General features: G+C 47.5%; 5 protein-coding genes and 1 non-coding gene across 13 annotated transcripts in view; 2 read left to right on the plus strand and 4 right to left on the minus strand.

Annotated features, from left to right (window-relative positions):
• ppm1e (protein phosphatase, Mg2+/Mn2+ dependent, 1E) overlaps positions 1–128,201 on the plus strand; it is a 178,939-nt gene extending 50,738 nt beyond the window's left edge. The window contains exons 2-7 of the mRNA XM_078225908.1: positions 104,193–104,314; positions 118,123–118,322; positions 119,774–119,962; positions 121,623–121,766; positions 124,108–124,201; positions 127,246–128,201. Coding sequence (XP_078082034.1) covers positions 104,193–104,314; positions 118,123–118,322; positions 119,774–119,962; positions 121,623–121,766; positions 124,108–124,201; positions 127,246–128,201 — 1,705 coding nt within the window. The remainder of the gene's footprint in view (positions 1–104,192; positions 104,315–118,122; positions 118,323–119,773; positions 119,963–121,622; positions 121,767–124,107; positions 124,202–127,245) is intronic.
• A 10,400-nt stretch (positions 128,202–138,601) lies between these two features.
• Positions 138,602–242,605, minus strand: trim37 (tripartite motif containing 37). Of its 7 annotated transcripts, none has more exons than XR_013499072.1 (26): positions 242,144–242,605; positions 227,401–227,498; positions 224,694–224,795; positions 223,225–223,265; positions 221,305–221,421; positions 220,380–220,467; positions 219,474–219,596; positions 217,346–217,469; positions 215,958–216,025; positions 215,247–215,371; positions 213,573–213,623; positions 207,328–207,409; positions 206,167–206,243; positions 202,622–202,801; positions 192,834–192,948; positions 187,526–187,741; positions 185,556–185,695; positions 183,489–183,568; positions 177,532–177,720; positions 175,256–175,546; positions 169,730–169,874; positions 168,953–169,139; positions 167,824–167,939; positions 164,281–164,430; positions 153,325–153,379; positions 138,602–141,486 (listed from the first exon to the last, which is right to left on the minus strand). XR_013499072.1 is itself a non-coding variant. In XM_078224663.1 (26 exons), coding segments are annotated over exons 2-26 (2,874 nt in total). In that variant the 5' UTR covers positions 227,422–227,498; positions 242,144–242,604; the 3' UTR covers positions 138,602–141,485. The 7 variants fall into 7 exon arrangements, 6 of the variants coding, with proteins under 6 accessions (XP_078080789.1, XP_078080788.1, XP_078080786.1 ...); XM_078224663.1 differs by having other exon boundaries at positions 169,740–169,874; positions 242,144–242,604; XM_078224662.1 differs by having other exon boundaries at positions 153,325–153,382; positions 169,740–169,874; positions 242,144–242,604.
• A 40,677-nt stretch (positions 242,606–283,282) lies between these two features.
• ovca2 (OVCA2 serine hydrolase domain containing) lies at positions 283,283–288,148 on the minus strand. Its single transcript, XM_078224665.1, has 2 exons — positions 287,906–288,148; positions 283,283–284,417 (listed from the first exon to the last, which is right to left on the minus strand). Exons 1-2 carry the CDS (start codon positions 288,087–288,089, stop codon positions 283,915–283,917), a joined length of 687 nt encoding a protein of 228 aa, XP_078080791.1. The 5' UTR covers positions 288,090–288,148; the 3' UTR covers positions 283,283–283,914.
• A 2,583-nt stretch (positions 288,149–290,731) lies between these two features.
• Positions 290,732–973,205, minus strand: dph1 (diphthamide biosynthesis 1). 2 transcript variants are annotated; one of them, XR_013499073.1, is made up of 14 exons: positions 973,013–973,183; positions 961,608–961,754; positions 945,511–945,574; positions 701,719–701,840; positions 627,005–627,159; positions 618,417–618,538; positions 523,633–523,701; positions 461,660–461,816; positions 421,653–421,753; positions 353,129–353,207; positions 347,300–347,434; positions 322,535–322,849; positions 312,738–313,006; positions 290,732–291,286 (listed from the first exon to the last, which is right to left on the minus strand). XR_013499073.1 is itself a non-coding variant. In XM_078224668.1 (12 exons), exons 1-12 carry the CDS (start codon positions 973,119–973,121, stop codon positions 322,730–322,732), a joined length of 1,380 nt encoding a protein of 459 aa, XP_078080794.1. In that variant the 5' UTR covers positions 973,122–973,205; the 3' UTR covers positions 322,398–322,729. The 2 variants fall into 2 exon arrangements, 1 of the variants encoding a protein (XP_078080794.1); XM_078224668.1 differs by lacking the exons at positions 290,732–291,286; positions 312,738–313,006 and having other exon boundaries at positions 322,398–322,849; positions 973,013–973,205.
• trnap-cgg (transfer RNA proline (anticodon CGG)) lies at positions 421,190–421,275 on the minus strand. The gene is given in 2 exon segments: positions 421,190–421,225; positions 421,240–421,275. It is a non-coding gene; the product is annotated as a tRNA-Pro (tRNA).
• Positions 973,206–1,092,977: 119,772 nt separating the features above from the next.
• Positions 1,092,978–1,101,507, plus strand: part of LOC144501218 (reticulon-4 receptor-like 1) — a 66,118-nt gene continuing 57,588 nt past the window's right edge. The window contains exon 1 of the mRNA XM_078224667.1: positions 1,092,978–1,093,117. Within this exon, the coding sequence (XP_078080793.1) occupies positions 1,093,105–1,093,117 (13 nt within the window). The 5' untranslated portion in view covers positions 1,092,978–1,093,104. The remainder of the gene's footprint in view (positions 1,093,118–1,101,507) is intronic.

The following is a 1,101,507-nucleotide window of genomic DNA, read 5'->3' on the forward strand; positions in this document are numbered from 1 at the left end:
GTGTGTGTGTCGGGGTGTGTGTTTGTGTGTGTGTCGGGGTGTGTTTGTGTGTGTGTGTGTCGGGGTGTGTGTGTGTGTGTGTCGGGGGTGTGTGTGTGTGTGTGTGTGTGTCGGGGGTGTGTGTGTGTGTGTGTGTCGGGGGTGTGTGTGTGTGTGTGTCGGGGATGTGTGTGTCGGGGGTGTGTGTGTGTGTGTGTCGGGGGTGCGTGTGTGTGTGTGTGTCGGGGGTGTGTGTGTCGGGGGTGTGTGTGTGTGTGTGTGTGTGTCGGGGATGTGTGTGTCGGGGGTGTGTGTGTGTGTGTGTCGGGGGTGTGTGTGTGTGTGTCTGGTGGGGTTGTGTGTGTGTGTGTCTGGGGGGGTTGTGTGTGTGTGTGTCTGGAGGGGTTGTGTGTGTGTGTGTCTGGGGGGGTTGTGTGTGTGTGTCTGGGGGGGTTGTGTGTGTCTGGGGGGGTTGTGTGTGTCTGGGGGGGTTGTGTGTGTCTGGGGGGGTTGTGTGTGTCTGGGGGGGTTGTGTGTGTGTGTGTGTGTCGGGGGGTTCTGTGTGTGTGTCTGGGGGGGTTGTGTGTGTGTGTGTCTGGGGGGGTTGTGTGTGTCTGGGGGGGTTGTGTGTGTCTGGGGGGGTTGTGTGTGTGTGTGTCTGGGTGGGTTTGTGTGTGTGTGTCTGGGTGGGTTGTGTGTGTGTGTGTGTCTGGGGGGGTTGTGTGTGTGTGTGTCTGGGTGGGTTGTGTGTGTGTGTGTGTCTGGGGGGGTTGTGTGTGTGTGTGTCTGGGGGAAGTTGTGTGTGTGTGTGTCTGGGGGAAGTTGTGTGTGTGTGTGTCTGGGGGAAGTTGTGTGTGTGTGTGTCTGGGGGGTAGTGTGTGTTGTGTGTCTGGGGGGATTGTGTGTGTGTGTCTGGGGGGGTTGCGTGTGTGTGTGTCTGTGTCTGGGGGGGTTGTGTGTGTGTGTGTCTGGGGGGAGTTGTGTGTGTGTCTAGTGGGGAGGTATGTGTGTCTCTGGGGGTGTGTGTGTCTCTGGGGGGGTTGTCTGGGGTGTGTGTGTGTCTCTCTGGGGGGTGGTGTGTGTGTCTCTCTGGGGGGGGTGTCTGTGGGGTGAGTGTGTGTCTCTGAGGGGGTGAGTGTGTGTCTCTGAGGGGGTGAGTGTGTGTCTCTGAGGGGGTGAGTGTGTGTCTCTGAGGGGGTGAGTGTGTGTCTCTGAGGGGGTGAGTGTGTGTCTCTGAGGGGGTGAGTGTGTGTCTCTGAGGGGGTGAGTGTGTGTCTCTGAGGGGGTGAGTGTGTGTCTCTGAGGGGGTGAGTGTGTGTCTCTGAGGGGGTGAGTGTGTGTCTCTGAGGGGGTGAGTGTGTGTCTCTGAGGGGGTGAGTGTGTGTCTCTGAGGGGGTGAGTGTGTGTCTCTCTGGGGGGGGGTGTGTCTGGGGGTGAGTGTGTCTCTCTGAGGGGGTGAGTGTGTGTCTCCATGGGGGTGTGTGTGTGTGTCTCTGAGGGGGTGAGTGTGTGTCTCTCTCTGTGTGCCTCTTTGTGTATATTAATATTCCTCATTGTGCTGTGTAAATGCCGCATTGGGGCCTGGCTGCACAGACCCACGGTTTGGGCTAATTTTATCTGGGTCTGAGTGCTGAGTGACGTCAGAGAGCCAGCTGCTTGTGGTCGATGTCAGGTCCTGGGGGGAGACCTAAATCGAGAAGCAGGCTGCCCACGTCCTGCAGAACACTGCTCTGCCCAAACTGGCACGCACAGTCCGAGTGAATTCTTCACTGCGTGAAACAGTGTTTCAAACATTGTGAAGCAAACAAAAGAGCGAGGTTATCGGTTTGTGTTTAAAGTGTTACTCAGCAACATTAGGGAGCCGCTGAGATGCAGTCACACTGAGACGTCTATTAACTGGAAAATTCAACCATCCCGAGAGCTACCTCACTCACAATCTCTTCCCGTAAAATTAACCCCTTCCGCTGCCGCCCACAGGGGATTTCCTGGACCAACCAGCAGTAAGGAAAGAAAGACTTATAGACTCATAGAATCATACAGTGCAGAAGAGGACTTTCGGCCCATCGAGTCTGCGCCGACTCATTAGAAACACCTGAACTCCCACCTTATCCCATCTACCAGCACTTGGCCCATAGCCCTGAATGTTATGATGTTCCAAGTGCCCATCCAGGTTTAAAGGATGTGGGGCAGCCCGCCTCCACCACCCTCCCAGGCAGCGCATTCCACACCCTCACCACCCTCTGGGTAACAAGGTTTTTCCTCACATCCTCCCTAAACCTCCCACCCCTCACCTTGAACCTATGTCCCCTCATGATTGACCCTTCAACACAGGGGAACAGCTGCTCCTTATCCACTCCCTCCATGTCCCTCATAATTTCTACACTTTGATCGGGTCACCCCTCAGTCTTCTCTGCTCCAGGGAAAACAACCCAAGCCTATCCAACCTCTCTTCATAACTTAAATGTTCCATCCCAGGCAGCATCCTGATGAATCTCCTCTGCACCCCCTCCAGTGCAACCACATCCTTTCTATAATGTGGCGATTTTGTGACTCGCATTTCGACAGCACTTTTCATGATGATTAAGCATCTTGAGAGTTTTACAGCCAGTTACGTGCTTTTTGAAGTGTAGTCACTGTTGTAATGAAGCTAATTTATGCACAGCAAGCTCCCACTCACAGCAATGTGAAAATGACCGAATAAATCTGTTTTTGTGATGTGGTTTGAGGGATAAATATTGGCTAATAGGCGCAGGGGTAATCCCCCTGCCCTGAAATAGCACCCATGGGACCTTTGACATTCACCCGAACAGGCAGACAGGAGCCTGCATTAACATCCCACCCGATGACCCCCTGCCTCAGTCAGCCCCTCACAGCCCTTACCCCGACTCATCGAGGGGAGGGGGGGGAGGCTGAAAAGCGTTCCCCCCCCTCCCACCCCTGGACTGGCATCTACTGTAAACCTTCATCTAGGGAGATCCGCGGAACCTTCCAGAGATGATGGCCAAAGGCTGACGTTACTATGGCAGGGAGGGAGGGGGGGGGCTTCCCATCCGCCAACTAAGCAAAAGCAAAATCCTACGGATGCTGGAATGTAGGCAGAAATTGCCGAAACGTTGTGTGATTTCAAGAAGGAATTAGATAGAGCTCTTGGGGCTAAAGGGATCAAAGGAATTGGAGGGAAGGAGGGGGGATCAGGATATTGAATTCACTGATCAGCCATGATCCAAATGAATGGTGGAGAGGCTGGAAGGGCCGAATGGCCTCCTCCTGCTTCTAGTTTCTATGTTTCTAAATACTCAGCGAGTCTGGCAGCATCTGCGGAGAGAGGAGCAAGTTTCAGGTCAATGATAGGTGGTCAGAACTGGAGGATGTCAGACAGAAAGAACCCCCCCCCCCCGACCCCCGCAATGACAGAAGATTTAATCTGAAATGATATATCCCATCTCCCTCTCGCTCTGTCTCCACAGCTGCAAGTTGCCAACTTGCGGGCGGCACAGTGCCACAGCGGTTAGCACCGCTGCCTCACAGCGCCAGGGTTCAATTCCAGCCTCGGGTCACTGTCTGTGCGGAGTCTGCACGTTCTCCCCGTGTCTGCGTGGGTTTCCTCCGGGTGCTCCGGTTTCCTCCCACAGTCCAAAGATGTGCGGGTTAGGTGGATTGGCCATGCTAAATTGCCCCTCAGTGTCAGTGGGACTAGCAGGGATAGGGCCTGGGTGGGATTGTGGTTGGTGCAGACTCGATGGGCCGAAGGGTCTCTTTCTGCACTGTCGGGATTCTATGTATAGTTCTGATTGGGTGTTTCCTTGGGAGATCTATCACATGTGCTCTGCCCTAACCATCCAGTGAAACCGCCTTTCTCGCACAGCCCACTCCCCTCCCAATCTCCAGTGGTTTTGTAACTAATTGCTTTTGCTACCAAATAAACCTGTTGGACTTTAACCTGGTGTTGTTAAACTTCTTACTTTGTAACTAATAGACGGAGCTATTTTTGGCGTGTTCCCCTGAGCTACGCCCGTGCGAAAGCTGAAATCATTGATTCCTGGAAAGACCTGGGCAGGTCCTGGAGGGTTGACAACCCTTTGCCTCTACTCTCCGTCCCTGTCCTCACTGAGTCATTCTAGCACGGGAGAGAGCACCTCGTCGCGGTCAGACAGTCCTTGGTGAAAGAACAAAGTCAAATCAAGGAAATGAGTCTTGTAGCCTGGAAAGTGTCACTTGGAGAGTAGTAATTGCCTGGTAGTCCCCTGTGAGAAAGCATCTTTAAGGGGATATTCTTGGAGATGCTTTTCATAGACAGATCAGCCACTTCCAGATGTGATAATATATGTATATCATATGCGCAAATAATCAAGTGGCTCATTAACATTCATACTTTATGCAAATGTGCAATATGCTGTTTTTGGCTGCTCTCTTTTCCCCCAGCTTGTTGTTAGCCAATCATCAGTCTTGATACTGCGCTGGAGGTCTCCAGGGTAACGCAGTCTATGAATAAAAATGTCCTTGGAGGATGGGGGGGAGGCGGGGGAACAAGAACTGCATTGGCAGCATCTTTGACAGCGAATAAATTAAACCAAAGCGGGCACCTTTGTTTCTGCGTTCGACGTTGGCCAAGAGCTAAGGGCGGCACAGTGGTTAGCGTTGCTGCCTCGCAGCGCTAGGGACCCGGGTTCGATTCCCGGCTTGGGTGACTGTCTGTGCGGAATCTGCACGTTCTCCCCGTGTCTGCCTGGGGTTTCCTCCGGGTGCTCCGGTTTCCTCCCACAGTCCAAGGATCTGTGGATTAGGTGGATTGGCCAGGCTAAATTGCCCCTTAGTGTCAGGGGGATTAGCTAGGATAAATATACGGGGTTATGGGGATAGGACCTGGGTGGGATTGTGGCCGGTGCAGACTCGATGGGCCGAGTGGCCTCCTTCTGCACTGTCGGGATTCTATGACTTGACACGTTAACTCTGTTCCTCTCGCTACAGATGCTGCAGGTCCTCATAGAATCCCTACAGTGCAGAAGAAGGCCATTCGGCCCATCAAGTCTGCACTGATTCTCCTTCAAAACATCTTACCCAGGCCCACCACCCCACCCTACCCCATATCCCCATGCATTTACCCCGCTAATCCCCCTAACTACATATCCTGGCACACTAAGGAGCAATTTAGCACGGTCAATCGACCCAACCTGCACATCTTTGGACTGTGGGAGGAAACCGGAGCACCCGGAGGAAACCCACGCAGACACGGGGAGAATGTGCAAACTCCACACAGACAGTGACCCGAGGCCGGAATTGAACCCGGGTCCCTGGCATTGTGAGGCAGCAGTGCTAACCACTGTGCCACCCATGACCTTCCAACTCAGATGTTACCCACTTAAAGACGTGTTATAGTCCGCCCTGGAGCTGGTTCCACCATTCCGTTAGACATTGCATGACACTGTGGTATGACGGTCCCGATTACCCACCCTCACTCTGCACCCCCTCATCCCCTCGCTCCCGCCGTTTCCAGTTTGGGGATTTCCGGTTGACTTTAAGCAGTTGACGGGGAGAGTCAGCCTTGTGGGGGAGGTGGGGACAGCAGCTGCTACTATAGCAGAGTGAATCAACGCGCTCGGGAAAGCAGAGCATGGGGGAGGGGCTGAGAAATAAATAGACAAAGAGAAACGAGAATAAAATTACAAACCGCTGCGTGAGGCTCGGGTGATGCACACTGCAGATTCTGTCAGGAACATAAAGGGTATTAATAAACAAAAGAGAAGCCGGCAGCCCACACCCCTCCAGAGCAGCCCACACCCCCCAGAGCAGCCCACCTGCTACCCCAGTCCCTACATGTCTCCCACATGCCCTCAGACTGTCTTCTGCCTGAGAGAGGACTCCACCCGCTGGGGTGATTACCCACTCTCGGTCCTAATTGGTCCCTCAGGCCAGGTGACCCTCTTCAGCTGTTTTGCCCTTAAAGGGACAGTCACCATGTTGGTGGAACATCTTTGGCAGCTCAGGAACAGTTGTATATCGCTCATAGAGTCATAGAGGTTTACAGCATGGAAACAGGCCCTTCGGTCCAACTTGTCCATGCTGCCCTTTTTTTAAAAAAACCCCTAAGCTAGTCCCAATTGCCCGCATTTGGCCCATATCCCTCTATACCCATCTTACCCATGTAACTGTCTAAACGCTTTTTAAAAGACAAAATTGTACCCGTCTCTACTACTACCTCCGGCAAAGACACTCACCACCCTCTGTGTGAAAAAATTGCCCCTCTGGACCCTTTTGTATCTCTCCCCTCTCATCTTAAACCCATGCCCTCTAGTTTTAGACTCCCCAACTTTGGGAAAAGATGTTGACTATCTAGCTTATCTGTGCCCCTCATTATTTTATAGACCTCTATAAGAGCACCCCTAAGCCTCCTACGCTCCAGAGAAAAAGTCCCAGTCTACCCAGCCTCACCTTATAACTCAATCCATCAAGTCCCGGAAGCATCCTAGTAAATCTTTTCTGCACTCTTTCTAGTTTAATAATATCCTTTCTATAATAGGGTGACCAGAATTGCACACAGTATTCCAAGTGTGGCCGTACCAATGTCTTATACAACTTCAACAAGACGTCCCAACTCCTGTATTCAATGTTCTGACCGATAAGCTCTGCTTATTGGGAGGTTGATTCCATTGAAACATATCAGATGCTGAGGGGCGGGGATGTCACAAAATAGACAAACAGAAAATGTTTCCCCTCATGAGGAGTGTAGAACTCGGGGGGACACTGAATAAGGGGTCTCAGTGATGATGCAACATTTCTTCTCTCGGAGCGTTGTTAGTGTTTGGAATTCTCCCCCCTGCTGTGAGCAGTGGGGGGCTGGGTCATTGAATATATTCAAAGGCAGAGTCTTGGTCAACGGAGAGTGAAGAGTTATGGGGGCAAACAGGGGAATGGAGTTAAGGGCACAGTCAGATCAGCCATGATTTTATTGACTGACAGAGCAGACTCGAGGGGCCGAATGGTCTACACCTGCTCTGATTTCTTATTTTTTTTATTCATTTGTGGGACATGGGCATCGCTGGCTGGCCAGCATTTATTGCCCATCCCTAGTTGCCCCTTGAGAAGGCGGTGGTGAGCTGCCTTCTTGAATCGCTGCAGTCCAAGTGCTGTGGGTTGGCCCACAATGCCGTTAGGGAGGGAATTCCAGGATTTTGACCCAGCGACTGCGAAGGAAGGGCGATATATTTCCAAGTCAGGCTGGTTAGGGGCTTGGAGGGGAACTTACTGGTAGTGGTGGTGTTCCCATGTATCTGCTGCCTCTGTCCTTCTAGATGGAAATAGTTGTGGGTTTGGAAGACGCTGTCTAAGGATCTTTGGTGAATTGTTGCATCTTGTAGATAGTACACACTGCTGCTACTGAGCGTCGGTGGTGGAGGGAGTGGATGTTTGTAGATGTGGAGCCAATCAAGCGGGGCTGCTTTGTTCTGGATGCTGTCAAGCTTCTTATGCTTGGACCCTATCTGGAATTAAGAATCTACTGATGACCATGAAACCATTGCCTATTATTGGAAAAACCCATCAGGTTCACTAATGTCCTTTAGTGAAGGAAATCTGCCATCCTTACCCGGTCTGGCCTACATGTGACTCCAGAACCACAGCTATGTGGTTGACCTCTGATATGGCCTAGCAAGACACTCAGTTCAAGGACAACAAGGATGGGTAATAAACATTGGCCAGCCAGGGACACCCAGGGAAAAAACAATGCATCTAATCCAGGCTGACATTCTCGGTGCCGTACTGAGGTTTCCTCTGGCTGTTCCAGTTTCCTCTCACAGTCCAAAGATGTACGGGTTAGGCACATTGGCCTTGCTATAGTGTCAGGGGGATGAGCTAGGGTAAATGCATGGGGTTATGGGGGTAGGGCCTTCATGGGATTGTGGTTGGTGCAGACTCAATGGGCCGAATGGCCTCCTTCTGCACTGTAAGATTCTACGATTCTGGAAATGCCTGGAATGAAGTGTTAATCCAAGCCCCTGTCTGCGCACTGTGGTAGATAATAACCATCCCACAGTATTATTTAAAAAGGAGCAGGGGGAGTCTGTAATAGAGGCTTACAGCCTGAAAACAGGCCCTGTGGACCAACTTGTCCATGCTGCCCAGTTTTTACCATTTCGCTAGTCCCAATTGCCCACGTTTAGCCCATATCCCTCTATACCCATCTTACCCATGTAACTGTCTAAATGCTTTTTAAAAGACAAAATTGTACCCGCCTCTACTACTACCTCTGGCAGCTTATTCCAGACACTCTGTGTGAAAAAATTGCCCCTCTGGACGGTTTTGTATCTCTCCCCTCTCACAAACCTATGCCCTCTAGTTTTAGACTCCCCTACCTTTGGGAAACGATGTTGACTATATACCGGATCTATGCCCCTTATCTGTTAATAGAATGTTAATTATATTGTTAAAGTTTATTCATTAGAGTCACAAGTCGGCTTACATTAACACTGCAATGAAGTTACTGTGAAAATCCCCGAGTCGCCACACTCCGGCGCCTGTTCGGGTACACTGAGGGATAATTTGGCACGGCCAATGCACCTAACCAGCACGTCTTTCGGACTGTGGGAGGAAACCAGAGCACCCAGAGGAAACCCACGCAGACACGGGGAGAACATGCAGACTCTGCACAGACAGTGACCCAAGCCAGGAATCGAACCCGGGTCTCTGGCACTGTGAGGCAGCAGTGCTAACCACTGTGCCACCGTGCCACCCTAAGATAGACAGGCGAAGGGCATAGAACCATAGAAAATTACAGCTCAGAAACAGCCCTTTTGGCCCCTCTTGTCTGTGCCGAACCATTTTTTGCCTAGTCCCACTGACCTGCACTTGGACCATATCCCTCCACACCCCTCTCATCCATGAACCCGTCCAAGTTTTCCTTAAATGTTAAAAGTGACCCCGCATTTACCACTTTATCCGGCAGCTCATTCCACACTCCCACCACTCTCTGCGTGAAGAAGCCCCCCCTAATATTCCCTTTAAACTTTGAATAGTTAAATACATTTGAGTGCATATCATTTGGGGACTGGTGGGACACTGGGTTTGTGACAAGCATGATCAGACTCAATACCATCACAGTTAAACTCTCTCAGTAGAGATAATCTCTGGTTTTGACTTCACCAACGGGGCTTGGATTCTAATGACTGAGTCCTGTCCCATTCTCTGCTGCGCCAAGGTCACCCAGCGTCACTGAAACACACCCGCTCTATTACCCGTCTGCTGTCTGTGGGAGCTTGCTGTGCGCAAACTGGCAGCCACATCTCTGGCATCACAGCTACGCTTCAGGAGATAACGGGGAAGTGCTTGGGGACGGAGGCTGTGAAAGGCGCTATATAATTGCAGATTCCGGCAATGTCTGCTCCCCCACAGCCTGAGCGTTGCAGATGGGAAAGTGGTAATGATCTATATTTACACATATTTTATTATATATAGTTAAAAAAAATGAAGAGAGAGGGCCTAACCACTGTGATTAAGTGCTGTAGACGTCACCTCTTAATGGATAGTTCGATGCACTGCAATTACCCTGCTGTTAAACGGCTGTTCCCTGGGTTTCCATGGTGGCATATGTTTTCTAATGAATTATTCAGCTCCTGACTGCTTGTCTCCATGTCAGGGGACAGTGAGTGGGGTGGTTTCAGAGCCTCCCGCACCCATCATCTCCAATCCTCGCCTCCGTACGTGACTGGGAGTTAGCCGGAAGCGATGGCATTCTCAGAACCTTCAGCTACTTTGGCGGAGGACTCGTATGGACTGTGCATTCTGACAGGAGGCCATTCAGCCCGTCGTGCCTATGCTGGCCCATTGATCCCACCTACCTCACTCCTCTCTGCCCTATCTCCATCATGGGGCGGCACGGTAGCACAGTGGTGAGCACTGCTGCCTCACAGCTCCAGGGGCCTGGGTTCGATTCCCGGCTCGGGTCACTGTCTGTGTGGAGTTTGCATGTTTTCCCCGTGTCTGCGTGGGTTTCCTCCGGGTGCTCCGGTTTCCTCCCACAGTCCAAAGATGTGCGGGTTAGGTGGATTGACCATGCTAAATTGCCCCTTAGTGTCCAGGGGGACGAGCTAAGGCAAATACATGGGGTTATGGGGATAGGGCTTGGGTGGGATTGTGGTTGGTGCAGACTCTATAGGCTGAATTGCCTCCTTCTGCACTGTAGGGATTCTATGATTCTGTAACCTCTAGTTCTGGACTCCCCCACCATCGGGAACATTCTTTCTGAACCTACCCTGTCTCACCTTGCTGGAATTTTATAAGTTTCTATGAGATCCTGTCTCACTCTTCTAAACTCCAGTGAATATAATCCTAACCGACTTAGTCTCGCCTTGTATGACAGAGCTGCCATCCCAGGAATCAGCCTTTCAGTCAGTGAATTCCAGATTGTTCATTTCTGCTTACCTTGTTTTCTGGTTAATGTGGACACATCTGCATCCTGAAGAAGCAGTTATTAAACACAGCAGATCTGTGAGGGAATGGTGAGCTACAGGAAGCAGAACTAATTCTGGAAACGTTAGTTTTGATGGCATTTTGACAATCTGTTTTATCCATTCATGAGATGAGTGTTGCTGGTAAGGTCAACATTTTTGCCCATCCTCAATTGTCCTTGAGAAGGTGGTGGTGAGCTGCCTTCTTGAATCACTGCAGCCCCTGTGTGTAGGTACACCCACAGTGCTGTTAGGGAGGGAGTTCCAGGAATTTGACCCAGCAACAGTGAAGGAACAGCCCATATATTTCTAAGTCAGTATGGTGAGCAGCTTGGAGGGGAACCTCCAAGTGGTGGTGTTCCCAGGTATCTATTACTCTTGTCCTTCTAGACGGTAGAGGTCATAGGTTTGGAAGGTGCTGTCTAAGGAACCTCGGTGAGTTCTTGCCGTGCATCTTGTAGATGGTACACACGGCTGCCACTATGTGTCATTGGTGGAGGGAGTGGATGTTTAAGATGTTGGTGAGTATTGGAGTTGCACTCATCCAGGCAAGTGGAAAGTATTCCATCACACTCCTGACTGGTGCCCCATAGATGATGGGCAGGCTTTGGGAGTCAGGAGGTGAGTTACTTGCTGTAGTTTTTGACTTGCTCCTGTAGCCACAGTATGTGTAAGACTGATCTGGTTCAGTTATTGGTCAATGGTATCCCCAATCCTTGGATATTGACAAGGGGGTTTTCAGTATCAGTAGATAGCAGTGGGGAAGCAATGGCCTAGTGATATTATCACTAGACTATTAATCCAGGAACTCATGTTCCGGGGACATGGGTTCGAATCCCGTCACAGCAGATGGTAGGATTTGAACTCAATAAAAAATATCTGGAATTAAAAATCTACTGATGACCATGAAACCATTGTCGGAAAAACCCATCTGGTTCACTAATGTCCTTCAGGGAAGGAAATCTGCCATCCTTACCTGGTCTGGCCTACATGTGACTCCAGACCCACAACAATGTGGTTGACTCTCAACTGTCCTCCAAGGGCAACTAGGGATGGGCAATAAATGCTGACCAGCCAGTGACGCCCATGTCCCACAAATGAATTTAAAAATGTGTTGTAACTGCCCTGGAACAGCCCAGCAGGGGGGTGGAGAGAGTCCTGCAGCACGTTGAATATACGTATGCCTCTATTGACACCCTTACATTTCACCCTATTGGTTTCAGATGAGATAAGAATGGAGTCAGCCTCAAGTGAGCAAGGACATAATATAACATAAGTAGGCCATTCAGCCCCTTGAACCTGCTCTCCCATTCAATAAGATGATGATGATGATGCCTAATCCCATCGTTGACCTCAACTCTGGTTTCCTGCCCCTTCCTCATATCCCTTAATTCCCTCAGGGTCCAAACATCTGTCTAGCACAACCGTGGATATACTCAGCAAGTGGAATCCTTAGCCCTCTGGGCTCAGAAATTCCAAAGTTTCCCAACCCTCTGATTGAAGAAATCTCTCCACATCTCAGTTCTAAATGACCACCCCCTTCTCCTCAGACCGTAACCTTTGGAAATAACTCCTCAGAGGCCAGCCTTCCTTCACCAGCTTCCCTTTACTTACAAATCTATCTCCACTCCTAAGAGTATAAGCTTCAGGTAGGAAGACAGAATCCGGACCTGACACTCCTCGATGTACATGTACACAGGTGAGACTCCCTGATTGGGCAGGCAATCATTACCTCAATCAGGGAGCTCATACTCAAAGAGGTTTTTCTCACGGTCCTTGGTGAGGTCATTACACTGCCAGTCTCCTGGCATCTGCCTTGTCAAACCCTCTGGGAAGACATTTCGGTGAGATCTCCCCTCATTCTTCTAAACTCCAGAGAAGATGGGCCCAATTTACTCAACCTTGCCTCAAGTGGTTAGCACTGCTGCCTCACAGCACCAAGGACTCGGGTTCGATTCCTTGCTTGGGTCACTGTCTATGCGGAGTTTGCACGTTCTCCCTGAGTCTGCGTGGGTTTCCTCCGGTTTCCTCCCACACTCCAAAGATGTGCGGGCTAGGTGGATTGGCCATGCTAAATTGCCCCTCAGTGTCAGGGGGACAACTAGTGTAAATACATGGGGTTATGGGGATAGGGTGGGATTGCTGTTGGCACTGGCTTGATGGGCTGAATGGCCTCCTTCTGCACTGTAGGGATTCTATGATTCCATGATTTAAAATCATGCCCTTTCCAAGACTGGGATATGAGAGAGAGGACCTATCAGGGGAAACATTGGCCATACCAAAGATGGCCCCATCCTGTGTTGAGTCATTCATATTGGACAAACCTTGAGGGTAGAATTTGAGGGTGGCGCCGTCTCTTAGCGCACGAAGCAACGTTGAAGTTTATAACGTCTCTTTCTTGTTAAACTCCCAAATTTCAATTTTGTGTCATTGAAAAACCAACTCGCAAGGGATCACAGAGTCATATGTTTCCTGTGACTAACAATCTATTTATTTAATGATAAGAATATATATTTTTAATTCCAAATGTCATTGGAGATGACTCAGAGAGGAATTAAAGAATCATGCACAATGGTAGAGGCAGTTTCTGGTCCAATCTGTGCATCTGTTTTGTAGAAAGCTTCTTTCACAAAATCTAACAAGCGTACATCGGGTGAAGTGATGTGTGCGACATTAGTACAACAAGAATGGAATAGGTTGAGGGCAAAGTGACTCACAGCAAAGATCTGGCAGTGAGGGTAAACTCGTCAGCTCCATAATGCAGTGAGGTGGTTTAAAAATAAAGATTATGAGAGATGGCACAGGCACAAGAGTTTGGAATATAATGTTAGGCCAAGCCTAATGTTAGGGCATCACAGTGTCTGGCACTGCTACCTCACAGCGCCAGGTACCTGGGTTTGATTCCCGGCTCGGGTCACTGTCTGTGTGGAGTCTGCACATTCTCCCCGTGTATGCGTGGGTTTCCTCCGGGTGCTCCGGTTTCCTCCCACAGTCTGAAAGACGTGCTGGTTAGGTGGCATTGGCTGTGCTAAATTCTCCCTCAGTGTACCCGAACAGGCGCCGGAGTGTGGCGACTAGGGGATTTTCACAGTAACTTCATTGCAGTGTTAATGTAAGCCAACCTGCGACACTATTAAATAAATATAAGCTCTCGCTTCTACTGCGCATTGTTCTGTCCCACAAGGGGCCGTGGAAGTGCTGGAGAAGGTCTCAGTGAGAACAATCCTGAGAGTGAAAGGGATGAGTTATGGAGGGGATTTTAATAAATTCCATCTCCACGCTGCAGTGAGGGGAGAACGGAGTTGAGGGTTTTGGTGGGAAGGTGAGGGAGGGGATGGTTGGTGCTCAGGTTTGCCAACCCTTCAGGAGTGGCCTGGAGTCACCAGGAATTGAAGATCGATCTCCAGGGCACGGCTCGGTGGCACGGTGGAGTAATGTCACCGGGACATTCACAGCAAGAAGTCTTATAATTTTCTCTGAACGTTTTTCTTTACCAGGTATAAAAATGTTAAAAATGGTGGGGGGGAAGAAATGGCTGTTTGGCTGAGTGTCAAGGATTATCCAATTGGATAATGAGTCTCTTTGCTTCCCATGGTGGCACAGTGGTTAGCACTGCTGCCTCACAGCGCCAGGGATCTGGGTTCGATTCCAGCCTCAGGTCACTGTCTATGTGGAGTTTGTACCTTCTCCCCGTGTCTGCGTGGGTTTCCTCCGGGTGCTCCGGTTTCCCTCCCACAGTCCAAAGATGTGCGGGTTAGGTGCATTGACCATGGTCAATTCTCCCTTAGTGTCAGGGGGGTTAGCAAGGGTAAATGCATGGGGTTACGGGAATAGGGCTGGGTGGGATTGTTGTCAGTGCAGGCTCGATGGGCCGAATGGCCTCCTTCTGCACGGTAGGGATTCTGTGACCAGTCAGATCCACAGGGATTATATCGAGCGCACGCTCTGGTTCCTCATCCACCTGTCGGCTCTGCCTCTACAGGTGGCTGGGGCGCAGTTGTAACCGTGACAGTTAGACAACTAATTTGTGCTACATTTCACACGCAAGATCTCCCAAAATGGACTAAATAATTAAATACACTGGGAAGAGGAGTCTGGCGGAGAGCATTATAATTATAATTACACACAAGCGCCAAGTGACACTCAATGTTTCAGGCACCTGACCCCAAAGAGCTAAGAATTGTTAAATGGTGTTTATTTTCTGAGCCCCCCCCCCTTGCCCCCCCCCCATGTGGCGTCCCCCTCACTCTGAAACGTGAGCTGGGTAAGGACCTCCGAGGAGGGGAATAATAAACCTGTTTGTCAAACGCTGCCTCGTCTGAAGCAACACCGGGGTAACAGCGGGTAGCTTTTGACACTAATGGCTAGATATCAGAGCTTTCTCCTTTACAACAGGAACTGGAGCTGTTTGCTCCATTAGAAGCCGATTTCTCCCAGCGCCGTCTCCCCTGCGAAGACTCCATGTTTTCCCAGCTCAGGCGCAGGCAATCGGGCCTCGCCGCTTTTATGGTTCATTTTCATCTTAAACTGTGTCGTTCCCCCACCTCTCCTGCTCCTTGCCATCCCGTCTTTCCGTTTGGCCCCCTGTTAATCATTGGAAATAGGAGCGGGCAAGTCCATTCAGCCCCTCAAACCTTTCCCACCATTCACTGAGAACGGGGAGGTGATTATTATCATGGGGAGTGGTATCATCATTGAATCCCTACATGCAGAAGGAGGCCATTCAGCCCATCGGGTCTGCACTGACTCTTCGACAGAGCGTCCCACCCAGGCCCTATCCCAGTAACCCCACGGATTTACCCCACTAATCCCCCTAACCCACACATCCTGGGACACTGAGGGAAAATTTATCATGGCCAATCCATCTAACATGCTTATCTTTGGACTGTGGGAGGAAACCAGAGCACCCGGAGGAAACCCACGCAGACACGGGGAGAATGCAAACTCTACACAGACAGTGACCCAAGGCCAGAATTGAACCCAGGTCCTTGGCGCTGTGAGGCAGCAGTGCTAACCACTGTGCCACCATGCCGCCCACTAGACTACAAATCCAGAAACTTGGCTAATGTTCTGGATCCGTGTTCAAATCCCACCATGGCAGAATTCAATTAAAAAAATCTGGAACTAAGAATCTACTGATGACCATGAAACCATTGTCGGTTGTCAGAAAAACCTGTCTGGTTCACTAATGTCCATTAAGGAAGGAAATGTGCCGTCCTTACCCGGTCTGGCCTACATGTGACTCCAGAGCCACAGTAATGTGGTTGACTCTCAACTCAACTAGGCATGGCAATAAATGCTAAATCAGTTAGCGTTGTATTCACTGGAGTTTAGAAGAGTGAGAGGGGATCTCACAGAAACTTATAATATTCTAACAGGATTAGACAGGGTAGATTCAGAAAGAATGTTCCCGATAGTGGGGAAGTCCAGAACTAGGGGGGTCATAGTTTGAGGATAAGGGGTAAACCTTTTAGAACTGAGGTGAGGAGAAATTTCTTCACCCAGAGGGTGGTGAATGTGTGGAATTCACTTCCACAGAAAGTAGTTGAGGCCAAAATGTTGTGTGATTTCAAGAAGGAATTAGATATAGCTCTTGGGGCTAAAGGGATCAAGGGATATGAGGGGGGGAGAAGGGGGGATCAGGATATTGAATTCGATGATCAGCCATGATCAGGATGAATGGCGGAGCAGGCTCGAAGGGCCGAATGGTCCACTCCTGCTTCTAGTTTCTATGGTTCTATGTTAACACTAGCCTTGGGATTTCTACTGGAGCAACATTGGCACTAAGCCACCATCTCCCCTCATTTCTCCTCATCTCAGTCCTGAATAGCTGAACCCACGTCCTGCCCCTTATTTCTGAAGTTCCCAGCCAGGGGAGACAGCCTCTCAGCATTTAAAACAAAAAACCCTCCTCAACTTGTGTTCTGGTAAGTTCGGAGAGATGTCAGGCGGGATTTTGCGACCTCGCTCGGGCGGGACCGGAAATTCCCTCCCAAGGTCAACGGAAATTTCCGTTGTCGGACCGTTGCCCCTGCCGATTCCGTGGCGGGCAAGGTGGTAGAGTTCCGGCCGAAGACATGGTGATTGGGTTTCAAAAAGCAGTAAATTGTAGAGGAGGTGGAGGGTGACAGAATCCCACAGTTTCCAAGTCCTTTGGAAAACTGAGAGAAGGAATGTGATGTGAGGATGTGATTGATCTCGACATACAGTGCACTCTTGGGGCTGCTGTAGCGTGGGTGTTGCACGGTGAAGAGTTTGCATTACTCCAACAGAGTGCCTCCATTTTATACCCAATGTCAGGACTGAGAATTCCTCGGGGTACAGAGTTAACCTCCCCCCAGTGCCGTCAAGCAAGGCTTCAACGTCAGAACAATAATGTACCTTTTCCCAACCCTGACCTCTCTCAGACTGAAATAGCTTCCTCCCCTGTGTCTCGCTACAGAGACTTGAGCACATAATCCATTGCCGCACTCTCTCTCTGTAACTCCTTGAGATTTCTCACACTTGACTTGGGCAAAGTAGCGAGAGAAAATTAATCAGATGCCAACCCTAACAGCTGTGTCTCAGTGGGTCGCACTCTCATCTCGAAGCCGGGAGGGTGAAGATTCACAACTTCACTCCTCCAAAGATTTCAGCAGTGAATCTATCCGGACGCTCCCGGTACTGAGGGAGCGCTGCACCCTGGGCAATGCCACCTGACATCCCAGCTGCTGCCTCAGGCAGGTGGAAAAGATCCCGCAGGGGGCAAATAAAAGCATCCAGATTCTAGAGCGAGACGTGAACCCTTAACCTTGACTGAGGCGAGAGAGAGAGAGAGAGAGTGCCATCAACTGAGCCTAGACTGCCACCTAACTGAGATAGTTTTCAACGTGAGGAGGGAAGAAAGGAGAGGAACGAACGAGGCTTATGGAGGACATTGTAGAGAATGGAGACAAGCTGGCTGAAGACTCTGCTACTGGGACAGGAGGCTGGAGCTGGAGGGTCTGATTGGGTGGGATGTGAGGCTGTGATAGATAGAGTGCCACACCCTCGGCCATGCTGCACCCACGACCGTGCCGCCGCGGCTGCGCCCCGCCCTCGACTGTACCCGCCACTGTGGGTCAGGATTGTTATCTTTGGCAGAATGTCTCTGTCTTCTAGGGAGTGTCTGCCACGAGGGTATTAAACACACGGTGACAGCGGCGATTGCGATGGGAGTGTGTGGCATCATTGTGAAACACAAAATTAACAATGGCTGCCCCAGCCAATCCCACCCCACACAAACGGAATTGTAACACCAGCCGCACCCCATTCTCCAGCCCTCACCCCATCTTCAAATCCGCACCCCAACCCTCAACCCATCTCCTAGCCTAAACCCCTTCACTCCCAACTCCTTCACTTCCAACTCCTTCACTCCCAACTCCTTCACTCCAAACCTTCACTCCCAACTCCTTCACTCCCAACTCCTTCACTCCCAACCCCTACACTCCCAACCCCTTCACTCCCAACCCCTTCACTCCCAACTCCTTCTCTCCCAACTCCTTACTCCCAAGCCCTTCACTCCCAATCCTTTAACTCCCAACTCCTTCACTCCCAACTCCTTCACTCCAAACCCCTTCACTCCCAACTCCTTCACTCCCAACCCCTTCACTCCTAATCTTTAACTCCTAACCCCTTTACTCTTAACCTCAACGTTAATCCCAAACCCACTTCTTAACTCTAAAATCAACTCAAAATCCATCCCCAGCTCAATCCCTTCATCCCAATTTAACCTCAAAGCCTAACCCCAGTCCAAACATTAACCCCAGTCCAAACATTAACCCCTAACCACCCTGAACCCCCCCGCCCCCCCCCCCCCCATAACCATGAACTCGAACCCACCAGTTGCCCACCTAGATTAAAACATTAACGATCTTGGGAAATGTGTATGTTTTTAAAATCTCGAGAAAACTGCTTCTTGAAATCTGTACTGGGATTTTTCTCTAAGGAACACGTTCCCGTTTCTGGATAATAACTTTGTGTATGATCTTTCTGGTGTTTGATATGAAGGTTTGGTGACTGTGTCTATCAGACAGGAGGGCTCACAGGTTTGTGTCTGGGAGTGGTGGGGGGGGTTTCTCTGACTCACTGGCTCGTGTAGCTGATTAGCATACATATTGCAAATGTTCCTGTGTGGGTGGAATATTCACTGATGAAGACTCTCCGTGACAAATGTGATGTGTCACACTCAGCGATGGCCTGTGTCAGCCTGGGCCTTTCACACTGAACTCTCTGACTAGTGAAAGTACCAGGCTGTAACTGAAATGCACAAGACCTTCCAAACAGAGTCATGATGTGGAGATGCCGGTGTTGGACTGGGGTGGGCACAGTAAGAAGTCTCTCAACGCCAGGTTAAAGTCCAACAGGTTTATTTGGAATAGCAGCGCTCCGAAAGCTCATGATTCCAAATAAAGCTTGGACTTTAACCTGGTATTGTGAGACTTCTTACTGTTCCAAAGAGAAAACTTTCCTCTCACCTGCCCAGAGTCCAAAACCCGGTCTTGGGTCGGAGTGCCTTTCCTGCAGGATGCTCCCTTGGTGCACTGCCAGGGTGGATCGGGAAGCCTGCTGGAGACTGCGTCCATTAACGGGATGCAGATGAAGGCCCAGCCAGAATCCACCCCCAACCCCGCTCCAGTCCTGATATTCTGCGATGCCAAAAGGAGGTCTAGAACACTCTGGAACAATGTGGCTCACCTGAAGAAGGTCCGAGGCTGCCTCTGGAGTTCAGGATGGCGTCTGACTATCCAGCCTGTAAACCTCTATCAGGTCGCCCTCGGCCTCCGTCGTTCCAGTGAGAACAAACTGAGTTTATCAACTTCTCCTCATAGCTCAAACCCTCAAGACCAGGCAACGTCCTGGTAAGCCTTCTTTGTACTCTCTCCAAAGCATCAACTTCCTTCTGGTAGTATGGTGACCAGAACTGGAGGGGAGGGTGGAGATTTTGGCTGGGCCTTCATCTGCATCCCATTAGGGTCGACTGCAAGAGGGCACAGGTTCAAGGCGAGAGGTGGTAAGTTTAGGGGAGACGTGCGGGGAAAGTTTTCACACAGAGAGTGGTGGGTGCCTGGAACGCGCTGCCAGTGGAGGTGGTAGAAGCAGGCACATTAGCAACATTCATGGTGTATCTTGATAGGCACATGAGCGGGAGGTGAACAGAAACCCTGTATGGGCAATGAGGAGTGGGTCTAAAGGATTAGGAATCAGCAGAGGCTGGGTGGGCAGAAGGGCCTGTTCCTGTGCTGTATTGTTTTGTGTTCCAATCGCTGACTCTTGCTTGTTAACCTCACCCAATCCCTGACTCCTAATGGCTTCTTGGAATCTACATAAGAAAATAAGAACTAGGAGCAGGAGTAGGCCATCTGGCCCCTCGAGCCTGCTCCACCATTCAATAAGATCATGGCTGATCCTTTCGTGGACTCAGCTCCACTTACCATAACCCTTAATTCCTTTACTGTTCAAAAATGTATTGCCTTAAAAACATTCAATGAGGAAGCCTCAACTGCTTCACTGGGCAGGGAATTCCACAGATTCACAACCCTTTGTGTGAAGAAGTTCCTCCTCCGATCTAAGCCCCGACAAATCCTGCTCCCTCAAACCTGAAGCTCAGGTGCTTACGACCTTCCCGAACCGAAGCTTAGATTCCTGATGTTCTACAACTCAAGGCAGTCCTTCCTGGTGGTCTCCATTCTCCAGTGAGATTCCTTACAGGAGGATATAGGCGATTACGTTGCTTATGTTATAATGAGTGGTGATGGATAATGGAAGGATGGATAAACAGGATGATTGTAAACATCTCAATCTCAGTAAAACCCGGGAAGTGAAGTTACCAACAGGTTAATGCAGCGTTTCACTAGGGTAGAGGCAGATCTCTTTGTTAATTACTCTGCTGAACTCTGGCGTGTTAGGAAATGAGTTTGCACCTCTCAATTCCCCAAGTGCTGAGTTCCTGATCGCAGTCAAATAATTACTGCATCAAAAAAGACTCATTTTGAATAAAGCTGGTTTGGGAATTCTCTGCAATCTATGCTGGAGTTGTTACTTTCCCTCCCAACTTGCTCCAGTGATTCGGCATGGACAGGAGCCTGAACCTCAGGAATGGGAGCCAGAATAGGCCGTTCGGCCCCTCGAGCCTATCCTCCATTCAATAAGAGAATTCCAAACACTAAGGACCCTCTGAGAGAAGGAATTCCTCCACACCGCCATTTTAAAGGGGAGACCCCTTATTTTGAATTGGTTCCCCCTGATTTTAGACTTCTCCACGAGGGGGAACATCTTTTCAGTATCCACCCTGTCACATCCACCCTGACACATCCACCCTGACACATCCACCCTGACACATCCACCCTGTCACATCCACCCTGTCACATCCACCCTGACACATCCACCCTGACACATCCACCCTGACACATCCACCCTGACACATCCACCCTGACACATCCACCCTGACACATCCACCCTGACACATCCACCCTGACACATCCACCCTGACACATCCACCCTGACACATCCACCCTGTCACATCCACACTGTCACATCCACCCTGACACATCCACCCTGACACATCCACCCTGACACATCCACCCTGACACATCCACCCTGTCACATCCACCCTGTCACATCCACCCTGACACATCCACCCTGACACATCCACCCTGTCACATCCACCCTGACACATCCACCCTGACACATCCACCCTGACACATCCACCCTGACACATCCACACTGTCACATCCCCTGGCCCCTCAGAATCTTATATCTTTTGATGTCTTATGAGGAGAGGTTGGGCAGTTTAGGCCGATACTCGCTGGAGTTTAGAAGATGGACAGGAGATCTTATTGAGGTGTGTAAGCTGCTAAAGGGGAGTGATGGGGTAGATACAGAGTGGATGTTTCCCCTTGTTGGACATTCTAGAATGAGAGGCCGTAGGGTCTGGGGGTGGCAGATTTAAAACAGAAATAAGGAGGAATTACTTCACTCAAAAGGTCGTGAATCTGTGGAATTCTCTACTCCAGAGTGCAGTGGACACTGGAACATTAGACACATTGAAGGAAGGGATAGAATCCTACTGTGCAGAAGGAGGCCATTCAGCCCATCGAGTCTGCACCGACCACAATCCCACCCAGGACCTATTCCCATAACCCCGTGCATTTACCCTACTAATCCCCCTGACACTAAGGGGCAATTTAGCATGGCCAATCAACCTAACCCGCACATCTTTGGACTGTGGGAGGAAACCGGAGCACCCGGAGGAAACCCACGCAGACACGGGGAGACTGTGCAAACTCCACACAGACAGTGACCCGAGCCGGGAATCGAACCCAGGTCCCTGGTGCTGTGAGGCAGCAGTGCTAACCACCGTGCCGCCCATAGATAGATAGGTTTTTAATTAGCAGCGGGATGAAGGGTTATGGGGAGCAGACAGGAAGGTGGAGATGAGATCAGCCATGATCATATTGAATGGTAGAGCAGGCTCCAGGGGCTGTATTGCCGGCTCCTGTTCCTCGTTCCTACGTTATCACCCTTCATTCTTCTAAACTCCAGTGAGCATAAGCCCACTCTGCTCAATCTTTCCTCAGAAGACAAACCCCTTCATCTCAGGAATCAGCTGAATTAAGGCTTACATTAACACTGCAATGAAGTTACTGTGAAAATCCCCTAGTTGCCACACTCCGGCGCCTGTTCGGGTACACTGAGGGAGAATTTAGCACGGTCAATGCACCCTAACCAGCACGTCTTTCAGACTGTGGGAGGAAACCGGAGCACCCGGAGGAAACCCACGCAGACACGGGAGAACGTGCAGACTCTGCACAAACAGTGACCCTAGTCGGGAATTGAACCCGGGTCCCCGGCGCTGTGAGGCAGCAGTGCTAACCACTGCGCCACCGTGCCGCCCCTGTGAACCTTCTCTGAACTGCTTCCAAGTATATCCCTCCTTAACGTGAGGAGACCAAAACTGTACACAGTATACTAGGTGCAGCCTCACCAGTGCCCAGTCTGGGTTCTACAGGAACCGGACTACGTTTCATTCATTCTCCAGCTATGGGTTTCAGAAGCAATGTTGGGATTTACTCACCATCACCAGTTACCCTCAAACCTGTGAAAGGTCCCGTTTGGAAGACAGTTACGAGCCAAGCGCAGGCTGACACAGAATCACGTGTCGCCCTTCTTGAGTAAGGAAGACAAGTTCTCCGTGTTAAGTCACTGGGACGGTTGTCAGTTTCAGTGGGGTCACTGCTGCTCCTGACTTTATTGTTTTATGTTTGGAAATGTTTAATACTGAATTCAGAGTGTCAGACTGCCATGGGAGGGACTTGAACTTCTATCCCAGGATTACTGTTAATTATCCACTGAAGTCTCACAGTATGCCACTGCTGTACAAAACCGCTCCCAAAGGTCACGACAGACGCACTTGAGCAATAAGTGGAGGCTTTACCACTGACGCCTACAATCTGAGAACGAATTAATAGAAGGCTTCACTGCCGGTGATTTAAACTTTCAAAATGTGGCCACTTGTTCTCATTGAATCCCTACAAAGAACAAAGAACAAAGAACAATACAGCACAGGAACAGGCCCTTCGGCCCTCCAAGCCCGCGCCGCTCCCCGTTCCAGGATTGAATCCTGAATCCAGGATCCCCGCCCAATTTTCCAGCCTATCTACATACCAATATCCTATCCACCGAGCTGTCCCTCACAGCTACGATGCTTTGTTCATTACAACCTATTAACTCACCCCCACCCCCCTATTCCAGACCATGTGATCCCCAGGGAGAGGCGAAAACCCAGAGTGAAAAACCCCAGGGCCAATATGGGGAAAAAAAAATCTGGGAAATTCCTCTCCGACCCCCTGAGGCGATCGAAACGAGTCCAGGAGATCACAATGGCCCTGATCGGAAAATGCTTCCCAACCCTAGTCATTTCCACTTCCATGAACACCATATGAATTCCCTGCCCCCGAGACAGGTTCCCAACTATCCGCAGTCTCGCTCTGTACTGGCACCAGCAAGATGATCATAGAATGAAGCCTTGAAACGAGAAACAAGGAACAATTAGCCCGCGCCGCTCCCTGGTCCAAACTAGACCACTCTTTTGTATCCCTCCATTCCCACTCCGGTCATATACAGTGCAGAAGGAGGTCATTCGGCCCATCGAGTCTGCACTGACTCTTTGACAGAGCATCCCATCCAGGCCCTCCTATCCCCGTAACCCCAGGTATTTACCCCGCTAATCTCCCTAACCTACGCAGCTTGGGATACTAATTTAGCATGGCCAATCCAACCTAACCCGCACATCTTTGGACTGTGGGAGGAAACCGGAGCACCCGGAGGAAACCCACGCAGACACGGGGGGAATGTGCAAACTCCACACAGACAGTGACCCGAGCCGGGAATCGAACCCGGGTCCCTGGCGCTGTGAGGCAGCAGTGCTAACCCACTGTGTCACCGAGCCACCCTATTGTGTGGGTAAACACAGCAGGAATACTGTGCACTGCTACATGCCATACCCGGCAGTGAGGTAAGTTAAGTGATTGGCAGGGTTGTTTCAGGACTGGAAAGTTGCCCTGGGCACCGGGAAGACTCACTACCCTGCAAAACATTGAGATGAGTTGAAGTTTTCTGCTGAGGGTATTTAGGGTTTCTGAACCAGGGCAGGGAGATGGAGTTGAGTTTAAAGTTTTTTAAAGTTTATTTACTGGTGTCACAAGTAGGCTTACATTCACACTGCAATGAAGTTACTGTGAAAATCCCCTAGTCGCCACACTCCCCTTTAAAATGGCGGTGTGGAGGAATTCCTTCTCTCAGAGGGTCCTTAGTGTTTGGAATTCTCTTATTGAATGGAGGATAGGCTCGAGGGGCCGAACAGGTGCCGGAGTGTGGCAACTAGGGGATTTTCACAGTAACTTCATTGCAGTGTTAATGTAAGCCTTAATTCAGGTACACTGAGGGAGAATTTAGCATGGCCAATGCACCTAACCAACACATCTTTTAGACTGTGGGGGGAAACCGGAGCACAGATCAGCTATGATCTCACTGAATGTGCCATTCAGCCCCTCAAACCTGTTCTGTCCTTCAATGAGATCACAGTTCCTGTTCCTGTGTCCCAGTATTTGAGGAAGGGCCGGGAAATTCTGGAGAGGTTTTGTGGCGTACTGGCGCTGCCTTCTCAGCCAGAGGTTCTGTCTTCAAATCCCGTTCTAGGCCGCAGAAGGTTAATTCAAAATGTGTCCAATAGGGTTGCTTGTCAGCCTGTGAATCCCTCCAGCGGCAGGCAGTGTGAGCGGTAGAGATTGGTGATCGGTGATATGATGGAAAAAGAGTCACAACTTCTACCATCCAGACTGCAACATGGATGTAACGGTGCATAGTCCTCCGCAACCTCCGCACTCCCTGCTGGGAGAGGCCCTTTGGCTGGAGGGCTGGTGTGTGGATTTGTGCCAACAGTGCCTCTTGGGGTGGGTTTGGTGCCCTCATCCTTGCCCTTACGCATGGTGATGAGACTCAAAGAAGGAGGGGACCTACAACCAGAAAAACCGGCCACATAACCTCACTGCTGTTTGTGGGATCTTAGAAACATAGAAACTAGAAGCAGGAGGAGGCCATTTGGCCCTTCAAACCTGCTCCACCATTCATTATGATCAAGGCTGACCATCGAATTCAATATCCTGATTCTCCCCTTCCTCACATATCCCTTGATCCCTTTAGCCCCAAGAGCTATATCTAATTTCTTCTTGAAATCACACAACATTTTGGCCTCAACTATTTTCTGTGTAGTGAATTCCACGCATTCACCACCCTCTGGGTGAAGAAATTTCTTCTCACCCTGTTAGAATTTTATTAGTTTCTATGAGATCCCCTCTCACTCTTGCTGTGGAACTCTTTGCCGCAGAAGGCTGTGGAGGCCAGGTCATTGAGTGTCTTTAAGACAGTGATAGATAGGTTCGTGATTAATAAGGGGATCAGGGGTTATGGGGAAAAGGCAGGAGAATGGGGATGAGAAAAATATCAGCCATGATTGAATGGCGGAGCAGACTTGATGGGCCGAGTGGCCTAATTCTGCTCCTATGTCTTATGGTCTTATGGTGTTGCGTTTCCAACATTGCTTCATCACTCTCTGACTGTGAAGAGTATTGGGCCGCCCTATACTTGAGAAAGGTGCTATACAAATGCACGCTCTCTCCCGCACGGTGCAAGGCAATGATTGGAGCGCAGTAACTCTCGGAATGGCACTGGAATGTACACGGGTTTAAACATCCTGCCCGCTGGATTGTTTAAGATCAGGATTGCTCCCGGACACCGAGCAGGAGATTGTTCCACGTCAGCGATGAACGCGGAGCATTGAGAACGGCGTGGGAGGGAGGGAGGGGAGGGAGAGAGCTGTCTTTACACATCTCCATTACCATGACAACAGCAACGCTGCTAAGATACAAGCCTTAGTTTCAAAACATCGTACACGTTTCCAGCATTCCTGCACAATTGCAGGAATGGAAATGCCTGGGACTGACTGGTTATCACCCCCCGCCCAGTGTTATCCGTCTGCTCATTATCGATCCGCGCCTTGCTGTATTGTCGATCTGTGTCTCGCTGTATTATCGATCTGCGACTCGCTGTATTATCGATCTGCCTCTCGCTGTATTATCGATCTGCGTCTCGCTGTATTATCAATCTGCGTCTCGCTGTATTATCGATCTCTGTCTTGCTGTATTATCGATCCGTGTATTATCGATCTGCGACTCACTGTATTGTCGATCTGCGCCTCGCTGCATTATCGATCTGTGTCTCGCTGTATTATCGATCTGCGTCTCGCTGTATTATCGATCTGTGACTCGCTGTATTATCGATCTGTGACTCGCTGTATTATCGATCTGCGACTCGCTGTATTATCGATCTGCGTCTCGCTGTATTATCGATCTGCGTCTCGCTGCATTATCGATCTGTGTCTCGCTGTATTATCGATCTGCGTCTCGCTGTATTATCGATCTGCGTCTCGCTATATTATCGATCTGCGTCTCGCTGTATTATCGATCTGCGTCTCGCTGTATTATCGATCTGCGTCTCGCTGTATTATCGATCCGCGTCTCGCTGTATTATCGATCTGTGACTCGCTGTATTATCGATCTGCGACTCGCTGTATTATCGATCTGCGTCTCGCTGTATTATCGATCTGCGTCTCGCTATATTATCGATCTGCGTCTCGCTGTATTATCGATCTGCGTCTCGCTGTATTATCGATCTGCGTCTCGCTGTATTATCAATCTGCGTCTCGCTGTATTATCAATCTCTGTCTTGCTGTATTATCGATCCGTGTATTATCGATCTGCGACTCACTGTATTGTCGATCTGCGCCTCGCTGCATTATCGATCTGTGTCTCGCTGTATTATCGATCTGCGTCTCGCTGTATTATCGATCTGCGTCTCGCTATATTATCGATCTGCGTCTCGCTGTATTATCGATCTGCGTCTCGCTGTATTATCGATCTGCGTCTCGCTGTATTATCGATCTGCATCTCGCAGTATTATCAATCTGCGTCTCGCTGTATTATCAATCTGCATCTCGCTGTATTATCGATCTGCGTCTCGCTGTATTTTCGATCTGCGCCTCGCTGTAGTCTCGATCTGCGGACTCGCTGTATTATCGATCCGTGTCTCGCTGTATTATCGATCTGTGTCTTGCTGTATTATCGATCTGTGTCTTGCTGTATTATCGATCACTGTCTTGTTGTATTATCGATCCGTGTCTCGCTGTATTATCGATCTGTGTCTTGCTGTATTATCGATCTGTATCTCGCTGTATTATCGATCCGTGACTCGCTGTATTATCGATCTGTGTCTTGCTGCATTATCGATCTGTGTCTCGCTGTATTATCGATCCGTGACTCGCTGTATTATCGATCTGTGTCTTGCTGCATTATCGATCTGTGACTCGCTGTATTATCGATCCGTGACTCGCTGTATTATCGATCTGTGTCTTGCTGCATTATCGATCTGTGTCTCGCTGTATTATCGATCCGTGACTCGCTGTATTATCGATCTGTGTCTTGCTGCATTATCGATCTGTGACTCGCTGTATTATCGATCTGCATCTCATTGTATTATCGATCTGCGACTCGCTGTATTATCGATCCGTGACTCGCTGTATTATCGATCTGCGTCTCGCTGTATTGTCGATCTGCGTCTCGCTGTATTATCAATCTGCGTTTCGCTGTATTATCGATCTGCGTCTCGCTGTATTCTCGATTTGCGTCTCGCTGTATTATCAATCTGCGTCTCGCTATATTATCGATCTGCGTCTCGCTGTATTATCGATCTGCGTGTCGCTGTATTATCGATCTGCGTGTCGCTGTATTATCGATCTGCGTCTCGCTGTATTATCAATCTGCGTTTCGCTGTATTATCGATCTGCGTCTCGCTGTATTCTCGATTTGCGTCTCGCTGTATTATCAAGCTGCGTCTCGCTATATTATCGATCTGCGTCTCGCTGTATTATCGATCTGCGTTTCGCTGTATTATCGATCTGCGTCTCGCTGTATTCTCGATTTGCGTCTCGCTGTATTATCAATCTGCGTCTCGCTATATTATCGATCTGCGTGTCGCTGTATTATCGATCTGCGTCTCGCTGTATTATCGATCTGCGTCTCGCTGTATTATCGATCTGCGTCTCGCTGTATTATCAATCTGCGTCTTGCTGTATTATCGATCTGCGTCTCGCTGTATTATCAATCTGCGTCTCGCTGTATTATCGATCTGCGTCTCGCTGTATTATCAATCTGCGTCTCGCTGTATTATCAATCTGCGTCTCGCTGTATTATCAATCTGCGTCTCGCTGTATTATCGATCTGCGTCTCGCTGTATTATCGATCTGCGTCTCGCTGTATTATCAATCTGCGTCTCGCTGTATTATCGATCTGCGTCTCGCTGTATTATCGATCTGCGTCTCGCTGTATTATCAATCTGCGTCTTGCTGTATTATCGATCTGCGTCTCGCTGTATTATCAATCTGCGTCTCGCTGTATTATCGATCCGCGTCTCGCTGTATTATCAATCTGCGTCTCGCTGTATTATCAATCTGCGTCTCGCTGTATTATCGATCTGCGTCTCGCTGTATTATCGATCTGCGTCTCGCTGTATTATCGATCTGCGTCTCGCTGTATTATCAATCTGCGTCTCGCTGTATTATCGATCTGCGTCTCGCTGTATTATCGATCTGCGGCTCGCTGTATTATCAATCTGCGACTCGCTGTCTTATCGATCTGCGTCTCGCTGTATTATCGATCTGCGTCTCGCTGTATTATCAATCTGCGACTCGCTGTCTTATCGATCTGCGTCTCGCTGTATTATCAATCTGCGTGTCGCTGTATTATCAATCTGTGTCTCGCTGTATTATCGATCTGCATCTCGCTGTATTATCGATCTGCGTCTCGCTGTATTATCGATCTGCGTCTCGCTGTATTATCAATCTGCGCCTCGCTGTATTATCGATCTGCGTCTCGCTGTATTATCAATCTGCGTCTCGCTGTATTATCAATCTGCGTCTCGCTGTATTATCAATCTGCGTGTCGCTGTCTTATCGATCTGCGTCTCGCTGTCTTATCAATCTGCGTCTCGCTGTCTTATCGATCTGCGTCTCGCTGTATTATCGATCTGCGACTCGCTGTATTATCAATCTGCGTCTCGCTGTCTTATTGATCTGCGTCTCGCTGTATTATCGATCTGCATCTCGCTGTATTATCGATCTGCGTCTCGCTGTATTATCAATCTGCGTCTCGCTGTCTTATCGATCTGCGTCTCGCTGTATTATCGATCTGCGTCTCGCTGTATTATCGATCTGCGTCTCGCTGTATTATCAATCTGCGTCTCGCTGTCTTATTGATCTGCGTCTCGCTGTATTATCGATCTGCATCTCGCTGTATTATCGATCTGCGTCTCGCTGTATTATCAATCTGCGTCTCGCTGTCTTATCGATCTGCGTCTCGCTGTATTATCGATCTGCGTCTCGCTGTATTATCGATCTGCGTCTCGCTGTATTATCAATCTGCGTCTCGCTGTCTTATTGATCTGCGTCTCGCTGTATTATCGATCTGCATCTCGCTGTATTATCGATCTGCGTCTCGCTGTATTATCAATCTGCGTCTCGCTGTCTTATTGATCTGCGTCTCGCTGTATTATCAATCTGCGTCTCGCTGTCTTATCGATCTGCGTCTCGCTGTATTATCGATCTGCGTGTCGCTGTATTATCGATCTGCGTCTCGCTGTATTATCAATCTGCGTCTCGCTGTATTATCGATCTGGGTCTTGCTGTTTATCGATCTGTGTCTCGCTGTATTATCGATCTGTGTCTCGCTGTATTATCGATCTGCGTCTCGCTGTATTATCGATCTGCGTCTCGCTGTATTATCGATCTGCGTCTCGCTGTATTATCGATCTGCGTCTCGCTGTATTGTTGATCCGCGTCTCGCTGTATTATCGATCTGCGACTCGCTGTATTATCGACCTATGAGTCGCTGTATTATCGATCCACGTCTCGCTGTATTATTGATCTGCGTTTCGCTGTATTATCGATCTGCGTCTCGCTGTATTATCAATCAGCGTCTCACTGTATTATCGATCTGCGTCTCGCTGTATTATCGATCTGCATCTCGCTGTATTATCGATCTGCGTCTCGCTGTATTATCAATCTGCATCTCGCTGTATTATCGATCTGCGTCTCGCTGTATTATCGATCTGCGTGTCGCTGTATTATCGATCTGCGTGTCGCTGTATTATCGATCTGTGTGTCGCTGTATTATCGATCTGTGTGTCGCTGTATTATCGATCTGTGTGTCGCTGTATTATCGATCTGTGTGTCGCTGTATTATCGATCTGTGTGTCGCTGTATTATCGATCTGTGTGTCGCTGTATTATCGATCTGCGTGTCGCTGTATTATCGATCTGCGTGTCGCTGTATTATCGATCTGCGTCTCGCTGTATTATCGATCTGCGTCTCGCTGTATTATCGATCTGCGTCTCGCTGTATTGTTGATCTATGGAGGATGAGGGGTGACCTAATAGAGGTGTATAAAATTAAGAAAGGCATAGATAAGGTAAACGGTGGGAAGCTTTTTCCCAGGTCGGTGGTGACGTTCACGAGGGGTCATAGGTTCAAGGTGAGGGGGGCGGGTAGGTTTAACACGGATATCAGAAGGACGTATTTTACACAGATTGTGGTGGGGGCCTGGAATGCGCTGCCGGGCAAGGAGGTGGAGGCGGACACACTGGGAACGTTTAAGACTTACCTAGATAGCCACATGAACGGAGTGGGAATGGAGGGATACAAAGAATGGTCTAGTTTGGACCAGGGAGCGGCGCGGGCTTGGAGGGCCAAAGGGCCTGTTCCTGTGCTGTATTGTTCTTTGTTCTGCGTCTCGCTGTATTATCGATCCGTGTCTCACTGTATTATCGATCCGTGTCTCGCTGTATTATCAATCCGTGTCTTGCTGTATTATCGAACTGTGTCTCGCTATATTATCGATCTGCGTCTCGCTGTATTATCGATCTGTGAGCCACTGTATTATCGATCTGTGTCTCGCTGTATTATCGATCTGCGACTCGCTGTATTATTGATCCGCGTCTCGCTGTATTATCGATCTGTGAGTCGCTGTATTATCAATCTGCGTCTCGCTGTATTATCGATCCGCGTCTCGCTGTATTATCGATCTGTGAGCCACTGTATTATCGATCTGTGTCTCGCTGTATTATCGATCTGCGACTCGCTGTATTATCGATCTGCGACTCGCTGTATTATCGATCTGCGACTCGCTGTATTATCGATCTGCGACTCGCTGTATTATCGATCCGCGTCTCACTGTATTATCGATCTGTGAGTCGCTGTATTATCGATCTGCGACTCGCTGTATTATCGATCTGCAACTCGCTGTATTATCGATCTGCGACTCGCTGTATTATCGATCTGCGACTCGCTGTATTATCGATCCGCGTCTCACTGTATTATCGATCTGTGAGTCGCTGTATTATCGATCTCCGTCTCACTGTATTATCGATCTGCGTCTCGCTGTATTGTCGATCTGTGACTAGCAGTATTATCGATCTGCGTCTCGCTGTATTGTCGATCTGTGAGTCGCTGTATTATCGATCTGCGTCTCGCTGTATTGTCGATCTGTGAGTCGCTGTATTATCGATCTGCGTCTCGCTGTATTGTCGATCTGTGAGTCGCTGTATTATCGATCCACGTCTTGCTGTATTATTGATCTGCGTCTTGCTGCACGGTAGCACGGTGGTTAGCACTGCTGCTTCACAGCTCCAGGGACCTTGGTTCAATTCCCGGCTTGGATCGCTGTCTGTGTGGAGTTTGCACATTCTCCTCGTGTCTGCGTGGGTTTCCTCCGGGCGCTCCAGTTTCCTCCCTCGGTCCAAAGATGTGCGGGTTAGGTTGATTGGCCATGCTAAAAAAAAAAAATGCCCTTTGTGTCCTGAGATGCGTAGGTGAGAGGGATTAGTGGGTAAATCTGTAGGGATATGGGGGTTGGGCCGGGGTGGGATTGTGGTCAGTGCAGACTCGATGGGCCAAATGGCCTCTTTCTGCACTGTAGGGTTTCTATGATTCATATGATTTCTATGATCTGTGTCTCACTGTATTATAGATCTGCGCCTCGCTGTATTATCGATCCACGTCTCGCTGTATTGTCGATCTGCGTCTCGCTGTATTATCAATCTGCGTCTCGCTGTATTATCGATCTGCGTCTCGCTGTATTATCGAACTGCGTCTCGCTGTATTCTCGATCTGCCTCTCGCTGTACAGACGATCTGCGTCTCACTGTATTATCGAACTGCGTCTCGCTGTATTATCGATCTGCGTCTCGCTGTATTGTCGATCTGTGTCTCGCTGTATTATCATTCCGCAACTCGCTATATTATCGATCTGCATCTCGCTGTACAGTCGAACTGCGTCTCGCTGTATTATTGATCTGCGTCTCGCTGTATTATCGATCTGCATCTCGCTGTATTATCGATCTGTGTCTCGCTGTATTATTGATCTGCGTCTCGCTGTATTATCGATCTGCGTGTCGCTGTATTATCGATCCGCGTCTCACTGTATTATCGATCTGCGTCTCGCTGTATTATCGATCTGCGTGTCGCTGTATTATCGATCCACGTCTCACTGTATTATCGATCTGCGTCTCACTGTATTATCGATCCGCGTCTCGCTGTATTATCGATCTGCGTCTCGCTGTATTATCGATCCACGTCTCGCTGTATTATCGATCTGCGTCTCGCTGTATTGTCGATCTGCGTGTCGCTGTATTATCGATCCGTGTCTCACTGTATTATCGATCTGCGTCTCGCTGTATTATCGATCCGCGTCTCGCTGTATTATCGATCCGCATCTCACTGTATTATCGATCTGCGTCTCGCTGTATTATCGATCCGTGGCTTGCGGTATTATCGAACTGTGTCTCGCTATATTATCAATCTGCGACTCGCTGTATTATCGATCTGCGTCTCGCTGTATTATCGATCTGCGTCTCGCTGTATTGTTGATCTAGGGAGGATGAGGGGTGACCTAATAGAGGTGTATAAAATTAAGAAAGGCATAGATAAGGTAAACGGTGGGAAGCTTTTTCCCAGGTCGGTGGTGACGTTCACGAGGGGTCATAGGTTCAAGGTGAGGGGGCGGGTAGGTTTAACACGGATATCAGAAGGACGTATTTTACACAGATTGTGGTGGGGGCCTGGAATGCGCTGCCGGGCAAGGAGGTGGAGGCGGACACACTGGGAACGTTTAAGACTTACCTAGATAGCCACATGAACGGAGTGGGAATGGAGGGATACAAAGAATGGTCTAGTTTGGACCAGGGAGCGGCGCGGGCTTGGAGGGCCAAAGGGCCTGTTCCTGTGCTGTATTGTTCTTTGTTCTTTGTTCTGCGTCTCGCTGTATTATCGATCCGCGTCTCGCTGTATTATCGATCCGTGTCTCGCTGTATTATCGATCCGTGTCTTGCTGTATTATCGAACTGTGTCTCGCTGTATTATCGATCTGTGTCTCGCTGTATTATCGATCTGTGAGCCACTGTATTATCGATCTGTGTCTCGCTGTATTATCGATCTGCGACTCGCTGTATTATTGATCCGCGTCTCGCTGTATTATCGATCTGTGAGTCGCTGTATTATCAATCTGCGTCTCGCTGTATTATCGATCCGCGTCTCGCTGTATTATCGATCTGTGAGCCACTGTATTATCGATCTGTGTCTCGCTGTATTATCGATCTGCGACTCGCTGTATTATCGATCTGCGACTCGCTGTATTATCGATCTGCGACTCGCTGTATTATCGATCTGCGACTCGCTGTATTATCGATCCGCGTCTCACTGTATTATCGATCTGCGACTCGCTGTATTATCGATCTGCGACTCGCTGTATTATCGATCTGCGACTCGCTGTATTATCGATCTGCGACTCGCTGTATTATCGATCTGCGACTCGCTGTATTATCGATCCGCGTCTCACTGTATTATCGATCTGTGAGTCGCTGTATTATCGATCTCCGTCTCACTGTATTATCGATCTGCGTCTCGCTGTATTGTCGATCTGTGACTAGCAGTATTATCGATCTGCGTCTCGCTGTATTGTCGATCTGTGAGTCGCTGTATTATCGATCTGCGTCTCGCTGTATTGTCGATCTGTGAGTCGCTGTATTATCGATCCACGTCTTGCTGTATTATTGATCTGCGTCTTGCTGCACGGTAGCACGGTGGTTAGCACTGCTGCTTCACAGCTCCAGGGACCTTGGTTCAATTCCCGGCTTGGATCGCTGTCTGTGTGGAGTTTGCACATTCTCCTCGTGTCTGCGTGGGTTTCCTCCGGGCGCTCCAGTTTCCTCCCTCGGTCCAAAGATGTGCGGGTTAGGTTGATTGGCCATGCTAAAAAAAAAAATTGCCCTTTGTGTCCTGAGATGCGTAGGTGAGAGGGATTAGTGGGTAAATCTGTAGGGATATGGGGGTTGGGCCGGGGTGGGATGGTGGTCAGTGCAGACTCGATGGGCCAAATGGCCTCTTTCTGCACTGTAGGGTTTCTATGATTCATATGATTTCTATGATCTGTGTCTCACTGTATTATAGATCTGCGCCTCGCTGTATTATCGACCAACGTCTCGCCGTATTATCGATCTGTGCCTCGCTGTATTATTGATCTGCGTCTCGCTGTATTATCGATCCGCGTCTCGCTTTATCATCGATCTGCGTCTCACTGTATTATCGATCTGTGCCTCGCTGTATTATCGACCTGTGTCTCGCTGTATTATCGATCTGTGCCTCGCTGTATTATCAATCTGCGTCTCGCTGCATTATCGATCCACGTCTCGCTGTATTATCGATCTGCGTCTCGCTGCATTATCGATCTGCGTCTCGCTGTATTATCGATCTGCGACTCGCTGTATTATCGATCTGCGTCTCGCTGTATTATCGATCCGCGTCTCGCTGTATTATTGATCTGCCCCTCGCTGTATCATCGATCCGCGTCTCACTGTATTATCGATCTGCGTCTCGCTGTATTGTCGATCTGTGACTAGCAGTATTATCGATCTGCGTCTCGCTGTATTGTCGATCTGTGAGTCGCTGTATTATCGATCTGCGTCTCGCTGTATTGTCGATCTGTGAGTCGCTGTATTATCGATCCACGTCTCGCTGTATTATTGATCTGCGTCTTGCTGCACGGTAGCACGGTGGTTAGCACTGCTGCTTCACAGCTCCAGGGACCTTGGTTCAATTCCCGGCTTGGATCGCTGTCTGTGTGGAGTTTGCACATTCTCCTCGTGTCTGCGTGGGTTTCCTCCGGGCGCTCCAGTTTCCTCCCTCGGTCCAAAGATGTGCGGGTTAGGTTGATTGGCCAAGCTAAAAACAAAAATTGCCCTTTGTGTCCTGAGATGCGTAGGTGAGAGGGATTAGTGGGTAAATCTGTAGGGATATGGGGTTGGGCCGGGGTGGTATTGTGGTCAGTGCAGACTCGATGGGCCAAATGGCCTCTTTCTGCACTGTAGGGTTTCTATGATTCATATGATTTCTATGATCTGTGTCTCACTGTATTATAGATCTGCGCCTCGCTGTATTATCGATCCACGTCTCGCTGTATTATCGATCTGTGCCTCGCTGTATTATTGATCTGCGTCTCGCTGTATTATCGATCCGCGTCTCGCTTTATCATCGATCTGCATCTCGCTGTATTATCGATCTGTGCCTCGCTGTATTATCGACCTGTGTCTCGCTGTATTATCGATCTGCGTCTCGCTGTATTATCGATCTGCGACTCGCTGTATTATCGATCCGCGTCTCGCTTTATCATCGATCCACGTCTCGCTGTATTATCGATCTGCGTCTCGCTGCATTATCGATCCACGTCTCGCTGTATTATCGATCTGCGTCTCGCTGTATTATCGATCTGCGACTCGCTGTATTATCGATCTGCGTCTCGCTGTATTATCGATCTGTGTCTCGCTGTTTTGTCGATCCACATCTCGCTGTATTATCAATCTGCGTCTCACTGTATTATCGATCTGTGTCTCGCTGTATTGTCGATCCACATCTCGCTGTATTATCAATCTGCGACTCGCTGTATTATCGATCTGTGTCTCGCTGTATTGTCGATCCACATCTCGCTGTATTATCAATCTGCGTCTCGCTGTATTATCGATCTGTGTCTCGCTGTTTTGTCGATCTGTGTCTCGCTGTATTATCGATCCATGTCTCATTGTATTATCGATCTGTGTCTCACTGTATTATCATTCTGCGTCTCGCTGTATTATCGATCTGCGCCTCGCTGTATTGTCGATCTGCAACTCGCTGTATGATCATTCTGCGTCTCACTGTATTATCATTCTGCGTCTCGCTGTATTATCGATCTGCGCCTCGCCATATCGTCGATCTGCGGCTCGCTGTATTGTCGATCTGCAACTCGCTGTATGATCATTCTGCGTCTCGCTGTATTATCGATCTGCGCCTCGCTGTTTGGTTCACCTGTGTCTCGCTGTATTATCGATCTGCGTCTCGCTGTATTATCGATCTGCGTCTCGCTGTATTATCGATCTGCGTCTCGCTGTATTATCGATCTGCGTCTCGCTGTACTATCGATCTGTGTCTCGCTGTATTATCGATCCGTGTCTCACTATTATCGATCTGCGTCTCGCTGTATTGTCGATCTATGTCTCACTGTATTATCGATCTGCGTCTCGCTGTGTTATCGATCCGCATCTCGCTGTATTATCGATCCGCGTCTCGCTGTTTTGTCGATCTGTGTCTCGCTGTATTGTCGTTCTGTGTTGCGCTGTATTGTCGATCTGCGCCTCGAGGTATTATCGATCTGCAACTCGCTGTATAGTCGATCTGCACCTCGCTGTATTATCGATCTGCGTCTCGCTGTATTGTCGCTCTGCGTCTCGCTGTATTGTCGATCTGCGTCTCGCTGTATTGTCAATCTGCGACTCGCTGTATTATCGATCTGCGTCTCGCTTTATTATCGATCTGCGTCTCGCTGTATTATCGATCTGGGTCTCGCTTTATTATTGATCTGCGTCTCGCTGTATTATTGATCTGCGTCTCGCTGTATTCTTGATCTGCGGCTCGCTGTATAGTCGATCTGCATCTCGCTGTATTGTCGATCTGCGTCTCGCTGTATTGTCGATCTGCGTCTCGCTGTATTGTCGATCTGCGTCTCACTGTATTATCGATCTGTGTCTCGCTGTATTATCATTCTGCGCCTCGCAGTATTATCGATCTGCGCCTCGCTGTATTATCGATCTGCAACTCGCTGTATGATCATTCTGCGTCTCGCTGTATTATCGATCTGCGCCTCGCCATATCGTCGATCTGCGCCTCGCTGTATTGTCGATCTGCAACTCGCTGTATGATCATTCTGCGTCTCGCTGTATTATCGATCTGCGCCTCGCTCTTTGGTTCATCTGTGTCTCACTGTATTATCGATCTGCGTCTCGCTGTATTATCGATCTGCGTCTCGCTGTATTATCATTCTGTGTCTCACAGTATTATCGAACTGTGTCTCGCTGTATTATCGATCTGTGTCTCGCTGTATTAGCGATCTGCGTCTCGCTGTATTATCGATCTGCGTCTCGCTGTATTATCATTCTGTGTCTCACAGTATTATCGAACTGCGTCTCGCTGTATTATCAATCTGCGCCTCGCTGGATTATCGATCTGTGCCTCGCTGTATTATCATTCTGTGTCTCACAGTATTATCGAACTGCGTCTCGCTGTATTATCGATCTGTGTCTCGCTGTATTATCATTCTGCGCCTCGCAGTATTATCGATCTGCGCCTCGCTGTATTATCGATCTGCAACTCGCTGTATGATCATTCTGCGTCTCGCTGTATTATCGATCTGCGCCTCGCCATATCGTCGATCTGCGCCTCGCTGTATTGTCGATCTGCAACTCGCTGTATGATCATTCTGCGTCTCGCTGTATTATCGATCTGCGCCTCGCTGTTTGGTTCATCTGTGTCTCGCTGTATTATCGATCTGCGTCTCGCTGTACTATCGATCTGTGTCTCGCTGTATTATCGATCCGTGTCTCGCTGTATTGTCGATCTACGTCTCACTGTATTATCGATCTGCGTCTCGCTGTATTCTCGATCTGCGTCTCACTGTACAGTCGATCTGCAACTCGCTGTATTATCAATCTGCATCTCGCTGTATTATCGATCTGCGTCTCGCTGTATTATTGAACTGCGTCTCGCTGTATTATCATTCTGCGTCTTGCTGTATTCTCGATCTGCGTCTCGCTGTACAGTCGATCTGCAACTCGCTGTATAATCAATCTGCGTCTCGCTGTATTATCGAACAGCGCCTCGCTGTATTATCATTCTGCGACTCGCTGTATTATTGATCTGCGTCTCGCTGTATTATCGATCCGCGTCTCGCTGTATTGTCGATCTGTATCTCGCTGTATTATCATTCCGCAACTCGCTGTATTATCGATCTGCATCTCGCTGTACAGTCGAACTGCGTCTCGCTGTATTATTGATCTGCGTCTCGCTGTATTATCGATCTGCGTCTCGCTGTATTATCGATCTGTGTCTCGCTGTATTGTCGATCCACATCCCGCTGTATTATCAATCTGCGCCTCGCTGGATTATCGATCTGCGCCTCGCTGTATTATCATTCTGTGTCTCGCAGTATTATCGAACTGCGTCTCGCTGTATTATCGATCTGTGTCTCGCTGTTTTGTCGATCTGTGTCTCGCTGTATTATCGATCCATGTCTCATTGTATTATCGATCTGTGTCTCGCTGTATTATCATTCTGCGTCTCGCTGTATTATCGATCTGCGCCTCGCTGTATTGTCGATCTGCAACTCGCTGTATGATCATTCTGCGTCTCACTGTATTATCATTCTGCGTCTCGCTGTATTATCGATCTGCGCCTCGCCATATCGTCGATCTGCGCCTCGCTGTATTGTCGATCTGCAACTCGCTGTATGATCATTCTGCGTCTCGCTGTATTATCGATCTGCGCCTCGCTGTTTGGTTCATCTGTGTCTCGCTGTATTATCGATCTGCGTCTCGCTGTATTATCGATCTGCGTCTCGCTGTATTATCGATCTGCGTCTCGCTGTATTATCGATCTGCGTCTCGCTGTACTATCGATCTGTGTCTCGCTGTATTATCGATCCGTGTCTCACTATTATCGATCTGCGTCTCGCTGTATTGTCGATCTACGTCTCACTGTATTATCGATCTGCGTCTCGCTGTGTTATCGATCCGCATCTCGCTGTATTATCGATCCGCGTCTCGCTGTTTTGTCGATCTGTGTCTCGCTGTATTGTCGTTCTGTGTTGCGCTGTATTGTCGATCTGCGCCTCGAGGTATTATCGATCTGCAACTCGCTGTATAGTCGATCTGCACCTCGCTGTATTATCGATCTGCGTCTCGCTGTATTGTCGCTCTGCGTCTCGCTGTATTGTCGATCTGCGTCTCGCTGTATTGTCAATCTGCAACTCGCTGTATTATCGATCTGCGTCTCGCTTTATTATCGATCTGCGTCTCGCTGTATTATCGATCTGGGTCTCGCTTTATTATTGATCTGCATCTCGCTGTATTATTGATCTGCGTCTCGCTGTATTCTTGATCTGCGGCTCGCTGTATAGTCGATCTGCATCTCGCTGTATTGTCGATCTGCGTCTCGCTGTATTGTCGATCTGCGTCTCGCTGTATTGTCGATCTGCGTCTCACTGTATTATCGATCTGCGTCTCTCTGTATTATCGATCTGGGTCTCGCTTTATTATCGATCTGCATCTCGCTGTATTATTGATCTGCGTCTCGCTGTATTCTTGATCTGCGGCTCGCTGTATAGTCGATCTGCATCTCGCTGTATTGTCGATCTGCGTCTCGCTGTATTGACGATCTGCGTCTCGCTGTATTGTCGATCTGCGTCTCACTGTATTCTTGATCTGCGTCTCGCTGTATTGTCGATCTGCATCTCGCTGTGTTGTCGATCTGCGTCTCGCTGTATTGTCGATCTGCGTCTCGCTGTATTGTCGATCTGTGTCTCGCTGTATTATCGATCTGCGTCTCTCTGTATTATCGATCTGCGTCTCGCTGTATTGTCGATCTGCGTCTCGCTGTATTGTCGATCTGTGTCTCGCTGTATTATCGATCCGCATCTCGCTGTATTATCATTCTGCGTCTTGCTGTATTCTCGATCTGCGTCTCGCTGTACAGTCGATCTGCAACTCGCTGTATTATCAATCTGCATCTCGCTGTATTATCGATCTGCGCCTCGCTGTATTATTGAACTGCGTCTCGCTGTATTACCATTCTGCGTCTCGCTGTATTCTCGATCTGCGTCTTGCTGTACAGTCGATCTGCAACTCGCTGTATAATAAATCTGCGACTCGCTGTATTATCGATCTGCGTCTCGCTGTATTATCGATCCGCGTCTCGCTGTATTGTCGATCTGTGTCTCGCTGTATTATCATTCCGCATCTCGCTGTATTATCGATCTGCATCTCGCTGTACAGTCGAACTGCGTCTCGCTGTATTATTGATCTGCGTCTCGCTGTATTATCAATCTGCGCCTCGCTGGAATATCGATCTGCGCCTCGCTGTATTATCATTCTGTGTCTCGCTGTTTTGTCGATCTGTGTCTCGCTGTATTATCGATCCACGTCTCATTGTATTATCGATCTGTGTCTCGCTGTATTATCATTCTGCGTCTCGCTGTATTATCGATCTGTGCCTCGCCATATCGTCGATCTGCGCCTCGCTGTATTGTCGATCTGCAACTCGCTGCATGATCATTCTGCGTCTCGCTGTATTATCGTTCTGCGCCTCGCTGTATTATCGATCTGCATCTCGCTGTTTGGTTCATCTGTGTCTCGCTGTATTATCGATCTGCGTCTCGCTGTATTATCGATCTGTGTCTCGCTGTATTATCGATCCGTGTCTCACTGTATTATCGATCTGCGTCTCGCTGTATAGTCGATCTGCACCTCGCTGTATTATCGATCTGCGTCATGCTGTATTGTCGCTCTGCGTCTCGCTATATTGTCAATCTGCGACTCGCTGTATTATCGATCTGCGTCTCGCTTTATTATCGATCTGCGTCTCACTGTATTGTCGATCTGCGTCTCGCTGTATTATCGATCTGGGTCTCGCTGTATTATCGATCTGGGTCTCGCTCTATTATCGATCTGCGTCTCGCTGTATTATCGATCTGGGTCTCGCTGTATTATCGATCTGGGTCTCGCTGTATTATCGATCTGCGTCTCGCTGCATTGTCGATCTGCATCTCGCTGTATTGTCGATCTGCATCTCGCTGTATTGTCGATCTGCGTCTCGCTGTATTGTCGATCTGGGTCTCGCTGTATTATCGATCTGGGTCTCGCTGTATTATCGATCTGGGTCTCGCTGTATTATCGATCTGGGTCTCGCTGTATTATCGATCTGCATCTCGCTTTATTATCAATCTGCGTCTCGCTGTATTATCGATCTGCATCTCGCTGTATTGTCGATCTGCAACTCGCTGTATTGTCGATCTGCATCTCGCTGTATTGTCGATCTGCGACTCGCTGTATTATCGATCTGCGTCTCGCTGTATTGTCGATCTGCGTCTCGCTGTATTGTCGATCTGCATCTCGCTGTATTGTCGATCTGCGTCTCGCTGTCTTATCGATCTGCGCCTCGCTGTATTATCGATCTGCGACTCGCTGTATTATCGATCTGCGTCTCGCTGTATTGTCGATCTGCGTCTCGCTGTATTGTCGATCTGCGTCTCGCTGTATTGTCGATCTGCATCTCGCTGTCTTATCGATCTGCGTCTCGCTGTATTGTCGATCTGCGTCTCGCTGTATTGTCGATCTGCATCTCGCTGTCTTATCGATCTGCGTCTCGCTGTATTGTCGATCTGCGTCTCGCTGTATTATCGATCTGCGCCTCGCTGTATTATCGATCTGCGACTCGCTGTATTATCGATCTGCGTCTCGCTGTATTGTCGATCTGCGTCTCGCTGTGTTGTCGATCTGCGTCTCGCTGTATTATCGATCTGCGTCTCGCTTTATTATCGATCTGCGTCTCGCTGTATTCTTGATCTGCGGCTCGCTGTACTATCGATCTGTGTCTCGCTGTATTATCAATCCGTGTCTCGCTGTATTGTCGATCTACGTCTCACTGTATTCTCGATCTGCGTCTCGCTGTACAGTCGATCTGCAACTCGCTGTATTATCGATCTGCGTCTCGCTGTATTATCAATCTGCGTCTTGCTGTATTATCGATCTGCGTCTCGCTGTATTATTGAACTGCGTCTCGCTGTATTATCATTCTGCGTCTCGCTGTATTCTCGATCTGCGTCTTGCTGTATTATCGATCTGCGTCTCGCTGTATTATTGAACTGCGTCTCGCTGTATTATCATTCTGCGTCTCGCTGTATTCTCGATCTGCGTCTTGCTGTATTATCGATCTGCGTCTCGCTGTATTATTGAACTGCGTCTCGCTGTATTATCGATCCGCGTCTCGCTGTATTGTCGATCTGTATCTCGCTGTATTATCATTCCGCAACTCGCTGTATTATCGATCTGCATCTCGCTGTACAGTCGAACTGCGTCTCGCTGTATTATTGATCTGCGTCTCGCTGTATTATCGATCTGCGTCTCGCTGTATTATCGATCTGTGTCTCGCTGTATTGTCGATCCACATCTCGCTGTATTATCAATCTGCGCCTCGCTGGATTATCGATCTGCGCCTCGCTGTATTATCATTCTGTGTCTCGCAGTATTATCGAACTGCGTCTCGCTGTATTATCGATCTGTGTCTCGCTGTTTTGTCGATCTGTGTCTCGCTGTATTATCGATCCATGTCTCATTGTATTATCGATCTGTGTCTCGCTGTATTATCATTCTGCGTCTCGCTGTATTATCGATCTGCGCCTCGCTGTATTGTCGATCTGCAACTCGCTGTATGATCATTCTGCGTCTCACTGTATTATCATTCTGCGTCTCGCTGTATTATCGATCTGCGCCTCGCCATATCGTCGATCTGCGCCTCGCTGTATTGTCGATCTGCAACTCGCTGTATGATCATTCTGCGTCTCGCTGTATTATCGATCTGCGCCTCGCTGTTTGGTTCATCTGTGTCTCGCTGTATTATCGATCTGCGTCTCGCTGTATTGTCGATCTACGTCTCACTGTATTATCGATCTGCGTCTCGCTGTGTCATCGATCCGCATCTCGCTGTATTATCGATCCGCGTCTCGCTGTTTTGTCGATCTGTGTCTCGCTGTATTGTCGTTCTGTGTTGCGCTGTATTGTCGATCTGCGCCTCGAGGTATTATCGATCTGCAACTCGCTGTATAGTCGATCTGCACCTCGCTGTATTATCGATCTGCGTCTCGCTGTATTGTCGCTCTGCGTCTCGCTGTATTGTCGATCTGCGTCTCGCTGTATTGTCAATCTGCGACTCGCTGTATTATCGATCTGCGTCTCGCTTTATTATCGATCTGCGTCTCGCTGTATTATCGATCTGGGTCTCGCTTTATTATTGATCTGCATCTCGCTGTATTATTGATCTGCGTCTCGCTGTATTCTTGATCTGCGGCTCGCTGTATAGTCGATCTGCATCTCGCTGTATTGTCGATCTGCGTCTCGCTGTATTGTCGATCTGCGTCTCGCTGTATTGTCGATCTGCGTCTCACTGTATTATCGATCTGCGTCTCTCTGTATTATCGATCTGGGTCTCGCTTTATTATCGATCTGCATCTCGCTGTATTATTGATCTGCGTCTCGCTGTATTCTTGATCTGCGGCTCGCTGTATAGTCGATCTGCATCTCGCTGTATTGTCGATCTGCGTCTCGCTGTATTGACGATCTGCGTCTCGCTGTATTGTCGATCTGCGTCTCACTGTATTCTTGATCTGCGTCTCGCTGTATTGTCGATCTGCATCTCGCTGTATTGTCGATCTGCGTCTCGCTGTATTGTCGATCTGCGTCTCGCTGTATTGTCGATCTGTGTCTCGCTGTATTATCGATCTGCGTCTCTCTGTATTATCGATCTGCGTCTCGCTGTATTGTCGATCTGCGTCTCGCTGTATTGTCGATCTGTGTCTCGCTGTATTATCGATCCGCATCTCGCTGTATTATCATTCTGCGTCTTGCTGTATTCTCGATCTGCGTCTCGCTGTACAGTCGATCTGCAACTCGCTGTATTATCAATCTGCATCTCGCTGTATTATCGATCTGCGCCTCGCTGTATTATTGAACTGCGTCTCGCTGTATTACCATTCTGCGTCTCGCTGTATTCTCGATCTGCGTCTTGCTGTACAGTCGATCTGCAACTCGCTGTATAATAAATCTGCGACTCGCTGTATTATCGATCTGCGTCTCGCTGTATTATCGATCCGCGTCTCGCTGTATTGTCGATCTGTGTCTCGCTGTATTATCATTCCGCATCTCGCTGTATTATCGATCTGCATCTCGCTGTACAGTCGAACTGCGTCTCGCTGTATTATTGATCTGCGTCTCGCTGTATTATCAATCTGCGCCTCGCTGGAATATCGATCTGCGCCTCGCTGTATTATCATTCTGTGTCTCGCTGTTTTGTCGATCTGTGTCTCGCTGTATTATCGATCCACGTCTCATTGTATTATCGATCTGTGTCTCGCTGTATTATCATTCTGCGTCTCGCTGTATTATCGATCTGTGCCTCGCCATATCGTCGATCTGCGCCTCGCTGTATTGTCGATCTGCAACTCGCTGCATGATCATTCTGCGTCTCGCTGTATTATCGTTCTGCGCCTCGCTGTATTATCGATCTGCATCTCGCTGTTTGGTTCATCTGTGTCTCGCTGTATTATCGATCTGCGTCTCGCTGTATTATCGATCTGTGTCTCGCTGTATTATCGATCCGTGTCTCACTGTATTATCGATCTGCGTCTCGCTGTATAGTCGATCTGCACCTCGCTGTATTATCGATCTGCGTCATGCTGTATTGTCGCTCTGCGTCTCGCTATACTGTCAATCTGCGACTCGCTGTATTATCGATCTGCGTCTCGCTTTATTATCGATCTGCGCCTCACTGTATTGTCGATCTGCGTCTCGCTGTATTATCGATCTGGGTCTCGCTGTATTATCGATCTGGGTCTCGCTCTATTATCGATCTGCGTCTCGCTGTATTATCGATCTGGGTCTCGCTGTATTATCGATCTGGGTCTCGCTGTATTATCGATCTGCGTCTCGCTGCATTGTCGATCTGCATCTCGCTGTATTGTCGATCTGCATCTCGCTGTATTGTCGATCTGCGTCTCGCTGTATTGTCGATCTGGGTCTCGCTGTATTATCGATCTGGGTCTCGCTGTATTATCGATCTGGGTCTCGCTGTATTATCGATCTGGGTCTCGCTGTATTATCGATCTGCATCTCGCTTTATTATCAATCTGCGTCTCGCTGTATTATCGATCTGCATCTCGCTGTATTGTCGATCTGCAACTCGCTGTATTGTCGATCTGCATCTCGCTGTATTGTCGATCTGCGACTCGCTGTATTATCGATCTGCGTCTCGCTGTATTGTCGATCTGCGTCTCGCTGTATTGTCGATCTGCATCTCGCTGTATTGTCGATCTGCGTCTCGCTGTCTTATCGATCTGCGCCTCGCTGTATTATCGATCTGCGACTCGCTGTATTATCGATCTGCGTCTCGCTGTATTGTCGATCTGCGTCTCGCTGTATTGTCGATCTGCGTCTCGCTGTATTGTCGATCTGCATCTCGCTGTCTTATCGATCTGCGTCTCGCTGTATTGTCGATCTGCGTCTCGCTGTATTGTCGATCTGCATCTCGCTGTCTTATCGATCTGCGTCTCGCTGTATTGTCGATCTGCGTCTCGCTGTATTATCGATCTGCGCCTCGCTGTATTATCGATCTGCGACTCGCTGTATTATCGATCTGCGTCTCGCTGTATTGTCGATCTGCGTCTCGCTGTGTTGTCGATCTGCGTCTCGCTGTATTATCGATCTGCGTCTCGCTTTATTATCGATCTGCGTCTCGCTGTATTCTTGATCTGCGGCTCGCTGTACTATCGATCTGTGTCTCGCTGTATTATCAATCCGTGTCTCGCTGTATTGTCGATCTACGTCTCACTGTATTCTCGATCTGCGTCTCGCTGTACAGTCGATCTGCAACTCGCTGTATTATCGATCTGCGTCTCGCTGTATTATCAATCTGCGTCTTGCTGTATTATCGATCTGCGTCTCGCTGTATTATTGAACTGCGTCTCGCTGTATTATCATTCTGCGTCTCGCTGTATTCTCGATCTGCGTCTTGCTGTATTATCGATCTGCGTCTCGCTGTATTATTGAACTGCGTCTCGCTGTATTATCATTCTGCGTCTCGCTGTATTATCGATCTGCGACTCGCTGTATTATCGATCTGCGTCTCGCTGTATTATCGATCCGCGTCTCGCTGTATTATCGATCCGCGTCTCGCTGTATTGTCGATCTGTATCTCGCTGTATTATCATTCTGCGACTCGCTGTATTATCGATCTGCGCCTCGCTGTATTATCGATCTGCATCTCGCTGTACAGTCGAACTGCGTCTCGCTGTATTATTGATCTGCGTCTCGCTGTATTATCGATCTGCGTCTCGCTGTATTATCGATCTGTGTCTCGCTGTATTGTCGATCCACATCTCGCTGTATTATCAATCTGCGCCTCGCCGAATTATCGATCTGCGCCTCGCTGTATTATCATTCTGTGTCTCGCAGTATTATCGAACTGCGTCTCGCTGTATTATCGATCTGTGTCTCGCTGTTTTGTCGATCTGTGTCTCGCTGTATTATCGATCCATGTCTCATTGTATTATCGATCTGTGTCTCGCTGTATTATCATTCTGCGTCTCGCTGTATTATCGATCTGCGCCTCGCTGTATTGTCGATCTGCAACTCGCTGTATGATCATTCTGCGTCTCACTGTATTATCATTCTGCGTCTCGCTGTATTATCGATCTGCGCCTCGCCATATCGTCGATCTGCGCCTCGCTGTATTGTCGATCTGCAACTCGCTGTATGATTATTCTGCGTCTCGCTGTATTATCGATCTGCGCCTCGCTGTTTGGTTCATCTGTGTCTCGCTGTATTATCGATCTGCGTCTCGCTGTATTATCGATCTGTGTCTCGCTGTATTATCGATCTGCGTCTCGCTGTATTATCGATCTGCGTCTCGCTGTACTATCGATCTGTGTCTCGCTGTATTATCGATCCGTGTCTCACTATTATCGATCTGCGTCTCGCTGTATTGTCGATCTACGTCTCACTGTATTATCGATCTGCGTCTCGCTGTGTTATCGATCCGCATCTCGCTGTATTATCGATCCGCGTCTCGCTGTTTTGTCGATCTGTGTCTCGCTGTATTGTCGTTCTGTGTTGCGCTGTATTGTCGATCTGCGCCTCGAGGTACTATCGATCTGCAACTCGCTGTATAGTCGATCTGCACCTTGCTGTATTATCGATCTGCGTCTCGCTGTATTGTCGCTCTGCGTCTCGCTGTATTGTCGATCTGCGTCTCGCTGTATTGTCAATCTGCGACTCGCTGTATTATCGATCTGCGTCTCGCTTTATTATCGATCTGCGTCTCGCTGTATTATCGATCTGGGTCTCGCTTTATTATCGATCTGCGTCTCGCTGTATTATTGATCTGCGTCTCGCTGTATTCGTGATCTGTGGCTCGCTGTATAGTCGATCTGCATCTCGCTGTATTGTCGATCTGCGTCTCGCTGTATTGTCGATCTGCGTCTCGCTGTATTGTCGATCTGCGTCTCACTGTATTATCGATCTGCGTCTCTCTGTATTATCGATCTGGGTCTCGCTTTATTATCGATCTGCGTCTCGCTGTATTATTGATCTGCGTCTCGCTGTATTCTTGATCTGCGGCTCGCTGTATAGTCGATCTGCATCTCGCTGTATTGTCGATCTGTGTCTCGCTGTATTATCGATCTGCGTCTCTCTGTATTATCGATCTACGTCTCGCTGTATTGTCGATCTGTGCCTCGCCATATCGTCGATCTGCGCCTCGCTGTATTGTCGATCTGCAACTCGCTGCATGATCATTCTGCGTCTCGCTGTATTATCGTTCTGCGCCTCGCTGTATTATCGATCTGCATCTCGCTGTTTGGTTCATCTGTGTCTCGCTGTATTATCGATCTGCGTCTCGCTGTATTATCGATCTGTGTCTCGCTGTATTATCGATCCGTGTCTCACTGTATTATCGATCTGCGTCTCGCTGTATAGTCGATCTGCACCTCGCTGTATTATCGATCTGCGTCATGCTGTATTGTCGCTCTGCGTCTCGCTATATTGTCAATCTGCGACTCGCTGTATTATCGATCTGCGTCTCGCTTTATTATCGATCTGCGTCTCACTGTATTGTCGATCTGCGTCTCGCTGTATTATCGATCTGGGTCTCGCTGTATTATCGATCTGGGTCTCGCTCTATTATCGATCTGCGTCTCGCTGTATTATCGATCTGGGTCTCGCTGTATTATCGATCTGGGTCTCGCTGTATTATCGATCTGCGTCTCGCTGCATTGTCGATCTGCATCTCGCTGTATTGTCGATCTGCATCTCGCTGTATTGTCGATCTGCGTCTCGCTGTATTGTCGATCTGGGTCTCGCTGTATTATCGATCTGGGTCTCGCTGTATTATCGATCTGGGTCTCGCTGTATTATCGATCTGCGTCTCGCTGCATTGTCGATCTGCATCTCGCTGTATTGTCGATCTGCATCTCGCTGTATTGTCGATCTGCGTCTCGCTGTATTGTCGATCTGGGTCTCGCTGTATTATCGATCTGGGTCTCGCTGTATTATCGATCTGGGTCTCGCTGTATTATCGATCTGGGTCTCGCTGTATTATCGATCTGCATCTCGCTTTATTATCAATCTGCGTCTCGCTGTATTATCGATCTGCATCTCGCTGTATTGTCGATCTGCAACTCGCTGTATTGTCGATCTGCATCTCGCTGTATTGTCGATCTGCGACTCGCTGTATTATCGATCTGCGTCTCGCTGTATTGTCGATCTGCGTCTCGCTGTATTGTCGATCTGCATCTCGCTGTATTGTCGATCTGCGTCTCGCTGTCTTATCGATCTGCGCCTCGCTGTATTATCGATCTGCGACTCGCTGTATTATCGATCTGCGTCTCGCTGTATTGTCGATCTGCGTCTCGCTGTATTGTCGATCTGCGTCTCGCTGTATTGTCGATCTGCGTCTCGCTGTATTGTCGATCTGCGTCTCGCTGTATTGTCGATCTGCATCTCGCTGTCTTATCGATCTGCGTCTCGCTGTATTGTCGATCTGCGTCTCGCTGTATTATCGATCTGCGCCTCGCTGTATTATCGATCTGCGACTCGCTGTATTATCGATCTGCGTCTCGCTGTATTGTCGATCTGCGTCTCGCTGTGTTGTCGATCTGCGTCTCGCTGTATTATCGATCTGCGTCTCGCTTTATTATCGATCTGCGTCTCGCTGTATTCTTGATCTGCGGCTCGCTGTACTATCGATCTGTGTCTCGCTGTATTATCAATCCGTGTCTCGCTGTACTGTCGATCTACGTCTCACTGTATTCTCGATCTGCGTCTCGCTGTACAGTCGATCTGCAACTCGCTGTATTATCGATCTGCGTCTCGCTGTATTATCAATCTGCGTCTTGCTGTATTATCGATCTGCGTCTCGCTGTATTATTGAACTGCGTCTCGCTGTATTATCATTCTGCGTCTCGCTGTATTCTCGATCTGCGTCTTGCTGTATTATCGATCTGCGTCTCGCTGTATTATTGAACTGCGTCTCGCTGTATTATCATTCTGCGTCTCGCTGTATTATCGATCTGCGACTCGCTGTATTATCGATCTGCGTCTCGCTGTATTATCGATCCGCGTCTCGCTGTATTATCGATCCGCGTCTCGCTGTATTGTCGATCTGTATCTCGCTGTATTATCATTCTGCGACTCGCTGTATTATCGATCTGCGCCTCGCTGTATTATCGATCTGCATCTCGCTGTACAGTCGAACTGCGTCTCGCTGTATTATTGATCTGCGTCTCGCTGTATTATCGATCTGCGTCTCGCTGTATTATCGATCTGTGTCTCGCTGTATTGTCGATCCACATCTCGCTGTATTATCAATCTGCGCCTCGCCGAATTATCGATCTGCGCCTCGCTGTATTATCATTCTGTGTCTCGCAGTATTATCGAACTGCGTCTCGCTGTATTATCGATCTGTGTCTCGCTGTTTTGTCGATCTGTGTCTCGCTGTATTATCGATCCATGTCTCATTGTATTATCGATCTGTGTCTCGCTGTATTATCATTCTGCGTCTCGCTGTATTATCGATCTGCGCCTCGCTGTATTGTCGATCTGCAACTCGCTGTATGATCATTCTGCGTCTCACTGTATTATCATTCTGCGTCTCGCTGTATTATCGATCTGCGCCTCGCCATATCGTCGATCTGCGCCTCGCTGTATTGTCGATCTGCAACTCGCTGTATGATTATTCTGCGTCTCGCTGTATTATCGATCTGCGCCTCGCTGTTTGGTTCATCTGTGTCTCGCTGTATTATCGATCTGCGTCTCGCTGTATTATCGATCTGTGTCTCGCTGTATTATCGATCTGCGTCTCGCTGTATTATCGATCTGCGTCTCGCTGTACTATCGATCTGTGTCTCGCTGTATTATCGATCCGTGTCTCACTATTATCGATCTGCGTCTCGCTGTATTGTCGATCTACGTCTCACTGTATTATCGATCTGCGTCTCGCTGTGTTATCGATCCGCATCTCGCTGTATTATCGATCCGCGTCTCGCTGTTTTGTCGATCTGTGTCTCGCTGTATTGTCGTTCTGTGTTGCGCTGTATTGTCGATCTGCGCCTCGAGGTATTATCGATCTGCAACTCGCTGTATAGTCGATCTGCACCTCGCTGTATTATCGATCTGCGTCTCGCTGTATTGTCGCTCTGCGTCTCGCTGTATTGTCGATCTGCGTCTCGCTGTATTGTCAATCTGCGACTCGCTGTATTATCGATCTGCGTCTCGCTTTATTATCGATCTGCGTCTCGCTGTATTATCGATCTGGGTCTCGCTTTATTATCGATCTGCGTCTCGCTGTATTATTGATCTGCGTCTCGCTGTATTCGTGATCTGTGGCTCGCTGTATAGTCGATCTGCATCTCGCTGTATTGTCGATCTGCGTCTCGCTGTATTGTCGATCTGCGTCTCGCTGTATTGTCGATCTGCGTCTCACTGTATTATCGATCTGCGTCTCTCTGTATTATCGATCTGGGTCTCGCTTTATTATCGATCTGCGTCTCGCTGTATTATTGATCTGCGTCTCGCTGTATTCTTGATCTGCGGCTCGCTGTATAGTCGATCTGCATCTCGCTGTATTGTCGATCTGCGTCTCGCTGTATTGACGATCTGCGTCTCGCTGTATTGTCGATCTGTGTCTCGCTGTATTATCGATCTGCGTCTCTCTGTATTATCGATCTACGTCTCGCTGTATTGTCGATCTGCGTCTCGCTGTATTGTCGATCTGTGTCTCGCTGTATTATCGATCTGCTTCTCGCTGTATTATCGATCCACGTCTCGCTGTATTATCATTCTGCGTCTTGCTGTATTATCGATCTACGTCTCGCTGTATTATTGAACTGCGTCTCGCTGTATTATCATTCTGCGTCTCGCTGTATTCTCGATCTGCGTCTTGCTGTACAGTCGATCTGCAACTTGCTGTATAATCAATCTGCGTCTCGCTGTATTATCGAACAGCGCCTCGCTGTATTATCATTCTGCGACTCGCTGTATTATCGATCTGCGTCTCGCTGTATTATCGATCCGCGTCTCGCTGTATTGTCGATCTGTGTCTCGCTGTATTATCATTCCGCATCTCGCTGTATTATCGATCTGCATCTCGCGGTACAGTCGAACTGCGTCTCGCTGTATTATTGATCTGCGTCTCGCTGTATTATCAATCTGCGCCTCGCTGGAATATCGATCAGCGCCTCGCTGTATTATCATTCTGTGTCTCGCTGTTTTGTCGATCTGTGTCTCGCTGTATTATCGATCCACGTCTCATTGTATTATCGATCTGTGTCTCGCTGTATTATCATTCTGCGTCTCGCTGTATTATCGATCTGCGCCTCGCCATATCGTCGATCTGCGCCTCGCTGTATTGTCGATCTGCAACTCGCTGTATGATCATTCTGCGTCTCGCTGTATTATCGTTCTGCGCCTCGCTGTATTATCGATCTGCATCTCGCTGTTTGGTTCATCTGTGTCTCGCTGTATTATCGATCTGCGTCTCGCTGTATTATCGATCTGTGTCTCGCTGTATTATCGATCCGTGTCTCACTGTATTATCGATCTGCGTCTCGCTGTATTATCGATCTGCGTCTCGCTGTGTTATCGATCCGCATCTCGCTGTATTATCGATCCGCGTCTCGCTGTTTTGTCGATCTGTGTCTCGCTGTATTGTCGTTATGTGTTGCGCTGTATTGTCGATCTGCGTCTCGAGGTATTATCGATCTGCAACTCGCTGTATAGTCGATCTGCACCTCGCTGTATTATCGATCTGCGTCATGCTGTATTGTCGCTCTGCGTCTCGCTGTATTGTCGATCTGCGTCTCGCTATATTGTCAATCTGCGACTCGCTGTATTATCGATCTGCGTCTCGCTTTATTCTCGATCTGCGTCTCACTGTATTGTCGATCTGCGTCTCGCTGCATTATCGATCTGGGTCTCGCTGTATTATCGATCTGGGTCTCGCTCTATTATCGATCTGCGTCTCGCGGTATTATCGATCTGCGTCTCGCTGCATTGTCGATCTGCATCTCGCTGTATTGTCGATCTGCATCTCGCTGTATTATCAATCTGCGTCTCACTGTATTATCGATCTGCATCTTGCTGTATTGTCGATCTGCAACTCGCTGTATTGTCGATCTGCATCTCGCTGTATTGTCGATCTGCGACTCGCTGTATTATCGATCTGCGTCTCGCTGTATTGTCGATCTGCGTCTCGCTGTATTGTCGATCTGCATCTCGCTGTATTGTCGATCTGCGTCTCGCTGTATTGTCGAACTGCATCTCGCTGTCTTATCGATCTGCGTCTCGCTGTATTGTCGATCTGCGTCTCGCTGTATTGTCGATCTGCGTCTCGCTGTATTGTCGATCTGCATCTCGCTGTCTTATCGATCTGCGTCTCGCTGTATTGTCGATCTGCGTCTCACTGTATTGTCGATCTACGTCTCGCTGTATTGTCGATCTGCGTCTCGCTGTATTGTCGATCTGTGTCTCGCTGTATTATCGATCTGCTTCTCGCTGTATTATCGATCCACGTCTCGCTGTATTATCATTCTGCGTCTTGCTGTATTCTCGATCTGCGTCTCACTGTATTGTCGACCTACGTCTCACTATTATCGATCTGCGTCTCGCTGTATTATCGATCCGCATCTCGCTGTATTATCATTCTGCGTCTTGCTGTATTCTCGATCTGCGTCTCGCTGTACAGTCGATCTGCAACTCGCTGTATTATCAATCTGCAACTCGCTGTATTATCAATCTGCAACTCGCTGTATTATTGAACTGCGTCTCGCTGTATTATCATTCTGCGTCTCGCTGTATTCTCGATCTGCGTCTTGCTGTACAGTCGATCTGCAACTCGCTGTATAATCAATCTGCGTCTCGCTGTATTATCGAACAGCGCCTCGCTGTATTATCATTCTGCGACTCGCTGTATTATCGATCTGCGTCTCGCTGTATTATCGATCCGCGTCTCGCTGTATTGTCGATCTGTGTCTCGCTGTATTATCATTCCGCATCTCGCTGTATTATCGATCTGCATCTCGCGGTACAGTCGAACTGCGTCTCGCTGTATTATTGATCTGCGTCTCGCTGTATTATCAATCTGCGCCTCGCTGGAATATCGATCAGCGCCTCGCTGTATTATCATTCTGTGTCTCGCTGTTTTGTCGATCTGTGTCTCGCTGTATTATCGATCCACGTCTCATTGTATTATCGATCTGTGTCTCGCTGTATTATCATTCTGCGTCTCGCTGTATTATCGATCTGCGCCTCGCCATATCGTCGATCTGCGCCTCGCTGTATTGTCGATCTGCAACTCGCTGTATGATCATTCTGCGTCTCGCTGTATTATCGTTCTGCGCCTCGCTGTATTATCGATCTGCATCTCGCTGTTTGGTTCATCTGTGTCTCGCTGTATTATCGATCTGCGTCTCGCTGTATTATCGATCTGTGTCTCGCTGTATTATCGATCCGTGTCTCACTGTATTATCGATCTGCGTCTCGCTGTATTATCGATCTGCGTCTCGCTGTGTTATCGATCCGCATCTCGCTGTATTATCGATCCGCGTCTCGCTGTTTTGTCGATCTGTGTCTCGCTGTATTGTCGTTATGTGTTGCGCTGTATTGTCGATCTGCGTCTCGAGGTATTATCGATCTGCAACTCGCTGTATAGTCGATCTGCACCTCGCTGTATTATCGATCTGCGTCATGCTGTATTGTCGCTCTGCGTCTCGCTGTATTGTCGATCTGCGTCTCGCTATATTGTCAATCTGCGACTCGCTGTATTATCGATCTGCGTCTCGCTTTATTATCGATCTGCGTCTCACTGTATTGTCGATCTGCGTCTCGCTGTATTATCGATCTGGGTCTCGCTGTATTATCGATCTGGGTCTCGCTCTATTATCGATCTGCGTCTCGCGGTATTATCGATCTGCGTCTCGCTGCATTGTCGATCTGCATCTCGCTGTATTGTCGATCTGCATCTCGCTGTATTATCGATCTGCATCTTGCTGTTTTGTTCATCTGTGTCTCGCTGTATTATCGATCTGCATCTCGCTGTATTATCCATCTGCGTCTCGCTGTATTATCGATCTGCGTCTCGCTGTATTATCGATCTGCATCTCGCTGTTTTGTTCATCTGTGTCTCGCTGTATTGTCGATCTGTGTCGCGCCGTATTGTCGATCTGCGTCTCGCCGTATTATCGATCTACGTCTCACTGTATTATTGTTCTGCTCCTCGCTGTATTATCGATCCACGTCTCACTGTATTATCGATCTGCGTCTCACTATTATCGATCTGCGTCTCGCTGTATTATCGATCCGCATCTCGCTGTATTATCATTCTGCGCCTCGCTGTATTCTCGATCTGCATCTCGCTGTACAGTCGATTTGTAACTCGCTGTATTATCGATCTGCGCCTCGCTGTATTATTGAACTGCGTCTCGCTGTATTATCATTCTGCGTCTCGCTGTATTCTCGATCTGCGTCTTGCTGTACAGTCGATCTGCAACTCGCTGTATAATCAATCTGCGTCTCGCTGTATTATCGAACAGCGCCTCGCTGTATTATCATTCTGCGACTCGCTGTATTATTGATCTGCGTCTCGCTGTATTATCGATCCGCGCCTCGCTGTATAATCGATCTGTGTCTCGCTGTATTATCAATCTGTGTCTCGCTGTATTGTCGATCTGCGTCTCGCTGTATTGTCGATCTGCGACTCACTGTATTGTCGATCTGCGTCTCACTGTATAGTCGATCTGCACCTCGCTGTATTATCGATCTGTGTCTTGCTGTATTATCGATCTGCGTCTTGCTGTTTTGTCGATCTGTGTCTCGCTGTATTGTCGATCTGCGACTCGCTGTATTATCGATCTGCGACTCGCTGTATTATCGATCTGTGTCTCACTGTATTATCGATCTGTGTCTCGCTGTATTATCGATCTGTGACTCACTGTATTATCGATCTGTGACTCACTGTATTATCGATCTGTGTCTCGCTGTATTGTCGATCTGCGACTCGCTGTATTATCGATCTGCGTCTCACTGTATAGTCGATCTGCGTCTCGCTGTATTATCGATCTGCGTCTCACTGTATAGTCGATCTGCGTCTCGCTGTATTGTCGATCTGCGTCTCGCCGTATTGTCGATCTGCGTCGCGCCGTATTGTCGATCTGCATCTCGCTGTATTATCGATCTGTGTCTCGCTGTATTATCGATCTGCATCTCACTGTATTATCGATCAGTGTCCTGCTGTATTATCGATCTGCGCCCTGCTGTATTATCCATCTGCGTCTCGCTGTATTATCGATCTGCGTCTCGCTGTATTATCGATCTGCAACTCGCTGTATTATCGATCTGCACCTCGCTGTTTTGTTCATCTGTGTCTCGCTGTATTGTTGATCTGTGTCGCGCCGTATTGTCGATCTGCGTCTCGCCGTATTATCGATCTACGTCTCACTGTATTATCGTTCTGCTCCTCGCTGTATTATCGATCCACGTCTCGCTGTATTATCGATCTGCGTCTCGCTGTATTATCCATCTGCGTCTCGCCGTATTATCGATCTACGTCTCACTGTATTATCGATCCGCGTCTCGCTGTATTGTCGACCTACGTCTCACTATTATCGATCTGCGCCTCGCTGTATTATCGATCCGCATCTCGCTGTATTATCATTCTGCGTCTTGCTGTATTCTCGATCTGCGTCTCGCTGTACAGTCGATCTGCAACTCGCTGTATTATCAATCTGCAACTCGCTGTATTATCAATCTGCATCTCGCTGTATTATCGATCTGCGCCTCGCTGTATTATTGAACTGCGTCTCGCTGTATTATCATTCTGCGTCTCGCTGTATTCTCGATCTGCGTCTTGCTGTACAGTCGATCTGCGTCTCGCTGTATTATCGAACAGCGCCTCGCTGTATTATCATTCTGCGACTCGCTGTATTATCGATCTGCGTCTCGCTGTATTATCATTCTGCGTCTCGCTGTATTATCGATCTGCGTCTCGCTGTATTATCGATCAGTGTCCTGCTGTATTATCGATCTGTGTCTCGCTGTATTATCCATCTGCGTCTCGCTGTATTATCGATCTGCGTCTCGCTGTATTATCGATCTGCATCTCACTGTATTATCGATCTGCATCTCGCTGTTTTGTTCATCTGTGTCTCGCTGTATTGTCGATCTGTGTCGCGCTGTATTGTCGATCTGCGTCTCGCCGTATTATCGATCTACGTCTCACTGTATTATCGATCTGTGTCTCGCTGTATTATCGATCTGCGTCTCACTGTATTGTCGACCTACGTCTCACTGTATTATCGATCTGCATCTCGCTGTATTATCGATCCGCATCACGCTGTATTGTCGATCTGCGTCTCGCTGTAATGTCGATCTGCGACTCGCTGTATTATCGATCTGTGTCTCGCTGTATTATCGATCTGCGCCTCGCTGTATTGTCGATCTGCGCCTCGCTGTATAATCGATCTGTGTCTCGCTGTATTATCAATCTGTGTCTCGCTGTATTGTCGATCTGCGTCTCGCTGTATTGTCGATCTGCGACTCACTGTATTGTCGATCTGCGTCTCACTGTATAGTCGATCTGCGTGTCGCTGTATTATCGATCTGCGTCTCACTGTATTATCGATCTGCGCCTCGCTGTATTGTCGATCTGCGCCTCGCTGTATAATCGATCTGTGTCTCGCTGTATTATCAATCTGTGTCTCGCTGTATTGTCGATCTGCGTCTCGCTGTATTGTCGATCTGCGACTCACTGTATTATCGATCTGCGTCTTGCTGTTTTGTCGATCGGCGTCTCGCTGTATTGTCGATCTGCGACTCGTTGTATTATCGATCTGCGTCTCACTGTATAGTCGATCTGCGACTCGCTGTATTATCGATCTGTGTCTCACTGTATTATCGATCTGTGTCTCGCTGTATTATCGATCTGTGTCTCACTGTATTATCGATCTGTGTCTCACTGTATTATCGATCTGTGTCTCGCTGTATTGTCGATCTGCGACTCGCTGTATTATCGATCTGCGTCTCACTGTATTATCGATCTGCGTCTCACTGTATAGTCGATCTGCGTCCCGCTGTATTATCGATCTGCATCTTGCTGTTTTGTCGATCGGTGTCTCGCTGATTGTCGACCTGCGACTCGCTGTATTATCGATCTGCGCCTCGCTGTATTATCGATCTGCGACTCGCTGTATTATCGATCTGCGACTCGCTGTATTATCGATCTGTGTCTCACTGTATTATCGATCTGTGTCTCGCTGTATTGTCGATCTGTGACTCACTGTATTATCGATCTGTGACTCACTGTATTATCGATCTGTGTCTCGCTGTATTGTCGATCTGCGACTCGCTGTATTATCGATCTGCGTCTCACTGTATAGTCGATCTGCGTCTCGCTGTATTATCGATCTGCGTCTCACTGTATAGTCGATCTGCGTCTCGCTGTATTGTCGATCTGCGTCTCGCCGTATTGTCGATCTGCGTCGCGCCGTATTGTCGATCTGCATCTCGCTGTATTATCGATCTGTGTCTCGCTGTATTATCGATCTGCATCTCACTGTATTATCGATCAGTGTCCTGCTGTATTATCGATCTGCGCCCTGCTGTATTATCCATCTGCGTCTCGCTGTATTATCGATCTGCGTCTCGCTGTATTATCGATCTGCATCTCGCTGTATTATCGATCTGCACCTCGCTGTTTTGTTCATCTGTGTCTCGCTGTATTGTTGATCTGTGTCGCGCCGTATTGTCGATCTGCGTCTCGCCGTATTATCGATCTACGTCTCACTGTATTATCGTTCTGCTCCTCGCTGTATTATCGATCCACGTCTCGCTGTATTATCGATCTGCGTCTCGCTGTATTATCCATCTGCGTCTCGCCGTATTATCGATCTACGTCTCACTGTATTATCGATCCGCGTCTCGCTGTATTGTCGACCTACGTCTCACTATTATCGATCTGCGCCTCGCTGTATTATCGATCTGCATCTCGCTGTATTATCATTCTGCGTCTTGCTGTATTCTCGATCTGCGTCTCGCTGTACAGTCGATCTGCAACTCGCTGTATTATCAATCTGCAACTCGCTGTATTATCAATCTGCATCTCGCTGTATTATCGATCTGCGCCTCGCTGTATTATTGAACTGCGTCTCGCTGTATTATCATTCTGCGTCTCGCTGTATTCTCGATCTACGTCTTGCTGTACAGTCGATCTGCGTCTCGCTGTATTATCGAACAGCGCCTCGCTGTATTATCATTCTGCGACTCGCTGTATTATCGATCTGCGTCTCGCTGTATTATCGATCAGTGTCCTGCTGTATTATCGATCTGTGTCTCGCTGTATTATCCATCTGCGTCTCGCTGTATTATCGATCTGCGTCTCGCTGTATTATCGATCTGCATCTCACTGTATTATCGATCTGCATCTCGCTGTTTTGTTCATCTGTGTCTCGCTGTATTGTCGATCTGTGTCGCGCTGTATTGTCGATCTGCGTCTCGCCGTATTATCGATCTACGTCTCACTGTATTATCGATCTGTGTCTCGCTGTATTATCGATCTGCGTCTCACTGTATTGTCGACCTACGTCTCACTGTATTATCGATCTGCATCTCGCTGTATTATCGATCCGCATCACGCTGTATTGTCGATCTGCGTCTCGCTGTAATGTCGATCTGCGACTCGCTGTATTATCGATCTGTGTCTCGCTGTATTATCGATCTGCGCCTCGCTGTATTGTCGATCTGCGCCTCGCTGTATAATCGATCTGTGTCTCGCTGTATTATCAATCTGTGTCTCGCTGTATTGTCGATCTGCGTCTCGCTGTATTGTCGATCTGCGACTCACTGTATTGTCGATCTGCGTCTCACTGTATAGTCGATCTGCGTGTCGCTGTATTATCGATCTGCGTCTCACTGTATTATCGATCTGCGCCTCGCTGTATTGTCGATCTGCGCCTCGCTGTATAATCGATCTGTGTCTCGCTGTATTATCAATCTGTGTCTCGCTGTATTGTCGATCTGCGTCTCGCTGTATTGTCGATCTGCGACTCACTGTATTATCGATCTGCGTCTTGCTGTTTTGTCGATCGGCGTCTCGCTGTATTGTCGATCTGCGACTCGCTGTATTATCGATCTGCGTCTCACTGTATAGTCGATCTGCGACTCGCTGTATTATCGATCTGTGTCTCACTGTATTATCGATCTGTGTCTCGCTGTATTATCGATCTGTGTCTCACTGTATTATCGATCTGTGTCTCACTGTATTATCGATCTGTGTCTCGCTGTATTGTCGATCTGCGACTCGCTGTATTATCGATCTGCGTCTCACTGTATTATCGATCTGCGTCTCACTGTATAGTCGATCTGCGTCCCGCTGTATTATCGATCTGCATCTTGCTGTTTTGTCGATCGGTGTCTCGCTGATTGTCGACCTGCGACTCGCTGTATTATCGATCTGCGCCTCGCTGTATTATCGATCTGCGACTCGCTGTATTATCGATCTGTGTCCCACTGCATTATCGATCTGCGTCTCACTGTATTGTCGATCTGCGACTCGCTGTATTATCGATCTGCGTCTCGCTGTATTATCGATATGTGTCTCGCGGTATTACCGATCTGCGCCTCGCTGTATTATCGATCTGCGCCTCGCTGTATTATCGATCTGCGCCTCGCTGTATTATTGATCTGTGTCTCACTGTATTATCGATCTGCGACTCGCTGTATTGTCGATCTGTGTCTCGCTGTCTTATCGATCTGTGTCTCGCTGTATTGTCGATCCACGTCTCGCTGTATTATCGATCTGCGTCTCGCTGTATTATCGATCTGCGCCTCGCTGTAATATCGATCTGTGTCTCGCTGTATTATCGATCTGCGCCTCGCTGTATTATCGATGTGTGTCACACTGTATTATCGATCTGCGCCTCGCTGTATTATCGATCCGTGTCTCGCTGTATTATCGATCTGTGTCTCGCTGTATTATTGATCTGCGCCTCGCTGTATTATCGATCTGCGCCTCGCTGTATTATCGATCTGTGTCACACTGTATTATTGATCTGCGCCTCGCTGTATTATCGATCCGTGTCTCGCTGTATTATCGATCTGCGCCTCGCTGTATTATCGATCTGCGTCTCACTGTATTATCGATCCGTGTCTCGTTGTATTGTCGATCTGCGACTCGCTGTATTATCGATCTGCGTGTCGCTGTATTGTCGATCTGCGACTCGCTGTATTGTCGATCTGCGTCTCGCTGTATTGTCGATCTGCATCTCGCTCTATTATAGATCCGTGTCTCGCTGTATTGTCGATCTGCATCTCGCTGTATTATCGATCCGTTTCTCGCTGTATTATCGTTCTGCGTCTCGCTGTATTGTCGATCTGCGTCTCGCTGTATTGTCGATCCACGTCTCGCTGTATTATCAATCTGCGCCTCGCTGTATTATCATTCTGCGTCTCGCTGCATTATCGATCTGCATCTCGCTGTATTCTCGATCTGCAACTCGCTGTATTATCATTCTGCGTCTCGCTGTATTATCGATCTGCGTCTCGCTGTATTATCATTCTGCGTCTCACTGTGTTATCGATCTGCGTCTCGCTGTATTATCGATCTGCGTCTCGCTGTATTATCATTCTGCGTCTCGCTGTATTATCGATCTGCGTCTCACTGTATTCTCATTCTGCGTCTCGCTGCATTATCGATCTGCGTCTCGCTGTATTATCATTCTGCGTCTCGCTGCATTATCGATCTGCATCTCGCGGTATTCTCGATCTGCATCTCGCTGTATTATCATTCTGCATCTCGCTGTATTTTCGATCTGCGTCTCGCTGTATTATCATTCTGCGTCTCGCTGTATTATCATTCTGCGTCTCGCTGCCTTATCGATCTGCATCTCGCTGTATTCTCGATCTGCATCTCGCTGTATTATCATTCTGCGTCTCGCTGTATTATCGATCTGCGCCTCGCTGTATTGTCGATCTGCGTCTCACTGTATTATCGATCTGCGTCTCACCGTATTATCGATCTGTGTCTCGCCGTATTATCGATCTACGTCTCACTGTATTATCGATCTGTGTCTCGCTGTATTATCGTTCTGCGCCTCGCTGTATTATCAATCCGCGTCTCGCTGTATTATCGATCTACGTCTCACTGTATTATCGATCTGTGTCTCGCTGTATTATCGTTCTGCGCCTCGCTGTATTATCAATCCGCGTCTCGCTGTATTGTCGATCTGCGTCTCGCTGTATTGTCGATCTGCGTCTCACTGTATTATCGATCTGCATCTCGCTGTATTATCGATCTGCATCTCGCTGTATTGTCGATCTGCGACTCGCTGTATTATCGATCTGTGTCTCGCTGTATTGTCGACCTACGTCTCACTGTATTATCGATCTGCATCTCGCTGTATTGTCGATCTGCGTCTCGCTGTAATGTCGATCTGCGACTCGCTGTATTATCGATCTGTGTCTCGCTGTATTATCGATCTGTGTCTCGCTGTATTATCGATCTGCGCCTCGTTGTATTGTCGATCGGCGTCTCGCTGTATTGTCGATCTGCGTCTCACTGTATTATCGATCTGCATCTCACTGTATTATCGATCCGTGTCTCGTTGTATTGTCGATCTGCGACTCGCTGTATTATCGATCTGCGTGTCGCTGTATTGTCGATCTGCGTCTCACTGTATTATCGATCTGCGTCTCACCGTATTATCGATCTGTGTCTCGCCGTATTATCGATCTACGTCTCACTGTATTATCGATCTGTGTCTCGCTGTATTATCATTCTGCATCTCGCTGTATTATCGATCTGCGCCTCGCTGTATTGTCGATCTGCGTCTCACTGTATTATCGATCTGCGTCTCACCGTATTATCGATCTGTGTCTCGCCGTATTATCGATCTACGTCTCACTGTATTATCGATCTGTGTCTCGCTGTATTATCGTTCTGCGCCTCGCTGTATTATCAATCCGCGTCTCGCTGTATTATCGATCTGCTTCTCGCTGTATTGTCGATCTGCGTCTCGCTGTATTTTCGACCTACGTCTCACTGTATTATCGATCTGCATCTCGCTGTATTATCGATCTGCATCTCGCTGTATTGTCGATCTGCGTCTCGCTGTATTGTCGACCTACGTCTCACTGTATTATCAATCCGCGTCTCGCTGTATTATCGATCTGCGTCTCGCTGTATTGTCGATCTGCGTCTCGCTGTATTATCGACCTACGTCTCACTGTATTATCGATCTGCATCTCGCTGTATTATCGATCTGCATCTCGCTGTATTATCGATCTGCATCTCACTGTATTGTCGATCTGTGACTCGCTGTATTATCGATCTGCATCTCGCTGTATTATCGATCTGCATCTCGCTGTATTGTCGATCTGCGACTCGCTGTATTATCGATCTGCATCTCGCTGTATTATCGATCTGCATCTCGCTGTATTGTCGATCTGCGTCTCGCTGTATTGTCGATCTGCGTCTCACTGTATTATCGATCTGCATCTCGCTGTATTATCGATCTGCATCTCGCTGTATTGTCGATCTGCGACTCGCTGTATTATCGATCTGTGTCTCGCTGTATTGTCGACCTACGTCTCACTGTATTATCGATCTGCATCTCGCTGTATTGTCGATCTGCGTCTCGCTGTAATGTTGATCTGCGACTCGCTGTATTATCGATCTGCGTCTCGCTTTATTATCGATCTGCGTCTCGCTGTACTGTCGATCTGCGACTCGCTGTATTATCGATCTGTGTCTCGCTGTATTATCGATCTGCGTCTTGCTTTATTATTGATCTGTGTCTCGCTGTATTATCAATCTGTGTCTCGCTGTATTATTGATCTGCGTCTCGCTGTATTATCGATCTGCGACTCGCTGTATTATCGATCTGCGACTCGCTGTATTGTCGATCTGCGTCTCGCTGTATTGTCGATCTGCATCTCGCTCTATTATCGATCCGTGTCTCGCTGTATTGTCGATCTGCATCTCGCTGTATTATCGATCCGTGTCTCGTTGTATTGTCGATCTGCGACTCGCTGTATTATCGATCTGCGTGTCGCTGTATTGTCGATCTGCGTCTCACTGTATTGTCGATCTGCGTCTCGCTGTATTATCGATCTGCGTCTCGCTTTATTATCAATCTGCGTCTCGCTGTATTGTCGATCTGCGACTCGCTGTATTATCGATCTGTGTCTCGCTGTATTATCGATCTGTGTCTCGCTGTATTATTGATCTGCGTCTCGCTGTATTATCGATCTGCGACTCGCTGTATTATCGATCTGCGACTCGCTGTATTGTCGATCTGTGTCTCGCTGTATTGTCGATCTGCGTCTCGCTGTATTATCGATCTGCGTCTCGCTTTATTATCGATCTGCGTCTCGCTGTACTGTCGATCTGCGACTCGCTGTATTATCGATCTGTGTCTCGCTGTATTATCGATCTGCGTCTTGCTTTATTATTGATCTGTGTCTCGCTGTATTATCAATCTGTGTCTCGCTGTATTATTGATCTGCGTCTCGCTGTATTATCGATCTGCGACTCGCTGTATTATCGATCTGCGACTCGCTGTATTGTCGATCTGCGTCTCGCTGTATTGTCGATCTGCATCTCGCTCTATTATCGATCCGTGTCTCGCTGTATTGTCGATCTGCATCTCGCTGTATTATCGATCCGTTTCTCGCTGTATTATCATTCTGCGTCTCGCTGTATTGTCGATCTGCGTCTCGCTGTATTATCGATCTGCGTCTCACTGTATTATCATTCTGCGTCTCGCTGCATTATCGATCTGCGTCTCGCTGCATTATCGATCTGCGTCTCGCTGTATTATCATTCTGCGTCTCGCTGCATTATCGATCTGCGCCTCGCTGTATTATCGATCTGCGTCTCGCTGTATTATCATTCTGCGTCTCGCTGTATTATCATTCTGTGTCTCGCTGCCTGATCGATCTGCATCTCGCTGTATTCTCGATCTGCATCTCGCTGTATTATCATTCTGCGTCTCGCTGTATTATCGATCTGCGCCTCGCTGTATTGTCGATCTGCGTCTCACTGTATTATCGATCTGCGTCTCACCGTATTATCGATCTGTGTCTCGCCGTATTATCGATCTGCGCCCCGCTGTATCATCGATCTGCGTCTCACTGTATTATCGATCTACGTCTCACTGTATTATCGATCTGTGTCTCGCTGTATTATCGTTCTGCGCCTCGCTGTATTATCGATCCGCGTCTCGCTGTATTATCGATCCGCGTCTCGCTGTATTGTCGGTCTGCGTCGCGCTGTATTGTCGATCTGCGTCTCGAGGTATTTTCAATCTGCAACTCGCTGTATAGTCAATTTGCACCTCGCTGTATTATCGATCACGCTGTATTGTCAATCTGCGTCTCGCTGTATTGTCGATCTGCGTCTCGCTGTATTGTCGATCTGCGTCTTGTTTTATTATCGATCTGCGTCATGCTGTATTGTCGATCTGCATCTCGCTGTATTGTCGATCTGCGACTCGCTGTATTATCGATCTGCGTCTCACTGTATAGTCGATCTGCGACTCGCTGTATTATCGATCTGTGTCTCACTGTTTTATCGATCTGTGTCTCGCTGTATTATCGATCTGTGTCTCACTGTATTATCGATCTGTGTCTCGCTGTATTATCGATCAGCATCTTGCTGTTTTGTCGATCGGCGTCTCGCTGTATTGTCGATCTGCGACTCGCTGTATTATCGATCTGCGTCTCACTGTATAGTCGATCTGCGACTCGCTGTATTATCGATCTGTGTCTCACTGTATTATCGATCTGCATCTTGCTGTTTTGTCGATCTGTGTCTCGCTGTATTGTCGATCTGCGACTCGCTGTATTATTGATCTGCGTCTCACTGTATAGTCGATCTGCGTCTCGTTGTATTATCGAACTGCATCTTGCTGTTTTGTCGATCGGCGTTTCGCTGTATTGTCGATCTGCGACTCGCTGTGTTATCGATCTGCGTCTCGCTGTATTATCGATCTGTGTCTCGCTGTATTATCGATCTGCGTCTTGCTGTATTATCAATCTGCGTCTCGCTGTATTGTCGATCTGCAACTCGCTGTATTATCGATCTGCAACTCGCTGTATTGTCGATCTGCGTCTCACTGTATAGCCAATCTGCGTCTCACTGTATAGCCAATCTGCAACTCGCTGTATTATCGATCTGCGTCTCGCTGTATTATCGATCTGCGTCTCACTCTATAGTCGATCTGCAACTCGCTGTATTATCGATCTGCGTCTCGCTGTATTGTCGATCTGCGTCTCGCTGTATTGTCGATCTGCGTCTCGCTGTATTGTCGATCTGCGTCTCGCTGTATTGTCGATCTGCGTCTCACTGTATTATCGATCTGCGTCTCGCTGTATTATCGATCTGCGTCTCACTGTATAGTCGATCTGCAACTCGCTGTATAATCGATCTGCGTCTCCCTGTATAGTCGATCTACAACACGCTGTATTGTCGATCTGCGTCACGCTGTATTGTCGATCTGCGTCTCGCTGTATTGTCGATCTGCAACTCACTGTATTATCGATCTGCGTCTCGCTGTATTGTCGATCTGCATCACGCTGTATTATCGATCTGCGACTCGCTGTATTGTCGATCTGCAACTCGCTGTATTATCGATCTGCGTCTCGCTGTATTATCGATCTGCGTCTCGCTGTATTATCGATCTGCATCTTGCTGTATTATCGATCTGCGTCCCGCTCTATTATCGATCTGCGTCTCGCTGTATTATCGATCTGCGTCTCGCTGTATTATCGATCTGTGTCTCGCTGTATTATTGATCTGCGTCTCGCTGTATTATCGATCTGCGTCTCGCTGTATTATCGATCTGCGTCTCGCTGTATTATCGATCTGCGTCTCACTGTATTATCGATCCGCGTCTCGTTGTATTGTCGATCTGCGACTCGCTGTATTATCGATCTGCGTGTCGCTGTATTGTCGATCTGCGACTCGCTGTATTGTCGATCTGCGTCTCGCTGTATTGTCGATCTGCATCTCGCTCTATTATAGATCCGTGTCTCGCTGTATTGTCGATCTGCATCTCGCTGTATTATCGATCCGTTTCTCGCTGTATTATCGTTCTGCGTCTCGCTGTATTGTCGATCTGCGTCTCGCTGTATTGTCGATCCACGTCTCGCTGTATTATCAATCTGCGCCTCGCTGTATTATCATTCTGCGTCTCGCTGCATTATCGATCTGCATCTCGCTGTATTCTCGATCTGCAACTCGCTGTATTATCATTCTGCGTCTCGCTGTATTGTCGATCTGCATCTCGCTGTATTGTCGATCTGCGTCTCACTGTATTGTCGATCTGCGTCTCGCTGTATTGTCGATCTGCGTCTCGCTGTATTATCATTCTGCGTCTCGCTGTATTCTCGATTTGCGTCTCGCTGTACAGTCGATCTGCAACTCGCTGTATTATCGATCTGCGTCTCGCTGTATTATCATTCTGCGTCTCGCTGTATTCTCGATCTGTGTCTCGCTGTACAGTCGATCTGCAACTCGCTGTATTATCAATCTGCGTCTCGCTGTATTATCGAACTGCGTCTCGCTGTATTATCATTCTGTGACTCGCTGTATTATCGATCTGCGTCTCGCTGTATTATCGATCAGCGTCTCGCTGTATTATCAATCTGCGTCTCGCTGTATTATCGATCTGCGCCTCGCTATATTATCGATCTGCGTCTCGCTGTATTATCATTCTGCGTCTCGCTGTATTCTCGATCTGCGTCTCACTGTATTCTCGATCTGCGCCTCGCTGTAATCTCGATCTGCGCCTCGCTGTATTATTGATCTGCGTCTCGCTGTATTATCGAACTGTGTCTCGCTGTACTATCATTCTGCGTCTCGCTGTATTCTCGATCTGCATCTCGCTGTACAGTCGATCTGCAACTCGCTGTATTATCATTCTGCGACTCGCTGTATTATCGATCTGCGTTTCGCTGTATTATCGATCCGCGTCTCGCTGTATTATCGATCTGCATCTCGCTCTATTATCGATCTGTGTCTCGCTGTATTGTCGATCCACGTCTCGCTGTATTATCAATCTGCGTCTCGCTGTATTATCGATCTGCGTCTCGCTGTATTATCGATCTGCGTCTCGCTGTATTATCATTTTGCATCTCGCTGTATTATCGATCTGCGTCTCGCTGTATTATCGATCTGTGTCTCGCTGTATTATCGATCTGCGTCTCGCTGTATTCTCGATCTGCGTCTCGCTGTATTATCATTCTGCGTCTCGCTGTATTGTCGATCTGCGACTCGCTGTATTGTCGATCTGCATCTTGCTGTATTATCGATCTGCGTCTCGCTGTATTGTCGATCTGCATCTCGCTGTATTGTCGATCCACGTTTCGCTGTATTATCGATTTGTGTCTCACTGTATTGTCGATCTGTGTCTCGCTGTACTCTCGATCTGCGTCTCGCTGTATTGTCGATCTGCAACTCGCTGTATTATCAAGATATAGATAGGCTGGCAAATTGGGCGGAGAGGTGGCAGATGGAGTTTAATCCGGATAAATGCGAAGTGATGCATTTTGGAAGAAATAATGTAGGGAGGAGTAATACAATAAATGGCAGAGTCATCAGGAGTATAGAAACACAGAGGGACCTAGGTGTGCAAGTCCACAAATCCTTGAAGGTGGCAAAGCAGGTGGAGAAGGTGGTGAAGAAGGCATATGGTATGCTTGCCTTTATAGGACGGGGTATAGAGTATAAAAGCTGGAGTCTGATGATGCAGCTGTATAGAACGCTGGTTAGGCCACATTTGGAGTACTGCGTCCAGTTCTGGTCGCCGCACTACCAGAAGGACGTGGAGGCGTTAGAGAGAGTGCAGAGAAGGTTTACCAGGATGTTGCCTGGTATGGAGGGTCTTAGCTATGAGGAGAGATTGGGTAGACTGGGGTTGTTCTCCTTGGAAAGACGGAGAATGAGGGGAGATCTAATAGAGGTGTACAAGATTAAGAAGGGTATAGATAGGGTGAACAGTGGGAAGCTTTTTCCCAGGTCGGAGGTGACGATCACGAGAGGTCACGGGCTCAAGGTGAGAGGGGCGAAGTATAACTCAGATATCAGAGGGACGTTTTTTCCACAGAGGGTGGTGGGGGCCTGGAATGCGCTGCCAAGTAGGGTGGTGGAGGCAGGCACGCTGACATCGTTTAAGACTTATCTGGATAGTCACATGAGCAGCCTGGGAATGGAGGGATACAAACGATTGGTCTAGTTGGACCAAGGAGCGGCACAGGCTTGGAGGGCCGAAGGGCCTGTTTCCTGTGCTGTACTGTTCTTTGTTCATTGTTCTTTGTTCTCGCTGGATTATCGATCTGCGTCTTGCTGTATTATCATTCTGCGTCTTGCTGTATTATCGATCTGCGTCTCGCTGTATTATCATTCTGCGTCTTGCTGTATTATCGATCTGCGTCTCGCTGTATGATCCATCTGCGTCTCGCTGTATTATCATTCTGCGTCTCGCTGTTTTGTCGATCTGTGTCTCGCTGTATTATCGATCTGCGTCTCGCTGTATTGTCGATCTGCATCTTGCTGTATTGTCGATCTGCATCTTGCTGTATTATCGATCTGCGTCTCGCTGTTTTGTCGATCTGTGTCTCGCTGTCTTGTCGATCTGTGTCTCGCTGTCTTGTCGATCTGCGGCGCGCCGTATTGTCGATCTGCATCTCGCTGTATTATCGATGTACGTCTCACTGTATTATCGATCTGTGTCTCGCTGTATTATCGATCTGCGCCCTGCTGTATTATCCATCTGCGTCTCGCTGTATTATCGATCTGCGTCTCGCTGTATTATCGATCCGCATCTCGCTGTATTATCATTCTGCGTCTTACTGTATTCTCGATCTGCGTCTCGCTGTACAGTCGATCTGCAACTCGCTGTATTATCAATCTGCATCTCGCTGTATTATCGATCTGCGCCTCGCTGTATTATTGAACTGCGTCTCGCTGTATTATCATTCTGCGTCTCGCTGTATTCTCGATCTGCGTCTTGTTGTACAGTCGATCTGCATCTCGCTGTATAATCAATCTGCGTCTCGCTGTATTATCGAACTGCGCCTCGCTGTATTATCATTCTGCGACTCGCTGTATTATCGATCTGCGTCTCGCTGTATTATCGATCTGCGTCTCGCTGTATTATCGATCCGCGTCTCGCTGTATTATCGATCTGCATCTCGCTGTATTATCAAGATATAGATAGGCTGGCAAATTGGGCGGAGAGGTGGCAGATGGAGTTTAATCCGGATAAATGCGAAGTGATGCATTTTGGAAGAAATAATGTAGGGAGGAGTAATACAATAAATGGCAGAGTCATCAGGAGTATAGAAACACAGAGGGACCTAGGTGTGCAAGTCCACAAATCCTTGAAGGTGGCAAAGCAGGTGGAGAAGGTGGTGAAGAAGGCATATGGTATGCTTGCCTTTATAGGACGGGGTATAGAGTATAAAAGCTGGAGTCTGATGATGCAGCTGTATAGAACGCTGGTTAGGCCACATTTGGAGTACTGCGTCCAGTTCTGGTCGCCGCACTACCAGAAGGACGTGGAGGCGTTAGAGAGAGTGCAGAGAAGGTTTACCAGGATGTTGCCTGGTATGGAGGGTCTTAGCTATGAGGAGAGATTGGGTAGACTGGGGATGTTCTCCTTGGAAAGACGGAGAATGAGGGGAGATCTAATAGAGGTGTACAAGATTAAGAAGGGTATAGATAGGGTGAACAGTGGGAAGCTTTTTCCCAGGTCGGAGGTGACGATCACGAGAGGTCACGGGCTCAAGGTGAGAGGGGCGAAGTATAACTCAGATATCAGAGGGACGTTTTTTCCACAGAGGGTGGTGGGGGCCTGGAATGCGCTGCCAAGTAGGGTGGTGGAGGCAGGCACGCTGACATCGTTTAAGACTTATCTGGATAGTCACATGAGCAGCCTGGGAATGGAGGGATACAAACGATTGGTCTAGTTGGACCAAGGAGCGGCACAGGCTTGGAGGGCCGAAGGGCCTGTTTCCTGTGCTGTACTGTTCTTTGTTCATTGTTCTTTGTTCTCGCTGGATTATCGATCTGCGTCTTGCTGTATTATCATTCTGCGTCTTGCTGTATTATCGATCTGCGTCTCGCTGTATTATCATTCTGCGTCTTGCTGTATTATCGATCTGCGTCTCGCTGTATGATCCATCTGCGTCTCGCTGTATTATCAGTCTGCGTCTCGCTGTATTGTCGATCTGCATCTTGCTGTATTGTCGATCTGCATCTTGCTGTATTATCGATCTGCGTCTCGCTGTTTTGTCGATCTGTGTCTCGCTGTCTTGTCGATCTGTGTCTCGCTGTCTTGTCGATCTGCGGCGCGCCGTATTGTCGATCTGCATCTCGCTGTATTATCGATGTACGTCTCACTGTATTATCGATCTGTGTCTCGCTGTATTATCGATCTGCGCCCTGCTGTATTATCCATCTGCGTCTCGCTGTATTATCGATCTGCGTCTCGCTGTATTATCGATCCGCATCTCGCTGTATTATCATTCTGCGTCTTACTGTATTCTCGATCTGCGTCTCGCTGTACAGTCGATCTGCAACTCGCTGTATTATCAATCTGCATCTCGCTGTATTATCGATCTGCGCCTCGCTGTATTATTGAACTGCGTCTCGCTGTATTATCATTCTGCGTCTCGCTGTATTCTCGATCTGCGTCTTGCTGTACAGTCGATCTGCAACTCGCTGTATAATCAATCTGCGTCTCGCTGTATTATCGAACTGCGCCTCGCTGTATTATCATTCTGCGACTCGCTGTATTATCGATCTGCGTCTCGCTGTATTATCGATCTGCGTCTCGCTGTATTATCGATCCGCGTCTCGCTGTATTATCGATCTGCATCTCGCTGTATTATCGATCTGCATCTCGCTGTTTTGTTCATCTGTGTCTCGCTGTATTGTCGATCTGTGTCGCGCCGTATTGTCGATCTGCGTCTCGCCGTACTATCGATCTACGTCTCACTGTATTATCGTTCTGCTCCTCGCTGTATTATCGATCCACGTCTCGCTGTATTGTCGATCTGCGTCTCGCCGTATTATCGATCTACGTCTCACTGTATTATCGTTCTGCTCCTCGCTGTATTATCGATCCACGTCTCGCTGTATTATCGATCCGCGTCTCGCTGTATTATCGATCCGCGTCTCGCTGTATTGTCGACCTACGTCTCACTATTATCGATCTGCGTCTCGCTGTATTATCGATCCGCATCTCGCTGTATTATCATTCTGCGTCTTGCTGTATTCTCGATCTGCGTCTCGCTGTACAGTCGATCTGCAACTCGCTGTATTATCAATCTGCATCTCGCTGTATTATCGATCTGCGCCTCGCTGTATTATTGAACTGCGTCTCGCTGTATTATCATTCTGTGTCTCGCTGTATTCTCGATCTGCGTCGTGCTGTACAGTCGATCTGCAACTCGCTGTATAATCAATCTGCGTCTCGCTGTATTATCGAACAGCGCCTCGCTGTATCATCATTCTGCGACTCGCTGTATTATCGATCTGCGTCTCGCTGTATTATCGATCCGCGTCTCGCTGTATTATCGAACTGCGTCTCGCTGTATTATTATTCTGCGACTCGCTGTATTATCGATCTGCGTCTCGCTGTATTATCGATCTGCATCTCGCTGTTTTGTTCATCTGTGTCTCGCTGTATTGTCGATCTGTGTCGCGCCGTATTGTCGATCTGCGTCTCGCCGTACTATCGATCTACGTCTCACTGTATTATCGTTCTGCTCCTCGCTGTATTATCGATCCACGTCTCGCTGTATTGTCGATCTGCGTCTCGCCGTATTATCGATCTACGTCTCACTGTATTATCGTTCTGCTCCTCGCTGTATTATCGATCCACGTCTCGCTGTATTATCGATCCGCGTCTCGCTGTATTATCGATCCGCGTCTCGCTGTATTGTCGACCTACGTCTCACTATTATCGATCTGCGTCTCGCTGTATTATCGATCCGCATCTCGCTGTATTATCATTCTGCGTCTTGCTGTATTCTCGATCTGCGTCTCGCTGTACAGTCGATCTGCAACTCGCTGTATTATCAATCTGCATCTCGCTGTATTATCGATCTGCGCCTCGCTGTATTATTGAACTGCGTCTCGCTGTATTATCATTCTGTGTCTCGCTGTATTCTCGATCTGCGTCGTGCTGTACAGTCGATCTGCAACTCGCTGTATAATCAATCTGCGTCTCGCTGTATTATCGAACAGCGCCTCGCTGTATCATCATTCTGCGACTCGCTGTATTATCGATCTGCGTCTCGCTGTATTATTATTCTGCGACTCGCTGTATTATCGATCTGCGTCTCGCTGTATTATCGATCTGCGTCTCGCTGTATTATCGATATGTGTCTCGCGGTATTATCGATCTGCGCCTCGCTGTATTATCGATCTGCGCCTCGCTGTATTATCGATCTGTGTCTCGCTGTATTATCGATCTGTGTCTCACTGTATTATCGATCTGCGTCTCGCTGTATTATCGATCTGCGCCTCGCTGTAATATCAATTTGTGTCTCGCTGTATTATCGATCTGCGCCTCGCTGTATTATCGATCTGTGTCACACTGTATTATTGATCTGCGTCTCGCTGTATTATCGATCCGTGTCTCCCTGTATTATCGATCTGCGCCTCGCAGTATTATCGATCTGCGCCTCGCTGTATTATCGATCTGTGTCACACTGTATTATCGATCTGCGCCTCGCTGTATTATCGATATGCGTCTCGCTGTATTATCGATCCGCGACTCGCTGTATTATCGATCTGTGTCTCGCTGAATTATCGATCTGCGTCTCGCTGTATTATCGATATGTGTCTCGCGGTATTATCGATCTGCGACTCGCTGTATTATCGATCTGCGTCTCGCTGTATTATCGATCTGTGTCTCGCTGAATTATCGATCTGCGTCTCGCTGTATTATCGATATGTGTCTCGCGGTATTATCGATCTGCGACTCGCTGTATTATCGATCTGCGTCTCGCTGTATTATCGATATGTGTCTCGCGGTATTATCGATCTGCGCCTCGCTGTATTATCGATCTGCGCCTCGCTGTATTATCGATCTGCGCCTCGCTGTATTATCGATATGCGTCTCGCTGTATTATCGATCCGCGACTCGCTGTATTATCAATCTACGTCTCGCTGTATTATTGATCTGCCCCTCGCTGTATCATCGATCCGCGTCTCACTGTATTATCGATCTGCGACTCGCTGTATTACCGATCCGTGTCTCGCTGTATTATCGATCTGCGTCTCGCTGTATTATCGATCTGCGCCTCGCTGTACTGTCGATCTGTGACTCGCTGTGTGATCGATCTGTGTCACACTGTATTATCGATCTGCTCTTGCTGTATTAGCGATCTGCGCCTCGCTGTATTATTGATCTGCCCCTCGCTGTATCATCGATCCATGTCTCGCTGTATTATCGATCTGAGACTCGCTGTATTACCGATCCGTGTCTCGCTGTATTATCGATCTGCGTCTCGCTGTATTATCGATCTGAGACTCGCTGTATTACCGATCCGTGTCTCGCTGTATTATCGATCTGTGTCTCGCTGTATTATCGATCTGAGACTCGCTGTATTACCGATCCGTGTCTCGCTGTATTATCGATCTGCGTCTCGCTGTATTGTCGATCCGCATCTCGTTGTATTATCGATCCGCGTCTCGCTGTTTTGTCGGTCTGTGTCGCGCTGTATTGTCGATCTGTATCTCGAGGTATTATCAACCTGCAACTCGCAGTATAGTCGATTTGCACCTCGCTGTATTATCGATCTGCGTCACGCTGTATTGTCGATCTGCGTCTCGCTGTATTATCGAACTGCGCCTCGCTGTATCATCATTCTGCGACTCCTGTATTATCGATCTGCGTCTCGCTGTATTATCGATCCGCGTCTCGCTGTATTATCGAACTGCGTCTCGCTGTATTATTATTCTGCGACTCGCTGTATTATCGATCTGCGTCTCGCTGTATTATCGATCCGCGTCTCGCTGTATTATCGATCCGCGTCTCGCTGTATCATCGATCTGCGTCTCGCCGTATTATTGATCTGCCACTCGCTGTATGATCGATCTGCCACTCGCTGTATTATCGATCTGCGTCTCGCTGTATTATTGATCTGCCACTCGCTGTATGATCGATCTGCGTCTCGCTGTATTATCCATCTGCGTCTCGCTGTATTATCGATCTGCGTCTCGCTGTATTATCGATCCGCATCTCGCTGTATTATCATTCTGCGTCTTACTGTATTCTCGATCTGCGTCTCGCTGTACAGTCGATCTGCAACTCGCTGTATTATCAATCTGCATCTCGCTGTATTATCGATCTGCGCCTCGCTGTATTATTGAACTGCGTCTCGCTGTATTATCATTCTGCGTCTCGCTGTATTCTCGATCTGCGTCTTGTTGTACAGTCGATCTGCATCTCGCTGTATAATCAATCTGCGTCTCGCTGTATTATCGAACTGCGCCTCGCTGTATTATCATTCTGCGACTCGCTGTATTATCGATCTGCGTCTCGCTGTATTATCGATCTGCGTCTCGCTGTATTATCGATCCGCGTCTCGCTGTATTATCGATCTGCATCTCGCTGTATTATCAAGATATAGATAGGCTGGCAAATTGGGCGGAGAGGTGGCAGATGGAGTTTAATCCGGATAAATGCGAAGTGATGCATTTTGGAAGAAATAATGTAGGGAGGAGTAATACAATAAATGGCAGAGTCATCAGGAGTATAGAAACACAGAGGGACCTAGGTGTGCAAGTCCACAAATCCTTGAAGGTGGCAAAGCAGGTGGAGAAGGTGGTGAAGAAGGCATATGGTATGCTTGCCTTTATAGGACGGGGTATAGAGTATAAAAGCTGGAGTCTGATGATGCAGCTGTATAGAACGCTGGTTAGGCCACATTTGGAGTACTGCGTCCAGTTCTGGTCGCCGCACTACCAGAAGGACGTGGAGGCGTTAGAGAGAGTGCAGAGAAGGTTTACCAGGATGTTGCCTGGTATGGAGGGTCTTAGCTATGAGGAGAGATTGGGTAGACTGGGGATGTTCTCCTTGGAAAGACGGAGAATGAGGGGAGATCTAATAGAGGTGTACAAGATTAAGAAGGGTATAGATAGGGTGAACAGTGGGAAGCTTTTTCCCAGGTCGGAGGTGACGATCACGAGAGGTCACGGGCTCAAGGTGAGAGGGGCGAAGTATAACTCAGATATCAGAGGGACGTTTTTTCCACAGAGGGTGGTGGGGGCCTGGAATGCGCTGCCAAGTAGGGTGGTGGAGGCAGGCACGCTGACATCGTTTAAGACTTATCTGGATAGTCACATGAGCAGCCTGGGAATGGAGGGATACAAACGATTGGTCTAGTTGGACCAAGGAGCGGCACAGGCTTGGAGGGCCGAAGGGCCTGTTTCCTGTGCTGTACTGTTCTTTGTTCATTGTTCTTTGTTCTCGCTGGATTATCGATCTGCGTCTTGCTGTATTATCATTCTGCGTCTTGCTGTATTATCGATCTGCGTCTCGCTGTATTATCATTCTGCGTCTTGCTGTATTATCGATCTGCGTCTCGCTGTATGATCCATCTGCGTCTCGCTGTATTATCATTCTGCGTCTCGCTGTTTTGTCGATCTGTGTCTCGCTGTATTATCGATCTGCGTCTCGCTGTATTGTCGATCTGCATCTTGCTGTATTGTCGATCTGCATCTTGCTGTATTATCGATCTGCGTCTCGCTGTTTTGTCGATCTGTGTCTCGCTGTCTTGTCGATCTGTGTCTCGCTGTCTTGTCGATCTGCGGCGCGCCGTATTGTCGATCTGCATCTCGCTGTATTATCGATGTACGTCTCACTGTATTATCGATCTGTGTCTCGCTGTATTATCGATCTGCGCCCTGCTGTATTATCCATCTGCGTCTCGCTGTATTATCGATCTGCGTCTCGCTGTATTATCGATCCGCATCTCGCTGTATTATCATTCTGCGTCTTACTGTATTCTCGATCTGCGTCTCGCTGTACAGTCGATCTGCAACTCGCTGTATTATCAATCTGCATCTCGCTGTATTATCGATCTGCGCCTCGCTGTATTATTGAACTGCGTCTCGCTGTATTATCATTCTGCGTCTCGCTGTATTCTCGATCTGCGTCTTGTTGTACAGTCGATCTGCATCTCGCTGTATAATCAATCTGCGTCTCGCTGTATTATCGAACAGTGCCTCGCTGTATTATCATTCTGCGACTCGCTGTATTATCGATCTGCGTCTCGCTGTATTATCGATCTGCGTCTCGCTGTATTATCGATCCGCGTCTCGCTGTATTATCGATCTGCATCTCGCTGTATTATCAAGATATAGATAGGCTGGCAAATTGGGCGGAGAGGTGGCAGATGGAGTTTAATCCGGATAAATGCGAAGTGATGCATTTTGGAAGAAATAATGTAGGGAGCAGTAATACAATAAATGGCAGAGTCATCAGGAGTATAGAAACACAGAGGGACCTAGGTGTGCAAGTCCACAAATCCTTGAAGGTGGCAAAGCAGGTGGAGAAGGTGGTGAAGAAGGCATATGGTATGCTTGCCTTTATAGGACGGGGTATAGAGTATAAAAGCTGGAGTCTGATGATGCAGCTGTATAGAACGCTGGTTAGGCCACATTTGGAGTACTGCGTCCAGTTCTGGTCGCCGCACTACCAGAAGGACGTGGAGGCGTTAGAGAGAGTGCAGAGAAGGTTTACCAGGATGTTGCCTGGTATGGAGGGTCTTAGCTATGAGGAGAGATTGGGTAGACTGGGGATGTTCTCCTTGGAAAGACGGAGAATGAGGGGAGATCTAATAGAGGTGTACAAGATTAAGAAGGGTATAGATAGGGTGAACAGTGGGAAGCTTTTTCCCAGGTCGGAGGTGACGATCACGAGAGGTCACGGGCTCAAGGTGAGAGGGGCGAAGTATAACTCAGATATCAGAGGGACGTTTTTTCCACAGAGGGTGGTGGGGGCCTGGAATGCGCTGCCAAGTAGGGTGGTGGAGGCAGGCACGCTGACATCGTTTAAGACTTATCTGGATAGTCACATGAGCAGCCTGGGAATGGAGGGATACAAACGATTGGTCTAGTTGGACCAAGGAGTGGCACAGGCTTGGAGGGCCGAAGGGCCTGTTTCCTGTGCTGTACTGTTCTTTGTTCATTGTTCTTTGTTCTCGCTGGATTATCGATCTGCGTCTTGCTGTATTATCATTCTGCGTCTTGCTGTATTATCGATCTGCGTCTCGCTGTATTATCATTCTGCGTCTTGCTGTATTATCGATCTGCGTCTCGCTGTATGATCCATCTGCGTCTCGCTGTATTATCAGTCTGCGTCTCGCTGTTTTGTCGATCTGTGTCTCGCTGTATTATCGATCTGCGTCTCGCTGTATTGTCGATCTGCATCTTGCTGTATTGTCGATCTGCATCTTGCTGTATTATCGATCTGCGTCTCGCTGTTTTGTCGATCTGTGTCTCGCTGTCTTGTCGATCTGTGTCTCGCTGTCTTGTCGATCTGCGGCGCGCCGTATTGTCGATCTGCATCTCGCTGTATTATCGATGTACGTCTCACTGTATTATCGATCTGTGTCTCGCTGTATTATCGATCTGCGCCCTGCTGTATTATCCATCTGCGTCTCGCTGTATTATCGATCTGCGTCTCGCTGTATTATCGATCCGCATCTCGCTGTATTATCATTCTGCGTCTTACTGTATTCTCGATCTGCGTCTCGCTGTACAGTCGATCTGCAACTCGCTGTATTATCAATCTGCATCTCGCTGTATTATCGATCTGCGCCTCGCTGTATTATTGAACTGCGTCTCGCTGTATTATCATTCTGCGTCTCGCTGTATTCTCGATCTGCGTCTTGCTGTACAGTCGATCTGCAACTCGCTGTATAATCAATCTGCGTCTCGCTGTATTATCGAACTGCGCCTCGCTGTATTATCATTCTGCGACTCGCTGTATTATCGATCTGCGTCTCGCTGTATTATCGATCTGCGTCTCGCTGTATTATCGATCCGCGTCTCGCTGTATTATCGATCTGCATCTCGCTGTATTATCGATCTGCATCTCGCTGTTTTGTTCATCTGTGTCTCGCTGTATTGTCGATCTGTGTCGCGCCGTATTGTCGATCTGCGTCTCGCCGTACTATCGATCTACGTCTCACTGTATTATCGTTCTGCTCCTCGCTGTATTATCGATCCACGTCTCGCTGTATTGTCGATCTGCGTCTCGCCGTATTATCGATCTACGTCTCACTGTATTATCGTTCTGCTCCTCGCTGTATTATCGATCCACGTCTCGCTGTATTATCGATCCGCGTCTCGCTGTATTATCGATCCGCGTCTCGCTGTATTGTCGACCTACGTCTCACTATTATCGATCTGCGTCTCGCTGTATTATCGATCCGCATCTCGCTGTATTATCATTCTGCGTCTTGCTGTATTCTCGATCTGCGTCTCGCTGTACAGTCGATCTGCAACTCGCTGTATTATCAATCTGCATCTCGCTGTATTATCGATCTGCGCCTCGCTGTATTATTGAACTGCGTCTCGCTGTATTATCATTCTGTGTCTCGCTGTATTCTCGATCTGCGTCGTGCTGTACAGTCGATCTGCAACTCGCTGTATAATCAATCTGCGTCTCGCTGTATTATCGAACAGCGCCTCGCTGTATCATCATTCTGCGACTCGCTGTATTATCGATCTGCGTCTCGCTGTATTATCGATCCGCGTCTCGCTGTATTATCGAACTGCGTCTCGCTGTATTATTATTCTGCGACTCGCTGTATTATCGATCTGCGTCTCGCTGTATTATCGATCTGCGTCTCGCTGTATTATCGATATGTGTCTCGCGGTATTATCGATCTGCGCCTCGCTGTATTATCGATCTGCGCCTCGCTGTATTATCGATCTGTGTCTCGCTGTATTATCGATCTGTGTCTCACTGTATTATCGATCTGCGTCTCGCTGTATTATCGATCTGCGCCTCGCTGTAATATCGATTTGTGTCTCGCTGTATTATCGATCTGCGCCTCGCTGTATTATCGATCTGTGTCACACTGTATTATTGATCTGCGTCTCGCTGTATTATCGATCCGTGTCTCCCTGTATTATCGATCTGCGCCTCGCAGTATTATCGATCTGCGCCTCGCTGTATTATCGATCTGTGTCACACTGTATTATCGATCTGCGCCTCGCTGTATTATCGATATGCGTCTCGCTGTATTATCGATCCGCGACTCGCTGTATTATCGATCTGTGTCTCGCTGAATTATCGATCTGCGTCTCGCTGTATTATCGATATGTGTCTCGCGGTATTATCGATCTGCGACTCGCTGTATTATCGATCTGCGTCTCGCTGTATTATCGATCTGTGTCTCGCTGAATTATCGATCTGCGTCTCGCTGTATTATCGATATGTGTCTCGCGGTATTATCGATCTGCGACTCGCTGTATTATCGATCTGCGTCTCGCTGTATTATCGATATGTGTCTCGCGGTATTATCGATCTGCGCCTCGCTGTATTATCGATCTGCGCCTCGCTGTATTATCGATCTGCGCCTCGCTGTATTATCGATATGCGTCTCGCTGTATTATCGATCCGCGACTCGCTGTATTATCAATCTACGTCTCGCTGTATTATTGATCTGCCCCTCGCTGTATCATCGATCCGCGTCTCACTGTATTATCGATCTGCGACTCGCTGTATTACCGATCCGTGTCTCGCTGTATTATCGATCTGCGTCTCGCTGTATTATCGATCTGCGCCTCGCTGTACTGTCGATCTGTGACTCGCTGTGTGATCGATCTGTGTCACACTGTATTATCGATCTGCTCTTGCTGTATTAGCGATCTGCGCCTCGCTGTATTATTGATCTGCCCCTCGCTGTATCATCGATCCATGTCTCGCTGTATTATCGATCTGAGACTCGCTGTATTACCGATCCGTGTCTCGCTGTATTATCGATCTGCGTCTCGCTGTATTATCGATCTGAGACTCGCTGTATTACCGATCCGTGTCTCGCTGTATTATCGATCTGTGTCTCGCTGTATTATCGATCTGAGACTCGCTGTATTACCGATCCGTGTCTCGCTGTATTATCGATCTGCATCTCGCTGTATTGTCGATCCGCATCTCGTTGTATTATCGATCCGCGTCTCGCTGTTTTGTCGGTCTGTGTCGCGCTGTATTGTCGATCTGCATCTCGAGGTATTATCAACCTGCAACTCGCAGTATAGTCGATTTGCACCTCGCTGTATTATCGATCTGCGTCACGCTGTATTGTCGATCTGCGTCTCGCTGTATTATCGAACTGCGCCTCGCTGTATCATCATTCTGCGACTCCTGTATTATCGATCTGCGTCTCGCTGTATTATCGATCCGCGTCTCGCTGTATTATCGAACTGCGTCTCGCTGTATTATTATTCTGCGACTCGCTGTATTATCGATCTGCGTCTCGCTGTATTATCGATCCGCGTCTCGCTGTATTATCGATCCGCGTCTCGCTGTATCATCGATCTGCGTCTCGCCGTATTATTGATCTGCCACTCGCTGTATGATCGATCTGCCACTCGCTGTATTATCGATCTGCGTCTCGCTGTATTATTGATCTGCCACTCGCTGTATGATCGATCTGCGTCTCGCTGTATTATCGATCAGTGTCCCGCTGTATTATCGATCTGCGTCCCGCTGTATTATCCATCTGCGTCTCGCTGTATTATCGATCTGCGTCTCGCTGTATTATCGATCTGCATCTCGCTGTATTATCGATCTGCATCTCGCTGTTTTGTTCATCTGTGTCTCGCCTTATTGTCGATCTGCGTCTCGCCGTATTATCAATCTACGTCTCACTGTATTATCGATCTGTGTCTCGCTGTATTATCGTTCTGCGCCTCGCTGTATTATCAATCCGCGTCTCGCTGTATTATCGATCTGCGTCTCACTGTATTGTCGACCTACGCCTCACTGTATTATCGATCTGCGTCTCGCTGTATTATCGATCCGCGTCTCGCTGTATTATCGATCCGCGTCTCGCTGTATCATCGATCTGCGTCTCGCCGTATTATTGATCTGCCACTCGCTGTATGATCGATCTGCCACTCGCTGTATTATCGATCTGCGTCTCGCTGTATTATTGATCTGCCACTCGCTGTATGATCGATCTGCGTCTCGCTGTATTATCGATCAGTGTCCCGCTGTATTATCCATCTGCGTCTCGCTGTATTATCGATCTGCGTCTCGCTGTATTATCGATCTGCATCTCGCTGTATTATCGATCTGCATCTCGCTGTTTTGTTCATCTGTGTCTTGCCTTATTGTCGATCTGCGTCTCGCCGTATTATCAATCTACGTCTCACTGTATTATCGATCTGTGTCTCGCTGTATTATCGTTCTGCGCCTCGCTGTATTATCAATCCGCGTCTCGCTGTATTATCGATCTGCGTCTCACTGTATTGTCGACCTACGCCTCACTGTATTATCGATCTGCGTCTCACTGTATTATCGATCTGTGTCTCGCTGTATTATCGTTCTGCGCCTCGCTGTATTATCAATCCGCGTCTCGCTGTATTATCGATCTGCGTCTCACTGTATTATCGATCTGCGACTCGCTGTATTATCGATCTGCGCCTCGCTGTATAATCGATCTGTGTCTCGCTGTATTATCAATCTGTGTCTCGCTGTATTGTCGATCTGCGTCTCGCTGTATTGTCGATCTGCGTCTCGCTGTATTGTTGATCTGCGACTCACTGTATTGTCGATCTGCGTCTCGCTGTATTGTCGATCTGCGTCTCGCTGTATTGTCGATCTGCGTCTCACTGTATAGTCGATCTGCGACTCGCTGTATTGTCGATCTGCGTCACGCTGTATTGTCGATCTGCGTCTCGCTGTATTGTCGATCTGCGTGTCGCTGTATTATCGATCTGTGTCTCACTGTATTATCGATCTGTGTCTCGCTGTATTATCGATCTGCGTCTCACTGTATTATCGATCTGTGTCTCGCTGAATTATCGATCTGCGTCTCGCTGTATTATCGATATGTGTCTCGCGGTATTATCGATCTGCGACTCGCTGTATTATCGATCTGCGTCTCGCTGTATTATCGATCTGTGTCTCGCTGAATTATCGATCTGCGTCTCGCTGTATTATCGATATGTGTCTCGCGGTATTATCGATCTGCGACTCGCTGTATTATCGATCTGCGCCTCGCTGTATTATCGATATGCGTCTCGCTGTATTATCGATCCGCGACTCGCTGTATTATCAATCTACGTCTCGCTGTATTATTGATCTGCCCCTCGCTGTATCATCGATCTGCGTCTCACTGTATTATCGATCTGCGACTCGCTGTATTACCGATCCGTGTCTCGCTGTATTATCGATCTACGTCTCGCTGTATTATCGATCTGCGCCTCGCTGTACTGTCGATCTGTGACTCGCTGTGTGATCGATCTGTGTCACACTGTATTATCGATCTGCTCTTGCTGTATTAGCGATCTGCGCCTCGCTGTATTATTGATCTGCCCCTCGCTGTATCATCGATCCATGTCTCGCTGTATTATCGATCTGAGACTCGCTGTATTACCGATCCGTGTCTCGCTGTATTATCGATCTGCGTCTCGCTGTATTATCGATCTGAGACTCGCTGTATTACCGATCCGTGTCTCGCTGTATTATCGATCTGCGTCTCGCTGTATTATCGATCTGAGACTCGCTGTATTACCGATCCGTGTCTCGCTGTATTATCGATCTGCGTCTCGCTGTATTGTCGATCCGCATCTCGTTGTATTATCGATCCGCGTCTCGCTGTTTTGTCGGTCTGTGTCGCGCTGTATTGTCGATCTGCATCTCGAGGTATTATCAACCTGCAACTCGCAGTATAGTCGATTTGCACCTCGCTGTATTATCGATCTGCGTCACGCTGTATTGTCGATCTGCGTCTCGCTGTATTATCGAACTGCGCCTCGCTGTATCATCATTCTGCGACTCCTGTATTATCGATCTGCGTCTCGCTGTATTATCGATCCGCGTCTCGCTGTATTATCGAACTGCGTCTCGCTGTATTATTATTCTGCGACTCGCTGTATTATCGATCTGCGTCTCGCTGTATTATCGATCCGCGTCTCGCTGTATTATCGATCCGCGTCTCGCTGTATCATCGATCTGCGTCTCGCCGTATTATTGATCTGCCACTCGCTGTATGATCGATCTGCCACTCGCTGTATTATCGATCTGCGTCTCGCTGTATTATTGATCTGCCACTTGCTGTATGATCGATCTGCGTCTCGCTGTATTATCGATCAGTGTCCCGCTGTATTATCGATCTGCGTCCCGCTGTATTATCCATCTGCGTCTCGCTGTATTATCGATCTGCGTCTCGCTGTATTATCGATCTGCATCTCGCTGTATTATCGATCTGCATCTCGCTGTTTTGTTCATCTGTGTCTCGCCTTATTGTCGATCTGCGTCTCGCCGTATTATCAATCTACGTCTCACTGTATTATCGATCTGTGTCTCGCTGTATTATCGTTCTGCGCCTCGCTGTATTATCAATCCGCGTCTCGCTGTATTATCGATCTGCGTCTCACTGTATTGTCGACCTACGCCTCACTGTATTATCGATCTGCGTCTCGCTGTATTATCGATCCGCGTCTCGCTGTATTATCGATCCGCGTCTCGCTGTATCATCGATCCGCGTCTCGCCGTATTATTGATCTGCCACTCGCTGTATGATCGATCTGCCACTCGCTGTATTATCGATCGGCGTCTCGCTGTATTATTGATCTGCCACTCGCTGTATGATCGATCTGCGTCTCGCTGTATTATCGATCAGTGTCCCGCTGTATTATCCATCTGCGTCTCGCTGTATTATCGATCTGCGTCTCGCTGTATTATCGATCTGCATCTCGCTGTATTATCGATCTGCATCTCGCTGTTTTGTTCATCTGTGTCTCGCCTTATTGTCGATCTGCGTCTCGCCGTATTATCAATCTACGTCTCACTGTATTATCGATCTGTGTCTCGCTGTATTATCGTTCTGCGCCTCGCTGTATTATCAATCCACGTCTCGCTGTATTATCGATCTGCGTCTCACTGTATTGTCGACCTACGCCTCACTGTATTATCGATCTGCGTCTCACTGTATTATCGATCTGTGTCTCGCTGTATTATCGTTCTGCGCCTCGCTGTATTATCAATCCGCGTCTCGCTGTATTATCGATCTGCGTCTCACTGTATTATCGATCTGCGACTCGCTGTATTATCGATCTGTGTCTCGCTGTATTGTCGATCTGCGACTCGCTGTATTGTCGATCTGCGCCTCGCTGTATAATCGATCTGTGTCTCGCTGTATTATCAATCTGTGTCTCGCTGTATTGTCGATCTGCGTCTCGCTGTATTGTCGATCTGCGTCTCGCTGTATTGTTGATCTGCGACTCACTGTATTGTCGATCTGCGTCTCGCTGTATTGTCGATCTGCGTCTCGCTGTATTATCGAACTGCGCCTCGCTGTATCATCATTCTGCGACTCCTGTATTATCGATCTGCGTCTCGCTGTATTATCGATCCGCGTCTCGCTGTATTATCGAACTGCGTCTCGCTGTATTATTATTCTGCGACTCGCTGTATTATCGATCTGCGTCTCACTGTATTATCGATCTGTGTCTCGCTGAATTATCGATCTGCGTCTCGCTGTATTATCGATATGTGTCTCGCGGTATTATCGATCTGCGACTCGCTGTATTATCGATCTGCGTCTCGCTGTATTATCGATCTGTGTCTCGCTGAATTATCGATCTGCGTCTCGCTGTATTATCGATATGTGTCTCGCGGTATTATCGATCTGCGACTCGCTGTATTATCGATCTGCGCCTCGCTGTATTATCGATATGCGTCTCGCTGTATTATCGATCCGCGACTCGCTGTATTATCAATCTACGTCTCGCTGTATTATTGATCTGCCCCTCGCTGTATCATCGATCTGCGTCTCACTGTATTATCGATCTGCGACTCGCTGTATTACCGATCCGTGTCTCGCTGTATTATCGATCTACGTCTCGCTGTATTATCGATCTGCGCCTCGCTGTACTGTCGATCTGTGACTCGCTGTGTGATCGATCTGTGTCACACTGTATTATCGATCTGCTCTTGCTGTATTAGCGATCTGCGCCTCGCTGTATTATTGATCTGCCCCTCGCTGTATCATCGATCCATGTCTCGCTGTATTATCGATCTGAGACTCGCTGTATTACCGATCCGTGTCTCGCTGTATTATCGATCTGCGTCTCGCTGTATTATCGATCTGAGACTCGCTGTATTACCGATCCGTGTCTCGCTGTATTATCGATCTGCGTCTCGCTGTATTATCGATCTGAGACTCGCTGTATTACCGATCCGTGTCTCGCTGTATTATCGATCTGCGTCTCGCTGTATTGTCGATCCGCATCTCGTTGTATTATCGATCCGCGTCTCGCTGTTTTGTCGGTCTGTGTCGCGCTGTATTGTCGATCTGCATCTCGAGGTATTATCAACCTGCAACTCGCAGTATAGTCGATTTGCACCTCGCTGTATTATCGATCTGCGTCACGCTGTATTGTCGATCTGCGTCTCGCTGTATTATCGAACTGCGCCTCGCTGTATCATCATTCTGCGACTCCTGTATTATCGATCTGCGTCTCGCTGTATTATCGATCCGCGTCTCGCTGTATTATCGAACTGCGTCTCGCTGTATTATTATTCTGCGACTCGCTGTATTATCGATCTGCGTCTCGCTGTATTATCGATCCGCGTCTCGCTGTATTATCGATCCGCGTCTCGCTGTATCATCGATCTGCGTCTCGCCGTATTATTGATCTGCCACTCGCTGTATGATCGATCTGCCACTCGCTGTATTATCGATCTGCGTCTCGCTGTATTATTGATCTGCCACTTGCTGTATGATCGATCTGCGTCTCGCTGTATTATCGATCAGTGTCCCGCTGTATTATCGATCTGCGTCCCGCTGTATTATCCATCTGCGTCTCGCTGTATTATCGATCTGCGTCTCGCTGTATTATCGATCTGCATCTCGCTGTATTATCGATCTGCATCTCGCTGTTTTGTTCATCTGTGTCTCGCCTTATTGTCGATCTGCGTCTCGCCGTATTATCAATCTACGTCTCACTGTATTATCGATCTGTGTCTCGCTGTATTATCGTTCTGCGCCTCGCTGTATTATCAATCCGCGTCTCGCTGTATTATCGATCTGCGTCTCACTGTATTGTCGACCTACGCCTCACTGTATTATCGATCTGCGTCTCGCTGTATTATCGATCCGCGTCTCGCTGTATTATCGATCCGCGTCTCGCTGTATCATCGATCCGCGTCTCGCCGTATTATTGATCTGCCACTCGCTGTATGATCGATCTGCCACTCGCTGTATTATCGATCTGCGTCTCGCTGTATTATTGATCTGCCACTCGCTGTATGATCGATCTGCGTCTCGCTGTATTATCGATCAGTGTCCCGCTGTATTATCCATCTGCGTCTCGCTGTATTATCGATCTGCGTCTCGCTGTATTATCGATCTGCATCTCGCTGTATTATCGATCTGCATCTCGCTGTTTTGTTCATCTGTGTCTCGCCTTATTGTCGATCTGCGTCTCGCCGTATTATCAATCTACGTCTCACTGTATTATCGATCTGTGTCTCGCTGTATTATCGTTCTGCGCCTCGCTGTATTATCAATCCACGTCTCGCTGTATTATCGATCTGCGTCTCACTGTATTGTCGACCTACGCCTCACTGTATTATCGATCTGCGTCTCACTGTATTATCGATCTGTGTCTCGCTGTATTATCGTTCTGCGCCTCGCTGTATTATCAATCCGCGTCTCGCTGTATTATCGATCTGCGTCTCACTGTATTATCGATCTGCGACTCGCTGTATTATCGATCTGTGTCTCGCTGTATTGTCGATCTGCGACTCGCTGTATTGTCGATCTGCGCCTCGCTGTATAATCGATCTGTGTCTCGCTGTATTATCAATCTGTGTCTCGCTGTATTGTCGATCTGCGTCTCGCTGTATTGTCGATCTGCGTCTCGCTGTATTGTTGATCTGCGACTCACTGTATTGTCGATCTGCGTCTCGCTGTATTGTCGATCTGCGTCTCGCTGTATTGTCGATCTGCGTCTCACTGTATAGTCGATCTGCGACTCGCTGTATTGTCGATCTGCGTCACGCTGTATTGTCGATCTGCGACTCGCTGTATTGTCGATCTGTGTGTCGCTGTATTATCGATCTGTGTCTCACTGTATTATCGATCTGTGTCTCGCTGTATTATCGATCTGCGTCTCACTGTATTATCGATCTGTGTCTCGCTGAATTATCGATCTGCGTCTCGCTGTATTATCGATATGTGTCTCGCGGTATTATCGATCTGCGACTCGCTGTATTATCGATCTGCGTCTCGCTGTATTATCGATATGTGTCTCGTGGTATTATCGATCTGCGACTCGCTGTATTATCGATCTGCGTCTCGCTGTATTATCGATATGTGTCTCGCGGTATTATCGATCTGCGCCTCGCTGTATTATCGATCTGCGCCTCGCTGTATTATCGATCTGCGCCTCGCTGTATTATCGATCTGTGTCTCACTGTATTATCGATCTGCGACTCGCTGTATTGTCGATGCACGTCTCGCTGTATTATCGATCTGCGACTCGCTGTATTGTCGATGCACGTCTCGCTGTCTTATCAATCTGTGTCTCGCTGTATTCATAGAATCATAGAAACCCTACAGTGCAGAAGGAGGCCATTCGGCCCATCGAGTCTGCACCGACCACAATCCCACCCAGGCCCTACCCCCACATATTTACCCGCTAATCCCTCTAACTACACATCTCAGGGACAATTTTTAACCTGGCCAATCAACCTAACCCGCACATCTTTGGACTGTGGGAGGAAACCGGAGCACCCGGAGGAAACCCACGCAGACACGAGGAGAATGTGCAAACTCCACACAGACAGTGACCCGAGCCGGGAATCGAACCCGGGACCCTGGAGCTGTGAAGCAGCAGTGATAACCACTGTGCTACCGTGCCGCCGTCTCACTGTATTATCGATCTGCGTCTCGCTGTATTATCGATCTGCGCCTCGCTGTAATATCGATTTGTGTCTCGCTGTATTATCGATCTGCACCTCGCTGTATTATCGATCTGTGTCACACTGTATTATCGATCTGCGCCTCGCTGTATTATCGATCCGTGTCTTGCTGTATTCTCGATCTGCGTCTCGCTGTATTATTGATCTTCGCCTCGCTGTATTATCGATCTGCGCCTCGCTATATTATCGATCTGTGTCACACTGTATTATTGATCTGCGCCTCGCTGTATTATCGATCCGTGTCTCGCTGTATTATCGATCTGCGCCTCGCTGTATTATCGATCTGCGCCTCGCTGTATTATCGATCTGTGTCACACTGTATTATCGATCTGTGCCTCGCTGTATTATCGATATGCGTCTCGCTGTATTATCAATCCGCGACTAGCTGTATTATCGATCCACGTCTCGCTGTATTATTGATCTGCCCCTCGCCGTATCATCGATCCGCGTCTCACTGTATTATCGATCTGCGACTCGCTGTATTACCGATCCGTGTCTCGCTGTATTATCGATCTGCGTCTCGCTGTATTATCGATCTGCGCCTCGCTGTAGTGTCGATCTGCGACTCGCTGTATTACCGATCCGTGTCACACTGTATTATTGATCTGCTCTTGCTGTATTAGCGATCTGCGCCTCGCTGTATTATTGATCTGCCCCTCGCTGTATCATCGATCCGTGTCTCGCTGTATTATCGATCTGCGACTCGCTGTATTACCGATCCGTGTCTCGCTGTATTATCGATCTGCGTCTCGCTGTATTGTTGACCTACGTCTCATTGTATTATCGATCTGCGTCTCGCTGTGTTATCGATCCACATCTCGTTGTATTATCGATCCGCGTCTCGCTGTTTTGTCGATCTGTGTCTCGCTGTATTGTCGATCTGCGTCTCGCTGTATTGTCGATCTGCGACTCGCTGTATTATCGATCTGTGTCTCGCTGTATTATCGATCTGCGCCTCGCTGTATTGTCGATCTGCACCTCGCTGTATTATCGATCTGCGTCTCGCTGTATTATCGATCTGCGTCTTGCTGTATTATCGATCTGCGCCTCGCTGTATTATCATTCCGCAACTCGCTGTATTATCGATCTGCGCCTCGCTGTATTGTCGATCTGCGACTCGCTGTATTATCGATCTGCGTCTCGCTGTATTGTCGATCTGCGACTCGCTGTATTATCGATCTGCGTCTCGCTGTATTGTCGATCTACGTCTCGCTGTATTGTCGATCTGCGACTCGCTGTATTATCGATCTGTGTCTCGCTGTATTATCGATCTGCGCCTCGCTGTATTGTCGATCTGCACCTCGCTGTATTATCGATCTGCGTCTCGCTGTATTATCGATCTGCGTCTTGCTGTATTATCGATCTGCGCCTCGCTGTATTATCATTCCGCAACTCGCTGTATTATCGATCTGCGCCTCGCTGTATTGTCGATCTGCGACTCGCTGTATTATCGATCTGCGTCTCGCTGTATTGTCGATCTGCGACTCGCTGTATTATCGATCTGCGTCTCGCTGTATTATCGATCTGCGTCTCGCTGTATTGTCGATCTGCGACTCGCTGTATTATCGATCTGCGTCTCGCTGTATTATCGATCTGTGTCTTGCTGTATTATCCATCTGCGTCTTGCTGTATTATCGATCTGCGCCTCGCTGTATTGTCGATCTGCGACTCGCTGTATTATCGATCTGCGCCTCGCTGTATTGTCGATCTGCGACTCGCTGTATTATCGATCTGCGTCTCGCTGTATTGTCGATCTGCGACTCGCTGTATTATCGATCTGCGTCTCGCTGTATTGTCGATCTGCGACTCGCTGTATTATCGATCTGCGTCTCGCTGTATTATCGATCTGTGTCTTGCTGTATTATCGATCTGCGTCTTGCTGTATTATCGATCTGCGACTCGCTGTATTATCGATCTGTGTCTCGCTGTATTATCGACCTGTGTCTTGCTGTATTATCGATCTGCGTCTTGCTGTATTATCGATCTGCGCCTCGCTGTATTGTCGATCTGCGACTCGCTGTATTATCGATCTGCGCCTCGCTGTATTGTCGATCTGCGACTCGCTGTATTATCGATCTGCGACTCGCTGTATTATCGATCTGTGTCTTGCTGTATTATCGATCTGCGTCTTGCTGTATTATCGATCTGCGTCTCGCTGTATTGTCGATCTGCGACTCGCTGTATTATCGATCTGCGCCTCGCTGTATTGTCGATCTGCGACTCGCTGTATTATCGATCTGCGTCTCGCTGTATTATCGATCTGCGTCTCGCTGTATTATCGATCTGCGTCTCGCTGTATTGTCGATCTGCGACTCGCTGTATTATCGATCTGCGTCTCGCTGTATTGTCGATCTGCGTCTCGCTGTATTATCGATCTGCGACTCGCTGTATTATCGATCTGCGCCTCGCTGTATTGTCGATCTGCGACTCGCTGTATTATCGATCTGCGTCTCGCTGTATTATCGATCTGCGTCTCGCTGTATTATCGATATGTGTCTCGCGGTATTATCGATCTGCGCCTCGCTGTATTATCGATCTGCGCCTCGCTGTATTATCGATCTGCGCCTCGCTGTATTATCGATCTGTGTCTCACTGTATTATCGATCTGCGACTCGCTGTATTGTCGATGCACGTCTCGCTGTATTATCGATCTGCGACTCGCTGTATTGTCGATGCACGTCTCGCTGTCTTATCAATCTGTGTCTCGCTGTATTCATAGAATCATAGAAACCCTACAGTGCAGAAGGAGGCCATTCGGCCCATCGAGTCTGCACCGACCACAATCCCACCCAGGCCCTACCCCCACATATTTACCCGCTAATCCCTCTAACTACACATCTCAGGGACAATTTTTAACCTGGCCAATCAACCTAACCCGCACATCTTTGGACTGTGGGAGGAAACCGGAGCACCCGGAGGAAACCCACGCAGACACGAGGAGAATGTGCAAACTCCACACAGACAGTGACCCGAGCCGGGAATCGAACCCGGGACCCTGGAGCTGTGAAGCAGCAGTGCTAACCACTGTGCTACCGTGCCGCCGTCTCACTGTATTATCGATCTGCGTCTCGCTGTATTATCGATCTGCGCCTCGCTGTAATATCGATTTGTGTCTCGCTGTATTATCGATCTGCACCTCGCTGTATTATCGATCTGTGTCACACTGTATTATCGATCTGCGCCTCGCTGTATTATCGATCCGTGTCTTGCTGTATTCTCGATCTGCGTCTCGCTGTATTATTGATCTTCGCCTCGCTGTATTATCGATCTGCGCCTCGCTATATTATCGATCTGTGTCACACTGTATTATTGATCTGCGCCTCGCTGTATTATCGATCCGTGTCTCGCTGTATTATCGATCTGCGCCTCGCTGTATTATCGATCTGCGCCTCGCTGTATTATCGATCTGTGTCACACTGTATTATCGATCTGCGCCTCGCTGTATTATCGATATGCGTCTCGCTGTATTATCAATCCGCGACTCGCTGTATTATCGATCCACGTCTCGCTGTATTATTGATCTGCCCCTCGCCGTATCATCGATCCGCGTCTCACTGTATTATCGATCTGCGACTCGCTGTATTACCGATCCGTGTCTCGCTGTATTATCGATCTGCGTCTCGCTGTATTATCGATCTGCGCCTCGCTGTAGTGTCGATCTGCGACTCGCTGTATTACCGATCCGTGTCACACTGTATTATTGATCTGCTCTTGCTGTATTAGCGATCTGCGCCTCGCTGCATTATTGATCTGCCCCTCGCTGTATCATCGATCCGTGTCTCGCTGTATTATCGATCTGCGACTCGCTGTATTACTGATCCGTGTCTCGCTGTATTATCGATCTGCGTCTCGCTGTATTGTTGACCTACGTCTCATTGTATTATCGATCTGCGTCTCGCTGTGTTATCGATCCACATCTCGTTGTATTATCGATCCGCGTCTCGCTGTATTGTCGATCTGTGTCTCGCTGTATTATCGATCTGCGCCTCGCTGTATTGTCGATCTGCACCTCGCTGTATTATCGATCTGCGTCTCGCTGTATTATCGATCTGCGTCTTGCTGTATTATCGATCTGCGCCTCGCTGTATTATCATTCCGCAACTCGCTGTATTATCGATCTGCGCCTCGCTGTATTGTCGATCTGCGACTCGCTGTATTATCGATCTGCGTCTCGCTGTATTGTCGATCTGCGACTCGCTGTATTATCGATCTGCGTCTCGCTGTATTATCGATCTGCGTCTCGCTGTATTGTCAATCTGCGTCTCGCTGTATTGTCGATCTGCGACTCGCTGTATTATCGATCTGCGTCTCGCTGTATTATCGATCTGCGACTCGCTGTATTATCGATCTGTGTCGCGCTGTATTATCGATCTGCGCCTCGCTGTATTGTCGATCTGCACCTCGCTGTATTATCGGTCTGCGTCTCGCTGTATTATCGATCTGCGTCTTGCTGTATTATCGATCTGCGCCTCGCTGTATTATCATTCCGCAACTCGCTGTATTATCGATCTGCGCCTCGCTGTATTGTCGATCTGCGACTCGCTGTATTATCGATCTGCGTCTCGCTGTATTGTCGATCTGCGACTCGCTGTATTATCGATCTGCGTCTCGCTGTATTATCGATCTGCGTCTCGCTGTATTGTCGATCTGCGTCTCGCTGTATTGTCGATCTGCGACTCGCTGTATTATCGATCTGTGTCTCGCTGTATTATCGATCTGCGCCTCGCTGTATTGTCGATCTGCACCTCGCTGTATTATCGATCTGCGTCTCGCTGTATTATCGATCTGCGTCTTGCTGTATTATCGATCTGCGCCTCGCTGTATTATCATTCCGCAACTCGCTGTATTATCGATCTGCGCCTCGCTGTATTGTCGATCTGCGACTCGCTGTATTATCGATCTGCGTCTCGCTGTATTGTCGATCTGCGACTCGCTGTATTATCGATCTGCGTCTCGCTGTATTATCGATCTGCGTCTCGCTGTATTGTCGATCTGCGACTCGCTGTATTATCGATCTGCGTCTCGCTGTATTATCGATCTGTGTCTTGCTGTATTATCCATCTGCGTCTTGCTGTATTATCGATCTGCGCCTCGCTGTATTGTCGATCTGCGACTCGCTGTATTATCGATCTGCGCCTCGCTGTATTGTCGATCTGCGACTCGCTGTATTATCGATCTGCGTCTCGCTGTATTGTCGATCTGCGACTCGCTGTATTATCGATCTGCGTCTCGCTGTATTATCGATCTGTGTCTTGCTGTATTATCGATCTGCGTCTTGCTGTATTATCGATCTGCGACTCGCTGTATTATCGATCTGTGTCTCGCTGTATTATCGACCTGTGTCTTGCTGTATTATCGATCTGCGTCTTGCTGTATTATCGATCTGCGCCTCGCTGTATTGTCGATCTGCGACTCGCTGTATTATCGATCTGCGCCTCGCTGTATTGTCGATCTGCGACTCGCTGTATTATCGATCTGCGACTCGCTGTATTATCGATCTGTGTCTTGCTGTATTATCGATCTGCGTCTTGCTGTATTATCGATCTGCGTCTCGCTGTATTGTCGATCTGCGACTCGCTGTATTATCGATCTGCGCCTCGCTGTATTGTCGATCTGCGACTCGCTGTATTATCGATCTGCGTCTCGCTGTATTATCGATCTGCGTCTCGCTGTATTATCGATCTGCGTCTCGCTGTATTGTCGATCTGCGACTCGCTGTATTATCGATCTGCGTCTCGCTGTATTGTCGATCTGCGTCTCGCTGTATTATCGATCTGCGACTCGCTGTATTATCGATCTGCGCCTCGCTGTATTGTCGATCTGCGACTCGCTGTATTATCGATCTGCGTCTCGCTGTATTATCGATCTGCGACTCGCTGTATTATCGATCTGCGTCTCGCTGTATTGTCGATCTGCGACTCGCTGTATTATCGATCTGCGTCTCGCTGTATTGTCGATCTGCGTCTCGCTGTATTATCGATCTGCGACTCGCTGTATTATCGATCTGCGCCTCGCTGTATTGTCGATCTGCGACTCGCTGTATTATCGATCTGCGACTCGCTGTATTATCGATCTGCGTCTCGCTGTATTATCGATCTGCGACTAGCTGTATTATCGATCTGTGTCTTGCTGTATTATCGATCTGCGTCTCGCTATATCATCGATCTGCGACTCGCAGTATTATCGATCTGCGTCTCGCTGTATTATCGATCTGCGCCTCGCTGTATCGTCGATCTGCGACTCGCAGTATTATCGATCTGCGTCTCGCTGTATTATCGATCTGCGTCTCGCTATATCATCGATCTGCGACTCGCAGTATTATCGATCTGCGTCTCGCTGTATTATCGATCTGCGTCTCACTGTATTATCGATCTGCGTCTCGCTGTATTATCGATCTGTGTCTCGCTGTATTATCGATCTGCGTCTCGCTGTATTATCGATCTGCGCCTCGCTGTATCGTCGATCTGCGACTCGCTGTATTATCGATCTGCGTCTTGCTGTATTATCGATCTGCGTCTTGCTGTATTATCGATCTGCGTCTCGCTATATCATCGATCTGCGACTCGCAGTATTATCGATCTGCGCCTCGCTGTATTATCGATCTGCGCCTCGCTGTATTATCGATCTGCGTCTCGCTATATCATCGATCTGCGACTCGCAGTATTATCGATCTGCGCCTCGCTGTATTATCGATCTGCGCCTCGCTGTATTATCGATCTGCGTCTCGCTATATCATCGCTCTGCGACTCGCAGTATTATCGATCTGCGCCTCGCTGTATTATCGATCTGCGCCTCGCTGTGTTATCGATCTGCGTCTCGCTATATCATCGATCTGCGACTCGCAGTATTATCGATCTGCGCCTCGCTGTATTATCGGTCTGCGTCTCGCTGTATTATCGATCTGTGCCTCGCTGTATTATCGATCTGCGTCTCGCTATATCATCGATCTGCGACTCGCAGTATTATCAATCTGCGTCTTGCTGTATTATCGATCTGCGTCTCGCTCTATTATCGATCTGCGTCTCGCTGTATTATCGATCTGCGTCTCGCTGTATTATCGATCTGCGCATCGCTGTATTATCGATCTGTGTCTCGCTGTATTATTGATCTGCGCATCGCTGTATTATCGATCTGTGTCTCGCTGTATTATCGATCTGCGTCTCGCTGTATCATCGATCTGCGTCTCGCTGTATTACCGATCTGCGCATCGCTGTATTATCGATCTGTGTCTCGCTGTATTATTGATCTGCGCATCGCTGTATTATCGATCTGTGTCTCGCTGTATTATCGATCTGCGTCTCGCTCTATTATCGATCTGCGTCTCGCTGTATTATCGATCTGCGTCTCGCTGTATTATCGATCTGCGCATCGCTGTATTATCGATCTGTGTCTCGCTGTATTATTGATCTGCGTCTCGCTGTATCATCGATCTGCGTCTCGCTGTATTATCGATCTGCGTCTCGCTGTATTTTCGATCCGTGTCTCGCTGTATTATCGATGTGCGCCTCGCTGTATTATCGATTTGTGTCTCGCTGTATTATCGATCCGCGCCTCACTGTATTATCGATCGGCGCCTCGCTGTATTATCGATCTGCGCCTCACTGTATCCTCCATCCGTGTCTCACTGTATTATCGATCTGCGTCTTGCTGTATTATCGATCTGCGTCTCGCTGTATTATTGATCTTCGCCTCGCTGTATTATCGATCTGTGTCTCGCTGTATTATCGATCTGCGCCTCGCTGTATTATCGATCTGCGTCTTGCTGTATTATCGATCTGCGTCTCGCTGTATTATCGATCTTCGCCTCGCTGTATTATCGATCTGTGTCTCGCTGTATTATCGATCTGCGCCTCGCTGTATTATCGATCTGCGTCTTGCTGTATTATCGATCTGCGTCTCGCTGTATTATCGATCTTCGCCTCGCTGTATTATCGATCTGTGTCTCGCTGTATTATCGATCTGCGCCTCGCTGTATTATCGATCTGCGTCTCGCTGTATTATCGATCTGCGTCTCGCTGTATTATCGATCTGCGTCTCGCTGTATTATCGATCTGCGCCTCGCTGTATTATCGATGTGCGCCTCGCTGTATTATCGATTTGTGTCTCGCTGTATTATCGATCCGCGCCTCGCTGTATTATCGATCGGCGCCTCGCTGTATTATCGATCTGCGCCTCGCTGTATCCTCGATCCGTGTCTCACTGTATTATCGATCTGCGTCTCGCTGTATTATCGATCTGCGTCTCACTGTATTATCGTTCTGCGCCTCGCTGTATTATCGATCTGCGTATCGCTGTATTATCGATCTGCGTCTCGCTGTATTATCGATCTGCGTCTCGCTGTATTATCGATCTGCGCCTCGCTGTATTATCGATGTGCGCCTCGCTGTATTATCGATTTGTGTCTCGCTGTATTATCGATCCGCGCCTCGCTGTATTATCGATCGGCGCCTCGCTGTATTATCGATCTGCGCCTCGCTGTATTATCGATCTGCGCCTCGCTGTATCCTCGATCCGTGTCTCACTGTATTATCGATCTGCGTCTCGCTGTATTATCGATCTGTGTCTCGCTGTATTATCGATCTGCGTCTCGCTGTATCATCGATCTGCGTCTCGCTGTATTATCGATCTGCGTCTCGCTGTATTATCGATCTGCGTCTCGCTGTATTATCGATCTGCGTCTCGCTGTATTGTCGATCTGCAACTCGCTGTATTGTCGATCTGCGTCTCACTGTATAGCCAATCTGCAACTCGCTGTATTATCGATCTGCATCTCGCTGTATTGTCGATCTGCGTCTCGCTGTATTATCGATCTGCGTCTCGCTGTATTGTCGATCCGCAAATCGCTGTATTGTCGATCTGCAACTCGCTGTATTATCGATCTGCGTCTCGCTGTATTGTCGATCTGCAACTCGCTGTATTATCGATCTGCGTCTCGCTGTATTATCGATCTGCGTCTCGCTGTATTATCGATCTGCGTCTCGCTGTATTGTCGATCTGCGTCTCGCTGTATTATCGATCTGCGTCTCGCTGTATTGTCGATCTGCAACTCGCTGTATTGTCGATCTGCAACTCGCTGTATTATCGATCTGCATCTCACTGTATAGCCAATCTGCAACTCGCTGTATTATCGATCTGCGTCTCGCTGTATTATCGATCTGCGTCTCGCGGTTTTATCGATCTGCGTCTCGCTGTATTATCGATCTGCGCCTCGCTGTATTATCGATCTGCGCCTCGCTTTATCATCGATCTGCGCCTCGCTGTATTATCGATCTGTGTCTCGCTGTATTATCGATCTGCGCCTCGCTTTATCATCGATCTGCGCCTCGCTGTATTATCGATCTGTGTCTTGCTGTATTATCGATCTACGACTCGCTTTATCATCGATCTGCGCCTCGCTGTATTATCGATCTGCGCCTCGCTTTATCATCGATCTGCGCCAAGCTGTATTATCGATCTGTGTCTCGCTGTATTATCGATCTGTGTCTCGCTGTATTATCGATCTGCGACTGGCTGTATTATTGATCTGTGTCTCGCTGTATTATCGATCTGCGACTCACTGTATTATCGATCAGTGAGTCGCTGTATTATCGGTCTGCGACTCGCTTTATCATCGATCTGCGTCTCGCTGTATTATCGATCTGCGTCTCGCTGTATTATCGATCTGTGTCTCGCTGTATTATCGATCTGTGTCTCGCTGTATTATCGATCTGCGACTCGCTGTATTATCGATCTGTGTCTCGCTGTATTATCGATCTGCGACTCACTGTATTATCGATCTGTGTTTCGCTGTATTATCGATCTGTGAGTCGCTGTATTATCGATCTGTGAGTCGCTGTATTCTCGATCTGCGTCGCGCTGTATTATTGATCTGTGCCTCGCTGTATTATCGATCACAAGGGAAGCAGCAATCTGATTGTGGAAAATGAGATCGCACTGCCCCAGAAACTCAACACAGCCCCAGAAACCCAACACAGCCCCAGAAACTCAACACAGCCCCAGGGACTCAACACAGTCCCAGAAACTCAACACAGGACAAGAAACTCAACACAGCCCCAGGAATTCAACACAGCCCCAGAAACCCAACACAGCCCCAGAAACTCAACACAGCCCCAGGGACTCAACACAGTCCCAGATACTCCACACAGTCCCAGAAACTCAACACAGCCCCAGAAACTCAACACAGCCCCAGGAACTCAACACAGCCCCAGGAACTCAACACAGCCCCAGAAACTCAACACAGTCCCAGGGACTCAACACAGTCCCAGATACTCCACACAGTCCCAGAAACTCAACACAGCCCCAGAAACTCAACACAGCCCCAGGAACTCAACACAGCCCCAGGAACTCAACACAGCCCCAGGAACTCAACACAGCCCCAGAAACTCAACACAGCCCCAGAAACTCAACACAGTCCCAGGGACTCAACACAGTCCCAGGAACTCAACACAGCCCCAGGAATTCAACACAGCCCCTGAAACCCAACACAGCCCCAGAAACTCAACACAGCCCCAGGGACTCAACACAGTCCCAGATATTCCACACAGTCCCAGGAACTCAACACAGTCCCAGGAACTCAACACAGTCCCAGTGACTCAACACAGTCCCAGGAACTCAACACAGTCCCAGGGACTCAACACAGTCCCAGGAACTCAACACAGTCCCAGTGACTCAACACAGTCCCAGGGACTCAACACAGTCCCAGGGACTCAACACAGTCCCAGGGACTCAACACAGTCCCAGATACTCCACACAGTCCCAGATACTCCACACAGTCCCAGGAACTCAACACAGTCCCAGGAACTCAACACAGTCCCAGGAACTCAACACAGTCCCAGGGACTCAACACAGTCCCAGGGACTCAACACAGCCCCAGGATCTCAATACAGCCCCAGGAACCCAACACAGTCCCAGAAACTCAACACAGTCCCAGGAACTCAACACAGTCCCAGATACTCAACACAGTCCCAGATATTCCACACAGTCCCAGGAATTCAACACAGTCCCAGGGACTCAACACAGTCCCAGGGATTCAACACAGTGCCAGATACTCCACACAGTCCCAGGAACTCAACACAGTCCCAGGGACTCAACACAGTCCCAGGAACTCAACACAGTCCCAGGAACTCAACACAGTCCCAGGGACTCAACACAGTCCCAGGGACTCAACACAGCCCCAGGATCTCAATACAGCCCCAGGAACCCAACACAGTCCCAGAAACTCAACACAGTCCCAGGAACTCAACACAGTCCCAGATACTCAACACAGTCCCAGATATTCCACACAGTCCCAGGAATTCAACACAGTCCCAGGGACTCAACACAGTCCCAGGGATTCAACACAGTGCCAGATACTCCACACAGTCCCAGGAACTCAACACAGTCCCAGGGACTCAACACAGTCCCAGGGACTCAACACAGTCCCAGATACTCCACACAGTCCCAGGAATTCAACACAGTCCCAGAAACTCAACACAGTCCCAGAAACTCAACACAGTCCCAGGAACTCAACACAGTCCCAGGAACTCAACACAGTTCCAGGAACTCAACACAGCCCCAGGATCTCAATACAGCCCCAGGAACCCAACACAGTCCCAGATACTCAACACAGTCCCAGATACTCAACACAGTCCCAGATACTCAACACAGTACCACGAGCTCAACACAGCCCCAGGAATTCAACACAGCCCCAGAAACTCAACACAGCCCCAGAAACATCAACAAAGCCCCAGGAACTCAACACAGCCCCAGAAACTCAACACAGCCCCAGAAACTCAACACAGCCCCAGAAACTCAACACAGCCCCAGAAACTCAACACAGCCCCAGAAACTCAACTCAGCCCCAGAAACGCAACACTGTCCCAGATACTCAACACAGTCCCAGGGACTCAACACAGTCCCAGATACTCCACACAGTCCCAGAAACTCAACACAGCCCCAGGGACTCAACACAGTCCCAGAAACCCAATACAATCCCAGATACTCTAACACTGCCCGAACCCTAAACCACGCAGACTGACACTGATCTCTGTGAGCCTCAGTATGAGGGTAGATCTCAGTCAAGGGGAGATACTGAGTAGAGGGAGAGAGAGAGAGTGTGTGAGAGAGAGAGGGAAAGAGGGAGGGAGAGGGAGAGAGAGCGAGGGAGAGGGATGGGCAAACATGGAGGGGTGTCCCGATGCCCATGGGGGCGGGGTGGAGGCAGGAAGTAGGGGTTCTCCGGCACTGTGAGATTGGGGCACCTTTCGAAACGTTGCCCAATCGCTTTGCAGCCAGGTTCACCCGCGTGTTTAGGCCCCACTCCTGCCAGAACCAGTGCATAGCTCACCACTCTCCCAAAATACCACTCGGTTTGGGACGATTGTGGTCCGGACTGTGCTGGACAGAATGGCACGGATCATTCCGGTATTCTCACCGTGACAGCACTTTGTCATTTTTTGGGAAAATCGTGGTCAATGGGCCACCCGTTTCAGACAGAGATGAGGGAAGAATATTCCTCTCACAGGGTTATGGGTCTTTGGAATTCTCTTCCTGTAAAGGCAGTGGAAGCGGAATCCCCAGATACCAGTGAGAGAGATACGTGATAAGCCAGGAGGTGAAAGGTTATCCGGAGTGGCTGGGAATGTGAAGTTCAGGTTAACGTTAGATCAGCTGGGATCTGATAGAATATTGCAACAGACCCAAGGGGCTGAGTGGCCTCAGCTCTTAATTCATATTGTTTTTTGGAGTTTAGGAGGAATCAGGTTAAATATAAAGGCATTTGCATTCACCCCCCTCTGTCTGAATAGGGGAGATGGGGGGGGGGGGTGAAGGGGGGAGTTGGGGGGTAAGGGAGGAGTTGGGGGTGAAGGGGAGTTGGGGAGTGAGGGATGAATTGGTGGGTGAGTTAGGGAGGGAGTTGGCGTGTGAAGGGGAGTTGGGGAGAGTTGGGGGGTTGAGGGGGAGTTGGGGGTGAGTTGGGGAATGTATTAAGGGGAGTTGGGGGGTGAGTTAGTGGGGAGTTGGTGGGTGAAGGGGAGTCGGGGGGGGTGAGGGGGAGTTTTGGGGATGTGGTGGAGAGTTGGGGGGTGAGTTAGGGGGGAGTTGGTGGGTGAGTTGGGGGTGAGGTTGGGGGGTGAATTAGGGGGGTGGGTTAGAGGGGAGTTGCAGCCAGAGGCTAGAACTTGCCCATTCTGGGAATAGCTGCTGGATCAGAATGAGCTGATCCGCAGTTTGTTGGAATGTTTGAAAGGCTGAGAGAAGTCGGATCAAATCCACAGGAAGGGAGAACGCGGAGAATTTAATTGCTGAACTCCTTGTCTTGGAGCCTGCTTGTTATTCCCATTCAGATCACTGAACCTCCCCCCTCCCCACCCCCCCTCCCCCATCCCTCGGGGTGTGTTGATGCCCCGATTTGTTCAGTCACTCACTGGTTTTGTTTGGTGTTCACTCAGGATCCAAACTCCCCAACATCCGTCTGTGCTGAGGACAGATTGAGATGAGGGTACACAGAGAGAGAGGCTCAGTTCTGATCCTCTCTGTCTCAGCTGTTACATTGGCCCAGTTATCACTCTGTATCAGATTGACGCTCGGGGCTGTTGTAGACTCAGTGATACGGGGAGACTGCGGTTAACCAGACTGAAAACCAAACGGGAAGAAAATAAACTGTTCGTTCACATAAATATCAAGCCAGACCAACTCTCGAAACATCTGCACAAAATCAACGCTGACACTCCAGTGCTGAGGGAGTGCAGCCCTGTTGGAGGTGCAGACATTAAACCGAGACCCCATTTGTCCTCTCAGATTAGATATGAAGGATTCTGGGCGGAATTTTACCGCCCGAGGTTCGTGCGATCCCACCCGAGACTAACGGAGAATGCCGTTCTCCGAATCCCGCTCGCCCCCTGGATTGGGGCAGGCTTGCCAGTAAAATTCATGTCTCTGTGTCACTATTTTGAGAAGTGTAGAGTTCTCCCTGTCATCCTGACCGATATTTAACCCTCCACCAAAGCAGATTATCTGATCATTATCGCTTTGATTCTTGTGGGGGCTTGCTGCGTGTAAACTGGTTGCCATGTTTCCTACACGAAAAAAAAAGTACTTCATACTTTGTGATTTTCTGAGTTTGCGATAGGCACTATATAAATGCAAGTCTAAAGGACCACCAGTGATCACAAATGAGAATTGTTCTTGGTTTTTACTGGGTTAAAGTAAAAAGTTTATTTATTAGTGTCACAAGTAAGGTTTACATTAACACTGCAATGAAGTTACTGCGAAAATCCCCGAGTCGCCACACTCCGGCGCCTGAACGGGTCGATGTACCTAATCAGGAGAGTGGGAGTAGTGAGAGACAGAGATTGAAAAACCCTCAAACTGATCCAACTGAGTGCGGTGAACTTGGAGATTATCTTAGTTTCTGAGGAAGTTACACTGTTATAAGACCATAAGATATAGGAGCAGAATTAGGCCACTCGGCCCATCGAGTCTGCTCCGCCATTCAATCATGGCTGATATTTTTCTCATCCCCATTCTCCTGCCTTTTCCCCATAACCCCTGATCCCCTCATTAATCAAGAACCTATCTATCTCTGTCTTAAAGACACTCAATGACCCGGCCTCCACAGCCTTCTGCGGCAAAGAGTTCCACAGATTCACCGCTCTCTGGCTGAAGAAATTCCTCCTCATCTCTATTTTAAAGGATCATCCCTTTAGCCTGAGGTTGTGCCCTCTGGTTCTAGTTTTTCCTATTAGTGGAAACATCCTCTTCACATCCACTCTATCCAGGCCTCGCAGTATCCTGTAAGTTATGGACTCAAACAATTGGCAGGAAAAGACTAGATGCCCAACATCTAATCTTGGCAGCACCGTGATGAGATGCCCCCCTCCTCCCACCCCGACCCCGCTCTCTCTGTGTAGTCTGGAGAAGGAAAAGCATCCCAGGACTGACAAAGGGAAAATGCATCTTGTTCAATTCTCTCTGACTTCCCTCAGATACATGAAATCAGCCTTGGGAGTTCACCCTGAATCTGCGTGTGTGAACTTCCAAATTAAACACATCCACTTGCCTTTCGTAGATTGCTTCTGTTAAGTTGTGTTTGTATTTTTACACCAGATAAATACACTCACCCTTTCCCTCGTGTTGACCTTCTCCAGATGCTGATTGGCTCCAGATGTTTTTTCTTGGCAGCAAGCTGGCGTTCGCTATGGTGACAGAAGTTGCCTATCACCATCATCATCTTTCTGTCTTTTCTCTTTCAGTAATGCCCCCTTCTCATTGGCTGCGGCATTGGCAAGGGCGACAACAAACGAAATCCTTCAGAGTGACCTCTCCGTTCTCCACTATGTGCCGAAGCTTCTGGATGGGACTGATGGGATCACCCGTAAGTTTTTTCTATTTGTTCCTGGGATGTGAGTGTCATTGGCCAGGCCAGCGTTTACTGCCCATTCCTAATTCCCTTGAGAAGGTGGTGGTGGGCCGCCTTCTTGAATCGCTGCAGTCCCTGAAGTGTAGGTACACCCACCATGCTGTTAGGGAGGGAGTTCCAGGATTTTGACCTGGGTGACAGTGAAGGAATGGCCGATATATTTCCAAGTCGGGATGGTGAGTGGCTTGGAGGGGAACTTGCAGGTGGTGGCGTTCCCAGGTATCTGCTGCCCTTGTGGTAGGCACGGTAGCACTGTGGTTAGCACTGCTGCTTCACAGCTCCAGGGTCCCGGGTTCGATTCCCGGCTCGGGTCACTGTCTGTGTGGAGTTTGCACATTCTCCTCGTGTCTGCGTGGGTTTCCTCCGGGTGCTCCGGTTTCCTCCCACAGTCCAAAGATGTGCGGGTTAGGTTGATTGGCCAGGTTAAAAATTGTCCCTGAGATGCGTAGTTAGAGGGATTAGCGGGTAAATATGTGGGGGTAGGGCCTGGGTGGGATTGTGGTCGGTGCAGACTCGATGGGCCGAATGGCCTCCTTCTGCACTGTAGGGTTTCTATGATTTCTTGTCCTTCTAGATGGTAGTGGTTACAGGTTTGGAAGGTGCTGCCTAAGGAGCCTTGGTGAGTTAATACAGTAAATCTTGTAGATGGTACACACTGTGCGTCAGTGGTGGAGGGGGTGAATGTTTGTGGATGGGGTGCCAATCAAACGGTTGCTGTATCCTGGATGGTGTCGAGCTTCCTGAGTGTTATTGGAGCTGCACCTGTCCAGGCAAGGAGAGAATATTCTGTTAGAGACGGTGAAAATGCAGCAGCTGTGGGGAGGAGATGTAAAGAATAGAATTGCATCACTAAACCTCTCCCCCTCCTCCTCTTTTAAGACACTGCCTGAAACTTAACTCTTTGGGCAGGTTTTCTGGTCCCTGACCTCATGTTTCTTTATGTAGCCCAGTGTTAAATTGTGCTGATGATGTTTCTTGGAAGACCCATGGGACATCACAATTCATTAAAGGTGCCATATAAATTCAAGTTGTTGTTGAAAGAGTGGAGCGGAAGAGAGGGGTCTCGAGGACAGCATCTATCTAGAGTGACTAGTTACCTGGAACAAGGCACAAAAGCAGGCCATTTGGCCCAAACCAGTCCATGCCGGTGCTTATGCTCCACTCGAACCCCTTCCCATCTTTCCTCATTGGAATTGCTACTTCCCTAATATCCCCTTAAACACTCTGACACCATTCACCTCAACCATGCCTAGTAGCCCAGAGTTCCACCTCCTCACCAACCTCTGGGTAAAGAACGTTTTCCTGAATGTCCGATTATCTTATACTGATGGCTCTTGCCTACACTTGGGAACATTTTCCGAAGATTAAGACTGGCTGCATTTTGCTATCGTGTCACTAAGGCTACTTTCCAGTTAACACCACCCTCTTCGAGAGGAACCAGCAACTCAGCAGCGCCATCAGTGGCCAGTGTTGGAGCTGCACCTGGAGGGCATATCGATGGCCATACACTCAGGTAAGCAGGGTCTGGGAGCATTTGTTGCCCATCCCTAAATGCCCTTGAACTGAGTGTCTCGCTTGGCCTTTTCAAAGGCTGTTAAGAGTCAGCCACATTGCTGTGGCTCTGGAGTCACATGTAGGCCAGACCGGGTAAGGACGGCAGATTTCATGTGACATCCAAAGATGTGCGGGTTAGGTTGATTGGCCAGGTTAAAAAAAAAATTGCCCCTTCGAGTCTGCACATTCTCCTCGTGTCTGCGTGGGTTTCCTCCGGGTGCTCCGGTTTCCTCCCACAGTCCAAAGATGTGCGGGTTAGGTTGATTGGCCAGGTTAAAAATTGTCCCTGAGATGCGTAGTTAGAGGGATTAGCGGGTAAATATGTGGGGGTAGGGCCTGGGTGGGATTGTGGTCGGTGCAGACTCGATGGGCCGAATGGCCTCCTTCTGCACTGTAGGGTTTCTATGATTTCCTTCCCTAAAGGCCATTAGTGAACCAGATGGGTTTTCACAACAATTGATGGTTTCACGGCCACTGTTACTGAGGCCAGTTTTCGCTTCCAGATTTCATTAATCGGCCTCCTGTCTCTGGTCTACTTTCTACTTTCTGGGAATTGACGGATACCTTTTGATTTGATTTATTATTGTCACATGTATTAGTATACAGTGAAAAGTATTGTTTTTTGCGCGCTATACAAAGCATACCATTCATAGAGAAGGAAACGAGAGAGTGCAGAATGTAGTGTTACAGTCATAGCTAGGGTGTAGCGAAAGATCAACTTAATGCGAGGGAGGTCCATTCAAAAGTCTGACAGCAGCAGGGAAGAAGCTGTTCTTGAGTCGGTCGGTACGTGACCTCAGACTTTTGTATCTTTTTCCTGACAGAAGAAGGTGGAAGAGAGAATGTCCGGGGTGTGTGGGGTCCTTAATTATGCTGGCTGCTTTGCCGAGGCAGCGGGAAGTGTAGACAGAGTCAATGGATGGGAGGCTGGTTTGCGTGGTGGATTGGGTAGTCCATTTGAGGCCAATTTGTGGGCACTCTTCATATATGGTCTTGGTTTCCCAAGGCTCCACCCATGTGGTCACAGCCCCTAATTTGATTGGTAATGCCTCCTCGTTGGAAGGGAGAGGGGTGGGGTGGTGGATGGGGGGCGGGGGGGTGGTGGTGTCAGAGAAACATCCGGCAAAACAAGCCAGTCTGGATCCAGTGGGATAAGGGTCATGGCTAGGGTTAGAAACATAGAAGATAGGAGCAGGAGAAGGCCATTCGGCCCTTCGAGACTGTTCTGCCATTCATCATGATCATGGCTGATCAAAGAACAAAGAAAATTACAGCACTGGAACAGGTCCTCCAGCCCTCCAAGCCTGCACCGACCATGCTGCCCGACTGAACTAAAACCCCCTACCCTTCCGGGGACCATATCCCTCTATTCCCATCCTATTCATGTACTTGTCAAGACGCCCCTTAAAAAGTCACTATCGTATCTGCTTCCACTACCTCCCCCGGCAGCGAGTTCCAGGCACCCACCACCCTCTGTGTAAAAAACTTGCCTCATACATCTTCTTTAAACCTCGCCCCTCGTAATTGAGTTTTCTAAACCCAATAGCCTAATCCTGCTCTCTTCCCATAACCTTTGATCCCATTCGCCCCAAGTGCTATATCCAGCCGCCTCTTGAATACATTCAATGTTTTGGCATCAACTACTTCCTGTGGTAATGAATTCCACAGACTCACCACTCTTTGGGTGAAGAAATGTCTCCTCACCTCCATCCTAAATGGTCTACCCCGAATCCTCAGACTGTGACCCCTGGTTCTGGACTCCCCCACCATCGGGAACATCCTCCCTGCATCTACCCTGTCTAATCCTGTCAGAATTTTATAAGTCTCGATGAGATCCCCCTCTTCATTCGTCTGAACTCCAGCGAAAACAATCCTAACCTCGTCAATCTCTCCTCAAACATGGGTCCCACCACTGACACTCTGCGTTCCCAGGCTGGAGGTCAGCCCGGCATTGGGATCGGGGAGCCTGGATCTAACCCTCAATCCATGCTGGTTATAAAGTCCAGTGCAGTGAGTGAGGCAGTGTGTGACAGTAACTCTCCTCAGTCTCTCCGAGTTTAAGTGAGCTATAATTTACTCTATGATTGGAGTTGAGTGAGTGCCAAGCACACAGCTGGGGTGGCTTTCAATTAATTCAGCCGCATTTTCTTTGAAGAGTTTATTAAGCTGTGTGTATGGATTTCCCCTCAGAACCTCTCAATCAATGTTTAAAAAAAGAATTTTATTGAGACGAGTGAGCCGCCCGGGTGGTTTAGTAAGTGAGAGGCTGATCACTGTCCACGCCGGTCCCATCGTACAGCCTTAGCCAGCATCCTGAGGCACTGAGGCCAATTTTGAAGTTTCCTCCCTCTCCACCCTCCTCCCCTCCTCCACTCACTCACTCCCTCCTCCCCTCCCCCTCACTCACACCCTCCCTCCCTCCTTTGCTCATTCACTCCCTCACTCACACCCTTCTCCCCTCCTCTCCCTCCCCCTCCTCTCCCACTCTGCCTCCCTCCCTCCCTCTGCCTCCCTCCCTCTCTCCCTCCCCTCCTCCCTCACTCCCTGCTCTCCCTCACTCCCCTCTCTCCCTCCCCCATCCCTTTCCCCCTCTCTCCCTCCCTCTCCCCCCTCCTGCCCTCTCCCCCTCCCTCCCCTCCCTCACTCTCCCCCCCCTCCCTCCCTCTCCCCCCTCACTCCCTCCCTCGGCCTTGCTGCACTCTGCCTGAGTTGCAGTAACCAGCTGAAGGGCGAGATCATTCCCCTGTCATCGATTCCTCATCAATCGGCCGCTTCCATTTATTCAGTGAAGCATTGATCAGTTCCGACAGCGACAGTAAATAGTTCACCGTGACCTGCACATTCTGAGTGACCCTTTCAACCAGCCCCAGAGACAGCGAATGTCCTCCTGTTCCCCTCCCCCCACCCCAACACTTGCAGATGGCATTGTGCGGGGGGGAAGGTTTGGTACAGGGGGTATAATCATCTCAATTAGATCACTCTTTTAACTCCTAAATTGTGCTCAAATACAAGCCCAGTCTGTACAGCCTCACCTCAAACTCTAACTCTGGGCCGGCACGGTAGCACAGTGGTTATCACTGCTGCCTCACAGTGCCAGGGACCTGGGTTCGATTCCCGGCTTGGGTCACTGTCTGTGCGGAGTCTGCACGTTCTCCCCGTGTCTGCGTGGGTTTCCTCCGGGTGCTCCGGTTTTCTCCCACAGTCCGAAAGACGTGCTGGTTAGGGTGCATTGGCCGTGCTAAATTCTCCCTCAGTGTACCCGAACAGGCGCCGGAGTGTGGCGACTAGGGGATTTTCACAGTAACTTCATTGCGGTGTTAATGTAAGCCTTACTTGTGACGCTAATAAAATAAATGAATAAACCCTGTCCAGCTCGGGTGGGTCTGCACTGCACTCCCATCAAGGCCAACGGAACTTTCCGGAAATGTCCAGAACTGTACGCGGCATTCTGAATGCGGAGTCTGACCAGTGTATAACTGTGTGCGCTCCTTCCCAAATGGAGCTCAGTGCCACACGAGGGGAAGCTCAGTAAATACACACAGGGAAAGGAATGGAAAGCGACACTGCCAGTCAGAGGAAGCAACATGGGAGGAGGCTTGTGTGGAGCATGGGCAGCACATGGATCGGAGGAGGAACGGGTGAGGACTCTGGGTCTGTACTCGTTGGAGTTTAGAAGGATGAGGGGGGATCTTATTGAAACTTACAGGATACTGCGAGGCCTGGATAGAGTGGACATTGAGAGGATGTTTCCACTAGTAGGAAAAACTAGAACCAGAGGGCACAACCTCAGGCTAAAGGGACAATCCTTTTAAACAGAGATGAGGAGGAATTTCTTCAGCCAGAGAGTGGTGAATCTATGGAACTCTTTGCCGCAGAAGGCTGTGGAGGCCAGGTCATTGAGTGTCTTTAAGACAGAGATAGATAGGTTCTTGATTAATAAGGGGATCAGGAGTTATGGGGAAAAGGCAGGAGAATGGGGATGAGAAAAATATCAGCCATGATTGAATGGCGGAGCAGACTCGACGGGCCGAGTGGCCTAATTCTGCTCCTGTGTCTTATGGTCTTATCAGATGGGCTGAATGGCCTGTGTCTGTGCTGTAAATTCAGCAACATTCTCTGCAGCAATAAACAAAATGCAATCAATATTTCATAAGAATAGAATGCTGACAGAGTGATTTTAAAATGGGGATTATCTGATTATATCCCCTTACATTTCCAAAAGCAGAGAATGATCTATTGGAAGCGTTTAAGACAATGAAAGGTCAGGCAGAGGTAAGCATTGCCTTTGAATCATAGAAACCCTACAGTGTAGAAAGAGGCCATTCGGCCCATCGAGTCTACACCGACCACAATCCCACCCAGGCCCTACCCCCATATCCCTACATATTTACCCGCTAATCCCTCTAACCTACGCATCTCAAGACACTAAGGGGCAATTTTAGCATAGCCAATCAACCTAACCCGCACATCTTTGGACTGTGGGAGGAAACCGGAGCACCCGGAGGAAACCCACGCAGACACGAGGAGAATGTGCAAACTCCACACAGACAGTGACCCAAGCCGGGAATCAAACCCAGGTCCCTGGAGCTGTGAAGCAGCAGTGCTAACCACTGTGCTACCGTGCCGCCCTATTGATTAGGGAAGCGCACAGGAGGGAGCCTTAAGACTCGAGCCCGGCCATTTCAGGGCAAGTCAGGAAGCTTCCAACAAAGACTGCTAGAAATCTGGAACTCTCTCCCCAGAAAAATGGCTGAGCACGGAAGTGAACGGAAAATTCCAAACTGAGCTTGATAGTTGTCAAGCAAGGGGGATTATGGGTTTACAGAACCAAAGAGGGTAGATAACGGTCTGATAGAGATCAGCGATGATCTAACTGAATGGCAGAATGGGCTCGAGGGGCCGAATGGCCTCTTCCTTTGTGCATGTGGATCCATCTAATCTCACATGTTGGGGAGGTTCAGGGATTCATCGTCTTAGTTTCCCCTGAACAAGACAAGGGGAGATTGGCTGAAGTGAGTGTTTGTGTGTGTCTGTGCGTAGTGTGTGGTGTGTGTGTGTGAGTGAGTGGGTGTGCGGTGAACGTGTGCATGCATGTGTGCGGTGTGTGAGTACATGTGTACATGGTGTGTATGTGCGTGTGCGGTGTGAATGTGTGCGTGTTTGCAGGCTTGTACACGTGTTGTTAGTCAGATGCCACATTCTCTGATAGATGCAGCGCCATTTCCCGTACTGACCAGTACATGGGTGGCACTTAATCCACCAACAGTGTCACTGTTCGGGTCTAATCAACACTTTGGCAGCTCAGGTAGGAAGGTGAGACTGACCCCGTGACTGAGGTCGGGGGAGGGGGGAGGTCACAGAGAACCGCGAACAGTCTCAAGGACAAATTCCCAGGTCAAACAGCCCGTGCCTTGTTGCCTGGTAACCGGTTGTCAGTTCACAATGCGGCTTGTGTGAGGTAAGATGAAAAACGCTCCTTGTAGCTCTGATGCCAATTGTATTTCCTTCTCAAGGGCAAAGCCGTGTTTCAGGAGCCGGGAATGACTCAGTGCTTGCAATAAATGTGGTTAAAATGGAAAGGCAGGTTTGAAAGGAGGCAAGATGACAACAAAACACTGCAGTCCAGATGATGTCCTTTATTACAGAGAGGATGAGTCTGGGGGCGACTGGGAAAGGAGACAGTGACAGATGATTGTATTCCTACTGAGGTCGGTCTGTGTGACTGCGAGTCTTCTGCAGACGGTGTCCTCATTTCAGCTACAGAAGCCCTTGAACTTCTTTTTGTGCAGTTCCATTTAAAGTTCGGAGTAGATATCCAGCATTAGCACATTCAACATGGGAGAAACCTGGGTGACTGGTCAGGAGGGAGGGTGGGGGTGATGAAGGAGCCCCACTTTAACCCCTGCTCAATGACAGCACCAGCACTGTAACGGGGAAAAGCATTGTCATAGAGTCATAGAGGTTTACAGCATGGAAACAAGCCCCTCGGCCCAACTTGTCCATGCCGTTTTTTAAAAAACCCCTAAGCTAGTCCCAATTGCGCACATTTAGCCCATATCCCTCTATAGCCATCTTACCCATGTAACTGTCTAAATGCTTTTTAAAAGACAAAATTGTACCCGCCTCTACTACTACCCCTGGCAGCTTGTTCCAGACACTCGCCACCCTCTGTGTGAAAAAATTGCCCCTCTGGACCCATTTGTATCTCTCCCTTCTCACCTTAAACCTATGCCCTCTAGTTTTAGACTCCCTTACCTTTGGAAAAAGATATTGACTATCTAGCTGATCTGTGCCCTCATTATTTTATAGACCTCTAGAAGATCACCCCTCAGCCTTCTATGCTCCAGAGAAAAAAAGCCCCAGTCTATCCAGTCTCTCCTTATAACTCAAACCATCAAGTCCTGGTAGCATCCTAGTAAATCTTTTCTGCACTCTTTCTAGTTTAATAGTATCCTTTCTATAATAGGGTGGCCAGAATTGCACACAGTATTCCAAGTGTGGCCTTACCAAAGTCTTCAACAAGACATCCCAACTCCTATATTCAATGTTCTAACCAATGAAAGCAAGCGTGCTGAATGCCTTCTTCGCCACTCTGTCCACCTGTGACTCCACTTTCAAAGAGCTATGAACATGTACCCCTAGATCTCTTTGCTCTGTAACTCTCCCCAATGCCCTACCATTAACTGAGTAAGTCCTGCCCTGGTTCAATCTACCAAAATGCTCAGAAAAATGTAAGAAATAGGAGCTGGAAAAGGCCATTTGGCCCCTCAAGCCTGTTCCAGCATTCAACAAGATCAAAGCTGATCTCCTAGCTCAACTCCTACACTATCCCCTATCACTCTGTCCCCACTGAGCACAAAATCCTGCCCAGCCCAGCCTTGCAGATACTGAACTGAGCGTCCACAGCTCGCTGGAGAATTCACAACACTTCTCATTCCTGTACTAAAAGGCCAGCCCATTATTATGAGATTACATTAACACTGCAATGAAGTCACTGTGAAAATCCCCTAGTCGCCACACTCCGGCGCCTGTTCGGGTACACTGAGGGAGAACTTATCATGGCCAATGCTCCTAACCAACGTCTTTCAGACTGTGGGAGGAAACCGGAGGAAACCCACACAGACCATGGGGAGAACGTGCAAACTTCGCACCAACAGTGACCCAAGCCGGGAATTGAATCCCTGGCGCTGTGAGGCAGCAGTGCCAACCACTGTGCCAAAGAGGCGACTTGATCATATCTTAACGATCCTGAGGTGTATTGACCAGGTGGATATGGAGAGGATGTTTTGTCTTGTAGAAGAATCTAGAACTGGGGGGGTCACTGTTTAAAAATAAGGGGTCACTCATTTAAGACAGAGATGAGGACAGTTTTGTTCTCAGAGGGTGGTGAGTCTCTGGAACTCTCTTCCCCGAAAGGAAGGGGATGCAGAGTCTTTGAATATTTTAAAGGCAGAGCGAGATAGATTCTCGATTAATGAGGGGGTGAAAGGTAATTGGGGGTCAGTGGGACTGTGGGGTTAAGGTTACAATCAGATCAGCTGTGATCTTATTGAATGGCAGAACAGGATTGAGGGGCCGAGTGGCCTCCTCCTGCTCCTAATCCGTATGTTGGTATGTAATCCATGGAATTTGCTTGCAGGGAATGAGAGCAGAGTTCAGAAGGAGCTTTCCATTCAGCACCACAGGCGCTGATCTGATGAGTGGGTAACAGCCAGCCTAACTCTCTACTTCAAATACCATTCAGCTTGTTCAGTTCAGTCAGCCTGGATGAGATTCGTTTACGGGATGTGGGCGTCACTGGCTAGGCCAGCATTTGTTGCCCATCCCTATTTGCTCTTGCCAAGATGGTGGTGAGCTGCCTACTTGAATCGTTGCAGTCCGTGTGGCGTGGGTACACACACAGTGCCGTTACAGTGACAGTGAAGGATTGCCATTATAGTTCCAAGTCAAGTCAGGATGGTGTGGGGCTTGCAGGTGGTGGCGTTCCTCATGTATCTGCTGCCCTTGTCTTTCTAGGTGGTGGAGGTTGTGGGTTTGGAAGGTGCTGTCAAAGGAGGCTTGGTGAGTTGCTGCAGTGCATCTTGTGGATGGCGCACACGGTTGGTGGGGGGAGGGAGTGAAAGTTTAAGGTGCTGGATGGAGCACCAACAAAGGCTGCTTTGTTGATCATCTTGGGCAGACAAGTGGCAAGTAAGATTCACGCCACACAAATGCCAGGCAATGACCAATAAAAGACAATCTAACCACCACCCCTTGACATTCAATGGTGTTACCATCACTGAATCCCCCACTGTCAACATCCTTGGGGTTACCATTGACCAGAAACTCAACTGGACTCACCACATAAACACAGTGGCTACAAGAGCAGGTCAGAGGCTGCTAAAGTGCAAAGGGACTTGGGAGTCCTAGTCCAGGATTCTCTAAAGGTAAACTTGCAGGTTGAGTCCGTAATTAAGAAAGCAAATGTAATGTTGTCATTTATCTCAAGAGGCTTGGAATACAAAAGCAGGGATGTACTTCTGAGGCTTTATAAAGCACTGGTTAGGCCCCATTTGGAGTACTGTGAGCAATTTTGGGCCCCACACCTCAGGAAGGACATACTGGCACTGGAGCGGGTCCAGCGGAGATTCACACGGATGATCCCAGGAATGGTAGGCCTGACATACGATGAACGTCTGAGGATCGTGGGATTATATTCATTGGAGTTTAGGAGGTTGAGGGGAGATCTAATAGAAACTTACAAGATAATGAACGGCTTAGATAGGATGGACGTAGGGAAGTTGTTTCCATTAGCAGGGGAGACTAGGACGCGGGGGCACAGCCTTAGAATAAAAGGGAGTCACTTTAGAACAGAGATGAGGAGAAATTTCTTCAGCCAGAGAGTGGTAGGTCTGTGGAATTCATTGCCACAGAGGGCTGTGGAGGCCGAGACGTTGAGCGTCTTCAAGACAGAAATTGATAAATTCTTGATTTCTCGAGGAATTAAGGGCTATGGGGAGAGAGCGGGTAAATGGAGTTGAAATCAACCATGATTGAATGGTGGAGTGGACTCGATGGGCCGAATGGCCTTACTTCCGCTCCTATGTCTTATGGTCTTATGGAATTCTGCGATGAGTAACTCACCTCCTGACTCCCCAAAGCCTGTCCACCATCTACAAGGCACAAGTCAGGAGTGTGATGGAATACTCCCCACTTGCCTGGATGGGTGCAGCTCCAACAATACTCAAGAAGCTCGACACCATCCAGGACAAAGCAGCCCCGCTTAATTGGCACCACATCTACAAACATCCACTCCCTCCACCACTGACGCTCAGTAGCAGCAGTCTGTTACAAGATGCACTGCAGCAATTCACCAAAGATCCTTAGACAGCACCTTCCAAACCCACAACCATCTAGAAGGACAAGGGCAGCAGATACATGGGAGCACCACCACCTGCAAGTTCCCCTCTAAGCTACTCACCATCCTGACTTGGAAATATATCGCCATTCCTTCACAATCGCTGGGTCAGAATCCTGGAATTCCCTCCCTAATGGCATTGTGGGTCAACCCACAGCACATGGACTGCAGTGTTTCAAGAAGGCAGCTCACCACCTTCTCAAGGGCAACTAGGGATGGGCAATAAATGCTGGCCAGCCAGCGACGCCCATGTCCCACAAATGAATAAATAAAAATTTTGAGTGTTGTTGGAGTTGTATTTATACAGGCAGATGGAGGCTTACCCTTCACACTGCTGACTTGTACCTTGTGTTCAACAGTCAAATTAATAAATTCCAGTTTAAATGTAATGCCAGACACATATTTTAACTTATTGTCATTTAACCAATATTTGAAAGGGGGAAAAGTCCTATAAACAGAGGTAGCTTGCTGATTTGGAGAGAGGTGAAGAGCTGGATGCTGTTATCCACTGAAGTGTTGAACTGGGATAAAGAGGCTCTGGAGTTGCTGTGATCGGAGAGAAACATGATGCCTCCCGTTCTCAGTGACTGATATGACACAGCTGCTGACGAGAGAGCAGGTTAGGTTTCTGCACGATCGCTCCACGCTGCTTACTGACTCAGCTGTGTGTGCTCAGGCCCCCCCCCCCCCCTCCTTCCCCGCTATGAATGATTGATGTATAATACAGCACTCTGCAGGCTGGGTGAGACTGAGGGATCTTTTCCACTTCACCCTTCAGTAATTATTTATCCTGTGTGGAAATTGTATTGAGCAGTGAGTGGGGGAGGAAGCACTCCAGTTCAAATGTCCATTAACCCTTCCTGCGCCCCTGAGGAAAGCTCAGATAACCTTACCTCATTGTCGTGTGATGATTAAGGGCCGGCATTTATATAAAACTTTTGATGACCTCAGGACATTCCAAAGCACAATGAAGTGTGCAGTTGTAATGCAGGAACAGCGGCAGTTAATTTGTGCACAGCAAGCTCCCACAACCAGCGATGTGCTAATGACCAGATAGTCCGCATTGTGTGTGTTGATTGAGGGATAGATATTGACCAGGGAGAACGTGCCTGTTGTCCTGCGCAACAGGGGCCATGGATTATTTTACACCCACATGCAGGGGCACAAAGGGCCTCAGTTTGATATCTCACCGCATCCCCAACAGTGTGGCACTCCCTCTGGGAACATCAGCCTGGCTTTTGTGCTCCGGTCTCTGGAGCGGGGTTTGAACCCACAACCCTCTGGGTCAGAGGCGAGAGTGCTGCCCACTGAGCCACAGCTGACTCCTGGATTGTGAGCTGCACGATTGACATCTCCAGGTTCCTTGCTCAGTTTCTTTCCACCCAAGCACAGGTCGAACCTTGCTCAGTTACCTCCTGCTTCTTGACTGATGTTAGAACAAAGAACAGTACGGCACAGGAACAGGCCCTTCGGCCCTCCAAGCCCATGCCAATCATGATGCCCTAACTAAACGGTTAGTGGGACGGCACAGTGGTTAGCTTCACAGCGCCAGGGACCCGGGTTCGATTCCCAGCTTGGGTCACTGTCTGTGTGGAGTTTGCACGTTCTCCCCGTGTCTGCGTGGGTTTCTTCCGGGAGTTCCGCTTTCCTCCCACAGTCTGAAAGACGTGCTGGTTAGGTGCATTGGAACTCTTTGCCGCAGAAGGCTGTGGAGGCCGGGTCATTGAGCGTCTTTAAGACAGAGATAGATAGGTTCTTGATTAATAAGGGGATCAGGGGCTATGGGGAAAAAGCAGGAGAATGGGGATGAGAAAAATATCAGCCATGATTGAATGGCGAAGCAGACTCGACGGGCCGAGTGGCCTAATTCTGCTCCTATGTCTTATGGTCTTATGTCTTATGCATTGGCCATACAAATTTCTCCCTCAGTGTACCTGAACAGGCGCCAGAGTGTGGCGACTAGGGGATTTTCACAGTAACTTCATTGCAGTGTTAATGTGAGCCTATTTGTGACTCTAATAAATAAAGTTTTAAAACTTTTTAACGAAAATCCGTATCTCCCGATTCATGGACCCATCCAGAAGCCTCTTCAATATAATTTTCTGTTCCCTGACCTTTTCTCTCAACATCTCAGCTCGTTCAGGTCAAAGTGACGGAGACCGTTGCCCAATGGGCCAGCATAGGCAGGATGGGGCTGAATGGCCTCCGGCTGTACTCTAGCAATCTAACATTCTATGATTAATAGCAGGGGATTGACTTTTGCAGAGAATGATCAGCATTTGGAATTGACTTTGAGAATGGGGGGGCATGGTGGCCCAGTGGTTAGCACTGCTGCCTCACAACACCAGGGACCCGGGTTCAATTCTGGGCTTGGGTCACTGTCTGTGTGGAGATTGCACGCTCTCCCCATGTCTGCATGGGTTTCCTCTGGATGCTCCAGTTTCCTTCCACAGGAAGACATGCTGGTTTGGTGGATTGACCATGGTAAATGTGTGGGGTTATGGGGATAGGACTGAATGGCCTCCTTCTGCACTGTGGGGATTCTATGAATAGTGGAATCTCACCATTTAAGCACCTCTGGATGAATGAGTTAAGATGGGCCGAATGGCCCTCCCATCAAAAGCGATCTTGTGATATCCTAAAGCAGGTAGCAACTCCCTCAACGTCTGTTATCAGGGAAAGCGCAGTTTGCTATTGAGCATCAGAGCACGTTCGTTTCCTCAGATGGAAGTCTGTTTTTGATTGTGATGCTACCTTTCTCCATGTTGAGTGTAGAAGAGATTTGAATGGATTGGCCTTTGTGTTCTTGCAGAGTTTGACTCGACAAGGTTGTCTCGAATGGTGTTCACCAAACTCCACGAGGTTTGCTGCAGCTGGGTGAAAGATCTGCCACTCACTCGAAGGACGCACCCCTATTTCGAAACGTCCATCCACGCCATCAAAAACATGCGCAGGAAGATGGAGGACAAACATGTTTGTCTGCCGGATTTCAACACCCTCTTCAATCTGGAGGTAAGTGACAGCTACAGGTCTCAATGTATGCTGTGGACCCCAAGCTGAGCATCCTGTAGGATCCCTACAGTGCAGAAGGAGACTGTTCGAGAGCATCCCACCCTATCCCTGTAACCCCACGTATTTACCCCACTAATGACGCCACAGTGGTTAGTTGGCACTGCTGTCTCACAGCGCCAGGGACCCGGGTTCAATTCCTGGCTTGGGTCACTGTGTGGAGTTTGCACACTCTTCCCATGTCTGCGTGGGTTTTCTCTGGGTGCTCCGGTTTCCTCCCACAGTCTGAAAGACGTGCTGGTTAGGGTGCATTGGCCGTGTTAAATTCTCCCTCAGTGTACCTGAACAGGCGCCGGAGTGAGGCGACTAGGGGATTTTAACAAGTTACTTCTTTGCAGTATTAATGTAAGCCTGCTTGTGACACCAATAAATAAACGTAATCCCCCTAAATTACACATCTTGGGAGACTGAGGGGCAATTTAGCAATTTAGGTTTCCTCCCACAGTTCAAAGATGTGCGGGTTAGGTGGATTGGCCGTGCAAAATTGCCCCTTAGTGTCAAGGGGACTAGCTAGGGTAAATACATGGGGTTATGGGGATAGGGTCTGGGTGGGATTGTGGTCGGTGCAGACTCGATGGGCCGAGTGGCCTCCTTCTGCACTGTAGGGATTCTATGATTTTACGGAACTCACAGCCAGAGAGCTAACACTGATCCACTGCTGCCCCTCTCAGTTACCCCTTTATTCAGACAGTAATTCAGAACAGAACGTGACCCAGATACGAGGCAGGGAACTCTGCTGACTCACACTTGGTGAAGATCTGACAGTAACAGCTGTCACCAGCAGAATGTCTCATTGCAAAAACCCCCTCCTTCATCAATCTCTCCGTCTAAACCAGGGCTATTGCCAACTGCCAGGCTGAGTGGGGCCATGGGGAGAAGAGGGGTCACTCATTAGCCAATTATTTTAATCGTATGATTTAATGTGATTTATTATTGTCACGTGTATTAGTATACAGTGAAAAGTATTGTTTCTTGCGCACTATACAGACAAAGCATACCGTTCATAGAGAAGGAAAGGAGAGAGTGCAGAATGTAGTGTTACAGTCATAGCTAGGGTGTAAGAAATTGCATTAAAGCATTGTTAGTGAGTTTAAAAGAGTTAGAATGAAGTTTTAGAAGCATAGAACAAGAGTAAAAGATAGAATTAGAAGGTATGCTGGGCACAGCTTGCAAGAAGTCGCCTCGCTCCGGTGCCATCTTGGGGCGAATGGTTTGCGCGATGGTCTGGGCTGACTGAATGTATTGCTGTTTGTGGGATCTTTCTCTGCACACCGAGACATTTCCTAAGGGGACCAGACTTGGGAAAAGATAAAGCACCTCATTGGCTGTTAGTTGTTTTGTGAAATACAAGAACCTTCTCTGCCTTTCCGGAACTTTCCTCTTTCTCTCGCCAGGATCAGGAGGAGCAGTCATTTTTCGCTGTGTTTGATGGGCACGGAGGGGTAGACGCCGCAATCTACGCCTCCATCCACCTCCACGTGAACCTGATGCGACAGGAAATCTTCCAACACGACCCGGCTGAGGCACTGTGCCGCGCTTTCCGCCTCACAGATGAACGATTTGTCCAGAAAGCCGCCAGAGAGGTTCGTCCCCGACTCCCGGCCAAGCGCCAACTTCCAAACCCCCCCCCACCGTCTCCCGGGAAAACCCCCCCACCGACTCCCAGGAAAACCCTCGGCCGACTCCCGGGAAATCCCCCGCCGAGCGCCGACTTCCAAAACCCCCCTTTCGAGCCCCGACTCCCAAGAAAGAACCTCCACCGACTCCCGGGTAAACCCTCGGCCGAATCCCGAAAACCGAGCGCCGACTCCTGGGAAAGCCCCACCGAACGGCAGGGGCTCAGCTCCGGGACTGAGGGGCCCCAGACATTCATTCCCAGACCCCCCACACCCCAATACAAAACCCCCCACATACCCTCTTTCCCACATGCAACCCCCCCCCCCCCCCCACACACCCCTCACATACTCCCCCCACACGCTCCCCCCACCTCCCACTCTTCCCGTTGCTCCAGTTGGGATCAGTAATGTGCACACTGCGAGGGAACTGGGTCTGGAATTGAGCTCTTATACCTGGGGCAATGAGTCGATGTGACGTTAGCTCAACCTGTCAACTGATGTAGCACCCAGGAAATTCTGGGTGCCGCAGACAGGGTGGCCATTCGTCCTGTCACGTCTGTTCTAGCTTTTTGAATGTGCAGCACCACCTAGTCCCAGAGCTCCAGCTTCTCCCCCGATTACCCTGCAAGCCACTCCTCTTTATCCTACATTGTCCAATCACGTTTCATGGTTCCACCATCCCTGTCAGAGATGCGTTCCTGATCTTAACTCTCTTCAGTGAAGAGCTTCTTCATTTCCTTCTTCTCCAATTCTTCTGCCAATTATTTGAAGTCTCTGGTTGGCGACCTGCAGTTGAAATAGTTTCTCCCTACTTTCTTGAGACCCCTGTTTCATTTTGAATCCCTGTTTGTCTTCCCCAGAACTGTCTCTGCTGTGAGGAGAGCAATGCTAGTTCCTCCAATCTCTGGACATAACCGAGGTCCCTCCAGTTTTCTCTGTCCATTCATTCCAGTGAAAACTATTGTTGCAATTAGAAACTTGAGGGTTCTTTCTATCATAGAATCCCTACAGTGCAGAAGGAGGCCATTCAGCCCATCGAGTCTGCACCGACCACAATCCCACCCAGGCCCTATCTCCGTAACCCCATGCATTTACCCTGCTAATTCCCCTGACACTAAGGGGCAATTTAGCATGGCTAATGCACCTAACCAGCACGCCTTTCGGACTGTAGGAGGAAACCGGAGCACCCGGCGGAAACCCACGCAGTCACGGGGAGAATGTGCAAACTCCACACAGACAGTGATCCAAGCTGGGAATCTGGGACTGTGAGGCTGCAGTGCTAACCACCATGCCGCCCTATCCACCAATGGTTTCCATTAGTAAAGGGGGAAATTTCTCCTCTCTCCCCATGCTCCAACCTGATAACCTGATTCCCCCCCCCCCCCCCCCCGGCCACCCCCCCCCCCCCCCCCCCCCACCAGTCTGTTTCATTCTGCTGGCCGCCCCTGAGCATTATCCCGTACAGAGCACCACGAGACAATGGGAAGGTTCAGAGATTTGGAGGGAGTGGAAGACAGTCTGAAATTACCGCTATCTGCTCATTTCTGTGGAGGTTAGGGAGAAATTTCTCCCCACGTGAGGTTTTAATAAAGCACAGACAGATATGTCTCCTTCTCATTGTTCTTAGAACCTGCGATGTGGAACAACAGGCGTTGTGACTTTCATGCGAGGGAACATGCTTCACGTGGCCTGGCTGGGCGACTCCCAGGTGATGTTGGTACGGAAAGGCCAGGCAGTGGAACTGATGAAACCTCACAAACCAGACAGAGAGGTGAGTGCTCAACAGTGTCACAGTGTCAGTCATTTCACTTCTGTACAGGGATGAATCCTAGAATCCCTACTGCACAGAAAGAGGCCATTCAGCCCATCGAGTCTGCACTGACAACAATTCCACCCAGGCCCTATCCCTGTAACCCTCCATACTTACCCTTATAATCCCTCTGACACTAAGGGCAATTTAGCACGGCCAATCAATCTAACCTACACATCTTTGGACTGTGGAAGGAATTCGGAGCACCCGGAGGAAACCCACACAGACACGGGGAGAACGTGCAAACTCCGGACAGACAGTGACCCAAGCCGGGAATTGAACCCGGGTCCCTGGCGCTGTGAGGCTAACCACTGTGCCATCGTTTTTGAGTTGAGAGGTGCTGGGTTTCCCACTCGCGGAGACTTGAGCCCACAATCCTTGCCATCACGTCAGTGCAGTACGCAGGTGGTGCCACATTGCTGGAGTAGCTGTCTTTCAGATGAGATGTTAAAGCGAGGCCCAGTCTGCTCTCCCAGGTGAATGGAACAGGCCCTGTGGTCATTGCTTTGAAGGAGAGCCGAGGTTTCATCCCCAGTGTCTTCACTAACAGAAACCACAAACCCTGTTACCCTGAACGGGGGCTGGACTCACATAGGATGGATGTTATTGCAGCTTACGGTCCTAGTGAGAGACCCAGACTCACACAGAAGAGGACAGCAGTGACAGGAATTCCTGCCACATAAGGTCATGGAGCAGGAGTAGGCCATTCAGCCCCTCGAGCTTCCTGCACTCCACCATTCAGTAAGATCTTGGCTGATCTGGCTGTGGCCTTAACAACACTTTCCTACCTGCCCTCATGGCCCTTGACTCATTTGTCAATCAAAAATCAAACTCAGTCCTGAATATATTCAGTGACCCAGCCCTCCACTGCTCTCTGAGGGAGAGAATTCCCTCTGAGAGAAGAAATTCCTCCTCATCTCTGTCTTAAATGAGAAACCCCTCATTTCAAAACTGCGCCCGGGTTCTGGAGTCCTCACAAGGGGGAAACATCCTCTCAGCATCCATCCTGTCAAGACCCCTTCAGAATCTTGTTTTAATAAGATCACCTCTTCTTCTTTAGGGGCGGCACGGTGACACAGTGGTTAGCACTGCTGCCTCACCGCGTTAGGGACCTGGGTTCAATTCCGGCCTCAGGTAAGTTTGCATGTTCTCCCCACGTCTGCATGGGTTTCCTCCGGGTGCTCTGGTTTCTTCCCAGACTCCAAAGATGTGCAGGTTAAGTTGGCTGGCAATGCTAAATTGCCCCTTAGTGTCAGGGGGATTAGCAGGATAAATATGTGGGAGTACGGGGGGGGGGGTGGGACTGTTGTCAGTGCTGGTTCGATGTACCGAATGATTTCCTTCTGCACTGTTGATTCTATGACTCTTCTAGACTCTAATGAGTAAAGGCCCAACCTGCTTCAGCTCTCCACATAAGACAACTCCTTCGTCCCAGGAATTAGTCTGCACCCTCTTTGAGTTGCTTCCAAAGGAAGAATATCCCTCCTGAAGTAAGGAGACCAAGACTGCAGTCTCACCAATATGTCCTGTACGTTTGCCTTGCTTGCCTCTCCCAACCATCTTCAAGCAGTTTAACATGTTTTTATTGAAGCTGGTTTATTCCAATTTGAGTTGCCAAGGTTTCAGATTACATGGTCCAGTTTTTGGCACTGGAAATTTCTAGAACATGGAGTGTCAAGAACAGGTGAAGTCTTGAGGGTTAACATGCAGGGAATTGGATCAGGACACTGAGATATAATTCGCTTCTTATCCAAAGTTATATTTCTTGTCTTTACTTTAAATCTGTTATAAATTCCTATTTGGTTATTTATAATGGTCATTCCCTATGTAAATGCGTCACACTGTAATGATACCCTCCTACCAGTGGTGGAGCTGCTGGTGGGAAAGTGTAACAACAGCTCATCATATTTACATGACAGTTCTCATTATAAATGAAGAGATAGGAGTTATGTCAGGAAGTGCGTGGTTCAATAAGATTTTTAAAAATACCTCACGAAGGTTAAAAACAGGACACAGAAAAATCTTTTTTTTAAAGTTGGCCTGTTTCCTCATATTTCTTGTTCTGGCATGCTGTAATTTTCCAACTCCCAGAAAGATACAATGGGGTGAATCCCTTAGCACATTCTCTAATTTTCACCCAGATGTTAACTCAGTGATGGAGCATCCAGACAGGAACAACTCCAGTTGAAAGGCAAATGCACATCAAAACTTCCCACCGTAACTGGATCAAAGAGCTTAACCAAATGTCTCAGCCCGGCTGCTCCATTTTTGCTGACTTGTTCTTCCCTTTTCTATCCCTCAGGATGAAAAGCAGCGGATTGAGGCACTTGGAGGTTGTGTGGTGTGGTTCGGGGCTTGGAGAGTCAATGGAAGCCTTTCTGTCTCCAGAGCCATCGGTGAGGTTTTTGCAGGAACCTGGCTCTCTGTCCACATGTCACAAGGACACAGCACCTGGACCCTCATTACATTCAATCCACAGCACAGAATGAGGCCATTCAGCCCATCTGGTCCATGTCAGTGTTTATACTCCACACATACCTTCTCTCACCCAACTTCATCTCCCCCCATCAACATTATCCTTCTGGTCCTTTCTCCCTCATGTGTTTCTCTGGCTTCCCCTTGAATGCATCTATATTACAGGTCTCAGCCACTCCCTGTGGGAGTGAGTTCCACTCTCTCCCCACTCTCTGGGTAAAGAGGTTTCTCCCGAATTCCCCATTGGATTTATTGGATCTTATATTGATGGCTCCTGATTCTGGTCTTGGCCACAAGTGGAAACATCCAGCATGGTCCACTCTGCCAAATTCCTTTATCATCTCAGAATCATAAAGATCTCTATCAGATCACTCTGCAGCTTTCCTGATCAGATCAACCGCTTAGAAATGATATCTGTGTAAATCTTTGCACCTGCTCCAACACCTCCATATCCTTTTTATCAATATGGAGATCAGAGCTCTTCACTGTGCTCTGTGCCACCCAGTGACACAGTGTGGACCATTCACTGGGTGCTTCCACCTGCCTCCACCCACTCATTTTCCAGGATTTTCCCAGTTGTGTGGTTTAGTTCAGTTGTCCTGTGAGGATTCCCAGACTTTGGCTTAAAGCAGGAAACCTGCTCGCGTCGGATTCCTGTATCTGATGAACACAAAATCTAGGAGCAGGAGTAGGCCGTCTGGCGCCTCGAGCCTGCTCCACCATTCAATAAGATTATGGCTGATCTTTTCGTGGACTTAGCTGCACTTACCCACCCAAATGAGGGTGACAAGGTGTGAACCCATGGACTGTAGCCTTTACCCTGATTGTGAAAGCTTCATATCCTGACCCTACAGAGCGGGACAGTGCGATTTATCAGCTGAATTGTAATTGAAACATAAAGTCTGTCTGGTTTTGAATAAGCTTGCGATCTGTGTGTCAGTCTCAGCCATGGAAGATTGTGGATTCCATCAGTCAGGAAGATTGTGGATTTAAGCCCTACTCCAAAAACTATGGCCTCATAATTCAGCCTGGCACACTCAGTGCATTACTGAGGGTGTCCACTGCTGTTGGAGGTGCCGTTCTTCAAATGAGACATTAAACCAAGATAAAATATCCCACTGCATTCATGGAGAGTGAGCAACAGAATTCTCCCAATCATCCTTTATCCCTGAGGGCACCACAGTGGTTAGCACGGCTGCCTCACAGCTCCAGGGACCCTGGTTCGATTCCCAGCTTGGGTCACTGTCTGTGCGGAGTCTGCACGTTCTCCCCGTGTCTGCGTGGGTTTCCTCCGGGTGCTCCGGTTTCCTCCCACAGCCCGATAGACATGCTGGTTAGGTGCACTGGCCATGCTAAATTCTCCCTCAGTGGAGGCGGGATGCTTTAAAAAGTACCTGGATGAGTACTTGGCACGCCATAACATTCAAGGCTATGGGCCAAGTGCTGGCAAATGGGATTAGGTGGGCAGCAAGAAGTTTAACAACACCAGGTTAAAGTCCAACAGGTTACCAAACAGTGTGGCCTTTGCTACCAAATAAACCTGTTGGACTTTAACCTGGTGTTGTTAAACTTCTTACTGTGTTTACCCCAGTCCAACGCCGGCATCTCCACATCATTAGGTGGGCAGGTCAGGGCATTCCATGCGTTGGTGCAGACTCGATGGGCCGAAGGGCCTCTTCTGCACTGTGGTATTCTGTGATTCTGTATCTGACCAGGCACTGGAGTGTGGCGACTGGGGGATTTTCACAGTAACTTCATTGCGGTGTGAATGTAAGCTTACCTGTGACACTAATAAATAAACTTTAAACTTGAGCTGCATTGTCACATTCCTGTTTGTGGGAACTTGCAATGCATAACTTGGCTGCTGCTTTTCCCCTTATTACGAGTTCAAAAAAAGTACACAATTGGCTGTAAAACACGTGCTGAGATTGTCAAAGGCATAGAAAGTGTAGAGAAGGCCCTTCAGCCCATCACATCTGTGCTGGTCCAAAACAACCTGTGTACAGTTCTGGTCACCCTATTATAGAAAGGATCTTATTAAACTAGAAAGGGTGCAGAAAAGATTTACTAGGATGCTACTGGGACTTGATGGTTTGAGTTATAAGGTGAGGCTCGATAGACTAGGACTTTTTTCCCCGAAGGCTTAGGGGTGATCTGATAGAGGTCTATAAAATAATGAGGGGCACAGATCAGCTCAGTAGTCAATATCTTTTCCCAAAGGGGCGGCACGGTAGCACAGTGGTTAGCACTGCTGCTTCACAGCTCCAGGGTCCCGGGTTCGATTCCCGGCTCGGGTCACTGTCTGTGTGGAGTTTGCACATTCTCCTCGTGTCTGCGTGGGTTTCCTCCGGGTGCTCCGGTTTCCTCCCACAGTCCAAAGATGTGCGGGTTAGGTTGATTGGCCAGGTTAAAAATTGCCCCTTAGAGTCCTGGGATGCGTAGGTTAGAGGGATTAGCGGGTAAATATGTGGGGTGGGATTGTGGTCGGTGCAGACTCGATGGGCCGAATGGCCTCCTTCTGCACTGTAGGGTTTCTATGATTTCTATGAAAGGAAGGGGAGTCTAAAACTAGAGGGCATAGGTTTCAGGTGAGAGGGGAAAGATACAAAAGGGTACAGAGGAGCAGTTTTTTCACACACAGAGGGTGGTGAGTGAATGGAACGAGCTGCCAGAGGCAGTATTAGAGGCGGGTACAATTTTGTCTTTTAAAAAGCATTTAGACAGTTACATGGGTAAGATGGGTATAGAGGGATATGGGCCAAACGCGGGCAATTGGGACTAGCTTAGTGGTTAAATAAAAAAGGGCGGCATGGACAAGTTGGGCCGAAGGGCCTGTTTCCTGCTGTAAATTTCTATGACTCTAATGACCCATTTCTCCTGTCACTGCAAGGGAAAGGGTCAGAAATGTAAGCTTTTTCTTCCTGGTTCCTGTATGTTTAACCGTGTTGTACTCTGATTATCCCAGGTGATGCCGAACACAAGCCGTATATCTGTGGCGAGGCCGACAGTGACTCCACGGTGCTGGATGGAACTGAGGACTACCTCATCCTGGCCTGCGATGGCTTCTATGACACCATGGAGCCTGAGGAGGCGGTCAAGGTGGTAGCTGATCATCTGAAGGAGAACAATGGTGACAGCAGCATGGTGGCCCACAAGCTGGTGGCCTCTGCCCGCGACGCCGGCTCCAGTGACAACATCACGGTAATCGTGGTCTTCTTGCGTGACCTCAGTGCTGCCGCGGAAGACGAGGAAGAGGCCAACGGCGACTCTAAATGGACGGGCAACTCGTTCGACGGTGCCCAGGGAGACGGCGGAGACGATAAGGAGAATCGAGGGGACTACCATGGCCCCCGATCGCTGCCCCAATATGGAACCGCCTCGGAGCTGGCTCAAGATACGCGAGAAGACTCGCTCACTGACAGAACTAGCCTCACTTTGGGCCCCCAAGCTGTTGTCCTCCCGCCGGTGGCCAGTGCCAAGGAATTACCTCTGACACAGTGCAGACCAAAGAGGCCTGAGGTGTCCCACGTGGGACCAGCACGTTCCACCCTGCGGGAACGCCGGGACTTTGCGCCAGACGAGGCCCGGCATCGGAAGCCTCCCCCTGTGGGTCGGATAAGAAAGCAGGGCCGAGCGGAGAGACCGACCCCCCGCTATTCCGGAAGCCAGCGAGACCCCTGGGGTGCCTCCTGCAAGGAGAGGCAGCAAGGACAGCGGTCAGCTGGGCAGCCAGAGCACCGCGCACTGCTCCTCACCCGAAGGGCTGGAGGCAAAACCACAAGGAATCACAAAGGGTCGACACACCAACCACTGTGGCAGAGAGAAGTTGGTGGTATATGCCGCTCAGGGGGCATGGCTCCCAACAGTTGGCATGGGAGAATGCCAATGAGTTTACATGGCTTCTGTCTACTTCAACAGTAACACTTTCACGTAGCGTTCCCCCCTGTTACTAGACCGGAGTTCTCAACACAAAGCTCCCTTCTTCCTAGACAATCCTCACCTCACTAGCTTACGAATAAATCAATTAAATAGTCTTCATGTCATCTTATATTCCGGCCTAGGCAAAGTAGCTGAAGCCTATAACAGTAAGCCATGCCGCCCAGGAAAGATGATATCTTAACTGGTTTCTGTAGACTGAGCTGTCTTCACTCTGACATTTGCCTCCAAGGATACCACTCAACTGTATTGAATCCCCAAAGCTCCCCGGTAGGGCTGACAGTGACTGGATAGCCAGGTTGGGAAGTGGGTGGAGGTTGAGGGGCACGGGGAAGGCAAGATTTGTGTAGTATCTTCATCTACCCGTCCAACCTAAACACATGTTGGAGTATCTGACTGGCCCTCATGACTAAGAGCTCCCTTTGACACCATCTCATTTTAAATCAAATTCACGTGCATCGCTGGCTGTGCTGGTCCCTCGTCACAACTCGTAGAAGGAGGTGAGACCTCTTCAACCGCTGGTAATGCCTTTGAGGCAACGGCCACTCATGAGCCATCCTCACTGGAATTGAACTGGAGCAACTTATAGGGCAAGGATGGCAGATTTGCATCCTCAACAGCCAGTTCAGCGGCTGCATGGGCAAGTTGGTTTCTTATTCCCTGAATTGAATTCATATTCCTGATGGCACAGTTTGAACTCACTCTCTCAATTCAGAGTCTATGACTCTGGGTTACTGGTCTGGTAACATAACCATTACACCAGCATACATTTGAGAGTGCACTCCCTTGGTCTGATATATCAACCTCACCCCCGGGCCTCCCAACCCTTGTCTACCCTCTCCACGGTTGGGTCTCCTATTCTGGGCTGTCCCCAGCAGGTCTGGTGGATGACTCTTACATCCTCCCCATCCCAGTCCCCGAACAATCGCCCTAATCTCCCCATCTCAGACCTGAGTTGTGGCCGTGGTGCGATGGCCGCAGGAGATTCACCCCCCCCCCCCCCCCCCCCCCATGGCGAGGTGCCTGACCTGCGCTCAGATTTACCCTCAGTCGAAGAGGGTGGGGGAAGGGTGCAGAGCTGGGCTCGACCAAGGGAAGTAAGTCCCCTGGGAGTGGGAAGAAACAGTGTGTGAAAGTGAATATCTCAGTTTACAGAACTCATTAAACTGCAGTAACTGTGATTTCACTGATAATAGGTTAAACGTATTTATGTGACTTTGGCTGTAGAATTTATTCAAAGCAAATCAAATCCGTGTGGCTAAGGCTCTCAACCTAATTATTCCTATACCTATAATAGGCTCTCCTTAAACTAAAAACACTTGTAATAGTTACATATTGAATGGTAGTCCTGGCATCATAAACACCGCATAAATTAGAACAGTCATCAGGACCCCCCCCCACTAAGTACTGACAGTAGCAACCCCTGGTAGCTAGTTACAATTTATAAAATATCTCCTTCTCAACAAACTAAAGGTAGTTCTGTAAGACATGTATGATGCATTAGTAGTTTTTTGGTCTGATTATATACCTGTACTGGTACCCATGCAAGTCTGATTATGAAGCTGGGCTGGTCCACTATACGGCTGGAACCTGTGCCACTGCTGATAGGAGTCTGACTGTATCAGCTCACCTGTACTGGTCACCTGTAGCAATCCAGCCATTCACCTGGGCTGACGCTGGTATGTTTGTACATCTATTTGGCGTTTCTGGTCTTACTGGAACCCAAGAGTGCTTCCAGCATCATGATGATATACCTGTACAGGTGCCTGTGATGGTATGACACTACCTGCCGGGATGTGTACCCTGTGCTGCTGCTTAGCAGTCTGATTGCATAAGTATCTGCACACATACCAACTGTACACCTTCAGCAGTTTGGCAATGCTGCTCCAATTGTGCACCTGTACTGCTGCCTGTAGTTGTATAGATACTGCCCACAACTGTAGCAGTTCGATTGTACACCTGTACTGGTGCCTGTAATTGTATGGATATTGAGTACAACTGCAGCAGTTTGACTGTACAACTGAACTGGTGCTTGTAGTTGTATAGATACTGACTACTGCTAGCAGTTCGACTGTACAGCTGAACAGTGCCTGTAGTTGTATAGATACTGACTATAACTGTGGCAGTTTGACTGTACACCTGAACTGGTGCCTGTAGTTGTATAGATGCTGGCTACTACTGTGGCAGTTTGACTGTACGCCCGAACTGGTGCCTGTAATTGTATAGATACTGACTATGACTGTAGCAGTTTGACTGTGCTGGTTTCACACTTTAGAACAATTCTTGCTTCGTGACACGCGGTGTTTAGCTGGTCGCAGCTGGTGGTAGCAAGTAGTCCTTAACTTGATTTGAATTCTGTGCCCTTATTTGCTTATTGCTCAAGTAATAATGAACTTTCCCCTCCCCCCAAACCAGTACTGGTATTTACATGTTCAGTATCTTGTAATTTTTAATCATGGTATTTCTGGTGATTATAATGTAAAAAAATTATATATATTATATATATAAAGGTCTTTAAAAAAAACTTGAACACAAAAAGGTGACTACACTATTGTAATTATGACTTGGTTCAATGCTGTTTAGTCTGTGTACATTTTATGTTCTATGTAATATCTGTTGTGTATTGGAAGTGGTGGAGCCCTTTGTATTATTACAAGCAAAAGTTGACAAGCCTTTAACTAATGATTAAAGGGACTGGACCAGTTTGATGGGCTCTTATTTACTCGTTGGGCTTTCCAGTTGTAGGGCAGGGGAGACTGATTTCTGGTGATGTGACAACACGCAGCGAGCACATCCGTCAGCCGTTCCTTCATCGCCGCTAGGTCCAAACCCTCCAACTCCTCGTCTAAAAACACCAGGAGAGCACCTTCACCATGCAGATGGCAGCGGTTCAAGATAGTGGCTCACCCACACTGTCCCAACAGACAATAAATACCAACCGTGGGAATCAACTTTAAGAATAACACCACTTTTTCCTCTTCAGAAAGTGGCATCTTCAGCACCTTCCGTGTACCCAGACCCCTCACTCATTCCTCGTAGGAGATTCTCATGAGACCAATCTGATACTGAAGCCATCACAGCCGGCTGGCTAGGTACCATTGTAAGGTTTACGTTGGGGGGGGGGGGGGGGGGTGAAATACACAAGATCACCTGTCACAAGGTTGGCAGCACTAGCAATGCTCTCTCAGCATATAAAATAACCATCACTGGAGCTGTATTAGACAAAACCAAACAGGTAGTGGCAGCTAAACCCTGCAGGACGTTGTAGAACCATTAGGATTGACTTGAAATATGTAATTATTTAAATAAGTGTATTTGTGACACGCTGCATAATCCAGTTCGTTAACATACAACGTTGGGTTGGTAAACTCGACGGAAAGACGCACAGATCCCAGGACTGGAGATAGAATCATAGAAGCCTGACAGTGCAGAAGGATCTCCATAACCCCATGCATTTAACCTAGTTAGTCCCCCTGACATGAAAGAGGTAATTTAGCACGGCCAATGCACCTAACCTGCAGATCTTTGGAGATGTTTCCTCTTTTGGGTGGAAACAAGGAATTACATCCACCAAAGTGCTGGAAATTGCGCTGATCGGATTAAATATTCACATTTCTGCTAAAAAATCATTTCCATAATCACAGATTATACAATTTGCCACAAAGCAGCACTATTTAAAAAAAACAATGTATTGGAGATCGAGAAACTGATGCAGTTTTATTAACAGCTGAGAAAAAGCATCAAGACATCCAGACTTGCACCTCTGGGTAATCCAAAAATCACTGAAAATGACCCAAAATGAAACTGTATTTAATAGCTTCATTACTGTACTGTAATCAGTTTCTTAGTAAATGTCATTTATTGAGGGAGGAAAGACTGTGGTAATGTCACTGGACGAGTAATTTAGAGGCTCAGGTTAATGCTCTGTGGACACGGGTTCAAATCCTGTGAATTTAAATTCAATTAGTTTTTTAAAAAAAATCTGGAATTGAAAGCTGGTCTGAGTAACGCAACTATGAAACTATCATTGCTTGTTGCAAAAATCCATCTGGTTCACTAATGTCCTTTAGGGAAGGAAATCTGCTGTCCTTGCCTGGTCTGGCCTACATAAAAGAATGACCAGGGTGAGGTTAGGGCTGGTCAAGGACAGTAGTGGGTGCATGGAGTCAGAAGAGATAGGAGAGGTGATGAATGAATACTTTTCTTCAGTGTTCACCAAGGAGAGGGACCAGAGGACTGGAGAGTGGCGCATGTTGTTCCTCTGTTCAAGAAAGGAAATAGGAATGACCCTGGTAATTATAGGCCCGTTAGTCTTACTTCGGTGGCCGGTAAGTTAATGGAAAAGGTCCTGAGGGATAGGATTTACAACCATTTAGAAAGATGCAGCTTAATCCGGGATAGTCAACACGGATTCATGAAGGGTAAGTCTTGCCTCGCAAATTTGATTGAATTTTTTGGAGGAGGTAACTAAGTGTGTCGATGAAGGTAGAGCAGTTGATGTCATATACATGGATTTTAGTAAGGCGTTTGATAAGGTCCTCCATGGTCGGCTCATGAAGAAAGTAAGGGAGGTGTGGGATAGAGGGAAATTTGGCCGATTGGAAAAGTAACTGGCTATCTCATAGAAGACAGTGGGTGGTGGTGGATGGAAAATTTTCAGACTGGAGACCAGTTACCAGCGGTGTACCACAAGGATCAGTGCTGGGTCCTCTGCTATTTGAGATTTTTATAAATGACTTGGAGGGGGGGGGGGGGGGGAGAGCTGAAGGGTGGATCAGTAAATTGGTGGAGTACTCAAGAGTAGTTGGGGTGTGGAATGGACTGCCTGCTGTGATAGTGGAGTCAGACACTTTAGGAACTTTCAAGCGGTTATTGGATAGGCACATGGAGCACACTAGAATGATAGGGAGTGGGATAGCTTGATCTTGGTTTCGGAAAAGGTTCCACACAACATCGTGGGCCGAAGGGCCTGTACTGTTCCATGTACATGCAATGCAGCAGACTCAACTGTCCTCTGAAAGGGCCAAGTTTCTGCAGTCAAGGAAAATTGGGGAAGGGCAACATCCATAGTATCCCTATAGTGCAGAAGGAGGCCCTTTGGCCCATCGAGTCTGCACCGACTCTCCAAAAGAACATCCGACCCAGGCCCTTCCCACCACCCTATCCCCGTACATTTATCATGGCTAATTCACCTATCTTCCACATCTTTGGACACTAAGGAGCAATTTCGCATGGTCAATTTACCTAACCTGCACATCCTTGGACTAAATGGAAACCCATTTATTTGGGAAAAAAACTTTCAAAAACATGCTGACTGCGGGGCTTTTGGGCTTAGAAAGTACAGCAATTTGAAGAGCCTTGTTGGCATTTAAATATAGCTGCCAGTACTCACTGTCCACCCTCTCTCACGAGAAAGCAAAGTCTGCTGGTGCCAGTGGAACTGTGCATGATTCATCCACCTCAATTAAAATAAAAATCATCAGGAAGATGAGAGACTGAATCAGCTGGCCATCTGTTCCTGATGCGAACGCACACGAACCCACACTAAAAATTTAAAACGGGAAGCGAACAAAAGGGAAAAAAAAAAGAATACAAGGTAATGATTAGGGAAACTTTCATTGGGTTTTAAATGGAACATATCTGTCCCGTACATGGTTACTTTCAATCTTAACTGTCAGGTAGGAGACCGACACTACATAATTTCACCCCATTAAATTATATATAATGACATTCAATAGCTCTTCTGCTTTGAATTCCTGTGAGTCATCATAGGAGGGTGACTCACACCAGGCTTTGGAAGCAGATTCCACACTGCAGCATTAGATTTTTTAGAAAAATATATATCTGGTATCAATTTCTTGGAAATAATTATTTGAGCAGTTTGATAGTGTCAGCAGTTGCTACTCTGCAGAGGATAGTTACCCTTCATGGGGATGGGCAGAACACAGGGAAAGCAAGCATCAAGGCACTGCCTGATTGAACTGCAATGGATTAACGTCTATTAGCATGCAAAATGCTTTCATCTGCTGGCTTATTGAAGGCAAAGGTTTTATTTATGGTAAAAGTCACAAAGGAATTTCATACAAATAGATTCACTATTCCGACCCCTCCCCGCCGTGCAAGCCCCATGTTTTAATGATCCATTCACAATGGGGTAGTGCCACTTTGTGAGTTAGAGGTATTTGAATCTCAATCAAAAAGTGTCATTCTTTATTATTTATTGAACAGGTTCGACAATTTGTGCTGTTGTGCACTGGAACTCAGTGAGGGCAATAGGAAAGATGCTGAGAGACACAAAACGAGCAGATAGGGAAAAAAGAGAGTATGGCCAGGTTGAAAGTGACGTCACAGGTGGATAGGGTCGTAAAGAGTGCCTTTGGTACATTGGCCTTTATAAATCGGAGTATCGAGTATAAAAGTTGGAGTGTTATGGTAAGGTTGTATAAGGCATTGGTGAGGCCGAATTTGGAGTATTGTGTACAGTTTTGGTCACCTAGTTACAGGGAGGATGTAAATAAGATTGAAAGAGTGCAGAGAAGGTTCACAAGGATGTTGCCGGGACTTGAGAAGCTGATTTACAGAGAGAGATCGAGTAGGTTGGGACTTTATTCCCTGGAGCGTAGAAGATTGAGGGGAGATTTGATAGAGGTGTATAAGATTTTGATGGGTATAGATAGAGTGAATGCGAGCAGGCTTTTTTCGCTGAGGCTAGGGGAGAAAAAAACCAGAGGGCATGGGTTAAGGGTGAAAGGAGAAAAGTTTAAAGGGAATATTAGGGGGGGCTTCTTCACGCAGAGAGTGGTGGGAGTGTGGAATGAGCTGCCGGATAAAGTGGTAAATGCGGGGTCACTTTTAACATTTAAGAAAAACTTGGACGGGTTCATGGATGAGAGGGGTGTGGAGGGATATGGTCCAAGTGCAGGTCAGTGGGACTAGGCATAAAATGGTTCGGCACAGACAAGGGGGGCCAAAAGGCCTGTTTCTGAGCTGTAATTTTCTATGGTTCTATGGTTAGGGAAACAGCTTGATAGGCCAGTAGAAAGACGGAGACAGAGAGGTAGACAGAGAGGTAGACAAAGAAACCAACAAGTTGGCAGCATGTTTTGTGGCACAGTGGTTGACACTGCTGCCTCACAGCGCCAGAGTCCCGGGTTCAATTCTAGCCTTGGGTGTGTGTGGAGTTTGCACGTTCTCTGTATCTGCGCGAGTTTCCTCCCGCAAAGATGTGCGGATTGTGTTGATTAGCCATTGTCAGGGGGAATTAGAGGGTAAATACGTGGGGTTACGAGGATAGGAACTGGGTGGGACTTTTGTCAGTGCACATTCGATGGGCTGAATGGCCTCCTTCTGCATTGTAGGGATTCTGATATAGGTACTTAATGTGGAAAGCGATTGAGACAAAAAAAGAGATGGAGATAGACGTACATATCAACAGATAGTAATATAGCCAGAGAAAGAGGTGGGTAGACAGAGAGAAAGCTAATAAACATAACTCACTAAAAGTTATACAGAAACATATTTCAACAAAGAACTATCCTCAGCAAACAGCCATGAATTGATACTTTAATACTGCCAGTATTAAAGCAACAGAACACCAGGGGTGATAAAAAAGTACAATTAATGCAAATTTTAACAGTAGTTGGTGCGATTCCCTCTTGAACTTCTTCCACTCCATACATCCCCATCAAAATCCTGCAAACAGGAGCAGCTGAACTTGCTTACTGGTGAAAGCGGAGCACAGATTCCACTGACCCAAGCTCATGATGGAGAACCAGTATTCCTAATTTTTGTGTCCTGTTGCCAAAAGGCTTATTCTTGGGATTAGAACAGACCTCCCTGCCAGCGGGGTTGCGCTGGCAGCTACAACCTGCAAGTAGCAGATTGGACAGTCGCAATAAATCAGTCTCCGACTTAGAAGTTTCTCCACATTATTAGATACGAATTCTTATTCGAACATAGCCAGCCGCTGTAATATTACAGAAACGGTCTTGCTAAAGTGTCACGGCCCAAGGCTGCAGTTAATATTAAAGAAAGAACTGGTCTTTCATCAAGTCAGGATACCTCCAAAGTGCTTTTGAATGAAGTGCTTTGAAGCATATTGCTGTAATGTAGGGAGTCCAGCAAGCAATCGGAGCACAGCAAGGCTGCACAAACAGCTATGAGATAATGACTAGATAGTGCTTTTTTAAAGTGAGGGATAACTTGTGGCTCAGGACAAAAGGGAGAATTACTCTGCTCATCTTCAAAAAAAAAGCACCTTTTCAATCCACTTGAGGGGGCAGAGTCTGTCCAACACTTCATTCAAAAGAAAGCACCACTGACAGTGCAGCTCTCCCTCAGTACTGACCTGGGAGTTTCAGAGCAGGATTTATACTCCTATCTTTGGAGGGGAACTTGAACCTCCTGGCTCCGCAAGCCATGCCTGGCACACTGGACTTCTGTCAGCGTGTCTGGGTGGCATAAACCAAATCAAACAAACCCAGGGACAAAGTAAAAGAGGCAGTCCCTTAGTGGGATACATACCAAGACAGAGAATATTGGCTCACTGCTTCAACTGTTAGCAAGCATCAGTTGAACTCTACCCTGTCCACAATTTCCAGGTTGCATTTCGATACAGATAGCTCCTTCTGCTCAGCCCAGAAGCACAGTTTGTGACCACCCCACTGCTGCCATGAGAGCAGCTGAACAGGTCCTAGATTTGAATGGCTTTGTTACACATTGGGCAGTGCGCTCCTTAGCGAGGAAGATAGGAAAACAGAAACAGGAGAGGCTATTGAGTGAAATCATGGCTGATCTGTGACCCAACTTCACTTACCTGACCTTGATAATTGGATTAACAAATCTATCAGAAAATTTCACCCATAACATTATACCCTTAAAGGAGGACCAAGTATCTGATCTTATTTGAAGTTGAGGTGAAAAGTAAACCGCTCAAAGTTCAACCAACTTTAAAAAATAAAATCCAGATGAGAATGCTCCATGGCACACCATTATAGAATTCCTACAATGCAAGAGAAGGCCATTCGGCCCTTCCAGTCTGCACCGACTCTGACAGAACATCTTATCCAGGCCCACCCTCCTGTCCTATTCCCGTAATTCCACATATTTATCCTGCTAATCCCCCTAACCTACACATCTTGGGACACTAAGCGTCAATTTAGCATGGCCAATCCACCTAACCCGCACATCTTTGGGCTGTGGGAGGAAACCCACGCAGACACGGAGAGAACGTGCAAACTCCACACAGACAGTCACCTGAGGCTGGAATCGAACCTGGGTCCCTGGCGCTGAGGGGCAGCAGTGCTATCCACTGTGCCCCCCATACTTTTCAATTCAATCTGCCAGGTACCGTGGTGGGATTTGAACCCCTGTCTTCAGAGCACTAGCCTGGGCTGCCAAGTTAATAGTCCAGTGACATTACCACCCCATCATCTCTGCAAGATGGTTAACGTGTAGCTGTATGCTGCAGCCTCCTTTTCATGCATCACCATTCTTAATAGACCACGGCCAAAAATCTTCCCTCAAATACTTTTATGTATCTAGTATTGTTTAGTGACACACAATTAGGAATAGCAAGCTATAAGAAATCATTCCAGTCTTGATAATTCTATCTTCCCCAGAATTTCAGACTGGTCCCTTCTCGAAGTACTCCACGTGGCACCATGCAGTGCTGCCATACAAGGTTAATGATAATAACCTAGAATTTGCCAGAAAAGGGGATCTCACCTTGTGCCAAAGTTGATGGATTGTTGTTTCTTTTAATTCCTTCACAGGATGTGGGTATCACCAGCTAGACCAACATTTATTACCTAGTCTCAATTGTCCTCAAGATGCCTCCCCCTCCACCCTAGGCTTGCCCCTTCCCCACTGTGCCCGCTACCAGATTTGCCCATGTCTTGCATCCTCAAACATAAAACAAAACCTCTTTGGGTCAGGTTTCTGTTCAGGAATGGTGTTTGTTTAACAGCTCAGATGAGATACTGCATTGTGAACAGAGCCACCTCAGCATTTCATTCAAGCCCCGTTTGTCTGCTTGCTCAGGTGGATGTTAAAAATTCTGTGGCAGTGTCTCAAAGCCCATAGCCTTGGCCAACATTCCTTCCATGAGCAATGCTGCTTGCTTACTTACTCCACTGCTGTTTGTGGGATCTCCCTGTGCAATATGGCAGCTTCATTTACAAATATACTCAAGATGTAGAATGCATTGTCAGACGGAGAAATTCTCAAGTCGCAAGACAGTAAATGCAATTTGTCCTTTGCCAAGAACATCTATCTATTTTTTGCAGATTGTAAAATAACTTTTTTGATGCTATCCCACACTAAAAACTCTATTGCACTAAAACCCTTATCCGTCCAGAGGAAGCAAATCCTGCACAAAAAAAGTTAACATCTTTCAGTTTTATTAACAAAAAAAGTGCAGAAATGTGATCATGTAAACAACAAGAGAGACAGTATTTAAAAAGCAAACACTGAATACACATTACAAATAAACCACAGCTTTCTAAACAGTACTTCACAGTACAAGGTACATCACATTCAGACAGAATGTCACCATGCATCGCAGAGACAAGAGTTCAGGACTGTACAGCTTCCTACTACATGGGTTAGACTGCCAGCAATGACTTACAAAAGGCGGTGTTGTTCAAACTGTACGTGCTGTCATTGGGAGAAGCTCCCCCAAAGCACAGCACTGTAGTTCTCAGAAACTACAATCTCAAAATGTGTTTTAAAAAAAAGCTGAACTTAAAAGATTAGACACAGTTAAAGCACAATATAGGATTTTTTTTGGGGGGGGGGGGAAAGAGGTGAGTGGCAGAATGACAGCAAGAGGCTGCATCCAGAGCAAATCATGTCAGTCAGCCACAGCGTATTAGTATTTCAATGAGAAAACTTGTGAACACAGGAAATATTTTTCTTAAAAAGTCAGCCAATACCCAAGCAGGTCAATGAAGAGAGACAAGTGGGATCAAGGATCCCCACACAGATCCAAGTCTTTTGTTCTCGCATGCTGCCTGACCCAGATAGAAAATGCTGGAAATACCTGCTTACTTCAGCAGCCGTTAGTTCATTCTTAGCGATATGGAATGCTTCACTTTGGTACAATTAAAAATGATGAGACACACTGGGAAAATAAAATCCTTTAGGTTCCAAGCTCTTCAAGAACAAATTGATAACGCAATTCATTCGTAAGTGCGGTTATTAAGAAAAGATTGGGGGTAGGGGAGACATCTAAAACATGCACAACATCTCAGTTAATGTAAAGATTTCTCCCAATAGAAAGGCGCCAGCTCTTTAACCAGCAGCTTTGAAAATTTAGCTACAAATCTCTGGAGAATTCCCAGAGGAAGACAGTGGTTTGCACTGCTGAGGTACATCTACATAACAAAAAGAAACACTACAAAATGATTACTGACGCAAGGAAAGCATTTGACAGGAAAGTGTACATTCGTGGGTCGTACAAAGTAGCTGTTCCAAAGCAGGAGACAAATAAATAAACATAGTATTTAGGTGGAAAATAAATTAATGTGAAGTAATTTTGTTGGAACCTTGGCCCCATCCTTAACCCATAAATCTATAAGTAAGCAAATGGGGGAGGGGATGCAACTGTAAGGCATTCTCAACTTTGATACAGTATACTCCATTTTAGCTTCGAAGACACCTGGAGTTATTGCTCCTATATTACTCCTAACCGCCTGGCCAGGAGGTGTTGGGCAATCTGACCCCGGATACAATGGTGCCAGATTGCAGGAGAATTGCTGCTCGGAAATATTTTACACACAGTATCACCATGCATCAGAGCCACAATTCAATGATCATAACCATGTCAATGACGAGGAGTAACTGCTGCTCACTAAAATCAGAGTTACAGCGTGACTTAGCAATGTAGGCAGTCAGTGGAAATGGCCTGTTCAAACACAGGCATCTAACAGTAATTAAGCACAATGGGACTACAGTGTTCAGGTAATTTTCCTCAAGTACATATTAGGTCAAAAGACAAAGTCGTAAGCCTGGTCATGCATAATTCAAATTTACTAGTTTGAGCAAAGTACTATTTGTTTAACCTATCATTCCATGTCCACTGCACAAGAAATAGGGAAATATAACCCTTCACTATGAATGTCCCTCATTAGGAATCTAATGTGGTCACAGCATGCATGAATTAGTCGTCTTCTATTAACCAGTAATACCCACCTATTGCTTTATTAGTTAGGTTTATTAGTCATTTAGTCCATTTGCACAGGATATTTTACAACACTAAACCAACAGCAGACAGACATATAGTGGTCGGAGGCCCACATAAAAGACATTCCCAAGAGGCACTGTTCAGTTAGGGCAATGCACCCCCACTTCTCACATGGCAACATCCCAATTTCAGCCGTTTGTTGAGGGTTGGCATTAGGCTGTCTGCTTGCTGCTCTGTCCAAATAATGGGAGTTAGAGGCAGAAAGGAATTGCTTTACAAAGAACACTCACCCACACACATCTACCTGCAAAAAACAACTTATCCTACCAAGAGTTGAACAAATAGACATTTTATGAAAGATATCAAGCAGATTGCTTGAGAAAGGTGTTGTGCCTTGCTCGAGATGGAATGGGCAGCGCTCCGATTAATCAGGTGAGAACCCATGGTAGTGAAAACACCAACAAGCCAATGTTCAGAATGTTAGTGCCACGACTCATCTGTTGGCTGCAGCAACACAAGTTTACAGTTTGTGGCATTTAACATATTACCGGCCAGCTGCTGGTGTCAAGTGTGTTTGGAAAGTGGCCTCAAGTAGATGACCTCACCCTCTCCCACTACGCTTTGGTGAACATACTCACGTGGATTGTTGCAATGCACACTCATCATCTATTGCTAAACCGTTTGAGTGAGCGGATTTGTTCAGATGATGCAGCTCAAATCCTGAAAACACATTCTGGAAGGACTGTTTTATGAAAGGTTTGTGGTCAGTTGTAGCCTCCGCCATCCTTGAAGGGAACATTCAGCCACGGGTGGATTTAGACTGTGCACCAGAATGGCTGAGACCAACTCTGATCATTGACGATGGGAGAAAATAAAAATCCATCAGTGCAAAAGTTTACTGGGATCTTGCTGCATCTACATACAGCCAGCGTAGCGCATGAGTAACAGACAAGTGTGAGTGTCACATGGGATGTTACAGGTTATTTCCTTTATCCTACTTATTAAAAGATGGACAAATTCCTTCAGCATTCTCTTTCATGCTTTCACTGAAATTTGGATAAAAAATATCTTCAAGTCCCACAGGATCTGTGGAGAAAAAAGAAAATCAATGGCAAATGATTAACTGTTCAAATTTCCTTCCAGTCTGTTGAAGTGGCGTCATTGCAGTCCTCCAACGAGACGCAACTGCAAACCCCCCCACCCCACCCAAAATTGAATGCTGTGCCAACAGCGGAGAGTCAACATCCAGCACAATGGACAACTCTTCCAGCAGACATCTTAGATCCCAGCATGCATTTTACTAAAATCAATATATTTTAGATAAATAGATATATTTATAAATTAGATAAATTTATAAATTAGATAGATATATTTTAGAAGGAAATACCATTTTGTCAGGTTTACACAGGTTTGTCCAAGTTTACACGCACAAAAAATACAGCAGTAGAGACAATGGAGAGAGTCAAAAACAAGGATGGAAAGAGAGGTGCTGTTAGAGCAGGAGACAATGCAGGTCAGCAAGCACACAGGCAATGGGTGGACAGAGCTTGGTGCGAGTTACAATACCTTGAATGAACTCAAATTTGTGGAGGGAGGCAGATAGGAGGCTCCAAGAGAGCAATGCCTATTGAGACTACAATAAAAAGCAGGAATGAGGATTTCAGCATTGGATGGAATGAGGCAGTGGAGGAGATGGGTGTTAATACAGAACAAGTCAAGGGTTGGTGATGGAGAGGATATTGGATTGGAAGCTCAGCACATGGTCAAAAAGGACAAAGATTGGAAACAGTCCAGTTCAGTGCCATCGGGGACTTGCGAATGGAGTTCATAACAAGGGCGGAAATTTTGGTTCATCTTGTACTGAGTGAAAGATAAGCCGGACAATGCATAGTGGCGGAGTTGATAGATGTGATGTGACTGGCTTGTGTGCAGCAGTGTGCGTTTTTGAATGGAGTCATCAAGGGGCAGCATGTAGATGAGAAATAGGCAGGGGCAAAGGATTGATCCTTAGGAGACTCCGGAGGTAACGGAGGTGAGAAGTCATTGTAGAACATTCACTGGCTGTGACTGACAAAGGGTGGAACTTGGCATGAATTAATTAAGATATTAGTAGCAGTATTTTGAATGTAAAAGATGGAGATCAGCAGGAGAGCAATGTCAAATCTGGAGGGAACAAAAGCATCGTGTGAGCAGTCCCACTGAGCTGAACATGGAGTGTGACTTGTGGAGGACAGTGTGATCCACTGTGTAAAATATTCCAGATAGAATGAGAATGAGGAGCTGGGATACTGCCATTTGGTAACTTTGATCACATACAAATTAGGAGCAGGGGGAGGCATTTCAACCCCTCAAGCCTACTCTATCATTCTAGTCTCTCCCACAACTGGAAACATCCTATCAGCATGCACCGTGTCAAGTCCCATCAGGATCTTGTACATTTCAATTAGATCACTTCTCACTCTTCTAAACTCCAATGCAGACAGGCCCAGCCTGTCCAACCCTTCCTCATAAGATAGCATCCCCATCCCATCAAGTAGGTGAATCTTCTCTGAGCGGCTTCTGATGCATTTATATCCTTTCTTAAATAAAGAGACTAAAACTGTACACAGTACTCCAGACGTGGACTCACCAACACCTTGTACAGCTGTAGCAAAACATCCCTATAGGCAGTCATCAACTTTACAACATTCAACGAATGGCACTTATGATGCTTTACAAGTTGACACCCGTTAAATTTATGATTTTACAACTCCACACCAGCCATCTTTCATGTTTTTATAAGAGACACAGTACATTTATACTCTTAAATGCAGCCTTGTCTGAAACAGAGTCACTCTTCACTCACCAAGCCTTAACTGTGGACCAGAAAGTTGAATCAATGTGCGGTTACTGGCTGGTTGCGGGGTTCAGTTCGCTACGAAGAATGGTTGCTGTGGCACCATGCTGTCTGGCTGAGCTCAAAGTGGAGAATGGTTTTTAGTGAATAATTTTGGTTGGCCATACCTTGGGGCTTCTCTGCACTGGAGGGTGCTAGCCAGGCTGGAGCCAAAACCAAGTAGGCTATAACTTGAGGGGGCTTCAGGCAGAGGTCTGAATGCATTGGGATAAATATCTAAAATCCTCAGGTAATCAGGTTGTAATTTTCCAATGAAAATGCTGCCTTGCCTAATTGACAGAACCAATTCCTCATTTTTAACATTGGTTTTACACGTATTTACCCTGCTAGCCCCTGACAAGGGGGCAATTTAGCATGGTCAATCTACCCAACCCGCACATCTTTGGACTGTGGGAGGAAACTGGAACACCCAGAGGAAACCCACACAGACACGGGGAGGACTTGCAAACTCCACAGTCACCCAGCTGGAATTGAAGCCAGGTCCCTGACGCTATCAATATCCTGACCATTGACCAGAAACTGAGCTGGACTAACCACATAATCACTGTGGTTACAAGAGCAGTTCAGAGGCTTGTAATCTTGTGGTGAATAACCTGCCCCATAATTTCCCAAAGCCTGTTCATCACCCGAAAGGCACAAGTCCCGCGTGTGATGGAATATTCTCCACTTGCTTGGATGGGTGCAGTTCCAACAATAAGTAGTTCAACACCACCCAGGACAAAGCAGCCTGCTTGAGGCAACCCCATCCACAAACATTCACTCCCTCCAACACCAACACACAGTGGCAGCAGTGTGTACCATCTACAAGATGTACTGCAGAAACTCAAGGCTCCTTAGACAGCACCTTCCAAACCCACCACTTCTACCATCTAGAAGGACAAGGACAGCAGATGCATGGGAACACTACCACCTGCAAGTTCCCCTCCAAGTCACCCACCATCCCGATAAAACAACATCAGTAAGGCAACGAGGAGAGCTCACCAATTAGCAAAGGCAGAGCTTCAAAAGAAAAAGAGAATTCAAGAATCTTGGTGGACCGAGAAAGCCAAGGAGCTGCAACTCCGACACCTGAAGCTTCTTCAATGCCACCTAGGCAACGCATGGACCCAACACCCTAGGTCTCAGAGTGCAGAGTAAGAACTGAACCCCTCTGGGAGGCAGAAAACATCAGCCTTTGATGGAGAGAACACTTCAAAAGAAATCCTAAAGTGTGATGCAATCCTAGACGAGGACATGTTTCAGGAAATCCCCCAACTCCCCATCAAGGATGATCTTGCACTCCCACCAAGCATGGATGAAGTTGAAACCAGCATTAAACACAAGAATGGAAAAGCTGCAGGAGTGATGGGATTCCAGCGGAGGAGATTTTCAAACTTGGAGGAGAAAAGATCACCGTCATCTCCATCAGCTGTTTCTGAAAATCTGGGACACAGAAAACATTTTTGGTAACCTCAGGGATGTCATCACCACCATCTTCAAGAAAGGAGACAAAACGGATGGTGGAATTACCAAGGAATCTCCCTACTCTCCATCACCGAGATGATCATCGCCCGAATTCTCACTGGCCGCCTTCTCCTAGTCTTTGAAGAAATCCTTCCGGAAAGGCAGTGTGGCTTCTGACCAAACCACGGAACAGCGAACACTTTTTTCACTGCTCACCAACTTCAAGAGAAATGCCAGGAGCAACATCAATCTATGTGGCCTCATCAACCTGATCAAGGCTTTTGTCTCAGTCAATTGGAAAGTGCTATGGAAGATAAAGGTCAGCTGTCCAGGGAAATTCATCAACATCCTCCGACTCCTCCGTGACAAGACGTCGGCCACAATCCTCACCGGCGGAAATAAGACAAGAGGCCTTCATGGTCAAGACTGGAGTCAAGCAGGGATGGGTCATCGCACCCCACCCTTTCCTCCATCGCCACCATCCTTCACCTTGTCAAGAACAAGCTTCCCAGTATAGTGGACATCATCTACAGGATGGACGGAAAACTTTTCAATTTTAACCTGTTAACACCAAAGAAGAAAATAACACTGACATCGCTCGTGGGGCTACAGTATGCACAGGACAATGCCATCTCCACTCGGAAAATCTCCAAACCACGTTTGACACCTTCACGAAAGAATTGGTCTCAGCCTCAACCCCTTTACCAACCCTCCCCAGGGCAAGATCCAGTCTCTGCCTCCATCAAGATAAAGAGAGAAACCCTCCCAAACGTGGAACATTTCCCCTATCTGGAGAGCCATCTCTCACCTTACACTGACAGTGATGCGGAGATCCAACAACACGTCCAATGTGAGAGTGCTGCCTTCAGATGTCTAAGGACAAGAGTCTTTGACGACCGTGACATTAGTGTTGACACCAAGATCCTTGTGTACAAGGCAGTCAACCTCGCAACTCTTCAAAACAGCTCAGAAACTGGACTACATACAGACACCATTTCTGGAGAGATACCATCAACGCTGTCAGAGATGGGTTCTCCACATCAGCTGGGAGGACAGGCATAGTAACATCAACGTTCTTGAAGGAGCCAAGAGTCAAGAAATGCAACACAGACTTCAATGCCTGGGAGACCCTTCCTCAGAAGAGACCTACATGATTGAAGGGACACAATTCTTCAAGGACACCCGATAGCAAGAGAAGGCCTGGAAAAGAAGTCCGAGAAAGGAATCTCGAGTCCAAGGACTGAATACACCTCCTGGAAACACCTGCCAAGTGTGCAATCAAAGATGTGGCTCTGACACCGGGCTCATCAGCCACGCAAGGACCCACAGAAGCCATGACCGGTGACAGAGTTTCTTAGGTGGACATTCATACTCTTCAGCGAGTGATCACTGAAAAAGAGGCCGATTATGAATTCTCCTGTTTCGGACTGTAAGAGACCTACATTTATCTGCACTAATCTTTTCCCTTTTATATACGTATAGAAGCTTTTACAGCTTGCTTTATTACTCGCACGTTTGCTCACATACTCACCTTTCCTCTCAATCAATCTTTGTCCTCCTTTGCAGAATTCTGAACTGAACCCAATCCTCAGGCTTGCTACTTTTTCGAGCAACTTTATACGACTCCCCTTTGCATCTAATACTATCCTTAATTTATTTTGTAAGCCATGGTTGGGCTGCTTTTCTTGTCATCTTTTCATGCCAGAAAGGGATGCAGAAGAATTAGAGGGGACGTGAGGAAAAACTGTTTTACACAGAGGATGATGGGTGTCTGGAATTCACTGCCCGAGTTGGTGGTGGAGACAGAGACCCTAAACCTGTTTAAAAAGTACCTGGATCTGCACCTTCAATGCTGCAAGTTGCAGGGCTATGGGCCATGTGCAGGAAGATGGTATTAGAAATGGCACCTGGGTGTCTTTGGGTCAGCATGGACAAGATGGGCCAAATAGCCCCCTCTATGCTGTATCATTTCTCCAGCATAAGTGCTGCAATGCATACATTCTTTTCTTAAATATTAGCAATTGCCTATCCACCATCCTGCCTTTTAATTAAGTTCCCCAATCTATCTTAGCAACTCATGCTTTTAGAACATAGAACAGTACAGCACAGAACAGGCCCTTCGGCCCACGATGTTGTGCTGAGCTTTATCTGAAACCAAGATCAAGCTATCCCACTCCCTATCATCCTGGTGTGCTCCATGTGCCTATCCAATAACCGCTTAAATGTTCCTAAAGTGTCTGACTCCACTATCAGGCAGTTCATTCCACACCCCAACCACTCTCTGTGTAAAGAACCTACCTCTGATATCCTTCCTGTATCTCCCACCACGAACCCTATAGTTATGCCCCCTTGTAATAGCTCCATCCACCCGAGGAAATAGTCTTTGAACGTTCACTCTATCTATTCCCTTCATCATTTTATAAACCTCTATTAAGTCTCCCCTCAGCCTCCTCCGCTCCAGAGAGAACAGCCCTAGCTCCCTCAACCTTTCCTCACAAGACCTACCCTCCAAACCAGGCAGCATCCTGGTAAATCTCCTCTGCACTCTTTCCAGTGCTTCCACATCCTTCTTATAGTGAGGTGACCAGAACTGCACACAATATTCCAAATGTGGTCTCACCAAGGTCCTGTACAGTTGCAGCATAACCCCACGGCTCTTAAACTCCAACCCCCTGTTAATAAAAGCTAACACACTATAGGCCTTCTTCACAGCTCTATCCACTTGAGTGGCAACCTTTAGAGATCTGTGGATATGGACCCCAAGATCTCTCTGTTCCTCCACAGTCTTCAGAACCCTACCTTTGACCCTGTAATCCACATTTAAATTAGTCCTACCAAAATGAATCACCTCACATTTATCAGGGTTAAACTCCATTTGCCATTTTTCAGCCCAGCTTTGCATCCTATGTCTCTTTGTAGCCTACAACAGCCCTCCACCTCATCCACTACTCCACCAATCTTGGTGTCATCAGCAAATTTACTGATCCACCCTTCAGCCCCCTCCTCTAAGTCATTAATAAAAATCACAAAGAGCAGAGGATCAAGCACTGATCCCTGTGGCACTCCGCTAGCAACCTGCCTCCAATCCGAAAATTTTCCATCCACCACCACCCTCTGTCTTCGATCAGACACAGTAAGAAGTTTAACAACACCAGGTTAAAGTCCAACAGGTATATTTGGTAGCAAAAGCCACACAAGCCTTCGGAGCTCCAAGCCCCTTCTTCAGGTGAGTGGGAATTCTGTTCACAAACAGAGCATATAAAGACACAGACTCAATTTACATGAATAATGGTTGGAATGCGAATACTTGCAGCTAATCCAGTCTTTAAGAAACAAAACGTGAGTGGACAGAGCATCAAGACAGGCTAAAAAGGTGTGTATCGTCTCCAGACAAGACAGCCAGTGAAACTCTGCAGGTCCAGGCAACTGTGGGGGTTACAAATAATGTGACATGAACCCAATATCCCGGTTGAGGCCGTCCTCGTGTGTGCGGAACTTGGCTATCAGTTTCTGCTCAGCGATTCTGCGCTGTCGTGTGTCGCGAAGGCCGCCTTGGAGAACGCTTACCCGAATATCAGAGGCCGAATGCCCGTGACCGCTGAAGTGCTCCCCAACAGGAAGAGAACAGTCTTGCCTGGTGATTGTCAAGCGGTGTTCATTCATCCGTTGTCGTAGCGTCTGCATAGTTTCCCCAATGTACCATGCCTCGGGACATCCTTTCTTGCAGTGTATCAGGTAGACAACGTTGGCCGAGTTGCAAGAGTATGTACCGTGTACCTGGTGGATGGTGTTCTCACGTGAGATGATGGCATCTGTGTCGATGATCCGGCACGTCTTGCAGAGGTTGCTGTGGCAGGGTTGTGTGGTGTCGTGGTCACTGTTCTCCTGGAGGCTGGGTAGTTTGCTGCGGACAATGGTCTGCTTGAGGTTGTGCGGTTGTTTGAAGGCAAGAAGTGGGGGTGTGGGGATGGCCTTGGCGAGATGTTCGTCTTCATCATTGACATGTTGAAGGCTCCGGAGGACATGCCGTAGCTTCTCCGCTCCGGGGAAGTACTGGACGACGAAGGGTACTCTGTCCACTGTGTCCCGTGTTTGTCTTCTGAGGAGGTCGGTGCGGTTTTTCGCTGTGGCGCGTTGGAACTGTTGATCAATGAGTCGAGCGCTATATCCTGTTCTTATGAGGGCATCTTTCAGCGTCTGGAGGTGTCTGTTGCGATCCTCCTCATCCGAGCAGATCCTGTGTATACGGAGGGCTTGTCCGTAGGGGATGGCTTCTTTAACATGTTTAGGGTGGAAGCTGGAGAAGTGGAGCATCGTGAGGTTATCCGTGGGCTTGCGGTACAGTGAGGTGCTGAAGTGACTGTCCTTAATGGAGATGCGTGTGTCCAAGAATGCAACCGATTCCGGAGAGTAGTCTATGGTGAGTCTGATGGTGGGATGGAACTTGTTGATGTCATCATAGAGTTGTTTCAGTGATTGTTCACCATGAGTCCAAAGGAAGAAAATGTCATCGATGTATCTAGTGTATAGCATCGGTTGAAGGTCCCGTGCGGTGAAGAAGTCTTGTTCGAACCTGTGCATGAAGATGTTGGCATATTGAGGTGTGAATTTGGTCCCCATGGCTGTTCCAATTCGATCAGACAGCCAGTTACCTATCCAATCGGCCAACTTTCCCTCTATCCCACACCTCCTTACTTTCATCATAAGCCGACCATCGGGGACCTTATCAAACGCCTTACTAAAATCCATGCATATGACATCAACTGCCCTATCTTCATCAACACACTTAGTTACCTCCTCAAAAAATTCAGTCAAATTTGTGAGGCACGACTTGCTCTTCACGAATCCGTGCTGACTATCCCGGATTAATCCGCATCTTTCTAAATGGTCGTAAATCCCATCCCCAAGGACCTTTTCCATCAATTTACCAACCACCGAAGAAAGACTAACCGGTCTATAATTACCAGGGTCATTTCTATTCCCTTTCTTAAACAGAGGAACAACATTCGCCACTCTCCAGTCCTCTGGCACCATCCCCGTGGACAGTGAGGACCCAAAGATCAAAGCCAAAGGCTCTGCAATCTCATCCCTTGCCTCCCAAAGAATCCTAGGATACATTTCATCAGGCCCAGGGGACTTATCCTTTTGTTTAGATTTAAGGCTCTGGTTTCAGATCGGACTCCTTCATTTTCCATCCTAATAAGAATTCTATCACGTTATGGTCACTGCTTCCTAAAGGACCCTGCACAATTATTAACCACTTCTCATTGGATAGCATGTTCCCTAGTTGGTCCTTTAACATACTGGTCTAAAAAACCATCTCGAACGCACTCTAGGAATGCATCTGCTAATTGTTGCTAAATTTGATTTGCCCAATCTATATGTAGATTAAAGGCACCCTTGTTACACACATTTCAAATTTCCTGTTTAATGCCATCCCCTACATTACCAGTACTGTTTGGAGGTCTACAGAATATTTTCCACCCCTTGCTGCTTCTTACCTCCACCCAGATGGACTCTACATCTAGAATTTGAGCCAATATTTTCTCAGTACTGCAGCGATTTCACCCTTAAACACGACCACCCCACCTAATTTCCCTTTTAGTCTGTCCTTTCTAAATATTGAATATACTTGGATATTGTGACGGTGCTGTGCCTTTAGAAATGTATTTTAACCATGTTTCTCTGCAGGATGTTTTAGCAGTCCTTGGGATTTTGTCGGCACCATGTTGTCTGCAGCCAGTGTCCTTTATTGTTACTAAAGCAGTATAATTGACATGGTTTTAATCTGAACTAATGCAGTGTTTTTTCAGTGTTCCCCTGGGATGGAGGAGTAGAGCTTGAATGCGGGTGATTGACAGGGTATGCCATATGACAGGGGACAGCTGTGCTTTATAGAGAAGCCCAGTTTTAGTTTTTTTTTCCAGAAGCTGCGAAAGATAGCAGTATTTTTTCCTTCTCTGGCGTTGGAGATTTTGTTGCCTTGGTGGTTGATTTTGGAAGCTGCCAGAGACTGGATTTATCTCGAGGTTTTGCTGTTTGGAGAATATATCCTTCTCTGAAAACTGCTGCTGGGTTCGCTGTCTAGAAGTGCTTTGTGAACATACTTGTTTTTGTGCTAACTAATGCTGAAGGAGGGTGGATGTCTGTGGGATGTTGCTTTAACTTGGAACAACAGATCGCTAACTGTTCAGAGTTATACTGTGTCATGTTTTAAGTCTTGTAATTGGTAAAAGTTATGCTAATTCTTTTTGTTATATGCTAACTGCTTTGTAGTGGGTCACTTGAATCATACATGGAGTGAAACATCTTATGCTCCCCAATGCCAAAATCAAAGGTAAAAGTTAGATTCTAGGCTAACTTCGCAAAATATCTGAGTGAAAATATTCAGTTCCCAGCCATTGGTTATCCTGCAATCATATCATTTCTGTGTATACCAATTTGCGCTTACCATTTTACACTTTTTCTGTACTATGGCCCTATTTGCTGCTAGCCTGTGTTTCCTCTGCCTTCTATTTTTGCTTTCTACTTTGTCTTTCATTTCTATCTTTGTTTTTTTCTTGTGTCTTCTTGCTCAGGTTCCCTCCCTAAGACTATTATCTTTGAGGGCCTGTTTTGTTAGTACCAATATGGATCACAGCCTCTGGCTGTTCACTCTTCTCTTTCAGAATGTCCTCCAGCCGCTTAGAGGCATCCTTGACCCTGGCACCAGGAAGACAACATACCATCCTGGTGTCTTGTCCCACAGTCAGAGAAACTTGCATCTGTTTCCCCCTTATGATAGAACCCCCCCCCCCCCCAAACACCACTCCCTGGTGCAGCTGGGCCACACGTGGTGCCATGGACCCTGGCTCTTGCTGCATTCCCCCAAGAAACCACCTCTCCCAGCAGTAATCCAAAATGGAAAACCTGTGAGAGAGGGAGATGGACTCTGGATTCCTGCACAACCTGTCTAGTGCTTTTGCTATCTGACAGTCATCCATTTCTTTTCTCCTGTGTGCTCTTTACCTACGGTGTGACCACATCGCTGCATGTGCTAACCACAAAAATCTCATCCTTGTAGACACTAAAGTTAAAGTCTATTAGTCATAAGTAAGGCTTACATTAACGCTGCAATGAAGTTACTGTGAAATTCCCCTAGTCGCCACACTCCGGCCCTGTTCGGGTCAACGCACGTAACGAGCACATCTTTCAGAATGTGGGAGGAAATCAGAGCACCCGGAGGAAAACCACGCAGACACAGGCTGCAAACTCCACAGTGACCCAAGCCAGGAATTGAACCTGGGTCCCTGGCGCTGTGAGGCAGCAGTGCTAACCACTGTGCCGCCGTGCTGCCCATGGTGCGACTCCAGTCGTAACTCTAGCTCTGAAACACGGATTTCAAATAGCCACAGCTGGAGAAACCTCCTGCACACGTGGTCACCTTAGATACTAAAGTGTCTTTGACTTCCCACATTGCACAGGAGAATTCCACGTGGCCCAGCTGCCCTGTCACGACTAGCCCTTAAATGATTCCCTTTACTTCCTCTAGTTTAGGGGATGTTATGGACAGCAAATCCTACTTACCAAGGCTGGTGCTGCTCGGAGGAAAAGTAGAAAAGGAAAGGATCACCTGGCTCCCTTCTCACCAAACTCCCTTGGTCATCAAACTGTCACACTCCAGTGCAGACCAAGCTGCACTTTAAAAATGTCTGCTTTTATACTCATCTAGCCTCTGGAAATCTGCTTAAGCCAGTTATCCGATCGACTAGTTGCAGCAGAGCCTGAATCAACCTCATTTTAAAGCTATAACTAACTCACCTTCGTCCAACCCAAAGAGCAACTTTTAGTGAATCGCTAAATTATAGAAGGACCAGACATTTGATAGAAATTAACCCTTAAATTACCTCATTCACCAAGCACTTGGTGCAGACAGACAATGGCATGGAGAATCAGAAAGGGACTTCAAACATCATCTCACATGGTGGGGCAGGATGAAAAATGGAGCAGTCACCATTTTAGCAGATAAGGGAAAGAATATCGCAGAACGGATGGTCTCAATCACAGTGACAAAGAAGCACTCCTGCTGCTGGAGATGAAAATGCAGGGGAGAGGGGTTAAGGCTATTGATAGTGGGGAAAAGAGAGTAATTTTTAGATTCCAGAAAGATCTTGGGAGTAGCGAGCAGTTAGCAGCTTTGGTATTTGAGAGTCGGATCCAACAGTGTTTGGAGGCCCAGTCCAAATCGGACTGAAAGTCAACTGTGCGTTAAATGTTCAATTTTGTGTACCTTAAACTTGAACAAAAATAGGATCTTACCAAGTGGAACAACCAGAGAGAGCTAGTAAGGATTTTACAGGAGACAAGGGCATCAAATAAGGTGTGGGTGCGACTGAGAAGTACTTTACATGGTGAACGGTGTTCAAAGACTTGGCAGTCATTGTAAAATGTGCCGGGGGGGAGGGGGTGCAGGGTAGTGGTGGCTTCACTTTGAAATCTTTAAAACATGACAATATCAGTGCAGGTTTTTTTCTTCAATATATTGGATTCTATTGGGTATGACATATGAAGGTCAAAATGAACCCAGAAGGTTTCTGTTCACTTACCATTCTTTTGTTTCTCCATTGATAAAATTGGTGCTTCCACAATTGCCCAAATCACCTGCTTAAAAATAAAACGTACACTGTATAGATTTTGATCTTCCTCCTTTGTAGACATCAAATTCATCATTTATGAGGCTGGCAATGAGGGAAATGGGTCATCAGCTCTCCTGTGGTTTGCACACGGCTGTTAAATTGACTGGTTGGAGGCACATCCCCTGGGCAGCGATCCAAGGTCACTACCAAAGACTCGAGTTACTCAACCAATAGCTGCAAAGATGTTAACCCTTACATTGCCACATTCACACAAAGTGCTGAAATCGCCAGGAATTAAATGTCCTTTGTCACTCAGTCCCAGGCCAGCCATACTCCCTCTCCCACTAGTACCCTATAGCTCTCAATGGCAGCTGCTCTCAACCATAGTGGGGCAAATCGACATGGATGTTCCCTCTTTTCATACTATCCTGCCTGATAAACAGCATTGTAGACAGTAGTCCAAGGGACTGTTGCAGACATTTAATATAATTCTCCTTTTGTTGCCTGATCTTCACAATTTTTATTTTCTCCCCTTTCAACCCATAAAGGTGTTAAGTGTTCTACAGGTATCAAGTGTCATTTTAACTTTGTCCAAGTGGCTGTTAATCATTTGTGAAACGTCATGGTGAATATCAGCGAGCTACTCGAGTGCTAGGGGTGGGATGAATACAAAATAAGCCCAATCCTGCCCTCGCCCAGCACTCATTCGTACTTCTCAACAGGGGCAACTGAATCAATATCCTGGAGCATGAATCATGGTCTGGAATATAAAGAGCAACTGGTAGAACCTCTATTAACAGCTCCTTCCCTCCCCAACCGAAATCATCTCGCACATCATGACCCAAGATCCAATGGTGGGCCTCCAGGACTCTGCAGTGTCACTGGATAAAGCAGCCAGGCAATTCTATTGAAGGTGGATTTACTGAGCAGTGAATGTCACTGGCACTTGGATATTGCAAAAGCAGCTGTGACGTCTGCGAACATGTCTAAATGTTTTCACAAATGGGGTTAAAGTTTTCAGGAAAGGTGGCTAGGAAAGACAGCTGGGGTAAAGAAAGACCAAAGGAAAATGTCCAAAACAATCCAGTGGATCATTATCACTACAAAGCGTGGAGTGTTAGTACAAGCGTGGAATGTTAATATGAGTGGTGAGAATTTGTGAAAGTCAATTCATTCGAGTCTAATGAAAGGATGTCCAAATATTTTAGGCTTTGCTGACTGCAAAGTCTGTCTGTAAACCTTTTTGTCATGGAGACTTGGGAGCCATATAAGAATTAAAATTAACGTTCCAATAATTTATTTACATCAGATCTGTATAGTAATTTAGGATTCATCTGATGAGGCAAACACCAGAAAGAAAATACTTTCCAAACCTCCAACACAAAAATTCAAACAGGACAAAGTAACGAGCAAGAAAGGTAGCCCAAATTGGACCACGCCATGGGGACATGGCAGCTGAGTGGCAAGGTCACTGAACTAACAAGGTCCAGGCTAGTGCTCTGGGGACATTGGCTCAAATCCCACCACAGCAGCTGGTGGGATTTAAATTCAATGAATAAAATCTGGAGTATAAAGCTGATGTTAGTAACAGTTACGGCATACTGATGTTGTGGGATGCAACAACAACATGGAGGTGCCACGTGAAGGTTGGAATAGAAACAGCAATCAGGTTTATTGTAGAGACATTCACTGTACAAGGTTAAAATCTAGACTATCCACAAACCTTCAGAAAGCCCAATGACGTCATGGAGTGACCACATGATTATTCTCTTAAAGGGCCCCTGCCACAACACACACCATCCCGAATATACAACACCCTCCCCGTTTATTTCAATGGCACAACGACAAATGATTACGGTGTTTATACATAGCTTCAAAAATATTCTATACATTAGGCTATGCAACATAAACAATAGAATCAATCAGAAAAGCAACCTGGAGGATGTTGATTCCTCGCTAGTTGTATATGTCATGCAGGTGGTGGAGACGTTGCTGGAATCAGAGGAGATGACTGAGCATTTGGAAAGACAAAGCTCAATCCACCATTGTCATCATGGTTTTATGAAGGGCAAGTATGCTTGACAAACTGGAGTTCTTTGAGGGCATAACAAGCAAGGTGGATAATGGAGAACCTGTGGATGTGGTACATCTAGACTTTCAGAGGCGTTTTACAAGGTGCCAATAAAAGACAGATCCAGAAGGTGAGATCACAGGGGATTGGGGGTAGCGTACTAGGTTGGATTGAGGATTGGCTGACTGACAGAAAGCAGGGGGTCGGGATAAATGGGTCCTTCTCTGGCTGGCGAAATGTAACTAGCGGGGTGCCACAGGGGTCAGTCCTCCAATCTCAACTGTTTACAATCCATATAAACGATCTGCAAGCAGGGAGAGAGTGTAACATAGCAAAATTTGCTGAAGGGTCAGTCACGAGGGGACATAGGTTCAAAGCGAGGGGCAAGAGGTTTGGGGGATGTGAGGAAAAACGTTTTTACTCAGAGGGTGGGGACGGTCTGGAATGCGCTGCCTGGGAGAGTGGTAGGGGCGATTTGCCTCTCATCCTTTAAAAAGTATCTGGAGGAACACTTGGCACATCATAACATTCAGGGCTATGGGCCAAGTGCTGGTAGATGGGAGTTCACGTGTTTTAATGTGTTGGTGCAGACTCGATGGGCCGAAGGGCATCTTCTGCGCTCTATGATTCAATGAACATTTGTGGATGATGCTAAAATAGGTGGGAAAGCAGGCTGTAAAGAGGATAAAGATTTTACAGACAGATATAGATAGGCTAGAAGAATGGGCCAAAATTTGGCAGAGAGTTTAATGTGGATAAGTGTGAGGTTATCCATTTTGGCAGAAAAAATAGAAGGCAAATTATTACCTAAACGGAAAGCAGATTCAAAATGTGTCCGGGCAGAGGGATCTGGGTGTCTTTGTTCATGAATCACAGGAAGTCGGTATGCAGGTGCAGCATGTAATAATAAGGCAAATCGGATGTTGGCATTATTGCAAAAGGACTGGAGTATAAAAGAGGAAGAGTGTTGTTGCAATTGTATAGGGTGTTGGTGAGACCACATCTGGAGTATTGTGTCCGGTTTTGGTCTCCATATTTGAGGAAGGATGTGATGACATTGGAGGCAGTTCAGAGGAGGTTCACCAGATTGATTCCAGGGATGAAAGGGTTGACGAATGAGGAGAGATTAAATAGTTTCGGTTTATACCCGGGAGTTTAGAAGGAGGAGAGGGGATCTGAATAGAGGTATAAAAATGTTTAAAAAAGGGATGGATAGAGAAATGTAGACCAAATGTTTTCTCTTATGGGGCAATCTCGAACAAGAGGTCACAGGTATAGGTTGAGAGGCGGTAGATTTAAAACTTAGAGGAGGAACTACTTCTCAGAGGATGGGGAATTTGTGGAACTCGCTGCCCCATTGCGCGGTAGAGTCTGAATTGTTGAATAATCTCCAAAAAAAAAGACAAGACATATTTCTTTTTAAAAGGGATACATGGATGTGGGAAACAGATGGGGAGGTGGATTTGAGACCAGGGAGAAATCAGCTGCGATTGGATTGAATGGCGGAGCAGGCTCGAAGGGCTGAATTTACCTACTTCTGTTCCTAATTCCTATGTTCCCGTGTCAGGAATTTGGCTGTGTCCCACCCTAGATGTGGTCAGGAGCTTCTGTAGATATCCCTCATCTTGGAGGGGTCTCAGTATCACTCAATGGGGGAACCAGCAACAGCACCAGTTATTTTGGGCTCATCTGAGGTAACAGGTTCAAATCAGGAGCTAGAGATGGAGGTTCATCTTAGAGGTGATTCTTTCAAACCACTATGTGAAGCTCGCAACTGATCAGCTTGGCACCTCCAAACCAGTTCATCTTTGGTTTGAACTGTTTGAGACGGGACCAGTTCTCGTCAAGACAATTACTGGTATCCACTTTTCACTCATTCTCCTTGGCGAAACATGCGTCGCTTAGCACCTACTTGTCTCCTGACAATTTGAGACTTGATTTTGCTCCACTATCGTCAATGTTTCTTGGGGTATTAAAAGACTAAAACACTGTTTTCAGCTTCCTTTTCTTGAGTAACAATGTGGGTGAGCTCGGTGTAGTCACACGGGGAGTATTTCTGTAGGATGCCAAAAGGCTATTAAGAATTTGGGTTAACAATCCTTGGTCTCGAGATGCTTTCATTGAGTGTTTCAGGGATTGTACGAATCTTTTAGCTAACCCATTAGTAGGTGGATGAGGGGGTGCTGATTTGATATGTTGAATACAACTCACTGAGGTAATCTTCAATTTCTTGTGAAGTAAACTGTGAATCATTGTCACTGACAATTTGTTCTGGCTCATCAAACCTTGAAGATCAGAGATTCTCGATGGTTTGCTTAGTGGTGGTGGATTTTATCATGACAACTTCTGGTCACTTAAGAACGCATGTTAATTATGACCAAGAACATGTAACCCTCAAATGGACCAGCGAATTCAATATGTAAGCTTTGCCATGGCACTTTAGACTATTCCCACTGTGACAACAGTGGTGAATTCCTCACACGAGCACATAACTGGCACTGTCCAGCCTTTTCCTCTATCTGGGGATCAAGTCCTGGCCAAAAGTGACTTTGAGCAAGTTCCTTCATGCAGACTATGCCAGGGTGCCCTTCATGCAGTTACTCCAACAATTTTTGTCGCAAGTCAGGAGGAACGATCACTGATTTTCCACAAGCATCCACCCTGGACTGTCAACTCAAGCTTCCCTGACATGCATGCTTTTAGATTAGGGATGCGTTCCAGTTATCCTCCCTTTCATATCCATCACCACCCCCATGATAGGATAATTCCTGGTATGCCTTTGGACTTGTGATGATGTCACAGGTACATTATCTATTTGGGAAAATGTTGGGAACACCGCTTAGTGGTACATAACCAGCAAGCAAAGGCAAACATGACAATGCATCTGTATTAGCGTAGCTCTCAGACTGTTGGTACTTTGTCATATGTGCTGACAAGATGAGACCATCATTGCAACCTATTCGCACTGAGTGAAGGCATACCTTTATATGGCCCAAAAATGGTTAATGGCCGATGGTCTGCCAATAAGGTGAAACGTGACCATACAGGTACTCTCCTGAAGATAAAATGTGAGAAACGACTGCCCCGAGGGTGAAGCGTCAGAAGTTGTAATGGCAATTTTGGATTAAAATGAACTTCTGCAAAGCGTCCTTAACTGCCTTGTATGCTTCCTCAAGTTCATGCGTCTAACGCCAAGACTGTTTACATAACATGAGAACTAGGAGTGGGCCATCTGGCCCCTCGAGCCTGCTCCACCATTCAATAAGATCATGACTGATCTTTTTGTGGACTCAGCTCCACTTACCCGCCCGCTCACCATAACCCTTAATTCCTTTACTGTTCAAAAATTTATCTACCCTTGCCTTAAAAACGTTTAACGAGGTAGCCTCAACTGCTTCACTGGGCAGGGAATTCCACAGATTCACAACCCTTTGTGTGAAGAAGTTTATTGCACAATAGATTAGTAGTGGCTTAAAGAGGTAGCTAAATTTGACAGACAAATTTACCATCGGAGTGGATTAGACCTAAAAATGAACTTAATTGCGTCACGTTTGTTGGAATGTGGAGCTTCTGTAATAGCCTTCATCTTCTTTGGTGCTTTATGTCATCCTTTGTTACCAATGTGACGCAAGTACTGTATTGATGTTTGAAAAAAGTCACATTTCTCTTTTCTTGACACAAAGACCATGTATTGCAGATGTTTTAGCATTGCTTCTAGATTCTTGCAATGTTCCTGTTCACTTGCACCGGTAATCAGAATATTGTTAAGCTAACATTGGAAACCACTAAGAATTTGGTCCATTGACGGTTGAAATAAAGCAGGTGCCAACGTTATTGCAAAAGGTAATCTTTTTGGTAGCTAAAAAGGCCTGGAAGGTTGCAATTCAACTGCAACCTTCATTTGTAAATAAGGCTGTGATAGGTCAACCTTAGAATCCCTACAGTGCAGAAAGAGGCCCTTCGGCCCATCAAGCCTGTACCAATCACAATCCCACCCAGGCCCTATCCCTACACATTTACCCGGCTGGTCCCACTGACACTCGGGGGCAATTTAGCATGGCCAATCAACGTAACCTGCACATCTTTGGAATCTTGCTGAACTTCTGCCCACCTGACAGCTCTGCAAACAAATCCTCAACCAGCGGATGTGACAACTGGTCTCCACATAACACCCAGATTGGTTATTTTAAGATCACCACAGATGCAAACTGTACCATGTTGTTTCATGACAGGTACTATGGGTGTGGCCCAGTCACTTGCAGTAAGAGGTTCTAACACAAGTGTTGACAAGTCACACCAACTCAGGTTCAATCTTTGGACGAATTGCATTCGGCACTGCTCTTGCCTTGAGATTGTTAGGTTGGCTATTTGGCTTGATGAATTTTACTTGAACTCCTTCCATTGAGCTATGCGTGACTTTGAATACACATCTGTCCAGGGTGTGCTGTAAGTCTGTCTTTGCATCAACCAATCTATTCGCAGCGCTCCAATCAAGCTTGATCTTCTCCAGCCAAGATTGACCAAAGAAAGCTGGGAAATTTCCTTGGGCCATATGGAGGGGCAACTCTGCCATTGGTCCATTCAACTCTACCTTAACGATGATGATGTAACCTTTCGATGGCACAACTTCTTCTGCATATGTCTTCAAAGTTACATTTGCTGGCTTTAAAAGGAAGATGCTTTAATTTCTGATGTGCTGTTTTAGGAATAAAGATAGGGCAGCACCTTCCATTTTGGCAGGTTGTCCACTCGGTGTAAGGGATTACCCAGATTCAGATTCACCTTGAATTGACAATACTTTCAACCGTAGCTCGTCATCAGACAGTTGGTCTGAGGAATTGGATGATCTCCTATGGGACTGCTTCGAGTCAGTGGACAGGTAAATATGTAAAAACTCTGCAACCAGCCAGAATGAGTATGCCACTACAGTAACCGACTTCATTAGGAAGTGTGTAGAAGACTGTGTGCCAAAGAAGCAAATCCATGTTTCCCCCAACCATGGATGAACAGGGATATCCACTGCTTGCTAAAGTCCAGCTCTGAGGCATTAAAGTCAGGTGACCCTGATCTATACAAGAAAGCCAGTTATGATCTATGGAGAGCCAAAGATGCCAAAAGACAGTACCAGACCAAGTTAGAGTCCCAGGTTAGCCACATGGACTCTCACTGACTATGGCAAAGTCTGCAAGGCTACAAGACGAAGGTATGTAGAATTGCCGGCACCAATGCATCCCTCCGAGGTTCGCCTACCACCGCAACAGGTCCACAGCAGACACCATTTTCCTGGCTCTACACTCAACCCTGGAACACCTAGATAACAGAGACACCTATGTCAGACTCCTGTTTATTAACTACCGCTCAGCCTTCAACACCATTATTCCTACTCACATGAAGGGGCAACGTTCTGAAACCTGGTATTATTCCTACAAAACTCATTTCCAAACTCCGTGGCCCAGGGCTCGGCTCCTTCTGCAACTGGATCCTAGACTCCTAACTCAGACCGCAATCAGTAAGGATAGGCAACAGCACCTCCTCCATGATCACCCTCAGCACCGGTGCCCCATAAGGCTGTGCCCTCAGCCCCTTACTGTACTCCTTATGCACCTATGACAATGTGGCCAAATTCCCCTCCAACTCTACTTTCAAGTTTGCCGATGACACCACTGTATGATGAGATGGAGTACAGGAAAGAGATAGAAAATCTGGTGAACTGGTGCAACAACAATCATCTCTCTCTCAATGGCAGCTAAGCCAAGGAGATAGTCATCGACTTCAGGAAGCGTAGCGGAGAACATGCTCCTGTCCACATCAACGGGGATGAACTGTAAGTGGTCAAGAGCTTCAAGTTTCTAGGTGTTCAACCTGCCCTGATCCCTCCATGCCGACATCATAGTTAAGAAAGCCCCACCAACACTTCTACTTTCTCAGAAGATTAAGGAAATTTGGCATGTCCTCTACAACTCTCACCAAGTTTTAACAGATGCACCACAGAAAGCATCCTTTCTGGTTGTATCACAGCTTGGTATGGCTGCTGCTCTCTCCAAAACCGCAAGAAACTACAAAGGGTCGTGAACTAAGCCCAATCCATCACGCAAACAAGCCTCCCATCCATCGACACTGTCTACACTTCCCGCTGCCTCGGAAAAGCAGCCAGCATAGCGAAGAACCCCACGCACCCCGGACACACTCTTTCACCACCTTCCATCGGGAAAAAATTCAAAAGTCTGAGGTCACACACCAACCGACTCAAGAACAGCTTCTTCCCTGCTGCTGTCAGACTTTTGAATGGACTTACTTCATATTAAGTTGATCTTTCTCTATACCCTAGCTATGACTGTAACACCACATTCTGCACTCTCTCCTTTCCTTCTCTATGAATGATATGCTTTGTCTGTACAGCGCGCAAAAAACAATACTTTTCACTGTAGACTAATACACGTGACAATAATAAATCAAATCAAAAAGAGACTCCTGGACTGTTGATAGTGGTTAATCTTGTCAGCCACGTTGTAAATTCTTTTCACTGAATGAGTCTTATTCTTTTTAAATGTGTCCACGTTCTTTTTCTGAACTTTTCAGGGAAACCTGGTTTTCTGCAACAAGCTCTTGCAATGTGGCCTCTCTTGTCACAATTCTTGCATTCATTCTTGCTCCAGCACTCAGCTGGTGAATGGCCCGTTCTTGCACATCAATGACATGCCTATTGCTAGACAGACTTCCTCTGAGACAGGCTTCCTCTGGGTGGCGCATACCGTAGGGAATTTTGTGCCTGTTCCCAACTCTGTGAAGCCTCTCTAGCTGCGAGTTCCATTGAGCTTGCAATCTTCTGAGCTGTTTTTAAGCTTAAAATGTGTTTAGTGAGCAAGGGTCACTGGATTGCCTCATTTCAAAACCCACAGACCAAACAATCTCGAAGAGTGTCATCCAATGATGCACCAAACTCTCAATATTCTGCAACCCTTTTAAAGGTTGCTACAAACTTAAATATTCTTGTCCTGGTTTCTTCACTGAAACCTGAACTATTCCGTGATGATCCGTGGCTTCTGTGAATGATGTTCACCAGGCATGAATGATTTTGGCACCAGGCTTCTCTAGTTGGACCAAACTATGGAGCAAGTTAAAGGCTTGACTTCCAATAGGACGGAGAGAAATTGGGTCCACGAGTTCCTCCGAAATTTAAATTGACTGTACACAATACTGGAACACCTCAGTATAGGATCTCCAACGTTCAATATCTTGGTCAAAAAAGCTTACGGCACCAAATTGATCCGCCATTTTTTTCCCCTCAGGCTTGGGGGACGATGTAGTACTCTTTTCAAGAGGCTTCCCTTTATTTAGTTAAATCAATGACTTGGAAAATTAACCCGATTACACACCAGACTAACTCCAGATTTAAATACAATGCAGAAATTACCGCGCAGACTTTTCCTTTTTTGGTGCATTGTGGCTTCCGTTTTACCCAATCACATGCGCAGACACTGCCAACTGGAGTCTATCAATTACGTCTCTGGTAAGAATTCTCAATGTTTTTTCTTGTACCCTACCAGCACTCACGATGTTGCAATGTTTCAACCTGCTGATCCTACTCGACCTCCGAATCAGAGCTCCAGCCCCAGTTGAAATTTTTCTTCTCTTTGGTGTTTTTCCAATTCGTTGCCAGTTTATTTGTTATGTCGCACTGATGCTGTGTGATAATTAACGGAGGTGCCAGGCGAGGTTTGGAACAGAAAACGGGTTTATTGTAGAGATGTTCACCGTACAGGGTTAGTATCTGGACTGTCCACATGCCTCCGGAAGGCTCAATGATGGAACAATTGTGATTGTTGTTTTAAAAAGGGACCATGCCACAACACTGTAACCACCTTAAACATATCACAGAAACGCTCATCGATTCTGAGGAGAACTAGGGATAGACAATAAATGCTGGTCTAACCAGTGACATCCACATTCTGTAAATAAATTTTAAAAAGCCCATCTGGTTCACCAGTGCCCTGGGCAGATCTACATGTGACTCTCGATCCACAGCAATGTGGTTGATTCTGAACAGCCCTCTGAAATGGCCCAGCAAGTCCCTCAGTTCAAGATCAGTTAGGGGTGGGCAACAATCTCTCTCTCTCTCTTTCTTCCTCCTCTCCCCGCCTGCCCCCCCCCCTTTCTCCTCCTCCCCCCCCCCCTCTCTTCCCCCCCCCCCCCCCCCCCAATCAAGAAAGCCAATTAATGGACTCCAATCAAAGTCCCCACATGAGGGACAAACCAGATCCAAGCTGACAAGACAAGAATATACATCCCATCTTGGGCTCGATCAAACAAGATCCAAGCTGTCAGGATGAGGCATTGCACCCCCTCCCGGGCTTGATCCGAGCTTCATCTTAGCCAAAGGCTGACATGGCTTTGAAAAATTGCATCAGGTAAAGCCTCGGTTTAACCTCATTGGCTACCCCGATTGCTTGCTCTACCCTAGCACAGGCAATCTATGATCGCAGGCATCAGCACACCCCAAGTGGGCAACAATTGATGGCCTCGCCAGCGACACCCATAACCCATGAACAAATGAAGAAGTTACCTGGTCTTTGCAGTTCATCAGGGCTGAAATTATTTGGGTTTGTATCCTACACCAGAAGCAGTTCCAATGAACGGCACACATCCATCGCCTGCCGTTGTTTCTTTTTACTAACTGATCTACTTTACACTTCCAACATTGTGTTTTCAGTTCAGTATTAATTCACCTTCCTTCTAAATTTGTATGCAAATCTTCTAATAATTCTTTCAATTACATCAATGTTTAAAAAACGTTTACCAATGATAGACAAAAATACTGACAGGACTTAGCCAGGTATGAAAATCTTGATTCGTACCTTCTCCGGGACTCTGAGTAGCAAAGTTGCGATTCACATGCTCTGTAGACACATTCCCTTCTTGTTCCTCAATCTCAGTTTCGCATTCGCTCTCACTGTCGCTACTCATACCGGGCAGCAAATGAAGGACCTTTTTCTGAAGTGATGCAACTGCGAAAAGAACCTCAGGTTAAGCTGCGAGTGTTGATAGACACTTTCCACCTGTACAAGAGCAAGCATTGTTTATACACAGGCATAAGGTAAAACTACGAGCAGTAGTAGTTTGTATGGCGACGAGTAGGAATTACAAGGTTACTTATTAAAGCTCTCCTAAATATTACCATTTTATATAATTGTTACACTGCAGCATACATATCACTTAGATTCTTTAACATTATATCATTACAGGGAGAAGGACTTGGAATTTGTTATCCAGTGGCTGTGCACTCTGTTAACTGTGCAGTCTGTCGTGGGAGACAGTGGGCTGTGCCCAGGGAGTATGTCACTTCTATTTTGAAAAAAGCACAGGCCAGGCTGGAACAAGAATGCTGAACTCAGATGCTCTACCAACTGGGCTATCTGGGTTAAGGACAATGAGGAATTAAAGGGGATTCATTGATGTAGTGGTATTGCTGCTAGACTAGTAATCCAGAGGCCCATGATGATGCTCTGGGATAAAAGCAAATGCTGGAATCAAACAAAAACAGAAAATGCTGGAAAATCTCAGCAGGTCTGATGACATCTTTGGAGCGAGAACAGAGTTGAGTCTTGGTGACCCTTCGTCAATGCTCTGGAGATGGGGGTTCAAATCCCACCACGGCAGATGATAAAATTTGAATTCAATAAAATTCTGAAATTAAAAGTCTAATGATAACCATGAAACCATTGTTGACTGCTGTAACAACTCATCTGGGTTCACTAATGTTCTTTAGGGAAGGAAACCTTCCATCCTCATCTGATCTGGACTACATGTGACTCCAGATCCATAGCAATGTGTTTGGCTCTTAAATGCCCTCTGATTGTCAATAAATGCTGGCCCAGCCAACCATGCTCACATCCCATGAACAAATCAAAAAAAAAATTAATTTTCTTTTTCATCCAAAGATCTCTGGGCAGAGAATTCTCAAGATTCACAGCCCTCAGAGTGATGAGATTTCTCCAAATCTCAGTCCTAAATGATTGATTTATCCTGAGACCGTGCCTGTGTATTCCAGATTCCCCAGCCAGTGGAAGCAATCTCCCAGTGTCTACCTTGCCAAGCCTTCAGAATCTTACAATTGAAGAATGGGAGAGAGATAGAAATGGATTGTTTCCATTGATCGAATGGTGATGTAATGACAGGATTAAATGTGACGGACTTAGAGAAACCTTTATTTACCAAGAGGATTGCTAAACTGTGGAATGAATGACTGCAGTTAGTGGTTCAAGCAGAGACAATGTCAAATATTTAAAAATAGGCGATTGAAGAAACAAGGATATGGAACAGGGACGACAAAATTAGGGCCACTGTTCACAAGGAGGATAAAAATGAGACATTTTCTGAGTGAGTCAAATAACAGCCATGTTGTAATGTCCTGGCCCAATTGCATTTTGGGTGTTTCTACACCACATGGACTGCACCACATCACCACCTTCTCAAGGGCAATTAAGTTTGGACAATAAGTTCATGCCTCAGGGATCAGTGCTGGGCCCACTGTTATTTGTCATTTATATTAATGATTTGGATGAGAATATAGGGGCATGGTTAGTAAGTTTGCAGATGACACCAAGATTGGTGGCATAGTGGACAGTGAAGAAAGTTATCTCCAATTGCAACAGGATCTTGATCAATTGGGCCAGTGGGCTGACGAATGGCAGATGGAGTTTAATTTAGATAAATGTGAGGTGATGCATTTTGGTAGATTGAACCAGGGCAGGACTTACTCAGTTAATGGTAGGATGTTGGGGAGAGTTACAGAACAAAGATCTAGGGATACAGGTTCATAGTTCCTTGAAAGTGGAGTCACAGGTGGACAGAGTGGTGAAGGCAGCATTCGGCATGCTTGGTTTCATTGGTCAGAACATTGAATACAGGAGTTGGGACGTCTTATTGAAGTTGTACAAGACATTGGTAAGGCCACACTTGGAATACTGTGTGCAGTTCTGGTCACCCTATTATAGAAAGGATATTATTAAACTAGAAAGAGTGCAGAAAAGATTTACTAGGATGCTACCGGGACTTGATGGTTTGAGTTATAAGGAGAGGCTGGATAGACTGGGACTTCTTTCTCTGGAGCGTAGAAGGCTTAGGGGTGATCTTCTAGAGGTCTATAAAGTAATGAGGGGCACAGATCAGCTAGATAGTCAATATCTTTTCCCAAAGGTAGGGGAGTCTAAAACGGCACGGTAGCACAGTGGTTAGCACTGCTGCTTCACAGCTCCAGGGACCTGGGTTCGATTCCCGGCTCGGGTCACTGTCTGTGCGGAGTTTGCACATTCTCCTCGTGTCTGCGTGGGTTTTCTCCGGGTGCTCCGGTTTCCTCCCACAGTCCAAAGATGTGCGGGTTAGGTTGATTGGCCATGCTAAAATTGCCCCTTAGTGTCCTGGGATGCGTAGGTTAGAGGGGTTAGCGGGTAAATATGTAGGGATATGGGAGTAGGGCCTGGGTGGGATTGTGGTCGGTGCAGACTCGATGGGCTAAATGGCCTCTTTCTGCGCTGTAGGGTTTCTATGATTTCTTTCTATGAAAACTAGAGGGCATAGGTTTAAAGGAGAGAGGGGAGAGATACAAAAAAAGTGTCCAGAGGAGCAATTTTTTCACAGAGGGTCGTGAGTGTCTGGAACAAGCTGCCAGAGGTAGTAGTAGAGGTGGGTACAATTTTGTCTTTTAAAAAGTATTTAGACAGTTACATGGGTAAGATGGGTATAGAGGGATATGGGCCAAATGCGGGCAATTGGGATTAGCTTAGGGGTTCAAAGAAAATAGGGCAGCATGGACAAGTTGGGCCAAAGGGCCTGTTTCCATGCTGTAAACCTCTATGACCAAGTGCTGGCCTAGTCAACAACACTCACACCTCTCAAATGGACACATTTTAAAAAACTGATGTAGTTCTAGGTATGATGCATCTACTATTCACCAACATGAAGGGTAGACTCATGTCACAGCATGGATGTAGGGCAACTTTCATGGGTGATGCCCTTCAGTGCTGGATATCCAACTTGGAGCTGGTCTTGATGGAATAGGCATTGCTTTGAGTTGGTGCCCCTACAAATAGAACTATGCCACTGCACTTAGAATACTGCAACAAAACAGGACCAAGTGTTTTTGAAATCAATTACCCTGGCACAGACATGCTTACAATCTAGTGTAAAAAGTAGGTTTGAGTTTATACAGTAGCTAGCAGTATCCCAGAGTGGAACGTGCACTAGAAGTGAAACTATCCTAGTACATGCTTCCTATTGGGTTGTGTAGTGAATGAAACAGCAAGTTATATTACACACTGGCTAGGCTGAACACCACTCACTTCCACAGCATTTAATATTAATAAGCTCACTGAGGCACAGTAATCAAGATGTAACTTTACCTTCTTCTGGCCTGCCCAATGTACCCTCAAGAGACAAAGCACACGGTCCTGCGGTGCCTGCATTCTCGGAGTCAGAATGCTGCTGGTTATCAATGAAACAGCATGGGGCCACTGACCTGGAGCAAGCACAGAGGTTAATAAAGATCCTCAAATTGAACACAAGCAATTTCACGCAAATGCTATTCTTGTTAACTCAATTTGTTTAAAACCATTATTTTACTGGGTTGGCAGTCAGATAAAGAGATACTTATTCAGCTTGATGGTGCGTATTTGGAATTGAGCAACATTAACTTGAGAAACAATCAGCCTTTAATCTTTATTTGACTTTTGAACATCAAACTATTTCACCAATACTCCCTTTTTATTGGATGGCAAAATGTCAGTGTCATGTTGCAGACCAAACACCTATCAATAGGTATATATCAATAGGGGCTGGAAATGGCAAGGAGCCAAAGAATTGTGGCATTAAATACAGAACACGGTGCTAGCTTGTTTCAGTTAGTAGCACTATTGCCTCTAGGTCAAAAGGTAGAGTTTAAATTCCAGTCTAGAACTTAAGTAATCTGGGCCAACAGTGTTGAAGAAGGTTTTTTAAATCATTCTTGGGATGTTGCTGTTACTGGCTAGGCCAGCATTTGTTGCCCAACCCCAATTGCCCCCGAGAAGGTGCTGCATCGTCAGAATGAAAGAAACAAAATGCAGTATTTTGCACGAATGTTGTGGGCAGCATTTCCCCCATTATTACAGTTAAAAGCAAATTATCCAGTCAATTGTCTCACTTGCTGCTTTTGGGATCTGTGTGTATATACTGGCTGCTGTGCGTCTGCGTTACAGCAGCAGCTACAGCTCAAAAATAATGGAGTTATAATGAATAATAATAAATTTAAATTGTGCTTTCACAAAGAACGACTCTTCTCCTGCTGGGTTATACGGGCAGAGTACGCCATACAGGAAAACTTTAGATTCGTGGGTATAGGTCAAAGCCAATTATTTCCTCTATTTTGGGTAGAATACTCAAACAAATAACTCAACAACAGCGTTGGGAAGGACACACACAAGATTGCTTGCAACTGTCGTGTGTCGTGAGACACGAGATAAAGATTTAAATACACACTTTATGCACACTCACCCTAAAGTGGCAACTTTCCGTGTAATTTCCAGTGACGCCAATCCATCCAGCGCAGAGTTACTGAATTGGTCAGACGCAATGACAGTAAAAGCTCGGTCCTCGGCCTTGCAGACTGACGGGGTCTCGGCATCATTCGGCTTGGTTACAGAATGTGGTGATCCTTGTCTATTGCTGGACTTTGATAATCCTACATTAAAAATTGTAATTGGCAATGTTTTATAAGAAAATCTGATTTTCGTGAGTAGATTTTGTCGACCATAGCCTATTAATTGCTTACTTGGGCTTTTTGACAAAAATAAGGTTCACTACATCAGATGTTGTGTACATATGTGCAGACTTACTTTGTCAGGCAGTAACAGAAGGATAACAGTGAGAGCCAGAAGTGGAATGCATCAGGGAATATGGAACATTAAGCTGGCTATCAGTATATACTGGTAGGCATCTGAACAAGCATGGGCACAAAGCCTAGTTCCAAGGTTAGGTGGAGGAAGCATGGAACACATTATGGGGAGAAGCAGCTATTTGTTGTTGCTAATCATTTTTACCTACATTTAAAGGATTTCTGATGCAAAACCTGCATTCTTCAAATCACAAATCATGCTTCATGCTACATTTAGCGAGTGGGGAAATTAATGGAGTGTCACGATGCTAAATCATCTGCTCTAATTATGGCAAGGTTAGGTTTCTGGATGTATTCAGCCTCCTTATGTGACTGCAAGCTGGATCATTATTTAATACTATATATGGTAAATAAACTAGAGGAATTAAACCAATTACCAGCAGTTACCTGCTGTGCTGGGTTGACAATTCTCTTGGTAGTGCAGATCCTTATCCCCACATTCCAGTGCTCTGCGGAGAGAGAAACTGGTCCCTGATGAACCTGAGCGACTGTGTTTTGGAGATCCACATTTCTTTGTGGATGCTGAAGGCAAAAATCAAAGAGGGAAATTTTACAAGTTAACAGCTTGTAACATTTTGTTGAACCTCTCAAACTCAATTGCTATTAACTGACAGCCTCCACATGCTTTAAAAAGATGCAAGAAATATTCTAGTGAAAAAGCAGGACTGTTACTTGACAGATGATCAATTTTTTTTTTTAAATGTAGATGCTGGAAATGTAGAGTTGAAATAAATCTTTAAGAATCTGAAGACAGTAAAAAGACAGGTTTACATCTCTTTTCTCTTCACAGAAGCTGTGGGGCCTAGAAATGGAGATCAATTTTGCTTCTTGTCTAAGCTTGATATGGATTCCCATAAACAACACAGCTCACTCAAATATTTTTGTTCCCCCCCTCCCCCAAATGTCCTCTCAGAAAGGCTTTCCTTATGCTCACCAAACCAAATTCATGCTCACAGGGCATTTACTGTTCTGACGTCAGAAAGAACAGACTAAGGGTGACCAGAATGTACACTCAGGCAGATCAGTCCTGTTTCCAAGGCAACTCCAACCTGATCGCTCAGCATTACATTCCAGCACTTTAGAACATTTCACTAAGTGTTTAGAGCTTTATTTTCATCGAGATTCTTTGACTGCCTGCAGCAAATCAAAGCCGATTTCTTTTCGGGGGGAGAAATCTCTTGTCAGGCACTCAGCGCAAAGAGCCTTACTACCTCATTGCTCTACAAACAGGTACATACAGACTGAATAGAATTCATTTTAACTTTTAAAAACAAGTGTGGTCAGTTCCTAATGGGCCAGGGGTTACACACAGGTTTGATTCCTGACCTGTGCCATTGGCTGAACTCCAGCATTCCTGGGTTAGGAAAGACTAGAAAGAGCAGCAAGCTAAAAATGCCACAGTTTTAGCTTTGGCTTATTATCCAGTGCCCTCTGCTGGAAATGTTCATGTGGCTGTTGTTTGAGAGTTGCACCAGACTTGACTGCGATGCCTCTACATGGCTCACACACATTTAGAAAAGTCATTTGGATTAAGTATTAGAGGAGTCCCGACACATGGGTGACAGTGTAATGCGCTTCCAGCCAGTTCCTCCAGAACAGGAAAAGGGAGAAAAATGAAAAAAAAGTGATCTCTACCTGATCTTCTGCTCTTGCTATCTGTGTAAGGTAATTGGAAATGAGGAATTTACAGCATCAAGCGCTAGGGATCATTGGCAGGTTTTAAATCAGTTTTGCAATGGATTAGGCAGTGAATGAGGCCATCCCGTGCCTAGTTGTTATATTTGGGTTGGGTTGCAGTGTAGATAGCGGCATGGTTGTCCTACATTCTGAGCACCGCACAGCAAATCCCTGCGAGCACTCATTTTCAGTCATGTCTTTTAAAGACCCTTTGAACGGAGTTACATTTTAGGAACAGGAACATCCGGTTAATGTCCACCACCAGCTGCTACAGATCGGGACCTGCCTACCAAATTTCATCGACACCTAATGATTCCAATAGTCACCATGAAGCTTGCTTAAGAGGAAGGGAGGGGAGAAAGAAAGGGAAGAATGTGACTATCACACTCGACGGTATTCAATGATCTCATCCAGTTGGGCAGCATGGTGGCACAGCGGTTAGCACTACTGACTCACAGCTCCAGAAACCAGAGTTTGATTCTGGCCTCTGGTGACTATTTGCACATTCTCCCCGTGTCTGCGTGGGTTTCCTCCCACAGTCCAATGATGTGCAGGTTAGGTGAATTGGCCATGTAAATGTTTGGGATTATGGGGATAGGAGACAGCCTGGGTAAGATACTCTGTCAGTCTATGCAGACTCGATGGGCACACTGGCCTCCTTCTGCACTGTAGGGACTTTAAGAAAGCTAGGACAGTCAATCCAACTAAAAGATAAGTAAAAACAAAAGTACTGGAAAAGCAAAGCATGCTTGTCAGCACCAACAAGAGAAGGGTTCTCATTTCAGGTGAAGACCTTTTGTCAGCATCTCGTACATAAAGCTGTCACCTGAACAGTTAACCTATCTTTTCTCTACACAAATACTACTGGATCTGTCAATTTTAGGCAGTTTCTCTTTTTAGATCAGATTTCTAGTGCCTTATGTTTACTTGTGTTTTAGTTAGCCCAGAATTGGATTCCATGAAACACAAGCAGCTGTCAACCATTTAACGGTCTGCACCCCAGAAGCCTGATTAAACTGAAAGAAATACGAAAGGTTAGAATGGAGAAACAAAATGTGCCTGTAACACACAGCAACTCAAACTGGAGTTTGCAAAGAAAATAGACAAACTGACACTTTGTCTTCTACCCAATTATTTGGAGTGGTCCAGTCAAGAGATCCAGCAAGGGTTTTGTGGCTGCATCATTATTCTCTTTTAAAATAAATATAAACTGCACATACTGAAGAAAACACAGTTCACCCTGACAAACTAGCACTTGTAGCAAAGCAAACCTGCAGGCTTGTTAGTGCATCATGAATATTTGGATGAAAATTATATTTAACAGACTTGCATTTTTAGCTGTTTTAACAGCATGCTTATATCTGTGTTATACCTGGTGATGGCTCCATGGAAATGATACTAAAACATGTTGAATGCCACTTGAACAGGAAATAGAGATCTTGCTGAACATGACAACTGATAACTTTATACATTTCTGATTAAAGCTTCAAATCCCAGCTGCATGGCATAATATCTCTCACATTCGTGTCAATAGTATCAACTTGACAAGGCAATCAAATTAACGCTTATACGCTAGGATCAGTTGTAGAATGGGCGGCGGCGGGCGCGAATCGGCCACACCGTGACTACAAACGAACTAAAGTTTCTTCTAATTTTGGCAGGACCTTGTCTAATTTACATTCTTGATTTTCTCTTGTTAAGTTTGGCCACCACAGAAATAGAGCACAGAACAGGCCCTTTGGCCCACGATGTTGTGCCGAGCTTTGTCTGAAACCCAGATCAATCTATTTCCTCCCTATCATCCCGAAGTACTCCATGTGCCTATCCAATAGCTTCTTAAATGTTCCTAAAGTTTCTGACTCCACTATCCCTGCAGGCAGTCCATTCCACACCCCAACCACTCTGAGTAAAAAACCTAGCTCGGACATCCTTCCTATATCTCCCACCATGAACCCTATAGTTATGCCCCCTAGTTACCGCTCCATTCACCCGAGGAAATAGTCTTTGAACGTTCACTCTATCTATCCCCCTCATCATCTTATAAACCTCTTTCAAGTCTCCTCTCAACCTCCTCCGCTCCAAAGAGAAAAGCCCAAGTTCCCTCAACCTTTCCTCATAAGACCTACCCTCCAAACCAGGCAGCATCCTGGTAAATCTCCTTTGCACTCTTTCCAGTGTCTCCACATCCTTCTTGTAGTGAGGTGACCAGAACTGCACACAATATTCCAAATGTGGTCTCACCAAGGTCCTGTACAGTTGCAGCATAACCCCACGGCTCTTAAACTCAAACCCCCTGTTAATGAACGCCAACACACTATAGGCCTTCTTCACGGCTCTATCCACTTGAGTGGCAACCTTCAGAGATCTCTGGATATGAACCCCAAGATCTCTCTGTTCCTCCACATTCTTCAGAACCCTACCTTTGACCCTGTAATCCACATTTAAATTTGTCCTACCAAAATGAATCACCTCGCATTTGTCAGGGTTAAACTCCAGAAATAAAGGGTTTTTCAAAAAAAAAGATTTCATTTTAACCCTCGGTTCTGAACCGTTTCCCATTTCAGAGTGATATTTTTCACCCTCCACTTGTTACCTCACAATACACAATTGCTGCATTGTGATTATACAACAGCTGCTTTGACACTGCCACCAAGCTTAGCCTTTACTTGGCGGCCAGTTAATGTTGGCTGGGACGGCTGTTGGTTAGGTCAGCTGGCCACACATTAGGAAAGTACACATTTTAAATAGTGACCGGGGCAGGATGTACTTAAGCTTTCTATACTCATACAGTGCAAAATAATATTAATGTACTAGCAAAAGTTTGTCAAATAAAAAGGGTTTAAAAATTGTTCAGACAGCACTGACTGGAGATTTCTATACTCAGCACAGGAATTAGGAGGCGTTGGCCATATATGGGGAGATGGTGGCATCGTGGTAACTTCACTCAATTAGTAACCCATAGGCCCAGATGAATTCTCTGGGGACATGGGTTCAATTTCACCAGGGCAGCTGGTGGAATTTGAATTCCATTAATAAATCTAGGATACAAAGTTAGTTAAAGATGGTGACCATGACAACCATCATTGATTGGTGAAACAGAGAGGTTTTTGCAACAATGTCCTTTAGGGAAGAAATCTGCCATCCTCACCTGGTCTGGCCTACCTGTGACTCCTATCTGCATCTATCCTGCCCAGCCCTGTAAGAACTGTACATCACAAAGGAGATCACCTCTCATTCTTCTGAACTCTAGAGAACACAGGCCCGGTCTCCTCAATCTCTCCTCATGAGACAACTCCACCATCCCAGGGATTAGTCTGGTGAACCTCTGCTGCACTCCCTCAGTGGCAAGTATATCCTTCTTTAGGTAAGTTGTCCAGATCCAGTCTAACCAAGGTTCTATACAATTGCAGCAAGACATCTTTAGCGCAAGAGGATTCGAGTCCAGATGTAAAGACAAAGATACTATTTGCCTTCCTAATTACTTGCTGCATCTGCACGTTAGCTTTCAGTGACACAAGGGCACCCAGATCCCTCTGGACATCAACACTTCCCAGTCTCTCACCATTTAGAAAAACTCTGATGGGAGGAATGGAGGTGCAAAGCTAACCTCACACTTACCTGCCTAATATTCCATCTGCCATGTTCTTGCTACTCACTAACCCTGTCCAAATCCCCTTGAAGTTTCTCTACATCCTCCTCAGGACTCATTCCCACCCAATTGTGTCACCCACAAACTTGGAAATATTACATTTGGTCCCCACCATCCAAATCATTATTACAGACTGCGAACAGCTGGGGTGCAAGTCCTGATCCTGGCAGTATCCCACTAACCACAGCCTGCCAACACGAGAACAATCTTTTCATTCTGTTCTGTCCATTAACCAATCCATGCCAGTACCCATCCAATCTATCCCACGTGCTCTTCATTCATTAACCTCCTGTGTGGCACTTTATCAAAAGCCTTCTGAAAATCTCAATACATCTCACCCACTGATGCTTCCTCACAAACAGTCAAAAAAACTCCAACGCAAATCCACTTTGACTCCGCCCAAATTATTTTCCTCATGCTCAGTTGAGATTTTAGTATTTTCGTTCCTGCCAAAGTCAGATTTTTTTTGAATTTAAGCATTTCCTCTCAATCAACCCAAAATCAATTTTAACATGTAATAACGGAGTTTATATTCTTCTATTAGTCACATGGCAGTGTTAATCCTTTGTCCACTCACCAAATGTTATATAATTGGAAAGGAGGTCCAGTCCAGATTCATTTCTCCGGAAGCTGTCAATTCCACTGGGCCCTGATGGTCCCTGTTCTCCAGCGTGAGTGATGCAATTTGCCCCCAAATCAGCACACAACACCGTGTTACTTCTCGCCTCAGACATCTGGCTTTTGACTTCAGACATTTTGCTCCTGACTTCTGCCATTTGGGCCTTCAACCTCTTCAGAACCCCAGAATTGGGAGGTGATCGCCGCACAGCTTGCTGCCTCCGCTGGTCACGATCTTTACGACATTGAGCTAATACGTCAAGAAGGAAAAATCTTAGAAACATTGGTCAAGTCCATTAACAGTGTTTCTTAAACTGAGATCCAGAGTGTTTCTAGGGAGTTCATGAAATAGTCAAGCTTTATGCGAATGGATGGTGGCTGAAGGTGGGCTTGGGGTGCAAGGTGGGAGCAGGGTGCAGCTGTCACGTATACAATGTAGAATAGCCTGGCCATCTTACCTTGGAGGGAATGCACGAAGGAACACAGAGCAACAGGGTGATGGCTAGGTAGATCCATAGTTAGTAAGGCTGGTGGTAATTGCTAGGTGAGTTCAGGCTAATTCAAAAGAGTTTTTTTTTTCAGACATTCACTCAAAAGCTTCCAGAATATAAATTCATTCAGCTTTTAGGAGCATTATAATGTAAATTTGGGCAGCGGGGAGGGGGGATGCTTATGATGACGAATCCATTTTAAACCGAGTCTGTCAGCCAAAAAAGTTTGTAAGTCACTGCATTAAAACACATTACCTTACTGAGGAACCTTTCAGATATGAGATGAAACTCAGCAGTTACCCATTTTCAAATCCTTGATCTAGGGCATTGATTTGACTCAGGAACTCACTCACTGGATAAACTCACTACCATAAACCCTCAGCTCATAGCCCCAGTGCTGATTCAGAGAAGGTCAGGAGATGAAAGGAGAATTTCCTGGAGTATACAATTTGCTTGTACATATATCAAGAAAATTTGAACAGGCAGTGCCGCTTTTCTCCAAGAGAAGGCTGAGGAATGATCTAATGAATGTAAATTATGAAAGGGTTTGATAGTAATAGACAGAGATGCTTTTGTCAATGAAAGGAGTCCAGAAGTAGGGGTCATTAACAGGATAGTCAATAACAAATCCGATAGGGATTTCAGGAGCTATTGAAATGTGGAGCTTGCTGCTACAATAATTGAAATGAACAACAAAGGCTTTTTAAGGAAAAAAAATGGGCAAGTACATGAGGAAGAAATGTTAAATGCTGTGGGGTCGAGATGAGTACCCGGTAAATTTTCTGAATAGAGTTCAGGATGGAAAATCTAAGCGTTTTCAGGAGCACCTGTAAAATGTTTCTTTACTGGCTCAGTACACACAGCTGTGTGCTGCCGAAAGGAAGGTACAGCCAATGTTCCCAGGCATGAAGGAACATTGTTCTATGGTGCAGTCTGCCACCCAATCTCCCCCGCACAAAATGAAGGCCATCGAAGAACAGCTAGAATTTTACTAATCAATGACAAATTTAAACTGCACCAATGATGCATTTCCTACATCACAACTGCATGACTACACTTCCAAATTACATAATTTGCAGTTAATTGCTTTGGGAGATTTGGCTTAATGTCAAATATTACAGCTTCTGTTAACAAATCCAGGTGTAGAAATTAAAGCAATCGTTTTTTTTTAAACCTTCCTAGGGGAGGAGGGAAAGTTCTCAATACAAACCGTAGGAAGCAAATTCGTCATCACCTAGGCTACCGGTGACACCAAGTTTTGGAATTATGTAGAATTACTCTAAATTTACAGCACAGATAGAAACAATACTTTTCATTGTATACCAATACATTTGACAATAATAAATCAAATCAGATACAGGCCACTCGGCCCAACAGGTTCCTGCTGGTGCATATGCTCCATACAAGCCCCCCTACCACCCACCTGCATCTAATCCTGTCAGCGTAACCTTCCATTCCTTTCTCCCTCATGTAGTTATCTAGCTTCCTCATTAGTGCACCTTTGCTAGGGGATTTTCAGTAACTTCATTGCATTGAGAATGTAAAACTACTTGTGACGAATAAATAAACTACTCTGCGTGGTTCCAATTTTAAACACCTTCTGGGTAAAGAAGTTCCTGCTGAATTTCCCAATTGGGTTGATTGCTGACCATCTTATATTAATATTTTGGAGTTTTAACCAGGAAGTACTTGAAAGAATTGCACACCAGTATTTACATTAGAAATTACAGATTGAGCAGGTTACCTGCAGAGTGCAGCAGAGAAGCTGGCGGTCGAGGCTGCAAGCCCCACAGGTTTTCCATGCTACTCCGGTCCTTCAGGTCCAATAACTGTATGAGAATGACTGGGTCGATGTCGAGCAGGCTGCTGCTGGCAGCGGCTGTCAGACTGCCCGTTCCCCGCCTCGAAGACCGACTGCGGTTGCTCAGCCCGCCTGTGGAAGATGGAACATAAATGTGACAAAAATACACAAGGGGCAAAAATAATAAACATCTACTGGGAAAAACAGAAATCTGATTTTCTGAAAAGTAACAAACATGACAATATTACTCGGTGCTTCGAACTGCCAACAAAGAGGACAAACTCAAGCTGTCAAAATTATTCCAAGCGACATGACAAGTTAACGACAACACCAAGAATTCCTGAAACATTCATAATGTTTCACTACCCAACAACTAATAACTACTTGTGTGGACAGACTGATGATGCAGCCCCCTCAACAGGAAAGGGAAGAGGAAAACCCGTTTTCCTCTTTGGGCATTCCACCAATTATTGCTTCCTCCCAGAGCCCAATTCTCTGAACGGACCTACACCCCAAAGTGGAGTGCACTTCTTCTGACTGTTCCAGAAGAAACACTTCTTGCATTTCCACCATGTGCAGGTCCTTCCTTTTTCTAAAAAATAATTTATGGGATGTGGGCCTCACCGGCAAGGCCAGCATTTATTGACCACTCTCAGTTGCCGTCATGATGGTGGTGAGCTGTCTTCCTGAACCGCTGCAATCCACATGTTAGAGGGGGAATTCTAAGATGTTGACCCAGTGACAATGAAGGTATGGAGATATATTTCCAAGTCAGGATGGTGAGTGACTTGAAGGGGAATTTCCAGTTGGTGGTGTTCCCAGGCATTTGCTGCCCTCGTCTTTCTAGATGGTCGTGGTCATGGGTTTGAAAGGTGCTGCTTAAGGCGTCTTGGTGAGTTCCTGCAGTGCATCTTGTAGATGGTGCATACTGCTGCAACTGTGCAGTGGTGGAGGGAGTGAATATTTGTGGAAGGGGTACCAATCAAATGGGCTGTGTCCTGGATGGTGTTGAGTTTCTCAATTGCTGTTGGAGCTGCACTCATCCAGGTAAGTGGAGAGTATTCCATCACGCTCCTGACTTGTGCCCTGTAGATGGTGAACAGAGGAGTCAGGTGAGTTAGTCAATGCAGGATTCCCAGCCTCTGACCTGCTCTTGGAGCCACAGTATTTATATTGATAGTCCAGTTCAGCTGAGTTTCTGGTCAATGGTATTTCCCCTGAAATGTTGATAGTGGGGGATTCAGTGTTGGTAATGAGACTGAATATTAAAGGGGCTATGGTTAGATTCTTTCCTGTTGAAGATAGTCATTGCCTGGCACGTATGGCATGAATGTAACTTGCCACTTGTTAACCCAAGCCTGGATATTATCTAGGTCTTGCTGCATTTTGATATGGACTGCTTCAGTATGAGGATTATGAATGGTGTTGGACATTGTATTATCATTAACAAATATCCCCACATGACCTTATTCCTCAGAGATGAAACAGCTGAAGATGGTTGAGCCAGAGTTAATGATGACTATGTAGTTACAACTTTGGTAGATTGACTAAACTCCACCAAAGCAAAGTGAACAGTATAACTCACAGTTTCTTTATCTGCCACTTTCCATTTTCTCTGGTGAGACACCCAAAGGCTAACCTGCACCTTCTATGCAGAGTGGCAATGAATTGTATAAATCTTTCACTTGACTATCACCAGAAACCATTTGGTGACACTCATGCCCCAGTTCAAAATCACTACGACAGGTCCCATTTACATGGCATGGGAAAGGTCAAAATGACATATGGAAATGAATGAAAAATAATTTAAGAGGATTTCCTCCCTTTTGGCTCACTCACCGTCACAATTGAATTGATGAAAGATGAGGATCAGACCATGTTGAGTGCTGAAGTGCACAAGTGAAATTGCTTGTCAAAGCTAATTTAAAAACAAATTGAAGGAAATGCCTGTCCTTTATTTGACCTCTAACCCAAACTGATTAGATTAGGAATCAGAGATCCAGAAGTGGGCTCTGATCCTTGTCAGCAAACAAAAGAAATGGCAGGCTTGTCAAATGAGTACCATGTCGTCACAATTGAGGAAGAGGATGAAATACCATGGGCACAAGGGAAACTGAAACTGGGTCAAGGTGAGGAAAGCATTGGATTTAAATCCATTGCATTGGAACTTTGACAAAAACAAATCCTCAGGATCTGAGGCTTCCACCCATGAGTTTTAAAATGAATAGGTGAGAAAATTGTAGATGATTTAGTCAATTTTCCAAGCTCTCAATTCTAGAGTTATGCCATTGTATTGAAAAATTGCAAATATCAGTATTATTGAAAAAGAGGGGGATAAACCAGGTAGCTACAGATTTGCCAGCTAACTGGAGACATCTATTGTGGTAAACTTACAGGAATCGGTCATCAGGGCCAGAGCGACTCAGCACTTGGACAAGTTGATCAGAGCCAGTAAGGCAATTTGTAAAGGTTAAGGCATGTCAACTTATACCAGTTGATTTGTTCTTTTTTTTTGAGGTCACTAAAATCGTGTATAATGGAGTATCCTATAGATAATCTTTTTGGACTTCCAGAGAGGATTTGTTGAGAGATTAGAAAAAATGAAAGTACATAGTTTGGAAAGGATATGGTGCAGTGATATTATCACTGTACTCCAGAGACACGGGGCCTTGCTCTGGGGACCCAGGTTCAAATCCCACTATGACAGATGGTCAAATTTGAACGCAAAAAGATCTGGAATTAAAAATCTAATGATCACAAAACCATTCTCAATGGCCATGAATGTCCTTCAGGGAAGGAAATCTGCCATCCTTATCTGTTCTGGCCTACATGTGACTCCAGATCGATCACAGCAGATACAAAAGTCTTAGGTCATGTACTAACTGACTCAAGAGCAGCTTCTTCCCTGCTGCCATCAGATTTTTAATTGGACCTACTTCATATTAAGTTGATCTTTCTCTACACCCTAGCTATGACTGTAACACTACATTCTGCACCCTCTTCTTTCCTTTCTATGAATGGTATGCTTGTCTTATAGCACGCAAGAAGCAATACTTTTCACTGTATATTAAATCAAAACAGCCATGTGGTTGACACTTAAATTTCCTCTGAAATGGCTGAAGATGCATGGGAACACTTCCACCTGCAAGTTCTCCTCCAAGCCACTCACCATCCTGATATGGAAATATATTGTCGTTCGTTCAGTCGCTGGGTCAAAATCCTGGAATTCCTTCCCTAACGGCATTGTGGATCAAGCCACAGCATGTGGACTGCAGCGCTTCAAGGCAGCAGCTCACCACCACCTTCGCAAGGGCAACTAGGGATGGGCAAATGCTGGTCAGCCAGAGAACGCCATGTCCCACAACTGAATAAAAAAGCCACTCAGTTCAAGGGCAATTAGGGATGTGCAATAAATGCTGGCCTTGCCAGTGACGTCCACATCCGATGAAATAAAGGAAAAAAAGAAACCGGAGTAAAAGTTGTGACATGCATTGGAAGGTGGAGATTCACAGTAGGGATAAAAATGATATACTGACAGGCAATATGTGACGAATGTCACTCCAAGGATTTCTTCTGGGGCCTCAGCATTTCACTAAACATATCAATGATGAAGGAACGCAGAGTGGTGCATCCAAGTTTGCAGAAGAGACAAGGTTAGCAGAGCCAAGTTGCTCAAGATGGGCAAGGAGTTAAAACGGGACACAGTCAGATTAACTAAATGGGTTAAGCCAGGGCTGCTAAAGCTCAATGTAATCAAGTTCGAGGTCTTCCAGTTTGGATCCATAACAGAATATTTTATTTGTGAAAGCCATGCAGGAGCAAAGATTGGATATACATCGAGTACTAGAAGCCAGCGCATAGGTAACAAAGGTGATCAAAAAAGGCAATGGAATAGTGGGCCTTTTAATTCAGGAGTACTGAAGGACAAGAGGGGAGATTCCACGGGGCCTTGGTCAGATTCTTTCTGGAGTACGGTGTTCAGTTCTAGGCAAAACACAACAGGAACAAAAGATCTGCCTGAGGTGGTGGCTACAGTGCAAGTTCACGGGCGGCACAGTCGTTAGCGCTGCTGCCTCTCAGCACCAATTCAGGCCTCGGGTCACTGTCTGTGTGGAGTTTGCATGTTCTCCGTGTCCACGTCGGTTTCCTCCAGGTGTTCCGGTTTCCTCCCACAGTCCAAAGATGTTCGAGTTAGGTTGATTGGCCATGCTAAATTAACCCTGGTTTTAAGGGATTAGCAGAGTGGGGTTATGGGAATAGGACCTGGGTGGGATTGAGGTCGGTGTAGACTCGATGGGCCGAATGGCCTCCCTCTACATTGTAGGGATTCTATGATTCACCAGTATGAAACAGATGCTTAAAGGGCTAAATTAGGGGGACAGATTGGATACACTTAAAAACTTATATTCCCTGGAGCCAGAAGGTTGAGGGTTGATCTAGAATCAGTTTGCTTAAAATGATTTTGTAGGGTAAAGGTGGAAAAGAATTCTTCCCTAGGTGGGGCAGTCTAGAATAAAGGGGCACAATCTTTGATTTAGTTTCAAAATGCTTGCCTCTAATTCTAAGCACATTTTTCATTAAGTAGTTTTAATATTTTACTCTAAAAAGATCAGCACTATAAAAGTTTTCTTCAATTTCAGGCCCTACCTCAGGTGATTAGAAGCTGCGGATATTAGTTTTATCCACTAATAACAAAGATGGAATCCCTACCTGATTTCTGGGAACCAGTCACACAGATAACTTTCAGCAGGAACCCAGAGTCTGATGAGGGGAAGTCACTTATGAAGCATTGTTATTGTTTTTTTATTCATTCGTGGGACTTGGGTGTCACTGGCTGGCCAGCATTTATCACCCATCCCTGGTTGCCCAAGGTCAGTTGAGAGTCAACCACTTTGCTGTGGCTCTGGAGTCACATGTAGGCCAGACCAGTAAGGACAGCAGATTTTCTTCCCTAAAGGACATTAGTGAACCAGATGGGTTTTTCGGACAATTGGCAATGGTTTCATAGTCATCAGTAGATTCTAAATTCCCAGATTTTTTTATTGAATTCAAATTCCACCATCTGCCGTGGCGGGATTCGAACCCAGGTCCCCAGAACATTAGCTGAGTTGCTGGATTAATAGTCTAGCAATAATACCACTAGGCCATCGCCTCTCCTATTGGTGAGAATAACTATTCACAGATGGATAGATATAAAGATCCATAATACAAATCTCTCTTCTCTCATTGCTCCTGCGTCTAGTTGCAGGTGTGTGAATAAATTAGAAATGCAGGAAATGATACCAGGACTAAAAGCACCAAACTAGGAGGCTTGCATTCCCTCGAGTTTAGATGATTAAAGGATGACCTAATTGAGGTGTTTAAAATGATTGGGGGTTAATATGGTTGCTAGAGAAATTATTTCCTCTGTTGGGGGAGTTCAGAACAAGGGGGAAAATAGCCTTAAAATTAGAGTTAGCCCATTCAAGGGTGATGTTCGGAAGCATTTTTCACTTGAGCGTTGTGGAAATCTGGAGCACTCTGCAAAAATGCAGTGGAGGTCAGGAGGGGGTCAACTGAGAATTCCAGTACTGAGATTGAAGGGCAATAAAGGTTACGGAACTTGATGAATAACGTCAGCCATGATCTAATTGAATGGCTGAACAGGCTTGAGGAGCTGAAAGGAAATAGAATAGACCAGTGCACTGTACATCTAATCTAGGACTTGGTGGTGACACTGAATGGAAAGGAAAAAAGCTGATCTTTCATTCCTGATAAATCCTTTCACCTTGAACAGAAGTTGAAATATCGAAGCTGGGAATGGTACGGAGTGAAGCATGCCACTCATCTGCAAAGCCAATTGCTCCCCACCCCTGGCCAAAAGACAATTTTATTTCCAATATACCCCAACTCAGGTTTACCAGAAGCTCCTGCTGAATCATCCAACTCGCCTTCCTCCAGATCCATGTTGTTGCTGTATTCAACATCATTCTCACCAGACCTGGAAAGGTAAAGCTTGAAAAGTTACTTCAAAATAACAAGGAAATCAAAACTCAAGCCAGTTATTAGTTGAGCTAATTCAATATATGGAAGTGGACCGAGACATATGTAGGTTCAATCTAATTCACAGAATCCCTACAGTGCAGAAAGAGGCCATTCGGCCCGTCAAGCCTGCACCGACAACAATCCCACCCAGGTCCCTAGCTCCTTGACCCCTCGTATTTACTCTCATCCCCCTAAATCACACATTTTGGGACTGTGGAAGAAAACCGGAGTACCCAGAGGAAACCCACGCAGACACGGGGAGAACATGCAATAGCCACACAAACAGTGACCCAAGCCAGGAATCGAACCCGGGTCCCTGGCGCTGTGACGCAGCAGTGCTAACCACTATCGCCTTAATATATGGAAGCAGACTATGACATATATGGGATCAATCCAAGTTCTTCAGAAGTAATCTTTGCACAATCTCAAGTTCATGTCATAAAGAAATGCCTAGGTAAGTAAGGACCAGGTGTTCCAATGCTAAAGAGGTGCTGTAGTTGACAGTAGTCATGAGCAAAACCCTCTTCCCCAATTCTTAAATAAAAAGCCTTTTTTTTATAACTTTGAGTAATTCCTATTCTTACCAAGAGGGAAGACTGCTGTCCGAACTCTTCTTGCTACTATAAAGTTAGTTTCTAGGGAAATTCTCTTATCATTTATTTTCCTTTGAAACATGCCTACTGCAAATTAGGAACTTGAAGAGTGGTGATTTACACAATTATGTTTGAGGAAAATTCTCTCCTCGCCCTCTCAAAGGGCTGCTTCAAGCTGGCTATGGATTTGGGAGCCCTGGCAGCCCTCAGGCACCTTAACCAAGTGGCAATTCTTCCCAAGAGCCAAGTTGGTGCATGCGCTGGTAGGGAATTCGTAAAGGGACAGACAAGAGTCCAAATGTCTCCAGTCGGGCTACTGGATATCAAATTAGGAGCAAGAAATCTGGCCAATATCGAGTTATGCTAAACTCAAAACACTAGTTCAACCTTGGAACATTTCTAAAGGTATCGCACTCTGGGACAGACATAAACAGTAGAGAATTATACAATCAAAATCCCTACAGTGCAGAAGGCAGCCATTTGGCCATCGAGTCTACACCGAACACAATCCCACCCAGGCCCTATTCCCATAACCCCTCATATACCCTGCTAATCCCCCTGACACTAGGGTTAATTTTAGCATGGCCAATCAATCTAACCCGAATTTGGACCTTAATTACTAGAATAGTTCCAGGTATAAAGGATCATCATAACTTAGAACTGAAGACACTGGGATCGTCTGCCTTGCTCTACAACGAGCAAAAAGGAGATCTGACAAAGTCTTGATGGGTTTAGATAGTAAATGAACAACTGTTTCCAACAGCTGAAGGACTGATGACCAGAACAAACATACTTAAAGCGATGGCCAAAAGAACCAGCGGCAACACGAGGAAAAGCCAATTCTCCCCGTCCCTCAACCACTTGGTGAGTGGTTAGGACTTGGATTGCATCAACAGCCTGGTGGAAATGAGTTCCATAGCAGGCTTCAAAAGGGAATTGGATAAATACTTGGGGAAAAAAATACACGGATATGGGGAAGAGTGGGAGAATGGAAACAATTTAATTGTTTTTCAAAACAGCCAGTGCAAATTTGATGAGTTAAATGATCTCTTTCAGTAGGGGTGGCATAGTGGTTAGCACTGCTGCCTCAGTGCCAGGGACTCTGGTTCGATTCCCGGCTTGGGTCACTGTCTGTGTGGAGTCTGCACCCTCTCCCTGTCTGCATGGGTTTCCTCCGGGTGCTCTGTTTCCTCCCACAGTCTGAAAGACGTGCTGGTTAGGTGCATTGGCTATGCTAAATTCTCCTTCAGGCGCCGGAGTGTGGCGACTAGGGGATTTTCATTGCAGTGTTAATATAAGCCTACATGTGACAGCAATAAATAAATGGATAAATTTCATGGCAATACTAACATGGTCTCCTCATCAATGTCATTTTCCTCAGTATTACTGGTTGCTGTGGAACTAGCGGAGGAGCTGCTGCCATCAAGTTGGATCAATTCATCGTCCACAGTGAGGCATTCTATGTCCAGGTCACCATCAGACAGATCATGCTAAACCAACAAGAGAAATTTTACATCAATTAAAAACATCTTGATTATTTTCTAACATTTCATCTACCTTAATGTTTAATTAACTGAAAGGAAACTTCTAATTGAAATGTGCACACTAAGAAAAGGGTATTAATAATCAGTTAGATAAAGAATTTCAGAACAAACATTACACAAGAGTGAATTCCATTCTCAGGTGGGCTGTGAAAGCAAGACATTTCCCCTGACAAAAGGACTCCTTTAGTAGCCATGAACAGAGCACAGCTTGTGATAACAGAACAATGAACTTTTGCAGTGATTCAGTTAATCACATGCAACATGTTGATATTCTTGTGGATATCTAATTCTTTTGATGCTTACTGCCCTGAATGCAAACCAACCAATGTGCTGTTGTAACCTTGATAACCATACATCTCAGCATATCCCAGAAGCATACAAGAAAATGGGCCTTTCACTAAACACCCGGAAAACTATGGCCCTCTTCCAACCTGCCCTTTTTCTGACACTAAGGGGCAATTTAGCATGGCCAATCCACCTAACCTGCACATCTTTAGATTGTAGGAGGAAACCAGAGCACCCGGAGGAAACCCAGACACGAGGAGAACGTGCAAACTCCACACAGTCACCCAAAACCTGAATCGAACCTGGGTCCCTGGAGCTGTGAGGCAGCAGTGCTAACCACTGTGCCACCATGACATCCCTAATCACCAAGATCATTGCTGAATCCTGGAAAAAGTGGACTATCTTCCATACCTTGGGAGCCTCTGCTGGAGCAAGGCAGACAGGTGACAAAATTCATCACTGCTTTCAGTGTGAAGTGTGTACCTGAGGACTAGGCTCTCAAACCCATGACCAAATGGTTTACCAGGCCGCAGTGATCCCCAAGCTCTTATATGGAGGTTTGGACAACTTACAGCAGGTATCTCAAAGCACCGAGGAAGTATCAGAAGTAGCCTTTGTAACGTCCTCCCAATGGGGTGGCAAGAAAGGCAGTCCAACAGCAGTGTCCTCTCCCAAGCCAACATGTCCAGTATGAAACAATAATCATGCAAAGCTAGCTCGGCTGGGTGGGACATGTTTGTGTAGCAGTTTTTAATTCTTTCATGGGATATGGACGTTGCCATCAAGGCCAGCATTTATTGCTCATTCAAACTAGCTGCTCTACTTAGAACTTGGTCATGGCAGGAGACTCCCATGAGGATTGTGGAAGCGCATTACGGATGCCCTTGAAGCATCCTGCTCACTCACAGGAGTTTGTCACGTAACTGACCAAAATGGAGAAGGTTCTTTTGGGAAGGTACAAAATCCATCGTTAAAACTTTATTGGGAGTATGCAGGAGTAAAGTCGAAACATCAGAGCAAACAAACCTCCAACCACCTGCTCACTTACCCTCCAGGTACCACCTGTCCTGAATGAGACAAAGTCTGAGGATGGCACATTGGACCCTCTACCATCTCAGAACCTATCGGACCGGAGGGGAAGTGAGTCAGTCTCGATCCAGCGGGACTGCTAATGAAAAAAGGAGATACCTCTTCTACATGCGTTTTGTCTTTTACAGATTGCATCCTCATTACAACGTAAAAGAGGATGCAGAGAAATTCATGGGCCATATGTCAAGGCCCTGAAATGTGGAATCATTTTTGCAGCACTGTTAACCAAGCCAGATCACACTGATTTTTCTGGAAACTAGGATTTTAAAGAGGTCACGGGTACATTTTCCTGAAATGCTGTTTGAAGTTTCACAAAAATTAGACTGGAAGGTCCTACACTAAAAGGGTTTTCAAAACAATTAGAAGCTAAAGCGAGTCTGTAGCTGTAACTAAGCCAATTACATTCGAGTCATCCTGCGCAATCTTGTCCTCTTCGTCCTCCTCTTTGACCAGGCTGATGGCCAATACTGAGCATGCTCCCTCTGCTGGCACATCTTCATTATGAATCAGCTTTTTCATCCTCATGTCTGAGCAATCGCTGTTATGTGGGCTCAAGTGTGTATCAGGTGGCGACAAGTTTTGAGATGCCCTGTTACGAGAAAGTTCAATGGCCAATCTCTGCAGAGTTTGGGACAGGGAGGAAGGTACAAATGGAAGAGATTTTTAAAAAGATATTTTACAAAGCACAGAATTAATTAACAAGTGCATTCCTTTAGCAATTAAATGCACAATTGTCATCTTGCTGCTTGTTTCTCCTCAAAATGTTGATAAGACTTATTTTACAGATAGCTGCACTATGTCTATAGAATACTGCGAGGAACATGTGGATTCATGGACTTGGTTAGAAAGTATGAATTCTGACCAAGCTAATGAGGCCATGCCATTTCTCATTGATATCCTAGGAGGAAATAAGTCAACTATATCGCCATAATAAAATAAAAGCCATTACTTTAATCTCTGATAAGCAAGAGGATTTGACATTCAAACACATCTGGATTCTATTAATTCAAGTGTTTTATTGATTTTAACAGATGAATAGGCTCTCCCTATTTCCAGATCTATAATCCCCAATCAAATAGGATTGTCTTGAAGGAAATCTCTGAGCTAAATGATATGAATTTGTATCGACAAGATTCCGTTCTCTACTGCAGAGAAAAGCACAAGTAGTTGTAATAATTCTTGCAGCACAGATTCTTGCAGGCTCCAGTAGCATTCAAAGCCAAAATTGTTAAGCTTTGGCATTTAAAAAAATTCTAAACATTCGTCCAACGTGCCATATTTTATAAAAGGGAATTTCTTTTTTTGTTTAAGAGGTTACTTGCAAAAGACGAAGTTCAAAGAAAACAGGAGAAAGCAGCACAATCTGGCTGAGTGTAGTGCAGTGACGATGGCCCCCTTCATCCAGGAACATGACTTAACCAGAAAGGGCTTCATGCAGAAAATGGCTGGAGTTTAATCATCATTTCAAGGCTACACGATAGATTAGACTCAACTACAATGAGCAACTATATTTGGATAAAGAGGCACAGACATCCTTTATGATCCACACTCCATATTTTAGGGCCAAGGAAATGATAAGCATCATCTTTTAGGTATTCTCAAACACCATTCAGGTTTGGAACCAAAAAAAAAGTACTTCCAAGTTAGATGGGTTACAATGCTGTACCACCAAGTCAAAAGTAGATTTGCAACAGCACTAATCTTGATGCATTTTTGATCTCAGGTTATTCAAACTAGGAGATGTTGATAGGAAGGGGGAAAAAAAATCAGTATAGTATGGACAAATCATCCCAGGTTACACTCATCTTTTATTGCAACCAGTTATAGACAATGAAAGCAAAAAAACTTAGCCATAGATCAGCTGTCTCAGATGGTGGACAAGGGGGCAGACAGTTGAGGGAGAGAGTGAACAATAATAGCAGCTTGTGAAGCATACCAGTGTGCATGTATATTCAGGACCATTTTTTCCTGTGCTTTTTTAAGTCACCTTCAGTATTACCATCTGACACAAGGACATTTTAGCTCAATTGCTATTAATTGCCTTATTTTTTTTTTAATGTAGCTTGCCACAGCCAGTTCCATAAAATAGTCTTGTGATTTAAAGTGACAGCATGTCAATTACTGGTAATGAACACAACAATGTGGCACCCGAGTCACAAGCATTCTCCAGTCTTGCCCCTGACAGGGCCAATTGCGAACGAGAACAGAAAATGTGGCCAAGCTGAAACTCCATTCACTCTCAGTGCACTGGAAATCCCAGCCGCGAATGAGGATGGCCCTTGTCTGTGTGTTATTGGTCTATGTTTAAAACTATGGCAATGTTTCATCATCTAAAATGACTCTCGAAGTCAAAGAAAACATCATTGTAGCTGAGTTATTCAAACGTGGGTGTGGATTTACATTTTGCACTGGATGAATTATCAGGGAGTAGAGATGAAGAGACATCATGAAAATGTTGGAAATCAGAAATATGAAACAGAAAATGCAGAGTGCTTGATTAATTGGTCAGGTGAATTCTAAGGATTCAAAGCATTCCTGCACCTTTCTTTTTCAGGGACCAGCTGATGTATTTCAACTTTAGTTTTATCTTCAGTTTTTAGAAGTACTCGGTTTAGAAAACAGAAAGTAAATTCTTTGGTCCAAATTTTCTTACGGAAGTTAGGGGAAGCTAAAGGTGCTTGCTGCTATTTATTTCCGAATGGCACTGCAACTTCAAGTGGGGGGGGCAGACATATGATTAAACTCAAGGATCCAAAGGTTTCTGCTGGAGTTAGCCTGCTCCACTTTTAATTTTTGCAAAAAACAGCATTTTGATGACTGTCTGACCACTGAAAAGTTAGGTCTTCTCCATTCCAGTCTAAGCACCTTATTAATGATGGGGGAAGTATTAATTACTTCCAAACTTCCTCCCTGGCGTGGCAAACAATTACAACCGTGAAGTCTCATTCCTTCATGGAGATGTTGAAATTTCTAAAAATTTTTTAAATTTAAGTTACATTTTCCAAATATAATATCCTCAAGTTTGCACTTCATGAAAGTCTAATTTTCCTGGTATAATATGAACATACACTTTTGCAATACAGGTGTACCTCAGACTTACGGCACAAATGGTTCCTGCAAACAGCGTTAAGCCGAAACGTTGCAAGTCGGAACCAATTTCCCCATAGGTACAATGTTAAAAACGAGTGAATGATTCATGGACATGGTAATGTCCAGTCCTTCAGGTTTGTGCATCTCTGGTTGCTGGTGGTAAGCTACTCATCTGAAGCCAACAGGTCACTGTAGGAGATTAAACCATACGGATACACGAGGAGATGATCCCAGTTCGGTGCTGGCAGATTTACTATGTTCTCATGCTCTGTGTAAGTGCCTGTCTAAACTAGGCGCATAAAGCCAAGACAGATAGCATTGCCTCTCCCACTCCACTGCTCCCTAGCCATCTATTATCCTGTCTCTGTCCCCATACCTCTGTACTGCAAGGCCACATTTTTACCAGAAAATCAGAGGGAGGTTTCTCCAGTTCCATGGATTCATTCGGAGTCATTGACCCAAAAATATGAAAGACGGGTGGTGCAGAATGTCATAACGTCAAAACTGGTGTTTGTAGAGCCAAAAGTGTGCGCAAATTTATGTAAAGTGCCGTTCATTGTAACTCGACCATCAAAGGGCTGCCTGTATGGTGGTCAAATTGATCATTTATTGACAAAAGTGCTGAGCAAACCTGACGAAGCTAAAGGGTCCATTCCCTAAAGCTGCCAAATTCGCGCAAAATGAGAGACATTCAGATGAAATGCAGCTTTTGACACAGATACATTTCTCAGGACAGCAATAAATCATCTGGCACGTCCCTCAGGGTTTGCTGATAGATAAATTATTTGCACAGGCTAAGTTAGGGTCGTGAGGTACATATGCAAGGCGATCGTAAGCCTCCCATTCATGTTGGCTTGAAATTGAAGTTGATTAGTTTCTTTCCAAGAGCAGACATGGTAACCTGCAAAGCGCGGTGTCTATCAAACCAATTGGCCTAGCTCAGTTGCTCCCTAATTGGTTACTTTCATCACCAGAGCAATTCCCTATAATAGGCCACCTTGTACAAGGCACGGTTTTTCATACTAACTTTGGGAGTTAAAAATTTTAACCATTAACATGGCAGAGGGAGAGCACCCCATGGCAGCCTTCAAAATGCAATGTGACAGAAGTTGCTGAAAACCATGGTAACAGAGCGAGGGAACGCTATGTCAGACTTGAGAAACTCAAGGACAAGCTACAGTCACAAGGCAAGCTAGCACAGGCTCCTGGACATGGAACAAATGCTCAGCACCCACCCATTTATAAAAAAACACTGATCAGTCACCAAAATAAATAAATACCCCAACTTTCAGATACACCGAGGGGCAAAATACATATTCTGAAAATTACAGTATTTCTCTTTGGCTCTTTTCTTCACTCTTAATTCAATTGGGCGGCACGGTGGCACAGTGGTGTTAGCACTGCTGCCTCACAGTGCCAGGGACCCGGGTTCAATTCCCGGCTCGGGTCACTGTCTGTGTGCAGTTGGCACATTCTCCCCGTGTCTGCGTGGGTTCCCTCCGGGTGCTCTGGTTCCCTCCCACAGTCCAAAGATGTGGGTTAGGTGGATTGGCCATGCTAAATTGCCCCTTCGTGTCAGGGGGCCTCGCTAGGGTAAATGCATGGGGTTATGGGATAGGGCCTGGTTGGGACTGTGGTCGGTGCAGACTCAATGGGCCGAATGGCCTCCTGCTGCACTGTAGGATACTATAATCTCTCTTTCTATACCTAATTTGACTTCACTTCCGTCCAGTGTAATTCAACAGCTTCTTCCCTGCTGCCAGACTTTTGAATGGACTTGCCTCTAACCTAATCTTTCTTTACATCCTAGTTATGACTGTAACACTACATTCTGCACTGCTTTCCTTCTCTATGTACGGTATGCCTTATCTGTATAGCACGCAAGAAACAATACTTTTCACAGTATATTAATACATGTGACAATAATAAATCAAGTCAAACATTTCCTTCCCATTGCTTTGACTGTTAATTTCATAATTTTTTTTAAAAATCAGATTGGTCAGGGAGATGCACAGTTTCTTGCCCTTGTTCATTCCAGTGCTGGGCTATTCTTAATTTGCACTGTGTGATCTGCCGTGCAAAATAATCTTAGAATCCAACTGACAGCAGATGCCATTAGATTCCTTCCTACAGTATAATATGGCCCATTCTTTTGTAAGAAAAATAATCGATCAACAGCACTTTTTTCCTCCAGGTTGGGAAAACACAGCTGGTGCTAAATGTCACAAGAAATTGAAATACAAGCAAAACACATTAGAAACAACAAAAGGGTCGTTTAACATCCTCAAAACCACATTTGAACTCATTTTTCTTCAAACAGGCTATTACATTAAACCTTTTGTAACACTTTTGCAAACAATTGCCACAATTTCAAAAGAAACAAAGTGAAGAAGAGGACACACTGATAGCAACACAAAGGCATTCTGCACTTGCAGCCAATGACTCAGGCAGTTGGCTATTATTTGAATTCTTCGGAGGGCTGTGAAAGCAACTAAATCAGGAAGACCAGAATATATTCAGAAAAAAAAATGAGTCAGAGGTTTGGTATTATCAAACTGTCAATCTGCGCTGTTTAAATTCCTATTTGACTGAAGTATGAAGACGGATTACTGGCACTGACCTCTTTGAGATTGTTAACTTGCTGAATGTAACCTGTCTGAGCCACCTCGAGTTGGCTGATGTACCAATTTTGGTCACGACACTTCTGGAAGAACGTAGGAGCACGTACCTGATACCTGTGGGCATTGAGATGGATAACAATGACGGGAGTCTAGCATTATTTTGAAAATAAAATATTGATCAATACAGTTTTAGACATCTAGAGAAATCTAAAAATAAAGACAATCCAAATGCTCAACATTAACATAATGCAAATTGACCATCAGTGCCGGCAAAACTAATGAAACTGAGGCACAATTATTCACGGTTAGCTCAAAAATGAGTGGTGAGGTAATAAGGCCAAACTAATGGGAACTTGATGGAAATTTTGAATCACTTCAAAGATTCAATTACACTTGCGGGCAATTTTACCAGAGTAAATGATCAAATAAAGTACATCTTACAATAATAAAAAGCATCCGAAAGAAAATAATTTTCAGTTATACGACACCACTTACATTGTGTTCCAGCACGATCCACACAGTCATCAGTGACTGTAATTTGTGGTATGGACAAATACAACAACCAATTTGCACAAAGTAAGATTCCACACAGATCAATTAGATTAACAACTGGTTAATCTGATTTTCTTAAATTCTTTCATGGGATGTGGGCATTTCTGGCTACGTCAGCATTTTTATTGGCCATCCCCAATTGCCCGAGTAGGTGGTGGTGAGCTGCCTTCATGAGCCACTGCAGTCCCTGTGGTGTAGGTACACTCAGTGCTGTTAGGGAGGAAGTTCCAGGAATTTGACCCAGCGACAGTTAAGGAACAGCACTAGCTAATTCTAGCTAAGGATGGTGTGGGGCTTGGGAGGGGAACTTGTAGCTGGGGTGTTCCCCATGTACCTGCTGCCCTTGTCCTTCCAGGTGGTAGAGGTCATGAGTTTGGAAGGTGCTGTCGAAGGAGCCTAGGTGAGTTTCTGCAATGCACCTTGTAGATGGTACACACTGCTGCCACTTCCTCGGAAAAGCAGCCAGCATAATCAAGGACTCCACGCACCCCAGACATTCTCTCTTCCACCTTCTTCCGTTGGGAAAAAGATACAAAAGTCTGAGATCATGTACCAGCCGACTCAAGAACAGCTTCTTCCCTGCTGCCACCAGTTTTCAATGAACCTACCCCATGTTAAATTCATCTTTCTCTACACTGTTACACTACATTCTGCAGCCTCTCTTTTCCTTCTCCCCTATGTACTCTACGAATGGTATGCTTTGTCTGCACAGCACGCTAGAAACAATATGACAATAAATCAAATCTGTGCATTGGTGGAGGGAGTGGATTTTGTGGGTGGTGCCAAATCAAAGAGGCTGCAATGTCCTGGACGGTGTCAAGCTCGAGTGTTGTTGGAGTTGCACTCATCAGGCAAGTGGAGAGTATGTGACCACATTCCTGATTTGTGCATTGTAGATGGTGGGCATGATCTGGGGAATCAGGAGGCGTGTTACTTGCCGCAGGATTCCCAGCCTCTGACCTGTTCTTGTAGCCACAGTATTTATATGGTTAGTCCAGTTCAGTTTCTGGTCAATGGTTAAGCTCCAGGATGCTGATCGTGGAGGTTTCAGTGATGGTAATGCCATTGAATGTCATGAGTTAGGTGGAATTCCTCTTGTTGGAGATGGTCATTACCCGCCACCCTGTGTGGCGCAAATGATACTTTAGCCTAAACCTGAATGCTGTCCAGGTCTTCCTGCATTCTGGTACTGACGGCTTCATTTATACATTGACTTCTTAATGGCTGCTATCAAAGAACAAAGAAAAGATAGCACAGGAACAGGCCCTTCAGCTCTCCAAGCCTGTGCCGATCATTATGCCCCAACCAAACTAAAAAAAAACACCTTTGGCCCTTACTCGGTCTGTATCCCTCTATTCCCTCCCTATTCACGTACCCATCCAGATGCCTCTTAAATGCTGCTAATGTGCCTGCTTCCACCACTTGCTGCGTGAATAACTTCCAACTGTACATCTCCCTTAAACTTTCCCCCTCTCATCTTGATCTTGTGCCCCTTGTAATTGACACTTCCACTCTTGGAAAAAGCCTCTGACTATCCACCCCGTCTATGCCTCAATTTTGTAGACCTCTATCAGGTCTCCCCTCAGCTTCCATCTTTCCAGTGAAAACAATCCTAGTTTATTCAACCTCTCCTCATAGTCAACACCGAGACCAGGCAACATCCTGATGAACCTTTGTGCTCTCTCCAAAGCTCCCATGTCCTTCTGGTAGTGTGGTGACCAGAACTGCATGCAATACTCCAAATGTGTCTAACCAAGGTTTTGTATAGCTGCAACTTGATTTGCCAACTCCTGTACTCAGTGCCCCGGCCGATGAAGGCAAGCATGCCATATGCTTTCTTTACCACCTTGGCCACCTGTGTTCTCAGCCATGGGTCACCATCATTTACATTTCCTGTGCCTTTTGGCTGTGACATCTTAGTAAATCTCTCCTCTACCCTCCACCCACCCCTCCCCTCAAGCTATAAATATCATCCTATTTACTATTGTCTTCACCTCTGATGACGTTTCATCCAGACTCAAAACATTGGCTCTATTCTCTCGTCACAGATGCTGTCAGACCTGCTGAGATTTTCCAGCATTTTCTGTTTGTTTCAGATTCCTGCCTCTACAGTAATTTATTTTATTAGATTTTTCTTCTTGTTGGCTCCCTTGCCACTTACCACAGGCTCCATCTAGCAGCTATGCCCTTTAGGACTCGGCTAGCTCGGTCAGTAACGATCCTACCAAGTTACTCTTGGTGATGGACATTGAGTCCCCCACCCAGAGTATATCCTGCAGCCTTAGTGCTTTTTTTATATGGTGTTCAACATGGAATAGTAGTGATTCATCAGTTGAGGGGGGCACAGTAGGTGGTAATTAGTTTTCTTGCCCATGTTTGATCTGATGTCATATGATTCATGGGGTCCAGGGTTGATATTGAAAACTTCTTTCCTGACTATGCCACTACCTCTGGCGAATCTGTCCCATCAGGGTGAGAGGACATACCCAGAGATATTGACGCTGGTATCTGGGACATTATCTGTAAGGTATGATTCTGAAAGTATGACCGTGTCCGGCGGTTACTTGACTAGTCTGTGGCACAGCTCTTCCAAATATGGCACAAGTCCCGAGATGTTGTTACAGAGCACTTTGCAGGCTCGACATGGCTGGGTTTGCCATCGTCATTTCCAGTGCCTAGGTCAATGCCAGGTATTCAGCCTAGTTTCATTCCTTTATGTAGGCCGTGTAGCTGTTTGATATGCAACCAAGTGGCTTGCTAGGCCATCTCAGAGGGCATAGAGAGCCAATCATATTGCTGTGGTCTGAATCACACGGCTATCAGACCAGGTAAGGACAGCAGATTTCCTTCCCTAAAGGAAGAACATGAGTGAACCAGATGGGTTTTTACAATAATTGACCATGGTTACTATTACCAAAACTAGCTTTTTCATTCCAGATTTATCAACGGAATTTAAATTCCACCAGCGGTTGTGGTGGGATTCCAATTTGGTGTCCTTGGGACATTAGCCAGAGCCTCTGGATTACTAATCTGGTGACATTCGCACTATGCCACTAAGATGATAAACGGAGGCCTGAAGACAAGAAAATGCTCTGTAGTCAAAAGAATTACAGGATATTTTAATGTCCATCTGAACAGGCAGATAAGGACACTGCTCAATGTTTCATTCAGCAATGCTGTACTCCCTTCTCAGGCTCTTTTCTCTCAATTCTTAAGTGGCCAAGCTTCCAGGGAAGACAAAGAAAACACTTCAAAGACAAGTACCCAACGCTCGCCTTGAAGTACGGCAGCTCTGACCTTAATTAATCGGAGGAGCTTGTTACCAAGGCAATAACTTGTCCATTAAGCTGCATCTTGCTTCTAGTTCCAATCCTTTAATGATGAGGCAGAGAGTGACAACAAAGGAAAAGAAAGAAAACCCAGCACTCCGGATCCCACTACCTCCTGGGATATCATGCTGCAGCTGCCCTAAGATATGCAGGTTGAAAAATTGGCTTGCTCAGTCTCATGAAGGCAGAAACTCTCAACTCAGAACAGACGTCATTCTTGAATCAAGGGCAGCCGATGACAAGTCCATCAGTACTGCACTGAGAGACTAGATTGTTCGCTCAAATCCAGGAATGGGGCACAATGGCTTGCTGACTCAGAAGCCACTGTGTTACCACCGAGTAAGATGGACAATAATTTACCAGGGCATGCAGGGAACACAGCTTCGCGGACCAACATCTTTTTACAAATTCATACCAGCACAGACTCCTGAAAGCAAGTCTCTCGTCCGATTGCACATCTTCACAGCAATTCCATGACATTGCAATGTTTCTGTTCAAAGATCAAATCTTACAAATGACTTGGAACATTTGAAGAGTAACCTTTCAAAATCTGCTGTGATTTCAAACTTGGAGGTGTGGCTAACAGGAAGGATGATTCCTTCCCCCCCCCCACCCAAAGGATCAGAACTATGCTGAGCATACTTAATGCAGTGATACAGCCATATAGCAGTCTTCTTGAAGGTCAACCCGCAGAAAGCGACTAGCCTGGATGGGGTACCCAGATGAGCACTCAGGTCCTGTGCGGATCAGCTGGCAAGGGTATTCGCAGACATCTTCAACCTCTCTTTACACCAATGAGGTCCCTATTTGCTTCGAGACGACGACCATAATCCCAGTACCAAAGAAAGGCCAAGCAGCGTGCCTTAATGACCATCATCTGATGGCTCTGACATCCATCATTATGAAGTGTTTAGATTAGTCATGGCATGAATCAATTCCAGCCTCCTAGATCCACTACAGTTCGCCTATCGCCACAACAGGTCCACAGCAGACGCCATCTCCCTGGCCCTGCACTCAACCCTGGAACACCTAGATAACAAGGACACCTATGTCAGACTCCTATTTATTGACGACAGCTCAGCCTTCAACACTATTATTCCCACGAAATTCATCTCCAAACTCTGAGGCCTGGACTTTGGCTTTTCTCTGAAAACAATGCTTTTCACTTCTCCTGGATCCTGAACGTCCTGAAACCACAATCAGTAAGGATAGGCAATACCACCTCCTCCACAATCATCCTCAACACAGGTGCCCCACAAGGCTGTGTTCTCAGCCCCCTACTATACTCCTTATACACCTATGACTGTGTTGCCAAACACCCCTCCAATTCAATTTTCAAGTTTGCTGACGACACCACTGTAGTGGGTCAGATCTCAAGCAATGACTAGACAGAGTACAGGAATGAGAGAGAATCTGGTGAACTGGTGCGGCAACAATAATCGCTCCCTCAACGTCAACAAAACGAAGGAAATTGTTATCGATTTCAGGAAGCGTAGTGGAGAACATGCCCCTTTCTACAACAACAGGGACGAAGTAGAAATGGTCGAGAGCTTCAAGTTTTTAGGTGTCCAGATCACCAACAACCTGTCCTGGTCCCCCTATGCCAACACTATAGTTAAGAAAGCCCATCAACACCTCTACTTTCTCAGAAGACCAAGGAAATTTGGCATGCCAACTACAACCCTCACCAACTTTTACAGATGCACCATAGAAAGCATTCTTTCTGGTTGTATCACAGCTTGGTATGGCTCCTGCTCTGCCCAAGACCCCAAGAAACTACATAAGGTCGTGAATGTAGCCCAATCCATCACGCAAACCAGCCTCCCATCCACTAACTACATTTCCCACTGCCTTGGCAAAGCAGCCAGCATAATTAAGGACTCCACGCACCCCGACATTCTTCCACCTTCTTCCGTCGGGAAAAAGATACAAAAGTCTAAGATCACGCTTCTTCCCTGCTGCCAGATTTTTGAATGGACCTACCTCGCATTAAGTTGATCTTTCTCTACATCCTAGCTATGACTGTAACACCACATTCTGCCCTCTCGTTTCCTTCTCTATGAACGGTATGTTTTGTTTGTTTAGCGCGCAAGAAACAATACTTTTCACTGTATGCTAATACATGTGACAAAGTAAATCAAATCACTGGGTGATCACAGTAGGAGGATGTTTTGTGAATTTAAGCAAGATGATTCCATTCTACTAGACATCTACCAGATGCCCATTTCCAGTTTAGTCATATAGAAACTGGCAAAAAAGTTTATCCAACTGAGCAGGGTAATCTGGAGGCTTCACCCTTGTTCCCAACGGTCTCAAAATTGAAGCCAGTTGGGGACCGGCCATTAATTAGCCACCAAGAGCCTAGATTGGGGCTGAGGCAAGTGCAAGTGGGCCTCTCTAGGTCATGCCTGCCACTTTGGCAGACCTGTAAAATTGCAGACTGGTTAAGAGTTGGAGGTGGGGAAGGCCACCCGGGTAATTTTATAGCAACTTCTGGTGGGGATCACTTCAATTTGGTCCATGTCTCCATTTGATACTTCCCCAATGGAGACATGATAGTTGGTTTGCAACCAGGGAAGGGAATAAAATAGCAGACACTTTGCCAGTGAATTTGAACAACAATTTCGAACTCCATCAGAATTCTCACGGCACGGCGGCACAGTAGTTCGCACTGCGGCCAACGCCAAGGACCTGGGTTCAATTCCAACCTTGGATCACTGTCAATGCACGTTCTCCGTGTCTCCGTGGGTTTCCTCCGGGTGCTCCGGTTTTCTCCCACAGTCCAAAGCTGTATGGGTTAGGTGGACTGGCCATGATAAATTGCCCCTTAGTGTCCCAAGATGAAAGGTTAGGGAAATTAGCAGGGTAATTATATGGGGTTACAGGGATAGGGCCTGGGTAAGATGATCTGTTGAAGAGTCATTGCAGATTCGACGGGCCAAATAGCTTCTATGATCTTACAAACACGCGTGCAGCAGTTTATAAGATTCTCCATAACCTTGTAAACCTGCATCGCCACAAGATGATTTACCATATTTATATCTTTGGGCAGAATTCAAGTGCCTTTTGCAAATACATGCTGAAATTTTTAGACAAAGTTGTTGCAATAAGCTTTACTAAGGAACCGTCGAGGCTGCACCTATTACCAGCATACAATCTGGATTTTTAATCTTCGTTCAACTTGTTATACAAGGAAATGGCAAAGTGAAGAGCTGCTTGACGTCCGTCTCAACGGCAGAAGACTTTGAAAATTTCACAAAGATATTTGAAAACGAAGAAGCGAAAGTGAAAGCAATCAGCATCACGAGGGAATAGGTACTGGGAAAACTATAATGACCAGTCCCCAGGACCTGATAACCTGCATCCTAAAGTCTTAAAAGTGGCTGCAGAGACAGTAGAGGCATTGGTTAAAATCTTCTAAATTCCCTAGAATCTCAGAAGATTCCAGCAGATTGGAAAATTTAAAATGTAATATCTTTATTCAAGAAAGATGGGAGATGGAAAACAGGAAACAATTCGCCAGTTAGCCGAATGTCTGTCGTTGGGAAAATGCTTGAATCCATTATTAAGGTGGTTACAGCAGGATACTTAGAACATAATGGGATCAGGTAGAACCAACGTGGTTTTCAGAAAAATAAGTGTTTAATTAATTAGATCTTCAAGGAAGTAACAAGCAAAATGGATGAAGGGGAAACCTGCAGATGTGATGTACTTGGATTTCCAAAAAGCATTTGATAAGGTCCCACAGCACATGGTGTGGGGGATAACATATTAGCATGGACAAAGGATTGGTTAGCTAACAAGAAGTAGAAAATCGGGATAAATGGGCCATTTTCAAGTTGACAAGCTAACTAGTGAAGTGCCACAGGGATCAGTGTTGGGATCACAACAGCTTTTATCAATGACTTGGGTCAGCATTCCCCAAACTGGGTTCTGCGGTAGGTCCGGCCATTTTCAAATTGAAAAATGCTGTCCTTCCAGCTTGTCCGATCGAAGGCTGGTTTCGCACTGTGTTGGTTATTGACAGGGGCAATAGTTGGCCCATCATCAGCCAATGCAGTGAGAAGCCAGCCTCTGAATGCGCTGTAAATAGCAGCAGCAAAGGTGTGGTGGTGGTGGCGGCGCCACGGAACAAGTGTACGAGAGAGGACGAGCAGACAGCAGAGAGAGGGGGGTAGGTGCAGTGAGTCAGTGCTTCTTTTGGGCTTGTGTGCATACGCACGTGTCCGTTATGAGAATCCAACTCTCCAGCAGCACTCCCAATACTAAACGAATGTGTGCAAAAGATCCAACATCACTCTCCCATTAAAATGATAAAGAAGTCTTAAGTATTTGTTGGAGATTTTTTTAAATTATAACAAATGCATACACAAACAGAAAATACTTCTATAAATTGTTGTATATTTGTACCTATTGTGCAAAAACAATAATTTTGTGGTTTTAACTTCAATGTAATAAAACTTTTTTTTTTAGGGGTTCAGTCAATGCTCTTGGAAGTCACAAGGGTTTTGTGGCTGGAAATATTTGGGAAACCCTGATTTAGATGAAGGGACAGAACATACGGCAGCTAAATTTGCCAATGACAAAGATAGGTAGGAAATTAAGCTGTCAAGAGGAAGTAAAGGCAGGTTAAGTCAGTGGACAAATGTTTGGCAAATGGAGTGCAATGTAGGAAATGCGAACTTGTCCATTTTGCCAGGAAGAATAGAAACAGTATACTATTTAAAAACGACTGCAGGCGGTACAGATGTTTCTGAATGCTCTGATAATGAATCTCAATAGTTAATATGCAGGTACAGCAATGATTAGGGCAAATGGAATTTTGGCATTCATTGCAATGGGAACACAATTTAAGAGTCAGGAAATTTTAATGCAGCTGTACTTGGCAGGACCACATTTGGAGCACGGTGCATAGTTTTGGTCTCTATTTGAAATAGTATACAATTGCTTTGTAAACAGTTCAGAGAAGGTTCACTATTCTGAAGAACGGTTGAACAGTTTGGGTTCATATCCATTGGAGTTTAGGAGATTGAGAGGTGACCTTATTAAACACAGAAGATCCTGAGGACTTCACAGGGTGGAGACTGGGCAGACAGGCAGACATTTCCTTTTGTGGGAGAGGAAAGATCAGGAAAAAAATTCTCCCGTGGCCATTGATCTGTAGAATTCTCTTCCATTGAGAGCAGTAGAGGCTGGGTCATTTCATTTATTCGAGGTTGAGTTAGATAGTTGTTTGATAGACATGGGCAGGCAGCAGACAGGACAGGGAGTTCAGACCACAATCAATCAATCAGCCACGATCTTAAAGCGAATGGTGGAGCAGGCACAATGGGTCGATGGGCTTTTACTCCTGTCCCAAGCCCCATGTTCCTTGCACAATTAGTTTCTGCATCAACATTGTGCTTGGACCTGGAATTCCAGTCAGTGTTCATGAAAAGCAAGATTTCCCCCTTGGCTCAAATCAGGCTATTACTGCAAAGAGAAACTATTTTTTTAAAAAATCAATTTTAAAGATAAAATAAAATTGAACTAGGTATATGCTGCCACCTTCAGCTGAAAATTGGCCACAGCAGAACAGGAAACAGCCAAAAAGACTAAAAAGAGAAATATTGCAGATCCGCATTTAGAAAGTGCTAGAAATCCTAGAAAAATGTTAACCAGTATTTTCTCTTCGATACTGCTGACAGATGTGTTGTGGTCGTGCTGACATTTTCTGTTTGTTTTGTTCCAGACAAAGGCTGGCTGAGAGCCTTTCCCTTGATCAGGGATGGCATGCAATCAAAAATGAATGCCCACACTGACAAAGATTGGATTTACTAGAGAATGCAATATTCCTCACCAGCTCAATTTGTAATAAGGTGGAATGTAGTAGCCGAGTGAAAAGAAGAAGAACACACATTGATTACCTGAGCACCAAGGTATCACTCTGCATATTCAGGTAACCCTCACTGGCAAGAAGATCCAATCGGAAGAAACGATTGTAACCCCAGCATTCACCAACCTCAAAATCAGAGGCAAATTCCCGGATAATGTTTTTAGTTGGGTCATTGGAGACTTGATGAACCATCTCCACGCGGTACTCGTACCTAGAAATATAGAGAACATGGAGCACTTAAACTCACATATAAAAACAAAGATTTTGCAGCCTGATGGGAAAATTCTGACAAGGTGGACGATTTCAACCCTACAATGTGGATGTGTTGTGGTCGTGCTGACATCGATTCTGCACCAACTCTCATCAGAGCATCTTACCCAGGCCCTCCCACCCCCCGCAAGCCTGCACATTTACCATGGCTAACCCCCTAACCTACACATTTTTGGACACTTGAGCAATTTGGCATGGCCAATCCACCAACCTGCACATCCCTGGCTAACTTTTAAAATTAAAATCTAGATAAAGATTCTCATCTCCAGAATTTTACAAGCATTTTCACAAACAGAAAACAAACGAACCTTTAATCATCTTGACTTTGAAATATATCACCATTCCTTCAGTGTCAGTGAGTCAAAACCCTGGAACTCACTCCCTAACTACTGCGGGTGTGTACCTACACCACGAGCTGCAGTGGTTTAAGGCAGGTTAAGGCAGCAGCTCACCACCACCTTCTCAAGGGCAATTAGGGACGGGCAATAAATGCTGGCCCAGCCAGTGACACCCACATCCCATGGAGATAAACAAAACTTATTTCCTGTGCTCACCCAGAGGGGCGAATGTGTGGAATTCACTACCACAGAAAGTAGCGAGGCCAAAATATTGTGAGATTACAAGAAATTAGATGTAGCTCTTGGGGCTAAAGGGATCAGGATATTGAATTTGATGATCAGCCACGATCATAATGAATGGTGGAGCAGGTTCAAAGGGCCGAATGGCCTATCCCTGCTTCTAATTTCTACGAAGCATAAGAAAAAACTAATGCAAGGATTTTAAGAAATCGTTTATATGGGGCTACATATGAGGACATGAAATCTTAGTCACTGGTGGTTATGGTAAACGATATTGGCTTCAAAAAGCTGATTTTAAGAGCAAACCAAGTACTTTGCATTCTCCTTTTTCCAAATATTTTACTCTCATGCTTTGAGTCCTCGCAATACAACAACTTGTATTTACATTGTACCTTTAATGTAATAGAGGCCTAAGGCACTCAGTGACATTATAAAGTAAAACATGCCATTGATCCACACGGATATATTCTGGCAGATGACCAAGAGTGTGGTCAAAGAGGTGGACTATAAGGAGTCTTAAAGGAGGAAAGCAATGTAGCAAGATGCAGGGAGCAGAGCTTAGGGCTCAGACATCCGAAGGCACAACTATCAACAGTGGAGCAATTAAAGCAGCATAGATATTTCAGATGGTTGAAGGGCTGGAGGAGATTACAAAGGTTAGGGAAGGGGCAAAGACATTGAAGAATGAGACAGAACGAAAATCAAGGGCAATGTCAACTGGGTTCCAGTGTAGGGCAACAGAGTGAAGAGTATTTGGTGCAAGGACATGGGCAAGAGTTTTAGATGACCTCAGGTTTACGGTGAGTAGAATGTGGGAGGCCAACCAGGATCGCAGCGGAATAGTCAAGTCTGGAGGTCACCAAGACACAAATGAGGATTTCACCAAAAAAAGGGAGGTGGGGCGAGACATTTGATGTGATGGAGGTAGAAATAGGCAGTCCTTCTGAATACCTATTGCCACTCATCTGTGCAGCAACTGTGCACAAAAGATGATAGTTCGGCTGGTGTTTTTCACTCTTTCCAGCAACATTAATTTTCCAATGGAAATGGTGAACCATCATGCCTCAGGCTCATCATCTTGAGTCACCAACATTAATACTTAAAATCAATACTGTGATTCATTTATGGTGTTGAGTACATTTACTGGACAGCTAAAGCAGAACGGAATCCAATCTAGGCTCATATTAGAATAAGGACTGGAAAAAAGTCCAGTTCATAGCCAACAGCATTGCAGACATTGTATTCAGTTTAGGTAGAGTTTTGCCTGCAGTCAGTTCACATATGGAGTTATAACTACTTGTATGCACATCAATGATTAAAACTACCCTGAAGTTGCTAATGCACTGCAGGAGAACCTCCAGGTCAGCAGTATACAAAGTCAAGTCTCCTTTAATATTTGATTCTTTGGAAGGGGGCTAGAAGAACTGCAAAATCTAAAGCTGTAATTATAACCTGCAAATGGATTGAAACAAGAGCTCTAAAAAAAATATCGAGACTCCTTCAACAAAACTGGTCACTCCTCGGAAAAATGATCAAATCACCTGAATAACTGATTGAGATTCTGAGGAGGAGTTCAGATGTTTTTATTTAATGGAATGGCTGATCGCAAACCTGTTGGGCCGCAATGGAAAGAATAACCCACACAAAACGCTGGAAAAACTTACAACCAGCTAGTCAGTGTCCAAGATCTGCTTTACTTTCAAGATTTTCAGCATTTGGTCTTTTCTATTTATCTTGGACAGCAGTTATGTCCTGACAGCACTTGGAGTTAGCAGAGGATAACATTCAATTTATAGCTAGCAGTATCTCACAAACATGCCCAGAGCATTCCATGCTTGATAACATGACCTTGCTCTCTCAGTTAGCAGAGCAAAGGAAAGTTCATTTCTGGCTCTTGTAATCTCTTTCCTTGCACCTTGCAGGAGACAAGTCAAGTTTCAAGTTCATCAAACCTGGGCAGAGACTTTAACCTTGCTGCAAGTTTGAGAATGAGAAAGGATTAGATCAGAAGACAATACTCTGAATCCTGCTTGCGATGGTAACTCCCCAGTGACTTGGTCAGCGTGATGTAATGCTCAAACGGAATATCCCACGTTTGATGAGCACCATGACTAATTTACAACACACGACGCCACCAAGTGGCACAATCGTGTTCATCAACTCGTTTCAGCAACAAAACAAACTCCACTTGGCATCTTCCTTCCCAACAAACATTACTCGTTTTAAATTTTGATCTCATCACTCATAAACAGATGTAACTGTCTCTCACTCAACCACTTGTTGTAAAATATTCCAAAAACCCTCTAGGAAATTTACATCAGCTGAGGTTTAACTACAAGAGGAGAAAGGAGAAAAACGGGCAGAACTGCAGCCCAATGCCCACCCCTCCCGGTGGAAAGTTCACTTGGGGGATATCACACATGGCAAGGCAAAAGTTGAACATTCAGCGAACACTCGCTGAGCAGGCCTGGCAGGTTATGGGGCCACTTTAAGATCAGAAGCTTCAAACACCTGTGGAACTAGACCACAGCAGGGAGCTCGAGAGCTTGAGGCACGAGAGCGCGCGAAAAGAACAAACTGGATAAAATATATATGGAAATCACAACGCGCTGCAAAATCCGAGAGTTGAAGATGCATTGGAAAGAAACAGACCAACTCACTAAAATCAGAAGGAAGTAATTGGACAGGGATTCGCTTATTACACAAAATAACTTTAAAGTCTGCGTACTTTGATGTTTCAGGGAGTCCTGCAGAGAGTTCCAGAAACACCGACAGGTAATTTCCTCGCACAACTCCATTCCCATCCTAGGATAGAACACACAACTTAATGTTTGCAGATTTTAATGCATAAACCGAGGTTTTTCACATCTCCCCAAAAATCAATTTAAGAAAAACACACCATGATTAAAATTAATCCATCCTGTATTAGGATGAGAAACCAATAGATGGAATTGTTTCAAATCTTCTTCCCTAGTTCCTTATTAATCTAGTCAAGTTTTAACAAATTTATTTTTGATAGAATTAGTTGCAAAAGCCATTTTTACTCTAGGGTCAGGTTAGAACAGTTTAGAAATGATTTATCAAGGCTCCTAACTTGTACATATTTTGGAAGCTAGTTTGCTAACGGACCAACTACTGGAACTATTATTTACTTTGGAGCTCAACTTTCAATTCAGTGGGAGACTCAGCCATGTGGCTCTCACACATGGTACAATCCCATAGCCAGGGGGAATTAGGGGATTCAGCCAAGGGGCCTCAAAAAGTTTCAGTGCCGGAGGGGATAATTGTAGGTGTTGCTAATACTGCTGGAAGAGTACTCGCTTTTGCATGCCTGCTGGGGAAGGGGAGCAGAATGAAAGTGCCTGCGAGAAAGAAATTTATTAACATCGCCAGGTACGTACATGAAGAATGGCACTCAGTTAGGCACTGGAGCGGACTCTGATACTCCATGATGCTGTACTGCTGCAAGGAGTCAAGTCTTCAGAATAGGAATGCAAACAATGTAACGGAAAGCATGCATAGTGTTTCCAGTATGTATTGGAGGTTCTTAGTACGTTGTATCATGGACCCAACTTTGGTTCAGCTCCCAAATTTGTCTGCAAGCATCACTTGAGCATCAACTTAAAAAGTTGCCAGCATCTGTGAGCTCTCCCTGTCCACAATTTTCAAATCATTGTGGGTTAAACACAAGTACCATTCTGCACTACTCATTCCCCTCCTTAACATTCATTTCAATGCATACATCTTGTGTAATACAAGATGATTCTGCACCATCACTGCTCTACATTGTGCTTAAAAATCATAAAACATGGCCTGAAATTCATACGAACAAAGGCTCCTCATCTTCCTGCCTTCTCTGATGACCACAAACTCAGGCTTTTGAACTCACCGGGTAAACTTTCAGTCTCCAGCAGAGTCCAGATACCTGCAGAGGGGGGCTGTACACAGGGTCAGCACGCTGACGCAAGGTGCTATTGAAAAAACAAACAAAAATAGGTGTTCATAATATAATCATTCCGAGACCAAGTTAAGTTGCCACAGACCCAGATGACCATAGGCTGCTCTTTCCTTTTGAGGGGGAGAACTGCCTGATGGCGATTTGGAACTATGGCAAGTTTACCTTTATTTAGTTACTAGCATGTAAAATGTTCAAGTTTCAGGAAACTTCAAAAAATACCTTGAAATAATGACCATCCTTAAATAGAAAATAAAGTTTTAACACTGATTCAGTTTTATCACTTATGCAGTACAGCTATCCCTCATTTAGCATTCCAAATGTTTTCCTAAAAACAGCAATAACTAAAACTGGTCACAAAAATCATTTTCCCATAAGAATCCATGTCAATAAATGGGTGGATTACTTTTCCAAGATACAATTTTTACATTACAACCTATTGACAACTTAACTGACCCACGAATCCTCTTTTGACTCCCTCGCTCTCCCCCTCAGCCCCCTCCCACTTGCCGCTCCTTGTCCTGGCCCATGTTGTGAGGGGGATATTGTGATTCTGCAATGGGATATAGATTGGGTGACTGGGTGAAAATCTGGCAGAATTTAATGTGGGGAGATGTGAGGTCATGCACTTTGGGAGGAGGAAACAAAAGGCAGATTATCTAAATGGAGAGACTGCAGGTGAGTGACGTACAGAGGGATCTGGGTGTTCTAGAGCAAAAACTAGTAAGCAGGAACAACAAGTAGCGATGAAGGCTAATAGCATTTTGGCCTTTATTGCAAAGGGGTTAAAGTTCAAAAATAGGTAAGGTTTTTGCAGCTGTACAGGTGTTGGTCAGACCTCACCTGGAAGTGGCCTCATTACCTAAAAAAGGACATAGTAACAGTAGAGGCAGTCCAAAGGAGATTCACCAGGCTAATTCTTGGGATGAGAAGGTCATCCCATCAAGAGACACTAAATATTCAGGATCTGTATTCGTTGGAGTTTAGCAGAGTGAGGGGTGACCTTATTCAAACATACAAGATCCTGAATAGATAGGGTAGATGGTGAAATGTTTTCACTCATAGGCAAGTCATCTCGAACAAGGTGGCATTTAAAACTGAGGTGCATAGAAATCTCTTCTTGCAGAGGCTGGTGAATCTCTGGACTTCTCTGCCCCAAAGGGTAGCGGAGGCTGGAACATTATAAGTATTCTAAGTGATGGTGGATAAATATTTGATAGATCGAGGACTAGAGGGCTATAGAGAAATGGCACAGAAGTGGAGGCCAGCAGAGATCAGCCATGATCGTATTGAGTGGTGGGGAAGGCTCAAAGGGTCTGGCGGCCGACTCCTGCTTCTGTTTCTTGTGTTCTTGACCCCACCTGCTCAGCATTTTCCTCTCACCGCTTCTATCTTCTGGACACAACTTTGCTTGTCGCGGTTCTGAGCGAATGAGATGGTAAGAGAGGCAGTGAGCAGGAAGCAGTGAGGATCAGGAGGAAGCAGCAGCAAGTGGGAGGGAGCGATGAAGTGTTTAATAGAACAGATTGGGCACGTGCAGTCACAATACGAGTGTGGCAGCAAGCGCGGTAATCGTGCTGAAATGAAAATGGTGGCAGCGCTATTTTTGGGCATGTTCCCTAATTTGTAAATCTTGCTAAAATGAAAATGGACTTTCAGAACAGATTTTAAGTGGCAAATATCTGTGTTCTCTACACAATACGGAATATAACAGCATCAGGGATCCGGGTTTGATTCCAGCCTTGGGTGACTGTCTGTGCACTTCTCCCTGCGTCCAAATGGGTTTCCTCCGGGTGCTCTGGTTTCTTCCCACAGTCCAAAGATGTGCAGGTTAGGTTTTTTCGATTTGTCACATTTATTAGTATACAATGAAAAGTAGAGTTTCTTGCGTGCTGTACAAAGCATACCATTCATAGAGAAGGAAATGAGAGAGTGCAGAATGTAGTGTTAGTCATAGCTAGGGTGTAGAGGAAGATCAACTTAATAAGAGGTAGGTCCATTCAAAGCTCTGACAGCAGCAGGGAAGCAGCTGTTCTTGAGTCGGTTGGTGCGTGTTCTCAGATTTTGTATCTTTTTCCCAACGGAAGAAGGTGGGAGAGAGAATGTCCGGGGTGCGTGAGATCCTTGATTATGCTGGCTGTTTTTCCGAGGCAGTAGAAATGTAGACAGTGTCAATGGATGGGAGGCTGATTTACATGATGGATTGGGCTTCATTCACAACCCTTTGTAGTTTGGGGTCTTGGGCAGAGCAGCAGCCATATCAGGCTGTGATACAACCAGAAATAATGCTTTCTATGGTGCATCTGTAAAGGTTGGAGAGAGTCGTGGTGGACATGCCAAATTTCCTCAGCCTCCTGAGGCATTGGTGGGCTTTCTTAACTATAGCGCTGGCGTGGAGGGACCAGGACAGGTTGTTGGTGATCTGGACACCTAGAAACCTGAAGCTCTCGACCATTTCCACTTTGTTCCTGCTGCTGTAGACAGGGGCTTGTCCTCCACTACGCTTCCTGAAGAAATAATTGTCGTCGCATCAGTTCACTATTTCTCTATCGCTTTTCTGTACTCTGCCTCAGCATAGTGGTGTCATCAGCAAACTTGAAAATAGAGTTGGAGGGGAATTTGGCCACACAGTCATCAGGGGCTGAGGACACAGCCTCGTGGGGCACCGGTGTTGAGGATGATTGTGGAGGTGGTGCTATTGGAGGAGGTGGATTGGCCGTAATCAGTGCGCAGGGTTATGGGGATGGGGCGAGAGATTTGGCCTGGGTAGAGTGCTCTTTCAGAGAGTCAGTGCAGACTTTATGGGCCGAATGGCCTCTTCTGCACTGTAGGGGATTCTATGAACCTTCACCTCAAAAGAATTCTGGTAACCACAATTCGTAAAATTTCCAATTCTAAACATTCAGGAATAGAGGCAATGAACTCAAGAACCAGAGAGAGAAAATAGGATAGTGATAACGCTCACTCCCAAACTATAATATGCCTCCTCGGTTGTGTTTTCTCTACCCTTTTTACCTCTATATTGCCTTCCTTTAAAGGTACATTCATAATGTGGCCAAACAGGTTGATCATCAGCCTGTAAATCCTTCCAATATGCCTATGGTAGGATGCAAGAGCAGGAGAGTTTCTTGGTCAGGCACCTGAAGACGGCAATGGCCAACCACTGCCAACATAACCATGGACCAGCACAGACATCCATGGTGTGCAGCAGCAGCAGAAGCCAATTCAATCAATGATCATGTGTCATGAGATGAGAGACAGGAAGTGGGCTGGAAGTGCCACAATTATAGGAAGGGTGAACAAATTAAATGATAGTCAGCAATTTGACATTTTTAAAAGGGAACCAAGATGGCAGCACACAAAGATGGAGGGGGAGAAATGCTCTGGGGACATGGGTTCAAATCCCACCATAGCTCACACCTGGAATCTCAGTAATGGTGACCATAAAACTACCGATTGTCATAAAAAGCCAATCTTAGAATCCCATCTAGTTCACTCATGCGCTCTGTACCCTGTCCAGCCTAATATTACCCCAGACCCCCAGCAATGTGGTTGACTCTTAACTGTCCTCTGAAATGGCCAAGTGAGACAAGCCGTGATTGCCAGTGACAAGCATTTCATGATATTTTTTAAAGAAAGGAGCTTAATATCATAATGGCCATCTTACAATAAAATACTTTTTCCTCAAATTTGCTGCTGGTTCTAATCCGAAGCAATGACATTGTAACGTGGTGTCAAGGTCTATAAAACAGCTCTCTCCATCACCCTGCGCCTCTTCTCAGAACTGCAAAATATCCACTTTGAAGTTTATTTTATAGATTAATAGGAAATCAATTAGTGCTAGGATCAAGACAGGAGGGGGACTGGAATTGCCAATTAAACGCATCAAAATATAATCCAACTACTGTCGGTTTTAAAAATCGTGGAAGCACAAATAAACAAGCACAATAATCGAGTTACATCAGATCAGAGGTGCAGGCAGTGACATCTCTCAGTACTCTGCGGTGGAATGGAAAACCATCTCGGGTTTATGTTTATATTCTCTCCTTACTCAGTGGTCGAGAATTAGTCAGCTTCTGCACAAACTCTTCAGACAAACTCCTGAAATATTAAGTTAAAATCTTTTGATGCTCAAAGTTCAGTTTATCACTTCCATTTCTGCTTTGTTGACAGAGCAGAGCTCAAGCGTGTACAGATAGAATTTCTTTTTTTTAAAATCAGTTTTAATCACTAAACCAAAGACTGATTTTTTAGCCATCATTCAAATGAGAGAGACTAGGCCTGCAGCAGTATTTTCATCATTACCTCTCAACCACTGCTCCATGACAGTGCTAAATACATCATAATAAATGGGACTGGAGGCAGTTCATACCCTTCTCTCCATCACAATCACCAAAAACAATTTCAATCAAGTCATTATTTTGACAAGTACAGTTAACAATAATGGCCCAGATTTTACACCAAGCCCATCAGTACCGCTAAATCAGACAGCAACTTCCGCCAATCACATGCTTAGCTCAATGCCAAAATCAGAAGATGCTGTCCAAATTCCCCTACTCCTCAAACTTTGCTATAACAGCATTTCTCCAAAAATCTCAGCATTAGAACACGCGAAAGGGCTCAAGTTGCAATACAAGTAACAGAAACTCAAAAAAAAGTGTCCAGGCTTGTCCATTCCAGTAAAGTTAATGTTTTAAACAGCGTGATGCATCTTAATTAATGCCACACCTCTTCAGCACTGAAGCTTTCACAAAATGTGGAGATGGTTAAGAATCTCACTCGATTCCTGAGCAGAGGCCAGGAACTACAAGTGCCCGGCATGCGCTGCGAGTTTCCGCACTGACATGGATCAAAGAGTGGATGGTGCATGGGAAATCCAGGGACAAGTGCCTAAGGCGTCTGTGTGGGAAGGGAAGTGCAAAAAAAAGCAGTCAGGGGACCCAGAAGTGGGGCAGCATAACAGAGCAGTCACAGGACAGGGGGCAGAGGGAGGTCCCCAAAAGGGAATCCAGGAGAAAGGAGCAACCAGGTGATGACTAACAGCAAGAGCAGCAAAACAAAAAGAGGCTCCAAGCAGTGGAAGCATGAACAACCTAGCGAGGGTTTGGTAGAAGACCTGGAGAGCTGAGAAGGCAGTGAAAAGTTGGTGGGCTGTTGGGCAAAAGTGGGCTGTTGGGAACAACGGTGCCCGGCTCAGAATGGCTGAAGAGCTGAAGTTGTGCCTGCAAATTAGTGCTGGAATACACAGATTTGGGAATCCAGGAGTCGTCGTCTCAGGACAAGATTAAAACCCTAGAAAGGGTGGGCAGTGACTGAGGCAGTCCAAGTCACAGTGACTTTGAGGGAATTCAGAGGTCACAGCCTTGAAAGGGAAGTGTGAAGACTTGCAATCTCTCATGAGGGAAGCGAGAGTTTCAAATGAGATTGGTTGACTCTCAATATCTACTGATATCTGGGAAGGTCACAGAAATCATGGGACCTGTCTTGGTCACATCAGCCCAATTGTGCACGTTGGGGTGTTCAACCACAGTTTGCCTGTTAATTTAAACTTACCGCACACCAATCTTGGAAGTTACGAGTAAAGGACAGATATTGTAAATTGTTTTATCTTTGACTTTGTAAAGTGAAGTTTGTTTAAAACATGGGAATCTTGTGACGTCTTTCTCTTAGCAATACCTTGGGTCTCAAATGTCTGCTTTAAACAAAAAGTTACGATTCCCAACTCGATCAGACCAAAAATCTGGGATAACAAGCTTCATTCCTTCAGATTTTAATATTGAACATTTAAAACGTACGTTTTTAGCTTCGCTTTGTCTCTTTACTCTTAATTAATCTTTCTTTCACACTTTGTTTTTTTTGCACGATTTCATATTAAATATTCTAATTTACCCATCCTGCTACAGACTGTGCGCCTCAGGAAGTATTCTTCAGTCTGATGATTGGTTGAGACATGCATTTGCATTCCCTGTTCACAGTGGTCCCTGATCCCCTGCAGAAGATGCTCTGTTTGCCAAATGGCTTCTAACTATGGCAGGTTCCAACGCAAACGTCCGTAGGGAGTCTCTGAGCAGGAATAAGCGTGTTCACTGGTCGCTGTCTGCAAAATCCTGCTCACTTGAAAAATAAGCTAGTGGTGTCAAGCTGTTGCAAGCTATTCTTAAAAGGAAATAAATCATTACCTGAAATTTGACAGGACAAAGGTACTGAAATCATAAGCAGGAACCAGCTCACTAGAAAGAAAGGAAAAATGAAATTTAAAAATAGCATTAGTGTTATCCAGTTTGCTGACTTGACAGCAAGTGTACACATTTCTCCTGCACTTAGTTTGTATAGAGGCAGAACCCAAAAATAGTGATCCCACATATTCCAACAGGCATTGATATATACTTCAAATAATAATTACTTTACTTGACCCTCAGATATTCTGGATTATTAAACAAAACTTTTGTGCCTCAGATCCTGACAAGAGTGTTGGTATTGCATGCCGAGAGAAATTCTTGAGCTCTTGGGACTACCAAGAGGAGATGAAAACCAATACTGAAGGATAATACTTGAGACAATTTACATTTTAAATTAGGCTTAATATACCAAGAGTACAATTCTTTTTAAAATCATTTACTCAGTAGCATTGCATTTGCACTTGTTTGAAACATCTGCTGTCAAACAAAAAGCCGGGGAAACAATAACCCATCTTTCCATGGTTTAGTCCCAAATGGTTGGAAGCTGTTGTACGCAATCTCAAATTAAAAATGTGCTGTCCGCAGGCAGAATTGCCCCCTGCACCCCCAGGCCGCCCACCGAGATTAGTCTGCACCCTGAGTCCGCCCACCAAGATTAGTTCATGAGCATAGCTCCAAGTGCAGATTTGGATTTAGGCTGAAGTGAATCATGGGGCAAAAGCCCTTCCAAGGCCGAAGGAGGCATGCAGAGCATCACAGACCTCAACTAAAGTTTCTAATAAATTATTTAATATTTAAATGCCGCTCCTGTCTGTTTCAGTTAGATGTTTCATTCATTCATCAGCTGCAGGAAGTTGCAGCACGATGCAAAGGGAATACAGATCTCTCTGCCTGTTTTTCCAAATAGGATCTCATCTGCACTTGTAAATCAACAATCCTGATTGTAGCTGTGTTCTTGTGCTTGTACCACTTGAAGTAGTCACTAGATGGGGCACTTGACCATCCCAGATTCGTATAGTCATGAAAGAATAGCAACCACCCTCCACTTTGTATTTGACAGCAGAGATCAAAGAGCTCTCACACGGTGCATCACCCTGGTAAGCTGTGTATTGCATCTCCAACAGAATCCCACAATTAGCACAGCAGAAAGCGTAGTACAGGCCAGAACAAATAGCTATTTCTCAAAGTTATAGAACAACTTTATTAACAGTCCTATACTCCCAGCCATAAATGAGGAAAAGATCTGACGCAAAATGTTAATAGCGTTTCAGCAACGGCATTTTCTTTCTCCTCACAACTCCTCCATAACAGCCTCAAATACCAAACCCAACCATGCTGCAGACCAAAATTATGAAACCTTGTGAATTAAAAACACAAAAAACTGCTGAAAATACACGCTAGGATCCATGTTCCCAGTGTTAGAACTGAAGACGGACAGGAATTTGAGTAAGATCGAGGGGGAGAATCAAATTATAAACCAATCGTGTTGAGGGAGCAGATTAAGTTGCCTGCAAACTGCGTAATAGAAAAAATACACCTGCTGTGTATTGTCAGCATTTCTGTTCACACCCAAAATGTCATCTGTCTTTTCTTGCTCTAGATGTCTATTGACCAGTTATGTATTGTCAGCATTTTCTGTTTGTTGTCAGCTTTCCTGTTTTTGTTTAATAATACCTGGTGAAGTCTGGCGGGACAGGTGTTGTGACAAATGAAGCCATGGGTTTACGATGTACTTGTTGGAACATTAGCAGGATTTCTTGACTTTTCAGAATTAACTCACTTTTACTACACGATCGCAGCTGCAGGGAAACAAAAACATCTGCCAGACTTCATTTCAAAAATAGATTTACAAATATCAATTTAAACTAAAAAAAAAGGAATGTACTGTTTGGAATCTGTATTGCTCAGTGACCTCTGCTCTCTCTAAGGTGTGGGAAATCATACCCATTTGGTACTAACTGTTCCTTTGACACCTCACTCAGGTGCCCATTTATTTTTTTTTAAGGTGAGAATCAGCAATCGAAGCTATCAGCGGCAACTGCAGCTGAACACAATGCTGTCTTTAACCAATGTATTCTCCATTAAACTTGATAGCAATTTGGAGGGAGGGGGAAACTGGCTGATTTTTCATCTCCGTTGCCAAAGCCAACTGTGGCATCACTAATACTACCCGAGATAACGTGAGGCGGACCAAGATCAGGGTCTCAGACATTAATAATCTGCACGGTTCAGTACCAGGTTTCTCAATGCCTAGCCATCGCGGAAGTTATAATTTCATTAGACCTTACTGAGGGGGCTCAATCTAGCACAGGTTATTGAGGAAATAAAGCTGGCAACTTCACTAATTGTGAATCCAAGCAGCTCTTGTTTTTTCATTTTGGTTACCTGATGTTCAACTTCCTGTAACAGTGACTCGAGCAGTTCTGTTTCTTGAGTCAGTGATGTCTTCTGACCTAGAGAGACAAAATATTTTGAAGCACTATTATTGAATGCAATGTTATATAAAGCACCAAATTATCAGGAAATGTACACTCTCTCCCAGGGTAGTATAGTTTTCAGTGTGCTCATACTGCAATTCATGTGCTTATTCGCACGGTAGCACAGTGGTTAGCACTGCTGCTTCACAGCTCCAGGGTCCCGGGTTCGATTCCTGGCTTGGGTCACTGTCTGTGTGGAGTTTGCACATTCTCCTCGTGTTTGCGTGGGTTTCCTCCGGGTGCTCCGGTTTCCTCCCACGGTCCAAAAATGTGCGGGTTAGGTTGATTGGCCAGGTTAAAAAAAAAATTGCCCCTTAGAGTCCTGGGATGCGTAGGTTAGAGGGATTAGCGGGTAAATATGTGGGGGTAGGGCCTGGGTGGGATTGTGGTCGGTGCAGACTCGATGGGCCGAATGGCCTCCTTCTGCACTGTAGGGTTTCTATGATTTCTATGATTCTTTTATCGAACTTGGGTGTCACTGGCTAGCCAGTATTTTAATGGCTCATCCTCCATTGCGTGAGAGCTACCTTCTTGAAACGCTGCAGTCCACGTGGCGTGGGGATACCCACAGCGCTGTTAGGAAGGTAGTGTCATGGTTTTTAACCCAGAAATAGTGAAGAAATGGTAATATTGCTCCAAGTTAGGCTGGTGTGGGGTTCGGAGGGAATTTGCATCAGTGGTGGAGGGAGTGGATGTTGAAGTTAGTAAATTGGGTGCCAATCAAGTGGGCTGCTTTGTCCTGGGTGGTGTTGAGCTTCTTGAGTGTTGGAGCTGCACCCATCCAGGCAAGTGGGGATTATTCCGGCTCACATCAGACTTGTGCCTTGAAAATAGTGAACAGGTTTTGGGGTACCACGAGGTGAGTTACTTGCCACAGAATTCCTAGTCTCTGACTTGCTCTTGTAACCACAGTATTTGTGGTTGGTCCAGTTCAGTTTCTGGTCAACTGTAACCTCCATGACAATACCATTGTTCAGGGGAGTTCAGTGACAGGGCATGGATTATCTCTATCCAATCAGTGGATACTATCAAGAAATCTCAGTTGTCTCAGGCAGTAGCACGCCCCTGCAGCTAATGTTCAGAGAGCCAGGGGCTGCCTCCTGTGGTGCAATAGGTGGGTCTGAAGTTGACCCATTGGAAGGTATTGCATACCTTATGGTGTTCTGTCTGCTTCACGTAGACCTTTTATTTGTTCCTCAAACTGAGAGTTGAAGTGGGTTGCACCATATCAAGGGAATGTACTTTAAAAATATTAAATCTCAAATTCCTGGTATATCGCAAAGATATATACTGTACCCATTAAAGTTATAAGCTTGTTTTTCAGATGGGTGTCTAGTCTTGCGATCATCATTTCCACAGCATTCCTAATCTCTCTGACACGCTCGTCCTTTGCACTACGAACTGCTTCCACGTTTCTTTCCTGGATACAAAAAAAACCATTTATGTACAGTCATAAGCTAAATTTTTTTTAAAACTTTGGAAAAACTGCGATAATTATCACTTCCAATGCAGAAGATATCTGCAAAACTCCTGACCTCTCATTTTTAAAAATGAGCTTGATTAATTATATTCTTCTCACTATACAATAGCGAAGTAGAAAAGCTAGCAATTAATTATGTGCTTAAATCAAATTTAAGTGAAAGCTAAATTCTACAAAGAATTTATGATCCTAGCTCCTGTACCAAATGTGTCTCTAGCTATGCATAGTATCTAGATATTTTGCTTGGTCTACAAGCTCTAGCCAAGACAGAATCCTTAATGAAAAATGCCAGAATATCAACACTATCCTTAGATTTTTTCTTTAAAATCATTATCAGTCCTTTCAGACCATCAAGGGTCAAAAGATCTGAATATAGCCGGCACTGACAGCACAAGTTATCTGCAAAAAGCCTTGAATGAAATAAATTTGGCCATTCTCAGCCATTCTCTCAGTAGCAACACTCCTACGAAGCTTGTCGGTTCAATTTCCACTTGAGACTTGAGCACAAGTTGTCCAGGATCTGAGGTTAAATTGGGGCTGCCTGCACGATTCCAAAACTCTATTCAAATGTAGCAGAGATTTTTCGGGTGCCATGGTCAACATTTCTCCCTCAACTGAAAACCAAATACAGCTTAACTGGTCATTTATTGGAATGTGGTTTTGGAACCTTGTCTACAAATGTAGACAAGACTGCATTTGTCTACAATACAGTGACCACTTCAAAAAGTATTTATTTGGTCGTGAAGTCCAAGGACATGAAAGACGCTGTGTAAATAAGTTGTTTTGGTTTCCTTTCTTAGCCTTTTGGAGCTATTGTGAGATTATATACAATCATTCAAACTATATCCAAGTTTCACTGATAGACACATGTTGAACCGTTTCGTCCTGCACTCATCAGAATATTCGCAAGAATATCAAATGTAAAGGACACAACTAAAATATACTTAATAAGAGTACTGATTGATTGGTAAATGGACTCTGATTAATGGAAGTGTTGCCATGGGGAATGAACCAGTTAACATGGCTGACAGTTAAGTGCTAAGCAAAGTTTTGTCCTACCAAACAACTATTTGTACATCCTAGCACGTTGTACACAAAAGGTCGGCGGACTCCAAATCACAAAAAGAATGCCTGTCCCCTCGTACACAAAGTGAGAACCTGCTATGTTGTGTGGAAGCTTTACTCTCAACTATTGAAACCTCACCAGCCTGGAGAACTATCAAATGCTGATTCCGTATGTTAAATAAATCTATAGCAGCCAGTTATGGATTTCATTATAGCCCGTAACAAGCCGATTTCATAGAAATCCAAAGAGCACAATTTGATTTGTCACATGTATTAGTATACAGTGAAAAGTATTGTTTCTTAATAATGAAAATTAACTTGCGTTTATATAGCTTCTACAAGTCCCAAGGTACTTCAGAGGCAAGAAAGGAAAACAGGCGCTAAGCCAAAAACAAGAAAAGTGTGATTAGAAGGGACAAGCAAAACCACTTCAAAAGAGAGTCATAAAAGGAAAAAAAAACCAAAAGATACAAGGGGTTTAAGAGAGGGAATTTCAGTCTGTGGAACTTTGCAATTGTTGGACAAAAGGATTCATGAGAGGCTGGGGGATTTGCTGTGTGGTGGGAAGGATGAGGTGGAGAGGAAAGAGAGCTACACAGGTTACAAAGATAGGGAGGGACTGAAGGCAAGGATCGCAAGTTACGTTGCATCTCAGATTAGAGAGAAAGGCTAATAAAATAAATTTTAATCCAATGATGTAACTTTTAGAAATACATGCTCCTGAACGGTTCCAATAGATTGCATCTTGCAATTTTAAAAGGGTGAAATTACTCATCTAAAAATCAATTGGATAGAAATCTAGAAAGGGGCCAAAAAGACCACTGTTGGTTATATGGTCAATCCCAGCGGGTGTCAATGTTTACACCTCTATCACCTTACCACTTCCTGCACCAAGCTGATCAGTTCCATCAGTCGGCGACGCAGCTTTGCCACCTCATCATTCACTTTGGTAACGTGTTGTTCATAAATCTCAGCTAATGGTTTGAACGTGTGGCCCCCATGCTGCAACGTAAACACAATATCTCAGTGTAAAATCCTCAGATCCTACACTCCAGTGAATTAATGACTTCAGTTACGCAATGGCTGAAGCGACAACAAACAAAAAGGTGGAGGATAAAGTAAAGAGTCTCAATGGCACCAGTCTTGCATGCTGAGTAAAAATAAATTGAATGGTTAAATTGTTAGTTGTTGCCTTGCCATTGAGAGCACAAAAAAAAGAGAAATTTGGGCACCTGCCCTCAAAAAGATACAATACATAAAAAGTTAAAGTTTATTTATTAGTCACAAGTAAGGCTTACATTAACACTGCAAAGAAGTTACTGTGAAACTCCCCTAGAATTTCATACATTTAAGCATGTGGCGAATACAACCAAAATGCAGAATCATTTTACAAAAACAACATCCTGCCATTCAAGGTTGATGGTCCAATAGACATGCCATTGTGTCTTCCCACACCAAAAACCGTTCTACTCGAAGAAATTGGTATGTATAATGTACAATTCACTGCCAGTTTTTAAAATCAGATTTTTACAAATGGCAATTTAATGCTGCACACTAATAAAAACAACAATCCTACTTTCCCGTGGTAGTCGACACAATCCATTGGAATTTAGGAAGAGGATTCCAAGGAATTATTTGCAGCACATTCCCACATATATTTTTTTAAAAATAGATTTGGACAGCTCATGGCTCTTTATAATTTCATGCCAGGTTGCAGATGCATTGCTTGTCCTTTAAAGACTTCCAGATCAAACAGATTTATCAATGAGGAGTCTTGGTCCTTACCATTCCCCCCCAAAGTGCACATTGGTGGCAGATGCATTTTTTGCAGGTCCAACAGAATACACTCAGTTTCTCATGGTGACTGTCACACCTGAAATAAAACGTTAAATTATTGAAAACACTTTTAAACCTCTAGAATTAAATTTCAAAGTAATCTTCTTGCTCTAATACCATGACTTGCAAACTGAATCACATTTTTTCTTTAATTTGCTTCTACATTAACAAGAGAGCCTAGGGATGAATGAAATGATGGAATTGAAAGTTCTCTCTATAGCTACAATGCTACAGTTGCTCATTAGCACAAATTGGCAACTTCAGACTTCCCATCATTCGGCATAATTGCTAACTCTCTTTCCGAGATGCTGCAAGAATGACTGTTGTGGGAAACTTGGAAAATAACTCAATAGCATGGAATTCACATTATCAAACACAAAGAGCTTAAGAATGGATTCACAGTCTAATTATAGCTCTGCACAGACACTACAGATGTAATGCTGCAGATCTGAAGTCAGGACCTGGTTGGCTCCACATTTCAAAGTGGTTTAGCATTCTAGTTAGTCTGTGTTTGCTGCTCATTTGGGGTGAAGTCCCTCTCGGTAATCTTCAGCAGCATCAATAGGTCTTACTTTAGAGGCTGTTCAGCTGTCAGAAGCCGAGTACGAGAACCTTTAGGTTCATAAAAACAACAAACAAGCATGTTTGCTATCAGTGGATTTCCTGCCCATATCACCTTCTAATCGATCAGTCACAAGAATTAAGTTGGTGGAAATAAGGTAACTTGTGTTTCTGAGTAATCCTAACTGGCTGCATAGACACTGAATCATGAACTAGATTGAAACTGCAGCAAATGCATTTCTGCTTAGTTCAAGAGCACAAGTTAGTTTAGTACTTTAACAAGACACAGACCATGATACAGTGACACACTTACTTGTCTTTGTCATTCTCCTCATGCTTACTGAGATTACACAGCTGAAGTGTATCCAGTTGTTGTGTGACTTCCTCTGCCCAGCGACAGTTCACAAGCTCTCGCAGTTGAAGAGGTGCCCTACAACAAGTCAGTTGTTGGTGTCACCATTGTGCGCATCAAACAAACAGTCTTAGATTCATCCAGACAATTAAGATAGATTACGATACAAACATTGTTTGAATGAAAATGTAACAGGGGACAGACTGTTTCAAGTCATGTCAGCACTAAGTACTCCCAGGGCAGATACCAAATAACCAGACAGAGCCCTCATCTACTCAGATTCAAAAGATCCGGAATCATTTAATGCATTACCTCAAAAGCTAAGAGTTGCCCAAACTATATTCAAAGATCAGATTAGAGCAACCAGTTAATTAAACCTTTTTTTCCCAAATCGACGAGAGATAGATGCTCGGGTGCCAATTGCGAGGACTCTGCCAATTGTGGAGAATCGCCTGCTGATTACCTTTCCTCCCAACAGTGAAATCCCTCTGCTGCATATTTACCCTGAAAACCAAATTGAGACACTCAAGAGCAGCAATTCACAGCACAAATCACCTTGTACCCTTGTAGAACAAGGCATCAATGCCTCACATGCTGCATTAGTACACTATAGGTACCACTTATGTGCATTGAATAACATAGAACAGGATGAAAGAGAAGCAGACAACAGGATAAAAATGTCATGATTTTTGCTTCACCTCGAGCTCTTTCCCTGTTCTGTATCTGAATTCTTATTACATCAGATGTTTTCAGCTCCTGTGCTTAGCTATCTCGTAGGTGAGCCTGAAAAAGATCTCTCTCAATACCTCTGAGAATGTTTTCATATGCCCATACAAATCTAGGTAGAATCTGTAGCATGCCTGGGGTAATGAACAAAGATGACATTTTTTATATAGATTCCTTCAGCTGCTGCTTATATCCTGTACCCACACAGGATCCTCTGTCTGCCTATGAAGGCTAGATCTTGTTACAGACTATAATTGCCACGAGTTTCAAACATTGAAAGAACAAGTGAATAATAACAAATAGAATATTTCCAGTGATTGTTACATCACCTTGAACTGTAGAAGATAAAATGACTCACTCTAGTAACAAATTAAAAAATTCCTTTCCTCATTAATTAAAGATGCTGTCCTGAGGTTTCTGCTAAACAATGTCTCTTTTTAAGGTTGCAGATCAAGTTCATTCACTTCAAAAATGCAACCCAATAAAAATTGCCTCAAGATTATAATGAAGTCTTGAAGTTACTTAAATAATTTCTAAATTTAAAAATGTCCAGGACACTTCACTGACCAAATGAGACAGCACATGTACTCAATGACTTGATTCTGCTCTGGAGCAAACTCCCAGGCGATCAAACAGTAACTCTTAATATTGTGTCAAATTAATTTAGGACATAGAAAAATTAGCTTTGCTCTCCCACTGAGTGTCACAACAGAAAAAAGGTTAAGGAATAAAAATGCACTGTTTTTGGCGTATATCAACTAAAACTTCCACATCTTAATACTGTTCAAAATAGCTTATTTCAGCTCTAGATAAACAGTGTAATTTAAGAGGTAGAATTTTGCTTTTTATACTTCATATTTTTAAATAAGTAGAATTTGGAAATTAGGAGTATTACTATTACAATGCTTTGTGGTGAAAGCAAAAGCATTTGTAATTCAAAGCTACACAGATAACTTTTAACATTGAGATTACTCGAGCATTGCTACTTATGTCCACAATTTTACTTTCCACATTAGTCAAACTCAATAGATTCTTGATTGGTGCCAGACAGTTTCACATCATCAGGCAACTTTCATAAAAATTGCAAATTAGGTGAAAAGTCAAAATAATTTCCAGCTTTGTGTAAAGCCTGGCTCTAACTAGGTGTACCCTTACCTGCAATGTGGGCACTGGGCTCTCTGCTCTGTTAACCAGCGCTGTGGAGACAAGAAGCATTTTTTTTTTAAAAAAAGGCTATGCTAATAGTTCTTGGGTTCTGACCCTTCCTTTGTTAATGAAAACTCAGCAAAATTCTGACTATTTCCAGGTCTCCACTTTACATTAAGAAATTTCCCAATAATGCAAAACCCAACAAGTGGCAACCCAATTACGCAGGAACTCAATGCCTTGACAGGTGAAACTCCAAACATTGAGTAGGTTGGCGAGTTTAAAAAAGGGAGGGGACAGGAGAAAAGATGACAAACAAGTGAACCTCCTAGTAACTGGTGAACCCTGAGAAGAGATTACACATCCTCAGAGTTGGCAATGACCTATTTGCTGACCTGGACAATGACAGCATTAAGTGTGAAAAAAAGCAATGGGGCCCACACTTGCCAAATCAAACAAGCTGAAGCAATTAAAACATTAAAGTTTTTTAAAGTTGCACAGCTACATATGAAATGTCCAAAATGTTCATGTGAAGAGCAAGCAGACACGTCTTAACAACAAGGCAGTGCTTGTGTGACAGTACAGTTAGACTGATCATTGATGGGTTTGCTGAATCTGGATTACAGCGCCACAGCTCAGCACAAACAGGATATTATTTAAAAAAATAAAAATCAGCCAAAGCATTCACATCAGACAGTCCTCTTGAATATAATCATGTCAGACAGATTAGATCTTTCCGGCACATTCCCATACTCTTGGAATTAGAACAATTGTTCTAAAAACAGCACTGCTTTCATGGTATTGTAACACTGAGCTACAGAAAATGCACATAGAATACCAACAACCCTGTGACATTGGAAGATTTCCAGCACCATTCAGGACAGCAGCTGCCTTTCACTCAATAACTTTTATTCTAATCCTTCTTTTCCCAATAACAGTTCTCTAATCTTTCACTGCATAGGTCAAGACTTGAGAGAACGCCACTGCATGATAAAGCGGGTCATATGTCTGGCTGCACGTAGCATAGAAATGAAAGTGACTGTTTGGATTAAAGGCTGCAATGTAGCAAGCTCCAATTTGCACACAGCCACTGGGGCAAGGTAAAGTCGCTTCACCTTATCTTCCTCTTTCACAATTCATGTTCTCTCCTTGACTATTAGGGCTTTTGCCTTATTTGCAACTGAAAAGGTAGAGCAGGTAGGAGGTTTTCCCTAGTCTTTGCCAAAAACATGCAAGCTGGTCACTCAGGACTGAAAAACCATTTCAGTTGCTTGCTCAATTCAGGACTAGAGTTTTCCCTAGAAACGTGTATAACCTGAGGCTGGTTGGGAGAGGTGGGAGGGGAAACAGGCATGGTGAATGGTTGTATTTACAGATTGAGGCAGTGTGTCTGGATGGGCCACTGTCATTCACTTCCTTTTCTGCATGTACATAAAAGTTGACAGCAACTCCCAACTCAGAATACAACAGGTACTTACCCTTATGCAACTGAAGCAACAAAGCTTTGAGCAGTGTGGACAGAGCCGGGCATCACGCAACTTCTCCATACAAATGAAACATCTGAACACCTCTGCAATGCTCTGGTGAAAAAAAAAGTAATAGGAAAAGGGTTATTTAATTGGTTACTCTGTGGCTTGCAGTAATTGCATCAGCTACTGCACAAATCAAAATTCTTTGCCTGCGGTAATTATTTCTAAACTTCCACGTCATGTGCATCAAAGCAGCATTTTGGAGGGATGTCCTCAGCAACTGTACAATATGCTGGCAGCAATAAAAGGAGCTGGGCAAGGGAAAATAATGACTGTTAGCATGGAATTAAACAGGTTTGTAAGCTGAAAATTTCCACTGGACAAACCAAACACCAAAACTTGCAGAATTATTACAATGATGCATTGATGTTTTAGTCTCCAAGGTGATGAATGAATCCGTCTTTTACTTTTTAAAAAGTGTCCCATTATTGAAACACTCAAAATGCCTGCCATTTTAGCCTGGAAAGGGACCAACACTAGGTCATTCTTTTAAATGACCAACAATGAATTTCTGCCAACACAGCAGAATTATTTAAATGCCCGAATGATGAGTAACTACTGCTTACCATGTCTAAACTGCTAGGCTCAGCAGCATCGTCTACGTTACACTATACTCTAAGTTGCATGTCTAATTCAGGCCTTTTAATGTCACTGCTCTTTCCGACACAGGACATTTCCCAGGATAAAGCTCCAATGTAATCTGATGCACATTATCTTCGCTACTTATTGACAGCATGAAGGTTTATGAAAAATTTGAAGGTTAAAAAACACACAATATTTGCGGTTTCTTCAAACTGCTTGAAATATCAATCCACGGCACTCTGATGGGCAGACGGGTGCTGTGAGACACAAGAAAACCATGTTTGCGTTGTCTGTTTCCCAGTATAGTTTTGTTAACAACCACTCAGTTTAGATGCAGCAGAAATTGGGTGTTTCAGTGCCACTTTTCATTTCCCCACAAACATCTTTTAGTAAGTTTTCACAGTCACCTGGCAATATAAATTTCTCTTCAGCAGAATCCAGAAATGCAAGGAAAAATACATCTCAATAGGGCTTGGCAATTCTATCAATGTTTTGTCAGTTTGAGATCAAAGCCCAGCATAGGTAGGCTGGTGCACCTGATGGTATGGCAATCTAATGATGTGCATTGTTATTCATTTGTTAGTATTCCAGATTTTACGGAAGCATATTACTGCTCATGGATATACAGATCTCTCTCTCTCCGGCCAAATACAAAGGGCATCACGGCCAAGCTTAAACCTGTCCACACTTCTTATATAGAAACATAGAAACCCTACAGTACAGAAAGAGGCCATTCGGCCCATCGAGTCTGCACCGACCACAATCCCACCCAGGCCCTACCCCCATATCCCTACATATTTTACCCGCTAATCCCTCGAATCTACGCATCCCAGGACACTGAGGGGCAATTTTTTAGCATGGCCAATCAACCTAACCCGCACATCTTTGGATTGTGGGAGGAAACCGGAGCACCCGGAGGAAACCCACGCAGACACGAGGAGAATGTGCAAACTCCACACAGACAGTGATCCAAGCCAGGAATCGAACCCAGGTCCCTGGAGCTGTGAAGCAGCAGTGCTAACCACTGTGCTACCGTGCCGCCCCTTCATTCGGATGTATGCGACGTCCCACAAGCGCAAGGAATATTGATTAAACGCAGAAACCATGGCAGACCTTTTGTAAATTGACACACTTAGGACCAATTGCAGCATCTCAACAGCTGCCCTTGTTGAGCCTGGCTAACTTAGCATTGACCAGGATTTGAATGGGAGATATTCTGACCTGTATAACTTAAGATCACACTACGAGCTATGAAAAATGTTATCAATGAGTTTCCATCAATTAATATAGCATTACACTGTGTGAGGTACCACAGTTTGCACAGGCAACTGATATCTGACAGTTGCTAGGTCAGCTTTCCTCAGAACAAGTGCAGGCAGCTAATCACACAGCAATGGAAATGTTCCACAGTGCAAAAACCAGTTGGAGATGAACAGTAACAAAGTTGCTAAAGAAACAGGAACCATTTACAACTACAGGTATATAAATAGCACCTTTAATGCAATAGAATGTCCCAGCTGCTATGGGACCATTATAAAGTAGAATTATACACTGAAGGAGGAGAGAGAGGCAGTCACGCAGAAGTTGATATCGAAGAGCTTAGGACCTTGACAGCCAAAGGTGGAGCAATTAAAATCAGGATGCTCAAGAGGCCAGAATTAGAAGGACACAATTATCTAGGAGGGCTGTGGGGCTGGATTATACCAAGACAAGGAGGGATCTGAAAACAAAGGCTGAGAATTTTAAAACTTGAGTTTGTTGCTTAATTGGGAGCCAGTGTAGCTTAGTGCGCACAAGGTTGAAGGGTGAAGAGAACTCGGTGGGAACAAGGCAGCTGAGTTTTGGATGTCCTCCAGTTTACACAAGGTAGATTAGGAGATGCTGCTCAGGAGGTCATCAGAATAGTAAAGCATGGATGGAGGGTTTCTGCAGCAATTGAGTGGAGGCTGGGGTCAAGTGGAGCCGTGTCTCCGGAGGTGGAAAAAGGCTGCGTGCTTTTAGGTAAAGACAGCAGCTTTAATGTCACAGTACCCAACGATTTCAAATCACCAATAATTACAAATAGTTTGCTTACTTCGACACTTTGCTCATCCATTTTTGCTGTGTGCGGTAGGCTGCAGGCCTTACAGGAATGTCCTGGGACCGAAGGAGGAATCCGTTATCCCTGCACAACTGAAAAAATGACAATGTCAGTTCTCCAGAGAGATTTTACAAGACAAACATCATTCTAAGACTATAACAGTATGATTCCACTGCCTATTAGTCAAAAGTTTCTATTTTAATATATACTTTATGAGATCAGTATTGGAGCTGCACAGTTGCTATGTGGTTAGAAAGGCTGTTTTACATGCTAGGTTCAAGCTCCGTTCTTCCCCACCTGCAGGTTGAACCCATTTTTCCAGACAGCATGGAAAGGAACAAGGTTAAATAAATGAGGAAACAGATAATCTAATACTTCAAACTTGAGAATTTTTTTTTTTTTTCCAAAAAAGGCTTTCAGTTATGCAGTAGCACCTTCTGCACTTTTAACTGAAGTTTGAATTTTAGATTTCCAGCACTCGGAACAGTCAAAATAGCCAGGATGCTCTTTACAGTATCGTGCCACGGATAGCTCGAGAAATGCATTCCCTTGCAATTTTGTAACAAACCCCCTCACAGCCGTTGCAAATGTCCAGTATTGTGAAGTCCTGCATTTTAAGTAACTACATACAATACTCTCTTTGATCACGCTACAGCTACTATTGGCCATTTATTAAATACTGTACAGTGTGAACTTATAACCTTCAGATATGCTAATGTGCTGCACTGTCGATACAGAAAATCGTTGTTTCACACAACAGTCCAAAATACTAAAGATTTTAGAAAGGAACAGCAATTGGCACAGAGAATAGAAAGATGCATCATGAATTTCAATGAAAGCTGCTTAGTTAAATGCAAATGCTTACAATGGGATTATCCATGAATCTTTTGTAGAGTGGATGGGTAGGCATCTGAGTCAAGTGGTACTGCATAGTTAGCAAGATACAAGCTGAGAGAAAAAGTTTTTTTTATATAAAGTGGCTTTTCCCAAAGAAATAATGTAAGGGTTCACCATTTATAAATCAGAGGCCATCACAGCAATACTTCAAAGGTTAGAATGCAAGTGACAAAAGCAGAGTTTTGTCCTGAGGCATGCACATGTTGGATTCCACTGCCTGACTGTAAAAACCTGAGGCAGCTCAAAAGGTGCTGTGTCTGTTAAGAGCAGTAAGAAGTCTCACAACACCAGGTTAAAGTTCAACAGGTCAATTTGGCAGCACTAGCTTTCGGAGTCTCAAGCTCCTTCATCAGGTGTTAAGAGCACACAGAGAGCTTTATTTGAGCAAAGAAATTGTAAGTTAATTCAAACAGTTTGATTGTTGTGACTCAGTAAAAATGCTGCTTGTAACTGATTTGTCAAATCAGACCAATGGGTTGGGTACGATAAAGTCAGAATTAACTGCCGGATGAAGATAACGTTTCTTAAAATTCATTCCTCGGATGTGGACATAACCTGTCATTTATTGCCCAACCCTAATTGCCCTTGAGAAGCCTGCCTTCTGGAACTGCTGCAGTTCACATGATGTAGGTACATACAATGCTGTTAGGCTGGGAGTTCCAGGATTTTGACCCAGCGATAGTAAGGACTGACAATATAGTTCCAAGTCAGGCTGATGTGTGGCTTAGAGGGGAACTCCCAGGTGGTGGTGTTCCTGTGCGTCTGCTGCCCCTGCCCTTTTAGATGGTAGTGGGTTTGGAAGGTGCTGTCTAAGAAACCTTGACAACTTCCTCCAGTGCATCTTGCAGATGGTACATTCTGATGCCAGTGTGTTGATGCAGGGAGTGAATGAGCTGCCAAGTGAATGAGCTGGGTTGCTGTGTTCTGGATGGTGTTGAGTTTTGAGTGTTGTTGGAGCTGCACTCATCCACACAAGAGGAGAGTATTCCATTGCACGCACTCCTGACTTGTGTCTAGTAGATGGTTGCTAAGCAAATAGAGATCCAGTTTAATTGTTGGCATCATTAGAGTAGGAGAGCATTGTTGCTTTGATGCCTATGAAATCCAAACTAAAGGGCGAAATGAACTTTGAGAAATAAGGTAAAAAAAATATTAGCCAGGTAATTTCTCCAATTCCTGTTGACACTAAATGGGAAAAGCTTGGTATTGCTTCTGTAGTAACTCGGCCACAAAAAAAAAGTCAAATGCATTGTGATACTCGCTCTACTTAAAGATATCAAAATACAGTACAGCATGGACTCAGAACTGGAGGCAGTTAGTTATACAGGTCCCTCGTGGCAAGACTAAACCCGCTAAGGCCCACGCTACCAATGATACCACATGCACATACCCGCTAAAGACACCATATGCAATCAAATAGGAATAAGTTTACAATAACACTCCTCAGCCCTCAAGGACAGAAACCTAAATGAAACTTATGTTTCAACTATACTAAAAAAGGGTCACGAAAAAGCATTGGCCAGCAGGATTAAGGAAAATCCCAAGGCTTTTTATAGGGTAAACACAGTAACAGTTTTAACACCAGGTTAAAGTCCAACAGGTTTATTTGGTAGCAAATACCATTAGCTTTCGGAGCGCTGCTCCTTCGTCAAATGGAGTGGAAATCTGCTCTTTTTATAGGGTAGCCAGGGAGAAGGTTGGCCCACTCAAGGACAAGGGAGGGAGTCTATGTGTGGAGCCAGAGGAAATGGGCGAGGTATTAAATGAGTACTTTGCGTCAGTATTCACCAAAGAGAAGGACTTGGTGGATGATGCATCTGAGAAAGGATGTACAGTTTGAGTCATGTTGAGATCAAAAAAGGTGGTGGTATTGGGGTTCTTGAGAAATATTAAGGTAGACAAGTCCCCTGGACTTGATGGGATATACCCCAAATACTGAGAGGGCAAGGTTTAAAGGAGATGTACATGGCAGATTTTTTTTTTAAAGAAGGTGGTGGGTGCCTGGAACTCGTTGCGGGGGGAGGTAGTGGAAGCGGATACGATAGTGACTTTTAAGGGGCATCTTGACAAATACATTAACAGGATGGGAATAGAGGGATATGGTCCCCGGAAGGGTAGGGGGTTTTAGTTAAGTCGGGCAGCATGGTTGGTGCAGGTTTGGAGGGCCGAAGAGCCTGTTCCTGTGCTGTAATTTTCTTTGTTCTTTTACATCAGTCTTTCAGGAGCTTTGCATTACCATTGACCAGAAACTCAACTGGACTCACCACATAAAAGATGTGCGGTTAGGTTGATTGGCCATGCTAAAAATTGCCCTTAGTGTCCTGAGATGCATAGGTTAGAGGAATTAGTGGGTAAATATGTAGGGATATGGGGGTAGGACCTGGGTGGGATTGTGGTCGGTGCAGACTCGATGGGCCGAATGGCCTCTTTCTGTACTGTAGGGTTTCTATGATTTCTATGACGATAAACACAGTGGCTACAAGAGCGGGTCAGAGGCTAGGAATACTGTGACGAGTAACTCACCTCCTGACTCCTCAGAACCTACCCACCATCTACAAGGCACAAGTCAGGAGTGTGATGGAATACTCTCTCCTTGCTGGATGGGTGCAGCTCCAACAACACTCAAGAAGCTCAACACCATCCAGGACAAAGCAACCCGCTTGATTGGCACCACATCTACAAACATTCAATCCCTCCACCACCAACGCTCAGTAGCAGCAGTGTGTACTATCTACAAGATGCACTGCAGCAATTCACCAAAGATCCTTAGACAGCACCTTCCAAACCCATGACCACTTCCATCTAGAAGGACAAGGGCAGCAGATAATTGGGAACACCATCACCTGCAAGTTCCCCTCCAAGCCAATCTCCATCCCGACTTGGAAATATATCGCCATTCCTCAGCAGTCGCTGGGTCAAAATCCTGGAATTCCCTCCCGAACAGCAATGTGGGTCAACCCACAGCACGTGGACTGCAGCGATTCAAGGCAGCAGCTCACCACCACCTTCGAGGGCAACTAGGGATGGGCAATAAATGCTGGCCAGCCAGCGATGCCCATGTCCCTCAAATGAATTTTAAAAAACAAGCGTGACGTGCAGTAGCACAGATGACTCTATAGACACTGGTGAGGCTCGTCACAGTTAAGCTGGACTAGTGGGCCTCTCCTGGAGCAGAGTGCACTGGAATTCCTTGTACAACAGGAACCACTTCCTGTGGAATGTCCAAAGCAACATTTCCTTCTGCCGTGTTATCTAGAACTTTTGCTGTCTGAGTCATGGCACAGACAAAAGTGATCCCGGTGTCTGCAAATAACTCTTCCATTGGTCAGTTTCACTACCAAAGATTTTGGACCACTTTGGTTGAGAATAACTCCAGGCAGCCAATGTTGGTTATTTCCAGAATTCTTTACATAAACACAACCATTTGATTTCAAATGTCTCTCCTTGGCATGGTCCTGTCTCCTTCCCACTCTTGCTTTGACAGTTGGATGCAGCAGATCCAGGTGAGACTTGGGCTCGCAACCCATCAGTAATTCAACTGGTGAGAGTTCTGCTGTTATTTGCGGTGTGATATTGTACCAGAACAAGAATGATGAGAACTTGGTTCCCAAAATATCACCTGCCATTCTCCTCAATTCTTCCTTCAGTGCTCAAGTCCAGGCAACCCAGGCCACTTCATAGTTGCATTGCAAGAAACATTTTGGCCCTGATGCAAGAAACAAGGCAACTACTACCGGAAAATATCAAAGTTATAGAGTCACAGAGGTTTACAGCATGGAAACAGGCCCTTTGGCCCAACTTGCTCATGCCGCCCTGTTTTTAACCACTAAGCTAGTCCCAATTGCCCACATTTGGCCCATATCCCTCTATACCAATCTTACCCATGTAACTGTCTCAATGTTAAGTTACTGAAATAAAAAATAAAACTTTGTGCAGGGTAAGGCACAGAAGTGTTATATTACAATAAGAGATTCTGGCTGCCATGTATAAAATGTATTTGAATCGTGCTGTAAGAGATTGAAAAGCAGAAATTGAACAAGTTATAACACATTCAGCACCTTCAGTTGAAACCAGTGAAGCTACATTTTCATGGTTATTTCTAGCTTTGTGCGCAATTTTTTTATATAAACGCTGTAGTATGCTGCGAATCTCAATTTTAATTGAGTTTTGGCCAATAATTGTTCATGACAGATAGACAGCCTCTAAAGTTTGATACCAAATCCTTGGAAGGAGATTTAATATAATGGCACAAAGAAAGTGGAATTTTCTCTTATGGAAAGAGACTAAAGAGGTTGGGTAAAGAGTGCTCAAATAGAAGGGTTATTATAGATAAAAATCAGAGGACACAGATTTAAGATCATTGGCAAAAGAGCCAGGAGGAATTTCTTTAAAATACAGCAAGTTTCATTTTATCCACTAATGGCTTCTGGATGTTGCTCATTCCTATCTATCCTTGAAAAGGTGGTGAGACATCTTTTTGAACCACTGCAGTCACTGCGGTGTAGGTACAGCCACAGTAATTAGACATACCTGAGCCTATGGGTGTGGTAAACCACTGTTAAGCTTATTGCCTGTGTGTGTGACATGCCTGGGCATGCCCCTGCCGGCCCTGCCCGAGCCTCCTCCCCCCCCACCCCGGTCCAGGCATAAAAGGTGACTGCTCCCAACCCCCCTGCCTCAGTCGCCGGACCAGTTCATCAGCATGGGTGTGCTCCAAGCCTTTTGCGAAAAGCCCATTTGTTCTTGCATACAAACTAGTCTTTGCTTGATTGATAGTGCATCAATTTTATTCGCAAAAAGTTTTGGGATGGAGCAGATACTAAAACCGGATAGATTAGAATTGAATCCTCAAGCCATAGGAGCCTCTAACAGCTTCGATCTCTGGCTGCGATGTTTCGAAACTTTCCTCACCGCCTCCGTCATCCGGACCGAAACCGACAAGCTACACGTGCTCCACGCCCGGGTAAGCAATCAAGTATTCTCGATGATTAGAGACGCTGAAACTTACGAGGATGCAATCGAACTTTTAAAAGGCCAGTACAAGAAACAGACTAATGTAATCTACGCCAGAAGGCCAGACATCTTCTGGCTACTGGCAGACAACAGCCAGGAGAGTCGGGCGACCAATTCCTGCATGTGTTGCGAGCACTTGGCAGGGCCTGCAACTGCAAGGGCGTAACAGCCGCCCAAAACACTGAGGACTTGATCAGAGATGCATATGTCACGGGTATCAGGTCAAACTATATCCGACAACGACTGCTGGAACAGGGTGGGCTGGATCTACAAAAGACTGTAGCGATTGCCGACTCGTTAGAGGTGGCCTTCCGTAATCTCGAGGCCTACACCCCCGACCACGGGGGGGCATCATGGACGCCGCAGTCGCCGCCACCTCTGTACTCAGGAGGGCCGCAGGCCTACGCCACGTCCCACCAATGACCCGACTGCTGCAGCAGTCTCTGGAGGCTCGAAGTGCTACTTCTGCGGCCTGGGGAAGCACCCCCGACAATGCTGCCCGGCGAAGGATGCGATCTGCTCCGGGTGTGGAAAGAAGGGCCATTACGCGAAGGTATGCAGGGTGAAGTCGACCTCCAAGCCCAGTAGTGCCACATGCGACCCGCGGGAGCCGCCATCTTGGGCACCGGTAGCCGCGTGAGCCGTGCGGGACGCCATCAGCCGCGTGAGAGCCGTGCGGGCCGCCATCTTGGAGGCCGTCAGCCGCGTCGCAAAATCCAACGGTGGCTTCAGTTACGCTGGACCAATCCAGGCCTCACCAACTCACCAGGTCCATGATGGACATAGAGGTAAACGGTTGCACTACAAACTGTTTATTTGACTGTGGGAGTATGAAGAGCTTTATTCACCCTAACACTGAGTCGCTACGCCCTTTCAGTACTGCCAGTGAAGCAAACGATCTCCATGGCTTCAAAGTCCCACACGGTGGATGTCCTCGGGTACTGCGTGGCGATCCTGACTGTACGGGGCACAGTGTACAAAAACTTCAGGCTCCTCGTGCTGCCACAACTCTGCGCTGCTGTACTCCTGGGGCTAGATTTCCTGTGTCACCTTAAGAGCGTCACCATGGAGTATAATGGGCCTTTTCCCCCGCTCTCTGTTTGCAATCACCAGTTCTTAGATCGCCCACCGCGCAGCACCTGCAGCCTCTCGACCCTTAAAGTCTCCCCTCCCTCACGGTTTGAAAATCTCACCCCCGACTGCAAGCCCATCGCCACCAAGAGCAGACGGTACAGTGCTGGAGACAGGGCTTTTATCAGGTAACGGCTCCTAGGGGAGGGGATCATCGAGGCCAGTACCAGCCCCTGGAGAGCCCAAGTAGTAGTTGTTAAGACTGGGGAGAAACATCGCATGGTCATTTGACTACAGTCAGATCATTAACCGCTACACGCAGCTGGACGCGTACCCCCTCCCCCGCATTTCTGACATGGTGAATCAGATTGCGCAATATCGGGTGTTCTCCACCATCGACTTAAAATCTGCATACCACCAGCTCCCTATCCGCCCAGAAGACCGCCAATATACTGCCTTCGAGGCAGATGGCTGCCTCTATCACTTCCTTCGGCATCACCAACGGGGCCTCGGTTTTCCAGCGCGAGATGGACCGAATGGTAGACCAGAACGGACTGCGGCCCACCTTCCCATACCTGGATAACGTCAACATCTGCGGCCATGATCAGCAGGACCACGACGTCAACCTCCACACTCCTAAATCTGACCTATAATGAGAAGTGCATATTCCGCCTTGCCATCCTTGGCAGTATTGTGGAAAACGGGGTCATCGGTCCCGATCCCGACCGCATGCGTCCCCTCCTGGAACTTCCCCTCCCCACCAGCCTCAAAGCACTGAGGAGATGCCTGGACTTCTTCTCGTATTACACCCAGTGGGTCCCCAATTATGCGGATAAAACCTGTCCGCTCATCAAATCCACCTCTTTTCCCCTGACGGCAGAAGCCTGCCTGGCCTTCGACCGCATCAAAGCGGACATCGCGAAGGCCACGATGCACGCTGTAGACGAATCCATTCCGTCCCAGGTGGAGAGCGATGCGTCTGACTTCACCCTAGCCGCCACCCTTAACCAGGCAGGCAGACCCGTAGCCTTCTTCTCACGAACACTCCAAGGCCCTGAAATTCGACACTCCTCTGTCAAGAAGGAGGCCCAAGCCATAGTGGAAGCTGTACGGCACTGGCGCCACTACTTAGCTGGTAAACAATTCACCCTACTCACGGACCAACGGTCAGTTGCATTCATGTTTAATAACACGCAGCGGGGCAAGATCAAAAATGATAAAATATTGGACGTGGAGAATCAAGCTTTCCACCTACAATTACAACATCTTATACCGGCCTGGGAAGCTCAATGAGCCCCCAGATGCCCTGTCCCGGGGAATATGTGCCAGCGCACAAATAGACCAATTGCAGACTCTCCACAACGACCTCTGCCACCCGGGGGTCACCAGGTTTTTTCACTTCATTAAAGCCCGTAACCTGCCCTGCACCATTGAGGAAGTCAGGTCTATAATCAGACACTGCCAGGTCTGCACAGAGTGCAAGCCGCACTTCTATCGGCCAGACAGAGCACACCTCAAAGGCCACCCGCCCTTTCGAACGCCTAAGCGTCGACTTCAAAGACCCCCTCTCCTCTTCTGACCGCAACATATACTTCCTCAACGTCATTGACGAATATTCACGTTTCCCCTTCGCTGTTCCCTGCCCGGATATGACCTCGGCCACGGTCATCATGGCCCTGCACAGCCTCTTCACCCTGTTCGGTTTCCCTAGCTATGTCCATAGTGACCGGGGATCCTCCTTTATGAGTGATGAGGTGCGACAGTACCTGCTCTCCAAAGGCATAGCCTCGAGTAGGACCACCAGCTACAACCCCAGGGGCAACGGACAGGTAGAGCGGGAGAACGCGACAGTCTAGAAGGCTGTTTTACTAGCTCTGAGGTCTAAAGGTCTTCCAGTCACCCGCTGGCAAGAGGTCCTCCCTGATGCACTACGCTCAATTAGATCACTCCTTTGCACAGCTACCAATGCTACCTCTCATGAAAGGATGTTTGTTTTCCCCAGGAAGTCCTCCTCGGGGACCTCACTACCGTTGTGGCTGATGTCCCCAGGCCCTGTCCTGCTCTGGAAGCACGTGAGGACCCATAGGTCAGACCCCCTGGTCGAAAGGGTCCAGCTCCTTCACGCCAATCCCCAATACGCCTATGTGGCATACCCCGACGGGCGGGAGGACACGGTCTCCATTTGAGACCTGGCACCCGCAGGTGCCCCAGGGACCACGACGACCCACAACCCCAACCCCCGTATGCAGCACGCCCGAGCCCCAGGAGCCGCCACCACGCACCCGACAATTGGAAGGGACTACAGACGACTCGAGCGACTATGGCCTGGCGCCTGAACCAACACCGCGGCCACCGGAACCGACACCACAACCGGCACTATGGCGGTCGCAGCGGCAGATCAAGCCCCCAGAGAGACTGAATTTGTAATTCTGTAAATATCGTTCACCCACCTCACCCCCACCGGACTCTTTTTTAAAAGCAGGGGGTGAATGTGGTAAACCACTGTTAAGCTTATTGTGTGTGTGTGTGTGTGACATGCCTGGGCATGCCCCTGCCGGCCCTGCCTGAGACTCCTATCCCCGGTCCAGGTATAAAGGTGACTGCACCCAACCCCCTGCCTCAGTCGCCGGACCAGTTCATCAGCATGAGTGTGCTCCAAGTCTTTTGCGAATAAAAGCCTATTTGTTCTTGCATACAAACTAGCCTTTGCTTGATTGATAGTGCATCAGTGGGCCATTAAGTCAACCACATTGCTGTGGGCCTGGAGTCACATGCAGAAGCATGGAAAGATCTACAAAAGGAGGCTATTAAGCCCATTGCGTCTGTGATGTGCCAAGCCAGGTAACACAGTAAGAAGTTTAACAACACCAGGTTAAAGTCCAACAGGTTTATTTGGTAGCAAAAGCCACACAAGCTTTTGTGGCTTTTGCTACCAAACAAATCTTTTGGACTTTAACCTGGTGTTGTTAAACTTCTTACTGTGTTTACCCCAGTCCAACACCGGCATCTCCACACCAAGCCAGGTAACAACAGCAGATTTCCTTTAAAAAAAGGACAAGATAATCTGATCATTATTCTAGGTTGATTTAATTAACAATTAAATTCCCTGGCTGCCATGGTGGAATTTGAACTTGTATCTCTGGATGATTAGTCCTGGCCTCGGCATTATTACTCCAGTAACATAACTACAGGCTGCTATAACATCTCAAAGACTGGTGGAAAGAGATACAAAAGCAACCTCAAATGAAATTGGCTATATACTTGAAAAGGAAAGGGTTAGAGTTAGAGCATGGACATGCAAATACAGAGTATCTTCATCTGAAATCCTTGGAGCCAATTGCATTTCATATTTCAGACAATTTTGGTTTTTGTAAACCAAATATCGGTCTACTTGCATTACAATGACTGAAGCCTAGGCTACCTATTGTTTAAAGTGAAGTAAATGGCTAGAAAAGGAAGATGTACCATTAAGTAATAAATGATGTGGTCAGTGAGGTGCATATTAGCTCAGGTCACAGGCACTCTACACTAAAGTTGATGAGATTTTTGTTTAAAAATGCTGTTTTGGGAAGTGCAGTTTTTGGATTTAGAATACTCAACCTGTAATAAGATCTCCCTCAAATAAAGCTAACATGGGCATGATGGGCTGAATGGCCTCCTGTGTGGGGGTAATTCTATGGTCACAATCTTCATTTCCATGCTGATGCATGATGACACCCATATTGAAAGTTGCATTCAACCAACTACAATTCTGAGTAATAATCATCAGTAAACGATATATTCATTTGGATTTTACAATTAACTACACGGAGGGTAGTGGATTCTTGGAAAATATGACAAAGTAGATATCTTGAGGTGTTTAATAAGTTGCAAATCCAAGACAAAGTTTAGCAAAATATTAGCCATCTGCAGTATAAACAGAAGATGCTGGAAACACTCAGTAAGTCAGGCAACATCTATGAGTAACGAAGAGTGAATGTTTCAGGGCGATGACCTTTCCTGTCACCATCTGAACCCTGCAACTGGATTATAGCCTTCTTGAGTCCACCAACTGCTCAAGAGACCAATGAATTTCCTGGTGTGGTAGAAGATAGTCTTTCGATTCCTGAATCATATCAAGTTAGCCAATCTTCATTGACATGGAAGGGTTGACTTCAGCATCACTTGGCTAAGAAGTGAGAAGTTCCTACTGACTATCTAGTAACCACTGCAAGAGTGTGGCCATCGAACAAGGATAAGATCAGGTTCAGCTCTGAAGCCTCAAGCCCTTGCCCACAGGCTGGCTGTGATGCTCCTTAGAGTGAAATGGTTTGTAACAATAATCTGAACTCACATTGAGAATGACCACCTAACCTGCCAGCATCCATTAAATTGTCTGCCATGATTTGCAGGTTTCAGGACAGGAAGAGAACAGTCTCATTCACTCAAAGGTGCTGCTGATTTTCAGAAAGCATGCAGCATAATTGGACAATGCAGTGATTTAACTAACGTACAATGCTAAAGGCTGGGACAGGCAGATTTTTGGTCTGAGAATTATGGAATATGGGGAGCAAGCCGATCTTACCGAGTGGTGGAGAAGTTCAATGGTCTACTCCTATTTCTACTTCGTGTGTTTTACAAAATGGTGAAATATTACCCTACTCCCACTCTGCTGAATTCCGATCTCAGCTGAATCTTTCAATGGGTGGCTGAAGAGAAATCCTAACCGCAGAGGCAGAACATTGACAAGAAAAGCCCGGAAATGATTGAAATAAGTCAGTCTGCAGCAATGTGAAAATCTGGTACGGTACCTAGTTAAAGGAAACTACACTGCATGTGTCGAGATTGCTTGCACCTTATCCAAGGTTGACAGCCAGTGTAATCCAAGTTGTTGATATGCAGAACATTCATAGCGATGGACTAAAATGTAGAAAAATAGCTTCATTAATCCAAAAATCAGTAAGACCAGTACGAATGGTGCAGCTGAGCGAAACTCACTCAGCAGAGCCTGGGGATTGAACATGCAACATTCCTGGGTTGTTTGGCTCAACGTCTTCACTAACTAAGCTATCTAGTATCATTGTGAAACACTTACGGTCACACTCAAACCCTGGTAGTGTTTGCCATACTGCAAAATTGTAGGCAGGCCACTGATTAGCAAAATAGAAGCCGAAGGAATCAAAGGAGCGCAGCAGCAATAACACAAAGTTGATTAAAAGATACAGTAATGGCAAACAGTTGTTTTTCAGGTTGAACACAGCAAGAAATCTCACAACACCAGGTGAAAGTCAAGCAGGTTTATTTGGAATCACGAGCTTTCGGAGCACTGCTTCTTCATCAGACTCACCTGATGAAGGAACAGCGTTCCGAAAGCTCGTGATTCCAATTAAACCTGGTGTTGAGACTTCTTACTGTGCCCATCCTAGTCCAACGCCAGCATCTCCACACCATTAATCCCATAGTTCTTTTTGATAAATATAAATGGCATGGACTTGAGTTTTGGGGGCAAAACTTTGAAGTTTATAGATGACAAAAACTTGGAAATGCAGTAAATAATGAAGGAAATACAGACTTCAGGAAGATGCAGACTCACTGGCGAAATGGGCAGATGAAATTTAATGCAGGGTAGTGTGAAGTGATGTATTTTGAAAGGATGAATGAGGTGGTGCAATATAAACAAAATTATACAATTTTATAAAGGGGTTCAAGAACAGAGAAAATCGTGGGTTCACACAGTAGCGCAGTGGTTAGCACTGCTGCTTCATAGCTCCAGGGTCCCGCGTTCGATTCCCGGCTTGGGTCACTGTCTGTGTGGAGTTTGCACATTCTCCTCGTATCTGCGTGGGTTTCCTCCGGGTGCTCCGGTTTCCTCCCAATCCAAAGATGTGCGGGTTAGGTTGATTGGCCAGGTTAAAAATTGCCCCTTAGAATCCTGAGATGCGTAAGTTAGAGGGCTTAGCAGGTAAATATGTGAGGGTAGGGCCTGGGTGGGATTGTGGTCGGTGCAGACTCGATGGGCCGAATGGCCTCCTTCTGCACTGTAGGGTTTCTATGATTCTGTAGAGATGCAGGACAAGTGGCTAACGCTGTTAAGTTCATACAGGGTTCTTGGCTTTACAAAAAGAGGCACAGTATATAAAAATAAAGAAGGTTATGCTAGCGTTTTATAAAATCGCCAGTTAGGCCTCAGCTGAAGTATATTGCATCACCGCAGGAGGTAGGATGTCAAGTACTTGGGAGGATACAGGGAAGATTAGAATAGACCCAGCAATAATAGACTTCAATTATGCAGAGACACCAGAAAAGCTGGGTTGCTCTCATTAGAGCAGAGGGGTTGAGAGATTTGATGGAAATTTTCAAAATTGAGAACTTTTAACAATTTCATTTCATTTACTCATCCAGCAAATTGGTTACTGAGGAGAGGACACATGGTTAAGATAATTGGCAAAAGAACCAAAGGAGAGGAAATAAACATTTACTCAGCAGGTTATATAGATCTGGAATGTAATGCTGGGGGGTGTGGGCAGATTCAGCAACAGCTTTCAAAAATAAATGGTTTATATACTTTAAAAAATGAGAAAATTGCAGAGCTCCAAGGGGTGGATGAGACTGGGAACAACTGCAGCTCCTTCAGAGTGGCACATTTTGACAATTCCATGCTTACCCATGTACCTACAGACTAATCCATATCATAGAACTCCTACAGTGCAGAAGGAGGCCATTTGGCCCATTGAGTCTGTACTGACCTCAATCCTACCCAGGCCCTATTCCCCTTACTCCACATATTTACCCTGCTAATCCCCCTGACACTAGGGTCAATTTAGCATGGTCAATTAACCTAACGCACACTTTGGATATCCTTGGCACATCACACCATACTGGCTCCACCAGTGTGATTATTGATCCCTGAATTAACGTGAAACCCTGACGCAGACAGTCTGGATTGACTGGGTGGGCAAAGCACAAAGTTTATTCCTATGTGTGACAAGTAGGCTCAAATTAACAGAGCAATGTAGTTACTGTGAAAATCCCCTAGTTGCCACACTCTAGCACCTGTTCGGGTACACCAAGGGAGAATTTAGCACGGCCAATCCACCTAACCTACACATCTTTGGACTATGGGAGGAAACCGGTGCATCCAGAGGAAACCCACACAGACACGGGGAGAATGTGCAAACTCCACACAGCGACCCAAGCTGGGAAAGGGTCCCTGGCACTGAGAGGCAGCAGTGCTAACCATTGTGCCACGTTGAATGCACCTAACCAGCACATTGGGAGGAAACCCATGCAGACACTGGGAGAACATGCAGTGATCCAAACTGGAATCAAACCCAGGTCCCTGGCACTGAGAGGCAACAGTGCTAACCACTGTACCACCACTCATTTATTAATTTCACAAGTTGGCTTACACTAACACTGCAATGAAGTTACAGTGAAAATCCCTGAGGATTTGGATGGACCAACTGGGCAAAGCACAGCTTGAAAAATATGTGGGCCCACCAGTGGGATTATTGATCCCTGAATTAAATGCAAACCCTGATGCAGAACTGGATGGGCAAAGCACGATACACAACTTAATAGAAGATTTATTGTTTTTTTGGCAGCACACAACCCTTCCTGAACATGAATGCGTTCAAAACTAAATGCAATGACCTTACATTAAAATCCAAAGCTTTAAGACAGGGAAGTTCTCATATCTCAGCCAATTTATAAAAAAAAAACACGCGTATATAAAATAAATTGCAGAAAGCAATGAGATAAAACATCCTGAACTCACAAGCTTGTCGCCCAGACCAGGGTAAAGCCCAGTAATGATGCTGCTGCAGCACCATGAGCAGAGTCACTGCGGCTTATTGTTGTCCGTGGCCTCCTCAGCAGCAGCTCCCACCCCGGGGTCAGCTGTAAATGGAGGAAAGCCTGCGGCCTACAGCGGCTGCGGAGTGAAGTCCCCCTCCCCTCCCCCCCCCCGGCCGGCGGCGGTGCCTCTAGGGGCCGATCCGGCCGAACCCCCCTTCACACCGGTAAGCCGTTTATTTTCCCTCTCCCCTCACATTATTCTCCGGGTCCAGGTCACTCACCGAGCTGCTCTGAGGGAGGGGGGGGGGAATGGGGCTCACTCACCGAGCCGCTGTGACGTAGGGGGGGGATGGGGCTCACTCACCCAGCGGAGCCGAGCCGCTCTGAGCGGGTTTCTCGCTTCGCGGTGGGAGACGGCGGAGAAACTCCCCGGGCTTCAAATCAGCAGCGACCGTTTGTTACCCGGGGAGACAGCCAATCAGAGAGCCCCACCCCTCGCGCGCGACGTGGCCCCGCCCCTTCCACCGACACCCACGTGGGGGAGGAGAGAGCCAAGACCAATCAGGTACAGGCTGCGCTCTTCCGATTGATCAATAGCGATGAGGGTGCGCGCGCAGTTTATTGCATTTCCCTTCCCTCCCGCCCCGACGCAGGCGCTCTGGCAGAGGGGTTATCGCGATAACTGGCCGGCTAGCCCCCGCCCCTGGCAACCGTCTCCAGGTGGAGAGGTACCAGCCAGCCTTGGACAACCCAGCCATGGACAACCCAGCCACCCACCCATGGACAACCCAACCAGCCTTGGACAACCTACCCAGCCTTGGAAACCCACCTATGGACAACCCACCCACCCATGGACAACCCAACCAGCCTTGGACAACCACCCATGGACAACCCAGCCAACTTTGGACACCCCAGCCAGGATGGCATAACATACCAATTAGCATGGCGAAGAGCCAAACCGACTGGAAACATTGATTGATTTGATTGATTATTATTGTCACATGTATTAGAGTCATAGAGATATACAGCATGGAAACAGGCCCTTCGGCCCAACTCATCCATGCCGGACAGGTTTCCTAAATTGAGTTAGTCCCGTTTGGCCCACATCCCTCTAAATCTTTCCCATTCATGTACCTGTTTAAATGTCTTTTAAATGTTGTAACTGAACCTGCCTCTACCACCCCCTGTGGCAGTTTATTCCATATATACACCACCCTCTGTGTGGAAAAGCTGCCCCTCAGGTCCCTTTTGAATCTTTCCCTTCTCACTGTATTGGGATACAGTGAAAAGTATTGTTTCATGGGCTATACAGACAAAACATACCTTTCGTAGAGTACATAGGGGAGAAGGAAAGGATAGGATGCAGAATGTAGTATTACAGTCATAGCTAGGGTGTACAGAAAGGTCAACTTATAAGGTAGGTCCATTCAAAAGTCTGATGGCAGCAGGGAAGAAGCTGTTCTTGAATCGGTTGGTACGTGTTTTCAGACTTTTGTATCTTTTTCCCGATGGAAGAAGGTGGAATAGAGAATGTCCGGGGTGCTTGGGGTCCTTGATTATGCAGGCAGCTCTTCCGAGGTGGGGGAAATGTAGATGGGAGTCACTGGATGGGAGGCTGGTATACATGATGGACTGGGCTATGTTCAAAACGTTTTGTAGTTTCTTGCGGTCTGGGACAGAGCAGGAGCCATACCGAGCTGTGATACATCCAGAAAGGATACTTTCTATGGTGCATCTGTAAAAGTTGATGAGAGTTGTCGTGCACGTGCCGAATTTCCTTCACCTCGTGAGAAAGTAGAAGCATTGGTGGGCTTTCTTAACTATAGCGTCCGCATGGAGGGACCAGGAGAGGTTGTTGGTAATCTGAACACCTAGAAACTTGAAGCTCTCGACCATCTCCACTTTATCACCTTTGATGTAGACAAGGGCATGTCCTCCACTACGCTTCCTGAAGTCAATGACTCTGTTTCATTCCCGTTGCAGATACTGTCTGACCTGCTGAGCTTTTCCAGCATTCTCTTCTTGAAAAGAATTATCAGTAGGCCACTCAGCCCCTCGAGCCTGCTCCACCATTCAATAAGATCAGAGTCATAGAGGCAAAGAGTTTAACAGCACATAAAGAGCCCCTTCAGTCCATCGTGTCTGTGCCAGCCATCAAACACCTATCTAATCCCATTTTCCAGTGCTTGGTCCGTAGCCTTGTATGCTATGGTGTTTCAAGTGCTCATCTAAATACATCCAAGTGCTCATCTAAATACTACTCAACTCTCCACTCACCTGATGAAGGAGCAGCGTTCAGAAAGCTCGTGATACCAAATAAACCTATTGGACTTTAACCTGGTGTTCTGAGACTTCTTATTGTGCCCACCCCAGTCCAACGCCGACATCTCCACGTCATTCTTAAATGTGAAGGTTCCCACCTCTACCACCCCTTCAGGCATTGAGTTCCAGATTCTCACTGCCCTCTGGGTGAAAAAGTTGTTTCTCAAAGCTCTAAATCGCCTGCTCCTTACCTTAAATCTATGCCCCTTTTTTATTGAGCCTTCTACTAAGGGGAAAAGTTTCTTCCTATTTACCCTATGCTCCTCATAATTTTGTACAACTCAATGAAGACTTTTGTACTCTAAAGAAAACAATCCCAGCCTATCCAGCCTCTCTTCATAACTGAAACACACCAGCCCAGGCAACATCCTGATGAATCTCCTCTGCACCCTTTCTTATGTAATCTCATATTTCCTATAGTGTGGCGACCAGAACTGTACATGGTACTCTAGCTGTGACGTTACCTACCTGTCCTGCTGCCTTCAGAGATCTTTGGACATGCACCCCAAGGTCCCCCTGGTCCTCTGTACTTCCTAGCATCATTGTGTATTCCCTTGCCTTGTTAGTCTTCCCAAAATGCATCACCTTGCACACTTCAGGATTAAATTCTATTTGCCACTGTTCTATTTGCCACTGCCTGTCTTTATCATCCTGTAATCTTTCCTCCTCACTATTTACCACACCACCAATTTTTTTTTGTGACCTGATTGTAACCTTAACAACACATTCCTGTTTACCAATGATAACTCTTCACCCCCTTGTTAATCAAGAATCTATCTAGCTCTGCATTAAGAATATTCAAAGACTTTGCTTCCACTGCCTTTTGGGTTTCTAAGACTCACAACCTCCGAGAGAAAAAAATTCTCTTCATCTCCGTCTTAAATGGGTGACTCCTTGTTTTTAAACAGGGACCCCTAGCTCTAGATTCTCCCACAAGTTGAAACATCCTCTCCACATCCACCCTATGAAGACCCCTCAGGATCTTATAGGTGTCAATCAAGTTGCTTCTTACTCTTATAAACTGCAGTGGATTCAAGCCTAGCCTGTCCAACCTTAACTCAGGAGACAATCCTCTATCTCCTGAACTGCTTCAACACATTTACATCTTTCCTTAAAAAAGAAGACCAATACTGTACATAATATGCTAGATGTGGTCTCACCAGTGCCCTGTTCGGCTGAAGTTTAATCTCCCTACTTTTGTAATCAATTCCTCTCACAATAAACAATAACATTCTATCAACTTTCCTAATTACTTGCTGCATCTGCATGCGAGCCCTCTGTGATTCATGCAATAGGACACACAGTTCCCTCAATCTCAGAGCTCTGCCGTCTCTCACTGTTTAGATAATGGGCGCAATTGCACCACGTCGCTGCACTCGGCAATCAGTGTGGCAAGCTGTGAAGATGGCATGTGATTTGCACCCAGCGTGAAACGGTTTGTTATCTTCCTGGCCCCCTTTTTAATGGCACAAAATGCTTTGTGCCCAGAAAGGGTGCGAAGCTTATTAGCATGAGATGGACTGGATTTCAGTATCATTAGGGAGTTTGGCGCGCAGGCTTCCCCCCTCCCCTCCTGGATGCTCCCACGTCTCCAGCGAGACATCACGCTAGCGTGAGTCACTACTGGTCTGCACTGGCACAGGCATGGCGAGCTGGTTACGTCAGGGGACTCAAAGGCCATTGAAGTCCCTGGGTGGTCAGGGGCATGGCCGGGCAGTGCTCACCTGCCAATGCCCACCGGACACCCAGCAGCGGACATCAGGCGCCAAAGTGTGTGTCAATTTTTCTGCCATTTCTTTGCTCCCCATTATAATTTCCCTGGTTTCTGACTAAGGGACCTACATTTGTCTTTATTAATAGAACAAAGAACAATACAGCACAGGAACAGGCCCTTCGGCCCTCCAAGCCTGCGCCACTCATGTGCCCACTAGACCATTCTTTTGTATCCCTCTATTCCCAGTCTGTTCATGTGGCTAGATAAGTCTTGAACGATCTCAGCGTGTCCGCTTCAATCACCTTGCTTGGCAGTGCATTCCAGGCCCCCACCACCCTCTGTGTAAAATACGTCCCCTTGACATCTGTGTTGAACCTTGCCCCCCTCACCTTGAACCTGTGACCCCTTGTGTTCATCACCTCCGACCTGGGAAAAAGCTTCCCACTGTTCACCCTATCTATGCCCTTCATAATTTTATACACCTCTATTAGGTCGCCCTTCATCCTTCGTCGTTCCAGGGAGAACAACCCCAGTTTACCCAATCTCTCCTCATAGCTAAGACCCTCCATACCAGGCAACATCCTGATAAACCTTCTTTGTACTCTCTCCAAAGCCTCCACGTCCTTCTGGTAGTGTGGCGACCAGAACTGGACGCAGTTCTGTTAATGTTTTTCTCTTCACATATTTATAGAATCGTTTCTGGTCAGTCTCTATGTTCCGTGCAATTTTACTCCCATTCTATTTTCCCCCTTTTGTTCAAATTTTTTGTCCTCTTTTGCTGAGTTCTAAAATGCTCTCAATTCTCGGGCTTGCTGCTTTTTCTGGCAATTTTATATATTTCCTCTTTGGATTTAATAATATCCTTAATTTCTTTTGTAAGCCTTGGTTAAGCCAACTTTCCTCTTTTATTTTTGTGCCAGACAGGAATGAAAAATTGTTGTAATTCATGCATGCGTTCTTTAAAAATGAACCATTTCCTATCCACTGTCAACCCCTTTAGTAAGCTTCCCCAATCTATCCTTGCCAATTCACACCTCATTCCCTCATAGTTCCCTTTATTTAGATTCAAGACCCTTGTTTCGGATTTGACTACTTCACTCTCCATCTTAATGAAGAATTCTACCATATTATGGTCACTCCTCTCCAAGGGACCCCACTCAATAAGTTTGTTAATTAATCCTTTTTCTTAGCACAGCACCCAGTCTAGAATAGCTTGTTCTCTGGTTAGTTCCTCAAAGTATTGGGTCTATAAAACCATCACGTACACATTCCAGGAACTCCTTCTCCACTATAGTGGTTAGCACTGTTGCCTCACAGCGCCAGGGGCCCGGGTTCAATTCCGGCCTTGGGTGACTGTGTGGAGTTTGCACATTCTCCCCGTTTCTGCGTGGGTTTCCTCCGGGTGCTCTGGTTTCCTCCCACAGTCCAAAGGTGTGCAGGTTAGATGGATTTTCCATGCTAAATTGTTCCTTAGTGTTTCAGGATGTGTAGGTCAGGGGGGTTAGCGGGGTAAATTGTGCGGTTATGGGGATAGGGTCAGAGGTGTGGGGGCAAGACGCTCTGTCAGAGAATCTGCACTGTAGGGATTCTATAATACCATTGCTGATTTGGTTTGTCCAATCCATGTGTAAATTAAAGTCATCCATGATCACAGTTGCACCTCAGCAAGCATCTCTGATTTCTTGTTTAATACCTTATATCTCCACTACTGTTTGGGGGCCTATATACAACACTCAACAACGTTTCCTGCCCCTTAGTGTTTCTTATCTCCACATTCCACATTATGATTTTCTGAGTCAATATCCTTTCTCATTATAGCATTGATTTATTCATTTACTAAGAATGCTACCCTGCCTCCTTTCCGTTTGTGCCCGTCCTTCTTAAATAATAAATACCCTTCGATGTTCCATTCCCATCTTTGGAAACCCTGTCGTTGTATCTCTATAATTACAACTATATCATAACTGTTTGCATCTATTTATGCTGGTAATTCATCTACTTTATTATGGTTCCTACCTGCTTCAAGTAAAATTTATTTATTAGTGTCACAAGTAGGCTTACATTCACACTGCAATGAAGTTACTGTGAAAATCCCCTAGTCGCCGCACTCCGGCGCCTGTTCGGGTACACTGAGGGAAAATTTAGCACGGCCAATGCATCTAACCAGCACGTCTTTGGACTGTGGGAGGGAACCAGAGCACCCGGAGGAAACCCACGCGGACACGGGAAGAATGTGCAAACTCCACACAGACAGTGACCCAAGCCGGGAATTGAACCCGGGTCCCTGGTGCTGTGAGGCAGCAATGCTAACCACTGTACCACCGTGCCACCCACAAAGAAGATGACCATCATCCCTGTACCAAAGGAAAGCCAGGCAGCGTACCTTAATGACTATCGTCTGGTGGCTCCTACATCCATCATTATGAAGTGTTTAGAAAGTCATGGCACAAATCAATTCCAGCCTCCCAGAATGGCTGGATCCGCTATAGTTCACCTTTTGCCGCAACAGGTCCACAGCAGATGCCATCTCTCTGGCCCTACACTCAGTCTTGGAACACCTGGATGACAAGGACACTTATGTCAGACTCCTATTTATTGACTACAGCTCAGTCTTCAACACCATTATTTCCACCAATTCATCTCCAAACTCCGTGGCCTACGGCTCAGCTCCTCCCTCTGCGACTGAATCCTAGACTTCCTATCCCACAGACCGCAATCAGTAAGGATAGGTAATGAAACCTCCTCCATGATTATCTTCAATACTGGTGCCCCACAAGGCTGTGTCCTCAGTCCCTTACTATATACTCATTACTGTGTGGCCAAATTTCACTCCAACTCGATTTTCAAGTTTGCTGATGATACCACCATAGTGGGTTGGATCTCAAACAATGACGAGACAGAGTACAGAAAAGAGTGAGAGAATCTGGTGAACTGGTGCAACGACAATAGTCTCTCCCTCAATGTCAGCAAAACAAAGGAGATAGTCATCGACTTCAGGAAGCGTAATGGAGGACAGACCCCTGTCTACATCAATGGTGATGAAGTGGAAATGATCAAGAGCTTCAGGTTTCTAGGTGTTTAGATCACCAATAACCTGTCCTGGTCCCTCTATGCTGATGCTATAGTTAAGAAAGCCCACCAATGGCACTACTTTCTCAGGAGATTAAGGAAATTCAGTATGTCTGCTACGACTCTCACCAATTTTTACAGATGTATCATAGGAAGCTTGGAATGGCTCCTACTCTGACCAAGACTGCAAGAAACTACAAATGGTTGTGAATGTAGCCCAGTCCATCATGCAAATCAGCCTCTCATCCACTGACTCGGTCTACACCTCCCGCCACCTCAGAAAAGCAGCCAGCATAATCAAGGACCCCACACACCCTGGTCATACTCTCCTCCACCTTCTTCCATCAGGAAAAAGATATAAAAGTCTGAGGTCACATACCAACCGAGTCAAGAACTTCTTCCCTGCTGTCATCAGACTTTTGAATGGACCTACTATACCTTAAGCTGATTTTTTCCTACACCCTAGCTATGACTGTAACACTATATTCTGCATCCTCTCCTTCCCTTCTCCCTTATGTACTCTATGAATGGTATGCTTTGTCTGTATAGCGTGCAAGAAACAATACTTTTCACTGTAAACTGATACATAGAACCATAGAAACCCTACAGTGCAGAAAGAGGCCATTAGGCCCATCGAGTCTGCACTGACCACAATCCCACCCAGGCCCTACCCCCATATCCCTACATATTTACCCGCTAATTCCTCTAATCTATGCATCTCAGGACACTAAGGAGCAATTTTAGCATGGCCAATCAACCTAACCCACACATCTACATGTGACAATAAATCAAATCAAAAATGCTCCACACAATTAGCCTTGTCTTTTTAACCTTGTTAAAAAGGAATAGAATATAAAGGTAAGGAAGTATTGTTGCAACTATACAAGGCATTGGTGAGGCCGCACCTGGAGTATTGTGCACAATTTGGTCCCCTTGAGGAAAAATGTAGTGGCATTGGAGGCGGTTCACTCGATTGATCCCAGAGATGAGGGGTTTGTCGTACGAAGAGGGATTGAACAGTTTAGGCCTATGCACTCTGGAATTTAGAAGAATGAGGGAAGATCAAATTGAGGTATTCAAAATAATAAAAGGTATGGATAGACATGGAACGGATGCTTCCGCTGGTAGGGCATTCTAGGACGAGAGGTCATAGTCTTAGGATAAGGGGTCGCAAACTTAAAATAGAGTTGAGGAGGATGCACAAAGATTCACAAAGGGTTGTGAATCTGTGGAATTTGCTACCCCAAAGTGCGGTGGATATTGGGACAGTGAGCAAATTTAAGGAGGAGTTAGACAGATTTTTAATTAGGAATGGGTTGAAGGGTTATGGGGAGAAGGCAGGAAAATGGGGATGAGGAGCATATCAGCCATGATCGAATGGCGGAGTGGACTTGATGGGCCGAACGGCCTAATTCTGCTCCGATATCTTATGAACTTATGTTACTCATCTTAGTTATATTTTGTGTTCTCGCCCAATTGTTTTTTGCCCTTGTTTCTTCTGTCTTTTGTTTCTATCCTTGTTATCCTTCTCCTGTCTATTTAGGACTGAGATGAGGAGGAATTTCTTGAGAGGAGGATGAATCTTTAGAATGTTTGACTTCAATGGGCTGTGGAGGCTCAGTCATTGAATATATTTAAGACAGAGATCGATAGATTTCTAGGTATTAAAGATATCAAGAGAGAGTGCAGATAAATGGTGTTGAGGTAGAAGATTAGCCATGATCTACTTGAATGGTGGAATAGTCTCGGGGGCTGAATGGCCTCCTCTTGCTCCTACTTCCTATGATCTATGTTCCCTATTATGGAACCATACCATGCAAAACAGGAAGGTCACAGGTTCTACAGAGCTAAGTAATCTCGGCCGCAGCAGAAATGTCCTTTATATGGAGGCATGTGGTGTCAGGGGGAATTAACATCAATGTTCCCCAGCGCTTACTTTAACTAAAGTAAAAGCACAAATGCTGCAACCTTTCCCAGTTCTGACAAAAGGTCACAGCCCTGAAACGTTAGCTTTGTTTCTCTCTCCACAGATGCTGCTTAGTATTTCCGGGATTTTATTATAATTATTTCAGATTTAATGCTGTAAATTTTTTCACAGCAACTTTGAATTACAGCTGCTTGTAATGTTGGCAAATCACTGTGCTTCTGCCTCATAGAAAGTCCAAAATGTGTTGATGAATCCGGGCGATTTTAGAGGAAAGCTCCCGAGCAGGATTGATGCAGTGTATTTCTGAATCACAGAGACTAGGTCGGTCGATTCAAGGTCTGTGCAGCGTTAGCTGTTCTCTGCTATGGAAACAGGCTTTACAGTTGTCCTTGACGATTATTACACACAAAGGATGGCCTCTCGGGTGAGCTACCAGAGATCCGCAGGTGCCTGTGTTTCTCAGCACGAGTCAGCACCTTCAGAAGAAAACTGCAAATGAGAGAAAATATGTTAAAAACTAAAAAAAGGCTTGCTTGGCTCAACCAACTGTTTCTTAAAATATTCACAACCTTTTATGGAGGGCAAGATATTTGTAATAACACCTTTTGCTCTACGATCCAGTTAATAACATGGAGATAATGGGGATAAATAACTGACATAATTTGTTCACGTTAACCTTTGACCTATAGCGCAGCCTCAGCTTAGTGTTACTTGTAATTGAGAGAGGCGTTTGCGAGTTCAAAGCCCCACTGCAGGACATTGAGTGCATAACCTAGGCTGATACTCCGGTGCAGGACTGAGGGAGTGCTGCACTGTCAGAGATGCGTTCTGTCGCCCAAGTTGTTAAACCAAGGCTCCATCTGCTCTGTCAGACTTAAAATGAGCAACTGAGTTCTCTGGCCAACATTTACCCTTCAACCAACATCGCTAAAATCGGTTTATCTGGTCATTTGATCTCATTGCTGTTTGTGGGATCTTGCTGTGCACGAATTAACTGCAGCAATTTCATAGATTGTAACAGTGACCATATTTCCTGAATTATGTCCTTGGCTGTGAAATGCAGTGGAATGTCCTGAATTCATGGACATTCTCTAGAGCGTTCACACACCTATCCCTGACCCCAACATCCGTCATGTCCTTCTCCTTGGTGAATACTGATACAAAGTACTCATTAAGGATCTCACCCACCTCCTGTGGCTCCATGCATAATTTCCCTCCATTCTCCTTACGTGGGCCTACTCTTTCTCTTGCTACCTTCTTGCTCCTAATATATGCATAGAAAGCTTTGGGATTCTCCTTGACCCTATTTGCTAAAGATATTTCATGCCCCCTTTTAGCCCTCCTAATTCCACGTTTAGGCTCCTTCCTACTTTCACTATACTCCTCAAGGGCTTTGTCAGTTTTTAGATGTGCAAGCCTATCGTTTCCTTCCTTTTTCCTTACAATTTCCCTTCAAATCCATGGTTCATGAATCCTGCCATTTCTATCCTTCATTTTTGCAGGGACATGCCTGTCCTGCACTTCAATCAACTGGCCTTTAAAAGCCGTCCACATTCCAGACCTGGATTTGCCCTCAAATAGCCACTCTCGATCCACATTCCACATTCGCCAGTCCCTGTCTGTCCCGGCCTCTGGTCACTATCTGTGAGGAGTCTGCACATTCTCCCCGTGTCTGCGTGGGTTTCCTCCGGGTGCTCCGGTTTCCTCCCATAGTCCAAAGATGTGCAGGTTAGGTACACTGACCATGCTAAATTGACCCTAGTGTCAGGGGATTAGCAAGGGTAAATAGGTGGGATTGCGGGAATGGTACCTGGGTGAGATTGTGGTCGGTGTGGACTTGATGGGCCGAATGGCCTCCTTCTGCATTGTGGGGGATTCTATGATTCTCCTGTAGCCATGTCTCCATAATTGCAATAACATCATAATTCCATGCAGTAATCCAGGCTCTCAACTCATCTGTTTTACCTGTTATACTTATTGCATTGAAGCAAACACACTCCAGACCTCCAGTCCCACCGAGGCCCATGGCTTCTCTCTGCCTGCTCTTACTCTGCGCTATGTTTATCTCAGTCTCACTTTTCTCCCCAGTCCCTACACTTACTGGCCTGCTGTTCTGGTTCCCACCCCCTGCCACAACATTGTGATCTTGTCTCGAGGTGAACAAACATGGAACCGGCTGATGAGCAACAAGATGGAAAAATCAGTCCAAGACATCACAGCAGCACAGGCCAGCAGGACAGAATGAGCCAGTCCAGTGCAGGAGCAAATACTCCAATCAACAAGATACATAGAGTCATAGAATCCTAGTGCAGATGGAGGCCATTCAGCCCATCTAGTCTGCACTGACCACAATCCCACCCCATCCCCACAACCCCATGCATTTATCCTCGCTAGTCCTCCTGACACTAAAGGGCAATTTAGCATGGCCAATTCACCTAACCCGCACATCTTTAGACTGTGGGAGGAAACCGGAGCATCCGGAGGAAACCCACGCAGACACAGGGAGAACGTGCAAACTCCACACAGACAGTGACCCAAGCCGAGAATCGAACCCAGGCACTGTGAGGCAGCAGTGCTAACCACCGTGCCGTCCATACCTATGCTGCCATTCTATATATTTCAGTGTCTCATTCAGTTTCAAAATTTAACTTCCTTACTTCCTCACACAAAATCAAAGACTCATAAGAACTAGGAGCAGGAGTAGGCAATTTAGTCCTTGAGGCTGCTCTGCCATTTGATATGATCATGGCTGATCTCAGCCGAAGAAGTTATTGGCGTATATTCATGTGAATGGAATGTCCAGTGCGTCCAAATCCAATATCAGTGGTTCTGTCTGTAGGACTTTGTTCTGAACAGGCTTTCCAATGGCCAATCTTGAGAGTGATGGTGGTTAGAAGTATCAGCGTGCGACCTACTGCTGCTATTATATCAGACCAACAATGGTCCATTTTGAAAAACAGAATTTAAACAAGACAATATGAAAGGGGGACATATTTTTAAGATGTTCTTGCTCCATCCTTTGTTGGCATGGCAATTTCAATAGCTTTTTGTCTACCCTTTTTCTCTACAAAATCATCAATTACATCATTGTGGGTAAAATCTTGTGAATATGCACTTACATTCGTCAATATTGCTGAACTTGTCAAATGTTCCTGCTCATTGTACTTTGCAAATAACTTTTCATTCTTTTCGATATAAAGAAAGAACATTCACTGGAAGCATTTGTTAAAAATATTTTCAGAATGGTTTCCACATTTGGAAAGGTTGCCTACAAACCATCACGTATACATCTGTACAAATCAGTTTGTGATCTCGAAGCACAGAGCTCACTCTTAACGATGAAGTGGATGAATTGTTTCACTTCATCTTCGAGAGGATTTGTATCTATGTTCTCCCAGTAGAATTAGCTTAATTACTTACTGCAGCGGCTTTTAGCACCCTCATCCAAACCTCTGTCGAAAAGCACATAAAATAAATCAATAGTTTTCTTCAGGGATTCACTTCTACTCTGCAATTGAACCATTGTTGCATCTCAAATAACAGTGACAGTCTCAATGATTATCTTCTCTTTTCCTTTCAAAGTGATTTCATTGTCTCTAGTTTCATCAAAAGATAACATCCTGCATCTTGTATGCTTCTCACCATGAGAGGGACCTGTATTTTTTGCTAATGTCAGTGCCTCTGCTTCCACCGAGCTAAAGTCATTTCAAACTTCCGTGGCAAAAAAAACTTTCAACTGAGACTAACAATTGTGCAGCATTCAATAAAGTTGTATCATCATGATGCAGCAATTTATTGACAGCATTACTTTTTTGAAGTAAATGGTTCCACAAAACAGTAAAAACAGCAATTTCATACTTCTCTACGAAATATTTTGCTTCGGCCATCAGACTTGGTTTATCTGAATTTGATGCAGCCATGTCTGATAAGGTTTCCTTGATATCAGCAAAGTTCATTCTCAAAGCCAAAACAGCATCTGCATAAGTGGACCACCTGGTGTCACAAATTCCTTTGACCGTCAAATGTTTTCCATTTGCCTGCTCCAAGCATAACTGCAGAATATTCCACTGATGCGTGGAAACAAAAAAAGAGTATACACATTTTGAACAAAGTTTAAAAAATGTACAGCCCTCTCACAGGATTCAGCTGCAGCATCGCAGATTAAACTCAAGGAGTGACTGGAACATGGGATGAATAATGCACAGGGGCTTGCATTGTCTTGCCTTACTTGTAGATCTGAATATTTTCCTGCCATATTTGCAGCATTATCTAAGATCGTCCATGACAATTTTTGATGTCCAAACCTAAATTTGCATTGACTTCCAAAACAGGTGTCTCCAGACACTCAGAAGTGTGAGGTTGTAGGTGGACACAACAAATAAATCACTCCACAACTTATGTAAGGTAATGCATTTTGGTAGATTGAACCAGGGCAGGACTTACTCAGTTAATGGTAAGGCATGGGGAGAGTTACAGAACAAAGAGATCGAGGGGTACAGGTTCATAGCTCCTTGAAAGTGGAGTCACAGGTGGACAGAGTGGTGAAGAAGGCATTCAGCATGCTTGGTGTCATTGGTCAGAACGTTGAATACAGGAGTTGGCACGTCTTGTTGAAGTTGTACAAAACATTGGTAAGGCCACACTTGGAATGCTGTGTGCAATTCTGGTCACCCTATTATAGAAATGATATTATTAATCTAGAAAGAGTGCAGAAAAGATTTACTAGGATGCTACCAGGACTTGATGGATTGAGTTATAAGGAGAGGCTGGATAGACTGGGACTTTTTTCTCTGGAGAGTAGAAGGCTGAGGGGTGATCTTATAGAGGTCTATAAAATAATGAGGGGCATAGATCAGCTAGATAATCAATATCTTTTCCCAAAGGTAGGGGAGTCTAAAACTAGAGGGCATACGTTTAAGGTGAGAGGGGAGAGATACAAAAGAGTCCAGAGGGGCAACTTTTTCACACAGAGGGTCAGAGGTAGTAGTAGAGGCGGGTTCAATTTAGTCCTTTAAGAAGCATTTAGACAGTTACATGGATAAGATGGGTATAGAGGGATATGGGCCAAATGCGGGCAATTGGGATTAGCTTAGGTGTTTTTAAAAAAAGAGTGGCATGGGGCATGGACAAGTTGGGCCGAAGGGCCTGTTTCCATGCTGTAAACCTCTATGACTCTATAACTTCACCTTTGCTGGTTATATATCTTAAAATGAATGTTAATTGGCCCACATGACTCACATCTGGCATTGAATCAACTATTATTGAATAGTATTTGGCATCTTTTACTTCATTAGTGAATTGGTTTCTGAGCCGCTCTGCCATTACAGTGATGAAGTCATCGTAGGTTCTGTGCATTAAAAAGTTGGTCTTCCCTGAGCCACAATATTGATAACTTTTCAAATACTCTTTGAGAAGCCTGTCAAAGTCACTGAGATTTCAAGACAGGCTAAAAAATTACCTTTTTGAGTTGACAATGATGATTTATCATGTCCTCTTAGAGGTAGTCCCAAGGAAGACAGCATTTTGACTGTTGCAACAACACATCTAACTAACCACTTTCCTTCAATATGAACACTCCTTTTCAAACTGAGCCGATAATGCGGAATCAATTCTTCCAGATAATTTACACCTTTGAACAAACACACACATAGCTTTAGTGTGGAGGGCCGAAGGGCCTGTTTCCTGTGCTGTAATGCGAGCTTTGGAAGTTGTATGATCAGCAAGATCTCTTCCAACATTTCTTCAGTTAGAGTGCCCGTCATTGAATGCTTGTAACATTTCTTCAGTCAGAGTGCCCGTCATTGAATGTTTGTTTCCTTTTACTAGCGTCAGGGAATAGTTTGCAAATGTAACAGTAGATTGCCTTAGAGGTTTCTGAAAAAAAAATCAACCAATTTCTCATTTCCGTTATCCCATTTCTCTTCACCGACAGAAAATGGGATTTCTGAAGACTGCTTTCGGTCTCCAACCTCAAACTCCTTTCTTAAATTTTCCATATTATCTGTGTTTTCTGGTTTATTTAGTATGAAATATTCTATCATACACAGTGGAACAGATTTTGGCCATAGGGCAATGTCTTCAGGTTAAGCTTCTTCAACAGAACAAGTATCTTGTACTTCTACTGCCATTTCAGGTACAACTTCTTGTTCAACCTTTTTAGACGATGTGGTTTCTCTGGAAATCAGCAAATCTATGTCATTAGATGATAGGAGAGGTGATGGCCTGATGGTATTATCGCTATCTCATGGCAGATGGTGGAGTTTGAATACAATAACAAAATCTGGAATTAAGAATCTACTGATGACCATGAAACCATTGTCGCTTGTCGGAAAAACCCATCTGGTTCACTAATGTCATTTAGGGAAGGAAACTGCTGTCTTTACCTGGTCTGGCCTACATGTGATTCCAGAGCCACAGCAATGTGGCTGACTCTCAACTGCCCTTGGGCAACTAGGGATGGGCAATAATGCTGGCCCAGCCAGTGACACCCATGTCCCACGAATGAATAAAAAAAACTCACCTGCATGTTTGGTGGAAGGGGATGAATGTGTAGTTGGTGCACTGGTCAATACTTCAAACTTTTCAAATAAAATGACAAACTGTCTTTTTGCCTAGCTTCCTCCTCTCGCTTCACCTTCAGTTTTCTGCGTTTTTGACTGCCAGATTCACTGTCACTTCATATTAACTGATCTTTCTTGATTTTAATGATGATGAATTTTCTGAAACAGCATGCTTTTTTTGCCTTTCTCAGCCCCGTGGGTCCAGTCATCCCTGCTTCCTTTGCTGCTCGATGATGGCTACCCGGAGTCCTGGCTGGCTGGCTGGCTGGCTCACTCACTACTTCCTTCCCCTGTGGCTTTTTCAACAATTTGCCCAGCCCATGTTGCACCTCGCACCTCGCCTTAACAATCATGCCTCACCTCACTGCTGGCTGCCTGGTTACGGCCTGCTCAACCCTCCTCAGTGCTGGCCAGAGGGGGGGGATCGAGTCATCTCTGCTCCCCATGATGACAGCTTGCCTCCGAGTCTCGACTGGCTGGCTGGTTCACTCACCAACTCCCTCCCTCGTGGCTTTTTTCACCAATTCACAAAAACAGTGAAGTGAACACAGGAGATCGTCACCGTGACTGCTGTCTCCCTCCCTCCTCATCACCTGAATGTTCACCAGTGTTTTCCCACTCTAGGGAAACTTGACCAACCATTTTTCTGATGCTGCTCTGCATTGCCTGCTGATAGGCTCGTTGATATTTGTTGAGCTTATCAGCAGGCAATGAAGGAGCTATCAGACTCTGATTGGTCGCCACAGACACCGGCCGGCAGGGAGTCCCTCCCATTGCTTTCTCCCCTGTGCCTCGGCACAGTGTGTTTCATTGTAAGTCCGCCTCTGTTCAGGTTGATGACTTTACATCAGAATTTTTGGTCAGGACTTTATGACCCTCCCACACTCACCCGCCCACCCCCCCCCCCCCCCCCCCCCCCACCCTCCCAAGGTAATGCAAGGTAAGTCCATTCAAAAGTCTGACAGCAGCAGGGAAGAAGCTGTTCTTGAGTCGGTTGGTACGTGACCTCAGACTTTTGTATTTTTTTTCCCGACGGAAGAAGGTGGAAGAGAGAATGTCCGGGGTGTGTGAGGTCCTTAATTATGCTGGCTGCTTTTCCGAGGCAGCGGGAAGTGTAGACAGAGTCAATGGATGGGAGGCTGGTTTGCGTGATGAATTGGGCTACATTCATGACCTTTTATAGTTCCTTGCGGTCTTGGGCAGAGCAGGAGCCATGCCAAGCTGTGATACAACCAGAAAGAATGCTTTCTACGGTGCATCAGTAAAAGTTGGTGAGAGTCGTAGCCGACATGCCAAATTTCCTCAGTCTCCCTTAGTTGCCCTTTCCTTCAGTGGGACTGTAATATCCCACTGGGCAGGAGGGGCTGTAAAGTTCTGGCCCGTTTCTCTCTCTGCGGATGCTGCCAGACCTGCCGAGTATTTCCAACATTTTCTGTCTTTATTTCAGATTTGCAGCATCCACAGCTATTGTTTCAGAGTCTTGACAATGTGGCATCTGCTACATTTCTCAAATGAATGGGGACATGCACTACACCAGCACATAAACTCTGATACATCATCTTTTGGTTAAAGGGTAATTGTAGGTTCTTCAGCAAGACAGTCAATCACACCACACATTTCAACTTGCAGAAGATCAAATCTGTCTCCAGAAACGGCCTCTCTGCTGTCTGGGAGAAACGTGTGACTGTTTATGTTCCAATAAAACAACTGAAAGATAAAAAGAGTGAACCTCAGTTCAAAAAAAGCACTGAGATTTCATTCCAAATAACTCAAATGAGGACCCAGTTTTTTTCTTTAAATCCTTAAGTTCTTCCGAGTCTCAGCGTGGCCCAGTCAGTAGGATTCCTACCCCAGAATGTGAAGTCGATTCATCCAGGACAGAAACATGTAACAGAGCCTGAGACTCCAGTCCAGGATGAAATAAAAATATATATCGCCTTTCACAACCTCAAAGCGCTTTTTGAAGTGCAGTCACTGTTGTAATGTAGAGAATGTGAAGCAAACAGCAATGTGTTAGTAACCAGAGAACCTGTTTTACGGATGTTGTTGAGAGATACACACTGGCTCAGCACCAACGGATACCTTCCCTGCTCTTTTTTAAGAACAAAGAACAATACAGCATAGGAACAGGCCCTTCGGCCCTCCAAGCCCGTGCCGCTCCCTGGTCCAAACTTGACCATTCTTTCGTATCCCTCCATTCCCACTCCGTTCATATGGCTATCTAGATAAGTCTTAAACGTTCCCAGTGTGTCCGCCTCCACCACCTTGCCTGGCAGCGCATTCCAGGCCCCCACCACCCTCTGTAAAATATGTCCTTCTGATATCTGTGTTAAACCTCCCCTCCTTCACCTTGAACCTATGACCCCTCGTGAACGTCACCACTGACCTGGGGAAAAGCTTCCCACCGTTCACCCTGTCTATGCCTTTCATAATTTTATACACCTCTATTAAGTCTCCCCTCATCCTCCGTCTTTCCAGGGAGAACAACCCCAGTTTACCCAATCTCTCCTCATAACCAAGCCCCTCCATACCAGGCAACATCCTGGTAAACCTCCTCTGTACTCTCTCCAAAGCCTCCACGTCCTTCTGGTAGTGTGGCGACCAGAACTGGACGCAGTATTCCAAATGCGGCCGAACCAACGTTCTATACATCTGCAACATCAGACCCCAACTTTTATACTCTATGCCCCGTCCTATAAAGGCAAGCATGCCATATGCCTTCTTCACCACCTTCTCCACCTGTGACGTCACCTTCAAGGATCTGTGGACTTGCACACCCAGGTCCCTCTGCGTATCTACACCCTTTATGGTTCTGCCATTTATCGTATAGCTCCTCCCTTCATTATTTCTACCAAAATGCATCACTTCGTATTTATCAGGATTGAACTCCATCTGCCATTTCTTTGCCCAAATTTCCAGCCTATCTATATCCTTCTGTAGCTTCTGACAATGATCCTCACTATCTGCAAGTCCTGCCAATTTTGTGTCGTCCGCAAACTTACTGATCACCCCAGTTACACCTTCTTCCAGATCGTTTATATAAATCACAAACACCAGAGGTCCCAATACAGAGCCCTGCGGAACACCACTAGTCACAGGCCTCCAGCCGGAAAAAGACCCTTCCACTACCACCCTCTGTCTTCTGTGACCAAGATGTGGAGATGCCGGTGTTGGACTGGGGTAAACACAGTAAGAAGTTTAACAACACCAGGTTAAAGTCCAACAGGTTTATTTGGTAGCAAAAGCCACACAAAAGCTTGTGTGGCTTTTGCTACCAAATAAACCTGTTGGACTTTAACCTGGTGTTGTTAAACTTCTTATTCTGTGACCAAGCCAGTTCTCCACCCATCTAGCCACCTCCCCCTTTATCCCATGAGATCCAACCTTTTTCACCAGCCTACCATGAGGGACTTTGTCAAACGCTTTACTAAACTCCATATAGATGACATCCACGGCCCTTCCCTCGTCAACCATTCTGGTCACTTCTTCAAAAAACTCCACCAGGTTAATGAGGCATGACCTCCCTCTCACAAAACCATGCTGACTATCGTTAATGAGTTTATTCCTTTCTAAATGCGCATACATCCTATCTCTAAGAATCTTCTCCAACAACTTCCCCACCACGGACATCAAGCTCACCGGCCTATAATTACCCGGGTTATCCTTCCTACCCTTCTTAAATAACGGGACCACATTAGCTATCCTCCAATCCTCTGGGACCTCACCTGAGTCCAGTGACGAGACAAAGATTTGCGTCAGAGGCCCAGCGATTTCATCTCTCGTCTCCCTGAGCAGCCTTGGATAGATTCCATCAGGCCCTGGGGATTTGTCAGTCTTTATATTCTCTAACAAACCTAACACTTCCTCCCTTGTAATGGAGATTTTCTCCAACGGTTCAACACTCCCCTCCGAGACACTCCCAGTCAACACATCCCTCTCTGTGAATACTGACGCAAAGTATTCATTTAGGATCTCCCCTACTTCTTTGGGCTCCAAGCATAATTCCCCAGTTTTGTCCCTGAGAGGTCCGATTTTTTCCCTGACAACCCTTTTGTTCCTAACGTATGAATAAAATGCCTTGGGATTCTCCTTAATCCTGTCTGCCAAGGACATTTTGTGACCCCTTTTTGCCCTTCTAATTCCCCATTTGAGTTCTTTCCTACTTTCTTTGTACTCCTCCAGAGCTCCCTCCGTTTTTAGCTGCCTGGACCTAACATATGCCTCTCTTTTCTTTTTGACCAGTCCCTCAATTTCCCTGGTTATCCACGGTTCTCAAATCCTACCCTTCCTATCCTTTTTTTACAGGCACATGCCTGTCCTGTAGCCCTAACAACTGTTCCTTAAAAGACTCCCACATGCCAGATGTGGATTTACCCTCAAACAGCCTCTCCCATCAAGAGCTGCCAATTTCTGCCTAATCCCACTAAAGTTAACCTTCCCCCAATCCAACACCTTACCCTTGGGACACCACTCATCCTTTTCCATCACTATCCTAAAGCTAACAGAATTGTGGTCACTATTTGCCACATGTTCCCCTACCGAAACTTTGAAGACCTGACCGGGCTCATTCCCCAGTACTAGGTCCAGTATAGCCCCCTCTCTAGTCGGGCTATCTACATATCGTTCCAAAGAACCCTCCTGTACGCATTTTACAAATTCCTCCCCATTCAGAGTCCCAGCTCTCAGCGATTTCCAGTCTATACCAGGGAAATTGAAGTCTCCCACTACAACAACCCTATTTTTCCTGCACCTATCCAGTATCTCCTGACATATCCATTCTTCCACTTCCCTGGGATATTTTACATCCAGGTGATGGCCTTGTGGTATTATCGCTAGACTATTAATCCAGAAGCTAAAATGTACTGGGGACCCGGGTTCGAATCCCACCTCGGCAGATGGTGGAATTTGAATTCAAAATCTGGAATTAATCTACTGATGACCACGAAATCATTGTCGATTGTCGGAAAAACCCATCTCGTTCACTAATATCCTTCAGGGAAGGAAATCTGCCGTCTTTACCCAGTCTGGCCTACATGTGACTCTAGAGCCACAGCAATGTGGTTGTCTCTCAACTGCCCTCTGAAATGGCCGAGCAAGCCACTCAGTTGTATCAGTGTTTTAACAAGCAGCTCACCACCACCTTCTAAAGGGCAAGTAGAGATGGGCAATAAATGCTGGCCAGCCAGCGACGCCAATGCCTACGAATGAATTTAAAAAAACAGAGGGACGGACAGGACCTGGGGTTAACATCTCATCTGAAAGGCAGCACCCTTGACAGTGCAGCATTCCCTCAGGACTGGAGTGTCAGCCTTGTGATCAGCTCTCTGGATTGGAAAATTTACCCGGAACTTTCCGACTTGGAGATGACAGCGGTACCGACAGAGCCACTGTTGAAGCAGTGGGCAATCAGGATCCTGTGGCACTAATTAAAGGATTGTTTTCTGGCAAACTTTCCCCTCTAAACTTTCCTCAGTAAATAGAACCAGAAACCATTTAGCCAATCATTCGTCTCACAGCTGTTTACATCAATCAAGCTGTACAACAATGGCCTGCTACATTTGCTTACATCAGCACTTGCTGACAAATGTGATTAAGCATTCTAAAAAATTACTTCTTTCCTGATTCGAGAATCGGTGCAGGTGCTGTTTTAATTCAAATTATCTTCGTTGCTCATGTTATCCAGGATGGATAGATAGAAGCCCCATTTCCAACTTTGCACAGAACTTGGGTTTTTACACTGCTACATTGAGTATAAAAGGTAGGAAAGTGTTGCAGTTACACTGCAGACATCTCTCTTTATGACTCAAAAAAAATCCCCAACAACCTATATCTATGTAGCGCCTTTAAAATAGCAAATAGCAGCAAAGCATTTAACAGGGGTGCTATCAAACACACAATTTGACGCAACCACTGAAGGAGGTATGAGGGCAGATGGGCAAAAGCTTGCCCTGAAGTAGGTTTTATGGAGCATTTTAAAGGAAGAAAGATACATAGAGAAGCGAAAAGGTTTAGGGAGGATATTCCACAACATAAAGCCCAGGCAACGAAAGGCACAACAGTCAATGATGGAGCAATTGGATGAACAGAATTGGAAGGACGCAGACATCCGTGAAAGTTGCGGGGTTGTGAGAGATAGAGTTAGGAAGGGGTGGGGCCATGGGAGGATTTGGAAACAGATATGATCATGTTAAAATTAAGGTGTTACTTAACTGGGAACCAATACAATAGTGACCACAGGGATGAGGGGTGAATGGGACTTGATGTGATAAGGGCAGTGGATTTTTGGATGACCTTAAGTTTATTGATGGTGGGAGATGGGAGGCCAGCCAGGATTGTGTTGGAAGAGTCAAGTCTGGAAGTAAAGGCATGGATGAAGATTTCAGCAGCTGAGTAGCTGAGGCAGGGTGGAAACGGGTGATGTGGAATTCATTGCCACAGAGGGCTGTGGAGGCCGAGACGTTAAGCGTCTTCAAGACAGAAATTGATAAATTCTTGATTTCTCGAGGAATTAAGGGCTATGGGGAGAGAGCGAGTAAATGGAGTTGAAATCAACCATGATTGAATGGTGGAGTGGACTCGATGGGCCGAATGGCCTTACTTCCGCTCCTATGTCTTATGGTCTTATGTTATAGGAGTATAAACGGGCAGTCTTAGTGATCATGATGTGGAGATGCCGGCGTTGGACTGGGGTAAACACAGTAAGAAGTTTAACAACACCAGGTTAAAGTCCAACAGGTTTATTTGGTAGCAAAAGCCACACAAGCTTTCGAGGCTCTGAGCCCCTTCTTCAGGTGAGTGGGAATTCTGTTCACAAACAGAACTTATAAGACACAGACTCAATTTACATGAATAATGGTTGGAATGCGAATACTTACAACTAATCCAGTCTTTAAGAAACAAAACAATGGGAGTGGAGAGAGCATCAAGACAGGCTAAAAAGATGTGTATTGTATGCAGACTATGCAGACGCTGCGACAACGGATGAATGAACACCGCTCGACAATCACCAGGCAAGACTGTTCTCTTCCTGTTGGGGAGCACTTCAGCGGTCACGGGCATTCGGCCTCTGATATTCGGGTAAGCGTTCTCCAAGGCGGCCTTCGCGACACACGACAGCGCAGAGTCGCGGAGCAGAAACTGATAGCCAGGTTCCGCACACACAAGGACGGCCTCAACCGGGATATTGGGTTTATGTCACACTATTTCACATAAATATTTCTGCTTTTTTCCTCCTGAGTCTTTATCATGCGATCCTAGAATCAGAATTTATGTCACACTATTTGTAACTCCCACAGTTGCGTGGACCTGCAGAGTTTCACTGGCTGTCTTGTCTGGAGACAATACACATCTTTTTAGCCTGTCTTGATGCTCTCTCCACTCCCATTGTTTTGTTTCTTAAAGACTGGATTAGTTGTAAGTATTCGCATTCCAACCATTATTCATGTAAATTGAGTCTGTGTCTTATAAGTTCTGTTTGTGAACAGAATTCCCACTCACCTGAAGAAGGGGCTCAGAGCCTCGAAAGCTTGTGTGGCTTTTGCTACCAAATAAACCTGTTGGACTTTAACCTGGTGTTGTTAAACTTCTTACAGTCTTAGTGATGGCATGGATAGCAGTCGCAAGATCATCTCAAATTTGACAGCAAGTTTGCGAACAGTCTAGTTCAGTATCAGGCAGTTGCCAGGGAGAGGGATGGGTTTGGTGGCAAGGAAACGGATTTTGCTGCAGACACAGAAGAGAATGGCTTTGATCTTTCCAACTTTTAAAACCTGTCCATGAGATGTGGGTATCGCTGGCTGGACTGGCATTTATTGCCCATCCCAAGCTTCAACTGAGTGGCTTGCTAGGCCTTTTCAGGGGGCAGTTAAGAGTCAACCACATTGCTGTAGCTCTGGAGTCACATGTAGGCCAGACTGAGTAAAGACAGCAGATTTCCTTCCCTAAATGACATTAATGAAGCAGATGGGATTTTATGACATGGTGACACAGTGGTTAGGATTGCTGCCTCACAGCGCCAGGGATCAGGGTTCAATTCCAACCTTGGGTGACTGACTGTGTGGAGTTTGCACGTTCTCTCCGTGGATTTCCTCTGGATGCTGCAGTTTCTTCCCACATTCCAAAGATGTGCAGGTTAGGTGGATTGGCCATGTTAAGTTGCCCCTTAGTGTCAGGGGGATTAGCAGGGTAAATACATGAGGAAATGGCCTGGGTGGGATTGTTGTCAGTGCAAGTTCAATGGGCCGAATGGCCTCCTTCTGCACTATAGGGATTCTATGACAATTATTTCATAGTCATCAGTAGACTTTTAATTTTGCTGATGGGACTTTTAAGTCCCATTCACCCGTCACCCCTGTGGTCACTATTGTATAAGGTTCCCAGTTAAGTAACATCCTGATTTTAACATTATCATCAGTAGACTAATAACTTCTTGAATTTGAATTTCACCACCTGCCATGATGGGATTCGAACCCAGGTCCCCAGAGTGTTACGTTGGGTCTCTGGTTTACTAGTCCAGTGGCAATACCACTGCGCTACTGCCTCCCCAAGGAAGAAATAGGAAGACATTCTGCTCATCCAGTATTGGATGTTGGACAAGCTGTCAGACAATTTAGAAATGTGAATATGGAAGGCAATTTCCATATTCAGGCTAATTAGCTTAATTTATTTCATATCATCTTTATTCGTATATATTACCATTTGTGTATTGAAACAGATTATTTGAATTATAGTTTTAGAGAAAGTCTATTTTTTAATTAACTTAACTGCAATGTTGAGGTTAATTAGTATAATATATTGCACATTACCACAGTGTAGTAGGGCCTATGGAATTATTAATGAAATGTAATAAAGTTATGATATAACTGCACATCTAAGACATCAATTCCATTTCTCTCCCTGCTCCCCAGCTGCTTGTTCAGACTGAATACAAAGGTTTACAACTATTACAAACTCCTTGACTGGCTTCAGACCTCAAATTAAAAAAAGACAGACTTATATTCATATAGTGCCTTTTACAGGCTCATGACCATTCCAAAGCCCCTTTCAGCCAAGTAAATACTTTTAAAGTGTCCCCGCTCTTGTAACATAGGGAGCCACAAAAGAAAGAAACTATAAAGGGTCATGAACGAAGCCCAGTCTAGTTGTCAAACCAGCCTCCCATCCATTGACTCTGTCTACACTTCCCACTGCCTCGGAAAAGCAGCCAGCATAATTAAGGACATTCTCTCTTCCACCTTCTCCTATCAGGAATAATAGAAACCCCACAGTACAGAAAGAAGCCATTCGGCCCATCAAGTCTGCACTGACCACAATCCCACCTAGGCCCTACCCCCATATCCCTACATATTTTACCCACTAATCCCTCTAACCTACGCATCTCAGGACACTAAGGGGCAATTTTAGCATGGCCAATCAACCTAACCCACACATCTTTGGACTGTGGGAGGAAACCGGAGCACCCGGAGGAAACCCACACAGACACGAGGAGAATGTGCAAACTCCACACAGACAGTGACCCAAGCCGGGAATCGGTACCCAAGTCCCTGGAGCTGTGAAGCAGCAGTGCTAACCACTGTGCTACAGTGCCGCCGGGAAAAAGATACAAAAGTCTGAGGTCACGTACCAACCGACTCAAGAACAGCTTCTTCCCTGCTGCTGTCAGACTTTTGAATGGACCTACCTTGCACTAGGTTGATCTTTCTCTACATTCTAACTATAACTGTAACACTACATTCTGCACTCTCTTCTTTTCTTCTCTATGAATGGTATGCTTTGTCTGTATAGTGCATAAGAAACAATACTTTTCACTATATACTAATACATGTGAGAATAATAAATCAAATCTAATCTAATCAAATCAGATTAAAAGATCCCACAAACAGCAATGAAATAAATGACCAAATAACCTAATTGAGTGAAACTGGTTGAGAGATAAATATTGATGTGGAGATGCCAGCGTTGGACTGGGGTAAGTGGCCAGGATTCCAGGATAACTCCCCTGCTGTTCTCCAAATCTCATTCTTACAGGGGTCAACAGGGCAGATGCAGAAAGGGATTTCCCCAGTTGACTGGTGTCGTTTTGAACAAGGGGACACAGTCTCAGAATAAGGGGTGGGCCATTTTGGACTGAGTTAAGGAGCAATTTTTTCACTCAGAGGGTGGTGAAGTCTTGGAATTCTCTACCTCAGAGGCACAGTCATTGAATAAGTTCAAGATGAAGGTCAACAGATTTATCGGCATTTAAGATATCAAGGGATATGAGGATAGTGGTGTTGAGGTAAATCAGCCATGATCTCGTTGAATGATAGAATAGGCCTGAGGGGCCAAACGGCATACTCCAGCTCCCATGTTCCTATGGAATGAATAACACTCACCTACGAAGGCAGATGGGGTCTCGGTTTGATGTTTTATTTTAAAGCCAGCACCTTTGATAATGTAACTCTCTCTCAGTATTAAACTGACACGAGCCCAGATTATCTGTTCAAGTGTCTGAAGTTGGACTTGAGTCCGCAACCTTCTGACTCCGGGGTGAGTGTGTTACCACTGACCCGGCATCACCATCTATCACTTATTCGGTTGCTAACCTCACCCCCTCTACCACTGAATAGTATATCGATGTCTTCATCACACTTCACACATGCGTGGCACAGTGGTTAGCACTACTGCCTCACCGTGCTAGGGACCCGGGTTCGATTCCCAGCTTGGACCACTGTGTGTGCAGAATCTGCACGTTTTCCCCTTTTCTGTATGGGTTTCCTCCGGTGCGCTGGTTTCCTGCCACAGTCCCAAAATCGTGCTGGTTAGGGTGCATCGGACATGCTGAATTCTCCCTCAGTTTACCTGAACAGGTGCTGGAGTGTGGCGACTTGAGGACTTTCACAGTAACTTCATTGTAGTGTTAATGTAAGCCTACTTGTGACACTTTGCTCTTCAGCTTTGAAATCCTGATCTTCAAATTCTTCCATGATATGTTCCATCCTTTCCCTGCAATGTTCTTCAGCCCTGCAGCCCAGTATCTATTCCCTGAGCTGTTGTACTCTCAATGAGTAATGGCAGACTTGATGGTTTGAATTATAAGGAGAGGCTGGATAGACTGGGACTTTTTTCCCTGGAAGGTAGGAGGCTTAGGAGTGATCTTATAGAGGGCAATAAAATAATGAGGGGCATAGATCAGCTAGATAGTCAACATCTTTTCCCAAAGGTAGGGGGGTCTAAACTAGAGGGTGTAGGTTTAAGGTGAGAGGGGAGAGATACAGAGGGGCAATTTTTTCACACAGAGGGTAGCGAGTTTCTGGAATGAGCTGCCAGAGGTAGTAGTAGAGGCGGGTACAATTTTGTCTTTTAAAAAGCATTTAGACAGTTACATGGCTAAGGTGGGTATAGAAGGATATGGGTCAAATGTAGGCAATTGGGACTGGCTTACTGGTAGTAAAAAGGCCTGCATGGACAAGTTAGGCCAAAGGGCCTGTTTCCATGCCGTAAACCTCTATGATTCTATGTCTCTATGACAGATCACTCAGCCATCCTGCTTCCCACCTCTCTTCCCACCTTCAAATATCTCCTCAAACTCCTTTTTTCAAAGTAACTGGATGGTACTTTTGGAAACCAACCTTCCTCCTGTGACCAGGGTTCAAATACGCCATCATCTCCCCTTGCAGAATCACTCAGACAGACTGAGGGTGGTTGATATCAGAAATGGAAATAATTGCTGCATTGGTGCAGCAATGCGTACCCTCAGAGTTTGGACCCAGTGTGCACAGTCATGGCAGAGTGGCAGCACCTATATCTGGAAAGGATGTCCTGGAGCATGGTACATTGGGGAAACCATGCAGACGCAACGACAACGGATGAATGAACATCACTCGACAATCACCAGGCAAGACTGTTTTCTTCCCGTTGGGGAGCACTTCAGCGGTCACGGGCATTCAGCCTCTGATCTTCGGGTAAGCGTTCTCCAAGGCAGCCTTCACAACACACGACACCGCAGGGTCGCTGAGCAGAAACTGATAGCCAAGTTCCGCACACATGAGGACGGCCTCAACTGGGATCTTGGGTTCATGTCACACTATCTGTAACCCCTACAACTTGCCCAGACTTGCAAAATCTCACTAACTGTCCTGTCTGGAGACAATACACATCTCTTTAACCTGTGCTTAATGCTCTCTCCACTCACATTGTCTGTACCTTTAAGACTTGATCAGCTGTATTAGCATTGATTAGAATCATAGAATCATAGAAACCCTACAGTGCAGAAGGAGGCCATTTGGCCCATCAAGTCTGCACCGACCACAATCCCACCCAGGCCCTACCCCCACATATTTACCCGCTAATCCCTCTAACTACGCATCTCAGGGACAATTTTTTTTTAACCTGGCCAATCAACCTAACCCGCACATCTTTGGACTGTGGGAGGAAACCGGAGCACCCGGAGGAAACCCACGCAGACACGAGGAGAATGTGCAAACTCCACACAGACAGTGACCCGAGCCGAGAATCGAACCCGGGACCCTGGAGCTGTGAAGCAGCAGTGCTAACCACTGTGCTACCGTGCCGCCCTTGATTAGCTTGAAGCATAGAATCATAGAATCCCTACAGTGCAGAAGGAGGCCATTCGGCCCATCGAGTCTGCACCGACCACAATCCCACCCAGGCCCTACCCCCACATATTTTACCCGCTAATCCCTCTAACCTACGCATCTCAGGAGTCTAAGGGGCAATTTTTAACCTGGCCAATCAACCTAACCCGCACATCTTTGGACTGTGGGAGGAAACCGGAGCACCCGGAGGAAACCCATGCAGACACGAGGAGAATGTGCAAACTCCACACAGACAGTGACCCGAGCCGGGAATCGAACCCAGGACCCTGGAGCTGTGAAGCAGCAGTGCTAACCACTGTGCTACCGTGCCGCCCCAATTATTATGATTAGCATTCCAATCATTATTCTGTAAATTGAGTTTGTGTCTCTGTATGCCCTGTTTGTGAGCACATCTCCCACTCCACCTGACGAAGGAGCAGCGCTCCGAAAGCTAGTGGTGTTTGCTACCAAATAAACCCATTGGACTTTAACCTGGTGTTGTGAGACTTCTTACAATAAATGCTGGCCAGCCAGTGATGCCCATGTCCCACAAGTGAATAAATTCACATGGGATACACAGTAATTTGATAAGGTGGATTCAAAATTGGCTCAGTTGTAGGAGAAAGAGGGTGATGACAGAAGTCTGCTTTAGTGACTGGAAGCCAGTGTCCAGGGCTATGGGCCAAATGCTGGCAGATGGAATTAGGTTGGAGTTCAGGTGTTTCTAATAAATCAATGCAGACTCGATCGGCCGAAGGGCCTCTTCTGCGCTGTATGATTCTATGAAATAAAGCTGGCATTCATATAGCACCTTTGACATAGTAAATTGTCTCAAGGCACTTTACACAAGTATCAGACAAGATTTAACGCAGAGCCACATAAGGAGATACAATTACAAAAATGGTAGGAGATTATAGGAGGGGTACAGAGATTTAGATTGTATTTCTAGAGTCAGCTGAAGGCACGAGTGTCTGCATGGGAGTGATGAAAGTCAGCGATGCACAAGAGGTGAGAGTTGGATGTGCTCAGAGATCTCTGGAGGCTGATCTCTGGAGTATGGAGGGGATTACCAAGATAAGGAGGGGATAAGGCCATGGAGGGATTCGATCGCGAGCATGGGGAGAATTTTGAAATTGCTGGAACAGGAGCCAGTGCAGGTTAGTGAACACAGCAGCTGATAGGTGAACCGGACTAGGTGTGAGTTAGGATATGGGCAACAGAACTTGTGGGTGAGTTGGAAAGATCATAGAATTCTGCAAGTACTTTTTTTATTCATTTGTTGGACATGGGCATCGCTGGCTGGTCAGCATTTATTGCCCATCCCTAGTTGCCCGAGGGCAGCTGAGAGTCAACCACATTGCTGTGGCTCTGGAGTCACATGTAGGCCAGACCGGGTAAGGACGGCAGATTTCCTTCCCTAAAGGACATTCGTGAACCCGATGAGTTTTTCCAACAACTGACAATGATTTCATGGTCATCAGTAGATTCTTAATTCCAGATATTTTTTATTGAATTTAAATCCTACGGCCTGCCAGGGCGGGATTCGAACCCGGGTCCCCAGAACATTAGCTGAGTTTCTGGATTAATAGTCTCGCGATAATACCACTAAGCCATCGCCTTCCAAGACCAATTTATTCCTTTTGAAAGAGTGGAAACACATGAGGGCAAACCTCACCATCCCCATCTCTCTCCCCCCTTTCTCCCCCTCCCCCCTCACCGCCCCTTTCCCCGAGCAGACGGCAAGTAAATTACTCAGGCTTTGCTTTTATGACAGAAGTTCATTCAGCTGAACGGCTTTGAAGAGGTTGCCTGGCAACAGACAATGTGTGTTGAGCGGAACAGGATGAAGTCCTGCTCCAGTAGCACCAATGATAAGACGCAGGCTGCACGCTGTCCTAATGTCATCCCTGAATGACACAATATCCCAGCTCTTGATCACGGGAGAGAACAGGCCACACAGAACATCTGTTACCTGGTCAGTAGGTGACTAATGAATGAAGTGTGAAACAGAGGACAAGAGAAACACCAGCCAGTGTACACATATCTCCTTTTATGCCCAAATAACTTGCCAGTACCCAAGCTCTTTTGTTGTGTTAAGAAGTGATTACATTTGCAAGTGTCATTAGTTACCAATACAATGCACAGCACCAAAACGCTAGTTGGAGATTTTGGCAAAGTCAATATTTATTTATTTTTAGCAACAGATAGCAACAAGAGCAGCCTCATTGTGATGAGATCTCTCAGATAATCAGTCACTCCACAGGACTTTCAGGTCATTTGCCAGCTTTCTCATCCTATTCCAGGTTAGTTTGGCTCGACAGCAGCTCACGGGGATACAGAGCAAGAGGGGAGAACAGTAAACCCTGAGATGCTGCAGCAACGAATCACTTTTAGTATGGAATAAGAGTTAATCTGATAGCTCTGTGCAAGAAAGAAAAGCTTGCATTCAGATTAGATTGTGTTTTTCACAGCCTCGCAATGGTCAACTGAAATGTAATCATTGTTGTAAAGGCAGCAGGCAACTGTCGCACAGCAAGCTCCCATAAACAGAAATGTGCTATCGACCAGACAATCTGTTTTCCATGACACAGGCGGCACGGTGGCACAGTGGTTAGCACTGCTGCCTCACAGCGCCAGAGACCCGGGTTCAATTCCGGCCTTGGGTCACTGTATGTGCGGAGTCTGCACATTCTTCCCATGTCTGGGTGAGTTTCCTCCGGGTGCTCCGGTTTCCTCCCACACTCCAAAGATGTGTGGGTTAGGTTGATTGGCCATGTTAAATTGCCCCTTAGTGTAAGGGGGACAAACAGGGTAAATACGTGGGGTTAAAGGAATACAGCCTGGGTGGGATTGTCGTTGGTGCAGGCTCTATGGGCCGAATGGCCTCCTTCTGTACTGGAGGGATTCTATGACATTGAGCGAGGCAGAAATATTGGTCAGAATTTTCCTCCTCTTCCTGTTTTTCATTGTGACACCGAGACTTTTATACCCAGTCGAGAGAGAGCAGACAAGACCTTTTTTTAACATCTCATCTGGAAGATGACACCTCCTTCAGTAGCGGAGAGTCTGCCGAGGTTTCCTCCAGAGTGAGACTCAAACCTACGACCTCCTGACTCAGCTGGCTGAACAACATGACTCAGGCACTGTGTGACCAGAAGGAAAATCGCAGGGAAAACACGGAGTCCGGGAAAAGTAAGGAATGCTGGAGTTTCAGGGAGGAAGGGTAAACAATTTAAAAACACCAACAGAGTGGGTTCAAACCCTGTTTCGGTTGAGGTTGGTCTTGGGGCCTGTCTCCTTGCCCTAATGCAATCAGCATGATTAGCATTCCTTTGACAGCAAGGAGGAAGGGAAGAAGAGTCAGGGTTTTAGAATAGGTGGCACAGTGGTTAGCACTGCTGCCTCACAGCGCCAGGAACCCGGGTTCGATTCCCGGCTTGGGTCACTGTCTGTGTGGAGTTTGCACGTTCTCCCCGTGTCTGCGTGGGTTTCCCCCGGGTGCTCCAGTTTTCTCCCACAGTCCAAAGATGTGCGGGTTAGATGGATTGGCCATGCCTAATTGTCAGGGGGATTAGCAGGGTAAATACATGGGGTTACAGGAATAGGGCCTGGGTGGGATTGTTGCCAGTGCAGGCTTGATGGGCTGAATGGCCTCCTTCTGCACTGTAGCGATTATATGATTCTAATATTTGCTCATTTTGAAATAATTTAAAACTTGCTCAGCAACACATCTACCATTAATTCTTATTGCTTAATTAAAATGATCTGATAAAAGTTTTCAAGCTGGGATGCCTCAGGTCAGCGCAGAAATGAACAATTGGGGTAATTCATTTCGATGTTCTGTGAGCAACGTGAATCATCAGGAGTGGGGTAAGCGCGGAGCCTGCATCAGTGCACCCAATTCTGCCATCCAAGCTCCAGCCGAGTGATACTCGCAAAATCTATCACAATTCCATCTGAGCAAAATATCCCCCAAACAGGCGAGACACGCTCATTCTGTGACAGGATTTAATTTAGAATGAATTACATCTCAAACCCAGCCAAAGTTAACAGCTCAGGTTCTGCATCAATTTACTTTACATCCGGATTCACAGGATGATTATTTTAACATTCAGCGACGAATGTTCAGCTGTTGATCTCACACGAAAAGCAACTGCTTGATAGCAATAAGCAGCAGATGACAGGTGCCAGTGGCGGATGAAGATGACTAACAGTAGGGGTAATTTTTTTTATAGAAGTTGCCTTTTGCCTACAACTCCTGAGGATTTACCATGCTTTTCACAGCACAGCATTGTTAGGAACATAGGAATTTTCAAGTTTGCTGATGACACCACCGTAGTGGGTCGGATCTCAAACAATACTGAGAGAGAGTACAGGAATGAGATCGAGAATCTGGGGAACTGGTGCGGTGACAATAATCTCTCCCTCAATGTCAGTAAAACGAAGGAGATAGTCATCGACTTCAGAAAGCGTAGTGGAGGACACGCCCCTGTCTACATTAACGGGGATGAAGTGGAAATGGTCGAGGGCTTCAGGTTTCTAGATGTCCAGATCACCAACAACCTGTCCTGGTCAAGAAAAAGATACAAAAGTCTGAAGTCACATACCAAACGACTCAAGAACAGCTTCTTCCCTGCTGCCATCAGACTTTTGAATGGACCTACCTCACATTAAGTTGATCTTTCTCGACTCCCTAGCTTTGACTGCAACACTACATTCTGCACCCTGTCCTTTCCTTCTCTATGAACTCATCCAAAAACTGAATCTCTGACTGTGCAGTTAGTATGGCATTGGAACTGGATGGTTCAAAACCCTGGGGTTCTGACTCAGAAGAGAGTGACACTTGAGATAAGAGGATTGTACTGCACCAGGGTATGGGGCTGCCTTTGGTCTTGTGGCTCAGTGGGCAGCGTACCTGCCTCTGAGCCAGAAGCTCCAGGTACAAGTGCCCCTCCCAAGACTTGATGGCCAAGGAGTTCATAATGTGGCCAAACTGGTTGAATGCCAACTTGTAAAATCCTTCCAAACATGCCAATGCTTGATGTGCAGTGGCACCCTTCAAGCTATAAGCCTCTGGCGACAGACTAGCGACCTGTTCCAGGAATAACTAACTATGGAAACAGATGAAAGTCTGCCTTAGTGCACCACTAGGTGTGGGAAGAGAATTGGAATGAGGCTACAGTGCAGAAAGAGATGGGCACTCCACCAACAACCAGTCAAAAAACATCTGGAGTGTCCAACCTTGGCCAAGGTATCAGAGGCAGAGGCTGTGGGGTAGCTTGTCCATTTATAGTCTTGTATTATATACGGTTTTGACAGGAGGATGGAGAGGGATGCTGAACATTTCCACAGAGAATACGTTACTACAGTCAAGCAGCAATGTAGCCACAAAGGAGCATGAGTAGGCTATTCAGCCCATCGAGCCTGCTTCACCATTCAATACGATCATGGCTACTCATCCAATTCAATAGCTTTTTTTCCCACACTATTCCCATATTCCTTAACATCTTTGGTATTTAGATATCTGTCAATCTCTGCTTTAAACATTCTCAATAACTGAGCTTCCACAGCGCTCTGGGGTAGAGAATTCCAAAGATTCACAGCAAAGAAATTTCTCCTCATCTCAGCCCTAAGTGGCTTCCCCCTTATTGTGAAATTGTCTCACCTGGTTCCTGACTCCCCAACCAGGGGAAATTTCTTACCTGCATCAATCCTGTCTATCGCTTAAAGTATTTTAAATTCTTTTAATTCTTCAAAACGCCAGCAAATAAAGACCCAATTTCCCCAATCTTTCTTGATAGGACAGTCCCACCATCCCAGCAACAAGGCTGGTGAACCTTTGTTGCACTCCCTCTACGGCACTAATATCCTTCCTAAGAAAAGGGAACCAAAATTGCACACAGCACTCCAGGTGCAGTCTAACCAAGCTTCATACATATTGAAGCAAGGCATTGCTACTTCTGTACTCAAATCCTCTTGTGATAAAGGCTGACATGACATTAGCTTTCCTAATTGCCTGTTGCACCTGCATGTTAGCGTTCAGTGACTTAATGACAAGGACACCCTGGTCCTTTTATAAGACCATAAGACATAGGAGCAGAATTAGGCCACTCAGCCCATCGAGTCTGCTCCGCCATTCAATCATGGCTGATCTATACATCTACATTTATACATCTACACTTTATAATTTCTCACCATTTAAGAACTACTCTGCACATCCATTCCTCCTATCAATGTGGATAGCCTCACATTCCTCTTACCAAAGTGGATAACCTCACATTTTTCCACATTATATTCCATCTGCCATGTTTTTGCCCACTTGCTAAGTCTGTCCAAATCCTTTTGAAGCTACTTTGCATCCTCCTCACAACACACATTCCCACCTAGCTTTGTGTCATCCGCAATCTTGGAAATATTAGTGATCCCCCACATCCACATCATTGATATGTTTTGTGAGCAGCTGAGGCCCTCCCGGGTACTGATCCTTGTGGTACTCCACTAACCGGGGCCTGTCAATGTGAGAATGACCTGTTTATTCCCACTCGCTGTTTTCTGCTTGTGAGCCACACCTTAATCCATGCCAGCATATTGCCTCCAATCCCATGTGCATTAAGTTTGCTAACCAACCTCCTGTGGTCTCATGGTGCTTTGCTTGTGCAACAGGTATCGAGAGAATGAGAGGAAACAATGAATTAAGATTTATTCTCCCTTTTAGTAAATACTTCCCAAATCCCATTGCAGGACTTACCACTGTCAAGAATTGTTGGCCAAACAGAAGCATTTTGGCCCAGTGAAGGTTCACCCTGTCTGTTTTTAAATGATGTGAGAAAAGTCACCAGCCCTGGTCACAGTTTCCCTCCCCCATTCCCTTATTTGAGTGCGGCTGAGTATAGGGATCTCCCAAAGCTGCAGAAACATAAAGCAGACAGACAACTCTTCAAGCAGATCAGAAGCGTCAAAAGTTCAAGTCACTGCCATTTATTTATTCCCTTGACTCCCCTCTTAGCTTTGCCTCTCTGTAACCTTGCAGCCACCCATTCGGTTCCCTTTAGAAGCCTACTTCCTGAAAGAAGCTTTTGGTTAAATACCTCCTCCTTTCATATGATGCCTATTGTTGTCTGATGATGCCACTGTGAAGCATCCCAGGACGTTTTATTACATTTAAAGGTGCTTTATCAATGAAAGACCTGCATTTATATCGCCTCTTTCACAACTTCACAGCCAATCAAGTGATGGGCGTCCAAAATCAGAGAGGGAAAAGAACAAACAAATACCAAAACCTTCTCCCTCCAACCCCCTACCCAAAATGGGACTCTTCCCAGGAAAAGAGGATATTAACGGATGGACCGATAGAGGGCTTTAAACTGGTGAATGGGTCTGAAGGGATAGATGTCGAGAAGATGGCTGGGATTTTACGACTTCGCTCGGGTGAGGCTCATAAAATCCCGCCCAAGGCCAAGGGAGAATTCCGTTCTGCAAGGCGGGTGAGGCAGCAAAATTCCAGCCGATGTTTCCAATTGTGACTGAGACCAGAACTAGGGACCATAAATATAAGATAGTCACAAAGAGAGAATTCAGAAGAAATGTCTTTAGACAGAGAGTGGTTCGAATGCTGCCGCATGTTTGATTGAGGCGAGTATCACAGATGCAGTTATGGGGAAATTGGGAAAGCAGATGCAGCACGGTGGTACAGTGGTTAGCACTGCTGCCTCACAGCGCCAGGACCTGGGTTCAATTCCCGGTTTGGGTCACTGTCTGTGTGAAGTTTGCATGTTCTCCTCGTGTCTGCATGGATTTCCCCCGGGTGCTCTGGTTTCCTCCCACAGTCCAAAGATGTGCAGGTTAGGTGGATTGGCCATGCTAAATTGTCCCTTAGTGTCAGGGGGACTGGCAAGGTAGGTATATGAGGTTACAGGGATGGGTGGGATTGTTGTCGATGCAGTCTTGATGGGCCAAATGGCCTCCTTCTGCACTGTAGGGATTCTGTGGTTTCTATTCTATGAGAGAAGGAAATAGAAGATGTTGATGTACACTCAATGAAACAGGGTGGAGGGGGCTTGTTTGAAGCACTAATTTAGGATGGACCTGTTGGATTGACTGCTCTGTCGCTGTGAATATCTCTGAACCAGAGGTTTGCCCTCAGCCCGGAAATAAGATCGCAGTCACCGATTTGTTCCTGTTCTTTGCTCAATTGGAACTCGAGCAAAAGCAAAGAAAACAAAAAACCCGAAACCTCAAATGACCAGAAAAGTTTGTGTTTTACAAGCAGAGTTTTTGCTTCTGCTGTGATTGATCATTTGACCTCGTTGAGTGGCTGCCATTCTAATAGGAATCATTGAATTTTATATCAAATTATTGTTCAATACATCAAGCCATCTGCTGTGAGGCTGCTAGCAGGCTGCTCTCTGGGGGTCCCTGTTTATTTCCTGTCATCTTCCATTGCCAAATAAATCCATCACATTGGAGCCAAAGACGATCAAGATGATTTATAAGCTTGGAAAGTAGAGTCTATGCCTGCTATTGGGCTGCAGCGCAAGGGGCTGCCTGGGTTATACATCCTGGCGTCCATTGTGAGGACTGCTTGCGTGAGTGCTGTTAATGGGGAAGGGTGCCCACATGAGCGAGACGGCTGCTGCAACCTGCCACCCCTGGTGAGATAATCCCATCGACCAACAGTTCATAAAAATAACATAGCTAACAGGAGTAGGTTCCCCCAGCCTATCCCACCATTCAGTCAGGCAATTTTAACTTATTTGCTCATGGGGCTTGGGCGTCATTGGCCAGGCCAGCATTGATTTCCCAGCCCTAATTGGGCTTGAGAAAGTGGTGGTGAGCTGCCTTCTTGAAACGCTGCAGTCTGTGTGATGTAAGTGCACCCACAGTTCTGGCAGGGAGTTCCAAGATTTCGATCCAGCAACAGTGTAGAGCTGGTGGTATATTTCCAAGTCAGGATGGTGTGTGGATTGGAGGGGAACTTGCAGGTGGTGGTGTTTCCGGGTTTCTGTTACCCTTATCCTTCTAGATGGTAGAGGCTGCAAGTTTGGAAGGTGTTGGCTTGTTGATATCTGCACTGCATCTTGTAGATGGTACGCACTGCTGCCATTGTGTGTGGGTGATGGAGGGAATGAATGTTTAAGGTGGTGGATGGGATGCCAATCAAGCGGGGCTGCTTTGTCCTGGACGGTGTCGAGCTTCTTGAGTGTTGTTGGAGCTGCACCCATCCAGGCAAGGGGAGAGTATTCCATCACACCCCTGACTTGTGCCTCATAGATGGTAGACAGGCTTTGAGGAATTAGATGAATTATTCACTGCAGAATTGCCAGCCTCTGACCTACTCTTGTAGTCACAGTATTTAGGTGGTTGGGCCAGTTCAGTTTCTGGTCAATGGTAACCCTCCAGGACATTGACAGTGGGGATTCAGCAATGATAATTCCATTGAATGTCAAGGGGAGATGGCTAGATTCTCTTTTGTTGGAGAGGGTCATTGCCTGGCACTTGTATACTACAAACATTACTTGCCACTTGTCAGCCCAAACCTGGAATGTTGTCCAGGTCTTGCTGCATTTGAACATGGACTACTTCAGCATCTGACAAGTCACGAATGCTGAACATTCGAACATCCCCACTTCTGACCTTATGATGGAGGGAAGGTCATTGGTGAAGCAGCTGAAGATGATTGGGCCCAGGACACTACCTGAGGGACTCCTGCAGTGATGTCCTGGAGCTGAGATGATTGACCCCCAATCACCACAATCCTCTTCCATTGTGCCAGATATGACTCCAAACAACGGAGAGTTTTGCCTCTCTTTCCCCATTGATTCCAGTTTTGCCAAGGTGACTTGATGCCACAATCAGTCCAATGCTGCCTTAATGTCAAGGACTGTCCCTCTCTCCTCACCTCTGGAGTTCAACAGTTTCGTCCATGTTTGGACCAAGGCTGTAATGAGGTCAGGAGCTGAATGGCCCTGACGGAACGGTAGTGTCCTAGGCCCAATCATCTTCAGCTGCTTCACCAATGACCTTCCCTCCATCATAAGGTCAGAAGTGGGGATGTTCGAATGTTCAGCATCAGAGAGCAGCCTTATCTTTTGTACTGATGTACTGGGCTTCTCCAACATTGAGGATGGGGATATTTGTGGAGCTTTCTCCTCCAGTGGGTTGTTTAATTGTCCACCACCATTCACGGCTGGATGTGGCAGGACTGCAGAGCTTTGATCTGATCCGTTGGTTGTGGGGTCGCTTAGCTCTGTCTGTCATTTGCTGCTTCTGCTGTTTGGCAATGCAGGTGGTCCTGTTTGGTAGCTTCACCAGGTTGACACTTTAGAAATGTACTGTGCTGCTCCTACACTTTTCACTGAAACAGGGTTAATCCTCAGCCTGGTGGAAATAGAAAGGGATGGATGTGCTGGGCCATGAGGTGACAGATTGTGCTGGAGTACAATTCTGCTGCGGGTTGATGGCCCACAGCACCTCATGGATGCCTAGTCTCAAGCTGCTAGATCTGTTTGAAGTCTGTCCCATTTAGCACGGTGATAGTGCCACACAACACGATGGAGGGTGTCCTCAATGTGAAGATGGAACTTTGTCTCCACAGGTAGTCACTCCTACCGATAGATTCTGCCATGGACAGATGCATCTGCAGCAGGCAGGTTGGTGAGGATGAGGTCAAGTATGTTTTCCCTCTTGTTGGTTTCCTCATCACATGCCGCAGACCCAGTCTAGCAGCTATGTCCTTTAGGACTCAACCAGCTTGGTCTGTAGTGGTGCTACTGAGCCACTCTTAGTGATGGACACTGAACTCTCCCAACCAGAGTACATTCCACATTCTTGCCACCCTCAGTGCTTCCTCCAAGTGGTGTTCAACATGGAGTACGGATTCTGCAGCTGAGGGTGGATGGGATGTGATAATCAGCAGTCTTCCTTGCCCATGTTTGACCTGGTGCCGAGACTTCTTGGGGTCCAGAGTCTATTTTGAGGACTCCCAAGGCAGTTCCCTCCCGACTGTCTATCACTGTATCGCCACTTCTGCTGGGTCTGTCCTGCCGATGGGACTGGACATACCCAGGGATGGTGATGATGGTGTCTGAGACATTATCAGTAAGGTATGAATCCATGAGAATGAATACATCAGGCTGTTGCTTGACTTGTCCCTGGGACACCTCTCCCAATTTTGGCACCAGCCCCCAGATGTTAGTAAGGAGGACTTTGCAGGGTTGAGAGGGCTGGGCTTGCCATTGTCGTTTCCAGCAGCTAGGGAAATGCTGGGTGGTCTGTCCAAACAGGTTTGATCCTTTTTATAGACTTTGTAATGTTTTGATAGGAATGAGTGGCTTGTTCACTTGAGAGGGTGATAAAGAGTCAGTTACATTGTTGTGGGTCTAGAATCACAGCCTGGGCAAATGGTCAATCTTTCTCAATGCCTTTCCTCATCACATGCCGCAGACCCAGTCTAGCAGCTACGTCCTTTAGGACTCAACCAGCTTGGTCTGTAGTGGTGCTACTGAGCCACTCTTAGTGATGGACACTGAACTCTCCCAACCAGAGTACATTCCACATCCTTGCCACCCTCAGTGCTTCCTCCAAGTGGTGTTCAACATGGAGTACGGATTCTGCAGCTGAGGGTGGATGGGATGTGGTAATCAGCAGTAATCAGGGTCCAATCAGAATTTCACTGACTGGTTTATCAATCCTCTGCACTCTCAGGACAGAGGGTAAGAGGAGATTTGTTAGAGGTGTTTAAAATCATGAGGGGTTTTGATAGAGTAAATAAGGAGTTGTTGTTTCCAGTTGGTTAAGTGGTAACCAGAGAACACTGACATAAACTGATTGGTAAAGGGGCTACAGGCGACATTGTGCCACTACTGTGCCTTTAAGGAATGTATTTTAAGCATGTTCTCTGCAGTTATAAGTTAGATCATATAATAGGCTTTTTGTTTACTTTTAATCTGGGCCTAATGCAATGTCCTGGAGTTTTGGACCCTTTTGAATTGTTGGGGATAAGGATGATTGACAGGTCAGGTGGGACAGTTTTTTTTCTTACTTTCAGTTTTGGCTGTTAGCTGGTTAGGTGTTGGACTCTAGACCAAAAAGTAGTATTTGTGTGGCTCTCCCCGGTATTAGAAGTTCTGCTGGCTAGTTGGAAGCAATCTTTCTTGCCTTCCTGGAGTGAATGTTTTGCTGTTGGTGGTTTGCCAGCTAGAGGCCAGCAGTGGCTCTATCTCTACCTCAGAGGGATGCTGGGAGCTACAGGACAGAGAAGTCAGAGTTTCAATTCTCTATCCAAAGGACTAATTCACAGCAGGTGTTGCAGAGGAGGTGGTTCAGCTGCAGCTTCAGCAGAAGAACGGCTTTCCAACCTCCACACTCAGCTCTTCCTGCTGCCAACATTCTCCTGCTGAATGGGTGAATGGGGAGGGGGCCCGGCTGCTTGATGGCCAAGGGTGCCAGCCTCAGGGTTGCATTCAGCACCTCTGTCCCTCTTTCTGGGTGCACGGTCCTGCCAGACAACTGGGGGGCAGGTCGATGACATTGGACATCAAAATGGAGGGAGACCTCGGTGAACACCGAGCACCTTGGAAACTCGGTTGGGGGGGGATGATTTTAACTTTTGGCAGTGGTGGAAATGAATCAACCATCAACTTTAATGGAAATGAAACGGAGTCAGGGTGTGAGACAGCAGCTGATTCACACGATTCTGCTTTCCACTACCACCAGTGGTTAAAATCAGCCCCGTTACACATGTCTGGGCGTGTGGAGCACCAGGGGAATCTGCCCTCTTATTATACAGTACAACTGAGGCTACACTTCAAAACTACTTCATTGGCTGGAAAGCAGCTTGGGACGTCCGTCCAGTGGTGAATGTCGGGATCGACAGTGAAATGCTGGGCGTGCCAGAAACAAACACATCCCAGATAACCAAATAAGTGCAAGGCAGTTGTTTTTTTTTTGTAAAGATGCCATGGTTTATTTATACACGTGACACAAGTATCGTGTTCTCTCAGTGCGATCTGTGCCCACAGCAAAGGGGACAGTGGAGTCACTCACAGTTTGCCCTGGACTAGGGAAAGGGAGATTCAGCCAGTGCTTCCAGATCCGTGTCCAGTGACTCTTTGGGAAAGCCTATAAGTGTTGGGCAGGGACAGGATTAACCAATGATGAGTGGATGAGAGAGGGGGGATTTGGTCTGGTATACAAGGCATCTCCTGGCGATCCCAACAGGCAGTACTAAGTTGGATATGCTTCCCTGCCCACCACTTCCATCCCCAATGGAACAATTCTGGATTGTTTCTTTAATGTTAACACAAATCCATTCTATCCGGTCCAGATCTGGAATACACTGTCAGAGAGTGTGGTGGAGGTAGATTCATTCATGGCTTTCAAAACAGTATTGGATAATAATCTGGAGAGAAAACATTTACAGGGTCTACAAGGAAAGTGTGGGGGGAGTCGGACAAGCTGAGTTGATCTTGCAGAGAGCAAGCATGGTCATAATGGGCCAAATGGCCTCCTTTGCGTTATAACCATTCTCTCTCCAAGGAGTTCTAACAGAAACATTTTAATGGTACAACTTATTTGTGGCTCGAGTTATTTCTTCTGAAACCTTTCCAGGAACTCCAGGTAAACCGGCTTCTGAGGTGCAGAGACAGGAATAAAATGTCCTCCCGGGTGAGTGAGAATCACAGGGTCCACAAAGGACGCGGACAGCTCCTGGCTCATTTCTCCGGGAATGACCTGGTCAGTGTCACCAAATACATGCAGCGATGGAACAGCGATGGGCTCCTGATAGAAACGCTCGTGCAGCTTGCACTTGCTTTGAAAGCCCGCAACAAGGATAGCAAAATCGAACTGGAACCTGGGATCTCCCTGCTGCTTGAGAGCACAGATCATAGACACGAAAGCTGCTCCCTGGCTGAAGCCCAAGATACCATCGAACGGGCCCAATTCAACCATGGCTTTGGAGATGGTCTCCAACGATTCTTCCAATCCTTTGGAAGTCTCCACGTGGTCCAGGGCATTGAAACTGTTCTCATCTGGGTTCGAGAACCACCAGCCTCGGGCATCTTCCTCACTTCCTCCTGCCGGAGTCCCTGGATCAATGAAACATACCGGAATTATCTCATTCTCAGTGAGAATTGTTGGGCCAGAATTACAAAACCTGTGTGTTCTTGGGATGTGGGTGGGTGCTGCTGGAAAGGAAATTTGTACTGCCTAAAATTTTTTTTAAAATTTGTTTATGGGATGTGGGCGGCGCTGGCTGGGCCAGCATTTATTGCTCTTCCCTGAGGGTATTTAAGAGTCAATCACATTGCTGTGGCTCTGGAGTCACATGTAGGCCAGACCAGGTAAGGACGGCAGATTTCCTTCCCTAAAGGACATTAGTGAACCAGATGGGTTTTTCCGACAATCGACAATGGTCATCGGTAGATTCTTAATTCCAGATATTTTTTTATTGAATTCAAATTTCACCATCTGCCGTGGCGGGATTCAAACCCGGGTCCCCAGAATATTACCCTGGTTCTCTGGATTACTTGTCCAGTGACAATACCACTACGCCACTGTCTGCCCACTATTGTCAGGAAAAATATACTGACCCGAGGGGGTTGGGTGGGGGAGCATCCAAACTCTGCCCGTGTCTTAACTTGTACTAAATCCCACTCCCCTATCACTCCTGCGCTCAGTGACCTACATAGGCTGCTGGTTATACAACAACTTGATTTTAAAATTCTCATCGTCTCGCCCCTCCCAATCTCTGTAATCCCCTCCAACCCCACAATCCTCTGAGATATCTGCTCTTCTCTAATTCTGGCTTCGAGAACCCCATTGTTTGATCGCTCCACCAATGGTGCCTCAGCTGCCTTGGTTCCCTCGTTATACCTCTCTGCCTCGCTTTCCTCCTTGTAGGAGGAATCAAAAGGCAGAGTATTATCTAAATGGAGAGACTGCAGGTGAGTGAAGTGCAGAGGGATCTCGGTGTTCTAGTGCATGAATTACAAAAAGCTAGCAAGCAGGTCCAACAAGTGGCTAAGAAAGCAAATGGCACTTTGGCCTTTATTGCAAAAAAGGCTGGAGTTTAAAACTAGGGAGGTTTTGTTGCAATTGTACAGGGTGTTTGAGGCCTCACATAGAACAGTACAGCACAGAACAGGCCCTTCGGCCCACGATGTTGTGCCGAGCTTTATCTGAAACCAAGATCAAGCTATCCCACTCCCTATCATCCTGGTGTGCTCCGTGTGCCTATCCAATAACCGCTTAAATGTTCCTAAAGTGTCTGACTCCACTATCACTGCAGGCAGTCCATTCCACACCCCAACCATTCTCTGCGTAAAGAACCTACCTCTGATATCCTTCCTGTATCTCCCACCACGAACCCTATAGTTATGCCCCCTTGTAATAGCTCCATCCACCCGAGGAAATAGTCTTTGAACGTTCACTCTATCTATCCCCTTCAACATTTTATAAACCTCTATTAAGTCTCCCCTCAGCCTCCTCCGCTCCAGAGAGAACAGCCCTAGCTCCCTCAACCTTTCCTCATTAGACCTACCCTCCAAACCAGGCAGCATCCTGGTAAATCTCCTCTGCACTCTTTCCAGCGCTTCCACATCCTTCTTATAGTGAGGTGACCAGAACTGCACACAATATTCCAAATGTGGTCTCACCAAGGTCCTGTACAGTTGCAGCATAACCCCACGGCTCTTAAACTCCAACCCCCTGTTAATAAAAGCTAACACACTATAGGCCTTCTTCACAGCTCTATCCACTTGAGTGGCAACCTTTAGAGATCTGTGGATATGAACCCCAAGATCTCTCTGTTCCTCCACAGTCTTCAGAACCCTACCTTTGACCCTGTAATCCACATTTAAATTAGTCCTACCAAAATGAATCACCTCACATTTATCAGGGTTAAACTCCATTTGCCATTTTTCAGCCCAGCTTTGCATCCTATCTATGTCTCTTTGCAGCCTACAACAGCCCTCCACCTCATCCACTACTCCACCAATCTTGGTGTCATCAGCAAATTTACTGATCCACCCTTCAGCCCCCTCCTCTAAGTCATTAATAAAAATCACAAAGAGCAGAGGACCAAGCACTGATCCCTGTGGCACTCCGCTAGCAACCTGCCTCCAATCTGAAAATTTTCCAACGACCACCACCCTCTGTCTTCGATCAGACAGCCAGTTACCTATCCAATCGGCCAAATTTCCCTCTATCCCACACCTCCTCACTTTCATCATAAGCCGACCATGGGGGACCTTATCAAACGCCTTACTAAAATCCATGTATATGACATCAACTGCCCTACCTTCATCAACACACTTCGTTACCTCCTCAAAAAATTCTATCAAATTTGTGAGGCACGACTTGCCTTTCACGAATCCGTGCTGACTATCCCGGATTAATCCGCATCTTTCTAAATGGTCGTAAATCCCATCTCTAAGGACCTTTTCCATCAATTTACCAACCACCGAAGTAAGACTAACCGGTCTATAATTACCAGGGTCATTTCTATTCGCTTTCTTAAACAGAGGAACAACATTCGCCATTCTCCAGTCCTCTGGCACCATCCCCGTGGACAGCGAGGACCCAAAGATCAAAGCCACCTGGAATACTGCGTACAGCTTTGGTCCCCTTACCTAAAAAAGGATATAATAACATTGGAGGCAGTCCAAAGGAGATTCACCAGGCGAATTCCTGGAATGAGAGGGTTGTTCTATCAAGAGAGACTAAATAGTCTGGGTCTGTATTCCTTGGGGTTTAGAAGAGTGAGGAGTGACCTTACTCAAACATATAAGATCCTGAGGGGGCTTGACAGGATAAAGGTGAGATGTTTGCACTAGTGGGAGACTCTCGAACAAGGGGACACAACTACAAGATAAAGGTCCAGTCATTTAAAACTGATGTGTGTAGAAATTTCTTCTTGCAGAGGGTGGTGAATCTCTGGACTTTGTCCCAAAGGGTGATGGAAGCTGGATCATTAGAAGTATTCAAAGTGGAGATGGATAAATACTTGACAGATCAACGAATAGAGGGTTACGGGGAAATGGCACAGAAAAGGAGTTGAAGCCTGCATAGATCAGCCATGATCTTATTGAATGGCGGGGCAGGATTGAAGGACCTGGTGGCCGATTCCTACTTCTAATTCTTGCTTGAAGATGCTCTTTAAAACCCTCCTCTTTGACCAAACCTTTATTCCTCTGTCTGAATTACAGAATCCCTGCAGTGCAGAAAGAGGCCATTTGGCCCATTGAGTCTGCACCGACCACAATCCCACCCAGGCCCTATCCCCGTAACCCCATGTATTTACCCTGCTAACCCCCCCCCCCCCCCCAACCTCACTAAGGGGCAATTCAGCACGGCCAATCCCACCTCTCCTCCTGTGACTCAGTTTCAGACTGGGTTTGGTTGCACTCCTGTGGTAAAGGCGCTATACAAATGCAGGTGGTTGTTGAGCTCCCTCTCCAGCTGCCCCTGAGGATAACCAGAGTGAACCACTGGCCCTGTGAGGCCCCGGAGGGTTGCGGGCCTCTCCGGGCGGGGCGGGGCTGGGCCTTCCCCCCACCCCGGGCTGCAGACTCACCGGCCCCGGCGGGAGGCTGAGGCGGGGCCCCCGGGGGAGGGGGCACCCTGAGCGGCGACGACACGAACCGCAGCTCGGCGTGTTTCCGCAGCGCTTTCCGCAGGGCGCCGCTCCGCTCCCGGAAAATCCTCTCGTTCTGCCGGTAACCGTGAACGCAGAGAAGCCTCAGCGCCGGCGGAGCCATTACACCGACGGCAACTCTCACCGGCGCTGTGCCGCCCGCCAAAGCGGTCCGGCTGGACAACCAGGAACCCGGTGCAGAGTTCCGCGGGGGAATGTGTCCCCCTGACACGAACACTCCCCCTCCCAGAGAACTGACAGTGTTGACACACTGATCCCAGCATCAGTCTGTGTTTCAGCTCCCTGCTGAACTAGGGCTGAAAGAGAAAACATTTCTATGGCATAACGAGAAATATGAAAACATCTGAATGTATTATACAATAAAACAGCAAGATCTTCAGTGGGTCAGTGTAATGGAATTCCTAAAGGAGGCCATTCAGCCCATTGAGCCTGCACCAACTCTCTTTAAACTTAAAGTTTAAAGCTTATTTATTAATGTCACAAGTAGGCTTGCAATGAAGTTACTGTGAAAATCCTTTGGTCATCACACTCCGGCGCCTGTTCCGGTACTCTGAAGGAGAATTTAGCATGGTCAATGCTCTCTCACAGTAAAGTATATTTTTTAGTCACAAGTAACACTGCAATAAAGTTACTGTGCAAATCCCCGAGTCGCCACACTCCAGCGCCTGTTTGGGTACACTGACAGAGAATTTAGCATAGCCAATGCACCTAACCAGCACGTCTTTGGACTGTGGGAGGAAACCGGAGCACCCGGAGGAAACCCACGCAGACATGGGGAGACTGTGCAGAGTCCACACAGGCAGTTGACCCAAGGTGGGAATCGAACCCAGGTCCCTGGCACTGTGAGGCAGCAGTGCTGCCTCTGTGCCACCCTGGGTATCTTATCCAGGCCCTTCCCCCCCCATCCTATCCCTGTAACCCCACACATTTACCATGGCTAATCCATGTAATCCTTGTAACCCTTGTATCCATGTAACCTTTGGACACATCCTGACACCTGTCTCTCAGCAATCGGTGCCTCACATTGCGGTGGGACTTTTGCTGACTTTCCCAAAGCCTCACCTGCACCTGTTGCATTGTGCCACTCATCCCATCCCACCCCCTCCCCCCCCCAACACTTTGTGCTCACAGTTATCAACCGATTTGCCAGAAGATTGCCAAGGGTGAACGGAATTTGCAGAATCTCTCTCAGGCCCTCAGCCTCTTATTCCGAGCAAACTATTTCCGAATTGTTGACAAGTCTTGATTTTTCCACCGAGTTCGGTCATCAGAAAAATCAATCATTCTTCTCATGAGCCACATAATGAAAGGCAGAGGTCCAAGGATTGATCCCTGTGGGACTCCATTAATCACAGCTCCCCACTCAAGTAATTCCCATTAATGGATACCTTCTGCTTCTTGTCGTCAGGCCAATTTTCAATTCAATTAGCAATTATACTCTTGATTCCGTAAGGGCTGCGTTTATTTTTCTCCCTGCTTCAGGTTTTGCGAGAGATTTAAGTGAGATACTTCCTGAAGGTCACGGCTAATCTTCCTCATTCACCCAAATGGTTACACCATCAGAAAATTGAAATTGTTCTGTGACGGAGGCTGAGTGGCACTTATTGTCTTCTCGGCTGCTTTGTTGCTTCAATTGTGAAGTTACTTTAAAATGAAATTGAGTCCTGGAGGCTCTCCCTCTCGCAGGTCATTTGAGGATGTTCTGGCTAACTCGAGCACCACTTACATTGGCCAAGTACGACACAGCTCATGTACCCACTGAACCCGCAGGGAAGTGGGAAGGTTGTTGCACAATACAGTAACATGATGATATACCTACGTAATAATATATAAATATAATGTTTATATTGCAAAATTATTTGTAATAATATAAAAATGGCCACTGGGCTTATCTTGATTGGTTGGTCTAACTTCACTGGAAGGTTGGTGGCAATCTCATTCCGCGGGTTTATCCAGGGGTTTCGCTGACTTCCATCAATGTTATAATGGCCAATCAGGAGAAATATTGAGGGAATTCCCGACAGGAATGCCCAGTGGGATTTCCTCTCTGTCGCACTCAACCTCCAGCGACAGCCTCTGCCTCCTTCCTCGCCCTCCGTCTCGCCCTCCATCTCTCGCCTCGGCCTCTGACTCCCCCCCCCTCACCCTCCACCTCCCGCCTCACTCTCCACCACTCGCCTCACCCTCTGACCCCCCCCTCACCCTCCACCTCCCGCCTCACTCTCCACCACTCGCCTCACCTTCCGTCTCCATCCTTGCCCTCCGCCTCCCTCCTCGCCCTCCACCTCCTGGGGACGGGGCCTAAACACGCCAACAAAGCCTGGCTGCACTGGGATCAGGGTGCCATGTTTAAAGGGTGCCCCGATCAGACCAAAAAGTAACCCCGCGCCCCCATACCACCACAGAGGTCTCAGAGGCCCCTGACACGGAGGCATTTTAGCATGGCCAATCAATCTAACCCGCACATCTTTGGACTGTGGGAGGAAACCGGAGCACCCGGAGGAAACCCACGCAGACACGGGGAGAATGTGCAAACTCCACACAGACAGTAACCTAAGGCTGGAATTGAACCCAGCAGTGCTAACCACTGTGCCACCGTGTAGCTCGGAACCAAGTTAGTTCCCGTGATGTACAGAGTTCCTGTCCAGGAACCAAAACTAGCCGAGTCAGTGTAGTGACAGTTTGTCCATCCTGTTCTCATCTCTGATACTTCAAGGACAGTAAGAAGTTTAACAACACCAGGTTAAAGTCCAACAGGTTTATTTGGTAGCACAAGCCACAAGTTTTCGGAGCGCTGCCCCTTCATCAGGTGAGTGGGAATTCAGTTCACAAACAGGGCATATAAAGACACAAACTCAATTTACAAAATAATGGTTGGAATGCGAGTCTTTACAGATAATCAAGTCTTAAAGGTACAGACAATGTGAGTGGAGAGAGGATTAAGCACAGGTTAAAGAGATGTGCACTGTCTCCAGCCAAGACAGTTAGTGAGATTTTGCAAGCCCAGGCAAGTCGTGGGGGTTACAGATAGTGTGACATGAACCCAAGACCCCGGTTGAAGCCGTCCTCATGTGTGCGGAACTTGGCTATCAGTTTCTGCTCAGCGACTCTGCGTTGTCGTGTGTCGTGAAGGCCGCCTTGGAGAACGCTTACCCGAAGATCAGAGGCTGAATGCCCGTGACTGCTGAAGTGTTCCCCAACTGGAAGAGAACACTCCTGCCTGGTGATTGTCGAGCGGTGTTCATTCATTGTAGCGTCTGCATGGTCTCCCCAATGTACCATGCCTCGGGACATCCTTTCCTGCAGCAAGGACAGACAGAGCTGCGTTTCGAACCCAAACGGAAATCAATCGCTGAATAAATTGACACGGTGCTTACATAAAACTGCAACTCAACTTTGTAGCCTTAAAGGGACACAACACCTGAGCAGTAACGCTAACTGTGTGTTAATGCAGCATAACACCAGTGTCCTCACTAAACAACACATCCTCTAACTTACACTTAGCCACACGATGGGACTTCAGTGAGTGTGTTGCTGTGGTGATATCTATATCACACACAGCTCAGGTTACATCCTGCCTTCTATCAGGCTCTTCCAGATCTCATTCTGATTTGTCAAAACCACACACTGGATTTTCTTGATTAGGCCCTGGATTCTTTCCCGCACTATTTCCATCCTAACCACTAACTAACAGTAAGTGTGAGGAGCCTGTGGCCTTTATCAAAATGCACATTTCCCATTCACTCACTCTTGATGCTTCTGCCTTTGTCACTCATCCACTAGGCCTGACGTCCTCCCCCTTCCCTGGTCCTGAACCCCTCCTCTCTCTAGTTTCTCTCCTCAGACCCTCTTTGAGGTCAACACATCCCTAAGTCACACCCCCTGCACTGTCAACCTCGTTCCCACCCAGCTTCCCCCTCTGCTAGCGCACCACGTTAACCGGTCACCTCTCCCCAGGTGCTGCCCCACTCGCTTTCGAAACAAATTCACTCATGTCCTTTAGGGAAGGAAATCTGCCGCCCTTACCCGGTCTGGCCTACGTGTGACTCCAGAGCCACAGCAATGTGGCTGACTCTCAACAACCCTCTGGAATGGCCGAGCGAGACACTCAGTTTAAGGGCAACTAGGGATGGGCAACAAATGCTGACCCGCCAGTGATGCCCATATCCCATGAATGAATAAAAAACATACTGTCATCCTTCTCTTCAAGGAACCCACCCCTAATCCCTCTGATCTGTTCCACCTCCAGCCTTCTCTCCCTCTCCACATTGCCTCAATGTTTCGCATGTATCTCTCCCGCAAATCTGTTTGATTCTCTCAGATTTCTGCCTCAGTGTCAACAAGATGCTCACCAACATTCAGCGTGACTTTAACCCAATGCTCTATCCCTCCTCATCTTCTGGACTCCTTTAACATGGCCGCCCACACCAGCCTCTCCCCCTCTGACCTCCAGCTCACCGTGATTATGGGGAAAGGGTGGCATGGTGGTAATGTCACTGGACTAGTAATCCAAAGGCCCAGGCTACAGCTTTGGGAGCCACAGGTTCAAATCCCACCGTGGCAGCTGGTGGAATTTAAATTCAATTGATGAAATGAACTGAAAGCCGGTCTCAGTAATGATGGTCACTGCTTGTCGGAAAAATCCATCTGGTTCACTCATGCCCTTTAGGGAAGGAAATCTGCTGTTCTTACCTGGTCTGGCCTACATGTGACTCCAGAGCCACAGCAACATGGCTGACTCTTAACCGCCCTCTGAAATGGCCGAGCGCGACACTCAGTTCAAGGGTAATTGATGGGCGATAAATGCTGGTCCAGCCAGCGACGCCCACATCCCCCCAAAGAATTAAAAAACCTGCCATCCTCTGTGAACCATCCAAAACGATACTGCTGTCCATTTGCTGTCTCAATCAGCCTCACTCTTATCCACAAAGTCCCCACCTCCCCCCACCTCAAAACCCAAGGTGACAATTGAAAAAGCTTCACGACCTCACCCCTCATTAATTCTGAAACAGTCCACAACACTTCCCCACCCCCACCACCTCCACTACCCACCCCCCCACTCACAGCACCCCCCCAACCTCCCCCCAACCAGTCCTCCACCATGCCAAAAACTCTGCTTCTGCTGTTCATCCTCTCTTTGTCCCACCATCGGTGACCATTCTTCCAGCTGTCTAGGCTCCACGCTCTGGAATCAGCCCCCCTAAATCCCTCTCCCCCTCCCCACCCCCACCTCCACCTTCCTCTCCATCTCCTATACAGTAGCGCAGTGGTTAGCACTGCTGGCTCACGGCGCCAGGGACCCGGGTCCAATTCTGGCCTTGAGTCACTGTCTGTGTGGAGTTTGCACATTCTCCCCGTGTCTGCGTGGGTTTCCTCTGAGTGCTGCAATTTCCTCCCACAGTCCAAAGATATGCAGGTTAGGTGGATTGGCCATGATAAATTGCCCCTTAGTGTCAGGGGGATTAGTGGGGTAAATACGTGGGGTCACGGGGATAGGGCCTGGGTGGGATTGTTGTCAGTGCAGGCTCGATGGGCTGAATGGCCTCCTTCTGCACTGTAGGGATTCTGTGAGGATTCCATTCCCTTTGACCATCCGATCATTCCTCCTCATTGCTTTCTTTGTCCGGGGGTCCTTCTTTCATCGTCACACCGCGGAAACAGTGTTTTACATGGGAACGGACGCTACAGAAATGTAGACTGTTACTCCTGATAAAATACTTGCAGATTTAACAGATTCTTTGGGAAGTCTGTGTGAACCTGGCTTGTTGTGACTGTTTGTTGGAATGTGTGAATGGCTGATGAGGATCCTTTAATTATCCTGTGGTGATAGCTTCACTTACAGAATTAGGCTGAGTGTTGGTGCTTAGCACCAGAAAAATATTGCTTTCATAGTTTAAAAATAAAAATGATGTAACTTCCAGCACCCCCGGGCCAAGTGTTGGTGACTATGGAGCTGATTTTAACTATCTTCATATCCCTCCTTAATCACATTCTCAATGCATTTATCTCCTTCAATATTGACTTGTCTCTGTAATGAATATTCTCTGGTTGCACCCCCTTCCCGAACTATCAGAGCTCCCAATTCAATATCCTCATTCCCTTCGCTAATTGATTTATTGATGATAAAGGTGTTTTTTTATATACTATTATATACACTATTAAATATATATATACTATATAAATGGAGAGAGATTGCAGAGCTCTGAGGTACAGAGGGATCTGGGTGTCCTGGTACATGAGTCACAAAGAGTTAATGTGCAAGTAACAGCAAGTGATCAGGAAGGTACATGAATTATTGGCTTTTGTCACAAGATGGATGGAGTGTAGGATCTTACAGTGCAGAAGAGGTCATTTGGCCCATCGAGTCTGCACTGACTCTTTGATACAGCATCTGACCCAAGCCCTATCCCTGTAACTCCATGTATTTACCCGGCTAAACTACAGAAAAATATTGCTTTCATAGTTTAAAAATAAAAATGATGTAACTTCCAGCACCCCCGGGCCAAGTGTTGGTGACTATGGAGCTGATTTTAACTATCTTCATATCCCTCCTTAATCACATTCTCAATGCATTTATCTCCTTCAATATTGACCTGTCTCTTGGACACCATGGGGCAATTTTAATGTGGCCAATCCACATAACCTACACATTTTTGGACTGTGGGAGGAAACTGGAGCACCCAGGGGAACCCACACAGACACAGACAGTCACCCAAGGCCGGAATTGAACCTGGGTCCCTGGCACTGTGAGGCAGCGGTGCTAACCATTGTGCCGCCAGGCCGCCCCACATGTGGTGGTATGTACAGGCCCTTGGTGAGACCACATCTGGAATACCGTGTACAGTTTTGGTGGCCTTATTCGAAGAAAGGTATAATTGTGTTGGAAGCAGCTCAGAGAAGGTTCACTCGATTCAATCCTGGGATGAGGAAAGGTGGAAGAGGTTGGGCCTGTACCCATTGGAGTTTAGAAGAATAAGGGGCGGCACGGTGGCACAGTGGTTAGCCCTGCTGCCTCACAGCGCCAGGGACCCAGGTTCGATTCCGGCCTCGAGTAACTGTCTGTGTGGAGTCTGCACATTCTCCCCGTGTCTGCGTGGGTTTCCTCCGGGTGCTCCCGTTTCCTCCCACAGTCCAAAGATAGAACCATAGAACCCCTACAGTGCAGAAAGAGGCCATTCGGCCCATCGAGTCTGCACCGACAACAATCCCACCCAGGCCCTATCCCCATATACTTACCTGCTAATCCCTCTCACCCTCATATTTACCCGCTTATCCCTCTAACCTATGCATCCCGGGACACTAAGGGGCAATTTAGCTTGGCCAATCAACCTAACCTGCACATCTTTGGACTGTGGGAAGAAACCGGAGCACCCGGAGGAAACCCACGCAGACACAGGGAGAATGTGCAAACTCCGCACAGACAGTGACCCGAGCCGGGAATCAAACCCAGGTCCCTGGAGCTGTGAAGCAGCAGTGCTAACACTGTGCTACTGTGCCGCCCACTGTGTGGGTTAGGTTGATTGGCCATGCTAAATTGACCGTAGTGTCAGGGGGATTGGCGAGGTAAATGTGTGGGGTTACGGGAATAGGGCCTGGATGGAATTATGGTCGGTGCAGATTTGATGGGCTGAATGGCCTCCTTCTGCACTATCGGGATTCTATGACCTTATTCAAACATATTAGATACTGAATGTGTTAGGAAGATACCGTGAAGATGTTTCCTCTTTTGGGAGAGACTAGAACCTTGGAACACAGTTTAAAAATAAAAGATCGACCTATTATGACTCCTTTTCCTCAGGGAGCAGTGAAGGCTGGGTCATTGAATTTATTTCAGGCAGAGTTTGGATAGACAAGAGGGCCAAGGGTTTTGGGGGGGGTGCAGGGAGTGAAATGGAGTAGGGTTCACACTCAGATTAGCCATGATTTTATTGAATGATGTAGCAGGCTTGGTGGGCTGAATGGCCTCCTGAATTCTATGTTCCTAAATAAAACCTGTCCTTGTTTTAACCTAACAGACCTCCCGTGGCCATGCTTATGGTACATTGTAGGTCACGACCTCTGTTCAATATACATTATAGATAGAAGCAGTAAGAGATGGGAGCGAGCCGCTGTGCCTATGAGAGATGCGCTCACACACACAGTGAGGTAAGTGTTAAAAGTGTTTTATTTAACCACTCAATGTGAAGCCAGATAGATTTTTTTTTTGTACAATGGACACATTTGAAATGTAACATGCTTTCAAGCAAGATTGTTTAATATTTAATAAGATAATAGATCATGAATTTCATCCACGCTCCCAGTACTCAGCCTTCCCCCCCACATTGAAAGCATTCGCTCAGGCTGGAGTGTGTTCCTATCATTGCTGCAGCAGGGAGAGGTTGGAATCTGTCAGCACCACAGCCCAGATAGAATCCCGACAGTGCGGAAGGAGGCCATTCAGCCCATCCAGCCCGCACCGACAACTATCCCACCCAGGCCCTATCCCCGTAACCCCATGTATCCACCCTGCTGGAAAATTGGGCGGAGAGGTGGCAGATGGAGTTTAATCCGGATAAATGCGAAGTGATGCATTTTGGAAGAAATAATGTAGGGAGGAGTTATACAATAAATGGCAGAGTCATCAGGAGTATAGAAACACAGAGGGACCTCGGTGTGCAAGTCCACAAATCCTTGAAGGTGGCAACACAGGTGGAGAAGGTAGTGAAGAAGGCATATGGTATGCTTGCCTTTATAGGACGGGGTATAGAGTATAAAAGCTGGAGTCTGATGATGCAGCTGTATAGAACGCTGGTTAGGCCACATTTGGAGTACTGCGTCCAGTTCTGGTCGCCGCACTACCAGAAGGACGTAGAGGCGTTAGAGAGAGTGCAGAGAAGGTTTACCAGGATGTTGCCTGGTATGGAGGGTCTTAGCTATGAGGAGAGATTGGGTAAACTGGGGTTGTTCTCCCTGGAAAGACGGAGAATGAGGGGAGATCTAATAGAGGTGTACAAGATTATGAAGGGGATAGATAGGGTGAACAGTGGGAAGCTTTTTCCCAGGTCGGAGGTGACGATCACGAGGGGTCACGGGCTCAAGGTGAGAGGGGCGAAGTATAACTCAGATATCAGAGGGACGTTTTTTACACAGAGGGTGGTGGGGGCCTGGAATGCGCTGCCAAGTAGGGTGGTGGAGGCAGGCACGCTGACATCGTTTAAGACTTACCTGGATAGTCAAATGAGCAGCCTGGGAATGGAGGGATACAAATGATTGGTCTAGTTGGACCAAGGAGCGGCACAGGCTTGGAGGGCCGAAGGGCCTGTTTCCTGTGCTTTACTGTTCTTTGTTCTTTGCTAAACCCCCTGACATAAGAACATAAGAACATAAGAAATAGGAGCAGGAGTAGGCCATCTAGCCCCTCGAGCCTGCCCTGCCATTCAATAAGATCATGGCTGATCTGATAGTGGTTTAGTTCCACTTACCCGCCCGCTCCCCATAACCCTTAATTCCCTTATTGATCAGAAATCTATCTACCTGTGACTTAAACATATTTAACGAGGTAGCCTCCACTGCTTCAATGGGCAGAGAATTCCAGAGATTCACTACCCTCTGAGAGAAGAAGTTCCCCCTCAACTCTGTCCTAAACTGACTCCCCCTTATTTTGAGGCTGTGTCCTCTAGTTCTTGTCTCCCTGACACTCAGGGAGAATTTAGCATGGCCCAATCAACCTAACCCGCACTTCTTTGGACTGTGGGAGGAAACCGGAGCACCCGGAGGAAACCCACGCAGACACAGGGAGCACGTGCAGACTCCGCACAGTCACCCGAGGCTGGAATTGAACCTGGGTCCCTGGCGCTGTGAGGCAGCAGCGCTAACCACTGTGCCACTGCCCCTTCTGATCACAGGGCAAAATATTTCCAATTCCAGTAGTGCTCCTCCTCCCCTTGATTGTCTTTGCCTTCTTATTGGGACAGCAGTTCCGCAATTGCCTCCTCCATCGCTGACCTCACCCCTGTTTCCCTGTGGACAATGGGCAGGATTCTCAGTTCTTGTCCAGCTGGGCCCAGGATCGAATTGCCAACTGCGGCGAAAGTTGTGGGTACAAATCCTGAGACTTGAATAGCAAATCCAGGGTGACACTCCGGTGCGGTATTGAGGGAATGCTGCATTGCCAGAGGTGCCAGGCTTCTGGATGAGATGTTGAATTGATGTCAAATGTCTGTCCACTCAAGTGGACGTAAAGATACCCTGATATTTTTTCAAGCAAGAGTCGTGTGGTCATCCCCAATGTCCTGGCCAACATTCATCCTTCACTAACATCATGACTCATCTGAATTTTGGGAGCTTGCTGTGCACATTGGAGCATTTGGAGTATTGTGAGCAGTTTTGGGCCCCATATCTAAGGAAGGAAGTGCTGGCCTTGGAAAGGGTCCAGAGGAGGTTCACAAGAATGATCCCTGGAATGAAGAGCTTGTCGTATGAGGAACGGTTGAGGACTCTGGGTCTGTACTTGTTAGAGTTTAGAAGGATGAGGGGGGATCTGATTGAAACTTACAGGATACTGCGAGGCCTGGATAGAGTGGACGTGGAGAGGATGTTTCCACCAATAGGAAGAACTAGAACCAGAGGGCACAACCTCAGGCTAAAGGGACGATCCTTTAAAACAGATTTGAGGAGGAATTTCTTCAGATTCAGTGGTGAATCTGTGGGACTCTTTGCCGCAGAAGGCTGTGGAAGCCAGGTCATTGAGTGTCTTTAAGACAGAGATAGATAGGTTCTTGATTAATAAGGGGATCAGGGGTTATGGGGAAAAGGCAGGAGAATGGGGATGAGAAAAAAATCAGCCATGATTGAATGGCGGAGCAGACTCGATGGGCTGAGTGGCCTAATTCTGCTACTATGTCTTATGGTCTTATGGTCTTACAGCTGCCAGGTTTCCTTCATTACAACGGGGACCATATGAGGGGTCTGCACAGAGTACAGAGGGAGAAACGGTGCCCATTGGCGGGAGGGTCAGGCACCAGAGGGCACAGGTTGAAGGCAAAAGGACCCAAAGTGACTTGAGAAAAAAACATTTTCACATTAACGAGGGGATAGGACCTAGAATGGACTGCCTGAGAGTGCAGTGGAGAAATATTCGACAGTGGCTCTCAAAAGGGAATTGAATAATTACCTGAAGAGTAAAAATAATTGCAGGGTAACGGAGGAAGGGGTGAGGCAGTGGGACTAGCTGAGTTGATCGCAGAGAGCTAGCATGAACACAATGGGCCCAATGGCCTCCTTCTCTGCTGTAACTATTCAATGATTGTTTTGTTCTTTTAATGAATCGGGAGAATGTTAAATAAGAGGCAGACTGGAATTATAATCTCTCCACTACTGTAAGAGTTTATTGAAAAGAGTAAATAATATGAAAGAAAAACAAGATAAATAAAAACAAGCAAATATTTCATTGGCTTTAATCTTGATCTACAAGTTCTAGGAGCAGAAGTAGGCCATTCGGCCCACTGAGTCTACTCCGTCATTCAATGGGATAATCCTCAACTCCACTTTCCCCGTAACTCCTTGATTCCCTTACTGATTAAAAATCTATTCCAGCTTTGAGACATTCCGAGTTTGTCAAAGTTGCCATAGAAACCCAGGCTCTTTCTTTTGTTTCTTCTTGGTGAATATTTATTGGGGGAGGGGAGGGGTATCTCCACCAAGGTGGCACAGTGGTTAGCCCCTGCCTCACAGCTCCAGGGACCCGGGTTCAATCCCGGCTTGGGTCACTGTCTGTGTGGAGTCTGCACGTTCTCCCCGTGTCTGCGTGGATTTCCTCCGGGTGCTCCGGTTTCTTCCCACACTCCAAAGATGTGCGGGTTAGGTGGATTGGCCATAATCCAAGGAAAACCACGCAGACACGGGGAGAACATGCAGACTTTGCACAGACAGTCACCCAAAGCCGGAATCGAACCCAGGTCCCTGGCGCTGTGAGGCAGCAGTGCCACCATGCCACCCATCCTCCACAGGGAGGATGGCTCATATTTCTTGGCTGGCAGGGGTAGGGTGGGCTGAATGGCCTCCTTCTGCACCCTAAGTGTGGGATTTTCCGGCCGTGCTCACCCCAAAACTGGAAAATCGTGCCCGAGGTCAGCGGACCTTCGCATGGTCCGCCCCCTTCCCGCTACGATTCCCGTGGCGAGTGGGATGGAAAAGTTCCCTGCTAAATCTTTCTAAATTTCTATCAATCCACCATCGAGCTTATTGAGATCCATTGCTGTCACACAGGCTGGGGAGTGGGCCCAAGGCTCTTCCTGACCCGGACTGGCTCACAGAGATGCTGGGAGCTACCCTTACTCACTGAGTTATAAAGGGAATTTGATCTCATTACTCCCGCGAACTCCATTTTAATCTGTGCAATCACGCCTGTGGAAGTCTCTCTATTAATTAGTGCCTATTTCCAGTGACTTGACTTTTAGGCACTTGCAAATTTAACCAGGTGAGGAATGCATTTTATCGCGGCTGGCATGGGGCCCTACTGGTAACCATGGGCAACAGGGGCACTACTTACCTCAATTCCTTCCCGAATTGTCTCATTTAAAATACATTTATAGTTACGATGCCAATGAGTCACAGGGAGAGAGATACTTATTCAAACACAGTGAGAGGAACTATTCCTGGGACAGCCTGGGGCCGTAAGAACATCAGAAAATTAATCAAAGTCCACATACCTGAATAAATTATGCAAATAAAAATTCAACTTGTCTTTTTACCCCCTACAGGCATAAATACAGGACACCATATGGGCCCTGGTGCGTACAATATTTATATGCATGTTCCTGACCATATAACAGATGTGTTAACAGCTGTTCGGGTCTGTGGTTGCATGGATTCCTTGTCGCTGTGGTGCTTCTCATGTGACATTTTACTTTTCACTAGGTGTAGATATCAGAGGGTCAGCTATCCCCGCCTGGGGACACTTGGATTTCAGAAAGCCTTGCATTTATGTAGAACCTTTCCCAGCCGGAGTGTGGTGACTTCTTGCAAGTTGTGCCCAGCACACCCTCGAATTCTATCTCTTACTCTTGGTCTATGCTTTTAAAACTCTAACTCTTTAAACTCTCTAACAATGCTCCACTTCAACCTCTACACCCTAGCTATGACTGTAACACTACATTCTGCACCCTCTCCTTTCCTTCTCTATGAACGGTATGCTTTGTATAGCGTGCAAGAAACAATACTTTTCACTGTATATTAATACATGTGACAATAATAACTCAAATCAAATCAAACCTCAGACCTCCCCAGAGCTCTCGATACTCAGGTTAGGGGAGACAGTGGTTGAAATAACTCCCACAAAGCTGGTGTCCCTTCACCAAATACAGATTCATTTACAATAGTTAGTGACACTCAGACAGGTACTTCCCAGTACAGAGTATACACCCTGAGTTCCAGCGACCCAGACACTCCACATTATGTACCTCTGCAGGGGTCCCGGACTGGACAGCATTAACTGCCTCAATCAAGGAGCTCATACTCTAACAGGTCAACCTTGTGGACCTTGTTAGAGTCATTACAGTGGTAACACCACACCACCAGAAGGATGTGGAAGCTTTGGAGAGAGTGCAAAGAAAGTTCACCAGGATGTTGCCTGGTCTCAAGGGTGTTGGCTATGAGGAGAGGTTGAATAAACTAGGATTGTTTTCACATGGAGGCGAAGGAGGAGACCTGATAGTGGTCTACAAAATTATGAGAGGCACAGACAGGGTGGATAGTCAGAGGCTTTCTCCCAGGATGGAAGTGTCAATTACAAGGGGGTACAGGTTCAAGGTGAGAGGGAAAGTTTAAGGGAGATGTGCGGGGGAAGTTTTTCACGCAGAGAGTGGTGGGTGCCTGGAACGCGCTGCCAGAGGAGGTGGTGGAAGCAGGCACATTAGCAACAATTAAGAGGCATCTGGACGGGTACATGAATAGGGAGGGAATAGAGGGATACGGACCGAGTAAGGGCAGAAGGTTCTTTTGAGTTTAGTTAGGGCATCATGATCGGCACGAGCTTGGAGGGCCGAAGGGTCTGTTCCTGTGCTGTACTTTTCTTTGTTCTTTTCTTTATCACTGGATTAGTAATCCTGAGACCCAGGCTAATACTCTGGGAACACAGGTTCAAACCCCACCACGACACCTGGTGCAATTTAAATTCGATTCTTTAAACAAAATTCAATGCTGGCAATGAAACTTATGATCGATTTTTGTTCATCAGGTTCACTAATGTCGTTTAAGGAAGGAAATCTGCTGTCCTTACCCGGTCTGGCCTACATGTGACTCCAGATCCCACAAAGAAGGTGGTTAACTCTCAGTTGCCCTCTGAAATGCATTTTGGTAGATCGAACCAGGGCAGGACAGTTAATGGTAGGGCGTTGGGGAGATCCAGGAGTGCAGGTTCATAGCTCCTTGAAAGTCGAGTCATAGGTGGACAGAGTGGCGAAGAAGGCTTTCGGCATGCTTGGTTTCATTGGTTAGAACATTGAATATAGGAGTTGGGACATTTTGTTGAAGTTGAACAAGACATTGGTAAGGCCATACTTGGAATACCGTGTACAGTTCTGGTCACCCTATTATAGAAAGGATATTATTAAACTAGAAAGAGTGCAGAAAAGATTTACTCGGATGCAACCGGGACTTGATAGTTTGAGTTATAAGGAAAGGCTGCCTAGACTGGGACTTTTTTCCCTGGTTTGTAGGAGACTTAGGGGTGATCTTATAGAGGTCTATAAAATAATGAGGGGCATAGATCAGCTAGATAGTCAACATCTTTTCCCAAAGGTAGGGGAGTCTAAAACTAGAGGGCATAGGTTTAAGGTGAGAGGGGAGAGATACAAAAGGTTCCAGGGGGCTATTTTTTCACACAAAGGGTGGTGAGTGTCTGGAACAAGCTGCCAGAGGCAGTAGTGGAGAACATGCCCCTGTCTACATCAATGAGGATGAAGTAGAAAGGGTCGAGAGCTTCAGGTTTTTAGGTGTCCAGATCACCAACAACGTGTCCTGGTTCTTCTCATGCTGACACCATAGTTAAGAAAGCCCACCAATGCCTCTACTTTCTCAGAAGACTAAGGAAATTTGGCATGTCAGCTATGATTCTCACCAACTTTTATAGATGCACCACAGAAAGCATTCTTTCTGGTTGTATCACAGCTTGGTATAGCTCCTGCTCTGCCCAAGACCGCAAGAAACTAGATAGGGTCGTGATGAAGCCCAATCTATCACGCAAACCAGCCTCCCATCCATTGACTCTGTCTACACTTCCCGCTGCCTCGGCAAAGCAGCCAGCATAATTAAGGACCCCACGCACCCCGGACATTCTCTCTTCCACCTTCTTCTGTCAGGAAAAAGATACAAAAGTCTGAGGTCATGTACCAACTGACTCAAGAACAGCTTCTTCCCTGCTGCCATCACTTTTGAATGGACCTACCTTGCATTAAGTTGATCTTTCTCTACACCCTAGCTATGACTGTAACACTACATTCTGCACTCTCACCTTTCCTTCTCTATGAACGGTATGTTTTGTCTGTATAGCGCACAAGAAACAATACTTTTCACTGTATGCTAATATATGTGACAATAATAAATCAAATCAAATCAAAGCAATATCTGGGATCTGTGAATAGTTAAAGACTGAAGACACTCCATCAAACAAAAAACAAGTCACAAAGGAAGCTTAAAACATTGAAACAAATTGTGATTAAGGGTTGATAAGGCAGCCTAGCCCCTGTGGTACCCACCAGACATGGAAAGCCTCGATTGGTGACGGTGGATTCCACTTGCTCCTTCTCTAGGGACAACTGACCGTGAATGTAGGCATGATAGAGGGGCAAACAGTTGGGTCGGACAACCCTCTTGGTCAGGGGGGCATTCTCCCTGGTGTCCCGGCTATTATCTCTTATCCAACATCACTGGAACCAATTTATCTGTCATGACCTCGTTGCTGTTTGTGGGATCTTGCTGTGTGCAAACTGGCAGCTCCGTCCTCCTGCATTCCAACAGTGGCAAGACTTCAAGGATGCACTTCGGGACCTTGTGAAAGGTGCTATGTAAATGCAAGTTAAGGTGGCAGGGTGGCACAGTTGTGAGCACTGCTGCCTCACAGCGCCAGGGACTCGGGTTCAATTCCCGGCTTGGGTCACTGTCTGTGCGGAGTCTGCACATTCTCCCCGTGTCTGCGTGGGTTTCTTCCGGGTGCTCCGGTTTCCTCCCACAGTCTGGAAGACGTGCTGGTTAGGGTGCATTGGCCGTGCTAAATTCTCCCTCAGTGTTACCCGAACAGGCACCGGAGTGTGGCGACTAGGGGCTTTTCACAGCAACTTTATTGCAGTGTTAATATAAGCCTACTTGCGACAATAATAAATAAACTTTAAAAAACTTTAAACTTTAACTTTAAAGTTCTTTCCTCTGTTTGCAATTGGTAAATCTCAGACTCAAATAATCTGACCGGGGAAATTGGACAGCAGGCCGCCCAGTCCAGAACAACAAACTCTAAGTTCCTAAGCTGTCAACATATTCCCAGGTTAAGTGGGAAAAAGGGTGTTTCCGAAGGCAGGTACTGTAATGATTGAGCCAGGTCTGAGCAGGGTCAGGGACCCCGAGTGTAATTAAAGCGCTTAGCTCTCAGTCCTGTGGTCCAATTAACCACGGGTCTACATTGCAGAGCAGAATCTTCATCACATCTTCAGCGATTACCGAATGTAAAAGCCACACTGCGGCACGGCTGCTTCAGCCAGTAAATTGGCAGTATTTTTAAACCTGGTTAATAATGGGTGCGATTTGTCAGTGCTTCTGTTAGCGTCGCACTGAAATGCCGGCAGCTGCTGTGGCTGGTGTTCAACAGTTGCAATGTCAGTCGCAGTGGGCTGGTCTTGTGAATCTTCGCCGGGCCTCTGGGATTACTCTGCCTGTACAGTCTGTTAATTGCTTTATTCTTGCTGTAGTGCTTCAGATAACGGCACACGCAACCACCACAAAGAGCCTAATAGAGTTCTCACCTTCTGTCCAATTTACAAGTGGCAGCACTTGCCAATACTCGCGGTTACAAGCAGTGATTTATTTTCCTCTTCACTTTTCTCCAATCTTCCTGGAACATTTGAAATGGACTTCCAGTACCCCTGGCCCAGTGGATTGTCCTCTGGCCTCTGACACAGAAAGCTGTGGCTTCATTACATAGAATCCCTGCAGTATAGAAGGAGGCCATTTGGCCCATCGAGTCTGCACCAACTCTTGCCCAGGCCCTATCCCTGTAACCCCACGTATTTTACCCCACTAATTCCCCCTAACCTATATATATCTTGGGACACTAAGAGGCAATCCACCTAACCTGCACATATTTGGAGTGTGGGAGGAAACCGGAGCACCCGGAGGAAACCCACACAGACACGTGGAGAATATGCAAACTCCACACAGGCAGTGACCCAAGTCGGAATTGAACCCGGGTCCCTGGCGCTGTGAGGCAGCAATGCTAATCACTGTGCCACCCCATGCTTCATGTTAAGCCTCTCAGTTGCAGTTCAGTAATAAAGATGACGAAAGTCCAGCTTCTTCACAAACTCACTTTATTCTCTTTTACAACTCCACATACACACCCCCCGACACCCAGTGCCACCTGTAAAACCCTTTATATATCCCGGTGAGTACTCTTAAACAATTAACATACAAATTTGGTCTAAAGTGGAAGGTTGCGGTTAACCCATTGCTAACATTTCAAACCTCAATCCAGGAACCTGAGTGTGAAATCTGGCCTGGCACTCCAGTACGCTACTGAGGGGATTCAGAGACTGGGATATGATGTTAAACTGAGACTCTGGGCGGGATTCTCCGGCCGTTCATGCCAGCGGGATTCTCCCCTCCCACTGCAGTGAACGGAGATTTGGCTGAGCGCCAAATTCCCCATTCTCGCTGGCAGCGGGGCGAGAACAGCCGGAGAATTCCGGCTTCGGTCTGCCTGCTCCAGTGGACGTGAAAATTCCCATGGCCAGGATATCCCCGTTGTCTCGGCCAATATTTATCCCTCAACCAACATCACTGAAACGGATCTTACATAAATGGCTGCCAACGGGATCTTCCTGAACGCATGGTTAGCTGCTGCGTTTCCTAAATTACAATGATTAGACTTCAAAAATAGCATTTCACCGGCAGAAGGGCTGTTTGGACTCCTTGAGGTCATGAAAGGTGCTATATAAATGCAGATTGTTCCCTTAAGGAAGATGAGACTCGGTAAAAGGGAAGAACGTGGTTTGAAGTGAAGAAAGGAACACAAAAGTATCTACAGAAAGTTCTGGAAAAGCTCAGCAGATCTGGAAACAACTGAGAGAAAAAAAACAGAGTTAGCATTCTGGGTCCCGGATGACGGTTCTTTCAGGAGGAAGTTAATTCTGTTTCTATTTTTTTATTCATTTGTGGGACATGGGTGTCACTGGCTGGCCAGCATTTATTGCCCATCCCTAGTTGCCTGAGGGCAGTTGAGAGTCAACCACATTGCTGTGGCTCTGGAGTCACATGTAGGCCAGACCAGGTAAGGACGGCAGATTTCCTTCCCTAAAGGACATTAGTGAACCAGATGGGTTTTTCCGACAATCGACAATGGTTTCATGGTCATCAGTAGATTCTTCATTCCAGATTTTTTTCATTGACTTCAAATTCCACCATCTGCCGTGGCGGGATTCGAACCCGGGTCCCCAGAACATTCGCTGAATTTCTGGATTAATAATCTAGCGATAATACCACTAGGCCATCGCCTCCCCATAAAACGATCCACAGACACAGCCAGACCCACTGAGATTTTCCAGCACTTTCCATTTTTGTTTCAGATCTCCAGTGTGTGCAGTATTTTGCTTTGATTATAACAATATCTGTTTGGGAAAACTCAGAAAGCAAAATGGATTGCATCTTTCTGGGCAAGTTGTCCATCTTGTCCTGTTGGAACCTGAGGACTGATGAGCAGAGACTAAGGAAGAGCTGCTGCTTTGTTGAAGAGTGAGACAATCCTGGGAACAGACTGTTCGACATCCTTCCCAATATGGTCAACAAGCAGCAAATGGGTACCATGACGGCACAGTGGTTAGCACTGCGGCATATGTGGAGTTTGCATGTTCTCCCCGTATCTGCGTGGGTTTCCTCCGGGTGCTCCGGTTTCCTCCCACAGTCCAAAACGCATGTTAGTTAGGTGAATTGGCCATGCTGAATTCTCCCTCAGTGTACCCGAACGAACGCCAGAGTGGCAACAAGGGGATTTTAGTATGTTGGCATTCATTGCGAGAGATTTTGAGTACAGGAGTAGGGAGGTGTTGTTGCAATTATACAGGGCTTTGGTGAGGCCACACCGAGAATATTGTGTGCAGTTTTGGTCTCCTTTTTGAGGAAGGATGTTCTTGCTCTCGAGGGAGTGCAGCGAAGGTTTACCAGGCTGATTCCAGGGATGGTGGGACTGATATATGAGGAGAGATTGACTAGATTAGGATTGTTTTCGCTGGAGTTCAGACGAATGATGGGGGAACTCATAGAGACTTCTAAAATTCTAACAGGACTAGACAGGGTAGATGCAGGGAGGATATTCCCGATGGTGGGGGAGTCCAGATCCAGGGGTCACAGTCTGAGGATTCAGGGTAGACCATTTAGGACGGAGATGAGGAGACATTTCTTCACCCAAAGAGTGGTGAGCCTGTGGAATTCATTACCACAGGAAGTAGTTGATGCCAAAACATTGAATGTATTCAAGAGGCGGCTGGATACAGCACTTGGGATGAATGGGATCAAAGGTTATGGGGAGAAAGCAGGATTAGGCTATTGAGTTGGATGATCAACCATGATCGTGATGAATGGCGGAGCAAGCTCTGAGGGCCAAATGGCCTCCTCCTGCTCCTATCTTCTATGTTTCTATGTAAAATGTATGAACAAGGCGGGCCTCATAAAACACTTTGGAGTTTCTGACCTGAACAATAACAATCTTTCACGTTTAAGTATTTCAATTGGTAAATGTTACGCTAACTCATTTGTTATAGTTAAACTGTATTGTTAAATAAAGTTTATTTTGTCAAAAGCTTCCTGATGTGTTAATAGAATCACACCTGGAGTAAAACACTTTCTTCACACTAATGCCAAAATCTAAAAATAGTTAGACTGAACCCAGCACAATCAAGAGGCCTTCGCACCGTGGACATTCTCTCTTCCACCTTCTCCCATCGGGAAAAAGATACAAAAGTCTGAGGTCACGTACCAACCAACTCAAGAAAAAGCTTCTTCCCTGCTGCCATCAGACTTTTGAATGTCCCTACCCTATATTAAGTTGATCTTTCTCTACATCCTAGCTGTGACTGTAACACTACATTCTGCACCCTCTGCTTTCCTTCTCCCCCTATGTATTCTATGAACGGTACATTTTGTCCGTACAGCGCGCAAGAAACAATACTTTTCACTGTATCCCAATACATGTGACAATAATAAATCAATTGGAGATAAGAAAATCGGTTGGAAAATCTGCTAGATTGACAAACTTGTCTAAATCTGGCATTCAGGAGCCTGGAGAATGTTAACGCACTCAATGTACTCTGACATTGTTTTGGAGAATTTGAGGAGTGCATTGTGGGAAATGAACCTGATATAGGAGCGGAAGTTTCTGATCAGCCCAGCCCACGATCAACCCTCTGATTGGGAGCGGCACTCAATGGAAAGGCTGTTTGAGAGCAGCATTGTGCTCATTCAGCCACTGGAGGCTGCTCTGCCAGTCAGTCAGCCCAGGGTTGTCCTCTACCTTGGCTACACCTCCCTGCACTCTCCCCACGGACCTCAGCATCCAACATCCCTCCATCTCTCGCTTCAACATCAGCAACGACTGAGCCTCCCCAGCTGGCTGGGCTGGAGAAATCTAAAGATTCACAACTCTGCGAGTGAAGAGATTTCTCCTCATCTCAAGGCCTAACTATCCAGGCCCTTATCCTGAGACTGTGCCCCCTCGGCCTGAATTTCCTGTCCGTCGGGTGCGTGCACACAGCTGCAATTGGCCCCAGAATGCCATTTCACACTGGCTGCCCAATTAGCCTGGGCGGCACGGTAGCACAGTGGTTAGCACAGCTGCCTCACAGCGCCAGGGCCCCGGGTTCGATTCACGGCTTGGGTCACTGTCTGTGTGAAGTCTGCACGCTCTCCCCGAGTCTGTGTGGGTTTCCTCCGGGTGCTCCGGTTTCCTCCCACACTCCAAAGATGTGCGGGTTAGGGGGAATGGCCATGCTAAATTGACCCTTAGTGTCCAAAGATGTGTAGGTTAGATGGATTAGACATGGTAAATGTGTGGGGGTTACAGGGATAGGGTGGAGGAGAGGGCCTGGGTAATATACTCTGTCAGAGAGTTGGTGCAGCCTCGATGGGCTGAATGGCCTCTTCTGCATTGTAGAGATTCAGTGACCGCGATCTTACCTGCTGTTCACGCCACACAACCAGCCAAATCCCCGTTCACTGTGGCGGGCTGCGAAAATCCTGCCGGCGTGAACGGTGGTAAGATTCCAGCCTATGATTCTAAGTTTCAAGTTTATTTATCAGTGTGACAAGTAGGTTTACATTAACACTGCAATGAAATTACTGTGAAAATCCCCTAGTCGTCACACTCCAGGTACACTGAGGGAGAATTTAACATGGCCAATGCACCCTAACCAGCACGGCTTTCGAACTGTGGGAGGAAACCGGAAGAAACCCACGCAGATATGGGGAGAATGTGCAGACTCCGCACAGACAGTGACCAAGCCGGGAATTGAACCCGGGTCCCTGGCGCTGTGAGGCAGCAGTGCTAACCACTGTGCCACCCTCTGTGCCAGCCCATTGTTAGGCTAGCCTAGAGTTTCCCCTTTTCTCTCTTCCTCATTTCTTGAATTGTGGGCTTTCGTTTGCTGCCTCCCAATCCATGGAGACTGTACCAGCGCCTGGGAGACGCACTATCTCTGTATCTACCCCGATCAAAATCTAGCTGCGCAGTCCTCGAAGAGCTACCAAGCTCTGGTCAGTCAGTCTTTTTCTGACGTCTGACTGCTGTAGTAACTTAGTGTCCACACACTTTCTGACTCCCGTGTCAATCTGGTAGTTTCTTTAACTGCAGTAGGTCGGACATACACGATTAATTTTCTTCCCCGTTTTAAATCTTTTCCTTAAACACGTGCCAAATCTGCATGGTGGTGCAACACTGAGGCGCGGCAGACATAACAGCCTGAGATACCGCGGAGCTTTCATATGGGCAGAAAAACAAGCACATTTCACACTTGTCTCCTCTCTACATTGTGTAGATATGAGAAGCAGCAGCGTCTCTTATTCCCATATGATGCAGACAAGTACAAAAGGTCTAGTTAAGTGTGCTGTATGAATGATGTAACGTCAAGATGCACGGGTACAAAGTACCCCTGGAGATGAGTATTATTGCCTTGAAAGAAACAGGTTTAAAGTCTCCGGGATGCTTAAGTTCATAAAATGAAAGCATTGTTATAAATCAAACGTGAGTTTCTTTTTCTCAAATCCTGTGACAGCCTCACTAAAGCGTGACAGTAATGTCCCCACATATTCAACAGAAATAAAATGTCACAGCAGTTCACGTTTTTCAGTTGCCGCTGTCTGTTTACGATGTTCAGTCCAGCTTCTTAATTAAGTTAGTGTGGCCACAGAAGCGTGACAGACAATTCCCCACACACCCACTTTCACAGGAATAAAGACTCCGCTTAGCAGAAATTGCTGATTATGTCTCGGTATCGAGGTGGAAGTTTAATTTGCTTCTCTTTGCTCCAGTTTTCTTGGCCCAGGTGTGGAAGCTCCTTCCTCTCTATGTGACACCCCCTCCCCACCAAAACCTGGCACCCGTTCTGTGCGTAATCGGAAAATGCATCATTCGGCTATTCCCCCATGAGGGGAACCATCAAGCAGTCCAGGCCAAAACATTGAATGTTTTCAACAAGGGGTTGGATATAGCTCTTGGGGCAAATCAAAAGGTATGGATCATAGAATCATACAGCGCAGAAGAGGCCTTTCGGCCCATCGAGTCCACACCGACACATTAGAAACACCTGAACTCCCACCTTATCCCATCTGCCAGCACTTGGCCCATAGCCCTGAATGTTATGGTGTGCCAAGTGCTCATCCAGATATTTTTTAAAGGATGTGAGGCAACCCGCCTCTACCACCCTCCCAGGCAGCGCATTCCAGACCCTCACCATCCTCTGGGTAAAAAAGCTTTTTCAATCCACTTTATCAAATTACCCTGTGCCCCATGTGAATTTACCTCCTTTACAAGTCTCCCATGTGGGACTTTGTCAAAGGCTTTGCTGAAATCCATATAAACTACATCGACTGCACTACCCTCATCTACACACCTGGTCACCCCCTCAAAAAATTCATTCAAATTTGTTAGGCATGACCTCCCTCTGACGAAGCTATGCTGACTGTCCCTGATCAAGCTTTGCCTCTCCAAGTGGAGATAGATGCTCTCCTTGAGAAGTTTCTCCAACAGTTTCCCGACCACTGGTGTGATACTCACTGGTCTGTAGTTCCCTGGTTTATCTCTACAGCCCTTCTTCAATAGTGGAACTACATTAGCTGTTCTCCAGTCATCTGGCAGCTCCCCTGTGACCAGAGAGAAATTGAAAATCTGGATCGGAGCCCCTGCAATTTCCTCCCTCGCCTCCCACAGCAGCCTAGGGCACAATTCACCTGGACCTGGAGATTTATCCACTTTTAAGGCTGCCAACACCTCCAATACCTTGTCCTTCCCGATGTCAATTTGCTCAAGAGCCTCGCAGTCTCTCTCCCTGAATTCCATGCCATCGTTCTCATTCTCTTGGTGGTGGGGATGGGTGGGGGTTTGGCGGGGCGGGGGGGGGGGGGGAAACGACATGGGGGAGTGGAGAAGACGGGAACAGGTTACTGAGTTGGATGATCAGCCATGATCGTAATGAATGGCGGAGCAGGCTCGAAGGGCCGAATGGCCTCCTCCTGCTCCTATCTTCGATGTTTCAGAGCTGTCCCTAACCACCTGATACCAAAGAGCCATATATTTTCCAAGAAGGGTCAATGGATCAGATGAAGAGCTTTTAACTGTTCATCTCCAGAACCATTCAGGCCTTTATGATGTTAAACTTCTGATCGTATGCTGTGAAGGAGATTAGATCAACCTTTATTCAGTTTTGATGTATTCAGACAGTGGAGAAATTGGTTTAGAAGAATGAGAGGTGATCTTATTGAAATGTATAAGGTCTGAGGGGTCTTGACAGGGTAGATACAGAGAGGATGTTTGCACTCATGGGGGACACTCGAACCAGGGAACACAGTTTAAGAATAAAAGGTCTAACTTGGAGATGAGGAGAAATCTTTTCCCTCAGAGGGTCAGTAATCATTTAAATAGATGGGTTTGTGGGGATAGGGCCTGGGTGGGATTGTGGTTGGCGCAGACTCGATGGGCCGAATGGCCTCTTTCTGCACTGTAGGGATTCTATGATTATTCGGTGGAATTCTCTGCCCCAGAAAGCAGTGGAGGCTGGTTCATTGAATTTATTTAAGCTAGAGTTAGAGGGGGGGGGTCAAGCATTGGGCGGGGGCAGGGTGAGGGGGGGGGCAGATGGCAAAGTGAAGTTGAGACCCCAATCTGAGCAGTCAGAAATGAATCTTATTGAATGGCGGAGTGGGTATGAGGGGCCGAATGGCCTACTCCCAAATTCTATATTGTTACTCGCGTAGCTCCTAACTCTACAACCCACCAGTAGTGTCAATACTTGTGTCTTTATACCTCTTTCTGGCAAGTGTCTCCTTCCATTCCATCAGTGCTCTGCCCAGAGGCAGTTCCCGCACTCACTGCTTCATCCTGGGATGATGTTCTTGGCAGGTTTTTGTCAGCGGTGGTTTACTATTGCCTTCCAGGCTCACCGTGGCAAGGCAAGAAGACAGGTCCGAAGTCTGCCGCAGCCCGAACGGCAATCAAACCCGCGCTGTTGGCATCATTCTGAACCACACCTTGGCCATCTAGCCAACCGGCCCCTGAAGTGTCTCTTTATACTCCTGTCAATAAAGGAAAAACAAATGAACAAATTAACAGCCCTCAAAGGGGAAATGCCTCTTTGTATTCTTTTCAGCAAACAAACAATTAAATTATCAAACTGACAGGCAAATTAAGGGAACAACTCCTTAAAGGGACACTGTGACAAACAAAATCAAACCACAAAGGAAACTTAAAACATGAAATCAAAATGTGACAAAAGGGATTAATAAAACTGCCTATTCCCCTGTGGTGCCCATTGGGCATGGAAATGTCTCTTCAGAGGTGCACATCATAGGCAGCACGGTGGCACAGTGGTTGGCACTGCTGCCTCACAGTGCCAGGGACCTGGGTTTGATTCCCGGCTTGGGGCACTGTCTGTGTGGAGTTTGCACCTTCTCCCCGTGTCTGCGTGGGTTTCCTCCAGGTGCTCCAGTTTCCTACCACAGTCCGAAAGACGTGCTGGTTAGGGTGCATTGACCCGAACAGGCACCGGAGTGTGGCGACGAGATGATTTTCAGAGTAACTTCACTACAGTGTTAATGTAAGCTTACTTGTGCATTAATAAATAAACTTTAAACGTCATTACTCCGATGAGTGCCCCCCACACGTACACACTTAACCTTAAATCTGTACAGTTAACATCCTAGAGAAGCGCCAATCTTGGTGGTCCTGATTTAGACTTGTCAGTGTTCCAGGAACGTCCTGGATCTCCAAGAATTAAAGATTAATTTCAAAAACAAACGCAGAAAATGCTGGAAAATCTCAGCAGGTCTGACAGCATCTGTGGGGAGAGAATAGAGCCAACGTTTCGAGTCGGGATGACCCTTCGTCAGAGCTGAGAGCAAAGAGAATCAGAAAAGATTTATACTGAGAAGGTGGGGGACTGCAATTAGACAAAGGGAATGTAAATGAGGATGATAAAGGCTGAGAAAGGTGCTAATAGTGTCCATTCAGTGATCAGAACGTGTGAATGGCAGAACAGAGGTACAGATGGTTAAGGGGCTGCCTGGGGAAAGTTGCCCTGAAGGGAGGGGGGTGGGGGGAGAGGGGTGGGGGCAAGAAGGAGAATGAGAATAGAGAAGTGGAAAAATGGAAGTAAGAATGAAAAGTGATAAAAAAGGTAAAAGATTAATTTCTTGGCTATGGCAGTGAGCAACGCAGAAGAAAAACCATAGAAGAATATAGACATAAATAAAGACATGAGTAGAAGAGTTGTGCATTGTTTCATTATCTTTGGACACTTCCGTTTACGTTTCCTTATTAATTCACAGGATGTGGATATTGCTGGCAAGGCAAGCTTTTATGGGTGATGGTGAGCTGCCTTCTTGAGCCGCTGCAGTCCATGTGGGGTAGGTACACCCACAGTGCTGTTAGGGAGGGAGTTCCAGGATTTTGACCCAGCGACAGTGAAGGAACGGAGATGTATTTCCAAGTCAGAATGGTGAGTGACTTGGAGGGCAACCTCCAGGTGATGGTGTCCCCATATCATCCAATTAAGGTTTGGAAGATGCTTGAAGAAGTCTTGGTGAGTTGCTGCAGTGCTTCTTGTAGATGGTACACACGGCTGCCACTGTACGATGGTGATGGAAGTAGAGTTTAAGGTGGTGGAATGGGTGCCAGTTGGGGGGGTTGCTTTGTCTTAGATGGTGTTGGACCTCTTGAGTGGTGTTGGAGCTGCCGCCAATTTGACCAAGTTTAAGAGGTACCATGGACATTATTATCGATGAAGACCTAACCACTGTGCACTGAGGATAAGGTGATGTGGAGATGCTGGTGTCGGACTGGGGTGGACACAGTAAGAAGTCTCACAACACCAGGTTAAAGTCCAACAGGTTTGTTTGGAATCATGAGCTTTCGGAGTGCTGCTCCTTCATCAGATCCACTCACCTGATGAAGGAGCAGCACTCTGAAAGCTCGTGATTCCAAATAAACCTGTTGGACTTTAACCTGATGTTGTGAGACTTCTTACCGAGGATAAGGTGACAGATAAATGAATCATAGCAAAGTTGCGACAGAATGCCAGCAGCAAAGAAATATGTAAAACCAAACATTTTATAGTGAATTGAAGGAGACAGAATTAGAAGCAGTTCACAGGAGACACCAACAAAGACATAAGTGAGTTGTACTACTGGAGATAGTTATAAGCCACCCATGTCTATAAACTGTGTTGTCTTAATAAAGGAAGAACGTTTATTTATATGGCAACTTTCACGACCATAGGATGTTCTGAAGTACTTTACAGCCAATGAAGCACTTTACAAAGTGTAGTCATTACTGCAAAGGAGAAAATGCAGCAGGCAATATGCACACAGCAAGATCCCACAGATAACAGTGTGATCATTATTTTTGGTGATGATGGTCGAGGTCTGACTTTTGGCCAGGACATAAGAACTAGGAGCAGGAGTGGGCCATCTGGCTGCTCGAGCCTGCTCCGCCATTCAATAAGATCATGGCTGATCTTTTTGTGGACTCAGCTCCACTTACCCGCCCGCTCACCATAACCCTTAATTCCTTCACTGTTTAAAAATGTATCTATCCTTGCCTTAAAAACATTCAATGAGGTAGCCTCAACTGCTTCACTGGGCAGGGAATTCCACAGATTCACAACCCTTTGGGCAAAGAAGTTCCTCCTCAACTCTGTCCTAAATCTGTTTCCCCTTATTTTGAGGCCATGCCCCCTAGTTCTGGTTTCAACTGCAACTCCCTGCTTCCATCTTATCGATTCCTGTGCTGTAATTTTCTTTGTTCTTTTCCCTGGAAGGGTAGAGGGTTTTAGTTCAGACGGGCAGCATGGTCGGTGCAGGGTTGCAGGGCCGAAGGGCCTGTTCCTGTGCTGTAATTTTCTTTGTTCTTTCGTTGTTCTTTTCCCCTTCATAATGTTTGTATAAGATCTCCCCTCATTCTTCTGAATTCCAATGAGTATACACCCAGTCTACTCAATCTCTTCTCATAAGCCAACCCTCTCAACTCCAGAATCAACTTAGTGAATCGCCTCTGCATCCCCTCCAGTGCTAATATATCCTTTCTCAAGTAAGGAGACCAAAACTGTACACAGTACTCCAGGTGTGGCCTCACCAGCACCTTATACAGCTGAAACATAACCTCGCTGTTTTTAAACTCCATCCCTTTAGCAATGAAGGACAAAATTCTATTTGCCTTCTTAATTAACTGCTGCACCTGCAAACCAACTTTTAATGATTCTTCTCTTCTAATGATCCCCACTCTTTGCTTTCTGTTCGTTAACCAATCCTCTATCCATGCTAATACATTACCCATAACACTGTGCACCTTTATCTTATGTAGCAGTCTTTGGTGTGGCACCTTGTCAAATACCTTCTGGAAATCCAGATAAACCACATCCACAGGTTCCCCATTGTCCCCCATGCTCATAATGTCCTCAAATTATTCCAGTAAATTAGTTAAACATGACCTGCCTTTCATGAACCCATGCTGTGTCTTCCCAATGGGATAATTTCTATCCAGATGTCTCGCTATTTCTTCCTTGATGATAGATTCAAGCATTTTCCCTACTACAGAAGTTAAACTAACCGGCCTATAGTTACCCACCTTTTGTCTATCTCCTTTTTTAAACAGTGTCATCACATTTGCTGTGTTCCAATCTGCGGGAACCACCCCAATTTGCCAGGACCCTGGGGACAACTCCCCTGCTCTGCTTTGAAATGGTGCCCTGGTAGCTTTTAAAGTAAAGTTTATTTATTAGTCACAAGTAAGGCTTACATTAACACTGCAATGAAGTTACTGTGAAATTCCCCATGAACATAGAATATAGAACATAACAGCGCAGTACAGGCCCTTCGGCCCTCGATGTTGCGCCGACCAGTGAAACCAATCTAAAGCCCATCTAACCTACACTATTCCAATATCATCCATATGTTTATCCAATAACCATTTGAATGCTCTTAATGTTGACGAGTCCGCTACTGCTGCAGGCAGGGCATTCCACGCCCTTACTACTCTCTGAGTAAAGAACCTACCTCTAACATCTGTCCTATATCTATCACACCTCAATTTAAAGCTATGTCCCCTCGTGTTAGCCATCACCATCCGAGGAAAAAGGCTCTCACTATCCACCCTATCTAATCCTCTGATCATCTTGTATGCCTCTATTAAGTCACCTCTTAACCTTCTTCTCTCTAACAAAAACAACCTCAAGCCCCTCAGCCTTTCCTCATACGATTTTCCTACCATACCAGGCAACATCCTGGTAAATCTCCTCTGCACCCTTTCCAACACTTCTACATCCTTCCTATAATGCGGCGACCAGAACTGTACGCAATACTCCAAGTGCGGCCGCACCAGAGTTTTGTACAGTTGCAACATGACCTCCTGGCTCCGAAACTCAATCCCTCTACCAATAAAAGCTAACACACCGTACGCCTTCTTAACAACCCTATCAACCTGGGTGCCAACTTTCAGGGATCTATACACCACCTAGTCGCCACAGACTGGCACCTGTTCGGGTCAATACACCTAACCTGCACGTCTTTCAGAATGTGGGAGGAAACCGGAACACCCGGAGGAAACCCACACAGACACAGGGAGAACGTGCAGACTCCTACAGTGACCCAAGCCGGGAATTGATCCCGGGACCCTGGTGCTGTGAAGAAGCAGTGCTAAGCACTGTGCTACTGTGGCGCCGTGATTTTACAGACAGGGCCTCAATTTAAAATCGGTTCTGAGAGACAGCACCTCCGACAATGTAGCCTGTGATGATGCTGTGCTGTTTTTCTATATTTTATGTTTAAGGTGGGGCTGCTTTAAGAGGCAGTATTTTGTTACAAGAGTCGGTTTGTCTGGGAAACCATGCAGCTCAAATGCTGAGAGCAGGATAATAACTGGTTTTAGCTCAGAATACATTATTTTTTTAGAATTAATGGACCATTTGTTTAGTTATGTTCTCCTGGGATTTTAGACTGTGTATGCAGTCATGTGGTTAATGGGAAGGGGAGCTATGCTTGCAGGAAAGAACAGTTTCATTTTCATTTTAAATTGAAGAGCAGTTGCTGCCTGGAGCTGGTAGAAGAAAGAAGTGTCTCTCTTTCCTCAGAGGCTTTCTGAAAGCTCCAAGACTGTTAATCTAAGTCAAAGCAAGTCTGCCTGTGTTTTGCTAACTAATTTTAAAGAGGGGTTGAAGTCTATAAGAGGAATATTGCTTGATTGGAACCCCTAGTGATAGGTTAGCTGTTAAGAATTGTATCTTGTCGTGTTAAAGTATTGCTCAATTGTTAAAGATTAAGCTAATTAATGTGTTTTAATTAAATTGTGTTGTTAAATAAAATTTGATTCAATAAGAACTTCCCAAAATCGGGCCTGGAGTGAAACGCCTTATTCTCACACTAATGCCAGAATAGAAAATTGTTGGTGTCTGGTCCAGCTTCGTAATATACCTTGGGGTTTCTGCTCTGGAACCCTGACAGGCACTCCCTCAGTATTGTGCTGGGAGTGTCAGCCTGAATAATGTGCTCAAGCCTCTGGAGTGGGATTTGAACCCATGACTCAGAGACAAGGCTGAGTTCCAGCTGACACAGGCAATGATTTAAATATTTACAAATGTCTTTTTTAGCCCCGTGATTCTCACTCTGGAACCATAAAGAGTTTAAAGGCCTGACCCTGCAAATGGAGGGTCCTCAGCACAACCCCCAGCAGAAACGACAGGTCGTCAGTCTGGGAGGACTTCAGAATCTTTGTGATGTTCGCGGCCAGAAAAGCTTCAGCAACTCTGGAATGTAGCAGCTGTAAAATGCAGCAGATTCACAAAGACAGGAGCTGGAGATGGAAAGCAATTGTTATTGGCTTCCTGCTGATGTGTTGACAGAAGCAGTCAGTGTCACTGTCAAACTGCTTGATGTTAAGTGGCAACTCATCTGAATAATTTTCACAGTCAGAACATGCAAAGGGAGGCTGATAAGGCAACACTGGTCATCTGTACACTCACTGACCAGCTGCAGTTTCTCAAACTCCACGCTTGAGGTAATAAGTTAATTCATTTATTATTACTTGTTGGCATGAAGGGATTTTACAGAGATCTTCTTCTATACAGGTGTGATTCCTGCCTCTGTACAGATCCACTGCACTTCTTAAGGTGTGCTCTTCCTCTCGATATCCATGTTCAACTCTAACCCCCTCTCCATACAGGACACACCTCTGTGTACATCATTATATGTTCATAAGATATAGGAGCAGAATTAGGCCATTCGGTCCATCAAGTCCGCTCCGCCATTTGACCAATACTGATATGCTCCTCATCCCCATTTTCCTGCCTTCTCCCCATAACCCTTCAACCCATTACCGATTAAAAATCTGTCTAACTCCTCCTTAAATTTACTCACTGTCCTAGCATCCACTGTACTTTGGGGTAGTGAATTCCTTAACCCCCTCCCTCTCCATACATCCATGTGTACATCCTTAAACCCCTCTCCATATACCTTTGCGTACATCCTTAACCCCCCCCTCTGCATAAAGACTCTTGTGTACAACTCTATGTGGGGGGCGTGATTGAAAAATTGGCAGATGACACAAAGATTGGCCGAATAGTGGATGATGTAGAGAGGATAGCGATAATCTACAAAACGATATTGATGGGTTGGTGGAGCGTGCGGTAAAGTGTCAGATAGAAAGAATCATAGAATCATAGAAACCCTACAGTGCAGAAGGAGGCCATTCGGCCCATCGAGTCATAGATTTTAACATAGAGAAGTGTGAGGTAATGCATTTAGGGAGGTCAAACAGTTATAAGGAACACACAATAAATTGGAATATACTAAGACGGGTAATAGATTTATTATTGCCACATGTATTGGGATACAGTGAAAAGTATTGTTTCTTGCACGTTATACAGACAAAGCATACCGTTCATAGAAAAGGAAAGAAAAGGGTATTACAGTAATACCACATTCAGGTGGTATTACCAGAATGTGGTATTACAGTCATAGCTAGGGTATAGAGAAAGATCAACTTAATGCAAGGTAGGTCCATTCAAAAGTCTAATGGCAGCAGGGAAGAAGCTGTTCTTGAGTCGGTTGGTACGTGACCTCAGACTTTTGTACCTTTTTATCCATCTTGGCGTACAAGTACACCGGTCCCTGAAGGCAGCAGTTCAAGTACACAAGGTCACAAAGAAGGCATAAGGAATGCTCTTCTTCACTGGCAGAGGTATAGAGTATAAAAGTAAGGATATAATGTTTGAATTGAATATAACACTGGTGAGGCCACAACTGGAATATTGTGTGCAGTTCTGATCACCACATAGGGATGTTTTACTGCAATTGTATAGGGTGTTGGTGAGGCCTCACCTGGATTATTGTGTGCAGGTTTGGTGTCCTTATCTGAGGAAGGATGTTCTTGCTATAGAGGGAGTACAGCAAAGGTTTACCAGGCTGATTCCTGGGATGGCAGGTCTATCATATGAGGAGAGACTAAGTCGGTTAGGATTGTATTCACTGGAGTTTCGAAGAGTGAGAGGGGATCTCATAGAAACTTATAAAATTCTAACAGGATTAGACAGGGTAGATTCAGAAAGAATGTTCCCAATGGTGGGGGAGTCCAGAACTATGGTCATAGTTTGGGGATAAGGGGTGAACCTTTTAGAACTGAGGTGAGGAGAAATTTCTTCACCCAGAGGGTGGTAAATGTGTGGAATTCAGTACCACAGAAAGTAGTCAAAGGCAAAACATTGTGTGATTTCAAGAAGAAATTAGATATAGCTCTTGGGGCTAAAGGGATCAGGGATATGGGAGGAAGGGGGGGGGGATCAGGATATTGAATTTGATGATTAGCCATGATCAAAATGAATGGTGGAGCAGGCTCGAAGGGCCGAATGGCCTCCTCCTGCTTCTAGTTTCTATGTTACAGGAAGGATATAATTGCTCTGGAGAGAATGCAGAGGAGGTTTACAAGAATGTTGCCAGGGCTGGAAAAGTGTAGCTCCGAGGAGAGTGGGGATAGGTTGGGGTTATTTTCCTTCGAACAAAGAAGGCTGAGGGGTGACTTGATTGAGGTGTTCAAAATTCTGAGGTGAAGAGATAGGGTGGGCAGGATAAAATTGTTTCACTTGGTGGAGAATTCTAGAACCAGGGGACATAGATTCAAGATAAGTGGCAGTAGGTGTAGAAGGGACATGAGGAAGAACTTTTTAATGCGGAGGGTGGTGGGTGTCTGGAATTCACTGCTTGAGTTGGTGGTGGAGGCAGGGACCCTAAACTCTTCTAAAAAGTACCTGAATCTGCATCTTAAGTGCTGTAAACTATAGGGCTATGGGCTGGGTGTAGGAAGGTGGGATTAGAAGGGGCACCTCGAGTTGGCATGGACAAGGTGGGCTGAATGGCCTCCTTCTGTGCTGTAACTTTTCTATGGTTCTAGTGCAGACTCCGATGTACATTTTTAACCCCCTCTTCATTCAATAGAAACCCCTGTAGGTTTCCCTTATATATAAGTTCTATCCTGCAACAGGCAACTAAGACTCATTCAGTGTTAAATGCAAGATAAATGTTCCAGCATGCTTCATAGAGGAATAGAGCGTGTCCGAAAGCCACTGGGTGAGTGTGAAAAGGGTTTTAGCAGAGGGATTGAAGTAGGGGAAGGGAGTTGGTGAAATATTTCCAAATAGTAGGATCACGAGAGCTGACCAGAAGCTATAAATATCGACAGTCCCCAATAAACCCAATGGGGAATTTGGGAGAAACCTCTTTACCCTGAGATTGGTAAGAATGTGGAACTCGCTAGCACAGGGAATGGTTAAAGCCAATAACATAGACCCGTCTAAGGGATAAGTGAGATAAAGAGATGAGGGAGAAAGTTATAGCAGGAAATGCTGATAGGGTTAGAGGGAGTAGGCTCGGATTAAGCATAAACACTAGCAGCGAGCAGCTGGGCCGAATGGCCTGTTTCTGTGCTGTACATGCTATGTATGATCAACAGGTTTTTTTCATTCATTTGTGGGACATGGGTGTCACTGGCTGTCCAGCATTTATTGCCCATCCCTAGTTGCCCTTGGAGGACAGTTGAGAGTCAACCACATTGCTGTGGCTCTGGAGTCACATGTAGGCCAGACCGGGTAAGGACGACAGATTTCCTCCCCTAAAGGACATTAGTGAACCAGCTGGGTTTTTCCGACAATCGATAATGGTTTCATGGTCATCAGTAGATTCTTAATTCCAGATATTTTTGATTGAATTCAAATTCCACCATCTGCCGTGGCGGGATTCGAACCCGGATCCCCAGAACATTAGCTGAGATTAATAGTCTAGTGATAATACCACGAAGCCATTGCCTCCCCATGCCAGAGTTTGAAGGTTGGATATGTATTTGAACTGACAAAGTGGTTGATCGAGCGATGGCTACAGAACAATCTTGAGGCTCTGAACTAAACGGTAATAAATGTCTAGACGTGTCTGATTTATTTCCATTTTATTGCAATTTACAGTGAGCCCCCCCCAAACTCCTCAAAAAATACAGCTTTGGTTATATTCAGCTGTCACCTGACAGTGGGAATGTGGAGAATCCTCAAATAGCGAGACAGGTTCTCTCACCCTGTGAGCTGTGCACCCATCGTTAAGCTGGGCTGAACGACACATCCAGTCAAACCGAACAGTCCCAGGGCAGGGCCTCTGGGCGACACAGGATGGATGCCTGGGTTTATCTCAACTCCATCCCTCCTGTTGCATTCGCCTCCCTCGCTCTCTGGAACTCCCTCCGTTCTGAGCCACATACCCTCCCTGCCGGCCTCACTGCTTCGGGGAGGGAAGCTGTTCCTTGGGTGGATTCCTGTCCTCTTTCTCTTGCTGACAGCCACAATCTGTGCACGTTTCGCTTGCGGCTGACGGCCGTGTCTCTGCCGGCTTGCTCTGTGTGTAAAAACAAACAAATCATATTTTGATTTTATTTTATTTATTGTCACATGTATTAACATACAGTGAAAAGTATTATTTCTTGCGCGCTATACAAAGCATACCGTTCATAGAGAAGGAAATGAGAGAGTGCAGAATGTAGTGTTACAGTCATAGTTACGGTGTAGAGAAAGATCAACTTAATGCGAGGTAAGTCCATCCAAAAGTCTGACAGCAGCAGGGAAGAAGCTGTTCTTGAGTTGGTTCGTACGTGACCTCAGACTTTTGTATCTTCTTCCCGACGGAAGAAGGTGGAAGAGAGAATGTCCGGGATGCGTGGGGTCCTTAATTATGCTGGCTGCTTTTCCTGAGGCAGCGGGAAGTGTAGACAGAGTCAATGGATGGGAGGTTGGTTTGCGTGATGGATTGGGCTACGACCTTTTGTAGTTCCTTGCGGTCTTGGGCAGAGCAGGAGCCATACCGAGCTGTGATACAACCAGAAAGAATGCTTTCTATGGTGCATCTGTAAAAGTTGGTGAAAGTCGTAGCTGACATGCCAAATTTCCTTAGTCTTCTGAGAAAGTAGAGGTGTTGGTGGGCATTCTTAACTATAGTGTCGGCAGGAGCACAGTACCAAATCTCAACCGAAACTCAACAACAGCTCAACAGTCGCCTCGGAGTCAGTAGATGGTGGATATAAGATCCTGAGGGGTGTTGACAGGATGGATGTGGAGAGGAGGTTCCCTCTTGCGGGAGATTCTAGAGGATTTTTCTCAGAGGATTGAGAGTGTCTGCAGTGGGAGCAGAATCTTTGAATATTTTCAAAGCAGAGCTAGATAGATTCTCAATTTAACAAGGGGTGAAAGGTTATCCGGAGTGCAGAAGGAGACCATTCGGCCCATTGAGCTGTACCAGCCCTTGAAAGAGCCATCTTTCCAGGCCCACACCACTGCCCCATGCCCGCAACCCCACACATTTACCATGGCTAATCCCCCTCACCTAAACATCTTGGCACACTAAGGGGCAATTTAGATCGGTTAATCAACCTAACCAGGACATCTTTGGACTGTGGGAGGAAACCGGAGCACCCGGAGGAAACCCACGCAGACACGGGGAGAATGTGCAAACTCCACACAGACAGTGACTCGAGGCCGGAATTGAACCCGGGTCCCTGGCGCTGTGAGGCAGCAGTGCTAACCACTGTGCCACCGTGCCGAACATAATCCAACATTTTTCATTTCATAAATGTATTTTTCTTGTTGTTAAATCTAATTAGCTGTCCTGTGACTGTTTCTTCACGTTTTAGGGCCAGAGTTCTTTTCTGGGATTTCCTCATCTGGTTCTAACATATAAAAACAGCATATTTTTGCAACAAAAAAGAATCCTCTACTTCCTCTCTCCTTAATCCTTCCTCACTCACTTCACCTTCACCGGGGCGGCACGGTGGCACAGTGGTTAGCACTGCTGCCTCACAGCGCCGGGGACCCGGGTTCAATTCCCGCCTCAGGTCACTGTCTGTGCGGAGTCTGCACGTTCTCCCCGTGTCTGCGTGGGTTTCCTCCGGGTGCTCCGGTTTCCTCCCACACTCCAAAGATGTGTGGGTTAAGTTGGCCATTATAAATTGACCCATAGTGTCAAGGGACTAGCTAGGGTAAATATGCAGCGTAAGAAGTCTCACAACACCAAGTTAAAGTCCAACAGGTTTATTTGGAGCAGTGCTCCGAAAGCTTGTGCTACCAAATAAACCTGTTGGACTTTAACCTGTTGTTGTGAGACTTCTTACTGTGCCCACCCCAGTCCAACGCCGGCAACTCTACATCGTAAATATGTGGGGTTAGGGGGATAGGGCCTGGGTGGATTGTGGTCCGTTGCAGACTTGAAGGGCCGAATGGCCTCCTTCTGCACTGTAGGGATTATATGATCTCTCTGCCAAATCCTCTCACACTCTGTCTGTATCCTAGTCCCTCTCACACTCCCACCATCTCTCCTTGTCCCTCTCCCACTCCCTCCATCTCTCTCCTAGCCCCTCGCCCCCCCCTCCCTCCACCCCTGTCTCTCAGAGTGAAATATCTGGGTTATTTGATGATGTTATTGATGTTCTTTTGAAGCAAGTTGTTGTATTATTTTGTTGTGGTCGACGATCGTGTGAGGCTGGGAGAACTGGGAGTCCCACAGCGTGAAGAACTGAACTGGCCGATGAATGCAACTCATCGGAATATTTACTGGAACTGATCTTCTTGCAAGCGAGAGTCTGGAAGGAGCTTTGTTCTATCTGAGTGGGTCAGCTAATTCCACAGGATGGGAGTGAACGGGAACAGGGATCAGACACAATGAAATACTCCTCAGTCAGCTCTGCAATTTACCAGGAGTTGACAGTGTAGGCTCACACTGAAATGATTTGCTTGACATGAGTGAATCTCAGTGCGACGTGCCAGCGATAAGCACATCGCAGGAATTAAACCTCCTTCCAACAGTGCCGTCGACAGATAATCGAGAATATGACACACTGTGAGATTACACAGAGAGCTGGCTTCAGAGATGCTCGTTTCATAATATTATCAGTTACAGTGTTGCATGGAGAATTTAGATCGGGAATTCCATCATGGAGCAGGGTACAAAGAGCCTCCAGCTAAAAAAGGAAGGGATCCTATTGCCAGAATATCAATATGTTTCGACGTTACTTCAATTTCTAACAAAGACAAGGCAGTGATGTAGGCAGAATTGGTTTAGATCTCAATATTTTCCCTTCAGTGATGATGATAGCACACCGTAAGCTTTTAAAACACAAGATTTTCATCTTAGTCTTGAGTGGCGTCAGAAGGTGGATGGTCAACTTGCAATGAGAGAGCGGCAGAGGGAAAAAGCAACGATAGGACATACACTGCCCTCTCATCTCCTGTTGTCAATGGTTCAAACAACTGTGTGCCAGTCTGAATACATACTGAAGCCTCCGAACCCACAACACTCAGGGAATCAGTCTGGTAATCCTTCTCTGCACTTCCTCTGGAGCAAGAACATTCTTCCACAGACTAGGAGACCAAAACTGCACACAGTACTCCAGGTGTGGTCTCACCAAGGCCCTGTATAATTGCAGCAATTCATCCCTGCTCCTGTAATCGAAACCTCTCGCTATGAAGGCCAACATGCCATTTGCCTGAACAGAGGATGCTGGAGAATCTCAGCAGGTCTGACTGCATTTGTGGAGAGAGAATAGAGCCAGCGTTTCGAGTCAGACTCTATTCTTTCTCCACAGATGCTGTCAGACCTGCTGAGATTTTCCAGCATTTTCTGTTTTTGTTTCAGATTCCAGCGTCCGCAGTATTTTATCTTTATTATACCGTTTGCCTTTCTTTACCGCCTGCTGCACCTGCATGCTTACCTTCAGCGATGGTGCACGAGGACACCCAGATCCCGCTGCACATTCCCCTCTCCTAATTTATGGCCATTCCGATAGGAGACAGTCACTAATGAACCTGACAATTTACCCAGAGAGTTTTTTTGAAGTTTATTTATCAGTGTCACAAGTAAGGCTTACATTAACACTGCAATGAAGTTACTGTGAAAATCCCCTAGACGCCACACTCCGGCGCCTGTTCGGGTCAATGCACCCTAACCAACACGTCTTTCGGACTGTGAGAGGAAACCGCAGCACCCGGAGGAAACCCACGCAGACACGGGGAGAACGTGCAGACTCCACACAGACAGTGACCCAGGCCGGGAATTTGAACCTGGGTCCCTGGCGCTGCGAGGCAGCAGTGCTAACCACCACCGTGCCGCCCACAGAGTGGTGAGAATGTGGCATTCACCACCACAGGGAGCAGCTGAGGCGAGTCGTGTTGACGCACTGGAAGGGGGCACACGGTAAGGGGAGAAGGGGAAAAGGAATAGAAGGACAGGCGGGTAGGGCGAGGTGGAGTAAGGTGCGAGGGAGCTGGCATGGGCTGAATAGCCAGTTTCCGAGAGGTATAGTCGCCGTGGTTGAAATACTCGGTGCTGCCTGCGGATGGCACTGCTTGCCTTATAGTCAGCAGCTCCCAGGCAGGGCAGGACGGGAGAGAGAGAGTAAGTTATGGCAGCAATATAGAGAGAGGGAAGCCAATTTGGGATTTATTTCGTAGCAATTAACAATAAAGCAAACAGTACTCAAGACCCGAATAAATCATGAAATGCCAGCAAATCTCCCACTCAACAGCTGCGAAATAGGAAATATAAATAAAATCTCTCAAAGTATAGAGAGAGAGAGGAAGGTCTGGGATGACAATATCAGGGTTTTACTGTCTCCTTTCTCCCGCCTGCTCAGGTATGTTGAGTGTATGTGTTATGACGTGCCGTTCTCCCCTCCCCCAGCCCCAGCCTGATCCCATTGTCCTCACACCATTCAGCTCAATGTCAAGCCCAATTTGCAGTTTTGAAAAATACACTTGTGTTGGTGCGGCTCGGGGCTTATAAAAATAAAACAAAGCAAGCGTTAGCAGAGGAGAAACTCCATCTCCCCACGCTCCCCCCCCCCCGTTCCGTCCCATCCCAATTCCTGCATTTTCCGGCGGGAAGTAATCCCCGCGCCCAGGACGGGCAGAGAAATAACGCAACGCTTCTGGGAAAGGGTGAATGAAGCGGGAGTGGGAGAGAGAGAGAGTCAGAACCTTGGTGGGAAGAAGGGACAGAGAGGGGAGATTGAGGCTGGAGGTGGCGGCGGGGCGGGGGGGGGGGGGGGGGGGCGGTTGGGGAGGAATAATGAAGGGAGGAAGGTGTAGCCAGAGAGAGAGAAAGAGGGAGAGGGAAAGAGAGAAGAGCAGCAAGGGGGAAATGAGTGGGAAGAGGAAAGAGTGACGCAGAGAACAGAAAAGGGCAGAGTGGAGGAAGAGTGAGGTGGGAGGTTGGAGAGTGAAGACAGGGGATGGGATAGAGAATGAGTGCGGGGAAAGAGAGAGAGTATGAGAGTGCGAAAGAGAAACTGGTGTCTGAGTGAGAGTGTATAGCTGGTGAGAGAGAACGAGAGAGTGGGAGAGATGAGAAGTTCTTTTGTATTCATTTACAGGATGTGAGTGTCATTGACCAGGCCAGCATTTATTGCCCTTGAGCTGCCGTCTTGAACTGCTGCAGAGGTGTAGGTACACCCACAAAGCTGTTAGGAGGGGAGTTCCAGGATTTTGACCCAGCTACAGTGAAGGAATGGCGATACATTTCAAAGTCAGGACGGTGTGTATTGTCATTTTATGGGAAGCGAATCGTGACGGGGCAAAAATCCACCGGTCCCAAAACAACTCCAATCTCCTATCGTTACTATCATGTGGAGATGCCGGCGTTGGACCGGGCTGGGCACAGTAAGTCGTCTCCCAACACCAGGTTAAAGTTCAACAGGTTTATTTGGTAGCACGAGCTTTCGGAGCACTGCCCCTTCATCAGGTGAGTCACTCAGCGCTCCGAAAGCTCGTGATACCAAATAAACCTGTTGGACTTTAACCTGGTGTTGTGAGACTACTTATCGTTGCTATCTTAACAGAACGATCCAATAATCCGGCATTTTACTGAGAGAGGATCAGTGAGCAGACAACAGGTCATTTCTGCAATATCTGATATATTATTTCAATGTTACTCCCTCAAACAGCCTCTGTTTTAGACGATTGGCCATAACATAGTCCAACCCTGATCTGTCATCTTTGGGATATTAGCTTGGAGGGAGACCTCCAGGCGCTGGTGTTCCCTGGTATCTGCTGCTCTTGTCCTTCTAGATGGTGGTGATGGTGGGTTTGGAAGGTGCTGTCTAAGGAACCTTAGTGAGTTGCTGCAGTGCATCTTGTAGATGGTACACACGGCTGCCACTGTGCGTCAGTGGTGGAGGGAGTGAATGTTTGTGGAAGGGGTGCCCATCAAGCGGGGCTGTTTTGTCCTGGATGGTATCAAGCATCTTGAGTGTTGTTGGAGCCGCACCAATCCAGGCAAGCGGGGAGTATTCCATCACACTCCTGACTTGTGCCTTGTAGGATTCTATGAATTTCACAAAGGGATAGAGTGTGAGGTAAAACTGCGGGTTCAACTGTGATGCTCCCAAGGTCAAATAGCCTTGACTCAAACGTGAAGAATGTCCAGTTTGAGAGCTGATGCCCGGGATGGCCCAGTAGCAGGCCGCCCTGTAGATTGTCAGCCGTGGCTCCGATGGTGGCATCCTGACCTCCCAATCTGAAGGTCGTGGGTGGAATTCCCACTCAAGAGACCTGAGCACAAAAGCAAGACCAGCACTCGCAGGGCAGTGTTGAGGGTGTGTTGCAGTGTCAGTGGAATGGCTGTTTGGATGAGATGTTACCTTGAGTCCATTTATTAGTGTCACAAGTAGGCTTACATTAACACTGCAATGAAGTTACTGTGAAAATCCCCTCGTCGCCACACTCCAGCGCCTGTTCGGATACACTGACAGAGAATTTAGCATGGCCAATGCACCTAACCAGCACGTCTTGTGGGAAGGAACCGGAGGAAACCCACGCAGACACGGGGGGAACGTGCAGACGCCGCACAGACAGTGACCCAAGCTGGGAATCGAACCCGGGGCCCATGGCACTGTGAGGCAGCAGTGCTAACCACTGTGCTGCCATGCCGCCTCTAGGCGCCCTTGAGGGCTCCCATCTGCCCTCTTGGGTGGGTGTATAAGATCCCACAGCCACTATCTCAGAGAGGAAGAGCAGGGGGTGTCCTTCCCAGTGAGCTGGCCAGTCTGGATCCCTCAATGCACATTACAGATGAGAGGTGATTTGGTCATTGTCCCATTGCTGTTTTGTGGGATCTTGCTGTGCACTAATCAGCGGCAGAATTTCCTGCACCACAAAGTGACTAGACTTCAGAAAGCCCTTCACTGGCTGTGGGGCACTGTGGGACGTTGTGTGATTGGGAAAGGTTATAGGAATGTGAATTCTTCTTTTCTTGCAGCGTACAAAGCACACTTTGATCAGGGTTCCTGCGGGAGAGGAAGCATTCATTAACAATTTTGCTGAGATCTTGCATCGTGACAGAGGAGCTGCGTTAGGAACCGTGTTTTTCTTGTTTTGAAACTGCAGCCCTCTCGGGGGATCCCGATACCTGTAAGGTTAACTGTCTCTGCATTGGTAGAATTAGAGGCAGCATCAGGGTCCGGGTCCGGGACATACACTGTCAGTAACCCACTCATACCTTTGTTTTCCATGTAAGCTACACTCTCACAACATAAACATAAGAAATAGGACTGGTAGGCCATTCAGCCCTTCAAGCCCACTCTGCCATTCAACTGGATGATTACTGATTTTATCCCTCGACTCCACCTACCTGGGGCAAAACGGTGGCACAGTGGTTAGCACTGCTGCCTCACAGCGCCAGGGACCCAGGTTCAATTCCGGCCTCGGGTCACTGTCTGTGCGGAGACTGCACATTCCCCCCGTGTCTGCGTGGGTTTCCTCCGGCTGCTCCGGTTTCCTCCCACACTCCAAAGATGTGCAGGTTAGGTGGATTAGCAGGTTGAATATGTGGGGTGACGGGGATAGGGCCTGGGTAAGATACTCTGTCAGAGAGTCAGTGCAGACCTGATGGGCCAAGTGGCCTCCTTCTGCACTGTAGAGATATCCACAGTATCGCCATATCCCTTCGTGCACAGAAATCTATCCACCCGTTGTGTGGACATACTCAACGATTGAGACCCCACAGCTCTCTTGAGTTAGAAAATTCCAAAGATTCGCAATCCTCTGAGTGAAGAAGTTTCTTACCTCAGTCCTTATTTTTGGACTATTCCGCTTGCATCCCAGATTCTTTGATTGGGGAAGACATTTTCTCAGCATTTAACCCGTCGAGCCCCTTACTCATTCTCTACATTTCAATGAGATCACCTCCAATTGTCCCAAACCCCAAGGAACACACGCCTAATTTATTCAATCTTTCCTCAAAGGACAATTCCATCCTCACAGGAATCAGTCTCGCAAACCTTCACTGCATTCCCTCCAAAGCAGACATAACCTTCCTTAGGTAAGGTGAGCTTCAGGTGGCACGGTAGCACAGTGGTTAGCACTGCTGCTTCACAGCTCCAGGGTCCTGGGTTCGATTCCCGGCTCGGGTCACTGTCTGTGTGGAGTTTGCACATTCTCCTCGTGTCTGCGTGGGTTTTCTCCGGGTGCTCCGGTTTCCTCCCACAGTCCAAAGATGTGCGGGATAGGTTGATTGGCCAGGTTAAAAATTGCCCCTTAGAGTCCTGAGATGCGTAGGTTAGAGGGATTAGCAGGTAAATATGTGGGGGTATGTCCTAGGTGGGATTGTGGTCGGTGTAGGCTCGATGGGCCGAATGGCCTCCTTCTGCACTGTAGGGTTTCTATGATTTCTATGACCTCAGCGACTATAATTGTAGTAAGACTTTTGAACTTCTATATTGTAATTTGATATTGTTACACCGCGTGCAGTTTTGGTCAACCCATTGCAGAAGGAGCAGAGGAGATTTACAGGAATGTTGCCAGGACTGGAAAATTGCAGCGAAGAGAAAAGATTGGAGAGGTTGGGGTTGTTCTCCCTGGAACAGAGGAGGCCGAGGGCAGATTTGACTGAGATGTACAAAATGGTGAGGGGCCTGGATAGACCTGTTAACTTCAGCCGAGAGGTCAGTGACGAGGGAGGGCATAGATTCCAAGTGATGGGTAGAAAGATTGGAGGCGAGATGAGGATTACTTCGAAATTGAATCTTTTATATCCACCTGAGAGGGCAGATGAGGCCTCTCTTTAACACCTCATGTGACAGTGCAGCACCCCCTCAGTGCTGTACTAGGATTGTCACACAATCACTGAATTGGTGCAGGAGGAGGCCACTTGGCCCATCGAGCCTGCACTGGCTGCAAATGAGCAACTCATCTCGTGCCATTCCCCCCGCCTTCTCCCCGTAACCCTGCACATTCTTCCCATTCAGATAGCAGTCTAATTCCCTTTCAAATGCTTCCATTGAACCTGCCTCCATCACACTCTCGGGCAATGCATTCCAGACCCTAACCACCCGCTGCGTGGAAAATCTTCTCCTCCTATCACTTTTACTAATTACTATATATCTGTGCCCTCTCATTCTCAAACTTTTAATGAACGGGTCCAGTTTCTCTTCACCTGCTCCGTTTAGACTCCTCAACCTGGAGTTTTGTGCTCAACTCTCTGGAACCATAGAATCCTTTTGATTTTTAAAAAGATTTGATTTATTATTGTCACATGTATTGGGATACAGTGAAAAGTATTGTTTCTTGTGCACTATACAGACCAAGCATACCGTTCATAGAGAAGGAAAGGAGAGTGCAGAATGTAGTGTGAAAGAGGTCATCAAGCCTGTACTGACTCTCTGAAAGAGCACTTGACCCAGACTCATTCCCCCGCCTATCCCTGTAACCTGTCACATTTCCCATGGCCAATCCACCCAACCTGCACATCTTTGGAGTGTGGGAGGAAACCCACGCAGAGACGGGGAGGACGTGCAAACTCCACATAGACAGTGACCCAAGCTGGGAATTGAACCCGGGTCCCTGGCGCTGTGAGGCAGCAGTGCTAACCCACCGTGCCACCCAAGTGGGATTATGGGAATAGAAAGCTGACAATCTTCCCATTCCTTCTTGCCCTCACGGTGCCAATTCTTGAGCCAGCCCTGCACCATTTTTCACAGGATTGCTGCCTCTAATTAAGTGGCTGGTGTTTAAGACGAATAAAGCTGAACGATACTGGGCAGGCAAGGTGGCAGGAAGGCCGCCTGTGATTGGAGGGTATCGGACCGGAGGGGACAAGAATGTCCAAAGCGCTACATGATGTTTGCTTGTGGTTGTGTTTAAAAGGCACAAGCATTCACTGCAGAGCAATGGAGAATCTTTAATCGCTGAAGGGTATTGATTGTTTTGAATATATGCCACTCGTTACATCAGCTGCTGTAAAAACTAAGAGATGCAGTTAAGAGGCACTCAATTCTGGCTAATCGGGAATGTGAAGTCCCAACAAAGACTTTATTGATGAGTGTGTTTTGAAACAATTCAGGAGCTGACGCGCCTCAATCCGTCAATCACTGGGAAAATCGAGCACTCTTCACAGCAAATTAACACGACATCCATTACCTGAAACCACCCCCCCCCCCCCCCCCCCCCCCCCCACACCCGTCCACAACTCTTAAAACATCCACTTCTAAACCGGTCCATTTCAAAGTTGCCAGTCACGGCCTAAGTGTCTGCCTTGGTTTCAGTCAGTACACCAGCGTTTGCACGTCAGTTCACAGCTTGTTGGGGTGCGCTCAATACCACAACAATCAACAAGAATAGAATCACAGAATTGTCAGAGTGCACAAGGAGGCCATTCGGCCCATTGCGTCTGCCCTGTCTCTCTGAATGAACAATTCACTTGGTGCCATTCTCCCACCTTCTCCCCCGTAACCTTGCACATCCTTACATTTTCCCCAATCCTCATTGAAAGCCGCAGTTCATTGAACAGGCCTCCAACACACTCTTGGGCAGAGTATTCAAGACCCAAACCACTCGCTGCGTGAAAAAGCTTCTTCCTCATGTTATTATTAGACTAAGGAACTATTAGACTATTAGACCAAGGAAATTTGGCATGTCAGCTACGACTCTCACCAGCTTTTATAGATGCACCATAGAAAGCATTCTTTTTGGTTGTATCACAGCTTGGTATGGCTCCTGCTCTGCCCAAGAATGCAAGAAACTACAAAAGGTCGTGAATGTAGCCCAATCCATCACACAAACCAGCCTCCCATCCATTGACTCTGTCTACACTTCCCGCTGCCTCGGAAAAACAGCTGCATAATTAAGGACCCCACGCACCCCGGACATTCTCTCTCCCACCTTCTTCTGTCGGGAAAAAGATACAAAAGTCTGAGGACACGTACCAACCAACTCAAGAACGGCTTCTTCCCTGCTGCTGTCAGACTTTTGAATGGACTTACCTTGCATTAAGTTGATCTTTCTCTACACCCTTGCTGTGACTGTAACACTACATTCTGCACTCTCTCATTTCCTTCTCTATCAACGGAATGCCCTGTCTGTATAGTGCGCAAGAAAACAATACTTTTCACTGTATACTAATACATGTGACAATAATAAATCAAATCAAATCAAAAACTATTGCTGCCGTTATGAATTACTGTAAATTGTAAATTACTGCTGCCTCACAGTGCCAGGGACCCCGGTTTGATTCCCGGCTTGGGTCACTGTCTGTGTGGGTTTGCACATTCTCCTCGTGTCTGCGTGGGTTTCCTCCCACAGTCCAAAAGACGTGCTGGTGAGGTGGATTGGCCATGCTAAATTCTCCCTCAGTGTACCCAAACAGGCGCCCTCTCGATTGCGAGCCTTTCATGAGTGGAACAGTTTCTCTCTGGCCAGATCCCTCATGGTTTGGGAATATCTCGGTCAGATCTCCCCTCAGCCTTCAAGAAAAACAGTCTCAACTTCTCCAATGTCTCTTCACAGCTGAAATTTCCCATCCTGGAACCATCCTTGTCAATCTTTACCATACTCTTTCCAATGCCTTCACATCTTTCCAATAGTGTGGCGTCCAGAACTATACAAAATACTCCAACTGAGGCCACACTGATGATAGAAGTCTACAATATTCTGAGTGGCATAGATAGGGTGGATAGTCAGAGGCCTTTTCCCAGGGTGGAAAGGTCAACTACAAGAGGGCACAGGTTCAAGGTGAGAGGGGGTAAGCTCCACCACACTCTTGGGCAGAGTATTCCAGACCCAAACCACTCGCTGCGTGAAAAAGCTTCTTCCTCATGTTATTATTAGATGAAGGAACTATTAGACTATTAGACCAAGGAAATGAGGCATGTCAGCTACGACTCTCACCAGCTTTTACAGATGCACCATAGAAAGCATTCTTTCTGGTTGTATCACAGCTTGGTATGGCTCCTGCTCTGCCCAAGAATGCAAGAAACTACAGAGGGTCGTGAATGTAGCCCAATCCATCTCGCAAATCAGCCTCCCATCCATTGATTCTATCTACACTTCTCACTGCCTCGGAAAAACAGCCAGCATAACTAAGGACCCCACGCACACCGGACATTCTCTCTTCCACCTTCTTCCGTCGGGAAAAAGGTACAAAAGTCTGGGGGAGACGTGCAGAGAAAGTTTTTCACACAGAGGGTGGTGAATGCCTGGAACACACTGCCAGTGGGGGTGGTGGAAGCAGGCACGGTAGCAACGTTCAAGGCTTTTCTTCACATGAACGCGAGTTGAACAGAGTGTTAGAAATCGTGTATGGGCAATAAATAGTGGGTCTAAATAAGGACTAGGAATCAAAGTTTAAGTTTATTTATTAGTGTCACAAGTAGGCTTATGTTAACACTGCAATGAGGTTACTGTGAAAATCCCCCAGTCGCCACACTCCAGCGCCTGTTTGGGTACACTGAGAGAGAATTTAGCATGGCCAATCCACCTTACCAGCACGTCTTTTGGACTGTGGGAGGAAACACTCGCAGACACGGGGAGAATGTGCAAACCCACACACACAGTGACCCAAGCCGGGAATCGAACCGGGGTCCCTGGCGCTGTGAGGCAGCAGTGCTAACCACTGTGCCACCGTGCCGCCCATCAGCACAGGCTTGGTGTGCTGAAGAGCCTGTTCCTGTGCTGGATTGTTCTTTGCTCTCTTGTATAAGTTTAACATAATATTGTTGTTCCTGTACTGTAAGCTTTATTAATAAAGCCCAGAACACTGTGTGCTTTATTAACTGCTCTCTCCTGCCACCTTCAATGATTTATGAACATGTACACCCAAGTCTCTCTGCTCCTGCACCCCTTCAGAGTTGTACACTTTGTTTGTACTATTTCTGCAAAATTTTCCTACCAAAACGAATCACTTCACCTTTTTCCCATATTGAACTTCATCTGCCACCTGTCAGCTCACTCTACCAACTTATTTCTGTTCTTTTAAAGCTCTACACTATCCTCACAGTTTACAATACTTGCAAGTTTCATATTGTCTGCAAACTTTGAAATTGTCCCCTGCACATCAAGATCTCGATCATTAATACATATCAGGAAAAGCAAGGGTCCCAACACCAACCCCCGGGGAACAACACTACAAACCTTCCTCCAGCCCGGAAAATATCCATGCACCGTTATTCTGTGTTTCCTGTCACTCAGCCAATTATTCAATCTAATATCACCATGCTAAATTCAATCACCTGCAGATAGTCACCAATAAATCAATAACAACCTCATTATCGAGAGAGTGGTGAGAATGTGGAACTCGTTACAACAGGGGCTGAGGTGAATAGAGATCATAGAATCATAGAATCTACAGTGCAGAAGGAGGCCATTTGGCCCATCGAGCCTGCACCAACAACAATCCCACCCAGGCCCTGACGTATCCCCGTAACCCCACATATCTATTCTCCTAATCCTCCTGACATTAAGGGGCAATTTAGCATGGCTAATCAACCTAACCGGCATATATTTGGGCAGTGGGAGGAAACCGGAGCACCCGGAGGAAACCCACGCAGACATGGGGAGAATGTGCAAACTCCGCACAGACAGTGACCCCCAAGCCAGGAATCGAACCCGGGTCCCTGGTGCTGTGAGGCAGCAGTGTTAACCACTGTGCCACCGTGCCACCCCCAAAGTTACATTGAGTTGTGGTAGAATAAAAAAGGAGAAACTATTTATCCTGACAGAAATCAGTAACTATGACTCAGTGGGCAGCACCTTTGCCCCTGAATCAGAACGTTCATGGAATCCAAGAACAGTACAGCACAGAAGGAGGCCATTCAGCCCATCATGTTTGCGTCAGCTCTTTCAAGGAACAATCCAGTCAGTCCCACTCCCCCCCCTCTCTTTCCTGTGTCCCCTGCAATCCTTTCTACTTCAAGTATTCATCCAATTCCCTTTTGAAGGTGACTTTTTTAGGCAGTGCATTCCAAATTCTAACCACTCATTGCGTTACACAATTCCTCCTCATATTCCTCTGGTTCATCTGCCAAGATTGCAGGTTCAGATCTAACTCTGGAGACTTGAGCACATGATCTAGACTGACATAGTGGTGCAATACCGAGGAGGTGCTGCACTGTTGGAGGTGCTGTCTTTCAGATAAGACGTAAAAGTTCAATCTCAAATAAGGGGTAAAATTCTTACAGGGGTATAGGAGCAAAGTGACCTGGGTGTATATGCGCACAGATCATCAAAGGTGGCAGGATAGGTGGAGAGAGCAGTTAATAAAGCATATAGTATTCTAGGCTTTATTAATAGGGGCATAGTGTACAAGAGCGAGGAGGTTATGATGAACTTATACAAGACACTAGTTAGACCTCAACTGGAATATTGTGTACAGTTCTGGGTGACACACTATCGGAAGGATGTGAACCTATAGGAGGAAATGCAAAAGGGGTTTACAAGAATGATTCCAGGGATGAGAAACTTCAGCGATGAGGAGAGATTGGAACTGTTCTCCTTGGAGAGAAGAAGGCTGAGAGGAGATTTGATGGAGATGTTCAAAATCATGAGAGGGCTGGACAGAGTAGACAGGGAGATACCGTTCCCACTTGTAACATGTTAGAGAACGAGAGGGCATAGATTGAAAGTGATTTGCAAAAGAAGCAAATGTGATGTGAGAAAAAACTTTTTCACCCAGCGAGTGGTTCGGGTCTGGAACGCACTGCCTGGAAGTGTGGTGGAGGCAGGTTCAACTGGGGCATTCAAGAGGGCGTTAGCTGATTACTTGAATAGAAACAATGTGCAGGGGTTACGGGGAAAAGGGGCAGGGGAATGGCACCAAGTCATGATGCTCGTTTGGAGAGCTGGTGTAGACATGATGGGCCAAATGGCCTCCTCCTGCGATTCTGACAGGACTATTTGTGGAAGAGCAGGCGGGGTCCTCCCAGTGTCTGGGACAATACTTAACCTTCAACCAACATCACTGAATTAGCTGGTCATTATCGAGTTGTTGTTTGTGGGAGCTTGCTGTGGATAAACTGGCTGTGGCATTTCCTAAATTACAACAGATTGTACATTTCAAAAAGTACTTCATTGGCTGTGAAGCACTTTGGGATGTCCTGACGTGTAAAAGGTGCTATATGAATGCAAGTCCTTTCCTTCAAACAACCCACAGATGAATCACTGGGACAGTTTGGATCTTTTCCATGGCTTACTGAACTAGTTACGTAATGGAAATAGCTCACTGATACTCAGGCTCTGACAGACTGAGGGAGCACTGTGTTTCTGGGCCTGTTTTACGTCAACAGCTTTCAAGCCTGAGTCTGCGTCACGGACACCTGTCCCACCCCCACAGCAGATGGAGTGATGACAGCTATCCCAGTCAGAGTCAGGTTCTTTCACATGTGATGACATGGACAGAATGTGTGAGTGAAGTCTCGAAAGGCAGAACCCACTGGAGGAGCCGGATGGCGGGGGCTAGTTATGAGTCACGCAGGCCAGGGAGGCCTGCAGTTCAGGCTGTGGTGTGGACCTAAAGAGCGGATCTCAGTGGGCTCCGAGAGCCACAATTCGCTTCTGTACCACTGGGCGCTGCCGGGGGTGATGGAGTCAGCTGGAGACTGCAATCCTGATAAATTGAAGCTTGGTGGGACTGCAATCATTGGACTGTTGTGGAATGGATTTGATTTGATTTGATTTATTATTGTCACATATATTAACATACAGTGAAAAGTATTGTTTCTTGCGCGCTGTACAGACAAAGCATACCGTTCATGGAGAAGGAAAGGACAGAGTGCAGAATGTAGTGTTACAGTCATAGCTAGGGTGTAGAGAAAGATCAACTTAATGCGAGGTAAGTCCATTCAAAAGTCTGACAGCAGCAGGGAAGAAATTGTTGAGTCGGTTGGTACGTGACCTCAGACTTTTGTATCTTTTTCCCGACAGAAGAAGGTGGAAGAGAGAATGTCCGGGGTGCGTGGGGTCCTTAATTATGCTGGCTGCTTTTCCGAGGCAGCGGGAAGTGTAGACAGAGTCAATGGATGGGAGGCTGGTTTGCGTGATGGATTGGGCTACATTTACGATCTTTTGTAGTTTCTTGCGATCTTGGGCAGAGCAGGAGCCAGACCAAGCTGTGATACAACCAGAAAGAATGCTTTCTATGGTGCATCTGTAAAAGTTGGTGTGAGTCGTAGCGGACATGCCAAATTTCCTTAGTCTTCTGAGAAAGTAGAGGTGTTGGTGCGCTTTCTTAACTATAGTGTTGGCATGGGGGGACCAGGACAGATTGTTGGAGAGGAGAGCCTGACGATTAAATAGTTTTGAACACATTCTGTCCATGTGACTGCGCTCCTGACCATGGGAGCTTTTGCCAGTAACATGGAATCACAGAAATCCCTCAGTGCAGAAAGATGCCATTCGTCCCAAGTGCCACGGCTGCTCTGGGACACTGCAGCGATCAAGGAGGCGTTATAGAGTCATAGAGGTTTACAGCATAGAAACAGGCCCTTCGGCCCAACTTGTCCATGCTGCCCTTTTTTTTAAACCATTAAGCTAGTCCCAATTGCCCGCATTTGGCCCATATCCCTCTATACCCATCTTACCCATGTAACTATCTAAATGCTTTTTAAAAGGCAAAATTGTACCCGCCTCTAATACTACACCTGGCAGCTTGTTCCCTCTGTGTGAAAAAATTGCCCCTCTGGACACTTTTGTATCTCTCCTCTCTCACCTTAAACCTATGCCCTCTAGTTTTAGACTCCCCTAACTTTGGGAAAAGGTATTGACTATCTAGCTGATCTATGCCCCTCATTATTTTATAAACCTCTATAAGATCACCCCTAAGCCTCCTACCCTCCAAGGAAAAAAGCCCCAGTCTATCCAGCCTCTCCTTATAACTCAAACCATCTAACCCCGGTAGCATCCGAGTAAATCCTAGGTTTTATTCCTCGCTGAGATTCGGTGCAGAATTGCATAGCAAGTTTCCCTGTCCAGTCTCTGCTCTGGGTTACACTGGTGGATCTCTGCCGGAATAGCAGGTGAGGTCTGACAATCGGCCCTGGGTTCCCAAGTTCAAACGCTGTCTCGTGAACCACAAGTGCGGATATCGAGCGGACGTTGGCTGGGGTGCTGGCTCCAAACACAGTAACCCCACAACTAACCGGCAGGTGACTGTTTAGCCTTCACATGACAACTCCACAGGCAGGAAGGGAATGGGTGACCACCAGGCAGTGCAAGAGAGCTAGGCAGACAGTGCAGGAAGCTCCTGTGGCTATCCCCCTGCAAAATAGATATATTTTATATATAAATCTTCAGGTCCTAATTATCTTCATCCCAGAGTACTAAAGGAAGTGGCCCTGGAAATAGTAGATCCATTGGTGGTTATTTTCCAAAATTCTTCGGACTCTGGACTGGTTCCTACAGATCGGAGGGTAGCTAATGTAAGCCCACTATTCAAAAAGGGAGGTAGGGAGGAAACAAGGAACTATTGAACAGTGAGTCTGACGTCAGTACTGGGGAAGTTGCTGGAGTCCATTAGCAAGGATTTCATAGCTGGGCATTTGGGAGGCAGTGGTAATAATCAGACAAAGTCAGCATGGATTTACACAAGGGAAATAATGCTTGACGAATCTATTGGAATTCTTTGAGGACGTAACTAGAGTTGACCGAGGAGAACCAGTGGATGTGGTTTATTTAGACTTTCAGAAGGCTTTCGACAAGGTCTCACATAACAGACTACTATGTAAAGTTAAAGCACATGGGATCGCAGGTAATGTCTTGATATCTGTTAGCAGATAGGAAGCAAAGAGTTGGCATAAATGGGTCTTCTTCTGATTGGCAGTCAGTGACGAGTGGGGTTCTGCAGGGATCTGTGCTAGGACCCCAACTGTTCACATTATATATTAATGATTCGGAAGTGGGAATTGAATGTATAATATCCAAATTTGCAGATGATACAAAGTTGGGTGGGAGGGTGAACTGTGAGGAGGATGCAGAGATGCTTCAGCGTGATTTGGACAGGCTGAGTGTGTGGGCATCTGCATGGCAGATGCAGTATAATGTGGATAAATATGAGGTTACCCACTTTGGTAGTAATAATAGGAAGACAGATTATTATGTGAATGGGTGTAAATTGAGAGAGGTGGATACTCAATGAGACCTTGGTGTCCTCGTGCATCAGTCGCTGAAAGTAAGCGCGCAGGTACAGCAGGCAGTAAAGAAGGCAAATGGTATGTTGGTCTTCATAGCGAGAGGATTTGAGTATAGGGATAGGGATGTTTTACTGCAATTGTACAGGGCGTTGGTGAGGCCACACCTGGAGTATTGTGTGCAGTTTTGGTGTCCTGATCTGAGGAAGGATGTCCTTGCTATAGAGGGAGTACAGAGAAGGTTTACCAGGCTGATTCCTGGGATGGCAGGTCTGTCATATGAGGAGAGACTAAGTCGGTTAGGATTATATTCACTGGAGTTTAGAAGCGTGAGCGGGGATCTCATAGAAACTTCTAAAATTCTAACAGGGTTAGACAGGGCAGATTCAGAAAGGATGTTCCCGATAGTGGGGGAGTCCAGAACTAGGGGTCATAATTTGAGGATAAGGAGTAAACCTTTTAGAACTGAGGTGAGGAGAAATTTCTTCACCCAGAGGGTGGTGAATGTGTGGAATTCAGTACCACAGAAAGTAGTTGAGGCCAAAATGTTGTCTGATTTCAAGAAGAAATTAGATGTAGCTCGTGAGGCTAAAGGGATGTGGGGGGAAGGGGGAATCAGGATATTGAATTTGATGATCAGCCGCGATCAAGATGAATGGTGGAGCAGGCTCGATGGGCCGAATGGCCTACTTCTGTTTCTGTGTAACTGACCATTGGGTGGGGCACTGCAAGGTGTCTCTCTCCTGCTTACCAATGTACCGCAGAGGCCGGGAAGTGCTTTGGATGTTCTGAGGCTGCAAAAGGCGCTACACAAATGGAGGGGTTTTTCCTTTTTGTGAGGCACTGTGCTTCAAGAGGCACGCAGAAGAAAGGAGGCAACATGATGGTATCAACAAGAAAAGTGGAAGATTTTAACCTTAAAATTGGAGCTCGGTCACCTCAGAGTAAAATCAGGAAGTACTTTCTCACACAAAGGGCAGCGGGAATAATTTCCTCCCCCCAATGGTCGCTGGGTGTCAAGTTAAAATTGACAAGATCAGAATTGAGAAGTTATTGTTGGGTATAGGGATTAAGGTTCTGATCCAACGGGATGGCAGAACAAGCCTGAGGGGCTGAATGGCCTGTTCCGCAGGGGAAACATGTTGAAAGGTTTGAGATGCTGAGGAATCTGGACATGGCAGACACGGAGAAACTGTTCCCAGTCAGGAGAGAATCGAGAACGGGAAGGCATGGATTTAAAGTAATTGGCAAAAGAACCAAAAGCGACATGTGGATAAACCTTTTCACACAGCCAGTGGTTTGGATCTGGAAAGCACGGCCCGAGATTGTGGCTAAACAAAGCAATCGAGAGGGAATCAGACTGTTAAAGACGCATAGAAACTAGAAGCAGGCGGAGGCCATTTGGCCCTTCAAACCTGCTCCGCCATTCATTATAATCATGGCGGATCACCGAATTCAATATCCTGATCCCACCTTCCTCCCATATCCCTTGATCCCTTTAGGCCCAAGAGCTATAACTAATTTCTTCTTGAAATCAGACAATGTTTTGGCCTCAACTACTTTTTGTGGTCGTGAATTCCACCACTCTCTGAGTGAAGAAATTTCTCCTCACCTCAGTTCGAAAAGGTTTACCCCTTCTCCCCAAACTATGACCCCCTAGTTCTGGACACCCCCCACCATTGGGAACATTCTTTCTGAATCTACCCTCTCTAAACCTGTTGGAATTTTATAAGTTTCCGAAAAGGAAGAATGTTCGGAGGGGCAGAGAGAAGGCGGGAGGGCGGCACCAGGTGAAATGCTCATTCAGAGAGTTAGTGTGCACAAGATGGGCCGAATGGCCACCTTCTGCAATGTAACAATTCTGAGGTAAAGTCCCACGTGAATACAAACATCAGTCTAATCCTCCCTTTCTCTGATTCCATCTGAAAATGAGCCTAAAGCCCCGATCTCACTAGATCATTAATAAACGGTTACCAAGCACCAGAAATGTAATCAGAAAGCATCTGTGTCGCTTCATCGGTTTAAGCTTCCTACTGAAACCAAATAAAATATTTGAAAATGATCTTTGTTTTGTTCATTTAATTCTGAAGGGCTTTCTGTGACGATGAATAATGTTGCAGTGTAGTCGCTAAAGGATACCACGATAGTGCAACGGACACCAAGCAAAACTCTGATGTACTTTCCGCCCATACCTGAGTCTAATGGATGATAATTGCTTATTTATGGAAGTCCTCCTGATTGCAGACCTATTATCTGAGCTTGCTTTATGTGTTTCAATGCACAATTTCCCATAACGATGATTAAACAGCCTGATCAGTCGTAAATGTCACCACACATCATCCTTTCTGTTTACTAATTCTTCCCCCAACACCGCGGCCATTCCGAGCAAACGGACAGCGATGTGTTGAGCAGAGGGTTCAAAGGTCACAGAGTCACAGAGGTTTACAGCATGGAAACGGCCTTTCGGCCCAACTTGTCCATGCCGCCTAGCTTTTAACCATTATATGCATTATATGTCCAAAGATATGCTGGTTAGGTGCACTGGCCATGCTAACTTCTCCCTCAGTGTACCAAAAGGCGCCGGAATGGCAACTAGGGGATTTTCACAGTAACTTCATTGCAGCGTGAATGTAAGCCTACTTGTGACTAATCAATAAACTTTTTCTTTGGAGGGCCGAAGGATCGGTTCCTGTGCTGTGCTTTTCATTGTTCTTTGTCTTTGTTCTAATTGCCCCAGAGAAGCTGGTGGTGAGCTGCCTTCTTGAACCGCTGCAGTCCCTGTGATGTAGATGCACCCACAGTGCTGTCTGGGAGGGAATTTCAGGATTTTGACCCAGCAACAGTGAAGGAACGATGATATATTTGCAAGTCAGGATGGTGAGTGGCTTGGAGGGGAACCTCCAGGTGTTCCCATGTAGCTGCTGCCCTTGTCCTTCTGTTGTGGGTTTGGAAGGTGCTGCTTAAGGAGCCTTGGTGAATTGTTGCAGTGCATCTAATGGTACACACTACTGCCACTGTTCAGCAATGCTGGAGGGATTGAATGTTTGTGGAAGGGTTAGCAATCAAGCGGGCTGCTTTGTCCTGGATGGTGTTGAGTTTCTTGAGTGTTGTTGGAGCTGCACCCATCCAGGCAAGTGGGGAGTATTCCATCACACTCTTGACTTGTGCCTTGTAGATGTTGGACAGGTTTTGGGGATCAGGAGGTGAGTTACTCGCTGCATTATTCCCAGCCTCTGACCTGCTCTTGTAGCCACAGTATTTATATGGCTAGTCCAGTTCAGTTTCTGGTCAATGACAACCCCCCTCAGGATGTTGATAGTGGGGGATTCAGCGACGGTAATGCCATTGAATGTCAAGAGAGTATGGTTAGATCCTCTCTTGTTGGAGATGGTCATTGTCTGACACTTGTGTGGCGTGACTGTTACTTGCCACTTGTCAGCCCAAGCCTGGATATAGTTCAGCTCTTTCTGCCATTTACCATTTTCAAGTCTCCTCACGTTCCCTGTTGTAGCTTGGTGTTAACTTTTCATAGAATCATAGAATCCCTGCAGTGCAGAAGGAGGCCATTCGGCCCATCGAGCCTGCACCGACCACAATTCCACCCAGGCCGTTTCCCCGTAACCCCACATAATTACCTTGCTAATCCCCCCTGACACTAAGGGACAATTTAGCATGGCCAATCCACCTAACCTACACATCTTTGGACTGTGGGAGGAAACCGGAGCACCCGGAGGAAACCCAGACACGGGGAGAAAGTGTGGAGTCCGCACAGACAGTAAACCGAGGGGCTGGAATTGAACCCGGGTCCCTGGCGCCGTGAGGCAGCAGTGCTAACCACTGGGCCACCGTGCCGTGTGTGATGAAGCTCCACTGATGCTCCTTTGACCCAATCACTGTGTTAAAGGTGTTACATAAATGCAAGTTGTTGTTGTGGCTCTTTTGTAACGAAGGGGTGCCTGTGATCTGAGCGGAAGGACTGAGGGACCCCAGGCGACTGGTGCCACCTTTTAACACAAGCCCTCAATCATTGTGAGTTTACACATCAGCCTCCTCCACCCAGCCAAAGAGAAAAAATAACAGCCGCTTTCAACCAGTTATAGACCTCCCCAGTGGTTTCAAATGTGGAAGTAAGGGCAGTCCAGAGACCCGGGAATTCTCTCTCGAACAGGAGGAGGGTGATGGAATCATGGAGGCAATTCAAAGGGAATAAAGTTGTTTAAAAGGGAAAAGAAGGCAGAGATAGTGTTTCGGGGCTGAAATGTTTCCCACTCCCCGGAGGCTGCAGGACCTGCTGAGGAATTCCAGCACTTTCTTTTGGAATTCCAGATTTCCAGCATCCGCAGTATTTTGCTTTTGTTAAAAGGGAATCATATACTGGATTTCTACTGCCCCGTCCGACACGGGAATTGGAGCGGGCAAGGGACGGACAATGGAAATGCCTGTTGACCTCGAGCAGGATTTTCCGGTCTCAGGTCGAGCGAGACCATAAAATCCCGCCCATAGAATCCCTACAATGCAGAAGGAGGCCATTCAGCCCATCGAGTCTGTACTGACAACAATCCCACCCATGCACTATCCCAGTGACCTAATGTATTTACCCTACTAATCCCGCTGACACTAGGGTCAATTTAACATGGCCAATCCATCTAACCTGCACATCTTTGGAGTGCGGGAGGAAACTGGAGCACCCGGAGGAAACCCACGCAGACACGGGGAGAACGGGCAAACTCCACACAGTGACCCGAGGCCGGAATCGAAACCGGGTCCCTGACGCTGTGAGGCAGCAACGCCAACCACTGCGCCACCCTGCCGCCCACGGGAAGAAATAGCTCATTTCCTAAAACAAACTCCTTGGCTCGAAGGCTAGGAGAGGGTGAGTCACTTAGATAGTTCATAGAGTCATAGAATCCCTATAGTATAGGAGGCCATTCGGGCCATCGAGTCTGTACCGAGTCATTTAGATAGTTCTGGGCATTGCTGTCCATTCTCAGGCACTGATCTCGTGTGCTAAACGTTGCGGTCGCTCCAATCAGTCCTTGTATTTTTGCTGCCTCTGTGACATATTCAGCAAAGTGCAATATTTGGGCAGCATCTTCTCTGGGACCTGATTAAACAGGCAGGGCAGAGTGTGTGATAGGCTTCAATGTACCTGGTGGAATGGGTCCAAGAGGCTGAATGGCCTTTTAGAATCATAGAATCTCTACAGTGCAGAAGAAGGCCATTGGGCCCATCGAGTCTGCACCGACCACAAACCCACTCAGGTTTTATTCCCATAACCCCACATATTTACCCTGCTAATCCCTCTGACACTAGGGTCAATTTAGCATGGCCAATCAACCTAACCCACACGTCTTTGGACTGTGAGAGGAAACGGGAACACCCAGAGGAAACCCACGCAGACACAGGGAGGACGTGCAGATTCCACAGTTTCCCTCCCTCCCCGCCCCTGAGAATCAGGAAACTTTCCATTTCCTTTTTGAATGTTTGAACGGGATCAGGATTCCTGGCACCGGCCAGTGACTGGCACAAGAATGAACAATGCCGTAGGGGAGAGTGAGGTTGGCGCAGTGAAACTGGAATATCTGATTTCTTACAATAGGACAACTCCCGAACTCTACCTGCTCTCATTATCATGAACGCTGGAACCATCTTTATGTTTTTCAGGAAGGCACGCAAACCTTTCTTGTTCACTCGCCCCTGCAGCCTGACCCATGGTGATAGTCCGATTACACATGAGAAGGCCCAAGGCTGATTTAGAGTGGGAACGTTGAACCCAGTGTCCATAGGAAAGGCCATTTTTGTCTGGACATGAACCCAGAGCACCCTCAAGGCTCCCTTCTCCTTCAGCGTCAGAGACAAACGCAAATTTGGTTTGCAAATTGTATGTTTTTGATTCCCCAGTCCTCATTTTCAGTCAGTTTGGGAGGAAATGTCATTTAGAGCCACAGAGTCATAGAGGTTTACAGCATGGAAACAGGCCCTTCGGCCCAACTTCTCCATGCCGCTCTTTTTTGTTAAACCCCTAAGCTAATCCCAATTACCCACGTTTGGCCCATATCCCTCTATACCCATCTTACCCATGTAACTGTCTAAATGCTTTTTAAAAGACAAAATTGTACCCGCCTCTACTACTACCTCTGGCAGTTTGTTCCAGACACTCACCACCCTCTGTGAGAAACAATTGTCCCTCTGGACACTTTTGTACCCAATCGAAGAGCATTAACCAATAAAACAAGGCCGCTCAGTGTAAGTGTCTGCCATACTCAATACCATGCCACTGATATAGGAGGGGTGACAGATAGTTGCACATCTATACTTGCTCTCGTGCCAAGTGATCCTGGGGGCAGTCTAATCCATACCGACCATCATCAGCATCAAGAGATAATTATGACTCATTTTGAGTCTTGACTCACCTCTATGGTCTTCCTTGTCCTCCTTGGGGGTCGGTGGGTTACATGGTTGATGGCCCAGGGACCGAGCGACAGGTTGGCGTAAAAGTCCATCGGGTATCGATGCTGCCACTCGATCTCCTTCAGAGCGACAGCTGCCTAAACACAGAAGGAGGAGACCAGAACGTATTGAGACTATGGAATACTCTTGGTCCTAACTCTGTCACAGAAATAAGACATACAAGCTTAACACTCAATTTACCTTAGCTAACTGAGCTAGCTCAACACTCACTCCCTTTCCCTTGGATGTTTCATCATTTTACCTTCTATTGTTCTCAGGTGAGAGGTTGGTTGGGGCAGATTACCTGTTGCCAAACCAACAATGACTACCTACTCCCAATACAATGGCTACCTACTCCCAATACAATGGCTACCTCCTCCCAGTAGAATGGCTACCTCCTCCCAGTACAATGACTCCCAGGATAACAAGACTACCTTGTCCCAGACCAAAGGTTACCTTTTTCTTCATCTTTCATGGGATATGAGTGTTGTTGGGTAATTAGTTGCTCATCCTTAACTGCCCTCAAGAAGGTGACGGCACTGATCCACTGGCATTTGACAAGGTCCCTCATGGCAGGCTGGGGCGAAAGATTAAATCTCACAGGATCAGGGGTGAACTAGCTAGATAGATTCAGAACAGGCTTGGCCATAGAAGACAGAGGATAGCGGTGGAAGGGTGTTTTTCTGAATGGAGGTCTGTAACTAGTGGTATTCCGCAGGGATCAGTGCTGGGACCTCTGCTGTTTGTAATATATATGAATGACTTGGAAGAAAATGTAGCTGGTCTGATTAACAAGTTTGCGGATGATATTAAGATTGCTGGAGTTGCGGATAGTGATGAAGATTGTCAGAGAATACAGCAGGATATGGATAGGCTGGAAAATTGGGCAGAGAAATGGCAGATGGAATTTAATCTGGACAAATGCGAGGTGATGCATTTTGGTCGATCCAATTCAGGTGGGAGCTATAAAATAAATGGCAGAACCATCAGGAGACACATAGAGAGATCTGAGAATGCGGGTCCACAGATCCTTAAGAGTAGTAGTTCAGGTGGAAAAGGTGATGAAAAAAGCATATGGCATGCTTGCCTTCATCGGATGGAGAATCGAGTATAAAAGTTGGCAAATTATGTTACAGTTATATAAAAATTTGGCTAGGCCACATTTGGAATACTGTGTCCAATTCTGGTCACCGCACTACCAGAAGGATGTGGAGACTTTGGAGAGAGTGCAGAAAAGGTTTACCAGGATGTTGCCTGGTATGGAGGGTATTGGCTATGAGGAGGGATTGAATAAACTGGGATTGTTCTCCCTGGAAAGACGGAGGCTGAGGGGTCGACCTGATAGAAGTTTATAAAATTATGAGGGGTATGGATAGGGTGAACAGTTGGAAGCTTTTTCCCAGGGCAGAAGCAACAATTACAAAGCGGGCACAAGTTCAAGATAAGGGGGGAAAGGTTCAGTGGAGATGTGCGGGGGAAGTTTTTACTCAGAGGGTGGTGGGGGCCTGGAATGCGCTGCCAAGTGAGGTGGTTGAGGCAGTTACGTTAGTGACATTTAAGGCTTATCTTGATAGGCACATGAACAGACGGGGAATAGAGGGATACAGGCGGCTGGTGTAGATAGGACAATGTGATCGGCGCAGACTTGGAGGGCTGAAGGGCCTATTCCTGTGTTGTACTGTTCTTTGTTCAAGTGCGTGTGGTGTACCCAAGAGGAAAAACCAGTCAAACGGGCAAATAAGGATGCTGATCTGAACTTCTATTTCCAACTTGGAACTTGGGAGTTCTGGGGACTCAATTGTTGCTGTTCCCCGTTTCACAGCGAGGAGTCACGAGGGTTTCCCAGGAGAGGGAAATACAGAAACTGAACGCTTTGGCCTCACTGAATAAACTGGGATTGTTCTCCCTGGAAAGACGGAGGCTGAGGGGTCGACCTGATAGAAGTTTATAAAATTATGAGGGGTATGGATAGGGTGAACAGTTGGAAGGTTTTTCCCAGGGCAGAAATGACAATTACATGGGGCACAAGTTCAAGATAAGGGGGGAAGGTTCAGGAGCAGGTTCCTCAAGGCCTTGTCTCGAGCCGGTTACACCCAATGGGCAGCTGGACCGCCTGGGGATGGGGCGAGGGAAGGGGGCATCTATTTTTGGGGCCTACTACTTTCTCGTAGCAATTACCAGTTGAAGAATGGCTGCCTCTTTGTGCTGGAGACTGTGAGTCATGAGAGACGGTGAAAGTTTGGTGTCACAGTGGAGGATTTATCCGGCTTATCTGAGTAATCAGGACTCCCCGCGCGACCTTTATTCTTCAGCAGTGCAGGCAGTGCACATAATGAATGAACCTGGACTTCTGGATGCTTTCTTTCTCTCACAGATAGCCTTATCCTGAATAATTGATATAATTAATCTTTTTATTTCATTTCCTCTCCGTGTGCGGTTAAAGCTTAATTATCAATTGTTTGCTGCAAATTACAATTGTGTTATTTCCCCCCCTATCATTTGGCAATCGATGCTCTGTTTGCTGATTGATGTCCTGAGCTTGCGTTGCACTCAATCTTCCTTTTTCTTTTCGCTTGTTTCCGAGTGATTGTTCAAAAAAAAAAAAAAAAATTTTTATTCATTCGTGGGACATGGGTGTCGCTGACTGGCCAGCATTTATTGCCCATACCTCGTTACCCGAGGGCAGTTGAGAGTCAACCACGTTGCTGTGGCTCTGGAGTCACATGTAGGTCAGACCAGGTAAGGACGGCAGATTTCCTTCCCCAAAGGACATTAGTGAACCAGATGGGTTTTCCCGACAATCGACAATGGTTTCATGGTCATCAGTAGATTCTTAATTCCAGATGCTTGACTTTATTGAATTCAAAATCCACCATCTGCCGTGGCGGGATTCGAACCCGGGTCCCCAGAACGTTAACTGAGTTTCTGGATTAATAGTCTAGCAATAATGCCACCAGGCCATTGCCTCCCTCTCTCTCCTTCTCTTGGTGCCCCTGTCGAATCTGCCACCACCCCGTTCACAGTGCTGACATTTGACAGCACTGACAGTGTGGGAGGTCACACAGACTGTATCGCAATGCATGTGGAGAGGACTGGGAGGGGGGGGGGGGGGGGGCGGGTGAGGAGGTCACGTCCCACCGCCACTGCCAGCGAGAACGGAGAATTTGGCGCTCAGCTAAAACTCCATTCACAGCAACGGGACTGGAGAATCCCAGCCACGAGCAAGGTCGGAGAATCCCAGCCACGGGCAAGGTCGGAGAATCCCAGCCACGGGCAAGGTCGGAGAATCCCAGCCAGGTGAGATTGGAGAAAACTCCTTTGTTTGCTAGTTACAAAACTGTCAAATATATTGGGGGAGGGAGGGCGGAGAAGGTTTTTAGATTGGCAATCAAAAATTATTCATTCGGGTACTGGAGAATATTCGTTCTCCAATCGGAGAAGGAAGGCTGGGCAACATGAGAATGGGTGACCAATGGCGGGAGTTTGGGGGCGGGGCATTGTGAGATCACCTCCAGGAAGATGTCCCACAGAGATGGCAACCGCAACTCAAATTGGCACCTCAGGTAACAGCGAGCTCTCACTGTGATAGGCAGTCTCTAGTGCAAGAAGAATCTGGATCCTGCCTGCTGGCCCTGTCTAATTGACATTGGGGGAAGGTGGTGGGTAATGGCAATGTCACTGAGTAGTAATCCAGAGGTCCAGGGGAATGTTCTGGGCACCCAGCAAACAGAGGAACTTCAATTCAATTCAATAAATCTGGAATTGAAAACTGGGCCTGAATTCTCCAGCCGTTCACACCAGCGGGATTCTCTGCTCCTACTGCAGTGAACAGAGATTTGGCTGAGTGTCAAATTCTCCATCCTCACCTGTAGTGGGGGCAGGGCATGAATAGCCAGAGAAATCCACCCTAGTTTCAGCAATGATGGCCATGACAACAATCACTGATTGTTATAAAAACCCATCTGGTTCACTAACGCCCTTCAGGGAAAGAAATCTGCCGTCCTTATCTGGCCTGGCCTGCATGTGATCCTAGTGTCTCAGCAATGTGGCTGACCCTTAACTACCCTCGGGCATGGCCCAGCAAGGCACTCAGTTTAAGGGCAAAACAGGCCACCCCAGGCAACAAATGGCACCCATGCCACAGGCACCTACATCCCATGAAAGAGTAAAAAATTGGTACAGCCGCAATCTCAAATCTCAGCCGCAATCTCAAATCTCAGCCGCAATCTCAAATCCCAGCCCGCAATCTCAAATCCCAACCGCAATCTCAAATCCCAGCCCGCAATCTCAAATCCCAGCCGCAATCTCAAATCTCAGCCACAAAGGGCAATAGAGGGTGGAGCGTCAGGGGTCAGTACAAGTTTCCTGTGCGATCTCTCCAATTCTGAACCACATTGTGGCAGTGAAGGATACAGGGAATGTTGCCCGTTTTTATCCCTTCAGAGATTGGAAGAGCTTCCATTGTCAGCGCAGGAGATGGTGAGGGTTGAATCTCAGTGAGATGATGAACTGACAGTTATTGAGCCCTGAGTTCCTATCCTTATCTTTGTAAATCTTTGCTGTACTCCCTCTACAGCAAGAAATAAGGAAGATAAGGACATCGAAACACAACACAGTACTCCAGATGTGGCCTCACCAATGCCCTATACAATTGCAGTAAAACATCCCTATCCCTATACTCAAATCCTCTCGCTATGAAGACCAACATACCATTTGCCTTCTTCACTGCCTGCTGTACCTGCGCGCTTACTTTCAGCGACTGATGCACAAGGACACCAAGGTCTCACCAAGTATCCACCTCTCTCAATTTACACCCATTCAAATAATAATGTCTCCTATTATTGCTACCAAAGTGGATAACCTCACATTTATCCACATTATACTGTATCTGCCATGCAGATGCCCACACACTCAGCCTGTCCAAATCACACTGAAGCATCTCTGCATCCTCCCCACAGCTCACCCTCCCACCCAACTTTGTATCATCTGCAAATTTGGAGAGAACACATTCAGTTCCCTCTTCCAAATCATTAATATATAATGTGAACAGTTGGGGTCCTAGCACAGATCCCTGCAGAACCCCACTCGTCACTGACTGCCAATCAGAAAAAGACCCATTTATGCCACCTCTTTGCTTCCTATCTGCCAAACAGCTTTCTATCCATCTCAAGACATCACCTGCAATCCCATGTGCTTTAACTTTACATAGTAGTCTGCATCAGTAAAAGGCTCACCGCTATTGACTTCAGCATCCTCTTGGATAGGGAGGGGGACATCAGTCGGGTTTCCCTCTTCCGATCGCTGTCTATCACCCCCACTGCTGGCAGTGCGGGTGATAGAGGGCAGGATCGGGCCTATGTCTGATGCCTCCCTAAGTCGAACAGTTTCCGGCACTTACTGTTAAGGTTCACACCGGGAGAATGGCCACCTGGGTGAGGTACCAAAGGAGGGTTTCTGGCAAGAAGCCTGGTATCAGAGAAGGAGAATAAAAGCAGTGAATCTGACTCCCTCTTTGAAATGAGTCCCTCGACGGACAAGCAGCAGCTGTAGGTGGGCCGTACGTCCCTTTTCATTGTGTTTGGGGCCACCAGCATAGACACGATGGGCCCAAAGGCCTTCCTCTGTGGTGTATGATCACAATTCATTGATCTGTGACACCCGTGAGATACCTCAGAATGCTGATCCTGACAGGTGCTGAGATCCTAGCAAACCCCCCGCCCCCCAATCCTCCCTATCCTCTCCAGAGCTCAGAGCAGCTGACATTCCCAGCACCGTATCCCGTGGCCACTTACCTCATACGGCGTGAGCAAGGGTTTGGAAAAAGCCTTTCCCCAGTCGATGGAAAGTCTTGGACAGGCAACCTGCACCCACCTAGAGAGAAAACAAAGCAGCTCGCTGAGTCAGGGTCTCATCAGCTGAACAATGGGTGCTATCAGACATAGACAACAAGAACAGCACAGGAACAGGCCATTCAGCCCCTCGAGCCTGCTCCACCATTCAATACCACCATGACTGACCAGACATTTCAATACCTTTTACAACCACTATCCCATAACCCTTTACGTTATTGATAATCAGAGATCTGTCAATCTCTGCCTTAAACATTCTCTGGGGTAGAGAATTCCAAGGATTCACACCTTGCTGAGTAAAGAAATTTCTCCCCATCTCGGCCCTAAGTGGCTTCCCTCTTACTTTGAAATTGTGCCCCCTGGTTCTAAACTCTCCACAGTAAGAAGTCTAACAACACCAGGTTAAAGTCCAACAGGTTTATTTGGTAGCAAAAGCCACAAGCTTTCGGAACAGGCTGTTCCTTCGTCAGGTGGGTGGGAGTTCTGATCACAAACAGGGCACAAAGACAAAAACTCAATTTACATGAATAATGATTGGAATGTGAGTCTTTACAGCTAATCAAGTCTTAAAGGTACAGACAATGTGAGTGGAGGGAACATTAAGCACAGGTTAAAGAGGTGTGTATTGTCTCCAGACAGGACAGCTAGTGAGACTTTGCACATCCAGGCAAGTTGTGGGGGTTACAGATAGTGTGACATGAACCCATGTCATTGTTCATGTCACACTATCTGTAACAAGTTCATGTCACCAGCATCTAAACTCTCCAGCCAAGGGAAACATCTGACCTGCATCTACCTTGTCTATCCCTTTAAATATTTTGTAAATTTGTAGAAAAAATTGTCCCTCGGGACCCTTCTGTATCTCTCCCCTCTCACCTTAAACCTATGCCCTCTAGTTTTAGACTCCCCTACCTTTGGGAAAAGATATTGACTATCTGTGCCCCTCATTATTTTATAGACCTCTATAAAATCACTTCTAAGTTTCCTACGCTCCAGGGGAAAAAAGTCCCAGTCTATCCAGCCTCTCTTTATAACTCAAACCATCAAGTCCCGGTCACATGTATACAGCACCCTCCCTCCATGTAGGACTGTGACTCTACCCTAGGCTGAGGTCGGACCTGCAGCCTTATGGTCCCTCCTCCCTCCGAAACAGAGCAGTGTCCCATCAGACAGCAGCCGTTCCCCGGCTCTCTGCCCTTAACCTGTCTGTCACTTTCACTGTGAGGTTTGTTGGGTGACTGAAGCTGCCCCCAATTTATTCTCCAGCATGGGGGATGGTGGGGGAGGCAGGAAAACGTTCTGAGGAGGAGGTTGGCCACTTCAAATGGTCACGGAATCAACCAGCTCCCTGCAGACACCAAATATTTCAGAGGCTAACTTGATGGTGCCAACTGTAATCAGGCAGTAAATCATTTTTAGTGCTACAACCTTGTGAGCAGGCAGCTCCTGAATATTTTAACAGACTGTCTGCAAAGTTACTGGACATGGAACAAACACACAACATCTTACTGATTTTCTCCAGGGGCCTTGGCTTGCTTGATCCTTGATTTCCCAGTATTGTATGTCCTGGTTATTAGGACACTGGTACTATTTATGAGAGCTGTTATGAGGTGATTATAAGTGTCTGAGTTACAGTCCTAACCCAGTTACTGGAGCTTCATTGGAGTGGCCAACTCTAATTCAATGTATTCTTAAGAGGTTTCAACATATCCTCCCCAAGCCCCAGCCATTAGTCGGCCAACGCCTCCACCCTTGTGACGTACGGCCTTCCCATGCCAATTGGAAAGCAGAAAGACTCATTACCCCATTGGATAATGCCTGACTGTGAGCCAAACAGACTCTTTCCCCCATTCTCAATATTTTTCTATCTGGTAGAGAAATGAAATTGACAATAAATCCCAATTTCTGATGAGTTTTCCTCAGGATTGCACACAGCAGTGTTCTGGAGAATGCCCTTCAAATCCCAGAGATTTCCATAAGAATACATTGAATCAGAGTTGGCCACTCCAATGAAACTCGGGCAAAGTGCTCGTGGAACCTTACCCCAGCCAGGAGGCAGGAGGGAATTTTCAAAAGTAAAATGTTAAAAGGGGGACGGATCACGCCACCAACTGGCTGAGTCCGATATGGATGGTCCCTGTGCAAGATCACTGGATTAGGACTGTAACTCAAGACACATATAATCACCTCTTAACAGCTCCCATAAATAGTACCAGTGCCCTGATAACCAGGACATACAATACTGGGAAATCAAGAATCAAACAAGCCAAGGCCCCAGTAACTGTTCAGCTGTTGCTTGGGGCTACTCGGAGAGGGGATCTGCTGTCATGGGAGGCCACACTTGTCAACTCTGTGCCGTCCTCACACAGTTCCACTGTTGCTGGTCAGCGACTGCTCCGTGACTCCCATCATCTCACGACCCCAAGGGCCACCCCTTCTTCTGCTGCCCTACACTTTGCCCTCGAAATGAGACCTCTGGAGTTCTCTGATCAAATGGCCAAGATAATGACGTCTTCCTTATCTGGATGTCACTTTTTATGATGTGGAGATGCCGGCGTTGGACTGCGGTAAACACAGTAAGAAGTTTAACAACACCAGGTTAAAGTCCAACAGGTTTATTTGGTAGCAAAAGCCACACAAGCTTTCGAGGCTCTGAGCCCCTTCTTCAGGTGAGTGGGAATTCTGTTCACAAACAGAACTTATAAGACACAGACTCAATTTACATGAATAATGGTTGGAATGCGAATACTTACAACTAATCCAGTCTTTAAGAAACAAAACAATGGGAGTGGAGAGAGCATCAAGACAGGCTAAAAAGATGTGTATTGTCTCCAGACAAGACAGCCAGTGAAACTCTGCAGGTCCACGCAACTGTGGGAGTTACAAATAGTGTGACATACATTCTGATTCTAGGATCGCATGATAAAGACTCAGGAGGAAAAAAGCAGAAATATTTATGTGAAATAGTGTGACATAAACCCAATATCCCGGTTGAGGCCGTCCTTGTGTGTGCGGAACCTGGCTATCAGTTTCTGCTCCGCGACTCTGCGCTGTCGTGTGTCGCGAAGGCCGCCTTGGAGAACGCTTACCCGAATATCAGAGGCCGAATGCCCGTGACCGCTGAAGTGCTCCCCAACAGGAAGAGAACAGTCTTGCCGCTCGACAATCACCAGGCAAGACTGTTCTCTTCCTGTTGGGGAGCACTTCAGCGGTCACGGGCATTCGGCCTCTGATATTCGGGTAAGCGTTCTCCAAGGCGGCCTTCGCGACACACGACAGCGCAGAGTCGCGGAGCAGAAACTGATAGCCAGGTTCCGCACACACAAGGACGGCCTCAACCGGGATATTGGGTTTATGTCACACTATTTCACATAAATATTTCTGCTTTTTTCCTCCTGAGTCTTTATCATGCGATCCTAGAATCAGAATTTATGTCACACTATTTGTAACTCCCACAGTTGCGTGGACCTGCAGAGTTTCACTGGCTGTCTTGTCTGGAGACAATACACATCTTTTTAGCCTGTCTTGATGCTCTCTCCACTCCCATTGTTTTGTTTCTTAAAGACTGGATTAGTTGTAAGTATTCGCATTCCAACCATTATTCATGTAAATTGAGTCTGTGTCTTATAAGTTCTGTTTGTGAACAGAATTCCCACTCACCTGAAGAAGGGGCTCAGAGCCTCGAAAGCTTGTGTGGCTTTTGCTACCAAATAAACCTGTTGGACTTTAACCTGGTGTTGTTAAACTTCTTACTGTGTCACTTTTTATACATTCTTTTTGCTGTTGCAATTTCAAGTATTTCTCTTATGGTCTGTGGATGGATTTTTATGCAAATGTCTTAACATCCTCATTTCAAAGGCTTGTTTTCTTCCACAGATTTTCACTTACACACTAAGGGGCAAATTATTATGGCCAATCCACCTAACTTAGACATCTTGGGACACTGACGGGCAATTTAGCATGGCCAATCCACCTAACCTGCACATTTTAGGACAATAAGGGGCAATTTAGCAATTTAGCATGGCTAATCCACCTAACTTGCACATCTGTCTATTCTGCACAACCTGTCCTGGTCCCTCCATGCCGACACTATAGTTAAGAAAGCCCACCAACGCCTCTACTTTCTCAGGAGGCTAAGGAAATTTTCATGTCCGCTACGACTGTCACACTTGGTATGGCTACTGCTCTGCCCAAGACCACAAGAAACTACAAAGGGTTGTGAACAAACCCCAGTCCATCACGCAAACCAGCCTCCCATCCATTGACACTGACTACACTTCCCGCTGCCTCAGAAAAACAGCCAGCATAATTAAGGACCCCACACACCCCGGGCATACTCTCTTCCACTTTCTTCCGTTGGGAAAAAAGTACAAAAGTCTGAGATCACGTACCAACCAACTCAAAAACAGCTTCTTCCCTGCCGCCATCAGACTTTTGAATGGTCCTGCATCGTATTAAGTTGATCTTTCTCTACACCCTAGCAATGACTGTAACACTACATTCTGCACTCTCTCCTTTCCTTCTCTATGAACGGTATGCTTTGTCTGTATAGCGCGCGAGAAATAGTACTTTTCACTGTATACAAATACATGGGACAATAATAAATCAAATCAAATCAAATCAAATCTTGGGACACTAAAGGGCAATTTAGCATGGCCAATCCATCTAACCTGCACATCTTTGGAATGTGGGAGGAAACCGGAGCAGCCGGAGGAAACTCACAGGGAGAACGTGCAGAGTCCACACAGACGGTGACCCGAGGCCGGTGTCGGACTCTAGTCCCTGGCGCTGTGAGGCAGCAGTGCTAACCACTGTGCCACCGTGCCGCCCTTGACTTGATTCTGACCGGCTGTTTAACTGCAGAGGCATCACGCCACTCTTACCTGCTGTCCACAGCACGTGCCTTTCAGTATGAATGGTCGGGATTGCAATCAGGTGCTGGAACCTCCCAGGTGACTTTCCACTTCCCCCACTCACCCCATCCTTCTCTCTGGAGCGTAAAGGGCAGAAACCTCAGAACAGGCCCAGAAATGCAAGCAGCTCCCCCTGATCAATCTGGCTCACTGTGGTGTCCTTACCACCGGGGAGATCAATATCTGTAATCTCTTCTTTAAACACAACTGAATGAGGATGGTCCACGTGACAGCTTTTGATGGATCAGTGGCTCGTGTAACGCACAGCGCTGCCACACAATAGGGACTTATATTTATGTCATATCTTTAATGCAATGAAACGACCCTATGCGCATCACAGGATACATTGTAAAACAGTGTGACACAGGGCCACAAAAAAGATATTTAGATCAGATGACCAAAAACTTGGTCAAAGAGGCAGGTTACACGGAGTGTCTTAAAGGAGCAGAGAGAGATGGAGAGGTGTACGGAGATAATTCCACCGCCAGGGACGTATGTATGAGGCTAATGGAGGAGGGAGTAAAACTGGGGACACTTCAGAGGCCAGTACTGGAGGAGTGCAGATTTCCCCGAGGGTTGTGGAGCGTGAGGAGATTAAAGAAATAGAGAGGGGGTGAGGCCATGGGGGGATTCAAAGACAAGCCAGGGAATTTTAGAATCATACTGCCTCCCTACCTCTACAAATACTCCCAGCCCTATAACCCTGCAGTAATTCACCCTTTCCTCCAAATCTGGCCTCTCGCGCAGCTCATTTCCAGCATCAGCTGACATGCCTTCAGCTGCCGAGGTCCTACGCTCTGCAATTCTTATTCTAAACCTGATTCTCTCTCTCTTCTCCTTCAACACACTCCTTAAACTTTCCTCTTTGTCCAAGCTTTTGGTCATCTATAATCATAGAGTCCCTACAGTGCAGAAGGAGGCCATTCGGCCCATCGAACCTACACCGAAAACAGTCCCACCCAGGACCTATTCTTGTAGCTCCACATATTAACCCTGCCAGTCCCCCTGACATTCAGGGGCAATTTAGCACGGTCAATGCACCTAACCCACACGTCTTTGGAGTGTGGGAGGAAACCGGAGCACCTGGAGGAAACCCACGCAGACATGGGGAGAAACGTGCAAACTCCAACCAGACAGTCACCCGAGGCTGGGAATCGAACCCGGGTCCCTGGCGCTGTGAGGCAGCAGTGCTAACCACTGTGCCACCGTGCCGTCCCTGTCCTAGCTATGCCCTTATGTGAGTGGGTATCAGATTCTCCGAAATCACATTCTGCGGGGAAGCACCTTGGGTCATTTGACAATGCTAAAGGCGTTAAATCAATGCAGGTTGTTGTTGTATTCAGCAAGTTCCTTCGCTGACCTCCGATTGACCTTTCCCTGTCTTTTTGTTCAAGGAATTGCCTGCCTTCCCCTTTAACCATTCGATGAGGGACCCTGGAAGCGGACATTCCCCGGCCCCTTTCCCCCTTTAACAGGCTGAACAACCTGTTGCATTGTTTCCAGAATGTTCTATTTTTATCTCCACGCTATTTCCATGCCTGGCACATCAGATTGTATCTATGCAGTGTCACGCACACCAGGCTGGTATAGCTTCTGTGACAAGGGTCATCCAGAATAAATAAGTCAGCAGAGACGCCACGTTTCAGAAAGTATCCTCTGTGAAATTAGAAGGGCTTAACCTGGCATTAATCTGCACTCTAGAAACGCCAAATTCGCTGGGATCATATTCCTCCCTGGGATTGTGTAAATAGGACAAATCCCTTTTTGGACACAAGCGTGAAAAGGCAAAGCTCTGGACCGTATGATGCGGTGTCACCTTGAAGGTTGCCCTTGGCAACCAAGCCTTTAAGTGGCAGAATGCTGCCATTAATTTCTGCGTCCCTGAGCTGGAGAGCGGGTGACCAGGGAAACTGTCACGGTTCCTGCTCTGAATCCGTGCCCAGCCACAGCTGCTGCGAGTGGGGGGATGTGTGTCCAGCAGCAGAGAGATGGCAAACCAAAGAGTGGGGAACCCAAGTTCCAGCGAAGAGTCAAATTGGACTCAAAATGTTAACTCTGTTTCTCTCTCCCAGTCGATGCTGCCAGACCCACAGAGTTTTCCGCCATTTTCAATTTTTATTGCAAATTGAAGGAGTATTTCAATACAAAAAGTTTGATTTAATTTGATTTGATTTGATTTATTATTGTCACATGTATTAGCATACAGTGAAAAGTATTGTTTCTTGCGCGCTTTACAGACAAAGCATACCGTTCATAGAGAAGGAAACGAGAGAGTGCAGAATGTAGTGTTACCGTCATAGTTAGGGTGTAGAGAAAGATTAACTTAATGCGAGGTAGGTCCATTCAAAAGTCTGACAGCAGCAGGGAAGAAGCTGTTCTTGAGTTGGTTGGTACGTGACCTCAGACTTTTGTATCTTTCTCGGCCTTTTGGCTAAGATCAAGATTGAAAGGGTGCAGAGGAGATTTACAAGGATGTTGCCTGGATTGAGTGGCATGCCTTATGAGGATAGGCTGAGGGAGCTCGGTCTTTTCTCCTTGGAGAGACGAAGGATGAGAGGAGACCTAACAGAGGTGTATAAGATGTTGAGAGGCATAGATCGGGTGGACTCTCAGAGGCTTTTTCCCAGGGTGGAAATGTCTGCTACGAGAGGACACAGGTTTAGGGTGCTGGGGGGTAGGTACAGGGGAGATGTCAGGGGTAAGTTTTTCACACAGAGGGTGGTGGGCGAGTGGAATCGGCTGCCGTCAGTGGTGGTGGAGGCGAACTCAATAGGATCTTTTAAGAGACTCCTGGATGAGTACACGGAGCGTAATAGGATGGAGGGTTATAGGTAGGTCTAGAAGGTAGGGATGTGTTCGGCACAACTTGTGGGCCGAAGGGCCTATTTGTTCTGTAGTTTTTCTATGTTCTATGTGTAGTATCGACATGCTGTACTTGGCTGAAGTCATTAGGTTACATTTTAGCTTCATTTGAAGCAATTTTTAAAAGCGGCATCTGGGTCTTTTGGCTAAGATGCAAATGAGATCAAGTCTTGGAGGAGGAGCAATGCCTACTCCAATCAGCTTGGATCATGTAGATCAAGAGAGCCCTGGTGAGAGCCCTGTCTTGTCAGCTTGGATCGGGAATGTCTCAACTTGTTGAGATTCTGAATTGGACTTGAATTGATTGAATTGGAATAAAAACAAAAAAAAAGGTGGAAAAGAGAATATGGAAGAGAGAGAGTGGTTCGTACTGTGTTCGCGGGAGGTACAACGTCAGGGTCAAGCGTTAATTGCATTTCGAGATTGCTGTTGTCCTTGGGAGGGGGCCAGCATTTGAGGAGTTTGAACATTTCGTAAATATTGCTGAAAAGAGCATGCAATTTGCCGAAGCGCTGAAATATTTTTTCTTGCACTGTAAATTGTTGTGAGCCTTTGAAATTTGGCATTCTTGTGTTTGTCCTGCTGAGTGCAGGATGAAAAACTTCGACAACATGTCTCTCTTTGCAGCAACATTCAGGTTCTGTGCCACCAGGTGGCTATTTGAACATGAATAAGCTTAATGCCAAGCACAGGAAGTGAGTCCTGCCTTCGAGCCTCTCTGAGGGACTACATGCGGACGTTAAGGTTATTGCAGGCTGTCTATGAGTTAGCGCAGGTCACCCAGCCACCAGGTTACAGAGCAAAAGCAAAAATGCTGCAAATCTCAAATGAAAACAGAGAACGCTCAGTGGGTCTGGCAGCTTCTGTGGTGAGAGAAACAGAGTTAACGTTTCAGGCCCGCGATCTTACATCAGAACCGGGCAAAACTAGAAACATTACTGGTGGAGGGTGAGTGAAAGGTACAAGGGGGAAACGAAAGGGAAGAGGCTGTAATAGGTGGAGGGAAGGAGAGATCAAAAGGCAAAAGGTTTCACGGTGCAAGGGCAAAGAGGATGTTAATGGGACAAGTAAAAGAAGAAAAGATGGATCTAGAGGAGGTGTGAATGACAGGATCATTGAATCCATAGAATTATAAAATCTCTACAGTGCAGAGGAGGCCATTCGGCCCATCGAGTCTACACCAACCACAATCCCACCCAGACCCTATTCCCGCAACCCCATATGTTTACCCTGCTAATTAATCCCCCTGACACTAAGTGGCAATTTAGTACGGCTAATCAACCTAACCTGTGCATCTTGGGACAGTGGGAAGGATAACTTCCCAGGATACCTGCAAAATAGGTGGAAGAAGGAAAATAACGCATAACAACATCTGAATTGTTGAACTCAACGCTGATTCCAGAAGGCGGTAAAGTGTCAAGTCGAATGATGAGGGGCAGTTCTTTCAGCTTGGGTTTAGCTTCATTGGCACACTGCAGCAAGTGAGGACACAAAGACCAGAATGGGAGCAAGGTGGAGAATTGGGATGACAGGCGACTGGGAGATCAGCAAACACAATGTGGAATCAATCCCAGTCCGAACTTACATTCCCAACAGTAAAGGAAAGGACAGTAACAAGTACCCGACCAGACACTGGATTATAACACTGACCAGACACTGGATTATAACAGACACTGACTGGACACTGGATTATAACATTGACTGAACACTGGATTATAACAGACACTGGCTGGACACTGCATTATAACAGACACTGACTGGGCACTGGATTATAACACTGACCAGACACTGGATTATAACACTGACTGGACACTGGATTATAACAGATGCTGACCGGACACTGGATTATAACACTGACTGGGCACTGGATTGTAACAGGCACTGGCTGGACACAACAGGGGAAGAATAAAGTGCTGAGATTTGCAGAGATCAATAAACATCGGAGAGATCTGGTTCATGTTCAGTTTAACTCGGCACTGTTGGGCGTCTGTACTTTCCGTGTCTCCTGAACAGGAAACAAACTGACAAGAGACAAATGGATTGGAAGCGTCTGAACTGTTTGCCGGTGAGAGTGGGCGGGTGTTGCTCAGTAGGTTGACAGAATATTGATTGACATTGGGCTGTTAATTAACAGGAAACATGAGTTTCCTCTTCAGGTAACACTAAACAATTGACCAAAGAAAAATGTGACAAGTGCCAGTGCGGAGCCGCGTCTGCTGTGTTGCTGTGTGATTTACCCACTGTCCCCATTAATAGACAGCAGCTTTATTCCATCTGCACCCTGCGATTTTAAACAGCCTGTCAGCTTGGCCGTGTTACTGTTATCACAATAGATTTCGGGTTCAACGCCCCCCTCCACACCCCCCCCCCCCCCCTCTACATTCAAGCAGTTAATCATGACAGGGCAGCACTGAGGCAGATCCAGCATTGTTCGTACAAAAGCAACCTGCATTGATATCATTTTCTATTTATTATTGGCACAAGTAGGCTTACATTAACACTGCAATGAAGTTACTGTGAAAATCCCCCAGTCGCCACACTCCGGTGCCTGTTCGGGTAACACTGAGAGAGAATTTAGCACGGCCAATGCACCCTAACCAGCATGCCTTTCGGACTGTGGGAGGAAACCGGAGCACCCGGAGGAGACCCACGCAGACACGGGGGGAATGTGCAGACTCCACACAGACAGTGACCCGAGCCGGGAATCGAACCCGGGTCCTGGTGCTGTGAGGCAGCAGTGCTAATCACTGTGCCGCTCTAGCACTTTTCACAAGCTTCAAACATCCCCCAGTGCTTTGCAGCCAATGAAGTACTTACTCTTTGAAGTGTTGTCGCTGTTGTCATGTGGGAAACACGGCAACCAATTTGTGCCCGGTAAGTTCCTGGAAACAATGCAATAATGGCCCGCTTTCTCTTCTTGATGTTGGCCGAGGGATGGACATTGCTGCACTCTCTCAGTCATGATGTGGAGATGCCGGCGTTGGACTGGGGTGAACACAGTAAGAGTTTTAACAGTGTTTGCTACCAAATAAACCTGTTGGACTTTAACCTGATGTTGTTAAAACTCTTACTGTGTGCACTCTCTCAGTGCCAGCCTTTCTGCTCAGGCTGATGCATTGTGGGTTCAGGTCCTGCTCCAAGACACTTGAGCACATAACCCAAGCTGAGCCTCCAGTGCAGTACCGAGGGAGTGCCGCACTGTTGCAAGTGCTGTCTTTCAGATGAGACGATAAACCACCCTCTCAGGTAGGTGTAAAAGATCCCCTGGCCAGGGGGAGTTATCCCCGTGTTGTGATGCACATCTATCCCTCAACCAACATCATTTCAGAACAAAGGATTATTTGGTCATTGTCATATTTTATCAGAATACTATTTATGGGAGCTTGCTGTGCACAAATTGGTTGCCACATTTCCGACATTCCAATGGGGACAGCGCTCCCAAAAGTATTTCATTGGATGTAAGATTGGGATATCCTGACGTCAAGCAAAGTGCTCTATAAATGCAATTCTTTCTTTATTTGTACAAAAGTACCTTCCAGTCCACTTAAACACACAGTGCCTGGGGTTCCATGTCCTCCACTCACTGGCTTCGAGGGTTCACTAGTTGTTTAACAGTCTGACATGATGGAAATAGCCAGAATCATGTCAGTGTTTTGACCAGAAAAAAAACGCGAGTATTGAAAATAGCCCGGGGATATTTCCTGACATGTTTGCAAGCTGCAACGAGCGAGTGGGCCGAACGATAATTAAATTGCCTTTGAGTAAGGCAGAATCACAAGAAAATATCATGTCCAACTTTCTTTTTTAATAAAACGTCTGCTGAAGCAGTGAAGATGTTGGAGGCAGAGTGAGTCACTTTATTGGGAAACCATGGAGGGGTATAGCGCAGGACCAGGAGGGACTCAATGGGCTGAATGGCTTCTTTCTGTGCCATACCACAGTGACTTGATGATTCTGTGAGGGGGGAGGTTCTTTGGCCCAGTGGGCCATTGCCAGAAGAGTCCAAAACTGCCCCTGTTCTTGGCTGGTTACTATGTTCTCTTCCACAGCTCCAGGTCTCTGTCTCCGCTACTCTTGTGGCAAAGGATCCCATCTTCCTCTAACATCTTCCCACCTTCTCCCCATGTCACTAATTCCGCCAGGGACCAAAAATCTGTCCATCCCTGCCTGACAGTGGAGCATCTCCAACCCTCTGAAGCTGATGAAATCACTTACAGTGTGGAGATACTCGAATAACAAGGAATCTACCACCAGGGAATTCCAGATAAACACTCTATGCTCGATAAAGGGGGATGGATTAGAAGGATCTGCTGATGGTGTGCGATTGAGGTGGGGTGGAAGGAGGCTTGTGTGGACCTGAAGCAGTAACATGGGCCAGCTGGGCCGAATGGCCTGTTTCTGAGCTGTAAAATTCTATATCATTCCATTTCAAGTACAGACCTTCGAATATTGGCAATGAGTGTGGAGGGTGAGTGTGTGGAAATGTGCGTGTGTGCAAATGGATCTGTGTGTGTGTGCGTGATGAGTGTGTGTGTGAGAGAATGTGTGTGTGAGAGAATGTGTGTAGATGTGTATGTGTGTGAATTTGAGGGTGGATGTGTGTGTAGGTGTGTGTGTGTGAATATGTGTGTATATGTGTGTGTGAATTTGAGGGTGTGTGTGTGTGTGTGTGTGGTGTGTATATGTGTGTTTAAATTTGAGGGTGTGTGTGTGTGTGTAGGTGTGTATATGTGTATGTGAATTTGAGGGTGTGTGTGTGTAGGTGTGTATATGTGTGTGTGGATTTCAGGGTGTGTGTGTGCGTGTGTGTATGCGTATGTGCGTGTGAATATGAGGGTGTGTGTGTGTAGGCGTGTATATGTGTGTTTGAATTTGAGGGGGGGTGTGTGTGTGTAGGTGTGTATAGGTGTGTGTGAATTTGAGGGTGCGTGTGTGTGTAGGTGTGATTATGTGTATGTGAATTTGAGGGTGTGTGTGTGTAGGTCTGTATATGTGTGTGTGGATTTCAGGGTGTGTGTGTGTATATGTGTGTGTGAATATGAGGGTGTGTGTGTGTAGGCGTGTATATGTGTGTGTGAATTTGAGGGTGTGTGTATGTGTGTAGGTGTGTATATGTGTGTGTGTGAATTTGAGGGTGTGTGTGTGTGTGTGTAGGTGTGTATATGTGTGTGTGAATTTGAGGGTGTGTGTGTGTGTAGGTGTGTATATGTGTGTGTGAATTTGAGGGTGCGTGTGTGTGTGTAGGTGTGTATACGTGTGTGAATTTGAGGGTGTGTGTGTGTGTGTGTATATGTGTGTGTGAAAATGATGGTGTGTGTGTGTAGGCGTGTATATGTGTGTGTGAATTTGAGGGTGTGTGTAGGTGTGTATATGTGTATGTGAATTTGAGGTTGTGTGTGTCTGTGTATATGTGTGTGTGAATTTGAGGGTGTGTGTGTAGGCGTGTATATGTGTGTGTGAATTTGAGGGTGTGTGTGTGTGTGTAGGTATGTATATGTGTGTATGAATTCGAGGGTGTGTGTGTGTGTGTGTGTAGGTGTGTATATGTGTGTGTGAATTTGAGGGTGTGTGTGTGTGTGTGTAGGTGTGTATATGTGTGTGTGAATTTGAGGGTGTGTGTGTAGGTGTGTATATGTGTGTGTGAATTTGAGGGTGTGTGTGTGTGTGTGTAGGTGTGTATATGTGTGTGTGAATTTGAGGGTGTGTGTGTGTAGGTGTGTATATGCATGTGTGTGTGTAGGTGTGTATATGTGTGTGTGAATTTGAGGGTGTGTGTGTGTAGGTGTGTATATGCGTGTGTGTGTGTAGGTGTGTATATGCGTGTGTGTGTGTAGGTGTGTATATGTGTGTGTGAATTTGAGGGTGTGTGTGTGTAGGTGTGTATATGCGTGTGTGTGTAGGTGTGTATATGTGTGTGTGAATTTGAGGGTGTGTGTGTGTAGGTGTGTATATGCGTGTGTGTGTAGGTGTATATATGTGTGTGTGAATTTGAGGGTGTGTGTGTGTAGGTGTGTATATGCGTGTGTGTGTGTAGGTGTGTATATGTGTGTGTGAATTTGAGGGTGTGTGTGTGTAGGTGTGTATATGCGTGTGTGTGTGTAGGTGTGTATATGTGTGTGTGAATTTGAGGGTGTGTGTGTGTAGGTGTGTATATGCGTGTGTGTGTGTGTAGGTGTGTATATGTGTGTGTGAATTTGAGGGTGTGTGTGTGTGTAGGTGTGTATATGTGTGTGTGTGTGTGTGAAACTGAGGGCCCTATTTTACCATTTTGATTCAAAGCGCTGGGCAGACCTGAAACTGGGAGTGTTTCAGATCCGACTTTTAGACCCGTTCTCCGGCGCCCCCATACGCACTCTGCCTGAACAAATATCAGCAATTCCAAATCGCGCTGTAGAACCCTGTGGGCGGGGCTTATCGTGCCCGAAACGCTGCAACTCCGATCGGCGCCTCCAACTGCGCATGCGAGGAAAAAAAAGATAGAATGCCGCTCCCCTGCTACATCCCTCCCAGGCCGGATCAGGCCCCCCCCCGACCCCCACCCTCAGAACATTACTAACCCCCTTATCCCCCACCCCCTCCACCACCCAGACCAATCGTGGGCCCCTCCCCCTCTTCCCCCCCCCCACCGATCTCAGGCAGAGAGGCAGCGGACCCCCCTTCCCCCCCACCGATCTCAAGCAGAAAGCCATTGGACGCTCAGCACCAACCTCCTCACTAACGCCCAAATCGGACTTCTATGGAGCATGTCTGTTTGACGCGACTCTGGATGGGCGAACGTGGTGGTAAAGGGGGAAGTGCCGGTAAAGTTGGGCGTGCAGCCCATTAAGTCAATTTAAATGCTTGCGTCCTGATCGCAGCCATTTTCGGGCCTTGGTACAGGGGGAACCGGTGCTGAGGTTGGCATGGATCGCGCTACTTGCCTCACGCCCGACTTTACCAAGTTTTCATGCCCGGGTAAAATCGGGCTCTGGGTGTGGGAATGTGTGTATGTGTGTGAACGTTTGTGTGTGGGAATGTGTGTATGTGTGTGAACGTTTGTGTGTGGGAATGTGTGTATGTGTGTGAACGTTTGTGTGTGGGAATGTGTGTATGTGTGTGAACGTTTGTGTGTGGGAATGTGTGTGTGTGTGTGAACGTTTGTGTGTGGGAATGTGTGTGTGTGTGTGAACGTTTGTGTGTGGGAATGTGTGTATGTGTGTGAACGTTTGTGTGTGGGAATGTGTGTGTGTGTGTGAACGTTTGTGTGTGGGAATGTGTGTATGTGTGTGAACGTTTGTGTGTGGAAACGTGTGTGTGTGTGTGCGTGTGTGAACGTTTGTGTGTGGGAATGTGTGTGTGTGTGAGGGGGGATGTGTGTAAGTGGGAGTGGGGATGTGTGTGTATGGGAGTCTGTGTGTGGGAATGTGTGTATGAGTGTGTGTGTGTGTGTGTGGGGGGGGGGGAATGTGTGAGTGTGTGTGTGGGAATGTGTGAATGTGTGTGTGGGAATGTGTGTGTGTAAGTGGGAGTGGGGATATGGGTGAGTGAGTGTGTGGGGGATGTTGAGTATGAGTGAATATGACTGTGTGTAAGTGGAGAGGCGATGGCCTAGTGGTATTATCGCTAGACTATTAATCCAGAAACTCAGCTAATGTTCTGGGGACCCGGGTTCGAATCCCACCACGGCAGATGGTGGAATTTGAATTCAATAAGGAAAAAAAATCTAGAATTAAGAATCTACTGATGACCATGAAACCATTGCCAATTATCGGGAAAACCCATCTGGTTCACTGATGTCCTTTAGGGAAGGAAATCTGCCATCCTTACCTGGCCTACATGTGACTCCAGAGCCACAGCAATGTGGGGGTTGACTCTCAACTGCCTTTCAAGGACAACTAGGGATGGGCAATAAATGCTGGCCAGCCAGTGATGCTAATGACCAACTATAATTTAAAAAAGTGTGTTGGAGTAAGTGAGTGTATGTGGGTGTGTGTGATATTTTGAGCGTGGGTGGTATTTTGTTTATGAGTGGGTGCATGTGTGTGATTGTGTGGGAGACTGATTGTTTGTGCGTGTGTGTGTGTGGGAGTGCGTGTATAGGAATGTGTGTGTGAGTGTGTGTATGTGAGTGTGTGTGTGGGAATGTGTGTGTAAGTGGGAGTGGGGAGTGTGTGCTTGTGGCTGTTTGTGTGGGTGTTGGCGGTGGCAGCAGTCATGGTGCTGGGGAGATGATTACAGCAAGCGGACTGTTCCTTTAAGACTGATGTGAAACACTGCAAACACTTGTACTGGAATAGGTCAAAGTTTATCGATCTGTAAGCCAGCGAGGAAAGGTTACTGATGAGGACTGTAGAACAGCGATCAGGGGAGGGTCGGGAGTGTCTCTGGGGGTGAGTGGGAGAGGGAGTTCCCTCATTGGCACGAAGGTCAGGATGTGGAGTGCTGACCTTTGTGTGAAAGAGCAGCGAGCGGCTTTGACCCGTGATTGATACGGTGTGTATCACAACCTGATAGCTTCATGTACATGAGCGTAAATTCACTCAGCCACAAATTTCCCCAAAGCAATTTTATTCATTACAAATACCTCTCAATGTATTGAATAAATATTGTTAAGTCTTCAAGTACTGAACTAATCTTGACAACATTCATGATTTGATAATAACTGCCTGTATATTCTCGTTAAGTGGATCATTTTTTAAAGGGTCAAGCTGCTCCCATTATTCATTCACACAATTCCAAGTACATAAAGGAGATTTATCCCTATTTTCACTCAGATAATGTTAATTGTTCCGCTACATTCGCAACAAATGCAAATAATACACCGTCAAACCTTTCAAGGCCCATTGATACTGATGCCAGTGGCAAATCTACAACACTCCTGACACCAAGAACTCTCAGAAGCACTAGAAAGATCTTCCTGCTGCCAATCCCGACTCTTCAAGTGTTAATGTGTCAGAAACGGGGCGGCACGGTGGCACAGTGGTTAGCACTGCTGCCTCACAGTGCCAGGGACCCAGGTTCAATTCCGGCCTCGGGTCACTGTCCGTGTGGAGTCTGCACGTTCTCCCCGTGTCTGCGTGGGTTTCCTCCGGGTGCTCCAGTTTCCTCCCACACTCCAAACATGTGTCGGTTAGGTTGATTGGCCGTGCTAAATTGACCCTTAGTGTCCGAAGATGAGTAGGTTAGAGAGATTAGCCATGGTAAATGTGTGGGGTAACGGGATAGGGTGGGGGAGAGGACCTGGATAAGTAGCTCTATCAGAGAGTGCCACAGTCCAAAGATGTGCGGGTTAGGTTGATTGGCCGTGCTAAATTGTCCCTTCGTGTCAGGGGGACCAGCAGGGTAAATACGTGGGGTTATGGGGATAGGGCCTGGGTAAGATACTCTGTCAGGGAGTCGGTGCAGGTTCGATGGGCCAAATGGCCTCCTTCTGCACTATAGGGATTCTATGAATCTATGATGAGATGGGCTTTTCCCATTATTTCTAATGGAAATATAACCTAATTTTGTCTGAAGGCAGAGTCTTGACTCTGGGGCACGTTCCCTCTCTGAGCGACAGTGCACGATGTTTTCCAAACTGGCCCAATTGCGTTAACGTCACAGAACCACACAGTGCAGCAGGAAGTCATTCAGCCCATCGTATCTGTGCTGGCTCTTTGAAAGGAGCCATCTAAATAGCCCCATGCTCCTGGTCTTTCCTCATCGCCCTGCCAATATTTTAAGGCATTGTCCAGTTCCGTTTTGAACAGAACGTTATGACTGAATCTGCTTCCACTAGCCTTAGAGTCAATGCGCTCCTGATCTGTGTCTCCTCACCACACACACTGTTTCCCTTCGGATTACCTTAGATTTTTGTCCTTTTGGTTACTGACCCCTCTGCCACTGGAAACAAAGTGTGCCTCCTCTTTGATTTGATTCGATTTGATTTATTATTGTCACATGCATTAGTGTCCAATGAAAAGTATTATTTCTTGCGCGCTATACAGACAAAGCATACCGTTCATAGAGAAGGAAAGGAGAGAGTGCAGAATGTAGTGTTACAGTCACAGCTAGGGTGTAGAGAAAGATCAACGTAACGCAAGGTAGGTCCATCCAAAAGCCTGATCTCATTGACCATCAAAACATCCATCATAATTTTATACTAAATTCCCTCTTAACCTTCTTTGCTCTCGGCTGAATAATTACACCTCCTCCGGCCTCCCCACATAAATGAAGCCCTACGTCCCTGGAAACTCTCTCCAAGGTCTCGACATCCTTCCCAAAATGTGCTGACCAGATCTGAATACACTTCAGTTGAGGTTTGGCAACAGGAATGTACAAATCAGGAGCAGGAGTAGGCCACTTGGCCCCTCGAGCCTGCTCCCCCATTCTATCAGATCATGGCTGATCTGACTGTAAGCTCATCCCCACATTCCTGCCGACCGCCCAATAACCTTTCACCCCCTCTCGTTAATCGAGAATCTATCTCACTCTGCCTTAAAAATATTCGAAGACTCTGCATCCCCCACCTTCTGAGGAAGAGAATTCCAAAGATTCACTATCGTCTGAGAGAAATAACGTTCAAAGACTATTTCCTCGGGTGGATGGAGCTATTACAAGGGGGCATAACTATAGGGTTCATGGTGGGAGATATAGGAAGGATATCAGAGGTAGGTTCTTTACGCAGAGAGTGGTTGGGGTGTGGAATGGACTGCCTGCAGTGATAGTGGAGTCAGACACTTTAGGAACATTTAAGCGGTTATTGGATAGGCACATGGAGCACACCAGGATGATAGGGAGTGGGATAGCTTGATCTTGGTTTCAGATAAAGCTTGGCACAACATCGTGGGCCGAAGGGCCTGTTCTGTGCTGTACTGTTCAATGTTCTATATCTGTCTTTAAAGGGCGACCCTTTATTTTTAAGCAGTGACCCCCAATCCTAGATTCTTCCACCAGAGCAAACATCCTTTCCACCCTAGCAATACCCCTCAGGATCTGAAAGCTTTCAATCAAGTCGCTTCTTACTCTTCTAAACTCCAGCAGATACAAGCCTATTCTGTTCAACCTTTCCTCATAAGACAACCCTCCCATTCCTGATATTACACTGCCATGATGTGGAGATGCCGGCGTTGGACTGGGGTGGGCACAGTAAGAAGTCTCACAAGAAGTCTTAAAGTCCAACAGGTTTATTTGGAATCGTGAGCTTTCGGAGCGCTGCTCCTTCCTCGGGTGAGTCTCAGAAGATGTCAGGCGGTTTAGCAGGGTAAATGTGTGGGATTACGAGAATTGGGCCTGGGTGGGATGTGGTCAGTACAAACTTGATGGGCCGAATGACCTCCTTCTGCACTGTAGGGATTCTATGTGGTCTCACCAATGCCCTGTATAATTGAAGCACAACCTCCCTACTTTTGTAATAAATGATAACATTCTTGTTAGATTTCCTAACTACTTGCTATAGCTGTATATCACTCTTTTGTGATTCATGAACTAGGACACTCGGATCCCTCTGCATTTCTGATCTCTGCGATCGATAATGTGCTTCTTTTTTATTCTTTCTGCCAAAATGGACAATTTCACATTTTCTCACATTGTACTCCATTTGCCAGGACTTTGTCCACACATTTAACCTATCCATATCCCTTTATAGCCTCCTTACGTCTTCTTCACAATTTATTTTCCTACCTATCTTTGTACAATCAGCAAATTTAACAACCATACCCTCAGTCCCTTCATTCATGTCATTTATATAAGTTGTAAACATTTGAGGTCCCAGCACTGATCTCTGCAACACCACTTGTTACACCTTATCAACCAGAAAATGACCCTTTTATGCCTACTCTCTGTTTCCTGTTAGCTAGCCAATCGTTTATCCATGCCAATCTGTTACCCTCTACATCTTCTGGAAATCTAAGTACAGTACATCCACTGGTTCCCCTTTATCTACAGTACATGTGACTCCTTCAAAAAGCTTCAATAAATTGGTTAAACATGATTTCACTTTCACAAAACCATGTAGACTTTGCCTGATTACCTTAATTTTTTTCAAATGCCCGATTATACTTAAAGGCAATTAGAATCATAGAATCTGCGCAACACCTCACACTCACTGTGTAACACCTCACACTCACTGTGCAACACCTCACACTCACTGTGTAACACCTCACACTCACTGTGCAACACCTCACACTCACTGTGTAACACCTCACACTCACTGTGCACAACATCTCACACTCACTGTGCAACACCTCGCACTCACTGTGCACAACATCTCACACTCACTGTGTAACACACACTCACTGTGCACAACATCTCACACTCAGTGTAACACCTCACACTCACTGTGTAACACCTCACACTCACTGTGCACAACATCTCACACTCACTGTGTAACACACACTCACTGTGCACAACATCTCACACTCAGTGTAACACCTCACAGTCACTGTGTAACACCTCACACTCACTGTGCACAACATCTCACACTCACTGTGTAACACACACTCACTGTGTAACACACACACTCACTGTGTAACACCTCACACTCACTGTGTAACACACACTCACTGTGTAACACCTCACACTCACTGTGTAACACCTCACACTCACTGTGTAACACCTCACACTCACTGTACACAACGCCTCACACTCACTGTGTAACACTCACTGTATAACACCTCACACTCACTGTGCACAATGCCTCACACTCACTGTATAACACCTCACACTCACTGTGTAACACAGTCACTGTATAACACCTCACACTCACTGTGTAACACCTCACACTCACTGTGCAACACCTCACATTCACTGTGTAACACACACTCACTGTGCACAACATCTCACACTCATTGTGCAACACCTCACACTCACTGTATAACACCTCACACTCACTGTACACAACACCTCACACTCACTATGTAACACCTCACACTCACTGAACAATACCTCACACTTGCTATGTAACATCTCACACTCACTGTGCAACACCTCACACTCACTGTGCAAGGCAACCTTACACTTATAGTGTGTAACAGCTCTGAATCAAAGCACAGCATCTCACACCCTAACCCTTGCGTACACTAAGCACAGGACACAGCATGCTCAATGTTCGCAACAGGAAACCATTGTTTTTTAAAAAATTTTCTAAAGAGTTTCTCTTGTGATTTAGAGAACAGCGACTTTCCAAATCAGGCAAAGGATTCCAGTGGGGGGCCCGCGCGTTAAGTCTATTAATTTAAGGCTCTGGGGTAATAGGGCACTCCTTATCGCAGGCACAGTCTGCTTGGGAAAAGATGTGGAATTGGAATGGGATTATCTGTAGCTGGTGCGTGTCACTTGAATTGGGATGGGGCTCATTTCAGCAGCTGTTAATTTGCTCCGTCCTTTGAGAAATGAGCCAGGTTTATAATTCCACACGCAGCTTACCCTCCCCCGCTGGCACCCCATCGCCCCCCAAAGCACTTTCTTAACTCCGGGGTAATTCCACTGGACGTTAATGAGGAAGGAACAAGATAGCCATCTTGGCTGTATTGTAATAAATCTACAACCCAAATGGCCAGACCCTAAACCCACTGGCACTGACTTTAATATGATTGCCTCAAAGTTATTAAAAAAAAATCTGCAGTAAGCTCTCTTGATATAGCTTGCAATTAAACGACTGTGTTATAAATCATTTTAAAATTAACTTAATTATTGTCAGTACAAAATTTCATGTACTTAAGACACAGCTTGGACATTACATGGCCACTTGGAATACCATGAAGCTCTTAATTAGATCAAGTAAATATTTTTTAAAAGCCTCTAAGACACCACAGTTTCTAAATGCACGTAATTTGATTTTGTGCTGCTCTTAGCACTTCCCGTCTTCCCTTTGTCAGTATGGATGCCATACGGTGCCCTGTGCCCTGTACATGGGAAGTTAGGACTTGGTGAACAAGGGTTCAGACCAGGGGTTAAGTAGACCAGGTGCACAGATACCACTCAACCCATTTCAATTCATACTTCTTTCCATTATTTCAAATGATAGTGGGTGGCATGGTGGCTGGCACTTTAGCTGTCAGAAGAGGATGAAGAAACTTGGTTTGTTCTCACTGGAACGACGGAGGTTGAGGGGCGACGTGATCGAAGTCTACAAGATTATGAGAGGCATGGACAGAGTGGATAGTCAGAAGCTTTTTCCCAGGGTGGAAGAGTCAATTATTAGGGGGACATAGGTTTAAGGTGCGAGGGGCAAGGTTTAAAAGGGATGTACGAGGCAGGTCTTTTACACAGAGGGTGGGTGCCCGGAACTCGCTGCTGGGGGAGGTAATGGAAGCAGGTACGCTGGTAATTTTTAAGAGGCGTCTGGACAAAGACATGAATAGGATGGGAACAGAGGGATATGGCCCCCGGAAAGGTTTCAGTTCAGATGGGCAGCACGGTCGGTGCAGGCTTGGAGGGCCGAAGGGCCTGTTCCTGTGCTGTAGTTTTCTTTGTTCTTTGTTCACTGCTGTCTCGCAGCGCCAGGGATCCAGGTTCAATTCCTGGCTTGGGTCACTGTCTGTGCAGAGAATGCGCGTTCTCCCCGTGTCTGCGTGGGTTTCCTCCGGGTGCTCCAGTTTCCTCCCACAGTCCGAAAGAGGTGTGGGTTAGGTGCATTGGCCATGCTAAATTCTCCCTCGGTGCACCCGAATAGGCGCCGGAGTGTGGCGACTAGAGGATTTTCACAGTAATTTCATTGCAGTGTTAATGTAAGCCCACTTGTGACGTAATAAATAAATTTAAAAAAAAACTGATATTTTGAGAAACTAGTTCTGGAACTTGGGGAGTAGAGATGGTTGGAAGAGGTGGGGAAACCCAAAAGTTGTGGTGTTACATTGCCATCACTGGTGGGAAGCTATAAACACGCCGTGACATGTTTACATAGTGAGTTTGTATTATAAGTGTGGGCACAGAGATTTATGACTCGAAGTTTGGTCATAAGTAAGGCTGGTGCCATTGTCAGCTGCTAAAAAAATCTATGGGGGTGATCTTACCAAATAAATTCGAAGTGCCGAACGAGCGTGAAAATGGGAGAGTTTCAGACCCTTTTTTTTGGTGAGAGAAAAATTAAAATCTTGTGCCACTTAGAGAAACAAATGAGGCAAAGTGTGATTCTCACCAGAAGGAGGAGTGGACAGAGTCTATTCACACTGGGAAGCCGGCTGCTGACAGCTAGAGGACACCATTGTGCGTGCGTCTGATCAACCAATGCAGTAACTGTTTAAAAGTTAGTGCAGTGGGAGAGATCTCACTCCCCCACCCCTCGGACATCCCACCCCCAACCACCCAATAACCCCTCTAATCACCCCCCCATCCCTGGACCTCACATCAATCACTCCCCGCCCCATTCAACTCCCGGCCAATTCCCCCCCCCGCCCCCATCCACCACATTATCCCCTCATTCCCCCCACCTTTGTTCAACACCCCCCACCCTCACTGCCGTCCTCCCTGGTCGGTTGCCCTGCCCCAGTTGATTGCTCCTGTTCAACATACCCTATCGGTCATCGCCCCAGCAATCCTCCATTACAGAGTGCACAGCTCCCCATATGCAGAGTCCCCTTAGCCCTCTTCCCTCCCATCAAGCCCTTACCCCTTGGCACTGCCCACTGGACAGTGCCAGGATGTCAGACTGGCAGTACCAGAGTGCCCGGTAGGCAGTGCCAGCATGCCAGGCTGGCAGTGCCAGGGTCTCAGGCTGGCACTGTCCAAGGGGCAATGATTCCCCATCCCTAACCAACTGGGGGGACTCAAAGGCCTCTGGCGCGAGGCTATTATGTCTGGCCCCTGTTGCTGGGGTCCATACATGATTCTCACCAGCGAGGGCCTCCACCAGCGAGGCCTTTAAGGCAAGTAAGCCCGGACAGTAGTGTCCTAGGCACGAGGCTGATTACTCTGACAGATTGGGACCAGTAAGATCGTGGGAGGCCAGAAATTGGGCACGAACCCAGTTTTTCGCATTTCTCACGATCTTACCAGCTCGCCACGCCGATCTCCCCCTATTGGTTTAGTTTCCACCGCCTGCTACATTCGGCTTGTAGTTTTAAAACCAACTGTCAGGCATTATCAGAAAAGATAATCAGAATATCAAAACAAACATGACAAAGGTAAGAAATAGCTTCCTGTATATTGTACAGAGCGTGTTCTAAATCACCAGAATGGCCCAGGGTTAAGGAGAATAATAAATCACTTAGGATTGAGAATATATCATTCCAATGTGTGTGAGACTTGCACAGCTGCTGTAGTGAGGGTCACACAGAATGGTGGCAACATTGAGTGTCTGCACACTGCCTCTGCTCTGTGTCAAACCCTGTCCTGTATCTCAGCCTCTGCTATTGTGTACCTCACACATACTGACCTGTATCTCACACACTGTCCCATATATCACTCACTGTCCCGTATCTCACATCCTGTCCCGTATCTCACACACTGTCCCGTATATCACTCACTGTCCCGTATCTCACATCCTGTCCCGTATCTCACACACTGTCCCGTATCTCACACACTGTCCCGTATATCACTCACTGTCCCGTATCACACACACTGTCCCGTATATCACACACTGTCCCGTATCTCACACACTGTCCCGTATCTCACACACTGTCCCGTATCTCACACACTGTCCCGTATCTCACTCACTGTCCCGTATCTCACACACTGTCCTATATCCCACACACTGTCCTGTATCTCACACACTGTCCCATATATCACTCACTGTCCCGTATCACACACTCTGTCCTATATCTCACTCACTGTCCCGTATCTCACTCACTGTCCCGTATCTCACTCACTGCCCCGTATATCACTCACTGTCCCGTATATCACTCACTGTCCCGTATCTCACACACTGTCCCGTATCTCACACACTGTCCCGTATATCACTCACTGTCCCGTATCTCACACACTGTCCCATATCTCACACACTGTCCCATATCTCACACTCTGTCCTATATCTCACACACTGTCCCGTATCTCACACACTGTCCCGTATATCACTCACTGTCCCGTATCTCACTCACTGCCCCGTATATCACTCACTGTCCCGTATCTCACACACTGTCCCATATCTCACACTCTGTCCTATATCTCACTCACTGTCCCGTATCTCACACACTGTCCCGTATATCACTCACTGCCCCGTATCTCACTCACTGTCCCGTATATCACTCACTGTCCCGTATCTCACACACTGTCCCATATCTCACACACTGTCCCGTATATCACTCACTGTCCCGTATCTCACACACTGCCACTGTCGTGTGCCTCACACCCTGTTCTGTATCTTACACTTTGTCCTGTAACTCTCACTCTGCCATTGTCGTGTACCTCACACACACTGACCCGTATCTCACACACGGTTCCATACCTCAAACCCTATCCCGTATCTCACACATTATCCCGTATCACGCTCATTGTCCCGTATCTCACACACTGTCCCGTATATCACTCACTGTCCCGTATCTCACACACTGTCCCGTATATCACTTACTGTCCCGTATCTCACACACTGCCACTGTCGTGTGCCTCACACCCTGTCCCGTTTCTCACACACTGTCCCATAACTCTCAGTCTGCCATTGTCGTGTAGCTCACACCCTGTCCCATATCTCACCCACTGTCCTGTATCATACTCACTGTCCCGTATATCACTCACTGTCCCGTATCTTACACTCTGCCACTGTCGTGTACCTCACACACTGTCCCATATCTCACACACTGTCCCGTATCACTCACAGTGTCCCGTATCTCACTCACTGCCCCGTATCTTACACTCTGCCACTGTTGTGTACCTCACACCCTGTCCCATATCTCACACACTGTCCTGTATCATACTCACCATCCCGTATATCACTCACTGTCCCGTATCTTACACTCTGCTATTGTCGTGTACCTCACACTCTGTCCCATATATCACACACTGTTTCGTATCACACATACAGTCCCATATCTCACTCAGTGTCCCGTATCACACACATTGTCCCGTATCTCACACACTGTCCCATATATCACTTACTGTCCCGTATCACACACACTGTCCCGTATCTCACACACTGTCCTCTATCTCACACTGCGTCTTCTCTCTCATCCCGTGCCCTGACCCATCTCGGTGTTATTTAGATTTCTGATCCCTCTCCGAGGTTTGGGATCTCAGGGACGACAGGAGCTCAGGGTTGGGAGAATCCAGAGCTATAACGCCACATGAATCTCCCAGATATTAGTCCTCTAATGATACAGCTTTCACCTGATGGCGGCTCTTGCCTAATGGAGAGCTGCTTCTGCCTAATGGAGAGCTGCTTCCCTTTGTTTTAAAGATGTCAGGCATTTCAGGTTATGCCTTCAAAGCATCTCTTGCAAGCACTGAGATCTCAAACAATCAGTAACATGTTCTCCATTACTGGGGAACAGCGGGGGGGTTCCTCACTCTATTGGTTTGTTTCTAAATATAGTCTCTGTGCAGACTGTAACCTGTGCAAGCAGAACCCAGGACCCCGACTGTTCGCTGATATTGAAGGCCTTACAGGTGATTGCTTCATATTCCAGTTTACAGCTGATGGACTGATGTCTCTTCATAAAACGCACAATCTCTTCGTACTTCACTCGATGCCTATAAAACTTTAACTATCTGCTGGAATCTCCCACAGCGCAGTAAACCCTTCAGATGTAGTGTGGTACATTGCCTCATAATATCTCCAGATCATCATTTCTTGTAACTCTTTCTGTTTTTGTGTTTTTTTACTCAATAGATATTAGGAAGACAGAAGGTTATTGTGAGCGTTAGGCGGCAAATAATCTCTCACTGCAATTCCCCAGGCCGAGCATAGCGCCTCCTACTGCTATCGCCAGCCCTCCTGTGTCCTCCATGCAGGCCCCACCATCCGGGTCCCACCATGCAGGTCCCATTGTGCAGGTCCCATTGTGCGGGTCCCACTGTGCGGGTCCCACTGTGCGGGTCCCACTCTGCGGGTCCCACCATGCAGGTCTCACCGTGCAGGTCCCACCATGCAGGTCCCACCGTGCGGGTCCCACTGTGCGGGTCCCACTGTGCAGGTCTCACCGTGCAGGTCCCACTGTGCGGGTCCCACTGTGCGGGTCCCACCGTGCAGGTCTCACCGTGCGGGTCCCACTGTGCAGGTCCCACTGTGCAGGTCCCACCGTGCGGGTCCCACTGTGCAGGTCCCACTGTGCGGGTCCCACTGTGCAGGTCTCACCGTGCAGGTCCCACTGTGCGGGTCCCACCGTGCAGGTCCCACTGTGCGGGTCCCACTGTGCAGGTCCCACCATGCAGGTCCTACTGTGCGGGTCCCACCATGCAGGTCCCACCGTGCGGGTCCCACTGTGCGGGTCCCACCGTGCAGGTCCCACCATGCAGGTCCCACTGTGCGGGTCCCACTGTGCGGGTCCCACCGTGCAGGTCCCACTGTGCGGGTCCCACCGTGCAGGTCCCACTGTGCGGGTCCCACTGTGCGGGTCCCACCGTGCAGGTCCCACTGTGCGGGTCCCACTGTGCAGGTCCCACTGTGCGGGTCCCACTGTGCGGGTCACACCATGTGGGTCCCACTGTGCAGGTCACACCATGTGGGTCCCACTGTGCAGGTCACACCATGTGGGTCCCATCCCAGTGGGTAGTGTGGAGGCTGGATGATTGAATGTATCCAAGATTTTTGATTGACAAGGGTGTCAAGGGTAATGGGGGGTGGGAACCAGAAAAGTAGAGTTGAGGCCAAAATCAGATTAGCTATGATCTCATTGAAAGGCAGAGCAAGCTCAAGGGGCCGAATGGCCTACTCCTGCTCCTATTCCAAATGATTTTAGGAAAGTGTTACCCACTCAGCCACACTAAAGCAGTCAAGTCACCAACACGCCTGCCCTTTGTGGAGCTGTTACAAAATATTTACTACAAAGTGCAAGTTCTTTTCAAGTATTTACACCTCTCTTCTCTACTCCCGTAGAATAGAACAGAATCCTACAGTGCAGAAGGAGGCCATTTGGCCTGTCAAGTCTGCACCGTCTCTCCGACAGAGCGACCACCCAGGCTGTATCCCTATAACCCCATCTATTTACCTCGCTAATTCCATCTAACCTATACAACTTGGGAATCTAAGGGTCAATTTAGCACGGCCAATCGACCTAACCTGCACATCTTTGGAGTGTGGGAGGAAACCGGAGCACCCGGAGGAAACCCACGCAGACACGGGGAGAACGTGCAAACTCCACACAGACAGTGACCCAAGCTGGGAATTGAACCCGGGTCCCTGGCGCTGTGAGGCAGCAGTGCGAACCATCACTGGGATTCTCGCAATGACTGATTCCTTATTGATTGGCAATGACTTGCTGCAGGAGTGGCATTTCGCTGGCAGGGAGAACCTATCGAGAGACTATCGAGACACTTCCTCTAGTCTTCCATCTCTCTCACTCACGGGATCTTGCTGGGCGCGAAACAGTTGCTGGGTCTGCACTTCCATTTGACCTGGAAGTGGTTTGAGACGTGAACACAAAAGGCTTGACCGTTCCCTCTCTTACAGGGGCCCTGGACACAACTCTGTGAGAAACGTGGTTGGACATCCGCCTTGTTACAGTGGGAACTGGGCTGGGCTAATTGCCGACCTCTCCCACCCCTTACTCCTCCTCAGGAGCCTCCAAACGCCGGCACTAAACGCCCTCCCCGGACCTGCCGCGCATGTTGTGAAGTGACAGCCTTGCTCTACACATGACTAACAAAGAGCTTCGGAGCCAGAACTGAGTCATTTCCTTCTTCAGTTACAAGGAGGTTCCCCCACAGAGATGATGCATCATCAACATAAACCTACCTCCTCACCCAGATACAAAATTCTTCTGTCAGTTTAATTTAATTTATAAGAACATTTCCTTCTAGTTTTACGTAGAATTGTACAACAGAGAAGCAGGCTCGAATACAAGAGCAGGGATGTACCTCTGAGGCTGCATAAGGCTCTGGTCAGACCCCATTTGGAGTACTGTGAGCAGTTTTGGGCCCCGTATCTAAGGAAGGATGTGCTGGCCTTGGAAAGGGTCCAGAGGAGGTTCACAAGAATGATCCCTGGAATGAAGAGCTTGTCGTATGAGGAACGGTTGAGGACTCTGGGTCCGTACTCGGAGTTTAAGAAGGATGAGGGGGAATCTTATTGAAACGTACAGGATACTGCGAGGCCTGGATAGAGTGGACGTGGAGAGGATGTTTTCACTAGTAGGAAAAACTAGAACCAGAGGGCACAACCTCGGGCTAAAGGGACGATCCTTTAAAACAGAGATGAGGAGGAATTTCTTCAGCCAGAGAATGGTGAATCTGTGGAACTCTTTGCCGCAGAAGGCTGGGGAGGCCAGGTCATTGAGTGTCTTTAAGACAGAGATAGATAGGTTCTTGATTAATAAGGGGATCAGGGGTTATGGGGAAAAGGCAGGAAACGGGGATGAGGAAAATATCATGATTGAATGGCGGGGCAGACTCGATGGGCCGAGTGGCCTAATTCTGCTCCTATGTCTAATGGTCTTATGTTCGGGTCTTTGCGTCTGTGCTGACTCTTTAATAGAGATGGTTAACATCAGAGTCCTTAGCCCGGGATACTCTAGAGCAGGAGTTGTCCAGTGCAGCCGCTCTCATTGTCACCGCCAACGCCACTTTACAACCAGTTCTCTCTGTCAAACAGATTGACAGTAATAGACACAAACTATCACCTTCTGTCACTGCTTGTCAGAACTATTTTCGACTTCGATATGGTTTTAAATATCCCCACAGCAAGACTCATCCTCCCAAACCCCTGCTCATGCTGCCTTCTGTCTATTTTAAGTCTGCGCTTTCGGAGTGTTTTCACATTTGCATCAAACTAGACTTGTAACTTGCTCACAGATCATAAAAGCAAAATACCGCAGATGCTGGAAACCCGAAACAACAGCAGAGAATGCTGGAGAGACTCAGCAGGTCTGGCAGCATCTGTACCGAGAGAAACAACGTCGGATTCTCCGACCTCCCTTGTGGCTGGGATTCTCCAGTCCCGCTGCCGTGAACAGAATTCTGGCTGAGTGTTAAATTCTTCCTTCTCGCTGGCAGCGGGGTGAGAACAGCTGGAGAACTCCGGCCAACGTTTCGAGTCCGTTTGACTCTTCTTCAGAGTTAAAGAGAGGAAGATCCCTGAAAAGGGAGGGGGTAATTTGAAGTACTGTGAGCAGTTTTGGGCCCCATATCCAAGGAAGGATGTGCTGGCCTTGGAAAGGGTCCAGAGGAGGTTCACAAGAATGATCCCTGGAATGAAGAGCTTGTCGTATGAGGAACGGTTGAGCACTCTGGGTCTGTACTCGTTGGAGTTGAGAAGGATGTGGGCGGGATCTTGTTGAAACTTACAGGATACTGCGAGGCCTGGATAGAGTGGACGTGGAGAGGATGTTTCCACTAGTAGGAAAAGCTAGAACCAGAGGGCACAACCTCAGGCTAAAGGGACGATCCTTTAAAACAGAGATGAGGAGGAATTTCTTCAGCCAGAGAGTGCTGAATCTGTGGAACTCTTTGCTGCAGAAAGCTGTGGAGGCCAGGTCATTGAGTGTCTTTAAGACAGAGATAGATAGGTTCTTTATTAATAAGGGGATCAGGAGTTATGGGGAAAAGGCAGGAGAATGGGGATGAGAATAAAATCAGCCATGATTGAATGGCAGAGCAGACTCGATGGGCCGAGTGGCCTAATTCTGCTCCTATGTCTTATGGTCTTATGGGTTGGACGGATGGAGAAAAGGGGAAGGTCAGGGATAGGTTATAGAGCCGGGTAGATTAAATGACAAAGATGTCATAGAGTATAAGATAAACAGTTATTTTGCTTTCATAGAACCCTACAATGCAGAATGAGGCCATTCAGCCCATCGGATCTGCACCGACAACAATCCCACCCAGGCCCTATCCCCATAACCCCATTCATTTACCCTAGCTAGTCCCCCAACACTAAGGGGCAATTTAGCACGGCCAATCCATCCAACTCGCACATCTTTGGACTTTGGGAGGAAACCGGAGCACCCGGAGGAAACCCACGCAGACACGGTGAGAACATGCAGACTCCACACAGACAGTGACCCGAGGCTGGAATTGAACTGTGAGGCAGCGGTGCCAACCACTGTGCCACTAGGCAGTGCTGACCTTTATCCTGCTATTAACACATACTCTGGACCAAAGCTTTAGACCTTAATACTATCATTACCACTGCCTTTGTCTTGTGTTCCATGACACCCCCCACAAACACCAGAAGGTGCCTCTGAAATTGGGTGCAGATGTGATGCCTCTACAGTCAAGCAACCCTGATGATAGCCAGGTTCAAATGTGAATACGATCTGCTGGGTTGATAAGAAATATACCTGTCCTGGGTCACAGCGCCAGGGATTCTGGTTCAATTCCGTGTGGGAAGGGTTAACTGTGTGCTTCCAGATCGTGTACACATCCCTGGGCATTTCCTACTCTTCATCCCCATTTACGGCTGTAGTCAGCCTGCTGAGGTCACACTGACCGGATTTCCCAAATTCAAACTGAGTCAAGTATTGATTTGATTTATTATTGTCACATGTATTAACATACAGTGAAAAGTATTGTTTCTTGCGCGCTGTACAGACAAAGCATACCGCTCATAGAGAAGGAAAGGAGAGAATGCAGAATGTAGTGTTACTGTCATAGCTAGGGTGCAGAGAAAGATCAACTTAATATAAGTTGAAATGAATTAAAACAGCAATATCATTTTTTTAAAAAAAATCTTTTGTTCCTATTTCCCCGCTCTTTTGAAGGGACTGAATGCGTCTGGTAGGTGGTGCTGACACATGCCAGATGGGCCGAACGGCCATGTCTCTATTCTGTAAAATTTGATGGTTTGGCAATGAAGCATTCAGATATAGCCAACAAACTGTAAATACTTGGGCACAACACACACACACACACACTCACACACACACACACACCCCCACACACACACCCACCCCCACACACTCACACACACACACCCACCCCCACACACACACACACACTGGCACATACACACACACACACCCACCCCCACACACTCACACACACATACACACTCACACACACACACACACACACACACACACACATACACACTCACACACACTGACACATACACACACCCCCCCACCCTCACACCCTCACACACACACACATAGACACTCACACACACACACTCACACACACTGACACATACACACACACACACCCACCCCCACACACTCACACACATACTGACACATACACACACACATACACATACACACCCCCACACACTCACACACATACACACACACACTGACACATACACACACACACACTGACACATACACACCCCCACACACTCACACACACACACACACACATACACACACACACTCACACATACACACACACTCACGCTCACACACTCACATACACACACACACCCACTCACACACACACACACATACACACACACTCACACATACACACACACTCACGCTCACACACACACACACTCACATACACACACACACCCACCCCCACACACTCTCACACACACACATTCACACACACACCCACACACTCACACATACACGCCCACACAATCCTTCATGAATACTGTACTCCTTTGGCTGTCTCCATAGCAACTTAAATGTCCTCATCATTTAAACACAAGGTTCCGGCTGGGACATAGGAATAAAAGAGACCATTCGGCCCCTCTGGTCTGTTCCACCATTCACTTTAATCATTGGTGATCTGTATCTTAATTCCATCTTGATTCTGGAGTTTGAAGTAACCTTTCCCAACATATCTCAGTCTGCAACTTTTCAAATGTCATCTATTCACTATATCCAACCATGTATAGAGTAGATACGCACAGGAATCCTTCCAGAAACATCTCTCTGAGTTCCAGTGACATGTGACCTGACATCACTCATGATGTAAATTAACTGTTAGCATAATGACTATTAACCTTTATACTACATCTCCCCCAAAGTATTTCATTCTGCTTATTAAATATTTATACGTCTTACGTCCCACTGCACCCACCCACACCCTCACCAGAGACATCAATCTCCAATTGTGTTCCCAGTTCTGCGATAGGAAGTGTAGGGTGTATGCTCTCCAGATTCTTCCTGGACAGAGGGTCGTGTTGCTGAGCTACTGTATAAAGGCAATGAACAGAATTCTCTTTTTTGTATCCCTGGTTATAGGTCGTGCTGCTCTTTCTCAAAGGAATGAGAGTTGCCCGGCCCCTGTTAAGGTTTCGATAGCAGCAGTGGGTCTGCAATCCTCTCATTCAGCTATTTCTCTGCCAGACAAAGACATCTGTTGCTTATCAGAGAATCACAGAATCCCTACAGTGCAGAAGGAGGCTGTTCGGCCCATTGAGTCTGCACCGGCAAAAATCCCACCCAGGGCAGCACGGTGGCACAATGGTTAGCACTGCTGCCTCACAGCACCGGGGACCCGGGTTCAATTCTGGCCTCGGGTCACTGTCTGTGTGGAGTCTGCACGTTCTCCCTGTGTCTGTGCGGGTTTCCTCCGGGTGCTCCGGTTTCCTCCCACACTCCAAAGACGTGCAGGTTAGGTGAATTGGCCGTGCTAAATTCTCCCTCAGTGTACCCGAATAGGCGCCAGAATGTGACGACTAGGGGATTTTCACAGTAACTTCATTGAATGTAAGCCTATTAATAAATAAAACTTTACTTTAACCCCACTATTCCCCCTAACCTATGCATCCCGGGACACTAAGGGACAATTTAGCGTGGCCTATCCACCTAGCTCACACCATCTTTGGAGTGTGGGAGGAAACCGGAGCAACCGGAGGAAACCCACGCAGACACGGGGAGAATGTGCAAACTCCACACAGGCAGTGATCCGAGGCTGGAATTGAACCCGGGGTCCCTGGCGCTGTGAGGCAGCAGTGCTAACCACTCTGAGTTCTCGTGACAAGTGAACTATGTATATTAGCTATTAGCATAATGGGTATTATTAACGCTTTATACTACAGCTGCCACATCTCCTGTGGCTGCTAGCTCTCAGATGCCTCCTTGCGTCCATCAATAGAAGTCACCACGTGGGCTATACTTTAAGGTGTTTGTAACAGATGTGCTGAAGGACAATATTAATGCAAGTCGCTTCAATCCACCATTCAGTCCGAGATTAAATGCAATTATGCTAGTTATGCTGGTTTGGCACAATATTTAGGTTCAATCAGTAAAATAAAGAACCTGCATTTAAATAGCACCTTTCACAGCCTCAGGAGACCTTCGCAAAGCAACACAGTACTTTTTTGTTACGTGGTCATTGTTGTAATGCAGGGGGACACATCAGTCAATTTGTGCACAGCAAGACTCCGCAATGTAGGTTTGATAGATTAGCCGTGCGAAATGGGTGGGGTTACGGGGATAGGGTGGGGGAGGGGGCCTGGGTAAGTAGCTCTGTCAGAGAGTTGGTGCAGACCCGATGGGCCGAATGGCCTCTTCTGCACTGTGGGGATTCTATGAGACGGTAATGACAGGTTAAATTATTTATTCTTCGGGAAGATGATAAATCCTGGTCAGGACACTGGAGGCAAACACCCCATCGCCTGCCCCGGTGGGTCCTTGAAATGGGATCTTTGCTGTTTGTCTGAGAGAGCAGACTGGGGGCTGGGTTTAAAGTCAGTGGTCCGTCCGCTCTTCACTGCCCCGCACAATGCAACACCCCTCAGGCACTGAGATAGCCAGCAACAGACAGAGACACAGAGCAGAGCAGGGAGCTCGGGGCATGTTATTAAAACAAATCTGTACTCGGTACAGATGGATTGAAGTTGTCATTTGTTTTTTTATGTATCAGTCCCTTCCAAAGGCTTTAAGAGATAGATTATATATTTGACTCAGTCTGAATGGCTGGTTAGTGGCAACCAATCATTATGGGTCACACATTGTGAGAATGTGTTTAGAATCGGGATTTGCCGTTCTGTATGATACATCTCACTAATGTCTGCACAGTCGACTTTGACATGCTCCAGTCAGCAAGAGCAGTCCTTGAACACATTGAAGAGCGAGGCAGTTGGCTTGTTCCCTAATCAGCGCTGTAGCTGTTGGAGGCTGTTCCAGAATCTTCCTAAAGGAAAGGTCATGGCTCAAGGATAGTCACTTAGAAACATAATAAGGAATTCACGCTTTAGCCAGCAAGAGGTTAGAATGGGGATCGCGCCGTCACGGGGAGAGGTTGAGGTGATTGACAGTGATGCAGTTGTCACAAGTAGGCTTATATTAACGCTGCAATGAAGTTACTGTGAAAATCCCCCAGTCGTCACACTGTTCGGGTACACTGAGGGAGAATTTAGCACGGCCAATGCACCTAACCAGCATGTCTTTCGGACTGTGGGAGGAAACCGGAGTACCCGGAGGAAACCCACGCAGACACGGGGAGAACGTGCAAACTCCACACAGACAGTGACCCGAGGCTGGAATTGAACCCGGGTCTCTGGCGCTGTGAGGCAGCAGTGCTAACCACTGTTCCACCGTGCACAGATGTAGCACAGAAACAGGTCGGTTAGCCCAACTGCCCAGTGCAGCTAATTGTACATTCTGCATGAACCTCTTCCCAGCTTGATTTCCATCATCATCATCATAGAGTCCCTACAGTGCAGAAGGAGGTCATTCGGCCCATCGAGCCTGCAGTGACAACAATCCCACTCAGGCCCTAATCCCTTAACCCCACGTATTTACCCTGTTAAATACGTGGGGTTAAGGGATTAGGGCCTGGGTGGGATTGTTGTCAGTGAAGGCTTGAAGGGCCCTGTTCAAGAAGGCATACGGCATGCTTGCCTTCATCGGCCGGGGCACTGAGTTTAAAAATTGGCAAGTCATATTGCAGCTTTATAGAACCTTAGTTAGGCTGCATTTGGAATATAGTGTTCAATTCTGGTCGCCACACTACCAGAAGGATGTGGAGGCTTTGGAGAGGGTACAGAAAAGATTTACCAGGATGTTGCCTGGTATGGAGGGCATTAGCTATGAGGAGAGGTTGGAGAAACTCGGTTTGTTCTCACTGGAACGACGGAGGTTGACGGGGCGACCTGATAGAAGTCTACAAGATTATGAGAGGCATGGACAGAGTGGATAGTCAGAAGCTTTTTCCCAGGGTGGAAGAGTTAATTACAATGGGGCATAGGTTTAAGGTGCGAGGGGCAAAGTTTAAAGGAGATGTACGAGATAGATTTTTTACACAGAGGGTGGTGGGTGCCTGAAACTCGCTGCTGGGGGAGGTAGTGGAAGCGGATACGGTAGTGATTTTTAAGGGACGTCTGGACAAATACATGAATAGGATGGGAATAGAGGGATATGGTCTCCGGAAGGGTCGGGGGTTTTAGTTCAAATGGGCAGCATGGTCAGTGCAGGCTTGGAGGGCCGAAGGGCCTGTTCCTGTGCTGTAATTCTCTCTGTTCTTTAATCCCCCTGATACTAAGGGGCAGTTTTGTCAGGAATCACTTGTCGGTTAAAGAGCCAGGTCGAGTCAGTGAACTGACCAGCTGTTGGTATCCATCTCCTCCCCCCACTGCCCCCCCACCCCCCCCCGCCAAGGTTGTCACGGGTCAGCAGCCTCTCCCCCCGTTACCAATGGACCAATGTCACCTTCGAGTGGACTTCACCCAACTCTATTGGTATATTCTTCAACTCCTTTCTCTCTCACACTCATCTCGCTTCCCCTCAACACCCCGGCGTGGGGCGGCACGGTAGCACAGTGGTTAGCACTGCTGCTTCACAGCTCCAGGGTCCCGGGTTCGATTCCCGGCTCGGGTCACTGTCTGTGTGGAGTTTGCACATTCTCCTCGTGTCTGCGTGGGTTTCCTCCGGGTGCTCCGGTTTCCTCCCACAGTCCAAAGATGTGCGGGTTAGGTTGATTGGCCAGGTTAAAAATTGTCCCTGAGATGTGTAGTTAGAGGGATTAGCGGGTAAATATGTGGGGGTAGGGCCTGGGTGGGATTGTGGTCGGTGCAGACTCGATGGGCCGAATGGCCTCCTTCTGCACTGTAGGGTTTCTATGATGATTCTATGATGATTCTATGATTTCATAAAACATGGCCCTGGTGATCGGAATGGCAGCAAAGATCTCTCCCTTTGCAGCGAAGCCTCTGATTTACTGCAGATAGTTACAGTGATTTAGTTGTCTGTATTGTTCTTGTTCAACTTCATTCTACTGTGTGATACATCCATTTGCTTAATCACGGCATTAATTTAATTAAGTAAATGGATACATTACACACTAGATCGCACTCAAAAGGAAGAGGAGAGGTAAGTTCGAAAACTGACATTTATCGAACTGAGCTCCAACAGCTAGTAAAGTTGTTCAAAATATGAAAGAACAATCATTGCACTGTCTCCAAGTAAACGTCTCAGGTTACCCCAGTTAAAGGCATTTTTATCAGTTGCTTGGTAACAAAGGGCATGGTGGCACAGTGGTTAACACTGCTGCCTCTCAGCGCCAGGGATCCGGGTTCAGTTAAAGTTTATTTATTAGTGTCACAAGTAAGGCTTACATTAACACTGCAATGAAGTTACTGTGAAATTCCCCTAGTCGCCACACTCCGGTGCCTGTTCGGGTCAATGCACCTAACCAGCACATCTTTCAGTCCTTCAATTCTGGCCTCAGGTGACTGTGTGGAGTCTGCGCGCTCTCCCCGTGTCTGCGTGGGTTTCCTCCGGGTGCTCCAGTTTCCTCCCACAGTCCAAAGATGTGCGGGTTAGGTGGATTGGCCGTGCTGAATTGCCCCTCAGTGTCAGGGGGATTAGCAGGGTAAATATGTAGGGTTACAGGGATAGGGCCTGGGTGGGATTGTTGTTGGTGCAGGCTCGATGGGCCAAATGGTCTCCTTCTGCACTGTAGGGATTCTATGATCTGCTATGATTTCCCCACTTATTCAAGGGCATGATGGGGAAACGCTTCGGAGTGTGTGAAGAGCCCTCACAGTGTGTAACCTTACTGAAGCACCGCAGAGTGCAACATGACCGGCGTATATAGTTTGGAAAGAATTTTGGACTTTGTCATGAAAAGATTGGAATCTGTGCAATGTTCTCAAACTGAAATCAGCGTGAATTTTGTTCTCGGGAGAAAATGTAAATATCTGTGAACTTTCCTGCTGTAATAATTGGAAATGTTTTGTAATGTGTTTTTTCAGATTTTCTGTGAATAAAGTATATTTTTGCAACAAAAAGAAATGATGGGGGGAGCAGCACAAGTGATTGGCAAACAGCGATGGGGGGAAGGGGGAAAGTAGTCCATGCAGAGAATGTGGAAAAACAGAGGGAAAGTAGGGAAGAGTGAAGTAAACAAAGTGAAGGACGACCGAGTGGGAAAACAGAGTGAGACAGAGAGAGAGAAATCACAGGGAGGAGTTTTCCCGTCCCGATCTCGGGGAGGATTTTCCGGTTTTGGGGTGAGCGTGGCTGGAAAATCTCGCCCATAGAGTAATTCAGCAGGGAACAGGCCCTTCGGCCCAACTGGTCCATGCTGACCATGGTGCCCTCCCAGTTAGTCCCAATTGCCCACATTTGGCCCATATCCCTCTAATCCTTTCCCATCCATGTACTTATCCAAATGCTTTTTAAATGTTGCTATTGCACCTTCCTCAATCACTTTCTCCGGCAGCTCATTCCACACACACACCACCCTCTGCCTGAAGAAGTTGCCCGTCAGGTTCCTTTTAAATCTTTCACCGTAAACCAATGCCCTCTAGTTTTCAATTCCCCTTCCCTGGGAAAAAGACATGTCCCGAAACAGGAAAATCCCACCCGAGGTCAACGGACCTTTCCATGGTCTGCCCCTCGCCCGCTCCGATTCCCGTGACGGTAAAATTCCGGCCTATGTGTGTTCATCCTATCTGAGCCCCACATGGTTTGATGCACCTCAATAAGTTCACCTCTCATTCCCCTACGTTCGAAGGAATAAAGTCCTGGCCTGGCTGACCTCTCCCTGTAACTCAGGCCCATTAGTCCTGGCAACATCCTCCTAAATCTTCTTTGCACTCTTTCCGGTTTATCAATGTCATTCCTATAAACAGGGTGACCAAAACCGTCCACAATGACTGTACACAACTCTACACAAGAGAGGGACGGAAAGAGGAGAAATGTAAAGTGAAAATGGAGAGCAAAAACAGAAAGGTGGAAGAGGGAGAGACAGAAAACACTGACAGTTCACACAGAGAGGGGGAAAGAATGAAGTGAAGGATATGAGTGGAAGAATAGACAGCGCCAGCCTATGGCTCGGATTTGGCACTGAGAATGGCAGTGGGGCTATCAGTGTTCTCCACTATTATGGCCTCAACTAGATTGCGGATGTGGTTCCTATTTTCAAGAAGGGGAATAGGGATAGCCCAGGAAATTACCGACCGGTGAGTCTAACCTCAGTGGTTGGTAAGCTGATGGAGAAGATCCTGAGGGACAAGATTTATGAGCATTTAGAGAGGTCTAGTATGCTCAAGAATACTCAGTATGGCTTTGTCAAAGGCAGATCATGCCTTACGAGCCTGGTGGAGTTCTTCGAAAATGTGACTAAACACGTTGACGAAGGGAAGGCGGTAGATGTGGTTTATATGGATTTTAGCAAGGCGTTCGATAAGGTCCCCCATGCAAGGCTTCTAGAAAAAGTGAGAGGGCATGGGATCCAAGGGGCTGCTGCCCGGTGGATCCAGAACTGGCTTGCCCAAAGGAGGCAGAGAGTGTGTATAGATGGGTCTTTTTCTAAATGGAGGTCGGTCACCAGTGGTGTGCCCCAGGGATCTGTTCTGGGACCCTTGCTGTTTGTCATTTTCATAAATGACCTGGATGAGGAAGTGGAGGGATGGGTTGGTAAGTTTGCCGACGACACGAAGGTTGGTGGGGTTGTGGATAGTCTGGAAGGATGTCAGAAGTTACAGAGGGACATAGATAGGATGCAAGACTGGGCGGAGAAGTGGCAGATGGACTTCAACTCAGATAAATGCGTAGTGGTCCATTTTGGCAGGTCAAATGGGATGAAAGAGTACAATATTAAGGGAAATACTCTTAGTACTGTGGAGGATCAGAAGGACCTTGGGGTCCGGGTCCACAGGACTCTAAAATCGGCCCCGCAGGTGGAGGAGGTGGTTAAGAAGGCGTATGGTGTGCTGGCCTTTATCAATCGAGGGATTGAGTTTAAGAGTCCGGGGATAATGATGCAGCTATATAAGACCCTCGTCAGACCCCACTTGGAGTACTGTGCTCAGTTCTGGTCGCCTCATTACAGGAAGGATGTGGAAAAGATTGAAAGGGTGCAGAGGCGATTTACAAAGATGTTGCCTGGATTGAGTGGCATGCTTTATGAGGATAGGTTGAGGGAGCTCGGTCTTTTCTCCTTGGAGAGACGTAGGATGAGAGGAGACCTAATAGAGGTATATAAGATGTTGAGAGGCATAGATCGGGTGGACTCTCAGAGGCTTTTTCCCAGGGTGGAAATGGCTGCTACGAGAGGACACAGGTTTAAGGCGCTGGGGGGTAGGTACAAGGGAAATGTTAGGGGGAAGTTTTTCACACAGAGGGTGGTGGGTGAGTGGAATCGGCTGCCGTCAGTGGTGGTGGAGGCAAACTCAATAGGGTCTTTTAAGAGACTCCTGGATGAGTACATGGGACTTAATAGGATGGAGGGTTATAGGTAGGCCTAAAAGGTAGGGATATGTTCGGTACAACTTGTGGGGCCGAAGGGCCTGTTTTGTGCTGTTGTTTTTCTATGTTCTATGTTCTAAACTGCAACTTCTGGACTCCACACATGTGCAGGTAAATGGATATCTGGAAACTGGTGTCTGAGCTACCTGCTACCCCACAAGCTTTGCTACACGGCCAGCTTGCTGATAGACTTACGATTTGAGCCATGCCGCTGTAAGGATTCTCCAATCGGATTGGCTGCTGTGTACCCTGCTCACAGAGGGCCCCAGTACTGCACAGGATCTCAAAATACTTTTATTTCCCAAATTTTTATTCACTCAAAATCTCAATTGAATCCAATCCGTGGTACCCGCAAGAGAGACAAACAAGATCCAAGCTGACAAGATAAGGCATTGCATCCCACCCTGGAATCATAGAATCCCCGCAATGCAGAAGGAGGCCATTCAGCCCATTGAGTCTGCACTGACTCTCTGACAGAGTATCGTTCCTAGGGCCTATCCCCGTCACTCCACATATTTACCCTGTTAATCCCCTTAACCTACACACCTTTGGACATTTAGCATGGCCAATCAACCTAACCAGCACGTCATTCAGACTGTGGGAGGAAACCGGAGCACCCGGAGGAAACCCACGCAGACACGGGGAGAATGTGCAAACTCCACGCTGACAGTGACCCAAGCCGGGAGTTGAACCCAGGTCCCTGGCGCTGTGAGGCAGCAGTGCTAACCCACTGTACCGCCGTGCCGCCCTGGGCTTGATCTGATGTTTCATCTTAGCCAAAAGGCCGAGACGTCTTTGAAAAATTGCATCAGGTAATACCTCGGTCTAACCTCATCGGTTACCCTGAGTATTGATTCCACCCTAGCCTGGGAGATCACAGAATAGAATCCCTATAGTGCAGAAGGAGGCTATTCAGCCCATTGAGCCTGCACAGACAACGATCTCACCCTATCCCCTAACCCCACATATTTACCCTGCTAATCCCCCTGACACTAAGGGGCAATTCAGCATGGCCAATCCACCTAACCCATACATTTTTGGACTGTGGGAGGAAACCGGAGCACCCGGAGGAAACCCACGCAGACACGGGGAGAACGTGCAAACTCCACAATAGTGACTTTTAAGGGGCGTCTGGACAAATACATGAATAGGATGGGAATAGAGGGATATGGTCCCCAGAAGGGTGGGTTTTAGTTCAGCCGGGCAGCATGGTCGGTACAGGCTTGGAGGGCCGAAGGGCCTGTTCCTGTGCTGTAATGTTCTTTGTTCCACACAGACAGTGACCCAAGCCTGGAATTGGACCCGGGGTCCCTGGCACTGTGAGGCAGCAGTGCTAACCGCTGTGCCATCGTGACGCCATAATCCCGGCAGCAGGAGAAAAAGAGAAAAGAATGGAGCCAATTCCTCAGGGCGGGTCGCCACCGATCGATCAAATCTCAGGGTCTGTTTCACTTAACCCTGCCCTACACACACACTATTCTGCTAGCCAGTGAAAATCATTAAACACAGTTAATCAAAGGCACATTACAGTGATTAAAACCCACAGAGATTGGAGAGGAGGACGTCTCGCCCTTGGCCTGCATCACAGAAAAGCTGGTTTCGGAACATAAGTCACTGTCACACAAAATCAATATGAATAGCAGATCAAATGAGGCTGCCTGGATATTGATACACAGTGCGTGTGTAAATGATCATTGGATCATCTCTCTTGCAGGGTAGAATAACGCCCCTGCATCAATCCTCGGGCCAGTTTCTACCGCCTATTCTCAGAGCTGTGATTTACCTGTGGGCCCAGCCCCTGGGGCAGTGGGTACCTGCCTCCCCACACCCACCCCCCCCAAACACCCACACACACACCCACCCACCCACCCACACACACACACACACACACACACACACACACACACACACACACACACACACACACACACACACACACAGTTCCAGGGCAATCCCAGTCTGAGCTTTCAGTATTTCACTTCCTCCACCTCACACACAGCATGGAGGCGAGGCAGTGCCAGCATGGCACTGCACCCAATTTCACACAGCTGAGGGGCAGGATGCAGGCTCCTGTTTATGGAGTTTCTGATTGTAGTTATACTTCTGTGTGTGGGAACAGGGAGGGAAACACTGGCTAAACTCGCCAACATCTTTTGAGAGAGTGTAGCATTCCTTCTGTACTGCATTCACTGAGACAGTGTAACACTCCGTCTGTGCTGCACTGAGACAGTGTAACACTCCGTCTGTGCTGCACTGAGACAGTGTAACATTCCGTCTGTGCTGCACTGAGACAGTGTAACACTCCGTCTGTGCTGCACTGAGACAGTGTAACACTCCGTCTGTGCTGCACTGAGAGTGTAGCACTCCCTCTGTACTCACTGAGACAGTGTGGCACTCCGTCTGTACTCACTGAGACAGTGTGGCACTCCGTCTGTACTCACTGAGACAGTGAACACTCTATTGCACTGCGACAGTGTAACACTCTGTAACACACTGAGACAGTGTAGCACTCCCTCTGTACTCACTGAGACAGTGTAACACTCTGTAACACACTGAGACAGTGTAACACTCTGTAACACACTGAGACAGTGTAACAACCTGTAACACACTGAGACAGTGTAACACTCCCTCTGTACTCACTGAGACAGTGTAACACTCTGTAACACACTGAGACAGTGTAACACTCCCTCTGTACTCACTTACACAGTGTAACACTCTGTATTGCACTGAGACAGTGTAACACTCTGTACTGCACTGAGACAGTGTAACACTCTGTACTGCACTGAGACAGTGTATCAAGATCATTATCAGGACTGGCTCCCTGTGAGCTGGCTTTCTGGAATAGAACAAAGACATCCTTTAAAATCTGCATTTCCATTTGTCTTAATATCTCCTTCTGAAGTGCAACGTTAGATATTTCTCTCTTTGTATTCCCACATTCCAGTTTGCTTCACTGCATTAAAGTTGTTACGTAAATGCAATCTGTTGTTGTCCTCGTCAACATTAGCCCCTCTTGCAAGATTGCCAAATACTTGGTTGCTTGGGAGTACACAACGTGAGTATTGCTGAAGAAAGAGACATGTTTTCACCCTGCACTCATCAGGACAGATGCAAGAGTATCAAATTTCAAAGCAAACAACAATTTATACTGCAGGAGAAGAGAGTGCTTAATGATTATCAAGTCAACTCTGATTGGTCAAAGCGTTGCCATGGAGAATGCACCAGGGAATTATTGTCCCCAAAGCTTTTGTTTTATTCAGAAAAGGTGGAAATGCCTGGACATGTTTCTTTTGCTTGCAGAAGGTCCTTGCGTGTAAATGTCTGTAGAAAGTGTTAATGAACCAATTTGCCAGCCCGACTGATGGAATTAATTAGTTTAGCCTTTTATTCATGTTTGTGATCTTTCAGCTCAAAATGGCTGCTGCCATTATTGACCTAAGCAACAGCCACTGAGTTTCAAAAGCAAATCATCAGGTGAACTGCTCAGAATTGCAGTAAAAACAGGTTTTATTTTGAATCACAAGAACCCTTCAGCCTCCCACTACACCGGGTCCCTCTGCACTGCACGTACCTCACACCTGTCAACATCTGGCATCTTCCAGCCCCCCCCTCACTGACTGACTTCACTTTTCAATGGATCTGTCAATGGACTAAAGACCAGCATTTAATGAGGGAGCAGAAACACAACAGGCTGCTAAGGTGGGCACAGGGGTGTGTGTGTAAGTGAGTGTGAGTGTGAGTGTGTTTGTGTGTGTGAGTTGGTGTATGTGTGTCTGTGTGTATATGGGTCTGCATCTGTGTGTATGTATGGGCGTGTGTGTGTCTGTGGGAGTGTGAGTGTGTATGTGTGTGTGTGTGTGTGTATATGGGTGTGTGTGGGTGTGTGTCAGTGTGTGTGTCGGTGTGTCAGTGTGTGTGTATATGTGTGGGTGTGTGCGTATGTATGTGTGCGTGGGTGTGTGTGAGTGGGTGTGTGTGTATGGATGAGTGTGTGGGTGTGTGTGTGTGAGTGTGTGTGTGTGTGGGTGTGTGTGAGTGAGTGTGGGTGTGTATGGGTGTGTGTGCGTGTCAGTGTGTGTGTGTGTATGTGGGTGTGTGTGGGTGTGTGTGTGTGTGGGGGTGTGTGTGTCTGTGTGTGTGTCAGTGTGTGTGTGTGGGTGTGTGTGTGTGGGGGGTGTGTGTGTGTCAGTGTGTGTGTGTGTCAGTGTGTGTGTGTGTGGGTGTGTGTGTGTGGGGGTGTGTGAGTGTGTGTGTGTCAGTGTGTGCGTGTGTCAGTGTGTGTGTGTGTCAGTGTGTGTGTGTGGGGGTGTGTGTCTGTGTGTGTGTGTGGGGGTGTGTGTGTGTGTGTGGGTATGTGTGTGTGTGTCAGTGTGTGAGTGTGGGTGTGTGTGTGTGTGTGGGAGTGTGTGTGTGTGTGTGGGGGTGTGTGGGTGTGGGTGGGTGTGTCAGTGTGTGTATGTGGGTGTGTGTGTGTGGGGGGGTGTGGGTGTATGTGTCAGTGTGTGTGTGTGGGGGTGTGTGAGTGTGGGGGTGTGTGGGTGTATGTGTCAGTGTGTGTGTGTGGGGGTGTGTGAGTGTGTACCATTCTATAGAGCAGGAATATCAGTCACTCTGGGTGAATCTTACACATTCAGTTCCAGTCGGAGAATCCAGTGTTTCCGGCATTTTCCTGATTCGAGACAAATTCAGAAAGATGCTGATGTTTGGGCGTGCCCTGTGCTCGGAATACATTCCCCCTTCATTTTCCAGCATTCCCTCTCCCTTCACAGTTATTCAATTCACAAAGAAATACTCCAGGGTTGTGCTGTCAAACAAGAGGCAGCAGTAGCAGCTGTGTCTCCAGTTTATTCTTTTCCATAGATTTTGGTTTCCCATTCATTCATGAGAACTTTGTAAAGCTCTTGTCCAAAGCAACATTGCCCAACTCCCTGGGTACTGACCCTCTGACAGTGCAGCACTCCCTCAGCACTGACCCTCTGACAGTGCAGCACTCCCTCAGTACTGACCCTCTGACAGTGCAGCACTCCCTCAGCACTGACCCTCTGACAGTGCAGCACTCCCTCAGTACTGACCCTCTGACAGTGCAGCACTCCCTCAGCACTGACCCTCTGACAGTGCGGCACTCCCTCAGTACTGACCCTCTGACAGTGCGGCACTCCCTCAGTACTGACCCTCTGACAGTGCAGCACTCCCTCAGCACTGACCCTCTGACAGTGCGGCACTCCCTCAGTACTGACCCTCTGACAGTGCAGCACTCCCTCAGTACTGACCCTCTGACAGTGCAGCACTCCCTCAGCACTGACCCTCTGACAGTGCGGCACTCCCTCAGTACTGACCCTCTGACAGTGCAGCACTCCCTCAGTACTGACCCTCTGACAGTGCAGCACTCCCTCAGCACTGACCCTCTGACAGTGCGGCACTCCCTCAGCACTGACCCTCTGACAGTGCAGTACTTCCTCAGCACTGACCCTCTGACAGTGTGGCAGTCCTTCAGTACTGACCCTCTGACAGTGTGGCAGTCCTTCAGTACTGACCCTCTGACAGTGTGGCACTCCCTCAGTACTGACCCTCTGACAGTGTGGCACTCCCTCAACAATGACCTTCTGACAGTGCAGCACTTCCTCAGTACTGACCCTCTGACAGTGTGGCACTCCCTCAGTACTGACCCTCTGACAGTGCGGCACTCCCTCAACAATGACCTTCTGACAGTGCAGCACTTCCTCAGTACTGACCCTCTGACAGTGTGGCACTCCCTCAGCACTGACCCTCTGACAGTGTGGCACTCCCTCACAATGCCATCAGCAATGGGTTTGATTCCCGTTCTGGGTGGGATGGATTTGTCTCCTTGCCTGCCCCATGGCGGAGGTTGTTCTACAGACCTGCCTTCAGGCAGAGAACTGAAAATTATTACATTGTTGTTTGTGGGAGCTTTCTGTGCACCAATTACCTGTGCTGTGTCTCCTCCACTGACTGACTATCCTTTAGGGAAGTATTCCAGTGGCTGTAAAGAAGTTTGGAATCTCCCGAGGATGTGAAAGGCGCTATAGAAATGTAAAATAGAAATGTTCATCCCCACAGTTCAGAATCTCGGATGGAAAATGGCCTCTTGGCTCAGATCGTTCCCCAGCAACAGTCAACATCTCCAGGAATCACGTCAGGCTCACGATGCTTTTCACGCAAACCAGCCTCCCATCCATTCACACTGTCTCCACTTCCCACTGCCTCGGCAAAGCAGCCAGCATAATTAAGGACCCCATGCACCCAGACATTCCCTCTTCCACCTTCTTCCGTCGGGAAAAAGATACAAAATTCTGAGGTCACGTACCAACCGACTCGAGAACAGCTTCTTCCCTGCTGCTGTCAGACTTTTGAATGGACCTATCTCGCATTAAGTTGATCTTTCTCTACACCCTAGCTATGACTGTAACACTACATTCTGCACTCTCTCGTTTCCTTCTCTATGAACGGTATGTTTTGTCTGTATAGCGCGCAAGAAACAATACTTTTCACTGTATACTAATACATGTGACAATAATAAATCAAATCAAATCAAATGACTCCTTGAATAGTTCATCTCCTGTTAACAACCCTCCACGATTGCCCTGGAGACTCCATGAATTAAAGATTAATCGCCAGAACACTGCAGAGAAATCACAGAGGATTTAAGGGACTGTGCGAGATTTTTTTCCCGTTTTCTCTGGAAGCTTTCTTTTCATTAACTCTAAAAATAAGGTGGAGAAATCTGAGAAACTGACTGATCAACGAAGTGAGATGGTCGGAGGCCATGGGGTACAGCGTCACGGTGGCACAGTGGGTTCGCACTGCTGCCTCACAGCGCCAGGGACCCGGCTTCGATTCCCGGCTTCGGGTCACTGTCTGTGTGGAGTCTGCACGTTCTCCCCGTGTCTGCGTGGGTTTCCTCCGGGTGCTCCGGTTTCCTCCCACACTCCAAAGATGTGCTGGTTAGGTGGATTGGCCGTGCTAAATTGCCTCTTAGTGTCAGGGGGACTAGCTAAGGTAAATGCATGGGGTTAGGGGGATAGGGGCTGGGTGGGATTGTAGTCAGTGCAGACTCGATGGGCCAAATGGCCTCCTTCTGCACTGTGGGGATTCTGTGATAAATCTATGATAAATGCGATGCAATCTCCAGGAGTACCTCCAGGGAGAGTTGGCAACCCTGTGGAGAGTATGATTTTTTATTCAGACCCAAGACAGAGCAGTCTGAGGTGATGGATTCGAGTGCATAAATTATCTTTTTAAATTAATAATTTAGTCCAGTCCCCAGAGAGCAGATGGTAAAGTTCTGGATGTTGTGCATAACAAATTGCTCTCATTAATTACCAGTGGCTGTGTGGCTGGGAGTCCTGTCTGGGTAACGCTATTGTCCACTGGGCATTGTCCTCCTGTATTGCCGTGTTCCACACGAAGCAGTTCAGAACAGCACAGAAACAGGCCATTCAGCTCCACGCCAGGGTTTATGCTCCCGTTTCCTTCCCCTACTCTTCATCCCACTCCATCAACATACTCCTCAATTCCTTTCTCCCTCAGGTGACTCACCAACCTTTACAGATGCACCATAGAAAGCATTCTTTCTGGTTGTATCACAGCTTGGTATGGGCTCCTGCTCTGCTCAAGACCGCAAGGAACTACAAAGGGTCGTGAACGTAGCCCAGTCCATCGCTCAAACCAGCCTCCCATCCATTGACTCTGTCTACACTTCCCGCTGCCTCGGAAAAGCAGCCACTATTATGAAGGACCCCACGCACCCCGGATATTCTCTCTCCCACCTTCTTCCGTCAGGAAAAAGATGCAAAAGTCTGAGGTCACGTACCAACCGACTCAAGAACAGCTTCTTCCCTGCTGCCGTCAGACTTCTGAATGGACCTACCTCGCATTAAGTTGATCTTTCTCTACACCCTAGCTATGACTGTAACACTCTCACCTTTCCTTTTCTATGAACGGTATGCTTTGTCTGTATAGCGCACAAGAAACAATACTTCTCACTGTATGTTAGTACATGTGACAATAATAAATCAAATCAAATCAAATCAAATCTAAAATCCGGTTTCCCCTAAATGTATCCACGCTGTTTACCTTAACGACTCTCTGTGGTAGAGAGTTCCACAATCTCACCACTCTCTGAGTAAGGGCGTTTCGCCTGGATTCCTTACTGGATTTATTCGTGACTCTCTTGTATTTGTGGCCCCACAGCTTTGACCGCCTCCCGCAACAAGAGGAAAGTCTGCTTGATCTACCCTTAAATGAGGTCAGCTCTCTGTCTCTTCTATTTCTAGTGAAAAGGGTCCCGGCCTGTTCAATCTTTCTGGAAAGGTATCAACTCGGAGTTCTGGGATCATCCCTGTAAGTCCTTTTTGCACCTTCTCCAGAGTCTCCATACGCTTTCTAAACTGTTCGTGGCACTCCAAGTGTGGTCTAGCCAGGTTTCTATCAAAGTTGAAGATGACATCTCTGTTTTTCAATGCCATCACTCTGGAATTGCAGTCCTTATTTTTATGGCCTCGTTAACCTGCATCAATATTTTTCATGATTTGTGAACTGTGCCCAGTTCCCGCTGCTCCTTTACCTCATTTAGAATCAGAGAGCAGGTGGCACGGTGGTTAGCACTGCTGCCTCACACGTCAGGGACCCGGGTTCAATTCACTGTCTGTGTGGGGTTTGCATGTTCACCCCGTGTCTGCGTGGGTTTCCTTCGGGTGCTCCAGTTTCCTCCTACAGTCTAAAGATGTGTAGGTTATGTGGATTGGCCATGCTAAATTACATAGAACATAGAACAGTACAGCACAGAACAGGCCCTTCGGCCCACGATGTTGTGCCGAGCTTTATCTGAAACCAAGATCAAGCTAGCCCACTCCCTATCATCCTGGTGTGCTCCATGTGCCTATCCAATAACCGCTTAAATGTTCCTAAAGTGTCTGACTCCACTATCACTGCAGGCAGTCCATTCCACACCCCAACCACTCTTTGCGTAAAGAACCTACCTCTGATATCCTTCCTATATCTCCCACCATGGCCTCAGAGTGCCATCAGATGCCATCCGGGGGGCAGATGGATCTTTGGTGGGGGGGACGGGGGGCAGGGGGGTCCGCTGCTACTCTGCGGGTGATTGGGCCATCAGAACCTACCTCTGATATCCTTCCTATATCTCGCACCACGAACCCTATAGTTATGCCCCCTTGTAATAGCTCCATCCACCCGAGGAAATAGTCTTTGAATTGTCCCATAGTGTCCAAAGATGTGTAGGTTGGGTGGATTGGCCATGCTAAATTGCCTCTTAGGGCCCGATTTTATCACTGCATCGGGTGCGAAAACGTGGTAAAGTCGGGCGTGAGGCCATTAACGCGATCCGCGCCCACGTCCACGCAGGTGGCCACTTTTCATGCACTTAAATTGAATTAATGAACTGCCCGCCCAACTTTATCAGCATTTCCCCCTTTACCACCGCGTTCGCCGATCCGGAATCGCACCAAAATGAACCTGCTGAATAAAAGTCTGAATCGGGCGCTGCAGCTGCTAAAGAGGTGAGATCAGAGCTTCCAACAGCTCCCTGACTCAGATCGGTGGTGAGGGGGGGAGGGGGAGGTGGGCCAGATCGTTATCTGGTGGGGAGGAGAGAGGAGGGCAGGTCGTTGTCTGATGGTGGTGGTGGTGGTGGTGGGGGGGGGGGGAGGCGGGCCTGATCATTCTCGGGTGAGGGGGTGGGGAGGGAGGAGGAGGCTGATAAAATGTACCTGGGGGTGGGGGGGGGGGCGGTGAGGGAGACCAGATCGTTCTCTGGTTTGGGGGGGGGAGGAGGGAGGTGGGTAAGATGTATCTCTGGTTTGGGGGTTGGCGGGGGAGGCCCGATCACTCACTGGTGGGGGGGGGGGGGGGGGGGGGGGGGGCAGATGGATCTTTGGTGGGGGGGACAGGGGGCAGGGGGGTCCGCTGCCACTCTGCGGGTGATCGGTGCGGGGGAAGGGGGCAGGGGGGTTACGATCAGTCTGGGTAGCGGGGGGGGGCTCAAGTTGGGTGGATAATGGGGACAGTTATGTTGTGGGGGTGGGGGCGATGTCTGTGGGGGCCATCGCTCCCGTTTTTCGCTCCCGGGCCGCTTTCTCCGCTTTCTGCGGCCCGGGAGCAATCTGACACGGGCGCGCTTTTTCAATTTTTTTTCTGACTGCGCATGCGCAGTTCAGAGCTCTGATCGCTTCAGGTGCACTAAGCCCACAGCCCGATGCAGACCCGCGATTTATTTTTCAAGTTAAGTGCTAATGGGGGTGCCTGAAAGCAGATTTCCAAGTCGGATCTGAATTGTGCCCAGATTCAGCACTTAGAATGAAAATGGTAAAATCGGTGCCTTAGTGACCAAAGATGTGCAGGTTAGGTGGACTTGCCATGCTAAGTTGCATCTTAGTGTCCAAAGATGTGTAGGTTAGATGTATTAGCCATGAATGTGCAGGGTTATGGGGATAGCGGAGGGGAGAGGGCTTAGGTAAAATTCTCTGTCAGCGAGTCAGTGCAGACTCAATGGGCAGAATGGCCTCCTTCTGCATTGTAGGGATTCTATGGTTCTATAGCCCACAAGGAGGCCTTTTGGCCCTTATGTCTGTCTGGCTCTCTGCAAAGGATGCTTGCTTTGAAGGGACTATGTGGCCTCCTTATTCTTTCTACCAATATGCACTAATTCACACTGACCTATGGGTGGTCTTGTGGCACAATAATAGTGCCCCTGCCTCTGAACCAGAAGCTCCAGGTTCGAATCCCACTCCAGGACTTGATGGCCAAGGAAGATGTGTTCATAATACGGCCAAACAGGTTGATTATCAGTCTGTAAATCCTTCCCACACACACCAATGGCTGGTGGTAAGAGTGAGAGTGACTCCTGCTTGGCCATGTTATGGAAAGAATGTTGGAGCCTTGACCATTACTGTTGATAGCTCCAGACTACAACATGCACGCTGCAGAAACTCACCAAGGCTCCTAAAACACCATCTTCCAAACCCACAACCGCTACACCCAGAAGGACAAGGGCAGCAGACACACGGGAACACCACCACCTGCAAGTTCCCCTCCAAGTTACTCACCATCCTGACTTGGAAATATATCACCGCCCCTTCACTGTCGCTGGGTCAAAATCCTGGAACTTCCTCTCTAACAGCACCGTGGATGTACCTACATCTCAGGTACTGCAGTGGCTCAAGAAGGCGGCTCACTACCACCTTCTGAAGGGCGATCAGTGATGGGTAATAAATGCTGGCCTGGACAGCGATGCCCACATCCCATGAATGAATAAAAATATAAAGGTGCATGTTGCCATAGCAACTCAGACTGCAATACCACCACCAGATTAACAGGTTTTTTTTGCATCTAAATCTATGGCTGTTCTATAGGTTAATTGCTAATTCTATATATTGTCACAGTCCTCCTTTTAATTGACTACATCCACCTCCCAGCCCCCAATTTGGTACCATTCACAAATTCCACTTCCAATTCCAGGATCTAAATCATTTATGCAAATGACGAACGGTGCCTATTCTTGTGGAGACCACTTCCCACCTTTCACCAGACTGATAATTGTCCTTTAATCTTCACTCTCTTTTGTGTTTTGCTTGTTATCTATTCTGCTACTTGCCTCTTCCTGTTTCAGTCACAACCCTGCTATTCAGTAAGGGATATGAGGCGGCACGGTAGCACAGTGGTTTGGGGCGGCACGGTAGCATATTGGTTAGCACTGCTGCTTCACAGCTCCAGAGACCTGGGTTCGATTCCCGGCTCGGGTCACTGTCTGTGTGGAGTTTGCACATTCTCCTCGTGACTGCGTGGGTTTCCTCCGGGTGCTCCGGTTTCCTCCCACACTCCAAAGATGTGCGGGTTAGGTTAATTGGCCATGCTAAATTGCCCCTTAGTGTCCTGGGATACGTAGGTTAGAGGGATTAGCAGGTAAATATATGGGGATAGGGCCTGGGTGGGATTGTGGTCGGTGCAGACTCGATGGGCCAAATGGCCTCTTTCTGCACTGTAGGGTTTCTATGATTTCTATGATGGCCTAGTGGCATTATCGCTAGGTTAGTAATTCAGAAACTTAGCTAGTATCTGGGGACCTGGGTTCAAATCCCGCCACGGCAGATGGTGAAATTTGAATTCAATTAAAAATATCTGGGATTAAGAATCTACTGATGACCATGAAACCATTGTCGAAAAAACCCATCTGGTTCACTAATGTCCTTTGGGGAAGGAAATCTGCTGTCTTTACCTGGTCTGGCCTACATGTGACTCCAGAGCCACAGCAATGTGGTTGACCCTCAACTGCCCTCCAAGAGCAACTAGGGATGGGCAATAAATGCTGGCCAACCAGCGACACCCATGTCCCATGAATGAATTAAAAAACCTTATCGAAGGCCTTTGGAAAGTCCAAATATAACATGTCTAGATGCAGATGCAGGGAGGATGGTGTCCAGAACCAGGGGTCACAGTCTGAGAATTTGGGGTCAACCATTTAGGATGGAGATGAGGAGACATTTCTTCACCCAGAGAGTGGTGAGCCTGTGGAATTCATTACCACAGGAAGTAGTTGATGCCAAAACATTGAATGTATTCAAGAGGCAGCTGGATATAGCACTTGGGGCGAACGGGATCAAAGGTTATGGGGAGAAAGCAGGATTAGGCTATTGAGTTGGACGATCAGCCATGAAAGTAATGAATGGCAGAGCAGACTCGAAGGGCCGAATGGCCTCCTCCTGCTGCTATCTTCTATGTTTCTATGTCAATGTTACCTTTTCAGAGAATTCATTTCAAACTTGACAATCCATTCTTACTACTCATTATATATTCCTTATCCAGATACTTTTCTATTAAAATTGTAAGTAAGGATTCCATTATTCTTCCTACCAAAGGTCTTTAGCTGACTGGTCTATACCTTTATTGTTCTAGCTCCCTTTTTAAAATATAGCTATCGTATTAGCTGTCCTCTCATTCTCTGGCACTATTCCCTTTTCTAATTAATTTAGATATTTACGTGATTGAGCTTTTTGCTATCTCTTCCCTAACTCATTTGAATGTAACACGGTGTTGAAGGATGAGCGAACTGCATGGAAACTGGACAAGGGAGAGGGAGGGAGAAGGGGACTGATAGGCAGTGAGAGAGGAGGGTGAGGAAATAGGAGGGAGGAGGGGGGGCGGGGTGGGGGGGGCAGGTGGGGGACCGAGGAGAGAAAGGGAGAACAGAGAAGGGAGGGAGAGAGGAGGGGGAAAGAATGGAGGATGTGGGGAGAGGACAGGGAGGGAAGGTAGGAGAGAGGGGGAGGCAGTGGCGTAGTGGTGTTGTCACTGGGCTACTAGTCCAGAGAGCCAGAGCAAGATCTGGGGACCCAGGTTCAAATCCTGCCCAGGCAGATGGTGAAATGTGAATTCAATATAAGTCTGGAATAAAAGTCTACTGATGACCATGAAACCATTGTCGATTATTGAGAGAACCCATCCGGTTCACTAATGTCCTTTAGGGAAGGAAATCTGCCGTCCTTACCTGGTCTGGCCTACATGTGACTCCAGAGCCACAGCAATGTGGTTGACTCTCAAATGCCCTCTGAAGTCGGGGGCAGTTAGGGATGGGCAATAAATGCTGGTCCAGCCAGTGACGCTCTCATCCCATAAATTTAATTTTGAAAATGAGAGTGGAGAAGAGGGTGAGGCAGAAGAGAAAGGGGAAAGGTCAGGAGGGGTAAGACGGGGGATAGGAAGGCCACAATTGGGCAGTGAGGTGACATGAGAATCCTCCTCGGCCCAGGGAGGCCAAGTCTTCAGTTTGGAAGGGAGGAGAGTGAGAGGGTGCCTTACAGAGGAGTGTAAGACCAGAGATAACTCTGAATGAGTAAACCCTGAGCACTATTTGAAGTCAGACCAAGATTCTAAGGCACGGAGACATGGACTTGAACTGGTAAAAAGCAGTGAAAGCAGAAGGTCTAGGATCATTCAAGAAGCCTTTACATGCTGCACGGAGCAGGGAAAATTGTAGGCCTGTATAGAAGGAAGCTAGATGGGTTCAATGGCCTTCACCCTTGGTCTCTATTGCTACATAAACCAATCCTTGAGAGTTAACCTGCTCCACATGGGTTATTCCTAGCTCCCTTACGCACTTCCTACATCAATAGAACTCCAGTAAGTTACAAACCCTCCCCTGAGGTATTTGGCAGACGCAGTGGCCGGAATTTTACCGGTCCGCCCGCGACGGGCACTGGAGCGGTGAGGGGCGGAGCATGGTGTGTCCGTTGAGCTCGAGCGGGATTTTACAGTTTCGGGACGAACGAGGTCGTAACATCCTGCCCAGCGTCCAGTGTGATATGGAGTCTGACAGAGCGGGGAAGCTGTGACACTGCATTACTTTGGGGATCCTAAGAATTTGTTATTTCAGGGCATGGAGCTTTTTCAATGTAAATAGATCATACAAGAATCCAGAGGAGGAGTTGGATAAATCACCTTGCAATGAAATGTGCTGTCACTTAAGTTGCCAGGTTAACTCCTCTGGAACTCTCGTGCTAAGCTTTATCAATGGGTGCAGTTAGCAATTTTAGTTTGATTTATTATTGTCACATGTATTAGCATACAGTGAAAAGTATTGTTTTTTAGAGTGCTGTACAGACAAAGCATACTGTTCATAGAGAAGGAAAGGAGAGAGTGCAGAGGGTAGAGTTACAGTCATAGCTAAGGTGTAGAGAAAAATCAACTTAATGCGAGGTAGGTCCATTCAAAAGTCTGATGGCAGCAGGGAAGAAGCTGTTCTTGAGTCGGTTGGTACGTGGCCTCAGACTTTTGTATTTTTTTCCTGACGGAAGAAGGTGGAAGAGAGAATGTCCGGGGTGCGTGGGGTCCTTAATTATAGAATCATAGAAACCGGTAGTGCAGAAGGAGGCCATTCGGCCCATCGAGTCTGCACCGAACACAATCCCACCCAGGCCCTATCCCCACAACCCCATGCAGTTACTCTAGCTAGTCACCCTGACAATAAGACAATTTAGCTTCTCCAATCCACCTAACCTGCACATCTTTGGACTGTGGGAGGAAACCGGAGCACCCGGAGAAAACCCACGCAGACATTGGGAGAACGTGCAGACTCCGCACAGACAGTGACCCGAGCCGGGAATCGAACCCGGGTCCCTGGAGCTGTGAGGCAGCGGTGCTAACCACTGTGCCGCCGTGCTGCCCCATGTGCCACCGAGCTCTTTTTGCGTGCTGGCAGATTTTCCCGAGGCAGCGGGAAGTGTAGATGGAGTTAACAGATGGGAGGCTGGTTTGCGTGATGGACAGGGCTTCGTTCAGGAGCCTTTGTAGCTTTGGGGAAAGCTCTATATAGTAAAGCATCAGGAGGCCACGGTGACCTACTCTGGGCCTCAGAGCGAGCCTGAGATTCCTGCGTTCATGTACATCCAGCCAGTTGCTGGTGAACCTGAGCTGAGCACAAATCGCCCCCTGATTTGGCATCACTCCCTTTCCGACAGTATTAGACAGCGCTGAATGCATTCTGTTGATCTTTCATCATGCATAATGCAAAATCCGAGCTCTTAAGCTGCAAGTCAACAATTAATGTCAAGCCACAAGTAACAGAGAGAAGTAGATGTTTAAAAATATAACAAGGTCTCCCTTTACTAGAACTCTCATTTATTAGCGGCTGTCCCGTAATCTTAGATCACAATGTGTGTAGTAACTGGTGTTGGTTCCACTCTCACATCTGAGTCAGAAGTAGTGTCGCCAGCTCTGCAGGATTGGCCTGGAGTCTCTGGGTATTGAAGATTAATCTCCAGGACGCTGCTGGGTGCCACCCCCTGGAGAAAAATCATCGGAACATTAACAAGGATTGGGCTTTTTTTATGTCATTTTCTTTGAACATTTCTCTTTACCAGACAGAAAAATATTGAGAATGGGGGGAAAGTGCCGTTTGGCTGACAGTCAGGCATCATCCAATGGGGTAATGAGTCTTTTTGCTTTCCAAATGGTGTAGGAAGGTTACACCAGGGGTGGATGTGTTGACCGAATAATGGCTGGAGGTTGGGGGCAAGTCCTGTGATACAAGTCCAGCCTCCCATCCACTGACTCTGTCTACACTTTCCGCTGCCTCGGAAAAGCAGCCGGCATAATCAAGGACCCCACGCACCCCGGACATTCTCTCTTCCACCATCTTCGTTCGGGAAAAAGGTACAAAAGTCTGAGGACACGTACCAACCGACACAAGAACAGCTTCTTCCCTGCTGCTGTCAGACTTTTGAATGGACTTACCTTGCATTAAGTTGATCTTTCTCTACACCCTAGCTATAACTGTAACACTACATTCTGCACCCTCTCCTTTCCTTCTCTATGAACAGTATGCCTTGTCTGTATAGCGCACAGGAAACGATACTTTTCACTGTGTACTAATACATGTGGCAATAATAAATCAAATCAAATCAATTGAAATCTCCAGGAATACATTTAATCACATTTGGCAACCCTAGTCAGCAAGCTGTGAATTCAAGTCCACTCCAGTGACCTGAACATGTCGCCTAGACTGACACTCCCAGTGCTGTACTGAAGGAGTTCTGCACTGTCGCAACTCATGTCTTTTGGATGAGGTATTAAACTAAGACCCCGTTTTCCCTCCCAGGTGGACGTAAAAGATCTGTGGTAGTATTTCAAGAAGGGGAATTCTTCAAATGCCTTGATCAATATTAACCCCTGAATCAAAATCATGGATTACCTTGCCATTTATCTCAGTGTTGTTTGTGGGAGTTTGCTCCGTATAAATTGGCTTCATGACAACTACTGAAACTACTTCAGTGGTTGTAAAGTGTTTTGGGATGTTGTGAGGGATTTGCAAAATTGCAATTCTTTCTTATTGTTTCTGTTGTTTCAAGTTTAACTTTGAGCATGCTGGGAGTCACGTGATACAATGACAGTGGTCACGTGATACAATGATTAGTTGTTGACGAGCACGGCATCTCTGTTGGCACCTTCCCATTTTTGAAAGATGGTGGACACACAGCACTGTAATAAGTCTTCGTAGGCAGAGCTCCTTCCCCAAAATCCCTTCATTTACAATTCCAACAGCAGTACACAGAGTGCTATCAGTCAACAGTCTACCTTCAGGAGTGCCAGAGGAACTGACACGCTCGGTTAAATATAAGGAAAAGACTCCCTGATTGGCCCATCAATGGACTCCTCAATCAAGGAGTTCATATTCCAATAGGCCAACCTCAGTGGCCTGATTGAAGTAATTACAAGCACCAAATCAAGTTTTTAGGTGTCCAGATCACCAACAACATGTCCTGGTCCCCCCATGCCGACACTATAGTGACGAAAGCCCACCAATGCCTCTAATTTCTCAGAAGATTAAAGAAATTTGGCATGTCAACTGTAACTATCACCGACTTTTACAGATGCACCATAGAAAGCATTCTTTCTGGTTGTATCACAGCTTGGTATGGCTCCTGCTCTGCCCAAGAACGCAAGGATGTACAAAAGTAGAATGTAGCCCAATCCATCACGCAAACCGGCCTCCCATCCATTGACTCTGTCTACACTTCCCGCTGCCTCGGCAAAACAGCCAGCATAATTAAGGACCCCACGCACCCCGGACATTCTCTCTTCCACCTTCTTCTGTCGGGAAAAAGATACAAAAGTCTGAGGACACATATTAACTGGCTCAAGAACAGCTTCTTCCCTGCTGCCATCAGACTTTTGAATAGGCCTACCTTGCATTAAGTTGATCTTTCTCTACACCCTAGCTATGACTATAACGCTACACTCTGCACCCTCTCCTTTCCTTCCCTATGAACAGTATGCTTTGTCTGTATAGCGCGCAAGAAACAATACTTTTCACTGTATACTAACACATGTGACAATAATAAATCAAATCAAATCAAATCTATTTCTGGTGGGATGTCTGCATTTGGTGAACCTTTGCGGATGGCTAGGGAGACCAATCTTTGTGAGACAGGTTCCGCTGCAAGTGCTGCGCATGAAGCTGAGTATCGCTGTGGAGTGCTGGCTTTAGTGTTGGCACCTGTTGCCAAGTCACTGGAGCCACTGGTCAATGTGGTGTTTGATGCAACCCACAGGAGGTTTCGCCGTTTCCCTTTGTCGTCGGCCAGTGACTCCCAGGCGCGATAATTAATGTCTGCTCGAGGGATTTCACTTCCTAAAAGCATTCTTGAAGCAGGGCTTTGGGTGTCTCACTGGTCCATGTCCGCCCTGTAGCCCACATTCCATTTATAGCTGGCTACCTCACCGTGCAGGATGTCCTTGTGTAAGCTTCATCCAGCTGATGGAGCCGCTTCTGTTTGATGAGTGCTACCAACCTCAGGAGCTCTGTCTGTGACAGAACCTCTGCAATCACGATTTTGCCTTGTCGGGATGCACTCCTAATGCTAATGCGCTGCAGACAGGAACGGGGCAAACTACCGAGCTTCCTTTCCCGATAGCTGCATGGCGTCCACATTTAACAGCCGTACAACCAGGTGCTGAGAACACAGGCCTTAGAAAGCACCGGCCTGGTCTGAAGGATCAGCTTGATGCAATTCCGTGTGTATTTTGTGCATTGGCCAAAGGTGGTAGCTGCTTTTCCCATACGTCTATCAGGTTCTGCATCAAGGCAGCAGATTGTCACTGTGCGCCTGAGGTGGCAGAATCTGTGAACCACTTCCAGCGGGTTGTTATTTAGTGGGATCAGGAGCAGAGACGCAGCATCTTGCCCCATGACCACAGTTTTCTTGACGTTTCTGGTTGGGGAGAACAGATTAGAGTCACGAGAGGAACAGTCCATGAGTTTTCATAGCCGTGTTTCCGTGTGGGCGACACGTGCAGCATCATCAGTGTAGAGGAGCTCTCTGATTGGGTCTTTCTGTATAGAATAGTATCACTGCAGGGCAGAAGGAGGCCATTTGGCCCATCGAGCCTGCACCAACAGCAATCCCACCCAGGCTCTAACCCCGTAATCCCACGTATTTACCCTGCTAGTCCCCCTAATCCACCTAACCTGCACATCTTTGGACTGTGGGAGGAAACAAGAGTACCCAGAGGAAACCCACACAGACACCACTGTGCTGCCCAATAGAAGGAGGCCATTTGGCCCATCGAGTCTGCACCAATTCTCTGAAAGAGCATCTTACCCAGGGGAGCACCCCATCTCCTGCCCCATCCCCGTAATGCCACACATTTACCATGGCCAATCCACCTAAACTATGTATCTTCGCAGTGAGGAAGGAAACCGGAGCACACGGAGGAAACCCACGCAGACGTGGGGAGAATGTGCAAACTCCACACTGACAGTGACCTGAGGCCGGAATAGAACCCGGGTCCCTGGCGCTGTGAGGCAGCAGTGCTAACCACTGTGCCACCGTGCCGCGCTAGCATGTCTTCACTTTCAGTCTTGATGGATTGTAGAACTCGCCGTCTGGTGAGGAAGAAAGCTCCTTCCCTGTCTGTGGGGAAGAAATAGTCGGGCGCCCAGGGAAGAGGATGCCAGGTGGGAGCAAGGACTCAGCCCTGTTTCACTCCATTCTTCACTCAGAAACTGTCAGGAGCGGGGTAGTTAAACCACACAGTGCAGCGCATGTCGTCATGGAAGAAGCAGATGGGACTGAGGAGTCTTGGTGGACAGCGGATTTTCCCCCAGATCTTGCAGAGTCTCTCTCTGCTGATGGTGTCAAACATCTGAGTGGGATCTCCGAACGTAGGGTCGAGGGTGCACCCTGTTCCCGACACTTTTCCTGTAATTGGCTCTGGAGAAGATTGTATCAACAGTGGATCTTCCATCATGGAACCGCACTGTGCTCCAGGGTATTCCTGGTCTGCACGTGGATGGGACTCATTTAAATCAGAGCCTAGCGGCACGGTGGTCAGCACTGCTGCCTCACAGCGCCAAGGACCCGGGTTCGATTCCTTGCTTGGGCCACTGTCTGTGTGGAGTCTGCACGTTCTCCCCGTGTCTGTGTGGGTTTCCTCCGGGTGCTCCGGTTTCCTCCCACAGTCTGAAAGACGTGCTGGTTAGGGTGCATTGACCCGAACAGGCGCTGGAGTGTGGCGACGAGGGGAATTTCACAGTAACTTCATTGCGGTGTTAATGTCAGCCTTACTTGTGACTCATAAATCAACTTTACTTTACTTTAGCAAAGGGCATTTCCCCGTGAGGTGAAGGAGTGAGGTGGCTCTGCAGTCGTTGCTGTCTCCTCTGGTGTCACTGTTTATGTGAAATCGGTCTCTGTCAATCCGTGTCATGCCTCGAATAACTCAAAGAAAAAGACTTGGTTTTTAACAGCGCGCGGATGTTGAAATGGGATTACTGTTGTGATGTGGGAAATGTGGCAGCCAATTTGTGCACAGCAAGCTCCCAAATACAGCAACGTGATAATGATCAGTGAGTCTGTTTTTTTTTTACTGCTATTGACTTCGGGGCAGACACTTGGCCAGGACAAGCGGGGGGAACTCCCCTACTCTTCTTAGAAGTAGCGTCATGCGATCCACCTAAAAGACATGACACGTCCCAAGTTTAATTTCTCATTCAGAAAGCAATAACAATCGGACGCGATCTGACCGGCTCGACGTGCCGATCGAACAGTATGGTGAGCCAGGAAGATAGCGTGCAAGGCTAATAACCCAGCACAAACTGGATTGCTATTTTCCCGGCCCGGAGTTGCCGGCGAGAGTGGCTTTGCTGTTTAGGTGGAATTGGCTACATTTAAGTGTAGTTACCGAGTTCGGTTGCTTCCGCCCTCCCGGGTGCTTCCCCTCTCCGGGATGCTTCCCTCCTCACCAGTGAGAAGTCATGCCAGTGAGAATCACCACTGCTCTGCAGTAGTAAAGACCAGGCACCATGCCGGGGTGATTGGAGGCCACTGGGTAGTCGGGGTATGGCCGGGCAATGCCCATCGGGCATTGTCAGTGTAGAATTGCCAACCTGGCAGTGCCCACCTGGTACCCTGGCAGTGCCCACCTGGCACCCTGGCAGTGCCCACCTGGCACCCTGGCAGTGCCCACCTGGCACCCTGGCAGTGCCCAACTAGCAGGATGGCAGTGCCCACCTGGCACCCTGTCAGTGCCCACCTGCCACCCTGGCAGTGCCCACCTGGCACCCTGTCAGTGCCCACCTGCCACCCTGGCAGTGCCCACCTGGCACCCTGTCAGTGCCCACCTGCCACCCTGGCAGTGCCCACCTGGCACCCTGGACGTGCCCAACTGGAAGCCTGGACGTGCCCAACTGGCAGCCTGGCAGTGCCAGTAATCATCATCACCGTCGTCGGCCAGGACAAAGATGTCATGTTACTCTTGTGCCCGGTTGGGCAGCTCCCAGCTGTCAGGAAAACTGGCAGAGTGCCGGAAGATTGCAGAACCGAGCTCACCCAAAAGATTGGCATGGAGGACTCCTGTTTTCACGCTGTTCCGACACTTCGGAACCTTTTGGGAAAATACCACTTAAAGTGTCTTAAATGTCATGCTTCACAGGAGCATTATAAAACAGAATGACACTGGACCACACCAGGAGATACTGAAGTCAGATAAACTAAAGCCTGGTCAAAGCGGTAGGTTTTAAAGCATGTATTAAAGGAGGAAAACAATATATAGAGATAGAGAGGTGAAGGGAGGGAATTGCAGAGTTTGGAGCACAGATAACTGAGGGCAGAGCCGCCAATGGGGAAACAATTAAAATCCTCAAAAGGCCAGATTGGAGCAGGGCAGAGGGTTGTGAGGCAGGAGGAGATTGGGATGTGACTGGGAGCCAGTGTAGGTCAGCAAGGGGGGGTGAGGGAACAGGCTTGCTGTGAGTTAAGACAGCACCTCCAACAATGCTGCAGCACCTCAGTGATGTATTGGAGTGTTAGCCTCGATCTTTGTGCTCCACACTCTGGAGTGGGATTTGAACCCTCAACCTTCCACCTTGGAAGGGAGAGCACAACCCATGGACATGCAGGTTAGGTGGATTGGCCATCCATGCTAAATTGCCCCTTGGTGTCAGGGGAACTAGCAGGGTAAGTACGCTACAGGGATAGAGCCTGGGTGGGATTGTTGTCGATGCAAGCTTGATGGGCTGATCGGCCTGCACTGTAGGGATTCTATTTACCCACTGAGCCAGGGCTGACACAGGACTGTCTACCACCCTGGGCGGTGCATCTGTCCATTGAGCCATCGGAGGCGCCTGGGAAAGTTTCAGCTCCAGTGACGTGCATCCCGAGAGTTGTTCTGAGGGAGGATTTCCTTTCTAGTGCCTGTTAGCCTGCGTCGACAGCTTTCTGCTGATCTATCTCCCCTGGAGGAGCTAAACCTGAGCTCTGCTGGGCCAGGAGTCGGCAATTTAATGTCAAGCTGCATGTAAGGGCGAGAAGCAAGATGTTTAAAAATACAACAGTGTTTCCCTTTACCAGAACTCCTCTGAATGAATGTTATTGACTGCTCTGTAATATTGCACTGCAAGTGCATGATATCATAGTTAACCATCCACTGACTGGGCTGTAAGAGTGATTCTTACATTGTGCATATCACCAAACCCAACAGAGCTCTCACTGTGTAATCTTGTACACAATAAGTACATTTCACAATGTTCTTAAACTCTTGCTTTCGAGTCAGAAGGTTGTCAGTTCAAATGGTCACTCAAGGGTTTGACACTCGCAGTGCAATACTGAGGGAATGCTGTCAGAGGTTGCTACCCTTTGGTTGAGATGTTAAACTGAGGCCTTTCCTAGGGGAGGCGATGGCCTAGTGGTATAATCTTTCGTCTATTAATCCAGAAACTCAGCTAATGTTCTGGGGACCTGGGTTCGAATCCCACCACGGCAGATGGTGGAATTTGAATTCAATAAAATGCATCTGGAATTAAGAATCTACTGATGACCATGAAACCATTGTCAATTGTCGGAAAACCCATCTGGTTCACTAATGTCCTTTAGGGAAGGAAATCTGCTGCCCTTACCTGGTCTGGCCTACATGTGACTCCAGAGCCATAGCAATGTGGTCGACTCCCTCTGGAGTAGGGCATCTAGGAATGGGCAAAAACTGCTTGTCAATTGTTGGAAAAACCCATCTGGTTCACTAATGTCCTTTAGGGAAGGAAATCTGCTGTCCTGACCTGGTCTGGCCCACATGTGACTCCAGAGTCACAGCAATGTGGTTGACTCTCAACTGACTCTGGAGTAGGGCAACTAGGGATGGGCAAAAAATGCTGGCCAGCCAGCGATGCCCATGTTCCACGAATGAATAAGGAAAAAGATCCCTTGGCACTATTGTGAGGAAGAGTGGGGATATTGACCCTGGTGCCTTGCCAATATTTATCCCTCAACCAACTCCTTTTGCCCAAAGACTGGCACAACTCAAAGCCTGAGGTCAAGAACCAGAGGACACCAATTTATGGTGAATGGTAAAGGGAGTGCCATGAGGAGGAGGTTTCTAACGGCGAGTGGTTAGGATTTGCCTGATACTGTGCTGGAGGCTGGCTGGTTTTCAGGTAATTATCTGAAGAGAAAAAAACCTTCAGAGCTACAGGGCAAAGGCAGGAGAGGGGGACCAGCTGACTCAACTCCACCACATTCTCAGGCAGTGCATTCCAAATCCTAACCCCTCGTTGTGTCCAAGATATTTCTCATGTCGCTGCATGATCTCTTGCCAATTATCTTAAAGCCGTGCCCTCACATTCTCAATCCTTGCGCCAATGGGATCAGTCTCTCCCTTCTACCTCGTCCCGATTCCTCATGATTTTGAACACCTCCATCAAATCTCCTCTCAGCCCTCTCTTCTCCAAGGAGAACCACCCCAGCTTCTCCAATCGACCCATGTCACTGAAGTCCCTCATCCCTGGCGAGGTTAAAAAACAATTCCCAGGGTGTAGACATCAAGGCCAGTTACTTATTGCACATCCCTTCAGAAAATGGGGTCAATCTTCCTGAACCACTGCAGTCCTAATGGTGAAGCTGTTCCCCTAGTGTGGTTAGGTAGAGCTGAAGGATTTCAACCTGGAGACGATGAAGGAACAGCCAATGTGTGCCCAGGGTAGGATGGAGCGTGACTTGGGATCTCAGTGATAGTGAAGGTGTATCCACGCACATGTTGCCTCTGTGTGGTGGTGGCGGGCAGGTTTGGGAGGCGCTGTCGGGGGAGAGGCTGGATAGACTGGGACTTTTTCCCCTGGACCGTAGGAGGCTTAGGGATGATCTTATAGAGGTCTATAAAATAAGAGGGGCATAGATCAGCTAGATAGTCAACATCTGTTCCCAAAGGTAGGGGTGTCTAAAACTAGAGGGCATAGGTTTAAGGTGAGAGGGGAGAGATACAAAAGGGTCTGGAGAGGCAATTTTGTCACACAGAGGATGGTGAGTGTCTGGAACAAGCTGCCAGAGGTAGTGGTAGAGACGGGTACAATTTTGTCTTTTAAAAAGCGTTTAGACAGTTGCATGGGTACGATGGGTGTATGGGCCAAATGCGGGCAATTAGGACTAGCTAAATGGTAAAAACTGGGCAGCATGGACAAGCTGGGCTGAAGGGCTTGTTTCCATGCTGTAAACTTCTATGACTCTACGGCTGGAATTTTACCACCACGTCCGCCCCGATTCCGAGGGCGGGTGAGGCTCGGAGAACGGCATTCTCCGTTGGCCTCGGGCGGGATTGTCTGAACCTCGGGCGGACGTGCCGGTAAAATTCCGTCCTCTGAAACTGGATAACTCTCTCAAAGGCCAGACGGGTCGAGTGGCCTCTTCCTGTGATGTCTGAATTTCTCATGCAGCTGGGGACAAGAAGCTCAGCTGAAAGGTTCTGCTGCTCGAGGGAAGATTTACAGTGTTTTCATTGCTGTGTTATCATTGGAATTCAGACAGCCTGCAATCAATACCGCAACTTTACAACAGCATCAGGAAGATGAGACGCAGGATATGTCTGAGATTTTAATAATGATGAACAGTGTGTGACCTGGAGAACAGCAGCATTGTTTAACAGCCCTGTCTGTGTCCCTTCTGTACATAACTGTGGGCCATTTACTGGAATGATAGTGAACCATCTAACTTTAGCTACATGTGGAGACGTGGAGATGGTGGGGTTGTTTTCTGTACGGCAGGAAAAGTTACGGCGAGATTTAATAGAAGCTTTCAAAATTATGAGGGAATTTAATAGAGTAAATAAGGAGAAAATGTTCCCAATGGCTGAAGGATCAATAATCGGCGAACACAGATCTAAAGCAAAGAAAACACAGAAACATCGAGTTTAGGAGGAGTAGGCCACTCAGGCCTTGACCCTGCTCCGCCATTCACTATAATCATGGTTCATCCTCTATCTCAACGCCATACTCCCGCTCTCTCCATTCCCCTTGACACCTAGAAATCTATCTATTTCCTTCTTAAATATATTCAGTGATTTAACTTCACAGCCTTCTGTGGCAGAGAATTCCACAGGTTCACCACACTCTCTGTGAAGAAATCTCTCAGTCCCAAATGGGACTGGGGCGGCACGGTAGCACAGTGATTAGCACTGCTGCCTCACAGCGCCAGGGACCCGGATTCAATTCCAGCCTCGGGTCACTGTCTGTGCAGAATTTGCACATTCTCCCCGTGTCTGTGTGGGTTTCCTCCAGGTGCCCCGGTTTCCTCCCACAGTCCGAAAGACGTGCTGGTTAGGTGTATTGGCCGTGCTAAATTCTTCCTCAATGTACCCGAATGGGCACATGTGTGGCGACTAGGGAATTTTCACAGTAACTTCATTGCAGTGTTAATGTAAGCCTACTTGTGACAATGAACAACACCTTTTGTTTAAATTTGCCATTCAGGTTACCAACTGTGTTCCGGGAGGTTTCACCAAATGACTTGCCCCCATTGGTCGGCCAACACATCCATCCTTGTGACATACGGCCTTCCTATGCCAATTGGAAGGCAAAGATGACACATTACCAGGAAAGTGGATGAAGGGAAGGCGGTGGATGTTGTCTACCTGGATTTCAGCAAGGCCTTTGACAAGGTCCCTCATGGGAGGTTAGTTAGGAAGGTTCAGTCGCTTGGTATACATGGGGAGGTAGTAAATTGGATTAGACACTGGCTCAATGGAAGAAGCCAGAGAGTGGTTGTGGAGGATTGCTTCTCTGAGTGGAGGCCTGTGACTAGTGGTGTGCCGCAGGGATCGGTGTTGGGTCCATTGTTGTTTGTCATCTATATCAATGATCTGGATGATAATGTGGTAAATTGGATCAGCAAGTTTGCTGATGATACAAAGATTGGAGGTGTAGTGGACAGTGAGGAAGGTTTTCAAAGCTTGCAGAGGGATTTGGACCAACTGGAAAAATGGGCTGAAAAATGGCAAATGGAATTTAACGCAGACAAGTGTGAGATATTGCACTTTGGAAGGACAAACCAAAGTAGAACGTACAAGGTAAATGGTAGGACTCTGAAGAGTGCAGTTGAACAGAGGGATCTGGGAATACAGGTACAGAATTCCCTAAAAGTGACGTCACAGGTGGATAGGGTCGTAAAGAGTGCCTTTGGTACATTGGCCTTTATAAATCGGAGTATCGAGTATAAAAGTTGGAGTGTTATGGTAAGGTTATATAAGGCATTGGTGAGGCCGAATTTGGAGTATTGTGTACAGTTTTGGTCACCTAGTTACAGGAAGGATGTAAACAAGGTTGAAAGAGTGCAGAGAAGGTTCACAAGGATGTTGCCGGGACTTGAGAAGCTGAGTTACAGAGAGAGATTGAATAGGTTGGGACTTTATTCCCTGGAGCGTAGAAGATTGAGGGGAGATTTGATAGAGGTGTATCAGATTTTGATGGGTATAGATAGAGTGAAAGCAAGCAGGCTTTTTCCGCTGAGGCTAGGGGAGAAAAAAACCAGAGGGCATGGGCTAAGGGTGAAAGGAGAAAAGTTTAAAGGGAATATTAGGGGGGGCTTCTTCACGCAGAGAGTGGTGGGAGTGTGGAATGAGCTGCCGGATAAAGTGGTAAATGCAGGGTCACTTTTAACATTTAAGAAAAACTTGGACGGGTTCATGGATGAGAGGGGTGTGGAGGGATATGGTCCAAGTGCAGGTCAGTGGGACTAGGCAAAAAATGGTTCGGCACAGACAAGAAGGGCCAAAAGGCCTGTTTCTGAGCTGTAATTCTCTATGGTTCTATGGTTCTATTACCCAATTAGATGTTGCCTGACTGACTGTCAGCTAAACAACTCACCATTATCAGTGCTTTTCTATCTGCTAAAAAGAAATGTTTAAAAATGAAAAAAAGGAAACAATCTTTTTAATGTCCTGATGATTTTTCTCCAGGGTTGCACACAGCAATGTCGTAGAACCCCTACAGTGCAAAAGGAGGCCATTCGGCCCATCGAGTCTGTATCAACCACAATCCCACCCAGGCCTGATCCCCGTAACCCCATGCATTTACCCTGCTAATCCCCCTGACACTAAGGGGCAATTTCACACGGCCAATCAACCTAACCCACACATCTTTGGAGTGTGGGAGGAAACCGGAGCACCCGGAGGATACCCATGCAGACACGGGGAGAACGCGCAAACACAGACAGTGACCCGAGGCTGGAATTGAACCCAGGACCCTGGCGCTGTGAGGCCTGGCGCTGCTAATTACTGTGCCACCGTGCCGCCTTAGAAATACTGGGCTTGTCCGGGATTTGAACCCGGGACCTCTCGCATTTTAATGCCATTGCCCGAAGCGAGAATCATACCCCTAGACCAACAAGCCAACCGCCAATCATCCTGAAGATTGATCTTCGATTCCCAGAGACTCCAGGCCAACCCTCAAGGGTTGGCACATAAGGAAGCCACTTGATCCATCAAATTCACACCCTTCCTTTGAAAGGTTCTTAAAATCTCTCTCACTGACCACAATTTGTGCGTGTAAGTTTGTTTCTGGCCACCGCTCAGTGTGCCCCTCTGTCTCTTACAAACCGATCTCTGGCAGGAGAGACTTTAGAACGTTCCGGAAATGCAAGTTGTGTTTGAAAATCACTTTCCGCCGCAGAGACTGGGCACTGCTGCACTTGAACAAGACAAGGCCAGCCCCTGCTCCAGAATAGCTTGCCTAGTGAGTTTTATGTTGGTAACTGTGGCTGTACTTACGCATCCACTTCCTGGAAAAGCCGGAGTTTGTCTGGGAAGATCTCAGATAACAGGACAATGACGTACGGCACTTGGAGAGCCTGGAGCTGGGATTCCATATGCTGACAAATAGGAATGGAAAAACAGTCAACAAAGGTCAGCAGTTAATACAACAACACTCACACAGTGCATTTAACAACAACCTGCGCTTATATAGAATCCCGACAGGGCAGAAGCAAGCCACTCGGCCCATCAAGTCTGCACTGACTCTCCAACAGGGCACCTTACCCCAGGCCCTATCCCTATAACCCCACGTATTTACCTCGCTAATCCCCCTAACCTACAGATCTTGGGACACTAAATGGCAATTTATCATGGCCAATAAACTTAACCATCTTTGGAGGATGGGAGGAAACCAAGTAGGCTTACATTAACACTGCATTGAAGTTATTGTGAAAATCACCTAGTTGCCACACTCTGTTCGGGTACACTGAGGGAGAATTTAGCATGGCCATTGCACCTAACCAGCACGTCTTTCAGACTGTGGGAGGAAACCGGAGCACCCGGAGGAAACCCACGCAGACACGGGGAGAATGTGCAGACTCCGCACAGACAGTGACCCAAGCCGGGAATCGAACCCGGGTCCCTGGCGCTGTGAGGCAGCAGTGCTAACCACTGTGCCACCGTGACATATAATGTCGGAAAATACCCAAAGGGGCTGGACAGGAGTGCAATCAATGCCAAACCAAAGGGAAGATGTTAGGAGATTTGCAGGTAATCCTGACAAGGTCACACGGCTGAAATCCACATGCTGTCTTTCTGGGCATAAGCTGGGGACTGACTGAAGTGATGAGATCAGGAATGGGGCCTCTCATCGAGACTGAGTGTAATCATTATCTGCCAACCAGCGGCACTGTTCCGGGATCAAATCCATGGGGGCTTGCTACACTGTACAGGCCAAAGTCACACCGCTTTATTGCTTAGCATGGCAGTATAATTGTTCTGGCAAGAGAATACTAGAAATAGAGCAGGGGTAGGCCATTCAGCCCATCAAACCTGCTTCACTATTCAATACGATCGTTCCTGATCTTGGGCTTCAACTCCACTTTCCCACCCGCTCCCCATATTCCTTAATTCCCCGAGAGACCAAATATCTGTCTGTCCCAGCCTTAAATATATTCAACGATGGAGCATCCACAACCTTCTGGGATGGAGAATTCCAACGATCCACAACCTTTGAGTGAAGAAATTTCTCCTCATCTCAGTCCTAAATGATCAGCACGTTATCCTGAGACTGCGCCCCCGTGTTTTAGGTTCCCTGACCACAGGGAATAATCTCTCAGCATCCACCCAATCAAACCCCTTCAGAATCTTGTGGGTTTCAATGGAATCACCTCTCATTCTTCTGAACTCCACAGAATATCGACCCAATTTACTCAGCCTCTCGAGGACAACCCGACTCATCACAGGCACCAGTTGAATGAGGCAGCACGGTGGCACAGTGGTTAGCACTGCTGCCTCATAGCGCCAGGGACCCGGGTTCAATGTGGAGTTTGCACGTTCTCCACGTGTCTGTGGGTTTCCTCCGGGTGCTCCGGTTTCCAACCACAGTCCGAACGAAGATACGCGGGTTAGGTGGATTGGCCATGCTGAATTGCCCCTTAGTGTCAGGAGGACTAGCTAGGATAAATGCAAGGGGTTATGGGGATAGGGCCTGGGTGGGATTGTGGTTGATGTAGACTCAATGGGCTGAAGGGCCTCCTTCTGCACTGTAGGATTCTATGAACACCTGCTGTACCAGCTCCAGTGCAAGTAAATCATTTCCTAAATGTGGAGCCCAAAATTGTGCACAGCATCCCAGATGTGGTCTCACCAAAACTCTGGATGCGTGTATTTGGATTTTCAGAAGCTTCTGATAAGCTCCCACATAGGAGGTTTGTAAGCAAAATGAGAGCACACGGGATTGGGGATAGTACACTGACGTGGATTGATGATTGGTTAACAGGCACAAAGCAGAGAGCCAGAATAAACAGGTTGGCAGGCTGTGACTGGTGGGGTGCCACAAGGATCAGTGCTTGGCTCCGGATATCCACAATCTATATCAATGATTTGGATGTGGGGATTAAATGTAATATTAGAAAGCCCTCCTACTTTCTCAGGAGACGGAAGAAATTTGGCATGTCCGCTACAACTCTCACAAACTTTACAGATGCACCATAGAAAGCATTCTTTCTGGTTGTATCACAGCTGGGTATGGCTCCTGCTCCGCCCAAGACTGCAAGAAACTACAAAAGGTTGTGAATGTAGCCCAGTCCATCACGCAAACCAACCTCCCATCCACTGGCTCTGTCTACACTTCCCGCTGCCTCGGAAAAGCAGCCAGCGTAATTAAGGACCCCACGCACCCCGAACATTCTCTCTTCCACCTTCTTCCATTGGGAAAAAGATACAAAAGTCTGAGGTCACGTACCAACCGGCTCAAGAACAGTTTCTTTCCTGCTGCTGTCAGACTTTTGAATGGACCTACCTCGCATTAAGTTGGTCTTTCTCCACACCCTAGCTATGACTGTAACACTACATTCTGCACTCTCTCCTTTCCTTCTCTATGAACGGTATGCTTTGTCTGTATAGCGTGCAAGAAGCAATACTTTTCACTGTATGTTAATACATGTGACAATAATAAATCAAATCAAATATTTCCAAGTTTGCTCATGGCACAAATCTAGTTGGAATGTGAGCTGTGAGATTGATGCAAAGAGGCTTCTTGGGGATTTGGATAAGCGAGTGGGAAAGGAACATGGCAGATGGAATATAATGTGAATAAGTGTGACGTTATCTACTTTGGCAGAAAAAAAGAGGAATGCAGAGTATTTTTTAAATGGTGAGAGATTGGGAAGTGTCGATGTACAAAGGGACCTGGGCATCCTTGTTCATAAGCCACTGAAAGCTAACATGCAGATGTACCGAGATGGCAGGAAAAGTCGGTATGGAAAGAGAAGGAACATAACAAAGAAACAACGTGGCATGGTGGCACAGTGGTTAACACTGCAAGCAATGAGGAAGGTGTGTTGGCCTTTATTGCAAGAAGGTTTGAATACACGAGAAGTTTTGCTGGAATTGTACCGGGCCTTGGTGAGACCATCCCCAGAGTATTGTGCAAAGTTTTGGTCTCCTTATCCAAGGAAGGAAAAAATAGAGGGATTGTAACAAAGGTTCACCAGACTGATCCCTGGAATAGTGGGATTGTCCTGTGAGGAGAGATTGAGAAGGCTGGCCATATTGTCTAGTGTTTGGAAGAATGAGAAGGTGATTTCATTCCCGAGAACCATAGAATCCCTACAGTGCGGAAGGAGGCCATTCGGCCCATTGAGTCTGTACCGACTGTCTGAAAGAGCACCTTACCCAGGCCCACCCCCCGCCACCCTGTAACCCCACGCATTACCGATGAGTGTTTCCTGGATTGTGTGTCTGTCAGCCCCCCCACAGACAGTCAGGATAGGATGAGGGTGGCTATTGGGAAGAGTAGGAAGAGACGTGGCTCATGGTTACCCGGGAAGTGTTGCCACCTCGGCAAACAACAGATGTACCGAGGTGGCAGGAAAAGTCGGTATGGAAAGAGAAGGAACATAACAAAGAAACAACGTGGCATGATGGCATAGTGGTTAACACTGCTGCCTGACAGCGCCAGGGACACAGGTTCAACTCCGGCCTCGGGTCACTGTCTGTGTGGAATTTGCACGTTCCCTCCATGTCTGCGTGGGTTTCCTCTGGGTGCTCCGGTTTCCTCCCACAGTCCAAAGATGTGCTGGTTGGGTTGATTGGCCATGCTACCCCTTAGTGTCAGGGGGCTTAGCAGGGTAAATACGTGGAGTTACAGGAATAGGGCCTGGGTGGGATTGTTGTTGGTGCAGTCTCGTTGGGCCTAATGGCCTCCTTCTGCACTGCAGAGATTCTATGATAAGCTGTTTGGTCAAATGAGGCAAAATAGATTAAGGACCAAATGGGAACAAGAGTCAGGAAGCTAACTCTGTTCTATTGGAACTGACAGTTAATCGTCATTCACTTATTTGCACCAAGCAATTTCAATTAAGCATCGTCAACAGTACCGTATATAGGTCAGTGAACGAGACCTAGCAGTCTATTTTTATTATTAATTTTATTTTACTTTTAATTAGGGAGGGGGCATAAAGAGACATCTTCATAAAGGAGAGATGAGATTTCTCTGACATGATATGAGGCCAGCTGGGCTATTTTACACATCATTTATATTTTCTCTTAAGAAACCCAGTTCCAATTTCCATTCCACAATTTCTTAGAAATTACACAGCAGAGACAGGCTCTTCAGCCCAAGACCTGCATGCTAGCCCCAACAGGTTCAGAGGGCATTTATACTCTTGTGCGCATCTCTCTCCACCTCATTTAATCTCACTCCATCAGAATATCCTTCCATTTCTTCCTCCTTGAGTTGATGGCGTTTCCTAGGAAACGCACGTTCAGATGCTCACCATTACTCAGCGAAAGGAGCTGCGGGGAGCCAGTGAGACGATTTTGCAGGTTCTGCATAGATGCTACAAGGACTGAGTGAAGGGTTACCTTCCTGAGGGCAAAGCACTTTATAAGACACGTGATTTGATTTGATTTATTATTGTCACATGTATTGGGATACAGTGAAAAGTATTGTTTCTTGCCCGCTATGCAAAGCATACTGTTCATAGAGAAGGAAAGGAGAGAGTGCAGAATGTAGTGTTACAGTCATAGCTAGGGTGTAGAGAAAGATCAACTCAATGCAAGGTAGATCCATTCAAAAGTCTGACAGCAACAGGGAAGAAGCTGTTCTTGAGTCGGTTGGTACGTGACGTCAGACTTTTGTATCTTTTTCCCGACGGAAGAAGGTGGAAGAGAGAATGTCCGGGGTGCGTGGGGTCCTTAATTATGATGGCTGCTTTGCCAAGGCAGCGGGAAGTGGAGACAGAGTCAATGGATGGGAGGCTGGTTTGCGTGATGGATTGGGCTACATTCACAACCTTTTGTAGTTCCTTGCGGTCTTGGGCAGAGCAGGAGCCATACCAAGCTGTGATACAACCAGAAAGAATGCTTTCTATGGTACATCTGTAAAAGTTGGTGAGAGTCGTAGCTGACATGCCAAATTTCTTTAGTCTTCTGAGCAAGTAGAGGCGTTGGTGGGGCTTTCTTAACTATAGTGTCGGCATGGGGGGACCAGGGGGGATTGTGTTTAAAGCTGTGAGAGGAAGGGGCAAAGGGAGAGTTTAAATAAAGTGAACTGGAGAGCATAACCAGTGGAGATGGGAGAGTGAAAACTCCTAATAAACGATTGGAAAGGTCTATCCAGCAAGGGCCGCAGATGTTTGGAGTAAGCAGTCACGGAACATGATGAGTGCAACAGGAGCTGTGTTTGAGACCAAGTGTGGCTCACCTTCTTCCTGCCAGAAGGCTCAGAGAGATGACAAGTACCAAGTAGATTAGGGTGAGGTAATCAACAAGATTAAAACAGTTGGAAATAAATCAGAATTAACTGGATGAAAGACAGAATGGAAATTGAGATGCAAATATGTGAGGCTGCACTGTGGGATAGCACGCTGCCCTTTCATCTCCGTTGGCCTGTATTCAAAGGCAGCCCTGATCGTCTAGAAGGACTAGGGCAGCAGATACATGGGGACACCCCCACCTGCAAGTTCCCCTCCAACTCACACACCATCACTGTCACTGGGTCAAACTCCTGGAACTCCTTCCCTAACAGCACTGTGGGTGTACCTACACCACATGGTGTGCAGTCGTTCATCACCACCTTCTTGAGGGCGATTAAAAATGGGCAACAAATGCTCGCCGAACCAGTATTGTCCAACATTTGTGTAAAAATAAATGAAAATTAAGAACCAAAGTTGTGTCTGTGAATGTGGCACGTGGACAATTTCCCCTCCTCCACCCACTGTGCCCCTGAATGCAATCCAGCCTTTTACTAGAATGTGAATGTAACACGCTATTTGACTGCAATAGGCATCACAGACAGTTCCCTCTTTACACGAGCACACACCATTCATCAGGGTCAGAAGTGCGCATGCTGATTATCCCTCCCTCCAACTCCGTCTTCTGTCCCCCGCCACCCAAACCCCAGAGCGGGGGGCACTAAGGGTAATTGGAAGCCCCACCCACACCTATCCCCCAGTGATACATAAGAACTAGGAGCAAGAGTAGGCCATCTGGCCCCTCGAGCCTGCTCCGCCGTTCAATAAGATCATGGCTGATCTTTTTGTGGACTCAGCTCCACTTACCCGCCCGCTCACCATAACCCTTAATTCCTTTACTGTTCAAACATTTATCTATCTTTGCCTTAAAAACATTCAATGAGGAAGCCTCAACTGCTTCACTGGGCAGGGAATTCCACAGATTCACAACCCTTTGTGTGAAGACGTTCCTCCTCAACTCTGTCCTAAATCGGCTTCCCCTTATTTTGAGGCCATGCCCCCTAGTTCTAGTTTCACCTGCCAGTGCAAACAACTTCCCTGCTTCTATCTTATCTATTCGCTTCATAATCTTTTATGTTTCTATAAGATCTCCCCTCATTCTTCTGAATTCCAAAGAGTATAGCCCCAGTCTACTCTGTCTCTCCTCATAAGCCAACCCTCTCAACTCCGGAATCAAACTAGTGAATCTCCTCTGCACCCCCTCCAGTGCCAGTATATCCTTCCTCAAGTAAGGAGACCAAAACTGTACACAGTATTCCAGGTGGCCTCACCAGCACCTTATACAGCTGCAACATAATCTCGCTGTTTTTAAACTCCATCCCTCTAGCAATGCCTTCTTAATTATCTGCTGCACCTGCAAATCAACTCCTTGAGATTCCTGCACAAGGACACCCAGGTCCCTCTGCACAGCAGCATGCTGCAATTTTTTACCATTTAAATAATAGTCCATTTTGCTGTTATTCCTACCAAAATGGATGATACAATGACTGAGATTCATTCCACGCACAGTCAGACTCTCAGTCTTTCGCAATAACATGGGTCAAGCTAGTAGAAGCTTGGGAACAAAGAACAGACAGCACAATGTGAGTTTAACTATCTTCAGACGCTGTCAGTAATCTCAGCCCTCCACTAATAAACAGCAATGTTAACTCTCACTGTCAGCTGAGCAGTGGCGGGTGGTGAATCAGCCACTGGTTTTATACCTGGTCAGATTTGGGAAGGGCGATTGAGGCTGGGTGTAAACCAGCTAATTCCCTATCACTAATGGCTGGTGAGGGATAAACATTACACTGACCCCTCCTGCAGTGTGCTTCTGAAGCAGTGCACAGAGAAAGGAGAAGAGAGCGGTGAAGGACAAGACTGAATGTCAAATCCATTAATCTCCCAGTTTATCCTCAGTAAGGTGACACAGTGCACGCTAAGCCCCTTTCTGTTGTTCAGTCGCAATGCACAGCAACGCGAATCCTGCACTCCCTCCATCTCCCCTCGCCCTCTTCACTCGGCTAGGGCAGTGTCGAGGGGGTGTGGGGGGGGGGGGGGGGGGGGGGGGGGTGAGGGAGGGGAGAAGACAATGAGAGATGGGCAATAAATGCTGGCATAGCCAGCAATGCCCCCATCCCGTCACAGAATAAAAAAGACTCAGCTAATCCCACTTCCTTCCCGTCGCCTTGAAAATATTTTCTCTTTAGGTGGGCGGCACGATGGCACTGCTGCTTCACAGCGCCAGGGCGCAGGTTCAATTCCCGGCTTGGGTCACTGTCTGTGCGGAGTTTGCACGTTCTCCCCGTGTCTGCGTGGGTTTCCTCCGGGTTCCCCGGTTTCCTCCCACACCCTGAAAGACGTGCTGGTTAGGGTGCATTGACCCGAACAGGCGCCGGAGTGTGGCGAATCGGGGAATTTCATAGTAACTTCATTGCAGTGTTAATGTAAGCCTTACTTGTGACTAATAAATAAACTTTAATTTTAACGATGCAATTCCCTTTTGAAACCCACATTTAAAACTTGCTCCACCATCCACTCAGGCAGAACATTCCAGATCCTAAACACTCGCTGCGTAACAGGGTCTTTCCTCATGTCTCATGATTATATTCATTGGAGTTTAGAAGAGTGAGAGGGGATCTCATAGAAACTTATAAAATTCTAACAGGATTAGACAGGGTAGATTTAGAAAGAATGTTTCCAATGGTGGGGAACAGAACTAGGGGGTCATAGTTTGAGGATAAGGGGTAAACCTTTTAGAACTGAGGTGAGGAGAAATTTCTTCACCCAGAGGGTGGTGAATGTGTGGAATTCACTCCCACAGAAAGTAGTCAAGGCCAAAACATTGTGTGATTTCAAGAAGAAATTAGATATAGCTCTTGGGGCTAAAGGGATATTGGGGGGAAGTGGGGATCAGGATATTGAATTTGATGATCAGTTATGATCAAAATGAATGGCAGAGCAGGCTCGAAGGGCCGAATGGCCTCCTTTTGCTTCTAGTTTCTATGTTTCTGTGTCTCCCTTGGTTCTTTTGCCAACCACCTTACATTTAATGTCCGCTGGTTCTCGATCCTTTGTCAACAGGAACAGCTACTCTGTCCAAAATCCTCATAATAATGAACGCCTCTATCAGATCTCCCCTTCATCTCCTTTCCTCCATTGAGAACAGGCCTAAGTTTGCCAGTCTATCCTTAGAACCATTCCCGGGAATCCTTTCTGCACCATCCCGAATGGCTGCACATACTTCCCAAAGTGTGGTGCCCAGAATTAGACACAATACTCAATGTAGTTTGCATTTAGGACACTGAGGTGTGATCTGACTGAGGTGTTTAAAAAGATTTGATGTAGTGGATATGGAGAAACTATTTCCTCTGATTTGATATGATTTGATTTATTATTGTCACATGTATTGGTCTCCAGTGAAAAGTATTGTTTCTTGCGCACTATGCAGACAAAGCATACCGTTCATAGAGAAGGAAAGGAGAGAATGCAGAACGTAGTGTTACAGTCATAGCTAGGGTGTAGAGAAAGATCAACTCAATGCAAGGTAGGTCCATTCAAAAGTCTGACGACAGCAGGGAAGAAGCTGTTCTTGAGTCGGTTGGTACGTGACCTCAGACTTTTGTATCTTTTTCTCGACGGCAGAAGGTGGAAGAGAGAATGTCCGGGATGCGTGGGATCCTTAATTATGCTGGCTGCTTTGCCGAGACAGCAGGAAATGTAGACAGAGTCAATGGATGGGAGGCTGGTTTGCGTGATAGATTGGGCTACGTTCATGACCTTTTGTAGTTCCTTGCAGTCTTGGGCAGAGCAGGAGCCATACCAAGCTGTGATACAACCAGAAAGAATGCTTTCTATGGTGCATCTGTAAAAGTTGGTTAGAGCCGTAGCTGATATGCCAAATTTCCTTAGTCTTCTGAGAAAGCAGAGTCGTTGGTGGGGCTTTCTTAACTATAGTGTCAGCATGGGGGGGACCAGGACAGGTTGTTGGTGATCTGGGCACCTAAAAGCTTGAAGCTTTTGACCCTTTCTACTTTGTCCCCTGGTGGGGAATGTTGTGTTTTTATCATGATATAAAAGCACCAATCACTCAGAGGGATTGGATAAACACCATGCGGGTTCTTTTATTAATCCTGGGCACTTGTGAACAGGTATACCTGGACAGAAAGCTTGAAGACATCAGCGCTACACGGTTGTGTGTGTGTGTGTTCCCTGCTGAATGCAAAAGAGAAATTAAAAATGAGATCGCATGACACACTTCCTTTTGAGTGATGTCACGTTTCAATCCCCTAAAGGTATATCACAACAGGGAAGTCAAGAATAAGGGGGCGTGATCTTGAAATTAGAGGCAGAAGTAAATTCAGGTAGCATTTTTTCAAACAAAAGGTGGCAGAGGGGTGGCACGATGGCACAGTGGTTAGCACTGCTGCCTCACAGCTCCAGAGACCTGAGTTCAATTCCAGCCTCAGGTGGCTGTCTGTGTGTTTGTACGTTCTCCCCTGGTTTCCTCCGGGTGCTCCAGTTTCCTCCCACACTCCAAAGATGTGCAGGGTAGGTGGATTGGCCTTAGTGTCCAAAAATTGCTCCTTAGTGTCCAAAGACATGTCAGTTCGGGGGATTAGCGGAGTAATTTTAAAAAAATTAATTCATGAGACATGGGCTGGCCAGCATTTATTGCCCATCCCTCGTTGCCCAAGGACAGTCGAGAGTCAACCACATTGGCTGCGGCTCTGGAGTCACATGTAGGCCAGACCAGGTAAGGACGGCAGATTTCCTTCCCTAAACGACAATCGTGAACCAGATGGGTTTTCTTCACAATCGACAATGGTTTCATGGTCATCAGTAGATTCTTAATTCCAGATTTTTAAAAATTGAATTCAAATTCCACCATCTGCCGTGGTGGGATTCGAACCCGGGTCCCCGTGTCTGGATTAATAATCTAGCGATAATATCACTAGGCCATCACCTCCCCAGCCGCATGGGGTTATGGGGATAGGGCAGGAAGCGGGTCTGATTAAGACGTCAGAGAGTTGGTGCAGGCTCGATGGGCCAAATGGCCTCCTTCTGCACTGTAGGGATTCTATTCGATGAAATCTGGAACTCTCTACCAGAAAAAGGTTGCAGGTGCTGGTGGGGGCAGGGGTGGGGTCGGGTGGGGGGAGAAATTAAGAGCTGTCAAGACTAAGATACATAGCTTTTTTGGTGGGTAGAAGGATAAAGGGTACAGAGCAAAGGCAGGAAAATGAAGTTGACGTGCATATCAGCCCTGATCTAACGGAATAGGGAAGAAGCTTGAGGGGCTGAGTGGCCTCCTACTGTAAGACAAGGTGCATTATGTTCACTGGAGTTTAGAAGAGTGAGAGGGGATCTCATAGAAACTTACAAAATTCTAACAGGGTTAGACAGGGTAGATTCAGAAAGGATGTTCCCGGTGGTGGGAGAATCCAGAACTATGGTCATAGTTTGAGGATAAGGGGTAAACATTTTAGAACTGAGTTAAGGAGAAATTTCTTCACCCAGAGGGAGGTGAATGTGTGGAATTCACTGCCACAGAAAGCAGCTGAGGCCAAAACATTATGTGATTTCAAGAAGAAATTAGATATAGCTCTTGGGGCTAAAGGGATCAAGGGATATGAGGGTACAGGTACAGGTCACTGAAAGTGGCAATGCAGGTGGAGAAGGTAGTCAAGAAGGCATACGGACGGCATGCTTGCCTGAGGGCTGAAAGGCCTGCTCCTGTGCTGTAATTTTCTTTGTTCTTTGAGGGGAAGAGGGATCAGGATATTGAATTTGATGATCAGCCATGATCAAAATGAATGGAGGAGCAGAGCAGGCTCGGAGGGCCGAATGGCCTACTCCTGGCTTCTGGTTTCTATGTTAACAGGATCAATGCCTAGTCCCAACAGGGTACCACACCCCAGAGGCACCAGCCAGTGGCCGATAGAGGGGGCAGGGAGGATGAATTTGATGGGTACAAGGCTCCAAGTCCTCCATCCCCTTCCCCAGCCAAGAAAGCCAGATGTTGATGTTTCAGACTCCTGACTTCATACAGTGTGTTGATGTTTCACATCAGATGGAATGACACAGGCCGAATGGTTTCTGTGGCAGACGCAGAATTAAAAAAAAACAGCACAATTCAGCAGAAATATTGTAAACTCCTGGAGGCTAATCCCAGGAGGCGATGCTGTTTAAACTCTAATGACTAACGCTGCAAATGAAACGCGTCACGAATATACAAGCAACAAATAAGTCGCGTTTTCACCTTTTCATTTTAAGCAACATCTTTCCAGGGGATTTTTCCAGCGCTTGGCTGTTAATTGATTTCTGGCAAGTGTAAAGCAGAGAAAATACAGCAGACGCTCGGAGCGACTGAGATCCTGAAGGTGACGGATGATCCAACTACCTCCTGTGCAATGTGCTTCACCGCTTCCCAGCTGGAACTCTGGTTGTGGTCCCGGCCAGTCAGAGTCACAACGTACAGCCTCGTGTTCTCTCACTCCTTGTGTTTATCCTGTTTTAGTGACTCACCCACTCCCCACCGCCCTCCAAATGTCTGACGGAGACAAGGTGAAGAACGATACAGAAAGAGAGAAAGAGAGAGAGGGAGAGTGTGAGAGAGAGAAGGACAAAGTAATGGGCGGCATGGTGACACAGTGGGTTAGCACTGCTACCTCACACCGCCAGGGACGCAGGTTCAATTCCCGGCTTGGGTCGCTGTCTGTGTGGCGTCTGCACGTTCTTCCCGTGTCTGCGTGGGTTTCCTCCGGGTGCTCCTGTTTCCTCCCACAGTCCAAAGATGTGCAGGTTAGGTTGATTGGCCATGATAAAAAATTGCCCCTTAGTTTCCTGAGATGCGTAGGTTAGAGGGATTAGTGGATAACATATATAGGGATATAGGGGTAGGGCCTGGGTGGGATTGTGGTCGGTGCAGACTCGATGGGCCGAATGGCCTCTTTCTGCACTGTAGGGTTCTATGATTCTATAATAGGTAGGAAGAGGGGACAGAGAGAGAAAAGGGTAGGGCCATGAGATTCATAGAATCCCTACAGTGCAGAAGAGGACATTCGGCCCATCGAGTCTGCACTGACTCTCTGACTGAGTATGTCACCCAGGGCCTCTCCCTCGGCCTATCTCTGCAACCCCACATATTTCCCATGGCCAACCCATCTAACCTACACATCTTTTGGACACGAAGGGGCAATTTCCCATGGCCAATTCATCAAACTACACATCTTTTGGACACTAAGGGGCAATTTAGCATGACCAATCCACCTAACCTGCACATCATTACGGCATACAAGGAGGCCATTCAGGCCACCGAATCTGTGCTGGCACTCTGTTAAGAAATTCAGGTAGTGAAAGGAAAAAGGGCTGAAGAGGAGAAACAGGTAGGCAGGGGGAAAAGTGGAGACAGAGTTGAAGGAGGGCGTTAGGAAGGGGAAGGAACGTGGGATCTCAGTAAGTTGTCAAGAGGGAAAATGTAGGGAAGAGATGGTGGAGAAGAAGGCGAGAGAGCAGGGAAAAGAAAGTGAAAGAGATAGAAGGGGGAAGAGGACCGGGCAACTAGAGAGGGGGAGAAGAGGGAGAGAACAGGGATGAGGGAGAGAAGGAGCAGAAGGGGAGCATGGAGAAACAGACTGGGATGAGGGAGAGGAAGAAGGGGCAAGAGCAGAAAAGAGTCAGGAACAAGTGGGTGAAGGAATTAGAAATAAAGAATAAAAGACAGAGAAAGGAGAGAAAAAGGAAGAGAGGGAGTGACAAACACAAAAAGGACGCTTGGAACGGGAAACAGAGGGTGAGAAAACAGAGAACAAGAGCCTGAAAGGTCTTTATGCAATCCCTCAAGTGATTCATTTTAAATTCAAAGTATGCAAAGCAAAAGAGACCCAGCTGAAAATAATATTAAAACATATTCTGTACTAAGGCATGAAATTAAACGCTTCGAGGGAACTAAATACCTTTAGCTCAGAAAGAAAAGCTAATTTCTGAAGCCAAATAAGGCATCTGCTTAAATCAAAACTGAAAATAAATCTTCAGCCTAAATGACTAATCTAAATTCTTAATCAAATTATGCTAATAGATTAACAATTCTGAACATACATCCACAAACAGTCAGTGTAATGTTCCTCCATTATAAATTCCAATGTCCACACAGTAAATGGAGATTGCCAATAAGAACGTGTCATTACACACTGCCACCTGTGGCGGCGCTGCTGGGAGGTTGTTAATTACACCGTGACGTTTACATTGCTAGTTTCAATACAATGGTAGGAGGTTGATAATAAATCCGTGATGTTTGTAACGTTTCAATATAAGTACAAAAATAACAATTTACGTTTGAAAAACAGGAGTGAGCACAGTATGCATGACTTCATGAACTTTGTGTCGTTTTACAAGATTAAAGGCGCTATATAAATGTTACAAGTTGATGCTGGTGCTGTTTATTTGGCCACATCCTCAGTGTGTTCCCCAGGATGTTGCCTGGAGGGTATTAGCTATGAGGAGAGGTTGGATAAACTCGGTTTGTTCTCACTGGAATGACGGAGGTTGAGGGGTGACCTGATAGAGGTTTACAAGATTATGAGTGGCATGGACAGAGTGGATAGTCAGATGCTCTTTCCTAGGGTAGAAAAGTCAAGTACTAGGGGACATAGGTTTAAGGTGCGTGGGGAAAAGTTTAGAGGAGATGTGCGAGGCAAGTGTTTTTACAGAGGGTGGTGAATGTCTGGAACGTGCTGCCCGGGGAGGTGATGGGAGCGGGTACGATAGCGACATTTAAGGGGCAACTAGACGAATACATGAATAGGATGGGAATGAAAGGACACAGACTCCGTAAGTGCATACGGTTTTAGTTTAGACAGGCATCATATTCGAAGCAGGCTTGGAGGGCCGAAGGGCCTGTTCCTGTGCTGTACTGTTCTTTGTTCTTTATTCTTGTGAATCTTTCACTAGATGATGAAGAGGGATTATGAGTTGCTTAATTTGGAACATCGTCAATGGGAAAGCCCATTTTTAAGTTTAAACCCATTCTCCATGATCTCGCTATCCTGTATTCCACCCCCCCTTTACCCGAGTTCCACACTTGCCCTCAAATCCCTTTGTTTGATGCTCAGGGAGATCAACAAATCATACATTTTCATTCTTTTTCTCTCCATCCCACCCCCAAAATTCTAGGATTTTGACCCAGTGGCAGTGAAGGAACAGCTGATATATTTCCAAGTCAGGATGGTACGTGACTTCGAGAGGGACATGATCATCTATTTTAATCAGGTTGGTGGTTGGGAGATAAATATTGGTCAGGACTCTGGGAAAGAGTGGCCATGGGATCTTTTATGTCAACCTGGGAGAGCAGACGGGGGTTCAGTTTAAAATCTCAGCTGCAAGGCGACACCTCCGACAGTGCGGCATCCCCTCAGTACTGCACTGGGTCGGGGGGGGAGGAGATTGGCACTTGAGCGTACAACATTCCGACTCATTCTGACAGAATACAGGAAGGGGTTGGAGAATCTGCTGAAATGGTGCGATGACAATAATCTTCCCCTCAATGTCAGTAAAATGAAGGAGATTGTCATTGACTTCAGGAAACATAGTGGAGAACATGCCCTTGTCTACATCAATGGTGATGAAGTGGAAATGATCAAGAGCTTCAAGTTTTTACATGTTCAGATCGCCAACAATCTGTCCTGGTCCCTCCATGCGGGCGCTATAGTTAAGAAAGCCCACCAACGCCTACTTTCTCAGAAGGCTAATGAAATTTAGCATGCCCACTACGACACTCACCAATTTTCACAGACGCACCATAGAAAGCATTCTTTCTGGTTGCGCCACAGCTTGGTATGGCACCTGCTCTGCCCGAGACTGCAAGAGATTACAAAGAGTTGTGAACGTAGCCCAGTCCATCACGCAAACCAGCCTCCCATCCATTGACTCTGTCTACACTTGCCGCTGCCTCAGAAAAGCAGCCAGCATAATTAAGGACTCCAAACACCCCGGACATTCTCTCTTCCACCTTCTTCCGTCGGGAAAAAGATGCAAAAATCTGAGGTCACGTACCAATCGACTCAAGAACAGCTTCTTCCCTGTTGCCATCAGATTTTAGAATGAACCTACCTCACACTGAGTGATCTTTCTCTACACCCTAGCTATGTAGTAACACTAAATTCTGCACTTTCTCGATTCCTTCGCCCCTGTGTACTCTATGAACGGTATGTTTTGACTGTATAGCGAGCAAGAAACAATACTTCTCACTGTATCCCAATACATGTGACAATAATGAATCAAATCAATTCAATTCAGCAATGCGAGGGTTACCCACTGAGCCAGGACTGGCATTGAGCAGTTCACTCAATTGGGTAACTCTTGGCGAAACGGCAGGATGTTATAGATCCATGGAAAAAATAATCAACCTGACGGTACAGTTAATCGGGACTGCCTCAAAATTCAATCTGAAGAGAAAATAGTCAAACACCCTCTAATTATGCAGTGTTATGCATGATAATCACACTGCCTGACAGCCTCATACCTGTTAAATACGTACTTTGCAAGCGAACAGAAAGTGATTAATTACAGATCCACGCCAAGGTTTTACAATAATGTAGTGGTTTACATTAACTGAAACAAGCATGATGAACTGGTTTTGTCTCACACATCCTCTTGTCTACCTATCTCCCTCCCCGCCCCTCCCCCCACCACCTCACTTCCCCGAGAGAATTAAGTTTATCAGAAATTATAATGGAACATTCTGCTACAGGGAAACTATATTCCGGGATTTATAGCCCAGAAACCAGCCATTCAGCTCAACTGGTTGGTGTTAATGCTTCACACGAACTTGCTCTCCCCTCCCCCTTCCCCTATATCTCACTCTATCATCGTATCCTTCTATTTCTTTCTCCCTCGCCTGCCTATCTGCCTTCCTCTTAAATGTATCTGCGCTAATTGCCTTGTGAGTTCAGCATCATATTCTACCCATTCTCAGGGTAAAGAAATTGCCCTTGAATTCCCGGTTGGATTTATCAGTGACTGTCTTATATTTATGGTCCCTGGTTTTGGACCCCCTCCACGCGTGGAATTGCCTTTCATACGTCTACCCTATCAAATCCCTTCAATATCTTAAAGACCCCTTCCTTTCTTTGATTATTTTTTATGACTATTAATGTCACAAGTAGGCTTACATTAACACTGCAATGAAGTTATTGTGAAAATCACCTAGTCGCCACACTCCGGCGCCTGTTCGGGAACACTGAGGGAGGATTTAGCACGGCCAATGCACCCTAACCAGCACGTCTTTCAGAATGTGGGAGGAAACCGGAGCACCCGGAGGAAACCCACGCAGAGACGTGGGAGAACGTGCAGACTCCACACAGACAGTGGAATCCTTCTTGTTTGTGTGCTTTATACTTGCCACAGCAGAGGTATTTTCCAGTGGCGGCTGCCACGCCATTACCCATTTTGGTGGGTTTCGGCTTTCCCTTTTATGGCCTACTAACTGAATGGTCTCACTCAATCTTCACAAGACCTGGGCTTCCTCTCGAACAAACACCTGATTCTATATCCTCAGCTCCATTTAACTCACAATCTCCAAACAAAACCCCATCGTGTCTTGTTAGAGATCTGATAACATGTCATCTCGGACCCTGCTATGCTTTTGTCAAAAATCAGCTCACCTTGTAACATTCTATAAACTCAGTTCCCCGCCAGCCAAGAGAGATGTTGATGACAAATCCTTGCTTTGCCTGATCTTTGTCATCTTCTATTAAGATTAATTTAATCCTTTCGATTATTAAATTCTAACGGACGCTGAAATAAGAGTTGATAATTTGCAGGAATTCTTCATAAGTTTGCAAAGTGTCACCAACCCCTATCTTGCTATCATGTGATCAGTGATACATCCCACTGCATAGAGGTGAGTGCTGACCTGGTCTCTTTCATCTTTTTATGTGATCCTGAGGCAGTTCTGTATCTTGTGAACCTTTTTCGACAACACACACACCCCTAATGTCCAGACCCAACATGTTCACGCACTCAACATACCCACTCAACACACACACCCAACACATACACACATCCAACACACACATCCCCAACACACACCTCCCCAACACACATCCCCAACACACACCCCCCAACACACATCCCCCAACACACATCCCCAACACACAGCCCCCCAACACACACCCCCCAACACACATCCCCCAACACACATCCCCAACACACACCCCCCCAACACACACCTCCCCAACACACACCCCCCCAACACACACCCCCCCAACACACACACCTCCCCAACACACATCCCCAACACACAGCCCCCCAACACACACCCCCCAACACACATCCCCCAACACACATCCCCAACACACACCCCCCCAACACACACCTCCCCAACACACACCCCCCCAACACACACCCCCCCAACACACACACCCCCAACACACACCTCCCCAACACACATCCCCAACACACACACCTCCCCAACACACATCCCCAACACACACCTCCCCAACACACATCCCCAACACACCCCCCCCCAACACACACTCCCCCAACACACACCTCCCCAACACACATCCCCCAACACACATCCCCAACACACACCCCCCCAACACACACCTCCCCAACACACATCCCCAACACACACCCCAACACACAGCCCCCCAAAACACATCCCCAATGCACATCCCCAACACACAGCCCCCCAACACACAGCCCCAACACATACCCTCCCAACACACCCCCCCAATACAAACCCCCCCAACACACACCCCAACACACAGCCCTAACGCACATCCCCAACACAGCCCCAACACATACCCTCCCAACACACACCCCCCAACACACACCCCCCAACACACAGCCCCCCAACACACACCCCAACACATACCCTCCCAACACACCCCCCAATACACAACCCCCCAACACACACCCCAACACACAGCCCCCCAACACACACCCCCAACACACATTCCCAACACACACACACCCCCAACATACCCAACACACATGCACACACACACACACCCACCCAACATACATGCAGGTTACACACACACACTTGATCCAACACGCTTACACACCCAATGCACACACACTCATCTACCAAATACAAAGCACACATACTCACCACACACATATGTACGCACTCACATGCACAGCATACTGACCCAACACACACCCAATGCACACACACATATACCCATCCAACAAATATTCAACAAATGCAAATACACTCACACAAGCCCAATACACACATGCACTCAAACATACACACGCACAGATCCACATTCATCCAATACACACACACCCAACACATGCATGAACTCACACACAAATCCATACTCACACACATGTACGCACTCACACACATCAACTCACACCAGACACAACAGTCATCTCAGCTCCAGGACATCTCTGCAGGAGTTCCTCAGGGTAGTGTCCTAGGCCCAACAATCTTCACCAATGACCTTCCCTCCGTCACAAGATCAGAAGTCAAGATGTTCGCCGATATTTGCACAATGTTCAGCAACATTCGCAACTCCTCATACACTGAAGCAGTCCATGTTCAAATGCAACAAGATCTAGAACATATCCCGGTTTGGGCTGACAAGTGGCAAGTAACATTCGCGCCACACAAATGCCAGGCAATGACCATCACCAATAAGAGACACTCTAACCACTGCCCCTTGATATTCAATGGTGTTACCATCACTGAATCCCCCAGTGTTGACATCCTTGGGGTTACCGTAGACCAGAAACTTAACTGAACTCACCACATTAATACAGTGGCTACAAGAGTAGGTCAGAGGCTAGGAATACTGCGGCGAGTATCTCACCTCCCCACTTGCCTGGATGGGTGCAGCTCCAACAACACGCAAGAAGCTTGACATCATCATGGACAAAGCAGCCTGCTTGATTGGCATCCCATCCACAAATATTCAATCCCTCCACCACCAAAAGACCATAAGACATCGGAGCAGAATTAAGCCACTCGACCCATCGAGTCTGCTTCGCCAGTCAATCATGGCCGATATTTCTCTCATCCCTATTCTCCTGCTTCTTCCCCATGACCCCTGACCCCCTTATTAATCAAGAACCTATCTATCTCTGTCTTAAACGCTCAGTAGCAGCAGTGTGTACTATCTACAAGATGCACTGCAGCAATTCACCAAAGATCCTTAGACATAACCTTCCAAACCCACGACCACTTCCATCTAGAAGGACAAGGGCAGCCGACACATGGGAACACCACCACCTGCAAGTTCCCCTCCAAGCCACTCTCCATCCTGACTATCGCCGTTCCTTCACAGTCGCTGGGTCAAAATCCTGGAATTCCCTCCCTAACGGCATTGTGGGTCAACCCACAGCACATGGACTGCAGCGATTCAAGAAGGCAGCTCACCACCACCTTCTCAAGGGCAACTAGGGATGGGCAATAAATGTTGGCCTAGCCATGTCCCACAAATGAATAAAAAAGAACACACACCCAGCACACTCTCACATACATGAACTCACACACACATCCACCCACACTCACTCACACACACACTCATAAAACTCACAGTCTTATGTACATTTGCTATTTTCCTTCTTTCGATTAATGTTCTAACCGTACACATATGAGCCGGTAGCTGGTTAACAAAAGCTTTCAGCACATTCTGCTGCACACTGCAAACTTCATTATATTTCATTAATTGAAGAAAATGGAAAAAATAGAAAAAAGGTTAAACATTAGCATTTTGCACTTGAGAAGGAAATGGAACAAGGAACGGAGGAAATTGATTTCTGGCTCCAGAGGAGAAGCTTAACCCTTGGTGAACCAGAGAGGAAGATGTCTGCGGTAGTGAGAAGTGCTGGCGAGTAAAACGCAGTTTCCAGTGTGTCATCACCATGGAGAACTGGGCAGCTTCTCAGTCCAACCAATGCTGGCTTGCTGCTGGTGTCAAATTTCATTCTCCTCTTCCTCTTCATTTTCTCTTAGAAGTCTAAATGATAACGAGTATGCTTTAAATAATGTAAAGCGATGTAATGTGTGCGCATTCTCCAGCCCAATACTCACACTTACTCAGCCCAGGCTTACTCTCTCACTCTGGGGCTGCTACTCTCTGTCAGCACTGATGCTTCACTGTTCAGACGAAAGGCTTCGACCCGAAATGCTAACTTGCCCTTGCTCTTCCAGATGCTGACAGGCCAGTGAGACAATGTTCCCTCTTCATACTGCCTGTTTATTGCACCGTCTGGTACACTGTACATTGCTCTGTGACCGTGTACCTGTCTCACTGTGCGGTACACTGTACATTGCTGTTTGGCCGTGTACCTATCTGTCCCACTATGCAGTACACTATACATTGCTCTGTGACCGTGTACCTATCCGTCTCACTGTGCGTTACACTGTACATTGCTCTGTGACCGTGTACCTATCCGCCTCACTGTACGTTACACTGTACATTGCTCTGTGACCGTGTACCTATTCGTCTCACTGTGTGGTACACTGTACATTGCTGTGTGACCATGTACCTGTCTCACTGTGCGTTACACTGTACATTGCTGTGTGGCCGTGTACCTGTCTGTCTCACTGTGCGGTACACTGTACATTGTTCTGTGACCGTGTATCTGTCTTACTATGTGGTACATTGTACATTGCTCTGTGACTGTGTACCTGTCTGTTTCACTGTGCGTTACACTGTACATTGCTGTGTGGCCATGTACCTGTCTGTCTCACTGTGTGGTACATTGTACATTGCTGTGTGACTGTGTACCTGTCTGTCTCACTGTGTGGTACATTGTACATTGCTGTGTGGCCGTGTACCTGTCTGTTTCACTGTGCGTGACACTGTACATTGCTGTGTGGCCGTGTACCTGTCTGTCTCACTGTGTGGTACATTGTACATTGCTGTGTGGCCGTGTACCTGTCTGTTTCACTGTGCGTTACACTGTACATTGCTGTGTGACTGTGTACCTGTCTGTCTCACTGTGTGGTACATTGTACATTGCTGTGTGGCCGTGTACCTGTCTGTTTCACTGTGCGTTACACTGTACATTGCTGTGTGGCCGTGTACCTGTCTGTCTCACTGTGTGGTACATTGTACATTGCTGTGTGGCCGTGTACCTGTCTGTTTCACTGTGCGTTACACTGTACATTGCTGTGTGACTGTGTACCTGTCTGTCTCACTATGTGGTACATTGTACATTGCTCTGTGACTGTGTACCTGTCTGTTTCACTGTGCGTTACACTGTACATTGCTGTGTGGCCATGTACCTGTCTGTCTCACTGTGTGGTACATTGTACATTGCTGTGTGGCCGTGTACCTGTCTGTTTCACTGTGCGTTACACTGTACATTGCTGTGTGACTGTGTACCTGTCTGTCTCACTGTGTGGTACATTGTACATTGCTGTGTGGCCGTGTACCTGTCTGTTTCACTGTGCGTTACACTGTACATTGCTGTGTGGCCATGTACCTGTCTGTTTCACTGTGTGGTACACTGTACATTGCTGTGTGGCCGTGTACCTGTCTGTTTCACTGTGTGGTACACTGTACATTGCTGTGTGGCCGTGTACCTTACTACTTATAGAGTTATTATGTTGTTGGACAGAGTCACGAGCACACAGAAGGAGCTATTCGGCTCATTGTGTCCATATGGCTCGCTGTACAGCAATCCAGTCAGTCCCACTCCCCACTATATCCTCCATTACCATTCTGGGAAATCTCCCTCGCGAGGATTCTCACATCTTAAAGAATTATCTATGCAATACACGAGTTGTGGCCTGAGCAATGCTTCATAAATAGCTAGCTCCCTCCTTTCGAACTCAATACCCCGATTTATGAAGCTTGCGGTCTCACGTGCTCCGCTAACCGCTCCCACAATTTGTCCTGCCACCTTCAAGGATCGATGCATGTGAACCTCCAGCTCCCTCAGTGCCTGTGCACTTTTTAAAGTTTATTTATTAGTCACAAGTAAGGCTTATATTAACACTGCAATGAAGTTACTGTGAAATTCCCCTAGTCGCCACAGTCTGGTGCCTGTTTGGGTCAATGCACGCTAACCAGCACGTCTTTCAAACTGTGGGAGGAAACCGGAGCACCCGGAGGAAACCCACGCAGACACGGGGAGAACGTGCAAACTCCACACAGACAGTGACCCGAGCTGGGAATCGAACCCGGGTCCCTGGCGCCGTGAGGCAGCAGTGCTAACCCACTGTGCCACCGTTAAAAACATGCCATTGACTCTTGATTGCCTCTCCGTGTCTGGATTGGTTTAATTTGATTTATTATTGTCACATGTATTAACATACAGTGAAAAGTATTGTTTCTTGCGCGCTATACAGACAAAGCATACCGTTCATAGAGAAGGAAAGGAGAGAGTGCAGAATGTAGTGTTACAGTCATAGCTAGGGTGTAGAGAAAGATCAACTTAATGCGAGGTAGGTCCATTCAAAAGTCTGACAGCAGCAGGGAAGAAGCTGTTCTTGAGTCAGTTGGTTGGTGACCTCAGACTTTTGTATCTTTTTCCCGGCGGAAGAAGGTGGAAGAGAGAATGTCCGGGGTGCGTGGGATCCTTAATAATGCCGGCTGCTTTGCCGAGGCAGCGGGAAGTGTAGACAGAGTCAATGGATGGGAGGCTGGTTTGCGTGACGGATTGGGCTACATTCACGACCTTTTGTAGTTCCTTTTGTAGTCTTCTGCATCAGCTCACACTTCTCTGTATTAAATTCCATCTGCCACTTGTCTGCCCATGCTGCCGGCCTATCAGTGCCCTCTTGCTGCTGACTGGCATCAGCATGGCATGACAGAGACTAATCCCTGCCTGGTTTGACTCAGTATCGCTCTGGCCATTGCTCAGTCAGCTGCTGCGTCGAGAGGATTCTATAATCTGCCTGCTTTAATGATGGCCTCTTGTTCTCGATCTGCTGGGACGTGATTCATGTGCCATTTCTACGCTGCCTGCTGCATCCTTCCCCAATACTTCACATCCATCTCCTTCCGTCCATTGTTTTTCTTATGATCTATAAATGTTTACTGCAGAATATTAGCTCATAAAAAAATAATAAGAATCTCTCTTTAGTTTATGAGCCCAGGTCCTTTAGCGGGTTTGAGGACACAGGTAACGGAGCTGAGAGTGTTACAATAAAGATATTCCTCCCCGAGTTCACTTCTAAAATCCATAATCAAATTAAATTTCTCCATTCCTGTAACCAACACCCTTCCCCCCCTCCCTCCTCAAAACTGAAACTTCTCCCTCCTGGCGATTGTCGATTATAAAGAAGCAAATTAAAATAGGCGGCACGGCGGTGAGAAACACGTGCTGTGGACATCAGGCAAGAGTGGCGTGATGCCTCTGCAGTTAAACAGCCAGTTAGAATCAAGTCAAGGGCGGCACGGTGCAGTGGTTAGCACTGCTGCCTCACAGCGCCAGGGACAAAGATAAGTGGAAAAGTGATTCGTGTGGAGGGAGTAGAAGGTCTGCAGAGAGATTTGGACAGGCTGAGTGAGTGGGCGAGGATCTGGCAGATGGAGTATAACGTTAACAAATGCGAGGTTATTCACTTTGGAAGAAATAATAGCAAATTGGATTATTATCTAAATGGAAAGAAATTACAACATGCTGCTGTGCAGAGGGACCTGGGGGTCCTTGTGCATGAGACGCAAAAACCCAGTCTGCAGGTGCAACAGGTGATCAAGAAGGCAAATGGGATGTTGGCCTATATCGCAAGGGGGCTAGAATATAAAAGCAGAGATGTCTTGCTGCATCTGTACAGGGCATTGGTGAGACCGCAGCTGGAATACTGTGTGCAGTATTGGTCCCCTTATTTGCGGAAGGATATATTGGCCTTGGAGGGAGTGCAGAGAAGGTTCACCAGGTTGATACCAGAGATGAGGGGTGTTGATTATGAGGAGAGACTGAGCAGATTGGGTTTGTACTCGTTGGAATTTAGAAGGCTGAGGGGGGATCTTATAGAGACCTATAAGATAATGAAGGGGCTGGATAGGGTAGAGGTGGAGAGATTCTTTCCACTTGGAAAGGAAGCTCGAACTAGAGGGCACAGCCTCAAAATAAAGGGGGGTCAGTTTAGGACAGAGTTGAGGAGGAACTTCTTCTCTCAGAGGGTGGTGAATCTCTGGAATTCTTTGCCCACTGAAGTGGTGGAGGCTACCTCATTGAATATGTTTAAATCACGGATAGATGGATTCCTGATCAGTAAGGGAATTAGGGGTTATGGGGATCAGGCGGGTAAGTGGAACTGATCCACTTCAGATCAGCCATGATCTTATTGAATGGCAGGGCAGGCTCGAGGGGCTAGATGGCCTACTCCTGCTCCTATTTCTTATGTTCTTATGACCCACGTTCGATTCCTGGCTTGGGTCACTGTCTGTGTGGAGTTAGCACGTTCTCCCCGTGTCTGCGTGGGTTTCCTCCGGGTGCTCAGGTTTCCTCTCCCAGTCCAAAAGACGTGCTGGTTAGGTGCATTGGCCGTGCTAAATTGCCCCTTAGTGTCAGGGGGATTAGCAGAGTATATACATGATGTTACGGGGATAGGGCCTGGGTGGGATTGCTGTCAGTGCAGGCTCGATGGGCTGAATGGCCTCCTTCTGCACTGTAGGGATCCTATGCAGAATGAATTGGTACAGCAAAAGGCAGACTTCTGAAATGAGAGTTGAGCCACATCTTTGGGACAGGGTAGAGGGAGCTCTTCACTGCACCCATCCGATAGGGTTGTAGAAAATTTAACATTCTACTTCAGCAGTTGCAGCTGAAGCCATGAGAAGCTTATAGGGCGTCACGGTGGCACAGTGATTAGCACGGCTGCCTCACAGCACAGAGACCCAGGTTCAATTCTCGGCTTGGGTCATTGTCTGTTGAGTCTGCGCGTTCTCCCCGTGTCTGCGTGGGTTTCCTCCGGGTACTCTGGTTTCCTCCCACAGTCCAAAGATGTGCGGGTTAGGTGGATTGGCCATGCTAAATTACCCCTTAATGTCGGGGGACTAGCTAGGGTAAATACGTGGGGTTATGGGGATAGGGTGTGGGTGGGATTGTGGCCAGTGCAGACTCGATGGGCCAAATGGCTTCCCTCTGCACTGTAGGATTTTATGATTCTAAGCTGTTCACCTGAACGAGAGTGGGCTATTCAGCCTCTCAGCCTGTCCTGACTTCAATTAGTTCATTGTTGTTCAAATCCAGTTTGCAAGCAACTTAATTATCGATTTCAAGCGTGGAGTTTTCATTGATTATGTCGAGCTGTTTGTAATCAGAGTAACCGTGGTATTGGCTGAAGGATTTTTTTTCTAAATTGGCAATTTGGTACATCTGTTGTTGTTTATTTGGACGTCTCGCTCTTCGCTACTCTTCAACTCTTAGTGTCATATTTTCTCTGATAATATCCTGGCTTGTACAAAGGGTAACAATGAAATTCTTCCAATTGGTTGTTATGTTTCTGAATGAACATCAGCAAAGCTTTGGAGCCAGCACAGTCGGAGTGGGCCGAATGGCCTCCTCCTGTTTTGTAAATCTTTCGGTTTTCTCTGTAACACAGGTCTCTCATCTCGGGGAGGTGAGCATATGAGATGAGTTCTACGTGATTGGTTCAACCTATAGCTTAGTGAGCAACATCCTGCTCTGCTAAACCATGTAGGGCAGCACAGTGGCACAGCGGTTAGCACTGCTGCCTCACAGCGCCAGGGAGCCGGGTTCGATTCCCGGCTTGGGTCACTGTCTCTCTGGAGTTTGCACGTTCTCCCCGTGTCTGCGTGAGTTTCCTCCTCCAATCCGAAAGACGTGCTGGTTGTGGTAAACCACTGTTAGCTTATTACCTGTATATGTGACATGCCTGGACACATCCCTGCCGGCCCTACCCGAGACTCCTCCCCCCTCTGGTCCAGGTATAAAGGCGACTGCTCCCCACCCCCCTGCCTCAGTCTGGACCAGTTCATCGGCATGGGTGTGCTCCAAGTCTTTTGCTAATAAAAGCCTATTTGTTCTTGCATACAAACTAGTCTTTGCTCGATTGATGGTGCATCACTGGTTAGGCGCATTGGCTGTGCTAAAATCTCCCTCAGTGTACCCGAACAGGCGCCGGAGTGTGGCGACTGGGGAATTGTCACAGTAACTTCACTGCAGTGTTAATGTAAGCCTATGTGTGACACTCATAAATAAACTGAAAACTTAAACTTTGAACGGTGCCAATGTGTTTTCTGAAACCACATCTTAAAAAGTACCAAGGTTCATAAAACTCCTTTAGCAAGGTAAATCATCCCAAAGTGTCACGGGGAACATTGGCAAACAAAATCTGGAATCTGGCCACAAAAGGAGATATTGGTGCATTGACCCAAAGATTTCCTTCAGTGTGTGTGTGTTGTGTGGCCTAATAGCACATTCCCAGCCCTTACTGGATAAAATTCTCCCTAATTCCCTTTTGGATTTGTCAGTGACTAGCTTACATTTACGGCCTCTCGTTCTGGTTCTATTAAAGGGAATATTAGGGGGGGCTTCTTCACGCAGAGAGTGGTGGGAGTGTGGAATGAGCTGCCGGATAAAGTGGTAAATGCGGGGTCACTTTTAAAATTTAAGAAAAACTTGGACGGGTTCATGGATGAGAGGGGAGTGGAGGGATATGGTCCAAGTGCAGGTCAGTGGGTCTAGGCATAAAATGGTTCGGCACAGACAAGAAGGGCCAAAAGGCCTGTTTCTGAGCTGTAATTTTCTATGGTTCTATGGTCTTGCCTACATGTGGAAACCTTTTCTCAATATCCATCCTATCAAACCTGTTCACAATTTTAAGTGGCTTGACACACTGGGCGGGGCTTTACGGCCTCTCTCGTCCCGAAACCATAAAATCCCGCCCAAGGTCAACGGACCGTCTGCCCCTCGCCCGCTCCGATTCCCGTGGCTGGCAGGACGGTAAAATTCTGGCAACTGTATCGGAGGGGCAGTTAAGAGTCAACCACGTTGCTGTGGCTCTGGAGTCAAATGTAGGCCAGACCAGGTAAGGATGACAGATTTCCTTCCCTAAAGGACATTAGTGAACCAGATGGGTTTTTACAATAAGCGGTGATGGTTGTCATGATCTAACGCTTTGACCCTCGACCTTGCGGCAAAGCACGTTCGAAACTGTTGTGAGGAAGAATTTCTTTACTCGAGGAGTGAGAAATGCCCGCAATAATCGGCCTGGCAAAATGGAAGAGACAAAAGCCATTGGGGACATTCCGAATGAAGCGCAATCACAAGCTGCCACTCTCACCTGTGTGGGAAATGGAACACGTGACACGTGTGTTAAGCAGAAAGAAAGCTTTGCTCTGCGGCTAATCCATGTCCTACCTGTCGTGGGAAGTTGTGAGAAAATCCCCTTGGCACCAAGATTTCCCCAGAAACAAACAAACAAAAAAGAAATTTCTGTTCTCCCACCTATCAAGAAATATCTTCACTTGTTGCACAAGAGCATTGGTGAATATTTTAGGTAATAGAGTGAGGGAGGCATGTTTCTCTGACCACTCTTCTCTCGTACATCTGCTTATAACACCTGGTTCTGTTGGTTCAAATTCCAAATAATCATGGCTGGTAGTCCAGTGAGGGAGTGCTCCATTGTCAGAGGTGCAGGGGGCATAAAGGATTGTACAACAACAGCTGCCTGCATCACATAGAATCATAGAATCCTACAGTCCAGAAGGAGGCCATTCGGCCCATCGGGTCTGGTCCGACCACAAACCTACCCAGGCCCTCTCCCCATAACCCCATATATTTACCCTAGCTAGTCCTCCTGACACTAAGGGGCAATTTAGCCTCGCCAATCCACCTAACCCGCACATCTTTGGACTGTGTTTAAATCTTTGGATTGTATTTAAAGTTTATTTATTAGTGTCACAAGTAGGCTTACATTAACACTGCAATGAAGTTACTTTGAAAATCCCCTAGTCGCCACACACTGGTGCCTGTTCGGGTACACTGAGGGAGAATTTAGCATGGCTAATGCACCTAACCAGCACATATTTGGAGTGTGGGAGGAAACCAGAGCACCCGGAGGAAACCCACGCAGACACGGGGAGAACGTGCAGACTCCGCACAGACAGTGACCCAAGCCGGGAATCGAACCCGGGTCCCTGGCGCTGTGAGGCAGCAGTGCTAACCCACTGTGCCACCGAGGGAGAATTTTGCTGCTCGGCTATCTCAAAGAAGAGCAGCAAAGATCCCCCCTCCCTGTCATGATCCATATTTTTCAGCCTCAACCAACATCATTAAGAGGAAAGATGACCTTTCACGTCGCTGTTTTTTGGGAGCTTGCTGTGAACCAATTGGCTGCTGCGTTGACTGCATTTCGGAAGAACTTCAGCGCCTTCCAAAGAGCTTCAGGGCATCCTGCGGTCAGTGAGGATGCTGAATCCCCCGCTGGGCTTTCTTTCTCAGATAAGACGTGCCGTCCTTTATTGAAACTCATTACCCAGGACTCCAATTTATCAAGTGTATCCCCGTGAACCTCCAGTTTGCTGCTGAGCGTTCAAAGCTGAACAGTAATCAGAGCAGAGGAAGCTTTCTTGCACGTGAGGGGTGGAGGTTGGCTATAGGGAAAGGGGGGGGCAGGGAAGCATGAAAGAGAAAATCCCAGGCAAGGAAAAAAAAGGGTCATCGCCAGTGAGAGAACTCATTTGCCTGAGCGCCACCGTCACACAAAGACAGGGAGAGAGAGAAAGAGAGAAGAGCCAGAAAGAGGTCACTGTGATGCACCCTCACTTCATAAATAAGAATAAAAAAATTAATTGCAGAATTATCAAAGCTGCGACGTGAAATGAAAGTTATCTCTCTGTTGAGCTGTTTTAATGAGAGTCGAGATGACTGATTTCACCCCCCCCTCCCCCTCCCCAACAACATCACCCGTTCTCCTCCCCCCCCATAAAGAGTTCCTGAATAGAAGCGTTTAGGCTTTTGCTAATTGTTTGACTGCTCCTCGCTGCTGGGTGAGTGTCTAACTGAAGACTGGGATGAGTGGGCGTGCAGACTAGCAGAGCCTAGTCATTAAATCTAGTCAGGCAGAATGTAGACGGAATTAAAAAAAAGACATATCAATTCCATTAAAGATCCACGAGGCTATATCCAGACTAATGAATGGTTTAAAATGTTTCTCTTGGCTGCTGGTGGAGTGGGGGTAGGGGGAAGAGAGAGAGGGAAGAGGGGGGAGAGAGAGAGGGAAGAGGGGGGAGAGAGAGGGGGGAGAGAGAGAGGGAAGGGGGAGAGAGAGGGGGGGAGAGAGAGGGGGGGGAGAGAGAGGGGGAGAGAGAGGGGGGGGAGAGAGGGGGGGGAGAGAGAGGGGGGGGAGAGAGAGGGGGAGAGAGAGAGAGGGAAGGGGGGAGAGAGAGAGAGGGAAGGGGGGAGAGAGAGAGAGGGAAGGGGGGAGAGAGAGAGGGAAGGGGGAAGAGAGAGAGGGAAGGGGGGAGAGAGAGAGGGAAGGGGGAGAGAGAGAGGGAAGGGGAGGAGGAGAGGGAAGAGAGAGAAGGGAAGAGAGAGAGGAAGGGGGAAGAGAGAGAGGGAAGGGGTGAGAGAGAGAGGGAAGGGGGAGAGAGAGAGGGAAGGGGGGAGAGAGAGAGGAAGGGGGGAGAGAGAGAGAGGGAAGGGGGGAGAGAGAGAGGGAAGGGGGAGAGAGAGAGGGAAGGGGGGAGAGAGAGAGGGAAGGGGGAGAGAGAGAGGGAAAGGGGGAGAGAGAGAGGGAAAGGGGGAGAGAGAGAGGGAAAGGGGGAGAGAGAGAGGGAATGGGGGAGAGAGAGAGAGAAGGGGGAAGAGAGAGAGAGAAGGGGGAGAGAGAGAGAGAGGGAAGGGGGGAGAGAGAGGGGAAGAGAGAGAGGAAAGGGGGGAAGAGAGAGAGGAAAGGGGGAAGAGAGAGAGGGAAGGGGGAGAGGAGGGAGGGAAGGGGGAGAGAGGGAGGGAAGGGGGGAGAGAGGGAGGGGAAGGGGGAGAGAGGGAGGGAAGGGGGAGAGAGGGAGGGAAGGGGGGGGAGAGAGAGAGGGAAGGGGGAGAGAGAGAGGGAAGGGAGGAGAGAAAGAGGAAGGGGGAGAGGGAAGGGGGGAGAGAGAGAGGGAGGGGGAGAGAGAGAGGGAAGGGGGAGAGAGAGAGGGAAGGGGAGAGAGAGAGGGAAGGGGGAGAGAGAGAGGGAAGGGGGAGAGAGAGAGGGAAGGGGAGAGAGAGGGAAAGGAAAGAGAGAGGGAAGGGGGAGAGAGAGAGAGGGAAGGGGAAGAGAGAGAGGGGAAGGGGGAAGAGAGAGAGGGAAGGGGAAGAGAGAGAGGGAGGGGGAAGAGAGAGAGGGAAGGGGGAGAGAGAGAGGGAAGGGGAGAGAGAGAGGGAAGGGGAGAGAGAGGGGAAGGGGGAGAGAGAGAGGAGGGGGTGAGAGAGAGGAAGGGGAGGAGGGAAGGGTGAGAGAGAGGGAAGGGGGTGAGAGAGGGAAGGGGGGAGAGGGGAAGAGAGAGAGGGAAGGGGAGAGAGAGAGAGGAAGGGGGAGGAGAGGGGGAAGAGAGAGGGAAGGGGGGAAGAAGGAGAGGGGGAAGGAGTGAGGAGGGGGAGAGAGAGTGGGAGGGGGGGAGAGAGAGAGGGAGGGGGGAGAGAGAGAGGGGAGGGGGGGAGAGAGAAGGAGGGGAGGGGGAGAGAGAGGAGAGAGAGAGGGGGAGAGAGAGAGAGGGAGGGGGGGAGAGGGAGAGAGGGAGGAGGGGAGAAGTGGGGGAAGGAGGGGGAGAGGGAAGGGGAAGGGAGAGAGAGGAGAGGGCAGGGGGAGAGAGAGAGTGAAGTGGGGAGAGAGAGGGGAAGGGGGGGAGAGAGGGAAGGGGGGGGGGAACTACTGAGGGTGGGTGAGGCTCACACATCGCAACAGAATTCGGACCGAAGGGGAAATGATTATTTTCAAACCAATAGCTATTGTACAGTGAAACTGAACTCTGTGCTTTCCCATTTTTTTCATGTATATATATATGTGTGTATATATAGAAATTTTTTTAAAAGTATAGTGCGATTTTTCCTGGATGTGGAGTATAATTTCAGTTTTGTATTCCCTGCAAAGCCTTGGGCGAAGGTTTATCCAATTATCCAATGTGAGTCTCTACACCGCCACTGATAGATCCTGTACCTTCCCTTGTTGGAGTTTATAAATGGATGATGCAGCGCACAGATAGGCCGTTCGGCCCACCCTGCCTGTGCCAGCTCTTTGAAAGCGCTGTCCAGTTCATTCCCACAGAATCTTGCAAACGACATTGTTACCTGACAGAGGGGTCTTAGGAATAAGTCACCAGTTGGGTCAAATGGTCTGTTTCTGTGCTGCCCACTCAATACAACTCGACGATGTAAAGTGTGCTCTGTTTTAAAGCAAACACCTGTCTTTCATCACCTCAGGATCTCCCAAAGTGCTTTGCAGCCAATAAGGGCGGCACGGTGGCACAGTGGTTAGCACTGCTGCCTCACAGCGTCAGGGACCCGGGTTCGATTCCAGACTTGGGTCACTATCTGTGCGGAGTTTGCACATTCTCCCCATGTCTGCGTGGGTTTCCTCCCACACTCCAAATCTGTGCAGGGTAGGTAGATTGGCTGTGCTAAATTTCCCCTCAGTGTCCAAAGATCTGCAGGTTGAGTGGATTGGCCATGCTAAATTCATAGAATCATAGAATCCCGACAACAATCGCACCCAGGCCCTATCCCCGTAACCCCACATATTTACCCTGCTAATCCCTCTAACCTACGCATCCCGGGACACTAATGTCCAATGCATCTAACCTGCTCATCTTTGGACTTTCTGTCCCTCAGTGTCACAAGATGTGTAGGTTAGTGGGATTTGAGGGGTAAATATGTGGAGTTACAGGGATAGGGTCTGGATGGGATGCTCTGTCAGAGTCAGTATAGACTCAATGGGTCGAATGGCCTCCTTCTGCACTGTACGAATTCTATGACACATGGACGATCAGGCTAGATAGATGAGGTGCTCTCATCCTGAAACACCTCGCTGCATCAGATGGAAGGGTAACCTGCTCGCAGGGCTCCTCCAACACCATTCCTGAGCCTCTGGTTAATGAGGGAGTGATGATAACTATCCCTCATAATTTCCCATCTCCCTATGGGCACAAAAGCCCTTCCTGTCAGTCACACAGCACCCACTCTCTGGTTCCTGACTCTTCCACTGTGCTGCCTACATGGGTCCTAATTAAAACAGTGTGGTTAAGCTCCTCGGGAAGAGGGTGGGGGGGGTGTGAGGAGGCCACAAATCTGCAATGTATTTTTCGATGTTGTTGCATTGGAGGGGGTGCGGGAGAGATTCACCAGGATGCTGCCTGGGATGGAACACCTAGATAACAAAGACACCTATGTCAGACTCCTGTTCATAGGCTACCATTGTGCTACCAAATAAACCTGTTGGACTTTAACCTGGTGTTGTGAGACTTCTTACCGTCCAGTACTTCCCTGGAGCGGAGAAGCTACAACATCTTCTCCGGGGCCTTCAACATGTCATTGATGAAGATGAGCATCTCGCCAAGGCCATCCCCACACCCCCACATCTTGCCTTCAAACAACCGCACAACCTCAAACAGACCATTGTCCACAGCAAACTACCCAGCCTTCAGGAGAACAGTGACCATGGCACCACACAACCCTGCCACAGCAACCTCTGCAAGACGTGCCGGATCATCGACACGGATGCCATCATCTCACGTGAGAACACCATCCACCAGGTACACAGTACATACACTTCCAACTCGGCCAATGGTGTCTACCTGATACGCTGCAGGAAAGGATGTCCCGAGGCATGGTACATTGGGGAGACCATGCAGATGCTACGACAACAGATGAATGAACACCGCTCGACAATCACCAGGCAAGAGTGCTCTCTTCCTGTTGGGGAACACTTCAATGGTCACGGGCATTCGGCCTCTGATCTTCGGGTAAGCAGTCTCCAAGGCGGCCTTCACGACACACGACAACGCAGAGTCGCTGGGCAGAGACTGATAGCCAAGTTCCACACACAATGAGGACGGCCTCAACCGGGATATTGGGTTCATGTCACACTATCTGTAACCCCCACAACTTGACTGGGCTTGCAAAATCTCACTAACTGTCCTGGCTGGAGACAATACACATCTCTTTAACCTGTGCTTAACACTCTCTCCACTCACATTGTCTGCACCTTTAAGACTTGATTACCTGTAAAGACTCGCATTCCAACCATTGTTTTGTAAATTGAGTTTGTGTCTTTATATACCCTGTTTGTGAACAGAAATCCTACTCACCTGATGAAGGGGCAGCGCTCCGAAAGCTTGTGGCTTGTGCTACCAAATAAACCTTTTGGACTTTAACCTGGTGTTGTGAGACATCTTACTGCGCACAGGCTACAGCTCAGCCTCTAACACCATTATTCCTGCAAGACTCGTCTCCAAACTCCATGGCCTGGGGCTCGGCTCCTCCCTCTGCAACTGGATCCTAGACTTCCTAATCCACAGACCGCAATCAGTAAGGATAGGCAGCAACCTCCTCCACGATCATCCTCAACACCGGTGCCCCACAAGGCTGTGTCCTCAGCCCCTTACTCTACTCCTTATACACCTATGACTGTGTGGCCAAATTCCCCTCCAACTCGATTTTCAAGTTTGCTGATGATTTGATATTGATTTGATTTATTATTGTCACATGTATTAACATACAGTGAAGAGTATTGTTTCTTGCGTGCTCTACAGACAAAGCATACCGTTCATAGAGAAGGAAAGGAGAGAGTGCAGAATGTAGTGTTACAGTCATAGCTAGGGTATAGAGAAAGATCAACTTAATGCGAGGTAGGTCCATTCAAAAGTCTGACAGCAGCATCGAAGAAGCTGTTTCTGAGTTGGTTGGTACGTGACCTCAGACTTTTGTATCTTTTTCCCGACGGGAGAAGGTGGAAGAGAGAATGTCCGGGGTGCGTGGGGTCCTTAATTATACTGGCTGCTTTGCCAAGGCAGCAGGAAGTGTAGACAGAGTCAATGGATGAGAGGCTGGATTGCGTGATGGATTGGGCTACATTCACGACCTTTTGTAGTTCCTTGCGGTCTTGAACAGAGCAGGAGCCATACCAAGCTGTGATACAACCAGAAAGAATGCTTTCTATGGTGCATCTGTAAAAGTTGGTGAGAGTCATAGCTGACGTGCCAAATTTCCTGCTGAGAAAGTAGAGGCGTTGGTGGGCTTTCTTAACTATAGTGTCGGCATGGGGGGACCAGCACAGGTTATTGGTGATGACACCACCATAGTGGGTTGGATCTCAAACAATGACGAGACACAGTACAAGATAGAGATAGAGAATCTGGTGAAATGGTGCGATGACAATAATCAATGTCAACAAAAGAAAGGAGATAATTATCGACTTCAGGAAGCGTAGTGGAGAAGATCCCTTTGTCTATATCAATGGGGACGAAGTGGAAAGGGTCGAGAGCTTCAAGTTTTTTAGGTGTCCAGATCACCAGAGAAAAAAGACATTCCGCCCACCACACAACTGAGCAAAGCCACGTACAAATTTCAGTACGTCCCAACAACTGGCTGATCGAATCAAGCAGCTCTGAAGAAGAGTCATTCGGAATCAAAACGTTAATTCTGTTTCTCTCTCCACAGATGCTGAGTTTTTCCAGCATTTTCTGTTTTTATGTTCCTTCAGCTGTTGTTCACAGGCAGAGTCCTGACTGTGCTCACCCAGGCTGTGCTTAGCTGTTAACACATCTCCCGTTAACTGTGATTCCGCGTTTGGGCAGCACTTGCTGAACAATGCTGAGTGCGCCGATAGCTGCACTAACAACCAATGTTAGATAATCAGTTGAGCTGGTAACACGGCTCAGTTACACTTGCTAGAAGTGATAAACGCAGATGCTCTGCAAACAAAAGGAACATGTTCAAGCCTTGTGACTTTCTAAAATTACCACGATATTCCCTGTTGCTTTCTCCATAGCAATAATTCCGCCAATCAGAATTGACTTGTCGACCAATCAGCACATTTTTCTCCTGTAGTATAAATTGTTCCAATCGGGTGAAATTTTGCATTCTAGTATTTGTCCTGATGAGTGCAAGGCCAGAAGCTTCAGCAACATTTCTTTCTATACCGCAACATTCAAATTCTGTATTACCAAGCGGCAATTATCTGACTGTTCATTTCATTGGCTTTGTGTCAAATTTTTGTTGATGCCATTCCAATGAAACACCTTGGGACATTACACAACATTAAAATATATAAATTGTCCTTATTGCTGTTTGGAGTGGCACGGTGGCACAGTGGTTAGCGTTGCTGCCTTGCAGCACCAGGGACCCAGGTTCCAGTCCCGGCTTGGGTCACTGTCTGTACGGAGTCTGCACGTTCTCCCCGTGTCTGCGTGGGTTTCCTCCGGGTGCTCCGGTTTCCTCCCACACTCCAAAGATGTGCTGGTTAGGTGCACTGTCCATGCTAAATTCCCCCTCAGTGTACCCGAACAGGCACCGGAGTGTGGCAACTAGGGGATTTTCACAGTAACTTCATTGCAGTGTTAATGTAAGACTACTTGTGACACTAAGAAATAAACTTTGAAACTTCGACTCTTAGTGTACACAGTATGATTGTCATGTTTGTCCTCGTTGCACGTGTTACATTCCACAGCCTGCAAGCATTTCCTGGGTCTCAATTAGGCTGTATGGAAAGCTCACCAACAAGGAGACCAAAGAGATAGTGCGTATTGTTTACTGGCAGGGAGTGCACAAAGAATTTTGAGTTATAAGGAGAGGCTGGATAGACAGGCACTTTTTTCCCTAGAGCATAGGAGGCTGAGGGGTGATCTTATAGAGGTCTATAAAATAATGAGGGGTGCAGATCAGCGAGATAGTCAATATCTTTACCCAAAGGTGGGGGAGTCTAAAACTAGAGGGCATAGGTTTAAGGTGAGAGGGGGAGAGATGTAAAAAGGTCCAGAGGGGCAAATTTTTCACACAGAGGGTGGTGAGTGTCTGGAACAAGCTGCCAGGGGTAGTAGTAGAGGCGGGTACAATGTTGTCTTTTAAAAAGCATTTAGACAGTTACATGGGTAAGATGGGTATAGAGGGATATGGGCCAAATACAGGCAATTGGGACTAGCTTAGAGGTTTAAAAAAAAAGGGCGGCATGGACAAGTTGGGCCGAAGGGCCTGTTTCCATGCTGTAAACCTCTATGTCTCCAGATGTGCCTCACAGGTGATGGGCTCACGGGTAGTGTGGACGATCGAGGAACAGACTTCCTCAGGAGGCTGTGAGCCTCTTCCCTCTGGGTTGCCGACAGTCTGGTGAAGACAGGGGTGAGGGGCTGCAGAAAGAGTGACATGAGGGTGCTGGACTGGTATTGAAGCATCATTCAATTGAGCAATGAGTCTTTGTGCCTTCCAATTGGTGTAGGAAGGCCGTACGTCACAAGGGTGGACGTGTTGGCCAACTAATGGCTGGAGTGTGAGGGCAAGTCATGTGATGAAACTTCCAGGAATACATTCAATCATGATTGGCAAGCCCATTCCAACCCCATGGGGATCAAAACTAGTCCAGGAGATCACATTGGCCCTGATAGTTCCATAGAGTGCTTTCCTAAATCAAGAGGTGATCTCTGTCACCAACAACATTCAATTTGTCTTTATGTATCTCCGCTAACCCAGTTTATTGCCTGATGGCACATCACAGGAGTGAAGTGGGCCATACATGCTCGCCTAGCCAATGGCACCCATGTCCCGTAATATAAAAATCAAACTAGATTTGACACTGAGATAAGAAGATACGAAGAAAGAGGTAGGTTTTAAGGAGAGTCTTAAAGAAGGAAAGAGAGGTGGGGAAGTTTGGAGCGGGGATTGCAGAGCTTGGGACCTTGGCAGCTGAAGGCACGGCCATTAATGGTGGAGAGATTCAAACGTGGGTTGTGCAAGAGATAAGGGCTGAAGGAACGCAGATATTTCAGAGGGTTGTGAGGTGGAGGAGGTTAGAGAGATGGTGGTATGCGAGGAAACGAGATGGGGATTTCAGAACAAGGAGAAGAATTTTAAATCTCAGAGGTTGCTTAACCAAGGGACCAATAGGCCAGTGAGTTTAAGGGGTGATGGATGAGTGGGACAGTGAGTTAGGACAGGGGAGGCAGAATTTTGGCTGCATTGAGGATGTATGAAGGATAAAAGGTAGAAGGACATCCAGGGGAGCACTGGAATAGTAAAATCTGGAGGCAAGAAAAACACAGAAAGGGAGAAAGAGAAACAAGACCTTTATGAGGCTTCATTTCAGAAACAAACGTGCAGATACAACAGATGCTGCAGATGGTTTAGTGCGTCTCCTGGTGTTCAACCCTGAAGGCAAAACCTGCAGGACTTTCTGTGTTGGCGGCTGTACAAAAACAAAGAGGGAAAGGAGAGATCTCTTTCACGTTGACTGACCTTTCCTCGAGATCGGCCCCAGTGTGGTACAGACTGCAAATGTGTGATAAGAGTGAAAAATCATCCACAGGAAAAACAAGGAACATTAACGGCCCAAACTATCACAGGACAATGAACAAAACTCAGGCCTTCCCTTTCCTCCCCGTTTCTTTTTCCAAAAGCTCTTGTGCAGAAAAGAAAGATCCAGAGACGTCTTGTTTTTTGGCAGGTGGACAGGCATCTGGCTTCCTCTGCCAGGACTCAGGCTGACAGCCAGAGAGGTGGGAAGCGAGTTAAAGATCCCGGCTGTTCTGCCACTGAGAAACTCCAAAAATAAAACTGCACGCTCCCACAGGAGATTCCTTGAAGGATTGCTGGGCAGCACGGTGGCACAGTGGTTAGCACTGCTGCCTCGCAGTGCCATGGACCTGGGTTCAATTCCCGGCTTGGGTCACAGTCTGTGTGGAGCTTGCACGTTCTCCCCGTGTCTGCGTGGGTTTCCTCCGGGTGCTCCGTTTTCCTCTCACGCTCCAAAGATGCGCAGGTTAGGTGGTTTGGTCATGCTAAATTGCCCCTTAGTGTCCCAAGATGTAAAGGTTAGTTGGATTAGCTAGGGTAAATTTGTGGGGTTGCGGGAATAGAATGGAGAGAAAGATACTCTGTTGGGGAGTCAGTGCAGACCTGATGGGCAGAATGGCCTCCTTCTGCACTGTAGGAATTCTATTCAATGGATGGCACGAGGTGCTCATTCAGAGAGCCAGGAGCAGACATGACGGGCTGAATCATAGAATCCCTACAGTAAAGAAGGAGGCCATTCGGCCCATCGAGTCTGCACCGACCACAATCCCACCCAGGCTCTATCTCCATCACCCCATGCATTTATCCTCGCTAGTCCCCCTGACACTAAGGGTCAATTTAACATGGCCAATTTACCTAACCCGCACATCTTTGGAGTGGCTTCCTTCTGTGCTGTAATAACTGTCGGCTTCCGTGAACCCTGAATGATTGGACTTCCGAAAGCAATTATACAATCAGTTCAGAGATCCGTTCAACTGATGTTGAGCGAATGGCCTCCTTTTCAGCTTTTTAATCACTTCTCTGTGATACATGAACAATGATTTTCAATTTTACCGTTTCCAGTCTGTCATTGAATTTTAATGGAAGATTCTTTGAAAGCTGGACTGTGTCACACGGGCTATAACTCATGATTAACCTGATGCTGTTAAGGCACAGATGTTGTCGCTTCCAAGGGATCTGGATTCAGAATGTCCCGACTCCAAACCACCCTCCGGGAATGCTTCCTATAAATTGGATCTCAAACGCTGGCAGGAATGCAGTTTCCGGCATCCGGCAGTGATCACAGAGGCACACTGCTGGCCAAAATGGATCAAAATATTGTTCCTTGGGTTGTCCTGTCACTATTTTAGGAATGTTGCAGCAGGAGGAGGCCATTCAGCCCCTCAAGGTTAGTTCACCATGCAATGAGATCATGGTTGTTCCACACCTTGACTCCATATCCTGTTGTACCAAGCAGATATCTATCAATACCAGATTTGACATTATTAATTGAGCGAGAATCTGTGGGAGATCTGCACTCCTACCACATTTCCATGAAGAAATGCCACTGAACTGATCCCCTGGAAGACCTGGCATGGATTTTAAGGTGCTGTCGCCTTTTCTGAACTCCCCAACTAAAATGGTGGCATGGGCGGCACAGTGGTTAGCACTGCTGCCTCACAGCGCCAGGGATCCGGGTTCGATTCCGGCCTCAGGTCACTGTCTATGCGGAGTTTGCACATTCGCCCCGTGTCTGTGTGGGCTTCCTCCGGGTGCTCCGGTTTCCTCCCACACTCCAAAAATGTGCGCGTTAGGCTGAATGGCCTCCTTCTGCACTGTAGGATTCTATAATTCTATGATCCTCTCCGTTTCCCTTATCAATCCATTTCAAAATCCTGAAAAAGCCAATTAAATCACCCCTGTTCGTTGCATATTGGATAGTTATATACAGTTTACATCACTTCTTGTAATCTAACCCTCAGAACTCAGTGCCCAACTGGATATCCAATGGACAAACTCGACACACATTGCATATTTGAGTAGATTTGGATAAACCTGAAGATCAAAGGATGGTTCAGGGAGTGCTTTGATCTCAATAGTACCAGGTGAATGGTTTCTATTAGATATTTCAAAGCACAGCTTTTGCAGCGCTCCGCTTACCTCCAGGATCTTGGGGGATCCTTGTCGCCCAAGTGTTCCCAGAATCAGGCCCCACATCTTTGCCTTTGCAGCTGTGGCTATTGCGTCCTTCCTGATTGCCTGCATCGCCTGGTGATCATAGAACTCACGGGAGAGGACTTTGCTGTAAGGATCATACCTGCAAGATCAGAGAACACAAGGCAATGAGAAGGTGGAAGAGGGAAAGAGAGTTCACCTCAATGCTTCACAGGAATAATTATCAAGCACAATTTGACACTGAACCATATTAAGGAGATGGGGGACCAAAAACTTGGCCAAAGAGGTAGGTTTCAAGGAGTGTCTTAAAGGAGAGGGAGAGCAAGTTTGAAGGGAATTCAGAGTTTCGACCAGTGGTGGACAATCTGCCAACCTGGGGGGCTACATGCGGCCCCACGAGACATTTGCTGACTGTTACCCACATTCAGTGTTTCCACATTCCGCTGATTCCTGTCCGTGTTGTTTTTGCTAACACCCGGTCTGAGTGAAGTGATTCGCACGTAAAGCAAGGGCGAGTGAAGTGCCGTGTGCTGATTGCTCACGACATTGGCTGTGAGAGCCGTGCGCTCCCTCTGTGCCCAATCAAAAATATTTCTTTCCTTTTAACCATTTGAAGTTGATGACAGTTCTATGAATATAGAAATGATTAAGCATTTTCTATAAGTGGTTAGCACCGCTGCCTCACGGTGCCAGGGATCTGGGTTTGATTCCCGACTTGGGTCACTGTCTGTGTGGAGTTTGCACATTCTCCCTGTGTCTGCGTGGGTTTCCTCCGGGTACTCCGGTTTCCTCCCACAGTCTGAAAGACGTGCTGGTTAGGGTGCATTGGCCGTGCTAAATTCTTCCTCAGTGTACCTAAACAGGAGGGGATTTTCACAGTAACTTCACTGCAGTGTTAATGTAAGCCTAACTTGTGACTAATAAATAAACTTTAAAACTTTAAGTCGTTATGAAATATTCAGCGTGTATTAAATGTATTTAATCTTATTCATGGAGTCGTGGTTAGTGAACAAGCCCGATTTCAATCTTGTGACTCACTGAGATGAAGGAGGCGCCTCTCATGCGGCCCCCACTCACCAGCCTGGGTTGCCCATCGCTGGTGTAGAGCCAGGGAGCTTAGGGGGAGCTGCCAATCAGGGATCGATGCAAACCGGGTGTAAAAGAAGCCAGAACCGGAAAAGCAGAGATATCCTGCAAGAGGCAGGAAGTTTCGAGATAGACAGAGGAGAGTGAGGACATGGAGGGATTTGCAAACAAAGACAACAATTTAAAATCGATGAGTGACTGGATTGAGAGCTGATGTGGGCCAGTGAGCGCAAGGGTGATGGGTGAACAGGGAGTGGTGAGTCTGAAAATGGGTAGCAGAGGTTTAGATGTTTATTTTGGATGCAAGGCAGGGTACTGGCCAGCGGGATTGGGGGGGGAATGTCGCAAACCGCTGAGATAGGAGGTCAAGGGTTTGTAACCATCAGCTGCTTCCTCAGATGGGGATAACCATTGTAACTAAGCAGTGTTATTTCCACAAGTTTCCAGCTTGCTTCTGCTGGCCAGCTGTGAGACCCAGCAGATGTTGCTGGTTGATGCCTCTGAGACCCATCAACACACACACATACACACACACACATACACACACATACACACACACATACACACACACACACACACACATACACACACACATACACACATCCACACACACACCTACACACACATACACACACATAAACACATCCATACACACACACACACACACACACATACACACACACACACACATACACACACACACATACATACACACACATAAACACATCCACACACACACACACACATAAACACATCCACACACACATACACACACACACATACATACACACGCATAAACACATCCACACACACCCACACATACATACACACACACACATACATACACACACACACATACATACACACACATAAACACATCCACACACACGCACACACACCCACACATACATATACACACACATAAACACAACCACACACCCACACACACATAAATGCATCCACACACCCACACACACACGCACACACACACGCACACACATGCACACACGCACGCACCCACACATCCCCACACAAACCCACCCCCACACCCACACATCCCCACACACCCCACACGCACTCACATCCACCACCCCCCCACACACACACACAACCCACACACACACAGAAAGATTAACAAATGTAACTTGATCACTATAGATTTATATCCACTTACAATTTACACCAGATTACCTACAAATGATCTCGCTGGTGCCTGTGGAAATGTAACAACATACACAGTGCACAGTTTTGCTGCTAGCCAGACACAGTTCAGTGGTACTGAGGGGGTGCTGCACTGTTAGAAGTGCTGCTTTGCAGCTGAAGTATCAAACTGAGGTCCCAGCTGTGGCCCTGAAGGATCAACGTGGCACTATTTGAAAGAAGAGGTGGGAAGAGCCCGCCCCCTCTCCGCTTCACTGGTGTCCAACTGACGTTTATCCCTCAACCAACACCTAAAAACAGATGATCTGGTCATTGACTTTGTTGCTGTTTCTGGGATCTTGCTGTGCAGAAATTGGCCACCATCTTTCCTACAACAGAGATCACTTTTCAATGGCACTTAAAGAAAGACTAATGTCCTGGACCCAGCGGTGAGCAACTGGGGAGGACGCAGCACATCGATGTAAAACAAACTGGTACCTTTTTCCCCTTTCATGTCCTGTGGATGATTTTTTTAGTTGTAAAAATATCAGAGATAGGGGAAACTTGGCAGTCTGGAGGTGGAAGGTCATGTGACAATATCTCCAGTAATGTGTCCAAATTGGCCACACACTCACATACACTCACACACAGTTACACAGACACACACAGTTACACACACACACACACACACACCACATACACACTGACAGGTGACACGGTGGCACAGTGGTTAGCACTGCTGCCTCACAGCGCCAGGGACCCGGGTTCAATTCTGACCTCGAGTCATTGTCTGTGTGGAGTTTGCACATTCTCTCCGCGTCTGTGCGGGTTTCCTCCGGGTGCTCCGGTTTCCTCCCACAGTCTAAAGATGTGCAGGTTAGGTCGATTGGCCATGCTAAATTGCCCCTTAGTGCCAGGGGGATTAGCAGGGTAAATATATGGGGTTACGGGAATAGGAACTAGAACCACAGGACACAACCTCAGGCTAAAGGGACGATCCTTTAAAACAGAGATGAGGAGGAATTTCTTCAGCCAGAGAGTGGTGAATCTGTGGAACTCTTTGCCACAGAAGGCTGTGGAGGCCAGGTCATTGAGAGTCTTTAAGATAGAGATATATAGGTTCTTGATTAATAAGGGGATCAGGGGTTATGGGGAAAAGGCAGGAGAATGGGGATGAGAAAAATATCAGCCATGATTGAATGGCGGAGCAGACTCGATGGGCCGAGTGGCCTAATTCTGCTCCTGTGTCTTATGGTCTTATGGATCTGGGTGGGATTGTGGTCGGTGCAGACCCGATAGGCTGAACGGCCTCCTTCTGCACTGTAGGATTCTATGATACACACACGGTATATAGAGAAGGTGCTGTAACATTAATTCCCAGCTGAGCACTGAGCACTGACACTGACAATGAGAGTGTTGATAATATCTAGCAGCCAATTCACCCCCACCCCCATTATCTCATCCAGCCTTTTACACAGATTACAGGAAGCTCAGATCCATCATTTTTCACTATTCGAAATCCAGCAGGAACTTTCTTATCTTTCACCTGCCATCCACAAACAGTCTCAGTTTTACTGAATAAACTTCCAGCTTATCTCTCTGCGCATCAGCCGCTTTCCAGTGCGGATACGATGCAAGGCTGCATTCGAGATACGTGATTGCTCTCGAGTTAGGAACCTTTCTGCACCTGATCTGCCTGCCAAAATAAACCAGCCAGGAAATTCTAAAAGACGCAAAAGGAACCCCAGCCCCTTGGGCCTCAGTACCCAACCCCTCCCAGTCCCTGCTCCCAATGAGAGAGGGTCTGTGCTGGGAGCCTGGTCCTGAGGAATAAGCCCTTGCATTTCTGTGCGGTTAATGGAGTGAGAGCCAGTCTGCCTCCCACAGTCATGCAGCATGCTGTGGGCAAGCCCAGCTTCCTCATCCCAGTGCTAATTCAGATGACGATCATGGGGTAGAGACCATCGCCAAACTCCTTGTGGAATGTGCCTTTGCAAAGAAGGTCTGGGGAGAGATGAGGTGGTATTTGTCCAGGTTCACCCCGAGCAGAACTCTGTGCTGTACGGACTGTTCCCAGGATGCACAAGGGCAGCAGATACATGGGAACACCACCACCTGCAAGTTCCCCTCCAAGCAACTCACCATCCTGACTTGGAAATATATCATGATGTGGAGATGCCGGCGTTGGACTGGGGTAAGCACAGTAAGAAGTCTCACAACACCAGGTTAAAGTCCAACAGGTATTTGCTACCAAATAAACCTGTTGGACTTTAACCTGGTGTTGTGAGACTTCTTACTTGGAAATATATCGCCGTTCCTTCGCAGTCGCTGGGTCAAAATCCTAGAATTCCCTCCCTAATGGCATTGTGGGTCAACCCACAGCACATGGACTGCAGCGATTCAAGAAGGCAGCTCACCACCACCTTCTCAAGGGCAACTAGGGATGGGCAATAAATGCTGACCCAGCCAGCGACGCCCGTGTCCCACAAATGAATAAAAAAACGCACACTCTGAGACAAACATCAGCTGCTGTTGGAGGGTCATCGACTCAGTGAAAGATGCTCTTCAGACTTCCAAAGATTATTCGATTTGAAACGATAATTCTTTTTCTCTCTCTCCACAGATGCTGCCAGAGCTGATGCGTTTTTTCAGCACTTTCTGTTTTTATTTCAGATTTCCTGTATCTGTGATATATTATTCTGCCCTGTGACCTGCCTGAAACTCCCCAGTAAGAAGTCTCACAACACCAGGTTAAAGTCCAACAGGTTTATTTGGAATCACGAGCTTTCGGAGCGCCGCTCCTTCATCAGGTCACTAGCTCTTGCTTGCTGGAAACAAGGGTGTGCGGAGACCAGCAGAGATCTCTCCTGTTACCATACAACCCTCTGAATCATCAGACATCAGAGGCAAGAGTGAACTCAGCCACAATCTCCCCTCTGTCCCACCATCCTCACGCGCACTATTCCAACTTATCCCTCTATCCCAGTGTCCTCATTCCCACGATCCTGACCTTTCCCTCTGTCCGACCATCCTCACTCTCACTTTCCCAACTAATCCCTGTGTCACCATCCTCACTCCCACTATCCTGACCTTTCCTTCTGTCACATTATCCTCACTCCCACCATCCCAACTTTTCCCTTTGTTCCAGCGTCCTCAAGAACAGCTTGTTCCCTGCTGCCATCAGACTTTTGAATGGACCTACCTTATATGAAATAGATTTTTCTCTACACCCCAGCTATGACTGTAACACTACGTCTCTCCTTTCCTTCTCCCCTATGTACACTATGAACAGTATGCTTTGTCTGTATAGCACGCAAGAAACAATACTTTTCACTGTTTACCAATACACATGACAATAATGAATCAAATCAATCATTCTCACTATTAACTTCCATACAAAGAGTGGCTAAAGACTGGATGACAAGTGGACTCCATCATTCAGAAGCAGTTAGGAGGAAGAATGTTTAAAATCAATGTTATTTAAAAAAAATATTTTGCTAAATGGCCAAAGAGACACAATGTTTACATCTGGTAAGACTGCCTTATCTCATTAAACAGAAAGTAGCACTTCTAGAAATCGGCCCAATGTTTTAAAATTAGTGGTGCACTGAGGGCTGGACAGTTCCCTCGAGAGGATGTATATCCTATCTTTCCATTTCATGCTTGCAATTTTGATATTGCTAAAAGCTATTAATGGGTTGCTAATAGGTCTTCAGGACACAGTTGCTTACTCAGGCTCTCTCTCCCTCCCACTCTATTTTCTTCCTATCTCAATCTAACCCTCTTTCTCATTTTGTCTCACTCACCACTTCTCAGTCTTTCCTCCTCTGTTTTTCCTTAGCCTACATTATCTCTCCTTATTTCAATCTCTTATGCTCTCCTGGTCTCTTTGTTACTCGGTCTCTCTCTTACTGCTTGCTTTACAAAATAAAACTCTCTCCCTCGATTTCAATCTTCTCCTCTTTAATATTTTGACTCTGAGGATGGGATTTTCGGGCTGCGCTCGGCCCAAGACCGGAAAATCCCGCCCGAAGTCAATGGACCTTTGTATGGTCCGTGTCCTGCCCGCTACGGTTCCCGTGGTGGGTGGGATGGGAAAATTCCGCCCTCTGTCTCTGTGTTTTTCTCCCTCTCTCAATTCCTCTCCGTATCTCAGTCTCTTTGCTCTTCCGGTCTCTGTCTGCTCCGTGTACTCCAAGGCCGCGATTTTAACGGTTCGTCCCGTCAATCGATGAGTGGAGCGAGCCGGTAAAATTGCACGAGAGTCGGGAAATCGGGATCGCGCCCAATTTCTCGGCTCTCGCGATCTTACTGGCACTGGATTTCCAGCGTGATCAGCCTCACGCCCTTTTCCAGCGAGAGACTGAATCATTTATTTAAACAATGATTTGCATGGGATTAGCGAGCCCGGGACACAATCGTCCACGCTCACTTGCCTTCCTGGCCTCGCCGGGAGAGGATCTCTCCGGCGAGGAAAACATTTGCCCATCCACGAACAGGAATTGTCGTGTTGGCCGCACTGGCAGAACCGGAGGCCATTGAGACCCCCGGGAAGGTCGAGGGCAATGGGGGGGGTGCCCCTTAGGCAGTGCCAGCCTGGCACCTAGGCACTGACCACTGGGCACTATGGCAGTGCCCACCAGGCAGTGCTGGGGCCAGGGCCTAAAGGAGGCGAGGCCAAGCCAGGGTGGCCCAATCGGGGATGGGGAGGGGGGGGGGGCGCTCCTGCTCTGCCTGCAATCGGTGAGGGAGGGAGGATGGAGCTCACTGCTGCTCTGCCTGCGATTGGTGGGGGGACTCGCTGCTGCTCTGCATGTGATCGGTGTGGAGAGAGGGGCGCGATTGCGGGCGGCGGGCAGGCAGTGCAGGGGCGCCTGATCGTCCGCAGGCCCCCGCAATTGTGAGGGACGAGCGGCTGGGTTGAGGCTGGCTGCAACAGCAGGGGTCTGACAGGCCTCTCGCTCTCTCTGTCTGTCAGGCCTCTCTGTAGCAATAGCGCATGTGGAGCCACAGAAGTCTGCACACGCGCAATTGCTCCTTCTGCTGCTAGAGCAAGCTGGCTGGCAAGTTAAGCCCTGCCCACTGCCTTTAGTAGCTAGAAACAGTCTAGCCCATTTTTTAATGCACTAAGTGCATAATGATTGGGAATAAAACTCGCCCAAAAACGGATCTGCAAATCTCCCATTTTCACGCTAGCTTGACACTTGGAATTTTTCTCGCGTCCCCCGCCCCAAGTCTTTCCCTTCTGTCACTCTCTCTCTTTCTCCTTTGTTTTGCTCTCTCTCTCTATGTTACTCCCTCTATTTTTCCTAGTTTCTCCCCTGTCTGTCTCTGTTTTTTGTCTGTCTGTCTCTTTCTCTCTGTCTCCCTTTGTGTGTCTCTCTCTCTCTCTGTCTCCCTCTCTTTGTCTATCCCTTGTTCTATCTCTCTCTTTCTCACACTCTCTCTCTCGCTCTCTCTCCCTCAAGGTGAAATGACCAATATTTACCTGTCATGCAATATTTGTTGCAATCTGCCTTTAAGGGATATCAGCATGACATCACTAAAAGGAAAGTGTGTCTGGTGAATCAATCATGAGTTTGCTTTTGCTTTGATCAGAGCACATACAGACTGTATCCCACAGTTTGCTGATTTAATTTATTTGGTTAACAAAAAGAAGCACATTGCTCAGATGTCTTTAAGCTTTATACCCAACGTATAACTGTTCCCATGTGCCTAGTCTTAATAAATGAGCCCACAAGTGTTGTGAGCGATTGCTGCCTTGTGTATTGCACAGTAAATGAGTCCAAGGCATCATATCATTATAATAACATGGCAGAGTGATCACCAGTGGTAAGACACATTTCAGCAAGTACAGGGATGAAATGGTGAACAGCCTTAGATCATGCAACATGTAATGAGAAGACTCTCAATGTTCTGGTTAGATCACAATTAAGTCGCAGCGTCAGAGAGTGTTGAGGTTACTTATTTTTAAAGTCTATTTATTAGTGTCGCAAGTAGGCTTTGCTTCATCAGAAGGAACTCTTCAAAAATGCAGATACGAAAATACAACAAAACTTACTCCAACTTATGAATCAAAGAAAGGGTTTAATAAAGAAACATCATTGCTCCAAACTTGGGGCCTCGCCCTGGGCCACTCCAAGCTCCCCACACTTCCACACAGGTTCTTATTTATAGTGAGTCAGTTGGTCAGCTGACTATTACATCATTCTGTAATTGGTTCCATGTTTTACTGGGTCAGCTGACCCTTACATCTTGTTCCCATTGGTCACATTACATCCAATACAAAGTTGTCACCAGTTACATCCTAACAGGCTTACATTAGCACTGCAATGAAGTTACTGTGAAAATCCCCTAGTTGCCACACTCTGGTGCCTGTTCGGGTACACCAAGGGAGAATTTAGCATGGCCAATGCACCAATGCTGATGCAGGGAACATCTGCAGGGAAGATGTTCCCTGGGAACAGGGAAGGCTTTTTGGAGGCAGAATGGAAGGCAGGGCAATGCAATATGAGTTTAGCGAAGATCTCAGAAGGCCAGAATATCCAGTGGGAATTGTACGATAATCTGGTGTCAGAGAAAAGGAAGCTCCCAGTTCACAGAAGATCACAGGTTGCTCAAGGAAGCCACAGAGGAAATCGCAGATGCTGTGAGGATCATTTTCCAATCCTCACTTGATACAGGCAAGGTACCATCGGACTGGAGGTCTGCAAGTGCTGTGCCATCTTTTATAAAGAGTGCGAGGGATAGGCCAGAAAATTATAGCTTGGTAAGTCTGACTTCGGTGGTGGGCTAATTACTGGAGTTAATGCTGAGGTTTGTTTTGATTTGATTTATTATTGTCACATGTATTAACCTACAGTGAAAAGTATTGTTTTTTGCGTGCTATACAGACAAAACATACCGTTCATAGAGAAGGAAAGGAGAGAGTGCAGAATGTAGTGTTACAGCCATTGCTAGGGTATAGAGAAAGATCAACTTAGTGCAAGGTAGATCCATTCAAAAGTCTGATCGCAGCAGGGAAGAAGCTGTTCTTGAGTCGGTAGATATGTGTCCTCAGGCTTTTGTACCTTTTTCCCAATGGAAGAAGGTGGAAGAGAGAAATGTCCGGGGTGCGTGGGGTCCTTAATTAAGTTGGCTGCTTTTCCGAGGCAGCGGGAAGTGTAGACAGAGTCAATGGATGGGAGGCTGGTTTGCGTGATGGATTGGGCTTCATTCACGACATTTGTAGTTCCTTGCGGTCATGGGCAGAGCAGGAGCCATACCAAGCTGTGAGACAACCAGAAAGAATGCTTTCTTTGGTGAGAGTCGTAATGGACATGCCAAATTTCCTTTGTCTCCTGAGAAAGTAGAGGCGTTGGTGGGCTTTCTTAACTAGTGTCGGCATGGGGGGACCAGGACAGTTTGTTGGTGATCTGGACACCTAAAACCTTGAAGCTCTCAACCCTTTCTACTTCGTCCCCATTGAAACTGATGACAATATCCTTCGTTTTGTTGGCATCCAGGGAGAGATTATTGTTGCCGCACCAGTTCACCAGATTCTCTATCTCATTCCTGTACTCTGTCTCATCATTGTTTGAGATCTGACCCACTACGATGGTGTCATCAGCAAACTTGAAAATCGAGTTGGAGGGGAATTTGGCCACACAGTCATAGGTGTATAAGGAGTATAGTAAGGGGGCTGAGAACACAGCCTTGTGGAGTACCGGTGTTGAGGATGATCGTGGAGGAGGTGCTGTTGCCTATTCTTACTGACTGCAGTCTGTGGATTAGGAAGTCTAGGATCCAGTTGCAGAGGGAGGAGCCGAGCCCCAGGCCATGGAGTTTGGAGACGAGTCTCGTAGGAATAATGGTGTTAAAGGCTGAGCTGTAGCCTATGAATAGGAGTTTGACATAGATGTCTTTGTTGTGCAGGTGTTCCAGGGTTGAGTGCAGGGCCAGGGAGATGGCGTCTGCTGTGGACCTGTTGTGACGATAGACGAACTGTAGTGGATCCAGGCAATCTGGAAGGCCGGAATTGATTTGTGCCATGACTAAACTTTCGAAGCACTTCATTATGATGGATGTCAGAGGCACCAGCCGATAGTCATTAAGGCACGCTGCCTGGCTTTACTTTGGTATAATGGCATAATGGTTGTCTTCTTGAAGCAGGTAGGGACCTCAGATTGGTGTAAAGAGAGGTTGAAGATGTCTGCGAATACCCCCGCCAGCTGGTCCACGCAGGATCTGAGTGCTCGTCCAGGTACCCCATCCGGGCCAGTCGCTTTCCGTGGGTTGACCTTCGAGAAAGCTGCTCTGACATCTGCAATGGTGACTCCAGATACAGTTTCATCCAGGGCTTCCAGAGTGGAGGGCATGCTCTCGCTGGCCTCTTGCCCAAAACTGGCATAGAATGCATTGAGCTCATCAGGGAGGTGTGCATTGGTGCCAGCGATTTTACATGCCTTCATCTTGTAGCCTGTTATGTCTTGCAGACCTTGTCGGGAGTCTGTGTGGCTAACCTGGGACTCTAGCTTGGTCCGGTGCTCTCTTTTGGCATCTTTGATGGATCTCCTTAGACCATATCTGGCTTTCTTGTATAGGTCAGTGAAGCCTGACTTGAACACCTCAAACCTGGACTTCAGCAAGCAGTGGATATCCCTGTTCATCCACGGTTTCCGGTTGGGGAACACACGGATTTGCTTCTTTGGCGCACAGTCTTCTGTACACTTACTAATGAAGTCAGTTACTGTAGTGGCGAACTCGTTCAGGCTGGTCGCAGAGTTTTTATATACTGACCAGTCCACTGACTCCAAGCAGTCCCGTAGGAGATCATCTGATTTCTCAGACCAACATTGCACGACTTTCTTTGACAGATTCTCAACTTATTTTTGCTTGTAAGCCGGGAGCGGGAGCACAGCCTTGTGGTCTGATTTACCAAAGTGTGGGCGGGTGATAGAGCAGTAGGTATTTTTGATATTTGTGAGACCACCCCCTTCACTCTTCCGAACTCCTGTGAATATAATTCTAACAGACGCAACCTCTCCTCATACGTCAGTCCTGCCATCCCTGGAGTCAGTCTGGAAAACCTTCGCTGCACTCCCTCGAGAGCAAGAACATCCTTCCTCAGGTAAGGACACCAAAACTGCACACAATACTCCAGGTGTGGCCTCACCAAGGCCCTGTATAATTGCAGCAACACATTATTCCTCCTGTACTCAAATCCTCTCGCTATGAAGGCCAACATACCACTTGCCTTCTTTACCGCCTGCTGCACCTGCATGCTTACCTTCAGCAACTGGTGTATGAGGACAGCCAGATCTCATTGCACATTCCTCTCTCCTAACTTATAGCCACTCAGATAATTATCTGCCTTCCTGTTTTTGCCACCATAGTGGATAATCTCACATTTATCCGCATTATACTGCACATGCATTGCATTTTCCCAGTCACTCAGCCTGTCCAAATCACACTGTAGCATCTCTGTATCCTCCTCACAGCTCATCCTTCCACCCAGCTTTGTGTCATCTGCAAATTTGGAGATATTGCATTTAGTTCCCTCATCTAAATCATTAATATATATAGTGAACAGCTGGAGTACTGGCACTGATCCCTGAGGTACCCCACTAGTCGCTACCTGCCATTTGGAAAAAGACTTGTTTATTCCGACCCTTTCTTTCCTGTCTGCCATCCAGTTTTCCATCCCAATACACTACCCCAATCCCATGCACTTTAATTTTGCAGGTTAATCTCTTACGCGAGACTTTGTTGCAAGCCTTTTCATGTGTTCTCATAAACGACCTGTACAGTTGTAGCAAAACCTTCCTACTTTTCCACTCTCCTTGCAACAAGGGCCTAAATTCCATTTGCCCATATAATTATGTGTATCTGTGTGCTAATGTTTTGTAATTCATGTACAAGGATACTTGTGGATCTGTGCTGTGCCGCAACAAGCTGCAGTCTCTCTCCATTTCAACAATACTCTGCTTTTCCATTCTTGCCACCAAAGTGGACAACCTCATATTTTGCCAGAATATACACCATCTGCCAAATAACTTTTGCCCATTCACTTAACCTATTTACATCCCTTTGTGTCCTCCTCATACCTTGCTTTCCTATCCATCTTTGTATAATCGACGAACTTGGCAACAATACACTCGGTGTCTTCATCCAAGTCATTAATATAGATTATAAACAGATGAGGCCCCAGCACTGAACCCTGTGGCACATCACCAGTTGCAACTGCCAACCTGAAAATGATCAGGGAGTTGGGTAGTAGGCTAAAAAGCAGGGCCTCTAGGGTAGCGATCTCTGGACTACTCCCAGTGCCACGTGCTAGTGAGGCTAGGAACAGGGAGACTGCACAGCTGAATGCATGTCTAAAGGACTGGTGCAGGAGGGAGGGTTTCGAATTCGTAGATCACTGGGAGGTCTTTAAGAGAGGATGGCACCTCTACAAGAAGGACGGGTTGCACCTAAACTGGAGGGGCACGAATATCCTAGCTGGGAGTTTTGCTAGTGTGGTTCGGGTGGGTTTAAACTAATGCGGCACGGGGGTGGGGATCAGAACAATAGGTCAATAAGCATAGAGGCTGGGGACGAGGTTGGGGCCAAGACAAGGCTATCTAAGAGGAAGAGCATTCTGGGGGAGGATGACCTCAGTGGGCCGGGAGGTCTGGAGTGCATCTGCTTCAATGCAAGGAGCGTCACGGGCAAGACAGACGAGTTTAGAGCCTTAATGCTTGCGCGGAACTTGGATGTGGCTGCAGTGATGGAGACTTGGTTAAAAGGAGAGGACTGGCAGCTGAATATTCCGGGGTACAAGTGTTTTAGGTGAGACAGAGGAGGGGTGAGGAGAGGTGGGGAGTAGCAATGCTGGTTAGGGAGCATATTACAGCGGTACAGAGGGTGGACAATTTGGAAGGGTCAGGTAACGAGTCACTGTGGGTGGAGCTCAGAAACAGGAAGGGCGCAGTCACTATGCTGGGGGTATACTACAGGCCTCCCAACAGCCCACGGGAAGTTGAGGAACGGATATGTAAGAAGATTCTGGACAGGTGCAGAAAAAATAGGGTTGTTGTAGTGGGAGACTTTAATTTCCCTCACATAGACTGGAAATCGCTTAGGGCTGGGGGCCTGGACGGGGAAGAATTTATAAAATGCGTACAGGAAGGCTCTTTGGAACAATATGTTGACAGTCCAACTAGAGAGGGGGCTATACTGGACCTAGTACTGGGGAATGAGCCCGGTCAGGTCATCAAAGTTGCAGTAGGGGAACATGTGGCAAATAGTGACCACAATTCTGTAAACTTTAGGATAGTAATGGAAAAAGATGAGTGTTGTCTTATGGGTAAGGAGCTGAATTGGGGGAAGGCTAACTACAGCCTGATTAGGCAGGATTTGATGGCTGTTGATTGGGAGAGGCTGTTCGAGGGTAAATCCACATCTGGCATGTGGGAGTCTTTTAAGGAGCAGTTGATAGGACTGCAGGACAGGCATGTGCCTGTAAAGAGGAAGGATAGGAAAGGTAGGATTCGGGAGCCGTGGATAACCAGTGAAATTATGGGTCTAATCAAAAAGAAAAAAGAGGCATACATGAGGTCCAGGCAGCTAAAAACAGATGGAGCACTGGAGGAATACAGAGAAAGTAGAAAAGAACTCAAACAGGAACTTAGAAGGGCAAAAAGGGGTCACGAAATGTCCTTGGCAGACAGGATTAAGGAGAATCCTAAGGCATTTTATACATACGTTAGAAACAAGAGGGTTGTTAGGGAAAGAACCGGACCTCTCAGGGACAAAGGAGGGGAATTATGCTTAGAACCAAAGGAAGTAGGAGCGATCCTAAACGAATACTTTGCATCAGTATACACAAAGGAGAGGGGCATGTTGACTGGTAGCGTCTCAGAGAGATGTGTTGACCCGTTAGAAAAAATCTCAATTACAAGGGAGGAAGTGTTAGGTTTTTTAGGAAACATTAAGACAGACAAATCCCCAGGGCCGGATGGCATCTATCCTAGACTCCTCAGGGAGGCGAGAGATGCAATTGCTGGGCCTCTAACAGAAATCTTTGTCTCTTCACTGGACACAGGTGATGTCCCGGAGGATTCGAGGATAGCAAATGTGGTCCCGTTATTTAAGAAGGGTGGCAAGGAAAACCCGGGTAATTATAGGCCGGTGAGCTTGACGTCCGTGGTAGGGAAGTTGTTGGAGAAGATTCTTAGAGAAAGGATATATGCGCATTTTAGAACTGAATAATCTCATTAGCGATAGACAGCATGGTTTTGTAGGAGGGAGGTCATGCCTCACAAATTTGGTTGAGGTTTTTGAGGAGGTGACAAAAACGATTGACGAAGGAAGGGCCGTGGATGTCGTCTATATGGATTTTAGTAAAGCGTTTGACAAGGTCCCTCATGGCAGGCTGGTGCAAAAGGTTGAATCTCACAGGATAAAAGGTGAGCTAGCTAGGTGGGTGGAGAACTGGCTTAGCCATAGAAGACAGAGGGTAGCAGTGGAGGGGTCTTTTTCCGGTTGGAGACCTGTGACTAGTGACCTGTGACCCGCAGGGCTCTGTACTGGGACCTCTGCTGTTTGTGATATATATAAATGATTTGGAGGAAGATGTAGCTGGTGTGATCAGTAAGTTTGCAGATGACACAAAGATTGCTGGAGTTGCGGATAGTGATGAACATTGTCAGAGAATACAGCAGGATATAGATAGGCTGGAACATTGGGCGGAGAAATGGCAGATGAAATTTAATCCCGATAAATGCAAAGTGATGCATTTCGGTAGATCTAATGTAAGGGGGAGCTATACAATAAATGGCAGAACCATCAGGAGTATAGATACACAGAGGGACCTGGGTGTACAAGTCTACAGATCCTTAAAGGTGGCAGCACAGATGGAGAGGGTGGTAAAGAAGGCATATGGCATGCTTGCCTTTATTGGACGGGGCAAGAATATAAAAGTTGGCATATGATGTTGCAGCTGTATAGAACGTTGGTTAGGCCACATTTGGAATACTGCGGCCAGTTCTGGTCGCCACACTACCAGAAGGACGTGGAGGCTTTGGAGAGAGTACAGAGAAGGTTTACCAGGATGTTGCCTGGTATGGAGGGTCTTAGCTATGAAGAGAGATTGAGTAAACTGGGGTTGTTCTCCCTGGAAAGACGGAGGATGAGGGGCGACATAATAGAGGTGTACAAAATTATGAAGGGCATAGATAGAGTGAACAGTGGGAAGCTTTTTCCCAGGTCGGAGGTGACGAACATAAGGGGTCACGGATTCAAGGTGAGGGGGGCAGGGTTCAACACAGATGTCAGGGGGACGTATTTTACACAGAGGGTGGTGGGGGCCTGGAATGCACTGCCAAGCAAGGCGATTGAGGCGGACATGCTGGGATCGTTTAAGACTTATCTTGATAACCACATGAACAGACTGGGAATAGAGGGATACAAAAGAATGGTCGAGTGGGCACATGAGCGGCGCAGGCTTGGTGGGCTGAAGGGCCTGTTCCTGTGCTGCATTGTTCTTTGTTCTTTGAGCCACTTGTCCCGACCCTCCGTTTGCTGTTCCTTAGCCAATCTTTTAGTCATGTTAATATATCATGCCCAACAACATAGGCTCTTGTCTTGCGCAGTAACCATTTATGTGGCGCCATGTTGAATGTCTTTTGGAAATCCAAACATTACATCTACTGGTTCCCCTTTATCCACCCTGCTTGTTACATCCTCAACAAACTCTAATAGATTTGCCAAATATGACTTCCCTTTCACAAAACCATGTGGCCTCCATCTGATTATATCATGGTTTTCTAAGTGTTCTGCTATCACACAGCCTTAAGAACTGGTTCTATCTATTACCCAAATAGATGTTAAAGTGGCCTCTAATTTCCTGCTTGCTGTCTCCCTCCTTTCTTGAACAGAGGTGTTACCTTGTGGATTTCCATCCACTGGGACCTTTCCAGAGTCGAGGGAATTTTGGAAGATTAGAACTATCCACTATTGATGCAGCCACTTCTTTTCAGATTGTAGGATGCAGGTCATCAGGTCAGGACACTTACAGTCATAGAGGTTTACAGCATGGAAACAGGCCCTTCAGCCCAACTTGTCCATGCCTCCTTTTTTTTTAAACAACTAAGCTAGTCCCAATTGTCCACATTTGGCCCGTATCCCTCTCTACCCATCGTACCCATGTAACTGTCTAAATGCTTTTTAAAAGACAAAATTGTACTCGCTTCTACTACTACCTCTGGCAGCTTGTTGCAGACACCTCCCACTCTCTGTGTGAAACAATTGCCCCTCTGGACTCTTTTGTATCTCTCCCCTTAAACCTATGCCCTCTAGTTTTAGACTCCCCTACCTTTGGGAAAAGATATTGACTATCTAGCTGATCTATACCCCTCATTATTTTATAGACCTCTATTGGCCCTCAGCCTCCTACACTCCAGGGAAAAAAGTCCTAGTCTATCCAGCCTCTCCTTATAACTCAAACCATCAAGTCCTGCTAGCATCCTAGTAAATCTTTTCTGCACTCTTTCTAGTTTAATAGTATCCTTTCTATAATAGGGTGACCAGGGTCTTCAGCCCCATTAGTTTTGCGAGTTCTTTCTCTTTAGTGATTGTGATTGTTTCAAGTGGGGCGATACGGTGGCACAGTGGTTAGTGCCCCACAGCGCCAGAGAATTTGCACGTTCTCCCCGTGTATGCGTGGCTTTCCTCCAGGTGCTCTGGTTTCCTCCCACAGTCCAAAGATGTGTAGGTTAGGTGGATTGGTCATGCTAATTGCCCCGTAGTGTCCAAAGATGTGCGGGTTAGATTGATTGGCCATGCTAAATTGCTCCTCAGTGAACAAAGATGTATAAGTTAGATGGAATTTCCACAGTAAATGTGTGGGGTTATGGGGATAGGGCCTGGGTAAAATTCTCTGTCAGAGAGTTGGTGCAGGCTCGATGGGCTGAATGGCCTCCTTCTGCACTGTACGGATTCTCTGATTCTAAGTTCTTCCCTCCCATTTGCCTCTTGATTTTCCAGTATTCTTGGGATGTTTTTTGGTGACTTCTGCAGTGAAGACAGATAGAAAACACTTGTGCAAAGTCTCTGTCATTTCTTTATTCCCATTATTAATTCCCAGTCTAATCCTCTAAGGGAGCAAGGCTCAGTTTAACTGCTATTTTTCATTTTATATCCTTGCGGAGGCTTTTACTGTCCGTTTTTATATTTCATGCCAGCTTTCTCTCACACTCTAATTTCTCGCCCTTTGTTTTTTTTTGGTTATTCTTTGCTGCTTTTTATAATTTTCCCATTCAGCATCCTACACTATTTCTTCCAGTTTGGTGCCACTCTGATCTTCCTTAGTTACAGTAAAAGGTCTCACAACACCAGGTTAAAGTCCAACAGATTGATTTGATTTCACAAGCTTTCGGAGCCCTGCTCCTTCATCAGGTTTGGTTGATTGATTTATTATTGTCACATGTATTAACATAGAGTGAAAATTATTGTTTCTTGCGTGCTATACGGACAAAGCATACCGTTCATAGAGAAGGAAAGGAGAGAGTGCAGAATGTAGTGTTATAGTCACAGCTAGGCTGTAGAGAAAGATCAACTTAATGGGAGGTAAGTCCATTCAAACGTCTGACGGCAGCAGGGAAGAAGCTGTTTTTGAGTTGGTTGGTACGTGACCTCAAACTTTTGTACCTTTTACCCGACGGAAGAAGGTGGAAGAGAGAGTGTCCACGGTGCGTGGGTCCTTAATTATGCTGGCCGTTTTGCCGAGGCAGCGGGATGTGTAGACAGAGTCAATGGATGGGAGGTTGGTTTGCGTGATGGATTGGGCTACATTCACGACCTTTTGTAGTTTCTTCGGTCTTGGGCAGAGCAGGAGCCGTAACAAGCTGTGATACATCCAGAAAGAATGCTTTCTATGGTGCATTTATAAAGGTTGGTGAGAGTCGTAGCTAACTTGCCAAATTTTCTTAGTCTTCTGAGAAGAGTGAGTGAGAGAGGTGAGTGGAGAGGTGGAAAGCAGACCAGATCCTGAAAGGACAACAAATCACAAACCCACTCAAGTCGACAAACCACCTCTCGTGATTCACCTGATGAAGGAGCAGTGCTCCGAAAGTTCGTGATACCAAATAGACCTGTTGGACTTTAACCTGGTGTTGTGAGACTTCTTACTGTGCCCCACCCCAGTCCAACGCTGGCATCTCCAAATCTTCCTTAGTTAGCCACAGATTCTGCTCATGGAGCCTTTCTTTCTCAATGTAATACGTCTTTGTTGAGAGTTATGACAGTGAGAGTTGGAAGAGTGTTGGGGTGGAGTTGAAGCCATCCCAGAGAGGAGTTAGGGATTTGGCAGGTGGAGGGAGAGGTGGGAGCCCAGTGTGATGCTGCTTCGGAGTGGAAGGATCCAGTTTTTTTGCAATTGGCCATTTATAGGGTGCACACGTCTCGCAAGATAAGCAGGAGCTGGAGGTGGCCATTCAGTCCACCAAGCCAGTCCCAACATTCAAACAGATCACTACCTCAACTCCAACTTCTCACATTAACTGTAGCAACCATAGAAACGTTACAGCACAGAAGGAGGCTATTTGGCCCATCTTGTCCATGCCAGCCCAAGGACACCCAGGTGTCCTTTCTAATCCCATCTTCCTGCACCCGACCCATAGCTCTGTTGTTTACAGATCCAGGTACCTCCACCGCCAAGTGGGGCAGCAAACCCCTGATGCCCCTAGTGTCCGAAAATCTCTGTCTTGAATATACTCAAAGACTGAATATCTATGCGCTCTGGGACAGGGAGTGCCAAGGATTCATGACCCTGAGTGAAGAAGTTACTCCTTACCTTAGTCCTAAATGGCTGACCCCTTATTCAGAGACTGTGACCCCCCCTCGTTCTAGACTCTCCAGCCAGGGGAAAGGATCCTCACGGCATCGACACTGCCAAGCTCTCAATGACTGAGGTTCAATGAGGTCACCTCTTATTTTTCCAAACCCTGGAGGTATACAGTTTACACCAGCTGGATGCCAGGGCTCCATCACCGAACCATGAACCAATTTAACGATAGGTTTAAGTTTGAGCGTAGGATTTAGGTGGACACTTCAGTGCTGCAATTTTAAGAACATATCTTTCAGTTCAGATACTAAACCTAGACTCTGAGTGCCTCTTCCATTGCTGTGAGTGATCCTATTGATGCTACAGCACTTCTTGAAGAGAGAACGATTCCCTGGCCAACTATCTTTCTCCCCAACATCAACAAAAGCAGATGAAGTGGTCAATCAATTAATTATCATTTATTTCTAAGTACAGCATTCATTAGAACAATGAGTGTAACAACGGAATGGATTAACACTAACTGGACTAACCAATTACAAGATTAATACGAATTGGAGTGAACCTATTACAGGATTAACACTAACTGGACTAAACCAATAACAAGATTAACATGAACTGGACTAAATCAATCACAAGATCAATATTAACTGGACTAAACCAATCACAAGATTAACACTAACTGGACTAAACTAATTGCACATCAAGAGGGCCGGCACGGTGGCACAGTGGGTTAGCACTGCTCCCTCACAGCACCAGGGACCCGGTTCAATTCCCGGCTTGGGTCACTGTCTGTGCGGAGTCTGCACCTTCTCCCCGTGTCTGCGTGGGTTTCCTCCGGGTGCTCCGGTTTCCTCCCACAGTCCAAAGATGTGCGGGTTAGGTTGATTGGTCATGCTAAATTGACCCTAGTGTCAGGGGGATTAGTGGGGTAAATATGTGGGGTTACGGGAATAGGGTCTGGGTGGGATTGTGGTTGGTGCAGACTCGATGGGCACTGTAGTGATGCTATGATTCTATGATTAACCAGATTGGGCAACTGTGAGGCTGACATTAATCTGGACTAATACTGATTGGATTGTGACCTATAGGACTAACACTTAACTGTGAGACCAGCACTCATGTAGCCACCATGAACTGGGTCAGTAGTGGGAGACTAACATTAAACTGGTTAGTACAGCCTGGAACTGCGCTAATGGACTAGCGTACAAGCCTTGCAACATCTTGTGTGTGTGTGTGTACTCACGGAGCAAGAAACTAAAATCCTAAACACGTCTGAATATAGCAGCCGGGCACATTAACTTCTCCCTTTGACGGAATCAGTGCATTTAAAAAAACTTTCCTGACAATAAAATATTAACACTGAAGGGAGTCATTAAAACACAAATAAAATGATGAAGAGCTGATGTTCTCTTTTCCCCAATTAACTCTCAACAAATGGCTTCACAGAGGCAAAACTAATTTGCTTTGAAATATAAAAACGTCCTTTTGTTCTGATTTGTACAATGTACCAAAATAAAACAGTGCAGAGTCACCAAGCGAGGCTGGTTTGGGGGGGGGGGGGTCCATCCTTTTCCTAGTCACCTCTGAGCATGCTCCATGACCTTTACTCTCACCTCACTGGTTCAGGAAAGTTCAGCCATCCATGGGTCATATTGGCAGGCGGGACTGAGAGGGGTTTCCGCTAAGTTTAGCGTGATGGGTTATTAGTTGCAAAGGTTTGGGGGCAACTTGAGTAAATTACCTCGGTGTGGACAGACCAGTAAGATGGATTACAGCACCATCAGAGGCTTTACTTACTCCTGGCTGATCTCCCGTGGCATTGCTCACAGTGATTGGGCTTTTCTGAAAGACAGAAGTACTGCACCAAATTCTTGCATAATATATGCATGATTTGGTGCATGATTCGGGGAGGCGATGTCCCAGTGGTATTATCGCTAAACTATTAATCCAGAAGCTCAGCTAATATTCTGGGAAGCCGGGTTCGAATCCCGCCACAGCAGATGGTGGAATTTGAATTCAATAAAAAATATCTTGAATTAAAATTCTACTGACAACCATAAAACCATTGTCGATTGTTGGAAAAACCTATTTGATTTGATTTAATTTATTATTGTCACATGTATTGGTGTACAGTGGAAATAGTGTTTCTTGCTCGCTATACAGACAAAGCATACCGTTCATAGAGAAGGAAAGGAGAGAGTGCAGAATGTCGTGTTCCAGTCATAGCTAGGGTGTAGAGAAAGATCAACTTAATGCGAGGTAGGTCCATTCAAAAGTCTGATGGCTGCAGGAAAGGAGCTGTTCTTGAGTCGGTAGGAACGTGACCTCAGATTTTTGTATCTTTTTCCCGACGGAAGAAGGTGGAAGAGAGAATGTCTGGGGTGCGTGGGATCCTTAATTATGCTGGCTGCTTTTCTGAGGCAGCGGGAAGTGTAGACAGAGTCAATGGATGGGAGGCTAGTTTGTGTGATGGATTGGGCTACGTTCACGACCTTTTGTGGTTTCTTGAATTTTGGGCAGAGCAGGAGCCATACCAAGCTGTGACACAACCAGAAAGAATGCTTTCTATGGTGCATCTGTAAAAGTTGGTGAGAGTCATAGCTGACATGCTAAATTTCCTTAGTCTTCTGGTTCACTAACATCCTTTAGGGAAGGAAATCTGCCATCCTTATCTGGTCTGGCCCACATGTGACTCCAGAGCTGCAGCAATGTACCCTCGGGCAACTAGGGATGGGCAATAAATGCTGGCCAGCCAGCGATGCCCATGTCAATTCTGCTGCTAAGGTGCATCGGTGTCCCTTTAAGGCCACAACATTTAACTGTCAAGTAGATAGTGGTGTCGTGGTAATGTTACTGGACTATTAACCCAGAAGCCTCCAGAGACATGAGTTCAGAACACACCATGGCATCTGGGGGGGGGGGGGGGGGAGAATTTAAATCCCATTCATTAATAAATCCAAAATAAAAAGTTAGTCTCAGTAATGATGAGCATGAAACTGTAAAGTAGAAACTATTTGGTTCACAAATACCTGTTAGGGAGGAAATCTGCCACCCTTACCTGGTCCAGCCTAAACGTCACACCGCCACAGCAATGCTGAAACAGCCCAAAAAAGTCACTCAGCTGCAGTAAACTGCACAGAAAAGTCATGAGTACATCTACACCACACAGCCTGCACCACATGATTCACGGCGGCAGCTCACCGCCACCTTCTCAAGGACAATTAGGGATGGACATCCAGGTCAGAGTTCAATCGCTGCACTGTCAGGAACTTTTCTAAGTAGGTTACTCAGGTCAAGGAGCAGCTTTCTTTGAAGGTTGCTCTGAAGCTATGATGAAGTGTGATGTCTGGAGTGTGATGGATGTGTTATACACACTTTCCTTTGCATATACAGCAGAAGATCTTTAATGTTGGAAAATATGCAGTTTTATCAGACACGTTGCTGAATGAAGCGTGACAGGTAACGTGAAGAGACGGCAGAATCTTCAGGAAGCTTGTATGCGTATTCCTACATTGCAACAGTGATTACACTTCAGAAGTACCTCATAGGCTGTGAAGTGCAAAGAGAATCCTGAGGATGTAAATACAAGTCTCTCTTTTTTATCGTTGCTGGGTGAAAATCTTAAAATTCAGTACTCAACATCCTGGGAGTTACCATTGACCAGAAACTCAACTGGACTCACTGCATTAACACAGTGGCTACTAGAGGCGAGGGGGTTTTAGTTCAGACGAGCAGCATGGTCGGTGCAGGCTTGGAGGGCTGAAGGGCCTGTTCCTGTGCTGTAATTCTCTTTGTTCTTTGAATACTGCGGCAAGTAACTCACTTCCTGACTCCTCAAAGCCTGTCCTCCATCTCCAAGGCACAAGTCAGGAGTGTGATGGAATCCTCCCCACTTGCCTGGTTGAGTGCAGCTCCAATAACAAGCTCGACACCATCCAGGACAAAGCAGCCCACTTGATTGGCACCACATCCACAAACATCCACTCCCTCCACCACCGACGCTCAGTAGCAGCAGTGTGTACCATCTACAAGATGCACTGCAGCAACTCACCAAAGATCCTTAGACAGCACCTTCCAAACCCTCGACCACTTCCACCTAGAAGAACAAGGGCAGCAGATACATGGGAACACCATCACCTGGAGGTTCCTCTTGAAGCCACTCACCATCCTGACTTGGAAATATATCGGCCGTTCCTTCGCAGTCGCTGGGTCAAAATCCTGGAATTCCCTCCCTAACGGCATTGTGGGTCAACCCACAGCACATGGACTGCAGCGATTCAAGAAAGCAGCTCACCACTACCTTCTCAAGGGCAACTAGGGATGGGCAATGAATGCTGGCCAGCCAGCGACGCCCGTGTCCCACAAATAAATAAAAACAAATGAATGCTATCACCACATGGGCTACAGCTTCCCATCTTTTTAGGAAAACTAGGAAGGGACATTGTTGTGAGGGTCACAGGGAGGGACGGCATTAGATATCTCCATGGCCACGTGGAGTATGAGCTCCTCTATTGGGCGGGTGGGGGCTTGCCCAATAGGGAAGGAGCAGCGGGGAGGGAGAGGGTTTAAACCCAGCTGGCTCCACTCAGGCCGGCAGTTGAAGGATTCCGTGGCTGACCTGTACACTGTAGCACATTATGCACATTGTAAATGAAGGGTGATGGGGAGGGAAGACTGGCCTCGATGAGATTATTACAGACATTAATAAGGCTTTAACTGTTCGAATAAAAGCAAAATACTGCAGAAGCTGGAAACCTGAAACAGGTGGCACAGTGGTTCGCACTGCTGCCTCACAATGCCAGGGGCCCCGGTTCAATTCCTGGCTTGGGTCACTGTCTGTGTGGAGTTTGCACGTTCTCCCTGTGTCTGCGTGGGCTTCCTCCGGGTGCTCCGGTTTCCTCCCACAGTCCGAAAGATGTGCTGGTTAGGTGCACTGGCCGTGCTAAATTCTCCCTCAGTGTACCAAACAGAGAGTGGCGACTGTGGATTTTCACAGTAACTTCATTGCAGTGTTAATGTAAGCCTACTTGTGACACTAATAAATAAACTTTACTTTACTTTTTACTTTATTCTCACCAGAATAATTAAATTTAGTTTACTTAAAAAAAAACCTCTAGATTCCGTTGCAACTTTTCCCAAGTAACTCCTGAACTTGCGTTGTTTACCTCTTGGTTCCCTCTCTTTGGTTTCTCTGCTTTATTGCCGAAACCCACCCTCTCCCACCGGCTTTCTTTACGTCTTTTCTGTCTCTGAGATTATTTACTTTGACCCAGTTTTCTCACATTATTGTATTTGGAGAGTTAGGGCACGCTCAGATGGTGTGACCCAGATAGCGCTGGAAGTCAGAATTCAAACTTGTATCTGGCTTCATTTGGGCGGCACGGTAGCACAGTGGTTAGCACTGCTGCTTCACAGCTCCAGGGACCTGGCTTTGATTCCCGGCTTGGGTCACTGTCTGTGTGGAGTTTGCACATTCTCCCTGTGTCTGCGTGGGTTTCCTCCGGGTGCTCCGGTTTCCTCCCACAAGTCCAAAGATGTGCGGGTTAGGTTGATTGGCCATGCTAAGATTGCCCCTTAGTGTCCTGAGATTCGTAGGTTAGAGGGATTAGCGGGTAAATACATAGGGATATGGGGGTAGGGCCTGGGTGGGATTGTGGTCAGTGCAGACTCGATGGGCCAAATGGCCTCTTTCTGCACTGTAGGGTTTCTATGATTTTATGATATGCTGGTGCATCAGGGTTCAGTTCTCACAGCGTCTCACTGTGGTGCTTGGACCCTTCCCCGATTCATGGCGAGGAACAGTTGCAAACCGTGGGGTAATTTTGGACTCAGCAGATTAAGATGAGGCAGCTGGAGGTGAATACAAACCACGATGCACTGCAAGATCAGCAAACCTGCATTTATATAGCCCCTTTAACGTGGTAAAACATCCCAAGGGGCTTCACTGGAGCGGAATCAGAGAAAAACTGACCATCTGCCAAAGATGGGAGATTCCGGGATCCAGACCAAAGGCTTGCTCAAAGAGGTAGGCTTTAAGGAGTGTCTTAACGGTGGAGGGAGAGATGGGGAAGTTTAGGATCAGAATTCTAGAATCTAGGACATGGTTGCTAAAGGCGTGCTAATTTCTTCATCCCAATTGTGAGGCGCAGGAATTTGGGAATGTTTTAAGTGGCCAGAGTTGGAGGGACATAGAGATCTCAGGGGGTGGAAAAACTAGGGGAAGTTTCAAAGATAGGGAGGAGGTGAGGCCAGGGAAAGTGTTGAACACAAGCAAATGGACAGAATGGTACTGAGGAGGCAGTCTGAGCTGACTACAACACCACCTTGCATTTATATAGCACCTTCAGCATGGTAGAATGTTGCAAGGCACTTCACAGGTGTGTAGTCAGACAGAAACTAACACCAAGCCAAAGGAGGAGATATTAGGAGAAGGGACGAGGAGCTTGGTCAAAGAGGTAGATTTTAAGGAGTATCTTTAATAGGGAAAGGTGGAGAGGTTGATCGTGTTCAGCAGTGAGGTTGTGACAAATATATCTCGGGATCGCCCACTAATAACAGGCACACTTGGGCGTGGGTGGTGAACAAACAAGGCTGGCACCATTGACCAGAAACTGGACTGAACCAGCCGTATAAATACTGTGGCTACACGAGCAGGTCAAAGGGGTGGAATTCTGCATTGAGTAACTCACCCCTTGACTCCCCAAAGCCTGTCCACCATCTACAAGGCACAAGTAGGAAGTGTAATGGAATACTTTCCACTTGCCTGGATGGGTGCAGCTCCAACAACACTCAAGAAGCTCAACACCATCCAGGGCAAAGCAGCCCCGCTTGATTGGCACCCCATCCACCATATTCAATGCACACTCCCTCCACCACTGACACACAGGGCGGGATTTTCCGGCCACGCTCACCCCAAGACTGGAAAATCCCACCCGAGGTGAATGGACATTTGCATTGCCCTGTCCCGCCCGATTCCCATGGCGGGCGGGCTGGGAAAATTCTGCTTGCAGTGACAGCAATGTCAACCAACCACAAGGTACACTGCAGCAACTCACTGAGGCTCCTTTAGGCGGCTAACCACGGCAGCACAGTGGTTAGCACTGCTGCCTCACAGCACCAGGGACCTGGGTTCGATTCCCGGCTTGGGTCATTTCTGTGTGGAGTTTGTACATTCTCCCTGTGTCTGCGTGGGTTTCCTCCGGGTGCTCCAGTTTCCTCCCACAGCCCGAAAGACGCGCTAGTTAGGTGCATTGACCCAAACAGGCATCGGAGTGTGGCGACCAGGGAAATTTCACAGTAACTTCATTGCAGTGTTAATGTAAGCGTTACTTGTCACTAATAAATAAACTTTAAAAAAAAACTTTTAAGACAGCACCTTCCAAACCCGGGACCTCTATCTACCCCCTAGGACCAGAGCGGCCGGTGCATGTGTCCTCATAATCAAATAAAAAGACCGTCAGAATGGAGGACAGGGAAACCTGGGAAAGCTGCACAGTGAATTGGATATACAAGGAGCAGATGCAATGGGGAGTGGAGGGCATTGTGGAAAGGCACAGTAACCAGTCTGTGCTCAGGACACTAGACTGTCCCATCATTCTGACTGCGGAACACAATATTGCCAAACAAGGAGAGAAACAATTTATCCAGGGTAGAATTAGTCTGGGGTGAACCAGAACTACACATCCAACAAAACAAGGGGGCTGAGCCACTTTAATTACCACCGAGAAATAAATTGCAATCAATTCCACGCACACTGTGGTAAACAGGGAAATGAATCATCTGTGCAGCAGGTTTCATTAAGAGTGTGCAGTGATTGATTGGGGGATTGGTGTACAGTCTATTTACTGCGAAGCTTCTCACCACCCCCCCAACCAGCAATCCCCCCCACTACTTCCCCGAGCATTGCTGCATCTCCCTCCCCGTTGCAAGTGAGTGAGCTTCCTTTCATTATAGTTGCAGAATAGCTCAAAAGTCACATATCGTCATGAGGTGGGCCTAGGTTCAGTGCACAGAGCTCCAGCCTCGGAGTTGGAAGGTTGTGAACAAAGAACGAAGAGAATTATAGCACAGGAACAGGCCCTTCGGCCCTCCAAGCCCGCACCGACCATGCTGCCCATCTGAACTAAAACCCCCTAACCTTCTGGGCATCATATCCCTCTATTCATGTTTCTATTCATGTATTTGTCAAGACGCTCCTTAAAAATCACTGTCGTACCCGCTTCCACTATCTCCCCCGGCAGTGGTTTTATGTTAAACTCCAGAGCAATGAAATCTAGGCTGGTACCCGCAGTGTCAGTACCTGGGGAGGGCTGCACTGCTGGGGGTGCTGTCTCTGATGGGGTGTTAAACTGAGGCCCCATCTTCCCACTTTCTAGCACTATTTTAAAGAGTAGGGGAGTGTTCTGCCTCGTGTCCTGGTCACTATTGATCCCGCAATCAGCAGCATTATACAGGTGTTATCACACTGCTGTTTATGGGAGCTTGCCATGTACAAACTGGCTGCCATGCATCCTACATTAAAATAGAGTCTACACTTTAAAAAAAGTACTTCATAAGGCAATTCAGGTTGTTTTGAGGTTGTGAAAGGCACTATGTAAATACAAGATCTTTAGTATTGCTGAAAAAAGAGACATGCTGTCAAAGCTTTTCATCCTGCACTCATCAGGACAGATGCAAGGCTACCAAATTTCAAAGGGAGCAACAATTTACACTGCATGAGAAGAGGGTGCTGGTTGATTGGTACGCCAACTCTGATTGGTTGAGGCATTGCCATGGAGAAGGCATCAGGGAACTATTTAACCCATTCTTTTGCTTAATTCAAAAGAAGCACGATGCCTGGATATGTTCCTCTTGCCTTAAGAGGTCAGATCCTTGAGTTTGAATATATGTAGCGTAAGTGAGCCAGACTGTGAGCCCAACTGATAATCTTAAATTGTGTTTCAGTGTAATTATTAGCACACTCAGGACTGTTCAGCAAGTGCTGTCCAATTGCAGAATCACATCTAACATTAGACTCTGGGTCTGTACTCGTTGGAGTTTAGAAGGATGAGGGGGGGATCTTATTGAAACTTACAGGATACTGCGAGGCCTGGATAGAGTGGACATGGAAAGGATGTTTCCACTGGTAGGAAAAACTAGAACCAGAGGGCACAACCTCAGGCTAAAGGGACGATCCTCCAAAACAGAGATGAGGAGGAATTTCTTCAGCCAGAGAGTGGTGAATCTGTGGAACTCTTTGCCGCAGAAGGCTGTGGAGGCCAGGTCATTGAGTGTCTTTAAGACAGAGATAGATAGGTTCTTGATTAATAAGGGGATCAGGGGTTATGGGGAAAAGGCAGGAAAATGGGGATGAGAAAAAAATCAGCCATGACTGAATGGCGGAGCAGACTCGATGGGCCGAGTGGCCTAATTCTGTTTCTATGTCTTATGATGTTCTGACTGTTGTATACTTGGGCTGGTTGAGTATGGTCAGCACTCTGTCTATTGCTAACAGTCAAAGAGACTTGCTGTATAAACCGTTGCTCCATTGGAAATTTGGTATTCTTGCGTTTGTCCTGATGAGTGCAAGATAAAAAGCTTTGACAGAATGTTTCTTTTTTCAGTGACACTGGGGTTCTATCCTACCAAACAATTACAAGACCTTTCCTTTCACTGGGACGGCACGGTGGCACAGTGGTTAGCACTGCTGCCTCACAGCACCAGTGACCTGGGTTTGATTCCCGGCTTGGGGGTCACTGTCTGTGCGGAGTCTGCACGTTCTCCCCGTGGTCTGTGTGGGTTTCCTCCGGGTGCTCCGGTTTCCTCCCACAGTCCGAAAGGCGTGCTGGTTAGGTGCATTGGCCAAATTCTCCCTCAGTGTACCCGAACAGGCGCTGGAGTGTGGCGGCTCAGGGATTTTCACAGTAACTTCATTGCAGTGTGAATGTAAACCTACTTGTCACTAATAAATAAACTTTAACTTTACTTTATATTATCCAACTAGAGTCATAAAGGGCCGACTGCTCAAAAGAACGTAGCACTTCACAAGTCACATTTCTATGAGTAGTGGAAGTCCCCGATCATCACCAGTTAGCGCCTGACCATCTCCGTGGCGCAGTAACTGTGGGCTAACAGGACGCGGTGTATTTTCACCAATTTACTTTGGCAAATTTAAGGGATTAGCTCCTGAACGATCTTGAGTTTTGGGATAATATGTCTCTGATTAATGGAACTTGGTTTGCTTTTCGCTCCATTTCTCAAACAGGATGGTTTCTGGATGACCTGCTGCACAATTTATCGGATCCGTAGTTGCTGGGACAGAAGCCATTAGGAGCGAACCCTGTGCGGAAAGCAATTTTAAACACTTCATCAAGGGAAGCCCGACACGAAAGGCCAATCTTGCTATTAACGTACCAGCTCTGATTCCGAGTAATATTTATTACAAGGACGGGACTGTGCCAGGCATTAACTGGAACCACAGGGCGAATCACAATTTGTGAGTGAAGAGGAAGAGAAACTCCCTACGGAATAAAGATAGTGCCCGAGTGGCTGGCACCATGGAAATGCCACAACAAAGGGAGTGCCCAGGGAAGATGACTCGGGTGGCCACTGATGGAGTTGAAGAATATGGGTGGCACGGTGGCACAGTGGTTAGCACTGCTGCTTCACAGCTCCAGAGACCCGGGTTCGATTCCCGGCTTGGGTGACTGTCGGTGTGGAGTTTGCACATTCTCTCCGTGTCTGCGTGGGTTTCCTCCGGATGCTCTGGTTTCCTCCCATAGTCCAAAGATGTGCGGGTTAGGTGCACTGGCCATGCCCCTTGAGGGGCCATGACCCTTAGTGTCCCAGGATGCATAGGTTAGAGGGATAAGCGGGTAAATATGTGGGGTTACAGGGATAGGACCAGGTGGGATTGTTGGCAATGCAGATTCAATGGTCCGAATGGCCTCCTTCTGCACTGTTGGGTTTCTATGATTCTACGGTTTCTATGAATACCGGAGCAGCAGTGCTGTAAAGTGGAAAGATGTCAACACGCACAGAGATAATGTCATCACAGGTCTCCCACAAGTCTGCAGTATCTAACTATCTAAGTATTTAGCGAACATCCATGAAAATGGAATCAGTACAGGCCTTGTGGCACGGTGGCACAGCGCCAGGAACCCGATTTCTTTTTTTTATTTCATTGGACATGGGCGTCGCTGGCTGGCCAGCAATTATTACTCATCCCTAGTTGCCCTTGGAGGGCAGTTGAGAATCAACCACATTGCTCTGGCTTTGGAGTCACATGTAGGCCAGACCGAGTAAGGACGGCAGATTTCCTTCTCTAAAGGACTTTAACCAGATGGCTTTTTCCGACAATTGACAATGGTTTCATGGTCATCAGTAGATTCTTAATTCCAGATATTTTTCTTATTGAATTCAAAAGCAGCGTCCGTGTACATAAAAGGTTGCCCAAGATACACAAAAGTGATGTCCCTTTACTCACTGTTTTATCAATGGCTGGTTCTGCACAACGTGAATTGGCCAGGTGATTGAGCGCATTGCTACAACCAGTTCTGAGAAATGTTTCCTTCACACGGTGAAGGATTCCTTCACCATTGGGAAGACCATACAGGACTTGCTTATCGATAGCAATGATGTGTCCATGTGCTCATTCATCATTGCCAGCCAATTTACCTACCAGTGTAGCCCTCAAGGAGGCCACCATGTCACTATACCATGACGATCTAGATTAATGATTTTATAAAAATATCATAAGCCCCACCCTCCCTTCATCACATCGTTAGTGGACGGATACTTGGCTATCCCCGCTGTTCCAAAACTCTCACCCTAAACTTAAGAACTATTTGATTTGATTTGATTTGATTTATTATTGTCACATGTATTGGTATACAGTGAAAAGTATTGTTTCTTGTGCGCTAGACAACACATACCGTTCATAGAGAAGGAAACGAGAGAGTGCAGAATGTAGCGTTACAGTCATAGCTAGGGTGTAGAGAAAGATCAACTTAGTGCAAGGTAGGTCCATTCAAAAATCTGACAGCAGCAGGGAAGAAGCTGTTCTTGAGTCGGTTGGTACGTGTCCTCAGACTTTTGTATCTTTTTCCTGGCGGAAGAAGGTGGAAGAGAGAATGTCCGGGGTGCGTGGGGTCCTTAATTATGCTGGCTGCTTTGCCGAGGCAGCGGGAACTGTAGACAGAGTCAATGGATGGGAGGCTGGTTTGCGTGATTGATTGGGCTACATTCATGACCTTTTGTAGTTCCTTGCGGTTTTGGGCAGAGCAGGAGCCATACCAAGCTGTGATACAACCAGAAAGAATGCTTTCCATGGTGCATCTGTAAAGGTTGGTGAGAGTCGTAGCTGACATGCCAAATTTCCTTAGTCTTCTGAGAAAGTAGAGGCATTGGTGGGCTTTCTTAACTATAGTTTTGGCATGGAGGGGACCAGGACAGGTTGTTGGTGATCTGGACATCTAAAAACTTGAAGCTCTCGACCCTTTCTACTTCGTCCCCGTTGATGTAGACAGGGGCATGTTCTCCTTTACGCTTCCTGAAGTCGATGACAATCTCCTTTGTTTTGTTGACATTGAGGGAGAGATTATTGTTGCTGCACCAGTTCACCAGATTCTCTATCTCATTCCTGTACTCTGTCTCGTCATTGTTTGAGATCCGACCCACTACGGTGGTGTCGTCAGCAAACTTGAAAATCTAAACTTGAAAAACTCGGAGCAGGAGTGGACAATTCAGCCCCTCGAACCTGCTGTGTCATTTAATACGATCATGGCTGATCTCATCTCAGCCTCAACTCCATTTCCCTGTTCACCATAGTCCTTCAAATCCTTACTAATTAAAAATCTATCGCTCCTTAAATTTACTCCAAGTCCCGGCATCCACCGTACTCTGGGGTAGTGAATTCCACAGGCTCAAGACCTTTGAGAGAAATAATTTCTCCTCATCTCTGTTTTAAATCTGCCACCCCTTATTCTCAAACTATGACCTCTTGTTCTAGATTGCCCCACAAGAGGAAACATCCTCTCCACATCTACTTTGTCAATCCCCCTTATTATCTTGTACACCTCAATTAGCTCTCCTCTCAATCTTCTAAACTCCAGGGAGTATGGGTCAAAACTGCCCAATCTTTCTCCGTAGGACAGACCTCTCATCTTTGGAATCAATCGAGTGAACCTCCTCTGAACCGTCTCCAATGCCACTACATCCCTCCTCATGTAAGGGGACATAAACTGCACACAATATTCTAAGTGAAGTCTCACTAATGCTTTGTACAGTATCAGCAATACTTCACTACTTTTATACTCTATTCCATTAGCAATAAACGCTAAGATTCCATTTGCCTTCTTTATTACCTGCTGTACCTGCACACTAGTTTTCCATGAGTCATACACAAGGACACCCAGATCCTTCTGCACCAAAGTACTCTGAAGTTTCTCTCCATTTAGTAAATAATTTGCCTTTGTATTTTTCCTACCAAAATGGATAATAACCTCACACCTATCCACGTGAAACTCCATCTGCCATATTTTGTCTCATTCACTTTACCTATCCACATCCATTTGTTAATTTCTTATTTTTTTATTGCAGCTTACTATCCCACCTATTCTAGTGTCAACTACGAATTTGGCTATGACACCTAAAGCCCTTCACCTCTTTCTCTCTCCTCCTTAAAGCCACCTCTGAACACAGGACTTCAGTTGAACATAGTCACAAAGGTGTTTCATCACCTGACCTCTCTCTCCTCTAACTTGCAACCCCAACACCCTCCATCACTGGTCCACCTCGTGACCCATGACCTTGCTGCAGCCAATAAACAGGCAGATAAACTCTGCATTATCTGACTAGATGAATCTCAAATTCAAGCAGAGAGCCCTTTTCCCACCTTCATTGGGATAAGGGGGGGGGGATCAGGATATTAAATTTGTTGATCAGCCATGATCAAACTGAATGGCGCAGCAGGCTTGAAGGTCCAAATGGCCTCCTCCTGCTTCGAGTTTCTATGTAAAAATAACTAACAAGCAAAAGTGTCCAAAGAAAATGTAAAAAGAAATTCCCAATGAGTTTGCCCCAGGTTGGTTTGAGGCAGCACCCTCGACGTTAATTCTCAATTCCTGGAGATTCCAGGGATAACCTTGGATAACCCAGCTTGTTTGACCATCCCGTCTCAATGTCGCCTTCATTGGCTCGCTGTGCATTTACTGCCTGATGTGCCTCTGCCAATCGCCCTGGGATATTTTTTTCTCCATTAAAGACACAACATAAACAGTGAGTTGCTGTTACAGTTGTTTCCTTCTGCAACACCAACTACCCCGAGGAAACGCAGTTTATTATTAACACATTTTTTTTTTGCCGTGGTCTCAACCAAGAGGTTAAAAGCGTTAAGGAAAGTAAAGATTTCAATTTCCTTCCTATATTGAAAGCCCCTCTGCAGGTGGCTGATGTAATTTGTGGAGTCGTATCGGTGCAAATTATTATTTCTTTTGACAGCGTGTGCGACATTTGCATAAAATGAAGAGAGACAAATGAACCCATCGTGCTGTCACACTCCAGTCCTGAATTAGATCCAAAATGAGAGGAGGGGAAATTCAATTTGGCAGCATGATCAGCATTTCATTATTGCTCTGGGTGCACGGGCCTACATACCTCAGCACCGTCTTGTTCTCTCAGTGTCCTACACCCAGCTGTCACACTACTGTGGCATAGTGGCACGGTGGCACAGTGGTTCGCATTGCTGCCTCACAGCGGCAGTGACCTGGATTGGGTCACTGTCTGTGTGGAGTCTGCACACTCTCCCCGTGTCTGCGTGGGTTTCCTCCGGGTGCTCCGGTTTCCTCCCACATCCTGAAAGATGTGCTGGTGAGGTGCATTGGCCATGCTAAATTCTCCCTCAGTGTACCCAAATTTCCCTAAGGAAATTTGGCATGTCCGCTATGACTCTCACCAACGTTTACAGATGCACCATAGAAAGCATTCTTTCTGGTTGTATCACAGCTTGGTATGGGCTCCTGCTCTGCCCAAGACCGCAAGGAACTACAAAAGGTCGTGAATGTAGCCCAATCTATCACGCAAACCAGCCTCCCATCCATTGACTTGGTCTACACTTCCCGCTGCCTCGGAAAAGCAGCCAGCATAATTAAAGATCCCACGCACCCCAGACATTCTCTCTTCCACCTTCTTCCGTTGGGAAAAAGATACAAAAGTCTGAGGTCACGTACCAATGGACTCAAGAACAACTTTTTCCCTGCTGCCATCAGACTTTTGAATGGACTTACCTCGCATTAAGTTGATCTTTCTCTACACCCTAGCTATGACTGCAACACTACATTCTGCACTGTCTCCTTTCCTTCTCTATGAACGGTATGCTTTGTCTGTATAGCGCGCAAGAAACAATACTTTTCACTGTATACTAATACATGTGACAATAATAAATCAAATCAAAATCAAAATCAAACAGGTGCCAGAGTGTGGCGACTCGGGGAAGTTCACAGTAACTTCATTGCAGTGTTAATGTAAGCCTTACTTGTGACAAATAAATAAACTTTAAAACCACTGGGACACAAAGAGATTTCCTTCAGCACGGAGCCAGGCTTGTCAACTCTCCTTCTCTCTGCCAGGAACTCTACAGGGCTACATTATAAATGCCAGGCAATGGCCGTCACCAATAAGAGACACTCTAACCACCGCCCCTTGACATTCAATGGTGTAACCATCACTGATTCCCCCACTGTCAACATTCTTGGGGTTACCATTGGCCAGAAACTCAGCTGGATTCGCCAAATAAACACAGTGGCTACAAGAGCAGATCAGAGGCTGGGAATCCTGCATTGAGTAACTCAGCTCCTGACTCCCCAAAGCTGATCCACCATGTACAAGGCACAAGTCAGGATGGAATACTCTCCACCTGCCTGGATAGGTGCGGCTCCAACAACGCTCAAGAAACTCGACACCATCCAGGGCAAAGCAGCCCCGCTTGATTGGCACCACATCCACAAACATCCTCTCCCTCCACCACCGACGCTCAGTAGTGTGTACTATCTACAAGATGCACTGCAGAAACTCACCAAAGATCCTTCGACAACACCTTCCAAACCCACGACCACTTCCATCTTGAAGGACAAGGGCAGCAGTTACAGGGGAACACCACCACCTGCAAGTTCCCCTCCAAGCCACTCACCATCCTGACTTGGAAATATCTCACTGTTCCTTCGCAGTTGCTGGAAATCCTGGAATTCCCTCCCTAACGGCATTGTGGGTCAACCCACAGCATGTGGACTGCAGCGATTCAAGAAGGCAGCTCATCACCACCTTCTCAAGGGCAACTAGGGATGGGCGATAAATGCTGGCCTAGCCAGCGATGCCCAATGGTGGCCCATGACCTACGAATGAATTTTTTATAATTCAGCTGCTACAGACGGTGCCTGACCCAACTCTCGCCCTATCTCCGTAACCCCACGCATTTACCATGGCTAATCCACCTACTTGCACATCTTTGGATACTGAAGGGCAATTTAGCACGGCCAATCCACCTAACCTGCACATCTTTGGAGTGTGGGAGGAAACCGGAGCGCCCGGATGAAACCCACGCAGACACCATGTTCCCCACATCGCAAAAGCAACAACCATTCAATAAAATGTCATTGGCTTTAAAGTGCCTTGGGGCATTCTGAGGTTGTGGAAGGCACTATATAAATGCAAGTTCACCCTTTCTCTCAATCCGTCCACCCTCCGATCACACAGGCAGATGCCTGGCTGTTTCACAGCGTGCGTGCGGTCTGTGGATGACGGACTGGAGCAGGAACCTCATTGTCTCTCCTCCTCCCTAACCCAGGAACAATGGGATGGCACTCTGTTGTTACCTTCACTTACTGCGGATGAGGAAAAGCCAACAATGGTCTCTGGCTGTGCAGTGATTCCTTTGACAAAAGTATCATTTTCCAATTTGGGGAAAAAACAAACTTGCTTTTAACCTGAGCTGCTGTTGTCAGGCGTAATCTCCCAATAATTGCAGCTCCCTCAGAAATGAAAGCCATAGTAACTGCAGTTTATTTTTTAATGGCACATTTTTAAGTGGGAAGACTTATAAAACAGCACAAATAGTGTAATTAGGCAGCTGATAGATTATGGCATGAGGAGAAGCTGAAACTCTAGTCATCTATAACAAGTTGCTCTCATTTCATGGGCGGTTAATCTATTATTGGGTGTTCTCTTTCTGTTCAGACCTGACTGCAAGTTGCTGCCCCATGAAGTTGGAAAGTTAATATGTGTTTTACGCCCCAGATCAGGTCCGGGATAGGGGGTCGGGTGTGATCGCCCCCTGCTGCCCCCTCTCCACACTCACACCCGCTGAGCTGGTGAGGTACGGAGGGTGCCGAGAAGGCAGGAAGACGCTGGGTTCAATGGGGGGAGTCGACACTCTCTGATCCTGGGACCACGAGAGGGGGTAGGGAGGCTGAAAGCTGCCACTGTAGCACAGTGGGTTAGCACTGCTGCCTCACAGTTCCAGGAACCTGTATTCGATTCCGGCCTCGGGTCACTGTCTGTGCGGAGTCTGCACTTTCTCCTCGTGTCTGTGTAGGATTCCTCCGGGTGCTCCGGTTTCCTCCCACAGTCCAAAGATGTGCGTGTTAGATGCATTGGCCATGGGAAATGCGTGGGGTTACAGGGGTAATGCAGGCGGGGGATAGCCTGGGTATGATGATCTTTCAGAGGGTTGGTAGACTCGATGGGCCGAATGGTCTCCTTCTGCACTGAAGAGGTCTCAGGTTCAATGACAGTCAATTCATACACAGTAAGAACCCAGAAACAACAATTAGATAATGATCAGTGAAACTGGTTTTAGTTGAGGGTTGAATGTTAGCCAGGACATCGGGGAAAAACTCTGTTCTTCTTCAAAATAGTGGGCGTGGGAATCTGTCTCATCCGCCTGATGTGACTCCCTCAGCACTGACCCTCTGACAGTGCAGTACTCCCTCAGTACTGACCCTCTGACAGTGCAACGGTCCCTCAGCACTGACCCTCTGACAGTGCAGTACTCCCTCAGTACTGACCCTCTGACAGTGCGGCACTCCCTCAGTACTGACCCTCTGACAGTGCAACGCTCCCTCAGTACTGACCCTCTGACAGTGCAACGCTCCCTCAGTACTGACCCTCTGACAGTGCAGCACTCCCTCAGTACTGACCCTCTGACAGTGCAGCACTCCCTCAGTACTGACCCTCTGACAGTGCAACGCTCCCTCAGTACTGACCCTCTGACAGTGCAACGCTCCCTCAGTACTGACCCTCTGACAGTGCAACGCTCCCTCAGTACTGACCCTCTGACAGTGCGGCACTCCCTCAGTACTGACCCTCTGACAGTGCAACGCTCCCTCAGTACTGACCCTCTGACAGTGCAGCACTCCCTCAGCACTGACCCTCTGACAGTGCAGTACTCCCTCAGTACTGACCCTCTGACAGTGCGGCACTCCCTCAGTACTGACCCTCTGACAGTGCAACGCTCCCTCAGTACTGACCCTCTGACAGTGCAACGCTCCCTCAGTACTGACCCTCTGACAGTGCAGTACTCCCTCAGCACTGACCCTCTGACAGTGCGGTACTCCCTCAGCACTGACCCTCTGACAGTGCAGCACTCCCTCAGTACTGACCCTCTGACAATGCGGCACTCCCTCAGTACTGACCCTCTGACAGTGCAACGCTCCCTCAGTACTGACCCTCTGACAGTGCAGCACTCCCTCAGTACTGACCCTCTGACAGTGCAGCACTCCCTCAGTACTGACCCTCTGACAGTGCAGCACTCCCTCAGTACTGACCCTCTGACAGTGCGGCACTCCCTCAGTACTGACCCTCTGACAGTGCAACGCTCCCTCAGTACTGACCCTCTGACAGTGCAGTACTCCCTCAGCACTGACCCTCTGACAGTGCGGTACTCCCTCAGCACTGACCCTCTGACAGTGCAGCACTCCCTCAGTACTGACCCTCTGACAGTGCGGCACTCCCTCAGTACTGACCCTCTGACAGTGCAACGCTCCCTCAGTACTGACCCTCTGACAGTGCAACGCTCCCTCAGTACTGACCCTCTGACAGTGCAGCACTCCCTCAGTACTGACCCTCTGACAGTGCAACGCTCCCTCAGTACTGACCCTCTGACAGTGCAACGCTCCCTCAGCACTGACCCTCTGACAGTGCGGCACTCCCTCAGCGCTGACCCTCTGACAGTGCGGCACTCCCTCAGTACTGACCCTCTGACAGTGCGGCACTCCCTCAGTACTGACCCTCTGACAGTGCAACGCTCCCTCAGTACTGACCCTCTGACAGTGCAACGCTCCCTCAGCACTGACCCTCTGACAGTGCGGCACTCCCTCAGCGCTGACCCTCTGACAGTGCGGCACTCCCTCAGTACTGACCCTCTGACAGTGCGGCGCTCCCTCAGTATTGACCCTCTGACAGTGCAGCACTCCCTCAGTACTGACCCTCTGACAGTGCGGCACTCCTTCAGCGCTGACCCTCTGACAGTGCAGCACTCCCTCAGTACTGACCCTCTGACAGTGCAGCACTCCCTCAGTACTGACCCTCTGACAGTGCGGCACTCCTTCAGCGCTGACCCTCTGACAGTGCAGCACTCCCTCAGTACTGACCCTCTGACAGTGCAGCACTCCCTCAGTACTGACCCTCTGACAGTGCGGCACTCCTTCAGCGCTGACCCTCTGACAGTGCAGCACTCCCTCAGTACTGACCCTCTGACAGTGCAACGCTCCCTCAGCGCTGACCCTCTGACAGTGCGGCACTCCCTCAGTACGGACCCTCTGACAGTGCGGCGCTCCCTCAGTATTGACCTTCTGAGTGTGGCACTCCCTCAGTACTGACCCTCTGAAAGTGCAGCACTCCCTCAGTACTGACCCTCTGACAGTGCAACACTCCCTCAGTACTGACCCACTGACAGTGCGGCACTCCCTCAGTACTGACCCTCTGACAGTGTGGCACTCCCTCAGTACTGACCCTCTGACAGTGCAGCACTCCATCAGTAATGACTCTCTGACAGTGCAACACTCCCTCAGTACTGACCCACTGACAGTGCGGCACTCCCTCAGTACTGACCCTCTGACAGTGCGGCACTCCCTCAGTACTAACCCTCTGACAGTGCAGCACTCCCTCAGCACTGACTCTCGGACAGTGCGGCACTCCCTCAGTACTGACCCTCTGACAGTGCAGCACTCCCTCAGCACTGACCCTCTGACAGTGCAGCACTCCCTCAGCACTGACCCTCTGACAGTGCGGCACTCCCTCAGTACTGACCCTCTGACAGTGCGGCACTCCCTCAGTACTGACCCTCTGACAGTGCGGCACTCCCTCAGTACTGACCCTCTGACAGTGCGGCACTCCCTCAGTACTGACCCTCTGACAGTGCAGCACTCCCTCAGTACTGACCTTCTGACAGTGCAGCACTCCCTCAGTACTGACCCTCTGACAGCGCAGCACTCCCTCAGTACTGACCCTCTGACAGTGCGGCACTCCCTCAGTACTAACCCTCTGACAGTGCAGCACTCCCTCAGCACTGACTCTCGGACAGTGCGGCACTCCCTCAGTACTAACCCTCTGACAGTGCAGCACTCCCTCAGTACTGACCCTCGGACAGTGCGGCACTCCCTCAGTACTAACCCTCTGACAGTGCAGCACTCCCTCAGTATTGACCCTCTGACAGTGCGGCACTCCCTCAGTACTGACCCTCTGACAGTGCAGCACTCCCTCAGCACTGACCCTCTGACAGTGCAGCACTCCCTCAGTACTGACCCTCTGACAGTGCGGCACTCCCTCAGCACTGACCCTCTGACAGTGCGGCACTCCCTCAGTACTGACCCACTGACAGTGCGGCACTCCCTCAGAACCGCACTGGGAGTGAAATCCAGATGTTATGCTCGTGCCTCCGGACTGGGACTTGCACCCATGACCTTTGCCGGAGAGATGTTAGCCTCCGAGACACTTCAAGGAGGACAGTGAGCCAGGCCGAGGTCGTACAGACTGGGGTGAACAGTGGCAGTCAGGCAATCCTTTCACCACAGAGTAAATACAAAAAAAAGAACCCAAGATAAAAATATGAGGGAAGTGAAAATGAAACACGCAGAGCAGCTGAGGGTCAAATCATTTAACCAGATTATCATCTGAGGCTCATTCGTCCTGCCATTGCTCACACAATGTACCAGCTTCAGTCGGAGTTCAGTTTATTATTTTGCAACTCTGCTTTTGCATCTCATTTATCAGGATTATCTGAGTTTCTTTGTATCGCTCAATATTATGGTGAAGGTGTCACTATGGTGGGATTTACATACTGTGAAATGTCAAGTGCAGCGTCCAGACCAGTTAATATCTCCAAACCCATTGCTTGCCTAGACACAAATTCATCCTGCCACGGAGAGAAGCAAAAGGCATGGAGAGCGAGAACGCTTTGTACTAAAGGCTGTTCTTCTATTGGATCGATTGAATGTCAAATCCAAATCTGACCTATTACAGGATTAGCCGATGTAATTACTTTAAACAGGAGTAATCACTGCTGCTCTGCAACCCAGCGACGTTTAACTTTGGGCCACTGAAAGCAGTCTCCCCGTCTTCCTTTCCAGGAATTCTTCCTGGGAGAGGGGGAGAAGAAATGAAGAGGAGCGAGGGAAAAGGTGAGAGAGAGAGGTAGAGGAACAGAGGGAACAGGAGGTGTTGGGGAGTGGGGGAGAAGGATGGCGAGTCGGGGAGCTTCAGAGGGTCAGAGAGGATGGGGAGGGGGGAATTGGGAAAGATGTGGGATGGGAGACCTCAGGGAAGGGGAGAGGGGAATGGGAGGGGGGGTGGGGATGGAGTGAGGGAGGACAAAAGGGGTGTTGGAGAGAGGGGGGGATGGGGAGAGGGGAAATGGGGAGAGGGGAACTGGGGAGAGGGGGAATGGGGAGAGGGGGAATGGGGAGAGGGGGGATAGGGAGAGGTGGGGTGGGGAGAGGGGGAGTGGGGAGAGGGGAAATGGGGAGTGGGCGGATGGGGAGGGGGAATGGGGAGAGGGGAAATGGGGAGAGGGGAAATGGGGAGAGGGGAAATGGGGAGAGGGGGATGTGGAGAGGGGGAATGGGGAGAAGGGGATGCAGAGAGGGGGAATTGGGAGAGGGGGATGGGGGAGGGGGAATGGGGAGAGGGGAATGGGGAGCGGGGGAATGAGTACAGGGATGGGGAGAGGGAGATGGGGAGAGGGGAATGGGGAGAGGGGGAATTGGGAGAGGGGGGATGGGGAGAGGGGGATGGGGAGAGTGGGGATGGGGAGTGGACAGATGGGGGAGGGGGAATGGGGAGAGGGGTTGAGGAGAGGGGGAATAGGGAGAGGGGGAGAATGGGGAGGGAGGCTGGGGAGAGGGGGAATGACGAGAGGGGAGATGGGGAGAGGAGGCGGGGGGAATGGGGAGAGGGGGTATGGGGAGAGTGGTGGGGGAAATGGGGAGAGGGGAAATGAGGAGAGGGGGAATGGGGAGGGGTGGAGGGAGAGGGAGGGGTTGGGAACTGAGGGACACAGTCTCAGAATAAGGGGCAAGCTATATAGAACTGAGCCGAAGAGGATTTTCTTCACTCGGGGGGTTGCGAATCTTTGGAATTCTCTCGCTCAGTCCCAGAGTATATCCAAGACACAGATCGATAAGATTTCCCGATACCTATATGACATCCCGGGATAGTGCAGGAAAACGGTGTCAAAGTAGAAGATTGGCCATGAATTAGATGAATGGCGGAGGAGGTGAGAGGGGCTGAATGGCCTACTCCTGCTCCTATATTCCTTTGTGATTTGCCGTGCCTTAACTGCACTGGCCGCCATATTAGCTCAGGCAACATTTAGTGGTCCAGGGTACTCAAAGAGTTACATTGTCACCGAAACAGGCCATTGGGCCCAACCAATCCATGCTACTTGAGCTTTCTTCCATCTTTCCTCATTTAAATCTACCGTCTTAACCCCTATTCCCTTCTCCCTCATCGGCTAGCCTAGCTTCCCTTTAAATACGTGTATATTATTCACCTCAACCATTCCCTGTGCGAGCAAGTTCTACATTCTCACCTCTCTCTGGGTAAAGAAGTTTCTCCTGAATTCTCGACTGGATTTCTTGGTGACTATCTTATATTTGATGGTCCCTGGTTACGCTCTTCCCCTCGAGGTTTGATTTGATTTGATTAGATTTATTATTGTCACATGTATCAACATGCGTCTTTCTTGCGCGCTATACAGACAAAGCATACCGTTCATAGAGAAGGAAAGGAGAGAGTGCAGAATGTAGTGTTACAGTCATAGCTAGGGTGTAGAGAAAGATCAACTTAAAAGGAGGTAGGTCCGTTCAAAAGTCTGACAGCAGCAGGGAAGAAGCTGTTCTTGAGTCGGTTGGTACGTGACCTCAGACTTTTGTATGTTTTTCCCAAAGGAAGAAAGTGGAAGAGAGAATGTCCGGGGTGCGTGGGGTCCTTAATTATGCTGGCTGCTTTTCTGAGGCAGCGGGACGTGTAGACAGAGTCAATGGATGGGAGGCTGGTGTGCGTGATGGATTGGGCTGCATTCATGACCTTTTGTAGTTCCTTGCAGTCTTGGGCAGAGCAGGAGCCATACCAAGCTGTGATACAACCAGAAAGAATGCTTTCTATGGTGCATCTGTAAAGGTTGGTGAGAGTCGTAGCTGACATGCCAAATTTCCTTAGTCTTCTGAGAAAGTAGAGGTGTTGCTGGGCTTTCTGAACTATAGTGTCGGCATGGGGGGACCAGGACAGGTTGTTGGTGATCTGGACACCTAAAAACTTGAAGCTCTCGACCCTTTCTACTTCGTTCCCGTTGATGTAGACAGGGGCATGTTCTCCTTTACACTTCCTGAAGTCAATGACTATCTCCTTCGTTTTGTTGACATTGAGGGAGAGATTATTGTTGCCGCACCAGTTCATCAGATTCTCTATCTCATTCCTGTACTCTGTCTCGTCATTGTTTGAGATCCGACCCGCTACGGTGGTGTCATCAACAAACGTGAAAATCGAGTTGGAGGGGATCTAAGATGTGTAGATTAAGGGGATTTGCATGGTAAATATGTGGGGTCACAGAGATAGGGCTGGAGAGTGGACCTAGGCCTAGGTAGACTCAAATAAAAATACAAAAACAATTATTTTTCCAACTGTGACATTGAAACCATCAAATTTGTAAACTCTGAAAGCATTTAGACAATTACAGGGTAAGATGAGTTTCGAGGGCTATGGGCCAAAAGCGGGCAATTGGGACTAGCTTAGTGACTAAAAAAATGGGCGGCATGGACAAGTTGGGTCGAAGGGTCTGTTTCCATGCTGTAAAGCTCTCTGACTCTCAGGGGAAACACCCTATCTGCATCCACTCTTTCAAGGCTTTAGCCTCTTAAAATATGAAAATCTGGAGTGTTCTTCATTGGTTGTAGGAACCCCATGCCAAATGTTGGTATAAATGGATGAATCTCCTTCTGCCAAGTTGTACCAGGCGCTGGATGACTGAACTATCAAGTCTTAGGGGAAGCACAGGAGGCCGGGCAAACGGATTGAGAGAGAAAGGCCCTGGAAGTTTCCAGCTTCTATTTTTGTGAGTCCAGGAGAAGCTCGACTAGTCTTTGTGCGGCCAGAAATAAGCTCCAGCCTGCTGTCGGAGGCACTCCCCAGCATCACCATGGATGTGACCACCAGCTCCCTCAGGAGAGAAGCTTGTTGGAGACTGGAGGAAATACAGGTTACTGAAAAAGTTACTGACCTGAAATGTCAACTCTCCCAGGATAGCGAGTATTTCCCGGGGTTTGTTTTGGGCAGCTTTGCAGCATCTGCGATATTTTGATTTTCTTTTAAGGTGATGTAGAATCTAGTCCTTTCATTCCAAAATAGCGGCACAGTGGTACTACTGCCTCACAGCGCCAGGGACCCGGGTTCGATTCCCGGCTTGGGTCACTGTCTGTGTGGAGTCTGCATGCTCTCCCCGTGTCTGCGTGGGTTTCCTCCGGGTGCTCCGGTTTCCTCCCACACTCCAAAGATGTGCAGCTTGGGTGGATTGGCCGTGCTAAATTGCCCCTTAGTGTCAGGTGGACGAGCTCGGGTAAATGCACGGGGTTACAGGGATAGGGCCCGGGCGGGATTGTTGTCAGTGCAGACTCGATGGGCCGAATGGTTTCCTTCTGCACTGTAGGAATTCTGTGAAGGCTGTTTTATGAAGCAATAGAGAGAGAGAGAGCGAAAGAGAGAGAGAAAGAGAGAGGGAAGTGGAGGAAGCAAGTGATATGTACAGAAGGGATAAGTACAGAAGGGAACTAACCTCATGGGAGGTTAGTTAGGAAGGTTCAGTCGCTGGGTATACATGGGGAGGTAGTAAATTGGATTAGACACTGGCTCAATGGAAGAACACAGAAAGAAGTTTAACAACTCCAGGTTAAAGTCCAACAGGTTTATTTGGTAGCAAAAGCCACACAAGCTTTCGGAGCTCCAAGCCCCTTCTTCAGGTGACTCACCTGTATAAGGCATTGGTGAGGCCGAATTTAGAGTATTGTGTACAGTTTTGGTCACCTAGTTACAGGAAGGATGTAAATAAGGTTGAAAGAGTGCAGAGAAGGTTCACAAGGATGTTGCCGAGACTTGAGAAGCTGAGTTACAGAGAGAGATTGAATAGGTTGGGACTTTATTCCCTGGAGCGTAGAAAAATGAGGGGAGATTTGATGGAGGTGTATAAGATTTTGATGGGTATAGATAGAGTGAATGCAAGCAGGCTTTTTCCACTGAGGCTAGGGGAGTAAAAAACCAGAGGGCATGGGTTAAGGGTGAAAGGAGAAAAGTTTAAAGGGAATATTAGGGGGGGCTTCTTCACGCAGAGAGTGGTGGGAGTGTGGAATGAGCTGCCGGATAAAGTGGTAAATGCGGGGTCACTTTTAACATTTAAGAAAAACTTGGACGGGTTCATGGATGAGAGGGGTGTGGAGGGATATGGTCCAAGTGCAGGTCAGTGGGGCTAGGCATAAAATGGTTCGGCACAGACAAGAAGGGCCAAAAGGCCTGTTTCTGAGCTGTAATTTTTTATGGTTCTATGGTCCAAGGAAAGAGAGAAGGAGAGAGAACGAAAGAGAGAGAGAGAGAAGTGGAGGAAGCGAGTGTTATATACAGAAGGGAACGAGAGAAGGAGAGAAAGGGAGAGGAGGGAGAGTAACGACGATTGAGAGGGAGAGATAATAAGAGGAAGAAGAAAGGAATTAAAAAGAGAAAGAAAGAGACAAGGGGAAAGAGCAGGAAGAGAAGGGGCAGAGGGAGAGAGGGTAAGATCGGGTTAATGAAGCACATTTCATTTCTGAGAAAAGACTTAATGCAAATAAAGAGTTCAACAGGAATTATTCAGGCAAGGTATAGATAGCAAATCATTAAAGCTGAGTGAGTTTAATTGTGGTTCATTAATGACTCCTTTGCAGTGCACAGAAGGGTGGCTTAGCCTCTGCTGATGACTGAACACTGAGATCGCATCACTTGGAGAAGTTACTGATCATCTTTGCTGAAAACTGATTAAAGGTTTTTACGTTGTCAGGGTAACAGAGTCATGCTGTCACACAGACATGCTCCGACATGGGGTTCTCGAGCACGAAGATCAGCAGAGAATGAGATGAGAAAATTACCCCTGTCCATTTTGGAAAACGTCCCAAAATTCAGAGCAGACGAGGAGGAACATGCAGGCAGCATCTGGAACGTCCTCGGTTCCAATGAACCTGCAGGGGCGGCGCTACCTGGTGTCTCAGTGACATTGTGCTCCAGCTGCTGTGGCACTGACCAGCTCAGTGTCTCACTCCTCCTTCAGCAAGGAAAGAGTAGCGAGAGGAGTCAGGTCACTTCACTCTCAAAGCAGAACCACGGCTGCAAACTGTCCCCGCCTCTGACCAACCTCATGGCAGAGGGATCTGGGTGTACAGGTACACAGGTCACTGAAAGGAACAACGCAGGTGGTGAAGGTAGTCAAGAAGGCATACGGCATGCTTGCCTTCATTGGCCGGGGCACTGAGTTTAAAAATTGGCAAGTCATGTTGCAGCTTTATAGAACCTTAGTTAGGCCGCACTTAGAATAGTGTTCAATTCTGGTCGCCACACTACCAGAAGGATGTGGAGGCTTTGGAGAGGGTACAGAAAAGATTTACCAGGATGTTGCCTGGCATGGAGGGCATTAGCTATGAGGAGAGATTGGAGAAACTTGGTTTGTTCTCATTGGAACGACGGAAGTCGAGGGGCGACCTGATAGAAGTCTACAAGATTATGAGGGGCATGGATAGAGTGGATAGTCAGAAGCTTTTTTCCAGGGTGGAAGAGTCAATTACTAGGGGGCATAGGTTAAAAGGAGATTGTACGAGGCAAGTTTTTTTACACAGAGGGTGGTGGCTGCCTGGAACTCGCTGCCGGGGGAGGTAGTGGAAGCAGATACGATAGTGACTTTTATGCATGAATAGGATGGGAATAGAGGGATATGGTCCTCAGAAGGATATGGTCCCTGGAAGGGTCGGGGGTTTTAATTCAGACAGGCAGCATGGTCGGTGCAGGCTTGGAGGGCCGAAGGGCCTGTTCCTGTGCTGTAATTTATTTTGTTCTTTGTTCTATTTCTCCTTGTGGATCAGTGTCAAATGTTGTCCGGTAAATTAGATGAGTGCTTCAAGGAAATAAACTTGCAGGGCTGTGGGGATGGAGTAGAGGAACGGGATTAACTGGATTCTTCCACAGGGAGCTGACATCAACTCCACGGGCCAAATGGCCTCTCTCTGTACCAGAAATGACTCTCTGACACCCGTTGCCCATTTCATCCACTGACAGCCATTCCTATAGCTGTCAAGAGCCAATACTCTGGGCTTCCCTTCCTGAACCTCTCCACCTCACGTCCATACTTTAGGATGACTCCTTTGAACCTTCTCTTGACCAAGCTTTAGGTCGTTAGCTCTGATATTGCCTTGCGTGTCAAACTTTGCTTCTTAACTCTCCAATGAGGCGCATTGACCACAAAAGATCAGCCATTCTTTCCCTGTCTGTATCATCTAATCATTAGTCGCACGAGGTTCTGTCGGGGTTGGTGAATGTACCTCACCATTATCTTTTAAGCCAAGGCAAGCCCCGTTCCCACTAACAGGAAGAACAGAGAATTTGGCACTCAGCCAAATCTCCATTCACAGCAGCGGGACTGGAGAATCCCAGCCACGGGTGAGGTTGGAGAGTTAGGCCCAAACCACTGGGCTACATTACAATATCAGATGCACTGCAGAAGCTCACCAAAGATCCTTAGACAGCATCTTCCAAACCCACAACCACTTCCATCTAGAAGGCCAAGGGCAGCAGATAGTTTGGAACACCACCACCTGGAGGTTCCCCTTCAAGTCACTCACCATCCTGACTTGGAAAAATGTTGCCATTCCTTCACTGGGTTAAAATCCTGGAATTCCCTCCCTAACGACATTGTGGGTCAACCCACAGCACATGGACTGCGGCGATTCAAGAAGGCAGCTCACCACCACCTTCTCAAGGGCAAAGAGGGGTGGGCAATAAATGCTGATGTGGAGATGCCGGCGTTGGACTGGGGTGAACACAGTAAGAGTTTTTAACAACACCAGGTTAAAGTCCAACAGGTTTATTTGGTAGCAAATACCATTCGCTTTCGGAGCGCTGCTCCTTCGTCAGATGGAGTCAGATTAAGCACAGGTACCTGTTTGAGAGCACATTTCCACTCCATCTGACGAAGGAGCAGCGCTCCGAAAGCTAATGGCATTTGCTACCAAATAAACCTGTTGGACTTTAACCTGGTGTTGTTAAAACTCTTACAATAAATGCTGGCCAGCCAGCGACGCCCATGTCCCACAAATGAATATAAAAAACCTCAAACCGGAGATATCTACAGAGCACAGTGCTCTGACCCCGGAGGTGAGGAATGGGCATCACACTTTGAACAGTGAGTGTTAATAGAATCCAATACAAGGACCGTGGCAGGAGGAGAACAGGTCCACCCTCTGATCACCCAGAATCTGCTGGATCTGAAATACTTTCCGATGAGTTGGAGGTGATGTCAGAAGGGAAACTGGGTCCCATCCTGTCAGCGCGCTCTGTTTAATTCTCTCACCCCTCTGCCCCATTCCCAGGTGCGGTGGAGCTTAGCTGCATATGTCAAGCATGCAGTTACCATATCTGATCACACACATCTTTCATTAATGACTGCCAAGAAAATACATCTTACTGACAACTGGAGCACTGCTGGATTGTGATGTGACTGCCTGAGATTTACATTTTCCCATTTCTGTTGTTTAACTCTTTGGAGGAGATAATTTCACGGATGAGTGGACGCTCGGCGAAGATTGTGTGTGTGTGTGAGTGTGAAGTTGCTGAACCCATCTTCAAGAAGAAGATAGCGGAGACCTCGACGGGAAAGGGAGAATAGATGAGCTTCTGCTCAATTATAATAATAACAGCTTGCATTTAGGTAGCGCCTTTAACGTTTTCAAAGGTCCCAAACGCATTTGATACGAAGAAACATCATAAAACCCCTACTGTGCAGAAGGAGGCCATTTGGCCCATCGAATCTGCACCGACAACCATCCCCCCCTATCCCCGTAACCCCACATATTTACCCTGCTAATCCCCCTGACACTAACGTAGCATGGCCAATCCACCTAACCCGCACATTTTTTGACTGTGGGAGGAAACTGGAGCACCTAACCCACGCAGACACGGGGAGAATGTACAAATGTCACACAGTCACCCAAGGTTGGAATTGAACCCGGGTCCCTGGCGCTGTGAGGCAGCCGTGCTAACCACTGTGCCACCGTGCTGCCAGATCTACCCAGATCAACGGTGAAATCCATTTTCCACTTGCTGAATTCCCCCAGCTCCCACTGAATGCTACCACCCTCTCTCTCTCTCACACCATTGCTTAGCTTGGTATCACCAGCAAATCTGATGTAATGGGCAGCATGGTGGCACAGTGGTTAGCACTGCTGCCTCACAGCTCCAGGGACCCGGGTTCAATTCCGGCCTTGGTTGACTGTCTGTGAAGGGTTTGCACGTTCTCCCCATGTCTGCGTGGGTTTCCTCCGGGTGCTCCGGTTTCCACCCACACTCCACAAATGTGTGGGTTGGGTAGATTGGCCATGCTAAATTGACCCTTAGTGCCCCAAGGTGTGCAGGTTAGGGGGAATAACCGTGGTAAATGTGTGGGGTTACGGGGATAGGGTGGGTGAGAAGGCCTGGGTAAGATACTCTATCAGAGAGTCGGTGCAGACGTGATGGGCCAAATGGCCTCTTCTTCACTGTAGGGATTCTATGATTTCTATGAAATTTGACGAATAGTTTCCCCAATTCTTCCTCCCTGCCAACAGCTGGATTGGAAAAGCTTTTCCCAGAAGCTCTGTTGCTGCTTCAACCACCGCTCCCCCCAACCCCTCCTCCCCCTCCCTGCCACCCACCCACCTTTCTCCCCAAATGAAGCCCTTTGCATTTATTATCACCTTCCATTTCAATTGCCAAATCAGTTTTCAATCCAGTTAGCTAATTTCTCATTAATTCCGCATTCTTTAATCTCCTTTGAAAGCGTTCAAATGCTGACCTTTATCAAATGGCTTCTGAAAATCTAAGTAAATTACTTTCATTGGACAGCTCTCATGCACTAATTGAATTACCTCCTCAAAGAACTCCAGGAGATGCATAAGGCATGACCTTATTTCCACTGAAACTACAATGACGATTGCCTCTGTAATCTTTCAATGAACGCCAGCACTGTAAAGTATTTCGCTCCCTTCCAATGCTGCACTGTGTAACCGCTAATTCTCTGGTTTGATCCCAATAAATGTTACATTAGGGCATAAGAAACAGGAGCAGGGGTAGGCCACACACACCCTCAATAAGGTCCTGGCTAATCTTCTTCCTCAACTCCACATTTCCACTTGATCACCACATCCCTTAAATCTTGTGGCATCCAAAAATCTACTGATCGCTGACTTCAATACACTCAACTACTGAACATTCACAGCTCCCTGGGGGACACAACTGCCAACTTCTACAAGCCTTTGAGTGAAGACATTTCTCCATCTCTCAGTCCCAAATAGCTGAGCCCTTGCTTGGCTGCAATAGCATGGCAATGGCACTGGGGAGGCGATGGCCTCCTGGTATTATCGCTCAACTATTAATCCGCTAATCAGCTAATGCTCTGGGGACCCGGGTTCGAATCCCGCCACGGCAGATGGTGGGAGTTAAATTGAATTTTTAAAATCTGGATTTAAGAATCTACTGATGTCCATCAAACCACTGTCGATTGTCGGGAAAACCCATCTGGTTCACTAATGGCCTTTAGGGAAGGGAATCTGCCGTCCTTACTTGGTCTGGCCTACATGTGACCCCAGGGCCACAGCAATGTGGTTGGCTCTCAACTGCCCACGGGCAACTAGAGATGGGCAATAAATGCCAGCCAGCGACGCCCATGTCCCCCGAATGAATAAAAAAAAACTAGGTTCATAATCCAGCGGTGTGGAGTAATGCTCTACAGTCCGGAGAGTTGAGTTCAAAACCCACCTCGGCTGCTGGGAGAATTTCAATTGAGTTAACTTTAACACATCTCGGATAAAAAGGTGGTGTCAGTAATAGTGATGGTGAAACTACTGGATTATTATAAAAATCACTAATGCCGCTTTAGGGAAGGAAATCTGCCATCCCTTACCCTGTGATTGACTCAAATCATAAGAAGCAGGAACAGGAGTAGGCCATTCGGCCCCTTGAGTCTGCTCCACCTTCATGGCTGATTCGATTTTCCTCACATCCACTTTACTGCTCTTTCCCTGTAACCCTTGATTCCCTTGCTGATCAAAAATCTGGCATGGTGGCGCAGTGGTTAGCACTGCTGCCTCACTGCATCAGGGACCTGGGTTCGATTCCCGGCTTGGATCACTGTCTGTGCGGAGTTTGCACGTTCTCTCCGTGTCTGCGTGGGTTTCCTCCGGGTGCTCCGGTTTCCTCCCACAGTCCGAAAGACGTGCTGGTTAGGGTGCATTGACCCGAACAGGCACCAGAATGTGGCGACTAGGGGAATTTCACAGTAACTTCATAGAAATCATCATCATAGAAACCCTACAGTACAGAAAGAGGCCATTCGGCCCATCGAGTCTGCACCGACCACAATCCCACCCAGGCCCTACCCCCATATATCCCTACATATTTTACCCACTAATCCCTCTAATCTACGCATCCCAGGTCACTAAGGGGCAATTTTAGCATGGCCAATCAACCTAACCCGCACATCTTTTGGACTGTGGGAGGAAACCGGAGCACCCGGAGGAAACCCACGCAGACACGAGGAGAATGTGCAAACTCCACACAGACAGTGACCCGAGCCGGGAATCGAACCCAGGTCCCTGGAGCTGTGAAGCAGCAGTGCTAACCACTGTGCTACCGTGCCGCCCTCATTGCAGTGTTAATGTAAGCCTTACTTGTGACTGAAAAAAATAAACTTTTTTTTAGAAATAACACTCGGGGCGAAGGGAATCAAAAGATATATGGGGCGGGGGGGGGGGGGGGGGGTCTGTGGGATCAGGCTATTGAGTTGGATGATCAGCCATGATCATAATGAGTGGCGGAGCAGGCTCGAAGGGCCGAATGGCCTCCTCTTGCTCCTATTTTCTGTGTTACGTGGCAAAAGGGGGAGGCCACTCAGCCCCTCGGGTCTATTCTGCCATTCAGTGAGACATTACTGCTGACCTGCACCTTGCCTCTATCAGCTCATCCCGACTCTATATCCTTTTAGCCAAAAGGATATAAAGTCCAGCAAAAAATATATCGACCTCAAGCTTACAATGATTAATCAAGCTGAGGTCAACTGCTTTTGTGGGAGACTTCCACACTTCCGCTGTTATGCCAGGAAGTGTTTCCTAACTTGTGTGTGACTGACCTGGCTCTGATTTTAAGGTTATGTCTCGTGCCTTCATCTCCCCACCAGTGGAAATAAATTCTCCCGACCCTGCCAATTCCTTTCAAAACCCGAAAACCCACAATCAAATCACCCTGAATTGTCTATCCTCCAGGGGATAGAAAGCTCTCCTAATCTAACCCACGGAGCCCTGACCTTGTGTCAGATCTGTGCTGAACTCCCCCAAGGTCAATCTATTGCCAGGAACAGTACACCGTTACTCTGGATGTGGTCTAAACAAGTATAGGGTGGCTAGAGTCATAGAGATATACAGCACGGAAACAGGCCCTTCGGCCCAACTCGCCCATGCCGACCAGGTTTCCGAAACTGAACTAGTCCCATTTTAAAAAGTTTATTTATTAGTGTCACAGGTAGGCGTACATTAGCATTGCAATGAAGTTACTGTGAAAATCCCCTGGTCGCCACACTCCGGCGCCTGTTCGGGTACACTGAGGGAGAATTTAGCACGGCCAATGCACCCTAACCGGCACGTCTTTTGGAGTGTGGGAGGAAACCGGAGCACCCGGAGGAAACCCACACAGACACGGGGAGAATGTGCAAACTCCACACAGACAGTGACCCGAGCCGGGAATCGAACTCGGATCCCTGGCGCTGTGAGGCAGCAGTGCTAACCACTGTGCCACTAAGTGCTTCTTGAAAACAAGCCATCCAGGAGGGGTGTTGGTGAATAATCGAATGATTCTGCTGCCTCACCTGACTCACACCCTTTCAGACAAATGTAATGTCCACCGCACAGCATGCCCTGTGGCTCCTTGTTCCCGCTACGAGCTGTCAACAATCTAATCAATGTCCCTTTGGGCTTTTACAAACTGACAGTGCTGAGTGGTTTTTTTTCCACAAGTTACTTAGCAGAAAGTGGCAGAACAGCGGTTGCCTCCTCGCCAACGGTTCTGAGGTCAATTAGCACCAGAGAGAGAAACCAACGCCTGATTGGAGCCGTCAGTCACGGTAATGATTCATTGGGAAAGTTCATTCGTTCTTCCGAGGAGCCAGGTAGGGACATCTACACAAACACAACGTTCAACATTAACCCCAGGCACTCAGCTCCTCCGGCCTGAAACACATTGGGCGGGATTTTCAGGCCCTTCCTTCCGGTGGGATTATCCAGTCCCGCCGCGGCCGAGGCCCCCGGCGGTGGAGGGGGCGGGCAATGGGAAACCCTGTTGATGATGGTGGGACAGGAAGATGTCGCTGCCAGCCAATGGCGGGTTGCCTCTGTCACTGCAATGGTGGGGGGTGGGGGAGGGGGTGGGGGTCAGAGTTAGGGGGTGGGGGGGGGGAAGATCCCATCAATCGGAACGTACCGGGGAAGATGAATGACTGGTCTAATTCAGGGAGGATGCCATGGGACAATGAGCCAGGATGGAATCAAGGGCACAAGATAAGGCCACTTCACATGCTTTAGCGACTTTACTTCTTAAACGAAGAATGATGATACCCTGTCCCAACAGGGAATTCAGGAGAAACGTCTTTATCCAGAGAGTGATGAGAATGTACTACAAACAGTATTCAAGGTAAATAACATAAATCCATTTAAGGGGACGCTGGTTAAACGCACGAGGGGCAAAAGAATGAAAGGCTAAGGTTTAAAGTTTATTTATTAGTCACAAGTAGGCTTACATTAACACTGCAATGAAGTTACTGTGAAATTCCCCGAGTCGCCACAGTCCGGCGCCTGTTCGGATCAATGCACCTAACTAGCACGTCTTTCAGAACGTGGGAGGAAACTGGAGATCGTGGGAGGAAACTGGAGCACCAGGAGGAAACCCACGCAGACATGGGGAGAACGTGCAAACTCCACACAGACAGTGACCCAAGCCGGGAATCGAACCCGGGTCCCTGGCACTGTGAGGCAGCAGTGCTAACCACTGTACCACCGTGCCGCCCCATTGATGGAGTGAGATTTGGAAGGGTAAGAGGGGGCCTGTAATGGATCATAAAACACAGCATGGATCAAATGGGCTGAATGGCCTGCTGGCCTGTTTCTGTGCTGTAAATACCTGCCATTTTCTCATTTGTTCCTTGTTGCTCAGTTCACAATTCCTCAAATAGAAACAAAACATTCCTGCTGGGACCAAAGGGGAGTTCTCCCCAGTGTCGTGACCTTCATTTATCCCTCAAACGACCCCTACATCAAATTAGCTGATCATTTATCACATTGTTGTTTGGGGGGGGGAGCTTGCTGTGTGTAAATTGGCTAATGCATTTCCCACAGTGCAAGAGGGGGGGAGGCACTTCTAAAAATTCTCGGGCATCCTGAGGTCATGAAAGACACTGGATAAAATGCAAATATTTTCTCTTCCTTGGTTGATGTCCCGGGTCGAACAGGATGTGCCAATTATGACATAGCTGTGTGGGCGAGGGAAAGAAGGAAAGAAAAACAGCGGAGAAGAAAACACTGAGGTACAGACAGCAGCGAGAATGTGCAAAACAGAGAGAGAGAGAGGGGAGAGGGGGAGGGAGAGAGAGAGAGGGGAGGGAGAGGGAGAGAGAGAGGTGAGAGAGAGAGAGAGGGAGGAGAGGAAGAGGGAAAGAGGGAGGAGAGGGGAAGGGAGACACAGAGAGAGAGAGTGCGTCTTGGAGACAGAAAGAGTTAGCCATTAAGAGCACAAAATATTCCCGAAACATGTTGGTTTAAACGGCATCGTAACAGGTTATAGGTTTGTGCTTAAATAGCCCATTAACAGGTTATAGGTACATGTTTAAATAACCCATTAATAGGTTATAGGTTTGTGTTTAAATAGCCCATTAACAGCTTATGGGGACGTTTAAATAGCCCATTAACAGGTTATGTCCCTGTACTAAAATTCACATTAGCAGGTTAATAAGATGGACCCAAGTATGAGTTAATGAGTATATGAATAGTATTCAGCGATCAATATCCTGTCAATGGTGTAGTTAAACACACAGCTACAACTTGTTAACAGGCTATTTATATACCTGCTGAGTATGAGCTCATCATAAAGTCGATGTAACTGTAACAGTTGGGTTTTTGGCTGTGTGACTGATAACAGTTTCACTCCAGCTCACTGACTCACTGCAACCTTTTTCAAACAAGTTGAAGGCTGGTTCCTCTGGGTAAAGATTGTGTTGTTGCTGTGTTTGCCTGGGTGATTCCTTTCCACTGTACAATCCTCGTGCGTTAAATACCGCCCAGCAAAGCTGGGAAGAATCTTCCACTCTTCCCACCTTTTCATTGGTGTTAGTGCCCGGGTAAATAGTTTGTGGGTACTGCTGGCTGAGGGAGTAACATCAGTCAGAGCATTTTGCTCTTGTGGCACAGTGGCAAGCACTGTCTGAGTGGAGTTTGCACATTCTCCCCGTGTCTGCGTGGGTTTCCTCCGGGTGCTCCGGTTTCCTCCCACAGACCAAAGGTGTGCGGGTTAGATGCTAAATTGCACTGCGGGATATGTGGGGTTAATATGTGGGGTTAGTATGTGGGGTTAATATGTGGGGTTATGGGGATAGGGCCTGGGTGGAATTGTTGTCGGTGCAGGCTAGATGGGCTGAATGGCCTCCTACTGTACTGCAGGAATTCTACAATTCTATGAAGAATGTTGGCAACTTGAGATGCGTGCAGATTTAAAATGTATTTGTGCCCTTCTGTGCCTTGGGTACCATCATATACCGCCATGAAGATTAAAATGGGATAGCCCTCATTTAGACGGAATGGAGTACTGGGGGAGTGCTACATTGTTGGAGGCCCGGTCTGCCTGTACAAGTGATTGACGTTAGCTCAGTTGGAGGAACAAGAATTCTTTCTTGGGCCTTGAATAGCAGTCCTCCCCCGGTCGAGCTACCGAAAGCAGATGAGGTGGTTGTCCATCTCAAGTGTAGTTCATGGCAGCAGTTCCCAGACTGTGGGCTGTGACTCCTGTTGGCGCGGCGCGTCAACCAGTTGGGGTTGTGAGATAGCGATGGCACTTGTCAAGAATCTGGCCGGGTGTGATTTCCAATCCCCAGCTCCCCCCAACATGCCCCCAGCCCCAAAACAGTTTGTCAATGGGATGTCTACTCACAACCCTGATTGGTTAATTCTTTCAGTTCCTTGTTCAGTTCAGCGTGCTGATTGGCTGATCAGGGACTTCCTTGGCAGCGCTATTATGGAGGAGGCGTTCTGAACACACTCCGCAATGAATGGCGGGTGGGCGAGGGTTCAGCCAGGGTTCAATTCCAAGGCTCCACCAGTCTTCAAAACAATCGTGAACAAAACCCAATCACCATTGTTCAACGACTCTCCCACTGCATCCTCCCCGCGCTCTCACTCTGCGGTCACAGCAATTTTAATTTGATTTGATTTGATTTATTATTGTCACATGTATTAGTATATAGGGAGAAATATTGTTTCTTGCGCACCTCATCGACTTCAGGAAGCGTAAAGGAGAACATGCCCGTTTACATCAACGGGGACGAAGGAGAAATGGTCAAGTTTTTAGGTGCCCAGATCACCAACAACATGTCCTGGCCCCCCATGCCGACACTATAGTTAAGAAAGCCCACCAACGCCTCTACTTTCTCAGAAGACTCAGGAAATTTGGCATGTCGGCTACGACTCTCACCAACGATGCACCATTGAAAGCATTCTTTCTGGTTGTATCACAGCTTGGTATGGCTCCTGCTCTGCCCAAGACCGCAAGGAACTACAATAGGTCATGAATGTAACCCAATCCATCACGCAAACCAGCCTCCCATCCATTGACTCGGTCTACACTTCCAGCTGCCTCGGCAAAGCAACCAGCATAATTAAGGACCTCACGCACCCCGGACATTCTCTCTTCCACCTTCTTCCTTTGGGAAAAAGATTAAAAGTCTGAGGTCACGTGCCAACCGACTCAAGAACAGCTTCTTCCCTGCTGCTGTCAGACTTTTGAATGGACCTACCTTGCACGAAGTTGATCTTTCTCTACACCCTAGTTATGACTGTAACACTGCATTCTGCACTCTCTCGTTTCCTTCTCTATGAACGGTATGCTTTGTCTGTATAGCGCGCAAGAAACAATACTTTTCACTGTATGTTAATGCATGTTACAATAATAAATCAAATCAAAATCAAAGCATACCGTTCATAGAGAAGCAAAGGAGAGAGTGCAGAATGTAGTGTTAGAGTCATCGCTAGGTATTTATTAACATTTGTGCCAAGATGACAACCATCACACTTCAGCCACGATATTGTCACAAGGCAATGTCTTACATTGATGGAAAATACAAAAAGGGAGAGTTAACAATTTCTTGTTGGTTTAAGTGTCAGCCGAGGCTCAGTGGGCAGCGCCTTCCTTTGTGGATCCAAGCACTAAATGCAAGCTGACACTCCCAGCGTGGTACTGAGGGAGTGCTGCGCTGTCAGAGGTGCTGTCTACTGGATGACATATTACAAACCGAGCAGCAGCCTGCTCTCTCAGATTGAAAAAGATCCCATTGGCATTACTCTATATATCTCATCTCCAGTTACTTTGACTAACTCCCGGTGCACCTCCCTCCCGTTCCCATAGAAGCATAGAATCCCTGGTGCAGAAGAGGCCATTCGGCCCATCTAGCCTGCATCGACTCTCTGATAGAGTTACTTACCCAGGCCCTCTATCCCATAACCCCACACATTTACCATGGCTAATCCCTCTAACCTCCACATCTTGGGACACTCGGGTCAATTTAGCATAGCCAATCCACCTAACCTGCACATCTTTGGAGTGTGGGAGAAAACCGGAGCACCCGGAGGAAACCCGCGCAGACACGGCGGGGGGGACGTGCAAACTCCACACAGACAGTGACCCGAGCCGGGAATCGAATCTGGGTCGCTGGCGCTGTGAAGCAGCAGTGCTAACCCACTGTGCCCACCTTGCCGCCCGTGTTTGTGTTTCTCACTCTTCCCCTCCAGTTTGTGTGCACATCTTCCTCGGACCCACTCCGGATTCCTCTCTCGGGATTCGGCTGGTATATTTCCTTGGCTCCAGCATTCCCGGAATCAAAGTGGCGTGTTTCTTAATGATGTGTTACTTTGTGACTCCATAGTCCGTCGCCAGCAGAGAAAGATCAACTTAAGATATGGTAGGTCCGTTCAAAAGTCTGATGGCAGCAGGGAAGAAGCTGTTCTTGAGTCATTAACATGGGGTCACAATGCAAAAATGTTTGGGAAGCATTGGTTTATGGGATCCTGCTGTGCGTTGCCTTTGCTAACACACTGACCACACTTGAAGGTGCTCTATAGCATATGGGATGCTTTTTTCAAACTTCTTAAGGTGCTACATGAATGCAAGTTGTTTTTTTAATCCATCATCGCTGCAGTTAGGGTAAGTCTCGGTCAAGAGAGGACAGAAATCAGGACTGTTTCACTGCAAATTTAAAACTAAAACGTGCGGAACAGAAGAAGTTTAAGTTTATTTATTAGCATCACAAGTAGGCTCACATTTCTCTGGAATGAAGCTATTGTGAAAATCCCCTGGCAACATGAGAGGTGTGAAAAGTGCATCCTCTTTGCTCTCTCCAGTAGTCAGAGGGTGAGGGGGGACACAGCTGTCACAGCACTGCTTCTTCATACGTGACATCTCCTGACTGAGGAGAAGATAATGAGTGAAGATGGGGTTTTGAGGATCCTAACCGTGGGGACAGCGGGATTCAAACTGCAAATATCATTCCGTTCTAGTGGAAATCCACCCACGCACTGCAGGCTCTGCCTGTCTGTTCATACACGAAGCTTGATGCTATTGTTGGCTTTGTTAGTTTAACAGCAGGTTAATAACGAACACACACATCGTTAACCTGGTAAGAAAGGGACAGCTTTATTAGATTAGTGGTTCTGGAGGCCGCGTGCACTCAGCACTTGAATTGTTAACCTTTTCCGCCATTCAAGAGGCTGCAGTGATGGCAAAAACAGATACTGGATCTCAGGAGAGTGACCAAGCACTGGGTTCCTGTCCTGGAGACTGGGTAGTGTTTTGAGTTAGCTGTCCATAGATTTCTTCACATACATTTCTTAGATATTGAAGCACTTGCAGAAGACAGAGGGTAGCAGTGGAAGGGTGCGTTTCTGAATGGAGGTGGCGTTCCTCAGGGATCAGTGCTGGGACCTTTGCTGTTTGTAATATATATATAAATGATTTGGAGGAAAATGTAATTGATTAGTCAGTTTGCGGACGACACAAAGGTTGCGGATAGCGATGAGGACCATCAGAGGATACAGCAGGATATAGATCGGTTGGAGGCTTGGGCGGAGAGATGGCAGATGGAGTTTAATCTGGACAAATGTGAGGTCTAATACAAATAGGAAATATACAGTAAATGGCAGAATCCTTAACAGTATTGATAGGTAGAGGGATCTGGGTGTATAGGTACACAGCTCACTGAAAGTGGCAACGCAGGTGGAGAAGGTAGTCAAGAAGGCATACGGCATGCTTGCCTTCATCGGCCGGGGCATTGAGTTTAAAAATTGGCAAGTCATGTTGCAGCTTTATAGAACCTTAGTTAGGCCACACTTGGAATACAGTGTTCAATTCTGGTTGCCACACTACCAGAAAGATGTGGAGGCTTTGGAGAGGGTACAGAAAAGATTTACCAGGATGTTGCCTGGTATGGAGGGCGTTAGCTATGAGGAGAGTTTGGAGAAACTTGGTTTGTTCTCACTGGAACGGTGGAAGTTGAGGGGCGACCTGAAAGAAGTCTACAAGATTATGAGAGGCATGGACAGAGTGGATAGTCAGAAGCTTTATCCCAGGGTGGAAGAGTCAATTACTAGGGGGCATAGGTTTAAGGTGCGAGGGGCAAGGTTTGAAGGAGATGTACGAGGCAAGTTTTTTACTCAGAGGGTGGTGTGTGCCTGGAACTCGTTGCCAGGGGAGGTGGTGGAAGCAGATACGATAGTGAATTTTAAGGAGCGTCTGGACAAATACATGAATAGGATGGGAATAGAGGGATACGATCCCTGGAAGGGTAGGGGGTTTTAGTTCAGTCGGGCAGCACGGTCGGTGCAGGCTTGGCGGGCCGAAGGGCCTGTTCCTGCGCTGTAATTTTCTTTGTTCTTTATATAGCAGGACGTCCCAAAGTGCCTTTGCAATGTTGAGATTGATACATTACAAGCGCTGTGATGGGCAACAAATATAATCCCGACAGGACCGCTCACAATCCATAAACAAACAGAAACACAGGATATCTTAACATTTGCACCAAGTCTACAATCATCACACTTCAGCCACGATATTGTCACAAGGCAATGTTTTACATTGGTGTAAAATACAAAAAGGGAGAGTTAACAATTTCTTGTTGGTTTAAGTGTCAGCCGAGGCTCAGTGGGCAGCACCTTCCTTTCTGGATCCAAGCACTAAATGCAAGCTGAGACTCCCAGCGTGGTACTGAGGGAGTGCAGCACTGTCAGAGGTGCTGTCTACTGGATGACATATTAAAAACTGAGGGGGGCATAGATTTAAAAGGTTTGCGTGAAGGATTGGAAGGAAAGATTAGGAAAAGCTTTTTCAGCCAGAGTGTTGTGAGGGTCTGGAACTCTGTAGGTTTAAGTTTATTTATTAGCGTCACAAATAGACTTACATCAATACAGCAATGAAGTTACCATGAAAATCCCCTAGTTGCCAGCGCCTGTTCGAGTACACTGAGGGAGAATTTAGCATGGCCAATGCATCAAACCGTCACGTCTTTCGGACTGTGGGAAGAAACCAGAGCACCCGGAGGAAACCCACGCAGACACGGGGAGAACGTGCAAACTCCGCACAGACAGTGACCCAAGCCGGGAATCGAACCTGGGTCCCTGGCGCTGTGAGGCAGCAGTGCTACCCTCGGCGGTAGAAGCAGAAACCCTCAACACATTTGCACCACAAAGTGGTGTAACCTGCAGGGCTATGGACCAAATGGGCTGGAAAGTGGGATTGGAGGAGGGGCGTGGCTCATTTTCTAGTGGGCGCAGACATGATGGGCCGAGTGGCCTCTTTCTGTGTTCATGATTCTATTTCTAAGGTTAGATTCTGATGAAGGGCAGAGGGCGAGCTGTCCAATTGGCAATCCATTAGCCACTCCTGACCAGTCTGAGTGCTCTCACACTCTGTGCTGGCACCAGGCAGCTCGACACTGAACAGGGAGTTAGTTCCTTCTCAAGAGCAGTGACGTCTACTCAAAGAAGCAAGTTGGCTAAACAAAGGGGCTCATGTCCAGTGCTGAGGTGGACAGCCACTGCAGTGGTGTCCATGTGTCCTGGCCAACATGCATCCTTATGAAGGAATAGAAGCTAATTGTTATGAGAATGTACATCCAGGGTGCCACATGTTACTGTCACACTGTGGTCATGTGTTGAGTAAATTGCATGTCAGTACAGTGGCCACATGGGGAGCGGTAAGAAATACACTGAGTCTAAAAGTACAATCACTTTCAATTTATGGGAATCAGGAGACATAACAATCCACCAACCCACATCACCCAAGGGAAGAATGGTCAGGCTTTTCCAACACTATGGCTGATGGGATCTTTCCATGCACAAAAATGGTTACCACATTTGTCGACAATAAGCACAGCCATCAAGGTTATTCTTTGTAAAGCACTTAGAGAATTGGGGGTGAATTTTCCCGTTCCGCCTGCCACTGGAATCGGAGTGGGTGCGGGACGGACTGTGGAAAGGTCTGTTGACATTGGGTGGGATTTTCCGGTTTCAGGGCGATTGCAGCCGGAAAGTCCCGCCCGTGATTTCTGAGAGGAGCAGAAATGTAAATGCTCACCTTTCCTTCTCCATAAGTCTGCCAAAGACCGACTATGTGACAATGTGAGGGTAACTTGCAGCAAAAACTATCAACAAGAGGAGAAACGTCTCCCAGACCGAGCCGTAACGACTGGAGGGATTCAAGCATTGGCCTTCGCTGTGGAAGGGTTAACAGTGGAAATCAAGGGGAGTTAACGGAGTTTCTTTCTAAAGGGCGTGTTTCGCGAGGCACTTTTATTCCCTTTCCCACAACCACCTTTAGTGTAGGTGTGTTTGTCACTCACCTGTAGGCCGGGACACTGGGGTTCGCAATCATGATGGATTCCAGGTGGAAACGCCCGTCGCCAAGGTAACTGGAAGGAGAAGAGAGAAGGCACACACGTGCTGAATTAGTGCTGGAGTGTGCCTCAGATCACTGCACAGACACGCACATTAATCATTGCTGCTGCTTCACGGGCAAAGTGTGTCGAGGAAAGCAGACCAGACTGCAAGAAAACACAGCACGACAGGCATCTGACAGGTACCCCCTTCTGAGAATAGGGGAGGGGGAAGAGGAGGAGGAGGGGATAGAGGGGGAGGGGTTGGAGGGGGAGGGGAAAGAAGGAAGGGCGGCAGAGGAGGAGGACGACGGAGGGGGAGGGGGAGGGGAACAGAGGAGGGGAGACAGAGAAGGGGGGGGGCGGAGGGGGAAGAGGAGGAGAGAAGGGGACAGAGGAGAAGGGGACGGAGGTGGAGAGGGGACAGAGGAGGAGGGGAGGACGGAAGAGGAGGGGAGGGGGGAGGGGAAAGAGGAGGAGGAGAGGGGGCAGAGGAGAAGGGCGACAGAGGGGGAAGAGAAGGGGACAGAGGAGGAGGGGGACGGGGGGGGGGGGGGGGGGCAGAGCGGGAGGGAAGTGGGGAAGAAGGAGTGGGAAAAGGTTGAGGGGAGAAGGGAGGAGATAGGACTGAAGGGGTAGGGAGGTTGGAAGAGTGGAGTGTTTAGTCAGAGTGCTTCAGTCACCATGATCGTGGGTCCGCATTTTGCTGTTAGTAAAGCGAGTCCTTGCTGGTGCGTGGAAGCAGTAACCCGTGCTGGTGAAGGCCATCAGAACCCATTGTCATCCTAACAAGCAGCCATTGTTTACACCTGACCCCAGGTAGTGAGTGCAAGGATTCCAGTAGAAGCAATCGCTTTTACGCACAAAACCTCAATTACAATGCAGGCACAGCTTAAAGTGAAACCAAAACCCACAGAGCGATCTTACCAAAATAATCCTAAAACCAGGAGTGAAAACAGGAGAGTTTCAGATCCGTTCTGTGGGCAAGTTTAAATCTGTGATCTTATCCACTCAGTGCTTGAAAATACAGCAGAAATGATTCTTGCCTGTAGAGGGAGGGGGCGGGGTTTAAGTCATCCAAATGCCGGCTGAGACAGCACAAGGCGTCATTGCACACGCGCAGGTCTCTAACAGCAGAGACCTGTCACTCAGCCTCTGCTACTCTGAGCTCGCCTCCATAAAGCACCCCCCCCCACCACCAGGCCCACGGCCCATCGCGACCCCTCACCCGCCTGGACTGATTCCATCCCCCACCCGCAATCACCCGCCCGTATTTCTCTATGGCCAGCCCTGATCAATCCCTTCCCTCCCCCCACTGATCCCAATGCAGAGTGGCAGCGGGACCCCCTCCCTTCCCCCACTGATCCCAACGCAGAGTGGCAGCGGGACCCCCCTCCCCCAGCCACTGATCCCAACGCAGAGTGGCAGCGGGACCCCCTCCCTCCTCCCACTGATCCCAACGTAGAGTGGCAACAGGAACCTCTCCCGGCGAGGTCACACAGGTAGGTGAACCCAGACGATTACATCCCGGGCTCATTGACTCTATGCAAATCCAGATTTGAATGTAATTTAAATAAATTATTCAGCCTCGTGCTGGCAATGGGCGTGAGGCTGATCGCGCCGGATATCCGGTGCCGGTAAGATCACAAGAGGCGAGAAATCGGGCGTGAACCTGATTTCTCAGCTCTCTCACGATCTTACCGGCTTGCCCCACCCATCGGGGGGGAGGGGCATGGTGGTAACATTGCACATCCCCCCACCCCGCCCCCACCTTTTCTCATAACGCCGCATGTTTTCCCCTTTACATGCTAATTCAATTCCTTTTTGAAAGCCATGATTGAATCTATCTCCACCACACTCACTGGCATTCCAGATCCGAACCGCTTCCCTTTCCTCACATTGCCTTGGGCGATTTTACCTTTCACCTCAAACTGTTGTCTTCTGGTTCTCTTCTTCTGCCAATGGGAACAGTTTCTCTCTATCGTTCACTCCCCTCATGATTCAGAATACCTCGATTAAAATCTCCTCTCAACCTTCTTGCCTCTAAGGGAGAACAACCCCAGGTTCTCCAATCTATCCTCGTAACTCCAGTTCCTCAGCCCTGGAACCATTCTCGTGAATCATTTTGTTTTGTACTCTCTCTAACGCCTTCCTCTCTTCCCTAAAATGTGGTGCTCAGAATTAGACATAATACTCTAGTAGAGGCCAAACTAGTGTTTTATAAGCGGTCATCATAATTTCCTTGGTTTCGCACTCTGCTTCGATATATTAAACCCAGGATTTTCGCCACTTTCTCAATCTCCCCATTCCACTGTCCCCCTGAACAAAAACTGGCCAAAGACATAAGAACGTAAGGTAAGAGACACCAGCTGCAATAGGCAACTTGTCCCTTTGAACCTTGCTCTGCCATTGGACAATATCATTCTTAGTGATATTCTACCTCAACTCCATCTACTTGGGTTGTTCCCATATCCTTTCATTCCCTTAATACCTGAACATCTATCTGCCTCTGTCTTGAATATATTGAGTAATATATATTGAGTACAGGAATGAGGTAGAGAATCTGGTGAACTGGTGCGGCAACAATAATCTCTTCCTCAATGTCAACAAAACGAAGGAGATTGTCATCGACTCCAGGAAGCGTAAAGGAGAACATGCCCCTGTCTACATCAATGGGGATGAAGTAGAAAGGGTTGAGAACTTCAAGTTTTTAGGTGTTCAGATCACCTGTCCTGGTCCCCCCATGCCGACACTATAGTTAAGAAAGCCCACCAATGCCTCTACTTTCTCAGAAAACTAAGGAAATTCGGCATGTCCGCTACAACTCTCACCAACGTTTACAGATGCACCATAGAAAGCATTCTTTCTGGTTGTATCACAGCTTGGTATGGCTCCTGCTCTGCCCAAGACCACAAGGAACTACAAAAAGTCATGAATGTAGCTCAATCCATCACGCAAACCAGCCTCCCATCCACTGACTCTGTCTTCACTTCCTGCTGCCTCGGCAAAGCTGCCAGCATAATTAAGGACCCCACGCACCCCGGACATTCTCTCTTCCACCTTCTTCCTTCGGGAAAAAGATACAAAAGTCTGAGGTCACATACCAACCGACTCAAGAACAGCTTCTTCCCTGCTGCTGTCAGACTTTTGAATGGACCTACTTTGCATTAAGTTGATCTTTCTCTACACCCTAGCTATGACTGTCACACTACATTCTGCACCCTCTCCTTTCCTTCTCTATGAATGGTATGCTTTGTCTGTATCGCGCGCAAGAAACAATACTTTTCACTGTATACTAATACATGTGACAATAATAAATCAAATCCAATCAAATCAACGACTAACATCCAAATCTCTTTGGGGTCGAGAATCTCTCCTCTGAGTGAGGCAATTCATCTCAATCCTAAAAGGCTGACCTGTTATTATGAATGTCCTCATGTTCAAGATTCTCCAGTCTCTCAGGGTCAAACCTGTCCAGCCCCTAAGGAGTTCTCGATGATACAATCAGATCACCTCTCATTCCTCTAAGCAGCAGGGCTGGAATTCTCTGGCCGTTCACGCTGGCGGGATGCTCTGATCCAGCTGCAATGAATGAAGATTTGGCTGAGCTCCAAGTTCTCCATCCTCGCTCGCAGCGGCTGTGAGGCATGAACGGCCGTAGAATTCTGGCCCAGGAAATGTAGGCCTGGTCAACTCCATCTCTCCTCACACTCGTCCCTGGAACTGGTCTCTTGACCCTTGGTTGCACCCATTTTCGGGTAAGCAGGTCAAGGCAGCCAGGCCAGGGGGAGTTGAAGTGAAGGGCTGCGCTTGAAAACTCATAACGTAGAGCCTAACCGTACCAGGATAACGGGGTGTCCGGGGTTCTGGGGTTTGGTTTTTGTTCAGGCTGGGGTTTGGGTTAAGATGACCCTCTCCACCCCATCCAGTCACTCTCGCTCATTTCACACATTAATGATATGGTTTTGTGGGAGATTTTTGGGCTTGGACGGAGAGAGGACATGTCCCCTTTTCTTCGTGCTCACATCCAACCCTTGTTACCCCCTGTGATGCCTTGCCCTTACATTTTGGCTTGTTGCCTTCTTGTCTCTGTATCTGGGGGGTGGGGAGGGAAGAGAGAGACACACAATTCAATTCACCACCAGACAGCAAAACACATGATGGCTGTTCTGCACTTTAGTACGTCTCCATTAAGACTCTTGTAAGCTGTTCACTCTCTGTGCGGTATACGTGTAATTCTGGGAACTTAAATATTACATTTTAAACCTCCTGTCCAATTAAAGATTCCAAGTGATAGCTCAATGCCGAAGAATTGTATCTTCCACATGTCAGGATCGTGCATTTTATTATTGGTAACGTTGTGACAATTCAGCAGAATGGATAAAGACTAAAATAACCCTGAGCTAGAGGTGATGATTCTGCCCTTGTTGAGTACAGTTCAACCAGGGCTCTGCTTGTTATCACAACACCACACGGCAACACCATAAGACCTCCAGCGACCACTCAGCCGTTTATAGCTGACAGCTTTCTGCTTGGTCAATCATCCGCTAATAGCGATTCTTCAATCTATCCTCGGAACTTGACAGCTCTTTAGTTCAAAGTAATTGCAGAGCAGCCCAAAGCTTTGTATCATTACACACCGCTTTGTTTTCGTAAAATTCTCTCACAGGTTGTGGACGTTGCTGGCAAGGCCATTTATTGCCCGTGCCTAATTGCCCTTGAGAAGGCGGCGTAAGTTGAGTTTTAAAGTTTATTTATTAGTGTCACAAGTAAGGCTTATGTTAACACTGCAATGAAGTTACTGTGAAATTCCCCCAGTCGCCACACTCCGACGCCTGTTCGGGTCAATTCACCTAACCAGCACGTCTTTCGGACTGTGGGAGGAAACTGGAGCACCCGGAGGAAACCCACGCAGACATGGGGAGAGCGTGCAGACTCCACACAGACAGTGGCCCAAGCCGGAAATCGAACCCGGGTCCCTGGCGCTGTGAGGCAGCAGTGCCAACCACTGTGCCACCTTGCTGCCCTTACCTTCTTGAATATAACTGAGTGATTCGCTAGGCAGTTGAGAGTCAACCACATTGCTGTGGGTCTGGACCAGATGAGTTTTACACCAAAACAGTCATTACATGGCTACTGTTACTGATATTAGTTATCAATTCCAGATTTATTTAAATAACTAAATTTAAATTCCCTACTTGCTGTGGTGAGATTTGAACTTATGTTTATGGACTATGAATTCAGGCCTCTGGTTTATCACTGCAGTCACTGGGAGGTGGTGGCGTATTGGCATTGTCACTGGATTAGTAATCCAGGGACCCAGGGTAATCCTCTGGGGACCTGGGTTCCAGTCCCACCACGGCAGATCTGAATTCAACAAGTCTAATGTTGACCATGAAACCATTGTCGATTGTCATAAAATCTGGTTCACTAATGTCCTTTAGGGAAGGAAATTTGCCGTCCTTACCCAGAATGGCCTACACGTGACTCCAGACCTGTGGTTGACTCTTCAAATGCCCTCTGAAATGGCCGAGCTGAGACACTCAGTTCAAGGGGCAATTTAGGGATAGGCAATAAATGCTGGCCCAGCCAGCGACGCCCACATCTCGTGAACTAGAACAAAACATATCCACCCAGATTACTGCAGCTCCGGACCAACTGCAGCTAACACAGCCTAATCCCAAGCATCATTACACAGTCCCCTGTGCTGCCTCTGCCCTTGTACAGTTAGAAGTGCTGAATGCAGCACCGTGACTTTACAGAGGCCACCAATACAACAAGGAACCGCTTGGTTAGACACAGTCCAAGGCTTCTAAGCAGAATGCTTACAGATTCTAACGCCGACTGGTCACTCACTGCCTCAGTCACACTTCCATCCAAAAATATTTCATTCAGCTCACAACCACTGATTTGACGGGGGAATTCTGAAGTAAGTGGTCAGGGAGTTTAGTGGAGGGCATGCTGACGCACCAACGTGTCTGAGAGAAAGGTTCTGGTTTGATAGGCAATGTAAAAACGATTCATTCGCTTCACCCCAGCAAACTGCTGCACCTCAGATATTGAAAGGAGGTGGCCCAGAGTCTCAGTTTAATGCCTTTTGAACCATAGCATCACAGAATCCCTACAAGTGCAGAAGGAGGCCATTTGGCCCATCGAGTCTGTACCGACCACAATGCCACCCAGGCTCCATTCCTGTAACCCTCATTCACCCTGCTAATCCCCCTGAAACCAGGGTCAATTTAGCATAACCAATCAACCTAACCCACACATCTTTGGAGTGTGGGAGGAAACAGGCGCACCCGGAGGAAACCCACGCAGACACGGGGAGAACGTGCAAACTCCACACAGACAGTGACCTGAGCAGTAAACTGTGAGTGAAAATATTCCGTTTGAGAAACGGGAGTGAGAGTTAACCACACGGTCCCTCCAGCCATCTCTGCCATTCAACAAAACCACGGCTGACCTTTTGCCAATACTCCATTTCCTCGCCTGATCCCTTGATTCCCAAAATCTATATCAGCCTTAAATATATTCAACAGAGAAATATCCACAGCCTCTGGAAGAGAGAAGTCCAAAGGTTCCCAATACTCAGAGACGATTGGCAGAATTTGCCCATCTGGGACTCAGTCCTGTGGCAGGGCAGGGAAGGTGGGATGTTTCCCGCTGCGCAGGCCGGCAAGCAAACATTCCACATCTTCCAGCCCCAACCTCATTAGTTACACAAGTGGGCGTTTTGCGCTGTATTCTGTTTGCGGGGCAGACCCGAGGGAATGTAGTCTGCCATCATAACCAGCCGCCATCTTGATTGAAGAAAGAAGTTGGGCCTTCTCCAGGTGAAGGTGGATCTCCCAGAATGCTCTGAGGCTGGAAAGTAGTCCCCTCGGTGACACTGAATCTGGAAGGTCCACCAAGTGAATGTCCCTCCTCCCCCCACCCATTGCTGCGGTGTTCCAGGGTCCAGGGTTGCTCTTGGCTTCCATTCCGAACTCCAGAGGCAGTCCCAGGCACTGTTCAGGTGAATCCAGACCTTGGCACGCCACGCTTTTCCAGACATGTTCCAGACCAGTGTGTTTTCCCATTGGCGCCGCAGAGAACCGGGCATGGGATGGAAGATTCCGGTCAGGCCTTCATCCATATCCCAATAGCGGGATGCAAATCAGCCTCAAACAGGCCTCCAGCAAGTTTCCCGATCCTGCGGGAGAATTACGCTGGCGTGAAACCAACTTTTGGGACACCCGCCCGCCCGCCACCCCATCACTGAATCCACCGACGGGGCCATGGGAGAATTCCACCTGAAATTTCTCCTCATTCTAGATGGTCCGCCGCCCCGCCTGCTAAGATTCCCGTGGCGGGCGGGACGGTAAAATTCCTCCCTAAGGGTCAATTTAGTATGGCCAACCCACCCAACCCTGCACATCGTTGGACTGTGGGAGGAAACTGGAGCACTCGGACAGCTCTGACACTCTGTCAGTACCATGCTGGATCTGTCAGCCTGGATTCTGTGCTCATGTCCCCGGATTGGGGTCCAACCCCAAAGCCCTGTGACCCAGAGGCAAGGGAGTGTTACTCACCCAGCCATGGGATGACATTCCGATTAAACAGCACAGCAAAGATCAAAGGTGTGCAGATTGGACAGCCTAGATCAATGCAGCATGGCCAGTTCTAGATGATCGACCCCTTGATCCTGGGACTGTGTCCCCATTTTCCTGATTCCCCGAGCCGAGGGGAAACAACACCTCAGTGTCCACCCTGTCAGGCCCCTTCAGAACCTGGTCTGTTTGAATGAGATTGCTTCTCATTGTTCTAAACTCCAGGTCCCCTGCGAGGACCTTTACAATATTAGGCCTCATTACTCACAAATCGCCCTGGGATGGGGGAAAGGCTCAGTGCACGCAGCTAGTTATTACTCAGTGTCTGGATCACAGATTCCATCAAATTATAGAAAAAGCCAGCACAGTAATAATGGATTTCTTTGCCGGTAACGATGATTTATATGATTATAATATTTATTAAGTGCGTGACTGGATGCTGGTGATCAATTCTGCTAAATATGCCAGTTACATTACCTGATCTATAGCACTCAATCAATACCATACTAACCTTCCCTTTATTATTCTATTGACAGGCTGTCCAATCTGCACACCTTTGATCTTTGCTGTGCTGTCTCATTGGAATGTCATCCTGCTGGGTGGGTGGGTAACACTCCCTTACCTCTGGGTCACAGGGTTTTGGGATTGGACCGCCATCCGGGGACTTGAGCACAAACTCCAGGCTGACAGATCCAGCACGGAACTGACAGAGTGTCAGAGTTGTCCGAGTGTTCCAGTTTCCTCCCACGGTCCAAAGATGCGCGGGATTAGGTGGGTTGGCCATGCTGAATTGACCCTAAAGGTCAATTAAGACTCTTGACTACAGTCCTCAGGAAGTCTTTACTAACGCCATCACTGATCTGATCATTAAACTGTCGCTGCTGGAGGAACGCTTCCGAGTTCCAAGATCCGGATCTTGGAATCTCACCCGCCATGGGAATCCAATCCTAGTGGCGGTTGGGGGTCTGGCGGCGGGGGGGGGAGGGGAATGCTATGCAAAGGTCCGTTGACCTCGGGTGGAATTTTCCAGTTTTGTGCTGAGTGTGACCGGAAAATCCCACCCTTAGTGTCGGGGGGTTAGCAGGGCAAATATAAAGGTTTAAAGTTTATTTATTAGTGTCACAAGTCGGCTTATATCAACACTGCAATGATGTTACTGTGAAAATCCCCTGGTCGCCACACTCCGGCGCCTGTTCGGGTACGCTGAGGGAGAATTTAGCACGGCCAATCCACCTAACCAGCACATCTTTTGGATTGTGGGAAGAAACTGGAGCACCCGGAGGAAACCCATGCAGACACGGGGAGAACATGCAGACTCGGCCTGACCCAAGCGGGGAATCAAACCCAGGTCCCCGGTGCTGTGAGGCAGCCTGTGGGGTTATGGGTATAGGACAAGGGTGGGATTGTTGTTGGTGCAGGCCCAATGGGCCAAATGGCCTTCTTCTGCACTGTAGGGATTGTATGTTTTGGAGACGCTGTCAAACTGATTATCTCTTCACACAATAAGATCCCAGGACACTATTCTCTTTCTGCTCCACTCTATCGCAGTGGCTAACCCAATGGGTTAATGGTAGCATGAATTCAGCAAGCAACAGTTTTATTCTCATTGTCTCTTGAACAATAGCAACGCAGTCGCACACAAAGGAATTTTTGGTTAATGGATGATGCTCTAAGCCCTCCCATTGAATTAAGCCCTCACCTGTTTAAAACAGTTATTTTGAGAATGCTGAGATGATTCATTTCCAGGTCTTACAGGTACGTCTACAGGCACTCGGAAAGGAAAAGAGAGTAAGCAAAGTGAGCATTGTTCCTCTGGAGAGCGAGTCTGAGGAATTAATAATGGAAAATAAGGAAATGGCGGATGAACTGAACAGATGTCTTGCACCTGTCTTCACTGCAGAGAATAGAAATAACAGCCCAGAAATAATTGCGCATCAAGAGGTGAATGGGAGGAACTTAAAACAATTACAATCACCAGGGAAAAGCTACTGAAAAAATTATTAGAACTAAAAGCTAACAAGTGCCCAAGTCCTGATGGACTTCACCCTCGGGTCTTTAATGAAGTGGCTGCGGAGAGAGTGGATGCTTTGGTTTTAATTTTCCAAAATTCCCTAAATTCTGGAAAGGTCCCATCAGATTGGAAAATTGCGAATGTGGCTCCTCTATTCCAGAAAGAAGTGAGGCAGAAAGCAGGAAACTACAGGCCAGTTAGCTTGACATCTGTCATCGGGAAAAGGCTGGAATGTATTATTAAGGAGGTTATAGCAGAGCACTTAGAAAATCTCAATGCTATCAAACAGGATCAACGTGGATTTGTGAAAGGGAAATCATGTTTGACTAATTTATTGGAGTTTTTTGAGGAAAAGTAAAGTTTAAAGTTTATTTATTAGTGTCACAAGTAGGCTTACATTAACTGTGAAAATCCCCCAACTTGCAATAGAGTGCAATATGAAGCAACTTGCAACATGGTTAAAGGGAAACCTGTAGACTTGGTGCACTTAGATTACCAGAAGGCATTTGACAAGGTGCCACATCCAAGGTTACTTTGCAAAATAAGAGATGGTGGTTCAGGCATGACATATTAGTATGGATAAAGGACGAATGGGAACCGGAGAGTAGGGCTGTGTAGGTCATTTTCGGGTTGGCAAGGTGTGATGAGTGGACTGCCACAGGGATCAGGCATGGCCAACCAGACTGCTCTTCAAAACAGCCAGCACAGGCTGATGGGCTGAATAGTCTGCTTCTTCCACGATTCTACAGGAGTGGACAAAAGAATATAAAATGGGCAAACACTGACACAAAAGTGTAACAACAGGAAGTCTAACTGTGCAGGCAAGAAATGTATGAAGATGTCAAGCAGATTTGAACAGTAAGGAATATCTATCAATAAATATTAATATTTATTATTGCCGCATGTATTGCTATACAGTGAAAAGTATTGTTTCTTGCGCACTATACAGACAAAGCATACCGTTCATAGAGAAGGAGACAGTGCAGAATGTAGTGATACAGTCATAGCTAGGGTGTAGAGGGAGATCAACTTCATGCGAGGTAGGTCCATTCAAATGTCTGATGGCAGCAGGGAAGAAGCTGTTCTTGAGTTGGGTGGTAAGTGTCCTCAGAATTTTGTACCTTTTTCCCGATGGAAGAAGGTGGAAGAGAGAATGTCCGGGGTGCGTGGGGTCTTTAATTATGCTGGTTGCTTTGCCGAGGCAGCAGGACGTGTAGACAGAGTCAATGGATGGGAGGCTGGTTTGCGTCATGGACTGGGCTTCGTTCATGAGCCTTTGTAGTATCTTGCAGTCTTGGACACCACCGAGGCAGTGCCAGGGGGCCAGTGCCCATGGGGCAGTGCCAGAAGGCAGTGGCAGGGCTTTACTCCCTCTCCCCTGAGTGCTGCAGTTATCAGAGCTCCCCTGCGAGGTCTGCTCACCAGGTGCATGCCTTGGGTGACCAGCTGGGTTTCACTTCGTCGATGTGGGTGGATATTTAGACTGGGGTGGGAGGGATGATTCAGGCGTACGGGAATGATAATGAGATGTTAATATATTTAAATGATGTTCCAAACCTTGAATGTCAGGAAATACACCGCGTCACTGATGGGAGGGTGGAGACAATCACGCCGTGCATTTACACCGACATAAAATGCGATTATGGCCTTCTCTCTCCCCAGGACTTCTCCTGAGCCTTAACTGCAATGAATGACTCCCAGAGCATTTCTGTGAGCTGCAAGTCACATGAGGTCCGAACTGCACCCAACTCCTACTCCCAATAAATTCAAACCAGAGAATCTTCTTAGGCTCCACCTGTCTCCATGACAACATTGCCTTTCAGAGTTCACTGAATACTTTTAAACTAATTCAACTCTAATTCCCGAAAGAAAACATCTAATCGGACTGTACTTTGTAAGCAGTGCAGACGTCACATCTCAAGCTAAATAAACTAGCCTGCTGTATTATGCTAAACAAAAGCAAATTACTGTGGATGCTGGAATCTGAAACCAAAAGACAGAATGCTGGAAAACCTCAGCAGGTCTGGCAGCATCTGTAAGGAGAGAAAAGAGCTGATGTTTCGAGTCCGGGTGACCCTTCTTTCTTTTTGTTGCTGTATAATGGCTCTTACCTTTCCAGCCATTGAACCCTTCAGTCAACACAGTTCCAACCTTTAAGTGTAATAGACTCCAAGCTGCTTTAGTTGCATTCATCCCATTTTGTACAGTTAAACTTTAATCTTCTCAGAACTAAGCACCACTTCTAAAATATTAACGTGAACTATGAACTGGATATTCGTCACAGAGGTGGAGGTGATAAAGCTAGAAACAGATTTAATAAAAAAATTGACTATCAATCGGAGCCAAATTGGTGAAACAGACACAGAGCGTTTCGATATTGAGGGAGTTTATTAATGTGTTCTGTCTCACAGCTACCAAACCACTCAACCCAGTGACCTAGCCATTCTTTATTTATATGTGCTCTAAGGCAATTAATACTCATCACCCATTTCCTTTAACAATGTAAGTGACAGTAACAGACCATATCAATGTAATTGACAAGACATTAAACATCAGATCATAGAATCATAGAATCCCTACAGTGCAGAAGGAGGCCATTTGGCCCATCGAGTCTACACCGCCCACAATCCCACCCAGGCCCTATCCCCGTAACCCCACATATTTACCCTGCTAATCCCTTGATACTCGGGTTAATTTAGCCTGGCCAATCAACCTAACCCGCACCTCTTTGGACTGTGGGAGGAAACCGGAGCACCCGGAGGAAACCCATGCAGACATGGGGAGAATGTGCAAACTCTACACAGACAGTGACCTGAGGCCAGGATTGAACCCAGGTCCCTGTGAGCAACAGTGTTAACCACTGTGCCACCATGCTGATCGATGGGAGATGCTATGATGGAAGTGCTTTGGGGTGAGGATAGACTACAAGGTCATTCTAGATGGACCAAAGTAGCTTCCTCACCCTGATGTATTTAGAGTGGGAGGGCAAATTGAGACTCCTGAGCTTGACCTCCAATACCATCCACCCCGTCGCCCCACCCCCCTGCCCCCCCTCCCCCACTCCCAGCCACCCCAAGACAGGAAATGTGACAAAAGAACTGCACTGACACAGAAGCCAGTCAGAAGAGACTGATAGTGAGCCCGGGACTGTATTTCTCCAATGCAGACAGGTCAGGGTTAGTGAAAGGATATCCTCTGTGCTGTTGTTTAATTCCCTGGGACTGGCCTCTCACACTCCTGCACCAGCACTGTAACATTTCAATTTCTCACCTCGACAGTTCAAAGCCAATTGACACATCCACAGCAACTGTGCTGTAGACTCCACTCCACTGGGAGTTGGAATCCGATGGCCTCGGAGTGTTAAAACACAATTGGAGTCCCTAACCATGACGGAAGAGGCAGCAGAATTCTTTCTCACGTAATTTATTTGATACGTGGAATGTTTTGTTTCCCTCTTCTCCTGTCCTCTCTCATGGCCAGTGCTTCACACTGTTTCCAGCACACTACATATGGAGCAAAGATTTCATTTGGCTTTCAATGGTTTTTTCATGTGAAAAGTTTAAAGTTTATTTATTAGTGTCACAAGTAGGCTTGCATTAATACTGCAATGAAGTTACTGTGAAAATCCCCTAGTCGCCACACCTGCTTGGGTACACTGAGGGAGAATTTAGCACGGCCCAATGCACCTAATCAGCATGTCTTTCGGACTGTGGGAGGAAACCGGAGCACCCGGAGGAAACCCACGCAGACATGGGGAGAACGTGCAGACTCCGCACAGACAGTGACCCAAGGCCGGAATTGAAGCCGGCTCCCTGGCGCTGTGAGGCAGCAGTGCTAACCACTGTGCCACCGTGCCGCCCCAAAGTATCTGAAGCTCAGAAGAAGGCCCGTTGGCCCTGCAGATACATTCTAGTGTTAATGCTCCCAATGAGTCTTCTTCCACCATCTTATTTCAAAGCCATCAACATTTCCTGCACTTCTCTCTCCTTCATGTGTTTATCTAGCTTCCCCAAATAGGCCCTGAGGTAGTGACATCCACACATTCAGGGTAAACATACCCCTTACCCCCCAAGAGTAAAGGCGTCTCTCCTGAATTCCCCATTGGATTTATTACTAACTATCTTATATTTATGACCCCTAGTTCTGGTCATCCCCACAATTGGAAAGTTGGTTCTATTATCTATCTTATCAAATCCTTTTGTAATCTTGAAGAGCAGCTCAGCCTTCAATCTTCTCTTTTCTAGACAACCCCAGTCCCAGCTGATTTGACAGCATCTCCCAAACCCACAACCTCTGCCATTGATACGGGCAGTAAGGAGTCTCACAACACCAGGTTGAAGTCCAACAGGTTTATTTGGTAGCAAACGCCACTAGCTTTCGGAGCGTTGCTCCTTCGTCAGGTGAGTGGGAGATTTCCACATCATGACTGATAGGGGCGGCAGCTATGTGGGAGCATCACCATCTCCAGGTTACAACCCACCCTGTCTTGCAGATACATCTCATTTGCTGCTTCTCCCTAATTGCCCCTGAGAAGGTGGCGGTGAGCTGCTGTCCATGTGGTGTAGGTGCACCCATACTGCTGGCAGGGAGTGAGTTGCAGGGTTTTCATCCTGTGACACTAAAGGACTGGCATCATGTTTCCACATCGGGACGGTGTGTGCCTTCGAGGGGAACTTGCAGATTGTGGTGTTCCCGTACAGCTTCTGTTCCTCCAATCTTTCTAGATGGTAGAAGTCGCAGCTTTGGAAGGTGCTGCTAAAGGAGCCTTGATGCGGTGCTGCAGTGCATCTTGTAGATGGTACACACTGCTGCCACTGTGCGTCAGTGGTGGAGGGAGTGAATGTTCAAGGTGGTGGGTGAGGTGCTTTGTCCTGGGTGGTGTTGAGCTTTCTGGGTGTTGTTGGAGCTGCACCCATCCAGGCAAGTGGAGAGTATTCCATCACACTCCTGACCTGCAGATGGTGGACAGGCCTTGGGGAGTCAGGAGGTGAGTTACTGCCCACTGGATTCCCAGTCTCTGACCTGCTCTGGTAGCCACAGTATTTATATGGTTAGTCCAGTTCAGTTTCTGGTCAATGATAACCCCCAGGATGTTGATAGCATATCCCAACATTTCATTTCCCAAGAATTAATTTAATTTTTTTGAAAGGACATGCTGAAAGGAAATCCAAATGTGATTTTTGACAAACACTCAAACACACATCAATGTCCCATAGAAACATAGAAATCAGGAGCAGGAGGAGGCCATTCGGCCCCTTGAGCCTGTCCCCCATTCATTATGATCATGGCTGGTCATCCAACTCAATAGCCTGATCCCCCAAATCCTTTGATCCCCTTCACCCCAAGTGTTATATCTAACTGCTTCTTGAAAACATACAATGTTTTGGCCTCAACTACTTTCTGTGGTAGCCAATTCCACAGGCTGACCACTCTCTGGGAGGAGGAAGAAATTCCTCCTCATCTCTGTCCTAAACTCACACTGAAGGTGAGAGGGGGAAAGTTCAAAGGAGATGTGAGGGGCAGGTTTATTACACAGAGAGTGGTAGGTGTTTGGAACGCACTGCCAGACGTGGTGGTGGAGGCAGATATGATAGGGGCGTTTAAGGGCTTTTAGATAAGCAGACGAATGTGCAACGAATGGAGGGATATGGACGGCACGGTGGTTAGCACTGCTGCCTCACCGCAGGGACCCAGGTTCAATTCCGGCCTTAGGCCACTGTCTGTGTGGAGTTTGCACGTTCTCCCCATGTCTGCGTGGGTTTCCTCCGGGTGCTCCGGTTTCCTCCCACAGACCAAAGATGTGGGGGTCATGTGGATTGGCCATGCTAAATTGACCCTAGTGTCAGGGAGATTAGCAGGATAAATATGTGGGGTTGCGGGGATAGGGCCTGGGTGGGATTGTGGTCGGTGCAGACTCGATGGGCCAAATGGCTTCCTTCTGCACTGTCGGGATTCTATGATCAAGGGCAGGCAGGATGGATTGGTTTAATTTGGCGTAATGTTCGGCACAACATCGCGGGCAGAAGGGCCTGTTCCTGTACTGTACTGTTCTATATTCAATGTTCTAAATGGTCTCCCCTGTATCCTCAGACTGAGACCCCTGGTTCTGGATGCCCCCACCATCGGGAATATACTTCTTGCTCCCGTGGAACACTCAATAACTTGCTTCCCCGGTTTATATCTGCGGCCTGCTCGGGGTTAATGAGATGCAAGTTAAAAACGCTGTCTCGTTTCCGCACAAGTGCAGGGACGACTGAGGAACGACAGGCGCCAGAGTGGCGACTAGGGAATTTTCACAGCAACTTCATTGCTATGTTAATGTAAGCCTACATGTGACACTAATAAATCAACAACTTAAACTTAAAGCTGTTAAAAAATCTTTCTCTGACAGGAACCACGCCCGTAATAGATTTTCCCACCTACAATTAACCAGGAAGAAAGTTTCCTGTTAATTCCGAAAGCCCTTTTATTAAAAGAAATGTTTTGTGAGACGTGGTCCCCGATGTTCCGACAACCAATTAGCCAGCCTCCTTCCAGTTCTGTGTAAACCTCCCTGATATATGTGGCAATTATTAGCTTCAGTAACACTGGACTGGTCCCAAATCAACACCTTCAGGATTCTTAATGTGACACCAAAGCCACTTAGAAACATAAAGCCATTAATGTGATGGATGGCAAGCCGGAGAAACTGCAGCTGGAAAGGTTCTGGTAATATCATAACCTTCACAAGCCAGCTGGGGATTGAGCTGAAAGTTACGCTTACCAAAGTTCTGGCTATTGCCAGATTTGCGTCTGACACCAGCCAGCGCCTTTTGTTTCTGCCCGATATAAAAGAAAGGGAAAAGGGGAGGAGGAGGGGGGGAAGAAGGTTTCATTGGACTATTGCCCTCCATAAATTCAGGGCTGTGTAGCTAATGAAGTACTTGTATGAAGTCTAGTCGCTGTTCTAATGTCAGAAATGTCAGCTTGTACACAACAAGCTTCCACCGACAACAAGATAATGTAGTAATAAGACAGTTTCTTTTTTAGGATGTTGGTTGAGGGATAAATATTAACTGGGACACCAGGGAGAACACCTGTGGTCTTCTTTGGAGAGGGCAAGACAGGGCCTCGGTTTCACCCAAAGACAGCAGCGTTGACAGTGCAGCATTCCCACAGTACTGCACTGGAGCGTATCAGTCTAGATTACATATTCAAGTCTCTGAACCTTTCACCTCAGAGCAGAATGTTAGCCACTGAGCCACAGGTCGCAGCACAGTTAATACCGTCGGTAGCAGTGTTTTTTTTAATTCAGTTGTGGGATACGGGCCTCGCTGGCTAGACCAGCATTTATTGCCCATCCTTAGTTGCCCTGAGAAGGTGGTGGTGAGCTGCCTTCTTCAATCGCTGCAGTCCACACGCTGTGGGTTGACCCACAATGCCGTTCGGGAGGAAATTCCAGGATTTTGACCCAGCGACTGCAAAGAAACGACGATATATTTCCAAGTCAGGATGGTGAATGGCTTGGAGGGGAACTTGCAGATGGTGGTGTTCCCCATGTATCTGCTGCCCTTGCCCTTCTAGATGGAAGTGGTTGTGGGTTTGGAAGGTGCTGTCTAAGGATCTTTGGTGAATTGCTGCAGTACATCTTGTAGATGGTACACACTGCTGCTACTGAGCGTCAGTGGTGGAGGGAGAGGATGTTTGTAGATGTGGTGCCAATCAAGCGGGGCTGCTTTGTCCTGGATGGTGTCAAGCTTCTTGAGTGTTGTTGGAGCTGCACCCATCCAGGCAAGTGGGGAGTATTCCATCACACTCCTGACCTTGGAGATGGGAGGCAGAAGACTCCACTCCAATCGTGCGAATCCAGTTTCTTGCCATCAAACTAAAGGCATTCGAACCATTTTTTAAAAACTTGCCCGAACTCACAAGGGGAATCTTACTTTTCAATTCCGGTGTGAAGCTATTGCCTGTCTCAACCCTATTTCACTGGTTTGATGATACAAAAATGACAACACGAGTGATGATAGGACTGACTGGAGTTTGTATTCCTTTGGCACGATGACGAGGTGTCTATCCCATGTTTACAGGGTTGCGCAAGAAGAGGTCACAGAGGAAACCAATTCACAAATTGCCAGATTTTGGATAAAGTGTAGAGGCAAAATAAAAACCTTTAAAACAAATTGAAGGAGTTCTTTGAGAGGGTAAAGTGGAGGGAAGTAGAAAGAGGGGTTGACCGAGTCGCTATTGGATGGTTGCAGACGAGCGACAGTGGATGTGCGAGGATGGCGCAAGTCAGGTGAGCGCGACATCCAGAGACAGCAGATCTCCCGCGGCAGGAGCAGCCTCAAGCAGGACAAAAACTAACTAACTCAGGGCAACCGATTGACAACGCTGTCTCTCACACTTCGCAATGGAATGAGCTGAACTGAGAAACCTTTGTGCAGTTTGTTTCTCTAACAAGCCTCGACAGGCTGAAAGACAAAAACAAATGGCGTCAAGGAAAGCACAGTAAGAAGTTTAACAACACCTTTCTCCGAAAACTTGTGTGGCTTTTGCTACCAAATAAACCTGTTGGACTTTAACCTGGTGTTGTTAAACTTCTTACTGTGTTTACCCCAGTCCAACGCCGGCATCTCCACGTCAAGGAAAGCAACAGAGATTCTGACAAGCCAGCCAGAGACAGCGGTCTTTTAGTTACAAAGACTCAGAGCATGATCTCACGCCACGCTCCCGCTGCAGCGAGGTCGGGGAATTAGGCGGCCAGCCAAATCTCTGTTCACTGCAGCGGGATGAGGAAATCCCACGCGGCGTGAAGGGTGATAAAATTCCGGCCTCGGGGTGGGATATTCCAGCCATTCCTGCCGGCGGCTTCCCCTGCAGTGGGATGGGCGAGCCATGGAAAATACCGGAGACATCGGCACGTACGGAAGATCCTGCCAGCGACCAATGATAAGGTGCCTCTGCCACCAGAACTCATGGCACGGGCGCAGGGAGATGGGGGGGGGGGGGGGGGGGGGGGCAATGAAAATCCCATCCTAGACGCCTTGAATCGAGTTTAAGAAAACCAAAATCTTCCAACAAAATATAAACACCTTTTCCTGGAAATGAGACTATAAAGGGCTTCACATAATGGATAGAAAGTGACTGGAGACAACAAAGGAAAGATGATCAACGTTCTGGGTGGATGTGAATCATGGTTAAAACAAAAGCAAGGGAACATGATAGGGTAATGTGCTTCATAAAGAAGCTGCATAGGATAGCCTAGGGTCCCTTACAGAAGATAGAAACTTCTACATGTGCAAGCAGAGACGTGGGGTATCACGGTCAACAGATATCAAACTAACTCCATCTCCTGAGAAAGGGTAGACAACACATCAGAGACCTGCATGACAGTCAAAGGAAGAAGACCCTGTGAATTGTCAGAAGGAGTTCTGAGAGAGAGAGAGAGAGAGAGGGGCTGACTAATCATTGGAAGCAGAATCTACAAGCACTGGAGCCAGCCACTTCCAATGTTTAATGACCTCAGTTAGCAGCATATCGGAGCTGGATATTGTAAAGTATCTACTTGCTGGAAAAGTAAGGTAAGATATCAGCGAAGATATTTTCTTTTTTAAAGTTTATTTATTAGTGTCGCAAGTAGGCTGACATTAACACAGCAATGAAGTTACTGTGAAAATCCCCTAGTTGCCACACTCTGGTGCCTGTTCGGTTACACTGAGGGAGAATTTAGCACGGCCAATGCACCTAACCAGCACGTCTTTCGCACTGTGGGAGGAAAACGGAGCACCCGGAGGAAACCCACGCAGATACGGGGAGAATGTGCAGCTCCACACAGAGAGTGACCCAAGCCGGGAATCGGCCCAAGCAGTGCTAACCACTGTGCCACCGTGTAAGGAATAAAGTAACTAAGTAGTTGCTGATTTTTTTATTTTTATTTTATCAATGTTTCTCAACCCGTGAAATCTGTATTCATTTTTCCGCAACTATTTTTATTTTCCTGTAATCATTTCGAATCTGTGCCCATCCTAAATCTGTACATATAAACTAACGCTGTGAAGCATAAAAGCCTTTTGAGTGACTCAATTTGTTCTCTTGACACTCGTGGGTCAAACCATCTATAAATAGGGTCCCTTATAGAAGATAGAAACTTCTACATGTGCAAGCAGAGACGTGGGGTATCACGGTGTGAGGTACAGTCAAACGTCACATACAGACCAGACTGTGAGTAAGGACAGCAGATTAGCTTCTCTGATTCTGAGTGAGACTTTGCTGGCGGCTGCTAACTGGATTGGAGACAGATGGAATTCAACACCATTCATAAGAATTTTGCCTGTTTACTGTAAAATCTACAAGTTAACAGACTTGAAATAAATCACAAGCCAGCCTTACTGACATTAATTAAACCATTACAGACTGTACAGGAAAACGAAGGAGATAGTCACCATCATAAGATACAGGAGCAGAATTAGGCCATTCAGCCCATCCAGTCCGCTCCGCCATTCGATCATGGCTGATATGCTCCTCATCCCCATTTTCCTGCCTTCTCCCCATAACCCTTCAACCCCATTACCAATTAAAAATCTGTCTAACTCCTCCTTAAATTTACTCCCAGCATCCACCACACTTTGGGGGTAGTGAATTCCACAGATTCACAACCCTTTGGGAAAAGTAGTTTCTCCTCAGCCCTGTTTTAAATTTGCTGCCTCTTATCCTAAGACGATGACCTCTCTTAGAATGCCCCACAAGATGAAGCATCCGCTCCACATCTACTTTATCCATAAACTGTGGCCCTGTCTGTCCTCTCAGGCAGATGTAGAAGATCTCACTGCACTGTTTTGAAGGAGAGCAGGGGAGTTGTCGCTGGTGTGCTGTCCAACAATTATCCCACAAACCAAAATCTGAAACTCATCTGCTCGTGATCACATTGCTGCTTGTTGGAGCTTGCTGTGCATTAGTTGGCTGCCAAGTTTCCTACCTTATAATGGTGACTATACTTCGAACATACTTCGGGACATCTTGAGGCACAATACAGTCACAAGTCTTTCCTGAGTGAAAATATCTGATGTTATTATAGTTGATCTTCCCTCCATGCTAAACATCCCACTGCCTATTGTTGATTCACTTTCCCATTCTTTTCCCAAAGTTAGGGAAGTCTAAAACTAGAGGGCATAGGTTTAAGGTGAGAGGGGAGAGATACAAAAGGGTCCAGAGGGGCAATTTTTTCACACAGAGGTAGTAGTAGAGGCGGGTACAATTTTGTCTTTTAAAAAGCATTTAGACAGCTACCTGGGTCAGATGGATATAGAGGGATATGGGCCAAGTGCGGGCAATTGGGACTAGTTTAGTCAATAAAATAAAAATGACGGCATGGACAAGTTGGGCTGAAGGGCTGCTGTAAACCTCTATGACTTACACAGAATCAGTCAGCACAGTAACAGGTCATTTAGACTAACTCGTCTATGCCACTGTTTATTCACCACATGAGCCTCCTCCCACTTTATCTTCCTCGAATCCCACCCTATCAGCATATCCTTCTACTCCTTCCTCTCCAATGCAAATAACTGGCTTCCCCTAAAATGCTTCTCTGCTATTCACCTCAACTGCACCATGGCAGCACAATGGTCAGCACTGCTGCCTCACAGCGCCAAGGACCCAGGGTCAATTCCGGCCTCGGGTCACTGTCTGTGTGGAGTTTGCACATTCTCCTCGTGTCTGCGTGGGTTTCCTCTGGGTGCTCCGGTTTCCTCCCACAGTCCAAAGATGTGCAGGTTAGGTGGATTGGCCATTCTAAATTGCCCCTTGGTGTCCAAAAATGTGCAGGTTAGGTGGATTGGCCATGGGAAATGTGTGAGGTCACAGGGATAGGGCGGAGGAGAGGGCCTGGGTAAGTTCTCTGTCAGAGAGTTGGTGCAGACCCAGTGGGCCAGATGGTTTCTTCTGCACTGTAGGAATTCTATGGTTCAATGTGATCGTCATGGTGCCCATTGGTTGAACTCCTCCAAGTTGGAAGTTTTACATCCACCTAAGAAAGGAAGCGAAAGACAGCACCGCTGACAGTGCAGCACTCCCTCGGTACTCCATCCCGGAGTGCAAATCCCTGGAAGCGTGGTGAATGAGCCCACAGCCTTTCGGGTCAGAGGTGAGAGGGCTGCCAACCGAGTCTGGCTGTCTGTTGAGGGAGCTCACATCATCAAAGGATGGCAATTCCACTGGTACAGAACCAATGCAAATTCTTCCCCATTGTTGAAAGACATCAGCATTGCACAGTGGCTGTCCCAACTGTTATAAACGGGGATTCATTTGTTATTAGTCCTGTGTTATTACACCTACTTTGGAATATTAAAATGCTTACAGTGTGGCTGGGGCAAAGTGTCTGGAAACGGACTGCGAGTGTGGTTATCGGGATAATTAAATGGCGTGGGCCACATTCAATGAATTGAGGGCAAGAGACCAGCCATTGAAAAACGAGGGCGAGAGAGAAACTGTGAACAAGGCAGAAACACTTGGCATTCTCTAAAATTAAAAACCACCATGCCAGAAACGGCATCTGTCAAGGGGAGAAGAGGTCAATAACTCCGGGAAAGGGAAATAAGAACGACTTGCATTTATATAGTGCCTTTCACAAACTCAGGATAGCGCGTGGCAGCTTACAGCCTGTGCTGTGTGTTGGAAGTGTGGTCACTTTGGAATGTAGGGTTTGCTTTCCAAAGGCCACAGGAAGGCGGGGCAACCCAAGGATTGGTCGACCAAAGACAGCCATGGAGGTTGGAGGCAGCAAGAATCATCAAATCCCGACAGTGTAGAAGAGGCGATTTGGCCCATCGAGTCTGCACTGGCTCTGATAGAGTATCTTACCCAGTCCCACTCCCTTGCCCAATCCCCATAACCCCACACCTTTCCCATGGTTAATCCACCGAACCAACACATCTTGGGACACTACAGGACAATTTAGCACGGCCTATCCACCTAACCTGCACATCTTTGGAGTGTGGGAGGAAACCGGAGCACCCGGAGGAAACCCACGGAGACACGGGGAGAATGTGCAAACTCCACACAGTCACTCAAGGCTGGAATTGAACCTGGGTCCCTGGCACCATGAGGCAGCAGTACTAACCACTGTGCCACCGTGCTTCCTAATCATAGAATCATAGAAACCCTACAGCGCAGAAAGAGGCCATTCGGCCCATCGAGTCTGCATCGACAACAATCCCACCCAGGGCCTATCCCCGTAACCTCACATATTTACCCCATTAATTCCTCTAACCTACGCATCCCGGGACACTAAGGGGAAATTTAGCATGACCAATCAACCTAACCAGCACATCTTTGGACTGTGGGAGGAAACCGGAGCACCCGGAAGAAACCCACGCAGACACGGGGAGAACATGCAAACTCCACACAGACAGTGACCCGAACCGGGAATTGAACCCGGGTCCCTGGCGCCGTGAGGCAGCAGTGCCAACCACTGTGCCACCGTGCCGCCCATGTGATGACACCTCCAAGAACATGTCCAACCAGAGTTGGCAAGAGCAGCAGGCGCAGCCTCCTGGGTGCCAGAGTGCAGCGTCAGCCTAGATCATTCACTCAATCCGCAGTTAGCTTCACACAGCAAGCTCTTGACTCCGAGGTGTGATTGCTGCCACAGACTGAGCTGGTTCCTCAGCAGGAGGTAAATCTAAACTGGTGTTCCTTACAGAGAGCACCTGCTCCATACCGGGCCGATGGCAATGTCTGGGAGCAGGTGGGATCGTCACCTTATTGATCAGGGACTGATCGCAGAGCGGAAGCTGCCATAAAGAGACAAAGCAGCCTATGGAAAGTAGCCGTTATAAATATAAAAGGTAAAGAAGGTATAAAATGTCCAGATGACCATAGGCTGCTTTCTCCTTTGAGGGGGTCATTAAGTAGTCTCACAACATCAGGTTAAAGTCCAACAGGTTTATTTTGATAACACAAGCTTTCGCAGTGTTGCCCCTTCATCAGCCCCTTTGAGGGGGAGAGCTGACTGGTGGTCATTTAACCTGAGGATCACCACAGCTCGGATGAGAGGGTGGCACAGTGGCTAGCACTGCTGCCTCACAGGGACCCGGGTTAAATTCCAGCCTTGGGTGACTGTGTAATTTTCACATTCTCCCCATGTCTGCGTGGGTTTCCTCCGGGTGCTCCGGTTTCCTCCCGCACTCCAAAGATGTGCGGGTTAGGTGGATTGGCCAGGCTAAATTGCCCTTTAGTGTCTCAAGATGTCTAGGTTAGATGGATTAGCTTTTGTAAATGTGTGGGGGTACGGCCTGAGGAAGATACTCTGTCAGAGAGTCGGTGCAGACTCGATGGGCAAAGTGGCCTCCTTGTGCACTGTCGGGATTCTACAAAAAGGGTACGTGGAATCAGGCAGGAAAGTGGGGTTAAGGCCACAATGATATTAGCCATGGTCACATTGAATGGTGGAGCAGGCCTGATGGGCTGAATGGCCTCCTCCTGCTTCTTATTTTTTATGTAAACTGTTGTATTGTTGTAAAATCCCACCCAGTTCACGTGACCTTTAGGGAAGGAAACCTGCATCAGTTACATGCACCGGAATTTTCCCGTCCTGCCTGCTATGGGAATGGTAGCGGGTGGGGGTGGGTGGACCATGCAAAGGTCCGTTGACTTTGGGTGGGATTTTCCAGTTTTGGGCTGAGTGGGGCTGGAAAATCCCACCCAGGGTCTGGATGTGATTCCAGACCCACGCCACCCTTGTTGACTCTGATCTGCCGTTTGGGGTGGCTCAGTTATACTGAAATTCGGAATGGACGGTAAATGCTGGAATTGCCATCCCAGGAAGGGGTTTGAAGTGTAGAGAATGGTAGATCCGGGTAGGGGGAGATGGGATGGTGCTGCATTGAAGATTAATCTGCCATTGGAAATAAGTAGCACAGCTAATCCACTCCACTTAAAAGTAAAAAGACACTGAAGCTGTTGGATTAGTTCTGGTTTATCATTTTTAATTATCATGCACTTATTCGCGGCTCATTTCCCACTGGCTCACAAAGAACCATCTTAGTTTGACGAGTATCAGCTTCCCTGCGCGCCGTTTTAATTGTGCTCAGGAGTAGTTTGTGTCAAATGAGAGGCAGCCGTCCCCAGATCAGTGTGAGTGCCGGCACGCTGGGTCTGAGGAAGGACTCGGCATTCCATCACACCACAGCGGGCTCGGACAGGCCAGGAGAGCTTGGCGGCTGGCACCCTGAACACCGCGGCCCCGAGCCTCACGTCAGGGGTACAATCGATACCGACAGTCGAGAACGCAGGACTGGCCACGCGTCGTGCCATCCTTTGGGTCAGAGCAACTGCATTCAAGCGGGCTCTTTACAGCCTTCCGGAGTTCAACAAATTCAGATCCTAACCACTGCTCACGTGTTGTCAGACAGCAGATGCCAGTAATTACTCTACATTCATCATTTTCAGCTCCTTCAGGCCCATCTTTAGTTGTCCATTTATCATCCCCCTTTTTGTCATTCAATCACTCTTACCTTCCAACCCAACACAGTTCTTCCCTCGAGCTGTTTCCTTCCCTCCATCTTCGTTGCCTCTGTGTTTGCTTAGGGCCTGTTACAACTTGAATGTTTACCAGTCCTAATGAAACGTTGACTCTGCCTGACATTTTCCAGCCGTTCCCGCTGGCGGACCTTCTGGTCCTGCGATGGCGAACCCCCCCCTTGCATTAAGTTGATCTTTCTCTACACCCTGTGACTGTAACACTACATTCTGCACTCTCTCCTTTCCTTCTCTATGAACGGTATGCTTTGTCTGTATAGCGCGCAAGAAACAATATTTTTCACTGTATGTTAATACATGTGACAATAATAAATCAAATCAAATCAAAACAGCTCACTGTTGTCCATATCCACGAGGGGAGATGATAGCAGAGTGATAATGTTGCTGCATTATTAATGCGGAGGCCAAGGCTGTGGGGACACAGGTTCAAACCCTACCACGACAGCTGGTGGAATTTGCATTCCATTAATAAATCTAATATAAAGCTAGTCTCAGTAACAGTGACCATAACAACTATCATCGATTGTTGTAAAAACCCATCTGGTTCACTGATGTCCTTTCGTGAAGGAAATCTGTCATCCTTACCTGGTCTGGCCTACTTGTTACTCCAGACCCACAGCAATGTGGTTGACTCTGAAAAGGCCTAGCAAGCCACACAGTTCAAGGGCAATTAAGATGGGCAAAATCTGGACAATATCCAGGCTTGGGCTGACACGTGGCAAGTAATATTCGCGTCACCGAGATGCCAGGCAAAGAATGACCATCCCCAATAAGAGACAACCTAACCACCGCCTGAAATAACTCCTCAGAGGCCGGTAGCCCTTCATCAGATTCCCTTCATTTACAAACTCTATTCCACTCCGAGAGTGTTTCAGGTGCACAGTCAGAATCAGGAGTGTCGGAAGACCTGACACTCCCATTTTTATATACAGTTGAGGCTGTCTGTTTGGGCAGTCAATTATGACCTCAATCAGGGAGCTCATACTCCAAGAGACACATCTCATGGACCTTGTTGAAGTCATTACACCGCCCCTTGACATTCAATGGTGTTACCATCACTGAGTTCCCCACTGTCAAAATCTATGGGGTTATCATTGATCAGAAAATCAACTGGACTCACCATATAAACACAGTGGCTACAAGAGCAGGTCAGAGGCTAGGGATACTGCGGCGAGTAACTCACCTCCTGACTCCCCGAAGCCTGAGCACCATCTCCAAGGCACAAGTCAGGAGTGTGATGGAATACTCTCCACTTGCCTAGATGGGTGTAACTCCAACATCACTCAAGAAGCTCGACACCATCCAGGACAAAGCAGCCCGCTTGATTGGCACCACATCTACAAACATCCTCTCCCTCCACCACCGACGCTCAGTAGTGTGTACTATCTACAAGATGCACTGCAGCAATTCACCAAGGATCCAGAGGCAGCACCTTCCAAACCCACAACCACTTCCATCTAAAAGGACAAGGACAGCAGATACATGGGAACACCACCACCTGCAAGTCCCCCTCCAAGCCACTCACCGCCCTAACTTGGAAATATATTGTTGTTCCTTTGTAGTCACTGGGTCAAAATAGAAACATAGAAGATAGGAGCAGGAGGAGGCCATTTGGCCCTTCGAGCCTGCTCCGCCATTCATCACGATCATGGCTGATCATCCAACTCAATAGCCTAATCCTGCTTTCTCCCCATAACCTTTGATCCCATTCGCTCCAAGTGCTATATCTAGCCGCCTCTTGAACACATTCAATGTTTTGGCATCAACTACTTCCCGTGGTAATGAATTCCACAGACTCACCACTCTTTGGGTGAAGAAATGTCTTCTCACCTCCGTCCTAAATGGTCTACCCCGAATCCTCAGACTGTAACCCCTAGTTCTGGACTCCCCCACCATTGGGAACATCCTTCCTGCATCTCCCCTGTCTAGTCCTGTTAGAATTTGATATAAATCTCTATGATATCCCTCCTCATTCATCTGAACTCCAGCGAAGACAATCCTAACCGAGTCAATCTCTCCTCATACACCTGCCCCACCATCCCCGGAATCAACCGGGTAAACCTGGAATTTCCTCCCTAACGGCATTGTGGGTCAACCCATAGCACAGGGACTGCAGCGATTCAAGAAGACAGCTCACCACCACCTTCTCAAGGGCAACTAAGGATAGGCAATAAATGCTGGCCAGCCAGCGATGCCCATGTCCCACGAATGAATTAAAAAAAAATGCTGGCTTGGCTAGCGATGCTCACAACTGTACCCAGAATAACAAAAGCACCTTGTTGGTACACCATGGCTGTCAGGTTGAGCTATAAAACTACTACTGCAGGTCAGAAAAGCAATTAAAAAATGCTAACAAAGCCCTGGGATTTATTCCCAGGAGCTGAGCTCAAAAGTAATGATGTTAACATTAAACTTGCAAGAGTTGGTCAGGCTGCACGGTTCTGGTCGCCAGGGTTGAAAACACCGGGGAAAAAACATGCAAAAAAAGATTGACATAGACAGTAGCAGTACTGAGAGATCTCAGCTGTCGGGTAAGACGGAGCAGGCTGGGACTTCTTCCGTTCAGAGGTGACCTGATGGAGCATTTTACAATTCTGAACGGTTTGGACAAGGAGGATTTGGCGAGACTGTTTCAGGGGAATCTAAATCAAGATAAAGTCAATGGGGAAAAGAAGGAGGGATGTCTTTGCTCAGGCAGTCGTCAGTATGTGGAACCAGGGAGGTGAACAGACTGGATGCTTTCGGAAGGAAACTTCGATGAGTTCATGAGCGCAAAGGGGATAGAAAGATACTGAATGGCTGAGATGGAGGTAGAATGGGAGGAGACCCTTGTTGGGTATAAAGAGCAGTAAGGAGTCTAACAACACCAGGTTAAAGTCCAACATACCTGTTGGACTTTAACCTGGTGTTGTTAGACCTGTTGGACTTTAACCTGGTGTTGTTAGACTCCTTACTGTGTTTACCCCAGTCCAACGCCGGCATCTCCACATTATAAAGAGCAGCACAGACTAATTGGGCCGAATGGCCTGTTTCTGTGCAGGATATGCGATGTAATCACAGCCTGGGGAGCTGTACAAATCCTGCAATTTGCTGCAGTGGCGCTGGGCGAGAGTATGGATTAATCTACAAGGGTTTTCGGTGATCCGTTCCGTGGCGATCCTTGCTGTAATGCCGCCCACCCCTTCATGGAGAGAATAAGCAGGGTGTTTAGGCTCAAGCACAAAGCAGAACAACATTATTATTTATTTATTAGTGTCACAAGTAAGCTTACATTGACACTGCAATGAAGTTACTGTGAAGATCCCCTAGTCGCCACACTCCGGTGTCTTTTCGGGTACACTGAGGGAGAATTTAACATGGCCAATGCAACTAACCAGAACGTCTTTTGGATAGTTGGAGCAAACCGGTGCACCCGGAGGAAACCCACGCAGACACGGTGGGAACATGCAGACTCCACACAGACAGTGACCCAAGCCAGGAATTTAGCCCGGGTCCCTGACGCTGTGAGGCAGCAGTGCTAACCACTGTGCCGCCGTGCCGCCCTTGAGAGAGCGAGAGGTATGAGAGAGTTCGGAGAGAATAGTTGGGAACCCTCCCCTAGTGGGGTCAGAGCTTACAGAAGCAGGAGGGACGAAATGGAGGAGAGGGTAAAATGGGGAAAGAGAGAGAAGGGAGGATGAAAATGGGAGGGAGGAGGGGAGGTGGGGGAAAAGGTGGGGGGAAAGCCAGCAGAAAGAGAAAGGAAAATGAGTGAAACCTCTTCCCGTTTGCATTGCTGCGATCAATTTCTCATTTTGCTTCCAAATCAGCCCCACTACAGAGATGACTGATTCTGAATTTGTGAAATTGACCTGAAACTCACAAGTAAATCACTGGAAAGTGGCTTCAGCAGTTTGGTCACATCCCAGTACAGCGCCCTGAGGAATTCTGCTCACTATCAGTAGCAAGTGTAACACCAGGACACTGTATAAATATGTCAAATCCACTCATCTGCAATGCAAATAAACGCAGGATGTGTTTATATTCAAGATGCCAGGTACTTGTACGGTTTTCCAATATTTACTCTTCATCTTTCCAAACCCAATCTTTCGACAGTGAGAACATTCCTTTGACCACTGCTGCCCTGATCACAGTCAGCGACATTCTTACTCCAGCGTATAAACGGGGTGCCCAATAACACCATCAGCTGTGGTTCTGTGGGTACCACTCTCCCTGTCGATGGCACAGTGGGTTGGCACTGCTGCCTCACAGCGCCAGGGACCCGGGTTCGATTCCCGGCTTGGGTCACTGTCTGTGCGGAGTCTGCACATTCTCCCCGTATCTGCGTGGGTTTCCGCCAGGTGCTCCGGTTTCCTCGCACTGTCCAAAGATGTGCGGGTTAGGTGGATTGGCCATGCTAAATTGCCCGTTAACGTCAGGGGGACTAGCTAGGGTAAATGCATGGGGATAGGGTGGGATTGTGGTTGGTGCAGACTCGATAGGCCGAATGGCTTCCTTTTGCACTGTAGGATTCTATGACCTATGACCTCTGCATTAGAAGGTTGTGGGTTCAAGTCCCACTGCAGGACTTCAGCACAGAAATTTAGATTAGACTGACACGCCAGCGCAGTACTGATGGAGTGTTACACTGTCAGAGGTGCTGTCCATTTGGATGAGGTGTTAAGGCAAGGCCTCCCCTCTGTCCATTTAGATGGATGTATTTCGAAGGGCAGGGCAGTCCTCTCTGCTCCCTCTGCACAATTAATATCCCTCAACCAACATCGCTAAAATAAATATCTATTATCTGGTCACACTGTGGGAGCTTGCTGTGTGTAAATTGGCTGCTGTGTTTCCTACACGAGAATACAGCGAGACTTAACATCCGGAATTTTCCAGTTCCACACCCCGTGGCGTTCCTCATGGCAGCTCCAATGTGCCGCTGAAATCTCCAATCACTTCGGCAGGACTGGAAGATCCGCCAGCAAGAAGGGCTGGAAAATTCCGGCCAGAAATCCATTGGCTGTCAAACTTTATGAGACCCCCAAAGTGCTGAAATGCTAACCTAACCTCAGTATGTGAATGGTCTCCTATCAGCAATGTCCACTTCCCTCAATGGCTCATTTTCCACATCACTGCCTGTTGTCAGCATCCTCAAGAACACAAATTCAACACTTGGGATCAGACAGCTCGCTGGCTGACACCCAGTACATAAAAGCCAACAGTGTGAGTGTGAGTGTGTGTGTGTGTGTGTATACATGAGTCTGTGTGCGAGCGTATATGCGCATTAGAAAGTGTGTGAGAGCATATGAGTGTGTGTGCGCGCATGCGTACATGTGTACAGGCATGCATAGAAGTAAAAGTGAAGTAAAGTTCATTTATTAGTGTCACAAGTAGACTTGCATGAACACTGCAATGATGTTACCGTGAAAATCCCCTAGTCGCCACACACCGGCGCCTGTTCGGGTACACTGAGGGAGAATTTAGCATGGTCAATGCACCTAACCAGCACGTCTTTCGGACTGTGGGAGGAAACCGGAGCGCCCAGAGGAAACCCACACAGACACGGGGAGAACGTGCAGACTCCGCACAGACAGTGACCCAAGCTGGGAATTAAACGCGGGTCCCTGGCGCTGTGAGGCAGCAGTGCTAACCACTGTGCCACCGTGCCGCTCTTATGTGTGTACACTCGTGTGTGTGTATGTTTGTGTGAGCATGTGCCTGTGTGTGCAAGCCTATGTGTGTCAGCTTGTGTGCCTGTGGGCATGTGTGTGAACATATGTGTGCATGTGAGCATGTGCGTTCGTGCATGCATTTGAATGCACACGAGCATGTGCATGCGTGTGTGCATGTGGGCATGCATGTGAGTGAGCATGTGAGCATGCATGCGAGTGAGCATGTGAGTGTGCATGTGAGCATGCATGCGAGTGAGCATGTGAGTGTGCATGTGAGCATGTGTATGCATGTGAATGTGCATGTGAGTGTACATGCATGTTTAATGGTTATAATCTGTCAAAGTAAGATTAGGAATTCAACAAGAAAGCTGTAAAACATCACGATATTCCCGCTGGAGCTCTCAAAAGCAGGATTTCTGAGCTGAAAGAAGGGTTGGTGAAATCCAACCATCGCCATGCTCCTAGGGTTCAGTTTCAATGATCTTCCTGCCCTGCCCTCTCCCATAACCCTCTCCCCTCCGCCCGGGGGACAGGTATTCTCTGCCCAGTGTCACACTGTGAGCATTCACATCGGCAAGAACCAACAACTCCCTTCATCAAAGGCAAGAGCAAGAACCCTCCACTCATTCCACACAGCTTGCCTCCTCAGAGACCCACTGATCTCTTACTAAAGTCTCTCAGCCAAACCCTCTTTACACAGCAGGAGACTGCAGCGGAACAGGAGGAGGCCATTCGGCCCCTTCAGCCTATTCCACCATTTAATTGGATCACAGATAATCTGTATTTTATTCACTTACTGCCTTGGGTAATTAACGTGAAACCTCATCCAACAAAAGTCAATCTGGTGAACTGGTGCGGCAACAATAATCTCTCCCTCAATGTCAGTAAAATGAAGCAGATTGTCATCGACTTCAGGAAGCGTAGTGTAGGACATGCCCCTGTCTACGTCAACGGAGATGAAGTGGAAATGATTGGGATCTTCAAGTTTTTAGGTGTCCAGATGACCAACAACCTGTCCTGGTCCCCCCATGCTGACACTATAGTTAAGAAAGCCCACCAATGCCTCTACTTTGTCAGGAGGCTGTGGAAATTTGGCTTGTCAGCTACGACTCTCACCAACTTTTACAGATGCACCATAGAAAGCATTTTTTCTGGTTGTATCACAGCTTGATATGGCTCCTGCTCTACCCAAGACTGCAAGAAACTACAAAGGGTTGTGAATGTAGCCCAATCCATCACACAAACAGCCTCCCATCCATTGACTCCGTCTACACTTCCCGCTGCCCCGGAAAAGCAGCCAGCATAATTAAGGACCCCAATTTAGGTAGGCCTAAAGGGTAGGGATATGTTCGGCACAACTTGTGGGGCTGAAGGGCCTGTTTTGTGCTGTAGTTTTCTACGTTTCTATGTTTCTAAATTAAGTGGATCTTTCTCTACACCCCAGCTGTGACTACATTCTGCGTTCTCTCCTTTCCTTCTCGATGAATGCTATGCTTTGTATAGTGTGCAAGAAACAATACTTTTCACTGTATCCCAATGCAAAGTAAACTTTATTTATTAGTCACAAGTAAGGCTTACATTAACACTGCAATGAAGTTACTGTGCAATTCCCCTAGTCGCCACACTCCGGCGCCTGTTCGGGGCCATGTACCTAACCAGCATGTCTTTCAGACTGTGGGAGGAATCCGGAGCACCCGGAGGAAACCCACGCAGACAGGGGGAGAACGTGCAGACTCCGCACAGACACTGACCCAAGGCCGGAATTGAACCCGGGTCTGGTGCCGTGAGGCAGCAGTGCTAACCACTGTGCCACCGTGCCGATAATAAATCGAATCAAATTAAATCAAATTTTGAACTGACTCCCTGCCCCAGATTTTGCTTTAGGCAGAGGGGAGCAGAGATTCCCAGACATCCACCCTCCTTTGTGGAAGGAAATGCTTCCTGGCTTCACCCATAACCTGAAGGTTAAATTTGCTAATATCTCGCTACGCATCTCAGTGTCTCCCGTGGGGAATATAAAAGACTAGTACAGACTACTTGGGCTGAATGGCCTGTTTCTGTGCTGTACCTTCTGAATAATTCTCTGTCGACATTGCTGAACCTGGCACACAAACACATGATGAGCTGCAGATGGAGTCAGGGCAGGACATGGGCAACAGTCCCATTAGAACTCTCAGAAAAACACCGAGTAACGTGTACTCTGAGTGAATAATTAAAAAATAAATCTCAAGTGATGAGGTGTGGAGATGGTGATGTGATTTTCGTCCAGCGTTGACTGACCTCCAATTAAAGCCCTTAGCTGCAGGCAGTCAGACGCTTTGTTAAAAGCTCTCTTCATACTTAGACAAATACAGCAGATAGCTTTTCCTTTTCTTCGCTGTTAATGACCCTTTCTCTGCCTTGAACTGTGATCTTACTCAATCACAGTGTAACAGTCATTATGGCCCAATCACACAAGAATTGCAGAATTGTTACAGCGCAGGAGGTGGCCATTTGGCCCATCGTGTCTGCACCGGCCCCCCGAATGAGCATTCCACCTCGTGCCATTCTCCTGCCAATTCCCCATACCCCTGCACATTGTTTATTTTCCAAATAATTATCTGATGCCCTCTTGAAAGTCTCGATTGAAGCAGCTTCCACCGTACGTGCAGGCTGTGTGAAGATGGTTTTTCCCATATTACTTTTTCTTCTTTTACCAATTAATTTGATTTGATTTATTATTGTCACATGTATGCACATACAGTGAAAAGTATTGTTTCTTGCACACTAGACAGACAAAGCATACCGTTCATAGAGAAGGAAAGGAGAGAGTGCAGAATATAGTGTTACAGTCATAGCTAGGGTGTAGAGAAAGATCAACTTAATGCAAGGTAAGTCCATTCAAAAGTCTGACAGCAGCAGGGAAGAAGCTGTTCTTGAGTCAGTTGGTACGTGACCTCAGACTTTTGTATCTTTTTCCCGACGGAAGAAGGTGGAAGAGAGAATGTCCAGGGTACGTGGGATCTTTAATTATGCTGGCTGCTTTGCCAAGGAAGTGGGAAGTGTAGACAGAGTCAATGGATGGGAGGCTGGTTTGCGTGATGGATTGGGCTACGTTCACGACCTTTTGTAGTTCCTTTTATCTTATCCAATTATCTTAAATCTTGCCCCCTGGATCTCGATCCTTCTGCCAATGGGAACAGCTTCCTCCATCTACGCTGTCGAGGCCACTCATGAGTTTGAATGCTTCTATCAAATTTCCTCTCCTTTCTCCAAGGAAAAGAATCCCAAATTCTCCAACCAATCTTCATAACAAGTTTCTATTCCCTGCACTCAAATCTTTCTCAAAAACCTCTTCTGCACTCTCTTCAATGTATTCATATTCTTCCTATAGTGTGGTGCCCAGATATGTACGCAATACTCCAGCTGAGATCTAACTTGTGTCGTAAGTTCAACGTAACCTCCTGCACTGTAAGTTCCTATTGATAAAGCCTAGGAAACTGTATGCTTTATTAACATCTCTCTCCACCTGTCCTACCACCTTTGATGATCTAGAATCACATAGTGCAGAAGGAGGCCATTCAGCCCATTGAGTCTGCACCGACCACAATCCCAGCCAGGCCCTACCCCCATAACCCTATGCATTTACCTTGCTAATCCCCTGACACTAAGGGGCAATTTAGCAAAGCCAATCAACCTAACCCACACGTCTTTGGACTGTGGGAGGAAACTAGAGCACCCGGAGAAAACCCACGCAGACATGGGGAGAACCTGCAAACTCCAAACAGACAGTGACCCGAGATGGGAATTGCTGTGACGCAGCAGTGCGAACCACTGTGCCACCGTGCCGCCCCTGAACTATGCACATATACACCCAGATCCCTCTGCTCCTGCATCCGCTTTGGAGTCATACCCTTTGCTTCATACTGTCTCTCCATGTTCTTCCTTGCAAAATGTATCATCTCACTTTTCTTCGCATCAAACTTCATTAAGTATTCATCTAATATTTCGACCTGCCCTCTGCCTCCATGTGTCAATTCCACCAACTAGTCTATGTCCTTTGGAAGTTCTACAGCTTTCTCACTAGTTGATGGTCTATAGACTCCACCAAACAGTGTACTTGCACCCTCTTTGTTCCTTAGCTCTGGCCAAATCGATTCTATCCTTGAACCCTCTGGGAGGTCCTCTTTCTCCAACACTGCAATGCTCTCCTCAATCAATATTGCCACCTCTCCCCCCTTTTCCATAACTTAACTTTCCTGAACATCTCGAACCCAGGAATATTTAACATCCAGTCCTGCCCTTCCTTGAGCCAGCCACAACATTATAATTCCACTTGGCAATCTGCACTGGTAACTCATGAATCTTCTTAACCACACTCCGTGCATCCACATGCATGCGCATTAACCCTGACTTAGACTCTATTGCTTTCTCCCCTACTCTGACCCCATCTAATAATTTATTATTCTCTATTCAAGTGCTATCTGTCTCTCCCAGTCTTTTGTGCATTTTGGTATTTCTCTGCTGTTGAGTTAGTTTAAACCCTTCCCAACAGCAATAACAAGGAACTCAGGAACCCGCAAGGAACTCAGTCCCGGCTTGGTTCAGGTGCAACCTGTCTGGCTTATACCGGTCCCATTGCCCCTAGAGCCAGTCCCAATTTCCCAAGAATCTAAAGTCCTTCCTCCTGTGCCATCTTTCCATCATGTATTTACCTATGTCGTCGTCCTATTTCTATACTCACTTGCATGAGAGTAATCTGGAGATGACTATTTTTGAGGTCCTTGCTTGTTAATTTTCCACCTAGCTCCCTAAATTCTGACAGCAGGACCACACCCCTCTTCCCACCTATGTCACTGGTACTGATGTGGACCAGGACTGCTGGCAGTTCATGCTCAGTGTGCTCTGCAGTCATTTAGTGATATCCTTGACCTGGTCACCATGGAGGCAATACACCATCCTGAATTCATGCCTGCGGCCACAGAAATGCCTGCCTATTCCCCTAAATATCCAATCAATTATCAGTATTGCTCTTCCAGTCTTTCCTGTATCCCACTGTCCAGCTGAGGCACTTGTGGTACCGTTGACATGGCTCTGGCTGCACTCCCCGGCTGAACCATCACTCTCACTGGCATTCAGAACTGAATACCGGTTGCAGAATGGGTGCACTCGGGGACTCCTGTATTACGGTGTATTACAGGTGGCACGGTGGAACAGTGGTTAGCACTGCTACCTCACAGTAAGAAGTTTAACAACACCAGGTTAAAGTCCAACAGGTTTATTTGGTAGCAAAAGCCACACAAGCTTTCGGAGCTCCAAGCCCCTTCTTCAGGTGAGTGGGCCCACTCACCTGAAGAAGGGGCTTGGAGCTCCGAATGCTTGTGTGGCTTTTGCTACCAAATAAACCTGTTGGACTTTAACCTGGTGTTGTTAAACTTCTTACTGTGTTTACCCCAGTCCAACGACGGCATCGCCACATCATGACCTCACAGTGCCAGGGACCCGGGTTCGATTCACGGCTTGGGTCACTGTCTGTGTGGGGTCTGCACATTCTCCCCGTGTCTGCGTGGGTTTCCTCCGATTGCTCCGGTTTCCACCCACAGTCCGAAAGACATGCTGGTTAGGCGGATTGGCCATGCTAAATTCTCCCGCAGTGTACATTCTGTAGTACATTCTGCACTCTCTCCTTTCCTTCTGTATGAACTTTTTTTTTGTCTGTCTAGCGCGCAAGAAACAGGACTTTTCAGTGTATGTTAATACATGTGATAATAATAAATCAAATTAAATCAAATCAAATTGTACCCGAACAGGCGCCGGAGAGTGGCAACCTGGGGATTTTCACAGTAACTTCATTGCAGTGTTAATGTAAACCTACTTGTGACACTAATAAATAAACTTTAAACTTTACCTGCTTGTTCCTTTTTGGCTGCCTGTCGGTCACTCTTCCCTCTCCCCCTGCATGCTGTTCAGCTGTGGGGTGACCATGTTGATAAACGTGCTATCCATGTAACTCTCCACCCCATGGATGCATCGCAGTGACTCCAGCTGATGCTCACGTTCCGAATCCCGGAGCTCAAGCTGCTGCAACTTGTGGCACACCCTGTTGTCCAGGACACGGGAAGCGAGCTGGAATTCCCACATTGCACAGTGCTGTGTACCAGGGGACATGGCACTTCTGGTAAAAATGAATGGAACTTTATTTGAGGTGTGTGATTTTTTAAGTTTATGTTTATTTATTAGAGTCACAAGTCGGCTTACATTCACACTGTGATGAAGTTACTGTGAAAATCCCCTAGTCGCCACACTCCGGTGCCTGTTCGGGTACACTGAGGGAGAATTTAGCACGGACAATGCACCTAACCAGCACGTCTTTCGGACTGTGGGAGGAAACCAGAGCACTTAGAGGAAACCCACGCAGACATGTGGAGAATGTGCAGACTCCACACAGACAGTGACCTGAGCCAGGAATTGAACCCAGGTCCCTGGCGCTGTGAGGCAGCCGTGCTAACCACTGTGCCACCGTGCCGCCCCCACCTCTACCATGGCTGATGTTTCTCTCTCTGTTTCCTGCTCTACATCTCGTGACATCCCTCCCGTTTGCATATATTACAGCATTACTACAGCAGTGCTCCATAGTTAGCCAATAGGAACAAATACAAATACATAACATTTCCTCCCCCTTTAATCCAAACGTCCCAAAACAGTTAAGCATGAACAACAGTCAATCAGTCAGTCAGTCACTATTAATAAGTCTGGAGGTGATCGCTCACGCAAACGGTTGACGGGCAAGCCTCTGACATCTTCATCTACCCACTTACATCCTCGGTAGTAGGTTTAACTGGCAGTGGCGTGGGAACTAGAGGTTGACTCTGTGTCTGAACAGAGGGTGAGGTATTGACATCCTCAGCAATGTCTGGTGGTGTGGGGCTTGTAGGAAAGTCTGAATCCTAGAATCCCTACAGTGCAGAAGGAGGCCATTCAGCCCATTGAGTCTGCACCGACCACAATCCCACCCAGGCCCTATCCCCATAACCTTATGTATTTACCCTGCTAGTCTCCCTGACACTAAGGGACAATTTAGCATGGCCAACCCACCTAACCCGCACATCTTTGCACTGTGGGAGGAAACTGGAGTACCCGGAGGAAACTCACGCAGCCACAGGGAGGACGTGCAAACTCCACACAGACAGTCACCCGAGGCCAGAATTGAACCTGGGTCCCTGGCGCTGTGAGGCAGCTGTGCTAACCACTGTGCACCATGCCGCCCGTAATCAGGTAAGTCTGAACCTGAATTTTCTCCAGTCGTGGCGGAGTTCGTCTTCCAGACAATAACTGGTCTGCATGTGTCCTCCAGACACTGTCATCTCTGTCTGGACAGTGTAAGACACTGGTCCAGTCTGTGCAAGCACTGTGGCAGGAATCCAGTTCTCCCCTCTAGAGTAGTTCTGAGCCGAAACTCTTTGTTCTTGATGGAAAACTCTGCGTTTCACCTTGCTTTCCCACCGTTCCACTTGTGCTTGTTGTTGCTGTCACACAATGTCCTTCATTTTTGGAGGTTTGAAAAGATCAAATGAGGAACGCAGCCGCCTTTTGATCGTGAGCAAGGCAGGAAAGGGAAGGTCTTTGTCGTGGAACGTGTGGTATTCCGGTAGACTATCAAGAATTTGTCAAGGCTTCTGTTAAGCGAACCTTATTCTTTGGTTGCTTTCAAAGTGTGTTTCATGGTTTGGACAAAGTGTTCTGCTAATCCAAGAGTAACAGAGTGATACAGAGCGGAGGTAATGTGTTGAATGTCGTTTTCTTATAAGAAGTTTTCAAATTCCTGCAAGACAAATTGAGGTCTGTTGTCGCTTCACTGTTCAGGAGATGTTCCCTAAATCTCCCTCTTGTCTCGATGTTACCTCTTTGACCCAGGTTTTGGGTCAGGTGTGCCAATACCCCCTCTTCGACTCGGTGCCAATTTTTGTCTCTTAACGCTCCCATGTGGGACATTAACAGGTGCTACATAAATGCGAGTTGTTGTTGAATTTCCATAGCGCCCTTTTATCTCATTTGAAAACATCTCGGTCCTTCGCAATTAATTAAGCGCAACAATTGGTAGGTCACTACACGTGGAGGCCATTGCGGACACAGCAAGATCCCACAATGTGCAGCACGGTGGCACAATGGTTAACACTGCTGCCTCACAGTGCCAAGGAGCCGGGTTCGATTCCTACCTTGGGTGACTGTGTGGGAATGGAGTTTAAAAACAGGGAAATTATGTTGCAGCTGTCCAAGGTGCCGGTGAGAATACGCCTGGAGTACTGTGTACAATTTTGGTCTCCATATTTGAGAAAGGATATACTGGCACTGGAGGGGGTGCAGAGGAGATTCACTAGGTTGATTCCAGAGTTGAGAGGGTTGGCTTATGAGGAGAGACTGAGTAGACTGGGACTACACACATTGGAATTCAGAAGAATGAGGGGAGATCTTATAGAAACATATAAGATTATGAAGTGAACAGATATGATAGAAGCAGGGAAGTTGTTTCCACTGGCAGGTGAAACTAGAATTGGGGGCATAGCCTCAAAATAAGGGAAGCTGATTTAGGACTGAGTTGAGGAGGAACTTCTTCACCCAAAGGGTTGTGAATCTGTGGAATTCCCTGCCCACTGAAGCAGTTGAGGCTACCTCATTGAATGTTTTTAAGGCAAGGATAGATAAATTTTTGAACAGTAAAGGAATTAAGGGTTATGGTGAGCGGGCGGGTAAGTGGAGCTGAGTCCATGAAAAGATCAGCCATGATCTTATTGAATGGCAGAGCAGGCTCAAGAGGCCAGATGGCCTACTCCTGCTCCTGGTTCTTATGTTCTTATGTCTGCGTGGGTTTCCTCCGGGTGCTCCGGTTTCCTCCCACAGTCCGAAAGACATACTGGTTAGGTGCATTGGCCATGCTAAATTCTCCCTCAGTGTACCCGAACAGGCGCCGGAATGTGGCGACTAGGGGAATTTTCACATTAACTTCACTGCAGCGTTAATGTAAGCCTTCTTGTGACCCTAATAAATAATCTTTAAACTTCAGATGCACGGACAGTGATTGGATCCCTCGCGCTGTCTCTCGAGGAGGAAATCCTCCCAGCCACTTTCCGCTACAATGATTTCATTAGCATTCAAACACTAAAACACAACGCTAGCCAGACAAGAGAAGGGATAAAAAAAAACAACCAAAAAAAAACCCGACAAGGAACTTACATTCTTACACAGCTTGTTGATAGCGAGCCTTGCTCTTTCACAGATGCTGCACATGAGGTAATTATACTTCATAATATTATTGGAGCCCATTATTATTCCAGTGACACAGAGGCAGTATAAATGTTGAGTGCTGAGCTCCCTGTGAAAATGTTACACAGCTACCAATTATTAAACCACCTTTCGCTGTCATTAGCATATGATTTATCATGAACCACCAGTGCTCCTTGCAGCCTCCTGGATTTACCACTTGTGATTCTTTCCCTGGCTCACGTTGACCTTGGCTGTGACATTAGTCATCGACGGTGAGGGACGTGGAGAGGGTTCAGCAAACAACAACAACTTAAATTCAGACACCACCTTTGATGCAATACAGCAGGGGGAGGTCGTATTTGGAAGGACACGTGGAATAAACTGATGGATCGCGCAAGGTTCGTTGCATTAATATTTGGAGATCTGGGCAAGGAAACCAAAACTTTTTGATTTTTATTTGATTTACTGTTGTCACATGTGAAAAGTACTGTTACTTGCGCACTATACAGCCAAAGCATACCATTCATAGAGAAGGAAATGAGAGAGTGCAGAATGTAGTGTTACAGTCATAGCTCGGGTATAGAGAAAGATCAACTTAATGCGAGGTAAGTCCATTCAAAAGTCTGACAGCAGCAGGGAAGAAGCTGTTCTTGAGTCGGTTGGTACGTGACCTTAGACTTCTGTATCTTTTTCCCGAAGGAAGAAGATGGAAGAGAAAATATCCGGGGTCTTTAATTATGCTGGCTGCTTTGCCGAGGCAGCAGGAAGTGTAGACAGAGTCAATAGATGGGAGGCTGGTTTGCGTGACGGATTGGGCTACATTCACGATCTTTTGTAGTTCCTTGCGGTCTTGGGCAGAGCAGGAGCCATACCAAGCTGTGATGCAACCAGAAAGAATGCTTTTTATGGTGTATCTGTAAAAGTTGGTGAGAGTCGTAGCGGACATGCCAAATTTCCTTAGTCTTCTGAGAAAGTAGAGGCATTGGTGGGCTTTCTTAACTATGGTGTCGGCATGGGGGGACCAGGACAGGTTGTTGGTGATCTGGACACCTAAAAACCTGAAGCTCTCAACCCTTTCTACTTCGTCCTTTTCACAAAACCTTTCACAAACTACTGAGAAATTTCCTTGTGTTTTTAATGTGTCAAATGTTTTTGGGGTCAATCTTCCTTTAATAAGCACACAAAACCAGCTGAAACCACTATGACAAGGTCAGTGCTATTAACTAACCCAAAAAGCCTCTTACAAACTCTTGATAAATTACTAACTCTTGACTGACTAACTCCTTCAATTTACCTGCTCTTGCAGCCTCTCCCCTCCTCCTTCTTGCCCCCTCCCTCCGCTCGTCACCTCCCTCATGTCCGCCCCCTTCCCCCACCACACTCATTGCCTCCGCCCACACTCACCGCCACTCCTACTCGTGGCATCCTTTCCTACCCTCCCCACAGACACGGCAAGTAATTAGAAAGGCAAATGAAATGTTGACCTTTATTGCAAGGGGGGAATGGGAGTAGGGCATTGGCGAGATCACAGCTAGAGTACTGTGCACACTTTTAGTTACCTTATTTACGAAGGGACAGGCTTACATTGGGGACAGTTCAGGGAAGGTTCACGAGGCCGATTCCTGGGATGAGGAGTTATGGGGGAAGGTTGAGCTTGTTGGGCCTCATTAGAATTTAGAAGAGGGAGGGGTGATATTATTGAGACATATCAGATTCTGAGGGGGTTTGACAGGGTGGATGCTGAGAAGATGTTTACCCTCGTGTGGGCATCTAGAACCAGGGGGCACAGTTTAAAAATAAGGAATTTCCAATTTAAGAGAGAGATGAGGAGGAATTTCTTTTCTGAGGGTCTTTTTCCACCCCAGAGAGCAGTGGAGGCTGATCATTGAATATATTCAAGGCTGAGTTGGACAGATTTTGATTAACCAGGGGATCGAAGGTTATGGGGGATACAGGCAGGAAAGTGGAGTTGGTACGACAGTCAGATCAACCGTGATCATAATGAATGGTGGGGTAGGCTCAAGGGGCTGAATAGCCTACCCTTTCCTACTTCTTATGTTATATTCTCACCCCCTCTGCCGCTCGCTGTTACACTCCCCCTCCCCGATTCTTCCACCCGCTGATTCCCTCCCTGACTTTTGCCAGCCGGACATCGGTAGTGGGGAAAATTCTGGAGTCCATTATCAAGGGTTTTATAGCAGAGCACTTGGTAAACACTGGCAGGATCGGAAAGAGTCAGCATGGATTTACGGAAGGAAACACACTCGCTAAATCTACTGGAATTCTTTGAGGATGTAACCCAGTAAGTTGATGAGGGGGAGCCAGTGGATGTGGTTTATTTGGACTTTCAGAAAATCCGACATAAAAGATAAGTATGTAAAATGAAAGCGCATGGGATTGGGGGTAGTTTATTGAGATAGATAGAAAACTGGTTAGCAGACAGGGAGCAAAGAATTGGAATTAACAGATACCAAAAGAGAAAATGTTGGAAAATCTCAGCAAGTCTGGCAGCACCTGTAAGGAGAGAAAAGATTTGATTTGATTTGATTTATACATACAGTGAAAAGTATTGTTTCTTGCGCACCATAAAGACAAAGCATACTGTTCATAGAGAAGGAAATGAGAGAATGCAGAATGTAGTGTTACAGCTATAGCTAGGGTGTAGAGAAAGATCAACTTAACGCAAGGTAGGACCATTCAAAAGTCTGACAGCAGCAGGGAAGAAGCTGTTCTTGAGTCGGTCGGTACGTGACCTCAGACTTTTGTATCTTTTTCCTGACCGAAGAAGGTGGAAGAGAGAATGTCCGGGGTGCGTGGAGTCCTTAATTATGCTGGCTGCTTTGCCGAGGCGGCGGGAAGTGTAGATAGAGTCAATGGATGGGAGGCTGGTTTGCGTGATGGATTGGGCTACATTCATGGCCTTTTGTCATTCCTTGCGGTCTTGGGCAGAGCAGGAGCCCATACCAAGCTGTGATACAACCAGAAAGAATGCTTTCTATGGTGCATCTGTAAGGATTGGTGAGAGTCGTAGCTGACATGCCAAATTTCCTTCGTCTTCTGAGAAAGTAGAGACGTTGGTGGGGCTTTCTTAACTGTAGTGTCGGCATGGGGGGACCAGGACAGGTTGTTGGTGATCTGGACACCTAAAAACTTGAAGCTCTTGACGCCTTCTATTTCATCCCCGTTGATGTAGACAGGGGCATGTTCTCCTTTAGTCGATGACAATCTCCTTCGTTTTGTTGACATTGAGGGAGAGATTATTGTTGCTGCACCAGTTCACCAGATTCTCTATCTCATTCCTGTACTCTGTCTCATCATTGTTTGAGATCTGACCCACTACGGTGGTGTCGTCAGCAAACTTGAAAATCGAATTGATTTCAAAAGAGCTAAAATTTCGAGTTCAGATGACCCTTTGTCAAAGCTTTGAGATTTTCCAGCATTTTCTCTTTTGGTTTCAGATTCCAGCGTCCGCAGTAATTTGCTTTGATCCAGGGAATAAACAGATCTTTTTCCGATTGGCAGGCAGCGACTGGTGGGGTACCGCAGGGATCAGTGCTGGGTGCCCCCCCCGCCGAGGCTGTTCCTCAGGAGAGGCAGGGTGCAACATCTACCCAGAGCTTCATCCACCCATCATGATATTTCTCCCAAATCACACTGAAACATCTCTGCATTCTCCTCACAGCTCACCGTCCCACCCAGCTTTGTGTCATTTGCAAATCTGGAGATATTACATTTAGTTTCCTCATCTAACTCATTAATATATATTGTGAATAGCTGGCGGGGGGCGGAGGTGAGGGGAGCGGGGAGTGAGGGGGTGGGGGAGTGAGGGGGAGGAGGGGGAGGGACGGAGGGAGGGGGAGTGAGGGGAGCGGGGAGTGAGGGGGTGGGGGAGTGAGGGGGAGTGAGGGGGAGGGAGGGGGAGTGAGGAGGAGGGACGGGGAGGGAGGGGGAGGGGAGGGGGAGTGAGGGGAGCGGGGAGTGAGGGAGTGAGGGGGAGGGAGGGGGAGGGAGGGAGGGGGAGGGGAGGGGGAGTGAGGGGAGCGGGGAGTGAGGGGGTGGGGGAGTGAGGGGGAGGGAGAGGGAGGGGGAGTGAGGAGGAGGGAGGGGGAGGGAGGGGGAGGGGAGGGGGAGGGGGAGTGAGGGGGTGGGGGAGTGAGGGGGAGGGAGGGAGAGGGGGAGGGAGGGAGGGGGAGTGAGGGGAGCGGGGAGTGAGGGGGTGGGGGAGTGAGGGGGAGGGGGAGGGAGGGAGGGGGAAGGAGGGAGGGGGGGAGGGAGGAGGAGGGGAGGGAGGGTTGGAGAGAGAGAGAGAGAGAAAGAGAGAGAGGGAGGGAGGGAGAGAGATAGAGAGAGAGAGGGAGAGAGAGATAAAGGGCGAAAGATAAAGGGAGAAGATGAAAGAACACTAAAGCTGAATGAGAAAGCTGGGATAAACTTACAACAGATTATTTTTCCTTCAAATGTTACCTATCGAGCGAGTGCTTCGACTATCTCCTGACTCAGGTTTATATTACAGCACCTAGTAGAGGTGTCAGGACCACAAGCCTTCAAAACATCATACCAGACTGGCTCTCGGCGTGAGCAGAACATAAGAGGGGTTAAAAAGAGAGAAAGCAGTTGGCAATGCTGTCATGTGCAGTATCTTCCATCCCCCACTCTCCTCGGGAGCCTTTTTTGTTGCCTTTTATGCTCCAGTAGAATACAATACTCTCATCTAAATTGGATCATATTATAAAATATTCAATATGTAATTTGTTTTATCACTGTTGCTGGTGGCTTGAAGATTTATTGCTCTGGAACAACATTGCTATTTCTTGCCGTAGATATGAATTAATGTATTATTGACCAGCGCAGTGGGTTGTAACTGAGGGCAGTGGTGGGGCCCTGTGAACCGGCGGTTGTTGTTTGACAATGCGCACAAGGTCACCCGTCACCGCTCGGGAGGTGGCCCCGCGGGATTGCACATTAGGGACTGGTGCCTGCCGCAAATAAAATAAAAGCAGCTATCTGAAAAAACGGCATTACAAATTAATACCTGCCACCAGAAACCATTAGCCACTGAGAGTCTCAGCTAAATTGGACAGTCCACCTTGTTCAAAAACAGCACACGCACCACGTGGCATCACAAGCACGAGGCAATCAAGCTCAACATGTTTCTGAATGGCTCCAACCCGCTCGTCAATTGTTGAGGGGTGAATGACTATGTCCCCAATCGTTTTACTTCCACATATTGTGATACAGTGAAAAGTATTGTTTCTTTAGAGGCACCAGCCTCTAAAAGGGCCTCCAAAGACCCTTTTAGAAACATAGAAACTAGAAGCAGGACTACGACTCTCACCAACTTTTACAGACACACCATAGAAAGCATTCTTTCTGGATGTATCACAGCTTGGTGTGGCTCCAGCTCTGCCCAAGACCGCAAGAAACTACAAAGGATCGTGAATGTAGCCCAATCCATCACGCAAACCAACCTCCCATCCATTGACTCTGTCTACACTTCCCGCTGCCTCGGCAAAGCAGCCAGCATAATTAAGGATCCCACACACCCTGGACATTCTCTCTTCCACCTTCTTCCGTCGGTCCAAAAGTCTGAGGTCACGTACCAACTGACTCCAGGGAAGCAGCTTGTTCCCTGCTGCCACCAGGCTTTTGAATGGACCTACCTTATTTAAGTTGATCTTTCTCTACACCCTAGCTATGACTGTAACACTACATTCTGCACTCTCTCATTTCCTTCTCTATGAACAGTATGTTTTTTCTGTTTAGCGCACAAGAAACAATACTTTTCACTGTATCACAAAATATATGACAATAATAAATCAAATCAAATCAAAAGGAGTAGGCCATTCGGCCCTTCAAGCCTGCTTTGCTATTTATTTTGATTATGGCTGATCGTCAAATTCAATATCCTGATTCCCCCCTTCCCCCCCATATCCCTTGATCCCTTTAGCCCCAAGAGCTATATCTAATTTCTTCTTTTGCGACTTCCCTGCTTGCCCCAGTGGTTCAATGTGTGGCTCAGAACCCTGCACAGGTAATGTTAGTTCTGAACTGGTTCCTCCGCTAGCCACGTGAGGGGATAGCGAATGAAAAAAAGAAACATAGCCCTGTCTTGACAGTGAATCCTGAAGCAAGGGCCTAATGTTGCTGCCCGGGTCCATACGCACACCAAGCCCTCCTACCCAACCCCAAATCAGCTCTCAGACAGGAAACGCCTCTATCTTCAAATTCTCACCCTCATTGACAAATCTCCACATTTTGATTTGATTTATTATTGCCACATGCATTAGCATACAGTGAAAAGTATTGTTTCTTGCGCGCTATACAGACAAAGCATACTGTTCATAGAGAAGGAAACAAGAGGGTGCAGAGTGTAGTGTTACAGTCATAGCTAGGGTGTAGAGAAAAAGATCAATTTAATGCAAGGTAGGTCCATTCAAAAGTCTGACAGCAGCAGGGAAGAAGCTGTTCTTGAGTCGGTCGGTACGTGACCTCAGACTTTTGTATCTTTTTCCCGACGGAAGAAGGTGGGAGAGAGAATGTCTGGGGTGCGTGGGGTCCTTAATTATGCTGGCTGCTTTGCCGAGGCAGTGGGAAGTGTAGACAGAGTCAATGGATGAGAGGCTGGATTGCGTGATGGAGTGGGTTACATTCGCGACCTTTTGTAGTTCCTTGCGGTCTCGGGCAGAGCAGAAGCCAAACCAAGCTGTGGTACAACCAGAAAGAACGCTTTCTATGGTGCATTTTTTTAAAAAATTGGTGAGAGTCATAGCTGACATGCCAAATTTCCTTCATCTTCTTACCCTTGGGATAGTCTTGCAAACTCTGTAATCTTCACCATCCCAACAACCCTTCGAGGTCTCTGCACTCATCTAATTGTGGACTCTTTTGGGCATCTTTTGATTTGAACAGCTCCGTCATTGGTGGCTGTGCCTTCAGTGGCCAGGACCCTAAGCTTTGAAATTCACTCCCTACATCTCCAACCCTCACTTCCCACCTTTAAGAGGCTCCTTTAAACCTACCCCTTTGACCAGGCTCTCGGCCCCTTGCCCTCATCCCGTCTTTGGTGGCTGTGTCAAATTTTGTTTTATAATGCTCCACTCTCTACAATAAAGGTGCTATATAAATACAAGCTACACTTGTTCTTTTTATAGATAGTATCCCTGCAGTGCAGAAGGAGGCCATTTGGCCCATTGAGTCCGCACCGACCACAATCCTACTCAGGCTCTATTCCCGCAACCCCACACACCCACCCCGCTAATCCCCCTGACACTAAGGGGCAATTTAGCATGGCCAATCAACCTAATCTGCGCATCTTTGAACTGTGGGAGGAAACCGGAGGAAACCCATGGAGACATGGGGAGAACGTGCAAACTTCACACAGTCAGTGACCCGAGGCCAGAATTGAACCCGGGTCCCTGGGGCTGTGAGGCAGCAGCGCTAACTACCGTGCCGCCGTGTGATCTGTTGGAGGCGGTGGGGAGGTTGACGATGGGATGGGTGGCAGTGGTGGGGGAGAGAGAGAGAGAAAAGGGGTGGTCTTCATGCACGGAGAGAGAATAGTTTTGAAGGGGATAAAAGCAAATTACTGCGGATGCTGGAATCTGAAACCAAAAGAGAAAACGTTGGAAAATCTCAGCAGGTCTGGCAGCATCTGTAAGGAGAGAAAAGGGCTGACGTTTCGAGTCCAGACGACCCTTTGTCAAAGCCAAAGGACTCGAAACGTCAGCTCTTTTCTCTCCTTAAAGATGCTGCCAGACCTGCTGAGATTTTCCAGCGTTTTTTCTTTTGGTAATAGTTTTGAAGGATTCTGGCAAGGATGAAATCTCCTGCGGTAGCGATGTGTGACAGTGATGACACTGATGTAAAGTGGGTTCTGCGTTGGTCTTTCGTGCTGAGCTAGATAGATTGTAAAAGGCCATATAAATGCATATTGTTTTTGAAGAAACAGATGAATTGAACCCTGGTAATATACTTGACCCGAAATCACAAACTGCTCAAGGAACTCAGGCTCAGAAAAGAGTAGGTGAACAGTCTGTCTGCATTTAATAGCTTTGTACAGGGGACAGTGAATGTACAGGACAGATTGCTTTTGGAGGAGGGCATCGATAAATTCGAAGGGACAGTTCTCCGGGGACAAAGGAAGTCTCCGAGGGCTATGAGAGTGTTTCAAACTTTGTGGCCATCCAGGCGGGCTGTAGTGAGCACCACCAAATTCTCCATCCCCATTCACTACCCTTCCCCTGGAAAAGATCAGGGTTTGGGAGGTGGGCAACTTTGGCAAACACTGAGTGTGTTGCCGAGCGCAGTCAGACTTAAGGGAGAGAACCTGCTCAAAAAGCTTAAATATGGGCAGCACGGTGGCACAGTGGTTAGCACTGCTGCGTCACAACACCAGGGACCCTGGTTCGATTCTGGCTTCAGGTGACTGTCTGTGTGGAGTCTGCATGTTCTCCCATGTCTGCGTGGGTTTCCTCCCGGTGCTCCAGTTTCCTCCCACACTCCAAAGATTTGATTTGATTTGATTTATTATTGTCACATGTATTAACATACAGTGAAAAGTATTGTTTTCTTGCGCGCTATACAGACAAAGCATACCGTTCATAGAGAAGGAAAAGAGAGTGCAGAATGTAGTGTTACAGTCATAGCCAGGGTGTAGAGAAAGATCAACTTTGTGCAAGGTAGGTCCATTCAAAAGTCTGACGGCAGCAGGGAAGAAGCTGTTCTTGAGTCGGTTGGTACGTGACCTCAGACTTTTGTATCTTTTTCCCGACGGAAGAAAGTGGAAGTGAGAATGTCCGGGGTGCATGAGGTCCTCAATTATGCTGGCTGCTTTTCCAAGGCAGCGGGAAATGTAGACAGAGTCAATGGATAGGAGACTGGTTTGATTGATGGATTGGGCTACATTCACGACCTTTTGTAGTTCCTTGTGGTTTTTGGTGGATTGGCCATGTTAAATTACCCCTTAGTGTCCAAAGATGTGTAGATTAGTGGGGTTAGCGGGGTAAATATGTGGTGTTACGGGGATAAGGACCTGGGTAAGATGCTCTGTCAGAGATTCGGTGCAGACTCTGACATAGATCTAATGGGCCGAATGGCTTCCTTCTGCACTGCAAGGATTCTATGATTAATTAATAAGTTGGTGGTATGCCGGACAGGATGGGATGTGGGAAAGTGTTCATGAAGAAATGCACAGGAAGAATGTGCCCAAGTATCCGATTAGGGAAGACTACCTTTGCCCATATAATCAGTTCCAACTGTGGAGGAAAACATATCTCCTGTGTGACTGCTTGTTCCCCCACTCGAATTTACTGACAGGTATTTATTCAAGTCCTTCACTGTGTTAGTTGAGTTAATCAACAGCAACTGGTATTCATATTGTGTCTTTAACTTCATAAAACACCCAGGTGCTGATAAAACCTGACACAAAGCTACAGACGGAGATCTTTGGGGCTCTGACCAACAGTTTGGTCATCAAGAGGTAGATTTAAGGAGTGTCTTAAAGGAGGAAAATGAGGCGTCCCGACTCTTCTCACGGGCAACCCCCAATTCCACACGTCCACCATTCCCTGCGTCTAGTCGTTACATCTAAACTTAAATCTGAAATATAGATGCAGGTGAGATGTTCCCCCTGGTTGGGGGGAGTCTGGAAGCAGGGGAGACAATTTCACAATAAGGCTCTTAGGACTGAGATGAGGAGAATCTTTTCTCACTCACAGGGTTGGGAACCATTGGAATTCTTTGCCCCAGAGGGCTGTGGAAGCTCAGCCATTGGGTGGGATTTTCCGGCCACGCTCGCCCCAAGGCCGGAAAATCCTGCCCGAGGTCAACGGGCATTTGCACGGTTTGTGCCCGCGGCAGGCAGGACAGAAAAACCTGCCCATTGAGTATGTTTAAAGCAGAGATTGACTGATTTCTGATTGCCAATGACGCAGTGGGACATGGGGATAGAGTGGGAAGAATGCATTGAAGTGGTTGATCTGCCATGATCATGTTGAATGGCAGAGCAGGCTTGATAGGCAGAATGGCCTAGTTTATTTTATTTATTAGTCATAGGTAGGCTTATATTAACACTACAATGAAGTTACTGTGGAATACCCTAGTCGCCACACTCTGGCGCCTGTTCGGGTACACTGAGGGTCAATTTAGCATGGCCAATGCACCCAACCTGCACACCTTTGGATTGTGGAAGAAAACCGGAGATCCCGGAGGAAACCCACGCAGACATGGGGAGAATGTGCAAACTCCACACAGACACTGACCCCAAGCCAGGAATTGAACCCGGGCGCTGTGAGGCAGCAGCGCTAGGCGCTGTGAGGCAGCAGCGCTAACCACTGTGCCACCGTGCCGCCCTGCTCCCTACTCCTACTCCTTATGCCTATTCCTGCTCCCTATGTTTCTCGATAGTCTTTTCATCCTACCTACTACCGAGTTTGAGGCAATGGTTTCTTGTGGAATCTCTGACTGCGTTTAACACATTGACGCTTAGCTTCTCCTTTAGGTTGTTGAACGAATCACTCCATCCACCATCGAGTTGGGGGAGCTGAAAGCGAAACCACCAGATTTGATTTGTTGCCTGAGGCATAAACAGGCTGAAGGAACCAGACTGGGACACTCACGGCTAATTTGGGTTGCCAACTCCATCTGGGTGTATTCCTGGGGGGGGGGGGGGGTTCAATCATGTGACCTCCTGCTTCAAACCGCCCCATTATTGGTCCATGCCTGAGGCACACAGTCTTCACCCAGCCAATTGGAAAGAGAGCAAACTCTTTCTTGCCCAATTGGATCAATCTTGACTTGTGAGTCAAGCTGCCTGTTTCAAACATAGTAAGAGTTTTAACAACGCCAGGTTGAAGTCCAACAGGTTTATTTGGTAGCAAATGCCATTTGCTACCAAATAAACCTGTTGGACTTTAACCTGGTGTTGTTAAAACTCTTACAGTGTTTACCCCAGTCCAACGCCGGCATCCCCACATCATGTTTCAAACATAGTCAGCATTCTTACAACTGATAACTGAAAGTCTTCAAAGAAAATGGAAGAAAAACACTATTTGGTTTTACACCCCCTGCTATTTTTCTCCTGGGTTTTGCTTGTAGCAGTGTCCTGGAGGTTAGTCTTCAGATCCCTGAGGCTTCAGGACAATGCTGGAGAGGGCGCAATCTGCAGCCAATTCTCCTTCACATACAGAAATCAAAGATGTAGCAGTGACCTCTACACGTTAGACACTCCTGACTTTCTGACTCTTATAAGATAAATCCTTGATTCCCCATGAATCTGGACAGATAGATTTTGGTGCATGTTCCTGACTGAGTGGCAGCTTTCAGATGAGGCACAAGTCGACCATAGCCAGGTGTGTCCTGGCACAAGCTAATTTACTAGTGTCACAAGTAGGTTTACATTACTACATCTCTGCACAGCTCTATCACATCTCTACACGCTAGCTATGACTGTAACATTCTGCACTCTCTCATTTCCTTCTCTATGAACGGTATGCTTTGTCTGTATAGCGCGCAAGAAACGGTACTTTTCACTGTATGCTAATACATGTGACAATATTAAATCAAATCAAATCAAATCAAAAATTAACATTGCAATGAAGTTACTGTGATAATCTCCCAGTCGCCACACTCCGGCGCCTGTTCGGGTACACTGAGGGAGAATTTAGCTTGGCCAGTGCATGTCTTTCGGACTGTGGGAGGAAACCAGAGCATCTGGAGTAAACCCACACAGACACGGGGAGAATGTGCAGACTCTGCACGGACAGTGACCCAAGCCGGGAATCAAACCGGAGTCCCTGGCGTTGTGAGGCAGCAGTGCTAACCACTGTGCCACCGTGCCACCAGTAAAGCAGTATAACTACAGGCTCACAGTGGGCCGAATGGCCACTTTCTCTGCTGTAAAATTCTGCGATACATAGCAGTTTCTTGCTAACTTTCGTCTCCTCCTCTCCTGAAGGGGACTGTTGATGGACTATCAGTTCCATTGGCACCAATTGCACATTGCCCAATGTGGCTGAGGGAGGGATGGAGGGAGGGAGGGATGGAGGGTGGGAGGGAGGAAAGAGGACAGGGAGGGAGGGAAGAGGAGAGGGAGGGAAGAGGAGAGGGAGGGAAGAGGAGAAGAAGCAAGGGAGGGAGGAAGGGAGGAGGGGTACCAGAACCCAAATGCTTCTATTTGCATTAAGTGAGAATTCTAGTTGGGATTGGTCTCTCGTGGTCTTTGGTTTGACTTTCCTCTGAAATACAGAAGAAAGATTTGCATTTATATAGCGTTTTCTCCACTATCAGGCATCTCAAATTGCTTTCCAGCCAATGAACTACGTTTTGAATTGTGGCCAGTGTTCTAATGTAAGAAATGAGATAGTCAATTTTTGCACAGCAAGATCCCACAAGCAGCGATGTAATAATGACCAGACCGGTTCCAAGGATAAATATTGGCCCAGTCACCCTCCCTGCTCTCCCCTTCTCTCTCTCGAAGGAGTTCCAGGGGATCATTAACGTCCACCTGAGCAGGCAGATGGGGCATTGTTTCAATGTCTCTGCTGAGAGACGGCACCTGTGGGAGTGCAGCACTCCCTCGGTGCTGCACTGGAGGGTCTGCGGGGTCGAAGGGAGGGACCTTACTGCTTTGTGGAGCTGGGCCATCGCGGGAGCTGGCTCCAGCCGTCTGCAATCTATTAGCCGCAACTTCAGTCACTGCTTTCATCCGACGATTGTACACTTCTTCAATTATTTAAGGCTGATTTTTATCACTCTCTGTGCATCGCCGCAGGTCACAAGTTCACCAAACACTAGCGGCTAGATCAAAGCACCGTAGATCACAGGAGGAACACTCAACCATCTGTGTTCTGTTGCGGCCCCGTCCAGCTATCTGCGACTGTGCATCTGCCTCTGTGTTGATTTGCACCCTCGATGCTAATGCGACCTCATTAAAGAGTAATGCATGCAAATTCAAAGCTGCTCAATAGCCCATCCCACTAACCTCTGACCCCCCGACCAGGTAGTAACTGTTCAGTTAATGATAATGAAATGTATCTGGAGTAGGACAGGGTTTGTGTTTCACTTCCAGCCTGCAACAAGCAGACTGATTGCTGCTGTCAGGGAGGGAGTTCTCAAACTGGTTCCCATCAAACCCAAAACATGTCAACTTACATTCATGTCAAGAAGGTTGGGAGTCTTTTTGATGAGGACAACAAGATCACTGGAAAACCCTCTGAACACCACTGAATTCAGGAGTGAATTTCTGCTCGAGATGCTTCTCCAATTACATTTTAGTAAAGCCACTTAAACCTTTTATGAAGCTGCACTTGTTCCTCTATACGTGTGTGTCTGTGTGTGAGTGTGTGTATACGTGTGTGTGTGTTTTACATGCTAAGAGATGTGAGACTGTTGCCTTTTCCTTGCACTGTGCGGAGCAGGTGGGAACACCACCACCTGCAAATTCCCAGATCCAGGGCCAGGCTTGCCCCAAAGCCGGAAAATCTCGCCCGAGGTCAATGGACCTTTGCATGGGTCTGCCCCCGCTGCCTGCCACGATTCCTCTGGCAGGCGGGATGGGAAAGCTCCCCCCCCGAGAGTTTTACAGCACAACAAGACACCCTTTGGCCCATTGTGTCTGAACCTATCCATTCTAATCCCCCTTTTTCCAGCTCTTGGCCCATGGCCCTGTAAGCTATGATGTTTCATAGAATCCCTACAGTGCAGAAGGAGGCCAGCTGGCTCATCAACAGCAAAATGGACTGTTATTTAAATGGTAAATGATTGCAGTATGCTGCTGTGCAGAGGGTGTCAAGGACAGGGTGTCCTTGTGCAACAATCTCAAGGAGTTGGTTTGCAGGTGCAGCAGGTAATTAAGAAGGCAAATGGAATTTTGTTCTTCATTGCTAGAGGGATGGAGTTTAAAAACAGCGAGGTTATGTTGCAGCTGTGTAAGGTGCTGGTGAGGCTACACCTGGAGTACTGTGTACAGTTTTGGTCTCCTTACTTGAGAAAGGATATACTGGCACTGGAGGGGGTGCAGAGGAGATTCACTAGGTTGATTCCGGAGTTGAGAGGATTGGCTTATGAGGAGAGACTGAGGAGACTGGGGCTATACTCATTGGAATTCAGAAGAATGAGGGGAGATCCTATAGAAACATATAAGATTATGAAGGGAATAGATAAGATAGAAGCAGGAAAGTTGTTTCCACTGGCAGGTGAAACCAGAACTGGGGGCTTAGCCTCAAAATAAGGAGAAGCTGATTTAGGACTGAGTTGAGGAGGAACGTCTTCACACAAAGGGTTGTGAATCTGTGGAATTCCCTGCCCAGTGAAGCAGTTGAGGCTACCTCATTGAATGTTTTTAAGGCAAGGATAGATAAATTTTTGAACAGTAAAGGAATTAAGGGTTATGGTGAGCGGGCGGGTAAGTGGAGCTGAGTCCACAAAAAGATCAGCCATGATCTTATTGAATGGTGGAGCAGGCTCGAGGGGCCAGATGGACTACTCCTGCTCCTAGTTCTTATGTTCTTATATTCTTATGTCTGCACCAATGCTCAGAAGAGTATCTCGTTTAGTCCCAACCCCTGCCCCTTCCCTGCAATGCAGCACATCCACCACAGCTAATCCACCTAACCTACACATTCGGGGCAATTCAGCCTGGCCAATACACCTAACCTACACACCAGGAGCAAATCAGTATGGCCAATCCAGCGAACCCACACACGAGGGGTAAGTCATGCAGCATGGCCAGTCCACCGAACCAGTATGCCTTTTGGCCTATAGGTGGAAACCAGAGCACCTGGAGGAAACCCACGCAGACATGGGGAGAACATGCAAACTCCACACAGACAGTCACCCAAGGTCAGATTCTAACCCGAGCCGCAATTGTTTCAAGTGCCGGTCTGGCCTCCATGTGACTCCAGACCCACATCAATGGGGTTGACTCCGAATTGTTCTCTGAAATGGCCCCAACAAGCCACTCACCGTTACAGAAAAAAAAGCACTCGAAAACAAATACAGCCACAGAACGTCCTTTCCGCCGCAACCCGTCCTGTATCCTTTATAACCCATCAGCTGGATGTCTGGCCCATCATTAATGATCCAGACCTTGCTCTCCCACCCACTTTCAGATTACGGGTTAAAGGAGATAAAGAACGCCATGAAATATATTACATTCATCAATCATAAAAGAAATCTTCCCCACAAAAACAATAAGTGAGAAAGATGCTGGATAGAGACAGAACACAGAAGCTCCGATCTATTGCAATCACAGGTTAATGCCATCCCAGAGGCGCTTTAGTCAAACCAATCCATAACACATCTGACGCTAGTTACACACCACACTCTACGGCTAACAAGGGGATAACTAATTCTGTGCATTTTGGGTGCAGGACTGCATTCCACAGTGAGCCTTAGGAAGGACTGCTGCCTCACAGCGCCAGGGACCCTGGTTTGATCCCCAGCTCGGGTCACTCTCTGTCCGGAGTCTGCACGTTCTCCCCGTGTCTGTGTGGGTTTCCTCCGGGTGCTCCGGTTTCCTCCCACAGTCCAGAGACGTGCTGGTTAGGGTGCATTGTCCATGCTAAATTCTCCCTCAGTGTACCCGAACAGGCGCCGGAGTGTGGCGACTAGGGGATTTTCACAGTAACTTCTTTGCAGTGTGAACGTAAGCCTACTTGTGACTAATAAATAAAAAGAAAGGAGACACAAGAGTTTGGTTCCATTTTCAGTCCCTAGACCTTAACCAAGGCAGAGAGTTGGGTTGGGGATGGTATATGGTGGTAGGGGGAGGGGTGTGAGGGGGGGAGGGGTGTGGGGGTGGGGGGTGGGGGGTGGGGGGTTGGGGGGTGGGGGGGGTGGGGGTGGGGGGGAGGGGTGTGGGGGAGGGGTGTGGGGGTGCAGGCGGAGAGGAGTGGGAGTGCGGGGCGAGAGGTGTGGGGATGGGGGGGAGGGGTGTGGGGGTGGGGGGGAGGGGTGTGGGGGTGGGGGGGAGGGGTGTGGGCGGAGAGGAGTGGGAGTGCGGGGCGAGAGGTGCGGGGATGGCGGGGGGTGTAGGGATGGGGGAGGAGAGGTGTGGGGATGGGGGAGGAGAGGTGTGGGGATGAGGGGAGGGGGGGAGAGGTGTGGGGATGGGGGGGGGGGGGGGGGCGGTGGTGAGGGTGGTTGCCACCGCCAATGATCCCTCTAAAGCTGCAGTGCGTGTGCTGCAATCAGCAACGCACTGCACAGAGAGAGACAAACCGGCAATGCAAGTAGCAATGACCGGCTGGACACACAACAGCAAAATGGAGGAAGTATTGCTGAGTGCGGGGAGTGAGTGCGGGGAGTGAGCGCGGGGAGTGAGCGCGGGGAGTGAGCGCGGGGAGTGAGCGCGGGGAGTGAGTGCGGGGAGTGAGCGCGGGGAGTGAGCGCGGGGAGTGAGCGCGGGGAGTGAGCGCGGGGAGTGAGCGCGGGGAGTGAGCGCGGGGAGTGAGTGCGGGGAGTGAGCGTGGGGAGTGAGCGCGGGGAGTGAGTGTGGGGAGTGAGCGCGGGGAGTGAGTGCGGGGAGTGAGCGCTCGGTCAGAGTGAGCGCGGGGAGTGAGCGCTGGGTTGGAGTGAGTGCGGGGAGTGAGCGCTGGGTTGGAGTGAGTGCGGGGAGTGAGCGCGGGGAGTGAGTGCGGGGAGTGAGTGCGGGGAGTGAGCGCTCGGTCAGGCTGGGTTTGGTAATTACTCCTGTGAAGCTCAATAGGATGTTTCTCTACATCAACGGTACTATATAAATGCAAGTTGTTGTTTTCGATTATAAATGTGCGAAGAGGAAATGGTCTGACACGGAATCACCACGTGGCAGTAGGAATAATGAAGGGCACAGCACAGGAGCAGGCCCTTCGGCCCACCAAGCCTGTGGCCACACCTTTCCAAACGAAAGGCCTTTTGCCTCTCTGCTGTCCATATTCCTCTATTTGCTGCCTATTCGGGTACCTCAGAAATCAAACGGCAGACAGGAAGTGCCAGATTTTTAATTCACATAAAGAAAAGGAATGGTGTTGGATACGGGATTCAGGGCCTGCGGAGGTCCTGATCTCAGTCCAGTGTCCTGCGGAGATGGGGATCATTGCCCAGCCATTTCCTCACAGAGGCCTCCCACTCATCCATTAATGTAAGTGTTTGTTTAGAATCATGGTTACTGCACAGAGGAGGCCATTCACCTCATCAAACTCATGTTGGCTCTTTGCGAGGACAACTCAGCTGCTGCCGCAGCTCAGCCTGTTCTCCGTAGCGCTGCGCCTGTTTCTGTTCAGGGAATTATCCAATTGCCTTTTGAAAGTCCCACTGGAATCTTCCTGCAGCACACTCTGGGGCAGTGCGTTCCAGAGCCTAACCACTCGCTGCGTTAAACAGCTTTCCCTTCTTTCACCCTTGGCTCTTTACTGATCACCTTAAATCAGCGAACTCTGGTTCTCAATCCTCCCGTCAATGGGAGCAGTTTCTCCCGATCTACTCTGCTGAGGGCCCTCATGATTTTGAACACCTCCTCTTGACCTTCTCGTCTCTGAGGCCAACAACCTCTCCGATCTACCCAGCTGACTGAAGTCCCTCAGCCCTGGAACCGTGCTCGCAAACCTTTCCTGCCTCCCATTTGGAAGACGGAAGGTTCATCCCAGCAACTCCAGACACAGGGAGCTCTCAATCTTTGTTGGACAGTCAAAGTAGAAGTTTATTTATTAGTCACAAGTAAGGCTTACATTTACACTGCAATGAAGTTACTGTGAAATTCCCCTAGTCGCCACACTCCGGCGTCTGTTCTGGTCAATGTACCCTAACCAGCACGTCTTTCAGAATGTAGGGAGGAAACCAGAGCACCCGGAGAAAACCCACGCAGACACGGGGAGAAGGTGCAAACTCTACACAGACAGTGACCCAAGCCAGGAATCGAACCCAGGTCACTGGCGCTGTGAAGCAGCAGTGCTAACCACTGTGCTACCGTGCCGCCCCGTCAGATGGAGGTTCAGAGAATGGGCTCAACACTGTTCTCCAAGAGAGTTCTGTCCCCTTCTCACCAACCTGTAACACTGTGCTCACCACTGTGCCACCGTGCTGCCCTGGCACTGCTGCCTCACAGCACCAGGGACCCGGGTTCAATCCCAGCCTCGGGTGACTGTGTGGAATTTGCACGTTCTCCCCATGTCAGCGTAGGTTTCCTCCGGGTGCTCCTGTTTCCTCCCACACGCCAAACATTTGTGGGTTAGGTTGATGGTCCTTAGTGTCAGGGGGATTAGCAGGGTAAATACGTGGAAATACAGGGATCGGGCTGGGTGGGATTGTTGTCAGTGCAGGCTTGATGGGCCAACTGGCCTCCTTCTGTATTGTATGAATCTATAATTCAACCAGCGCAGTTTACACACATATCCCCAGGCAAGATTCTCGAGAGACATTCAGGAGAAGTTTCACCGTGGGAGGTGAAGATGCAGAACCTCACCCCCCACGCTCACAAATATGGAGTTTAAAGTTTAATTATCAGTGTCACAAGCAGGCTTACATTAACACTGCAATGAGGTTATTGTAAAAATCCCCGAGTCGCCACACTCCGGTGCCTGCTCGGGTACACTGAGAGAGAATTTAGCACGGCCAATGCACCCTAACCAGCACGTCTTTCAGACTGTGGGAGGAAACTGGAGCAGCTGGAGGAAACCCACGCAGACACGGGGAGAACGTGCAGACTCCGCACAGACAGTGGCCCAAGCCGGGAATCGAACAAGGGTCCCTGGCGCTGTGAGGCAGCAGTGCTAACCACTGGGCCACCGTGTCGCCCAAATAGTTCAAATTAAAAGGAAAAATAAGGGACCAAACCTGCAGCCTGATCGGAATAGCCATCAGGTTATGAGAAATATGAAAATGCGCAGTGTGTATAAGCCAGGGTAGAGGTCCCCACAGGGGACAAATACTTTATTTTCAGTCTCCAGATGTATCCATCAGCCGGAAAAGTGAAGCTACATACCCCTGGGAGGGAGCCATGCCGGTGATTTACACTAACCCTTCCCACAGAGACCACATCAAGCAGGCCCTTCACTCTGACCTCTGATAGAACTCACTTTTTATTGCCGCCTTAATAATGGAGGAACTAAATCTCAGACACCCTTTTCCCTTAAGGTGCTTCATCCAATAAATCCTGTTGTCCACTTGCAGCTCTCAGAACCTCGCATTGCGAATTTCTGTGGTAGCTGACCGAACACCGTCTGCCGCTCTGACAAAACTTACATTTCAAAATCCTTATCCTTGCTTTCACATTGCTCTGCGGCCTCTCACCCCTCCCTACATCTTAGAGTCATAGAGGTTTACAGCATGGAAAACAGGCCCTTCGGCCCAGCTTGTCCATGCCGCCCTTTCTTTAAAAATCCCTAAGCTCGTCCAACTCCAACTCCACAACTCTCTGAGGGCTCTGCGCTCCTCTCATTTGCAACCCCAATTCACAGCACTCCACCTGAAATAGCACTTCACTTCACCCAATTTAGACTTATTTACATCGTCAGCAACACTCAGACAGGCACAGCGAATAAACCCCAAGCGCCAGTAACCCTGACATGGACAGGTTTCACTGACTGGACAACCATTGCTGCCTTCATCGTCTTAGGGCGGCACGGTAGCACAGTGGTTAGCACTGCTGCTTCACAGCTCCAGGGACCTGGGTTCGATTCCCGGCTTGGGTCACTGTCTGTGTGGAGTTTGCACCTTCTCCTCGTGTCTGTGTGGGTTTCCTCCGGGTGCTCCGGTTTCCTCCCACAGTCCAAAGATCTGCGGGTTAGGTTGATTGGCCATGCTAAAAATTGCCCCTTAGTATCCTGGGATGCGTAGGTCAGAGGGATTAGCGAGTAAATATGTAAGGATGTGGGGATAGGGCCTGGGTGGGATTGTGGTCGGTGCAGACTCGATGGGCCGAATGGCCTCTTTCTGTGCTGTAGGTGTTCTAAGTTTAATCAGGGAGCTCGTATCCTAAGAGCAACCTCGTTAAAGTCATTCCACCGCCATTGGTGGCAGTACCTTCAGCTGCCAGGGCCCCAAGCTCTAGAATTCCCTCCCCAAACCTCTCCACCCGCCTCTCCTACTTTAAAACGCTCCTTGAAACCTAGCTCTCTGATCTCTGTTTTTGGCCTCCTTCTCCACATGCGACCCACGAGCAAATTCTGTTTGAAAACACTCCCGTCTGGTCCCCTGCGATCTATGCTACATAGATGCAAGTTGTTGTTGTTGTGTGTTATCATACTCTTGTAAGGGGGAATAACCTGGCCAAGTGGGCTTTGCCGGAATGAAATGAAGCTCTTCTAGCCCCTGGTTGAGTCCATTCAACCAAGCACCCATCATGATCCTTCCATTGAGTTCACCCACTGCACCTCCCGAGGGGAATTGCTGTGTGAATGTTTCTTGGTTCCTAAATATTCACACATCCTCATGCTGCCATTAATCATCTCTCGCCTGTTGTTTTCCGAACAATGCTCTGCTTACCCCCCCCCCCAAGGTAAGAAGTCTTACGACACCAGGTTAAAGTCCAACAGGTTTATTTGGTAGCAAAAGCCACTAGCTTTCGGAGCATTGCCCCTTCGTCAGGTCAGTGGGAGTTCTGTTATGAGTTCACAGAACTCCCACTTACTTGACGAAGGGGCAGCGCTCCGAAAGCTAGTGGCTTTTGCTACCAAATAAACCTGTTGGACTTTAACCTGGTGTCGTGAGACTTCTTACTGTGTTTACTCCAGTCCAACACCGGCATCTCCACATCATGACTACCCCCCAAGCAAATGACTGCAGATACTAGAATCCAAAACCAAAAGAGAAGACGCTGGAAAATCTCAGCAGGTCTGGCAGCATCTGTAAGGAGAGAAAAGAGCTGATGTTTCGAGTCCAGGAGACCCTTTGTCAAAGCTAAAAGACATAGAAAGTGGGAGATAATTATATTGTAAGCTGAGGGAATGAAAGATGAGTCGTAGCCACAAAAAACTAGAAACTAGAACTAGGGGACATGACCTCAAAATAAGGGGAGCAGATTTAGGACTGAGTTGAGGAGGAACTTCTTCACACAAAGGGGTGTGAATCTGTGGAATTCCCTGCTCAGTGAAACAGTTGAGGCTACCTCATTGAATGTTTTTAAGGCAAGGGTAGATACATTTTCAAACAGTAAAGGAATTAAGGGCTATGGTGAGCGGGCGGGTAAGTGGGTGAAAAGATCAGCCATGATCTTATTGAATGGCGGGGCAGGCTCTAGGGGCTAGATGGCCTACTCCTGCTCCTAGTTCTTATGTTCTTAAAACAAAGAGAAAGGTTGCTAATGGCAGCCCACAGAGAGAATAAAATATATGAATGAGGGAATGGGTGGGAGAGAGGTAAAATTGAGAAAAAGGGGGAAAGGGGAAGCAAAGGGAGAGAAAAGGGGGGATAAAGTAGGGGGAAAGAGTGGAGGGGGGAAGAAAAATGAAGAAAGACAATAAAGAAATAAAAGGTAGAGAACAGTAAAAAAAATAAATAAAATGAAAACAAAGGGGTCGAGGTGGAGGAGAGCAAATCATCTGAAGTTGTTGAATTCGATGTTGAGACCGGAAGGCTGTAAAGTGCCGAGCCGGAAGGTGAGACGCTGTTCCTCCAGTTTGCGTTGAGCTTCACTGGAACATTGCAGCAGGCCAAGGACAGACATGTGGGCACGGGAGCAGGATCGTGTGTTAAAATGGCAGGCAACCGGAAGGTCAGGGTCCTGATTGCGCACAGGCCGAAGGTGCTCAGCAAAGTGATCACCCAGTCTACGCTTGGTCTCTCCGATATAGAGGAGACCACATTGGGAGCAGCGAATGCAATAGATCCAATTGAAAGAGGTGCAAGAGAAACACTGCTTAACCTGGAATGAGTGTTTTGGGCCTTGGATGGTGAGCATAGAAGAGGTAAAGGAACAGGTGTTACACCTTCTGTGATTGCATGGGAAGGTGCTATGGGTAACGGGAGAGGCGTTGGAGGAGTGGACTAGGTTATCCCGGAGGGAACGGTCTCTGCGGAATGCTGACAGAGGGAGTGAAGGGAAGATGTGTTTGGTGGTGGCATCACGCTGGAGTTGGTGAAAATGGCGGAGGATTATGCTTTGCATGCGGAGGCTGGTGGGGTGAAATATGAGAACAAGGGGGACTCGATCCTTGTTCTGGGTGGGGGAGGGGAGGAGGTGAGGGTCGTGGCGCGGGAGATGGCCTGCATGTTGTTGAGGGCTCTGTCGACAACTGTAGATGGGAATCCACGGTTGAGGAAGAAGGAGCACATATTAGAAGCACCACTTTGGAAAGTGGCATCATCGGAACAAATGTGACGGAGGTGAAGAAGCTGAGAGAAAGGGATGGAGTCCCTACAGGATGTAAAGTGTGAAGAGCTGTAGTCCAGATAGCTGTGGGAGTCAGTGGACTTGTAATGGATATTGGTAGATAGTCTATTGCCGGAAATGGAGACAGAAAGGTCAAGGAAGGGAAGTGTCTGAGATGGACCAGGTGAAGGCGATGGAGGGGTGGAAACTTGAAGCAAAGTTGATTAATTTTTCCAGGTCTGGACGAGGGCATGAAGCGGCACCAATATAGTCATCGATGTACCGGTAAAAGAGTTGTGGGAGGGGACCCAAGCAGGCCTGGAACAAGGAATGTTCCACATATCCCATAAAAAGACAAGCGTAGCTAGGACCCATGCGGTACCCATTGCTACTCCTTTGATTTGGAGAAAGTGGGATGGGTTATAGGAGAAGTTGTTGAGAGAGAGAATGAGTTCAGCCATTGAGGAGAGTAGTGGTGGATGGGAATTGTTCAGGTCTCTTCAAGAAAGAAGCAAAGAGCTCTCAGGCCGTCCACACTTCATCGAGTGATGATTCACTCACTGTGAAAGCTGCAGTCGATGCTATAGCTTAATGGCTTAACCCATGAGATAGGCCAATCCTTGGATTCTATCCACCCAAGGCCACATTGCGAGAGCTTCCTTCACTCAGGATTTTATCCGCCTGATTCCATGAGTCTCCTCAGGACTTTTGCTCTAGTTTCATTCCTCGTTATCTCTCCTTTCGCAAAGGCCTCCAAGCACCATGCCCAGGGGACCATTTTCCAAGTCTGGGGGCACCTAATGTGAACCCAATCCTCTTTTCTCTTGATGCCAGTGCAGAGATTCACTTCTGAGCCACTTGCATTCCGATCTGGATATCACTGGATAGCATTCAGGAATGGGAAACTCCAGTTGATTCTTCCTCTCCCTAACCGAGGGGTACAGATTTGCTCACGTCGACACCCCATCCCAGTGCTGCCCCAGCTGAGGTCCGCTAGCTCAACACAGCAACAACTTGCATTTATATAGTGCCTTTACTACAGTAAAACATCACAAGGTGCTTTACAGCAGCAGCATAAACCAAAATTTGACATTCAGCCACATAAACAGACCTTGGCCGGACTTCTCCAGCCGTTTACGCCTCGCCGCTATTGTAAGCGCTCAGCCAAATCTCCGTTCACTGCAGCGAGACCAGAGAGTCCCGCTGGCATGAGCGGCTGGAAAATCCCACCCCTTAGGTTGGTCAAATAGGTGGGATTTAAGGAATATCTTAAAGGAGCAGGGAGAGAGGTAGCAACATGACTAGGATGGGAATAGAGAGATATGGTCCCCGGAACAGTAGGGGGTTTTAGTTCAGACGGGCAGCACGGTCGGTGCAGAATTGGAGGGCCAAAGGGCCTGTTCCTGTGCTGTAATTTTCTTTGTTCTTTTGTTGACAGGGAGATTTAGGAAGGGAATTGCGGACCTTAGGGTCTTGGTGGTTGATGGCACGGCCGCCAACAACAGAACGATTAATATCAGGCTTGCACAAGGAGTCAGCATTGGAAGAGCACAGAGATCTGAAGGTTGGAGAAGTTCAGAGATAGGGAAGGGGTGAGGCCCTGAAGGAATTGGAAAACATGGGCGAGAATTTTAAAATGGAGGTGTTGTTGAAACATGGAATTAATTTGGGTCAGTGAGCACAGAGAGGATGGGTGAATGACACTTGGCGTGAGCTTGGACACAGGGGGCGGTGTTTGGAAACTCTCGAGTGTACAGAATGCGGGAGACCAGCCAGGAATATGTTGGAAAAGTCAAGAGATAAGAAAGGTGTAAATGAATGTGGAATCTTTCCTGATAGTGTTGTTAGGAACTTAAGACTTATCCTCCATCCAAAGCCTTACAACAAACTAGACATGTGAACCAGGTGAAATCTGGGACTTCCTTCCTCGTTCACCTGGGGCAATTCTTCACAACTTCCGCATCAGTTTGCGTGCATCTCACTTAAAAATAACCCTCCCCACACCGATAAAGTAACAGGATGACTATCTACCTCCTGTTTGCCTGTGCAAATGTTTTAACACAGAGGTAACACAGTGAGTAAAAGATTAACTACGTTTGAAAGCGAAAGTTGTGAACTCGCAGAGTCATTAATGTGCCCTCTGCGCACTGTGGTAGGGTGGGCAAGTGATGTAGAGACTCGAGGGAGCAGAGAAGCAGACAACACATGCCTCATCACGGTACAGTGCAGTGACAAGGGCTGATCTTCACTGAACTCTCGCACAGAGGCAGAAACAAACTGTTCTAATTTTAGACAAGTCCAATGGTTTGTGACAAATACCAGACAGGGGGATGCAGGATCCAGTGCAAACACTCTGCCCCTCTGAAGTAAATATAAAAGCAAGCCATCCACACACTCTTCATCTAAACTGACAGCAGTAAACGTCAGACATGCGAGAACTCGTTTAAGAATTGCTCCCAGGGTTGCATTTTATCTTTGGCCGTCGTACGAAGAAAACTTTGTGTGGACAACACCAACCTTCGGCAATACGGGACCCAGATCGCCAAGGACAACTGCAACATGACCTTAGCGGTAATCAGGCTAGACTACAGTCTGGGAAACCCATCTTGGAGCTGGTCACAGGAGGAGATTGGAGTAAGCTAGCTTGTACAATCCAACAGAATCCTTACAATGATACATCAAATATTCCTTCTAACCAGGCGAGAGGTTTAGTGCAGGTGAGTGACTTGCGAATATTACTAACTAGCTTGAGGAATGGTGGGTGTTTGGGGGAGGGGTAAAGGATGCATTTTGGATGGCAGGGCGGCGGGGGCGGAGGGGGGGGGGGGGGGGGGGGGGGAGTTCCTTTATTGGATGAACAATTTGGTTACAGAGTTTGTGGCAGCAGTTGGAGTATTTTTATGATGATCTGCTGCTTCCAAGCCATAAATATATTGTTCTTAGAAGTAAAGTTAAAGTTTGAAAGTTTAGTTATTAGTGTCACAAGTAGGCTTATATTAACACCGCAATGAAATTACTATGAAAATCCCCTAGCCGCCACACTCATGCGCCTGTTCGGGTGCATGGAGGGACAATTTAGCATGGCCAATGCACCTAACCAGCACGTCTTTCGGACTGTGGGAGGAAACCAGAGCACCCGGAGGAAACCCATGCAGATACGGGGAGAACGTGTAAACTCCACACAGATAGTGACCTGAGCCAGGAATCGAACCCGGGTCCCTGGTCTTTGAGGCAGCAGTGCTAACCTGGTCTGGCCTACATGTGACTCCAGACCCACAGCAATGTGGTTGACTCTCAACTGCCTTTGGGCAACTAGGGATGGGCTATAAATGTTGGCCCAGCCAGCGACGCCCATGTCCCACAAATGAATTTTAAAAAAATTACATTCCAGAAAGTAGAAATTAAAATTGTGTAAGCTCTCCTCAAAATCTAACCCTTGAAGCCCCGAAAACATTTTGGTGAACCTGCATTGAAATCCTTCCAAGACCAATATAACCTTTCAAAGGTGCAATGCCCAGAGCTGTACGTTAGTACTCCAAATGTGGTCTGACCAGAGCTTTCTGTATGGCTGTATGAATCTGGAGGAGAAATGTCCTCTGCTATATTAATATGGCCGGCCTGAAAGCTGGACACATTTCACACTGTTTATCACTGGTCCCCCTACAAATTGAGAGGTTAAATGTGCAGACAATGGACTTTCCTTTAAAATTGCAATCTGTAGACTACAAATATTGCATTTATAGAGTGCTTTTCACAACCATCAGATGTCCACGGTGGCACAGTGGTTAGCGCCGCTGCCTCACAGCACCAGGGACCCGGGTTCGATTCCCGGCTTGGGTCACTGTCTACGCGGAGTCTGCATGCTCTCCCCGTGTCTGCCTGGGCTTCCTCCGGGTGCTCTGGTTTCCTCCCACAGTCCAAAGATGGGAGGATTAGGTGGATTGGCCGTGCTAAATTGACCCGAGTGTCAGGGGGACTAGCTGGGATGAATGCATGGGGTTATGGGGATAGGGCCTGGGTGGGATTGTGGTGGGAGCGGGCTCGATGGGCCGAATGGCCTCCTTCTGCACTGTAGGACTCTATGAATCCCAAAGTACCTCACAACCAACTGTAGTTATTGCTATAATGTAGGAAATATAGCAGCAAATTTGCGCAGAGCAAGCTGCCACAAACAACAGTGTGATAATGAGCAAATTATCTGTTCTTTTTGTGTGTGATGCTGATGTGAAGAGTGTCCCCGCTGCTGTTTTGAAATAGTGCCATGGGATCTTTTACAACCACCCGCGAAGGGTTGACCGGGCCTTGGTTTCATCTGAAAGGTGACACCTCCAGCGGTGTGGCACTCCCTCAGCACCGCACAGGAATGTCAACCTAGTGCTCAAACCCTGACGTGGGACTTTTGAATCCAGAAGCTTGTGACTCAGAAGTGGCAGTGATATACACTGAGCCATGGTTGGCACTTACACAGGAAGCAGAATAGAAAAACAGAATGAAAACAGCATCAGGCAGCACAGGAGTCCATTTGGCCCATTGTGTCTGTGCTGGTCCTTTGAAAAAGAAATCCAATTATCCCACTCCTGCCAAAATTAGTTGACTTCCTCACGAAAGCTGCTTAATTCTCATCTTAATCCTCCCAGTAACAGAACATGTATTTATTATACATCCTTATTTCAGTCAATGCGAGGAATTATTCTAAGGTTTGACTGAGTTCAAACTTGGGTTTTTATTTGTACTCAATTATAGAGTCATAGAGGTTAATAGCATGGAAACAGGCCCTTCGGCCCAACTTGTCCATGCTGCCCAGTTTTTACCATTAAGCTAGTCACCCAGGGCCCCTGGTCCTGTGAGGCAGCAGGGCTAACCACTGGGCCACCGTGGGAGCTTGGTGTGTGAAACGGAATCAGACAGCCCAGGGTTGACCTGAGATTGTGAAAGGCATCATATGAATGCAAGTCTTTAACTGAGGGAGTGCTGCACTGTCAGAGGTGCCGTCCTTCAGATGAGACGTGGAGACGTGGATGTAGGGGTTTACTTAGACAATTATGAACAATAAAATTAAGTTTCTGCCCCACTTTAGTTAAGAAAGTTCACCAATGCCCCTACTTTCTCAGAAGACTAAGGATATTTGGCATGTCAGCTACGACTCTCACCAACTTTTACAGATGCACCATAGAAAGCATTCTTTCTGGTGTATCACAGCTTGGTATGGCTCCTGCTCTGCCCAAGATCGCAAGGAACTACAAAACTACGAAAGCCCAATCCATCACGCAAACCAGCCTCCCATCCATTGACTCTGTCTACATTTCCCGCTGCCTCGGCAAAGCAGCCAGCATAATTAAGGACCCCACACACCCCGGACATTCTCTCTTCCACCTTCTTCCGTCGGGGAAAAGATACAAAAGTCTGAGGTCACGTACCGACCGACTCAAGACCAGCTTCTTTCCTGCTGCTGTCAGACTTTTGAATGGACCTACCTTGCATTAAGTTGATCTTTCTCTACACCCTAGCTATGACTGTAACACTACATTCTGCACTCTCTCGTTTCCTTCTCTATGAACGGTATGCTTTGTCTGTATAGCGCGCAAGAAACAATACTTTTCACTGTACGTTAATACATGTGACAAAGTAAATCAAATCAAACCTATCAGATCTCACAGGTCAGGTTTAAAAATATTTATTAATACAGTATTATATACTAGAAAATGATTCATTTCCATTCAACTAACTTCGTGCCTAGTCTCAGCATCCCTGATCATTCCTTCCAATCGCAATGTTCCCCAGTGCTGATTGCTGCCTGCTAGTCCATGCGGGTAGCCCGGTGCAGACTGAATCTGAACATCGCACAAACAGAGACACTTCCTTCTGTTACTCTCAGCTATTCCTATTTGTTCCATTGTCAAGAAAATCATTTCCTGTGGGGCTTATTTGGTTACACACACCGACGCTTCACAGAACAACACTGGCACTGAACCCTGCCCCTAACGCTGCACAGACTCTGCATCCAAAGAACAAAGAACAGTACAGCGCAGGAACAGGCCCTTCGGCCCATCAGGTCTGTGCCGACACAGATGCCTTTCTAATCTAATATTTTCTTGCCTCTACTTGGTCCTCATCCCTCTATTCCCTGTCCATTCTATCCGGATGACTCTTGAACGTTGTTATAGAATCTGCTTCCACCACCTCCTCCGGTAGTGCGTTCCAGGCATTCACCACCCTCTGTGTGAAAAACTTTCCCCATACATCTCTTTTAAACTTTCCCCTCTCACTTTCAACCTACACCCCCGAGTAATTGACCCTTCAACCCTGGGAAAAAGATTCTGACTATTCACTCTATTCAAACCTGTCATAATCCTGTAAACCTCTATCAGTCCCCCTCATCCTCCGACGCTCCAATGAAAACAATCCAAGTTTGTTCAACCTTTCTTCATAGTCCATATCCTCCAAACCAGGCAACATCCTGGTAAATCTCTCCTGCATTCTTTCTGATGCATCAACATCCTTCCAGTAGTGTGGCGACCAGAACTGTACACAATACTCCAAATGCAGCCTAACCAATGTCTTATACAGCTGCAACATGATTTCCAATTCCTACTCCCTGAGAAATGAAGGCCAGCATGCCATACGCCTTCTTGACCACCTTGTCCACCTGAGTTGCCACCTTCAGGGAACTGTGGATCTGCACACCTAGATCCCTCTGTATGCTAATATTTCTAAGGGCTCTACCAGTTACTGTATACTTTCCTTCTGCAGTAGACCTTCCAAGTTGCATCATCTCACATTTGTCTGGGTTAAATTCCAGCTGATTTATATCCTGCTGTATCCTCTGACAATCCTCCTCACAATCCGTTACTCCCCCAATTTTTATATCACCTGCAAATTTACTAATCAGACCATCTACATTTTCCTCTAAATCATTTATATATTACAAACAGGCCCCAGCACTAATCCTTATGGAACCCCGCTTGTTACAGACCTCCAGTTAGAAAAGTACCCTTCCACTGTTATTCTCTGCTTTCTATGCCCAAGCCAGTTTTGTATCCATCGTACCAGCTCACCTCGAATCCCATAAGACTTCACCTTCTGTAAAGCCTTTACTGAAGTCCATGTATACAACATCCACTGCCCTGCACCGGTCAATTTTTTTTCTCACTTCCTCAAAGAACTCAGTCAAGTTTGTGAGACATGACCTCCCCTTCGCAAAACCATGCAGCCTATCGCTAATAAGCTTATTCTCTTCCAGATGTGAGTACATCCTGTCTCTAAGAATCTTCTCCAATAATTTCTCCATCACTGATGTAAGGCTCACAGGCCTGTAATTTCCCGGTTTGTCTCTTCTGCCTTTCTTAAACAGAGGAACAATGTTAGCTACTCTCCAATCCTCTGGTACCTTGCCTGTGGCTAAAGAGGATACAAAGATTTTGGCCAAGGCCTCAGCAATTTCTTCCCTTGCCTCTCTCAGTATTCTGGATTAGACATTATCTGGCCCTGGGGACTTTTTATTAGTATTTTTTATAATGTTTCTGTTTCAGTGTATTTTCAGTTGCAATTATTTCTCCTTTTTGAGAACTGTCACAGTTCAGACGTAGGCTATTGCCTGTTCTGTAGCAAGCTATAATTCATAGAGGTTATTAATAGAGCTAATAAACCTCCAAAGCTCCTCCCTTTTTATCTCAACAGGTCCTAGAATGTCAACATCCTCCTTTCTACACTCACCATCCACCACATCCTCCTCCTTTGTGAATACTGGTGCAAAGTACTTGTTAAGGACCTCACCCACTTCATCTGGCTCCACACACAAATTCCCTTCACTGCCCTTGAGAGCAACTGCCCAATCCCCCAATCCACTGACTGAAACCCCGTAACACTACACAGACTCTACACCCACTGAGAGTAATCCCCCAACTCTGAACTCCCTCCCAGGGCTGCACAGACTCTACACCCACCAAGAGTAACCCCACAACACTGAACCCTAAACACAGAACCCCCAACCCAGCATCCCGACACAGCACAGAACAAAACAGCATCCCCGTCCCTGCACCTACCCACCCTGCACCCCTGACCCTGCACCCCTGACCCTGCACACCTGCACTTTACCCACCCACACTGCACCCCAACACTGCACCCCTACATTTTACCCACCCACACTGCACCCCAACACTGTACCCCAACACTGCACCCCAACACTGTACCCACAACACTGCACCCCAACACTGTACCCACCCACACTGCACCCCAACACCGTACCCACCCACACTGCACCCCAACACCGTACCCACCCACACTGCACCCCAACACCGTACCCACGCACACTGCACCCCAACACTGTACCCACCCACACTGCACCCCAACACTGTACCCACCCACACTGCACCCCAACACCGTACCCACCCACACTGCACCCCAACACTGTACCCACCCACACTGCACCCCAACACCGTACCCACCCACACTGCACCCCAACACCGTACCCACCCACACTGCACCCCAACACCGTACCCACCCACACTGCACCCCAACACTGTACCCACCCACACTGCACCCCAACACTGTACCCACCCACACTGCACCCCAACACCGTACCCACCCACACTGCACCCCAACACTGTACCCACCCACACTGCACCCCAACACCGTACCCACCCACACTGCACCCCAACACTGTACCCACCCACACTGCACCCCAACACTGTACCCACCCACACTGCACCCCAACACCGTACCCACGCACACTGCACCCCAACACTGTACCCACCCACACTGCACCCCAACACCGTACCCACCCACACTGCACCCCAACACTGTACCCACGCACACTGCACCCCAACACTGTACCCACCCACACTGCACCCCAACACTATACCCACCCACACTGCACCCCAACACCGTACCCACGCACACTGCACCCCAACACTGAACCCACCCACACTGCACCCCAACACTGTACCCACGCACACTGCACCCCAACACTGAACCCACCCACACTGCACCCCAACACTGTACCCACGCACACTGCACCACAACACTGAACCCACCCACACTGCACCCCAACACCGTACCCACGCACACTGCACCCCAACACTGAACCCACCCACACTGCACCCCAACACTGTACCCATGCACACTGCACCCCAACACTGAACCCACCCACACTGCACCCCAACACTGTACCCACGCACACTGCACCCCAACACCGTACCCACGCACACTGCACCCCAACACTGTACCCACCCACACTGCACCCCAACACTGTACCCACCCACACTGCACCCCAACACTGTACCCACCCACACTGCACCCCAACACCGTACCCACGCACACTGCACCCCAACACTATACCCACCCACACTGCACCCCAACACCGTACCCACGCACACTGCACCCCAACACTGTACCCACCCTCACTGCACCCCAACACTGTACCCACCCACACTGCACCCCAACACTGTACCCACCCACACTGCACCCCAACACTGTACCTACCCACACTGCACCCCAACACTGTACCCACCCACACTGCACCCCAACACTGTACCCACCCACACTGCACCCCAACACTGTACCCACCCACACTGCACCCCAACACCGTACTCACGCACACTGCACCCCAACACTATACCCACCCACACTGCACCCCAACACTGTACCCACCCACACTGCACCCCAACACTGTACCCACCAACACTGCACCCCAACACTGCACCCCAACACTTTTACACAGAGGGTGGTGGGGGCCTGGAATGCGCTGTCGGGCAAGGTGGTGGAGGCGGACACACTGGGAACGTTTAAGACTTATCTAGACAGCCACATGAATGGAGTGGGAATGGAGGGATACAAAAGAATGGTCTAGTTTGGACCAGGGAGCGGCACGGGCTTGGAGGGCCGAAGGGCCTGTTCCTGTGCTGTATTGTTCATTGTTCAGTTACACTCCGGAAGCGACTGAGTCTTCACCTGCACCAGCCGAGCACAAACTCACAGTGACGTACCACACCTGCAATCTGTATTTATTAAAGCACGGGCAGGGAGTGCCCGGAATGTGACCCAATGACAATGAGGGAATGATGATGTGTCTCCAAGTTGGAATGGTGCGTCATTGAGAGGACGGCCGTTCACATGTAGCTACTTCCCAATTACAAACTAAAATCACAACCAAAACCGACTGGCAACTGCAAACCGGAAGATATTTTCCCACAGCTTCATTTCTCCTTTGTAAATTGTACTGGGCGGTATGCTTTGGGTGCCTGTCAGGCGAATGCGGCCTCTGTCCCTGAGGAGAGTGAGTTGACTAAAATAAAATTAGTTAATTAAAATGTGAAACCTATGGCTTCGCCCCATACAACCCTCAGCCCTCACACAACACCCTCCCCCTCAGAAATCCCTGGCACCATGGATTTGCTGAATCCCACACATAAGGGACGCAACCTTTCCAGAAGAAAACTAAGTGTCCAACGGGCGGGAGGATTACAGCGCCACGTAAACACAAAAACAAACTCAGCAATGTACTGAGGGGAAAGAAATCTTTAAAGGCTTGCAAGTTAATGAGGGAATTTTGAATCATTGTTTGTGACAAAAAATTGACTTCTTTATTATTGATCCATTTAGAAAACATGAACACACAGGCACACGTGTAAAATGACTTCAATATCTACTTCAGGTATCTAAATTTCAGGTGAATTTGGACCAAAATCTTTCACTCGCACACAGGCAAGTGGGAACTGCAGTAATTTGTACTGTGAGCTCCCCCCTCCCCCATCCAATAACCACTGATCATTTGCAGCCTCTTCACGCCCCATCACTTTTTTTTCTATTCATTCGTGGGACATGGGCGTCGTTGGCTGGCCATCATTTGCATCTCCACATCATCATTCGTTGCCCATTCCTAGTCACCCTTGGAGGGCAGTTGAGGGTGTAGGGCGGCACGGTAGCACAGTAGGGCGGCACGGTAGCACAGTGGTTAGCACTGCTGCTTCACAGCTCCAGGGTCCCGGGTTCGATTCCCGGCTCGGGTCACTGTCTGTGTGGAGTTTGCACATTCTCCTCGTGTCTGCGTGGGTTTACTCCGGGTGCTCCGGTTTCCTCCCACAGTCCAAAGATGTGCGGGTTAGGTTGATTGGCCAGGTTAAAAATTGCCCCTTAGAGTCCTGGGATGCGTAGGTTAGAGGGATTAGCGGGTAAATATGTGGGGGTAGGGCCTGGGTGGGATTGTGGTCGGTGCAGACTCGATGGGCCGAATGGCCTCCTTCTGCACTGTAGGGTTTCTATGATTCTATGAGTGTCGACCACATTGCTGTGGCTCTGGAATCACGTGTAGGCCAGACCAGGTAAGGACGGCAAATTTCCTTCCCAACGGGACATTAAGAACATAAGAACTAGGAGCAGGAGTAGGCCATCTGGCCCCTCGAGCCCGCTCCGCCATTCAATAAAATCATGGCTGATCTTTTCATGGACTCAGCTCCACTTACCCGCCCGCTCACCATAACCCTTAATTCCTTGACTGTTCAAAAATTTATCTATCCTTGCCTTAAAAACATTCAATGAGGTAGCCTCAACTGCTTCACTGGGCAGGGAATTCCACAGATTCACAACCCTTAGTGAACCAGATGGGTTTTTCCGACAATGGCTTCATGGTCATCAGTAGATCCTTAATTCCAGATAATCACTTGTCAAAATAGCAGCTTAAGAAAGACTATCCTTGCCGTAGAGGGAGGTCAGCAAAGGTTCACTAGACTGATTCCTGGGGTGGCAGGATTGTCGGATGAGAGAGATTGGGTCAACTGGGCCCGTATTCTAAACTGGAGTTTAGAAGAATGAGAGGGAGATATCATTGAGACGTATAAAGTTCTCTCAGAGCTGGACCGACTGGATGCAGGGATATTGTTTCCTTTGGCTGGAGGGTCTAGAATAAGGGGGTCACAGTCTCAGAATGCAGGATGGGCCATTTAGGACTGAGATGAGGAGAAGTTTCTTCACTCAAGATGGTGGTGAACCTGTGGAATTCTCTGCCACAGAAAGCTGTGGAGGCCAAATCACTGAATGTATTTAAGGAGGAAATAGATTTCTAAACTCTAAGGGTGTCGAGGAGTACGGGGAGAATGGGAGCGTGGTGTTGAGATAGAGGATCAGCCATGATCATGATGAACAGGCTTGAAGGGTCGAATGTCCCACTCCTGCTCCTATTTTCAATGTTGATTTGATTTGATTTATTATTGTCACATGTATTCACAGTGAAAAGTATTGTTTCTTGCTCGCTATACAGACAAAACATACCGTTCATAGAGAAGGAAAGGAGAGAGTGCAGAATGTAGTGTTATAGTCATAGCTAGGGTGTAGAGAAAGATCAACTTAATGCGAGGTAGGTCCATTCAAAAGTCTGACAGCAGCAGGGAAGAAGCTGTTCTTGTGCCGGTTGGTACGTGATCTCAGACTTTTGTATCTTTTTCCTGACGGAAGAAGGTGGAAGAGAGAATGTCCGGGGTGTGTGGGGTCCTTAATTATGCAGCTGTTTTTCCGAGGCAGTGGAAAGTGTAGACAGAGTCAATAGATGGGAGACTGGTTTGATGGATTGGGCTACATTCACGACCTTTTGTAGTTTCTATGTTTTAAACCACACAGATGTAATGCTGACAATCACTATATTAAGAATAAGGTTCTTTAAAATCATGAGACAAGTCAACATACTCAGCTGCTGCAAGGAGCTGCCAATCATTGGATCCCATAATAGAGGAGGCCATTCAGCCCCTCTAGCACGGGGCTTTGGAGAGGTGGAGAGGGGGCGGGTACATCACATTACTGCCACCAGAGTGAGATAATTTTTCCATTTTCCCCGTGCAGGGGTCCGAGTTCACTTTTGTTCACGGAGATGTTGGGCCCGATTTTACCAACAATTTGCGCCCGTTTTCGGGCGCGAAATCGTGGTAAAGTCGGGTATGAGGCCTTTATCGCATTTGCATGCACTTAAATTGAATTAATGAACTGCCCGCCCAACTCTCTCAGCATTTCCCCCTTTACCACCGCGTTTACCAATCCGGAACCGTGCTTTTAGGGACCTGCTGAATAAAAGTCTGAGTCGGGCGCTCCAGCCTCTGAAGAGCGCGTTCAGTGTTTCCAATGGCTCCCTGACTCAGATCAGTGGTGGGGGCGGGGGTGGAGGCGGATCAGATCATTCTCTGGTTGGAGGGGGGAGGAGGGGAGTGAGGTCAGATCGTTGTCTGTTTGAGAGGAGGGAGGAGGAGGAGGTGGGTCAGATGTATCTCTGGTGGTGGCGGGGGGGGGGGGGGGAGGGCCGATCGTTGCCTGGTGGTGGGGGGGAGGAGGTGGGTCAGATGTTCTTCTGGAGGGGAGGGGGAGTGAGGCCAGGCCATTCTCTGAGGGGGGGGGGGAGTGAGGCACGTTCGTTGTCGGGGGGTGTGGGGGGAGTGAGGCCAGACCGTTGTCTTGTGGGGGGGGGGGGGGAGAGGGAGGTGGGTAAGATGTATCTTGAGGGGGGGGAGATGGATCTCTGGTGGGGGGGGGCAGATGGATCTCTGGTGGGGGGCGCAGATGGATCTCTGGTGGGGGGGGGGCAGATGGATCTCTGGTGGGGGACAGGGGGGTCCACTGCCACTCTGTGGGCGCTCGGTAGGGGGGAAGGGGGACAGGGGTGGCGATCGGTCTGGGGAGTGGGGGGGTGGATAAGGGGGGCAGCGATGCGTGTGTGTGTCCCCCTTACCCACCCCCCCACTACCCACACACATCACTGCCCCCCTTATCCACACCCCCACTACCCACACACATCACTGCCCCCCATATCCACCCCCTCCATTACCCACACACATCACTGCCCCCCTTATCCACTCCCCCACTACCCACACACATCACTGCCCCCCCTTATCCACCCCCCACTACCCACACACATCACTGCCCCCCTTATCCAACCCCCCACCACACAGACCGATTGCCACCCCCGCCCCCCCTTCCCCCAACCGATCGCCCGCAGAGTGGCAGTGGACCCCCCTGCCCCCCCCACCAGAGATCCATCTGCCCCCCCACCAGAGATCCATCTGCCCCCCCCACCAGAGATCCATCTGCCCCCTCCCCCACCAGAGATCCATCTGCCCCCCCACCAGAGATCCTTCTGCCCTCCCCCGAGATACATCTTACCCGCCTCCCTCCACCCCCGCCCCCCCCCCCCCCCCCGAGATACACCCTCGCTCCTGCTTTTCGCTCCCAGGCTCGGGAGCGATCTGACGCAGGCGCGCTTTTTCCAATTGTTTTCTAACTGCGCATGCACAGTTCAGAGCTCCGATCGTTGCGGCCGCACTAAGCCCCGCCCACAACGCGAATGGGACTGGAGGTGGATGAAAGCGTATGGGGGCGCCTGAAAGCAGATTTCTAAGTCGGATCTGTACTACGCCCAGATTCGGCACTTAGAATGAAAATGGTCAAATCGGGCCCGTTGTGTCAGCTAAACTCAGCACGTCCCTGCCGTTCTTTGCTAATTGTATATTAATTGTGTGTCTAATTGCATTCAGGTGCTCGGCATTAACCAGGATTCACCTGGGCTCACACGGGAACAAACTCAAACTCTGCTCGTTGGGGTTGAAGCTGCGTGTTGTTAAAAATGTGGACTGTCCCCGTCCCAGGCCAAGACAGGGGGCTCCATTTCCCACAGGCCCAAGTGTTCTGGGCATGTGCAGAGCGCGGCAGAGTGACAGGCCACACATGCTCCGTCTGTGTTTTGTTTTTTTCAGTTAAAGGGTTGAGTCATCCAGGACATCAGGGGTGCGTCCATTACTGAGCCACTGGTAACGAGGCAAAGATAAAGAGAGGCGCGAAGAGAGAATATATATTTCAGAAAGTGGTCACAGAATCTTACATAAAAGAAGGCTGCCATTTGGCCCATCATCCACTTCCGTGTCAGCCCTTTAAAAGAGCTAAGAGAAAGAAAGCCTTGCATTTCTATAGCGCCTTTCGTGACCACCAGTTGTCTCAAAGCGTTTTATAGTCAATTCAGTGCTTTTTGCAAGTGTAGTCACTGTTGCAGACAAGGAGGCCTCATGGTGCAGTGGGTAGTGTCCCTACTGCTGGGCTAAAAGCTCTAGGTTCAAGTTCCATCTGATGGCCACAGAAGATGCGTGCATAATGTGGGCAAATAGGTTGACTATCTGCCTGTAAATCTTCCCCACACCCACTAATGCTAGACGGTTAACAGTGGGAGAGTTCCCTGGCTAGCCATACTGCAGAAGGAAAGGGCAAACCACTGCGGTACTATGCCAGCTGTAGACATGTCCAATGGAAGTCCATGGTCGGCAATGCCCTCTGAGGGCACAGTGCTTGAGGGAGGAGAGGCAGCCACTGTCGTACTGGGGCAACCAACTTGTACACAGTAAACTCTCACAAAACAGCAATGTGATAATGATCAGATAGCCTCTTTGTTGTGATGTTGACAGAGGGGTAACTATTGGTTGAGACACCAGGAGGAACTCCGCTACTTATCAAATGCGGTTTTTTATTAACCTCCACCTAAGCAGGTGGATGGAACCGGTTAAATGTCTCATCCGAAAGACAGTATCTCCGGCACTGCAGCACCTCTTCAGTTCTACACCGGAGAGTCAATAGATTTTTGTGCTCATGTTCCCTGGAGTGAGACTTGAGTAGAGGAATTAGGAGCAGAAGTAGGCAGTTCAGCCCTTCGAGCCTGCTCCGCCATTCAATCAGATCTTGGCTGATCGCTCCCTGCTCTCAAATCCACCTTCCCACCTGTTCCCTACATCCCTTTAACCCATTTTTCAAAATCAGAAATATATCTATCTCCTTCTTGAAACTGTTTAACGATTCAGACTCCACCGTGCTCTGGGGCAGTGAGTTCGACAAATTCACCCCCCTCTGCGAGAAGTAGTTCCTCCTCATCTCAGATTTAAATCTACCGCCTTACAACCTATAACCTGTGACCAGGAACCAGGAACTTTTTAATCCAGCAGCAAGAGGGAGCCACTCAGCTGACACTCAAATTAGCCCTCTCACCCTTTCCCCATTGCTCCAGTAAACTTTCCTTTCCAAGGTCTATAAAATAATGAGGGGCGTACATCAGCTAGATAATCAACATCTTTTCCCAAAGGTAGGGGAATCTAAAACTAGAGGGCATAGGTTTAAGGTGAGAGGGGAGAGATACAAAAGGGTCCAGAGGGGTAGTTTTTTCAGTAAGAAGTCTCACAACACCAGGTTAAAGTCCAACAGGTATATTTGGTAGCACAAGCTTTCAGAGTGTCACTCCTTCTTCAGGTGAGTGAAGAGTTGTGTCACCTGAGGAAGGAGCAGCGCTCCGAAAGCTTGGGCTACCAAATAAACCTGTTGGACTTTAACCTGGTGTTGTGAGACTTCTTACTGTGCTTACCCCAGTCCAACGCCGGCATCTCCACATCGTAATTTTTTCACACAAAGGGTGGTGAGTGTCTAGAACAAGCTGCCAGAGGCAGTAGTAGAGACGGGTACAATTTTGTCTTTTAAAAAGCGTTTAGAGAGTTATATGGGTAAGATGGGTATCGAGGGATATGGGCCAAATGCTGGCAATTGGGACTAGCTCAGGGGTTTTAAAAAAATGGACAAGTTGGGCCGAAGGGCCTGTTTCCATGCTGTAAACCTCTATGACTCTCCGATTATTTCTCCTGTTCACTTCTGGAAGTTTCTACTGAGTCAGCCTCCGTTGCTGTTTGAATGCAGTGCAGTCCAGATCACAACAACTCGAGCGTTAAAAAAAAGTGTCCTGACCTCACCTCTGGTGCCAATTATCTGAAATCTGTATCTTAAATCTGGTAACTGACCTCCCTGCTAGTGGGAACAGTTTCTCCTTATTTACAAAACCCTTTGTGTCTCCATACGCCACACGGCAATGCCTTTAGGTTAAATTCGCCATCAATGCAACAAAGAAAACCACTCAAACCGCCACTTCAACTCCTCAACAGTTATCGGGTTTTCAATTTCTTTCATATACAATACAGGATAAATCTGCTGCTTCAACTGCGTGGTTTAATTAAGACTCATTGTCAAGATTTGTAAGGTCCTCACATCAAACTCTGAAAGGAGACGCTGAATTAAAAGTCGTGCACAGAATTGGGGGCTTTTTTTTGGTCCAGTTGTTCTCCCCTTAGTAATAGTTTGTTTTATGCTACGCAGCATTTAACTCTTCTCCCCCTCTTATCACTGAGATCTGCCCAGGAGCGATGACCGACCATCCCCCCCCCCCCCCCCCGCAACACGCCCCCCCGCCCCCCCCCCTCACCTCAGTCTCAAAACTGCCAAGGACAAGATGAAATAGAGAAGCTCCATCAATAAATTGGATTGCACATGAGTAAACTCCTCTGTGCAGTTGCTAAGCAATTGCGGTCTGTTTGATTTGATTTCATTTGATTTATTATTGTCACATGTATTAACATACAGTGAAAAGTATTGTTTCTTGCGCGCTATACAGACAAAACATACCGTTCATAGAGAAGGAAGCGAGAGAGTGCAGAATGCAGTGTTACGGTCGTAGCTAGGGTGTGGAGAAAGATCAACTTAGTGCAAGTTAAGTCCGTTCAAAAGTCAGGGAAGAAGCTGTTCTTGAGTGGGTTGGTACGTGACCTCAGACTTTTGTATCTTTTTCCCGATGGAAGAAGGTGGAAGAGAGAATGTCCGGGGTGCGTGAGGTCCTTAATTATGCTGGCTGCTTTGCCGAGGCAGCGGGAAGTGTAGACAGAGTCAGTGGATGGGAGGCTGGTTTGTGTGATGGATTGGGCTACATTCACAACCTTTTGTAGTTCCTTGCGGTCTTGGGCAGAGCAGGAGCCATACCAAGCTGTGATACAACCAGAAAGAATGCTTTCTATGGTGCATCTGTAAAAGTTGGTGAGAGTCGTAGCGGACATGCCAAATTTCCTTAGTCTTCTGAGAAAGTAGAGGCATTGGTGGGCTTTCTTAACTAAGGTGGGGCAGACACTTAATCTTATTGTTCGTAATTGTCTAAGTAAACCCTTACATCCACCTGAGAGGGAAGATGGTGCTTTGGCTCCACGTCTCATCTGAAGGACGGCACCTCTGACAGTGCAGCACTCCCTCAGTTAAAGACTTGCATTCATATGATGCCTTTCACATGTCAAATTTCCTTAGTCTTCTGAGAAAGTAGAGGCGTTGGTGAGCTTTCTTAACTATAGTGTCGGCATGGGGGGACCAGGACAGGTTGTTGGTGATCTGGACACCTAAAAACTTGAATCTCTTTACCCTTTCTACTTCGTCCCTGTTGATGTAGACAGGGGCATGTTCTCCTCTGCGCTTCCTGAAGTCGATGACAGTCTGTGCAGTTTTCATTGGGTTTTGGGTAGAAATATCACGCCATATTTTCAAAGTTGCGACAGTTAATATTAACTCCTAGTGTGTGTTGGAGGAATGATGCAGCAGCTTGCCTTTTAGCTTCAGCAAGGTTATTCTGCTTCCAACTCAGCAGAGCCACACACCGGGATTTTATGGCCATGCTCGTCCCGAAACCGTAAAATCCTGCCTGAGGTCAACGGACCTTCCCATTGTCGGCCCTTCACCCGCTGTGGTGGGCGGGGCGATAATATTCCGGCGCCAGACTCCATATAATTTCCCCACTGTAACTGTTCCAGCTGCATCCATTTATACTCTTTTGGAGGTTAAGCACCTTTCTTTAATAAGGCAATGAACCTAATACTGTAATTGCCAAAGCATGTGCTTACTGATACACTGACAGCAACCTTGGGAAATAACAATATAGGAAATAGGAACAGGGGTAGCCTTTTGGCCCCTCAAGCACAGTGGTTAGCACTGCTGCCTCATAGCGCCAGGGACCCGGGTTCGATTCCCGGCTTGGGTCACTGTCTGTGTGGAGTCTGCACGTTCTCCTCGCGTCTGCGTGGGTTTCCTCCGGGCGCTCCGGTTTCCTCCCACAGTCCAAAGACGTGCTGCTTAGGTGCACTGGCCGTGCTAAATTCTCCGTCAGTGTACCCGAACAGGCGCCGGAGTGTGGTGCCTAGGGGATTTTCACAGTAACCTTCATTGCAGTGTTAATGTCAGCCTACTTATGACTAATAAATAAACGTTAAACTTTACTAGCTTGCTCTGCCTTTCAATAAGATCATGGCCGATCTGACTGTGGTCTTAACTCCACTTTCCTATCTGCTCCCACCACCCCATAACCCTCAAATCCCCTATAAATCAAGAATCTGTCTAACTCAGTCTTGAATATATTCAATGATCCAGCCTCCGCTGCTCTCTAGGTTTGGAGAATTCCACAGACTAAAGATCTCTGAAAGAAGAAATTCCTCCTCGTCTCTGCCTTAAATGGGAAGTCCTCTATTTCTAAACCGTATCCCCTCCTACACTCCCCCACCAGGGGAAACATCATCTCAGCATTTACCCTGAGAATCTTATAATGTTCAATAAGATCGCCTCTCATTCTCCTAAACTCCAATTAATACAGGCCCAACCTGCCCGACCTCCCTCATAAGACAACCCTTTGATTTTTGGAATGAATCTAGTGAACCTTCTCTGAACTAACTCCCACACAAGTATATCCCTCCTTTAGTGAGGAGACTAAAGCTGCATGCAGTACTCTGGGTCTGGTTTCACCAGTGCCTTGTGCAGTTATGGCAAGATTTCCCTGCTCCATCCCCTGCAACAAAGGCCAACATTTCATTTGCCTTCCAAATTACATGCTCTAAATGTGATTCTGGACTTGGATGCAACCTCTGGTCTTTCGCTCACTCCTGGATTCTACCTCAATCCGTGGAGCTCAAGTCCGTGTACTCATTACTCTATTCAACTTACATCTGGATAGCAATGTCGCTGAGATACCCACAGTACAATATCCACAGAACCCAGTGCACATGCCAGAAATCAGGGTTCACCAACTCACACTGGATCCAACTGCTTACCGCTAAGGCAGAGGGAAAACACTAACACTGTTTCACCGCCTGCTTACTCTGGATGCTTTCCGTTCAGGCTGGTATAGAATGTGTTGGTGTCCACATCTAGTTATAATATTGCCTGGTAAGGCTTGAGAAGAATGAAACTGTAAGCCATCCAATTAAAAACGTTTGGGCCACAGGTTAGCAAGACCATTAAAAAAGCAAATCAAGCAAAAGGCTCTGAGAAGGATAGGACTGAAATTAGGTAATTTACGCTAAATCTGTTATTGAACTTTGGTTGACCACACTTAGATACTGGATGCAGTTCTGGTCACCATTGGTCCAAAAGATGTGCTGGTAAGGTGTGCATGTTGTAACACACATTTACATAGCACCTTGTTAAATGTAGTAAAAGACACTTCACAGCAACATTGCATCGAGTTCGACACCGAGCTACATAAACATGAATGTATGAATCTGAACTAGAAATTTATAATGACAGATAAAGTTGTGAACTGAGTTCCGAGATAAGGGCCACGATTCTCCCATCGCGACCCGCACCTTTTCTGGCGGGTCGCGGTGGGAGGCGCGCGTCGCCGGCCTTGTACCGGGATTTGCGCATGTGATGGGAACACATGGGCATCTCCCTGAGCAGGCGAACAGTCGCTGGTCAGACCACGCTGGAAACCGGCGGGAAGGCAGGTAAGTCATTTGAATCTGTTTTTAATCTGTTTTAAATGTATTTTCAATCTAATTATCAGGGACTTTCAGGTCCCGATTGAATCTCCCACCCCACCAGGAGTGCTTCATTCCGGCAGGGTTCAGACATTCGGGGAACAAGCGGGAGACCCCGCTGGAATGAAGGGGGGGCAATCGGGGCCCCCTAGAGGGTCGGGCGGTGGAGAAGTGGCGTTCCCTGGGCATGGGCACCCTGGCAGTGCCAGCCTGAGCCCTTGGCACTGCCCAAGGGGCAAAGTGCCCGTGCGTCTTCCACTTTTGGGAGAATTGCAGTCAAGATTTCTAAATCTTTATTCATGGAAAACCAGTTAATTACACAATTTATGCTCACCAAAATTGATTAAGCCAAAGTAGAACTTCATGCCCATTTAGAGATACCTGGAGGTACCTGGCAGCATGGTGGCACAGTGGTTTGTACTTCTGCCTCACAACGCCAAGGATCCAGGTTCGATCCTAGCCTTGAGTGACTGATTGTGTGAAGTTTGCACATTCTCCCCATGTCTGTGTGGGTTTCCTCTGGGTGCTCCGGTTACCTCCCACAGTCCAAAGATGTGCAGGTTAGGTGGATTGGCCGTGCTAAATTGCCCCTTAGTATCCCAAGATGTGTAGGTTAGGGGGATTAGTGGCGTAAATATGTGGGGCCTATGGGGATAGATGCTCTTTCAGAGAGTGGATACAGACTTGATGGGCTGAATGGCCTCCTTCTGCACAGTAGGGATTCTATGAACTCCATAAACCTTCATCTCAGCCTGAGGGACAAACTCACACAGGAGGCAAAGGTCAAACTTGTGGAAAATGGTTTGAAAATGGTCTGTGCCTAGAGAATCATAGAATCCTACAGTGCAGAAGGAGGCCATTTGGGTCTGCACCAACAATCCTACCCGGGCCCTATCCCCATAACCCCATGCATTTACCCTAGCAGCCCCCCTGACACTAAGGGACAATTTAGCGTGGCCAATCCACCTAACCCACACATCTTTGGAGTATGGGAAAAAACCGGAGCACCCGGAGGAAACCCACGCAGACACGGGGAGAACGTGCAAACTGCACATAGACAGTGACCCGAGCCGGGATTTGAACTCGGGACCCTGGCGCTGTGAGTCAGCAGTGCTAACCACTGTGTTACCGTGCTGCCCATGCGTTTATATGATAATACTCATATAAACATCCAACAATGACAGGCTGGGAAAGGCCAGCTGGTCCGTCAGATCCTCACTGAACGCTCATCGCACGCAGGGACACAATTCTTTGCAAACGTGCTTATTTGCTGCTCTTACTTTTTCTGTGAGCTGACAAACTTAATTGGCAGATAACTGCGAATTGTTTGAATGTCACTTGATCACATCTAATTCCTCCTAAATAAACGAGACATGAATCCATTTCGGATAAACAGGTTAACACAATAGCTGGACCTGCTGGCTGAACATTGCGGGTTCAATCCTTCCTCCAGCCATTTTTTCACATCTTCATTTCCAGAGCAGTCACTGGCCAACATTATGATGTCAATCTAACTGCCATAGAATGGTTACAGCACAGAAGGAGGCCATTTGACCCATTGTGTCTGTGCTAGCTCTCTGTGAGAGCTACTGCTCTGGTCCTATTCCTCTGCTTTTTTCTCTGTAGCCCTCCTCAGATAATTATCCAATTCCCTTCTGAAAGCCCCATGCCTCCAGCACACTCTGGGGCAGTGCATTCCAGATCCTAACCACTCCTGGCATAAAACTGTTTTCCACATGTTACGAGTCTCCTTTTGCCAATAACCTTACATCAATATTCTCTGTTTTGTTAACCCCCTTGCCAATGGAAATGATTCCTCACTAACCAACTGTTAATCCAGAAACTCAGCTAATCCTCTGGGGACCCGGATTCGAATCCCGCCACGGCAGATGGTGGTATTTGAATTCAATAAAAAATATCTGAAATTAAGAATCTACTGATGACCATGAAACCATTGTCATTGTCGATTGTTGGAAAAACCCATCTCGTTCACTAAAGTCCTTTAGGGAAGGAAATCTGCCATCCTTACCCGGTCTGGCCTACATTGACTCCAGAGCCACAGCAATGGGACTGATTCTTAGCCCTCTAATATGGCCTAGCAAGCCACTCAATCTAAGGCCAATTAAGGATGGGCAATAAATGCTGGCCCAGCCTGCGATACCCTTTGCCCCATGAATGACTAAAAAATAATGAATGTGGCAATCTGTGCACAGCAAGATCCCTCAAACAGCAACAGAACAGATGATCAGAATCTGTCTTCAATGGCGTTGGTTGAAGGATAAGTATTACCTGGGACGCTCGGAGAATTCTCCGACACTATTTTGAAATAGTGCCCTGTGATTTTCTAGGTACACCTGGAGAGACAAATGGAAGCTTGGGGTTTAATGTCTCATTTGAAAGGTGGCCCCTCCGGCAGTGCGGCATTCCCTCAGTACCGCACTATAAGCGTCAGCTCACGTGATCAGGCTCTAGGAGGTAGTTTTCAAGCCCATAACCTTCCAGCTCAGGGATGTAGGCACCAGAAACTGACTCTTCAAAAGCCAGAATTAAAAGCAGTCACGAGTAGGGACAAAGGGGGCAGCTGATAATAAGTAAGTGTGGTTGTAAGTAAAAAACAAATAAGAACATAAGAACATAAGAAATAGGAGCAGGAGTAGGCCATCTGGCCCTTCGAGCCTGCCCCGCCATTCAACAAGATCATGGCTGATCTGAAGCGAATCAGTTCCACTTACCCGCCTGCTCCCCATATCCCCTAATTCCCTTATCGATCAGAAAACTATCTACCCGTGATTTAAACATATTCAACGAGGAAGCCTCCACCACTTCAATGGGCAGAGAATTCCAGAGATTCACTACCCTCTGAGAGAAGAAGTTCCCCCTCAACTCTGTTCTGAACCGGCCCCCCCTTATTTTGAGGCTGTGCCCTCTAGTTCTGGTTTCCCTTCTAAGTGGAAAGAATCTCTCCACCTCTACCCTGTCCAGCCCCTTCATTATCTTATATGTCTCTATAAGATCACCCCTCATCCTTCTAAACTCCAACGAGTACAGACCCAATCTGTTTAATCTCTCCTCATAAGCTACACCCCTCATCTCCGGTATCAACCTGGTGAACCTTCTCTGCACTCCCTCCAAGGCCAATATATCCTTTCGCAAATAAGGGGACCAAAACTGCACACAGTACTCCAGTTGCGGCCTCACCAGTGCCTTGTACAGGTGCAGCAAGACCTCCCTGCTTTTATATTCTATCCCCCTCGCGATAAAGGCCAACATTCCATTTGCCTTCTTGATCACCTGCTGCACCTGCAGACTGAGTTTATATGATCCACTCAAAGCAGTTTCCAGCGAGCTATTTTGCAGTTGGGGTATCCGCTGTGAATTGTGAAATGCTCATTTGGGCCTCATATCCATGGAATTTGCCACTATTCAAAACAACTGTTCCTTGTGATGCAAGATGATAAATATTCACTAAGAGCTCAGATTCTACATTAGAAACCTTGTAAATTTTTCATGTCAGTTAATTAAAATGAAAAATACACAGCTTCCGCCCCACACATCCCCAACGCCCCCCTCCCGACACACAACACCACGGATATTCTGTCGCCCCACACCATCATTACCTGATGTCTGCTCCGAGCACATCTCAACGCTGATGAACCCATCAGCACCTGAGCAAGAAATTTCATGCCTCATTCAGGATTTTCTACAAACTGTCGGGGAGGATGGAATCGAGTGACCCATTTTGTACCATTTGCACCTCACTCGAGCGGCAGCGGAATCTAAATTAAAAGCACTTCATTGTGCACCGTCAGAGGGTTTTAAAACAAGTTGATGGTGTCTAATAAAAGACTGATGTGGTGAATCAAATATCTGCAATTTGCTGAACAACAGGAACCAGAATAAATAATTTGATCGCACTTTGTGCCTTTTGGTATTTTTACACAGGACCAGATCTCTACTAACAGTGGGGATGTATTATTGTACTCCAATGCCGATGCTACAATTAAGCCCTCTACTAAACACCTCTACTTTCTCAGACTAAGGAAATTTGGCATATCAGCTATGACTCTCACCAATTTTTACAGATGCAGCATAGAAAGCATCCTTTCTGGATGTATCACAGCTCCTGCTCTGTTCAAGACAGCAAGAAACTACAAAGGGTCGCGCACAAAGCCCAGTCCATCCCGCAAACCAGCCTCCCATCCATTGACTCTACACTTCCCGCTGCCTCGGAAAAACAGCCAGCATAATCAAGGACCCCACGCACCCCGGACATTCTCTCTTCCACTTTCTTCCATCGGGAAAAAGATACAAAAGTCTGAGGTCACATACCAACTGACTCAAGAACAGCTTCTTGCCTGCTGCCGTCAGACTTTTGAATGGACTTACCTTGCATTAAGTTGATCTTTCTCTACACCCTAGCTATGATTGTAACACTACATTCTGCACTCTCTCCTTTCCTTCTCTATGAACGGTATGCTTTGTCTGTATAGCGCGCAAGAAACAATGCTTTTCACTGTATGTTAATACCTGTGACAATAATAAATCAAATCAAACCAGAAAAGGAATTCTGTACAGAGGAACAGGACAGGTCAGTTGAAATGCGATACAAATTGCAAAATCCGTAACATGAAAAAGAATATGCTTTGATAGATGTCTCTAAGATAATGAGCTAGATAAGACCGAGAAGATGTTCTCCACTTGCTGGAGGTAAGCACAGCCCAGGAGTCATCAATTCAAGGGAGTTTTCAATAAATCCAACGGCGAAGGCAAATGAAAGCTCTTTTCCCAGAAAGCGGTTACAATGTGGAACTCACCACCAGGTGGAATGGTTCAGGCGATGGCACAGATATACGAAAGGGGAACTTAGAGAGCGACATGAGGGAGAAAGGATTAGAAGGACTTAATTGGGTTAGATTAAGTAAACATCTGCTGTTTAAGTCTATGTGAGTGGGAAAAAGATACAAAAATCTGAGGTCACGTACCAACTGACTCAAGAACAGCTTCTTCCCTGCTGCCGTCAGACTTTTGGATGGACTTACCTTGCATTAACTATGACTGTAACACTACATTCTGCATCCTTTCCTTCTCTATGAATGGTATGCTTTGTCTGTATAGCATGCAAGAAACAATATTTTTCACTGTATGTTAATGCATGTGACAATAATAAATCAAATCAAATCAAAAGATTTTGTCCATTGGAGATTTCTGCACTGGATGTAAGTGGAAGAGACTAGAGTCCATTGAAATTCTACACCTGGAGTGAATGGGAACAGGTCGGATCCATTGGGATTCTATACAGTGTGTGAATTGGGGAGGTGTTCTGGATCATTGGGAAGAAGTTCTGGATCATTGGGATTCTATATAGAGTGAATCGGGAAGGTGTTTTGTATCATTGGGATTCTATATAGAGAGTGAATTGGGAGTAAGTGGAGGGGGGGCTTTGGTTCATTGCTGAGTTTATAGTATAACAACAGTAATGGTGTGGTTTCGGAGTGCAGGGTTCCAGCCGGGTGTCACTCACAGGGTGCTGTGACCAGCCTCAACAGTAACAGCAGCCTCAGCCTTTACAGGAAGCTGTTACACGATCACATGACAGAGTGGTACACGCTCCGAATAGCCTACCAGCCAATCACCAGCAAACATCAAGGCTTCATCTGAAATCCAGGAGGAGCTGGCTGGTTTTTGTAACATATCCTTTATCCCATCCCAAGTGTAACTGGAAAATCCGATTCATGGACACAGGAATATAAGAATTAAACTAGAGCAAAGATTCCGATGTGAAACTCTCCGATGACTGTCACTGCAATAAAATCATAGAATCGTAGAATCCCTACGGTACAGAAGGAGGCCATTCGGCCCATCCAGACTGCACCGACCACAATCCCACCTAGGCTCTATCCCCATAACCCCATGCATTTACCCTGCTAATCCCCCTGACACTAGGGTCTATTTAGCATGGCCAACCAACCTAACCTGCACACCTTTGGACTGTGGGAGGAAACTGGAGCACCCAGAGGAAACCCACGCAGACACGGGGAGAACGTACAACTCCACGCAGACAGTGACCCATTTTAACCAAAGCTTTGGATAAGAGCCGAGGGTTTCAATAGTTGAGCAACAGGATTGATGGGCCCAATGGCCTCCTTCTGATCTGAAATTTCGATGATAGAATGGCTTTTTCCTTTACTTGGAAATTCCTTCCATCTTTGATGATCCCAAGAGTGTGGAGAAGGTCATGGGGTAAATCTGTAATTCGAATCTGGTTAAACTCAGGCCCACAGTTCTTTTTGAAGAACTGTATCATTTATTAATTTATACACCTCTACAAGATCATCTTTTAGCTGTTTCCTCTCAAGGCTGACAGGCCCAAGATTTCACAGGCCCTGATTTTACCGGCACCGAAATCAGGGTGGGCGAGGTTCTGAGAACGGCATTCTCCATTGGCCTCGGGCGAATGTTCCAGTAAAATTCCGGCCACGGTATCTGTCGTCATAACTGGGGCACATTGGCAATAAAGATTGGTGTCTCGGTTACCCCTTGAACTGTGCCTAGGGCTTGAACACCTCAGTGAGCAGATGCACCATTCAAAGTGGAGTCAAAACAGAACGTGATTCCCTGTTTACACTCAAACAGACAGGCTGAGGTTCAACACTGTGAGGCTGAGACGCGCAAACAATGAAAATTTCCCTTTTAATTCCCTCCAAGGAATAAGTAAGTTCTGTAACAAATTCTGAATTAAAATTAGGTGGTGTTTTAAAAAGGCACTTTATCAATGTCACAAAATCTAGCCAATTATCGCAACTCAGCAAGAAAGGCTCCACCACGTCCTCGCCAGTCACCTATTGCAGCTTAGCAGCTTCCCCGTCACACACTCTGAAATGATTCCCGTGATCTACATTCATTGGGAGGCTGAAGAATCCAGAGCTACCCACCAGCCACCTGCCTGGCTCGCAGTGTAGACCACACGGTGTTTGGGTGGGCTGCTGGAAATTTCTCAGCTCGAAACCGGACCAGAATCGCCCGAGACCAGCCGGTCATGGAGAGTTGTTGGCGTTTGGGCGGGCATTTACCGAGAAGCTGGCTGTGGTATCAAAGCTCGGAGCGACTTGCCTTTTAGAATGGACGCCACTCTTGACTGATCTACATTTGTATCTTACAGCATGAGAGGTTCAGTCCCAAAGGTTAATCTTGGAAGAAAGACGAAGGAATCTTGGAAGACTAAGGAAATTTGGCATGTCAGCTACGACTCTCACCAACTTTTACAGATGCATCATAGAAAGCATTCTTTCTGGTTGTATCACAGCTTGGTATGGCTCCTGCTCTGCCCAAGACCGCAAGGAACTACAAAAGGTCGTGAATGTAGCCCAATCCATCACACAAACCAGCGTCCCATCCATTGACTCTGTCTACACTTCCCGCTGCCTCGACAAAGCAGCCAGCATAATTAAGGACCCCATGCACCCTGGGCATTCTCTCTTCCACCTTCTTCCGTCGGGAAAAAGATACAAAAGTTTGAGGTCACGTACCAACCGACTCAAGAACAGCTTCTTCCCTGCTGCCATCAGACTTTTGAATGGACCTACCTTGCATTAAGTTGATCTTTCTCTACACCCTAGCTATGGCTGTAACACTACATTCTGCACTCCCTCCTTTCCTTCTCCATGAACGGTATGCTTTGTCTGTATAGCGCGCAAGAAACAATACTTTTCACTGTATGTTAATACATGTGACAATAATAAATGAAATGAAATGAAATGAAATGAAATCAAATCAAATCAAAACATGAGAGGTTCAGTCCTAAAGCTTAATCTTGGAGTTGCATCAGCAAAAAACAGAAAAATAATATCTCAGTGTTCTAACTGAAATGTATAAAACTCTTAAGGAATTAGTCAGGGTGAGGCCGTCTGCGCTTGGCTGGTTTGCCCAGTGGCTATTTAACAGCTGCTGGGCATTTAATTGTCCTGAGGTGGACCTTCTGCCCCCATTGGAGAGGAAGTCCCACCTCTGATAGTTGCTGGCCAATCAAATGGACAGCAAATCTCTTGTCTCAGCAGTGCCCCTGCAAGTGGTGGCCATTGCTGAGATTGCAAGCAGTCCCCTTGAGAAGAGGAACCAGGAGCCCAGATGACAGTGAGCCCAGGGTCACATTGCAACCAGGTTGGTGGGCTCTGGGGAAGGGGTGCGAAGCCGGGATCAACCGCGAGGGGGTGCGGGTGAGTAGAATTGCAGGGGGTAAGGAATATCTGGGATGGCAGGGGTGTCCTCTGATGGGCAAAGGGTCACAAAATACGAGGCGCAATTAATTAAATAAATTTGGAATAAAAATCTAATGTCAGTAATGGTGACCAGATTGAGGGCGACATGATGGCACAGTGGTTGGCACTGCTGCCTCACAGTGCCAGGGACCCAGGGTTGATTCCCGGCTTGGGTCACTGCCTGTGTGGAGTTTGCACATTCTCCCCGTGTCTGCGTGGGTTTCCTCCGGGTGCTCCAGTTTCCTCCCACAGTCCAAAGATGTGCTGGTTAGGTGGATTGGCCATGCTAAATTGCCTCTTAGTCTCAGGGGGATTAGCTAGGGTAAATGCATGGGGTTATGGGGATAGGGGCTGGGTGGGATTGTAGTCGGTGCAGACTCGATGGGCCAAATGGCCTCCTTCTGTACTGTCGGATTCTATGGTTCTATGAAGATTGTCCTAAAAACCCATCTGGCTCACTAAATGCCTTAAGGGAAGGCAATTTCCATCCTTACCCAGTCTGGGCCTACACATGACTGCAAGACCACAGCAATGTGGCTGACTCTTTGCTGCTCTCTGAAATGGCCCAGCAAGCCACTCAAGCATCAAGAAGGTGGATCACAGCCACCTTCTCAAAGGGCAATCCGGGATGTGCAGAAAACGCTGGCCTTGCCAACGATGCCCACACCCCTCAGGGCATAAAATCAAGAGATTGCCAAGCAAGTGTGAGCCCCAGTCTGGAGAGTGAAGGGGGTGCTGTAAACAAGCAAGGGTTAAGCACTTTAGGGAATCATGGAATCATACAGCGCAGAAGAGGCCCTTCAGCCCATCAAGTCTGTACCGAAACATTAGAAACACCTGAACTCCCACTTAATCCCATCTGCCAACCCTGGATGTTATGATGTGCCAAGTGTTCATCCAGATTCTTTGTAAAGGATGTGAGGGAACCTGCCTCCACCACCCTCCCAGGCAGCGCATTCCGTCACCGCCCACTGGGTAAAGAAGTTTTTCCTCACATCCCACCTAAACCTCCCGCCCCTCACCTTGAACCAATGTCCCCTCGTGACTGACCCTTTAACTCAGGTTAAACAGTTGCTCCTTATCCACTCTGTCCATGTCTTTCATAATCTTGTACACCTCGATGAGGTCGCCCCCTCAGTCTTCTCTGCTCCAACGAAAACAACCTAAGCCTATCCAACCTCTCTTCATAGCTTAAATGTTCCATGCCAGGCAGCATCCTGGTGAACCTCCTCTGCACCCCCTCCAGTGCAACCACATCCTTCTGATAAGGCGGTGACCAGAACTACACACAGAACTCTAACTGTGGCCTCACCAAAGTGAGGAAAGGGAGGAATCTAAAAGATAATGCACAATATCCTACTAATGAATAGATACTGTATACGGCTAGACCAGAAACTAGCTGCACGGATGACAATGTCCAATTAATACCTGCACATCTTACCACTGGCATCTGATATTAATCCTAGGAGACCAACAGCAGAAATAAGTCAAACTCATCGAGTATCAGACAATTAATCAAATGAAATAGCAAACCTTGCAACGTTCGGATTCTGTAATGTGGTACAAGAGCCTCTGCAGGTTATAATTGAAGAGCCAAACACCGTATAATATTATGCTAACTGACAGCAAGATTAATTATTGTATATTGTATCATTTAATGACCCTCATTCTACTGAGCAGAGGTACAACAGGACACGCACTGCCTGTCCAGATGCACACATGGGCCTGTTTAACCCTCTCCCAAAAGAATCCCAGCAGACCAGCCCTCAGAATTGCATAGTATGTCTTTTGCACGCAGGAACAGGCCATTCGGCCCAACCGGTCAATACTCGTATGAATAGAGTCATAGGGCGGGATTTTCCAGCCGTGCTGGCCCCAAGACTGGAAAATCCCGCCCAAGGTCAACACACCTTTGCGTGGTCCATGTCTTGCCCGCACCGATTCCCGTGGCGGGCGGGGTGGGAAAATTCTGCCCATAGAGTCATACTACACAAGAAAAGGCCCTTCGACCCATCAAGTCTGCACTAACAAGGCTCGGATAGCTGGATTTGCCTACTTTTGCTCCCAATTCCTATGTTCCTATGAGAATAAGTACCACTCAAGGCGTGCTAATCCCATTTTCCTGCACTTGTCCCATATCCTTTAATGTTATAAGATTTCAAATGTCCAGCGTGGGACCCCCCCTCCCATCCCACTTCATCTGATCTCATTAACATCTTCCAATCCTTTCCCCTTCATGTGTTTATCTGGCTTCTCCTTAAATCTCCTTCACATCTCTCCCACTGCCTGTGGGGAGTGAGGTCCACAGTCTCATTAATCTCTGGGTCAAGTCATTTCTCCTGAATTCCCCATTGGATTTATCAGTGACATTCCTGTATTTATTATCCTTCGCCTTGGCCTCCCCCGCAATTGGAAACAGCTTCACTATGACCGTATCAAACCTCTTCACCATCTGGAGTATGCAATGCCCCCACAATGTACCCTGAAACAAAGCATTCATTTGCCACGCGTGAATCACACGGCGCTGACTCTGCCCCAGGGAGTGGCACGCGTCACTCCAGCCCCTCACCCGACTCGTCGTTCATCCGTGAGGCTGGAGAAATGACAGGCGAACGAGATCAGCGATTGGGAATGGGAATGCTATTCTCTCTTCCTTGTGCAGGGTTCTGAGGCTAACTACAGCCACCCTGCTGCTGTCTCGGCTAAACGTCAGTCTCTGAGGCACGGGCCACCCTGTACCCAACCCACCACTTGCAGGAACGAAAGTGAGAAAGAGATGGGGAGGAAAATATGTGAGTCAAACAGCACAGAAAGAGGCCATTCGGCCCACTGTGCCTGTGTCAGATTTTTGAAAGAGCAATTCAGATAGTCCCACTAGCCCGCTCTTCATGTGTATATCCAACTCTTTCCTGAAAGTTAAGATGTCTCCACTCACCTGATGAAGGAGCAGCGCTCCGAAAGCTCGTGATTCCAAATAAACCTGTTGGACTTTAACCTGGTGTAGTGAGACTTCTTACTGTTTCTGAAAGTTACTATGGAATCTGTTTCTTGACATTCTAGATCATGACAACAAGCTCAGTAAAGAAGTTTTCCCTCATCTCCCCCTCTGGCTGTTTGCCCTTCCTGACTTGGAAATATATCACCATTCCTTCCGGTCAAAATCCCGGAACTCCCTCCCTAACAGCACTGTGGGCGTACCTACACCACTTGGACTGCAGCGGTTCAAGAAGGCGGCTCACCACCACCTTCTCAAGGGGCAATCAGGAATGGACAGTAAATGCTGGCCTAGCCAATGACACTCATATCCCAGGAACAGGTACTAAAAACTTGTTTTAAATCTGCGTCACTGACTCTCCGAGCTGCCAATGGAAAGAATTTCTCCGGATTCACCCTCACCAAACCCCTCGTGATACTGAACGTCTTGATGGAACCTCCCATTAAGCTCCTCTCCTCAGAGAACGATCCCAGCCTTTCCGCGCGAGCCTAGACACAAAACTAAAAGCTGAAAATAGGTGAGTTTTAAATGCTTGTGTGAAAAGTTTGCAATTGGGATTTGCCATATTCCAGTGGCTGAAGGAGCCCGGGCAGTACTCACATGATGGCATCCACCGGTCTTTCAATGTGTGGAGAGGTACAACCCAGAATTTCACCCGGTGACAGTGGCTTACACTGCGGGACGCAAATGTCATATTCCGATCGCAGCTCCTGGCTCGTGGACTGGAGAAAGAAAGGATGGAGGGAGAGAGAGAGAATGAGTCAGGCGGACATTCAGAGACAGCGGATGGGGGAATAGTGCTACTGAACGACTGAAAGATTAGCCATGGAAAGAGACACAAGTTACAGTCAAACCTCATTAGTCCTCCTTTCCCGCTGGGAGGAGCTGTAAATGGGTCATCAATGCCAATTCCCATAACACCCAGAGACTGCTTCTAGCATTACACTCGCTATTCCCAAAATTTTACAGCTAATTAGGAAGCAATTTTTTATTTTTTTCGTCACCCTTCAGTAACGCCTTGCTTAATGATTATTAAAGTGGGAGAGGATTCTTCTTTCATAAAACTGCTGTTGACAGCGACGCAGGGAACCCGCGCTGTATTTACGGAGCCATACACGGGTGGAATTAAAACAACTGAGCTGTCAGCAGCAGAATGGGGACAGGTCTCCACCGTCTCCCTCTGCCTGCCCTTACAGAACAGCGTTTGAGGCCAAGCTCTGTACCTCCCCAGTGTGGCATGGTTGAATCTAATGCTGACTGGTTGGACAGTCCCTGGTGGAGCTCCCTCACCTTGCCAAGGTGCCCTCGGGGGTCTCAGCGAGCTGTACCACCGTGTCAGCCCGAAACCTGAGCTACCTGCTGCTCAGCGTAAAAGGTGATTCAATGACCGCATTTTAGACTCTGTAATCTTCTCCAGCCCCTGCAATCCTCCGAGACCTTTGCACTCCTCCAATTCTGGCCTCTTGCGCATCCCCTTGATTTTAACACTCTGCCATTGGCGTCCATGTCTTCAGCTGCCTGGGGCCCTAAGCTCCGGTTTACCCACCAACCTCACCCCCCCCCCCCCCCCTTCCCACCACCCTACCCCAACTTCCTCCAAACACCTTGCAATCTCTTCCTCCTTTAAGATGTTGGGTGAGATTCTCCGGCCTCCCAGCCTCGTGTTTCCCGGCAGCGGGAGGTGGCACGTTGTTTGCTCACGATGGGATTCTCCGGTCCCGCCGCTGTCGACGGGAATTCCCATTGACGTCACCCCCAGCCGGTGGGAAACCCTGCAGGCGGGATACGCTGCCGGCGGGACTGGAGAATCCCACCAGCATGAACAGCCGGAGAATTCCAGCCGTTACTTAAATGTCTATCTCTGTTTTCCTCAGGTTGTTTTACTAACTGAAAGGTGCTATATGAATGCAGGTTGTTTTTATTGTCAAAGGTTAAACACCTTTGTTCTCAAGTGAGGATTTTTATCATTAAAATACACGGTTCTGGTGACTGAGGTCATTCGAAAGCAGTCAGTAAGCTCCGTGGACCAAGAGGCTTGAGTCCCAGTGTGTGCTGATTTAGTCACACTCCACTGAGGTGATGGAAGTAACCACGCAAGGTCTGTGAATCGCTGACTCAATCCTGCCTCCGAGATAACAGGGTCACGGCTACAACTGGGACCAAAATCCAGGTGGACACTTCCAGTGCAATACAGGAGGAGTGCTGCACTGTTGGAGGTGCCATCTTTCAGATAAAGTCATTAAACTGAGGCCCAATGTACACCTTTCGGCTGTGGGAGGAAACCCACGCAGAATGGGGAGAACGTGCAAACTCCACGTAGACGCAGGGAACTGGATACAATAAAGAAGTGAGAGTTAGATGGATTAGCCATGGTAAATGTGTGGGATTACAGGGGCAGCGTGGGGGAAAGGGCCTGAGTAAGATACTCTATCAGAGAGAGTTGGTGCAAATGGATCAAATGGCCTCCTTCTGCACTGTAGGGATTCTATGATTTCACACACGGACACAGAAGATCCTATGGGTCAACTTCAAAGAAGATCTAGGGAGTTCCCCTTTTGTCCTGGCCAATAACTGCCTCAACTAAGACCATAAGATCATAAGACATAGGAGCAGAATTAGGCCACTCGGCCCATCGAGTCTGCTCCGCCATTCAATCATGGCTGATATTTCTCTCACCCCCATTCTCCTGCCTTTTCCCCATAACCCCTGATCCCCTTATTAATCAAGAACCTATCTATCTCTGTCTTAAAGGCATTCAATGACCTGGTCTCCACAGCCTTCTGCGGCAAAGAGTTCCACAGATTCACCACTCTCTGGCTGAAGAAAGTCCTCATCTCTGTTTTAAAGGATTGTCCCTTTAGCCTGAGGTTTGTGCCCTCTGGTTCTAGTTTTTCCTTCGAGTGGAAACATCCTCTCCACGTCCACTCTATCCAGGCCTCGCAGTATCCTGTAAGTTTCAATAAGATCTCCCCTCATCCTTCTAAACTCCAACGAGTACAGACCCAGAGTCCTCAACCGTTCCTCATACGACAAGCTCCTCATTCCAGGGATCATTCTTGTGAACCTCCTCTGGATCCTTTCCAAGGCCAGCACATCCTTCCTTAGATACGGGGCCCAAAACTGCTCACAGAAACAAATTACTAGCACATGGTCATATTGCTGTGTTGGGAGCCTGTTGTGCACAGGTGGGCTGTCACATTTCCCACATCACAGCAGTGACCACAGATTCAAAGTATTTTATTGGTTGTAAAGCGCCTTGGGATCACGAAAGGCGCTTCATAAATGCAAGTCTTTCTTGAATCAAGAATCAATTGATAGTTTGGCATGGGTTCCCCTTCATGATCACTGTTCAATGGATTTTATTGTGAATGTGGGGCTCGGGGGAGGATGCAATCAGGCCTGGTCTTTCTTATCTGGTGTAAGGTCACCTATCCAAAATGTCAGCCTTGCTTCCCTTCCTCCACAGTCGCTGCCGGACCTGCCGAGTGTTTCTCCATTTCAGATTCCCAGCATCTGGAATATTTTGCTCTTGTGATTTGCTGACCGTTCGGCCATCAGGCCCTGCTAGCTCTCCCGTGACAGACTCCACCTGGCTGCTGCGGTCAGAGAAACAGAGCACGGCTCAATCTCCCATACACCTGTGCCTAAAGCAGGAGAAGGTGAGTGACGGGGGCTTGTAAATGAATATGCCACGCACCAACTTTTCTCTAACCCCCTGCGCCCACAGCAACTGCGCACAATGCTGATCCAATGCCTACCCAGAAGGCAAATGGTATGTTGGCCTTCATAGTGAGAGGGTTACAGTATAGGAATTGGGATCTTTTACTGCAATTGCATTGGGCAGATGTTGAGGCCACATCTGGAGTATTGTGTGCAGTTTTGGTGTCTTTATCTGAGGAAGGATGTCCTTGCTATAGAAGGAGCACAGCGAAGGTTTACCAGGCTGATTCCTGGGATGGCAGGTCGGTCACATGAGGAGAGACTAAGTCGATAAGGATTATACTCACTGGAGTTTAGAAGAGTGAGAGGGGATCTCACAGAAACTTATAAAATTCTAACAGGATTAGACAGGGTCGATTCAGAAAGAATGTTCCCGATGGTGGGGGGGGTCCAGAACTAGGGGTCATAGTTTGAGGTTAAGGGGTAAACCTTTCAGAACTGAGGTGAGGAGAAATTTCTTCACCCAGAGGGTGCTGAATGTGTGGAATTCACTTCCACAGAAAGTAATTGAGGCCAAAATGCTGTGTGATTTCAAGAAGGAATTAGATCTAGCTCTTGGAGCAAAAGGGATCGAGGGATATGAGGGAAGGGAGGATCAGGATATTGAATTTGATGATCAGCCATGATCAAAATGAATGGCGGAGCAGGCTGGAAGGGCCGAATGGCCTCCTCCTGCTTCTAGTTTCTATGTTATCCTCAACTGAGATTAACTTCCAAATGATCACCTGTCAAGTGAAGCTCCAAAATAATGGACTTTGTCAAGTCAGGAGGCAGACAGCTGATGTGTGCCCCAAATTACCAGAAGGGTTTGAGAGAAGCATTCAATCAGCTCTCCCACTTTCTGCTCAATAAGGTCAGTCGAAACCAGTCGAGGCAATCCATCAGGATGTCACTCTGTGAAGTGCTGAACGGTCAGGGCCGCGGCGCTGAGATAAAAAAGAGCTGCTTCAAATAGCAAAGCCCCAGACTCCCGCTGACACTTCCGCAGCAAGTTTACACAAAGTGCAGAAGCTAATGGAAGGAAAATTGATCACCATTATTACCCAGGCTGCCGCAGCACCATCGCTGCATTGTGACAAATATTCCGCGCTGGTTAACACTTCCGGAAACAAAATCGGAGCCTGGGTTTACCTACTGGCCTCCAAAGCGTTCTCGACACTGCAGCCGGTCAGCCTGTTCAAAACTGAGCAGCAAATAAACAGGAGGCCCGGCACAAAGAGGGAGGAAGAAACGGCAACCGTCGGGGAGGTCGGCACGGTGGCACAGTGGTTAGCACTGCTGCCTCACAGCGCCAGGGACCTGGATTCGATTCCCAGCTTGGCTGCGGACTGTGCGGAGTCTGCACGTTCTCCCCGTGTCTGCGTGGGTTTCCTCCGGGTGCTCCGGCTTCCTCCCGCAGTCCCAAAATCGTGCTGGTTAGGTGCATTGGGCCGTGCTAAATTCTCCCTCAGTGTCCCCGAACAGGCGCCGGAGTGTGGCGACTTATTTGTGACTAATGAATAAACTTTTAAAAAGTTTAATGTTCAAAGTTTAAGTTTGTTTATTAGTGTCACAAGTAGGCTTACATTAATACTGCAATGAAGTTACAATGAAGCAATGAAAATCCCCTAGTTGCCACACTCTGGCGCCTGTTTGGGTACATTGAGGGAGAATTTAACACGGCCGATGCACCCTAACCAGCACATCTTTCGGTTAAGGTGAACAGGCCGAGCCTCTCTTCCCTACAATAGGAAAAGAGTAACAAAGCGGAACTGAGGATGACTTGGCCTGTAATTCTTCACTGTTTACACCGTGCCGCCTGGTTTACATTACCGGACGGCACGGTAGCACAGTGGTTAGCACTGCTGCTTCACAGCTCCAGGGTCCCGGGTTCGATTCCCGGCTCGGGTCACTGTCTGTGTGGAGTTTGCACATTCTCCTCGTGTCTGCGTGGGTTTCCTCCGGGTGCTCCGGTTTCCTCCCACAGTCCAAAGATGTGCGGGTTAGGTTGATTGGCCAGGTTAAAAATTGCCCCTTAGAGTCCTGGGATGTGTAGGTTAGAGGGATTAGCGGGTAAAATATGTGGGGGTAGGGCCTGGGTGGGATTGTGGTCGGTGCAGACTCGATGGGCCGAATGGCCTCCTTCTGCACTGTAGGGTTTCTATGATTTCTATGATTAATGACCCGGAGGAAGGAACAGAATGTAAGGCTTTCAAATTTGCCAATGATACGAAGCCAGGTGGAAGTGTGGGCGGCCCAGTGGTTAGCACTGCTGCCTCTCAGCGCCGGGGACCCGGGTTCGATTCCCGACTTGGGTCACTGTCTGTGCGGAGTCTGCACGTTCTCCCCGTGTCTGCGTGGGTTTCCTCCGGGTGCTCCGGTTTCCTCCCACAGTCTGAAAGACGTGCTGGTTAGGGTGCATTGACCCGAACAGGCGCCGGAGTGTGGCGACTCGGGGAATTTCACAGTAACTTCATTGCAGTGTTAATGTAAGCCTTACTTGTGACTAACAATTAAACTTTAAACTTTAAAAAAGGTTGTGATGAGGATATTATGATTTTGCAACGGGATATAGATTGGGTGACTGGGCAGAAACCTGGCAAATGGAAGTAATGATCGGGAGTGCGAGGTCATGCACTTAGAATCAGAGAATCGCTACAGTGCAAAATGAGGCCATTTGGCCCAACAATACTGCACCGACAACAATCCCACCCAAGCTGTATCCCCGTGACCCCATGTATTTACCCTGCTGACCCCCCTGACATAAAGGGCAATTTTGCATGGCCAATCCACCTAACCCGCACACCTTTGGAGTAGGAGGAATCAAATATATTGATGTTCCTTCACTGTCGCTGGGTCATCCTGGAACTCTCTCCCTAACGGCACTGTGGGCGCACCTACACCTCATGAATAGCAGCAGTTCAAGGAGGGAGCCCACCACCACCTTCTCAAGGGGTGGTTAGGGATGGACAATAAATGCTGGAGAGGCTGGATAGACTGGGACTTTTTTCCCTGGAGCGTAGGAGGCTTAGAGGTGATCTTATAGAGGTCTGTAAAATAATGAGCGGCATAGATCGGCTGGATAGTCAACATCTTTTCCCAAAGGTAGGGGAGTCTAAATCTAGAGGGCATAGGTTTAAGGTGAGAGGGGAGAGATACAAAAGGGTCCAGATGGGCAATTTTTTCACTCAGAGGGTGGTGAGTGTCTGGAACGAGCTGCCAGAGGCAGTAGTAGAGAGGGGTGCCATTTTGTCTTTTAAAAAGCATTTAGACAATTACGTGGGTAAGATGGCTATCGAGGGATATGGGCCAAACGTGGGCAATTGGGACTAGCTTAGTGGTAAAACAAAGGGCGGCATGGATAACTTGGGCCAAAGGGCCTGTTTCCATGCTGGTGCCCACATTTCAAAGAGCAATCCACCTTCAGTCAAGGCATCCCTTAAATCTTTGCTACTCAGGGGAATGCAATCCTGGCCTACACAATCTGTTAACCCTTCTTGCTGTTAACTGTTGCTGCCTCGCGTGAGTAGAGATGAGTTGTGCGGATGAAGTTTATCTCACAAATAAATGCTCTGAGTCAGTGTGGGATCAGTCTGCGGACTGCCCACAGGGACCAGGGGAAGTCACGTCAACCGAACTGCGCAGGAGACCCTGGAGACTGAACACAGCTTCGCATCAAGGGTGTAGAGCAGGCGGAGGTGGTGGGGGAGACCTTCAGAACCGCTCAAAATAATCATGCACTCTGACTGTCAATTATTGAAACAATCGATCAGGCACGGTAAACTTTCTAAAATGGATTAAACAGCAGAGCCTGTGAGGCAACCCCAGGTACCAATGCTTTCAATAATCTCCAACTCAGCTGCACTCTGCGATGTGATGTAAAGGTGTAACAATCCGAGCTAATAAACAGAATAAATGTATGTTTGTTTCATTGGTGGAGAGACTTGATTTCTCTGTCACAGGAGGAACTTTCTGTTTGAACTGAGGAGAGGGGGTGACAGAGCTGGAGCATTCCTGTAGCCTGTACTTTTTCTCTGCTGCATCAATCTGATTGGGGGTTAGAGTCACAGAGGTTTACAGCATGGAAACAGGCCCTTCGGCCCAACTTGTCCATGCCGCCCTTTGTTTTACCACTAAGCTCGTCCCAATTACCCACGTTTGGCCCATATCCCTCGACACCCATCGTACCCATGTAACTGTCTAAACGCTTTTTAAAAGACAAAATTGTACCCACCCCTACTACTACCTCTGGCAGCTTGTTCCAGACACTCACCATCCTCTGAGTGAAAAAATTGCCCCTCTGGACCCTTTTGTATCTCTCCCCTCTCACCTTAAACCTGTGCCCTCTAGTTTTAGACTCCCCTACCTTTGGGAAAAGATATTGACTACCTACATTATCTATGCCCCTCATTATTTTACAGACCTCTAAGCCTCCTACACTCTGGGGAAAAAAGTCCCAATCTATCCAGCCTCTCCTTATAACTCAAACCATCAAATCCCGGTAGCATCCTAGTAAATCTTTTCTGCACTCTTTCTAGCTTAATAATACCCTTCCTATAATAGACTGACCAGAACTGTACATGGTATTCCAAGTGTGGCCTTACCAATGTCTTGTACAACTTCAACAAGACAACCCAACTCCTGTATTCAAAGTTCTGATCAATGAAACCAAGCATGCCCAAAGCCTTCTTCACCACCCTGTCCACCTGTGACTCCACTTTCAAGGAGCTATGAACCTGTAACCCTAGATCTCTTTGTTCTGTAACTCTCCCCAACGCCCTACCATTAACTGAGTAAGTCCTGCCCTGGTTCGATCTACCAAAATGCACACCTCGCATTTATCCAAATTAAACTCCATCTGCCATTTGTCAGCCCACTGGCCCAATTGATCAAGATCCCGTTGCAATCTGAGATAACTTTCTTCACTGTCCACTATGCCACCAATCTTGGTGTCATCTGTAAACTTACCGATCATGCCCCATGAATTCTCATCCAAATCATTAATATAAATGACAATAGAAAGAATTGTTGAGAATAGAAAGTCTTTATCTCTTTTTCTCTTAACTGTTAATGCTCTTAACAGGGCTCACAGAGGGGGATTGGGGCATTGCTGGGGTTCCAGTGGCTAATTTGGGCTTACTCGGGGGTCACTGTTGGGCAATGGAAGCTATGATGATGTTAGTGTGAGATGGAGGTGGCATTAGGGTGGGACGGGGTGACGTTAGGGTGGGACGGAGGTGGCATTAGGGTGGGACAGAGGTGACGTTAGAGTGGGAGGGTGGTGATATTAGGATGGAACGGGGTGAAGTTAGGGTGGAACGGGGTGACATAAGGGTGGGACAGGGTGACATTAGGGTGGGACGGGGTGACATTGGGGCAGGATGGTGTCACCGTTAGGGTGGGACGGGGTGACATTAGGGTGGGACGGGGTGGTGTTGGGGCAAGGTGGTGTCACCGTTAGGGTGGGGGTTACAGGGTTGGTTCATTACCTGTAGCGCAGCCACAAACTGGATGGTGCTGACCAGAGCGAGTGTTGAGCCTTTGGGGAAGTTAAATCGAACCGTGTCGATGAAATGCACGCCATCGATTTTGATATCGACAAACACGTAAAGCATTTTGATTCCAGCTGTGGCATCAATCGGAACTGAAAGCAAGAAAGATAACGAGAGATGAGCCGATTGGCGAAAGTCTGAATACAGCAATGCTGCCAATCACGCCACCGCAGAGGCCATGCCCAGGGAGACGCTTCATACACACCCTCCATACCCCATGGTCCAACCCACCTTCACAGCTCTGCTTCCAAAAGCAGATCCACAGGGAGCCCGCTGCTATCAGGTGGGGAGAAGGATCTGTCTCCCTCTCCCCCAACGTAACTCTGACATCCGGCCACCCCTCACCTCCATCACCAACCGGTGCCGCAGTCATCAGAACTCTGGCCTTCCATCTACAGCCTCTTCCAGGCAGCTGCTGTCTCGTAGCCTTTGTTCCTTTAACAACTGATTGGCAGAGATAGAGAGAAGCTAGATGCTGCTGAGTGATGCCCAGAACTTCAAAACCAAAGCTCGGTCACACAGATGGCAGTGGAGAGCTGGGATTCTCTTTGATTCGATTTATTATTGTCACATGTATTAACAGACAGTGAAAAGTATTGTTTCTTCTACGCTATGCAGTCAAAGCATACCGTTCATAGAGAAGGAGAGAGTGCAGAATGTAGTGTTACAGTCATAGCTAGGGTGTAGAGAAAGATTAACTTAGTGTGATGGCAGCAGGGAAGAAGCTGTTCTCCAGCCTGACACAATCAGTGCAGTACTAAGGGGAGTGCTGCACTGTCAGAGGCACCATCTTTTTGGATGAGCCAGCTGAACTGAGGCTCATTCTGCCCCCATGGTGTGATGTATAAGGTCACCATATTGACGAGGAGTAGGGTAGTTCCACCCAGTGTCCTGGACAATATTGATGCCTCAACCTAAGACCAGATTATACGGCCATTAATTTTCATTACTCTATGTGGAACTGACCTGTGTTGCAAATTGGCTGCCATGTTTCCCACCTGGCAACAGTGGATATAACCGCGGGGGTTCTTGGCTGTGATCACTGTCCACACAAACACTGTTTGATGATGGGATCAGACTCCCCAGTCTGACCCAAACATCTCTGAGTGGGAGTGGTGACTCTTGTTAAATACGGCTACTGGGATGAGAAGTTATCAATTCATTTGATGTGGACATCACTGGCCAGACCAGCATTTATAGCCCATCCCTAACTGCCCTTGAGAAGATGGCAGTGAGCTGCCTTCTTGGATCGCTGCAGTCCCTGAGATGTAGGGGTACACCCAAAGTGCTGTTAGGGAGGGAGTTCCAGGACTTTGACCCAGCGACTGCGAAGGAACAGCCGATATATTTCCAAGTCAGGATAGTAAATGGCTTGGAGGGGAACTTGCAGGTGGTGGTGTTGCCACGTGTCTGCTGCCCTTGTCCTTCTAGATGGTAATGGTCATGGGTTTGGAAGGTGCTGTCAAAAGAGTCTTGGTGAGTTGCTGCAGTGCATCTTGTAGATGGTACACACTGCTGCCACTGTGAATCGGTGGTGGACGGAGTGAATGTTGAAGATGGTGGATATGGTGTCAATCAAGCGGGCTGCTTTGTCCTGGATGGTGTCGAGCTTCTTGAGTGTTGTTGGAGCTGCACCCATCCAGGCAAGTGGGGGGTATTCCATCGCACTCCTAACTTGTGTCATGGGGGACAGGCTTTGGGGCGGTCAGGAGGTGAGTGACTGACTGCAGATTTCCCTGTCTCTGGCTTGCTCTGTAGAACTCTAGCAGGAGTTAGTGACTACAGGAGAGGATGGGGGGTGTGGGAGGGTGGCATGAATGGTGGGTGAGGGAGAGGCTTTGACGAAATTCTATAAATCGAGCTATGCAGGAAGTAAGAAGAGACTCTAAGATATTGCAGATGCAGCAACACACTGGAGCTCAGGAGTCAGCACTGTTCAATTCTCTGACTATATAAATGTGGGTCGACCTGACCTTTGCAATTCAATAAGTTTCACACTAATGGAGTGTGAACAAAAAAACACTCCGACAAATCATTTCCGATTCACCTTAAAAAATGACAACTTCAGCCAAGTGCATCCATCGGTTGAAAGGAGTCAGAACGAATGGCGTAATTCACAAAGGATTAAATTCACACACCTGCGCCCACGCACGCACAATGGTACCTTTATCACAAAAAGAGGGGATAATGGATCTCTGTCACCACCTCTCATGCTCCAACGTACCTGAGGTCTCTCTGCTCCCCCCATCCTGATGTCTTACACATCTTCAATTTTATTCACTCCGTTACTGGGGGGTTGTGTCTTTAGCTGCCTGGGGCCCTAAACTCTGCAAACTGCCAAACAAACCTCTCCACCTCCCTGTAAGAGATTGCGTCTTTGACCCCTTGGTCATCTGCCCTGCTACCTCTTCGCTTGCCGCAGAATCAAATGTTGCTTTACAATGGACTTGGAATCGTGCACTACATTAAGGGCACAATGAAAATGAAGGGCTGCAATCCAAACAAAGAGCTTGGACGTTTTAATATGCAAATTAACTAACACTTGGGACTGACTTCCAATCTTGGGGCCAAATGGTTTCTTGTACGGAGGAAGGATTTATGGGACTAGCAATGGTGTCTGATCTAATCAACAGTTTCAGGTCACATCCGATGCTATGGTTAACAAAAACCCACCAATGCCTCTACTTCCTCAGGACATTCGGCAAGTTCACTATGACTCTCACCAACTTTTACAGATGCACCATAGAAAGCATCCTTTCCGGTTGTATCACGGCTTGGTGTGGCTCCTGCTCTGCCCAAGACTGCAAGAAACTACAAAGGGTCGTGAACGTAGCCCAGTCCATCACGCAAACGAGCCTCCCATCCACTGACTCTGTCCACACTTCCCGCTGCCTCGGGAAAGCAGCCAGCATAATCAAGGACCCAACGCACCCCGGACATTCTCTCTTCCACCTTATTCTGTCGGGAAAAAGATACAAAAGTCTGAGGTCACGTACCAACCGACTCAAGGACAGCTTCTCCCCTGCTGCCATCAGACTTTTGAATGGACCTACCTTGCATTAAGCTGATTTTTCTCTACACCCTAGCTATGACTGTAACACTACATTCTGCACACTCTCATTTCCTTCTCTATGAACGGTATGCTTTGTCTGTATAGCGCGCAAGAAACAATACTTTTCACTGTATGCTAATACATGTGACAATAACAAATCAAATCAAATCATCCTGGCTACAAATAGCTGATAGAATTCAGGGTACCCCTGCTTCATAATCACTAGAAACTACTGCTTTCTTACTGCCTGCCGAGTTTGAAAAGTTTGTTCCATTTTACTGTCTCTTCTTATAATCTGAGATCACATGATTTGGTCAAATTGGTCAGTGCGAGAGTCAGCACAGTCTTTGGTTCTAATTCATTCCAGATTGTGTCTGTCACTGACTGGAACCAGGTACAATGAAAACTGGAGCTGACTCATTTTATTATTGGAGATGCCTTTCGCCGGAGGGTTCAGGCTCTGTTGGCTGATACTTGTACTTGCTAAACTGTCAATTCTCTTTCACTGCTAATTTGTATTTTATTGTTTTTAGTGTTTCAGTGAGTTGTATTGTTGTGCAATTTCTGTTGCTGCCACATTAGCCTCTTGGCCAGGTCATTATTGTAAATGAGAATTGGTACTCAATTAACTTACCTAACTCAATAAAAGTTAAATAAATGAATAAAATCTAAAATGTTGTTTTCATTAAGGGTGAGTTCTTTTTCCTGGTCTCTGCGAATGCTAATAATGTCAGTGCGTGTGTGACCTGTCAGCGCATGTGTGTGACCTGTCAGCGCGTGTGTGACCTGTCAGCGCATGTGTGACCTGTCAGCGCATGTGTGACCTGTCAGCACGTGTGTGACCTGTCAGCATGTGTGTGACCTGTCAGCGCATGTGACCTGTCAGCGTGTGTGTGACCTGTCAGCGCGTGTGTGACCTGTCCATGCGTGTGTGACTTGTCAGCGTGTGTGTGACCTGTCAGCATGTGTGTGACCTGTCAGCGTGTGTGTGACCTGTCCATGCGTGTGTGACTTGTCAGCGTGTGTGTGACCTGTCAGCATGTGTGTGACCTGTCAGCGTGTGTGTGACCTGTCCATGCGTATGTGACTTGTCAGTGCGTTTGTGACCCGTCTGCGTGTGTGTGTGTGTGAGACCAATAAGTGCATGTGTGACCTATCAGTGTGTATGTGACCTGTCACCCCCTCAGTGCACGTATGACCTATCAGCGCGTGTGTGACCTATCAGCGCGTGTGTGACCTAATAGTGACGGAGGGATTAGATTGTGAGGGAGGGGTTAGATAGTGAGGGAGGGGTTAGATAGTGAGGGAGGAGTTAGATAGGTAGGGAGGGGTTAGATAGTGAGGGAGGGTTTAATTGGTGAGGGAGGGTTTAGATAGTGAGGATGGGGTTAGATAGTGAGGAAGGGGTTAGATAGTGAGGGAGGGTTATGACAGGTTAGTGAGGGAATCTTACAATCTGGCTCGCAGAGTTAGGGTGGCCAGTTGGGTGTGATACCAGAGGATGAGTGGGCCCCCATGGTCCCTGCACGCTGCCCAAATATCCCCCTGCATGTTGTGCTCAAGATGGAACTTTTACTAAAGGGACCACTCACCTATCACCGCGCAGTCAAAAAAAACAGTGTGTGTCTGTGGGGTCATGTGGGAGAGTAGTTTCGAATGGGAGGTGGCATCTTCAGAAGGGAGGGAGCAAACAACTTGCATTTATATTGCTCCTTTAACATAATATATTGTCCTGAGGCATCGGGGAAAGGGATTTGGCAAGGTGATATTAGGACAAATGATGAGAAGTTTGGGTAAGTTTTAAAGCAGAGGCTGAGGTGAATCCTGTTGTTATCTGATGTCCAGGCACTTTGCCCGGTTTGTTTCAGAGCTCCCGAGACTGAGCGCGGTTTCCCCACATTGATCCTCGCTGGGAGCAGCTGGCAAGGATTGTCCTCAGGGACCAGGGATTATCCGCAAGGAACTACAAAAGGTCGTGAATGATGCCCAATCCATCACGCAAACCAGCCTCCCATCCATTGACTCTGTCTACACTTCCCGCTGCCTCGGAAAGGCAGCCAGCATAATTAAGGACCCCAGACACCTCGGACATTCTCTCTTCCACCTTCTTCCGTCGGGAAAAAGATACAAAAGTCTGAGGTCACGTACCAACCGACTCAAGAACAGCTTCTTCCCTGCTGCTGTCAGGCTTTTGAATGGACCTACCTTGCATTAAGTTGATCTTTCTCTACACCCGAGCTATGACTGTAACACGACATTCTGCACTCTCTCATTTCCTTCTCTATGAACGGTATGCTTTGTCTGTATAGCGCGCAAGAAACAATACTTTTCACTGTATACTAATACATGTGACAATAATAAATAAAATCAAAAATCAAAATCCACAGTGACAATGATCCTGGTTGACGCCAGCTCAATCACCAACAGCAAGGATTGCTCCCCCAGGGACGGGAGATGTGGGAACACAGCAGACCCACCTCCTTAAAAAACTTCGGGTGTTTCATCAGGGTCGGCCACCAGTTCACACCCGATAATTGATCAACTTTCTTCTTGCCTAGGGGGCATGTTTAGCAGCATTGCATGCAGCAGGAGGGGCGAATAAGGCTTGCTCCAGTGCTGTCGGTTTAATATTACAGAAGGTACGCTTCTGAAAGGCAGCTCGGACCTCATGTATGGGACTTAATGGCTCTGCTAATCAATATTGCAAAACGTCATGGGCCCCATTAACTCCTCATTACTACATTAGTAAACCAACATAATACAGCCAGCACACAAATCAATGCAGACCCCAGCACTGATGGCAGTCAAGTTCAGAGCTGAAAAAAATGAACTGGAAGAAACAACTTGAGTTTTTACTTTTTTTTTTCATGGGCTGTAGACTTGGCCAGCATTTATTGCCCATCCCCAATTGCCCTGGAGAAAATAGTGGTGAGCCACTGCAGTCCGTGTGAAAGCACGGGAGATGGGTGTAGAATCCTACAGTGCAGAAGGAGGCCATGGCGGCACGGTAGCACAGTGGGTCAGCACTGCTGCTTCACAGCTCCAGGGACCTGGGTTCGATTCCCGGCTTGGGTCACTGTCTGTGTGGAGTTTGCACATTCTCCTCGTGTCTGCGTGGGTTTCCTCCGGGTGCTCCGGTTTCCTCCCACAGTCCAAAGATGTGCGAGTTAGGTTGATTGGCCATGCTAAAAAATTACCCTTAGTGTCCTGGGATGCGTAGGTTAGAGGGATTAGTGGGTAAAATATCTAGGGATATGGGAGTAGGGCCTGGGTGGGATTGTGGTCGGTGCAGACTCGATGGGCCGAATGGCCTCTTTCTGTGCTGTAGGGTTTCTAAGATTCTAAGATTCAGCCCATCGAGTCTGCACCGACCACAATCCCACCCAGGCTCTATCCGCATAACCCCATGCATTTACCCCAGCTAGTCCCCCTGACACTAAGGGATGATTTAGCATGGCCAATCCACCTAACCAGCACGTCTTTCGGACTTTGGGAGGAAACCGGAGCACCCGGAGGAAACCTACGCAGACATTGGGAAAACGTGCAAACTCCGCACAGTGACCCAAGCCGGGAATCGAACCCGGGTCCCTGGTGATATGAGGCAGCAGTGCTAACCACCGTGCCGTATATTCTGATTCAAGACATGAAGGAACAGAGCCTCTGGACTGTGCTGGAGATGTTCCATGCCAGGCAGCGTCTCCTGTCCCAGGTGGCATCTCTTTTTCTCAATTATTTAATGGGATTTGAGCATCATGAGCAAAGCCGGCATTTATTGCCCCTTGAGAAGGTGGCGAGGAGTCACTGCCTTGACCCGCTGCAGTCCCTGAGGTGTAGGTACACCCACAGTGCAGTTAGGGAGGGAGTTCCAGGATTTTGACCCAGCGACAGTGAAGGAATGGCTGATATATTTCCAAGTCAGGATGGTGTGGTTGAGGGTGGAACTTGCATGGAGGTGTTCGCATGTGTCTGCTGCCCATGTCCTTCTAGTTGATTTGATTTGATTTATTATTATCATGTATTAGTATACAGTGAAAAGTATTGTTTCTTGCACTGTATACGGACAAAGCATACTGTTCATCGAGAAGGAAAGGAGAGAGTGCAGAAGCTAGGGTGTAGAGAAAGATCAACTTAATGCAAGGTAGGTCCATTCAAAACTCTGGTGGCAGCAGGGAAGAAGCTGTTCTTGAGTCAGTTGGTGCGTGACCTCAGACTTTTGTGTCTTTTTCCCAATGGGAGAAGGTGGAAGAGAGAATGTCTGGGGTGCGTGGGGTCCTTGATTATGCTGGCATAATTGATGGTAGTGGCCACAGGTTTGGAAGGTGCTGTTGAAGGAACCTTGCTGAATTCCTGCAGTGCATCATGTAGATGGTACACACGGCTGCCACTGTTCATTGGTGGTGAGGGATTGAATGTTTATGATGGTGGATGGGGTGTCAATTAAGCAAGTGCTGTGTCCTGGATGGTGTCGAGCTTCTTGAGTGTTGTTGGAGATGCATTCATCCAGGCAAGTGGGGAGTATTCCATCACACTCCTGACTTGTAGATGGTGGACAGGCTTTGGGGAATCAGGAGGTGAGTTACTTGCTGCAGAATGTGCAGCCTCTGATCCGCCCTTGTAGCCACTGTGTTATGTAGCTAGTCCTGTATAAATGCAAGTTGTATCTTTGCATGACTGTGGGCCATGTTCCAAATGTTCTAGGCAGGCTGCTCTTTGCCTCCCCTGGCCTCTCCACTCTGCCCCCACCCCCTCCCACAATAGTGCCGGTGTGACATTGTCACATTTTTGTTCAGGCCTCGTGGTCCCTGTGGGGGAGACCTGTAAAAATGAGTGTCAGATTGGAGGGTAATCTCTGCACTGTGACCCCCGGGCCCACAGGGAAATACAGAGTGTCTACCTTAACACATTTCACTTAGGCTGCTTAGAAAGCTGTCAAGAGACATGAATCCAGAATCCCCCTCGACCTGTACTGGCTTGGACGTTCAGACGACAGAGGTCATGGAAAGGTATTTTCACATTCCCAGCTAGCTTATATATATATTTATAGTTATAAGAGAAAAGTCTTCAAATTGTCCACACTTGTGCAAAGGGGATGCAGTTCAGGAACACAGACTGGATGAGGTCAGTCACATTCAAACAGGAGCAGCTGGTCACCTCTCGCCACCCGCCACATCCATTTAATCAAAGCTCACTGAAGCTCACAGAGCTCCGGGGTATGGGGGCGGTGGGCACTGAAGGACAGCGGACACCACAAACACAGCCAGTGGATTGCAGCACCCAGCCAGTTCCTTCCCGTGTCCCCCCTGCGCCCCAGCCAGTTCCTTCCCGTGTCCCCCCCCGCCGTGCCCCAGCCGGTTCCTCCCTGTGTCCCCCCCCCGTGTCCCAGCCGGTTCCTCCCCATGTCCCCCCTGCGCCCCAGCCGGTTCCTCCCCGTGTCCCCCCTGCGCCCCAGCCGGTTCCTCCCCGTGTCCCAGCCGGTTCCTCCCCATGTCCCCCCCGTGCCCCAGCCGGTTCCTCCCCGTGTCCCAGCCGGTTCCTCCCCGTGTCCCCCCCGTGTCCCAGCCGGTTCCTCCCCATATCCCCCCCGTGTCCCAGCCGGTTTCTCCCCGTATCCCCCCCGTGTCCCAGCCGGTTCCTCCCCGTGTCCCCCCGCTGCCCCAGCCGGTTCCCCCCCCCCCCCCCGTGTCCCCCCTGCCCCAGCCGCTTCCTCCATGTGTCCCCCTCGTGTCCCAGTCGGTTCCCCCCCCCCCCCCCCCATGTCCCCCCCCCCTGCCCCAGCCGGTTCCTCCCCGTGTCCCCCCCCGCCCCAGCCGGTTCCCCCCCCATGTCCCCCCCCTGCCCCAGCCGGTTCCTCCCCATATCCCCCCCCTGCCCCAGCTGGTTCCTCCCCATGTCCCCCCCCCTGTCCCAGCTGGTTCCTCCGTGTTCCCACTGCACCCTAGCCAGTGCCCCAGACCCAGGGGCGGCACGGTGGCACAGGGACTAGCACTGCTGCCTCACAGCACCGGGGACCCGGGTTCAATTCCGGCCTTGGGTGACTGTCTGTGTGGAGTCTGCACCTTCTTCCCGTGTCCGGGTGCTCCGGTTTCCTCTCACACTCCAAAGATGTGCAGGTTAGGTCGATTGGCCATGCTAAATTGCCCCTTAGTGTCAGGGGGATTAGGAGGGTAAATATGTGGGGTTACGGGGATAGGGCCTGGCTGGGATTGTTGGGCCTCTTCCTGCGCTGTAGGGATTCTGTGATCTCCTTGTGTTCCCACCGTATCCTTTACATTTTCTGCCAATTTACAACAGGAATTAAAATGAAAATGTTGAGTGACAAGAATATTGCAACCAGCTGGAAGAAAACACTCCTCTCAAAGATTCTGAGCCTCCCCCCAAGGAATCTTGAAAATTACAATCGGGGCAGTTTCTGAACCGCAGCTGTCCAATCGAATTCCATTGCCCCGCATCCTCGAATATTCTTCCTTCTCAAACACTTATTTCTTCTGATCGCTTGTTTAACCTCCAGGGTAAATAATTACAACAACAACTCATACTGGTCCAAAGATGTGCGGGTTAGGTTGATTGGCCATGCTAAAATTGCCCCTTAGTGTCCTGGGATGCGTAGATTAGAGGGATTAGCAGGTGGGATATGGGGGTAGGGCCTGGGTGGGATTGTGGTCGGTGCAGACTCGATGGGCCGAATGGCCTCTTTCTGTACTGTAGGGTTTCTATGATTTCTATGGTCTAGCACCTTAAACACTATCCGCCTCTAGGTGTTTCGCAGGAGCGTTGTCAAAGAAAACGTGGCGCCCGAGTCACAAGAGGTTTTCAGGAGGGTCTTCAAGGAGCAGCGAGAGGCGGAGAGGTTTTGAAGGAGGGGATTCCAGAGCTTTGGGCCTCGGCAGCTGAAGGCACGGCCGCCAATGGTGCAGCGACTAAAATCGGGGATTCTCAAGAGGCCGGAATCGGAGGATTGCAGAGTTCTGGGTGAAGGGCAGGACTTTTATTTTTATATTTGTCCATGGGATGTGGCGTCGTTGGCTGGACCAGCATTTAATGCCCACCTCTGTGGGCATTTCAGAGTCAACCATGTTGATGTGTGGTTGACTCATTGCACATGTAGGCCAGACCGGGTAAGGACGGCAGATTTCCTTCCCTAAAGGACATTAGTGAACCAGATGGGTTTTTACGATAATCGACAATGGTTTCACGGTCATCAGTAGATTCTTAATTCCAGATTATTATTTATTTCAAACCTCACCATCTGCCGTGGTGGGATTCGAACCCCAGAGCAATACCCTGGGTCTCTGGATTATTAGTCCAGTGACAATACCATTGTGTCACTGCCTCCCCGGAAGGGGTTAGACAGGGAGGGAGGGGCAAGGCCATGGAGGGATTTGGAAACAAGACGGGAACTTTACATTTCCTACTCTGCTAAGTAAAAGGATCTCTAACCTCCTCTAATTCTGGGGAGTGAGAATTGCCAGTCTGTGGAGAAACTCAATGTCAGTTTGCCAATGAGCGGAAACAAGATGTCACAGTCTCTGATTTAACCAGCCTCCGTTACATTTCTCCCTTAACCCTCTCTTCAGTCAGTGATAAGATAGAGATTTAAAGGAAAAAAAACACAATTTTTCCAGCCTGTGACTGTAACTATAAATGTCAGCTCAAGTGTGTCACCTACATGTGAGGCAACTGCGCATTGTGCTAGCACCTGGTGCTCCCTCTTCCCAAGTGTTGGCATGGAAACGAGACGCTCGGTGGTGTTTACGTAACAGCGTGTGGTGACATCGCTTTTTTAAATTCATTCGTGGGACATGGGCGTCGCTGGCTGGCCAGCATTTATTGCCCATCCCTAGTTGCCCTTGGAGGGCAGTTGAGAGTCAACCACATTGCTGTGGCTCTGGAGTCACATGTAGGCCAGACCAGGTAAGGATGGCAGATTTCCTTCCCTAAAGAACATTAGTGAACCAGATGGGTTTTTCCAGCAATTGACAATGGTTTCATGGTCATCAGTAGATTCTTAACTCCAGATATTTTTTATTGAATTCAAATACCACCATCTGCCGTGGCGGGATTCGAACCCGGGTCCCCAGAACATTAGCTGAGTTTCTGGAATAATAACCTAGTGATAATATCACAAGGTAAGTCACTGCCGCTGATGCGGCCTACGTTTCGCTGCTTTTATTTAACCAGATGTGAGAATGTTAAAATTCCACTTGGCCGGTGACCCCTTCCAAAGCGGAAACTGATTGTGAGAATAGGGGAGAGGGGGGATCAGGAAATGGTAACAGCTGCAGTTTGCATTTATTGCTATTGATATATTGAAATGTCTTTAAGGTGCTCCATGGGAATGTGATCAGAAGGAGTTGACACCAAGCCACATGAGGAGATATTAGGACAGCCAAGGTCAGAGCAGTAGGTTTGCAGGAGTCTTAATGGAGGATAGACAGACAGAAAAGTAGAGGGGCTTAGGAAGAGAATTCCAAACTTAAGATCTAGGCAGTTGAAGACACAGGCAGCAACAGTGGAGTATTTGGAGACAAAAACGGAAAATGCTGGAAAATCTCAGCAGGTCTGACAGCATCTGTGGAGAGAGAATAGAGCCAACGTTTCGAGTCTGGATGACCCTTTGTCAGAGCGCAGAGTATCTGGAGATGTGCTAGAGGCTGGAATTGGAGCAGTGCAGAGATCAGGCCGTGTAGCTACTGCCCCTGAAATTTCTCCATAGCTTTGAGCGTCTTGCTCGCTTGCTCATGAACCCTTCGAGGATGATAATCCCAGGAGAAGGAACAAAGGATTGTGCAAAAATGTAAAATTTGTTGCTGCCACTGCAACTTTACCCAGTGACCAGCTGAACCACAAAGTCTCCAGTCACAGAACATAGAACAGGATCAGCACAGGATGCGGTCCACGACACTGTGCCAAACATGACGCCAAATTAAACTGATCCCTTCTGCCTGCCCTTGGTCCAAATCCCTTTCCTGTCCATTGATGGAGTGAGAGTGAAGGGGGGAGTGGTAAGTGGAAGAAAAGGGGAGAGTGGTGAGTGGGAGAGGGGGGGGGTTGGTGGTTTAGGTCATGTTGGAGTGCAGGGTGGGGGGGAATAGTGGTCTAAACTATGTTGGAGTGCGGGGTGGGGGGGAGGGGTGTGGGGCGGCGGTGTGGTGGTAGTGGGGGGGGGCGGGGGGCAGATGGTGGTCTAGACCATGTCAGAATGCGGGGTGGAGGGGGGGGATGATGGTCTCGACAATATTGGAGTGCAGGGTGAGGGGGGGGGGGGGGGGGGGGTGTAGACCATGTCGGAGTGTGGGGTGGGGGGGGGATGATGGTCCAGACCATGTCGGAGTGCAGGGTTGGGGGGGGGGGGGGGGGGAGTGGGGGATGGTGGTCTAGACCATGTTAGAGTGCAGGGTGGGGACGGAGGTGGTCTAGACCATGTTGGAGTGCAGGGTGGGGACGGAGGTGGTCTAGACCATGTCAGAGTGCGGGGTGGGGGAGGGGGATGGTGGTCTAGACCATGTTGGAGTGTGGGGTGAGGGGGTGGGGCGGCGGGGGAGCCGAATGATAGTCTAGACCACGTCGGAGTGCGGGGTGGTGGCGGGGGGGGGGGAGGGGGGGGTGGTGGTGGTCTAGACATGTCGGAGTGGGAGAAAGTGGGGAGGGTAGAGGCAACATTACAATTGGCCACAGCACCAGTGGGTCACTGAGTGAAAAAGCTGCAGCAACAGGTCAGATTGCCAATCAGTGTGACCCTGCTGAATGAAGAATGGTTTGGGTTTGACCTTAGCCGCCTCAGAGTAAAGAAGAGGCCCTTCAGCCCATCAAGTCTGCATCAATCCACTGAATGAGTCGTGCACACCCACCATCAATGCTCACACTCCAATCATGGCCCAATGATGCACTGAAGGCATTGACGAGAAGACTAATGGTTAGAGGCCATTCACCAGAACGTCAGCTGGGTCCCAAGGGTTGGGTTATGGGAAGATATTGCATAAGTAAGGGTGCATTTTCCGGAATACAGAAGGTTAAGGGGTGATTTATAATGGTTTTAGGATCTTGGACAGAATTGATCTGTGGATAGAGGAACCTTGACCACTTGTGGACTTGGTAAAATCAGCACCAACCCATTCAGGATAGAAGTTACGAAACATTTCTCCATGCAAAGGGTGATAGAAGTGTGGAAGTCCCTCCCACATAAAACAGTAGATGCACGTGCAATTAATATTTTAAAGTCTGATATTGATATATCTTAAGTAGAGTATCACAGGATATGGAACAAAGATTGGTGGATGGAGTTAAGATACAGATCAACCACAGAATGTCAAAGCAGGCTGAAGGGCTGAATGGCCTCCTCCAGTTCCTATCTGAATTCCAGCCATCAATAGGCTGGGGTTTTAACTTTAAAGTTTATTTTATTACATTAACTCGCCAATGAAGTTACTGTGAAAATCCCCTAGTTGCCACAGTCCAGCGCCTGTTCGGGTACACTGAGGGTCAATTTAGCATGGCCAATGCACCTAACCAGCACGTCTTTCGGACTGTGGGAGGAAACCGGAGCACCCGGAGGGAACCCACGCAGACACGGGGGAGAACGTGCAGACTCCGCACAGACAGTGACCCCAAGCCGGGAATCGAACCCGGGTCCCTGGCACTGTGAGGCAGCAGTGATAACCACATTGCCACTCCATTGGGGGCAGCGGGTGGTGGAGGGGGGCGTGGAGGGGGTGGGAGAGAGGGGTTGTGGTGTGGGGAATGAAGGGAAGGGAAGAAAATTGTTACAAAAAATGTAAATTATTGGGCCAGAAATGGAACGCAAATGTTTGTCATGATGCCAAACCCCTGTGCTGCACAGGCTGGAGACGGCGAGGGAAGGTCCGTGACGGACCTTATTTTAGAGAATGTTCTTTAGGGCCACGGACTGCTTCTCTGAATTGGAACCTGCAGTCAGGGACTGCTCCTCTCTGCACATATTTAAGACCTTTTTTTAAAAAACAAAATTATTGCTGCTGTAATTCTCAAAGCATGAATACTTGAAAACCATCCCAGATCCCACAGATATTCAAAGATTTGATACAAAACATTTGTTCCTTATTAAAAATACATTTGCAGTGACTGAATTTTCACACTTCTCTCTCACTACGTTGCCACATTACTAATGCAACCTGCCCACCTCAATATGGCATCCGCGGGCTCCAGCTATTGACAGGGAAAAGCTGCCGGCACTAGTTGGAGGAGTATTAAGGCAGAAACAGCGATGCTGAGTGCTGCCGGGCTCGTAAGCACCTATTCCTCCATCCATCCGAGGAAAGGAGATTTGGAGGATCCCTACAGTGCAGAAGGAGGCCATTCAGCCCATTGAGTCCACACCAACCACAATCCCACCCTGGCTCTTTCTACATAGCCCCGCGTATTTACCCTGTTAATCCCCTTGACACTAAGGGGCAACTTATCATGGCTAATCAACCTAAACCTGCACGTCTTTCAGACTGTGGGAGGAAACCGGAGCACCCGGAGGAAACCCACGCAGACATGGGGAGAACATGCAGACTCCACACAGACAGTGACCCGAGCCGGGAATCGAAGCAATTCAGCCCTTCGAGTCTGCTCCGCCATTCAAGAAGAACACGCAAACCAGCCTCCCATCCACTGACTCTGTCTACACTTCCCACTGCCTCGGAAAAGCAGCCAGCATAATTAAGGACCCCACGCACCCCGGACATTCTCTCTTCCACCTTCTTCCGTCAGGAAAAAGATACAAAGGTCTGAAGTCACGTACCAACCGACTCAAGAACTTCTTCCCTGCTGCCGTCAGACTTTTGAATGAACCCACCTTATGTTAACTTGATCTTTCTCTCCACCCTAGCTATGACTGGAACACTACATTCTGCACATTCTCCTTTCCTTCTCCCCTATGTACTCTATGAACAGTATGCTTTGTTTGTGTGGTGTGCAAAAAACAATACTTTTCATTGTATCCCAATACATGTGACAATAATAAATCAAATCAGATCAAGGTTGACAATCCTACCTCAACTCCACTTCCCCACCCGCTTCCCACATCCCTTGATTCCCCCAACGGCTCAAATATCTAGTCATCTCTTTCTCGAGCATGCTCAGTGACCAAACCTCCACAGCGCTCTGCGCTACAGTGGGGTCACCGAGAGGAAAACTGGCATCAGCACCTTCTGGTCACCACCCAGCGTGACCCTGCTGGATGAGGAATGGACTCCGCCTTTAATGGCCTCATCCCCTCGTATTAAATGAGTCGCCAATACTCATCATCAAAGCTCACACTCAGTCATGGCCCCATGAGGGACGAAAGATAATGAAGAGGAGCTGGATGACTGGTGGCAGTTCACCAGAACGTTAGCTGGGTCCGAAGGGTTAGATTATGGGAAGAGGTTACATCACAAAGCTTGCATGTTTGGGAAGATAGAAGGTTCAGGTAGATAGCGACACCGGCACAGTGGTTAACATTGCTGCCCCACAGTCCCGGGTTCGATTCCCGGCTTGGGTCACTGTCCGCGTGGAGTTTGCGCGTTCTCCCACTGTCTGCGTGGGTTTCCTCCGGGTGCCCCGGTTTCCTCCCACACTCCAAAAGATGTGCAGGTTAGGTGGATTGGCCATGCTAAATTGACCCTTAGTGTCCCAAGATGTGTAGGTTAGGGGGAATCATGGGGTCAATATATAGTTACGGGGACAGGGCAGGGGTGGGCCTGGGTGGGATGCTGAGCCGCTACAGACTCCATAGGCCGAATGGCCTCCTTCTGCACTGTAGGGATTTCTAGGTTACTGAGTGATTGATATTTATACGATCCAGGGCCGGGGTAGAGAATTCCAAAGCTTCACAAAACGCTTGCTGCGGGTTCAGCACTGAGGGGTGATCCAGAGCTCGGAGTCGAGACAAGTAAAGACACAGCCAGCAAAGCTGAGATAACTAACTGGCAGAAATCCCCGGGGAAAATGAGAAGGCTTCTTTCTTTAAAACATACAGTGAATTGTTGTGATCTGGAATGCGCTGTCTGAACGGGAAGGGGATAAATAGGGGGTGGGCGAATGACTAATTGGACAGCTCTTTCAGAAACAGCATGGTGGCACAGTGATTAGCATTGCTGCCTCACAGCGCCAAGGAACTGAGTCCAATCCCAGCCTTGGGTCACTGTCAGTGCAGAGTTTGCTTGTTTTTCCCGTGTCTGCGTGGGTTTCCTCCGGGTGCTCCGGTTTCCTCCCACAGTCCAAAAGATGTGCAGGTTAAGTGGATTGGCGATGTTAAACTGCCCCTTAAGTGGCCAAGGATGTGCAGGTTAGGTGAATTGGCCATGTTAATTGTCCCTTAATGTCAGGGAGATTAGCAGGGTAAATATGTAGGGTGACAGGGATAGGTCCTAGGTGGGACTGCCGTGGGTGCAGACTTGATGGGCCGAATGTCCTCCTTCTGCACTGTAAGGATTCTATGATACAAAGAGCTAGCATGAGCCTGAAGGGCTGAATGGCCTCTTTCTGCACAATCTCAGACACTTGCAGTCTCGCAGGAGTAGCCCCGCACTAATCAAGTGTGGAAGAGGCTGGGAAGGTGAAGACCTCCCGGAACATACATGACACTTCCCTGAAAAGCAGCAACAAACCATCTGCACCATCCGGGGCTAAAGCCAGTCAGCAAATATTAAAATAAAAACCTCCTCCAGAGAGGAAGTGCTTTGTCACTGGCATTTGATGAATAATTAAAAGGAGGTGAGTTCTGTCTGCGGATTGGTGATTTCGGAGCATCCAATCTTCCTTCCACTTTCACTTCCCAGCCGACAGGCTGCAAGAACTGCGCCTCACACGGAAAGGGCAGAAATATCTCAACTATCAAACAAGCCTTGTCATTTCGGAGGACTTTGCAGAAATTACCAGCAACATCAAACTGCATCAGTAATTTCATTCCAGAGCTTCAAAGTCACGGGAAAATAATGAAGTGCTGAGGCACAGTGTCTGAGGAATGCAAACTCCTGTCAATGGGATTATCTATGGAGATTTCTTTTTACTCATCCCCGTTAGGAGTGTTTAATATTCAGCCGCTTTTCTTTTTGATAAAAACACACACACACACACACACGCACCATTCAGTATTTAACCGTCCACTGTACGGGTTGCCAATCCTCCAGGACTGGCCTGGAGCCTCCAGGGTTTTGAGGAATCTCTGATACGTTACGTTGGTCCCAGGCCAGTCAGCGAAGTATGAACCCAGACACTTCCAATTTTCTTCATAATAGATGTATTTACAGAACACAGCAATAGGTGCTGGTTCCATCTGGTTCATTAACGTCCCTTTCGGGAAGGAAATCTGCCATCCTTATCCGGTCTGGCCTACATGTGACTCAACACGTCAACTCAACACTCTGATCAAAACCTTTGATCTGGACCTTCAGAGCACCCTCCGTGCTCTCATCCCACGTACTCCCCGCGTTGGCGATCTCTACTGCCTCCCGAAGATACACAAGGCAAACACATCCGGCCGTCCCATCGTATCGGGCAATGGGACCCTGTGCGAGAACCTCTCCGGCTACGTCGAGGGCATCCTGAAACCCATTGTACAAAGAATCCCCAGCTTTTGTCGCGACACTGCGGACTTCCGACAGAAACTCAACACACATGGAGCAGTTGAACCAGGAGCACTCCTCGTCACAATGGATGTCTCGGCACTCTACACTAGCATCCCCCACGATCATGGTATTGCTGCAATGGCCTCAGTACTCAACGCCGACAACTGCCAGTTTCCAGATGCAATTTTACAACTCATCCGCTTCATCCTGGACCACAATGTCTTCACCTTCAACAACCAGTTCTTCATCCAGACACACGGAACAGCCATGGGGACTAAATTCGCACCTCAAAATGCCAACATCTTCATGCACAGGTTCGAACAAGACTTCTTCACCACACAGGACCTTCAACCGATGCTATACACTAGATACATCGATGACATTTCCTTCCTTTGGACGCATGGTGAACAATCATTGAAACAACTATATGATGACATCAACAAGTTCCATCCCACCATCAGACTCACCATGGACTACTCTCCGGAATCGGTTACATTCTTGGACACACGCATCTCCATTAAGGACGGTCACCTCAGCACCTCACTGTACAGCAAGCCCACGGATAACCTCACGATGCTCCACTTCTCCAGCTTCCACCCTAAACACGTTAAAGAAGCCATCCCCTACGGACAAGCCCTCCGTATACACAGGATCTGCTCGGATGAGGAGGATCGCAACAGACACCTCCAGACGCTGAAAGATGCCCTCATAAGAACAGGATATAGCGCTCGACTAATCGATCAACAGTTCCGACGCGCCACAGCGAAAAACCACACCGACCTCCTCAGAAGACAAACACGAGACACGGTGGACAGAGTACCCCTCGTCATCCAGTACTTCCCCGGAGCGGAGAAGCTACGGCATGTCCTCCGGAGCCTTCAACATGTCATTGATGAAGACGAACATCTCGCCAAGGCCATCCCCACACCCCCACTTCTTGCCTTCAAACAACAGCGCAACCTCAAACAGACCATTGTCCGCAGCAAACTACCCAGCCTCCAGGAGAACAGTGACCACGACAGCACACAACCCTGCCACAGCAACCTCTGCAAGACGTGCCGGATCATCGACACGGATGCCATCATCTCATGTGAGAACACCATCTACCAGGTACATAGTACCTACTCTTGCAACTCGGCTAACGTTGTCTACCTGATACGCTGCAGGAAAGGATGTCCCGAGGCATGGTACATTGGGGAAACCATGCAGACGCTGCGACAACGGATGAATGAACACCGCTCGACAATCACCAGGCAAGACTGTTCTCTTCCTGTGGGGGAGCACTTCAGCGGTCACGGGCATTCAGCCTCTGATCTTCCGGTAAGCATTCTCCAAGGCGGCCTTCATGACACACGACAGCTCAGAGTCGCTGAGCAGAACTGATAGCCAAGTTCCGCACACATGAGGACAGCCTAAACAGGGATGTTGGGTTTATGTCACACTATCAGTAACCCCCACAGCTTGCCTCCTGGACTTGCAGAATCTCACTGGCTGTCCTGTCTGGAGACAATACACATCTCTTTAACCTGTGCTTAATGCTCCCTCCACCCACATTGTCTGTACCTTTAAGACCTGGTTGGCTGTAGAGATTCGCATTCTAATCAGTATTCTGTAACTTGATTTTGTATCTCTGTGCACTGAGAGCAGATTTCCACTCCATCTGACGAAGGAGCAGCGCTCTGAAAGCTAATGGTATTTGCTACCAAATAAATCTGTTGGACTTTAACCTGGTGTTGTTAAAACTCTTACTACATGTGACTCCACAGCCACTGCTTTGCTGTTGACTCTCAACTGCCCTCCAAGGATGACTGGGGATGGGCAATAAATGCTGGCCAGCCAGCGACACCCATGTCCCACACATGAATAAAAACAAATCTCTGCTTGCTTCTTACTCTGCCCAGTGCCCCAGCAGTCTCTCTTTGTTTTAAAGTTAATTTATTTCTGATTTGATTTATTATTGTGACATGTATTAGTATACAGTGAAAAGTGTTGTTTCTTTTAGACAGAGCATACCGTACTTAGAGAAGGAAAGGAGAGAGTGCAGAATGTAGTGTTACAGTCATAGCTAGGGTGTAGAGAAAGATCAGCTTAATGTGAGGTAGGTCCATTCAAAAGTCTAATGGCAGCAGAGAAGAAGCTGCTCTTGAGTCGGTTGGAACAGGACCTCAGACTTTTGTATCTTTTTCCCGATGGAAGAAGGCGGAAGAGAGAATGCCTGGGATGCGAGGGGTCCTTAATTATGCTGGCTGCCTTTCCGAAGTCAATGGATGGGAGGCTGGTTTGCGTGATGGACTGGGCTACATTCACGACGTTTTCTAGTTTCTTGTGGTCTTGGACAGAGCAGGAGCCATACCAAGCTGTGATACAACCAGAAAGAATGCTTTCTATGGCGCATCTGTAAAGGTTAGTGAGAGTCGTAGCTGACATGACAAATTTCCTAGTCTCCTGAGAAAGTAGAGGCGTTGGTGGGCTTTCTTAACTATAGCTTCAGTGTGGAGGGGACCGTTAGACCCGACTGTCTGTCCTTGTTGCATGGCTGTGCTCATGGCCGGTTGTTCCTGAGAGGGAGGATGCAGTGTCCACTGGCAGGCTTGAGGTCTTCCATGACCAGTGGACACCTCAGGGACTGGAGTGCATCGTCGACCCCAGGAACATTACCTTATTTTGATCAATGTCCTCTTAACATTTTGCCATGTTGTTGCAGTATCTCTCTAGGAGCTGTTAGTTTTAATTGTTAATTAGTTTATTTGGTTATTTGGCACCCAAGAGACTACAAAGTGGCATGGTGACACAGTGGTTAGCACTGCTGTCTCACAGCACCAGTATCCTGGGTTCTATTCCAGCCTTGGGTGACTGTCTGTACAGAGTCTGCACGTTCTCCCCGTGTCTGCATGGGTTCCCGGTTCTTCCTCCCACAGTCCGAAAGACATGCTGGTTAGGTGCATTGGCCGTGCTAAATTCTCCCTGAGTGCTATTCAATATAAAGGAGGCATTCAGTCCTTCATGTCTGCACCTTCCTTCCCAATTAACCAATCGCTTAATGTCCTTCTCCTGATAACCCCGCACATTCTTCCTTTTCAGATAAGCCTCTCGGGCAAGTTTTTAAAAATTATTTTACAGAATTTTTGTGCCATCGGCAAGGCGAGCATTTGTTGCCCAGCCTTAATTGCCCTTGAATTGAGTGGCTTGCTTGGCCACTTCAGTGGGAGTAGGCCAGACCGGGAAAGGATGGCAGATTTCCTTTTCTGAAGGGCATTAGTGAACAAAATGGGTTTTTACAACAATCGATATTAGTTGTCATGGTCACCATCACTGAGCTTGGCTTTATAGTCCAGACTTTATTTATAGAATCATAGAATCCCTACAGTGCAGAAGAGGCCATTCGGCCCATCGAGTCTGCACTGACTCTCTATATAGATATACGCAGGGTATCTTACCCAGGTCCTTTCCCCCACCCTATCCTCATAACTCCGCACATTTGCCATGGTTAATTCATCTAACCTACACATCTTGGGATATGAAGGGGCAATTTAGTATGGCCGATGCACCTAAGTTGCACATCTTTGGACTGTGAGAGTGAACCCGGAGAACCACGCAGACATGGGGAGAACGTGCAAACTCCACAGAGACAGGCACCCAAGGCCGGAATTGAACCTGGGTCCCTGACGCTGCGAGGCAGCAGTGCTAACCACCATGCCACCTCTTCACTGAGTTTAAATACCACCAGCTATTGTGGCTGGATTTGAAGCCATGTCCCCAGACATTTAGCCTGGGCCTCTGGATTACTATCCCAGTGATATTATCCCACCCTGTCTCCCCCTAATATATTGTTTCTCATCGCATCTTTCATGTCCTCCAAACATCATAGAATTACTGTGCAGAATAGTCACTGTGGGCCGAAGCAGCAGCCAATTTTCACACAGAAAGCCCCATAAACAGCCATGAGATCAATGACTCATTAATCTGTGCTGATTGAGGGATGGATGTTGGCCAAGACACCAGTGCAGGGCTAAACTTAATAAAGTGCCGTGCGATCTTATAGCCCCTGCCTCCTGTGACGTGTGTAACAAAGCAATATTCCCCCGAGTATCGTAGCGTCACACTGGACCCCCAGCTCAACACATCCCTAACCCATGAGCTCCTGATCCCTGATCGAGGGCGAGAGTGCGATCACAGACACTGGCCAAGGAGTGCCAATATCATCTACAGAAATGTCAATGTTGCAGAGAGAGAGCGAGAGAGAACAGATGCATGCACGGCAACATATAACACACAGCGAGTCCTATCAGCCTCACTAAAAATAGGGACAAGGCGAGCCAAACCCAATGAATTACTGAGGCTGTAATGAAATAATAATTGTGATTAAGTGCAGTGTCCGAGCCGGGATAACGGGATCATCTGTTTCTGTCATTAGACTGGTAATCATGAAGTATGAGGTATGAAGGCCACACAAAGTGGATGGTGTCTGAAGCCTCATGTTAAGAAACTCTCATTCAATCCATCTAGGCAAAATTCTGTTGCAGGAAGAGAGGAAAAAGGACAAAATCCCAAGGACCAGGTCCAACCCGTTGTCTATTTTCCTTTCCTGGAAATCAGTGTCGTGTAGGCAGGCGGAGAGAAGTTGGCCCAATCACACCAGTGTGGCAATTCCCCTGCCAGCCAGGATGTAGACCTTTCTGGGCAGGGGTTTTATCCAATTTAAAAATAGTGCCCTTCCTGCTTCAGTGCAGTGCTGAAGGAGAGCTGCACTGTCAGAGGTGCCGTTCCTCAGCCAGTGATGGGCAACCTAGGCTAGTGAGTGGGCCGCATGAGGACCCCCATCTCAGTGGGCCACAAGATTGAAATCGGGCTTGTTCACTAAGTGTGACCCCCATGAATAAGATCAAACACGTTTAATACACGCCAAATATTTCATAATGAATTATAGGAAATGCTGAATCATTTATATATTAATAGAACTGTTCAAATAGTATGAGAAAAGATAGATTCACGCTTGATTGGACACAGAGAGAGTGCACGGCTCTCACAGTCAATGTTGTGAGCAATCAGCACACACCTTAGTTCACTCGCCCCTTGCTTTACATGTGAATCACTTCATTCAGACCGGGTGTAGGGAATAAACTTTGCGGATGGAAATCAGTGGAAAGCAGCAACCCCGCAGGAGGGCAGAGGTCAGTAAAGTGTCTCGTGGGCTGTGCTCAGATTGGCCCTGATTGGCCATGTGTGGACATAAAAATGATTCCAGGACACATTCTCGAAGGACAGTAAGGGAGTTGTCCCCCCGCACTACTCCTTATCAATATGTATCCAACAAACCGTGTTGCTTAAATATTGATTGTCAGGTCATTCAATCACATTGGTGTTTGTGGAAACTCGCTGTGTGGAAATTGGTTGCTGAGTCTCCAAGACGACAAAAGAAAGAACTTGCGTTTCTATCATGCTGTTTAAATATTTTTATTCTGCATTTCGCAACCTCAGGATGCCCACAGGATGTTCAGAATGAAGCGCATTTTGAAGAGTTGGAATGCAAGAAACAAGGACAAGTATTCATTGGCCGGAAGGTGCTGTTGGATGTCCTGAGCTGCTGACAGGCGCTACATAAATGCAATTATTCATTTTCTTTTCCTGGAAATCAGTGGAATGCGGGCAGGCGGAGAGGAGTTGGCCTAATCACACCAGTGTGGCGATTCCCCTGCCAGCCAAGATATAGAGGGAAGCAGCAGACAAAGAGGCTATTCAGCCGCTTTGCTTTTTGCTTCCCTCTCTCCAGAAGTGACAGACCTTCACACGCGAGGACCCGTCTGCCATCTGTACACAAAAGGAATATGTTCAAGACTTGAACTTGTTTTCAATTACCCGGAAGCCTGGGGAGCCAATTGCCCCCCACTGCTTTTGCTTCGGCCAATCACAGTCAACTTGCCAACCAATCAGTACCCATCTTGCAATATAAACTGTTACAATAGTTTGAAATTTGGTATTCTTGCATTTTTATGAAATGAAAAGCTTCAGCAGCACATCTCTCTTCTCAACAAATTCCCCTCCAACTCCATTTTCAAGTTTTCTGATGACATCACCGTAGTGGGCCGAATCTCAAACAGAGAGACAAGGCGGAGTACAGGAATGAGATAGAGAATCTGGTGAACTGGTGCGACAACAGTAATCTCTCCCTCAATGTCAGTAAAATGAAGGAGATGGTCATCGACTTCAGGAAGCCTAGTGGAGGACATGCCCCTGTCTATATCAACGGGGATGAAGTGGAAATGGTCGAGAGCTTCAGGTTTCTGGGTGTCCAGATCACCAACAACCTGTCCTGCTCCCTCCACACTGATGCTACAGTTATGAAAGCGCACCAATGCCTCTACTTTCTCAGAAGCTGGGCGGCACGGTAGCACAGTGGTTAGCACTGCTGCTTCACAGCTCCAGGGTCCTGGGTTCGATTCCCGGCTCGGGACACTGTCTTGTGGAATTTGCATGTTCTCCCCGTGTCTGCGTGGGTTTCCCCCAGGTGCTCCAGTTTCCTCCCACAACCCGAAAGATGTGCTGATTAGGTGGGTTGGCCATGCTAAATTCTCCCTGAGTGTACCCGAACAGGCGCCGGAGTGTGGCGACTAGGGGACTTTTACAGTGCACCTAGCCAGCACGTCTTTCGGACTGTGGGAGGAAACGCATGCAGACACGGGGAGAATGTGCAGACTCCGCACAGACAGTGACCCAAACCAGGAATCGAACCCGGGTCCCTGGAGCTGTGAAGCAGCAGTGCTAACCACTGTGCCACCGTGCCAGAGCTTCTGAGTTTTTCCAGCGTTCTCTGTTCCTCCTCCTTTTCTCAATGTTCGTGTGTAAAGGGAGACAGTGGTGTAGTGATAACGTCACTGAACTAGCAATCCAGGGGGCCCAGGTTAAAGCTCTGGGGATGTGGGTTCAACTCTCACTGTGGCAGCTGGTGGAATTTAAATTCATTTCATAAATCTGGAGTAACAAAGCAAGTTTCACTAATGGTGATGCTGAAGCCATCATTAATTGTCATAAAAAACCCATCTGGTTCACTAATGCCCTTTAGGGAAGGAAATCTGCCATCCTTACCTGGTCTGGCCTACATGTGACCCCTGACCCACTTTTAACTGACCTCTGAAATGGCCGAGCAAACCATTCACCTAAAGTCCGATGATTTTGAGTTGATTTATTATTGTCACATGTATTAGTATACAGTGAAAAATATTGTTTCTTGTGCGCTACACAGACAAAGCATACCATTCATAGAGAAGGATAGGAGAGAGTGCAGAATGTAGTGTTACAGTGCAAGGTAGGTCCATTCAAAAGTCTGATGACAGCAGGGAAGAAACTGTTCTTGAGTCGGTTGGTACGTGCCCTCAGACTTTTGTATCTTGTTCCTGATGGAGGAAGGTGGAAGAGAGAATATCCGGGGTGTGTGGGGAGCTTGATTATGCTGGCTGCTTTGCCGAGGCAGCGGGAACTGTAGACAGAGTCAATGGATGGGAGGTTGATGTAGGGATGGTCAATGAGAGAAGTTGAAGCCCTCGACCCCCTCCCCCAGGCGTCTGCACGGGGTTGCCAGTGGCAGAGGGAGGGAGACAAATGCAGAATACTCCACGCCCCGAAACCCCTCACTTTGCCGAGGGCAAAATGCTGGTTAAATTGTGCCGTGCGCGAGATTTCACACACTTCGCTTTAGACACAACTCAGTACCCATCATCCATCATCTTGACAAAACAAACACAAACTAATTATAAAACTGATGAACAGAGATTTCTGTTTTCTGCTTTCGTTGAAAGAAATCCAGATAAAACATGTTAATTCTGCTCTCTGTGCGCTCACTGCTCCGTGTGAGCTGGACTGGATCAATCCTTGGGATCTGATGGGATTTAATGAAAGGTGAGGGTCCCCACGCACTGTGACCTGAAGATCCGGATGCTGTGGAAATGCCTGTATAAACCCGCCATACACGTCTCCAGTCGAGATCTTAGTGCCGATCCTCAAAGCTGATTCTAAACGGGCCATGCTCTCCACCCTCAGGGCGGCTCTCACAGAGTTGGGAAGGTGCTGAATGGTGTCCTCGGGGAAACAGTAAGCTTCCCAATGGCTCATGACGCTGAGGGTGCACTCGGTGACAATCAGGACATTGCTGACTCAGGAGCCAGCCCTGGAAATTTCAGTGCAAGCTGCTCCATTTTGTGCCCGATTCTGTGGTTTGGACCAAAGCAAGTTCTCCTCCAAGCCACTCACCATCCTGACTTGGAAATATATCGCAGTTTTTTCACAGTCGCTGGGTCAAAATCCTGGAATTCCCTCCCTAACGGCATTGTGGGTCAACCCACAGCACGATTTGATTTGACTTATTATTGTCACATGTATTAGTATAGAATGAAAAGTATTGTTTCTTGTGCGCTATACAGACAAAGCATACCATTCATAGAGAAGGAAAAGAGAGGGTGCAGAATGTAGTGTTACAGTCATAGCTAGGGTGTAGTGCAAGGTAGGTCCATTCAGAAGTCTGATGGCAGCAGACCTTTGTATGGACCTACCTCGCGCTAAGTCACATGAGGACTGCGGCTTTTCAAGAAGGCAGCTCACCACTGTGAGAATGTAACTGGTGACAACTTTGATTGGATGTAATGTGACCAATGGGAACACGATGTAAGGGTCAGCTGACCCAGTAGGCCTCACCCCTTCAGGATCTGCCCCATGTAGGCTTTGCCCTCTTCAGGCCTTGCCCCCCCAGGCACTGCCTGATGGGCAGTGCCAAGGTGCCTGATGGACAGTGCCATGGGGTCAGACTGGCACTGCCATGGTGCCAGGTTGGCACTGCCGAAGAGGCACTCCCCCCATGCCCTCGACCTCCCTGGGGCCCCTATGCCTCCGGTTCTAACAGCGAGACTATCATGACTGATGCCCATGCAGGGGCTGGAGGGGATTACAGAGATCGGGAGTGGTGAGGCCATGGAGGGATTTAAATAAACAAGGATAAAAATTTTAATATCAAGACACTCCTTGACTGGGGGGGCGGGGGCAGCGTAGGCCAGCGAGCACAGGGATGATGGGTGAATGCACAATGGGCAGGGGGTGACGAGTTCAGACAATGGGCAGCAGTTTTGGAGAGGGTGGAATGGGGGGCAGCAGCACCGGAATAAGTCGAGTCTCGAGGTAAGAAAGACATGACTGAGGGTTTGGGCTCAGATGCACCGAGACAGCAGTCAGACAATGTTAGGGAGTTAGGAATAGGCACTCTGAGAGATGGCACAAATGTGATAAATGGAATGACAGGTTTGTCACTTCAGGTGCGTCGGGAGGGGGTTTGGGGGCAGGGGCCCTCTTGGAAGTAACGTCTTTGACAGTCGGCTAAAGGGGATTCCCCGGGCAGACGGTGCCACGGCCCCCGGCTCCGAGTCTCAGACAGCGCCGCTGAAGCAGGTCGTCCGTGCAGCAAGCAGACAAATGTCCCTGGAGGGAAATCAATTTTCCACCGCTCTGACCTGATTTCACACTTTGGCTCCCTTCGATTTGTTTCCTCTTCCTGCATTCAATCCTTTTGTCCGACGAGGGAACAGGGAAAACAGAATCAGACCACCGCAGCTCGGAAAGACACAGCAGGGTGGGCAGAATCTGAAAGGGGCAACACGGAAACATGAACCGGGTCTTTCAGGCGCTCGGTGGTCCTATGATGCACATCTGGCATCCTGCGTTCTTGGCGCAAGCCTGTTTTCCTGACTGACCCTTCTGTTATTCTATTTACAGCCCAGTGAAGATACACGGACAAACAGAGGAACACTAGAGTAAAAAAGGCTTGCATCTATATCGTTCTTTTCACAACCACCAGATGCCTCAAAGCACTTTGCAATGAATGAAATACTTTCTGAAGTGTTTTTAAAAAAAATCCCTTTGTGGGACTTGGGTGTCGCTGGCTGGCCAGCATTTATTGATGTGGAGATGGCGGCGTTGGACTGGAGTAAACACAGTAAGAAGTCTCACAACACCAGGTTAAAGTCCAACAGGTTTATTTGGTAGCAAACGCCACTAGCTTTCGGAGCGCTGCCCCTTCATCAGGTGAGTGGGAGTTCTGTTCACAAACAGGGCATATAAAGACACAAACTCAATTTACAAAATAATGATTGGAATGCAAGTCTTTACAGGCATTTATTGCCCATCCCTAGTTTTCCCGAGGGCAGTCAACTTGACATTATTCACTGACTCACGAACTGACCTGTGGGAGTAGTTCTGTCCCTCGACTGTATGATCAGTACAACTGTCCAAGGAAGGAAATTACTTTTTCATTTTTTAAAAATTCATTTGTGGGACATGGGCATCGCTGGCTGGTCAGTATTTATTGCCCATCCCTAGTTGCCTGAGGGCAGTTGAGAGTCAACCATATTGCTGTGGCTCTGGAGTCACACGTAGGCCAGACCAGGTAAGGACGGCAGATTTCCTTCCCTAAAGGATATTAGTGAACCAGATGGGTTTTTCTGACAATCGACAATGATTTCATGGTCATCAGTCGATTCTTAATTACAGATATTTTTTTATTGAATTCAAATTCCACCATCTGCGGTGACGGGATTTGAACCCGGGTCCCCAGTACATTAGCTGGAATAATAGTCTAGCGATAATACCACTAGGCCATCGCCTCTCTTCATTGTCGGTGTTGTAATGTAGGAAACACAGCAGCTAATTGGTGCTCAGCAAGCTCCCATAAACAGCAATGAGAAACGAACTGGATGACCAAAAGCTCTTAACTTTTTATCTGTTCCGGCCTGAACTCTGTACCTCAGCGCACGATGTGGAGGTGCCGGCGTTGGACTGGGGTAAACACAGTAAGAGTTTTAACAACACCAGGTTAAAGTCCAACAGGTTTATTTGGTAGCAAATGCCATTAGCTTTCGGAGCGCTGCTCCTTCGTCAGATGGAGTGGATATCTGACAGAGCACCTTCACCACAAGGACCTCAGTGGGTCAAGGAAGACAGAAAGACTTGTTTATATACTGCACCTTTCCGCACCTCCGGGCCTCCCAAAGCACCTTTGAAACATGCTCACTGTGGAAATGTAGGAAACATGGCAGCCAATTTGCGCACAGCAAACTCCCACAAACTGCAATGTAATCACGACCGGATAACCTGTTTTTTGATTTGAGGATGAAATCCCAGGCGGGATACTGTGGAGATCACTCTCTTGCTTCTCTTTGGAAACAGTGTCACACGATCATTCTGTATTTGGGGCTGTCCATTAAAGTCTGATGTTCCGAACTCTGAACTTTTGTTTTATTTGTGCTTGGTTTCCTGAGAGACGTTTCTAAGTCGTGTGCTTTTTAAAATGTATTCTTTCAAGGGATATGGGTGTAGCCAGCAAGGCCAGCCTTTGTTACCCATTCCAACTGTCCTCGAGTAGCTGGTTAGACCATTTCAGAAGACATTTGAGAGTCGCCCACATTGCTGAGGCTCTGGAGTCACATGTAGGCCAGACTAGGTAAGGACGGCAGATTTCCTTCCCTAAAGGACATTAGTGAACCAGATGGGTTTTTACGACAATCCAGTAATCACCATTACTAAGACTCTCATTGAATTCCAGATTTATTAACTAATTGAATTTAACATACCAAGGAAGGACTTGAACTGATGTCTCCAGAGCAGCAGTCCGAGGCTCTCAATTACTAGCCCAGTAATATTACCACCATTCCCGTGGGGAAGTCTTTCTTTATACGTGCTTAAATTACTTCACGATAGCCATTACTGAGACTTGCTCCATATTCCATATTTATGAATTGAATTAAGTTCCACCCCAGCTGCTGTGGTGGGATTTGAACCCATGTCCCCAGACCATCGGCCTATGGCCTCTGGGTTATTAGTCCAGTGACATTACCACCATTCCATCAACCCCCTCGGCCTGATCAAGCAGCCTGTCAAGTAGAAAGGAAAGCAGATCATTTTTTGACGCACTACATAATGTGCTGAGGGCGCAGACGGTGACATGGTTCAAGCTGAAAGACATCATCTCTGACAGTGCAGCATTCACTCAGCACGGCACTGGAAGGTAACCCACCAATAAATCCAGTCTTTCCTCCTGGCACAATCCTTTGATACCCAAGGACCATCCAGGTAGAATCTTTACTATGAACCAAGCAGAGCATGGTATAGGAGCACATTGCCTACCTGCTTTCAAGGACCTTCTTACAACAGTAGATACAGCCGGGTTTTTAAAAAATTCATTCATGAGATGTGGGCGTTGCTGGCTGGGACGGTATTTATTGTCCATCACTAACTGCAGTTGAACTGAGTGTCTTGCTCGGCCATTTCAGAGGGCAATTAAGGGTCAACCACATTGCTATGGGCCTGGTGTCAGATCTAGGCTGGACCAGGTAAGGAAGGCAGATTTCCTTCCTAAATGACATTAGAAACATAGAAACTAGAAGCAGGAAGTTAATCTCAGATGAGGGTAGCATAGAAACTAGAAGCAGGAGGAGGCCATTCGGCCCTTTGAGCCTGTTCCACCATTCACTTTGATCATGACTGATCATCAAATTCAATACACTGATCCCCCCTTCCCCTCATATCCCTTTCGCCTCAAGATCTATGTCTAATTTCTTCTTGAAATTACAATAGTGAACCAGATGTTTTTTTTATGACGACTGTTTCAAGGCCATCATTAATTTTCAAATTCCATATTTGTACTGAATTCAAATTTCACCATCTGCTGTGCTGGGATTCGAACCCGGGTCCTCAGAGTTTTACCCGGGGTCTCTGGATTACTAATCCAGTGATAATACCACTAAGCTACTTCCTCCCATGAAATACATGACTTATTCACTCAAATTTTACGCCTGACATTTGAAAATATTGATAAATATTGATGACAGCAGAGTTTTACCAGGGGGAGGAGGGTGGGAGAAGGAACTTGGAACTGAAGCTTTGCCAAGTGACGCAGTGGACAATGCCGGCATTCACCAGCCTGAACAAACCTGGACAATGGAGCACCTGTCGTAGCATCAAACAGCCCAGCAGTGTGTGAGAGCAGTCCTTTCAATTCAAATTCTTTGAAATTAGAATTTTACATTTTAATTTCTCATCCTTGCTTTCAATCCTTGGGATGGCACAGTGGTTAGCATTGCTGCCTCACAGCGCCAGGGACCTGGGTTCGATTCCAGACTTGGGTCACCTTGTGCGTGGAGTCTGCACGTTCTCCCCGTGTCTGCGTGGGTTTCCTCCAGGTGCTCCGGTTTCCCCCCACATGGATTGGCCATGCTAAACTGCCCCTTAGTGTCGAAAGATGTATAGGTTAGGGGGGATTAGTGGGGTAAATATGAGGGGTTACAGGGATAAAGCCAGGGGAAGATGCTCTGTCAGAGAGTCGGCGCAGACTTGATGGGTCGAATGGCCTCTTTTTGCACTGCATGGATCCTATGAATTCCTCCACAACCTTTCTCGTTCCTACCTCGGTAACTTCCTCTAACCCGACATCCCTCTGAGATCTCCGTACTCCTCAAGTTATGGTCCCTTGAGCATCCCTCATTTTAATCGCTCCAGCCCTGCCTTCAGTCACCTAGATTCCAAGCTCTGGAATTCCTCCCTAACCTGCACTCTCCTCCTTTAAGACACATCTCAAATGTTACCTCCTTGTCCAAGCTTTGACCACCTGCTCTCAGGTCACTGTTTTGTGTAATTATAAAATGTTACAGCACGGAAGGAGGCCATTCGGCCCATTGTGTCTGCGCCTGCTCTCGGAATGAGCAGTTCACCAGGTGGTATTCCCCCGCCTCCTCCTTGAAGCCCTGCACATTCTTCCTTCTTGGATAATAATCCAATTCTGTCTCGAATTCCTTGATTGGGCGGCACGGTGGCACAGTGATTAGCGCTGCTGCCTCACAGTGTCAGGGACCCGGGTTCCCGGCTTGGGTCACTGTCTGTGCGGAATCTGCACATTCTCCCCGTGTCTGCGTGGGTTTCCTCCGCGTGCTCCAGTTTCCTCCCACAATCCAAAGATGTGCAGGTTAGGTGGATTGGCCGTGCTAAATTGCCCCTTAGTGCCGGGGGACTAGCATGGGGTTATGGGGATAGGGCCTGGGTGGGATTGCGGTCAGTGCAGACTTGATGGCCAAAAGGCCTCCTTCCGCACTGTAGGATTCTATGATTGAACCGGCCTCTAATACACTTTCAGGCAGCGCATTCCAGATCCTAATCACTCACTGCGTGAAAAGGTTTCTTCTCATGTCACCATCGCTTCTTCTGCCAATCATCTTCAATCTGTGCCCTCTCCTGCTTGAGCCTTCCACCAATGGGAACGGTTTCTCTCCATCTTCTCTGTCCAGACCCCTTTGAATACGTCGATCAAATCTCAACCCTCTCCTCTCCGACAAAAGCAATCCCAACTTCTCCAAGCCATCTACACAACTGAGGTGACACTCCTGTGAAGAGCCTGAGGTATTTAGGAATGTTACACTGTGAACGACAGACCCCCTCATTGCCACGTCAGCAACCAGCACTGAGTGCTGTACTGCGAGAGCTTTCAGGAAGAGGGCACTGGTTTCTGGACTCCTCGAATAACTTGGCCCAGCTGGTTCCATTTCTCCTGGACAGGAACAGTGACCAGGATAATAAACCACCTTTCGCGGTTATAATCAGACTTTGCAATCCCTTCAGCGCTTTTAATGAATGCATTAGCATCACGCAAACCCCCTCATCATAGATAACTACCAGCTGCAACGACGCAACAGCTTGAAAAAGGGGGGCATTGATAAACAATGGGCTGGCAGCCAAGCATTTGGCAAGGTGCCAACGACTGGGGGTGCAGTGCATTGCGACTCGCTGCCCTTGCTGGATTCCCCACAGGTTTGACTTACATTTTCAGGGAGTTATGGAGGGTGGCAGCGCCTCGATAAAGCAGGTACAGAGTTGTGAGTTTCACCTTCCACAGGAATTTATCACCCTTGTGGAATTTCTTTTGCTTATTTTGTTTATTTACGAGTCGCAGGTAGGCTTACGTTGACACTGCAACGAAGTTACAGTGCGGCCCCGTTATAACGCGATGGTTGGGGTCCGTCCATAAAATGTTATCGCGAAAAAATCGGGGTCGTGCTAAATCAGGGTCGTGCTAAATTTGCCAATCATGAGCGGAAAAAAAAGGGTCCAATGATTCATCGCGTTATATCCGAATTCGCGCTGAATCGGGGCGCGTTAAATCGGTACTGTACTGTGAAAATCCCCTAGTCGCCACACTCTGGCGCCTGTTCGGGTACACTGAGGGAGAATTTAGCACGGCCAATGCACCCTAACCAGCACGTCTTTCGGACCGAGAGAGGAAACCGGAGCACCCGGAGGAAACCCACGCAGACACGGGGACAATGTGCAAACTCCGCACAGACAGTGACCAAGCCGGGAATCGAACCCGGGTCCCTGGTGCAGTGCTAACCACTGTGCCACCGTGCTGCCTACCTGCCTCATTAAGCAGCACTTCCCCACCCTACTCCTGAGTAAGACGGGTTGGCGGGGGGGGGGGGTTGGGCTTTGTGTGGGAAAGGGTCCTAAATCTTTACTTTCCTCTCTGGATTATCTTGCCAGCATGGCAGCTGAGCAGAATGAGGTGTTCTGGTTGACTGCAGGAATGCAGCCAACGCTTGTGAGTGGCTGGGCAGGAGTGAGTACAAATCCACTTCCCACGGGGAGGATTTGAACCTGATGTTAGATGCAGAGCCACTTCCCTCTTCTCCAGTCTGCAGCCTGTCCTTACGGATAGTGCGACCAGGTCGCTTTCGTTTACAATGATCAGGATGAGAAGTGAGAAACCAACCCATGCCTTGACTGGGAGAGCGCTGATCTAATTGGACAGCTCCTTGCACAAGCAAACCCAGGCTCGATGGGTGAGGGTGCCTACACCTCAGGGACTGCGGCAATTCAAGAATCACAGAATCTACAGTGCATAAGGAGGACAGTCAGCCCATCGAGCTTGTACCGACAACAATCCCACCCAGGTCCTATCCCCTTAACTCCACATATTTACCCTCCTAATCCCCCTGACTCTAAGGGGCAATTTATTATGGCCAATCAACCTAACCTGCACACCGTTGGACTGAACGGAGGCACGGTGGCACAGTGGTTAGCACTGCTGCGTCACAGCGCCAGGGACCCGGGTTCGATTCCAGCCTTGGGTGACTGTGCGGAGTCTGCACATTCTCCCCGTGTCTGCATGGGTTTGCTCCGGGTGCTCCAGCTTCCTCCCACACGCCAAAGATGTGCAGCTTAGGTTGCCTGGCCATGCTAAATTGCCCCTTAATATCAGGGGGACTAGTGGGGTAAATATGTTGGGTTACAGGAATAGGACCTGGGTGGGATTGTTGTCGGTGCAGGCTTGATGGGCCGAATGGCCTCCTTCTGCACCGTAGGGTTTCTATAATTCCAAGGCAGCTCACCGCCATCTTCACAAGGGCAATTAGGGATGGACAATAAATGCTGACGTAGCCAGCAATGCCCACATCCCAGGAACGGGGAGGCGATGGCCTAGTGGTATTATCGCTAAACTATTAATCCAGAAACTCAGCTAATGTCCTGGGGAGCCGGGTTCGAATCCCGCCACGGAAACTGGTGGAATTTGAATTCAATAAAAAATATCTGGAATTGAGAATCTACTGATGACCATGAAACCATTGTCGATTGTCGGAAAAACCCATCTGGTTCACTAATGTCCTTCGGGGAAGGAAATCTGCTGTCCTTATCCCGGTCTGGCCTACATGCGACTCCAGAGCCACAGCAATGTGGTTGACTCTCAACTGAACAAAGGCAACTAGGGATGGGCAATAAATGCTGACCCAGCCAGCGACGCCCGTGTCCCACGAATGAATGAAAACAAAAAGAATGAAAAAGTAATTATTTTCCTTGGGCAGTTGTACTGATCATACAGTCGAGGGACAGAACTATTCCCACAGGTCAGTTCGTGAGTCAGTGAATAATGTCAAGTGGTTTCTGAAATCTCTGTGTCTCTGCCCCTTCCCTTCGCTGATATTGAAGTGTTCGGAAGGAGGATGCAAACAACCTGGGCTTGTGACTGCAGGATGGTGAAGATGTGTTGCAAGTGCAGTGAGAGCAGCATTTTTGATCGCATTAGGATAATTTAGTTCTGGCAGTGAGTCGAACACTGACCTCTTGGCCCTGACGAGGAGATGTAAATACACTTCAGCGACTGGCTGACTGGAGGGGCAGTTAAAACGCAGCGGGTTCCGTACCAGCAGCACGGGCCCCGTCAGCTGACTGCGAGCTCCGCACTCTGATTGAGTGAGACTCCCTCTGTGCAGTGTAATGAACAGCATTAGCATATTGTGCCAATTATACAGACCTCCATCAATAATGCATCAGCATTGGCCTAATTATTAACATAACACAGCACAATGGCACTCGCTGTTTCGCAATTAGAATCTGCCTGGTGGCTGGATGAGATTTCCTGACTGCTGTGCCCGCCGTGTGTGTTTGAAGTATTGTTTGGACAGTTTGGGATCGGCCTTTCCGAAAGCAAAGTCCTCTTCGGCAGGGGAGGGGGAGAGTGGGGGGGGGGGGGGGGGGGGGGGGGGGTCAGGTGGCGATGGTCGATGGGAGAGATGACGGTTTATTACCGGAAGGGGGGGGTGAGGGGGGTCGATGGGGAGAGTCAGTGAGGGGACCATTTTGGCAAACAATGTTTTGGATCATTATGATAATTTTATTAAAATATTCCAAGAGGGTGATGCAGCAGCCGGAGCTGTAGGAAAACCTGAATCCCAATCCCAGATTCATCTGAAATTCAGATTGGAGCATGGCTTGGGGGGGGGGGGCGGGCACAGTAAAGGTCGCCAACCTCCAGGGCTGTCACCAGGGCAGGGGTTCCTTGTCTACTGTCCGCTCAGGCTGCTGAGTGAGCCGAGGGCGATATCTGTGCTGTTTACTCTAAATGGCACGGTGGCACAGTGGTTAGTGCAGCTGCCTCACAGTGCCAGGGAACCGGGTTCGATTCCCGGCTCGACTCACTGTGTGAAGTTTGCACATTCTCCCCGTGTCTGTGTGGGTTTCCTCTGGGCGCTCCGGTTTCCTCCCACAGTCCAAAGGTGGGTTAGGTGGATTGGCCATGGTAAATTGCCCCTTAGTGTCAGGGGGACTAGCTGGAGTAAATGCATGGGGTTACGGGGATCAGACCAGCTATAGTGTCCTCCAAATCATTTAAATATACTATGAACAACAAAGAATCCTTTGTTGTTCCCTGTGGAACACCGCTTATCACAGCCTTCCATTCACCCCTCTACTGCTACCCTCTGTCTCCTATGGCCAAGCCAGTTCTGTATCCGTCTTGCCAGCTCTCATCTGATCCTGTGTGACTTCAGCTTTCGTATCAGTCGACCATGAGGTATCTTGTCAAAGGCTTTACTGAAGTCCACGTATACAACATCCACTGCCTTTCCCTCACCTATCACCTTCGTCACTTCCTCGAAAAACCCGATCAAGTTAGTGAGGCACGAACTCCCATTCACAAAACCATGCTGTCTATTACTAATAAGTCCATTTGTTACCAAAACCGGAAAATCCCGCCCAAGGTCAACGGACCTTCCCACGGTCCGCCCCTCGCCCACTCCGATTCCCGTGGACAGGCGGGACGGCAAAATTCTGCCCAGTGTCTCAAATCTAGCCACATCTGAAAACTGGACATTCTGTTTAGCCGCCATCACCTGACTTTCCCTCCCCGCCGCCATCTTTGGTCTAACCACAAGGCGGGGGAATCCCATCGTCAACACTTCAACGAAGGGCCACAGGAACTCCACTCACACACACAGGAACTCCACTCACACACACAGGAACTCTACTCACACACACACAGGAACTCCACTCACACACACACAGGAACTCCACTCACACACACAGGAACTCCACTCACACACACAGGAACTCCACTCACACACACACAGGAACTCCACTCACACACACAGGAACTCCACTCACACACACACAGGAACTCCACTCACACACACAGGAACTCCACTCACACACACAGGAACTCCACTCACACACACAGGAACTCCACTCACACACACACAGGAACTCCACTCACACACACAGGAACTCCACTCACACACACAGGAACTCCACTCACACACACACAGGAACTCCACTCACACACACAGGAACTCCACTCACACACACACAGGAACTCCACTCACACACACAGGAACTCCACTCACACACACAGGAACTCCACTCACACACACAGGAACTCCACTCACACACACACAGGAACTCCACTCACACACACAGGAACTCCACTCACACACACACAGGAACTCCACTCACACACACACAGGAACTCCACTCACACACACACAGGAACTCCACTCACACACACAGGAACTCCACTCACACACACAGGAACTCCACTCACACACACACAGGAACTCCACTCACACACACACAGGAACTCCACTCACACACACAGGAACTCCACTCACACACACAGGAACTCCACTCACACACACACAGGAACTCCACTCACACACACAGGAACTCCACTCACACACACAGGAACTCCACTCACACACACACAGGAACTCCACTCACACACACAGGAACTCCACTCACACACACACAGGAACTCCACTCACACACACAGGAACTCCACTCACACACACAGGAACTCCACTCACACACACAGGAACTCCACTCACACACACACAGGAACTCCACTCACACACACAGGAACTCCACTCACACACACACAGGAACTCCACTCACACACACACAGGAACTCCACTCACACACACACAGGAACTCCACTCACACACACAGGAACTCCACTCACACACACAGGAACTCCACTCACACACACACAGGAACTCCACTCACACACACACAGGAACTCCACTCACACACACAGGAACTCCACTCACACACACAGGAACTCCACTCACACACACACAGGAACTCCACTCACACACACAGGAACTCCACTCACACACACACAGGAACTCCACTCACACACACAGGAACTCCACTCACACACACACAGGAACTCCACTCACACACACACAGGAACTCCACTCACACACACACAGGAACTCCACTCACACTCACAGGAACTCCACTCACAGGCACACAGGAACTCCACTCACACACACACAGGAACTCCGCTCACACACACACAGGAACGGAGTTGCTCCCAGAACTTCCAGCCTAGTGACACTCCAAAGACTTCCCTTCACTGATCGCGCATGTCTCCCATCAGCCCTCATATTGTGTCTGCTAATCCCCCTGAAACTAGGTTAATTTAGCACGGCCAATCGACTAAACTGCCCATCTTTGGACTGTGGGAGGAAACCCTCGCAGACACGGGGAGAATGGCATTGTCTCTGTTTCTCTCAAAACTGCCCTTTGCGACCCTCACTGGAAAAACATCCCCTCAACGCTCTCCATGCCTGGGCCCTGACCCAGCCCGAACCCAAACACCCGACCCTGAAAACCAGCCAGGATCCATAATCCGGCACGCCCCCAGGCCCGAGAACACCAGTTTTGAGACGCCACCTATCCTCGGGATGAGAAAAGAAAGGACTTTCATCTCTGGAGTGTTTCACACAGACTCTCAGGGTTTTCCAAAGTGCTTTCAAGCCAATTTGTGAGATGTCGTCAACACTGTAGCGATCTCTGCAGCCGAGAACAGCACTGTGGACCATCGCTGGGGAAAGAGTCTGGATGCTATGCTCATCTCCCTGGGTCAGAGGCCACAACCGTGACCTCCTGACACTCATGCACGAGAGAGAGATTGTGAGTGCTGCTTACGGTACAGCAGATACCCCAGAAGCAGGGAAGTGCTGGGGAGGTGCAGAGGGTGAGACTGCAGCAGGCACCCTGACAGAGAAAGAAAGCACCCGGCTAACACCCGGGTTTAAGTTTATTTATCAGTAGGCTTACATTAACACTGCAATGAAGTTACTGTGAAAATCCCCTAGTCGCCACACTCCGACGCCTGTTCGGGTACACTGAGGGAGAATTTAGTACGGCCAATGCACCCTAACCAGCACGTCTTTCGGACTATGGGAGGAAACCAGAGAACCCGGAGGAAACCCACGCAGACATGGTGAGAACGTGCAAACTCCGCACAGTGACCCGAGGCTGGAATCGAACCCAGGTCCCTGGCGCTGTGAGACAGAAGTGCTAACCACTGTGCCACCGGGTGTGGGTTGTATTGCAAACTCTGTCCCAATCATCAGCATTGCCCTCTTGCCTTTGGCTGTCTTGCTGAAGATTTTCCACCCGTTGTCCGCTTTGATCCCACAAGCGTTTGTGGCTTTGTTTTAAAAGTTTAAAGTTCATTTATTTATTAGTCACAAGTAAGGCTTACATTAACACTGCAATGAAGTTACTGTGAAATTCCCCCAGTCGCCACACTCTGGCGCCTGTTCGGGTCAATGCACCTCACCTTCGTGGCAAAGGCACCGAACCCCTGTGGGTAGGGTGTGGGTATCAAGGCCGATGCCAGCCTCTCCACCACCAGGAGTTGGCGCTTGTGTTTCCTGCTCCTGGAACCGTTCAGATGAAGAATCTTTCCGCGGGTCCAGTGGGTCCTCTCGACAATATGAGGGGCTCGAACTAAATCGACAGAAGTGATGCCAGATTTCCACCCAAATTTTAACCCCCCCCCCCCCCCCCCAAACCCCCAGCCGATCTTTGGGCTCGTTGCGAGTGTCAATGGACTTCAAAAGTTCCTGACAGAGGGGGACGGGAGGTCTAGTTGCCATGGTTACTGAAACACTCACACACACTGTCTAGGGAAGAGTGCCGTCTCCGCCTCTTTCAAGACAGAGTCATCGGCAAATCTCACTCAAAAAAAGAGTAACATTTCAGAATGGATTTCTTCACCCAGAGAGTGGGGGGAGTGTGGAACTTGCTGTCACCAGGGGTAGGTCAGTAGCACAGTGGTTAGCACTGCTGCCTCACAGCGCCAGGGACCCAGGTTCCATTCCCGGCTTGGTGTCTCCACACTGTGTGGAGTCTGCACGCTCTCCCCGTCTCTGCGTGGGTTTCCTCCGGGTGCTCCGGTTTCCTCCCACAGTCTGAAAGACGTGCTGGTTAGGGTGCATTGACCCGAACCGGCGCCGGAGTGTGACGACTAGGGGAGTTTCACAGTAACTTCATTGCAGTGTTAATGTAAGCCTTATTTGTGACTAATAAATAAATAAACTTTAACTTTTAGGTGAGGTGAACAGCAGAGATACATAAGCACAGGGCAGAGAAAGAGATAGGAGGATGTGTTGGAGGGTCAGATTTAGAAGGGTGGAAGGAGGTTTGTGGGGTCTTAGACAGCGGCATAGAAAACATCCTTTCCGGATGTATCACAGCTTGGTATGGCTCCTGCTCTGTCCAAAACCGCAAGAGATTACAGAGAGTTGTGAATGTAGCCCAATCCATCACGCAAACCAGCCTCCCACCCATTAACTCTGTCTACACTTCCCGCTGACTCAGAGAAGCAGCCAGCATAATTAAGAACACCCTCGCACCCCGGACATTCTCTCTTCCACCTTCTTCTGTTGGTAAAAAGATGCAAAAGTCTGAGGTCACGTACCAACCGACTCAAGAACAGCTTCTTCCCTGCTGCCATCAGACTTTTGAATGAACCTACTTTGCATTGTTGAACTTTCTCTGCACCCTAGCTATGACTGTAACACTACATTCTGCACCCTCTCTTTTCCTTCTCCCTTATGTACTCTATGAACAGTATGCTTTGTCTCTACTGCGTGCAAGAAACAATACTTTTCATTGTATCCCAATACATGTGACAATAATAAATTAAATCAAAAGGCAGGGAGCTGATGGGCTGAATGGCCTGTTTCTGTGCCACAAATGCCCTGCGGCTTTCTGTGATGAGATAGAAAGTCAAGGCTGGCCCTAATTTGGACCATCAGAGTCGTGTCTGAGGGCGGTGAATGTGTGGAATTCACTACCACAGAATGTAGTTGAGGCCAAAACGTTGTGTGATTGCAAGAAGAAATTAGATGCAGCTCTTGGGGCTAAAGGGATCGAGGGATATGGGAGCAAGGGGGGGGGATCAGGATATTGAATTCGATGATCAGCCATGATCAAAACGAATGGCGGAGCGGAGCAGGCTCGAAGGGCCGAACGGCCTCCACCTGCTTCTAGTTTCTATGGGTCACCCCCTCCTCACTGACTCAGCAGCAACATTGCTCGGAAGGACGGTAAAGGAGAGAGGAAAGAGCTGCCTGACCCGAGTCAGTCACACCTAACGCCCCTGAATAAAGAGGAAAAGAATCACAAATACCAGCTTGAACTGAATAATACATGAACATGGAGTCACCTGCTCCCGTCAGCTCCGCGTGGCTGCCTCGCAATGGGAGTACCATCAGACGCAGCAGTGAGTGTATGAAAGATTCATGGGCTCAGACTGTGTGTTAATCTGAAGCCAGAGGGGAACAGGCAAGTACACTTTCCCCAAAAGAAGCTTCAGGAGAGTTTGATTAAGAGGAGGAGAGAGGGGCGATGGAGGCAAAATAAAGAGGTGGCGTAATCTTTATTAGCTCGGTATTAGATTGGTGATAAAACACAATGAACCGATAACAGCTCAAGTTCAGTAAATGGCACACAGCCGACGAACTGGGTGCCAATGTTAATGTGAAGAGTGTTATGTTAATAATTATATCACATTGGTACATTATTGACGGTTCAATTCACTTAACGTGGTCATAGAGGTTTACAGCATGGAAACAGGCCCTTCGGCCCAACTTGTCCATGCCACCCAGTTTTTACCACTAAGCGAGTCCCAATTGCCTGGATTTGGCCCATATCCCTCTATACCCATCTTACCCATGTAACTGTCTAAACGCTTTTTAAAAGACAGAATTGTACCCGCCTCTACTACTGCCTCTGGCAGCTTGTTCCAGACACTCACCACCCTCTGTGTGAAAAAATTGCCCCTCTGGACACTTTTGTATCTCTCCCCTCGCACCTTAAACCTCTGCCCTCTAGTTTTAGACTCCCCCAACTTACAATACAAATCCAAGTAAAAATTAAAGTCGGCGTAGTCTCAGGTGACCAGAGGCTGGTGGTGATTGAACCTGAAGGTCGCCACACCTCAGGCAAGGATGGGAGGGTGGGCCTTCATGAATAATCTCAGCCAGTCCATGAATTGAACCCGTGCTGTGTGTGTTACTCTGCCTCACGAACCAGCCATCCAGCCAACTGAGCTAAACCGGCAAATATGATCATGGCTCAAGGAGGATGAGCTCAAGATGGTCAGAGGTCAGAAGGAGGGCAGCCTGACTTGGGACAAAATTGTGATCTGCAGAGTGAGCTCAGGAGTGTGAGTGAGGGGGCTGGGAGTAAGCTCAGGAGTGTGTGTGAGAGGGATCGTAGTGAGCCTAGGTTTGTTCGTGGGCATTGTGAATGCTAAAGTCGCTGAAAGAACTTGCTGGCCTTTTCCTGCTTTTCAAAGCGATATGTTTGTATTCACAGCAATCCATAACCATCAACTCATCTACAAAAGAACTGAGACCTGAGTTGACAGAAGCTCCCATGCTGAAGAGGTTTGTAATCGAATGGTCCCCTTCCCCTCTCAGACATATCCCTGGAAACACACCAGTCACAGATTTAACTCTCATGTTAAATTGGCCAAGAACAGAGTTTCACGCACACATATTCTGTGTTTTTGGGTTAAAATCAGATTAAACCTCAAATGGCTCTCAGAGAATCACTCATCTTTATCACCTCTCTCTCCCTCTCTCTGTGTGTGTCACACACTCACAGCTAATCTCAGCCCCCATCTTCACCCACTCTCTGCTCGCCCAAACCTCGCTCACCAAGCAGTGCTGCTTATCCAGGGAGCCAAGTTTTGATGAGAGTCTCAGTAACACAGCATTGCTAAGAAGTCTGGCTGTGAAGGTAAGTCAGCAATTGCAGTCATAAAGACCTGCATTTAAATAGCGCCTTCCATTAAATGTCCCACTCTGCTTCCCAGCCAATGAAGAAGTCTTGAAACGCAGTCACTTGTGTGATCCATGCAATCTAGCAGCCAATTTGCTCACATCCAGGTGCCACAAGCAGCAATGTGATAATAACCAGATAATCAATGTTGGTTGAAGAATAATATTAGCCTGCGGGGACAGACCATGCTTAACATCTCATCTGAAACATGGCACCTCAGACAAAGCAGTGTTCCCTTCGGTACTTCTCCAGAGTGTTGAGATAGAAAATCTGGTGAACTGGTGCAGCAACAATAATCTCTCCCTCAATGTCGACAAAACATCATCGCCTTCAGAATGTGTAAAGGAGAACATGCCCCTGTCTGCATCAATGGGGACGAAGTAGAAAGGGACGAGAGCTTCAAGTTTTTACGTGTTCAGATCACCAATAGCCTGTCCTGGTCCCCCCATGCCAACACCAACGCCTCTACTTTCTCAGAAGACTAAGGAAATTTGGCATGTCAGCTACAACTCTCACCAATTTTTACATATGCACCATAGAAAGCATTTTTTCTGGTTGTATCACAGCTTGAATGGCTCCTGCTCTGCCCAAGACCGCAAGGAACTACAAAAGGTCGTAAATGAAGCCCAGTCCATCATGCAAACCAGCCTCCCATCCATTGATTCTGTCTACACTTCCCACTGCCTCGGAAAAGCAGCCAGCATAATTAAGGACCCCACGCACCCTGGACATTTTCTCTTCCACCTTCTTCCGTCAGGAAAAAGATACAAAAGTCAGAGGTCACCGACTCAAGAACAGCTTCTTCCCTGCTGTCATCAGACTTTTGAATGGACCTACCTCGCATTAAGTTGATCTTTCTCTACACCCTAGCTATGACTGTAACACTACATTCTGCACTCTCTTGTTTCCTTCTCTATGAACGGTATGTTTTGTCTGTATAACGCGCAAGAAACAATACTTTTCACTGTATGTTAATACATGTGACAATAATAAATCAAATCAAATCACAGGCGAGGTGTTACCCACTGAGTAAAAGACTCACATGTATCAGTGATTTGGCCATCAATTGCAGGCCGCTACCTAGTTCGGAGCCAATGCGAATGCACCGTCAGAACATTGTAACCCTGTTTAGTCTTTGGCCCACACAAGGTGATGGACTAAAAGCAGCGCTCTGTACAGCTATCTCACAATAGCACCGCACTGTTTATAAAGGAAAAGCATTAAATAATTCAAAGGGAATTCCAACTGCGCCCTTGAGAGATGCACTGATTCCATTACATTAAATTTGCCAAGTAAGAATAATATGCAAATAAGCCAATTGGATACAAAATTGGCTATGAGATAGAAGGCACAGAATGGTGGTGAACTATTGGTCTTTAGTTTGGAGGGATGTGTACAGTCGTAACCCCCGGGGTCAGTATAGGGATCACTGCTCCTTTCCATATATATTTATGATGCAGACTTGTGAATTTGGGGGCACAGTTCAAAGTTGGCAAAAGGTACTGAACTGGGAAAGAGTTTTTTTTAAAGTTTATTTATTATTGTCACAAGTAGGCTTACATTAACACTGCATTGAAGTTACTATGAAAATTCCCCTAGTCACCACACTCCGGCACCTGTTCGGGTACATTGAGGGAGAATTTAGCATGGCCAATGCACCCTAACCAGCACGTCTTTCAGACTCTGGGAGGAAACCGGAGCACCCGGAGGAAACCCACGCAGACACGGGGAGAACGTGCAAACTCCACAAAGACAGTGATCCAAGGCCGGAATTGAACCCAGGTCCCTGGCACTGTGAGGCAGCCATGCTAACCGCAGTGCCACAGTGTCGCCCATTGATGTTCCCCCTGATGTTATTCATTTTTGGGATGTGGGCATCACTGGCAGGGCTGGCATTAATTGCCCATTCCTTTTTGCCCTTGAGAATTTGGGGGCGGGACATTCTTCTCGAAGCACCGCAGTCTCTGTGGTAACGGGCGCTCCCACAGTGCAGTTGGGTAGCACTGAGGCATAAATCACAGAAAGCGTCCATCGTGTGCCCGACACCGGGCTCCCGAAACACCAGCTTTGCTGGGAGCCCGCTCAGGGTTGGAGACGACCAGGGAAACAGCAGAAATGCTTTAGGAATGTCCTGGAAACACATGCGAAGAGATTAAACACACACTTGTCAATCCATGGGGCGGCACGGTGGCACAGTGGTTAGCACTGCTGCCTCACAGTGTCAGGGACCCAGGTTCGATTCCCGGCTCGTGTCACTGTCTGTGTGGAGTTTGTACGTTCTCCCCGTGTCTGCGTGGGTTTCCTCCGGGTGCTCCGGTTTCCTCCCACAGTCCGAAAGACGTGCTAGTTAGGTGCGTTGACCATGCTAAATTCTCCCTCCGTGTGCCCGAACAGGCGACTAGGGGATTTCACAGTAACTTCATTGCAGTGTTAATGTAAGCCTTACTTGTGACTAATAAAAATAAACTTTACTTTAAACTTTATTTTACTTGATGGAAGGCTCTGGCTCCTGACTGAATAAATGGAGGAGCGTCATTCGGGAAGACAGCGAACACATCGAGAGACTTTGTCAGGAACTTGCAGAGGCAAAGTCAAGGTGTTGGAGGAGTGCAAACATCTCCAAACAACCCAACCCTGCACGCACCACCTGAGCATGTGGCAGTGTCTGTCGATCGTGCACTGGACCTGTCAGCCCCAGAGCCCAGCGACGCAGAGTGCAAGCAGGCCACCCTCGATCTGGAGCGACTGCCTGAGGCGAAGAGTAGGAAGCTTCTGGATTCTGACCCCGGCAACGTTGAATTCAGCCCCTCCGGCAGGGGAAGGGACAAAGACAGCAGCAGTAAGTTGACAGGAACAGAAAACCGAATGTACTTTGAAAGTAAAACCCACTCATTTGACCATCAGTCACAGCGGGTGGGTTGTAAAGGCCGAACATAAATCATAAACATAACCTTTGCACTGGAGCTAAGCCGTCACCACAGGTACTACAGGAGAAGGCTACACAGAGATTTGGCAATGCAGTAACTCGATTAAATTATATTAAATCAGAAGGGTTTTATACAAAATACAATTTGCACAGGGTTGAAAGCCTGTCCTTACCACACAGGACTTACAACCTCGCTGTGTGGGCTTCCCTGAAGCTAGCTATGAAAGTGGCACTCATCTGATAGAGCGAGACTTCAGTGACACAGGGAGTGGGGGAGGCAGGGAACCACCCCAGAGATCTCAACGCAGAGATTATAACATCGATTACAAGGGAACTGGATATGTATTTCAAAGTGTTACAGGGCAAAGTCAGGTAAATTCAATTAGACCTGCAGGGTGCAGAGTGTAACGCATACACACACGCACACACACACACAGAGCGAGTAACACAAACACAGTCACACAGCATGTTACACACACACAATCACAGAGTGTGTAACACACACAATCACAATAACACAGCTGGAGATTAGATTAATTGTGGCAAAAGATCCTCAACCTGAAATATTAACTATTTCTTTCTCCACAGATGTTGCCTTATCTACTTCAGCATTTCTGATATTTTCTGTATTTACTGCAGAATCTGCAGTATTTTCCTTTAGTATTTTTAATCCAGCCAGCTCCAGCTAAAGGGAGAGCAAAAACTCAAGTCTGTCCTCTGATGGCTCTCTGCACGGCGGCACAGTGGGTTAGCACTGCTGCCTCTCTTTAAAGCTGGTATTTCAACACCCAGACCCAAAGCTGGGTGCTCCGGTTTGCTCCCACAGTCCAAAGACGTTTGGTGAATTGGCCGTGCTAAATCACCCCTTAGTGTCCCAAGATGTGTGGGTTAGGAGATTAGCAGGGTAAATACGTGGGATTACGGGAAAGGGTCTGAGTAGGATGCTCTGTCGGAGAGTCAGTACAGACCCAAATGGCCCCCTCTTGCACTGTAAGGATTCTATGATTCTCCTGAATAAGACGGGCAAATATAAAACTCAACAGTTTTTCTCCAGAAGATGCTGATCCCAGAAAGGAATATTCCCAACACAGTTACCCCAGCACCATCTCTCCCAGTCTCATACTAAAGTTATTCCCAAAGACAATTCTGTTCCCTTGTCTCCTGAACTTTAAACATTCCTCAGTCAACGCAAATGGAATTGTCAGAAGAGAGATTTGATATGCGATGAGAGAGACAGGTTGAAGCAGTATTGGAACATGATAGAATACAATGCAGATTAACCCAGCTGGAAGTCTGAACAGGCTACTGCCCATGATGTGGGCCGCCAGAATATCACACATGTGACACACTCGGGTACCACACACTGCAGTTTAGCTGGATACCCCTGTTTGTTCATGTCGTTTGTGTCATTTAGAGCCAGCTACTCAACATCTCATCATAGCTGAATAAGTACAGAGTTCTGTCAGTCATATTAATCCGCACACTTTGCTTGTGTAGCTGTAACCAGGCACATAATGAAATGTTGATGGACCTATCACTGCAGACGTGTGATTTGCCCACTCCTGTCGGACTGTGCCGTTTGTTAGTCAGTTCTCCATGTTTGCTGCCAACCTTTCGCTGTCATGTGACTGACAGGAAACTAACAAAGACTGACAACTTGAAGGGATTCCAACTGGAATGAGAAACCTGTTCCCACGTACCGAGATACCCATTCCTGTGAACAGAAAAATCCATTCCTACGTACCAAGATACCCATTCCCGTGTACAGAGAAACCCGTTCCCATGTACAGATAATCCCGTTCCCATGTGCAGAGAAACCTGTTCCTGCGTACCGAGATACCTGTTCCTGTGTACAGATAAATCCATTCCCATGTACAGAGAAACCTGTTCCCATGTACAGAGAAACACGTTCCTGTGTATAGAAAAATCCGTTCCCGCGTACAGAGAAACCTGTTCCTGCGTACCAAGATGCCCATTCATGTGTACAGAAAAACCTGTTCCAACGTACAGAGAAATCCATTCCCATGTACAGAGAAACCTGTTCCCGCGTACCGAGATACCCTTTCCTGTGTACAGATAAACCCATTCCCATGTAAGAAACCTGTTCCCGTGTACAGAGAAACCCGTTCCCGCATACAGAGAAACCCGCTCCCGCGTACCGAGATACCCGTTCCCGTGTACAGAGAAACCCGCTCCCGCGTACCGAGATACCCGTTCCCGTGTACAGAGAAACCCGTTCCCGTGTACAGAGAAACCCGCTCCCGTGTACCGAGATACCTGTTCCCGTGTACCGAGATACCTGTTCCCGTGTACCGAGATACCTGTTCCCGTGTACCGAGATACCCGTTCCCATGTACAGAGATACCCTTTCCCATGTACAGAGAAACCCATTCCCGTGTACCGAGATACCCGTTCCCATGTACAGAGATACCCGTTCCCATGTACAGAGATACCCTTTCCCATGTACAGAGAAACCCATTCCCGTGTACCGAGATACCCGTTCCCATGTACAGAGATACCCTTTCCCATGTACAGAGAAACCCATTCCCGTGTACCGAGATACCTGTTCCCGTGTACCGAGATACCTGTTCCCGTGTACCGAGATACCTGTTCCCGTGTACCGAGATACCTGTTCCCGTGTACCGAGATACCTGTTCCCGTGTACCGAGATACCTGTTCCCGTGTACCGAGATACCCGTTCCCATGTACAGAGAAACCCATTCCCGTGTACCGAGATACCCGTTCCCGTGTACCGAGATACCCGTTCCCGTGTACCGAGATACCCGTTCCCGTGTACCGAGATACCCGTTCCCGTGTACCGAGATACCCGTTCCCGTGTACCGAGATACCCGTTCCCGTGTACCGAGATACCCGTTCCCGTGTACCGAGATACCCGTTCCCGTGTACCGAGATACCCGTTCCCGCAAACAGAGAAACCCATTCCCGGGTACAGAGAAACCCGTTCCCACGTACCAAGATACCCGTTGCCACGCCGGCAATCTCATGGACGGCAAGAGTGGGTTCAAGATGCCGCCCTCTGTTTTTGTGATGTCGGATGAATATTGTCCAGGACCCCAGGGGATCTCCCCTGGTCTTCTCTGAATGAGTGGCTGTGGGATCGTTAAAGCAGAGGGCAGGCAGCATCTCATTTAACAGCCTCTCTTGGAAAGTAGATATCGGAGACACAGTTATCAAGCATATTAATTATATATGCATACATATTTCAGAGAGAGAGAGACATTAAAACAGCTGAGGTCTTTCACCCAGCGTGAGTTAGTGAAAAACTAGAACTTGCTGCCCTGGCTGGGGGATGCTGGGATCAATTAATGGAAATCAATGTTTTTTTGTTCCGAGAGTATATCAAGGGATTGGGAAAAAGAGCGAGTAAGTGGAGTCGAGATACAGATCAAACATGATCTAATTGAATGGCGGAATGGTTTCAGGGGGCTGAATGACCTCCTCATGTTCCTCTCCTGCTCGCAGCCTCCAACACGACCTACGCGCAGTCAAGACCATCCCTCTCCCCACACGTTCACGTCGCCCTCACACCCAGCTGGGTGGCGACCCAATCTTCCAAACGTCCTGGTTATTTAAACATCGTTCAGACTTTCCGTCTGGGAGATTTGCAGCGAGCAGTACCGTCTTATTTCCGTGTGTAATACTGAAGGAACGCACCTGGCCTGATACCCCCTGTCAGAAACATCAAACATCTGAGCGGCAAAGGTTAATTATGATTGACCAGAAAAAAAATCCCAGCCTATTTATGAGCATTGTAAACCCTTGTGCTTCCCAGGAAAGGTCCATGATGGATCCAGTCAGGAGTGTGTTTTATTGCATGAACCTGTGTGTTGAAATATTTATTTGCCTTTCCCGCACATTCTTTAAGGCCACCTCTCTCTCCCTCCCCCCGATTCCTGGGCTGCAGCAGAGAGGCAGTGAAAGCCGAGAGATGATGCTGGAATGTAGCAGACGAGTGCTTAATTCATTTATGTGAGATTTCTCTGCCCGCTGTCTTAAGACAAGTGCTCTCCTGTGTATTTGTTCACCCGTGAGTAATTGCATTAAGTGGTGCTCACTAATATCACCCGCAGTCTATTCAAAGCTTGCTTGTTTGATGAGGAAATAAACATAAGCGACACAGGAAAGCTAGCTTTCCAACAATCTATCCTTCCTTCCTTCAGACAGCAGCCTCTACACAAGCTCCTTCTCTCACAGCTATCTTTTTTTTAACTGTGTATGAGTCTGTGTTTAGGGTGGTTAATCATTAATGGTCAAAGCTTCACCAGGGCTTTGGCCAGGGCAATAAACACTGTCTCCCACAGTGATGCCCACATCCCATAATGAATAGAAATAATTCAAAACCCAGAGTTGTATATGCATGCGGGTATATGTGTGCGCATGTGTGTATGTCCGCGTACCTGCGGATGTATGTGTACGGGTATATGTGTGTATGCAAGCGGATATATATCTGCGCATGTGTGTGTATGTCTGCGTACCTGTGGGTGTATGTGTGCATATGTACAGGTATATGTGTGAGTGCGTGTGGGTGTATGGATGCGCATGTGCGTGTGTATGCCTGTGGGTGTATGTGTGCGTGTGTACGGAATGTGTGTGCTTGTACACGTGTGGGTGTGCGCATGCGGGTGTATGTGTAACACGTGCAGGTATGTGTGTGTGTGAGTGTGTGCAGGTGTGTGCACGCACATGTGGGTATGCACGTGACGGTGTATGTGTGCATGCAGGTGTATGTGTGCGTGCAAGTGTGCATGTGTACGAGTGTGTGCAGAGATGTGTTCCCTCTGTCGGAACGACTTGAACACTACGACATTAGGGCCAGCTATGCTTGGGAAAGGATGTCACAAATCACAATTCCTCAGAGACTTGCGTGTCATTTGCTATTCCCACGTGAAATCTTGCTCCATTGCTCCGAGGTGTGGGGTTCCATTGACTACACCCGCCGAATGAATAAAAATAAAAAATAAACATTTCACAGGTGAACCTGATCGACAGTGAAAGACCAAAATGTTTGGATAATTGCGGATGAATAGTTTCACAGATCTGTACTGAACATGGTGGCTGGAATAAGCGTCTGCAGAAACTGCCCCATGGAGATGAGTTAACGCTGGATCTACATACAAATATATGTTAGTCTTTTCATTTGCCACATCAGTGCTGCCCGCACATTTTCCCCCAGCTCCTCCAGCCCTCCACTCCATAGCAACTGCCCCGCGGTTCACAGGAAAGCAGGGTCACTATTTACTAACTTTAAAATATTTCCCGCGACGTTTGATAAAAGGCTCCAAGTGAATGCTCTGACTGCTCTGAAATGGTTCCAGACGCAGGGACAGGCTCATGATTCTCCAATCCTGTTCAAAGGGACAGAGAGCCTCTTCATTCATACTGTCCAAACTGCTGCCATCAATTTTACATCACAGCTTTTAAACCAACACTGCCAAATATAACCCAGGAAAATTGTCTCGACTAACTACAAGATGACAAAAGTGTTCCAGCCAAAGCAAACCACTCTTTTTGAAGCGGATTATAATTTCAAAAGAAACACATGAAGAGAAGTGGCACATTTCACTTTTGTTTGATTTACGCTGCTTTCCATCTTTTTACTCGCTGTCAAGAAAGTCCCTAGCCGAGAGGAAGAGAGGGACTGATTGAGAGAGGGAGGGATAAAGAGGGGGAACAGAGAGAATGAGAGGGAGTGCACACAGTGTGTGAAAGAGAGAGCCAGTCTACACACAGAGCAGATTCACAGAGAGAGAGAGAGTACATGAGAACACATGAACACAGCGCCAGAATGTTCCCCCTTTTGGGAATGAATAGAGCTAGGGGGGGGAACTCAGAACAAGGAATCTCCCAGAGATGTGGGGAAATGTTTCCCTCTCAGAGGGTGGTTAGTCTGGGAAATTCCCTTCCCCTGAGAGCATCATCTTTGAGAGAGCAGCACACAGACACACAGACAGAAAGGATGATGGATTTAGACAGTTAACAGCGTAACACATGTGCAGATGAAATGACAGGCACGAAGTGAAAGGCACAGGGTCTACCTGACCGAGAAAAGCGAGAACAAAGAAGCAAGGCCGAGCAAACAGGCAGGAGCAAGAAACATGGTGCCTGCAATAAGTGGAGGTGAAAGAGACCCAGCCACCACCAGAAATGGATTACAAAGTCGTACAATAGCAAGTACTGATGCTCAGAGACATAAAGAGATAGTTTATTTATTAGTCACAAATAGGCTTACATTAACACTGCAATGAAGTTGCTGTGAAAATCCCCTAGTCGCCACATCCCGGCACCTGTTTGGGTACACTGAGGGAGAATTTAGCACGGCCAATGCACCCTAACCAGCACGTCTTTCCGACTGTGGGAGGAAACCGGAGCACCCGGAGGAAACCCACGCAGACACGGGGAGAACGTCCAGAGTCCGCACACACAGTGACCCGAGGCTGGAATTGAACCCGGGTCCCTGGCGCTGTGAGGCAGCAGTGCTAAACACTGTGCCGCCGTGCCACCCCCGGGTCAGTGTGCATGTTCCCCACGTGTCTGCGTGGGTTTCCTCCGGGTGCTCCGGTTTCCTCCCACAGTCCAAAGATATGCGGGTTAGGTGGATTGGCCATGCTCCCTTAGTGTCAGGGGGACTAGCAGTGTAAATATGTGGGCCTGCAGGGAGAGGGTGGGATTGTTGTCAGAGCAGGCTCGATGGGCCAAGTGGCCTCTTTCTGCACTGTAGGGATTCTATAAGGAAAGAAGTGAAAACTGGGGAAAGCTTAAAGAGAGCAGTTCCCACATTAGGACTGAACCTATCAGCTTAACCAGAGAAATCAAGGAGAGAGCTAAGCATGGCAGGACAATCAGAAGGCTACTCCAAGAGGAACAAAACGCAGAGGCTGCACTGAACGGTACAGGATCTAAGTGAAGCTTACAAACAGGGAAAGACCAAAACGTCTGGAGAATTGAAGATGAACAGTTTCAAAAACCTGTACGGGACATGGTGATTGGAGGGGTTCCTGCAGAAACGGCCCCGTTCCACATGGAGAGGAGTTAATGCTGGATTTCAACACAAATATACATGCATCTGAACATGTAAGTGAGGAGGAGTAGGCCATTCAGCCCCTTGAGCTTGCTGCACCATTTGATGAGAACATGGCTGATCTGATTGTGGCCTCAACACCACTTTCTTGTCTACTCTCTGAATCTTGTTAGCCAAGAATCTATCTAACACCTGCCTTAAAAATATTCAACAATCCAGCGTCCACTGCTCTCTGGGGAAGGGAATTTCCCAGACTAACCACCCTCTGAGAGGGAAACATTTCCCCACATCTCTGGGAGATTCCTTGTTCTGAGTTCCCCCCAGCTCTATTCATTTCCAAAAGGGGAACATCCTTTCAACATCCACTCTGTCAAGTCCCCTCAACATCTTATGTTACAATAAGATCACCTCTCTTAAGAGGTGATCTTATTAAGACTTATCTAGACAGCTATATGACCGGAGTGGGAATGGAGGGATACAAAAGAGTGGTCTAGTTTGGACCAGGGAGCGGCGCGGGCTAATTGTTCCTTGTTTCTCGTTTCAAGGCTTCATTCTATGATCATCTTGCTGGTGCCAGTACAGAGCGAGACTGCGGATAGTTGGGAACCTGTCTCGGGGGCAGGGAATTCATATGGTGTTCATGGAAGTGGAAATGACTAGGGTTGGGAAGCATTTTCCGATCAGGGCCATTGTGATCTCCTGGACTCGTTTCGATCGCCTCAGGGGGTCGGAGAGGAATTTCCCAGATTTTTTTTTCCCCATATTGGCCCTGGGGTTTTTCACTCTGGGTTTTCGCCTCTCCCTGGGGATCACATGGTCTGGAATAGGGGGGTGGGGGTGAGTTAATAGGTTGTAATGAACAAAGCATCGTAGCTGTGAGGGACAGCTCGGTGGATAGGATATTGGTATGTAGATAGGCTGGAAAATTGGGCGGGGATCCTGGATTCAGGATTCAATCCTGGACCGGGGAGCGGCGCGGGCTTGGAGGGCCGAAGGGCCTGTTCCTGTGCTGTATTGTTCTTTGTTCTTTGTTCTCACTCTTCTAAACTCCAACAGATACCGCCTCAACCTGTCCTTGTAAAATAACTGGGATTTATCCTGGGAATCAGTCATTTCTTGAAAGACAAGGTGCAGATTTCTATTGCTAGCTTGAAAAAAGGACATGGCTTCTGGTTTGAATTGTGTAACTTCTGAGTTGTTGCAACAGGGTGAGGAATATATTGTGAAGATGATGCAACGATCTCTCACAAAATGAATGAAGAGGACCAAATACCCGAAGACTGCAGAGAAGCAACAATAACACCAAGCTTTGTGAGAAACAAAATAAGAGGCGGTGGCATAGTGGTGTTGTCACCAGACTAGAATCCAGAGAGCCGGGGTAATGCTCTGGGGACCCGGGATCGAATCCCACCACAGCAGATGCTGACATTTGAATTCAATAGTTTAATGATGACCATGAACCATCGTTGATTGTTATAAAAAAAGCCCCTTTCGGGGAGAACGTGCAAACTCCGCACAGTCATCCGAGGCCGGAATTGAACCCGGGTCCCTGGTGCTGTGAGGCAGCAGTGCTAACCACTGTGCCACCGTGCCGCCTGGAATTAAGAGTCCAATGGTGACCATAAAACCATTGTCGATAGTGGGAAAAACACATCTGATTCACCCATCTGGTTAGCACTGCTGCTTCACAGCGCCAGGGACCCAGGTTCGATTCCCTGTCTGTGTGGACTTTGCACGTTCTCCCCATGTCTGCGTGGGTTTCCTCCGGGTGCTCCGGTTTCCTCCCACAGTCCGAAAGACGTGCTGGTTAGGCGGATTGGCCATGCTAAATTCTCCCTCGGTGTACCCGAACAGGCGCCTGAGTGTGGCGACTCGGGGAATTTCACAGTAACTTCATTGCAGTGTTAATGCAAGCCCACTTGTGACTAATAAATAAACTTTACTTTAATGCCCTTTAAGGAAGGAAATCTGCCGTCTTTACCCAGTCTGGCCTACATGTGATTGACTCTCAAATGCCCTCTGAAATGGAGGGCAAATAGGGATGGGCAATAAGTGCTGGGCCCAGCCAGCGACACCCACATAACGTAAAATAAATAAAAGGAAAATGATAGACAAATCCATTTGGTAAATATCAGTATTTACAAAGACACAGGGGAAGAGAATGCTTGAAGAACAAACTGGATTTAAACGAGTACATTGTACTATAGGTGAACTGCTTATGATAATACAGACTTTGGGGAAATTGATAGAACATAACGTTCATTGTTACAACTCCAGAAGACTTGAAGAATGTCTTTGATAGCGCACAGTGAGACAGGACGTGGCATATCTCGAGGATGAATGGTATTCCTGACATACTCGTCAGACTGTTCGCAACCATCAATAACAAACTCTCATGTGTTACTGGAGAGGATAAGAAGCTAACACGTTAGCTTGGATCGACAGTTGTGGCTAACGCATGCCGGCACCAGATTCATTTAATCTGGTCCAGAATGTTACATTCCAGAAAGCCAGTGGGTGAAGGATGGTCTGAGAGCCAATCTGCTCAGCCTAACATTCTAACTCAAGAACAGCTTCTTCCCTGCTGCTGTCAGACTTTTGAATGGACCTTCCTCGCATTAAGTTGATCTTTCTCTACACCCTAGCTATGACTGTAACACTACATTCTGCACTCTCTCCTTTCCTTCTCTATGAACGGTATGCTTTGTCTGTATAGCGAGCAAGAAACAATACTTTTCACTGTATGTTAATATATGTGACAATAATAAATCAAATCAAATCAAAACATTTATTGACAGAGTGAAATATTACAGGTGCGCACCTCCTAACTCACTTTCCACATCTCCTTGAATGTCTCTTGATATCTGCTCATGTGAAACCCAAATTAATGTCTTCCCCAACTGCGTTCAGTTAAACACAATTAAAAGACAATTAACACAGGATATGGTAATGAACCTCGCACTAAAAGGTTAAGCTGGACAAGTACAGAGGAAGAAAGTCATCAAAGATAATATTGATTGGATAAGATGAAGTAAACATAATGAGAGGCGGTTCATGTGGAGCATAAACACTAGCGCTCACATGCTGTGTCTGCGCTGTAAAGTCAAGGTAGTTCCATGATAAACATTTTTAAAGTTTAAAGTTTATTTATTAGAGTCACAAGTAGGTTTACATTAACACTGCAATGAAGTTACTGTGAAAATCCCCTAGTCGCCACACTCCGGCGCCTGTCCGGGTACGCTGAGGGAGAATTTAGCACGGCCAATGCACCTAACCAGCACGTGACTGGTTATTTGGAGTGTGGGAGGAAACCGGAGCACCCGGAGGAAACCCACAAAGACATGGGGAGAACATGCAGACTCCACACAGACGGTGACCCAAGCCGAGAATCGAACCCAGTCCCTGGCGCAGTGAGGCAGCAGCGCTAACCACTGGGAGGGCTCTTGGTGTGTGGCATGATTTTTAGCAATCCCAGATTGACTTTATAGCAATACCTAAATCAGATTAGCAGAGATTAACTGACAAACTCTAAGTGGAAAGCAGAGGATTTGTATTACACATTTACATAAAGATAAAGGTCGTGTCATTTGGGAAGAGTCAAGCAGATGTGTAGATTATAGGAACAGGAAGAGGCCAATCGGTCCCTCGAGCCTGTTCCACCATACAATGCGATCGTAGGTGAACAGCAACCTAACTCCATATACCCATCTTTGCTTCCTATTACTTAATACTTTTGGTTAATAAAAGTCCATCAATCTTAGATTTACAATTACCAAATGATCTAGCATCCACTGCCAGTTGCGGGAGAGAATTCTGAACTTCAACCACCTTTTGTGGGTACAAGAGTTTCTTAACTTCACTTCTCAAAGGTCCGGTTCTGACTGTCGGTCTATGTCCCTCGTCCTCGACTCTCCAATTATGCTGAGAGGGCGGTACGCAGCCAGGTGGAGACGCTGCATCAAACTGAACGGAGAACAGGCTCGAGGGGCTGAATGGCCTCCTCCAGTTCCTATGCACCTCAGTGCGTTGATGGCAGATGATGGCAGTTGTCAAGAAAACACCAACAAAGGGATTGGCCTGGTGCTGTTTTGGGAGATATGGAAGATTAAAGATACTTTTGTGAAATATAGGGTGGAATTCTCCCGTTCCTGACGCCACGGGAATTGTGATGGGTGTCGGGGGGGAGGACCATGCAAAGATCCATTGACTTCGGGCGGGATTTTCCGGTTTTGGGGCGAGCACAGCTGAAACGTCCCGCCCATAGAGTTTATGAAGAGATGTCTTGGGCTCCCCAACCTAGAGTGACAAGCTAACAACTGAGCCATACTGGCTTACAGATCCTGCTAACTACTGGGTCCATTGAAGAACCAACTGTCACTCCCAACAACATCAACAATAATTGCATTTAGATAACTTACTTAGCACAGCAAAACGCTCAAATGCGCTACCTAAGAGATCTGTCAAGCAACATTTCCTCATCGCAGCATCTAAATCAGATTAGCAGAGATTAGCTGACATGTTGGAAAGAGGAACATCTGTATTACACGTGGTCATTTCCTCCCCCATATTGTTATTTAGCTCTGAGAATTGGAACATGAGAAAAGTGGAAGCATAAAGATTCCCAATGGTACAGATAAATTGGTTGAGAGAAATACTAAGGAATCTGTGGGAGGTAATGAACCAAGAGTCATATAAGAGCGTAGCTCAGGCAAGAGGCAGTGCTAACACAGACAATTTGCAAAAAGAGATTGGGCAGATTAGGCCTGTACCCCCTTGGAGTTTAGAAGAATGAGAGGAGATCTAATTGAGGTGCACAAGATGATAAAGGGGATTGACAAAGTAGACGTGGAGAGGATGTTTCCCCTTGTGGGGCAATCTAGAACAAGAAGTCATAGTTTTAGAATAAGGAGTGGCAGATTTAAAACAGAGATGAGGAGATATTACTTCTCTCAAAGGTTGAGAGTCCGTGGAATTCACTATCCCAGAGCGTGGTGGATGCCGGGACATTGACCAAATTTAAGAAAGCAGTGGATAGAGTTTGAAGGGCTATGGTGTACGGGCAGGAGAGTGGAGTTAAGGCCATGATGAGATCAGCTACGATCGCATTAAATGGCAAGAGGGCTCGAGGGGTTAAATAGCCTATTCCTCCTCCTCGTTCTTACGTTCAACAAAGACAACTGCAATGGTTTGAGTGCATCGCAAATTGGGAATGGCTGGAATACCTTTCATGTCACAGAGGTACAACAGCAACAATCTTCATTTAATCGCGTCTTTAACATGGCAAGAACTTCCCAGGTGATTCGCAAGATCATCGTGAAGCACGATTGACACCAAGCCCCAGAAAAAGATGTCAGGACAGATCAATAAATGTGTGCTCAGTTGAGCACAGGGGTATTGGGTGAATGGAATTTGGTTCAAATTAGGATATAAGCAACAAGAGTTTGGGCTGAGTTTAGATTTATGGAGGGTGCCGTTAATGACTTGTCAATTACATTGTTACAGTTTGTTAATTTTATATCATTATTTTGTTAGGAGAAACAGGTGATCAAAATTGCCTTTCAGTAAGAAGCCTTCTTACTGTGCCCACCCCAGTCCAATGCTGGCATCTCCACCTCATATTGTTTTTCAGTGCATATTAATAGGGGATAGCTGGGACACTGGGTTCAGTGAGACTGAGCAAGATAATAAACCCCCTCAATAAAGTTTCATGTCTTGGTTTCAGCTACAACTATTGTTGATCCTATGAACTCGTGCAAGTAAGGGCGGGCACCCAATAGAGCTCTGGAATAGCCTAGTTTAGAGGTAACAAAGGTACAGGTGAGGATTTCCGCAGTGGATGGACTGTGATGGGCAGGAAATGTGGAAACAGGCGGCCTTGCTGATGGCTGAGTAGCTTGTTTTAGGGTTAAATACGCCACCGAAGTTATGATCAGTGTGGCTCAGCATCAAAGGGCTTCTGTGCAGAAGGATGGAGTCGGTGGCTAGGGAACAGAGTTTGTGGAAAGGACAAGACTCCAAGGAAGATCATGAAGCCTCTGGATAGACAAGGAAGAGAGAAAGGAATCCGGGCGAGTGAAGCAGCCCTGCCCGTTGAGCATTAATGGTGATGGAGTGAATTCACTCAGCCCCTCCGTCAATGCTGAGGTGACGGTTCAGTTGTGCAGGTAATATGTCCGATGCAGAGGTAGAGAGAGAGAAAGAGAGGAAACACTGCAAAAGAGAAAGAGGTCATACAGTCATAGAGGTTTACAGCATGGAAACAGGCCCTTCAGCCCAACTTGTCCATGCTGCCCCTTTTTTTAACCCCTAAACTAGTCCCAATTGCCTGCGTTTGGCCATATCCCTCTATGCTTATCTTACCCATGCAACTGTCTAAACACTTTATATACAAGGATAGTGAAAAGCAAGAATGAGAAGGAACAGAACAAAGAAAAACACGTTCGGGGAGGTGTCGATGAACAGATATGTTGGACTCGGAACGTTAACTCTGTTTCTCTCTCCACAGATGCTTCCGGACCTGCTGAGCTTTTCCAGCACTTTCTGTTCTTATTTCAGATTTCCAGTATCCGCAGTATTTTGCTTTTATTTCAGGGGCGGCACGGCGGCACAGTGGTTAGCACTGTTGTCTCACAGCGCCAGGGGCATGGGTTCGATTCCCGGCTTGGGTCCCTATCTGCGTGGAGTTTGCACGTTCTCCCACGTGGGTTTCCTCCGGGTGCTCTGGTTTCCTCCCACAGTCCAAAGATGTGCCATGAATTGGCCATGACTAAATTGCCCCTTAGTGTCAGGGGGATTAGCAGGGTAAATGCGTGGGGTTACGGGGATAGGACCTGGGTGGAACTGTGGTCGGCGCAGACTCGATGGGCCAAATGGCCTCCTTCTGCACTGTAGGGATTCTATGATTCTATGGATTCTAGGGAAGGTGGGCCTGATTTACAATGAGATGCAATTCTCACATCTTCTTTCCTTCCGTCTGGTTCACATTTTGCTTCAAAATTCCAACCATTTTCCTTTTAACTTTCGTACAATATTTGCTTTCCAGTCTTTTAAGTACCACTTGCTGTTCATTCACTTTCTCTGTGTAGTTGTTAAAGTTGGGTTAGTGAATGGATGGGAGCTGGGGTGGGAGTCAACTGGGACAGGATCAGCAGCAGAGTTTAATGAGAATGAGTGGCAGAAAGCTGAATTGCTGCTGGGCTTAAGATAAAGGATTCTTTAAAATATATATATATACATATAGATATATATATATATTTCATGAATGGTTCTCTTCTACTGTGTGGGCTAGCTGAAAGTTTTGCTACAATACTGGCTCCAATGTTCAAGGGCCTGAAACACAAGGCTTGATTTTCAAAGCGAGGGGGCGAACATTACCGTCCCACCAGCCGCGGGAATCGGAGCGGGCGGGGGAGGCGGACCATGGAAAGGTCCACTGACCTCGGCTGGGATTTTCCGGGGCAAGCGAGACCGGAAAACCCCGCCCATTGTTTTTGAGCCTGACGACAGCGGGCATTCTGGGTCCCGACTGCGGACCTGAGCTGTGTCCCTCTGACGATGCTATTTTTAAGCGCTCATGTCCGGGTTGGGCAGCTGCGCTGAGGCTCCAAGCTGCCTTAGCAAGGGGCGCAGGCAGCTGTCCGGACAGCCAGAAGGATAGATGATTAATAATGAAGAGACATGATGTGGAGATGCCGGCGTTGGACTGGGGACTCTGTAAGAAGTCTCACAACACCAGATTAAAGTCCAACAGATTTATTTGGAATCACGAGCTTTCGGAGCGCTGCCCCTTCATCAGGTGAGTGGAGAGGTAGGATTCACAAACACTGCATATATAGACAGATATAGATTAATAATGAAGGCGACCGGGCCAAACTAAGGCCACGCACCTGCTCCGGTACCGGTTACCCGAGGGCCCCAAAAACCTCCGCTGCTGCAAGAAGGCCTCCTCGGTGGCACTGCGGCAAATCCAACAGCGGTGTACCAGACCGTTCCGGTCCACCATAGTCAGATTAAATAACTGCCTTTCTGAATGTGCGGACCCATTAACAAACTCCAAAAGGAACATGGAGGGCCAGTAATTTTTTTAAAAGTTCATTTGTGGGACATGGGCATCGCTGGCCGGCATTTATTGCCCATCCCTAGTTGCACTTGGAGGGCAGTTGAGAGTCAACCACATTGCTGTGGCTCTGGAGTCACATGTAGGCCAGACCGGGTAAGGACGGCAGATTTCTTCCCCTAAAGGACATTAGTGAACCAGGTGGGTTTTTCCGACAATGGTTGTCACGGCCATCAGGAGATTCGTAATTTCAGATATTTTTTATTGGATTCAAATTCCACCATCTGCCGTGGTGGGATGGTGGCACGGTGGTTGGCACTGCTGCCTCACAGCGCCAGGGGCCCGGGTTCGTTTCTGACCTTGGGTCACTGTCTGTGTGGAGTCTGCACTTTCTCCCCATGTCCGTGTGGGTTTCCTCCGGGTGCTCCGGTTTCCTCCCACAGTCCAAACGTGTGCGGGTTAGGTGGATGGGCCATGCTAAATTGTCCCTTAGTGTCAGGGGAATTAGCTAGGGTAAATGCATGGGGTTATGGGGATAGGGCCTGGGTGGAGTTGTGGTTGGTGCAGGCTCGATGGGCTGAACGGCCTCCTTCTGCACTGTAAGATTCTATGATTTGAACCCGGGTCCCCAGAACATTAGCCGAGTTTCTGGATTAATAATTTAGCTAGGCCATCGCCTTCCCTGTATTGGCGATGAAAATGTTCCCCCATTCCCTCACAAGGACCCCCACTCCAGCATTTTGTATATCTGAAACCGTCCCGGAGGCCTTGGGGTCCCGAGATGGTGTCCGGGGACTACAACTTTCTGATCTCAACCCAGCAGACGTCTGAAAATTCGGCCCACCCACTCCCTTCATTTCTCTCTCTGCAGAAGCTGTCTGACCTGCCGTGAGTTTCCAGAATTTTCCGCCCAAGCTTCAACATTCCACTTCCCTCCGTCTCCACCTCCCCCGGTGGGCGCTGTGAGGCAGCAGTGCTAACCACTGTGCTGCCGTGCCGCCCACCTCCTCATGAGAGAGCAGAGATCAGTCCCCTGCTGCAAGATAAAACACAGTAAGAGTTTTAACAACACCAGGTTAAAGTCCAACAGGTTTATTTGGTAGCAAACACCATTAGCTTTCGGAGCGCTGCTCCTTCGTCAGAAGGAGTGGAAATCTGCTCTCGAACAGGGCACAGAGACACACAATCAAGTTACAGAATACTGATTAGAATGTGAATCCCTACAGCCAACTTTAAGATCTGGTTGGCTGTTGGGATTCACAGTTTAATCAGTATTCTGTAACTTGATTGTGTGTCTCTGTGCCATGTTCGAGAGCAGATTTCCACTCCATCTGACGAAGGAGCAGCGCTCCGAAAGCTAATGGTATTTGCTACCAAATAAACCTGTTGGACTTTAACCTGGTTTGTTAAAACTCTTACCGTGTTTACCCCAGTCCAACGCCGGCATCTCCACAGCAAGATAAAATGACAGAATGTCCTGGAACAGCACAATGGATCTGTCAGCGCCTGAAGAGAACAAGAAGAAAGAACCTGGATTTCTTCAAGACCTACACAACCAATCGCGTACCTTATGAAGTGTGGTCATTGTTGTAATGCAGGGAGAAGCACCACAGCTGATTCCTGCACAGCAGGATCCCACAGGCAAAAAACAAGACAACAGATCATTTATCTGAAACATGTTGGTTGAGAGCTAAATGCAGGGGCTGTGGGGTTGTCTCCTCCGCTGTTCCTTGAAATGGTGCAGTGGGATTTATTTTGTTCGCAAGCCTGGCAAAGGACTAACAAAGGCGGCACAGTGGCACAGTGGTTAGCACTGCTGCCGCACAGCTCCAGGGATCTGGGTTCGATTCCCGGCTTGGGTCACTGTCTGTGTAGAGTTTGCATGTTCTCCCCGTGTCTGCGTGGGTTTCCTCTGGGTGCTCTGATTTCCTCCCACACTCCAAAGATATGCGGGCTAGGTTGATTGGTCATGCTAAATTGCCCCTTAATGTCCCAGGATGCATAGGTTAGAGGGATTAGTAGGGTAAATATGAGGGATTGCGGGGATAGGGCCTGTGTGGGTTGTTGTTGGTGCAGACTCGATGGGCTGAATGGCCTCCTTCTGCACTGTAGGGATTCTATTTTTTATCAAGAATGGTTAAATCGTCCTCATTCATTTCGGATGTGCACGGACCTTCCCTGAGATTTCCAGAATGTTCCGTTTTTATTGCAGATGCAGAGTGAGGTTTTTTTTTTCCGTTATTAGTCTGTCGACTGTCTGATCCCTACTTTAATTCCCCTTCATTTTTGATTTGTTTCTGGTGTAACCATCAAAGTAACAGCTACTTGTCAGTGAAGTAGATGTAAATTCATGAGCAGTGGGGAGTACGAGGGAAATCTGAAGACACAGGCACATAAAAAAATTCATTGGGTTGTCAAGGCTCTCACACAACTTCCCCGATACAAAGATTACATTTCCCTAACAGTTCTCATGCTGTGGTTAATTAAGCTAGTGAAAAGCTAATTTGTTTCGTAGGTTAACTCGCCCATGTGTCTAAAACTCTCAGAACCAGCCATCTAATACAGTACAGTACTGCCAAAGCCATTGTAGCATGGTTCACCCAATCATTCCTGCAATTGTAACTACATGGAATTTATTTTTGAGACATCATCTTGCACTCAACACTGCAGATAGCTGCCTGAATAATTGAGGCTTATCTGACTCCTTATTGAGAGCAAATGCACACATATATTCATGCACACACACACACACAGGCATACACGTGCATACACACATATACACACACTTTAATGACAGCACGGTGGCACAGTGGTTCTCACTGCTGCCTCACAGCACTAGGGACCAGGCTCGGGTCACTGTCTGTGCGGAGTTTGCACGTTCTCCCCGTGTCTGCGTGGGTTTCCTCCGGGTGCTCCGGTTTCCTCCCACACTCCAAAGATGTGTAGGTTATGTTGACTAGCCATCGTAAATTGCCCGAGTGTCAGGGGTATTAGCGGGGTAAATACATGGGGTTATGGGGATAGGGCCTAGGTGGGATTGTGCAGGCTCGATGGGCCGAATGGCCTCCTCTTGCACTGTGGGGATTCATATCCTCACACACACACATGAGCACACAGCCACACGAACATACACACACATATGAGCATACACACACACACACATGTGAGCAAAGACAATTCAATCCAATTCTTTGCTGCCCTGCCGCTGAAAGTTGGCACAGTTCTGTTGACGGATATGTAGTCAGTCGGCACAGAGGTTCTATCATATCTCAGCGGCTTCTCTGAAAGAGCTATCCATTTAGTCTCCAGCCACCCTTTCCCCATAGCCTTTTAATCTTGGTTGTCTTGAAAGCTTTTGCAGATTGCAGCAGTGTCTGGCCGTTCGTTCCACGCTGTGTCAATCCTCTGGGTAAAACTGCTTCCCCCAACAGTTTAGAATTCAGTCCTGGGAGCTGAGTGACACTGGCAACAACACAATCTCATCGGGTTGTCCTGAAAAGGTGGCGTCCCGTCCAGGCTAGACCCGGGTAAGGATGGTATCTTTCCTTTCCTAAAGGACTTGAGTGAAGCAGCGGGGTCTCTATGACAATCCGATCGCTTTATGGTCATTCGCACTTTTTATTCATTCGTGGGACATGGGCATCTCTGGCTGGCCAGCATTTATTGCCCATCCCTAGTTGCCCTTGGAGGGCAGTTGAAAGTCAACCACATTGCTGTGTCTTCTGGAGTCACATGTAGGCCAGACCAGATAAAGACTTCCTTTCCTGAAGGACATTAGTGAACCAGATGGGTTTTTCCCGACAATCGACAATGGTTTCATGGTCATCAGGAGATTCTTAATTCCAGATATTGTTTATTGAATTCAAATTCCACCATCTGCCGTGACGGGATTCGAACCCGGGTCCTCAGAACATTAGCTGAGTTTCTGGATTAATAGTCTAGCGATAATACCACTAGGCCATCACCTCCACTCAACTCATTCGAGTTTACTATTTCCAGAATTAGAATCAAGCTGAATTCACAAATTGCAGCAGTGGGATTTGAACTCACATTCTCTGGAGTACGCGACTGGTGACATAACCATCACGTTGCAGCCTCCATCCCTTCACTCATTTGCTGCTTATCTTTTAATTCATATTCCAAGAATGCTTTTGCTGAAAAAATTCATTCACGCCCCCATTTTTTTGTCATTTTAAATTCTTAGAGCCCAGGAAGAGGCCATTTGGCCCATCAGGTCTCACTGAGACTATCCAATCAATCCCATCTCCCTGCTCGTTTCCCATTGTCCTTCATTTTTCTCTTCCCTTTTCAATTTCTCTTTTGAAAGGCCTTGAGATTGAACCTGTATCTGCCACTCTCTGAAGCACCGCAGTCACGATCTGAAAGATCCATTGTGTGGAAAGAATTGTCCTGGTCTCCCCTCTGGTGAATAGATCCTCAGTCTGGAGGCCACTGCGATGTGTTTAGCAAACAATCCACTCCTCTCTTTCACCGATTAGATCCTCACCTTAACCTGCTCTTTTCCAATGGCGACAGACATTTTGGAAAGAGCACTGTTATGATGGCCGTGAGGGGGGGTGGGGGGGGCGGTCATACAATCATAGAATCCCTACAGTGCAGAAGGAGGCTATTCGGCCCATCGAGTCTGCACCGACAATAATCCTACCCAGTCCCTATCCCCGTAACCCCACGTATCTACCTTGTTAATCCGTCCCCCCGCCCCCGACACTCGGATCAATTTAGCATGACCAATTCATCTAACCCGCACATCTTTCGAGTGTGGGAGAAAACTGGAGCACCCGCAGGAAACCCACGCAGACATGGGGAGAACGTGCAAACTCCACACAGACAGTGACCTGTGGCCGGAATTGAACCCGGGCACTGTGAGGCAGCAGTGCTAACCACTATGCCACTGTGCCGTCAACAGATATCCCCGTGGGCTTCATAGAATAGGCGAAGGAGCACCGGGGGGTGGGGGGGGGGGGGGTGGGGGGGCGTGGGGGGAGGTTCTGAGTGCACCACTCAGGCCGTCAGTCGAAAGGCTTCAGGGCTGACCTCTACACTGTTGTCATTGAGTGGCACTTTGAGCACCTTGTAAATAAAGGGTGACAGTGACGGAAGACTGGCCTCGGTAAGGTTATTACAAGCACCCAGTTTATAAAAGTATAATTGAAGAATGACTTTATTGGCTACCACATTTTCTTTTGTCCATTTCTTGACCGCAGCCCAATAATTAATCTGCAATTCACTGGAGTAGCTCCCTCACTGGCTTTATCCCAGCATCCAATCACAAAAGAGAGACGGAAAGGTTGGTCAGCGCCACTTTCCGATGGGAAAGGAAATTTTCCCAAGGATCACTGCCTGTTTACTGCTGTTACCTGCACAAGGTTAAACCATGTAGCTTTTTCCATTAGTTATGGGATGTGGGCATTGTTGGCAAGGGCAGCATTTATTGCCCATCCCTGGATGCCCATCAGAAGATGGTGGTGAGCTACCTGATTGAACCGCTGCAGTCCATATGATGTAGGTGCACCCACAGTGCTGTTAGGGAGCGAGTTCCAGGATTTTGACCCAGCGACAGTGAAGGAACAGTGATATATTTCCAAGTCAGGATGGTGAGTGGCTTGAAGGGGAACTTGCGGGTAGTGGTGTTCCCATGTATCTGCTGCCCTTGCCCTTCTATAGAATCCCTACAGTGCAGTAGGGGGCCATTCAGCCCATTGAGACTGCACCGACTCACCGAAAGAGCATCTTACCCAGATTCATCCACCCACCCTCTCACCGTAACTCCACGCATTTACCATGGCTAATCCACCAAACCAACACAGCCTGGGACACTAAGGGGAAATTTAGCCTCCAAACCAGGCAACATCTTGGTAAATCTCCTCTGCACCCTTTCCAATGCAGTGTATGCGGTGTATATGGATTTCAGTAAAGCGTTTGATAAGGTTCCCTATGGTAAGCTATTGCTACATTCTGCACTCTCTCATTTCCTTCTCTATGAACGGTATGCTTTGTCTGTATAGCACGCAAGAAACAATACTTTTCACTGTATGTTAATACATGTGACAATAATAAATCAAATCAAACAAAGAATTAGGAGCATCGCTATCTCGGAGGGTTGGTGGGATGGAGGAGGTCACAGATAGGGAAGAGGCGAGGCCATGGAGGGATCTCAACATGTGGATAAGAACTTTAACATCGAGGTGATCATTAATCGGGAGCAAATGTAGGTCAGTGAGCGCAGGGCTGATGGGTGAATGGGACTTGGTGCAGGTTAGAACATGGATAGCAGAGTTTTGATAAGCTTAGATTTATGAAGGGTGGAACATGGGAGGCCAGCCAGGAGTGAAGTCAGGTAACAAAATTACTGTGAAATTCCCCTAGTCACCAGACTACGGCGCTTGTTCAGGCAAATGCACCCTAACCAGTACGTCTTTCAGACTGTGGGAGGAAACCGGAGCACCCGGAGGAAACCCACACAGACACGGGGAGAACGTGCAACCTCCACACAGACAATGACCCGAGCCGGGAATCGAACTAGGGTCCCTGGCGTTGTGAGGCAGCAGTGCTAACCACTGTGCTACCGTGTCAAGTTATATTACAAACAACAGAGACCCTGGCACTGATCCTTGTGGAACACCACTTGTCACAGACCTTTGCGCCCAGTCAAATCTCCCTTCACTGCAGCGGGAGCAGGAAGGTCCACCAGCATGGACAGCCGCAAGATTCCGGCCATAGACTTCAGGGAGCGTCATAAAGGGAGAGGTTCAGAGAGGGAATTCCAGAGTTTAGACTTTAGACATCTGAAAACATGGCCATCGATTGTGGAGCTGGGGATATTCAGCCATCCAGAACGACACTATAGTTAAGAAAGCTCACCAACGCCTCTACTTTCTCAGAAGACTAAGGAAATTTGGCATGTCAGCTACGACTCTCACCAACTTCTACAGATGCACCATAGAAAGCATTCTTTCCGGTTGATACACAGCTGGGTATGGCTCCTGCTCTGCCCAAGACCGCAAGGAACTACAAAAGGTCGTGAATGTAGCCCAATCCATCACGCAAACCAGCCTCCCATCCATTGACTCTGTCTACACTTCCCACTGCCTCGGCAAAGCAGCCAGCATAATTAAGGACCCCACGCACCCTGGACATTCTCTCTTCCACCTTCTTCCGTCTGGAAAAAGATACAAAAGTCTGAGGTCACGAACCAACCAACTCAAGAACAGCTTCTTCTTCCCTCTTGCTGTCAGACGTTTGAATGGACTTACCTTGCATTAAGTTGATCTTTCTCTACATCCTAGCTATGACTGTAACGCTACATTCTGCACTCTCTCGTTTCCTTCTCTATGAATGGTATGCTTGTCTGTACAGCGCGCAAGAAACAATACTTTTCACTGTATACTAATACACGTGACAATAATAAATCAAATCAAAAAAAGAATTAGGAGCATCGATATCTCGGAGGATTGGTGGGATGGAGGAGGTCACAGATAGGGAAGGGGGCGAGGCCATGGAGGGGTCTCAACATGTGGATAAGAACTTTAACATCGAGGTGATCATTAATCGGGAGCAAATGTAGGTCAGTGAGCGCAGGGCTGATGGGTGAATGGGACTTGGTGCAGGTTAGAACATGGATAGCAGAGTTTTGATAAGCTTAGATTTATGAAGGGTGGAACATGGGAGGCCAGCCAGGAGTGAAGTCAGGTAACAAAAGCACTGGATAAAAGCAAATTACTGCGGATGCTGGAATCTGAAACCAAAAGAGAAAATGCTGAAAAATCTCAGCAGGTCTGGCAGCATCTGTAAGGAGAGAGAAGAGCTGACGTTTCGAGTCTAGACGACCTTTTGTCAAAACACTGCTGAGGGTTTCAGCAGTGGATGAGTTGCGGCAGGGGCAGAGAGAGGGTTGGCATGATGGGGATGGAAGTGTCAATGGTGATGAACAGGGGACATGAATAAACTAATTTCCGGTCTAGCCAGCGATGTCCACATTCCGTAAAATGAATTCAAAAACAGGATGAGAGGGAAACACATGCCTTCTCAGTCACCTGTGCAAGTTCTTTGGTCCCAGATTGAGGGAGTGTGGGCTGAAAATATTCCACTCCAGTAAGAACACCAAGGAGCAGCACGGTGGCACGGTGGTTAGCGCTGCTGCCTCACAGCGCCAGCGACCCGGGTTCGATTTCGGCCTTGGGTGACTCTCTGCGTGGAGTTGGCACATTCTCCCCGTGTCTGCGTGGGTTTCCTCCGGGTGCTCCGGTTTCCTCCCACAGTCCAAAGACGTGCTGGTTAGGCTGATTGGCCCTGTTAAACTGTCCCTTAGTGTCAGGCGGACTAGCTAGGGTAAATGCATGGGATCATGGGGATAGGACCTGGGTGGGATTGTGGTCGGTGCAGACTCGATGGGTCGAATGGCCTCTTTCTGCACTGTAGGGATTCTACAATTCGGTACCAGCTCTGCATGTGTCAGTGCAAGTGACTACAGGTCCGTCAGAGGCCCGGACCAATCGGATCTCATTCCGCCAGCGAAAGACTGCACACTTGTGCAACATGTGTTGTGCTTAATTTGCCAAATAAATTATTAAATGGGCTTGGAGGCAAAACTCTGTAAATTGGCTGTTTCGGTCGAGGTGATTGAATTCTTGACCAAATTGAACATTTCCCAGCAAGAAGCGTTGTGTGTCAACTGTGATTCACACTCTGTGAATCCCGAGGCATTTCTGTGCAGCACGTAGCTCCCCACTGAGATACCAATTGGAACTAAGGCAGTAACATGCCTTCCGGGAAATTAAACAGCTTGCATATTTGATATATATTATATGTTTATATATCACCTTTCTCATTCGCTGGATATCCCAAGGCCATTTCTGCAAGTGCAGTCATGTAGGCACACACAGAAACCAAATGGTGCACAGTAAGATCCCACGGACATCGATGAGGTAAATCACCAGGCTCTTTGCTTCTTGCGGCATCCACTGAGGGAAAAAGATCGGGCGAGGCACTGGAAGAGCTTCTCTTCTATTATTCTAAAAGTATACAATGGGGGTCATGTCCATCTATCTGACCAGCCTCCCAGACTATCTGGATCCACTACAGTTTGCCTACCACCACAACAGGTCCACAGCAGATGCCATTTTCCTGGCCCTGCACTCAACCCTGGAACACCTAGATAACAAGGACATTTATGCCAGACTCCTATTTATTGACTGTAGCTCAGCCTTCAACAATGTCATTCCCATGAAACTCAGCTCCAAACTCCGTGGCCTGGGCCTCGGCACTTCCCTCTGCAACTGGATCCTGAACTTCCTAACTCGCAGACCTCAATCAGTAAGGATAGGCAACAACACCTCCTCCACGATCATCCTCAACACCGGTGCCATACAAAACTGTGTTCTCAGCTCCCTACTATACTCCTTATACACCAATGACTGTGCGGCCAAATTCCCCTCCAATGTGATTTTCAAGTTTGCTGACGACACCACCGTAGTGGGTCGGATCTCAAACAATGACGAGACAGAGTACAGGAATGAGGTACGAATCTGGTGAACTGGTGCGGCAACAAGAATCTCTCTCTCAATGTCAAAAAAACGAAGGTGATTGTCATCGACTTCAGGAAACGTAAAGGAGAACATGCCTCTGTCTACATCAACGGGGACGAAGTAGAAAGGGTCGAGAGCTTCATGTTTTTAGGTGTCCAGATCACCAACAACCTGTCCTGGTCCCCCCCATGCCGACACTATAGTTAAGAAAGCCCCACCAATGCCTCTATTTTCTCAGAAGACTAAGGAAATTTGGCATGTCAGCTACAGGTCTCACCAACTTTTACAAATGCACTATAGAAAGCATTCTTTCTGGTTATACCACAGCTTGGTATGGCTCCTGCTCTGCCCAAGACCGCAAGGAACTACAAAACGTCGTGAATGTAGCCCAATCCATCACGCAAACCAGCCTCCCATCCAATGACTCTGGCTACACTTCCAGCTGCCTCGGAAAAGCAGCCAGCATAATTAAGGACCCCATGCACCCCGGACATTCTCTCTTCCACCTTCTTCCGTCGGGAAAAAGATACAAAAGTCTGAGATCACGTACCAACCAACTCAAGAACAGCTTCTTCCCTGCTGCTGTCAGATTTTTGAATGGACCTACCTCGCATTAAGTTGCTCTTTCTCTACACCCTAGCTATGACTGTAACACTACATTCTGCACTCTCTCCTTTCCTTCTCTATGAACGGTGTGTTTTGTCTGTATAGCGCGCAAGAAACAATACTTTTCACTATATGTTGATACATGTGACAATAATAAATCAAATCAAATCACCAAATCTGGCAGACCCTCATCTGAAAGATGCTCCCTCTGACAAGGCAGCACCCCCCTCAGCAGTGCCTTCAAGTGTGAGCCGAGAGTATGTGTTCAACGCCTTCAGACGGGGGGGTTGGGCCACAACCTTCTGACTGGGGCGGCATGGTGGCACAGTGGTTAGCACTGCTGCCTCACAGCACCAGGGACCCGGTTCCATTCCGTTTCCTCCCACAGCCCAAATATGTGTGGGTTAGGTTGACTGGCCATGATAAATTGACCCTAATGTCAGAGGGGAGGTTCAGGTGGATAAATATGTCGGGTTACGGGAGGACCTGGATGGGATTGTTGTCAGTGCAGGCTCGATGGGCCAAATAGCCTCCTCTGCATTACAGATTCTATGACTCAGAAGGATGAATGCTGCCAACTGATGACTCAATAGGAGTTGCCAAACTCAAACCCCCACAACTATCTACTGTTCTAGGCATCACTGTTGTAGGAAATTAGCATGTAAAGTTGACACCACAGAAAGTGACCATTCAGCCCAATCGGACCATGCCAGTGTTTATACGACCTGCTATATCCTCTGACCCTATCAACCCAATTCTTCTCTTCCTTTGTCCCTCATGTATTTATCCAGTTTCAACTTAAAATCCATTGCTGTTTATGATGATACTGGGCCCTTAAGAAATATATGTGTATCATGTTTCTTTAAGGGCTATGTTTAGAATTTAGCTCCGTTTTGCAGGGTGCCAATTTGTCGAGCAAAACCTTTAAATTGGTAGCTGGGAGCACAGCATAAGTATTCATTTTAGACCTGGAATTTTTATTTTAGCTGGGCTAATACATTTGCATTTACTTGGCTCTCTCCTGTGGGGATGTCAATGTGGAGTTTTGATCAGTTTGATTGACAGAGACAGAGTCATGTGCTTAATGGGAGGAGCTAAGCTTGCAGGGAAGAAATACTGTTTAGTTTCATTTTAAAAATACAAGCAGTTGCTGTTTGGACTGAGAGAAGAAAACAGATGTTCCTCTGTCTTTCCCTCTCCAGAGGTGTTCTGAAAGCTCCAGGACTGTTGACCTAAGAAAAGCAAGTATACTTGTGCTTTGTTAACTAATTTGAAAGAGGAGGTTAAGTCTGTAAGAGGAATATTGCTTGAATTGCAACTCATGGGGATAGATTAGCAGTTAAGACTTGTATCTTCATAGAATCCCTACAGTGCAGAAAGAGGCCACCTGGCCCATCGAGTCTGCACCGACCACAATCCCACCAGGCCCTACCCCCATATCCCTACACATTTATCCGCTAATCCCTCTAACCTACCTATGCATCTCAGGACACTAATGGGCAATTTTTTAGCATGGCCAATCAACCTAACCCGCACATCTTTGGACTGTGGGAGGAAACCGGTGTACCCGGAGGAAGCCCATGCAGAGATGAGGAGAATGTGCAAACTCCACACAGACAGTGACCCAAGGCGGGAATCGAACCCAGGTCCCTGGAGCTGTGAAGCAGCAGTGCTAACCACTGTGCTACCGTGCCGCCCATCTAGTCATGTTTAAATATTGCTCAATTGTTAAAGGGTAAGCTAATTTAAAGTTAAAGTGTCTTGTTAAATAACATTTGTTTTGAAAGAAGCTTCCCAGTTTGTCAGTAGAATCGCTCCTGGATTGAAACATCATATTCTCACATTAATGCCAAAATAGAAAATTGTTGGGATCTAATCTGGTTTCATACTATACTATATATTATACCAGGATTCTGATCAGGTTCCCTGACAGGTTATTTGCCTCAGCTACTCCCTGTGCGAGAAATCACCACATTCTCACTCAGTAAAGACAGTGCTCCTCGATTCCCTGTTGGATTTATTTGTGACTATCTTATATTTATGGCGTCTCAGCTTTGGAATCCCCCACAACTTGTCCCAAAATGCTTCCCAAAGTACTTCATACACGGAATGGATACTGAAATGGATCAAGGGATTAAAAAGGGAGATGGGGGGGGGGATTTTCCAGCCGTTCTCTGGAATTTTCATTCTTCAGAGAATACAAGACTTGTACAAGACATTGGTAAGGCTACACTTGAAATACAGTGTACAGTTCTGGTCACCCTTTTATAGAAAGGATATTATTGAACTAGAAAGAGTGCAGAAAAGATTTACTAGGATGCTACCGGGACTTGATGGTTTGAGTTATAAGGAGAGGCTGGATAGACTGGGACTTTTTTGTCTGGAGTGTGGAAGGCTGAGGGGTGATCTTATAGAGGTCTATAAAATAATGAGGGGCATAGACAAGGTAGATAGTCAATATCTTTTCCCAAAGGTAGGAGAGTCTAAAACTAGAGGGCATAGATTTAAGGGCAGAGGGGCAATTTTTTCACACAGAGGGTGGTGAGTGTCTGGAACAAGCTGCCAGAGGTAGTAGTAGAGGCGGGTACAATTTTGTCTTTTAAAAAGCATCTAGACAGTTACATGGGTAAGATGGGTATAGAGGGATATGGGCCAAATGCGGGCAATTGGGACTAGCTTAGGGATTTAAATAAAAAGGGCTGCATGGACAAGTTGGGTCGAAGGGCCTGTTTCCATGCTGTAAACCTCTATGACTCCAGTCCTGCTGGCAGGGCACCCCCTCCAGTGGGATGATATCGATGGGAAATCCCACTGACAGCAGCAAGACCAGAGAATCCCACCATCAGTGAACAATGCGTCAGCTCCCGCCACCAAGAAACATGCGGCTGGGAGGACGGACAACTTCACCCTGAGGTTCCCAAAGAGGTAGAGAAACAGAGGGGGACAGTACTCATAACAAACCTGCCATTGAAAGGAAAAAAAGGGCTTGCTTTCATAGAGAGCTTTTCACAAGCAGAAAACGCCTCAATGCGCCTTAATGCCAATGCAGAACTTTCTGGAGTGGAGTCACTGCTGTTTTGTAGCAAACCCAGCAATTAATTTGTGCACAGCAAGCTCCCACTTTCTGATATTGATTGAGGGATAATTAATGACTGGGAGCCTGGGGGAGAACTCCTCTCTGCTCTTCTACAAAACAGTGCCACAGCATCCTGTACATCCAACCAAGCAGGAAGATGGGGCCTCATCTGAAAAGCGTCACCTGTGACAGTGCCGCACTCTCCCGGTGCCACACTGGAATGTCAGTCTCAATCTTTTTGCTCAGATCCTGGGGTGGGATGTGAAGTCAGAACCATGTGACTCAAACGCGAGGGTGCTACCCACCGGTGACACGGGCGGCACGGTAGCACAGTGGTTAGCACTGCTGCTTCACAGCTCCAGGGTCCCGGGTTCGATTCCCGGCTCGGGTCACTGTCTGTGTGGAGTTTGCACATTCTCCTCGTGTCTGCGTGGGTTTCCTCCGGGTGCTCCGGTTTCCTCCCACAGTCCAAAGATGTGTGGGTTAGGTTGATTGGCCAGGTTAAAAAAAATTGCCCCTTAGAGTCCTGGGATGTGTAGGTTAGAGGGTTTAGCGGGTAAATATGTGGGGGTAGGGCCTGGGTGGGATTGTGGTCGGTGCAGACTCGATGGGCCGAATGGCCTCCTTCTGCACTGTAGGGTTTCTATGATTTCTATGAATGGGAAAGATCTGCTCCAGTCAAACTTAAAAAGGCAAAATAAGCATCAAACTCCCAAGTAAATCACAATGTTCTCAGTGTTTATAAGAAATCTAACACCCTGCAGTGTTCAGTTATGTCTGGGACTGTAATCCTTATTGGAGAATGAATTGGGACTATGTGTGCAGGAAGAGGGTATACTGACCGAGACAGCTGTGTCCATAATGCACCATGAAGTCAGCTCCAAGAGCCCTGGCAGTGAAGTCATCCACGCAACATGCTCCATAGGTGACATCGCCCATTATCAGCGTATCTGCTCCCGTGAACCTGCAAAACAAACCCCTAAGAGTTACACAACATGTTTACACTCCCTGAAACTTCCACACAGAGTTTCAACAATCCTTATTAAGCAGAGAAAACAGGAGCAGGAGGAGGCCATTCGGCCCTTCAAGCCTGCTCCACCATTCATTTTGATCATGGCTGATCATCCAACTCAGTAGTCTGATCTCACTTTCCCTCCAAATATCATAGAAACGTAGAAGATAGGAACAGGAGGAGGCCATTCGGCCCTCAAGCCTGCTCCCCCATTCATCAGGGTCATGGCTGATCATCCAACTCAGTAGCCTAATCCTGCTTTCTCCCCATAACCTTTGATCTCGTTCGCCCCAAATGCTGTATCCAGCCGCCTCTTGAATACATTCAATGTTTTGGCATCAACTACTTCCCGTGGTAATGAATTCCACAGACTCACCACTCTTTGGGTGAAGAAATGTCTCCTCACCTCCGTCCTCAATGGTCTACCCCGAATCCTCAGATTGTGACCCCTGGTACTGGACACCCCCACCACCGGGAATATCCTTCTTACATCTACCCTGTTAGAATTTTATCGGTTTCTATGAGATTCCCCCCCTCATTCAGGAACCACTCCAATTCCAGGTACGGACAGGAACCAATGCTGCATCGTGAAGCTTCAGCAGAGGGAGAGGGGCATTGCACCAAGAGTGAAGAACATAGCATCTAGAGAAGGCCATTCAGCCCCTTGAGTCTCTTCCACCGCTAAATGAGATCTTGACTGATCTGCATCTTAATTCCATCCACTTGCCTTGGGTAGGTAAGTTTGCCTCGGCAGAAACTATCAATCACAGAGTTGAAAAGATCAGGCCAGCCAGCACCTACTGTTTTGTGTGGGTAGGAGTTGAACACTTTGCATGGAGAAATGTTTTCTAATCTCTCCCCTGGATGGCCTCGCTCTGATTGCAGGATTTTGTTCACTTGGCCTCATCTCTCCCACCAGTTGAAAATGTTTCTCTCAGTTTCTTTCCAAATTCAAAAAACCTCAATCCAAACACCCTTCAACCCTCAATATTCCAGGAAGTTTAGTTTATTTATTAGTGTCACAAGTAGGCTTACATTAACACTGCAATGAAGTTACTGTGAAAATCCCTGAGTCGCCACACTCTGGCACCTGTTCGGGTACACTGAGGGAGAATTTAGCACGGCCAATCCACCTAACCAGCACATCTTTCAGACTGTGGGAGGAAACCGGGGCACCCGGAGGAAACCCACGCAGACACAGGGAGAACATGCAAACTCCACACAGACAGTGACCCAAGCCGGGAATCGAACCCGGGTCCCTGGCGCTGTGAGGCAGCAGTGCTAACCCACTGTGCCACCGTGCTGCCCAAAGTGCTTCATATGGGGAATGGACACTGAAACAGATGAAGAGATTAAAAAGGTGGATGAGGGGGGGGATACCTCTGGATGTTCACGCCGGCGGGGTTCTCCAGTCCCGCTGGCAGTGCACCCCCTCCCACGGGTTTGCGACAGTGTGGAGTGACATCGATGGGGGATTCCATTGACAGCAGCAGGACCAGAAAATCCTGCCGCAAAGAAACACGCGGCCAGAGAGTGTGTAGAGTTGAGGGAGCGAGGAGTTGTGAGGCTATGGAATGGTTCACACACAAGGATGAGAATTTGGAAAGCAATTGTGACTGTATGAGGGACGGTGCAGTGGAGGTCAGCAAAAAGATGGGCTGTATTATGGGATGGGTTCATTATGAGATGGTTCTAATATGGGATGGGTTGTACTCCGGGATGGTTCTATTATGGAATGGTTCTATCATGGGATGGTTATATTATGGAATTATTCTATTATGGGATGGTTATATTATGGGATGGGTTGTGTTATGGGATGGTTATATTATGGAATGGTTCTATTATGGGATGGTTATATTATGGAATGGTTCTATTTGGAGGGCCGAAGGGCCTGTTTCCTGTGCTGTACTGTTCTTTGTTCTCATCGTTTGGGTGGCTTTTTGACATCTTATAGAAACACCATTTATGCAACAATCCAAAGTTCACCTGCATTACTACTCTTAAAGAGAAAACTGTGAACTACATTTGATTTGATATTACCTCCAGAACCTTAAGGGTTAGTAGAGCATCAGTAATAATTCCAAGTTGCTAGATGAGAAGTGAGGGCAAAACAACTCTAAGGGTGGAATGGAGGAAGAGTTCTTAGAATGCTGTCGGGATAGTTTCCTTGAACAGCATGTTACGGAACCGACGAGGGAACGAGCTATTTTGGATCTGGTATTGTGTAACGAGGTAGGTAGAATTAAGGATCTTATTGTGAAGGACCCTCTTGGGTCTAGTGACCACAATATGGTCGAATTTCTGATTCAGATGGAAGAGGAGAAAGTTTGGTCTCAAACCAGTGTCCTCTGTTTGAACAGAGGGAAATATAATAGGATGAGGGATGAATTGGCTAAGGTAGACTGGGAGAGCAGGCTGGCAGGTAGGATAGCTGAGGAACAGTGGAGGATTTTTAAGGAGATCCTTTTCAGTTCTCAGCAAAAATATATTCCAGCAAAAAACAAGGATTGTAAGAAAAGGGAGAACCAGCCGTGGATAACGAAGGAAATAAAGGAGAGTATTAAAATAAAAACAGCTGCGTACAGAGTGGCCAAAAATAGTGGAGAAACAAGTGATTGGGAAAAATTTAAGAAACAACAAAGAGAGACTAAGAAAGCGATAAAGAAAGGAAGGATAGACTATGAAGCTAGGCTAGCAATTAATATAAAAAATGATAGTAAAAGTTTTTATAAATATATAAAAAGGAATAGAGTGGCTAGAGTGAATGTTGGACCCTTGGAGGACGAGAGGGGGGAGTTAATAGTGGGAAATGAGGATATGGCTGAGTCTTTAAATAAGTTTTTTGTGTCGGTCTTCACGGTGGAGGACACAAATAGTTTGCCAAATATTAACGATAGAGGGTTGGCAGCAGGAGAAATACTTAATACAATTAATGTTACCAGAGAGGCAGTGCTGGGTAGACTAATGGGACTGAAGGTGGACAAGTCCCCGGGTCCGGATGGAATGCATCCCAGGGTATTGAAAGATATGTCAGAGGTAATAGTGGATGCGTTAGTGATTATTTATCAAAACTCGTTGCATTCTGGGGTAGTGCCGGTTGATTGGAAAACGGCTAATGTTACGCCGCTGTTTAAAAAAGGAAGGAGACAAAAGGCGGGTAACTATAGGCCGGTCAGCTTAACGTCTGTAGTAGGGAAAATGCTGGAATCCATTATTAAAGAGGAGATAGCAGGGCATCTGGATAGAAATGGTTCCATCAATCAGACGCAGCATGGATTCATGAGGGGAAAGTCGTGCTTGACGAACATGTTGGATTTTTATGAAGATGTGACTAGGGCGGTTGATGGAGGAGAACCGGTGGATGCGGTGTTTTTGGATTTCCAAAAGGCGTTTGATAAGGTGCCCCATAAAAGGCTGCTGAAGAAGATTAGGGCACACGGAGTTGGGGGTAGTGTGTTAAAGTGGATTGGGGACTGGCTATCCGACAGGAAGCAAAGAGTCGGAATAAATGGGTGCTTTTCCGGTTGGAGGAAGGTAACTAGTGGCGTGCCGCAGGGATCGGTACTCGGGCCGCAACTGTTTACCATTTATATAGATGATCTGGAGGAGGGGACGGAGTGTAGGGTAACGAAGTTTGCAGACGACACAAAGATAAGTGGAAAAGTGAATCGTGTGGAGGACGGAGAAGATCTGCAGAGAGATTTGGACAGGCTGAGTGAGTGGGCGAGGATATGGCAAATGGAGTATAACGTTGAGAAATGCGAGGTTATACACTTTGGAGGAAATAATAACAAATGGGATTACTATCTCAATGGAAACAAATTAAAACATGCTACCGTGCAAAGGGACCTGGGGGTCCTTGTGCATGAGACGCAAAAGCCCAGTCTGCAGGTACAACAGGTGATCAAGAAGGCAAATGGGATGTTGGCCTATATTGCGAGGGGGATAGAATATAAAAGCAGGGATGTCTTGATGCACCTGTACAGGGCATTGGTGAGGCCGCAGCTGGAATACTGTGTGCAGTATTGGTCCCCTTATATGAGGAAGGATATATTGGCATTGGAGGGAGTGCAGAGAAGGTTCACCAGGTTGATACCGGAGATGAGGGGTTTGGATTATGAGGAGAGGCTGAGGAGATTGGGTTTGTACTCGTTGGAGTTTAGAAGGATGAGGGGGGATCTTATGGAGACTTATAAGATAATGCGGGGGCTGGATAGGGTGGAGGCGGAGAGATTCTTTCCACTTAGTAAGGAAGTTAAAACTAGAGGACACAGCCTCAAAATAAAGGGGGGTCGGTTTAAGACAGAGTTGAGGAGGAACTTCTTCTCCCAGAGGGTGGTGAATCTCTGGAATTCTCTGCCCACTGAGGTGGTGGAGGCTACCTCGCTGAATATGTTTAAAGCGCGGATGGATGGATTCCTGATCGGTAAGGGAATTAAGGGTTATGGGGATCAGGCGGGTAAGTGGTACTGATCCACGTCAGATCAGCCATGATCTTATTGAATGGCGGGGCAGGCTCGAGGGGCTAGATGGCCTACTCCTGCTCCTATTTCTTATGTTCTTATGTTCTTTTAACTCTCATTTCAACCAGTAGATTGAGTGTTAGTGTGTAATAATGTCACGAATGAAAAATAGGTCCCAGCCATAGTTTTAGCAAAAACAGGTCCAATTTCTTACACGGTTCAAACTGAAGATGAACTAGTTTGGCGACACCATGCTGACCAATTGTTGTCATGTCAAAATGATTTCTCAGAATCATCTCCAGAAGTACCAACCTCTTTCGTCCCAAGTGTTCTGAATACTACTACAGAACACTTAGTTGAACCTGATGATTGTGTGTCTGTTACTGTATTATGGGATGGTTATATTATGGGATGGGTTGTGTTATGGGATGTTCTATTATGAGATGGGTTTATTATGGGATGGGTTTATTATGGGATGGTTATATTATGGGATGTCCTATTATGGGATGGGTTTATTATAGGAAGTGACGTATAATGGGATGGGATACGGACTGGATGCATTGATGAAATAATAAACACTCAAGCGCAATTTACAGACTGGAAGCTGATTGAAATGTCCACACAACATCTACGATTCCCAACTTCAGCCTCAAGGTCACATCCTGCCAACCCTTAAAGACATCTTCCAACATCTTCTCCTCCTCTCTGGAACAAAGCTGGGACGCCAGTCCACAATTGCTGATAGCCTCCTCGCGGAGGCCGTTCCATACACTGGACACCAACAATATCCCAGAGGGTCAGCGAGGGGATGTCAGGATGACTGGGTCAGTCTCTCAGGACTTCCTCCTGAACAGTTAGGGAGAGGACAGAGGCAGTGGGACAGGGTCACCCTCTGCCAATTCACATCCTGATGAGAATAAAGGGAGAGGGAATATAGTGTCTATATTTACACTGTCTGGAGGATACGATCTTTATTATGCTAATAAGGTCACACTAAATATGCCGAGTGTGATTTACATATGGAAATGAGACTCATTAGCAGCTGGACTTTGCCCTGAATTTAAAACAAAAGTGAGACCTGTCTTCCTGGAACTTGCATCGATTCCCTCACATATTTCAAAGGCAAATGTCGCTGAGGGATGCTAGCGTCGGGGAAAGAAACACATTGCATTGCTTGAGGATGACTATCTGGCATTGAGCATTGCCAAGTGATGGGCCGAATGGCCTCTTGCACTGTGCATGGCAGACAAACTCAGAGTGAAACTCCCTTCAACATGCCTCAAGCAAACCCTCAAGAAGCAACTCACGGAGGCTCTTTCAACAGCATCTTCCAAACCCACGACTACTTCCATCTGGAAGGACAACATCAGCAGTCACATGGGGACACCCCCACCTGCAGGTTCCCCTCCAACCCACTCACCGTCCTCACTTGGAAATATATCGCTGTTCCTTCACAGTCGCTGGGTCAAAATTCTGGAACTCCCTCCCTAACAGCACGGAGGGAGTACTTATACTATATGGACTGCAGTGATTCAAGAGGGCAGCTCACCATCACCTTCTCAAGGGGCAATTAGGGATGGGCAATAAATGCTGGCCTGGCCAGCGACGCCCACATCTTGTGAAGGAATAAATAAAAAAGCACCCTTACTGAACCACGATGACACGTGCCTCAAATTTCCACAGAGAGAGAATGGGTTCAATTCAAACTCAGATCCCGGGAATTGTGAAGGGTGGGGAGGTGGGCTGGCGAGGCCTCTGAAAGGCCTTTGACCGCACTCTGGCCTTTCAGCCAACTACCTTGTTCCATGACCTGCTTTTTTCACGACCTACTCCTTATAACCACAGTGGTTAGCACTGCTGCCTCACAGCGCCAGGGACCCGCGTTCGAATCCCAGCTTGGCTCACTGTCTGTGCGGAGTTTGCACGTTCTCCCCGTGTCTGTGTGGGTTTCCTCCGGGTGCTCTGGTTTCCTCCCACAGTCCAAAGATGTGCGAATTAGGTGGATTGGCCATGCTAAATTGCCCCTTAGTGTCAGGGGGATTAGCTAGGGTAAATGCATGGGGATAGGGCCTGGGTGGGATTGTGGTTGGTGCAGACTCGATGGGCCGAATGGCCTCCTTCTGCGCTGTAGGATTCTATGATTCCCTTCTGATTGCTTTCAAAGGCTGTGGATAATTTAGAAAATGCTCGGGCAAAAAAAAATTCAGATGTCGCTACCGATCGAGAACTTTAAAATTCTCATCCTCGTTTTCAAATCTCTCCAGGGTCTCACCCTCCCAATCTCTATAACCTCCTCCAGCCTGACAACCTTGTCACCTCCTCCAGCCTGACAACCTTGTCACCTCCTCCAACCTGATAACCTTGTCACCTCTCTGTAACCTCCTCCAGCCTGACAACCTTGTCACCTCCTCCAGCCTGACAACCTTGTCACCTCCTCCAGCCTGATAACCTTGTCACCTCTCTGTAACCTCCTCCAGCCTGACAACCTTGTCACCTCTCTGTAACCTCCTCCAGCCTCACAACCTTGTCACCTCCTCCAGCCTGATAACCTTGTCACCTCTCTGTAACCTCCTCCAGCCTGACAACCTTGTCACCTCTCTGTAACCTTCTCCAGCCTGATAACCTTGTCACCTCTCTGTGCTCCTCCAAATGGTGGCCTCGTGCACATCATTTTCATGACTGGGTCCAAAGCTCTGGAGTTCCTTCCTAAAGCTCTCACCACCTTCTTTACAACACAGTTTAGAGTCTAATTTAAATCCGAGGCAGGTCTGATTAAATTGAATTGCAATTTCCTCCCTAACCCTCGTACCTCTCTGCTTCTTTCCTCCTGCAGACATTCCTTAAATTCTACCTCTTTGACCAAACCTTTGGTCACCTGCCTAAATGTCTCCTCGAATGGTTCCGTGTCAGCGTTTGTCTGATTACGCTCTTGTTTGGACCTTTCACCTTTGGATATTTTACTCGACTAAAGGCAATCTGTTGTGGCTTTGACATTCTGCACCAACTGGGCCCAAAACCAGTGGCTCACAGAATCCCTACAGTGCAGAAGGAGGCCATTTGGCCCATCGAGTCTGCACCGACTCTCCGACAGATCATCTTACCCAGGTGGCAGTGGCACAGAGGTTAGCACTGCTGCCTCACAGCGCCAGGGACCTGGGTTCGATTCCCGGCTTGGGTTACTGTCTGTGAGGAGTTTGTATGCTCTCCCCGTGTCTGCAAGAGTTTCCTCCCACAATCTGAAAGAAATTCTGTTTAGGTGGATTGGCCGTGCTAAATTCTCTCTCAGTGTACCCGAACATTGCGCCAGAGTGTGGCAACTAGGGGATTTTCACAGTAACTTCAGTGCAGTGTTAATGTAAGCCTACTTGAGACTAATAAATAAACTTTACTTCACCTAACCCCACGTAATTACCCTACTAATCTCCCTAACCTACACTCTTGGAACACTAAGGGACACTTTAAGCATGGCCAATCCACCTAACCTGCACATCTTTGGAGTGTGGGAGGAAACCGGAGCACCCAGAGGAAACCCACAGGGAGAACGCCCAAACTCCACACAGACAGTGACCCAAGGCTGGAATCGAACCTGGGTCCCTGGCGCTGTGAGGCAGCAGTGCTAACCACTGTGCCACCATGCTGTCCTTAAGCTCAAAGGCCTCGGGCCCAGGCTGACCACGACTGGAGGCCAAGAATACATCAGCATGGGGAAAAAAACGTCCCCATACATGGAGATGACATAATCGTGCAAGATGGCTTCAACATGAGCCTCTCACCCACAAACCCACAATTCAAAATATACCGGAACCATCTGTGTTTGTGAATATAATGGCTTAAAACACCGATCAGAACAGCCAACTGAATTGTGGTATATTCCTGGCTAATCACTGTCTTTCAGACTCCTGTATTTTGCAAAATGATTTTTGGTGTATTCCTCTTCAAATGATTCTTCTGTGTAGTATAATGGGCATCTGGAATCTAGAGAGTGGACAGATCGGCTTAAACCCCGATGAGTGGCCACACAGCTCAAGCCCTGTAGACCCTCACTTTATTCAGCAAGGGCATGAAGGATTACAGAATCCACGGGCGGTATGGCGGCAGAGTGGTTAGCACTGCTCCCTCACAGCGCCAGGGACCCGGGTTCATTTCCGGCCTTGGGTGACTGTCTGTGTGGAGTTTGCACGTTCTCCCCGTGTCTGCATGGGTTTCCTCCGGGTGCTCTGGTTTCCTCCCACAATCCACCAGTACCTAAGAAAAATCAAGCAAGGTGCCTCAATGACTATCAGCCGGTGACTCTGACATCCATCATTATGAAGTGCTTCGAAAGGTTAGTCACGACACGAATCAATTCCAGCCTCCTGGACTACCTGGATCTACTACAGTTTGCCTATCGCCACAACAGGTCCACAGCAGATGCCATTTCCCTGGCCCTGCACTCAACCCTGGAACACTTAGATAACTAGGACACCTATGTCAGACTCTTATTTATTGACCACAGCTCAGCCTTCAACACCATTATTCCCACAAAACTCATCTCCAAACTCCGTGCCTGGGCCTCGGCACCTCCCTCTGCGACTGGATCCTGAACTTCCTAACTCACAGACCACAATCAGTAAGGATAGGCAACAACACTTCCTCCACGATCATCCTCAACATCAGTGCCCCACAAGGCTGTGTTCTCAGCCCCCTACTATACTCCTTGTACACCTATGACTGTGCGGCCAAATTCCCCTCCAATTCGATTTTCAAGTTTGCTGACGACACCACCGTAGTGGGTCGGATCTCAAACAACGATGAGACAGAGTACAGGAATGAGATAGAGAATCTGGTGAACTGGTGTGGCAACAATAATCTCTCTCTCAATGTCAACAAAATGAAGGAGATTGTCAACGACTTCAGGAAGCGTAAAGGAGAACATGCCCGTCTACATCAACGGGGACGAAGTAGAAAGGATCGAAAGCTTCAGGTTTGTAGGTGTCCAGATCACCAACAACTTGTCCTGATCCCCTCCATGCCGACACTATAGTTAAGAAAGCCCACCAACGCCTCTACTTTCTCAGAAGACTAAGGAAATTTGGCATGTCAGCTACAACTCTCACCAACTTCTACAGATGCACCATAGAAAGCATTTTTTCTGGTTGTATCACAGCTTGGTATGGCTCCTGCTCTGCCCAAGACCGCAAGAAACTACAAAAGGTCATGAATGTAGCCCAATCCATCACGCAAACCAGCCTCTCATCCAATGACTCTGTCTACACTTCCCGCTACCTCGGCAAAGCAGCCAGCATAATTAAGGACCCCACGCACCCCGGACATTCTCTCTTCCACCTTCTTCCTTCGGGAAAAAGATACAAAAGTCTGATGTCACGTACCAACCGACTCAAGAACAGCTTCTTCCCTGCTGCTGTCAGACTTTTGAATGGACTTACCTTGCACTAATTTGATCTTTCTCTACACCCTAGCTATGACTGTAACACTACATTTTGCACTCTCTCCTTTCCTTCTCTATGAACGGTATGCCTTGTCTGTATAGCGTGCACGAAACAATACTTTTCACTGTATGTTAATAGATGTGACAATAATAAATCAAATCAAATCAAATCAAAACAATCCGAAAGACGTGCTGGTTAGGGTGCATTGGCCGTGCTAAATTCTCCCTCAGTGTACCCGAACAGGCGCCGGAGTGTGGCGACTAGGGGATTTTCACAGTAACTTCATTGCTGTGTTAATGTAAGCCGACTTGTGACACTAATAAATGAACCTGAACTAAACTTAAAAAATCAAGATGGAGTTAGGATACAGATCAGCCATGATCTAACTGAATGGTGGAGCAGGCTCGAAGGGCCAAATGGCCTCCTCCTGCTTCTAGTTTCTATGTTCCTATGAGCTGAATGGCCTCCCCATGTTCCTATGAGTTGCGGGTTGCGCAAAGTTGGTACTAAACCAATCCTCTAGCCTCGGAGGGGGTTGCGGTGCTAGCTCATTGTGGGCCCCTGTTGCAGCCACTCAACACTGCTCATGAGGCAAAATCTCCATAACTAGTAGCCCTTCACTCAATGGGAATCTTCCGCCTTTGTGCCCTGGCTCACTGTCCCACCACCTGCTGACAGTTTGGAGATCTCCGTCAGGTCCCGGGTGCTGCAGTTCAACATCATCTTTGTGTGTTTAATTGGGCAGCAGCTTTTATCGCTCTGGCTAAGCACCGATTACTGAGCTCTGTCATCGTTCTGAAAACAAACTACTTTGAGCAGGAGTTCAATGTATTTACCAAAACTCTGCATTCTCCCAGCTAAATATGCACAGTGCAGGATTTGCCAGGTTGTGTGTGTGTGTGTGTGTGTCTGCAATGGCTGTCCGGCTGCAATTATTCAACAGCCCGAAGGGGCTTTCCACTCCATTAATGTCGAACTGAGGCAGACGCACTAAGTGACAACATTTCTGTTTCACAACTGCCTCAAAGCGATGCGAGATCGGAGGGAGAGAAAAGCACCGACAGGAGCGGAGAGACAGAGACGGCAAGACAGGGGTACAAGCAGAGAGAGAGAAGGGGAAGCAATGAGAAAAAGGGAGTGTTTATGTATTTACATGTATTTATTTATTAGTCACAAATAGGCTTACATTAACACTGCAATGAAGTTACTGTGAAAATCCACAGTCGCCACACTCCAGCGCCTGTTCGGGTTACACTGAGGGAGAATTTACCATGGCCAATGCACCCTAACCAGCACGTCTTTCAGACTGTGGGAGGAAACCGGAACACCCGGAGGAAACCCACGCAGACACGGAGAGAACGTGCAGACTCCGCACAGACAGTGATGCAAGCCAGGAATTGAACCCGGGTCCCTGGCGCTGTGAGGCAGCACTGCTAACCACTGGGCCACCTTGCCGCCCACCAAAAAGACGAAGCGGAAGAAGATAGAGTGAGGAGAAAGAGAGAGCGGGAGAGAGAGGTGGGGGAGACAGAAATAGAAATATGGGATTCTCTGGCCGGTCGCTAATGGCGGCGGATCCTCTGGTCCTGTCACCAGCACAGCTCCCGCCACGTGTTTCCCAGTGGGATGGCGACAATGGGAAATCCCATTGACAGCAGCAGGACCAGACGATCCAGGCGTTAGCGAACAGCGCACTGCCTCTCACTGATGGGAGAATTCTGTCCATAGAAACAGGCAAGAAGGGAGTTGGAGCAAAGAGAGACGACAATGGATAGACAGCAAGTAAGAGAGAGAGAAAGAACAAAAAAGAGAAGTTTGGAAGAGTTTTTTTTCTGTTTCTTGGATGTGGGTGTCGCTGGCTGGGCCGATATTTATTGCCCATCCCTAATTGCCCTTCAACTGAGTGGCTTCCTAGGTTATTTCAGAGGTCAACCATGTAGGCCAGACCGGGTAAGGATGCCAGATTTCCTTCCTTAAAGGACATTGGTGAACCAGATGGGTTTTACGACAAAGGTCATCATTAGACTTTTGATTCCAGATTTTTTTAAATTGAATTCAAATTTCACCATTTGCCATGGTGGGATTCGAACCTGGATCAGGGCGTTACTCTGGGTCTCTGGATTATTTGTCCAGCGACAATACCACTCTGCCACCACCTCCTTTTGAGCCAGAGACAAAGAGACAGAATGAGTGAGAAAGTGGAGAGAGGGGGAGAGAGAGAGAAAGAGAATGGAAAGAGGCGGAGAGGGGAACAAGGGATGGAGACAGTGAGATGAGGGAGGAATTAGATATTGACAGAAAGGTAGAGATGGTGATGGACAGAGCGGGGAAGGGAGAGGTGGAGCTGAGAAAGCCAAGTAATCCGGAGGTGGTGGTGGGGGGGGGGACATCGAGAAAGAATGAGAGGGAGAAGGGAAAGAGAAAGATAAAAAATACAGAAAAACAGAAATAAAGAGATCATTTAAAGAGAGATATAGAGAGAGAGAAGGGGGAGAAAACCGACAGATCAACAGAGATAGAAAGGAAGGAACGTGAGGCAGCAAAATAGAAGAGAAACACAAGCAGGAAGAGATTGTGGCAGTGAGACAAAGAACAGAAATGCAGACAGACCGGGGGCTTTGGGAAGAAACGTGTGCTGAGTGAGGGAGGGACTGAGTAAAAGGTGAAATCTCTAACAATCTCTCCCCCAACTCTCGGCCATTCCACTCCTTTTCACTCTTGATTGAATGTTACTGCGATAGTGAAAGAAGTTAATTCTAGATAGGGGTAAGTAACTGGCTCAGAGCAGGTTATCCAACCTTTCGTTTATCCATTAGTGTCACAAGTAGGCTTGCATTAACACTGCAATGAAGTTACTGTGAAATTCCCCTAGTCGCCACACTCCGGCGCCTGTTCGGGTTACACTGAGGGAGAATTTAGCACGGCCAATGCACCCTAACCAGCATGGCTTTCGGTCTGTGGGAGGAAACCGGTGCACCCGGAGGAAACCCACGCAGACAGGGGGAGAACGTGCAGATTTCACATGGACAGTGACCTAAGCTGGGAATCGAACCCGGGTCCCTGGCGCTGTGAGGCAGCGGTGCTAACCACTGTGCCACCGTGCCGTCCTCCCATTGACTCCTGCGAATAAAGGTTGCACCGTTGACAGTGGCAATGCCGAAGGATTTCAGGAAGAGGTTCCAACTCAGTTCACCCACAGGTACAAAATGCTGGGTGCGGGGAACGCTGATGTGAACAGATATCACAACTGTACGTCACATCCGGGCAGCAAAAAGGAAAGATGACCTTAATGAGCTGTCGGAGGTATAATGGCCGACAATGCGGGGAACAGCTGGCTGGGTAACAAATGCAGCAGGGGTATTTAAGATACTAACAGGCTTCAGAAAAATTCAACAAAATCAATACATCCTTAACACTTTCTCATTTATCTTCTTCAACACAACCCCATCACAGGCCTGGGTATCGCACCAGTACTACACACACCTCAGAGATACTCTCAAATCAACCACAAACTGTAAATGTGGGGAGTGGGGAAATGGGAATTATCAAAAACACACAGCAGGTCAGTCAGAGAGGGGACCTCGGCAAGGAGTGCTGAGTCCACTTTCAGTCAATCTCCTTCCTCCACAGGTTTGCAAACACATGCTTGGAATGAACTCAATAATCCTTAGACAGATAAGGGACATGACAGTGCAGGCGGAGGCCATTCGGCCCATTGAGTCCACCCCAGCTGCTGTAGGGCAATCCAGTCAGTCCCATTCCCCTGCTCCAACCTCACAGCCCTGCAAGTTTACTTCCCTCCGATGTCCATCCAACTCCCTTTTGAAACCATTCACTGTCTCCACTTCCATCATTCTGGTGGGCAATGAGTTCCAGGTCATCACCACTTGCTGTGTAAAAGTGTTCTTCCTCACATCTCACCCACCTCGTATCTCTTGCTTTGTGTCCCTGTGTCCTTGTGCTGTCAGCTCATGGGTACAACGTTTCTGTATCTACCTGATTTAAACCTGTCCTAATCTTGTACACCTCTACAGAATCTCCCTGAATCTCTCCTGCTCCAAGGAGAGCTTCTTCAATATTGAATTGATTTGATTTGATTTATTATTGTCACACGTGTTGGGATTCAGTGGAAAGTATTGTTTCTTGCGCGCTATACAGACAGAGCATACCGTTCATAGAGTACATGGGGAGAAGGAAAGGAGAGTGTGCAGAATATCATTTACCGTCATAGCTAGGGTGTAGAGAAAGATCAACTTAATACATGATAGGGCCATTCAAAAAATATAACCTTGTGGCTAAAATTTCTCATCCCTGCAACCATTCTGGTAAATCTCCTTGACACCCTCTATTTGACAGTCTATGTATCTGTAAGTTAAGTTTACTTTATTTATTAGTCACAAGTTGGCTTACATTAACACTGTAGTGAAGTTATTGTGAAAATCCCCTAGCAGCCACACTCCAGTGCCTGTTCGGGTACACTGAGGGAGAATTTAGCATGGTTAATGCACCTAACCAGTACATCTTTCGGACTGTGGGAGGAAACAGGAGCATTCAGAAGAAACCCACGCAGACACGGGGAGAATGTGCAAACTCCACACAGACAGTGACCCAAGCCGGGAATTGAACCCGGGTCCCTGGTGCTGTGAGCCTGCAAAGCTAACCACTGTGCCACCATGCCGTCCCATGTGTGACTCCAGTCCCATATTAACATGCTTCACTCTTAGTCACAGTGCAAAGTGGCCTCATTAAGCAATCGGTTGTATCAAGGTGGCAGTGCACCCTCACCTCCTCAGCTGGATAATGAATACCAACCTCACCATCAATGCCCATAGCCCAAGAAATGAGAGCAGAATCGCATGGAGACCCAAACCCATTCCATGAGAGCTAACTGAGACCGTGAATTGTGTTTAGCATTCTGCACCATCGTTCTCCATCCAAATCCAGTCTCCCTCCCCTCCCTCCCAAGAAACAGTTTCCTGCACAGTCTCTCTATCAGTTGGATCAGCATTGTGTATAAATTTTGCTATAATCTGTGCAATCTGAAACTATTTAACATTCACACTGTGTATTACTGAATAACTAAATCACTGTGATTTTAATCAGGTTATTTGGACTAAACCATAATACATAAAGATGGGATTTAAAAAATAAACCTCCAGATAATGAAAACCAGACAATAGCACACACAGAAACAGGCAGAAGAGTTTAACACACACATACACGGTAACACACACACACACAGTAACACACACACACACACAGTAACACAAACACACACATACAGTAACACACACACACAGTAACACACACATGCACATGGTAACACACATAGACAAAAGGGAACATACATGTTAACACACACACACAAATGGGGACATACACATAGAAACAGACAGAAGAGTCTAACACACACACACAGTAACACACACACAGTAACATACACACGGTAACATACACAGTAACACACACACACTCTCACAGACACGGTAACACACACACACTCTCACAGACACAGCATCACACACTCACACACACACACAAGAATACACACAAATGGTAAAACACAGTCGTACATGGTAACACACAGAGTAACAGATACACATGGTTACAGGTAGATACACACAGTAACAGATACACACACACATGGTAACAGATATGCAAACACATGTTAACACACCCACACCTTAACAGATACAGACACACAGTTAACAGATCCACACAAACACATACACATGTACTGTTAACAAATACATTCGCACATATGGTAACACACATATACAGTAACAAACACACACACAGATGGTAACAGACATACACTCACACACACACACACACACACATAAGACATAGGAGCAGAAGTAGGCCATTTGGCCCATCGAGTCTGCTCTGCCATTCAATGAGAGTCGAGGAGTGGACAATGGAAATGTCCGTTGACCTCGGGCGGGGATTTCTGGTCTTGCTCGAGCAAGGCTGTAAAATCCTGCCCCATATGTTTTTGCTTTCTGTTTAATATTATCCTTACCTTCCTTTGTTAACCATCATCGATCTATCCCCTTCCTAAAATCCTTCTTCCTCACTGGGATATATCTTTGTCGTGAGTCTTGGAGCTATTTTCATAAACATCTGCCATTGCTAATCAACCTACTTTTCTGCTAAAATCCTTTCCCAGTTTAACCCAGCCAACTCTCATTCCTTTGTAATCAGCCTAATTTAAGTTTAGCGCTGTTGTTTTTGACCCAAGTTTCACAGTAGCACACATGTATGCACACACACACACAGACACAGACACACAAACACAGACAAACTCGGACATACTGACACACACAGACACTGATATATGCACACACATAACGGAGCAGCACTGACATATATATATAGAGAAAGAGACACACTCATAGTCAGACATAAGGACATGCAAATAGATATAAAGACACATTCATGTGCAGAAACAGAGACATTCACACACACAGAGACACTTACAGAGACAGACACACACACAGAAGAGACACTTACAGAGACAGACAGACACACAAACAGAAGAGACACTTACAGAGACAGAGAGACACACACGCACATACATTTGGGAATGCAGATATTGGTGCTATGGACTAATTTGCTCCTTTGGTTGCAGGGCACAGACACGTTATCCCAGGGATTCAGACTGCGATTTACGCTGATGCAAAGTAATCAACACCAGTCTATCCCTTGGTGAACGTTGGTGCTGTGTTACAGAACTCTCTGACAGTCCTGCCAATCTCTATACCAGCGGGTGAACTGCTACCTACAACAGGAACTGGTCAGCTGAGGCTGGGTGAACGCAGAGGCTTCTGGCCTGCTTCTGTGCGGATGTTGGAGAAGGGTTAGAAAGGACACAAGTACCCGGTGGCAGAACAGAACGCCACAAGGTGGCTCCATCCCACACAGCAAGATACCAAGTGGCATCCTTACAGGCTGAGAGAGGGGCTGAGACGCCTTCCCTCTGTCAGTCAGGCAGGCGGTTACCCAGGCTGGCCACAAACGCAGATGGGAGGAGGAGATTCACACACCGACACCTGGGGTCAACTTTAAATTGAATGAAGGTCACCTGGGGATAGGTAAGAGTGATGTACAACTGGAGGCAGTTGAGAGTGAGGCACACCTGAGGACAGGTGAGAGTGAGGGACACCTGAGGACAGGTGAGAGTGAGGCACACCTGAATACAGGTGAGAGTGAGGCACACCTGGGGACAGGTGAGAGTGAGGTACACCTGAGGACAGGTGAGAGTGAGGCACACCTGAGGACAGCTGAGAGTGAGGTACACCTGAATACAGGTGAGAGTGAGGCACACCTGGGGACAGGTAAGAGTGACGTACACATGGGGACAGGTGAGAGTGAGGCACACCTGGGGACAGGTGAGAGTGAGGCGCACCTGGGGACAGGTGAGAGTGACATATATCTGGGGATAGATGAGAGTGAGGCACACCTGGGGACAGGTGAGAGTGAGATACACCTGAATACAGGTGAGAGTGAGGTACACCTGAGGACAGGTGAGAGTAAGGTACACCTGGGGACAGGTGAGAGTGAGACACACCTGGGGACAGGTGAGAGTGAGGTACACCTGGGGACAGGTGAGAGTGAGGCGCACCAGGTGACAGGTAAGAGTGACGTATACATGGGGACAGGTGAGAGTGAGGCGCACCTGGGGACGGGTGAGAGTGAGGTACACCTGGGGACAGGGGAGTGAGGTACACCTGGGGACAGGTGAGAGTGAGGTGCACCTGAATACAGGTGAGAGTGAGGTACACCTGAATACAGGTGAGAATGAGGTACACCTGGGGACAGGTGAGAGTGAGGCGCACCTGGGGACAGGTGAGAGTGAGGTACACCTGAATACAGGTGAGAGTGAGGCGCACCTGAATACAGGTGAGAGTGAGGCGCACCTGGGGACAGGTGAGAGTGAGGCGCACCTGGGGACAGGTGAGAGTGAGGCGCACCTGGGGACAGGTGAGAGTGAGGCACACCTGGGGACAGGTGAGAGTGAGGCGCACCTGGGGACAGGTGAGAGTGAGGTACACCTGAATACAGGTGAGAGTGAGGTGCACCTGAATACAGGTGAGAGTGAGGCGCACCTGGGGACAGGTGAGAGTGAGGCGCACCTGGGGACAGGTGAGAGTGAGGCACACCTGGGGACAGGTGAGAGTGAGGTACACCTGAATACAGGTGAGAGTGAGGTACACCTGAATACAGGTGAGAGTGAGGTACACCTGGGGACAGGTGAGAGTGAGGCGCACCTGGGGACAGGTGAGAGTGAGGTACACCTGAATACAGGTGAGAGTGGGGTGCACCTGAATACAGGTGAGAGTGAGGCGCACCTGGGAACAGGTGAGAGTGAGGCGCACCTGGGGGCAGGTGAGAGTGAGACACACCTGGGGACAGGTGAGAATGAGGTACACCTGGGGACAGGTGAGAGTGAGGCACAGCTGAATCCATATTTTCCAAGAATATAAAAAAACCATGAACATCAAATCTAGGTCAAAACATTTTGCAGAAGCAGAACAGGAATTAAAACATTAGCTGTACCAAGGCCCCTTGGAAAGAACAATCTTCCCGTCACAACTGATCTCTCAGTCTGATCACTGGTACAAGAAGCATTCAGCGTAATCCCAGTGATCTGGACCTGCTTAAGATTCAAACCGTGTTACACTAACGAACAACATCACTGCCATCTTAATCCGCTGGGAGTTCTGCTCGACTGTATAGAACCCCAAAAAGATAAGTGAGCAGGAGTGTGTAGGAATTTATAATCCTTGATTGACATAACACTTCTAATAACAGATAGAAATCTTCACTGACAAGAGGGCAACAAACAGCTCCAGTTTTGAGGGGGTTTTTAGTTTGCAGTAGATAACGGAGTGTGAAGTTGCTCTGTGCACTAATTGGATTTAATCACACATAATACTAGGATTGAAAGACATTTATTGCGCCAGATGCTGTTTGTTATGATAGAGAAAACACAACAAAGTATAAAAGCTGAAAATAACTAACCAGGGTTCCTAAATCCACCCCCCCCCCTCCCCCCCGTCCCACTCTACTCGAAAGTGCTAATCCCCACTCTCAGTTATTCCTCACAGTGCTGATTACGTGTTTGCTTTCTAATCAGACTGACCCTGACACAAAACACACGTCAGTCGTGAAGCCGCAGCCTGAGTGGCTGCTGGAAGCAGATCCTGTGGAACAGCCTCCAAAACAAAAACATCTGCACGCACCCTCGGAATGGAAAATTTTGCAGGGCCACGGGGGATCAACCGGGATAGCTCGTTCAAAATGCGAGCACCGGCACAATGGGCCAAATGGCCTCCTCCCCTGCTGCTCCGTTTGCTCTCCGGGGAGATCGCTCACGAGGCAAACTGGCTCCAGGAATGGATTTTTTTTTTGGAACTGATTGGATTTTCCAACGGGCCAGTACAGACACAACGGGCCGAATGGTTTCTTCCGACTGTTCCAGGAAAACATTGGATCCTGGGAAAATGGCTTTTCGGAGGGCAAATGTGAGGTGAGAGATAATGTTTTCACACAGCGAGTGGTTAGGGTCTGGAATGTTCTACCTGGAAGTGTGGTGGAGGCAGGTTCAATCGAGGCATTTAACAAATGGACATTAGATGATTATTTGAATAGAAACAATGTGCAGAGGTACGGGGTGGGGGAGTGGGGTGGGGAGGGGAATGGTATTAAGTCATGGTGCTCATTTGGAGAGACAGTGCAGACACGATGGGCCCAATGGCCTCCTCTACCTGACTCAAAAAAAAGGCAGGTTGTGAGGGAGACATAGGGGTTGACAGAGAGAGCGAGGGATGGAGAGAACAAGGGATGGAGAGAGTGATGAATGGAGAGAGTGAGGGACACAGAGAGTAAGGGAGAGAGAGATTTTTGGGGTCGGACAGAGAGAGAGGACATGTCCCCTTTTCTTCGTGCTCTGCCATTTTTCTTTTGGCTCACGTCCAACCCTTGTGGCCCCCGGTGATGCCTCGCCTTTATCCCGTGGCTTGTTGTCTTCTTGCCTCCTGGGCCTTTCTCTTCTTAGATATTATATATTATTATCCGTGTTAAGTTTTTTCTTGTGTGGGGTGGTGTGTGGGGGAGAGAAGCGTGATGGTCTGCTTCTGTTGTGTTTTAGGTGGTTGGGGGGAGGTGGTTGTCGAGGTGGTGTGTGTTAGGAGGAGGGGGCTGCTAGGTTGGGGGTTTCCGTGTTTCCGGGTGCTGGGGTGGATGTCCAAGTGGTGTGTGTGTTGGAGAGTTTTTTTTTGGGGGGGGGGGGGGGAGGCTAAGGGAGAGAGAGAGTGAGTGATGCAGAGAGCAAGGGATGGACAGAGAGTGTGAGGGAGAAGAACACACGAGGCGCAGGGACTGTTAAGGACAGAGCGGGTGAAGGACAGAGTGAGGGATGGAAAGAATGAGGGATGGAGAGAATGAGGGATGGAGAGAATGAGGGATGGAGAGAATGAGGGATGGAGAGAATGAGGGATGCAGAGAGCAAGGGATACAGAGCAAGGGGCACAGAAAGCGAGGAACAGAGAGCGCGAGGGTCACAGAGAGTAAGGGACATAGCGAGCAAGGAACACAGACAGTGAGGGCTAGAGCGAGGGATACTGTGTACAAGAATAAGTGCAATAGGGAATATGTTGAGAGAAAATGTGGGAGAGTAAAGGTAGTGAGTTTGAGGGTGAATGAGGAAGAAATTGAGTGTCAGCATGTGAGTGAGAAAAATCAGTCAGGTGACTGGGAGCGAGTGTGAGTGAGTGATTGAGGGGCAATGAATGAGATGGGAATCTTTGAGAGAGAAAGTGTGGGGGAGGGGGAGATGAGGAGAGGATTGAGTGAGGAATAAAGAATGTGTGAAAGTGAAAAAGAGAGTGTGCGAGAGTGCGCATGAAGCCTGTGTGCGTATGAGAGTGTCTGCATCTTTATACAACTCTAATTAAAATGTCTCTCTTTTCCCCTCGCAGTGGATATTATTTTGAATGCTGCTGAAGCTAATCTTTCAACAGACGGCTGAATCTAGCGATGGTTTATAATCGCCTCAACCCTGCTGCTGATGACAGCGAGTTGACAAGATTTATTACTGAGGCAACAGAGGTGGAAAGGCTTCTGAACTCTGCTCAAACTGCTGTGTGGCGCGGGCTGGGAGAGCGAGGATCCCTGGACAAGTGGAGGGATTCAGGGAGAGTTTGTAACCTGCCCGATTGGAAAGAGGGCAGCCCAGAGCGGGGATCACAAAGAACCCACTCGTGAAGACGGCTGAGGGCGATAAAGGTCTTTAAATGTCAGCACCTGAGGGAGACATCCAGCAGCTGTACTCGTGACACTGCTTTTCAGGGCATGGACAATTATTTTCACCTCCCTGACTCCCTATCCCCCCATGCCCTGCCCCCCCCCCCAGATACCCCCACACCCCCTTCCCCAAGCACATTCAAATTATTCGCAGTGGGATGATGCCATCAGTGGGTAAACACTTTCAGGTGTGGTTCAGTGGGTGGCACACTCGCCTCGATGCCAGTAGATTGTGGGTTCAGGTCCCACTCCAGGTCTCACTCCCACCCCATTCCTTCATCACCTCGGCGTGAATGTCCCACGGTATCTTCCAGTGGTGCCCGCCACGGGAGACCCACTTGAGGCCGGCGTGGAACCGAGCAGGATGGTCCAACTGGAATCTTGCCCCCACGCCGGATTCTCCACGACGCCAGCGGGAAAACATGCCGGACCAAAACATGGCAGGAACATGATGGCGTTCAGATGTCAGCTCCTAACTGCACAATGCCTGGGGCTGCCTCCAGAGATCAGGATGGAGACCCACCTGGACCCTGGAGCGTCACCGCAGTGGATGGAGAGAGCACCGATCAGATTCAGGGTCATCGAGGATGTCCATCCTCCAGCTTCAGAACGTTCCTGGAAATCCATCTTCTTTTTCAGGAGGTCTATCTTCGTTCTTCAATGGCGGGACAGTGATATTGGGCGCATTTTCAATATGGCGCCCAGATACGCCAGCAGACTATGCACCATCAGGCCCGTGCAGCCACTGAGTATGGGCGGGAAACACTCCACACTCCCGGCCCCGGGATGGGAGAACTCCAGCCCAGGGTCTGAGCAAAACATCTCGGCTGAGAATGGTACTGAGGGAGTTCTGCAGCCTCAGAGATGGCGGCTGGAATTTTACCGGCACGCCTGCCCCCGGAGAACGGCATTCTCCGTTGGCCTCTGGCGGGATCATACGAACCTCGGGCAGACGCGCCGGTAAAATTCCGCCCGGTGTCTTTCAGATGAGACGTTAAACCAGGGCCCTGTCTGCCTTCTCAGGGGAAGGCAACAATCCCCTCTCTTGAAACAGAGCTGGGAAGTTCTCCCTGATATCCTCGCCAATATGCATCCCTCAGTCTCCAGCACGCAAACTTTGCCATTATCACCTTGCTGTTTGTGGGAGTTTGCTGAGTGTAAATTGGGTGCCATGCTTCTTACATCACAATAGTAAGATAGAACACTTCAGAAAGTACTTCACTGGCCAGGCAGCACTTTGAAGTGTTCTTAAATGTGGGGACCAAGGCCGTTCCTGCCAGCGGGATCTTCCCAGAAGCCGGAGGATGCGAGCAAGGGCAAACCTGTTGACGGTGGCGGGAGCAAAAGATCCTGCCGGCAGCCAGTGGCAGGTCACCTCTATCACACGCCGAGGGGCGGGGAATCCCACCCAACGTTCCCGATGTGATCTCTCCAGAACCCTGTACAGGCTGTGGTAAGAATTTATTCCTGTACTCCAATCCTCTTGCAATAAAGGCCTACATGACATTACCTTCCTAATAGCTTGCTGTACCTGCATGGTAACCTTTTGCAACTTTTCTTTGAATACCTTGTTCCTCCAGCCCCCTCCCCACTCGGGCCATTTGCCACATTCCTCAGGTTGTCCTTTGACTCTCTGCATCTTTGTTCTGCCCTTTACACGTTCCAATCTTAATGGACACGGTTAGCACCATTCTCAGCCTTTACTACCACCAGTTACATTCCCTTAGTCTTTTTTTTTATCCATGACGTCTCAGTCAATTGCCCCCCGCTCACCCTTACAGGATAAATCTCATCCTAATTTCTTTGTCTCCAGCTCTGATGAAGGGGCATCCAGAAACGTTGGCTCTCTTCTCTCTCCACAGATGCTGTCGGACCTGCTGAGATTTTCCAGCATTTTCTGTTTTGGTTCCTCTGAATATCTGTTGGCCTCACTGAAAAATCGAGATCCACCTTCCTCACTGCAAGCTCATCTTTCCCTGGCAGCAACGCAGCAGCGAACAGCTGATCACCACGGCTCAGTGAGAAGAACTGTTTGACTCTGAGTCAGACTGTCGTGGCTTCAAATCCCACAACAGAGACTTGAGCCCTAAATCTCGGCTGATGCAGCCAGTGCAGTGCTGAGGGAGTGCTGCATTGCCTTCCCTCTGGGGCAGATGCACAAGATGCCACAGTCATTGTACGAAGGAGTTCTGCCCCACTGGCGCTGGCCATTTGATGATCCTTTATTCTACCGCATTCTTGGGCTGAGCTCCACCCAAATTAGTGAGTGACTGCCCGAGGCATTCGAGGCTGGTCAAGCGGCCGGAGGATTGATGTGAAATGACCAGCTTTCCACAACATCTTGCAATTATTGCACTCTTCACATTCTGAGGCAAAGGTCATAGGTGAACGAGGTTTCCAGACATGGCACAATACAGCAATTTTAAAAAAAGACACCCTAAACAAGTGTTTGGCCACTGAAGTGAAACATTGCAGATGACAGAATCTGGTGAACTGGTGCAACGACAATAATCTCTCCCTCAATGTCAGCCAAATGAAGGAGATAGTCATCGACCTCAGGAAGCGTAGTGGAGGACATGTCCCTGTCTACATCAACGGGGACGGAGTGGAAATGTTTTCTGTTTGGCAATTCGGAACACACTGAGAATTTATATAAGGAGGAAACAAGCAAGGTTGTCTCCAAATGGGACAGTTTTCTGTTTGGCAGGTCTTGGGACAGATCTTGGTGCTGAAGCAGGTCTCTGAGAATGGAGCAAAGACTGTGTTACTGCGTGTGTCAAACAGTCAGAAACAGCAGAGAGCTGGAGACAGGAAGGGCAATGGACCGTGGATTGGAGAATATCTATGGCTTTGTTTCAGTGTTGCCAGAACCCAACGGGCCATTTAAAGGGGCTGCAGGATGGTGTCTCCGGGGATTCTGTGCCATGAGGACTGTCATGTCCAGAGTGAGAGAGGGTTCACCGATGTGCACCTTGTTGGTGATAACTGTGTCTGGTGTCTGGCAGCTTCAGATCCAATACAGCCACTGATGAATACAACTCATGGGCTGAAATGATTGGATGGGAAGTGAGAAATCCTGCATTGTGAAACGCAGTTGGAAATACGGAGAATGTGCACATGGCCCCACGTTTGTGCGTAAGTAATGTGAGTGTTCCTATCGACATGAGGCATATCTTTATTGTTTTTTCTTATTCAATTGTGGGACATGGGCGTCGCTGGCTGGTCAGCATTTGTTGCTCATCCCTGGTTTCCCTTGGAGGGCAATTGAGAGTCAACCACACTGCTGTGGCTCTGGAGTCACATGTAGACGGCAGGTAAGGATTTCCTTCCCCAAAGGACATTAGTGAACTAGATGGGTTTTTCCCACAATGGTTTCATGGTCATCAGTAGATTCTTAATTCCAGATATTTTTTATTGAATTCAACTCCACAACTGCCGTGATGGGATTCGAACCCGGGTCCCCGGAACATTAGCTAAATTTCTGGATTAATAGTCGAGTGATAATGCCACTAGGCCATCGTCTCCACTATTTAAAATGCAAAGAAAATTAAGAACAAAGCAAAGTCCAGCACAGGAACAGGCCCTTCGGCCCTCCAAGCCTGCGCCAATTATGATGCATGCCTAAACTAAGCAATTAACGTTTCCTCTTTGAAATATTCTTCACTTGTTAATTAATGTTTGAATTATGGTGAGTTTAGTTTGTTACGGTGAAAGTTTTAAAAAGTGAAATCTTGCCGTCGATTTTCTTTCTGTTGCCATCGTGAGGATTCCTTCCTTTTAGAAGTTATCAGAATCGACAGGGATGGTAACAGCCACTCGGCGTCAAAGGCCAGATTATAAGGTTGTTCTCACAGGTGAATATGTTCACCGATCAGGAAGTGCTCCAACTCTGCACAGTGATTCAGCAGAAATACAATCTAGGAACACCCTCCGAGTGAGATGCAGGCATCTTTTTGATTTGATTTGTTACTGTCACATGTATTGGATACAATGAAAAGTATTGTTTCTTGCGCACTGTACAGATAAAGCATACCGTTCATAGAGTACTTGGGGGAGAAGGAAAGGAGAGGGTGCAGAATGCAGTGTTACAGTCAAAGAAAGATCAACTTAATATAAGGTAGATCCATTCAAATGTCTGATGGCAGCAGGGAAGAAGTTGTTCTTGAGTCGACTACACTGCTTGGGTCAGGTCAGCAATAGAATCGGTTCATCTATCCGATATCAGAGGAAGATTTTGCAAATTAAGTTTGGCTTTTAAATTAAATTGGGGCAGCACGGTGGCACGGTGGTTAGCACTGCTGTCTCACAGCGCCAGGGCCCCGGGTTCAATTCCGGCCTCGGGTCACTGTCTGTGTGGGTTTCCTCCGGGCGCTCCGGTTTCCTCCCACACTCCAAAGATGTGCGGGTTAGGTTGATTGGCCGTGCTAAATTGCCCCTTAATGACAGGGGGATTAGCAGGATAAACATGTGGGGTTACGGGAATAGGGCCTGGGTGGGAATGCGGTTGGCGCAGACTCGATGGGCCGAATGGTCTCCTTCTGCACTGTAGGGATTCTATGATTCTAAACTGAATCGAAGTGAGTAATTGGGAACTCTCTGCATACACCTACACAGAAGCATGTGTCACAATCTTTGTGCTAATTTCTATGTCAATCTTGCAAATTGTTTGATACGGATGTGGAAACTGTCGAACAACACGAATTATCAGAGCCACAATATCTGCAGCCTCTTCATCAACCTGTTTAAAGATGCACCCAGTTGTAACTTAATGCAAATCAGGTTTTGTGGCCGTAAAGTCGCACTCGCTGGCACGTAATCAGCAAACGGGTGTATTGCATAGGAATGCTGTACTCCTGCATGTTCATATAAACCACCTCTTTACAGCCATAGAATCCCGACAGTGCAGAAGGAGGCCATTCGGTCCATCGAGTCTGCACCCACTCTCTGACAGAGCATCTTACCCAGCCCCCTGGCCTATCCCCATAACCCCACACTTTTACCCCGCTAATCCCCCTAACCTAAACATCTTTGGACACTACAGGGCAATTTGCCATGGCCAATCCACCTAACCTGCACACCTTTGGACTGTGGGAGGAAACCGAAGCACCCGGAGGAAACCCACGCAGACACGGGGAGAATGTGCAGACTCCGCCTCAGCAAAGCAGCCAGCATAATTAAGGACCCCACCCACCCCGGACATTCTCTCTTCCACCTTCTTCCGTTGGGAAAAAGATACAAAAGTCTGAGGTCACGTACCGACCGACTCAAGAACAGCTTCTTTCCTGCTGCCGTCAGACTTTTGAATGGACCTACCTTGCATTAAGTTGATCTTTCTCTACACCCTAGCTTTGACTGTAACACTACATTCTGCACTCTCTTGTTTCCTTCTCTATGAACGGTATGCTTTGTCTGGAAAGCGCGCAAGAAACAACACTTTTCACTGTATGTTAATACATGTGACAATAAATCAAATATAAAAAAAGCACAGACTGAGGCCATTTGACCCATCCTGCCTGTGCCAGTGGCAGAGGGAATATTGGGAAGTTTGAAAGAGTTGTCCAATGTATCCCACACCGTCAACTCCCTGCTCTTCTCCCACGGCCTTGCAATTTGCTTTTCCTTCAGCTATCCACATTTGATAGTTGCTTCCACAATCTTCTCAAGCAGCGCCTTCCAGCTCATAACAACTCGCTGGCGAAAAAGACAAGGTACCACATGGTAGACTGATCAGGAAGGTTAGATTACGTGGGATCCAGGGAGAATTAGCCAAGTGAATAGAAAATTGGCTTGCCGGTAGGAGACAGAGGGCGGTGGTAGAGGGTTGTTTTTCAGACTGGAGGCCTGTGACCAGCCGTGTGCCGCAGGGATCAGTGCTGGGTCCACTGTTGTTCATCATTTATATAAACGATTTGGATGAGAATATAGGAGACATGATTGGTAAGTTTGAGGATGACACCAAGATTGGTGGTGTAGTGGACAGTGAAGAAGGTTATCTAAGATTGCAATGGGATTCTGATCAACTGGACTAGTGGGCCGAGGAATGGCAGATGGAGTTTAATTCAGATAAATGAGAGGTGATGCATTTTGGTAAGACAAACCAGGGCAGGATTTGCACAGTTAATGGTAGCACCCTGGGGAGTGTTGTCGAACAGCGAGACCTAGGGGTGCAGGTACATTGAAAGTGGCATCACAGGTGGACAGGGTGGTGAAGAAGATGTTTAGCACACTTACTTTCATCAGTCAGAGCACTGAGTACAGGAGTTGGGATGTTATGTTGCTACCGCACAAGACATTGGTACGGCCACATTTGGAGTACTGGGTACAATTCTGGTGGCCCTGCTATAGGAAGGACGTTATTAAACTGGAAAGGGTGCAAAAAAGATTGACACGGATGTTACCGGGACTGGAAGGCTTGAATTGTAAGGAGAGGCTGGATAGGCTGAGCGTAGGAGGATGAGCGGTGACCATGTAGAGGTTTATAAAATCACGAGGGGCAGAGGTAAGGTGAATAGCCAAGGTCCTTTCCCCAGGCAAGGAAATCCAAAACTAGAGGGAATTGGTTTAAGGTGAGAGGGGAGGGATTTAGAAGGGACCGGAGGGGCAACGTTTTCACACAGAGGGTGGTGCGAGTATGGAATGAGCTGCCACTGGGGGCGGTAGAGGCGACTACAATTACAACATCCAAGGGACATTTGCGCAGGTACATGGATGGGAAAGGTTGAGAGGGATACGGGCCAAACGCAGGAAAATGGGACTAGTTCAGTTTAGGAAACTTGTTCAGCATGGACGAGTTGGGCCGAAGGGCCTGTTTCCGTGCTGCATAACTCTGTGGTTCTAATTCTCATCCCACCCCTGGCTTCCCCCGCGCACAATTATTTTAAATCTGTGTCCTCTCATGGCTGACCCTCCTGCCTGTGTAAACACCTCCTCCCTCTCTGCACTGATCAGAACCCCTCCTGCTTTTGAATTCCTGCTCACCTTCTCCGCTCCAAGGAGAGCACCCCCGGTTCCTCCAAAGACACAAAGCCCCTCATCCCTGGTACCATTCCAGAAAATCTCCTCTGCACTCTTCAGGAGATCTTGATGTCCTCCCTTGAGCTCAGGAAACTGGTCTATTGTATATAAAATAAATATGCTCAGGGCAATGGGGCGAGCAATAAATGCTGGCCTAGCCAGCGACACCCAGATCCCATGAATAAATAAATTTTTAAAAAGGATAACACTGATGTGAAGTTACTTTCACGGAGCGATTGCGGAGAAAACGTAATGCAGCCACATTCACCTGGTTGATAAAATACTGCAGGTTACGGGGAAAATTGTAATTAAGTTTCTTCACGACATTCTTAATTCATTCACTCCCAAGTAAAAGTCGCCTCAATCCCAGATGACACTTTCTCCTTGGAGGGGGAGAGCTGGCTGGTGGTGCTTTAACCTGAGGATCACCACACCTCAGGCAAGGGGCAAGGTTGAGAAGATAGGACCTTCATAAATAACCTTAGCCGGTAGGTACGGGAATTGAACCCGCGCTGTTGGCATCGCTCTGCATCAGGAACCAGGCGTCCAGCCAACTGAGCTAAACCAAAATCCCCCTGCTCCTGAATACTCCCGCTGCAAGTAACAGAGCCATAGCTGATGGTCATGTACTCTGGTGTGACCACAGTTCAGAATGCCCACTTCACACATAGCCTGTTTTGGAAAGACAACCTCTATAAATGTTACTGCTGGATATTTTTCACAATTCTAAGAGTGACACAGTGGTTAGCACTGCTGTCTCACAGTGCCAGGGACCCAGGTTCAATTTGCACTTCAATTCCGGACCTGGGTCACTGTCTGTGTGGAGTTTGTACATTCTCCCCGTTTCTGCGTGGGTTTCCTCCGGGTGCTCCAGTTTCCTCCCACAGTCCAAAGATGTGCAGGTTAGGTTGATTGGCCATGGTAAATCGCCCCTTAGTGTCAGGGGGGTTAGCAGGGTTAATACATAGGGTTACGGGGATAGGGCTTGGGTGGGATTGTTGTCAGTGCAGGCTCGATGGGCCGAATGGCCTCTTTCTGCGCGATAGGGATTCTATGATAAGTGGACATAGTTTTAAACATGCAGAATTTGCACTTCATTGAAATCCCAATGACAACACTTGAGTTCTAATTAAGGAGGTAATTAGGGAGGCTTCCTCATTTCACACAGTGAGGGGGAGCTGCACACTCGGCAAGCTCTGAGCTAAGATGAAAGGAGGACACTTTTCCGAGTGCGATTCTCAGATGCAGTCACCACGGTAATCGTGGCGAGGAGGGAAACGAGATCAGGGCTGCGGCGGAGGTAGGGGTGTTCAGGATCAGTAACAACACTGCACTGGGACACACAGTCTGATCCACAACCAGCAGGGAATGAGCTGCAAACCGGGAAGAAAAGCATCAAAGTGTTCTGGAGCCTCACACAGATCAGCTCTCATTACTGCAACAGCTGGGGTCTCTCCTCGTGTCCCAAGACATTGCTGTAAACTCAAAAACTGATCACATTGTTGACTGATGGATATAGCAACACCTGAAATTGATGGCAGCGCTGATTCTCAATCTACATCGCCTACTCTCCACATCCCACTCACCCAAAACAATCTCTGCTCTTCCTCAGTGTGGAGTTAAGCAGCAAAAGGCCCAGCGGCCCCACTAAAGCCTCTCTCATCGACCTTGATGCCAATTTGTAATTGATGTCAAGTTTCCAGCCTGGCTCAGTTGGCGTCTCTCTGACTCGGAGCCAATGACTGTTGCGTCAAGTCCAGTTCAAGGACTTTAACACAGGTCGACACACTCCAATATAGTGGGAATACAATATCGTCCGGAGGGAACAGGGGCCTGTGGGATTGTGGTCCTGAGGGAGTGTAATTCTGAGGAAGCGTAATCCTGAGGGAGTGTAATCCTGAGGGAGCAGGAACCTGTGAGATTGTAATCCTGAGGGAGTATGATCCTGAAGCAGTGTGACCCTGAGGGAGTGTAATCCTGAGGGAGCGTGATCCTGAGGGAATGAGATCCTGAGGGAGTGTGATCCTGAGGGAGTGTGATCCTGAGAGAATGGGATCCCGAGGGAGCACAATTCTGGGGCAGTGAGTTACTGAGGGAGCGAAATCATGAGGGTGTGATTCCTGAGGGAGTGAGATTTCTAGGGAGCGTGATCCTGAGGGAGTGTGATCCTGAGGGAGTGTGATCCTGAGGGAGTGTAAGCCTGAGGGAGCGTAATCCTGAGGGAGTGTAATCCTGAGGGAGCGTAATCCTGAGGGAGTATGATCCTGAGGGAGTGTAATCCTGAGAGAGTGTGATCCTGAGGGAGTGTGATCCTGAGGGAGTGTGATCCTGAGGGAGTGTAATCCTGAAGGAGTGTGCTCCTGAGGGAGTGTAATTCTGAGGGAGTTTAATCCTGAGGGAGTGTAATCCTGAGGGTGTGTGATCCTGAGGGAGTGTAATACTAAGGAAGTGTCATCCTGAGGAAGTGTAATCCTGAGGGAGTGTGATCCTGAGAGAGTGTGGTCCTGAGGGAGTGTAATCCTGAGGGAGTGTAATCCTGAGGGAGTATGATCCTGAGAGAGTGTAATCCTGAGGTAGTGTAATCCTGAGGGAATGTGATCCTGAGGGAGTGTGATCCTGAGGGATTGTAATCCTGAGAGAGCATAATCCTGAGGGAGTGTAATCCTGAGGGAGTGTGATCCTGAGGGAGTGTAATCCTGAAGAATTGTAATCTTGAGGGAGTGTGATCCTGAGTGAGTGTAATCCTGAACGATTGTAATCCTGAGGGAGTGTAATCTTGAGGGAGCGTGATCCTGAGGGAGTGTGAATCTGAGGGAGTGTAATCCTGAGGGAATGAGAACCTGAGGGAGTGAGAACCTGAGGGAGTGTAATTCTGAACGATTGTAATCTTGAGGGAGTGTAATCTTGAGGGAGTGTGATCCTGAGGGAGTGTGATCCTGAGGGAGTGTAATCCTGAAGAATTGTAATCTTGAGGGAGTGTGATCCTGAGTGAGTGTAATCCTGAACGATTGTAATCCTGAGGGAGTGTAATCTTGAGGGAGCGTGATCCTGAGGGAGTGTGAATCTGAGGGAGCGTAATCCGGAGGGAATGAGAACCTGAGGGAGTGTAATCCTGAATGATTGTAATCTTGAGGGAGTGTAATCTTGACGGAGCGTGATCCTGAGGGAGTGTGAATCTGAGGGAGCGTAATCCGGAGGGAATGAGAACCTGAGGGAGTGTAATCCTGAATGATTGTAATCTTGAGGGAGTGTAATCTTGACGGAGCGTGATCCTGAGGGAGTGTGATCCTGAGGGAGTGTAATCCTGAGGGAGTGTAATCATGAGGGAGTGTAATCCTGAGGGAGTGTAATCATGAGGGAGTGTAATCATGAGGGAGTGTAATCATGAGGGAGTGTAATCCTGAAGGAGGGTAATCCTGAGGGAGTGTAATCCTGAGGGAGTGTAATCCTGAGGGAGTGTGATCCTGAGGGAGTGTAATACTGAGGGAGCGTGATCCTGAGGGAGTGTGATCCTGAGGGAGCGTGATCCTGAGGGAGTGTATTCCTGAGGGAATGTGATCCTGAGGGAGTGTAACCCTGAAGGGTTGTAATCCTGAGGGAGTGAGAGCCTGAGGGAGTGTGATCCTGAAGGATTGTAATCCTGAGGGAGTGTGGTTCTGAGGGAGTGTAATACTGAGGGTGTGTGATCCGGAGGGAGCATAATCCTGAGGGACTGTAATCCTGAGGGAGTGTAATCCTGAGGGAGTGTGATCCTGAGGGACTGTAATCCTGAGGGAGTGTGATCCTGAGGGAGCGTGATCCTGAGGGAGTGTGACCCTGAGGGAGCGTGATCCTGAGGGAGCGTGATCCTGAGGGAGTGTGACCCTGAGGGAGTGTGACCCTGAGGGAGCGTGATCCTGAGGGAGTGTGACCCTGAGGGTGTGCGATCCTGAGGGATGTGATCCTGAGGGAGTGTGATCCTGAGGGAGTGTGATACTGAGGAAGTGTGATCCTGAGGGTGTGCGATCCTGAGGGATGTGATCCTGAGGGAGTGCAATCCTGTGGGAGTGCAATCCTGAGGGAGTGCGATCCTGAGGGAGTGTGATCCTGAGGGAATGTAATCCTGAGCGAGTGTAATCCTGATCGAGTGTGATCCTGAGGGAGTGTGATCCTGAGGGAGCATATTCCTGAGGGAGCGTAATTCTAAGGGACTGTAATCCTGAGGGAGTGTAGTCCTGAGGCAGTGTGATCCTGGGAGTGAAATCTTGAGGGAGTGTAATCCTGAGGGAGCGTAGTCCTGTGGGAGTGTGACCCTGGGCGAGTGTGGTCTTGAGGGCGTGTAATCCTGAGGGAGTATGATCCTGAGGGAGTGCGATCCTGAGGAAGCGCAGTCCTGAGGGAGCGCAGTCTGAGGGAGCGCAGTCCTGAGGGAATGTAGCCTGAGGGAGCGCAGTCCTGAGGGAGCACAGTCTGAGGGAGCACAGTCTGAGGGAGCGCAGTCCTGAGGGAATGTAGTCTAAGGGAGCGCAGTCCTGAGGGAGCGCAGTCTGAGTGAGCGCAGTCTGAGGGAGCGCAGTCCAGACGAAGCGCAGTCTGACGGAGCGCAGTCTGAGGGAGCGCAGTCCTGAGGGAATGTAGTCTAAGGGAGCGCAGTCCTGAGGGAGCGCAGTCTGAGGGAGCGCGGTCTGAGGGAGCGCGGTCTGAGGGAGCGCAGTCCAGAGGGAGCGCAGTCTGAGGGAGCGCAGTCTGAGGGAGCGCAGCCTGAGGGAGCGCAGTCTGAGGGAGCGCAGCCTGAGGGAGCGCAGTCTGAGGGAGCGCAGTCTGAGGGAGCGCAGTCTGAGGGAGCGCAGTCCTGAGGTAGCGCAGTCTGAGGGAGCGCAGTCCTGAGGGAGCGCAGTCTGAGGGAGCGCAGTCTGAGGGAGCGCAGTCTGAGGGAGCGCAGTCTGAGGGAGCGCAGTCTGAGGGAGCGCAGTCTGAGGGAGCGCAACGTTGGGAGATGTCTTTCAACTAAGGTATCAAACCAAGGTGCTATCTGTTTAGGGTTCACTTCACAAACAACTCCCCCAAAAACAGATTAATGGACCATCCATGGGTCCAGTGCCTCCATCCCGAACTCACTCCTGCTAAATCCCTGGTCCCTCTCCCAAATTCCCAAGCTAAACCTCTGCTGTCCATATCATGTCTTGTGATCCATTCATGACAGTAATTTCTACACCGGCTCCCCAAATCCCTCAACATAGATTCTTAAATCCCGGAACATTGATTCTTAAATCCCAGAACGTAGATTCTTAAATCCCGGAACGTAAATTCTTAAATCCCGGAACGTAAATTCTTAAATCTCGGAACATAGATTCTTAAATCCTCATCTTCAAACCCTCACTGATTTCCCCTCAGTCTGAGAACCTCCTCCAACCTCACAGCTTTCACTCCTTCAACTCCCTGCTTCCCCCAACAGGGGGCGGAATCACTCCTGTCACTGGTGGCCTCTGCGTTCTCCAGCCCACTTTGACTACCTCAAGCCGTGGACCGTCCACGTGCTATCCGCTGGCGACTGCAATCTGCCACACTTCTTGTTGTTTCAGGCAGGGAAGTTTAACAAGGATCACAACCCAATTCTCACGATCTTCCAGGAAATTCATTACTCATGCTGCAGGAGTCAGAGAAGAAGATGCAAACTAAACACCAATGAATGACACTCTCTGCCCTTCCATCATTAGGCATTCCCTGCACCCCCGTGACCCAAATCAGTCTGATTTGTTTTTTAAATGGAACATGTCTATTTTTAAGTTTGGCTTTCTGCAGCAGCTCTGTCTCATCTGTAACAGTACAACTCACGGACAGACAAACGGACCAAATTTGCATTTACATATCACCTTTCACATCCTCAGGACAATCCCAAGGCGCTTCTGCAGATGAGTAAACACTTCTTGAGGCGCAGTCCCCGCTGTGACTCAGGAAAAGCGGCAGCCAATTTGTGCATATCAGCTCCCACCAATAGCAATGAGATAACAGTGGGAGCTGATATGCACAAAGGGTGGCACAGTGGTTAGGTGGATTGGCCGTGCTAAATTGCCCCTTAGTGTCAGGATGATTAGTAAGGTAAATATATGGGGTTTCGGGGAGGGCCAAGGTGGGATTGTTGTCGGTGCAGACTCGGTGGGCTGAATGGCCTTCTTTTGCTCTGTAGGTATTCTATGAACGGCCAGATAATCTGGTCCTTTGTGGCATTGGGCGAGGGGTAAAGGTTGCCCAGGGCTTCAGGGAGATCTCCGTGGCCCGTCTTTGTAAAGAGTGCCATGGAACTTCTAACGTCCACCCGAGAGGGAGGATGGTTCAACACCCAATCCATAAGGCAGCTCACCATCGGGACACTGCTGATGGTGAGGTTCAATGAACTGAGCCAAGGTCACCATCATTGGGGCCCACAGGTCCCCCGCACTCAGCAGTGCTAACCACCGAGCATGGGGGCGGCACGGTGGCACAGTGGTTAGCACTGCTGCCTCACAGCGCCAGGGACCCGGGTCCAATTCCTGGCTTGGGTCACTGTCTGTGTGGAGTCTGCACGTTCTCCCCGTGTCTGCGTGGGTTTCCTCCCACAGTCCCAAAGACGTGCTGGTTAGGGTGCATTGGCTGTGCTAAATTCCCCCTCAGTGTAACCCGAACAGGCGCCAGAGTGTGGCAACTAGGGGATTTTCACAGTAACTTCAATGCAGTGTTAACGTAAGCCTACTTGTGACACTAAGAAACAAACTTTAACTTTATTCCTGGCAGCCGAACAGTTGGGGATTAGGAAAGAACTGGGGAAAAACAGGCAATAACTAAGTGAGCTGATTCACAGCTGCCATCAGCCTACCAGAACGTAACACATTCACATTTACCACTCAGCCACACGGGAGGGACAAAGCAGAAAGGAGGCACATTTTAGGGTATCTGACCCTCTGGTGGGTGCTGCGAGGAGCGGGTGGTCAAAGACCAATGCCAGTCTGCCTTTTTTAAGCTGGGCCTCAGGGAGACGTCTGCTGCTCTGATGCCCCACAGACTCGCCTAAGCTTCTCACTGGGAAGATTTGTCAATGAGGGCTGTGATCCGAGAGAGGGAGTGCCGCACTCACAGGTCAGGCATGTTTCACATCGCTTGTCGGGGAGGCTGCCACGTTCCAAAGTTTATTTATTATTGTCACGAATAGACTTACATTAACACTGCAGTGAAGTTACTGTGAAAATCCCCCAGTCACCACACTCCGGCGCCTGTTCGGGTAACACTGAGGGAGAGTTTAGCACGGCCAATGCGCCTAACCAGCACGTCTTTCAGATTGTGGAGCACCCGGAGGAAACCCACGCAGACACGGGGAGAACGTGCAGACTCCGCACAGACAGTGACCCAAGCCGGGAATCGAACCCGGGCCCCTGGCGCTGTGAGGCAGCAGTGCTAACCACTGTGCCGCCCATACCTTGAATTTCTGTTCCAATTTTCTCCTAGCTAATCCAGCGCCTGCACAAAATGGATTGATCCAAAATTTGGCTCTTTGTGTCTTAATTTGGCATCAAGTCTGTTTCTCTGTCACTCCATGTTGCTGACCTGTATCGGCTTCCCTCTTTGCTAAGCTTGATTTCAAAGTTCTCATTCCCTCTCATCAAGACCCCCATCCCCAGGGCCTCACCTTTCCACATCTCTGTCATTTTCTCCAGCGTCTGTGATACCTCCAATTTTCATCAGTGTCTTCAGCTGCCTGGCCCTTAAGTTCTGCAAATACTTCCATAAACCCCTCCGTCTCTCCACCTTTAAAACACTCCATCAAATCTACCGCTTTGACCCAACTCTGGCTCAGTAACACTTCTTGTCTGACTACACTCCATGTTGTGGAGATGCCGGCGTTGGACTGGGGTAAACACAGTAAGAGTTTTAACAACACCAGGTTAAAGTACAACAGGTTTATTTGGTAGCACAAGCCACAAGCTTTCGGAGCGCTGCCGCTTCGTCAGGTGAGTGGGAGTTCTGTTCACAAACAGGGCATATAAAGACACAAACTCAATTTACAGAATAATGATTGGAATGCGAGTCTTTACAGGTAATCAAGTCTTAAAGGTACAGACAATGTGAGCGGAGAGAGGGTTAAGCACAGGTTAAAGAGATGTGTATTGTCTCCAGACAGGACAGTTAGTGAGATTTTGCAAGTCCAGGCAAGTCGTGGGGGTTACTGATAGTGTGACATGAACCCAAGATCCCGGTTGAGGCTGTCCTCGTGTGCGAAACTTGGCTATCAGTCTCTGCTCAGCGACACTGCATGTCACCACATCAAGGGGAGCGCCCCCTGCTGTCCTGCCAATACTTACCCCACAATCTGGCCAACCTCAGTTGATGTTGCGATTTGGGCCAGAGATACAGGGGGACTTGGTGAAGAATCTTTCTCGATAGTGAATGGTGATAACCCGGAACTCACTGTCTCCGAGAGTGGTCAGACAGTCATTCAGTGCAGTAAAGGCCCTTCGGCCCATCCAGTCTGCACTGACAATAACCACCACTAAAGTCGCACTAATCCCATTTTCCTGCACTTGTCCCATATCCTTGAATGTTGTGATATCTCAAGTTCTCTTCCAAATATTTTTTAAAGGTTGTAAGATTTCCAAACTCGACTACCTTCCCAGGCAGTGCACTCCCTAGCTATGACTGTAACATTACATTCTGCACTCTCTCGTTTCCTTCTCTATGAACGGTATGCTTTGTCTGTATAGCGCGCAAGAAACAATACTTTTCACTGTATGTTAATACGTGTGACAATAATAAATCAAATCAAATCCAGAGTTACACCAGTCTCTGAGTGAAAAAGGTTTTTCTTAAATCCCCTTGTGATTGACCCCTCAACCAATGGGAACAGCTGCTCCCTGTCACCCTGTCCAAACTCCCCAAAGACAATCAATAATTTCAAAAAGTTGTGTATTTGAGGGAATTACCTTGCAGGGCTAGGGGAATGGACCGACTGAGGGCCAACATGGAATCAACTGGGGCCAAATGGCCTCCTTCTGTGCTGCAATGACTCAATTATCATGAAGTTTAAGTTTATTTATTAGTGTCACAAGTAGGCTTACATTAACACTGCAATGAAGTTACTGAGAAAATCCCCTAGTTGCCACACTCCGGCGCCTGTTCGGGTAACACTCAGGGAGAATTTAGCATGGCCAATGCACCTAACCAGCACATCTTTTGGACGGTGGGAGGAAACCGGAGCGCCCGGAGGAAACCCACACAGACACGGGGAGAACGTGCAGGCTCCGCACAGACAGTGACCCAAGCCGGGAATCGAACCCGGGCCCCTGGCGCTGTGAAGCGGCCGTGCTAACCACTGTGCCGCCCGTAACACTGATTGTGGGAGCTTGCTGAGCACAGGCCATTGGCTATGTCTCATATGTTACATTTCAAAAGGAGCTAATGGGCTGTGAAGCACTCTGGGACATGCAGAGGTTGTGCTGGATAAAGGCAAGTCTTTCAGCTTTCTTTAATCAATGATATAAATGAGGAGTTATTGTGTATTTATTGAATTTGGAATAATTACCCCGGCTGGAATTTAATCAGTGTCAGTTTCAGTAACAATGCTTCTCTGCTCCAGTGCCTCAGACAGAAAATGGGAAGAGAGAAAGGCAAGCTCTGGTTTACTGGGAGATGAAATCGAGTGGGTCCTCTATCGTTCCGTCAGGCTCATTACGGGTGAGTGTCGGTGGGGGGGCTCCGCCAAGCAGATCAGCTCATAACCACTGTCAGTGTAAAGTAGGTCAGCAGACAAATCCACAGGACAGGCTTCACACTGAGCCTGTGTTTGCAGATCCTTCTTCCAGGCAGCCAGCGATGGAAGCCTTGTAATCAATTCCGTGATCAGGCCAGTGGCTGGGACCAGTCTCGGGGCGTGTCGCAGAGAGCCGTCGAGTTGTTAGTTCGTCTTCCGCCTGAAATTGACAGGAAACTGGATAAAGTCTGACCAAATCAAATCCCGGCGCTTTGTCTTCACTGGCAAGATGTGAGCGAGGGGATGGTTCACTCCTCAGGTTCAGCCTGGGTAGAGCTGTGTTTCAGAGCTGCTCTCTCTACTTCAAGTAGTGATGCAGCCTGTTTGATAAAACCATTGCGCTGCACAATGAAACCTCCCGTTATGTGGAGAGAACAGTCACGGAGGTTTCTCTCCAAGAGCGGGCAAGGTCAAGTCGAGATTTAATCAAAATCATGAAAGTAAATAAGGAGAAACTATTTTTACGCGCAGGAGAGTTGGTAACCACTGGAGACAAGAGTTAAAGCAAATTGCATAGAGGGATTGAGGAGAATGTTTTCCTGTTTTTTTCCTGGGTGTCACTGGTTAGGCCAGCATTTATTGCCCATCCCTATTTGTCCTTGAGGAGGTGGTGGTGAGCTGCCTTCTTGCAGTCCCTATGGTGTAGCTACACCAAGAGTGCTGTTAGACAGCCAGTTCCAGGGTTTAGACCCAGCAACAGCGAAGGAAGAGCCGATATATTTCCAAGTCAAGACGGTGAGTGGCTGGGAAGGGAACTTGCGAGTCGTTCTCCCCTGTGTCTGCTACCCTTGACCTTCGAGATGGCAGAGGTCACAAGTTTGGAAGGTGTTGCTGAGGAGGCTTGATGGGTTGCAGCAGTGCATCTTGTACATGGCGCACACTGCTGCCACTGTGCATCGAAGGAGCCTTGGTGAGTTGCATTTACTACACCGAGTTGTGATGATCTGGAATGCACTGTCTGAAAGGGCAGTGGATGCAGATTCAATAGAATCGTAGAAGAATCCCTACAGTGCAGGAGGAGGCCATTTGGCCCATTGAGTCTGCACTGACTCTCCGACAGAGCATCTTACCCAGGCCCTATCCCCGTAATCCCACGTATTTACCATGGTTAATCCCCCTAACCTACACATCTTGGGACACTAAGGGGCAATTTAGCATGGCCAATCCACCTAACCTGCACATCTTTGAAGTGTGGGAGGAAACCGGAGCACCCGAGGAACCCACGCAGACACGGGGAGAACGTGCAAACTCCACACAGACAGTGATCTGACGCTGGACCTCAATAGGGACTTCCAAAAGGGAATTGGCTAAATAGGTGTCAGGAACATTTTGGAGAAATTTGCACAGCAGCCTGGCACAAGCGGCAATCTGATAACCGGCAGATAATCTGCTTTCGGGGATGTTGGTTGAGGGATAAATATTGGCCCGGACACTGGGGGAAGAACGCCCCTGCTCTTCCTCCCTAACCTTCTCTGTCTCTCACTGTCACTCTCCTCCTTTAAGCCGCTTCACTTTGAGCAAGCTTTCGATCACCTTCCCTGATAATCTGCTTCCGTGACTCAGTGTCAGATCCCGACTAACAAACACTCTTGTGAAGTGGCTTGGAAAGCTTTGCCACATTAGAGGTGCTATATGAATGCAAGCTGCAGTTATAGAACATAGAACATAGAACAGTACAGCACAGAACAGGCCCTTCGGCCCACGATGTTGTGCCGAGCTTTATCTGAAAGTTCCTGTTGAAATAGTGGCCATGGGATCATTTCCACCACCTGAGAGGGCAGACACATCCCATTGGGTGTCACAGTGGTTAGCACTGCTGCCTCACAGCGCCAGGGACCTGGGTTCGATTCCCGGCTTGGGTCACTGTCTGCGTGGAGTCTGCACGTTCTCCCTGTGTCTGTGTGGGTTTCCTCCGGGTGCTCCGGTTTCCTCCCACACTCCAAAGGATGTGCTGATTAGGTGGAGTGGCCATGCTAAATTGCCCCTTAGTGTCAGGGGGATTAGCAGGGTAGATAAGTGGGGTTATGGGGATAGAGTCTGGGTGGGATTGTTGTCAGTGCGGGCTCGATGGGCCGAATGGCCTCCTTTCTGCACTGTATGGGTTCTATGATTCTAAAAGACAGGAGCTGGAATTCTCCAGCCGTTCACGCCCGGCCATCTCTGCTGGCGAGGACGGAGAATTTGGCGTTCTGCTAAATCTCCGTTCACTGCAGCAGGACTGGAGAATCCCGCTGGCATGAATGGCTGGAGAATTCTAACCAGCGTGCCCATCAGTGCAGCACTCCCTCAGTACTGCTGGGGGAGTGGGGGTGGTGTCAGCTTAGATGAGGTGCTCTGAAGCGGGACTTGAACCCACGGCTTCTGCCTTGGGGGCGAGAGCAATGGCTGAGACCTTGAGGCAATTGAGAGGAGGAAATCTAAACCTCCGCAGAAGGAACAGCAGAAGTCTCCAGGTCGCATTGGTTCACCATCTGTTCCGAGCGTTATCCATGCACAAGCGGCTAACAAAAGACGAGGAATTCTACCTGACTCATCTCTATAATCAAATCCTCTCCCAAAACATTTAGAAACCGGATATAAAAATAATCCACAGGGGCAAAAAGCAATGACATTCCAGGTTAAATCATCAAACTCATATCATTTTCCGACAGTGAGAAATGACCTAATGCGCAGGTAACTCAATAGGATTTTAAACCAATCCTTCAATAGCGCACTAAATGTCACTCAAGTGTCTCCCCTGTTTTAACCACTGCTGAGGAAGAGTCACACAGACTCGAATCGTTAACTCTGTTTCTCTCTCTCTCTCCTCAGGCGCTGCCAGACCCGCTGCGTCCAGTGTTTTCTCTTTTCATATCAAAGGTGACTCTACCTGGGCTCAGGCCAATCCTTTCCAGAGGACAAGCGATCTGACATCAGAAAACTTCAAGTACGCCCTGGCCAGATTGTTTCTCAATAATGACTTCTGCGCGATGCCAGCATGTGCTGAGGGATTGGGCAGGTTTAGTCTTTAAGACGCTGATTCCTCGCTGGGGCGAGGGCTCATTCAGACAATCCCTCCCCCAAACCCCAATTCACTTGAGTGCACTGGATAAAACTAAATTACTGCGGATGCTGCAATCTGAAACCAAAAGAGAAAACGCCGGAAAATCTCAGCAGGTCTGGCAGCATCTGTAAGGAGAGAGAAGAACTGACGTTTCGAGTCCAGATGACCCTTTGGCAAAGCTCAGATGCTGCCAGACTGTGGTAAACCACTGTTAGCTTATTACCTGTATATGTGACATGCCTGAACACATCCCTGCCGGCCCTACCCGAGACTCCTCCCCCCTCCCTGGTCCAGGTATAAAGGCGACTGCTCCCCACCCCCCTGCCTCAGTCCGGACCAGTTCATCGGCATGGGTGTGCTCCAAGTCTTTTGCTAATAAAAGCCTATTTGTTCTTGCATACAAACTAGTCTTTGCTCGATTGATGGTGCATCACAGACCTGCTGAGATTTTCCAGCGTTTTCTCTCTTTGGGCACTTGAGTACACTGTCCAATGCCTATTCTCATGCTTGTGAACTCAGATGGTTGAGTGTCGTAGACCCACCAACGCCTCCACTTTCTCAGGAGGTGAAGGAAATTTGGCATGTCCGCTACGACTCTCACCAATTTTTAAAGATGCGTTATAGGAAGCATCCTTTCTTGTATCACAGCTTGGTATGGCTCCTGCTCTGACCAAGACCGGATTGTGAATGCAGCCCAATCCATCACACAAACCAGCTTCCCATCCATTGACTCTGTCTACACTTCCCGCAGTAAGAAGTTTAACAACACCAGGTTAAAGTCCAACAGATTTATTTGGTAGCAAAAGCCACACAAGCTTTCGGAGCCTTAACCCCTTCCAAATAAACCTGTTGGACTTTAGCCTGGTGTTGTTAAACTTCTTACTGTGTTTACCCCAGTCCAACGCCGGCATCTCCACATCATTTACACTTCCCGCTGCATGATACAAAGGTCTGAAATCATGTACCAATCAAATGAAGAACAGCTTCTTCCCTGCTGCCATCAGAATTTTGAATGGACCTACCATATATTAAGTTGATCTTTCTCTACACCCTAGCTATGACTGTAACACTACACTCTGCACCCTCTCCTTTCCTTCTCCCCTATGTACGGTAAGTTTTTTATAGAATCATAGATTCATAGAATCCCTGCAGTGCGGAAGGAGACCATTTGGCCCATCGAGTCTGCGCTGACCGCAAGCCCACTCAGGCCCTAATCCCATAACCCCCATGATTTACCCTAGCTAGTTGCCCTGACTTTAAGGGGCAATTTAGCATGGCCAAGCTACTTAACCACACATCTTTGGGCTGTGGGAGGAAACCGGAGCACCCAGAAGAAACCCACGCAGACGCGGGGAGAATGTGTAAACTTCACACAGACAGTGACCCAAGCTGGGAATTGAACCCGGGTTCCTGGCGCTGTGAGGCAGCAATGCTAACCATTGTGCTGCCCCTGTATAGCTCGCAAGACAATATTTTTCATTGTATACCCATCCCTAATTGCCCTTGAACTGATTGGCTTGTTCGCCCATTTCAGAGGGCAGACTGTGAGCCTGGAGTCACAATGTCGGCCAGACCAGGAAGAGAAGGTGGATTTCCTTCCCTAAAGGACATCAATGCACCAATCAATGATAGTTTCATGGTCACCATTACTGAGATCAACATTATATTCTGGATTTATTCGGTGCATTTAAAATCCACTGGCAATAATGGGGCAATAATAATCAAATTAAAACCACTCGCTCAATGCGGAGTGGCACAGTTTAGCCCGATACTGTCCTTAGCCATTGTCTGTACTGCACATATCCAGGTGTATAGCAATCAGGAACACGAAAGCTGCCCAACTGCTTCTCACTTCCCTTACAACCTCCAGCCTGAAGAGACACAGATTCGTACTGCAAGAACCATCAGTTATAGGTTTAAAATTATTGACACATCATCTGGAGGGGAGATTGAATCAAAGAATTGTTACAGCACGGGGGGGCGGGTCATCTTTCAGCCCACTGTGTCCGTGCTAGCTCTCTGCGAGGACAACTCGAGTCAGTCCCACTCTCCTGCCTTTTTTCTGTGGCCCAGTGGTTAGCACTGCTGCCTCACAGTGCCAGGGACCCGGGTTCAATTCCAGTCTCGGGTCACTGTCTGTGTGGAGTCTGCACGTTCTCCCCGTGTCTGCGTGGGTTTCCTCCGGGTGCTCCAGTTTCCTTCCACAGTATAAAGATGTGCGGGTTAGGTGAATTGGCCGTGCTAAATTGCCCCTTAGTGCCAGGGGGATTAGCAGGGTAAATTAGTGGGGTTAAGGGGATAGGGCCTGGGTGGGATTGTGGTCGGTGCAGACCCGAAGGGCCGAATGGCCTCCTTCTGCACTGTAGGGATTCTATGATTCTATGATTCTATCACCTCACTATAGGAAGGATGTGGAAGCGCTGAAAAGAGTGCAGAGGAGATTTACCAGGATGCTGCCTGGTTTGGAGGGTAGGTCTTATGAGGAAAGGTTGAGGGAGCTAGGGCTGTTCTCTCTGGAGCGGAGGAGGCTGAGGGGAGGCTTAATAGAGGTTTATAAAATGATGAAGGGGATACATAGAGTGACCGTTCAAAGACTATTTCCTCGGGTGGATGGAGCTATTACAAGGGGGCGTAACTATAGGGTTCGTGGTGGGAGATACAGGAAGGATATCAGAGGTAGGTTCTTTACGCAGAAAGTGGTTGGGATGTGGAATGGACTGCCTGCAGTGATAGTGGAGTCAGACACTTTAGGAACATTTAAGCAGTTATTGGATAGGCACATGGAGCACACCAGGATGATAGGGAGTGGGATAGCTTGATCTTGGTTTCAGATAAAGCTCGGCACAACATCGTGGGCCGAAGGGCCTGTTCTGTGCTGTACTGTTCTATGTTCTATGATTCTAATCACCCAACTCTGTTCTGAAAGCTGTGATTAAGTCTGCCTCAGGCAGTGCTTTCCTGATCCTACCCACCTGCTATGATTCAATGATAAGCTGCCCTTAGTTTATGATAGCAATCCAGGGGCCCAGAGTAATGTGCTCTGGGGACATGGGTTCAAATCCCACCAAGCCAGCTAGTGGATTTTAAATGCACTGAATAAATCCAGAATATAATGTTGGTCTCAGTAATGGTGACCATGAAACTATCATCGATTGGTGCACTGATGTCCTTTGGGGAAGGAAATCCGCCTTCTCTACCTGGTCTGGCCGACATTGTGACTCCAGGCTCACAGTCTGCCCTCTGAAATGGGCGAACAAGCCAATCAGTTCAAGGGCAATTAGGGATGGGTAACAAATGCCGGACTTGCCATGAACAAATAAAAAAGGCTGGTAGGGGGGAGGCACTTTTTAAAAATTTGATTTGATTTATTATTGTCACATGTATTTGTATACAGTGAAAAGTATTGTTTCTTGTGCGCTATACAGACAAAGCATACCGTTCATAGAGAAGGAAAGGAGAGAGTGCAGAATGTAGTGTTACAGTCATAGCTAGGGTGTAGAGAAAGATCAACTTAATGCAAGGTAGGTCCATTCAAAAGTCTGACAGCAGCAGGGAAGAAGCTGTTCTTGAGTCGGTTGGTACGTGACCTCAGACTATTGTATCTTTTTCCCAAAGGAAGAAGATGGAAGAGAGAACGTCTGGGGTCCTTAATTATGCTGGCTGCTTTTCCGAGGCAGCGGGGGGAAGTGTAGACAGAGTCAGTGGATGGGAGGCTGGTTTGAGTGATGGATTGGGCTCCATTCACGACGTTTTGTAGTTCCTTGTGGTCTTGGGCAGAGCAGGAGCCATACCAAGCTGTGATACAACCAGGAAGAATACTTTCTATGGTGTGTCTGTAAAAGTTGGTGAGAGTCGTAGCAAATTTCCTGAGTCTTCTGAGAAAGTAGAGGCGTTGGTGGGCTTTCTTAACCATAGTGTCGGCATGGGGGGGACCAGGACAGGTTGTTGGTGATCTGGACACCTAAAAACTTGAAGCTCTCGACCCTTTCCACTTCGTCCCCATTGAAGGATTCTGGGCTGGGCTGTGGCACATCAAGCCCTTCTTCCCCCCCACATTCTGATGAGGAGAGCTGGATCAGGACCGAACCCACGCCACAGGTCAACTATCTCTCAGGTTCATCATACCTAGGACCTCCCTGCTCTGTCCCATTCAGTCCCACACAATGCCAGGGGCGCAGGAAAACAATTCCAGCCATTGCAGGAGCCAAGATAGCACTGGCAAAGCAGCGAATTGTTTAGATTTTTCAATTTACAATGACAGAACAAGCAAGGGAAGAAAGCACTGCAGTAACAGACTCATGTTATTAAAGAACGACAGACAATCACAAGCCCCCCCAAGCAAGTATTTTTTTTAATGCATTTAGAATTTATGCAAATTCTCCGACTCTCCTCTGTCAAACTAAACTGCCTCCGATACCCAGGAGACAGGGGAAATTTATATCAAATGAAATGAGCTTTGAGTTAATACCAGCTGGCAGCAGTCAGGCTGCAAGTGAGCACAATCATATCAGGGTAGTCACCAGCAGGTCCACAACAACCTATCCCCATCCCACTGATAATTAGCCACAATCTAAGTGGCAGTTTCTGACCTCCCCTTGCCAAATTACCAAACTTAACAAATCTCAAGCATCCTGAAATCAATGATGCAGAAAGAAAGCTCGCTAAGTGCACCATGTACTTCAAACCCGCCTCATTGAAAGCCAAGACAGGTCTGATTAAATTCAAGTGGAATTCGCTCCCTAAGCCTCTCTGTCTCTCCACTTCTCTTTCCTCCATTAAGACATTCCTCTTTGACTAAGCTTTTTTTGGTCCCTGGATATCCCCTGTGGCCGGCACGGTGGCACAGTAGGTTAGCACCGCTGCCTCGCAGCGCCAGGGACCCGGGTTCGATTCCCGGCTTGGGTCACTGTCTGTGCAGAGTCTGCACGTTCTCCCCGTGTCTGCGTGGGTTTCCTCCGGGTGCTCCGGTTTCCTCCCACAGTCTGAAAGACGTACTGCTTAGGTGCATTGGCCGTGCTAAATTCTCCTTCAGTGTACCCAAGCAGGCGCCGGAGTGTGGCGACTAGGGGATTTTCACAATAACTTCATTGCAGTGTTAATGTAAGCCTACTTGTGACTAATAAATAAACTTTTGCCGCTCTGTATCATACTTAGTTTCACTATGCTCCTTATCATGGGTGTCACTGACAAGTCCAGCGTTTGTTGCCCATCCCTAGTTGCCCCTGAACTAACTGGCTTGCCGGGACATTTTAGAGAGTAGTTAAGAATTAACCACATTGCTGTAGGTCTGGAGTCACATGTGGGCCAGACTGGGTAAGGATGGCAGAATTCCTTCCCCGGTCGCCACACTACCAGAAGGATGTGGAGGCTTTGAAGAGGGTGCAGAAAAGGTTTACCAGGATGTTGCCTGGTTTGGAGGGTATTAGCTGTGAGGAGAGGTTGGACAAACTTGGTTTGTTTTCACTTGAATGTCAGAGGCTGAGGGGCGACCTGATAGAAGTTTACAAAATTATGAGAGGCGTGGATAGAATGGATAGTGGGAGGCTTTTTCCCAGGGTAGAAATGTCAATTACCAGGGGACTTAGGTTTACAGTAAAAGGGGGAAAGTTTAAAGGAGATGTGAGAGGCAAGGTTTTTACACAGAGGGTGGTAAGTGCCTGGAATGAGCTGCCAGAGGAGATGGGAGAAGCAGATACAATAGCAACATTTAAGAGGCATCTTGACAGATACATGAATAGGCCAGGAATAGAGGGACATGAGGCAAAAGGTCTTTAGTTTATAAAGGCATCATGTGTCAGCGCAGGCTTGGTGGGCCGAAAGGCGTTTTCTTGTCCTGTACTGCTCTTTATAAAGGAAATTATTTTGATTTGATTTGATTTTGATTTGATTTATTATTGTCACATGTATTAACATACAGTGAAAAGTATTGTTTCTTGTGCGCTATACAGACAAGGCATACCGTTCATAGAGAAGGAAACGAGAGAGTGCAGAGTGTAGTGTTACCGTCATAGCTATGGTGTAGAGAAAGATCAACTTAATGCGAGGTAGGTCCATTCAAAAGTCTGACAGCAGCAGGGAAGAAGCTGTTCTTGTGTCGGTTGGTACGTGACCTCAGACTTTGTATCTTTTTCCCGACGGAAGAAGGTGGAAGAGAGAATGTCCGGGGTGCGTGGGGTCCTTATTTATGCTGGCTGCTTTGCCAAGGCAGCGAGAAGTGTAGACAGAGTCAATGGATGGGAGGCTGGTTTGCGTGACGGATTGGGTACATTCATGACCTTTTGTAGTTCCTTGCGGTCTTGGGCAGAGCAGGAGCCATACCAAGCTGTGATACAACCAGAAAGAATGCTTTCTATGGTGCATTTGTAAAAGTTGGTGAGAATCGTAGCGGACATGCCAAATTTCCTTAGTCTTCTGAGAAAGTAGAGTCGTTGGTGGGGCTTTCTTAACTATAGTGTCGGCATGGAGGGGGCCAGGACAGGTTGGTGATGATCTGGACACCTAAAAACATGAAGCTCTCGACCCTTTCTACTTCGTCCCTGTTGATGTAGACAGTATGAGACGTCAACAGAGCCTGACTGCTGCCAGCTGGTATTAACTCAAATAGTAGACATCAGTGAACCGGATAGATTTTTACAAGAGTAGATGATAGTTTCATGGTCACCATTACAGAAATGTTATCAATTGAATTGAAACCCCTCGAGCTGCTGTGGTGGGATTTGAACCCATGCCCCCAGAGCCTGGGTATCTGGATTACTAGTCCTGCGACATTATCATGATGCCATTGTCTCCCCTATGCGCCACCTTGGCATGTTTCATTATGTTAAAGGCGCTATGTAAATATCAGCTGTTGTTGTTATGGGGGGATTTGGGGAAAAGAGGATCAGTTCCTCCTGAACCACCCCACGCGATTCCTTGATGGGAATGTGAAAATCTCCCACCCGCCATCACGCTTCACATTCGCCCTGCTGTCAACAGAGACATACACCATTACTCAGAACCTGCAAGCTGGCAGGAGAAAATGTTTCTTATTGTTAGCTTTAAAGTTTATTTATTATTGTCACAAGTAAGGCTTACATTAACACTGCAATGAAGTTACTGTGAAAATCCCCGAGTCGCCACACTCCGGCGCCTGTTCGGGTACACTGAGGGAGAATTTAGCACGGCCAATGCATCTAACCAGCACGTCTTTCAGACAGTGGGAGGAAACTGGATCACCCGGAGGAAACCCACGGAGACACGGGGAGAATGTACAGACTCCGCACAGACAGTGACCCGAGCCGGGAATCGAACCGGAGTCCCTGGTGCTGTGAGGCAGCAGTGCTAACCCACTGTGCCGCCTCCTCCTGGAAGCAGAGTCAAGCGCGGCTTCCAAAATGGAATTGGATAACCATCTGTGGAGAGAAGATCAGCAGGGTGACAGGGAGAGGGTGGAGGAATGGGACGAGCTGAGTTGCTCTTGTAGAGAGCCAGCATACTCACAACCGGCCAAATGGCCTCCTTCTGCACTGTAACCATTCTACAATTCTTCGCCCAATTTCCCACTGAATCATAGAATCCATCATAGAATCCCTACAGTGCAGAAGGAGGCCATTTGGCCCATCGAGTCAGCACCAACCACAGTTCCACCCAGGCCTCATTCCCACAACCCCTCATATTTACCCTGCTAATCCCCCGACACTAGGGTTAATTTGCCATGGCCAATCAACCTAACCCATACATCTGTTGGACTGTGGGAGGAAACTGGAGCACCCGGAAGAAACCCACGCAGACACGGGGAGAATGTGCTAACTCCACGCAGACAGTGACCCAAGCCGGGAACTGAACCCGGATCCCTGGCGCTGTGAGGCAGCAGTGCTAACCACTGTGCCACCATGCCCCCACTGCACTGAATCTGCATCCACTACTCTTTCAGGCAACTCAGTCCCAACCCGTTGTGCAAAAGAAAAGAAATTCTCCCCATCTCCTACCCATGAGCCAGATTTTCTGTGAAACGGAGGAAGTACATCTTCCACACATACTTCTGAAAGGGATTCAGTGGAGGAGACTGTTGTCAAAGGTTTTTGTCCACTTGTTTGTTGCTGCAGGAACTGTGCTTATACACACAGCAATCTATAAATACTCACTCTTCTTTGCCAGTGTTGCCTTGAAAAATAAGGAACAGCTAATACTCCATATGGTACATCTTAACCGAATCACACAATGGCAAAATACCTCACTCTCCTCGCTGTCTGTACATCTAAATTAAAGCACATCAATTTAAATTCGCTCCTTTTACATTTCCTTCTCTCTGTTCACCTTGTCCAAGCCTCATGACACCAACAACTGGCATTTCTGTAGCACCTTCAAGAGAGCAAAACGTCCCAAAGGTACCTCACTAGGGTGACAACAAAATTCAACACCAAAACCACTTAAGGAGATATTAGGACAGGGGACCAGAAGCTTAAGTTTAAGTTTTAAGTTTAATTATTAGTGTCACAAGTAGGCTTGCATTAACACTGCAATGAAGTTACTGTGAAAATCCCCGAGTCGCCACACTCCGGCACCTGTTTGGGTACACTGAGGGAGGATTTAGCATGATCAATGCACCCTAACCAGCATGTCTTTCAGACTGTGGGAGGAAACCAGAGCACCCGGAGGAAACCCACGCAGACACAGGGAGAACGTGCAGACCCAAGCTGGGAATTGAACCCAAGGCCTGGCGTGTGAAGCAGCAGTGCTAACCACTGTGCCACCGTGCCGCCCAAGAGGTAGGACATAAGGAATGTCTTAAAGTTAAAGTTAATTTATTAGTCACAAGTAAGGCTTACATTAACACTGCAATGAAGTTACTGTGAAATTCCCCTAGTCACCACACTCCGGCGCCTGTTCGGGTCAATGCACCTAACCAGCACGTCTTTCAGACTGTGGGAGGAAACCAGAGCACCCGGAGGAAACCCACGCAGACACGGGGAGAATGTGCAAACTCCGCACAGACAGTGTCCCAAGCCGGGAATCGAACCCGGGTCCGTGGCGCTGTGAGGCAGCCGTGCTAACCACTGTGCCACCGTGCCGCCCTGGGGCTAGGGTGTTGTTAAGAATAAACAGGTGGAGGGCATTGATTGATTAAGTGCCATGAGCCCGTGTGAAAAAGGACTGAGGGTGGAATTTTCTGGCTGTGCTTACCCCAGGATTGGAAAATCCCACCGGAGAGCAGCGGACCTTTGCATGGTCCTGTCCTGCCCGCTACGATTCCCATGGCGGGCAGGACGGGAAAATACCACCCTGAGTGTCCCTTTAAGGGGCTGTTAATTTCATCATTTGTTTGGTTGTTGTACTCAGAAGAATAAGGGATCAGTGGGGCGTTGGTTGATAGGTACCACTATGTTCTATGAATAAATGTACCATCAAGAGAGGGGGGGTGAGTGGGGCTACCCCAGTGTGCCCTGTGGTAGAATTGAGGTGAGGTGGAATCTTAGCCTAACAGTTTACATCGCCTGCACTTGCTCTTAATATATCCTGTAGTACCGAGAGTGCAGGGTGGGTATGCGGGTCTACCCACACTGCTTTCAGCCCTGTGACTGGTTTAGTGTCCCTAAAGAGTTGAAGAAGTTATCTTGTAGGATGGAAATATATTCTTGTCGAATGATCCAGCAGCTGGGGGTCTCTTTTGTTACATCAAGGAGCATGCTGGGTAGGCTGCACCGTGCGATATTTATTCCTGTATTTGTCTGATAATCCTTGCATTTACAATGGTGGAATATATAGGGCAGCACGGCGGCACAGTGGTTAGCACAGCTGCCTCACAGCGCCAGGGACCCGGGTTCGATTCCTGGCTTGGGTCGCTGTCTGTGTGGAGTTTGTTCGTTCTCCCCGTGTCTGCGTGGGTTTGCTCCGGGTGCTCCGGCTTCCTCCCAGAGTCCCGAAAGGAGTGTTGGTTAGGGTGCATTGACCCCAACAGGCGCCGCCGGAGTGTGGCGACTGGGGGATTTTCACCGTAACATCACTGCAGTGTTAATGTAAGCCTACATGTGACTAATAAATAAGAATATGTGGAGAGATGATGGTGCTGTACCAAATTTTAAGGGTTTGTTGCATTACTTGTTAAATAAAAAATCTTCAGTAAAAATATATTTACAAAAAAAGAGAAGGCCCTGTGTCTAACTTCACACTTTCCCATCTGCTTTGGATCCAGTTAACATTGGGGCCCAGGCAGCTGTAGGCACTGATGCCAATGGTGCAAACAGTCATCGTGGATACACAAGACGCTGGAATTGGAGTGTGGAGCGTAGTACGGCTGGAGGAATCATAGTATTATACAGTGGGGAAGAGGCCCTTCAGCCCACTGAAGGCCTCTCACCTAATACCATTCACCAGCACTTGGCCCATAGCCTTGAATGTTACGACGTGCCAAGTGCTCATCCAGGTATTTTTTAAAGGATGTGAGGCAACCCACCTCTACCACCCTCCCAGGCAGCGGATTCTGGGAGGTTACAGAGAAAGAGAGGGAGGGATGAGGCAATGGGGCGATTTGAAAACAGGATGAGAATTTTAAAATCCAGAGTGTGCAAGGCCACCCACCTTGCACACTCCGTTCCCTCCAACCCACTGATCCCCCCGCCCCCCTTCCTTGCCTGCCTGCTGCCTGACATTGTAAATGGCTTTGCGATGTTTCAGAGGCAGCATCCCCCTTGTAAATAACACTCTGACCAACATCAGTCCATGCAAGCTATCGCCCCCTTTCTAACTCCCCTTTCACCTCCTGCTCCCACTTTGCCCACAACTTCACATTTATATCTCTCCAATCGGATCCCTGCACTGTCACAGTACGAAAATGGCAAGGAGTCACACCAAACATCCACCTGCAGTGTCTGAAACCTCCAGTTTAACATTCTCACCCTCACGATTAAATCCCTCACTCCTCCTTCCCCCTCCCTATCATTGTAAGCTCCTCCAGACCTACAAAACCCATCCTCCTTCACCCTCAAACTCTCACTTATTGTTGCCAGCGGAATCTTGCTGTGCACAAACTGGCTGCTGCATTTCATAGAATCCCTACAATGCAGAGGGAGGCCATTCGACCCATCGCGTCTGCACCAACTCTCCAATAGAGCATCTTACCCAGGCCCTATCTCCGTAACTCCATGTATTTATGACATTAATCCCTCTAACCTACACGTCTTGGGACAGTAAGGGGCAATTTAGTATGGCCAATCCACCTAATATCCACATCTTGGGATAGTAAGGGGCAATTTAGTATGGCCAATCCACCTAATCTACACATCTTGGGACAGTAAGGGGCAAATTAGTATGGCCAATCCACCTAACCTGCACATCTTGGGACAGTAAGGGGCAATTTAGTATGGCCAATCCACCTAACCTGCACATCTTGGGACAGTAAGGGGCAATTCAATTTGGCCCAATCCGCCTAACCTACACATCTTGGGACAGTAAGGAGCAAATTAGTATGGCCAATCCACCTAATATACACGTCTTGGGACAGTAAGGGGCAATTTAGTGTGGCCAATCCACCTAACCTACACATCTTGGGACAGTAAGGAGCAAATTAGTATGGCCAATCCACCTAATATACACATCTTGGGACAGTAAGGAGCAAATTAGTATGGCCAATCCACCTAATATACACATCTTGGGACAGTAAGGGGCAAATTAGTATGGCCAATCCACCTAATCTACACATCTTGGGACAGTAAGGAGCAAATTAGTATGGCCAATCCACCTAATATACACATCTTGGGACAGTAAGGGGCAAATTAGTATGGCCAATCCACCTAATATACACATCTTGGGACAGTAAGGGGCAATTTAGTATGGCCAATCCACCTAACCTACACATCTTGGGACAGTAAGGGGCAAATTAGTATGGCCAATCCACCTAACCTGCACATCTTGGGACAGTAAGGGGCAATTCAATTTGGCCCAATCCGCCTAACCTACACATATTTGGACATCTTTGGATTTCTCTACATTAAAGAGCGATTATTTTTCAAAAGTAATTGACTGCTTTGGGACATCTCGAGGTCACGACAAATGTGATATAAATGCACTTCTTCCTTCCCTGCGTCATTTGGAAAGCTGGCATAATAATTGAAGAATAAACTCAGTCTTTCAGCTGAAGTGAAGCCCAACAAAACGACAGTCTCGCTCTCTCCTGTATCTACAAACACATCTCCCAACATCTCCAAAATGCATGAATATTAATAATCTTTGAGACAATAAATTATTCAAGGCCTGCAACTCATAATTTAGAAAAACAGTTTCTAGATTAAAATTTCAAAACTTGCTCAATTCATTACTCGGCTGAATTTGACATATTATTCTGAAATAAACTGCGGCATGGAGTTAGCTGTGGCCCTCCCCAGTGAATGCCACCTCGTCATTAAGCAGCACCTCATTCTGCCGCGTGTAGTTAATTTGGGAGATGTTAGCAGTCGTGGGCCAGACATTTCGGAGCTGCAGCCAAGAATAAGGGGAAGGAATCGATTCTCCTGTTGCCAGTGCCAACACTTCAGTCTTAGGAATGCCAAGAAAAACCTAGCTCTTGCTTTGATTGAAGTGGGGGGAGGGGGGGGGAAGAAATTGGGGAGCGGTGGAGGGTTACGGCCTAAGGGTTAAGGGGAAGCTCTCAGCCCCCAGCAGCCTCCATCACGCCCAACCTAAATTTCTGATCCACCATGTTTTTTTTAATTTTGATTTATTATTGTCACATGTATTGGGATACACTTGTCATAAGTCTTTGGAGGCAGAAGTCCCTTCACCCAAATCCCTTAATTTACAACTTGAACAGCAGTACACAGAGTGCTCGCAGTCAGCAGTCTACCTCTGGGTGTGTCAGAGGAACTGACACACCCAGTTAAGTACAAGGCAAAGACTCCCTGATTGGCCCATCAATTGGATCCTTGATGGGATCCAATCAATGGCCTGATTGAAGTCATTACAACAGTGAAAAGAATTGTTTCTTGTGCGCCGTGCAGACAGAGCATACCATTCATTGTACACAGGGGAGAAGGAAAGGAGAGGGTGCAGAGTATAGACAGGGAGTAGAGAAAGATCAGCTTCATATAAGGTAGGTCCATTCAAAAGTCAGCAGGGACAAAGCTGTTCTTGAGTCAGTTGGTACGTGATCTCAGAGTTTTGTATCTTTGTCCCAATGGAAGAAGGCAGAAGAGAGCATGTCCCGGGTTGCGTGAGGTCCTTGATTATGTCGGATGCCTTTCCGAGGCAGCGGGAAGTGTAGACGGAGTCAATGGATGGGAGGCTCCCAGCTTCTATCCTCCCTCTCTCTGTGTAAACTTCTCCAGGGTCCTAGACGGGATCTCTCACCTTGCACAGTCCTACAGGACAGGCCTTACATCTTCAGGAATTGAAGATTAATCACTAGTGCGGGCAAATGGTAGAATATGGAACAGGATATTTACAGTACAGGAGGAGGTCCTTCGGCCCTTCCTCTCTGTGGCAACTGAAGATGGGCCATCCAGCCTAATTGCACTTTTAGTCGGTAACCCTGCAGGTTTTGGCACCTTGAGTGTAATCTCTTGAGGCAAGGGGGGCGACCAGAACTGCACACAGTACTCCAGCTATGGCCTCACCAAAGTTCTATAGAACTCCCTCATGACCTCTCTGCTTTTGTAATCTATACCTCGATTGATGAAGGTGAGTGTGTCATATGCCTTTTTCACCACCCTATTAACCTGCCTTTCCGGCTTCAGAGATCTATGGACAAACACGCCAAGGTCCCTTTTGTTCTTCGGAACTTCCCAGTGTCAGACCTTTTATGGTATTGTTCCTATTCACTCTGTCCAAAACCCTTCATCATTTTATCCAGCTGAGTTAAATCTTCCCTGTTCCAAAGAGAACAAGTACAGTCGATTGACTTTTTCCCCACAGCTGAAATTCTCCCTTCCTGACAACATCCTCGAGAGTCTCTACACTGTCTCCAGTGCGATCACATCCTCCCTGCAATGCCAATGCAACGCAGTATGTTAACTGCGACCCAACTAGCATTTTCATTCAGTTCTTAGCGTCGATGAATGTCGATGAATGACTAACCAGAGTGTGGCAATGACCTCAATGAGAGAATTGCCAGTAAAACCTGTGACTGGCTGTGCTGTGAATAGAAACTGCTCCTCGTAGGCCAGCCGCTCTGACATTGATGCTTATGAGAAGTTAGCTTGAACCTAAAGACCAGTGTGAAGTGATTCTTCCACCATAACCACTGATCGTGAGTGACACCTCTTCTTGTTCCTTCTATCCTCCTCCGCCTTGGCTAAGGAAGGCAAAGTGTTGACAAATCGCCAATGGGCACCTTGACCGCCTCATCTATCTCCCTGGGAACTTCCCCACCCAACTTTTATTCATGCCCAATAAATAATTATTTGCTCCTGAAACGTTAACTCCATCTCCCTCTGCCCAGATGCTGCCTGATCTGCTGTGTGCTTCCTGCACTGTCTTGTCTGGAATGAAGTGGACTCAAGCCAGGTGCAATGGCCTCAATGAGGCTGGCCTCTTGGAGTATGAGCTCGCTGATTGAGGTAATGATAGCCTGCTCCAAAAAGATTGGTAATGATTGCCTGCCCAATCAGGCAGCTTCACCTGTGTGTACAATGAGGATTGTCAGGGCTACTGACACTCTGGATTCTGACTGTGTACCTGAAGCACTCTTAGGAGCGGAATTGAGTTTGTAAATAAAGGGAATCTGGTGAAGGGATGCTGGGCTCTGAGGAGTTATCTCACCAGGCAGCCATTTTTACAAATTATTGCTTCTGCAATTAGTTCTCTAAAAGAGGGGTGACTGAATGTCAAGAACTATCCACTGAGAATGCACTGGCGTTCCGACTGGTGACAGAAGGTTGTGCTGCATGGAGGTGGGCGCCAACCCGCCAATGGTGGGAGTGTGGGGACGTAGTGGCTGGAGGCTGGATATCATGCGCTGTCGTCTCCAGGGATATGCCCAGCATGAGTTGGTGGAGACGAGGAGATTGGGAGGTGGTGGCTTAGGTCGAGGGAGGAGAGAAGGCAAAAGAAGATGACACAAACAAGTTATTCTCAGAGCTCAAAAAAATCAAACCAAAAAACAAGATGGCGGCCAAGCTTTCAGAGACACCTCAGTTCAGCCCTCAGTGTGATTTAATAGCTTAACTCTGTAATTATAGCACTGCATGTTTAAATGGGCTCTCATGGGCACCCTCTCCCCTCCCCCCCACCGTCTCCCCTCTCTGTGAACTTGAGTTCGTCCAAAAGCTGTGCCAAGTCTTATTCTCACACCCGCTAACCTGTGCCCATTGAAAGATGTGCTGGTTAGGTGCATTGGCCGTGCTAAATTCTCCCTCAGTGTACCCGAACAGGCACCGGAGTGTGGCGACTTGAGGATTTTCACAGTAACTTCATTGCAGTGTTAATGTATGCCTACTTGTGACACGAATAAATGAAAAAAAAACTACACTGGCTCCCAGTCTGGCAATGCCTTGATTTGAAAATTCCCACACTTGTTTTCAATCCCCTCCTCCAGTCCTACAACCGTCTGAGCTCCCTGCGCTCCTCTAACTTTGGCCTCTTGAGTGAGAAAAATCCCCGATTTTTCTCACTCTACCATTGGAGGCTGTGCCAAGATCCCGAGCTCTGAAATTCCCTTTCCAACTTGCCTCTCTGTGTCTCTCTCCCTCTTCTCCTTTAAGACACTCCTTAAAACCTGTCTCCTTGACCAAGTTTTTGGTCAGCTCTGGTGTAGCCCGTTGTCAAATTTATAGAATCATAGGATAGTGAAGGAGCAGATCCTTTGATAACGCACCTGTGAACATAACACCACACGAGTGCCAGGCAATGACCATCTCAAAGGAGAGAGGATCTAACCATCTCCCCTCGGCATTCAATGGTACTACCATCGCTGAACTCCCCATTAACAATATCCCAGGGGTTACCATTGACCAGAAACTGAACTGGAATCACCACATAAATACTGTGGCTACAAGAGCAGGTCAGAGGCTGGAGATTCTGCAGAGAGTAACTTACTCCTGACTCCCCAAAGCCTGTCCACCATCTACAAGACACAAGTCAGGAGTGTGATGAATATTCTCCACTTGCCTGGATGGGTGCAACTCCAACAACACTCAAGAAGCTCAACACCGTCCAGGACAAAGCAGCCCCCGCTTGATTGCTAACCCGTCCACAATCATTCAATCCCTCCAGCACTGATGCAAAGTGGCAGCAGTGTGTACCATCTACAAGATGCACTGCTGCAATTCACCAAGGCTCCTCAAGCAGCACCTTCTAAAACCCGTGACTGCTACCATCTAGAAGGACAAGGGCAGCAGATAATTGGAAACAACACCACCTGGAGGTTCCCCTCCAAGTCACTCACCATCCTGACTTGGAAATGTATCGGCTGTTCCTTCACTGTCGCTGGGTCAAAATCCTGGAACTCCCTCTCCAACAGTGCCATGGGTGTAGCTACACCACATGGACTGCAGCGATTCAAGAAGGCAGCTCACCACCACCTTCTCAAAGGGATGGGCAATAAATGCTGGCCTCGCCAGCGACGCCCACATCACTTAAATGAATTTTTAAAAACCTTAGGATATGTTTACGATTTTAAAAATTAATACAAATTGCTATAGTTTAGCATCAGAAATGTGCACCAAAGGAAATGTGCAACATAACATCATGACAAGATGTCGACAACAGCCTCCTTCTGCATTGTAGAGATTCTGTGATTCTATGAAGAGGAAGTGAAACGGCAGACAGGAAGTGCCAGATTTTTAATTCACAGAAAGAAAGGGAATGGTGTTGGATCCGGGGTTCAGGGCCTGGTTCACAAGTCACTGCCTGCGGAGGTCCTGATCTCAGTCTGGTGTCCCGCTGAGACGGGGAACATTGTCCAGCCACTTCCTCACAGGGGAAGATGTGACACCTGAACCTCCCACTCAATGCATCAATAGCTGAGCACACAGGTGTAACCTCGCTTTTGCGGTGACACGGTGGCACAGTGGTTAGCACTGCTGCCTCACAGCGCCAGGGACCCGGGTTCAATTCCGGCCTCGGGTCACTGTCTGTGCGGAAAATGCATGTTCTCCCCGTGTCTGCGTGGGTTTCCTCCGGCTGCTCCGGTTTCTTCCCACAGTCCGAAAGATGTGCTGGTTAAGTGCATTCGCGGTGGCACAGTGGTTAGCACTGCTGCCTCACAGCGCCAGGGACCCGGGTTCGATTCCCGGCTTGGGTCACTGTCTGTGCGGAGTCTGCATGTTCTCCCCGTGTCTGCGTGGGTTTCCTCCAGGTGCTCCAGTTTCCTCCCACAGTCCAAAAGACGTGCTGGTTAGGTGCTAAATTCTCCCTCAGTGTACCCAAACAGGCGCCGGAGTGTGGCGACTAGGGGATTTTCACAGTAACTTCATTGCAGTGTTAATGTAAGCCTGCTTATGACACGAATAAATAAACTTTAACTTTAAGCTGCCTCTTGGGGCAAAATACCCGGAGAATTAAGCAGCCAAAAGAATTGCCCCTTATGGAAAAGAGACATGTTGTTACACTGCAGAAGTGTTGCGGCCAAGTACAAAAAGTGGAGAAATCCGGTGGAACCATCTCAAAACTCCCCTCCGAGGAAAGAAGATGCAGTTTTCCAAATCCTGCCAACAAAGAGAATTTTCAGAGCTATTTTTAAGCCTGTGCCGACTGCAAATCAATCTTTTTTCTCTGCTCCGACACGGAGAGATGGCGTATGTTGTTTTTATCCTCTGCTTCACTCTCCTCTTCCCCCAAGGCCTAACTAGATTGGACAGATAGAGGCCGAGAGCAACACACACGGCACAGAATCCTGAATGTTCTTCCCTCAGCACGGATAGCGACACTTTCAAATCTGCCACCCGTCCCCCACTGCTACACCTCAGCCTCTCCTCCACCCCCCCACCCCAAGAGAGCTGCAAAGCATTCAAACAGCTCACCGGCCCCCCCCAGACAACTCGTGTGCCACTAGGTCTTATGTCTCTCATGTACAGCATGTTGCCTTTAGCCACAGCACACAAAATAAACATAACACAGAGCACGCAAACTCGAGTCACAGAGGGGGAATGTGCTAAATAGAAAGGTTAGGACTGGAAGAGCAGGAAATGGTCACATTAGAATCCCTACAGCGCAGAAGGAGGCCATTTGGTCCATCGAATCTGCACCGACCACAATCCCACCCAGGTCCTATTCCCGTAACCCCACATATTTACCCTGCTAATCCCCTAACACTCAGGGTCAATTTAGCATGGCCAATCCACCTAACCCGCTCATCTTTTGACTGTGGGAGGAAACCGGAGCACCCGGAGGAAAGCCATGCAGACAACTAAAAAAAACCTTCTGCCCTGACTCGGTCCGTATCCCTCTATTCCCTCCCTATTCATGTACCCAATCAAATGCCTCTTAAATGTTGCTAACGTGCCTGCTTCCACCACCTCCTTTGGCAGCGCGTTCCAGGCACCCAACACTCTGTGTGAAAAACATCCCCCGCACATCTCCCTTAAACTTTCCCCCTCTCAGCTTGAACCTGTGCCCCCCTTGTAATTGACACTTCCACCCTGGGGGAAAGCCTCTGACTATCCACCCTGTCTCCGCCTCTCATAATTTGGTAGAGCTCGAAAGGGGGGTTCCCTCAGCCTCCGTCTGAAGGGGGAATCATTTTGAAGGGGAGTTGGGAAGTCCTCCCCCACGAGTTGGCCAATATTTACCCTTCAATGAACATGGACAGACCGCGGTGTTTTCCTTTAACAGTTGGATTATTTCACTCGCTATAAAGTTCCCAGTCTCTGCAGGTAAACGTACGTTTTATTTTCCCCTTTTCTCTGCAAGTTCAGCCGAGCTCACTCGTTTCTCCAGTTGCCTTTGGCAGGGTCGACCCCCGCTGATCTCCCCCCCCCACCCCCGATCAGTTTGCCCAGTGGGGCTGAAGTGATCGGTAATGAACAGCCGCACAGATTCCCTTTGATGCTTAAACCTTCCTCACCTTGCTTTGCTTTGCAGAGGTCACTCTCCTTAATGAGATATAGTTTGAAGTGTAATCAGTTCCTGGATTGCGGACTTTCAAATCAATATTATTAATGGGAATATAAACTCCTGATGCCAACAATTCCTGACAACATCAAGGGGTGTTTTTTTTTCCCCCTCTCTCCGGTCGGAATATCAAACTTGCCCCGAAGCCGTGTTGCGCGCTCCCTCTTCAGAGAGGGAGTGGCACCAAAAAAAGCAAAGTTGCCAACGCTCCAGGACTGACCTGGAGTCGCCAGGACTGAAACATTTTTCTTTCTCAATCTATTCTTTTCATGGGATGTGGGCGTCGCTGGTCAGGCCAGCATTTGCTGCCCATCCCTAAAAACATTCATGTCTTCTATCAGCAATCCAGAAGAAATATTGTTCAAAATAGAGTAGTGCGTTTCATTTTCATTGAATACTTTCTTTGACCATCTTTGAAGAGATGGGAGATCTGGAGGTGGGGGAAAGGCAAGAGTGTTTGGTGGGAGGGGGGGGGAATGCATTGCACCGGAGTTGGCAACACCACACCCGGAGCAGAGTGCCGACTCCCTTCACCTTCTCTTGAGCAGAGTCAGGACCTCCGCCCTTCAGGGTGGGGGCTCACTGATGGTGGGGTCGAGGGGGGGTGGTAAATGTGACTCCCCCAAACCGGGGGAGCAATGGGACTGACTGGCTCACACTACAGAGAGCAGGCATGGTCTGAGTGGGCCGAATGGCCTCCTCATGTGCTGTAATGTCCCTCATAGTCAGGCCAGGAAGGACGAACGAAGGCACTGCTTTGAGGAGGTACAACAAAGATCGGCTGGGCTGAATCCAGGCCTGAAGCGGTTGTCCTATGGAGGGATTGAACCGAGTGGGCCTATGTTCCCTGGAGTTTAGAGGAATGAAAGTTGGTCACATTGACGCATCAAGTTCTTTGAGGTTTGACAGGGTAGATGCTGAGACGTTGTTTCCTGGGCTGAAGCGTCTAGGAAAGGAGATTATAGTCTCAGGTTAAGGAGATTAGGAGAAATTTCTTCACTGAAAGGCTTGTGAATCTTTGGGCACTCTATCCCAGAGGGTAGTGAATAATTTGAACATATTCAAGATGGAGATTGATAAGTTTTTGGAGACTCAGGGAATCGAGGGATTTGGGGATAAGGCGGGAGAGTGGAGTTGAGGGAGAAGATCAGCCCTGGTCTTATCACAGAATCATAGAATTCCTACAGTGTAGAAGGAGGCCATTTGGCCCATTGACTCTGCACCAACAACAATCCCGCCCAGGGCCTATCCCCGTAACTCCACACATTTACCATGGCTAACCCATCTAACCTGCACATCTTGGGACACTAAGGGGCGATTTAGCACGGCCAATCCACCTAACCTGCATATCTTTTGGACTGTGGGAGGAAACCGGAGCAGCCGGAGGAAACCTATGCAGACACGGGGAGAATGTGCAGACTCCACACAGACAGTGACCCGAGGCCAGAATCGAACCCGGGTCCCTGGTGCTGTGAGGCAGCAGTGCTAACCACTGTGCTACCGTGCAGTCTGAATGGTGGAACAGGCCGAACGGCCTACTCCTGTTTCTTATGGGACACAATTCACCAAAGAAGCATTTCTTTGAACACGGAAGATGGACTAAAGGCTGGAGATGACAAAGGAACAGGAATGGGGAGGATGGTGGGGAATTAAAGGAGAGGGCGGTGGGGAATTAAAGGAGAGGGCGGTGGGGAATTAAAGGAGAGGGCGGTGGGGAATTAAAGGAGAGGGCGGTGGGGAATTAAAGGAGAGGGCGGTGGGGAATTGAAGGAGAGGGCGGTGGGGAATTAAAGGAGAGGGCGGTGGGAATTAAAGGAGAGGGCGGTGGGGAATTAAAGGAGAGGGCGGTGGGGAATTAAAGGAGAGGGCAGTGGGGAATTAAAGGAGAGGGCGGTGGGGAATTAAAGGGGAGGGCGGTGGGGAATTAAAGGGGAGGATGGTGGGGGATTAAAGGGGAGGGTGGGGGGGACTAAAAGGGGAGGATGGTGGGGAATTAAAGGAGAGGGCGGTGGGGAATTAAAGGGGAGAGTGGGGGGGGGGGAATTCTTAGGTGGAACCGATGAGGACAACAGAAAAAGCTTTGACTTTTCTTCCCCGGTTGCTGAGGCAGAAGTGTCATCTCAGGAGTATAATTCCCCCTGCAGATCATGGGGAGGTAGAGAGCAAGCTTCATGTTAGCATGCTCTTTGCTCCTCTCAGTGCCGATCTCCAGGGTAGCTGCCTATGGATAGATGACAAGAGCTAAGTGTCCAACTCCCAGCAACCATGACAACGATAATATCACAGCTCCCAGGGCACCGAAGCAGCACTTGTTTTCCAGAAAAAGTAACCCAAGTCTACAATGCTGTCAGGCCTGTTTAAAGATGTCCAAAGGGCATTAGAAAAGTGGTTTACATGGATTGCTGTTGGCAAGGAGACGGCATGCTAATCCTGCTTATCTAAGGTATCAAGGGAATGAGAAAAAGAACCCTTGGTCTTTATCCGTGGCTCAGTGGGTCGAACCCTCACCTTTGAAACAGCAGGTTGTGCGTTCACATCTCATTCTGGAGACTTGAGGGCGGCACAGTGGTTAGCGCTGCTGCCTCACAGCGCCAGGGACCCGGGTTCAATTCCGGCCTTGGGTGACTGTCTGTGTGGAGTTTGCACATTCTCCCCATGTCTGCGTGGGTTTCCTCCTACACTCTAAAGATGTGCAAGTTAGGTGGATTGGCCATGCTAAATTGTCCCTTAGTGCCCTAAGGTGTCTAGGTTAGATGGATTAGCCATGGTAAATTTGCAGGGTTACGGGGATAAGGCATAGGAGAGGGCCTGAGAAAGATACTCTGTCGGAGAGTTGGTGTATACTCGATGGGTCAAATGGCTTCCTTCTGCACTGTAGGGATTTTTGAAATTCTATGAAAAGGTTGGCTCGTGGCGCTCCCAGTGCGGTACTGTGGGAGTGCTGCACTGTCAAAGATGCCAATTTTTTAGAGAGTATGTTCAAAATCAAGGTCCTGGCAATCCTCTGCGGCAGACACAAATGATCCAGTGGCCACTATTCTGATGAAGAGAACAGAGTTCTTCTCCCCAATGTGGACCTGTTGTAATACTTATCTCTCAACTAGCATTGCCATAACGGATTATTGTTGCTACCTTTGTAAGTAGAAGTGTTTTCTGATAGTTCTGGCTCCAGTTTTAGGCTGTGTCACTTGCCCCCATCTCCCCAGGCAGCAGAAATAATTTCACTCTGTTCACCCCATCAGTTACCCTTCACATTGCGAAAACTTAAGGGACGCAAACACACTGAAGAGGTGGTGGGAAAGATTGATGAGAATGGTTCCAGGGATGAGAGGCCACAGCTACAACATGGGACGGATTAGTACTTCAAAACGTAGGAGGCTGAGGGGTGATCTTATGGAGGTCTATAAAATAATGAGGGGCACAGATCAGCTAGATAGTCAATATCTTTTCCCAAAGGTAGGGGAGTCTAAAACTAGAGGGCATAGGTTTAAGGTGAGAGATACAAAAGTGTCCAGAGGGGCAATTCTTGCACACAGAGGGTGGTGAGTGTCTGGAACGAGCTGCCAGAGGTAGTAGTAGAGGCAGGTACAATTTTGTCTTTTAAAAAGTGTTTAGATAGTTACATGGGTACGATGGGTATAGAGGGATATGGGCCAAATGCGGGCAATTGGGACTAGCTTAGTGGTTTAAAAAAAAGGCCAACATGGACAAGTTGGGCCGAAGGGCCTGTTTCCACGCTGTAAACCTCTATGACTATGACTATAAAAGCATTTCTTTTTTTATTCATTCATGGGACATGGGTGTCGTTGGCTGGGCCAGCATTTATTGTCCATCCCTAGTTGCCTGAGGACAGTTGAGAATCAACCACATTGCTGTGGCTCTGGAGTCACATGTGGGCCAGACCGGGCAAGGACGGCAGATTTCCTTCCCTAAAGGAGATACGTGAATCAGATGGGTTTTTCCGACAATCGACAATGGTTTCATGGTCATCAGTAGATTCTTAATTCCAGATATTTTTTATTGGATTCTAATTCCACCATCTGCCGATTTGAACCCGGGTCCCCAGAACTTTAGCTGAGTTTCTGGATTAATAGTCAAGCGATAATACCACTAGGCCATCACCTTCTCTCTGCCGTGGCGGGATTCGAACCCGGGACCCCAGAACATTAACTGAGTTTCATTGGTTGTAAGGCACCATTGGGTGAACAGGATGAACCTTGACCCTTTCTGTCCCCGGCGTACGGCCTGAAGCACTCTGCACTCTGTGCAGTGCTACTGCCCCCTCCCTAACTCTCTTTGTTCAGTCTGTCAGCAGAACCGATAAGAGAAGGGGTTGAACCCAGAGGCTGAAACTGGCAGAGAGGCTTTCATCATGGGCAGCCAGTCACTGGAGATCTTCTGATTCCAGTGACTGGCCTGGAGTGAGCCCCGGCCTGAAGCTGCAAACCGTGACAGGAATGTGAACATTCAACAGGCCGGCCTCGACATACACCAGTCGCACCCAAAGGGCCGCAACAGCCTGTTTCTGTGCTGGAAGATTTTACCCAATGCAAAATATTATTCACAGCTCATTTGGGATTTTTTTTTAGCTGATTTATTTCACCTCAGTCAGAAAAAAATAGAAAGAATAGATGAAAATAGAAAAATGATTTTAACTTTTCCATAAAACCACAAGAGGTGGCAACTGGGCAGCCCGGGTGGCACAGTGGTTAGCACTGCTGCCTCACAGTGCCATGGATCCGGGTTCAATTCCAGCCTCGGGTCCCTATCTGTGTGGAGTCTGCACGTTCTCCCCGTGTCTGCGTGGGTTTCCTCCGGGTGCTCCGGTTTCCTCCCACAGTCCGAAAGACGTGCTAGTTAGGGTGCATTGGCCGTGTTAAATTCTCCCTCTGTGTATCCGAACAGGCACCGGAGTGTGGCGACTAGGGGATTTTCACAGTAACTTCATTGCAGTGTTAATGTAAGCCTACTTGTGATACTACTAAATAAACTTTAAACTTTTTTGGCCCATTGTGGTAGTGTCTGCCCATTGCTAGAACAATCCGCAGCAAGTACCACAACTCTGGCCTCTTCCCTGAGCTCTGACTCACCATCTGCCTTACCTTTTATCCACATGCCCTGCAAAAAGTTCGATACTTCCTAAATATACAGTGACTCTTATCTTGCTGACAAAATGGCAAGAAATATTCACTCCACATCTTCCAAATCCACCACCATTACCATCTAGAAGAACAAGGGCAGCAGATACCTGGGAACACCACCACCTGGAGGTTCCCCCCCAAGTAACTCACCTGACTTGGAAATATATTGGCCATTCCTTCGCTGTCACTGGATCAAAATCCTGGAACTCCCTCCCTAACAGCACTGTGGCTGCACCTACGCCACATGGACTGCAGCGGTTCAAGAAGGCAGCTCACCACCACCTTCTCCAGGGGCAATTAGGAATGGGCAATGAATGCTGGCCTCGCCAGCGACACCCACATCCCTTGAATGAATAAACAATTCCCTCAGAATACAGTGGGGGGAGACAGTGGCGTTGGGCTAATGCCATTGGACTAGCAATACAGGCACCCAAGCTAGTGCTCCGGGGACATGGGTTCAAATCCCACACGGCAGCTAGCGGAAGTTGAATTCAATTAATCAAACCTGGAATATAAAGCGATCACCAATTGTCACCAACGTCCTTTAGGGATGGAAATCTGCCACCCTTACCCGGTCTGGCCTACACGAGTCTCCAGACCCACAGCAATGTGGTCGACTCTTAACCAAACAGTCCGAAAAGTCAGTCAGTCCAGGGGCAATTAGGAATGGGCAACAATTGCTGGCCTTGCTAGCGACACCCAGCGATGAAAGAATAAAAAACTTCTAATTGTATTTGTAAATATATAAAATATGGGCACACCTTTAAAATTGCATCATAAAATGTGTGAATGTGTGCCCATATCCAGAATAGCAACTGCAAATTTATATTCAAGAATCTAATTCATTTTCACATAATGTAATGGTAGTGTGTCTCAATTGCTCCCTGTGGGTAATACATTGCATGCTCTAACAACTCTGCATAAAGACACTTCTACTAACCTCTCAATGACAATTTTAAATTGAAGACCCCAGTCACTGACTCCATTAGATTCAATAATCTTCCCAACCTTCCTGCACATTCATTTTCCTATTGATGCCTTTCACTCTTAATTCAACTTTCAGAACTCAAGCACCATGTAGCATGGACCTCTCCCTTCGGAGCCCACTCCTCCAGTCTCCCTCACTGGCCCACTTCCTCCCCCACAACCCCTGCAAATCTTTCCTTAAGTGCCCACGTCTGGAATATGGGACCCTCCCTCACAGGTCTATGTGCTCCCTCTGAGAATCTCTCCTTAAGAGACCAAGCCTTGAATATCAGGCTCACTAACCCACTTTCCCCCCTCAAATCTCTCCTTAAATGGCTCACCTCTTGAATATGGGACCCTCCCTCACAGGTCCATATGTTCCCTCTGAGAATCTCTCCTTAAGAGACCAAGCCTTGAATATCAGGCTCACTAACTCACTTTCTCCCTCAAATCTCTGCTTAAATAGCCCACATCTTGAATGCGGAACCCTTTCCCACTAACCAACTTTCCCTCTCAAATCTCTCCTTAAATAGTGCACCTCTTGAATACGGGACCTTTCCCCACTAACCTACATTCCCCCTGTGAATTTCTCCTTCGGAGCCCACTCCTTCAGTACAGGACCCTCCCTCGCTGGTCCACGCCTCTATCACCAACCACAGTTCTGACTTCGAAACCCATTCCACTTGAACCCAAGCCATTCTACCCTTGCACACCCTTGAGCTCCGGTAACAGGCAGATGGTTCCAGTTTTGTCTCAGTCCTCGAGTGAAATTCTCCCTCATTCTGATTCTGAATGTACTTTTCATCAGTAGGAACGCTGGTCCTCTGGGCCTAGCTGCCTGGGCTTAATCCAAAGCTCCTTCTGGGTTTAGCACTTGATCCTCCCTAGGCAAAAGCTTGAGCTCCTCTGATCTTTTCTTATCTTTGCTCACGGAATTGAAAATGGCAACAAGAGAAAAAAACAAATGTCAAAGGGAGGGAGAGAAAGAGACAAAGCACAAAATAGAGTGTGTGGGGAAAGAAATCAAAGCATCGCTCAAAGAGAGTGTTAAATGAGAGGAGAGTAAAGAAGAGCAAAAAGAGAGGAGATACTCCATTGACTGAGAAATTGAAGAAGAGAACATATTGCAAATGGAGAAGTAAGTGTACAGGATGGGTAGCGCGGTGGCACAGTGATTAGCACTGCTGCCTCACAGCGCCAGAGAGCCAGGTTTGATTCCTGGCTTGGGTCACTGTCTGTGCGGAGTTTGCACATTGTCCCCGTGTCTGCGTGGGTTTCCTCTGGGTGCTCCGGTTTCCTCCCACAGTCCGAAAGACATGCTGGTTAGGGTGCATTGGTCAGAACAGGCGCCGGGAGTGTGGTGACTAGAGAATTTTCACAGTAACGTCATTGCAGTGTTAATGTAAGTCTACTTATGACACTAATCAAAATAAACTTCAAAATTTAGACAGCATTTGAAAGAGCAAATACTCTTCAATAACATTTATTATGGGTGGCATAGTGGCACAGTGGTTAGCACCGCCAGGGACCTGGGTTCAATTCCAGCCTTGGATCTGTGTGGAGGTTGCACCTTCTCCCCATGTCTGCATGGGTTTCTCCGGGTGCTCTGGTTTCCTCCCACACTCCAGGCTAGGTGGATTGGCCATGGTAAATGGGTGAGTTTATGGAGGGGTCCTTGGGGGAGATACTCTTTTTGAGAGTCAGTGCAGACTCAATGGGCTGAATGGCCTCCTTCTGCATTGACCGGATTCCATGCACTGGAATTGTATAAGTTTTATTAATAAATCGGAGCCTCCTTTTCAGCCTTCATGAAGCGGGGGGAATGAGATCCCGCTGTAGACACATGTAGAGCTCAGAGACATGTCTAAACACGGGAACACTGTGTGTGCGCACAGAGTAAATAAGGCAGTGTGTATGTACATATGGTGGACACGCATGTGTCCTCATACTCCACGATGCACACATGCCCGAGACATGCGTGTATGCATGAGTGTACAGATTTAATGTTGGTCTCAGTCCATGCTCTGGACACCCCACCAAAGGTGCCACCCCCACCCCACCCATATGGAAGGAAGCATGCCTCAGAGAACTATCCGGAAACTGGGAATGAGCTGGGAATGTGAGGCACAGGAAGAGAAGGGAAAAGAACACAGACACTGACACCAGGTGGAAAGCTCACGTCACACAATGTACACACACCTCATAGAATCATCATAGAAACCCTACAGTGTAGAAAGAGGCCATTCGGCCCATCGAGTCTACACCGACCACAATCCCACCCAGGCCCTACCCCCATATCCCTACATATTTACCCGCTAATCCCTCTAACCTACGCATCTCAAGACACTAAGGGGCAATTTTTTTAGCATGGCCAATCAACCTAACCTACACATCTTTGGACTGTGGGAGGAAACCGGAGCACCCGGAGGAAACCCACGCAGACACGAGGAGAATGTGCAAACTCCACACGGACAGTGACCCAAGCCGGGAATCGAACCCAGGTCCCTGGAGCTGTGAAGCAGCAGTGCTAACGACTGTGCTACCGTGCCGCCCTTGGAAGATGAGGGGAGTGAAGGAGAACATGATGGAAGCAGGGGGAGGAGATGATGGAGGGATAGAGAGAGGAGATGATGGAGGGATCGAGAGAGGAGATGAGGGAGGGATAGAGAGAGGAGGGATGGAGAGGGGAGAGGAGGGAGGGACGGAGAGGGGAGAGGAGGGGAGATGAGGGAGGGATGGAGAGGGGAGAGGAGGGAGGGATGGAGAGGGGAGAGGAGGGAGGAATGGAGAGAGGAGATGAGGATGGAATGGAGATAAGAGATGAGGGAGGGATGGAGAGAGGAGAGGAGGGGAGATGAGGGAGGGATGGAGAGGGGAGAGGAGGGAGGAATGGAGAGAGGAGGTGAGGGAGAGGAGGAATGGAGAGAGGAGGTGAGGGAGAGGAGGGATGGAGAGGGGAGATGAGAGATGAATGAAGAGAGGTGATGAGGGAGAGGGGAGAGGAGGGAGGGAGATGGGAGGTTGGAATAAGGTGGAAAGCTGGACCTATACTTGGAGGGAGTGGACTGGATCTGTTGTTGTACTCAACACTCCATTCACGTATGTGGAGTGAATTCTATAATTCTTTAGTCGTTTTCTGACAAGTCATTCTGTGCCTGAATGAAGTATCTGCTATGGCACATCCACCTGTCAGTTTATATAAATAATTGGTAGCATAACACGGAGCTACTGAAGGTTTGCTTTGGGTTCCTGGGCCCGTTATTTATCTAAACTGACAGGCTCACCCAGTAAGTAACTGTGCTGCATCGAGTGGCAGTAAAAAGCGCTGTTTTAATAAGCGCTCAGCATTGCCAAGGCATGATAGTTTGCCGAGATCAAAAGGGGGAAAGAGCCAGAGAGGCAGCAATCGAATATTTTATTGCAACTCTTGTGTTTTTGTTCAGCTGCGGGAGCTGGGGTAAGCCCTTAATAAAAGATTTATTTCTGAATACTGTGTGAGTGTGATGAGATGAGTTAATGTCTGTCCTGGTCAGCCATCTTCCTGTCACTCCTCTCCGTGGATTCCCGTGGAAAGGCCTTACTGTTGTGATGCTCCCTCCAGGAATGGAGGGACATGTGTTTGGGCTGGTTGGCTGTGGGCCGAATGGGGAGTGCCTGGGTCCGAGTGCTTTCCCCACTTTGTTTCTGTCGACGACTTCAGCGTGCACATGCCCTCTGTTTGAACCCTGTCAGCTCAAGGCCCCACTCACTCCAGCATTGATCCACCGGGAAACACAGCAGCCAGCATGGCACAGAGTCACACACATCCAGGAGAAGTCAGAATGAACCTCCCTCTGCGGCTGCTGGGACTGTTAGTCTTGGTGAACCGGGGTTGGCAAGGGCAGGGCAGGGAAGAAAACTCCATGAAAATCACTCTTGTAATTGATTCCAAATGGAACGAATGCGTGTACATATGTGAAATTATGTATACACATATTGATGTGTTTACATGCATGTGTGTATGTATGCGTGTATGTGTAAATGCATGTAAGAGTATGTTTGTATGTTACTGAGATAGTGCATGTGTGTCAGTGGGAGTGTATACGTTTGCATCAGTGCATGCGTGTGAATCTGTGTGTAAATGTATGTGTACATGTGAGTTTGTGGGTACGTGAGTGTGTGAGAGTGCATGTGTGAGTGTGAGTCTGTGTGAGACTGAATGTGCATGTGAGAGAATGTGCATGTGCGAGTGCAGGTGCGTGCGAGAATGAGTGTGAATGTGTGAGTGCAAGTGTGTGTGTGAGTGTGAGAGTGCGGGTGTGTGAGTGTGAGTTTGTGAGTGTGAGAGTATGAATGTGAGTGTGAAAGTGTGAATGCGTGAGTGTGCGAGTATGTGAGTGTGAATGTGAGTGTGAATGTGTGAATATGAGTGTGAATGTGTGAGTGTGAGAGTGTGAATGTGTGAGTGTGAATGTGTGTGTGAGTGTGAATGTGTGAGTGTGTGAGTGTGAGTGTGAATGTGTGAATATGAGAGTGTGAATGTGTGAGTGTGAGGGTGTGTGTGAATGTGTGAGTGTGAATGTGTGAGAGTGTGTGTGTGAATGTGCGTGTGTGAATGTGTGAGTGTGAATGTGTGTGTGCGAGTGTGAATGTGAGAGTGTGAATGTGAGTGTGTGAGTGTGAATATGAGTGTGTGGGTGTGAATATGGGCGTGAATATGAGTGTGAATGTGTGAGTGTAAATGTGAGTGTGTGTGTGTGTGTGTGAATGTGAGTGTGAATGTGAGAGTGAGAGTGTGTGTGTGTGAATGTGAGAGTGTGAGTGTGTGTGAGTGTGTGTGCAAGTGTGTGAATTTGAGTGTGTGAGTGAATATGTGAGTGCGAGTGTGTGAGTGTGAATGTGAGAGTGTGAGTGTGAATGTGAGAGTGTGAATGCGTAAGTGTGAGTGTGAATGCGTGAGTGTGAGAGTGTGAATGTGAGTGTGAATGTGTAAGTGTGAGTATGTGAGTGTGAATGTGTGTGTGAGAGTGTGAATGTAAGTGTGAGTGTGAGAGTGTGAATGTGTGAGAGTGAGAATGAGTGTGTGTGTGTGTGAATTTGAGTGTGTGAGTGTGAATGGGTGAGTGCGAGTATGTGTGAGAGTGTGAATGTGAGAGTGTGTAAGTGTGAATGTGTGTGTGTGAATTTGAGTGTGTGAGTGTGAATCCGAGTATGAGAGTGTGAATGTGAGAGTGTAAGACTGTAAGTGTGAGTATGTGAGTGTGTGAGTGTGAATATGAGAGTGTGAATGTGTGAGTGTAAATGTGAGAATGTAAATGTGTGAGTGTGTGTGAGAGAGAGAGAATTTAAGTGTCTGAGTGTGAATGTGTGTGTGTGAATGTGAGAGTGTGAATGTGAGAGTGTGAATGTGTGAGTGAGTGTGAGAGTGTGAAAGTGTAAGTGTGAATGTGAGTGTGTGGCTGAATGTGTGAGTGTGACTGTGTGTGTGTGAGAGTGTGAATGTGTGTGTGTGAGTGTGAATGGTAAGTGTGAATGTGGGAGTGTGAGTGTGAATGTGAGGGTGTGTGTGAGTGTGTGTGTGTGTGTGAGTCTGAATGTGTGAGTGTGTGTGTGTGTGAGTCTGAATGTGTGTGTATGAATTTGAGTGTGTGAGTGTGAATGTGTGAGTGTGAATGTGTGTGTGTGAATGTGAGAGTGTGAATATGAGAGTGAGTGTGCGTGTGTGTGTGAGTGTGAATATGAGAGTGCGAGTGTGTGAGTGTGAATGTGTGGGTGTGAATGTGTGAGTGTGAGTTTCTGAGTGTGTGGATATGTGCGTGTGCATGTGCGTGTCTGTCGATTACTGCCCTCCTTTGAGGTGCTCCATAAACCGCTCTCTGTGACCAGGCTTTTGGTCCTCTGACTAATATCATCTTAAGTGGCTTGCTGTTAAATTTTACTCGGTAACAATCCGATGAAGTGCCTTGGGACGTTTTACTGCGCTGACTTGCTATATAAATAGGTTACTGTGTGCGCACACACGCAGATGAACGTCAGGGAAGAGCTTATCTACGATGTTCTCTCCACCCACCTCCCCACCCCAGATGAAGCAACCAGGAAAACATTCTCACTAATCAGAGGCTGCTCGATATGTCGATAGAACAAGCCTGCCACAAAGCTTCTTCTAAAAGCATCACCGGTGATGCCTCAATGGGTCCAAGCTAATGCTCTCCTCCCACACTCCTCCCTGCCTCAGAGACAGGCTGCAGTCAGTCACCTCCTCAGCAAACCAGGCTGCCAGCCCATAACCCCCACACTGCCCTGTCACCAACTTTCAGGGACCTTCTTTGCTGCATTCCTGTTCCGTCCCAGCCCCTCAGCAGTGAAATCTGGATGGTTCGACAGAGTCCAGAGGCCCCCTCTCACCTGATACATTAAATCAGACACAGAGGAACATTAAAGGCTGGAATTTAATCTTGTGCTCATCAGCCCCTTGAACAGCAGCTTGCAGCTTTCAGGCGTCAGTCCTCAATTGAATCGGATGGTGGCACGGTGGTTAGCACTGCTGCCTCACAGCGCCAGGGACCCCAGGTTCAATTCTAGCCTCGGGTCACTGTCTGCGTGGAGTTTGCACATTCTCTCCGTGTCTGCGTGGGTTTCCTCCGGGTGCTCCGGTTTTCTCCCACACTTCAAAGATGTGCGGGTCATCACAGAATCTCTACAGTGTGGGAAGAGGCCATTTGTCCCATCGAGTCTGCACCGACACTCCGAAAGAAAATCCAGAGAGTGAGAAATACCCAGAGAGTGTGAGGGATGCACACAGAGGGCGGGATTTTATGGCCTTGCTCGGGCGAGACCGGAAATTCCCGCCCAAGGTCAACAGAGATTTCCATTGTCGGACATTCGCCGGCTCTGATTCTGGGCGGGCAAGGTGGTAGAGTTCCGGCCGGAGAGTGAGAAACACCCAGAATAAGAAACACCCAGAGAGAAAGAAGGGAGCAAAGAGGTAGACAGTCACAGTCACAAAGGGAGAGACATTAAAGTTAAAGTTTATTTATTAGTCACAAGTAAGGCACCTCCTTAAGGAGGTGATATGTCTCTATATCTTATAGAGACATAAAAGATAATGAAGGGGCTAGACAGGGTAGAGGCAGAGAGAGGCAGAAAGGAAACAAGAACCAGAGGACACAGCCTCAAAATAAGGGGGAGTCAGTTTAGGACAGAGTTGAGGAGGAACTTCTTCTCTCAGAGGGTAGTGAATCTCTGGAATTCTCTGCCCATTGAAGCAGTGGAGGCTACCTCGTTAAATATGTTTAAGTCACAGGTAGATAGATTTCTGATCAATAAGGGAATTAAGGGTTATGGGGAGCGGGCGGGTAAGTGGAACTAAACCACTATCAGATCAGCCATGATCTTATTGAATGGCGGGGCAGGCCCGAGGGGCTAGATGGCCTACTCCTGCTCCTATTTCTTATGTACTTATTACATTAACACTGCAATGAAGTTACTGTGAAATTCCCCGAGTCGTCACAGTCCAGCGCCTGTTCGAGTCAATGACATACATAATCCAGAGAAATCTACAATATTTCTCTGAGTGTTTCGAACAAAGCTCAGCAGCTCTGATACATTGTGTAAGCCAGTAATAGATTTCCTAATCTCCCATTTCATTAATGTCTCTCCTGCCTAAGCAGTTTGCGAGACCTTGCTGTGTGCAAACTGGCCTCGTCACAATGGTGGCAACACATCAAAAATACTCAATTGTCTGTCAGACACTTCAGGACATCCCGGTGTTGTGAAAGGCACTATATAAACGCAAGTTGCCTTTCTTCCTTTCCCACTGAGTCACGGAGCTAACCCAGAGTCGATGCTGTACTGAGTTTGACCACAAGGCAACACAGAGCTTCACTGCAAAGTAAGTGAGGTCCCCTCACTCGTCAGGAAGCAAAAGTCGCCACGAGGAAGAGACACAATTTCACCCACCGAGGCTGTGAGATAATTGCGGATACTGTCGCAGAGATCAGCTGCTTGCCAAAGAGTTGAGGATATCAGACTCTGGGGCATCGAACAACAACACAGAGAGTCATCAAATCCTGGGCTTGTTTTAGCTCAGACCGCACCCCTGACATGGTTTATAACCCGCTGCTGTGATGCTCCATAACATAATGACATTCCATTTCCCATGCCAGCTGTACCTAAGGTCCCTCTAACTGTGATAGCCAATTTAGTGTCAATTAGTGCCGAGTTATGGACAATTTTGTGCACTGTACTCATGCCGAATAAAACTTGGACTGGAGGAACACAAACTCTTTCATGTAGTTGGCTTGCAGCTGCTGGAGAGACAAGGTCTGCATCACTTTCTGTATTGACTAAATTCAAATCCTAGCCCAGGGGTAACATTTTATGTTTTATTATTTGTTCATTTAAAGTAACCCCGCCATGGGACCAGGCCCAATGTGTGCCGAATGTTCACCTGAACAGCACCCAGAGGAAACATCCTCTCAGCATCCTCCCTCCCGAGCACCCTCAAAAACCTCTATGTTTCAGTAAGACCACCCCTCATTCTTCTAAACTCCAGTGAGTATGGGTCCAAACTGTTTTTAACCCTTTTTCCCACAAAGGCAATCAGGCTGGGTTCATGGGTTTGGTCAATTACGGCACGGTGGCACAGTGGTTAGCGCTGCTGCCTCACAGCACCAGGGACCCCGGGTTCGATTCCCGGCTTGGGTCACTGTCTGTGCGGAGTCTGCACATTCTCCCCGTGTCTGCGTGGGTTTCCTCCGGATGCTCCGGTTTCCTCCCACAGCCCAAAAGACGTGTTGGTTAGGTGCATTGGCCGTGCTAAATTCTCCCTCAGTGTACCCGAACAGGCGTGTGGCAACTAGGGGATTTTCACAGTAACTTCATTGCAGTGTTAACGTAAGCCTACTTGTGACAATAATAAATAAACGTTAAACTTTAAGAGTTTGATTAAAACAACAAATGTCCCCATTTCGATGGTTTGAGGTTAATGACCCCCATGTCAGTTCTGAGCTACTGCCAATCGGAAGAGCAGGAAGCTGGTTTGGGGTCAGTTGAGGGGTTTTAGAGCTGTGTGCAGTTCTTTCTCAGGAGAGTGGGGAAAGCCGATTCTCAGCAGCTGGAACGGAGGGAGTGCAAACTGCAGCCTCTGGAACCGATCCATGGGCAGAAGGAATAAACGGTCTATCCTGAATCAATGCTTTCATGTGTTAATTAGAAGCCGAGTACCTGTCATTATTTATCGGGGTCTTGTCAGATTAGAAACCAATGTTATTAATTCATCCTCTATCTTAGGTTTGCCCCTGGTGATCCCACTGAAAACCACCTGACTGATCTACTCTCCCACATGTTATGCTTTAAAGCAAAAGTCAATTTTAATTCATCTCCTCGCAAAAAGCTCACCAATTCTCAGCACAGAGAGATACGCGGTTTACACCTACACAAATTAATGGCATCACGGCGTTCAATATTCCCATCAATCTCTCAGTGGATTGGCACAAAGAACCACACCTGCTATTAATTTCCAATAAAAATAAATTAAAGAAATCCGTCTGAGAAAATGGTCCTATTAACAACCGCCCGACCTTTTTTTGTTTCAGATGGACCCTCTGAGGAATATAAAGACACGATTAGGCGGCACAGTGGTTAGCACTGCTGCTTCACAGCTCCAGGGTCCCGGGTTTGATTCCCGGCTCGGGTCACTGTCTGTGTGGAGTTTGCACATTCTCCTCGTGTCTGTGTGGGTTTCCTCCGGGTGCTCCGGTTTCCTCCCACAGTCCAAAGATGTGCGGGTTAGGTTGATTGGCCAGGTTAAAAATTGTCCCTTAGAGTCCTGGGATGCGTAGGTTAGAGGGATTAGCGGGTAAAATATGTGGGGGGAGGGCCTGGGTGGGATTGTGGTTGGTGCAGACTCGATGGGCCGAATGGCCTCCTTCTGCACTGTAGGGTTTCTATGTTTCTTCTATGTTTCCATCCAGAAGGTGGCGGTGAGCCAACTTCTTGAACCACTGCAGTTCATGAGCTGTAAGTACACTCACAGTGCTGTTAGGGAGGGAGTTCCAGAATGTTGACCCAGCGACAGTGAAGGAACGGGCGATATATTTCCAAGTCAGGATGGCGGGTGGTTTGGAGGGAAACTTCCAATTCCCATGTGTCTATTGCTCTTGTCCTTCTCGATGGTAGTGGTCATGGGTTTGGAGCTGCTGTCTAAGGAGGCTTGATCCGTTCCTGCAGTGCATCTTGTAGATGGTACATACTGCTGCCACTGTGCACTGATAGTGCAGGGAGTGAATCTTTGTGGAAAGGGGTGCCAACCAAGCGGGCTGCTTTGTGGATGGTTTCAAGCTTCGAGTGCTGTTAGAACGTATCAGCAACGAGAACTCTCCGCTCAGATACAACAAGCTACCTTAGCAATGCATCCCCTCGTTCTCCAGTGTGATATTGGAATCTCTCATTATGGCTCCCATGAGAAACTACAGAAAAAAAAGACTAGCATTGATATATTATCTTTAATGACTGTCAGATGTCTCAAAACACCTTACAGACAATTAAATACTTTTGAAGTGCAGTCACTGTTATAACGCAGTAAAGCTGGCAGCCAATTTGAGCACAGCAAGCTCTGTTGGGAAAACAAAGGTCGTTTTAAGGTATTTTTATTTGTATTGGTAAAATTAGAAATAAGATATAGTTTTAAGTAGATTTAATTTAAGGTTTCTGTGGCAGGAAGGGTAAAACCCACATTTAGATTCATTCTGGACAAAGGTGTTTGTATGTGTGGGGGTTGGTTCAGTTCCAACCGTGTTTCTATTGTGCTTAGACAGATGTACAGCATGAAGAGTAAATAAGCCAGCAGAGGTATGTGGGTGCTGCTTAGCAACTGATGGCTCTTTTAAGGGAAAGAAAGCCTTTTGTTCTTAGTTTAGCTGAATATGTTGGCAGTTGAAGAAGGATACCAGAGAATGAACATCTCTCAGCTCTGCCAGAAGAAAGACTGGACAAGATGAGAGCTGGCAGGCTTCCTAAAGTGCCAGTTACAGTTCAGATAACCAGGGAATTGGGACAGAAAGAATGTCTTAAGACCACAGAAGTTAAGAGAACAGAGACCAATGTATTTGTGTGTTGAGACCATGAAGCTTAAGATGTACTTTGTAATGCGTGTTAATTTTAAGATCAATGTGTAGTTGTTAAGCTAAGGAGGGAGTAAAGGAATATTGTATTATAATACAATTATTTTATGTTTAATAAATGTTTTTTTTCTTGTTGTTAAAACTATTTAGCGATCCTGTGACTCTGTTCTGCACATTTTTATAAAAAACGGTAAAGGTGTGGTCTTTTGAGCCAGGGTTCTATTCTGGGATCTTCCTGTCCGGTTCGAACATCAACTGGGATTGTAACAGCTCCCACAAACAGTGTGAGAACGAGTGGACAATCTGTTATGTTAACGGAGAGAAAAGTACTGGTTAGGACCCCCAGGATAAGACCGCTGCTTGACTCTGAAATAGTGCTGTTGGAATCAGAGACTTCCGCCTGAGTGGGCAAATGGGGCCCCAATTTATTGTCTCGTCTGAAAGACAGTACGGCACTCCCTCATTACTGCACCAGAGGGTCAGCTGAGGTTTGGTGCGTGAGCCCTAGCTCAATTCAATTCAGTGGTTGCGGACGTCTGCAAACTTGCAATGGCTTGAACTTTTGTCTTCTGTGGGGGTATATTCCAGATTTTCTCCTCTGAAATCCACAGAGCAAGGATGAGAAAACGCCGGGTCGGTGGGCAGAAATGATCGGACTGTCCTTTAACCTCATCCGGACAGAAGGAGTGGGCACATCAGCGGTGTATGGAGAGGTCAGGGAGGGAAGGAGTTATTAAGCGTGAGTGAAGGGTGAGAGACAAGCTTCAGCACACAATGCAAGATGGACAGCCTAAGTGCCCCGTAAGCTCACCTGGGAATATCAGTAACAGTAGCTGACTGTGAGCTCTTTTCTAATTAAACCTGTAATTATTACAGGTCAGTGCTGGGAATAGACACGGGGGGATTTTACATTTCAAAAGCAAATATGGCCAGCTGCTGGGAAGAATGCCATTACTGAAAAAGTCTACTTGTTCTTAAACATTAATTTGAATTGAATTAGGAATAAGAGTTTGGGGCGCAGTGCATGATGGGTAAATGCCATGGAACAATTCAAACTTAATTCAGATCTTAACTACTCCACTATATGATGGGAGGGTTGCCACCCTTCCAGGATGGGCCTGGAGTCCCTGGGAACTGCAGGTCCATCTTCAGGACATGGCTGTGTGGAACCTTGGAAAACAAAGGAACACTGGCACCGTGGCCCAGTGGTTAGCACTGCTGCCTCACAGCGCCAGGGACACGGGTTCGATTCCGGCCTTGGGTCACTGTCTGTGTAGAGTTTGCACATTCTCCCCGTGGCTCGCACCAAGTTGATTTTTCTCTACACCCTAGCTATTACGTGAACACTACATTCTGCACTCTCTCCTTTCCTTCTCTATGAACGGTATGCTTTGACTGTATAGCGCGCAAGAAACAATAGCTTTCACTGTATGCTAATGCATGTGACAATAATAAATCAAGTCAAATCAAAAAAGTGTCTGCGTGGGTTCCCTCCGGGGTGCTCTGGTTTCCTCCCACGGTCCAAAGAAGTGCGGGTTAGGTGGATTGGCCATGCTAAATTGCCCCTTAGTGTCAGGGGGATTAGCAGGGTAAATACGTGGGGTTACGGGGATAGGGTCTGGGTGGGATTGTTGTCGGTGCAGAATCGATGGGCTAAATGGCCTCCTTCTGCACTGGAGGGATCTATGATTTAAAAAAGGTTTTTTTTTTGTCATTTCTGTTGAACATTTCTCTTTACCAGTTATGAAAACATTGAAAATGAGGGAGAAATGGGGCTGGCAGTCGAGCATCATCCAACTGGATAATGAGTGCTTTTTGCTTTCCAATTGGAGTAGGAAGGCTGTATGTCACAAGGATGGATGCGTTGGCCGAACAATGGCTGGAACGTGGGAGCAAGTCATGTGATGAGGGATACATTTACGCGCAGTTGGTGACCCTTCATGGTGGCTTTGTCAAAAAGAAAGTAAAGGAAGTCCTGGATTTATATAGCAGCTTAATTGACCTCTGGATGTCCTCTGAATGTAGAAGACTAAGCAGCTAATTTCCACACAGTACGTTCCCACAAACAATGATCAAATACTCGATTTTAGTGATGCCAGTCCTGTGATAAATATTAGCCAAGACATGCAGATTAACAACCTATCATAGGATCCCCACAGTACAGAAGGAGGCCATTTGGCCCATCGAGTCTGTACTGACCACAATCCCACCCAGGACCTATTCCCGCAACCCCACGCATTTACCCTGCTAATCCCCCTGACATTAAGGGGCAATTTAGCACGGCCAATCAACCTAACCCGCACATCTTCGGACTGTGGGAGGAAGCTGGAGCACCCAGAGGAAACCCATGCAGACACGGGGAGAATGTGCAGATTCCAGACAGACAGTTTTCCGAGGCCGGAATTGAACTTGGGATCCTGGTGCTGTGAGGCAGCAGTGCCACCTGAGGTGCCACTGTGCCTCCTGAACTGTGCCACCGTGCCACCCTATCAATTACTTTCTCTGTGAGGTTATTCCCTTCAGAGCTCCAGGTTGTTCCTTAATACGTCCCCAGCACAATCAGATCATGAAGGGCTCAAGTAATAAGGAGCAAATTTTTTTTATTTACAGAGCAAAGGTTGATTGGATTACGGATCCAGGCAGATGAACAGGAGACAAATATAATAGAAGCATTCAAAATAAAGTGAGGTTGGTAGAGTTAGGGTCAGGAGGGCTGGAACTCAATGGGAAAGTTAGAGGACCAGAGGGGTGGCCTTTGAGGGGAGAGTCAGGGCAGTAGAGAGATAGGCTTCAACACAAACAAATTAGGATCAGAAGGAGGCCATTCAGCCTCTTGAGCCTGCTCCACCATTCCACAAGATCATGGCTGATCTGATTGTGGTCCCAATGCCACTAACCCACCTAGCCCCTATACTCTTTGACTTCCTTGCTAGTCAACAATCAATCTATCTCAACTTAAATTTGGCATGTCCGCTATGATTCTTACCAACTTTTACAGATGCACCATAGAAAGCATTCTTTCTGGTTGTATCACAGCTTGCTTTGGCTCCTGCTCTGCCCAAGACCGTAAGAAACTACAAAGGGCAGCCCAATCCATCACACAAACCAGCCTCCCATCCATTGACTCTGTCTACACTTCCCACTGCCTTGGAAAAGCAGCCAGCATAATTAAGGACCCCACGCACCCTGGACATTCTCTCTTCCACCTGTGGGCAGCATGGTAGCACAGTGGTTAGCACTGCTGCTTCACAGCTCCAGAGACCTGGGTTCGATTCCCGGCTAGGGTCACTGTCTGTGTGGAGTTTGCACATTCTCCTCGTGTCTGCGTGGGTTTCCTCCGGGTGCTCCGGTTTCCTCCCACAGACCAAAGATGTGTGGGTTAGGTTGATTGGCCATGGTAAAATTGCCCTTGGTGTCCTAAGATGCGTAGGTTAGAGGGATTAGTGGGTAAATATGTAGGGATATGGGGGTAGGGCCTGGGTAGGATTGTGGTCGGTGCAGACTCAATCGGCTGAATGGCCTCTTTCTGTACTGTAGGGTTTCTGTGATTCTATGATTTCTATGATTCTTCCTTCGGGAAAAAGATACAAAAGTCTGAGGTCACATACCTACCGACTCAAGAACAGCTTCTTCCCTGCTGCTGTCAGACTTTTGAATGGACCTACCTCGCATTAAGTTGATCTTTCTCTACACCCTAGCCATGACTGTAACACTACATTCTGCAATCTCTCGTTTCCTTCTCTATGAACAGTATGTTTTGTCTGTATAGCGCGCAAGAAACAATACTTTCCACTGTATACTAATACATGTAACAATAATAAATCAAGTCAAATCAAATTAAATCAAATCAAAAATATTCAACGATAGAGCCTCTACCATTCTCTGGGGAAGAGAATTCCACAGACTTACAACCCTGTGAAGGAAAAATTTCCTCTCATCTGTCTTAAATTATGGTTTTTATTTATTTTCCCTAGTTCGGGTCTCTGCTACAAAGAGAAGCATCCTCTCGGCATCCACCTTGTCAAGTCCCCTCAAGAACTGGAATGTTTCAATAAGATCACCTCTCATTCTTCCAAACTCCAATGAACACAGGCTCAAATTGTTCAATCTTCCCCTGCAAGATTAAACCACCCCTCACCATCCCAGGTATCGGTCGAGTGCACATACAAATCAGGAATGGAGTAGGCTATTCGGTCCATCGAGTGGCCTTCTATAAACTGCTTCTACTGCAATGATATCCTTTTCTTAAACAAAGGGACCAAATCTGTACACAGTACTCCAAATGTCCTGTACAACTGAAGCAAAACATCCCTATTTTTATATTCCCCTACCCCCATAGCAGTTGATATAGTTTACAGAGGGCGGCACGGTGGCACAGTGGTTAGCACTGTTGCCTCACAGCACCAGGGACTCAACCTCAGGTGACTGTTGGTGTGGAGTTTGTACATTCTCCCCGAGTCTGCGTGGTTTCCTTCCACGCTCCAAAGATGTGCGGGTGAGGTGCATTGGCCATGCTAAATTGCCCTTTATTGTCCAAAGATGTGCGGGTGAGGTGGATTGGCCATGCTAAATTGCCCCTTAGGGTCTGGGGTATTAGCAGGGTAAATATGTGGGGTTGTGGGGATAGGGTCTGGGTGGGACTGTGGTCAGTGCAGGCTCGATGGGCTGAATGTCTTCCTTCTGCACTGCCATGATTCTATGAGTCTATGAAACTGCAGTCAGCAGCAGGGTGTAAGGAAGCTACAGTACAGAAATACACTCTCACTAACTCATCTCAGAATGAGTGGCTTTATCTCAACCAACAGTTACTTCCCATCGAGCTTAACAAATCCAGTTTGCAAAATCAACACTCATGTAAAACACAGGTTTATAATTTGATAATAAAGCAATATAATAAAACCAACTCCGTGCTCAGAATTATTGAAGTTATTGATTAGAAGGTAATACAGTTGAGGGAGACGGTACAGCCTCTCCTAGATCATCCAATCGGCAAGGTTATTTACAGCTTGTCACTCCCACACAATCGTCCTTTTGGCTTTCAATATCCTGTTGCCAAGTGTGCAGGGGATAGATTTCCCAGCATTCACCAACTTCAAACCTCACTGCGTCTAACTTGACACCAAGTAGAAATGAAGGATGAGACCGATGAAGCCACTCTCTCAGCCTCAAACCCAACCCACTTTACAGGCAGCAAAGGACTTTTCCAAATGCAAACACGGCTGCCGAGGGAAACGTGGCAGCCAACTGATGCACAGCAAGATCCCACAAGCAGCAACAAACTAAGTGACCAGCTGGGTTCTGTCTTCGAGCGATGGGCTGAGGGGTAAATATTGGGCAGGGCCACCAGGGAGAACCCCCCTGAGATGGTGCCTGGTGATTTATTATTCGCCTGCGAGGACAGGGTAGGCCTCGGTTTAATGTCTCATCCCAGACAGCACCACCGGCACGGGGGCACCCCCGTCGTCCCCGCACTGTGGCATGTCTGCCGAGATTCTGGGCTGCAGCAGACCTTGAAGCCACAGCCTGAGGGCAGGGGAGTGTTATAACTGAACTACAGCCGATGTTCACCCTTTCTCGCATCACCTGATAACTTATCCCAACGAGGGTCCCTTTAGTCACCTCCGTCTGAGGACAAAGAGGTGAAACTTCACTTCAGAATGATGCCCTTTGGCAACAATCACGAGTCTTGCTCTATAAGTGAGCAGCGCACCTATTAAGTGCTTTTATGTTCCCCAGGCCAATATCTCGCATTATTTATTATTCTGCTTTGTTTCTCTCGTGTATAATTATCCAGGTAATTTCCAATCAGTGTGCAATATTGCTGCTCACAACCTGCATCCTTGCACGGTAACATCAATCTCAGAACTGCTCACTGGCTGCATTAGTCCGTGTGAAAATCGCACTCTGAAGCTCTGCATCAACACTGAACAATTACAAACTCTCAGGGCCCGATTTTACCATTGCGTTGCGCCCGTTTTCGGGCGCAAAAAGGTGGTAAAGTCAGGTGTGAGGCCATTAACGCGATCCGCGCCCACGCAGATCGCCACTTTACCAAAACCCGGGAATGGCAGCGACTCGATTCGCGCCCAAAACGGGCGCAACGGCGATTTAAGTGCATTTGCATACATTTAAATTGAATGAATGAACTGCCCGCCCAACTTTATCAGCATTTGTGTGTGTGCACCATCGCTCCCGCTTGTCGCTCCCGGGCCGCTTTCTCCGCTTTCTGCGGCCCAGGAGCGATCTGACACGGGCGCACTTTTTCAATTTTTTTTCTAACTGCGCATGCGCGGTTCAGAGTTCCGATCGTTTTGGCTGCACTAAGCCCCGCCCACAGCGCGAATGGGATGGAGATGGCTGAGTGCGTATGGGAGCGCCTGAAAGCAGATCTCCAAGTCGGATCTGCATTACGCCCAGATTCAGCACTTAGGATGGAAATGGTAAAATCGGGCCCTCAATGTATTACACAGTCGTTTCTAACTAACACACCTTACCTTTTGATTTGATTTGATTTATTATTGTCACATGTATTAACATACAATGAAAAGTATTGTTTCTTGCACGCGGTGCAGACAAAGCATACCATTCATGGAGAAGGAAACGAGAGAGTGCAGAATATAGTGTTACAGTCATAGCTAGGCTGTAGAGAAAGATCAACTTAATGCGAGGTAAGTCCATTCAAAAGTCTGACAGCAGCAGGGAAGAAGCTGTTCTTGAGTCAGAAGATACGTGACCTCAGACTAATAGGAGTCTGACATAGGTGTCCTTGTTATTTAGGTGTTCCAGGGTTGAGTGCAGGGCCAGTGAGACGGCGTCTGCCGTGGACATGTTGTAGCGATAGGCGAACTGTAGTGGGTCCAGGTAGTCCGGGAGGCTGGAATTGATTTGTGCCATGACTAGCCTTTCGAAGCGTTTCATAATGATAGACATCAGAGTCACCAGCCAATAGTCATTTAGGCGCGTTGCTTGGTTTTTCTTAGATACCGGGATGATACCTAGCTTTCTACCACAGGTGAATGTGTTATTTTCTACCCACTCCCACTTGCTCGTTCAATGGTAGAGTACTGCCCCCCCCCCTTTCACCATCTCCAATGGCAAGATGGCACAGTGGTTAGCACTGCTGTCTCACAGCATCAGGGACCCGGGTTCGATTTCTGGCTTGGGTCACTGTCTGTGTGGAGTTTGCACGTTCTCCCTGTGTCTGCATGGGTTTCCTCCCACAGTCTGAAAGATGTGCTGGTTAAGTGCATTGGCCATGCTAAATTCTCCCTCTGTGTACCTACCAAATAAACCTGTTGGACTTTAACCTGGTGCTGTTAAAACTCTTACTGTGTTCACCCCAGTCCAACGCCAGCATCTCCACATCATGACCCGAACAGGGGCAGGAGTGTGGTGACTTGGGGATTTTCACACTAACTTCATTGCAGTGTTAATGTAAGCCGGCTTGTGACATTAATAAATAAACTTTAAACTTTAAATGGGTCTTTTTCCGATTGGTAGGCAGTGACTTGTGGTATCGCAGGGATCTGTGCTAGGACCGCAACTGTTCACATTATATATTATTGATTTGGAAAAGGGAACTAAATGTATTATCTCCAAAGTTGCAGATGATACAAAGTTGGGTGGGAGGGTGAGCTGTGAGGAGGATGCAGAGATGCTTCAGCGTGATTTGAGTGAGTGGGCATCTGCATGGCAGATGCAGTATAATGTGGATAAATGTGAGGTTATCCACTTCTGTAGCAAAAATAGGAGACAGATTATTATTTGAATGGGTGTAAATTGAGAGAGGTGGATACTCAACGAGATCTTGGTGTCCTTGTGCATCAGTCGCTGAAAGTAAGCGCGCAGGTACAGCAGGCAGTAAAGAAGGCAAATGGTATGTTGGCCTTCATAGCGAGAGGATTTGAGTATAGGGATAGGGATGTTTTGCTGCAATTGTAAAGGGCGATGGTGAGGCCACACCTAGAATATTGTGTGCAGTTTTGGTGTCCATATCTGAGGAAGGATGTCCTTGCTATAGAGGGAGTACAGCAAAGGTTTACCAGGCTGATTCCTGGGATGGCAGGTCTGTCATATGAGGAGAGACTAAGTCAGTCAGGATTATATTCACTGGAGTTTAGGAGAGTGAGAGGGGATCTCATAGAAACTTATAAATTTCTAACAGGGTTAGAGAGGGTGGATTCAGAAAGAATGTTTCCAATGGTGGGGAACAGAACTAGGGGTCATAGTTTGAGGATAAGGGGTAAATATTTTGGGACTGAGATGAGGAGAAATTTCTTCACCCAGAAATTCACTACCACGGAAAGAAGTTGAGGCCAAAATGTTGTGTGATTTCAAGAAGGAATTAGAAATAGCTCTTGGGGCTAAAGGAATATGGAGGAAGGCAGGGTCAGGGTGTTGAATTTGATGATCAGCCATGATCAAAATGAATAGCAAGGCAGGCTGCAAGGGTCAGTTGGCCTACTCCTGCTTCTAGTTTCTCGTCACCTCAAATACTCAACACTTTGGGTGAAAAGGGTTTACCTGAATTCCCGACTGAATTTATCAATCACTCTCATATTTATCAGCTCTAGTTTTGGTCTCCCTGCCTCTCCTCCACCTCACGCCCGTCAAGGGGGGGGGGGGAAAGTTTTCACAAGAAAGCCTGGGAATGAATTCTGACACCATTTTTTAAGGATATCAGACGATCGTTGGAGCTGGGAACATTCCACAATATCTTCCCTATTTTGGGCAATGCGCCTAAATCCAGCATCTGTTTACTGCGGAAGCTCACTCTTGATCTCGTCTGAACGGCAGAAAGGTTGGAGACTCCACCTTGGGAAAAGCAGAGAAGCTGCCTATGACTTTCAGTCAGGCGATCATTTATTTATGAATCTATATATTCCGGATTCATTTGCTTTAAAAGGGGCCACTGGCTGCTTGGGCTGCGTCTTTCAAAGACGACTTCTCGACTGGTCCATCCATGGTGGTATTTCCAACAATCAGAGGCAACAGTTTCAGTGTACGGCAAATGAGGAGTCACTTTCTAAAGCATAGCAGTAAGCATTTGACACACCAAGACACTTGGCAGGCAGTGCACCGAATTTACAGCATCATTGCTCTATTCAAGAGGCAGCTGGATACAGCACTTGGGGCGAATGGGAGAAAGCAGGATTAGGCTACTGAGTTGGATGATCAGCCATGATCGTGATGAATGGCGGAGCAGGCTCGAAGGGCCGAATAGCCTCCTCCTGCTCCTATCTTCTATGTTTCTATTGAATTCTCTCTCTCGCCACACTCTTGTCATGTTCATTTGGTGTCAGCTTTCCAACCTCAAAACATGTTGCAGAGTTTGACGCACAGCCTCCCATCCATTGACTCTGTCTCCACTTCCCGCTGCCTCGGAAAAGCAGCCAGCATAATTAAGGACCCCACGCACCCCAGACATTCTCTCTTCCACATTCTTCCTTCGGGAAAAAGATACAAAAGTCTGAGGTCACGTACCAACCGACTCAAGAACAGCTTCTTCCCTGCTGCCATCAAACTTTTGAACAGACCTACCTTATATTAAGTTGATCTTTCTCTACACCCTAGCTATGACTGTAACACGACATTCTGCACTCTCTTCTTCCCTTCTCCCCTTTGTACGCTATGAACGGTATGTTTTGTCTGTATAGCGTGCAAGAAACAATACTTTTCACTGTGTACCATTATGTGTGACAGTAAAGCTGGAACAATATTTTGTCTATCCTGTCCCTGTAAGATCTATAAAGCCTAATTGCTATATCTAGTCACGTCAATAAATTTTCTTTTCCTATCCAAGGGTATGAAGCCAAAGCAATGGTTGGAATTAGAATACAGATCAGCCAAGATGGCGGAACAGGCTCAAATGGCTGAATGGCCTCCCGCTGCCCTTATTCTGAAGCCAAATCCAAGTTAATTATACTTGTTGAGGAGAGTTTACAGAATTCCAGGCAATAAGAAACCAACAAAAAATGAGAGGGTTTTTTTTCTATCTTTTCACACTTTAAGGAGATGGTGGCCTAGTGATATTATCGCTAGACACTGGATTACCTATATATATACATGCACACATACATATACACACGCATGCACATATATCTATATGTACATATACACACATGCATGCACATGCACACATATACATGTGGACACACGCATGCACATATTTATACACGTGTACACATGCACGCTTATACACGTGTACACACACATAGAATCATAGAAACCCTACAGTGCAGAAGGAGGCCATTCGGCCCATCGAGTCTGCACCGACCACAATCCCACCCAGGCCCTACCCCCACATATTTTACCCACTAATACCTCTAATCTACACATCTCAGGACTCTAAGGGGCAATTTTTAACCTGGCCAATCAACCTAACCCGCACATCTTTGGACTGTGGGAGGAAACCGGAGCACCCGGAGGAAACCCACGCAGACACGAGGAGAATGTGCAAACTCCACACAGACAGTGACCCGAGCCGGGAATCGAACCCGGGACCCTGGAGCTGTGAAGCAGCAGTGCTAACCACTGTGCTACCGTGTACGTGCATGTACACATGTGTGCACCATGTACGTGCATGTACACATGTGTGCACATGCACACTTATACACGTGCACACACACATGCACATATACATCCATGTGCGTGCACACACACGCATACATATCATCAGGTAAATTTGTTTGGCCCCACCTCTTTCTTTTTGGTGAGTAGCTGAGTGAAACCTCCAGCTGTTTCCCGGCATAAGGCACAGTTACTGAAACATGAGCAAATCCTGCTGATGCTGCCCCAGATTTCCGCTGTTTACAATGCTCTGTGCACAATTACTCACCAGCTGCATTTCCTTCACCCCCTCCCTTCCGAAAAGCACTGCCTCCCTCAGCGACACAGAGGTCAGGTTCCTCACAGCTTGCTCCACGTGTGCAATATTCACAGGAGAAACCGGACATGGACAGCGTCAAGACCGAGTTCGACCCTGTCCTTTCCCATTGGCCACACGCACTGCCATCTGCAGCAACGATCAGAGACAGGATCCTCCCTCGAACAACCCGGCCTGGGGAGGCTGTTCGATGAGGAGAATATTCAGCAGGATAAGAGACCATAAGACCGTAAGACATAGGAGCAGAATTAGGCCATTCGGCCCATTGAGCCTGCTCTGCCTTTCGATCATGGCTAATAAGTTTCTCAACCCCATTCTCCCACCTTTTCCACTTACCTTTGATCCCCTTGCCAAACAAGATCCTATCTATCTCTGTCTTAAAGACACTCAATGAGCTAGCGTTCATAACATAAGAACATAAGAAATAGGAGCAGGAGTAGGCCATCTAGCCCCTCGAGCCTGCCACGCCATTCAACAAGATCATGGCTGATCTGAAGTGGATCAGTTCCACTTACCCGCCTGATCCCTATAACCCCTAATTCCCTTACCGATCAGGAATCCATCTATCCGTGATTTAAACATATTCAACGAGGTAGCCTCCACTACTTCTATGGTAATGAGTTCCATAGATTCATCACCCTCTGGCTGAAAAAATTCCTCCTCATTTCGGTTCTAAAGGGTCATCCCTTTACTCTGAGGCTGTGCCTTTGAATCCCATCCTACGGGATGGGCCTATATATCTGGAGTTTTGAAGACTGAGGGTTGATTTCATTGAAATGTGTAAAATCCCTTGAAGGTTTGACAGGGTAGATGTTGAGAGTCTGCTTGTCTCGGGAGTCTAGAACTCGAGGTCATAGACATTAGGACTGAGATGAGGACTCATTTCTTCACTCAGAGGGTTGTCAATCTTTGGGATTCTCTCGGCCACAGGGGTGAGATTTGATCTGTTGTTGAATCATCCAGAGAGTTTTGGTAACAAAGAAATTGAGGGATATGGAGATAGGGCAGGAAGTTGGAGGTGAAGTGGTTCATCAGTCACGACCTTATTGAATGATGGAGCGAGCTTGAGAGGTCGTCAAGGTGATTGCTGCTCCTATTTCTTGTGTGATAGGAAAAGTTGAGAAGGCCACGAACAACCAGACAGGTTTCTTAGCTTTATAAATAGAAGCATAGAGTACAAAAAAATGAAGTAAGTTATACTAAATCATTATAAACTACCCATGGGCAGCACGGTGGCACAGTGGTTAGCACTACTGCTTCAGAGCGCCAGGGACACGGGTTCAATTCCGGCTTCGGTCACTGTCTGTGTGGAGTCTGCACATTCTCCGTGTGTCTGCATGGGTTTCCCCCGGGTGCTCCAGTTTCCTCCAATAGTCTAAGGGTGTGTAGGTTAGGTGGATTGGCCGTGCTAAATTGCCCCTTAGTGTCCAAAGATGTGTAGGTTGGGGGATTAGCCATGTGGGGTTATGGGGATAGAACGGGGGCGAGGACCTGGGTAACATACTCTGTCAGAGAGTCAGTGCAGACTCGAGGGGCCGAATGGCCTCCTCCTGCACTGTAGGAATTCTATGATTAAATCTCAGCTGCAATATTGCTTCTAATTCCGGGCCCCACACTTCATGAAAAATGTCACAGCCCTGCGGGAGGGTGTGCAGGAGAACTCGGAGAATGGTATCAGGAATCAGGCACTTCAGTGCTGTGAGGAGACAGGAGAAGCTGAGTTGGCTCAAGGTGGGGTAGGGAAGGTTAAGGGGAGATTTAATAGAAGTGTTCAAAATTGTGTGGGCTATTGATGGGACAGAGAGGGAGAAACGGTATGCAATGGTGGGAGGGTAAGACACAGATTTAACATCAATGTTGAAAAAGCCCGAGAAGAGGCGCAGGAAGAAAGGTCTTTAAACGCGGCGAGTTGTTACGATCTGGAAGACACTTCCTGGAAGGTCGATGGAAACTGAGGTAACTTTCAAAATGGGAACCGAATAAATACTTGAAATGGCGAAACCTGCAGAGAGAGAAGAGGGGCAGTGGGACTAATGGAAAAGCCAGGGTGGGTAGCCTGGCCTCCTCCTGCTCTGTGAGATTCCATGAAACGACATTATCGTCCCAAAGGCAGCTCCTCAGCTCCTTCATATTACAAACATGTCAACCTGCCCAGCTAATAAACGAAAAAAAATCACTTGCTATTCAATAATTTCACTGCTATTGATTGTGTGTGGAGATTGCAATGCTCAGTCAAGTCAATGCTTCATATCAAGACAGGATCAGGTAGCAGGCTCTCTGCTACAACTGGCCAACCAAAGTCAGCTTTATGCTCGGCCTTTTAAAACCTCAATCGATATTGTTGATTGCTGCAAATATGAAGCAGGTAGCCCGGCACATTACAGTTAACTATTTAGCAGCAGTGTTACAGAAGGTATTCGCTTAACATCCCTAATCGGTTCCTGCAAAATGTGGCGATGTGCGGAACAGTCTGACTGTGTGTGGGGGCAGGAGGGGTGGGTGCGCATAACCCTCCCGGCAGCAACGCCGGCTTTGCATCTTTCCCGAGACCCAGATCTCACAGGGTCAACAGTGGAAACTTTTTGCAAAATTTCTACTCCATCCTTAAAGGTACAATGCTCAGAGTGAACTGGCCAAACCCAAATCCAAATCCATTCCTTGCTTGCTCCAAAAACCAAACTCAAACTGAATCCAATTCATGGTCCCCACAAGGGACACAAACAAGATCCAAGCTGACAAGATAAGGCATCGCACTTGGGCTTGCTCTGACCCTTGATTTTAGCCAAAGGGTCAAGAAGAAAGTTGCTGCTGGAACATTCAGGTGACATGACTTTGTTAACGCAAGACATGAGGTGGAGATGCCGGCGTTGGACTGGGGTGGGGCACAGTAAGAAGTCTCACAACACCAGGTTAAAGTCCAACAGGTTTATCTGGAATCACGAGCTTGCGGAGCACTGCTCCTTCATCAGGTGAGTGAGTGAGTGAAGGAGCAGCGCTCCAAAAGCTCGTGGTTCCAAGCTAACACAAGACAGCAGCAATGCGCATGCAGGGTTCTGATTGGAGACCCACGTTAAGGTGAAACAAGGTTTGCTGCCTCTCCTGCCAACGCAAGGTGACCGTGCAAGATGGCTGCCAATACCAGTCTGTGCACACGCGGAAGCCAATGACGCCATTTGCAGGAGACACAATGCCGGCTGGATCTTATTCGGATCCTGAAGCCAGTTTCCAAGCCCCCTGGTGGTGGTGTTGGGCAGTGTGTGTGTGTGTGTGGGGGGGGGGGGGGGGCTATCGGAGTGCAGCCTCCCTGCTCTTTCTGGGAATCAGGTGATTCCATGTATCTGCTGCCCTTGTTCTTCTAGATGGAAGTGGTCGTGGGTTTGGAAGGTGCTGTCTAAGGATCTTTGGTGAATTGCTGCAGTGCATCTTGTAGATGGCACACACTGCTGCTACAGAGTGTCGGTGGTGGAGGGATTGAATGTTTGTAGATGTGGTGCCAATCAAGTGGGGCTGCTTTGTCCTGGATGGTGTCAAGCTTCTTGAGTGTTGTTGGAGCTGCACCCATCCAGCAAGGAGAGAATATTCCATCGCACTCCTGACTTGTGCCTTGTAGATGGTGGACAGGCTTTGGGGAGTTAGGAGGTGAGTTACTCGCTGCAGTATTCCCAACCTCTGACCTGCTCTTGTAGCCACTGTGTTTATGTGGCGAGTCCAGTTGAGTTCCTGGTCAATGGTAACCCCAGTTGAGTGGTTGCAGTAAAAATTATTGCATTGTTGGCACTCAGATCAAATTCCAGAAAGAGCTGCATTCAGGCAGCACATTCTCAGCTCTCCCAGCCAGGTCTCAAAGTACTTCACACACACAATGGGTGATTCTGAAGCAGGGTGACGGGGCGAACATGGCAGCTACACCACAGGTGGCACTGCCAACAGCAATGTGCTGGAGGTTTGTATTCTGGAACCAGGTGAGGGAAGAACATTGGCCAGAACACCAGGCGCTTCCTTTAACCCCACAGCAGCAAACTGTCCATGGAGCTTCCACACACTTTGGCACCAAGAGAGGGAGAAAAGGGTGACACTGAATCATGCTGTGTGTGTGTGGGGTGGGCGGGGGGGCATTTGGCCCATCATGCCTGTCCAATAAAATGATAGCTAAACAAGGCATGTTTGAACACCAACAACATAAGGGCTATTCATACCTTAAGTTTGGTTTTATTCTGAAATGAACACAGAGTCTCAGACTGACAACATCGTGGGCCGAAGGGCCTGTTCTGTGCTGTACTGTTCTATATATATGATCTACAAAAAACACACAAGAATACTAGCTAGCCAATGATTGTGGGAGCCAAGTTGAACATCATAATGATACAATGGAATCGCGCAGTCTCTTACCTTACAATACTTAGGTTCCATATTCAGGCTGGCTGCCTGAGTTACCAATTAGTCCCACCCCACCTTGTCCCACCCTGCTCTTTCCCACTTAGTCCTTCAATCCTTTTTCCCATTTAGGTATATGCAATTGTAACCCATGGCAACGCTGGCAGTGTTTGGAAGGTAATCTGTCCAATTTTCAGGTGGGAATTGCTTGTCAAAGGAGGGTAATTTGAATATATAATGTGGAAAAGGAACCCCAGAATGGAATAAGTCCGCTATCAGCCGCCCGGCTGCTCATGGAACTATAATACAATCATTCCTGGGATGATACGAGTCGCAGAGCACATATTATATAAAGTTGATCTTGCTTTTAAACAACTCCTGTCACAATCTTTAAGACAGAGATAGATAGGTTCTTGATTAATAAAGGGGTCAGGGGTTATGGGGAAAAGGCAGGAGAATGGGGATGAGAAAAATATCAGCCATGATTGAATGGCCGAGCAGACTCGATGGGCCGAGTGGCCTAATTCTGCTCTTATGGTCTTATCCCAGGATGTCCCAGAGCACTTTAAAGGTAACAGTCTTTGCTGAGCTGTTTGGAACTGTGATGACCAACTTGTACACGTCAAACTCCCACAAACAACAATGTGATAACAAACAGATAATCTCTTCATTTATATTTTGGAATAAAAATAAGCCACGACACTGAGCATCCCTCCCTTGTGCTTTTCTTCGAATAGTGCTCAGAGGTTCTTCATTGCTGAGAGGTCGCTTTCTCTCATGGGAAAGACTACAACGAGGGTGCATAGTTAAAAAAAAGGGGTCTCGCATTTAAGATGGAGTTGAGGAGGAATTTCTTCTCTGAACACAAGAATTAGGAGCAGGAATAGGATATTCAGGCCCTCGAACCTGTTCCACCATTTGATAAAATCATGGCTCATCGAGTTTAAAGTTTATTTATTAGTGTCACATGTCGTCTTACATTAACACTGCAATGAAGTTACTGTGAAAATCCCCTAGTCGCCACACTCTGGCGCCTGTCCGGGTACACTGAGGGAGAATTTAGCATGGACAATGCTAAACCAGCATGTCTTTGGACTGTGGGAGGAAACCCACGCAGACACGGGGAGAACGTGCAGATGTCACACGGACAGTGATCCAAACCGGGAATTGAACCCGGGTCCCTGGCGCTGTGAGGCAGCAGTGCTAACCACTGTACCATTATGCCGCCCCAACTTTCCTGTTTACCCCCTATATCTTTGACTCCCCCCCCCTTGCCAATCAAAAATCTACCATACGCTTTGTAGTAACTTAGCTCCACCAGTTAAGAACAATCTATAGACATTTGGGCAGCACTGCTGCCTCACAGCGCTAGGGACCCGGGTTCAATTCTGGCCTTAGGTGACTGAGTGGGGTTTGCATGTTCTCCCTGTGTCTGTGTGGGTTTCCTCTGGGTGCTCTGGTTTCCTCCCACACTCCAAAGATATGCAGGTCAGGTGGATGCAAATGTCTGAGGTCATGTACCAACCGACTCAAGAACAGCTTCTTCCCTGCTGCTGTCAGACTTTTGAATGGACCTACCTAATCTTTCTCTACACCCTAGCTATGACTGTAACACTACATTCTGCACTCTCTATGAACGGTATGCTTTGCCTGTACAGCGCGCAAGAAACAATACTTTTCACTGTATACTAATACATGTGATAATAATAAATTAAAATGATGAATGTGCAGAGTTACAGGGATGGCTGGACCTAGGTAAGATACTCTTTTGGAGAGTAGGTGGAGACTCGATGGGCCAGTTGGCCTCCTTTTGCACTGTAGCAGTTCTATGGTTTATTAACGAACAACAGCTATTTGCAGAGTGATGCGGATTCAATGCTTCCAAGACATGACTCTCTCGGATCCAAGTGCTGGGTCAAGCCCAGGCAAGTTGGGATGTGGCCGATTGGTCAGCCTGGGTCATGTGATCCTTTCAGAAGATCAACCCTTAAAGGGGCCACATCTACCTTAAAAATATTTAATGATCCAGTCTCCACTGCTTTCTGGGGAAGGGAATTCCACAGACTAATGACTCTGAGTGAAAAAACTGTCTCCTTATCTCCATCTTAAATGGGAGACACCTTATTTTTTTAAGTTGTGTTCCCAGTCCTAATCTCTCCTAGGGGGCTAAAATCTTAAAAGGTCAAATATAAGGAGAAACATCCCTTCAGCATCCACCCTGTCAAGTCTCCTCAGGATCTTATGTTTCAATAAGATCACCTCTCATTCTTCTAAACTCCAATGGGTAAAGGCTCAACGTGTCTAACCTTTCCTTGTAGGATAACCCCTACTTCCCAGGAATCAGTCGAGTGGATATTGTCTGAACTGCTTCCAATGCAATTATATCCTTCCTTATGTACGGACACCAAAAATGTACAGAGAGCTCCAGATGCACTCACTAAGGCAAAGGATCATGTGACGATACTGTGTCTTTAAGAAATGTATTTATACACATGTTTCTTGAGGGGTTTGTTTAAACTTCAGCTCTGTAATCGGTGCCAATCTGTCTGCTCCTGGCAGCCCACACCCTGAGAATGCAGAGGAATAATTGAACCTCAATAATGGGGTGTTTGTTTTAACATGGGCTAATGCATTTTTTGTTTATTTTTGTTTTGCCCCCACGGTTTCAGAGCAGGGTTTAGTTAGGTTGATTGATGAGAGAAAGAGTCATGTGCTAATGAGAGCAGCGAAGTTTACAGAGAAAGAGTAGGCAGATTCTGCTTGGGTCTGCAAGAAACAAGAGGTGTTTCTCTGGTGGCTGCTGTTTCAGTGTCAGAAGAAAGGCGTCTCTCTGTAAATCTCTTTCTAGGGGTGTTCAAAGGCTCAGGGACTGGTAACAAGTACAAACCATATAAGCCTGTGTTGTTTGCTAACTGATTTTGAAGAGGTGTTTATGCCTATGAGGAATATTGCTTAAATTGGAACTAATAGAGATAGGCTAGCAGTTAAGAATTGTATCTTGTCATGTTTCAGTATTTCAATTGTTAAAAGTTAAGCTAATTCATTTGTTGTATTAAACTGCATTGTTTTAAAATAAAGTTTGTTTCGATAAAAGTTTCCCAGTGAGTCAACAAAATCACACCTGGAGTGAAACATCATATCCTCACGCTGATGCCAAAATAAAAAGAATATTTGGGGTCTAGTCTAATTTAATGACATACTTTGGGTATACCTTCTGATCTGGTCCCTAACAATCATTAGTCTTTGGAATTCTCTCCCACAGAGAGCAGTGGAGGTTGGGTCATTGAATATGTTCAAGCTTGAGTTAGACAAACGTTTGGTTGCCAAGGAAGTCAGGGGTTACGGAGGGCAAGCAGGAAAATGCTATTAGGATCATAATCAGATCAGCCATGATCTTACTGAATGGCGGGATAGGCTCGAGGGGTTGAATGGCCTCCTCCTTTTCTTGTTTCTTATGTTCGTACGATGTTCATTCCCACCGGTGAGGGCCAAACAGGACCTCGATTCAGATTTCCATCTCAAAATCTGAATAGTAGAATAATGGCATAAACGCACTGACCCACCCTCGCTGCTAATGGAACTATAACACAACCATTTTGGAGCTAAGTACGACACAAGTCACAGAGGATGTATAATGTAGTTGAAACATCTAGCACAAAAATTGGAGTGCAGATGAAGGTGACTTCATTACACATCGAGAAAAGGGAAGAAACTAAAAATAAACCGAATACTGAACAGGAGATCTACATTTCCATCAGGAAACTGACTGCTTTTTGATGAGTTGGCGCGTCTTATATCACCTGGGAAACCTGAGATATTAGGCTACGCAGACACCCTTACTGAAACGCAGGTTTTGTTTTGGGAGTGGGAGACAGGGAATTGAGGGATATGGTGGCATTGTGGTAATGTCACTGGACTAGTAATTCAGAGACCCCAATGTTCTGGGGACATGGGTTCAAATCCCACCAGGGCACCTGGTGGAATCTAAATTTTCAATTAATAAATCATACGGAATTGAAAATTCATCTCATTTGAGGGTGACTATTAAACAGTCATCCATTGTCATCGAAAATCCCATCTGGTTCAGTAATGTCCTGGAGGGAAGGAAATCTGCCACTCTTACCTGGTCTGGCCTATATGTGACTCCAGTGCCACAGCAATGTGGTTGACTCTTAAATGCCCTCTGAAATGACCTGGCAAGCTGCTCCAATTCAAGGGCAATGACGGATGGGCAACAAATGCTGGCCAGCCACAGATGCCCACATCCCATCAAAGTATAAAGCAACTATGCTTTGTCACAGGACACTGCATGCGTACGTGTGTGTGCGTCTGTTAGGTCCAGGAGAAGAAAATTCACCCTCTTTTGACTCCTACCTCACAATTCCTGTTCACGTGTGGGGGAATGGCAGGATACAGGCCTGCCAACTCTGGCTGACTGCATTCCTGGAGGTTTCATCACATGATCTCTAACCAGCCTATCCCCCGCACTCCTATCGTTGGTCCATCATCCCGCAGCCAATCAAAAAGGGAAGCAGACTGCTTGCTTGCCAATCGGATTAATCTTGATTTATCAGGACAGACGCAAGAATGCCAAAGTTCAATGGGAGCAACGATTAATACTGCCTGAGAAAAGGGTGGAAAGTTGACTCTGATTGATCAAGGTGTTTCCATGGAGAATGCACCAGGGGACTATTATCTCCACAGTTCTGTTTAATTCATAAAAGGCGCAATGTCTGGACATGTTCACTTTGCCTGACGTCGACCTGACAACCAATCAGCATCCTCTTCACGTGCAGTATAAATTGTTGCTCCCTTTGAAATTTGGCATTCTTGCATCTGTCCTGATGAGTACAATACGAAAAGTTTCAAAAATGGGCAGGATTTTCTGGACTCCCACCCCCACCCCCCGCCACTCCATGGCATATTTTCCAGGGGCAGAGGCAGCTTACCATTGGCCACCAATGGGGACTACCAGTCCCGCCGATTCTGCAGTGTTTTGTGTGGGTTCACCCGTCCACACCAAGGAATTCGCTGGGGGGGAGGGGGGCCGGGAAGATCCCACTGGCGGGAAGGGCAGGAAAATCCCACCCAACGTCTCCCCTTTCAGCAATACTTAAGTTCTGTCCGATCGTGTGACTATTTATGATCTTGGTTTGTTAGTGAAAGAGCCTTCTCCCTCCATCTCTAATAATTTTATCACCCATAAATGACAGTGTCTGAAGAAAGAAGAAAGAAAAGAAAACAAATTTTTGTTTAATGGTTCAGGAATTCTATGGTCGGGGCGGCACGGAAGCTCAGTGATTAGCACTGATGCCTCACAGTGCCAGGGACCCGGGTGTACAATTCCAGCCTTGGAGTTTGCACGTTCTCCTCGTGTCTGCGTGGGTTTCCTCTAGGTGCTCCGGTTTCTTCCCACATTCTAAAGATGCGCAGGTTAGGTGGATTGGCCATGCTAAATTGCCCCTTAGTGTCCAACGATGTGTAGATTAGATGGATTAGCCATGGGAAAGGTGTGGGGTTACGGGGTTAGGGCAGGGGAGAGGACCTGGGTAAGATACTCTGTCAGAGTGAGTCGGTGCAGACTCGATGGGCTGAATGGCCTCCTCCTGCACTGTAGGCAGTCGATGATTCTTCTCCCCAGTTATGGTCCAAGTGCTGGAAAATTTGAGAATTCGATAGATGCTTGATGGCCGGCGCAGACACGATGGGCTGAAGGGCCTCTTTATGTGTTCTAAAACTCTGTGAAGCTAGGGACAGGGATAGAGGGAGAGATCTGAAAACAATGACGAGGATTTTAAAATTGAGATGCCACTTAACCAGGAGTCAATGTAGGTGAGGGAGGTGGGGCGGGGAGAGACACAGGTAAACAGCTGTTGCTGTTCAGACAGAAGCAGCGGCCAGGGGAGTGCTGAAATAGTCCGGTCCAGAGGCAGCTACAACGCCTCCAGCATTGGAGGGAAGATTCCGCGCTTGAAGAAGAGGAGGAGGAGACAGAAATGAAGATGACTGCAGTCCGCACCTTCAAACCCCCACTTTGTAATAGAACAAAACATCCCCATGTTTAACCGACAAGTCCTCTAAACAGCGCTAATGGTGATAACTGTATTAGACCAAATTAAACACATTAATGTGGACAAGCTTTGTAAGCCACAGAGATCCCACTTTCAGACAGTGATGGTAACTGGAATTAATTAAACTTAAAACAACTCAGCCTTTAAATTGCCTGTTGCTTCGGAGAATAGGATGAGCATCTTTCTGATTTCCGTAATGTGAAGAAATTAATTGTTAATTCATTACAGCTCTCAACTCATTTTATTCATTTGGTTCCTTAAATAAAATTAATTTCTGTTATATACCACTTGCGCTAATGGAAATCTCCGCAGTATAGCAGCTCCCGGTCCCTGAGATGTCTCCCACTGAACCAGCCGTCACGTAACCACCGACGGTGGCAGTGGAGGGTGGGGGAAAATAAATGGGGCAAGAGAGGAAGACGAACAAAGGGAAAGGAGCAGAGAGAGAGAGAGAGACACAGGAAAAGGCAGGAGAGAGGAAGAAAAAGATGGGAGATAGAAAAAGGAGAGGGGGGAGAGAGATAAAGAGAAGAGAGATGCCATGGGGAGAGATGAGCAACCTCGGAGGTTCCAATCCCACCAGAGTACATGGGGTAATCTCCAAATATGCACCAAAAAAGAACTCCGTGAAAACTATCATCTTGCTTTAGAATCTGAACTTTAACATTTTTACAAAGGGTAAATGAACAGAATTCAGGCGGTTTGATTAATCTTCTTGTTAACAGTACCATGTGAATATACCACGCTTTCCCATATCAGTGGGTCACCTTACTTGACTTAAACAAGGTGTTTCCCAACTCTCCCTCCAGCACTTCTCACTGACTAAAGATTTTCATCGCTGTCAGAAACCCGGACTGGTCCCTGGCTGTCTCGTTTTGGCAGCTGATGCGAGATCATTCGCTATCTTTAAATCCAAGTTAGATAAATTTTTATTCATCATAGAATCCCTGCAGTGCAGAAGGAGACCATTCGGCCCATCGAGTCGGCACCAACCACAATCCCACCCAGGACCTATTCCCGTAACCCCACACATTTACCCTTCTAATCCCCCTGACACCAAGGTCAACTTAGCACGGCCAATCAACCGAACCCGCATATCTTTGGACTGTGGGAGGAAACAGGAGCACCCGGAGGAAACCCACGCAGACACGGGGAGAATGTGCAGACTCCACACAGACAGTGAACCAAGGCCGGAATTGAGCCTGGGTCCCTGGCGCTGTGACACAGCAGTGCTAACCACTCTGCCGCCCCAAAGGTTTTAAGGGATATGGGCCAAAGGCAGGTATATGGAGTTAGGTCACAGATCTGCCATGATCTCATTGAATGGTGGAACAGGCTCGATGGGCTGAATGACCTACTCCTGTTCCTATATTCTTTCCTGTTTCAAACGTCCAGCCCTGCATCAATCTGGGCGGCACGGTGGTTAGCACCGCTGCCTCCGGCCTTGGGTGACTGTGTGGAGTTTGCGTGCTCTCCCCGTGTCTGCGTGGGTTTCCTCCGGGTGCTCCGGTTTCCTCCCACACTCAACAGATACGTGAGTTAGGTTGATTGGCCATTCTAAATTGACCCTTAGGGTCAGGGGGACTAGCAGAGTAAATGTGTGGGATTATGCCAATAGGATCTGGGTGGGATTGCTTTCAGTACAGGCTCAACGGGCTGGGTGGCCTCCTTCTGCATAGGGTCACAGAGGTTTACAGCATGGAAACAAGCCCTTCGGCCCAACTTGTCCATGCCGCCCCTTTTTCCAACCCCTAAGCTAGTCCCAATTGCCCGCGTTTAGCCCATATCCCTCCATACTCATTTTACCCATGTAACTGTCTAAACGCTTTTTAAAGGACAAAATTGTACGCGCTGTAGGAATTCTATGATTTTAATCTATCTACTCTCTCTCCATTCACTCGGACAGGAATCGCAAGACTTCCCAACACTAAGGACGTGAAATGTTTTATTTCTGACGACTCAGACAAGCTATGAGATTTACTGCTGTTGACTCTGTGGGGAAAATGATTCACATTTGTCATATGAATTACGGAAATGGTGGGACTACACTTCGCTTTAAAATTTAAACTCAACACCAAAAGTGGCTGCAATAAAAGCAAAATACTGCGGATGCTGGAATCTGAAACCAAAACAGAAAATGCTGGAAAATCTCAGCAGGTCCGACAGTGTCTGTGAGGACAGAATACAGCCAACGTTTCGATTCTGAATGGCGTCATCCTGACTCGAAACGCCGGCTCTATTCTCTCTCCACCAAAAGTGACTCTTCAATTCTGCGGAGAAATGGTAAAAAAAACAGCAAAGCTCATCTCGGGTCAGTGTTTGGCTCAAGTCTCAGTTCATTCCCATCAGGGGAACCACAGTAAAAACAAAAATTCATTTTCTGTTTGATTTGATTTATTATTGTCACATGTATTTGTACACAGTGAAAAGTATTGTTTCTTGCTCGCTATACAGACAAAACATACCGTTCATAGAGAAGGAAAGGAGAGGGTGCAGAATGTAGCATTACAGTCATAGCTAGGGTGTAGAGAAAGATCAGCTTAATATATGGTTGGTCCATTCAAAAGTCTGACGGCAGCAGGGAAGAAGCTGTTCTTGAGTCGTTTGGTACGTGACCTCAGACTATTCTATCTTTTTCCTGACGGAAGAAGGTGGAAGAGAGAATGTCCGAGGTGCCTGGGGTCCTTGATTATGCCGGCTGCTTTTCTGAGGCAGCGGGAAGTGTAGACAGAGTCAATGGATGGGAGGCTGGTTTTCAATAAATAAAAAGTATTGGAAGTTGATGGCTCCTCTGTCCCATTACAGGAACTTTCAGCTTGATGAGCGATCTCCTCACCACAGCTTAGTAAAGACATAGAGCTCTATCCCGCTATCAACAACGTTTGGCAAGCAACTCTTTCCCTTCACTACTCTCCCTCCCTCCTCCTCCCCTCCTCACCCTACCCTAGCCCACCACTTGGGATTCATTTCCTCATTAATCGCAATGACATTGCTTGTGTGAACAATCTAGTGTTCATGTGTGTTCACTCCATTGGGAACCATTTCAATCTTCCGACTTTCCCCCTGGGGATAGGCAATGTAAAATGAACCACGTTTAACAGATGGAAAATATCACAACCTCTGGCTTATGCCGTGCAAATATTTTGCGGGAAAGGCAAAAGAAAAGGAGGAAGATGGTCTCCATGGACCATGAACTGATAATATATCCTGTACATCACACACATACATAAATATAGACAAGACATTAGATACCGTAGAAGTGCAGTATACATTAACTTACAGGAGGGGAGTTTCTTTTTTGAATTGAGAACACGGTGTGAAAAATAAATGTTCAGAACCTGAGAGGCCAAATATTTTTTAAAAATTCAGTCTCAGGATGTGGGTGTCATTGGCAAGACCAGCATTTATTGTCCCTTTTTAGCTGCCCGAATCATAGAGGTTTACAGCATGAAAACAGGCCCTTCGGCCCAACTTGTCCATGCCAGTGATGGAGAGATCTCCTCGATCTGCCGCTGTCCACAGCAACACCTTCGTCAGCCCAATCCCCAGCCCAGATTTGGTGCTGGAGTCCTGGGGTGGGATTTGAACCCACCACTCCTGACTCGATGGGTGTGAGAGAGTGCTGCCCGCTCAGTCACACTTGACAACTGAACTGAGTTTGCCATTGATTTCTGTTCATTGTACATATTTTAAAAAAGGGCAAGCTCTTGGTCTTAGCTGTGAGGAGAGCAGTCAAGGGAAGAGTCACAGAATGATAAGAGGACATGATAAGAGCTTGGTCGTATGAGGAATGGCTGAGGACTCTGGGTCTGTACTCGTTGGAGTTTAGAAGGATGAGGGGGGATCTTATTGAAACTTACAGGATACTGCGAGGCCTGGATAGAATAAAGAACAAAGAACAATACAGCACAGGAACAGGCCCTTCGGCCCTCCAAGCCCGCGCCGCTCCCTGGTCCAAACTAGACCATTCTTTTGTATCCCGCCATTCCCACTCCGTTCATATGGCTGTCTAGATAAGTCTTAAACGTTCCCAGTGTGTCCGCCTCCACCACCTTGCCTGGCAGCGCATTCCAGGCCCCCACCACCCTCTGTGTAAAATATGTCCTTCTGATATCTGTGTTAAACCTCCCCCCACTTCTCCTTGAACCTATGACCCCTCGTGAACGTCACCACCGACCTGGGGAAAAGCTTCCCACCGTTTACCCTATCTATGCCTTTCATAATTTTATACACCTCTATCAAGTCTCCCCTCATCCTCCGTCTTTCCAGGGAGAACAACCCCAGTTTACCCAATCTCACCTCATAACTAAGCCCCTCCATACCAGGCAACATCCTGGTAAACCTCCTCTGTACTCTCTCCAAAGCCTCCACGTCCTTCTGGTAGTGTGGCGACCAGAACTGGACGCAGTATTCCAAATGCGGCCGAACCAACGTTCTATACAGTGGAGGTGGAGAATGGACGTGGAGAGGATGTTTCCACAAGTGGAAAAACTAGAAACTGAGGGCACAACCTCAGGCTTAAGGGACGATCCTTTAAAACAGAGATGAGGAGGAATTTCTTCAGCCACAGAGTGGTGAATCAGTGGAACTCTTTGCCGCAGAAGGCTGTGGAGGCCAGGTCATTGAGTGTCTTTAAGACAGAGATAGAATGGTTCTTGATTAATAAGGGGATCAGGGGTTATGGGGAAAAGGCAGGAGAATGGGGACGAGAAAAATATCAGCCATGATTGAATGGCGGAGCAGACTCGATGGGCCGAGTGGCCTAATTCTGCTCCTATGTCTTATGGTCTTATAAATGGAGGCCATTCAGCCCATTATGCACGTCAGCTCTTTGGCAGAGTTATCCAATTAGCCCGTCTCCTTTGCCTCATAGCCCCGCAAGCCTTTACTCTTCAAGCATTTATCCAACTCCCTTCTGAAAGTTCCTCCAGAATCTCCTCCATTGGGGTGGTTCGGGTAAGGTCTCGTGTCCATGGTGACCATGGACTTCCATTGATTCGGTCCATCTTTATGCTTGGAAAAGTATTGCAGTGGTTTGCTGTTGCCTTCTGCAGTGTGGCTGAGCAGGAATCTCTCCCGCTCCTACCGCCTGCCATCAGGGTCTATTGGAAGGATTTACAGGCTGATAATCGACCGCGTGTGAATGCAACTTCCGTGGCCACCAAGTCCTGAAGTAGGTCTTGAACTCGGGACCTTCTGGCCCAGAGATAGCGACGCTACCCACTGTACCACAATGCGGGGGGGGGGGGGATTCCATGTCCGTAGGGTGGTGTGGTTCCTTTTAAAATTATTCTTCAGAGGGTGTCTCGATCTGTCAGGGGCCAAGGTTGCCGGCACCGTGAGCTCATTCAGAACCCATCCCGTCAGCGTGCCGTCATGGGACCCACTCCTTCCATTTTCTTTCTCTGAGTGTTCAAAACTGCTGTGGGAAAACCCAGCAAGTCCGCTGGCGGGCTGTCCTCCGCTTATCCCACTGGGGATATTTGAAGACAAACTGGGAAATTTCACCCTTTATTTCAGATTTCCAGCATGTGCAGTATTTTGCTTTTGTTGAACTTTATAGAATCACAGAATCCCTACAGTGCGGAGGAGGCCATTCGGCCCATCGACAACAATCCCACCCAGGTCCCATCCCCATAACCTCACATATTTAGCCTGCTAATCCCCCTGACACCAGAGTCAATTTAGCATGGCCAATCAACCTAACCTCTACATCTTTGGAGTGTGGGAGGAAACCGGAGCACCCGGAGGAAACCCACGTAGAAACGGGGAGAACGTGCAAACTCCGCACAGACAGTGACCCGAGGCCGGAATTGAACCCGGGACCCTGGCGCTGTGAGGCAGCAGTGCCAACCACTGTGCCACTGTGGTGGGATTGGAACCAGTGTCCCCAGTGCAGTCAGCTGGGCCACTGGGTAACGAGTCCAGTAACTTGACCATAACACAACCACCTCGTGAAATCGCAGCAGGGACACAGCTGAAAAAGACAACAGTGAACTGTGCGATGCTCGTGGGCAGCTTCTGAATGATGTGCCATGTGGGGCAAAAGTTACACCAATTATAAAATCAGGTTACAGAAATATTGCGGCAACTGCACATGTAGCCAGCTGCTGTCCTCTCATTCTTTAACATGACTTCATCTGCAGTTCAGTGGAGGCAATCTTTGCTTTCTCAGGTCACGTCCATCCCCATCACCCTCGGTAGTGCACCCAAAGCATCACGCTGCGTTTCGAACAGATTAACGGTGTCTTTACAACTCCCTGCTGATCCCCTGTGGCTGAAGGAGAATATTTTCAATTGGTAATGTCCACCCTTTCGAGTTAGAGGGTGGGAGTGAGTGAAGAGGGTGGGAGTGAGTGAAGAGGGAGGCAGAGGTGGGCCGTAGAGGAGACAATTCTGTGGAGCTTCTTTGGGGATTGTAGAAGAACTCAGGTGCTGTACTTGTACAATTTATTTGCATTTAAATAGGAACAGGAGGAGGAGGCCATTTAGCCCTAGAAGTCTGTGAGGTGAAGGGTGAGGGGGTAAGAGTAGAGGGTGGATATATGGGAGAGGCGGGGGAGAGAGGTATATGTGGGAGGGGAGGATGGATAGGTTGTAGTGGAGAGTTGGGAAGAGAGACGGGATGAGGGGTGGGAGGGAAGAGAGGGATATGTGGGAGGGAAGAGGGGGATGGGTAGAGGTTGGAGGGGAGAGTCGGGAAGAGAGATGGTTTGAGGGGTTGGGGAAGAGGGGGATATGTGGGGGATACGAGGGAGATGGGCAGAAGAGGGTGAGAGGGAGATGGAAAAAGGTGGATAGGGATCTAGAATTATTATCTCCAGAAAACATGCTTGAGGAATGGGATTACCTCTGTGCAGAATCTGACCAAGACGACAGGAAGTTAGCAGACTGCCCCAGCAGAGGAAGAGACCCCCTGTCCTTCTGCACTCTACGCCCTACAGGTGACGGGAGGCGAGGGAGGGAGTAAGAATGCTCACAAGCCTTCGCCAGTGCAAAGTTTGGATTTTGACAGATTCTACTCCCAAACAGGGAGCTGTCAAAGTGACTTTCCCCTCACTGTCGCTGTGCAGTCACATAGCGAGAAGCTACTCCAGAAGCTTCAGTGCCCAGAGCCATCAAATCCACACAGCCTTCCTGGTCAAACAGGCCACTCACTAACTTGGCCAACCAACACACTGGCATTGCCCCGAGCCGGTGCCATCTGCTGCTGACTGAACAGTTGAGCCAATGCATATGTCACGTGCCCAGCTAATAGAGAGAGATATCTGTATTTGTTTCATTAGTGAGGCAGTGACAACTGTCTTTTGCGGAGAGTGTGTGTGTAATCATGACCGCTCAGTACCCCCACCAGCTGGCTGTTTCACACCGTGATTACTCGGGTTATTCAATTTCAGCTGATTAAAAAATTGCTTAACCCTCCTAATCAACTCCACGCAGAACAAACATACACTTAGGGAGCGAGTGGACTGGCTGCGATTCGAGCGAGGGATCGGAATGCCTCAGCTCGAGTGCATGGATATCACCAATTGCCGAGTAGGATTTGTCCCACGCTCCTCATCCCCTCTCCCAGTGGGTGCTTGTGTTCACGGGCGGGGTGCAGCACCCATGGGGGCAACTCATCCTCTACCTCACCTCTTGCTGTCTGCTCTCAGCACGGGAGGGAATGGAAGGAAGACTTGCACTGATCTTACACCTTTCAAACCTCATCTTGCCTTCAATGGGGGTTGGAGACAATTAAAGAGCGGGGTGCGGGAGGCGGGGGGGCTGCGAGGATTGGTAGTTGTAATGTCACTGGTCTGGGGGTGGGAGGGGAGGGGGGAGAGGGGGGTAGGTGGGAGGGGAGATGGGCAAGTGGAGGGGAGAGTCGAGAAGGGGGATGGGATGAGGGGCGGGAGGGAAGAGGGGGATATGTCCAAATCCCACTGCGGCAGTTGGTGGAATTTAGATTCGGTTGACAAATTGAATATAAAGCTCGTTTTGGTTTTGGGGACTGCGACAACTATCGTCGCTTGTTGTAGAAAAAAAATCACCTGGTTCACTATCTTTCCTACTCGGTCTGGCCTACATGTGACTCCAGGCCCACACCAATGTGGCTGACTCTTAACTGCCCTCTGAAATGGCCTAGCAAGACACTCAGTTCAAGGGCGATTAGGGACGGGCAACAAATGCTGACCCAGCCAGCGATGCTCACATCCAACAGGGAATAAAGCAAAAAAAAACACTTGTGGAAAATCAGTCACTGTTGTAATGCTGGGAGCTTTGCCAAAGGGAATCACAGTCCTGACCTTCATCTCAACCCCAAATCAAACTCAACACTTCCCATGCATGTGCCACTCAGCGCTGTGTCATTTATATAAACGCACTCAAGTCACTCACAGCATTTTACAGGTGGGACAGATCTTACTAAGTGGAGGAACAGGTTCAAGGGGCCGAAGGGCCTACTCACGCTCCCCTTGCTTGTGAGGCTTCGCCCCAAAGACACCCCTCAAAATGGCCACCTGCTCTCGGCGCGGACAGTTGGAGCCCCTAAGAACCACACTGGAGATTGAAGTGAGCTGAACAAATGGCAGTCTCCATGGTTACGGCTGCTCACACACACATCAAGCCCCAAATAACAACATCGCAGTCACCTCACTCCTGAAGTAATTCAGTCTGTCAAGTGTTTTGATAAGTTTTTGTGATGTGCCGAGGTGCTACATAAATACAAAGCGTTTTAAATCACCAAAATAGGAAAATCAATCGTAGAGGGAGTCCTTGAGTACAGAAGACCGAGTGTGGCGCTGGTCAAGGTGGTTAAAATGTCTAAAGGATTTGACAGGGAAGATAGAGAGAAACTATTTCCCCTGATGGGGGAGTCCAGGGAGAGGGGCAGAAATATTAAAATTACAGACAGGCAACTTAGTACTCGTGCGCTTTTCCACAAAGAACACTGTTAAAAGCTTCTCTCCCAAAAGGCTCTAAATGCTGGGACAGTTTGGAACTTCCAAGGATGAGATCAATATTGTCATAGAGACATTATGATGCAGGAAGAGGCCATTCGGCCCACTAAGCTCATGCTAGCTCTCCCTGGAGCAATAAGTTCATATATTCATAAGATATAGGAGCAGAATTAGGCCATTCGGCCCTCTGAGTCCACCCCGCCATTCGATCATGGCTGATAGGCTTCTCATCCCCATTTTTCTGCCTTCTCCCCATTCCACTTCAACCCATTACTGATTAAACATCTGTCTAACTCCTCCTTAAATTTGCTCACTGTCCCAGCAACCACTGCTCTTTGGAGTAGCGAATTCCACAACCCTTTGGGAGAAGTAGTTTACCTCACAGCGCCAGGGACCAGGGTTCAATTCCCGACTTGGGTGAAGGTCTGTGTAGAGTTTGCATGTTCTCCCCATGTCTGCGTGGGTTTCTTCCAGTGGAGAAGGGGCGTTCCTCCCCCCCCCTCCCCCCCCCCTCTGAAAGACATGCTGGTTAGGTGCATTGGCCGTGCTAAATTCTCCCTCAGTGTACCCAAACAGGTGCTGGAGTGTGGCGACCAGGGGATTTTCACAGTAGCTTCATTGCAATGTTAATGTAAGCCTTACTTGTGACTAATAAATAAACTAACTTTTTTAACTTGCCAGGTTCTGGGATTAGACCGTGGGAATGGGACTGACTGAATTTCTGTACAGGGAGCTGGCGTGGACTTGATGGGCTGAATGGCCTCCCTCTGTGGTCCGCCCCACACCCGCTACGATTCTTCTGGCGGTCGGGACGGGAAATCTCCGGTCCATGACTTGGTGCCAACGCCCCTTAATCTGATTGGAACTAATGTCATGGGATCCACCTGGGAGTACGGTCAGAGCCTTTGTTCGACATCTCAGCTGAAAGATTTGTCAAGAGATCAGAAGCATAAGGAAGTTTCTCTCTAACAGCAAGCTGCAGATCTTCCCACCAGCCCATCGCTTGTATCTGCCTTGCTGATTGGTTTAATCCTGCAATGGGGATGAGAGTTAAGCCTTGCAGCCACTTCCTTATTCATATGTGAAAATTGCAACTGCAGGTTGTTTGCCGGGTATCATTTCCAATTGGTTGTCATGGCCCTGCATCCCCGGGTTGGATGGTACATCCCAACATTCTCTACTCCATCTCTCGAAGGATTTTCTCCTTCACCAGCACAGACCTATATTTAGTCTGGAGAAAAAAAAGCCTCTGGACAGCATTAACCTACATTTCAGCTCATGTTGCTGTGTTTCATCTCCCCGTAAGAAGTTTAACAACACCAGGTTAAAGTCCAACAGGTTTATTTGGTAGCAAAAGCCACACAAGCTTTCGAGGCTCAGAGCCTCGAAAGCTTGTGTGGCTTTTGCTACCAAATAAACCTGTTGGACTTTAACCTGGTGTTGTTAAACTTCTTACTGTGTTTACCCCAGTCCAACGCCGGCATCTCCACATCATTTCATCTCCCCGCCAGAGTGTTCGCTTAAGCTGGGAGCTGCAAGCAGCTCTCAGTCCAAGAATGCCACCAAGATAGTGACTGGCGATAAATCCAGGCTTGGACAACATGAGGAGCAACCCAAGAACGCAGAGTGAAGCAACATTCACTTCAGAGTGAAGCAACATTCAACATTGACCCCGAACAAGTTACGTACAAGTGGGCTCTGCTTCATCCATCTAATCTCCCAATGGGAATGTCTTCCATAAATACTTCCGTATCCCGCAAAGGTAACAAAGCAAGGCCCTTAAAAGAAAGAACTTGCAGTTAAATAGTGACCGTGCGACGCCCCAAAGCCCTTTATGGCCTTTGGAGTATTTATTAGAGTGTTGTCTCTGCTGCAGTGTAAGTGGTGCAGCAGTCAATTTGTGCAGAGCAAGCTCCCACAAACAGCAATGTGGCAATGGCCATTTTTGCAATGTTGACAAAGGGATCGCTGTTACCCGTTAAATTTAGTTTAAAACCTGGAAGGTCAGGATTCGCACGGACAACTCCAAAAAGCGACAGACTGGAACTGCCGTCATTGCCCAGGATGTTTCAATATTGACGTCACTGCCCTAAGCAAGACCTGACGGGCAGGGGAAGGTCAGCTCAAGGGGCAAGATGGCTGTTACAGCTTCTTCTGGGAAGGTAAACCAGGAGAAGTTTGCTGCCTCCACAGGGTTGGCTTCACCATTTTGATCAAACTAGCTGCCTACCTCAGAGACTCATGTCGCAGGATAAAGGAATGACTTATGCTCCTTCAGCTTACCCTAGCCTGGAACCAGTGCGCTGCTGTCCTCAGTGCGTTCGCCCTAACACTGGAAGCTACAGATGAGTCCAAAGAGGAATTTTACTCCAGCCTCGAGCAGTCCTTGACCCGAGTCCCAAAGGGCAACAAGCTGATCCTCCTTGGTGACCAGCACCAGAGTTGGAAAGGACACAGATCTCTGGGGAGGTGTAATAGTCAGGTCGGGAAATCGATCACCAACGGTACCCTGCCTCTGACAAAATGCTTGGAACAATAAGGCTGATGGAATTCTCACCAAAGTACTAAAACGAGACAGAGAAGCACTATTGTGTGAATGAATACATGACCTAATTTCCCATATCTCAGAGGAGGAGAAGGTGCCAGGAGATCTCAGAGGTGTTGTAATCGTGACCATCTGCAAGAAAGATGACAGGTCCGACTGCAGCAACTACAGAGGAATTTCCCTGCTGTCAGCCACAGGAAAGGTCACTGCAAGAATCTTCCTTAATCACCTTCACCCTGTGGCTGAAGAGCTCCTCCCAGAGTCTCAGTGTGGATTCCGCCTACTAAGGGCCACAATGGACATGATCTTCACCGTGTGGCAACTCCAAGAGAAATGCAGGGAACAGCACCAACCCTCATACATGGCCTTCTTTGACCTCGCAAAGGCCTTCGACACTGTCAACCATGAGGGATTATGGAGCGTCCTCCTGCGTTTTGGCTTCCCCCAAAGATTTGTCACCATCCTCTGCCTGATCTACGATGCCATGCAAGCTGCGATCCTGACCAATGCATGCACGCACACCCAATCCATGTTCGGACTGGGATCAAGCAAGACTGTGTAGTCACACTGACATTCTTCTCGAGCTTCCTTGCTGTAATGCGCCACCTCACCCTCAGCAAGCTCCCTGCTGGAATGGAGCTAAACTACAGAACAAACAGGAGTCCGTTCTGCCTCACCTGTGACAGAGACTGTGGGTCGCACGTTAGACTCCTCACTCACCTGAGGACCTTTGGAAGCAAGTCATCCCTGACTCTGAGGGACTGCCTCAGAAGACGAAGACTGATGGATAAATATTGACCAGGGTATTGCGGATAATTCCCCAGCTTTTCTTCAAAATAGTGCCGCGGGATCTGCGTACACCTGAGAGGGCAGATGGGCCCTCGGTTTAACATCTCATCGAAAGATAGCACCTCTGACAGTGCAGCACTCCCTCAATGCAGCACTGCAGTACCAGCCCTGATTTTGTTTGGATCGTCAGTGAAGCATCACATTGGTTCTAATGTACCGTTGAGTGAAGTAATGAAAGGAAATACAGAAATGTTAGGTTCTCTTTCTTTTTTGGGCATTTGGGCGGCACAGTGATTAGCACTGCTGTCTCACAGCGCCAGGGACCAGGGTTCAATTCCCGACTTGGGTGAAGGTCTGTGTGGAGTTTGCATGTTCTCCCCGTGTCTGCGTGGGTTTCTTCCAGTGGAGAAGGGGCGTTCCTCTCAAGGCTATGTATTTGCTCAGACTTAAGCTAAATACAAAGACTCAAAATGCAGTGTATTGATGTTGAAGACATTACTTTATTTAATCAAACGATCGAATGGGAGAATGATATGAGGAAGGCCGGCACTCAAGGTGTAGAATGCGGGCATCAGTCTGAAGAACAATGCTCCTGTGAAGGCAATTATATATTCCCAAAATCATATTGTCCACCTTTCCAGTGGGCATTATTCAGTAAACAATACAAATGAGTCAATAATCATCCTGTCATAAACTCCAGCCAATAGCAATACACATTATGACCTAACGGGATTTAATTTGTTATTATGTTACGGACGTTACCTCCCTTCTGTTGCCCAGCAATATGGGACGCTGGACGGTGAAATGATTCCCACTGAATTGAACCCACGTGACTCTCGTCCAACCCTGAGAAATTCTTCATGTCTGCTCACCCCCTGCGTTATCTCTCGGAGTTGTAAGACCCTATTCATAAGGCTAGAATTGGTAGCCATCTTGTTCCCGGCCACTGCTGACAACATTACTGCGTTCAGTGAATCTATTGTTCCTTCCTTCTCTCTGTATTTTGTCACTGACTGAAGTTTCACAAAATGGAACCAAAAGCAAAACACATCCATCTTGTGAATTCAAAATACATGTTTTATATGAGAAATATTTGTTAATCATACAGAGCTGTCTTATACGGCAACAGCTCTGGCTGGCTTACATTCCCATCATCCAAAATCATTCCTTCTAAACTTAGTGTCATGTTCATGTTTCTAAATCTATGCTTATGTGTTTATTAGCCTAATTCGCCCCCCTACATCATCCGGGTGTTCCGGTTTCCTCGCACAGTCCAAAGACATGCTGGTTGGGTGCACTGGCCATGCTAAATTCTCCCTCAGTAACCGAACAGGTGCTGGAGTGTGGCGACTAGGGGATTTTCACAGTAACTTCATTGCAGTGTTAATGTAAGCCTACTTGTGACACTAATAAATCAACTTTAAAAAGTCAGTTCCGGCCTTGGGTCGCTGTCTGCGTGGTGTTTGAATGTGCTACCCTTGTCTGCATAGTAAGTAGTCTCACAACACCAGGTTAAAGTCCAACAGGTTTATTTGGTTGCACAAGCTTTCGGAGCACTGCCCCTTCATCAGGTGAGTAGCGCTCCGAAAGCTTGTGCTACCAAATAAACCTGTTGGACTTTAACCTGGTGTTGAGAGACTACTTACTGCGCCCACCCCAGTCCAGCACCTGCAACTCCACATCGTGTCTGCGTGGCTTTCCTCCGGGTGCTCCAGTTTCCTCCCACTGTCCAAAGATGTGCAGGTTAGGTGGATTGGCCATGCTAAATTGACCCTTAGTGTCCCAAGATATGTAAATTAGGTGGATTAGCCACGGTAAATGCGCAGGGGTTAGGGGGATAGAGCGGGGGCGGGGCCCTGGATAAGATACTCAGTCAGTGCAGACTCAATGGGCCGAAAGACCTCTTCTGCACTAAAGGGATTCTGTGATTCAGAGGCAGATGATGTCTTGGTACTTGTGAGTTACCAGCCCATCGTCGCTGATTGGTTATATGTTTCAGCCCCCCCCTCCCCCAGTCAATGCTGCAGGTGCCTGCTCAGGCCTACTTACCGAATTCAATCAGATTACAATGGGCGCGCACCTTGTGCAATGAGAAATGGAAACAACAAGGGGGTCGCCCAGTAAAAGAACGAGCTGGGAAGTGGTGGCTGACAGATGGAGAGAGGGGGACCTTTTAGAAAGAGTCTGCAACAGCAGAATACAAATGGAAAGCAGATTAGTCAATCGCTGGTGCTGAGCTGAATAAAACAAAGAGTTACACAGGCAGATGATAATTAAATATGTCCCAAGGGGTGAGGGGGGAGCTTTCTTGCATTGATATGAAATAACAAAATGAGACGCATTGCATTATTTTAGCTTTATTATCAAGTGCTTTATAACCTAACACAAATCTGACAGCAGCACCAATGGGAATGCCTTTTATAATATTTCCACCTTGAAGGAAATTAAAAGCAACATCGCAAGTTGAAAATTGAACAAACTCCGCAGTGCTGTGAAGTGTGAAGGGTCTGTGCCACAGGATGATGAGCCGCAGGTACAACGATTAACCAGCTGTCAGTCAGCCACAGGTTCTGGGAGGAAGGGGTTAAGAAGCAGAGCGGCGACGCCGGCTGATCAGGAAGGAGGTGGTAGGGGATTTGGGTGTCGCTGGCAAGCCCAGCATCTGTTGCCCATCCCCAAATTCCCTTGAAAAAGGTGGCTTGCCATGCCATTTCAGAGGCAGTCAAGAGTCCATTCCATTCTTCTGCATTTTTTTTGCCCATCCCTAATTGCCCCTTGAACTGAGTGCCTTGGCAATTTCAGAGGGCAGTTAAAGAGTCAACCACATTGCTGTGGGTCTGGAATCACATGTAGGCCAGACCGGGTAAGGACGGCAGATTTCCTTCTCTAAAGTTTATTTATTTATTTTAATCATGTCACAAGTAGGCTGACATTAACACTGCAATGGAGTTACTGGAAATCCCATAGTCGCCATACTCCCGACGCCTGTTCGGGTACACTGAGGGAGAATTTAGCATGGTCCATGCACCTAACTAGCATGTCTTTCGAACCATGGGAGGAAACCGGAGCACCCGGAGGAAACCCACGCAGATACGGGGAGAACGTGCAAACTCTACACAGGCAGTGACCCAAGCTGGGGATTGAACCGGGGTCCCTGGCGCTGTGAGGCAGCAGTGCTAACCACTGTGCTACCTAAAGGACATACATGAACCAGATGGAATTTTACAACAATCGATGATAGTTGTCACGGTCATTGTTACTGAGATTACTTTACATTCCAGATTTGATTAATTTGAATTTAAATTCCACCAGGTGTCTTGGTGGGATTTGAACCTGTGTCTCCTGGAGCATTTGCTTGAGTCTCTCCATTACGAGTGCAATGACATTACCAATATGTCACCATCTCCCTCTGTGAGCAAGCCATAGGGGCAGGAGTGCAGCCATTAGGGGTATTGATATGATTCAGTGGGTAGCACTCATGGTTCTGAGTCAGGAAGTTTTTGGTTAACATCACTCCAGAGACTGGAACACAGAAATCTAGGCAGACATTCCAGGGCAGTATGAAGGGAATGCTGCACTGTCAGAGGTGCCATCTGTTAAACCGAGGACTCTCATACAGTCAGTAAGTACAGTACAGAAGAAGCTTTTCTGCACATCGAGATTGCACTGGCAAAAACTACACTAACTCTACACTAATTCAACTTCCCAACACTTGGCCCTTAGCCTTGAACCTTAGAATCCCTACAGTGCAGAAGCAGGCCATGTGCCCACTGAGTCTGCACTGATTTTCCAACAGAGCAGGCCCCATCTCCATAACCCCGCATATTTATCCTGCTAATCCCCCTTAACCTACACATCTTTGGACACTGAGGGGCAATTTAGCATGGCCAATCTGCCTAAGCAGCACGTCTTTCAGACTGTGGGAGAAAACCCACGCAGACACGGGGAGAATGTGCAAATCCCACACAGTCATCCAAGGTCGTAATTGAACCCAGGTCCCTGGTGCTGTGAGACAGCCGTGCTAACCATTGTGCCACCCTTAAATGTTATGACATTTCAAATTAGAAAGGTGTGAGGTTTTCCACCTCTACCACCCTCCCAGGCAGTGCATTCCAGACTCCCCACCACCCTCTGGATGAACCTTTCCTCAAATCCCCTCTAAACCTCCTGCCCCTCAACTTAAAATTATGCCCCCTTGTTTTTGACCCGTCAACTAAGGGGAACAGCTGCTGCCTATCCACCCTGTCCATGACCCTCATCATTTTATATAGCTCTGTTTCTTTGTTCTTTAGATGTACGAGGCAAGTGTTTTTACACAGAGGGTGGTGGGTGGCTGGAACTCGCTGCTGGGAGAGGCACTGGAAGCAAATACAATGGTGACTTTTAAAGGGCGTCTTGACAAATACATGAATAGGATGGGAATAGAGAGGGATATGGTCCCTGGAAGGCTTGGAGGTCTTAGTTCAGTCGGGCAGCATGGTCGGTGCGGCTTGGAGGGCCGAAGGGTCTATTCCTGTGCTGTAAATCTCTTTGTTCTTTCTCAGAGCCCCAAGCGGATGTAAAAAATCCCACAGCAGGATTCAAAGAAAGGTGGAGATGCTTCTCCTTAGAGCTTCTCCTGTCCGACCCTGAGATCACGAAAGGCACTTTGGAAATGCAGATTTTTTTTTCCTTTTAAGGTTTTCACTCCCAAGGCCAAAGTGGATTATATAAAGCTGGTCTTTGCCGCTGACCAAAATAAATTAACTGTTGAAAGGTGCCGGAAGGTCAGTAAAAACCCAAATGAATCACTAAAGCAGCACACAGCTCGAGTGTGAAAATATTTCAGTTTACTCTCCCCAAACCCAGCCCTGGCTCACCCTCACCTCCTCCGCTCTCTCTAAGCTGTCAGACTGCTTGTCCAATATCTGACACTGGATGAACAAAAATTTCCTCCAATTAAATACTGAGACTCAAGTCTTTGATCTTGGCTAAAAACTCAGTTCACTCGTCACCGACTCTGTCTGTCTCCCCGGCAACTGTCTGAGAGTGACCCGGCCTGTGTGCCACCTCAGTGTTGAGATGAGCTTCCAACCACACATCATTACGAAGACCGTCTCGTTCTGTTTTTGGAACATTTCCTGACAAATCTGCTGTTTATTTCATCATGTCATCTCTGGTAATTCTTTTGCAAACCTGTGTCCTTCTGCTGCTTCTATAACCACTTTCCCTTTATCCACTCTGTCAAAACCCTTCAGGACTTTGGACACCTCTAACAAATCTTCCCTTAACCTTCTCTGCTCTAAGAAGAACAATGACTGCCTCTTCAATCTCTCCACCTACTGAAGGGTGGATAGCACCTGATAGCATTCTAGTCAATCTCTTCTGCAGCTGGCTGGTGTGTGTAGTATTCCAGCGGAGGGAAAACCAGTATTTGATCTTGACATTCTGAGGCAGGGGTACCGTTATACAATTGGCATGGACTAAGAGGGGCAGTATGGCGTCTTTTGCTTCTCAACCCACTATTGAGAGTTGGAGCTTTGCGAAAAACAAGTTGATGTTGCCGTCCATGCATCTTTGTCATAAGTTTATTGTCGAGTGATTAGAAATCTGTTTCAGGCACTTATATCCGCAGAGCTGGATCCTTTGTCCGATGAATCTCGCTAGAAATGTCCTGAACCTCCTAACCAGCTGCCACTGGTGTGCGTTTACCCGTGAGATGGATCAGCTTATTCACTGTCTCTTGATGGATGAATTGTAGTACAGTGTATTAAGGTGCAGCCTCTAGGCATCCACTCCTCCCCTGGCATTGTGCAAACGTCCTGTTCCAGATGTGCTGCATTTTGTTATTGGCTCCTGTTCCCCACACCCCTCCTACCCCGCACCCCTCCCACTCCACACCCCTCCCACTGCCCACCCCTCCCACTCTACATCCTTCCCACCCCACAGCCCTCCCAGTGCCCAACCCCCCCACTCCACACCCTTCCCACCCCACACCCCTTCCACTGCCCACCCCTCTCACTCCACATCCTTCCCACCCCTCTCACTCCACATTCTTCCCACCCCTCCCACTCCACATCCTTCCCACCCCTCTCACTCCACATCCTTCCCACCCCTCCCACTGCCCATCCCTCCCATCCAACCCCACACCCCTCTTGCTACACTATTCTTGCATCACACAACCTTTGCATCACGCGCTCCCTATTTGATGGTGAGATGCCGGTGACACTGGCAGGGCCACATTTTTTGCCAGTCCCTCGCTGCCCACTTGGTGGTTACATATACAGCTAACTGCTGGGCACAGCCACTTCAATAAAACAGGTAACCTGATTTCAGTGGCATGGGAAGGTGGGAGGAAAATGTTGACATCTGCCTGTCTTCAAGTTACACCATGGAAACCTTGTACATCCACCATAACAAACAGAAAGAGGCCTTGTGAAGGATCTCGCGAAACAACAGCTACTCTTAAGCACAGTATAACATTGACATGCCTTTCCAGAGAATGACCTTGGGGCCTGGAGTCAAGCTCAAATTCATAAATCATGTGATCTTCAAAGCAAGAGTGATGATAAATGAGCCAAGCTAACAGTTGGTAGAAAAGACAATGAAGGCAAGTCTGATAAAGAGTTACACAGTGTTCAGGTTGTGAGGAGCATAGAGGAGATGTTTCCTCTTTTGGGGATGCGGAGAAGATTGAAGAATTCAGAAAAAATGTTGTTACCCAGAGATCGGTTAGAATATGATGCTCACATCAAGTTATCATCAGGAGTTAATGTGCGCAGGTTAATCTGTTACACAGGTTGTTTAATTAAGTAACTAGAACATTTATAAAGAGAGACTGCTGGGTTGGTAGAGAGGATGCAGACATATGTAATGCTCCATTCTGTGAATAAACCTATTATCAAGAAAAGTATTAGGGTTGGGTTTTCCAGCCATGTTTGCCCCAAGATCGGAAATTCCTGCCCGAGGTCAACGGACCTTTGCACAGTCCGCCGAATGTTCTGTCCCTCCCGCTACGATTTCTGTGGCGGGAGGGATGGGAACATTCCGCCCTTAATGTCTGGTTTCACAATTCATCAACTGGCTAGGGATTCAGATAACGTGGAATGAGCTACCACAATAACCAGTGAAACTGAATAACAGATGCATTCAAAGGGAAGCTAGGTGAACACATTGGAGAGAAAGGAACAGTAGGATATCTTAAAGGGGTTAGATGGAGGAGGAGGCACATGTGCAGCAAAAACACCAACATAGACCTGGTGGGCCGAATGGCCTGTTTACCCGCATAAACAACATCGCCTGCCGCTCTCTTTGTTAGACCTGCATCTGGCTAGTTTGCTTTAACTGCTTTATTTCATGCTAATATTATGCAAGGCTTTCCAGATCTCATAAAGCAGTATGATTTGTATACATTAGGCAAATGCGAATGTGCCTTGTTTTATGTAAGATAGCTCAAGAAATGGCAATAAAAATTGAAATTTCAAAAAAGGAAAAAAAAAATGTAATGCCCAGATCAGGACGGATGAGGAGCTGAACAAAAGCACATCAACTGAACCCGCGACTTTACATAAATTAATTGCATCAAGCTTCAACTCATTTCGATAAGTCAGTGAAACAGTATCGCCATCTAAATCCACCCATTCCTCTCCCTCCAGCAAGACTGCTGACTTCCAGTTGTGCGAAAAAGACTTGAATCTCGATAGCGCGGTGGCACAGTGGGTTAGCACTGTTGCTTCACAGCGCCAGGGAGCCGGGTTCAATTCTCGGCTTGGGTCACTGTCTGTGTGGAGTCTGCACATTCTCCCCGTGTCAGCGTGGGTTTCCTCCGGGTACTCCGGTTTCCTCCCACAGTCCGAAAGACATGCCGGTTAGGTGCATTGGCCGTGCTAAATTCTCCCTCAGTGTACCCGAACAGGCGCTGGAGTGTGGCGACTCGGGGATTTTCACAGTAGCTTCATTGCAGTATTAATGTCAGCCTACTTGTGACACCACTAAATAAACATTTAAATAAATAAACTTTAAAGCGACCAACTCGTGCACAGCAAGATCCCGCAATCAGAGAATGTCCAGAACAATCTGTTTTTCTTTAAAAGTGATGTTGAATGAGGGGTGGATAATTGATCGGGACATCGGGGAGAGCTCTCCTGATTTCCTTCAAGATTGTGTCGTGGAAGCTTCCACATCCAGTTGAGAGGACAGGTTTCTCATTCCATTAGACGGTGTCTCCGACAGTGCAGCACTCCCCCAGTACCGCAGTAGGAGCAGCAGTCTCGAATCTTTTACACAACTTAAACCCAGAAGCAAAGGTTCTACGCACCGAGACACGGCTGACTGTTGGAGATGGAGGGTGAACAGAGATACACGGATGCACTACCTCACCCCTCACCAAATCTCCCACTATATAATCTACCTGTTTTCCTTGTACAATCTCAGTCCTACAGTTAGTGCTCTGCTCAAAATCATTTATTTCAAACAAATTTCAAACGGCACGGTAGCACAGTGGTTAGCACTGCTGCTTCACAGCTCCAGGGACTTGGGTTCGATTCCCGGCTTGGGTCACTGTGTGGTGTTTGCACATTCTCCTCATGTCTGCGTGGGTTTCCTCCGGGTGCTCCGGTTTCCTCCCACAGTCCAAAGATGTGCGGGTTAGGTTGATTGGCCATGCTAAAATTGCCCTTAGATGCGTAGGTTAGAGGGATGAGTGGGTAAATATGTAGGGCTATGGGGGTAGGGCCTAGGTGGGATTGTGGTCGGGGCAGACTCGATGGGTCAAATGGCCTCTTTCTGCGCTGTCGGGTTTCTATTCTATTCTAAATAGTTTATTTTAAAATATTATTTGTTGAGGAAAGTAACAATCACACAAGACAAAGGTATTCCACACTTTCGTTCATAAAAGTGATCTTCATCTTGGCATCTCGACAACTACGGTGGCGCTGTGAACCGGGCCCCGCCCAAGTCAGCTCCGACTGCATCACACCAGCAACTATCCTGCCATTTAATTTGACTCCCCAAAATGTTAACTAGGATCTTCCTGGTTAAGCATTGCACAGATTATGTATCAGAATCAACTAATCATCAGGATAAAGTAAATGATTAAATGATGAGTAGCAACAGAACATGCCGCTCCCGTGCACACATCACGTGGCAGCCCATCTCTACATTATTGAAAGGATTTACTTGCATTGGAGGTGGTACTGCAAAGGTTCACTCACTTGGTCCCTGGGATGAGGGGTTGTCCAATGATGAGAGACTGAGTAAATTGGGTCAGAAGCCCACCAGCGCCTCTACTTTCTCAGGAGGCGATGGAAATTTGGCATGTCCATTACGACACTCACCAACTTTTACAGCTGCACCAAAGAAAGCATCCTTTGTGGATGTATCACAGCTCGGTATGGCTCCTCGCTGACCAAGACCGCAAGAAACTACAAAAAGTTGTAAATGTAGCCCAATCCATCACGCAAACCAGCCTCCCATCCATTGATACTGTTTACACTTCCCACTGCCTTGGAAAAGCAGCCAGCATAATTAAGGACCCCATGCACCCTGGACATACTCTCTTCCATCTTTTTCCGTTGGGAAAAAGATACAAAAGTCTGAAGACGTATACCAACCGACTCAAGAACAGCTGCTGCCGTCAGATTTTTGAATGATCCTGTCTACATTAAGCTGATCTTTCTCTTCGCTCTACCTGTAACTGCAACACTATATTCTGCACCCTTTCCTTCTCCCCTATGTACTTTATGAACGGTATGCTTTGCCTGTATAGCGCGCAAGAAACAATACTTTACACTGTATGCTAATACATGTGACAATAATAAATCAAATCAAATCAAATCAAGCATTTAGGGTGTGAATAATCTGGTTTTAAGAACAGATTGAGATAACTTGGAGGTGTCAGGGAGGAATTGGAAAGGAAACTCCAGCAAACTTCAAATTGCTGGACTGATTTACTTACCCAAAGTAATTTGTTTCATTCGTTTAATTAGTAATATTTATTCCTTTGACATGTAAATTTTGGTTGGCTTCATTGTATGGATTCATGTATGCTTGGCAGAGCCTTGCTAAGTGTTCCAGAATTACACTCTGTGACTTTTGGCACATCTGTCTCTTCCTTTGTTAATTGTCTATAAGGATAGAGCACTCCTAAACTTGACCGAGAATCTAATAGAGCTGCGAACCAGGGCAACTGAATTTCACACTGTGCTCGAGATATGTCCCAGGACAAACTCATTGCGGAATATCTGAGAGCGGGGAACACCAAGGCAAGCCGCCCAACACAAATCAATCTTTATTTGCCATTTATCACCGACTCTGTCACTCAACCTTAAGTCTTCTTGCTAATTATGTATTTTGTTTAACTGGAATACTTTCCTAACTATTTCGCACAATACACTCTGTGGACAGATTTCGTGCTCTACAATTTACAAGCATGTTTTGAAAATGAACAGTTTGTTCTGCGTACGAGTGCATGACACAAAGGTTATTAACTTCCTTTCTTGCAATAATTAGGTGGCGGAATTAAATCAAAATAGAAAATGCTGGAAATACTCAGCAGGTGAGGCAGCTTTTGTGCAGAGAGACAGAGTTATTGTTTAAGATAGATGATCTATCACCAGCATTAAACATTTCCAGGGTTTTCTGTTTTCATTTCAGATTTCCAGCATCCACATTATTTTGCTCTTGTGTTACTGAGTTATTCTGAGAAACTCATTTTGAAATAGAAGAAAGAGGCCACACTGACCACAAGCCCACCCTGGCCCTATCCCCGTAACCCTACATATTTACCCTGCTAGTCCCCCTGACACTAAGGAGCAATTTAGCACGGCCAATCCACCTAACCAGCGCATCTTTAGAGTGTGGGAGGAAACCGGAACACCCGGAGGAAACCCACGCAGACACGGGGAGAAAGTGCAGACTCTGCACGGTCACTGAGGCCGGAATTGAATCTGGGTTCCTGGCGCTGTGAGGCAGCAGTGCTAACCACCACGCTTAATGTCTAATACTAAATTCAGATTGCAATAAATATTTATTCTCATTTGGATTGAAATATGAAATATTCAACATTCAACAAAGACAGAATACAAATTTAAACTTAAACACGACGGGTAAAGCCTGAAGTGGATTAATTATCCTTGTGACACACACCTTAAATAAGCAAGTTAACCGGGCAGATAAGTGGCAGATGGAATTTAACCCTGAAAAGTGCGAAGTGATCCACTTTGGAAGGAGTAATTTGACAAGGAAGTATTCAATGAATGGCAGGATACTAGGAAGTTCTGAGGAACAAAGAGACCTTGGTGTGTTTGTCCATCTCTGAAGGCAGAAGGGCATGTTAATACGGTGGTGAAAAGGGCATATGGGGCTTTTATCAATTGAGGCATAGATTACAAAAGCAGAGAAGTCATGTTGGAGTTGTATAAAGGCCACAGCTGGAGTACTGCGTGCAGTTCTGGTCACCACATTACAGGAAGGATACGATTGTACTAGAGGGGGTGCAGCAGAGATTCACCAGGATGCTGCCTGGGATGAAACGTTTAAACTATGAAGAGAGGTTGGTAGGCTTGGGTTGTTTATGTTGGAGCTGAGAAGACTGAGGGGTGACCTGATTTCTCATTGCAGGAATTCCAGGACAACTGATACGTACTCCTGTTTTCAACCTCTTACGCGCCAAACCTACCAGTTTTGTGAAATTCTCAGTCGCTTCCTTCCCAAGCCCCAGCCTAGAAGAGGAAGCTGAGTGAAGGAGGCCAATAACGAGAGCAGGTTCATCTGAGTTCTTCATAAATCAGCAAGCAATGAGGATTCTGAAAATGACCGTCGCCGCATAGAAAATGCTGGGCAAGATTCCAGATCCTGTCCCAATGGAATGATCAGGTTCCTTACAGGCCCAAGCTGATCTATTACAGCTTCCATTTATGTAGAGAATTACTATGAATTTACAGGGCCAACTGGTCTATGCTGATATTTATACTCCACATGAGCCTCCTTCCAGCCAACTTTAGCTCATCCTATCAGCATACCTGCTGCTCCTTTCTCCCTCTTGTGTTTATCTGGCTTTCCTGAAATGCACAGTAAGTAGTCTCAAAACACCAGGTTAAAGTCCAACAGGTTTATTTGGCAACACAAGCTTTCGGAGTCTCAGGCTCCTTCTTCAGGTGAGCGAGGACTTGTGTTCACAAACAGGGCACATACAGACACAAACTCAATTTACTAGATAATGGTTGGAATGCGAGTCTTTACAGGTAATCAAGTCTTAAAGGTATAGACAATGTGAGTGGAGAGATGGCCAAGCACAGGTCCTTTCCTTCTCTATGAACAGTATGCTTTGTCTGTATAGCACGCAAGAAAGAATACGAAGAATAAGAAGAAACCAGATCCAGAGATCCAGATCTTTAAAAAAAGGGCGGCATGGACAAGTTGGGCCGAAGGGCTTGTTTCCATGCTGTAAACCTTTATGACTCTATGATAGACTGTTTAGGACAGAGATGAGGAGAAGTTTCTTCATCCACAGAGTCGTTAGCCTATGGAATTCGCTACAACAGTAAGCAGTTGAGGCCAAAACATTGTATGTTTTCAAGAAGCAGTTAGATATAACTCCTGAGGTGAAGGGGATCAAAGGATATGGGGGATCAGGCTATTGAGTTGGAAGATCAGATAAATGGCGGAACAGGCTCGAATGGCCGAATGGCCTCCTCCTGCTGCTATTTTCTATGTTTCTATGCATCCTCAACATTCGTCTCAACTGCTCCCTGTGGTAGCAATTTGCCCAATTCCCCCCACTCTCTGAGTAAAGAGATTTCTCCTGAATTCTCCACTGGATCTTTTTAAAAATTTGTTTTTATTTTATTTATTCTTGGGCTATGGACATTGCTGGCTAGCATTTATTGCCCTTCCCTAATTGCCCTTGAACTGAGCGGCTTGCTGAGCCATTCAGAGGATGTTTTAACAGTCAACCACATTGCTGTGGGTCTGGAGTCACATGTGGACCAGACCAAGTGAGGACGGCAGATTTCCTTCCTAGAGGATATTAGATCCAAAGCAATTCCCTAATATAAGCAACCTGCTTATGTCACCCCAAACCACCACAATCATATCCCACCTGAACTGATGATAAATCTTGGGGAAAATATTATTCGGTAAGGATTGGCAAGGGTTCTATTTTAAGATCTGGATCTCTGGATCTGGTTCATCATAAGCTTAACCGTCTCTCCTATTAAAGGCTTCCATATATTGGGCCTGGTTCTTCAAAACCTTCTGCTGGGACCTCCTCCTCATCTGATTTTTAATTTGATTTATTATTGTCACATGTATTGATATGCAGTGAGAAGTATTCTTTCTTGCAGAATATATACAGACAAAGGATACTGTTCATAGAGAAGGAAAGGAGAGAGTGCAGAATGTAGTGTTACAGTCATAGCTGGGGTGTAGAGAAAGATCAACTGAATGCATGGTAAGTCCATTCAAAAGTCTGACAGCAGTGGGGAAGAAGCTGTTCTTGAGTCTGTTGGCACATGACCTCAGACTTTTAGTGCATTTGAAAGTCCTGCATTTCTGTGGTGGGTGGTAAGATTGCCAACCCTCCAGGATTGGTCTGGAGTCTCCTGGAATTGAATATCAATCTCTGGGACACTGCTGTGTGCAACCCTGGAGAAGAATTACCAGGACATTAAAAAAGATTTTATTTTGTAATTTTCTTTGAACATTTCTCTTAATCAAATAGAGAAACACTGATAATGGGTGGGAAGGAGAGAGAAAGGCTCTTTGGCTGACAGTCAAACATTATGCAATCGGATAATGAGTCTTTTTGCTTTCCAATTGACGTAAGAAGACAGGACATCACCAAAATGGATGTGTTGGCCGACTAATGGCTGGAGCATGGGGCAAGTCATGTGATACATTTAATTTCCGAGTAGTGATTGACAGGGTCATGTGATGATGTGGTTAAGGTGCAGAGCTAGGTCTGTAGCAGAGAGAATAAAGCTTTTGCAGAAAGCAGTGACTTGCTGCTAAAGCCTGGTTGAAGTTCGAAGGATTTTGCAGACTCCTGGAACTCCATGGATGGGATTTTACAGCCTTGCTCATCCCAAAACCGTAAAATCCCGCCCGAGATGAACGCCCACTCCGATTCCCATGGCGGTCGGGTGGGATGGTAAAATTCCAGCTCATCTCTCTGAAAGCTCCAATACTGTTAACAAAGATTAAAGCAAATGTGCCTGGGTTTGCTTAACTGTATTTAATTAAGAGTGGGTTTGATCTATGCATGAATCGGCTTATTTGAAACTGGAATAGTCATAAGTTAGAAAGTAAAGTTGTTTCCTTTCATTTTTTAATACCGTTCAACTGTTAATGGTTACGCTGATTCATTTGTTAGAAGAATTATATTTAAACTGTGTTATTAACTAAAGTTTGTTTCACTATTAAAGCTCCCAAATTTGTCAGTAGAATCATTCTGGGAAAGAAATATCCTATCCTCATATTTACGCCAAAAGGGGAAATTGTTGGGGTTGAGTCTGGCTTCCTAATGGGGTTCTGGTCCGGGACCCTAACAGTCTTGATGACCTGTAGAGAGCCTTTCGGTTTGAATCGGCTGTCACTTATCCAGAATAAGTGACAGCCGATATCCAAAACAGCAGTTCAATAACTGTACAACAGCATGGCGCAAATTTACATCAAGCACAAAGAAGAAAGGCTAATCGTCGCTAATTTGCTCTCACTCACTAAAGCAACACGATGGCTGGTTTGGGAAATGAGTAAAAATGCAAGGCCATTAGGTACTGAATCAAGAACAGCTTCTTCCCTGCTGCCATCAGATATTTGAACAGAACTACCATATATTAAGTCGATCTTTCTCTACACCCCAGCTATGACTGTAACACTACATTCTGCACCCTCTCCTTTCCTGCTCCCCTATGTACTTTATGAACAGTGTGTTTTCTCTGTATAGCACTCAGGAAACAATACTTTTCACTGTATGCTAATACATGACAGTAATAAATCAAATCAAATCAAGTCAGCAGTGTGCACTCTTCTGAGATTAGGCAACGACACATTGTTAGAACGGTATTATTCAGCTCTCTTTGGCCTGGGAGACTTCAAGCCAGGCACCAGTTCCTTGAATAGGACCAATGTCCCTCGGCTTACTTGATTACAAATTCCGACAAAGAAAAATACTTCTAAACATTTTCACTCCAGCTTTTTGTTCCCCCCACCCCTCCCCCAATGCTGCTATTCTGCAGGCCACTTGGTCTTGGATTGGCTACATTACCTGAAGTTTAATTTTCTGGGAAATCAAAGAGCAGTTATAGCCTGTTGTCGAGATGCCGGCCAACCTTCCTGACTGAGTCGACCCCCTTTATCGTTCAGAGATGAGAACATGCTTTACCTCCAATTGATGCTGCATTTTTCCGGCGGCTTCCAACTCACTCGTGGTTGATACAAATATGGTTAGATTGCTGCTTTGCTTAGGGGGTTACCAACCCTCCAGGATTGCTCTGGAGTCTCCAGGATTTGAAGATTAATCTCCAGGACAATAGCTGCGAGCCATAGAGGAGAACAATTTGTGAGCACATTAAAAGCAATTGTGCCATTTTTGTTTTCAAATTGAAGATGGCTGAAGAAGTTGTTGGACAGACAGTTGGTAATCATCCAATCAGATGATGAGGAATCTTATTGCTTTGCAATTAGCCATGAGCGTGAGCCAATTGGATGAGCAATGGCGGAAGTGCGAGGGGTGGGATGAGAACTTCAGGAATATATTGCACCAGAGTTGGCAACCTTCGGTTTATTCTGTCTGCCCATTACATGGAGACAAACTGGGACTTATCGAGAACAATCCCAGTTAACCCTTGACAGGCCATTTTTATTCCCCCCCCCAAACCAGTCCTCATACTGAATTTTGATGGTGTCCGCACTGTGTCACTGCTGCAGCCATTCAAGCACAGTGGACAAAGCTCCAGGACATCTCCCGCTTTGTAATGTCGGTCGAACTCAATGGTTCTCTGAGCATGCATCAGCCAAGGCTCAAGGGTGTAAGTCCCTCTCACCCTCAAGACTGTGGGTTCAAGTTTCACCCCAGAAACCTGAGTACAACATTCGAGGCTGACACTCCAGTTTGGTACTGAGGGAATGCAGCAGTGTTTGGGAGGTTCGGGCATGCGGATGAGATGTCTGCTCTCTCAGATTTTTTTTAATTCATTCATGGGACATGGGCGTCACTGGCTGGCCAGCATTTATTGCCCATCCCTAGTTGCCCTTGGAGGGCAGTTGAGAGTCAACCACATTGCTGTGGCTCTGGAGTCACATGTAGGCCAGACCAGGGAAGGACGGCAGATTTTCTTCCCTAAAGAACATTAGTGAACCAGATGGGTTTTTCCGACAATTGACAATGGTTTCATGGTCATCAGTAGATTCTTAACTCCAGATATTTTTTATTGAATTCAAATACCACCATCTGCCGTGGCGGGATTCGAACCCGGGTCCCCAGAACATGAGCTGAGTTTCTGGATTAATAGTCTAGCGATAATACCACTAGGCCATCGCCTCTGCTGTGTTAGCATTATGTCCATTGTAGGATGTGCTGGCCTTGGAAAACATCCGCAGGAGGTTCACAAGAATGATCCCTGGAATGAAGAGCTTGTCGTATGAGGAATGGTTGAAGACTCTGGGTCTGTACTCGTTGGAGTTTAGAAGGATGAGGGGGGATCTTATTGAAACTTACAGGATACTGCGAGGCCTGGATAGAGTGGTCGTGGAGAGGATGTTTCCACTAGTAAGAAAAACTAGAACCAGAGGGCACAACCTCAGGCTAAAGGGACGATCCTTTAAAACAGAGATGAGGAGGAATTTCTTCAGCCAGAGAGTGGTGAATGTGTGGAACTCTTTGCCGCAGAAGGCTGTGGAGGCCAGGTCATTGAGTGTCTTTAAGACAGAGATAGATAGGTTCTTGATTAATAAGGGGATCAGGAGTTATGGGGAAAAGGCAGGAGAATGGGGATGAGAAAAATATCAGCCATGATTGAATGGCGGAGCAGACTCGACGGGCCGAGTGGCCTAATTCTGCTTCTATGTCTTATGGTCTTACGGTATTGTTAAGTTTATGGATAAACAGGTGGAGGGGTATCGATTGATGAAGTTTCTCAAGTTCCTGTTGAAGTGTTTCTTTTTAGTTATTGTCTCCTCTTAATATAATGCTTTGTAGAAGAGTACAAAAAGGGAGTGCTGGGACACTGGGTAAAGGAGGAGGCAGCGATATGTAATGCTGCGTTTAGTGAATAAACCTACTGTCAAGAAAAGGATCTGTGCCTAGGGTCATACTTGTCCCTCCGGCTTGGATCCGGCCAACATCAGATTCCACGGCATTATTCAAAGATGGTCTGGAGACCTCTCCTCCTGGCTTACCCCCCTTAACCAACACCCAAAATCAGATCATCTGCCCCATTTACCTCATCGCTGGTCATGGGATCTTTCTGTGTGCAGCTGCAGTTCCAACAACGCGACAGCATTTCAAAGCGTATTTCGATGGGGTGGCCTGAGGTCGTACCCGGCGCTATGTAAATTCAAGTCTTTCTTTTGAGTCCCCAACCACAGACCTTTGCAACAGAATTCTGGTCACGCTCAGCTCACTTCACCATCCTCTCGACTCAAGGCTCTCCTGATTGTGCTTGATGGGAGCTGCACTGAACCATGTATTGTAAGATTAATAAGACAGAATTTCTAGCTCACTGCAGGTATCAAGGACCAGTGCAATGAAGCCATTCTTTCTGCTATAAAGTCATAAGAAATATGGCATCTATGAATTGCAGACGGAGACAGGTGCATCAGAGACAATGTAAAAGTTGCAACGGTCCAATGACCCATCACTTCTCTCAGAACGGGTATGGAATCCAGCTAACATCCGCAGGAAATAATCCGGAAAGGAATGTGCCCCGCACTCCGGAACCAGGCCTGTGCCAATCCGTTCAATACCACTCCACAATCCCAAGAGTCCAGCAAGGCCAGGGACTGGTATCGAGGCAGTTAGTGAAGTCCCAAATCCAGCAACGGCTCCAGGGCGGCACAGAACCAAACTAACCAGGAAATGGCACCTTCAGTTCCTGCTCAGCTTTGGGCTGAGCTGAGAAAAGCTCGCTGTGAGGAAAGAGAGGGACAGGCAAACAAAAATCAGCCCGATCTCCTGAGCACTGTCCAGTTACTCCAGCTAGTTAGCCTGCCCGGCCCTCACTGGATACAGAAGATTTCAACGTTGTGTGTGGTGCTACCACATAGTCTAAAATCACAGAGTGATACAGCACAGAAGAAGGCCATTCAGCCCATTGTGCCTTTTCAGGCTCACTGCTGGAGTTGCTAAATAGTTCTATTCCCTTGTCCACCCCCCATGACTCAGTGTATTTCATAAAATCCTACAGTGCAGAATGAGGCTAATCAGCCCATCGAATCTGCACCAACCACAATCCCACCCAGGCCCTATCCCCATAACCCCACACATTTACCCTAGCTAGTCCCCCTGATACTACGGGGCAATTTTAGCATGCCCAATCCACCTAACCCGATCTTTGTCCAAAGCACATTTTTGGAATGTGGGAGGAAACCGGAGCACTTGGAAGAAACCCACGCAGACATGGGGCGAATGTGCAAACTCCACACAGACGATGACCCAAGCCGGGAATCAAACCCGGGTCCCTGGCACTGTGAGACAGCGGTGCTAACCACTGTGCCGCCCTTCAAGCATTTATCCAAATCCCAGTTTGAATCTACTTTTGTTCAATGTATAGTAATTGTAGGCAACTGGCGAGTATCAACTGGGGATTCACGCAAGCCCCTAGAAATAGGCGACTGAAACTGTGGTTGTTGGGTTAGGAGGTGTATGCTTGGAATGTGCATCTCTGCAAATAAATGCTGATGGAAGCGTGTGAAGATTGGCTCCAGTTCTGTCCTTCACCAACTGGAGAATAACAGCTTCCACCATCCTTCCACACAATGCATAACAATTCACTGCTTTAAACAAATTCTCCTCATGTGACCTCTGGTTCTTTCGATAACCATTTTAAATGTACCCCCTGGTCACTGATCCCTTTGTCACCAGATATGGTTTCTCCTTATTCATTCTATCAAAATCCTTCCTGATTTTGAACACATCCACCAAATCTACTCTTCGTGTTTTTCTGCTTTAATGAAACTAAGCAGAGTTACCAGACTCTCCACTCGAGTAACTCCAGGAGTCAACTGTGAAGGAACAGTGCTCTTTTGCACAAAATAAAGTAAAGTAAAACCACAAGCCTGTGGTGAACACAAAGAAGTCCCAACCGGGGCAATATAATAATGGACCCACTCAGGGGCCTGCTTTATGCAGGGCTACCGCGGCATGCGAGCTCCATCTGGTGAGTTAATTACCAATCCCCAGGGAGCTCGTTTTCAGCCAGTCCTACAGGGAGGTCAATCAGTGATTTCTCCCACTCAAGTCCTGGGCGTTATCACATCCACAGAACTGAAGTCTTTCATCAGTGCAAGGATCAGCTGCAGGCACTCTCTCCTTCAGGCCTTGTTAACCTTCCTGAAGGGTGGTGACCACAATTTAATACATCACTCTAGCTGAGGCCTAACCTCCTGTTAGACTCCTGTGTCTACTTTAGCAACAGAATTCTGGTCACGCTCAGCTCACTTCACCATCCTCTCGACTCAAGGCTCTCCTGATTGTGCTTGATGGGAGCTGCACTGAACCATGTATTGTAAGATTAATAAGACAGAATTTCTGGCAGATATCAAGGACCAGTGCAATGAAGCCATCCTTTCTGGTATATATTCATGAGAAATATGGCACCTATGAATTGCACAGTTGGCCGCGTCATTTGAGGCTCTGTGGGTGGTCGTCCCTGCCCTTTTGTGAGTCCCCCCAGGTCCAGGTAAGGATCCCATGTTCAAGTCATCAGCCATGGCCAACGGTGGACAAGTAAGTACTTGGTGGTGGTGGCAGAAGAGCTAGAACCTCAAGGCTGGTCACAGATGGAGAGAGGATCCTTCAGCAAGAGGACTTACGTTTTCTTTATGGCCTAGCCATATTAACGCTAAACTGCTATTGTTCTGGGGACCCGGGTTCGAATCCCACCACAGCAGCTGGTGGAATTTGAATTCAATTAAAAATATCTGGAATTAAGAATCTACTGATAATCATGAAACCCATTGTCGATTGTTGTAAAAAAAACATCTGGTTCACTAATGACCTTCAGGGAAGGAAATCTGCCGTCCTTACCTTGTCTGGCCTACATGTGACTCCAGAGCCACAGCAATGTGGTTGGCTCTCAATTGCTCTCGGGCAACTCCAGATGGGCAATAAATGCTGGCCAGCCAGCGACGCCCATGTCCCACGCATGATAAAACTAAATAAGAGGAAGGAAACAGGAAATCACCTCAAATTTCAGCCACAGAGGGGAGTAAAATGAATCCATCGCGTGTAGATGGGTACATATTAGATCAAGTTTGGACGGGGAAAGATTAAGGCAAATGAACAAGGGAAAGAGTTTTCTACCTGCACCTTCAGACAAGGCAACCAAAGCTAACGTCCACCTCTGAAAGCTGACCATCCGTCTGCTTCACAGAAGCAGCTATGTGGAGAGTTTCTGTTGGCCCTGTTCTTCTCAGTGGTAGAGGTCTAGGGTTTGGAAGGTGCTGTCGAAGGACCTTTAGTTAGTTGCTGCAGTGCATCATTTAACATTGCTGCCACTGTGCCTCCTGCTGGAAGGAGTTTAAGGTTCTGGTTGGGATGTCAATCAAAGGGGCCCCTGGATGATGTCATGCTACTTAAGTGTTGTTGGAGCTGCACTCATGCAGGCAAGTGGAGAGTACTCCATCGCACCCCTGACTTGTACCTTGTAGATGGTAGACAGGCTTTGGGGAGTCGGAGGTGAGTTACTTGCTGCAGAATTCCTAACCTCTGACCTGCTCTTGTAGCTACAGTATTATATTAAAAAAATTATTTATTAGTCACAAGTAAGGCTTACATTAACACTGCAATGAAGTTACTGTGAAATTCCTCTAGTCACCACAGTGCGGCGCCTGTTCGGGTCAATGCACCGAACCAGCACGTCTTTCAGAATGTGGGAGGAAACTGGAGCACCCGGAGGAAACCCACACAGACACGAGGAGAATGTGCAAACTCCACACAGACCATGACCCAAGCCTGGGAATTGAACCCAGGTCCCTGGCGCTGTGAAGTAGCAGTGCTAATCACTGTGCTACCATGCCGCCCCAGGCTATTATATAATATATTATATATATTATATTATATTATATGGCTAGTCCAGTGTCCAGTTCAGTTTCTTGTCAATGGTGACCCCCAGGATGTTGATAGTGGGGACTTCCGCAATGATAATGCCATTGAATGCCAAAGGGAGATGGTTGGATTCACTCTTGTTGGAGATGGTCATTGCCTGCCGCTAGTATGCCACCAATGTCATTTTCCACTTATCAGCCCAGGCCTGAATGTCATCGGGATGAATATTACAGAGAGAGATTGAATAGGTTGAGACTTTATTCCCTGGAGCGTAGAAGATTGAGGGGAGATTTGATAGAGGTGTATAAGATTTTGATGGGTATAGATAGAGTGAATGCAAGCAGGCTTTTTCCGCTGAGGCTAGGGGAGAAAAAAACCAGAGGGCATGGGTTAAGGGTGAAAGGAGAAAAGTTTAAAGGGAATATTAGGGGGGGCTTCTTCACGCAGAGAGTGGTGGGAGTGTGGAATGAGCTGCCGGATAAAGTGGTAAATGCGGGGTCACTTTTAACATTTAAGAAAAACTTGGACGGGTTCATGGATGAGAGGGGTGTGGAGGGATATGGTCCAAGTGCAGGTCAGTGGGACTGGGCATAAAATGGTTCGGCACAGACAAGAAGGGCCAAAAGGCCTGTTTCTGAGCTGTAATTTTCTATGGTTCTATGGTTTCTATGGGATCTTGCTGCATATGGACGCAGACTGCCTCAGTATCTGAGGCATGGCCAATGGAATTGAATCAATTTGAATGAAAATTCTTCCAGCGGCACTGCTGCCTCACAGCGCCAGGGACCCAGGTTCGATTCCCAGCTTGGGTCACTGTCTGCGCGGAGTCTGCACGTTCTGCCCGTGTCTGCGTGGGTTTCCTCCGGGTGCTCCGGTTTCCTCCCACCTAGTCCGAAAGACGTACTGGTCCAGTGGATTGGCCGTGCTGAGTTCTCCCTCAGTGTACCCGAACAGGCGCCGGAGTGTGGCGACTAGGGGATTTTCACAGTAACTTCATTGAATAACTTCATTCCCTCCCTAACGGCATTGTGGGTCAACCCACAGCACAGGGACTGCAGCGATTCAAGAAGGCAGCTCACCACCACCTTCTCAAGGGGCAACTAGGGATGGGCAATAAATGCTGGCCTAGCCAGCGACGCCCATGTCCCACAAATTAATAAAAAATAAGTGTTAATGTAAGCCTACTTGTGACTAATAAATAAACGGTACTTTAACCTACTGGTGTGGAATGTGAACTGAGCTTTAACCTGAAACTTCTGGATAACTCCTCCAGTGATATTTTGATTATGCTGCCATTCCTAATACACAAGGTGTGGAGTTACCGGCGTTGGACTGGGGTAGGCACAGTAAGTATACAAGTAATATACAAGCAATATACAAGTAATATACAAGTAATATACGGGGGGCGGGGGGGGCAGCATCTGGCTGATATTCTTGAGGGCAAACAGCTTTGGGAGAGTATGGGGGTCAGGGATATAACATCAGATGGTTGGGGGGGGGGGGGTGGTGGGGGGGAAGGTTGGACACGTGAGGTTTGGAGAAAAGTGAAACACGAGCTTGGAGTAGCAAATATTCATTAGCACAAATCTGCTCAATGGCATGCGGGGATTAAATATTATAAGCTTGGAGCGGATTAGACATCTGACATACGTTCCGGTCTCCAGGTGAAGTAGGAAGATGCACTCACAATATTATTCAATTACTTGCCAAGAGAGAGAAGAAAATGCATAGCGGTAAACATCACACACCGATCGGGAGCTACGCAGCAGCCCGTTGGAACTTGGGCTTGGACGACTATCTGGAGTCAAACCTCTCGTGAGTTTCTCAAAGGGCAGCAGCAATTGAAATTGGAAAAAGTTAGTACAATATCAGAGTTCTTAGTAAGGTCATGCTTTGTCGGTCTTAATTGCTGTTTTGGAAAGGATGGAGTGCTGGGTAGTAGGCAGGGACTGCAAACGCACGAATGTTTGAGTAATTTACTTCCCATTTTGTGAAATTACTCATTAAAATTTGCATCCAGGGAATACTGGCTTCTGAGTTTCTCTAATGAGCAAGGAAATAAGGAACCGGGGCTGCATGAAAAATGTATAAGTGCTGCTTTTAACCACTCTGGTTGGTGCACTGTGCGGTGGAGAGGCTGGCTGCAGCATCTCTGTTGGCTTTCCCACAGGAGGAATCGATGGGATGCATTCTTCTCTTTTATACGTCTGTACATCTGGGACTGGAAATATCTCGGAGACGGTTGTGGATTCAGTCTGCTCTTTATGGGGAAGAAGGCTCCGGATTAAACGAAATAAAAACCCTCCCCTCGTTCTCAACCCCTTCCTACCCATGGTCTGACTCAGCAATCCACCAGTCTCCCTCCATCTCCGCCCCGTCCCCCCCGCCCCCCAGCCTCCCTCCATCTCCGTCCCCCCCCCCCAGCCTCCCTCCATCTCTGCACCCCCCCCCCCCCCCCCCCCCCCCGGAGTATGTCAGGAGAGGCTGGGACCCCATTGGGAATCTTGCTCATTTTGTCTGTCCTTTCATTCAATCATTAACTCTGAGGTCCCTGACATGCCACACGCACACACACTGACATGCCACACGCACGCCCACACACTGACATGCCACACACACACACACTGACATGCCACACGCACGCCCACACACTGACATGCCACACGCACACACACTGACATGCCACACACACACACACTGACATGCCACATGCACGCCCACACACTGACATGCCACACGCACACACACTGACATGCCACACACACACACACTGACATGCCACACGCACGCCCACACACTGACATGCCACACACACACACTGACATGCCACACGCACACACACTGACATGCCACACACACACACACACACTGACATGCCACACACACACACCGACATGCCACACGCACACACACTGACATGCCACACACACACACACTGACATGCCACACGCATACACACACACACTGACATGCCACACGCACGCCCACACACTGACATGCCACACGCACACACACACTCTGACATGCCACACGCACACACACACACTGACGTGCCACGTGTGCGTGCGTATATACGCACACACACACACTGATGTGCCATGCGTACATGCATATATATATATACACACACACACAGACATGCCCCGCGCGCGCACACACACTCACACTCACACAGAGCGAGTTGTTGCAGTGCACCCGGTAGATGGTACATGCTGGCTGCCACCGTGCACCAGGGGTGGAGGAAGTGAGTGCTGAAGCTAGTGGATGGGATGCCAATCAAGCGGGTTGCTTTATCCTGGGCATTTGTTGGAGCTGCCAGTACCCACGCCACACGGACTGCAGCGGTTCAAGACGGCGGCTCACCACCACCTTCTCAAGGGCAATTAGCGATGGGCAATGAATGCTGGCAACGATTAGATCCCATGAATGAATTAAAGAAAATATACAGCCTCACTGCAGCAGCACGCAGACAGACAGAAATAAAATTTTACTGCAGAGTTAAAGACACGCATGCATCTAATCGAAATCAGTGATCCCAGGCGGCGGGGCTCATTTCTACATGGGGCGCTGTTTCCTTATTCCTGAGGTTTTCTATCAGCTTCTTCCGCTGTTCTCAAAATTAAAGCTGCAGAAAAATAAATAAAAAAACTAAACTAAAATTGATTAAATGTGTCTCCCAGTTATTTACTCAGCCCTTAAGACCAATCAAATGCATACGTTTTATGAGCGTAAGTCTGGAAACTGTACAGAAAACGCCAGCAGTCTATCAGCCCCTGATGATTCTGTTCACTCCCGTCCCTACCAAACACTGACAATCGCTCACATTGAATCATCAGCCCATCGAGTCTGCACCGGTACATGAGAAACACCGGATCCCATTTCCCTGCACTTGGCCCATAGTCCTGAATGTCATGATGTGCCAACTGCTCATCCAGATACATTTTAAAGGATGTGAGGCATCCCGCCTCCACCACCCTCCCAGGCAGCGCATTCCAGACCCTCACCACCCTCTGGGTAAAAACGTTTTTCCTCTCATCCCCCCTGAACCTCCTGCCCACCTCGCCTTGAATCTATGTCCCCTCGTGACTGACCCTTCAACTAAAGCTGCTCCCTATCTACTCTGTACATGCCCCTCATAATAACTGGATAACGTAGAAACGGAGGAGACCACTTAGCCCCACAGCTCTGTTCAATTGTGGCTGGTCTAACTCCATATTTAGGTAAAGTCGCCTCAGTCCCAGATGGCCATAGGCTGTTCTCCCCTTCGAGGGGGAGAGCTGACTGGTGGTGATTTAACCTGAGGGTCGCCACATCTCAGGCCAGGGGAAAGGTTGAGAAGGCGGAGCCTTCATGAATAACCTCAGCCGGTACGGGAATTGAACCTGCACTTTTAGCTCTGCACCACAAACCAGCCATCCAGCCAACTGAGCTAAACTAACCTCCCTCCATAATTCCATGTACCCACCTTTGTCCCATATCCCTTAGTACCTTTGGAAAACAAATATCTATCTATCACGGATTTAAAATTGATCTTCTATCAATTGCCATTTGCGGAAGAGTGTTTCAATGTGCAGAGAAATGTTCCCTAATTTCACACTTCTGCGACTGGATCCTCGACTTCCTAACCCACAGACTGCTATCAGTGAGGATAGGCAACAACCTCCTCCACAATCATCCTCAACACCAGTGCCCCGCAAGATTGTGTCCTCAGCCCCCTTACTCTGCTCCTTATACACCTAAGACCGTGTGGCCAAATTCCCCTCCAACTCCATTTTCAAGTTTGCTGATGACACCATCCAAGTGGGTTGGATCTCAAACAATGATGAAACAGAGTACAGGAATGAGTTAGAGAATCTGGTGAAATGGTGCGACAACAGTAATTTCTCCCTCAATGTCAGCCAGTCATCGGCTTGAGGAAACATGGTGGAGGACATGCGCCTGTCTACATCAATGGTGATGAAGTGAAAATGGTTTAGAACTTCAAGTTTCTAGGTGTCCAGATCACCAACAACCTATCCTGGTCCCCCCCGATGCTGACACTATAGTTAAGAAAGCCCATCAACACCTCTACTTTCTCAGGAGGCTATGGAAATTCAGTATGTCTGCTACGACTCTCACAAACTTTTACAAATGCACCATAGTAAGCATCCTTTCTGATTGTATCACAGCTTGGTATGGCTCCTGCTCTGACAAGACCACAAGAAAATACAAAGGGTTGTGAATGTAGCCCAGTCCATCACGCAAACCAGCTTCCCATCCATTGACTCCATCTACGCTTCCCGCTGCCTCGGCAAAGCAGCCAACATAACCAAGGACCTCATGCACCCCAGACATTCTCTCTTTCACCTTCTTCCACCAGGAAAGAGATACAAAGGTCTGAGATCATGTACTAACCAACTCAAGAACAGCTTCTTCCCTGCTGCCATAAGACTTTTGAACGGGCCTATCTTATATTAAATTGATCTTTTTCTACACCCTAGCTGCGTCTGTAACACTATATTCTACACCCTCTCCTTTCCTTCTGCCCTGTGAACTCTATGAACGGTATGCTCTGTCTGTATAGCGCGCAAGAAACAATACTTTTCACTGTATCCCAATACATGTGACAATAATAAATCAAATCAAACCAAATCAAAAAACCTAAGGTTTGGCTCTAATCTTTAGACTATGTCCTCAGGTCCTCGGCTAGCCAACTAGTGGAAATAGTTTGTCCAAATCTACCCGATCTGTTTCCCTTAATATCTTAAAATACATTGGTCAAATAACCCCTAAACCTTCCAGAATCTAGTGAATCTGAGCCCAGTCTGTGTAATCTCTACCCCTAAATTATACTCGCGTCACACAAATGCCAGGCAATGACCGTCACCAATAAGAGACACTCTAACCACCGCCCCATGACATTCAATGGTGTTACCATCACTGATCCCCCACTATCAACATCCTTGGGGTTATCATTGACCAGAAACTCAACTGGACTCGCCACATAAACATAGTGGCTACAAAATCTGGTCAGAGGTTAGGAACAATGCAGCGAGTATCTCACCTCCTGACTCCCCAAAGCCTATCCACCATTGACAAGGCACAAATCAGGAGTGTGATGGAATACTCTCCACTTGCCTGGATGGGTGCAGCTCCAACAACACTCAAGAAGCTCGACACCATCCAGGACAAAGGAGCCCATTTGATTGGCACCACACCTACAAACATCCACAGACAGTACCTTCCAAACCCATGATCACTTCCACCTGAAAGGACAAGGGCAGCAGATACATGGGAACACCACCACCTGCAAGTTCCCCTCCAAGCCACTCACCATCCTGACTTGGAAATATATCGCCGTTCCTTCACTGTCGCTGGGTCAGAATCCTGGAATTCCCTCCCTAACGGCATTGTGGGTTAACCCACAGCACATGGACTGCAGCGATTCAAGAAGGCAGCTCACCACCACCTTCTCAAGGGCAACTAGGGATGGGCAATAAATGCTGGCCCATGTCCCACGAATGAATAAACAAAATTAACTCCAGGGAGTCCAGCTCGCATTCTGGTCATTTCTGTAAATTCGTGGGCCTGTGGTCAAACCGGATTTCAGCAGACTTGTTGACATGTCTCTGTCATTTATATAACGTTAAGTCCGGACTCTGTTTGCTCTGTCAGGTAGACACAAAAGATTCCATTACACAACTTCACAGCAGTGGAGCTCCCCCCCCCCCACCTCCGTGTCCAGGCCAAAATTTACCCTTCAATCAACATCATAATGTGTCGGCACGGTGGCACAGTGGATAGCACTGCTGCGTCACAGCGCTAGAGACCCGGGTTCGATTCCAGCCTTGGGTCACAGCCTATGTGGAGTCTGCACGTTCTCCCCATGTCTGCATGGGTTTCCTCCAGTTTCCTCCCACAGTCCGAAAGACGTGCTCCTTGGGTGGATTGGCCGTGCTAAATTGCCCCTTAGCGTCAGGGGGACTAGCTAGGGTAAATACATGGGGTTACGGGGATAGAGCCTGGGTGGGATTGTGGTCGGTGCAGGCTCGATGGGCTGAGTGGCCTCCTTCTGCACTGTAGGCTTTGTATTCTATTGTAAAAATAGATGGTCCTGATCACATTGCTGTTTGCGGGAGCTTGCTGTTCTCAAACTGGCGACCACACCTCCTGCATTATAAACACCTGCACACCAAAAAGTGCTTCATTAGCTGTTAAGGTGCTTTGAGATTTTATTTTATCCATTCGTGGGACATGGGCACGCTAATTAGGCCAGCGTTTATTGCCCATTCCTAGTTCCCCTCGAGAAGGTGGCGATGCGCGGAGTGGCTTGCTAGATGCCCAGGGTGGGGGGGCAAGGGGAAGAGGAGGGCTTTGAAAGGCGCTGCACAAATGCACATTCCACTTTCCAATGCAAATATCAGTAAAGTTTGGAAACGTAACTCCACTTTTCCGTTTGGAGCTTTGAGATTACACCGACAAATAAATCAACAATTAGAACGGGGCTTTTTACAGATTTAATAGGAAACCTCACCATCAGTACCATTCTGATAAAGGTTATACAGATACTGGACAGCTGTTGGTGATTTACAAGGTAATAACCCAGTTGAGAATATTGAACTGTTAGGAGTTGAGTATATTACATTCACCTTTTGAAGCTGGAGATGAAATGACTGGCTGCTTGCTGCTGCTAAAGTATCCACCAGGCAAAGGCCAGTGTCTTCACTGTTTATTCACAAACTTTATCCTGGGGTTAATCAAATGAAGAAAGGCCAAAGCAGTAACTGGCTACGTGAGGGCGAAGATAAGGAAGGAGTAATTGGAAATGTCTCGTGTTTTCCTCTGGGCCACTGTGTCTCTGAAATGGATTGACAGACAGCTCTCACTGCTCTTTATCTGATATTTCTCCTCCTCACGGCCCTGATGGTGCTCTGCACCGAGGACCTCGCTCCCATCTTGAGGCTTCTCGAAATAAGGATTGCGACGGAGCATGCCAGTGGGCGGCACGGTGGCACAGTGGGTTAGCACTGCTGCCTCACAGCGCCAGGGATCCCGGGTTCGATTCCCGGCTCGGGTCACTGTCTAGTGTGGAGTCTGCACGTTCTCCCCGTGTCTGCGTGGGTTTCCTCCGGGTGCTCCAGTTTCCTCCTGAAAGACGTGCCGGTTAGGGTGCATTCAACATGCTAAATTCCCCCTCAGTGTACCCGAATAGGCGCCGGAGTGTGGCGACTAGGGGATTTTCACAGTAACTTCATTGCAGTGTTAATGTAAGTTTCTTAGACTTAGAATCCCTACAGCACAGAGAAAGCCATTCGGCCCATCGAGTCTGCACCGACCACAATCCCACCCAGACCCTACCCCCATATCCCTACATATTTACCCACCTATCCCTCTAACCTACGCATCCCAGGACACTAAGGGCAATTTTAGCATGGCCAATCAACCTAACCCGCACATCTTTGGACTGTGGGAGGAAACCAGAGCACCCGGAGGAAACCCACGCAGACACGAAGAGAATGTGCAAACTCCACACAGACAGTGACCCAAGCCGGGAATCGAACCCAGGTCCCTGGAGCTGTGAAGCAGCAGTGCTAACCACTGTGCTACCGTGCCGCCCTAAAGCTTGCTTAAGCTTGCTTAAGATACGAATAAATAAACTTTTAATACTTTGAACTGTGCAGTAAGAAGTAACTTGTGTTTATATAGTGCTTCCTAACCAGCTCAGAGCATCCCACTGCCCCTCACACTCATTAAAGTTCTTTTGAAGAAATGTAGCCACTGATATGACTGTCGTTTTCAATTGCTCTGTCATTGATTATGTAAGTCTGGTGACTAATCTATGCACAACGTGCTTGACTGGTTTAGCCTAGATGTGGACTCAGAGCTTGTGTAAGCACAGAAGCTGCAATCCAGGGGGGGATTAGTGGGGTAAATGCATGGGATTACGGAGATAGGGTGAGCCTGGTTAAGATGTCGGAGAGTCGGTGCTGATGGACCGAATGGCCTCCTTCTGCACTGTAGGGATTCTATGATTTTTTATATCCATGTGTGGGACATGGGCATCATTGGCTGGCCATCATTTATTGCCCATCCCTTGAAATTGAGTGGCTTGCTAGGCCATTTCAGAGGGCAATTGAGAGTCAACCACATTGCTGTGGCTCTGGAGTCACATGTAGGCCAGACCCGGTAAGGACGGCAGATTTCCTTCCCTAAAGAACACTAGTGAACAATGGTTTCATGGTCATCAGTAGATCCTTAATTCCAGATATTTTTTATTGAATTCAAATTCCACCATCTGCCGTGGCGGGATTCGAACCCGGGTCCTCAAAACATGAGCTGAGTTTCTGGATTAATAGTCTAGCGATAATACCACTCGGCCATCGCCTCCCCTTCTACCAATGGTAACAGCTAACCCACTATTTTAATCTCCATTCCCTTCCTTCCCTTTAGCCTTTTCTCACATTACACGGGGCTGCCACAACGCTGGTTGATCCCCTTCACATCAAGCATCATTTTGATATTTTTATCTGGATTTGGTGGGTGGTCTTACAGCCGGATAGTTTCCCTTACGCCAGTCCTTTTCCGCTCATCCCAACTGGCAATGACACCAGTGGAAATTTCCCCTCCCTCTCCAACGAGCCACGACAAAAGCAGAGAAAGCAGAGATAAGCACTGACTGCAATTCCTCCAATCGATTGGAGATTGAATCCAGGAGGCAGCAAGTGCGGTCGCAGGGAGACAGTGATTGCCTTTGGTCTATTCTCACCGGGGAGCATGTTTTTGTAGAGGGAGCTGTGGTTTTGTATGGTTCCTATTACACAACCTCACATCCGAACATTCAGATTTGTTGTTCTCATTTAGTCAAAAGTCATCAATTTCCGGCCAAAATCCTTCCTCGGAAAGGGATCATCCTGGTAATACTCTCCGAAAAGCATCAATGGACAATTAATAATTCAGTACTAGCCGGCAAAATAAAAACACTGAAGACTCCAGGTTGTGAATCAACACCACTTTAGCGTAACTACATATTGAGGTGCACCGGGAAGCTGACACATTTGCATTGGCTTATCCACCCCGCTCCTTTCACAGAATCCCTACAGCGCAGAAGGAGGCCATTCAGCCCATCGAGCCTGCACTGAGAACAGTCCCACCCAGGCCCTATCCCCGTTCCCCCACGTACATATCCTGCCAATCCCCTGACACAAACATCAAACCCACACGTACATCTTTGGACGGTGGGAGGAAACCCATGCAGACGCGGGGAAAAACGTGCAAGCTCCACATAAAACTTTATTTATTTATCAGTGTCACAAGTAGGCTTACATTAACACTGCAATGAAGTCACTGTGAAAATCCCCGAGTCACCACACTCCGGCGCCTGTTCAGGTAAACTGAGGGAGAAGTTAGCATGGCCAATTCACCTAACCCGCATATCTTTGGAGTGTGGGAGGAAACCGGAGCACCCGGAGGAAACCCACGCAGACACGGGGAGAATGTGCAGACTCCGCACAGACAGTGACCCAAGCCGGGAATCGAACCCGGGTCCCTGGCGCTCTGAGGCAGCAGTGCTAACCACTGTGCCGGTGGCGAATGGTAGCAGAGATGGACGGTCAGGGGTTCAAATGCCACTCCAGGGACTTGAGGATGCAGTCTCAGCCTGGCACTTTGACGCAATACTGAAGGGGTGCCGCACTGTAGGAGATGCCATCCTAAGCATGACAAGTTTAACCCTCTCGAGCACGTGAAGTAAATCCCATGACCCTGATTAGAAGGAAAACCAGGCAGGTCTGAGGCAGCAGTGCTAACCAGTGTGCCAACGTGCTGCCCCTACAAGCTACAGTCTGCTTCTTTGATCAGAGTTCTGGGAGCACTGCATGTCATCAATGAGTTGGCAGAGGTTGGCGATAGCCTCTGGCAGGACAATTAGAGAGAGAGAGAGAGAGATGGAAACATTCCTCCGACTTTAGTTAGCTGTCGACATTCTTTGCGGTCACTGCTGATGTAGGCGTGTGACAGAAATTTGAATAATTGATCATTTTTTGCCCGGGGTAACTGGAACTATGCGAGTTGGTCACTTAGATCCTATTTCACTGACGAGTGCACAGACCATCACAGTTAACAAAAACAAACCCTCAAAGTTATTATTTGTTTCCTGATTTATTGGCTGGGCAGCTGAGAACACATACAGAAAATGTAATTGGATCATTTCAAATGGCATTTGAAGATAATACTCTGGTAATATGACGGAGAGATGGAGCATTCGCTGTTTTATCACCAAGGTGTGACAGGCACACAATAAATGAGAGACTCGCAGGAACTTTGTGCCATTCTCGAGGCACTTTAGATATAAAACCATCGCTTCTGACAAATGTTCCCCTCGTCTCCAAGCATCACAGATTGCTGCTAGCCGCAAGGATGGTCTGACATTCTCACACAACTCTCCCTCCAACTCCCCAAGCCTGCACACGCTCAGCTGCACCCAGCCCTGATCCTCTATCTCCACAACCAAGATCATAGACAAACCCCAGGCAAATGGAGAATTGTGCCGGGGGGAGAGGGGGGGGTCCCACCAGACCAATGATTTCCAAAGCTCTCACCACCTCATGTTGGACGTCTTTCCCCAACTCTGACATTTGAAGCAGAACCCCCGCCAGTGTGGCACACCCTCAAGCACAACCACTCGGATAGTGCAGCATTCCTTCAATATTATCCCTTGACAGCGCGGTGCTCCTGCAGTACTACCCCTCTGACAGCACAACATTCACTTGAAACTGCCCCTCTGTCAGTGCAGCACTCCCTCAATATTCCCTCCTTGACAGTGCGGCACTCCCTCAGCACTGATCCTCTGACAGTGCAGCACTCAGCATTCCCTCAGTACTGACCCTCTAATAGTGCAGCATTCCCTCAGTACTCATCCTCTGACAGTGCAGCACTCTCTCTGTACTGACACTGACAGTGCAGCATTCTCTCAGTACTGACCCTCTGACAGTGCAGCACTCTCTCTGTACTGACACTGACAGTGCAGCATTCCCTCAGCACTGACCCTCTGACAGTGCAGCGCTCCCTCAGCACTGACCCTCTGACAGTGCAGCACTCTCTCTGTACTGACACTGACAGTGCAGCATTCTCTCAGTACTGACCCTCTGACAGTGCAGCGCTCCCTCAGCACTGACCCTCTGACAGTGCAGCACTCCCTCAGTACTGACACTGACAGTGCAGCATTCCCTCAGCACTCACCCTCTGACAGTGCGGCACTCCCTCTGTACTGACCCTCTGACAGGGCAGCACTCCCTCAGTACTGACCCTCTGACAGGGCAGCACTCCCTCAGCACTGATTCTTTCTGACAGTGCGGCACTCCCTCAGTACTGACCCTTTCTGGCAGTGCGTCACTCCCTCAGTATTGACCCTCTGACAGTGCAGCACTCCCTCAGTACTGACCCTCTGACAGTGCGGCACTCCTCAGTACTGACCTTCAGACAGTGCGGCACTCCCTCAGTACTGACCCTCTGACAGTGCGGCACTCCCTCAGTACTGACCCTTTGACAGTGCAGCACTCCCTCAGTACTGCACCAAGGTGTCCATGTAAAGCTTGTGTGCTCAAACCTCTGCAATGTGTTCTGAACCCACAACCTTCTGTCTCCGAGTGAAAATGCTACCCACGCCACAGAGACTTCACTCTCCATTTCCAATGGGCCAAAAAACAAAGCAAAAGTAAAGAAGAGCTTTGAGGAACTGACCGCGACTCCCGCATTCTTATCAGGTGAATCAGGACTCTCACAGAACAAAGATACCCATCCCCTGAATGGCACTGAGTGGCTGGATGTGGAGGGGATATTTACTCTTGTGAGACAATCTCGAACTAGGGGTCACGGTTTAAAAAATAAGGAGCTGCCCATTTAAGACAGAGATGAAGGGAAAAAAATTCTTAGAGGGTGGTGAGTCTCTGGAACTCCCTCAAAAGATGATGGAAGCAGAGACTTTGGAGGCAAAGGTATCATAGAATCCCTACAGTGCAGGAGGAGGCCATTCGGCCCATCGACTCTGCACCGACCACAATCCCACCCAGGCCCTATCCCTGTAACCCCATATATGCCAATCCCCTGACACTAGTGAAAATTTAGCATGGACAATCCATCTAACCCGAACATCTTTGGACTGTGGGAGGAAACCGGAGCACCCGGAGGAAACCCACGCAGACACAGGGAGAATGTGCAAACTGCGCACAGACAGTGACCCAAGCCGTGAATTGAACCCAGGTCCCTGGTGCTATGAGACAGCAGTGCTAACCACTGCGCCACCATGCCGCCCATAGGTAGATAGATTCGTGATTAACAAGGGGGTGAAAGGTTGTTGGGGGTAGGCGGGAGGTTGCAATAAGGGAGCTTAAGGATGGCGCCGGAGTGTGGTGACTTCTTGGAAGCTGTGCCCAGTATACCCTCTAATTCTATCTTTTACTCTCATTCTACACAAAGAACAAGAACAAAGAACAATACAGCACAGGAACAGGCCCTTCGGCCCTCCAAGCCCGCGCCACTCCCCGGTCCAGGATTGAATCCTGAATCCAGGATCCCCGCCCAATTTTCCAGCCTATCTACATACCAATATCCTATCCACCGAGCTGTCCCTCACAGCTACGATGCTTTGTTCATCACAACCTATTAACTCACCCCCAACCCCCATTCCAGACCATGTGATCTCCAGGGAGATCTTTACACGTTTAAAACTGTACTCTAACTCTTTTACCAACCGACCTATCATATATTAAGTTGATTTTATTCATTCATTGTTCACAAGTAGGTTTACATTAACACTGCAATGAAGTTACTGTGAAATTCCCCTGGTTGCCACACTCTGGCGCCTGTTCGGGTACACTGAGGGAGAATTTAGCACGGCCAATGCACCCTAACCAGCACGTCTTTCAGACTGTGGGAGGAAACCGGAGCACCCAGAGGAAACCCACGCAGACACGGGAAGAACGTGCAAACCTGACACAGACAGTGTGGAGTTTGCAAATTCTTTCTTTAGAACATAGAACAGTACAGCACAGAACAGGCCCTTCGGCCCACGATGTTGTGCCGAGCTTTATCTGAAACCAAGATCAAGCTATCCCACTCCCTATCATCCTGGTGTGCTCCATGTGCCTATCCAATAACCGCTTAAATGTTTCTAAAGTGTCTGACTCCACTATCACTGCAGGCAGTCCATTCCACACCCCAACCACTCTCTGCGTAAAGAACCTACCTCTGATATCCGTCCTGTATCTCCCACCACGAACCCTATAGTTATGCCCCCTTGTAATAGCTCCATCCACCCGAGGAAATAGTCTTTGAACGTTCACTCTATCTATCCCCTTCATCATTTTATACACCTTTACATACAAAAGATACAAAAGTCTGAGGACACATGCCAAACAACACAAGACCAGCTTCTTCCCTGCTGCTGTCAGACTTTTGAATGGACCTACCTCGCATTAAGTTGATCTTTCTCTACACCCTAGCTATGACTGTCACAGTACATTCTGCACCCCCTCCTTTCCTTCTCTATGAACGGTATGCTTTGGCTGTGTAGCGCGCAAGAAACAATACTTTTCACTGTATACTAATACATGTAACAATAATAAATCAAATCAAACCAAATCAGATTTTATTGAAGGGGGGGGAGCAGGATCGAGGGGCCGAGTGGCCTTCTCCTGCTCCTAATTTGTATGTTCATGTGTTTAACCAACTGTACTGGCGTGGGTGAGACTTTTCCTGTAATGTACTGGCACCATTACACAGCATAATCCCAATCACAATACTGTGCTTATGACACTGAACTCACAATTAACGAGGGAGCTGTGGTATTTTTGATGCTGTAACATATCTGAATATTATTCAGTTGTTAATAGACTCGGATAAAACAACACAATTTACAAAGTGGTGGATTGCTGCCATTCCAACAAACCCTTGACATTTATTACCTATTCTACTCCAATACTAAAGGTTCCTGTTAACCTTTAGCTCTCAGCGGGCTCCTGGCATCAAAGAGAATTTTTACATCGCTAAACTGACCAGCATTTGTACTCAGAATGTCATCGCTCGCTCACTTTACTCCTCTCTATACAGGCTATAGTCACTAGACGAGTAACCCAGAAACCTGGACAAGTGATCTGGGGACACAAGTTCAAATCCCACCACAGCGGCTGCAGAACTTACATTTAATGAAATATACTTGGAATTAAATAAAAAGGAATTGTCAGCCATGGTGACCCTGACACTGCCAAATTGTAGCAAAAATGCACCTGCCTCCGCTCCTGTCTTCGAAGGGAGGAAATCTGCCGTCCTTACCCGGTCTGGCCTACGGGTGACTCCAGAGCCTCAGCAATGTGGTTGACTCTTAACTGCTTCCAAAATGGCCCAGCAAACCACTCCATGGTACTCACCAACACCTCCTCAAAGGCAATAAATGCCGGCCTGGACACCAACTGGCATAACCCATGAATTCATAGAATCCCTACAGTGCAGAAGAGGCCATTCGGCCCATCGAGTCTGCACCGCCTCTCTGACAGAGTATCTTACCCCAGGCCTTCTCCCCTGCCTATCCCTGTAACCACAGTAAGAAGTTTAACAACACCAGGTTAAAGTCCAACAGGTTTATTTGGTAGCAAAAGCCACAAGCAGGTAGAGGGTGTGGGAGTGTGGCTTTTGCTACCAAATAAACCTGTTGGACTTTAACCTGGTGTTGTTAAACTTCTTACTGTGTTTACCCCAGTCCAACGCCGGCATCTCCACATCATTATTCCTGTAACCCCACACATTCCCCATGGCTAATCCATCTAACCCACACATTTTGGAGCAATTAAGGGGTAATTTAGCATGGCCAATTCACCTAACCTGCACATCTTTGGACTGCAGGAGGAAACCCGGAGCACCGGGAGGAAACCCACACAGACAGGGGGAGAACGTTTTTGTGGGTGTCCATGCGTTTGTGGATGTATAGGAGGGTCTGTGTGTATGTGTATATGGGTGTGGGAGTGTGTGTGTGTGTGTGTGTGTCTGTCAGTGTGCGCGGAGGGGGGGGGGTTATATGTGAGTCTTTGCGAGTGACCATTCAAAAGGTCATTAACCTGAAACGTAGGCTGGAATTTCTACCGCCCGCCACAGGAATTCTAGCAGGTGAGGGGTGGACAATGAGAAGCTCCACTGACCGCGGGCAGGATTTTCCGGTCTCGGGTCGGGCGAGGCCGTAAACTCCCACCCCGTTAACTCTGTTTCTCTCTCCACAGATGCTGCCAAGCCTGCTGAGTATTTCCAGCATTTTTTGTTTTTATTCCAGCAAGTTTACTCCCAGCAAATCAGCAAATCAAAACAACAGAATAAGCCAGTCAGCCAGCCATCCAGGATTGGAAACCCTAATCTACAAAGGGTCGTGAATGATGCCCAATCCATCACGCAAACCAGCCTCCAATCAATTGACTCTGTCTACACTTCCTGCTGCCTTGGAATAGCAGCCAGCATAATTAAGGACCCCACGCACCCCAGACTTCCACCTTCCTCCGTCGGGAAAAAGGTACAAAAGTCTGAGGTCACGTACCAACCGACTCAAAAACAGCTTCTTCCCTGCTGCCATCAGACTTTTGAATGGACCTACCTTATATTAAGTTGATCTTTCTCTACACCCTAGCTATGACTGTAACACTACATTCTGCACTCTCTCCTTTCCTTCTCTATGAACGGTATGCTTTGTCTGTATAGCACACAAGAAACAATACTTTTCACTCTATATTAATACATGTGACAATAATAAATCAAATCAAACACATCTCATTCTTTGTTTTCTCATAGTACATCCGCCTGTTTCACTTTCAGCCTCTCCTACACACAATTTGAATATTTTGTTTTCAGTGGATATATTCTTTGTGGTGATTGTCCCTTTAAGATGCACTTAGTTGGCTACCTTTATAAGAGATTGTTGCACCTCCTCCGGTGCCCCAGGAAATGGTCATGATGTTGAATTTCGTAGACACGTTGCCAGTCTCAGTGAAACAGATCAAGTACTGGACCAGTCAGGGTCCACTGCTGTCCAAAGTGAGGCACAGGACACTAATGGGTTTGGCTAATGAACCAGTTTCTGAAGAGATTTAACCATATTTTATATTTTATTCATGACACAAAGGTTGGTGGGGTTATGGATAGTGTAGAGGGATGTCAGCAGTTGCAACGAGACATAGATGAGATGCAAGACTGGGTGGAGAAGTGGCAGATGGACGTCAACCCAGATAAGTGTGTGGTGGTTCATTTTGGCAGGTCGAATAGGATGAAAGAATATAATATTAATATTATTATTAAGGGTAAGGCGCTTGGCAGTGTGGAAGATCAGAAGGATCTTGGGGTCTGGGTTCATAGGACACTCAAAGCAGTGTCGCAGGTCGAGGCTGTGGTTAAGAAGGCGTATGGAATACTGGCCTTCATCAATAGAGGAATTGAGTTTAGAAATCAGGAGATAATGCTGCAGCTGTATAGGACCCTGGTCAGACCCCACCTGGAGTACTGTGCCCAGTTCTGGTCGCCTCATTACAGAAAGGATGTGGAAGCCATAGAAAGAGTGCAGAGGAGATTTACAAGGATGTTGCCTGGATTAGGTGGCATGCCTTATGAGGATAGGTTGAGAGAGCTAGGTCTTTTCTCCTTGGAGAGGCAAAGGATGAGAGGTGACCTGATAGAGGTCTATAAGATGTTGAGGGGTATTGATAGAGTGGATTCTCAGAGGCTTTTACCCAGGGCTGAAATGGTTGCCACAAGAGGTCACAGGTTTAGGGTGCTGGGGAGTAGGTACAGAGGAGATGTTTGGGATAAGTTTTTCACTCAGAGGGTGGTGGGTGCGTGGAATCGGCTGCCGGTAGTGGTGGTGGAGGCGGATTCGATAGGGTCTTTTAAGAGACTTTTGGATAAGTTCATGGAAGTTAGTAAGATAGAGGGTTATAGGTAAGCCTAGTAGGTAGGGACATGTTCGGCGCAACTTGTGGGCCGAAGGGCCTGTTTGTGCTGTAGCTTTTCTATGTTCTATGAAAAGATGAGTTGTGTTGCCAAGATGTCATCATGCTTTGGGGAGCAAGAGTAGTCATCCCTGTACCAGGAATCAAGTTGCTCCTAGCTGAATTACACAGTGCCCATCCAGGTCTATCTAAGATAAAGATGCTCACCAGGAGTTATGTCTGGTGGCTTCACATTGAGAGCCTAGGCAAGCACAATGAACAATGCCAATTGCAACACATGTTGCCTGTTGCAGCCCCACTGCACCCTTGGGAGTGGCCTGGCTGGCCATTGGTACGAGTCCATATTAATTATGTTGGTCCAATCATGGGCTCAATACTTTTGCTCCTTGTTGATGCACATTCAAAGTGGATGGAAGTGTTTGAGGTGAAATCGCCAACATTGCACACTACAGTTGAGAAATTGTTTTTCCACCCACAGAATATCTGAAGTTATAGGGCGGGATTTTGCGGCCTCACTTGTCCCGAAACTGTAATGTCCCGCCCGAGGTCAATGGACCTTTCCATGGTCTGCCCCTCGCCTGCTGCGATTCCTGTGGTGGGTGGGATGGCAAAATTCCAGCCATAGTGTCTGATATGGAACGGCCTTCACAAATGCTGAGTTTCAGAACTTCACCACCCTCAATGGCATCGAGCATTTCAGAACTGAGCCTTATCACCCAACATCCAACGAATTAGCTGAACGAGCTGTCCAAACCTTTAGGTTTGGCTGAAGGAAGCAGTTAGGAGGGAGCCTGGAGACCAGAATCTCAATTTATAGATATATAGAATCCCTACAGAAGGAGGTCATTCGGCCCATCGAGTCTGCACCATTAGGTGGGTCTGTCCCATATTTCCATGCACTTAGCCTAGCTAGTCCACCTGGCACTAAGGGGCAATTTATCATGGCCAATCCACCTAACCCGCACATCTTTGGACTGTGGGAGGAAACTGGAGCACCCGGAGGAAACCCACGCAGACACGTGGAGAATACGCAAACTCCACACAAACAGTGACCCGAGACCGGAATTGAACCCAGGTCCCTGGCGCTCTGAGGCAACAGTGCTAACCACTGTGCAACCACTGTGCCTTATGAAAGAATTGTCAACAAACCATCATCTCAGAACACGTTTCCAAATTTTCCAGGGAGGGTAGAGGCCAGCCAAAGCAGCCAGAAGACAAACCATGATTCATGGAAGTCAACATGCCCGTTTTCAGTGGATGAAGCTGTGTACGTGAGGAATTTTGGAAGGAGGTTGAGTTGCGTCTCTGGAGTTGTTGTCTCCAAAACTGGGCCCCTGTCTTATCAAGTGGATGTATAAGGAGGGATCATCCAGAAGCATGTAGACCAGTTGAGAGAGTGAGAGTTACCCCAGCAGCCAGAACTGCTTTCAGGAGCTGTATTACCATCTGGGAATGTTGCCAACTCTCCAAGCGCTGAAGTACCTGGTCATCGTGTGGCAGACACAACTAACGTCTCCATGGAAACAGATAGGACTGAACTGCCTGTGCCGATGGAGGTACTTATCATTGTGGTCTTGGCTGACTGCAGTCCGGTGGAAGCGCCCCAGCCAGGGGACTTACGTCACTCCACAAGGATTTGGAAACTCTCTGAATTTATAATCAATTAAATTCATGTACAAAATATTTAATTATCCTCGACTGTGTACACTGAGTATTGATATTTGCACAGGAGGACTTAGAGGGGGAGGGATGTGGTGATTGCCCTTTAAGGATCAACCTGCAGACTAAGGGTCACATGATCTGGGGAACCAATCAGGGAGCAAGGTGGGAGATCACCCTGGTAAGCAGGGGTTTCTGTTCCAGAACATTCTTGGGAGCTGGCTGCAGCCATGAGGCTGCAAGCTTCTTTACAGCTTTTACCCATAAACAAACATGCTGCTGTTTTTCCCTTAATGGGGAACAGGAATTATTACATTCTTACAGCAACGAAGGCGGCCATTTGGCACGTCATATCCAGCTGGTTCTTGAAAGGAAGGATTTGCAGGGCAAAGGGGTAAGAGGAAGTGGGCGAGACTAACTGGTAGCTCATGTCCTTGTTAAATCTCTCCACTGTGATCCATCTGACTGAAGACATGGGCAGAGCTTTGGATGATCGCATCCACCTAGAGTGGAATGTGGGAGGTTGATCTGGAGTGCACTAGAATAGCCGAGTGTAGAGACAACAAAGGAATGATTCAGGATTCCAGCAACGGATGGAGCAGAGGCCGGATTGGAGCCGGGTGACGTTACGGAGTGGGAAAAGAGTCTTCATCATGGCATGGATATGTGGTCAGGAGCTCATCTCCGTGACAAAGGTTGCGGATGGTCTAGTTCACCCTCAGTCCTCCAGGAGGGGAATGGAGTCTTACCTCTTCGTCCCAGCTTTCGGTCACCTGCCCCAATATCTTCTCATGCGGTTTGGTATCAGACCACACACCTTGAGACACATAACCGTGGAAACGGCGCTTCATCTAGATGCTTGCTATTGTTGGTAGCCTCTGCGTGGTGTGGTCCTTATATTGACTGGAATGTGACGACTGACTGGAATCTGGACACGTGATGTACTTGAGAAAGGAGGTTCAGGGACTCAATGTTTTTCTCTGAGACTGTGGGACTTGCTAAATAAATTGGAATGTGGTGGTTATCCACTTTGGTAGCAATAATAGGAAGACTGATTATTACTTGAATGGATGTAAATTGGGAGAGGTAGATACTCAGCAAGACCTTGGTGTCCTTGTGTATCAGTCGCTGAAAGTAAGTGCTCAGGTACAGCAGGCAGTAAAGAAGGCAAATGGTATGTTGACCTTCATAGCGAGAGGATTTGAGTATAGGGATAGGGATGTTTTGCTGCAATTGTATAGGGCGTTGGTGAGGCCACACCTGGAGTACTGTTTGCAGTTTTTGTGTCCTTATCTGAGGAAGGATGTCATCGCTTTAGAGCGAGTACAACGAACGTTTACCAGGCTGATTCCTGGGATGGCAGGTCTGTCATATGAGGAGAGACTACATTGGTTCGGATTATATTCATTGGAGTTTAGAAGAGTGAGAGGGGATCTCATAGAAACTTATAAAATTCTAACAGGATTAGACAGGGTAGATTCAGAAAGAATGTTCCCGATGGTGGGGGGAGTCCAGAACTAGGGGTCATAGTTAGAGGATAAGGGATAAACCTTTTTGAACTGAGGTGAGGAGAAATTTCTTCACCCAGAGGGTGGTGAATGTGTGGAATTCACTCCCACAGAAAGTAATTGAGGCCAAAATGTTGTGTGATTTCAAGAAGAAATTAGATATAGCTCTTGGGACTAAAGGGATCAAGGGATATGGGGGGAAGGAGGGGGGGTGGGGAGGAATCAGGATATTAGAGTCAGAGTCATTGAGGTTTACGGCACGCAAACAGACCCTTCGGCTCAACTTGTCCAAGCTGCCTTTTTTTTGTAACCACCACGCTAGTCCCAATTGCCTGTGCTTGGCCCATATCCCTCTACACCCATCTTACCCAGGTAACTGTCTAAATACTTTTTAAAAGACAAAATTGTACCTGCCTCTGCTACTACCTCTGGCATCTTGTTCCAGACACTCACCACCCTGTGTGTGAAAAAATTGCCCCTCTGGACCCTTTTGTATCTCTCCCCTCAAGCCTATGCCCTCTAGTTTTAGACTCCCCTACCTTTGAGAAAAGGTATTGACTATCTAGCTGATCTGTGCCCCTCATTATTTTATAGACCTCTATAAGATCATTCCCTAAGCCTCCTAAGCTCCAGGGAAAAGAGTCCCAGTCTATCCAGCCCCATGATGAATGGCAGAGCAGGCTCGAAGGGACGAATGGCCTACTCCTGCTTCTCCTTTCTATGTTTCTATGTGGTGCAGTACTGTCGCCCCACACCAGAGGGAGATCTGCTTGCAATCCTCACTCACGCATTGGTCCCGGCTTCAAAGAGCACCAGAGGTGCAAAGTGACATTTGTGTGGCGTTGCTCTGCCGCGGGCGTGTTGCAGTACCTTCAGTGCATTTGCATTCAGCTCTGCACAGGACTGCGTTCCCTCCGGCACCAAACACACACAAAAAAAAAATACTTATTTAAAATTATTCCAAATTTGCAGAATAATAACAGTAATAAACATATGCCAATGAAACAAGCAACCAGAGCATAAACTCATAAAACATACAGTTAGAATTAATAGCCTGAGTCATTTCAAAATAATTAAAATGAATTATAATTTGGAGAAGTGTTGATTTAGGCATCTGCCCACCTTTCAAAACCGAGGCCAACCTTTCGCATTTTCAACATCTTGAGCAATATTGAGTTGATGAGGTGAGATTGTGGAGTCATTAAATCCAAACGGTGGTGGAGACTCGGGCTTAGGGACTGACCAAATAAAGCAAAGGAGCAACAGAGCCGCTATAACAGCAGCACATTGGGAAAAACGTACTGGGAGCCTCTGACTCACAAAGGCTCCCAATCTGGTCAGGCCTGGATTTTAAAATTGTCATCCTTGCTTTGCAATCTCCCCATGACCTTCTTCCCATCTCCAGAACTTCATAGAATCCCTACAGTGCACAGGGAGGCCATTCGGCCCATCGAGTCTGCACCGACCACAATCCCACTCAGGCCCTATCCCCGTGCATTTACCCTAGCTAGTCCCCCTGACACTAAGGGGCAATTTAGCACGGCCAATCCACCTAACCAGCACATCTTTACACTGTGGGAGGAAACCGGAGCACCCGGAGGAAACCCACGCAGACGCGGGGAGAATGTGCAAACTCCACATTGACAGTGGGAATCGAACCCAGGTCTCTGGCGCTGTGAGGCAGCAGCGCTAACCACTGTGCCACCGTGCTGCCCTCCTCCAGCCTCACAACCCTCTGAGATATCTGTACTCTGACCATTCGTGCTTCCTTCATTCTGATCGCTCCACCAGTGGCAGCCGTGCATTCAGCTGCCGAGGCCCCGAGCTCTGGAATTCCCTCCCTAAACCTCCCTTCATCTTTCCCTCTCGCCCCCTCCTTTAAGACGCTCCTTAAAATTGACCTCTTTGATCACCTGTCCTAATGTCCCCTTCTGTGACCTGGCAGCAAATTTTGTTTGGTAATTTTCATTAAATGTCTTACCACATTTGGGCCGCTTTATAGATGCAAATTGATATTATAGTTTATGGACCATTTCTTCACCCATGTCCTGTAGCTGAGAGTCTAAAAGCCGATCTAATTCCTGACACAGGCCAATGGAATTCTGAGCTGCATGGAGATGGAATTATGCACCCTGGGGACAGGCGGGTTGACCTATCAAGACTGTGCCAGTGGTCCTCTACATCACAGCTGTCACCTACCCTCATCCCAAACTGATACTCCAGCCTCACAGCCCTTGGTAAGGCAGTCCCAGTCGTGAGCCACTGGTAACTGTGCTTTCTTAACCTCTTCCTCTCGCAGTCGTGCTGGTGTGACTGCAATCTGTAACCCACAGTCACCAGGCACGGGGACCTCAGCAGCATCGCGACTCACTGGGCCACCTCGCAATCACTCATAATTAAGTTCATAATTAAGGGTGGCACAGTGGCGAGCACTGGTGTCTCACAGCGCCAGGAACCCGGGTTCGATTTTAGCCTTGGGGTCACTGTGTAGAGTTTGCACATTCTCTGCGTGGGTTTCCTCCGGGTGCTCCGGTTTCCTCCCACACTCCAAAGATATTCAGGTGAGGTGGATTGGCCGTGCTAAATTGCCCCTTAGTGTCCAGAGGTGTGTAGCTTAGATGGATTAGCCATGATAAATGCGCGGGGAGGGCCTGGGTGGGATGCTCTTTCAGAGAGTCGGTGCAGACTCGATGGGCCGGATGGCCTCTTTCTGCACTATAGGGATTCTAGAATTCCATATCCTAATAGCCACCTCACAATCACTCATTTTTGTTACATTGAGGCTTTCTAACATGGTTGCTTCCACCCCGGGAACAAGGGCAAGTTTGTCCCACACCTCCAGACAATGAACAAAGAGGCAACTGACAATATACCATGGAATACTTTGGAAGCGTAGTTGCTATTGTGATGTAGAAATCGGTTAAGCACCAGTTAGTTATCCACACCATGTAGGATTATGAACACAAGTCTGTTAGACAGGAGAATAACCTCAGGTGTTAAGGTAAATGAAGCTGGAAGAATAGATACTTGGGTGTGAAGTGAGTTGTGGGATAAGGGATCGCGCGGGAAGGTGCAGTTGAGTAAAAAGATCGGCTATGATCTGACTGAATGGTGGAGCCGGCTGGAGGGAGCAGATGGTCTACTCATGCTCCTGTTTCATGTTTTTAATGTTGATTCACAGTCTGTGCTGCAATGCCAGGCTTTGCAAACGCTGACAGAGTTTTAAGATGAATCTCCAGGGCAATCCAACAAAAAGCATTGTCCTGCCTTTGCAATAAAACCCAGGTGAGGCCACAGTGTCGCAATGCTAGTCCCCAAGCCTGGTCTTGTTGAAAGAAGCTTGGTTACCATGACAAAGAGTGCCGGGGCCACAAGAGCGGGCATTGTTGGACATGTTGGGGAACTGAGCTTGAACGACACTGACCATAATGAATGATAGTGTCCACGGCTGGGCGACTGTCCAGCAGACTGACTGGGACACACAACAAGAGATGAAACATTGAACAAAGGGTTTTGTTCCAATCCAGATGTCTGTTCATTAACTGAAATGCAAGGGTGTGCTGGCTAGAACACACGTCATCTGTGAGTGATTAATGGAAAGCATTAGCGTAGGCCATTAAAGAATGGAAAGGAGACAAAGGAGCAGATTCCTTGGCAAAATGACTCCCCAAAGCCTGTCCACCATTTACAAGGGACAAGTCAGGAGTGTGATGGAAAACTCTCCCTTTGCCTGGGTGGGTGCAGCTCCAACAACAACACAAAAAACTCGACACCATTCAGGATAAAGCAGCTGCTTAATTGACAACCCATCCACCACCTTCAACATTCACTCCCTCCACCACCGACACACACACAGCAGCCGTGTGTGCCATCTACAAGATGCATGACAGCAACTCACCAAGGCTTCTTCGACAGCCTATTCCAAACCCACAACCTTTATCGCCTAGAAGGATAAGGGCAGCAGACACCTGCTATCACCACCATCATCTTGGACTTGGAAATATATCTTCACCGTCACTTGGTCAAAATCAAAGAACAAAGAACAAACAAAATTACAGCACAGGAACAGGCCCTTCGGCCCTCCAAGCCTGCACCGACCGTGCTGCCCGACTGAACTAAAACCCCCTACCCTTCCAGGGACTATATCCTGGAATTCCCTCACTAACGACACATTCACCAGCTGGACAGCAGCATTTAAAGGCAGTGACAATGCACCATCTTTTCAAGGGCAAGACTGATGGGTGACAAACGCCACCCTGCCCAGCGATACCCACATTCCGTGGATCAATTTTAAAAAAAATTCTTAATCAAGCTAATCAAACATAATTTACCTTTGAGTTATTTTATGAAGTAACATGGAGTGGTTAATGACTGGAGTGAGATTGATGTTACGTATATTTGATTTGATTTATTATTGTGACATATATTAGTATACAGTGAAAAGTATTGTTTCTTGCGCGCTGTACAGACAAAGCATACCATTCATAGAGAAGGAAAGGAGAGAGTGCAGAATGTAGTGTTACAGTCATAGATAGCTAGGGTGTAGAGAAAGATCAACCTAGTGTGAGGTAGGTCCATTCAAAAGTCTGACAGCAGCAGGGAAGAAGCTGTTCTTGAGTCGGTTGGTGCGTGTCCCCAGACTTTTGTATCTTTTTCCCGACGGAAGAAGATAGAAGAGAGAATGTCCGGGGTGCGTGGGGTCCTTAATTATGCTGGCTGCTTTGCCGAGGCAGCGGGAAGTGTAGACAGAGTCAATGGGTGGGAGGCTGGTTTGAGCGATGGGCTTTGTTCACGACGCTTTGGACTTTGGAAAGGTGTTTGACAAATTACCACTGAATAGATCTTTTATCCATAGATTCAGTGCAGAAGCAGGCCATTCGGCCCATTGAATCTGCGCCGACTCTCCGAAAGAGCGTCTTCCTACATCTCAGCCTCCCGCCCTATCCCCGTAATTCCGCACATTCGCCATGGCCAATGCACTGCCTCTAACCAGCACGTCTTTCAGACTGTGGGACGAAACTGGTGCACCCGGAGGAAACACACACAGACACGGAGAGAATGTGCAGACTCCCCCACCCCTCCCCCGCCAAACACCAAAATGTTGAGAAAATTAAAGGCTACGGCCTTACCGGGATTTGCGACCATTTTCAAGACTGGTATAATTTGAAAGGAGGCTTAGAACAGATCAAAGGCTGGCTCCAGTTGGAAAGCCCATGATGAAAACATGCAGGACTCTTAGCTTTATGAGCAGAGGAAAAGAGTTTAAAAGCAAGGAAGTTATGAGAATCATTTATAAAACACTGGTTTGGCCCCCACTGGAGTGCTGTCTCCAAATCTGGGCACTACCTTTCAGGACTCGGCAATGTGGAAAATTGCCCAAGTATTTAAGAAACAGGACAAATCCAACCCGCTAATTACTGCCCCATCAGTGTACTCTCGATCATCAGTAAAATGATGGAAGGAGTCAGCGACAGCGCTATCAAGCGACACTTATTCAGCAATAATCTGTTCACTGACAGTTTGGGTTCCGCCAGGATCACTCAGCTGCTGATCTTATTACAGCCTTGGTTCAAATATGAATAAAACAGCTGAACTTAAGAGGTGAGATGAGAGTGAGAGCCCTTGACATCAAGGCCGCATTTGACCGAGTGTGGCACCAAGCAAAACCGGACTCAGTGGGAATCAGGGCGGAAACTCTCTGCTGGTTGGCGTCGTTCCTGGCACAGAAGGAAGATGGTTGCGGTGGTTGGAGGACAATCGTCTCAATTCCAGGACATCTCTGCAGGAGTTCCTCAGGATAGTGTCCTAGGCCCAACCATCTTCAGCTGCTTCATCAATGACCTTCCCTGCATCACAAGGTCAGGAGTGGGGATGTTCGCTGATGACTGCACAACGTTCAGTAACATTCGCGACTCCTCAGACACTGAAGCAGTCCATGTCCAAATGCAACAAGACCAGGCTTGGGCTGACAAGTGGCAAGTAACATTCGCGCCACACAAGTGCCAGGCAATGACTATCTCCAACAGGAGAGGATCTAACCAACGCACTTGGCATTCAATGGCATTACCATCAGTGAATCCCTCATTATCAACATCCTGGGGCTTATCATTGACCAGAAACTGAATTGGACTAGCCACATAAAGACTGTGGCTACCAGAGCAGTTCAGAGGCTAGGAACACTGCATTGAGTAACTCACCTCCTGACTCCTCAAAGCCTGTCCACCATCTACAAGGCACAAGCCAGGAGTGTGATGGAATACTCCCCAGTTGCCTGGATGGGTGCAGCTCCAACAGCACTCAAGAAGCTCGACACCATCCAGGACAAAGCCGCCCGCTTGATTGGTACCCCTTCCACCAACATTCACTCCCACCACCACCGACGAACAGTGGTAGCCGTGAGTACCATCTACAAGATGCACTGCTGACACTCACCAAAGTTCCTTAGGCAGCAACTTCCAAACCCATGACCGCTACCATCTAGAAGGGCAAAGGCAGCAGATACCTGGGAACACCACCACCAGAAAATTCCCTTTCAAGTCACACATCTTCCTGACTTGGAAATATATTGGCCGTTCCTTCACTGTCACTGGTTCAAAATCCTGGAACTCTCCTCCCTAACAGCACAGTGGGTGTACCTACACCTTAGGTATTGCAGTGCTTCTAGAAGCTGGCCCACCACCTTCTGAAGGGCAACTCGGAACGGGCAAGAAATGCTGGCCTCGCCAGCAACACCCACATCCCATAAATTAATTTTAAGAAAGGTACGGTAGCACAGTGGGTTAGCACTGCTGCTTCACAGCTCCAGGGTCCCGGGTTCGATTCCCGGCTCGGGTCACTGTCTGTGTGGAGTTTGCACATTCTCCTCGTGTCTGCGTGGGTTTCCTCCGGGTGCTCCGGTTTCCTCCCACAGTCCAAAGATGTGCGGGTTAGGTTGATTGGCTAGGTTAAAAATTGCCCCTTAGAGTCCTGAGATGCGTAGGTTAGCGGGATTAGCGGGTAAATATGTGGGGGTAGGGCCTGGGTGGGATTGTGGTCGGTGCAGACTCGATGGGCCGAATGGCCTCCTTCTGCACTGTAGGGTTTCTATGATTTCTACTGGGGAATGTGTCTCTCCCAACCTGATCACCTTCACTAAATAGGCCCAAAGGTTTTTTTTTGTCAATCCCAGGCGATTGTGCGAGTGATTAGTGAGGAGGGGTGGAATCTGGGGGTCACAGAACATGCCCCTGTCTACATCAACAGGGACGAAGTAGAAAGGATCGAGAGCTTCAAGTTTTTAAGTGTCCTGGTCCCCCCCACGCCGACACCATAGTTAAGAAAGCCCCACCAACGCCTCTACTTTCTCAGAAGACGAAGGAAATTTGGCATGTCAGCTACAACTCTCACCAACTTTTACAGATGCACCATAGTTGTATCACAGCTTGGTATGGGGCTCCTGCTCTGCCCAAGACCGCAAGGAACTAAAAAGGGTCGTGAATGTAGCCCAATCCATCAGACAAACCAGCCTCCCATCCACTGACTCTGTCTACACTTCCCACTGCCTCGGCAAAGCAGCCAGCATAATTAAGGACCCCACGCACCTCGGACATTCTCTCTTCCACCTTCTTCCGTCGGGAAAAAGATACAAAAGTCTGAGGTCACGTACCGACCGACTCAAGAACACCTTCTTCCCTGCTGCCGTCAGACTTTTGAATGGACTTACCTTGCATTAAGTTGATCTTTCTCTACACCCTAGCTATGACTGTAACACTACATTCTGCACTCTCTCATTTCCTTCTCTATGAACGGTATGCTTTGTCTGTATAACGCGCAAGAAACAATACTTTTCACTGTATGCTAATACACGTGACAATAATAAATCAAATCAAATCACCATGTGCACAGACCATCAAGATAGGCTCGACGGACTTCTCCCCTCCACATGTATGAATATAAAGTTCAGTTTGCCCAAAACTCTCTCCTGTCCCTGTCCCAACCCACATCAAATCCTAAATGAGAGCAGAAAGTGCTAGGAAAACCCTGCTGGTCTGGCAGCATCTCTTGGGATAGAAATAGAGTGAGCATTTCGAATCCAATATGACTCTTCTTCAGAACTGGAATGCTGGTCCCACACCGCAGCCTCTTCACCCACCACCCCACTGACTTACACTGGTCGCTGGCATGCCAATGTCTGGATTTTGTACGCTCATCCCTGTTTTCCAATCCCTCTGTGTCCTCAGCTCTACCTATCTGTGTAACCTCCCCCAGCCCGACAACCCTCCAAGATATCCGTGCCCCTCCAACTCTGACCCGTTGAGCTCACCTGAATACTTCACCACTGGCAGCCGTGTTCAGCTGTCCAGAACCTAACCTCTTGAATTCCCTCCCTTCACCTCTACAGGGAGAAACTGTTTCCACTTGTGAAAGGATCTAGAGGGCACACAGATTTAAAGCAACTGGCAAAAGAAGCAATGGCGACATGCAGAAAAACATTTTCCCCACAGTGAGTACATACTCTCTTCCGGACATTCTCTCTTCCACCTTCTTCTATCGGGAAAAGATATAAAGGTCTGAGGTCACGTACCAACCGACTCAAGAACAGCTTCTTCCCTGCTGCCGTCAGACTTTTGGTCTATTAAGGGGCGATACGGTAACACAATAGTTAACACTGCTGCTTCACAGCGTCAGGCACTGGGGTTCGATTCCCGACTCTGTCTGTGTGGAGTCTGCATGTTCTCCCCGTGTCTGTGTGGGTTTCCTCCGGTTGCTCCAGTTTCCTCCCACATTCTGAAAGACGTGCTGGTTAGGTGCATTGACCCGAACGGGTGCCAGAGTGTGGCGACTAGGGGAATGTCACAGTAACTTCATTGCAGTGTTAATGTAAGCCTTACTTGTGACTAATAAATAAATAAACTTTAAGTTGATCTTTCTCTACACCCTAGCTATGACTGTAACACTACATTCTGCACTCTCTCCTTTCCTTCTCTATGAACGGTATGCTTTGTCTGTATAGCGCGCAAGAAACAATACTTTTCATTGTATACCAATACATGTGACAATAATAAATCAAATCAAAGTGATTAAGGTCTGGAATGCGCCTCCTGAATATGGGTGGAGGCGGCTTCGATCAAGGCTTTCCAAAAGGAATTTGACTCTAATTTCAAAAGGAAGAGTGTGCAGGGTTACAGGGAGAAGGCAGGTCAATGGCAGTAAGTCACATTGCTCATTTGGAGAGATGTGCAGAAACAACGGGCCAAATGGCCTCCTCCTGTGCCTTACCAATTCTGTGATTCTACTTTTAAGATGTTCCATAAATCTTTGAACAAGCTTTGCTCACCTGTCTAGTAACTCCTCTATGGTTCAGTCTCATAAGACCTTAAGAGCAGACGTAGACCATTCGGCCCATCGAGTCAGCTCTGCCATTCAATGAGATCATGACTGATCTGATATGACGATCCTCAACTCCACTTTCCTGCCTAATCCCCATAATCCTTGATTCTTTTATTAATTAAAAATCTGTTTATCTCAGGCTTGGATTTACTTAATGACCCAGCCTCTCCAGCCCTCTGCATAAAGAATTCCACAGATTCTCTTCCTCTGAGTGAAGAAATTCCTCCTCATTTCTGTCTTAAATGGGCGACCCCTTACTCTGAGATTACACTGACCCCTTACTCTGAAATTACACTGATTCCTAACTCTGAGGTTACGCGGACCCCTTACAATGAGATTACACCGACACCTTCCTCTGAGATTATGCCGACCCCTTCCTCTGAGATTATGCCGACCCCTTCCTCTGAGATTATGCCGACCCCTTCCTCTGAGATTACACCGACCCCTTCCTCTGAGATTATGCCGACCCCTTACTCTGAGATTTGGCCCTCTGGTCCTAGACTCTCCCACAAGGGGGAGCAGCCTCTCCGATGTTGTCTGGCAGTGGTCATGTTAAGCGCTATAGGTTCTACAACGTTAAATCCGCTATATAAATCCAAACTGTTGTTGTTATTGAGATGAAATAGCAGAGGGACCATGGGCCAAACTGTGCGCAGAAACTTCCATGAATCTATGAGCTTCCTGTTCCTATGACAACTGCCACATCTATTGGATTAATTCCTCCCTAATGTGCATTAGTAACCGGTTTTTTAAAAAAAATGACACAGTCTCACTGCTTTAAACATCAAAGCGTTTTAAAGTGGAGGACTTTAAGACCATGAGGAAGTCAATACCCATGGTGAGTTTCATCGCCATGGGATTCTCAATTCAGCGCACAGACTCTAATAATAAGTTTCTCTGATACACATACCCCACTGCTTGCAATCAACTTCTTCAGAGGAGATTCGCTAATAATGAGGAGGGGAAAAAACTATTTCAGAAAAAAAAAATTTGGCAGTGATAAAATTTAATTTTCTTCTTCTTTTCTAGAAATTAGCTTTGAAGATTCCGATTGGTGACAGCGAGTGCATTCAGCATTCCGGAATAGATTTGCCCTCCGTTCAAAATGGTTGATTTTTATCGAGCTCTGCTGTTTGTTTGTTCCCATTTTTGAGCTGCTAATTGATGTTTTTTTTTCTCTCCCTCTCTTCCAACGTCAATAAGGAAATGGAAGAAAATGTCAGGTGTGAGGCAGCAGGGGAATTAAGAGCGACTATCTCTCTCTCTGTGTCTCTGTATGGAGCACGCGAAGGCAGCACGATTGCACACTCGTGGCTTTGCTCTCTTCAGAAGTGAATCTTCAGAATGCGCGGAATGACACAAGAAAGCTAAGCAGAAGAGTAGGCCGCTGAGCAGAGGGGTAGGCCGCAGAGCAGAGGGGTAGGCCGCGGAGCAGAGGGGTAGGCTGCGGAGCAGAGGGGTAGGCCGCAGAGCAGAGGGGTAGGCCACGGAGCAGAGGGGTAGGCCGCGGAGCAGAGGGGTAGGCTGCGGAGCAGAGGGGAACGCTGTGGAGCAGAGGGATAGGCCGCGGAGCAGAGGGGTAGGCCCTGGAGCAGAGGGGTAGGCCCTGAGCAGAGGGGTAGGCCGCGGAGCAGAGGGGTAGGCCCTGGAGCAGAGGGGTAGGCCCTGAGCAGAGAGGTAGGCCCTGAGCAGAGAGGTAGGCCCTGAGCAGAGAGGTAGGCCCTGAGCAGAGGGGTAGGCCCTGAGCAGAGGTGAAGGCTCTGGGGCAGAGGGGTAGGCCACGGAGCAGAGGGGTAGGTGCAGAGCAGAGGGGTAGGCCCGGGAGCAAAGGGGTAAGCGCTGGAGCAGAGGGGTAGGCCCTGGAGCAGAGGGGTAGGCCGTAGAGCGGACGGGTAGGCCACGGAGCAGAGGGGTAGGCCGTGGAGCAGAGGGGAAGGCCGTGGAGCAGAGGGGAAGACCGTGGAGCAGAGGGGAAGGCCGTGGAGCAGAGGGGTAGGCCGCGGAGCAGAGGGGTAGGCCACGGAGCAGAGGGGTAGGCCACGGAGCAGAGGGGTAGGCCACGGAGCAGAGGGGTAGGCCACGGAGCAGAGGGGTAGGCCACGGAGCAGAGGGGTAGGCCACGGAGCAGAGGGGTAGGCCACGGAGCAGAGGGGAAGGCCGTGGAGCAGAGGGGAAGGCCGTGGAGCAGAGGGGTAGGCCGTGGAGCAGAGGGGTAGGCCATGGAGCAGAGGGGTAGGCCCTGAGCAGAGGGGTAGGTCATGGAGCAGAGGGGTAGGCCCAGAGCAGAGGGGTAGGCCCAGAGCAGAGGGGTAGGCCCTGGAGCAGAGGGGTAGGCCCAAGGGGCCTGTAACTGTGTCATGGCTTTATTTGAAGAGGACAGTATTTATTTCCTGGTGATCTGTCAACATTTCTCCCTCGACCAGTAAGATCAGACCAACTGATTGTCCATTCATTCAGTTACCATTTATGGGATTTTGCTGTGTGCAAATTGGTCACCAAGACAATACTTCCACCATAATTCATCAGCTGTAAATGCTTCAGGACTTCCTAAGGACATGGTAACAGTGCCAGAGTGTTTATCAATACACGGTGGCACAGTGGTTAGCACTGCTGCCTCTCAGCGCCAGGGACCCGAGTTCGATTCCCAACTTGGGTCACTGTCTGTGTGGAGTTTGCACATTCTCCCCGTGTCTGCGTGGGTTTCCTCCGGGTGATCCGGTTTCCTCCCACACTCCGAAGATGTGTGGGTTAGGTTGACTGGCCCCTTCTTGTCGGGGGGATTAGCAAGGTAAATACGTAGGGTTATGGGGATAGGGCCTGGGTGGGGTTGTTGTCAATGCAGGCTTGATGAGTTGAATGGTTTCCTTCTGCAGTGTGGGAATTCTATGATTCTATTCTATGATCTTCCAAAAGCTGAGGAAACAGGTACGTGTCCCCCCGCTCAATCCATGTTACATCTAAACATTGGCCAGCAAAGGTGAAACTCTCTGAATCAGGTACCTGCTCATTTCAGTGTCCAATGACAATGAAACTACCAGAACGTCTAATATACACCCAACACATGGAGCAGGAGGGTTTGCCAATTGTAATGAAAGTGTGCAGTAGAGGTAAGGTAAATGGTCACAAAACATATGGAAATCTTGCTTCAATCCTTCCTCTAAAATCCCTCCATACACTTGCCCCTCTGTATCTCTTTAACCATTTCTAATCTAAAAGCCTCCAAAATCTCCACCCTCCCTCAATTCACCCTCTTGTATACCCCATATTTGCTTCACCCCATCACTATTGACCTTGCCTTCCTGCTGTACCGGTCCTAACCGCTCTCGGTCTTATACCTCTGCTCTCCTCACTGTATCCCCCCGCTCCCCTCACTGTAATCTCACTCTTTATCCCCCCGCTCCCCTCACTGTAATCTCACTCTTTATCCCCCCGCTCCCCTCACTGTAATCTCACTCTTTATCCCCCCGCTCTCCTCACTGTAATCTCACTCTTTATCCCCGCTCTCCTCACTGTAATCTCACTCTTTATCCCCGCTCTCCTCACTGTAATCTCACTCTTTATCCCCCCGCTCTCCTCACTGTAATCTCACTCTTTATCCCCCCGCTCCCCTCACTGTAATCTCACTCTTTATCCCCCCGCTCTCCTCACTGTAATCTCACTCTTTATCCCCCCGCTCTCCTCACTGTAATCTCACTCTTTATCCCCCCGCTCTCCTCACTGTAATCTCACTCTTTATCCCCGCTCTCCTCACTGTAATCTCACTCTTTATCCCCCCGCTCTCCTCACTGTAATCTCACTCTTTATCCCCCCGCTCCCCTCACTGTAATCTCACTCTTTATCCCCCCGCTCTCCTCACTGTAATCTCACTCTTTGTCCCCCCGCTCTCCTCACTGTAATCTCACTCTTTATCCCCGCTCTCCTCACTGTAATCTCACTCTTTATCCCCCCCGCTCTCCTCACTGTAATCTCACTCTTTATCCCCCCGCTCTCCTCACTGTAATCTCACTCTTTATCCCCCCGCTCTCCTCACTGTAATCTCACTCTTTATCCCCGCTCTCCTCACTGTAATCTCACTCTTTATCCCCCCGCTCTCCTCACTGTAATCTCACTCTTTATCCCCCCGCTCTCCTCACTGTAATCTCACTCTTTATCCCCGCTCTCCTCACTGTAATCTCACTCTTTATCCCCCCGCTCTCCTCACTGTAATCTCACTCTTTATCCCCGCTCTCCTCACTGTAATCTCACTCTTTATCCCCCCGCTCTCCTCACTGTAATCTCACTCTTTATCCCCGCTCCCCTCACTGTAATCTCACTCTTTATCCCCGCTCTCCTCACTGTAATCTCACTCTTTATCCCTGCTTTCCTCACTGTAATCTCACTCTTTATCCCCGCTCTCCTCACTGTAATCTCACTCTTTATCCCCGCTCTCCTCACTGTAATCTCACTCTTTATCCCCGCTCTCCTCACTGTAATCTCACTCTTTATCCCCGCTCTCCTCACTGTAATCTCACTCTTTATCTCCGCTCTCCTCACTGTAATCTCACTCTTTATCCCTGCTCTCCTCACTGTAATCTCACTCTTTATCCCCCCGCTCTCCTCACTGTAATCTCACTCTTTATCCCCCCGCTCCCCTCACTGTAATCTCACTCTTTATCCCCCCGCTCCCCTCACTGTAATCTCACTCTTTATCCCCCCGCTCTCCTCACTGTAATCTCACTCTTTATCCCCCCGCTCTCCTCACTGTAATCTCACTCTTTATCCCCGCTCTCCTCACTGTAATCTCACTCTTTATCCCCGCTCTCCTCACTGTAATCTCACTCTTTATCCCCCCGCTCTCCTCACTGTAATCTCACTCTTTATCCCCGCTCTCCTCACTGTAATCTCACTCTTTATCCCCGCTCTCCTCACTGTAATCTCACTCTTTATCCCCGCTCTCCTCACTGTAATCTCACTCTTTATCCCCGCTCTCCTCACTGTAATCTCACTCTTTATCCCCCCGCTCTCCTCACTGTAATCTCACTCTTTATCCCCCCGCTCTCCTCACTGTAATCTCACTCTTTATCCCCGCTCTCCTCACTGTAATCTCACTCTTTATCCCCGCTCTCCTCACTGTAATCTCACTCTTTATCCCCGCTCTCCTCACTGTAATCTCACTCTTTATCCCCCCGCTCTCCTCACTGTAATCTCACTCTTTGTCCCCCCGCTCTCCTCACTGTAATCTCACTCTTTATCCCTGCTCTCCTCACTGTAATCTCACTCTTTATCCCCGCTCTCCTCACTGTAATCTCACTCTTTATCCCCCCGCTCTCCTCACTGTAATCTCACTCTTTATCCCCCCGCTCCCCTCACTGTAATCTCACTCTTTATCCCCGCTCTCCTCACTGTAATCTCACTCTTTATCCCCCCGCTCCCCTCACTGTAATCTCACTCTTTATCCCCGCTCTCCTCACTGTAATCTCACTCTTTATCCCCGCTCTCCTCACTGTAATCTCACTCTTTATCCCCGCTCTCCTCACTGTAATCTCACTCTTTATCCCCCCGCTCCCCTCACTGTAATCTCACTCTTTATCCCCGCTCTCCTCACTGTAATCTCACTCTTTATCCCCGCTCTCCTCACTGTAATCTCACTCTTTATCCCCGCTCTCCTCACTGTAATCTCACTCTTTATCCCCGCTCTCCTCACTGTAATCTCACTCTTTATCCCCCCGCTCCCTTCACTGTAATCTCACTCTTTATCCCCGCTCTCCTCACTGTAATCTCACTCTTTATCCCCGCTCTCCTCACTGTAATCTCACTCTTTATCCCCCCGCTCCCCTCACTGTAATCTCACTCTTTATCCCCGCTCTCCTCACTGTAATCTCACTCTTTATCCCCCCACTCTCCTCACTGTAATCTCACTCTTTATCCCCGCTCTCCTCACTGTAATCTCACTCTTTATCCCCGCTCTCCTCACTGTAATCTCACTCTTTATCCCCCCGCTCCCCTCACTGTAATCTCACTCTTTATCCCCGCTCTCCTCACTGTAATCTCACTCTTTATCTCCGCTCTCCTCACTGTAATCTCACTCTTTATCCCCCCGCTCTCCTCACTGTAATCTCACTCTTTATCCCCGCTCTCCTCACTGTAATCTCACTCTTTATCTCCACTCTCCTCACTGTAATCTCACTCTTTATCCCCGCTCTCCTCACTGTAATCTCACTCTTTATCCCCGCTCTCCTCACTGTAATCTCACTCTTTATCTCCGCTCTCCTCACTGTAATCTCACTCTTTATCCCCGCTCTCCTCACTGTAATCTCACTCTTTATCTCCACTCTCCTCACTGTAATCTCACTCTTTATCCCCGCTCTCCTCAATGTAATCTCACTCTTTATCTCCACTCTCCTCACTGTAATCTCACTCTTTATCCCCGCTCTCCTCACTGTAATCTCACTCTTTATCTCCACTCTCCTCACTGTAATCTCACTCTTTATCCCCCCACTCTCCTCACTGTAATCTCACTCTTTATCCCCGCTCTCCTCACTGTAATCTCACTCTTTATCCCCCCGCTCTCCTCACTGTAATCTCACTCTTTATCTCCACTCTCCTCACTGTAATCTCACTCTTTATCCCCCCACTCTCCTCACTGTAATCTCACTCTTTATCCCCGCTCCCCTCACTGTAATCTCACTCTTTATCTCCGCTCTCCTCACTGTAATCTCACTCTTTATCCCCCCGCTCCCCTCACTGTAATCTCACTCTTTATCCCCCCGCTCTCCTCACTGTAATCTCACTCTTTATCCCCGCTCTCCTCACTGTAATCTCACTCTTTATCCCCGCTCTCCTCACTGTAATCTCACTCTTTATCCCCGCTCTCCTCACTGTAATCTCACTCTTTATCCCCCCGCTCTCCTCACTGTAATCTCACTCTTTATCCCCCCGCTCCCCTCACTGTAATCTCACTCTTTATCCCCCCGCTCTCCTCACTGTAATCTCACTCTTTATCCCCGCTCCCCTCACTGTAATCTCACTCTTTATCCCCGCTCTCCTCACTGTAATCTCACTCTTTATCCCCGCTCTCCTCACTGTAATCTCACTCTTTATCCCCGCTCTCCTCACTGTAATCTCACTCTTTATCTCCACTCTCCTCACTGTAATCTCACTCTTTATCCCCGCTCTCCTCACTGTAATCTCACTCTTTATCCCCGCTCTCCTCACTGTAATCTCACTCTTTATCTCCGTTCTCCTCACTGTAATCTCACTCTTTATCTCCACTCTCCTCACTGTAATCTCACTCTTTATCCCCGCTCCCCTCACTGTAATCTCACTCTTTATCCCCCCGCTCTCCTCACTGTAATCTCACTCTTTATCCCCCCGCTCTCCTCACTGTAATCTCACTCTTTATCCCCGCTCTCCTCACTGTAATCTCACTCTTTATCCCCCCGCTCTCCTCACTGTAATCTCACTCTTTATCCCCCCGCTCTCCTCACTGTAATCTCACTCTTTATCCCCGCTCCCCTCACTGTAATCTCACTCTTTATCCCCCCACTCTCCTCACTGTAATCTCACTCTTTATCCCCGCTCCCCTCACTGTAATCTCACTCTTTATCCCCGCTCTCCTCACTGTAATCTCACTCTTTATCCCCCCGCTCTCCTCACTGTAATCTCACTCTTTATCCCCCCGCTCTCCTCACTGTAATCTCACTCTTTATCCCCGCTCTCCTCACTGTAATCTCACTCTTTATCTCCGCTCTCCTCACTGTAATCTCACTCTTTATCCCCACTCTCCTCACTGTAATCTCACTCTTTATCCCTGCTTTCCTCACTGTAATCTCACTCTTTATCCCCCCGCTCTCCTCACTGTAATCTCACTCTTTATCCCCGCTCTCCTCACTGTAATCTCACTCTTTATCTCCGCTCTCCTCACTGTAATCTCACTCTTTATCCCCACTCTCCTCACTGTAATCTCACTCTTTATCCCTGCTTTCCTCACTGTAATCTCACTCTTTATCCCCCCGCTCTCCTCACTGTAATCTCACTCTTTATCCCCGCTCTCCTCACTGTAATCTCACTCTTTATCTCCGCTCTCCTCACTGTAATCTCACTCTTTATCCCCGCTCCCCTCACTGTAATCTCACTCTTTATCCCTGCTCTCCTCACTGTAATCTCACTCTTTATCCCCGCTCTCCTCACTGTAATCTCACTCTTTATCTCCGCTCCCCCCACTGTAATCTTGCACTTATCCCCCTGCTCTCCTCACTGTAATCTCACTCTTTATCTCCACTCTCCTCACTGTAATCTCACTCTTTATCTCCACTCTCCTCACTGTAATCTCACTCTTTATCTCCACTCTCCTCACTGTAATCTCACTCTTTATCTCCACTCTCCTCACTGTAATCTCACTCTTTATCCCCCCACTCTCCTCACTGTAATCTCACTCTTTATCTCCGCTCCCCTCACTGTAATCTCACTCTATATCCTCCGCTCCCCCCACTGTAATCTTGCACTTATCCCCCCGCTCCCCTCACTGTAATCTCACTCTTTATCTCCACTCTCCTCACTGTAATCTCACTCTTTATCCCCGCTCTCCTCACTGTAATCTCACTCTTTATCCCCCCGCTCTCCTCACTGTAATCTCACTCTTTATCCCCCCGCTCTCCTCACTGTAATCTCACTCTTTATCCCCGCTCCCCTCACTGTAATCTCACTCTTTATCCCCGCTCTCCTCACTGTAATCTCACTCTTTATCCCCGCTCTCCTCACTGTAATCTCACTCTTTATCTCCGCTCCCCTCACTGTAATCTCACTCTTTATCCCCCCGCCCCTCACTGTAATCTCACTCTTTATCCCCCTGCTCCCCTCACGGTAATTCAGCTTTGACCATGCCGATCCGAATGGCCTGTTCCTGTGCTGTAAACACTCGAACAGCAGCAGGACATCAAAGAAACCTTGCAGCACGTTTCGTGATGTTTTCAACACATTGCTTCCAACCTTTCCTCACTGTTCATGATGATTATCTTGGAGTAATTTGTGCGTGTTTGTGTCAATGTGCACACCTGCGTTTGTGCATTTGTACACGTGAACATGTGCATGCACCTTTTTTGCGTGTGCAGGTGTGTGCGTACACCATTGTGTGTGCGCGTACGCGTATGTGCCCTGAGTGTATGTGTGTCTAAATGCTTGTGTGTGAACCTATGCCTTCCTGTTTAACACGCACAAAGAATGAATGACCTGAATGGCAGCGTGTCAGGCACCTTACTGACCATGCATTCCGAGAGTGTGTCAAAGTGCCTTCCTCTCATCAAAACGAGACAATAAAGGCAAAGACTGAAGTCATTTTCTCTCTTCAAGAGAAGTTAATGAAATTGCCTCAGTCTGAGCACACATTGTTCGCTTCTGGTTGCAATAAAATGGACCGTGACTGCCTTATTTCTGCTGACGTCCTGCTTTTTGGGATTTTATGCTTGTATTACATTTCCCTGGGAGTGAATGAAAGCAAATTTAGTTACTGCCAAAAAGACAAGTGCTTAGAATTAGCATGAACAAAAAGCGGCTCGAAGGCTCAGACCCCGGGCACCGGCCTGCGGGCATTTGATTCTCTGTGCTTTGATTTCATTTGCACCGATTTTGTTAAATAAATAAACCTATTCATTAAACTAAAACCCTCCAATCTCTCACTAACATCCCCTTTCAAAGGTCACTCTCTCAGCACCCTTCTACATGGGATTCCTGCTAAATCTTTATAGATCACTGGTTTCGGCCGCCGCTGGAAATGCCGCATCTCATCGTGGGCACCCACGGCCCGGGAAGGACATTAACCCTCTCAACGTGGTGCCGAGCAGCTTCACCGGACTGGTAACCGCCGGAGGTGTATCCATTCACTGGAGGGACAAGAGAAGCGGAAATCAGAGCAGCAAAGGTTAAGGGGAGATTTAATCGAGGTGTGCAAAATTATGATGGCTTGTTTTCTGATAGAGTAAATAAGGAGAAACTGTTCTCACTAACAGGGGGGTCAGGAGTGATCACTGACAATAATCAGAGGGCGAATAAGGAGAACTTTTTATTCTCAAGTTCAGAAAGTTGTTCTGATCTGGAATGCATTGTTGACGGGAGCCGATAGTAACTTGAACGGGTAAGATTTGGTGGGTTGGGTTGGGCAGTGGAAGATTCCGCCTCCTGGTTGCGGCCTAGCTGAAGTGTGCTTGGATGAGCGGAAATTTTCACCAATTAAAATATTGGGATGGCTGAATCCATCGTCTTTGGTTCCCAAAAATGTAACACAACTCCTCAGAATCATAGAATCCCTACAGTGCAGAAGGAGGCCATTCGGCCCATCGAGTCTGTCCCGGCTACAATCCTACCCAGGCCCTATTCCCGTAACCCCATGTATTTACCGTGCTAATCCCCCTGACACTAGGGTCAATTTAGCATGGCCAATCCACGCAACCCGCACATCTTTGGAGTGTGGGAGGAAACAGGAGCACCTGGAGGAAACCCACGCAGACACGGGGAGAACGCGCAGACTCCACACAGACAGTGACCCGAGCCGGGAATCGAACCCCGATCCCTGGTGCTGTGAGACAGCAGTGCTAACCACTGTGCCACCACTGTAACATTCTCCACGGGCGCTGTCTGAGGCTGAACCAAACCATGACCATTCCCTGTTTGACCCTGAGCTGTGTTTTCAACCCCGTCTCCCCCCAGTCACCATGGCTGCTTACCTCCAGCTCCATAACATCACCTCCCCCTGGCCTCATCACTCCATGATTCTCAGCTCTTTTCGCCATTCAAGATCTCCACACTCCAACTGATCTGCCCTCCTAGGCATCACCGATTTCCACTAATCGCTGGAATTCCTCCCTTACCACCCTCTCTTCTCCCTTACATTGCTGCTTAAAACCTGCCTCTTTGACTACTTTGGCTACTTGCCCTAATACCCCTCGAAACGGCTCAGTGTCAATCTTTGTCTGATTGCTCTCCTCTGATGTACACTGGAAAATTCACCATGACCTCGACGCTATATAACATTGTTGTGGTCATTGGGTCTTTGATGCAGATCTCCGTGTGGAAGTATGAGACATGGACCCGGGGGATCATCAAATATCGACTTCCTCCAAACTCGATTTATACCCGGCAGGACATGCGGGGAAGAGAGAATGTGAGATGGAACAATGCGGTAATTTTTCAAATATAGGAATAATGGTCTCTTCCCATTCCACATGTTCAGGTCCAGTATTTGCTGGAGGTCAGGTAAAGGTAGAGCCACCATGGTCCCAGATGACCCCCTCTAAGGGGAGAGCAGCCTATGGTCATCTGGGACCATGGTGGCTTTACCTTTACCTTACCTCCCCTCAAAGAGGTGGTGCTTTAACCTGAGGATCACCACACCTCGGGCGAGGGGTAAAGTTAAGAAGTTGAGACTTCGTGAATAGCTGGTACGGGAATTGAACCCGTGCTGCTGGCGTCGCTCTGCATCACTAACCAGCCATCCAGCCAAGTGAGCTAAATTGTTGGAGCAGTGTGAGATGAACAGCAATGTCCAAGAACCACATTAGGCTGCAGTGGCTCCAATGTATTCTCTACTGTGGTGAAATGATCCCCTGGTGATTGCAATGAGTCAGTACTAGATTGGGTTGGAACCAATAAAGTAACAGATTTTTCACCCCTCCCTACCACCCCCCCCCCCCCCCCCACCCCCCATTCACCCCAAGGTGAGGTTGAGGGGGTGTCTCACCAGGACGTGCCCCCAGCTGGTTCGAGGAATAACGCAATTAGCTGTCAGCGCTGGGAGGAAGCATTGAGGTGACTGGCAGCCTTGGTACTTGACCAATCAGGAAGGCGGGTCTCTTCCGTCTTGAACTCCGGAGTCAGCGGGGCTGTGGAGGTGAACGAACAGAAAACCCAAAGCTTCTCTCTGAAACCGGGAGTCAGCTGTCAGCCAGTTAACAATGACGTATCCCTGGCTGTAAACCATGCCAGCTCAGGAGAAGACTGGGAGAATGTTTCTGCTATAATTAGGGAGCAGCTGTTCCCTGGGACTTACACCAGATCCATGAGCAACTCATCATAAATTTCAAAAAACACAAATGCCCAGCTTCTTATCTCTGTTACCAACTGCCACCTTAAGCCTCTCTCTAACTGCCCCCTCCCCACCAATAACAAGCGAGAGAAACTCAGGCATTGGCTGGGAGGCAGTGGTACTGTCAGTGGATTGGTAATCCAGAGATCCGGGGCAGGATCTGGGAACCGGGGTTCAAATCCCACCATGGCAGCTGGTGAATTCAATAAGAATCTACTGATGACCATGAAACTGTTGTTGGTTGTTGTAAAAACCCATCTGGTTCACTAATGTCCTTTAGGGAAGGAAATTTGCCATCCTTACCTGGTCTGGCCTACATGTGAGCCACAGAGATGTGGTTGACTCTCAAATGCTCTTTGAAATGGAGGCCAGTTGGGGATGGGCAATGAATGTTGGCCCAGCTAGCAACGCCCACATCTCAGAAATGAATAAAAAAATACAAACTATCCAATCAGCTGCTTCTGCTAGACTCCTTTTCTTAAAAGTTCATTTATTAGTGTCACAAGTCGACTTACATTAACACTGCAATGAAGTTACTGTGAAAATCCCCTAGTTGCCACACTCCGGTGCCTGTTCGGGTACACTGAGGGAGAATTTAGCACGGCCAATGCATCTAACCAGCATGTCTTTCGGACGCCCAAACTCACCTCAGGTCCCCCAGACTCAGGGCCTGAAAACACTCTTGTTTCTCTCCAAGCCAGTTCTGTGCTTGTGAACCTACCTCATCATCACCCCCATTGGTTGCCTACCAGTCTTCCCTGCTATATCCCACCATTCCCAACCTCAAAACCATCCCTTTCTAATCTGTCACCGCCATATACACCTCAAAAAACAACTTCCCCCTTGAACCCCTTTATCCAGGCAAACCGTGGCCCATCTCCAAGATCTTTCCTCACCAATGACCTAGAACATCTTGTTGCCTCCCAAGTCCTTGCAACTCCATGTTTGAATCTCTCCAATTAGTATTGAATTCCCTGCCACAGCATCAAAATGGCCCCAACTCATCACGTGATATCTTCTGTTACTATGGCCGTGGTAGAGCAATCCCTTCCCCCTCATCCTCATCACACAGTGCACCACACCTATTGGGCCAAACGCAGGCAATTGGGACTAACTGGGAGTGCACCATGGTTGGCATGGACCAGTTGGGCCGAAGGGTCTGTTTCCATGCTATAATGCCCAAGGCACCATCTCAACAAGTGGCTTTCTCCCAATGTCCTGTTCAATCGGATGGGGGAAAGCACAGGTCCGTGCGGAACTCCCGAGGCAAAGGAGCACCTGGGCAGAGAAAAGACATTACTGGAGCTGCCATTTTTATTGTTGATTGGGTAAGGTTGGAACCAAGCAAAGCTAAGCCTATGGAATTGGAGAATTTGGTGCTGCATTTCCCAAGGTGGTTTGGGTGCAGGGTGCTTGCTTTTGGTTGGGGAGGGGTGCTGATGACAGGGTAACACCATCACTAGCTCACTATTCTCTATGGGAAATCTAAGGGAGATTCGGCAGTGGTATGGCTTAAAGATAATTCTCCAACTGGCACATCAACTAAAAACATCAACTTCTCTTCTCACCACTTCCTCGCTGCCTCTAATTTCAGCTCACTGGAGCCGAGCGAATTAAAAACCCAAACACACACTCCATTTCGTGTGAATAATTTGAATGATCAAATTCGACTTTCAACACCTAAAGACAGATTTCCATTAAATAGCACCTTAATGCATCTCAAAATGTCCCAGGAAATATTGTGCCGTATCAGTTACAGGTGGGGTGACTCGTTATATTGGTAGAATGCCATTGGCACAAAAGTCAGTTCAGTGATTGGGCAATTCATGATTATTCTCAACACCGGTGCCCCACAAGGCTGTGTCCTCAGCCCCCTACTATACTCCTTATACACCTATGACTTTGTGGCCAAATTCCCCTCCAACTTCATTTTCAAGTTTGCTGATGACACCACCATAGTGGGTTGGATCTCAAACAAGGACGAGACAGAGTACAGGAATGAGATAGAGAATCTGGTGAACTGGTACGGCAACAATATTCTCTCCCTCAATGTCAGTAAAACGAAGAAGATAGTAATCGACTTCAGGAAGCGTAAAGGAGAACATGCCCTTGTCTACACCAACAGGGATGAAGTGGAAATGGTCGAGAGCTTTAGGTTTCTAGATATCCAAATCACCAACAACCTGTCCTGGTCCCCCCATGCCGACACTATAGTTAAGGAAGTCCACCAATGCCTCTACTTTCTCAAGAGGCTAAGGAAATTTGGCATGTCCGCTATGATTTTCACCAACTTTTACAGATGCACCATAGAAAGCATTCTTTCTGGTTGTATCACAGCTTGGTCCAAGACCACAAGAGACTACAAAGGGTCATGAACGAAGCCCAGTCCATCACACAAACCAGCCTCCCATCCATTCTGTCTACACTTCCCGCTGCCTAGGAAAAGCTGCCAGCATACTCAAGGAGCCCACACACCCCGGACATTCTCTTTTCCACCTTCTTCCGTCAGAAAAAGATACAAAAGTCTGAGATCACGTACCATCCGACTCAAGAATGGTTTCTTCCTTGCTGCCATCAGACTTTTGAATGGGTCTACCTTATATTAAGCTGATCTTTCTCTACACCCTAGCTTTGACTGTAACACTACATTCTGCACTCCTTTCCTTCCCTATGAATGGTATGTTTTGTCTGTATAGCGCGCAAGAAACAATGCTTCTCACTGTATACTATTACATGTGACAATAATAAATCAAATCAAATCAAAAATCAGTGATAAAGGCTGTTGGAGAGATGTTGGCCTGGACACCAGCAGGATTCCTCGCTTTTCAAATTGTGCTGGAGGGTTTATAAAAGTCTAGCTGGAGCGGTAGAACAGGCAGGTGGGACAATGAAAAGATTTACTAGGATGCTACTGGGACTTGATGGTTTGAGGTATAAGGAGAGGCAGGATAGACTGGGACTTTTTTCCCTGGAGCGTAGGAGACTTAGGGGTGATCTTATAGAGGTCTATAAAATAATGAGGGGCATAGACAAGGTAGATAGTCAACATCTTTTCCCAAAGGTAGGGGAGGCTAAAACTAGAGGGCATAGGTTTAAGGTGAGAGGGGAGAGATGCAAAAGGATCCAGAGGGGCAATTTTTTCACACAGAGGGTGGTGAGTGTCTGGAACAAGCTGCCAGAGGGAGTAGTAGAGGCGGGTACAATTTTGTCTTTTTGGAAAGCATTTAGACAGTTACATGGGTAAGATGGGTGTAGAGGGATATGGGCCAAATGCGGGCAGGCAATCTGGACTAGCTTAGTGGTAAAAACCGGGCGGCATGGACAAGTTGGGCTGAAGGGCCTGTTTCCATGATGCAAGACTCTATGACTTGTCCAAAACACACCTCAGGTGATGACAACAAATTTACAGAAAACAGGCCATTCGGCCCAGGAGATCTGTGCTGGTCTTTATACTTCACACGAGCCTCCTCCAGGCCAGCTCCCACATCCTTCCATTCCTTTCTTCTTCATGTGCTTATCTGGCATCTACCTCAAGGCATCAATGTTATTCGCTTCAATTCTCAGCAGTGCACTGAGGTGTCATCCTGGATTATATGCCGAGGCCAGGGAGTGATGTTTGAACCCACAGCCTTCTGCCCGGCTGGCAACTTAACACCCATCCCCAACATACTAATCCTACAAAATGTGAGATTTGTACACTCAATACGAAAGGTTACATGTTTGGAATTCAGGAGCATTGACTGCTTAACCCATCACACGCACAGCGCTGTCAGGATGACTACTTAATATGGGCTTCACGCTGCACTTGGGAGAGAATCAGAAGTTACTAAAGCCAGCAGTGACTGAGGCACAGGATCATGTAAAGTGGAAGCAGGCTATTCCCACTGTACCAACTACAAGGGGGCAGAGTGTAGCAGAGCAGGGGAACCTTCCCTTCAACACAGGAGGCAGCGAAACAGCATCAATTAGCTGAAAAGCAAAAGCCTTTGCACATCGGAAGCGCAGTGTCAAGTGGGGAGAGGTATTTCAGCACTTAGTAAGTTAACAACATTCACGAGGACTGACTCAAACGTCGAGGCGGCTGGGTGTGCAGGTAATTGGGAGAAGCTGTAGCAGGGTGCATAGGGTTAAGTGCAGTCAGTAACCACACTGACAAATACCAAACTTGTCACACTCGCTTGTTTCACAAGTCAGCTTATTTCATCAATTCAGCTGTAAGGGTGCACTTAATTATCACTGGTTAAAAGTGGATGCTAACATGTCAAAGCCTTGTTTCTTCTGGCAAGCCTGGGGGGGGGCGTGGGTGAGGGAGAATCATGTGTGAGGAATAAAAAGACCCTTTCTCTGTCTCCAAGTAGTTTCTCCTCACAACACCAGGGATCGGGTTCGATTCCCGGCTTGGGTCACTGTCTGTGTGGAGTTTGCACGTGCTCCCCGTGTCTGTGTGGATTTCCTCCGGGTGCTCTGGTTTCCTCCCACAGTCCAAAGATGTGCATGTTAGGTGACTTGGTCATGCTAAATTGCCCCCTAGTGTCAAAAGATGTGTAGGTTAGATGGATTTTGATTTGATTTATTATTGTCACATGTATTAGCATCCAGTGAAAAATGGGTTTCCTCCGAGTTTCACCATGGTAAATGCGTGGGGATACAGGGATAGGATGGGGGAAGAGAGCCTGGGTAAGATACTCCGTCGGAGAGTCGCTGCAGACATGATGGGCCAAATGGCCTCTTCTGCACTGTCGGGATTCTATGATTCCTCATTGTCTCCCAATTGGCTCTTGCTCCTCTTAACATCCCCAGCCAAAGAGGGCAGATCTTCATAGTGCCAGCCCAGCTACGAAGGGCCGAATGGTCTTGTTTGATGCTTTGAGATTCCATCTGGCATCTCACCAATGTTGCTCTGCATTTCATTCAGAATCTGAAAGGACCTCAAGATGTCCCAAAGTACTTTCCAGTCAGTGAAGCGGAGTCAATCTTGTAACTTGGAAAGCACAACAGAAAGCTGAAGTTTTAAAATTTATTTATTAGTGTCATAAGTAGGCTTACATCAACACTGCAATGATGTTACTGTGAAAATCCCCCAGTCCCACACTCCGGCGCCTGTTCGGGTACACGGAGGGAGAATTTAGCATGGCCAATGCATCCTAACCCGCACGCCTTTCAGACTGTGGGAGGAGAAAACCAGAGCACCCGGAGGAAACCCACGCAGACACGGGGAGAACATGCAGAATCCACATAGACAGTGACCCAAAAATCATAGAATCCCTACAGTGCTGAAGGAGGCCATTCGGCCCATCGAGTCTGCACCGACCACAATCCCACCCAGGCCCTATCCCCATAACCCAACATATTTACCCTGCTAATCCTCTGACACTAAGGGGCAATTTAGCACAGCCAATCAAACTAATCTGCACATCTTTGGACTGTGGGAGGAAACCGGAGCACCCGGAGGAAACCCACGCAGACACGGGGAGAATGCGCAAACTTCACACAGACAGTGACCCGAGGCTGGAATCGAAGCCAGGTCCCTGGTGCTGTGAGGCAGCAGAGCTAACCAGGAAGATGTACGCACAGCGAACCACAGTGTGAGGTAATGACCAGATGACCAGTCTGTTTTTATTGTTGATGTTGGTTGAAGGGTTGCGTGTTGGCCAGAACACCGGAGAGATCGCCACCACGGCTACTTCCAAATGGCGCTATGGGATGACTTAGGACCAGCCGGGAGAGCAGACAGCGCTCAGAATGCGTGGGAGCCCACCCTTGGATGACTTTCCCCTGGCCTCTGCTGACTGCTTGACTCCTGATAACAACAATGAACAGCTCGGGCATGGAGCCACGTTCAACCCACTCTCTGTGGCACAGCACACAAGAGGCTCCAAACACACAGCCTACACACCAGAGCTGCTGAAATGGAACCCTCGCATCTTTCCCATCCTCCTGCCTCAGTAGAGATATGCAGTTCAGTACGGTGCTGAGCCACACGGAATAGGAAGATCCCAGGCTCGGTGCGGAGTTACCTGATACGCATGCACAACGGCAACTGTCAGCTTGGCTCAGTGGGTGAGGAAAAAATGTAGAAACTGAAACTTTCCAGTGCTGGGGGAGGCCATTCAGCCCATCATGCTCCTGCCATCTGAAATCCAGAACCTCAGCTCATGTTCTGGGGACCCGGGTTCGAATCCCGCCACAGCAGGTGGTGGAATTTGAATTGAATTTTTTAAAATCTGGAATTAAGAATCTACTGATGACCACGAAACGATTGTTGATTGTCAGAAAAACCCATCTGGTTCATTAATGTCCTTTAGGGAAGGAATTCTGCCATCCTTACCTGGTCTGGCCTACATGTGACTCCAGAGCCACAGCAATGTGGTCGACACTTAACTGCCCTCTGAAATGGCCTAGGAAGCCACTCAGTTTAAGGGCAATGAATGCTGGCCAGCCAGCGACGCCCATGTTCCATGAATGAATTTAAAAAAGCACCATCTAGCCTAATTCGACCTTCCAGATCTTGGTCTGTCGGTCTGCCAGTTACGTCAAGTGCAAAGATTCCGGATTCACATCCCACTCTAGGACTTAACTGGCCAACACTTCCCATGCAGTAATGAGGGAATGCCACACTGTTGGAGGTGCCGTGTTTCAAATGGTAGAGAAACACATGAGGAGAGACAATGGGTGTGATCTTACTGGCCATTCACACAATCCTGCTGCAGCCAGGTCGGAGAATTTGGCAGCCCGCCAAATCTCCGTTCACTGCAGCGGGGTGGGAAAATCCCGCCGACGTGAATGGTGGTAACATTCCAGCCTAAGTCACAGTTAGGATTGTATTCATTGGAGTTTAGAAGAGTGAGAGGGGATCTCATAGAAACCTCTAGCGAGGTTAGACAGGGTAGATTCAGAAAGAATGTTCCCAATGGTGGGGGGAGTCCAGAACTAGGGGTCATAGTTTGAGGATAAGGGGTAAACCTTTTAGAACTGAGGTGAGGAGAAATTTCTTCACCCAGAGGGTGGTGAATGTGTGGAATTCACTCCCACAGAAAGTAGTTGAGGCCAAAACATTGTGTGATTTCAAGAAGAAATTAGATATAGCTCTTGGGGCTAAAGGGATTAAGGAATATGGGGATAAAGGGGGGGATCAGGATATTGAATTTCATTGTCAACCATGATCAAAATGAATGCCAGAGCAGGCTCGAAGGGCCGAATGGCCTCCTCCTGCTTCTATTTACTATGTTTCTCTGAGATGCTAAAAGCGAGATCTCATCTGCCCCTTGAGGTGGATGTAAAAGATCCCGCCGCACTATCTTAAAGAATAGTTCTTCCTGTGGCCCTGGCCCAAGATTGATCTTTTGACCAATTTTGCAAAAGCAGAAAATGTGAAAGAAAACAAGAAAGAAATGAACTGGCATTTATATAACGATTTTCATGATCACTGGGTGTCTCAAAGCACTTTACAGTCAATAAAATATTTTGAAGTGTGGGTAGTGTTGTCGGTGATGCGGCAGCCAATTTACACACAGCAAGCTCTCACAAACAGCAATGTGATAATGGCCATAATCTTTTTTTTTGGTCTGATGCTGATTGAAACTTGAATATTGGCCGGGACTGTCCTGTTCTTCTTCAAAATGATGCCATGGGATCTTTTGCATTCATCCAAGCAAGCATATGACATCTCATCCAAAAGGTGGCACCTTTGACAGTGCAGCACTCCCTCAGTACTGCACTGGAGTGTCTGCCTCTCTAGTCATTATCACATTGTTGACGTTTGCCAGCTAAGGAGAAAAGTCTCGCAATTATCTTGCCCAGGGGATCTCTCAAGTGCTTCATAAACACCGGCTGCTATTTGAGGCAGAGTTACTGTAACTTTGTGGGCAAAGATGGAAGCCAGTTCACATACAGTAAGATCCCACAGGGAGTCAACTACATGAGTAGCTAGTTAACTTGTTTCTGGTGATGTTGGTTGAAAGATGAATGTTGGCCAGGATACAACAATATACAACCTTCTGACTCAACAAGAATGCCTCCCACTGAGCCACAGCTGACACACTCCAGCTCTCCGCCTGGTCCCCATAATCAATGCACAAGGAGCTCCACACGTTTTTTAAAAATGTTAAATGATGGCAGCGCTGAGATGTCTTGACAGATGGGTTTGCTTTGTGACTAAACCTTTCAGACACACCCCACTTTGAAGAGGGTAGTGCCCCATTCCCTGCATTCACTTGTGCAGCTTTCTAAACCCAGCGCTGTGTTGAAAGATTGACCAGGCTGGACTAAGGCAAAATTATCTCACTCACCCTTGTTGCTGAAAATCCGAGCAACGGGACAATTGTTTTACACCACAGCTGTGGAATGCTGAGCCTTAGACCCTTTTAAATTTATTTGATTTATTAGTCACAAGTAGGCTTACATTAACACTGCAGTGAAGTTACTATGAAAATCCCCCAGTCGCCACACTCCGCCTCCTGTTCGGGTACACTGAGGGAGAATTTAGCACGGCCAATGCACCCTAACCAGCACGTCTTTTGGGCTGTGGGAGGAAACCGGAGCACCCGGAGGAAACCCACGCAGACACGGGGAGAACGTGCAGACTCTACACAGTTACTGAAGTCGGGAATCGAACCTGGGTCCCTGGTGCTGTGAGGCAGCAGTGCTAACCACTGTGCCACCATTCATGCTGTTCTTTGGCGGAGTAATCAGGGATCAAACTCTTTTAGTCTAGATTCTGGGGTGTGTGTGGGGGGATGCACAGGCGCTGGGAATAAAATGGCCTGAACCCGGGTACAAACAGAAATCTGGAGGCTACTTTGAAGCAACCCTTTCAGCAGCTATTTGGCTGCTGCTTGCTCTACTGTGATCAGTAGATTGGATTGAAGAGGTCAACAGTCTCTCGTTCTGCAATCCAATTTAACGAAACGTAATGATACAGCGGCATTTAATAGTAGGCTTTTTCCCAAAATTGGCAATAGAATAGGTATGCAATCAGTGCAAACAGATCGAAGCAAAAGCAATACAAGAAATAGGAGCTGGAGTAGGCCGTACAACTCCACGAGCCTGCTTCGCCTTCCAACAGGATTACGGCTTATCTTCAACCTCAATGCCACATTCCCACCCTATCTCCATAATCTCTTGATTTCCTTCGTAGAAACCATAGAAAAGTTACAGCGCAGGAGGAGGCCATTCGGCCCATCTTGTCCATGCCAGCCCAAGGACACCCAGGTGCCCTTTCTAATCCCACTTTCCTGCACCCGGCTCATTGCCCTGTCGCTTATTGCACTTAAGGTGGAGATCCAGATATGAAAGTCTATATTTGATTTGATTTATTATTGTCACATGTATTAACATACAGTGAAAACTACTCTTTCTTGCACGCTATACAGACAAAGCATACCGTTCATAGGGAAGGAAAGGAGAGAGTGCAGAATGTAGTGTTACGGTCATAACTAGGGTGTAGAGAAAGATCAACTTAATGCGAGGTAGATCCATTCAAAAGTCTGATGGCAGCAGGGAAGAAGCTGTTCTTGAGTCGATTATTACAGTCAAAGAATATCCAAGAGCCATCAAAGAGCATCCATAGCTTTCTAGGGAAGAGAATGCCAAAGCTCCACAACCCTCTGACTGAAGGGGCGGCACGATAGCACAGTGGTTAGCACTGCTGCTTCACAGCTCCAGGGACCTGGGTTCAATTCCCGGCTTGGGTTATTGTCTGTGCAGAGTTTGCACGTTCTCCTCGTGTCTGCGTGGGTTCCCTCCGGGTGCTCCGGTTTCCTCCCACACTCCAAAGTTGTGCGGGCTAGGTTGATTGGCCATGCTAGAAAATTTCCCCTTAGTGTCCTGAGATGCGTAGATTAGAGGGATTAGCGGGTAAAATATGTAGGGGGCTGGGGCCTGGGTGGTCGGTGGTTGGATTGTGGTCGGTGCAGACTCGATGGGCCAAATGGCCTCTTTCTGTACTGTCGGGTTTCTATGATTGAAGGAGTTTCTCCCCATTTCCCTCCTAAATGACTGACCCCTTATCTTGAAACTGTGCCCCCGAGTTCCAACCTCTCAGCATCTACCCTGTCAAACCCTCAAAGAATGTTTGTTGCATGTTTCAATGAGATCACTTCCCATTCTTCCAACGTCTAGAGAATTTAGAAATGATAACAGGAAATGCAGGATAAACATAGCAGCGCCGGCAGTGCCTGTGGAGAGAGAAACAGGGTTAACAATTCAAGTCCACATAAACCTTCTACAGAACCATTCTATAGAAGGATCAATGGACTCAAAATGTTAGCTCTGTTTCTCTCTCCACAGACGCTGCCAGACCTGCTGCATTTATCCAGAATTTCCTGTTTTTATTTCAGATTTCCAGCATATGCAGCATACGCATTATTTTACTTACCCCCCCCCCCCCCCCCCCCCCCAACCACCACCAGAGAATATAGGTCTGTTCTATTCCCACCCTGTAGGAAAACCCTAACATCCCAAAAATGAACCTTTGTTACGCTGTCGTCAAAGTAAGTATATCCTTAAAGTTTATTTATTAGTGTCACAAGTAAGGCTTACATGAACACTGCAATGAGCTCATGTAAAATTCCCCTAGTCGCCACACTCAGGCGCCCCGTTCAGGTCAATGCACCTAACCAGCACATCTTTCAGAATGTGGAAGGAAACCGGAGCACCCGGAGGAAACCCACGCAGACACGGGGGTAGAACGTGCAAACTCCACACAGACAGTGACCCAAGTTGGGAATCGAAGCCAGGTCCCTGGAGCTGTGAAGCAGCAGTGCTAACCACTGTGCCAGCGTGCCTTCCTTATGTAAGGAGACCAAAACTGCACACAGTAATGTGTGGTCTTATCAAAGCCCAATATAATCATGGCAAGACTTCCTCTTATACTCCTAGCACCTTGCAACAATGGAAAGATCTGTCTTAGTGCTGTACAAACCCTATCGATAGTGGCATGGTAGAAGGTCAGCACTTGCCTCATAATGGCTGATCTTTATCTTCGCTGTTGAGTGCATAGAGAGAATGTGAATCCCAGGAAGAGATGGTAATGAGTACAGGGTTCAGCACACAGAGACACAATCACATAGCCATCGCAGCCAATTTGCGCACAGCAAGCTCTCACTAACCGATTAGCTGTTTTTAACAAGATCCCAGCTATATAATAAGCTCAAATGAAAAATCACAGACCTTAACGCTGCTTTTCTCTCTCCACAGTTGCTGCCAGCATATTCCCAGCATTTTCTGTGTTTCATGGAATCATAGAATCCATAAGACATAGGAGCAGAATTAGGCCACTCGGCCCATCGAATCTGCTCCGCCATTCAATCATGACTGATATTTTCTCATCCGCATTCTCCTGCCTTTTCCCCATAACCCCTGATCCCCTTATTAATCAAGAACCTATCTATCTCTGTCTTAAAGATACTCAATGACCCGGCCTCCGCAGCCTTCTGCGGCAAAGAGTTCCACACATTCACCATTCTCTGGCTGAAGAAATTCCTCCTCATCTCTGTTTTAAAGGATCGTCCCTTCAGCCTGAGGTAGTGCCCTCTGGTTCTAGTAGAATCTCTACAGTGTAGAAAGAGGCCATTCAGCCCATCTAGCCTGCACCGACAACAATCCCACCCAGGCCCTATCCCCGTAACCCCACATATTTACCCTGACACTAAGGGAGAATGTAGCATGGCCATGTACCCAAACAGGCGCCAGAGTGTGGCGACTAGGGGATTTTCACAGTAACTTCATTGCAGTGTTGGTGTAAGCCTACTTGTGACTCTAATAAAAAAACTTTTAAACTTAAAGACCTGCTCTTACTGAAGGTTGGAGGTGAAATATGGCCGACTCCTTGTTCTTACGTTTACCCTGCTAATCTCCCTAACACTAAGATCAATTTAGCATGGCCAATCAACCTAATCAGCATGTATTTGGACTGTGGGAAGAAACTGGAGCACCTGGAGGAAACCCACGCAGACGCGGGAGGAACATGCAGACTCCGCACAGACAGAGATCCGAGCTGGGAATCAAACCCAGGTCCCTGGCGCTGTGAGACAGCTGTACTCACCACTGTGCCACCATGGCCATGCCGCCCAGTTTATTCCAGCTACACTGTTCCTTGAACTGTTATGGTCTGTCCAAATGGACACTTAAAATGCCTCAACTTTCCTGTTCCCTGATTTTGGACTTGCCCTGGTTGAGGGCAGGGCAGTTTGAATTTAGACATGTAGTCAAGGTGTGTGTCATTCACGGCTCGGTGAGTAGCACTCTCAGTTCTCAGTCACAGGGCTCCGGGATCAATTCCCGCTCACAAAAATCACGGCTGGGGGAGTGCAGCACAGTTGGAGGTGCTTGCTTTTGGATGAGATGGTAAAGCAAAGCTCCACCTGCCTGCACAGGTGGACATTACAGAACCCGTGACATTGATTCAAAGACGGGCAATGGACTTTTAGCCGTTGTTCTGGCCAATATTCATCCCATACTCACAAAAAAACAGACTGCGTCACTATCATTTTAGTATTTGTGGGAGCTTGCTGTGCACAAATTGGCTGCCACATTTCCCATATTACAACAGTGACCACACTTCAAAAACTACTTTGTTAGGTTTGTGAGACAGCCAAAAGCACTATGTAAATTCCAATCTTTTTATCATTATTAAAGCAAAAACCAAAGATGTCCACGAGTGCCTCATAATGAGCAATGGACTAGTGGTCTTTTTGGAGAGCTTCTGCTGCATTTTCCTAAGCACAGTAATCATCTGAACTCAAACAGTATAGAATCCCTACAGTGCAGAAGGAGGCCATTCGGCCCATCGAGTCAGCACCGACCACAATCCCACCCAGGCCCTATCCCCATACATTTACCCTACTAATCCCCTGGCACTGTGGTCAATTTACTGTGACCAATCCACCTAACCCGCACATCTTTGGACTGTGGGAGGAAACCCGGAGCACCCGGAGGAAACCCACGCAGACACGGGGAGAACGTGCAGACTCAGCATAGGCAGTGACCCAAGTCTGGAATCGAACCCGGGTCCATGGCGCTGTGAGACAGCTGTGCTAACCACTGTGCCACCGTGCCTTATTTGTGGTCACATATGGTACCACAAATGGAACTAACAGCATTGTGGGTCAACCCACAGCATGTGGATTGCAGCGATTTAAGACGGCGGCTCACCACCACTTTCCCAAGGGCAACTAGGGATGGACAATAAACGCTGGCCAGCCAGCGATTCCTATGCTCCATGAATGAATTTTTAAAAACTGCCCATCCAATTCACAGAGAGTAACAGACGGAGTGAGCGCATTCAACATTCCATTCACTTGCTCAAGTGTTTAGCAATGAAGCAGTCCATGTTCAAATGCAATAAGATCTGGGCAACATCCAGGCTTGTGCTGACAAGTGGCAAGTAACATTCACGCCACACGAGTGCCAGGCAACGACAATCTCCAACAGGAGAGAATCACGCTATCTCCCCCCTGATATTCAATGACATCACCACCAAGGAATGCCCCACCATCAACATCCTGGGGGGTAACATTGACCAATAGCTGAAATGGACCATAAATTCGATGGCTGCAAGAGCAGGTCAGAGGCTTAGAATATTGCTTAGAATAGTAACTCACCTCCTGATTCCCCAAGACCTATCCACCATCTACAAGGCACAAGTCAGGAGTGTGATAGAATAGTCCCCACTTGCTTGGATGAGTGCAGCTCTAAAAACACTCAAGAAGCTCCACACCATCCAGGACATTGTGCAGTCATCCCCACTTCTGACCTTATGATGGAAGGAAGGTCATTGATGAAGCAGCTGAAGATATCTGGGCCTGGGACACCACCCTGAGGAACTCCTGCAGTGAGTTCTCCTCATGTCTGCGTGGGTTTCCTCCGGGTGCTCCGGTTTCCTCCCACAGTCCAAAGATGTGCGGGTTAGGTTGATTGGCCAGGTTAAAAATTGCCCCTTAGAGTCCTGGGATGTGTAGGTTAGAGGGATTAGCGGGTAAAAATATGTGGGGATAGGGCCTGGGTGGGATTGTGGTCGGTGCAGACTCGATGGGCCAAATGGCCTCCTTCTGTACTGTAGGGTTTCTATGATTCTATGATGACTCCAACCAGCAGAGAGTTTGCCTCCTGATACCCATAGATTCCAGTTTTGCGAAGGTTCCTTGATGCCACACTTGGTCAAATACTGCCTTGATGTCAAGGGTTGTCAGCCTCACCTCACCTCTGGAATTCAGTTCTTTTGTCTGTGTTTGAACCATGGCTGTAACGAGGTCAGAAGCTGAGTCACCCTGGCGGAACCCAAACTGAGCATCAGCGAGCAGGTTATTGCTGAGCTTGCGCTGCTCGATGGTGCTGTTGATGACGCCTTCCATCATTTTACTGATGATTGAGTGTAGACTGATGGGACGGTAATTGGCCGGGTTGGATTTGTCCTTTTTGCGTACAGGGCATACTTGGACAAATTTCCACATTGCCGGGTAGATGCCAGTGTTATTGCTGTACTGAAACAGCTTGGCTCGGGGCGCAGAAGTCCTGGAGCACAAGTCTTCAGGGCTATTGCCTAGCCAGCGATGCCCACATCCTGCAAATGAATTTTTTAAAAAGCTGACAGATCCCGATGAAAGGTCATTCTCTCTCCTCACAAGCTGCCAGACCTGATGAATATTCCCAACCTTTTGGTTTTTCTGTAACAGCAGCAGTATAAGATGTGAGCAGCTCATCAAACTGCATCTGCAGCCAGCAGCACCGAGGAAAGAAATTACATATTCAAGAGTCAAGAGCTTGAGAGGCCAGGCTGCACGCAATGTTCCCCTCACTGCATACGTGCAGGCTTAAGCAGTAACTTGGAAGAGATGGTGCAAGCCACACACAAGGAGTCCTGTTTCTGATCCCAATCAGCAAACTTTTAAAGGCACCAGCCATAGAATTGAACTGCCTGTCAAAAGAAATTAGCGTGCACATTGAAGGAAGGGGTCCAATCTGTTGGAAATGCAAAGTTGGTGACACAATGGCGATGCATGCGGAGTTTTGTTCCGAATCCCCTAAGGTTTCCGCAGTGAGAACTCCAAAAACCAAAGAACAAACAAGAACAGTACAGCATAGAAACAGGCCCTTCGGCCCTCCAAGCCTGTGCCGATCATGATGTCTGCCTAAACTAAAGCCGTGTGTACTTACGGAGTCCGTATCCTTCCATTCCCATCCTATTCATGTATTCATCTAGCTGCCCCTTAAATGCCGCTATCGTACCTGCTCCCACCACCTCCCCTGGGCAGTGCGTTCCAGACATTCACCACCCTCTGTGTAAAAAAACGTGCCTCGCACATCTCCTCTAAACCCTTCCCCACGCACCTTAAACCGATGTCCCCTAGTCCTTGACTTTTCTACCCTAGGAAAGAGCTTTTGACTATTCACTCTGTCCATGCCACTCATAATCTTGTAAACCTCTATCAGGTCGCTGCTCAACCTCCGCCGTTCGAGTGAGAACAAACCGAGGTTATCCAACCTCTCCTCATAGATAATACCCTCCAGACCAGGCAACATCTTGGTAAACCTCTTCTGTACTCTCTCCAAAGCCTCCACATCCTTCTGGTAGTGTGGCGACCAGAATTGTACACCATATTCTAAATGAGGCCTAACTAAGGTTCTGCACAGCTGCAGCATGACCTGCCAATTTTTATACTCAATGCCCCGAACGATGAAGTTAAGTTTGCCTTATGCCTTCTTGACTACCTTATCCACCTGCGTTGTCACTCTACCTCAGATCTCTCTACCTGTCAATAACTCCTAAGGGTTCTACCATTTATTGTATAGCTCCAACATGCATTGGACCTTCCAAAATGCATTACCTCAGGAATTGTGTTTGTAACAATCTCAAAATATAAGATGCTTCAGCTTTGGACTCAGGCTCCCCACTGCAGCCCACACGTGCAGACCACACGTGCAGCCCACCCGTGCTGCCCACCCGTGCTGCCCACCCATGCAGCACAGGAACCAACTGCGGACTCAAAGCTCAGAGACTCTCTTTCCCCACAGCTGTCCATCAACAACCACTTACATTTATATAGCACCTTTAAATGTAGCAAAACACCCCAAGGGGCTTCACCGCAGTGGCCAGATGCCCGGCATTTTACTGGTCCATGCAGTTATTGGTGGATCTGGTCACTGCTGGTACCGGATGACTTCATACCCAGCATTTTGACACTTAACCCACTTACCCGAGTACAGCACTGACAGGGAGGGGGGTCTGTACTCATTCCTGCTCCGTCTGCAACAGCTTCAATGTGACCGGGGACACAAATGTCAGGATTTCTTATTTATTTATTCTCTCATGGGATGTGGGTGTCACTGGCAAGGCCAATATTTGTTGCCCATCCCATGTCTCGCCATTTCAGAGGGCATTTAAGAGTTAAGGACGGCAGATTTCCTTCCCTAAAGGACATTAGTGAACCAGATCGATTCTTCCAAATAGTTTCTTGGGTGGTTAACTGAGACTAGCTTTCAATTCCATAGCTTCTTTCTTAATTGAATTTAAATTTCACTCGCTCCCGTGGTGGGATTTGAACTTGGGCCAGCGGATTACTCAGTCAGTGACATTACCACTACGCTGCCACCTTTCTTTGATCTGATACTTTGTCTCATCACCTCCCCTTCCCCACCCCCTCCCCACCCTCCAATCCCACATTACTTGAATGGCACCAAGTCTCCAAAGGGGATGGAATCATTGCGTAGGAGATGATATCCTCATGCAATCGCTCTCTTAGTGAAGATCGCTCTTGGCGCCCGCCATGCAAACAAAGTCTGGCAGTGAGTCACCCAAAGAGATATCAAAAGAGGTGAACAAAATCTTGGACCAAAGATCTCAAATTTAAGTAGGGTCTTAAAGGAGGAAAGTTTATTCATTAGTGTCACAAGTAGGCTCACATTAACACTGCAGTGAAGTTACTATGAAAATCCCCTAGTCGCCACACTCCGGCGCCTGTTCGGGTACACTGAGGGAGAATTTAGCACGGCCAATGCACCCTAACCAGCATGTCTTCTGGACTGTGGGAGGAAACTGGAGCACCCGGAGGAAACCCACGCAGACACAGGGAGAACATGCAGACTCCGCACAGACAGTGATCCAAACTGGGAATTGAACCCGGGTCCCTCTCGCTGTGAGGCAGCAGTGCTAACCACTGTGCCACCCATGAAGGCTGAAAGAGTGGGAAGGGAGGTCCCAGTGGTTTAGGGAGAGGATTCCAGAGCTTCTTGACCCAGGCAGCTGCAGTAACGGCTGCCAAAGCTACAGCATTGATAATCACGGATGGAGGCTAGAGGCCGGGATTGGAGGTGCACAGGGATCTCGGAAGGTGACAGGGCTGGAGGAGGTTCCGGAGATCACGGTGGGCTAATATCGCGGAGGGATTTGAGTTTGAGGATTTAAAACTGGCACAATGTTGAACTGGGGGTCAGTGTGGGTAAGCAACAGGGCGGTGGGTGGAAGTTAGGATAGGGCACAACAGTTTTGGATTCCGGATCTACTGATTATTCAATTTTAATTATAAATGACACAGTAAAACTCAACCGCCTACATCTTTGGCAATTATACAAAAAAAAATAGTATATTTGCATTGAGGCAGGTTTCACACCAGTTGAAAATTCAGCAGCAGCCACAGGGGATCTGGGGAACACACATTCAGGAACTAAAGATTTAAACTCAGCCAAGCCTGTTGCCTGCAATAGTCCACACAGTTGCGTTCAAAAGGCTCCAAGTTGGCCAGTGTGGTGAAAATGTTACATGGGGCTGCCCTTCTGAGATTCAGGTTGCCTCAATCTTAATGCCAGCCCCACGCCCTTGAAATGAACCCTCGCTCCCTTACTAATGATGAATGTAGTCCTCTCACATAGCATCCCTAACCCTGGTCTATAGAACTGTATAACTGCGTATACATTTTGTAGCAGCCAAAAAGCTTGCCAACTTGCATTTTTAAAAAGCCTGTCCAAATTCATTTTACACAGGGCCTTCACATGTGTGAAACCAGGTCCCAAACACTTCACCACCAAGCCCCTGAGTGCTTATAGTGAGGGCAGGTTATAATGATACAATTCTTCATGCCTAGAATAGAGAGGACCAAATCATTCACCCGTCAAGGACGCAGTACAGTTGTATTGACTGACATATAGGCTTGAAGGGCCGAATGGATTACTCCTGCTACTAGTTTCTATGACATAGTGGTGCCAATAGATCAACTCTAGATCATGGCATTGGGTGAGCAATGGGGGTGCAGGAAAGGCTGAGGTTGACTGTCCACACTGACCTCCAGCAATGCCCCCCATGACCCCACCCCCCCCCCCCCCAACTCCCTTGCACCCGTAACCATCCTCTGAGTGGAGACAGTTTTCATCCTCAGTTTCCTGTCCGCTCAATGCAGAGATTGCTGCGTCTCCATATTCAGTCTCTCTCTCAGGGAATCACAATGGAATCATTAAATGATGCGGAACAGATGGAGACCATTCGGCCCATTGCTCCAGTGCCGGCTCTTTCACAGAGATATCCAGCCAGTCCAACTCCCAGGCACTTTCCCCATAACCTTGCAGATTATTTTCCCTTCAAGTATCTATCCAAATCCTTTTGAAAGTTTCGTGGAACCTACTTCCTTTGAGTGGTACTTTCCAGATAACAACTTGCCGCATAAAAGGGTTGGCTGGTATTGACAGGGTGGATGTGGAGACGCTGTTTCCTCTTGTTGGATAACCTACAACAAGGATCCCTGTTTAAAAATAAGTGTTTGCTCATTTAAGACAGAGAGGAGGAGAAATGTTATCTCTCAGGGGGCCATGTCTCTGGAACATTCTTCCTCTAAAGGCAGTGGAAGCCATATTGTTAAGGCTGAGCTAGGTAGATTCTTGATGAACAAGGCAGGTGAAAGGTTATCAGGGGTAGGCAGGACTGTAGGTTTGAGGTTCCATGATCTTATTGAAACGGTGGAGCAGGCCTGAGGGGCTGAATGGCCTACTGCTGCTCCTAATTGATATGTTCGTCGGTAAAAGAAAATTTCCTGATGTTGTCTCCAGTGTTTCTGTCAAACAGGATAAATGTGACCCTCCAGTTTGCTGACCTGTCTACCAGTGCAAACACTTTCTCCTGATTTATTCAATCAAAATCACTTGGATCTGAACAACTTTTTCAAATAACAAAGGTTCGAATCTCTTGGGTTTCTCAATGCTAAGGATAACAATTCCAACCTTCCTCAGGTAACTGGAGTCCTACATTCCAAGTCATCATTCCGGTTTAAAATTCCTACAGAAGGAAGCACCTATCGAGCCTGCACCAACAACATTCCCATCAAAGCTCTATCCCGTAACCCCACACATTTACCCTGCTAATCCCCCTGACACTGAGGAGCAATTTAGCATGGACAACCAACCTAAACCGCATATCACTGTGGGGGGAAACCGGAGCATTTGGAGGAAACCCACACCGACACTGGGAGAGCGTGCAAACCCAACACAGACAGTGACCCAAGCCAGGAATCGAACCTGGATCCCTGGTGCTGGGAGACAGCAGTGCTAACCACTCTGCCACCCTCTTGTACCCCTCCCTCCAGCCACAGAGTGGATAGGGACAAGGGGGTATTAGGATGGCCAACGCGATTTGCCCTTTAAGTCTGCCTCCCCCCCGCCCACCGACTCTCAGCCTCTTGAGGGGAATCCAGAGGCTGGCACAAAACTACCACTTTGACCTTCAACAACATCTTCAAGGGTTTGGAGAAGATGGTAACTCTCCTCAGTTCCTTCTGTACCAGAGCAGACCCACAGCGTCTGATGCTATCTACATGAGTACAATCCGGGGATGGAACAAGGCATCCCTCCCCCACCAATCTCACACACAAATTGGACACCGTGTCGTTCACACGGGCCTTCGAGCGTGAATCTTTAACCCTCCCAAATGTGGAATTCACAAACATTGACAAAATGAGGCCAGACACAATTCATTAAATTGCTTTACTTTACACCCAGTGAGTGAGTGTACACAGCACACACATGAATTGGGTTCATTTAATTCAATCAACTTGCCTTCAAGTAATACAAAATAATGAACACGCTTTGCTTCTGCAGATGAGTAGGTTGTCTTACTTGATTTAAACAAAATAACTCCTAACTACATTCTTGCATGTTAAACATCTGATCCCAGCCAAAGCTTCCTGCTTGAAGATCTGACTGACGACATGAGGCTCTATGTCCACAGCCAAAGGACAAGTCCCTGCACCAAGAACACGACGAAGGAGAGAGGGCCCCTTGGCTCCTCATAGCCTCCATTTGGCCCCTCTAAACTGCTCCGCTGCCACTAGACCCCATGAGGCCAGTCCACCGCCACCCGGCCCGACGAGGCCATTCTGACTCCAAAGCCGTTCCGCCATTTGGCCCCTCGAATTCACTCTGCCATTCAGCCCCTTGAAATTGCTTCACCGCCACTTGGCCCCTCGAAACTGCTCCACCATTCGGCCCCTCAAAACTGCTCCGCCAATCAGCCCCTCAAAACTGCTCCGCCATTCGGCCCCTCAAAACTGCTCCGCCATTCGGCCCCTCAAAACTGCTCCGCCATTCGTCCCCTCAAAACTGCTCCGCCATTCGGCCCCTCAAAACTGCTCCGCCAATCGGCCCCTCAAAACTGCTCCGCCATTCGGCCCCTCAAAACTGCTCCGCCATTCGGCCCCTCAAAACTGCTCCGCCATTCGGCCTCTCAAAGCCACGCCACCATTTGGCCTCCCAAAGCTGCTCTCCCCTGTTCAGACCCTCGAGGTTGCTCCGCCATTCAATCAGATCACGGTCAGTCTGACCCCATTGACCTGCTTTGGTCCACATCCTTGATATTCTTAACCAATAAAAACCTGGACTGGAGTCAGAAAATTTCCCTTGACCCACAACACTCAGTGCTGTTTGATGCGGGCGGGGGGAATGTGTTCCACATCTCCACCACCATTTTACGTGTGAAAGGTCCTTCCAGATTTGGCTCCTAAAGGACCTGGCTCTAATTTTATGATTGGGTCCCTTCTGGATTTCCCACCAGAGAAATCGTTTCTCATTATTCGCCCTTTCAAATATTTTGATCCCTTTTTCTTGCTCACCCCTTCAACTTCCCAAACACAAGGGATCAAAAGTTATATGGAACTCTTTGCCTCAGAAGGCTGTGGAGGCCGGGTCATTGAGTGTCTTTAAGACAGAGATAGATAGGTTCTTGATTAATAAGGGGATCAGGGGTTATGGGGAAAAGGCAGGAGAATGGGGATGAGAAAAATATCAGCCATGATTGAATGGCGGAGCAGACTCGATGGGCCGAGTGGCCTAATTCTGCTCCTATGTCTTATTGTCCTATGGACCTGCCCTCGTCATTTTAACTCCTTTCGATTCTGTCATAGTCCTGGTGAAAATTCTCCGTGCCAGATAAGCCTTCCAGCTTTTAAAATTAACAAACTCCCTTCTCTTCCGTTCACCTGCTCCCCTTGGCCCTTACACTTCTGCTCAGATCAAGGAATCAATTCACAACACTACATGTGCCCTGTGGTGTGACACTCTGCCAGAGGCTGGGTACACGTTGGCTGCAGAGGCACGTCAGGCAGGAGGGGGTCCCCGCGGCCACCCTCGTCGTTTCAGATGATCAACATGCTGCGGCGAGGGGCACCTTCGCCGTGTCGAGGTCACGGCTGCAAGCTACATTATTCCAAGTGGCGGGCGGGGGGTAGGGCTTGTTTGTCTTGGTAAGCAATCTGATTGATAATGAGCAATCAGAAAAGATAGGTAAACAATACAGACAGATATATAGCAGGTCCCAGATTTCTGCTTCCGATTAACTTTAAAAACTTTAAACTTTAAAGTATTAAAAGTATTTATCAGTGTCACAAGTAGGTTTACATTAACACTGCAATGAAGTTACTGTGAAAATCCCCTAGTCGCCACACTCTGGCGCCTGTTCGGGTACACTGAAGGAGAATTCAGCATGGCCAATGCACCTAACCAGCACGTTTTTCAGACTGTGGGAGGAAACCAGAGCACCCGGAGGAAACCCATGCAGACATGGGGAGAACGTGCAAACTCCACACAGACAGTGACCCAAGCCGGGAATTGAACCCGGCTCCCTGGCGCTGTGAGGCAGCAGTGCTAACCACTGGGCCAACATGCCGCCTGGTAAACGCTTCAGAACGTACACGGAATAGCTCACGGTTAGACGCCATCACATTGGCTGAAGACACGGCTATTGGGGCACAAAGTCAGGGATTCGCAAGAGGCCAGAATTGGAGGAGTTGAGAGATGTGGGGAGGTTGGAGAGACTGATGGAGAAGTTGCGCAGTGGCAGATTTGGAAACAAGGGGTGAGGATTTTAATGGAGGTTTTGCTGGACCCGGAGAATCAATGTGGGGCAGCATGCACAGGGTGTGTGTGTGTGCATGTGTGCGCGTGCGTGTGCACGTGCGTGTGCATGTGCACGTGCACGTGCGTAGATGTTTGCTGACGCTCACATCGAATTCTCACAGCAAACTCAGAACTTGAAGAATCAGAGGCTTCTGCCGCACTGTTCAGCTGTGGCTTCGACTGAGTCACCACGAACATTGAAGCAAATGTGCAGCTTCATGGGTGGCTAGGAGCACCTACGTAAAACCAAGAGAGACTGGCAAGTGAGGACTGGGTGATTACTCCACTCCCAAGACGCATTTTCACCATTTTTAGCAAGTTCTATGAATGTATGTATCAGGAGAAGATGAACATGAAAACAGGTGACCTAATAGAGGTCTTTCAAACTGTGAATGTTGGATTCAGTGGGCACCGAGGGAGCATTTGCACTTGCGAAGAACAAAATTACAGACTGCAAATATATCAACAGGAAATCAAACTCAGAATCTTGAAGAAACTTCTTTAGCCAGAGTGTGTTTAGAATGTGGAAGTTATGGGCAGCACGGTGGCACAGTGGTTAGCACTGCTGTCTCACAGCACCAGGGACCCAGGTTTGATTCCCGGCTTGGGTCGCTGTCTGTGTGGAGTTTGCACGTTCTCCCCATGTCTGCATGGGTTTCCTCCGGGTGCTCCGGCTTCCTCCCATATTCTGAAAGACGTGCTGGTTAGGTGCATTGACTCGAACAGGTGCCGAAGTGTGACGACTAGGAGAATTTCACAGTAACTTAATTGCAGCGTTAATGTAAGCCTTACTTGTGACTAATAAAAAAACGTTTTACTCCCTTATTGGATAATCCCAGCAAAGAATATGGATCCTTTTGATTTATTATTGTCACACGTATTGGTATACAGTGAAAAGTATTGTTTCTTGCGTGCTATACAGACAAAAACATATCGTTCATAGAGTACACAGGAGAGAAGGAAAGGAGAGTGTGCAGAATATAGTGTTACAGTCACAGATAGGGTGTAGAGAAAGATCAACTTCTTTTAAAGGGGAGGCTAAATAAGTGTGTGAAGGTGAAGGGCATAGAGGGTTATGCTGATAGAGGGAGATGAGAAAGGAAGAGAGGAGGCTTGAATGGATCATTAAGACCAGCATGGACTCGTGGGGCCAAGTGGCCTGTTTCGGAGCTGTAAATTCTGTGATTTAATGGAGCCATGACACTTTTAAGAGAACTGCATTATTTTGGGCTAACTACAACAACTCGTGTTGCGACTTTCTTCTGTAACCGTGAATAAACTTGCCTGTGACAATCCGTTATGCAGTTTTTAAAAAATATTGTCGGGATGTGGATGTGTAGGTTAGATGGATTGGCCATGATCAATGTGCAGGGGTGCAGGTTTAGGGCAGGGAATTGGGGCTCGGTGGGTAGGTGTTCTTTCGGGGCACTGTCGGTGCTAGGATTTATTGCCTGTCCCCAGTTGCTCTCAGAAGCGTGGTAGTGAGCTGAAAGCTGTATGGTGGAGGTACACCCACAATGATATCAGGCTGGGAGTCCCAGCTTTTAGACCCAGCAACTCCGAAGCAAAGGTCAATACATGCCCAAGTTGTTGGACTCAGGGGTGGTAGTTCCACGTACCTGCTGCCCCTGTCCATATGGGTGACAGAGGTCGCGGGCTTCAGAAGTGTCAGCAAAAAGAAGCCTGGGCGAGTTGTTACAGTGCATCCAGCTGTTTGCTATTCACTGTCTTCTTAAGTGAGGTTAGTCTGTGTTGAAAATACAACTGCAAATCTAAGAGGCTATAAATAAGACGAAGGAACTTCCAAGGGCACACCGTACCAGATTACTGTGGGCATTAGGTTTCACCAGCTCACCGGGCTTGCCTGTCCATGCTGGTTCCTGGAGCGGGCATGAAACAGGAGGTATCTGGAGAAACCTGCATCGTAGAAGATGCCAAGGAGAGCACAAGTGAGGGAGACTGGAATGTCAGGGCAAACCATCTGGAGATTTGCCCTCCGAGCAGCAGCAGTTAAGGAGCTATAGGGAACACTGGAAAGAGCGGCCTTTCAGCCCCTCAAGCTTGTTCCGAAGCAGGACAACTTGTGTGGTGAAGAAAGCCAAAGAGTGGAGGGGAAAGAAAGGAGGATGGAAGAGCAGCCATTTTCTAAATCTTCGATACTGCATTGTAGCATTAGTGAAGTCATACGACCAGCGAAGCGGTGCCAGTAAACCCGGAGACCAGGAGAACTCTGCTGACCAAGTTCCGGACGAGACCACTGGACACGTAACAATAACTCATGATTTAGAAAGTCTGAAACTAATGGCAGGCGAAGAATGACCTTTTCGAAGAGCCTCACAAACTGGATGAATGCACCACGACCAGAGATGACCCCCATCTCCAGAGCAGGATTAACATGGAGTTCCATGGTCTCCAATGCCTTCTAAGGGCGTTTGGTACCTGAAGAGAGAGAACATTAGTGAAAAGGCAGGTGTGGAAGAGATATATTGTTACTTTTTTGATTTGATTTATTATCGTCACGTGTATTAACATACAGTGAAAAGTATTGTTTCTTGCACGCTATACAAAGCATACTGTTCCTAGAGAAGGAAAGGAGAGAGTGCAGAATGTAGTGTTACAGTCAGAGCGAGGGTGAAGGGAAAGACCAACTTAATGCGAGGTAGGTCCATTCAAAAGTCTAACGGCAGCAGGGAAGAAGCTGTTCTTGAGTCAGTTGGTATGTGACCTCAGACTTTTGTATCTTTTTCCCGACGGAAGAAGGTGGAAGAGAGAATGTCCGGGGTGCGTGGGGTCCTTAATTATGCTGGCTGCTTTGCCGAGGCAGCGGGAAGTGTAGACAGAGTCAATGGATGGGAGGCTGGTTTGCATGATGGGACTGGGCTTCATTCACAACCCTTTGTAGTTTCTTGCGGTCTTGGGCAGAACAGGAGCCATACCAAGCTGTGACTGGACTGGATTTGGTCAGAAAGATTAAAATATTTCACTGACACCCTGTGTTTTTCAATGAAATACCTTTTGGAGACAGAGGTCGGGGAGAAATTTTACAGCATTACCATTTTGTGATTTGTTCATCTGTAGTAATCACTTCCTTCAGGATCTGGACCAGTTTGCAGAATTCATCAATGCCCGCAAGAGGGGTCTGGGGTGGAGGAGAGAAGGAAGCAGCCACAGCTGAGAGTACAACAAAGACCCCACGAAAGTTTCTGGAAATGTACAGGTCAGTCAACAACTAAAAATAAATGATGCTTTGAGTACAACCCTTTACTGACCATTCCTCTGAAATGTGGACTGACCTTCTACACACTTGCAGCACTTTCCAGTTCATTTACAGCATAAATCGTACACAAGGCCACTGGGACAACTGGGCCCCAATGGCCAACTGACCTTTCTCCGTTCCACACTGAGCAATCCACCCTTTGACAGGGTTATCAGTCCTGATAACATTTCAAGGTTGGCGAGGGGAACGTCTGGGCCAGACACGGACAAATCCTCAGTGACTGGAGAACAATAAACTAAAAAGCTCATCAATAATACCCTTCCGAGCCATGGGTGTCCAGACAGCGATTGCCGAACTATCGTGTCAGTCTGCACTGACTGTCCGACAAAGCATCTTACCCAGGCTCTATCCCTGTAAACCTCACGTATTTACCCCACTAATCCCCCTAACCTACTGGCAAGTTAGTATGGCCAATTCACCTAACCGACGCGTCTTTTGGACTGTGGGAAGAAACCGGAGAAAATCCACGCAGACATGGGGAGAATGTGCAGATGCTGCACAGACAGTGGGGGGAAACCGGAGCACCCAGGGGAAACCCACACAGACACTGGGAGAACGTGCGAACTCCACACAGACAGGGACCCGAAGCCGGAACTGAACCTGGGTCCCTGGCGCTGTGAGGCAGCAGTGCTAACCACTGTGCCACCGTGCCAACTCATGGCTGGCTCATCTCAAGGGCAATAAGTACTGGTTTTGCCAGTGATACCCACGTCCTACGAAAGAATACAAAAAAATATGGTGTGGGACTGGCAGAAGTGGATGTTGCTCCATTGCAGCAGCAACCATTGTCCTTCCAGTTGGTAGAAATCGCAAGCTTTGGATCTGCTTTGATATTGATTTTATTTATTATTGTCACATGTATTAACATACAGTGAAAAGTATTGTTTTGTGCACGCTATGCAAAGCATACCGTTCATAGAGAAGAAAACGAGAGAGTGCAGAATGTAGTGTTACAGTCATAGCTAGGGTGCAGAAAAAGATCAACTTAATGTGAGGTATGTCCATTCAAAAGTCTGACAGCAGCAGGGAAGAAGCTGTTCTTGAGATGGTTGGAGCATGACCTCAAACTTTTGTATCTTTTTCCCGATGGAAGAAGGTGGAAGAGAGAATGTCCGGGGTGCGTGGGGGTCCTTAATTATGCTGGTTGTTTTGCCGAGGCAGCGGGAAGTGTAGACAGAGTCAATGGATGGGAGGCTGGTTTGCATGATGGATTGGGCTACATTCGCGACCTTTTGTAGTTTCTTGCGGTCTTGGGCAGAGCAGGAGCCATACCAAGCTGTGATACAACCAGAAAGAATGCTTTCTATGGTGCTATCGAAACAGCTGAAGAGTGAGGGCAAAATATATTTATTTTTAAATGTTGTTCTATTGTAAGCAGTAAGTGAGCTGCTCATTTACTTTGTAGAAAAATAATTTCTTTGCACTTTGAGAATTCCTCTCAGAGCAAGCCCGTGGCTCTACACGTGGAAGAATAAACAAGGAACACTGAATGGTAGCTGGGCTTGGGGCCCAGGCTGAGAGCTAAGAGCCTGGCAAACTCTTCAGCCAGAACAGCAGGGAGAATGGAGAGGCACGCACTTCAGCTCTTGAGGATTGGAAGAGTGGTTGTCCTTGACATTATCAGAATGTCACCAAGTCCCTTCAGCACGCAACAAAATAAAAATTGCACTTAAGCCGTGTCACTGCATCATCACACTTCATGGCCTATATTACTCCCATTAGAACATGTCTACCAGTTAGTTACAGGACCTTCATTAACACAATCATTACAGTGCAGATAGAGGCTATTCGGCCCATTGTGTCTGCACCAGCTCTCTGAATTAGCATTTCGCCTTGTGCCATTCTCCCGCCTTCTTCCCGTAACCCCGCACATTCTTCCTTTTCAGATAACAGTCTTATTTCCTTCTGAATGGCTCGATTGAACCGGCCTCCACCTCACTCTTGGGCAGGTGCCAACTTCCCCTCTCAGGGTGGAAAAGATTTTCCTTGCGCTCTCTCGCTCTCGATCATTTCACAAGTGGGAACAGTTTCTCCCATCTACTCTGTCCAGACCCGTCGTGATTTTGAATATCTCCTCCAAATCTCTCAGCCTTACATTTCTAAGGAAAATAATCCTAACTTCTCCAATCTATCTTCAAAGTTCCTCATCCAGGGAATCACTCTCGTGAATCGTTTGGAAACTGGTGTATTGTTGGAGGGGAGGTGCGCAACGCAGAGAGAAGGGACCCTCTGAAAACCTTGACTTACACTTCACCATTATAATAGATATAATTACATTATGTTTTATTATTTCATGGGATGTGGGCGGCGTTGGCAAGGCCAGCATTGGTTACCCATGCCTACCTGCCCATGAACTGAGTGTCTTGCTTGACTATTTTGGAGGGCAGTTGAGAGTCAACCACATTGCTGTGGGTCTGGAGTCACATGTAGGCCAGACTGGGTAAGGACGGCAGATTTCCTTCCCAGTGAACTAGATGGGTTTTTACAACAATTGACAATGGTTTCATGGTCATCATTATTGAGACTAGCTTTGAATTCCAGTTTTTTTTATTATTTGAACTTAAATTCTTCCAACGGCCACTGTTATTTCATAGAATCCCTACAGTGCCATTTGGCCCATCGAGCCTGCACTGCCAACAATCCCACCCAGGCATTATCCCCGTAACCCCACATAATTACCCCGCTAACCCCACAAAACTAAGGGGCAATTTTGCATTGCCAATCAAACTAACCCGCACATCTTTGGAGTGTGGGAGGAAACCAGAGCACCCGGAGGAAACCCCCGCAGACACGGGGAGAATGTGCAAACTCCACACAGGAAATGACCCGAGGCCGGAATTGAACCCGGGTCCCTGGCGCCGTGAGGCTGCCGTGCTAACCACTGTGCCGCCGTGCCGCCCCTATTTAAATACGGTAAATAGGATTTGGAATTTGATGACCAGCCATGACCAAAATGAATGGGGATGCAGGCTGAATGGCCTACTCCTGCTTCTAGTTTCTATGAATCCACGTCCTCAGGGCATTAGCCTGAGCCTCCAGGATTACTCGTCCAGTTAAAAACCCCCATGCCAACATCTCCCTATTGTCCGGCTCAATAATTATTGGAGGGTTTGGGTCGGCAGAGTTTTATTTTTTGAACAACCCGAGCAGACAGAAGCGTAGGTGAGAAAAGAAAAGCTGCAAGGTTATGGGGACAGATTAGGTAAGAAGTTTAACAACACCAGGTTAAAGTCCAACAGGTTTATTTGGTAGCAAAAGCCACACAAGCTTTCGAGGCTCTGAGCCCCTTCTTCAGGTGAGTGGGAATTCTGTTCACAAACAGAACTTATAAGACACAGACTCAATTTACATGAATAATGGTTGGAATGCGAATACTTACAACTAATCCAGTCTTTAAGAAACAAAACAATGGGAGTGGGGAGAGCATCAAGACAGGCTAAAAAGATGTGTATTGTCTCCAGACAAGACAGCCGGTGAAACTCTGCAGGTCCACGCAACTGTGGGAGTTACAAATAGTGTGACATAAATTCTGATTCTAGGATCGCATGATAAAGACTCAGGAGGAAAAAAGCAGAAATATTTATGTGAAATAGTGTGACATAAACCCAATATCCCGGTTGAGGCCGTCCTTGTGTGTGCGGAACCTGGCTATCAGTTTCTGCTCCGCGACTCTGCGCTGTCGTGTGTCGCGAAGGCCGCCTTGGAGAACGCTTACCCGAATATCAGAGGCCGAATGCCCGTGACCGCTGAAGTGCTCCCCAACAGGAAGAGAACAGTCTTGCCTGGTGATTGTCGAGCGGTGTTCATTCATCCGTTGTCGCAGCGTCTGCGACAGATTAGGGACAGTGGAACTCATTGGATAGTGAGAGCCAACACAGGCACAATGGGCCAAATGGCCTCAGCCGGCGCTTTATGATTTTTATGATAATTCTATTGCTCGTTTTCACCAAATGAGTGGCTTTTACGAGCCTGACTTCACTGGTAACATCTGCTGACATGCTGCAATTTTCCTAGTTAACATGGGGAAGTGTGACTTCACCTGTACGTGTGAACGAGTGATTGTGATTTAATTGGCACATGAGACAGAGTGAGGGAGGGAGGGGTGGGGAGGAAACTGATTATTTCAACAGTGTCTCCATATGGAGTGGGAGCGTGCTATTACCAGCCGGAGCAACGCTGAAGTAAGGGGTGCGTTAGCACATTTGTCAACACTTTCCTGTTTACGGGGAGGAGGGAAGGGGTCGGGAAAGGGGAAAGACATATAAATAATCCAGCATGGCAGTCACTTAATCACATTATGTCCCCTTGTCTGCTGTTAATTACTGTGCATACCTTTTTAATCTGTCTTTATTGCTCTGGTGAAAGTGTACGGCACTCACTAATTTAGGCCACTTTGGTTGCCATGGCATGATTTTCTGCAATTAACATGAGTTAAATGATGTAATCACGGCTTTGCAGCTTGTGCGTGAAGTCCCCTTCTCCCAACAATTACATCAGTTACCCTATTTACACAACACTGATGTCATGGACAAACATGGCCGACAGTGCCTCGTGGCACTAATCAGCCAGGGTCACCTGTAACCGTGACAACAGGACGGTGGGGGGGGGGGGGGGGGGGGGGGGGGGGGGGGGGGGGGGGGGGGGGGGGGGGGCACAGGTTCAAAGTTCAGGAACTTCTCTTTTTTTTAAATTCTTATTCCACTCTTAAAGTTACAAAGCCAATGCTCAGAGTGGACCGGGCAAAACCCAAATCTATTCCTCGCCTGCTCCAAAAACCAAATGCAAAATCCAATCAAGTCCAATTTCATGGTCCCCACAAGGGAGACAAACAAGATCCAAGCTGACAAGATAAGGCATTGCGCCCCATCTTGGGCTTTTTCTGATGCTTGATCTTAGCCAAAAGACCGAGACGTTCTTGACACAAAAGAAGTTATCAAGACATGGAATGGACGCTGGGTAGGAGAGTGGAAGAAAGAAAGTGGGGTGGCACAGTGGCACAATGGTGAGCACTGCCGCCTCGCAGCGCCAGGGACCCAGGTTCGATTCCCGGCTTGGGTCACTGTCTGTGTGGAGTTTGCACATTCTCCTCATGTCTGCGTGGGTTTCCTCCGGGTGCTCCGGTTTCCTCCCACAGTCAAAAAATGTGCGGGTTAGGTGGATTGGCCACGCTAAATTGCCCCTTCGTGTCAGGGGGACTAGCTAGGGTAAATGCATGGGGTTGAGGGGATAGGGCCTGGGTGGGATTGTGGTCGGTGCAGACTCGATGGACTGAATGGCCTTCTTCTGCACAGTAAGAAGTTTAACAACACCAGGTTAAAGTCCAACAGGTTTATTTGGTAGCAAAAGCCACACAAGCTTTCGAGGCTCTAAGCCCCTTCTTCAGGTGAGTGGGAATTCTGTTCACAAACAGAATTTAGAGCCTCGAAAGCTTGTGTGGCTTTTGCTACCAAATAAACCTGTTGGACTTTAACCTGGTGTTGTTAAACTTCTTACTGTGTTTACCCCAGTCCAACGCCGGCATCTCCACATCACTTCTTCTGCACTGCAGGGATTCTATGAAAAACAGGGAATTATTTCATAAAAGACTGAAGGGGGAAGGCTGGACCACCTGTGGCAAAAAGGAAAGAGTTCTTAGATGTGTTTTTAATTTTGGAAGTTTTTTCTTCAATTCAGTAATTCATATGGGAGTTTAAATATGAATTAATTCATGATCATGACCCAAGATCAACTTGATACAGCATGGTGCCTTTCAACCCAGTAAAAAATATTGCGATTCATGGCAGAAAGAATTATTAGAGCAATAAATGACACTGAGCCAGAGAAGGCAACATTAGGGCAGGTGGTCGAAGGAGATATTCGGGCTGGTTGTTCAAGGAGATGGGTTTTCAGGAGTGATTTCTAAGAAAGAGAGGGAGGCAGAGGAGGTCACCACTGAGAGTAGAGGCCAGAGGGAGGAATCAGGCCACATTCAATACCTTGTTGTGGAGTTGCCGGCATTGGACTGGGGTAGGCACAGTAAGAAGTCTCACAACACCAGGTTAAAGTCCAACAGGTTTATTTGATAGCACGAGCTTTTGGAGCGTTGCCCCTTCATCAGGTCATTCAATATCAGCCAACATGTGTTCCGTTGTGTGCGTGGCTGTGGTTGAGGTAAACATTACAATCAACAACACATCAAACCGCTTCAGTCGGTTGGAATTGCCAAGGAGCCAGTTAGCTCCCAGAGTTAGAAGGCGATACAAGATAGCAGATATAAACAACAACGTCCCAAGGGGCTTCACAAGAGCCTCAGCAAACAAATTCAACACCAAGCCACACGAGGAGAACACCAGGTAGGTGACCCAAAACTTAGTCAAAGTGGTAGATCTCGAGGAGCATCTTAAAAGAGAAGAGAGAGTTGGTAGGAGAGACGGAGAGGTGTAGGTGGGGAATTCCAGAGCTCGGGGCCTAGGCACCTGAAGGCACAGGCGCCAAAGGTGGTGGGATAGATATCAGTGATGAGAAAGATGATTAGGATTGGAGAGGCCGTGTTCTCAGAGGCTTGTGGCCTGGAGGAGCTTTGAAAGATGGAGAGGAGCAAAGCCATGTAAGGATCAACTGTCAAGTAGCAGCACAGAGATAATGAACATTTGCTACTTTCTTTTCAAGGACTGACTTGATCCACAAGTGGGATGTTACGATCCGAAAATAAAACTCAGCCACAAACAAGAAGGTAAACCAGTCAAATTGCTCAAGATATTTTTGACGTTCTTTCAGCTGCCATTCTGAATTCTCTGCTTTTTACTATTGGCAACCAGGCTCACAACATGGTAAAAACCAGGAAGCCTGTGCAAGCCCGTTCTCAGTTGGTATCAGCTGTTTGTGAGGAGCACACGGCAAAATCGACTGCAAATACAAATGCTCAGTATCACTTAGCTATTCACCTGCCCATCCATTGTTCAATAAATTTTACATTAAACTCAGAAACTAGGTCAGCTGTGATGTTTTGGCACATTGCAGAAATGTGAGAACTATCCTGTGGAGGCACGCGATACAAGCAGTGACCAAAGGCAAGTTGAAAGCAAGGTTTTTCTGTTTGCTATCCTGGACACATCACCAAATTACAGCAAGATATCGAGAGCAATACTCTCGAGATGCTGCAATGAGCTAATGTGCAATAATCGCCGTGGAGAGTAAAACACTGAAGCCAAAGTATCTGAAAGTAAGAACGATGAACGGTGCCCAAAAACAACACAACCTTGGCTTGCTTGTCCATATCTAGCTTGTGATTCAGGCTGAACGGGTGTCCTGCCGAGAGGAATAGGCAACAAATAAATTCAACGCTTGATTAATTGGAAGTAAAAGTTTCGGAAAGGATGATTGTGGGTTTAAAAGGAACACTGTGACAATTCCTCCCCACAACACCACCACCCAGTTCCCACACAAAGGAGCTGTGAGTAAATGATGCACCCCATTTCCAATATGGTGACTTCCATAGATCACAGAATCCCTACAGTGCAGAATGAAGCCATTCGGCCAATCGTGACTCCACTGACCACAATCCCACCCAAGCCCTATTCCCATATCCCCACATATTTACCCTGTTAATCCCCTGACACTAGGGACAATTTAGCATGGCCAATCAACCTGACCTGCACATCTTTGGACTGTGGGAGGAAACCGGAGCACCCAGAGGAAACCCACGCAGACACGGGGAGAACGTGCAAACTCCACACAGACAGTGACCCAAGCCGGGAATTGAACCTGGGTTTGTGGCACTGTGAGGCAGCATTGCGAACCACTGTCGCCCTTTATTCATGAATAACACGTGCATCAACATCATACTGTTCCAAGCTGAAAATGGAAAACAACAAAGGTAAACAAATCAAACTCATAGAATCATAGAATCACTACAGTGCAGAAGAGGTCATTCGGCCCATTGAGTCTGCACCGACCCTCCAAAAGAACACCTACCTACCTAGGCCCAATTCCTGCCCTAAACCTGTAACCCTGAGCATTGATCATGGCCAATCCATCTAACCTACACATCTTGGGACACTAAGGAGAAATTTAGCATGACCAATCCACCTAACCTTCTGATCTTTTTAAGTTTAAGTTAACTTATTAGTGTCACAAGTAGGCTTACATTAACACTGCGATTAAGTTACTGTGAAATTCTCCTAGTCGCCACACTCCGGCACCTGGTCAGGTACACTGGGGGAACTTAGCATGACCAATGCACCTCACTATAACGTCTAACCCAGGCTGTGGGAGGAAACCGGAGAACCCGGATGAAACCCACACAGACACGGGGAGAACGTGCAGACTCCACACAGACAGTGACCCAATCGGGAATTAAACCCGGGTCCCTGGCGCTGTGAGGCAGCAGTGCTAACCACTGTGTGGCCGTGCCTACATAAATGTTCTCTTAAATTCTTTTTCGCTGGCTTCTCCGTTAAGCCAAGAGCTTACGTTTGGAAATAAGGTTTATGACATAATAAAGTGGTGAGAAATTAAAACATTTGCAAGGAATTCCGTGCCTGAAACCACTTGTGATTGCCAGCAGGGTGGCCATTCACAGGGGGTGCCGGGACTTGCAGCTTTGTAACTCCACCACTTCCTTCACAGCTCTGAAGCCTCATTGTTGCCTGTACTCCTTCGTCTTGATAAAAAATCACTGCAAGCAAAAACCTCTCGAAAACCCATCACCAGAAACAATTTGACTATCAGAATGAAACAGCTGATAACGCTTTTGTCACTAAGTCACACGGTGCTGGGTTCAGGTCCTACTCCAGGATTTCAGCATAAAAATCAAGGCTGACATTCCTAAGAAGTGCTGAGGGAGCGCTGCAATGTCAGAGGTAGCCTTTCAGATGTGACTTTAAACCGAGCTCCCATCTACCTGGGTAGATGTAAAGATTCCCCCGTCAATGTTTTCGAAGAAGAGCGAGAGAGTTATACGCGGCCAATATTTAATCCCTCAATCTGCACGGTGGCACAGTGGTTAGCACTGCTGCCTCACAGTGCCAGGGACCCAGGCTCAATTCCCGCTTGGGTCGCTGTCTGTGTGGAGTTTACACATTCTCCCCGTGTCTGCGTGGATTTTCTCCGAGTGCTCCGGTTTCCTCCCACAGCCTGGGTTAGACGTGCTGGTTAGGTGCATTGACCATACTAAATTCTCCCTCAGTTACCCGAACAGGCGACTCGGGGATTTTCACAGTTAATTCATTGCAGTGTTAATGTAAGCCTACTTGTGACACTAATAAATAAACTTTAAAATTTTAAACATCACAAAAAAAAAGCCAGATTGTTTGGCGATTATCACATCGCTGTTTGTGAGAGTTTACTGTGCGCAAATTGGCTGCCACGATTCCTGCCTAACAACAGTGGCTATGATTCAAGAAGTATCTCAGTGGCTACAAAGCACCCAGATGACTGGTGGTCATGAGAAGGGCTGATCTGCCTTTCCCTCCCCATCTTGCAATTCTCCGCCCCACCCCCTGCACCCTCCCAACTAAAGTAATGCAATTTATCTACTCTGGATAATCAGAAACAAATGAAAAACATGAACACCAACTTTGAGAGATAACTTTGAAAATACAAACAAGACTTTACAATACACTGACTGATTCCACAACAACTTGGTGGCCAGGGAGCGAATCAGAAAGGGATCCCAGCTGTGGAGAAAATGAGCAAGCGAGGATGAAGCAGGGTCTCTAACCCGACACAAAGTCTATAGGAGGGGTATTACGGCCTTGCTTGTCCCGAAACCTTAAAATCCCTCCTGAGGTCCATTGTCCGCCCCTTGCCCGCTGCGATTCCCGTGGTGGGCGGGACGGTAAAATTCCAGTGATTATCCCAAACAATTATCACAACAGCTCTTTTTGAATAGAATGAGGGGGGATCTCATAGACACTCATAAAATCCTAACAGGATTAGACAGGGTAGATGCCGGGAGAATGTTCCCGATGGTGGGGGTGTCCAGAACCAGGGGTCAAAGTCTGAGGATTCAGGGTAGACCATTCAGGACAGAGGGGAGGAGACATTTCTTCACCCAAAGAGTGGTGAGCCTGTGGAATTCATTACCACAGGAAGTAGTTGATGCCAAAACATTGAATGTATTCAGGAGGCGGCTGGATATAGCACTTGGGGTGAATGGGATCAAAGGTTATGGGGAGAAAGCAGGATTAGGCTATTGAGTTGGATGATCAGCCATGATCGTAATGAATGGCGGAACAGGCTCAAAGGGCCAATTGCTCCTGCTCCTATCTTCTATGTTTCTACGAATTCTCACAGAACCATGAGGTAGCCATTTGGCCCATCGCACCTGTGCTGGACACACATTAAACAAAGTTGCAATTCCTGAGAGGACTGTTCAGTACTATTCAAGTCTGGAGGAAGGTTTGGAATAAAAAGCCCGATTTAAATGTATATGCATAAAAAATTATGTTTATTTGAATGGAATATTTTGATGATAGGAAGTGCTATTGCAGAGATATTTGTTAAAAGGAAAATGCAAATTAGATTAATTTTAACTTCAATTTATTTATTGATGCTTGCAATCAAAACCCACGTTCCAAACATATGGACAGTAAAGGCAATTCTTTCCTCCTACACAGGTTATGATTGATTTATTTACCTGCAGAGAAGAAGGAAAGTATTTAATTCCTTGCTTAGTTTCCAGAAATTGATCTAAAAGCACGTCACCATCTCAGGAGCAATCTCTGACAAACATCTTTCCAAAGTGTTGCTTTGGAAATGTGCCAATCCCCACCTCACCCATTTCCCCATCTCAGCGTTGTCCCTTGCGCTGATATAACCCCAAGTTCACCTGAGGAATACCATGGGAAGAGGAACATAAGAACCAGCCTCCCATCCATTGACTCTGTCTACACTTCCCACTGCCTCGGCAAAGCAGCCAGCATAATTAAGGATCCCACGCACCCCGGACATTCTCTCTTCCACCTTCTTCCGTCAGGAAAAAGATACAAAAGTTTGAGGTCATGTACCAACCGACTCAAGAACAGCTTCTTCCCTGCTGCTATCAGACTTTTGAATGGACTTACCTCGCATTAAGTTGATCTTTCTCTACACCCTAGCTATGACTGTAACACTACATTCTGCACTCTCTCCTTTCCTTCTCTATGAACGGTCTGCTCTGTCTGTATAGCGCGCAAGAAACAATACTTTTCACTGTATACTAATACATGTGACAATAATAAATCAAATCAAAAACAGGAGGCCATTTGGCCCATCGAGCCTCCTCCGCCATTCAAACAGAGGCCATCAACCTCAACGCTATTTTCCCCCATATCCCTTGATGGCATTGGTGCACAGAAATCTATCGATGTCTCTCTTGAACACGCTCAATGATTGATTCCACTGCCCCCGGGGAGAGGATTTGAAAGGTTCACCACCCTCAGTGAGGAAATTCCTCCTCAGCTCAGTCTTCAATGGCCTACCTCTTATTCTGAGTTTAAGTTTATAAAGCTTATTTATTAGTGTCACAAGTATGCTTACATTAACACCGCAATGAAGTTACTGTGAAAATCCCCAAGTCGCCACACTCCGGCGCCTGTTCGGGTACACAGAGAGAATTTAGCACGGCCAATGCACCTAACCAGCACGTCTTTTGCACTGTGGGAGGAAACCGGAACACCCAATGGAAACCCACGCAGACACGGAGGAGAATGTGCAGACTCCACACAGACAGTGACCCAAGCCGGGAATCGAACCTGAGTTCCTGGAGCTGTGAGGCAGCAGTGCTAACCACTGCACCCCCGTGCCGCCCAGACTGTCCTGGTTCTAGACTCAGCAGCCAGAGAAAACATCCTTTCCACATCTATCCTGTAAATGCCCTGTAAGAATGTTGTCAGTTTCAATGACTTCTCATTCTTCAAAAGACGAGAGACTACTAGTTTCCTCAATCTTTCCTCATAAAACAATCCCACCATTCCAGGGAGTAATCTCTCAGTTGCGCTCCCTCTCTGGCAACTGCATCCTGCCTTAGATAAAGACACCAAAACTGTGCACAATACTTCACGTGCAGCCTCACCAAGGCTCTATGTCAATGCAGCAAGACATCTTTACACTCTTACTCAAATCCCCTCGCGATGAAGGCAAACACATCATTTGCCTTCCTAATTGCTTGCTGCACCTGCATGCTAGATTGTAGTGGCTGATGAACAAGGACACCCAGGTCCCATTGGACATCAACACGTTCCAATCTCTCACCATTTAAGGAATACTCTACCTTTCTGATTTCTTTTCTACCAAAGTAGACAACTTCACACTTACTAACATTATATTCCATCTGCCATGTTCTTGCTCATTCACTTAGCCTGTCCAAATCCCCTTGAAGCCTCGTGAATCCTCCTCACAACTCACATTCCCCCATAGCTTTGTGTCAATAAAGGAGAGTATTAAATTAAAAACCGACGCGTACAGAGTGGCCAAAACTAGTGGGGAATTAGAAGATTGGGAAAGCTTTAAAAAAACAACAAAGAACTACTAAGAAAGCGATAAAGAAAGGAAAGATAGATTATGAAACTAAACTAGCACAAAATATAAAAACTGATAGTAAAAGTTTTTACAAATACATAAAAAGGAAAAGAGTAGCTAAAGTAAATGTTGGACCCTTAGAAAACGAGAAGGGGGATTTAATAATGGGAAAAGAGGAAATGGCCGAGGCCTTAAACGAGTTTTTTGTGTCGGTCTTCATGGTAGAGGACACAAATAGCTTACCGAAAATTGATGGTCGTGGGACTGTAGGGGGTGAGGTCCTTAAAACGATTACTATTATTAAAGAGATAGTGCTTGGTAGGCTAATGGGACTAAAGGTAGACAGGTCCCCGGGCCCGGATGGAATGCATCCCAGGGTACTGAAAGAATTGGCAGAAGTAATAGTGGATGCGTTGGTTGTAATTTATCAAAATTCGCTGGACTCTGGGGAAGTGCCGGCTGATTGGAAAACAGCTAATGTGACGCCACTGTTTAAAAAAGGAGGTAGACAAAAGGCGGGTAACTACAGGCCGGTTAGCTTAACGTCCATAGTTGGGAAATTGCTGGAATCCATCATTAAAGAAGAAATAGCAGGACACCTGGAAAAAAATGGTTCGATCAAGCAGACGCAGCATGGATTCATGAAGGGAAAGTCGTGTTTGACGAATTTACTGGATTTTTATGAAGATGTAACGAGTGCAGTTGACAGAGGGGAACCGGTGGATGTGGTGTTTTTGGATTTCCAGAAGGCGTTCGATAAGGTGCCTCACAAAAGGTTGCTGCAGAGGATTAGGGTACAGGAGTTGGGGGTAAAGTGTTAACGTGGATTGAGGATTGGCTATCTAACAGGAAGCAGAGAGTTGGAATAAATGGGTGCTTTTCTGGTTGGCAGTTGGTGACTAGTGGCGTGCCGCAGGGATCGGTGCTGGGGCCTCAACTGTTTACCATATACATAGACGATCTGGAGGAGGGGACCGAGTGTAGGGTAACAAAGTTTGCGGATGATGCAAAGATGAGTGGGAAAGCGAATTGCGTGGAGGATGCGGAAAGTCTGCAGAGATTTGGATAGGCTAAGTGAGTGGGCGAGGACCTGGCAGATGGAGTATAACGTTGACAAGTGTGAGGTTATCCACTTTGGAAGGAATAATAGTAAAATGGACTATTATTTAAATGGTGAAATATTACAACATGCTACTGTGCAGAGGGACCAGGGGGTCCTTGTGCATGAATCACAAAAACTCAGTTTGCAGGTGCAGCAGGTGATCAAGAAGGCAAATGGAATGTTGGCCTTTATCGCGAAGGAGATGGAGTATAAAAGCAGGGAGGTCTTGCTGCAATTGTACAAGGTACTGGTGAGGCTACAACCAGAGTAGTGTGTGCAATTTTGGTCCCCTTATTTGCAGAAGGATGTATTGGCCTTCGAGGGAGTACAGAGAAGGTTCACCAGTTGATACCGGAGATGAGGGGGTTAGCTTATGAGGAGAGATTGAGTAGATTGGGCCTGTACTCGTTGGAGTTAAGAAGGCTGAGGGGAGATCTTATAGAGACATATAAGATAATGAAGGGGCTAGACAGGGTAGAAGCAGAGAGATTCTTTCCACTTAGAAAGGAAACAAGAACTAGAGGACACAGCCTCAAAGTAAGGGGGAGTCAGTTTAGGACAGAGTTGAGGAGGAACTTCTTCTCTCAGAGGGTAGTGAATCTCTGGAATTCTCTGCCCATTGAAGCAGTGGAGGCTACCTCGTTAAAAGTCACAGGTAGATAGATTTCTGATCAATAAGGGAATTAAGGGTTATGGGGAGCGGGCGGGTAAGTGGAACTAAACCACTATCAGATCAGCCATGATCTTATTGAATGGCGAGGCAGGCTCGAGGGGCTAGATGGCCTACTCCTGCTCCTATTTCTTATGTTCTTATGTCATTGGTAAACTTGGAAATCTGATATCTGGTCCCAACATCCAAACCATTTCTATCGATTGTGCACAGCTATGACCCAAGCACTGATCCTCGTCATACCCCACTGGTAACAGATTGCTATCCTGAGAGCTTTTTAGGTGTCCAGATCACCAACTACCTGTCCTGGTCCCCTCTATGCTGATGCTATTGTTAAGAAAGCCCAGCAACGCCTCTACTTTCTCAGGAGACTAAGGAAAGTTGGCATGTCAGCTACAACTCTCACCAACTTTTACGGATGCACCATGGAAAGCATTTTTTTCTGGTTGTATCACAGCTTGGTGTGGTTCCTGCTCTGCCCAGAACCCAAGGAACTACAAAAGGTCATGAATGTAGCCCAGTCCATCACGCAAACCAGCCTCTCATCCATTGGCTCTGTCTACACTTCCCGCTGCCTCAGAAATGCAGCCAGCATAATTAAGGACCCCATGCACCCCGGACATACCCTCTTCCACTGGTGCGACGGAGGTTGAGGGGAGACCTGATAGAAGTCTACAAGATTATGAGAGGCATGGACAGAGTGGATAGTCAGAACCTTTCTCCCAGGGTGGAAGAGTCAATTGCTAGGGGGCATAGGTTTAAGGTGCGAGGGGCAAAGTTTACAGGAGATGTATGAGGCAGATTTTGTACACAGAGAGTAGTGGGTGCCTGGAACTCGTTGCCGGGGGAAGGTAGTGGAAGCGGATACGGTAGTGACTTTTAAGGGGCGTCTTGACAAGTACATGAATAGGATGGGAATAGAGGGATAGGGTCCCCGGAAGGGTAGGGGGTTTTAGTTGAGTCGGGCAGCATGGTTGGTGCAGGCTTGGAGGGCCGAAGGGCCTGTTCCTGTGCTGTAAGTTTCTTTGTCCTTCCATCGGGAAAACGATACAAAAGTCTGAGGTCATGGACCAAACGACTCTAGAACAGCTTCTTCCCTGCTGCCATCAGACTTTTGAACGGACCTACCTCGCATTAAGTTGATCTTTCTCTACACCCTAGCTATGACTGTAACACTACATTCTGCGCTCTCTCCTTTCCTTCTCTATGAATGGTATGCTTTGTCTGTATAGCGCGCAAGAAACAATACTTTTCACTGTATGTTAATACATGTGACAATAATAAATTAAATCAAATCAAATAATGGTTCATTTATTCTGACTCTGTTTTCTGTCTGTTAACTAATTCTCAATCAGTATCTTACCCCCAATCCCAGGTGCTTTAATTGTGTTTCCCAACCTCCATGGGACCTTGTCAAAAACTTTGAGAATCCAAATACATTACATCCACTGGTTCTCCTTTATCTCAGCTACAAGTAACATCGTCAAAAAACTCCAACCAGTTTGTCAAACATGATCTCCCTTTCATAAATCCATGTTGCCTCTGGCCAATCGGATCATTATTTTTTTTAAGTGTCCAGTTCTCACAACTGGGAGATAATACTTCCAAGATTACACAATTTGTCTGTCACAGCTGCCTGAATGTAAACCCTCAAGGACAGACCTGGAGTCCTCAGGAAAGCCAGGACACTGCTGCCAGCAAGCCAGAGAGAAAATTCACCACAGGTTTAACATTTCATTCCATTTTCTTTGAAGACTTTTGTTCAGCTTCTTTTTTTCTTTCATGGAATGTTGGTGTCGCTGAATAGACTAGCCCAGCATGTATTGCCCATCCCTATTTGCCCTTGGTCTGAGGGTGGCACGGTGGCACAGTGGTTAGCACTGCTGCCTCACAGTTCCAGGGATCCGAGTTCAATTCCGGCCTTGGGTCACTGTCTGTGTGGAGTCTGCACGTTCTCCCCGTGTCTGCGTGGGTTTCCTCCGTGCGCTCCGGTTCCCTCCCACAGTCCAAATGTGTAGGTTGGGTTGATTGGCCATGCTATATTGTCCCTTAGTGTCCAAGGATGTGGGGGGCGGCACGGTGGCACGGTAATTAGCACTGCTGCCTCACCGCCAGGGACCCGGGTTCGATTCCCGGCTTGGGTCACTGTCTGTGAGAAGTCTGCATGTTCTCCCCGTGTCTGCGTGGGTTTCCTCCAGGTGCTCCGGTTTCCTCCCACAGTCCAAAGATGTGCAGGTTAGGTGGATTGGCCAAGATGTGTAGGTTAGATGGGTTAGCCATGGTAAATGTATGAAGTTAGACAGGCCGGTTGGACCTGGGTAAGAAGCACTGTCGGAGAGTCGATGCGGACCTGGTGTGCCCAATGGCCTCTTCTGCACTGCAGGGATTCTGTGATAGTTGTGGTGAGCCACCTTCTTGAACCACAGCCTAACATCTGATGCAGGTACACCCACAGTGCTGTTAGGGAGGAAGTTCCAGGATTCTCACCAACGGCAATTTATTTCCAAGTCTGGATGCTGTGTGGCTTGGAGGGGAACTTGCGGGCAGGTGGTGGCGTTCCCATGTATCTGCCAGCTTTGTCCTAGATGGCAGGAGCCATGGGTTTGGAAAATGCCTGTGCAGTAGGCTTGGTGAGTTTCGGCAGTGCATCTTGTATATGGACACACCACTGCGGCTATGTGCTGCTGGCGGTGGAGGGAATGCATGTTTATGGTGTTGGATGGGATGGCAACCAGTCTGGCTGCTTTGTCCTGGATAGTGTCAAGCTTCTTGAGTATTGTTGGAGCACAATACGTGAAACTACTGGCCCTACTCCATAAGGTGAAGCGTCGCAAGCAAGCAGTAATGGAAGCTTCGGGTTAAAATGAACCTCAGACTTCTGCAAAGCATCTTTGACATCCTTGAATGCTTTCTCACATTCTATTGTCCAATCCCATGACTGTTTCATTGCAATTAGAATATCTTCCAGGTAACATTGTACACAAGAGAGACCACTTCAAATCTGATCCATCAGCCTTTGGAATAGGGCTGATGTGGATATTATTGCAAAAGGCAATCTTTCAGAACGAAAATGAGTAATGATGGGAAGCAATGGTTGAGATTCGGAGGCTGCATTCATCTGTAAATATGCCTGTAAAGATCAATCTTGCTGAATTTCTACCCACCTGATAACAAACAAATCTACAATTAAAGGAAGAGGATATTGATCAGCGCACCAACACTGGATTGATGATTGTTTTAAAATCGCCACAAATAGAAACTGAACTATCTGGTTTCATGACAGGTACGATGCGAGTAGCCCAATCACACATTGTAACTGGCTCTAACACATTAGTGTTAACAAGTCCTACTGATTCTTCTTTGAGCTTTTGCCAAATTCCATATAGTACCACTCTAGCTTCAAGATCTTTTCGTTGACTATTAGGTTTTATCTTGAGTTTCACTTTAACTCCCTTCATTGAGCCAAGTATCTCTTCGAATACATTATCGTATTTATCCAGAAGGCGCTGTGGGTCTGTTTTGACATCGACCAATCTGCTGACAGCGCTCCAGTTAAGCGTTATCTTCTTCAACCATGATCTCCCAAAAAGAACTGGAAAATTACCACGGACCACACGGAGAGGCAACCCCGCAGTTTGTCCACTCAATTTTATATTGACCATGATGTAACATTTTAACAGCACAATCTCTTCTGTGTATGTCCTTATGATCACATCAGCTGGTTTTAAAGGCAGATGCTTTAACTTTTGTTGGTATGTAGTCTCAGGAATTCAGCAACACCAGTATCAACCTCAATCCTAATAGATAGTCCACTTAACTTTGGAATCACCCAGAATCTATGTGACTCACGCTGTATGGATAAGACATTCAGTCGGAGTTCTTCATCATATTTCTGGACATTCTCAGCTTCACGGTCCTCATTCTTTTCTTCCATGTTGTAAATTATTTTTGTAGAATGCAACTTTTTCTTCTTGAAGGTACCCAGATTCTTCTGCTGAATATTTTTCCCATGGGAAGCTGGTTTAGCCCAGCATGCTTTTGCAGTGTGACCCCCATTTTGCCACAATTCTTGCACTGACCATCCTTGCTCCAGCATTCACCTGCTGAGTGGCCCATTTTGGCACATCTGTGACATGTTGTTGCTGATTTGACTTCTTATGCGCAGTTCCCAACTTCTGGATCTTCATTCCACAATTTCACCAAATTGTGAAGCCTCTTTCGCAGCCAGTTCCATTGACACTGCAATTAATTGCCACCTTTGAAGTTAAAGCATGTCCGGTAAGCAATCTTCTTTGGATAGCCTCATTTAGGAGACCACAAATTAGACAATCTCGAAGAGCATCTTCTAATGATTCACCTAACTCACAACTTTGTGCCAACCATTTGAAGGTTGCCACGAACTGAACAATGCTTTCACCTTCCACTTGCTTCCTTTGGCGGAACCTGAACCGTTCTGCAACGGTCAATGGTTTTGGAGGGTAATGCTCTTCAAATATCTTTGTCAAGCCATCATAAGTTTTGGTTCCTGGCCTTGGTGGATGAACCAAGCTCTGGAGTAAATTGAAGGTTTTACTTCCTATTATATTGAGAAAAACTGGTACAAGCAACTCCTTTGCAATTTTATTTGCTTGTACAAAGTACTGAAAATACTCGGCATAGGAATGCCACAATTCATTTTCTTCATTGAAAGGATCCACAGATCCTAATTGACCCATCATTTCTCTTGCAGGCAATTGCAACTTGAAACCGCTCAGTGTATAGTTTTTTTACGGTCTTCCCTGTCCTCCCCTTTTTACCTTGGAGACCATTGACTTGATGTATTCTTTTTTTTCCAAACAACCCCAGCCATACAGTAAAGCATCCTTTCTCTTATATGCCAGATACTGCCTGGAATCTCACCTTTCTCTGATTGGAAAAACCCTCTCTTTTAAAACCACACAGAGAGCTTTTTTCTTATCTGTCTTCCTGCACTGGTACTTCAGTCTTTAATCCTGTTGATGCTTCTCCCCAGCTTTCTAATATTCAAAGTGTGAGGACCCACAAAGTTTTTTTCTACTTAAGATCTTTTCTCAATGTTGTTGATTAAACAAAATCCCCACTCGTCGCCAAATTTCTTTTTGCAATGTCCTAATTATGTTAGGGCTTGTGGGTTTTGAACAGAAGGAAAGATCTGGTTTGCACACATAGATTCAAACTGACACACAACAGATTTATTCTGCCAGTACAGAGTACAAACTGAGGCAGGAGCCTCTGAAACACCCTAATGACATCACATTCAACCCATGTAATCTGCTCTTAAAGCAATCATGCAACCACTTAAATATATAACATGGACTTAATGGCCTACTCTGCTGTAATGACCCTAATTGCACCAAGATTGGACTTTCAACGTGGCTTCGCTGCAGTGTTGATGCAGGCTTACTTGTAACACCAAGTAATGTTACTTAGTCTTCCACCCTTCCCAGGGTGGAAGAGTCAATTACTAGGGGGCGCAGGTTTAAGGCGCGAGGGGCAAGGTTTAAAGGAGATGTACGAGGCAGATTTTTTACAGTAGTGGGTGCCTGGAACTCGTTGCCGGGGGAGATAGTGGAAGCGGATATGATAGTGACTTTTAAGGGACGTCTTGACAAATACATGAATAGGATGGGAATAGAGGGATATGGTCCCCGGAAGGGCAGGGGGTTTTAGTTCAGTCGGGCAGCATGGTTGGTGCAGGCTTGGAGGGCCGGAGGGCCTGTTCCTGTGCTGTAATTTTCTTTGTTCTAATAAATAAATTGGCGAATGTGTGGGGGGTGGGACAGGTGGCGATGGAAGGTCACGTGACAAAATCTCCAGGAAAATATCTAATCACTGGTTTCTCCAAAACTGGGTGGGGTTGTTGCTGGTGCAGACTCAATGGGCCGAATGGCCTCCTTCTGCATGGTAGGGATTCTAGGATTCACATTTGAAAAACAGCAAAACAGAATCATACCCAAACAGATAGAGAGCAGATGACAAATACCAACTGGAAGCAGGAATACTGGCTACATAAATTGCTTATTAAAAGCAACTTGGAAATAATTAACAATAAACATTGGCAAAGAAAACAGATGGGTGACCAATGGAACTGCTTCAAACATGTAAATGTTTTAAACCCTGTTGTCTGCTTTCAACCCTAGATTGCTGAGTTGTTGCTGGAAATAAGGTTTCTAACATCATGGTAGAGAGACAAATTACAACATTTACAAGATGATTAAGCTTGAAGTGGTTCTCACTGGAAAGGTTCCTTATGGACACTGGACTGGGTTTAGCTATGGTGCTGAACATGAAAAACAAGATCCTTTTCGATAGCATCTTTAAGGGGACAAAACCTACTTTCTCAGGAGGCGAAGGAAATTCCGCATGCCCACTACGACGCTCACCCCCTTTTACAGATGCACCATAGAAAGCATTCTTTCTGGTTGTATCACAGCTTGGTCGGGCTCCTGCTCTGCCCAAGACCGCAAGAAACTACAAAAGGCCGTGAATGTAGCCCAAACCATTACGCAAACCAGCCTCCCATCCATTGACTCTGTCTACACTTCCCGCTGCCTCGGCAAAGCAGCCGGCCTAATCAAGGACCCCACACACCCCAGGTATACTCTCTCCCACCTTGTTCCATCAGGAAAAAGATACAAAAGTCTGAGTACACATAACAACCGACTCCAGAACAGCTCCTGCTCTGCTGCCATCAGACTTTTGAATGGACCTACCTCCCATTAGGTTGACCTTTCTCTACACCCTAGCTATGACTGTAACACTACATTCTGCATTCTCTCCTTTCCTTCTCTATGAATGGTATGTTTTGTCTGTAGAGCGCGCAAGAAACAATACTTATCACTGTATGTTAATACATGTGGCAATAATAAATTGAATCAAAAAAATGTTCATTCTCCCCTTTCTAAAGCCACCTTGACTGCGGTTTGCTAAATGCTTCCAAGGACACCATGACCCCCCACCCCCCAGAACATGTTGCCATATCCCTTTTGCCTAAATAGTCCCAGTACTCCATCCTTGAGGTCCTGCTTTTGTACGCTGCAGGATACCTGTGGCAATTACCAAACCCAAGAGGGATTGAGTCAGGCAGGAAAGAAAATTGGGATAAAACTATAATAATGGCTTATCCGTCAGTGTAAACGTCATTAAGCATCAATGGCACAGAGCTCGGAGACAGTCACCGCCAGTAGTGGTTGATACTAAAGGCATGAAAACAGGCTTTCAAACTTGAATTATACGGGAGAGGGGGGGGAAAATACAGCCAACCCTAGGGGGATTTCAAGGCAATAATCTAATCTCAGAGTGCGAAGGCTGTTGTAAAGCACTCGAGCTTTAGTTGCACAGTTTAGAATGTCATCTGGACCCTCACGCCAGTGTGTGAGTTAACTCCCCACAATTCACTGAAGATTGAATTCCAGCAATCTTGTAGCGATTACATCACAAATTGAATCCTTCAGTCGTTGCACATCAATTGAATACAATGCCCTGTCGACACTCTGCACCCTCTGGCTGAGAGTTGGGGAGGTGAAATTGCCTTTCAGCCAGCACTCGGTAACAAGGAGTCAGCCTTAATTGTTATAAATGACACGGCTGTGGGAATATATCTATTATGGAAAAAAAATAATGGGCAGGCGAGAAAGATCACAATGAAAATAATCTCATCTGAGTCTTCGCAGGACAATAAACCGCTTGAGCTTTGCTTTCAGTCTAGACAGGAGAAGGATTACTGGGCAAAGCACTTGACTTTCACCAAGTTCTGCTTGGAGGAGTGGGGGAGTTTTATTGCATTCACCATGGCAACCGAGCATCCAGGTTTGCTGCCATTGTGCCCCACGGGGAGGGGGCTGTGAGCACAATGTGTGAACAAAGGTGAGGCAGGGAACACGCAATCCTTTCTCCCCCACATCAGTTCGCAGTTAAACGCCCCTTCCTGGGCCGCCCTGCTCACTGAGATAAAAGCAAATTACTGCCGATGCTGGAATCTGGAAAAGAAGCAAAGAAAATGCTGGAAAATCTCAGCAGGTCTGACAGCGTCTGTGGCGAGAGAAACAGAGCTTAAGTTTAAAGCTCATAATTTATTCATTAGTCACAAGTAAGGCCTACATTAACACTGCAATGAAGTTACTGTGAAATTCCCCATGTCACCGCAGTCCGGCGCCTATTCGGATCAATGCAACTAACCAGCACATCTTTCAGACTGTGGGAGGAAACTGGAGCACCCGGAAGAAACCCACGCAGTCTCCGCACAGACAGTGACCCAAGCCAGGAATCGAACCCGGGTCTCTGGCACTGTGAGGCAGCGGTGCTAACCACTGGGCCACCGTGCCACCCCCTTTCGAGTCTGAGTTGACCCTCCACCAGGACGAAAAAGAATCATCCAGACTTGAAACACTGGCCGGAATTTTCTGATCTCGTTCGCCCCCGACGCCGCTGCCAGCGAGAATGGAGACTTTGCCACACAATCAAATCCCCATTCACTGCAGCGGGACTGGAGAACACCAACCACGGGTGAGGTTGGAGAATTCTGGCCATTGGCTCTGTTCTCTCTCTACGGATGCTGTCAGACCTGCTGAGATTTTCCAACATTTTCTGTTTCTGCTGCAGTACATCCTATTTGCATTTGCAGCGGTAAGCACTGCTGCCTCACAGCGCCAGGGACCCGGGTTAGATTCCCGGCTTGGGTCGCTGTCTGTGCGGAGTCTGCACGTTCTCCCCATGTCTGCATGGGTTTCCTCTGGGTGCTCCGGTTTCCTTCCACACTCCAAGGACTTGCTGGTTAGATGCACATTGGCCGTGCTAAATTCTCCCTCAGTGTTCCCGAACAGGCACCGGAGTATGGCAACTAATTCATATTTGGAACAAGTTGCCAGAGGCAGTAGTAGAGGTGGGTACAATTTTGTCTTTTAAAAAGTGTTTAGACAGTTACATGGGTAAAATGGTTATAGAGGGATATGGGCCAAATGCAGGCAATTGGGACTAGCATAGTGGTTAAAAAAAAGGGGTGGCATGGACAAGTTGGGCTGAAGGGCCTGTTTCCATGCTGTAAACCTCTACGACTTTATGACTAGGGGGATTTTCACAATAACTTCATTGCAATGTTGATGTAAGCCTACTTGTGACAGCAATAAATAAACTTTACTTTAATTCAAGTGCTCTCTCTCTGCTTGAAAACTTGCCCTGTGCTTTTGAAAGCCTCAGTCTGTGTGTTAGGGTGTCCAACTACAAACCTGAAAGTTTTGGAGAAAGGCCAAGAGGCAGGCAGGCAGGCAGGCGGTGAGAGAAAACGGAATGATTTTGGAATTGCTGAGAAAACGTGTTTGCTTCACCGCAGAATATGAGGCCCATTCGACCTGTCGTCGTTTCCACCGGAATTAATGCGGTCTCGAGGTGAGGCAAAAGGGTCAGGCGGACCAGAGAGATCCCCCCAATACCATCGGATAAGCACAGGCACGATGGGCCAAATGGCCCCCTTCTGTGACTGTAACCATTCTCTGACTGTAAGCAGACAGAAATAGTGACACCCTCAGAAAGGCAGTAAGTGGAATGGTCCTACACTCACTGGATTTTATAGGAAGCAGAGGTTATCCAAGTGAAATGTTGGATGGGACTCTAAAGCTAGAGATCCACTCACTGCAAACTTCACAGCAAATTATCCAGCTTTAAACCAGACACAAAGATCTAGGCTGACACTTCCAGTGCGTTACTGAGGGAGTCCTGCACTGCCGGAGATGCTGTTTTCCCAATGAGCCATTAAACTGACGCTGCGTCTGTCCTCTTAGCTGCAAGCTAGAAATTCTCATGGCACCGTGTCAAAGAGCAGCGGGGCCTTCTCTCCAGTGACCTGCTCACTGACACAGAGCTTCCAGCCCATGGATGGTCAGTGCCCGACAAGGTGCTCCTCGGGACCCTTATGGAAGCCCTGATGCACTGACTCCAAAGAAATTGCCTGGGAAGTTTGAACTTCCAACGGGGAATTCCGTAACCCCCCTCAGATTATCCCAGGCATGAATCAGAGTTGGAGGGTCGGAGCATCAGAGAGTCGGGACAGTTCCGTGGGGCACACTTGAAACATTAGGGAGAACCATCCTGGTCTAAACCTGGATAACTCTACAACTGGCAACACTGGCAACTCAAATCCTCCCAACGCCTGACCCAACCTGATTGTCACCATCACCCAACTCCCTCCCTAACCCCCAGACACGACCTCATCACCCACTCGATTAGCTCTCAAACTGACTACCCCTCCTGACCTGACTACGCCAGGCCCACTTCCCTCACCCACTCTACCCCGCTCACCTACCTGCCACCTCACCCACTCTACCCTGCTCACCCACCCTAGCTCATTCACCCACCCTGGCCCGCTCGCCCACCCCTAGCCCGCTCGCCCACCCCTAGCCCGCTCGCCCACCCCTAGCCCGCTCGCCCACCTGCCACCTAACCCACCCTAGCCCGCTCACCCACCCCTAGCCCGCTCGCCCACCCCTAGCCCGCTCGCCCACCCCTAGCCCGCTCGCCCACCCTAGCCCACTCGCCCACCCTAGCCCGCTCGCCCACCCCTAGCCCGCTCGCCCACCCTAGCCCGCTCGCCGACCTGCCACCTCACCCACCCTAGCCCACTCACCCCCCACCCCACCCCGCCCACCCTAGCTCAACCCCTACCCCGCTCACCCAGCTACCCCGCTTGCTCAACCTAGCCCACTCACCCCCTTACCCCGCTCGCCCACTCACCAACTTGCCACATTACCCACTTACCTCACCCACCCTACCCGCTTGCACACCTCCACATTCACTCACTCACTAACAGAGGGAAAAGCTGTTGAAATGGCCCAAAGCCTTTTGTGTCAGTGAACACTTCTCCGAATATGGCAGCTGGTGCCATAAATAGGGGGGCACGGCGAGTCTCCCGCCACCCCACTGCTCACGCGCCATGACGGAAGCAGTTCAAAGGAACAGCACATTTCTGAAGAAGCTGGGATCAGAAGACATGGCCAGAAACACGGATAAGAGGCAGAATGGTATGAGTGGAGTGGAGTGGAGTGGAGTGGAGTGGAGTGGAGTGGAGTGGAGTGGAGTGGAGTGGAGTGGAGTGGAGTGGAGTGGAGTGGAGTGGAGTGGCTTCCACCGTGGATTGGTCGCCGTTCCTCAGAAGTTTCGGGACAACATTTATTCTCAGCCTACACCAGTGAAGCTCGGATGATCTGGTAATTACCGCACTGCTGCCTGTGGGAGCTTTCTGTGCACTGATTCCCTCTGAGTGTGACTGAACCTCCAATGGTGTTTCATTGATGGCCAAGTGCTTTGAGACTCCACATTGGGTAGGGCGCTATACAAATTCAAGTCCTCCTCTTCTAACACAGCAACAGCTTTACATTGCTTCAGTGTTCTGAAATTTATTGGCATCGCAAAGCAAAAACAAAACACATTACCATTATTATTATTATTCTGTCACTGTCAGAGGAGCACAGATTAACCTACAGACACAATAAAGCCACAAATCAAAGGTTAAAGCACCCAGAAATCAAGGGTGATCCCCTAGAAAAGGGGGCACATTTTATTTTATTTCACCGCAACCCCCCCAACACACCACCACTGTGGCCACCGCCACTGGTCTTCAGGTTCCTTTCTCAAGGCAGAGAGAGTGTACCCACCAGGGACATTTCTATGGCTGCTGTAACTGCCTCTCGGCAGCTCCCAACAAGGTGGGGGTACAGTTTCACTGGAGCAAGATGTAGACCAGCATTTCTTCCTAGTTAAATTTTATTTATTAATCACAAGTAAGGCTTACATTAACACTGCAATGAAGTTACTGTGAAATTCCCCTAGCCGCCACAGTCCGACGCCTGTTCGGGTCAATGTATCTAACCAGCACGTCTTTCAGAATGTGGGAGGAAACCGGAGCACCCGGAGGAAACCCACGCAGACACGGGAAGAACGTGCAGACTCCACACAGACAGTGACCCGAGCCGGGAATCGAACCCGGGTCCCTGGCCCTGTGAAGCAGCAGTGCTAACCACCCTGCCGCCCATATCAACAGTTAGGAATATCAGCCTTTCGTAATGGATGCTCCACTTAGCAGCCAAGCTCGGAAGTGACAAAATCTATTGCTACTTCATGATGGAATCTCCCCCCTTCCCCTGTCCCATCTCCCATTCAAACATCAACGCACTCTGGCACTCAACTTGTCCTGTTTCCAAACCATTTATCTGGACGGCAGACAGATACACTTCCCAGGAATGATTAAATGAGCTAGCGGCAAACAGCCTTCTCAAGGCTATTTATGCGTTATGGCGATTAGTCGGGCTCTCCACCAAGAGGCCACGCATCAGTCTCAGGCATCCACCCGAAATACACCTCATTAAAAATAAACCACAAGCGGCTCCTCTCCGGGTCGATTGCCTTCTCCTGAAAAAGGGGGCCACAATCTCAGCGTTTCCAACAACCGAGGAAAGCAATAACCAAACGGGTGCCCCGGGCACTTTTAAAGCGAAGTGACAATTTTCCCCACGTCGCTAAACTTGGATCGGGCGATTAGGTTCCTCACATACTGCTGTGCAGGGGCACTAACTCACTCCCGTAAAATCCCTTTGCTCGCTATTTTAATGAAAGGCATTAACCAATTTATTTTAAACAAGTTAAAAATGATGGACGTACCAATTGTTTGAGTTTTTGAATGTCATTAACTGGGCGTTATAATTTCCAAGCACCGATCTCAGTTGTCAGAATGTGACAGGCCTCACTGAGAACATTCACTTATTGCTTTTCCCAAACAAAATCATAGAATAGAATCATAGAATCCCTACAGTGCAGAAGGAGGCCATTAAGCCCATCGAGTCTGCGCCTACAACGGTCCCACCCAGGTACTATCCCCGTAACCCCACATATTTACCCTTACTAGTTCCCCCGACACTAAAGGACAATTTAGCATGACCAATCCACCTAGCCCTCACATCTTTGGACTGTGGGAGCAAACCGGAGCAGCCGGGGGAAACCCACACAGACACAGGGAGAACGTGCAGACTCCACAAAGACAGTGACCTGAGCTGGGAATTGAACCCAGATCCCTGGCGCTGAGAGGCAGCAGTGCTAACCACTGTGCCGATTGAGTGATAAATATTGGCCGTGTATAACTCTCCTGCTCTTCTTCGAAAATACTGACGGGGGATCCTTTATACCCACCTGAATAGGCAGATAGGAACTGCCCTAAAAGATCCATTTTCATTTAAAAACATGCACAAGTATTCTTCCCAGAGTTTGACAAAATAAAAATGAAACTCCTCAAGATCATTGAACATAGCAGCACGGGAGGCCACTTGGCCCATCGAGTCCACGCTGCCTCTTTCAAAGAACAATCTGGCCCACCCATTCTCACTTGCTCTTTCCCCTGTATCCCTGCTACTTATTTCTCCTTCCAAGGATTTCTTCAATTGCACTTTGAGGGCCACTATTGAATCTTCCGCCACCCCATTAGGCGCCGCATTCCCAATCCGCACACTCCGCCATCCCGGAAAAAGACAAAGAAAATCACACATTGGCACCAGATTTTCCGTCACACCTTCCATGGCTACACCTGCACAACTTTGTCCCCCTCAACAACAAAGCACTGGTTCCCAGAGCTACATCCCAGCACAGAAGCATGTCTGTAAGGAATTAAGAGGTTTGCACACTGGCAATGATCCTTGTAAGGCAATAAAGTCTGTTTCTGGGATATTTCTAATTAACAGCTGTGTACAAGAATATTGCACTAATTATGTTTTCTGCACCGATTTACCTTCGGGCCCCAGGGAAGGCAGTAAATTAGCAGATGCAACTTGTTTGTTGCTACCTTTAATTTTCTCTTTAAACAAACTATTGTGCCTCGCTTCCACTGTTGTGAGGGACGGGAGTGGGCGTCGAGGCTGGGGGGAGGGGGGTCAACTGAACATTTCCGATCCGAGACTGAAGAGGTTTTGTTGTTTGGCCAAGGTGTTGAGGTTTGCGGAACCCTGGGTGTCTTTAAGACAGAGATAGATAGGTTCTTGATTAATAAGGGGATCAGGGGTTATGGAGAAAAGGCAGGAGAATCGGGATGAGAAAAATATCAGCCATGATTAAATGACGGAGCAGACTCGATGGGCCGAGTGGCCTAACTCTGCTCTTATGTCTTATGGTCTAACCCAAAGCAGGCAGCTGAAGTTAAAGTTTAAAGTTTAATTATTATTGTCACAAGTAAGGCTTACATTAACACTGCAATGAAGTTACTGCGAAAATCCCCGAGTCGCCACACTCCGGCGCCTGTTCGGGTACACAGAGGGAGAATTTAGCATAGCCAATGCACCCTAACCAGCACATCTTTCGGACTGTGGGAGGAAACCCATGCAAACACGGGGAGAACGTGCAGATTCCGCACAGACAATGACCCAAGCCGGCAATCGAACCCGGTGCTAACCACTGGGCCGCCCCAGGTCATGATCAAACTAAATGGGGGGGGGAAACAGGTTTAAGGGGCTGAACAGCCTCCTCCTGTCTTAGAGCACACCCTTAACCATGGAGGCAGTGCGAAGAAGGGGCACACAGTAGACCACGTTAGTGCCAGAGAATCATATTATGAGGAAAGGTGAGATTTTATTCAGAGCCAATCGCCACGAAAGGCTGGAAGGGGAGAAATCCAGAAAGCATCAATGATGGATTGGAAAATATTCATCCAGGCGACCTGTTTAAAGGATAGTGACCAAACTAAGAGGCAAGCTGGTTGAAAGGATTTGCACAGAAATATGAATACTCATGAGTAGGCCCTCGGCCCCTTGAGCCTACTCCATCACTTAGAAACATAGAAAATAGGAGCAGGAGGAGGCCATTTGGCCCTTGAAGCCTGCTCCACCATTCATTAAGATGACTGATCATCCAACTCAATAGCCTGATCCCATCTTTCCCCCATATCCTCTGATCCCCTTTGCCTCAAGCGTGATGTCGAACTGCCTCTTGAAAACATTCAATGTTTTGGCACCAACTACCTTCTGTGTTAGCGAATTCCATAGACTGACCGCTCTCGGGGCGAAGAATTCCATAGACTGACCGCTCTCGGGGCGAAGAATTCCATAGACTGACCGCTCTCGGGGCGAAGAATTCCATAGACTGACCGCTCTCGGGGCGAAGAGTTCCATAGACTGACCGCTCTCGGGGCGAAGAATTCCATAGGCTGACCGCTCTCGGGGCGAAGAATTCCATAGGCTGACCGCTCTCTGGGTGAAGAATTCCATAGGCTGACCGCTCTCTGGGTGAAGAATTCCATAGGCCGATTGCTCTCTGGGTGAAGAATCCCATAAGCTGACAGCTCTCTGGGCGAAGAATTCCATAGGCTGACCGCTCTCTGGGTGAAGAATTCCATAGGCTGACCGCTCTCTGGGTGAAGAATTCCATAGGCTGACGGCTCTCTGGGTGAAGAATTCCATAGGCTGACCGCTCTCTGGGCGAAGAATTCCATAGGCTGACCGCTCTCTGGGTGAAGAATTCCTTAGGCTGACCGCTCTCTGGGCGAAGAATTCCATAGGCTGACCGCTCTCTGGGCAAAGAATTCCATAGGCTGACCGCTCTCTGGGCGAAGAATTCCATAGGCTGACCTGCTCTCTGGGCGAAGAATTCCATAGGCTGACCGCTCTCTGGGTGAAGAATTCCATAGGCTGACCGCTCTCTGGGTGAAGAATTCCATAGGCTGACCGCTCTCTGGGTGAAGAATTCCATAGGCTGACCGCTCTCTGGGTGAAGAATTCCATAGGCTGACCGCTCTCTGGGTGAAGAATTCCATAGGCTGACCGCTCTCTGGGTGAAGAATTCCATAGGCTGACCGCTCTCTGGGTCAAGAATTCCATAGACTCACTATTCACTGGGTGAAGAACTCCACAGGCTAACCGCTCTTTTGGTGAAGAATTCCATAGGCTGATTGCTCTCTAGGTGAAGATTCCATAGGCTGACAGCTCTCTGCGTGAAGATTCGAAGGTTGACCGCTCCCTGGGTGAAAAATTCCTTAGGCTGACCACTCTCTGGGTGAAGAATCCCATAGGCTGACCGCTATCTGGGTGAAGATTCCATAGGCTGACCGCTCTCTGGGTGAAGAATTCCATAGGCTGACCGCTCTCTGGGTGAAGATTCCATAGGCTGACAGCTCTCTGCGTGAAGATTCCAAGGCTGACCGCTCCCTGGGTGAAGAATGCCACAGGCTGATTGCTCTCTGGGTGAAGATTCCATAGGCTGACAGCTCTCTGCGTGAAGATTCCAAGGTTGACCGCTCTCTGGGTGAAAAATTCCTTAGGCTGACCACTCTCTGGGTGAAGAATCCCATAGGCTGACCGCTATCTGGGTGAAGAATTCCATAGGCTGACCGCTCTCTGGGTGAATTCCATAGGCTGACAGCTCTCTGCGTGAAGATTCCAAGGTTGACCGCTCTCTGGGTGAAAAATTCCTTCGGCTGACCACTCTCTGGGTGAAGAATTCCACAGGCTGACCACTCTCTGGGTGAAGAAATCCATAGGCTGACCGCTCTCTGGGTGAAGAAATCCATAGGCTGACCGCTCTCTGGGTGAAGAAGTCCATAGGCTGATTGCTCTCTGGGTGAAGAATTCCATAGGCTTACCACTCTCTTGGTGAACATAAGAGCATAAGAAATAGGAGCAGGAGTAGGCCATCTAGCCCCTCAAGCCTGCTCCGTCATTCAATAAGATCATGGCTGATCTGATAGTGGGTTCAGTTCCACTTACCCGCCCGCTCCCCATAACCCTTAATTCCCTTAATGGTTAAAAATCTATCTATCTGTGACTTAAACACGTTTTACGAAGTAGCCTCTACTGCTTCATTGGGCAGAGAATTCCAAAGATTCGCTACCGTCTGGGAGAAGAAGTTCCTCCTCAACTCTGTTCTAAATTGACTCCCCCGTATTTTGAGGCTATGCCCCCTCGTTCTTGTTTCCATTGTAAGTGGAAATAACCTCGCTGCTTCCACCCTGTCCAGCCCCTTCATTATCTTATATGTCTCAATAAGATCTCCCCTCAACCTTCTAAACTCCAATGAATACAGGCCCAATCTACTCAATCTCTCCTCATAAGCTAACCCCCTCATCTCCGGAATCAACCTGGTGAACCTTCTCTGTACCCCCTCCAAAGCTAATATATCCTTTCTTAAATAAGGGAACCAAAATTGTACACAGTACTCTAGGTGCGGCCTCACCACTACCCTGTACAGTTGCAGCATGACTTCCCTGCTTTTATTCTCCATCCCTCTCGCAATAAAGGCCAACATTCCATTTGCCTTTTTGATTACCTGCTGCACCTGCAAACTGAGTTTTTATGATTCATGCACAAGGACCCCCAGGTCCCTCTGCATAGTAGCATGTTGTAATTTTTCACCGTTTAAATAATAGTCCATTTTACTATTATTCCTTCCAAAGTGGATAACCTCGCACTTACCAACGTTATACTCCATCAAGCGGCAATACCGGGCGGCACGGTAGCACAGTGGTTAGCACTGCTGCTTCACAGCTCCAGGGTCCCGGGTTCGATTCCCAGCTCGGGTCACTGTCTGTGTGGAGTTTGCACATTCTCCTCGTGTCTGCGTGGGTTTCCTCCGGGTGCTCCGGTTTCCTCCCACAGTCCAAAGATGTGCGGGTTAGGTTGATTGGCCAGGTTAAAAATTGCCCCTTAGATTCCTGAGATGCTTAGGTTAGAGGGATTAGCAGGTAAATATGTGGGGGTAGGGCCTGGGTGGGATTGTGGTCGGTGCAGACTCGATGGGCCGAATGGCCTCCTTCTGCACTGTAGGGTTTCTATGATCTGCCAGATCCTTGCCCACTCACTTAGCCTATCCAAATCTCTCTGCAGACTTTCTGTGTCCTCCACGCAATTTGCTTTCCCACTCATCTTTGTGTCATCCGCAAACTTTGTTACCCTACACTCGGTCCCCTCCTCCAGATTGTCTATGTATATGGTAAATAGTTGAGGCCCCAGCACCGATCCCTGCGGCACACCACTAGTCACTGATTGCCAACCGGAAAAGCACCCATTTATTCCGACTCTCTGCTTTCTGTTAGATAGCCAATCCTCAATCCACAATAACACTTTACCCCCAACTCCGTGTACCTTTATCTTATGCAGCAACCTTTTGAAGAATTCCATAGGCTGAAAGCTCTCTGGGAGAAGAATTCCATAGACTCACTATTCACTGGGTGAAGAACTCCACAGGCTAACCGCTCTTTTGGTGAAGAATGCCATAGGCTGATTGCTCTCTGGGTGAAGAATCCCATAGGCTGACAGCTCTCTGGGTGAAGATTCCCTAGGCTAACCGCTCTCTGGGTGACGAATTCCATAGGCTGACAGCTCTTGGGTGAAGAATTCCATAGGTTGATCATTCTCTGAGTGAAGAATTCCATAGGCTGACCGCTCTCTGGGTGAAGATAAGATTATTGAAGAACTCCCACTCAACTCCACTTTGCTGTCCTCTCCCCACCCCCACCCCCCCCCCTCCGATTCTCTTAGATTCCAATAATGATCTCCATCCTGAATGTATTCACCAATGGAGCAGCCACAGCTCTCTGGGTAGAGAAATCCAGAGATTCGCAACCCTCTGAGTGAAGAAACGTCTCCTCATCTCAGTCCTAAATAGCCGACCCCTCATTCTGAGACAATGTCCCCTAATTTCTTGACACTCCAGCCAGGGAGAAACACCTGGTCAAGACCTCTGAGAATTCTACACCTTTCAATGAGGTCAGCTCTCATTCTTACAGGCTACAGGGGAGGTTTACCAGGATGTTGCCTGGTCTGGAAGGTATTAGCTATGAGGAGAGGTTGGATAAACTTGGTTCGTTCTCATTGGAACCTCGGAGGTTGAGGCGTGACCTGATAACGGTTTACAAGACTATGAGTGGCAAGGACAGAGTGGATAGTCAGATGCTCTTTCCTAGGGTAGAAAAGTCAAGTACTAGTGAACATAGGTCTAAGGTGCATGGGGAAAAGTTTAGAGATGTGTGAGGTAAGTTCTTTTTACACAGAGGGCGGTGAATGTCTGGAATGCGCTGCCCGGGGAGGTGGTGGGAGCAGGTATGATAGTGGCATTTAAGGGGCAACTAGACGAATACATGAATAGGATGGGAATGGACGGATATGGACTCTGTAAGTGCACACGGTTTTAGTTTAGGCAGGCATCATGATCGGCACAGGCTTGGAGGGCCGAAGGGCCTGTTCCTGTGCTGTACTGTTCTTTGTTCTTGTTCTTCTAAATTCCAGAGAATATGGGTCCATTCTACTCAATCTCTTCTCATTGGACGACCCTGCCAATCTGTGGGAATCAACTTATTTGTACCTCTAACAGTCCATGGGCGGGGCAGGCGAAAGAATGAAGGTTGGAATCATTAATGAGGGAATAAAGGCATATGGGACACTTGCCTTTATCAATCGAGGCATAGAAATACAAAAGCAGGGCAGTCATGTCGGAGTTGTGTAGAACTTTTCTGAAGCCTCAACTAGAGTACTGTGTGCGGTTATCGTCGTCACATTATTGGAAAGACGTGATTGCACTGGAAGGGGTGCAGAGGAGATTCCATCCAAGGATGCTGCCTGGGATGGAACATTTAAGTTATGAAGAGAGGGTGGGTAAATGGTTTATGTTGGAGCAGAGAAGACTGAGGGGTGACCTGATCGAGATGTACAAGATTATGAGGGGCATGGACAGAGAGGATAAGGAGCACTTGTGCCCCTTAGTTGAAGGGTCAGTCATGAGGGGACATAGGTTCAAGGTGAGGTGTGGGGAGTTCAGGGGGGGATGTGAGAAAAAATGTTTTCACCCAGAGGGTGGTGATGGTCTGGAACGCTCTGCCTGGGAGGGAGGTAGAGACAAACAAGAACAAAGAACAATACAGCACAGGAACGGGCCCTTCGGCCCTCCAAGCCTGTGCTGCACCTCAGACGGGTTGCCTCACATCCTGTTGACTTAGGGGAATGTTCAGAAACTGCAAAAGTTCACCTGGTGAAAGACAAGTTGAAGTGTCCACAAAACCACCTTGCCCCCAGTCACCAGGGAGAACTCATGTACCTGTAACAGTCCCAGGCCAGCTACACACACCGTCACTGCCACAGGGTGTAGCTGATGTGAATAGGATAGATGTAATTAAGGGGAATCTAGAGAAGTACACGAGAGAGAAAGGAACAGGGTAGGTTGGTGGAGTGAGAACTAAGGGTGGGAGGAGTCTCTGGTGGAACTTAAACACCAGCACGGATCTGAGAGATTTATTTCTATGGTGTAAATTCTTTGTAATTTAACTTGCATTTATAGAATTGTTATTGAGGCACTAATGGTGCCATTCACTCTGAGGGTAGCAGGTCATCGTCGTGAAGGAACCACATCCAGGAATCACAGACTCCATAGAATCGTAGAATCCTTACAGTGCAGGAGGCCACCTGGCCCATCGAGTCTGCACCAACTCTCTGAAAGAGCATCCTTCCTCTCCCCTCCACCCTATCCCCATAACCCCAAACATCTACCTGGCTAATCCACCTAACCTACACATCTTGGGACACCAAGGGGCAATTGAGCATGGCCAATCCACCTAACCTGCACATCTTTGGAGTGTGGGAGGAAACCGGAGCAGCTGGAGGAAACCCATGCAGACATGGATAGTCACCCAAGGCCAGAACCGAACCCGGGTCCCTGGCGCTGTGAGGCAACAGTGCTAACCACTGTGCCACCATGCCGTGCAGCCCATCACATTTGCTTGGCAGGCCGACTGGACAATCCCCGGGGACAGGGAGATATTCCTATATCAGCTGTTAGTTTCTGGTCCACATGAACAGGAATAACGATGTGCAGGTCACTTTGGGCGGATGGGTTCCCAGTTCGAAAGCGAACCGCCAGGTTTGGCAACAAGGCTTCACTGAGCCTCCAAACAGGAAGGGCATCAACACGGGCATCACAAAATGCTGCACGCCACAAACTGCCTTTGGAGTGCAGTCAATACCGTTAACAGCTATTTCCTGTACAATAAGGTCCCATAAAGAAACACGAGATGAGTCACGGAGTAATCTATTTTTTTTTGCGGTGGTATCAAAGAGACCATTAAAGGAAGGCTGCTTCTGAAAGCAAGGAGAGATCTTTTAATCCACCTGAATTGCTGTAAAAAGATAGATGGAGCCTTCCTTTAACCTCTTATCAGAAACAGCATGCAGTACTTACTCAATGTCACCTGAGATTGTGCGCCCCAAGTCCTGAGTGGGTCTTGAGCTGACAACCTCCTGACTGAGACACAACAATGCTACCAAGCGAGCAAAGCTGAATCATATCTCAAGTCGAGAGATCCATTCTTTGGGGAGAGAGAGGAAACAAAATAGCTTACAATAGAAACCAATAAAAATCGCTTAACTTCTTGTAACCTGTCAAATTACAAGATAGAAATGACATTGCAATCCCCACAGGAATAATTGGGAGAATCATCCGCCTACAGTATCAGGTGTCAGCACTTAAAAACCCTGGCAGTGCCAGATATTGTCAAATTATGACTTATATTCCATTAATGTCTTTGTGTTAGATACAATAAACCTACAATGCGACATGTGTGTGAATTCTGCACTGTCGGAGGTGCCGAATTTCAGATGAGGCATTAAGCCGGGACCCCGTCTGCTCTCTCAGGCGGACATTAATGGATCTCGTTTCGAGCAAGAGTAGAGTTGTCGTCCCCCGTGACCTGGCTGACATTTATCCCTCTACAAATGTTACAAGAATCAGATGATCTGGCCGTTACCACATTGCTGTTTCTGGGGGCTTGCTGTGTGACAATTAGCTGCTGTATTTCCAACATCACAACAATTGCCCACCGGCAGACTTTACCAATGTTCAGGGCCAAAGTTTGTTTCCTTTTTCTCGGAGGGTTTGTGAAATAAGCGGCAGTGATTCCGACTTGAGAAATTCCCACGGCTTTTGTATGCCAGAGAAAGCCTTAATTAGTTCCATCGTAAACTTCCTGTATCCAGAAGCCCTTCGATCCTTTAGTTGATTTTTTTCTGACCTGTCACTGGTCTCTCTTCCCCAAGATCACAAAAGCAATAGATTCGGAAGGATCCGGCTTTGAGATGGTGAACGTGCAGAGTGCGACACCAAGATAAAAGCAAATTACTGCGGATGCTGGAATCTGAAACAAAAACAAAGTGCTGGAAAATCTCAGCAGGTCTGACAGCATCTGTGGAGAGAGAATAGAGCCAACGTTTCGAGTAATAGAGCTAACGCTTCGAGTCTGGATGACCCTTCGCTCTGACGAAGGGTCATCCAAACTCGAAACGTTGGTCCTATTCTCTCTCCACAGATGCTATCAGGCGTGTTGAGATCTTCCTGCACACTCTGCTTTGGTTTCTGAGAGCGACACTGTTGCTCTTTGATGACATTATGTCTCGTCCATCAACAACAGGCCACATCTGTGAAATCAATTTTCATTTGACTGAAACTACACATCTAGGGCGTGGGTGGGATTGTGGTCGGTGCAGACTCGATGGGCCGAATGGCCTCTTTCTGTACTGTAGGATTTCTATGATCTCAATCATCCTGCCTCGGTACAAAGAGGTACATTGGCATTGTGGCTATGCTACTGCATTAGTAATCTAGAGATCATTTCAAATCCCACCACGGCAGTTTGAGGGTTTAAATTCACTTTATCATAGGATATTTACAACATCCTAAATATTGATCTTCTTATTTTGTTTTCCAGGCACTGAAGGACCCACATTTCCTGTCTTGCCTTTCGACTCCCGGCATGCACAGTTTATTCTCCATCTCAGAGTGAAGAATAAGATTCTTTCCCTGAACGTATAAAAACTAGATTGTCACAATATAAATCAATTGAACATTGTGCAGGAGGTGGCTATTCGGCCCGTCATGCCAGTGGCAGCTCCTTGACAAGAGCCATCCAGTTATTCCCACTGTCCTGTTCTTTCCTAGTAAGAAGTTTCACAACACCAGGTTAAAGTTGTAATAACTTCACAGAGGCCAAAATCCCGCCACCAAGTTACTTTATTTACACCATACATCTGTCCACAGCCAGCTCTCCAGTTGCTCCCTGTTGAATGCAGCTGGGAGCCTGACACACCTGCTTTAAATAGGGAACATGAGGCTTCCTGATTTAACCATCAATTAGGACTCATCAGGTACGTCTTTTCACACCAAACAAGTAAACAAACTCAAGGGGACTCATCAGGTAGTTCATACTCTAGCAAGCCAACCTCATTAGCCTGGGTGAAGTCATCACAAAAGTCCAACAGGTGTATTTGGCATCACGAGCTTTCGGAGCGCTGCTCCTTCAACTGGTGAGTCATCACTCACCTGACGAAGGAGCAGCGCGCTAAAAGCTCATGATACCAAATAAACCTGTTGGACTTTAACCTGGTGTTGTGAGACTTCTTACTGTGCCCCACCCCAGTCCAACGCCAGCATCTCCACATCATGGCCTGTTCTTTCCCAACAACCCTGCACTTTTTTTTCCTTTTGAAATGTGGATCCAAAATTAAACCTTGGTTCATTAACTATCAAATATATTAATATATATTAATATATATATCTGATCAGACTAATGGAAATGTGTATTGGGTGACACAGATGTTGGTGGAGATTGAAAGGTAGTGTGGAACTACTTTTGCGGCTCGTTTCCCATTACGCAATACAACAGTTTGGCAAAAGGCCAAATCACCAGAATTTTAAAAAGTCACCAAGATGTAGCTTGGCTGATGGTGACACAAGTCCTCCCCGTCAGATCGTTCCTACACGCCCGGAGTCTCACCTCATCTGCACGTTGCCCTTGAAGTGGCTGGTGGGGAAGAGATTGTTGTCCACCTCCTTGTGGAATGTGCCTTTGCAAAGAAGGTCTGGAGAGAGATGAGGGGGTTTTTGTCATGGTTCATTCCGAGTAACTCTGTGACGCAGGACTCTGTGCTCTACGGGCTGTTCCCAGAGACGTACTCACGAGACAAACATCAGCTGTTGCTGGAGGGTCATCAACTCGGTGAAAGACGCTCTTTGGTCTGCCTGAAACCCATTGGTCTTCCAGTGCAAGGAGTTGTCCCCGATTGAGTGTTGCAGACTGGCACATTCCAAGGTGCAGGTCCTTGTGCTGAGGGACGCACTAAAATTGGGGCAGTTCTATAGAGGCGCAATGGGGAAAGGTCACTGTCTAAGGCCTGGAGAGGCAGGGAACTGGGTAAAATCCCTGGGGCTATTACGTTTTGACAAGTATTGAATAGTAAATATTGAAAATTGAACTGTATTTGCACTTTAAGTTAAGTCAAATTTGAATTATGTAATGTACCTTCACAAGCATTTTGAATAAAATATAATTTTGGAACAAAAAAGATACAGCACGATATAGATGGTAACCACGGGAAATGGGAAGTGGCTTCCGATGCGAAGTTGTACTCAAGTTGGTATTTGCCTCAGGGAGAAGGTTGTCTGAACGCCAATATTGATCTAAGCATCGGATCTAAGCTGACAGCTCAGTGCAGGAGCCGCAGGAGTGTCACACTGTTGGAACGACACATTGGACTGTGGTCCTGTCTGTCCATACAGGTGGACCCAAGGCACCACTCATGGACAAGCAGGAAGTTCTCCCAGTATCCTGGCCAACATTCCTCCCCCAGCCAACAGCACCCAGAGCAGCTGGAACTGCTCAGTGACTTTGTTGCTGCTTGTGGAATCGCGCTGTGCTGTCACGTTTGCCTGTAGAACAACAACCACTGCACTTCACAACAATTTGTGGTATGGGAAAAGAATGTTAAACTATGCAACCAAAAGAGTAAAACATCTGGCGGGAGATTGGAATCAAAATATACAATTCTCCATCCAGTCAGACCATGCCTTGCGGAGGCGTTTCAGTCTGGTCATGGAGACACATGGAAGGCATTCAAGCTTTCGAAGGAAGATCAGAGAAGGGCCACAAGACTGATTCCAAATCCTAAAGGGCTTGGTTATTTTCGGAGATTGGACAAACTTTGGCTTTCAGGCTAGTGTCAGCCATGGTGGGACCATGATTGGCATGGACCACTTGGGCCGAAGGGCCTGTCTCCGTGCTGTACTGATCTATGACTCTATGGTTCAGTGAGTAGTACTACACCAGAGACTGAAACATAAAAATCCACACCGACACTGCCAATGCAGTACTGAGGGTGTGCTACAGTGTCAGAGGCACCATCTTTCAGATGGGATGTTAAACTGAGGTAAAGGCAAAATACCGCGGATGCTGGAATCTGAAACAAAATCAGAAAATCGGAAAAACTCGGCAGCTGTGACAGAGGATCATCCAGAGTCAAAACATTGGCCCTATTCTCTCTCCAAAGGTACTATTCAACTGAGGCCCCTCTTTGGTGTCTTGGGTGGACATGAAAGATCCCGTGGCACTATGCTAAAGACGACGGGGGAGGTTCTCCATGTTGTCTTGGACAGTGCTTATTCCTCCATCAACAAGGCAAAAAAAAGATTACCTCGTCATTATCACAAGTTGGTGGGAGCTTGCTGTGCACAAATTGGCTGCCGCGTTCCCCAGACTGCAACACCGACTGCACTTCCTAAAGACTGTGGGACCAACCTCCTCCCGTATCCGAAGCTGCAGCAACTCACCGTTATCTCAATCGCTTCTTACTTCAGCTGTTCCTCTTTGACAAAGGAGCACGCTTGGATGAACCGTAAGCAGCAGAGTCATCAATAACTGCCAGTTACAAGATACCTTACTTTGCTGCATCAAGTCAAATCAGGCGGAGGATCGCCGCAAAAGCAAAATACCGCAGACGCTGGCAATCTGAAACACGAAGGGAGGGAGGCTGGAGACGTTCAGCAGGTGGAGGGACAGTCACCATTTCAGGTCGATGAGCTTTTGTCACAGCTGTGCCACACAGTCTGCAGTGAAACTGTACAGCCTGAGTCACAGAACACTCGCTGCACCCACCACATACTTTATAATCCCAGAGACCAACCATCCAATTCTCATAACCTTTCTTTTCTGAAGTGGTCACAACTGTAAGCGTGCTTGTCGGATTCCAACCGGCGCTCACCACGCCATCTCCGACTCCAACCGCCTCCTTCCCAGAACCTCAAACCATTGAGGGGCCGAATGGCCTGCTCCGAATTCATACGTTTGTATCTACACATTTCCCACGTGCCTCTCGCCTTCTCACAACCTGGAGGCTTCAAAAGTCCAATTTTGATGTCATCCAACAATTATTTTGACTTTATCTTTCTGGAATTATAACAGCAGGTGGCCATTCGGCCCCTCTGGCTTTCTCCGCAATTTAAGTTGACCATTGCTCGGGTCTATAACCCTCAATATCCCCTTGCCGAACAAAAATCAGTTTGGAAACGTTTTATTGATCCCCGAGCCTCCACCGTTTATTGGGGGACAGAGTTTCCACTGGCCTCTGTGTGAAGAAGTACTTCCTGACCCCTGGACAGCCAAGCTCTGACTTTCAGCTTATGGCCTCTTGTTCTGGACTCCCCTCGAACTCTATCTGCCCTATCAAATACGTTAATCATCTTAAACTCTTCCATTAGATCACCTTTTCATCTTTACAAGGCTAGTCAATGCAAACTAATCCTCTGACTGAAAATGTCAGAACAGAGACTGGTCAATGTCATTTTTCTGATTGAGGGTTACAGAACTAAGGAAGGTGGATGGAGTTGAGATGCAGATCAGCTGTGATTGAATTGAATGGTGGAACAGGCTCAAGGACTGAAAGGCCTCGTGTCACATCCTACAATGTGGTAATGCCCCTAGGTCACCTACGATAACCTATAATATCTGACTGTTCTCCCAAGCTCCTGCTCGAGATGACACAATCTTCCAGCTCTGCATCCACAGCTGAGAGGAAGCATTCTTCCTCCTCTTTATGTTCAGTGTTGAAATCAGGAATCATTTCACCATCCCCCTATTCCAGAATGAAGAAATGTTTGACATTTCTCATTTGCCCCACCCAAAATCCACAGGCTTCTAAAAGCCAACTTTGTTGTTGTCAGCTTCTTGCTTTGTCTTCTCCTGCCCTTTTTCCACTAATTGGTTATCCTGCACCATGGGTCAAACAACGAAGAGTACAGCACAGTAACAGGCCCTTCGGCCCTCCAAGCCTGCGCCGATCACATTGTCCTATCTAGACCAACTGCCTGTATCCCTCTATTCCCCGTCTGTTCATGTGTCTATCCAGATAAGTCTTCAATGCTGCTAACGTGTCTGCCTCAACCGCCTGACTTGGCAGCGCATTCCAGGCCCTCACTACCCTCTGTGTAAAAAAACTTCCCCCGCACACCTCCACTGAAACTTTCCCCCCTTACCTTGAACTTGTGGCTCCTTGTGATTGTCATTTCTGCCCTGGGAAAAAACTTCCAACTGTTCACCCTATCCATAGCCCTCATAATTTTATAAACTTCTCAGGCCCTCAGCCTCTGTCTTTCCAGGGAGAACAATCCCAGTTTATTCAATCTCTCCTCATAGCCAATACCCTCCATACCAGGCAACATCCTGGTAAACCTTTTCTGTGCTGTGTCCAAAGCTTCCTCTATGGTCTTGGGCCTTGTGCTAGTCTTAGAATGATAACAGCACAAATGGAGGCTATTCAACCCAGCACTCATGTACCAGCTCCTTGACAGAGTCATTCAGTTAATCCCCCTCCCTTGCCTCACAGCCCTACATCCCAATTCCCTTTTGGAGGTTCCTCCTGAATCTCCTACCACCATCCTTTCAGACAGCATGCCCCAGATCATAGCAACTCGCTGCCGTTTCTGAAGTCGCCTGTGGGTCTTTTGCCTATTTCTTCGAACCCGTGTCCTCCGGTTAACAAACATTCCACCACTGGGAACAGAACATCGCCACTTACTAATGTCTGTGTTATTAAAAAGAAAATCTGCTTCATTTCGGGGCGGCTGTCGTGTGATCCAATACTGCCAATGGTTTGCAGGGAAGACATTAAATCCATTTTTTATTGCATGGACTTCAGGATTTTTTCCCAATATTTTTACGGGATGACATTCCCAGCATTCTTGTTTTTCTCCCCCTGTGAAAATGGAATATGGTGCAATGGTTTTGCCGAGTATTCCACAAGCGGGAAGTTATTCTACACAAACAGCCACTTTTTATTCAGGTTTCAAGTTGAAAGTTTATTTATTAGTGTCACAAGTAAGGCTTACATTAACACTGCAATGAAGTCACTGTGAAAATCCCCTAGTTACCACACTCCGGCGCCTGTTCGGGTAACACTGAGGGAGAATTTAGCACGGCCAATGCACCTAACCAGAACATCTATCTGACTGTGGGAGGAAACCAGAGTACCCGGTGGAAACCCACGCAGACACGGGGAGAATGTGCAGCCTCCGCACAGACAGCGACCCAAGCCGGGAATCGAACCCAGGTCCCTGGGACTGTGGGGAGGCGGTGCTAACCACTGTCCTACCATGCCGCCCCTTGTAACTGCAAAGTCAAATTTTGCTTTGTTGACTCAGGTTTCTCTCCCCCGCGTCAGGGATAATATCCAGTAATTCTTGACATTGGATTTAAAAAGCCATTGCGCCCGTCCCCCAATCCCACACAGCCCAGCTCTCGCTTTCAAACAACATTGCAAAATTCCCACATCGAGGAGGAGGACACGGCAGCAACAACGAAAGCAACATTAAATGGTGGTTCACCGTTTGCTACACGTTACAGTTAAGTGCCCAGTGAGTGAAGTGAAGGTAGCAGCTATGTCTCCAGGGTTCAGCTACGACAAATATAAACCACTCAAAGCTTCCCTCGCACAGTTTATGACACTGAACATGTAGCCCATTATCTTCTCTTTAATTCCTTCAGCTAATTAGGAACCAAATTGAGTCACTGACAAAGCTGTGAATTGTAACATCTTGACCCATTACTGCCCTGTAAATTTGATGGAAAAAATAACCACCCGACCAATCGCGTCGTCCTTAACACCAGACAAACCCAAGCAACTGATGTCCTACATTCTCCACAAGTGCTGTGTCTACTCAGATCTCCTTTAATTACTTACAAGCCCAAACTGGCCCTGCAGATTTGGTGCTCAAAGCTGTTAATTTAATGAGTTGTTGTCCTACCTTTCGATGATGTCAGCGATCGCGCAGGCAAACATCAGGAGTCCTTCAGGCATCTGGAGGGCGACTAAGCAAGACATGGAAAATAGAATTTTTAAAAATCGGTTGTTCCGGGTTTTCCCATTCGTAGTCCCGCTGGGTGCTGTGTCTGAGAGCGACGGTACTGAAAATGATTGGTTCCTCCTCCCTACATTCTCACCACCTTCAAACCATCTCTCACTCCGAGTGACTCCTTCCTCAGACTTCAGAACTGTCGACTCCTTGTGTGGCTGCAACTCCAACACTTGAAGAAGCTTGACACCATCCAGGACAAAGCAGCCCATTTGATTGTCACCCCATCCACTACTTTAACTATTCACACCCTACACCACTGGTGCACAGTGGCAGCAGTGTGTGCCATCTCTATAGCTATACCAAGGCTCCTTTGACAGCACCTTCCAAACCCGCGACCTCTACCACCTCAAAAGAAAAAGGGCAGCAGACACTTGGGAACACCACCACCTGGAGGTTCCCCTCCAAGCCGCTCGCCATCTCGACTTAGAAAGATATCGGCTGTTCCTTCACTGTCGCTGGGTCTCCTTCACTAACAGCGCAGTGGGTGTCCCTACACCACGCGGACTTCAGCGGTTCGAGAAGGCAGCTCACCACCACCTTCGCAAGGGCAATTAGGGATGGGTAATAAATGCTGGCCTAGCCAGCGATGCCCACATCCCATGAAAAATAAAGCTCTCTCCTCCTCGCTCTCCCCCTGGCTGACAAGAGTCCCTGACCTGTTCACAAAGGCTGGCCACAATCAACCCATGTCTCATCTTACCTGGGATAATGTGCTGCCATCACTGATTACAAAGGGAGAAAATGTGTCATTCACACTGAAATTTCAACTCGCTGAGATGACACTTAGATTACAGGGGAGGCAAAGATTCACAACCTTCTGCGCAATATTTACAAAGCAATGACACAGATAACAGGTTACAACCATAAAATACCATCCCTCATTTGCGTGTCAATCACCAACTCATTTTACGGTGCAACTGCAATTCTGTCTTTCCAACTCCTCCAGAATCCTGCTTTAATGTCGCAAATTTAACATAAAGCAGCACTGCAGAGCCTCTAATCAGAAATTGCTGTCCACTCAAAGGAGGAGCTCTTAAATGGGGTGACTATAATATCACAGATTACCTCCAGTGCAAGAGGCCATTCAGGCCGTTGAGTCTGCCACGACCACAATCATATTTACCCTGCTAATCCCCCTGACACTAGGGTCAATTTAGCATGGCCAATCCACCTAACCCGCACATCTTTGGACAGGAGGAGGAAATCGGAGCACCCGGAAGAAAACCCACCCAGACACAGGGAGAATGTGCAAACTCCACACAGACAGTGACTCGAGGCCGGAATTGAACCCGAGTCCTTGGCGCTGTGAGGCAGCAGTGCTAACCGTTATGCCACCGAGAGGCAGTTTCAGAAGAGGGTCTAAAGGAGCAGAGGCAAAGGGGACTGGGGAGGGAATTCCAAAGTGTGGGACCCAGGTTACAAGTGTTGGAAAGTTACTTGACTGTTGAGAGCCACATTTGTGTCAGATTGGTTAGTGACTGGCCTGGAAATTATGATTAATTCTTCCTCCCCTCCCCATCCCTTGTGAGTCTGAAGCCATCCTTGTTAATCACAGTGTACCAAATCCATTTGGCTGCGTACCACACTGCAACAATCTCTGTGACTGACCAAACTGAAACAAGAACTAAATCCGGACTCAAGATCGACTGAAATTCAAGATTTTACAAACAGATGCAGCATATAATAAGAAAGGCAAATGGAATCTTGGCATTTATTGCAAAAGGACTAGATTTTAAAAACAAAGAATCATAGAATCCCTACAGTGCAGAAGGAGGCCATTCGGCCCATCGAGTCTACACCCGACCACAATATCACCCAGGCCCTATACCCAAAACCCCACATATTTATCCTGCTAATCCCTCTAACATACACATCCCGGACATGAAGGAGCAATTTAGCATGGCTAATTCACCTAAACTGCACATCTTTGGAGTGTGGGAGGATACCGGACTACCCGGAGGAAACCCACACGGACACAGGGAGAATGTGCAAACTCCACACAGACAATGACCCAAGCCGGGAATCAAATCCAGGTCCCTGGAGCTGTGTGGCAGCACTGCTAACCACTGTGCCACCCATAAAGAAGTGTTGTTACAATTGTATACGGCATTGGTGAGACCACACCAGGAATACTGTACCCAGTTTTGGTCTCCTTACTTGAGAAAGGATAAGGTGGCACTGGAGGCAGTTCAGAGAAGGTTCACCAGATTGATTACAGGAATTAAAGGCCTGTGGTACAAGGCTTGGGCTTTGTACTTGCTGGGGTTCAGGTGGGGGATCTGATTGAGGTATATAAAATGCTAAAGGGATGGATAAGGTGGATGTTGAACAGATGGTCCCCCTTGTGCGACAGTCTAGAACAAGAGATCATAGATACAGAGTGAGAGGAGGAAAGTTCAAAACTGAGATGAGGAGAAACTACTTCACTCGGAGGGTTGTGAATCTGTGGAACTCACTGCCCCAGAGTGCAGTGGAGGCAGAATCAATCAACAGATTCAAGAAAGAGATAGATATGTTTCTGATGACAAAGGGCTATGGGGAGCAGACAGGAAAGTGGCATTGAGACTAGGGTAAGATCAGCCACAATCATGTTAATTGCTGGAGCGGGCTCAAAGGACCGAACTTCCAACTCCCGCTCCTAATTCCTATGTTCCTATGTGCATGAAAGTTTGGGTAAAAAATTCCCAGAGTACTGAAAGCCACCCAAAATTAATGTTGCTTCGTTCAAGATGTCCCATGCCGTTGACTGAGGGTGTTGGTTCTTGCCGAAGCTTGGAGCCTTCAGCAAATTGTTCAACCTCCAACCCTCTGTTCTCCTCCTGGTCACCCCGCTTTTCATCACTCCACCGCTCGACAGTCGGGCCTTCAGTTGTCTGGGTTCTTTGCTCTGGAATTCCCTGCCGATAGGGAGGCAGGTTAGGGAGATTAGTGATATAAAAGCGTGGAGTTACAAGGGATAGGGCTGGGGGATGGGCCTGGGTAAGATGCTCTCTTGGGAGAGTCGGTGCAGAATTGATGGGCTGAATGGCCTCCTTCTGCGCTGGTAGTCATGATGTGGAGATGCCGGCGTTGGACTGGGGTAAACACAGTAAGAAGTTTAACAACACCAGGTTAAAGTCCAACAGGTTTATTTGGTAGCAAAAGCCACACAAGCTTTCGGAGCTCTTAGCCCCTTCTTCAGGTGAGTCACCTGAAGAAGGGGCTAAGAGCTCCGAAAGCTTGTGTGGCTTTTGCTACCAAATAAACCTGTTGGACTTTAACCTGGTGTTGTTAAACTTCTTACTCTCCTTCTGCGCTGCAGGGATGCGAGGATTCTATGAAACCTCTCAGATTCTCCCTCATATCAGGGGTGCAGCACAGAAGGAGGCCATTCAGCCAGTCATGTCCATGCTGGCTCCTTGCAAGAGCAACTCAACGAATTGCATTCTCCTGCCTTTTTCTCCACAGCCCTGCAGCTTGCTTTCTCTTCACTGAAGGCGTACCTTGAACCTTACACCTCTGACCAACAGCCACGCACTCAAACGTCTCCTTATGTGGCCCAGTGCGACGTTTTGTCTGATAGTCCCTTCAAGTGAAGCGCTTTGGGACATATTATTTCATTTAATGCACCACAAGGACTGCAGAGATTCGAGGAGGAGGCCCACCAGCACCCTTTCAGAACTGTTTTGGGATCAGCAATAAATGCTGTCCTTGTCCGTGCACATCCTGCGAACATACAAGTTTAATTTTAAAAATTCAGAGCAGCACGCGCTATCCTTGAAGCAACGTCAGATCAGTCAGATATCAGCTTCAGGGGTCACACTGTGGCCACACATCTCTTGGGTAAACAGATCGAAACCGTGGCGTTGACTCCATTACTGGCATAAGCTAACATACCCAGCTTGAGCAACATGTCCCTGGGGTACGGCAAACCTATATATAGGCTTCTCACTCTTACTTCTCAGCTCTGTGTAATGAGTGAGACTTTGCACCCACACACCCGGACTAGAATTTAATTCTCTTCTCAGAGGTGCCAATTGTGAGCCAACGGTCACAGCTGTGACTGGCAAGTGTTACATCCTGGCAGAGAGGAGCTGGGAAATACTGTGCAGTCTCCGAGAAAGCTGCAAGCAACACTGGATTGAAGGCAGTGGGCGTGTATAAAACCCTGCAATACGGGAATGCACACAATACTCTGCAATCCTACTTGGGAACACAAGCACGGTGGCACAGTGGTTAGCACTGCTGCCTCACAGCGCCAGGAACCCGGGTTCGATTCCCGGTTTGGCTCACTGTCAGTACGGAGTTTGCACATTCTCCCCGTGTCTGCGTGGGTTTCCTCCGGTTTCTTCCCCTTAGTCCAAAGATGTGCAGGTTAGGTGGATCGGTCATGCTAAATTGACCCTAGTGTCAGGGGGATTCACAGGGTAAATTTGATTGTGATCATAACAGGCGCCGGAGTGTGGCGACTAGGGGAATTTCACAGTAACTTCATTGCAGTGTTAATGTAAGCCTACTTGTAACTAATAAATAAACTAAAACTAAGCATGTATATTTATATAAGCATACGGATTAGGAGCAGGACCGCAAACCCACTCCACCATTCTATAAGATCACGGCTGGTCTGATTGTGACTTTAACCCCACAGTCCTGTCTGCCCCCGATAACCTTTCAGTCTCTTCTTCATCAAGAAACTATCTAGCTCTGCCTTATAAGTATTCAAACACTCTGTTTCCACCGCCTTTTGAGGGAAAGAGCTCCTCTGAGAGAAAACATTTCTTCTCATCTCTGTCTTAAATGGACGACCTTTTTTTTTAAAACTGTGACCCCTAGTTCTAGATTCTCCCGCAAGAGGAAACATCCTCTCCACTTCCACCCTGTCAATATCGCTCAGCATTGATCAAATCACCTCGAACGTCTCCAACTTTCCTCCGCAGACAACCTGCCCAGTCCGGATATTAGTCTAGTAAACCTTCTCTGAACTGCTACCAATGTATTGACATATTTCCTTGGACAAAGAGACCAATACTGTACACAATAAAAAAAATAAAGAAATGTCTGAGGAATTAAATTTTTACTTTGCTTCAGTCTCCACAAAGGAAGACATGAATAATGCACCAGAAGTGCTGAGAGAAACATGTTGTAGTGAGAAGCTGAAGGAAATCAGCATTAGTAGAGAAATGGTTTTGGGGAAATTGATGGGATTGAAGGAGGATAAATCTCCAAGTCCTGATAGTCTTCATCCCAGAGTACTTAAGGAAGTGGCCCTGGAAATAGTAAATCCATTCATGATTATTTTACAAAATTATTCGGACTCTGGACTAGTTCCTACTGATTGGAGGGTAGCTAATGTAAATCCGCGACTCAAGAAGGGAGGTAAAGAGAAAACAGGGAACTATAGACCAGTGAGCCTAACGTCAGTACTGGGGAATTTGCTGGAGTCTATTATCAAGGATTTTATAACTGGGCATTTGGAAGGCAGTGGTATAATCAGACAAAGTCAGCATGGATTTACTAAAGAGAAATCATGCTTGACGAATCTATTGGAATTTTTTGAGGATGTAACTAGTAGAGTTGACCAAGGAGAACCAGTGGATGTGGTTTATTTAGACTTTCAGAAGGATTTCGACAAGGTCTCACATAACAGACTACTATGTAAAGTTAAAGCACATGGGATCGCAGGTAATGTCTTGAGATGGATAGAAAGCTGGTTAGCAGATAGGAAGGAAGCAAACAGTTGGCAAAAATGGGTCTTTTTCTGACTGGCAGTCAGTGACTAGTGGGGTTCCGCAGGGATCTGTGCTGGGACCCCAACTGTTCACATTATATCTTAATGATTTGGAAGAGGGAACTGAATGTATTATCTCCAAATTTGCAGATGATACAAAGTTGGGTGGGAGGGTGAACTGTGAGAAGGATGCAGGGATGCTTCAGCGTGATTTGGATAGGCTGAGTCTGTGGGACTATCTGCATGGCAAATACAGTATAATGTGGATAAACGTGAGGTTATCCACTTTGGTAGCAATAATAGGAAGACAGATTATTACTTGAATGGGTGTAAATTGAGAGAGGTGGATACTCAACGAGACCTTGGAGTCCTTGTACATCAGTCACTGAAAGTAAGTGCGCAGATACAGCAGGCAGTAAAGAAGACAAATGGTATGTTGGCCTTCATAGCGAAAGGATTTAAGTATAGTGATGTTTTGCTGCAGTTGTACGGGGCTTTGGTGGGGCCACATCTGAAGTGTGCAGTTTTGGTGTCCTTATCTGAGGAAGGATGTCTTTGCTACAGAGGGAGTACAGCAAAGGTTTACCAGACTGATTCCTGGAATGGCAGGTCTGTCATATGAGAGCCTAAATTGGTTAGGATTATATTCACAGGAGTTTAGAAGGGTGAGAGAGGATCTCATAGAAACTTATAAAATTCTAACAGGGTTAGACAGGGCAGATTCAGAAAGAATGTTCCCAATGGTGGTGGAGTCAGAACTAGGGGTCATAGTTTGAGGATAAGGGGTAAACCTTTCAGAACTGAGATGAGGAGAAATTTCTTCACCCAGGGGGTGGTGAATGTGTGGAACTCACTACCATAGAATAAAGTTGAGGCCAAAACGTTGTGCGATTGCAAGAAGAAATTAGAAATAGCTCTTGGAGCTAAAGGGATCAAAGGATATGGGAGGAAAGGAGGATCAGGATATTGAATTCGACAATCAGCCAAGATCAAAATGAATGGCGGAGCAAACTTGAAGGGCCAAATGGCCTACTCCTGCTTCTAGTCTCTAGAGAGGTGGTCTCACAAATGCCCTGTACAACTGAAGGATAGCCTCCCTACTTTTGTCATCAATTCCCCTTACAATAAATGATAACATCCTATTAGCTTTCCTAATTATGTGCTGTATACCAGCCTTTTGTGATTCATCAACAAGGACACCCAGATCCCTCTGCATCTCAGAGCTCTGCAAGCTCTCACTCTTTAGATAATAAGCTTCTTTTTTTTAATTAATTCTGTCAAAATGGACAATTTCACATTTGCCTACGTGGGGTATGTTGCCAGTTTAACATGGAATTGTGGAGAGGGTATACAATACCATCTGACATAATAATCGGAGTACAGATACAGAGGGTGTATATTATGGGAGTACAGATACAGAGGGTGTATATTATGGGAGTACAGATACAGAGGGTGTATATTATGGGTGTACAGATACAGAGGGTGTATATTATGGGAGTACAGATACAGAAGGTGAATATTATGGGATTATAGATACAGTGTGTGTGTATTTTGGAATTACAGATACAGTGAGCATATATTATGGAATTACAGGTACAATGAGTGTATGTTATGGGATTACAGGTACAGTGAGTGTATATAATGGGATTACAGAAACAGAGTGTATATTATGGGGGTACAGATACCGAAAGTGTACATTATAGCATTAGAGGTACAGAGAACATAGAGTAAGAGTGCAGCAGTCTGCAATATGACGGCCTCCCTGGTCTGTCTGTTATTTTCTCATCTTTACAAAGATCGAGGTCTATTCTTGGGCAGCAATGGAGCAGCAAGAATGATCCACCTGTCCCCAGGGCATGCGAGGTCCTGGGTGTTCAACTAGCATTTACTTTTACTATCACTGCCCAGAAATGGGCTCAGTGACATTCATGGTGTAGGCTCTCATATCATCTTGCATTTAGATAACACTCAGAGAAACCTCCCGAGGCCTTTCACAGGAGCGATTATCAGACTAGGTTTGGCACCAAGCCACACGAGGAAGTTATCAAAAGCTTGGTTTTAAGGATTGTTTGAAAGGAGAGAGAGAGAGAGAGCGAGACGGAGAGTTTTAGGGAGGAAATTCCAAAGTTCACCTGCCAGGCAACTGAAGGAAAGGCCAGCAATGGTGCAGCAATGAAAATCTGCAATGGTTGCAGAAGACGCCAGAATTGAAAGAACACAAGGTAAAGATTTGGGCGAGGTCCCAGAGAACCCTATGAGGTTAACTTCAGCAGCAGTCAGGACCTTAGGGGAGGAGCAGCGAGAGTTAGGGGTAACACCGTGGCATAGTTGTTAGCACTGCTGCCTCGCAGCGCCAGGGACCCGGGTTCAATTCCGGCCTCGGGTCACTGCCTGTGTGGAGTTTCCACGTTCTCCCCGTGTCTGCGTGGGTTTCCTCCGGATGCTCCGGTTTCCTCCTACACTCCAATTTAGCATGGCCAATCAACCTAACCCACACTCTTGGTGACTGCAGTCCACGATGAACACATTCTGCCTCACGGGGGCCTTTTGGCATTGCCGTGATGTCAAAGACGCCTCTCGCTCCCATTTAAAAATTCTGGTTATTTCAAATATAGGCAATCTTCAAACAGCTTTCAAAAACTCTTCGCACCTCATTAAGGTGCGATTACCTTAATTAATTAATCCCCTGCATTTACCGTTTTAAAAGCTTTTCAGGAAAGCCCAGCACCTGTTCCATCTGCTTTATGAACCTCATAAAGATGTGATTATTTCAGCTACCTACTGGAGTGAGATACCCATCACCGTGTGCTTGCTGACCTACACTGGCTCTGGCACATTCTCATCGTCAAGTTCAAATCCTTCCCTGCGTCACCCTCCTTATCCCTGTAAACGCCTCCGGTTCCAAGTTTCTTCCATTGACTCCGTCTACATTTCCCGCTGCCTCGGAAAAACAGCCAGCATAATCAACGACCCCACGCACCCCGGACATTCTCTCTCCCACCTTCTTCCGTCAGGAAAAAGATACAAAAGTCTGAGATCACGTACCAACCGACTCAAGAACAGCTTCTTGATTTGATTTATTATTGTCACATGTATTAGCATACAGTGAAAAGTATTGTTTCTTACGCACTATACAGACAAAGCATTCCATTCATAGAGAAGGAAAGGAGAGGGTGCAGAATGTAGTGTTACAGTCATAGCTAGGGTGTAGAGAAAGATCAACCTAATGAGGTAAGTCCATTCAAAAATCTGACAGCAGCGGGGAAGAAGCTGTTCTTGAGTCGGTTCTTACATGTACTCAGACTTTTGTATCTTTTTACCGAAGGAAGAAGGTCGAAGAGCAAATGTCCAGGGTGCGTCGGGTCCTTAATTATGCTGGCTACTTTTCTGAGGCAGTGGGAAGTGTAGGCAGAGTCAATGGGTGGGAGGCCTGTTTGCGTGATGGATTGAGCTACATTCACGACCTTTTGTAGTTTCTTGCGGTCTTGGGCAGAGTAGGAGTCCTCCCTGTTGCCTTCAGACTTTGAATGGACCTACTATATATTAAGCTGATCTTTCTCCACACCCTAGCTATGACAGTAACATTATATTCTGCACCCTCTCCCTTCCTTCTTCTCTGTGTACTCTATGAATGGTATGCTTTGTCTGTATAGCGCGCAAGAAACAATACCTTTCACTGTATCCCAATACATGTGACAATAACAAATCAAATCAAACTATCAGATATCTGTGGCCCTCTGACTCTGACGTCTTCAGCACTCCCAGTTTTCATCCCTCCAACAATGATGGCCATTCCTTCACCTGCCTGGGTCCCTGAGCTCTGGGATTCCCTCCCGCACCTCTCCATGATGAATGATATTGTTGAAGCAGAGGGGAAGGAGTTTTGCTGTGCTCTGTTCATGTTACACCTGACCTAGGAACACTGGACAATGATAAATGGTTGAGAACTGTTCTTTTCTCTCCTCCAGCATGGACAGCACTCTGCGACCCCCACCCATCCCTCCCCAGGCAAACAAAACAACTATGAAGAAAACAGAAAATGCTGGAAGTGTTCAGCAAGTCTGCCGGCACCTGCAGAGAGAGAGACACCTTCTTCCATCGGGAAAAAAATTCAAAAGTCTGAGGTCACGTACCAACCGACTCAAGAACACTTTCTTCCCCGCTGCTGTCAGACTTTAGAATGAACCTACCTCGCATTAAGTTGATCTTTCTCTACACCCTAGCTATGACTGTAATACTACACTCTGCACCCTCTCCTTTCCTTCTCTATGAACGGTATGCTTTGTCTGTATAGCGCGCAAGAAACAATACTTTTCACTGTATACTAATACATGTCCAAAGATGTGCGGGTTAGGTTGATTGGCCTTGCTAAATTGATCCTAGTATCAGGGGATTAGCAGGGCAAAATATGCGAGGCTACGGAAATAGGGCCTGGGTGAGATTGTGGTTGGTGCAGACCCGATGGGCTGAATGGCCTCCTTCTGCACTGTAGGGATTCTATTCTATGTGACAATAATAAATCAAATCAAATCAAACAGAGAGAGAGAGTTAATGTTTCAGGTCAGTGACCTTCTTTCTCCCTAGCCGTAGTCTGCTGTAGCTCCAATGTTTGTACTCTGGCCTTGAATCCACCTCCTCAGGTGGATGTGAAAGATCTCATGGCGACTATTTTGAAAAGGAGCAGGGAATTATCCCCGGTGTCTTCTTTTCTAATTCATTTGTGAGGCGTGAGCGTTGCTGGCTGGCCAGCATTTATTGCCCATCCCTAGTTGTCTGAGGACATTTGAGAGTCAACCACATTGCTGCGGCTCTGGAGACACATGTGGGCCAGACCGGGTAAGGACGGTAATTTCCTTCCCTAAAGGACATCAGTGAACCAGATGGTTTTTTCCGATAATCGACAATGGCTTCATGGTCATCAGTAGATTCTTAATTTCCGATATTGTTTTTATTGAATTCAAATTCCACCATCTATCGTGGCGGAATTGGAACCCGGGTTCCCAGAACATTAGCTGAGTTTCTGGATTAATTGTCCAGCGATAATCACCTCCCCAGTTCTGGCCAATATTTATCTCTTAATCAACATTTACAAAAACAGACTATCTGGTCATTATCACATTGCTGTTTGTGGGAGCTTGCTGTGTGTAAATTGGCTGTCGCCTTTCCTACATAACAACAGCGACTACGCTTCAAAAAGTGCTTCACTGGATGTGCAGTTTCTGTAGTCGTGAAAGGAGTTAAATAGATGCAAACCTTCCTTTCAAAAACTAAACACAGCATCAAAAGGGTTAATAAAACCCCAGAAGACAAGCTGCTCACTCAGAAAAAATCCAGTTAAACCAAGAGGAAGAATAAAGAGACTAATGGAATGCCGAAACATTGCAATCATTGATCTTTGCAAAAAAAATACGATTATCTCCTCTCCCCCCTACCAATCTAATCAAATAGAGAAATAAAAACAACCAACAAGCATCATCCCTGCAGCTTGCTGTTGTGCAAAAAGCACTTCAGCAAACATAACCCACCTGTGAACCTCAAGCAATCAGATGGCTCTCGACAAATCCATTAAATTCGTCAGACAGCTGACACACAAAGATGCAGATGGCAATCCAAATGTGTGTGTGCATTAGGACAAACCAAAGAGACTGTGCTTAAGGACCAAAATTCCCGCCACACCTGCACACACGCATACACACGTACATATGGGCGCCACACGCACATTCGCGCACACACACGTGTGCGCACAAATGTGTGTATACATGGGCATACACGCATTCACGTGTGCGCAAACACGAGTGCATACGCGCACGCACACACCTGCATACGCGCGTATGCACGTGTATATACACACACGTGTGCATGTGCGTTCACACATGGTGCACGTACGTTTATCTGCATGTGGCGCCCATGTGTACGTGTATACATGTGTGCGTGTGCATGCGTGGAGGGAATTTTGGACCTTAAGTACAGTCTCTTTGGTTTGTCCTAATGCACACACACATACGCATACACGTGCGCATATGCGCGCACATGCACACATACATGCAGACACATGCATACATGTGCACATGCATGCACACACACACACGCGCACATATGCCAAAACCAAAAATATAATTAATTTGCTTCTCCAGTGATGTGGTGGTTCAGTGGGTTGTGCCCTCACTTCTGACTCAGGAGGTTGTGGGTTGAATTCCTAGCTCCAGAGGCTAGAGCACAAAAATCCAGGTTTACACTCCTGCTGCAGTACTGGGGGAGTGCTGCGCTGTCAGCAGTTCCAACTTTCAGATCAACCATTAAACTGAGGCTTTGTCAGCCCCCTCAAGAGCCACTCAGTCCATGTCAACGACTATCCTCTAAGCAATCAAACAGTTCGAGGACACAACAGGAGGAGGAGGAGAACACAGGTGGAAACCCCCAAATTAAAGGATGACGACCAAATGAGGGCCAACTGGTAAAAAGCAATCCCTTCTTCACACAGAATGATTTGAACATTAAAAACTTGAAAAACACAAGTAGGCCCTAAGCCCGCTTCATCTTTCAATCTTCAAGCTCAGCTCCCATTTCCCCACTCAATCCCCATATCCCGTGATTCCCTTAGTGTCCGAAAATCTGTCAATCTCCTTCTTGAATATACTCAATGACTAAGCATCCACAGTCCTTTGGGGTACAGAATTCCAAAGAATCACAATGCTTTGAGTGAAGAAATTTCTCCTCACCTCAGTCATAAAATGGCCGATCCTTTTCTCTGAGACTGTAACTGCTTGATACTTCAGCCAGGGGCAAATGGCCTCTCAGCAGTTAAGAGTTTTACATGATTCACCGTGATCACCTTTCGTTCTTTGTAATAGCAGAGAACATAAGCCCATTTTACTCAATTTCTCCTCAAAGGTCAACATTCTCATCCCAGGAATCAATCTAATTACATTTACCCAGCCTGGTCGCATCTGCCGTCAATTCTCTTCCTTCATTCAACTATCCAATTTAATCTCTGAACATTGACACAGCCTCTGCCTCAATCACTGACCCTGGAGGAAATCTCCTCAACTATCTTTGTGAGGAAATTTCTTCTTCACTCTGCTCTATATCCCTTGCATTTAACCTAGAATCCGTGGCCCCTTGTTCGTGAGCCCTCAAGGACTGGAATCAGTTTGTTGCTGCCTACCCTGTCCCATCCTTTCATAACTTCAAACAGTTCAAAGAGAAATAGTCTTCAAATCCATATTGCTGGAATGGGAGTGCACCCAGTTTTGTCCATGTATTTTCTTTGCAGTTGTATGAAGGTCCATTGCTTGGGTGGATCATGGGATGCTCCATTCCATTATAGGAATGCTCTGGACTGGTGTTGGGAAAAGCATTACAATTAAGCCATGGCTTAATGGATAGCCCTCTTACCTGTGAGTCACAAAGCTGCGTGCCATAAGTCCCAGGGACTAATGCGTTCGATTAACACTCCAATACCTTTCCAAAGGCGTGTTAGAAACTATAGAAAAGTTACAGCACAGAAGGCCATTCAGCCCACCTTGTCCATGCCAGCCCAAGGTGCCCTTTCTAATCCCATCTTCCTGCACCCAGTCCATAGCCCTATAGCTTACAGCACTTAAGGTGCAGATCTAGGTCTTTTCTAAAAGAGTTTAGGGTCCCTGCCTCCACCACCAACTCAGGCAGAGAATTCCAGACACCCACCACCCTCTGCGTAAAAACATTCTTCCTCAAGTCCCCTCTACATCTACTGTCACCTATCTTAAAGTAAAGTTAAGTTTATTTATTAGTCACAAGTAAGGCTTACATTAACATTGCAATGAAGTTACTGTGAAATTCCCCTGGTCGCCACATTCTGGTGCCTGTTCGGGGTCAATGCACCCTAACCAGCACGTCTTTCAGCCTGTGGGAGGAAACCGGAGCACCCAGAGGAAACTCACGCAGGCATGGGGAGAAGGTGCAAACTCCACTCCGCCCGATGACTCTTTTACATTCAAAAGGCATTTAGACAGGTACATGGATGGGAAAGGTTTAGTGGGATATGGGTCAAACGCAGGCAAATGGGTCAAGTTCAATTTAGAAAACCTGGTCGACATTGACGAGTTGGGCCGAAGGGCCTGTTTCCATGCCGTATATCTCTATGACAGGCGCTGCCAGACCTGCTGAGCTTTTCCAGGATTTCCCCTTTTATTAGATTTCCAGCATCCGCAGTAATTTGCTTCTACATAAATGCAAGTTGATTAAATATTGTTGTTGTTCATACGTACTAACATATGATTCAGAGGAGTAGGCCACTTGGCCCCACGAGCCTGCTCTGCCATTCAATAAGATCATGGCTGATTTGATTGTAACCTCAACCCCACATTCCTGCTTACCCCTGATAACCTTCCACCCCCTCATCAATCAAGAATCTATCTGCCTCAAAAATATTCAAAGTCTCTGTTTCCACCGCCCTTTGAGGAAGAGAGTTCCAAAGACTCATGATCCTCAGAGAGAAAAAAATTCTCATCTGTCTTAAATGACCCCTTATTTTTAACCATTGACCCCTAGATCTAGGTTCTCCCACAAGAGGAAACATCCTCTCCACGGTATCATCCATAGGATGCTGTTGTTGTTGGCTAGGCCAGCATTCATTGCCCATCCCAAATTGCGCTCGAGAAGGTGGTGGTGAGCTGCCTTCTTGAACCGCTGCAGTCCATGTGATGTAGGTACATCCAGAGTGCTGTTAGGGAGGGAGTTCCAGGATTTTGACCCAGCGACAGTGAAGGAACAGCGGGCGGCACAGTGGTTAGCACTGCTGCTTCACAGTGCCAGGGACCCCGGGTTCGATTCCAGGCTAGGGTCACTGTCTGTGCGGAATCTGCACGTTCTCCCCGTGTCTGCGTGGGTTTCCTCCCACAGTCTGAAAGACATGCTTTGGCCATGCTAAATTCTCCCTCAGTGTCCCCGAACAGGTGCCGGAGTGTGGAGACTAAGGAATTTTCGCAGTAATTTCATTGCAGTGTTAATGTGAGCCTACTTGTGACACTAATAAATAAACTTAAACTTAAATAGTTCCAAGTCAGACTGGTGAGTGGCTTGGAGGGGAACTTGCAGGTGGTGGTGATTCCATGCTTCTGCCTCCCTTGTCCATCTAAGTGCAAGTCACAGGTTTGGAAGGTGCTGTTCAAGGCGGTTTGGCAAGGTACTCAACTGCCTCTTGTGAATGATACAAACTGCTGCCACTAATGGAGGGAATGAATATTTAATTTGATGGATGGGGTGCCAATCAGATCCTGGATGTGTCAAGCTTCTTATTGTTGGAGCTGCACTCATCCAGGTAAGTGGGGAGTATTCCATCACACTCCTGGTTTGCACCTTGTAGATGGTGGATAGGCTTTGGGGTGTCAGGAGGTGAGTTACTCCCAACATGTTCTTGTAACTACAACATGTATATGGCTGGACCAGTTCAGTTTCTAGTCAATGGTAATCCCCAGGATGCTGACGTTGGGGGATTCAGCAATGTGAGAGTTTTACTGTGCAAAACGAGGCCTTTTGGCCCATCATATCTGCGCTGGCCATCAAGGGAGATGGTTAGATTCTCTCCTGATGGAGATGGACATTGTGCTATTTCCCAATACTAAGGCACCATGGCTCTATTTGAACAAGAAGTAAATAAAGACCACCATATACGGGTCTGCAATTCCATCTCTGCCATTAGCATGGCAACAGAAACCACTGACTCCACAGCTCACATTTCCAATCTACCACTGAGGTAGTGCAGTATGGAGGAGCAGCGACAGGCTTTCCTGCAGAGCCCCACCATGTAGTCACCTTCCTCGCTAATCCTCTCCTCTTGGTGGCGTTGACCTCTTACTGACCCCAGTTCCAGAGCTGCTTCGTCTAAAAAGCCAACTGTTCACCTGCCTGCCAGCCTTGCTGAAGATCTGATGGGGAAGATCAGACAGAGGGGAACCCAAACCAGACTTCTGTCACAGGATTCTCCCGACTGAGAGCAAGGTCAGAAAGCCCGTTGGTTCTAACCCCAGGGCAGAGATCGAGTCTGGGCCTCCTATTCCAGCTCTGGAGGCCACTAATCCAACTTAACGTCTATGTGATTTTTCTCACATTTAAGGCCATTCAGCCCATTCAATCATGGCTAATATGTTTCTCAACCCCATTCTCCTGCCTCTTCCCCATAACCTGTGATCCGCTTACCAATCAAGAACTATCTATCTCTGACTTACACAGGAGCACACACCTCCACACAAATCCTGTGATTAATAGTGAGGGGGGGGGGAGGGGGAAATACCCATACCTCTCTTAGCTTCTGCTTGCTTTATTTTCCAGATAGTCTTGGGGATCTCAAAGTTGTAGTTACTGGGCAGCACGCAGCCAGCCTCTTGTAGCTCTCTGTCATTTAGGATTTCTTGCGGAATCTGATTCGCCACTCGACGTCGAGGACCTAATCCCGAAGAGGGAGCGGGGGGGGAAAACAGATAGTTACTGCCGTGTTTAATCAACCTTCCCTCATCAGCCCTCGTGAATCAGCTCCAAAGTGTTTCGTGAACAGCTTTGCTGTATGTTAATGAAAGCTCCGTCTTGCTCAGTTAACCCATGATCTGCAGCACTCCCGCAGCAAACCCACTGACTGACGCTGTCAGCATTTAGTGTGTATCCTTATTTAGCACACATCATGGGGACATCTCTGTCTACTGTCCTGTGAACACATTCAGGTCCTCCACTGCTACTGACTGAGAGACAAGATTTGATTTTATTTTATTTATTGATTTTATTTATTAATTGGTATACAGTGAAAAGTATTGTTTCTTGTGCGCTATACAGAAAAAGCATTCCGTACGTAGAGAAGGAGAGAGTGCAGAATGTTACAGTCATAGCTAGGGTGTAGAGAAAGGTCAACTTAATATCAGGTAGATCCACTGAAAAGTCTGATGGCAGCAAGGAAGAAGCTGTTCTTGAGTCGGTCGGTACGTGTTCTAAGACTTCTGTATCTTTTTCGCGACGGAACTATCTTTTCTGCATTTTTATGCCATTTTTATGAATCAGCCTTGTAACACAGCACAGTTCTCTCCCCTACTCCTGGCCTGTATATCTATTGGGAGAGCATTGCTATATCACTCTGCCTGTCCCTCTGCCCCACAGGAATCACTGCTCCAATGTGTCAAACCTGCCAATTGGTGATACTTTACTGAAAGATTATCCAAGTGTACGCACGATCATGTGGATCTGTGGCCCGAGGTGCATCGGTGCAGGTGAGGGAGCATTCTGGCCACAGGGTAAACGCCAGTAGCCCCGCCAACAGGTTACCCAGCCTCATCTTCTCTCACTTCCTATCAATCAACACTCCGTGCTCAGCAAGCTCCACTCCACATGAGCAAGCCATGTGCCAGTGTGACTGACACACACACAATTCTGCCACATGACATTCCTCTCAGAAATCTCCCACAGTGCTTCACCGAGGTGTAGGCTGTGGCTCAGTGGGTCGCACTCTCGCCTCTGACTCAGAAGGTTGCGGGTTCAGGTCCCGCTCAGAGATGCTCGCAGCAGCGTACTGCTGGAGATGCCGTGACATGATTGAGGTGTATAAGATCATGAGGGGTACGGACAGGGTGAACAGGAAGCAGCTGTTCCCCTGGATTGAGGGGTCAATCAGGAGGGGGCAGAGTTTTAGAGTAAGAGGCAGGAGATTCAGAGGGGATTTGAGAAAATAGTTTTTCACCCAGAGGGTTGTGGGAATCTGGAATGCCTGGCAAGAGGGGGATGAGGGGGGTGAAGGGGGAGGGGGAAGTGGGGGAGGGGGACGGGGGAGGGGGACGGGGGAGGGTGGTGGCCGAGGGGGTGGGGAAGGGGTGGGGGGAGGTTAGGCTCGGGGGGGGGGGGGGGTGGTGGAGGTTGGGGTGGAGGGGCGTGGAGGTTGGGGTGGAGGGGCGTGGAGGTTGGGGGGGGGGGGGCGTGGAGGTTAAAGGGGGGGAGGTTAAGGCCTGGGGGGGGGGGGAGTTAGGCAGGGAGGGGGTAGGCAGGGGGGGCAAGTTAGGGGGGGGTAGGCGTAGGCGGGGGGGTAGGCGGGGTGGGGGGGATAGGGGGGTATGTGGGGGGGGTAGGCGGGGGAGGGTAGGCGGGGGGGGGTAGGCGCGGGGGGGGTAGGCGCGGGGGGGTAGGCGCGGGGGGGGTAGGCGCGGGGGGGGTAGGCGCGGGGGGGGTAGGCGCGGGGGGGGTAGGCGCGGGGGGGGGTAGGCGCGGGGGGGGTAGGCGCGGGGGGGGTAGGCGCGGGGGGGGGTAGGCGCGGGGGGGGTAGGCGCGGGGGGGGTAGGCGCGGGGGGGGTAGGCGCGGGGGGGGTAGGCGCGGGGGGGGTATGCGCGGGGGGGGTAGGCGCGGGGGGGGTAGGCGCGGGGGGGGTAGGCGCGGGGGGGGTAGGCGCGGGGGGGGTAGGCGCGGGGGGGGTAGGCGCGGGGGGGGTAGGCGCGGGGGGGGTAGGCGCGGGGGGGGTAGGCGCGGGGGGGGTAGGCGCGGGGGGGGTAGGCGCGGGGGGGGTAGGCGCGGGGGGGGTAGGCGCGGGGGGGGTAGGCGCGGGGGGGGTAGGCGCGGGGGGGGTAGGCGCGGGGGGGGTAGGCGCGGGGGGGGGTAGGCGCGGGGGGGGTAGGCGCGGGGGGGGTAGGCGCGGGGGGGGTAGGCGCGGGGGGGGTAGGCGCGGGGGGGGGTAGGCGCGGGGGGGGTAGGCGCGGGGGGGGTAGGCGCGGGGGGGGGTAGGCGCGGGGGGGGGTAGGCGCGGGGGGGGTAGGCGCGGGGGGGGGTAGGCGCGGGGGGGGGTAGGCGCGGGGGGGGGTAGGCGCGGGGGGGGTAGGCGCGGGGGGTAGACGCGGGGGGTAGACGCGAGGGGGGGTAGGGGGGGTAGGGGCTAGGCGCGGGGAGGTAGGCGCGGGGGGGTAGGCGCGGGGGGGGTAGGCGCGGGGGGGGTAGGCGCGGGGGGGGTAGGCGCGGGGGGGCTAGGCGCGGGGGGGTAGGCGCGGGGGGGTGTAGGCGCGGGGGGGTGTAGGCGCGGGGGGGTGTAGGCGCGGGGGGGTGTAGGCGCGGGGGGGTGTAGGCGCGGGGGGGTGTAGGCGCGGGGGGGTGTAGGCGCGGGGGGGTGTAGGCGCGGGGGGGTGTAGGCGCGGGGGGGTGTAGGCGCGGGGGGGTGTAGGCGCGGGGGGGTGTAGGCGCGGGGGGTAGACGCGAGGGGGGGTAGGGGGGGTAGGGGCTAGGCGCGGGGAGGTAGGCGCGGGGGGGTAGGCGCGGGGGGGTAGGCGCGGGGGGGTAGGCGCGGGGGGGTAGGCGCGGGGGGGTAGGCGCGGGGGGTAGGCGCGGGGGGGTAGGCGCGGGGGGGGGGGCAGGTGGGGGGGGTGTAGGCGGGAGGGGGGTAGGCTGAGGGGAGGTCCGGGTGGGAGGTGGGCGTGGGAGGTTCGGGTGAGGCGTGGCTTGGAGGGGGGAGGGAGGTGAGGTGGGGCGGTGGGAAAGGTGAGACCGATGTGGGAGGAGGGGGCTAATGAGGCCAGGGATTGGGGGGGGGGGTGGGGTGAAGGTGAGGCTGGGCGGGGGGTGGGGGGGCGGTTGTTGAGACTGTCTCATCCCCCTTGGTGCAGTAAAAAAGCATGATAATACAAATAGGCCTCAGATTATCGATCAGAACAAGACTTGTAACCTAACCATGCCATGGGGAAAGTCTGCAGTCTGCTCTGTAATTGCCCTGAAAACATATCTCAAATGATTGGATAATTAATCCTGGTTTAAGAAATGCAAGCTGCACAGCAAAAAAACTGAAGAGCGCTTTGGAATATCAGATCATTTGAATTAAAAGCAACCACTACAAGTTGACTGCTGTGTGCACAGCCTCAGTACACACAACTCTCACTTCCTTCACAGAGTATAGTTTTTGCACCTCATGCACACAACAGACTTTCAACCATCCGATTTTCATCCCTGTCTCACTGTGCACATTCACCAATGCAAATCCTGCCATTGTTTATCACAACACATCAACTTAACACCTTAGCTGTCAAGAGACACCAAGATTCTGCAGAAAGTCCAATCCAAAGTATTATAAATAAAACAGTGTTCCTTTAAAATCATTTGTTTTACAAACTTTTTTATTTCTCTTCTTGAAAGTTAAAGGAAGTGCAGCATTTTTTTTATATGTGCCTCAGTGGATCACCCAGGTAGAGAGAGACTGGGGATTGTAACAGGTACTGTGGGACCAAGCCCGCTCAGACAGGCATCACCACTGAGCGTGCCTTGATCTCCCTGAAGCTGCCACTGTATCTGGGAGTGAAAACCACCCTTTTTAAAACATCTCTTTCTCAACTCTATAATCACAGCGGGGATACACAATCAAAACTTCCCCCAAAGGACTTCACAGCCAACGAAACTCTGAGCGTTATGTAGGGGAACAAGACATTCAATTTTCACTCAGCAATATTCCACAATGACTGTCTGTGTGGAGTTTGTACGTTCTCCCCGTGTCTGCGTGGGTTTCCTCCAGGTGCTCCGGTTTCCTCCCACACGCCAAAGATGTTCGGGTTATGTGGATTGACCACGTTAAATTGTCCCTTAGTGTCAGGGGGATTAGCAGGGTAAATATTATGGGGTTATGGGGATAGGGCGTGGGTTGATTGTTATCAGTGCAGGCTTGATGGGCCAAATGGCCTCCTTCTGCGCTGTCGGGATTCTGAATGGGAAAACTGAGAGAACTCCCTGCAATTTATTTTCCACAAATCATAGAATCCCTACAGTGCGGAAGGAGGCCATTCGGCCCATCGAGCCTGCACTGACAACAATCCCACCCAAGCCCTATCCCCACAACCCCACGTATTTACCCCACTAATCCCCCTGATACCAAGGGGCAATTCATCACGGCCAATCCAACTAACCCAAACATCCTTGGAGTGTGGGAGAAAACCAGAGCACCCGGAGGAAACCCACGCAGACACGGGGAGAACGTGCAAACTCTACAGTCACCCGAGGCTGGAATCAAACCCGGGTCCCTGGCACTGTGAGGCAGCAGTGCTAACGACCGTGCCACCCTAAAACTGAATTTAAATTCCACCGCCTGTCATGGGCGGGGCCGGGGGGGGGGATTTGAACCTGCGTCTCTGGATTACTGGTCCAGTGACAATGCCATTACGCCACCACTTCCTCACCGTGCCATGTGATCTTTTATACCCATCTGAACAGGCACAAGAACACAAAGAGTACACAGGAGTAGACCACTCAGCCCATCGAGCCTGTTCTGCCATTCAATACGATCATGGCTGATCTTGGGCTTCAACCCCACCCACACCCCCCCCCCCACGTCCCTTAATTCCCCAAGAGAGCAAAAATCTGTCTATCTCACTCTTAAATGTATTCAACGATGGAGCATCCACAACCCTCTGTGCAGAGAATTCCAAAAATTCATAATCCTTTGAGTGAAGAAATTTCTCATCTCAGTCCATAAGTCATAGGAGTAGAATTAGGCCACTCGGCCAATCGAGTCTGCTCCGCCATTCAATCATGGCTGATATTTTTCCCATCCCCATTCTCCTGCCTAAATGATCAGCCCCCTTACCCTGAGACTGTCCCTCCTCCCCACCCCCGTCCCACCCTTCCAAGGGTTTAGGCTCCCCAACCTGAGGCAACAGTTTTTCAGTGACTATCTTGTGATAAGGACTATTGACCAGCTGTATGCATTTGAGACGTGGACACATAGGAGGATGGACGAAGAGCTTTCTGACTCAGAGGTCAGTGTGTCAACAACTGAGCCTAACTGACCATTCATTGTGGAGGGAGGAGGAGCAAGAAGAGGTTAATAATGCATAAAAAACAGCAACCCATGCACTGTAGCTCATTACCAGAGGGATAGAATTTATCTGAAACAATACTGATCACCATCCTGAATCATAGAATCCCTACAGTGCAGAAGGAGGCTATTCAGCCCATCGAGTCTGCACCGACAACAATCCCACTCTATCCCCGTAACTCCACATACTTACCCTGCTAACCACCTCTCCCCCCCCGCCCCCCTCCCAAAAAAAAACTAGGGTCAATTTAGCATGGCCAATCAACCTAACCCGCACATCTTTGGGAGGAAACCCGAGCACCTGGAGGAAACCCAGGCAGACACGGGGAGAATGTGCAAACTCCACACAGTCAGTGGCCCAAGCCAAGAATTGAACGCTGCAAGGTAGCGGTACTTACCACTGTGCCAACATGCCGCCCCAAATTCCATTATGCACTCTGGGAACTTTACGATGCAATAGAACACTGGGCAAATGCAAATTCCTTTTTTTAATGCAAAGGTGAGTGCTGAACTTTAGGAACACAGGAACAGGTGTAGGCCATTCAACCCATCAAACCTCTCCACCATTCGACACAATCATAGCTGATTATCCACTTCAATGCATTTTTCTTACACCATTCCCATACTCCTTTATGCCGTTAATATTCAGGACTCTGTTAATCTCTGCTTTAAACATTCTCAATGACTGAGCTTCCAAAGCCCTCTGGGATAGAGAGTTCCAAAGATTCACAACCCTGCGAGTAAAAAAAAACATTTCTCCTCATCTTGGTCCTAAGTAGCTTCCCCCTTGTTGTGAAATTGTGCCCCCCTTGCTGGAGACACCATTTCCAATTTTCTCTCACCAACTTTTCCAGAGGCACCATAGAAAGCATTCTTTCCGATTGTATCACAGCTTGGTATGGTTCCTGCTCTGCCCAAGACCGCAAGGAACTACAAAGGGTCGTGAACGTAGCCCAGTCCATCACGCAAACCAGCCTCCCATCCACTGATTCTGTCTACACTTCCCGCTGCCTCGGAAAAGCAGCCAGCATAATTAAGGACCCCACGCACCCAGGACATTCTCTCTTCTATCGGGAAAAAGATACAAAGGGTTAAGCACCAACCGACTCAAGAACAGCTTCTTCCCTGCCGCCATCAGACTTTTGATTATTACTTATATTAAGCAGATCTTTCTCTACACCCGAGCTATGATTGTAACACTACATTCTTTCCTTTTTCCCTATGTACTCTATGAACGGTATGCTTTGTCTGTACAGCGCAAGAAACAATCCTTTTCACTGTATATTAATACATGTGACAATAATAAAATCAAATCAAATCAATGAGACATTAAACCAAACAGAACCTGTGTGGCTTCTCACATATTAAAATTGAGCAGGGAAGTTCTCCCCACTGTCTTGGCCAACATTTATCCCTCAAAGTTACACATTACAACAACAGCTTGTATCTGTATAGCAGCTCTATATCAGCTTCAAAAGCTGTTTATTTGCTATAAAGTGCCTAAAGTCCCATGGTCATGAAAAGCTCCAGGTAAATGGAAAACATTCCCAAAAACATGACATCAAACTAAACTAGGTGATATCAGGGCAGATGAACAAAGCACTTGGTGAAAGTGGGTGATTTAAATGTGTACCTTAAAATAAGAGAGAGAGGTAGAGAGAGAAAAAGGGAGAGAGTGGGAGAGGCAGAAAGGATGAGAGAGAAAGCGAGGCATAGGATAAGAGAGAAAGAGAGGTGGAGAGACAGATGGGAAGAAAGAGAGAAGTAGAGAGACAGAAAGGAAGAGAAAGAGAGAGAGGCAGATAGGAAGAGAGAGAAAGGAAGAGAGAGAAAAAGAGAGAGATTGGAAGAGAGAGGTTGAGAGACTGACAGGAAGACAGAGAAGTGGAAAGACAGGTAGGAAGAGAGAGAGAGGTAGAGAGACAGAAAGGAAGTGAAAGAGACAGAGACAGACTGGAAGAGAGAGATTGAGAGACTAATTGGAAGAGAGAGAGGTGGAGAGACAGTTAGGAAGAGAGAGAGAGAGGTGGAGCGGCAGAAATGTTTGTGGAGGGAACAGCAGGGTTTATGGCCCAGGCAACTGAAGGCACCAATGGTGGGGCAATTGAACTTGGGGAATGTGTAAGAAGCAGATTTGGAGAAGTACGGCTTAGGGGGAGGTTACAGAAGGGATTTGAAAGCAAGGATGAGGATTTTAAAATTTAGCCAGGAATCAATGTAGCGAACACAAAGCTGGTGGTGGGTGAATATGATGTGGAGATGCCGGCGTTGGACTGGGGTAAACACAGTAAGAGTTTTAACAACACCAGGTTAAAGTCCAACAGGTTTATTTGGTAGCAAATACCATTAGCTTTCGTCAGATGGAGTGGAAATCTGCTCTCAAACAGGGCGGAGCAGATTTCCACTCCATCTGACGAAGGAGCAGCGCTCCGAAAGTTAATGGCATTTGCTACCAAATAAACCTGTTGGACTTTAACCTGGTGTTGTTAAAACTCTTGCGGTGGGTGAATATACAGAGAAAGATAGAAAATAACAGATCATTCGGCCCTTTGAGCCTGCTCCACCATTAAATATGATCAGACATGGAGCAAGCAATCACAGACAGCAACGTTTTGGATGGGTTTAAGTTCATGGAGGATGGGTGGCTGGTCAGGGGTCCATGGAATAGCCACGTTGAGAGATCACAGAGACATGGAGGGGAGTTTTAGCAGCTATAGAGCTAAGGCAGGGGCAGAATCCAGCCATGTTACCAAGCTGGAAATAGGTGGCTGTGGTAATATAGAGGATATGTGGCAGGAAGCTAATCTCAGGAAAGATTACGACAGCAAGGTGGCAAACTGTCTGGTTCAGTCTCTGACAGCTGTCAGAGAGAGAGGAGATGATCAGGTCAGTGTTGTGTGTGGGGGCTTGCTGTGTGCAAACTCACAGCTGCTATTCCCACAACACTCACTACACCTCAAACAGGTAACATGCTTTGGGATATCCTGAGGATGTGAAAACTGCGATATAAATATAAAGCTTTCTTTTTTTATCCCTCTGTAGAAGTTTAAATGACCCTGAATATCTCCAAGATACCAGCAACTCTGCCTCTCTACTCACTTATATTGAGTCAGAGTTGGAATAATTCACAGATACAAATACGTCCCCCACATCCCACCATCCTCTGTCCCCACAGGGGGGACGCAGGATGATGTTATCCCCTGTCTCTCTCTCTCTCTCAGGGGGACACAGGGTGATGTTACCCCCGTCTCTCTCTCTCTCTCAGGGGGACACAGGGTGATGTTACCCCCTGTCCCTCTCTCTTTATGGGACACAGGGTGATATTACCCCATGTCTCTGTCTCTCTGTCAGGGGGTCACAGGATGATGTTACCATCTCTCTCTGTCAGGGGGACAGAGGGTGATGTTACCCCATGTCCCTGTCTCTCTGTCAGGGGGTCACAGGATGATGTTACCATCTCTCTCTGTCAGGGGGACAGAGGGTGATGTTACCCCCGTCTCGCTCTCTGTCAGGAGTTACAGGGTGATGTTACCCCCCATTGCTCTCTGTCAGGGGGGACACAGAGTGATGTTACCCCCCTGTCTCTTGCTCTCTCTCAGGGGGACACAGGGTGATGTTACCCCCGTCTCTCTCTCTGTTAGGGGTCACAGGGTGATGTTACCCCCCGTCGCTCTCTATCTGTCAGGGAGTCATAGGGTGATGTTACCTCCTATCTCTCTCTCTCAGGGGGTCACAAGGTGATGTTACCCCCTATCTCTCTCTCTCAGGAGGTCACAAGGTGATGTTACCCCGTGTCTCTCTCTCTGTCAGGGGGACACGGGGTGATGTTACCCCCCTGTCCCTCTCAGGGGGACACAGGGTGATGTAACCCTCTGTCTCTCTCTCTCTCTCTCTCAGGGGGACACAGGGTGATGTTACCCCCCTGTCCCTCTCTCTCAGGGGGACACATGGTGATGTAACCCCGTCTCTCTCTCTCTCTCAGGGGGACACAGGGTGATGTTACCCCCCCTGTCTCTCTCTCTCAGGGGGACACATGGTGATGTAACCCCCTGTCTCTCTCTCAGGGGGACACAGGGTGATGTTACCCTGTCTCTCTCTCTCTCTGTTAGGGGACACATGGTGATGTTACCCCCCTGTCTCTCTCTCTCTCTGTCAGGGGGGACACAGGGTGATGTTACCCCCCGTCTCTCTCTCTGTCAGGGGGACACAGGGTGATGTTACCCCCCTGTCCCTCTCTCTGTCAGGGGGACACAGGGTGATGTCACCCCCCTGTCCCTCTCTCTGTCAGGGGGACACAGGGTGATGTTACCCCCCTGTCCCTCTCACTCTCAGGGGGACGCAGGGTGATGTTACCCCCCTGTCCCTCTCTCTCTCTGTCAGGGGGGACACAGGGTGATGTTACCCCCCGTCTCTCTCTCTGTCAGGGGGACACAGGGTGATGTTACCCCCCTGTCCCTCTCTCTGTCAGGGGGACACAGGGTGATGTCACCCCCCTGTCCCTCTCTCTGTCAGGGGGACACAGGGTGATGTTACCCCCCTGTCCCTCTCTCACTCAGGGGGACGCAGGGTGATGTTACCCCCCTGTCCCTCTCACTCTCAGGGGGACGCAGGGTGATGTTACCCCATGTCTCTGTCTCTCTGTCAGGGGGTCACAGGATGATGTTACCATCTCTCTCTGTCAGGGGGACAGAGGGTGATGTTACCCCCGTCTCGCTCTCTGTCAGGAGTTACAGGGTGATGTTACCCCCCATTGCTCTCTGTCAGGGGGGACACAGAGTGATGTTACCCCCCTGTCTCTTGCTCTCTCTCAGGGGGACACAGGGTGATGTTACCCCCGTCTCTCTCTCTGTTAGGGGTCACAGGGTGATGTTACCCCCCGTCGCTCTCTATCTGTCAGGGGGTCATAGGGTGATGTTACCCCCTATCTCTCTCTCTCAGGGGGTCACAAGGTGATGTTACCCCCTATCTCTCTCTCTCAGGGGGTCACAAGGTGATGTTACCCCGTGTCTCTCTCTCTGTCAGGGGGACACGGGGTGATGTTACCCCCCTGTCCCTCTCAGGGGGACACAGGGTGATGTTACCCTCTGTCTGTCAGTGGGACACAGGGTGACATTACCCCCCTGTCTTTCTCTGTCGGGGACACAGGGTGATGTTACTCCCTGTCTCTCTCTCAGGGGGACACAGGGTGATGTAACCTTCTGTCTCTCTCTCTCAGGGGGACACAGGGTGATGTTACCCCCCTGTCTCTCTCTCTCAGGGGGACACATGGTGATGTAACCCCGTCTCTCTCTCTCTCTCAGGGGGACACAGGGTGATGTTACCCCCCCTGTCTCTCTCTCTCAGGGGGACACATGGTGATGTAACCCCCTGTCTCTCTCTCAGGGGGACACAGGGTGATGTTACCCTGTCTCTCTCTCTCTCTGTTAGGGGACACAGGGTGATGTTACCCCCCGGTCTCTCTCTCTCTCTGTCAGGGGGGACACAGGGTGATGTTACCCCCCGTCTCTCTCTCTGTCAGGGGGACACAGGGTGATGTTACCCCCCTGTCCCTCTCTCTGTCAGGGGGACACAGGGTGATGTCACCCCCCTGTCCCTCTCTCTGTCAGGGGGACACAGGGTGATGTTACCCCCCTGTCCCTCTCACTCTCAGGGGGACACAGGGTGATGTTACCCCCCCTGTCTCTCTCACTCTCAGGGGGACACAGGGTGATGTTACCCCCCCTGTCCCTCTCACTCTCAGGGGGACACAGGGTGATGTTACCCCCCCCTGTCTCTCTCACTCTCAGGGGGACACAGGGTGATGTTACCCCCCTGTCTCTCTCACTCTCAGGGGGACACAGGGTGATGTTACCCCCCCTGTCTCTCTCCCTCCCTCCCGGTCCCTCAGTCGCACCTGCGGCTCTCTCAGTGTTTTTGGCGCCATAGGGGAGCAGCTCCCGGCGGGAAGCCGCGCTCTGGGCCGGGACTCCGCTCCCGCTCTCTCCCCGGATCCGCTCCGCCATCTGCTAAACTCAACACCGGGGCCGCAAAAAGACAACCGCAATGGAACCGGAAAGATCGATTCAGACGGAGCAATCGCACCGGAGCGAATGGATCGAGTACTGAGAGGGAGATAATGAGGGAGATAGTGAGGGAGGGAGATTATGAGGGAGGGGGATAATGAGGGGGGGGAAGTATTGAGGAAGGGGGATATTGGGGGATGAGGCTAATGATGGAGGGACATTGAGGAAGGGAAATATTGAGGAAGGGAAATATTGAGGGAGGGAGAAAGGGAATACGAGAGGGGCTTAATGAGAAAGGGTAATATTGAGGTATAATGAGAGAGTGAGAAAGAGAATGCGTGAGGGAAATATTAAGGGATGGGAATAATGAGGGAGGAGTTAAAAAGGGGGAATAATGAGAGAGGGAATTTTGAGGGAGGGCGCTAACAACAGGGAAATATTGAGGGGGAGAGAGATAATAAGTGGGGTGATATTGAGGGAGCGAGATATTGAGGGAAGCTGGTAATGTGGGAGGGAAATAATGCGGGCAGGAGATATTGAGGGAATAAGATATTGAGGGAGGGAATATTGAGGGAGTAGGTTAATGAGGAAGGATTATGTTGGTAGTATCTCTCAACAGAGATGTAGATAATCAGGTCCAAGGGATTTATCTACTTTAAGTCCCATTAGTTTCTCTAGTATTCTTTTTACTAATATTAATATCTTGCAGTTCCTTGTTTACACTAGTCCCTTGATTCTCCATTATTTCGAGGAGCTTTTAAAAATATTTTTCTCCCTGAAGACAGACACAAAGTATTCCAGGTTATAAATTCTTCTGACTACGTTTGTAATGAATCTACATTTGTTTTTGCTAAGCTTTCCCTTTTTACACTACTACAGAAGTGTTTATAGTCGGTTTTCATGTTTCTCGTTAGTTAACTCTGATATCCTGTTTTCTCTTTCTTAACCTTTTTCTTGGTCCTCCCCTGCAGAATTCTAAAATACTCCCAATCCTCAGGTTTACCCTTTTTTTGGTAACTTTTCACGCCTCTTCCTTTGATCTAATGCCATCCTTGATTTCTTTTATTAGCCACAGTAGGTTTTTGGACATTAAAGGAAGATATATTTGTGGTGAACTATGTATTAGTCCTTTAAATGTTAGCCATTGCCTGTCTGCCTTCATAACTTTAACATAATTTCCAATCTACGACAGCCAATTTACCCCTCATAACTTCATAGTTTCCTTTGTTTAGATTTATGATCCTAGTCTCTGATCGATACCACTTTCAAACAATGTAACATTCTGCAATATTATGGTCACTCTTTCCTAAATGCTCTTTTACAACAAGATTCTTAATTAGCATAACACTAAATCTAAAATAACCTGTTTCCAAGTTGGTTCCTCAGCTCTAGGAAACCATCTTGCATAGATTCTAAGAACTTATCCTCCACAACTTTAGTACGAATTAGGTTTATCCAGTCTATATGTAGGTTGAAATCCCCCCATGATTAATGTATTACCCTTGTTAAATGCACCTCTAATTTCCTGATTAATACTGTGATTTACGTTATCACTTCTGTTTGGTGACCAATGAACATGGGGCGGCACAGTGGTTAGCACTGCTGCCTCACAGCGCCATGGACCCGGGTTCGATTCCCGGCTTGGGTCACTGTCTGTGTGGAGTTTGCACATTCTCCCCGTGTCTGCGTGGGTTTCCTCTGGGTGCTCCGGTTTCCTCCCAAAGTCCAAAGGTGTGCAGGTTAGGTGCATTGACCGTGCTAAATTCTCCCTCAGTGTCCCCGAACAGGCGCCGGATTGTGGCGACTCGGGGATTTTCACAGTAACTTCATTACTATGTGAATGCAAGCCTACTTGTGACTAATAAATAAACTTTACTTTTTACTTTTTAACTCTCACCAATGTTTTCTGCCCTTTTCTGTTTCTTGGTTCTACCCAAACTGATTTTATGGATAGAATTTCACAGACGATGTGTGTGCTTTGCGGGCGGAACCGGGAGTGGCTGCAATTCCCAGCTCCAGCCTTGGTCAACTTAAACTTGCCATATTACACTGGTTTTTTTATTCATGTGTGGGACACGGGTGTCACTGGCTGGCCAGCATTTATTGCCCATCCCTTGTTGCCCGAGGGCAGTTGAGAGTCAACCACATTGTTGTGGCTCTGGAGTCACATGTAGGCCAGACCGGGTAAGAACGGCAGATTTCCTTCCCTAAAGAACATTAGTGAACCAGATGGGTTTTTCTGACAATCGACAATGGTTTCATGGTCATCAATAGATTCTTAATTCCAAGTATTTTTTATTGAATTCAAATTCCACCATCTGCCATGGTGGGATTCGAACCTGGGTCCCCAGAACTGAGTCCCTGGATTAATAATCTAGCGATAATACCACCAGGCCATTGCCTCCCCTGTCCGCGTGAATTGCGGCCACATTGCGTGAGTGGGCTTGTGGGGGTGGAGAGCGTGTCCAATGTTGGCCTGTCCTGAGATTTAAAGATGGCGCATTGAAGCCACTGAAGAAAGCAGAGGATGCAAAATGTCGTCCGATGGAAGACACAGCAAATGGGAGGGAGGCTCCAGTGGCCAGCAAGCCCCTCATTTCTCTGATGACTGTCTGCAAGCACTGTTGGGGGCAGTGACAGCCAGGCGGGACAGCTTCATGCCTAAGGATAGAAGGAGGAAGCCATTCCACCTCACCAAGAACACTTGGGCAGAGGTGGCAGCTGAGGTCAGAAGGCACGACCTGGTCCGACCGACGCACCTAGGTGCCGTGTCGGAAAAGGCTCATTGACCTTCTGTGCTTAGCAGGGGTGAGCTTTGGGTGCACATTGGTCCAGTGTCGAGGACAGAGGAAGGATGCCCGTCCATCGTTGCAATCACATGTGTGGGGTTCAGGGAGTTTCAGAGCACACATCTGCCCGTGTGTCTCAAGGCTGGAGAGAAGAATCTGCAGCATTGGGTCCATCAAAGGGTCAACTGTCCAAAGGAGCGAGAACAGTCTCTGGCTTCTCAGAAATGACCTGAATTGAGGGGCAGCATGGTATGGAAGTGGAGGATTGAGTATTCAATGGACATCTGCACTTAGTTGCAGGAGAAACATACCCACAATGACTGGGTGAGTGCAGCCACTGGTGGTAAGGTGCCACCTGCTGATCCTCATCAGCTTGAAGGCCTGGAACTCGAGTCCGAGCGCAGAGGGAGGTCACCAGGTGAGGCTGGCATCTCGGAGGAAGGTAAGAGTCCAGTGGGCAGGGTGAGGATGGAAATGATGTCTGGGCATTTCACTTCTCAGAACGACCTCAGTGATGTGCCGGTTGCTGAGACACTTCAATGTAACTGAGGCCAATCGCACTGGACAGCAGGTGTTGGAAGTTGACTCTGTGTGATGTGAGTGATGTCTCCGACCAATTGTCTTCATCCATCAGCGGAGCCATCCACCAGAGGCAGCCAGGAGGCCGACGACCCTCCATTGGCACTGGAGCAGGAAACCTCACAGAATACCCTTGCGGCATACCCTCTCTTAGCACCGATCACCAGTGCAGATACTGGCACAGCAGAGGACATATTACATTCGCTGGAGCAGGTGGTGGAGGCAGGGAGTGCCCAGGGCACCGACAGTCAGAGGGCTGCTGGAGACCAAGACCATGCTGAATCAGAGGAAGAAGATGAGCCTCTAGAGTCGTCAATAAGGGAGATCCCTGAGGGTCTGCGTGCTTTGGTATCTGCCAATGCAGAATCCCTGCGGAGGATGAGTACTGGGTTGGCCCTTAGCTTCGAGCGCACAGCCTCATCCATTGAGAGATTGGTGACCTTCATGAAGAGGCAGCTCCGGGAACGCAATGGCGTGTTACTGGGGTTGCAGTCAGACCTGCAAGCCCTCGCGCAGTTAAACTTTATTTAACTATAACCAAAAGGAATCAGCATATTTTTACCAATTGTTGTGATGATGTCCCGAGGTATGGTACATCGTCGAGACCATGCAGACGCTATGACAATGGATGAATGGACACCGCTTGACAATCACCAGGCAGAACTGTTCCCTTCCTGTCGGGGAACACTTCAGCAGTCAAGGGCATTCAGCCTCTGATCTTCGGGTAAGCGTTCTCCAAGGCGGCCTTCAAGATACACAATGCAGAATCGCTGAGCAGAAACTGATAGCCAAGTTCCGCACACATGAGGATGGTCTCAACTGGGATCTTGGGTTTATGTCACACTACCTATAACCCCCATGACTTGCCTGGGCTGGCAAAATCCTACTAACTGTCCTGCTTTGAGACAATTCACACCTCTTTAACCTGAAATTATTCCTCTCTCCACTCGCATTGTCTGCACCTGTAAAGACTTGGTTACCTGATAAGACTCGCATTCCAATCATTATCTTGCAATTGAGTTTGTGTCTATATATGCCCTGTTTGTGAACCAAATCCTGCACTCACCTGATGAAGGGGCTGCGCTCCGAAAGTTTGTGCTACCAAATAAACCTGTTGGACTTTAACCTGGTGTTGTGAGACTTCTTATTTTACCAATTGAAATATTTAAACATGGCAAGCTATAATTCTTAACTGCTAGCCTATCTCTATCAGTTCCAATTTAAGCAATATTCTCCATCGACGTAAATTCCTCTTCAGAATCAGCTAGCAAAGCACACAGGCTTACGTGAGTTGCTAGGCCTCAAGCCTCTTAACACCGCTGGACAGAGATACAGAGAAACACCTGTCTTCTGACTCTCACACAGCAGAACTCCAGAGAGAGAGAGAGGGAGAAAACATCTTTTGCAGACCTCTGGATAGAGATATCTGTATCCCGGCATGGTGGCACAATGGTTAGCACAGCTGCCTCACAGTGCCAGGGACTCGGGTTCAATTCCAGCCTCGGGTCACTGTCTGTGTGGAGTTTGCTCTTTCTCACCGTGTTTGCGTGGGTTTCCTCCCAAGACCGCAAGGAACTACAAAAGGTCGTGAATGTAGCCCAATCCATCACGCAAACCAGCCTCCCATCCATTGACTCTGTCTACATTTCCCGCTGCCTTGGCAAAGCAGCCAGCATAATTAAGGACCCCACGCACTCCGGACATTCTCTCTTCCACCTTCTTCCGTTGGGAAAAGATACAAAAGTCTGAGTCACGTACCAATCGACTCAAGAACAGCTTCTTCCCTGCTGCTGTCAGACTTTTGAATGGACTTACCTTGCATTAAGTTGATCTTTCTCTACACCCTAGCTATGACTGTAACACTACATTCTGAACTCTCCTCTTTCCTTCTCTATGAACGGTATGCTTTGTCTGTATAACATGCAAGAAACAATACTTTTCACTGTATGTTAATGCATGTGACAATAATAAATCAAATCAAAATCAAATCAAATGGTCCAAAGATGTATGGGTTAGGTTGATTCGCCATGCTAAATTAACTCTAGTGTCAGGGGGATTAGCAGGGTAAATGAGGGTTATGGGAATAGGGCCTATGTGGGGTTATGGTGGGCCGAATGGCCTCCTTCTGTACTGTAGGGATTCTATATTCTAGCAGGTCCGAGGTTTAATTTCCAGAGAGAGAGAGAGAATCCTTCTAAATTCAAACAACAACTGCCTGCTTGGTTGTCTGTGGGCTGTCAGTTGGAGACAATCGGCGCCGTAATCAGAGCTGAAGTACAAGACAGTCCCCTCACAAGAAACATGACACAAATACATTTTTTAAAGGCACAGCATTGTCACATGGGACATAACCAAGGACAAATCAGATCCATTCCAGTTGCTCAATCATCGTTCAATTATGTATTGTAAATGGTTATACCTCTTCTGGGGGTGGGTCTTTAAAAAGAAAGGGCTATGTTGTAATGTACTTTTAAGGGATCGCTGTATGACGTCACCAAATAAAGCATTTGGTTTGATTTATTATTGTCACATGTATTGGGATATAGTGAAAAGTATTGTTTCTTGCGCACTATACAGACAAAGCATACCTTTCAGAGAATACATAGGGGAGAAGGAGAGGGTGCAGAATGTAGTGTTACAGTCATAGCTAGGGTGTAGAGAAAGATCAACTTAATACGAGGTAGGTTCATTCAACAGTCTGATGGCAGCAGGGGGGAAGCTGTTCTTGAGACGGTTGGTACATGATCTCAAACTTTTGTATCTTTTTCCCGATGGAAGCAGGTGGAAGAGAGAATATCCGGGGTGCGTGGGGTCCTTGATTATGCTGGCTGCTTTTCCGAAGCAGTGGGAAGTATAGACAGAGTCAATGGATGGGAGGCTGGTTTGCGTTGATGGACTGGGCTTCGTTCACAACCCTTTGTGGTTTCTTGCGGTCTTGGGCAGAGCAGGAGCCATACCGAACTGTGACACAACCAGAAAGGATACTTTCTATTACGCATCTGTAAAAATTGGTGAGAGTCATAGCGGACATGCCAAACCTCCTTAGCCTCCAAGTGTGTCATGTGATCCAGATTTTGTTTCATCTTTGCTTTCCAGCAGAGCACACACACACAGCTCTGCTGGTGGTGTCTCTGAGCTTTTTGCCTTAGAGAGATGTTCCTTATATAAATGTTCCCATGTGCCTGATCTCAACAAATGAACCCACAACATGTTTACACAATCCCTTATGAATGAATGGTGCTTTTTATATAATTAAAGAAACGCAACAATTACTTGTGCCCCAACCAACATTGTTAAATTGGATTACCCAGCCATTATCACATTGCTGTTTCTGGGAACTTGCTGCAAACAAAATTTCCTACGTTACAACAGTCAACACCACACTTCAACATAAATTAATTAACTAGGCAACATTTGGGGTTTAGGTCACTGAACAGGGAAACCACAAACCTACATCAACGCGCTGGGAGTTCCAGGTTCAAGTCTCACCATTTACAATGTTGTCTTTTAAAAAGCATTTAGACAGTTACATGGGTAAGATGGGTATAGAGGGATATGGGCCAAATGCGGGCAATTGGGACTAGCTTAGGGGTTTAAAAAAAAGGGCGGCATGGACAAGCTGGGCCGAAGGGCCTGTTTCCATGCTGTAAACCTCTATGACTCTCACCAGTTTAATCTGAATCTTGTGGTCATGAAAGGTGCTATATAAATGCTAGACCTTCTTTCTCGAATTGATATTTAACTGAGAGTTCATTCTTGAAATTGAGTGATCGGGAAGTCCCAGCACTTCACTTTTAAGGAGCTCTCCTGCTCACGAAAAGGCTGGTGTTTGAAAAACCCCCGGGTAGGGGGGCGGGGAGCAGTTTTGAAATCTCGGAGAAGCGATGTGGTTGTTTGAAAATCTCAGAATAAATATATTGACATTCTTGATAGACAGGAGGGATACAGTGTGTATTCAGAAAGGCAACTTATCGAACGCCTTCTGAAAATCCATATACACAGTATGTACAGCATTCTCTTTATCGGTCTCATCAGTAAATTATTCAAAACACTATTATGTCTGGCAAAAGCAACTTGCCTTGAACAAGATATTGTCAGTTATCTATGATGAACCCATACATTTCTGGTTGCTCACTTTATTTTTCTGAATTGTTTTACACAGAAGGTGGTGGGTGCCTGGAACGCGCTGCCGGGGGGAGGTGATGGAAGCAGATACAATGGTGACTTTTAAGGGAGGTCTGCACAAATACATGAATAGGATGGGAATAGAGGAATATGGTCCCCGGAAGGGTCAGGGGTTTTAGTTCAGACGGGCAGCATGGTCGGTGCAGGCTTGTAATGGCCAAAGGGCCTGTTCCTCGTGCTGTCATTTTCTTTGTCCTTTAAGGATCCCAAGACTTTGAACGGAGGTGGCGTCAGGCCAACAGTTCGCTCGAATCCCTGAAACAGATGATTTGACCATTTCCACATCGCCATTTATGGGATCCTGCTATGCATACATTGGCTGCCGTGTTTCCTGCATCAGGCAAACGGGATTTGGTTCAAAGCAAATATACTGCAGATACTGGAATCTGAAACAAATACAGAAAATGCTGGAAAATCTCAGCATCGGTGGAGAGAGAATGGAACCAATGGACAGAATTTTACCGGCATGTCCGCCCGAGGTCTATACGATCCCACCTGAGGCCAACGGAGAATGCCGTTCTCCGAGTCTCGTCTGCCCCCGAATCAGGGCGGGCGTGCCGGTGAAATTCCGGCCAATGTTTCGAGTCTGGATGACCTTTCCTTAGAGGCCTCTTCTGTACTGTATGACTCGATGACAACAGTGACGGCACTTCACTGGCTGTAGGGCGTTATGAGGTGTCCTGAGGCTATGAGTGACGCTGCAAATAATTCAAGTCTTTCTCTCTTTCTTTCTTAAATGGCGCCAGGAACGATGGGCTGCAGGTGAATTTAAACTAATAAGGCAGGGGGATCCACAGCAGTAGGCCAGAGAGTACAGAGACTGTGGAGAACTCAGTAAATGGGTCCAGTGAGGCTAAGAGAAATAAAACACAGGGAGAGTGTACAAAACATGACAGGGCAGATGGTCTGAGGTGTGTTTGCTTTAACGAAAGGAGTGTGACAGGTCAGGTGGGTGAACTTAAAGCTTGGATTACTGCATGGAATTATGATGTTGTGGCAATTAGGGAGACTTGGATGAAAGAAGGGCAGGACTGGCAGCTCAGCATTCCAGGATTTAGATGCTTCAGGCGGGATAGAGAGGGTGACAAAAGGGATGGGGGTGTTGCTTTACTGATTAGGGAGAATGTCACAGCTATACAGTGGGAGAACACCTTGGTGGGATCGTGCAGTGAGGCCTTATGGGTAGAACTCAGTAACAGCAGTGGGGCAATCACTCTGTTGGGGTTGTTCTACAGACCTCCCAACACCCAGCGTGAAATGGAGGAACTGACATGGCAGCAGATTATGGGAAGATGTAAAAACAACGGGGTTGGTGTGATGGGCGATTTTAACTTCCCCAACATAGATTGGATTCCTTTAGTGCCAGGGGCTTGGACAGGGTAGAGTTTGTTCAGTGTGTCCAAGAGTGCTTCTTGAGGCAATATGTAGATAGTCCAACTTGGGAAGGGGCGATCTTAGACCTGGTTCTGGGAAACGAGCCCGGACAGGTGATTGATATCTCAATGGGGGATCGTTTTGTCAACAGTGATCACAATTCTATAAGTTTCAAGATACTTGTAGAAGAGGATAGATGTAGTCCCAGAGTTAAAGTACTAATCTGGGGGAGGCTAACTATGATAGTATTAGACAGGAGCTAGGGAATGTAGACTGGGGGAGGCTGTTTGAGGGTAAATCCACACCCGATATGTGGGAGTCTTTTAAAAGTCAGTTGTTAATAATTCAGGGCAAGTATGTCCCTGTAAAAATGAAGGATAAAGATGGCAAGATTCGGGAACCCTGGATGACAAGAGAGACTGTGAGCTTAATGAAAAAGAAGAAGGAGACATACATAAATTTCAGGAAATTGAAAACAAATAAGGCTCTTGAGAAATACAAAGATAGCAGGAAAGAGCTTAAACAAGGACGTAGGAGGTTTAAAAGGGGTCATGAAATGTCCTTGGCAGGCAGGATTAAGGAGAATCCCAAGGCTTTTTATGCATATATAAGGAGGCAGGAGGTAGCTAAGGAATGGGTAGGTCCACTCAAGGACAGTGGAGGGAATTTGTGTGTGGAGCCAGATGAGGTGGGTGAGGTCCTTAACGAGTACTTTGCATCAGTATTCACAAAGGAGAAAGATGTGGTGGATGGTGAGTGTAGAAAGGAGGATGTTGACATTCTAGGACCTGTTGAGATAAAAAGGGAGGAGGTATTGGAGGTTTTGAAAAACATTAAGGTGGACAAGTCCCCAGGGCCAGATAGGGTCTATCCCAGAATACTGAGAGAGGCGAGGGAGGTAATTGCTGAGGCCTTGGCCAAAATCTTTGTATCCTCTTTAGCCACAGGCAAGGTACCAGAGGACTGGAGAGTAGCTAACATTGTTCCTCTGTTTAAGAAGGGCAGAAGAGATAACCTGGGAAATTATAGGCCTGTGAACCTTACATCAGTGATGGGGAAATTATTGGAGAAGATTCGTAGATACAGGATGTACTCACATCTGGAAGAGAATAGGCTTATTAGCAATAAGCAACATGGTTTTGTGAAGGGGAGGTCGTGTCTCACAAACTCGATCGAGTTCTTTGAAGAAGTGACAAAAAAAATTGACAAATGCAGGGCAGTGGATGTTGGATACATGGACTTTAATAAAGCCTTCAATAAGGTTCCTCATGGCAAGCTGATACAGAAGGTGAAGTCTTATGGGATCTGAGGTGAGCTGGTAAGATGAATACAAAACTGGCTTGGGCATAGAAAGCAGAGAGTAATCGAAGAAGGGTACTTTTCTAACTGGAGGTCTGTAACAAGCAAGGTTCCACAAGAATCAGTGCTGGGGCCCCTTTTATTTGTAATATATCTAAATGATTTGGAGGAAAATGTTGGTGGTCTCATTAGTAAATTTGCAGATAATACAAAAATTAGGGGAGTAGCAGATAGTGAGGAGGATTGTCAGAGGATATAAATCGGCTGGAGACCTGGGTCAAAAGCTGGCAGGTGGAATTTAACCCGGACCAATGTGAGGTGATGCGATTTGGAAGGTCTACTGCAGAAGGAAAGTATACAGTAAATGGTAGAGTGCTTAGAAATATTAGCATAGAGAGGGATCTAGGCGTACAGATCCACAGTTCCCTGAAGGTGGCAACTCAGGTGGACAAGGTGGTCAAGAAGGCGTACGGCATGCTGGCCTTCATCGGTCGGGGCATTGAGTATAGGGTTTGGAAAATCATGTTGCAGCTGCCTAAGACTTTGGTTAGGTTGCATTTGGAATATTGTATACAATTCTGGTCGCCACACTGCTGGAAGGATGTTGATGCATCAGAAAGAATGCAGAAGAGATTTACCAAGATGTTGCCTGTTTGGAGGATATGGACTATGAAGAAAGGTTGAACAAACTTGGATTGTTTTCATTGGAGCGTCGGAGGATGAGGGGGACTGATAGAGGATTACAAGATTATGACAGGCTTGGATAGAGTGGTTAGTCAGAGTCTTTTTCCCAGGGTTGAAGGGTCAATTACTCGGGGGTTTTGGTTGAAAGTGAAATGGGGAAAGTTTAAAAGAGATGTAAGGGGCAAGTTTTCCACACGGAGGGTGGTGAATGCCTGGAACGCGCTGCTGAAGGAGGTGGTAGAAGCAGATTCTATAACAACGTTCAAGAGGCATTTGGATAGATACATGAATAGGCAGAGAATAGAGGGATATGGAGCACGCAGAGGCAAGAAAATATTAGATTTGAGAGGCATCTGTGTCGGCACAGACTTGGTGGGCCGAAGGGCCTGTTCCTGTGCCGTACTGTTCTTTATTTATCGATGTGGAGGGGTGAGAGAAGCTGGCATCGTTTCTCCTCACCGCACAGAAGTCCAAAGTGAGGTTTTATCGAGATGTTCAAAATTTTGAAGGGTTTTGACAGAGTAAATTGATAAACCATTAATAAATAATAATAAATGAACTGTTTTCACTGCCTGGAGCGTCTGTAACCACGGAACGCAGATTTAAGACAATTGGCAAAAAGGTCAGATCAGAGTTGAGGAGAATATTTTTTTAAGTCAGCAAGCTGTTATGATCTGGGGCACAAATACTTTTTTTAATTCATTCATGGGACACGGGCATCGCTGGCTGGCCAGCAATTATTGCCTCTCCCAGGTCGCCCTTAAACTGAGTGGCTTGCTAGGCCATTTCAGAGGGGCAGTTGACAGTGACCCACATTGCTGTGGCTCTGGAGTCATATGTAGGCCGGACCAGGTAAGGATGGCAGATTTCCCTTCCCTAAAGGACATTAGTGAACCACGTGGGTTTTTCCGACAATGGACAATGGTTTCATGATCATCAGTAGATTCTTAATTCCAGATTTTTTTATTGAATTCAAATTCAATCCTGAAAGGGAAAAAGGCTCAGTGGTTTCTTTCGAATGGGAATTAGATCTGTATTTAAGGAGGATAAATTTGCCAGGCAGTGTATAAATAAGGAAATGAGATGAATCAGCTCCCTCTATTGAAGAGCTGAAATAAGTATGATGGGCTGAATGGCCTCCTTCTGTATTATATGATTCTAATATTGGAAGTTTATTCTTTAGTCTCTCCTTGAATAAAGGTGGTGCATTGGCTGTTCTCCAATTCCACTATACAATTTGCATTTTTTAGGCCAATTGAAATGTTGTGGCTGCTTTTATCTCCACTTTGATTTCTTTCAAAAGACTCAAGATCTTGTTATTTCTTTTTTAGAGCCAATATCTTCTTTTTGCAGTTCATCTCTAACAATCGTTCCAAATCCTCCTCCAGTACACCTACATTCTAATTTCACCGTTATTTGTAAAGACGTATTGTAAGTGTTTATTTATTATCTCCGCTGTGCCGTCATTTTCTGCTGTTAGTCTCAATGCCTTCAACCCACAAAGGTACAACAGTCTCCTTAACTATCCTTCCACCTTTTTAACAAGCCTATTGCATTGGGTACAGGACCGCAGCAGTTGTATGACTGGACTGATAATCCACAGGCCCGAACCAATTATCCAGAAGATTTGAGTTCGTAATCTCGCCATTGGCAATCGAAAATCTGAATTCAGTTAAAAGAAAAATCTGGAAAAGTTGGATTCAGTGAAAGTGATTGTGATTATTAGTGAAAACCCAATTGGGACTGGGTTCCTCTACAGATTGACACATTCCATACCATAATAACCCTTTCACCCTATGGTTACTCATTGTTTGTCATAGAAATGATCTTTAACCGAGTAGGGCGGCAGGATAGCGCAGTGGTTAGCACTGCCAGCGCCAGGGACCTGGGTTTGATTCCTGGCTTGGGTCACTGTGTGGAGTTTGCACTTTCTCCCCGTGTCTGTGTGGGTTTCCTCTGGGTGCTCCGGTTTCCTCTCACAGTCCAAAGAAAATCTGGCATGTTAACTATGACTCTCACCAACGTTTACAGATGCACCATAGAAAGCATTCTTTCTGGTTGTATCACAGCTTGCTATGGCTCCTGCTCTGCCCAAGACTGCAAGAAACTACAAAAGGTCGTGAATGTAGCCCAATCCATCACGCAAACCAGCCTCCCATCCATTGACTTTGTCTACATTTCCCGCTGCCTCGGCAAAGCAGCCAGCATAATTAAGGACCCCACGCACCTCGGACATTCGCTCTTCCACCTTCTTCCTTTGGGAAAAAGATAAAGAGGTCTGAGGTCACGTACCAACCAACTCAAGAACAGCTTCTTCCCTGCTGCTGTCAGACTTTTGAATGGACTTACCTTGCATTAAGTTGATCTTTCTCTACACCCTAGCTATGACTGTAACACTACGTTCTGCACTCTCTCGTTTCCTTCTCTATGAACAGTATGTTTTGTCTGCATAGCGCGCAAGAAACAATACTTTTCACTGTATGTTAATACATGTGACAATAATAAATCAAATCAAATCAGCGGCCACCAGGGCGCAATGGAGAAAGGCCACTGTGCAAGGCCTTTCAGCCAACGTAGACTGAGGGGCTAGTAACCAGAGGGTGGCACAGTGGTTAGCAGTGCTGCCTCACAGCGCCAGGGACCCGGTTTCAATTCCCGATTGGGTCACTGCCTGTGTGGAGTTTGCACGTTCTCCCCATGTCTGAATGGGTTTCCTCCGGGTGCTCCGGTTTCTTCCCACAGTCCAAAGATGTGCGGGTTAGGTTGATTGGCCAGGTTAAATTGCTCCTTAGTGTCAGTGGACTAGCTAGGGTAAATACGTGGAGTTATGGGGATAGGGCCTGGGTGGAAGTGTGGTCGTTGCAGACTTGATGGGCCGAATGGCCTCCTTCTGCACTGTAGGGATTCTATGTATAAAATCCCTCGGACTGTGTGTATAATTCTCACTGTGTATAATTTTATTGAAGCACCGCTAAGTGCAATTTGACCAATGTATATAGTTTGCAATGAATTTTGGATATTGTAACATCAATATTGAAACATATGCAATGTTCTCAAACTGAAAGCAGCATGAGTTTTGATCTCATGGAAGAATGTTCGAACTTTACTATAGTAGTGATTGGAAATGTTTCTTTCAATATGTCTTTCAGAGTTTATATGAATAAAGTATATTTTTGGGGAAGAGAAATTAGGGATAGACACCACATGCTGGCTTGGCTAACGACGCCCACATCCCGTGAAAGGAGAAAAAGGTATACATTGAAAAGGAGTTTGTACCTTTTCCTACCTTGCTGTATAACGGGCGATCCCAGAGCATTGCGCCCTGTGGCGAGATGACAGAGTAGAAAGGCGGTCAGTTGACACAATGTGTGTTTGGTTCATCGGTAATTGGGTCCGACTCAAATTCCCTCTCAGTTAACTGCTGCTTCTGGAGGCATCACGTGACTCCGTCTGCATGTCACCAACGTTCTGCAGCACTGCCAATTTCAGTGCAAAAAAAATCATTAAAAATTCATAAATTGTGGAAAAGTTATGAGATTTTATGGTTGCCAAGTAACAGATTCCATGCCTTTTTCCCCAACTACCACATCCTTCTTAATTTTTGAGTGTTTCTCTCGGGACAGTTTTGATTTACAGCGGAGGTTTTTTTTTATAGAATCATAGAATCCTACAGTGCAGAAGGAGGCTATTCGGCCCATCGAGTCTGCACATATTTACCCTGCCAATCCCCCTGACACTAGGATCAATTTATCATTGCCAATCAACCTAACACGCACATCTTTAGAATGTGGGAGGAAACAGGAGCACCCAGAGGAAACCCACGCAGACACGGGAGAATGTGCAAACTCCGCACAGACGGTCACCCTCTGACCTGGAATTGAACCCGGGTCCCTGGCGCTGTGAGTCCGTGCCACATGTACTGCTCATTTATTTTTCCAAATAATTTCCAACGGTTTTGCAACAAGAGTTCTGGGAGACGAACATATTTGAATTCATTTGCAGGATGTGGACATCCTGTTCTTGGGAAGATGATGCTGAGCCACATTCCTTAAAGACATCAGCGAGACTTGCTGAGATCCTTCCAGGGGCCACTTAATTCTCAACCATGTTGCTGTGGATTTGGAGTCACATACATACCATGGGTAAGTACAACAACTTCCTTCTTTGAAGTACGTTATTTTGTCTTAGTCTCTCTGGCAAGGCCAGCAATTGTTGCCCATCCCTAGTTGCCCTTGAGAAGAAGGTGGTGGTGAGCTGCCTTCTTAAACTGCACAGTAAGAAGTCTCATATCCCCAGCAACAGGTTTCTTTGGAATTACAAGCTTTCGGAGCGCTGCTCCTTCCTCAGGTGTGTAGCCACTGAGTAGTGGATGGTGGACAACTCGGGGTCAGGCGGTGAGTTACTCACCTTATAATCCTGGAATTAGCAGCCACTCACCTGAGGAAGGAGCAGTGCTCCGAAAGCTCGTGATTCCAAATAAATCTGTTGGACTTTGACTTGGTGTTATGAGACTTCTTACTGTGTTCACCCCAGTCCAATGCTGGCATCACCGCATCATTCTTAAACTGCTGCAGTGCATGTGGTGTCCACATCGTGTTTGGAAAAGGAGTTGCAGGATTTTGACCCAGCGAGAGTAAAGGAACGGCGATATATTTCTCAGTCAGGATGGCGTGTGACTTGGAGGGGAACTTCCAGGTCGTGGGAAACCTTGTCCTTCTGTGTGGTAGAGATTGCGGGTTTGGAAACTGCTGCCAAAGGAGCCTTGGTGAGTTGCTGCAGTGCATCTTGTAGTTGGTACACACTGCCACTGTGCACTATAGTGGAGGGAGTGCTGAATGATTTGTCCTGGAATGCTGTTAAGCTTCTTTAGTGTTGCTGGAGCTGCACTCGTGCAGGCGAGTGGAGAGTATTCCATCAAACCTCTGACCTGTGCCCTATAGATGGTGGATGGTGGACAGTTCTGGGGGTCAGGCACTGAGTTACCTTAGATTTCTGGAATTAGTGAACCAGATGGGTTTTTACAATAATCCAGTAACTGCATGGCCATTCTTTACTGAGAACTACTTTCTATTCAGCTTAATTAATCAAATTTAAATTCCTCAACTAGGATTTGAACTCATGGCTCAGGATGTTTAGTCCAGGGTTGTGGATTACTAGACCGGTAACATAACCACTATGCTACCATAAGGCTAGTAGCGGGATATGGGATAGGGAGGTAAGGCTAGAGAGAGACAGGCAGGAAAGTACAAGGCTGAGAGGAAATTGCACAGTAAATGTTGTAGATGCAAGCAGCAAAGTACAAAGGGACATTGGCACAGAATTCAGTGTGCAAAAACGCAAGGTCAGCCACTTTGAATCTGAGGAAGACAAATCAGAATATTTTCTTAATGGTGAGAGACTAGGAGCTGTGGAGGAGCAAAAGGAATTATGTGTCCAGGTACACAACTCACTAAAAGCTAGTGCACAGGTACGAAAAGTAATCACAAAGGCTAATGGAATGTTGGCCTTTATATCAAATTGATTGAAACACAGGAGTGAGGAAGTGGTGCTTCAGTTGTACAGAGCTGTAGTCAGAGCCTATCTGGAATGCTGCACTGCACCACAGCAAAGATAAATTGGCCAAAGTGGGGGGGTACCTCATACTCTTTCAAGACCACCTTCAGAACATCGCTCCTCCTTGCCCCGTCTTAGCTTATTTGTGGCTCACCCGTGCCTCCATTGTACTTTTCCAATGTACTTTTTGCTGGTCTCCCACATGTTACCCTCTGTAAACATCAGGTCATCCGAAACTCTGTTGCCTGTGTCTTAACTTGCACCCAGTCCTGTTCACCATTCACCCCTGTGCTCACTGACCCACGCCGATGCTAAGTCAAGCAACATTTTGATTTTAAAACCCACATCCTTCTTTTCAAGTCCCTTCATAGCCTTACACCCCTCCCTATCTCTGTGATTTCCTCCAACCCCACGACCATCTGAGATATCCGTACTCCTCTAACTCTGGCTTCTCGGGCATTCCCAATGATAATCGCTTCACCATTGGGGGCCCTGCCTTCAGCTACCCAGGCCGTAAGCTCCGGAAATCACTCCCTGCACCTCACCACCTCTCTGTAGAAGAATCATACAGACTCAAAACGTTACCTCTGTTTCTCCCTCCACAGATGCTGCCAGACATGCTGAGTTTATCCAGCATTTTCCATTTTTATCTCAATCTCTCCCTCACTTTCCTCCTTTAAAACCTACCTCTTTGACCAAGCTTCTGGCTGTTTGATCTAATGTCTCCTCATGTGGTCCAGTGGTCATGTTCCTGTGAACGTAAGAACATAGAAACAGGAGTAAGCCATTCAGCCTTTCGCGATTGCTCCACCATTCAAAAGGATCATGGCTGCTCTGGTTGTGGTTTCAATCCCACTTTCCCCAGCCCATAACCATTGACTCCTTGATCCAGTTTTCATTACTTACTGGGGAAAATAATTCCACACACCAACGGCCCTTCGGGAGAAAGAAATTCTCCTCAACTCTTGTCTTATAAGGGAAATTTCTTATTGTTAAGAGCTTTGGGGCCTTTCGTTATGCTAAAGGTACGAGATTCACTTATGGGACATGGGCATCATTGGCCAGCATTTATTACCCATCTCTAGTTGCCCTTGGAGGGCAGTTGAGAGCCAACCACATTGCTGTAGCTCTGGAGTCACATGTAGACCAGACCAGGTAAGGATGGCAGATTTCCTTCCCTAAAGGACATTAGTGAACCAGATGGGTTTTTCTGACAATCGACAATGGTTTCCTGGTTCAGTAGATTCTTAAGTCCAGATATTTTTTATTGAATTCAAATTCCACCATCTGCTGTGGCAAGATTTGAACCCAGGTTTGAAGAACATTAGTTGAGTTTCTAGCTTAATAGTCGAGCAATAATACTACTAGGCCATCGCCTCCCCATTTTGAACATATAGATAGATTGAGTTGTTGTTAGCATTGTACAGGTGTCCCAGAGTTACACTGATGTTTGAAGGTTATTGCAATTAAATCATAGAATCCTACAGTGCAGAAGGAGGCCATACGGCCCATCGAGTCTGCACTGACCACAATCCCACCCAAACCCTATTCCCGTAACCCCATACATTTACCATAGCTAGTCCCCCTGACACTATTTAGCATGGCCAATCAACCTAACCTGCACATCTTTGGACTGTGGGAGGACACTGGAGCACCTGGAGGAAACACACACAGGCATGGGGAGAATATGCAAACTCCACACAGACAGTGACCCAAGCCGGGAATCGAACCCGGGTCCCAGGTGCTGTGAGGCAGCAGTGCTAACCACTGTGCCACTGTGTCGCCCATAAGGATAAATTATGAGGACAGTTTGCATAAACTTGACCTCGTATTTCCATAGAGGTGACCAAATTCAGGTCTTCAAAATGAAAAGGGTGATTCCATTGGGTAGATGCAGAGAAATTATTTCCTCTGTAGGAAGGGGTATCTGGAGGCGGGAGACGGGGGGGGTGGGGGCGGGGGCCGGGTCACGATCTTAAAGTGAAAGCCAGGGCATTTAGTATTGAAATGAAGAAGCATTCCTTCATCCAAGGAGTTGAGGAAATGTTTATCCTGATAAGGCTTTTGAGAGTTTTAAAACTGAGGTCAATAGGTTATTAAGGAATATGGAGTAATGATTGATACATATTTTTGAGGTTATCTCATAGCGTGGGACTGAGTTCTTGGGATGTACAAAGAACAAAGAAAATTACAGCACAGGAACAGGCCCTTCGGCCTTATAAGCCTGCAGCGACCATGCTGCCCAACTGAACTAAAGCCCCCTACCTTTCTGGGAACCATATCCCTCTAGATTCCCATCTGATTCATGTATTTGTGCAGGCGCGCCTTAAAAGTCATCATTGTATCTGCTTCCACTACCTTCCCGGCAGTGAGTTCCAGGCACCCACCACCCTCTGTGTAAGGGTGGTGGGTGCCTGGAATTCGCTGCCGGGGGAGGTAGTGGGTATGTAGTTGATATCAACCCTGCCTCTGAGCCAGAGGCTCCAGTTTTGTGTCCCACTCCAAGACCTGGATGGCCAAGGAAGAAACTTTCATAACCAGGCCAAACGGGTTGATTACCAACTTGCAAATCAACACGTTAACATTGTTTCTCTCTCCACACATACTGCCAGACCCAAGTATTTCCAACATTTTCTGTTTTAATTCAAGTATTATATTTGTCGATGGGATGTGGGCGTCACGGCCAAGGACAGTGTTTGTTGCCCATCACTAACCGCCCTTGAGAAGGTGGTGATGAGCCACCTTCTTGAACCATACGAGCATAAGAATTAGGAGTGATAGGCCCTCAAGCCTATTCTGCCATTCAATAAGAAGTCTCACAACACCAGGTTAAAGTCCAACAGGTTTATTTGGAATCAAGAGCTTTCAGAGCGCCGCTCCTTCATCAGGTGAGTGATCAAGCAGCAGCGCTCCGAAAGCTCGTGATTCCAAATAAACCTGTTGGACTTTAACCTGGTGTTGTGAGATTTCTTACTGTGCCCCATCTCCACATCATGGCTGCCATTCAATAAGATCATGATGTGGAGTTGCCGGCGTTGGACTGGGGTAGGCACATAAGTCACAATGAGTCACTCACCTGATGAAGAAGCAGCGCTCCGAAAGCTCGTGCTACCAAATAAACCTGTTGGACTTTAACCTGGTGCTGTGAGACTACTTCCAATTAGATCATGGCTGTGATGATTCTGGCCTTTCCTACACTTTCTTACCTGTCCTCCTTGGCTCCCTTGTAGATCAAAAATATGCCTGAATATATTCAATTAACCGCTGGAGTCTGTGTCATGAAGTGCTGTTCAGGTGGGAATTCTGGGATTTTGACCCAATGGCAATGAAGGAATGACAATATATTTCCAAGTTATTGTGGTGCGTTGCTTGGCGGAAACTTGCAAGTGATGGCCTTCCTATAACCCAGATAGGGAGGGATGTAATCAGCAAGGATTTCTGTTTCTGAAGCTTGACACTTGCTGAAAGGTGTACAGCAGGATTGAGGGTAGAAGCTGGATCCTACCTCTGCAGGTAATACCCTGCCTCATCAACATACACACAAAGAGTGCTCCAGCCATTAGTCAGCCAACACAGCGAAGGTTCACCAGACTAATTCCCGGAATGGCAGGACTGACAGATGAAGAGAGACTGGATCGACTGGGCTTGTAATCAAAGGAAATAAGAAGAATGAGAGGGGATCTCATAGAAACACATAAAATCGTTATGGGACTGGACTGGCTAGATGCAGGAAGAATGTTTCCAATGTTGGGGAAGTGCAGAACTAGGGGGTCACAATCTAGGAATAAGGGGTAAGCCATTCAGGACTGAGACGAGGAAGAACTTCTTCACTCAGAGAATTGTGAAGCCGTGGAATTTTCTAACACAGAAAGCTGTTGGGGCCAGTTCGTTAGGTACGTTCAAGAGGGAGCTGGACGTGGCCCTTGCGACTAAAGGGATCGAGGGATATGGAGAGAAAGCAGGAGTGGGATACTGAGAGTGCATGATCAGCCATGATCATATGGAATGATGGTGCAGGCTCAAAGGGCCGAATGGCCTACTCCTGCACCTATTTTTTATGTATCAGGAGTGGGGGGGGGAGAGACTCCGGCCAGACCTTCATCTGCGGGATGCAAATCAGTTTAACTCCCCCCCCACCACCCACGCCATTGAATCTGGCAGCAGGGACAGAAGAGAATTCCATTCAAAGCTTCAACCATTTTGAGGATCTTGTTCATTCAAGGTCCAGTTTTAAAATTTGGAAATCGCGACGGTGATATATTTATATAAATAAATATATATTTTATTACAATGCTGAGCATGAGGTCTTAGCCCATCACCGACCGTCTTAAAGCAGGAGCATGTGGGGGAGAGGCAGGGAGGTTTTGAAGAAAGTTCCAGAGCTTAGGGCCGAGATAGCTAAAGGCTAACTTCGTTTTGCCTCTCAACAGAGGAAGAAATGAAGGCCAGCAAGAACCAAAGGGCAAGTCTAGAAAAATGCGGATTTTAAATGTTATTGTGATAAGATATGAACCAATGATCATTAGAGGGTTGGGAGTAGTGGGTGAGGAAAGTTACTCAGCCAAATGGTGTAGGAGTTAGCTGATTTAAAGAAATAACTTATATTTATATAGGGTCTTTGATGCCGCAAGGTGCTTTACGAATAACTTTTAAAATGTATTCACTGTTATATAAGCAAAAATTGCAGCCAATTGCAAAACGGCAAGGTCCCATGACTAACAAATAAACACATGATCAGTTGGTCTATTTTTGTTGCTGTTGGTTACGGGAGGGATGTTGGCCCAGTTGTGCTTCCTTGAATGGGATCTTTTACATTTACCCGAGCGGGCAGGAACCCAAGCCCCTTCCCCCTGCAACCACCCGCCCCCCCCTCCCTCCCCCCCTCCCCAAATTGCCACGTCTCTGGCGAAAAGGCAGCATCTTCTGTCAGTGCTTAATTGACATGTCGGCCGAGATGACATGCACAATTAGAGCAGAGATGCTTCTGACTCAGAGGAAAGACTGCCAACAACTGAACTAAGCTGGCACTGTTAAATGTAGAGGCACTCTTAATATTAATTAAATAACGCAAGTTACAATTGAATATTGATGAGATGTTTGGGAGGTACGAACCTACAGAGTCACATTAACATGCATAAATACAATCTCCTTTTAATGTCTTAATTCCTTGAACTGTTCCACTGAGTAAGTTTCCCCAATCCAGTAACCTGAGCCAAGTCACCCTCACTCCCTGATTGAGCAGAATTATTCGAGAAATAGATTGAAACAGATGAAACAAAAGACAACGATAATGAATCGGGATTTATCTATTTGATTTATGGAAAGAGCTTTCGATGAAGTGGCATTCTCTTCAAATTGAAAGGATTTAAAAATGAAAGTCAAAACATCTACAGAAACATGAAAGGAGTATTTTTAGAACACAGCTCCTTGTTTTAAACATAAAGATTAGATTAGTTTGGGTACAGAAGCCTGTCAACCATTTGATTTCATCCGTGCAGTTGTTGTTAGCGCATCCTCACACCCACACTGTTTTTTTTAACCCTTTGGGGTGTAGTGGAGGCAGTATTCCCAAGCTGATTATCAGCTTGGGCGGCACGGTTGGGCGGCACAGTGGGTTAGCCCTGCTGCCCCACAGCGCCAGGGACTTGGGTTCGATTCCCGGCCTTGGGTCACTGACTGTGCGGAGTTTGCACGTTCTCCCCGTGTCTGCGTGGGTTTCCTCCGGGTGCTCCGGTTTCCTCCCACAGTCCCAAAAATGTGCTGGTTAGGTGGATTGGCCATGTGAAATTTTCCCTCAGTGTACCCGAACAGGTGCCGGAGTGTGGCGATTGGGGAATTTTCACAGTAACTTCATTGCAGTGTTAATGTAAGCCTTACTTGTGACACTAATAAATAAACTTTAGCATTGAATGCCCTTTCTGTGGCCAACAAGCTCTGGACTCGAACCCACAGCTTCTGCTCCAGCAGTACGGGCACTACCACTGTGCCACAAGGTCTCCATCCATGCAGCATCTCAGCACTTTCCCCAGCTGCTTCCGAATGCGACCACAGAGCAGTTTGACCAGGACCTTTGCTTAACCTCTCAGCTGAGGGACAGGACTTTTGGCCGCATGCCACAGCTCCCGCACTGGGATACTTGTGTTCTGAACACCAAAAACATCAGTCTATGGATTGCAATTCTTCAGATACTGAAGCAGTCCAGGTTCACGAGCAGCAAGGCTTGGACAACATTCAGCCTTGGGCTGAAAAGTGACGAGTAACATTCGTGCCACACAAGTGCCAGGCAATTTCCACCACCAACAAGAGAGAATCTAACCTCCTGCCCTCGCCATTCAATGGCATTATCATTGTTGAATCCCCCATTATCAACATCCTGGGGGTTACCATTGACCAGAAACTGAACTGGACCAGCCACGTAAATACTGTGGCTACAAGAGCAGGTCAGAGGCTGGGAATTCAGCAGAGAGTAACTCACCTCCTGACTCCCCAAAGCCTGTCCATCATCAACTGTCCAAGCATTTAGACAGTTACATGGGTAAGAAAGGTATAGAGGGGTATGGGCCAAGTGCGGGCAATTGGGACTCGCTTCGGGGTTTTAAAAAAAGGGGCGGCATGGACAAGTTGGGCCGAAGGGCCTGTTTCCATGCTGTAAACCTCTATGACTCTATCTACATGGCACAAGTCAGCAGCATATTAGAATAATCTCTACTTGCCTGAATGAGTGCAACTCCAACAACACTCAAGAAACTTGACACCATCCAGGATAAAGCATCTTATCCATTACTTTAGGCATTCACTCCCACCATCACCGGCCCACAGTAGTAGCAGTGTTTACCTTTTACAAATGGCACAGCAGCAACCCACCAAGGCTCCTTCAACAGCACCTTCCAAACCCATGACCTCTATTGCCGAGAGGGACAAGGGCAGCAAAAACATGGGAACACCACCACCTGCAAGTTCCCTTTGAAGCCAGACACCATCCTGACTTGGAAACAAAGGTAAAGTCGCTATAGTCCCAGATGACCATAGGCTGCTCTCCCCTTTGAGGGGGGAGAGCTGACTGGTGGTGATCTAACCTGAGGATCATTACACCTCAGACAAGGTTGAGAAGGCGGGGCCTTCAGGAATAACCTCAGCTGGCATGGGAATTGAACCCGTGCTGTTGGCATCACTCTGCTTCATGAACCAACTGTCCAGCCAAATGAGCTAAACCAACCCCAGACTATCAGCTCCAGGACATCACTGCAGGAATTCCTCAGGGTAGTGTCCTAGGCCCAACCATCTTCATCAATGACCTTTCTTCCTGCACAAGGTCAGAAAGGTAGACATTCACTGATGATTGCACAATGTTCAGCACACCCACACCCCCACCACACACACACACCAACCACACACATACACACACCAACCACACACACACCCCCCCCACCACACACACACACACCCCCCCCCACCACACACACACACCAACCACACACCACACACACCCCCCACATGCACACACACCCCTCCCACACACACACCCTCCACACACAACCCCCCCCACACACACGGCACCACCACACACACACACACAGCCCCAACCCTGGTCCAGTGCAGCTAGAACACTGAAATCCATCCAATAATGTGGAAGATTGCCTTGCTATATCCTACCTACAAAAGCAGAATAAATCTAACATGGCCAATTTCCAGCCTATCAGCCTTCTCCCAATTATCAGCAAAGTTACAGAAGGAGCCAACAATAGTGACAGCATAAGACCATAAAATACAGGAGCAGAATCAGGCCATTCGACCCATCAAGTCTGCTCCGCCATTCAATCATGGCAGATAAGCTTCTCAACTCTATTCTCCCGCCTTTCCATGTAACCTTTGATCCCTTTCCCAATCAAGAATCTATCTGTCTCTGTCTTAAATACACTCAATGACCTGGTCTCCGCAGCCTTCTGTGGTAATGAAATCCATAGATTCACCACCCTCTGGCTGAAGAAATTTTTCCTCATCTTGGTTCTAAAGGGTTGTCCCTTTACTCTGAGGCTGTGCCCTCAGATCCCAGTCTCTCCTACTCATGGAAACATTTTCCCCACGTCCAATCAATCCAGGCCTTTCAGTATTCTGAACATTCATGTAACATCAATGCACCAATAAGCTGCTTATCAATATTGGGTTACAGTTAGAAATAACTGGCTCCAGGCCTCCTAACATCCTTGGTCCAGTCATGGATGCAAGAGCGGTTTGTTAGAGTGGACATTTGGGGAACATCCCAATATCAAAACAATTAACACCAAGAGAGATTACCAAAGCTATGGATATATTGGGAAAATCCAAATTGACTGGTGCCATTATTGATACAAAGGATATTAGAATCATAGAATCTATGGCATGGAGACAGACCCTTCGGCCCAAACTGGTCCACGCCGACCAAAAAGCCCATCTAAGCTAACCCCATTTGCCTATGGAAATTGCTGTGGTTTTTGGAGGTCAAGGACATCAGGACAGGCATTCTTCAGGGAGTCCCTCAGTTTGACTACCTTTAGCTACACCCTCAATGATTTTCCTTCCATCCCCTACGTTTGCTCTGTTAATTCCACATTGTTCAACGCTGTTCACACCTCCTCCAATAATGATGTGGGCCATGATAGCAAGGCTTGGATATTGTCCAGGCTTCAACTGACAAAATAACAGATAACATTTACACCACATAGGTGTGAGTCAATGACCATTTATTGCGATAGAATCGCAGAATGGTTACACAGCACTATTGAGCCCATTGTGTCCATGCCAACTCTCTGCAAAAGGAACTCAGCCAGTATCACTCCCTCTGCCTTTTCCCTGTAGCCATTAAACATTTTTTCGTCAGCTGCATATCCAATTCCCTTTTGAAAGCCACAATTGAACTGGCCCCCACCACCCTCTCAGGCAGCATGTTCCAAATTCCCAGCACTCTCTGTGAAAAAAAGATTTTCCCTCATGTCACCATTGGTTGTCTCGCCAGTTGCCTCAAATCAATGTCCTCTAGTTCTTGACCTTTTTTTTCATTCATTTGTGGGACATGGGCCGTCTCTGGCTGGCCAGCATTTATTGCCCATCCCTAGTTGCTCTTGGAGGGCAGTTGAGAGGCAACCACATTGCTGTGGCTCTGGAGTCACTTGTAGGCCAGACCAGGTAAGGACAGCAGATTTCCTTCCTGAAAGGACATTAGTGAACCAGATGGGTTTTTCCAACAATGGTTCCATGGTCATCAGTAGATTCTCAATTCCAGATTTTTTTAAAAATTGAATTCAAATTCCACCATCTGCTGTGGCAGAATTCAAACCCAGGTCCCCAGAACATTAGCTGAGTTTTCTGGATTAATAGTCTAGTGATAATACCACTAGGCCATCGCCTCCCCTAACGTCCATAAATTAGAACCGATCCATAAATTGGAACAGTTTCTCTCTATCCCCATCCCCCACCATTTTGAACACCACTATCAAATCTCTCAATCTTCCCGAAGAACATTCCCAGTGTTTCCATGTAACTTACATCCTTCATCCCTGGAAACATTCTTGTAAATCTTTTCTGAACACTGTGTAAAGTCTTCACATCCTTCCTGTAGTTGAGGCTGAAACAGTATTGGCATTGGTCAATGTGCTGAGTTTCTTATGAGCATTATGCAGGATCACCATCAACACCTGTTCAGGTAGAGGGGAAGCAGTGGCATAATGGTATTGTCACTCGGCTAGCAATCCAGAAACCTAGGGTAATGCTCTGGGGACCTGGGTTCAAATCCCAACATGGTCAATGATAGAAACCATAGAAACCCTACAGTGCAGAAGGAGGCCATTTGGCCCATCAAGTCTGCACCGACCACAACCCCACCCAGGCCCTACCCCCACATATTTACCCGCTAATCCCTCTAACTACACATCTCAGGGACAATTTTTAACCTGGCCAATCAACCTAACCTGCACATCTTTGGACTGTGGGAGGAAACCGGAGTACCCGGAGGAAACCCACACAGACACGAGGAGAATGTGCAAACTCCACACAGACAGTGACCCGAGCCGGGAATCGAACCCAGGACCCTGGAGCTGTGAAGCAGCAGTGCTAACCACTGTGCTACCGTGCCGCCTGATGTAAATGATGTAATTTTATTTGAATTCAATAAAAATCTGGAATTAAAAACCTAATGATGACCATGAAACCATTGTTGATTGTTGTTAAAAACCCATCTGGTTCACTAATGTCCTTCGGTGAAGGAAATCTCCCACCTTTATCTAGTCTGGCCTACGTAGATCCACAACATTGTGCTTGACTCTTAAATGCCACCTGCTATTGCCTAGCAAGTCATTCGATTCAAGGGCTATTAGCGATGGGCAATAAATGCTGGCCCAGCCAACGATGCCCACATCCAATGTATGGCTAAGAAAAAAGACCAACCACAAAAGATGTGTGGGTTAGGTGGATTTTTTAAAAATTCAATGGTGGGATATGGGCGTCACTGGCTGGCCAGTATTTATTGCACATCCCAATTTGCCCTTGTACTGAATGACTTGCTAGGCCTTTTCAGAGGGCAGTTGAGAGTCAACCACATTGCTGTGGATCTGGAGTCACATACAGGCCAGACCAAGTAGGGACGGCAGATTTTCTTCCCTTAAAGACATTAGTGAACCTGATGGGTAATTTCCACAATCAACAGTGGTTTCATGGTCATCAGTAGATTCTTAATTCCAGATATTTTTTATTGAATTCAAATTCCACCATCTGAACAAAGAACAATACAGCACAGGAACAGGCCCTTCGGCCCTCCAAGCCTGCGCCGCTCATGTGCCCAACTAGACCATTCGTTTGTATCCCTCTATTCCCAGTCTGTTCATGTGGCTATCTAGATAAGTCTTAAACGATCCCAGCGTGTCCGCCTCAATCACCTTGCTTGGCAGTGCATTCCAGGCCCCCACCACCCTCTGTGTAAAATACGTCCTCCTGACTGATGGACTTGATCTGGTCTGAACTGAGAGCAAGGGGGGAGGAGCCACCGCCTTTATACCCAGACCAGGGGGAGGAGACTTGGGCGGAACCGACAGGGATGTGCCACATATACAGGTAACAGATAGCAGATAACAGTGGTTTACCACACTGACATCTGTGTTGAACCTTGCCCCCCTCACCTTGAACCCGTGACCCCTTGTGTTCATCACCTCTGACCTGGGAAAAAGCTTCCCACTGTTCACCCTATCTATGCCCTTCATAATTTTATACGCCTCTATTAGGTCGCCCCCTCATCCTCCATCTTTCCAGGGAGAACAACCCCAGTTTACCCAATCTCTCCTCATAGCTAAGACCCTCCATACCAGGCAACATCCTGGTAAACCTTTTCTGTACTCTCTCCAAAGCCTCCACGTCCTTCTGGTAGTGTGGCGACCAGAACTGGACACAGTATTCCAAATGTGGCCTAACCAACGTTCTATACAGCTGCAACATCATATGCCAACTTTTATATTCTATGCCCCGTCCAATAAAGGCAAGCATGCCATATGACTTCTTCACCACCCTCTCCACCTGTGCTGCTACCTTTAAGGATCTGTGGACTTGTACACCCAGGTCCCTCTGTGTGTCTATACTCCTGATGGTTCTGCCATTTATTGTATAGCTCCCCCTTACATTAGATCTACCGAAATGCATCACTTTGCATTTATCTGGATTAAATTCCATCTGCCATTTCTCCGCCCAATGTTCCAGCCTATCTATATCCTGCTATATTCTCTGACAATGTTCATCACTATCCGCAACTCCAGCAATCTTTGTGTCGTCCGCAAACTTACTGATCACACCAGCTACATCTTCCTCCAAATCATTTATATATATCACAAACAGCAGAGGTCCCAGTACAGAGCCCTGCGGAACACCATTAGTCACAGACCTCCAACCGGAAAAAGACCCCTCCACTGTTACCCTCTGTCTTCTATGGCTAAGCCAGTTCTCCACCCATCTAGCTCGCTCACCTTTTATCCTGTGAGATTTAACCTTTTGCACCAGCCTGCCATGAGGGACCTTGTCAAACGCTTTACTAAAATCCATATCGACGACATCCACGGCCCTTCCCTCGTCAATCGTTTTTGTCACCTCCTCAAAAAACTCAACCAAATTTGTGAGGCATGACCTCCCTCGTACAAAACCATGCTGTCTATCGCTAATGAGATTATTCAGTTCTAAATGCGCATATATCCTATCTGCTGTGGTGGGATTCATACCCGGGTCCCTAGAACATTAGTTAAGTTTCTGGATTAATAATCTAGCAATAATACCACTAGCCCATCGCCTCCCCATTGGCTATGCTAAATTGCCCCTTTATGTCAGGGGGATTAGCAGGGTAAATATGTGGGGTTATGGGGATAGGGCCTGGCTGGGATTGTTGTTGGTGCAGGCTCGATGGCCTGAATGGCCTCCTTCTGCACTGTAGGATTCGAAGGGTGGAGCTTCCCGTCCCGTCCGCCACGGGAATTGTAGCAGGCGGGACACAGACCATGCAAAGGTGTGTTGACCTTGGGCAGAATTTTCCGTCTTTGGGGTGAGCGTGGCGGGAAAGTCCCGCTTATCGTTCTATGATCCTGCCAGCATAATGCACAATCCAGCAACAAATAAAAGATACATAGATGTCAGAGGAGAAAGGGTTTAGTTCTTTGATGACTCCAATGTTTGAATAGCTGTAGGCTGCCCATAAGCACTGCACAGGGCCATTAGTTCAGTTCCTGTGCTCAAACACAGCAAGTGAGCCCCACAGACATCTTATCAGAAATAATCCCTGACACAGAGAAACATGACCAAAAGAGGTCGGTTTTAATGAGTGTCTAAAGGAGGAGAGAGGGATGGAAAAGTTTAGCGAGAGTATTCCAGAGCCTGGGGATGAGGCAGTTGAAGGCAAATCGGGGATGCATTAAAGGTCAGGATTGGAAGAGTGCAGTGATCTCGGAGGAGGAACTGACAACGATGCGATGAGGTGCAAGGTGGTGGAGAGATTTTCACACAAGGAATGACCATGCCGACACTATAGTTACGAAAGCCCACCAATGCCTCTGCTTTCTCAGAAGACTAAGAAAACTTGGCATGTCAGCTATGACTCTCAACAACTTTTACAGATGCACCTAAGAAAGCATTCCTTCTGGTTGAATCACAGCTTGGTGCGACTCCTGCTCTGCCCAAGACCGCAAGGAACTACAAAAGGTTGTGAATGTAGCCCAATCCATCACGCAAACCAACCTCCCATCCATTGACTCGCTCTACACTTCCCGCTGCCTCAGTAAAGCTGTCAGCATAATTAAGAACCCCACGCACCCTGGACATTCTCTCTTCCACCTTCTTCTGTCGGGAAGAAGATACAAAAGTCTGAGGTCGCGTACCAACCGACTCAATAGCAGTTTCTTCCCTGCTGCTGTCAGACTTTTGAATGGACTTACCTTGTATTAAGTTGAACTATCTCTACCCTAGCTATGACTGTAACACTACATTCTGCACTCTCTCGTTTCCTTCTCTATGAACAGTATGCTTTGTTTGTATAGCGCGCAAGAAACAATATTTTTCACTGTATGTTAATACGTGACAATAATAAAATCAAATCAAATCAAAATTTTAAAATCAAGACTGGGTGCTGACGTGGGGAAGTTAGTGCACAATGGCAATGAGCAAATAGGACCTAGTGGTGTTGGGATGTAGGCACCAGCGTTTTGGGTGAATTCAAGTTTATGAAGGTTTGAAAATGGAGGGCAGTGCAGGAGAACACTACAACATCCACCTCTTCAGCAACAGTGTCATAAATAGTTTGATCATTTCATGCAGTTTGCTGTTTATGGGATCCTTAGTGTTATTTTAGCAAAATGGGTACAGTGCTGATAAAACAGCACGGTGGCACAGTGGTTAGCACTGCTGCCCCACAGTAAGAAGTCTCACAACACCAGGATACCGAAAAACCTGGTGTTGTGAGACTTCTTACTGTGTTTACCCCAGTCCAACGCCGGCATCTCCACATCATGACTACCATCGACGCCCCACAGTGCCAGGGACCCCGGGTTTGATTCCGGCCTCGGGTCACTGTCTGTGTGGAGTTTGCACATTGTCCTCATATCTGCGTGGGTTTCCTCCGGGTGCTCCAGTTTCCTCCCACAGTCTGAACAATGTGCAGGTTAGGTGGATTGGTCATGGGAAATGTAATGTTTAGAGGGTAGGGCGGACAGGGGAGAGGGCCTGGGTAAGATGCTCTGTCAGAGAGTTGGTGCAGACTCGATGGGCCAAATGGTCTCTTCTGCACCGTAGGAAATCTATGATTCTATGAAAACACTCTTGCTTTAAAGTTTGAATTTAGCAACTTTGGTGCCATAACCTGAAGATGCCTTGAAGTATTAAAACAGACACCTGCAGGTTTACCATTCAAATGCTGATTAGAAGCAATTTTTGTGCAACTGCTTATGTGGATCCCTCACACCCACGTTCATGGGACACGGCTCAGAGACTCCGGGGTAAAGTTTTCTGCTTTAGGAAGACACTCCCCTGTCACTCTTGTCCCTCTCTGTGGCAGCAGCTGATGTTTCTTCTGCCGAGCATCTTGTCCTCAAGCCCATTCCTCGCCCAGACCCCTAGCAAGGTGGCCACGAGCAAGCACTCTCTTTCTCCTGCTGAGTCCTATTTGTCATCTAATAAAGTGGGATCGCACATACTCTTTCCAGGTGAATTCCCCAGAGAATGTTTGGAACAAATGCTTTTAAATGAAACAGAGGAACATAAAAGATAGGAACAGGAGGAGGCCATTCGGCCCTTCGAGCCTGCTCCGCCATTCATCACGATCATGTCCAACTCAATAGCCTAATCCTACTTTCTCCCCATAACCTTTGATCCCATGCACCCCCAAGTGCTATACCCAGTCGCCTCTTGAATACATTCAATGTTTTGGCATCAACTACTTCCTGTGGTAATGAACTCCACAGGCTCACCACTCTTTGGGTGAAGAAGTATTTCATCATCTCCGTCCTAAATGGTCTATCCCGAATCCTCAGACCGTGACCCCTGGTTCTGGACTCCCCCGCCATCGGGAACATCCTCCCTGCATCTACCCTGTCTAGTCCTGTTAGAATTTTATAAGTCTCTATGAGATTCCCCCCCTCATTCGTCTGAACTCCAGCGAAAACAATCCTAACCTAGTCAATCTCTCCTCATACATCAGTCCTGCTATCCCCGGAATCAGCCTGGCAAACCTTTGCTGCACTCCCTCGAGAGCAAGAACATCCTTCAAGGATGTCCAAGGAAAAGAAGACCAAAACTGCACACAATATTCTAGGTGTGGCCTCACCAAGGCCCTGTGAAGTCGTGAGAAAGTGCCCCACAAAGCCATCCCATATGTTTCAAAAGTCCGTCTCCAAGCTACGGCAGCAATAGAACAGTAAAATATGATATACCTTTAAGAAGCTCTCAAAATTCTCACCAACGACTAGTTTACCCTGAATCAGTTAGTTCAATCATAGAATCCCAACAGTGCAGAAGGAGGTGATTCGGCTCTGTAGCCTGCACGAACAATTTCATCCTGATCCTATCCCCCTAGCCCCACATATTTATGTTGCGAATCCCTCTGACAATAAAGGGCAATGTGCAGGTTAGGTTGATTGGCTATGCTAAATTGACCTTAGTGTCAGGGGAATTAGCAGGGTAAAAATGTGTGGTAACGGGGAATAGGGCCTGGGTGGGATTGTTGTCAGTGCAGAAGGAGGCTATTCGGCCCATCAAGTCTGCACTGTTGGGATTCTATGATTCTATGATCTTTGGAGTGTGGGAGGAAACCGGAGCACCTGGAGGAAACCCAAGCAGACACGGGGAGAACGTGCAGACTCCGCTCAGACAGTGACCCAAGCCGGGAATTGAACCCGGATCCCTGGCGCTGTGGGGCAGCAATGCTAACCACCGTGCCACCCTGTTTTTAAAAGAGGGCGTTAGGTCAAGTCGTTACCCAGTAAATTGCTGTGCTAACTCATTCAGGAACACCAGTTAATAATTTAAGTGACAATTAGCCCTTAATGATCCACCAGGCAGGCAGCCACCCAGAGTGCATCCTGACTGATGCACAATCACCCTTTCAAGCCCCAGGACCCCCCCACCCTCCCCCCACTTGGCCTACTCGAAGGCTTTTCAGTTCCTGAAAGAGCTGTCAGAAATCCCTCCCTGTGTGTCTGGAAAGTGATGACTCACAAAGCCAGTAGTTGCTCCACAATCTCCCAGATATTTTCAGTCTGCCTCCCCAAGGCCATTATCAGTCCATCTGAAACCCAGCAGACTGCTGCTGAACTGATGATTTTTTTGAGGCAGTTGCATACAGCGCTTTCAGTCTAAAGAACTATTTACTCATGGGATAATGGACATTTGATGTGGAGGAAAAAAAATTGGCAGTGAGCTATGGAACAGATGATAGCAAACACTGCGTGAAATGCATGAGGTTTGAAAGGCATTGAAAAGTTGAAGGACATTCAAGGATGTCTCTAACCAACTTTAACAGAAAGGATTGCCTCATCATTTCGCACTCCGCCTCTTAATTTTGCCTCCATTTTCCTTTCTTATTTCTCTCTCTCTCTAAGTGGCCATATTGGGAATCTGATACCACACCAGACACAGCCCCCCACTATACCAGGCCCTCAAGCGGCCATTCTTGGACAGCGAGTGTTAGTAGCAAATCCAATTTGTTCTTCCCTGGCATCAGTGCTCTCAGCATTAGGCAGCTCCAACCCTAGCACTGAGGCCACCCTCCTCTCTCCCAAATTGCAACCTAGGCTGAGATCAGTTACCCAGGTAGAAGTTGAACCAAGAACCTCTGCACCTGGCACTGCCCTGCGCCATGACCTGCTGAGATCTTATGTGGGGGAGGGACAGGTGTCTGTTTAATGAGGAAACTAATGAAAGGAATGAAAAAGTAAATGGGCTCGGATGTTGCCTGGTATGGTGGGAAAACCGTATGAGGAAAGGCTGAGGGGCTTGAGATTGTTTTCGTTAGAGAGAAGAAGGTTAAGAGGTGACTTAATAGAGGCATACAAGATGATCAGAGGATTAGATAGGGTGGATAGTGAGAGTCTTTTTCCTCGGATGGTGTTGGCTAGCACGAGGGGACATTGCTTTAAATTGAGGGGTGAGAGATATAGGACAGATGTTAGAGGTAGGTTCTTTACTCAGAGAATAGTAAGAGCGTGGAATGCCCTGCCTGCAGCAGTGGTGGACTCGTCAACGTTGAGAGCATTCAAGTGGTTATTGGATAAACATATGGATGTTATTGGAATAGTGTAGATTAGAGGGGCTTTAGATTGGTACCACTGGTCGGCGCAACATCGAGGGCCGAAGGGCCTGTACTGCGCTGTAATGTTCTATGTTCTATGTGTGTAAAACGGACTCCTGATCCGGTATCGCCTGTTTCACACTCGGGTTGAACACCAATTGTACCCTTGTAGTCTTTTGCCGAATGTAAAATTCCAGATAAGGTTGTGGTCAATACATGTTTAGAACAACATCCCCAAATGTATTGGTCTAAACATTTGTTGGTGCTGTGCTTGTTTCACCGGCATAAAACTGGTACCTGGCATCCAATATGGCATGGTGGTACAGTGGTTAGCACTGCTGCCTCACAGCGCCAGGGACCGGATTCTATTCCCGGCTTGGGTCGCTGCCTGTGTGGAGTCTGCACATTCTCCCCGTGTCTGAGTGGGTTCCTCCGGGTGCTCCGGTTTCCTCCCACAGTCCAAAAGATGTGCCGTGCTAAATTCTCCCTCAATGTACCTGAACAGGCACCGGAGTGTGGCGACTAGGGGATTTTCACAGGAACTTCATTGCAATGTTAATGTAAGCCTACTTGTGATTAATAAATAAACTTTAACTTGAGTATGTGTACCCACATTACACACCGAGAGTATGCCACTCATCATATTGGTAATGGCAGGAGCATAGGCGTCCAAACCCAGAAACAAGCTCCACACGCTTTGCGTATGTAACTAACGTAACCAGGAGGGCACCATGCATGTTTTAGGGCCTCTTCTCGAGATTGGGCTGCTGTGCACACAAAAGGTCACTGGAAGCTGCCGCCAAAACACTAGGTTTACCAAAAAAAATTAAACCAAATGTGGAGCCAGTGCTTCCAGCAGTCTCTGTCCCTCTCGGAACCTAACCGAACAGCGATGCAGGGAGCTGAAATTTAAATCAATGTCATCGATGCACCATCTGGGATCATGGCGCAGGCGTCTGCAGATTGGCAACTTCTCTTAAACGAAGGCCTTGGACCAATACTGAGTGGGCCCCAGGGCCTACCTTTTTGGACACCAGGATTGTTCCCTGCACTCAGTTCACTCTCGCAGGCCAGTGTAATCCAGTTTCTACTCCATTATGTATTGACGTAGGTAGGAGATTGCCAGTATTTTTTTGTCGAACTCTCACTCTTCGCTCCACCACTGGCGACTGTGCATTCATCTACCTAAGCCCAAGGCTCTGAAATTCCCTTGCTAAACCTCTCCCCTCTCACCCTTCTCATCCGCTTCTTTGAAACCCATCTGTCTGACCAAACCTTCATTCATTTGTCCTAACATATCCCAATGTGGCTCTGTGTCAAGCTTTGTCTAATTAGGCTCCTATGAAATCCCTTGGGACATCTAACTCCATTATAGGCTCAATCCAAATGCAATTGTTATTGTTGGCACGGGAGATTGTCAGTAGACTTAAACTGGGGCGGCATGGTGGCACAATGGTTAGCACTGCTGCCTCACAGCGCAAGGGACCCCGGTTCGATTCCTGGCTTGGGTCACTGTCTGTGTGGAGTGTGCACATTCTCTGCGTGGGTTTCCTCCGGGTGCTCCTGTTTTCTCCCACAGTCCGAAAGACGTGCTCGTTAGGGTGCATTGATCCGAACAGGCACCGGAGTGTGGCGACTAGGGGATTTTCACAATAACTTAATTGCAGTGTTTATGTGAGCCTACTTGTGACACTGATAAATAAAACTTTAAAAACTCAGTTTGAATCTACAAATGAACTGGAAAAATGTGTCCAATTCTGGGCACCACACTTTAGAACCATAAGGTAGAATTTACCCTGAATTGCACTAAGTATGGAGATGGGCATGAGAAAATATGTTTTTCCCATCAGCCGCACAGACAGGTTTTTGCGCCATATTGCCTGTTTCCTGCCTCAGTAATTATGCAGGGACAGGAAACACACCGTGTCACTGGCAGGCAGCCTGTCAATCACCTTGCCACGCCGTTACCTCACTGTTTGCCATCTCCAGGTGCCATGTCTAAGCTGTAACCATGCACACAGTTTTCAATGCTCGCAGCCCGGGATTCCTCCAGTGAAGACATGACCCGGAGAGCCACAAAGAGTCCAGTTAACTGTCCCTGGAAGGCCTTTAGGAGGCCCGTCCTCAACCCCTGGCTCTCGCAACGGGAGGTCCAGCAACCTGACCACTCCAGCTTGGGAGGTGGAGGCACCAGTGGTCAGTGCCAATGCTGCACAGACGAGGTTAGCCACCCAGTGCAGGAAAAGGATGAATGATCTCACCAGTGCGGTCAGGGAAAGTCAACCATTCCATCGCCACAAAGTCACACACTCACCAGCCCAACACACAGAGAGAGATGGTGCTGGAGTGTGGCGATGGAATGACTGATTTTCCCTTGCAAGCTGTGCCCTTCTAATTATAATCCTAATTCTAACCCTTCTAAAGCATACCTTCTAATTCTATCTTTCACTCTTGTTCTAAGCTTCTAAAATTTCATTCTAATTCTTTTAAACTCTCTAACAATGCTCTAATTAAATCTTCTCACTAAGTTGATCTTTCTCTACAGCTATGACTGTAAACACTGCTGTCTCTCCTTTCCTGGAATACAATGTGGAAAAGTGTGAGGTTATGCACTTTAGAAGGAGGAATGGAGGCGTAGACTATTTTCTAAATGGGAAAATGCTTCGGAAATCAGCAACACAAAGGGATTTGGGAGTCATTGTTCAAGATTCTCTTAAGGTTAACGTGCAGGTTCAGTCGGCAGTTAGGAAGGCAAATGCAATGTTAGCATTCATGTCGAGAGGGCTAGAATATAAGAGGAGGGATGTACTTCTGAGGCTCTATAAGGCTCTGGTCAGACCCCATTTGGAGTATTGTGAGCAATTTTGGGCCCCATATCTAAGGAAGGATGTGCTGGCCTTGGAAAGGATCCAGAGGAGGTTCACAAGAATAATCCCTGGAATGAAGAGCTTGTCGTATGAGGAACGGTTGAGGACTCTGGGTCTATGCTCGTTGGAGTTTAGAAGGATGAGGGGGGATCTTATTGAAACGTACAGGATACTGTGAGGCCTGGATAAGTGGACGTGGAGAAGATGTTTCCACTAGTAGGAAAAACTAGAACCAGAGGGCACAACTGATAGGTTGTATAATAATAGATAGGTTCTTGATTAATAAGGGTATCAGGGGTTATGGGGAAAAGGCAGGAGAATGGGGATGAGAAAAATATCAGCCATGATTGAATGGTGGAGCAGACTCGATGGGCGTGCGGGGAATGAGTCGAATGAGCAGGATTTGTAATGAGATTCAAATGTATTGGAATTAGCTTCCCGGCCTGTGGCAGTGGGAAACGTGGGCCACCATTAACAGGTGGAGTGGGCGATCGCAAACTGGTTTTACGAATATGCAAAACCGATTTTTGCAATCTCCCGGCATTTTCCTCTCCCGCCCGCTGTGACACCCACTGCAAATGGGAGCAGACATCCTGGCTACAGAATCCTTAGAATGCCCACAGCACAGAAAGAGGCCACTTGGCTCATCGTGTCCGCACCAGCTCGGCTGAAAAGTGAACCACCCCCTCACCCCCACCAATCCCACTCTCCGACATTCTGCAGCTTACATCACTCAAAATGCAAATATAAACACCATTACAATGGGTTGAAGGTTCCTGTCTCTACTACCCTTTCAGACTGTGAGTTCCAGACAGACCCGCACAACCATAGAATTCCTACAGTGTAGAAAGAAGCCATTTGGCCCATCGAGCCTGCACCAACTCTCCAAGAGCATCATCCAAGGACAATAAGGGGCAATCTTTGGAAACTAAGGGGCAATTTAGCATGGCCAATCCACCTAACCTGCACATCTTTGCGCTGTGGGAGGAAACCGGAGCACCCGGAGGAAACATACGCAGTCACGGGGAGAATGTGCAAACTCCACACAGTTTCCCGAGACCGGAATCGAACCCGGGTCCCTGTCGCTGTGAAGGCAGCAATGCTAGCCAACAACCCTCTGGATGAAAAGGCTTTTCCTCTAATCTTTCTACCCATCAGTTTAAATCAATGCTCCCTAATTACTGACTTTCCCATCCACGCTATCCAGGATCTTTACCACTTTGTACCTCTCAATCAATGCCTCCCTTTGGGAAGGGTGTGAAGGCACGGAGAGGGTGCAGAGAAGAGCCACAAGAATGGAAACAGAGAGGAGGGACTTTGGGATTTGAAGCTGGATCTGTTCTCCACAAAGCAGAGAAGCTTGAGAGGAGAGTTGATGGAGGCGTTCAAAACTATCTGGAGTCTGGACAGAATAGATAGAGAGAAATTGTTCTTACTAGGGATCGGGTCAAGAACTAAGGGCACCGATTTAAGATCAGACAATCCTTACAATGAAGAAGAAGGCCTTTCAGCCCCTCAGCTCTGCACCGACTCTCCAACAGAGCATCTTAGTCTATCTCCATCCCAAATATTTACTCTGCTAATTCCCCTAACCTACGCATCTTGGGACGCTAAGGAGGAATTGAGCACGGCCAATCCCCCAAACCTGCATATTTTTGGAGTGTGGGAGGAAACCCACGCAAACACGGGGAGAAATGTGCAAACTCCACACAGACAGTCACCTGAGATCAGAATTGAACCCAGGTCCCTGGCACTGTGAGGCAGCAGTGCTAACCACTGTGCCATGAGAACATGATGGGTAACATATTTATTTCATAGCATCTCTACAGTACAGAAGGAGCCCATTCTGTCCATTAAGTCTGCACCGACAACAATCCCACCCAGGCCCCATCCACGTAACCCCACATATTTACCCCACTAACCCCTCTAACCTACGCATCCCGTGACACTAAGGGGCAACTTAGCATGGCCAATCAACCTAACCCGCACATCTTTGGACTGTGGGAGGAAACCGGAGCACCCCGGAGGAAACCCACGCAGACACGGGGAGAATGTGCAGACTACACACAGACGGTGACCCAAGCTGGGAATCGAACCTGGGTCCCTGGAGCTGTGAGGCAGCAGTGCTAACCACTGTGACACCGTGCCGCCCAGCACAGAATATACAGTGAGTGGCTAGGATCTGGATGAAAAGGCTTGAGATAGCGGTCGAGACAGATTCAGCTGCAGCTTTTAAAAAAGAACTGGATATAAAATTGGATATGAAAGTTGGATAATTAAATATTTGCAGGGCTGGAAGATGAGGACTCGCTGAGTCTCTCTCGCAGAGAGCCAGTTCGGGCAGTGACGGTTGAAGTGGCCTCCTTCTGTGTTGTAACCATCCTGTGATCCTGTGAAAAGACCCACAGCAACAACTGAAAAATCCATCTCATCACTAAACACTAATTTTAAGAATCTGTAAAAAAAAAATGCTCCAGGGCATAGAACAGAGAAGCTCTTACTTAATTTCATTCATTCAGATCAAACCGATTTATTTTGGGATTGCTCTCTGACAGATCTTGTCGGAAAGTTTTGTAATATCACCAGCGATAACAAGACCAGGGCCTTGGACTGGTTCCCCAGACACTGCAGATACAGTCTGACAGGAGCTGAATGGAGTTTCCCCTCGCTCTAATAGAATCCTTTAATGCAGGCAGGAGTTCCGCAGAGTACTGTGTCAACTGCTGGATGGGCACGTCTACACCAATGGAAAGTTTTCTGATAATTGTATTCCACGGAAGTTTTTTTTAATACTTTTCCAATTCAATCAAATCAAATCCAACTCAGAGTCTCAACAAGTTGAGACATTTCAGATCCAGGCTGACAAGACAGGGCGAGCGACCAAACCACCCTGTCCTGGGCCTGATCTACATGAGCCAAGCTGATTGGAGAAGGGGGAGGATCCTCCTCCAAGACTTGAGCTCATTTGCATCTTAGTCAAAAGGCCGAGATGCCGCTTTTAAAAATTGCTTCATATGAAACATATGAAGCCTCAGCGTAACCTAATGACCTCGACCAAGTGCGGCCGACAATGGGGTGCCGACCATACACTTGATCTTAGCCAAAAGACGTGTTCCACGGAAGTTACTCCATTGACTCCCTTCCTATTTTGTTTAGCTACCAAACTTCTGCCCGAGGTGATTTGGGGATTGGTACCTCACCACCTCTTTACAATGAAACATCAACCATCTGACACAGTTTGGGGCTTTTTATTTAAGGCTTTTATCATAGAAACACCGTGACAGTATTTAGTGCCCGTGTCTCATCACTCCCTAATGGAAACCTGCAACTTTCACTCTCTGTCCAATTAATTCTTGGCAGCCTGGGCTAGCAATTAACCACAGTCACTGAAATGACTTACCAGTGTATAGAATGCCCTCTATAGTTGCTGTCAATCAGAGGGACAGAGAACTCAGGACATTAGAGCCATTTTTGAATGACTATTAAACAAATCATTCACGATTGAAAAAATTCAGAGAATTGGAAATATGGATAAAACCTTACATGGCACGTAGAACCCCTACAGTGTACAAGGAGGGGCGGCACGGTGGCACAGTGGTTAGCACTGCTGCCTCATATCGCCAAGGACCCAGGTTCGATTCCTGGCTTGGGTCACTGTCTCTTTGCAGTTTGCACGTTCTCTCCGTGTCTGCATGGGTTTCCTCCGGGTGCTCCGGTTTCCTCCCACAGTCCAAAGATGCGTGGGTTAGGTGGATTGGCCACACTAAATTGACTCTTAGTGTCCCGGGATGTGTAGATTAGTGGGGTAAATGGGTTGTGGGGATAGGGCCTGGGGTGGGATTGTTGTCGGTGCAGACTCGATGGGCCGAATGGCCTCCTTCTGCACTGTGGGGTTTCTATGAGGCTATTTGGCCCATTGAGACTGCACCAACAACAATCCCAGCTGGGCCCTATCCCCATAACCTCACTTATTTATTGTGTTAATCCTCCTGACACTAAGGGGCAATTTAGCATGGGTCCAATCAACCTAACCAGCACATCGTCGCAGCACACCTGACACTTCACAATTTATCCAACTGTTTGGAGCTCATTGCTTTGCAGTTTTTCCTGATTACCCCAATCTCTGGCTAAAAAGCTTCAGCAACTCGCCAGGAAGGACTCAACACTCTTCAATGTTTCAGAAACCTAAAATAATGAAGATTCAGGGCGGCACAGTGGTTAGCACTGCTATCTCACAGTGCCAGGGACCCAGGTTTGATTCCCTGTCTGTGTGGAGTTTGCACGTTCTTCCCGTGCCTGCGTGGGTTTCCTCCGGGTGCTCCGGTTTCCTCCCACAGTCCAAACGACGTGCTGATTAGGTGCATTGGCCGTGCTAAATTCTTCTTCAGTGTACCCGAACAGGCGCCGGAGTTTGGCGACTAGGGGATTTTCACAGTAACTTCATTGCAGTGTTAATGTAAGCCTACTTGTGACTAATAAATAAACTTTTAAAAATAACATTTTAAGGGGTGATCTAATTGGGGTATTTAAGATGATTAAAAGATTTGGCAAATGGACAGAAACCATTTTCTCTGCTACGGGGAGCCCAGAAAAAGACAATGTCACTTTAAAATGAGAGCGAAGCCATTGTGGGTGATGTCAGGAAGTTGTGAAAATTTCTAGAGGGCAGTTAATAAAGACAATGAAACCTCTGCAGCGATGAGCAGATATGGGAAGATAGTGGCGTAATGGTAACTCCACTGGACCAGAGGCCCAGGCTAAGTGCTGTGGGGGTAAAGGGTTCAAAACCCACCAAAGCAGCTGCAAATCTGGGATATAAAGTGACTTATGATATTGATGGTCATTCAAAACCCAATTAGTTCCCCTTCAGGGACGGAATTCTGCCATCATTGGTCTGGCCTACATGTGGCTCCAAACCCACAGCAATTAGTTGACTCTTAATTGCCCTCTCCCTCCCTTAAGGTGGTACTGAGACTTGGGGTCCATTGAATAATTCCAAACTAAGATTGATAGATTTTTGTTGGAGTATTCAGGAGTATTCAGGAAAATGCAGCAGATATGCAGAACATTGAATACAGGAGTTGGAATGTCTTGTTGAAGTTGTACAAGGTCACACGTGGAATACTGTGTGCAATTCTGGTCACCCTATTATAGAAAGGATATGATTAAACTAGAAAGAGTGCAGAAAAGATTTACTAGGATGCTACCGGGACTTGATGGGTTGAGTTATAAGGAGAGGCTGGATAGACTGGGACTTTTTTCTCTGGAGCGTAGGAGACTGAGGGGTGATCTTATAGAGGTCTATAAAATAATGAGGGGCACAGATCAGCTAGATAGTCAATATCTTTTCCCAAAGGTAGGGGAGTCTAAAACTAGAGGGCATGGGTTTGAGGTGAGAGGGGAGAGATACAAAAGTGTCCAGAGGGGCAATTTTTTCACACAGAGGGTGGTGAGTGTCTGGAACAAGCTGCCAGAGGTAGTAGAAGGTGGGTACAATTTTGTCTTTTAAAAAGCATTTAGATAGTTACATGGGTACGATGGGTATAAAGGGATATGGGCCAAATGCTGGCAATTGGGATTAGCTTAGTGTTTTAAAAAAAAAGGGTGGCATGGACAAGTTGGGCCGAAGGGCATGTTTCCATGCTGTAAACCTCTATGACTCTATGTGATCAATGGAACTGAGGTACCGATCAGCAATGATCTGATTCAAGCGACAAGTTGGGAGTGCATAGAGAGTGAGCTCCCCAGCGCAGGGCTGGGAAACCTTTAGGTCCCATCTCCAACAGAGGGGAGGGAGGATTCGTAAGAAGTCAGAGGGCCATAGGTCAGGGATCAGGGTGCAGAGCCGGAGGAGTTTGCGGAGAAAGTTCTGTGAAACAATCTGTCAGTAAGGGCAAGGTCGTGAACATATTGAGGGACGGGAGACAAAGCAGGACATTAGGGTGGTGAGTGCCGGGGAAGTGGAAGTCAGAACTCGACAGGATGGAGGTGGCACAGTCTTAGATGAGTTATTATTTCTGTAGGGTGGAATACAGGAGACAATTGGGAAACTCAAGTCTGGATGCAATGAAACATCTGCAGCAACGAGCAAGCGTGCAGATATGGGAAGTTGGTGGCGCAGTGGTAACTTCACTGAATTAATGATCCAGCGGCCCATGCTAAATGGTGGCACAGTGGTTAGCACTGCTGCCTCACAGCGCCAGGGACCCGGGTTCGATTCCCAGCTTGGGTCAGTGTCTGTGTGGAGTCTGCACGTTCTGCCTGTGTCTGGGTGGGTTTCCTCCGGGTGCTCCGGTTTCCTCCCACAGTCTGAAAGACGTACTGGTTAGGATGCATTCACCTGGACAGGCGCCGAACTGTGGCGACTGGGGGAATTTCACAGTAACTTCATTGCAGTGTTAATGTAAGCCTTACTTGTGACACTAATAAACAAATACATTTTACTTTAAATGCTGTGGAGGTAAAGAGTTCAAAACCTACCAAAGCAGCTGCAAATCTGGGATATAAAGTGACTCATGATATTGGTGGTCATTCAAAACCCATTTAGTTCCCCTTCAGGGAGGGAATTCTGCCATCATTGGTCTGGCCGACATGTGGCTCCAAACCCACAGCCATTGCGGTTAACTCTTAACTGCCCCTCTGAAATGGCCGAGCGAGCCTTCAGTTCAAGGGCAATTGGGGATGGGCAATAAATGCTGGCTTTGCCAGCGATGTCCACATTCTATGAAAGAATAAAAAAGATATTCACAGGAATAGAATCGGGCTGATGTTGCTCACCGACGTGAGATTGCAAAATGGAATATGCAAAGAACAAAGAAAAGTACGGCACAGGAACAGGCCCTTCGGCCCTCCAAGCCCGTGTTGAACCATGATGCCCTAACTAAACTAAAAAAAATCTTCCGCCCTTACTCGGTCCGTATCCCTCTATTCCCTCCCTATCCATGCACCCATCCGGATACCTCTTAAATGTTGCTAATGTGCCTGCTTCCACCACCTCCTCTGGCAGCGCGTTCCAGGCACCCACCACTCTCGGCGTGAAAAACTGCCACACATCTCCCTTAAACTTTCCTCCTCTCACCTTCAACCTGTGCCTCCTTGTAACTGGTACTTCCACCCTGGGAAATAGCCTCTGACTATCCACCCTGTCTCTGCTCTCATCATTTTGTAGATCTCTATCAGGCCTAGATGGCTGAAGATGGTCGTGCCATCCTTCAATATTGCAGTCTGACCAGTTTTAGCATGGTATCTACTGACCTGACCTGTCCATACAGTTCACTTGCTGACATCTTTCTGAATCACTGTACTGCAAGGGACTTGGACGTATGGAGTGACAATTCTAATAATACCACTAGATCTCCTCCAAATTTCACTGTTGCCTATTTTGACACCCTTGACGTTAACAGGTAAAGAATGGCCACTTTTGGGTGAGAGAGAGTCTGGGAGGTGGCCAGCATCCACGGAATCATATTCCGGCAGTCAGGAAACTAATGAAGAAGAGGCGTTGTCGGGAGAAAAGGATTATACGCTCATTATTTTGTTGCAAAAAAAAAACACATTGCGTTTCCCCTGGGAAGTATTCTGCAACTCATTATATCTTCACAGGAAACCTGTGGATGGAATATTTAGTTTCTCTGGATTTGATCTTGGTGTAACTGAAAATAGTTTAATAATGAATTAACGCAGGCATGGTGCCGCTTCATTGCAGCTTTGTGAATGTGTAAAAATGTCCTACTCACTTTCCCTCCTCACTGTTTCGGAATCCAAACTCAATGTCGTGACTCGTCCTCATGTTTTCCCAGGACCCTGAAACCATCAGGGTCACGGCACTCCACGTCCATTCCACACCACTCCACTCCACGCCCACCACCCGCTCCCCCCCCGCCCCCCACCCCGACTCCCACATAGATGCCATGCACGGAGAGCACATGTAGAACAAGATGATCAATACCTTGAACCTGCCTGGGTCTGCAGCCTATAGCAGGGACCCAGCAAACATTTGAAACTAGTCTCTTCGTTGTGACAGTACCTCCAAGCACTTCCAATATTACATCCTTCCATGCTTCACGTGGCACCCCTTCTCATGCCGTACTCATCCCATTCCTTATATCCTTCTCATAACATCCTCATCCCGTCCTCCTTTCCCACACCTTTGTTTCTATGTCATCCCCATCCCTCGTTCCATCCCTCCGTTCATTTCTTAAGATGCCGTCAACAGGTAGAAAAAACAATAAGAAAGGCTCAAGGAATGTTGGCCTTTATCTCTAGAAGAAGAGCACAAATGGTATACAACAACAATATGAATCCCTGGTTAGACCACACAGAATCCTACAATGCAGAAGAGGCCCTTCGGCCCATCAAGTCTGTACTGATACATGAAAGGCCCTGACCTGCCCATCTAATCCCACTTGCCAGCACTTGGCCCATAGCCTTGAATGTTATGGCGTGCCAAGTATTCATCCAGGTACTTTTTAAAGGATGTGAAGCATCCTGCCTCCACCACCCTCCCAGGCAGCGCATTCCAGACCGTCACCACCTTCTTGAGTAAAAACATTTTTCCTCAAATCTCCCCTAAACCTCCCACCCCTCACTTTTACCCTGTGTCCCCTCGCAACTGACCCTTCAACTAAGGGGAACAGCTGCTCCCTATCCACTCTGTCCATGATCCGCATAACCTTGAGCACCTCTATCAGGTCGCCCCTTAGTCTTCTCTGCTCTAGAGAAAACAACCCAGGTCTATCCAACCTCTCTTTATAACTTACACGTTCCATCCCAGGAAGCATCCTGGTGAATCTCCTCTGCACCCCCTCCAGTGCGTTCACGTCCTTCCTCTAATGCGGCGACCAGAACTGCACACAGTACTCCAGCTGTGGCCTTACCAAAGTTCTATACAACTCCATCATGACCTCTCTGCTTTTGGGCATGCTGTGAGCAGTTCTAGGCTCCAAACCCTTGGGGAGTGAGGCAGACATTTTATTTTTCTTCATTCTTTCAAGTGAGGTGGGGGGTGTCACTGGCAAGGTCGGCATTTATTGCCCATCCCTAATTGCCCTGGAACTGAGTGTCTCACACGGCCACTTCAGAGGGCAGTTAAGAGTCAACCACATTGCTGTGGCTCTGGAGTCGCATGTAGGCCGGACTGGGTAAGGACGGCAGATTTCCTTCCCTGAAGGACATGAGCGAACCAGATGGGTTTTTACGACAATCGATTATAGTCTCATGGTCACCAATACTGAGAGTAGCTGTTCAGTTCCAGATTTATGAATTGAACTTAATTTCCACCGGCTGCTGTGGTGGGATTTGAACTTAGACCATTAGCCTGGGCCTCTGGATTGTGACTCCAGTGGCATTGCCACTGCACCACCATCTCTGCATTTACCAAAATAGCACGTGAGCTCCAAGGGGTTAAGTTACGAGGAGAGAATACACAAACTAAGGCTGGCATGTTTGCACTCTCCACCGCCCCCCCCCCCCCCCCCCCTCAACCCCTGGAGAGCCATTGAAATCTCTGTTCACGTCGATGGGACTGGAAACTAGTAGCTTAATGTGCGTTTTGATAGAAATTTCAAGATGTAAAGGGGAAAGATAGTAACATAGAAGATAGGAGCAGGAGGAGGCCGGGTGGCCCTTCGAGCCTGCTCCGCCATTCATCACCATCTTGGCTGATCATCCAACTCAATAGTCTAATCCTGCTTTCTCCCATTAACCTCTGATCCTGTTCGCCCGAGTTGGGGTGGATTGGGAGAAACTGTTGCTGCACATTGAGATGCCCAGGACAGAGGGGGGGTGTATTTGATAAAATAGAATCAGACCTTTCTGGAGTGAAATTAGGAAACATTTCTTCACACGCAGGGTGGTAAGGCAGAGAAAGAGAGGTTCCTGATTGGTAAGGGGATCAAAGGTCATGGGGAAAAGGGCAGGAGAATGGCGGGGGGGGGGGGGGGTGGTTGAGGAATATATCAGCGATGTAATATGAAAGCAAAACACTGCAGATACTGGGATCCGAAGCAAAAACAGAAAATGCTGGAAACTCACAGCAAGTCTGACAGCGTCTGTGGAGAGAGAATGGAGTCAACGTTTCGAGTCTGGATGACCCTTCGTCAGAGCAGAGAGCAAAGAGAATCAGAAAAGATTTATATTGTGATGGGGGGGGGTGGAGGGGGGGCTGTAATAGGACAAAGGGAATGTAAATGAGGATGATAAAGGCTGAAAAAGGTGCTAACAGTGTCCATTAAGTGATCAGAATGTGTGAATGGCAGAATAGAGGTACAGATGGTTAAGGCAGTTACGCTGAGGAGGGGGAGGGGGGGGGGTAGGAGGAGGCAAGAAGGAGAGTGGGAATGGAGATGTGGAAAAATGGAAGTGAGAAAGAGGGATGATAAAAATGGATGAATGAGATGAAAAGGAGAAACAGAATGAAATAAAATAAATGGAAATGGGGTGAAGGTGTCGGGGGAGAGTTCATGCTGTGAAGTTGTTGAACTCAATGTTCAGTCCGGAAGGCTGGAAAGTGCCCAATCGGAAGATGAGGTCCTGTTCCTCCAGTTTGGGTTGGGGTTCGCTGGAACACTGCAAAAGGCCAAGGACGGACATGTGGACAGGAGAGCATGGGGCTGGGGTGTGTTGAAGTGGAAAGAGACAGGAAGATCTGGGTCCTGCTTGTGGATGGAGCGAAGAGGTTCAGCAAAGTGGCCACCTAGTCCACGTTTGGTCTCAGCCATGACTGAATGGCGGAGCAGACTCGATGGGCCAAATGGCCTAATACTGCTGCTATATCTTACGGTAGAAGTTTGGAACTCTCTTCCGCAAATGGCAATTGATGCTAGATGAGTTGTAAATTTTAAATCTGAGATGATAGCTACTGTTAGATGTGGATATGAGCAGCGACAGGTATATGGGGCTAGGTTGCAGATCAACCATTATCTCACTGAATGATGGAACAGCCTCCCTAATGGAGGCTGGTAAGTAGAGTTTCTCAAATTGTTGCTGAATGATTTTCCGGAATGTTCTGCCACACGGGCTTGTTAAGTGACCTGTTAGCTGATGCATTACTGGGTCATTGTTATCTGTGCATTCTGATTGTTTCCATTTAACATTGCAACATTTTGGTCTCGGAAAACATATGGTACAATGCCACAGATTATTAAATTAAGATGAAAGTGAGCTGTGTTTCCATAGTAATGAAAGTGTAACCTTAAACTGGCATTCTCGCCCGGAGAGAAGTGTGGAAAGGTTCACACCGATGCGTTAAGAAGTTGTTCTTCAGACCGGTCTCCATTAAAGGGGAGGCGAGCCTGTGGCCCCGTGGGGGTGCTGCTTAATTCTGACAATGGGTAAGGAAAGTAATAACTTCTATACTCCAGCACTGACATCTGACACCTTGCCAACAACAACAAGCTGCCTTTATATAAACAAAACACTGCAAAGGCTGGAAATATGAAGAGACACAGAAAATGCTGGAGACACTCAGCAGGTCTGGCAGCATCTGTGGAAAGAGAAAATCAGAGTGAATGTTCCAGCTCAGATGCAGGAAAGATGAATTTACATTTATATGACACCTTTCAAACTATCAGACTCGGGGAGGTGATGGCCCAGTGGTATTATCGCTAGATTATTAATACAGAATATCAGCTAATGTTCTGGGAACCTGGGTTTGAATCCCGCCTGGGCAGATAGTTTAAAATTTATTTATTAGTCACAAGTAAGGCTTACATTAACACTGCAATGAAATTCCTCTAGTCGCCACACTCCGACGCCTGTTTGGGTCTAGCACGTCTTTCAGACTGTGGGGAATTTGAATTGAATAGAAAAAATCTCGAATAAAAATCTACTGATTACCATGAAACCATTGTTGATTGTTGTAAAAACCCATCTGGTTCTCCAATGTCCTTTAGGGAAGGAAATCTGCCATCCTTACCTGGTCTGACCTACATGTGACACCACAGCCACAGCAATGTGGTTGACTCTCAACTACCCCCTGAAATGGCTGAGTGAGACACTCAGTTGTCACCACCATCTTCTCAAGGGCAACTAGGGATGGTTAAAAATGCTGGCCAGCCCGCGACGCCCATGTCCCACGAATGAATAATGAAAAGAAAACATCTCAAAGCCCATGAAGTACCTTGGAAGTGCAGTCACGGTGGTCAATTTGCACACAGGAAACTCTTAGAAAGTGACCAGATAATCTGCTTTTAGTGATGTTGATTGAGGGATAAATATTGACCGGGACACCGGGGAGATCTCCCCCGTTCTTCTTGACAATAGTGGCCATGAGATCATTTCCATCCATCCTAAAAGGCATATTGGGCCTTGGTTTAATGTCTAATCTGTAAGATGGCACCTCTGGCAGTGCAGTGCTCCTTCAGCGCTGCACTGGAGTATCGGCCTTGATTTCTGAGCTTGAACCCAGGTGTGGGTTGCGGAGGTAAGAGTGCCTTGGCTCAGGAGAGAGCAGTAGACAGACAGTAATGCCGAGGGAGGACATTTCCCAGCTTTACAAAAACGTTTTGCTTACCGTGACAGAGGGGTCATTAACCATCTTGAGGTAATTGGGAAAACTAGAGGCAACTTGAGGAAGAAGAATTTGACACAGTATCAGAGGCGGGTACAATTTTGTCTTTTGTAAAGCATTTAGACAGTTACATGGGTAAGATGGGTATAGAGGGATATGGGTTAAATGCGGACAATTGGGACTAGCTTAGTGGTAAAAACTGGGCGGCATGGACAAGTTAGGCCGAAGGGTCTGTTTCTATGCTGTAAACCTCTGACTCTCTCTTCAAAAATAGGCAACCACCAAGCATATTACCAAACAAACGGTTTATTAAAGTCAGTAACGATGTACAGAGGGCGATATAAAGGCGGCCATACACGCGACTCCAGACTCCCAAATGCAGAAAAAAATCTGCACTCAATCCAGGATTCACATGACCCTCTGAGAACTCGCTTCTTAAAGGGGCAGGTACCAGAATAGTGAGATATTATGATCCAGCACCATCTGAAAGGCTGGTGGAAGCAGACTCAACAATAACTAAGGGCGGCACGGTAGCACAGTGGTTAGCACTGCTGCTTCACAGCTCCAGGGACCCGGGTTCGATTCCCGGCTTGGGTCGCTGTCTGTGTGGAGTTTGCACATTCTCCTCATGTCTGCGTGGGTTTCCTCCGGGTGCTCCGGTTTCCTCCCACAGTCCAAAGATGTGCGGGTTAGGTTGATTGGCCATGCTAAAATTGCCCCTTAGTGTCCTGAGATGTGTAGGTTCGAGGTATTAGTGAGTAAAATATGTAGAGATATGGGGGTAGGGCCTGGGTGGGATTGTGGTCGGTGCAGACTCGATGGGCCGAATGGCCCCGTCCTGCACTGTAGGGTTTCTATGATTCTAACTTTAAAGGAAACTAAATAAAAGCTGGAAGAGTATATTTTGGCAGAGCATTTTACCCCACGCACCCCGGACCTTCTCTCTTCCACCTTCTTCTGTCGGAAAAAGATACAAACGTCTGAAGCCACGTACCAACCGACTCAAGAACAGCTTCTTCCCTGCTGCCGTCAGACTTTTGAATGAACCTACCTCGCACTAAGTTGATCTTCCTCTACATCCTAGCTTGGCAAATTATGTTACAGTTGTATAAAACGTTGGTTAGGCCACATTTGGAATACCGTGTCCAATTCTGGTCGCCACACTACCAGAAGGATTTGAAGGCTTTGGAGAGCGTACAGAAAAGGTTTACCAGGATGTTGCCTGGTATGGAGGGTATTGGCTATGAGGAGAGATTGAATAAACTGGGATTGTTCTCCCTGGAAAGGCAGAGGCTGAGGGCTGACCTGATAGAAGTTTATAAAATTATGAGGGGTATGGATAGGGTGAACAGTTGGAAGCTTTTTCCCAGGGCAGAAATGACAATTGCAAAGGGGGCACAAGTTCAAGATAAGGGGGGAAAGGTTCAGTGGAGATGTGCGGGGGAAGCTTTTTACACAGAGGGTGGTGGGGGCCTGGAATGCACTGCCAAGTGAGGTGGTTGAGGCAGTTACACTAGCCACATTTAAGACTTATCTGAATAGACACATGAACAGACGGGGAATAGAGGGATTTAAATGGTTGGTCTCAATAGGACAATGTGATCGGCGTAGGCTTGGAGGGCCAAAGGACCTGTTCCTGTGCTGTACTGTTCTTTGTTCTTTGTTTTGTTCTATGACTGTAACACTACAGTCTAAAGATGTGTGGGTTAGGTTGATTGGCCATGCTAAAATTGCCCCTTAGTGTCCTGAGATGCGTAGGTTAGAGGGATTAGTGGGTAAAATGTGTAGGGATATGGGGGTAGGGCCTGGGTGGGATTGTGGTCGGTGCAGACTCGATGGGCCAGATGGCCTCTTTCTGCACTGTAGGGTTTCTATGATTCTATGATTCTGCACTCTCTTCTTTCCTTCTCTATGAACAGTATGCTTTGTCCATATGCACGCAAGAAACAATACTTTTCACTGTATCCCAATACATGTGACAATAATAAATCAAATCAAATCAAAAAGCATTGGGAAGGGGAAGAGGAATGTAACTAACTGGACAGCTCCATCAAAGAGCCAGCACAGACGCAATGGGTCGAATGGCCTCCTGGGCTATGCTGTATCACTCTCGGGGTTTGGGTGGCTGAAGGTTTGGCTGCAAAATTGGGGAGATGTAAGAAGGCCAGAATAGGAGGAGGGTGGTATTGTAGGGTTACAGGAGGTTACACAGAGAGGGGTGAGGTCATGGATACGCAAGTACAAAGTTCGCCTCGAAAGGCCTTCTAAAAATGTCAAATGTTTGAAGGGACTGTGAATACTCTGACCCTTGTGACCTCCCATACAATTTTTAAAATTTGTTTATGAGATGTGGACGTTGCTGACAAGACCAGCATTTGTTGCCCATCCCTAATTATCCCTTGAGTGGCTTGCTAGGCTATTTCAGAGTCAACCACATTGCTATGGGTCTGGAGTCACATGTAGGCCAGACTGGGTAAGGATGGCAGATTTCTTTCCCGAAAGGACATTAGTGAATCACATGGGTTTTTTTTAATATGACAATCGACAATTGTTTCATCGTTAGACTTTTAATTCTAGATTTCTTTTATTGAATTTAAATCTCATCATCTGCTGTGGTGGGATTCGAGCCTGTGTCCCCAGAGCATTACCCTGGGTATTTGGATTACTAGCCGAGTGACAGAGCTGCTGCCACCCCTTAATCATGGGCCAAGGCCGACCGTGTCATACGTACACATGTGTAGAACCCCATCCAAGAATGAACCCGAAGTGAATGCTCAAAATGTAAACATTCTGGACACAGGATTATTTAATGAGGCCTTGACTTCCCCTGAGGTCCGCCGGAACCAGCACCACATAGGAATACAGAACACTGGGAGTCTTGTTTTCACCTTTTTATCTAATGAACCTAACCCAATTCTTAACCTAATTAATTTTTAGCGTATGGTATGGTAGAAACAGAATAAATAATGAGGGCCTGTTGGATATCACTTTGATTGCTACTTACAACCAATGACCATGACTTTGAATATTGGGTAAGTCCACGTATGGGATATGAATCAAGCTGGCGAGAATTTTCTATTTATCCTCTTGTACAACCTACACCTCAGTTAGAGTTATTTTTCGTATGGTTTACTAGGCAAACGCTTGGAAATTTACGCTGAGACCGACTGAATACAACTCTACTGCCTTATGACGTACAGAAGTGTCTACTGGGCACAATTAAGTATGAAACAAGAAACATTAAGAGAATTTGTGATACAAAACGAGAGAATTTGCATTTATTAGGGAGCTCTCACGACCTCTGAATGTCCCAAAGTGCCGTTTAAGCCAATCAAGTATTTTTTGAAGTGTAGTTACTTCAACTGCAGAAGATGAGGTGGCCAATTTGTGCACAGCAAGCTCCCACAAGCGACATGCTGTAAAACAGCCAGATAATTTGCCTTTTTAGACTCGTGTTAATTGAGGGATAAATACTGGCCACAGATCCCTGTTCTTCTCCAACATTATTTCTGAGGGATTTTCTTTAGACCCACTTGGCTGTTGGGGTCTCGGATCAGCACCTCACACAGTGTAGCACTCGCTCAGTCCTGGGGCTGGGAGAGTCAGCCTGGATTATATGCTCAAGTCAAACAACCTGTCCTGGGCCCTTTCACCTGCTTGTTAATCACGAATCTACCAACCTAGGGGTGGTACGGTGGCACAGTGGTTAGCACTGCTGCCTCACAGTGCCAGGGACCCAGGTGCGATTCCCTGGCTTGGGTCACTGTCTGCGTGGAGTTTGCATGTTCCCTCCGTGTCTGCATGGGTTTCCTCCGGGTGCTCCGGTTTCCTCCTGCAGTCCAAAGATGTGCGGGTTAGGTTGATTGGACATGCTAAATTAACCCTTAGTGTCCCGGGATGTGATAGGTTAGAGGGATTAGCAGGGTAGCTAAGTGGGGATAGGACGTGGGTGGGTGCAGACTCAGTGGGCCGAATGGCCTCCTTCTGAACTGTAGGGATTCTATGATTCTATTTTATGAAAAAGTGCGAGATTACAGGGATAGAGTGGGGGAAAGGGCCTCGCTAAAATACTCCTATCAGCGACTTGATGGGCTGAATGGCTGCTTCTGCACTGTAGGGATTCTATGATTCTTTGATCCTCCTGTGTTCCAGTGATTGGTGCTTCTACAATAAAGGGTGACTTGCTGCATAATGAGTGAAATTCATGAGCTGCTGTTGAATCAAAGTCTGTCATTCCTTTAACAAACATTGGGAGTTCCTCCTTGACTGATACCGTGCCGTCTTCCAGAGACCTGATCCAGCTCCAGTATAAAGACTAAGGGTGGCATTTTCTGATCCCTCCCACCATCGGGATCGTCTGGTCCTGTCGTAATTCACTGGACGTTTGACTGGGCCATCGAATGTCCCACAGTGGGTCCGGAATTCTCCAGCCAGTCCCACCAATGGGATTCTCTGATCCCTCTGTAGTGACCGGTGATTTGGCTGAGCGCCAAATTCTTGCTTGCAGCAGTGGCAGAGCATGAGTGGCCGGATAATTCTGACCCGGGTCCTGGCATGGTGCGGTCGGAAAGCCCCAACCTAAGTCTTAAACAGGCCGACCTATTGAGCAGAGCAATTGGCTGATTTTTGTAAATTGTAGAGGGTTCTGTTAATATATTTTTCTTCATGGCAAAAGATGATGATGAACTGATCACTTACCTGGCGGCTTGTACCTTCCAGGCCCTTTGTAGTTTTAAATCAGCTCGTTGAATTTTGACTTCTTTAAGCCGATCTGTCCGATAAGACTGAAACTTCTTTGATTTGATTTTTGATATTGATTCAATTTATTATTGCCACATGTATTAGCATACAGTGAAAAGTATTGTTTCTTGCGCACTATACAGACAAAGCATACCGTTCATAGAGAAGGGAACGAGAGAGTGCAGAATGTAGAGTTACAGTCACAGATAGGGCGTAGAGAAAGATCAACTTAATCTGAGGTAGGTCCATTCAAAAGTCTGACAGCAGCAGGGAAGAAGCTGTTCTTGAGTGGGTTGGAACGTGAGCTCAGACTTTTGTATCTTTTTCCTGACGGAAGAAGGTGGAAGAGAGAATGTCCGGAGTGCATGGGATCCTTAATTATGCTGGTTGCTTTGCCGAGACAGCGGGAAGTGTAGACAGAGTCAATGGATAGGAGGCTGGTTTGCGTGATGGATTGGGCTACATTCACGACCTTTGTAGTTTCTTGCGGTCTTGGGCAGAGCAGGGGCCATACCAAGCTGTGATATAACCAGAAAAAATGCTTTCGATGGTGCATCTGTAAAAGTTGGTGAGAGTTGTAGCTGACATTCCAAATTTCCTTAGTCTTCTGAGAAAGTAGAGGCGTTGGTGGGCTTTCTTAACTATAGTGTCGGCATGGGGGGACCAGGACAGGTTGTTGGTGATCTGGACCCTAAAAATCTGAAGCTCTCAATCCTTTCTCCTTTGTCCCTGTTGATGTAGACAGGGGCATGTTCTCCTTTACGCTTCCTGAAGTTGATGTCAATCTCCTTTGTTTTGTTGACATTGAGGGAGAGATTATTGTCATTGCACCCGTTCACCAGATTCTCTATCTCATTCCTGTAATTCGTCTCGTCATTGTTTGAGATCCGACCCATTGCGGTGGTGTCGTCAGCAAACTTGAAAATCGAATTGGAGGGGAATTTGGCCGCACAGTCATAGGTGTATAAGGAGTATAGTAAGGGGGAAGGGGGGGGGGGGGCGGTGGGTGCTGAGGACACAGCCTTGTGGGGCACCGGTGTTGAGGATGATCGTGGAGGAGGTGTTGTTGCCTATCCTTACTGATTGAGGTCTGCGAGTTAGAAAATTCAGGATCCAGTTGCAGAGGGAGGAGCTGAGGCCCAGGCCATGGAGTTTGGAGCTTCGGTGTTGAGTTGAAATTCCATTCTTTAGCCTTAAACTTCCAATTACACTGACCCGAGCTGTTTATCGGTGTCTTTGATTACTCCTAGGAAATCTTCAAATCGGGAAGGAATCCCTCCTTTTTCCTGGACCGTAAACTGAGTGGGAATAGGCTCTCATTTTCTTTCCTTGAATGTTGTTCTTGATTTTCAAGCTGTTTAAAATGATCAGTCGTGCCACAGCGAAAGCATTCAGCTTCCCCTGAGAGGCCATCTTCACAGCGGTGTTGCCTATTAGCACACATCTGGAGCATTTGAATGCAGATGGACAAGTTCTTCCCATCCTCCTCAATGGTTTTGGTGGGATTTTCTGCGGGCTTCTCGGAGGATGGGGCTCCCAAACCTGGGCCCACGGACTCTGCTTTGTTGCTTTTAAAGGGACAATCACCACATATTCACTCTCAGAATGTGGGCATCACTGACAAGGGCAGAATTGAATGCCCATCCATAGTTGCCTCGAAAAGATGGTGGTGAACCTCCTCCCGGGTGGCACAATGGCACAGTTGGTTAGCACTGTTGCCTCACAGCACCAGGGACCCGGGTTCAATTCCTGCCTCGGTTCATTGTGTGGAGTCTGCACGTTCTCCCCGTGTCTGCGTGGGTTTCCTCCGTGTGCTCTGGTTTCCTCCCACAGTCTGAAAGAAGTGCTGGTTAGGGTGCATTGGCCGTGCTAAATTCTCCCTCAGTGTACCTGAACAGGCGCCGGAGTGTGGCAACTAGGGGATTCTCACAGTAACTTCATTGCAGTGTTAATGTAAGCCTACTTGTGACTAATAAATAAACTTTACCTTGAGGTCGGGAGGGGTAGTCAAATTGCAGAAGATTTGTTATAAAATACAGAAGGATATAAAAGCACAGAATTAGGGTCGAAAGCTCCAGTTGAAGAGCTCGCACTGGCAAGTCAGGCTGAATGGCCTTCTGTATTGTAATTATTTCCAATCACAGAATGATCTTGAGATGGGCAATATTCTCCCATCACATCACGCCCACACCGAGGTTATCTATCGGAGAGAATGAAAGAACAAGTACATTAAATAATATAACAGTGTCAGTCATGCTGAGCAATATTAGTACGCAGAACCTGTCTCTTCAGAGGTTTCTCCAGTTGTGGGCTTTTGTTATTATTGTCCTAGCTCACATTGAGAAAGTTCAAACCTACTGGCCCACCCTTCCTTGTTAGGAGGTGATGGTGTCATTTATTATTGATCGCGAGGTCAATTCCAAGAGGGGGGTAACCTTAAACTCCAAAAAAATAGGTGGCTTGGATACGGGGGAAAAGTTCATTTTTCTAAAGATTTCAAACCTGACCAGGCCCAAGTCTTAACGGAGGTGGGTGAGTCTGCTGGGATTGGGGGGTGGGTGGGAAACAGAGGGGGAAGAGGGGGAGGGAGGGTTCAGGGGAAGACCCTACACCCAGATCTAAACAGAGGTGGGTGAGTCTGCTGGGGTTGGGGTGGAGGCGGGAGAGGGGATAGAGCTCGAGGGTGTCAGGGGTGGAGGGAGACCCCACACCCAGATCCAGACAGGGGTGGGTGAGTCTGCTGGAGTCAGAGTGGGAGAGGGAGAGGGTGTGGGGGTTTGAGGGTTAGGAGGTCGGGGGGGAGACCCTACACCCAGACCTAAACGGAGGTGGATGAGTCTAAAACTAGAGGGCATAGGTTGAAGGTGAGAGGGGAGAGATACATAAGGGTCCAGAGGGGCAATTTTTTTCACACAGAGGGTGGCGAGTGTCTGGAACGAGCTGCCAGAGGTAGTAGTAGAGGCGGGTACAATTTTGTCTTTTAAAAAGCATTTCGACAGTTACATGGATAAGATGGGTATAGACGGATATGGGCCAAATGCAGGCAATTGGGACTAGCTTAGTGGTTAAAAAAAAGGACGGCATGGATAAGTTGGGCCAAAGTACCTGTTTCCATGCTGTAAACCTCTATGACTCTATGAATCGGAGTCAGGGGGGATGAGGGAGGGGGTAGAGGGGGAGGGGAGTTTGTGAGGAGACCCTACACCCAGATCTAAACAGAAGTGGATGAGGCTGCTGGGGTCGGGATGGGAAGGGTGGGGGGGAAGGTGGGGGGGAGGGAAGAGAGGGAGGGTCGGGGGGGGTGGGTCAGGGGGGGACCCTACACCCAGATCTAAATGGAGGTGGGTGAGTCTGCTGGGGTCAGAGCGGGGGTGGGGGGGGGGGGGGCGGTGGAGAGGGGGTCAAGGGAGACCCTACACCCAGATCTAAATGGAGGTGGGTGAGTCTGCTGGGGTTGGGGATGGGAATGGAAGGAGGGGGAAGTGGGTCAGGGGAAGAGGTTCGGTGGAGGGGTGAGGGGGTTGGGGGGGGGGGTCGGGGGAGGAGGTCCGACCCCAGATCTTAATAGAGGTGGCTGAGTCTCCCGCTGGGATGGGGGAAGACCAGCAACTACCCTCTAAAATGGCGGGGGGGGGTGGTGTTGCGGGGGGGGCAGGGGGGCGTCAGTCAGCGAGTGGACTCTTGCTACTTCACCGCGGGGTCTTATCATAGCATCACTGACACTGCTCGGCTCCAGGCAGCTAACTCAGCAAATAGATTCGTTTCTCAGGGAATATCGGAACAGGAGGAGGCCATTCAGCCCCTCGAGCCTGTTCTAACATCCAATTACATCCTGACAAATCTGCATCTTAACTCTATTCAGATCCATACTCTTAATACCCTTTAAACAGAAAAAAAATCTCAGTAGTAAATTTTTCATTTGTTAATTTTTTAAATTTTTCACCCTGCCAGCAGTTTTTTGGGGGAGGGAGTTTAAGATTTCCGTTCCCCCTCTGTGTGAAGAAATGCCTGACATCGCCCCTGAATGGCCTGTCCACAATTTAAGGTTCTGTCCCAATTGTTCCAGATTACCCCCTAGATCTGGAGGAAATAGTTTCTCTCTATCAACCCCATCAGCTCCTTCTATACATCTTAAAATCTCAATCAGATCACCCCCCCCCCCCCCCCCCCCCCCCCCGCCCCCCCGATATTCCATACTGCTCTCTCGGTTGTGTCTGCTTCAGAGACCAGCACCCATATTCTATCACTATATATGGATGCGGTTCGCAATGTGATAATGACCAGGTACTCTGTATTCTGTCATGTCGAGATTGGCTAGGACACTGGGAATAACTCCCCTGCCCAATCTTAGAGTCATCAGAGTTTTGAAGCACAGAAAGAGGCCCTTTGGCCCATCATGTCTGTGCCGGCACCTATCTATTCTAATCCCATTTTCCAGCGCTTGGTCTGTAGCCTTGTATGCGATGGTGTTTCAAGTGCTCATCTAAATGCAGCTTAAATGTTGTGAGGGTTCCTGCCTCTCTCACCCTTTCAGGCAGCGAGTCCCAGATACCCACCACCCACTGGGTGAAAACATCTTTCCTCCAATCCCCTCTAAATCTCCTGCTCCTTATCGTAAATCTATACCCCCTCTACTTTGGAGAAATGTTTCTTCCCATCTATCCTTTCTATTAAGAATTAAGAATCTACTGATGACCATGAAACCATTGTCAGAAAAACCCATCTGGTTCACTAATGTCCTTTAGGGAAGGAAATCTTCCGTCCTTACTGTTATCGGAACATGAAAAATGTGCAGGGTCACAGGGGGGAAGGCGGGAAAACGGCATTAAGCGAATCACTTATTTTCAGAGCTGATGGACCAAATGGCCTGCACTGAAACAACTCTGTGACCCTGCGATTTCCCTCCTCCCCTATTGGAGTTGGCTCCATGGGTCGGCACGGTGGCACAGTGGTTAGCACTGCTGCTTCACAGTGCCATGGACCCGGGTTTAATTCCGGCCTCGGGTCACTGTCTGTGGGGGGTTTGCACATTCTCCCCGTGTCTGCGTGGGTTTCCTCCCGATGCTCCCTTGCCAGTCTGAAAGATTGGTGGATTGGCAATGGGAAATGTGTCGGGTTATGGGGATAGGGCCTGGTGGGTAAGATACCCTGTCAGAGAGTCAGTGCAGACTCCATAGGCCGAATGGCCACTTCTGCATTGTAGGGATTCTATGATTGTATGTTCAACTCCAATTCCATGAGAGCCAGTCATACTCCACACCCCTCCACTCACTCAGATTACCACTGATTTTCTTCCAGGCTGTTTGATCTTCCTTGGCTTTCTATACAGACAGTCAAGGCCAGGTATCACCTTCAGGTGACACAGAGGGTGTGTGAGTGTAATTGACTCATGGTTCCCACAAGTAATCCAGTTACCATATTTGAAAGCATTACCTTCTGTCCCTATTTTTACACAACACTTTGAATTGAATGTCACCATATACAATTAAATGGCAGAATAGACAGTAACTTAGAAAGTGGAGGTCAAACTTTATTTATTAGTGTCACAAGTAGGCTTACATTAACACTGCAATGAAGTCACTGTGAAAATCCCCTAGTCGCCACACTCCGGCGCCTGTTCGGGTACACTGAGGGAGAATTTAGCGTGGTCAATGTCCTAACCAGCACGTCTTTCAGACTGTGGGAGGGAACCGGAGCACCCGGAGGAAACCCACGCAGACACGTGGAGAACGTGCAAACTCCACACAGACAGTGACCCAAGCCGGGAATCGAACCCGGTCCCTGGCGCCATGAGGCAGCAGTGCTAACCACTGTGCCACCGACAGGGACACGTAACTACAGCGTGACAAGTTTACTTAGGCGGTTTCCATAACAAATGTAGACATAGGGATTTATAATGAAGATCTTGGATTATGTATAGATGCCTTGTGTAAAGTACATTGTGTCACAATGGAAACATTGATAGAACATTACAGCTGAGGGCACTCAAGGTTATAATTCAGAAATCAGATGTGAGGGGCACAGGGTACATGAGGAGTAAAGTCGCAACAGTCCCAGATGACCATAGGCTGTGACTGGTGGTGATTTAACCTGAGGATCACCACACCTCAAGGGTTCAGAAGGAGGGGCCTTCATAAATCACCTCGACCGGAGCAGGAAGTAAGCCTGCGCTGTTGGCGTTGCTAACCAGCTGTCCAGCCAACTGAGCTAAACCCACCCCCCCATGGATGAGAAGTGGTGGTATTTGCCATTAAAGCAGAATCTCCAGATTTATTTATTAGTCACAAGTAGGCTTACATTAACACTGCAATGAAGTTACTGTGAAAATCCCCTAGTCGCCACACTCCGGCGCCTGTTCGGGTACACTGAGGGAGAATTTAGCATGGCCAATTCACCTAACCTGCACACCTACACATCGGTCTGCACTGACAACAATCCCCCCAGGCCCTATCCTCGTAACCCCACATATTTACCCTGCTAACCCCCCTGACACTAAGGGGCAATTTAGCATGGCCAATCAACCTAACCCACACATCTTTGGACTGTGGGAGGAAACCGGAGCACCCGGAGGAAACCCACGCAGACACGGGGAGAACGTGCAGACTCCGCACAGACGGTGACCCAAGCCGGGAATCGAACCCTCGTCCCTGGCGCTGTGAGGCAGCAGCGCCAACCACTGTGCTGCCCTTCTGCTCTTGCAGCTTCAGATGACGGCCATGAGTAATTTGTAGATTAGACATTTCTGGGACTCAGAAGATAGAACATAGAACATAGAACATTACAGCGCAGAACAGGCCCTTCGGCCCACGATGTTGCACCGACCAGTTAAAAAAAAAAACTGTGACCCTCCAACCTAAACCAATTTCTTTTCGTCCATGAACCTATCTACGGATCTCTTAAACGCCCCCAAACTAGGCGCATTTACTACTGATGCTGGCAGGGCATTCCAATCCCTCACCACCCTCTGGGTAAAGAACCTACCCCTGACATCGGTTCTATAACTACCCCCCCTCAATTTAAAGCCATGCCCCCTCGTGCTGGATTTCTCCATCAGAGGAAAAAGGCTATCACTATCCACCCTATCTAAACCTCTAATCATCTTATATGTTTCAATAAGATCCCCTCTTAGCCGCCGCCTTTCCAGCGAAAACAATCCCAAATCCCTCAGCCTCTCCTCATAGGATCTCCCCTCCATACCAGGCAACATCCTGGTAAACCTCCTCTGCACCCTCTCCAAAGCCTCCACATCCTTCCTGTAATGTGGGGACCAGAACTGCACACAGTACTCCAAGTGCGGCCGCACCAGAGTTGTGTACAGTTGCAACATAACGCTACGACTCCTAAATTCAATCCCCCTACCAATAAACGCCAAGACACCATATGCCTTCTTAACAACCTTATCTACTTGATTCCCAACTTTCAGGGATCTATGCACACATACACCTAGATCCCTCTGCTCCTCCACACTATTCAAAGTCCTCCCGTTAGCCCTATACTCAACACATCTGTTATTCCTACCAAAGTGAATTACCTCACACTTCTCCGCATTAAACTCCATCCGCCACCTCTCGGCCCAACTTTGCAACCTGTCTAAGTCTTCCTGCAAACTACGACACCCTTCCTCACTGTCTACCACACCACCGACTTTGGTGTCATCAGCAAATTTGCTAATCCACCCAACTATACCCTCATCCAGATCATTAATAAATATTACAAACAGCAGTGGCCCCAAAACAGATCCCTGAGGTACACCACTTGTAACCGCACTCCATGATGAATATTTACTATCAACCACCACCCTCTGTTTCCTATCCGCTAGCCAATTCCTGATCCAATTTCCTAGATCACCCCCAATCCCATACATCTGCATTTTCTGCAGAAGCCTACCATGGTGAACCTTATCAAACGCCTTACTAAAATCCATATATACCACGTCCACTGCCTTGCCCCCATCCACCTCCTTGGTCACTTTCTCAAAAAACTCAATAAGGTTAGTAAGGCACGACCTACCTGCCACAAAACCATGCTGACTATCACCTATCAATTCATTACTCTCCAAATAACTATAAATCCTATCCCTTATAATTTTTTCCAACATCTTGCCGACAACAGAAGTGAGACTCACCGGTCTATAATTCCCGGGGAAGTCTCTGTTCCCCTTCTTAAACAATGGGACAACATTTGCTAACCTCCAATCTTCTGGTACTATACCAGAGGCCAACGACGACCTGAAGATCAGAGCCAGAGGCTCTGCAATCACTTCTCTTGCCTCCCAGAGAATCCTTGGATAAATCCCATCCGGACCAGGGGATTTATCTATTTTCAGACCCCCCAGAATATCCTGCACATCCTCCTTATCAACTGTAATACTGTCTATTCTACTCCCCTGCAACCCAGTGTCCTCCTCAGCTATATTCATGTCCCCTTGCGTGAACACCGAAGAGAAATATTGGTTCAATGCTTCACCAATCTCCTCCGGTTCCACACATAACTTCCCTCTGCCATCTATAACTGGCCCTAAACTTGCCCTAACCAACCTTCTGTTCTTGACATACCTATAGAACGCCTTAGGATTCTCTTTAACCCTATCCGCCAAAGTCTTCTCATGTCCCCTTTTAGCCCTTCTAAGCTCGCTCTTCAACTCCCTCTTAGCCAATCTAAAGCTTTCTAGTGCACTACCCGAGTGCTCACGTCTCATCCGAACATAAGCCTCCTTTTTCTTTTTAACCAACAAAGAAACTTTTTTGGTGCACCACGGTTCCCTAGCCCTACCAATTCCTCCTTGCCTGACAGGGACATACCTATCACAGACTCGCAGTAGCTGCTCCTTGAAAAAACTCCACATGTCGGACGTTCCCAGTCCCTGTAATCTCCTAGTCCAACCTATGTTTCCTAATTCTCTCCTAATAGCCTCATAATTACCCTTCCCCCAGCTAAAACCACTGGCCCGAGGTTCATGCCTATCCCTTTCCATCACTAAGGTGAACGTAACCGAATTGTGGTCACTATCACCAAAATGCACACCAACTTCCAAGTCTGGATGGATTGACAAGTGGAATCCTGCCTGACTATCATGTATAGCGCACAGTCTGATGTACGGCACGTGCTCTGAACATGTTCAGCACCTTTCTCAGTAAACTCAAAGATAGATGATGTTACATGAATGGATCCAAGGGCACTTTTAATTGGATTGTTTAAGTCTGTGGCTGAACAACCTGGGCCTTTCCAGCAATAGCGTAGGGTTGGGGAGTGAGGGTGGGGGTGGGGGGAAACTTCAAAGAGACACGTCTGCACTATGCTGTGTGATACAATGGAGCTCTGACTGTTGTGTGCCTCTGGGGGCCCAGAATCCAATTGATGGTTGTGAGTCCCCATAGAGTCACTTTCCGATCTTATATTGTGAAGCGACAAAGTGTCGAGGGTGCCCAGGAACAAATCAGAGGATGAAATAATCCCTGGGCGGCACGGTGGCACAGTGGGTTAGCACTGCTGCCTCACAGCGCCAGGGACCTGGGTTTGATTCCTGGCTTGGGTCACTGTCTGTGCCATTCTGGGACATTCTGAGGTCATGAAAGGTGCTATATAAATGCAAACCTTCCTTTTCAAGAAGGCCAATTTAAAGTTTTAAGTTTATTTATTAGTTACACATTCTCCCCGTGTTCGCGTGGGTTTCCTCCGGGTGCTCCGGTTTCCCCCCACAGTCCGAAAGATGTGCTGGTTAGGTGCATCAGCCGTGCTAAATTCTCCCTCCATGTACCCAAACAGGTACCGGAGTGTGGCGTCTAGGGGATTCTCACTATAAGTACATTGCAGTGTTCATGTAAGCCTATTTGTGACACTAATAAATAAACTTAAAACTTTAAACTGGCCTTTTTGAAAAAAAAGGATTTGCATTTATATAGCAACTTTCATGACCTCAGCATGTCCCAGACTGCCTTACAGCCGCTTCAGGAGTGTATCTGAAGTATAGTCACTGTTGTAATTATTGGAAACATGGTGGCCATATTGTGCACAGCGAGAATAAATGACTAAATCATTTTTTTTTCAGTCCGGTTGATAAGGGGTGAATACTGGCCAGTACACAAGGGAGATTGCCCCGGCTGTTCACAATAGTGCCACGGAATCTCCTCCATCCTTCTGAGAAGCCACACAGGGTCACAATTTAATGTCACATCCAAGATACAGCATCTCAGAGGCTGGCAGCACTCCTCCCACTACCATGCTGAGGCATTAGCCCACATACTTCAAATGTCTACGCTGGGTTTTGAATCCATGACCTTCTAACTCAGGGCTGGGAGGGCAACCACTGAGGCACTGCAGGCTCTGCCCACTTAATTCCTAGCTGACGGGATCGTGGAGCAGTGGGCTCGGAGGATGCCCTGTTCAACAGACCAAGGAATAGCAAGTGACTGACAGCAGAGAGTTGAATAAAAAGAGCAGATTACAGAAAATTGCCTTCCAAAAATAATAAAACTGTGGCGTTCAGATTTACACTTCTGAACTTTCAGCAGAAAACAGGAGGGAGGTCACAGAGACAAAATGAATTGTTTGCCTCTCAGGATGGACTCATAAACGCCCTGGCTGCAGGAATTATTGCAATCTAATATAACACTCTGACATATTATATCCTGGAGACTGGCCTGGGCCTTCTGGACATTGAATAGAGACCTGCAGTGAAGTCCAGATTATCGGGAAGATTGAGAGTTGGCAAGCGAGGGAGCTTCGGGTGATCCTGGGTTTACAAGTAACGCCTGAGTTTTTAGAAATCAGATAACGCCACAGACCGTTCATGTTCAATATGCTGTGCGAACGCACTCTGGAAGGGCAGCGGCCGCCATGTTGGTCCAGGCATCACAGCAAGGTGTCCAAGGCCCACACCTGGAGAGATCTTTTCCCCCATTCCCTCACCCTCTGAACACTCCAACTCTCAGGGAGCACCTACACTGCTCGGGACCTTTGCGACTGTAACTCTGACAAATATAAATATACTCCTGGAATCACCACTAAATACAGGTGAAGATGGTGGCACAGTAGCTATGTCGCTAGACTTAATGGTAGAATGGACACTGCAGCTAGAATTATAGAATCCCTACAGTGCACAACGAGGCCATTCGGCCCATTGATACTGCACTGACTCTGATAGACTATCCTACACAAGCCCAACCCCCCTGCCCTATCCCCATAACCCCACATATTTACCCCACTAACCCTCTTAACACATCCTGGGACACTAAGGGGCAATTCAGCGTGGCCAATCCACCTAACCTGCACATCGTTGGATTGTGGGAGGAAATTGGAGCACCCAGAGGAAACCCACGCAGTCATGGGAAGAACGAACAAACTCCACACAGACAGTCACACAAGGCCGGAACCAAAACCGGGTCCCTGGTGCTGTGAGGCAGTAGTGCTAGCCACTGTGCCACCTGCAACTGGTGGAATTTAAATTCCAATTAAATAAATTGGGAATATATCCGGGAACTAAGACCATGACAACTATCATTGAGTGTCAGTTAATACCCATCTGATTCACTAATGCTCTTTAAGGAAAGAAATTTGCCGAGGGGGCACAGGTTCAAGGTGAGAGGGGGAAAGTTTAAGGGAGATTCGCGGGGGAAGTTTCTCGTGCAGAGAGTGGTGGGACCTGGAACGCGCTGCTAGAGGAGTTAGTGGAAGCAGGCACATTAGCAGCATTTAGGAGACATCTGGTTGGGTGCATGAATAGAGGGATAGGGACCGAGTAAGGGCAGGAGGATTTTTCTTTAGTTTAGTTAGGGCACGGGCTTGGAGGGCCGAAGGGCCTCTTCCTGTGCTGTACTTTTCTTTGTTCTTTGTTCTATTAAAAGACCTCAGGGGATGCCACCTTCCGGATGTGTTAACAAATGTGGGGCTGCACGGTGGCGCAGTGGCTAGCACTGCTGCCTCACGGTACCAGGGACCCGGGTTCAATTCCGGGCCTCGGGTCACTGTCTATGTGGAATCTGCATGTTCTCTCCGTGTCTGCGTGGGTTTCCTCCCGGTGCTCCGGTTTCCTCCCACAGTCTGCAAGACGTGCTGGTTAGATGCATTGGCCGTGCTGCATTCTCCCTCAGTGTACCCGAACAGGCGCCGGAGTGTGGCGACTAGGGGATTTTCACAGTAACTTCATTGTGGTGTTAATGTAAGCCTACTTGTGACACTAATAAATAAACTTTAATAACAGATCCCTGGGAAGCAAATATCAGCATTCCCCTGGCATCACTGAGCATATCTTTGGGACCTCTTACTTGTACAAAGACACCCCTGGGATCCCCGCTAGTGTGAGTTAACAGCCTCCTGGGACCTTTTACGAATATCAACGCTCCTACAGATGTTGACGCCCAGCCTGGGCGGTGATGGGAAGTGAGAGAGCTGCAAACAAAGTGGTTTAGTTAAACAAACGTAGCAAATTTCTGAAATCAGCTACGGAAACTCTTCGCGGAGGTCAGATGACCTCGAATGGCCTCGGGACGTTGCTGCCAAGAGACCAATGAGAATCCAGCCCAAAATGTACGAGCGAGACAATTGGCCGGCAACAGGCAGGTGGCCAATGCGCACAAAGTTTTTAATATCTAAATTAAGCATGTGGAAAGTGATGAATAATATATCCACCTGAACCAGCTGGTGCGACCAAACTATACGACAAGCACTGATTTAAGCATAATAAATATTTTATCTAAAAACACCCCGTTCAGCAGTTTTTATTCCACGCAACTTCAATTCTGTCTCCTCTCATTTTAGTAAGGGGAGAATGTGCATTTGCATAGCACCTTCAGTACACCCCAATGCACTTGACAACCAATGAAAATACTTTTCAAAGCGGACCCGCTGTTGTAATGCAGGGAATACAGCCGCCAATTTGCGCACAGCAAGATACCACAATATTCATTCATTCATGGAGCGTGGGCGTCACTGGCTGACCAACATTTATTGGCCATCCCCAGTTGCCCGAGGGCAGTTGAGAGTCAACCACATTGCTGTGGCTCTGGAGTCACATGTAGGCCAGACTGGGTAAGGATGGCAGATTTCCTAAAAGGATATTAGTGAATCAGATGGGTTTTTACAACAATCGACAATGGTTTCATGGTCATCAGAAGATTCTTAATCCCAGATTTCTTTTTCCCTCTATCGAATTCAAATTCCACCATCTGCCATGGCGGGATTTGAACCCGGGTTCCCAGAACATTAGCTGAGTTTCTGGATTAATAGTTTAGCGATAATACCACTAGACCATCTCCTCCCCTAAAACTGCTCGCTTGGGCCCAGAGCCGAGGGTGATATGGTACCAGGAGAGTCAACAGAGTCAATGCCGGTCCCTGTTGGTGTCACAGAATCTCTCCCCCACATGCAGAATGAGCGACTGTGAATATTGTTTGGAGGAGAAAAATAAAGATTTGCATTTCTAGTGCCTTCAAACCTAGTGCCTGATTGCTCACCTGTCATCACTGGTCCAGTCAGAGGCGCGTCGGGCTCTGACTAATTGTAAAAGTTTAAAGTTAATTTATTCATCACACGTAGGCTTACATTAACACTGCAATGAAGTTACTGTGAAAATCCCCTGGTCGCCACACTCCGGCCGCTGTTCGGGTACACTGAGGGAGAATTTAGCACGGCCAATGCACCCTAACCAGCACATCTTTCAGACTGTGGGAGGAAACCGGAGCACCCAGAGGAAACCCACACAGACATGGGGAGAACATGCAAACTCTACACAGATAGTGACCCAAGCCGGGAATCGAGCCCGGGTCCCTGGTGCTGTGAGGCAGCAGTGCTAACTCCTGTGCCACCATGCCGCCCAAGGTGGAAATAAGGCTTGTGGTTATACAAAGCCTTTCACAACCTCAGGAAGTTGCAAAGTCCTTTCCAGTCAGTGAAGTGTTTTGTGAAATAAAGTCCCTGTTGTAATGTAGGAAACATGGCAGCTTATCCACACACAGTAAGATCCCATAAGCAGCAATTTATTTTTAATTGTTCATGAGATGTCGGCATCGCTGGGTTTATTGCCCATCCCTAATTGCCCTTAAGGTGGCGGCGAGCTGCCTTCTTGAGCCGCTGCAGTCCATGTGCGGCAGGTACACCCACAGTGCTGTTAGGGAAGGAGTTCCAGGATTTTGACCCAGCGACATTGAAACAAGGGCCGATATATTTCCAAGTCAGCTTAGTGTATGGCTTGAAGGGGAAGCTCCAGGTGGTGGTAGTCCCATGTATCTGCTGCCCCTGTCCTTCAAGGTGGCAGAGGTGGTGGGTTTGGAAGGTGCAGTCAAAGAAGCCTTGGTGATTTTCTGCGGTGCATCTTGTAGATGTTACACATACGCTACTGTACGTCGGTGATAGTGGGAGTGAATATTTAAGGTGGTACAGGGGGTGCCAATTAAACAGCCTACTTTGTTCTGGATGGTGTCAAGCTCTCAACTGTTCTTACAGCTGCACTATCCAGCAAAGTGGAGAATATTCGATCACACTCCAGACTTACGCCTTGTAGATGCTTGACAGGCTTTGGAGAGTCAGGAGGTGAGTTACTCACCGCAGAATTCCCAGCCTCTGACCTGCTCTTGTAGCCATAGTATTTATGTGGCTAGTCCAATTCAGTTTCTGGTCAATTGTAACCCCCGGGATGTTGATAGTGGAGGTTTCAGTGATGGTAAGGCCATTGAATGTCAAAGGGCAATGGTTAAATCCTCTCTTGTTAGAGATGGTCATTGCCTGGCACATGTGTGGTGTGAATGTTAGTTGCCACTTGTCAGCCCAAGCTTGAATGCTGTCCAGGTCTTGCTGCATTTGGACATGAACTGCTCCTGTATATGCGAAGTCACGAATGGTGCTGAACATTGTGCAATCATCAGCAAAGATCCCCACTTCTGAGGGAAGGTCATTGATAAAGCAGCTGAAGATGGTTGGGCCTAGGACACTACCCTGAGGAACTCCTGCAGAGGTGTCATGGAGGGAGATGATTGACCTCCAACTGTTAGGAACCAGATCAGAAACTCCAAGGTATATTATGAAGTGAGTCCAACTTTTACTTTTGGTTTTTGCATTAGGGTGAGCATTCATAGAAACATAGAAGAAAGGAGCAGGAAAAGGCCATTTGGCTCTTCGAGTCTGCTCCGCCATTCATCACGATCATGGCTGATCATCCAACTCAATAGCCTAATCCTGCTTTCTCCCCATAACCTTTGATCCCATTCACCCCAAGTGCTATATCCAGCCACCTCTTGAATACATTCAATGTTTTGACATCAACTACTTCCTGTGGTAATGAATTCCACAGGCTCACCACTCTTTGGGTGAAGAAATGTCTCCTCATCTCCATCCTAAATGGTCTACCCCGAATCCTCAGACTGTGACCCCTGGTTCTGGACTCCCCCACCATCGGGAACATCCTCCCTGCATCTACCCTGTCTAGTCCTGTTAGAATTTTAGAAGTCTCTATGAGATCCGCCCCCCCTCATTTGCTCCAGGTATGATGCAAGTAATCCACTTGGAAGCATTTATCAAAACAAACTTCATTTAAGACCACAATTAGAATATAACAGAAAGAATTATCATTATATTTACCAATTAAAATACTTAGACAAAGCATAATTCTTAACAGCTGGCTATCTCTATCGTTACAATTTAAAGCAATATCTTTGTAGACAAACACTCTTCATCAGAATTAGCGCAGAAAAACAAGTATGCTCATGTGGTACTAGATTTCCTATCTTTTAACACTTCTGGACAGAGATCCAGCCAGCAATTTCCAGAGAAGGATATATATTCAAACAGCAACTCTCAGAGTAAAGTCCGCTCTCATGCAGCAGAATCTCAGAGGAAGAGACTTAGCTCCTGGCAGATTCCAGTCTCCAACTTCAGAGAGGGGAAAAGAGAAGCACTGCTCTCTCTCAAATCCAAGCAGCACCTGACTTGATTTTTCTGTACAAGCCTAGCTCCACCCAGTCATATGACCTTACCTGTCAATCAACCGAATCAAACCCCACTCTGAAATATCCCAAGGGATAACACTAAAATAACCACCCTGCATTAATTCAGATTAAAACAAACATTATAGCAATTAGGATCAATTATGCTGCTGCAGTAACAACAGAGTGCTGCCGAATCCAGACAAAACAGCTCCAAGTGCACAGAACTGCTGCAACAGATCCTGCACAAGAAATATGACATAAATGCATTTCTTAAAGGCACAGTATCATCACACAATCACCACAACCATCTTCCTTTGTGCCAGGCATGGCTCCAATCAATGCAGAGTTTTCTCCCTGATTCCCATTGACTCCAGTTTTGTGAGTGGTTCTAGATGCCATATTAGGTCAAATGCTGCCTTGATGTCAAGGGCTGTCACTCTCACCTCATCTCTGGCATTCAGCTCTTTTGTCCACGTTTGAACCAAGGCTGTAATGAGGTCATGCATCGAGTGACCCTGGCGGAACCCAAACTGAACATCCGTGAGCAGGTTATTGTTAAGCCGCTCGATTGCACTGTCGATGATTCCTTCCATCAGTTTATTGATGATCAAGAATAGATGATGGGGCAGTAATTGGCCATGTTGGATTTGTCCTCTTGTGTACTGCACACACCTGGGCAATATTCCAGATGCCAGGTAGATGCCAGTGTTGTGCCAGCAGCTTGGCTAGGGGCGCAGCAAGTTCTGGAGTACAAGTCTCCAGTACTATTGCTGGAATATTGTCAGGGTCCATAGCCTTTGCAGTATCCAGTGCCTTCAGCCGTTTCTTGATGTCACATGGAGTGAATCAAGTTGGCTGAAGACTGAGATCTGTGTGCTGGGGACCTCCAGAGGAGGCTGAGATGGATCGTCCAGTCAGCACTTCTGGCTGAAGATTGTTGCGAATGTTTCAGCCTTATCTTTTGCACTGATGTGCCGGGCTCCTCCATCATTAAGGATGGGGATATTTGTGGAGCCCCCTCCTCCCGCGAGTGGTTTATTTGCGCACCACCATTGACGACTGGATGTGGCAGGACTGCAGAGCCTAGATCTGATCCATGGAATGAATAAAAAAATGATGCCTCTGGAGTTGGACTTGAACCCATAACCTTAGAAGAGAGCTACACCCTGGCTCACAGCTGACCCTAACAATGCCTGGCCTGCACTGATGATTGATGAAAGCAACACTTCCACTGTCATGCACTGGCCTCAATTTTTTGGATGATGGGATCTCGACCCCTGACATCTGGAGAGCTGGCAAGGAACACATCCCTGCTGACTCCCACAAAACTGCTACCACCTCACACTCAAATGCGTGATGATTGGCAGCAGGCGGGACCTCCGTCCTCACTTGGAAGGACGTCCCATCTTGGAGAGCTGTTGGCCAATCTGATTGAGGCTGAGTGGAAAAGACCCTGAAGTGGCCATTATGTGGCCACTTAAAGACCGTAATAGGGGCTGGGGGGGGCTTCCCATCTGAGTCCTTGCCCACCTCACCCTAAAATGGCATCCAGGTTGGGGGTCCATGCAATTTCATACTCCTCCCAGGTATATAGGGGAGGCGATGGCCTAGTGGTATTATCACTAGACCATTAATCCAGAAACCCAGCTAATGTTCTGGGGATGGCGGATGGTGGAATTTGAATTCAATAAAAAATAATATCTGGAATTAAGATTCTACTGTTGACCGTGAAACTATTGTCGATTGTCTTAAAAACCCATCTGGTTCACTAACGTCCTTTAGGGAAGGAAATCTGCCATCCTTACCTGGTCTGGCCCACATGTGACTCCAGAGCCACAGCAATGTGGTTGACTCTCAACTGCCCTCAAGGGTAACTAGGGATGTGCAATAAATGCTGGCCAGCCAGCGACGCCCATGTCCCACGGATAAAAAAAATGGCGTTGGTGGCTGTAAAATTCAGGATGTGGATGTCACGGTGGCACAGTGGTTAGCACTGCTGCCTCACAGCGTCAGGTGATTCCCGGCTTGGGTCACTGTCTATGCGGAGTCTGCACATTCTCCCCATGTCTGCGTGGGTTTCCTTCGGGTGCTCTGGTTTCCTCCCACAGTCCACAAGACGTGCTGGTTAGGTGCATTGGCCGTGCTAAATTCTCCCGCAGCGTACCCGAACAGGCGCCAGAGTGTGGCGAGTCGGGGATTTTCATATTAACTTCATTTGCAGTGTTAATGTAAGCCTACTTGTGACACTAATAAATAAACTTTAAAAATATATTTTGTGCCATTACATTATGCTTTTCAATTTACACTCAGCCAAGCTGAGATGGACAAAACTCAACTTCCAGAGTAGTGCATACTGTTGTTGTAATTAATGAGTGTATGTATGTATCACACACGTTACGTAATGCATTGCCCTGAATAATACATTGTGTAATAGCCAGCGATGAGCCACCAATGCCTATTAAATTATTTTTTTTTCAAATAAACCTTCTTAGTAATCCTTTGTTGGAGTGTCAAAGCTTGCTGCCTGCATAAGGCTGCACTTTCTTTTCTGTTTCTTGTTTGTTAAAATAACAAGCTCCTGGGGAAAGAAAAATAGAATAAAAGTCAAGTTGAATAATATCCTGAGCTGCATCTGCATAGATTAGGAAGATTCCATCGCTGGCTTCTACTATTTACTGAATTGAGTTTATGGGAGGGTGAGAGTGATGCAGGCGCCCATGATGTCTATTTCCAGACTTGGCAGAGGAAAGAACTGGCCACGGTTTCAACAACAACTTGCATTTACATAGCACCTATAACCTCCGACACCCCAAGCCACTTGGAGAAATTTTTAACACCAAGTTGCGTAAGCTGGCGTTAGAATCGTAGAATTCTTACAGTGCAGAAGGAGGCCACTCGGCCCATCGCGTCTACACCGACCACAGTCCTATCCAGGCCCTATCCTCGTAACCCCACGTATTTACCCCGCTCATCTCTCTGACACTAAGGAGCAATTTTATCATGGCCAATTAACCTAACCCGCACATCTTTGGACTGTGGGAGGAAACCGGAGCAGCCGGAGGAAACTCACGCAGACACAGGGAGAACGTGCAAACTCCACACAGGCAGTGACCCGAGGCCGGAATTGAACCCGGGTCCTTGGCGCCGTAAGGCAACAGTGCTAACCACTGTGCCACCGTGCCGCCCCTGAGGATAAGTGACCAACAGTGAGGTCAAAGTGGTATGTTTTAAGGAACGTTCGGTGATATAAAAGCTTATTTATTAGTGGTATTACCAGTAGGCTTACATTAACACTGCAATGAAGTTACTGTGAAAATCCCCTAGTCGCCACACTCCGGCGCCTGTTCAGATACACTGTGGGAGAATTAAGCATGGCCAATGCACCCTAACCCGCACGTCTTTCGGACTGTGGGAGGAAACCGGAGCACCCAGAGGAAACCCACGCAGACACGGGCAGAATGTGCAGACTCCACACAGACAGTGACCCAATCGAACCTGGCTCCCGGGCGCTGTGAGGCAGCAGTACTAATCACCGTGCCGCCCATTGGCTATACATTGGCTATGAATAAGTAGCTTTTTTAAGCTGCTAAAATTCTCTGTCTTGTTTTCAAATCCCTCCGTGGCCTCACTCCTCTAATTCTGCAGGTTTGACTAGCTCCACAACCCTCCGAGACATCTGTGCTTCTCCCATTCAGGCCTCAGCTTTCTCCATCCCAGATTGTAATCACTCTACTCATGGTGGCCAGGCCTACAGCAGCCAGGAACCTCAGCTTGCAATTCCCTTCCTAAATCTCCCCTCCTCTCTACTCACTTTCCTCCTTAGAGTCATAGAGGTTTACAGCATTGAAACAGGCCCTTCGGCCCAACTTCTCCATGCCGCTCTTTTTTGTTTAAAACCCCTAAGCTAATCCCAGTTGCCCACGTTTGACCCATATCCCTCTATACCCATCGTACCCATGTAACTATCTAAATGCTTTTTAAAAGATAAAATTGTACCCGTCTCTATTACTACCTCTGGCAGCTTGTTCCAAACACTCACCACCCTCTGTGTAAAACAATTGCCCCTCTGGACACTTTTGTATCTCTCCCCTCTCACCTTAAACCTATGCCCTCTAGTTTTAGACTCCCCTACCTTTGGGAAAAGATATTGACTATCCAGCTGAATAATGCCCCTCATTATTTTATAGACCTCTATAAGGTCACCCCTCAGCCTCATACGCTCCAGAGAAAAAAGTCCCAGTCTATTCAGCCTCTCCTTATAACTCAATCCATCAAGTCCCGGTAGCATCCTAGTAAATCTTTTCTGCACTCTTTCTAGTTTAATAATATCCTTTCTATAATAGGGTGACCTTTTAAGACAATTTTTAAGACATGTAACTTCTGCTTCTTGTTCTGCCCCCCTGAATATTAGTTTCACTGTGCATTGAATCAAACTGTAAGGTACCTCTGAACCCGTTATCTCGTGAATAACATGAGATGGACAAAAAAGCTGCCCTTTTCTCAGTTCGGGAAAAGCTTTGGGGCAGGGTGGGGTACGACTAATTGGGCAACTCTTCCAAAGAGTAAGCATGGGTGGGAGGAGCTGAATGGACTTCTACTGTGCTCTGTCATTCAACAATTTTAACTCTTGGCAGATTATTGAAGCAATGGAAGAGGGACGGCTTGATCAACAGAATAAAATGTATAAAGCATTTATTCTTGCCGAACTCCGCCTGAAGTTAACACCTGAGACAACACAGAAAATCAAGTGTTGGAGTCTAAAATTAGGTTGTGGTTGTGTTGTGTCAGGTAGCTCCAAAGAGAATTGGAATATCGGTCTGCTCCCGGCCTGATTTCCTGCCCCGCCACCATTCAGGCAGTTGACATCATGGACGGCACGGTGGTACAGTGGTTAGCACTGCTGCCTCACAGCGCCAGGGACCTGAGTTCGATTCCCAGCTTGGGTCACTGTCTGTATGGAGTCTGCATGTTCTCCCCGTGTCTTCGTGGGCTTCCCACGGGTGCTCTGGTTTCCTCCCACAGTCCAAAGATGTGCAGGTTAGGTTGATTGGCCATGCTAAATTGACCCTTAGTGTCAGGGGGATTAGCAGGGTCAATGTGCGGGGCTATGGAAATAGGGCCTGTGGTCGGTACAGACTCGATGGGCCGAATGGCCTCTTTCTGCACAGTAGGGATTCTATGATTCTATCTATGATTCTATCTCCCACACAAACAATGGCGGTCAACACTGACGATCCATAAACACTTTCCCCAATTCCTGGATCTCCCTCATCCCAGGTGATGGACGAGGGGACATGGCTCCTGAGCAGCTCATCGGCCAGGAAAGGCGGCTCAAAAAATGTCAGGAGAGAGAATAAAACATCTTCAAGACGGAATTAGGGGATTAAGATTAAAACACCGCATTAACCTTTGCCACGCGCAACGCAATAAGGGCGCCCATCAATAAAAGATGTGCTCACAGTTTGTTCCCCCCACAGGCAGCTCCTGACAGTGAGTACTCCTGCATTAAAATAAAAAAATGCTGGGGTCACACAGCTGAAAGTTCAGACAGAATAAAATAAACTCGAAATCAGCATGTGTGCAATGTCCCTAAATGTCCTCTAATAATTGGTATTTGATGATAAATGAGTGCTGTACCTAAATGATATGAATGAAACCATTAGGGTGGTTAAGTCTTTATGCACAAATACAGCTAAACAGAGATGGATGAACCTAAATTAAGTTGTCAACTTGAGAAGAAGCATTTATTTAATTCTGTGTCTTTTTAAAAACAGGATTCTCTTTCCCCGTTCATGTTAGAATGTGTTGGCCTCTGCGAACAGGCCAGAAAACGGCACCAAGTGCTATTCTGAGGACAACTGCTTGTCACTGACCAGAGGGGGTTTAATTTAGTCAACCCTGACTTCTCCTCTTACCACCCGTCCCGAAAGGGAAAGGTGCTTTGGATTTCTGGTTCCCCATCACCACCCCCCCCGCCCCCCCCCCGCTCCGCTGCCACCCCACCCCCCACCCGCAACCCCTTCCCCCTCCCCCCCAACCTCTATAAGCAGTGGCGTGTTTCCCAACCTCTCAGTTATGGAGTGATTCCAATCTCCATTTTGTGGGGCGGCACATAGCACAGTGGTTCGCACTGCTGCCTCACAGCACTAGAGACCCGGGTTCAATTCCAGCCTCGAGGGTTTGCACATTCTCCCTGTTTGGCGATCCTTCTCTCCCACCTTCTTCCGTCGGGAAAAAGATACAAACGTCTGAGCTCACGTACCAACCGACTCAAGAACAGCTTCTTCCCTGCTGCCGTCAGACTTTTGAATGGACCTTCCTCGCATTCAGTTGATCTTTCTCTACACCCTAGCTATGACTGTAACACTACATTTTGCACGCTCTCCTTTCCTTCTCTATGAATGGTATGCTTTGTCTGTATAGCGCGCAAGAAACAATACTTTTCACTGTATGTTAATACATGTGACAATAATAAATCAAATAATCAAATAATAATCTGTGTCCATGTGGGATTCCTCCAGGTGCTCCCGTTTCCTCCCACAATCCAAAGACTTTGCCGCTGCCTCAACAAAGCAGCCAGCATAATTAAGGACCCCACGCACTCCGGACATTCTCTCTTCCACCTTTTTCCTTCGAGAAAAAGATACAAAAGTCTGAGGTCACGGACCAACCGACTCAAAAATTTCCCTGCTGCTGTCAGATTTTTGAATGGACCTACCTCGCATTAAGTTGATCTTTCTCTACACCCTAGCTATGACTGTAACACTACATTCTGCACTCTCTCGTTTCCTTCTCTATGAACGTTATGTTTTGTCTGTATAGCACGCAAGAAACAATACTTTTCACTATATGTTAATACATGTGACAATAATAAATCAAATCAAATCAAGATGTGCGGGTTAAGTTGATTGGCCAGACTAAATTAACCCTTGTGTCAGGGGGATTAGCAGGGTAAATATGAATGGTTACAGGAATGGGGCCTGGGTGTAATTGTGGTCAGTGCAGACTTGATGGGCTGAATGGTCCCCTTCTGCACTGTAGGGATTCTATGATTTTATTAATAACCCCATGGCAAACGCGGGTTAGGATGAACTCAGAGGGTTAGTTTATTTGCACACTCTAAACACGAAGGAGGGTAGCAACCTGGCCTCCTTTATATCCAGACAACAAAGGTGGGAATAGAGAAAAGAAAGAGTAAAGGGCAACGGCCACAGACAAATGAATTATTGTTTCATGTGAGTCCAGGAGCAAAGTCCAAAGATGTATTCTTTCACTGAGTCGGCAGGTTGAAGACCGATGCTGGATAATTCACTTTTCCAGCAGAGATGGTGACTTCCATGATGGGATAAGCACATGGAGAGGAATTTGTCTTGTAGCCGCTGGCACAGAAGTTCAGAGGTTCCAATGGAGACAGTGTAGGTTTGGAGCCAAATATTCAAACCTGCATAAGAGCACGTTTTCCATGCCACAGCTTGTTAATGGAAATGGTAACCTGAGCTTGCCAGCCCCACAAGGCAACATTACCTATTCCACCAGCTTGTTGGGGGGGGGGTCATGTGACTCCCCCCTCTCCACGTTGACTTGGACAGAGGAAATACATTCCTCAATCTGGATTTGTGACATTGATAATGTTTCCAACATTAAGGATTTCAAGAGAGATTTCAGGGTCTAATATCTTTGCAGACAGGTCATCGCTGTTGGCCAGAACTGGCCGAGGAACTGTAAATGGTTCCCTTGGAATTTGGTCCCTGCACTCATAGGAGCCATTAGTGTATCTTCAGAGATATCGAGAGGTGGGATTTTGTAATAAGTCTGAAACCTGCAGCGGTTACAACAGGCAAGAGAGGGTTAACTATGGGGGAGTGTGTTTGACTCTGACACAATGGGCAAAACTTTCCTGTCCCGCCCACCACGGGATTCATAACAGGCGGGGGCAGACCATGCAAAGGTCATTGACCTTGGGCGGGAAGTTCCGGCCTTGGGGCGTGTGTGGCTGGAAAATCCCACCCAACATTAATGAGAGATGAGACTGCATAATAAATCCTCGGAGGCAGAAGCTCCTTCATCAAAATCCCTTTATTTACAAATCTGACGACAGCATACAGAGTGCTTTCAATTATCAGTCTACACTCGATGTCCCAGAGGAACTGGCACACCTGGTTAAATACAAAGCAAGAGGCTTCCTGATTGGCCCATCAATTTGGATCAGGGAGTTCATATTCTAACAGGCCCACCTCAATTGCCTGATTAAAGTCGTTACAGAATTCTCCCATGCTCCCTTAAGTGAAATGAATGGTAGGAGGTGGGGGGGGGGGGGGGGGGGGGGGGCGGTAGAATTCAGTGGGAGGCATGAAATTACAAGAGAATTTTCCAATGATCTGGAAATCCTGTTGGAAGCTGAGATGAAAAGAATTTGCATCCTGGCTGAAAGGATGCAGCCGAGGTCCGAATGGAATATTCCTCCTACATTGGCAGCAGATAAACGCGCCAGTCCTGAACACATGTGGCTAGGACTTACCTGAAGAAGGCCTGGGGCTGCCTCCAGAGTTTGGTATGGAGGCTGCCAGTGACCCTGGAACACCACATCAGTGGGCCGGGGGAAGCATCTATCAGGCGGACCTCCAACTTCAGTACTATGGAGGAGGTCCATCTTCCAGTCTCAGTGTGTTCCTGGGGGGTCCATCTCCTTTCTTCAGGTGTCCTCCTTCATTTTCAGGAGGACCACCTACCTTCTCCAACAGTGGGTTGGTGATGTCGGGCATCTGGATATGATGGCAGGTCGCACTGCATTAAGCCCATGGAAGACAATGCAAAACCCCCTTAATTATTACACCAGGGATGGAAGATATGGCATGGCTTCCAGTTGGCCTTTGCACTCCCTGAGCCTGCTCCCTGCCAGGGGCATAGTGGCACTCAGCATGCAGCTGTTCTGAATTGCAGAAAGTTCCTTTTGTTTGAGTCATGGCCATTTGTGGCTTCAGCCATTTTAAAGGCTTTGTCCAATTTTTATCAATTAGTCACAATCAGAGAATCATTGAATCCCTACATGGCAGAAGGAGGACATTCGGCCCATCAAGCCTGCACCGTCCACAATCCCACCCAGGCTCTATCCCCGTAACCCCTCATATTTACCCTGCTGATCCCCCTGACATTGAGGGGCAATGTAGCATGGCCAACCAACCTAACCTGCACATCTTTGGACTGTGGGAGGACTTATGGGCAGCACGGGTGGCACAGTGGTTAGCACTGCTGCCTCACAGCGCCAGGGACCCGGGTTCAATTCGGGCCTCTGGTGACTTTGTCGTGTCTGCACGTTCTCCCCGTGTCTGCATGGGTTTCCTCTGGGTGCTCCGGTTTCCTCCCACCTAACCTGCACATTTTTGGACTGTGGGAGGAAACCGAAGCACCCGGAGGAAACCCACATGAGAACATGCAAAGTCTGCAGAGGCAGTCACCCGAAGCCGGAGTTGAATCCGGGTCCCTGGCGCTGTGAGGCAGCAGTGCTAACCACTGTGTCCCCGGTACAGGGGGTTTGAAGGGAAGGGAAACCAAAATCTTTCCCTTGTGGGTTATTTTACTCCAGAAGGAGACCATTCAGCCCATCGGGTTTGCACCAACCACAAACCCCACCCAGGTCCTATCCCCGTAACTCCACATATTTACCCTTCTAATCTCCCTGACACTTTTCCTTGTGGGATATTTGACTGTAGCCACACTAGTCAATGTGTGCATACGCATGAACCACTGCACAGGCACAGATGGGCATCAGCGGCTATCTTGTGTGGCCATCTTGCGTTGGCAGGGGGCACTTTTTTTGCTAAACACAGCAAGTTATTGCGACTTGGAATACAGAAGCAAAATCAATGTCACCTTTCAGAGAAAGAGAATTGGAAAAATAATTGAAGGGGAAAGGTTTGCAGCATTACGGAGAACAAGTTGGGGAATGAGATTGTTGAAGAGCTCTTTCAAAGAGCCAGAATTGGCACGATGGACTGAACAGCCTTCTGTTGTTTAAGATTCTATGATGGAGCCACAAATGTGTGTCCACTTTAGGCAAGGTGACGGGGTGCATCTTGGGCCCTCCGGAAATGTACCTGGCTGGTGTCTACGGGAACGGGGAGAAGGTTTGTGGACTTTCTGTTTAAATAGACGGTGTTATTAGTCGCCGTACGCCCCCTGTTCCAAATCAGAATTCACAATCATTCATCAACAAGAGCAGAAAGGACGGAGAATGGGAAACAGGAACCCTGATGAATTTCACCATCATTAATCAGAGAAGAAGATTTTAAGAAGTCACGAAACGGCCATAAGGCTGAATCCTCATCGACTGTGGGTCAGATGGAGTCCACGCCACACTGTGATGGCCTCTGACCTGTGAAAGGCTTTGATGAGATGATTGCCTTGCAATCAACGCCCTGTGTTTATTATTTTCTATCGATTTTTCCCACGTTTGTGAGAGTTACTTGTTCATTTTCTTTCAAATGATCTCAAGCATAGACAGGCAGACACGGTGAAAATGTGTAAACTCCACACAGACAGTCACCCGAGGTCGGAGTTGATCCCGGGTCCCTGGCGCTGTGAGGCAGCAGTGCTAACCACTGTGCACCCGGTACAGGGGGTTTGAAGGGAAGGGAAACCAAAATCTTTCCCTTGTAGGTTATTTTACTCCAGCGGGAGACCATTCGGCCCATCGAGCTTGCACCGACCACAATCCCACACAGTCCCTATCCCCGTAACCCCACATATTTGCCCTTCTAATCCCCCTAACACTAGGGTCAATTTAGCATGGCCAATCCACCTAACCCACACACCTTTGGAGCGTGGGAGGAAACCGGAGCACCCGGAGGAAACCCACGCAGACACAGGGAGAATGTGCAAACTCCACCCAGACAGTGATCCAAGCCAGGAATTAAACCCGGGTCCCTGGCGCTGTGAGGCAGCAGTGCTAACCACTTTGTTATTCTCAGGGCCAGTCTGCTAACGTCAGTGAATTGTCCATTTTCCGTTCTTTTGTATAACGAAATAGAACTCGGAGGCTGGAATTCTCTGGCCAATCATGTCTCGCTGCCGCTGCCAGCAAGAACGGAGTATTTGGCACTCAGCCACATCTCTGCAGCGGGACCAGAGAACCCCAGCCACGGGCGAGGTCGGAGAATCCGGTCCAGTAAATCCTGAGTGCTCAGCTGCGGGTGTCTTTTGCTTGTGAACTACCAAACTGACGATAGGGATGTGGTCAATCATGCAACAAATTGCACCTTCCCAACTCCAAAGTAAAGTTAAAGTTTATTTATTAGTCACAAGCAAGGCTTACATTAACATTGCAGTGAAGTTACTGTGAAATTCCCCCAGTCGCCACATTCCGGCGCCTGTTCGGGTACACTGCATCTAACCAGCCCGTCTTTCAGACTGTGGGAGGAAACCGGAGCACCCGGAGGAAACCCACGCAGACACGGGGAGAACGTGCAGACTCCACACAGACAGCGACCCAAGCCGGGAATTGAACCCGGGTCCCCAGCGCTGTGAGGCGGCAGTGCTAACCACTTTGCCACTGTGCCGCCCACACAGTGCAGGCTCCGCACAGATAGTCACCCAAGGCCGGAATCGAACCCGGGTCCCCGGCCCTGTGAGGCACCAGTGCTAATCACTGTGCCATCTAATGATTAACATCTGGGCTCATCGTTCCAAATAGCTAATTGATGTATAGATACCGTGTAGAATTCTCATTAGGACAGGCACCTATCAATATGCTACGGGAACTGCTTGCTGGTATCAGTTTGTGTAGTACCTGCCAGTGCTGGGTAAAAGTTAATTAAAAGTAGTAAAATAGTACATATGGTGCTTAGCCTCAGAGAAATTACAAAGATACCGCATACACCAGTCTATAAAAAGACATAAAATCAGTGCATAAAGATGATTGGTGCACCAAGGTGGAGGTAGCGGGGCACACGTATACATCACTATCAATTAACACATGTTCCCCGGCAATGAAAATCAGGAGCGCAGCATATTTACAAAAAAAAACAATCGTTCCTAAGCTTCCAGGACTGAAGACGGTTACAGGTCGTGAAGAAAAATGACCACTTCTTCTCTTTCTCACAATACTAAAAGTTGAAATGACTGCAGGGAGTCCTGACTTAAAGTGCTGGTTGTGTCACGGAAAAGCGCCACTTTACGTGAAACCCATTTAAGTTTCCCATAGGAACCAAGGCCAGAGTTTGGTTCCCGAGGACAATGTTTGCCTGGAAAAATCAATGTAAAGTGGGAACACTCCAGCACACAGTCTGAAACACTGTACTGGACAGTGCAGTAAGTGACATGAAAATTGCTGCCTCGCCAGCAGGTCACTTCTTAGCAGAGACCTCTTCACAACAGCAAGTGTGCAGCAGGCCCCTCAAACACAGGTTCTGTACAATACCCTACAGAACAGTCCTCTTTGTATAGCAAAGAATTAGCTTAAAAACCGAAATCACAGCAGTTTCTCAGGCCCGTACCTTGACAGCAGCAGATGAATTTGAAGAATGAAGTTTACAATATCTATACTGTCTTCCGTCGGGAAAAAGATACAAAAGTCTGAGGTCACGTACCAATCAACTCAAGAACAGCTTCTTCCCTGCTGCCATCAGACATTTGAACGGACCTACCTCGCATTAAGTTGATCTTTCTCTGCACCCTAGCTATGACTGTAACACTACATTCTGCACTCTCCCCTTTCCTTCTCTATGAACGGTATGCTTTGTCTGTATAGTGCGCAAGAAATAATACTTTTCACTGTATACTACTACATGTGACAATAACAAATCAAATCAAATCAAGACACCGGAGAATTCTTTCAAAAGATAAAATCCACAGTTCCTCAATGAGTACAGGGTACAGTTAGAAAAACACACAGTATAAAAATGAGATTTAGTTGAGTACAGCAGGGGAGGCTATCTGTAAATGCAGCAAGACACAACATTCCTCAAATGGAGAATGGTGCTGATCATAGACTCCTACAGTGCAGAAGGAGGCCATTCGGCCCATCGAGTTTGCACTGACAACAATCCCACCCAGGCCCTATCCCCATAACCCCATATATTTACCCTTGCCAATCCCCCTGACACTAAGGAGCAATTTACCGCGGCCGATCTACCTAACCCGCACAGCTTTTGGACTGTGGGAGGAAACCAGAGCACCCGGAGGAAACCCACGCAGACACGGGGAGAACGTTTAAACTCCACATAGACAGTGACCCGAGGCTGGGAATTGAACCCGGGTCCCTGGCGCTGTGAGGCAGCAGTGCTAACCCACTGTGCCACCGTGCCACCTCACAGGCTGGACTCCATGCAGAATCTCTGGGCCTGGTCGCACTCCGACACCATCACATCGGGACGTCATTATGTCATCACACGGGGGATACTGCACTTTACATGAAACCCAGGCATACAAAATAAATCCTTTTACAATGAAACCACTTGAAGAGGGGACACATAACCTGGGGACTTACTGTATTTCTCAGCTGTTTTGATTCACACAACAGGCCACTGTATCTTTAGGGGACACACATTGGTGTTAGTTGCTACATTCCGGATCCGATCAACCTTGACTGACTTCACAACACCTTATTGATGGGCTGCACGATGGCACAGTGGTTAGCACTGCTGCCTCACAGCGCCAGGGACCGGGGTTCAATTCCTGGCTCGGGTCACTGTCTATGCGGAGTCTGCACGTTTTCCCTGTGTCTGCGTGGGTTTCCTCCGGGTGCTCCGGTTTCCTCTTACAGTCGGAAAGACGTGCTGGTTAGATGCATTGGCCGTGCTAAATTCTCCCTCAGTGTGCCTGAACAGGCGCCGGAGTGTGGCGACTAGGGGATTTTCACAGTAACTTCATTGCAGTGCTAATGTAAGCCTACTTGTGAAACTAATAAATATTTTTACTTTTTAACACTTACTCTGTGACTAGACCATGGCTGGAATTCCCCAGTCTCGCACGCCCCAGTACTATGTGAGAACTGAGAATTTGGCGCTCAGTCAAATCTCTGTTCACAGTAGCGGGAGCGGAAAATCCCAGCCGCGGGGTGAGGTCAGAGAATTCTGTCCCATTGGAGTATTACTGGTGATACACTATCAATTGAGCCGAGACTAGTTGTGAGCAAGACAAACAGGCTTTTATTGGCAAGAACTTGGAGCCATCCCTGTCGGTGATCTGGTCTGAACAGAGAACAAAGGGGGAGGAGCCACCGCCTTTATACCCAACCAGGGAGAGGAGACTTGGGCGGAACCGACAGGGATGTGCCAGATATACAGGTAACAGATAGCAGATAACAGTGGTTTACCACAACTGGTTCCCATCCCAGTGCAACATGGCTCCCTGCGTGGGCGTACTGGTCCCCATGGAGGTCACTCTCCTGGGCACAGGCTGTCGGAAAGCCTTGAGGTGGAAATATCTTTATCCTTCAGCATCCCGCTGTGTTATACAGTGCAGGTGAGTAACAAAGAGAGGGTAGACTGAGAGGCAGAGCTTGGGCTGTGAGACACAGATGGTCACACAAAGGATGGGATTATCCAGCCACCCCACACAGTGTTTTCCAGTGGTGGAGGTAGCTCACCACTAGCAGCCTGTGGGATCTTTCCAGTCCTCCCGAGGCCTATGGTGTTTGGTATGGCTCACCCACCCCACCCCCAGGGAACCCGCCATGGCGGTGTGGGGGGGGGGGGTGGAATCATCCAGGGAACTCACCATAGTGGGGGGCGTGCAGGGGGGGGATGGTGGGATCATCTTCAGCGGGACTGGAACGTCCTGCCAGCGAGGAAGGCCGTAAAACCCCACCGAGAGAATCGACCTCAGGAAGCCTTGTAAAATCTGGTTTCACCAATGGAGAGTAGGTGCAGCCTGTAATGACTTTAATCAGGCAATTGAGGTGGGCCTGTTAGAATATGAACTCCCTGATTAAGGGCCAAATTAATCGGCCAATCAGGGAGCCTCTTGCTTTGTATTTAACCAGGTGTGTTGCCCCTCTGGGACTCCGAGTGTAGACTGTGAACAGAAAGTACTCGGGATGCTGTTGTCAGACTTGTAAATAAAGGGATTTTGATGAAGGGGCTTCTGCCTCTGAAGACTTATTATGCAGTCTCATCTCTCACTAACATTGGGCGGGATTTTCCAGCCGCACTCACCCCAATGCTGGAACGTCTTGCTGAGGTCAATGGACCTTTGCATGGTCCACCCCCGCCTGCTACGAATCCCGTGGTGGGCGAGACAGTAAAATTCCACCCATTCTCTCAGAGTCAAACCCACTCCCCCCGTATTTAACCCTCTCTCGCCTGTCGTAACCGCTGCAGGTTTCAGATAGAAATGTCCCTTTAAATGAATGGCTCGGTATTACCGAGCACAGAGCTTGCAGTTATTTACATAGTCATTCAAGTGAAATGAAGTGGTGTGAGAGAGCGTTGTCTGTGGGCCCTGCTGGATGCACAATGGACAATATCTGTCTCTCTGAGGTGAAATTTGTCTTCCTCTTTCACAAGGTGGAGAAACACCAGAACTGCGTGTGTTTGGTGTAGGCAGCAAAGGCAGCTTTACTGTATAACTTCACATGGCTTGGGGCCATGTGATGTTTCTCACTTGTCAAGTGAGGATGCGACTGCAAACACATGATGTAGAATCACAGAATAGAATCCCCACAGTGCAGAAGGAGGCCATTTGGCCCATTCCAGCCTGCACCAACAATAATCCCACCCAAGCCATTTCCCTGCAACCCCACGTATTTGCCCTGGGCACGGTGGCACAGTGGTTAGCACTGCTGCCTCTCAGCGCCAGGGACCCGGGTTCAATTCCGGCCTCGGGTCACTGTCTGTGTGGAGTCTGCACGTTCTCCTTGTGTCTGCGTGGGTTTCCTCCGGGTGCCCCGGTTTCCTCCCACAGTCCTAAGGTGTGCGGGTTATTTTGATTGGCTATGCTAGTGTCAGGGGATTAACAGCGTAAATATGTGGGGTTACGGGAATAGGGCCTGGGTGGTATTGAGTTTGGTGCAGACTCGATGGGCCGAATGGCACTGCACTGTAGGGATTCTATGATTCTACGATTCGTAATCCCCTTGACACTAAGGGGCAATTTAGCATGGCCAATCAACCTAACCCGCACATCTTTGGCATGTGGGAGGAAACTGGAGCACTCGGAGGAAACCCACGCAGACATGGGGAGAACGTGCAGATGCCGCACAGACAGTCACCCAAGGCTAGAATTGAACCCGGGTCCCTGGCGCTGTGAGGCAGCAGTGCTAACCACTGTGCTACCATGTACCAGTCTCCTGCATTGAGTACAGTTAAGCAGACTATTACGTTTGGGTGATGGATTGATATACCTTGAATACTTGATCATTACACAGAACAAATTACAAACCAATTGTGAATAATTATTAATTTGAAACTTTTCTGCAGAGTAGGTTCCAGAACAGGTGCCCAATGTCACTTTGTCAGTTTAACAGTCAATCAAGAATTCTTTTCTTAGTATGGTATCGTTTAAAGAAAGATTTACATTTATATAAAAGCAAATTACTGCGGATGCTGGAATCTGAAACCAAAAGAGAAAATGCTGGAAAACCTCAGCAGGTCTGGCAGCATCTGTAAGGAGAGAAAAGAGCTGACGTTTCGAGTCCAGATGACCCTTTGTCAAAACTTTGAGATTACGGATGCTGCCAGACCTGCTGAGATTTTCCAGCATTTTCTCTTTTGACTTACATTTATATAGTGCCTTATGCAACCAATCCTCTTTACAACCAGTTTGGTGTTTATTTTAAAATATGGGAGGAGACTTTTCAGCCATGTCCACCGGTGGGATCTTCTGGTCCCACCGATAGTGACCCCTCCGCCACTCCGCCTCACCATCCTCCTGCTCCGGGCCACGCATTCCTTGGTTTGATTTGATTTGATTTGATTTATTATTGTCACATGTATTAACATACAGTGAAAAGTATTGTTTCTTGCGCGCTATACAGACAAAGCATACTGTTCATAGAGAAGGAAAGGAGACGGTGCAGAATGTAGTGTTACAGTCATAGCTAGGGTGCAGAGAAAGATCTACTTAATGCAAGGTAGGTCCATTCAAAAGTCTGACAGCAGCAGGGAAGAAGCGGTTCTTGAGACGGTTGGTACGTGAACCCAGACTTTTGTATCTTTTTCCTGACGGAAGAAGGTGGAAAAACGAATGTCCGGGGTGCGTGGGGTCCTTAATTATGCTGGCTGCTTTTCCAAGGCAGCGGGAAGCATAGACAGAGTCAATGGATGGGAGGCTGATTTTGGAGGAGGGTGCGAACAACAGGAAACATCATCGACAGCGGCGGGTCTGGAAGATCCCGCTGCCAACCAGTGGCAGGTCACCTCCGCTGCCACAAAGCACGTGGGGCGGGACAAATCCCTGTTGTAATGGGGCGGCACGGTGGCACAGTGGTTAGCATTGCTGCCTCATAGCGCCAGGGACCCGGGTCGATTCCCGGCTTGGGTCACTGTCTGTGCGGAGTTTGCACATTCTCCCTGTGTCTGGGTGGGTTTCCTCTGGGTGCTCCAGTTTCCTCCCACAGTCTGAAAGACGTGCTGGTTAGGTGGATTGGCCATGTTAAATTCTCCCTCAGTGTACCCGAACAGGCTCTGGAGTGCGGCGACTTGGGGATTTTCACAGTAACTTCATTGCAGTGTTAATGTAAGCCTACTTATGACAATAATAAATAAATTTTAATATAGGGTACATGGCATCTAATCTGTGTACAGCAAGATCCCACAATGAGCAATGGGTTAATAACCGGATCATTTGTTTTAGTGATGTTTGGGTGAGGGATAAATGTTGGAATGGACAATGGGGAGAATTCCCTGAGTTCTTCATCAGAATAGTACAGTGGGATTTAGCTGAGGGGCCAGGCGCAGCTTCAGTTTAACATTTCACAGGGAGGACAGCATCTCCGGCAGTGTGGCACTCCCTCAGCACTGCATTGGGATGTCATCCTAGATTTTATGCTCAAATGTCAGGAGTGGGCCTTGAACCCACAACCTTCTGAATCAGAGACAGAAGTGCTGCCCACAGAGTTGACACCTGAGGCTGCATCACCTCACCTCCGGCTTGCCTTCCCGAGACAATGTGCCGGAGTAAATTCCCTCTTCCACCTTCTGGGAAGCCTGTGTGAAGCAGAGTCATCAGCTGGAACTGAAGAGGGGAACATATATTTGGCTTTGGTAGTGCCGTTGCGAATGAATTTTTGCAATAAGACTAAAAGACACCAAGGATCAATGAAGAGTTCAATCCTCTTAATTGGCATCTCCAGTTGGATATTAACCTGCTTAATGTGTTTTTAATTAGCATTCCACTTCTGTATCGGTTCCATTTCATAGACAAATCTTAAGGTGGACTAGAAAATAAGTAATGCTGCACAAGTCCGTGGCCAAGGAAGGTGGGATGCCAGGGGTGGTAGATGCCTATCTGAGTCTTGCCTTTTTTATATTTGTTCATGGGATGTGGGCATCGCTGGCTGGGCCAGCATTTATTCCCCATCCCTGAGGGCATTTTAAGAGTCGACCACATTGTTTTTCATAGAATCCCTACATTCGGCCCATCGAGTCTGCACCAACCACAATTTCACTCGGGCCCTCTTCCCGTAACCCCACATATTTACCTGCCACCCCCCGACACCCGGGTCACTTTAGCATGGCCAATCAACCTAAGTTTATTTATTAGTGTCACAAGTAGGTTTACATTAACACTGTAATTAAGTTACTGTGAAAACCCCCTAGTCGCCACACTCCTGGCGCCTGTTCGAGTACACTAACGGGCAATTTAATATGGCCAATGCACCTAATCAGCACGTCTTTCAGACTGCGGGAAGAAATCGGAGATCCCGGAGGAAACCCAGACACAGGGAGAACGTGTAGACTCCATACAGACAGTGACCCAAGCCAGGAATCGAACCCGGATCCCTGGCGTTGTGAGGCAGCAGTGCTAACCACTGTGCCACCATGCCACCTATGTGGACCTGGAGTCATACGTAAGCCAGACCCGGTAAGGACGGCAGATTTCCATTCCTTAAGGGCATTAGATGGGTTTTTACGGCAATCGACAATGGGTTCATGGTCATCATTAGACTTTTAATTCCAGATTTTTATTGAAATCAAATTTCACCATCTGCCGTGCTGGGATTTGAACCCGGGTCCTCAGAGTATTACCCTGGGTGTCTGGAATATTAATCCAGCGACAATACCACTACGCCACCGCCGCCTCTGAGGTCTAAACCATGGCAGGTGACCATTGCAGTGTCTCCCTGCAGACAAAATGGAACATGGTCGGATCGTGGACATAACGGTTTGGTGAGTGGGAGGGTGAAATGTTGCAACTAATGCCTCCTATGCCACCATGGTTCACGGTTACAGTAGGTCAAATGGTATTGGTAACCAGCCTTGGAGAGTATAGAAGAAGACTTATAGAATCCCTACAGTGCAGAATTGAGGCCATTTGGCCCATCGTGCCTTCACTGACAACAATCCCACCAGGCCCCATCGCTGTAACCCTACGTATTTACCCTGCTAAACCCCGACATTAAGGGGCAATTTAACATGGCCAATTCACCCAACCCACACATCTTTGGAGTGTGGGAGGAAACGGAGCACCCAGAAGGATTATTGAACCAAGGTGGGTAGGTGGAGTTAAGATCAGCTGCACCTTAACTGAATGGTGAGCTCTCTTCAAAGAGGTGAAGAAGGGGGAGTGAAGAGATGAATACACACCCATTTCTTTCTTCTTGCTTTTCTTCAGTTACTGTGTTGAATTATAAGGAGAGGTTGGATAGACTGGGACCTTTTTTTCCCTGCAGCGTAGGAGGCTTAGTGGTGATCTTATGGAGGTCTATAAAATAATAAGGGGCACAGATCAGCTAGATAGTCAATATCTTTTCCCAAAGGCAGGGGAGACTAAAACTAGAGGGCATAGGTTTAAGGTGAGAAGGGAGAGATACAAAAGGGTCTGGAGGGACAATTTTTTCACACAGAGGGTGGTGAGTGTCTGGAACAAGCTGCCAGAGGTAGTAGTAGAGGCGGGTACAATTTTGTCTTTTAAAAATCATTTAGACAGTTACATGGGTAAGAGGGATATGGGCCAAACACAGGCAATTGAGACTGGCTTAGTGGTTAAAAAAAGGGGCAGCATGGACAAGTTGGGCCGAAGGGCCTGCTTCCATGCTGTAAACCTCTATGACTATGACTACAAAGAACAAAGAATAAAGAACAGCACAGGAAACAGGCCCTTTGGCCCTCCAAGCCTGTGCCGCTCCTTGGTCCAACTAGACCAATCGTTTGTATCCCTCCATTCCCAGGCTGCTCATGTGACTATCCAGGTAAGTCTTAAACGATGTCAGCGTGTCTGCCTCCACCACCCTACTTGGCAGCGCATTCCAGGCCCCCACCACCCTCTGTGTAAAAAACATCCCTTTAATATCTGAGTTAGACTTTGCCCCTCTCACCTTGAGCCCGTGACCCCTCGTGATCGTCACTTCTGATCTGGGAAAAAGCTTCCCACCGTTCACCCTATCTATCCCCTTCATAATCTTGTACACCTCTATTAGATCTCCCCTCATTCTCCATCTTTCCAGGGAGAACAACCCCAGTTTACCCAATCTCTCCTCATAGCTAAGACCCTCCATACCAGGCAACATCCTGGTAAACCTTCTCTGCACTCTCTCTAACGCCTCCACGTCCTTCTGGAAGTGCGGCGACCAGAACTGGACGCAGTACTCCAAATGTGGCCTAACCAGCGTCTATACAGCTGCATCATCAGACTCCAGCTTTTATACTCTATACCCCGTCCTATAAAGGCAAGCATACCATATGCCTTCTTCACCACCTTCTCCGCCTGTGTTGCCACCTTCAAGGATTTGTGGACTTGCACACCTAGGCCCTCTGTGTTTCTATACTCTTGATGGCTCTGCCATTTATTGTATAACTCCTCCCTACATTATTTCTTCCAAAATGCATCACTTCGCATTTATCCGGATTAAATTCCATCTGCCACCTCTCCATCCAATTTTCCAGCCTATCTATATCCTGCTGTATTGCCCGACAATGCTCATGGCTATCCGCAAGTCCAGCCATCTTCGTGTCATCCGCAAACTTGCTGATTACACCAGTTACACCTTCTTCCAAATCATTTATATATATCACAAATAGCAGAGGTCCCAGTACAGAGCCCTGCGGAACATCACTGGTCACAGACCTCCAGCCGGAAAAAGACCCTTCGACCACTACCGTCTGTCTCCTATGGCCAAGCCAGTTCTCCACCCATCTAGCCACTTCTCCTTAGCCAAGAGGAATGGAAGGTTTTTGATACCAAGGGGGTCCTTTTAACTTCCCCCTCCAAAAAGAAATGGTGGATTTAAGTCAGGTGAATGATTTAAAAAATTTTAAATCTCAAATCTGAACCCGACCTACCTTGAATCAGCCCACTTCCTTTTCAAAGGAGAGGTGGAGCTGGGGCGCTGGGGTGACCAACCTGCTCTCAGGAGATGGGATGCTCCCTAAAATATTTTAATCAGGGTGTGTGCCTCAGATTTCAAATATTTCAGACTTCATTTCAGCAGCTAAAAGGATGTGAGGATCACTGCTTGGAAGAAATTGAAGATTTTCCAGCACTGCTTGTGGGCCAGGAGCAGGATTGGCTCCCACTCCCACCACACCCATTCCCCCCCCTAGTTAAACTGTAACCTTCCCCGTGATAGCAACCTCCGCGATTAACTTCAACCCCACCATCGGATGTCTCCCCTTTGACCAGAAGCCAGGATAATCAAGGACCCCACTCACCCCGGACATTCTCTCTTCCACCTTCTTCCGTCGGGAAAAAGATACAAAAGTCTGAGGTCACATACCAATCGACTCAAGAACAGCTTCTTCCCTGCTGCCGTCAGACTTTTGAATGGACCTACCTCGCATTAAGTTGATCTTTTTCTGCACCCTAGCTATGACTGTAACACTACATTCTGCACTCTCTCCTTTCCTTCTCTATGAACGGTATGCTTTGTCTGTATAGCGTGCAAGAAACAATATTTTTCACTACGTGATAATAATAAATCAAATCAAATCAAATCAAACCTGTTACAATATCATTGACCACCTTCTGTAATCTCAGACTTGCCGAATCCCAAGCGATCCCTCTCTTAAAACCCACCTCGATACACCGAGCCTTGTTCGAACCACTCCCCCCACCCCTCCTGATCCCTATCCCAGCAGAAGCACCTACTCTTCCACAGTATTCCCTTCCTGATAGGGAGCCAAACTGTCAATTTAGCTTCCAGGCGTGGAACCCGTTGAAAAGAAAAATAAACACACCATGAAACTCACACAACACATTATTCAGCGAAAAACAGAATTTCCTGAACTAAAATCTGTTCATGTTATGTTGATTGTATTAAGCTTATGGGGAGTAATAATTGATTAAGTATCATGACCATATATATGTTTCCATTTAGTTTGTCTTCCTTTGACATTTTGATTTGTATTACAATGACCCAACTAAGGGCTGCCACCCCTTCTCATTTTCATGTAATTTATTGACCATCTGTTCAATTTAGAAAGTGTGTAAGTTTCCACTCAAGCAGCACTGCTGCCTCACAGCACCAGGGACCCGGGTTCGATTCCCGGCTCGGGTCACTGTCTGTGTGGAGTCTGCACGTTCTCCCCGTGTCTGCGTGGGTTTCCTTCGGGTGCTCCAGTTTCCTACCACAGTCCGAAAGACGTGCTGGTTAGGTGAATTGGCCGTGCTAAATTCTCCCTCAGTGTTACCCGAACAGGCGCCAGAGTGTGGCGATTAGGGGATTTTCACAGTAACTTCATTGCGATGTTTATGTAAGCCTTACTTGTGACTAATAAATAAGCTTAAAAGTTACTTAACTTAAAATTTATTTATTAGTGTCACAAGTAGGCTTACATTAACGCTGCAATGAAGTTACTGTAAAAAGCCAGGAGTTGAACCCGGGTCCCTGGCGCTGTGAGGCAGCAGTGCTAACAACTGTGCCACCTGTTACAGTCCACTTTGAGGGATTGTCGATTTTGTTAATTTGCACAATTGTTGTACTCGAGCGAACATAAACTGGGAGTGCTGGGATACTGGGTTGGGGCACCATCAAGGCCTTCCGTGCATGCTGGGCACCGCAGGGACTGGGTTACTTTATTCACCTCTTTAATCACATTTTGGTTCAATGTTTTAAGTTTCATTTCTGATTTGTTTTGTTTCGGGCAGTTCCCCTTTAAGGGGCTGTCCCTATTATATTACCCCTCCATTTATTTAATTTAGTCTATCTGCCTGAACTCAAAAGAGTGGGACATTAGGTTGGTTGGTATGTGAGGAGGGGGCAATAACATTAATGCTGCATCCTGTGAATAAACCTACTATCGAGGAAAGGAACTATAACTGGGATTTTCCAGCCCCTCTGCGGTGTGTTTTCCAGTGCTGGAGGTGGATTGGCTGTCACGGGGATCTTCCAGTCCTGTTGATGTCCATGGCATTTTGCGTGGCTCACCCACCCTGCCATCGAGGAACCCACAATGGGGCGGGGGGGGTTGCCTTCGGCAGATCTGGAATATCGTGCCAGTGGGAAGAGCTGGAAAATCCCCCCCTGTGTCTAGTTTTGTACTTCCCCATCTGACTTGAATCCAGTCAACTAGCTCCTCTCCCCCAATTGGAAACCTACCCCAGTAAACATTGGTACCCCAGGACTCTGCCAACAGCACTCTTGTGGCTGCTGCTTAGAAGTGCACCGATGCCCAGCTTGATCTCCAGCTTTCCTTCCCTTCATTCATAGAATGAAATAAACTTCCTATCTCAGTCAGGTTGTTAAGGTTTGGGATTCACAATGATGAGTGAACTCATGCCCTGTTCACCTCCCCATTGACTGTTGCTTCCTTGAACTCTCTATCAGGTGGTAATCACAACTGCAAAACATTTTGTGTGGCACATCACTGGCGTGCCAATATGCCACCACAAAAGATCTACAGAAGAACAACAAAAGGTCGTGAATGTAGCCCAATCCATCACGCAAACCAGCCTCCCATCCATTGACTCTGTCTACACTTCCTGCTGCCTCGGCAAAGCAGCCAGCATAATTAAGGACCGCACCCCGGACATTCTCTCTTCCACCTTCTTCCTTCAGGAAAAAGATGCAAAAGTCTGAGGTCACGTACCAACCGACTCAAGAACAGCTTCTTCCCTGCTGCTGTCAGACTTTTGAATGGACTTATCTTGCATTAAGTTGATGTTTCTCTACATCCTAGCTATGACTGTAACACTACATTCTGCACTCTCTTGTTTCCTTCTCTATGAACGGTATGTTTTGATTGTATAGCGCGCAAGAAACAATACTTTTCACTGTATGTTAATACATGTGACAATAATAAATCAAATCTAAACATAGCTCTGTCATTTTGTTCTTTCACTGGTGAACAAAGGGGTGTGGAGACATTCACAAGATTGTAACCTGGACTTCAAGATGCTACAGTGTATTGGCACACATTTTGGGGGGTGCCATTAAACATACTGTTAACCATCCCAGGTGTCCTTATCATTAACCATTCCTAGGAACTGCAGTCAATAGGTGGTGGGTTACTTTGCCTATTGTTCTGAGAGCCGTTTGGTGGGAGTATACCGTTCCTGACACAAGCCAGACAAGTCAAAACATAGGAACCAGCCTGAATGTCAGTCCACTGGGGCATTGTGCATCAAACTAACAGCCACCCACCTAAAAGCACCTATAGAAAAGTTTAAAGTTTATTTATTAGTGTCACAAGTAGGCTTATATTAACACTGCAATTAAGTTACTGTGAAAATCCCCTAGTTTCCACACTCCGAAGCCTGTTCAAGTACACTGAGGGAGAATTTAGCATGGCTAATGCACCTAACCCGGCACATCTTTCGGATTGTGGGAGGAAACTGGAGCACCCGGAGGAAACCCACGCAGACAACATGCAGACTCCACACAGACAGCGATCCAAGCTGGGAATCGAACCTGGGTCCCTGGCGCTGTGAGGCAGCAGTGCCAACCACTGTGCCACCGTGTCGCCTATACCTAGAGGTGAGACAGGCCTGTTACGGATTGGCCTATACACAGGTGCGCTGAAGAGAACAGCTTGCGTGTCGGGCAAGACAATATTCCAACTGGAAGCCAGTGTCTTGCTCTGGAGAGAAATGGGATGAGTCATCCACCACTCAGTATCTAACGACCTCATCATTAAGATCCCTTGTAGCTTCATGGGAGCCGAAGGGTCCAAAGTAGTCCTGAAGAGGCCTCTCTCACCGTAGCATTAAGCTGAACATATCGGCCCTTTTACACACTGACAGCCTCTGTTGTGCGTTCTCAGACTCTCAATGTGTTTTCTTTCTCTCTTTTAATCCCGCGCTGCGGTCCCTTTTCTGATAAGGGAATCAGCGTTAAGTAGCAAGTAGAACCGCATTTACTTTGATCGACCATTTGATAGACATTCCTTAAACCCCGAGGTTCGATACTGCTTAACTGTCCCTATTGACAAGAATAAGTTCAATGTGATTCTCGCAGGCTGTCAGACACTCTGTGGTTACATTCTGACTGGATGCGGAGAGAAACTCTCCCCTTTGGCGGGCGGATTGAGAACCAACGGACAGAGCTTCACGGCGATTGGTAAAAGAACCAAAGGCGACAGGAGTAAACACTTCTATACTGCTGCAAAGTGGTTTAGATCTGGAATTCAGCGCCTGAGAGTGTAGTGAGGCGGATTCAAATGAGCTTGTTAAAGGGAAGTTGGATAAACATCTGAGGATTTTAGTAAGCGCAGGTTTACGGGGAAAGGGCGGGGTTGTGAGTTGAACTGAATAGCTCTCACAGAGAGCTAGTATGGACTTGGTGGACAGAATGATCTCCTTCTGTGATGTACCCACTCTGTGATTGTAGTGGACCATTGTCCATTATGACTCTTACTCCTTCCTATTAAACAACCTGCAGTAACACAACTACAAACTGTAGAATAGGGGCCTGGCACATATAGGATTAATGTGGGTCTGAGTACAGTGCCTCCCACACAATAATGTAAGACAGCACATAACTCAGACGTAGGGGTTTGGTATGATGTTGAGCATGGATATGTGAAGACCCAGCGACCCAGACCCCTTTTCGGGCGGAACGGTGGCCCAGTGGTTAGCACTGCTGACCCGGGTTCAATTCCCGGCTCGGGTCATTGTCTGTGTGGAGTTTGCACGTTCTCCCCATGTCTGCCTGGGTTTCCTCCGGGTGATCCGGTTACCTCCCACATCCAAAGATGTGTGGGTTAGGTGGATTGGCCATGCTAAATTGACCCTAGTGTCAGGGCGACTAGCTAGGGTAAATGCATGGGGTTATGGGAATAGGGCCTGAGTGGGATTGTGGTCGGTGCCGACTCGATGGGCCGAATGGCCTCCTTCTGCACTGTAGAACTCTATGATTCTCTATGACATGGAGATAGTTCTTTGCCTGTACCCGTTACTGTCTATGTATATACAGTCACAAAAAGTTAAAGGTTTGCTATTAACTTACTGAAGACTTCTTTATGATGACTGTAACCAGCATCCTCCCAACATGGTGACAGCTCGGGATCAAAAACCCACAATCTCACTAAAATGCTGAAAGATTTGTAACAAGCAAAAACGTTCAATGGAAATTCTGACTGGAGAGAAACTCCCAACAGAAGCTAAAGCCACTGAGAAAATGTGCTGGAAAATTATCCAGAGAAAAGAGTCTAGAAACTGAAGGCAGAGATTTTAGTGCAGCAGAATACCCCATTGAATCTCCCCTGTAACATCCACTTCAGAACTCAGAGTCCATGGAGTCTGTAAGGGTGGGCTAAATCTTTTAAAGTTTCAGGCTGCAGGTAGTCTTGGGACCCTTTCACAAATCTCAATATCAGAAGCACCATTCAAACAAACCCAGTATTTGAAACTGGGTACCTGGTTCAAATCCTCAACACAGGCCCCCAAAGCACATAAAATAAAAGTAAAACAAAATCCCTCTGGAATGTTGTGACTGTCCAACTCGGAAAACAGCAAGCTTACGTTTAAATTTGAACATCCCATTGCTTGGAAAAGAAAACTGCTGAACAAAAGAATTTGGCAGACAGCCGATGCAAGCAGCCATTGTTAAAAATGCTTTTTCCAGAAACCAACCATTGGACTCGGGTTCGATTCCCGGCTTGGGTCACTGTCTGTGCGGAGTCTGCATGTTCTCCCCGTGTCTGCGTGGGTTTCCTCCGGGTGCTTCAGTTTCCTCCCACAGTTTGAAAGACGTGCTGGTTCGTTGCATTGGCCATGCTAAATTCAAGGTAAGACATGAAGTAAACTAGGAGACTGATGCAACTTCAGGTGAAACTGAAACATGCCGAGGTATTAAAAAAGGACTGAGCATTAGAATTTGAGTGCAGCCACAATAACTGAAAAGGTGAAAATACAAAACATAAGTTCATAAGAGATAGGAGCAAAATTAGGCCATTCGGCCATTGAGTCTGCCCCGCCATTCGATCATGGCTGATATGCTCCTCATCCCCATTTTCCTGCCTTCTTCCCATAACCCTTCAACCCCATTACCAATTAAAAATCTGTTGAACTCCTCCTTAAATTTACTCACTGTCCCAACATCGACCACACTTTGGGGTAGTGAATGTGGCCTCAACTCCACATTCCCGCCGACCCCAATAACTTTTGACTCCCTTGTTAGCCGAGAATGTATCTATCTCTGCCTAAAAAAATACCCGGATGATCCAGCCTCCCCTGCTCTCTGAGGAAGTGAGTTCCGAAGATTCACTACTGAAAAAATGTTCCTTCATCTCCGTCTTACGTGGGAAACCTCCTTGAACTGTGCCCTCTTGCTCTCACCTCTCCCACAAGGGGAAACATCCTCTCAGCATCCACCCTGTTAAATCCCCTCACAATCTTCCATGTTTGAATAAGATTGCCTCTCATTCTCCTGAATGCCAATCGATATAGGCTCATCGATAGAAATCTTTGGAAAAGAGGGAGGTTTTGAGGAGCTTTTTGACAGAGGGAGTTAGATTAAAGGGTTTAGAAGGAAAATTGCAGAATCCAGGGATAAAATAGGTGAAAGTTCTGCCTCTGATGGCAGAGTACAGGAGAGAGAGGGAAGGAGAAAGGGTTGGTGAAGCTTGCAGAGATTGGGGAGGCCTGGATTTGCCAACGTGAGGCAACATTTTGAAATCAAATCTCTGTACAATTTGTGTCAGTGGGCATGAACAGAAGCAACATCACAGGCCATGGGCATCGCTGGCTGGCCAGCATTTATTGTCCATCCCTAGTTGCCCTTGAGAAGGTGGTGGTGAGCTGCCTTCTTGAATCGCTGCAGTCCATGTGCTGTGGGTTGACCCACAATGCCGTTAGGGAGGGAATTCCAGGGTTTTGACCCAGCGACTGCGAAGGAACGGCGCTATATTTCCAAGTCAGGATGGTGAGTGGTCGCTATCTCCACTCACATAGTTGACAACTCATGCCATTGAGTAACAACCAGATGTGGCCCTTCCTCAGAGTGTAGACACTGAGCCTGATTGTAATGTCCACACTGGGGATGGGCACAAATACCTCAGCACAGTTCAGTTGAATACTCAACATCGAATTCAACAACTTCAGATGATTAGTTCTACCCCACCTCGACGCCTTTGTTTTCATTTCATTTCATTTTTAACTGTTCTTGACCTTTTATTTGTTTATTGCCTTCCTTTATTTTTCTTCCTCCCCCCATTCTTTCCCCTTATTTTATCCCTCCTTTCCATACCTGTTCTCCTCCTTTGCTTCCCCTTTCCCCCTTTTCTCTATTTTATCAGTCTTCCACCCATCTGGTCAGCTGCGACCTTATTGAATGGTGGAGCAGGCTCAAGGGGCTGAATGGCCTACCCTCCAGTTCTTAATTCATATGTTTCTTAGAATCATAGATACAGTGCAGAAGAGGCCATTTGACCCATCGAGTCTGCACCGACTCTCTGACAGAGCATCCTACCCAGGCCCTCTCCCCCGCCCTATCTCCATAACTGCACACGTGGCTACCATGGCTAATCCCCCCACATTACACACCTTGGTACATTAAGGGGCAATTTTACGATGGCCAATCCACCTTTGTTTGAGATCTTCTCCAAACTCCTCCTTTGGTACAGCAGGCAAAAAAGAAGGCAAATGGTATATTGGGCTTCATAGCGAGAGGATTTGAGTATTAGGATAGGGATGTTTTGCTGCAATTGTACAGGGCGTTGGTGAGGCCACAGCTGGAGTATTGTGTGCAGTTTTGGTGTCCTTATCTGAGGAAGGATGTCCTGGCTATAGAGGAAGTACAGCAAAGGTTTACCAGGATGATTCCTGGAATGGCAGGTCTGTCATATGAGGAGAGACTAAGTTGGTTAGGATTATATTCACTGGAATTTAGAAGAGTGAGAGGGGATCTCATAGAAACTTATAAAATTCTAACAGGGTTAGACAAGGTAGATTCAGAAAGAATGCTCCCAATGGCAGGGGAGTCCAGAACTAGGGGTCATAATGTGAGGATAATGGGTAAACCTTTTAGAACTGAGGTGAGGAGAAATTTCTTCACCCAGAGGGTGGTGAATGTGTGGAATTCACTACCACAGAAAGGAGCTGAGGCCAAAACGTGTGATTTCAAGAAGAAATTAGATATAGCTCTTGGGGCTAAAGGGATCAAGGGATATGGGAGAAGGGGGGATCAGGATATTGAATTCGATGATCAGCCATGATCAAAATGAATGGCAGAGCAGGCTCGATGGGCTGAATGGCCTCCACCTGCTTCTAGTTTCTATGTCAGACTTTTCAGGAGTGAAATTAGGGAACGCGAGTTTAATCAGACATAAGGAAGCAATCACTGGTCATCAAGGCTGTCCCTGGAGGTAGCAATGTCACTCAGTGAGGCCACCGGATGGTTAGTGTGGAACATTAGGAACAGAAGGAGGATATTTAATCTAGTTTCTATATTTTTATGTTTGGTGTTGATTCTCTCTCCTCTCACCCTCAGCCCAGCCCCCGGATGTAGCCACGTTGAAAGAAGGATGCGAGTGCAAGATGCAAGTCCTCACACAAGATCATGGGAGGGACAGCGGAGAGGACAGAAAGAGGAGACCAGCCAGCGCCCTCCGCCTGTGCCATTAACTTCCTCCGTGAGTCACCTCTCCTGATCTCCCTCTCTTTGTCCTCCCTGTGCCCTTCAATAGAGAAACAATTTGCTTCCCTCTCAGATGTAGCCTTGAGATGTTGTAGTTTAAAGAGCCCATGAAGCATGGTGACTTTGCAAGCTAATGGAGAAATATTGATGGCCACACAATCACACCTCAGCAACAGCCACTGCCCTCTCAGAGAGAAGGGAGCGTGCAGATTTAAGAAGGAGGTGTACCAAGTGTGGGTTTTAAACACACTATTAAAGAAAACACTTTTGCTTACACAAATCGCATCAGTAAAGTCCCTTATTAACCATTTAATAAGGATTTTTTTCAGGTGTAAGAATTTATGACGCTGATTCCCTTTGAGGTCAAATCCTTACTGCAATAAAGAAAAGGCAAAAATTCTCTCGGTGTTGAACTCCCATTTGCTCGAGATGGGAATTTGCGATGAATCTTAATCAAACGCTTCTTGCAATCTGAAGAAGGTGCTTTCCCTCCCAGTTTATTTGACACTTTTTCAAATGGCCTCTGGTTGTTCGGCAATAGCCTGGAATTACTGGACTATCGAATATTAACTGGAATTTCATTCTCCCCCATGATGAAGAGAGGCTGAACTCTGAAGTTTGGGGCATCTCCTGCCATCCCTTCAGGGATCGTCCCACACGCTTAAACTGACCGCTCTAATCACAATTCAATTAGATAGAATGAAATCTTTCAAAACGCCAGGCTAATATTTTTAATCCTAATCAATACATCCTTTTTTCAGGTTTTATGCCCCCACGGGAGTAAAAGCCTGGGTGGGATTGTGGTCGGTGCAGACTCAATGGGCCGCATGGCCTCCTTCTGCACTGTAGGAATTCTATGATTCTATTTTCTCCCCTAGCCTCAGCCCTACTCAGACCGCATGTTGTTCGAGGTAAGAATTGCGAAACAGCCGTCATAACGGGTTAGGGGTGAAGCAAGGACAGTTTAAAGTTCATTTATTAGAATCATAGAATCTCTACAGGGCAGAAGGAGGCCATTCGGCCCACTGAGTCTGCACCAACCACATCCCACCCAGGCCCTATCCCCATAATCCAACGTGTTTACCCTACTAGCCCCCCCAACACTAAGGGGCAATTTAACATGGCCAATCCACATCTTTGGAGTGTGGGAAGAAACTGGAGCACCTGGGGGAAACCCATGCATTAGCAGTTTATCAATACCTGTTGGAGTTCCGAGGACTGGCAGGATAGAGTCAGAAAAACATAACATAGAAGATAGGAGCAGGAGAAGGCCATTTGGCCCTTCGAGCCTGCTTCGCCATTCATCACAATCATGGCTGATCGTCCAACTCAATAGCCTAATCCTGCTTTCTCCCCATAACCTTTGATCCCATTCACCCCAAGTGCTATATCTACCGGACCCTTGAATACAGCCCAACTGGGGAGAACTTGCAGACTCCGCAGACAGTGGCCCAAGCCAGGAATTGAATCTGGGTCCTTGGCACTATGAGGCAGCAGTGCTAACCACTGTGCCACTGTGCCACCCCCAATTAGTGTCACAAGTAGGCTTACATTAACACTGCAATGAAGTTAGTCTGAAAATCCCCTAGTTGCCACACTCCGGCGCCTGTACGGGTACACTGAGGCTAATGCTAACCAGCACGTCTTTCGGACTGTGGGAGGAAACCAGAGTACCCAGGAGAAACCCACGCAGACATGGGGAGAACATGCAGACTCCACACAGACAGTGACCCAAGCTGGGAATCGAATCCGACTCCCTGGCGCTGTGAGGCCATCGGATAGGAGCAACATTTCCCTGCATTTGGCACGGGGGAATATAACTCATACTTTGCGTTGCTGACCTGCAAGATTTCATGGGGTCCAGAGTCACTAATGAGGATCCCAGTCTGATAAGCCTATGCTGCCAGGACTAGTGGGCCTGAATTATAGGGAGAGGATGGCCAGGCTAGGACTTTATTCCTTGGAACATGGGAGAAGAGGGGTGACTTTATTGAGATGTATAAAATCATGAGGGGCTGAGATAGGATGAACGCACATAATCTTTTTCTCAGAGAAGGTGAATTGAAAACTAGGGGGCGTAGGTTTAAGGAGAGGAGAAAGATTTAAAAGGGACCTGAGGGGAAACTCCATCACACAGAGGGTGGTGCGTGTATGGAATGAGCTGCCAGAGGAAGTGGTTGAGACAGGTACAATAGCAACATTTAAAAAGCATTTGGATAAGTACATGGATGGGAAAGGATTAGAAGGATATGGGCCAAACGCGGGCAACTGGGACTAGCTGGGAAGGCAACATGGTCAGCATGGACCAGTTGTGCCGAAGGGCCTGTTTCCGTGCTGTATTGCTCTATGAGGAGAAAATTGATGCCAAAACATTGAATGTATTCAAGTGGCAGCTAGATATAGCACTTGGGGTGAATGGGTTCAAAGGTTATGGGGAGAAAGCAGGATTAGGTTATTGAGTTGGACAATCAGCCATGATCGTAATGAATGGCGGAGCAGGCTCGAAGGGCTGAATGGCCTCCTCCTGCTCCTATTTTCTATGTTATGTTTCTATGTTATGTTTCTACGGCTCTATCCTGCCAGTACTCGGAACTCCTACAAGTATTGATAAACTGCTAATGGCCACCTTTAAATATTGATAACACATCTACAGAGCCCCGGTAAGTAATGATACACTCCTCAGAACCACCTACAAGTAATGACGGGGCCGTGAGGGTCGCCTGTACATATTTATACCTTCCTGAGAGACATATTCAAATACTGATATACTCTGGCCTGAGGACAGCAAGGGCTCCTGTAAACATTGACATATTTCTCGGGAATCCCTGGAAATATTGCAACAATGCCGGGAGCCCTAGTAATACAGATATTCTGATGAATACATCTGTAAACGTTGATAAACTGCCAGACATCCCTTGCCCCAATTTAAGACAGGCCAATTGCAGAAAACATTTTTGCTCGCATAGAGATTTATCTGCTTGTGAGTCAACAAATACAGAGTGTACGAATTGCTCCTCTTAACTCAAAGTAACTTCATAGAATCATAGAATCCCTACAGTGCAGAAGAGGCCATTTGGCCCATCGAGTCTGCACCGACTGTCTTACAGAGTATCTTATACAAGCCCTCGTCCCTGCCCTCTCCCCGCATCCCACACATTTCCCATGGCTAATCCACCTAACCTAGACATCTGGTGACACTAAAGGGGCGATTTGTGAATGAAGCCCAGTCCATCACGCAAACCAGCCTCCCATCCATTGACTCTGTCTACACTTCCCGCTGCCTCGGCAAAGCAGCCAGCATAATTAAGGACCCCACGCATCCCAGACATTCTCTCTTCCACCTTCTTCCGTCTGAGCTCACGCACCAACCGACTCAAAAACAGCTTCTTCCCTGCTGTCATCAGACTTTTGAATGGACTTACCTCACATTAAATTGATCTTTCTCCACACCCTAGCTATGACTTTAACACTACATTCTGCACTCTCTCATTTCTTTCTCTATGAACGGTATGCTTTGTCCATATAGCGCGCAAGAAACAATACTTTTCACTATATGCTAATACATGTGACAATAATAAATAAAACAAAAGCAAAAACTCAAAATGACCACGGCCAATCAACCTAACCTGCACATCTTTGGACTGTTGGAGGAAACCGGAGGAAACCCACCGGCACAAGGAGAACATACAACCTCCACACAGTCACCCAAGGTCAGCATTGAACCTGGGTCCCTGGCGCTGTGAGGCAGCAGTGCTAACCACTGAGCCACCATGCCGCCAGTGTTTAGTTACTCGTGAGTCAGCAGGTACAGAGGATATGAATTACTCCTCTTAACGCAAAGTAACTTTAGTCAAATAATCAGAAGTTTTTTTAGCACCAGGTTCCTACTTCACTGTAGTCTTTTGCAAAGACAGGCGACCACCAGATTACTAAATGAACGGTTCATTAAGCTCAGTAACTATAGTAAGAAGTCTCACAACATCAGGTTAAAGTCCAACAGGTTTATTTGGTAACACGAGCTTCCAGAGCGCTGCTGCTTCATCAGGTGAGTGACTTTAACCTGATGTTGTGAGACTTCTTACTGTGCCTACCGCAGTCCAACGCCGGCATCTCCACCTCAGTAACAATGTACAGAGAGTGATATAAAGGCAACTGTACCCCACATGCAGGCCAGACCAGGTAAGGATGGCAGATTTCCCTTCCCTAAAGGGCATTAGTGAACCAGATGGGGTTTTCCGACAATCGACAATGGTTTCATGGTCATCAATAGGGAGGGAAATCTGCCCTCCTTATCTGGTCTGGCCTACATGTGACTCCAGACCCATAGCAATGTGGTTGACTCTCAAATGTCTTCTGAAGTGGAGGGCAGTTAGGGATGGGCAATAAATGCTGGGCCCAGCCAGCGATGCATACGACCTGTAAAAGGAACTTTTAAAAAATTAAGATGGAGCAAAGCATTTCTTGGGCTTGTGGAGTGATTGGCAGTTTCATCATTAGTTTTAATTCCAAATTTTTATTGAATTTTAATTTAATGGAAACATCGAGAATAGAAGCAGGAGCAGGCCAATTGTTTAGAGACAGAGATGAACAGAGTCGCAGCACTGCCGATTAATTTTAACAAAATAATAAAACATACATTAAACATGGAATGATTGACTATAAAACACTATCCCTTCATCCCACCTATATCATAACACATGTCCACAGATTGATAAGATTTATAACACCACCTACAGAATCTTTCTTATACTCTAATATTCTCGGTAAGTACATAGCCCATGTAAACCAATGGGCAAAATGTGCTCAAACAGACCATACAAGTGACAGGCACCGCCCAATATATCTTCTGTGGATTTCTCATCAAGTCCTCCCAGATAGTTATCACACCGTGAACTGACTGTTCTCACTGAAACTCTAATTTCCACCTAAGTGGAAGTTCAAAGTCCAAAGATGTGTGGGCTAGGTTGATTGGCCATTCTAAATTGCCCCTTAGCATCCTGGGATGCATAGGTTAGAGGGATTAGTGGGTAAATATGTAGGGATGTGGGGATAGGGCCTCGGTGGGATTGTGGTTGGTACAGACTCGATGGGCCTCATGGCCTCATTCTGCACTGTAGGATTCTATGATTCTATGATTCTAAGTGCTTCAAAGCCCCACTCTCAAAAAACACGTATGGAATCTTCTCCAAAACAACGCTTTCTCTCTTTCTTCACCAAGGATCCACTTCCAGGATTTCCACCTTTCCTTTCAGTATTCCTCTGCTTTGGATTGCCACATGCATTCAAGCTTCCATACAATCTCTCAGGTACCCAGCCATACCGACAGAACACCACTGCTTCACAGGCTGCACTAAGATGTCACCAAACTTTTGATTTACCTCTGATGTCCTGCTTCTCACTTCAACGGTGGGATTTTATGGCCTTGCTCGTCCCGAAACCGTAAAATCCTGCCCAAGGTCAACAGATGTTCCCATTGTCCTCCCCTTGTCCACTCCAATTCCTGTTGTGGGCCGGGTGGTAAAATTCTGGTTCATCCAGCTGCCTCTTTAACTCAGAGCGCTATCTCTGCTTTTTACCTTAACTTCACCCAACATGTCCTTGTTCAACGTCTTGTTCAACTTCTTGTTCTTTGTTCCTTTACCTCGGAACTCCTACAAGTATTGATATCCCTGTCTTGGGATTCTTTACTATACATGAGATGCAATATTGCTGTTGTTATTGGATGCAGGCAGGCGCCATGAATCATCATTCATCCTTTGGCAGACAGTTTCAAGTTCATGCTTTTGCAATTAAGGGTAATGCATTCGCTGCCTTCTTGAAATCAAGAAGTATTCAATTCGACATCCGTTGGTTTTGTATTGTAGGTGATGTTAAGACCCAGGCCAGAAACTCAAAGGTGTTAGCCTAGACTTTAAGTTTTACATTTGATTTTGGCATTCGGGTGAGCATAAGATGTTTCACTCCAGGTATGATTCAAGTGAACCAATAGGGAGCTTTTATCAAAGCACTTTTATTTATGAACACAGTTAAAATATAATAAAAAGAATTCGCAGAACTTTTTATCAATTACAAGATTTAAACATGACACAGTATACACTTTAACAGCTAGCTATCTCTGTTGTTCCAAAACGGACACAATCCCACAGACATACACCCTTCCCTAGACTTGGCACAAAAAGCAAGTATGCTCACGTAATGCTGGATCTTCAGCTTTGTAACACCTACGTGAATTAGTCCTTTGAATGTTGGATCAAATCTCTGAGATTTCCCAATCCTGGGACTTTCCAAATAAACCTCTGGAGAGAGAGAGAGAGACAGAGACACTGTCTTCTCCCACCAGCTTCTAGCAGCAACTGAGAAAATTTTGATTTTGATTTTGATTATTGTCTCATGTATTAGTATACAGTGAAAAGTATTGTTGCTTGCGCACTATACAGACAAAGCATACCGTTCATAGAGAAGGAAAGGGGAGAGTGCAGAATGTAATGTTATAGTCATACCTAGGGTGTAGAGAAAGATCAACTTAATGCAAAATGAAACTAAAACTTTGACCTTTCTGTGGAAAGAAACTGTCCCCAGGCATATCATCTGACCAGCAATCCCCAAAGGACCATAAAACCCCAGAACACTGCATTAGTCCAGATTAAAATCAGCAGGAGATCAGTTATACTGCCTCAGCAGCAATAAAGGACACCGGTCACAGACACAAGCAATCAAGAAGTATCCAATTCGACATCCATTGGTTTTGTATTGTAAGTGATGTTAAGACCCAAGCACAAGAAATCACCAATAAACCAATAAAATGCTACAAATAACATGATTAAAGTACATTTCTTAAAGGCACATTATTGCCACGGTGACCACCCAATGAGCTGCATGTGCTGCTCATATACAAGCTGAGACACCTCACTGCTGTGCTGCAAGGTAGACTTTTGCTGCCTTGATCAGTTCATCCAATGGGCTCCCAATATTATGGTGACCCATTGTGTCCTCTACAGCTTTGAACTTCAGAAGAGGGCCTTGAAAACTGTGATCCCTGGAGAGGAGATAGAGTTGGAGCTGAACACCCCAGGAGAGGAACGGGAGCAGTAGGAGGGTAGAGCAGAGAGTAACCCTGAGGAAGGTCTACAAGGCAAACATAGCACAGAGACTCCCAGTAACATCTGATTAGATTCTAACTGTAGAATGCCTGCAACAACAAGGATGATCCACGTAATTTATATTCATAACCCTTCAGAACACTCCACTCATCATTAAAAGAAGTCCCATGTGAGACCCAAATTGACAGAAAAAAAATTCAATTTCTATTGCAACTTTGTGTATTCACCAGAAACACAGAAACATCAGTGCCAACACTTCAGAAAATAAAAATAACTCAGTGGGGTAAAGTAACAAGGGCATCCCAGAATATCAATGAACAAGTCATTAAAAGCAGCATCGCAGGTCAGCAAAGCTATTAAAAATACTAACAGAGTACTGGGATTTATTTCCAGGGCTATGGAAGTCAAAGCGACTGTAGTTATTGTCCAGCTTGTGTTGGCCCCTGCTCCAACTGGGCTTAGAGTAACTGTTCACAGCTTCAATCTCCAGTGGAGGTCTTGTGGTAGCTCGCAGTGGTAATGTCCTATCTTTTTATTCATTCGTGGGATATGGGCGTCGCTGGCTGCTCAGCATATATTGCCCATCCCTAGTTGCCCGAGGGCAGTTCAGAGTCAACCACATTGCTGTGGCTCTGGAGTCACACGTAGGCCAGACCAGGCAAGGACGGCAGATTTCCTTCCCTAAAGGACATTAGTGAACCAGATGGGTTTTTCCGACAATCGACAATGGTTTCATGGTCATCAGTAGATTCTTAATTCCAGATATTTTTTGTTGAATTCAAATTCCACCATCTGCTGGAGCGGGATTCGAACCCAAACATTAGCTGAGTTTCTGGATTAATAGTCTAGTGATAATACCACTGGGCCATCGCCTCCCCTAAATCTGGCCCAGAAGCTCTGAATTCATGTCCCACTTGAGGACTTGATGGACATGGGAGGTGTGTTGATAATGTGGCCAAGCAGGTTGGTTGTCAGCCTGCAAATCCTTCCAGTATGCCTGACAGCAGGCGGTAAGAGCGGCAGACTTTCCTGGTCAGTAATACTGCAAAAGAAAATGGTGCAAACGACGGGAATGCTTTGCCAAACGGAACATAGACTGATCCAGTGGAAATACATGGTCACCAACACCCTCCGAGAGCATGGGGTACCTGAAGGAGGAGAGGAACTGGGAAAAAAACAAGGTTAAACATAGAAACATAGTAACTAGGAACAGGAGTAGGCCATTTGGCCCTTCTAACTTTTTCTGCAATTCAATATGATCATGGCTGTCCCTCTACCTCAATAAGAAGTTTAACAACACCAGGTTAAAGTCCAACAGGTTTATTTGGTAGCAAAAGCCACACAAGCTTTCGGAGCTGCAAGCCCCTTCTTCAGGTGAGTGGGAATTCTGTTCACAAACAGGGCATATAAAGACACAAACTCAATTTACATGAATAATGGTTGGAATGAGAGTACTTACAACTAATCAAGTCTTTAAGAAACAAAACAACGTGAGTGGAGAGAGCATCAAGACAGGCTAAAAAGATGTGTATTGTCTCCAGACAAGACAGCCAGTGAAATTCTGTGGGGGTTACAAATAGTGGGACATGAACCCAATATCCCGGTTGAGGCCGTCCTCGTGTCCTCTACCTCAATGCCATATTCCAGTTCTCCCCATATCCCTCGATACCATTAGAATAATAATAATAATAATCACAGAATCCCTACAGTGCAGAAAGAGGCCATTCGGCCCACTGAGCCTGCACCAACTCAGCATCTTACCCAGGCCCTCCCCTCCACCCTACCCCCATAAACCCTTGTAATCTACCTAACCTACAGATCTTGGGACATCAAGGGGCAATTGAGCATGGCCAATCCACCTAACCCGCACATCTTTAGATTGTGGGAGGAAACCGGAGCACCCGAAGGAAACTCCCGCAGACACAGGGAGAACGTACAGACTCCGCACAGTTACCCAAGATCGGAATCAAACCCGGGTCCTTGGTGCTGTGAGGCAGCAGAGTTACCCACTAAATCTATCATTTTCCTTGAATACAGCCAGTGACTTGGCCTTTATGGCCTTCTGTGGTAGAGAATTCCACAGGTTCGCCACCCTCTGAGTGAAGAAATGTTTCCTCATCACAGTCCTCAATGGTCTGCCCTGTGTCCTGAGATTGTGTCCCCTGGTTCCAGAATTCCCCAGTCAGGCAAAACATCCACCCTGCATCCAGTCTGTCCCATCCTGTACCAGACTGTGAACCTGCAGCCACTGGGAAAGATTGAACAGCTTGTGGTTTTTATCTTTAGAAAGGAAAAGTCTAGGAGGAGCCTTGATAAAAGCCTCTGGAATTATGAATGGGTTGGCCAGGAGAGAATGCTTCCACTTGCAGGAGAATCCAAAAGTAGGGACCATTAAAACAAGATAGTTACTCATATATCAAGCTGGGAAATAAAGTAGTTTGATTCACTGCCACAGGAAGTGGTTGAGACAAACAGCTAGACATGTTCTAAAAGAAACTGGAGTCATGCGCATGGATAGAGCTAAGACACAGTTCAGCCATGATCTCACTCAACGGTGGAAGACACTCAAAGGGCTGAATGGCCACCTCCCGTTATGACATTCCTATTACCTCAGGGACAGCAGTGGTTCAAGAATCAAAGAATCCTACAGTGCAGAAGGAGGCTATTCGGCCCATCATGTCTGCACCGACCACAATCCCACCCAGCTCCTATCCTCATAACCCCATGCATTTACCTTGGCTAGTCCCCCTGACACTAAGAGGCAATTTAGCATGGCCAATCCACCTAACCCATACATCTTTGGACTGTGGGAGGAAACTGGAGCACCCGGAGGAAACCCACACAGACATGGGGAGAATGTGCAAACTCCACACAGACAGTGACCCAAGCCAGGAATCGAACCCAGGTCCCTGGCGGTGTGAGGCAGCAGTGCTAACCGCTGTGCCGCTGTGCCGCCAAAGAAGGTAGCTCGCCATCACCTTCTTAAGGGCAACTAGGGATGGGCAATAAATGTTGGCCCAGCCAGCAATGCCCACACCCTGTAAATGAATTTTTGAAAATGTCATGCCAACAGCGACCCGTGCGGTTGCCAGTCCTTCCAAGCTCCTCTGTGTTCTTGAGGCGACCTCTCTGACGCTACCACAAAGGAGGACAATGGACTCTGACGCCATCCTTGCCATCTGCTACACATTTTCAGAGAGGCTTTGCAGTATCTTCACATGAGTTCAATGCTCTGGCAGCATCCTTCCTTTCACAGCAGGACTGCTGAGATCATCATCTACACACGACCAAAGCCAGGGGCTGACATTTCCTTAGCCCCTGCTCAGGAACATCCTACTCCACTTGCAAGACCTCTTCCCTCTGTATTGTTCATCATTCAGTGTCCACGCCTGACCTAGACTCTCTTTATTGTCCAGATGGCTGAGAGAGGAATATCCCAGATTTTCTTCCTGCAATTGGGCTTGGGTTGTTACCTGTTCTTTTGCCTCCCGCATAGTTTCATGTTGGGTGGGGAATGCCTGTATTGTGGTACATGGGATTACATGGGATATGCGACACAGAAAAAGGCCATTCGGTCCAATCAGTCTGTGTTTCTGTTCCCTCCCTACTTCCCTCATCTAACTCTATCATTGCAATCCCCTATGGCACAGTGGTTAGCACTGCTGCCTCACAGCGCCAGGGACCAGGGTTCAATTCCCAGCTTGGGTCACTGTCTGTATAGAGTCTGCACATTCCCCCCATGTCTGTGTGGGTTTTCTCCGGGTGCTCCGGTTTCCTCCCACCGTCCAAAAAATGTGCTGGTTAGGTGCATTGGCCATGCTAAATTCTCCCTCAGTGTACCCAAACAGGCGCCGGAATGTGGCGACTAGGGGATTTTCACAGTAACTTCATTGCAGTGTTAATGTAAGCCTACTTGTGACACTAATAAATAAACTTAAAACTGATTTCCCATTTGCTTGACTTTCTCTTAACTGCATCTGTTCTATTCACCTCAACTGTGCTAGCGAGTTCCACATTCTCACCACTCCTTGGGTGAAGAATTTTCTCTTGAATTCTCTGTTGGATTTCTGTCTCATATTGATAGCTTCTTCCCCACAAGAGGAAACATTCACTTCCTGAAGCACACCTCCCCCACCCCCACACTGTCACCTCCTCTGCCAAATGGGACATACCTTGGGATGCTTACTACAAAGGCCACAAATAAATTCAACTTATTGTTGCTTAATGTGGCTTGTGGCTGACGCTATAGTTCAGAAAGCCCACCAACGCCTCAGGAGACTAAGGAAATTTGGTATGTCTGCTATGACTCACCAACTTTTACAGCTGCACCACAGAAAGCATTCTTTCCGGTTGTATCACAGCTTGGTGTGGCTCCTGCTCTGCCCAAGACCACAAGAAACTACAAAGGGTTCTGAACGTAGCCCAATCCATCACCCAACCAGCCTCCCATCCATTGACTCATTCTACACTTCCCGCTGCCTCGGCAAAGCAGCCAACATAATTAAGGACCCCACGCACCCCGGACATTCTCTCTTCCACCTTCTTCCGTCGGGAAAAAGGTACAAAAGTCTGAGATCACGTGCCAACCGACTCAAGGACAGATTCTTCCCTGTTGCCATCAGACTTTTGAATGAACCTACCTTATATTAAGCTGATCTTTCTCTATACCCTAGCTGTGACTGTATCACAATATTCTGCACCCGCTTCTTTCCTTCTCCCTTATGTACTCTACGAACGGTATGCTTTGTCTGTATAGCGCGCAAGAAACTATACTTTTCACTGTATCCCAATACATGTGACAATAATAAATTAAATCAAATCAAATCAAAAACCATTACCATTCCACCACTAGATGTCCCTAGCTAAAGCTTTACAACCACTACCCCTTGTGTTTTTACAAGGTCTGAACTTCTAATCTCATTAATATTTAGTGTCATTCCGGAATCTGCTTAATCCGCTATTAGTCATGGAGCAATTCAGAGACTCAAATTTAGAACCAGGAAAGATGCAAGCTCACAAACCAGTCACCATCAATCGAATCACTGTTTCTCGGTAACAGGTATTCTATACTTAGAACAACAACTGTTAACCCTGAGAGCTGAGAATGCAACAACAACAACAACAACTTATTTGTGTGTAGCGCCTTTAACGTAAAGGATCATCACAAGGTGCTACATGGGAGCACTATAAAATAAAATGTGACAGAAATTTGGCACGGTGGCTCAGTGGTTAGCACTGCAGCTTCACAGCGCCAGGGTCCCAGGTTCGATTCCCGGCTTGGGTCACTGTCTCTGCGGATTCGATTCCCAACTTGGGTCACTGTCTGTGCGCAGTCTGCACGTTCTCCCCATGTCTGTGTGGGTTTTCTCTGGTTTCCTCCCACAGTCCGAAAGAAGTGCTGGTTAGGTACATTGGCCATGTTAAATTCTCCCTCAATGTACCCGAACAGGCGCCGGAGTGTGGCGACCAGGGGATTTTCACAGTGACTTCATTGCAGTGTTAACGCATGCCTACTTGTGACACTAATACTTAAATTTAAGTCTCAAAAGGGGACGTTAGGTCAGATGACCAAATACTTGGTCAAAGAGGTAGGTTTTAAAGAGCAGTTTACAGGGGGAGAATGAGGCAGAGCGGTGGAGAGGTGTAGGGAGAGAATTCCAGAGCTTGGAGTTCAGGCAACTGAAGGCATGGCCACCAATGGTGGAACCATTAATCTCAGGGCTGCTCAGAAGCCAGAGTTAGATGAGCACAGATATCTCAGAGGGTTGAGGGGCTGGAGGAGGTTACAGAGATAGAGATGGACAAGACGATGGGTGGGCGGTGCGGTGGTGGGGGATTTGGAAACAAGAATAAGCCAGTGTAGGTCGGCGAGTGATGGAGTGAATGGTGAACAGGACTGGGTGCAATTTAAGACACAGGTGGCAGAGTTTTGGATAACCTCAAGTTTACAGGGGCTAGAATGTGGGAGAGTAGTCAGGGGTGCGCTGGAATAGTCGGGTTGAGTTGATAAAGGAATGGATGAGCATTTGAGCAGCAGTTGAGTTGAAATAGAATCACAGAAATCCATAAAATCCTACAGTGCAGAAGGAGGCCATTCGGCCCATCGGGCCTGCATCAACAACAATCCTACCTAGGCCCTATTACCATAACTCCATGTATTAACTCTGCTAATCCCCTGACACTGGGGTCAATTTAACATGGCCAATCAACCTAACCCGCACATCTTTGGACTGTGGGAGGAAACCGGAGCACTCGGAGGAAACCCACGCAGATATCGGGGAAAAGTGCAAACGCCACACAGACAGTGACCCGAGGCAGGGAATTGAACCCAGGTCCCTGACGCTGTGAGGCAGCAGTGCTAACCATTGTGCCACCGTGTCGCCCAACAAATAGGGTCAACATTGACTGATGTTACAGAGGTATAAATAGGCGGTCTGAGTGATGGCATGAATATGTGTCTGAAACTCATCTTGGGATCAAACAGAACACCAAAGTTGTGAACCAGACTGGTTTATTTGATTTGATTTATTATTGTCACATGTATTAGTATACAGTGAAAAGTATTGTTTCTTGCGCGCTATACAGACAAAGCATACCGTTCATAGAGAAGGAAAGGAGAGAGTGCAGAATGTAGTGTTACAGTTATAGCTAGGGTGTAGTGGAAGACCACTCAGTGTGAGGTAGGTCCATTCAAAAGTTTGATCGCAGCAGGGAAGAAGCTGTTCTTGAGTCGGTTGGTGCGTTACCTCAGACTTTTGTATCTTTTTCCCGAAGTAGGTAGGTCCATTCAGAAGTCTGATGGCAGCAGGGAAGAAATTCAGACTGTTGCAGAGAGGGATGGACTCAATAGGCAAGGGAATGGAGTTTGGACAGGGCTTTGAAAACAGTCTTTGCCACATTTTGCTTATCGAGGTTTCTGCTCATCCAGTATTGGGTTTTGGATACAGCAGTCCAATAATTTAGCGACGGTGGAGGAAGAATCGAGAGAGGCAATGGTGAGGTGGAGCTGGATGTTACTCACAAAAATAACGCCGTGTTTTCGGATGATGTTGCCATGAGACAACATATAGATGAGGGGAGGCGATGGCCTAGTGGTATTATTGCTAGATTATTAATCCAGGAACTCAGCTAATATTCTGTGGACCTGGGTTCGAATCCCGCCAAGGCAGATGGTGGAATTTGAATTCGATAGAGGAAAAAGAAAATCTGGAATCAAGAATCTACTGATGACCATGAAACCATTGTTGATTGTCCAAAAAACCCATCTGGTTCACTAATGTTCTTTAGGGAAGGAAATCTGCCGTCCTTACCCGGTCTGGCCTACATGTGACTCTACAGCCACAGCAATGTGGTTGAGTCTCAACTGCCCACTGAACAAGGGCAACTAGGGATGGGCAATAAATGCTGGCCCAGCCAGCGACGCCCATGTCCCATGAATTAAAAAAAAATAGAAGGCAACCCAAGAAAGATCCTTGGCGGAGATTAGGAGTAACAGTATCGGGGTTGGAAGATAAACTGTTGTAAGTGATACACTGGATATGATTAGATGGATAAGACTGGAACCAGATAAGTGTAGTCCCATCCATCTGGACAAGACATTGGAGGAGGACGATGTGACCAATGGTGCCAGAGGCTGCAGACATTTTGAGGAAAGTGTTACTGTCACATGGGATATCACTTGTGGATTTGATGAAGAGCTGTTTTGTTACTACCCCAGGGTTGGAATCCTGATGGGTAGGGTGCCAACATGGGTTTCCAGGGAAGATGGGGTCAGATTTGGGAGAAGACAAGACGTTTGAGGACACTGGGAAGGGAAAGGAGGTTGGAGATGGGATGGCAGCTTGCAAGGAAGGGGTCATCAAGGGTTGGTTTTTGAGGAGAGGGGTGATGAAGGGTAATTAAAAGGAGGGGGAGGGGCAAACACCTGAAGAAAGAGAACGGTTTACAATATTGGCTAACATAAGAAGCAGGAGGGGAAGTTGGGTAATCAGCAGTTTAGTGGGGACAAGTTGAGGAAGCAGGAAATGGGTCTTATGGATAGGATGAGCACAGAGAGGGTATGAGGGGGAGATAGATTGGAAACTAGAGAAAGTTCTGAGTTCAAGGTTAGAGCAGGGGAAAGCTTGAGCTAAGGTTTGGCTAGGTGGAATAATAGATGGGAGGGAGGTGGCAGAGGCAGCTAATCAGATGGTCTTGATCTTAATAACAAAGCAATCCATACATTCCTGATCATTATCGTAGGCGGTGCGGGCGGAAAGCACAGGGGGGGAGGTAGTTAAAGAGAAAAGATGCGGGGGAGAAGGGGAGGTTGTTATCTTTACATTCCAGGGTGATCCTGGGTGAACAGTGCTGGCGGATGAGAACAGGACCTGGTAGTCCAGCCAGATCTGGTGGCTGGATGGCTAAACCGTGTCCACCATATTGCTCCCCCAACAGTACCCACCCCCCCAACCCCCCCCCCCACTCCCCCCACCCCCCAAGAATGCAGCGTGGGATTTTTCTACCATGCTCGCCCCAAAACCGGAAAATCCTGCCTGAGATCAACAGACCTTTGCATGGTCCGCGCTCCCTTAGCCCACTATGATTCCCATGGCGGGCAGGATGGGAAAATTCCCCCATCATCTCTTGTACTTATGAAAGTGGAGTTGAGGGTCGTAGTGAGGGAACCCCAAGGGTGAAGGAGAGTCATGGTTTTTTGGGGACTGGAGCATCAAAGGTAGGGGAGAGGGTGTAGCAGAATAAGTCCATTAGATAGAGTCATAGAGTACAGCATGGAAACAAGCCCTTCGGCCCAACTTGTCCATGCTGCCCCTTTTTTAAACTACGAAGCTAGTCCCAATTGCCCGCATTTGGCCCATACCCCTCTGTACCCATCTTACCCATGTAACTGTCTAAACGCTTTTTAAAAGACAAAATTGTACCCTCCTCTACTACTACCTCTGGCAGCTTGTTCCAGACCCTCTGTGTGAAAAAATTGCCCCTCTGGACACTTTTGTATCTCTCCCCTCTCACCTTAAACTTACGTCCTCTAGTTTTAGACTCCCCTACTTTTGGGAAAAGACATTGACTATCTATCTTATCTATGCTTCTCATTATTTTATAGACCTCTATATAATCACCCCTAAGCCTCCTACGCTCCAGGGAAAAAAGTCCCAGTCTTTCCAGCCTCTCCTTATAACTCCAACCATCAAGTCCCTGTAGCATCCTAGTAAATCTTTTCTGCACTCTTTCTAGTTCAATAATATCCTTTCTATAATAGGGTGACCAGAATTGCACACAGTATTCCAAGTGTGGCCTTACCGATGTCTTGTACAACTTCAACAAGACATCCCAACTGCTGTATTCAATGTTGAAGAAATGTTGTAGATGAAGGGCCAAAGGCGAGAGAACTGGGACTTCGAAACAGTAGTAGTAAGTGAATTCAGAGGGGAGGGGGGGGGGAGAGGTGGGGGATTGTTGTTGCAGGAACAGAGAGGGAGGGTTATAGTGAGGAATGGAGATGTGGGTGGTGAGTGATTCAAGATCTGTAATTGATATGATGGGATTAAAGACCACGGGAGATGACACGATCACGGGGGTGGCTGTGAATATAGAGTTCACATAGAGGAGGAGGATGGTGAGAGGACAGTGAACTCAGTGGAGAGAGACTGGGGTGAGATGAGATGGAAGAGGTTGAAATCACAAAGGGTGAAATGTGGGCGGCACAGTGGCACAGTGGTTAGCACTGCTGCCTCACAGCGCCAGTGATCTGGGTTCGATTCCCGGCTTGGGTCACTGTCCGTGCGGAGTTTGCACGTACACCGCTGTGTCTGCGTGGGTTTCCTCCGGGTGCTCCGGTTTCCTCCCACAGTCCGAAAGATGTGCTGGTTAGATGCATTGACCCGAACAGGCGCCGGAGTGTGGCGACTAGGGGATTTTCACAGTAACTTCATTGCAGTGTTAATGTAAGCCTTACTTGTGACTAATAAATAAACTTTAACTTTATGTTGCTTGGTGCTGATGCTGAGGGAGAAAGGCAGCATCCGTATCTCAGTGAAAAGATCTTTATCATATTTGGAAAGGAGAGAATGATAATTTTGAATGAGAGGTGGGTCTGGTCTACATGTGACTCCAGAGCCACAGCAATGCGGTTGAATCTCAAATGCCCTCTGAAATGAACAAAGAGCAACGAACAAAGGAAATTACAGCACAGGAACAGGCCCTTCGGCCATCCAAGCCTGCGCCGACCATGCTGCCCGTCTGAACTAAAACTCCCTACCCTTCCGGGGACCATATTGCTCTATTCCCACCCTATTCATCTATTTGTCAAGACACAAAACAATGGAGGACAGTTAGGGATGGTCAATAAATACTGGGCCCAGCCAGTGATGCACACAGCCCATAACTGAATGACAAAAACAGGCTAGTGGGATGGGTGCAATACTCGGAGGAGAAGGAAGTACCAGAGGTGAGGTGTGTGGGGGGAGATAGTGTCAAACAAGTGTGTTACAAGAGATGTTGTAACTGTCCTGATAGAGTAAATGGGAAAGATATTAAGGGGAAAGATATTCTCATCCCTTAGCTAGGTTCAGGTCAGGACACGATGTTGACGGATGGCAAGGGTTCTGTGCAGAGGTGAACAGCCTTCCTGGGTGGAGATGCATAGAGCGAGGGTTGGTGAATGCCGCTTTGCTGACAATGTCCACAAGGTGGAGATGCCGGCGTTGGACTGGGGTGGGCACAGTAAGAAGTCTCACTACACCAGGTTAAAATCCAACAGGTTTATTTGGAATCACGAGCTTTCGGAGCGCTGCCCCTTCATGCCGTGTTTGTGAACCCACCTCTCCACTCACCTGATGAAGGAGCGGCGCTCCGAAAGCTCGTGATTCCAAATTCCTGTTGGACTTTAACCTGGTGTTGTGAGACTTCTTACTGTGCCGACAAGGTTAGCAGTGGGAGGAGTGAGTGGGACAGGGACACACTGGCAGTGGGCACATTGGGCAGGAAGGTCAACGAGAGGGTGGGAAGGGGCAATGAGTCAGCGCGCAATAACTTGATGGGCCTGTGGGAGGATGTCAAGAGAGGCACCGAGGGAGCTGTAAACTGATCTAAGAGAGAATGAAGCCAGGGACAGCAGCAAGAGAGCAGGATAGCCCAGCAGCACTGAATTGTTGGGGTCGGGAATTGAGGGGACAGACTGCCTCGGGGGCCGGCACCGTGGCACAGTGGTTAGCACTGCTGCCTCACAGCGCCAGGGACCCGGGTTCAATTCCCGGCTTGGGTCACTGTCTGTGTGGATTTTGCACGTTCTCCCCGTGTCTGCGTGGGTTTCCTCCGGGTGCTCCGGTTTCCTCCCACAGTCCGAAAGATGTGTTGGTTAGGGTGCATTAGCCATGCTAAATTCTCCCTCAGTGTACCCGAACAGGCGCCGGAGTGTGGCGACTAGGGGATTTTCACAGTAACTTCACAGAGTGAGAGAGACAGCAAGAGAGGAGAGGAGAGAGTGAGGGAGGGAGAGGGGAGTAATAAATGAACATAAACCTTTGTCAAAGCGGATTCTTTCTCCACAGACGCTGCCGCACCTGCTGAGATTTTCCAGCATTTTCTGTTTTTGTTTCAGATTTCCAGCATGGGCAGTATTTTTGCTTTTACAATAGAGTGATGGGCTTGGGGCTAAAAGCCACGTGGATTCAGGGAGAGACAGACAGAGCAGAAGGTGAGGCTGGAGACAGGTCTGGGGTCACCAGTTAGTTGAGCTCAGACAAGTTTCCCAACTTTCTTTTTGTTTCTCCCCCCCCCTCCTCCTCTCTGTCCCCGAATCCACAATGACTGAATCACACAGGAGTTATCTCTGCCACAGACACATGTCCTGTGGCCAGCTTTGTTTTTATCCGAGGGAATCCGCGAATATTTCTTTAAAATTCCAGCAGCGAGGCTGCTATAAAGTATAGATGGTGTGGAATGTGGAAAGTGCTGCTGGTGGGGGGTGGGGAGTGGGACAAGACCTCTCTCTCTGTCACTCCTGTGATCTCTTTATGGATCTGTGGGCAATTGGAACCAATCTCATTCTCTGTTTGATTCTGGGTGGGTGAATAAAGGGGAGGGGGTTGTCACCAGGTAGTGGGTTGGGGGGGGGGGGGGGGGAGGGACGGAGAGGTCTCCAGTGACCAGGAGCTGGGGGTCACATTGTGAATGAAGGGGAAAGCAGAGTGTCGGTGTGTTTTTATGTAAAGCGGACGTGTCCATTCCTCTTTATAAGGAGGGACTAGATTTTCCCCTATACCAGGCGCTGGGTGAACGTCAGCCCAACTCCCTCCTCCCGCCTTGGAGCACACTTTTCCAGTCTGAATTAAACATTTCAACACTGAACACAGGGTTTTACACTCCGGTACAGCGCCTGTTCCCAACCGCTTTGAATCACATTTATATATTTCTTTTATTTTTTATTTGCAAAACAAAAAGCACAAAAAAGAATTTGGGCTGTTTTCCCCCCTCCCCCTGTAACAATCCCTCCCTCCCCCCCCCCTCCTCTCTTTCCTCCTCCTCTTCATCCTGACAATAACATCCCCCCACCCATCTACCTACCCCCCCCCCCCCATCCCTCCCTCCCATCCCTCCCTCCTCTCCGCCCCACGCCCGGTCGCAGCCCCTCCGTAAGCCGGGCTTGGTGCGTCTCCTGTCGGCTGCAGCCACCAGTTCCAGTCGCTCTCCTCTTCTCCTTTCTCCTTCTCCCTCTCCCTCTCTCTCTCCTCTCCTTCTCTCTTTGCTGTCTCTCTTTCTCTCTCTTCCCGCTGTTATTTTTTTTATTATTTAATACTCCCAGGATGCGGAAGAGCTCGTTCAGGATATCTGTGCAACAACCCAGACTTGGCTTCCCTCTCTCCCGGATCATTAGCTAGTTCGAGGTGATTTATTCTGTCCAAGCGTCAACTTTTTTTTGCCGCGGTTGGACAGGGTCGAAAATGAGCAGGAAAGGTAAGTTTCAATTTTCCCTGTGTGTGTGTTTGTTTGGGAATGGAATTACAATGGGGGTGAAATCCAGGAGGGGGGTTTGTGGAATATTTGCAACTCCTGTGATGTTTTATTTTTGCAACCCTTATTCCCCCCCCCTTCTCCCATCTATATCCACACAAAGCATAAAATATTCATATATATAATACGTAACATTTATTAAACATTGCGAGGATCCGCCGCAATGCGAGTTTTTTTTAGCAGATTTGCACGGAATTTATATTTGAATCTCGCTAAGGGACAAGATTGCGGAGTTTTAATACAAGTTTTCGGGTTGCTTCATTTGCTAGCTGTTAATAGGAAGTGCCTGGAAACGGTGTATGTTCTGTCTGCAGTGTAGACGGGGTGTCGTTTTATTTAAATATAAAATAACCATCTCTCCTCCTTGCTCAGACACCTTCTGGTTACATTTTTTTGTGGTGGGAGGGGGGTCAAATCGGTGCATTTCTTTTAAAAAGGCAAATCAATTGTCTCCCTGACATTTTTCATTCTCTCTCTCACTTAACCTCTTCGCTGTAGAATAGATGGCGAGCTTCAAGCGGCAGATCGCAAGAATTGGCGTTGAAGCCATTATTTCAATATTTATGTGGGTGTTTATATATAGCTCGTCGTTATGTGACATCTACTTGACTTGTTTCAATGGAGAATAAAGGAGGGTTGAAACTATTCCATTCTTAACTTGCAAGTTTCTCTCCCTCTGTCTCTGAATCGAGGTATCACCTACAACCAGCGAATATCCCAGTGTGTCTTAATGTTACAATGTTACACCAATGTTGTAGCGTTTGTTGTCTTGTCGCCCGGGACTCTGCTCTGTTCTTTCTCTAGCCTTTCAGTGGGTACAGTGCTCCCAAGAAGAGGGTTTTAGATGGATGAAAGTTGCTCTGTAGGGTGGTGGGAGGGAGGGTGATACTGTTTGTCAACACTGCTCCTGATTTCCCTCCCATCCCTCTGCAAGCCAGAGCGGATTGCAATCCCCTTTTCCCCCCAACCCAAGGATCCGGGGCCACATTGCGCGGAGACAGTAACCATAAATTATTAAATAAATAATGCGCCATTAACCCAAATAACTGCTGCTGAGCTTAAACCTGCCCTCTCCCCTCCCAAATAAAAACCTTCAGGGGGTAGAGAAAATCACTTTGGTTTCATGTCCGCTAACTATAACTAAAGTTAAAGGGGAGCTTGCGTGAAATATTAGTGGCATTGATGCATGTATAAGTTTGGTAACAGAAGGTAAATCCGCAGTTTTCCCCCCACCCCACAGTATCTCTCAGCCCAGAATGGAATGGGGATTCTGCTGGGGACAATTCATTTAGTGTTACTTAGACTTTTGGATAACGGGTTATTTGTGTACGTGTAATATATATGGATATATGTACAAATGGGTCATATTTCATTTAAAATGCAGTGTTAAATTTAGCCCCCCTCTCCCCACGTCGGAAAGACAGAGGTTCATTCGATGTGACTAATCGGTTATGGAAATGCTTTTTAAAAAAGTATCGATTAGCGATCGCCGGCGCCTCCCTTTTACTCAGAGAGCTCAGGTTCAAAGCGGAGAACTGGCAATGGACTTGGGCTCAGCCAGACTTACAAGAAACTCAGTGCCTCCGCCCCCCCCCCCCCCCCGTGCCGGCTGTATAGCATGCAAGAAACAATACTTTTCACTGTATACTAATAATAAAATAAAATCGGGGCCAAGTGTTTTAGTTTTGAGTCACCCAAACCTTCAGGGTTTCTCCGTCAAGAACCTGCAGCAATCTGACCTCAATCTGAGCGGCTCCACTCAACAACCAACTGCCCCTACCCCTCTCTACCACCCCCCTCGCCACCACGCCCTACCCCCCTCGCCACCACGCCCTACCCCCCTCGCCACCACGCCCCACCCCCCTCGACCCCTCTCCATCTTCCCCTCTCCACCCTCCCTCTACCCACATCTCTACCTTCCCCCTCTCTCTACCTCCCTTTTTCTACCCTCTCTCTACCCCCCTCTCTACCTCCCCCACCTCCCCTCTCTCAACCCTCTCCCCTCTCTACCTCCCCTCTCTCTACCTCCCCTCTCTCTACCTCCTCTCTACCCCTCTCTATCTCCCCTCTACCCCCCCTCTCTATCTCCCCTCTACCCCCCCTCTCTGCATCTTCTCTCTCTGCCCCTTCTCTACCACTCTCTACCCCTCTACCCCCTCTTTCTACCCCCTCCCCTCTCTCTACTCTCTCTCTACCCCCCTCACCCTACCCCCTCCCCCTCCGTCTACCCCTCCTCCTCTCTACCCCCTCTCTACCTCTCCCCTCTCTACCCCTCCCCTCCCCTCTCTACCCCTCCCCTCTCTACCCCTCCCCTCTCTACCCCTTCCCCTCTCTCTACCCCTTCCCCTCTCTCTACCCCTCCCCTCTCTCTACCCCCTCCCCCCTCTCTCTACCCCCTCCCCCCTCTCTCTACCCCCTCCCCCCTCTCTACCCCCTCCCCCCTCTCTCTACCCCCTCCCCCCTCTCTCTACCCCCTCCCCCCTTTCTCTACCCCCTCTCCCTCTCTCTACCCCCTCCCCCTCTCTCTACCCCCTCCCCCTCTCTCTACCCCCCTCTCTCTACCCCCTCCCCCTCTACCCCCTCCCCCTCTCTCTACCCCCTCCCCCTCTCTCTACCCCCCTCCTCCTCTCTACCTCCCTCTACCTCTCTCCCCTTCTCTCTACCCCTCCCCTCTCGACCCCCTTCCCCTCTCTCTACCCCCTCCCCTTCTCTCTACCCCTCCCCTCTCTCTACCCCTCCCCCTCTCTCTACCCCCTCCCCTTCTCTCTACCCCTCCCCTCTCTCTACCCCTCCCCCTCTCTCTACCCCCTCCCCCTCTCTCTACCCCCTCCCCCTCTCTCTACCCCCTCCCCTCTCTCTACCCCCTCCCCCTCTCTCTACCCCCCTCCCCCTCTCTCTACACCCTCCCTCTATATCTACCCCCTCTCTCTACCCCCTCACCCTCGCTACCCCCCTTCCTCTCTCTCTACCCTCCCCTCTCTCTCAGCCTCTGTCCCTCTGTGAGAGGTTCCAGCTGGAGCTACACTTTCCCCCACACACCTCAGTTAAGTTTGTTTTAAAGAAAGCAAGGGGAGGGATTGTATATGTCATTTGTCATTAAAACAATAAAAAAAGAAATACTCCTCCGCAAGGTGGTGGGAGCCTTTTAAACCTTTGGTAAGGTCACATCGGAGGGAATCTGGTCATCTCGTCAAAAGTGAATCCTTTGTCAGTGGCAGCGGTAAATACGGTGTGTGTGGATGTTAACACCGCAGACAGACCTTTCAGATGCTCACATAGATATGGGCGAGGCCCATTATTGTTCATCTTATCAGAGCGACCACCCCCCACCACCCCACCCCCCTAACCTAACCCCAGCAGCATCCGAGCCTGAATTAAAACACAACTGTAGCTTTAGCATGAGTCGAATGTAAATTAGCGCAGACACACACACTGCGAATCGACAATGAGTGTAAGTTTCCAATGTGAGAACCGGGGAGAAACCAGCAGTGGCGCGTCTTCAGCACAGCCGCTGTTTGGTAAATATCAGCAAAGAAATGTCCCGCAATTTCAAACATAACCAGGCGTGTGAAGCCTGGCCGGGAGAGGAGCTGTCTTGTCTGTGAGGCGGGCTCAGGGGCGCTGGTTGAAGCCTCTGGGGAAGGGGTCCCTGGTGATGGAAACTGGCAGGGAGCGAAGTTGAGCCAGTTTCCAGTGTTTATCAGGCGATTGAGTCTGAATCAAGGAACCTACCTGTTATTTCATTATCAACCGTTTTGTTCCTGGGGTACATCTAATACTGGCCGGGCCATTTATTAAAGGCTGGTTCCCATTCACCTGGTTCATGGCTGGGATTTAAAAAAAAAATTGGATATTGTTCCCACTGGGGAGTGAAGGCCTTTGAGTGGGAGCTGGCCATTGTACACAGGAGTAAGAGAGACGGTGGAAAGTGTTCCGTGACTGTGACTAGAACAATAGAGAACGATAGCTCGGTTATATATAGGTTAAAGCAAAATACTGCGGATGCTGGAATCTGAAGCAAAAACAGAAAAATGCTGGAAAATCTCTGCAGGTCTGACAGCATCTGTGGAGAGAGAGAGAGAGAGAGAATAGAGCCAACGTTTCGAGTCTGGATGACCCTTCCTCAGAACAGAGATTTTCCAGCATTTTTCTGTTTTATATATAGGTTCGGCGGATTGGCCGTGCTAAATTGACCCTTGGTGTCAGGGGATTGGCAGGGTAAATACGTGGAGTTACAGGGATAGGGCCTGGGTGGGATTGTTGTCAGTGCAAGCTTGATGGGCCGAGTGGCCTCCTTCTTTTTGATTTGATTTGATTTATTGTTGTCACATGTATTAGTATATAGTGAAAAGTATTGTTTCTTGCGCGCTATACAGACAAAGCATACCATTCATAGAGAAGGAAACGAGAGAGTGCAGTATGTAGTGTTACAGTCATAGCTAGGGTGTAGAGAAAGATCAACTTAATGCAAGGTAGGTCCATTCAAAAGTCTGATAGCAGCAGGGAAGAAGCTGGTCTTGTGTTGGTTGGCATGTGTCCTCAGACTTTTGTATCTTTTTCCCGATGGAAGAAAGTATGTCCAGAGTATGTCATGAGGTCGTTGATTATGCTGGCTGCTTTTCCGAGGCAGTGGGAAGTGTAGACAGAGTCAATGGATGGGAGGCTGGTTTGCGTGATGGACTGGACTTCGTTCTTGACCCTTTGTAGTTTCTTGCAGTCTTGGACAGAGCAGGAGCCATACCAAGTGTGGCACAACGGGAAAGAATACTTTAGAAGTTGGTGAGAGTTGTAGTGGACATGCCAAATTTCCTTAGTTTCCTGAGAAAGTAGAGGCGTTGGTGGGCTTTCTGAACTATAGTGTCTGCATGGAGGGACCAGGACAGGTTGTTGGTGATCTGGACACCTAAAAACCTGAAGCTCTGGACCACTTCTACTTTGTCCCCATTGATGTAGATAGGGGCATGTTCGTCTTTACACTTCCTGAAGTTGATGACAATCTCCTTCGTTTTGTTGACATTGAGGGAGAGATTATTGTTGCCGCACCAGTTCACCAGATTCTCTATCTCATTCCTGTACTCTGTCTCATCATTATTTGAGATCCAACCCACTACAGTGGTGTCATCAGCAAACTTGAAAATCGAGTTGGAGGGGAATTTGGCCACACAGCCATAGGTGTGTTAAGAAGTATAGTCAGGTGCTGAGGACACAGCCTTGCGGAGCACCGATGCTGAGAATGATCGTGGAGGAGGTGTTGTTACCTATCCTTACTCACAGCGGTCTGTGGGTTAGCAAGTCTAGGATCCAGTTGCAGAGGGAGGAGCCGAGCCCCAGGCCACGAAGTTTGGAGATGAGCCTCGTAGGAATAATGGTGTTAAAGGCTGAGCTGTAATCTATGAATAGGAGTCTGACATAGGTGTCTTTGTTATCTAGGTGTTCCAGGGTTGAGTGCGGGGCCAGGGAGATGGCGTCTGTTGTGGACCTGTTGCAGCGATAGGCGAACTGTAGTGAATCCAGGCAGTGGGAGGCAGGAATTGATTTGTGCCATGACTAACCTTTCAAAGCACTTCATAATGATGGATGTCAGATACTGTAGGGATTCTATGATTCTATGATGTATTGTAGCAATAGATAGGGCAATCTAATCCATTTTGCATTATGTGATGTGATACCCTTATTAGATGACACAGTAACAGTGGAGTGTATTGGATGGTGTGGCAAAGAGTGAAGTGTGTTAACATAAGAAATAGCAGCAGGCCATTCAGTCCCTCTACCCTACTCCACCATTTAATACCATCCTGGCTAATCTACTTAATTCCAGCTTGTCACATACCCTCCAGTTCCCTGAGTATCAGAAACAACTGTCCATCCCAATCTCAAATCCACTCAGTAACTGAGCATCAAAAACCCTCTAGGGTAGAGAATTCCAAAAATCCACAACCCTCTGCATGAAGCCATTGCTCCTCATCTCAGACCTAAATGGCCAACCCCTTACCCTGAATCACCGACAGCGAGAAATATCTTCCCAGCCATTCCCCTATCAAACCCCTGAAGAATTCTATTTGTTCCAATGAAATCACCTCTCATTCTTCCAAATTCCAGAGAATAGACCCCTATCTACTCAATCTCTTGTCCCAAGAAATCAGTTTTGGTGTGTGTGAGGTATGAGGGTGAAAATGGGTGTGAGGGAGGCTACAGGTAATAATGAGGTGTGAGGGACAGTGAGTGTAAGGATGTGTGTGAGGGAGGTTGTAGGTAATTGTGGGGTATGAGGGACAGTGAGGGTGACTATGGTTGTGAGGGAGGTATGGTAATAATGAGGTGTGAGGGAGGACATAGGTAATAATGAGGTTGGTGAAGGTAGTAATGCTGGGTTTAAGGGAGGGATGATAATAGAATAATAGAATCCCAACAGTGCAGAAGGAGGCCATTCGGCCCATCGAGTCTGTACCAACCACAATCCCAACCAGGCCCTATTCCTGTAACCCCACACATTTACCCTGCTAATTCCCCTGACACTAGGATCAATTTTAGCATTGCCAATCAACCTAACCCGCACATCTTTGGACTGTGGGAGGAAACCGGAGTATCCGGAGGAAAGATACAGTTAATAATGAGTTGTGAGGGAGGGATAGGTAATAATGAGGTGTGAGGGTTGGTGAAGATAACGGTGGGTGTGAGGGAGTGCATGGCTAATAGTGGGGTGTGGGAGACACCGTAGGCTGCTGATGTTGGTAACAGTGGGAGGTGAGAGGGATGAATGGGATGTGTTAAATTATGTAATAATAGTGGGTGCGCTGGATGGCGGAGTGTTTTGAAGACATAGTAACAGAGAAGAGTGTTCAGACCATCGATGTATAACCAATTAGATAGAGTGCCATAATTTTGATTTCTCGAAACTATTAGGTGTTGTATAATGCAATAGATTCTGTCGAATGGATTAAGTGGTGTGTGATGTTGCTGTCTATGGTGTAATGAAGCCCAAACTGGCGCCGTTGGGTCACTTTGGGCCCTTCTAGCATCCCAGCCTTACAAGCCTTTATAAGGTGCAGAATCCTCCACATGTCCTATTGGAATCTTGTGGGCCTGGTTCATCTTGTTCATATGTTACTGGGGCTTCATCTTAAATCACAGCATTTAATACACAAACACCGATTTAAATCGCCGAGGCTTCATGCTCCCTACAATGTTTATTATTAGTGGCAACCCTAGCATGTAGCCTGTTAGTTATTAAAATTAGTATTGAAGTTCCAGTTATATAACGGTGTTCCTGCACCACCATCTGGAAGCCTGCTGGAGAAGAACACCTTATAAAAGCCAAAAGAATTCCTGAGGTTGAGCGTTCGTCACTGAGTTTCTATAAGCCGCCCTATCTTTACTGGAATGGTCACTAACACGTGGCAACTGGTCTTCCATTGAATGTGGTTGTAAAGATTAAACTCCCAGCTGTCGACGGCCACATTCAGTGAGTTGGAGAGTTTTGTGTGAGGCACTCGCTGTCAGCCTGGGCTACACAATGAGGAGCCTGGAAGTGGAGAGTGAGAGCAGTGACACGGGGAATGAATTGAGAGGGCTGAATGACTCAGCTGGACAGTTGCTCCAGCATTGTGGAGTGGTGATAGCTGGGGGTTTTGCTGAGTGTGTGTGTGTGTGTAGAGGGACAAGAGGGGTCTATATCTCAAGGGAGCTGGGGAAGGCTTAGGCCAGTGATATAACTGGGGCAGATCATTCCAGTCTGACCAATCTGCTCTGGGGAGGGAATGGTTAAAATGCAGAACAAGAGACAATAACAATGAACGCACACAGGAACATTGTTGCTCCCTTTGAAATTTGGTATTCTTGCGTCTGTCCTGATACGTGCAAGCATAAAAGCTTTGACAACATGTCTATTTTTCTCTCCCCAGCAATAATGAAGATATTCACTGTATCTGAGAATAAAAGGCGTACAATAGTTGGTGTCGCTAACTCCCTGACTTAGAATGATGGGCCTTTGAGATCAGTGTCATTTTAACAATTGCTGTGCACAATGCAACAGTTCCCAGTCTGGAGCCTCACTTATAGAGAATATAGATAGAGGAACAATGTATAGAGAGGGAGAAAACAGTATTGGGAAACAGGGGAAACAGTGTGTGTGTATAGAGAGAGAGAGAGAGAGAGGAAACAATATATATATTATATTTATAGAGAGAGAGAACAGTATGGAGAAATGGGGAACAATATATATTTTATATGTTGTATATGGAAATAGTATATATATAGATACTGTTACTAATATATATATAAGGAAACAGGATAGAGAAGCGGGGGAAACAGTAGAGAGAGAAACAATATATATA

The sequence above is a fragment of the Mustelus asterias genome, chromosome 12 (genome assembly GCF_964213995.1).
Source record: "Mustelus asterias chromosome 12, sMusAst1.hap1.1, whole genome shotgun sequence".
Classification (NCBI taxonomy): Eukaryota; Metazoa; Chordata; class Chondrichthyes; order Carcharhiniformes; family Triakidae; genus Mustelus; species Mustelus asterias.

Coding starts and splice junctions, on each gene's coding strand:
- trim37 (XM_078224660.1), bottom strand. CDS start 227,421: ATGGATGAGCAAAGTGTCGAA. Junction 213,624..215,246: donor GTCCCGCCAGACTTCACCAG/GTATTATTAAAC, acceptor CTTTCTTTCTAG/TGAGCTGGTTCCTGCTTATG. Junction 167,940..168,952: donor CGGAAAGTTGCCACTTTAGG/GTGAGTGTGCAT, acceptor TGCTTGCTCCAG/GTCAGTGGCCCCATGCTGTT.
- ovca2 (XM_078224665.1), bottom strand. CDS start 288,089: ATGGCTCCGCCGGCGCTGAGGCTTCTCTGCGTTCACGGTTACCGGCAG. Junction 284,418..287,905: donor TCAGCCTCCCGCCGGGGCCG/GTGAGTCTGCAG, acceptor TCATTGATCCAG/GGACTCCGGCAGGAGGAAGT.
- dph1 (XM_078224668.1), bottom strand. CDS start 973,121: ATGGCGGAGCGGATCCGGGGAGAGAGCGGGAGCGGAGTCCCGGCCCAG. Junction 701,841..945,510: donor ATCGCTGACATCATCGAAAG/GTAGGACAACAA, acceptor TTTGTTTTGCAG/GTTCACGGGAGCAGATACGC. Junction 347,435..353,128: donor CCTTGCTCACGCCGTATGAG/GTAAGTGGCCAC, acceptor TTCTGTGTTTAG/GCAGCTGTCGCTCTGAAGGA.